An 819,714-nucleotide genomic window follows, 5' to 3' on the forward strand; every position below is an offset into this window, starting at 1 on the left:
TCGGTCGGCACGATAAACAATTCAGTACGCCTTGAATGTTTGATGGCCGGCTGAAATCGGCCCGATAATGGGCGCACCAGAGCCGTGCACCTGACAATTAGCGTTTTCTGACCGCATCCGTCGCTCTCCTTGCGGCAAGCAGGACAACGCACGTGCACGTTTCGCAAGGCAACCTATTGTTCGCAACAGGTTTCTGTTGAAGTGGTTGAGGGGTGAATGGATTTTGTACTCTTTACCACTCATTTGAAAGATTCATATAATCTTCGTTATAATAACTCACACTCTTAACATTTAATTTTACCTGAATAATTTTATGCTAGGTTTGAATGTATCAATTTTATTCTGGAGTCATATCCTGATCAAAACAACTATTATTTTTTAATACGAGAACTGAATGCCTGTAGGGGTGATAAAAAATAATCAGCTAATGATCAAATTAGAAACACGCAAAAATGGAAAAAATGAATGTGCTGATATCTTCAAACGTTTGCACGACATTGACCACATTTCTGTGTTTGATTGATTTTTATCGTGATCTCTCCTACGCTGAGTGGGCAAGTGAGGGGAATTCTCCTTTCAGCGAAATAAATCACGATTTTCTTCAAGAACACAAAGCTCACCTCATGAAAAAGCTCACAAAACCTTTTGGAGCAGATTTTCTCGGGACTTTGCACGTCACTGTGGGGTATTATAACTTCTATATAAACGCTCCGTTATTTTCAGAAAATATCATAAGAAGAGGAAAACAAAATTCTGACAAATTACACAGTTTTTAACCGAATTAAAGGGGGAGACTCAATTGATAATAACATGTCTTAAACAAAAATACCACTATATACAATCCTAAAACCTACAATTTATGCTGATCATTAAGAGCTTTGAAATGATTTTATAATTTTTCCACTTTTCGCCCTACTTTTCACGTTTGTAAACTTTTTTTACAGAAATGAGAACATGTAGATTGAAGTCCTTTCTTCCCCGATTTCCCTGTGTTTTGTATGTTTGCTCTGAGAAACTCTTATATGGCACACAATACAGAGGCAAATCTCGTTAGCAAAAATGTTTCCAAGCCTAAATCTCTACTCGGCTAAAAGTCTGTGCTGTGCCCATATCCGAGTTGATTTGAGCGGAAAGGGTCCAACGAATAGCCGCCAGCCGTAATAATTATTATTACCAAAGGGTCCAGCGGCCGGACAAGGGATGCTGGTAGGCAGAGCGGAGCACTGCTCTTAGTGGCCGGCGGCAATCAATTTTCGCAGCTCGCCACGGCCTTTTTTCAATCAAAAGAAGCGAACTGCCGCAGCCTGAGCAAACATGCTCACTTAACCCTCATAAATTTTTATGAATACCAGCAAATGAATATTCATGTTTGCGTTTCGAGTGTGCGTGTAGGCGGAGCGGAGGCGAGCGAGCGAGCACCTCCTCTGCGTGTGCTTGTCTCTGCTGAACAGGGAAAACCTGGATTGGAATAAAAAGCCCAGCAACAAGAATCAGCAGCAAATACTATAATGAAGACCCCATTAGTAGGGGATTTTGCTGAGAGTTCACGAGGAATTTTCCTGTTCTCTATTGCGTATTACGAATTTAAGTTTCTAGATTAATTCAACGGAAAAGAAAAACGAAGATGCCAAGGAAATTCTTTGCGTAGAGATATTATAGATCTAGATTTTTCAAAAAGGCCCTCAGCGTTGATAAAAGAATGCGTTCTAGATTGGTTTATGAACTCGTACAGACAGAATTATTTGTGAATGAGTTAAAATCAAAATTCTCACTCTCTTGTACTGAAGCTTTTGACAAGTTTGTAAATAATGTGAATATTAAAAAGCTAAATATTGTTCCTAAATTCTATGATTCACCTGCTATGTTAAATACCGATTGGAAAAAAAACAAATTGTAAAGATCGTTCCATGTTAACAAGATATTCTTGTCATGGTTATCATTTTCTTGTTTGCACAAATATTTGTTTCCACCTGGATGTTACCGGTAAATGTAAGTTCTGTAATGCCGATCTGTATAGTATGTACCACCTTCTTGATTGTCCGACAAAACCTATGGCTTTATCCCAAGCAGCCTCATACAAATGCTGGACATAGTTGTACGCCGTTGGCGTTAAATAAATAATTCTTTATTATAGATCTATGAGAAGAGCGAGAACTTCTTCTTCTGAAGCATTAAACAACCGCGGGAAGTAAAAAAATGGTTGCTTTATCATTATCATTGAGGTGTGCAAGATGATCAACTCAGAGATTAATTTGTTCCCAAAGTTTATCTAAATCGTGATAGCCAGGAGATTATTTTAACTAACACGCATTGAGGATGCGAAATCTATATCTCTTAAAATAGCCAAAATAGCTAAAAGCATGCAAATAATTTTCAATATCACTGCAATAGCAATACAAACCAATTTATCTTCATACGTCCTTTAGGAGACTATAATACCAAACCCTGTTTTCGGGAATGAAAATGGTACTCCAATCTTGCCGTTTCCTATAGAAACTTTCTGATGTTCATATTAACATAATTTATGCATCCAATCGATCGGAAACTACAATATACATCCTTTTTCAATCAGCGTGTTTGTAGCCCGGCGAGGACAGAGGCCTCCTCCGCTTTAAAGTTTTCGCTGTGCTGTGTGTCTCTATTTGTTTCCGACATAAACAAAACTTTCCACCCCTCGGGATCTCGGTGGCAGCGCAGAGAGAACGGAGCAAAAAATACATGACAGCCAAGCATGAAAGGTCTGACTGCAAACAAACATCGTCGATTTTGTGTGCTCTTTTCCCGAAACGTTCGAAATAAATTTTAGTGTCAGATATTACAAATATTACAAGGTTCTAACCATCTCAACCTTCCCTGACTATCTGAAGGGATTTTTTCGTTGAGTTTGCTTGACCTCATGCCAATTTTATCCTCCTAACCGTGACATTTCGTCTTAAAATTTCATTGATTTCTGCTTTCTGAAAGACGTGTTTTTGGTCTGAGAAGTGTAGTATGCTAAATAATACGTGCAAAGTTTTTCTTCTCTGATGTTTGAATTTACAAGTAGGGTTTTACAGCGGCAGTTTCCCCAAGTGCAACAGCAGCAGCAGGTAGGCGGGGGATGATGGCGCTGACGAGCAGCTCGTTCGCTGCTGCGCTACAGGTGTTAATCCTATAATCAAATTATTTATACATGCACACACAAAATGGTGATGATAACGCTAACTCGGTCTCCCACGTGCATTTTCCGCCGCTACCTGCGTCCGCTCGCACGCGCCAAATGGGAGGAAATTAGCTGGATGCGCGCCTCGCTCGCGATCGATTTGATAATGGATCTTATTTACTTGCCTCGCCGCGCGCTGTCGGCTCCAGGAAGCGACGACACGAACCAACTTAGTACGACCCGGCAGGAAATTCAATCAAGACAAACAAAAGCCCAGGCCTAACAGCACTAACTGATTTTTGCATTCCGCGACTAAAGTGCTTTGTGTCGTGGACAGCCAGTCAATTTTTCGCTCCGCAGGCAGAATGGAGTAAATAATATAAAAAAGAAAGAAAAACATGAAATGAAGTTCTCCCATACTATGACTTTAGATTAAAAAATTCATTATTTAAAGGAATAAAAAAGGCAATTTACTAAACATTACTACATTAAAAAATTTTAGGCAAATATATTAAGTGATAAAAGATTATTCTTGTACGTATGCATACAGGATGAGCACTGACTGAGTTTGCTTGATTTCATGCCAATTTTGTCGATTCCGTTATATGTATCTGAATTTTTTTTTAGGACGTTTCAATCTTGTTAAAAGATTTTGCAGTGAATGCAACACGTCAGTTGGTTTGACGTGAGAAGGATACGAAGAAAACTGCGGATCACGGAAGGTCGTGCAGAAATGATGAATTCTCAGAAAGAAAATACTATGTATAACGCCTACTCGACTGCAAAGAGTGCAAAGGATGCGTCCTAAGGGGCCCGCAAGGGTTTTTAATGATTAAAAAGCTCTTAACTAGAGTGATGAAGATGAACTCCATGTATTTTATTCGAACGTTGTCATTAACTTAAGCTTCAGTTAACTTCTGCGGAAGCTCCTTTGCAGTTCTCGGAAATAAGGATGGAGGGCAATAATTAAAGCTGTGGCAATATAAAGTAGGTCCCTGTAATATTATTTATTCATAAAAATTTTATTAGAAAACGGAAACCATTGCATAAGTTACATGAAAAATGAATACCTAAAAGCTTAAAGTGTAATCTTTTAAATTCCATGAATAGTTTCTGGCAGCAAAAACAGTGTTGACGAGTTTCTTTGTGAAAATAAATAAAGACGGAGAATAGAAAAAAGAGACGATGAATATTCATAGATGGGAACATTGTGCATCTTATGCATAATTCATTTGCGCGCAACAGCGGAAAGGGGGCGCAGCTAATCCGACGTTCAAATGGCACGCGGCTGGAAAAAAATCAACTTTTTGTCGGCTGCGGGGAACAAAGGCAAGTTTATCTGCTTAATCGGGCGTGCTTCTTTGTCAAATAAATTAGAGCGGAGGTGCGACCGGTACGGCCGGCCGAGCGTTGGGCCGAGAAGAAGCCGCATTAACAGATGAATTGGGATAACGCGAGCGGATGAAAAATGCGGCGTGTTGCCGCGCTCCCTCAGGATTAATTCGCCTACAATGGCCGCCGAGGGATTAGAGCTGCGTGCTCGGGCGAGGCGAAAATTGATAGAAAAAGAAAAAGAGCGCCCGCGATTGGAAACCCTCGCTTGCGCCGAAAATCACTTGCAAGCCAAGCGGAAAGAGCTGAAAAAGGGGAATCGGTTGTGTCAGCTCGCTGCTCCGACGGAGAAATGTTTTTCTGATGCTCTCAAGTATATTAAAGAAATCCTTTGTGATGTTCGTATTGACTTCTGCACATTTCAAATGGCAAGAACATTGTGACAAAGAAATTCACGTATTTTTCCAAGCAGAATTTCAATTATTACCACAGAGAGAATTTTTCATCCCTGTGAGACGTGCAGCTATGGTCGTGACTATAGGGTAATGGCTACAATTGAAGAGAAAAATTGTTCACTGGTCGGAAAAGACAATTTATATTTCTTCAATTTATGTTCGTCATTGTTACGTGAATTTGATCTAGATCAATCTGGATTGGTATCAACAAGGAAACATTTTTAAAATTTTAAGACAAACATTTATCACACGTTCTTGTTGCACTCGAAGTTAGCTGCTCAGGAGGATGATTCCCTGGTCGTTGAAAACGGTTTATTTGCGAAACACATATGATACAATAAACTGAAATTAAGAAACTTGAAAATTATGCGAAACCCTATCACTCACCCTCACCCTCACTACAACACAACTCTCCTTAAAATAAAAATTTAAATCTCAAAATTCTATCTATGTTCACGATTTCTCACATCAAGCTTGAATTATATTATGTTACACGCAGGCGATGGTTGACCAAAAATGGAAATCATCTTGCTATGTGAAAAGTCACGTACTTCCGCGACATGCTTGTCACGGGTTCAACTACCTGATGTATTATGTAAAAACAACAGTTTTAATTATGAATCGCAATCTACCTGTGCATGTACCCTTCGTGGGAAAAAATATACTTTTACAATTTTTCATTGTAGTTTGTCGCAGGCTTCTAAGACTGCAGTGTCAAAATAAATAGTGACCCTACTACCACTAGTTAAAATCTGGTTTACACAATGCATATTAAAAAATCCATCCATGATTTTAATCAATATGTAATTTAAAACATGAAAATACCAGCAGAAAAAGGGATTTCGCGTACTTCAGTAAAGGCAGCAAACTGCGGTCAAATCTAAAAGGATTTTTGTGCCATTTGTTGCAAAATTTCAGCTCAGCACTGGCGATCCTTACTAGCTAGCTGTGATCGCATGTGAGGCACTCTGGGTGCAGGCAGAGCCAAGTAAGAATGTCGGTGGACGTGGGCCTTTATGTTCGCACAATGCTGCCGTTCCACCGTCTGCTGTGGAGATTCTCGAAGACCACCCTCGGATCTGCTTTTCACCGGCTTTTTATGGACCACCTGCCGGGCGAAGGAAAGCCTGTGATGGATCGCCGCTCGTCGAAAGAGTGCATCGGCCGGATTAGTCGGATCCTCCCAGCCGGGAAATTAATTTAGCCGAGCGAGTTTTAGAAAATGAAAAAATTGATGGCGATTTTTACTCTTCGTCTTTAAAAATACATCCGAATTTTATCGTTTTGATTGCCTCGAATCCGTCGTTATTGGCTGTCAAAAACTTTGAGCTGACTTTTAGCTTTTCGCGCTTTTCGCAAGAGCTGGTGCTCAAAAAGTTTTGGAGGACTTATTATGTCAAAGAAAAGCGACACTCTTTTGTTTATTTCGTTAGCAGGTTATATGTATATAAACCCTCGGCCCAATTTGTTTTGGAATTAACGCGCCACTTTCGGAGCTTGCGTGAGCCTTTTGGATGCAGGCAAGAGTCGGGGCAAAGCTCGGCCTGCTTGCAGCTGCGACTGCTCAACAAGTGGCCCTTGATTGGATCGCGCGCGCGAGTAATCCACTTTGAAGAACAATCCTCGGCGCGCCGCTTAAACAAATGTTTTCTTTGCACTTTCCATAAGGATAACGGAGGCTGGCTTGACGCGCGGGCGTCGTGGTTGCAGCCCTTTAAACAACCGCGTCGCTTGTTTATTTATTTTATAAAGCAGCAGGCTGTGGGCCACGTTCGGCAAAGGCGAATTATAATTATGCGCGGCTCGGCTCTATCTGATCTGCGACATAAAAATAACGCAAACATACCTCCTCCGCACTTCAAAGCTTTTACTCTCCTGGGGAAATCACGTGAATATTTTTTATCATCTGATTACGCAGTATGCAACCCGCGCGTCTCTCCGGCCGCCCCGGTTGCAGCATTCCACAACTCTTTATCATCCGATTGTGCAGCGAACGGGAAGGGAAGCCGAGGCATTATTTTAATCAGAAGAAAGCTTCTTCAAAGGCAAAGACGGCCGCCTTTAAATCGTAATTTATTCCTCCTTCACATTTTTCCCGTCTCGTGCTCGCGCTGCAAACAAATAATACACCTTTTGTGCTAATCTCCTTTTGCCGTCGGCGAGAAAAATCGTTCTCTCCTGCGCGTTCTGTTTGCTCCACTCGACCTGGATGCGACGAGTGTCGCTTCTACAGAGTTTGCCTACCGGGAAAAGTCCCCCTCCTCACTCACCATAGCCGCTTGTATATATATACGCACGGCTGAGAATGCAATTCCCAACCGCCCACTCATCGCTGCAAACGCAATCGTCTCTGACGTTTTTAATTTCCATATTCCAACTGACGCACGATTCGAGTTAATATTCGCTGTCGGCATCTTTTGTGAAATTGTTACGCGCGCCCCTTGCTGCGAAGAGGATTAATGTCGGGGCGCCTTGGTTTGTCCTAGATCTGTCTCTTGGGAAAAATCACATCTTCCAGGACAGTGCGGAAATGAATGGAAAAAAATTAAATTTACAGGATAACCAATAAGAACAGAATATGATAACTCTATTCAAGTTGTAGAATTTCCCCAGTGCATCCCTGTATTCGAATTTGTCAAGTGGCCAATCAGAAGTATCTGCGTCTGCGATATTCCCCTCCTGCCAACTTGACTGAGAAGCAAAACTAATAATAATGCTTCAAAGTAGAGGTGGGACGAGAGCATGTTCGTTCAGTCGCTCACCAACCCACTACAGACTACAGCCCATTTCGCTCGCTAACACGACAGGTGGAAAATCCATAAATAATTTTCCGAGAAAAACAACTGGCTGCCGAATTAATAATGCACGATCACACGGTGCCATTTTACCATCATGAGTAGATTTTTACCAATTCCTCGTCAAAGGAATTATAATTATATATTGGGTTAAATGCAATGGAATAACGGAATATTTTTTATTACTGTTCATTGTTGTAAGCAGAAATATGAGTTCTACTCTTGGCTAACCAAAATTAAATTAGCCCCTCTGGAATCCAGTTAAAATTTCCCTGCAAAGCTGATAAGTATTTTCCGATATCGATCTCTTAGTTTTGCAGTCAGAGCGTTGAGCACAGTGTTTTTAAATCGTAACATGCGTAAACGAGAGTAGAAAGACTCTTCTTCCGAGAAACAATAAGCCCTGCTTAATCTTCCAATTACACCGGGCCCGAAAAATTCATCTTAAGTATGCCTGGAGTGCGATTCTAAAGCACTTATGAGTTTCGTCGAATATCTTTTGCAAGGCGGAATGGATCTCTTAACGTTTTACTCCTTGCGAGGCAGAAATTAATTCGGCAACAACTCACTCTTCCGCGTGCTGCGTAGGAACGAAGTTAATAGCGATGAATAATTTATTTTCGCTCTGGGCGACGGAGTTGCGCCGCGACGACCAAGAAGCTGCGTGCGTGCAAATGCAGCCAGGGTACAACAATCAAGGTAATGGTCTTGAAAGCGGCTCGGAATTTATTACGAAAGTAGTCGCTTTGAGTGCGTACGAATGAATTAATCAATACTACGCGCAGATATGGGTATGTTTGCCGTGTGGGTGGAAATGCGAGCCGCCCATCGCGTCCTCTGCAACCAGCTTAGAACCAATGCTCCTACTCTCAATGATGCTCATCTAGGCAAATTCAAATTCTACATTGCTGCGCTCGATTGACTTTGTCGAGGCACAGGTTAGCTTTTGGCTAAAGTTATGTAATGAATTTAGTGAGCAAACAGGGTTTGAGGAAACTCAGCTGCGTACACGTTTAGAATGGAGTTCCCTTGAGCTTCCATAATCTCCAAACTCGAGTATGGCCGAGGACCGAGAAATAAATTTTTGTAGATCCAGCAGTCGTGCGTTTTATTTATCTGAAGTAACCTGGAGTTTTGAAATGAGCGAATTCATGACATTAATCATCAATTAGATGAAAATTAATTTATTTTTTAAGAACAATTCATTTAAACCCCTGATCAGTACATTGTGTGGGCTTTAAACTCACGGGGTCCCAATAGCGCAGCAAAGCGGGTAACATAGGGCCCGAGTGGCCGCAGAGGAGCTTGTGTCCAGTGTTGCCATCTTTTCGCCTCCCCGTCTTTTTAATAAAGAGCCAGACATTTTTCTCTAAAGGTGTGAAGGCCAGCAGGTGGTGAGTCTCAGTGCGATGAGCCATTTTAGCATATCATCGAGTCACTTAATTAACCACCTTTTGCCATCTCTGACTTTGAGCAGCCAGTAAAAGATGCCCGAAACGCTCAAATATCTCCAATTGCATTATATCAGCTAGCTGCGTAGTGCCTTAACAATGCGAGACGACGGGCTGCGGTCTAAAATATGCTAATTTTGTTATTCAACATGTTTTTTTTCTGACGACATTGCAATTTCACAGACACTGATGACCCGTAAATATGAAGTCATTCGCAACGTCGAAAACAAATATTAATATCAGGTTTGTCGAGGAATGCCCTCCACTCCTTCCAACCCAGTGCATCCGTCTCGTCCAATTTTTCGGCTCGTTTCACAGGAAGCATTTTATTTGCACTCGCCCAGCAACCTCAGAGGCACAGCACAAGCCACGAAGGACCGAAATAAAATTTCCCAGCCAGCCCAACTGATCCCATTGTCGAAAGAGGCGAATTTCGACGCGGATTTTGCAGTTAATACCACTCACTGGGACGTGCGGCAAAATTGATTCAAGTAATAGGATTTGACGTAGCGTGTGTGGTGTGCGCGAAAGCGACTGATGAAAAGCGGCGTGCAAGATAATTACTACTTCACGACTTTTGATGGCGGGAGGCCGCCCACCGGATTAAAAAGAGCGAATTTCCGCGGCGCAGTTGCAAAGACGGAAAAGCAACAAGAAGAGTTGCGTGATTCTCGGTTTCAACTTAATTACGCCGACAAGCCGCTGCTCTTCTTGCGAGAGGGATGTTGGAAATTTCTGAGGCCCTCATCCTTTCCATTCCTTCCTATTTGTCTGTAAAGACATTCCTCCTCTCCTTGACAAAAACTCTGAAGCACTACTTCTCAACTCCTGTGAACTAGACTACAACAACAAACTTCGCTCCTACCGGCTGAAAAATCCTCAACTGAATCGAAAACTTTGCTCGTTGAGACTGATTAGATCGCATCTCTGACGTTAATTGCAAGCACAGCATCTCATTATTTGAAGAGGGTTGTTTTGATCATTAATGTGAACTTCTGAATTTCACCCGAATCGAATAAAAAATCCCGCAACAGCAAATTGAACTTTTGTTGTAAACAATTGATAAGCAGCCCGCGGCTAAGCAATTCCGTTTTACATCAAACATGTTCGGATTTTTGTTTTTATTTGGTAAACACACAAGCCAACTCGCTGTCTTGACGTCAACAAAGCAGCTCATGCGTCAACCAGAGTGACCCACGAATTTCAGGTTCAAATCTCAGCGTAATATCACGCACACGCCGTGCATTAACACGCTCACCGCCCGGCCGCTTATGGCGTCATCGGCGAATTTGCAGCAAGACCTCATGCATAATTAAGCGGGTGCTCTTCCGCACTTAACAGCAGGACGAGGGCAAAGGCGGTAATCCGTGTGTTCGGCCGGCCAGGGCTTGATGCACCCCGAGGCTCGGGGGGCTAATCCCTGCCGAACACGCGGGGCACGGGGCAGCGTTTGTCGGCTGCGCAAAAACAATCACTTAGCGAGAACGCAAACTGCAATTGTGTGTGGCGGGCCTTTGTGGTCAAAACTCTCCCTTTCCTGCTAATGCTGATTACAGAGACAGGGAGCGAACCGGCCGTAATCAAAGAAACCGACGCTCCGCAGCAGCAGCAGCACTAGCAGCACCAGCGGCTCTAGAGTGCCAGAGCGTAAAAACAATAAGCGAACGGCCAGGGGTGGCAGGTTGCCTAATTTAATTATGCATCAATTAATTACTCAGCTCCGTGAGGCGTAATCAGTGGTAATAAAAGTCCTGCGGAGATGAGCCAGCCAGATGCAGCCCCAGAGCCAAAATGAGCGAGCGCTCTGGGGGCGATTCATAATGCGACGCCGGCCGTCTCCTTAATTGCTCGTGTTTAACCACTTGCAAGTTAATATGATATTTATATTTTACTAAGTAAGGCCAACTGGAGGTTTAGGTATGGTATACGTTTTAAACACTTTAAATACAAATTCAACGAGAATCCTAATACTCGTTTCAGAATGACACATTTTGAACCCAAATATGAAGACGCAAGGCAAAAAATTAAAATCTGTCATCTAGAGAAACTTTTTTATTAACTTGGTTAGTTAGAATTTAATAGGAAATTTGGTTTCACACACTATCCAGGAAATGTTCATCACATTATATAGCGCAACAATAACCAAGCCGTAGGCTCGCATTGTTGAGTTCGTGCACTTGCAATGTGAGAATCTGAGCGATGTGCGGGGTTCAAGAGTGCGGGCTGATTTGAGCCTACATTTTAAATCTCTTGCATTGCAATGACTATTCCATTCGGATTTGGGACTATTGCGAAAGCTTTTCAACTCACTGCTTCGTCCTAGTAGCCGAAAAATTGCGCAACTTTCAACAACCAAACGCGAATTATCTTGTTGCAAGAAAAGAGCAAAACAATCATTTCAATAGTGAAAATTTGGGTGCTTTGTGAACGGTGCGAAATTTTACCTCGACCTCGCCCAGGACGACTTGTACTTGCTGGTTTTCATCTTACCAGCATGCATGAAATAATTTCACGGGACGAATGCCTAGCGTTTCAATTAAACCCCGGAGTGGAGGTAGTAACACGAGCTGGTGCTTTTCTGGACTGGGCTTGTTCCAACAAGGCCTGTGCACCCATGTTATTCGTTAACGATATTACATGTTATTTGTTAACGATATTACATGGGAGTTTTCGCGAGTTGTTCGCTATCAGTAGGTCGCCCATCTCAAAAGAGAAATGAACAAATAAAAATAATGCATTTAAACCTGATGTGTTTCAATCGAATTTAAAAGGAAATTTTAGATAAACCATTTATTTCTTGTAAAATAAAGAAAATAATCGATCAGATAAAAAATATTTAGCTATAAGGATCAACCAGATGTTAGGTTCTCAGACAAGTAGATATTTTTTTAGAATTTTAAAAAGACGCCAAACATATTAAAACTTGGGATGAAATGGAATTAATTATATTTTTTTGTTTTAAAAATACTGGCTTGGATTGATCGTGACAGTAATTAATTGTTTTAAAGAATCAGTGGAAATCGTTTGTTAATTTAAGCAATGAGAGAATCATAAAAGCTGAGAACGAATGATGAATATTTAAATTATTTTTTTGCATTCTGCTTGGTTGCAATTCCATTTAGAATTGACCAAAATAATCTTCAAACTAAAGACAAGTTTTTTTCTAGCTGCAATAAAAAATTCTGATAAAAGATGTAAAATATTACGAACAAAGTACTGAATTGATCATCATTCACAAATGGTCAAAAATTGGCGGGGAAAGGTAGCAATTTATCTGACTCTCAACATTTCCTCAAGTGAAGGTTGATACAGCCAATAAAATACCGCTCACGAACTTTTCCTCCATGTTTCTTTTTCAAGTTGAGCTGTTGCCAGGACGACAGACTTGGCTTCGACGTGGCCGAACGAACGCTGTGAAGTGCCCTCGAAGAGAGTGTCCAGTGCACGTTTAGTGTCTAAGCATGTACGCATTCCCAGTCGGTTAAACAGGGTCAGATATTTGAGTGGCCGCACATAACATAGTCGAGCCACCCCGCTCGCCCAGTAATATCTAATTATCCGGTGTGTTTGTTTAATTCCGCCTGCGTCTCTGCGGCGTGCGCACATACATGGCTGCGTGCGTGTGAGCCGAGTGTGTGCCCGGCCAGGCCAGAAGTGTAACTAGGTCCTATCTCGACCGCAGCCCTCCGGTCCACTGCTGCATGCCATTGGCCTCGATTGTTTGACATCAATTTGCGGCTTAATTAATGCACCCAAAAACGTCGCACGCTGGATGATTGAAGAGCTTGTCTGCGCACGATGTTAATAATTTTGGCTTGCAAATTGAAATTTCGATTGAGTGCGTGCGCATGGCTGCATAGAAACATTCGAATCGCAAGGAAAATTATTCGGTCGTGAATTTATAATTATGCGATCGCTCAATCATGACTTTCTGGGGGGGGGGGGGGGGATCCCTGAAATGTCTTTGATGTCATTCGCTTTTTGTTGTTTCAGTGTATGACAAAGTGCTTAATTGGCAATTTGTTTTTTAATCATTTTAATTAACATCAGGAAATGATACACCCAGGCTACAAACTATATTGTGTTTTGAACTGCTGCGTGCAACGATCTTCATAGTTTATCACATCAGTTTTGCTATTGTGATATTGAACAATGCGGCTAAACTTCAATTTCCAATAGCAAACACAAATGAGTGAACGTAAACAAAGTTTCCATTCATGTGATGCAACATGGTGCCCATTCAAACAGAAAGCTGGTTGCAATTTTGAACAAGTAATCTATGAAATAGCGCTAAAATTGTATTAAAAATATTTCTGCAGCGTTAAATAGTTGAATATCGTTGAATAAATTTAATCTCTTTTCCACTGGAAATGATCAAAGAATTATTGTTCAAATCTTTTCATCGTGCAAAAAGGATTTCATGTTTTGTAGCGACATTAGTTAATACAATTAACACAATTGAATAAAGCTCTTCCTTCATTTTTTACAAATTGCAGCAAACTTTGAACTCTGATGGCAGCATTCTCAAAACGAATTCGAGGAGCATCTAAGAATTATTATTGCGCGCTACAAAATCTATTTCTATTTTTCATGTAGGCAGACTATCAAGTACATTTTGCGACATAAATATATCAGTAAATGTTGTTAAAGGTCATAGATCATAGATTAAAAATACATCCAGAGCAAGCAGAGTTTGCAAATATCGCGTAGGAAGGGCAGCTGCAAATGAAAGTTGCTGCTATTCGTGATGTTTCGCTTCCGCGATAGTTTCCACTGCTGGTAATTTTAAATCAACTTTTCCTCTGCAATTGACCTTTCGCAACTTCATTTTGATGCCTGACAACAACAGCAAAACAGTGTGCTTTGTTGTCAGAAAAGTTTATTGCTGGTTAAAAAAGCGAGTTAATATGCTTTGAAGAAGTTATTTGTGTTTCTCCGCGCGCTATTTAAATAGCAAGCTGTTTTAAGCAAGAAAGGACTATTTATTTACAAGTTGATCAAATTTAATTCTATAGAGAAAAGAGGTCAAACGCAAACACAATTAACAGTTTAAGATTTGTATAGGATAATATATTTCATATTGTCTAAAATTAAAAATCTGAAAGAAAATAATTACTTTTTTCACAACCTGTGCAACGTTAAAAGCTAATTAAATTAAGATGTGCTATTCAAGAAAAGCTATGAGGTTCATTTAAGAAAATTAACCTTCATATCATTAATATTAATAATTTAAACAGAAAACCCTAGTTTACTTGTATGTATACTTACTCACATACTTAGATCTGCAAGTTACGTCATTAATCTCGATTTTTTCCTTCAGCTCTCCCAAACAATGTAATTTGATTTTTTCATGCCCTGCAAAAGAATGAGAGATAATTACATAGAAAGAAAACCAACAGTGAAAGTTCATGATCAGATTACTTGTGGCTGGAAAATTGGAAACCCCATTCCGATGGTGCATTTTGTATAGCAAATCAAAGTACTCTTGCAAAGTACAATTCCACACTTGATCTGTACGCCAGAGATCAAACTTGCGAGGGCAAAAATATCGTCAAATAAGGCATGCATTTGCACGGAGCGTAATATCACAAAGTCATTTTAAATATTATTTATGTTTTATTTACTCTAGTTTCAGTAAATTTTCAAAACAGGAATTACAACAACAAAAAATAAGAAAAATTTATTAGGGATCAAAATGACAGCAGCCAATAAAGTGGGAAAGCTGAGGACATTGATTTTTTCAGATAGTTGAGTATTAATGGCAAGCTGTATAGCGTTTTATGGGCATTCACATCAATTTCTACCTCCATAACTTAAAAGAGATTGCCAATAAACCAAGAATAAAGAGCTGCGTAGAATGTGGAACGATTTGTTTCGCATTCCTCGACACGGTAGGCGAATAAAATCATTATCATATTGCGCCACTTGGGGCTCTGTGATGCTCGCCGCGCCGTGTTCTTCCGCCCAATCGGGCTATTGATTAACGAGCGGTGCGCTGTTTCACGCAGCAAAGGAATTTGCAGCAGCCGAGCGTGTCGTAGTGGTCCTCCTAATGAACATGCCCATCTGGAAAACGCCATTCCCTCCCCCTATCCTCCGAAAACACTGGTAGCCGGTGAGAAAAAAATTCGGATTCCACGCGGGAGCAGCTGCAAATTTGTCTCCAACCAAAATTAAAATTCTTGGGTCTCTTTTTGCTCTTGTCTGCGATTTCTTTTGATGAAAATTCAGAGTTAGATGCTTTTCATTTTCCCCAGATTGGGGCTTGATTTTTTTTTCAAATTGTGCGGTTTAGAAGAATATTCTTCCATTCTTTCAGTCTCAGGATGAGTTAAAATCGAGCCCCTTGATGAAATTTGATTAATGCGGGCCTTTTAATTAGGTTTTATTTCTTGGAAAATAAACTATAGAATGTCTACTTTTTAATTTTGCAAATATGTCTCTTTCTAACTGCGAATTAGGATTTTCTTTAAATTACCTTCAAATATGTTCTATCATTCTCTCAGAACTCAATGACTGCCAAGGAAATTGGAAACTTAAATGCAAAGTGTTTTGCATTCATATTCTCTCGAGCGCCGCCCACTTTTGCTGCACACGCAAATTGCATTCAATATACAATGGAGGGCACAATAAATTGCCTGTTTGTGCTAGCGTGTGATACTTGTTATCCTTGCTGTAGACAAATAGCAAGCAGAACAAACAAACCCTGAATCAAAGCAATGCAATTGCCCGTCATGCACCAGACCCAATTTGATTTATTTCTGCAGCCGTGCATTCAGATCTCATCATATTGGTGCTCTGTAGAGTGGTGAACAGCCAACCTTCATGAACAGAAATCATTATTTAACGAGAGGTAGTCTGAGAAGAAATTTATTTTTTACTCAATGAAAATCCGTGCTTTTTATTTGAAAATTGAAACAGTAGATTTTTAAAATTTTCTGCGCTTTGCAGCGGATATCTCAAGCAATTTGTCCAACGTTTTATAGTAAAGTGTGAAATTTTTTGTGACTTTTATCAGATAAAAAAAGAGAATGGCGGCCTGACCGTGCCAAAACCCCTCCATCCAAAGCAAACCTAATTATCGACACGCCCGAGCCACAAAAAAGGAATCGGGTTATGTGGGCTCTCATTAGCCACTGTTTTCTGCTCTTATTTCGATAGCCGATGCCTCTCTCTCTCTCTCTTTCCTACCCCGCTCCGTTCAGTCTCTAACTTTCGTATTGCCAATGCGAAAATCACGTAACGCCACCGCACAACTAATTAATCTGTGTGACAAGCGCGCCTCACCTGCCGGCTGTTTTCACATTACTACGAAAGTGCCCTCTCGAAATTCTAGCTTTTTGCTTTTAATTAGCCTAATTGCTCTTGCCCGCTTTTGTCTTTTAATGAGACTGTTGAGTCGTAAAAATACCTTTGTACACCGTTCGTTAATATTTAGACGTAGGTTTGTTTCAATTTAGAGTTTATTTTTTTAGAGAGATATTAGAGAGATATTTAGAGATATTTTTACAATTCATAATTTCATAGCTTTCCTATATGCTTTAACAAAAATATTATAGCTCAAATCTGACATCGAATTATCGCATTCATGCGAGGGCAGGCACGCAGGTGAAAAAAAATCATTCAACACTGCATAATTGTGTGTGTATGAAAGAGAGGGGGCGGTGGAGGCGAGCCAAAATTAATTAATTACAGCAGTACGCTGACGTGGCTGCAAGCTCATTATCAAATTATGATGATCGCAAATGACACGCGGCATTCACCCTGTTTGTGGCTGCTTGTCTGCCAGCCCTGGAATTGTCAGCCAGCCTCCACATAACCACCAAAAATATGAACATACACGCAGGGTCGTCACGACCGGCCATCGCTTCAAAGGAGCATTATCAAAAAATATTTAATAATGCATGAGCAGGATTGGAAAATGGCGCGCGCGTGCACATTCAGCGGAAAATGTTCGTTGAATAAATTACACTGCCATTTATATGCTTTGCTTTTTACTCAACTGCATGTGCGATTAGCGTGTCGAAAGCTTTATCGGTTTTTGTATTGTTAATCAGAAGAGCTACAGGAATTCGCAACTAAATCTATGTATTTCCATTTATATTGTAATTATGTTTGCTCTGTCTTTAATTTGATTTAAACTCAAGAATTGGTTGTTTTTAAATAATAGTTGTGTATTTTAGTGCAAACAAAAGCTAAATCAAGACATATCACTCTTCACCAAGTTTTCCATTCAACAACATAATGTCTCACACTCATTATAAAGAAGCAGTGCGAATGCGAAAATGGCTTTTTTGAAAAGAAAAATTAGCTGCGAAAAAATCGAACTTAAAATGTGGCCATGTAAAACTGGATTTCAAGATGAAGAAGTTTATTGGGCGTTAATTATTATGCTTCTGCACATTATTTTTTGCGAATCAGGCAGGAATTATAAAACTTTATGAAACGAAAACAAAATTCGGCATGGGAAATTTTCAGAATAAAACTCCTAACTCGTTTTCGCGGTAAAACTACATTTTTTTAAACTTTACCAGCTAATTAATTAAGGACGCTGAATATCTGTTTTGGAATTCAAGGCTTCTTAACTCAAGACAAATTTTGCTCTGTAAATGGTCCGGGTGGAAGGCTGAAATTAAAATTAAATTGGCTGCCGGCAGCGGTCAAAGAAATTTCCGCAAAAAAAGCAGGCTTGAGAGAAACAGAGGCACCACAAAAGGAACACCGACGGAACTCGAGCTTCATTTTGAAATTCCACGCGGTTGTGCGAACAACAAAACGAAATAATTATACAAATATGCAGCGGCGGTTGGCTCGCGGCGCGCGTCGTGCTTGACAAACATTCTAATTATACGTACACACGGTGGCAGCAAAGGGAAAATAAGCTGCGGCTGCACACGCTGTGGCCACGCAATTAGCAATTAAAAAAAGCGAGCACTAATTCCGCCTCCTGTAAACCATGCCCAGTTGGCCACAAACAATGTGCGTAATCTCTAGATCCTACTCAAAAACAATTTCAAGCAAATTGTTAGGTAGAAATTTGTTAATTTTTTCTTCAGTACTACTTGTGATAATTTATTTTTTAGTAAACAAGAAGTGCAAAATCGCAGTTTAATAATCAATGCATGAATTCTTCTTTTGCGGAAGCTTGTGAGACAGCACAAATAAATGTCTGACTCATTTGCGGGCACACAGTCCTCACGTCGGAGATACAGGTCATTTTTTCACTTGAAAAAATGGAGACCGTGCACTATAAGCCTTTATATTCATATCATAAGGCTTGAACTCTATTGGTGTCAGCTATGAAGCTTATATCTTTGAACAAACCATTTTTCCAATTTTTATTTAGTGTTCGTTGACCTGGAGTCCGTGTTGCTAGATCTGTGGAGTGAGCCAGGAAGCCACTTTACTGTTCTCTATTGGAAAAACGCCGACGCGCTCCACTTGGAGCGACGACCCATGCTCGCTTCAAATAAAGCACTGACTGGAAACATGATGCCGCGGTGCAGTTTTTCGCATCGATCAACCGACGCTTGAATTAAAAATCCCTGCTAACTTGTGCGACTGCGACGCTCAATGGGGCGCAGAAGGGGATTGATTTATTTTTGGCTTCTCCATTATACGCTCAAGCAAATCCAACCGCGAGGCAATTGTGAGACTACATAACGGATGAATTCCTACGATTTCACCAGCGCCAATGCGGGTATAATAATAGAAGCTCGCACATCGTGCCTGTCGTTGATTGTGACAAGATGTTCTACTCACATTATACTATTGTAATTTCAACTCAAAGAGACCTTTAACCGAATTTCGACGTCTTGATCGTCTCAAGTGGCGTTCGTCTCCATAGTAACAAATTAATTTGTAGAACTGCATAAGTCTGCGAGAAATGATGTTGAGCACACGGTGCTTTATTGAATCGCGTGAAATGACGGAATTTAAAACAGATAAAGAAATGGTGTTTTTATTTTAATACGTATGTATACTTTACAGAATTGTGTTAAATCCAAACTTTAAATTTGTTAAAAATAAAGTAAAATGGTTTAGTCTTTAAAGCTAAATATTTGATAGATTACTTGGGGAATGGAAATTTGTTGCGGCCAATCTGAGAGAAAAACTAAAAATACTTTATAATTATAGATATTATCTACCCATGCATTAGAATTGCTGGAAACTTCCTGTTTACCAATAATAATACCAATTTTAGTGGACAGATTTTACAAATAAATTGATGATAGGGATATCAATCTGTTTAATTTTAATATATTCTATATCCCTTATAATTAATAAGAAAATGATAAATTTCATAATAGGATCAGATTATTTAGTTATTTTGACAGTAAAAGTACAGAACTGTGACACTTTTCATATTTAAATGCGGTACACAATTCAATGTATAATACATGTTCCTACATAATTGTCTCATTACTTTATGGATGTGTGCTGATTTGGGGCAGAGTTGCCCTTTCAGCCCATAATAAACTTAATTTTGAAACTATAATATGAAAGCTTGTTTAGATACAAAAAGCTGCTCTCACTCTCCAATTTGAAATCGTCATCAGACATCATTAGGTCAAGCGTCTCTCCATTGGTGCACTATTTTTCTGTTTTGCTAGGGAGTACGTCTCATCGAAGAATATATCATTGGACGTACCTTTGTTGAGAAATGCTATTTTTGTCTATCTCACGTACTGAATTATGATTCTTTTACCGTTCATCCAAACGATCAACGTTATAATTTCTTCGTAGGATGAAGCGACTGGTAGATGTATGTCCATAGAGCAGCAGTAAATATGTAGGGGTTCCCGCACACAATGGCGTTAACTAGGTCTTACCCCGGTTAAGTCTTCTTCGGGTCTAACAATTACAAATCAGTTAGCTTCTCGCTTGAGCGGCTCCTGGCCAGGGAGCGTGAGTGTCACATGACCGGTAGCGAGCGAAGGTGAGCGGTCAGTAAGGAGTACATATTACACACAGGGTAAAGGAGAAAAGCTTATCGCATACAGTACATAATAGCGGCATATATATAGGTTACAAACTTAGTTAACTCCAGTGTGTGCGGGAGCCGCTACTCATTCATGTTATAGCATGTCAGTTTAAAAAGTTATATAAAGCATACGAGAAAAGGCTACTCTCCTGGAAGAAAACTTACGAAAACACTGTCCAGGGGGATAGAGCCGGAGCGGGCCCAAATTTTAAGCGGAAAACCGAGTGTTCCAGCACTTGTGACTAAAGTAACACAGATTGAAACTTAACAAAACGGGAACAGAAAATTTACCAGGAGTCAATACACATTAATTAGGGTTTGCCTGAATTTTTTACTATTCCCTGTTCTTGGAAAGCTAATAGATTAGAATAATTTGCCTCTTAGCGGCCCGGGAATCTTCCTGGCAATCACGTGAGTGTTTGAGCCATGCGCTTTTGTCGTACTTTTGATGCTTAGAACTTAAGTATAAGTCCAAACACCTTCATCTGCGTATCCAAATTAACACTCAACTGAAAACATAACCTACGTAATATGTTCTCCAAAAGATTTCCATATTTTCATAGGACATAAATCCGTCTAAATTTTACAAAATGTAGCTCGCTCACGTCGGTTGATTTTACAGCTGTGATACTCAACCAAGCAGTCATCTGTTCACTCACAGCAGAATTCACAATTTCCGCAATTTGCAATTCGCAGGAAACTAACTAAATATAAGCCCACGGCTACTTAGCATGTAGTCCAGTTCCAGTGGCAGTGAGTGTTTTAGCCGCAGGCGTTTTCAGGAAAAGCTTTTTGCAGAGATGCGAACGCTCTTTCATTTTCGCGAAATTGTGCGAGTCTCTTCCAGTCGTTCCAAAAGGCGCCGAGCAACTTTTCCAGCTGGCCCTAACACAGCCATGATTAGCCACTGGAAGCTTGACGCTCAAAATATGAAGGGCTTTTAAGCTTTTATTAATTAATATCCCGCACGGTGAACGCACACGCTTACATTTCAAAGATGAGGCTCAGAATAAGCGGATTGTGGCGTTAGAAACAGATCGAATTATAACTTTGCTCTTATATCGCTAAAAATCCATCTTCGTTAATTAATATTTAAAGATATGTAATAAAATCTGTGCTAAAGTATCTCATTCTGTGAAAAATGCAGCACATTTATGTTTTTAATTGATCACAAAGTTTGCACAATAGGCTTACCTTGCAGCAAGAGCTATTTCAGACTTAAAATCAGACAATAAAGAAGGAGAAAATCTGGATTTTACCCTCTTCCCACTGTAAAAATTTAAGCATTTTTTCTTGGCAACAGTGAAAGAAGTTATTTTATTTCATTTAAGATTATATCTTTAAAACCTTTAAGAACATAAGCGTTAAAAAACAGGATTTCAATTTTATTTAATTGAGATGGTACCAATGCCCATAATCGCTACATGCTGTTATAAAAATTAATTAATTTAAAACAATTTTTTATGAACATGTGATAAAATCGTCAAATATTCTTCTAATAGTAAAAAATAAAAATGAACAACAAAAATTGTGGAGCTTTTAAAACGGTTGAAATTATTTTATTCTAAGAGCAACCACTTTCCACGTGCACAAAATATTCAATCTAACCTCATGCCAAAATGCATCCTGACCTTTATACAAAGTGCACCAGCTTTTCAAGACTTTCAAATCCTAAGACAGTATAATTATTTTGATTTCTATAAAAAAATGGTCTGTGTTTCTAATGCCTGCCTAAGGTAGCTTTTTTATAAGTTAATATACTTTGCTAAATTTATAAACAAGTCATATTTAACTGAATCATTTTGTTGTATCCAAAATGATATTTATTCTATCAATAGATCGTTTCAATACAGATTTAAAATCAATATTCCATTCCCTTCTTGATTTAATCCCCCTACCCCTGTGAAAAAGTTTGAAACCCCCTGTATGGCAGAAAGTGAAATTATTGCAGGAGAGCCGAGCAGAGAGGAAGCGCACACGAGTCCCATCAAATATTCAATTTGACCGAGGAAGCCATCGCCTCAGTTGGCAGGGGGCCTTTGTGCTTTGCAGCACGTGCGTGTGTGCGCGTATACACACACACACGGAGAGATGAAATTAGCGGAGGCTGCATGCAACTGGTTGCCAGCCCGTTGGGTCGGCCGGTCGAGTTTTGTGCTGCGCGCCGGGGTTCGGCCGGTTGCATACTCTGCAGTGCGGCGCTAGTCGATGGAGCGCCGTGGGATGGGAACGAGCGAGCGCCTGGGCAACGCCGCGCACTCACTCGATTACCCGCCGCCAAATATGGCCTCATAATTTATTTAGTTACACCGCTTGTCACAAAATGTTTCAATTTGTCCGCCGCTGCCAGCCGAACGAACGCACTTCTGTGGAAAAGAGGTGTGCGCGCAAAAAAACGCGTAATTTACACAGCAGAAGCGACGCTCGTTATCCTCCCACTTTTAACGCTTGCCGTAATGGACGGAATGAAAATTTGATTGCTGTGCTTCGGTTCCCACTCTCTTTTCCCCGAACTGAGAGCAAATTTATTATTTATGAAGAGGACAAAAATTGAAAAATTTACAATTCAGTTTTGTATAATTATTGCAAAGCATTCTCTTTGCTTCGAACCCCTCCCCTTCACAGTTTTTCCCCCAAACCCTTTTCCGACGCAGACTCAAAGGACCTGGATCATCGAGACGAACAAGAAGATGAAAATATGATGATTAATTAATAAATGATTGTAATTTAAAAGGATGGAATGAAATGAAAAAAAGGTATTTAAGGGTACAGGCTGACAAGACAAAAAGTCTTGGTCTGACCACATAGATAGAAAGTTACACACACTATATGATTTCTTTAAGTTTTAATATATTCATAAATGCAACAATGCGTTTCTAACTATTAGTTTGATGTACATTATTACAAAATACAGTATATTTCTTTTCTCTTTTGTACGCCTCTCATAATATCTAGTTCCGTGATACTTTGAACACTCAATCTTGCTGACATTTAAAGGTGCGTTTGAAGTATATGATAAACATTATATTTTCATTAGAATTTATTTAATGCTGAAAAAAATCCAAGAACTAGCGTATTTTGTGCAATGCACAACATATTATTATAATAATATATATGCGTTTCCTTTTTCATTGACTTCTGATTGTGAGTGCACTGTGCTCCAATCACTATTTCTTTTTCCAACACTGATCGTTAGAGCTTCTGCTGCACGCGATGGGATACGAGGCAAGTGACCAAAAAGTCAGGTCACCCTGTCAGAGCCAGTATGGCGGCGTGGCTCGTGTGGGCGCGCGCGATGATTAAAAAGGCAGCTCTCATAATAATATCTCGTGAGTCGGGTTGATCGTGGCGTGAGACAAGGCTTTCTGGCTGAAATTGAAAAATGGCCGCGAAATTGTGCGCCTAATTACATTGTACACGCGGTAGGTGCGCATTTATGGCTGCTACTTTGCATTAAAAGCAATGAGGCGTACGCTTTACGAGTGCTTTATTGTTCGTAGTGTGCTGCACCCCTGCTTCCTCTCACTTCACCCCGCATAGCTAAGCTCTTGAATTATAAATGAATTTTGTGAATACGAGAGTTTATAATTGGCATGCAAGAATTGGTTTTTAAAAATTAAAAATAATTAATATTCTTAATATGGCTGGATTTTTTTTGAAATTCATTCATGATAAAAAATTTACTGTTGACAAAAATCATGACCAGATTCAGTAACCAATGTAAATTTGATGTTTAAAAAAATTAAATTTATGTTTTGTAAACGTATGTAAGCAAAATTTACCCACTTAACTCAAGTAATAACGTCGCGCTGTGCTTATTTTCACATGCAACCAAGCTCAGATATTTTTGCTATTGAAGCTCTTCGTGCGCATATTATTATTTTAAAGTTTACGGGACTAGTATAATATCAAACTCCAAGTAGCACGTTTTGATACATGTGCACAGTTAGAGTGTCAACAGAGAGCCTCTATAGGGGTAAAACAACAGGTCCTAAAATTGTCTATCTCTAGCTCCTGCTCGCTCGTGAAAGCTTTTTTCTCGCAGATTGTTTCCCTGCTCTTTTTTTATTATTATTTGTGCCTGACTATTGTGTGTGCTGTGCATTCGGTGGCGAGATAAAACTCGCGTTTTGGGGTGCTAAAAAAGGAAAAAGCATCTTCTCGCTCTCACTCGTCCGCCTGCTTTATTCTCGCTCCCTCTATGCACTACATATGTGTTTGTGTGCTCCGTTTTATTGCCGCGTGTATATTATTTGCTTGCCAACACACACATTTAACGCCACCAACAATACATCAGCACGTAGTTGCCTCGGATAAATACACTGTGCACGCTGCAAATTCTGAATAAATAGCAGTGAGAGCGGGACAGGTAGCGCTATACACTCTCTGGGTTTTGACCCGGCCGGCCGGCCGGCCTGCCGACAGATAAACAAGCGTGCGCTGGAATTTATTACCGCGGCTCGATTTACTGTGTGCAAATACCGTGGACACAAAATTCCAATGATTCTCAATTTGCTTGCCTGCTTTTTGGTGAGCATTGAGTTTAAAATGTACGGTCAGTATTTTTTTAGATGTTAACATTTTGAATGGCTCTCATCTATGAACGAACTCCAATTGACTCTGCAATAATCAACTACATTTTGGTCGAACTGGAGAGTTGTAGGAATTTGTTCGATTTGATTTGGTTTTTTTTGGGATACTTTTAATGGGTGAATTTCCCTTTTTGAAAATTTTTGATGATATTTAGTAACACGAATTCAAATTTTAAAAATGTAACTTCGAGATATCCAGGTGATGCAACTAGCTTTCAACTAAGGTTTGATGAACACTTCTTGATGAGTACTTTCAATTGATCAAATAGTGTTGTCCCAAAGTTACTTTTGGTGTATCCATGATAAAAAATTGAAATTAAAAATATCTCCCGTCTGCAATCAGCAATGGCAATATTTTTTACTATAAGTATGGCCCAAACAGTCAGTGGGTTAACTATAATAGAATATCAGAGTTTTACTTGACTTTTTATAATTGTTTTTTTTTAATTTAACTAAAGCAAAAAATATCAGACATTCAAAACAAAACATCTCTCAGTTGCAATTTATTTTACTTATAACACTCTAAATTTCACCCTCGTTGTTTTCTGAAGGGGTTGTTTTGAAAAGAAATGTTTTTTAAATCGTAAAAGAATTGCATTTTTGGTGTTTAGTATCAATCAAATCTCGAAATGTCGATTTTGTTAATGATTTTACTTCACACTAACCTATTTTATATTTGGGAGATATTTCCCGGTAACACATTTTTACAGAATTAATTTATTTCTAGCTGTAAATGAAATAGTAAATTTATTTCGTTTCTTTCATAATGTGTATTAACTTTTATTAAAATTGAAGAATTAAAATTAACAGAAAAACTATATTTTGCCCCCTAATAATACCGCACCAAACTTCCTAGTGATTCGAATTTAAAAAATCAAATTCACATTTCTGCACAATGCTTAGAATCAAAAAAGTATTTTCATATTCAGACGAATTTCGCTACATCAAAATTAAAATCTCTCTCCAAATCATCTGTCAGTACAGCATTAAAGCTTTTTAATTTAGCCATAGCACCAATCGCTAGTTACGGCATACAGGCAATCTGGCCATATCTTACCTTAACAGACTTAAATAAGTTAGAATCTGCAAAATCTCGTTTTCTCAAAAAAGCCTTAGCACTGTCAAAATTTATGAAATCTAGACTAGCATATGAGCTTGCTGACACTGACTTTTTTGTTGATGATCTTCTTAAGAAATTCTCACTTTCAGAAACTGCTGCTTACAATAACTTTATTATTAATAGACTTTGCAAGCTCTCCCAGATCGATGGGGATTTCTATGGCACCCCTGCAATGGGCTATCCGGGCTGGAAAAATGCCTGTTTTCTAAATAGACATGTTTTCACCAGGCACGCCTGTCACGATTATCATTATGTTTACTGTACTAACAAGAAATATCATTGTAAGGCCGGTTTCGATTGCAAATGTGTATACTGTGATGAATATGTGAAGTTCTACCACTTTTTGGAATGCAAGAAGATCCCATTGACTCTCATGCGTGCTAGTGTACTGTAATATTTATGCATGTCTATGTCTGTTGTACACCATTGGTGTTTCTTTAAATATATATATATATATATATATTCAGACGAAAAGGAAGAAAGGAAAAACCCATTATCTGACATTTCAAATGCGTTGCGGTTGAATATCTTCGTATATATTTTGTCTACACTTTCACATTTCTTACTTTTGGAATTAGATTTCAGTCCATTTAAATCAGCAAACTTGCACACACATAAGTAAAAATGAATGAATTTCTGCAAGTTCGCGCATTCGTAGCAGCTCCACTTGATTAGACGAGCACAAGCGCGCGGACTGCACTGGGGTTGTTTTTTGCGCGCGCTGCGGCGGCGGATTTATCCTGCCCACGCAACACGCACAACTCAAATTCAATTTGCCAGCCCTTTGAAGCGGACTCACGGAATAAATAATTCGGTGCAAAAGCTTATTAAAGATGTGTCAGTTTGCCACTGCAAATTGGATTCAACAGGCTGGCCTAGCAATTTCGCAGTTACCCACCCGACATTAGTGTGTGTGTGTGTGTGTGCGGACATTTGTTCGAGCAAATGTAGGAACAAACAGACAAACGCGCACTGTGCGAGTACTACGCGCCACACATCATAACTGTCAGCGTCAAACGCAGTTGAATGATGTACCTACACGCGCCCGCCAACCGCTCCACATATTATACGGCAGCCCTAACCAAAACCACTGCCAGTCTGTTAGTCTCATCACCGCCATCATCGTTCTGCGAATATCACGCTCTGCTTTTGCCAAGTGAAGCAAAAAGCAGGCTCTCTGCGCCGTGCCTGCTTCCACTCTTTTTTCTCCCTGGCACACACTTTATATTACATTTCCATCTTTTTTTCGTAGTTAGCGGGCGTGCTTCGTTTTGATGAGCTTTACTCGCTCAGGGGTTGCCAAGTGTCGTTGGCAGTTGCTCCTCGGGGAATATAGAGAATCAAAGAACCAAATTCGGCCTTTTGAATTGACAGAAAAATACGATTTGGTAATTGTGTTTTCCAAAATTCACAAAGTTCAATTCAAAAGGTTAGCACAGTCCTCTCTGTTTTTTTTTATGAAGTATTTTTCACTGCGAGATTTGCCATGAGCCATGAAATAGCTGCTAGAAAGGAAAATATTTTGCTCCCTCAAATGAATAAAAAAATATCATTTTATGGCATTTAATATTGATTAAAAGAATAACAATATGTAATGAAAGGCTTTTTCCGATGACTTTTCTTCTCTACCTGCAATAGCTAGAAATAATCGTAATATTGTTTGACGGTTGGCAACCCCATTTGCTCTGCCAAATGATCTCTTGTCACTTCTTATGCTGAGCGACAGAATTTTGCAATTCAAGTTTTATCCTATTACAACTCGCTGAGAGACGTTGGAATAATTTCAAGAAATCATCATCATTACGGTGCTATTTGCTATTCAAGTTGAGGCAAGATGGTCGGAGAGTAGCACGTCAAAGCATCAACCTTTAATGATATATATTATCTCGAAGCAATCATTAGCAACTTAACGATAAAAAAGACGATACTATGGAAATAGAACCGATGGAGTGGTATAGTGACAAAAACCTACAAAAAATACAACTTGGGGTGTGTCTTTTTATTGTAAGAAGCTAGAAATAATGACTGAAAATAACACTTTCTGAGAAAAATACATCAATAGCAGCATATGTAAAATAACAATTTCTATGTATATCTGAGCCACATTCCGTCAAAGCAACAAATTTCTGTCCGGGGGTCGATGGATTTTGATGAATTTTTTTTTGCGGTAATTTGGCCCTAATTGTACTACAATACAATTGAGAAAACTCCGACTTTCCAATTTTTGCGGGTTTTGCGGGCGTTAAAGGGTCAAAATCTGGGAATTTTGAGTACTTCATAACTTTGCTCAGGGTGGTCCAAGAACAAAAATTAAAAAAACCCACAAACTCGTCTTAACAAGACAAACAACTTTTACATTGACCTCAAAGTGGTAGGTCAAAGGTCAAGGTCATAAAAATTGATTTTTTTATTTTGAACTCAAATTTGAAAATGAATATATCGAAATTTTTTATTTTTTTCATGACCATTTTGTAGAGCATAAAAAATTGAGTTAAAAACGTTAAAATTTGGAATGGCGTTTTGCCTCATTTTTTTAATAAAAAATGAAAACTTGGAAAACCCTTGTTTTTCGAGGTTGGTAAAAAACGATGATTGACCAAATCTCGACTTCTAGTCATCCGAATTTAAAAAACCGCATACCGTTAGACTCCTCTCGACGTCCCTAAGTGCATTAAAGGGGTATGAGACCCACCAACCCCCAACCCCCTTTTAACCCCCTAAATAACGTGAAATTTAGAATTTTTCGTCCGTTTCAACACCTTAACACGACGTTGACGAGTAATTGTCTTCTTCAAACCAATTCATTAACTTAGTTCACTCAAAGACGAGTCAAATGGAACTTATTTTTTGTAAATAGGACCACCACAACCTGAGATTCGGGTGCACAAAGATTTTTTTCCAAACGCGATGCAATAAAATTCTGGATGATCGACCAAATCTCGACTTCTAATCATCTGATTTTGAAAAACCGCATACCGTTAGACTCGTCTTGACATCCCCAAGTGTACTAAAGGGGTATGAGACCCACCAACCCCCAACCCCCATTTCGCCCCCTTAATAATGTGAAATTTAGCATTTATTCGGTCGTTTCAACACATTATCATGACGTTGACGAGTAATTGTCTTCTTCAAACCAATTCAGCTACTTAGTTCACTCAAAGATGAGTCAAATGGAACTTATTTTTTGTAAATAGGACCACCACAACCTGAGATTCGGGTGCACAAAGATTTTTTTTCCAAACGCGATGCAATAAAATTCTGGATGATCGACCAAATCTCGACTTCTAATCATCTGATTTTGAAAAACCGCATACCGTTAGACTCGTCTTGACATCCCCAAGTGTACTAAAGGGGTATGAGACCCACCAATCCCCAACCCCCATTTAACCCCCTTAATAACGGGAAATTTAGCATTCTTTCGTCCGTTTCAACACCTTAGCACGACGTTGACGAGTAATTGTCTTCTTTAAACCAATGTAGTTACTTAGTTCACTTCAATACGAGTCAAACGGTACTTAATTTTTGTAAATAGGACCACCTTTTTGTGTTTTGTTCGAGATTTGGTGCTCACCGAGCATTTTAATGCATCCGCGTCTTAATAAAAAACTTTGTGCCACACAAATATCAGGTTGTAGTGGTCCTATTTTCAAAAATTAAGTATCGTTTGAATCGTTTTGAAGTGAACTAAGTAAATGAATTGGTTTGAAGAAGATAATTACTCGTCAACGTCATGATAAGGTGTTGAAACGACCGAATAAATGCTAAATTTCACATTATTATGGGGGTTGGGGGTTGGTGGGTCTCATACCCCTTTAGTACACTTGGGGATGTCAAGACGAGTCTAACGGTATGCGGTTTTTCAAAATCAGATGATTAGAAGTCGAGATTTGGTCGATCATCCAGAATTTTATTGCATCGCGTTTGGAAAAAAATCTTTGTGCACCCGAATCTCAGGTTGTGGTGGTCCTATTTACAAAAAATAAGTTCCATTTGACTCGTCTTTGAGTGAACTAAGTTAATGAATTGGTTTGAAGAAGACAATTACTCGTCAACGTCGTGTTAAGGTGTTGAAACGGACGAAAAATTCTAAATTTCACGTTATTTAGGGGGTTAAAAGGGGGTTGGGGGTTGGTGGGTCTCATACCCCTTTAATGCACTTAGGGACGTCGAGAGGAGTCTAACGGTATGCGGTTTTTTAAATTCGGATGACTAGAAGTCGAGATTTGGTCAATCATCGTTTTTTACCAACCTCGAAAAACAAGGGTTTTCCAAGTTTTCATTTTTTATTAAAAAAATGAGGCAAAACGCCATTCCAAATTTTAACGTTTTTAACTCAATTTTTTATGCTCTACAAAATGGTCATGAAAAAAATAAAAAATTTCGATATATTCATTTTCAAATTTGAGTTCAAAATAAAAAAATCAATTTTTATGACCTTGACCTTTGACCTACCACTTTGAGGTCAATGTAAAAGTTGTTTGTCTTGTTAAGACGAGTTTGTGGGTTTTTTTAATTTTTGTTCTAGGACCACCCTGAGCAAAGTTATGAAGTACTCAAAATTCCCAGATTTTGACCCTTTAACGCCCGCAAAACCCGCAAAAATTGGAAAGTCGGAGTTTTCTCAATTGTATTGTAGTACAATTAGGGCCAAATTACCGCAAAAAAAAATTCATCAAAATCCATCGACCCCCGGACAGAAATTTGTTGCTTTGACGGAATGTGGCTCATCTCTGAAAAGGCATTGCAAAGAAAATGTCATAGTAACGAGCAACGGGCAATAGCACCTTTTATTTTGTTGAGAAACTGTGCCTGCAAACAGTTCTACGTGGCACGTTGCATAGTATCAAGTGTGATTTTACTACCGCATTTTTCAATAGTATGAAACCAGAAAATTAGTCTATTATTTTATTTATTTTTAGGTGTTGTGTTTTTGGCATGGTTTAATGTAAACTCCAAAAAATTGATCAGCAAGTATAAAAGAAAATCAATTAACCATCTTCTTTAATTTTTGCAACCCAAAAATCACTTAAAGCAAACTCAAAAATGTAGAAGCAATTTCAACATCATTTTACCAGTTTTTACAATAAATTTTTAGATAAGATCCACATGTGTTGGAAATTAATACAAGGTTAAATAAGTATAATCTATTTACTAACACGATGGTAGTAATAGTAAACCATGCAAATTGATGTTATATCTAACAATAAGGACATAAACATGTACATGACAACATGGCAAACATGGTTGCGGAATTCTTAAGGTTTATATATGGGGGACTCACATACTTTCCGCTCACTCACACTTCTCGCTCTGATGGGAAGATTCAATGTTAATCCCTATCCTAGCGAGAAGTGTGAGTTAGGCGAAAATGGTGAGTCTGCCATAAAAGCCATTTCTTTCGCGAATTTTGTGATGAATTGAAATGCCGGAAATTTTCATTAACGAAATGTTTTTTTGTAATTATTCCAATATAAACAACATAATATATAATATAGGGTCTAAGAACTGCTCGCTCTCATGACTAAGATAGAAAGAATGAATTTTGTTTTAATCTTCTGATATATTTTTTTCTAAATTGATGATAATATTCATAATATTTGCTTGCAAAACATTTTTTTTAATCTGTGAGAAAATTTTAATCATGAATATTATCAATATTCCTGAATTATGAAATAAGGCTTTATACAGAAGCCAAAATTAGTATAATTTGTACGTAGTGCAACAAATACGTTTTTTAACTTCGTGGTCAATGTCCGGTATCCAATATCCATCATGAAAAACACATCGTTCGGATTCTTCGGGAAAAATTTGATTTATGTGTGTGTTCGGGAGTCTTTTAAGGGTAATTGTCAATTTTACCGACTTTATTTCTCCATCCTGAATTTTACATATGTTGTTAGGGGTGTTTCATAGTGTGTAACCTGAAATTTTGAGCAAAAAATTCGGGGGCTTTTGTTGGGTATCTTCGGTCCAGATTGGAATTTCGATGTAGTTTTTTCACCTCCACACGTAACTTTTTCAGTAAAACAAATTTGCCATTGGTCAAAAATTTGTAGGTCAAAGGTCAAGGTCACAAATTCGCATGCCAAATGTTTGGTTAAAAATATCGCAAAATACGCCCTCTCGGATTTTTTTCATGAAAACGTAAAAAATGTAGCCCTGAATTTGTAGAATCGAATGGTGAAGAGAAATCGATGGAGACTCTAATAGATCGCGAGATATTTTGAATTTAAGGATTCGTGTCGGGCGTCCGGCACGACGACAATATCATCCGGCGATTTTACTTTCGTAATTTACGTCGGAATTTGATATGTAACCCACATGTTATGCATATGATTACCTAGAAAAATAAACGAGCTTTCTAGTGGTGTGCTTAAATTTTGTTTTAGTTTCAAACTTCTCAAGAAATAGCAGCGCGCAAAAATAAAATATAAATATTTCAAATTTTGATATTTTTGTAAATCTCAAATCTCGGGTTCTAACCATCAGAATTGCAAAAACTACCCACCGTTGGACTCGTCTCGACCTTCCCTAACCAGCTGAAAGGTTTAGGGGTGTTTACCCTCCACCCCTAAATTGCTAAACTTCAACCCCCTAGAAAAAAACAAAAAAATGTAGCGTCTTACAGTTAGGGGTGGAGGGTAAACACCCCTAAACCTTTCAGCTGGTTAGGGAAGGTCGAGACGAGTCCAACGGTGGGTAGTTTTTGCAATTCTGATGGTTAGAACCCGAGATTTGAGATTTACAAAAATATCAAAATTTGAAATATTTATATTTTATTTTTGCGCGCTGCTATTTCTTGAGAAGTTTGAAACCAAAACAAAATTTAAGCACACCACTAGAAAGCTCGTTTATTTTTCTAGGTAATCATATGCATAACATGTGGGTTACATATCAAATTCCGACGTAAATTACGAAAGTAAAATCGCCGGATGATATTGTCGTCGTGCCGGACGCCCGACACGAATCCTTAAATTCAAAATATCTCGCGATCTATTAGAGTCTCCATCGATTTCTCTTCACCATTCGATTCTACAAATTCAGGGCTACATTTTTTACGTTTTCATGAAAAAAATCCGAGGGGGCGTATTTTGCGATATTTTTAACCAAACATTTGGCATGCGAATTTGTGACCTTGACCTTTGACCTACAAATTTTTGACCAATGGCAAATTTGTTTTACTGAAAAAGTTACGTGTGGAGGTGAAAAAACTACATCGAAATTCCAATCTGGACCGAAGATACCTTGATATTTCGGATTTACTATCTGAAATTTTCAGTTTTCGAAAATCGCGATTTCCCAACAAAAGCCCCCGAATTTTTTGCTCAAAATTTCAGGTTACACACTATGAAACACCCCTAACAACATATGTAAAATTCAGGATGGAGAAATAAAGTCGGTAAAATTGACAATTACCCTTAAAAGACTCCCGAACACACACTTATATGTTTAATATTGGTTTGAAGACGAGATGAAAGTTTCGAGTATTGGCGGTTTTAGGTCCATGCGCATTCCTGTCACTAGTCTCCTTGGCAAGCATCGATTAACTGGGGACTGGCGGCGCTGTTGGCGCGGCGAGCACGAAGGGAAGCTGGTCAACTCAAACTCGCGAGTCCGCCCACCGAGCAAGAGCGACGGAGCGAGAGGACGACGAGCGTGAAATGTTTACATTAGAGTGGTGACCACCTCGTTGGTCGACGCGAGCCACGATCAAGCCAGCAGGACGAAGGTCTGACAGATGCGGCCGGCCCCCGCGAAACGGCCTCCGGAGGCGAGATAGCGGCCCCCGACCCCCGCCGATGAGCGGCCGCCGACGCACTTGACAAAATGCAGGCCAAGAAACGCTACCTGCTGGTGCTGCTGTCGTGCGCCTTTCTCGCCTACTGTTACTTCGGCGGATACCGCCTCAAGTCGGGGGCAGAGCCGCCCCCGCAGGCCCCCGACGCCCCCGCCCAGCCCTCGTTCCTCGCCGAGGACGTCGCCCTGAACGCCGACCGCGACCTCGCCTTCTCCCCCAGCGTTCGAAGGTGCGTTTTCCCTGCCTCCTCTTCCCCATCGGCATACACTCGCTCCCTCAGGGTTGCCATGACCTATGCTAACTCAGGGTTGACGTTTCTTAGGTTCCCATGCCGGCCAAGACTTGTATTGGGGGATTTCAGGGTGCGAAACCTTTGTTTTGATTGAAATGAAAAACACCTGGCCCGGCAGGTGAGGAGAGTCCTTGAACCTGAATCTCGAACTGCCTGAAGTGTATTCAGGGTGGCTTCAGGATCAGACAGACGGAAGTGGGTCGCATAGCTGCAATGTTGATTTGACGCCGCAAACGTGTTTATCTGCAGTTTGTTAATTTTTAATTGGCTCTATCGTCTGACACGCGTTTTGTTATGGCCAAAAGTTCAAAGGGGTTACTGTACTCAACTTAACCCAATAATTGCGTAATTTCTATTTTAATAATATAAATAATTGATCACGTTGGATTTGTTTATTCAGATCGTTTGATTTTTTCTATTTTTATTATTATTAATCATGATTAAATATAGAGCAAAACCATTTTTATTTGAATACCGGCACTGCCTAATGATTTATGAAATTATTTTCATTCAAAATGTTTCCAGCTGATTAAAACTGCTCAATGAAAAATTATCACATTAAAAAAATATCGCTACTCAATTAACTCAATACTCAACTCTATCCAATAAAATCAAATTCATATCAATATTGTTCTTTTAATATTTGTTCTACAAGCTTGGATCAATAAAAAATATAAGAGCTTTTTACCGCAAACGTTAAAGTTCATCAATATTCCTAAAGAGGGTTGATTGTTTAACAAACATAAAACTATACAGTTTCACTTTAACGATCTCTTGCTCGCTAAATTACGGAAATTATAAATAGCAGTCGAGACTGATCTTGGGCGGTAAGTACGGCGGCAGCGAAATTCTCAGATTTCCTTATTCAGCACAACTGGCTGGCCACTTGATATATGCCAGGTCGAGTGTGCTCCGCGATAGCAGTTCAAAATGCAACTTTACCGTGCTGCCTCTCCAGCTCTGCAGCTTATCGAAATCTTGAATTTCCAACACACGTGATAGCATTCGTTAATGAATTTCGGGAGTAAATCTCCAAGCGGTCAATTACGCAAGGCTTTTCTTATATAAATTTAATGGCATTGCCTCAGTGTAATTCCAACCAAAATGATTGATAAGAAAGAAACACGTCAGAGAATCGATGGAATGAAATGAACAAGGAAAACGATATTGCGTGGCTTTATATTTTGATTTGATAATTTTCTTATATCTTTTTATGTCCTTATGTCAGCCTAGCAAATCACTTGATGGAAGGCAACGTTTTGCTTAAGAATATGTCTAAGAATATGGTGGCCGCCACAGGGTGGTGCTCCATTCTTTGAAGGTGAAGGGAGCGCCCTGTGGCGGCCACCATAAGAGTAAATAAATTACAGAAAATTTACTCTTCAATATTGGGATAATTTCGCTCCGATTTTTTGTTGTGTATTAAATGCGTCCTCACTTTATTTGGATCAAACGACGAAATATAAATTTTTGGAATTAAGCGCCGCCAGTTTATTTAATACCTGGTTAATTTTCTCAATCACGCCTTATCAGTTTGTAATTTTGATTTTGTCTTATTGAAGTGCCCGTTCTGCATGTAAATCTTTATCAATTAAGTATTCTAAGAATGAAATTGATACCTGACCACTTCATTTAAAGAAATTAGAATATGATGTACCAACCGCTGTTTTTGTCTACCACGTGTAAATTAGATTAATTAACATGGCAGTTGATTCCACTCCTACCAACCATCCCTGTGAAAATCTTATATTAAATTTACATTTTTCCGCTTCTTTGATTGCTTTTATTGCCAATGTCTGTAATGTTTTTTTCTAACTGAACAATTTTCAAAATATGCTATAATATATTTAAAAGAATTCTTCATAGATTTCAACATTCGTTTTCATTTTCACTACCTTTCATAATTACTATTCCTAGGCACTCTTTTCACTTAAGGAGCCCCTTCCTTTAGTGGTATTCTTTGAACTTTGATAAAACCTAGCAACTCTCAGCATAATATATGGCCGTGAAAAAATAAATTCATCAGAGGGAACGTGCGCGTGTGTGGAGCCAGCCGAAAAGAGATCTAAAAAAGAGTAAATCCGCCTTTCCGCTCGTTTCGCTTTTTATCCAGTTTTTTGCGTCAAACTAATGTTATGTCAACTCCAGCAGCAGCCGAGTAGCCGGAAGCTTTTTCATCAATTTCCGCTGCTCATCCTTGCTTTTGCATGCACGCGCGGTTTTTTGCCAGAAAGAGTTATTTCCCAGCCAACCTGCTGCTGCCCGTTTGCTCGTTTCCACCGCCTCCACATTTCTCTTTCCACTCGTTCTCTTCCCGCCGATGGTGATGATGATGATGAGAAAAAGGAGAAAAGGTGCCAGGCTTAATGATCGATTTATTCAAATTTGCGAGACCAATGAATAATGGCCGGTTCGAGTTCCTTTTGCAAATGTGCTAGTTTCTTTTAAAATCCGCCTCACGTGATTTTATCCCTACAAACCAACCTTATTTTCTGATTGTTCGGTGCTTTCTTTGGGATTGGTTCAATATAAACTGAAAATTCCAATTGTCAAAGCAATATTGCTTTTTCCTCCGAAAAAGATATAAAATTTACATTGTAGCGTGCTTATGTTTAAAGTTTGAACTGAAAACTCCATTTTAGTTAGTGCTGCACCCAAATGACCATCATGAATTTCCGCTTCGTCGCCATTATTTATGTTGATTAAACTTGTCCAACGCCGAGAGCACGCGTTTTTCGCAGAACAAGGAAAATCTTGTTAATTGGTCTGTCTCTTTTTCTGCCGCGACGGAGACGAAGCCGCGCCACCAGTCTTATTTCTCTCGTCGAAAATTAGTCGGCTATTTTTATCTGGCTAGTTGGCCGCTTGCTTTTTCAATTCCGCTCTGATTGTGAACAGGCCGACTTTCGGTTCGGCTCGAGTGGAGAGTCAATAAACGCCATCAAAACAAAACACTTAATGTGGCGGCGTACGCGCATCATATATTGCTTGCTTATACAACGGGGCTGCTGCCGGCGTTACGCAAACGCATTTGTTTCTGCGTAATCTTCATTAGCTATTCGAAGGCACGGTCGTCGGCATTCCGAACGCCTTTTATCTCTTCACATTCTGCTTCCAACGTGCGCACTCCCAATTAGCGCGCCGCTCTCGCTTGGGCTCGGTGGTTCGCGAATAAAAAAGGGATGAGTGCGTGCTCCTGTGGGAGTTAAGCTAGCTGAACTTTGCAGCTAATCGACGCTCAATTAAAAGTGAGTGATGCGCTTCGATAGCTGAAATGCGGTTGAAATTTAAAAAAATTTAAAAGCTCCGGGGGTAAGAGCAAAGTGATCAGTGAAATATCTACCCACCGCAGCCTTTTATTTTTAGGCCGATCCAAGGCCTATCAAATTTCCCTTCGCGTCCATTCCAATGCAACTTTGTTGCTTCAAATGGGCTCTGGTTCCTTTCATCTCGACTTGTGCTATAATTAGCAGGAAAGTGTAAGAAAAATATTTCCATGGCAACATTTATTTTTTAATTGGTTTGAATTGACATTGTCGAAATCCTGTTGGCTTGGATCCTCAGATTTGAACAAAAGTAGTGTCTTATTAGACCTATATCAAGCTCTGAAATATTGGGCCAAAATTCGTAAAATTTCATATTTTACAACAGGGGCTCAAAGTTATTTTTTAAAGGTGATTTTTCTATCAAATAATCCCTTTTGCCTGGATTGTTCTCCTTCATACACAAATTCGGCGACAAACATTCTGCTGTAGTTGAATCACTGAAATTAAAATTACAGAGGCAAATAAAGCAAACTGCCTCTAGAGAGCCGCCACAAAAACGATTTCCAATGCAATAAAATGGATACCTCTGACAGCTACCCTAAAAGGAATTATATATGTCGCAACAGGATGTCTATTTATTCTTATCAAGTATTTTTTCTATTTATGTGCTGCTCACAATCAGTTAAGGGATCGCCTTGTATGGCAGGGTCAAAAGGAACTGATAGACAAACAAGTTTAGCAAGAGATATTTTTTCAGGAATGTAAGACCAGGCTTGTTTATCTTTAATAAAAATTGATAATTGTTTCATTATGTTAGTTTCGCAATGATATTTTATTTTTTCCGTCTTTTAGAGACATTTACTCGCACTATGAAACAGGTCACAAGCACAGATGAAAAGAACAAGTAAAGAAACAGAAAACGCTTTCTTGCTTAAAAAGATCTTAATCAAGAATCTCGACCGTAGAGCAGATTTCAATTTATTGTCCCAAGGAAAAACGTTCATAAGTAGATATCTATCAGCCAGAATCTGCCCCAGCATTGAAGGGTATTGAAAATCTATAGGGCACTGATAGGAAAATGTAGAAGTTTGGTATAAACTCGAGTTTTCCCCCTTTCAATAAAATAAAATATTCCTCTCTGCTGCTGCTACGTAACGCAATTTTTCCCTTGCTGGTAAAGGTGGAGTAGCGTGGAGTTGAATGTAGGCGTGCGGACGGAAACTTTTCGAGTAGTACATAAGTCCGTTGGGAAGGCTCGAAGCGATCTTTGCCCTGGGACTATTAGGCCAACAGTTGCATTAGCTCAAACTTGCGCTATCAAACATTCAATGCGAGCGAAAGAGAGTACTACCGTGTGTTCAACGCACCCTGCTCAAGTTTTCCCTGTTCCGAAGTGCTTCTTTTTGCGAAACCTGAACACCTTGTATCGATTATCCATGATACTCACGCTTTTCGTCTTTGCATGCAGGAATTCGACACCGTGCGGGGGGTTTCTAAGAAGCCGCACGCTCTTTTAAAAAAAGGAGCATCATATTATTCTACATTTAACCATTTATTCACATAATGCAAATAAAATGCGCTATTAAAAACTTTAGTTGTTGTTTTTTAATAAAATTTGAACTTCATCCGTTTTAACGTGGCTCACTAAAACTCGAATATTACCAACTGCATTAATATAAAAACTACATTTGGCATGATTTTACAAATGCTTCGATTTTAATTTAAAATTAACAATAATATAAAAATATAGTTATGGTGAATGACCCAAACATAAAATAATAAAAAATGCCAATTTTAAAAAATAAATAAATAAATAATAATAATTTTTTAATACATAAATAGACGAACATTTCGCACTCTTTTTAATGCATGCAAAATATTTCATTTTTCAGTCTAAAATTTGAAAAAAAAAATGAAAATATTTAAAGCACTTAAATTGTATTAACGTGTTTACCACCTGTTTCACAGTGAAAAGTTATTGATTTATTTTTATTTTATTTTATTTATTTTGCTCTTTTTATCCCTGTCCGAGGACCGGGAAGGGCGCGCACTGCACTAGCACGAATGCAGAAACCCGGGTCCCAATAACATCGCGAACGGATAACATGGGCGCACCAGGCCGCACAGGGACCCAGCCCACTGAAAGGCCACTTGCCTCCGCACCGAGGACTGCATAGAAACGCTAAACATTCGTCCCGTGAAGCCAAATCACGCATGCTGGAAAGGTGCAAACCAGCAAGAAGCGAGATGATGCATTTTGGCGCATTGTAATTCCTGAGAAACCCCGAGTTAAATTTCATGCCGTTTTTTTCTTGGCAGATCGTATTATTTATCAAATTGATTTTATAATGGCTACTCCCTAAGGTGACATCAAAGAAGAGAATTCCAATAAGAAATATTAATATCACACATTCTCGTATTGTTCAGCAGCTATTTCGGCCCCGCAGGCCTCATCAGCATAGTGCTCTACCTCCAAAGCAAAATTTATGCCACAGTATTATCTGCAGAGAATTCTGACTCTGCGATCGTTGAAAACGTCCTCCTGCACTCATCTCTTGAGTGAAAACGAAAAGAGAAACAAGTATTGAAAATCTTGACATTCCAGCAACTCTTATCACCCTGTAACAAAAATTCTCTACTGCAACAATAAAATTGCATTAAGCCAAAAATTATATCCCTTCTAATTAGGGCTATTTTCCATGAGTGAAAAACTGTTTTTAACTTGAAATAATTTTAGAAGGGAAAACATAAATATCGAATATCTGCTTGGCTTTATTTTGTTGATATAGCCATAAAAATTGACAGCAAAATTCTTTCTCCCATGATATTCGGTTGAATATTTCGAATGTGAGGGATGTCTCCACCTGCTTCATTAAAACAACTAAATAGCTTCTCGCAGTTGAAAATGAAGAAGTCATTGAGGGAATCTAAATAAATAAATAAATAAATGCATCCCTAAAACCACGTTTTTGACTACAAGTTTATTTGACGACTGTATCGATAAATTTCTGTGTTCTTCTTTCCAAGTTCAACCAAGATGTAAGATCATGATGATGTATCTTTGCTTCCAGGCAGAGCCATGGTCGCGTGCAGGAAAACCCGCTGCGCCAGTGCCGCATGGAGACGTGCTTTGACGTGTCTCGGTGCCGCGGCGGTGAGCTCAAGGTGTACGTGTACCCGACGGACGCGGCGCCCGAACCTAGTCCGACATATCGCAAAATACTTAACGTAATCCTCGAGTCGCGCTACTACACGCCCGACCCGCAGCAGGCGTGCCTCTTCGTGCTCGCCCTCGACACCCTGGACAGGGACAGCCTGTCCGGCGACTATGTGCGCAGCATGCAGTCACGCGTCCAGCACCTCGAGCACTGGAACGACGGTCGCAACCACCTCATCTTCAACCTCTACGCCGGCACGTGGCCAGAATACGACATGAACGACCTCGGATTCGACATCGGTAACTAAAATTATGCTAATTATTATTAGGAAGGAATGTATCTTGACAACTTTCGGACTAGTTATCACATTTTTTGTTTCTTCAAGGCAAGCCGTAATGTCTGCTAAGTGGTATATTTAACAGGTTTTGACTGGATGGTAAAGAATTTGAATACAAAATGTACCGAATCCTAATTAACGTTTGATATTTTCACATATCACATATATTTGAACAACAATTTAGCACTGTTTGACCGGATTTTATGCGTGGCATCCTATTGTAACAACCGAACTAACTTCAACTGAAGTTTGAGCCTTCATTATGGCTTTGCAATAAAAATAATTATGATCCTCGCATATCTAATTTTCTGGCAACCTGAAATGCGATGGGTTTGCCGATATATTATCTTTGCTATTTATTCTGGCTTCAACAGGCGCCTATGTAAGAAATTAAATTAATCACCATATATATTATTCAAATAAAATAGCTTGCATACTCTCTGATGCGTCAGTCTAAAAATAAGTTATAACTGTTAGTTCTTTGAATCAAGCATGATGAGCTAAAATCTGGAATGAGTGAAGAAGCATTTTTAAATATTTAAAAACTTGTTTTCGAGTACTTCATTTAACTCTTTATAGATCTCTAATGAACGCAGCCTTTTTTAATTCATTTTTTCTCTTCCCTCCAAGCTCTTCCTTGTACAATCTCATCGGGTCAGATCTGCACTCTGATCGTAAATATTGTGCGTAATCAGCGTCTTGAAAATGATTTTATCCTCTCGCGTCGACTCGTGGCACTTTGATCGATGGTGATATTTCAAAATACACACAGCGTTAGCTTGCACCAAATGAATAATACATACAATTTCTCTTATTGGCGTTCGAGCGGCCGTTTTTCCAAGGTCTCTGCATAATTTATCAAGCGCCGGCTGCAAAACTCGCAAAACTCACGAAATATTCAAAGCTTTCCGCTGAATACTGAATTAATGCCATAAAAACAAATATGGAAAACGTGAATGTGGTGCGAAAGCGGAAAAATAATGAAAATTCTGCTCGCGATCCCTGGAAAACAATAGATCGTCTAATTGGATGATTGTCCCGGGTTCTCGGCAAAAGCTTACCTAGAATAGCAATAAAACGATTAAAATTATCTCCAAACATCATAGCTATGTTCCAAGGGCGTCAAATTGCACACCAAAGAGGCTAGGCATGGTTAAAAAAGCAATATCAATAGAAGGGATTCAAAACGGCAAAGTGTGATCTAAACTGCGTGAATAGTAAAGCTTTGTCATAAGCGCAGCAGCTTCACCTTTGACACAACTAATCTGTCGGTCGCCGCACCTCTTTTTTCCCTTCGTAAGATAAGTTTCCACGTATGAGTCATTCCAGTGGAGCCACGTGCCCTGCCTCACGTCCACGGATTTCCATCCAATTACCGGTGCAATTCCGTCGCAGCGGGCGACAAATTCGGCCTGTAATCTATCCGCGCCGGGCGAATAGGACGTAAAATTTTTTACTGCCAAACTAAACATAAAAGGGTCATAAAGTGGGCGCGTTTCGCCAACCAGGCCCGCGAAACAAATAATGGAGCAGACGGTTGATAACGTCGTTACAGCCAAATAATTGATTTACATACCCGTCTCGCGAGAGCAATCAGCAACTTTGTTGATTATTTGCGCACACATGACGAGCAACGAACTTACGCGTGCAAGGCGTGCAGGGAAATTGCGTCTGCTGCAGGGCCTGATTGTTTGAGTTACACAAATCGCTTTCTCGCCACCCTTTATTTATTTAGTGATTGAAAAGTTTAAATGAGAGAAATGCACTCTTTTGAGGCTCGAATGAACGGTTAAATCGCAGTGTTAGATCGATGGTTAAATTTCGTTCCCTGTAGATATCTTAAATAGAAGAGAGACAAGCGGACTCAATAAAGGCGCCGAACGCCTTTTTGCTCTCATAAGAACCTCATGAAAAATGCCTCTGGTAAATCGCTTGCCATTATGCTAACGATGAGTGGAAAACTGATTATTTGGTCTCTACTTGCGTCTAAAGAGATGGTCTATTATAATCGCAGAGACACAAATTAAAAGTCGTTTTAAATCGCTTTAATTGTTAATGGATAGTCGCAAATCGAAGAAAGCAGTTAATGCTCTGCTCAGGAAATCCTACACGCTTATTGGCTGACGCAACGCGCATGTCAGCAGCACATTTACCTCAGCAATGCTGGTCACATGTATTGTAAATTACGCTGGAGATGCCGACATGCGCGTTGCGTCAGCCAATCAGGATTTTTCGGGCAGATTATTGACTATTTGCTGCTTTCTTCGATTTCCGTATTTTCGTTCGCTAATAAATCGATACCATCAACTTTTAATGTGTTTTTTCGATTTTAAGTCGATGTATCAACTCTTTAGTTGCAAGTAGACACCAAATAATCGGCTTTACACTCATTGGTAATAGAATGGCAATCGATTTACTCGAGGCATCTAACATAAATGGTCTCTTTAAGGTCTCTAGTTTCTTGGAGGTGCGTTTGAAATATGATAATTAATATCTTATCCTAATCAAGATGCTAAGACTATGAACATTCAGACAAAAATTTGCTCATTCGTGCAAAAGTTTTAAGCCTAGCCATAAATAGAGATGTAGAATTAATTAAATTGCAGCCATGAATATGAGACTGTTCAAAACTGTTTTTTCCGGTCAATATAATTTCCTCTCCAGGCTCGCTTCTTTAGTAAAAAGCGCTATCTTCCACTCCAGTTCTTTCATTATTACTTTCGCGGAAAGTTCATAATATATATTTTTGATTCCCTCCAGCAAATAAAAGCGCCGCCTGCAGATTGGCGGCAATTCTCCAGATGAGTCGTTTTGCAGACGGTCGATTAATTTTTTTCGCTCGCTCGCTCGCACGCTCCTGTCGCAAGTGTGGCAGGGGAGGCGAGAGTTCGGTTTGCTCGTCCTGTGTGCGTTATGATACAATCTGCGAGGGTTTGTTATTTAAGGAGTGATATCATCGGCGCTGCCAAAACAAACACCGTCTGTGGCGGCCGTTAGCCCACAAGTGTGTCGCCTCGTCAATTTCAATTGTTTCCCCGATATTTTTTTGGGGGGATTTTCTTGTCGGTCGGTTAATCGAGCCGGCGAGGAAATGGCAGCGAAAGAATAAACAGAGAGGACAATAAGGAGCTTTCAAATTGCCGTCGTTGGGCATCGATCGACCACAAGGCTAATGAGAATTTTTATTGACTCTCTGGCTGCTCGCTTCTTTTGCGCTCCTCCAGCGAGACGCTCAACACAAACAAACCGAATGTCGGCTTGTATGCAAGATTCAAGGAAACTTTGCAATACTCGCAGAGCCCAAACAAAATGCAAACAGAAAATAAATATTTTGTCCCGTTCCGAGGTGCTTATTAATAATTTAGATTCTCGGAATAGCTTTTAATTATTTCCATGCTATACAGTGCAATTAATTTTTTTTTCTCCCAAGTCCTTTCACATGGGTAATTAAAAGTCTGCTGCCTTATATTTTTTAATTAAAGCTTTTTCTCTGCTATTTATCTCTCGAAAAACTTGTGTCCCAGGCTTGCCTCATTCCCTTAAATTAAACACACCCGCTGACAAAATTTAGCGAACAGTTTCTTATTTTTGCGATGAATCATTTTCGTTTTTGAAAAAACGAGTCTGAAAGCGCGTCTGATTTTGCTTAGGTTACGCGATGTTGGCGAGAGCGAGTGCGCCGGTGTCGATCCTGCGCCCAGGCTTTGACATCTCGATTCCACTTTTCCACCGCAACCACCTGGAAAAGGGTGGCGAGCCGGGTCTGGTCAACGCGGTCAACTTCCCCGGCACCAAGAAGTACTTGCTGGCCTTTAAGGGCAAACGCTACGTGCACGGCATCGGCTCGGAGACACGCAACTCGCTGTACCACTTGCACAACAGCCGCGACGTCATCCTGGTGACCACTTGCAAGCACGGTCGCAGCTGGAGGGACCTGCAGGACGAGCGATGTGATGAGGACAACGCTGAGTACGATAGGCAAGTATTTTGCTATATTGTTAACGAGTGTCAAGGCAATAGGATACAATTCGACGAGCACTTTGGGGTCTATTACCAGCAGCTCAATGTCAGAAATGGGAAATGGCAAAAGGTGGTTGTTAATTAAAACGTCAAATGCACAAATAGCACAACAGGCTGGCATTTTTTGTTTATTTATTTTTAATGTCGTTTCTCTGTTTTAAAGTTTGCTAAATTTTCCAAAATGTGTTTTGTTTTTGGTTTAGGTACGACTATGAAGTGCTCTTGCAGAATTCCACGTTTTGCCTTGTGCCTCGAGGTCGTCGACTTGGCTCTTTTAGATTTTTAGAGGCCTTGCAAGCAGGCTGCATTCCGGTGCTGCTCGCCAATGGCTGGGTGCTGCCGTTCGATTCTGTCATCGACTGGTCCCTGGCCGCCGTTTGGGCCGACGAAAGACTGTTGCTGCAGGTAACCGCTTTCTCGTTCAACTCCTTGTATGTACAAAAAAGCTCATGACTCATGCAGTCTTACAACCATCACTCTTGAATATAATACATGGCCGCGAAAAGCACTCCACCTATGATATGTTTATTCAGGCGGAATCTAATTAATCATGACAGCTATATCCAGGCCCCGTAGATAACATATATTTTGCCACGCATTAATATATTTGCACCTGCTGGACTGCTGCCAGATTGAATCATATTTTCACGTGGCTTTAAATAAGATCATTTTAAGTGTCATAATTATAAAAAATTGATTGCTGGTTAATCTTGCATCTGTAACTTTTAAAATTTATATGTGCAGGTGCCAGATTCAATCCGTTCAATAGAGGTTGCCAAGCTGATCTCTCTGAGACAGTGGACGCAGATCCTGTGGGAGAGGTACTTCTCATCAATCGAAAAAATCGTGCATACGACCCTCGAGGTGAGCCCTTTTGTGTATTCTCAGCGTTCGTTCTCACGCCTGGCTCGTTTTGCAGATTGTGTTTGACCGAGTGTCCCAGGAGATCGCGGGCTCAAGGAGCGGGCTTATCTGGAACTCGGCGCCCGGTGCTCTTTTCTCACTGCCTCAGTTCTCGGACACGTGGTCGCAGTACCCCTTCTACACAGAAGCTTTAGGCTCTGAAGTCGGCCCCAACTTCACTGCGGTGATCTACTCGCATCCTGCCACTACTAACATTTCACCAAATGCTAACACGCCACTAATAAGACTGCTAAAAAGCCTTGGGAAGTCTCTTCATTTATCCAGGGTAAGTTATTTTACTTTTTTAACACAAATATTTAAAATATACTTTTGAAGTTGTTGTCAATAAAATCCATTCACAAAATTATGATTAAAATAGGCAAAATAGTACAGCGCTGAATAATTTTTTTGGAAATTTAAATCAATTTTAAGTTCATCAACAATCTTGTGTCATCCTCAAATGTATTCTATAGTCTCTAGAATCGTATTAAAAAAATAAATTGGATGCCCCATTTATCGTTGTTTTGCTGCTTTCAGGTGATAGTCCTGTGGTCAGTAGAGCGGCCACCCCCGCCAAGATCGCATTGGCCCATCCTTCCTGTTCCTCTGACAATTTTGCACAACACTGCGGGCATTTCGGCCCGTTTCCGGCCGCAGCCGCTCATTGAAACGGCCGCAGTACTTTCCTTGGATGACGATTCTCTCTTGTCGACCGATGAGATCGACTTCGCCTACAACGTTTGGAGATCGTTTCCAGACAGAATAGTTGGATACCCCGCCAGGTCACATTTTTGGGACGACGCTAAGGTGATTAAACATTAGCTTCGTGAATTTAAATTATCAAATCAAAATTGAGTTTTTTAGCAAAACAATTTCCTTTGTATATATTGATTAACAAGTTAAGAGATATTTTACCGAGTTTTTTTGTAAGCTTTGGTTAGTATATCAAATTGACTTAAATAATACATTTTTAATCGTGCTAGTTATGAAATTATAATTTTTGGAAAAAGATGTTAATTGGAGGAAAAATCCCCAATTTAATTTAAACCAAATTTCAGGCCACTTGGGGCTACACTTCGAAGTGGACGAACGATTATTCTTTAGTGTTGACCGGTGCTGCTTTTTATCATCACTACTATCACCACCTGTACACGTACGGCCTAGGGCCGCTTCTTCATAAAACAGTCGAGCAAAGTCAGAATTGCGAGGATATTCTGATGAACTTTTTAGTCAGCCATGTGACCAGGAGGCCGCCCATAAAGGTGACTCAGCGCAAGGTCTACAAGGAGAACCCTGCTAGTGGCTCCAGGTGAGTTTGCAAACTCGATGATCGTCTCTTGTTGTGACAATTAATGGTTGCTCGTCCGCAGATCGCCGTGGAACGATCCTGACCACTTCGTGCAGCGGCAGACCTGCCTGAATACATTTGCAGCCGTCTTCGGTTACATGCCACTGTTACGTTCCAATATGAGACTTGACCCTGTCCTTTTCAAAGACTCAGTTTCTAATATGCGCAAAAAGTACCGCCAGATCGAACTTGTTATGAGCTAGCACTGCGCTGCCATTTGTTGATAATGCCATATTACATTAATTTTTAGTGAGTAATCGCCACACATGAATTGTTGATTTCTTTCTTTGTGCCCTAAATCAAACTAGAAAGACTACTATTTTTTGTACAAGCCCTGAAAACTGTTTGAACAGAACAAAATGTATCGCACTTTCCATTTTTACTTGTCCTGTTGTTATCATGTGTTAGTGCACTGTGATTTTTATATTTTTAATTTTCTTCAACGTGTAATGGAGCTATCTTTCTTACTGCCCGTCGTCTTGAATTTAAGTGCAACAAACGAGTTTTTACTACACTGAACACAAGTGAGACACTTGTAATGATAGTGCCCCCACACTTGCATGTATTTACTCTTCTCTCATCGCCTCAAAATGCGCATTCACATACTTCCATACGAGAAACAAACCATATCTTATGCTTCATGTAATCACACACCACCTTGTAACTGTTTATCGACTTTTAAGTTGTTTCTTTTGGTACTGCCTAATAATGGTAATGATGACGATAACAATAAACTAATTTGTTTAAATAAAATTGTAAAATTGAATTAACTGGTGTTTTATTTTTAAGTATGATTTATTTTCTTTGAATTGAAACTTTAGGATGACCTTTTCTAATTAAATCAAATTTGTGCAATCTGTAAAAACTCTGTATGAATGCGCTACACAAAAACGGGGTAATTGATTTTCCAGAGGAGCTTCTGCGTTGCGTGCAGCGTCACTTACACACTGGCAGACAGATTGCGTCGATTAACAATGTTCATGAATAAGCTCTGACCACTCTGCAGTATTTTAGTGGAAAGACTGGAAAAAAAACTGGGTTGAGAATTCAAGGCAATTTGCTGCTGGGTACATCAATAACAAAAACCGTGCTTAGGGCGGCCTAGCAGTGAGTGGACAGCAAGGCTTAACGCGGAATGTACGTAATTCGCGTCCTGCTATGGAGGGTAGGAACGGAACAATTAGTGAACCTCAGCCAGACCGGATTTTTGTGGTGCATCAACATCAACAGCATGCCGCAGTGCGCAACAACGGCCGGATTTTTGATAATTACCCTAATTACTCCAGCCGTGAGGTAAATTTTAAACTTAAGGCATAAAACGTTAAGTTTTACCTGCTCTACAAAAGTCTAAAATATTTTAACAAACATTGTTATGCAAATAATGCCATCGTCGATCGATGCGTCTTTTGTAGAGTTAAAGAGTATAAAATATACCATGTCAAAATATTATCATTATGATTGAATGAAATCTTGCTTCAAAATTCAAATATGGATTATTTCCAGTGTTAAATCCCGTAAGGATTTTTAATCTTCTCGGAACCGAGCTTCATGATAACTCGCATGCTCCGTCGAATCTAACCATTTTCTTCTATAGATAGGAGGGATAATAAGATATAACTCTTAGCACGCTGGATTCTACACGGTGTCAATAATTTAGCCAAAAACTAAAACATCAAAATTCTTTGAGTTTTCAATCTAAACCACATTTTTGCGAGTTGTATAGAATTAAGTTTTATTGATACAACAAAACAATGTAAACCTTTTAATATCGAGAAGTTTTTTTAATGGGACAATTTTGCTTGTTTATCTGTTTAAATTAATTGATGATTTTCTTCAAAGATAAGATAATTATGATATAGATACAGCATTAAGCACTTGATGCAGCAGTTTGTTGTGGGGGTTTTTGTGGAAAAACTATTTTCTTGGTTTATCATAAAAATATTTTGATATTTATTATTTATAAATTGATCAAAATGAGACTGTGCCAAAACGTGCTAATTAATACAAAACCGGTGAGTAATTAAAAATGAATTAGCATGAAAGAACATCTGAAAACAAAAGCTTTGACAATGAATTGAAATTCAGCTTTGTGTGTGACAATGAATGAGTCACGAGTGGGCAGCCGTGAAAGTGCCTATATAGTTGTGCGTGTGTCTGGCTAGTGTGCTAGAACGGCAACACCGCCAGCTAGCCATCTGCTCTGTTGAAAACGGAAAGGTTAGGGTCCGCTACACAAAACAGCTTGTTGAGTCTCTTCCCCTTTGTTTTGGTCCGGCAGCCGCATCAGACGCCCGCAGACCTAGACGTGAACGACGTCCAGCTGGAGTTGCACGCCTGTGTCCACAATAGTAATGGTAAAAATTAGAGAAGCTGCTTAGTAATATTCCTAAAACAAAATGGACTAATTTTCTATTTTTGGCCATATAGACATGATGCTAGGGGATGGCAGCAAGTGGCGGAACAAGAGCTGGCACCTCCCTTCCTGCATTCCGATCACCGTAATCGTTTCCCTGATCATCCTGTTGGTGATTCTGCCCTTCCTGGATGAAAGGATCAGCGCCCAGGACGAAAGGGACAGCTTGGAATCCGCAGTTGTCAGTGCTAAATGCCACAAAACGTGCAGGTTGTACTACGATCTTGGGGAGTTATGTAATTTTATGACTGAATGGATTAATGAAATCGCAGTGCTTCGTTAGTGGAGAGCATCCCTGAGGGTTTGGCGTACAGACCAAGCGAGGTAATCCACTCAGCCACCTACGACACCTGGCAGCACTTGCTGCAGATTGCCGAGAACTCAATTGAAATCGCGTCTCTCTACTGGACCCTAAAGGGCTCTGAAGTTTACCCATACCCGTCAGCAAAAAAGGTAATTAACTATTTTTAATCATTTCAAGTATAAGCAAAAAGCGTTTTACTTTTTAGAATAATAATATGGTAATTAAATTTGATTATAGTGAAAATAAAATTAAAATTCGAATTTTACCCTCAAAGGAATTTATGGGATAAAGACAAGATTGGGAGCTTCATTTTTAAGATTTTAAACAACTGGAAAATAAGATCTCAGGGTAGAAAGATTTTTCCAAGATTGAACGTAAAGTATATTGAATTTATTTTGAAATTAAGAGTGCATGTAAGAGTAATTAATAACCAATACTGGATCGATTATGTCATCAGTCTCTCTCATTTCAATTTTAGAACTGTCTTCTGATATACATGCCATACAATCTTGAAAATATCTCATTCCTTCTAGAGATTTAATTTTTCCTTCTTAACATCTGAAAATTTTTATGATTAATTTCCAGGGAGAAGAAATTCTGCATGGATTGATGCAAGCTGGGGTTCAGAGGAAAATCAAAATTAGAATTGCTCAAAATGCACCCAGCCCAGAAAACCCAAACCTGGACACCGAGTTCCTCCAGAAACACGGAGCAGCTGAAGTAAGTTTAGTGTAAATTGTGCTCACCCCTTTCCACACTAAAGCTCAACTTCAGGTGCGAAGCTTGAACTTCCAAAAGCTAGTTGGCGGGGGAGTGCTGCATACGAAATTCTGGATCGTGGACCGCAAACATGCCTACGTGGGAAGCGCCAACATGGACTGGAGGTCACTCACTGAGGTGAAAGAAATCTGATAAAGCGCCAATTCAATGCTGATTGGGGCCAATTTGCAGGTCAAGGAAATGGGATTTGCTATGTACAATTGCAGTTGCCTCGCAGCTGACCTGGGAAAAATATTTGATGTGAGAAGCAGTTTGTCCTGTCATAATATTAGTCATAATTGAATGAAATGCTTAAGGTCTACTGGTACCTAGGGAAAGAGGGTGCCAAAGTTCCAGACAAGTGGCCAGGGCAGTTCAACACAAAATTCAACAAGGAGCACCCAATGAATCTCACTTTCAATGGCACCACATCCTCAGATGTGTTCCTATCGGTATGGAAAGACTCTTACATTTCTATTATTGGTACTAAAGAATAATTTTCAGAGCTCACCGCCCCAGTTCTGTCCAAAAGGCCGCACCTCAGACATCGATACTGTACTTGATGTGATTGGCTCTGCTGATAAGTTCATTCACATTGCTGTGATGGATTATTTTCCACTAACAATCTACACACCAAAAATCAAGTATGTTATGAACAGGAAAAATTGCTCATTTAACTTATCATAATTCAATTAGGCACTGGCCTGTTATTGATGACGCTCTTCGAAGCGCTGCTGTGGACCGAAAGGTAAATATCAAGCTCCTTGTGAGCCACTGGAACCACACTCGGCCATCAATGAAATACTTTGTTGAATCTCTGACTACACTGACGCAATCGTTTTCCTGGGTCAAAATTGAGGCGGTAACATAATATAAATTTTAAAAAAATGGTGTAATTTTTATGATATTATATTTGCAGAAATTTTTTGAGGTTCCAAGTTCAGCAGCTCAAAGCAAAATCCCATTTGCAAGAGTCAATCACAATAAGTACATGGTCACCGACAACACGGCCTACATAGGTACCGAAGCCAAAGCGATCTTTTTTTAAAAATCACAAACCTAATCCCTTGATTTTAAGGCACGTCTAATTGGTCTGGAGACTATTTCATCAACACTGGGGGAGCGGCTGTGGTCGTGAAAGACCAAAACGATATTCTAGACGACGAAAGAGTTAACGAAGACAGTTTGAGGTCGCAACTGGAGGAGGTTTTCAACAGAGATTGGAACTCCCCCTACGCCACTCCCATCAGTCAACAATCAAGCCAAAGACTCTTAAGCATTTAAATATATTGCTCACTTCACTCGACGGTTTCACTTAAGTTAAACTGGGAAATCTTAGAGGAAGATGTAAATACACATTTGGTAACAGTTTATGGTTTTTATTTGCTACCCTAAAACGCACATTTCAACTCTCTCAGGGTTAATAATAAAAATGAGTTTTTCCCTAGTAGCCTGAATTTGGTGTAAGGAAATGAGAGTTTACGGGATGATTTTGAGAGAAAAGACTGAAAAGTTCACCACTTAGCTTCGGCTTGATAATATTACTTGATCTACTTTTTCTTCTCTTGCTTCTCCTTCTGTGAGGCCAGGTACTTTTCCCTCGCCTTCTTGCCCTCAGTCAACAAGCTTCTCTCCACTTCGCTAAGCTTTGGCAGCACTTTGGTGATCACTCCAGTGCCCAAGGTTGTACTGCCGTCGCGAATTGTGAACCTCTGACCTTGTTCCAACACCATGGGCTTGAACAGCTGAATCTGAAGTCTGCAAAGAGAAGAATTTTAATTGTATGAGAATGCTGAATTGTCGAGTTGAATTTTAATGACAACAGTTGAAGCTAAAATTCATCCAATTTAAACTACCAAAGAGACTTTATGGCCTTATTTATATCAATAATAAATATATAGATTGAAAAGGGCGGTTATTTCTGGGGAAAAACACTTGGACGGTATTTTTGCCAAACTCTGGTTTTGATTGCTACACCAAACCTGACAGATCTAAAAAATTGCACAGGGAGCATGTGACTCTTTAATTTTCGTTCGTCTCTTAGCACTATTTTATAATTCATTCAATCTACTGACTGAAGAGATTAACTAATTCCAACAGGATTTTCTTCATCTTTTTCCAGATTTTCATATTGATAATTATTGTTCATTTTGATTCTGTTTAATGAATTTGCTTTACCATTAATGATTAAAAAATAAACTTTTGAAAAGAGCCTTCAGCATACCATTTCAGGCTGGTAAGACCAAAAAAATATGAATACTTTGGAGCACATGAGACCTATTAATATTTTATGCTACGAAATAGCTCAAATAGCCGAGATCCGCGGATAATTGAGCATCAGCCAATTATTTGTTTGAATTAGCTGGACCATTAATGCATACAAATATTTTCTTTAAAAAAAAGTTTGATCATTGCATCCTTTAAGCAGTGAAACAGTGTAGTCTAAAGGTTCTTATCCAATTTTTTGTAGTGCCAAAACTGTAAAATAAAAATGAGACAAACCTTGCATCTTCTCCCGGCATGATCATTTCCTTGTCGGGGATCTGCACTCTGATGGGCATATCCCAGGTTTTAGAGAACATTTGCATCTGGGCGAAAGACATGAAAGGCCTGGACCGACCACCTTCCTCCTTGGTCAAAACATAAACCTGCAATTCAAAGTGACGTTTTAATCCTGTTTTAATTGGCAACTTGATTATTTTTACCTGTCCTTCGACGTTGTCAACAAACTTGAGAGTTCCAGGTTTGCAGAGAATCATGCCTCTCTTGACATCCTCCCTCTTGACTCCCCTTACAAGAGCTCCAACCTGGTCACCAGCGTGGGCCTCCTCCAGAATTTGGTGAAACATTTCAACTCCAGTCACGGTGGACTTGATGACTTTATTGTGTCCGACAAACTCGGCATCCTGGCCCTTCTTCAGGGTTCCTCTTTCTAGGCGGCCAGTGACCACGGTTCCTCGCCCAGGAATAGAATAAACGCCTTCCACAGGCATCATGAAGGGCTTGTCCAGTTCTCGGATAGGAGTTGGGATTGAGGTGTCTACAGCTTCCAAAAGTTTCATCACAGCCTCAGAACCTGATTTAAGACGACGCTAGTTATTTCAAACAAGCAGGACAGAATGAGGGTACCAATTTCAGGGTTCTTTCCCTCCAGGGCACACAGAGCGGATCCCTTGACAATGGGCAAATTGTCTCCATCGTAGCCCATTTCAGTCAAAAGCTCACGAATCTCCATTTCGACCAGCTCAACCATCTCCTGATCGGCAGCATCAACTTTGTTGATGAAAACGACCATGTGGTTGATTCCAATCTGCTTGGCGAGGAGCAAATGCTCTCTGGTCTGGGGCATAGCGCCGTCAGTTGCGGCAACAACCAAGATCGCTCCATCCATTTGTGAAGTTCCAGTGATCATGTTCTGCAAAAATAATTAAAAATCGCCCTTTTTACTTGAAAAGAAGCCAAACCTTAATGTAATCGGCGTGTCCCGGACAATCAGTGTGACCATAATGCCTACTATCTGTAGAGTACTCAATGTGGGCGACGTTAATGGTGATTCCTCTAGCCTTTTCCTCAGGCGCATTGTCAATGTCAGCGTACGCCTTCGCCTTGGCCAACTCTTTGTCTGATAGAACTTTGGTGATGGCTGCTGTGAGGGTGGTTTTGCCGTGGTCAACGTGGCCAATGGTACCGACATTGCAGTGCGGTTTGTCCCTCTGGAAAACCTTCTTTTCTGTGGCAACCGCGTAAAACCTCTGGAATGTTACTGTTGGACTCGCCCTCTTACAAAGCGTATTGGCCCCCTGCAAAATAAATAGCTTTCATCCTGATCGCACGTTTAAGAAAAAATCGTAAATGGCCTACGGTGTGAGATAGAATAAAAGGCTCCCGTCCAATAAGCAGCTTCTTCAGGGAATGCCGAAAAACTGAAAACAAAACAAGATTTTTTTGAACCATTTTTACTTTTTATATCATACAAATTATGTATGTATGTATATCATATTGGTTGAAGCACTTCAAAAAATGAAAAAATCATTAATGAACAATTTTAATTTAGGAATTAAATCTAGCATCAGATAATAATCACAGCACCACGGGGATTAGTAAATAAAAAATATAAAAAATTCAAGCATTAAGGGTTCAAAATACGCCGGCAGCATGCTGCATGATGGAGGCTCGGGCTACCCAAGTTACATCATACAATTTAGTCTAATTTTTTTAGCAATCTAAGTTACCTGGCACTGAGCAGGCTCTGATGATGTTTAACGTTGCCATTTTTACTTAATTAACAACCCAATATTCTCAAAAATGAGCCAGATTGCGCTCTTTTCGAATTAATTCACCCCAAAAACCCGTGAGGCTCACGTTCACGGTCAACTCGAAGCGGTTCGGTTAGTCTATATGTATTTCAATAATTTGAGTTGTCTGAGATACCGGTGAAATTTCCAGTGTTTATCTGGCTTTTAGTCAGCTAAAAATGATTTAAGCACTGGTACTAACCGGTATTTTAATGTTGAAGCGATAGTAAACCGTCGCTTCCAAGGAGGCTTGTAACTTCCGTGGACTGAACGAGCACATGTTTATCTTGTTTTCTTTCAAACATTGTAACAAACACGTACAGATCATCTTTCCACCCAACTATTTTATTTTTCACCAAATTAATTAGGTGAATATTTTATTCTTTTGTTTCAACCACATTATTTAATTCCTTCGTCTACGATACAAAACTGGAATTGCGAAAATACTAACTCCGTAATATTCCGAATATGTATTCTAAAGTTATACGTATATGTATGTTGTGAAATCTCCGCTGGTATGATAAATTTGAATTTTATGTTGCATAACACCACAGTTTTTAAATATAATGTCATCTTTCGGTTTGTGAAGCACATACGGTGAACAACAATTATGTATTTTAGTTCCTAGCAAACTAGCTTTTATTAAAATCATGTAGATATTTAGATTTATCTGTATAAATTTATTTAGTTATTTACTGAAGTTTCTGCAATGTATTTTACAGGTGTTTTTATATTGAGAAGCAATGGGTCGTCTCGAGGGCTCGCACATCTTGCACGGTCACAAAGGTCGCGTGTGGAACGTGGCCTGGCACCCTGAGGGCCACCTGCTGGCGTCCTGTGGCGAGGATAAGACAATCCGCATTTGGGGCCGCGACGGCCAGAAATGGGTGTGCAAGACTTGCCTGTCGGACGGACACAGCAGAACCATTCGCTCTGTCTCGTGGTCGGTGTGCGGCAAGTTCTTGGCCAGCGCCAGCTTCGATGGCACCACCAGCGTGTGGACGTACACCAAGGGCGACTACGACTGCATAATGTCGCTCGAGGGACACGAGAACGAGGTCAAAAGCTCAGCCTGGTCGCACTCGGGACAGTACTTTGCCACCTGCGGCCGCGACAAGACTGTTTGGGTGTGGGAGGTTGCTGAGGACAATGAGTACGAATGTGCCGCGGTGCTCTTCAACCACGCCCAGGATGTTAAAAAAGTATAAAAGAGTTAAAAACAATTTCAATTCATTGGATCTTGGATTTACTTATATCCTTCGAGCCTAAAACTGCCCTAATATTCCAGAGTTTGAGTTCATGTCAGTCAAAATTAAATTAGTGATCAACCTGCCACCCTGTTTTAGTAGAAAAAAATTAAAACATAGTCCAAAATTAAAAAAAATCATGTATTTTTTAGCAAAATTATTCAGTAAGATAAAAAGATTTTCATAATGTAGTGCTAGAATCCCTCAATAACAAGTTTGGCATTAAATTTTTTTAAATTTGTATTAATTTTGCTTTGTTTGAATTATTGTTTGTATTTTTCCTAATTTTACTTGCGAAACCCTTCAACTTGAGTGGATTTTATTGTTTAAGTGTTCACTATTTATTTTTAAACAAATTTTGATACAATTTAAGACATATTATATATATATATATATATATATGAACACTCATTTTAGGTGGCGTGGCAGCCAGGTAGAGATATTTTGGCTTCGTGCAGCTATGATGACAGCATCAAAATGTTTCGGGAAGATGGAACAGAGTGGGTGCAGTGTGCCAACCTGACCTCGCACACCTCTACTGTCTGGAGCATCGCTTTCAATGGCTCTGGAGACCGTATGGCTTCTTCCAGTGACGACCTGACTGTGAAGGTAAGCTATGCACTTGACCTGCACCTGAAAATGAGCAAAATTTTTAATAAAAACCTTTCATACTTGGAGAAGTCCAGCTTTGATATTAAAAGCAGTAAAAGTAAATTTTTATGCTGATATTAGTTTAAAATTAATCAGTTAAAGCCAGTACAAATATAACTTTTTTAATACTTGATTAGCACTAATAAGGGAATTCAAGGTACGCTCTGCTCTAACATGCAGCTTTTTTGCCTCAAACATGGAGACTTACATTCATGAAATTAGATAAAATATCATCATGTTTTAACAAAAATTGCTATTTTTAATTGAATTTTTATAAATAAATTTACAGTCCTTAACTCAAGAAAAATGCTAGATATAAGTATTTTGATCGGTGTTCCATGTAAATATCTCAAGAGTGTTCAGACGTGTTCAAGGAAGAAAAGAATGGTAATAGAACAAAACCAGGCTTCTCTTTTAAAATTAAACAGTCAAGAAATCTAATTTTATCTTTATTGTGTAGTCTGCATAGTTAACAAAATTTTCAACGGTTACAGATTTGGCAGGAATACCCACCCGGCAATGCACAGGGCATTGAGACCCCTGACAATATTCCCGCCTGGAAATGCGTGTGCACGCTTTCAGGGTACCACCCGCGGACTGTCTACGACATCAGCTGGTGTCCTCTGTCTGGCCGGATAGCCACTGCCTGCGGCGATGACAAAATCAGAGTTTTCCAAGAGTCACCTGAGAGTGACCATGACGCGCCTACCTTCGAGCTGGATGGCGCGGTGGATGGACACACGCAAGATGTCAACGCCGTTGCGTGGAACCCGAAAGAGGTTGGCCTATTGGCTTCGGCCAGCGATGACGGAACAGTGAGATTGTGGTGCGCAAAGTAGTAAAAAATATGTTTTATTATATAAGCAATCAGATCAGGGATTTTTTTCATTATGTAGGGATGCAACTGATATTGCCAATTTTTATTGAGTTCCTTTCAAGGCTGACTATGCACATTTTTGGCGAATGAATAAAACTTAGTTGACTTAAAAATGTTTATTTTTGTTTTTGTTCTGATGTTTCGTAAATTTTATCCTCTCTAGATCTGTGTGTAATTTCAAATTGGGGGTTTGGGATGGAATAGAATTGTTACGTGACAATTAGTTGGTTGATGAATCGGAAGGAAAGTTTGCCTTCGTGCTCTTTTGAAATAATTATATTGCATACTTATTGAATTTGAGTAGTTTTCAACAAAGAAAATTTAAGATCACCAGGTGAAATTTTTTAATCCGGCCATTAAAGCGAGATATTGAACCTCAAATGTGTTAAATCCTTATTCCAATGTGGGGATTGTTTCAAAATCTAATTTTGAAGCCATTTTTCATCCAAATCCAAATGCTTCTATAAAAATTACTATTTCTCGCAATGTAAAAAGTAACTTGTGAATTAATTCTTTGAATCGAAGATATTCTTTGATCCAAATCCAAATTTAACCAAACTCTAGTTAAATTGGAATTTAATCATCAATTTAGATTTTTTTGTATTTTGCTATACCAAGTCCCCGTAAATCACTCAAATCATAGCAGATTGAAAAATTTTGAACACTCCACCTGATTTATATTACGATAGGTAATGGCTGAAATAATCAAAACAATGCTAGGAATTATTAATAAAATAAATTTATTTTCATAAATTAAGGATCTAACGATGACAAAGTTGTTTACAAATTTTCATGGTATTCACAGAGGCTTACAAAGATGATTCTTCATTTTTGTCACCTGCATCGGCAGTTTCTCTGGAAGAAAAACATCTGCAATTAATCGCTCGTTATACTCTAGTAATAATCTATGGAGCAAAAGTTAGAAAATTCGTTCAAGCAAAAGAAAATATTTCAACAGCGTTATCATATTAATTTATAGCTAACATTAAAAAAGAAACCATTAAAAATTCAATCAAATGAATATTGGGAAGAGTACTTACACAATTTGATGAGGGAACGCAGGCGTTTCTGTTTCTGTCGAAGCGGCAGCCGCTGGGGCAGGACCTTGGTCCTGAAGGGTTGCAGAAGGCACACTGCGCCTGCTGGTTGCCCGGCGTCCTGACGTTGCCATCGATACTCTTGCCCTGCGCCCTGGCCTGGGCGGCACTGACAACGACGACCAGCAGCAGCAGCAATGCGAAGAGAGCAGTTTCACGCCTCATCTCGATCTAATCGTGTGGCCGGACGTGAGCGAATATTTATCCTTTGCGATGGCTGCAGCCTGGAATACTAATTTGCGATCACTGACGCCAGCGGTGCAGGGATTTCCGCAGATTCCGCGTCTCGGTGACAAGGACGGACTGGACGCGACGTCGCACACGCACTTAGTATCAGTTCCTTTTGGCTGCTGATCCATGCCAATCGTCATTTATTATCTTGCACGAGATGTGCTCTGGAGAATAATTATGAACGTCACCAAAGAGACGGGATATATTCTTGGTTTGGAAATATTGGTTAAAAATAACCATCTCTGGAATTTGTTGTGACGAAATGTCTCGGGTCACAACTTGAACACACTCGCTCTTTGCAGTTTGCACACTAAACATATTTTCCGGGAATTTTCAAGTACTCTAAAACAGGACAACCGCACAATTTTTTCGACATCCCGTGACTTTGACAAACGTCTAAAAATCGTCCAATTGCTCCCCAATCTCAGGTGAAATTGCCCAAATATAATATTTCTACCCCCAAAAAGAGTTAAACAAAATGAACACAGAAATGAAAGATTTTTTCACTGAGGAATAATTTTTAAACATTAATATCGTGTGTCAATTAGGTTACAGACGATGAATGAATAATCTGTGCGTCAGAACCCATACTTATAAATCGAACTGTCTAGTGAACCGTCTAATTTGCTCCGTGTTAATTGCCAATAAATTTTTGTACAGCCCCTCTGTGTAACCCAAAGAAATAGTTTGCATTCCTTAAAAATAAGTAGTGGACAAATTAGGAAGCGTCAAACGATAGCGTTGTGCTCCAATTAATTTGCATGTGATTAGTTGGGCGCACGTTGGCGTGCAAGAGGCGTGATTATCTCATCAGCTCGTTCCGATCAGTGCGGTCCAAAAACAAGGCGCTCCTCGCTCGTCAGCACAATGCTAACAAACATATATAACATGCAGAGGAGGCGCAGATTGAGCGCTAATGAGGACACTCCGTGCCTGCCGTAAAAGGTGCTAAAGCTACACACAAAGAGGTGAATTTAAATTGGCCGCGGCAGCCGCCGATTCTGATATATGAAGGAAAATGATCATCGTCGTGCCCTTGGATCGCTTTTTTGGCACCTGCGACGCGCGGAGCAGGGAATCCGAATAATAAATATATATATTTATAACAACAAAATCGCTCCGGCAGTTGCGTCAATCGCTGAGAAATTATTGAGGCACGGAATGAAAAGGAAAGAACGAACGTGCAGTGGTTCCACTTGTTTTTTTATTTATATTGCTTGCAAATGCAGACGCAACACAGGAGTGGAGGGGCATGATGTATCGACAGATTTCATGTTAAGGTCTGCTGCATTCCTTTAGAGCAAACATTTTCCCGATTTATTTTAATTCTAATTCGATTAAAAGATATACTTGCTAAAATGAGTCTAGCTCCTAACAAGCCCTGATTTTAATGATAGGAAAGTTTTTCTTAACTTTAATTTTAAAACTCATTCTTTTTAACGTGGAAATGATTATCTGATTCGAGTCCTATATTGATAATTTTTGACATAGTTTCATTTCTAGTGTCTAATTCAGATATCTTACAAGGAAATCTAAGGATTAAACGTTTCAGTTTAGTTTAGGGGAATATTTTTTATTTGACGGAGTTTACGAGATATGCAGCTCCGAAAGGTTAAAATCCTTATGGAATTAGATTCAAATTTGTTTTGTTGCGGATCAGCAGGGTAACTTTGCTCCATACATCCCCACATCCAAAAAGAAACAAAACTAAATTAAAAAAATATCTTTTGGTAACAGAGAGAAAAATCAGTGTGTCGTCAGTTCAGTAGCATCCTAGAAGAAAAGCATTTGTTAACGTTTTCAAACTTTCTGAGCTGACGAACAGGTCATGTAGCTTCATTTTTATTTTTTAATTAACCTTATTATTACGGAAGAAAATTTTGGTCAAGGTGGAAAATTAGGATGTTTTTATACTATATCATACTGTAGAACAGAGTGTGGTGGGAAAACCAAAAAATAATGGTTGTTAATAAAATAAAAACTATGTTATGCAACCTGCGTGGCATCTGTGCCAAGAAGTTGCCGGTACATCGCTTATTTTCGTTTATTAACGTAAGATCATGTGTGTGCACTTTATTGCTCTTGTTCCTAAACAACGAGTAATAAAATTGCTGGTCAGGTTTATCATGTATTTTATAAAAATAACTTATGAAAATCAAGACCAATTAAATAATGATAGTTTCTTAGAAATATAAAATTAATTTATATGTACAATTAAGAAAATTTTGTTCAAGAGAAATGCTCATTTATATACCTGGAGCTTAAAGACCCACTGAGCTGTGATCTTTTCATGCAATTTTGAAATTAAAACAAACTGTTGGGACAGATTGTTTAGTAAAAACTACTTGTTGGAACAAATTATTGGTGATTTCCGACAATTGAATTCGAACAAGCGTTTTATAACTTCAAAAGGCCGACAATTTTTCACCTCAGTAGGTCTTTAAGGTATGACTAGCCCACCTAAAAAGAAATTTCTGATTTTGAGTAGGGTCAAAGCTTATTCAAAGTTTCCAAATCGCTTCGGTTAGCTGCGCCCACGAATCAAACTTGAGCGAGGAGAAAAGAAGTGAGCGTGAATAAATAAAAACAAATAAGTCGGGCGGCCCGCCCTTGGAGCGCGTGCACGTAGGATTTGAGAATATAATGCAGCTTTAAGTCTTAATTACGAGACGGAGTACTGGGAATTCGGCACGATTTATGGCCGATTTTCCTGCTGATCTCCGTCGCGTCGTCCGGCCAAACTGCTGCGGTCTGAATAGCAGTTATTAATTGCAATTATCCGCCCACAAGTTGGCTTTTTCTCTTCGACGAAAGGCCAGCCTTTCGTAATTAAATTATTAAAAGACGCGCGCGTTTGGAAAGCTGTTAGCGGGGAATCACATAATATCATGGATGCGCGCGGCTCTCTCGTGTCTCGTGATTCAATTCGGGGAATTCGCTCTGTGTGTGCGATGGCCCACGCGCACTCTTTTTGTTTTCGTTTGGCGGCGCGCACACGGAACAAATTGATTCCGCGGGATAACCTTTTATTGTTTACCAACACGTATCAACAAACAAACGAACGCATGACGGTCGAGAACAGGAAAGTTTACGTGCATCCCAAAGTAGTCCGCGCAAATTGAAAAATAATCGTCCGCTTTGGCTGAACCGCCTCTTTCGCCCCCCAGCAGTTGCTCAGCTTAGATTATTGTTCTCGGAATAGGTTTCTAAAGAGCATTCTAAATAGAATTAGATAGAGCGCTATTTAAAAACTAGATCGGTCATTGAAATTTTATGAGTGGCTGTAAATCTCGGAATTTTAATTCGACTCAATAAAATGTGACCAATCTAATAAATAGCATCTCAAATTAACACACTCCAGAGAAAATTTTATTTCTGACGCTTTCATCATCAGACGTTTATAGAACTGGTTGCCTCAGTTTTTGCATGTGAATTTTGCTGATCTTGAAATGACCGGGAATAAAAACTAATAATACCAGGGCTGTGAAATTTAAACGATTGGCTATTTTTCCCAACTTATGACCATCAAATGAGGACAAATTAAGAAGTTTTCAGCCATTTGATTACAATTACAATTCAAATCATCTAAAACTTGCTAAATCAGCCAATGAAAACCTGGATATTTGCTTTGTATTTGTTGTCTTTTGCCTTTTTGGTTCGGGCTTCTCTCAGTCCCTAAATATTTTTGATAAAAAATTCAATTTTTTACCAAATTTAATTCTTGAAACACTTTTATCTTATAGATTGCTAAAAACAATGTCCATTCGATGCCGGTTTTGAATTGATTACGTGTATATATTTTTAAATACCACATTTTTAATTTGAGCGATATTTCAAGAAAATTCAACTGGTTTTGAAATGACAATGAAAACAAAATACGAACGGGCTTGAAAATATTTTTCGGGAAAAAATCATTTTAAGCATAAATATGTTAGAAATAATGGTCTTCAAATAAAATATAAATATTAAAGTGTATTATTCATACAATTAAATAAAACATACTGTAAAAATTGGCTGAAAACCATATAATGCCGGTTATAATTAATCTAAAATAACTTGAAATAAAAGTTATTTAAAAAATGATCTAAATTAAAAACCCAATTCATAAGTATCTGTTTGATTCATGACTAAGCTTTAATGTTTAGAGCTACATTTATTTATTTTTCTCCTGTATGGTTGTTTTTTGAATGGGGAAGCTCGGTAATAATCCATAAAAAAATTGTTGGTCCATTTTGATATTTAAAAACTCCTCAAGGGAAATGCTTTATTACCAACGTCAAGCGATTACAAAAAAGATATAGGTCAAATGAAACGACTGAAATTGTAGTGCAGCACTACACTGAATGACAAAGCAAGGCTGCAGTAGTTTGCATTTATGGTCAAATGCCAGGTCGTCTATTCAAAAGAATAGTTATGCAGCCCCGTTCAACCCCCGGGTCAAGCAGGTTGCATAATTATGCAGAGAGCCTCCGCCCGGCGCGTGGGAACGTTCTTTTAGCGAGTAAAAAAATGCTGTCGGAATTTGAGGCTACACATGCACTTTGAAATGAAATAAATCAACTCTGATATTTGGGTTAACAGCCAATGAATATGAAAATAGTAATGACTCGCGCGCGATTTGCACAATAATATGAGATGGACATTATTTCTATGGCTCACTTCGGAGGAGAGGTTCTCACCAGCCGCCGAGCTTTTCGCTTCAATAGGAGACACGGAATTTTATTGCTGGCTTAATTTATGCAAGCATCGCTAATTGATTTTCGTTTCACGTAGAGCCAGTCGGCGGCGGTGATCGTTACAAAGCGATTAAAATGGAAAATGGACGTTAATTTTAAATGGCTAGCGCATAAAGAGTTTAAATTTATTTCTTGGGCTTGAGGTCGCGAGCACATAGAGCTGCAGGAATGAATTTTCAGCCTGAACTGGAGCCGCGAAATGATCTCTCGAATTTGGTATAATGCGACGAGAGCGACATTTTAAAACATTTAGATTATATGAGAATTTAATTTTTAATTTTTACCCGCAATCGAATTGCCCTAAAAACAAACTGGGCATAAGTTAAAGATTTTATTCTTCTGTTGTGCCTTGGCACCGATTGATTGCAACAAGCCTTTAAAAGTGTCATCTTTTTACGGTCTTTTGAGAAACACTCTGTGAATCAGAGATTCCATGCCGACAAAAAAGCGATTTGTGCGCGGATTAAAGAGCAGCCACGGCTAGATTGATCCATCAAAGTGCGATTGCGCTTTATCCTTGAACAGTCAAGTATCGTTTACTGTTACCTACAAAGCACTGACAAAGATTCTTGCTCGTGTCAGAGCCACATTGCTGGATTGAATTAAAAAAATGGTATAAATTTCCAGATTAGCCTTGTCTAAAAATGGCTCGCTTGCAATAAGCAGATTCAAGTGCTGCGTGAAAAGCTCGTTTAGTCTCATGTTTCTTAATGACTCTTATCAGTTTCGTTTTACAAGTCCTTATTATTTTCTGGTTATTTGCTTGAGAACTAATACGCTCATTTATGATCTTTGAAACCGAAGATAAACTTGGGTAACAGTACTTTTCATAAATGTCGTGACAGAAAATTAAGTTTTGTTTCATTATTCAAATTTTAATTGAAAAGGGGTTTAAAAATATTCTAAAGTGGTTTGTCTCACTCGATTTCTTTTAAAATTTCAAATCAAAAATTGAGAAGGATTATGGGTAGAGAAATATATCTCTAAGGGACACATTTCTTAATTTTCTTTTTGAACTTTATATGCATATTATGAAGAAATATCATCTTTCATAAATTCCATAAATTCATTGCAGCCTTCTTGCCTTTTAACATTATAAGATATGTTATTGCGTAAAATAAATTTTCTGTTATTATTTTATATTATTACGGTTATTACGTGTTTATTATTTACCCTACAATTTAATATATCTGCAGGGCATAATGCTCTGTATTTAGATTTCCACCCGTCCTAGGCTTCATCAGCAAATTTGACGAAACTTAATTCCTCTTTCAACAGAAGAAAAATAGGTCTACTGGTCATCGTGCTCAAAAATGGGTTTTTGCCATTCTTATTCATCTCATATCTTGACAATATTTCTAATCAAAGGGAGTTTTACCGCTATTAGCCCCAAATTAAGACTTTTGTTCCTTTTAGAATAAGAATCATTTCCTTAAACCATTTCGTACACTTAGACGATTCTCAATTACCAAAAACACGAAATGACGGTGAGAGATGTTGAGGAAGCTGTTTGCCGTGTTGACGAGTTTTCGAGCAATTGAGGAAGAGAGGCAGCACTCACTCACAATCAGTATGTATAGCCACAAGACAAAACGCTGTTTTCCAGCACACTGCCACTGCCCTATTGTGAAACGTGTGGGCCTAGAGTGTGACATCACCACACTCACACACACACACGGCCGAGAGTCAAGTTCTCCGCTCGGCCAGTTCATACTCTACGCGAGGGCTGGAGCATTTATCAGCGGAGTAACGACCACACAGCACAAGCAAAACAGTCTCTTTTCCTCTCGATCGTCGGCCAATTCTGTCCATTGCTGCTTTTATTTAGAGGCCGACTTACACATTACGCTCGTTTTATTTCCAGTCCGTATACACACACACGCTCAATTTCACGGCCGCTGCTCGTCGTGCCAAATGAACAATCTGGTGAAAAATGGAAAGGCGTTGCGAGAGGTGCAAATTCGCACATATGCGGTGACATTTTTCGTGTCACTCGAACAATTGTGAAACGCATTTATCCGCCGAGGTGAGAATAAAGAGGACTGCACGCGTAAAAAGCATCGTTCGTTTTTTATGGCCGTAGTGTAAAATTTCACTTTTTTATTATTTTCAACGCAAAGGACCAACGTTTTCAGCACCTCTCGGCGTGGTGCACGTTCGCCGCTGATGCAGTTAAGTGTCTTTTTTCCTAAAAAGCTCATGAATTTGCCTTTCTTGTTTGAAGTGTAGCGGCTCAGACATGCTTTGTATACTTAAGGCAAATATATTGAAGTCGCAGGTCGGGAAACGTTCTTGCACAATCATTGGCAAAATTTGTTGCAGACTAGGAAGCATATACTTACTTTATTTTCGTTTCATCACGTATAAAAAACTTTTTAAGGCTGGAACCTCGTGTCAGATGACGAAATAAAAATATTCATCAACACTTTGGGCATCTCTGATGAGCTTACTAAATTTATTACAGATTTATTTTCCTGCTGTGCCAATATTATTTATCGCCCTACGTTTTTCAGAAAGAAAACTTCCCCGAGGAAAGCCCTCTATTATAATATTCATTAATGAATCATTTTCCTTCTGAGCCAAATAAGGCCTACGCTGGCGATTCTCGTGGCCAGCAGCAACACCAGATGCTTTTCATTGAACAAAATTTATGGTTTGTATTCAACCAACTTTCCCGGCTGCTGAATATGTATACATTTCCAAAATTGATGTATCACCTAAACAAGATTTGCATTTCAAATCTACACCTTCCATCAACAGAGTGTATCTTATTTTCTACTCAGAAATTCACATCTGTTTGTCGTTTCCAACAAACAAAATGATTGCTTGCACTTAAACTTTACTTTTGAAAAAAGTGGAACTGGATTAAAGAATGGTAAAAATAATCTTATGATAATTTAATAAAATTAGAAACGTGCAAAGAAAAAAAATCGTCCGGGACAAAGACTACACCACTGGCAATTTCCAGCTATACTGAATTGATCTTTAAATTTAATTTTAATAGTGATTTTCAACAGCCACATGGCGATGACCACGGTTTGATTTATTGGTATTGCGCTTGCTTTGAAGTCTTTCCTCGTCAGATTATTTTATTTTTAAATGCTTGAATTTAACTACGTGGAACCCTTTTTGACAGCAATATTTGGAAATGAAATTTGGTCGATCTTTTCCTACTTGACCTTAGTCGTATCTGAAGATTTTGGGTATTTTGCAGAACTCTCTGAAACTCTATTGAAAGGAAAAGAGGCAGTGCTCACTCACAATCAGTATATAGCCACAAGACATTCAGCAGACTGCAACTTTTGTTATTATAGAAATAAATCACAAAAATTAGTGTCCAAAATGCTCTTCTGATTATTCCCAACAACTTTCTCACGGTGAGCTTTTTCATATGTCAGAGGTTAAGTCCCCGAGGGTTGTGTTTTCGGGCGAATTGTGCAAGATCAAAAGTTGGCGTTTTTGTAGTCGATTCGATTTCAGTCACCAGGACCTCAAATCTGGAGTCCATTTTTTAAATATAGATGAATTCATTTGAAATTTGATGTGCAACTCTTTTATTTTTCTTTAGGTGGTTTAAATCAAGCCAAAAGTGTACCACACATCTAATTGGATGAGTATAAAAAATATCAATGAATAAGCAGAGAAAATTTCCAAGTTTGTTCTATGTATGGTTTTAATACAAGTAGTGTGGTTACAAAATCATTAAAACATTTTAAAATTATAAAATGACCAACATTTTTGGTACAGATCCTCTTTTTTGGCGGTGTAAACTGCTGAAGCAGTTTTTCAAGTAAAAAAGCTTGCACCGTTAATTTGCATAAAATTTCAATAACTGGCGATTCTTCCCAATGAAATACTAAAATCTGGCGTCCTTAGCGCTAGCAAGCGCGCGCTGAAATTGCGCAAGAAAGGAAAGGTGATCGCAAACATATTGGCCGGCGATTTGAATGCAAGTAGTGCGCGATTAAAAAATCGTCAAAGCAGCACCAGCAGCAGCGTTTTAACTCTTTGATGCCCCCACCCTGCATCTCGGCGGCAACTCACTCACTTATACCTTTATAAGGCAAGTTACGGCGTTGCCTGCTTTCTGCAGGTGAGCCAAAGAGCGTGTGTGTGTGCTTTGTTCGGCAGGCGAGTCAGTCAGTCAGGCCAGGCAGCGACTGTGGGCCAGACCGACGCCGGCTCTCTTTCTCCGCAGCGGCCAAGGCTTTCCAGAACCCCTGCCTGCCTGCCTGCCTGCTGCTTTTCGCCCACTCGTGCCGGGAATTAAACCCACGACCCGCCGTGTGCCGCCGCCGATCGGGCCAGCTAGCGGAGCCAGCCAGTGAGTGAGTGAGTGTCGAGCTCAGGTGGGCAGATCCCCGACCTCCGAGCACCAGGTGACACCGCGCAGCCAACCCCTTGCCTCGCTGGCCGTTGCCCCTGCCAAGGGTAGCCGCCCTCCCGGGCAATCCGCCCTTACATGGTGAGTTCCGATTTTACTGCTTTGGCCCCAACTAACACGGGGTGTGTTAGAAAATGACACAGTCACCGCGACCTGAATTAACAGCTACTATGATGAAATTGCAGCAGACAATTTCCCGTTTTTTTTTAAATTTGTTTAAAAAAAATTATTTTCAACAATTTATGATTGTGGATTTTTCTAGCCATTTAAAATCTAAATAAAATTTGGAAAGATTCCTCCGAGTGTAATTAATTAACTATCACCGGGAAGCACAGGAAGGATTTAAAAAAAAAATCAAATTGACTGAACCTAAACACAATTCAGAGTTTTTCTTGGATTAATAATTATTTCTGGGCTCAATTCGGTTTTGTCCTCCTGGACCTAAAACGGTCTTAGTGAACTTTTTACCAGAAATATTGCCCCCACTCTCATGTCTTATTTTTTCGAGTTGATACAATTATTATTATTTGTGTCGTCAAATTTAAAAAAAAAAGGATTCAATATTAATGTGCATAACATTTCATTATAACGCCCAACATGTCACTCATTTCATTTTAATTTAATTTGAAAAATATTTTTCTGTTGAAATGTTAAATTTGGAGGGGAACTACTCAAATCAATGATTTACCCTTGAAATCATGTTTATGACAATGACCAATATGGAAGAAATAGAGAGCAAACACTAATGTTTCCTCATTTCGGACCTTGGGTTTAATTCACACCTAAAGTTTAATTAGACGTGATTGACTCTGCTTATAAATGAAAGGAACAAGTAAGTGTCGCAGCAGTTGAGAAACGATCCAGAGTGCAGGATGAAATTGATCTTGAAAATTCAACTGCTGGCTGGCACGAAAATGAAGCCGCTATCAGCATGTGTAATTATTATTGTCGCTCATTGTTTGCTAATTGCGCCATTCGGCACTCTCGCACTTTGAAGTGCCCCATTAATATTCAGTAAACGCCTGCTGTCGACACGGAAGACGACACAACCACGCGCGAGCGCGTGTTTTGTGTGCGTGAGACCAGAGATTACTGCGTTTTGATTCATTTGCTAATCAAACGTGTCGATTCACTCAGACGACTCCATCCACACTTTCCTGGTGACAAAAGCCTCATCCGCTTTTTATAAACCCAATCCACGCAGCGGCTTAAAACCAGATTATAGAGGAAAGTCGTGTCTTTCCCTTTATAATTAAAATCGAGGTGGATTAAAGTCACCAAGCGTCAGACGAATATGAGTCAGAACATGGAAAAATAGCGACAAAAGTCCTTAAAAAATTGGAGCTGGCTTTCTTCCTTTTTTTAAAGTAAAAGTAGTGATTTGCTAATAATTTAACATCACTTGTTCTCCATTAGATGAAAAGTAAATATCACCAGTCCACTCTAGGAGTAAAGATATAAGTACTTTATATAAAAGCTTGTTTGAAAAGCCGTGAGGGAGCTATGAAGCTCATAAAAGAATTGAAAATTTATCACTTAAAAAAAATTGAAGCTTGCACCTGCTATTTGGAGAGGCATTCTAAGGATCAAAAGCCCCTTAAAGAAATTAAAAAATCTAAAATACCATTAATTTAACCAATCAAGCGCAGCTATGAATTGAAAAAAATGTCTTGCAGAGAAATGATTCGAGTTGCGTAAATGTAATTAAAATGTGATAAGTATGACAATTGTCAATTTTACTGCTTAAATACTGATATTTTTAGGTGTCTTTAAATAGGATCAGCGGTAGAAAAAAATATAAAATAGAATAATTATTTAAAATACAACAGGCCTCTTTATGGTTATTGTCTTCTCACGTAATTACTATATTTCATCCATGTTAAAAATGAGCAGTGCCTTAAATACAAAAAAAAATCATCTCTACACCAATGAGCAATGAAAAATTATTTTCAATTTTTTCATTTTCGCTTGCCATTCGTTGAAGGAAATTATAAGATCCAACCAATCTTTAATTTAAAATTCAACCTTCTCCATACGAAGTTTCATGAATTTAATATTGATTTTTGTAATTGCATCAAAAGTTAATTTATGTCACGTAGCTGCTAAACAAAAGCAATTATCGCTTTGAAATGGGAAAACTCGCACCGCTCCGAAAAGAGGAAATTAGCTATACGCGAATGGGTTGATTTCTCCTGAGGCCAATTTTGAAATTTTAAACGCACTTCCACTCGACGAGAGCGATGGAAATTTCCAGCTACAGCACTACACGCTAGAGTTTGCAGAAAACACGGTCTGTCCCGTGTATTGTGTCTGCAGCTCGTTTCACTGCGTGTTTCGGTTTCAGTGCTGACTGACTGAGAGTTAAAATAAGGTGTGTAATATGCTCTCTCATCTCGATAATGACGCAAAGCAACGCTCTAGAATTCGAAAGGGAGACAAACACACGACGACGAGAGTGCCGTCAGCGCAGCAAACTGGCTGCAGTGTGTGTGTGTGTGTGTGTGTAAAAGAGAGCAGCTCTCGGGATTTGTTAAGATTATGTGTATATTATTTCCAGCCGCCCAAGCGGTGCATGCGAGTAATTCAATTCATTCGCGTTTTCAACTGCAAGCGAGTAAGACGCGGAAAAGTTTCTTGCGGCTGTGGACCATTGTCGTCGCCAGCATTGAGGATCACAGTCTGCGGTGTTTGCGTGTAATTACGCCTCGCGATTGTGTGTTGTGTCTCAATAATCCGGCTGAGAGCCAACAGCTTTCCTCTCATCCTGTCCGAGATAGTTTGATCCAACTGTTACAATAACAGTGATTATCGAGACTCCCAGAAGGTCCCTATCCAGCCGGGCTCATTCGGAAACTAGCCTCTAAAGAGCGTGTAAATAAATAAAAATAAGCATTGGTGCATGGCTGATTGCCAAGACCTGAACCGGTGGTAATTGGATGGGATTGCAGTGTAATAATAAACCTAGATCTGCGAATAAGGCTAAATTATAGAAGATTAGTGTGTCCAATACATTATAAAACTAACTATCATGTGTGCTGTTACAAGAAATGAAAATATAAATCATGCTAATTATTTCGGTAGCCATTGAAAATTTTTTAACATCTTAAAAAAAATTCCGAGGCTAGATTTTCAAGCATTATGATTTTTTAAATCTTTGATAAGAAATATTGTACACAGAACAAGTCGTTCAATGGCGCCTGGACTAATCAGAACAGCCGTGGTCGCCTTCTAAGGCAAGTTTAGGACGCCAGTTCTACTGCAAATTTTTAAGTGCGACTGTCCTTGTTTAAAAACGTAAGAAATAAAAATGGTTTGGTCGAGATCTTGTAGGTTTGCTTACTAAGAAGCCACTGGTAAAACCTCTTTTATCTATATTAGGACTATAAATTAAATTGAAATCAAGTCATAAATTGCCTGTTGATAATTTTTAAAGCATGTGCTGAAAGCAAAATTAAATTAGCCGAATAAATTCACACTTGATGTAAATGTGAAAGATGAAACTGTTTAAAATGCACACCCTATAAGTACGAAACTCATCACCGCCAATATGTGTGCATAAATCACAGCTGAGCAAAGTGGGATTTGCTAAATGGAATCATAAATAAAAGCGAAGCCACTCTTTTTCAAACCAAGTACAGAGTGTACATAGCTCTCGCCTTACTTTCAATTTGTTCGCAGGCAATAATTAAGTGTGAGTCGACGAAACAGGTCCTGCTTTGGCTGTGGATTGCGGTTGTAAACACTGCTGCAGCTTTTCGTAATCCATCAATTTTGATTGCGTCTCGAAAGACTACTGTCGTGTTGCGCTCATGACGAAACTTTTTGCTTTGCTCCTCTCGTTTGTAATTAAAAGGGGCTCCTGTTCAAAGCTTTGTAATCGCACGACTTGACACACCGCGCTCGTCAAATTTTCCTTCTTGTCCAGCAGCTCGTTAATCTGTCCCTCCACGTATTCACGGAGGCGCAATTGAAATCGCAGGAAGATTACCGAGCATGATTTAATAATTCAACATCTGCTGCCGAAAGTGCCGTTAATCGAGCTGAAAGGAATTTTGGCTGGTTTGTTTTTTGCTCTCGCGTTGCAAAATCGCGGGCAAGATAAATGCGATTGAACGTGAACAAGAGGCGATTTGTCGGGCAGCGAATTGAATTTCCACAATGGACAGCCGCCAGTGCAAAATGTGTTCGGGCGGTGAATTAAGCGAGCGAAAGAGAAATTGAAAATTCATTCTTCGACCCACGCAGCGCACGACTGTTTTTTCCTGCCAATTGCGCACGCAATTTATTGTTAGATCGCTGAAGCAGAGGTTAAAAAACCAAATAAAATACCGCGGGAAAAGGAGACGTTCCTATAGAAAAATTCGACGCAAAAAACCTCTTTATAATCTTAAAATTGGCTATTTATCGGCATTTTATGTTCATTTCAGGTTTTTTATGTTCATTGCATCTTCAAAGATTTTTCGTGTGACAATAAATTAACCAATTTTCGAACTTTCTTCTCGTAAATAGCTTTTTATAATGGAACCAGATCGTAAAATTCCGTAGGATTGCGTGGAAAATAATTTATTTGTCCGCGGCTGAGAAGGTGCCAAGCGTAGGATTGTGTCGATTTTTATCCTTTGGCGGAGATGGATTTGGGAAGCAGATAGAATATGGGCGTCGCGAGAGCTAAGAAATTGCTCTGGCTGGCACGGTGTGAATTCGCCTCGAAAATTTCCCACGCGTTCGTCTTCGCACGCAAATGACCCGAGGAGCACTGACTCCTAAGCACACTTTTAGACAGACTGAATTGAAAAAACCAAATTGTTTTATTGACGTTTACCTTAAAGCGGTGGAAAGCGAACACTACTTAGTAAATCTTTCCTCGTGCAACCACAGCCAGCGAGTCCCGACAAAAAGGTATTGTTCCCTTCGGAAGCTTCAAATCAGCATTCCGAGAAAATGCAGTTGCTTAACTGAATGCATGCATGATTAGATCGGCGAACGAGCATATTGTCCGTCCGTACCGCAGCAGAATTCATACTGCGAGAAATTTTCTGAGAACGAGAAAATAAATTTGCTGCACAAAACGCGAGCGGCAACACAACAATGGGGCCTTGAGCTTGATGCTGATCGGTTCAAGATGCATGAGCAAGAAGTTTTCAGCCCGAGAGATGCTTCACAGATACACAAACGACCGACGACGAGCTGCTCATTCTGCCAGAAAATATGACGGCCGCGCGAAGAGTCCCTCTCCAGCTCGATTTTACTTTTCATACGAAGCCTGCATTAACAAGTTATCGCTAGTTAGCCGAGGACGGCAAAATGAGTCAACGCGCCGGGTTAGAAATGAGTTACGGCCGCTTTTATTCCGCGTATGTCTCTCTGCGGCCCACACGAGAGCGAGTACGGGTTTTGGTCGCGCGGTATGCGGTGCAAAGGCGGAGAGGATTTTTAGTCATCGGTCTTTCCATTCCTCTCAGGTCGTGCCGCGGAAAGGTCGGCTCACTGCTAGAAACGATAATAGGATATTGAAAATAATTGTTTTTGTTATTTTTATACATGCAATGAGACGCATTTTAATGTTTTCCTTTATGAAAAATATGAGTAACTGGGGAACATTTTAAAATTTCAAAAGTGTGTTTTCTAGTTAATAAAGTTATTTTTCATTAATTAGAGTATTATGTTCTGCTATATAATTTTTTGTTGACGATGTATTAGGTTTTCAAATTTAGACGATCGACTGTTATTTTTTTCTAGGTTCCCACATGCAATTTAAAGACACATTTAATTATTCTTAAATTTGTCTAAAACTTCAGATCATTCTCTAAATCTGTTTATACATTAAAGTCAACTAAATTTGCAAAAATACGTTAGAAAGCCGCATCTTTCTATTAGTTTTTCAAAGGGTGATTTTGCAATTGTTTTGTAATTAATTTTTGAGCAAAAATACTATTTTTGACCCATTTTTACGCATATATTTCAATTATATTTGTTACATTTTTAAAAGAGCTCATTTCTATAGGAAAAAACTAACTGTTGGTAAGTTATCTGATGCCTAAAAAAACTCCGCCTATAACTCGACATTGTTTGTAAAAAGTCTTTTAATGATACCTTGTTTAAATTTTTATTTCAAATTTATTCACGTAAAACGAGTTTATCAAGGCAATAAAAATAAAAGGTTGCTTAGAAAAAGTCTAAAATCGACTAAGAAGTCGTTCAAATTTTGCTCTAAAAAGAGTAAAAATAGATAGTTCCTTACTTTTTGGAAACAATAATAAATGCAGTTTCACATCCATGACGATTTATTCATTTAAAACTAATTATTCTTATCGAAATTTTTTGGTTTTATAAAGCATTCCAGCTTACATCTCGAATCCCTTTTTAATTCAATTTATCGATAACATAGATTTATAAATATATTTTAGTTTTTTCCTTAGTTAATAGTTTTAGTATAGAACGAACGGTAGCATTTCAAGTGAAGGACATTTTGCTCCAGCGAAAAATGCTGTGTGAAATTGCGAATCCAATCGTTTAATTCTGGACACAGAGCACAAATTAAACTTAAATTGCGGCAACAAGAGTAGGAAAACTGCTGTTAATCAATTTAGTATCGGTGTGCCACTGTGGCGGCAGCGAATCGGGGGCAAAAAATCAAAAGTGTTGGGTGCGAGAAAATCGGTTCGCAGCGGTGAAAGGCTCTCGGCGGAATAAATGGTGAAAAATCACTTTCCTCGTCGCTGAACAGTAGTATAGAGCTCGGTACACAAAAGCAGTTATCTCATTAGCCATTGTATGCATTATGCATTTAAGCTGAGATGTGTGTGTGTGCGGTGCTGAATTTTATCTTTCCAAGAGAGAAAAGCCGCTGCGGCTGTTGCCTGTCAACCCGTTTCCTTTTCCTATGCTCGACGCGGCCAAATTTAGAGCAACTTGTTGCGCGACTTTTGTTTCACAACGACACAACAGCGCGGCGTACTGCTTCTCACAAAATCGCAGCATTTTCACGCAGATTTTGCTCTCGTGGAGTGAAACGCGGCGTTTTCGCGGACAGTTACAAACGCTTTTGGCTGACGATGATGACGAATATGTTCATATCGCCAAAAAATTGCGTGCAAAAAGGTGAGAGTCAGTACCTTCCGTTTTAATTTATGCGGGAATTCGTCGAGCCACAGATGTTCGCCACCAGCAGCAGGGCCGTTTAATTATAGTTTTGAACGCAGGAGCACTCATTGTAATGCGAGGAATGTCGCGAAAAAAGTAGCTTTCGCAAGAAGATCAGACATAATGTTGGAATATTGTGTTCCTACTATTCTTTTATTAAACAAAATGATTATTTGATTTAGCATAAAATACTTTGTCAAAAAATTTAAAGAAAGCCAAGAAAGCAAAAAAGAAATTTAAAAAAGGCTCTAATCTGTGTGGATTTGAAACTAGGATGTGCAATTACACGTTCCCGTACTGTACAAAGAGCAGTTTCAGCCCCTCGATTAATTGAAAAATTGTTAAACAAATGGAATTCTATATGGCTGGCTTAAAATATCTGCAGTTGAATTGAAAAATCAAAGTTGCATATTTGAACATTAATCACTGATATAAATATATTTCCTAGAATGGTTGCAGACGTTAAAATTTGTAGTTGAAAAATAAATTGGAGGAGGAAATTTTCCATTATTTGCTTGTACGATCAGGAAGCGAAATTTAAAAATTATGCAAGGAGATCAATAGCAAAAATCAATTAGAGCACTATAATTCGCTTGAGATCTATTTAAAAGATATAATTCTTCATAATATGTCCATGCAACATTCTAAAACCTCCCGCGCGAAAGGCTAAAATTATTATTTAAAAAAAAAAATTCAATTTAACATCTTAGAAATAAATACTCTGTAAAATTCCCGCTAAGCACATTATTTTAATTGCAGTTATCAATTGAGAAAAGGTTCTGAGGCTTTTATTTGGTGAAAATTGCCTAAACTGCACGTAACTGTCCGAGTATGTTAGCAAATTTTAGCGGTCGCTTGGACGTGTGGGTTAACGCTTTTGATCCCACTGGAATCCTATTATTTGGCATAATTAGGCTACAAAACGAAATGAAAGAGCGACCACTTAGCTCGCCCGCTCACATGTCTATAATTTCGTGACGTGACTCGCTTTGCTTTCTCTGCGGCAGGCAAGTCTTTCAATTACAATCGAATTGCACTTCACTCTCTTACGTATGCCTTGAAAAAGCGTCGGCGAGTTTACAGCGCAGACGGCCAAGCTCGTCTCGGATTGAGAAAATTAATTTGATAAATACATCTCGGCGCAATGAAATCGAGCAGCAATTACCAGCGAGCGAGCTGCTGGGTGTACCTACTGTAATTGCAGCCGCGCGGTGTCACGAAAAAATGGATGCACGCAGCCAATTAGCATGCATTCCGCTCGGCGGTAATTACTGCAGCACGCCGAGGCACGTCTCCGCCTGAAAAATGCAGCTCGATGCTCTTATATGGAGCTTCAGGAAATCCTCGCTTGTGCTCTAGGGTCATTTCTTGTTCGCTCTTAAATTTAGTGGAATGCTGCATGTTTGTGTTGTAAAAACTAGTAAAATGATACAAACACTCTGTATAATCATCATAAAATGGTGCATCGCAATCGCAGAAGATCATATAGTTAATGAGCAAATTCTTTTTCAAGAACAGAAAACTATGATCTGGTCAGTATATTAGAAAAATAATTTTTTAATGTTGAACCAAGACATTAAAAAGGGAATTTCTGTGGATTTTTAAATAGGACGTGCGTCCAAGAGTAATGAATTTTGAAGCAAAAAATTAATTCACTCGTTCTCATTCTGCATAGCAGCTGTTTCTTCTCCTCAGGCAACATGAACAGTACTTAACCTACACAACAAAATCCAAACTGCAAAGGGTTTTAAATAATTTTTACGTTTATTGCTGTGTAAACAAATAAAATGGAAAATTATTTATGGGTTTGACACCCTTTGACTGCTCCAGCTTTCTAGGAGATATTATAAAGAGTCAAATGGTGCTCAGTTTTTGCAAATCTGATTGTTAGAAACTAAGATTTTGTAAAAAGCGTGTTTTCTTTTGAAGCCCGGCAGAATAAAAAATTAGTGTGATAAAAACTAAATCTCGGTTTTCAAAAGAGTCGCATTTACGAAAAATGCATACCGCTCGACTTTTGTTCGTGTGTAATGAAGTAGTTTCAGGTGTGATAAATACTAATTTCGTTGCGCAGTGAAGGGGCAAACAAAAACAAAATTAAAATTTTACTTTTTTTAGAATGTAAAAAGGGCGTTGAAGGGTTGGCATTGGCACCCTTAGACTACGTCAGCTATCTAGGGTAGGTTAAGACTAGACTAGCGGTCTGCAGTTTCTGCAAATCTGACAATTAGAAGCTGAGATTTGGGCGTGTTTTGAAAACCCAAAAAAGCAGCAATTTTTTAGTTTTAATTTACAAAAATGCTATAGCAAACGTCGTTCCAGATTTTTACTTATCCTAAATAATTTTTTCACAATAAAAGACATATCAGTATCAAAATTAAAAAATCTCAATATATTTATTTTCAAACTTGAGTTTCATTTTAAAAGTTCGATTTTAATTTCCTTGACCTTTGACCTGCCACTTTGAGGTCAGCAGGAACGTTGTTTCACTTGACGAGACGATTTCAACGGTGTACCAATTTTCTGTGTTTTGACCAATTTTTATTGATTAGGAGAAAACTCGAAATTTGAGTGCCCGTAAAACCCGTGCACGCAGAAAAGTTTTTCTCAATGGCATTTTCGGTCAAATAGGGCCTAGTTTCAGTAAAAAAATTATTAAGATCCTCGTCAGACGCCTACCAGAGCTATACCTTCCTGAACACGGCTCAATATTTTTGCGGAGATGAATTTACCGGATTTACTGACCCGATTAAATTCAGCATTAAAAACGTCACTTCGTAAACACATATCTATCTATAAAAATTTAAAAAAAAAATCTGACCATTTTCATTCGTCCTGGAATAAAGAAGGTTTAAGAAAAAAAGTTGCCAACCCCAAGTTCTGCAGCTCTTCGATGACAATTCGCTAATTCAAGTAACCCACTTGCACTGAAGCGTTAACTACATTTCTCATCTTGAGCTCATTGGGAACGGCGTGTTTTGCGTGTCACTCACTCGACGGTGCAAAACGAGAAACAGAGAAGAAAACAGGCAAAAAACGAGGCCTCGCTCAAAACGCGCACACGTACCGATTAATTAATTTGATGCATCTCTCGTGCTCATCTCCCACGAATTTTGAACCTCGTCTCTGCTATAGCACGCTCGCCTTGCCAGCTAATTGCATTACCGTGTAATAATCGCGCCTACAGCTTCTGTGTTTTTACCACAGCATTGAATCTCTACTCTCCCTCGCGTCTCTCGCTCCCAAAGCAAAAACACACAGTTCAGGCTCAGCTGTTGAGAGAAATTGCGTGTCTGCGATAATTAAGACGCGAAAATTAGAGTTTAAGGTACTGTCTAACAACTGGAACGTGTGAATTTAAATTGGGTATGAAATATGGGTTTTCTTTCAGGCCCATCATTATATGGAACATAAATTAATCTGAGACCAGGGAAATATGGCTTTAATTGCTTCAAAAATAGATCGAACAACTTGAGGTTGAACGAGTAAAAAAGTGATGAAATAAATTCATGATAACTGGACGCTATTTAAATAATTTTCCTGATTAAAACATATCGCCTTAAAAATATATAATTGAAAAGAGCTTGCAAGGAGATGAGTAAGAACTATTTTATTGGCTTATAACAAATGTGCTTGCAATTTAACCCTTTGAAAGCTACCACGGTGCTCAGGAAACACCCTGATGTAGCCATAATCTTGTCCTTGAGAACCCGTAAGGTGATCTATGGGTCAAATTAGGATCGAATTGCTCATATTCTGAAAGCTCTCGACTTGGCCGTTCCAACGGTGTGCAAATCTGGCAGATTGAACCAATACAGAGCCCGTCAGGCGTCGATTAAGTCGCTATACATGGGAATTTAATAATGTCGATCCTCGAGGTTTACCCTGATGCCAGGGTTCAAGTTATTACTTGTTCTAATGGTCTTGTCTGACCTCAGGGGTGACCCAAAGCATGTTGTGTGGGTAAAAATCAACAAAAAATGTTCCTCACTAATTACTTCTATACTAACAAGTAACAAATGCTCGCTTTTCAATCTTTGACCCTCCGTGTCTCGAAAACTGCCGGTTTCTCCACAAAATTTTAGTTATTACACACATAGGGCAACATATTTTTCCCCATACTTTGAAAAATCCAAGGGATTCTTCCAGAGAACATTCAGATCTGAAATATAAGCTGAATTTGATTTTTTTTAAATTTGTTGCAAACATAAAATTTAATGTCCGTGTATATAGTTAGGCATTGTTTGGTGCAAGGTTTGTGCTTTAATACAACTCCAGATATTCATGATTTTGTAGACTCCAGTAGGCCCGTTTTTCCAGATTTCACTCTGCTTTCCCGGGAAAGGTAATTCATAAATTTTCACAAAAACTGGTGATTATAACACCTCAATGACTCCAATAACACTACAAATATATCTCCTGAAATCACCCACCAATAAAAATACGTTAACATATCAAAGGTTTCATGGCGCTGCAAATTTTTTTATTCCTTAAAAGCTGCTCAAATTTCTCCCGTCAAGTGTGTCGGTTAAGCAGCGCATGAGAAGAATATATTTAGGTAAAATAAAAGCCTGTCGCGGTTTTCACAGTCGTGACTTCCCTTTTCACTCTCTGTGCCTGTCGATTTGCAATTTGGCTCGATTTTGTTGCAGACCACGGTGGCATGAAGGCACGAGCTTGATCTGAGCGATGGAGGTGGTGCAGCGGACCGGCGGCGACAGTCCGTTCGGACGGCGAGACGTGGAGGAGTGGTCACGCCTTGACGAGCTCACCGGTATGCTGGAGCACGCTCGGGTGCAGACGGACCAATGGGCCGGAATAGATGCTCAAGGTGGCTCGCATAAATATGGAAAAGTGAGTATTTTCGTCCACGTACGCACAAAAAGCCAAGCCTTGGCCTCCCGCCGCCGGCCGGATTTGAATAACAAAAGAATAAGCCGCGTTTGCCCTGCTTTTCGCCGCATTGAAGGCTGCATGTTTGCAATTTAATTGGATTTAAGCGCGGTGCCGCACACATGGTGTAATCCAAACGTTTGCTACGCATGATAAAGTGTGAAAAATGCAAGCATGCAAATTTGCAGAACGCTCTTTTGTAACCTATTTGACTTGCAAATTTACCAAGGCTTATTGCACTGAACCTAATGTATCATATTAAAAATCTTATTTGCTAAATTGAAAGAAAAATGTTCAAATGAGCGTCTAAATGTCATTTTTAGCTTATTCCAGAGTACACCCAGTACACCATTGAACTTTTTGCAGCCTAATGAAAAATGCTTTAAATGCAATTTTTGATCAAAATTTCCTTATACGAAGAGTCCTTATTTCATTCAAGATTTTGCTGGTAGCTTCATAGCTTGTAACACGACTATCAAAAAACTTAAAATCAGCCCATTTTGACCAAACATTCATACAGTAGAATTAGATCGATGACAGAGGCGTGCGATATTTATTAATTTTCCTTCTCAATTCATTCACTTTTCAAAATTTAAAGATGTGAGCACGTAAAAAATGGGGTGGTTACCGAAATATGTTCTTACTTAGATATTTTGCTTCAGGATAAACCATAAACTTAAGGAAAATGGTGCGATCAATTCGACTAAAAAATATATTGAGCTAAATTCATCCTAATAAAAAAGATGACAGTGAAATATTGATAAAGTCACTGAAATTAAGCGTATTTGCTTGGACTTTCAACGTTGTTAAACCACCATGGCCAATGAAAGACATTTTTAAACGGTTCTAAAAATGTTTCTAAATTAAAGTTTAATATTGCATGTTTTTGTGCTTATTTATTAAATCCAGAACGTTTTTTTAAGGTTAGAAAAAATATTCCATTGTCTAAATTTGGCAGTCCTTAAAATTTAATATTGATTTTAAGAAAAGCGATTCTCGCTCAATTTCTATTTTTAAATTTCATGATGTAGCTTGAAATGAAATCACAGAGACTCCTTTTTTTGGCAGAGTTTCTATTCTCCTCATTTCGTGCAGTTTAAATTGAGTTCGTCAACGAAATAGCAAACAATTGAACACTCGGTTTACAGTCTTCTTCCTGGAGAAGTAGTTCACAAATAGCCTTTTCAACCGAATCCATTATGTGTGTGTTGTCCTTGCTTTTCGGCGGCGTAAATCTCTTTCTGGGCGTGAACGAGCCCGCGTTGAGCAGCGTGCAGGATGGAAAATAAAAGAGATTGTTTGTACACACGCTTTGCAGAAGGTGGTTGACGCAAGAAAGACCGGCGAGAAGGGCCAACACCTGCAAAGGCAGCAGCTCGAAGTGTTCCAATCCAAGGTGGCCGGCGGCGCCCTGCAAATGGTCAAAAGCCAGACCTCCTCTGCGTGGTCGGCCCACGGATCCAGGACCACCGGCACCTCCACTACCGTAAGTCTTTCTCTCAATCAGCCTTTGTAATTTCCTTCTTCTCTCCGTATGGTCCCCCGCAGAGTCGCATTCGACTCTTTTGGAAACAAAATAATTATATCAAAGGACCGGCTGCTCTCCGCTTTTGGAAACGGATCTTGTGAATATTTATGGTTATTGTTCTCGAGTCAGCTGATAAAGAAATCTTTCTCTCATTTCACGCGTTGCTCATTTTCTACACCGAGTACATAGTGTTTCAAGACAATTCCAAAGAAATATAAAAATACTCGATGTAATCTAAAACCGTAATATTTTTTTTTTAATTTTGGAGTTTGATGGCTTATGAGCTTTTTAATTTTTTAAACGAATATATAGAATTGAAATTCAAGTTCCGTATCTGTTAGCACAGTAATAAGTTATTATTATTGAAAGAATATATGAGATCATTATATTGCTAACCTTTTTCGATTTACCAAGTATCTGCGGTGGATTGGAATAAAAAATAGCCAGAGGAACAATGGGTCTGTAAGGAAGTGCAGCTGACAAAAGCAATTTATATAAAAACACGCGACGTACATTGACTGAGAGAGATTAAAAATAAACAAACAAACAACGAGTCGAGTGTGCAAGAAGAGAACAAAAAGAGTGGCGTTTTAGGAAGTGCAGTTGAGAAAATGATTAATGCAGCTTGACCTTGTGGTGCCAATGACACAGTAATGGAATGCTTTTAGCCTTATTCGGAACACATGTCAGCTCGATCCACAATAAATCATGAACGATTACGGTTCCCGACTCGAGACGCAGCGTGCAAAATAAGAAAACGTCGAAACTGAAGGATCGCCTGGCGAAAACAGGCGTGGAGAATTCCTCATTGCCGTGTTAAATGAAAACTCAATTCGGCCACGGGAGAGTGTTATTTGCTTCGCTTGTCGCGTACAAGTGTACAGGATAGACCAAAAAGCGCGTTTCAGTTGTCGTTTTTGCTGCGGAATTGAAGATTTCTGATGAAAATATTGTATAGCTTAAAAACTGATGCATAAAAAAGAGTGTTATTGACAAGGACACCTTTATTGAAAAATGAAAGAGAAAATTATTTTGTAAGTTCTCACGCTTGTCATCTGCTGTTCGGCCAGTTCTTCAACTGCAAAAAATCCATGCTGAAGAATTAACTTCATACAGAGGATGGGGCCATTTTTATATTTTAGTCTGTTCAATGTGTGTTAAGTCATCTAGTTTTTGCTATCTAAAGTTATATTTAACTTAATTATTTGAACACGATTTAATTTATTCTGACCCTTCCTTTTCTTCATCAGTGAGTGCAAAAACGCCATGTAGAATCATTTAATTCTCAAGCGAAAGTTGCAAAACTTTTCCCACGCAAACACAGCAAGCTGCCTCATTTACAATTATTGGAACTAGAGCTTGCGTAAGTAAATCGATTGTTTAATGTCCCTCTTTCTCTGGCGAAATCAACCGTAGCGCTATTGAGGATATTGGCAAATGCACATTTTTTATATTGATTGATTGCGATATTCCTAAAAATTCAAGCAGTCAGAGTGATTTAAACTTTCAAGTCTAAAACGTAGCTGAATGAGAGAGTCGCGTTTATCACACGAACCTTGGCATAAAATATACATGTGTAAGCATCATCTTACTCTCAATGCTGCGATGTTTTTTATTTGCATACATCGCGGACGCCACTGACCGGCGGAGCGCGCAAGGTGTGTTATTACCGCATTAATAAGGAAATTAACGCAGCTGCTTCCAAATTTGGCCTGGCGACTTTGTTGCAGCGCAGCTGTGGCGGCAAGGGCGCGCGGGTGGTTAGTTGCGGTCACAGCCAAGGCCCTTCGCCTCCTGCTCCCCTCCGTTTCCCATCCGACTTATTGTTGTCTTATTTTTTGGTCTTGAAGGTGAGCAGTCGAACGCGATGGTCTTCGAGGTCCCAGTCGACGGCGTCCGCGGCCCCTCTGGAGCAGCCAGCTATAACGGAGAACTTCGCCGGCCTTGAGGTGAAATTGAATTTTCAATCTGATATATATCTTTCTGCTTTTCGCTTCCCTAATTTCCATTTACGATGATTTCGTTTCAAAGGTGTCCGCGTGGCCTTGGCTTTTTCGTCTCAAAGGAGCGTTTTTTTTGAGAACCTCATTACGTGCAATTTAAGCGTTTCGCGTTCGGCGAATGCACGCGGCGTGAGGTCATCACAAAAGAAGCCAATTATGTAAACAATGATGCCCCTGCTTCTTCCTGCATATACTTGATTGAGTTTTTTTTCCTTTTTCTAATTCGATTTCTAAAGATCCTTTGTGCCTAGCGTACATAAGCAGGTGTACAACACAGAACACAGCTATTTTAATTGGGAGAGCAACCTGATTGAGAGGAGGTGTTGCCTCACTCTCTGCTGTCGATTTTTATGCATCACTTGCCGAGTTTACGTCTAGATCGTGACCGGAAAAATCGCGCCGGCAATAAAAACGCAAAGCTTTTGCTCTCTTAAGAATCGATTGTATTACTATGCAGCAATCACAAAATTGCAAGTAAAAGTTGTACAGCAAAGCAATATAATTTAAAATGACATAAAAATTGTTGCTTGCAGCCCAATGATTGCGCTATAAATTTATTTATTTACAAATTGGCAAGTTATTTTCATAAATGTGTTCCTAGAAATTTTATTAAAGTAAACCTTTCTCTTTAAATTCTGTGTGTTGTAGCTGAAAATCAACCCGATCGATGTGAGCACCTTGAAAATGAAAGCGAGTGTCGGCCGGAGTGGCGCCATCGGAAGCAGAAGACCACCTTCTGCAAGGTCAAGACGTCTTAGTGCTTCCAAAAGTGGCGGGCCAGACAGCAAACCAGTGGTGGAAGAACCAGACTCGTCGGCTGACGAGTCTCCCGAACCCAGATCGCTCAAGTTCGAAGAGCTGAAGCAGAGTTTGAAGCTGGGCGAGATCCTCGGCCGCAGACTGAGCAAGAGTTCCTCGACTGACGACCTTCCCGTCGGCGATCCAGGCCGAGACAGCGATGACTCGGGCAGTTGGCGCCGCGGGGCGAGGGTGCGCCGTTCGCTGCAGTTCTCCAGCAAGGAGGACGGCAGCTTCTGCACGCCAATGGTGGTCGCGACCAAGAGACACAGCTTTGTCACCGTCGAGTCGCTGAAGGACGTGCGCAGCCGGCTGAAGCACTTCGACCCGGACGACCTGGACTTCGGCGGGCCCACGAGCATTCTGCATAAGAAGGACGACGGTGTCAACAGCAGCAGTGGACTGGTGCGAGCCGTCGAGCACAGCAACAAAATAATGGCTTCCTCCACTACCACAAGCTTTGGTAGTGTCTCCGGAAAGACTGAAGACGATTGGCTCGCTTTGAAATCCGAGCTCATCGAGCCGCTGAGTCTGCAGGTCGACAAGAACAGGACGGTGGTCACCCTGAACGAGCAACTCCAGTCCAAAGAGTTGGTGTCGCCGACCAAGAAGCGCTTCAACGAGTCCTTCGCCTTCTTCCGCGGCGGGCTCTCCCCGGACAACCTATCGCCGACGAGAAAGACGTTCCCCGCCAGACAGAACATGATCACCATTCCCATCATATTCCAGCAAGAGTCGTCGGCCAAGGAGGCTGAGAGGAAGAAGTTCTCTCTTCGCAGTGTGGTCGACTCCGAGGGCTCTCCGCAGGACGCTGAGTCCTTGGGCTGGGTGTCCAAGCGACAGTTGGACGGTTTGGCACCGCTGAAGAGGAGGAGCTGGGCTGGAGACAGCACCCTTTTCGGCCAGTACCGCGACGACGACAAGACCACCTCGCTCGTCTCTGCAATCGAAACCGAGGAAATCAGTCACAGCTCGAGCAGCTCGCACATCAAGAAAAACAAACGAGTGGAATTCTGCAAAACTGAGGTGCATTTCGCGGCTGAGTCCGGCAAATTCAACATCGTGGAAACGGACGAAAAACCGCCCCCGTCCAACAATTTCCGGCGCAGGCGGCGCTCCCACCCGGTTGCCAACAGCCCTGCGGAGAATCCTCCGCCCCAAGTTGCTCAGAAGCCGCCTTTGCCGGAGCTGAGGTTTGGAGACACGGTTTACGAAAAAGAGATGCTGACAGCGATCAACGAGTCGAAGCAGAGCGAATTGGAAAAATCGATCGTTAAAGTCGCCGTCGTGGAGAGCAAAGCTGAACCAGCGCCTGAGCAAAGCAAACAAATCACCGCCACCGCAATTAATAGACCCAGTCCCAGCTTTGAAAACAGACCCCGGCCGTCCTCTTTCCACGACGTCACTTCCATTTCAAAGTCGACGGTAGCTCTCAAATTCCAACCCCCCACAGAAATTCCCAAAACAAGCCCAAACAGCACTCTGGACTCCAGCGGTGGTCCAATGGAGTTGCAAAAGTTGATTAAATCCCTCCGCCCCACTCAAGTGCAACGCCGCTCTGAAGATTTCACCCAGAGTTTACAAATTACTGATGAAGAGCCCCTGCAGTTTTCCGTGCCAGAAAGGATTCGCTACATGGAAGATCGCAAATATAAAGGTTTCTCGACGACGGTCAACGTCAGTGGAACCACGGTTGTGAGGAACACAGAATCCATCTGGCTAGCGGGAAACAAAGACCTCGACAGCGAAGTCGAGACTACAGGTAAGATATTCCACCATTTAAGTATGCACAAAATTAGGGATTTCCGGTTGCTGGGTCCATTTGCTGAAAGTAAAATCAAAATTTTCTTTCAGTGTCAAACGCCATAAAGCTTTCCGTGCACGCATTTTTTCCAGTTGATTGTGTTTTTGTTATCGCCTTCATTAAAAACAAAAATACAAAAAGCTTTCGAATCAGAAACACGCATCATTATATATTTTCTCTATTTTTGCTTCAATTTTCTGTCCACACCGTCTACGATTTGATACCTCGCATGCAAACCACTCTCATTTATACCAACACAAAATATTATACAGATTTCAAAAAATATGAAACTTATTGTCTTGCGTACTGCACACACCTGTTGAAAGGCCCTTTCTCTTACGGGCTAGTCTGCTCTCCACCTACAGTGCATGCGTCTCTGCACTTCAAACTCGAGATAAAATGTTTGAAGATCACCCACCAACGCCTACACACAGCTCTCTCACCACAATTTTTTGCCATTCCTCGCTCGCTCGCTCGCTCCACTAAAAGGGTGCCGCGCACAAAGACTAATTCATAACAAAATCCCGTATGCATGCAATGCCAGTGAGAACCCGTTGGACAAAATGTCTTATTGCTTCGTTGCAGAGAGCGCAGCCAAGGAAGAAAAACTCAAAATTCCGCCGAGCATAAAATTCGAGCCGTTTTTGCGGGGACACGGCTCGAACGGCGTGCTCATCTCACCCTCCTTGATCATGCAGATCGAGAAGAGGGACCAACCCTTGCTCAAACCACTAACCAGCACAAGCAGCAGCAGCAACAATGACGGCCCCAGCCTGATCAGTCACTTCACGTCGCTGAAGCAACTGAAGCAAATGAACGACGAGGCTAGCGACGACGGCTACGACTGCGACGCCGCCGACCGCGAGGTCTGCTCCCTGATGAGCCCTGACGAGCCGCCGATGCCACCACCGCGCCGGCTCAGCAGAAACGCGTCCACCTCGCCGAGCATCGTCTCCGGCAGCTGGAGCAAGATGCGCGTGGTGAGACTGAGTCAGAAGTTCCACAAGTTCCAGAACGGCAAGGAGCCCGACGAGATTGAGACTGCAGCAGCCAAGAATGGATTCGCCCGCTCTGCGATCAATTTGGACGCGTTGAACGAACCCCGATCTCTAGCTCGACGAGGTATTGATAGGGAATAACAATCTATGTGGAATTATTTTAATTTATGTTTCAAACTGAGAGTCTGGTTCGCTATTTCCAACGAAGCAAAAATAGAGGATAGTATTGTGTGCGAATTTTACTTTTACTGCCCCGTTGGACCTAACTAAAAAAGAGTAAAATGAACCTATCAATCTATTTATGAGTCATATTTTTGCAGTTTGATATTAAATATTTTAATGCCAATTTTGTGGCAAACTGGAAACGCGTGCATGACTTCGAGGAAATTTTAATTTCCAATTAAATCATAATACTTTCTGATAATTCTCAACCCAAAAAATAAAGCAGATGGTTTTAACCTTTAAAAAATAAACAGGCTTTGAAGAGTTGTATATATGTTTACCTTCAATAATTGATTATACGATCGCAAAAATTTTGTTACCAGTTTTCCTTGTTGCCATAAAAGACATAATGCTGATGCCTAATCTCGCACGTCTCATTCATTTTCAGACGTAAGGAAAGATGTGGAGGAAACGAGTTCGAACAGGTCGCCTCCGCAAATCAGCCCATCAAAAATAGTCGCTCCTAGCGTGCCCACGAACCCACGCAGCAATGCCACAGTCACTGCCACCAATACAGGGTCAAGCATCACGTCTATATCTTTGAGTTACGAGAGTCAGCCCAAGATTTTGTCGTTGATCAACTCGAACAAAAAGAGCAGTGAACAGACAAAGATAGTGGCGCCGATTCCAGTCAAGAGCACCAGACCGATCAAGTACCCAGCAGTGGCGTCGGAGAGCAACAAATTCGAGCCGAAACCCGCTTGTCCGCGCCTGGAGAAAAGCTCGGCCTTACAGGCCAGCACCAAGTTCTCGTCCTTGGCCAAAAAGGAGGGCTCTCCGGTGCGTCTGGGCGACATCATGACCGGCACCACCAGCAGGTCTTTGTCTCCGAGCAAAAGCAAGCCCTCCGCTCGCATCGCCTCGCCGGCCGGGGGCAAGAAGAAATTCTACTTTGGGGCCGAAGTGCTGGAAGTGGAGCCTCGTCCTGCGGACGACCGGCGGAGGCTGTATGACACGGACGACGAGTCATCGGCGGATACGGGCAGAAAGAGAGAGCCCAGTCCTGCCAAGGGCACCAGAGCGAGGAGCGCGTCCAGGGACCGATCCAGCACGTCGGCCTTGATCGAGGAGCTGACACGGGCGGCAGACGAGATCCTGCAGGCTGTGAACGGATATGATGACTCTGGCCTTCTGTCCAGTGAGGACGAATCACCGCGACCCGTGACCCTGCTGCCGGCACTAAAGGAGGGCGAGGTGAACAACGAGAAAAGCACTAAAGCCATTTCTGTCGTGAATAAGACCACCACGTGCAGCAGGTAAGATTTCAACTAGCTGATCTAAATATTTCAAAACTTTAAAATTTGATCTAAAATCAGGGGAAAGTCGGCTAGATTATATATTTAAAAACTCGGGAGTGAATTTCTTGAGCAGCCAGAATTTTTATTTTTGCTATCAAAATTTAAGTATTTTCTCCTCCGTTATACTTTTGATCTCTCCTATCCTTATCTTAATTTTCATTTGATTTTTTTTTAATTCTAATTATTTTCTTGGGTTTTTTCCATCTCTTGAGAAAAGAGATCAGCCCGTTGGCTCAATTGAGCATTTCTGGCTGCCCATGCAATGTCAGAAATGGCAAAAGGGGTGAATAATTTATGGACTCGTCGCAATGCACAAATATCTCAACAGGTCGGGAGGCGCACCGGCGCCAACTCGCCACTAGCTGGTTTTCGCACCATTCCAGCAGCTTTTAGGACAATTGTCTGGCGTTTTAATCAAAGACCTTGGTGCAGGGAGGCGAAAAGATGGCCACATTGGGCCTAAGCTCCTCTGCAGCCAATCGGGCCCATGCTATCCGCTCGGCGGTGTTATTGGGACCCGGTGAGCACATAGCCCACGGGATGTGCTGAGCAGAGGTTCAAAAAATTTTGATTTTTGGAAAACAACGGCATTTATTTGCCTCCATATAAACTAGTACTAATCGAGTTTCAATTATTTTTAGGCTGAGAAAAGCGAATGTTGGTCGCACATCTTCCAATTCTTCCGTCGAAAGTACAACCCACGATTCAAACTCCACTCCGCGTTCCATCCGAATGAGAAAAACTGCAGTTAACGGCACCTCCAGGACTGCGAAAACTAGTGAGACGAGCACCCCCACTTCACGCAGGCAGAGGATGCCAAGAAAGAGATCAGATTCAGTTAATTCAAAGAGCGATCAAGAAGAAGCTGAGAAATCCAAGGATAGGTAGAGATTAAATAGAATTGTTTAAAATCGTTGTGATTAATTTTTTAAAAAATAAAATAGGCTTCGGATTAGCAAAACTCGAAGATCGACGACCACGACAACAGCGACAGACACGACAAAAATTTCTAAATCAAGCAATGACGATAAAGCCAAGTCCGCCGACTTGAACAAGGTTCGTGCGCCTGTCGAGCGAATCATTCCACCTGCTAATAGAAAGAACGCTGCCAAGAGCAAGAAAGACGACATTTTTCACAGCAATCGTGTCATTAACAGTAATAAAATATTAGCGAGAAAACAAGTACAAATTAATAAAACATATTTGCACAGGCGCGACTGCAGAGAGGCGATTGCAACTACTGGAAAATAGTTGCTCTGGCAGTGGTCTGAGGTCTGAATCAAGTCCTGGCATGAAAAGGCGAGTAAAATTGCCACATCTAAAATCCCCGAATTTAAATTTTAAAATTCATTAACAAATTTTGAAGAACCAGAAACACAGAAAAAAGTAAATATTATTTCAATGTGAGATTTTAATTCCAGGTACCAGCATCGCACTGTGCGCAATGCTCCATTAAAAGTGTCCGCTAAGTGACTAAATCGTCTGTTGCTGCTGCAAGTCATGTCCAACCTGTGCCTGCTGAGCACTTCCCTGGTTGTATGACTCATTCAACTTTCTGCTGTGCAATCCATATTTCAAACTAATTAACCATTTTAACTTTTGTAGATCCAGTGCGTCCCCCAATAGTTATTTTTAATTTCAACTTTTCCCAGATTCATAACATTTTACAGAAACTTTGTACATCTGCTAAGTCTTTTTTTACACACACACACACACAAACCCAAGTAAATCAAGTGCTGTTAGACTAATTATATGAGAGAATCGATTGATGAGAAAATTGTCGTTCCTTTGCTGTGAAATTCGTTGTTATGGAAATTATAAAAACAGGGTTAATTATTGTTAGTTATAACAGCATAAATTTATAATTAAATATATGTAATATTTAATGGAATTGGTTTAACAGTTTTGCCATGTCTTGATTGTAACAACATCAGTGCATAACAGTTTTCCTACCTTTAAATTGAAAAAGATTTCTATTTAATACTTTATTGAGTCAATAAAAAAATGATGTCAAGAGATAAAACTTATTATGCTGTATTATTTTTTGGTGGAACCTTTCAATGACTAATTATGTTGTGCTATTTAATTTGCAAAAAATTGTTCGGTTCAACTTGCAATATTTAAAACGGGGCGTAGTGAATTCAGTACAAAAGCCAGAGCATTGTTGCTGCGGATTGCCGGGCACGAGATGCGCTCCAGCGCGCATGTGGTGGGCCAAGCCGGAAAATTCGCCAACCCAGTCGGCGGGTACATGCATATCGATCTATTGTTTTACGCACACGCGTTGCCGATTTTGCGAGGACCAAGGCCGAGTGACCTCCTGGCAACGCCTGCCATCCCGTCCTCGATGGGAACACCAAGGTGAACGCAGAAACTCTTTTGTCCCTTCTTTTGTGCGTATTTTCGGCAACCTCTCCTCTCGCACGCGCCACTCCCCACCGCGTCTCGCCTATCTGCTGAGCTGCCACCCCGATCGATTCCGCCCCCAGACTGAAACACCACCCCCGGCCACCCACACTCCCAAGGCTAATTACAAGGCATGCTTATTGTCTAAGCAAATCTAACGCATTTTTCGTACTATTCCGAAATTTCCAGTCGAATTTTGGGAGAATCTGGGAATAGTCAGTCGCGTTTGCATCGCCGCGAACGACAATAGGGGGTCCTTGTCCTAGTCCTTGCGTGAGAGCGCGCTACGAGCAACCTCCTACGCGGCGCTGCAACCCGCACCCGAAGCTATTGGCTGCAGCCTAACCAGCAGTTCGGCTCGATCGACAGTTCGCCTCCCCCAAACCTCCAATGATTAGAAATCGAACATCGAATCTATCAGCTTTCTGCCGCTTTGGGACACCTGCTACTAGTACCCTCTCGTCATCATATATTTGTATCCCTCGCACCTGGCCGGTTCGCGACCAGAATCAAACCTGCCGAACAGGAGGGCACTGGGAGAACGCTCGGCTGATCGGGATGCGCGCGCCTCAAACGATTTTCCATCGTTTTCCCGCAGTTTCCAATAGGTGTGTGCCACACTGACTGTCTCAAGCTGCGCCCGCACATTGCTGCAACGCGCAAATGCAGCTTGTCCACCAAAATTTGCAACAAAGTGGAGAAAAATGAAAGAAAATGAAATTAAAAATATTGGCTATTAATAGATACTTTTAGCGTAAGGCCCATTATATATTGAACCGTCGAGGAACCTGGTGCTAACTTCAATCTTACAATATTTCCTCTTCTATAATATGTAGAAGCTTTCCCGCATATGATCATTAAATTCGCTTTGTTATTGTTTAAAATGATTTAAATTTTGGAAAGTGAAATACTTTCAACCAGATATAAAACACACATGCCCACAAGATCAAATGAAAAAGTACCTCATAAATTTACCGATCATTGCAGCAGATTCAGATGGTACCGTATAACAGGAATATTGTTTACTTATTTTCAATTGCTTTCACTTTATTCAGTATTTTTTCATATTTATTTTATCCTTAAAATTGGAGCTTTGTAATTTCTTGTAAGATAATGCTCTCATAGCGATCTCATTTGTTAACAAAGCAAGCTGAAAATATTTCCTAGAAGAATAAGAATTTTTTAACTCCAAATTTTGACGTCATTGAGCGGATAAAAAGTAAAATATCGGTTTTTGCAATAGCATGTTTAAATGATTTATTGTACTCCTTAAAAAATATCTTCTATGTATCGACCTTAACCGTTATTATGATTGATAGTACACTATAGTACAAGTTCCATTTGGAAGGACAAATGAACAGTTCATCAATATTTGTAATACTTTGCCTTGCATATTGAAATTCTGAAAATATAAATAAAAATTTCATATCTGGTCACGTGCACAACATTGTCGGAATTTCATGACATCATTTATAAGCAAACTTATAAGTATTGGTGTCCATCATTTGTGTTGCAACTTCTGGCAGGAATTAACACAGCATTGCGCACAGCAATACTACAAGTATGTCCAAAAAAGTTATACAAAATCAGGCACTTTGATGTGTTTCCCTCTTGGTGATTATTTTGCTGAGGTGCTACGCAGCCAGCAGTTCTCTGCAATTCATATTTATTTTTTCATTAGGCTGGTTAATGCCAGCAGCAGGGCTCAGTAAATTAATGACTAGAAGAGAAATTTGTCCAACTTAACTAAAAACATGCAGTCAAAAAATTCATCAACACTCACCCTAATTCTCGTCCTGTAAGTGCGTTTGTGGCCAGACCAGTTCTCGACCTGCTACGACTCAACTGTGCCCTTCGTTCAGCTGCAATAATATTTGTAATTTAGATACAATTGTTAGTTGAATTTAACACCGATTTGACATAGAAAAAAATTATTCGCACCTCCGGCTGCCCTTGGGGCTCTTTTCCGTCGCTGCTTATATGCAGAGCCATCATGCAGTGCCTCCAGCAGAGAGTCCATAACACCTAATTCAGTGCCATCCATGTCCACAAGCGCCTGCTTGTGGGCCATCCGCTCTGCCCTTTCCCTATCCTGCTTGTCTCTGGCTTCCCTGGCTCTTTCCGCCTTCTCTTCCATCTCCCTAATTTTGACATTCTCTTTGTGTGCGGCCTGATGGTAACGATATATGTGATTAAGGAAAGATATTATTTTCAAATCAAGTGTTAATTACCACAAAAGTGTCCTTGAAGGTTTTTATATCAGTGAAAAACTCTTCAAATGTGTACTTGGTCATGTCAAACGCATAAAATTCAGACAGATCTTTGTAAAGGCTTGTCATTTTTTTGAACATGTTTTGTAGAAGATCACACTGCTGTCTCGCCTCCTTCGCAAATTCCTATTAAAAATTTGGAATTGTTTAACACAGGTATTGAGATATAGTGCAGTCTTACGCTCATGACTTCATAGAATTTGTCATCCGCATTCTGTGGCACTTTCGAGTTAGATAAGTCAGTCTCCAAATTTCTGATGGACATGTCCATGTTTCGCAAAGTTTTGCCAATCATGTCGACAGACACCCTGGCAGCTCTGTCAATGTGAACTAACTCGTCGGAAAAGGTCAAAAGGTGTTCAAACTTCTTTTCTACTGTTTCAGCTAGATAGTGCATTAGGGTGCTCTTGTTTTCAATATCCTTCGTACTTGAGAGCTGGAACAACAATGCAATCATTAGAAACTAAAAATTACTCAGATTTTAAGCATAAACAACATCAAATAATGAAATGTGACCAGCTATCGGATAAAATTAATTTAGTTGACTCAATTAAGTTTGCCATCAATATTGTTATAGCATGTTCACGTTAATACTTATTTTACTTGATACAAATCATTTGTGTGAAACAGATAACAGAAATTATTATTGCTTTTAAAATAAATCTTTTTACAGATTTCTAGATTTCCAATACTTAAATTTGAAACATACGAAGGAAAAGGTGGGAAAGTGACTTAAAAAAATCAAATGCTAGAAACGAAAAAATCAGGATTCCCAAGCCCTGCCTCAATAGTTTAAGTGTCAAACGTACTTTGGGAAGAAAACTGATTTCAAAGCCAAAAGCAGCTTCGTTTCTGGATCCACTGTTCATGTAGTTTCCCATGAGAAGGATGAGCTCTAGGATTTTGGCGAATTTCAAACTGGTTTTCATTTCTTCACAAGCAGCAGTTCCAGCGACAATATCCTGCGATTGTAAAATAGGTAAGAATGGGAATAATCATTATTATACAAATCACAATTCAACTTACAGGTTTGACGTCTTGAACCATCTCACCGTGGTGCAGTCTGAAACTCATGGATTTCAGCCTAGGAAGAAGCCTCTTGATTTCTGATATCTATTAACTTGGATTTAGAAACACAACATAGAATAGTGGGCTATTTCTTACAGTAACTGCAAACTGCTCAGCCTCTGTGAGTTCATTGTACTGTGACTTGAAATCTTGCAGCTTTTTCAGCTGGTCTGGCGGTGGCAGGTACGAAATGAGTTGCTGGAGGACAGAGTCAGGCATGGAGTCGATGTCGCAACGCAAAATGCAGCGCTTCACGTCCTCATATGACAAGTGCTTCAGGGAGCCTCCAAGCAGAATCGATAAGTTTTGGGCAGCTTTGCCATCCAGCACCTAATTTGAATGGAATTTGAACAGTCGTTAATTCAAAGCAGTGCTCGAAAAAGTATGCAGATGTAATAGCGAGTGGATGTCAGAAAGAGAAAAGCTTTGAAATATTTTTTGTGGTCAGACCAAGATAATGCCTTGTTGGTCTGGGCTCTTAGGACAGTGCAGAAAAGAATAATATCAATAAATCATGGCGGATTAAAAATATTATGGGGAATTTTAAAGAGCAAAAAAGTATGAAGCATGAAGAAAGGGACATCGCTACACAAAGAGACATGTTGTTGATTCAACACACATACTTTTAGGTCTTTGATTTTTTTGTTGGACTGCTTCACAACACTGTCATCACTCTTTTTTGAAGTTGGTTTTGTAGAAAATTTCATTGCCAGTCCTTCCAGAATATCAGGCGAAGCCAGTTGCTCTTCACGTACTTGAATCCAGAAAGAATTTTCTGACATTTTTTGCGGTACAATCTAAACAAAAGAGAGAGTTTAATTATTTGCTGTTCAATTCAACTGTCATCCTCACAGCTTTCCAGTTGGCTCTCTTCAATGGTCCACCAACGTTCCATTTACGCTTTGGTTTCAACCCATATGGCAAAACGTCAGGTGCTTTTGGTAGTCCCAACATGCCAGGAGGAGGTGGTGGACCCATACCTGAAATTAGGTTGACATCAAATTAAGAATTTCTTCAGTTTTAATTGAAGCTGAAGTTAATTAACATAAAAGTTTTTATAATACAAATGGTTAGAATTTTTGGTTACCTGGTGGTGGGGGTGGCATTGGGGGACCTCCCATTCCAGGCATAGGAGGAGGTCTAGGGCCCATGCCAGGCATTGGAGGTGGAGGAGGTCCCATTGCACCAGGTGGTGGCGGCGGAGGGGGCGCTCCAGGCATCGGAGGAGGTGGAGGGCCGCCAGGATTGGCGATCATGCCAGGCATAGGGGGTGGATTAGGTCCTAACAGTTTTCCTACCCCAGAACTAGGAATCGCAACTCCAGTGCTGGCAATTTCCCGCAACTTCTGCTCTGCTGCCTGAAGACGTGCCTCTGCCTCCTGTTTCAGAGCCAGAGCTTCCTCCAACTTGGCATTCAGAGCCTCTTTCGTTCTCTCTTCGTCCGCTTTGGATTTTTCTACAGACAGATAGATTCAATGATACGTTCTAAGGTTTTGGCGGATTTTTGCTAACCTACTAATCCTTCAATAAGTGGCTCAACATCAATTTGAAAACGTTTGGTGGCCGAAAAATCAGGGTCACAACCACTTTTGTGAAGAACAATTTGAGTGACACACTCTTCTATTAACTTGAAATAAGCTGGCCTAATGACTGGGTCGTCCCTGATAAAAAGGAGGTGCTGTAGGATTGACAAGAAGTACGGCTCTGCAGCAGTGTCTGACGTGAGGTTCTTCAGGACTTCATAGCATTCACTTGCATCTTCCATTTCAAACCTGAGGTGGTCAAACCTTTGCAGCAGTTCATCTGAATCTTCTTCCTACAGAATATTTGTAGTTATAATATCCACAATGATAGAAATATTAAATTATAAAAAAATAAATTTAATTTTAGAGTAAACTTTTTCTAATTTTTGACACGCTAGTTAAAATTTAATACTCTCATTTTTAAAACACATTAGAAAATATTTCTCAAAATGGTTTTTGCAAATAAATTTATTAAATATTATCTATTATGTATTTGTGATTTCCTTAAATAAATATAATAGCTTACCCTATGGTCCATGAATATCTTAAGTTGCAAATTTAACTCATCTCCAGCATCTTGCTGCAGAGGAGAAAGAAGTTCTCCGAGACCAGCTCTCATCACTTCATTGCGCAAATGCACTCGAAAGTCTAAATCCACAGGCGACGTAATCAAGGCGTTTATGAGGGTCAAGCAGCCCACCTGTAATTTATCATGTCTCAATTTTGCTCTAAATTTGGCACTAAATGTTACCCTCAGAGGTTCATTATTTTTCATGATGAGTCCTCGAACAATGGGCATGAACCTATCCTTGTCCTCTCCTTCGACGGCGGTCGTGATGGCTTCCAGAACCTTTTCGTGGCCCTCCGTCAGCAAGCAGACGGCTGTTAAATAAAAACATCAATTTTGGTCTCAGAATGGACAAGTTTTCACACAAACCAGCCATTATTTTGCACGCCTCAAGCATTGCGGTTTGACGCAGAGGATTTAGGGCATTTGCAACTTGCTTGAGAGCCTCTCTGTTGCCGAGAATTTCTTTCAGGCCGTAGGTGTTGTTCATGATAGCCTTCAGACAGCGAAGACATTCATATTGTACCCTCTCCAGTTTTCCTTCCCTGAAAATATATTTATTTTTAAGTATCTATTCATTAATAATTCTATCTCTTTGTACCTAGTATTGCACATTTTTAGTTGGTTAAGGAGCGGTTTCAGCCCATTGGTGCAGAAATCTTGAACGAAATTCAAAGTCTTGTTGGTGAGTGCGATTCTCAAACTCTGCACGCAGCTGTGTAGTTTGGACACACTCAGATCATTTTGCTGCAGGTACTCAATGTAGTCGTGGGCTGTGTGGAATTTTTCGTCGTTCTAAAAATGAATGTTTCACATTAGCTAAAAAAAGAGCCAATTTAAGAGCAGGCAAACTCACTTTTGAAGTGGTGCCTTTGTATTGCATTTTCAGCATCTGGCGCTTGTTCATCATGGGCTGGTTGCGCAGCGGCTGCTTTTTCTCCTCGGTGAGATTGAGGTTATCCTAAAATAATTTATATATATTAAAAATACATTCAATAAATTATTTGAATCTGAAAGTAAGGAAATTGCGGCTAAAAATCAAAATGATGAATTCTTTGAGAGTTAGTATTCATTTTATTGAAGTAAATCAACATAATTGTTGAATACTACGAAAAACAAAATAGTGGATTAAGCAGTGAAAGCTACAAGACAATCGGAAAAACAAAAAATAATGTGCTATTGCCAGTGCCACGCACCAGTAAAAATCTTTGCAATTTTTAATAGTATAACAAACGCTTGAAAAGCGAAAGGTAATCAGTTTAAAATATGCCCTATAAAAAGATAATTTGCTAAAAGTATTTTTGCCCGCTCTATTTGTCAATATCTCTTTTAAATTCAATAACAAGCTATAATGGAATAATTATTAGTCCTATCTTATTGAAGACTTAACTTTGAGATTAAACTTTGGAAATAAATAATGGCCTAATAACCTAGATGTTGATATTTTAAATTTTTATGTGTTAAAAAAGAAGAGAAATTAATACCAGCATCTTTTCAAAGTGTTCGTTGATACCGTTGTCATCCAAATGCTCAAACATGAACTCAGGCTCATCAACCTCGGCAAAGTCCGATTCAGATTGTGGCCTCGGGAGGCCAGTATGGTGGCCCTGGCTGGCTCCATATTGGTTGCCCCTGACGGTGCCCTTTTTAGAACCTTTGAACAGGGTGTCCAGCTGCAACAAAACACATAAACGCTCATAAAAGCAATGAAGGGTGGATGCCTGGACGGTGAAACAAACCATTGTCAAAATAATAAAACAGGAGAAAAAGGAGGGAATTGCGGGAGACAAATAAACATCTGAAATCACTTAGAACGCACACGATTCCGTAGGTCACCAGCTCTTTTTTTAGCCTCGATGACGTCATCTTCCATCTCCACACGTGTTAATTGTGACGGTGATGTAATCTGCTCGTTGGTGCGCGAGAATCTCTATGAAAATGAGCAAGCAGCGGCAACTAGATTACCAATTAATTTCATTGTATTAATTTTTCTCTGCCACGAGCGCGACCAACTAGAGCAGCAATAAAAATAGACGTTGTGTTCTCATTGTCGAGGGAATGACAGCGCCGCGAGTTTCTTATCGGTATTTAATCCTGTGGCGCAGGCAAACTTTATTTTTCTGACATCACGATTAATTTCGAAGTCGCAAAGAAGGAAATTGGGTGCTAAAGGAGTGTCAATATGTCAGATGGTTGGCTAATAATGACCCTTGAGACGACTGCTAAAGACGGCGTGACTCATTTGAAGAGGAAGCACAATACATTCGCCGTGGCCGACTGCGTGCGAAGTGAAATGCAAATTAATAAAAAATAAAATAATACCTTCTGTTACTAACCATAGCCCAAACAATAAGCACGCACTAAATTGAACCACCGTCTCAGCCTAATTATTAGGTGAAATTCAACAAATGAAAATTTCAGTTGGAATTTCGAGTGAAATGCGAGGCAAAACACTTTCTTTTTCTTCTGCGGAGTGTTTTTAAAACCTCAGACTCGTGTTAGCAAAATTTGTTCCTCAGGTGGAACGAAAGAAATCTTGATATCAAAAGTGGCACTGCGCCCGTATCGCACATAAGAGAAAAACATGTGTAATGTAGTGATATAAACAAATATAATTATTCTTCCCATTCAAATAATAAAAGAATATTTAAATAGCATAAAAAATAATATAACATAAAAAATACTTTGAATTAACCCCACTTAGGTTAATACAAGATCTATTATTATTATTATCATCATCATATTTCTTTCTTTTGTAAGGAAAATCATCGTACATTTTTGTTAAGAGTAAATTTTATTGCTGAAGTTTAATTTCTAGCTGAGCCAGTTTTATTTAAAGATCTCCCCTATTAAGAAATCCACTTGCGAGTGGAAATTTATGCAGCGTTCGTTTCCCACCTTGAGGGTCACAACTGGTCTTCCAGTTCCTTTCTTAAGCGTGTATCACTACGGAAATACTCCTATTGAATATTAATTCGAACGAAAATTCTCATTAGGAAATGTTATGCGTTGCCTTCCGTTAATATTTCATGCCCGATGACAAATTATCTCATTATGCTTACGGTTGGTTCGAAAATGTTTAATTATTATCCCTCAAATATTGACTTTTAGGGATATACTTTACAGCTCTTTTACATATTTGAGCAAATAAATTCAAACGAAGGTGTGCAAAAATAGATATTTTAAGTATGTATGTTAACTTACGAATCCAGACTTGGTCTTATCGGCTCTTGACATGATTCTCTCCTAATGTCGTCGTCTTTGGTTCAGCTTCATCACAATTTCGAGTCTTTTCTTAATGAATTGCACGTAATCGACAATAGGCGAAGGCTCGATTTGTGTTCAATTCATCGAGTGTGTAGCGGCAGTGACGATTTGATGAAACAGGTGGTTTCTCGTTTTGGACGCGAAGCTTTCAGTACATACTCAGACGACGCTTCTTCCAATTCTTGCACCCTCCGAGTTCCTCGACTTTTCACACGCACGTTGAAAACACCTCGATCTCCAAACAAATAAAACCAAACGAAAAATAAGACAAAATTCAGCTTGTATTTACGTTTGGTTAACACCCATTCTTGCTATTAGTGATAATATTAACTGACGGCCTGAAGGGAGAGTCTTGGCAGTTGCAAGGAGGTTCCGATGGATGGGCTTCTCCAGCAGTTCCTAGAATGACTACATGAGGGCACTGGCGCTATAAAATAAGCACGTTTTTCCATCTTCCATGAGCTTTCCCCAAACCTAATGCATTTCGCACACCACTGCTCTGAACCACATTGACTTAATCTCTAGCAGAGAAAATCGAAATGAAACTAGAGTTAGTTCGTGAAAAATATTATTTATTTCCCTAACACAATTTTGTAACTGTCCAAAGAACTTTAAAATCTTCAAGCGTGGGACAACGAATATTAGGAAAATAAATATCAAGCAACCGTTGAATTTTCAGTTACACTGGATAAATAAAACCTGGGAACTGCTGAATCCATTTACACTTTCATAGACTTGGATATTTTTTTTCATTGCAATGACGAAATTCGCGTCAATTCACATGCAATCAGCTTAGTTTTTTTGCCATATATCAAAAAAATCCGTGCAGCTGTAAAACTTCTACAAGTCTTCGTCATCCTCAGGCAGAGCAGTTTCCTGAGCTTCTTTGAGATCCTTTTCGATTTGCTGTTGCCATGTGGGGTCCATGACCACCTCAGGAGGCAGCAGTGCGGGCATGGCCACAAACTCAAGGTTGGGATCACCAATCAGCTTGCGGGCCAACCACAGGAAAGGCTTCTCGAAGTTGTAGTTACTCTTGGCGCTGATGTCATAGTACTGCAATGAAAAGATTGGGCTTTAAAACTATTCAATCGGTGTGAAAGTTTAGAAATGTAAATTTCATATCAGATTAGAGGGACAGTTTTTAGCATCAATTAATTCAGTGTGGGTAAACTGGTTTTTCATCATGCTCACACAAGGGGAAGTTTCGAATCAAACATAAGAATTTACCTGCAGGTTCTTCTTTCTGTGGAAGACGATGCTCTTGGCCTTGACTTTTCTGTCCTTGATGTCTACCTTGTTGCCGCAGAGCACAATGGGAATGTTTTCGCACACCCTGACCAAATCTCTGTGCCAGTTGGGGACATTTTTGTATGTAACACGAGATGTGACATCGAACATAATTATAGCACATTGCCCCTAAAAATTTAATATAAGTTATGTTATATATTTATTTCGAACCATGAAAGAGTTGAAAACATACCTGAATATAGTATCCATCTCGCAACCCTCCAAACTTCTCCTGGCCAGCAGTGTCCCAAACGTTGAATCGAATAGGACCACGGTTGGTGTGGAAAACCAGTGGGTGCACCTCAACGCCCAGGGTGGCGACGTACTTCTTTTCAAATTCGCCGGTCAAGTGGCGCTTGACGAAGGTGGTCTTGCCAGTGCCGCCGTCGCCGACAAGCACGCACTTGAAGGTTGGCATTTCTGCTTCGGTACTCATCTTTGGTTACTGCAATTGATAGAAAAAGAATTAGATTTCAAGGCCGGTTAGGGCATGAGACGTAAGCATGCATGAGTCATATTGGCGGCAAAATGCTTTTCAATGATAACGGAGTAGGAGGAACTGATGTTGAAAAAATTTCCTAATTTCATCACAAACAACGAGTCCACCAGTGATTTTGAATATGAAACGCGAGAATAGACACTGTTCAACTAATTTACGACCAATTACAAAAATAGCTGTGGCTGAAAAACAAGCCAGCGACCGAAGACGTTGAATAATATGGCGCGATTTAACGTCGAGGGCCTGTGTCACGGTTCGAAATACTTGTGGAACCACGAAATATCAACCATGAGGTCTGAAAAATATGCAATACTTGCTAAAATTGGAGAGAGTAGCACGGAAAGCAAGCTTACATGCTTTGCAGCGAGCAAACGTGCGGCAGAAACTCGTTGACTTAGCTTTGAACGAAAGAACAGGCGCTTGTAACAGCGTCTCATAGGAAACTCGAAGCTCCGAGCCGGTGCAGAGCCTCAAAATCGCAATAAAGTACGATTCGATCGCGGATTTACAACGATATTACAAAACTAAGTACCCTTAAAAAGCAATTCACAAAAGTAAAAGCCAAAGCAGGCAGCGATGACCTTAAATATGAGAGATTTTACTCACTTCGAAATTTCCTCGTTACGGTCTACAATGGCGTTCAGTAGAGCATGGGCGGGGCCTTCGAAGCTAATCGGCTGCTAAACGAACGGTATCAAGAAAAACCGAACTGAAAAACCAAAGTCTTGGTAAATTAGTTAAACATTTTAATTTTAAAAATTATTTGGGTATTTTAAATAAGATTTAAATTACTTTTTAAAAAATAATACCAATTTCAGCTTCACTTTTACGGCAGCAGGCGCGTGACGTCACAGTCTGAGTGCAGAGACCGAGCAGCGCCACTGCAGAACAGCGAGTCGTGGGGATATCGATTTTTAGGATTGTGGTGTCTTCTTTCCCTAGTTTTAGTGAATTTTGATGGTTAATTTTGTGAATGAAATTCTTATGTAACTCAAGACGATAAGGAAGCATCTATCTAAAACGGCCAAAAGATGACGAAGGATAGGTTAGCAGCGTTGAAAGCGGTAAGTGACAATTACATGTTGCAGGGGGGCGGATAATTTAGTGGTGGTGCCCTTTTTAGCCCTGTTTTATTTGACATTACGCGCTCTCGAGCCCCACCCGAAGTGTGGTAGCAGCTGACTGCCGCGGTCCCGGTCGGACCGGGTACGTTTCAACCGCTAATTCGGCCCCGACCGGCAAATTTGCCGTTTTTGGAAAAGTGGGCGGAACGCGGAACTGGGTCCAGGCACCGTACATTACTCTTTACGTGCACCGCCGACAAGGAAGGAAAATCAATTACGCCAGACTGCTGCTTCTCTTGCATTTTATTTAAAGTGCACTTTTTGTGAATTAATTAAATTTGAAAGTTTCTGTCATGTATTTCCTTGGCGGGTGAGAGTGCTTGCTGGAGAATGAGATTCCCACTTAAAAACCCCTTTCGTTCGCGAAATTTATGCAACCCTTGGGCATGTCTGGCCCCATGATAATAAGCTGACCAAGTGGGCACACGCGTCAAATCTCAAATTCACGCACACTTGGAAGCGTTGAATGTCTACTACGCTTCCAAGCGAAATCATACTTGGAAATTAGACTCATTGATCGAAGTCAAACGTGCTGAGCACCATGCAATGAGCAGTCCAATAAAAGTGGACTCTATCCTTTCAACAATATTCGTAAATAAAAAAATTGAATTTTTTAATTGGACGCAAACGAACCTATTACTCAACGAAGGATTCAATTATTAATTTAACAACTTAATCTTTCTGCCTTTAGTGGATAGTAAATAAATAATTTTAGCATTTCATAATGTTATTCTACATGTAATTTCCATGACATTTTTTATGACAACCAGGAAATACTAGTGACAAGGAAAGTTTGAGTATAAAGCATAATCTAAAACTATAATATTGATTTTGCATGCCGTAATCAAAAGTTGAAGTTCGTTTGTGTAAAAAAATGTTTTTTAATCTTATTAAAAAAAACTTGGTTGTCTACAGAACGTTTCATTGACACTTAATAAGGTCGTTTCTGTGATGGTCTATATTTTCAGGGTTAATAAAACATGTATCTAAAACTGTTCTTTAAGGCCACGCCTTTCTTCTGAAAATAAAAGTTTAGCCAGTAATATTTTCAGCAAGATTATAGAGATGAAAACTGCCATAATATGATATAAATTTTCTCGCGACTGTTGAAGAGCCCAGTAAGATACTCTCGTCCTTGGGTTTCGTGGCCGGAATAATTGATTCGATCAACTCGTCTGGCCATGAATCTTTTCTAAACTGATTACTCCAATTCTCAAGAGGCAGAACGTGATTTGAACGTGTTGCTTATTCAGTCAAATAGAATGCATGCCACTCCTGACTAACAATGAGCTTGCGTTAAAAATTTGTCCTAAACTTTATTTTCTGCTCAAACTCTTTCTCAAGATGTGAAAATGTGATTGCAGGCTCAAAGCGATGACGATGACGTCGGGCCTGACGATGTTGCAGTCAACGTCGATGGCTTTATGGATGAATTTTTTGCCGAGGTAAGACAATTCTTGAGTGTGCACACACCACTCCCCAGCCCCGTCAGCTGCGAGTCATTTGCCTCGTGCTGCGCGACACCCCATTATTGCAAAAAGTTATTGCTGATAAAAGCGATCTACTGATCTCAAGCAGCTCAAGTAGATTTACATTTTGCATTTTTTCCTGCTGAAGACTCCAAAATGAATCAAATATTGAAGAGCTGCTCTGTAGACATTAAAAGACTAATAATTTTTGTATCCATCACCAGGTTGAAGACATACGAGAAATGATAGACCGGATTGAGGCGAATGTCGAGGAGATAAAAAAGAAACACAGTGCGATCCTTTCAGCGCCTCAAACTGATGAAAGTAAGAGCTGGCCAGTGGATTTCCATTACTATTAACAAATTTAATACTGAAATTTTTCAGAGGTGAAGCAAGAACTGGATGATCTGATGGCCGATATAAAGAAATCAGCGAATAAAGTTCGCGCCAAATTGAAGGGTAAGTTTCGCTGAACTTGCGTGTCAGTTTTGTATGATGAAAACCAATCGAATTTGCAGTGATAGAAAACAACATTGAGCAGGAGGAGCATGTCAACAAGTCTTCAGCTGACCTTCGGATACGCAAAACCCAGCAAGCCACACTTTCCAGAAAATTCATTGAAGTCATGACTGAGTACAACCGAACTCAAACTGACTACAATCAGAAACTCAAAGACAGATTACAACGACAGCTAGAAATCAGTAAGGTCAATATCCTCTTACCAATAGTATTATTAAATTTTCTCTCTATTGTCAGCTGGCAAAAAGACAACTAATGAAGAGCTTGAGGAAATGTTGGAGTCTGGGAACTCTGCAGTATTTACTGAAGGGGTAAATTTAATTAATAGTTATGTACATTTTCAAATTTAAACCATGGAACTTGTTTTTCAGATCATAATGGAAACTCAGCAAGCCAAACAGACTCTGGCAGATATTCAGGCTCGACACGCTGATATTATCAAGCTGGAAAACTCCATCAGGGAGTTGCATGACATGTTCATGGACATGGCGATGTTGGTTGAAAGTCAGGTATGAGATCCATTTTAATAGTTCCATCTGTCTGGCGAAATCTTTAAAGAGCTCAAGAAGATATATTACCCAAATTCATGGTACTCAAACGTCAATTAGTTTGCATTTATTTAACTGCCCATTTGGTGTTGGTTGCATTGGTTTTGGGTGACTAAATAATTATTTCCATTCTATCAACGAGGTCAAAAGACAAGACAACATTTTTTTGTAATCAATTATCAAATCCGCATGATGTTCACAATACTAAACAGCAACAATTAGCATAAATATTCCATTTTCATTGACAATTTAGAATAAGTTTTGTATTACTAAATTCTCACTAAGTAAGGAGACAAATGTCTCCAAAAACAGAGAAAATGAGTGGTTAGAGCTAAAATAATCTGTATAATAATGTTTTATTAAAATTCATGCGCTTTTGGGTTTACTGAATTATTTCTATTCACCAGCATGAAAAATAAATTGGCATTACATAGAGGGTTCAGGGTCATGGATAAATTCACCATAGGGCGCCTTGTGAAAATCCCTCTGCCTTCATGCCTTAATTCACTTCTTGTTGTCAATCCCCAGGCTTATTTGCATGAGATTCCAGCATGATATCTTGATTTTGGTTTGCGCGGTAGCACTAACAGTCGGTGGTTGCCTTTCTGTCCTCTTAACAGGGTGAGATGATTGATCGCATTGAGTACCATGTTGAACATGCTGTTGACTATGTTCAAACTGCCACGCAAGACACCAAGAAAGCTCTAAAATACCAAAGTAAAGCCAGACGGGTAAGTTGGCCGCAGCAATTTTTACTCATGTACCTCGTCTTTCTGTTCCTCCCCCACCTGACTTATTTGACTTTACTTTCACCCAATTGGACCTTAATTTACTACGAAAAAATTTAACACTTGTTGTTGGTTATTGTGGTGGCACGTTGTGTCATCTAACTCATTGATGGCTGGTGCGCGTGGATGTGGGTGTGTGTTGTTTTTACATTTTTTATTTTCAATTTTGCTCTTTCTCTATATCTGGTGTTCTTTACGGACAAAACTATTCCTATGAAAAAAAAACAACTGTTACATTTTATGGATCTGTGGTTAATCTTTAACGGCGCTCTGGTGGTGTTACTATACTTCTTGCCTGCTTTGTACTACTTCCATCACTGTGTATTATTACTACTACTACTACTACTACTACTGCTGTGTTGCTGTAATGGCTTGCTTCCTAACCTGGTCCAATTGAAACGAAACAAAATCCACCCTTTGAATCCTCCCCGCGACCACCCGGACGAGCCTGCGAATCTAGGGCGGACTCATTGATAGTATCGAGCACCACGTTGATGAGGCCAGAGAGTACGTTGAAAAAGGCAAAGTGCAAGTGAAAGAAGCCGAAACATTGCAGACCTCGTCGAGAAAGGTAATCCAATAGCTCAAGCTAACACTCGCGTCCGCCGCTGAACAAAACTCCTCATTGAAATATAACACCATCTAAATTTGCGAGCGCGCCCTCTCTTCTTTTTCGCTCAAAATTCCACACATAATGCATTGAAAATTATTAATAGCTGCTGACGGCAGAGAAAAAGTGGCAAGCCATTCTCAGGATGTATTGATTGCGTGATTATAATCTCTGTATCTGAATGGATTGCATGAATACCAAAGCGCCGATATTGACGTTTCATTACTTTCGATACATATATATAAACATACATATATATGTTCATGTTTATTCTCACTCTTCAAGATACTGCTGTTTCTAAATTCAGACTCCTTAACTGTACATAAGTCCAACCTTTAGTGTTTTACACGCCTGTCCTTTTTATCGGCTCAATCTGCAAACTGCAGACGTAATTTCATGATCTCACGAAAAATATAAAAGGCTTCCTTGTTTCTGGCAAGTAATGTTTTACGCCAGAACCAAGCAGCACAAATTGGAATTAAACTCTGAACAAATATATTTCTCTCTCTGCATGGACGATGTACGGCAAACTTGCTCAATTTTCCCCTTAACCGAACACAACTCTTTCTCAACTCTTTTGTGTTCGTTTTTGATTGTTTACTATTAGAATATCATTTTGTTTTTCAGAAAAAGATACTCATCATAATCTGCCTAGTGGTACTGCTCATCATTTTGATTGTCTGGTTGAGTGCGTGAGTGCATTGAATTTCATTAGGGCAAATAACACGCACTCTGCACCCGAGCGATTCCTCATGGCAATGTTATTTAGTGCTGTGGAGAAAGAACTCTCTCACTCGGTACATCATTATGTTATCAAAGATTCTTGTAATTAACCGACAGTGCTGAGGCCCAGACTGCTTCCTTGTTTGCCAACGTACCGATTGACGTGTTAGTCACCTCCTGATCGTTTATTTCAGTGGCACAGTGCTTTAAATCAATGCGTTTTAAGAGCCAACAGAGCGGGAATGGACGTGTAATGGGTTTATGAGTAGCAATAACACATTCACATACACACTAAGGTTGAGGTTGCGCAATAGATTGTGTTTTCCAGATTGTGCTCTGTGAAAAGTGGGAGAGATTCGTTCTTATCTAGTCTAGCAAACAGAATCTCTTGAGATATTGTTGATTTTCCCTTACAGGTATGGTTGCCAAGTTGTTCCCCTTTTGTAATCAGTATTGAGTGCAGAGCAGGGAACTAGCGGCAAAAATGTAAATCTCCAATTTAAGTTTGATTGAGTTTATGTTAGAACTGGCAACCTTTAAAATTAGACGTCCTGAACAGTTCCACTAAGTTGTAAGCTAACCAAAGCATTTCGAGCTGAGGCTCAAAATATGTTGTGCGCTGGCCTCTATTAAAAATATGTGAAATACGCTGAAAATATTCCGCTGCCAAATGATCCATAAAGGTAACGCAACTGTGTATCTCGTATATTAAGAAACGGTTATTACTAACTAACTGTTTGTCTGTGTACCGTGAAAATTCAAATCTTGGTCTTCGATACAAATCCCTTGAGCTTAATCATTTATGATTTGCTTTTATATATTTATTTGGTCATTATTAAAAAGAATCGTTCACTTTTCTAAACATTTTATTTGGCATTTTATTCTTGAGTTGGCCTCTACTCGTTGCGTTTTTACGTGATGTCTTACGTTCATCGTATCATTTCGGAATGAGTGGATATGCACAAGTACATTCGGCCCCGCGTGAGTCGTATACCTCTCTATCTCTTGTAGAATAGCATTTTCCACGGAAGTTTACTTCTCTGACTTACTACTTGTAACCATTTCATGCGCATCTGTAGAAGAAAATTATGATTCTCATCTGCTTGACCGTCTTGGGTCTCGTACTTGCATCAACTGTTGCCAGCTACTTTGGTTTCTGAAGAGAAACTTCGTAAGTGTCAATCTAACTTAATCTGTAATACCATAGAAATGCCAATATATAACTGCTGAACGGACAGGATGTACAACTCTCTTAAAACGTATTGGGAAAGGGGTGCATGAACTCTTTAATTTAGCTGACTAACGACATCTGAAGTAGTATTTGCTAGTCACTTAATGATTGTCTAACTGTTCTTTCTCTTTCTGTTTTCAGTGTTGCTCGTGAATACTTCTTACCCGTGTTCTTAAATTTGTGGTTCACTTTTACCAAATATTCCTGTGCGTTGATTTACCTGTGGGTCAGAATTCTCGTGAGCGAAACATTTCTTTCCGATTCGGCCTGCACCAAGTTGTTTAGATCTGTCGCCATCGTGCCGACGAGTCTCGCGTAATCTGACTCTCTAAGTTTGACACAGACACACACACATACACACTGATCAAAGAATTCTCTCTTGAAAACAACACCACGTGCATTAAATTCGAATTACTCCGTTTGATCGTTCCCCTAGGCGAAGGGAAGCTGATCCGAATAAGAATATAGGCCCGCGTTTCCAGCAGCAGCATATCAAGAGAATAATTTCTAAAAAATTAGCCGCATGATTTGAAGAGACTTTACCGTAGTCGATCATATACACTGCATTCCGTGCTCCAAAGCAGGATATAAAGCGAAACTTGAGCGTCGTCAAGCGCGCGACGCGGCAACTACAAATAAAATGAATGAAAACTCATGTTACTATAGAAAACACAAACACTCTTTCACACTATTACGATCCGCGCGAGTTGACGCTAAATATCTCTAGTTATCAAGTAGAGTCGGGGAATAAAGAACCAAAAGTCGCTCCTTTATTCTCTCCTGACGATGAAAGCCCACACCTATAGATTGCTTCAATATGAGAATGTCAATTTTATGCTTTTGAAAAATGATCAAAAGAATTTAAGGAGACGGTACGGTCCTTTGTAAAGTATAAACACTAGTAATAAACAGATAAGTAACGCGCGCGACATTGTAATGAGAAAATGCTTGCGAAGTTGTTGACGATTATTAATTATATTTTGTTGGAAGTCAAGCGACGGATAGAGCAATGGATTATTACGTATGATAAATGCCAGTTGTTCCGGTATCGGGGAAGCTGCAGCGAGGAGGTCGAAATAATCGAAACGGTATAGCATAAAAGTTTGCCGATTGGAAATGAGACGAAATACAATATAATTATACAACAGATGCGAACAACAAGATTCAAACTATAGGGGACTCGAAAATGAAAATTTGCAGTAGCAATAACTATAGCGTTAAAATACATTACAAAACTACATGATTAAACATAATAATGCATAACGATTACAAATGGTATTGTATTCATACGAAGAGCGCGTTTGTTTATTATTCTTGTGATATAGATGTAGTGTCATTGTTTTTATGTCTCCTAAAATTAACGAAAACAGTAATGTGTATGTCTATATAATAAATGTGCAATTCAACACACAATAATGTTATATCATACATAAAAATTGCAAAGCTTCTCGGGATGAGCTGACGTGCGAAAATTTCATTGGCGATTCGGTTGTGTCCAGTAGAACGAATATATACTCATTTTTTGCATCAAAAAGCAGTTATTTCGCTGATTTGTGTGTGGCTAATATCTGCATAAGGTGTATGAAGTTTTCGAAAATAGCTCAAGCACTCTTGTAACATAATTATCGTGTCCGCGTAGAGGAGAAGTTACGACGAGAATAATTAAAAGAAAAGCAGTCCCCTTCGTACACCCCGTGAAAGTTTGAGTGTCCACAAGTCATTTTGAGAGCAAAGCTTTTCCAGCATCGTTCCGCGGTTGATAAGGAAATTTGGAAAGTCAGCAGCAATATTTGTACCCTATATTTAACGGTGAAAAATGGATTAAATAATTATATATTACAGTAAAAAAAAATATTAAAGATGATACAAGAAGAGGAAGAGTTAAAATTGAAATTATATTTTCAGTACCTTTTTGTAAACGGTGTTCTTTATTTAGATAAGGAGTTCTAGTCGGTTGCTAACACAAATATCGAGTGAAGATCGCGTGTGTAAAAAGAACTTAGCGGATCCACTTTTCTATGTGCAATTGAATGCAACTAAAAATAAGCCTAAGAAGCACGCGACGCGCTACGAAGACGACAGCCTCGCGACACGTGCGTCCCGTAGGCCTAAACTCTCTCACACACATACACACACACACACACGAAACAAATGAAATAATTAATTCATTAACCAGTTGCTTGATTAAATTCTAGCTAGCGCCGACTTCCGGTAAAGTGTGTCAAAGGAATGAGATTGGTGTAGGAAATTGACGGCGGAAATGCCCACTCTTTGTTTGCAAAACGCGTGCGCGCATTAGTTGATGTTGTCCTCTCTCGATATATCTCTCTCATTCACCCCGCTGCCCAAGACAGAGCGTTATTTTTGTATTGAGGCCGACACACTCACACACACACACACACTCACACAATATTCGCTCATTGTTAGCAGACGAAACTACAAAGGCACCCTAGCTCTCAATTTCATTTCCATTGTCAACACTTTTCCTTGCGAAAGGCCGCGTTTAACCTTAAAGCGAAAATAGCCCAGTATAGCAGAGAACCCGCGAATTAAACACTGAGTTGGTCATGTAGAAATTTAATATTTTCCTAAGCGTCAAAAACGAAAAGTGACACGTCAAATTAGTGTATCACGCAAAAGTGAGACAAAATGAGAGGAAACGGTAAATTGTTGTGTGTACTATATTAAAACATTTGAAGAAAACGGCGGATTCCACGCGCGTAGTCAAAATCTAAATCGGTTAATCGCATGTACATACAAGTGCTGAAGAAAATGTAGCAGGTATTTTAAATATAATTATATTATACGATTTAAATAGTATGAAGCTCTGTACATTTTACAAAGCGTTATGTTGTTGTTGCGCATATAGATTAAAACAAAACAAATAAGAAATGAAGAGAAATGGCAATATTCAAACGAGAGGAAATTTATAAAATTTAAATCAATTGATTGCTGAACGGAATTTTCCGGAAACCCATTATCCTTGGACGATATAAAGAAAAGAAGATATTGAAAGAAAAATGTATTATGTGCCTGTTCAAGAAGATACGAGAAATTAAAAGTACTGTCTAATTTCCTACTTCGCGAATCGATCACCCGACACACCCAGTGTTTGTGTTGCGTCTTATGGTTTAGCGCGTAGTCGATCTGTGTTTGTATTCTCGTCTGTCTCACCCCCCCATCGCAGAGCATTGGACAATTAGTTTTAGCGCGAGATGCTGTTTCAACCAGAAAATGACACTTGCCATTTTACTGCGTATATACACCAATTAATTAGGATTACGAGGTGCTAACTTCACATTTTGACGCGAGAACTAAATGAAATTGAAATGAATCACACGAGTAGCCACAACAATGGCCCAGTTCAAAAAACCCAGAACGGTCTTCAAGACTGTGGAAAAGACCTGCTTTTATTTATTTGTTCCACGGAATTAAAATGTCGAACCCGAAGGAGGCTAGATTGAAAATGAAATGCATTCACCCCCACCCCATTGATTGACTTCACCGCACGCATTCGATCAGATTTCTCTATGATTTCCCTGCGTGTTTTTTGAGCGGCCAGTATTTCTGACGACGAGCGAGTGATTATAGGAGAAAATGCGTTCCGTACGAGACATACATTGATTGTGATACTCTGTCTTTAGTTGATCGACCCACCCACACTTACACAAAGTTCACGTTTATGTGTCACTCTCAGCTGCACAAATGCGATCACGCGCCACGGTTTGTTAGTTGCGTCTGTAGTTCGCGTATGGCGAGAACAAACGCGCGGAAGAGGTAAATGGTGAATATGGGCCTGTTTGTTAAAATCTAGACTTATTATAATTATTGCTTTTCTCGATTTTTGCTGGCAAACTTCTATTTAAAGCGCGGAGAGTCAAATTCCGGATCAATTCTGCCTTGTCGGAGGAGTTAATGGGCGGCCCGATTGCCCGATTGTGGAAATTGCTTCAACGTTTTAACTCGACTATTCTCTGATTGGATGCGAATCCTTACAAGTGGATGCTCAAAACATTCCCGGCTTGAATGATTTTTCCAGTCGGCAGTCGGTCCGAACAAAAATGTCCGCCATTAGGCACCAGTTCAATGCAATTATAATACTATAGCGAGTCAAAAAGCGGCACTAAAAACGCGAAAAATCATGTAATGCTTTCGAATCACAAACGTCTGCTGCTCTTGAGAATCTTGAATAATAATTAAGCACACACACACACAAAGCTGCTTCGTCGTCGTGCGCGAATGCTTACTGAAACATTTTGTGGATACCGTTTTTGGAAGTGCGCGAGCGGAGTAAATAAGCATGAAACACACATTTTACATTTTCACCCCGCAGAAAAGTAATTCTCTCAGTCAGTAAAAAAGCGCGTTGTAAAAGAGATTCAAAAGAGCTGATCATGCCAAAATGTATCGTAGATTCGCCATTAGAGGATGTCGGAGCGTTTGACGGTGTTTGAGGCCCAGAGAGTCTCTCTTATACACTATAATTAACATAGTCGATTATGGATTGCGAATAGGACGCTGCTAATCACACACACTCACACACACACACCCTCTGTACTCTGTAATCTCGAATGTCCTCTCCGCCTTGTTGATGAAATCCTCGTCGTTGAGTTTTGCGTTTTGCATAACACACGCAATTCGTTCGCGCTCCTGCTCTATTAACAAGATATATTATATTTAAACTTGTTGAAAAATGTATTTTCTTGGTTCCTTTTCATATATATAATATAATTTATACTGTTGACTTGTTGTTCATTCTCACCGACTTCTCATCTGTGTACGCAATCTCCCCCCAGAATGCCAAGCAGCATTTAATGAATCATAAGGAAGCCTCACTCGTGTGTTGTGATCTCTCTTTAACCTCTGTGTGTCTCATTAAAATTACATTCGAAAATTATATATAGCATAGTTATATTTGATTAATAATAATATTAAAATAAAGTGGATTCATCTCTGTTAATAAATAATTAAACAATAAATTCATTCTGATAATAGTGATCTCTCGGTCTTTTTATTCTTTATATCAATCTCGAGTGCAAACAATTTCCCTCACAAACATTCTGCTCTTGCCGGAGTCGGAGCGGCGGCTAAATTGATTTTACTCCCGTGCCAAACTGCAAACAGCAGTGCATTATTGTTATTACGTTTAGTGCTGTGCGGCCTCGGGGGTATATCTATATATTTTGCGGCTTTTTGCACGGTCTGCGATCAAAACAGCAGCGGTGGCAGCTGGAGTCATTATAGTTTCGCGCATCCTGCTCTGTGGCTGCTCGCTCGCCAGCCGCGCTCGCAAGCACCCGCCGGCACTTAATTAATGCAAAAGCACACGAACGCCAGTGAATATTCCGCCGACTAATGACTGCATTGCCGACGGCCCGCTCTACAATGGCTTTGACATTTGGAATCAGGTTATATCAACACTCAGCGACCGCGCACGAGCAGCGCTTATCACGCTTTGGGCCCTAAATGGACCAATTTATCTCTTTCCCTGGACGCGGTTAATTGCATCGGGGCTAATTTGCTTTGCAGAATGTTTCATGCATTGCAAATATGCGGCAATATTCACTAGGCTGTTTGGTGTATCGCATTGACCACAATCAAGCTGGCAAGTGCTCATTTTTTACGTTTAAACTATTCATGATATGTAGAGAAAGCAGGATTATGCTCCTTTGAAAACTCTTGACATACAAATGGATGGAAATTTGAGCTTGTATAAAGATTCTGTTTAAAAAAAGGGTTGTATCTCAATGGAAGTGAGTGTCGAAATTCACGAAATTCGTCACACCTCAATTTCACTTTCTAATTTGTGCAAATCATCTAGCAGTCGATCCTTTTCCACGGCCGTTGTGACCAAATTCTTTGCAGATTTATGCTGTAAGGAGTTTGCAAGTTAAGCACTGCTGATCCGCTGCTACTGACAACTGCTGTCCAAGACGGGATTATTTTTTACGCTAAGGTTACGGTTTTTATCCCGTTTTTTAAATTTTCAGGGGTTTGTGATTCTTTCACCTTTTTTTTCTTTGAAGAGAGATCTTTGGCCAAATTCAGTTACTGACCAAATTTCGACAAAAATTATTTGACTTATAGGAATCTTAAACCAAAACTCTCTCCATGAGGCTACAACTTAATTAACAGGATCAGTCTAACAAAAATATATTAATCAAACACGACTCAACCAAACAGAGTTTGACTAAAATAACGAAACTGGAAAGGACGTGCTTATAAATAAAAAGGGAACGATTTATTTCAGTTAAATTTTTGTAAAGTTATTCGCATTGAAAACTAAAGCACGTCTTGAACGGTTTAACCTCAATATTACATTTAATCGGTTTATTATATAACCAACAAGAGAGCAATTTTAAAAGGTCTTAAAATCTTGATAAATAAACTTAGTGAATTAAAAATCACAAAAATGAACCAACAAAATGTCACGCGTCTCTTAAAGTGTTGAGAATGCCTCAGAGTCAATTAAGATGGTTTTTGGTTCTTAAGACGGTATCAGAGACGATTTAAAGTGTGGCTCAGATGTCTTAAAATTTCGTGATTCGTTCTCATTTGGTGCCTAAGTGAATCAGACAATTTAAAAGTCACAAATCTATCCACGATTAAAAAATATTGGAGCCAATTTGATGAATTAGATTTGTTTGGTGTTTATTTTTGTGGTTATCGAACATGACGTATGGTAATTTGTTGTTTTTAAAATGGACACATTTTTATAATTTCTATATGCGATTTATTTATTTTCACAAACTCAATGTGTTCTGGTGGCGGTAAAATTGCGCATCGCTCAACAAACATCTAAATTTTCGCTGTCGAATTTATATTTGCCCTCTTCTTGCATCAAGAAAATTCGCGTTTGGTTGTTGAGCATTGCGCAAATTTTCCGCTACCAAGACGAATTGGAATTATCCAAATTTACGCCGGTGATAAAATTCTCACCACGAACGGAAGCTGTCAAACAATCACGTTGCCCGAAACTGAAAGAAATGCGGTGGACAGTTAATGAAATTAACGCACTAAACCCACAATCAATATTATCGATTTCTGCACTCAAGGTAATCAGATTAACAAACTCGCACGTCCCAGCCTGGAGAGCATCAGCCCGACACCTTGGGTCGGCACTTGCCCCTGTAGTCCAGCTGGTGTCCGTCCGGACACTTGGTGGGCACGTTGATGATGTGGTCTTCCAACTCGGGCTTCGGCGACGGCGCTTGCTGTGTCTTAGGGGTGGTGTTCTTGAGCAGCAGCAGTCTGCACCCTTTGCCCTCGGGGTCGGGGTAGAAGCCCGGGGGGCAGGGCGCCTTTGACGTCGTTTCAGACATGAAGCCCATCCGCTTGGGGACGCAGCCCGCCAAGGCTGGAGGCGGCAGCAATAGAGCGCAGCAGAAAAGTGCCAGCGAGAGCCACATAATTCGCAGTGTTTGGCCTCGACAGCAAATATTTGAACTGAAAAGCACCAGAATTTTCTTAAAAGTGCAACGGAGCCTGCTGAGCAGCTGCTTAGAGGACTTTATTTTCTCTTGAAGACGGTGTGTTTACCAAACCACTTCCTTCCTGCTGGTTTCGTCAAATTATTTACCAAGTCTTAATATACACACTGATCCTCCTGCGTGCTAAGCAATGTTGCGGTAAAATAAAAAAAATGCAATTTTTTCACTAAATGAATTAAGTCATCAGTTTAAAAATTCAGTGGCAATTCAAAAAGCCAAAAATGACCCCCCATCAATCGATTTTTCTCGTCAATAAGAATCAATATACCAAAAATCATCGTGATTTAACAAAAATTAGATTTTAAATTTTAACCAATAAAAATTATCGAGTCCGCGTAACTTGAAATTAATTCAAATGTTGGCAGATGGTTCATGTTAACATCACAAAAGTTTACACGTTTGAATAAAGAAATGTGTTTTAAGGGGACTCGGGGTTCCCTTGTAAGGGCACTGTTGATTTTCATAAATTAAGAAAAAATAATAAAATTTGAAATTTAATCAATAGCCTGGTTCTAATTAGTGGGGTCTATTAGTTTGAGCAATCTCAACCCAAATCTTTAATAGAAGTTTACAAATTATTTTCAACTTCCAGCTGAATTTCCAAAAAGAAAAATCATTCCCAATTTTTTTATCGCGTCGATTTATTTGATTTACTTACAAAATAGATTACACTCGCAGAGCATTCAGGCCCGAAAAATCATTAGGCAGGCACTCCCAGATTACGTGCGACATTTTTACAGCCGCGAAGTTATGGCCAAACTTTAGTCCAATCGTAAATCGAGGGCACGCAACTTTTGACACCAAGCGAAAGACGCGGTGAACGCGATTTTCTTTCATTTACAACTCTACGTCTTGCGTGACCACGTGCGCTCTTGCTCACGTAACTTTTTTCCTGCACTTCCCTTTGTGGTCGCGTTCCTCGCCTGGCGGACACGTTTTGTTCGGCGCAATTATGATGCTGGTAATCGCAAGACCATGCTGAGGGTTTTTATCGGTTACTTGTGGCCTGAAACACGAGAGGCTTAACGATAATTTCACTGAAAATTTTTGCTACAGTTAATGGCAAAATTCCTTTTGCTGGTCTCTGTGAACAATTTAAGAAATATTTTAACTGTTGTTTACGGATAATTAGCATTCCATGCGAGAGCAATTTTTATTCTAGCGTGCCATCGTGGTCCGCGTGACGCACAATTGAATAAAAGTTCGGTAATTTTGGTTTTCAAAAATTACCGAATGTTCCTCTTTTCCGAGGATCCATAACGAATTAAAACAAAGAAGGAGACTTTACGTTTTTATCTGGACCCATGATTAAATTCGACTGTTTTGTTAATAGTTACCAGTAATTAAGCTTTACTGACTATAAATTACTTTAAATCTCCCAATTTCAGCATGAAAAATAACGAAAATAATTGGATTATGTTTAAAATAAAATCAATTTTCTACTAATCAAATTTTTGTTTCTTCCGAAAAATTTTAATCTGTTGATTTGCCATGCAATGGTTACCATTTAATCAAGATTCTATGATTCGTATTTGCCTATGCATAATTAATTAAATATATATGTTGACGGAATTTCTCCAGCCTACTCACAATGGCGTGGTTGTCGGTTGCGTGGTGGTCGGCGGCAGGGTTGTCGGCACAATCGCCGGCCTGTAGCGGGCCCTGGAGGCCGTCTTGCAGGCGGGGGCGGCGTGGATGATGCCGAGCAGGAGGAGGACCGCGAGCAGGCCCAGTGCCGCGTTCTGCCTGTGCATCTTGCGTGTGTGCATGGCGAGTGCTAATTAGCGCATTTTATAAATATGATGCCGACGAGAGGTTCCCTCCCCGACCCTGCGTCCGCCTCGAGTCAACACTCACTCGGTAAATAAGAGAGGCCGCGGCGCCGCTGCTCTTTCCTCTGGCCGCTAGCTCAAACACTCGCACGCATTTCACGCCTATCCGCGCGTCAATGGAGTGAGTGAGTAAGTGAGTGCCCTGCTGTTTGCGCAAGGTAACTGGCCGCCATTGTGTTTGCTCTCCTTAATATCACGTCATTAATGCCCGCTTCTTGGAAAGACTTTGCGAAAATTGCACAGAAAGGTAAATTTCTCTAAAAGCTCAACTTGCTCAAATATTATCTTTTGACGGGAAAGCAGGTTTCTCACAAAGCTGATAAAACATGTACTGTACCGAGTCCTTTGAGTATAATTGAGGTTAATTTATTCTGAACAATTAAATTGCGTTGAAAATGCTCTTTTACTTCCAAAATACACAAAAACATACCCTTCATTAACAACTTGTATTACTGATGCTATTACATGTACCAATTTTGCACTGTATGAATAAATTTTTAAATAGACAAATAAAAACTATTTAAAGAGCTTTAAACTAAAATGTTAATAATATATGAGTAATTCCACGTGAGATTCTGGGCCAATTGAATGGTTTTTGAGACGTTTGAATTTGTAATTGTAACCAAATTTTCATGAATGTACTAACAATAAGTGTCAGGTGATGGGAGTAGAGGTCGGAGGTCGAAAAAAGTGCCTTTTTGAGTATTTAATAAATCCCGAGAGGAATAAGTATTAACTGAACACGAACACCTGTAACCTGTAAATTATGTTCAAGTTTAGATATCAACTTGAAACTTTCACCTTCCACCCTAACTTTTGATTCTGAACGCTTCAGGTCAGAAGCCAAGGTCACCTTTTTCAACCTATTTTTTAAATTTCGATTTTTCATGGTGATATTTACCGAGTTGCAGGACCAAAATGTAGCCCGTGACATTCTGCAATAGTACACTAAATTTTACTCACACAAACTAAATATTTGCGCCGCAATTAAGGTTTCTGGATTACATTCCGGTTCGAGGTTGATCAACCGTGCACGGCCTTTGAACTCAAAATTTTTGTCCTGTTGGTGAATTCCAATTTTTCGTGTTCAAACTCAAGAAACCTAGATTGGCCAATTGAAAGCCAATTTCAACCTTCAGGGCCCGACCCTGACGCGACCCTGAGCGTTGAAATTTCTAAATAGTCTAAAATCTTGGAGCTATTAGTAATTTATTTTCAACACAAAGTGCTTGGTTATTAACGCCCTCAATTAAATAAAATGAATTTTCATTTCAGAACTGTGTTAATTTTTTAATTTGAAATAGTTCATGAATAAAAAATAATAGCTTATTTCAAGCTTTATTTGTGTGTATCATCATGGGTGATTCAGAGTTAGCTCATGGAAATTTTGGAAATCCCCACCGCCAGCAGTGTGATCATCTTTCCGCCTTTGCTTTACCCACTCCCTGATATTGCTTCTGCCAATTTACTGCGACGGCAATCGAATTGCACTCGCCACATCCGCCACTAACAATAAGCTATAAATCTCGGTGCAAGAGCGGCTGCTTCAACTCATTTGTACCGACCTTGACCAGGCTCCATCGGCCATAATCGAATGTGTCAAATCTCGCGTGCATGGCCAGTATAATCCGTTGCCGAGTTTCAAACAAGAGCGGCCTGGATGATAATATGCAGAATTGTGTGACAGCACAGTTCGTGCCGCCACGCTCATAATTTAATTCCGTCTTGGCGAGGAGACAAAGTCTAGAATAATAAATCGACCTCCGCGAGATGGAAACTCAAGTTTAAGCGTTATTAACTAGAGACTTGCAGATAAGTCCTGGCGTTCTTCAAGCTCCGCCGACTGGTGCCTTGATTAGTAAAAGTATGCAACTGGGTCGACAGGAGAGCTTCGCAGGTTGCCTACATTTTGATCGTGCAGGCGCCCAAGTATTTTCATTGTTTATTATTAATAAATAATACAGGAAGAGTTAAAAAAGAGTAAAATCTAGTTTTAATAAATTATCAGAACATCAATTGTACCATAAATAAATAAAATTTCGAGATGTTGAGTTTATGACTCCCAGTCGTCATCTTGGCTCAGCCTGGCAAGTCTGAAGCCCCTGGCCAAACTCTGAAGAGACATCTTTAACCTGAAAATTAATTAATGGCAGTATTAGACACATTTCTGTTATTTAAAAGTAATTTAAGAAGTACTATATAGAAAACAAATACAAAATATTTAAAGATATGTACAAACGTGTTGGAAATGAAATTAATGCCATATTCGTGATTAAAATAAATTAAAGGACTTTATACTAGAAATAATCCAATATGGTCAATCTAATTTCAAAAAAATAAATTAGAGACTGCTCGATCAAACCCATGGAAAATAATGTTTCCCATCTTTTTGGCCAAACCAAGGCTAAGTCCTTTATTAATTAATAAAAACTGCTCCTATTCCAAAATTTTAACGATTCTCTTATTAAGTTAAAATACTTACGGATACGCAAGTCTAGCCGTGGGCCTCCTGCGCTTGGGCTTGGAGGACTTCTGGCGGCACCTGCCAATTCGGTCGCGGACCTCACCTTCGGCGCAGGGGGTCTTGACGGGCGACCTCTTAGGCGCCTCCCTGTGGTACATGGAAGTGGCCCCCTTCGTTTCGGGGGTGAGTTGCGTGATGTTTTCGGGCTTACCGTTGCTATGAAACGCCAGGGGCAGCGTAGTAGTGTTGTTGGAGTCCTTCTGCTTTTCCTCTTGCTCGGAGGCCAGCTGCAGAACATCGCTCAGCTGCAAAAGCGGCTCGTCGTCCGTGCTTGATGTCACTTCCTCGCTATCCGTCGGCTTGGCGGTCGTCGATGTGGCTGCGATCGTGCTGTTTATCAGAGCTTCTAACTCGGAGTAGTCGTACTGCGACAAATAGATTGGTGTAAATAATTTTACTGTGTCTGATACAGTTGAAAGATCGTTGATTTTTTCTGTAAAATATAAAATACTGCCAGGGATTGCAATTAAAGCAGCTAAACTATTTAAAAAATGATTATCTTTGTATCCTTTAAACAGTGTGTTACAAAATTAATGTTTAAATTTTATTTAGTTATGATATTAATGCATAAGAGAAAGATGATTCCACTAGAGATTTGTGCAATTTTTTCCCGGTAAATTGGGGGGATCTGGGTTTTGGTGCTCACAAAAATGAGAATATCTCGGGTTCTAATGATGCTAGAACATCGAACTTTTAAGCCAAAAGATGCCCATCTAGACAACCTACAACGTTTAAACTTACACTACATTTTTTGGATTTTTCCAAATATAAGTAATATTGAAATTTTTTCTTAATTTTTTAAAAGCAAGTAATATTGCATTTTAAGTAGAATAAAATGCTGATATGTAAGTGAGTATAGCATGTCTAAAAATTTTCGACATGGCGTTCGTTTTAGTTTTTGAGGTATGGAGGGTCAACATTTTTTAAAAAATCGTGCATTTTTTAGTTCTGATAAATAGTGAGAAAATAAAAATTGCAAGATCAGTTGATTTTTTCTGTCGGAATATGCCTGAGGTCAGAACATACCGTCAAAACTGGCGAGAAATTGAACCCTGGCGTCAGGGTAACTCTCGAGCAATCGAAGTAATTCAATTGCCATGTGTAGCCAATTTACCGACGCCTGACGGGATCTGTATTGGTTCGATTTGCAAGATCTGAACTCCATTAGAACTGCCATAGATCAGGATCTTTCAGAATATGTGGGATTCGACCCTTTGAAAGTCATCAGGGCGCTAAGGAAACACCCTGATGTGACCACAATCTCATTCCTGAGCACCCTAAAAGCAGGTGAAGAGTCAAATTGACGTAATAAATATTCAGAAATATTATATTTGAAATGGGAAGATTTTAAAACAATGTTTCAAACTTCATATTTTCAAAAATAAAAAATTAAACCAATACTATTTGAACTTTTTGTGAACAGTTAAGTGTTAAAATAATTTTTTAATTGTGATGAACTCGAATGCCGGATATTTTTTTACAAATGTTCAAATCAATCAATTGGTTCCAATTTATCTCAGATTTTCAAGATGAATTCATTTCTCTTTAAATGTTACTCACTGGTGGGGAGCCATTGATTTTTTTTTATATTGTGAATTTCTTCAGAAAATTTAGTTTAAAATGAGAGCTTCCATTTTTTACTGAAAATTCTCCCTTTTTTGTAGTTTACTGAGCTCTTTCCTAATCACTCTCGACTATCTTAAAAATTGCCGACGATTCAGCGACTTAATCTCTTGTGCATTGTACCTTTTTAACTTTTTTGAACACCGTTAATGTATATTATTGAGTGAAATAAACTAATAATTAACTCTGTTGTTGAACTGCACCTGGATAGGAAATCAATTATATTAATTGAATCGTTCACTCACGTCACTAGAGTCTTCGTCGTAGCTGCTGGTGTCGGAGTTGAGGAGCGCGACGATTTGCACGTCCTTCAGCGAGACCTGCAGGTTGATTTTGCCGTCCTGGCTCTGGTTCCAGAGGACGACATCCCTGGCCGGCGCCACCATGTACTCATCGGAGGACTTCTTGCTGGGAGCCGCCCCCGTGGAGGCGGTCAGCACCAGCAGGAGCAGCAGAGCGAGCGGCGAGTGCATACTGGCGAACCCTGAGTGCGAGTGTGCCGTTCTGTCATCGACCGGCCAGGGACACACACGCGACCTGGCCGCCTCGCCAAGCGCCACCTACGGCCATCGCAGTACGCGTCAGGTGGTTGACTTGACCACCAACGAGATGAGCCGTAGCCAGCCTCCGGGCAGCAAACGAGAGGAGGGAGGCGCCCAGAAGGCGCCTTTTCTGCCGTCGAGCAAAATTTAAAAAAGAATAAATGATATTTATAGAGCTCACATTTATCCTCCCTGGGTACTTGTTAATTTTACAAGTTAACTGTCAGGTGCGTGAGCAGAATACGAGTTGCTTGATCTCAGGTCAGATCTTTATCCTCAGGGAAACGTGTGCAAAATTAATTGAAGCTTTTTTCCTCTTTACTGTAAGTGTGATTTTTCCCGATGGCTATTTAGACTCTAACTGTTTCTCAGTATGAAGTAATTCTTTACTCTTCTGTACATGATTTGAATGATTTGAGATTTCGATTGATTTTTCACCTTAACTGATCTTGTCTAGTTTTGTGGCTAAAATCTGTTGTTATCCCTGCTCACAAGGAATCTAATATTAGTCTAAATTTTTCACAGTAAACTAAAGACACTTTTGGCTAATTTAGGAAAAACAGGTTTTAGAGGAATTAAAATAATTACATCAACAACTCTTGATTTCCAAAAAAAAGGGATTTCCCTTTTAAAAAAATTGGAAACAGAAATTTGAGAAACTGCCAGTAAATTAATTTTTTCAGCAAATTAAATCATAAATATAATTTTTCTGTGCGAATTTACATGAAGTATATGGCGGTGAAATTTAGACTGTCAACAATTTTTTCTGGGCTTCATATCATAATCAAATGTGCACGAGTCATGCAATTCGAAGCTATTTAAACCACATTGAAAATCGTCTAAAACCATCTAAAACTGCCATTACCATCTTAAAAAAGCTTCCAATAACAGGCCAAAAATTGAAGGTTGAACTCTTGTAGTACGGCACAGCAAGCTGTCTCGCCACTTCAGGCCTCATCAGAGTATACCTTTAGTAAAACCAAATCCTTTAGATCTTTTAATAATTAACTAGAAGATTCTGAACCACTGCCGATCAAAATGAATAACTGCGCATCAATTACTGCGAATACAAACCAAGAGAGACACACCTTTTGTGAAACCCTGCCACTCACACGAGAAACTCCCTTCTTAAAAAAAATCACAAGCCCAAAAAGCTCTGTTTAATAACTGTTAATTTTAAGCCACCCATCATGTTCAAAAATCCACAAAGCACATACAATTTTACATTTTCCCCGTTAAGTTGTTCTCCGCGATTCTTTTAACATTACCTCATGTAAATTTTATACCGACGAATCTCAATTTTAACGTATTCTAAAAATAGTTTTTAATCTTATAATAACTGCTAATCATAAACGTTAACATAGCTTCTTCTCTCTGTGCAAAACAGTTTTTCCTCGTCTGCAAAGCTTACAAATTAGCAAGAACCTTTTAGCTCTCGCAACCTTTCCGCCCCGTTGTCATTTAATCGCGCAGAAAAAGCACCGACACTGTGCTAAATTAAGCTGCTAATGGACGGCGCTGCGGTACAAACTTTGTAATGAGCGAGCTTGTATAATGGCCATTGTTCCAGCGTGTTTTTCTCCAACTCTTTTTCTGGTCCAGCGAGAGAGAAGAGAGATGTTGCGAGACCGCAGCGTCGCGTGCCATTGACCTCTCTTTCATAGTTGCTCGCCATCGGCAGTGGCCAACGAGAGCGAGTTGAGAGAGGTGCCTGTTTTGCGTCCTTCTCTCGCTATATAGTTATTTTGCTCTGCTCTTCCATCTCTTTCAGCGCATGTAATTAAAACACACCATATTATTACAGTCGGAGACGATGTGTCTCAGGTTTGCAGCTTCCAAGCGAGGCAGTAGCAGAACTCTTATAACTGTTAAAATCCTTTGCCGCAAAAGATGCCGTAAATTTGTGTTGCAATACCACAAAAAAGCAACTAACGACAGGTGCTGAATGTTTGAGATCAATAAGGAAATAATTAAAAATTTTGAAGTCATGGGAAATAAATAGTATGAATGCCGAATGCGCAGGGCGTAAATAGCTCTACGGAAAAATATTAAACCTATGATAGAATAAAAACATATTACATAACTCTTAACAATTTTAGCATTTAATCACAATTTGAACTTTTAACACTGCAAAAGCGTTACTTATTTTTACCATAGCGATGATATATTTTCCCTTTAACAATATGATGTCCATCAGTTTTATTTTGCAACTGTTCTCATTTTTTCATTGAATTAAGATTTTTCACAAACCATGAAATATTTGATAGCCTTACAGTCATTTAGTCAATTTCTCTCTTAATTATTCCTTTCATAATAAATTCGTTTTTTAAAATCTGGAATTAATTCGCTCTAACGCATCATATAATTTTCCATACATTTCATAATTATCTTTTTTAACTTCTTTTCATGCAATGCATCCCACGAGGGACCAGAAATCAAGAAAACTGCGTTGCGTGCCTCTAAACGTTGCTCTTTTTCTTTAGCACACATTGCGCAAGTTTACTCGCGCCTCGCGGGCTTTTGGTGCTCTCTGCCTGTTTGCTTTCTCTCCCTTGCACTGCCTACTTCTCCGACACCCCCTCTTTTCGCCTGCCCAGATGATTAACCAAAACAGCCCAAAGCAGCAAAACAACAACAGAAAAGAAATGTGAACTCGTCGCTTGACGTGCTGCTTTCGAGATTAGTCGTTTAATTTTGTACTTGGTAGTCAACTTCGCAGTTGATTTCTGTTCTTAATTTACTCTATTACTATGAGAATTGAATATAATCTGTCTGAAAAAGACTTAGACCATGATTATTAGAGGTGACGAGAACGTTTTATTTATTTTACACAAACTGGATTCTAATCATTCTTTCAGGTTGCTTTCATTTGATTTATCCTCTTCAGTTTTTTATCTTGGCGGCATGCATATTTGCACCGTTCATTTGCCTTGGAAGTTACTCCAATCATGAACGCTCAGGTATGTATTGTATATTTTCATCTCTTACAAGTAAAATAATTTCCATATTATTTTATGCAGGTCCAGAGCGTTCTCTTGTGATAGTCATTTTAGACCAAGAAAGTGACAATAATTCAAACACTTTAGTGACTGAGTTCCGGGCAGACCTTGAAAAGAACAGTCAGGTTGAACATTTCCTTCCATAAAAATACACGCTACAATAAAAATGAATTCTAGGGAGATTGTCATGTAATACTGACGACCGTCTCAGGAAACTTTTCTGGAGAAATAGGTGCGTGGACTGTAATTCCTCTCATTGAAAAGTAAGAACCGGTATAATAACTAGAATATAGTAATAGCAAAAATATGTTGCAGATTATCTGTTAACCCTAATCTGTCTTCGTCTTGGTATTTCTTCGCCTTGCCCATGACTCGTATAAATTTCCCAAAACTATTGAACCTGCTGAATCGATACAATTCTGAGGAGCCAATCTGGCTGGGATATGGCCTGCACGACAGGGAACCGACAATTATCCACCACTTTTCCTTGCTTACCAAAGCCAAAGACAATTTCCTCTATCCACTATTCCCGTCTGGATTCGCCCTGAGCCAAGGACTGGTTTCCTCACTTGCAGAGAGGTAATTTCCTAGACCAGATTTTGTCAAGTGTTAATATTTTAATCTCAGGTGGAACCTGAACAACACTGCTGAGCTCCATCCATCGGAATTCGCCATAGATGCGTCCCACGAGCTTGCCCTTTTTATCTGGAACGAAGGTCAGGGTCCCACGCTGACCCATTCAAGCAGGTTCTGCTGGGTAAAGGGACCCAATTGCGTTTCATACCCTGTCGTCCAGTCAACCTGCAGACCTTTGGTCCAGACCAAAGAGATTTTCTTTGCCGTCAAAACTTGTCAGAAATTTCACAGGACCAGGGTGCCGATCGTGTTGCAGACGTGGGCCAAGAAGACTCACCACTTTGCACTCTTTTCTGATACGCCAGGTACAATTAAATTGTTAATGATTTCATAAATATAATATAACTGGGTTTTTCCTGTGCTTGTAGAGAATTTCTTTTGCATCAGATTTTTTATAATACATGTTAGTGTCTATTTTAAACATTAAAAGGAGAGTGCTAGTTTTAAGATTAATTAAAGATTAAATTTAAAGATTTCATGGTTCCTGGACTGGTTGATCTCAAAGTGCCAAACACGGAGCACGGCCACTGCAGCAAGACTGAAGCCATCATCAAGTACGTTGAGCAAATAATGATGGAACAACCAAATATTGGATGGCTGGTGATCGCAGATGACGACACCATTTTAAGGTAAACTGTGAGGTCCCTATAATGCTATTCCTTAAACTGCTTGTTTGACTCTAGCGTTGCACGACTGCAAGAATTCTTGAGCTGTCACAGTCAAATCGAAACACCTCTGGCCCTAGGCGAGCGATACGGATTCAGAGTGATGGAGCCGGAAAATGGCTACAACTACTTGACTGGTGGGGGTGGAATGGTCATCAACAGGGCTGCTGTGAAGCTTCTGGCCAAAGAATGCCGCTGCCCAGCAGACAATTTCCCTGATGACATGTACATCATGGGCATTTGCCTCTCCAAAGCATCCATCCCCCTTGTTCATTCCTCATTATTTCATCAAGTAAGTAGCTAAATTTTAATGTAATATATGCGCTTGAGTTAGTGTAACGTGTAAAAATAAATTCAATTCTTCAAAAACAAAATGAAAAGGACAACAACTGGATTAATTGAACTACACGATTCCTATTGAGTAGTTTTTGAAATGTATAAGAAGTGGTACAACACTTATAAGAAAACTCTTTGTTTTCGGCGTTTTAGTTTTTAGCAAAATATTTATCCAACGAGTTATAGATATCCTCAAGGGGAACTTTTGGCCCCAACAAATTTGCAGTGTCTATACAAACCAAATTGAAGCAAAACGATGCATTATTTTATATGTATACGTTTTGGAAAATTTGGACAATTTTCTTAAAATATTCAAAAATCACTTAAATTGTCGAATCAAAAAATTTCCAACACTGCTCATATTAGCTCACTTAATGAAAAGTTACGGGAATTCAATGGTTTCACCCAAAAACTAAAGCGTCAAAACCTTTTCCTTGTCAGCAGCATTTTTTCCAGAACTCTTGACACCCTCCCAGGAGTCGTCCCACAAATTGAATTCAATCTGATGATGAAAGCTGTTATAATTTAATACTTCCAGGCTCGCCCAGATGACTATGCTCAAGAATACTTAGCCATGCAGAAACCCATTTCATTCCACAAGCACTGGCAGGTCAATCCGTTTGAAGTGTACAAGAACTGGTTCGACCCTGACTTTCCTGCTGGAACGCCGAAACGTAACGTCCATAATGAGCTTTGATTAATTTTCCGCAAACCAGTTGTAACGCAATTATTGTTTAATTGGAAGAAATGACAATACCATTTGTGCCATTTTGAAATAAACACTACTTGTTCTTTTTAAACAAAATCTTGTATTTTATTTGGCTCTTTTCCTCCAAAAATACCAATGTAAAAGAACACTTGGCAATGAAACACAGAGTTTGATACAACATAAAACTGGAAAATCGTGATTACATCAATGTATATTATCAATAATAAAAATTTTAAAACAAAGTGATCACAACTTGCAAAGTGGCAAGAGACCTTGGTAAAAACACTCGCAGGTCACAAAATAGTTCATTCATCTTTGTGCTAAATCGCGACACGTGCGTACACATGCATTTTCTCCGTCCAATTATTCCTTTGCTCACATTCAACATGCCCGACAATGGGCTGCGTCAAAGAAATTATGTTATGACATCTATACACACGATTCTGTGGCAGGGTCAAACATACGAAACATAAACCAATCAACCCTATTATTAATGCGCTTCACAGTTTGAGAACTCTTTTGTAGATTCAGACAGTGGCAGTAGTAAAATTAAGGAATACAACAAAACACAAGCAAAGAAACCATTGCGTCGCTCCTCATTTCAGCGAGCTCATTTCATTTATGGACTAGCAAAAATAATAATAACAATGCAGTTTCCGTGTCTGCTGTGGCAAAAGCAGTTTAAAACTTGAATTTGCACACACTTTGATCACAATTCTCTGAGAAAAACTTAACTTTCGAGTATTAACCAAGAGTCTGACGTGGGAGGAGGACAAATGCGATAAAATTGTGCGTTGCTGGTGCGCATTACTCCAAAGCAAATAGCAATATTTTTATTTTAAATCAGGCAATGACTTTTAAGGATGGTTCGACTCTCGAGCAAGCCAAGGAACAATTTTTCAATATGGCAGCCTGGTTTTGAACGAGAATGATTTTGTCAAGCAGTAAGAGTGCGTGCTGGAGGGAAAAGCAACAACAATCTTTTTCCAGATAACTTAACACAACCATAGCTTGAGCGCTTTTAGCGGGGGAGGAAATTAAAACAGGCAAGTCCTCCAAAACTTATACAATTATCCAACAAGCGAGATTACTCAAGTATAAGTACAAATTCACGGACAGTAGTGGTAAACGTGTCTCGTGAAAACAGGCAAGAAATGAATGCAAATTAGTATTTTGTGCGCGCCAAACCCTGCTGCAAACAACAACAACATCAACAACGTGTGTTTCAACTGGATAGTCGGCCGCAGAGCGTGGACAGGTTCGCCGTACTCGTAACTGGGAACTTGTGTGTAATTTTAAGGCATTTACAGCATACTGAGTGCGTGTACCGGCTCGAAACCACCCCTGCCGCCCGCCTGCCCTTTTCACCCCCTCATAGTTTGCACAGGCAGAATAACAATGGTATGAAAGCACCAATGGCCACAAAGACTGGCAGCATCATCGACGAGTCGTCCACCGAATAAGGGTCGGGCGTTCTCGGGCCCGACGGGTTTCGGTTTTTCACTGGCTGCGAGTTGGCTGCGCGCTGGAAGTCCTCCACCTCCTCCTGCATATCGTCGTCTACCTCCGACATTGGAGGAAGACCCGGCAAATCTGCGGAGAAGCACACATTGTATCAAAAATTCCCATTTCAAAACTGCGTTTTTTACTACTTTTTTTAGTCTAACTTGGATGATTATGTATATTGCGAGACAGGCGCTGGAAAAAAAATAACTAACCTTCAACAGAGCCTTTCACAACCAGAATGGCATTGATTTTTGGATTGTCTCTGTAGCCCTGCAAAAAGAAATTTAAATTGAGAATTCTGAGCAAAGGCGGTCAGGTTTTGTGATACCTTAATGAACTCTACTCTGATTTTTCCTCCCCTGATATCCGACTCTTCGCTCTTGATTATGAGCTTGCCGCTGGAAACGCTAAATGGCACAATTTCATCATGGGCCACTCCTCGGCCCACTCTGCTAAATATGTCCAGGTCTGGAATGATGGTGTGATCACCATTTAGGACAACGTCAAAGACCTGAAAAAGTTCGATAGTGTAAGCTTTAAACCAAAGTAGTGAAATTTAGTGCAATTTATAACAAAGCAGGGTTCAATGTTGGCTAATTTCTGAATCAAATATCACATATTCTAAATCACATTTTATTACATAAAATGCGTCATGTCCTCCTTTTATACGATTTTATTAAAATAAATTCCAGAAAAGATTGGGTTGTTGTTTATGGAAAAAGAGCAAGTAAATTGAATCGCGTATCAAATTGTCAAAAGAGAGAGGAAATGACACGACGTGCAACGTTGATAACATTTCACCCAACACGCATGCACGCAGAATCCACGTATATACGTAGGATAACAAGTCAAAAGAGGAAAATACGCAAATAATTTACATAGAAATATTAATTCAACACAGAGACAAAGAGAAAAAGATAAACGCAATAGAAATGGAGTTTCGTGCTAAGAAAAATATAATAATAAAAATATGATCTTTAGTGCAGCAATTGTGCGGAATTTGATTTGAGACCCTTTAACAGCTAGTTTTGACAGAAACTAACAGGAAAACTGGGGCAAACGCAGTGATTTTGAACGTAAAATAAGATAAAAGTGATAAGTAGAGGCAGGGTGCTATATCAATAGGTGTGTCAAAATATTAAGGGTAGGTTATTAACCTTCGCATTGGCGTGTCTAAAATACACCTCACAGAACTTGAGCACCAGCACGTAATCGCCGTCTTCCCTAACAGGGATGTCGTAGCCGAAGGTGCTGTGGTGGTACCTCTCGGTCTGGTAGAGGATATGATCGTGCTGGTGCACCCGGCCGATCAGCAGTTGCTTGCCATAGTCTGAGGCAGTGCCGACTTTGCCGAACAACGGATCACGCTCGTATTTGATCCCGTTTATGTCTATGTGCGCCTCACCGCCGGCGTTGATCGCGTAGATGACTTCTTTCAGCGCCGATATCTGCTCGGCCAGTATCACAAGCAGCAATATTACGAGCTGATTTTGCAGACAACACCTCCATCGTGTCAACATTCCTGCCATTTTACCGGGGCGCAGCTGATTCCTCGCCGAAATTCAGTGTCGGTCGGTCTCGGTCGCTTCAACGCAAGCTTTAGTTTGAACAGTTTCGTAGCTGCAGCAGCTGCGCAGAAGGAGTGTTTTGCGATCTGCGCATCTGAAAAATACTTCGAGCTACATGAACAGAGGAACTGAAACTGACAAGGAACCAATGACGGGGTCTGGAGTAGTGGATGGTTGAAAAGGAGCGTCAGAAACTTGGGTAGTGCGGATCAGAGATAAAGTACTTAAAGTAGCCAAAACGTTGGAGTCAGATTTGTAAAGCAAATAGTTTGGGAAATGATATTGAATTTTTTTATTCCATACTTCAAAAGATGTTTTATAAATTAGAAATTTAAATCGCTAGAAAAAAATTGTTTTTGTACAATTGCAACTAACTCCCGATGAAACACCATTTGGTTTAGAAATTCAGCTGACACGTGTGGTCCGCCACTGACCGTAGTTTTTGATAATTTTTCGCTGAAAACACCGAGAAAATGAGTACGATTTTAGAGAAAATCGCGGCCATCGAGAGTGAGGTGATTACTTTTTCGATTAAAACTCAAATCTTCTTGAAAGATGAGCGGAATAAATATGAAATAGACACGGAAAGTCAGATGTCAGATCCCTAAAAATGTAACACCATTTTTTTCCAGATGGCCCGCACGCAGAAAAATAAAGCAACAGCTGGTCATTTAGGTTTATTAAAAGCGCGCCTTGCTAAATTAAGACGAGAGCTCATCACTCCAAAGGGCGGTGGCGGTGGTACTGGCGAGGGCTTCGACGTCGCGAAGACAGGAGACGCCAGAATTGGATTTGTCGGTACTGAAAATCTACCCATCAGCCTAAGTTCGCCCTTCAAAATCTTTAATATTTTCAGGTTTTCCATCTGTTGGCAAGTCCACCCTTTTGAGCAATCTAGCAGGAGTATATTCTGAAGTAGCAGCCTACGAATTTACTACGCTAACCACTGTGCCTGGCTGCATCAAATACAAAGGCGCCAAAATCCAGCTGCTCGATTTGCCTGGTATCATTGAGGGTGCTAAAGACGGCAAAGGTCGAGGCCGTCAAGTCATTGCCGTCGCGAGAACCTGCAGTCTGATTTTCATTGTGTTGGATGTCTTGAAACCATTGCAGCACAAAAAGCTGATTGAGCACGAATTGGAGGGCTTTGGCTTGAGATTGAACAAGAATCCTCCAAATATTGTTTTCAGAAAAAAGGACAAAGGAGGAATTAATTTGCAGTGCATGGTAACATGATTGTGCTGAAATGCTTAGACATGAAAGATTCTAATTTATATTGTCTCATTTAAGGTACAGCAAAGTGAACTTGACCTGGACACGGTGAAGACGATTTTGTCCGAGTACAGAATTCACAATGCTGACATAACTCTGCGATACGACGCCACTTCTGATGACCTGATTGACGTTATTGAGGGCAACAGAATTTATGTTCCTTGCATCTACCTTCTCAACAAAATTGGTAATTTTAGTCTGCTCTGACTGGGAAATGTTTGACATACAGCCTGCATTATTTTTAGATCAAATCAGCATTGAAGAGTTGGACATTATCTACAAAATTCCTCACTGTGTGCCAATCTCTGCTCACCACAAGTGGAACTTTGATGACCTTCTTGAAAGAATGTGGCAATATTTACAACTTGTCCGAATGTAAAATATTTACTTTAAATGCAGATTTTCAGAATTCTTAAAATGATATTAAATTTCAGCTACACGAAACCCAAAGGCCAGCTACCTGATTATGAAGCGCCTGTTGTACTGCACTCTGAAAGACTCTCCATTGAAGATTTTTGCAACAAACTACACAGGACCATTGCAAAGGAATTCAAATAGTACGCTAAAATAAATTTTTAAAATGCAAATTTTACAATGTTGTTTATTTCAGCGCTCTCGTTTGGGGATCTTCTGTGAAGCATCAACCTCAAAAGGTGGGCAAGGAGCATGTGTTAAATGACGAAGACGTTGTCCAAATTGTTAAGAAAGTGTAAAATAGTGGAAACCGAGTTTGTCTTAATTTCCTCCAAGGCAAATTACATAACATGACACTGCTAATTCGTTGTTACATATTGGCAACTTCTTGCTCCACAAATATTTGGCCTAATTTATAATTGCAGAGAAAATAAAACTATTAAATGAAAAATTGCACGATTGCTAATGTAACAAACATTTTTTTAACTGGCAACTGTATAAATTTGATTTGGAAATAAACCAATAATCAATTGTACATGATATACTTTTGCAAACAAACTAGTATCCTTTCTTACATCAATTTATTAAGCAAACCAGAATGCAAGAATAATGTAGCGTTTTTAACTATTTCTCGGTGTGCTTCAGGAACCACAGGGCGGAATTAATTATGTTGTCCACGTCATTAGGCACTTTCCCCAAAGGGTGATTATCATCATACATGTGGATGCTGAAATGATTAATTTGGTGCCTGATTTAAGATACATTGTGTTATACTCACTGCACTTCAGTTCCTTGAGACTTGAGCTGATAATAATAGATGCTTGATTGGCTTGGCGGCACCCTCAAATCACAACTTCCGACCATCAGAAGCGTAGGGCATTTGACTTTGTGCGCATGCCAAATAGGAGACATTTGCCTCAGTTTGACTAAAAGATCAGTCTGCTGAGGGGTGATTTTGTCAAATTCAATTCCGCACACAGCAGTGCACCTGTCGCTAAATTCTTTAGTCACTTTGGTCTGCTTTGCAAATACAGTTTACCAATCAGGAATGTCAGATGTGCCTAGCATGGTTGTGATGTCTATCACTGGGTTTCTGGCCACCACTGCCTTGTACTTGTCCTGTAAAAAGTTACGTTCAAGTCAAGACGCAACAGGACAAATTCAGATCTGTCAAACAAATCGAGAATCTTAAATCGTTTACTAACTGGGTATTGTCCACTGAGGTGAGTGACAAGGAAGCCGCCATGAGAGCCTCCAAAGAGAACTAGGCGACTTGGGTCTAATTGCGGAATCTCTTTCAAGGCTTGCTCCACTGCTTGGTCCATGTCTTTTACATCATGGTCGCCTACACCTCCAACAAGGGAGTAAACGCTGTTTTCTCCATAGCCGACTGATCCTCGATAATTGACCAGGAGACAGCCAAACCCTACATCTCATGAATAGTAAAAGCTTAAATTAATATATTCGTTCATACCAAGCTGAGCAAAAAATGCAGCAACATCCAAAAAGCCATTGCTGAACATTGCGTGCGGTCCTCCATGGGGCCAAACAATCAAGGGGACTTTGGTGTCGGTAGATTTTGGCCCAAAATAAATTGCATTGAACTTGCCTGTTTGATATCAAATATCTAATTATTCTTTAAAAAAGAAAACTGGATACTTTACTTCCTGGCTTTCCACCTGGAGCTTCCATGTCTAGGCACTTGTAAACAAAGCCCTGCAGTTCCACAGGAGCGGGGATTTTGCTGATCTGCTTGGTCCCCTTCATCCTTCCATCAGGGTTTAATTTGGCAAAGAACAAATTGCTGGGAGCAGTCATGCTGCTCTCCACATAAACAATGATGTCATCCTTGATGGCCAATACAGAGCGGCTAATCTCATTGGGCTGCGCAGGATCCAAATAGTCCACAGTACGTGATTCTATTCCAGCCATTCAAGTGTCAGGCCTTAGCAAGAAAAACAGCGGAATTTAATCACCTAAATCCACAACAAAAGGCGCCAATCGCTCCTTGTGGCAGTTGTTGAGAATTATTTTCTTTCCTCCATTGAGCCAACAGTTCTTCAAAATTCCTGAACAATAGAGCCCATAGAACGGCAGCTTAGAAGCCATCTGTACACTCTCTGGCACTAGGTCAACTACAGCATAGGCCTAGTTCATTCATATTTATTATTCTTCATTTCAACAGGCAAGATAAAGTGTTACCTCTGCTGGTTCCAATCCCAGAGCACAGGTCATAAGTTTCATGCCACTGTGGTGCGGCCCACCAACACTCCTCTCAAGCCACACCAACCTCTTGCCATCAGGACTACATTTAGGAGACCGAACTGCAGAGTTCCCTCCTGTTAAAGTTCCTGTAAATGTGGAAAATGCCATATATTAACCAACTTCAGTTAAAATTTAATGATAATACTGTATGTTCCGTCCAGTCCAAGTTCAAAAATGAATCCTGCGCGGTTGGTGCAGTAAACAAGGCCCAGTCTGCGAGGCTCGCTTTTCCATGCAACCCCAAACAGAGATGAGCCATCTTCACGCCAGCAAAGCTGGCCAGGCGAGAGACCTTCAGGGATTCCTTCCAGTACATAAGGGGTGGCTTCAGAGTGCACTTCGCAGACCACAACCACAGGCTGATGCACGCCAACCTTTTGCTCACCCCAGTCTGGACGGTATAAGCTCCCTTGGCCCTTGAGAATTAATTAAATTTATAGTAAAGATCACTAAATTAGAAAAAATAATCACCTGTTCCGTCTTCTTACCGTCTTTGTCACTGTTTTCAGATTTATTTTTATGCGGCAAGAAAGGATCAGACTTGGGCACTTTTTGCTCAGCAATGTAAGCAATCTTGTCTCCTGATGGAGACCAGACAAGAGAGGAGAAATCAGCTGTAATTGAACAAGTAATCTTAGGTTTTTATATATTTTGAGACAGAGGAACACAAAACCTTCATTGCATACACTGCCGTGTACATCAAGACTGGACAAATTGCAGTTGAGGATCAAAAGACTTTCATTCCAGATTTCCAGAAACTGCTGCTTCGTAGTTGAACTCGAAGAGGCAAGCACTCCTTCTTTAATAACGGCTTTCAGGGATCCGCACAAAGAAAGCGAACTCAGAAGTCTGAGGAGATAGAGAATTAAAATCAATTGATTAGGAAACACAAAGGAAAAATTCAGCTTTTAATACTCAGTTGTCTCAAATGTAGGTTGTGAAATGATGTTGAAGACAGGTGTAAGTCCGATGTAGAAGTTCTGCTGGGTAACAATTTTCTTGCTTGTTTCGTAGTTGTTTTGGGACCATTTAGTAAGAACACTGAATCCATTTTGATCCGTTTTGAAAATTTCAGCAGCAATTGGCGATGGGAAGCGCGTGATTGATTTGTAAATGTTGACAACTTTGTCGATTTTCATCTACAAGGAAAATAATATAAGTTTAAAAATGCACTATCATTACAATATTATATCATGTTTGTGTGATTGCGCGTATGTATTACGTTTGCCATGGTGTTTTAAGTTGTATTCAATGGGTCCAAATGCGGAAAAGAAAGAGAGTGAGTTGCAGTTTTTCGTTTTATCTTGTATGTTTGTATACTACTTAATGTAAGAATCAAACGTTCTGTACTGCTAGCTCGAGTGTTGTGAAGAATGTGAAGGATTCATTATTGCACTCGTCTGAGTCGTCTGTTTACCTTCAACAGGCACACCCCCTTCTACAGTCCTAATTTCTACAGTGTTAACTTTTAGCACTTTAAGTTCAGTGTTCAGGACAGGTTCAGAAAAAGTTGTTATTTATGGACTGATGGAGGCTCCCTAAATTAATTTATTGAGATAATCATATGTTGGCCTCGATGGATAAAATAATGCAGTTTTAAACAATTAATATTATAGTAAACAGAGATCTAATTATAAAAATATTCTTTTTTAACTCTCTTTGTTCACCAGAGCTTGCGGAAAATGGGTGTTTTTGCAAGTGATTCTAAAGAAAATATTCATCAAAAGTTGTAAATTTTGTCCTTCAATTTGGTGAAAAATAACTAAAATATAGTTCTTAAATTGAACGCTGTATTTGCAGCATACAAATAAATGCCATTCATGAATTTCTTGGCGAATATGCGAAGCCCATCATGATCCTAAGAAAGTCATTTAATTATAACATGTTTTGTAAGTTCAATATTTTTCATTTTTCCATATAATATCTATATTAGCTGCAACTATAAAGTCAAATGAAACCGTCGTCGGCTGACATGGTTCTTATTAGATTATAATTCCTGTGACAAGCAGATTTTGCATTGCACCATGTTTGTTCACCATGATCAAAAATGAAAATAAGAGTTTGAAATGCTCCATCATATATATTCTTATCTCTTATTAGGTATTTCTTAAATTTAAACAGTGGGAGAAAATTATGTATAAAATGTATTTTTTATTTCGTAGATTTTAAATTTTTTTTTGCGATGCATTATTTGATTTATAGAAATTTAATAATACATAAATACATATCGCATTTCATCTTTCAGGCTTGTGCCTCTTACCTTTTTACCTATGCATTTATCTGTCGAGATCAGTTTGATCTATTTTTACTCAATTATTTGTACTATACCATTTCCAATCTGTAGGTCAGATCAGATGTAGACACCAAACCTTGCAAAAGCAATGATAATTCATCCATTCATCACTAATACGTTTTTGGAAAAGTGTGTGTTGAACAGATGCATAGTGCGATCTACACTAGCCAAAACCGCTAAGGGCAGACAGCTTCATCTCTTACTGGAAATAACTTCAAAAAATAACAGATCAAAAAATCAGATATTATGAACATACTATGGAAAATTTTCTATTGGTGAGGTAAATTCCATAACCGCAGTCTCAACGGTTACGGGAAGGAAAGATTTTCTCAACTGAAACCTATTTTTTCCATCTCTTTGTGAAAATATATTTGTTTGGCTGATAGGGATCTGGGGATTTTATGAAAATAGCAAATGCGCTGCCATTTCATTTTTCTTTCTTTTACATAATCCTTTTTCTTTATTTTAAAAGTTGCTTGGCTTTTCATTGAAACATCTTTTCAAATTTTCTCTGTAAAACAATAATTATTATTTATTCTCCATTACATTCAACTTCTCTATGTCGATAGAATATCTAAAATTTTGATCTAGCCTTAAAAAATAATGACAAAACGCTAGTCTGCATCTTTTATGATGTCAGCAATTCTGACTTTTGACCGATTTTTCTTGTCACTTGTGTTGAAAGCATTTTTGAAAGAAGCTGCAAGCGAAGTGTCTCCCGAGGTCACTTCTTCAGCCTTGATCATGTCGGTCGTAGCTTGCATTTTGATACTCTCAAGAGCAAGCATGTACAGTTCACCGGCTTCTTTTCCCCGATTTTCTTTTTCTATGTCATGATATTTAGAAATGAATTGCTGACACTTTGTTGGTCGAAGGGTGTCCTGCAAGTTGACTGTTTCCGTGGACACCTTCTCCTTGTGGTACCTCCTGAAAAATTTGGGGCATAGGCTTAAATTGTTATTATTCTACATTGCTTCAGGGAACTTACGATCGAATTTCATCTTCTGCATAAAATATTTGACGAAGGGGCTCGTTGGATTCAGTAGATGCTAAGTTTTTAGGTGGGAAAGCTTCGTAGATGTCGTACCAGATTGGTTTGTCTTCTGGTCGTAAGGCTCCAGCTTTCAGAAGGCCTCGCACTCTGGAATGGAAATTTGATCAATATTGAGAAAGTATCTAGATGGCTTCCGCCTGGTTAAAAAAATTCCTCGCCAGTTCTTATGAGAACTGAGAATCCCAAATTTAACAGAATAGTACATGCAATCAAGTATGGGTGCCGAAAACTCAAAGTCGCGGTGAAATGAGTGATTTCACAATTCATAACATAGAAGATAATACATACATATGTACATCATATGCACATAACATATTACATATAGAGATTATGTTTGTGTTTATTATGAGGATACATATTTTGTACTTATGGCAGACTCGCCATTTTCGCCTGTTTTCGCCCAACTCACACTTCTCGCTAGGATAGGGATTAACATTGAATCTTCCCATCAGAGCGAGAAGTGTGAGTGAGCGGAAAGTGTGAGTCCCCCATAATGCTCTTTTACCTGGTGTAAATGGTTCCAACTCTTTCCAAACGACTGCTAGCCATAATAAATGTTACGCTTTACGTATTAACAATAATAACTGAACTGTTAATGCGATCACAAAATTATGAATCGTTTTCACTGTGCAGTCTGTGCAGCGTGCAGCATTAATTCTAAATTCGCTAAATTCTAAACAAAAACATGTGTTCAGCGCTGTCTTGCACATGCGTGCTCGTTTCCCTCACTTCGTTGCTACGCCCTTATTCTGTACGTGCCGCAGAGGATCAGATGTTTATTTAAAGTTGGAGGAAAGGAAGTATGATAATATAATCACGCCCAACGCAGGTAATTTTAATTATAAAAGAATGCTATAAATTTCTTGTCTCTTAAGCTGCGTGAGAGTGATGGAATAAATTTTAATTTCAGGCCATTCTCGGCGAATGAGGCGCTGCGCAGCGGAGGCACTCGGAGCAGAACATGGTCAAAATGATGATGTCCTAAGCACGTCTGTAAAGACGCAAGGAAATCGTCATGACACTTTATGCGCTGCTGCAGAAGAAGGCGGCACAGAGGTGGCTGAAGACAGCTCTCTTTTCCAAGTATGCTATGGCGGCAGCATGTGCGTTGTTGGTGGTAGTGTCCTTCGTGATAGCTGCCCTTGTCTTCAGCATCATCAGCACTTTGCAAAATGAGCCACACGGACTCTTCACCAAACTCACCTTGCAGACGTACGCGTACGCTCCTGAAGAACACCTTCCGCAGAGCAACGGCAGCAAATTCCTTGCTCACAGACACGAGTGCACGCACCACACCTGCCTGGACATTTACAGGTGTGGCCATGGCAACAGCCTCAAAGTCTACATTTACCCTCCGAGGCGGTTCCTCGACTCCGAAGGAATTCCCATATCAGCCCAACCTTCTCAGGAATATTACGACCTTCTAGACGCAATTTTTAAAAGCAAATACTACGAGCCAGACCCTTCGAAGGCTTGCATCTTAATTCCCTCCATCGACACCCTAAACCAGAACCGCTTTAGACCCTTGGAGACCTCAGTGGCCCTGTCGTCGTTGTCATATTGGAATCGGTACGGAGAAAACCACTTGATCTTCAACATGGTGCCAGGGGCGGCTCCAGACTACAACACAGTTGTCGAGTTGGCCCTCGGCAGGGCTATCGTCGCTGGTGCTGGATTCGACACGTGGACCTACCAGCCCGGCTTCGACATATCCATTCCTTTGTTCAGCCCGTTTGCCCTGCCCCTTCCTGTAGACACGTCCGACGATCGACCCTGGTTACTGATCTCTGCACAAGTCAACATCCACCAAGAGTATCTAAATCGGTTAGAAAACGTCGCCATGCTGGAGCCGTCAAAAATGTTGGTGCTCAGGTCTTGCGGGGAGCTTGCGGCCAATGCGTCCCAGAGGTGCATCAGCGAAGACGTGTATCACTACCCTGAAATCCTACGCAGGGCACATTTCTGCGCAGTTGTGAGAGGCGCGAGACTCTCTCAGCCTGCCTTACTGGAGGCGCTCTCTGCAGGCTGCATCCCGGTTGTTGTTGCAGACACGGCAATCATGCCATTTCAGGTAGCTTGTTCAATCTGGATTCACAGAATTTTGTTAACCAACATTTTACTTTGTATTTTTAGGAAGTGATTGACTGGAAACGAGTTGCCATATTTTTACCAGAGAGCGATTTGAGCTCCATATTTTCCAAGGTGGAAAGCATTTCTCCTCAGCGAAGGCGCGAATTGCATGATCAAGGACGATGGATCTACGAGCAATACCTGTCTAGTCTGGCTAAGATTGGACTCACCACACTTGCAATAATTGAGGACAGAATCTTCACACACAACACCAGGAACTACTACGACTGGAATATGGCCCCCTCGCATATGGCCTCATTCAACCCCCTCTTCCTGCCAATCACAGCACCAAAGTCACACGGCTTTACAGCAGTCATCCTCACCTACGACCGCATCGAGATGCTGTTCACCCTAATCAACAAGCTCTCAGTTGTTCCTAGTTTGACCAAAATCATTGTGCTCTGGAACAACCAGAACAAGTCCCCTCCTCCTCCTGCTCACTGGCCGCGCATATCAAAACCCTTCAGGGTCATACGCACCACCAGCAACAAGCTGTCAAACAGGTTTGTCAAATAAAATTTAAATTTAGTGAAAATAGTAAAATCAATTTCACCAACAAGCTGACTTTATAAAGACTTCATTATTTAGGATTAGACTTTTTTAGATTTTAGTTCAATTTATCAAATTCGTGTAGCCTTTCCTAATGTTATTTTTGATTTGACGATTTTAGCAATGTTAGGAAATTAAAAGAAAATATCCCAAAATTGATGTGTAAATACATTTTTGGCTCAATTTAGCTGTCATTTATGATGTGCTATAAATTCCGCATAAGGCTAAGATTGGGGTTAGTAAGTTTTTAATAGTTAATCATAGAGCAAAATCTTTAAAATATACTAAAAGCTGATGAAATTTTGACATAGATTTCATTTTTATTTAAAAAAAGAAAACGTAAATATAGAGTAAGTTAAACAAAGTTAATTGCCTTTAAAATTATAATGGCGATTGAATTATATAGATGATTATCCAGTTTATTTACAGCTCTAATTTTATAGTAATCACTGCGTAACATGAATAATGCGTCATCCATAAATTAATTGATAAACACACTACAACTTTAACATAAAATTCATCGCCCCGTGTTTCATCATATTTATCGTATAGTTTGCAATCTGGTCGAATGACCTTTAATACTGTTTTCAGATTTTACCCTCATCCGGAAATTGAAACTGAAGCCATTCTGACAATTGACGACGACATTGTCATGCTTACCACTGACGAAATTGAATTTGGCTACGAGGTGTGGCGAGAGTTCCCTGACAGGATAGTCGGTTTCCCTTCAAGGACGCACATATGGGACGAGAGTAAGAAGAAGTGGCGCTACGAGTCCGAGTGGACCAACAAGATCAGCCTGGTCCTGACAGGAGCCGCATTTCACCACAAGTACTGGAGCTTCGCGTACACTAACCTGATGCCTGGTAACATCAAGGAGTGGGTCGATGACCACATGAATTGTGAGGACATCGCCATGAACTTCTTGGTAGCAAACATGACAGGGAAAGCGCCCATAAAAGTCACACCACGCAAGAAATTCAAGTGCCCTGAGTGTACCAACACTGAAAACCTGTCCGCCGACCAGACTCACATGGCGGTGCGATCAGACTGCATAGATAGGTTCTCCGCCATTTACGGAACCATGCCGCTCAAGTCGGTTGAATTCAGGGCAGATCCAGTGCTTTTCAAAGATTCATTCCCAGAGAAGCTGAAACGATTCAACGACATAGGCAGTCTATGATGCGCTTTTCTTATACTACTTTTAAATCCTTTTTATACTTAATTTGCCATGTTTCCTAAAATTTAGTGCCAATAGCTCTCAACACAATACATTGATTGCCATTTTTACTTAACAACGGTAGCTATATTTTAAATTAACCCCTTGTTTGTCAAGAAAGGGGTTAGTTTTTTTAATACTTATGTACATGTTTTAAATTGTGATGTATCACGAAATTGAGGACTTTAAATAGTTCTAAGAGAATGACCGCCGCATTTGCTATATAATAATATATTTTGGAATGTGTTTAAAGCAACGTTACGATAAAAATTGTGTAGATGAAAGTTAGATGGCGCATATTTACCCCATCAATTTATTGTATACATGTTTAATATATTTGGGCTTAAATAATAAAATACAGACAAAAAGTCTAATGCGATCTTGGGTTGTTTTACTATCATCATAACAAAGTAACTTTTTTAGAGGCTAAATCATAAATTTCTTGGATGCGAGGACCAAAATTTTCTCCCTCCTGGAGGTACGGGGGTGTAAACTCTCTATATGCTAGGCATAACCGCAGCTCCTTAACATCATCTCTCAAAATTCTGTGTTCCCACTGGTACCTAGCTTCTTTAGTCATGACCAAAAGCGATCTCTCTGGCATAGGTATTCGCACAATCACATTACTGAGACTTTCGTCAAATTGTAGATAGGATGCGGGAGCCAGTGACAAATTATATCGAACTCTGTCTTTCTCCTGAAGATATGTCATTGTAAGGACACTATCACCTTTCACGTTGACAGTAACAATTCTTTCGCCCCAAATCCAGCAGTCGTCGATGTGCGGATCAATGGACGCGCCACGATCAGGGTTGTACTCAAGGGTGCACTGCTCTATGGTTTGGAAGCCTTCCATGATAGGCACCAACTTGAATTTTTCTTGTACAAACAAGGAGAACTCTGGGAAGCCGTTGAAACTTCCAACTGCAATTTTTTGCTTTTTAAAGTTGCACTTAGGCCCGAAATTCTGCAGAGAGGAGAGATGAGTTAACTAACAATTTGATCTCCGCACTTTAAAATAATTACCTGCTTTCTTCTGCCACTCTGAGATAGATCCCAATGCGTTTCATCGATTCCCTTGCTTAAAATTTCTGCCTCACTTGAACTCAAAAAGTCCATCTGCACGCAAAACGATATATATTTTACTAGAAACTAAGTTTTAGATACCATAGATTATATACCTACATCAATGTAAATTCCTGGGTAGTTTATTGATATTCCTGAGTGGTTTGGGTGTTCATCCATGACAAGTTTTTCATCCCATCCTGACCAAGCTTTCCCAGAGCATTTTGGGCAGTATACAAATGTGGAATTTTCCTGAGAAATAAATTTTACATTTTTTTAATGTGAAAGCTAATGGTTTTCAATGTGCTAAAACATTTTAAAAAGAGACAGCCGTCCATAATCTAAATTTAAAAACTAATTTAATAATTTGAAAATGAAAAATTCAAGTTGCTATGTAATATTTTTGGCAAATAATATTTATCATCGCAGTTATTAGTTTTACTTGAACAGCAGTGGCGAAATCATCCTCATTTTGCAGCTTTGTTGCTCCGTACTCCGATTCACAAATTAGGCAAGTGCGTATTCCTTTACACCCACAAGGTCTAGGTTTTGCCATTGACCGCGATCAAATTTTGAAGGAATATTGAAAATTCAATGAAAGCTTTCCCACAGCAAGACGCCAGGCCGGGCTACCTTGTGGCAGGAAAAATAATAACACTCAACACACAACACACATTGGAAAGGGGCGTAGCATTTTCTCTCCTTCACTCTCCACGCCCTCCACCTACCTAGTACCTATACTCGCTCGCTCGATGCCGCTGCATCATCTTATGTTACACGAGTACTGGGCTGATTTCGAGAAAATTTACTTGTAGACAGGCAAGTAATACTGAATAATTCTACGATCTTAGACGGTTTTAGTGGCATTTGCAATATGCACCCTCATAAAACACACTGGTTTTGGCTAAATTAAAGTATTTCAGCGTCGACAATTTTAAAGGGACCTAAAGGGACCAGAAAATGGGTGTGATCTCGGTCTAGCTTTTTCCATAAACAAACAAAACCAGTATTATGTATATGTAATTAAAGTACATAATCTGCATTTAAATTTATTTTTTGTAAACCACAATCTACGTCGACTGCTAAATGATAGACACATTGATTACAGATTAAATTTTAGTGCAAAGCGTTTTCAAACTTGAACAGTGCACAGCCGCATCTTCCATTTTTTACCCATAATAGGCGGCATTGTGGCTCTGTTCACTGGCAAATATGCCAAGCACGTCTACGCAATAACATCAATACTATTTTTGGCTTATTTCTTGGCTTCCAGAGTCCAACATGGCATTTTTGATGTACGGCGACCCCAAAGTCAAATACCTTTGTTCCTGCGGCTCTATGAAGCCCATTTCTCGCATATATTTCTGCAGACACTGCATGAAGATCAAATGCGGCTTCTGCGTGTCTCACGAGGTTGACCTGCACTACTGCAGCAACTGTCTAGAGAACCTGCCTTCGACTGAAGCGCGACTAAAGAAGAACAGATGCGGATACTGTTTCGACTGTCCCAGCTGCCAGATTAGTCTTAACACGCGGGCTGTCAGCCAGGCCGTGCCCAACCCCGACGATCCCAGCAAAATGCTATCCAAGAAGTCGTACTACCTAGTTTGCGCATTTTGCCGATGGACTTCACGAGAAGCATCCATTCCCGACCAAAATGTTGCCAACGGCGGATGGCCTGAGATAGATTGCCCGAACAGCAAAAGAGTTGCAGAGCTAGTGGACCATTATCAGGAGATAAGTCTGCAGGAGAAGGATGAGGAGGAACGCAAGAAGAAGTATCAGGTGCGTCCGTCGTACTTCCACTACGCCGAGAAGTATGGCCTGAGTGCAGCTCTGGCTAAGAAAAGGATGGGCGGCACTCCCCAGAGGGAGACCAGGACCCAGCAGTCGGCGCTGGTGCCTGCTGTTGCCTCTGAAGAGGTCGAGGAGCTCTCTGATAGCATCTTCTTTGAACAGCTGGAACTGAACAAGGTCACCACAATCAAGCAGAGATTGGCCTCTTCTGAAATTCAGCCAACCGTTGTTTCTCAGCTGTACCCACTGCACAAATCTTTGCTAGTAAGATAAAAAAAATTGGAGTTAAAATTTATTTCCCTTACAAAAATATTTTACAAATTTAATTGAATTTTGATATTACTGTTTAGATCAATTTTACACTCACATCATTGAATTTAGCACCCAAGGATTCGTTCATTAAAGAAAAAATAAGACATTCTTCATTGAAAATCGTCTTTTTTACTTTGGCTATCACTTAGCCCTATATCATGTAGCCCTTGGAACATGCTTGGGGACACCCCTGCGGTCAGATAAGACCATCAGAACCGGTAAAAATAAAACCCTGCGGCGTCAGGGTTTTATCATTCAATTCCCTTATTTAGCCACTTTACTCTTTACTGACGTGTGACGGGCTCTATATTGGTTTTATCTTGAAGATATGCAAACTGTTGGAACGGTCAAGTCAAGAGCTGTCAGAATATGTTCAACTCGTTTCATTTTTACTCTATCTGGGTATCGCGAAATTCCCTGATGTTGGTTAGCTCCTAGAGGCTGATTTCCCCTTGATTGAACGGTCTCACACTTTTCCGTTTAACTTAACTCAAACAACATACAAAAAAAAATGCTCAGCAAAAAGTTGTTAAATGATGAACCATAATATAAAACACTTTCAATTCAATCCTTTCAGAAAAAAATAATGTAAGAAATTACCTAATTTTTGAACCAAGCTCACTTTGTTGGCAGAATAATCATGTGCTTTTCGGCACGGACTCTCCAACACAGATAAATATTGACTTTCAACTAGGAATGTCCGATTTTTTTTTATCTTTTTACAATCATGTATCAAATGAATAAGAAGTAGAATTTATCAATCAAAGTCTGAAAATCTTTTGAATGTCTAGGATTAAACAAGAAATTTCTATTGTTCTATTCAGGTGAAGAGGTCTCTGCGCTGCCGAGACTGCGAGCACAATGTGAGCAAGCCAGAATTCAACCCTTCGTCCACGAAATTCAAGATCCAGCTGTCTGCCTTTTATCACGTGCCTGATGTCAAATTCCTCACTTGCGAGCCAGTGTTTATTGGAAAGCGCAGCGAACTGATCATCACAGTCTGCAACCCAACGCAGCACCAGAGCAGCTTCAAGATGCACCCTTTTGAGCTAAATCTTGGCGCAAAAGGTAGCGGAGATGCGGAAGAATCTGCCCCTGGTCTGAAGCTTTGCCTTCCTGAGAGTGCCAGGGATGCCCAGTTTAAGATCAACGGCACTATCAAACTACCCACAACGGAGTTCCAGTTGCTGCCCAGGGACGACACTGCCGAATTTGATGATTCAAACAAGGGACCGACCTTCAATGACGATCCCAAGGTCGTGGTGTGGAGGAGGGGCAATAAAATCGCCCTTAGAATGGCTGTGACCCCTGACGCTGATGCTGAAGGGGTATTGAGCATTGGCTTTGTGATAGAGTACAGCTATGTCAACACTATGACAACTCTGGAGAAGAAAGAGCCTCAGAAAGTGAAGCTCAAGACCCATATTTTGCTCCGGCCTGGACCGATTTTCAAGAGCTCCCAATAGCAGCTTTATCACCATTAATTTACTACCTTATTTATTTATTTATCTACATAATATATTGCACGTGAACTGGAAGCCAAGAAATGTTAAATCTGTCATCACTGTTTCGGGAACCTCCTTATCTTTAATATACGCATTATTTTAGTCATGGCTGATGTGACAGGATTGAGTGATGCTGATGCAAAGAAGAGTTGCCTCCAGCCTGATCCCTCTACCAAGGTGGGCTTAACCAAATCCTTTAACGCCACTTGTGACAATTTTATTTAATTTTAGGATTTCATATTCCAACAAACCATGTACAGGATCAAAGATCCCAAGAAGTCCCTGGAATTCTACACTGGCGTCTTGGGCATGAGTATGCTTGAGAAGCTGGATTTCCCTGAAATGAAATTTTCGCTCTACTTCATGGGCTATGAAAATCTCAGTGAAGCGCCCACAAACCGCCCAGATCATCTGCAATGGACCTTCACGCGCAAAGCCACTCTCGAGCTGACTCAGTATGTAGTGAAAATTAATTATATCGTTCTCTAAATTGACTGTTGTTTTTGTTAAGTAATTGGGGAACTGAAAACGATCCAGACCAGGTTTATCACAACGGCAACAGTGACCCTCGCGGCTTTGGTCACATTGGAATCACGGTGCCCAACGTTGAAGAAGCGTGCGAGCGATTTGAGACACTTGGCGTTGAGTTTGTCAAGAGGCCTAATGACGGTGAGTGCTAATTTTTACTTCAATATGGCAAAATTTCTGATTGTGCGGTATATTTAGGCAAAATGAAGGGGATTGCTTTCATCAAAGATCCTGACGGCTACTGGATTGAAATTCTCTCTGCTACCAACATGGCTTCCATGTAACACAATTAAATACGCTACACTAGCTAATTGGAAATATTGGTACGTTATTAAACGCTTTTTTTTTTGTTTACAGAAACAACTTTATTTTTTATCTTTAACAATAAAAATACGTTTAGTCAGACGTCCATGAACAGTGATTTTGGTCTAGGAGTGATTTGCGGTGTGTGCGTCCTGTATTTTTAAAAGTTCAATCAGATGCGTACAAACCAACACGGTCTAATGTTACCTGGATAATTTAGTACTGTGCAGCTCTCTCAAAGCTTCGTCTCGCTCATCCCTAAGCCGGCTAAGCTCAAACCTCAACTCCTTTAGCCTGTTGCTAAACTTTTCAGCCATCTGGCGCATTTCAATTTGGCTCCTGACAAAAATCATTTCTCTTAGTCTATATAAAATAACGCTTTCTTCAAAACGTACTTTTCACTTATTGTTTGGTGCGCATTGACAATCGCATTCAATTCCTGGATGGTGGACTTTGTGCTTTTCTCCATCTCTGATATCCTCCATGTGAATTGTTGATCCCTGAGATGCAGGTCCTTGGCCAAATTGGACTCTCTGACTTTTGAGTGCTCCAGCTCCAAGGCCAGTGAAGACACTTGCTTTTCCAAAATTTTGCATGTTTCCGAGATGCGTACTTCATTTGTTGTCCATCTAAATGGAGAGTTTTGCATGACTTGCTGTAATTGTAAGGGTCCTTTTACCTCTCTTGTTCCTCCCTGTAGTTTTGCTGCAGCATCAAGGCTTTCTTCTCAGCCGTGTTGCACCGCTTTTCCATATCCCTCAGCTGCATTTGAACAGCATGTAGTTTTGGCTCCAGCGAGGATTCCTTCAGTCTCACTGCCATCAATTCTTGCGCTTTTTGCTCAACCAGCTGCTCAGCCTGCTTTTGCGAATACATCGCCTTTTCCGCCTTGTGTTTGTACTCGGTGCCCTCCTACAAATTGAGACAGTTAGATAAATCCTTTCCAGACCTCAAGTCACGAACTTCTTGGCTCTTTTTGATGTCTGAAAGAATGCTCTGAACGTGAAGGTTGCACTGCTGCTTCACCTGCTCCACTTCCCGTTTCACCTGGAGCTTCGCCTCGTCAGTTAGCGTCTTCAATGCACTCTCGAGCCTCGCAATTTCTTCTGCAATGCAAAATTTAGTTTACTTTTTTTTAAAGAGACAACCAAGAACGGTTGGGCGTCTCTCTGAAGCCAATATGTACCAAATTTTTAATTACGTTTCCTTATGAAAACGTGAAGGGAAAAATTTGGCACGTTTTTTCCTTAATTTCAATCGCAGTATAGATAGAGGGTATCTTATTTTTAACCGTATTATTTAATGCAATGGTTGAAAAGGAAAATTACTGGAAGAAACCACTGGAATCTTTTTTCGACTGTCCACCCCTTTTCCAAACCCTTGAATTGTCGTTAAAAGAGTAATCATCGTTACCTTTTGACTTAGCAAGTTCGATTGTGGTCTGATCGCGGTTGATGCACGCCGAGTCGACGAGGTTTAGCGCGTCAGCAACCTTGGCCTGGCCCTCCTCGGCCTGCATGCGCATCTCCTTGAGCTGACCCTGCAGCCGGTCGAGGGCTGTCTGCAACTCCTCTCTCTCCCTCTTCAGAGAGCTCACCTTCTGCGCCACCCGTCGCTCTTCGTCTAGCCGGATATGCTTGTCTTGCTCCAGCTCTTGCACCTGGCTCAACGCCTGCACCAGTTGTTGGTTCAGCGCTTGCCGCATCTCGCGCTCCTTGGACAGCTCACCTTCGACCTCGGCCTTGTGCACCCGCTCTTTGACCAAAAGGGAGCGCGCCTCTGTTAGCTGCGACTCAGCCACACTGTTTGCTCGCGCCTTTTCAAGCCGATTCTAGACACAAACTTTGCGTATAATCTGTTGAGCTGATAAGAAAAATTTCTCACCTCAATGCTGTGGGAAGAGCTGTTAAATGAAATGTCCTTTTGCTCTTGTAGAATTTTGATAACTTTTTCCAAATTGGAGACTTCGCTGACGGCTAGCCGCCACAGATCGAGGACAACATCCTTTTCCTATATAAGAAAAGCGTTAAGTTATTAAACGTTTATGAAAAAGGAGGCTGCTGTACGTGAAGTGCCAGTTGGAGTTGCTGTTTCATGTTAGCTTCTTCAGAAACGTCCCGGCGCTTGATGTCGCTGTCCATTTCATTTTTGAGACGGCTCGAAAGCCGCTCATTTTCTTTGGTCAACGCCAAACACTCATTTTTCAGATATACATGTTCTCTCTAAAATCACAAACAAAAGTTAATATATATGCTGAAAGTTGTGGTAATCTCCACGAAGTAAAATAAGTTAGTTTGTTTTTTATTTTAATTGACCATAAACCTCTACTCTCGGTTAATACCTGATAATGCTCAAAGAGTGTTTGTAGCCCTTGATTTGTATCTTCATACTCAGACAAGAGTTGTGTTAGAGGCCTGAAAATTGAAGTTATCCATGCGGTTATCTATTTTGACCGATCATGCCCCAATTTAGTTAAGGTCCTGTCAATGTTAATTTTCTGATGTCGCATTAATATTATTGCCCCACAAGCAACCTTCTGTTAGGTGTAAAGTAAATTTTAGAATCAAACCTTTGTTGAGATTTATTCTTATTTCCTGAGTCTAAAAAATTGACATCAGAAAAGTTGAGTTTCCTTGAAACAGGAACATCTTCTCTTGTCTGTTCAAACGTCTCTTTAGGAAGACTTTTGTTATTCAAGGTATCTTCATCATTACTCAATGGCTCATCCTCTTGACTGATATTTTTCACTGAAAAATGCAAACAAATTTGCAATTAGGAAAATTAGTAAAAGAAAATCATGACCAGCGGGGGTTCATATAAACGTTCAACAGTTGAATAGTTACTTATTTATTTGCGTTTCACTGTAACAATGACGATATATTAATATTTTTTATATCAAGAAAGTTTTTTACTTGTAAATTATCTGTGTCAAACTATTCATATTCAATTGCATATAAAACTGGTCTGTGCTACTACTAAATATTTGCTTTAACAGAAGTGCAATATTAAATTAAATTTTCATCCTCGCAGTGACCATATCTACCGCACACGTATTTTATTTGATTCTGGTACAACTTGACTTACCTATTTGTTCGTAAATTTGGTCACAACTTTTGTATGCCATGATGAATGGCAAATTTTGGCGATTGTCACGTCAGGAAAACGAAAACCGACCGCAGAAGTAACGTCGAAGGTTGCGTACACATGAAGGGTTAAGAATGCTATTTGCGCGCTCGCCGCGCTCTTCCGTTAAAAACATCCAGGTGTTCACGGGCTGCGCCGATGCCAGTTGTTACAACAACCGCCTCGGGTGGAACGAAAACGGAGCTGATTGGATTGGTGGTATGGTGGTTGATACAGGGGCGGGAAAAATTATTCAGGCATGATTTTTCCAGCATTCTATAATTATACTCATTTTTTTCTTTAAGTCTTTGCTCTATTAATTTATTTGAATTTACACAATTTCAAACTAAAAAACTTCAATAATTGCATAGAATAATGATTTTCAGTTGAAATTTAATGCAGATAATAAGGTTTATCAGTGTTTAGTGACCCGATCATCTATTCTGTCTATTTTTCCGTATTTCTACAGAAATGTCCCATGCTCAACCTCTTACAACATTCATAATTTAATTATTTATGGGACAAGATGTTCGATTTTTACTCCATTTCTCCAGAATTCCAAATGATTCAATGGAAATGGGATTTTGTGAAGGGTTCATTAATTAAACAATACCAGGTTTTAAGACCATACACTATATTTTTTACATATTTTAAATTCCAGGTACAAATATTTTTTATTTTAATCGATTTGCTGATTTTTGAAATCTTACGCAAACAGATATGGCTTGCCAAAGTACTGAAACCAACACTTTAAGAATGAATTATGACGACTGCTGTCATTTACTTTCGTTTTGAGAAAATTACAAGCTGAAGAAGCCAAAATACTTCACAAGCAATATCATTATTGAATTATTTTAACTCCTTAAGGTTATGCCTTTGTTAAAAGTTAAACCACATTGAAGAATCACAATTGATTCAAAATGATCAATTTTGTAAATTTGCCAGAACATTTTCAGAACTATTTTTGTAAATGCGCCTTCTGCGGTTCGATGGTATAATTATATAACAAATGGTCGGTATAATTTACAAGACAAAATACATTTGCAAGGCAATATTTTCACAATTCACTTTTTTTTCATTTAAAACTTTTAAACATTTTGTCCAACAACAAGATAAAATTTTCTGACTGTCAACATGCAACGTATTTTTTGTAACTTCATAAAATTTAAGATTTTCAAGCTTGAGAATCCAGGTAAGAAAAATTAGTTTTTAAATATCTTAAAATCAAAATGCCTATGAAGAAATCTTATGCCTAATATTACAAAGGACTAACATTATTTTGATTAATAAGGACTTAAGAAAATAAGATTTGTACATACTCTTCTATTGCTAGGCCATAAAACAAAGAATATAACACCTTCAACTGAACCTGCTTGATGAACAAATAATTTCAATATGAAAAATGAGTAATTCTGATTCGATCAAAAATAAGTTTTTAACACCATCGTTTAGAGTGCTAACTTGAGCAGGTTTAAGTCACATTGATGACACATCCGTTTATATACATGGAAAGGTGTGTTGCACTTCCCAAGCTCGCCGAAGTACTTAACAGCAAGAAACAATGAGTCACATAATTCAATACAATTTTTTGCTAGGAGATTCCATGTCCACTCACGCTAAAGCAGCTAGGTCTTCAAAGCAGCTGCAACATCCTGGAACAGAAACCAAAATATTTAGCACCAAAGTCAGACACATCTATTGATAAATACACTTACTAACTGAATTAACGTATCTTGAATATTCTTGTTAAATTCATAGAAGAGTTCTTCTTTTTTTGCAGCGGCCACCTTCTTGGGCGTCGCGCCCTTTTCAAGAAGCAGGTTGAGTATTCTGAGGGCGTCATCGTCGTCGAGCTGGCTACTGGCCTTGGCCAAGATCATGAGCGGGTGATTGTCTTCCGAGTCAGGAACATTCACTTCGGTAGCGCTCATGTAACGCAAAATCAACTCGACCAGCTCGTAATTTGGTTTGCCTTGAAGAGCAATGTGTAGCGCAATTTGTTTTGGCGATGAAAACTGGAAAATTAAATAAATTTTCTCATTAAAATGCTTCACAATGACGAAGAAGTAGTGGTGGGAAGGAGTTCTAATTCAATGCGTTTAAATTTAATGAGCGCTTACCGACTTCTTGGTGAAGCTGGCACCTTCCTTGATCAGGTATTCAACGGTCTTCAGACATTGGAGCGCTCCCTTAGGATCATAGTTCTGGGCTTTGATGGCGACGTGCATGGGTGTGAGCACTGAAACGCGCATATCATTTATTAAGTCACGCGATACACACTTTAAATGTCATTAAGCCACGCCTGTAGTGGCAAACAGCAATTTTAATGATAATGTTCCACGAAACGCAGGGACGTTTCGTGTGTAAAAAGTTGCGTGCAAGAGAGATAAATAGCAAAGACACTCACTGAAAAAAGCATTGTGGTGGCAGGGCGAGTCGATCAGCTCTCGCAGCTTTTGCACTTGCAGCAGGCTCTTCAACACCTCCGCATGGGAATCTCCGTTGTGCGCGATGCAATGAAGCAGGTTTCCGCTGCCCTGCATGAAACAGTTGGCTGCACAACAATTCTGAGGACATTTTGCAAATTGATTAGATATTTCAAAACACATAATATTTAATATACTAACTTGGTTGAAGTTGTAATTGTTCGCTTCCAGCTTTTCGGCAACGTAGGCTGCCACCAATGGGTGTTCAGAGCAATTACTCGCGGCCAAGTGGATAACGGACTGCAATCAAGATAAAATGTCAACGTCAATGGAATTCCAAGAAATTATAAAAATCGATGTGTGATGTCAGCCCATTCATAAATCCTTCTTATCAAAGTGCCCACGCACATTCGATCAAATTTTCCTTGTTGTTTCATTAAGCGAATGTTTGGGGAAATATTTTAATGAACATATACCTGACAAAGATTATTTTGAGCCTCAAGCGCCGCAGGGCATTCCTTGTAGAAGCGCTCAACCAGATGGAAAATGCTGAACAGCCGGAAAACAGTTTCTTGATGAGTGGTGTACCTCATTTTCTTAGCGATTTCTTGCGTTGACTTGGGGTTGGCAAGGTAGATCATCAGCATTCTGCAAACATATATGTCAGGGACTAATTTTTTTTATAAAGCACTAAACCTACGTGTCGCCGTCTCCATCAGGAATGGCGCAGGTGAATTTGTCCAAGCTACCCTTCCAGTAAATTCTGTGCGTGTAGTTCTGGATGGCGGAATTTTCCACTTTGTTTCCGTTCAAGTGCAAAATGTATTGGTAAAACTCAGATTGGATGGGCATGCCTAAATCGAGCTTTGGCAAAATGTCTCTGGGAGCGGTCCGCCGATCGTTGATTTTCTGGATCGGCTCTGGCACATAATTTTCATCTGAGCGAGGTGGCGAGTGCGATGGCGAGGATGTGCCAGACTCGTAGCCCGAAGAGAATGGAGATACGACTCCTGGACTGTAGAGGTAAGTAGTGTTCTGAGGAGGAGAGCCAGAAATGGATAGTTGTCCCTCAGATCCACTAAATTCTTCAATCCCCTCATCAACTCCTAATGAATCTGTTAAACTCTTGAGAACCTGCAGAGCCATGGGGTTTTCAGTAGTCGCAGATAACAAGAAGTTTGTCATCTCTGTTAATGTAGCCTGGAATTTAAAACGAATTAATAGGATGAAATGGACATCGCATGAGATAACTTAAAACTATTATCTTTTTGACGTGCGCGTACCTCATCTGTGAAATCATTTGGAGGGAAAGATTGAGGGATGGCAACTGGCGTCACAACTTGGTGAACTTGGACTGTCCCTCCGACTGTTAAGTGCTGTATAAACAATACAACAAACAATTAAAATAAATCGAGATTTTTTTATCCAGATGTAATCAGCCGAAAACGTGAAAAGAAGGCATATATACTCAATTTAAACCCGTGATTCAAGGGGTTGAGAGTATGTTTGAGCAAACGAACTCAAGCATTTTTAGAGCGAATGAGGAAAACAGACTTTAAGCCAATGAGTGGTTAGTTGTTCATAAGATTAGTCCGACGCACCGTGGCTTGGTTTCCATAGCGATTGTTTGTGTTATCACTCGTGCAATTTTGTGTCTCTCCGTAATATCCATACAACAATCCCTCCACCGCAGTATCGAGGGGGAAATGTGTACCCTGTGAGAACTGCCCGAAAAAGTGCAAAATAAATAAAACGGATATTGCGTGAGCATCATGCGATCACAAAAAAAAAACACAACTGATCAACTTACTCTGTTTATGTAGGGTAAAATCGTGTTTCTGTTCTCGGCACGCAAATCGTGCTTTCCAATGGGCCCTCGGGGAACTCTATCTTCGTCCTCATTGTCCTCGATTTTTGGCTCTATGGACAGGTCATTGAGGGCGTCTGCAGCTTCGTCCACTTTATCTTCGGGCTCTTTTTTCACAATCTCCTCCTTCACTTTGATCGGCTCCTCAGCTTTTTCTTTCTTGCAACCGTCCAGGTCATTTGCCTCAAAATTGTTTTTCTCCTCTTTCTTGTTGTCGACTAGGGAGAAATCGTTTAGTTTTTTCTCCAGCTCCACGACGCCCGAGTCGTCAGCAGATTTCTTCGTCTTCATCTTTGTGGGAGATAAGTTCGATTCGAACCGCATCACTCTGCAACAGACAGGCACGAGATTAAGCCAAATCTAGCGAGACTTGATTTTTTCTGTCAATGAGTGTTTGTATCAGGCACTAGAGTCAAGCTTTGGAAGAGTGATCTCCTGCCTTTCTAGCAGCGACAGAGGTTTTTGTCTGGAGTTCTCAGCCAAATTAACAGGCTTCGTCTCTGATTAATATTATCATTGGCACTACCGGATGGGGAAAATATTTATTTATCTCGATTAAGTCTACTGGCGAGAGTCATATCAAAACGAGGGGCCTTTTACCGGAAGAGGAAAAAGTTTACAAATAAACTAATTTTTACACTAAAGAAAATAATAATATGAATATTATAAGAATATTAAATGATGCAACGAAAGTGTTTTATCATTTTATTAACTCCGCGCGCGGCCCCTTTTATAATAATTACACCCTAAGTTCATACTTTGTATAAGTTGATATGATAATAACAGATAAATTCGAAGTGCGAGCTGGGTTCAATACAGTAAGAGCCCTATCACAGTTTACAACAAGCAAATTATTTCTAGATGAATAAAATTGGTACAATATGCTGAGTATTTTAGTAAAAACTCAGGGATTTAAAAAGTTCCGTTGGCATAAGCACAGCAAGTGTTCTTTAAACAAATAAGTATGTTAAAAACTGCGTTCCAACAATTTTGATGAGAGGAAATGCAAAGTGAAGCACGAGACAGAAATAAAAGAGGAAAAGTGTCAGTGTTGATATTTAGCGAAAGGATGCTGTGGATTCAAATGAGGAAAAGAGAGAAGTAAATAGAAAAAAAAACTCAACTTGTGGAGTACACTTGACCACATGCGGCATTTTATCATGAATTATAGCACAGTTAAATAAAAGTATTTAGTATGAAAGTTCTTTTTTTTTGTATTTATTTGCTATTGAATAAATAATTAAGTTACGGTCACTTTATTTTAAAATATCCCATGAGAAACGTAGAAAGTAATTATTATAGGGTTTTGCATTATTACTGACAAGTCCAATCATGGGTGAAGGAAGCATTTTTGAATTTTTACAAAACTATTGTTTTAAGTTCAAAGAACAAATATTGAGCAAAGATTTCCTTTTTTATACTGATTGTAACAATGTTTTGCTATTTGGTGGAAATTGAAGTACGCAGCCCCTGTGGACAAGTATCTAGTGTAAAATAAAAAATTTGCTTTTGCGGTATGCTTGCTTAAATTGCAAACTAAATTAAATTGAATCATCTCATATTTATTTGTATCTTGGTACATTAAAAAACCTCTCCGCAAAGAGTAGGCATTTGAAAAAAATGAGTTTTCTGCAGGTACAAAAAGTATAGGAAAAATTTCAATTTACAGATTCTAGCGTGAGTGCTAACTCTCTAACTAATTTTTGCTCTTTTGGCAAAAGATTAAAGAAAATTAGAGTACAAGCAATGATCTTTATCTGCACTACTTGCTATCAAAAAATTTTAATCGCTAATGAAGTTCCAGCAGCAGACCCTAGGAGGTCGATCGTGAGCCTAGCAATCTTGTATCAGACGCAAGTTTTTCTTTGAATAAACGCAAAAAAGATGCGTGGGCGTTTGAGCGGGGCATTGAGCTTGCCAAACGACGGACCAGGCCGCGAGATTGGAAACAGGAAATTCCGAGCAGCAGCCGCCGCACAGCGTGCGTGAGTCACCCGCAATAATGCATGAGAGTGAGATGAAGGCGGCATGAAAGAAACTCACCAAGCGGAGGAGCCGCTGCTCACCATGGGCCAATTTTCGTCATGAGACAGGCAACCCGCACGGCTACACCGACCGACTACTTTGGCAGCGAAATCCACGAATCAGGCGAGCACCAAGCGCGAGTTGCTGTGGCAACCAAACAGTGAATAAAATATATAAAACACGCTATTTGGCAGGCGCCAAAGTTGCCAGGAATTGCGCGACGTCGGACGCGAGCCACGCATGCGCCTCCTGTGTGCGATAATTAAAGTGTTGGCCGCGGCGACAGGTCTTGCAAATTATGTTTGCACTTGCACACCGTAGAGAATAGACCGGTCGTGTCGCTAAATTTCAATTAGTGGCTCTCGCAAAGTAGACGCATGAGTTTGTTTAGTTTACAACTGGGCGTTGACTATATGAGCTATCGATTTTTCTATTGAACTAGGGAGTCCTGCGCACCTTTATTATCTACGCTCCCTTTCATATCATTTGATTAATTCCTTAATATTATTTAATACCCTCTAGTCAGATAAGGTTTATTTTTTATATGACACTATATGGGAAAACGACTGAGTATTGGATCTTAAATTAAAGTCAAATGCTTTAAAAATCTAAAAATAAATGCATGATCTTATGTAAATATAGATATTTAAGTGAGAGTATTCACAGCTGCTCACTGTAAGCACCAAAGCGGGATTGAACAATAATACCCACTATTGAAACCTGCTTGCGCCCATAACACGACAGACGCAATTATACAGGAAGCATTTAATTAGCGTAGAATATGGGTTTGAAACAAAAGTGCTTTTGACAGACTATATAAGAGACAATGTCTTCCCCTCAATAGAAAATTTCGCAATGGAGGCGAATGATTTCACGGATGTTTGAGATATTTATTTATATTTCTTCAACGAAAATTGTTTTATTCTCGAATGGCAGTCATCGAAAAAAAAAGGAAATTCCACGCTAGCTCAATTTTTTTTCTTTCTTGGAAAGATATTGATTTAATTCAAAATATCTTGCATTTCTATTCCGCAACGGATGAAGTAATAATTCAATAAACGCAACGAGGCTCAAAAGCAATGGGTACTTTTCCCGCAGTCCACCACAATCCTTTTAATACCGAGCCAAAGGCAAGTCAAGGTTTTGCGATTTTTGCGCTACGAGTTGATTGGCACTTGCCAGGGAATTCCCAGTCATTACAGCGAATGGCATTCTAGTCCACGATCGCCGCAGGAGCGAATAAAGAAATGCTGGCCCATGCCGACAAAAAACATGCCAAGCAGCAGCAATAAAAAAGTACTATTGATTTCACTCACTGTGGGCTAAATAATTCTTTCGCTATGGATTTGCTCGCTGGTCGCTGCTGGCGAATCTACAGGCGTTCCGCAGCATCGCATTTTCGTTTGTTCGCCTGCTTGAGCATTTTGGCAGCGCGATTAAAACCACATGAACTTCCAGGAAGCGGTTGAATTGGTTATTATTTTTTCAGACTCTCATTGTAGCTAACATGTTGTGTACACGTCCATGTGCAAGGGGCTTGAGCGTGCGGAGCTCATAAATATTCCGGCGGCTCCATAAATATGCCACATGATAATAATATCTTCTTAACGTCAGACTGTTCTAGGAACGTTGCTGTTTTCAAATTCGCGTTAACAATTTTCTTTATGTACTGGCCTATAGCTGATTGGAACCCATTGTATAAGAAAATTCTCTGCCACCAAACAGGCGCAGCAATCGATAACAGTTTGATTGGCTATGGTTAAAAATATACACCATTTCCGATCAATTTTTGCTTCCGGTTTTTTGTTTGATACAGAAATTTGGGCGAAGACTTTTTTAAATGGTCTACTATTGATAAGAATTTAAATCAGATCTTGCTGCCGAACACAAATTTTGTGCCGATATGGTTAAATTGTAGTTTTTTATGCCCTAAAAATGCACATTTTACTGTCACTCATGTTTGCACATCAAATCAAAGTAGTTGTTAGATTGGGTAAAACTGCAGTTAGTTAGATTTTTACAATGGATGCTGTATTCTTCACGAGCAATTAGTTTTTTGACAATCCCATCTTTTAAGCAGTGCTTTGAGGTATTTTTAATTTTACACACTCAATGAAAATAACAATTAATTACGCACGAGAAATTATAACTTCAATTTCAATATGACTGTCTCGCGAGCTGTTTATTTACTTAGACGATGAGATGAAATGCGCTGTGTGGCACATTTAGTTACAGGCAATATCAGATGTGTGTGGGCGAGGGCAAATTTTCGTACGGAATTGTAGAAGAGCCCCATCTAATCAAAACGACGGTGGAAACATGCGCGGAGGCCGCTCGCTCACGCTCGCTCCAGGCACGACGTTGCTGAGCCAAACTGAATACATTTAATTTAAACGAAAATGCTGAAAATCAATAGACGCGTTGGGCAAGCACAAAGCCTCTTGAGACACGCGTCAATCTTCATCATTGCTTTGCTTTTCCAAGTGTCAGTAAGGCTTGTTGAATAAGGCTATTTATTTATAATTCAAATGAAATTGTTGCGTGAATTCATCCATATCATGCTGGTTAAATTCCAGAAAATTAAAATTTTAGCTTTCGTTTTTTTAAGTTTGAAGGGTTAAATTTCTCATGCGTATTATTTAAATTTACTCCACTGTGAAGTAGAAAAACTCATGGTTTGTACATAGTTAGTTTCCTGAATACATTAACAAATGGAATAATTTGCAAATTAAAGAAAAACAAAAGTAAATCCAACTTATTCGCTAACTTAATATTCCCATGGTAGTCAAAAATGTTTGTGCTGGAAAAACGGAAACGATTCGGGCTTTAATGGTTGTTTATTGAACAGGTGAAGTTTGCCACATGGAGACTTTTCTTATTTACCTTTCTACTAAATTTTGTTCATGCAAATGAAAGCTCGAATTAGAGTGTTGAATTGTGCAAATTTGTTATGCTCAAATTTGGTTTTTGAACTAATTGGCCTCGTGTGCCAAGTTCAAAACATTTCTTCCTCTGAGAATGTATTTAGAGCGATTATTGCTTTAATAAGAATGGCAAACGGAGAAACAAGTTTTATTTTTACACTTTATGGGGTGAACCACGATTTGTATATATACATTTATGGTCCCCAAGGAGACTTTTTTGCAAGGTAAAAAACGGTGAGTTGAATTGGGCTTGATGGTTGTATGGGAGGCGACGCCGAGGCGCTGTAGGTGCGGCCTCCCCATTGCCGGTGTGCAACATGTTATTAGCGAAAACTTTCCTGCTCGCATTGTCCCTTTGAAGTAGCACCGATCTGGCGCTGATTTCGCATTGTATACGTTCGGGCATGTATGTCTTTGACAGATAATTCCTTTGTAATAAAAAACATACTCGCAAGTGTGTGCTTTCACGCGATCAACACAAGATCTCTGATCCCCGATTCGCATATCAAGTAGGACAGTTGTCAAAAATCCATGGATTGCACAATGCGATAATTTCTACATAGTAAAGACTACCTCCTGCCCTTTTTAGAGGATGGGTCGGATGGTAGATTTACAACAGTTAGCAGTGAAAAAGTTAAGCCTGCATGATCAAAGACGAGATTTTCTACATAATTGAATTACGTAACATTTCATGATATGCAAATCTTGTTGAAGCCAAATTCGAATTACGCTTCGTTAACAATGAAGAGCAACGCTGCATAATAATTACATGAACTCAAAATTTAGTTAAAATGATGCGCATATGGCAGATTGCCTTGCTGGAGAGTTGTAATATAATTTTCGCGGACGTGTATTTCAGCACAAAGATATCCGCCCACTCGAGGAGCGCTCAGAGGGTTTCAGCCATATGCCATATTCTTATTTTTTGTTTTATATCCCCGAGATGTTCGTCAAACTTTAATTACGAAGACGTCTTGCCTTCTACGCGAGCGCATGAATTTTGAATGGAAAAAGTGAAGAGTGGGAAATGAGATCTACTGAAATATTCACCGGAAAGTTTCTTGGAAGCAGCTTGTGCAGCCCACCAGGAGCTATCGTCATATCGTGTTTCACTTCTAAGGTTTTACAAAGAGATGCTTTTCAAATCTACAATAAAGTATCTGTTTCAAACTTTAAACTATTAATAGACAACGAGAAATTTTAAATTTGCTACAAATTAATATCTTTTCTCTTGGTGCGGAAAGAAAATACCTCAACCGCATTGAGTTAAGCTGACAATGAGTGCGATTAGAAAGGCAAGTTCTTCTGAAAATCTCGGAGTCTGACTGAGTGAACTTTAAAAGGAGGTTGAGTTTAGCATTTTGTTGGCTCAAAGCCAGTGGCCATCGAGGCGGATCACTAAGCGTATCCATGTGAAATCCCAGCACAGACAAACAAATGGACTCTGCTCATTAGTGATTCTCTGTCCATCTGAAACGATTATTTAAGAGATTGTCGCAAGCACGTGGCAAATATTTCCTTTAGGAGAAATTCTTGCGAAAACTTTTTTAGTCGCACAAACCTGGTTGAATATTCAAAGAGCGCAATATGATTCACCCTGCTCTCTAGCAAATGGCAAACCTTTTCGACTGACAATGAGCGACCCCTTGCATTGCATCGGTCTCATATTGCTTTTCCCCTTTGAGCGCTCAACCCTTTGACACATGTGTTATGTGTTATTTGTGCTCGCTTTGCTTAGTAATTGGCTTGAGAGGTAAATGGACTCTTAAAGCCCTAGAGAATTTGTACCTTTTATTTACACCGTATAATCTTGAGAAAAATTGTTATGAAAATGGTAATAAAACTTATCAGATGTACAGACTATGAGGGCAAGAAAATATATTGAGACTTTACTGACTGAGAGAACTTGGTAAACAAAAATGATAAGAAAAAATAATCTCAAGAAACCTATAAACTAGACTTTTACTCTTGAACATGATCAAACAAAGATGGTTGACTTTTCCAGAGGAAAAACCTCCGTTCTGGTCCAAATTAGTGCCAATTAGCAAAAATTGGAAAGTGAGGGTCGGGCACCTCTATTATAAACGTGAATTTTAACAGACAAGAAAATTTAGACGCTTTTTATGAAATTGCATATAATTAGAATTTGTGATGTGGGAGGTAAAAGGGGGATAGGCTGCGTGTAATTCAAACGTCCCAACAATTATGCTTGAGCGGTGACTTTTTATTGAGCCAAGTAGACGCAATTGAACTGTGGAATACACATTTAATAAATACCTCGAAAATAAATAGCATTGCGAAAATAGAGCAAAAAGCACAACAATTAACGAAACTAACTGTGAAGTTCAGATATTGATGGTAAAAACGTTAATTTTTTCAATGGACAATTTGAATTGCCGAAACAAGCCATCATCGATTATTCAAAGCAGCTTACAATTATAGAGCTTCAATATATAAAGCAACAAATTGTATTCTATTCCATAAACCTCCACAAATTGGTTCTTGGCATTCAATTGAAGATGATCGGAGATTTTTTAATTTAATTTCGTGTTTTCCTGGTAAACTGAGAAGCTATGTATAAATAATATCAGGTTCAATCAATATTATTTGAGGCGAGCGCAGAAAAGGATTGGTATAAGACTTCCAAGAAAGTAGAGCTGTGGAATGAAAGTTTACAACACGCAGCTAATTAAATCGCAATTTATTAGCAATTACTTAATACCGGTTTGCCGCTTGCCATGACAGCGTAGCATGGATATTTTGTTCTTCTCTACTTGTAATAAAAGAGAAGCTTTTGAATATCTCAACGAGAAGATTGTCACTCAAATGTGAAACGCAAGTACTTTGAAACGTCAAGCACTCGAATTGATACAAAAGTAGCCGGATGGAAAAAAAATTATTGTTATCAGAGACGCCGGTTGCCACTTGACGGCGAATGCGAATGACGTCAATGTAATGAGCCGTACATGACGCCAAGAAATTCAAACGCATTAAACAAATACCACCCACAGAAACTCGATTTTCGAGAGCTAATTAAACATGCCTCTCATTTTCAGTCCGAGGGCTAACAGCATTACAAGTGCAGCGCGCGTCTAGATGGCGTCAATAGGCAAAATGTGAAAGGCACCAGCACAGCCAATTTAGAAGGCTGGCAGATTTTTCCATACCTGTCCAAATGTGGGGCTGAAAAATACGGCTCTCGGACGGCAATCAGTCCAGCCGCATAGTCCGGGTGCGACTTTAAATGTGGAACGCTCGGTCTCGACTGGCGACCGATAAAAAGCGAAAATCGTGCAACGATGAGTCACCGTAGAAAAGAGCAACGCTGCTCAACCCTTTGCTCAGTAGAGGCGGCTGACGTACACAACTCGACTGCGACGTGAGCGAGTGCTGGTTTCGCGGCCGCCTCGCAGGCGCCCCACTCTCCGCGCATTGGACCTCTTACGTAGCGGTTTTCTTGGAACGGCCGTGCGCGGTGTGTTTATGCGCTCGGCAGGTAATGCAGATTCCCCTGCGCGCCCCACCATTCACGCGTTCAGTGTTGTAAAAATGAAAAACAACGGCGGTAAAATTACCAGCCGACAGCGAATCACCAATCGCGATTATTTCGGACCATTGCGTCCACGTTGTGCGCGAATTCATCACTCGCCCGCATCTTTTCCTGTTTTCCTGCGTCGTGCATCTCTCCTCCCCGCTGAATTGAGCCAGAGGATTTTGAGTGGCTGCCACGGCGGTTTTCCCTGAAGGTCGTGTTTGAGAAGATCATACGAGATTCGCCCTTTTTGCGCTTGCAGGAATTCGATCGCAAAAATGCCGAAAAGCAAGAGATCTGCGTCTCACTGACTGAGCACCATTTCCAACAGATTTCCTTCGTTTCAAACGGTGCATGTGGTTTTATTCATTTTGATTGATTTCCTGCACACAAAAACACGACTAAAATTGCAAAAAGTCAATTTTTGCGATTTGATTAGTTCACCAAATTTATCATTGATGACGCAACTTTATTTCATCGATTTCCGTGAGGAGAAATCACACGTGTACTCGTTGAACCGCAAACATTTAGATGTCTTACCCTCGACATTTTTTGACCCGACGCTAGTAGCAAGCTAAAAAAAGCAATATTAATATCATTATCAGTCTGATAGCGCTCAATGCGTTGAAGGGCCAGAACTCAATTTTGCACTGCCAATAATAAAAGCTAAAGATCAAAAGGAAAATATTTTTGTTCTTTTTCCTCATTCCTAGCACCACTTATTTTGGCGACCGGCGGCCGGCCGCGCGAGCCCAATATTTGCCGACTGTCGTGAGACCTCTGTCCACAAATACTATCGCCAAACTTTTTCAATCAATCCATGTTTCATAGGAGATATTTTTTTCTACATTTATGCGGTTAAAAACTAAAAGTTAAAAATTTATTGTTTCTGTCAAGGCAAACTGGTCTTTTGAAACTTAAAATCACCCGTTCTTATGTCATGACATAATGCTGATTCTATTTTTGTGGAAAGAATCAATACCAAGCTTGACAAGTCAAGTTTCTCTTTCCAGTTTGAAATCTCTGTTAGGAAATACCCTGAAACCAGCTGCAGATGCATCTTTACATACTAATTAATGAACTTGCTTTTAAAATTTTTCCTCGTCTCACATTATTACAACTTCTTATTTTGCAACCTGTGCTTCACACTCGCAGCAAAAGCTTTTACCCACAATACAAGTTACACTCGTGGAAGAGAGCCAATATTTTGATTTATTTGCTTGCTTTGTTTGCGCGGTAGTTGAAAGGGGAACGATCTCTCTGCAGTTGGAGCTCATTTTCTAAAAATAAATACGCTTGCATGGTGGCTGGGTTTTGATTATGCTGCCATTATTAAATTTAACACTTCATAATCAACGTTTACTAATTCCGTTTATTATTTTAGTGTGCTGTGTTCACTCTAATGTGGTTGATGCACTTTTCTAAAGCAGGCCAGTGACGTGAGCTTTTAAATTTGCGCAGTCTCGTTATGCTTTATTCGGCCAATAAATAGCGGAGCAGCGTCTTGAATCATCCTCGTTAAAGAATGATATCACTGCTCGGCGCTTTGTGATATATTACTTAAAATTGCTTCAGTGTTTGCAAGTGTGAAGCGATGGAAGAAATGATAGTGGTGCGGTACAGATTATTGGCAGACGGGACAAACGACAGTAAACGTGAAGTCAAAATTAGTTTAAAAGATGAAATTTAATGCCATGCTTTATGCTCTTTCTTTATTTCAAATAAGACAATAATCGCTGTTTTACTATTATTTGAGCCTCAACAACCAATGTTAAAAATCCGGATAACTGTCGCGAGCTTTTAATGTATTTGTTATTTTGTTTGGTATAAACTCATTTTACGCAATTAATCATAAAATGCACAGGTAATTAAATTGGTTAACTTACCGATACTCAATACTTGTGCAATGATATAAAATATCCAGTATGCAGATTGATAGGGACTAATGAGATGGGTGCCCAAAGTCAGAAGTGGCTAAAAAATTAATTAATTTAGTGACTAAAAAAGCTCAAATAGCTCAACAGGCTTGGAGGTGCACCAATGCCGACTCGCCACTTGGTGGCTTTTGCACCTTTTAGCGGCTTTAGAGAGAAATGTCTGGCGTTTCGACAAAGGACCTCGGTTTGGGGAGGCGAAAAGATGGCCACGATTGGGCCCAAGCTCCTTTGCGGCCACTCGGGGGCCCATTGTTATCCGCTTGGCGGTATTATTGGGACCTCTGGTTAGCTCATAAGCCCACGGAATGTGCCGAGCAGAGGTTCAAAAAATATTTATAATTGTAAATCATGTGCACAAAAGTGTTAATTTTTTTGTATTAAAATTCATACACACGTCAACTTTCATTAATTTTTAATAACTGTTGGTAATTGTCTCGATTAGACAGGAACACCATAATTTTTATAGGTATTGAAACATGAAACATAGAGCCGTCACCTTGTTAAGAGAGACATTACAAACCTAGAACTTATGAATCGGCAAATAATTTTAATTAGGTTGAATAATCAATTATAATTTAGGGCAATAATTATCCAGTTCACGACTTTCGTTCATTTATCAGAGAAATCCTTCATTTCTTTGGTTTTCCTCATTTTAATGAACTTCAATTTTCCTCATTTTTTTGGTGAGGTCAACCATAAACATCCGTCAGAATTTTTGTTATTTGAAATATAATGCTCCACATAAATCTTGCAGTTTATTGTGCGAAGAGTAGCTCGGAAGAACGAAGAACTGAGAATGGCTATAGTGTCACGCAATTCTCGTTAAATTAATCAACCCGCACTGTGCCACAATTGCGACGGCCTGTCATCTAATTTAGATGATGCAGCCTACCCGCTCAAATGAAATGAAATAGGACAACACGATTATATATACGAGTGGATTGTAGGCCACACGCCCTCACATTCACCATCGAACGCACAGAGGGAACGGATAATTATTGCGCAAGTATTGATGCCCAAGAGCGCCCCATAACGACGTATGCGAGCAAAAAGAGTGCAAAATCAAAAGCGAACAAAGCGCAATCTCGGGAGAGGACGGGGAGCGCGTGAAGGTCATCTGCCCCGCGAGCAGGAAAACTTGGTCTGAAAAATGGTTTCGAGGCCCCCGAGAGCATTACGCGTGTGGCCAAAAACAAAACCACATGGCCGCGGCGGCGAAAAAGGTTCCGCTCGAAATAATGAGGACCACGAGAGCGCATCTTTCCGCGGCGCCACTCGTCTTCAGCAAACGAGAACGATTATTCGCGCTTCTGTGATTCACACGGTGGGACTGCGGTGACAATTAAAAAATATAAGAGTGTGGAACGTTAAACTTCACCGGACCATGATTTATATTCGCGGAAACCCTGGTTGAAAAATAAATTAATACTGAGTTAAAATTAAAAGAATATTATAATTTCGATATAATGTTAAATTTTTCCATTCGAAATCAATTAATATTTTGTTTGCCTGTTCAGATCGGTACCAAGGGCGGTATGGCTTGACATTGTTGGCCACTCTGGCTACAGACTAATTATTGGGCTTGAATAAATTAAATTCACCGAACCTTTTGGCCCGCTTGGAGCTGCTATAAGTTTTAAGTACAGGTTCAATTTCGTTTATTGGTAATGGGCAACTTTGCCCCATACTTGCCCACATCCAAAAGCAAAATATTAAAAATTATAATAACATTATAAAAGAGATGTTTGTTCAATGGGAAATCATCAGATCTTCGATTGTCCGTTTAAATGACCTTTAGAAATATTTTTTAAACTCGCGGGCCAAAAATTCGACATTTTCAACTTCCATCTCTCCCGAAACTTTGTATCAATGTCTTTAATTTTTAACTTTATTTAAACTATCGAAGCTTCAAAAAATAATTTCTCTCTGAGCCGACAACGAGCACCTCCTGCGTCTCTCTTGGGCTCAACTTTAAACCATGCTGCTCAGACTTCGGGACAGCATCCCCCAAATTAATAGTATTCATGTTTGATATTCGGCAATTTCAATCTCTAATTAGATTGTGGTTAATTCCAGAGCTGTTTGGTTTCACATTTTTGTAAGGAAAATGCTAAGGATTTTTTTCTAATTTATAGTGGTTACGATTTAATTTGGCTGTGTATAGAAATTAAGCACCACGAGACGCTTCACTAATTATTGTTTGAAACAAACCGCACCTATCAACATAAAACAGCTCATTTTTGCACTGTTATTAAAATACTGTGATGATTGCTGCGCAACGAAAAGCTCAAGGGCCAGCAAAAACCTCTCTAGAGTAGGTTGAATGGCTTCTAATATAATGATAATAAGTGAGCCAACAGTACTCCCAGTTAGAGTTATTATTTGCAGAGTGCAGAGCAGACTCAAGACCTCTGGCAATGAGCAAAGTCCTCGCCTTGGAGCGTTTTTTTGCGTGTTTGTTTTGACTAATAAACGGCATTGATTTCTACGAAGTTGAGAAAGAAGCATTCGTAATAGGTTTGCAAATTTTTATGAATTCAGTAGTCTGTAGTATGAATAATTTATAGCAATATTTTATTCTTCGCTCAGAAATAAATACGTCGGGGTGCGGTGGGACAAAAGGTTAACCGAAACTGAATTATTCAGGGCTGTAGCAATTAAGAATCAATATTGAAATTTACTCGTGGATTGGCATTTGATGAGTTTAAAATGGTTCAAGATATTGAGAAAAATGTATAAAGGGTTTAAATAATGTGGGCGACAAAATTAATTGAAAATATATGGAATTGCATGAGGATGATGATTCGAGACAAACAACAAGGAAAGTTCTGATAGAATTCCGAATTTCTCTGCGAGTATTCAAAACGTTGCGATGGTAAAACGACTTTGTTTGGCGGTCTTTGTTTTTGTTAGCATGTTGCGTGAGAACCATCTAATCGCGCCACGCAGAATAGGATGCAGATGTCTAGCAAACTGACGAAACACCCACACATCATCTATCACACTGTATCACACATCACACTGGTTAAAAATTACGCGCAACCTCTGTAACACAAAATGTGTTCAGATCATTTGTCGTGAGCTCTGGCATTATATGTATCTGGTATACATAATTATGTATGATACATATGTTCGATTAAAATTTATTGTTATTTAATGTATAATATTTGTACTTAATATACTTCACATATATGTACTCGTATGTAATAATAATTACGACGTCAGTCTGTATATTATATAATTTCACATTATATAGTAAGTCAATAAATATAATAGCGAAAACATATGTATTAGAACTCACTCACAATCAGCCGATTCACCGATCAGCATCAGTGTCCGCGTCTCGCGTCTCCCCTGGTGTGCCGCGTACCCCTATATTCCTACTGCAGACAGGACGGACAGCACTGACGACTGACGTAGCGTTTGCGCTGACGGTGATCAGGATCTGTGCTGCCTGTGCACTGCGGGCAGCCGCGGGTGACGCCCACCTGTAGAAAAACATAAACACGTGGGGAGAGCGGAGAGCTTCAAGAAAGTGTGCTTTAATTTTTGAGTCTCTGACACCTGAAGATAGCGCACCTCACAAAAGCTGACGTAAGATGCATGTGGTGACTCCAGAGATGGACCAATTTCTAGCACTGCACAAGTACCAGCTGGAGTCCTCTTGCATCCCCAAAATATTTTGGGAATCGCTCGAACGCAAATTGCGACTGCAGACCTTCGACGCCGGACATGCTTTCTCTCTTATGAAATTCGACTATGAGGAGCGGGGCCGTGGTCCTCGAGAGCCTGTTTGGGCAGTGGTGGTCACTGCTGAGGACGGCGTGTCCGAGAGTGACCCTGAAAGCATTTATCTGGTCGACCATGCTTGGACCTTCAGAGTAAATGGTGCAAAGGTGTGTTTTAAGTTTAAACAAAATACATGTGTATATGTACTTCACAGTCAACCAATTTTAAAATCTACAAAAGTTTCAAAGAAAGAAAAAACACAAAATTCAAGGGGGGTACTGTCCGCACCCGAGTTAGGTGGCATTATAAGGGCTGGAGATCCCAGCATACACACCTTAACTTAAGCAAATTACATACGTTAAAATCTAGTAAAAAGGGGCCACAGGGTTCGCTTCATCCAAAGGTCAACAAGAAATAAAAATATTTATTTTCCAGGAGCAACTTCAGTCATGTCCCCAATTGCTGGAGCGTTTGGCCAACATGATGGATGTGTCTGCAGACGAGCCAGAAGCCCTAGTTGAACTTGTAGCTGAGGAGCTGTGGCGTTATGCCCAGTGCTACTCTTTGAATGCTTCAGAGGCTGAGGAACGGACCCCAATTTGGTACATCATGGACGAAGTGGGCTCTGGAGTGCAACATTCAGACCAACCAAACGTTCGCATCGTCCCTTTTGTCCACTTGCCTGACAGAATCACGTACTCGTTGATGTTTCCCTTGGAAGACTTGTCAAACGGAACCATCGTTGGAAGGGACTTTGCTGAGGGCCCTGAGACGGACCCTGACGTGAGAAAAGCCCTTTTACTACCTTGGCAGCCAGAGACATCATTCCTGGACGAACCCTTTCAACAGTCAGAGCCGCCACCCTCATTCTTCGAAGGTAAAAGCTTTATGATTTTAAGCAGGAACTGCTGATGAGTGGTATTTTTAGATGGTAGAGTCGCGGAAACACTTTCTGATCCTGACGTTGAGGTTGATTTGGACAAAATTGCTAGACCCATTCGGGTTTACTCTGAATACAGCGAGGTGAACAAGGCATTGAGCCATCCTGACTTCATTATTGTCAACACGCCTGAAGAAGCGGACTTGCTTTGGCTTACGCATCACTATAAGGACTTCAAAAGCCTCGGCCCAAACCGCTTTGTCAATCAGTTCCCTTACGAGAGCGTCATCACAGTCAAAGATCTGCTCTGTGTTGTATGCAGGCGAAAAGCTGATCCTGGTAAATATTCTAAACTTTGATATTCAAAAAGATTTATAATAATGAAATTCTTTCAAGGCAAAGAATGCAATTCTCAAACTTTGGAGATGCAGCCGGCCTGGCTGCCAACTACTTACAACCTGAAAACTGAACTGCCCTTGTTTGTCAGCTATTTTGAGCACCGTGAGGACCGCGGTCTAGACAACCACTGGATTTGCAAGCCGTGGAACTTGGCCAGAGGACTTGATACCCACATTTCCAAAAATATCAACTTCATCTTGAGACTTCCTCAAAGTGGACCAAAAATTGCTCAAAAGTATGTCGAGGACCCAGTTTTGTTCACCAGAGTTGGAATCGGCCCTGTCAAGTTTGATGTTCGATACGTCATTTTGCTCAAATCTGTCCAGCCCCTCACTGCCTACGTTTATAAAGAGTTTTTCGTCAGATTTGCTAATCTACCTTTCCAGTAAGTAGAAAAATCAAACACATTTCTGAATCAGCCGTTAATTCATCATTTTTTCATTCACAGTTTGGCTGACCTGGAGCAGTATGAGCGTCACTTCACTGTGATGAACTATGAGAATCCTGAGCAGCTGTGCCATATGAAATGCGCTCAATTCGTCATTGAGTTCGAGCAGCAGTACGAGAACATGAAATGGGTTGATGTTGAGGTACGCGAAAATTTGCTTGTTTGTTTTGCTCTAATTGCACTATGCGTTCAGGCTGACATTTTGGTTGCTTTGAGAGGTGCTTTGGAAGCTGCTGCCAGCAAACCACCCCCACAAGGAATTCCCCACAGCCCCCAGGTATGAAAATGAGTTTTTTTTTATTATTGAATCACTCCACATTGAAGAATAATTTAATTAGAGGGATGGATGGTGCCACAAAAAGGGGAAAATTTCCACAAAACTATTTGATACCACTGCTGTACTTAAAAAAATAAGATAATTGAGGTGCAGTGAAACAAATGGTTCTCATCTAGTTGAATACACAATTTAAAAACGTCAAAGTGAGCTGCTTTATGAGATCATAATTACAATATTTATTAGTAAGCTTATCCCTACAAATAATCTCCTTCTTGGATTTGAGCTAGTTAATTCCAAATTACCAATATTATTACTATACTACTTTTATCTCTCTTTGTAGAGCCGAGCAGTGTATGCAGCTGATCTTATGTTGAGCTGGAGTGACGAAAAGGAAAAAATCCAGCCCAAACTTTTGGAAATCAATTGGATGCCGGACTGCCAGCGGGCATGCCAGTACTATCCCAGCTTCTACAATGATATATTTAGCACTCTGTTTTTGGGAGAAACCCGCGGGAAAAATGTTATACCTATTTAAAACTTGATATTTTGAAATAAAAAGTTACACTTTCTTAGTAACCATTTTGAATAAATGGCATTTTATTCTTTAACGGTTTCACAACTTCGTTGATTAGTTGAAAAGGAACAATGATAAAAGGTCATTAAAAATGCAACCACATAAATTAACAAAATAGGTCTCACTTTTTAAGCTCAGAAGCCTATTTTTGATCATGTGACAATTCAACTTAAAAGGACGCCTAATATGGCAAATCTCCACATTTGGTAACTTATCTACCTGGTAAGTACTGAAAATTGTTTTGTCTTGATCAATATTTGAGCCATCCCAGTCACTGATAGGCTTAAGCGCAACAATCGGCTAGGAGTTTTTACAACTAACTGGGTTTAGACAGATACTTTGCAACAACCAATGAAATGAAACTAGAAAAAACGAACAATGCTCCTGGAACTGATGAAAGAAGTCTGTAGCGCTCATCTGGAATATGAAAAACACACAATGAGGTATTTAAGGAAATAAAAAGCAAGCAAAGTTTATTGTTGAGATAGTTTCATTCTCAATAATAAAGAAGAGCAATAATTAATCAATGCCCAAAATTAACAGGGAGGCAAAATATTACAGAAGTTTTGTATAATGAGAAAACAACAAATAAGCTAAGTAAATAAATGTATTTCTCTCCAGTAAATAGGGTTAGTAAAATCAACAAAATAATATATATGGCACCGTTGTAAACACTGCTTTGGTAAGTACAAAATATAATAATCTTGCGTTAAAAACCCAGAAAATGCGTTTCATGCGTTTTCATCTAGAAAAATAACAATACCAAAACTACATGGCATATTACACATTTCTGAATATGGCATATATAAAGACACTCTGTTTTTGTACTTCCGAGCTAAATGTTTGATCTGCTATTTGCTGCTATGCGAGAAAAATTGGCTGCATGCTGAACTTTATTCTTTAACTTTCTCCGTACCTGGCATAGATTTAGGCTGTTCCTCGTGCCAACCAAGGCTTCTCTTGATGGCCATTTTCCATTTGGCATAGCGAATATCACGTTCTGGAATGACACATTGAGAGTGATTGCAGATGTACTGGAAAAAATGGCTCTTACCATCCTCTGACACAGATGGATGAAAGTGGTCGCTACCAACAGTCTCTGGAGTTTCTCTCGCGAGGTCCCACACGCCAATGCCTTCAGCGCTGCCAGCAGCCATCGCGGCACCAAGAGCAGTTGTCTCTGCCATTGAAGGTCGCACTAAAATCAAATGCCAATTAAAATTTGGTTCGTAGCTATGAAGGTTGTTCCTCAACTCACCGACTTTGATGCCGACAAGATCAGCCTGCAGCTGCATCATTAAGTTGTTGGACGTCATGCCTCCATCTACTTGCAAAAGGGACAGCGGAATACCACTGTCTTTGTTCATGGCCTCAAGAATGTCACGGGTTTGGAAGCAAATCGACTCAAGAGCTGCGCGGACGATGTGAGCCTTTCTTGTGTAATGAGTGAGACCGCACAGAGCTCTGCAAACATAAGTAAAAAGACTATGATTTTAGGGAAATGAAACAAATCATTCTTGTAGTTTCAGAACCATAAAATACCAAAATTATAAATTTTCACAAGTACTTAATATTAATGTCAAATGTTCTTACTTTAAGGTAGAGTTGGCAAACACAGAATATTAATTCCAAAATTATTTTCTGAAGTACTATGAATAAAAAATTGTTTAACAAGTAAACTGATGACTGAAAAATGTTTCCTGCTCCTTTATAGAGCTTAAAGTAAAACATTCCATACCCTCTGGCGTCTTTCCTCCAATACGGGGCGAACAGTCCTGAGAAAGCAGGAACAAAGTAGACGTCAGCCGTGTCTTCGACTGACGACGCAAGCGTCTCAGTTTCAGCAACATCTTGAAGGATGCCCATGTTGTCACGCAGCCAAGTGGCGCTAGCACCTGCAACCGCCACTGAGCCTTCCAGAGCGTAAACTGCAGGTGATTTTGGACCAAACTTGTAGCCAACAGTTGTCAGCAATCCGTGCTGCGACTGGACAATCTGGAGTCATAGTTTAATTAAAAAATAGTTTTAATAAAAACGCAAAAGATAATTCGCATACGTTGGTTCCAGTGTTGTAGAGCAGGAAGCAGCCAGTGCCGTAGGTGTTCTTGGCTTGGCCTTGTTTGAAGCACAGCTGGCCAACTAACGCCGCTTGTTGATCACCAAGACACTGGGGAAAACGATTGCAATTTCGTCAAAAGGTACCTAATGTGAACACTCACTCCTGAAATGGGAAGACCCTTGAGCGGTCCATCTCGAAGATAGCCATAAATTTCAGAGGAGCTGCGAATCTCGGGAAGAATATCCATGGGAATGTTGAAAAACCTGATCCAAAAATTGTAGCAAGAGCATTTAAAGTTCAATAAGAAAACCTACTTGCAAATGCTGGCATCCCATTGAAGAGTGTGAATGTTCATGAGCATTGTCCTGGACGCGTTGGTGACATCGGTGATGTGCAATCCTCCATCTGTTCCTCCTGTCAGGTTCTACGACCGAGCATGATACATTTATTATCTTTCTAACATAATTCAAATATAACGCACCCAAATGAGCCAAGAGTCGACAGTGCCAAAAAGACAGCGTTTTTCTTCGACAGCTTTCTTGACCGACGCAACATTGTCTAGCAGCCAACGCAGTTTCAATGCGCTGAAATAAGTACTGATTGGCAGTCCGCACAGAGGTTTGAGGTAGTCAGCGCTGCTGCCTGGAGCTTTGGCAATCATCTGGTCCACGGTGACGGTGGTGCGAGCGTCATTCCATACTGAAAGCCGCACGGATATGAAGGATAATATATATTGTTTTATTTTTTATGACAAAATTGAACTTATAAAAAGGTCCTAGTAGATATAATCATTAAAAAACTCGTTTAACCTATACTCAGCACATCCCGTGGGTATCCACAATAAATTTCTAGCCTTTTTTATCGGTTTACCTTCTTTGATATGGGTGACCCTCTGATATCGAAAAGATCGCGAAAACTTCATGACACTAATAACATCGCGAACAAAAACCGAGGGCGCACGGGCCTCACCGGAGGAAGCTTAGTCCAAAAAAGGACACCCGCCAGGGTTATTTTTTCTTGTCATCAGGTTTTTACCGTCACTGGTTTTATCAAAATATTACCACTCAATCTTTCCAAATTACGTACGTATGAAATTGAATTATATGAATTTTTACAATATTTTGGTAAAAATAATCAGAAATCTTGATATAATGGCCAAATGTACAAAATAATTTTTATCGTTTCATCCTTACCAGAGCGTGTTTATGTCAATTTTTGCAAATTTTTAACACAAATATCAAATATCAAAACTTTCGCAATCCCCCCAAATTCTAACGAAGTCGTCATTGCAATGCAAGCGAATCAAACGTAGGTTAGGCGCATATCAATAGGCTCGCACTCGACCCCCAAAACGTCAATGGGATTCTCACAGTACAAGTGCACTCAAAGCATACTGTATGTGCTCTACAATGCAAGCCAACGGCTTGATTCAAATTGCATATTGTTTAAAATTTTGCTCGTGCAAATCTAGAGGAAAATGACAGGAAGATGTATGAAATTGTTACAAGTTAATTATTTTTATAGATATATTATGTGCAAGCGTTCAGCATGCAGATATTTATTCTCAAGGGTAAAGGATACCACATCATTTTTCTGCAGCTCGCTGCAATAGACGCATTTGATTCTTTAAGAAAGAGTGAACGCTTGCGTCAAGAGTTGCGAATAGGATAAAAAGAGTAATATTCTCCTGTTTCAAAAAAACTGCAGGAAAGAGAAGCAGTGTGGTATTTAATACACCTGAATGATATGCATGGTGATTAAGAGGTGGAAACTCAAGCAAGAAAGCATGCAATCAAATAAAAATAAACACTCACCGATGGTGTTATACAGCGGCTCTCCGGTTTTGGAGTCCCATACAACGGTGGTTTCGCGCTGGTTTGTCAATCCAGTTGCAACGATGTCAGCAGCACTAATTTCCAGCCCCTTCAGGTTCTCCACAGTCTTGGCGATGCATTCGTTGACAGTCGAGAGCAGCTCCTTCGGGTCCTGCTCCACCCAACCCTCGCGGGGCAGCTTTGATTTGAACGCGATTTGGTGGAAGGTTATGAGCTCACTTGTGCCCGCGGCAAATACCTAATATCAGTCCCAAATTAGAGCATGAAAAATAAAAATTCAAACTAAGAAAGATATTGTTTAATGGTTATTTAATACATTACAATTCGATTAAGGTCATTAACGACGAGAGCAGGATTTTCAAAGCAACCTGACCGTGATATTCTGTAGGGGATAACTTGAGTTCATTTGAATCCCCAGCATTGAGTAACAGGTCGCTTGTTTAGACAACAGGTTACTTGTTTAGAATGCAAAATAATGATAGGAGAATGAGCACAAAATCGTTGATGCGATAAATTTACTGGTGTAAATCGCACGGAATTTTGTAGGTCATTAGCATTTTTACAGCTTGAAAAGTTGTTTTAAGAAATACCGTTAACTTTACAGATATTTTGACTTTTGAAGAATAAAACAAAAGACAATGTTTTAAAATTCCAATCGATTTTTCAACAGCATTTTTATAAAAAAAAAAACATCCGGCAAGCATAAAAGGAAAATTTAACTAAACAATCAACAATATTGGATGCCTACCATGAACCGTGTGCTGCTGGTGCCCTGGTCGATGGCACCGACCAAGGGTCCGAAGCTTCCCTTAACTTCTCTTGCCATGTTCCTGCAGTGCAAAGAGCAGCGTAAGAATGAATCAGCGTGCGTCGAGTGATGACAATGTGCACCAGTGTGTGATTGGAGTTGCGTTAGCTGCACTTGGCGAGATTTAATTGAAGCCTGCGCGAGTCTATTTCTAAGACCTGAACTTTGTGGCGAGCAAGAGAACGGAGGCGCCGACGCATGCGGCTCCCTTTATAGTCGGCCCCCCGACTCGATTGTTAGACCCCAGAGCCACACCGCACGGTATTAATTAGTTTACTCAGCTTGTGATTACCAGTATGCTTCCATATTTGTTCTTTAAGTCGTTAGTCCAGCTGTTGTTATCAACGTGTAACAGCAATCAGGTGGCACGGCAAACAGAATAATTAGGTGCGAGAAGAAAAATCTATACTGCATCGGTTTTAATTTTTCTCCTGGGTATAATTAAACAATTTCCCGTACATATTTCTACCATTTTTACTCAACGAAAATCACCTCTTGCGGAAATATAGGAATTAAAATTTGGTATTTTGTGGAGCAAGGCGTTTAAATATCTATCTCTTTTAAATATCAATAAACAAGATATAAAATTTCGTAACTATCGTAACTATTAAATGTCACCTAAAGTAAGTGCTTAGGAAACTACTTAAAGATGTCATTAGACTCTTCAAAACATATTGTTTCACTCTGTTTATCACCGTTCCTCTACTACTTCTTAATCTATGATTTCCAAATTCAGGTTGAGCCATTTTTCTTCAGAATATTTCAAAGCACAATTACCTAAGATAAGGATGGTCAAACGTTTGGAAACAGAAAAAATTATTATAATATGCGGAATTGCTATTATAATAACAATTTTTCCTATCCAATCAAAAACATTCAGCTATAAGCCAGCATAAATTTATAGATAAGAAATGGGAAACAAAATTTGTTCATTCTTGCTGATATATCTTTTTTAAATTAAATAATATTTAAATGAGGGAAACACTAAAACAGACCTAGCGCAGAAAATACCAACTGTTCTCTTATCACTTGTGGCATTGCTCCGCAAAAATCAATAAACGTAGATTCAAATTCCTTTGAGGTAACTTATTAATCATGAGCTCTTATATTTATCCAAACTCTCAGATAAATATGTAGCTCAATATCTTTACTCCTTCAGGAAATTTGAAATACATCCCTGATAAATTTAAAAGTTTCTGGACTAGTTTAAATTTGTTTTTTTTCTGCCTAAAGCTCTATTGGCAACTAATATCATGAATTAGGTCACCAAAACTGATTGAGAAACAAGATTCCAGACAACAAAGATGAACCCGTCCGTTTTTTTTAAGTCGTTGGAAAAACAAAGAACATTGAGTAATTATTCTGTGTTAGAGTAACGTTATGTGTTTTTTCGCATATGTGCAGACACAAAAAAGTTTGAAATAACAACAACAGGAAATCAGAGTCTGAGTGAAACTAGGATACAACAACTTACAGAACAATGGACCCACTGTACTTTGACGATTCGATTTGCGAAACAACCGACTGACCGTTGATAACTGAATCGTCTTTTATTAGCCTAGTCTGCGGGTGTTAGTAGCATAGTTACGAGCGGAGGCAGATGATAAGAAGAGAATGACAACGGACTCGTTTTCATTTTACGATAGAATATTATTTAAATGTCAAAAGTACAACTGACGACGACAGTCCGAACCAAAAAATTGCGTAACATCTTCACCAGACTTGAATGTTGGCAAATATGCCAGATATGTGAGCACGCGTAATTTTATCTCCGATATCAGTATTTTAATTTCAGTTGTAAGTTATTCACTTGAAAATCGACACTGTAAAGATCAGATAACGCTCAACTCGTTCGCATGTTTAACGCCAAGATAACAAATATTTATTCAAATATTAACTGGACAAAATGGAATTGTTACAAACAGAATTTAAGAGTATAAAGTCTAAATAGCGATGAAAGTTAGGCACGAAAATCAATCAAATCAATCATTCTCAGTGTAGTATTTTAATTGGCAAAATTATGATAAAAGCATCATTTCTGAATGATTGATGTCGTTATCTGACAATGAGTGATAATTATTCAATTACTGAACAGCATGAAGGGAGAAAGGTCAAGCGCGCGCATTTATAAAAAGTATACGCATTTAGTGTAAAAGATACGCTTTTTACAACAAAACAGGAGAACAGGAGCAAAAATTTTCATTTTAAAACAAGTGTTCTGATATTTGTATATTCCATCTTTTTCAGTCCATTTATAATTGATTTAGTGTTCCAAAAACATTAAATACATAAATTGCATAAATTTTGGTGCACCAAAAAATTCTTACCAAAAAATTATTATAATAAAAGGCTATTAATTGTATTTTTGCAAGATTATAAAAGCCGAAATGAATTCAACTTTTCAAATCCATCAAAATAATGAGATAAATAGATATATCATATATGCAATAAAACTCACTCGGTCCAGTTAAAAATGATCTAAAAGGGTCACAAAAGAGATCAGTCCAAGAAGGTCATCTCGGTGTGGAGATCGATTTTGTTGATGTTGCACAATGCACAACAAGGATTCCTCGGCGTTCTAAATAATACTGACCAACATGAATGAAAATTTTGTCAGGAATCAAATGGAGCAGGTTAATTGCTCCAGCCTAATCATCTGCTGCGATTCCACAGCCGGCAGAAGTATGAAAAGTCTGATTTTATCATCCGCAATGCCGAACCATGACCACAACAAATGCCACGCCCCTTTTTCACTTGCTGTCAGCCAACCTATCAGAAACTCCACCAGGCTTAGTGTGAGAAATGTAAACAAAAACATGTGATGAACAAGAAAGTTCAAGCACTGTTAGATTTTTATGTTTGATCCAGTACAAAATAACGAAAATAACATTTAGAGCCTCACTCATTTTTTACTCGAACTAGGTCAAGAAACTTTAAATCATTACACCTATGACTAAAATTCGATACATATTATGATGTAATTTTCAGATTACAAGAATAACCATGACCGAGTCGGTAGATGATTTAAGGTGCCAAAGGAGAATTTGGCTAGGAGAGAAACGATCAGAGAGCAAGATGAAGAGGTTGATGTCAGCGCGTAGTGTGCCATACTCTGTCGCTGAATGCTTTAAGGACGATGTTAATATCGAGGATTTCGTCAAAATGCTAAAGGGAAAAGGTCCTACAGAAATTGAAGTGATGGTTAAACTCCAGCAAGCGTTTATGCGCGATCCACAGTACGCCGAGGCTTTCCTTGCTGTCAGTGGAGCTTACGCTGAACTTGTACGGAGTTTGTCAGGTAACAAACCTTCCAATCCTGTATTCTGCTAACCTGCACACGGTTGACATTTGATTTAATCAAGAAATAATGCCATTTGACATTTCTTCAAACCATATTTTTATTTAAGAATATACTCGTCCGCATCTAAGTTATGCTTTAAGTATGCTCACTTAAATTTGGTGCGAGTAGGATAACAATAACCCTGCACCTGCAGCCCCTAAATTCGCACCTAATTCGATAATAAAAAAATAAATAATAAATATATGAAATTTTGCAACATTAATTTGTAGGTTTTAATTATAATTGGAGGTATATCTACCGTGCCCTCCAGTCCCTGTTCGAACCTAATTTAAATGTGAGTTTCAGCCCCTATTTGCATCTAATTTAGGAGCGAATAGTGCCACCCTTAATTTTATTGTGAACAACAAACGAAAATTACTATTTATTTGTGAATAAAATAAAGTGAAATTATTATTCTGTATTTATTCTGGGTTAACAGTAATACACAAGACCCGATGGGCCTACAAAAGAGGCCAAGTCGGGAATTGGCGCCTGGACAAATCAGAATAGCCGGGGTCGTCTCCGAAGGCGGGTTCAGGGCGCCGGTCCTCACTGCAATCTTTAATTATTATTATTATTATCCTCCAGGCTCTCGTCCTATTCACGCGCTGCATGCTTCGTTCTGCCTCTGCAATCTCTCTGCTAATCCAAGCAAATTGAGCGCAATGCACACAAAAATTGTGGCCCCATTTCTAATGCTTCACCTCGATGGAATGAATGATGAATTTCTGGTGAGCATTATTATTGACAGAATTTTACTCGAATGAAAAATTTTAATCTGCTAAAGCCAGACTCTCATGCCTATTTTTTAATATTTTCTTAGAGGATTTTTCTACAGCTTAATATCATTTCGTATTTTTAGGACTCGTGTGCTTGGACTGTGGGAAATTTGTCTTTAGTTGATCAAGAGAGCTGGAAAATTTTGCATAGTCTAGGATCTCTTCAAAAGCTGGCCAATCTTGTTAACCATCCAAAAGAGGGTGTCGTTATGTCGACGGTTTATTCATTGACTCATATCGTTCTCAAAGCTCACAAGACGTTAAGGTAAATATTACGATTTTTTGCTTTTCATTTCTATGAAATAATCCTACCCATCAATAGTGAGAGTGAATCAAGATTGATCGCGTCTGTGATTAATGCACAAACTGTTTTCGTCTGCGATGCCTCAAGGCTTCTGTTCCAGCTGTCAACCACCAGTTACGTTGACACTGAACTCTCATCTGAAGATTTGGTGAGGGCAGTTGTAAAAAAGTGGCACGACCTAATCATGTACAGTGATCTCAGTGAAGTGACCAAAATCAGCGAAGTAACCTATTTAGTGCGGTATTTGGGAAATGTTTCGTGCACAAACTCGCAAAGTGCTTTTCATGTCATCAGAGCTTTGACTGAATCCAAAGTTGCGTTGGCTGCAGCTTTCAAAACTAAATTTCCTCATTTAATTCACGAGCTTTGTTGGCTGCTGAAAAATCTGCAGTGTCATTCAGATGAAGAAGTTAGGGTTTTGACCTCCAAAACTCTTGGGATTGGACAGGGTTTTCAGTGAATCTTTTTTTTTCTTTGAAGATGGCTACCTTAAAAATCTGCAATGCGCCCTTTTGTTATTATATTTGTATGAAATTTTTTGTAAAACTGTTTAGTGATTCCATACAAGTAGTCACATAACAAGATTATGGTCATTAAGGCTGCATACGCCACCTCATTGTAAATTAAGTGTGCCATTTGGGTTCAAATTCGCTTGGTGCTTTGTAGGGAATCTCCAGTAAAAGTAATTTTATATTATACCAGCAAATAAATAAACAGTCTTAAGAAAAACGTTGCACACTATTTGAAATGATTTTCCCACAAATTTAGTATCCATCTTATCCAAAGCTGTAAATCTCTCATTTTAAAATATTTTTAAGTATATATTAAGTAATCCAAATTTGGTACGACACTAATTGAAATTGTATTTTAAATATTCTTCAGATGTAATTTTTGGTTTCATCCAGGCTACGACACATGTTAACTGTAGAAACATATTAGCAGTCAGTAAAGAAATCATAAAATTTTCGCGAAACTGGCATTTGCTTCCAATGCACAAATTTTATATTCAAGCGACACATGCAGATTGACGGGAAACCTTAAGTTGTTAAAAGGAGTTGATGTTGGTGACTACACTCTTCATTTCCAATTCAGTCCTCTTCGACCAACGTAGCCGTCACCATGGCTGGTATGTGTTCCTCAATGGGCTCTATTTTAATTTTTCCCTGGGGTCATTCCTCTGTGAAATCTGACTTGCAAACTTTTTATCCTCAAATTTGTTTAATTTTGTGACGTTTACTGGGACCACCAGTCCAAAGGATTCAGTTTAGCATTTTTAGCTACAAATCGAAGATACATTTAAAAAACTAATTAAATCAAGTTAAAAAAATACAATTCAGTCTGGGCCCACTTCGGCTCTGTCCTCCTGGACAGGGTTTTCGTAAGTTGTTTGCCAGGAGTGTTGCCTTTTCTCACATGCTTATATACCTTGTTAATGACATGCTATATAACATGAAAGTATTTGAAAAAGTGTGAGAATAAACAACAATAATACAATTTTGATTTTTGATAAAACATTTAAAATGAAATTAATTTTATATAAATCAAAATTCATAAATTGAATTTCAAATTAAGTACAAAAATGCATCACTGAAACATTTTTAATTAACTGTCTTTACTGAATATTGTGACAAATTTATTTTTTATGAAAATTTCAAAAATTTATATTTTTTTTAGCACAACACTTTCTACTTATTATTTTCGTGGGCTACTGTAATTTAGATATTTTTGCTCCCAAAAGCGTCCGCAGCGCGTCCATCAGTATGGACCCTCAACGAGGTCGCCATGGATGCTGCTCTCACTCCGATAGAGAAGAAATTCTTGCTACTGGTCGAGCGAGGCGATGTCGCCTCCACCAGAAGGTATAGATGTTCTCAAACCCAAATTGATTTTATTGATTAACTCATACTGTTGTTTAGATACATCGACGAACACAAGGAGAATCCTGAATTTAACATTGACTGCATTGATCCCATGGGCCGGTCTGCTTTGTTTTCTGCAGTGGACAATGAAAACATGGAAATGATGGAATTACTTTTGGAAAAGGGGATAAAAATGAAGGTAGCCGTTAATCAACCATTATATACTTCAAATCAAGTAATCGATCATTTCAGGATGCCCTTCTTGAAGCGATACGAGAACAATACGTGGAAGGTGTTGAAGTTTTACTGGAGTGGGAGGAAAAGATCCATAAGGCTGGCGATCTTTATGTAAGCTAAAATTTCCCAGAGTAACATTTCCATAAGAAATGTTTTCCAGAGTTGGGAGTCTGTGGAAAGGTCCCAAGCCAAATTCACTCCAGACATCACTCCGCTCATGCTCGCTGCACACATGGATAATTTTGAGATCATAAAAACGTTGCTAGATCGAGGAGCAACTGTGCCATCTCCACATGACATCAAGTAAAATGATCTTAATTAATAAATGGCGTGTTTAATCGTGTTCATTTTAAACAGGTGCAGTTGCGATGACTGCCTGACTTCCAGCAAGACCGACTCTTTGCGCCATTCATTGGCCCGAATAAATGCTTACAAAGCCCTGTCAAGTCCTTCGCTGATAGTTTTGTCTTCACGAGATCCTCTAATGACTGCTTTTGAGCTGTCTTATGAGCTATCTAAGCTGCGACGACTTGAAAGTGAATTCAGTGAAGAGTATAAGGTAAAAGTTATGATGATGTATTTCTTAAACATTAATAGAAAGGGTAAAACTAATACTTCAGTTTCATCATACTTGCTACTTTCTAACTAATGTTTTTTCTTTTTTCAAAGTTTTCACAAACACTGACAAAAAACTTAGAGTTAATTCCAGGAATACCAGTTAATTGATATACCTGACCAATTTTAAAGAAAAAGTTTGAAATTTAAATTATGACTTATAAATTAAGTAGGCTTTTAATTAACGTGAATTATTCCTTTTGCGTATTCACATCTTTAATTAGTAGCACTTAAGTGGTAGCGAAGAAACACCTTAATTTTAGGACTAAAATGTGCGCTTCCCCTGTCAGCCAGTAGATCAGTATAGAAGGTTCTGTTGTATGTACAGAATCTGCGAAAGAGAGTGCACGAATTCACTGGAAATTTGTTGGACTACACAAGAGAACAAAAGGAGCTGGAGGTCATCCTTAATTTTAACCCTACAGAGGGCTGGGAACCAACCAACAAATATTCACTGGATCGATTGAAGCTTGCCATCAAATACAAGCAAAAAGGCGTATGTTCCATCATTGCCTAATTTGTGTTATATCCAATTTAACAATTCCCATAACAGTTTGTAAGTCACCCGCATGTCCAGCAATTATTGGGAGCTATCTGGTACGATGGATTGCCTGGATTTAAACAAATGGGACAAATTCAACAAATACTGCAAGTAGTCAAGATCTTCATCCTATTCCCATATTACTGCACGCTCTACATGTTGGCGCCAGACTCAAAAGCTGGCCAATTTTTAACGAAGCCGTTTGTACAGTTTGTTTGCCACAAAGCGTCGTATCTCTATTTTCTAGGTATGAATATTGATCAATCAATTTGCAATTTGGTCTAATCAAATGCTGGAAAAAGCCATGCTGTGCGCTGCGTCTCAACGTATTGAACACTTAACCGTACAATTACTGGGCCACTTCTACGACCCCTTCTTTACTGAAGTATATGAGGATTGGCGGCGTCGGGAACGTGGTGCATGGCCAGGGTTGTTTGAATCCGCGTGCGTCATGTTTATAATGTGTATGAATGCCAGATTTTTAACATGTTTATATTGTGTAACAAGAAATTTTCATTTAAAGCGAATATATTTGCTGAGCTTTGCCAACTGTGGACCGACGGTCTTTCCGAATTCTTGGAGGATATGTGGAACATTCTTGATTTAGCTAGTTATATGTTCTACTTCACCTGGATTGCACTGCGAGTTATTTCAATCTTCGTCCGATTTGTAAGATAATTTTCAACAAGAAATTTTGAGAGATTCTTATTTTCTGTTTCAGCGTGAACAGTGGGCAGGACTGGATCCCTACTATCCTAGGGAGCAGTGGGATCCATTTGATCCTTATTTAATAGCTGAAGGAATGTTTGCAGCTGGAATGATTTTCAGGTAGCCGTATTTTCATAGTAATTTGTTTTTGGATTATTTGTATGGGGAAATGTTTATGAGAAATTCACTTTTTACTCCTAAGGAAGTCAGTGGCTCTTATATACAGCTTCTTTTAATCGCTAACAAATTTACAGTGTGCTCAAGCTGGTCCACGTGTTCAGTATAAACCCTCATCTTGGACCCCTTCAGATCTCTCTTGGACGGATGGTTATTGATATTATCAAGTTCTTCTTCATCTACACGTTGGTGCTCTTTGCTTTTGGCTGTGGTTTGTTGATTACTTTCTTGAATTTTGATACATATTGTTACATTTTACAAATTTCAGGAATGAACCAGCTTCTGTGGTATTATGCCGAGTTGGAAATGCATGAGTGCTATAACATCCCAGAAGAGCCTGACACTCCTAACTTCAACGACCAGGATAAAGCATGTACCATCTGGCGAAGATTTTACAAGTAGGTCTTTCTCTATGGTATAATTTTCTAATTCCAAACTGTTAAATTTTTCAGTCTTTTTGAAACCTCCCAGTCCATGTTCTGGGCCAGCTTTGGATTGGTTGAATTGTTTGCATTTGACTTGGTTGGAATTAAGTCGTTCACAAGATTTTGGGCACTGCTCATGTTTGGCTCTTATTCAGTGATGAACATTATTGTTCTGCTGAACATGTTGATCGCCATGATGTCTAACTCATTCCAAATTATTTCTGTGAGACTTATATTTCTTATCAAAAAAGTTTGTTCAATGAGAATTTGAGCTTCTCTTTATAGGAACGTTCCGATATTGAATGGAAATTTGCCAGAAGTAAACTGTGGATTAGTCACTTTGATGACAGCGGCGTTCTGCCCGCCCCTTTCAATTGCTGCCCAAGCCCTGGAATGTTCAGGGATTTGTTTGGTGTTGGAAAGCAGCGTCGCACCAAGTCCATGAAGGTTAAATATTTCCCCCACAATTAAAAGCCGGGATTTTGCTGTCTGGCGAATGAACTGATACAAACTGTACATTAATTATACTTTGCAGTTGAAGACCAAAGAAAAGACTCAGGAACGTCATGACATTGTCGTAAAGCTATTAGTGAAACGCTACATCAGCACAGAGCAGCAGAGGCGAGAGGAGGAAATTGGTATTTCTCAGGATGATGTGGTGGAGGTACGGCAAGACATTTCCTCCCTCCGATATGAACTTGTCGATATTCTTCGCTCAAATGGAATGACCACTCCTGACGTTGAGCAAAGTGACAGTAAGGACTTTAAAAATTTTAATCAGACAAACCATTTCATTCACTTACAAGGTTGCTCTTAGGCTTGGACGTAATAGTTTTTGGCAAAATTAACCATTGAATTTGTGTAGCCTTTCTTGATTTGAACCACGTATGGTGGTGGAAATTTTTCGATTTAACGATTTAAATGATTTTTGAAAGAATTTAGAAAATAGCCCGAAATTACAGAATTGATAGTTTTTTTCTCAATTTAGCTTAAATTTGGTTTGTAGGCACTGTTCAGTGACACAAATTGATTGGTAGGACATTTTCAGTGTCCGTAAAAGGTTCCCGCAAGGGTCAGTTCTAAGCTTTGTAAGTTTTAACGGTTAAATGTAGGGCAAATTCATAAACACTTTTCAAAAGTTTATGAAATTTCCTGTTTTAAACATTTAGACAAAAAAAATATTTAAAATAAATATTAAAGTTTTTTTCTATAGTAGATAAAACAAAATAAATAGTAAAACATTCTGCTAAAATGCTGAATGAATTTCAGTTGGAAGCAAGAAGGCCAAGCAGATTGAGCGTAGGCTAATGAAGGACTTCCAAATTGGCTGTATCGAAGGGGTTCTCGACGATATTTCCAAGACAGCAAAGTCGGGCGATATATTCTCAAAATTAGCTAAAGCGATTGGAACCAAGGGCAGCAAAACAAATTTGGGCAGCCAAGTCAAGCAAGACGCCTTTGGCCGCAAAAGGCCTGGTCAATCAGGCAGCACTACTCAATTGAACGCGTCCACTTCAAGGTTGCCAGCGACAGGAGAAGAGACTGCCTCTTCATCAATTGACACAGAAGAATTGAAAAAGAAATTCCCTAAACTGGAGGCAGAGTCTTACCAAACTCAAGTTGCCTTTGGCAAATTCGCAAGAGGCAAAGCAAAGGTAAGCAGGGGCAGGTACATTCTTACAGATCTGCTCAACCCTAAACTCTTTTCAGCTCAGAGACAAGTTGACTGTGGTGAATGAGACAGGCGCTGCTTCAGCTGGAAAGACTGAGCCTCCCAAACCCACCGCAGCTCCACCTAAAGGAGCAGGAGCCGGCCCATCAAAGGTATTTTTCGTTTAAAATATTCGGTAACCTTTGTAAACCTTATTGAAAATCACAGGGACCAGAGCCAGCTAAGCAAACTAAACTGGCTGCTCCTGCAACTCCAGCAACCAAATCTGCTCCCCCTCCTCCACCAGCAGCCGCCAAAGCAGGGCCATCTACTACGAAGGTGGAGGTTGCAGCTACCAAAACAGAGCCAATGGCTGCAGCTAAAACAGAACCGCAGAATGAGCCAAAACCAGCTGAAAAACCTGCAGCTAAGCCAGAGTCCACCCCAAAGCCAGCAGACGAAAAGAAGCCAGCAGATGAAAAGAAGCCAGCCTTGCAACCACCCCCCGCAAAGCCCAAATCCAGCACCCCTGCGCCGAGTTCAGCAGTGAACAGGCCAAAACTGCACACACCCGTCCCAACAGGAGGAAAATCTGTTGTTTCAGGCAGACACCTTGATGGATGGCTGTAAAAATGTTTTGTTTCATAGCCTCAGATGTTATTCTGATTTTATTGCAAACCCTAACTACGATAAATGTTTTAACTGAACTTTTGCACCAACATTTTATTCTTTTAGCGAATTTAAAACAAAATTTATTTATGCTTGTAGCACCTCTAATCCTTTAGGTCAATTTGGAGGGCATTAAAATCTTGCTCGCACAAGGCTGGATGATCTATTCCTTTGATAGGACTTGAAGGAAATCAAATTGCAAAACAGATTGTATCAGTGGGAAAAAATCTCTTAAATAATGAGCAACAATTAGCCACGTGTGTTTTGTTGCACTTAAGAAAACTGAAATTAGACCTAAGCAAAAAAGGGGAAAATATTGTATCCACGCTCTTAATAGTTATATATATAATGCTTTAAATTTTCGTTTCAAAATTATTGTAAAACTCTTTGACGGTGTTTTCATGTATAAATTTGAGAAAAATAATCGGGAATAAATAAGTTCTTTTGCCTTCAATATTGATACTCTCGTTTTATTTGCATGATTATTTTTTTTAAAACTTTGCCGATTCAGTAGGAGTAGTCACATAATAAGATTATGAATTTGTGATCATTACGGCTGCATGCGGTACCTCAATGTAAAGTGAGATTGCCAAATAATGCTTTGTAGGGAATTGCCAACGCCAATACAAGTAAAATGATAATATCTTGGAAAAGCAGCTTGCAGCTAGTGTCTTGAGAAATAAATTGTACTATTTGAATCTATCTAAATAATTTGACCAAAAGCTGCTAATCCTTTATTTTAAAATGATAATTTGAAACTAATTAAACAAATTGGATGTACTTGAATTGAAAAATAGTTCAAAGATCAATCAGATCCAATTTTACTTGAAATTGTGAGAGAAGAATTTAAATAATACATACGCTCTTGTACTGTAAAACGACTTCGAAGGTCTTATTTAAGCGCTATACTTTCAAAGCCAATTCATTCCACAGTAGTAGCAGAGAATTCAGAATCAGCGATCGTTAAATACGTCACACTTTAATAATTTCAATTGCTGATCAAGAATCGGAAAGAAGAAACAAAGTGACAAAATCTTGTCAACCCCACCACTCCCTGTGATTTAATCCTCTGCCCTGACATAAAAAATCTCACTCAAAATGCCATATTTTTACAGTAATAATAAACTTATTTCAAGGAGCAAAATTCTGCTTTTTTTCTAACACAAAAATTCAATAAGAAAATATGAAATATTTATTTTATTTTTTCTGACAGCTGCAACTGCTGCCCTAATCAGAAATATTTTTTAGGCAAATATAAGTGCATATCTTTCTCGTGCACAAATCAGTTTTGAAATCAGAAAAAAGTAAAGAAATAATCATGCATTATAATTTAATAAATTAATTGTTCAGATCTATGCGGATTTGATCAGAATAAAAGAAAAACTGAGAGGTAAAAAATTAAATAATTACGTTTCCATCAGACTCAGACGCGAACAAACAGTCAGAATTATGAGTTTTAGTAGTCAGAAAAGAAAACATAAAATTTACGCGAAACTGGCACTTGCCTCCATTAAATGCTCAATTTTTGTATTTAATCAACACATTATGCAGTGTTAAAGGAAGCCTTAAGCAGAAAAAAGGACTTGATGTGGTAACCCGCTCACTTCATTTCCAATTCATTCCTATTCTACAAGCAGAGCCGCCACCATGGCCGGTAAGTATTCCTCAATCATAAGCTGCATTTCCCCCGATCTAATCTCCAATTCATTGTAAAAATACGCCATTATATCTTCATATCGATATATGATTTATGATTAGTTCCATGAGAAACAGAGCCACCGACTGCAGAACCTCAGCAAGCCGCAGAGGAGCCAAACCCAGAGTCTTCTAAGAAGCCAGCAGATGAAAAGCAGACGCAGCCAACACCCTCCAAGCCCAAATCCAGCACTCCTGCGCCGAGTTCAACAGTAAACAGGCCAAAATCGAATCTGCACACACCAGTCCCATCAGGAGGAAAATCTATTATTTCAGGCAGGCACCTTGATGGATGGCTATAAAAATCAAGTTTAGTTTCATAGCCTTAGAAAACAGTATTCAAAATTAAATGTTTTAACTGAACTTTTGCACCAACCTTTTATTTAACCAAACATATTTTTTGCTTGTAGCACCTCTAAAATCCTCTAGGTAAATTTAGAGGGCGTTGAAATCCTGCTCGCACAAGGCCTTTGAATAGACATATTTTTAGGGCTTCTCGAGAAATTTTTCATGCCAAAACAGTGTGAAGAAGTCAGTTAATTAGTCAGCATCAATAAATCACGTGTATGCAGGGTTTCATATTTCACTTTGAGAGGAAATTTGACGTAAGCAATAAATGGGGAAAAATTTAATAATTTAATCAAAATTATTTAATGTAACTATATGCATAAATCACGGAAAAATAATCTGAAATAAATGAATTATTTTATCTTCAGCGGTTTTGTTTTATTTTATTAGATGAATTTTTCACTGGTATGTGGTTGAGCGACAGGTGCTTTGAGCTTTTATTGCAGATTATTATACAAGTAGTGGGCTCACCAAAAATAAAGGCTGTCTTAGCATGACACTCAACGTGACCTGCCAATTACTAAAATATTTTTCTGTGAAGCTCCAATAGTAGTAACTGACTTTTGAAACATATACATCAAATAAAGACACAGATCCCGTTCGTGGAAAGCCACATGATTTCTTTTGAATTGATTGCATTTTTAATGGTTTTCTTAGCTGGATACAAAGCTCGAGCAGTAGTTTGTGGCAATTTTATGTAAATACTTTAATGTTTATAAATAAATTTCAAAGCAAATAATTACTATAGATTTAATGATAGAATTTTTTCAGTATAAACAAAAATTCATTATTGATCAATATTGTTAGGCTCTTCCAAGAAAGAAATGTTTTATTTTAATTAACAAAGTAACATTGTTTAATTTTAACTGGGATAAATTAGAGGATCAAAGTATCTAAAATGCTAATATGGTTTGCGAAAATAGGGCATCCAGTATCCTGAGTAATATGTATATTATATCATATCATTTTTTGTGTTTTTTATTTTTTTATTTAATCAGCGGACTTGAGCCTTAGGCAAAAGATCCCCTCAGCTAATTAGCTCCAGTGTTAAAGCTGACGCACTATTTCGTGTGAAATGCATTTGGGTTTTGCATCCATTAACAAAATCCAGCAATGATCCACATTTTCATTAAGTTAAATATTAGTTGAATATAATTAAAACCAGGCTTCATCCTCGTTGTCAAATTAAAGAGAAATTCGTCTTCTTTATTTCTCGACCAGTTTCGACGTCACCAAGTACGTCCTAATCATGAGTTACAATTACAAAAAAAAAAGAAGAAGACGAATTTCTCTTTAATTTGACAACGAGGATGAAGCCTGGTTTTAATTATATTCAACATGAAAACAACCTCGAGTGGTCGCACTTTTCAAATATTAAATATTAGTGTTATGTTTTTTTATTAAATTTTCTTTCATTAGATCCATTCCCTTGTGTTCAATTGATTTCTAATTTCTGTTTTCAAAAACTGGCAAACCCTCACACCCTTTCTATGAAATTAATATAAAATACATATATTATATTATATGTCAACAAGGAAAGTCCTTTTTTAAACTTTCTGGAAATTTCAATTTAGAATAATAAGTTTAAAAAATATTTTCTGAATAAAGCATCCATTTATCCGCCGGAAACCAGATTGTTCCATTTCTTCGAGAGCCAAAAGCGATTAACCCAATAAATACCACCAACAACAAACAAAATTCTAGCTCCCCAGCAAGGTTGCACATACGTAGGGTTTGTATCACTGGCAAGTATACGGCTTCGCGTCGTTATACGCGGCTAATTGGATTTGGGCCGGCAAGTGCGTGCCTTCGGCGAGAATCTCTCAGTCACAAAAGCGTCACTGTCACTCCGTGTTTGGGGCCTCGTTCGAGAACACCTGTGATCGTGCTAGTTTCACTCACTGGCAGTGTCCGGATTACCGTCAAAATATTTCTTGGATTACTATATAGCTTTCAACTAAACGGATTTCCAGCGCGTTTGATGAAAAGCCGCGAGTGACTGCACGATGGGCTCGAAAAGGGAATACGCCATGATGCAGGACGTGGTGTCCCTGCAGGCGCCGTCTGAGTACACACTTACAACCTTGGAAAAGAAGTTCCTTTTGTATGCAGAAAGGGGTGACTGCGCATCAGTAAAACGGTAACGATTTGTTTTAGTTTCCACGCAAATCTAGAACACGAGAAAATTTGTATAAACATAACATTAATTTATTGTTCCATTATTTATTTTTCCCTGAAAGTGCTTTAACAAAAAACACATTTCAGAATCATAAATGAAAACACTAATAAGCCAGATTTTGATCTAAACTGTGTGGATCCATTGAATCGGTCGGCACTGATTGCGGCGATAGAAAACGAGAATATCGAGCTCATTAGGATCCTCTTAGCGTACGGAATTAAAGTCAAGGTATATCACCAGAACACATCAAAGACTCCTGCACGTATTTAACCATTTTTCATCAAAAGGATTCTTTGCTGCACGCTATAAAAGAAGAGTATGTCGAGGGAGTGGAGGCACTGCTCGAGCATGAAGAAAAAACTCATAGAGCTGGCGAGCCTTATGTGAGTGCTTGAAAAAAATATAAGTAGTACAGCGTCGTTCGACGAGAATAAATAAACCCCGATTGATTTCAGAGCTGGGAAGCCGTTGATCGAGCCCAATCAACCTTCACCACGGACATCACCCCTCTCATATTGGCCGCCCACATGAACAATTACGAGATCATAAAAATTCTGCTGGATAGAGGTGCTTCTCTCCCCAGCCCACATGACGTCAGGTGAGTTAATTTTTTCATCGCGTTATTCACGCCGACTGGGTGGCGTAATTAGCAATGCTATACAAAAACTACCTCTCACAAGACTTCCTTCCATTTGCGCGACAGAGCTGTAGCGCCTGCAAAGAACTAAAATAGACAACCATGACAATCATCCATGGCGCGCCAGTTGCCTACGTGCGCTTTTGAAAGTTAAACCAATTAACTTCTACATGCTGCTGGTTTCCAAGCGTGAGAAAATAGAAACCTTCTAGGCACTTTTGAATTTTTCCAATCAAAAAATTGGTGTTAATTGAAAAGGTTTCTTTAGGCTTCAATTTTACTGTACTAATTATTAATGATTTAAAATATTTTCAATTTTTAACATCCTATTTTTATTTATCAAGTTTATTTCTTTTCAGGTGCGGCTGCGATGACTGTGTCCTGTCCAGCGATCAGGACTCGCTACGGCACTCGCAGGCGCGAATCAACGCGTACAAAGCTCTATCCAGTCCGTCGCTCATCGCGCTCTCATCGCGCGACCCTTTGCTCACGGCCTTTGAATTATCTCGCGAACTTTCCAGGCTTCGCGTCATGGAGAACGAGTTCAGAGAGGAGTATGATGTAAGTTGTCGGCGACTCACGTGGCCGCCAGTGGAAATCGATTGTGTAATCCGCCTTGTGACATTTATGCAAACGTGACTGCGTAACAGTTGGCGGCGACCCCTGCGAAAGTGATTGGAAGCGCACAGTGTGCACGCACACTTAGGGCCTCTTTAAAAGTGTGCTACGCACAACATCCATACACTTTCTATAAATTACAAGGGACTGTTGCGCATACAGAGGATTTTATAAACTATCCATTATAATAAGTTTCATTTAAGTTTAGGGCTGTGAAAATTAATAATATTTTTTGTTCCATCGTTTTATATTGCTTGTCACGGTCTTGGAGTAAAATAGTTGGTTTTAGACAATTTATAACTTGATTAAAACGTTTTTTATGTGTCGTTGGTAGTCTAACAAACACACATTCCGTGCATAGAAAATATCATATTTTAGCCAGTATTTTTTGCCTGTATTTATTCTCAAAGATTATTTTAGTCTAGAAAATCAATCAATTTATTGGCTTAAAATTCCCAACTTTAAAATTGAAAATCCAACTTGGGAACAACACAATGGAATATATGCAAATTATATTGATTGCTGATATAAGACTGTTTAGATAGTTACAAGTGGCTGAAAATTTCATGATTCAATTAGATGAATTTTAGATTAAAAAAAGGATATAATATGCTCTGCGCGGATTTTTCAGGAATTAGTGAAATTTTAAGAGGAAAAATTATGTCACACACGCTCTTGCACTGTAAAGTTTTGGCCTCATCAGCAGTACCACAGTATTAGCTGCAGAGATTTCTGAGTCCTTTCGTTAATTCGAATATCATAAAATTATCTGCGTGTAAATTTCTGTCTTTTTTCTCATAGCTAGAGATGTTCCCACTAAGATTTGCTAAAAATGTCGATCGTCGTCTGTATATCACAGCTCTAATCTTGATTCATACAAATGTCGGGGGTATTTTTTCTCCTAATAAGATCGATTTTTAGAATCTTCGGAAACAAGTGCAAACATTCGCCACGTCTTTGCTTGACCACGCGCGCACCTCTTACGAGCTGGACGTGATGCTGAACTACGACCCTGACGAAATCGACAATATATGGGAACCGGGAAAGCACGGCTCCCTTGAGCGACTGAAACTAGGCATCAAGTACAAGCAGAAAAACGTAATCAAGATAAGCCTATACTAAAGCCTCCTTATAACTAGGCTCACTTTTCCTACAGTTCACTGCTCATCCTAATGTGCAGCAGCTGCTGGCTTCGATGTGGTACGAAGGGTTGCCCGGCTTCAGGCGTAAGAACCCGGTGAATCGAATCATGGAGGTGGCCAAGCTAGCCGCAATGTTTCCGTTTAACAGCCTCATCTACATGCTTGCGCCAAACTCATCGCGAGGAAAAATCATGACCAAGCCTTTCATCAAGTTCATCACCCACTCGGCTTCTTACATGTTATTTCTGAGTAAACATTTTTGCAATTTCTGCATGATCTACAAGTGAAATTAATTTCAGTGCTCCTCGGTGCTGCCTCGCAACGAGTTGAGGTACTCGCGATGGAGTGGATTGCTTACGCCTTCGACAGTCAATGGATGCAAGACATTCTGACCGACTGGGCGCGACGGGAAAGAGGCTCCATACCTGGTTTCGTCGAGTTCGGCTGCATTATTTACGTGACGAGTGGGTTCGCCGAGCCATGAAAATTTTCTCACACTAACACGTGCCCTCTGGTAGGTTTGGTGGCTTGGGAAATACGTTCTCTCTGGGCAGATGGAATAATAGACTACATCAGCGACTTGTGGAACATCATCGATCTCACGTGCAACATGTTCTATGTGACTTGGATTGCGTTGCGAGGCGTTTCCCACTTCATTACATGGGTGCGTCTCTGAAAATAATGATGTGTGCGACTTTTACAATAAATTGCGTTCCAGCGTGAGTATTGGCAAGGACTGGACCCGTACTACCCAAGAGAGGATTGGGACCCGTTCGACCCGTACCTTTTGGCCGAGGGCATGTTTGCTGCTGGAATGATTTTCAGGTGCGACCCATTTTAATAATGAATGTCACCGAGCTCATAAATTCACTCCACCACTCAGTTTCCTGAAACTGGTACACATATTCAGCATCAACCCTCATTTAGGACCGTTGCAAATTTCACTCGGTCGAATGATCATCGACATCTTAAAGTTCTTCTTCATTTACACCTTGGTTCTATTCGCTTTTGGCTGCGGTAAATTTCCATTTTCACCAATATTTCATAACCCGTGCTAACCTAATTGTAATCAATGTATCTCGAAACAGGCATGAATCAGTTGCTTTGGTACTATTCTGACTTGGAGCAAGAAAAGTGCTACGGGACCAATGGAATTGCGGATTTCGAAAACCAAGATAAATCCTGTACGATTTGGAGGAGATTTTCAAAGTAAGTGCTCTCTTGAAGTCACCACACTTCTTATCTGATATTTATTTGCCAAATTCCAGTATGTTCGAAACATCGCAGTCATTGTTCTGGGCCAGCTTTGGTCTGGTCGACCTTGTTTCGTTTGAACTCGCTGGCATCAAGTCTTTCACGCGATTTTGGGCCTTGCTCATGTTCGGCTCGTACTCTGTTATCAACGTCATCGTGCTGCTCAACATGCTCATTGCCATGATGTCCAACTCTTACCAGATTATCTCGGTAAATAATTTGAAATATAATTAATAGTTCAAAATTCTACATTTTGAAATGCAGGAGCGCTCGGACATCGAGTGGAAATTTGCAAGGAGCAAGCTGTGGATCAGTTACTTTGAAGAGGACGATATTCTACCCCCTCCCTTTAATTTGTTTCCTTCTGTGAGTATGATGAGCTCTGCAATCAAGAAGAAAAAGAAGAGGAACACGTCTATTAGAGTAAGCTCCAGATGTGATTGCCGTAATGATGAGACTGAAAATGATTTTTACAGGCGTGTAAAGAAAAGGCTGAACGAAGACACGAAACGGTGATGAAGCTCTTGGTGAGGCGATACGTGACGGCGGAACAAAGAAAGCGAGACGAGTTTGGAATCACTGAGGACGACGTAATGGAAATCCGGCAGGACATATCCACGCTGCGATTTGAATTGGTCGATATTTTGAGAACAAATGGAATGAAGACGCCTGTTCTGGATCCAAACGAAAACAATCGTAAGCATCAAATGAATTAAATAAACTCTGCAATAAATTTAAACATTCTGATCACTTTCAGTTGCTGGCAAAAAGGGAAAGCAAATGGAGCGTCGCCTGCTGAAGGACTTCCAAATCGGCTACGTCGAAGGCGTGGTGAATGAGGCAATCCAGAATGAAAAGGGCCCGAAGGACGTGTTCTCGCGCATCGCTCGTGCAATCGGCGGCAAGCGGCCGACCAGCGCGTCAAAGAAGAAGGACTGGAACGCTCAGGTGCAGCGCAGAAACAGCAGGAAGGATCCCATCGGCAGCACTTCGGAGCTGGTGGTGCGCAGGTCGCGCCAGAGCATCCGCAAACACATCTTGGAGAACAAAGCCAACGTGGACAGCAATCGGCTGGTTGAGTACAATCCACGCCTGGTCGAAGTGTCACCTGCTGCGCGAATCGCCTACGCCAAGTTCAAGCTGCAGAAGATCAAGAAGGAGTACGAGGACCCAGGAACCGAAGCTGCGGATGACGAGGTTTTCACCAACAGCAATGGAAACGGGGGAATCAAGAACCCTCCAACTAATAAGATCACTAGCATCCTAAAGGTATAAATACAAAATTTCAAATCGCGGATATCGGATCTATTATCTATTTTCAAACATTTTTTTAATAAACATGAAAAAACAGAGTGATACACAGTTCAATTTATTTGTTGCATTAGGAAATGCTTCACATTTTAATTGTGTTTAGTTCAAACAGCTGAGAATGTTGCACTAAAAAGCTCTCTGCCTCACTCTATTCACAAACACGCTGGTGGTCACATTTTTACACTTATAAAAAGAGTTTCGTGCTCATATCAGAGAAGTGTTTCTTTCAGCTTCGAAATTTTCTAGGATAAATTCACAATAGAGAGAAGGCAAGAATTTATGAAATGCGCGAGTCTCCGGAAAAGACAAATCATCGGAAACAGTCTTTGTCAGTAAATTATAATATTCGTTTCCAGAGCTCTGTTTCCTCACTGTCATCGGTGACATCAGACCCCCGCACGAAAAAGCCTGAGACCGTGGTCCAAATGGAATCGGAAGTGCCAAAAGCAGCGGGAGCGCCAAAACCTCCAGAGCGATCAAACAGCCAAGTGATGATGCAACGCAAGGAGAGCGCGAAGAAGGCACCCGAGCCACCAACGGTGCACCAACCCTCGATCAAGGTCAGCCACGGCACTCCACCAGTGCATCCTAAACAAAAGCAGCCCGCCCCAATGCCATCCCAAGCGAGCACGGCTTCTGGATCATCTTCCGCAACAATTCCTGCGCCACGACCTGCAGCGAGCGGGGTGCCGGCGAGGAGGAGAGGTGTGTCGCCCATTCCAGAGGAGCGAGGAGTGTCACCGTCAGTCAGAACACCGCAGCCGGGTGGGAAGTCGACCGTCACAGGGAAGATTGTCGACGGATGGATTTAATTTCTTTGGCTTTGTCATTAAAAATAGAAGCAATTTTTTACTTATCTATGCTTAAAAAGAAAAAGAGGATATTTGTATTATTTTAATTAAATATAAGCACTTCAAAATGTACAATTGGTCTTCAACTCATTATGAGTTGCAGTGACTATCAAATGGGGAAAAGCAAAAAGCAGCTAGCATGTATTCGTTGTAGTTTGAATATTTCAACAAAGCAATATACACGATGGCTGTTAATTTAATAAATTAATGTGAGAAATGATGAGAAAAACTATTTTATTGACTGTCCTAGAGTCAATACTATCTCAATTAAATTGTCTAAATTTTTCAAGTAAAAATAAATATACAAAGATTGATATTGAAGGCAGAAACTGCACCGCTTAAAAACCGATAAATGGGTCCTCCAAACATGTCTAGGAAAATGAATGGGCGACAAAAAAGAAAATTTGATGAGAAATATTGCATCACTCACATCACTGATCAGTAGTTTACTTGACCTGAGAAACAACATCCAAATTGAAAACGATCGACCTGCAATGGACTGCACTCTTATTGCTAAGTTTAAGCAAATATAATTTAAGGTGACTTTCCTATTTAATTCAATTTTGAGCTTATGTTCAGAAAGGGTAGATAGTTCTGGCAGGGGTCTTGGATATCTTGATGTAATTTTTTTACTAAAACTATAGGCACTATTTGACCTCAAAAGGGTGTATCCCCCTTTAACCCCTTTTCAACCCCATGAAAAATGCATTTTTCGCAGGTTGGAAACTTACGATACCACTTAATTAAGCGCGTTTACAATTAAAAATGGCTCAAATTCAATCTGATCTATGATCACTATTTCTCTCCCCTAGCATGCAGGTGCTAAAGATCTACCAAAGATTGGATTCAATTGGAAAATTAACATTTTTAGTACAACTCTGCACGAATGTACTCATTCTTTCGCATTTTTTTCATTTTTCGTGGGGTCAAATAGTGCCTAATTTTAGCTTCAAATTTCTTCAAGATCCTCAGACCTTTGCCAGACCTATGAACCTTTACTGGGCATAAGCTCTTTTGCTTTTAGACTTATCAATTACAAAGTCCCACTCGTCTGGCATTTAAGCTGATATCATAGGAAAAGCAGGCGCACGCAAGGATTATCATTAATACGCTTCGTGGCAATCACGCGCGGTGAGCAGGTTGCATAACTCACGCGGAACAAGGCGCCAGCTTTGCGGGTCGCCGGAAAGCGAAACAACAATAAATGCGAAACAAATTTGGGCCTCTTTTGCGGCAAAAGCGGCGAGAAAGTAGCGCGTGCGTGGCCACCGTGGTCGCCGCCACCGCGAGGGGCCGACGGCGCCGGCGCCGTGGAGGCTGCAGGGCCACAGTCATCTCGCCGAGTGGCCGGGCCAGCATCTGCAGCGGCCGAGACATGAGGCGCCCCCGCACCGCGTCGCGCTGAGCAGCCACCGAATCCGTCTCCGGTGAGTGCCCCCGGCCCCCTCGAGCGCCCCCGCCCGGTGCGGAGCCCCGCGGGGGACCGGCCGCCCCTCCGAGGGCCACCGGGCCGTTCGCCCGGGGCCGCTCGCGCGCGCCTCGCTCGAGTATTGACGTTTCTGGGCCGCGAATGGCGCCAGGCAGTCCCTGCATGAAGGCGCCATTCGGCCAACTTGATGATTAACACTCGCTGCAGTATTACCTCAATTGACCCTTGACCCGCAGACTCTCGCGAGCTCGAGAGGCAGAACAATCACGCTGACTAAAGGGGCCACTTATTTTGCGGCCGTGCATTTTCCCCGGTTCACACTCAGCCTCTCGTCCCCAGCCCTGGGTGATAAAAGGTGCTTTTTGCCTTTGACGCCTCTCTGCTCGCGATTTCGAAAATTCTGCTTACCGAGGTCCAACGGTCTTGGCACCCTACCTGCGATTTTCCAGATGAATAATTTATCACATTTTGATCCCGTTAGCTCTGCCAAGTAAAATTTATAAGTCAGTCCCTCCGAAAATAATCCTCTTAGTTAATTCCCTAATCAATAAAGGACGATAAAAATCACAATCAAATCTTCTCTTGAAAGGAAATCGTCTGAGCACCCACGTTCTTGTGCCATGATTTATTTATCTTCTGCTTGCACACACTTTTTTCGTTTTGTACGTGAACAGTCTCGGAATGGTCTGAAAGCGTGTGTCGGTCTGTCTGTGTGTATGTGGTATACATATAGCGAGAGAGTACAAGTTGAAAAGGTGTCCGTTGTGTGTGGCTAAAGGTCATTAACGACTCGTTCCACTCCAGGTGTTGTGACAGCTCGAGTGACATGGCCCGCACCTGGAAAATTTATGTTTGGACCATCCTGGCATTTATTATTACTTGGCTGGCCTCTCAGTCAATGGCAGCTCTGGCTACTCACGATAACTCTATACCAGGTAGAAATAAAAAAGAACATACAGCTAGCCCGTAAAAAGGGGAGCATGCTCGTTCTCTTGGCTCGTTGTAACCGACTGGCGTTTTGTTCGCCGGACGCTTGGTTTCGTGTGTGCATGAGTTAAGTGGCCCACTTTGTGTTTGCTCTTTGCGAGTTTATTTTTCAGCTTCTCGAATGCTGCTGGTTGAAAACCTTTTGGGCAATGCGCCAGCAAATTATTATTTTGTAGGCTAAGGGTTTAGTTTCCATTCTGATGAAAATTACTTTTTAAATGATATCGCATGCTGTTTTTCATGCAGAATAATTTTTTGGATCAAAACATGAAATAGTGTCCCGAGCTAGATCTTTTTCTATTTGGTGTGGAGAAGGAGCGGCATTCCGAAACTAGGTTATTAAGAAGTTTGCAAACCCGCAGGGCTGAAAGGAGCGAAGAACGCGACCAACTCGTCGGCTCCGCGAGCCCGTCCGTTGGTAGCAAAGTTGCGAGTGAGCCCGATAGCCCGCGGTGGCGTCTTCCCGGTCGGCTCGGCGGTCAAGTCGGCGTCGAGGGCCACACAGGAGAACGAGTACTACTCCTACGAGTACTCAGACGAGCCGCTTGCCAACGACAACAACAACAGTGGAAAAAGGTGGGCACCGGTTGATACCCGTCTTTGTGATCCTATTGTTAGAGCTGACAATGTGATTAAATTAATGAGGGGACATTTAATGAGCACCGATGGCGAACTCATTAGATGCTGTCAAATTTGCAGCTAACAATTTCTGACGTGGAATCTTAATTAATCAAATTTATTAAAATATAAATATTTGTTGTAAATATTATATTTCGTATTAACTCCCTAAAATAATGGAGTTGGTTTAATACACCGAATTTTTAAAAGACTTTTCTAAAGTTGCTTCAATTACTTTTAATTGTCAGAGGCGCCGTTGCCATTAGCGAAAATAGAGGGTACGACGAGAGTCAGGCCGTGACAAAAATCGATCCTCATCTGCATTATTTGAACATTAAAACAAACCAGGCGCAGGTTATTAAAAAGCGGCGCTCTCTCCTCCACCGCGTTTGTAGGACGCCGGGCTTTTAAACTGATTATTTGTGCATCGATTCAAGGCGGCCATGCAATGAACATGCACAATAGCTTTCAAACTCATTCATTTATCGGAACCTGCAGTGAGGCGGCAATTTGGCTGCAAGGAGTGGTTCCCGACCCTGAAGCGGTCAAGGCTGCGGAGGAGATCGAGGGACAGGCCCTGAGCGACGAGCCAGAGGAGGAAGTGGAGCTGCCGGAAAACAGTCTCGCCGACGGCGATCTCCACGATCACGACGTCATGGACAGCGTCATGTGAGCTGGGTTTTTTAATTTTATAATTTCGAGGAACAGGTTCTGTTAAAAAGACAATAAAAATATATTGAAATGCAATGGTTTTTCAAAAAAAAAAAAAAAAAAATAATAATAATAAATAAAAAAAATAATAATAATCATTTAACGTATTCGCGATCTAATTTTTACTAAACTTCCTACTAAAATGAAACCATTTTATGCATTTTTAAGACTTATAAATTACGTAATTTATTTTTTAATTTTATAATTATTAACTCAAACTTATAAAATGGAGAAAGGGAAAACACGCACGGGGGGAATTTAAAAGTGATATTAAAATGGCTTCTCCCATTGGCAAACAGCCAGGAATGAAAGGCTATCAAATTGAAAAATTGCGAAAATACCTTCCATCCCTTATTGTTTGCGTAAAATAAATTTATTTATTTTTAACTCCGTTTGGGTAAATGACGTCTAATTTTGTCTTGCATATCAGAACAACAATTCCCTGCCAAAATTAATTGATATATTTTCCCAACCTTTGCTGTAGGTTCATCTACTTTGGCCCCAACGAGCAAGAGAGTGGTGGAACAACTAGCCAGGTAGTGCTCGCGGGAATGGTCGTGGCCCTGCTCGCTCAGGGATTGACAGCCTTCGGCGCCCTGAGAAAGGTGGCCAGATCAAGGTGCAGGTCCACCCCTTCGGCAGGAATTCCGTCGGGTTCTGTGCACGCGGCAATTGTGCTGCTTCACACAGAACTTGCACTCGCGACTGCTTCGCTGGTTTTCATCTTTGCAGTCCACGTGAGTTAAAAGCACATTTTTACTCCGTGAAAAAGCTGCGAACTCCCGTTAAAAGTTCCGGAAGTGAAGGAATTCTTCTCGTCTCGTTCAGGAAACGCTTCACATCCTTTTAAACGGCGCGTTGGAGCCATAAGGAGCAATTGCTTCCTCTTTAGCGTTTTGTGTAGTCTGATAGGCATCACCCCTTTACGCTCGTTTTTGTTCCTCTTTAATGGCGCAAGGGAGACGGAAAAAGGCATCACGTGCCAATCGAATCAATAATTTTAATTAATTTCAGGCCACAATGGACGGTGCGCGTTGCGAGGCGGTTTCATTGTTGCTGCACTACCTCCACCTGAGCGCCGCATGCTGGCTCACGGCCAACAGCGTCAGGGTCTACATCTGGCTTGCCAGGGAAACCTCACTCGCACACGAAAGATCCTCGTCGAGGCCACCCGGCCTTCAGGGATTGGCCGTCATCGCCTGGGCTCTACCACTGCTGCTCGTTTTGGTGAGCTCATTTTAGTGAATTTAAAGCTGAAATTGCAATTAAATTAAAAAATTTGATTTTATAAAAGCACAATAATCTTTAAAGGAACAGTTTTTCTAGAGTTATTGAACTAATTTCTTGCCCTCTTTTTAATACTTGCGTTGTTAAATTTTCAGTCAATACTTACAGGTTTGACTTTTTAATAACGGATGTTGACGTATAATTTTAATTTCTGGGTAGTTTAATTTTTTAAATAATAGGATTTATGATTGTCAAGAACCTTTTTGAAAAACATGTTAATAAACTGGAACATCACACGGGAAAAGGGATTTCATCTTCACGTGATCTAGACATTTCTAATTCATTGATATCACGAACATTTTCTTTTGCAGCTGAGCTACATGATCCATCCTCGAGGCTATGAATACCGAAGATACTGCTGGCTTTCCATCCAAAAGGGAATGCTCGTCTCCTATTTGGTGCCGGTCGCATTTTTGATAACGGTAAATAGACAACTCCAATTAAATCAACAACTCGTTCGAGCATAATCTGAATTTAAAACCCAAAACCGTAACGGCTGAGTTTGAATAATAAAATGCGCAAAGCAAAATTACCTTCAGTAACCAGAAGACTGCTTGGGAAAAAAAGCTAGCTCCCTGGGGAAATTTATCAGAATTTAAAATTAGCCATCCTTCTAGATACAATCTCAAAGAAAAAGAAGGACTCTCCAGTTAAATAAATCCGCAAGGATAACCCTGAGTAACACAAAATGCTATTCTTAAATCATGCTTGAAAAAGGAATAAACGTGTGTAAAATATTTTAAATTTATCTAATTTTAGGCTTGTTACTAACATGTAGAATTTTATTGGTGGAAATTTGAGCTATAAAAGATTAAAGAAGAGTTTCATTTTGCAAGGTTATTAGAGGCGACACGTAAAAAACTCATCACCTTATTTACCTTTTTTATTGTGCTTAACAGTGAGTGCAGTTAATAGTTTTGAACGGCCGAGTAGATTGTTTCATAGGTGACCTTGTTTTTGCTATTCAAGCACAGTTATCCAGGACAAGAACGGTTATCTTTAATTCTTTACTTTTGCTACTCATCCATAGTTTAACATATCAATAGAATGAAAATCATTATTTTCAATTCAGATTTTTTAATACAATGTAGAACCAGCCCATTGGCTTGCATTGTTAAGAAATTCTTCACAGTGTCAAGGCACTTGAGCATTTCGGCCGGGGAATTTTACTGGCTGCACAGTGTCAGAAATATGGCAACTTTTGTGACTCGAGGGACGAATGTTTGGATTTTCAATATAATACCTGTTGTGGGTAGCGGAAAGATGGCCACATTGGACCCAAGCTCCACTCCGCTCGATGGTGTTATTGGGACCCGTTGAGCTCATAGCCCACGAGGAAAGCCTGAGCAGAGGTTCTAAAAAACACAATATTTCGGCAGGCGACAACAGCTTTGGCAGTGATGGGGGTGCGGAAGGCGCCACACAAGTTGCACTGCACGGCCGCCGAGGACGCTGCCCGGCTGAGTCTCCGTCTCAGCGCCTGGACGATGCCCCTGTTCGCCGTGTCTTGGTTCTTTAGCGTGCTGGCCCTCGAGCAGTCGCAGTCCCTGGCGGCCTCGCTCCTATTCGCAATCACCGTTGCCATTTTCGTGAGCAGTCACAAAGTGGTGAAAAAGTAGCAAAAATAATAAAACGCGAATTTCGCAGAATTGGTTCTTGTTCGCGTGCTCGTCGACTCTTTTTCCCGACTGTCCCTCCACGCTGGTGCGCAACTTCCACCCGCTCGCGATGCCCGCGGGTCCGCACGGCCCTGGCAACCTGCTGACCGCACCGCCATCACCTTTGCAGAACGACGCCCAGCCGCTGCTACCTGCCACAACTGCGGGCATGAGCGGACGCGACTGGAACCACGGATGGACACCACGCACACACCCTGAGCTACCCTCACCGGCAGACAGGTTTGAAAATGATTTGTCAAAGATAACCGTGACTGATTTAATTTATTTGGATTTCGAAATTTTGGGGATTTAATTGCGAGAATCTGATTCAGAAAATCTTTATTTGCAAAATGACAAAACGCCACGGGTTGGAGGACCAAACTGGCATAAGGTCAAGCAACTCAACGAGATTCACACCAGATATTAATTTTCACTGGTAGATTATGTCATTTCAATTTTTGACAAAACATTTATTTTTGTGGGTTGCACGAGACAATTTTGGAAAACTGAGACCTCTGTGTCTCATCTTACCGTGGTGCAATTTCAAGTATGGAGTGTCCTGGATTCCTCTCACCGAGCCCGATCGAACCAACTGAACCAGCTGAAGGGTTTAGGGTGTGCTTACCCTCCACCCCAATATTGCTATATTTCAACCCCCTTGAAAAAAGTAAAAACTTTCATAACGCTAGAGTTTTTAATCTTTTGGCTTTAATTTAAACAAATTCTGTTATAAATCTACTAGTGAAGACTATTTTCTGGTTTTATTTTCGCGCAGAGTAGAGTCATATTTGCTTATTTCTTTTCTTTCACAAGAACTGATTGATGAAAGCGTAGCAGAAAATATGGATTCATTAATTTAAAAAAATCCTCATTTTAAAAACGATTATATTTAGACTGGGTTGCTGCTCTGCTGTGCGATTGCATCAAATAGTTACTTACTTTTTGTGTATATCGACTGATTATTTGTAAACGCTTTAATTTTTATCAGTTATATTAAATCTAAAAAAAAACAATTTAATATTGCTCATTGCTACTTAAATATATGTGTGGAGTGTTTGATGACTGGAATAAAACATCAAGTTTTGAAATAATGTCAAGTCATCATTCACAATAAAAAGTGCTCAAACTGATTTTAAGAGTATGCCTAACAGCTCCTATTAACTCTTATGCAACTCTCAAAGCTCTCAATCAAACAGAGGGGCAAAAGCATGATCATTTTTTTAAACAATTTTAACTGGGTTGAAACACATAATAGAATTACTTATTTTCTTCGCGATGCCTGATGTTTTATCGAATTAATATTGTTAAATGAAAATACAGGTCGGTTTGGGCTGAGGACGATGATGCTGGTGGCACAGCAGGAGCCGCAGCCTCCTCTGCCCTGGCGTGCCACCCTGAGGATGACCTGATTGAGCCTGAAGAAACGAGCGAGCTGCTGGAACTCCGCCTCGAGAACATAAGCACCATCAGCACTTAAAGACTTAATACGGCAAAATTGCAAGGAATGCAAATTAACTCTTTTACAAAAACTAAGAACACAGAGGTACTTGAAATTCAATTGGGAGACGGCTAATTTTTCGCACAGTTAGTAAATAGGTTCGGGCTTGAAGTTTGCTTCAGACACAATCTCTGAGAATACGTTGAAGCAAAGAAATTTTGAAGCGATGATTGAAGGAGTTAATTGCGGCCCATTTTAAATCGCTTCTGCATAGAAGTTGAGGGGAAACCTAAGAGCGTAAATTCGGTTGCAGAACAATTTATTCAACTCATTGTGTAGGCCTATATTAGGCAATGAACTATATGCATTTTTAATTATCTCTTTCACATTTACACTGAATCGTGCAATTATACAAGATAACATTTTCGTGAATCATTTCATTTAAGTGCTATATTTGGAGATCACCAAAAGTTTGAATTTACCATGTTACGCTCTCATAGAGTCGCACAAAGTTTGATTTCCCCCTTTTCGTTTGTTTCATTAATTATGATATTATCTCAAAGTTATATTGAAATATGTGCAATTAAAAATACGAAGCAAGTTGTTGTAATAAATGCTTACAAGCGGATAGAAAATGATTGAATTGATGGCCTACACTTGAAACAATCTCACAAACAGCAATTATTTCTCTCAGATCACGATTGGATGGTTTAAAAGCAAATTTTGTCCCTTTTGGAACAATGCTACACGCATTGATATGTTAGAAATATAAATTGAATTTAATGAAAATATATTGTGGAAAATTGTCGACCCTGCCGTTAGCTAGTACTATATCAAAATAGAAACGGTGATAGGCGTGCAGTTTGGGAAAATTACGGCAATCAGGAATGTTATCTTTGTAATCAATAGGTGCTGTTAAAAGTAAAAACGAAACAAAAAAAAATAATTGGTTGATCGATTGAGTCTTTCAAAAAACAAACGGAGGATCTCGAGGAAAGAGATTGCTCTTTTTACTTGTAATTAAACATTTAACGCGAGACGGTTATCTGCAGAGACCGAGATTAATTTACCTCACAATAGCGAACATAATTATTATATATTACGATAAAATGACAAACAATTAGAGTTGCCTTTCGGATTTTCCTATAACGTGTAATTTTGGTCTCTATAACGTACATATTGCCAGCGTTTTAGCATTTTGTGATCTCGACTAATATGCATAATATGTATTATAACATGGATGACACGTTAATATATTTAAAAATTTAAAGAATAGCTCATTTCGTAGGCGAATCTAATAGCAACCCTATCCATCTTCTTATGGTGCTCAAGTGTAATTAAATGGATTGAGATTCTTCCCGAGATTTCCCTCAAGTAAAATTGTGTCAACAAACAATTTTCTCCATTTTTGACACACAAAACACGCATGTGGATTATGATCGAGACGACGACGACCCACTCTATTTGTAAGATGTGTACATTATTATATATTTCAAAATGAAAATTAGACATTAAGCAAGAGGAAATCACATAACACAATCTCTATTACGCCAAGCTAATAATCATAAGCGAGGAGGCAATCTTGAAAGTGACATTTTTTGTGCTAACGGCCTCCTGATCTTGGCAAAAGTGTAAATTATTTGACTCCAAACAGTGATAGGGACGCAATCCTAATAAATCATTACATCATACTTTGAGGCAGACGTCGGCCGTTGACCGTCAAATGTTGTTTCCAAAATTGCCTGCTTAAGTTCTCACGATTGCTCACCTCGAATTAGTTGAAAATCACTCTCACTCGATCCCATACAGCTAACATTCGGAGAGTTGCAGCTGAAACACCTTTGGCAGCTAAGCAGCATTGTTGCGACGTCGATTTTTTTGTGAAAAGCATTGCAATCACTTGTAATAATAACACAAAAGTATCATTTTCATGTTCGTCTTCCATATTATCAACTACCATAGCAAAAGACTACTTGGCGAGGAAATTAAAATTTGAGTATTACAATGTATAGTACAGTTATTTCCGCTTTCAGGCTTTTTGAACTTTCCCACGGTTAATTTCTAGTTGGATAAGAAAATTTTGCATTTCTATTTGTAAGCCTAGATTGTTTAGCGTATTTTAGTGCATGGATTTCTATTATCAAACTGACACCGTGTCAAGCAAAAGGAATGCGAGCCAACGGACCTGGGATTTTTACCCCATTTCGAATTGCGTAAAATAATGCAAACAAACCAAACCAATTATTATACGAGGGAATTATTAATTTTTAATTGATTCTTATGCGTAGATTTTTCAAACTTTACGAGAAGATTGTAATTCAAAAAGTAAAAAAAACATGTACTTAACACAAAATAATGGCATACACAAGCAACACACCATCTTTGGATTCTGTAAATTTTGAAATCAATAAATGCTTCAAATTAAAAGAAATCAAATGACTGCTTTAATGTAAATCCCCATGGACAGCACAAAAAATAATTTCAATCTTTATTGAAACTTCATCATTCCACCGAATTCCCCTACTCTTTTAATGATAAGATAAATAACCCCACCCGGCAAACACTTATAAAGCTTTTATAGAGCTGAATTCACTGCCGGGACAGAGAGTAGCGTCAGCAATTGGCCTTGACGTAAGTCACTTCCCGATTGAAATTGAAAACAGTCATGGAGCGATGGGCAGGCAGAGTGGCCGTCGTGACAGGGGCAAGCTCAGGCATCGGAGCTGCGGTGGCCAAGGCCTTGGTGCTCAGCGGCATGCAGGTGGTCGGGTTTGCCCGAAGAGATGACAGAGTGAAGGTAAAGTTTCATTAATTGCAGTGACGTGAGCTGTTTTTATTATTTAAAGCACACATTACCGTTGGATGTTAAAATAGGTTTATTGCTGGTTAACTTCGATAAAGTTTTATTTTTTAGCTTATATTAGGGAAAATTTCATCTCACAATTTGACTAGCAAATAAACTTGTAGAATTCAATTTTTTAGTGTTTGGTGAAACTATCAAATTCTTGTAGCTTTTCCTGGTGTGGTATAAATTTTCGATTCGACGATTTTAGTGACTTTATGCGGACTTTAAGAAAATTGCCTAGTAAATTTCAACATTATTGACTTAAATATAGTTTTTTTTATAAAATTTCCGAAATAAATTAAAAATTCCCACCAGTGTTAGTACCGAGCTTTGAAAGTTGGAAGTTTTTAGTTGCTAATCGTAGGTAGAGGAAAAATATATCCTGAAAGTTGATAAAAAATAACTATTTTTTACCTAAAACTTTCTTCCGTCATTTTTATTTCCAAAAAATATATTGATTGAATATGTAAAAAAGGTAAATATGGTAAAAATTAAACATTTTTTTAGATTTTTTTGAAAGACCTATATGACCTGGTAGTCATTTTAGAAATGTTGAAAACATTATATCAAACTGATAATGAGTTTTATTAGCCTAAATTACCCGGCAAAAGTGATAAATCTAGAAAATTTTCCTGAGTGTAAAAAATTACTCTCCGATCGATTTGACTTGTCAAGTAGAGTCTACGATTGAATGAAAAGTGGCTTCAAAATTCGATTTTGAATAATTTCCAATGCTTAAATCCTATCCAGAATTTTAAACCTGTCGGAGCTGCATAAATTGCAAACTTCCTCGAATCAAAAATGGTGATATCTCTCAACTCTTTTGATACTACACACAATTTAAATAAAACGTTGAATCGTAAGAGTTTCCTTTTAAAGAATTAATGCTTGTCGGCCAGATGAAGGTTTTTGTATTTTAAGCTAGGAGTAGGCGCAAATCATTATTCTCCGTTAAAATCCATATCAAAACAAAAAATTCCAGGCGTTGGCAGAAGAGCTGGAAGCATTAAAAGCGTCAGGCAAACTGCACGCTTGCAAAGTGGATCTGAGCAACCACGACGAACTGCAGAAAGCTTTAATTTGGACGCGAGAAACAGTCGGCGGTGTGGACGTACTCGTGAACAACGCAGCAATATTGCTCTCTACGTCGCTCGCCGGTGGTAAGTGCACTGTGCATATACATCAAAGTGAAATTCAAATTGACACGCCACTCACGTCTTTCATCTTCGGCACATGCGAAAAGAGGGCGAGGATGATCCTTTTCCGAAGTGGCGTACCATGGTTGACCTGAATTTGATCGCCGTGCAGGTGCTCACGAAGGAGACTGTCAAAGACATGCGACGGAGAAACGTCGACGACGGACACATCGTCCACATTGGGAGGTGACAGCAAATTATCTTTCAGACAATGGGTTCAATTCTAGAGTATGTCAGTTTTGCTACGCGTTTTAGTTTATTTTGTGGAGAAAAATTAGCATGACATAGATCTATGTTTAAATTAAAAAGATCACTAGAATTTCCATACTAAGCATGTTTTTTATACCAAAAAGACTAATGTTTCTTGATAAATTTGGGCACACAAATTAATCAATTTATGAAATTTCTTTATATTTCACAGAAAAGATTTTTTTACCGTCAGCATTTCATTGTTCTAATTTGCATTTTTGTCTTTTGATGTTAAAATCGTCCAGACATATTTTGAAAAATTTAACCAGTGTTTTAACGGTTGGTTTACGGATTAAGTCTAAATATTATCCAAATATTTATTTGTAAAAATACTCTGTTAAAACACAAATTATTTGACTCCAATAATTTATGAGTGTATTTTTTGGAAACCGCTTCTAAATTGGAGATTCATAATTTACTAATTATTTTTCCCAAACAAACAAACTGTTGGAAATATCAATACAAAAACTCTTTCATTAAAAACGTTGAGTCTTCGTCAAATATTCTAGTTTTATTGACAGTATAAAATTTTCCGATAAAATAAACGGGGGAAAACCATACTGTTTATGGATTCTTTCGTTTTTTCGGATTGATCAGAAAGAGTCTGAAAACGGGCCATAATTTTTACCAAGTTTGATAGAGAGCTTTATATATATATATATATATATATATATATATATATATATATATATATATATATATATATATATATATCGCTGTGGCAGCGCCTTTTCCCAGTATCCCTAACAAAAGAGTTGATTTTCGATTTTTGCACACATTGTTGAGCGATTTTTGCAACACGCAAATTTTGCTACAATCCGAAAAGATACTGGGATTGGTCGCTGCCACAGCGATATATATATATATATATATATATATATATAATCTTGTCACATTTTAAAGACCCCAAAATTTACTTAATAGAATTCCGTCGATGCAGTATGCAACAGTTAAATGTATATGATTTTCCTACAGTACAATTTTTGCCCTCAATTTTAGATAATTGCTGGAAAAATACACACAAACATTCTTTTTTCCGCAATATTAAACAATTTCCCAGAAATTTGCCAGCCTGGTTAGGTTATTATGACTTATGATTTATTTTATATTAGTATCGTCGGGACAAGAATAGTTGACATGCCTGGAAGTTACGCTTATGCTGGGACCAAACACGCAATCAGTGTAATGACTGAGGGCTTGAGAAGGGAGCTCAGAGATTTGGGAAGTAAGATCAGAATTACGGTACGTCAGTCACAAAACGATTACAATTTTGTTTTAAAGAAATTTACGTAAGAATTTCAGAACGTGAGTCCAGGATTTGTTAAAACCGATTGGTGGATGGCAAACGGACTATCAAAGGAAGAAAGCGAGAAGATGTACGCGGAAAATCCGAGCTTGGAGCCAGAGGACGTGGCCAATGCGGTGCAATATGCACTTGGCTGCCCACCTCATGTGCAGGTTTAACAAATATTTAAAAATGCTATATTATGACCACCTTTAAAAGTGACATGCGAAGTTTAAAACGTCGCCGAACGCCTTTTTCTCCCATACAATTACTCCATTTTAAATGCCTGCGGTAAATCGCTCTTTATTCTGCTGCCTTTTAGCGTGCAGTTCAACTGATTGTTTGGTGCCTATTTGCAGCTTAAGAGTTGCTAAATCGATATAAAATTGCATGCAGAAAAACATTAAAAGTTGATTAAAACCGATATTATGTATAGTTGAGAATTAAAACACGCAGCAAAGGCTCTGCTCGACACTGATTATTGGCCGACGCAACGCGCAAGTAGCATCTCCAGCGCAATTTAAAGCACATGTGAGCTGCTTTGCTAAAGCTCTCGAGCCCCTTTTGCAAGAAGCTGCGTCAGCCAATCAACGTTGATAATTTTTCGAGCAGAGCCTTTATTGCTACTGTATCCAATTAATTTGCGTGTTTTCATTCGCAATACACTCGGTTTAAATCAACTTTTGATGTAATTCTACGATTATAAATCGATAGACCGCCGACTCTTAAGATGCAAGTAGACACCAAACAATCGGTCGGTAGTAGAAAAAGGTCGATTTACGAGAGCCAATTAACATCGGGGTTCCTATGGGAGCAAGAAGGCGTTTGGCGACTTTTGGACTTCGCTTAAATCTCTTTAAGTTACTACAAGCAATATATATATTTTTTTTAATTTGCAGATCCACCAACTCACAATCCAACCAGTAGGCGAACACTTCTGAAACTATACTGCTGTAGAAAAAGAAATTTAATAAAGCCGCAGAGTTTGCAAAATAAATTCACCAAATGAAATTTGTTCTTGTCACGCCAGCTAGCCGCACATGTACACATCCACAAGCGCACGTGATTTAATTTAGCAGCCGACAGAATTCGTCTCGCCGACGGTTCTGCTGCTCCTTCTCGGCGCGCGCGCGTTCATTACAATTTAACAATGTTATTCAAACAGCTTAGGTTGGCGGAGGAACACGAAAGAGGCGGAAATTGAATGTCAGCCCCGAGTTACACGAATTCGGCCCGCGAGTACACACGGGTTGGAGGGTGGGCCTTTTGACACAACAATGGATAAGCAGACGCTGAGGGGTGCGCGGGTGGGTGGTGGGCGGGCGAGGCAATGAATGAGTGATGGTGAGCAAAGAGGGCTCGCCGCCGGCGATAATATTCGGCGGCTTAATTAACTTGCTATACTCTTGAACAAAGCCACAAGAAGCGGGCCTCGAAGTTCGCAATTTATTAACCCGGTTTTCACTGCACGCTAACTGACAAATGAGAGACAGTGCGTGCTCTCCTTGATGCCTGGGGATTCGCAAATTATTCTTAAGGGAGACTTTCTGTGATGTGAGGAACGATTTATGTGCAGTTAGACAATTAATTTTCATTTTGTAAGAAAATAGATCTAAAATTCAATGATTTTGATCTAATTTTTCTAGTTTTTTTTTTTTATATATCTTTATTCCTGGAAAAACGTCAACTGTTTCAGAATGAGATTTTGTAAATTTTACATACAGTTAATTTAATATAAATTAAGTTAATTTAATATAAATTAAATGCTTGTAATTAGAAGGAAAGTGTTTGATCAATTGTTTAAATGGAAGCAATTTCTTTGTTACGAATAAAAAAGGGTGGATTTTTGGTTAAAATTTCAAAATGTGGATTATTAACCTTCAACGATTTTGGCTGGAATCTGTAGCACTTGGGGCGTAGTTATTCGATATCCCAAATAATCGCGACTCTTTTCAAAAATCACTCTGCAGATCTGAAGAGATGGGGGTTGGAACCTTTTGTGGGACTATGAGGATCGTCTTTCAGAGTATGCAACCTGCACGGCAGGACACCTTTGCTCCCCTCAGTACACGCGAGATTCCGCCATCTTCATTCTGAAAAATTGACATTGGTGCAACAATTGTTTTAAAAAAACAGAGGCGCGTAGCGAGGCACGCCGTTCCAAAAGCCCATGGTCATCGTCAGCCCTACACCCACAGGACGTTTCGGTCTTTTGGTGCTGCATGCCACCAAAATTTCAAGCAAATCTGCCAACCTCCACCCAGCGTTTGTACACTCGAGGAAATTCAGCTCATGGATTTGCCCATCCACAAACAAATAAAATAAGAAATAACACAGAATGACTGGTTTAGGAAACACAAATTTTTCAAAGATGGCTAAAACTTCGTGATCCACGTTCGTTGGATGCTCCGAAACCAAATACATTCGATCGTCTTAATTTAACAACTCTTTTAACATTACCAATCTTTAACTTTGCACAATTCAACAAACTAGCTAATTATGCTACCTATTTGCGTTTCCCAGTATATTGAAACTTTCGTTTCAGAACCCGCATGAGAGTCATTGCATAAAAACCCCTGAATAGTTTGTCATCGGTATTAACATTTTCAATTAAGGACTGATCAACCTGCTGAAAAAAAAGGAAAATACAAATCTCAAATAATGTTTCTCTTTAAATCCAGCGAAGCTGCAAGCTATGCGTTGATATTGTCGTGCGTCGCGAATTCCCTTGCCTCCGCTCGCGTCTATTTTTGCGTCTTCCCTCATCCGTTTGGAGTTCAGGCTGCGTGTCTGCGAGCACGCCAATGTAATCTGCGAACGGCGAAAAGGAGGCAGACAGCGACGCGAGATTGGATTCGTTTTCCTGAACGCAACATAACCTAATCAGATATAGAAATGTCTTCGGCCGAATTGGTTTTTTTCCTTTCGATAAAATAGCACCAGCCTGCCCGCATTGTTTGGAAAATGGAGCATAAAAAGCCGTTGGAAGGAAGAGACGAGTGAGCAGACAGCTTTTTTCCTTGTCGTCGTCTGATCAAGCGACGAGCAAGTCGCAGTCCCGCTGAGGGTTGTTACGCTTATTCGTTATCTGTAATTGCGTTCTTTGAATTCGCCCAAGCATTTTGTCTTCCCATGAAGATGATGTGCTCCTAATGCACCCTTAATAAATTTATGTCGATATTCCATCTTGCCGGGATGTCGATTCAACGCAGCCATGTGGATTGGTGTAAAAACACTATTGCGCTGAACGAACTCGCAATCAGTGCTCTGTCATGCTCTGCTCAAGCGGAAATATCGTATTGCGAAAACGACATATTTTTTTGAGTTTCTAAGAAACTGACTTCAAAGTAAGACCTGATTCGCAACAACCATTTTTTCAAAAGCTCTGCATGTTATTGAAATAAAGTTAAATTAAAATAAACTGCTTGGTACAATAGGTGAAAAGTCGGCCCTACAACTGTCTCTTTGATTTAAAAAAATAAAAAAGTTTTTATTCCCGTTGTATTGACTGTAGTCCTCCGTTTACTTGAGTCCCCTTCCCCTTTCATTTTCTTTTAGTTTACTTTTTATTTTTTGATAATAATAATTTCTTTAATATCCTCATGATACAAATCTAAATTTTGTTCGCAGGTCATATTTTTTTCATGATTAAAATGATGAAATAATACAAAATATGTTCAGCACAATATTACTCCTGGATAGTCGAACAGGGCAAAATTGACAATTTCACGCAGCACGGGTAGCAATTGAGGCAGCATGTCGCGATTTACGAGTCATTTGTTGGCGCTGGAATCTGATCGAGCAGGTCGGCAAAGCCGTTAATAGATCTCGCATCGCGGATGGCGTCCAAATAAACAAGCAAGGCAGTTTGATAAATTAATTTTCCGTTTCATTTATCGCGGGCAGGAATAGGACAGCCGCGCGACCGAGCGTGGCCTGCAGCAGCATCCACAGTGGAATAGAGAGAGAGAGAGAGCAGCAGCAGAGCACGTTGTTTACAGGCGCTCTCTCGCGATTAAAATGCATGCAGAGAGCGATACACAGCAGCAGCAGCATCCACAATATGGTTATTGGCGGCAGGCGTGCTGAAATAATCTTCCGCACTGCGCTCGCGGCGGCGATGATATTTTCAATATCGCGTGTGCACTGGCCGTGAATGAATTGTCACATCTCGAGAGTCTGCCAAACTGCGATAATATCCCGGCGCTCGAGCCATGTTTCTTCCCTCGCCGACTCCTTTTTTGCTGCAGGTCAAACAAAATCCCCGCTTACTCGAGACTTCGCAAAGTCGTCTTATTTGTGTTAGCACTTAATTTATTGCGCGAGATTTTGAGCAGACGACGCGCGAGCAGAGCAGAGGCCACAAAGGGAGCTCCATCTTTTCAGGGAAACTGTTTCGCTGGGTGTTGAGAGAGTTATTTCCTGCAACCTGGTTCCTTTTATCTAAATGAAAAATAGCAGGGGAAATATATTCTATTTTTGAACATTTATTTGGTCGTGCTTGAAAGCTTCAGGGTTTTTTCATAAAGTGGTGAGGGAACTGAAATATAACAGCACGACGAACTCTAAACTTGAGGGATTGAAAAGAAAACTAAATTTTCCTTCTGTTTTGATATTTGATTTATTTTTTTATTTTCTGGTCAAACCAATATGGATTCATGTTGATCTATGCTCTTTAGCAGTGCGGAAGGTAATGTTATTTTTAAAATCTTTGTATTGATTATTTTTATTTGAAAATAAATACCATTGCTTTACTTAAAAAAAGCAAAATATAACATACTGAATTGATAGAATGGGGTTCAGAAACCCGAAATCATAAGGCCGGAAGTGTTTTCTCAGAGGCCGAATGTATTTGGTACAATTTTGCACAAGAACGAATGCATATAAGACCGAAAATCAACGAATTAAATAGGAAACTGACGAATGAAATTGAAAGAATGCAAAAGTTAATTTCCTAATGAGCAGTTGCTTCTTTGATCACATTGCCATTGTCATTCATAACTTTTTTCAAGTTGTGTTTTCAGAAAAGTGCTGTTCGTTTAAAAGTGTTCAATAGAAATCTAGTTTCTACCTCTGGCAAACAATGCAAATGTTCCTATTGCTGATTAAAGTTTTAGAGCAACTTTTAAAGAGCGTCTTAAATTTTCTTTTGATCTCCTACAGCCATACAGACTTGAAACACTTCCTGGCCCTGAATTCAGCGTGTCTTTAAGTGCCAGGATGTAATGAGCAAAGCCGAGCTCACTTGCGATTTCATCCACGCACGCTGCCGCAAAAGTTTCAAGTACAGAAATAATAACCGCTGGCAGAGTGCCGCGCGCTGTGTTTACAAAATTCTGAGCCCTCCGTCGAAAAGTGCCCTTGGAAGCGGCGAAGGGAGAAATCTCGGCGTCCAAATTACGACTCAGGGATTAAACATCACTATTACGAGGGTAAATATGGAAATTTCTCCTTTATTGCAAAGTAAAAGCGCAATAATAAAGATTTCTGCGTGGAATTATTTCCACTCCTCCTCCGCCGAGACTTGCTTTTTACGCACTTATTCTCTTACACATAGTAGTTGTGAGAGTTTCACGTGCTTTCAAATAAGTGGGATTATTTTGGTAAGCGTTTCCCTGGAGCTTTTACGTCGAAATTACATTTAGAGCAATTTGCACGGTGTGAAGTTCGCTTCAAACGCATTTGTTCTCCTTATGAAAATAACAACCTGTACCCGTGTGCTTAGCTGAAATGAAAACTCTTCTCGACGCATCCATTGCTAACAAAAAGAGTTTTTAATTAAGAGAAGTGCTAAAATATACTGATAATCCCTTGATGCCTACGCTCACATTAAAGTTTGCCATAATAGGAAGAAAACTCTTTAGAGACAGTTTCTAGAATAAATCAAACTTTTTGTAATGTGGTTTGTAAAAAGTTGAGCCTCCCTGATGACGAGGAAATTTAACGAAATCGAGTTTATACATTTTTTATTGAATAACCTATCTGCGATTAAACGGATTAAACAAATTGCGATATTAGCACCAAAAATTAATGAAAAACGCCTACAGTTTTGTCTTCTTTTTTGCCGCGAAGGAATAATTTATCAGAAAATAAGTAGTTCCGTCAATAAAAAAACTATATATTTAATTTTATTTTTAAGGTCATATTCAACCAAATTATCCCAATTTTAATCATTAACAGGATGACCAGTTGTTGAGCTTTACCGAGCAAAAAATATGGACCATATGTCATTCTCAAGAGTTAAATATTCTCCTCAATTTAAAAAAGGTTGAATTTTAATTTAAATCACCTTTTATGAAGTCATTAAAAAATACGCAAACACCTTATAATGTGATTTTATTGGCGTTAAAAATATCTTCGAGAATGGGTTAAAACTGTATAACGAGAGACACAAGCATGTCTTAAAACTGCGTCTGAAATTCCCAAGTCGCAGGTGGGTGCTAGCGCACAAATAAATCGAAATTCTCTCCAAATTAGATGCCGAAAGCGTTATTCACAAAATTGTTTCCGCCGTTAGAGCAGCATGATGGCCATTTGGTCGGTTGGCCAGATGGAGCGTTGTCAACATTTTTGCGGTCACTCTGTCTGCATGCATGCGTGTGTTCTCTGGTGTGATGGTTTGCGGCTGTGAAGTTGGCCGCTTCCATTGCTCTGTGGCGGATTGACCTTTGCACTTCGACCTCTGGCTATTTTGGTGCGTCCCTTTGGTGGCCTCTCACCCGACCGATCTGTCAAACCCCGATTCCAGAGCAAAACTAATCCATTAAACAAACGCCTGAAAAAATAGCTCGCAGATCAAAGCCTATTTATGGTCCAGTTGACCTAATGTGTGGAACAGAGAGGTAGTTTGGAAATGTCAAGTGCAGCAGACCGATTCTTTTGTTAAAATAGGTTGGTTTGACATTCATTTGAAACGCACGGTAAAGCAAAATACGAATTGTTAATATAACTTAAAATTACCCAAAGTTAAAATTTTTTGCGTTTCCATGTTGACCTTGTGATCAAGTTAAAGCGAATCAAAAAAGATACTGTAGCAAAAGGCCTAAAATTAAATTCTCTTAATTAGGAAAAGAATTCAAAAACGAGTTGCGAGTGTTGCAATTCAGCCAGCACGTTGTTTAATCGTGAATGGGAGCGTTTTAGGTGCTGAATTTGGGCAAAATTTCACAAAGCATGGCAGGAACCCTTTCGAAGGTACTTGAAAGGAGAAAACCACAGGCTATGGCAGTAAAAGGCGCACTCAAAAGCTTTTCTGCTCTATTCTTTTGCGCCCTGTGCATGTTTATTTATTTTACAAAAAGAGAGAGCTCTCAGTCGGTGCGTGAAAATGGCACAAGAGGAGACACACACTGCACTCAAAGCGTGCGCGGAGACTTAATTAAAAATCCACACCTGCCTCGCAAAAAAAGCTGCGCCCGCACACGCAGGAGTTTGGTCTCGGCCGGGCCGCAGCACTCGCGCCCTGGCAGCGGACATAAATCAAGTAATTGAAGCGTAACAATGCTCCCAATTGGACTCCATCCATGACAATGCAGATGAGTGGTGGTGGCGACGACAAACAAAGCGAAAGGTCGGCACAATAAAAAGGAAGTCGTTTGATCTCGATTCATGGGCGCTGCGCGCGCGTTTGCATTGGTAATTCCAAGAGCGAAAGGGCCACCGCGCGCGATGGCGAACAGGCTCGTAAAAAACTTTTCCACCGAGCGCTTTTTCTCTCTTTCTCTCGGAATAAATAAGGCCTTTCAGCGGCTATAAAAATATAAATAATAACCCATTCTCTTTGCGCGAATCCTTTTTGTGAGGCGCCTCACCCACCGATCGCCCTCAGAGCGCGTGTTTGTTTTATTTACAAATTCTTCTGGGCTGCTCCCCGCGCAAAAAGTGCGAGCCTGTGATTTGTGTTTATGGACGAATAAAATTTTTCTTTTCTGGGAAAGTGCACGCCGTTCTTTTTATGAGTCACCGTTTTTATTGCGTTGCCAAATTTCCGCAGTGCTTGTTCCATCCTGGCGACACATTCCATTCCGGGCTTGCCTTACTTTAATTTACGACAAAGCGTTTCAGACAAACGCGTATAGTATTGTTTCTATTGGATCTTCAATAATAAAAAAGTCTTTTCTATTTTCATGCTCATAAAGCCCCCACGATTGCAAGCGCCGATTTGTAAAGCCTGCTCATAAAGTACAGGGGATTTAATTATTAAATTTGAGTTCATGTATTGTATACTTTTACATTATTTTGTTGTATATCCTATCTGATTAAAGAAAGTATTTTTATTTGTTCTAGTTGAACAAAGTGTAGAATTGAATTGCAAATTCCTATTATTAATTTCACTCGCCATCGACTCACGCTAAAAATGTTGCTGAAACCTTAATAACTTTTTTCAAATTTAGAAAATTAAGAAATATAAATAGCACGTCATGTAGCTTACTTTATTTTCTCTCGTTTTATTTCTTAATCTTAGTTTATGAAAGTCAAGTAATGAAAAACACACACCATGTAAGTTTGCCGAAGGAGTTTATCCAGTTCAAAAATGAAAGCTAAACATCATCCTTCTTGAAAACACAATAAATTATGTTTCCACTGTTTGCAGCCGGCGAAAAAGTTAAGTTGAAGAACCCTTCCCAACATGACGTGTGAAAGCAATTTCATTAAAACCCCTGTTTCTATTACTTGAGTTAGTCGTTATCGCACAAGACGGAGAGTGACTTTCGACACAAAGACTTCATTCCTAACACATGAAGCAGAAACGTCGAACTATTTGCAAAGCGCGGAAGAAGTTCTCGAGTGACAAAGGCTGCGAAGAAAATTACAAGACGTCAAGAACCACAACTTTTCTTGCGTCAGAAAAAGTTGTTTGATTACCATGAACTCTTCAAAGACGCCTTGTTTAATTCCGTTTACTGTGAATAATTGAAACTGTTTTAAACTTTCACAATGCATTACTTAACTCGTGATCAGGTTCAATACAAAATTTCACGTACACGTCTTCAGGAGCGATGAATCCTGCTTCAGTCTGGGCATCTATGCGACGGCGACGAAGACTCGGCTGCACACAGAGCACGTGTGTATTTGCCATCTTCATCATTTTCTTTCGTTTAACACAAACATATACGAGGCGGGTCTTTTCCTCATTTCATCTTGCTTTTATTGCGCCCCACCAGACGAGCAGACACATCACGAGCGTGAAGAGACCGCCGACCGAGTTTGCAGTCAGCACCTTTGGGAGCTAACTCCGGTAGACGAGCCACCGCGTGGAGACGCCTGCCCTCTTTAGCAAGTCAATCACCCCGACCAGAACCACCGACTCCCTTGCCACCCAATGAATGTCCAAGTTACGTTTGTTGAAGCGTGGAATTGACGTTAGTTTGTTTCTTGCCTCACGAGCTACATTCCTTAACAATGGGATTTCCACCAATTTCATATTCAAGACTTAAAATTCAACATTTGCGAAAGTCCTTGAGTGTTTGAAGTCACCAACAAATTGCACCACCGTATACTTACGATTTTAAGGCGATTTGAGACTCAATCATACTGCTGTTCATTCTGCTCTGAGAAAGATTTCTTTTGATTTGCTCAATCAAAAAATTGGCTCAGCCAATCACCGCATAAACGTGTAAAGACAAATTTTTAAAACTAAAATTCTTTGCTGATGTTTCTAAGGCTATTATTTGGACTGATATTTTTGCACATCAAAAGAAAGAGCCGAATGCACGCAGCAGTAGGATTGAGTCTTAAATAGCAGCGAAAGAGCATTAAAATCTGAAGTAACCGCTGGCGCCATCTATTGGTAGCTTCAAACACTCAAGGAATTTAGCAACGGGTGAATTGCAAATTTGTATTTTAAAGGTGCTATTTAATTTTAGATTTTTTTAGAATGAACATGATGACAAACTATAAAAATTGTACAATGAGGCCTGAGGGGCTGAAATAGCGTGCGGGATAATTTTTATTTTCAAAACTTCATACTTATTGTTACCCAATCATCCACGCCGAGAACCGAGAAGATCTATTCCTAAATAATATTTTTATCTTTGTTTTTTGAGCTTTTCGGACTGTTAGTACCGAATTTGTTGCTTCAAGATAGAGTCGGCGAGCAAGCGGAGCCCAAATCTCTAGGGACGAATTAAAGGCGAGCAAATGGAGCTGTCTCCTCTGAGGCAGAGAGAGCTGCCGCTGCTTTACTGTATTTGGTGTGCAGTTTGCCCAGGCTGCACGTAAACTGTCGTCTTTCCTTTGTTTTGTTCCGCAAAAACTGGCTGGGTGCGCTGGCAAACTTTCCGCTGGGTGACAGACGGACGTGTAGCTAGTTTTGAGCCTAAATTAAAATGTGCCCCTACGCACGATTGCTGGCCGTAAACAAACTGCCTGCAAACGCACTGCTTGCCGCTTGGTGAGAAACTGGAGACTCTGGTGATGCGCTCAGTCGCTCAAATTTTACGATCGGCGCGCAACTTTTTGGCCGCTGCCCAAATCGTAAAGCTTTTCGTAGCAGCATGAATTAGTTTGGCCGTATTTTTACTGCAGACGTGAAAAAGCCCTTCTTTGGTCAGAAAAAGTTTGGAGCATTGTTTGCGATTCAGTAAATAACGGAGAATGTTATCAAAGGATGCACTGCCGAGGAAAAACATCCTTTTTTGCCCACCATCTTTATCGCCGTTTAATACTTAATATTCTTGATCAGTTTAACCTTAAATTAAGCCCCTTCACAACTGATAAAATTTAGACCTTTTAAAACCGCAAATATAATTTCAACTCTGTAAAAAACCGTTATAAATACAAATTAGAGATGAAATTTATTAAAAAATCCAAAATCATATACTTTACACTTTCACACGTTTCTTAAAAATATAGTATTCATATGTTGCTGTTTGTTCAAAATAAAAGCTCCAATTTACTCGAAATCCACAGCAGCAAACATTCTACGCCTGTTCTTCTGGAACAGCCGTTTTTTTAGTTTATGCACTAAACTCCTCTAAATTGCTGATTCCTATTAGGGTAAGATAATTTCGGGGCTTTCACCAATCTTGCGAGCCCATCTAGCTCAAATTAGTTTCCTCAACGTTACGCAGGCATCACTAATTTCACTCAGTCTTTGCAATTTCTGGCCGGCAGATAAAATCAGCAGGAGGTTCAAATTAAGACTCTTTTGGCTCTTGCCAGTTTACTCTTCTGGTGTGGTATTTAACCCCGGCGTTAGCCTTTTCTCCTCGTGTTTACGCCAGGCACGGAGAAAAGGGAAAGGCTTTAAACTTTTTGATAAATCCGCTCACTGAAGGAAGCCGCGTTGAGCAAAAGAATGAATCTTGACCGGCGATCTTGCCAGAATTTTACGACACAAGCAGACATTACGCTGCTGGAAAAGCGTCTGCCAGTGCCAGCACTTTTCTCTGCGGTGCAAAGAAGAGAGAAAGAGAGAGTTCGCCGTTTCTTGCACAAAAAGACCAACAAAATTGCGGACGGTTGGGGCGGATATTGCCAAACAAACGCCACCAAATCAAAAGCCGCCTCGCTTTACTCGGACACGTTAATTGGTTGCAGACAAATTTATCTCGGTACGAGGTGGATAAATTCCATTCACACGTAGGCGTTCCGACGCTGATGGTGGCCTCGTTCCTCCTCATGTTTAAATTTATACCATTCGAGAGCAGCGCAGGCAATTTGCGATGATGCGTGCGTACGCCGGCGGCAAACAAAAAATTTCATCTCACGTTGCGAGTCATGTAATGACGGAATTTCCAATGCGAGCAATGTTGGCTGCCGTGATTGACACAATTTAGCGTCAATTTATTTCTGGGCAAATGACCTGTTTCTGGCTTGCTGTGAGCGGCAATAAAACCGACAGTATACGCGGCGGGCATGACGAAAATTGCGATTTCGGCTCTGCCATCGCGAAAATCCGATGCTGTGCTGTCAGCATGAATGTCGAATACAGTATTATTAATCGAAAACCCTGTTTTATTTGAACATTGAATGTTCTACATGGGATTTCGAGAGCTCTAATGTACAAAACTAACTCACGATTTTTAATATAAATTTTAAAAAGGTGCTTAAAACTATATAACCACAAAGCAAAAAACTGATAAATTAGAGCCAGACGTAAATCCGTCGAGCTTTTAATAAAAAAAAAGGAAAAGGAAGCGGTGCAAAAAAGATGGGCAGGTGGCGTCGGCGGCAAGACAGATGGAAAAGCGGAGCTGCTGCAGAGGCAACGGAGCGCGAAACAAACAGCCCAAGCGGTGGAGGTGCACTTGATGTCGGCCTGGCACTGCGACACATTAATTTCCGGCATCAAGTTTCAATTTTGTTCCAAATTTGCTTCGCCGCAGTCGGTAGGTGGTTGCTAATCCAATTTGGAGCTGCGCGCGCTTTATGATTTGTCAGTGTCGCAGGGTGACAGATAAAGTTGCGACTATAAGACACCTGCCTGCTCACCCGACAAAAGAGACACAGTCTCTTTCTCGAATAAATGTCTCCGGATCACGAGGGTATTTTTCTTTTAGACGACAATGCTTCGAAATTCTCGACTAGCTTTTCTGCTAAGGATTTTGGTATCGTATTTCAAGCAGCTTCCTGCGTAACAGTGAGTCCTCGGAGAGGTATCACTAAAAGGTAAAATTTTATTCAAACGATTCAAACATAAAAATTTGTCCTTCATTGAATGAATTTATGATTAAACGCATATATGCGTGGGACACTAATCCTATACAATCAATTCTTTCAAGTCTTTGCTGCTTCTCTTAAACTAATTCTTTTTACTAGACATTTCATAAAATATGATATTTTTCACACTGTTCCCCACAAAATCTACATTTACAAATCTCCTGGGCTTCATAATGGTACATCTGAGTTGAACAGAACAAATACTGATATCCATGGCATTTTCCTTCATTTTAAACATTTTTAACTGGGGGTGGATTTGTAAAGTAAAATAATCTAAATTAACTTCAACTCATTCAATAGTCTCGAAAGAGTTCATTTTTAGTGCTTGTATAGAAATACAATCACGCATCTTCATTCCAGCTTTTAACAACTGATTGAAGTGCACATATAACAGAATTAAATCTCATTTTCTTCGCTCTTTCAGATTGATAGCCGGTCGTCAATTGTTATATGCGGCTTGGAGGTGTGAGGACAGTGCACTTGAGACAGGAGCAGGCGTTTACAGCGCCGAGCAGCTGTCCAATATCGACTTATTTATGGGCCTTTCACCAATATATCGCTCCTTCCACTTTCATCCCCGTGGCCTCAGTGGAGCGTGTGTCAGCGAATTATTACATGCATATCTGCCGCAGCACGCTGCTACGAATAAATTCGGCACAATAGACACTTCCGAACATCTGTCGGGCGAATTTTTTATGCTTTCTTCAGACGGACAGCCGGCGTTTTGCACATCGTTTTATGGTAAAATGCTGTTCCAACGGCGCCTGGTGAGTGCGTGACCTGCTTTTTGCTGGCGTCAGATGCAAAATGGGAAATTCCGAATTAAACTGGGATTTAGGGCGGAATTTTATGTCGGCAGCTTGAAAGGGGAAAGGAAGCGGGAAAACTTATGAGATTCCGATGGTCAAAATGAGTTTGTATTCGTAAATTTGAGGTTCCTGCCCATGCTTTACAAAGAAAAACAGCTTTCATCCCTTTTCCAAGCACGTTTCATTTCTTTTCACAAAAGTCCAGAATAAGCTTGCGTTTTACTGAAAAATCTTGTACTCGCTGTGTAATGAAAACGAATGCCTTTCTTCAGCCTCGCTCGCGTTACCGCCGCCTTCTGTTTGCGACCCACCAAAAAGCCCATAAAAATAAAGCGAGCAGACATGCGTACGCCGGACACGCAGCGGCACTTAATTCAGCGATCGGCCACAATAATCATAAATAAAACAGACACTTTCGGCCATCAACGTGGCCCAAACAGCCTACTTCCCAGCTAAAGGGTAAATTCTACTTTCAGGGTGAAAAAGATTTACAAGCGAGAGGAGTGGAAGGCAGAAAGCTGGAAAAACTTCTAGGGCGATCACATTAAAACATGTTTGACAAGAATTGAATTTTCTCACTTATCAAATTGTTTAATTAGGAAAATTATCACTTACATGCCACTTTTAATGAAATTCAAGTTATATAAATTTTCCTTTCAATGCCAGCACCTTGACTATGGGTTTTATCAGTTAATTCCCGTGCTTCCTAGATACGTTCGGATTACAAAGTTCTTCTAGATTTTTGAATTTCTGATATTGGTATGCATCTTGCTTAAAATACCTTTCCTAGTAAGTGCTTAAATCGAATCTGTTTTTTTTTAGAATTTAATCCATATATGCTGTTTGATATCTTGGTGATAAATTTGATAATGATTTTGAACTGGGATTTAAAGTAGAAGGCATTCAATAAAATGTAACATTTGGAAGCGTCTCTTTTTCCTTTTTCCGCTTCTAGTTGAGTGCCAAAAACGGGCGAAATTGACGCAGACCGGGGCAAATATTTACGCGTGCTGTTTTGCATGTTATTTATCCGGCGGGGTGTAATTCGGCACCCTCGGCGTGGTAACGCGCGCCAAGATGGTCGCTGACGCAATTTGCATCTTCCATATACACCCCCTTTTCGGCACAAGTTAAACAGCAAGAAGTTGAACTCTGGAGAGATCAGAAGGATAGACTGCTTCATCAGAGAGATAGAGAGAGAGAGATCGAGAGAGGAGACGCCAAATTCTGCGCCTTGTCAGCGAATTCGCAAACAGCCGCAGCGCGAGCCGCGCGCACGCTTTGTGAAATAAATTTGACTTTGAAATGGCGAGCAAGCGAGCGAGTGGAGCAATTTGCCTGCTCGTCGGGTCAATCGTCGGTTGTCGCGCATGAAAAAAAGTTTGCTGATGCGCTGGTAATGTATTCTGAAGTTGACTTTAAAAGTTTGTACGCGCGCCGAATGGCAAAAGTGAACGAGAAATGCGTGCGCCGTTACGCGCCGAGCAAACAGACGTGCGTTGCAGAACGTATGAGAGAGCAGACGCGTTTGCCGCATTTCGCCTAAAATGGTGCAAATCTCGGGTCCTTGCAAACGAAGGAAAGCTAATGTTAGCAACTTGACGCACAAATTCTTGGGGAAACCGTGAAAAAATGCTGTTGGCGACAAGGTATAGGCTTGAGATTGAGAGCTGTCTTTGACCTTTTTTAATGAGCTAAATTAACTGAAAATTCTCTTAAGTCGAAATGTGACGGGTCGGAGTTCAAAATTAGCACTCAACGAAATTTACACCAGAAAACCGTCTTTATGCTAGAATTTTGCGTAATAAAAATTTATCAACAAAATATTCATTTTTAATAGTTCTACATGACAATTTTGGAAACTTTGAGATCTTACTATCGCTTATTATGTTATCTTCCCGAGGTGCAAATTCAAATTTATTGTGTGTGTTTGGATTGCTCTCCAATCGAACTAACACCAAATTTTATGTCCTAAGTCAAGGTAACTACTGATAATTTTGCTTTCTAATTTAGAAAGAATATGGAGGGCTGAAAGGGGTTTAGTTGGTGTTAGTTTGATTGGGTTCGTCAAGAAAATCAAAAGCACGCCCTATTTTTCAAATTACTCCTCTTAGAGATGAGACACTAAGGTCTCGAATTTTACTAAAAATTTCCCGTGAAATCCATAAAAATGAATTTTTTGTCGAAAACGTTTAAAGGAACTTATCTGTTGGTTAAGTTTGATTTCTATGATGTAAAATTCATTGAGTTTTCTTTACCTCATACCAATTCTGTCCTCCGTCCCCTGACATTTTTTCGTCTTTCGTCCTAAACCATTTAGTTTATTGTCATTAAAAGTTTTCTCATGTATAAAAATCCATCAATGGCTAATATGCCTATTTTTTCAACATTTAAATAAGCGTTAAAGAGAGGCTGCACGTGCACGTTGTCTCTTGGGTGTGCATCGGCATTGTTTCAGTTGTTGAAGCATTATTTTATGCAGACATCAGCGTGTTACAACAACAAAAAGTATCATGAGCAAGGGGGGCGACACACGGAGCGGAAAACTGTCCGACCGCATTAGGTGTCGGACTGCAATTATGCAAATGCGCGTGTAGCACGTGTGCATAGATCGCGCCAGTGCGGCGGAAAAAGCGCCAACGATGCGCTGGTGAAAGACCTTTGTGAAGGGCGTGTATCATTACTGTAGCCAGGAAATTTTTCAAATAACGAGGCAGCTAGACGTCAAAGGATGCGAAAATACAGTAATGCTACAGCCATGATGATTCCTGGAAAAGAGAGTTAAAAGCATGCGTGCAAGCATAAATATAAGAAATATACAGTATATAATTAGGATCGCGTCCTACTCAAAAGCTATTATTTAACATAGAGCACATGTTGTGCTATTATATAGAATAAATATTGCGTAAAGGAAGTTTCACAAGAAGCTTTCCTTGAGAATTATAACGTCTGTACATGCGTTAAGTCCAGATATGCTTACAAGGAAACTTTTGGCATATTCCGCTACATTTTGACATGAAGCGAATTGAATTGACTTGAAAACTGAGATCACCAGGTGGAATTCTCGAGTGTTATGCCGTTTGATACCGAGATAAGCAGCTCTGGAGGACCTGATAAATGAGATTCGATTTCTGATCTGAACTTTTCAGTGAAAAACCGTCCACGAATTACTTCTTTTATGATTTAAAATAAAATGTGTCATTTGAATATGATTTTGAAGCCAGTTTTCGTTGACGAGACGTATCGATCAATATTTAATTTTTTGCTCTCGGGCATGTCCCTATAATTAACATTTTGGCTGCGAAATCGTAAACAGCTTACTGTCTCCAAATTTAGGGAGGATGAAGAAAATTCCATTTTCATTAATGTGTCGCTATAAATATTGGATGCGTTGGCTGAAAAATAAGTATTCAAAAGTGGGAACGGAAAAGTTGTAAGCGGTCTTATGACTAATTTAGCTTTTTGTTTGCAACTAACTATAACAGTGTGACGTGCACAATAGGGTACACGGAGAGCAGCGCTTTTCCTTCTTTTATTTTGCGACGGCGGTGCGCGCAAAGCGTTCTTTGTCGGCGGCGGCATGCAGGAACTGTTGGCCGGGTTAAAAGGCTTTCTCATTTCCCTCGCAGCTTAATCCAAATTAGCCGAGATCGTTTGCATATGATATCCGTGCGCGCGCTTTTGTCTCAGGCAAACGAGCGAGCCACTTTTGAAATTTGCTCGACGACAGAGCAATTTCTTTTTGAGGGGAATTGGCCATCTTGATAAATTATCTTTTTCGGGCAGGCAAACCACGCGCACTTGATGCAAAATTCTCGCGAGAATTCAGCTGTGCTGATGCCGCCTGAAGAGAATTATTGTTATTGTGCGAGGGGATGCCAGTGCATATTGGAGCACCCGCCTTATCTGCACCCTCTCTCGTTCTGTTTCTATGGCCAACATGCCTGCCTCCGATTCTGTGCTCTTTTTCCAAGAAATCGCAAGCAAGCTGGAATATTCTCGTCTCAACAAACATGGCATTATACGACATTCTAAACTGCTTTGATCTTCTTGTTCACTTGTATTTGAATAAATATTAACCCATGGATCTACGGAACACCTATTACCAAAGAGGACACCAGATATATCAGCATGTCAAATTGAACGATTACTTTCACATTTAATTTTTTTAAAAGATCAAAATCTTGTGAATATCTACGACTTGTATATGCTCTCAATTTTGTTTTTTTACGAAAGTGCACCCTAACGCCATAGGAAAGACACCAAATGGCATCTGAGGATGTTACACATAAAATGGGATTGATTCGTAGGATGGCAAATAAAATTTATGGCCACACACACTCCCCCGTCAGCCTCGGGCTCATTTTCATTCCTTCAGCCGCAGTGTAATCATCATAATAGCGGCTTGATTCCTGCTGCGGTGGCTCATACACTACTCGCGCGCCCAAATAACGTCGTCAGCTTTTTGCCAATTACTGCGCCGAAAGCGGCTTGCGGTTCGTCGTCCAGAAAAAATTCGCCATGCTGGAGCGAGTGTTTAATTATCAGCGCGCAGCAAGATGAGTTTTGCTCGTTGCTAGTTCGGTGAAGAGGGTTGCAGAGCGCGTCAGGCGTCGCCATGGAGACGTTGACCGCAAGCACACGCGCTCTGCCCGGCGTTGCACGATTGCCGTGCAACGATCATCTTTCTAATCACCTGAGCGCGGACACTTGCCACCCGACACTCACCCAACAGCACCCCTTCACGCCCGGATAAAGCACGTTGATACTGTTGGTCATCCGCTTCCACGCAGGAGTGGAGGTTTACAAAATAAAACGGATAAATTAATACGAGGTATACAATACATTGAAGCAGAAAACAGATTATTTATCAAAAGTTTAAGAGCATCATTCCTGGCTCTATTTATAGCAGTTAAATTGCAGAGTTGTATCTAAATTTGCGTATTTATGCAATTCTGGCGATTATAACCGAGATTGGTGCCGGAAATATTGGTAAAAATCAACAAATACCCTCAATCCTACCGGCCGTTAAACACCTTAATCTTGTGTGAAAAAAAACAATTAGAAATCACGCTCACAGTTGAAAGCCCAGCACTTATTGCAGGTTGCAGAATTTATGTACATTATAATTTGGTCTATATAGGCTCTATTAAATGCAATTATGGAACTTAATTAAATGAAAATCAGAGCATCAAAGCACTAAATGCAGGGGAGATATGAGCAATGTGCTCTGCAAGCGAATAAATATGCTCTCAGCAGCACACAATAGTTGGATCGGCAGCCGCACCTCACTCGGCGTAATTCGAATTAGTCTCGAGCCGGTGTGCGCATAATTCCGTCATGAATAGTAATGCTAATTCGCGTGTGCGTCGTGTTTCGGTGCGGCGGTGGTGGCGGCGGCGACGGGCCCCCAGCCAGCCAGCCAGCCGACGACGGCCGCTCGAAACTAACTACTGCGGCCATATAGATCTGCGTGCCTATGAACTCATTTCAATTCTCTAGACGTAACACGTTATTCTAATCTTGCGTTTAAATGCTAGGGTTGCGAGAGCGAGAGGCTAGGTGTGCGCTAAGGAGAGAACGCAGCAGCCCGAGAGAGACATTAAGGGTGCCCGCCGCCACTTTGTGTGCATAATGCATGTACCGTCGTCTGCCTGGCCCACCCGACCAAGATAAAACCTACTTGCCAAAATCTCTAAGTGGAATCTAACGACGTTGATAACAAGATCAATAAAATTATACTTCGCTGTTCGTTAAGACAACTTGTCTTGCAACATCTTTTGAAAAACTGCTATTTTTATTATTAAAGTGGAAAGAAGGGTTGTGAGAACTTTCAAAAATTTAGGATCGCCACTTGATGGTTTTCGCACCTTTACAGTGGCTTTAGGGACAAATTTAATGTCTGCGGCGTTTCAATAGAAGACCTCGGCGTGGGGAGGCGAAAAGATGGCACCATTTGGTCCAAGCTTCTACTCCACACTCCCACTCAGGCCTCATGTTACCCGCTCGGTGGAATTATTGGGACACGGTGAGCTCATAGCGAACGGGAAGTGCTGAGCAGAGGTTTCAAAAATATCCTTTAAATTGAATTTCACTCATTGTAAAGTATTCGTATATTACGTATTCATTCTGTGGAAGTTGCAAAAACGTATATAAGAACATTTACATTACAAGTAGAATCACATGTAAAGAAGGTGCAGAGACTGAATAATATAAGATCTATAGATATGAATATTCGCATCTCTCTTGCAGGAGCTCACACTTTCAAGAGAGAGAAAGATATTTTTCCACCTGAATGAGGAGAAAGTTAATTTGTTTGCAAAATGGTTATTCATGAGCAGCAGCTGGCGGTGTTTTATGCCGAGATTGAAAATTTTTGGTACTCTCTGCTTTGATGGGAAATCGCGCACGAGTGTGTCGATATTGATGACTCTTTTTCTCTCTGTCGGTTTTGATTTCAACCGGCAGACCTGCTGAAGCATTTTTCCGAGCGAAATTCATTCGTCACTCACGTGGAAACGATCTCATTTGCATTTGATTGCGCACTGCCACCAAAGTGAAATGGAAATTCGCGTGCATAATTAAAAGAGTGTGCTAGCAGACGCACGTATCATTTTTTTATATCTTTCAGCCTCTGATTTCCACTGGCTGTGGGAACCACATGATTTTTTGCTAAAAAAAATCTCAGCAGCTGAAACCGATTCCACACTCCACAGCTCCTACCTTCGTTACTGACAGGAGAATTTATAGGAGCCGTTGAAACCTATTATTCCGATAAGTATTTTATATTAAAAATTTCAGTGTTGAAACTTGTTCATGTCTGCAATTAGAGATGGTCACCTGGGAACAATTAATGAATAATAAACTATATTATTTTCTAATCGAAATAAATACAAATTTTATTTATAACATAAACACGCCTCACTATTACAAGTTTTGCGGCTTAAAGGAGAATGCAAATTATCTCTCCGCTTAAAAATTTCTTCATTGCTCATTTTGGCTCTCACCCCCACACAACATGCTATGTAAAAAAAGCACTAAATTCAAGAAAAATTCAATTTCTAATGAGACTCAGGGTCTAGCAGGAGGCAATAATTGAATTGTCAAAGACTGTTGAAAAACAGACTGTGCAATGGTTATTTCCAATAATACCTGTACTTTTCAACCATTGTCTTTAATACGTTTAGAAATACGATGCCTCTCACTATTTTGCACTTGAAAGTGAAAAATGGCAAATTTCTCCCGTACATTTTAAAAAGAAAGAAATCCATAAATCCCATCAGCTGAACAAAACCGAACATTTCTTGCTGTTTTTTCCGGTAAAACCGACTGTAGAAAAAACCAGACGGACAAACCTGCAAACTCTCTGTGACCTCTATCCCATCAAGAACTGATGGCAGCACTAAAAACCAATTTGAACCTACTGAAATTTTAGATGAGCCTTTAAAGGTTTTTATTTGTTGACATTTAGCTTAAATGAGAATTTTAAAAGGGACCATTTATAGTGCTCTACAGGGAAAGAACACGAATACATTGTTCGAAAACGAACATTATGACATTTATTTTAGAACAGCACTGTTTGTTGCACATGCGGATAGGTGCATCGACTGTGTGCTGTTCGAATAATATTGGACTGACAGCATGCAGGTGTCCCATCTGCTTGGTGAATCGCAGCTCTAAAGCCGGATGCTACTGTTGTTGTGCACGAAACACTGGTCGTGCAAATGCAAATTGCAATGAAAGCAGATCTGCATAGCACGAAATCTTCTTTCCTTTTGTTTTTCACTCTTACATGTCTATACTGTGTGCCTGCAAACGCAAAGCACCACGAGGATTTGCGCGAACACACGTTCCTCTCGCGAGCATGCAACAACGAAGCGCGCTAAACTATGACTAAACAAATGCGACAGCTTATTTGCAGTGACTCTCCTGTGCACTTGTTTTCATTTCCACTCCTTTTTAAGCTCATCTTCTATCCCAAACAGTAAAATATGCAGAATTGCACGTTGTGAAAAGAGCTGCTGTGGATGAGCTTCCGCTATATCTGCTTGCAAACGTGCTTGTGAAGAGATGATGACTTAACGAGCCAAACTTTTTTTGTTCTGGGAGTTGCAGTGCAACAAATGGTTGGGAACAAAAACAATCGTATTTACAACAATCATAATCGTTCAGCACAATCCATATAAACTTAAGAAGTTCCGTAAAACTAAAAATAATAATTTCTTAACAATATTTTTGACGCACAAAACAGTCTTCCGTTCCAGCCAGTGACGCTGCAGTCACTCAATCCAAGGCTGAATAGAAATTCTTCTCCAGGTCCATGATCCTCTTCAACTGGCCCCACCTTGGATACGACCACTGGATTTTCTGACTCTTTTCTACAGCCTGAAACAGGAATAGAAAAATGCAAATTACTTTCAAGGGTAACCACAAGAAAATAAAGTCTGGAGAATTGAGAGAAACGATTTTTTTTCAGCAGCAAAAGCTTGCATAATTTTCAGCAGCTTTTCTGATTGCTTAACTGCCTCGACTCTAAATAATAATTTACACGAGCCTTACCAGCAGTTTTCTAGTGAGCAAGTGAGCATGTCGTAAACGAAGACAAAGCCCAGCAAGCAGAAAACACCGATGCTGAAAGGAAAGACAATTAATTTGCTCGTTATTTGCCTCAGTTTGGAGTTTAAATATGGTGATAACATTTTAACGATAGACAGTAAATGGGTTTTACTCCACTCCTTATTTCAAACGTTTCTTTTATACGTACTACGATGGCAAATTAAATAAATGATTATGTGATGATACGTGTAGTGTATTGTACACTCACACATGAACAAAAATATTTCATGGTTCAAGTTCATATTTTCTTCTTGTATTGCTCGTTTAAAATACACAACGCGGAGAGTTTTACTAATAGACAACGTTGGGTTCATAATCAAATCGAGTCTCGAGGAAAAGCAACCCCGCAGTGCCGGCAAACTGAACACTTATATTTGCTCAGCTAAACTTTTGGGGAGATTAATTTGAAGGAAACTGGTTCGTGCGTGTGTGCAAAGGAAAATTCCTTTCCGTCTAACGCACGAGAGAAGGGTCCACGGAAGCGGTGTGTTATCTCTCATATCACATGCGCGGCGCAAATAAATCCTACTTTCGCACTGAAAGATGTAAGACGCCCGGTGCACGTTCATAATTTCAGGGAAATGTGCGGAGGAAGAGGGAAATTTGCTGTCTGCGCCCGCCGCATGCACTTTTTGCTCTCGCCCAGCTTCCGGCCGGCGTCAGTTTTATTGGAGGAATAAAGTACACTGTGCCCGTTTGCTGCGCCGGCTGATGTAAAAGCATTTTCGCTTTAATTTATTTGCCTACCTTGGCGAGCGTTGTGTGCGGTCGCTCTTGTCTTCCTTTTACCTGCTCCACTCTTCCTTTCGTGTTTCATGCTCAGGTGGACGCGAGTCAAGGCACGAGAGAAAGAGCTTTCTGCTTTAAGGGCTGCACATTATTTTTGGTTAAAAACTGGGTTGCAAATAATTGAGTGTCTAGTTATTGCTGACATTTTGCCAGCTGTTTTTTCGTAATTAAAACAGTCATCATTTCAAATAATCAAATGCGATTTTGTTAAACAAGGGAGCGCAAAGCCCAAAAAATGTTGAAATTGCATTTTGGCAAAAAAATATCATTCCTTGCCAAAAGTGACGCACTAATTTTCTACTGTCGTGGAGCACCAAAAAAATCCTGTAATCAAATTCAGAAGAGTAACAACGCAAACAGCTATATTTTTTTGCTGGTCTGTTAGCTGCATAGAAATGGAAACAATATTTTTTAACGTTTAGACGTGTTTGCGAACCTTGTGTGAGTGCAAATTACTAATTTATCAACTCTTTATTTATTACTCTTTCCTTTCCTTAGGAAACACAGATTGCTCTGCTTTACTTTTTGCATTTCAGATATCTCTCCTTTAAAATTAGCAAATATTAACAATGTGGTAAAAATTGATTTCGATCGAATGCACGAACTTGCTATTTTCCCATATAAGAGTAATTTAAAAGACAATATTAGCTCTTTAGAAGTGGATAAATTTTATGAGAATATCAAACAACTTATTCAAGATTCCAGAACTAATATCAGCTACAAAAAGCGAATTAGTCAGCCTTGGTTTGACGCTGACTGTTATTCTGCGAGAGCAGATTTATTGTTTCTGAGAGATTTCACAGATAATTTTTCTAAATATCCGGGTAAAAATACTGAAAGAGATGAAGTCTTAGAAATTTTCAACGAATGTAAGAAGTATTACAGAGGTTTATGCAGAGTAAAGAAGTCTCTCTTCATTGATAAAAGTGATGAAAAAATAATTCAGGACTCCGAGAAGTTTTGTTTTAAATTACTGAATAAAAATTGTGATACTACGCAAGTCAATAATGTTCCTATGCATGAATGGGAGGCTCATTTTGGAGCGATTTACAACAATGCCAAATTAAGCGCATCAGATTCTCTAAATCTAAAAGACCTTTTAATAAATTACACTAAAAATCCTACTGTTAAATGGTTCCTAGAAGAGGAAGTAAATTTATCTATTAAGGAACTAAAAATTAAGAAAGCACCAGGGCTTGACTTGGTAACAAATAAATGTTTGAAAGAGTTAAACGTAGTTTTAAATAGTGAACTAACGAAATTTTATAATATATGCCTTCAGAATGGTATTTTTCCCGATTCCTGGAAACTCTCTAATTTGAAGCTTTTATTTAAAAACAAAGGTAGTCCGGAGGATGTAAACAATTATAGAGGGATCAATTTATCCTCCTCTATGTTTAATCTTTTGGACAAAATGCTTAACAAACGTTTGTATTCCTCTCTAATCAGCTATATTCCATTAAATCAATTCGGCTTTATTAAAGGGAAATCTACTGTACAAGCTGTAAATTTACTTATTCAACATATTCACTCAACAGTAATTGTAAATAAGAGACCCCTGTACGCTTTATTTTTAGATTTACAAAAAGCATTCGATTCTATTAGTAGAACATTTATCTTTAAGAAAGTCGTAGATACAAAAATCTTTTCTTTTGAAGAGCTAAACTTGCTTGCAGAAATTCTTGACGTAAATTTTCTATTAATTAATGATGGTATTTCCGTTTCTGAAGAAATTTTACAGTCAAACGGGGTTAAACAAGGAGGGTGCATGTCACCCTTCCTGTTCATTTTTGCTATCAGTGATATTAACGATATTATGAAAGATTTCCCTGGCGTTAAATGCATTTTGTATGCAGATGATATTGTACTTTTAAGTGAAAATTTAAATGATTTTTCCATTTTACTGCCCAGAATTACAGACTACCTAGCTATAAGATGTTTAAAATTAAACGAAAAGAAATGCCAAGTCATGAAATTTAGAGCCGGTGGTCATGGTCGTTATAGCAAAGTAGATTTGAACTGGGAAAAACAGAATAAAATTACCTTCTGCTCTTCAATTAATTATCTAGGAGTCACTTTCCAAACTGCAGGTGTATGTTTTAGTAAACATATTGATAAGAGAGTTAAAGCCTCAATATTTGCTACAGGCAAAATTAAAAATTTGTCAAAAAGTTCTATTGTTACAGCCAAAAAATTATTTGATTTAGCTATTTCTCCTGTTGCCTCATATGGTATTGAAGCTGTCTGGAAATACTTGACTTTAAAAGAATTAAATAATCTTGAATGTGCTAAGTCTAGATTTTTTAAGAAAGCCTTATGTGTCGATAAGAGAATGAAATCAAGATTTGTATATGATCTAGTTGAGACTGATTATTTTGTAAATGACTTAAAGACAAAATTCTCCCTGCCGGACACACCTGTTTATATTAAATTCTTGGATAATATGATGCATAAAAAACAAAATATTCACCCTAATTTTTACAGTACCCCAGCTATGACAAACAAGAACTGGTGGCTACCCTATTGTAAAGATCGAAGTGTTTTTACGAGATACTCTTTCCATGGTTATCATTTTCTGTTATGTAAAGACAAACGTTTCCATCTTGATGTTTCTGCTAATTGTGTTTGCCAATTCTGCGATGAAAGCGGTATAGACATGTATCATTTCCTCAATTGTAAAAATAATACAACTACCTTATTTCAAGCTGCTAAATATAAGAAATTGCAGTTAAATAATATCGTTATATAATGTACTCTGTGTTGTACACCGTTGGTGTCTAATATAATAAATAATAATAATTTATCAAAATTTAGTTCTCCTTGAAAATCTGTCCTCCGACCCGCGGGTTTTACTTCTCTACATATTAATTAAATAAGGTTTGTTGCTTTAAAGGACTGATTTTATGCTGTGGAATGTGTTGCCCCTTTAATGCATATGTCGTGAAATAACTGGTATTCTAACTGAACATAGCACTAAGCATATAACAACATTGAATTGCAAATTTACAATGTGCAGCGTTCCTGTATTCACCTAGAAAAGTAGTTAGACAATTGTTAAGAATAAAGTGTATGCCAGGAAAGCGAGGAAGAGTTATGTGAACTTATTTAATGCACCATCCATTTTACATGTTAGGAAAATTGCGGTGTACGCGACTACGCGTCCTGCACCTCGCAGAGGTAAGCGTAAGTTATATTCCGTGCGCGTGGCTTCTCAAGTAATTGCGGCTTTGGCGTCTTCGAGAAAATAAGAGCGGCACGGAAAGGGTTGCATCATTTTGGCTCGATAATAGCATCCGCAAATGAAATCACTTGAGCACGTCCCCGGGCGCGTCCCGCGTAATGCGTTTTTAATTTGGCGGAGCACACATCCTTTTAATCTTCTTCTGCCGGCATGCATAATTTAATATGGCGCCGCTGCGGCTGTGGATGATACGCTATCGAGAGACTTCTAATTGAATTTTCGCTACACGCCGTGCATTTAATCACTCCAGCAGCTAGCGCTGCTCGCTCTCACAATATCCTTATTATTTGCAGGCTTTATGCCTGAGAAGGCGCCCTCCCGCCCGCCCGGCTCTCATCACATTTCCCAGCTTCCGCGCCGAGTGTATTTTTCATCCACAAATAACCCTCTCGCTCGCCGCGCCGTCTTTTCCAGACGCCCCTGCCTTCCCCAGCTCCTATTGTCATTTTGCATCTCGCTCTCTCTTTTCGCTGTGGCGTGCGAACAATGCAACTTTTTTGCCCGCTCACTCTCCGTCTACGATTTTTTACTTCGCTTCTCGTGTCAAATTAAGTGCTTGCCGCGGACGAAATGAGTTTAGCGACGCTCTGCCTGGAAATTGCAGCACATTATCGCTTTCTTTTGTGCAGGGGAGAAATTGCGGCGGGCTGAATTAGTGCGTTTTGAACAAAAGAAATGGTAAATTCCTCATATTCGTCACTGTCACTTCCCTCAGTCGGGCCAGACGGGGTCTACAGCCCTGCAAAATACTGCATTATCACCGTGAGTCAGAAATATTGCATTTCTAGAAAACCTATCCTTAGAGTACAAAAAAAAATCTGTATTTTACAGCTGCAGAGATCTTTAACAGAAAAAAATCCAGTTTATATTTATAGTGCCACTGGTGCCACAGATCAATTGATTTTACTCATCCTCTCTAACCAAATTGGAGCAAAATATACGGCCTCTCAAAATCAAGTTCGAAAACCCCCCAAAAATTAGTTAATTTTTCTATTTTACGCATTGCAAAGTAGGCGTAACCCTTTAAACATCATTAATTCATAGAGTTGAACTTAAGGCTGGATTTTAAATTATTTAAATTAGAAAATATTGTCTTGCCAATAAATTAGTTAGTTAGTTGTTGGTTTGCAGACCACTCAATGAAACTTTTACTCTTTTTCACTTTTTCGCTCTTTATGAGGGAAAAGGTTGTCGTAAATATCAGGCTTGGGGCACGCATCAGCCGTGCCTTTCCTCGCAAACCTTTTTGTTTTTCCGGGCTAATTTGATATTGATCAGCAGCTGCGCCCCTCATCATATCTGTCAGCAGAGGCGTGAATAATGAATTCACGCTCGCAGCCATAAGTCACTCGTCTGCTAAACGCTGACTGCACATCATCAAAAAAGTGCCTGCAGATCCAACTGTTCATCAGGTCGTTTATTAAAAATCACGCGTCAACTGCTCCGCACGCCAGCTTGATTGTCTCCTGCAGCGCCGACGCCAGGTTTGCCCTCTCGCCAACACCCTCCCAATTTTTTATTTTTTGAAGCAGCAGTGATCAGCACAAGTCTTGAGATAAATCTGGAAAAGCCTATAGGCTTACGGCTTTTAGAAACCGAGGTGTTCCTTCTATATTTTTCAGATATCTTTAAAACTCTGCAGGGCCGAATCAGAATACGGGATAATAGTTCAAGAATATGAATGAGCAAAATTTAGTGATAATTTTTTTGGATAAAATCGAAAAAATTCACCTTATTCTCTCAGTTCATGAGATGAATAGTTATAATTTGTATGCAAATTTTCATTTTGAAATAGTGAATATGGATATAGGGGTATAGATATACCTAGAAGTCTCAGCCGTGAGATATAAGGGGCGGCTGGCCGGACCGGCTTAGCCGAATTTTTGTCTGGTGGCGGCTGGCGGCTGGCGTGGCCGACAATATTTTAAACGAGAAATTTGATAGTGCTTAACGCCCCGAAGGGCCAAAAGACATTTTTCTCCTGCAGATTTTAATTTTTGACGCTTTTTCACCGGCGGTTGGCGTGGCTTGCGTACGGCTGGCGCAGCTTATTTAGCCAGATTCACAGCGGCTGGCGGCTGCCCACGTGACCTAAAATTTGCCGACTGGTACGGCGCAACGCGGCTGACTGAGACCTATAGATATACCCTTATACATCCCCTTTGTACATCAGCCTGATTTTGTATAGTGATTATTTAGGTGTCCTTTTATTTGAAGGGTAAACGATTCCTTTGGGATATTCCTTTCAATAGTCCAGCACCTGAAATAAATATACTAATGATTTTAAATTTAAACCGAACATTGAGGACAAACACATAATGATGCAACATGCGACTGATTACGTGGTTAGGGCTGTACGTCTTGAATTTCCTAATGAGGCCTGTGAATGGCATGGTATGAAAAGCGGTAGGCACGATATCTTGTTTGCCGCCTGTCGTTTTTCGCCCGCTCTTCAGCCTGAGCAATTTTGCATTGATTTGGCTATTGTATGGGCACTGCTCCCAGCAATGTGGCAGAGCATTATGCTCTCCTGTATTTTTATCCAACCAAATGCATACACGAAAATCGATTCGCTGCCTCTAATTAAGTCATTATTTGCGGTAGGATCAATTTTCCATTTCCATTTAATGACCCTGCGGTTGCACAATGTTTCCCCATGGAAAGAAATAAAAGAGGATTCGGCACTGCTGATTATCCAAGCTCGTAAAATTTGAGGGTTGTAAATTTGGATATCTTACCTCCCGCATTGCATAACCACGCTCATTAAAATGATGCAACGCAGTGTAAATAGATTTCACGAGTTGATACTCATCTGGACGCCGGAGAGTTTTCTTAATTTTCGCGCTCAGTCCTTGAGCCTCGAATAGTCGGTGGCGAGAAAGACCAAAGCCAATTTTCTCGGCGAAATTGCTACAAGGAGCAAGAAGCCGCACATTCATTGCTTTCCCGCATGATTCCAATCAACCCCTCATCAGCCCGCCACCCCCTCCGCGCACCCCGCGACGACAATTTGTCCTTTTTATTAGCAGCGCGTTCTCGAGAGTGACCGCGCGCCGTTGAATGTGAAAATCCCCTTTCCTCTGCGGTCTGAGTCGGCATCGGGGGGTGCAATCTGTGTTTTCGGGTATTTGCTCGTGTTTTTCGTTTTCATTAGCTGCGGGGACAGTGCTGGTGCAGCAGCGTTAAATGGTCCATCTCACATCCAGCAGCAGCAGCGATCGCTCGTTCGGCGCTCACTTACTAAATCACCAATCCATTTATTCAGCAGGCAGTGCGTGTGTGTGTTTGCCGACCATTAAACAGCAAACACCATAGTAACACCGAGGGTAAATAATTAGAATTACGCGTGGTGGGTGCTGCTGCGGGGTGCAGCGAGTGTCGAATGCGAAGAGCGCGTTACATTCATTGTCAGTGCTTTCGTGCGCTGCCGTTCTGCGCCATAAATTCAACGAATAGCCGTTGCTCAGTGATTGGGAAAACGTGCTGGCCTTTTAAATTTCCTGTCTGTTGTGCGTAGAGAAAGCGAGAAAAATTGTGGCGAATAGAAAATACTGGGATATTATATTTTTTTCCAAAATTGAATGATTGCTGAGTAATTGCATGCTAATTAAACTGCTGGCAGGCTGCTTCAGAATTAAGCAATTCCCAAGTGCCCGTAAAACCCGAAAAAGTGGGAAAGACGGGGTTTCCTCAATTTCGTTTCAGTCAAATAGGGTCAAGTTTTAGTAATAAAATTTCCTCAAGATTCTCAAACCCCTACCCTGTATCTCTCCTGGACATAGAGTACCTTAAAATTTTTTGAAATTGTATCTCAGACTCGATCTTTACAAAATATTTTTCAGAACACGAAGAAAAACGTTAAAATCGTTTCATCCCCCAGCGTGGAAAATATATTTCAGCCAACATATCAATGACCAATTTATCACAGTTATACCATTTTTAATAAATGAAAACACGCATTTCATGGCAAGAGTAATAAACTGGATGACCGGATGCGCACATATTCATTCATCCATCGTTGCTTTAATTGCGAAATGTACAGCTCACACAAACGCACGACGAGGCGTCAAATTAGTGCAAATTAGCAACACCGCCAGCCGAGTACAGGCTGACATGAAGCTAATCATGCATTCCAAACCATCCTGCGTCCCTTTGTGCGGACGTCTCCCTCTGACTCCCTCTCGTCATCACCGACACAAAAGAATCAATTTTTGTCTGGCGCTGATTTTCACCTGCAGCCATACAAACTTGGTGCGGTGCTGTCGCGCGGACTGGCAGGCTTGTTATCACACCCAGCTTGCTGCCGCGGCTAGTTGTCAACCCTTTTCACGAAGGCTTACTCTCGCGTGCAGGTGAGTCTATTTCACAGTTGTCCTTCCGCATGGGATCGCTGGAGAGCAACGCGAACAGCTTAGAGAGGCACAGCTGGGTCAAGAACTGATCAAACTGGGGGTTCCTTAAAGTTAAACAACTCTAAAATCATTTACTCATTGTCAGGCATGCAAAATGACATCACATAAGTCAAATTGCAGTCATATATCAATGAAATTCTCCTAGGTATTAAATTTTTCTCATTTGTAATCGTATCGGGGAATAAAATCAGGCAGTTAGATTCAAACCACTCCATTCTGCTATATAAAATATGGAAAAAACCTGCTGCACACCGCGGCGCTCTTTAGTTTCAATTTTCCTTTTGCGGCAAATCGTCTCCAATCCTCTTATCAAAATTGGTCCATATCTCATTTCGCATTTGACTGCCTTTCTTCTCCATCTGGAAGCTGCGGAAAAATCGCATGATTGCGTAGTAACAGATATGGTGGAAGAGCAGATTATCTTCTGTTTGATTTTCATGTCCATCGAGACAGAATTTGGTTTACGCTGGAAAAATAATAGACCACCGCGTGCATGTCATTTTCGTTCAACCCAAAGAAAAAATGGCTGGATAGATAAAAGATTCTTCTTTTATTTTTCATTCCGCCTTGAACGAAATTTGCAGAGGAACAAAACGATTGAAAAGTGCGAGATATTAGTAAGTTAAAGATTGGATTGATACAGGGGAACAATTAAAAATTATTAGAATTAGTGGCCTTCAGCAATCAAATTGTTTGTTTAAAATTTGTTTTAAAATGTGCAAGAATCATAAGAGGACCTTGCTACAGTAAAAATTAAAAATTTACAATTTTCTCCAACCTTTCCAGTGATTGACCACATTTTCTTGGCAGATTTCGATTACTCTCTATGCTATCCAATGGAGAATAGCATACCTATTAACTTTGAAGCCATTTTTCTCAAAAATTTTCAGAGTTAGCTCGGTCCATTTTGGCTTTAAACAAATTCTTCATAATTATAATTGATGCATTGGCAACAATGATTTTCTGGAGTTTTACAGTATCAACCCTTTTCAAGAAATTTTCAAATCTAAATCTAGTAACGTCAATGTAGAGTTATTATTTGATTTTTGGTGAAGCCCGGCCAAAAAATGTTATAAAACACTGACGGAATAAAGCATAAAATTTGACGACCTCCTGAGCAACCTATTCACAGTTCAGCTGTTTCTACTTTTTCATGCGGAAAATAATGGACGACGCACCAGTGCGAGCTTCCTTTACCAGCTCCCCAATCTGACAGTTTTTTTGCGTGTGTCACTACGGATGTAAGAGAATTACACGCTCGGATTCACGGGGTGATGGATTGAAATTACATTTCCACTGCATTAAATGATGTCCAGCGGCGACGCAAAATCAGCACTGGCACACGTAATCCACGCGTTGCAAATTTCCGCGTGCGAATTGTCACGCTGGACGTGTTTGCAATCAAAATTTTTAAAATATGTCTATCCTACGTCATATGTACTGTCCGTGTGGATTGTTATTTATGAGTCAATACCGCGAATGGAAAAGTCAAAAGAGTTGATTGAAACACGCCTTGCTTTCGTGAAAACATTTTTATTACTGAAATTTTATAAACAATTAGTCACATGCACAATTTTTCGCATACACCAAAAAATCTGATATTCAATATACAATACAATTTGAGTGGACAGTTTCGCAACAATCACGCTCCTGTTATTTTCTGCTCGTATAGGTGTATTTATTTTAAAAGAGTGAAATCTTCACTTAATTCTCATCTGCTGCCAATATCACTTTCGAATTTTTCACTTGTCCACGCTTCTCGTTTGTGCAACACGCAAGGGGTACATTTTATTATAGGGTGAAATCTTATAACTTATCGTTTTATTACATAATTATCATTATATCACATAACAACGCTTTAAATCTCCAATGGTAGATATTTTTTAATTCAAGTTCAACACGGAAGCAGCCACATAATTTCACTCCCGAAAATTATGGTTCTCTCATTCAACACTTTCACTTTTGAACACAGTCCTCTGCAATCAATCGTCGCTTTATGCTAAGTGCTCTCCAATCGCACACTGTATTGTCCGTACTTAAAAGTACTAGTACGTCCACGTGTTCCGTCTCGCACCTGCGTTTGGCTTAGAATGCGATTAATTTCAACGTGCGTTTGGATGGACATGTCTTTCCTACTTGCAAAAATACATCATTTCCAGCAGGCGGAAGAAAAGAAACAAAATATTTGAACAACTCCGTAGAAGCCCTCGTGTTGAATTCTCCTATTTCTTGTTTTTAAAGAGAATCACAGTCTTACACCCTCGAAAGCATAAATACATACCCTACCTTTAATACACCCATTATACACATCTGTAAATGTAATCGGACTGAAGGAGGAAAGTGACACATTTTTTTACGAACAAATAAGTACGATGGACGAACTTTTGATGGGGATTACCTGATTCCTAATTTTACATACCTAATTTAAATTGGTTAATTGTAATTGTTTTTTACCTGAAGAAAAATGAAAAGCCTCTAATATAACATTTCCTTTCAAAATACACATTTCAGGAGGAGAAAACACTGGAGGGCACCAAACCGCTGGAAGGACTGCTCTCAATCAAACTCGCGCGGAAAAATCAAGCCCTGATGGTTCAATCAAATTTTATCACACAAACAGTTTCGTCGCCGCAAGACTACAACTGAGGAAAACGAGTGGTGTTGCGAGGTGGGTCGTCCCGCGGGAACTCGGCATCATAGACACCTTGGGCGGCGGCTCGTCGTGCACGTCCCTCGGGGGCACGACGGCGGCGGCCGCCTCCTCCTGCACGGGTCGTGCCGGGGGTGGCATTGCGACCACCAGCACCGGCTTGCTGGACCACGTGCGCTTCGGACTGTGCGACCCGCGCGACACGTTCAGCTGCACTGTGCCGTCGGCCATGCCGCGTGGACTGCGAACGATGAAAAGGTACTCGCCAGCGTGCTCGGCCAGCACCTCGGGGATGGTCAAAGCGGCTCGTTTGCAGTGCGTCGAGTCCCCTTCCTGCAACACAATTGGTAAAGGAAAAAATTAGCGTTTATAATTCAAAGATAAGATAAAATTTTAATTTTGACAGAGCCCCCTAAACAGTTAAGCTGGTCAGAGGAGGCCTAGACGAGTCTAACGGTGGCTAGGTTTTGCAGTTTGTATGGTTAACACAATATTTAGATTTAAAAATATTTGAAACACGTGAAACAAGCAGAAAAGTAAATAACTCCTTTTTTTAGTTTTTAAGAGGCATATTTTTCTCGAAAACACTCTGAAATTTTCACACAGAATCCCAAACAACTTCTAACCACAAAATCCAGAGCTCAATTCCAAATTTTTAAATTTGAAACCAAAATTAACAGTGGCGGCCTGTAACCTTGACCTACGATATAAAATTTGATACTATTCTCTGATCACCACGATTTCATACTTTTGATTTCCGAAATTCACGAAACGGCAGAATGTGGCAAACAGGTGGTGAAATTCAATTAGCGCTCTGGCGACAGGGCCAATAAACTGTACCAGTTTCAGCGTCACACACGAGCAAAATCCAAATCCAAATTCGCAGAGTCAGAAATTAACGGGCCGTCTGAATAATTGGCACGCAGTGATGCTCTGAACAACCATTAGTCAATAAAGCTACCAATTCCAAACGTATCCATTAGAGCTAGCAAGTCAACTGCTTTTAAATTTTAAATTGCAACTCCACTGTTTGTGGTTGTGAATCATCAAAGGAAAAGGGCACGTTAAATCGGACGAAAGGACGGGGACTGCTATAAAATTTGACGTGTTTAATTATTTATTTCACTGCTTTGACAGGGCACTACGCTCGAGATGGGTTTGATAAAAACGTGATCCGGTTCAGTTCCATAGAGATGCCTTCAGGTTGTCTGGTCGTAGAGAATATACACCCTTCCAAATTAGATGAGCTAGCGAGAAAGTTTATTGGACAGGAATTAAAAATTATTCGACGACGGCAGCAGAAAAAACGAGCAAGGCGTCGTCGTTTCACAGCAAGGGACTGCGTGTGTGTGTGTCAGAGCATCCAGAGAAAGAGTGAAAACGAGATTAGCAGAACGTGAGAGGCCATCCTTCCGTCTGCCTGACGCGAATTTACCCGACTGAAAGTTGAAACTCGATCAAAGCATGTGAAATGCATTCCTCGCAGTCCCGTCTGCCTTCTTCTGCGCAACGAGCTTCTTTTGGAGGAAAAGGCTCTTGTTTCTGCAAGATGCTTTCCATGTTCACCACGGCTCGCAAATCCCGGCCCGGGCGAGTAATTGGAAATTCGTCGCCACGACGCCGATTTTCCCTCGCCTTAATTCCGGGCTCTTTTTTCCGTGCTCTCTTAAAATTCGTTCCACTGAGAATAAAAGTCATCGGCGTTTCAAAAGCTGCGGTGAAAATTACTCCAGAAATGGGATTTGGACGGATTGGGTGCGCGCGATTGCTTTTGTGCGTTCCAGTAAGACCTGATGCGAATCCGAGATTTTCCCATTCAGCTGTTCAATTAGTACCCATGGAAGCTTTAACCGTCCCAACTAGTTGATATGAAATGAAAGGAGGATAATCTTTGCGGATGTTCCAAGGGAAATATGTATTTTTATAGGATTGATCGGATTAATCATCTAGTCACTGTGAAAAAAATCACGCTCAATTTGTTGACATCTGGAAACCTTGGCATGGGTCTTTAGATTTAAAAGATATTGGGTTGGGTGCTACCCTAGTGGACCCATATATAGCATACCTGAAAATTTCATTCCAGGTCAAAATTATTAGAATTGCCTATTTTACAGGGTTGGTAACTTCTAAAAATTGCTATTCGTTCCATAAAAATTAAACTTTTGTACTGATAGAGAAATATATAAAATGGTGCGTGTCAAAAAGTATTCTAAATTTCATGCCCTGAGGATATCTGACAATGAGGATATTTTTGTGTGTGTATTTTCTTAAACTTTTAAAACTTTAACCTTCTTTAAAACTTTTATCCTTATTATCAATGGGTAGGTTATTGGCTAACAATTTTTCCTCAATCTTTAATAAATATGATGCCTTTCCAACTGCAAGTTGATCATTCAAAAAAAGCCCATCGTCAAGCAGATATGAAAAATATTGCTGCCAGTTGCCTGAGAAATGATCAGGAGAAGCAGAAAATTGGCAGGAAGCACACTTGCTTTGTGTCTTATCGCATCAATCTCGAGATGCCAATTTAGGGTCAAGTAACAAGTTCGAGTTTTGTTGTGCGAGCAGAAGCACAGATGGGCGCAAAGGCAACTGGAGAAGGAGCTGCCAAGCAGCAGGACTGACAGACAATGCGATATCACTCGACCAGGACCGAATGAGGCCCGTTCTTGCAAGGCAAGGAATTGGCCTCACGTGTGCGGATCTCTCTCTTTCTCTCGCTCATGCGTCAGCAAAACGGCCGCCGAAGAGATGTTGGCCGGGAAATAAAATTACAGCGGGCCGCCTCTTTGCCTCTCGTCTCGTCTCTCTTACTTTCTATCTATCCACGGAGGCAAGCAACGAGTGCTGGTTTAAGAGACTCCCAGCGCTACCCCGAGATGATTAAATTGGATTTTCCATTTTCATTTTGTTGCTCTCGAGGCCGCTAAATGCGCAGCTTGGCAGTTTCCAGCACAAGCAAAATATTTGCTTAGTGCGTAATCTCTTTCCGGAAGGAAGCGGAGAGTATAGTAGCTAGGTTACTTAATTTCGTGAGTCAATAGGAAGGCGGATAATGCTCACTCACATCCACTCGTGTGTTTGCAGGCACAATTTCGGCAGACTGAAAAAGCAGAAAAAAGTTGCAATGTGGACCCTTCTCGACGCGGCATTTCTTGTAATCAGACGCTTTTTGCCGGCTTCTGAAGACATTAAGCGCTCATTTAGCAAATTGCTGCCGCGCATCATAGCATCATACTTTTTGCAGCTATCTCGATTTTCAGAAACAATGCGAGGAAGAGAAAGAAAAATGCAGACACTCGAAACGAGTCTGAAAAATAAATTACGCGAGGCCGGAGATAATCATCTGAATGCCGAGTCGGCTCGCGCGCGCTTGACGCAAAAAAGTGGCGAGAAAAAGAGGCCCGGCGCTTCTACGTTCTCGGTCCTCTAATTAAAGAAATAAAAAATGAGAGTGACAGATTTATAGGTCGATTAAGCCGGCCATTTATATCGAGAAAGGGCAGGGAAAAAGTGCACCTCGCTCTTTTCCTTTCACACTCTATACAGGACTGGTCTGGCGACGAGCTTTCGCATTTTTTTTGCAATTTTCCCTTTCGGTCTGCATGATTTATTTGGCGCGCTCGTCGACCGCTCATTTGCATTCCACGCTGGTAATTAATTTTAATTACGGCCCTGCCCGTTATTTTTTTTTATTTGAATTTCAAAGTGACGACAGCTTTATTATGACGGCACACCGTGCCGCCACCGACGAGCAGACCATGACGACTCTACTGCCGCTATGACCGCAGCGCAAATTTAACACCTAGGTCTAATCGGAGAGAGGGGAATTAAACTAGCTCACACGTATTTGACTAACAAAATAGGAAGGAAAATATTGAGATATGATAAGATTTAAAATAATTTTACTGCGGATCATCAGAGCAACTAACCCACACACAAAAGAACTTTCTGTTTGAATGCATTGGAGTTCTCGCTCATAACCAGATTCGGCGACAAATTGATCCATTGATGATAGCAGATGACTTGAAATACCTGTTTAGGCACTTAAATGCCAGCCCGTTGGCTCGCATTGTTAAGGCACTCTCAGGAGTGTCAAAGCAATGTGAGGTATTTGAGCAGTTCGGAGATCTAATACTGGCTACCCAATGTCAGAGATGGCAAAAAAAGTGGTTAGTTTAGTGACTCGAATTGCTCAAATTGCTCGACGGGCTGGGAGGCGCACCGGCGCCGACTCGCTACTTGCTGGTTTGCACCTTTCCAGCATGCGTGATTTGGCTTCACGGGACAAATGTCTAGCGTTTCAATGCAGTCCTCGGTGCAGAGGCAAGTGGCCCTTCAGTGGGCTGGGTCCCTGTGCGGCCTGGTGCGCCCATGTTATCCGTTCGCGGTGTTATTGGGACCCGGGTTTCAGCATTCGTGCTAGTGCAGTGCGCGCCCTTCCCGGTCCTCGGACGGACAAGGATAAAAAGAGCAAAAAAAAAAAAAAAAAAAGAGGGCCAGAAATCGCATTCGATGCACCCCTGACCTGCCGATTAAATCGACTCCATTCATGCAGAAGAAAAAAACCACGCATCTATTCAGGACAGTTATTATACAAAATTTAACTAGTACATGCAGTTTAAGCCCAGTAGTGACAAACATCTTTATACATTGGGGAAAGTCGCTGTCAACGTTGCACGCCAAAAATGTACCTAATGAGATTATTTTGCAAAAATTTCAGCCTATTAATCTGCGCCGCGCTCAAATTACAAAACACAACATCAGAGTATTCGTAATGAGGCAGAATCAAAGCTTTATAGCCAAATTTGATTCTATTTTTTTTTTTTGGGAGTCACATTCCAAATTAAAAAATCAGTATGCAAATTTTTTGGAGACAACGGAAGCAGGAAAGAGCGCACTTGCAATTTTCTGTTAACATATGGCATCAACGTTTGAAAAAAACCCAATTAGAACGTGTAAACAAAACTTTTTGAAAAAAAAAAACTATTTTCCTCTGAATTCACCTATAAGTCACTTTCTTCCGCTCCCTTGGCATTTGCTAAATATATATCATGAAATTTGGCGGAGGCACTGCAGGGAGGACGGCGGTATTCCCAGTAGACTTGGAGGCGAAGTGCAAGCAAGCGAGCGGGCGGCCGCGCTTAGCGACTGTAAATGCAAATATTTGATAAAAACAAAATAAATACACGCGCACGCGGCGCGAGCGAGCCAAGCAGCGGGAGGTTGAACAATTTTTCATTTTGCACCATACAGCTGGTTGAGTTTTGATCACCGAAATTTATTACTCACTCCCTGGTGGCGCCCAGCAGCCATACCGCTGTGTTTTCGTGTTGACATAATGAATTTGTCGATTGTTAAGTTTTAATGTCCATGTTAGCTTTCATTGTGCTACTGTGCGCCGACAAAAAGAGAGCTAAGGCACGAGTTGCGTGATTTTGGATTGTTGCTTGCGTTTTTCACAACTGGCATATTTTTGTGCACACTTTGACCAATTATGTGTGATGAATATTTATATTACCACCTTCATGGTGAGTACGCTGCCAAAAAATGTGAAAAAAGGCACCAGGGGATTTAGGAAAAATATTTCATCGCAATTCCGCGAAAATCAATCTCTCTGCACGCCTGTCCGGCGATAAAATTGAAACGAAATGCACTAAAATAAAATCCGAGTAAGCGGATTCCAGTGAAACGCAGGCGAGATAAACTTTTACGAGCCAATGGTGAGTTTGAATCAAATCCGAATTATTTGTCAATTCTAGACCGTCGTCAGGCAGCTCCCGCAGGGGGATTTTGTCCTCGGTCGCGCGGAGCACGCTGATGGAAATAGTAAAATGCAAACAGTAAATATTTATTTATTTGGAAGCGATTGGGATGCAAGTCGCGCGTCGCTTTGAACTCCGCCGCCGGCTGCATTATTGGATATTCTCTGTTGGTATCGGCGGATCAAGCATCCAGCCAGCAGTGCCCCCTTTTTCCGCGCGCGCACGCCGACGACTGCTTGCTTGCTGTCTTTAGGGAAATCTATCCGCACGCCGAGTCTGCCCTGATCATTATTATTCCGAAAAGCGCGCCGTCATGCATGCATATTTCATTCCAAAGCACAAATTCATTTGCATCGCGATGTGCCCAAATTATGTTGATATCCATAACGGAAAAAACAATTCCAAACCAACGTGAGATAAAGATCTATTTTACTCACAAACCGTCTCTCTATTTGAATATGCGAACTTATAAAGTTTATCTAGGAAAACGCGACCAAAGCAAGGCTAAAGCAAAAAGCAACAGGATTTTCAAGCTTAAAACAATATTATGCCAGCAGCTTGTTATTGTATCCACAAAAAATGTCACCGCAAAGCAAAATTACCTGGCCAAACTTCATATTTAAACATGATTTTTTTCTGTGTAGTCATTAACGCCGTTGTTTGCTTGTGGTTTTATTTTAGTTTATGAATTTCTATTTGGGCACTATTTTTGAAGTCGAAAAACAAGAAATAATTTAGTTTTGAATGTGTGAGTTTTTATTCAAGCCTCTTGTTACAGCCATGGATTTCCATTAAAAACCTACGTCAGAAGATAGACTTTTTAATAGTAAACTCTTAAGGTACCAAATAAGCACGAACTATGCAATTTGAAGACTAGACTGTTTGGACTCACAATTAAAATAGTTTAAAACCGTTTTTAGAAACCATATTAACTGTCTAATGGTTAGAATGCAAATCCGAGGCATACATTATTTCATCTTTAGTCATCATGTTTCACCACCAGAAAACAATTGTGCTTTCTGTTCCAGCGCAGCTTAGGCATATGGGGACTGCCGAGCAGAGTATGCAACCTGCACGGCGGGTTACCTTTGCTCCGAGAGAACTAATTGTAAGTGATGCACTCGACCTCTGCAGGGCAATTGCGTATGTTGCTTGCTGCAGCGACGAGGGCGGAGCAAAGGTAACACGCCGTGCAGGTTGCATACTCTGCACGGCAGTCCCCATAGTAATAAAGCAGATTTTAATATACCCTGTCGACTATGTTATGGTTGTCGACCACGATTTTCTAGTTTTATTAATTTTGTGGAAAATCTTTTACTCTTGTTTATTCTTGCGAAGTCAATAATATAAAGAACAAAAAATTAAAAGGAAATACTACAAGAAATAACAACGGGAAAGCAAAATATTGCAAACACGGTAAATTTCATTGGATAAACTTCCACCGCTTTAAGCCGGAATCATAAACGATTAAAATCACTGATCAATTTAAACTTGCCTTGTAAATCACAAAATTCCAATAAAACTATCTGAATTTGGCCTCAAAACTCTCTTGAAACTTAAAATATGCAAACCCCCCTGATTTAAAGTTATAATATTTCGGTAACACCATCTAACTTGAAATATAGTTGTTAACCTTTTAAGAAAAATTAGAAATCCTATCACTTAGCGAGTAATTATTGCATGATATCATGCGACTCACCGTAACATTTTGCGCTATGTAGCCGCCACCTTCCTGTCCAGGCCTCAGGACGACATTCTGCGTGAGCCAGAAAGCGTGCGTTGCTTCAGGGTTGGCGCAGAACTCGACCGACAGGGAGAGCTGACTGCCGCCGACCGCGGTCAGGTTCCTCCTAACGGGGTACACCACTGGCTGACCTGCAACCATGCACACGGGGGTGATTTTTTTGTCCAAATCGCATCGCACACACGCGCGGCTGTCAGTTTAATTAATTGCAAAAACATGGCTGAGCGGGCAGGTGCTGGTGGGTGCGCGTGATGGATTGTTATTGTTTTATCTGGGCCATCATTCAAGTAATGGCCGGCTATAAGTGACAGCCTTGCCCCGGCTTGCTCCCAACGAGTGTGTGTGTGTGTGTGTGTGCATGGGAGAGAAAAAGTTTGTCAAATAACTTTTAAAGACGCCATCAAGCGGCTAATTCTCCGACAGACTGGACGACGTTAATAAAAAGCGGGCAGGAAAGTTTTTCACTCGGCAAGTCCGGGGCCATTTTGGGAGTGTCCGTCATCGTTAGGATCAGGAAACATTAATTTTGACAAATAAGGGCAGATTTGACAGGGGAAAAGTTTGGCAAATGTAATTACGACTAATCTAATTTATTTAATTAAATTGGAGGCTCACCTGTGACGACAACCTCAATGTCCGGCGGCAGCATGGCCTTCCTCTCGAGCAGCAGCGGATCTGGCTTTGCAGGGGCGACGCATCTGTAAGCGCCGGCTTCCTGATAAAGGACGCTGTCAAGACGCAGCTGGGGCCCTGCCCCCACTGCCTCCAGCCGGTTGCCGCTGAGACGGCCCCAACAGTTGGGACCGGACGTGCTGACCCCGCTGGATGCGCACTCCAGGGTCACGCCCCCGCCGAGGGCCACCTCCACCTGACGTGGAGGCTGCTTGGTCAGGATCTCTTCATCTATAAAATAAAAAATAGGTTTTTATTATTTTACAATTATGAAGCGGTTTCAAAAGTTCGTGTGGTAATAACAGTTATTTCTCGAAAAACTTTATGTGGAGAGGTTAGTGAACATTTTCCCGATTTAAATTGGTTGTGTAGCACCTGTGTAGCATAGGATAAATATTTTTTAATGATGGTGTAGCTCATGACAAATTACTCCTCTTTTTTGTTTGACAATTTTGCTCTACACACGATACACTCTGTATCGGTACTCACTTTACAGTGGAAAACAAATAGAGTGGTTGCCGGTGGTGCAACAGAAAATTAATTTGCCAAATGGCCACTCTCACAACCGGAGCTTGTACAACTTCCGCTGCTTAAAATGGAGTGCCTTTTTCTCGCGTACGTTTGAGCTTTTAATTAAACCTTGATCGCTTTCCCAAAACAAATAACTGCTTTTCTATTAGCGCCGATGTTGATATCGGTGGCAGCGGCAATATGAAAAGCACGCACGCGGCGCTGCTTATCGCGAAACACAGAGTCGGCCTGCGAGAGCGAGTTGGCACGCAACCTGCAGTGCACACGCCGCTCGTTAGCTTTGATGATAATGTCCACGAGGCTGCTCTCGCCCTCCAATAAGCATCGCAGAGGAAAGAAAAAGAAAGGGACGACGCCAGCCAGGGTCTTCTCGGTATTGTCAGTTTGTGTAACATAATCACCAGTCCATTTGGCGGAATGCTCTCCGATTGCGACCCGCCGCGACGGCGAAGAGGAAATAAGAGGCAAAAAACAGGCGCACACTCACATAAGAGGAATAATAAGAGTTTTGTTTGTGTTGATACGTGTACGTATGTAAGTCTACTCACATCTGACGTTGAGATAGTAGCCGCTGGATGCAAAAGTTCCCAGCGAGTGCTGCGCCGAGCACTTGTACCAGCCGATGTGCTCCCTGCTGATGGACGTGAAATTGAGAAAGCCGTCTTTTGTCTGAGGAACTGGAGGATCCCCGTCGTCTGCGAAAATTTTATAAAATATTAGATTACTTAACAGTCCGTTTTTGTGTGTACACAATTTTTTCACAAAAGTGCAGAGCATTCCTTTTTAACACACAATTTATGATTTCTTGCAATTTTAACCAGTTTAATTTTAAAAAATTTCAATAATTGGTAACAATTTTTAATTCATGAAAAAGGTTTAAAGCTGAAAAGTCTAACTAATTTGCAACCAGGTGCGTAAATGTTCGGATTTAATATATTCAGTCTTCTTTTTAAACATGGTTTGCCATATTACTGCAATGAGCAAAAAAATTACTACTGGTCTATGATCGAACAAATTAAAAAACCAATGATGTGTATTTAAGTTTAGACGTAGGCTCTCCGATGTGTTTTCTTCAACAGAAAAATAAAAATCATTATTTGAAAGTTCAATTCAGAATAAAAAATGTTGTATATTTTTAATATACAGGAATCGGTGGCTTGGAACCGATTCAATCGCAATATTAACAATGATCCTGACAGTTAAGACGTTAACCAGATATTGAGGAGGAATCCTTGAAATTTGATCGAATGGCTGGAAGTCCATTCTTATTGACGTTAAAATTTGTCTGACAGAGTCACGACAGCTGACGGCTGCTAGCTGGAACCCAATTGCTGTCAAGGTTGACTTGAGACCACAAATAATAAATAATTGATCCTTTATTTTGGGTTATTGTAAATACATTTCTTATTTATTATCATTATGCAAAATGCATAAAAACATAAATAAATCAACGGTTAATAAGGAAATGCAAGCCCTGCTGAAAATCCGAATCGCACAAATTGTGCTGGATACAATCATTTTATGGAGGTGATTTTCACTGCAACTGAAAGGGGCCATCAATGCTTGAAACGGAACAAACACAGTTCCATGGAAATCATTGTGTAACCGACCCCGTCGGACAATAAAACCAGATAATTACCAGCCTGGCTCATTATTGCAGCACTAAATATTTCAATTGCAATTGCACTCCATTGAACGTATATAGGTCTGAAAGGATAATACTGCCTCAAGTGCTAACAGCTCTGATGAATTGGCAGCTCGCGATCGCAATGCTGCCGCCGCAGTGTGGCGAATAGAATAACAATAATAACCAAGCAGTGCCTCTTGACCTGCCTTTTGGCGTATTTTTCACGTTCTACATTTTCGCTCCCTATTATTCTCAGCTCGTCTGCAGCCGCAAATCACGACTCTAATGCCTCTTGGCACAGCGAGAAGCGCCGCTCCAAATGGCAGGGTGTGTGTGTGCCCGCTGTTATTATTGCTTTTTATTGTTATTACGGCTTATAAAACAACGGCGCGGTAAACAATTACGCCGAGGATGCATCTTTCAGGCGCGTCTTATTGTTAGCCGCCCGCGAATAACTGGAGCGGAAAATTTACACTGGATGGCTGGTTGGCGTCTTCGCCGGCTCTATAATTCTTCTTGCCCGCCCCTAGAGTGCAACCGGGGTGCAATAAGGTGCTCTGCCCCCTGCTCGCCGCGCCCCGCTCTGCAGCACCCGTTCGCCGACTCAGCTCGCGTTTTTAATTAGCGAACTCGCTCGTGTCTTCTGAGACTTCCTGTGACAATGCATGTAGCATGGAGGATTTGATTTATCAAAGCTCTGGCTAGATAACCGTTATTACGTGGCAATCAACGCTTTAGTTCCTGCTTCCTGTAATTTCAAAGCTAGCACAAAAGAATTATAAGAAATGATTGTCAAATCAATTGAGACCATTAACTATGGCAGAAATATGTATGTTGAGCATTGATATCTTATTCGTAACATTTATATCTATTTTTTAAAATTAATACTTTAAATCCCTTAGTTTGCTTAACGTGATAAAAAATTAAGATTTTTCAGTTGTCTGGACAAAAAATTCAAATGATTTTTAAATGTAACAAAAATATTTGCCGGGTGAATCTAGGTGTGTCCAGAAGAGATATATCCGGTCTGTATTTTTTTAGTTTTTGTCGTTCCTTCATTTTGATTTTGTGATCTGTTGTTGGGTTCATTTATCCGAATTAATTAGCTTGACAACGTCAATTCATTATAATAACCAAAGTCCTTATTTTTTACCAGAAATGATTGAGCACACAAGCGTAAATTTTAGCTTTTTAATTTAAATCTGCAGCTAAAATGAATGGAAATATATTGTTTGAAATGCACAGAATTCCTTTACGAGAAAATTGTTTCAAAATGCCTCTTAAAAGAATTATTTCCTCGCAAACTTTTTCAAGTGAGCGTCGGTTACGAGTGGGTTTAATTAAATTTCAAGGGACCGCGTCAGTTTCTCTCGTAGAAGGAATTGGTGCGCCGGCCTGCGCGTCTCATATTACAAGAAAAGGGTGGAAAGCAAGGGCTGTTTTTGCGCCAGGAATCACGGCCTGCAGTTGTTAGAGAGAAAGGGACAATATTTATACGGCTAGGCGCGCACGGCCGCTATTTGCATGCAAAACAATGGACGTGCCTACGTTATTTATCGCGTGCAGTTTCTGAAACCGTACAAGGAGACCCGGCGCTACCGCAAAATAATCTTGGCCAGGAATGCGCGAGCGAAGCCATAAATTAATTCTAATTGTAATGAGAGCACCCGCCGCCGACCGAGTAATGAATAAGCGCCCTTTCTGGGAGAGGGGCTCGAGGGTAACTGGTGCAACACGAAATGAGATACACTCTGCAGGCGTTGAGCAGCAAATCGGATTAAAACGGATAGACCCGCACCAGGTAGATTATAATTTCGCAGATTGAAACCTGGAATATCACTTGGATGTGTTGTGGGGATTACATCAAATTGCTGAGCTTTGCTATGGAAGATTTTATTAAACATGATGAGGCTTTTATTAAAAAATCATTGCGCCATCACCTCAATCCTGTGCTTGTGATCGTTGCGCAATCCATTTAAATATGGCCGCTCCCAGAATCTTGAAGTAGGTTAGGAGTCAGGATTACTACTTATTTAACAAACTCAATTTTTTCCTTGTTGCAAGAAAAGGGTAACACTCAATTCGACAGGGAAAATCTGGGTGTTTGTTGATCAATGCGCAATTTATCCGACCAGTGCATGTAGCAGATCCATTCGTGAATATCAATTGTAAATACATCTCACCATGGCCACGGTGAGCAGTGACTGTCTCCTAATCATCATTTTTGATAAAAGTTTCAGCCATACACTATAATTATTTGTCATTTTCATTATTTCAATTCACATTAAAACTTTCGTGTGGAGACCATGGGTGCGGCCATCACGCGCAGCTTGGTCGGGTGACGGCGCAGTGAGAAAATCATTAAAAATTCGAGGAAGCTCAATGATATAAAAACAAATTTTCCCATGAGATAAGTCTCATTCAAGCAATCTGTTCAGACGTCGCTAAAAGTTTCTAAAATTTGAGAAGGCATTCACAATACGAAAGATGAAATTCTGGATAGGAGACCAAATAAAGTTTTTAAATTATGTCGGCTGCGAGAGAAATTCAAGCGAATCGACTGGTAAAGTTCAGGGATCTCGTTCGCAACTTTACATCTGCTCATGCTCAAACTCGCAGGGTGGAAAAGTTGTTGCCATTTTTCGCGGATCAAGTTAGTCAAGTTGCTGGCGAATTGCTCGAGATTTTCGGCCCAAAAAGAGTTTAGCCAGCAGGCTGCGACGTGCAGGCAGAGGCGAGAGCTCCGTTCCATAAAAGGCAAAAGTGCTGGACCATCAACATGATTGCATTATGCCGGCCCGCTAAGCCGCTCATTCCTCGCGCCGTCTATATTCAGGAAAGCAAGCAAGCAAGCTAGCGTACGTGAGCGTGTGTTGCAGGAAATTCCGCGCGTTCATGGTGCCGCTCGTGTTTTATGTAATAACTAAACTTTGTGCAGACAACTTAATGGCTCGAGGGAAGGAGGAAGCGCAGGCGGCGTCTATGCCGTTGCAGCAGCAGACTAGCAATCGACTGCTATTGTAATTGATGTGCTGTAAAACTGTCAATATTTTCCTGCACGAGGAATTTATAGAGCAGACACCCATGCACAGGTTTGAATTATTAAAACAGTAAAAAATTAATTGACAAAAAACTGTCTGGGCTATATAAAAAGATTTCTAAAATTTTAAAGCCAAGAAAATTTTAATTTACTCTCGACAACAAAAGGTAAAAATTCCAAAAAATTTAATGGCATCATTGTTGATACAAAATTGTTTAAATATCATCAAAGGACTTTATTTTCATGTAAGAATAGTTAGGGATCCAAAGAAGCAATACGAAGGGCCTAGACTTTCTAACTCAATTAAACGTTTTTAAATTTTAATGCATCACTATGATGGAAAATTAATTAAATTACGACGTGTTTTCTTTCCTCTAGCTAGCAGCCTAAGAGGATCTTGCTGTAATAAGTAGAGAAATGTGTCTGATGACTGAGTATAGTAACTTCTTAACTCCAAGCGCTTATGGAAACAGCCTCCTCTAATTGTAACTTGGGCTATTTCATCCTGCAGACCACTTTTAACTGGTGCATGTGGCGACTGCGTAAAAAACTCAATTAGGCTAATGGAGGCAGAGGGGCAAATTTCGCAGCTGCCGCGCCTGCCGGCGAGAGCAATTATGCAACCGGTCAAGCTTAGAGGACAAGCGGGTTGCGTATTTTTTAAGTTGAAGATATCCTGCCAGAATTATTTTCTTCCTTTTATAAACTACTACTAATACGAAAAATTAAAAAATATCCAGAAAAATGAAAAATAATTAAATCATTTCATTTTGGTACTGCACATAATTAAATTACCTAAATAAAAACCAGTTTCCGATAAAGAATATTTATTATTAGCCTTTCAAGTGTAAATATAGCGAAAGCAAATTTAGCTTAGCGCACCATCCTCTCAAGATTTATGCCCGTTGTACGACCGCGTGCTCGAATTTCCGGCTGCTTTGCGTGTCTGCCGGCTCAACAACAAACGACAGGCTTTATTTGCAAAGTGAATTAGCCTGGCAGATCAAGGGCTAGCATGTATTTCAAGTGTGCGACGCGCGCGTCACGACGAGCCGACAGTTGCGCGCCCGTCACTCTAATCCGGCTTTACGCGTGTACCTTAATTTCGATTCGTTTGCTGCTTTGCTCGGCCGCCGTCTTGTGTCTCCTTTCGCGACCAGCGCCGGCTGTTTGATGAATAGAGGAAATTTGTTGTTGGCTCGTTGTTTGCCAGAACCGGCCATTGTTTGCCAAGCACGCCGTCCGCTTCTCTCATTAGGGCCAGTCTGTTTGTGCTAATCCCGGTTTCTAGCTCTCTATCTCTGCTTCCATTAATAATACTGCACCGAATAATTACGGATGTGTAGTGCGAGAGGATATTTAATTGCACGCCCCACGTATGCGGCGCTTACATTTTTTCAAAAAGCATCCGTCACTCCTGTTCTAATTGACAATTCTTCCGAGAACACGCTCGGAAAAAACTGCAAGAGCGTTGTTTGCTTTTACTCCTGCTGCTTCTAATTTTTCTAGCTATGCGTTCGCACAAAACTTTATTTTCTCTCGTGTTATTGTTCGCACAGCTATTTCTGCATGACGGATTATTCTCCAGCGAACTTCAAATTTCCTATGCATGAAGAACAGTGCAACTAGCGAAAGTTGGTTGTAAAAGGAAATTTATATAAAACAAGAAAAATAATAATAAGAAAATAAAGTAAATATAAACTAAAAAGGAATTTACAAATGCTCTTTGTGCGAAATTCCTGCAGCTAACCCTGCGGCGTAAAAGTAATAAATTCTAATATTGTAACGTTGTTTAAGGGCAATTGAACTTGAAAAAAACAAAACTTGATTCCAACTATTTCCTGGATTTCGTTTTAGATTGAATGAATAGATTTATTCAAAGTAATTTTTCTGCGAATCAGCAAAGCAACTATATATGCCCCATACATCCGAAATGACAGCAATAATATTTTGGTAACAGCGAGTAACAGAGGGAAAGAAATCAGTTCAGTATTCTGCAAAAAATGTCTGGCTAACTTTTTATTTGAATGCACTTGAGTTCTCTCGTTCATGCACATACTCGGTGGACAATTGTTCCACAGACGATAGCACATATGACTTGGAAGCACTGCTCAGGCACTGTTACACTTACAAAGGGAGCCAGAAGTCACATGTAATGCGCCCTTGACCTGCCGATTAAATCAACATCACGCATTGCTGTAGCAAAACCACGCAAATATTCAGGATAGCTATTAGGAACACTTTTATGCGTCTCGACTAGAAAATACCGTTACGCCAATTCAAAATGTGGCATTTTTATTCAATTCAAGTTGCTGTCTACGTTTCATACATGAGATTATTTCGCAGCCTATTGATCTGCGCAGCACTCAATATTCAAAAAACAGCAGAGTTGTTGAAATGGGGCAAATCAACGCTTTAACCAGTCATTAATTTTTTCCTACATCTATATTTAGCTTTAACACGCCATATTTATACTTTTTGAAAAATTCACTAGACTTTACCCTTCATTTTACAGTTAAAAGTAACTTATGAAGCCTAAGGGGCCAAAAAAACAGGCGACAGAAAATTGTCACTCTTTGACGCCCATGCTTAGAAATCCCACGCACTTGTCAAATCCTTGTAGCTTGAATTCATTTCCTTGTGACGTGTTTTATTTTTCAATCTATTTTTAACTCTTTCCAAAAGCAAATTCAGTCAAAATACAGTTAGTAGTGAAAATAATCAAATAAGCTCATAACTGCTTTCCAGCGATTCTCACTGAGACTTAGAAAACTTTCGTGGAAAAAAGGATTATTCGCCCACTTGGTTTTCTTTAAATCCCTAATCGCAAAATGGAAGGCAGCAAAGCCGCTTTGCTTGCTTGGCCAAAATTAAAAGTTTCGCCTGAAGAAGCGCGGGCGAAACAGCCGCGATGAGAGCACCAGATTCTGCCGCGCGCGCCAACTTCTAAACGCTTTAAGTGGAAACATATAACTCAATTCTTATGGCAGTGGCATTCAAGCTCGCCGGCAGCGGCACAAGGGCAAAACTTTGTGTCAGCAGCGGCACGTTATCACGTCTTAGTCGCGTCATATATTTCACGACGCGGAGAAGCTGCCGCGTCAGCGATGTCGCTCGTCTTCATCGCTTTCACCTTTCCATCCTCCACTTAATCAGCGCGTCGTGATGCAAATGCTACGAATAGGCTCGGCCTCGCCGCTACGCAAATGCCGCATGCTTTCAATGAACTGCCGGAGTCGGCAATAAAAAAGCGTCGCAAGAAAGTGGAGCAGCCACTCGTCGTCCTCGTGTGTAAATGCCGACGTTTAAAAGGCGCCACTGGGGAAATGGGGGCCGCTATTTAGCCAAACATGCTGTGTGCACGCTGTGCATGCGGACGGGTGCGTATTTCGCAGTTCGCACGCGAGCGAATATAAAACACGTATATAAATAAGAGGGAAAAAATAGTGAAACTGCTCTGGAGAGTGGCCAACTCGCGCTCGACATTCGCCAGCGGGCGGAAAATATTTTTCTCCAGCGCTAAATACTCCCGAGGTGTTTCGTTTCTACTGTTTGGCGGCGTGCCTCCTCGTCCCACAAGGCTCGTTTTTTAATGGGCTGCCCTTTTTTCTGGAAACGCTCCGAGCACTTGACGATCGTGAAAATGACACGTGTTTCATCTGGTTTCGGGAAAGTGATTTATTATCTCACTGCAAGTGAAAAAAAATCATAACATACAATCTATCTGTTCAATTTAAAAAATCTAAATACTTTATGAGGGTTGAGTTCAAGGCCAAAATTTACCCAGATAATACTAAAATATATATTATTTATAAAAGTGGCTGCTTAGTTTGGGTGATTTTCAAATGGCATGACAATATCCCAATAGGGAATTGGAAATAATTACGCAACTTCTAGGAGTTTTCACGTCGTGAGGCAACTTTATACCATTGGCTACATCTTGTCAAGATGAGGGATCGAAATTAGTTATGAACAATAATAATTTCTCTATTATGTTCCCTCCCAAAGACTCAAATGAGAGACAAAAAGAGAATATAAAAAGGATAGCACATCAACAGGCATGAGCTTCTTCCCAATAGAACGGGGCCCTGACAAAATAAGTAAAATAAAATTACTAAAAACAGGGGAGAAACAACTAACTGTTCCCTTTGCAAACTGCAAATTCCTGGCAGCAGAAATGAAGGAGACGGCTGAAAGCAAGAAACTTTCCCTTATTCCCATTTCCATCAGTAGGGATCGATTGAAGTTTGAGCCTGAGAAACCGATTCCAAAGTTTTATCGCCGCGCATTTGCATGCGAATAAGTCGGGTCGGGTGCACTGTCAAAACGCGAAAGAGATAAAAAGGAGGGATTTACGCTGCGCGGGCCTAATTTAGTTGATATCGCGGGCGCAGCCACGCAGCCAGCGCTCTCAAGAACAAGTTAAAATCGCATCAGCGGCCGCGGGAGTTTGAGGAGGAGAAGCTGCGCGCAGAGCTAGAGCAAGCGCCGAGTGTTTCCAGACCAGCAGAAGTGTCTGCTCAGATCAGAAAACACACACTTGCTGCGACGCTTAATTTATTCAGTGTTCGTGTGCCCTATCTAAACATTAGAGGCGCGATATGGTGGTTAAGTATGCGTGCCGAGCACGGGGCCGAGAAAAACAGCCCATTACGCGGCTGCCGCTGTGGTGAGGGCGGGATGCGGCCTAGATTTGAACTTTCGCAACGCCTAATTAGCGCGCAATTCATGGCCCGTAGGAAAGAGTGCGTGCGAACAATTTCGGGAGTAGCGACACTTTATGGCTCGTGTTTTGTGCGACTATGTGTCGTCGTCCGCGCATAAATTTCGTTCTTAATACGATGTCTGACTGGCCAGCTCCTCATTTGAAAGTATGATAGTGCGACAGACACCAGCCAGAGTTTGTTTTACGGCCCGGGCTCATGACTTGATTTAGAAAAGAGGGTGCTTCCACGAGCTGCTTGCTTGTTTGCTGCGTTCTCAGATGAGACAGCACGACAGAGCGCAATCAAGAAAGCAATCTCACACTGCTTTGAAATTTCTGCAGCTTAATAATATGAGGGAAATTGGGGGAAATATATAGCAGATTAAAAAAAGAATGAATTCTTATAGAAAGAAGTTGCCTAAAAAAATTATGTTTAAGAACCTAATCTTAAACTCATTTATTCTGCAAAATTAGAAGTTGAGAATTAAACTTTCAACTCAAATACAATATGGCCGATCCTGTATCTACCACTTAATCACAAATATTTCACAGTTCCTGTCAACTAGATGATAGTTTGCAAAACCAAAGTTTTCTTCCCTCTAAAGCGAGTGGTCAGCGAGTTATGCGCTGTCTAAAAGTGATCTATTTTCGCAAGGTGGAGGATTTTTGATGTTTTGATTGGCCATTTAGCCGGCAGTGGTATAAGTTATTGCTGAACAATCAGAACTCGCTGACCTCTCAAAATAGGGATTTCACCTTGGAAGAAAGAAAACTAATGTTTATTTTTAATTTATCATCGGGTTGAAAGAAAACATTACATTTTTTGATCAAATGGTGAGCTTCACTTGTGAACAATAAAAAATTTGTTGATTTAAGATGTTTACTGAAAGTACACTATAATGTTGTTTCAAGCTTTCGACTCTGACTAACGTTATCTTTTGTATTTACCGTATTTACGTTTTTACCATTGTGATTTCCGATTTTTATTTGTTTGTTAGCTTTGTGCACAGAATTTGTTCTTGTAACGTTTGTGTGTAAAATCATTAAACAAAAAATATAATATAAACAAATTAAATTACAACACAACAATATAATCTTTTAACTCTTTAATAATATATATCATCATTACCAACTAATTATTTTTACTAATGTTAATCAAAATTTAATAAATTGCTTATTTATTTTTTGTAACTTTTAATATGTTTTTCATTGTATAATTTTAATTTCAGCATACTTTACAAATAAAAATAATATATAAATACCATCTCATTTCCTTATCAGATACAAGATTGTCTAGATATAATTAAATAGGACATATTATTCGTTCACATAATTTTCATGATCCATTTTGTATAATGAAAATAAAATAATGCAAGCGATGATTGGTAACGTAATAATGCCGAAACTATTTGCTAAATCACGGCTTCCAAAGAGGAGTGACCGGAAAGCGCACGCGCGACCGCAATCAAATATCAAAATTTACGAGGTCGATTTGCACACTCCAACTAGTCACATACACAAACGCTCAGTCCGGCAATAATCAGCACTGCCGATGCAGCCGCACTCGACACTATAAATAAGCGGTCGAACGAGCAGCGCATTCGTAAAAGCAAGCGTTTTATTGCCAAACCGCATGCAGCGGCCGGCGTGATTCCAGCCGGGCCGGACGCAGGGGTTAGCCCAGCATAAATCCGATCGCTTTCGGATTAATTCGCCATGGCGGCGGACTCACCTTTCATCCAGCGGTGCGAGGCCTGCGGGTTGGAGTCGACGTCGCACTTGAGGGACACGGCCATGCCTTCGTAGAGCGGGAAGCCGAAGCCCGGCAGCCGGCTTATCACGAACGACGGGCTGTCTGCAACATGAATTTTTCACGCCACTTAGAAAACACACATGTACGTGAGAGCAAATGGGATTTAAGCACAGCTATTTCGAGAAATTTGCGAGAGTTTTTCGCGCCACTCCTCCTCGTGTTCTCTGGGGAGAATTGTGCATGCGTGGGATGAGCTTAGCGGCAGGTAGATTGCGAAAACAAGTGGCAAAAACAGCTGGCTGCTGCAAATTTCATTTTCCAGAAATAGCTTCAGGGATGGAACGGAAAAGTTGATGCGCGTGCATGATATTGAGTGCCTGACATAAAAATCTCGAAAATAAGATGAAATCGCAAGCAACACATCCTTCAGGAAATTTAGGCGTTCACCTGAAAATCTACGAATTGAGCTCAGTCAAATGCGAATTTTGAATGAAACTACGGTAAAGATGTGAATAGACCTTTAACAATAAGCGAGAAGCTTACTTCCTTTCAGTCCGTTCTGTTTGTCTTTTTTCGTTTTATTCACAACAATTTGAATAAAATGACACACTATTAACTGGAATGCAATATTGCCTATTCTTAAACATTAAAAAGAAGAGTCTGCGTTTGTGAAAAGCGTGCAGACATTGCAAAGAAATAAGGGCAGCGAGGATAAATTATTCAGCCGCCTGCTTGTGAAATATTTCAACGGACCCCTTACAATTCAAAGGCCAAAGTGTCGCGCCTGCCCAAGGGGGATAAATGCTGACCTTTTCTGCTGCATTAACTCAAATTTCAACAATTGGCGATCCCAGCGACTCTGCTCGCTACCGTTTACAATCCCTGCCTTCTCATTTCCGGTGTCACTGGCACACTGGGCACAAGAAGCAGAGAAGAAGGGCGAAAAGAACCGGAGGCTCAGGCAGCCGAGAGGAAATGGCAGTGGAGCAGCCAGTCACTGGAGAATAAAAGAAGAGCAAAAGCAGCAGCTTTTCTGGTCGCACCAAATGAAAAAAATGCTGGCTGGTTGCAGACACACGTTTTTTGCTGGGGTCTGGTGGAAAAAAAGACCATATTATTTTCGTGTGTATTTAGTGGGAGTGGGTCTGGTTAGTTATTATTGTTGTTCCTTGGAGCGTGTTTGTGCCAACCGGGCGAAAATTGATTCGGACGAGAGGAAGACGGCGCTAAAGTGGCAGTCACAAATTTGGTGCTCTCGTGTCTCTTTTCTGCGGCCGCGGCGTCGGCGGCGGGTAAACAAAGCAGATGTATAAATATTTCCCTGGCAGCAGCCTTTTGTCGCGGAAATACGTGTATATATGTGAATGCGAGAGCAGAGAGAGCTTTTTATTTCCCCCCTTTATTCCGTCCGCGCGCTCTCTTTCTCTCATAAAGCGAAACCGCATTTCGCTTGGGCGTAATTCCTTAATAAATTGGAGCTAGCCGCAGAAAGGAGCAGCACTCTAGAGTGAATATTTCATTAATTTGTGTGAGGGATCGGCGGCGGCCAGGCGCAAAGGGGGACTTTTAAATCTAATTTAATATTTAAGAGGATGATGATATTATTTTTTCATGGAATTAGGCTCACCGCATTCGGCCGCGCCGCCAAACTTTCTTCTTAATGGAAAACTTTTTCAAAATTTGTTTGCATAAGCTCGACGCGTGAATTCATTGTTAAGATTTTTGCCTGCCGCGCTCAAGCCTCTTCTCGAGAGCTCATCAGCGAAATGAGCTTCTTCAGGAAAAAGAGAGCCAACAACACGCCTTTGAGAAGAAAAGCTCTCGAGTCTAATCAAAAATCAAGCGAAAGACGAGACGCGAGCTGCCGCACACTGTGCTAGAGAGAGTGGGAAAAAATATGCTAGACGCCACCGTTCGCGAGTTGATTAGAGAGAAAAGAGGCGAGAAAAATTCAACAAGAGCCGCTCCTTGTTGTACGGGGGCGCGATCAGCTCTTTGACCTCATTAGTGCCGAAAAAAATCGGAATTGCACGGCTTTGTCAAAGGCTTATTTTAATCGGAATCAACTTCTCCGTTTACTTTTAGCCTTCTTTGTAATCGCACGAGGTTAAAGAAACCATTGGGTTAGAAAAGTTTAGGAAACGATTATTGTGTTTCAATTATCTGCAATAACAGAACTTAATTATATTTGATATACACAGTTGAAATATGCAACAAAAAGATTTTTTTAAAATCACCGCAAATGGAATGCATTGAAAATATTTCAGCGTTATTCTTTCCATTTAAATAATCAATATATCCACATGTGACTGCCATAAATGTAATGAATTCTGGGAAAATAGTTGGCAATAGTCGCAGAAGAACACAACCACGACCGAATGAAATTGACACTTGAAAAGCGTTAATTGCGGGAATTTAAAAAATTAGGAGAAGATACCTGAATGATATTCAAATAAATTTATAAAAGCAGCTTAGCAGGTGCCGTATCAAAATATAGAATAATTGAGAACATTGTAACGCATGTCTCTTAACAAATTTGTTTGGTTAAAGCTTGTAAAAATTACCAATTAATCTAGTTATGATATATGATTTCATATATCATAACAAAAAATCAAGAAATCTGTTATATTTTAAGAAATAATCGATTTTTGCTATTATCATAGCGGTCACAGAAACTATAATAGACGAATAATCATAGTTAGAAGCATTATCTTTCGATCATACAGAAAATCATTTCCAACCCTAATTAAATTTCTCTAGAAATTTCCACTCTGATGTCATTACATAGTGAGCAAAATTAAACACAAGTATAAAAAGTTTGACGTAAAAATAGAAAAGCTAAGTAAAATGACGACTTGTTGAAAGTTTTGCAGTGTTTGTTTGACTCCGTCCCCTCGCGACGACCAAGTAAATTATTCATCAAATATCACCGGACGGACATTCATGTTTTGTACACTACGCAAGACCATTTATTCATCAGGGAACACGCGCATACATGTCTAATCAAAGGAACGGCCATGCAGTAACCACAAAAAGTGCAAATGGACTGCGCGTAGATGCACCGGGAGGGCTTGCTTGATGAAAATTTAAAATCCCACAGCGATTCTCATTCATTTGCCTTGCTCCATGCACACGCATTTGCATTCTGCACCGCTGAGACAAACATCCGCGGCGTTTTTTTATTCGCATAAAAGGCAGGCCACCCCAGCAGCCGAGTCATAAATAATTCAATCATTACCTGCCGAGCGAGCGGGAACGCATACATCGAGCATGCTCTTTTACGCTGTGTATATGCTTGGCTGAATAGGCGGGCGCACACAATACCGTCTTTGCTTGGGAAAACTCCCGAGAGCGATTTGAATTGTTTTGAAGAATTGATGGAATGGGAACAAGCTGCAGATTTTCTAGGCGCGCTGCGAAATCAAATAAAGTGCACGCAACCAGAAGCAGAAAATTAATTAAACTACCCGTTGCCGTACACGAGAGCTACTTCTGTTGGTTTGTAAATACGCGATTTAAACATTCGCGTGGGGCAACTCACTGGTTTTGCTCATTCAGGGCGCGTGGCTTCGAGCAAGCTGACTAGAGCTAGATAAAGCGGCAGTGCATTTAGTCGGAAAATGCTAGCTAGCGTGCATTACAATATGAGCGTTGTGACGACTTTCTGCTTGCACATGTCAATTGTGTTCATTGTAGTTTCTGGTCTTTGCTTGCACCGCGCGTCTGCATGATTGGAGCGCACGACTTGACGTGAACTTTATGACAAACCATTTTGTGCTGATTCAAATTTATTGCTTATCGAGTCAATTTTAAAGCTTTAAACGTGACAGAAAATCTAAAAAATGTAGCACAACGGATATTGTAATGCAGAAAAATTTGCGTCGAACCGCAGTAGGAAATTCACGGGACCAAATTGCCACAACCGCTAGAGCAGCCAATCAGCACGAAATGCAATTTCCAAACTCACGCTCGGCTAATCAAGCGCGATTCAGCGGCAATTGGGAAGCGAGTGCGAGACATTTTGCGTCTCTAATTGCTTCCCGGGCTCATTTCCTGAACGGCGGTTCGCATCCCCTCTGCTTTCTGGGTCGGCAGAGGATATTGGCTCTACTTTTTTCATCTCATCAACCCGACCGACCGACCGGCAGTGAGAGAGAAAGAGAGGGCAACCTCAATTTCAGCTCAATGTGCGTGCTTGCGGAGGACTGAAGGCTTTTTACTTCATTTGCATCGTCAAATGAGTTTAGCGGTTCACCAACAAAAAGCTTGGTATAAAGTGATGCAATTGTGTCGAGAGAAAAATACACGCGGAAAGAAGTGTAGAGCGGATATTGTGCTTTTTGCAATAGAAACATCCATGCAAAGTGCATAGAGACTGAATGCAAAGTGGCTTTTGTGTTGCAACTTTGAATGATAAACAGCATTTAAGCTGTCTAAACAGAGCATCTTAAAAAGCCATAAATGCGTCTTACATGTAATGTTGAGTTTGGTGGAAGCGTTGAGAGGCGTCGGCAAGGCGACGTGGGACACGGAACAGCTCACGGTGCAGTTGTGGAGCTGTCGGCTGATTTTGTCCAGCTGAAGATTGTTGCCTGTGGAGTAGTTGGCCAGACTGTCCAGCTCGCCGTCCGGCGTCTGCAGCCACCATTCAAAGGATGATGGCGATGGACGTCCGCCTTCCACGACACAACGAATCCGCAGGGCTGTGTTTTCTTTAATGTTGAACCACGGTCCGACTTTCCCTTTCCCTTCGGCCGTCAGGTACGAACCTTTTGGAGCGTCTGGAATGAATAGAAAATGTTATTGTAGAAAATGTTATTGTGGAAAATGTTATTGTAGAAAATTTTATTTTTGAAAGGCGTGAGAGATGGAGAGCTGTGTAATAAAACACATGTACAGATTTTTCGGTATAGGAGAACCGGTGTTTCAAATCATGGCCACCCTCGAATCTTTGCCTCTTGGCCAGTGGGTAAAAAATTGCATTGGAAGGAGATTAAGTGGGCGCGAGATCGATCGTGAGGCGGAACGAGGCGAAAAGTCATCATCGGATTTCGATTTGGCCGACTGGCTGTGTGCGAGAGCGAAGAAGACAGAACAGGTTGGCTCAGTCGGCTGGCTGGCCGCAGACCTTTTGACCCTCGAGCCGCCCGCCCGCCCGCCCGCCCACCAACCCTTATCATAATATCATCCTGCAGGCCTAGCCTTTTCTTTTTGCATGCGTTGCCCAAAATATTTACGGCCGCGTTGCTACAATTTATTCCAAATTTCATTGTCTGCTGAGCCAAGAAATCCGAGCTGTGCAGCTTTTATTGCAGATCGAAATGGAACGCCTGCGCGTGAATTTGCTTTGTCGCAATTCTGAGAAGGTGGGAAGGAAAACGGATCTATTCTCTCGTTGTCTTTTCTGATGTGATTTCACTATTAGTCCCCAAAAGTAATTAAAGAAGTCTTTGAAATGATGTAATTATTTGCTTTTTTTCTCAGAATTAATATTTCTCAATGATATGCCAACTGCAAAAATAAGAAAACCGGATCTATCCGTTTTCAATCTTCATTCCCTTCCCACTCGAGGGCACCATCGCGTCAGGAGTGTCGATTGACAGCTGCTCCCCTGTTCTAAATCCGGCCGATAAGTCAGCCCCTCATAATTCTCCCAAAGCCATGCGACAGGCTAGCAAATAGCCATCATATTCCTTCGCTCAAGCGGCAAAAGATATTTATTCCGGCGCGTGTGTGTCAGCCATGCAGCCTCTCAGAGCGGAGTGACAGCTCTGTAAGAAATAAACCGTCCCCTGCCCACTTGCGAGTCAATCGTCGGCCTCGCTTAATTTCACACGGGCACATCTGCCAAGGAGAGCATCACCCAACTCACCCATGATGACGATCCAAACAGCCCTGGTCGCGAGCAGCTCCTTACTCTTGGGGTCTCGCTCCTCGCACTGCCACAACCCCTCCTCCTGCGGGCCGACCCTGAAGATCCGCAGCGTGTCCGTTGTCAGGTGGTAGATCGAGGTGCGCTGCACTGTCTTGCCGTTGTGCTTCCAGGTGAGCTGCGCGTCCGAGTCACACGCTAGCACCACCTCCTCGTGCACCCGCACGACCAACTCGGGCTTTGAGTCGCCTTCCTCCAGCGGCCTGTACGGCGCCCCGTGGTGATGCAGCGAGTGGGACGTCAAGCCTGCGTGCCCTGGAACATTTCAGATTTCCATTCATTAAAGATCTACATTATTTTGCGATTTCACTTAAAATTAAATTAAAATGTATTCTAGAAAAATTGAACAAATTCGTTTAAATTTTTTTAAGTTAATAAATACATCGCCATAATGATTAGTTGGAAATTCAGATATATTTTTCCTCTTTCATCACACCAGTCACAGAATAGATGGTTATTTAGAAAGTCTTCCTGGGGAGTTATCTCAAACAATTAGAGCTTGATTCTGGACACCAATAAAAATTACAATTCCAAAGAGCAATATTTTAAGTTAAAAAATATAGTTCCTATATTGCTGTTTATAATATAAATAAGCAATTATGTTATGTCATTAATTTAGCACTCTACAGCATCTCTCATCAAATTGCTGACCGAATTTTTCTAATTTATCGACAGCCGAAGCCTGACACGAGCAAACATTTACGTTTTTGCAAATTTATTGCATATCTTTTGCGCAGGGCGAGCCTCAAAAGCTGCCGGTTACTGCGGTGCTGGAAAAAAATTGGATTGCTGAAGCCGCTTTCATTCAACGGTCCCTTGGTGATCACAATTCCATCATCCATATTTCGCCTCTTTTCCCAAGTGTGCTTTAAACTCGAACCAAATAAATTCGCTCGGGCGAAAACGGATCGGCGTCAGAGTTTTTTTGCTCTGATTGATCACGCACGGCCTTGCTAGAATTACACCCTGATCTACCTTGCAAATTAAATGGCAGTTTCGGGCACTGCTTGCTGAAAATTAATTTGAAATGCAGCATGTCGGTTTCGCGGCTTCATTCAGGGGGCGAGTTTGCATAGCTCGTGCGGCAGTTCGGGGTCAAGTGGCTCGCAGATTGGCTCCACCACTCGCGATGCTCATCACGTTTTGTGCATAAAGAGAGGACTGCGCGCAGTATTATTAAAATGGGTGTGCGGTGACCCTCAGGTCCGGCCCTTGCTGCCTGCCCAGTTCATATTTCAACTGGCGAGAGCAGCCAAATCACGTCCCAAGCATATACAACTTATATAGCGAGGCTGGCAGAAGTAACAACTTTCGGTTTTTCATGCACGCGCTGTTGCAACGCGTCTGCAAATGGCTGTCATCTGTTTCTGAGAATGAGCAATGGGTGACATGTTGTGGATTGCAGATAGAAAGGAATATTTATTTAGCAAAAATCATAAGGTGAAAAATACAGAGCGTGCTGTGACAAATGAAAAAAAATGTAAAATGTATTTGAAAATGCAAATTAACCATCAAGTTTGAATCATTTTCGATTGTATTTACAGTGTATTAGTAAAATGTGATAATTTAGAACAAGAGTTTGGCAGCTTTTGTAAACCCGATGGTTTGATAAAAAAACGGGTTTTATTTTGGAGACCGCGGCATAATTAAAAATAGTGCATCAACTAAATCTCGGGTTCAACAAGTTTCACTTTCGAAAGCTGCATGCCGCTCGACTTTTCTTCACGTTCGATGTTGTACTGAAGTATAGTGTGGGGGTCCAAATATTTAAATAAAACCACTCCAACCTTTTCTATATCTGGCGTCGTATATTATGGCAATTGAACTGGAAACAGAGGAATTCACAATAAATATTTCACATTCCAAAGTCAGAGCAAGAAAAGGAATTCGAAACAATTTACAAGGATCATGATCAATATTTGAATACGCCAATTAATTTACTAATAATCAATAATCAATTCGTCAATTAAAATCAAAACAACAATTATTTAATACCGCAAGAAAATATCTCACCCCTATTCACAGGGTCAGTCACTTCACGACAAGCCAGTAATCACCCTTCGAGACAATAAGCGCAGTGCATGGGGTTTTACTGCAATTTATAATCAGTGTTACAATCAATCAAAAAGGTTTCTCTTTTTTTTTCAAAAATACAAGCACACAATAATGTTCACTAAAAAGTTACCTTAATGACGAGCACTATTCGCTAAACCACCACACACGCCCTGCACGCTCGATTTCCGAAGGTTAAATGCCACCACACGCACTGCTGCCGGCACAGGTACCGCATGCGCATTGCGCTCGTTTGGTACCTGTGCCGCAGGTTGCTTAGGCCGCCAGGCGACCCCTACAGGGGCTCCCCCTTTGAGGCAGGAGGCCATGGGGGCCCCGAAACGCTGCGGGGGGCGCACTTGGCGCCCGTATTTCGTTCTGATGGCGTTCTGCTGCACTGGCAAATTCATCTGACGGCGCCGTTGGCGCACAGGTGCCGGCGGCGGGTTGCCAAGAGGAGGTGCACGTAGTGGTATGTTGAGTACCGGAGAGGGTCGCAAAGTAATCCCTGCTGGTTTCGGGGGACGCTCGGGCGGCGTCGATGACTCGATGTACGCCGGCTTCAGGCGGTCAATGGAGACAACTTCTCGCTTGCCCTTCACTTCAATTTCGAAGCGTTTTTCTCCTCGCTTCAACACTGGGTGTGGGCCACTGTAGTGGGCGCTCAGAGGAGGTCGGTGGGCATCTACACGCAGCATAACATGCGATGATGACATCAAGTCCGGATGAACATAAAAGGACTTTCTCCCATGAGACACAACAGGTGCCGGCGAGAACTCCGCGAATTGGCTTTGCAGTCGCAGCAGCACCTCCATTGGCGTCAGTGGGTATTGCGGTGGCACGAAAAACTCACCAGGAAGACGCAGGGCTTCTCCATAAACTAATTGCGAGGAGGACGCGTTCAAATCCGGTTTCAATGCCGAACGCAGGCCAAGAAGTACAGGTGCCAGCGCCGCTGTCCAGCCGTGATCGTAGCAAGCCAGCGCGGCCTTGAGCGTACGATGCAGGCGTTCGACCATGCCGTTAGCTTGTGCATGATAGGCGGTCGTGTGGTTAACCTTAAAGCCAAGTCTTTTAGCAAATCGATGGAAAAGTTCTGACGTGAACTGTCTTCCACGGTCGCAGATTATTTCGTCCGGGACACCGAAACGGCTCATCCAGCCCTCCTTCAGAGCCCTGATGACAGCGTCTGCTGTAATTTCTTTCATTGGTACGACTTCAGGCCACCTTGTAAAACGATCAATCATTGTGAAACAGTACCGAAAACCCTCCGAGTCCGGCAACGGGCCCACGATGTCCACGTGGATGGTTGAAAATCTCTCCGTAGCGGTCGAAAAAGGCTGTAAGGGTGCAATAGTGTGCCTGTTCACCTTGTTCCTTTGACAGGGAATGCACTCACGTGCCCACTTGGCGCAATCCTTTTTCAGCCCTGGCCACACAAACCTATCGCTGACTAGACGGACGGAACTCTTAATACCTGGATGAGAAAGGCCATGCAGTTTGTCGAAGGCTTCTTTTCTAAACTTCTCAGGCAAAAAAGGTCTCGGCGATCTTGTTTTCATATCGCACAACAGCTCTAGGTCCGTATCTTGAACAGGTATTTCTTCCAACTTAAGGACACTGTCCGGCGAAGAGTAAAGTTTCAGCTCCTTATCCTGCTTCTGGGCACGCGCGATCTCCTCGTATGTATGAGGAGCAGCCACGGCTTCCACGCGAGAAAAGGTATCCGCCACAATGTTCGCGCTTCCTTTAATGTACCGGATATCTGTCGTAAACTCGGCGATGAAGAGTAATTGGCGCTCTTGGCGTGGCGAGTGGTCACTCCTGTTCTTCTCAAAAGCGTGCGTCAATGGCTCATGATCGGTGTATACGGTGAACTCTCGAGCTTCAAGCCAATATCGAAATTTCTTGATTGAGTCGAAAATGGCCAGCAACTCTCGATCTGTGGTCGAGTACCGTTTTTCAGTCGAAGTCAACTTTCTTGAGTGAAAACCCAACGGTTGCCACGCATCTGCTACCTGTTGCTGCAACACGGCGCCCAATGCGACATCAGAGGCGTCTGTAACAAGTGCAAGTGGCGCGCCCTCAATTGGGTGCGCGAGACAAACAGCGGCACTCAAGGCAGTTTTGCACTTTTCAAAAGCAGCAGAAGCATCATCTGTCCAGGTAAGTTTCGTCTTCTTGGGGAGCTTCTTTCCAGCCAACAAAGCATGCAATGGCGATAAGGTCTCCGCAATCCGTGGCAAAAAGCGATGGTAAAAATTAATCATGCCGAGAAAACGCGAAAGTTGGTTTCTTGCCAGGGGCTTGGGAAAGTTTGTTATGGCTGTAATGTTATCAGGCAGCGGACGCAGTCCTCGTGCGTTGATTTTATATCCTAAGAAACTCACTTCCTCTGCTCCAAACACGCATTTCTCCTGTTTAAGCACGAGCCCGTGCTCCTTTAGCTTTTCCAGGACCGCTAGTAAATGTTTTTTGTGTTGCTCTACGTCAGAAGAAGCTATCAAGAGGTCATCCACAAAGCAAAACACAAATGGAAACTCGTCGAATATCCCATCCATCATGCGTTGGAAAGTTGCGCTGGCATTCCTCAGGCCAAAAGGCATGAAAACGAATTCGAAGAGCCCAAACGGCGTGGTAATGGCGGTTTTCGGCACATCTTCTTCAGCTACGGGGACATGGAAAAATGCTCGAGACAAATCCAGGGTGGAGAATATTTTACTGCCATGCAAAGCAGCGGAGCAGTCATGTAGATGTTTCATGGGATAGCGGTCGGGAACAGTCCTCGTATTGAGCTGTCTAAAATCTCCGCAGGGTCGGAAAGTGCCATCTTTCTTCGGAACTAGATGAAGCGCGGAGGACCAAGCGCTCTTTGATCTTCGGATTAATCCCGCCATCTCCATTTCTTTAAATATTGCCGTCGCGGCCTTCAATTTGTCCGGCGCGAGGCGACGGAAACGAGTATGGATTGGGGGACCTGTCGTCGCGATATAGTGTTTGGTTTTGTGCTTAACAGGTCGTTTGGCGTCTGGTGGCCGGAAAATTTCAGGGAAGTCCTTGAGCAAGGAAATGTACTGGCCGTCTGCAGCATTCGCCACCTTGAGGCTGGGGCGGCAGTCCGCTCGGCAATGCCCCTGGACTTTCAGTCCTGTCAGTTTGTCCACCAGCGCTGCCTCATCTAAATCGACTGAAAGCCGGAAATTAGCAAGGAAATCCGCTCCTAAAATAGGTGTGCTGACTTCAGCTACAACAAACGTCCACAAAAATTCTCGACGCAAATTCAAGGACAGCTTTAGCGATTTAAAGCCAAAACATGGGATGAAGTCGTCATTTGCTGCGGTAAGTTTAAAATCAGTTTGAGTCCTCTCTTCCGCAATCATTTTTCTTGGTACAATGGATAGGTCCGCGCCAGTGTCTACCAAAAAGGTGAGTTTGGTAAGCGGGTCATCAATAAATAGGCGACTGTGTTGTGATTGGCAAACAGAGACGGTCGCTGCGCATGTCTGCCCTAAAAGTTTAAAGTCCCAGGTTTCTGTTGTTGAGTTTGATCTGCGCAGAATTGGCTGTAGAATCGACAGAATGGGCGGCACTGATACGCCTTATCTCCGAATCGTTTGTGATGATAGCAACGATCGTCGGCTTGCCTCGATGCTGATGGCGACCGGCTGAAAGAGCGGCCACGTTCTCCACGGTTTGCGCGGCGCCCTCGGTTGTTGCTCAACTCGCTGATAGCCAGCTGCATTTTATACATTTCTCCCTTTATGTCCGTAATGCTTTTCTCCACAGACACAAAACGACGATCCTCGCTCGAATTTCTCGATCCGCCCGCTCGCACAGCGGCGATTTCGCACTGTGGCGCGGCGGCGATGTCGCGCTGTGGCGCGGCAGCGCCTGTCTGTTGCTTGTATACATGGAGTTCGTCCGCTTTCTGTGCGGCGGCGTCAATATCTCTCTCTACCACCAGAACGTGCCGCCATTCAGCAGGCATAGCGGCCCTCCAGATGGCCAACAGGTCAGCCTGGAAGATAGCATTTCCGAGGGTTGCCTCATCCGCAAGAGAGCGCAACCGTGCTAGGAATTCGCTGGGCTTCATTGTACCTAGAGGAATAGACCTCATTCTGCTGCGCAGTGATTCGTAGTCACTTGGGCGCAAGTTTGTCAACAGAGCGTTTTTTAGGGCAGCATAAGGCTCCAATTGCGGAATCTTCCGAATCAAATTAGCAGCTGCCTCAGGTAGCGCGACGTAAGGTACAGCTCGGGCCAAGCATAGGAATTTCTCCTTTTCGTTAATAATTCCAGCTTGCGCAAACTGCTCTTCCAGTAGGCTGAAGAAGAGTTCTGCATGCTCAGCGGAATATACCGGAGGCTTGAAATTCATGGTAGGTGCAACGGCAGTCTCGTCCGGCATCTTGCAATGTCAGGAATTTCACGACGTCGGGTAGCACCAATGTGGGGGTCCAAATATTTAAATAAAACCACTCCAACCTTTTCTATATCTGGCGTCGTATATTATGGCAATTGAACTGGAAACAGAGGAATTCACAATAAATATTTCACATTCCAAAGTCAGAGCAAGAAAAGGAATTCGAAACAATTTACAAGGATCATGATCAATATTTGAATACGCCAATTAATTTACTAATAATCAATAATCAATTCGTCAATTAAAATCAAAACAACAATTATTTAATACCGCAAGAAAATATCTCACCCCTATTCACAGGGTCAGTCACTTCACGACAAGCCAGTAATCACCCTTCGAGACAATAAGCGCAGTGCATGGGGTTTTACTGCAATTTATAATCAGTGTTACAATCAATCAAAAAGGTTTCTCTTTTTTTTCAAAAATACAAGCACACAATAATGTTCACTAAAAAGTTACCTTAATGACGAGCACTATTCGCTAAACCACCACACACGCCCTGCACGCTCGATTTCCGAAGGTTAAATGCCACCACACGCACTGCTGCCGGCACAGGTACCGCATGCGCATTGCGCTCGTTTGGTACCTGTGCCGCAGGTTGCTTAGGCCGCCAGGCGACCCCTACAATAGTTTCAGGGTGATAAACTCTATTCCGTTGCGCAGTGAGGCGCAAACAACAAAACAGTGTAAAATTTTTCTTTTATAAGGTGCAAAATGGCGGTTGAAGGGTTGACACCCTTAAACTTCTTTGGATATTTAGGGGAGGTAAAGATTAATCTAGAGGTGTTTTGTTTTTGAAAATCTAGCTACTAGAAGCTGAGATTTGGGTGCACAAACATTTTTTAAAAACCCAAAAAGCACAAATTTTTTTATTAAAAATTTAGGCATGCATCATTCCAGATTTCAACTGATGAAGCTATTTTTTGCGCTCAACAATAATTATGACAGTGTAAAAAAATAATTTTAAAATTTGAATTCCATTTTGAAAATTCAAGGTTAGTAACCTTGATCTTTGAGGTCAGCAGGAAAGCTGTTACACTTGACGAGACGAGTTCAGCGGCGTACAAATTTTTGTTCTACGACCAATTTTAACTGATTTGAAAAAAACTCAAAACTATCAAAACGCGAATTACACTATGTAGTAAACACTAGTCATCAAGATCGTTAGACACCTGCCAGAACCACATAAATTAACTTTTCCTGGACGTTGTGTGTTCCAATTTCAAATCAAGCACCCAAAAGAAATATAGATGTGTTTCCTTCCTTCAGTAATTCCTCGTAAGAAATACTGAAATTTTTCGCGTTCTTCCCAAAGAGATAAAAATAGGTCGAAATTTCATTTCCTTGGAGAGCAACGAGAGACGCAACTGCCAAAAGAAGGATTGCTCTCGTTGTGTGGGACCAAGAAGTGTTTGTGGCCGGTCAAGTACTTGGCCAAATATTACGTCTCGTGTGCCTGGATCAAATCAGGCCTGTGCAGGTATTATAAGGGTGCGAGGAAATAAAAGATGGAAACTTATCCCCTGCGCCGCGTCGTACGAGAAGTCTTCTTTCGCTCGCGCGCCGGAACAACAAAAGAACAACAAGGGACAGCGGCCAAAGTTTTGAAGGGTTTTGTGCCGGCGTGGAAGACGCGCGCGCTGCACCCTCGACAGTCTAAGCTGCTCCGCCGGCACTTTGCCTGCTCCTTTTATTGAGGAAAAGTGCTCTGGAAAGGCATTTTTCAAACTTTCTGTGCGCAAGGAAATGGCGTTGCGCGAGTAGAGGAACGGGCTAATTTGGCGCACGTTATTTGGTAAATCGCCGGGTGGAGCTCGAATTGAATGCTTTTGTTGCCGACTTGTTAAGGGGGCTGTGTTTGAAACTGCGGCTCAGAAATTTGATGGTACTTTTGTGAATTTATTATCATGATGCCAAAAAGCATTACCTGGGGGTGTTTAAATTATGGAGCAGCCACACAGAAATTACGTGGAGGTGGTGTTTTTGTTGATGAACGCGAAACAAAAGCAAATAGATTACCCAATCTTTTGGTGCGAATGGAAATCCCTTTGATACTTTTGAAAAATGAAAAGTTGGATGCTTATTATGTTTTCTACGACAATCTCACAAAACAGCCCGGAGCAGCTTTAATTTCCGGGCATTTGCAATACAAAGCGTCTGCATATAATCAGGCGAATATCAAAGGACAGCAATTCTTTTCAGCTTTGTGGGTTTAATAGATCAAAAGCAGCAGAAAATTTCCTCTCTCGTCGGCCGGGCGCGCGCGTTGGCTCGGCAAAAACACATACACACACAGCAGGCTGAGGGAATCGACTCGGTCTTTCTGATTTGATTAGGAACTCTATTTTTCCCTCTGATGGAACTTCCTGCCAGCAACGTTTGCCGCCCTTTCTTCAATTCCTCGCAGGCTCTCGCTTGCAAAGCCATGAATAAATTTTCAATAAAACCACTGCCTCGTCTCGGGGGTTGCTTTTAACCTAAATAAAAGAAATCCGATTTAATTGTGAAAGGGCTGGCGCGATCGCACACAGAGATGCGCGCGTCTCGTTAACAGAAAGGCACAACACAGCAGCCGACCGCCCGAGAGCCATCAGCCAAACCCCGAGGGCGGCATTAACTCGTGTTTAGAGGCACCAAATAAAATCGCGGCCGTCGCTCTTTCTCTTCAGCATCATCTCCTCTCTGCGTTATTATCGTCATCATTTCACTGCTCGCATGCACACTTCTCTCTTTCTCTCGCTCGTGTGCAATCATAAAATGCGTTTTCTTGCCGCACGGCCTGTTTTTATTTCCTCTGGAGTGCTCTTTCCTGCTCTCTCTTTTTGCTTCCTCCGAGTGTGTGATCTCGCGACGTGTGCTTTTTGCGCCGCGTGCGCCTCATCCAAGCAATCGCGTGATTGCAGCTCAGCTTCTGCTACACACACTCACACACACATCGTGCGGAGTGAACATACATATGTACAGGTGCTGCTCATTGGGATGCACTCAAACGAAAGAAAAGTTATTGGTTTTGCCGGTGGAAGCATCTAGCAGAAAACAAACGTGTGCAAAACGACGTAACAAAGAATATTTTCGAATTTACAGATCACTCAAAGTTTTTATCTGACGATGTTTCAACACTAAGGAATGCACTAAACTAATGGCTTTTTTGCAGGAAAAATCTGTTTGCTAAAAATTCAGATTTACTATCGATTTCGGGAATGAACGGATATGAAAATAATTATTTAATTAATATCTTTGTGAAACCGTAGAGAATTTTATAATTAATCAATTTTAAAGGAAAAATTTCAAAATAGTCAGTTCAGTAAAAATAGTCAATGCTCAGTATTTTTAATGCTTAAAAATTCATGATTTGTTCTCATTTTAGTGATCATCATATAGCGTACCTAGAAAAATAAATGAAAGTCGCATGTGAAAGTTGCACATCCCTCCACTATCGCAGTTACTATCGCTCCGGTTCATTCCTTTTCATTCTCATATGCTTCAATGTTTAATTTAATTTTTTAATTGGTTCACCTCTTTCGAGAAGGGAAGCCCATTACAGAAAAAGACCAGCTCGTGTCACTACCTCCGCACCGAGATCTTTTTATTGAGACGCTAGGCATTTGTCCCTTGCAATTAATTCACGCATGTTGAAAGGTGCAAACCAGCAAGTAGCGAATCGGAAATCTTGCGCAATCCTCCAAAATCCGAATGGACTCGTCATTGCAGTGACGGAGAGTCAGACGTAGGCGCATCAGCACGCACTCGACCCCCAAACGCATCGCTCGCATTATCAAATAGAAACGTTCACGCAAAGCATATGCGCTCAACAATGCGTCTCAAGAATAATAGAGGAGGTTAAATAATAATTGAATTATTTAAGCAAATATTAACTCTGTAATTCCATTTTATGAACTTTAAGCCAACGCGTTTGAAAGGATGACGCAAGTATAAAAGAGAATCCGTTTGCATCATACATATAATTCCACTTCTTTGGCAGCCATTCCAACTTTGCCATTCCTCCAACTTCGCTCGTAAACACCTGACACTCAAAGGAGAGAAGAAGAACAAAGTACTTGTACAAAGCGAGAGCACATTTTCCTTCATTAAAATATCCTCTCTCGTTAATAATGTTGTCGTCGAACACGGCAACTTGGCGCTAAACAAACATCTTTTGAGCCGGGCGAGCAGCTGTTCCATCGAAATGGCGCAAACACGCCGTTCGCTCGCGATTATGCGAGCGGAGAAGTGCTACACGCGCATTCGCTGAAACAAAACGGGTGCGTCTCTGTGCAAATAAGCATTGTTTATTCGTCACCCATCGCCTCTTTATCTGCACAAAGCGACGCGCGCTTCATCGCTTTAAGACACAATCGAGTTAGGCCGACGCGACGACATTGTTCCCTCCGCGCGCGCATAAATAAGGGCCCATTACACCCTGGCGCCCGGAATAAATATACGCACATTCAAATGCAGAGTATATTTTCCGCTTGCGAATCAATTAAGTGCTTTTTGCTCGCTGTATTACGCCGGCGACTGATCTAATTCCAATTCCAGGGGCTGCCAGTGCGCGCTTTCTAAGCAGCCAGATTGAATTTACATCTGCGTAGAAATTTTCTATCTGCCACGTACATTTTACAAAGTGGCAAGTGAATTAAGCGTGGGGTGTTCTGCCTCAACTATGGTTGCAAATTGCTTCTTTAGCCTAATGGCTCGGAGGGAAATCTCATTTTAACTGTGCGCTCACAGTGAATTCAATTGCTGCTTCGTTTTGCAGCGCGGCAAGTCACTCGGCGCTCTGATGGCGAGAGGCAAGGCCGGGAAAGGGATATTAAAAGCAGCAGCAGCAGGAATCAAATTTTATGCGAGTTCGTCTCATCTTGTTAAATTGATTCAGACGAGACTAGCAGCAAAATAGAACACAAGCCGAGCAGCCTGCAATCGGATTAAAAGGGCTTTCGGTGAACTAGACTTTGTGTGGAGAGAGCAGACATATTTAATCGAATTAATTCTTCTCGAAACCATAACAATCGGAAGAAAGCTGGGCCAAGAGTGCACTTTGACTCGATAGCTAATGAAAACGCTTTGAACCGCCCGCCAGGGTATTTCGGTTAAGTAACACGTAGAGTGTGTAATGGTGCAAAGTTTCAAAAATACACTACGCTTGGAAGTGCATGAAGAACCGTTTTCTCTGAATGCCCCATTTGATCTGCGAGGAAGTAAGTTCAGTTTCCTTTGCACTTTATGCGTAGACAGTATGCAGAAACGTTTTGAAAGCGGGCGTTTCTGTCTTCCGGCGGCCAATAAAGCGCTTTACTCTTACTGCACACGCACCCCGCGGGCGGAAAAACACAAAAAGCGGCCCCATTTGCCTGCGTCGACTCTCCCCGAGGACTGGGACCCCAAAAGAAGCTGCAAAGATGAACAATGTGCGCTCTAGGCGGGCAATCAAGCATGTTGAGTGCAAAAAGTGGCTGCTCTCGGCGCCTGCTATGTAGGCTAAGTGTACGTTCGCTAGAACGAGAGCACAGCCGAACCGGGCGCGGGCGAGTATACAGCACACACACACACACAGTGTGTTGAGCAAAGGAGCAGTCGAGGGTGAAAATATCCCCATCCGCCTCTTTGCTGGCATAAATGTTCATCAATCTTGCGCGCCCGCTCTCCTCTTCTCTCTTTCGCGTCTATAACTTTTAGTCACTTTTATGGCTGTAATGTTATATTTTCTCATTTTTATTCCTCGCGCCTATATACTTCATCATCGCTTTATTTTTGTCGAGAGCTGAGAGCAAGCTCCAGCTGCGAGCTATTGCTCGTTTGTAGGAGAGCGAGCGAGTTTTTATCACAATTTGTTTCGTATTTCTTTTCATATTTACTGTGAAAATGATTAGCCTCGAGCGAGAAAAAATCCAATTGCATGCAAATTCATTCCGTTTTTCCTCACAAATATGATCAGTTAAAAATATTATTTCCTCTTTAAGCTTTAAATGGTAAAAAGCAAAAATAATCAAAATTTACAGAACGTTAAACCAATTAAAAAAGCGTTTGGAGATTATAGCTAAAGCTTATAAAACGATTATGCCCCTTTTATTTAATACCCTTCAATGCCCTGTTGGATATGCTATGGGACGTATTTGGTTTCTCATCTCGAAAATGCAATTATCTCAGCTTGTGACGCGGTGTCTTTTTGATTTTTATTCACCGCTCGGGTGCATTTGAGAAATATTCGAGTTAGCTGCTTTCTCTCCCCAATTTGATTTTCTTTGTTCCCCCAGCGGAATCCTTCGGCTTGCTTCAAGGAGAGTATCAATTGTCAGGCAGCGGAATCAAATTAAACCCTCCTGAGAGGGACGACGAGCAGAGAGACGTGAAAGAAAAAGCGGCCGGAGGGAACAGGGCAGCGAAATTGTCTAGCAACGACAAAGAATTAGCGGCAGAAAAGGGGGCTTCTTTGCTCCCGAAGAAACAAACGGGATCATCTTCTCAGCTGTCTCTAAACCAAGCATCGAGTTGTAGGTCGAGTGACACAAAGAAAAACAACATTCTTTGCAATTGAAACTAGGTCTGCGACATATCTATTGTTGGATATTGCCTTTGAGAACTCGAGTTCATTATGTTCAACTTCTACAATAACTGCTTTTTCTCTCTCTTTCAAAGAAGCTTTGTTAAAAGCCTTGACAACGTCGAAAGTAAGAATTATTGCAATTTATTGTGATATCGACAGCAAAAATTTTTAATTTAGCAATTCGCTGGAGGAGTTTGAGCTTGCTACGGACGCGCTTTCAGACGGCCCTGGCCAAGGAACAGGGACTCGCTTGGCTGGCTCTCTGCGGCACTATTTTGTCTCGAGTTTGACGAGTTAGTGTGTACACGGTGGCCCCTGGAGACCAACCTCAGGAACAGGGGAGAAGAATACGTGTTTTCCCCGTCGGCAGTCTGTTAGCAAGCCGGACACGAGAGTAGAAAGAGCGCACACACAAGTTGGCTGCTCGCTGGAAAAAAGCGGAATTGTCGATGGAAAATGGTCGTTCCGACGACGAGCCTGCTAAAAGCTGGAAGACAACTTCCTGCGACACGGAGCGGCCGATACTTTATGGGGCAGCTCGACTGGCAGCTCGGCAGCCACTCGGGCGGGATTGTCCGGCTGCATTGCCGCTTGAATCGATAATCTCATAAGACAAAGTGGACTAATGCAATTGAGCAGCTTGACTAGGAACAAAATCTGAGGCTCTAGCTCGCTGGATAAGTGGGCGAAAATTGTGCTACTTCACAAGAGACAAAGAGACGCTTCTCTTCCAGCCGTTGATTTTCTTCTGCGTGTATCACATTTCAGCAAGCACACTCGCTTGAAAGGGAGGGATTGCAAAGTTATTGGATTTCTTCGTTTTAAAAAATGTTCTGCAAATAGTTCAATGAATAATTCAATCACTGTGCACTTTATGTAATCTTAAACACACGCTAACTTTTCTCTCACAAAGCTATTAAAACTTAATAATTATAAATGGAGTTCGCTAATTCCTTATTTGATGTGAATCTAAAAAGCCTTTGATGATTTTCCTTCAGGACTCTAGCTTTAATAACCTTTAGATAAAACGAGTTTGAGATGCTTAACGCCTTACACAGCGTGGCTGAGAACTGCTTCATTTTCATGTTAAAAGCTTCGTGCTACTTCACTCAATTCTCTTCCGTGCAGTTGTTGATTGCATGAGCAATTCAAATTCATTTGTGCTCGATGGAAAAGCACAGCAGAGATACAATCTTTGGCCTTTGAGAGTTTTGAAATTAGCTGCAGCAAACAAAACGGGGCTCTGTGCAATTCCAAAGCAATATTGTGGAATTCGGCCATTTTCACCCGACGAGAACGCATAACGCTTGCTTGCGAGAGGCATCATTTGGTAAACTAAATTCGAAGAAAGGGTTACGACAGAGAAATCGGCCGTTTCCCCTTATTGACGCCATCAGTGGCGCGTAATTAGCAATAACGCGCGCACAGCAAGTGAGAGATGCATACAGCGTGTGCGCTTCGGAGGCAATTAGCGTTCCCTGCAATGTTAAAGAGTCCGCCTTTAACGGCTACAATAACAATGCCGGGGGCCCTTATTGCAACGCGTCAGCAGCTTTTTAATATCGCAGAGCGTGCGTATATTTTATTTAATATTCCGCACATTGGCCTTCTCTACAAAAAGGCAGCGCAGCAAAGGGAAAAGGAATGGATTTGGTACAAAAACGCACTTTCCTGATGCGACCTCGCTCTCTTTTCTGCTCCAGCCCGAAGCCCCAGGAGAATTTTAAATCCCTGTGTTAAGAGGATTTGCAGCTCCTTTTGCGCAGAGCGGAATAAAATTCCGACTTGCCGAGTAAATATCATGCCTCGCTTAAGCACCACTCGGCGGCGGAATCATTTCTATTATTAATATTTCTGTGGTCTTATATACTTGCACCAATGCCACCGGTGATTTCGGGCGGTACAAGCAATTTTTAAAGGTTTTTTTTCGCAAAGAATACTTTAATATTCCAGCAGACCAGTCCTTCGACAACGTTTAAATTAATATTCATTTGCAAGTTTGGACAGAGTGATTTTGAGGAAAGTCTATGAAACCATAATATGGCTACCTTGAAACGTTTTTATCCTAAAAAGGTATTTATTGTACGTGATTTAACTTGTAATAAACTTGTAAATCGTCCTGGTGGCGTAAAAATCGCGCATGTGTTCTTGGTGTACCCGTAAAAAGCGCGCACGTGTTCTTGGTGTAACCGTAAAAAGCGCGCATGTATTCTTGGTGTACCCGTAAAAGTTGCGCATAGCTCCAAATCTCAATTTTACAGGAGAGAGAAAAAACTGTTTCCCCACTACAATGCATGGAGCACATCGAAGCTGTTGCTGTATTTGAATGCTGTTATTAGATGCACAAATGGTGGCTTACAATTTTTATCAAAAATTCACGAAGCAAAGCCCAAGTTCCCACTTTTCAAATAGGCTTTCTTCCGAGACCTGCATGTTTTAATAAGAAATTTCATGATTTTTCTTCAAACCTAGTGCCTAATTATATACTTTCCAACATTAGCTTGTACTTTAATCATGAGCGATTAATTTTTAGTTTTCGGAGATTTTGCATTTCAAAAAAACATGACATTTTTTAGGTCAAATGTCGTTGTCATTAAAATAGATTTTTTAATCTAAACTCAAATTTGAGAATGAATATGTCGACATTTTTAATTTTTTTCATATCCATTTTGTAGAGCACAAAAATTTAAGTTAAAAACGTAAAAATTTAAAATGGCATTTTGTATCATTTTTTTTATTAAAAAATGAGAACTTCGAAAAAACTTGTTTTTCAAGGTTAGTAAAAAACGATGATCGACCAAATCTCGACTTCTAATCATCCGAATTTCAAAAACCACATACCGTTAGACTCGTCTTGACATCCCTAAGTGCAATAAAGTGGTATGATTCCCACCAACCCCCAACCCCCATTTAACCCCCTTAATAACGTGAAATTTAGCATTTTTTCGGCCTTTTCAACACCTTAGCACAACGTTGACGAGTAATTGTCTTCTTCAAACCAATTTAGTTACTTAGTTCACTTCAATACGAGTCAAACGATACTTAATTTTTGAAATTAGGACCACTACAACCTGATATTTGGGTGACACAAAGTTTTTTATTAAGACGCGGATGCATTAAAATGCTCGATGAGCACCAAATCTCGAACTAAACACAAAAAGGTGGTCCTATTTACAAAAATTAAGTACCGTTTGACTCGTATTGAAGTGAACTAAGTAACTAAATTGGTTTGAAGAAGACAATTACAAGTCAACGTCGTGCTAAGGTGTTGAAACGGACGAATAATGCTAAATTTCAGGTAATTAAGGGGTTAAAAGGGGGTTGGGGGTTGGTGGGTACTATACCCCTTTAGTGCACTTGGGGCCGTTAAAACAAGTCTAACGGTATTCGGTTTTTTCAAAATCGGATGATTGCAAGTCGAGATTTAATCGATCATCGATTTTTAGCAACCTCGGAAAACAAGATTTTTCGAAATTTTCATTTTTTATTAAAAAAATGAGGAAAAACGCCATTCCAAATTTTGACGTTTGTAGCTTAATTTTTTGTGCTCTACAAAATGGCTATGAAAAAAAAATTTCAATATATTATTCATTTTAAAATTTGAGTTTAAAATCCAAAAGTTAATTTTTATGACCTTGATCTTTGACCTACCACTTTGAGGTCAACATAAAAGCTGTTTGCCATGTTGAAACGAGTTAAACGTTTATTAAATTTTTGTTATAGTACACCCCTGAGCAAAAAGCTTTGAAGTATGCTCAAATAATTCCCAGATTGTGACCTTTGAACATCCGCGTCGAGTTTTTGGATTGATTATACCCCCAAATCTCAGGTTCGAACCAACAGAATTAAAAAATAACCACCGCTAAATTCCAACGGTGGTTAGTTTTTTCAATTCTAATGGTTAAAACCCGAGATTTGGAGTTGCAAAACTATCTCAGTATTGTCATCATGCGCGTGTATGTGGGCATTCTGCAAGAAGTAGTTTTCCTTTCTTTGTTTCTCATCATCCTTACAAGCTGCTCTAACAGAAGTATTGGTATTGCATTTTATTTTACTAGTTTTCATGTATTATACCTTTAACATACTTCATTCACATTACCAACGAAATTATAAACAAAATGAATATTATGAGAGGTGCATGAGGTATGCATGTTTACGCGGCTGCCGGCTACTATCCTTACTTATTGGCGTTGTCACTAGATGATGTTCCTGCTGTCAGAGGAGCATAATATTTGGATGGGGCATGTAATAGGCGCCAAAAATTTAAAATTTAAAAAAAAATGTGTTTGGTAACCCACTGTTACTTACGCACTTTTTCAGATGCGCAACTTTACACATGCGCGCTTTTTACGGGTACACCAAAAACACATGCGCGCTTTTTACGGGTACACCAAGAACACATGCGCGATTTTTACGGCACCAAGACGAAATAATTTAACTTCTAATAAATACAAGTTAAATCAAACCAATCATTATTTGTTAATACTTCATACTTTTGAGATTTGCACTTCATTCAGCCGTGCTAAAATTTTTCAAACGTATATTTGCTCCTGAAATAAATTTCATTTATTTTATGTTCGTGTAGAGTTTAGCAGAGACCTTTATTTTAAAGGGGGCGTTTGTTGCATTCAACCTCCAAAACGAAGTAAGGACGTTGTGTTTCTGTAACCCACCTGCTATAGAGCTGAAAAAGCAGACCGTGCAAATAATTGTCTTATAGTGAGAGCGGTCTGTGGAGTTAATAGCCGAGGCAGATAGATGATCCTCTTAATTGGCAGAAAATCCTCTTGCTGGATGTTAGGCCAGAGGCAGAAATGATGCGAGTGACGTGTATGAAAGAGGATGAAAGCTGCCGGATTATCTAAAAAACCGGTAGAAGCGCAGTCCACCCAATTAAAAGTAATTGGGAGTTGCCGAAAAACGGCGCAAATACGATCCCTCCTTCCAGCATTTCCCGTTATTATTTTTGGTATGGAAAATTTTCCAAATCAGATTGAGAGAGAGAGAGAGAAAGCGCAAGGGAAGGGAACAAGGGAAAGCTGCAGCAGTGTTTTCGCTCGGGCGCGCCTGCTAATGATCTCATCGTACCCTGATGCAAAAAGTGGTGCAAGGAAAAGGGCCGGGCCGTCCGATTTGATGCGAAAACAAAAACAGGCCGTTTAAAAACACACACACGCGACGGCCCTGTTGCTGCCTGTGTGTATCCGCCCGCCTCTATCCGACGCGTTGCAATTATGCAAATTCGCTCGGGCCGACGCGATACATACTGACTGCGGCTCACTTGTTCGCGATGCCCGCGGCCATGTTGCCTCCCTCTATCACTCAGTCAAAACTAATGTGTGCGCGCATATATACACACACAGAGCGCCGCATATGCCAATTTGCATAATAATCCACGATAAAACGAGAATAACTCGGGCCCTGAATATTTTTTTCGCCCGCACGGTCGGCCTCGTTAACTCAGCGCCGTTTTTTGCTTTGTTTTTCAGCCGAGCGACTGACTAATGCTTTTATAATTTAGATTTTGCTCCCTTGCGTCCCAAACATGCTGTAAAAAGGTGGGCTTTTTGTTTTCCCAACGTTATGCAGCTAGCTATTTGTGTCCGCTGGTGGATCAAAAACAATGATGTGAGTTATTGTTTAAAAGTACCCATTATTACAAAGCGCAGCATTCCACTGATTTTTTGTTTTGCGTTTTGCAGAGGGAAAAATACACGCCAAAGAAACACAATATGACGTAGAGTAAGGGTGTTAATTTTATTTTTGCTATCTCGTAAAAAATTGAAATAAGCTCAATTTTGCGTTAAATGATCAAGTAAGGATGAGTGGCTAACTTTTGGTAGAGTAATTTTCTCGTACTTGACAGCCGACATTACAGCCCCTCTTTGTCAGACCTGATCAGCAGTTTTCACCCTGTGAAATTCCCGCTGTACTGTTTGCTGCAGGAAATTTTGATTACTATATAAAGCCATTTGCAATAACATTTTGTTCTAATTAAATTTCTTCGTGTGAATTTATTTTTAAATCTGATGATTTGAAATTAATTGTCTTGGTGCTATTGCTGCATACCTTTTGGAACTAATAAGGGCGTTTCTAGGAATATTAAGATCATACAACATATATATCTCATGACATGTTTTAGCTACTTGATTTTATTGAATGGTCTAGTTGCATTTTCGTTGATATCTATAATTGTATGTTACTGTTTCGGCCATTTATCATTTCTGCAGGTCTATGCTCTACGAGAGGGCAAAGTCGAAGGGCGTGCTCCATAAATCGGGAGCACGAGCAACAATGCCGCTCGTTCGTGTCAAGAACGTGTGGACAAAAAGCTCACTCTCAGAATTCTAAAAATTCATTTCGAAAGCTGTCTCTCCTTACGTGTGCGGACGAGCAAAAAGTAATATATGGCTTCATGCCGGGTGCCGTGCTCAGCTCTCTCAACGCCGCAAGAAACTCCATTGTTAAGGGTCCGTCGTGTGCCAGCGAGAAATTGCATTGTTTCGCACGGCCGCGGCGCAGAGTGCTATACGCTATTTATCCGCGCTGTCACCCGATGTGTGTATAGTTTACTCAGCACGGAATAATTCCGTAGGGCGTGATAAAAAATGGCAATATGTATGCTGCCGCGTGTGTTACTAGTTCATTAATCTCTGGCTAGATTTATCCCGGCGGCATTGTTGGCGAGCGAACAATGCCACCCGCCTGCCCGCCCCAACGGCAGCTCTTCGCTCATAAATAACCCGAGTCTCGTCGAAATGTCACGCCGGCTCGCTTCCTTCCTTATTAGAAATTAAATCAGCTGATCGCACGTGCAGCACGGGGAGCCAGGGTGATTCGCAGCAGGAAGCCGGGAGGTCGGCGGCCAAAGGTGAATTCCAGCCGCTCGCCACCGCACAGTGAGTTATTGAATCGATTGAGTTTTAATTTCCTGCCTCTTCTCGGTCATCTGCGTTTGAATTTTTAATTTGGAAAATTGTCGCACCCGAAGAACGTGAAGGGGAACTTGTGAGGGCTGGATGTAAAATATATACATATTATATATACATTAAAAGCTGGAGCGATTGACGTTGAATTATTTCAGGCGTTTAGGGACTTAATCGCTTATTACCTTCAAAATTTGGTTGACGTAAGACTCAAGCTGTTCTATTTGTGAAGTATAACATTCCACTGCATTTGAAAAGCAAACAGCAGTCATCCCAGATTGGTGAAATTAGCGAAAAATTTAAGGATTGGATGGTTTATGTTTTAAGCTTCGTTGACAGCAGCTGAAAACATTTCTGTACGAACCGCATGATAACCTCTGGTTTTTTGTTTTAAAACGGCTTCCTATGATTAACTAAAACTTATTTATTTATTTGCTAGAATTGACTTGATTGAAAAATTCTGCAGGGAAAACATACTGCTCCAACCTCATGTTTCAAACGAGTTGCCAACCAATATAGAAAATATTTATTATTATTCTTTACAATTGTTAAATTTTATGCACCCAGCATCATGTTAAACAATAAGTAATTTTGCTCAGCTATAGTTCAAGTGTAAAGTGGGAGCCTTTTTTTAATTTTGCACCTTTAACATTTATCACAAATTTTTACTACCGGGATTAGTAAAGACACGACCAATTAAACTTCTCTGAAGCTAGATTCTATTCAATCCAGTGCACTTGGGCAATGAAGTCATCGAACTAACTAACGAAGAGCGCACACACAAGACTGATTTCGGCCATTATTGAATGTCGAGTCAAGAGGTCTGATCGAAGACGCGGAGTGGAATTAGTAATTAATTCACACAAGAAGACTAAGTCACATTATCGTCGCACACAAGTTGAAACGACGGAGAGAAAGGGTCCTTGATCGCGATGTGCAACATAAACTCCGGGAAAACCTCATCAAACCAAGACCTTTCTACAGGTCTCTAATTAATCTCGCTTCTTTGAAGCGCTTAATCAGAAAAAGACGAACGTACACGCTTCAAATTGGCCTTTAATTATGTGCCTGCGTTAATTAGTCGCTGCAGCGGCGTGCGTGTTTGGATTTCTAATCAAGTTGTGCGCGCAGCGAATGTACACATAGGTTTGCAGGAATAATTCAGCGAGTCGAGTCGGCGGAAGACGCGCACTGCGGTTCGACGGTGGCCTACCTCGACATTCATCACTCACTCTCGACTGCACCCGCGGAGTTGTGTGCGTCTGTCGCCGCGTTTGTCTGTGCGGTGAACACGGTGGTGAATTCGAACCAAGTGATGTGAGCATGTGTTCGTTTTTCGGCTGCGTACGCACGCGACTGTGAGCAAATGCTCGCTCGAGTTAAAGTGGAATCCAACTTCGTGACTGATTGAGAAAGACACTCTTGCTGAAAGCGATATGTCAGTGGTTTCATTTGATTCGTTGCTTCCTTTTGTCGAAATCGATAATCGATAGCACTTACATGAACAGGACAACTCAAGAAGGGGTACTTTATATCAATGATAGTCGCAATTATTTATTTACAAAGTAATCCAACAAAGTAAAAATATGATAAAACCCTGCCAATGCAGGCTGAAGAAGTTGAGACGTAATTACCAGTGTGTGCGTTTAGCAGCATCTGAGACACAAAGTTCTTTCTCCTTTTAGTTTTACAACATATACACATGTCATCAAAGAAATGGACACCATCTTTCAAGAGTGCTGACGTAAACAAGACGAGCTGCATGCATCCATAAATAGTAGACAAGAAAGGATATTTTGTTCATGTATTCTTTGTGCGAATAAAAACTCAAGTGAGTTGACAAACAAGCATGAAAAACGGCACTCAGTCTCGCTGACACCCGGGGAAAGAGAGCAGCAAGCTGAGGACGGAAGGAAAGTTTTGCATCACGAAAGCGCCTCGGGTGCAGAAAAAGCGAGCGACTCGAGCAAATAATTACAACATTTACGCGACACGAAATCTGAATAAAGTTTGCACGCACAGTCTGTTTTGAAGAAGCACAAAGTCGGTATGTGTTTTGCAGAACGAGAGCTGCCAATGACAAGAAAAATTCTCACAAATCACCAGGTGGCACGCGGCCAGCTCGCGACTTCGCTTCTTTGATGGCGTTTGCCGCCCACTCTAATTTTGGCACTGTTTTCAATGGTCATTACTCACTGCAGCAAGTGGGCAGACGGCGATCTGGATTTTGGCATGGCGGCATAATTGCTCTCGGGAATAACGGGAGCAGACAAAAATTTTGGGCCAAACATGCTCATTGAGCGCGATGTCAAAATCAGGCAGCGTAAATTTGCGTGCGTGATTATTTGTCACAAAAAATTTAATTTTCCTAATGTACCTATTAAATTTCGAGTGAACTATATATTAAACCTGTTCACTCTTTACTGTTTTCAATGAGAGCAACGCGTTCAATATCGGACATCAGAGTTGTTTGGATTTGTTTCTAGTTAAAAATGCATCACATGGGAATGACTGATGCGCACGAGTGAAATGTATTTGCATTGTTCAGCAACCAGAAACTCTGTGGGTGTGATTCAAAATAGCAGACAGGAAGGTCATTTAAATAGGCGTCAATAAAAATCGATCCGATCATTGTCGGAAGGAGGGCGTGATTTTTAATTAAAACCCGTCACTCGTGCACCTTCTCTTGATCCATTGAAAAGTTTTGACGTGGCCCGATTTTTTCTTCAAATATTCAGTCCCGGCCGGCGGCGTGCCTGTTTGTGTGGCTATTGACTCGATAATTAATTTAATGCCGGCGCCGGGAGGGAATGAATAAATTTGGCGTGGGGAACGTTTCGCACACACGCGATTCCACTTGGTCGTTTGATTGGCCACGCGCGGCAATTATGAGCGGCGAATGCAATCGATTTATTTCATCGCGCGCGGGCCGTATTTTTCCAAGGCGCGCCATTTCGCATTCAAATTAAATCCGGACGCGAGCATGTGATGGATTTCCCTCCGCGAGTTTCATTCTATTTACTGGTGCGTGCAGACATGCAAATTAGGCGACGCGCTGAATTTTCCGGCTGATGAGAGTTCGAAAAGCAGGGTGAATATTTATGAAAGCAGTGGATTTGGCAAAAAATACAATTTCGAAATTAATTCATTTCTTCAGCGAGAGAGACATAGTTGGTTTGATTCGCTTTCGTGAGGGTTGTTGCTTATGAATAAAGCAATGAATGCTGGAAACTGCATGACGTTGACATATCCTTCGGGGGGTTACAGTTCTCAAGGAAACTCTCTTAGGATTCTACGTTCTGACAAGATGTGATATCTTCAGGATTTGGGAATAAAGTCTTTTGTGATGTGACCAAACCAAATCCAGAGATTACAATTTTTCAATTAAATAATTTCTAGTGGTTCACGGTGCATTGCAAAAATGGGATTTCGTTAAATTTATTTAATTGCCCAGCAAGAAAATTGGATATCCACGATATCCGCCCCATGACATCGGGCTGTACAGATTTATATCCTCCGGATATCCATGGATATCCCAGATACCTTTTGGATATCCGAAATCCAATTTCTTGCTGGGTGAAGTTTGGTTTCTGAACAATATTTGATGAGAAGAATCTACTGGCAAGTCTGAAGCATTTGAAACGCTTTTGATACGAAAAAAATGACATAAAATTAGAAAGCTGTTGGAATTTTTATTTTTCAAGATGATATTATTCCTAAACATTGACAAAATCGAGTCGATTTCTTTTTTGTGGGATAAGAAGGATTTTAAATAAATTTAACTCGTCATATCGCCGTCTTGATTGGCACTTATGTTGGTACAGTTGGTTGAAATATGAAGTGAACGTAAGAGATCTCAGCTTCTATGCTGATCATAAATACAAAAGCTGAATACCGTCGAGTCTTGATCCCCTGACGAGCCAAAATTATTTCAGGGTGTTAACCCCCACACCTTTTCATCCCTCCTACATCCCTTCGTCTTAAAAGAATTAATTGAATATTTTTTCCAGCGCTAATTTCACCGTAGCTGGCCCTGTATGTTCGAAATCATTTTGAAAACGGGATTTCACACCCACCCTTATCAACCCCTAAATCACCTCTTCAAAAATTACCATGTGACAGTATGAATTATTCTATTCTAAGTTCTGAAAGTAGTTGGATCATGATTTTCATCTCTCTGCTTTTGTAGAGCAATTCAAAGTGTCTCCTTTAACGTAGCACCGTTTAGGCTATAATTATAGCGAGACCAGCGCGGGAGAAAAATTTAAACATCCCAGTGCAGCCGTCACAGTGGGAGAGTGTTTTTCCATTAAAATGAGCGCATTGTTTGCATGCATGTAGCTTTTCATAATGCCAGCGCGCCATTTATCTCGGCCGAATCTCGAGCAAACGAGCAGGCGAGGCGCGGCGCGGCGATGAAAAAGCTGTGGCCGATCCCCCAGCGCGCAAATGTTCCGCTTGAGGCCGTGAATCTAAAATCTAAATGTTCTGCACATTCTGGGCCAACCTTAATGGATGTCATTAGGAGCAGCAGACGCGGGTGCGTTTCGCTGCCGCTGCCGCCGACGACGACGAGGAGTCAGAGATACTCTGTCCGTCCAGCATCCGGCCGCGCCAGCCACTCGGCGGATTTTGCTGCTCCGCCTCTCCGCCCACTTATTCCTCTTTGATCTCGCCACTAAAAGCTTCATTACCGAATTCGCCGAGAGGAAAGCATTTTTATTGCCTCTCATTGCGTCTAATTAGCGTCGTGAGCAAAGAGGATGCTCATCTTTCAGCCCACGATGTTTTTCGTTATTTGATAATAACATTTTAAGGCAGCACAAAAGCCTTTGGGACTTCGTTTGGTGGATTATTATTTCGCTAATTGTCAGTTTGGCTTTACTCGCCGTTATCGGATAAACAAGCACTTTCGCCTCGACTTCAGACTATGATTAAGCGATTGAGCCATTAGCGAATCAAATGATGACTATATTAATTGAAATATTGTTTTTAAATATGTAGCCTATTTCTCATTTCTCGTATCATACATTATTTGACTAAATAGTGTAGGTTTCTGTTTATGGATTATTTTATCACAAAACATATAAGAAGCTGTGAAAAATGTACTTATAATAGTTTATGTATACATATTATTGCAGAAGGTTGCTTTCCAAATTTGTCTCATTATCGCGGAGACCTTGTATACTTCAGGCTAAAATACAAGTCAGGATTATATAATAAAATATTTAATATAAATGCTAATCACTTGTTTCCAAAGAATCTAATTTAAATTTTTTCTAAAATTAATTGTTATAATTGATGCATTGCTAGTAGTAAAACAAAATATTATACTTTTTATTTTGCAGTACGAAAAAATATGAAAGTTTACCATTGCTAACTCTACAAACTATTCAGTAGCGCTGTGCAAATTTTTGTTTTTGCTGGATGCAGCGCGATGTTGTTCGATTGCTGCGGAAATAGAGAGATAAACACCGACCACCAGCTCGCAACTCTTTTAAATAATCGATCAATTCCTTTTGCGAGAGAGCTTTCCGATCGTTGCGGGTTTTTGCTCTCGCTCCTCGTGCATGATATGCAAAACGGCCGCACTCTGCATCCTCATTAAAAATCGCAACACACGGCAACTTTTCCACTTTTGATGTCGAAACAGGCTATTTGTTTGCATCTCTGCAAATATCACCGCGTCGCCGTGGCACGATTTGCATCTCATAAATATTAACGTTCGACGGCCGAACAGCAATTTTAATGACGCGTGGATAACACACCAGAGTCGTTACTTCGGGCTGTGCCACGCACGCAGGAGGGAAAATCTTTCTTTCCTCTCGGCGGCGCGCGATTTACTCAGGGGAGGCTTGCCTTGCGCCGCCAGGAAATGAGACTTGAATGCAAACTACGAGCGAACGAGTACACAAATGAAAAAAAGAAGCGTGCATAGCACACACCGCAGCGTGCGGAATTCTTCTGCCAACGGCAGACGGAAACGTAAGAATTGGATCGGACGGACAAGTAGGCGTTACTAGACTTCTTTTCAACGCCCTTGCGCACATAATCAGCAAAGGGTTGAGTGAACTTGATTCGCGGCGGTTGTGCGTGACAAGGGCCCTCATCCTTCGCCGAGTCTCAATGGCCGCGCGCGGAGAAAGAAATCGGCAGGCAGCTCGTAACGCAATTTTCGTCTCCTCTCAAACGTGCCGGCGAATTTTCTTTAATGACCATCGCGTTGAGAGAACTCGAACCGTAATTATGGGCCCATTAGGGTGTTTCAAATTCAAAAGGCCGTGCGTTCGCTTCAAGGTGCGGAAGAAAGACTATTGGTTGACTCGATATGCACTTATTGATCTTCAATATAGCATAAAAAAAGGACATTTCACAAGTAAGTGTAAGATTGCGTATCAAAAACTATTTGGTATTGAGATTTATATCCGCTGAGATATAAATTGGTATGGGAATAACTCGTTCATATTCATTCAATTACATAGGCCAATACCGGCTTTGCCCTCCTGGGTAAAGTTTTAACAAGATGTTTGCTAGGTATTCTGCCTTTTCTCACATGTTTTATACAAATCTGATGACTTTTTAATAACATGAATGTATTTTTACCAAGTGTGAGAATAAACAAATAAACAATTGAATTTGTTTCATCTACTGAAAATAGGACTGATTTTTAGAAGGTTGGGAAACTGGAATTGTCAACGTTGGATTAGGTTTTCTTGAAAAAGAGAAAAAAATCACATCACCAATATTTTATTATATGTATTTCTACTACTTGCCTGAGCCACATTTAGGCTATTTTGGATTTTAAAATTAATGCTAAGCTCTAGGACATACCAAAATAATTTGTTGTTGTGCCCTTGTTTGAACAAATGTTACAAATCACCTTGTTAAAAAAATCGCAAACTTTGAGCCCCTGTAAAACAGGCAATTTTAGTAATCCCAGTATTTTAAGGCCTCCTAGGAAAAAATCTCCAACCAATATCGTCCAAATCTGAGAAATCGGCAACAGGGTGCCGACGATGTTTAATTAAAACCATAAACATTTTCTAAGTTTCTTCTTTCTAAGTTATACTTCTCACTGGTTTGAGTCCTAATTATCGCGAAATTACGTCGCAGGAATTCTGCAGAAACTGAAAAGGCATCGAATTCAAAGCAAACTTTGCCAACTTGTCGGTGCGCGTGTTTCCGGCTGGCAGCGTCTCACGCGGGCTGGCTTCTTAACTCCTGGCCGCAACTAAAGTATGCAGTGTGCGTGGCACTTCAATTAAGCAGGTTGCATAACTCCGATGTGCCGGGTGAGAATCTCGTCTTGCGCGCGAAAAGAGATGGCACGGGCCGAAATTTGCGGGCGCTGCGCGGCTGAGACATGGGGCTTAGCAGGCAGCTAAGCGAGGACTTGTGAAAATCCCTGGAGCGGTGTTTTTAAAAATGACACGCCGCCCGACGGCTCTGAAGAGAATTCTCGAGGAGAGAAACACAGCGATACGCACGCACACTTGACTCTTCCACGTCGAGGATGCAGCATCTCATTGTCACACGACGCCTCGTACGCTATTAACATAAACAGCAGCCTGCTCGCAATTTAGGATGAGCCTCAATTTTAACAAATGAGATTCGCATTTTGCTCAGAGGGATTTGCGCAATCTTCGCAGCTGCCAGCTTGACGGGACGCTTTTAAAAGCCCATCAAAAGCATTACTTTCACGCAAAAAATATGGCAGATCAGAGAGAAAATTAGTATTAATTTAATCATGGAAAATGCTATTTAGGCCAGTTTGAAATAATTGACAGGGTTAGGTTGCACCATAGCACTATGTATTAGTTTTAAATTATAGTTACCTAACGCGTAAAATACCACATATTACAAAACAGAATTTAAAATACTTGAATTGATGTTAATATTACAATTTTACCCGTTCGCGAGGGAGTTTATGGATTTTTGCCTTGATTAAGAATATATATATATATTTAATTTCGCATCTTGACCGCAAAATATAATGGAAGATTTCGAATTCCCTTTCGGGGATTTTTCCAATTTTAAAATCTTTTTCATAATTTAATCTTGTTTTTAAAATTTGACGACACAAGATTAAAATAAAACAGCATTTAACCTTAATCAAGAGTTCAACTTTTAAGCAAAATTTTTCATGACTAGAAATTTCGTTAAATTTAGTTTGTGGTTTTGTTCATTGCTGATTGATTGCATCTGACACGACTGTTCCTCTATTTCATTGCTTGACGAGGTGAATTTATTGACTGCACGTAGCTTTTGTGTATGTATACATTTACAAACGAGCTCTCGCAACAGCAGCACTAGTTGCTTTCCCGCCGTTTTATTATCCTAGCGAGCTGCTCGACGGCCGCTGATGGTCTCCTTTATTAAATTTGTACAGCGTTTGGCATGCATTCAAAGTGCATAAATCATGCACCAAGTGTTCACATTCGCACACGTGACATTCTCCGTGTGGCAGCTCAGCTTTTTGTTAGCGAATTGCTCTGACTGCTTTATTGCATCGGCCGCCTTTCTTCAGTTAGAGAGAGAATAAGAAAAGGGAAACAAACTGCTGCAATTTCGTGAATAATTTAGCGGGTTGTTGCTTCCGAACGAGGCTAATGACGCAATTTAAAGCCGCAGTGGTGGTGTCACGAGATGGTCTAATGCTCGAGCAATATCGTTGGAACTCGTGTTCAAAACCTCATCTGCGGTCTATTGATGTATACGGATAGAAAACCACTATCGATTTTTTACTTGCTTGTGGAAGAGACTACGTCTTGCTGTGATAGTGATGTCATGCTTACCTGCAACAAAATATTCAATGATTAGAAAAATCTCTTAACTAATGGAATAGTAAATCAAATTAATTAAATAATAATGGCATAATTTCATATAATTAACTTTATAATGGTCCCCCTTTCACCGCCATATCTGAGCGAAAATTTCTCGGAGAATTTCCTTGTTAACCTTCTGCATAATATGGTTTTTTTACGATAGCAAAATATAGGGAAAAAGAGACTTGAAGTTTAAGTTATAAATTAATTTTTAAGCCAGTTTTTTATAATTCTAATAGGAAATTTCCAGTTCAACTTAGAATGTTTTCTTCGTATATTTTAAAATCTTTCAAATTATACTTTTCACTATGTAAACTCCCTTGAGGATAATACTGAATATATGTATTTGTAGATCAATTGATTTCATTTGATAGTTAATTGAGATCCGACTTGATAGTTGCCTGAAGTCGAAAATAACGGACATAATCAAGTGCAGCCATCGCTGTTTCAGATTCAATATAACATTCAAATCAGTTCCTTTTAGTGAAATGATTCGTTTGTGTGACTTGGAACAATTCATGATGTGGTAGATTCAAATTACGTTGAGAGGGAACCGTGCTTGGTTAGGAGAGAAGACGCAGTGACACTTGAAAGGCGGGAGACGCCGATTTCAATGCGGCCACGTCCGTGAGGCGAGGGAGCGATATTAGAATATGCGGCGGCTGTCGTATGTGTGCCGTTCGGAGCTCATCACGTCGCCAACCAGCGGCACGAAGGAGAGGGCAGGAGCAGGAGTCAGTCAGGCGCCAGAATTACAATTCGAGACGTGCTTTTGATTCAGGAGCCGTGCCTAACAGATGTTGCAAATTGTAATAATCCCTTTGCCTGGTCCCCTTCTCATTAAAGCCAGCCCCTGCGCAACGGCGGAGCCGGCGGTCGGGGAAAAAATGCACAACGCTCTCCTTTGTGCGATTTGCCAGCCCAGCAAGGGTTGCTAATTGTTGTGATAAATTGCCTGCGGCCGGTCTGGCGGCGGAGATAATTTATAGCGCGAGCACTTATTGTCAAATTCAGCCGAGTGTCGAGTACTCGGTGACTGCGGTTTTGCCGCACTTGACGTGTATCTCGAAGCTGTCTTTTGTTTGCAGGTGCTCGCCTTGGGTTTCTCCTCGGCTCTCCACAACAACCTGGCGTAATTGCAGTTTACGGGCTTCTCTGGTGAATGTACTCGCTGTCTCGTCTGTTGCAAAACGAACAAAATCAATTACGGTTGACGCGATTCTCGATCAATTCAATTTTCTACTAAGACGACGAACGCATTTTATAACTTGTGTATCCGAATCACAACTAAACAAATAAACTCGAATTTCTTTCCCTGTGTTGCAAGAAAAGGAAAATACATAATCAATTTAACGATTTTGTTGTTTATTTAATGATGGGCCTTTTCTCGACCAGTGCAAGTGCACCCCTGGTGGCAGGTCCGTGAATATCAGGTGGGGATTTTTTGCCATGATCGCGGTGAGCGGTGACTGTCTCCTAATCATCATTTTTTGACAACAGTTTTACAGGTATGGCTATTTGCCATTTTTATTTTTGCAAGTCACACTCAAATTTTTGCGCGGAGGCTCTGGGGGTGGCCATCACGCGCGGCCCGGTTGGGTGACGGCGTAGTGATTTGAAATCTTTCATTAATTTTCATCATATTTCGTTTAGTCAACTGATGCTAACATTTAAAATTTGAACTGTAGAATATCAGCCTAGGCCAAAAATATTATTTCTATGTTTAACTCTGTAGGAAAGCATTTTTCGTTGAGTTAATATTGGATATTAATTTGTTTACTTTCTTCTAAAATTCATAATTTATTGCGGTAAACGTGTTGTTATTGTTTAGATAGAACATAGAAAGTACAGAACAGACTTAAAAAATAACACTGAAAATAAATAGAGTGTGAAAGAAAACCACGCAATTATGATTGCCAAGTGCCTTTTGCGGGTAATTCGCTGCAGCGCATTTTCTCATTTAGCTTGAATAATAAGTTATGCACGCGAGCATTAAACAAAGAAATCCTGAGCAGCTGCAACAAACAGCCATAAATTCCTCTACTCTTTTTGCGGCTGCTCGCGCTAGCAAACAAAGACGGTGGAAAATCCGCAACGCTCCACTATTCGCGTCCATTCCGAGAATTTCCGGGCTGTGCATCCTCATGCATGCATGTATGCATCCAGTGTAGTTTACAACCCGTCTGCTCAAGTGCACGCGCGTCGAGATGCATTCAGAGTGTGTATTGTATTGAGGCGAAACTAGCGGAGATGCGAATGCATCTGTGTCTGCTAAAGCGGACTTAATTATTTCAGAGCCAGCCAGCCCGCACACCGACTCTAATTTGACACCATACATATCGTTTGTGTCGCGTTCTGTGAATTCTGGAGCAAAGTGCTATCTCTGTTCTGTAGGATATTGCTCTGTATCTCTTGGTAAACAAGCAAAAGAAAATTAAAGAGTACAGCAGGACCGGTGTTAATTTTTTATGGAGTCGATTTTTGAGCACCCATCAATCTTGAATGAAACAAGGACCAAGCTTTAATTAAAATTCATTCTTAGCCAAAATTTTAAGGCAGATTTGGAAATAACTATCTAATGGTGCATATCGTATGACAGGAAATTTATTCAAAGACAGATAAAATAAGATTTCAATCAGGCAGACAGTGCTCAGTGCTCACCGTTTAAAATTTACCAGCCTCTGCAGCCAATTTTCTCAAAGATGCATTTTGCTCTTTAAGGATTAGTTTATGTTTAACTTCATTTCGAAGAATCATTCCTCTTTAAAAAGGAATATATAGCAAACGATCTCTAACATATTCACATTCACGAATAAGTTATCTCTTGGCCAGAGTGAATCTTAATTCTGAATTATTTGCGAATAGTTCTCGTCAATAACTTACAATAAATGTGAAAAGCAGCTACTTTAACCACGCAATAATCCATTTTAAAATTTAGATTTAAGCAGAATTTCTCTAAACATACTCTTTTTCAGCAACAAATCCTCATTTTATATAGTTCTGAGTCATCCATTAAATGATTTAATTGATACAACTTTTGAGCGGCTTTTCAAGCATCTGCATGACCGATGCCGCAACGATCCTGCATATAAAATTGCACATCAAATGGTGTGCAATGAACGCTCATCTGCTCGAAAACCACTCCGTTTTCACAGCGCAGCACGAGGAATTTACATGGCACGGCACAAGCAAGTTGCAAAGTTGCAGTTCTGTGCCTTTTCCGCAGAGTCCATTTGCACATGCACTACAGACTGCAGAGGCTTCAAAACACACGACACACCAGCCTGCCGCTGAGCTATTCCAGCAGACAATATTGCAGAATAATGAAGCGGCGGCGAGAGCAGTGTGTGTCAGTCATAAAGAGCACCGGAATGCAAATCGGGATTATTAAATTACACACACATATACACTGCAGCAAAACGCGCGCGGCGGAGGCACAAAAGCATTCAGACGTCTAAGAGGATTGGTCGTCGCCGCCGCCACTTCGCTGCAATTTCCCAGCAAGCAAATCCGGAGCGTCAGCGTCAAGTCGCTGAACTGTAATTCGATTCGCGTGCAGTGCACTCACGGCTCCTTCTTTGCGCGCACACGTCCTTCTATTATTATTACTTGACGTACGGGTGTAGGTGCAGGGCTCGCTCATATCTAGCGAATTTGCATGATATGCGGCAAAATGCAGCCGAAGAAGACGCGCGCCATGTGAAAGAATTTATTTCCAATTTGCCCCTCTCTCGCGGGAAACTAGTTTTCCATTAGCCTGGCTTTATTGCAAACTTGAGACTCTGCTGCGCTGGCTGCGCTTTTGCGATTTATTGCATTCTAAATAACTTCTTTAGGTGCATGATAAATTAAAAGTGGATACGAGCTATGAGTATGATAGCTGGAAATTGTTTCTGAGGATTTTTCTCATAAATTTCCAAGGTTTCCAAGTATTTTATTTGGTTGGGAATCAGATTTTTAGGGCCAAAAGGTCCCACACGTAATACTAATATTCTATCATCTGCTATTTTCAAGAACATGCAGAAAATTTTTGTTGTTTGGTCAGCCACGGAACAATATTGACTCATTTTACTAATACACTTAACGCTTTTTTGGTTTGTAATTTTTAATCCCAGCACTTATTCGATAAAAATAACTAGGAACCTATTTATTGTCCACTTTGTGTCTTTTAGAGAAATGAAAAATAAATCTTGGAAACACTAGGAAGTTAATAAAATTAAATGCTTTTACGTGCACTTGTATTCATCGAAATTAGAAATGATTTAATTTTTAAAAATAATATTAACCAAATTTTAATTATTGCCATTTTTAAAAACTAATTTAAATTGACACCTAAAGAATGAACAGTTACCAATTATCCAAAATTAGATCAATAATTTGGTCATCCTCCAATTTCAAGTTCAAGATCTATAGCTACAAGAACACAGACACGTCTTAACATTTGAACTTCAACTAGTTGTAAAACAGAAGGAAAATCGGAAAAAAAATCTGTGGCTACAATGTAAAAAGTTCACGACATTTAGTATAAGCTGATGCATGCATTCTGAAAACAATAATAAACCTCGCTTTCCCGTCTGTTTCTGTCTGATGCACTTTCGCTCTTATCCATTATCACTGGCAGCACCAACTCGAGCCAGCAAAATCAACCCCGGAGCACCCTGACCGACCAACTTTTTATCTGTAGGGCTGATGCGGGCACGGGGCAGTAAATATCAACTGACAGCAAATAAAAGCGCTTTCGATGCGAATGAGGCTCAATTATGGCAAATTCGGCGCATACACGCGTTATCTACTACGCGTCGGGGCCAGAGAGCAGGCGGGCGGGCTGGCGGACAATTAAAGTCGATTTCGGTTGTGTGCACGCACTAGCTCTCACCATCAGGCCACTGCTGCCGCTGGAGGCTATTAAGCCGCAATAATCACACACAACTCGACTCCAATTTAGCCACTGTAAATTCAAATCAGCATCGATGTAATAAAAAGCGAGCGGAATTCCATTTTTCGCCGGGTTTAATTATTCATGAGGCGATGCATTATTGATGAGCATCCCGCTATCAGCGCCCATTTGTTGAATCTGCCGTCGCCGATGCCAAACACACACATACTCTCTCCCCGGCTAAAAGGTTTTTGCACACACACATACACACTCTCGCTCACATGCAGCGGGCCCATTTATCGAATGTCAATATTGTGTTGCTGACTGTGTTTACACTTCAGTTTGCGCTGCTAACCATTATGAAAACGCCGTTTTATTTCGCCGTTGTGAGAAGCTGGCTTCGGCCGACGCCTAACTGCAGATGAGATCGCTCCTTGTTGTTTTTTCTCTCGCTTCGGGGCCAAGATCCGCTCCTTATTGGGATATTCGCCTTTAAGCCGACCGGTACGAGAGCTTGCGAGAAAAGGACCTCTAAAAGGGGCTTACAGATAAAAGCGAATTCCGCGCCAAGCTGCCGGGAATTCCCCAGGCGACTTCAAAGGTGACGACCCGTCGCGCAAACTTATCGAAAAGCCAGACTTTGCTAAGTAGATTAAAAAGCGGATGTAAATTCGCGAGAAATAGGATGTTGTAAAGAGGCAGCTTATTAAAAATATATCTTCAAAGGCGGCAAAATGATTCATAACTATAACGCAAACTTATGAAAGAAGAAAAATAAAACTAAAAAGTGATATCGAGACTGAATATTATCTGGCGTTAATGACCTACAATCGAAACAAAATTACGTATACGGCATCAGTTTTGGTCCATTTATCTTCTTTGGCCAAATGACACTCTTCAAACAATTTCCATTTAGGGGTAATGATATCGGACAAATTTCCAGAACCTTCGATTAGGTTCCAAGTCACCTTTTTCGGACGATGCCCATTATGAAAAAATCAGTTGACCCCGCAATTTCAATAGCATCACAATTGTGTCTCACGAACAACATGCTACCTAGAAAAATATGATAATTTTGTTCTAATTATCTTTGCACACTCTATTTTTATTGTTTTTAATTAAATCAATACTATAGCCGTTAAATTAATTGCATTGCAAATTGATTATTTTTAGGGTAAAGTTTTCCTTTGTTTAAACATCTCTTAAATAACAGAAAAATAAATCGCTTTGTTAATCTTAACTATCCAGCATTCTTAATGACTGTTCTGCAGTCCTTGTTTAAATGTGTTATATTTTTTCCAGCGGTTAGAAAAGCCATATTAAGAAGTGCAATTAAACAAAACTTATTAATTCAAGGGCAGCAAGAAGGAGAACGTGCGGATGAATCGGAGAGACGCTGACGACGAGGCAGGAACTGTCGCCGCGGGCACAATTAAAGCAGGCCAGGCGTAATTAACACGCGCCAACAACAAGAAAAACAAAGCAAGAAGGATTACGTGCGCTGTGCGCGACGTGGATGCTGGCGCCAAATGGCTGCTATTTTTGCACCGAAAGCCTCGCTGGAAAAGGGCAAAAATAACAATGGAATTCTCGGACCAACGGTGTCAAAGTGACTGAATGGCGCATATTAACAATGTTGTTTTTCTGACACAGGATGCCTTTTATTTATTTATTTAAAACTTCATACTAAAGGTTGCACGTGGGTGTTTCATTAGCCTAAATGTGTGGATAAAAATGCCAATATTGAAATTAAATGTGCAAAACAATTAAAAATGAGTAGCTGCCACCGATGACAAATGAGTGCTATAAAATGTAATGCAATACATTAATTATTGTCATTTTATTGTATTGAATATTGGTGGTTGGTGGTAGCCCTCCAGGTGCACAACAGGAAGATTAAACAGCCATATAAATGAAATTTAACTGAACGATCTTATGATTCCCAATAACGTTTAAAAATATTAATGCTTGACTGACAACCAAATATATATTTCTGAGGAAAGGAATAAAAAATATTTTGAATTAACATTGAATTGGAAAATGAATGTGTTGCTTCTCCACAAAAACCTCCTTTAACTTTCGTGTGCTTGAAAGAGATCTTGTCCTTGCTTAATTACGCATTTTTCACAGACTCGAGGCAGCTCTGTCCGTAATTGAGGGCAAATCCATTCGAGTATTCGGCTGGACAGCTTGTCGTGCGGTCGGCTAGACGAAACCGCACAGAGGAATGCTTGTAGTCCGCGGGGAGAGCGGGGCAGGAATGCCTCTATTAATTGCACTCGGTCTACCAGAAATATAATAACTTGACCCCTGCTCTATAATTCAACAAGCCGCCGCGCTTCCTTCGAAGGGATTGCACGCCCAACCAACCAGCCCACCCACCCTCCACGCTGCTAATTACGATTTCCCTTCAGAGGATTTCTCAGGAAACCACTCGAGAGGCGTTGCATAATTTATTGCGACAGATAAGTATTAAGTCGTCCAAAGGGGAGCGTTTTCTCCCTCGCTTAGCACCCGTCTTAAGTTTGCTGTGTGCTTTGAGTTTCCGATTCATCTCTGGTTCTCAGTTGCTTATTATTTACAGAGTCACCACTTCCAAAGAGACTTTATGAAGCTTGATTATTTTGGGATTAAAATGAAACACCTATATATAGAATTTTAATTTAAGACGCACTGTTCATTTTTTAACTATCATGGTTAGAGGTTGCTTGGTTTAAATGATACGCCAGCGATATATATTTTTTCGAAAAAAAAACGCAAAGTTTCACAATTTGAAATAGGAAATAGATATACATACATTAATAATGGAATTTAGAACTCGCGTGTTTCTGAAAGCGGGAGTTTGTTTTGTAAAATTAAAAAATATAGATGATTTTTCTCTTCAATCGTTCAAATGTATTTCATTTTTTTTAATTAAGTTTGATTTACACAAACTAAGGGCTTGCTCAAAACAAAAATTTCATACAGAACCCTTTCCAGAAGATATTTCTAAAGAAACCAGCGAGATAAATTATTTTCAACCTCAAAAACTCAGTGTGAAAGTCAAAGGGTGCGGCAAATTGAAACAAAGCATGCTTCCATGCAGCGATTTCCAAAACCTAATTTACCTCTCCGAGTTTGCAAGCGGTTCCTTTGAAGTAAACTTTGTCACTCGGTGAAGCCCTTTGAGCTGCAACAGCCAATTCCTCAGCAAAGTCTGATCGGAAATTAATGGGCGCGCAGGTGATAATGAGCTGAGTGACGGCGCACGTGATTTATCGGCAGTCATAAAATAATAACACGGCGCACAAACGCGGCTAGCCAGGAGCGAGATAGAGAGAGACACATGGCTTGCACGGCGGCACAGCATAAGGGGGCGGATTCGCAGGCGTCGCGGAGCTGCGAGTGACAGCTCCTCTCGCCTGCCTAACAACACGTATCTGCATGCACGTTCTGTGTTGAGCAGCATGGAAAATGACACGTCGCACGGGTGCGGCGCCACACGCCCGACATTTGCAAAATGGCACCGACAAATCCCTTTTCCAACTCGATCTTCCGAACACGTGGGCATCTTTCATCTCGTAACGTATTGTGCGCTGATATGCACGGATATTCGAGCCGCGTTATGAGAAAACGAGTCCTTTACCCAGTCGAAGCGTATTCCGTGTCACAGAGCCACACTCTGGATTCGTCTAGGCTTCCGAAAGTGTCTGCCCTGTCGAGTGGGATTCAGAGATATTAAACTTAGCGTACGGACAAGCAACACAGTTCATGTAAAATAATTGGAAAAGGAATTTCATTTGCAGTATTTATACATATATTAAAAAACTTATTAGCGTCGGGAAAATTAAAAATTCCATTCGTTTTCGCTTCTTTCTGTTGTAATAAAATATTTATTAAAACGAAAATCGAGTGGCGGCGTTTCTTTGAAGTGCAAGTCCCTCCAGCGAGTAATTTATGCCCGCTGGAGAGGCTTTGAAAAATGATACAAGCCACTGTTGTAAAGAGGGTTCTGGCCAGGCAGGCGCACTCTATTCATGCACACACCCTCCTTTCTTCTTATCAAAGGAGACACAGTGAATGCAAATCTCCGCGCCGCCGACGTTTCTTTCGTTCGACCAGCCCAGAGAGGAAAGGTGTCACCTCGTGGCAAATGACGCGCGAGACCATCCACCTTCAATGCACCCACTTCTTTCTTCTACATCTCCATACACATCCGGTGCGCGCTGCTATATTCATGAAATATTTATGGAAGCCGCACTAATGCGGCCCTTTACGACGCCGGTCGCCCGCAATTGCCGTAAAAACGCCGTAAACTTTATCAGATTACATGCCGTTGTACAGAATTTATCATCGGCGGGAAATAAAATTTCATTGCCCTGCTGCAGTGTTAACGAGGCTGATTTACACAATTCTTCTCTAATTCCAACCCTCAATGGAGTGGCAAGTGGCGTTTATTTCAATTAAAATGCTTCAGAGAGAAAGAGGAAGAGAGAGAGAGAGAGAGAGAGAGAGAGAGAGAGAGAGAGAGAGAGAGAGAGAGAGAGCTGAAAATCCAAAAGAGTCTTTTTAGATGGGTCGGACCTCATCAATCATGCACTCGGCTCGTGTATTATTAATCCAACGAGTAGATTAAATTCATTCATTTGCAAAGACCGACAGCAGCTTTAAAGAGGTTAAAAAGCAGATTATAAATTCATGAAAAGCTTTTCGGCTGTTTGATACTTTGTACAGCACTGACTGCATTTTGAAGACTAAGTGGTTGAGCCCTCTTGAAGAAGACACGACGCCTCTTAGGTTGATTAATAGCAGACAAGCACTCTCGCTTGCATGTTTACCCCGAGGCTCTCTCTCTCTCTCTCTCATTCTCTCTCTCTCTCATTCTCTCTCTCTCTCTCTCTCTCTCTCTCTCTCGCAGCAGAAGCAGCACCCACCGCCCATAAATGCATGCACGAAGGGTGACGCGCGCGCGGCTCACCGGGCTTGGGCTTGTTCGCTGATAAATATTTCAAATGCAGCTTTGATGTGTGCGTTGACAGCTGTTGATAAATTGGAACATCAAAGTGGATAAGATCTGCACGTTTTCTGGCTGAAAATGCCAGCCGCCGTTGGCCAGATCACGCGGCAGACTGATTGATCGGCTGGCTGCCTGGACAAACAGTATCGCATCAGGGCCCTGGCAGGAGAGGTGAAGTTAATTTTGTATGCACGAGAGGCGCCCCCTCAGGCCTCGGCCGTCTGAGGAAGTGAGTGACACACAAGATTTGCTATCTCGCATATCCATCTTTTTGTCTGGCAGAGTCAAAGTAAATATTATGCCTACGTCGCGCCGCCTGGCTTAGAATGTGAATGTGATGATTAGTTTTCCATGTTTGTTTTCAAACCGTAGGCACGCTTTCATTTCTAATTCTAGTCGCAGTGAACGCTCCTCTTGAATCTCCGTGAGAAATTATCTGTTGTTTAAACATAGCGATGAAAATTAGATAAAAGAGCAAAATTATTTTATTTTTTAACGTATTTGGTTTATATATTTTTCCAGCGGTGTTAGGACAAAAAGCTGGAAATATTAGCTAAAAGGCTACTCGCTAATCCCTGCATTTTTCAGAAAAAAGAGCGAAATTAATTTAGAGAATAATACAACATTTTTAACATTATTAAATTTAATCAAACACTAAAAATTTGCATATTCAACCGATTTCGAAAAACAAAAATCAGCCCAATAGAACTTGTTGAGAGGCATCGATTGGGACCCGTCGTAACCCCACCGGACCCAGGCCCAAGTCCTGAATAGAATTTGTTCGAAAAATTGGACAATATTTTTGCGATTCATTTCCAGATGTATTTATTTGCCAATATAAACTATTATTTGTTGAATTGGGTAGGTTTTATTAAATATTTTCCAATTTTAAAATAATAATAAACATCATATTGACGAGCGTTTTCGTTTAGAACATGCGACCTTGTAAACAAATCTTTGAAGGTAAAAATCAATGTTTGAAATCAGGGCTGTTAGAAGTGCAGCATGAGGCAGCGGATCTTGTTCCCAAGCCTAATTTGGCCAAATTTGCAAGTCCTCATTAAATTCTATCGCGACGCAAATTTGCGGCGCTTCCAGGTTACTTGTGCATCTGGTTGTTCTCATCAGCGTAATGAACTTTAAAGACCAAAATAATAAAGACGAATGTACACAGAATTTCAATTAGGGGCCGCAAATGAGAGTGGCGCGCTCGTTAATTCTCATCAACCTGCGCGGCGTACTTCAGCTCTGGCCTCCCCTTTGCTCTCCCTATACGTGCACTACATAGGTGCTAAACTTTGTCTGCTGAGCTGACGGGAGTGAGTGAGTGTGTGTGTGTGAGAGAGAGAGAGCCTCCATAGTTTAATTATTTATGTCACCCTGGCAGCCGGCTGGGCCGTGCATATCAGAAAATAATTAACACCAGCAAGATTAAGTGCCTGCAAAGCCCTGTCGTGCAGCTCCAACAAATGGCATTCCATCTCCTCCGTAGGGTTTAATTAATATTTTGAAAGCCTTCCGCCACCGTGCGATAAAGTGTGAGTGTGTGTGTGTGTGTGTGAAAGGAGAGGGCCTCCGTCGCAGCCACCGATTTCAATGGAATTGATTGAATTTCATCGAGCAAAGGGCTTTGCAATAATTAAACGGAAAAGTGACGTGCTGCTCTCGATTTGTAATTATGCGGATTCGAGTTGGCTAAAAGAATTCCAATTTCAGAGATGGAGGCGTGCGATTTGAGACTCCAAGTCGAGGGGAAATTGATTTAATTTTTTTACAGGGCGCGTTAAGTAAATTTAATATATTAATTTTTTCTTATATGCAGGATAATTGCCTCTAGTTCTCAAAATACCTATTTGTGATTTTATGCGCGTCATTATTCCGATTTCAGCGAGAAACTCAAGGAGTGCAGTAGCGTGGAAAGCTAACGAAGCCGAGCAAATAATTGCAGATAAGTTATAATTTCCCTGCAGAAGTAAAACATTTTCATTTTGCGGATAATTACTGCAACATTTTCTGTTAAAGCAAACTGCTAATTACTCTGCTCACGGCTCCTTTTCCGCGAGTCAGCATCAAGCCAAACAAGTGAAACGAGCCAGAAGAAAAAGTACAAAACGCCCTTGAGGCGGGGAGAGCAAAACAATGTACTCGCGCGCTTGAGAAAGAGCTGGCTGCCGGCGTGCTCGCAATCTTAATTAATGAAAAAAGCGCAGCACAGCTAGTAAAAATAACCCTTGAACAAAAGAAGAAAATCCAATCGGCCGACTGCGGAAGAAAATATGACACAGCGTGCCATTTAGATGTTCTTTGTGCTGACGATGATGGTCACCATACTTTATCCAAAAAGAAAGACGTGCAAAGGGTTCAAATTTATTTTCTTGAGAGTAAAGCAAAAATGTGGCTTGTCTTGAATTAATATTTACGATAAGTGCAGGTTTCCGCTGTGAAAGGAAGTGGAAATCTGATCAGTATTCACTGTCAAAGCTATAAGATTGGAGATAGCAACTCATAAAACAGCCAAACGAGTGTATACTTCGTGAAGGAGGCACCCGAGGATCAATGGTTCGAGAAACTGAGGCCAATGAGCATTTAGAGCCCAAAGGCAAGTAAGCATCGAGCACAGAGCCTTTTTACATTTCATTTGCGCCGCACAATCCTTTGTTTGTCTCCTAATCTAATATTGATTGCCCCTTTTATTCGCACTGGCAGACGGCGTGGCGGTGAATAATGTATTCCGCGCCCTGCAGGCCTCTATTCACGCAGCGATGGCCTTAATTTTTAACAATCTCGCGCGGTAATTACATGCAGAGCCTGGTCTCTCTGTTCTTTGCGTTGTTGTTTTGCAGCAGCGGCGGGCGAAGGGGTTGCGGAACGGCGTGGGGCTAATCACGGAATCGGCGGATCCCTGTGGGGGCGGGCAACACACAGCAACTCGCAGATTAAAACTCCGCCAAGCGGAAGTAATTCCGAGATGCAGCTCTGGCGTCGCGAATTCCGCTGTTTTTTGAAGCACCCCGACCTTTGGATATTGGCAAGAGGAAGCGAGGCTTGATTTATGTCGGCTCTATTTTCACTCTCGGTCGGAATTTTATTTATTGCATTTTTTCTTCTCCTCTGCGAAACGCACAAAAAGGACCTCCTTTGGAAAATGCAGTTCGTTTATTGCGCAGAGATATAGAAACGACGAAAATTTATTCACATGAAAACCATTTATCTGGGTGCACAGCACTAAAATAGATCTTCAAAGTTTGGCCCACGCATGAGCGTATAATTTTGCTCCCGAATGAAGTTGTCGGGCAGTAAATGTGTCCGCGCACCGAGCCCAAATTGCAGCCGCCTTCGCCTCGCGCATGCTGCTGCTACTCTATTTCCAGCTTTTGAATAAGCAGCGGAAAGCAGCTCATGTCCGTTGTTTGCTCACATTAGATAAAGTGACGGTGATGAGCTTTAGCTCGGTATTTGTTCAAGCATGACCCTTCGCTCTGCAGTGCTGCACGATCGTGGGAGTGTTTGCCAATCAGCAGTGATTTGTATCCATGTCAAGGATCAACCGTGAACTTTGCAAACAGACAATCAAAGATTCAGTTTACTTTCTTTCAAAATAAGGTGATTTTTAAATAAAAAGTTGAAAAATAGCGAGTAAGAAAATGCGGCGACAAACAAAATGTAATAAAACGGATCGGAGAGTTTTTGTGTGACACGCCTTCAATATTAAAAATCGTCGTTCAGTTTTATTAATCAATAATCTTGTGTGTGTATTTTATTCTTTGTTTTATCATCGTTTAAGTTGATCATTCCACTCAAAATGACTTGAAACCTATAGTCAAACATTGGTATATGTTTGGTGTATTTACATTAATTGAATTGAAACATGTAAATTTCCAGAGATAAATATTTTATTTTCTTGTTGTAATGCCTTCAAAAGATACCAACTTTTAGACAACAAATTTATTTTTATTAGTGCCGCTGCAGGGCCATTTTCAACTCAATTTGCTTGCACGAGACACGTTTATATGAAAACAACTGCTGTGGTAGCTGGAGAATAACAGCGATATAAAACCAATTCGCCGTCGAAATGAATATTTATCGCGGCGGCGCGTCCGTCCGTCTGCATGTACAATAGATAGATGTATAATTATTGTGTGGGCGAGAGATAATCTCTTTTCCGGACGAGATTTATTTATTTATTTTTTACGAGCGTGCCACGCGTAAGATTAATGACGAGGCGATTATCGCGGAATAAAAATGTAAATTTATTTCTGATAGTCGGCCGGCGCAACGAGGAGTTTTTCACGCTCCGGCACGTGACAACTGCAAGCGCGAGATTTATGGATTGGCTGCCGCGTTCTCGGCGCGCATGTTTTGCCAAAAGCGACCCAACCGACCATACCGCTGCTTTCGACTTAATATTTTATTTTTTATGTCCACTGCAACGCATTTCAACCGCACTCCTGCGCTCTCACTGCTTCTGCTCGTTATTTATACCGATTTTATTGAAATCAAGGCAAGCGAAAGAGAAATTTTCGCTCAGACATGGCGGCGGATGGAGCACCGTGAATTCTGTAGCCAGTTGTTTGTCTCGGAAGCATGGGGATTCTCCAGCCGTTTTGATACTGCTTGCAACTAAACAGGGATTGATGCACTAAAAAGCCAATCATTTGTTGAGATAATTTATTTACTTTTTTACCTCAGAGTTTCCTTTCACATTTGACAAGGGTGTATATGAGTAAATGAAAAGCTGGGTTGTTCATGATTAATCGAATACAGTCTGCTGTTTGATGTTATTAGCCTTTCGTGCTTGAAACTGTTTGTATTTGCTCACTAGCCGAACTCCCTCTCACACAACCCCTAGACCTGCCCCAATGCACGCACCTTTGTGCAACGCGAGGCGCTAAGTGCTAAGTTGAATGCTGTGGCACGGATTAACATAGGAGTAACGTAAATGCAAGGGTGCTCAAGTGCAGCTGCACGACACGCATAAAACACGATCATAATAAATTGACGCCGCGTTGCGTCACCACACCCGAGGCAAACGGAGTTGATTTCAAGTCACGGTCCATTAAGATCAGCGACATATAATAAGATCCATCATTTTTTATGACAGTAAAAGCAGAGGAGAAAAATTGATATGAAATGGGAAATGGGGGTTCAGGCAATAAATTGAATGTTTGATATTTGAAGCTAAATAGTTAAATATATCTCTAAAATTTGTAATGGAACTTTTTTAATGAAAAATGGGTCAAATTTATTGATTTACTATTTTTAAAAGTTGACGATTTTACACATTTTGCAAATATTTAGTTTTCTGAATGGTTTTAAATTGTTTGAATAACTTTTTAATCTGACCTGCAAACATGGTAACAGAGGGAAGTGAATTGATGAGCCATTTAAAAATCTCGACCCAAAATTGGACACTTTGCCGCGTGTGCCTAGCAGGCATTGGTGCGACAGATTGCCTCGTCAGTTACGCATTAATGGAACATTTGCTAGACACGATCGCAGTTAATGAACTTGCAACGGGACAAAATCGACTGACTCGCCTCGAGGCGAACGCTCTGATTAGCTTTGGCGAGCGGGCGGACATGCTCCCCTTTTACAGAATGGAAAAAAGGTTGCATCTGTCCGCCTTTCGACGGCTGTCGAGCAAAAGGAAAAGAAGCAAAGAGTTGATGCAGTGCGCTCATTACGGTGCGGCCATGTTCGTTCAGCACATACTTTTAATCTGCATTTACTACATGCGCGCTGATGCAACCTTTGCCGTCCGGCCTTTTAATGCTTTAATCAACAAAAAGCAGCGAGAAATGACTAGATGACAGTTTGTGCGCTCGGCAGAAATGTTTGCTCTGCAATAACAAGCTGGTCGCCGGCATGAACGGGCTTTGTATAGTCAAGAGTTAATGACGCAATGTGCTTTAGTTTCACTTGCGAGCATTTTTGCACTAATTGGAACCTATTCTATGCAAGAGAAACAATCGAGGAGAAATGTATGCGATGCAAATGTTTCAGCGTTTTGTGCGTCTCTGCGCATCAATCGGAATAATTTTCAAGGAGCACACGATGTTTGAGCCGAATCAATAAGGCCAAGTTATTGGTTTCCTTTAACAGCCTTTGGCCATTTCCAGTGTTGCTGATATTATTTGTGTTTGGCCCCTCTCGAAAGGATTTTGCTCCTTTGACGACTCAGGTTGATTGAAAAGACGTGTCGTTATCGGCAGCTGCGACTCGCATACCTCTGGCTTGCCATTGATATGAAATAAATCAAGCAATTCCTCTCCAGACTAAGTGAGTGCCTCACTAATCTAAGCAGAGGAAACACGAAAGCAGCTCTTTTACATTTTGCTTCCGCCAATATTGTCCAGACCTTTGCCCATTTACGACGCACCTTTGACGTTTGGAGAGGAAATATTGCGATTGCTTCCCGTTATTTCTGGTTTATGCATGCTTGCGATGGAGGAGATATAAAATCCATTTTGGATGAGCGTTGTAGCTTGCGTATACGGAATCAAATACAGCCGAATGAAAATCGAGAGAGATGGGAATCTAATCGGGGCGCACATCTTTTTGTATTCGCCACCATAACCAACGCATTTTTCTCTGCCCTCTCGCACACACACAACAGTCAGTCTGAAGAGGGTTCACAGCACGCACCAAATTTTTCATATCAAAGAGATGCAAAAGTGTGCTCTCTCTCTCTCTCTCTCTGCTGGCTGGTCTCTCTCTCTCTCTCTCTCTCTCTTCCCCTCGCAGACAGGATATTGGGGTTAGAAGGCTGGAATATGGGGCCGCCACTTTTTTACCCCGCACCGCATGCAGTGTTCAGCTGGAGCAGTCACTGTAGCGAGGAGAGTGAGTCTGCTTAAATCTCCTTTATTGGACCCCTTCCGCATTGACCCTACCAATAATGCTCGCCCGCCGCCGCCTCCACCTCGAGTATCATTCATCTTTCAGGCATCCTCGACAGCTTTTGTGCTCTACTTTGCAGCTCGTTTGCAAATCCAGTTTTCATTATTCTATGAGCTGGACGTCAGCCACAGACGCGTTAACAAATGATATGTAAATTTATGGCACACCGTTTCCTTCATTTTCTATGCCATGCATTTTTGCTCTATACTTTTTAAAAATGGCAGTGATCAGCTTATGACTCTTTGATAACTAAATCAATTGTTAAGAGAGTTTCTTAGACATTATTTGTTAAGAAGAATATTAATTTGTAGAGTAGAATAAACTTCTCATTAGCTTGCCTATATAGATTTATTTTAATTTGTAAAATTATTTTTGAAGCTAATTTTTCTCATTTATACCTTTAAAAAGGAACCAAAAAATCTCAATCCAGTTTTGCTGATTTGCAAAACTCGTCGTGAAATTTGTTTTGCAATAAGTTGATAATTTTGAGTTTCTAACTAAACTTAAGTTGAATGTCTCAAAAACAAAAACATGCATCAATCTGAATTTCTAACAATAATTTACACGCTCCCTGGGTTTATCTTTGAGGTAATTTTTAGATTTTTCAATTATTGCTCGGGATTTGGAATCTACAAAAAAATCTAAAATCTTTAGAAAATAACCGTCCGTATTGACCTTTACCAATGATCTTAAACTTAATGTTTATTTACTCACTCAGGATAGGAATGAATTTTTTGAGCTACTAATAGAAGAAATATAATTGCATTTCCGAAAATGTCCAAAACGTCCACATGATACTAGCAAAAATTACTATGATGTTTGTTTACTCTCACAACTAGATCTAAATACATTTTTAAGTATCACAGCAGTCAAGTCAAAATCAAAAGCATGTGAGAATAAAGAGCGACACTTCAGGCAAACAAAGATTCTCCAAAGCCAAACTGAAACCAGACTAGTAAAATTAAAAAAGAATATTGAGAATTAAGTTTATATTATTAATTGATATGAACCGCACAACTGTGCTACCCTTGTCTGTAGCTCAACAGTAATATGTGTCAGGGTTTCACCTCTTCTTTTGACATGAGTATACCGTCATTGGATGAAATGGAGGACAAGTTGCGTTGCTTGAATAGGAGCATTGCAAAATTGGAAAAAGGAGCTTATTATAGAAAATAGAGAGACACGATTGTCACGTACGAGCGAAATTCAAAGCTGTGATTGATACACAAAGAGGGTATAGTACCTTGCCACTGCAAATGAAAGCTTCTATCGCACACACATATGTCGTGTATAATCCGAGCCACGATCTGTACGTTGTAATATATGCACGGTGCAGCATTCATCGGGAAAAGGAAAAAGTTTGCTTGAATCATAAATCAAATCCCGCATATGGTGCCGGCGGCGACGCACCGTATATCAGAGGGCGGAATGAATAGGTGCGCTAATTGCCTGCGGATACATCATGCGATCTGTCAATTACGAATGCGGCTGCCGAGGCACCCTCATCACGATCATGATCCCCGTCTCCGTTCCTGCAGAAATGCAGCCACCGTGTTAATTAACGCGGATAAACACATACCCGGCCGGGGCGGATCTCCCGTCTCGTGAGCCCTTTAATTTCATACTTTGCGTTTAATACCGGGCCGCGGTGGACGAGCGAGCGAACGACAGGGTGAGTGGGCGGCGGCTCTCAAGGCTTGGCCAACGACACCAGGTGGAATCAAGTGCCGGCCAGAAGTAATCACGTTTACGGGGCTAATAAATTTATACGCGGTGTGGTGGCCAGCCCAGGCAGTCGGCCGACTCTCGAGATATATGTATCAGACGGCCGCTGTCCTGCGGTTTAATTAGAGGCCCCGCTGGCACTGCAGCCGCCGGGCAATTAAGCCGCACTCACTTTTATCAGTCAGCACTTACTTTTCTGATTCTCGGCCCTCCGGGGCCAAATTACGCGCGTCCGCCATTCATTATCGGCGAGCGGCTTTTCACCTGCTCGCCGCCGACCATTTTTCAACCCTTTCGGGAGCGTTTTTACTGCCAGCTCTCGCTTTTAATGGCTCTTCTCGAGCAGATTGTCTGTAATTACGTTAACGATCTTGCAACGCCGCAGGCACCGATGCAAAATTTTGAAAGTCGAGAGGCCGCAGATTCCAACCCTATATATCAGTGAAAATTTAATTTGCCTCAAATCTCATTGCAATATTACGGTTTCAAAGCACAATCGCCAGGTCTCGCTAATTTTGCACAATTTCACTGAATAGGGATGCGTTAATGGTAGTAAACCAGCCCTGCTGAAATTCGCAGCTATTATCATACAAATTGGTGCGTGAGAATCGCAAAATCCGACGCACACGCATACACACACACACACACACACACTCGGCACAAAAGCATCAAATCCAGCGGAATGCTCAGTGAACTGCGAATGAATCGTCGTCGGCGCTCTCTCTCGTTATTCACAAAATTTAATTCCATCATGATCGTGTCCAATCATGTGGTGAGAGGGGCCAAACAGCCAGCGGCCGGGGGTTGCTTTCTATTGTGGCCCAGCGTGTTTGCCACACAGTCCAAACGAAAATGCGCGTCCGAAAAGCGCTTTTCCGAAGGCATTATGCAGTTGAGTACTGCTGGTAATCCCACTCTTTTGTACATATCACAGCGCTTTAATTCAATTCATCCTCCGATCCGTCCTTTTTATTATTTCACAGGCGGCTGCGTCATTCGCTCCACCATGCCCGTCAGATCCATAATTTCGTGTTAAACTGGATAATTCGAACGGAGATGACGCATTTAATGTGTCCTGTACCCTCATGTTTTTATTATGTTAGGCGAGGATTTAATTCAATAATGACAGTGTGTGATGTAAAAAATGTTTCGTCCACCACCTCAAAAACAAACACTGTGGTTTTCCATAATCCGATTATTAAAAAACTAAAGGGAAATAAAGGCTCTCTCTTTGAACTACTTGCAATGCTGGAAAAATAAATGCAAAAAAGGGCTAGAAAAGTAGTTTTTTGCCACCTCCCTTAATCTCTCCCTCAAATCTTCAAAGGTTCAGGAATAAGTTTTTTTTCAATTCCCTATCTCTCTTTATCCAAAAGTTACGCGATAATACTAAAATTAGCTGACTATGGATTGTTTGTTGATAATTTTCATTCAAAATTTCATGAACGAGAGCACCCTTAAGGCATATCTAAAAGGTAAAATTGCTCATATTCTGAATGCTCTCAACTTGGTTGTTCCAACGGTGTACAGATCTTGCAAATGGAACCAAAAAAGAGTCCCCATCAGGTTTTGGTTAAATGGATAAAAATGGGAATTGAAAGATATCGATCTCTCGAGGGCTACCCTGACGCCAGGGATCGAACTCTCACCTGTTTCGATAGCCTTGTCTGCTGACCTCACGGGTATGAATTTAAGCATGTTCCGAGGGTAAAAGTCGACCAATCGGCAATTTTAATATTTTTCACTTCTCACCCGAGCTAAAATAACACTCTTTTTCAACGTTTTGGCCCTTAGTTTCTCGAAATTTATGGAAAACTACAAGTTTCACCATCCTGAAAATTTATAAGGATGTTATATACACTTGGAGCAACATTTCGTCTCATGCTTTTTGAGACTTAACTCTAAATTACTCTCATATATTTATAAAATTAAAAAAAACATTGTTTGAATATAAAAATTACTTAGTCTGTCTAATGAGCAACTTTTGGCACAAATTTTATGTTCTAGCATCATTAGAAATCGATATATTCTATTTTTTTTTGTGAATTCTGAGAAGCCCTTGGTTTTTAAGATTTCAATCCGACTTTCCAGAAAAGTGCTCAAAAATTGTCCAACAAACTTCAAAATTAGGGTGGTACATTAAAAAAATTGAAATTGCAGAGAGACCGTATCAAATATCTCGTGGAAACACCCTGTCAAGATTTAGGTTTCCCAATTTTGGTGCAGCTTTGATTTTTGCTCCCTATATCTAATCCCTGATACTGTGCATTCTATTCTGTATAAAATATCGCAGGATTTGCAAGAAAACAAATAAGCTCTTTTCGGCGTTGGCAATGTGCAGTTTTCTCCCTCTTGCCATCAAGCCTTCTCGCTCGCACTTATTCCCTTTGCCGCCGACTATTTCGTAGCTGATGGTTGCGCCGAAAGCCATTGAAACGCCGCCCGCCCTGATGCGCTCGCTCGCTCGCCGCGTTTATATCTTTTCGCTCACACTTGACTTGCCCGCCGATATATAACATTTCTCGGCGGCGAGATATAAGCCTTGTCCTTTCTTCTCTTTTTATATTTCCCTCCCGCCGAGTTGCGAAAGCAGATCGATAAGTAGGCAGAGCGGAGGGCAATAATACACGCGCCACGCCGGCGAAAGAATGAAATCGAAAATACGCTGCGCTCTCAGTAGAGTACATAACATAATATACGAGTGCGTATAGAGTAACACGGGCGCTCGTTCTCATTATTGGAGTAATGCGTGCGAACGCCATGGAAGCGAGAAATGTCAGTGGACACGGAAGAGAACGGCGCTTTTTATGTTGTCCGGGGGATGTTTGTTGGCCGGCTTTTACGCAAGTGGACAAGCACCCCTACGCTCTGAGTGAGAGCGAGGGGTGCAAAACTTAATGGGCCTCTCTCACCAGGACCCTCTAGAGCAAGGCTTCAAGCCTGTCTTGTTTTCCTTTTGTAGCAGTTCTCAATTAATAGTTGAGAAGACTTTTAACTGAGAAACGAAGATTATTCTATTTTAGGATAATTCTGTCTGGCTCTGAAAATTAATTAGCCATAAACACCGATACTCATTTTTATCATCGTATCTTTTGTTAACGACGCAACAGAATATTCCATTTATTTTTAAAATTCTCTTTGCTGTTCCAATAAAAGCGAGCGTTTTTTAAAAGCTCTTATAGCGATTTGTCTGCGTAAGAAGACGAGTGGTTGTTTATAATTATTTACTCTGTCTTTCCATAAATATAATAGCTCTCTATCGATTCAAATTCAACCTGAATCATTCCATTATTTGTAGAAAAGAATAGCAAAGATTAGTGCACCACATTTTGTTACTAACAACGTTAAGTATGATATGCATTCACTATTTTATTCATAAATAAAATTTTAGAGGATGTGTGGTATTTACATTTTCCCAAATCACATCATAAAACAGTTTTTATGACTATTTCTTTCGATACACGCGATATTCTATCGAGCCGGTGGATTAGAACATCAAGCAGCAATGATGCACTCGGGGTAGCGCGACGTTCCGGTCCACCAGCGCACCAGATGACGTCTCCCTGCCGATGATCACGCATCGCAGCATGCAAGTGATAAATCTTATTTCATTCGACGAGCATCATTGACGCACAAAGTGTATGTGAGATTTTACGGCCGTCCGCCCGGAACGACGGCAATAAAGGGCGCCGCATGCATGTTAATCGCGTGTGTGATTTATTTAAAAGACAATCAGTGCTACCCCGTCATAGCTTCACCCCCACCCCACCACCCTCGATGAGAAACAAAGGGCTCTTATTTATTTACAAACGGCGCCATTGGGAGGAGAGTACAAAATTGGATAAATGTCTGCTGCGTGTGCTCCATATCTCGTGTGTGAGTGCTCAAACGATATTTCCCGAGATTCGAGGACGAGATAGAGGGAGGGTCAACGGCCAGAGGGTTGCAAATGAATTCGTTTTGCGCGTGTAATTAAAGTCAAACAACTTGCAGTGCAAGAAGGATTTATGCGCGCGACGCACAAAAATGGAATTTCCATCCGTCGCGTCCCATTTGGGTGTACAGCTGTTACGTATTGTAATTTTGTGAGTGCACCGGGGCCAAAAAGGGGTCGAAAACCGTATTTGATTGTCTCTCATTTATTTAGTCGGCTGGCGAGAGAGCCGGCGGGACCGAATTTTATGGAGTTTGCCGCTGCCATGACTCACTTTGCAGCGGGCGTTTGCTTTCGCAGCATTCGGCTCCCCTTAATAACGATTTTCGCAAATGCCAGAGAGTGCACCCCTTGATGCTTCATCAAATGAAATTAAAAATTCACTTTAATTAAAGATGAATAATATAATTTGTTGCTTTTTAAAGTAATATGAGTTCCAACGGTTCAATGAACTAAAAAGTTGGAGGATTTTTCCATGTGCGTAATAAAAGTTCCGGTTACAATGGTTAATATATTTCTCGTTAGCGGAGGTTGAACTGCGATTTAATTTCCTTGGAGTCAAACAGAGACGGAAAATAACGAGGCCGCGTAGGCAATCATCAGCAGTAAGGAGTGTGTAATTCAACCCTTCAATTTGCAGGCTGCTGTACGGAGCAAAAAATCGCACAGCTGCTAGATGGAGAAGAAAGGAGGAAACGTATTGGATTCGCAATCATTCTACTTGCAAAGAGCAGCAGTTCTGGATCGTTGGTTGAAACCGACTGGTTGCATGCAGAGCAAACAACGAAAGTGGCCTTAGCATTATTGTGTATGGCGCACTCCCGTACTAGATTCGCTTGGTCGGCTGGTCAACGGAGCGTCATTTGCATATTCGCGCGAAAATGACACGCGCGCACAGTGCCGTACGACGGCCTCCAAAGGTCGTAAAACTAGGGCGGCAAAAAAGGAAAACAGGGCGGCGCGCGTTTTACGGCCGCGATTCAAAATATGAAATTTCAGCGATGATGAAATTCTTAATGTTGAGGCATAAAATGAAAAGCGCATAATGAAGCTGGAGGCAGAGCGCCCTTCTCCTTTCTCGGCGCGAGTAATATGCTGTGCGGGCCGCGCTTTTTCCGCGCCACCGACTCATCTCGCCAATCCTTTTATTTGCCACGCGAACCGCAAAATGAAACATGCACATTTATGCTCTCCCTCTTGTAAAAACGTCGGTACCCACCAGCTTTTTATTCTGCTCCGCGCCGACACTGCTTTAGCCGCTAATAAAAGCTGAGAGACGCGAATAATTTGCTTCTGCATCTAGTGTCGAGTTTACGAGCGAATTCAGGAGTTATGTAATCTCCCGAGCATCGTTGATGAGTGGATTGTCTTCTCCTGAAATTTTATTTGCGAAAATGCGCACTAAGTGAATTTGACACTGGCCACTGATGTTAATCAAGTTTTTAAGAGGAGCACCAAAAGAATGGATTGAATTACATTATTTTTAAAAACTTATAATACATTTGAGTGAACATAATGGATTGCTGACAATTGGTTTAAATTAGTTTGGACTTCAATAGAAAAATATTTCAAGAAAATAGGTATAGTTTCCTCCCTTGTTTATTTTGATGAAATATGCCACAAAGCCTGGGACGTCACAAAGCCGATATGGATATGACAAGTTAAATTAAAATTTTAATCAAAATATCCAGCTGCTTGAAATGCATTGTGAGAATTGTTTTCTTAATGAGGTGTCGCATTCGCTAAAGAGCCGTGTCTCATCCATAATTTATCACATCTCACTTTTTAATAATGGCTCTTCATGCTGTGTTCCAATTCAGTTCACCTCAATCTGCCACCGGCGACATTTTGCGAGCCATGCAGCCGGGTCTTTTTACCAAGTTTTTGCTCGCTCTGCTTCCAAGCAGGCGCCCTCGGTGCTTTTTATCATTCGTTTGCAATGCTTTGCTGATCGATTTTATTGGCCATTATTCTTTCTCTACTTACTCAGATGCAAAAGTAATAAAAATTCCTTTCAGCGAACATCTGACAAGGAGGCTAAAGCGAGTGGCAGCTTATATCAACTTCTCGGCTTTGCTGAGAGCAAAATGCAATTTCTATTCTTGCATGCTTTATCTTTCAGCCAAGTGTCGCAGTGTGTCGCCTCCGAGTTTTCCCAATCACGCCTGGCTGACGATCATTGAACGAGGCGCGCCGAAATTTTCGCCCTCGCGCATTAATGAACTCATTATGGGCTAATAAATATGCATTAAGCATCTTAATATCGCACTTTATTACGGTGCTAATCCCGCAGGCGGGCGGAGCAGTATGAATTCCCGCAGGCGCCTGATCAATACTGCATGCGGAGCGTCATTATTCAGAATGTCGCACCGGGATTATTACAACTATTATTAGGCCACCGTCGAAGCAATATTTAATGGCCACCAGAGTGCTGAGGCTTTGCCACACTCTGCTGCGGTGAATGCTGTGTGTTTAAAACAACAGCAGGCTATTATTTTTATTGCATTGCTGGATTTTCCTCGGAATCATCGAGTTTGTCGTTAAAAGTACAGATACAGAAGGAGCCGAAGGAGCAGACTCGACATTTCTAATTTGGCCTAAGTTTAACTCGGGTTTCAACTTTAGTGCCAAATTATTCACACCAGCTCGAGCGCTTTTTCAACAAAACTTCTGCACGCAGCGGGCGTCTTTCTCCCTTTTCCTCTAAAAAAATATCCCGGGCCCGACGGTATAAATCAAGAGCGCGGCTGCACGCAGCTCTAAATGGGCATATTTCGGGGGCTGGGGCTTTTGATTTATGTGTCTCCCCTGCATTTTTTAAAGTTTCGTCTCGCCGGCCGCACGCAGCCGCCGCTTGGAGGATGCATTCGCGCCTCTTAATCCCCGAGAAAGAGGAAAAGTGCGTGCGAGCCGAGCAATAAAATTTTAGCCTGCGCCCGTTTTGTGGTGAAATAATAAAAAAGACTTGCGGTAACATCAGCAGCAGGGGACAAAAGCTCCACTCGAAAAAAGTGCCGTAAAATTAAATGGCGCGGCCTTAAGTTGGGTTTTATTATTTTAATTGCGACACCGGCACACCTGCAGCGCAAGCTGTCTGCTTTTTAGTGCGTTTCTCACTATAATCCACTCAGAATTTTACGTCTTGGCGCCTAATTGAAGGGAAAATTCTTTTCTTGCTCAGCGTTTCAACAAGAATTTTCCTCCAAAAATTCTTTGCAGGCTGCCATTTGGTGCAAAAATTGAAATTTAACATTTAAACCAATTCAAAATAAATACAGAGGTGCGTGTAAATTATTTTTAACTTTTCCCAATTGTTTATATTTGCTGATTGTGAAATGAAGTTATTCCGCTTCAGGGGTGTCAATGCAAACATTTGAAAGGAACCACAATCAACTAAATTGGCAAGAGAGTCCTCCACAAACAATGTCCTCGGTGAAAAATGCATAAAATGGTCCCCTTCCTGCGCTGCTGCTTATTGACGCTTCAGCTCCTGGCGTGTCATCGCGGCGCACGCAGAAGCGTCTCGTCATCGCCTCGGGAGCAAACAGCAAAAACTTTCCCAATTACTTTCTCGCTCGCATTCGGTTAAAAGGGCAGCAAACAGTGAGCGAGTTCGAAAGTATAGAGAAGGGAGGCTTTGATGTGTCTGCGGTGGTTTCAAATTTGTTTGCTTGCACCGAGGCGCAAGTGAAACTACTACGGCAAAAAGGATACTGTACAGGAACGGGGATCTCTTGTGCCTCCCATCCCCAGCATTAGGGAATAAGAAATATTAATAACAACGCGGTGCGGTGCGGGGTTTTATGAAAAGAATGCACCGACGAAATGAGAGAGAGAGAAGGCATCAATACAAACGCACAGCTCCGTTATGAAGGGATGGGGAGCGTAATTTCAACTCATCTGCAGTTCGACGACCGTGAGATGAATTGTAGCTACATTTTGCCTTCGCCCGATTACTGGATAAATAGATGAAGCATTTAAATTCAAATTGTTTTTAAGTACTCTACTTCTGATTTTGTTTTTAGATTTTTGTTAAAAATTCGATTTTTACTGTTGGAAATCATTGTTCAAGTAGTGACTCCTCATGTTTGTTTTTGCTTATTTTAAGGACATAACATGAATTTTAAATTTGTGCTCAGACTTACAGTGTTTTTCTTATTTAAATAAGATGGTCCGAAGGTTGCAACAGTTTATCGGGGAAAACTGGTTCCTTGCTGAGCTCTTCAGTCGTGCTCGTCGAACGAAATACGTAATCACAATGTGCACACGATGCGTCGTTTTTTGCCGAGCAGCTTTTTAATTCCGGCTCACCGTGTTTTTCTTCGACTCCTGCTTCGCAGAGCCCTTTCTTTGTTAACCCCTGTTGCCGTTTAATTCTCATGGCGCGGCGGAGAGCAGCGTGTAATTACAATTCCAGCTCGGTATCAAGAGCAGCGCAGCTTCCCTTTTCATTCGCTCTCGGGCCCACGGAAAAAGAGATACACAAAGCGCGTGTGTTGCGCTGGGGCCCGCTCCTTTCTTACGTTATGTATTTTTTATACCATCTCCCCGTAGGCTGCCATCAAAACTGATTTTTATCATCCACCTATGCTGCTTCTCCCGCGCGCGCATAAGCCGACGCGAGGATGTGCTGAGAGCAGGCAGGCAGGGAGCTTCGATATGTACACACACACACGCGCGCGCGTCGCCGAGATGCACCCAGCAATAACAAATAAATCCGCCTCCCCAAAATAAATTGCCGGCCAGACAATGAAATGAGACTTTGTTCACTGCGTTATCTCCGTGGCCGCGTCGGACAACAGCTTTGTGTGCTGCGCTTTTTTCATTCTTTTCTCTTTGGACAGCCAGCAGAAGATAAAAAGCCAGCATGTTCGTCTAACAGAAAAGGCCCTGATGGAAATCTCTCGCGCTTCACACAAACGTCTCAATTAATCTACCCTTTTTGGTAGGGAAAGCAGGAATTTTTCAGCTTTTTCTGCCTGCAACGCCGCGGGCGAGTGAGTCGTGTGGGAACGCGGTGCACGTGACACACCGGGAAACTCCCGTCCCGCCGGTTCAGCCGGGCAGACAGACGCGCAGCAGATAAGCAACTGCCGTATTATGCAAGCTGCATTTTTCGCTGTGCGGGCTCATTATTACTTCTTTTCGTACAATTTTTCTCTTGAATTTAACTAAAAATTGTCATTTGTTCAAGTTGGAAGCTATTTATGACTGTACTTCAGTTCATAATAACATGGTTTTATTTAAAATTGTGCACATGAGACTCTTTACGCAACAAAAGCAGATTCGTGTCTTATAGACACTACTTGTTTAATGATGACACATCTCTATTCTTCCACAATTACATGCATGTAACTGTACATCATAATATGGTTAAGTATGCGGGGGGCTTGTAGAACAATATGTCATGGAAACTGGTTAGCTTACATTCAGAGAATATTAAGTATTCATTTAAAATTAACCGTGATATCGATACGCTGATAAATTTATAGCTTAGAATGCTGACCATTACTGTAGCATAATATATTCACTATAACTGTTTGATGATAGGAAAAAATAATTAAATAAAATTTTAATGTTATTTTTTATAATAAAATGTTAAAATAATCTTAAACATATATTTTTATATTAAACTAAATTTAATGTGAGATTATTTTCTCTTATTTATATGCTTAAAAGTTTTAAAATTATTTTTATAAAGTTCTGCTCAGCACCTCTCATGGCCTTGCTTATATTACCGGTCCCAATAACACCGCTGAGCGGATAGCAGAGGAGCTTGGGCCCAATGTGGCCATCTTATCGCCTCCCCACGTCATCAATTGAAACGCCAGATATTTCTGCCTAAAGTCGCTGGAAAGATGCGGAAACCAGAAAGTGGTGGACCCGTTGAGATATTTGTGCAATTTGGGTAATTTAACTAGCCACCTATGGCCATCTTTGATATTGGGCAGCCACTAATAATAGATACCCGGCCGATATGCTCAAATATCTCCCATTGCTTGAAACTGTGATAAGAAATTCCTTAACAATGCGAGTCAATGGGCTGGTATAATGAACTTAATTTTTAAATTAAAATGGGTTTGGGCAATTTATATTGTGATTGACGCGCACAACTTCAATAAAAGTTCGTGTTTTGGTTACATTCCCAAATATTTCCTTGAAAGTATAACATGGGTGCAGTTTATTTTTTATTGCCTCCTTTACTGCTACAAAAAGGCACCACATCAGAATATGAATGACAGCCCGTGGGTTTTTACAAATAACTCCTTCCCGCCCAATATACGCCGAAGGAGAGCACATCTTAAAAGAGAACACGGTGATAAATCTCCCGTAAATCACCAGAGCCGCGCGCGCGGCGAGACAGCGAAAAATGCTCTTGGATTTGTGTGCGCGCTTGCAAGCCGTCTCTTCCGCCAAAAACAGTGTTTGTGATTTCGAGGCATCTGCCTGCGCGAACCGGCACTCATTTCTGGACGCAAATTTGATTTATCTCCTTTTAATCCGCGCGTCGCGTAATAAATTACTCTCGCGCATTTAAGGCGTGCTGCTGACAGGCTGCTCGTCGTCGTCTCCCTCACTGTCAGCCTGTCGTCGGATTCTATCTCGCATTCCGCCCGGAAAAAGCCCAAATATGAGATGCAAAGCATCGAATAAACTGCTATGCGCGCCTCGTTTCTCTATATGAAATTTTTATGCAGCCGTCTATAAAAGTAAATCGATGCCTGCACATAAGCTGGCGGGACTGCTGCGCTGGAACCCTGTGTGTGCGCGACCCATAAATTTCTCATTCAAAGTATGGTAGGCTGCATGAAAAATTCAATGCTCCCAATGAGAAATCCTTTTTTGCTTTCTTTCCTCGAATCGTCGCCGCCGCCACTGATGCTGTCACCGATTTATTCCATAAATATTTCCGAAGCTGTTTCTCGCTCTCGATCGCGCTTTTAAGTCGCTCTCTGCTGCTGACAGATAAAGTTTGGTAGGAAATGAGAGCAGAGGCCTGCGCGAGTTGCAGCAAGCCGAATGGAATTGTTGATGCGAGAGCTTTTCGACTCGCTTGCAGGGAAAAGCAAAACGATGAATATTAATGCGTTATTAAACTTTAAACACATACACTTACACCTAAGAAACTTTCGCTTGAACAAGCTTTTTACAGTGTATATTTTGAGCCCCGAGTTATAAGCCGAGTAACAAAAGTTTCCTCTATTACTATTTGCCTGTGGAAATAAAAGAAGGAAAGCAGAAATAGTCAAACTTCTTATAATTGAAGTTGTTCAGAGAATTTGCCAACTAGCGTTTCAATTGAATCAGGCAAACTTTTGGCTTTATTGATATTATCAGCGCAGGGAGTGAAAATTAATCATTATAACGATGTTTGCAAGCTGAAGCTTTACAGACTCGTAGAGCTTAAAGTTTAAGTTTAGTAGTCTGGTGGAACCGTCAATTAATGTAAAACACCGATTCAGTGTTGTATAAACTATTTAAATGCTATTTCGATCACTTCTTTCGATTATGTGAGATATTTTTATATATAGAAGTGAAAATATTATTTGAATTTAGAATAACTTTCATATAATTAATCTAAATTCGCAGTTTATCATTAATTCTTCAACATTTAAATATATTATTATATAAATTAGCATGAAATGTATTGTGCTAACCAAAACATAAAAGGTAATTCTAATGCATATAAGCAAAAAATACATATTTATAACAATTTTATCTTCTGTTTCCTTACGTTAAATTAATATTAAGCAGTCTCATTTTACTCAAATCAAGAAAATTCTAACGTAATTCGATTGCTGGATGATTTTTTGTTGATATAGTCTTTCATTTTCAATTATTTTTTGCCATGTCTGAGCGATAATTTCTCTTCAGCTCGTTGCAGCATTATAAAAGTAAAAAAATATATGTTTGATCCCGCAGCATAGCATTTTCCAATTTTACTTGCACTACTTAATACATAAAAGAGACGGCACGTGCGAAATGATGCGGTGTGAATATCTCAGCCGGCCAGCTGTGGGTGTTTGCCAACGACGAGATGCCACAGGGAATAAAAGAAACGAAAAAAACTGGATCAGCATTTTTGCCCCGCATTTTCGTCTGGCAAAAGAACTGGATGGGTCAGTGAATCATTTTCTAGTGATTTTTCATGTAAAGCAGAGGAGCAAAAATAGCTGCATTTTTCTGGCAGGCTCCTCGTCGGGCGTGAGCGTCGTCGTCTCCCTCTCGCTCGGCCGGGGCGTATCAGGGGATGAAAGGAAAAAACCGCACTTGGCACCCTCATTCCTGTGTGCCAAAACCTTCGGCTTCCTTCCTGCTCCTTCACACTCCATATAATTTTTTCCTGCTTGGCAAAAAGCAGCGGAGAAACAAGAAGCGCCAACATTTATCTCGGCGATAAACACTCGCGAACAAACAAACAATGGGCCGCCGCGGTGACGTCACCGCGCCAACCGCCCTTACAAGCTCGTGCCGGCCGATATTCCCCCAATGCCCGTTTAATTTCACACTCCTTTTCATTATTGCTCCACTCTTTGTTATGTTAATAAGACACATGCGCGTTTCGACTGCAATCGGATGGCCCTCTTCCCCGCTAGATCCCTGCGCCAACGCCACCGTCGCTCGTTTCCATGCAAATGTGATGGCCGGCAATTAGGCAGGAATTTTGCTCCCTGTACTCGGTGATTGCGAAAAAGACGTTTTGCCGATGAGAGTTCAGCCCTCGGTAATAAAATGGGAATTATGAAAATGACTCGCTGGGTGTTGGGGGTAATAGCGGGGTATGGCTCGTTTGAAAATGCAAATCCTGCGAAAACGATAAATTTAAAAAAAGCAGATGCAAATCTGTGGACAATTTTCTGCCTTTTACTGACATAAAAATTATTTAGAATTTCTAATGTTTTTATTTCAAATTACACTGTCAAATTTAAAGCAATTGCTCTATTCTTGGCGGAGTTGACTGTATGGGTGGCTACAAGTGAGGACAAGTTAATTTTTAAAACATCGAATGTTATGCTACAGATCTATATATTGCCTTTGTTCCACAAATTCCTCTTAAGGAAATTTAACCATCTAGCTCATTTAAGACGTTGAATTAAATTTTAATTAATAATTAGTTAATTTTTTTAAGATTGACCAAATAAAATAAAATTAGTATTAAAGGTCCCCTAAATTGCATGATTCGCGATTTTTTTTTCGAACATAACTATTCGATTGCAATTTTATTGTTATAAAGCCCTTCTGTTAGCCCAGATTGTTGCTTCCTCAAAACAATTAATTCAAAGCAAACAATCGTGCCTTATACATGGCCTTTAACTTAGCTTTCCACCACGAAATAATAAATTAGATTTTAGCTTGATAACATAAATTCGTCACGATTCAATTTAATTATGCATTTGGAAAATATGCAAACGATTGAGCATGCTTTTTCCGGCGTCTCTGAGGTCTAATAAGTAGTTACACAGTGACACACACACACATGACTCTATACCATGTTTTCTACAAATAATGGCCGTGTACTGGTGTGTAATTCATTAGACACAGCAGTGTGTGCGCGCGCCTTATTATTCCGGCCAGTTCGAATATGCAAATGCTCTCCGGTCTGGTCTGGATGCACAATGGATCGGGTAATTGCGCTCAAGGGGCTGCATTCGAATTCAAACAATACTGTTTCAATGGCCGCTCGCATCCGATGCGAAATTTCAACAGCTCTGATATATATTTTTCCAACAGCAGGCCGGCGCTCTGCAATAAATCACGGTCCAAGGAAGCAACACTAACGTACATATTTATCTCTTTTGGCCGTGCGTTTCATCATTTTTTACACCCGCCAACAGTTTCGCGAGGAAATTTAATTTAACTGCTCGCTAGACGCGCGGAATCAAAAATTATTAATTTCCCCGCCGGAGCCGAGTGAAAAGGGCAATAAATCACGCCGGCTGTCGCATGCGCGGCTCCGCCGTTAATTTCTTATCTGCACTAATGATGTGTGCACACTGCATCTCACTCTCGTTCTCTGGCGGCCGAGTGACGATCGTCCACTTATCAGCGACACAAGTCGTCGTCTTTGCTCGCTCTTTCTATGGGGATTATAATGGCGAGCGATGATAAACGAGCGGCTCTAGAGCACGCCTGGCTTTGCTCCGTCTCTCGCTCGCTCCCGAAACTCGTATATATTAATATGTACAAGAAAAAGGACTCGGCCAGAGAAGAGTAATCACGTAATTAGACGGCTAGCTATATAGCTGCTCCCTCCGCCTGGCGCGACCCTCCTTCCTCCCAGCCGTTTTATTGCTTCAATTTGATAGAGGCGTTTCATTTGCCTTTGTGCATCGCGCATTTAATAAATAATCGAGCACCGGACAACTCTGTAAACGAGTGGCGGGACAAACAGTTTCGGTCGTTATGAATGAAAACACACGACCAACTGCGCAGTATTAGAGTGACTGGCTTCTTCAAATATTAAATTAAAAAGAGAGGTTTGCTCTGATGAAGGGGGAGCTGAAAGGTAAATATTTCTTGGACCGGCTATTGAGCACTTGGTGAATGGGGTTTTTGTGTGGAAAGGAATTCTAAATCCAATTTTGATTACCTGATTTTGTAATCCATTTGGAAACTGAACAATAAGGGAAAATTGAAGTACACGTGGAAAGATGACAATCTTACGAAGAAAATTGATAGTCAAACCAGCATTTTTAACATAATATTTTCCATTAGATAAATTCGATCCTGAAGCTGTAGAGGGTGGATTTTAATCAAACAATTTAACGAAATACTGTGTTTACTCGATTATTATTGGTGCGCTTGGTGACTGGTGAAGAAATGCTTAACCTTCTTAAAGTTACGTTATTTATTGTTGAATGATTTGGTTAATTCACACAAAATAATGTAATGAAATCACATTCGACTTTTCATAAGAGTATAGTGGAAATTTCTGTTCCCTTTTTTATTTTATGACGCACAGCTTTAAATTAAAAACCAAAGTTTATTATACGCAGCCTATTTAATTTTAACTGTACAATAAATTTGGATTGTGACTATTTTAATTACACAAGTTCCGTGCGCAATTGTTAATGGTCGTATGACCAGTATAAACTTTTACAATCTTTTTCGTAAACAATTCGTTTAATTCTTATTCTCGCTGCAAGATAAGGTTATGGCCCTTAAACGAAACGGCCGGTCATAAATTTTAATTAAGCCCCATTTGAGGAAATAACAACCTCGTTTATGATTTCCAAACTCAATTTCGGCCGGCGTCGGGTGTCCCAATCAACGCAGGAGCGTTACTTCGTTTCAAAGCCTCCGTTGAGGGAAAGAGCGAGCGCGTAATTAAAAGCGCCTGGCGCACGCTTCCTTTGACTCTGTGCGCGGAGGTGCACTCTACTTATATCAGAATGGAATTGCATCCGGAGGGCCACTTGTACTGCTTCCCGCCTTTTCTTTGTTCCCCGTTTACTGCGAGATGGAAAGAGCGATGCGCGCTGTGTTTGACGGTGAGATGCTTTTTAAAATTTAATTAGCAGCGCGGTGATGAAGAATTCAACGCGCCTGACCGACTTACGCAGTCTGGGGGCGAAATAAAGTTGATGGAATTACGAACGCTCGCTTGCTTCGATAGCATTATACAGGTGTAGAGCAGATATTAATTTTATATCACGCACATTCCGCACGCCTTTTAATTCCCTGTTACACGATGTACATTTCTGATGCTGTGGGATGCAAATTAAAATTTTCTGTAACGCCAGAAAAATATCACTTGTTTACAAACTCTAAGAATTATAAAATAAACTTTTCAATAAAAACTAGTTTGGAAATTCAAATTTTAATTCCTTTTAAATAAAATAGTTCTAAAATGTCGTGTTGTCATAACTAACCATTCAGTGCTTTTTTAAAGTTGATCATATTAACTCAATTATTTTTAAACTTTTTAGTGATGTTCGTGTTTTTTATTATTGATTCATCATCAAATTAAAAAAATGATTCAATAAATTAAAGTGTTTGTTACACGAGATATTTCAGAGAAAAAAATTCTACAGGAGATATTCCTGCATTTGGACCATGAAATGCTGCTCATCAGTTATCGTCTCTTTGTTACACATTTAAGGTCGGTTTTCAGGTGTCTCATTTATTTTTATTTGTTCTCATAGTCAGCGTAGAGAAGAGAATGAAAATATTGGATTAAGCCGTTTCGGACTGACTGCTCCACTCCTTCTCGCTGAAGACGATATTTATTATACGGCCAACGCGCGCGTATTCGGCTTGTGCACACAGCCGCCGACCGCCCTCACGCAGCAATGTAAGTGTTGGAGATTTGTGCTGCGGCACCGTCTACTTTACATAAAGCGCTTGGCTGTACATGGTCGAGCGCCAGTAGGAGCTTTAGACGTGCTGTAAGTATGTGAGTATGTGTGTGTGCGTGCGATACACAATGCACGCGGGGTGTTGTTATTATTATTTGGGAAGGCGAGGTGCGCGCGTTTACACGCTAAGGGCTTCATATTTCAACGTGGGCTGCGTATACGTATACGCGCACCCCCGTGCTCGGTGTGTGTATGTTGAACAACACCGGCTGAGCTGGAGTTACCGTAGCAAAACTGATTTTGCCCGCATGCCTGGAAACGAGCGAGCGAGGAGCTGCGGTTAGCGTCAAGTCGGTGCTCTTTGAACGTCTCAATCATGGTGATTTAATGCCTTTATTTCATTGATTGCTATGACAACGTTTGAATTTCACTGTACAATAATGTATTTATGTCTATTTGCGAGGATAAACAAACATAATAATAACGTCGGAAATACATTCATGATGTGAATCTGGATGATCATCATTCAAATATTGTGAAGTTTGAGAGCTTTTGGAGTACACAATTACCTAAGATTATATCTTTGAAAGGTCGCTTTTATTCCTGTTAACTTAAAAGGTGTGTAAAGAAATAAATAATTAATATAGGGGAAATGAGCTAAACAATTCGCATGTAAACCTTCAGGTCGGCAGGGTTATGTTCATCGTTCGTAAATATACGAGTTTTAAATTGAATTTAATGAACTTAATATACCTATACAAACCAGTTGAAAATAAATATCGATGCAAATCGGTTGTGATTACTCTTCTTTTCATCCTGGCTATCCTAATCAACTAAAATTACTCAACGAGAGTTCCATAATTTTACAATACGCACAAAAACGTACCACTGTTATATTGGCCATTGCCCGACCGGGAAACACTAGAATTTTTTTTAGTTTTCCTTATTGCGATTTAGATTCGAGGTGAAATAAAATGATCAAATCAACTGAACAAAAATTGAGACAAAAATATGAATAACGGAAAAAATATACCAATGAGGCTTGACAAATCGATATTATCAGGACGTCTCACTGTCAGACACCCAACTCTGTTGCAATACTGTTTCATGGCGTCAGTGGCTAGTCAGAGCTCTCTATTTTTTTAAATCAAGTTAATTCCAAATGAAATAAAGCTTTTCAAGTTGACGTAGGTATAATTAAAACTACATTTAATGAAATGTAGTTGTTTTCGGGGTGGCCGCACGGGTAGGAAAGGGGATCTACTCGGTTTGATTGCAAGAACTAACTCATATATTTCCTATCCGCACTCTCACATGAAATACCTAAGTGATATGAGAGTGTTGTAAGATTCGACTAAGAATAAAAAAATAAATAATTCCGATTTTTTAATTTCAACTTAAGAAATGGAACTGTGGCAATACCCTTGGTGAAACGATGAGAGTTACAATCTGGATATTTCATTTTCCCTGAGCTGTCGGGGCCGGCGCGAGAAAAATCAGAGGCGCGTGCACCTTGCCGGCTGTCGCTGCGAAGTCGAGTGGGACGACAAAGTGCGCACCGGGGCGCTAAACTGTCACGCGAAAACACTTACTTTGAACGAACGCCGCCAGAAGAATGATTAAGCAGGCTATCCAGCGAGACACCATGGTGCCGGTCTTCATATCGCGACGGCTTCTCGTCGGTCTGCACGCGAGCGGGCGGGCGGGCGGACACTCCAAGTTGCGAACGGCGCCGAGTCACTCACACCTGCGGCCGATCATTTCGCGCCCGGCACGCAACCTCGCAACCTCGGAGAACGCAGTGGCTGACAGAGCAGACAGCGATCGGTGGAGAAGCACGCGCAGCCACTGGCAGACGCGACACGGCAAACCCTCTCTGCACCCCGGCGGTTCGAGAGAGACTGACTGACTGGCCGCGCCGAGAGTGCCGCTCCGGGTGCCCTCTCTGCTTCTTGACGCTCCCCGCGCTGCTCTCCGCCGAGTAGTGCGCACAAACACACTCGCCGCCGCCGGCAGACGCTTTCCCATCCTCTCTCTATGCATCCACGCTTTTTATCCCCGATTCGATGGGTCCGCTCTCTCTTGCTTTTTCGTCTATGAATATACGCAGTCGACTTTGAAACTCATGCGATAAGCGCCCCAAAGTCCTTGTTGTTTATACTTTTACCGAAAAACGCTGTGTGTGCCTTACTTTCCTCATCCTATTATAACGAGTTGCAGTTTTTGTTATTAAGCCTGCAGACGTGGTGCAAAAACACTTTTACTCTAAAATCCTGCCTAATATTACTGAGGATAATCTATCAAGAGATAATTTACATAAAGCTCATGAACAAGAAGATTTTCAGTGCTTGAGAGGTTGGAAAATTTATTCCCCACAATAAAGGGAAACTCTCAGTATAATTATGCTTGACGTTTTAATTTGGCATTTGTTGAATTAAATCTCTTTTTGTAGATGTAAACTAGGATCACTAATAACAATTTTCAACCGTTGAGCGTTGGTGATAAAATTAAGAAAGATACTAGGGGAATCCAATGTGGGATTAATTTTTAAATCAGATTTTAAAGCCATTTAATGTTAAGTAAAGACTCGATTTTTTGTTGCCTAGATTTTCTTAGTAGCCAGAAAAATCGTTAACACACAACTTTAAAAAGTTCAATCGAAATTTCTTCGCTGATTACCAGACTGCATCTACAATGTTGCCTTTGGGAAAATTATAAATAAATAATAAATTTTTAACAAACCAACACACGCACATGAAAAAATTGAAAAATATCACAAGCTCATAGATTATTTAGTGGGGTTTTATTTACGATTTATGGTCATTCGTTTAAAAAAAAGTTCATTCCCCCAGGATAAAACTAGTGAATGATTTTCCAAACTGAAAGGTTTCAGTATGTAAAAAAATTACCTATTGATCGTTTGATTTGTCTAGTCAAATTGTTTTGAAATTTTTAGTCACATTTTTCATTGCTCTTTAAAAATTGAAACTGACTTATATTACATGAATTCAATGAGATTTACATTTGTAAAAACGTAGAACCCTAGGAGTTCCATCGGTGAGGTACTTAAAAAGGTGCACACGTTTCCAATCTAAGCGAGGGCAATACCTTTGTATGTATTAGCTGTGAACTATAGGAAAGCTTAACAAGATTGGCGCATGTCGCATTTCAGTCAGTTAAGGGTCTCTCTAATCAAACGCCTGTGAAACTCGAATTCAATTTGCGAAGCCAAATCACACTAACACATTCTTCGAAAGGTGCAAACTGCGTAGCACGTGTTGGAATGGCCTCATGATTCCCAGTGATGCCTTTCAATTGCTGTGTCAATTCCATCCTGAACACTACAACGTAAGTGGGATGAAACCGCACACAGCATTTCAAAATGCAATTCTAGCTGCTGACACCCTCTTATCCACATCAAGCTCGAGTATGACGCCATCACCAGAAACTATTTTATTCTATACTTGACAAAATTTTGAAAAAAACCCACGAAACCCTAATTCAAGGAAGTATACAAAAAGTATACAGTTATTCACCGACTGTAAAAAAATAATTAGGAACTAGAAGTAAAATAAATACGATAAATATGGTAGCAATATATAGCGAATATGTGGTTTAATAAATACCCAATTAAAAATATCTACGAAAAACTTATCAAATTCACTGGAACAAACATAGAGTACAGTAAAGTATACACACAGGATCCACAGGATTCGATCGTTAGAAATAACACAATGCTATTTCGTCTCTGTCTATGTTATATTGAACGTTAAAGGCGAAAATTTTGTCCATCCTTATAATTACCAGGAATTTCACTGACCACACTCAATTTTCAGCTCTCCAATTTCAAGTCGCAGGTAATTCACCCATTTTTAGATGCTGCTTTAAAAAAGACACAATTATTGCATTTTCTCATTTAAATTGAAAGTGAAAACCAGGTAGGCAGAGAAAAACAATTGTAATTAATTGCACCGTAAAAGTTATTCGCTTTAGTGAGATATTAACTAAATGTCTGACGTTCAGCGGAGCAGTGCAAGAACAAACAAAATCAAAACGTGATGTCTTGTAAGCTGTGAGAGGAAGCACGCGACTGGCCAAACAAAGCGGAAAAAATCCGCTCTTCGTGATTTGTGGCTACGCGCATAAATCAGTAGGAAGCTGGTGAAATGGTCCAAATCCGGGCTATGCTCCTCGGGCCTAATCCCCTCCCGCGAGAGGGTTGGTCCGTTTGCAAACATTCCGTTTTCGCAGGCACGTGTGCGTGTGTGTTTGCCAGCGGCCGTTTGATCTCGCGAGTGCGGCAACTGCATGGAGAGTCGCGATTGTTGTTGGCCGGCCGGCCGGCCGGCCTTTATCAACGGCGGGGTCGATATTTGCAACCGTCCGCCCCCGTGCGGTAATATACGCGATCGAAAGCAACGCAAGTTGAATCAACGGGGTGAAAAATATGACGGTAGACTTTAGTGTCTGCATGCGCTGTGCTAGCTGCCAGCGCTGAGCAAATATGTACTCTAAACTTCATTAGCGCCGCTCTTGTTATTTATGAGACACGCGTGAGCGCTCGCAATCTGCTGCCGCTGATCATTTTTCCTACGGGATGCACGCGTTGTGCGTTTTTTTCTTTTTCAATCCTCCCTATTTGCTTGAGCGCGCCTGCCTCAATGTCAGTGATGAACGGTTCAGTCGAGTTCAATTTTACGCAACTTTTGTAACCAGAAATTATCAGGGTTCACTTGAGTACTAGGAATGTAAGAGGTGCTTTATAAGCCCACGTCCTTTCAACGTTTTGAAGTGCATTTAAAAGGTTTATTGGGAAACACTAGACTTATAATAAATAATAAATAAATAAAATAACTGTGTCGTGTAATTTTTTCGGGCCAAAGAAAGCTCATAATTAAGGATAGATGATTGGCTGATAATTTAAAACATATAGGGAAAAAATGAGTCAGACTTTAGCAGTTGCTTCTTCCTACCATCTTCCATTCTAGATGTTAAATGAATAGAAATAAATTGTTTATAAAAATAAAATCCAGAAATTCAAGTCGTGCTAAATCTCCTGGGTATTTTATTTCAACACGGAAAGAACCGATCGCTTTAACCAAAATTTTGAGCGCACACGCTGAATATGTTTAAATTGAAGCAGACGGCCTAGAATGAAACGCACGTAACAGGAAAGTTTGCAGGCGCTGCTCTCTTAGCTAGTGTATGCTCTCTCTGATCAAAACACCCTAAACCCGAGTTTGCCGCAAATTGGCGCATTTACCGAAAACACACGCGCGCGCCGATATGCATAATTCATACGGGTGGGCCGAAAACGGACGGCGTTCCTCCCTCATTATAATAAATTCGGAGATCCAAAACACCATTCAGCGTGCGCGCGTGTGTGTGTTTTGGCAAAGAAAGGGTCCAAAGCAAGCTCAAAGAAACGCTTGGGCCGCTTTGTTTACTTTCGCCTAGCGCGCGGTTTTCACTTCTCTCTCTCTCTCTCTCTCTCTCTCTCTCTCTCTCTCTCTCGCTCTTCTATTACGCACACACGCGCTTATAAACTCTAGAAATCTGTGAACAAAACAAAACAACCAGTGTGGTCCCTCTCGCCAGCCACTTAATCATCTCGGCAGCCCTGGTTTGTTGGTGAGCGCGCGCTTTATGCCGTTTTATCGCCTTCATTGCCGCCGCGCTCGCGAAGCCCGCACGCTTTTTGGCACAAGACGCGCTGTTGCTCGCATTAATCTGGCTAAGAGTGAGACCGAGTCACTTTTTCACGCCTCACTAGATCAATTAACTTAATCATTTGCCAGCAGCTTAAGCAGCACCGCGCGGCGGTAAGCTCATTATAGACAGAGAGAAAGACGGCGGGGCCAGCAGCAATAGCGACAGCTGCGAGTTTGTTTCATCTTGTCCAGCCGAGCGCTGCTCGCATTTTTAAGCCAGATTAGACACATCTTTAGCTCGCAGCAACAAACTCATAAATTTTGAGGCCAGATTAGTAGATTCAGAGTGGGAAGCAAGTTAAGATTTACTTTGCCGAGTGTAGAAAGACTCCTGGCGTCCTGGCACATGTGGCATATTGAATAAAATTCAATCGTATAGTTAAAAATTGTTCTGCAGATGATTTACGTATTGCTGTACATAAGTATCCGTTGGTTTGAGCTGATTTTTTGTACAGTAAAAATCTTCAAATCAAAAAGAAAATACAATATTCTTTATTTAAACTTAACTCCCATAAATCTCCGCATCCAAAATACATACCAAAAATATCATCCATCGAATTAAAAAATATGCATAATTTGTTTTTCGCTCATGTTTGCTTCGTAATGTAATACGGAATTGTCATTTGGGCTGGTGATAAGGACGTCGTTGCACAGAAGCGCTTGAGCTTGAACAGAGTAGTGATGGGAATTTTCCTATCGATAGTTTGAACTATCGATATTTTTCGGTGAAAATATCGATATTTCGATAGGTATTTTTCTCAATCACCTATCGATTTTAGATATTTTTGGTCAAAACCTATCGGAAAAAATATCTCATGATTTTTGAGCCGCCACACCCATTTTAACAGCTGCAACCAGCGCGCCCATTTTATCAGCTGGAACCGCCGCGCCTATTTTAACAGGTGGAACTGGCCCGCCCATTTTATCAGCTGGAACTGGCCCGCCCATTTTAACAGCTGGAACTGGCCCGCCCATTTTAACAGCTGGAACTGGCCCGCCCATATTACCAGCTGCTACCGGCGCGCCCATTTCAACAGCTGGAACCGGCGCGCCCATTTTAACAGCTGTCGTTCGCTCACTCGTCACTCCCACATTGCACATACTTAAAACAAACACAACAGTAACAAAATAAATAATAACAAAACAAGCAATAATAAACTCAATCACAACACAGCTAGAGACAGCCGAGACAGGTGGTTGACACTAATGCGGTAAACAAGTCACACCAAAACTCTGGAAAGGCGGCTAATTGCATGCACTTCCCTAGTAACCATCAAGGTTGATCAAGAGTCATTTGATTTGCTTAAAATCCTGATCAATTATACATACTATAAATTAATATTGTTATATGAGTTTCCTGTTGAACAATTTATCTCTATAATTACAAATTGAAAGTAATTGATCAATTAAAAGTCATCATTAATAAGACAAAAGAAATGGCATGACGTCATAGTTGTTTTGTTTATTTTCTAAATAAGGGTAGAGGGAGCAATCGTGAGTGCTCGAGTGCTGCCACCTTTAATAAATAAATGAAATAAACAGTTTTCCACAATTTTAGGCGCGAACTTTAAATTTACTGCAACCGGCACGCCCATTTTACCAGCTGCAGCCGGCACGCCCATTTTACCAGCTGCAACCGGCACACCCATTTAAACAGCTGCAACTGGCGCGCCCATTTTACCAGCTGCAACCGGCACGCCTATTTTACCAGCTGAAACCGGTGCGCCCAAATTTAACCGGTTTTTTTACTTCCGGGATTAAAAACACGCATTTTTAAAGGTTTTTTAAAAACTATCGATTAATTGACTATCGATAGTTTTTCGGTTAACCTATCGATATTTTTTCGGTAGTGAAAAAAAACTACCTATCGGTTCTCGATAGGTACTTTCTCAAAGATTCCCATCACTAGAACAGAGCTCTGGCGGGTGAAAAGTTTAAGCTGGGCCCGATGTCACTTTTCTCGGCAAGGCCTTTTTTCGATAAATTCGATCTATTCTGCTACTTTTTTCGTATTATACGTTTAAGGCGTGTAATATTTTTCCACCGGGAGCCAGAGACGGCGAAATGGGCGAGGCACTTTTGTCTCCCTTCCACGCTTGCCGGCTGTGACGTCAGCACCGGAGACTTCTCGGCCAATGAGCCGTAGGTGTTAAATCCTTTATTATTGGTCGGCTGGGTGTCGGAACTTTCCAAAATTTTTTGGCCTCGAACTTTCCAAGTAATAGCGCCCGCGCGCAGAAAAATTGGAATTTTTTCAAATATCGTTGTTGTTTAACCTCTAAATCTCGGCTTCTAACCATCAGAAAATCAAAAACTACCCACCGTTGGACTCGTCTTGACCTACCCTGATGCGCTAAAATGTTGAGGGGTGCCTACCCTCCACCCTTCAGTCGCTAAACATCAACCCCCTCTGAAAAAAGTAAAAATAAGGGTCATGTCTTAGGGGTGGAGAGTAACAACCCATTTAGGTCATCAGGGTAAGTCAAGACGAGTCAAACGGTGGGTAGTTTTTGATTTTCTGATGGTTAGAAGCCGAGATTTAGAGGTTAAAACAAAAACGATATTTGAAAAAATTCCAATTTTTCTGCGCGCGGGCGCTATTACTTGGAAAGTTCGAGGCCAAAAAATTTTTTAAGCACACCACTGGAAAGCTCGTTAATTTTTCTAAGTAAACATATGCATAACATGTGGGGTTACAGATCGAATTCGGACGTAAATCACGAACGTAAAAATTCACTAGCGCGCGCGAAACGTTGTTTTGCTCGCTGTGTGCAGCTCCCGAGCGAGAACGGAATGTCGTACAGATTTCGTTTTTGTTTCATTATGTCGAGGAAGAGTGTAGCTTGGTAATGATGCTAAATTCAAGCAAGTTCCGACACCCAGCCGACCAATAATAAAGGATTTAACACCTACGGCTCATTGGCCGAGAAGTCTCCGGTGCTGACGTCACAGCCGGCAAGCGTGGAAGGGAGACAAAAGTGCCTCGCCCATTTCGCCGTCTCTGGCTCCCGGTGTATTTTTCTAAAAAATACCTGCGGTATTTAAAAAAATTAGTGACATACATGCGCCACTCGGTCAAAGCAGGAGAATTGAATGTGCCGGTTCAGATCAGCTTGCCTTAGGCAAAACCCGTTAATTGCATCTACATCCTTTAATAATTCGTTGCCTGTTCGCTCCACCTAGAGTCCGATACTCAGAGTTTGTGAGTGGAGTGCCTTGCACAAATCTGTTTAATTGAAGAAATTCTATGATGCTGTAGCCTTCTTGTCATAATTGAGCTCTTTTTAAGCGCGGAATTTTCATTTCTGTGTGTGTATATTTACTAAATAGATAACTTGCAAGGGAGATTTCAAATTCTTTTTGACGAGATCTATACAAGCAGTGAACGCCTCATGCCGGGACACGTCATGTTTTTAAATGAAAAAGACTTATAACATAGTGAAAGACTGTTCGCCATTTAAGTTGCACTCAAACATTGAAACCCTTTTCCTTAAAAATTTTACTTTTCTGCCAACGTAAATTTTGTCCAAACTCATCCTTAGTTTTTTTGGGTCTCGCGATAAAATACCTGCACTTCCCCATTTAAAAATAAAAATTGCAAAGTCCAGAATATGAGTTTATTTATATTATTTCATTATTTTTACAGAAGAGCTATACATACTGTCCAACATAAAAAGAACATTATGCATTTTTGGCTAAACAAGTTAATGGTTCATTGAGTCTGTTTTTTGTATAACTTATCCACAGGTTATCTCTACTATGTTCAATAATGAAATCAAGACCAAGTAACAATTAAAATTTAGATTTTGCCAAATTTCTCAAAAAATGAAACGGTTTGTCACTGACTTTTTAACTTGATTTTGATTTCTCTCGTCGAGATATTTCCAACGTAGTGCGAATTATAAGCCGAATTGTCCTCATGGTAAAATAAATCCTGATTTTCTAAAAAGGAAAAGTGCCTGCCAATTGATTCGCTTGCAAACATTTTAGCCAGTTTCCTCGTAAATTTAAAACGGCAAACGGGGAAAACATTTGCTCTTTCCCAGTTTAAAGAGAGCATTTCAAGTAAAAGGTAAAAGGGATTTTGATAAATTTTTCTCTAAATCTATATTATTGAGTTTATAAAATTCAGATCATGGCAAATTCAAAAATAAATTTTCGATTATTGGAATCCAATCTATCCCTGTTAATTTTTGGTAAACTTTTAGTGAATTTTTACTTTTCTCAACATATTCTCAACATTGTCTCATTCTTACTCAAAGATTTTGAATAACATTGATGATAAAACATAAAAATGTCTTACCAATTTTAAAAAAAGTTAAAATGTTAAAGCATAAAAAATTAATAATAAAAATGTTTGTGCTTTAGCTACGAGAACAAGTCTCATATTCCAATATAATATTATTCTTCAGTATGCGGAGAATCAGCTAGATAATCTACTTTCCCTTTATTCTGCTCTGAATAAAGAATAAAAAAGCGTGGAGTAAAACTTGGAAATTATTTCTAAATGAAATGCGTATCGCATTGGAGCATGGAAAAATTGAAATAAAACCTGCTCTCCATTATTTAAATTCTCTTTATCATAATGTGCTTTATTCTCATCCCACGCTAGTACGAATTCTAAATTCAAGCTGGTTGGAATTTTCATTAGGGAGAGCAATTTTAATTCAGCATATTGCAGGCTCAGAGGACAAGTGCGTCGGCTCTCCTGTAATTTAGAGTGGAGCAACGTGCCTATTCAGAATGGGTATATAGAGCACGTTCGCACTCAAGCGACGTTTATGAATCAGCTTGGTTTAAAGCCGCGTAAAATCGGCCTCGCAAGATTAACTCATTTTACTTGAATGCGGCTCTCTGCGTGCACAACGAAGGTCGAGAGCTTCTGTTATACATACATATATAATGTCATGTGTACGTTTCGCTCTTTGCTGAGTGAGGATTCAGTGGTGCTCTTGCTCCCACCGTCCGAGCTGGCCGCCGGCGTGTTTGCTCACCTGCCCTTGTCCAGCACTGAGGCTAAAACCAACCGAAATACGGTGGTGCACGCTTTAGCTTTGGCTCGTCTCGTGTTGACGGAAGCGAGCAAACGGACGACTCGGATAAATAAAAATACGAGGCACGGAGAGAAGGCGCCCTTTAATGAATGAGCACGAATTCTTTGTCTCAGTCGTCGACCGAATTCTTCTTGTGGAAAGCAAGAAAATAAAAAGAAAACAGCGCGCGGCGGTCGCGTGTTTGAGCTAAAATTAAAGCGTGATGTGACACTGCAGCTATTTTTATTGCACACCGGGGGATCTCCCGTCTTCTGTTTTATTGCTCACTTATTTCTTGTGCGGCGACGCTGGCGACGGAGAAGCATGTCACTCACAGAAGGCTTTTGCTTATTTTTTGCCGTCCGAAGCGATGTGCTCTATCGACTTCATCTGCCACCGCGCGCGTGTGTCTGTCTGGTCGGCGAGTTTATCAGCAAAATTGGAGCCTGCCTGCACCGAATCTGTGACTTGCATCAACCATGCAGCACCCCACAAACACACGCGCAGAAACAGCCTGACTTGCACTTCGTCCGGATTTGGCTCGTCGTGTCTCTTTCGCTAATGCACCCCGATGACAGGACGCTCTGTTGAAAGCCGACGCACAAATGAGCATCAAACAAGATTACAATCGAACGTGGGTCGAAAGGTCCATCAGTGTCCCTTGATTGCTATTGTGTAGCAAAGCAGCAAATTATAGTAGCCCTTTTTAGGCGCTTACCAATTGTAATTGTAAACTGTTGGACTTTCATTATTTGTTTATTTATTAAGTTAACAAGTTCCACTACAAACCGCGGTGCACTTGTAAAAAACAAATAGAGTACCTGTAAATTTTTCCATAGATGCACACTCATTAAGCAAGATGAGACTGCCAACTTAACTAACACAATTTGTGCTTGCAGAAAGTAGAGGATGCTTCTGAAAGCTGATGCACTTAAGGATATCATGAATCCTTTAGTTGAAATTAAATACTGCTATCTCAGCGTGAAGCTGAGCAGTTCATTTTTCTGTGCTACACACAGCTACATTAAATTTCAAACTTTTGTTTTTTTAGAGATATTTCTCGGACTCTAAGTTTGAAAAACAAGAGGTACCCTGAAATTTAATTAGTTTTGCTCAGATTTGAGAAGATTTGACGTTGGAATGGTTTCAGAGGTAGCGTTTTGGAGGTTGGAACTCATCCTTCGCGGAGTTGGTGTTTTGTCTTAACTAAATCATCACGAATTCAAATCTGGACTTACTTTGACTATTAAATTAGTCAACTCAACAGAACTCTAATAGACTTCTGTATTTTTTAAAATCAAGAGGTTAAAAAGCAGCTTTTGAAGGTCTCAAAATCAGCCAAAAATATAATTATAGATGAGAAGCAATAGACAATAATTTTCATAATTTGACTATTTTACTCATTATACTGACGTTAAGAATGCCTCATGGGTGATATTTTAGCAGTGTTAAATGGTTTTTAGCAAAATTTAAAAATGGTTTCAGTCCGATAGTTTTACTTAAAACTTTGAAAATCTTTTGCATAATTTCAAGCTCATTTTGTGTTAATTAGACGCACATGAAACTGGTGGACGTCCAATTCATGTAAAATGTAAATTACGTAAGTGGAAAAACTTTGTAAATTTTGAAAAAAAAAAACTATTGATTGACTGATAGATATAGCAGATATATACTTGAATTTTATTTTGTGTATGATAAAAAAGAAATTGTATGGAATGATGCTTTTGATATCTTACCAACCCTTATATGTACTAGCCTTCTACGCACCCTAAAACGTCTCGTAAACACACTTAAAATAGCGTATACATGTTCTGGACAAATTGTGAGGATGTGAGTTGAACTGCAAAACATTTTGCCAAATCGAGGGTCCGGAAAAGAGGGAAGTTGTCGGTGAAAGGGCGAATCCAAAGAAAAGGCCGACGTACAACCGTTCAGTAATGGACAAGGAAAACTAGCTAACGCACAGAAAAGTCGAAAACTTGGCTGGTTTTGAAGTCGTCGGCTGAAAAGTTTGCATCGTTTTCTCCTCGCTCTTTTCAGGCGACAGCAACTTTTTATTGAAAAAGCAAAATAGTCCATTCGAGTTAACTTGTTTCGCACTTTCGGCAATACAGAGCAGATCCGGGGCGTGGAGAAAAGCTTCCGACGGAATGGAGAAAGACGCGCGAGCCGGAGAGAAAGGAAAAAAAGCGGAAAGTTGGGGACGCGTCGCACCGATATTAAGAGAGCGGCGAACGAAGTCGAGGCGGGCGAAACAAGCGTAATAGCAGCACATGCTGCCCGTTTATTGCGCCACGCGCGCGCACCTCGCACTCGGCCCCATTAACAGGAATTTTCAGCCCCGAGGAGGACAGGCAGGACGGCCGTCTTGCCTAGCCTATCACCCGCGCGCCTATATGAGCCACTCAAAATGCAAATTGGCCAGCGTGCAGTTTAATATTTTGACCGCTAAGTTAAACGGAGCGCTGGGATCAATAAAAGCAGCGAGCGCGCGCTGGGGCATGTGCAGACGCACCCCCGAAAGCCACCCCGCGCGCCCGCCGAGAGCCAGTTTATCGCACACCTCCACCAGCAGCGGGTCTTTTCGCGGCAATGCCCAGCCTCAGCTCGTCGATTCCGACTGCAAATCTCTGCTGACTCGTCCGCGCTGCACTTTTCGCCGCTCGGAAATGCAAGCTCACTAGAAATTGGACTCTTTCGTTGACGTTTCGCTTTATCTCCGGGGAAATTTAACGATGTGTTCGCCACCGTCGCTCATCTTCTCCGCACTGCTCCTCGTCAGTTTCATCCAAAGTAAGTCTGACAACCTTTGATGCTCAGCTCCTTTCTTCGCAGATTAGCCCCAAATGAAGAGAATAGAAATGTTTGTCTGAATATTCGTGGCATATTTTTTACCGTTCTAGGGTTTGCGAGCTTGTAAGAATAAAATATAAGTACAAAACGAGAGAGAAAAAGAATATTTGCTTGAAGTTGGTTTGTTTTATTTTTGTTTATCAAGTTTTCCTCTGAACCTTCTTACAGAAAACAGAGAGAAGCCATAAAAGTGAGTGTTTCTCAAACATTTATTTTTAGCTTCTGTGGAAAACATTTCGACTCATAAATTACCATAAATTATTTTCCTGATTCATTGTGTACATTTAAATGCATGCCATGACTTTTTAATTTGTAAAATTCTGGAGGATAAGGGCTCAAATTTTAATCCTGAAATTAACAAAAATTAGAGTATTTGATGTTAAAAATATTGTAAAATTTGATTCATCAAGGAAATATTTATTGATTATCTCTGCTAGTCTTAAGTCTCGACAGTTAATGTAAAACATCAAAGTGTCTGTTAACTTCAAACAGCCTTCAACGTGTTAAGAAGAATTTGTATTTAAATTTAAAACAAAACAATCCCGTCAGGTAAACAGATAACACACTTTAATCCAGCAAAATAAAACCATATACTGCTTTAGCTTTTGTGCTAGTGCTCCAATTTCCCATTTATTTTCGCGAGAGAATTCACGAGAAATTGTGCTTTTCCTCGTCCGCGCACGCACGCACAAACACACTTCCCGCGGGCGGTGGTAGCAGCGCCAGGCAAGGCGTATAATATCCGACGTCTCTCTCTTCCTCTTTTTCTCTTTGTTTTGGGGAAACTTGAAACTGGAGCACCCTCGAATTAAAATGCACGCGGCGGAACAAACTGTGAGGGTCCTTGGGCCGGGCGAGCCGGTGCCGGTACTCCATCAACGAACAACAACCGACGGGTGCGCGGAGACGCGCAACAATTTTTTAACTTTGCGACACTCGCACTTTGCGTCAAGTTTCTTGCGAGTACCTGCTGGCGTACATGCAAAAAGAATGGAAAAGGTGAAAATGCCCTGCGCACTGAGCTTGCCGGGGGATAAAATGAGCTCGACCAGAGCGCTTGATTTATCTGCAGCCGGGGTTCAGCAGGCAACGACTCAATTTCTTCTTCGTGCTTTGCGCGAAAGAGAGAACGGTCGGCAAGCACTGGCTTTTCTCTCTATTTCTCCAATCATCGCGGAAAGATAAAAAGCGGCAGTGTTTGCGGAGGAAACCGCACGACCGATACAAATTTCCAGCCACCCCAACCGCCGGATGGGGTTTCGCGTTCGTTTGCGATCAAAACAAACACACACACACCCATTCTCACTCGGCCCACTCTCTATTTGCACCAGCATTGTGTATTTATTTGCGCGGGTGTTTGCCTCGGCTCCGCACTTGCCACGACTGAGCTGGGGGTGCATTGATTGTGAGTCGTTCCCGATTAATTTTCTGGTCAAATCCATCAGGTGCGTGGTGCGGTTGAGCAAATTTTGAAGGGGAGCCACGCGATTCTCTCAGTGGGTGGTTTTGGATTGAATTTACACAAGGCTTCAGCAATTAGACGAAATGTGGGCGTGGAGCATACAAACCGCGTCGATACACGCATCATAGTTTTGTGTATAATCAATAATCAAAATGGAAAGGCTGGAAGGGGGAGAATTTAATCCATCTCGAGGATTATTTTAAGTTTATAGATCTAACATGTAGCAATTGCAAATAATTAATATTTAATTATGGTTAAAGAAGGGACCTTTGTGCAGATTCTTTATATTTTGCCCATTTTAACCTAGATTGTTATCACTTTGAACTATTTGCTTTTTTACAACGGGTATGTTTGTGAATTTCTGGATAGCAGCTGTAGGGCCTCATTCGGCAGTGAGATAACTGCAAAACAAAATGGACACTTCAACAGCAACTTTCAAAAGATTTTGCAATGAATAAAACAGAACGAGTACTCAATTAAATACAGTATATATGTACATACCCTCGTTACGGAACAACCATCTTTGGGAAAATTTGAACGCTCTAAATTCTATACATTTAGAGAAGCAATTTTACATAGAAAAAATTCTTCCCGCTTCCTACATCACAAGAATGCTCACAAGGAACACGTATTTTTTTCCTAAAAATTCCTGCCTTGTGCATGAAAAAGTATTTCAATCTTTTTCCCTTTTGTTACCCTTCATCGATCAATAAATTTTTACTAAATTAGATTTCCACCCGAATCAGGCCTCACTCATTTCGAAAATTAAACTCTCAGGCAGCTTTTTCGCCTTGCGCTGCCGATTCTTTAATTAAATGAGCTCATGCGAAGGAAACATAGTAGTCTCTTTCGTAATGATTCGAGCCGCGCGCGAATTACTCGGCACATGAAAGGAGAGAGGAGCAGGAAGCCTCTCGTCGGAGCACCAGCTCGTATTTATACACAAATGCACATTAGCAATTTTTGCGCGCCGAGATCAAAAGAAATTATGAGCGAGACTCTCTATTTCGGTGCAGAAGACGCTCCGGCGCGGCGGCAGATATTCAAAAGAAACGCCCGCCTGATTTTCTGCCTAGTTGGGCCTTTGTCGGAGGCAAGAAAAAGGCGCGCCATGCAAATCTCGCGCAGGCGAAACTAACTAACGAGTCGCGCTCGCGTTTCCAGCGATGACGGGACGACGATAATGATAATAATAAGAGCAGAATGCGGCGTCTTTCCACGCGAGCGCTTTTTAATCTCGCCGCCTGGTGTATCGCTGCACACGATAACGAAATTCCGCCCTAACTGCTTCTAGCTGCACGGCTGACGAGTTCATTAGGACGCAATTAAGTAATTAATTGTACTATTACTATATGCCAAGAAAAAAGCAAGGTGCAGCGTTTCTCCGATTCTCTTGTGCAATTTTTTAACTCAGCAGCTTCTCGCTTTGCTTTTCATTGCGCTAGAAAAAGGTTGCGCTTGATTGTCTTCCCGTTTTTTTATCAGTGTAACTCCGGAATGGCTTTCATTTGCGCTGCCGTACTTTGTGAAAACTAATGCTGGCTTAATTGAGCACAAATGGAAAATTAAATATGCAGTTCCTACGGGGCAAAGTGTTCAGCCGGAATAGGCAAGTTCCTCTCTGCCTTTTGTGTTAGAGCTATCTGAAGAATGGCTATAATAGAAAGAGAGCTATGCTGCAAGTTTTAATCAAATACTACCAGGTTCACTTTTTGCAATTAAAAGAGGTGTTAGGAATCTTTCTTCAATCACGATTATTTCATTGGACATTGAGAGAACAGACCTCACACTCTTCGATAGCAACTTGATTTTTTTCTCAGCTAATTTAGTTTGCACTTAATATTATGAGGAAGTATGACAGTTTATAAAAAAATGTCTAGTTTTTCAACGCACTCTCATTGAGCGAAAATGTCTTTCTTTTATCAGAGATTATGAAACCGTGTGCATATTTTAATAATAATTGTAATATCTGTCATCTTCAAACATTTACATTGATTTTGGTATGAATTATGTAAAGATGTCTCAGCCGACCAAATTCAGTTCGTTTCAGAACTTTTCGAGAGCTTTCAAGTTTACTTTCCTCGTATTAGTGTTGGCTTTTAGGGGAATAATAAATCCTAATACCTGCTCGGTTCCTCGCAGCTCGTCTTATTGTTTTAGAGGGGTATTAGGGTGGAGCAAGAAAACATCAAACACCCAAATCCTCAGCTTAAAAAAATTTTCTTTCGTGTTCCTCAAGTCGGGATAGGAGAGAGAAGCATCAATCTGTATTTTTAAAGCCATTCGAACGAGCGCTGCATTGAAGACACTTCAGATGGGAACGCGTACGTGCTTAACTTGCCTTCGATACAGAACGAGACGCTTTTATTTTGATCTAACGCCTCCATTTGGCCTTTTTACGTGTGTTACTGCCTGTCAACCCGTAAATAGAAAAGTGCATTCTGAGGATAAGCAACGGCGGCTTGGGTGGCGACATGAGAGATGCAGCAGGTGTAGACACGGCTCCTTCGGCGCGCGCTGCCGAGAGGAAATAAGAGGCGAAGGGTCGGGGGTGAGCGACTATACGCATTTATTTACAACCGACGCACCAGCAGGTGACGTGTGGGTGCCCCGCCTTTATGGCGCAGATGCCGCTCTCTGTAAAGTGTTGCGGGAAAAATTGGCCGAAAACTTTTTTCGCTTTCATCCCTGGCTGCACTTGGACCGCAACGCCAAGACTGTTGGTGTTGGAGGCTGCAGCTTATCTATTTGTCATCTCGACCAAATCGCTATCGTTTTTCTTTCTCCCACTTGTGAATGTCACATTCAGCTCCTTTAAAATAATAACTGTTAAGTGGAGTAAAAATCTCTGGATTAAAAATTTCCTGGAGAAAAGCGATAAAAGTGATGCTTATGTTTATTTGTTTCATCTATATTTGAATCAGAAATGAATGACAAAATCATGAACTAGAGCAAAACACACAAGGCAATAAACTTGTCAAGAAAAGTCATGTATAAATTATGAGAATATTAATATTTATTGCTGCTCTGTGAGGATCCAAGAGAAGGCACTTGGCCACACAAAAATAGGCAGCAAAGGGGAGTTGTCACCACCAGCTTTGGTGCTCAACAACTATGCTTTGCGGTGCGGAAAGAGGGAAAAATTTATTAGGAGCGGGTGAGAAAAGCACCTCGTGAGCGAGTTGATTGAATTATCTGCGAGTGTGCCTGCTGCTTTTTTGGGCCTGACGCCTCCGCCCGCTCCCAGAGCAAAAAAAATCAGCAGCGCGCGACGACGATCCATCTTCATAGGTGGCCTGCTCGCTCTCTTCTCTCTTTTCTCCGCTCATCAACGTTTGCCCTGTATTAGCCCCATCAGCCGTGGATCAATACACGCGGCTGGACACTCGCTCGCTCTCTATTTCCTTTTCCGTTCACCCGCGAGGCACCGAGAAACACGCTTTGCTTTCCTCATCTATTTACTTATTTGCTCTCGTAGGGTGGAATAAATCGAGTGACGCGCTGCGGTATGCTCAAAGGAAATTCGACTGCTCGCGATTTCGGACCGCTCCTTCTGCTCCGCACCCCCCTCGGGCGCCTTTCTGGCACTGATTGATCGAGCAAATAATATATTTCATCGCGGTGGAACGGGAATTTTGCATGTTGGCAGAAACGTTTTCCCTCCACATTCGATAAAACCGAAAGTTTTTGACTTTTCCTTATTTCTTTTCTGCTTCGTTTCATTCAAGTTCCACCTGAACTGTGCCCAATTTTCCTCATTTCGCTCAGCTACCAAAGTTAATTGCAGCCCGACGAGTGGTTAATTCCACGATCTCTTTTCATGCAGTAATCGTACGCTCCTCTGCAGTGTGTAATTACACCTTGGCAGCATTCCTACGGCCGTGGAAACTGCTCTGAAATTCAAGTTCAGACAGCGAGCGTTATATAGATTTTTGCCGCGGTCGGAAAATGGGCTTTTATCAGGAGCTAAACTCAGTCGTTCGTCATGAGTGGAGTTGCTTGGAGCGCGGACGTGCATGCGGAGGGTGAGTTTTTCCAGAGGGTGCAATTACAGTAATGACCACTGCGAAATTTCACGCGAGCAGCACCAGCAGCGCGTCTCTTGCGTGCCTGATGTCAGTAAAATGATACCTTATGTTCCGATGTATAAAGAGACAATGAGAACTTTTTTTCTGCAGTTTAAAGCTGTTTTTCTTTAAAATAAAAAAAAATAATAATAAAAAATGCTACGTCACTTCATTTTTATTTCAATTTTACCCCACGAGAAATTCAATAATGTGCAATTACGATAATGCAGATCAATCTAAAAAATTGCTAAAAAAAAACAATAAATTGCAAACCCTGACCTAATTGCAAAGCGAAGCAATAAAATCAAAGCAATAAAGAACAAAAGCTGCAGCAGGCAGGTACTGTGTATAATGGAGATCAATTCTCTTTCTGTAATAAACACGCGGTGGAGCTGATCTAGATCGAGTTGAAGCACTCGGGGGTGCATTGGACCGAACTTTTTCCTCTCGCGCTCTTTTAATTCTGCCGATTGGATTATTTTTGTTTTCACGAGCTGCAAAGTTTGATTCATTCCACTCCCTACTGGTTGGCTGACTCTACTGATATTGAATCGTGGAAATTGGAACGGCGCCAAAAGACAATCTCGCCTGCCGAGATCATCCAACTGCTCCACCCTGTGCGAAAAAGAGAGAGCGAGCTTTCAATCAGCTCGCTGCTGACAATGAGTTTTTATTATACACGGCCAGGACGAAAAAAATCTAATTTGGCAGCCGGATGGTGTGTGTAGAATCTACGTCTTTCGTCTCACTTTGGCGAGAAATGCAAATGCGCGGCGGTGTGAAATCTAATCTTGGCCGCCGAATCTCGTCTCTGTTTTGCATGAGCCGGGCGGGCAGCTCATTTGAATCTTGAGAGCTCTTGCCACACTGCTGACATGCAAGATCCTCCATGACAAGGGTAAGCATGAACCCCATAGGTAAATTTGCACCGTTTATGGCAGAAATAACTATTATAATATATTATCTCCACAGTGTCGTACACAAAAATTATCGCTACAATGATGTTGACAAAGTAAACAGCAGATTATTAAACAAAATATTTAAAAAAATTACTGTCACAATCTTTGAAATATTTTCCGAAATATATGGGTGAAGATTCAATTGAAATACATGGTGGAAACATGATCTCAATATATATCATTTACTTCTAATAAAATATATTTTAACTTTATCAAACACATCAAACTTCAAAAAATAATAAAATTACTAGATTACTTAACCCGAATATCAAAAGTAATTTAGTTAGTGAATGAGTACGTCAAGAAGACTAATGGGGGAATATATTCTGGAAAAATAAATTGTTGCAAATTAAACACTGGGCAAAAGCCAGTTATTACGTTTGCATATTAACCGTCTTTAATTTAATTTGTAATTCAAACTAAAATTTGAAAAATATTAATTTTACCATTAGTATTTTTGTTTCTCTCTGCACTATTAATAACAGCACAGACTGAAAATACTGGTATTTGGTATAAAAAACAATAATGAACATAGATATGGAGAAATTGTTTACAAGAAACAAATATTCCTTTGAAGACTTTAACGCCATAGCTTGGGACTGAAGTTTAATCGCAAAATAGCTGTTGGACTTTGATCGTTGATATATACATTGGTTTGTCAAATATAATAACAAGAACTGAAGTGAAAAGTTCTAATTCAACATCAGTCTACTCAGTGCCCCATACTGACGCTATACCCAGCCTGCTTGTTTCTGAGACGACATCACCAAGCTGAAGAAACATCCTGCGATCATCCACAATCACATCAGATTCAAATTATATTTTATTTTGTTCCTCTCCACAAATGGAATCGCGTGGCAGAAAGGAACGCTTCTTAAATACAGAAGGAATAATGGCAACAGATTGGCGTACCCCACATCAAAACCATCAGACTATACGCTCCAAAAATTTGGCCCCAAAAAAGGAAATTGCTCCAGCCAGGAAAATAAACGAGACAAGGATCCAACAGTCCACTGATGATGTATCTGTTCACCCCGCCACTTCTAAGTCAAACTTGGTGAAGACAAACAAGCGGTTTATTTTTGCTGATGCGTTCAACCAAAGCATGAAAAACTACACATGTGGACTCACCCACCTGGCATTAGAGGGCCAGCCGCTGATCAAGTACGGGCCAATGAAAATGAAATTTCATTCAAAACGCTCACTAAGTATGAATATATAGCATTATTCTTTACTGCCCTTAATTCTCATTGTGAATATCTAAACTCAGCAGCTCATTTTGATACCCCAGCCCTGCCAAAGTTTAACGACTCCAAAACAGGCCGGCCGCTTTTAAACTCGAATAATCATTTGTTTTCAAAGCACCTAAAAGGTATGCTCTATGATTTCCTGAGCCTTTTGTTATTGTTAAAAATTAATCTGGTATGTCATCCCAAAGCAGGAGCCAAAATTGGACACCGAGGTGCCATCGACTGCAAGGTAGCAGAATGCGGGAATGCAAAGCTCGATGAGTCGTCAGACGTGCCGCAAATGAAGGCTGACAATGAGTACTGTGACCACGACGCATCATGGGCTATAATTCAAAAGCTTTATCAAGACATCGAAATAAAAATGTTCATTTATTAAATTCAATTGCACGTAATGTGCCCGTAATTAAAGACACACTTCTTGTTAGTAGAAATAAAAAAGTTTAAATCTTATGTTGTAATAACAATTAAAAGATGTAATTTTTATTTACAACAAATCCAGCTAAAACATAAATTAAATCAAATATAATTAATTTTAAATTTTGTTTATTATTAAATAAAAAATAGGCTTAGTTTTTAGCATGATTTTAAATTCATATTATAATTTAGAGCATTTAAATTTAAACTTTTTAAGATTTTCTTTAAGCTGTAAACAATCGTGGTTAGTTGTTCCAAATTATGATAGAAGCGGACTTCATCCTCGTTACTAAAGTACTTTCTTTTTTATTCTTCCGACAAGTTTCGGCGTCACAAGAAACATCTTGCACCGAGTTAATCGCGAAAACTCGCCCAATATGATCAAACATCTCAAACGAAAATTGTGGTCTCAAAAGCTTCAATGAAACTAGCCCATTGCAGTATGGAACCATAATTTATTTAACCGCAACAATAGTTCCTTTGATTTAAATACCAGAAATTAATCCAATTATATTAATTCGAACATGCTGGAAAATTTAAAACAGCAATTATCAAGTTTAAATTATTTCGATTTCATTCTCATTTTAAATAGACTCGTCTTAGAAATTTCACATGGACCATCCAGACCGAATTTGACACCCGGTTTCCCTAATAATCGCACAGTTGCTAACATTGTAGGTGCACGCAATGCGTTGTACTCAGCAATGGTTGTTTTGTTATTCTTTATTCATTGAGATTTATCCTAGACTGAAAATAGAGCAAAACTCTAAAAAAAATACTGCAAATAATGAATTCTATCACAGGGATTGAACAATTTTAAGGTAAAAGCAGTCAGTGGCCACAAGACATGTGTCCTATAATATCGCTAAAAAACCGCGGGCGGACGGCTGTACTTTAGCAATCGTCGTGGTATACGAGGCCACACTCCCAATAAAGCGGCAGCGTGCTGTAACCCTGTGTACACGTACGCTGCTAACTCGTCTGCTGCGTTTGGTGTGTGCGGATTTAATCAGGCCGGATTTTACGACGGTGAAACTGTTTTATTGTCGCGTTTTCAATTTTAGGGCTGGCGAGAGCTGAATTAATGCGTGCGCGCCCGTGTGTCGTTGCCGAAGAGAGAGAGAGAGAGAGAGAGAGAGAGAGAGAGAGAGAGAGAGAGAGAGAGAGAGAGAGAGAGAGAGAGAGAGAGAGAGAGAGAGAGCAAAATCCAGAAATGATAAATTTTCCAGAGCGCACGCGTTTAATGAGATTCAGCTTTGCGCTCGGCAAACGTTGCAATACGTGCTGCAAACACACGCGCGCACACAGCAATAAGCAGCTTTGCCGATTAAACTTGTTCAGTGAAAAACTTTGTTGCTCATTGCGAGTTGGAAAATCTTTTGTAAGAGTTGTTTTTGGCGCTTGTTAACTTTTATTTTACCATCACGAATGTGAGAAATAATCAATAAGGATTTAACGCTGAACACGGTTTTTTTTCCATGGGAATGAATTTAAAATTGACAATAAATAATCTAGTGAAGATTTTTTCATAATTTAAGAAGCTGAATTACGCTCAAGCTTAAAATGATGGATGGGACTTTGGGTTTCTCAAATTTTGTTAGATGTTGTGTGGCAGGAATTTTAGATCTATTATTGATCTCAAGCAATGCGTGCAGTTAATCGTTTTCAACAGTTGGTGATTCAGAGTCTTATGTGCCAAAGATTTTTTTAAGTGAAGCATTGCTAATGAGACCTGAGGGGATAAAACCACTGCTTTATATGACTCAGGAACGTGAAATAGTTTTTCTCTTGACTTGCCGCCCGCATCCACAGAGAAATGCCTTTTTTGTTTAGGATAACACGAAGCAAACAAACAAACACATGCACGCCAATTAACGCGTTACTTAATTGTCTTGTAGTAAATAAAAAATTTCCTATCTTAGAATTAGATAAATTATTTGTACAATTCAAATAATATTTGATTTATTATCACAAGACTGAAAAATTACAATTAAATTTTATCGATATGCTATTTGAGATCCTTTTGCGAAATTTTATTATGATCACATTGATTTATGACCTCTCCTCGCTGCTCAGATCTCTAAATAATTCATTTAATAATTACTTGAGCCCCGTCGCAGCTGTTAGATTCATAAGTCAGTTCGACTCGGGCTCCTCCCTCTCTCTGCATTTTTTTTAATTCTGGTAAAAGCTGCAGCCGACACTTTGCATAATTCATCATTGCAATTTGTTCAGACATTGCATTCTCTGTGCAAAAAGTGCAGCACCAGAGAGAGAACGAGCCGCCGCTCGTAAATAACTCAACGCCGAGAAATATTGCGCGAGGAATTCATCTTTGAACTCAACAGTTGCGCTGGCGCGGCCAGCCTTTTTCACGGAGCTGAACTGCAACTTTTTGCTTGGTGTGTCTGGTGGACCAGAATTAATGGCACCTCTTGTTCAGGCAGGGGACCTTTTCGTTAAGCTCTGTAATTTATCGCGAAAGAAGATGCGAAAATTTGAGAATCCGACCTGATCTTACTCGGTGCGCTTTATCCCGCGTGGGATTAGGCATGCCGCAGCGAGGAAAACTTTTGATCCAGCCGCAAATTTACTACTCTGCTGATTTGATTCGATTTTCAATTAACCCTGCATTCCCTCCATAAATCCTGCCGCTCGGGTCTATTTTCGCCAGGACCGGCTGCGTGTGTGTCGCTTAATGCTGCGTGGACGACCCATGCAAATTGTTTCGCCTCATCAAAAACAGTCGTGTGCGTCTTCAGAAGAAGCGCCCCGAGCGGCTAATTTAGACGTCAAAGCATAACTCACTCGTTCACGGCGGCCCGCTGCTCTCATTTCGCCGAAATAATATGCGCTTTGATTGCTAGACCCACCAAATTCACAAAGGCCTGCGTGTGTGCTTCTGGGGCGACAAAGCAGCCGACCCCATAGCAATCGTTTTGTCGCCAACTTGGCTCCTTGCTGCAGATATTTCCTCACTCCTCTCTTCGGCGGCAGCATAGTGTGAATTTCGCTAATTAATGCCTTCTGAGAGAACCGAGGGGCAGTCAAAGCTCTTCGATTTCAAAGAGATCTGACGAGCTAGACGAATCGGTAATTGCTTCATTAAATGTGAAGAGAGCGTTCGTTCGTCGGTTTGACACTAAAGAAATCAGTCGTTTCGCAGTCCAGTAGAATTAAAGCGCCAAATTAATTCCTCAGATAAAAGTTTCTTTTGCTTCATTAATTTTTGTCGGTGGTTTACAGAAAAAATACGAATTATTTTTACACTGACAATTTTGATATTTAAAAAGATCAAACACAAAAATTTTACTCAATAAGAATTTTTTTAAACTAAAACTATTGCAACTCCATGAGTATATCTTCTTCTTAAAAAGGTTATACTTTTTCTCAGCGGTGGCCAGATGCGCGTTGAAATTGGTTCCCGCCAAGATGAGGTCGAAATGTGGAAAGCCGAGAACTCTCTTTTACTTTCTGTACGAGTATCGCGGGTGTTTTTCCGATTCCTATCAGCGTATTTAATTCACTTAATGCAAAAATAGCTGACGTCATTCCTGCACGTGGCGCAATTCTAGCAGCCACTGCCTTTCCTGTATAATTAATAATAAAGCATGAAGCTTTGCGAAGAGCCCACATTTATCCCTTCCAAAATCACAATTCAATTAAAGAGCAAAATTAAAAGACAAGATACATTGCTAGAAGTCATGGTTTTTCCTTCCAAAAAAAAATACTCTCTAACATTAAAATCCAAAATCAATAGCCAAGTGTGCTGACTTTACAAATGAACTTTGTTTTGAAATTTACATAGCTGGCTAACATTGAGTTCATAAAAATAAGTGCCTTAATTGTGTTTGCTTCCATTCGTTTGTTAGACGAATTCCCTCAAACCAATCACGTATAACTACAGAGAAATATGATGCAAGCAAATTTGCGTTGCGAGCAGCTGTTGCACTGTAATTAGTTTCCACTACGCGGCCTTTGCTAACCTGACGGTGGATGAGTCTGCAGCAGAATTTACGCAATCAACTTATCATCGTCAACATCTCGTCAATTTGCTCCTCGCGACGAGAGAGCATGCAGAGCACCCGTCAGAGGCATGCACACACGACCTGCACTTCCTCTCCATCTCACTCACCCAATATAATAAGCAAATGCTGCACTGAATGCACTCGGAGCATGTTTCGCCGAGCTGGCCGGGCGATATATAATTAAAGCAGCAGTCTACACTCGATCTGCCGTGTGCCTATGCAAATTATACTTCCTGCGCTCTCGAGCCATTGTGCGCGGCAAATTTGCACCCGCAGGAGCTATTGCAGCAGAGAGCGCGGTGCATTCCGGCAGCAAAACTTGATCCTGCCTGGCTATGCCCACCGAGGACAAACAGCCAGCGTGTGTTGCTCGCTGGCTTACAAACTGCATCTGCAGACTTTCCAACTCTAATTAGCCGGCCGAGCAAATGGAGTTCTAATTGGCACGCCTCAGCATATTTCGCCTGCTTGTGCTTCTCTGCCCCCACGTCTGCCTGAGCACTATTCAATTTGCCAACTTCTCGATTGATGGATGACTTTCCGAATTAGTGAGTGTGGGTCTTCCCCTGCCAAGGCGCATAGCTCTCTCGTACTTGTCACGAAAATCGTGAGTGATTGGATTCTTTGAAAAAATATTGTACTGAATAAGTTTTGTTTGATTTAGCTTTGAAGTAAAAGGCATTTTTAATTAAAAATATAATTTAGTTTTAAGATACATTTAATGAGTTGAAATTCTATGAAGCTACAATTATAGCAGCAGACACAGTCTATGCACACTACATTTTCTGGATTATAAGGGAATCGATTAAGCCTCCTTAAATAGTGACCTTTTAAGCCACTATTGCAATAAAAATAAAATTTGGTATAGATTGTTGCGTAAAAGTGATTTGTTATTGGAATCAAATTATTAGTGATTACCGACATTTGAATGCCAGCAAACGCGTTCAAACTTGAAATTGCCGACAAAAAAACACCATTACACTTATATTGCTAAGCAGCTCCACCAAGAATCTGAAATTGACACAATCAAAAATTACTCGCGAATTAACGAAGCTTTTATACTGAAATCTTTATTTAAAAAAAAATCCCATGGTCAAAATAAGAGATTTTTCATCTCAAATGAGGCTAAGAATATATGTCGTTGCTAATCCTTCTGAAAATAGTCACAAAATCCACCCCAAACCAAAGAAAACAACGTTAAGAATGAATTAGCCCGTCAGCAGCCTGCGCATTCCTTTCGTGGCAAATAACTCGTTTGTTTGTTGTCTCAACCGAATATTTGAGCGTCTTTATTTTCTCGTTAGTCGTTTGGTGAGCAGTAAGTAATTAGCCGACAGGCAAAAAGTGGGCATCCGTTTAACAAACATACGCTGAGATACGTCGGTGTGAAATATAGACACCCACTCAATGATTAATCCCGGTAGGTGGATTTAAAAGCATTCCACTCGCTGCCTACACACAGGGTTTCTCCACCAAATCACTGGCATGACAAATTTGAGGCTTGTTGCAAAAGCACAGCGCGTTTTTTTTTTAAATTGTAATTTGCGTCGGCGGCGGCTGTGGTGGAGGCGGCACACACAATTATATTCCGAAATAATTCATAATGAAATTTCAGAGCTTTTATCGCAAGCGACGAGAGCAATTAGTTTTGATGAAAGCTACTGTGTACGCGAGAGCGCACTATTAAGTGGCCGTTTTTTGAAATGCAAGCAAAACAACACTCGTTTGGCTGATAATACCAGCTGGATAATTAGGCCTCGGCGCACACGAGTGTTATGTGTTTACCCTTTAATGCGGGCTGTCGTTACGCCGGCGGGCCCGAAAAGAGGTCGTTATTCAATTTCGAGATGCGCTGCGGGAAATTAAGCCGTTGCAATTAAAGCCGCCAACGCCAAGAGATTGCATTAATTGATACGCTTCAAGACCTGCGCCCGGCGTCGTAAAGCCCTCTTCTTTTTACTGCAACAAGCGGGGCCGTTCCCCGAATTTTTTAATTAAAACCCTGGGATTATTCCTCTAGGCTTTCGCCAAGAATGTATCCAGCAGTAATAAAAGCTTTTACGCCGACTTACTGACTCGGAAATTCATTTGGCGGAGTCGTAGTGTTGCAATTTATTTCCATAGCATGCATGAAAAAAACAGGGTGGAAAAATTAGAACCGTGTTCTAGTTGTTTTTCGCATTATTTTTATCGCCAAGTTTCTCATTAATAGGGCAGCAACCTTCATCCGGGAAAATCATTATAGCTTCACGAGGTCGGCTTAGCAAGTAACTGTGATATTTTTACCTCTCTGGGGTCGTAGCCTAGCTATAGTGAGTGCACTTGCATGTTTTGCGCAACAGTGCACAAATTAGAAGATCCGTTCGTAGAGTTTCACACGGGCGTAAAATATGGCATTGCATTTGCACTCATCAAGCTTTACTTTAAAAAATATTTGAATCATAATTTTATTTTATATACTAACCATCGTAAATGAGTACCTGAGGTGTAGTTTAAAGTTGGGAAAATGCAGTTAAATTGTTGGCAAGATAAAATGTACAAAACTAACTATAGTAATTTTTTCTGTGGTCAATTCGATATTTAGATTTGGTACCACCTGCACCCAAGAAGGGAGTTTCTCATTTCAATCGACTCTGAAAATTCGCCCTATCTCCGAACCGAAGGGCTACCAGCTGGATTTTATATTGAAATGAATTTGGTAGTGATGTTGGAGAGAAAAACTGGACCATTAATATTGTGCACGATTCTTTGTTTTAATGTTCTAGCACTTCTTTAAAATCGATTTCTATTAGTGACCTTAAAGAAAGACAAAAGGACTCAAAATGTTGCTAAACGCCTTTTTCCTACCCCATGATAAATACCTCTGATAGTAACACCTAAAAATGCCAAATTTTACAATCTGGTGACATTAATGCTCTCCGAAAATAATTTAAAAAGCACTCATGTCAAAATTGTGGAATACAGATTTTATGCGTTTTATTAAAAAATCGATATTTTTGCAGATCCTTGTGGATTGAATAGTTTCGCGGATACAACTCTGCCATGTGGATGGGGAGAGAAATACAAAGCTATGATTTAATTCTTGCTAAAAAGATAAATTTAAATTTTTCGATGCAACAGATGAAGAATTCTAAATAATTTATTTGTAATGGACTGATTCGTTGAAGATAACCACTGCACGTAATTGAACAACAAAATACGCAAAATACGCACAGCCACAGGATTACCGGTCTACAACTCCACTTGGAGTTGAACGGACTTGTACTTTCAAAATAAATTTTATTCTTTTTTCAAAAAATACTTTATTCATTATAATCCACTAAATGCTATTCATTATTTAACTAACAGCATTGCCACGCAGTGAAAAGAACTTTTTGTTCTTCCACAGATGTCAACCAATTCTTCCGGAATCAATCCGATTCGCCAGGAATGCGATGCGGAAAGGAATTAGTTATTTCGGTAGCAGATGTTTGTCAATTAAAACTTTGTTATGGGCGCGCACACGCCGGCCCGTCGGGCAGGCTAATTGAAATTCCAGCTCATTACTAAACACAAAAGTTTGATTTATCGCATGAGCAGCTCTTCATAAATTACGGCGAGCGTGCCGAGCGGTGAGTGTAATTCAGAGCCTCTCTTTTGGTTAGCACTCTCTGGAAAAGTTATTACACACGCGCGAGCGCGGCTTCTGCATTATGCGCTGGTGGTGGGTGAGAAAGAGAGAGAGAGAGAGAGCGATGCGCAAATCGTGCCAGCCAAAACTCCCAGCGTTCGCTTGCCGCCACCGCCGACTCTTCTTTGAGGACGCAAAGAAATTGATTTCCGATTTAGTGCCTTAAGCTCGAGAAAAAAGCATTATATTCTTTTGGCGTCAACCACAGATAAATTACTACTCAAGGGAAAAAAGATAACGGCTGAAAACTGGGAAACATAAAAAATGTTTTCCTTTTTGGGAAAATCGTACCATTCAAGACCATCCCAAAGCTTTCATTTACAAGAAAATTCTGTTTCTTTTCAAATGAAATAATGTTTGTTGGCCACAATCCACCCTAGCTCGCCAAGTGGAAAGGGGTCAGAAATCAATTTCAGCGCAAGCTTCGAACTCCAGCCAAGCAGGAGATATTTTAAAACATTGTTTCCATTTAATGCCGACAGCGAGACACGCACCCCCGGCCCCCGCTATCCAAAAAGAGGGCCCCTATCCAATTCATTTTCGTAAATGCCACCACGTTCCCTTTGCAATTTAATTTTCAGTGTTTATGCGTGTACATGCGAGAGGTCAGCAAGTGGGCTGCTTGATTAAATATTTAAATATGTATTTGCACCGTCGGCTGTGAAATAAATCTGTCAGTGTGTGCAACCGACAATAATTACATCGCATTCCGCCACCGCCACCGCCGCTTAAATCACGCGCTTATCGCTCTCGCGTGAATCACCCCCGCGCGCGACTATTTATTAAATAATTCTGCTCCGGTCCGTGTTTCGATTGCTCCTGCTCTTGCTCTTTGGCGTCGCCATGGCGACAGCGTGCCTCCGGCCAGCGGCTTCCCGAATTATGAAGTGCGCTGTTACTCTAGATTAGCCTCTCATTAAGAGAGTTGTGCAGTGTGCCGAGGTCTCGACGAAAGCAGACCGCAAGCTGGCTTGCTTAGCCGCCGAGCAGCAGCCCGCCGTGTGCCTCTGGGCCGTCGACTGCGGATCATTTGCGGCGGATTGCTGTTTGCACGGCAAATTCGTTCACTCGCCACTCTCTAATTACTCCGTGTGATTGCGCTGACCATGAAATCTACCGATGCCGCTCATTTTTACACAGAACTAATGGATTGGGGTAGTAAAAAGGGGATATTTTTGTGCGAAACTGGAAAATGTGGCGTATTGGCTGATCCGGCTGATACAATCCAATTAACTTTAATCGCGTGGTGAGGTTTTCACGCAACCACTCTGAAAATTACCTCTGGATTATGAATTAATTGAAGCGAGTAGGACTGTTCTAAAAAATATACAGAAATTTGTTGTTTTCACACTGTCGAAAGTTTCAGCAAAGAAATTTTTCTGGCCCTTCAAAGGTATTGAAAAATACAAAATATAAAGAAAGGAGCTGAGAATCTAATTTCTATTAATTTATAGCGAGATGAGTTTAATCTAACAAAAGAATTGAATACAATTAAATACACAATAAATTAATACCCTTCAGTTTAGCCTCATAAAACGAAAATAATTTGTGAACTTTTAAACGACTGGACTGCGTTGATTAATTCAGGATCGATAGCTATTAGTGAAATTTTGAAAGGAAATGGAAAAAATTAATAAACACGCTCTCGTACTGCAGAGCGGATGTTTCGGTCTTTCAGGCCTCACATTTACATCCCAAACAAAATTTGGCTGCAGAGAATTCTGAATCAGTAGCCATTGAAAATGTTCCGACTCTACTCATTGCTAACTAAAATAAAAGAAAGGAAACAAGTTCCTAAAATTTGTCAACCCCATCACGCGTCCTCAATGTGATTTAACCTTCCCTAACATAAATTCATAAGCTCAAAATACCATCCGTCGAAATGAAAAACAAATTTGAAAGAGTGTAATACAGATGTTCTAACACGAGAATTCTAAAAGGAAAAATTCTCTCGCACATTGGAAGGCTGCATCTGCCATTCGATTATTTTTAATTTAATGACTTTTATAATTACCTGTTAATGATAACAATTTAGTTGAAATTAATGAAAACTTCCTTTTTGGAGTAAAAACCCAACAAACTGTCGGTTTTTAAGATTTCAGTTTTAATAATAACATTTTTATTCAAATTTGGACATTCTATCTATTTTATCAAAGCTTATCAAACATCTAAAATGTTCTCTTGTTCTTATTTTTTGTTCATAATATCGTTTAACATTCACAGGAGATCCGAGACTCCGATTTTGAGGGTAATGAATTAATGGCTGCGTAAATTTCCCAAACGAATGCAGCAAGAAAGAACAAATTTATGGGAGTGCTGTCTTGTTGGCGGACTCATAAAGTCCGGCGTCCGCTCTGATTAAAAAGGGCCGGCTGATTGCGTGTGCTTGCACGCAAACTTGTTCCGTGTCAGATTCGAGTTGCACGCCGCTTGTTAAAATATTCAAATAATCAAGAAAGGCGGGTGAGAGCCGAGAGGAGAGACTTCTAATGGCTCCAACTTACAACGAATACAGCTCTCGCGCCTCGCTGAATATTAATTATGCAACGGGCCGCACGCGCCTGCTGCACCGGTTGCCTACATGACGAGACTTGGCCCGGTGAACGGGTGAACTCGTTCGTCCCTTCAAATCCGCAGCCGCGCGCACCACTGAATTAAATTCCTTCTCGCTGTCACATTGATCGACCCAACTTTGAAGACGAACGCAATAGAATTGTTCGAAGTAATGCGATAAGATACATGACATCATGAATAGAACACAATAGTTGCCATTTATTTCATAGGTTTTTCCGAATGAAAGTAGCTAAATGAGTTCACAATAATTAAAGTGTTGGACTCGTGTGAAAATTAAAAAAAAAACTAATAACATATAGATTTATTTCATCTTCTACTACAGCAATAAAAAAAGAAAAAGACAATATATTTCAAATCAAATATAAAAAACGGAACTATATAGCTTACAATTTTGTTCGCTAGCAAAGTATTTATTATATATTTTTATGTTATAAATTGTTTGCTTGTGTTTAAACTAGTTTCTGCTATGTCACTTTTTCAGCAGCAAGAAGTCTTGAAGCAGCCAGCAGTCGTTCCGAAATCCTCGAAAGTTCCCTCCAATAAAATCGAGCTTCCGGTCGACCCTTCTTTATTGTTATTTCCTTTCTTTGCGCGCCACGCTCAAAGCCAGGACAACCGGGAGAAGAAAGTGGGCGCACTTAATTAAATTGAATTGGAGAGTGTCATGCGTGACACAAAAGTTGGCCGAAATAAATTTTACTACGGGCTGGCCGAGCATTCAGATGGATCAATAGGCGCGCGCGTTTGCAGCTAGCGCGGCCATTGGAAATTTGTTTTACGGGTCGGTGACGCTGTCGCCGCCACCACGCCGTGATTTTTTAATTACTTCTGGGCATTCATCCGGCGCGAGCGAGCCGGAGAGCTATAGTGTCGCTTTTTATCTGCCGTCAAAAGTCCTTTTTTGCATCGAACATGCTTTCAAATCCGGTTGGTCGAGCTTTTTGTGTTTTTATCCTAACAAAAACTATCAGGTTTGACGCTCCAAACAAATTTATTTTCGCTTGCTTCGTTATTATTTATTTTTATTATATTTCGCGCTCTCGTTTTAAGTTTCCCATTTGTTTCTGCCTGAAATAATTTTACAAGGCAACAAATAAATAAAAGATGAAATCAGCTCATCAGTGGAAAAATGTCGACTGTCCGTTTGTTTCGAATAAACAATCTGCATTCTATAAATCTAGGCACACATATTTCCTCAAAATAAATAAAATTATTGGACTGTATTCCCATATTTGCTACGAAACCATCGAAACGACCAATTTGAAAAAGGCGGAAAAATGTGTCCATCAGTAGTCACATTTAATACGATTTCCATTCTTGTTCCACGCCCCATCAATCACAGAGTGCCACAGGCTGACAAATCAGCTTATTTTTACCAGTGATGAATAATTCATGGGCGTTAATAAATTGTAAATCCTTGCCAGCGATTTTCTATGCATTAATCAATCAGAAACGCAATGTGTATCGATTCGTCCGTCAAAGCGGTATTATTTTCATGCCAGTCGCCGATGTAAATAACTAATTACTCAGTACGCCGCACCGGCCACGCTAGGCTCCATTTGCTTATCACAGAGAGCAACATCAATGCATCTGCTGACGAGTTGATGAACCTCGGTCTGGCAGCGAGCTGTTATAGCTGCTGTTGCCGATTTATGATTATTAATTACAGTGTGTTGTATGACACACCGGTGCAAACGGCCGGCAAACTATTCCTAATTGAACATACAGCGGCCGGAATGGAAACATAATATTATATTTAATCCGCTGGATAACTTGTGGCATTACAAATTCTGCGCTCGGTTAAAACAAAACCTGCCCGAATAAATTATCCAGCGAGCCGCACACGCTGCTGATTGCGACTATTTTTGCACCGTTTTCCATTATCACCATCCTCCTGCAAAGTGGCAATTAATTTGACCCTCCATCTACCTGCGCAACCAAACGAGCCCTCTGTGTGATAATGACGTCATTTCTCTACGCTAACTTTTGCCGCTATGGAATCTCTGCATTGATTTGCAAGGTTTAAAATTTAATTTTGTTTGCTTTTCCTTGCGACTTTGATGTTTGTGTGGCATTAAAATTGAAAATGAGTTTAGTTACAACAGACTTATGACATATTTCAGAAGCAAAATCATGAATTACATCGGTATTAAAAATTATGTTTACAGAATTTTAATACCAGTTAAGAAAATAATAAAATGCAACAGGCAAATTACATTTTCATAGAAAAACATCCCCCTTCATTGCTATTGAGTGATCCTGTTTTATTTTTACAAATTGAAAAAAGGGAGCCATGACAGTGAGGAAAAAAAGGTAAATTTCTAGTTCTAGCTGACTACCACAGGGGTGAAAATAAATAAAATAATTCAGGATCTATTTTAGAAAGCTAGTCATAAACAAATTATTTCGATTTTAAATTGTGCTAGTAAGAGAAAAATTTACAAAATAGAAGCTCGATCAGCCAATTTGTCAAAACTATGTAAGAATTCCGATAAATTTAGCGAATTTTAAATTATGATTATTTTTTGAAGAGATATTGTGTAATGTCATCGCCAAGGAGTTGGAAATAAGTATTTTGTTTGATATACATGCGCAAATTTATATTAATTTTGCAAAATTATCATTCACTACGCCTTAAAAACTTTTGCTGCAGAATAACATTTAACCCACTCAAGTTTCTCCAACTGCCTCTAAGGAGGCGAGGTAAATAAATATTATTGCCATTTGAAAAGTAAAGTTGGTTGAATAATTATACAGCTGGCAAGTTCATTAATTTACAAATGAGGCATCTGCGTGGAAACTTACTGGAATCTAAACACATGCTCAACTTGAAAGAATCAAACTCTCGGAAAGTTTTTACGGTCGAGTTTGCGCAGCCACTGCACCAGCAATTACCTTCGCGTAATAGGCACCAAACAAACTTTCGCGTATATCGCCCGGCCGTTGTGCTCATTAATCCAAGCGAACAGTTTTAACCGGCGTGTGTATTATACACTTCCGCCATAAATCGGCCGGCCATTAAAGTTTTATTGCTCGACTAACCAATTTCGCAGGAAAAAGTTTTTCAATATGCGGGCTGGCGGGGCGCTATTTGCTCTGGCAGACGCGCCCGCCGCGCGAACGACTGGCCAGGCAATGGGTTTTATTGATGGAGCCGCGCGCAAGAGCACAAACCCTCATCCATACTCATGCGGTAAATAACTCGGGCGCTTCGAGACGCCGGCAAACCGAAATAATCAAGCACGCTGCCGGATAAACACTAGTTGCGGATGAAATTTCAGATAAGTTGCTGCTCGCCTCGCAGCTCGAACGCCTGTTTCTTGATGCGAGAGCGAGAACGTGTGGCCGCGCGCATCGTTCCATCCGTTTGTTTGTTTTTTCTCCAGACGCTGTCGAGTTGATTGCTTTTCTTTGCATGTTTTATTTGTCTATCAGTGTTGGCACAGCCGCTTTTGCCAACGGAAATTTCGCCGCCTCTCTCAAGGAAAATTCGCCGCTCTCCCGCTCCTCGATGTTGTTTAATTACTTTCCAGAGCTAATCAATGCGTGAACAACGGCGGTGGCGAATTTGTTCTGGAAATTTTCATCATGCTGGTTACGATTGCTTGAGAAATTAAAACACTCTCAAAGATTTAATAATGATTAAATTGCAATGTCCGGAAAAGGCAGTTACAAAAATGGCTCTATATACTCTGCGTAGATTGACAAAAGATAAGTGGTTAACAAGCGTACAGTTTTGAAGATAAATATTTTTTGCTTGAGTGGAAAGCAGAAGTTTGGGCTTCCTAGACTTAATCTTCAACATGAGATACATGCTGCTGAGTTAGTTGCACTTTACTGATTTGAGCATAATCAAAGAAAGCAGAAATTGAAGAAATCTTGCAAAAACTTGCTTCTTGCCATCCCTGGGGCAAAGCTCTATGTTACAAATTAATTCATAAATACGAAATTCTACATGTTACAGCTTTATATATATATATATATATATATATATATATATATATATATATATATATGTATATTAAATTTTATTCATAAGATATTTTTATTTTAGCAGCATAATTAATATTAGGAATTCACCAGTTAGGAAATCCCTTTTAGTGTTCAAAGCTGCCAACAGATTCAATCCTGCCACTTTGCATTCTGCACTTGATGAAAACCAAAATCAGTTAAGTCAATTGCCGTAGAATTTTTTTTATTAAAAAATATTTTCCGACGTTTCCACGGCGATTGGCTGGACTGATTTTTGTTTTCCGCACGTCTAAAGAAATTGTAGCGGTATTCTAGAAGCACAATGCACAGCAGCAGGATTGAGTCTGAGATCGTAGTGGAGGTGCCTTAAAATAGAGAGTATACGGTGGCGCTATCTGTTGGTGGCTTTTAACACTTTTTATTTCCCCTGATAACTTCACTTTTGATTAGGTGAAGAAAAAACACGTCTTGCAACACTCGAGCCTGCGGTGCGAACTTCGGTGACCGCAGAAACAGAAATTCCTCTTCGTGTTTGCCGAGCGAAAACCTCGAAAGGCGCCCAGCGGAGAAATCGACACGGAATTTGATCAGCGTTCTCGTCGGCCGCTTCTGGGGGATGAAGGGTCGCTGATCGAATTAGGGTGTGCGCAGGCAGGCAGGCAGTCTGAGCCGTGAGCATACAAATGCGCGCGGTGAACGCGATCCGACCGACGGACCGGTCTGCCTGTCTGCCAGCCCAACAAGCTGGGTCTTCGGGGATCCTGCAACTGAAACAATCGCACGCTCGGTCAGCAGGACGGGTGAAAACCGATGCCCAGGTCCGTTTCCCACCCGCGAACCGCCCGAAATCGAGCCGTACCACCCTTTCCACTTGTCAATCAGCATGACGGCTCTTTTTTCTCTTTCAAAATGATTAAAATATATTTTACAGACCAAAATACGACTGTAAACCAACCATGAATATTAAAATCTAATTGCAGAGTAAAAAATCCTGTGAAAATTAGCCCCACTGAAATTTCTCCACTTTAAACTCGTGGGAAATCGTTCTTTTTTTATGGAGGATATATCTTAACAAACCATCCCCACGTTTTCACAAGTGCGTTTCACCCCTTTTGCAGCCTAAAGTAAATCATCGCTCGCACTATTTCCTCGCCTAGAATGCTGCCACCGTTTTGTGTGCATTTTTTCCTGCGGTTAGCAGTTTATTTCGAGGGCTAATGTTCCTCTTTCTCCCTCCAGCGCGCGTGAGAGAGGATTAGTTTGGATAAAGCAGCGTGGTGCGTGCTGCGGAAAACAATTTTTGCAGGGATATAATTTGCGAGAAACGCCTCCAGCGCTGAGAGAAAGAAAAAATGGGCCAGCCGGCAAAAAGACTTTGAGCAGAAAGTGCGAGCGCGTCACGCTTTTAAACGAATTCTTGCAAGATTAAAGAGATTCGCCGGCAAAGCAGCCGCCGCCACTGCCGCTGTTTCTTTATGTATTTCGTAGCGCCAGATGAAAAGAGGAGATTTGAGAAAGGAGGCCCTTTAATTGAATTTGTCACGCCGAGAAATTTTTCTTGCGGATTATTATTTATGCCTTTGACTTGTACACTTGGCCTCTCTGCAGCTCTGCCGTCACTTATTTCCCTTTCTTATATGAGAAGTGATTCCTTTTTGCTTCACGTTTCCGCTTGTACTACTCGTACTTGATGACACCGTGAGTTTAATATGACCCAATTCCACTCACAATCAGCTTGAGCAGTTGCACTGCAGCTTCCTGAACGGAAATTAATTTAGTATTCATTTAGATGGAGATTTCAAATATACTTTTCTGACAGTATCAAATTGAAGCTCTCTCCAACCCTTTTATAGGTTATGAGAAAAAATATGCAAAGGGGGGTTCAAGAAGTTGGACTCCTAACATATAGTTTATATAATCTAGTTTTATGTAAGAGGATCTCAAAGCCGGATATACCAACATTAAAAATGAGTTTAAGTTCGATTATTTTCATTACGTTTTAAATAAGCACCGTATTTCCATTTTGGACTGTACCACTTGATTCCCGAGGGTTGAATTAGGTATGAAAGCCAAATTACTCGGTCGACAATTCAACTCGACGTGCCGAAAATCGTTGAAAACGTAACTATTTCTTTGGTGGATTTGGTCTGATAACTTATCAAAAAGTGCCAGAAGAACGCTGGTGTTCAATCAAATTAGAGTTCTCTGGTTTGTTTTTTACTTACAATTAGCCTGGTTGCTGGCTGCCAGTGCTGGCTGTCGCTGTGGTGCTGCCGTTGGTCTGGTTCTTTGCCTGCTGTGCGAGCTGCTAGATAAGAGTTGCATCAAAAAGCCAATCAAAAGAACCGCTCCTTTCTCTGAATGGTTGCCGGTATGACACTTTTTGCTTGGTTGTTACGTGGGATATTTACGCTTCCGCTGAATTTTGGTGTGTCGTGTCGAACGAATTATTGTTAATTGACTGATTCGGCTACCTAATCTTATTCGACCCTCTGGAAACAATTGGCATTGTCCAAAAATGATATTGAAGAACTACCTTAAATTAAAAAGTTGAAAATTATCATAGATTGAAAATACCTCCCGCGTCATCGTACTGAACAGCAACTCTTTTTGACACCTCAGTCCTCATCACTCATCAGCAGTACCTAACCTTCGAAATAATGTCAACCTTGCAGCAATTTCAGAGAATTTTACTTCGCCACAGCCGTGGAAAAGGATTGGCTTAGCGGACTACTAAAAATAAATAGAGAACAAGTTTTGAATTCTAATATGCCACCACTCGCCCTCCTTGTGATACAACCCTTTCTTAAAAAATACGATCCAAAGCCAAGAATAAAAATCTTGATATATTTATAACGAAATTATCAAAGGAAAAAGTATTGCCTTATAGGAATAAAATCATGTTTTTCTGCTTGAGATGTAGATTTTGGCCAGTTCCACTGCCATCCAAACCAAACAAATGGCCTCTACCAGTATATCCAATATCGCAATTACCCCGATCCACAGACAGATCAAAGAGGCGCGCCCGAATTGGCCCTTATCTCCTGGCGTAATCTTTCTCTTTCCTCGCGTTTCCGCACAGCCATAAATCTGGCGGCGACGGCGGCTGAGTTGCAATAAATCTCGGCAGCAACTACGCCTATCCTGCATGTGCTGCCGTTTTCTGCAGCACGCACAATACATAAATGCGCGCCACTCATACATATACATACGTGACGAGCTGGAGAGAAAAGAGCCCGGCAAACGAGCCGCAAAATCTGGTGTGGAGTGAGCGACGAGTGAGGCGCTGGCGATTCCCTTTATTTGGGCGCTCGACGGCCGCCCCCAAACAAGTCATATTAAGGGAGGCGGCCGAAATTGGATCGGGCCGTCGCAGCCGCCCCCAGGGAGCACCCTTTCGCTTCAGCGACGAATTCCTACTCGGCCCCTCTTGGCGCGGCTGCATAGTTTGTCCACGCTGCGTGTTTGTTTTCGTGGGAAGGCGTGCGAAGTGCTGGAAAAAAACAAGATTTTGCTGTTCGGAAATAATATGCGAGCAAGCTTTCTACTTGTTTTTATTTCTTTTAACTCGGAAAAATAAGAGCTGCAAGGAAATCGCGCTAAAAGCTTTCCAAGGACGACGTCCTCTAGTCAATATTGATTTAGTTTATCAACAGAAATTTTATTGACCTATATTTCCATGAGGAGATCTTCTCTTGACACGCCAAGAGCAGAACGTTGAATATCAAAGGCGCGCCCGTCTTTAGTTATTGCATCATATGGAAACCTTCTCATAAGCCAAAACACTGAATTTTTAAATTGAATCAGGATGCACTGAATTTATGCGACCCAAGTGAAAAAGAGGGCTGTCAAGAGCACCGCATTGTGCAACATCCAAATAACGGGTCTGCTAACTGCTAGCGGTAAAGATTTGTACGGATTATATTCCGAAATGCGAGCAGTAATTTTTCAAGACGTAGCAGTAGTTGTAAAAACGAACGGCCGCAATAAACATGGAAAGACAAGAGCGCGCGCGTATTAAAGATTTCCATTAGATGCAAAGTAGCGATAGCAGGGGAAAAATTACGACGATATCCCTCCCACGACAATATTCCGCTCTCTCCATAATTTGCTTTCCAAAGTTCAATATCTTAAGAAGAAGAAGAGAAAAAGAGGAAGAAAAGGTCTGGAAATATTGGGGGCTATGCAGCATTCATGTGTGCGCGTGGCGAGCGAATAAAATTTTATCATTGCCCAGAGATAAATAAATTGCGGCGGATAGATAAAAGGAAGAAAGAGAAGAGATGCGGCAATTACTTTTTCAGATGTACGTGGCGAGATAATTTGAGGACGTTCTCTGGCTCGAATTATATTATATTGTCTCTTTTTGCTCCGCCGGCAGGCATAAAACCGGTACGGCCTCGCATAAAAGACGTTGTTTTAGCATTACAATCGCACGCGCGCGCGCACACGTTTTATTGTTTGCCACACATGAATTGATAGCAAAAGAACCCAGCGCAGCAGCAAGGAAAATATTACGTAATTTCTTCTACTTCAGTACCCACAAGCTTTCCATCCTGATGCGTAGAATGGAGGAGGGAAATGAGCTTCTTGAAAGCAGGTTTATGTTTCTCACGGAAAATTCATCTCGTATTTATCTGTCTGGTTTACTTGACTCAAAAGTGACGCTTTATGATGGATTTTTAAACTTCCAGAAGTGCATACTTAAATTAATGAGTGTTTTTAGGACTTACATATTATTATAGACATATTTATTGAGACGGTTAAATCTAAATTTAATGGAACATATTTGCAGCACATTCAAGTCAAAATGAACATTTCGATATCAGATAACTAAATATACTGTAGCGCTTCATAATTTTACTAAGTATTTTCGAGGATGTAAAGATTTATTCAACTCGCAACTAGTTGAAAACTCAATAATAATGCATTCAACGTGCTTAATATTTTTATATCTCTGCTTCTGCCACTGTTTTCCTTACATCGCGCAATATATGGAATTATTTTTCTTTACAGAAATTTCACTCCTCTCATTTCCAGTGAATCGAGTAGAAATTGTCTGAGTAAAACTCTTTAGTATAAGCTCCAAGTCTACACAAAAAACAAACTTTCTACAAGGAATTTTGACTCGCAAAAGCCACGGAAAATGATGAAATTCTCATCTTCCAATTCAAGGCATCCATGTGCTCATTCATGTATCGTTTCATGGTGAATAATAGTCCCTCAAATTGTGAGATAAATATACAAATTCCAGCTCACGGCACTATTTGAACAGAAAGCAGACAGTTTCTTGTTTTCCTGCTCCCTGCTTTCATTTAATTTCTACAAAAACGCTGCAACCAGAACAAATACAGCGCTGGATGGTTGAAAGTGTACAAACGCGCGCGCACCATTCAACTCCCTCGGCTTTTTCATGCAAACATACTTTTCAGCAGCGACTCGCATTCTCTCGAACTCACTTGAAAAGACTTCTTTTTTCATCAAGCTGTGGTTTGATGTATTTTCTCCTCTCGCAAACGCATCGATTCAGTCTATGAATGCACACATACGCATGAACTCATCTGCCTCTTTTTATATTCCTTTCTCCTCTTGCTCGCTAGCTTGTTTTTTTTCGTGTGACACACATTATGCGTCCCCCTTTTCAGCCGCTTTTTTCCTCTCGCCACCTCCATCATTTGTCATGTCTCATATTTACATCATTCACTTGGAGAAAAGTATTGCCAATTTGCTTTGTGAAGGAAAGAGACGAGGAGGACTGAGAAAAGTCACTCTTAATGAACGCAAAACGAATTCGGAGAAGAGAGAGATATGCAACGCGCTAAGCACGTTTGTAGTACCGATTGCATAACTTCAAAAATGAACGCAACATAGATGCCAAGCATGGTAGCTGCGGAAGTTTCACGCACCAGGTGCCTTTTTACAAAAATAAATAATAAAAATAATAAAAAAAATGGAGACAGGTACTCTATAACAAATATTTTGTCAAAGCTAAATTTGGAAAATTAGTTTTCATTTTTATTAAATGAAATATTTAATTGAAACTGAATCAAAATTTTGATCTTCCCCATCCTTTTTAGTTGGATTTTCTTGAAAATAAAACGTTTAATTTTATGATTATTACCTTCATTATTATCTGGAAATATATTTTTGCCAATCCTGAAATGAGCAGAAGAATTTTTCAAATTAGTAAAAGGTGCGTGAATTAATTGAAAAATAAATACGGTTGCAACAGTTCTTCTACTGGATTGAAATCGAGTTTTTCAATGGTATACGTAACAAAAAAGTAAGGCAACATGCATTAAAAATTAAACAATTGTGCAGTTTTTATGGGCTCTTTAGATGGTTTTGAAAGTTTTGTGTGAAATTAGACGGTATTAATTCAGTATTAAATTAATTAAATTTACTCTTTCGTGGTCATTTTAATGGTCTTATGACGATTGGAAGCTCATTCAAAATGAAAGAAGATCATCTAAATTTCAAAGCCCTAGAGAAAACCAATGAAAATCAGTTTTTATCTCTTTTGTGGATTAAAGCCGGTTGATATTGCGGCCTGGCCACGGCCTCGCAAAAGCAGCACAGTGGCGCCGCAGGCAAGGAAATCCAATTTTAATTCGGCACAAGAATTTGGAATTACGACCCGATGGCCAAAGCGAGCTCAAGAATTCGGGTTTAATCCCCCTTGACCGCACATTTGCTGATGCAAACTTTGCGCGCGAAATTCCATTTTAGAACCGGCTATTCTGTTCTAATAAGTGCGAAAGCCCCGAGCGGGTGAAATATTTGGGCAGAAATTAACACGCGGCTCTCTCCAGCAGCTCGCAATCTGCTCTCAAGTCACGAATAGATTTGTTGCCGGTCTTTTTGCTTTCCGCACTGGGAAAAGTTTGCGCGCTGCCGAAGAAGTAGAAAAGCTGCGCGCACACACTAGACGGACCCACGTCACTTGCAGTTTGTGCCAACTCCTTGCTTCTTTTGACGTGTCAAGCAGATTGGAAATTATTTTCGAAAAACCTGGCGTGCCAGCTGCCGCAGTTAAGTTGGCTGCTAAACAAGGACGGCAGGCGGTCGAATAATAATTGAAACTTATACACTGCGTCGCGACTTTCAGCGTACAGCAAAGAGGCTCTCTCTTTCTCACAGCACACTGCTCGGAATTGCTGATAGTTGGAAGTGACTTTTGAAAAGGGATTCTACTCGGGCTTAAACTGGAAACGAATGGGAGGTGACACGGCTCAAAGCCGCTTTTTCTGCAGCAGCTGTTTCCATCTAAACTTTTAATAATGCCTCTTTGAGAACTTTTCTCTTTGAATAAAATGAACGGCGTCAGATCGATCCCGACTCGTTAAACTTTGACATGTATCTCTGGCCAACTTTGAATAAGGCAAATAAAACGCAGCCTTTTGATGAAATCTCGACGCGATATATTTTAAATTGATTCATTAGACTCAACTCTCGTGCACAAGCACCGTATTGTTAGACGAGCTAGGACCAGATTTACGGCACAAGTTTATTTCATGCTTGAATCCGTTCCAGCACGGTGGCAAAGCGTTTCATTCTCTTTTTTTCGTAATGGCACACCCGGGGAAAAATTTATATTGTTATTCCTCTTAGGGGCCCTCGGTGGCAGCGCGCGAACTGAAATTGCCAGAGCCAGTTGCAAAGTGCTGTGTCACCCTTATTTTTAAACCTGCTCTCCGAGCTTTATCGCAGCGGTGATGGAGCAGAGGGAAAGAGAAGGTCTATCAGAAAATATGAAACGTGATGTCATTTCGCGACAAGATGAATTCAGCCTTCCTTCTTCCTCCTCGGCCTTTATTCTTCCTCGTTCGAATGCCATTTATATGTATTTGGTCGCGGGTGGGTGGAAAAGCCGACTTCTGACTGAGCCGAGGTATTTTCAACTCGGCTCTCTTTGGCAGCCGAATTATGAATACGGCTGGCAAACGCCGCTGCACAGCCTTTTTCATGCTAATTCGGACCGACCGGGCGAAAAAGTGGAGTATGCTAATACCGTCAGGTGCGTGTTATTAAAGGAGAGAGTGGCGCTGCGACGAATTTTTATCCCAAGATCGCACAGTCAACACGGGGGGGACGCAATCATAACCTGGCGGGGCCTTTAATAATGGAAGAGCCGGGCAAATATTTGTCTTGCAGCCTCAGTCTGAGTAAATTTTTAAACGCTGGAGAGCCGTTTATTGAGCAAACTTTTCCGCTCTCATTCATTCTTAATTAAAATTGGCCGACTGAGAGAACGAAGGGAAGACACTTTCAAGCAGACCGATTTCTTTCGCAATTAAAATTCAGCTCGCGTCGTTTCGCTCGTTAAAAGTGCGTGTAATTCGAGTGAGAGGGAGAGTGAGTCGGTTGAAAAAGGAGAGGAGTAGAGCGGAGCGGAGCTGCTTTCGCGGGTCCAGTCGGCCTGACAGCTTAGGCCGACGTAATGAGATTTTAGGGCCTCTAATATGTGTACGAGCGTGTAGCGCACGGATTTCGGGCTCTTTTCAAACGCTTCCATAAATTCTCATTTGCCTTTAAACCACTTCAGCCCGGCACCCGCCTCCTCTCCGCGCCCTCTTTCTCTTCTCACTCTCTTTCGGGCAGGAACAACGCCTCATAAATCAAAACCTAATTCACTTTATTGCCGAATAAATTTCGGTTTGCATAACTTCATTCCGGCGGACGCTGCGAGCATCAAAATGCACGCCCCTAATGTGAGTTACAACCACAACTTTTTTTGATGAGACGTCTAATAACTTTGAGTGCCCCTCACCAAGTTGCATACAAATAACAATCACAATTTCTCAACTCAAATAAGGATCTGGTTCCAAAAGCCAGTTTTGTTTTGAAACAAAAAGAACATTTTAAAATAGGCCGAGAAAAAGGATTTGGTGTCAAGGGGAAATTTTAGGATGGTGTAACAAGGATACTATTTATTTAGACCCCATATCTAGGATCAGTCAATTTTTAAGTGGTTATAGGCTTGTGTAATTGCACACAATTACCTTAAAAAGATAAAAAATTGAAATAATTATTTTTTGATCTATTAAGTAATTTTCGAATGATTGATCGAGAACCTTAATCATTAAAAATTAAGAGATTGCTTCTTCTCTGACATTAAAAAACTAATTTTAACAGTTTAGTTAGGTCTATTAATTATCTTCTTCGTAGAAAGAAAACCTGAAGAAAATGAAAATTTTTGTGGTAAAACTAAATTTCTTGTTAATTTTATTGCAGGTCATTCCGGGCTGACGTCTCACTCGCTCCGCCACCACGGTTCAGCGACTCACGCGACGCCCGGGGATGGCAACAGCCGTCCAGAGCTGGTGGTGCGTCTGCACGAAGAGGTGGTGCTGGCGTGTGACTCGAACCGGGTGCTCGCCTGGAAGCACAACGGCAAAAGTGTCCAGCACAGCGCTGCCTACCGCGTCACGGCCAACACGCTGCGCATAATGAAGGTCACCAATCAAGACGAGGGGCCCTGGCAGTGCGAGGAGCTTGATGCCAAGTCGCGGGTGCTCGTTGCAACTAGGGCCGTCTGGATCGTCGTCATGGGTAAGCAAAAAAAAAGGATGATTGATTCATTAATTTAATTTGAAAATTGAAAAGTAAAATTTATGGATAGCATAAGGGAAAAATTGCGAAATAATATTGAAAATCCTTGTAATTTTTTAACCTCTGCTCAGCACATCCCGTGGACTAACGAGGTCTTTTATTGAAACACCAGACATTCGTCCCTAAAAAGGTATACGAAAACCAGCCGCCGTTATTTGAGCTGTTTTATCATTTTAAGTCATTGCATTAACCTTTTGCCGTATCTGAAAGCTAGTCATTGATAGATCCCCGAAATGCTCAAATATAATAGCCTTTATAATGTGAGCCATTTTTTGATAGATTTTTCAGCTGTTTCTTATTTGAAAAAGCCTTACATGCCAATTTTATTGATTATATTCGAAAACAGAAATAGTAAGTGAAGTGTTTTTCTGCGAATTAAAGTTTCAATGATTCGCCCAACCACTTGATTAAGTTTGCATTTGCTTTGATTCAGCTTTTCCTAACGTTTGAGGAACACGCATTATTCAAAAGGAACGCTTTGTTGATGGAGAACTTCAATGGTATCTCTCCTTCACCGCACTGATAAAAGAGCTCTCAAGTTCACCACATAACATTGTGCCAAACAGAAGTCGAAAAATATTTCTCCGCCAAAGCAACCCGTCACCGACAGCTCTTTTTCAAAACGATAATTTGCTCGGAAAGTGTGATTTCGCAGCTCGACAGCCAGCCCGTGTGCAGCTCGACTTTTTACTTTTACGACCTCCACTTGCGCGAGCAGAATTATTACAGCGTTGATGTATCGCGTCGGCAGCGCGCGGGCGCTTTTCATTCCTCCGCACTACTTTTTAACAGCCGAGAGCTGGCGAAAAATGCGAACGAGAGAAGGCTGGCGGGCCATTCTTCACGGCGAGACGTCTCTTTTTAAATTCGCGCTGCGAGACGCGCCGGCGAATTATGCGCATACAACGCTCTCAGCGCGGCAAAACAAAACAAGACACATCATGCACAGCACGCCGCCTCACATACATTACGAAAGAGCAATTGAAGCGGGGCGCAGCACAAAGGGCACACTCGCTGTGAGTCCGCGAGGAACAAGAGCGGCGGGCGGCAGCTCCGCCCGCGAGAAATGTGTCGCACTGCGGCAGGAATTTTGCAAATTAACCACCACCCGTGCATATTGCATTAGATCAGCCGGGAATATCTTTGGCAAAATTAAAATGAAAAAATATATATCAACGAACGATGGTGGATGGTTGGAATTCACGTGTGCCACCGCTCATTAAACTTTGATGGTCGTCGGTTGTAAATTATTTTGCAGTGTCGGCGGATATTTTATAGGGGACGTGAGCGTGTGTGACGGTTTCATCAGCGCTGACAAAGGACACGCAAGGGGTAGTAATTGTGAATTTTAATCAAAATCTGCCGGGACCTCACCAATATTGTTTGTGCTTTGACCAAGGTTGAATTGGAGTTGTCTGTTCTGTTGCATTCGCAGAGCCGCGCCCGGGGGAAAAGTTGTTTTATACAAATTAGAATCGAGGTTCGTAGGAAAAGAACTTTCAGCAAGCAACGCCGAGAGCGGAACGCCTCCTGGGAGATGGAGATGAATACATTACTAACAATATTTCAAAACTATTTGTAGTAAATCCCGAATAGATGTGAGATTTCAATCCTCATCTGTAACTGCTCGCTTGGGAACGTGCTGGAAAATAAGCAATCGGGCTGGATTCAATGAGAGGAAAAATCCTCCAATCTTTTTCACTATTTGCGAGGAGTCTGCTGTTAGTTAGGAGGCACAGCAGCTCCCAGAGGCGTCATCTTCTTTGCTAAATATCTCAGCTGCACTCGTAGCGAGTCCCAACAGGCTTAAACTGCAATATGAAGGAGCCAGCTTGCGCGCCTCGCAGCATCTTGCACACCGCAATTGCGATAAATATTTCATGCACTCACAAGATGCACGCTGACCCTGGTTGACCGGGTTGAAACTGTTTGTACAAGATATCACTTTGCAGAGTCTGATTGACTTCAGAGCAATTATAACTCAATCTCCAGATGGAGGTGTATTTATTTTTAAATTAGTCAATGAAAATGCGTCTCTTTGCCTGCCCTAAGCCCTAAGTCAACCTGGATTCAAATATCACTTCTTGCCGCAAAGGGAGCCCAGACCACAAAGTAGGCTATTTATTTGCTTTCATACTGAGGTCTTCAAAGAAAATGCTGAATCGTGCCTTCAAGCCAAATTGCTGATTCGGATTCTTTTGCGTCGTTCTAATTACAAATTACCGTATATACTTGAGAACGTCTGCGATCTGGGAATGATAAAAATCGCAATTTAGCCTGTTCTATTAACCCGTAGTTATTTTCTTTATAAAAAAATATATTTGCTGTCGTAATAGTGCGATTGGCTAAAACATCTAGTTTTCCGCTAACGATAAATGCTTTTTCAAACACTAAAAGACAAAAATGAATATATTGCCGTTGATTTTGCTTTGATTGCTTGAGACCACCGATTCAATTGTTCTTTCCGCAGTTTAAGAAATGGTTCAAGTTAATTGATTCATCACATAATTTGCATTCATAGTCCTCACCCACGCAGGAGTGATGTGTCATTTTTTTACACATTAAATTTACATATTTCTGACAACAAAAAAGGCTCCTTTCTAATTTTGGTTGAACATAGCAGGGGTGGCAAAAAACTACAGCAGTGAATATCTTCTCGAAAGGTACTCGCAAACAAAAATGTCTGTGACTGCCAAATTATACTTTAACTAATCAAACGAATTTTTATCACGCCTAAAATGTAGCTGTAGGGCTCCATCTGAAATTGGAGCTAAATCACCCTAAACCAGCAAATGAACAGTGGCTCTATCCTTTGAATGCTTCACGCTTAAATAGCTAAACAAGTTAAATATTTTAAGAAAAATAAATAATTACAAACGCAGGTTTAATTTAAGATAAATCTTCTTTGCGGATATTGAAATATCGCACTTTGTAAATCCATTTTTTCATGGTATCGATATCTTTTTATGTTATGTGGCTCTTATTTTTTGCAGAACTGTATTTCATTTGAATCCCTTGTTGTTTCAGAGATACCAAAGGGCGCCTTCCTCAGCTTTGACGGCAAAAGAGCTTCAGGGTGGCTGAACATGAAAGAGGGCGCCCCGCTGAAGGGCCGTTGCCTGATGGACGGTGGGAAACCGGCGCCTACTGCTTACGACTGGTGGCTAGAGAGCCCAGACGGCGAGCAGGAGAGTCTGGCCAACTTCTCCACAGGCGCAGATTTGGCCATCGACAAGATTTTGCGTGACATGCACAACGGGACAATCATCTGCAGCGTCAGCCACGTCGCCCTGGACAACCCCATGAACACTTCCGCCAAAGTCAATATTACATGTGAGTATATTTTTTTGTTTAAAAAAAATGATGGTTTGCAATGGCATAAAAACAGCCCTGGGTAAATGTAATATCGGCCAATTACTCAAGGCAAATATTTACTCGCAGCGGGGCAAGCTCATTGAAAAAAAACACGCTGGTTTTGTGAGATGATTAGACTGCGTCTGGTGGCTTTGAGCAAGATGCCGCATTCGGTGTGCTGCTCCAGCGGTTGGTTGTTAAGAATATTGACATCACGGTTCAAGTAGTGAAATATACGCCCGAAAAAGTAGGCAAGCAGGTGGGCCTTGCCAGAGATGTAAACATTATACGCGCGCAGGCTGCAAGCAGACGCCGCGCTCTCGCTCTCCAGGGAGCTGCCATGCTCTTTCTCTCGCTGCGTCGCATCATGCGCCTCTCTGCCCGTCCTAAAAACTTATATTCGCAATTTTCGAAAGAAGGCACCCGTGTTTGCTCTCGCTCTCTCGTATTTCACGAGAGCTGCTTTCTCGATCTGCGTCAGTATTAAGTTTATAGTGTTCTCACAGACGTAGCAAAAAGAGACGAAGCAAGTTCCTCCTCCCGCCGCGCCACTTTCAAAAATTTTCGCCTGTTTTTTCTACTGGTGCGCGGAAATTTTCACTGCGGCGGAAACGCGGCCCTCTCGATCTCGACGGAGAGAGCAGACTGAAACTTTTGGCGGCGACTCGCAGAGGAATTTTTATAAAGGTTGGAGTTAAGAAAGTGCTCATGAATATTAATGCACGTAAAATACCCTGGGAGAGCAGGGGTTTTCTTTAAAAGCATTTGCCTCGAAAATCTGGACAAAGTCGATTATAATCACTGAGAATTTGAATGCTTAAATCTTTTTAGTATGCAGGGGCGTGCGGCCATCAGGGTTGATGAGGGAATTCAATTATTCTGGCTCGGTCAAATTAATTTAAATATTCATACGAGTAAAAATCTGACAAATATTACACTGAAAGTGAATTTTGGGAGAAAAGAAGATGTTAATCTTTTCAAATCTCACAGGAGTGCGCCACAAACAAAGCTGAATTTTTGTGAGTAGGATTGGAAATTAAGGAACATTTTTTTCAACAACAAAAAGTACAAAACCAATTTAAGATATGTATGGCTTTTGGTCCTTTCCAAGGGGTTTTCCTATAATTATCACATTTACAGAGCTTGCATTTTATATGATTTTTATTGAACCTTTTTAAAGTAAAATTCAAGTGCGTTAAAAAATATTAGCCAAATGTATTTTTCAGAATACTGATATTTATTTCTCTGTTAATTCAAAATTATGTATTTCATTGTTACTGCGCTGTTTCTTTTTGGATGTGGGGATGTATGTCGTAAAGTTGCCCTTCTGATCTGTAATAAATAATTACGTATCTTAATGCAAGTCTCGAATGCTACCGTCGTTCTAATTTGCTCCCTCGAGCTGGCCTCCCACAGAGCTGGATGCACAACCACAATTGTAGCGCAGCAGAATTCGAAAAATCACAGCCAATGTTCGCCAACCCTGCTTTTCACACGCAATTCCGAATGCATGACTTGTTCTCGTTCGCAATTAAAATCAGCAGAGCGGAAATCCAATTGATATCGCAAAAGTTCACCTCTGGAATAATGTTATTCAATATCGACGGTGGTGCTCGCCTGTACCTATACGTACGTGTGTGTTTGTAAAGAAGACGGTCTCTCTCTCCATCGCCGGGGGAATTTCAATTACGCGACAGGGGCACCGTAAGATCGCGATTCAAAGGGTTGGCAACATGCAGCTAGCTAGCTAGTGCGAGAGAGCGGCGGCGGCAAATAAATAAAAGCTGCGGCACAGCAAGCGCTGCCACCATATCTTTATTACACACACGCCGCACCCATACGCGTCGCGCACACATCCCCGTGCATCGCTGGCAAGCCGAGTATCGATTTTGGCGGCGCCGGCTTAACAAGCCCATAATAAGCAAACACTAATTAATGGAAGGCAAACAAGAGCAGATCAAAGCCCAGCAAAAATAAACTTATCGGAAGCGGCAGCGAGAGTTTTGCCAGCCTCCAGCTCGGCGCTGTGTGTATCATTTGTTTGAGGCGAATTCACTGCTTGTTTGCGCGCGCGAGTATCCCTAAGAGCGTCTCTCGTTTTTGCAGTCTGCAGCGCAACGGGGCTAATTTTGTCTTTGTAATTAAACATCCGTCAAGAAAACGAGTAGCTCTGATTTTCCTGCTTGCTGCTCTCGAATGTAAATCTCATTAATGCCGAGCTGGAATTAACGCAGCTGCAGGCTGTTTTAAAGGCAAACGCCGCGCGCGCTCCTAATCTTCACTGCAACTTGCTCCTCGCTATAATTTTGCAGATTAAACGAAAATGAAATATTTGAAACAGAAGCTTGAGGCGAGATAGATATTTTTCCGTGTTTGTGGCCATAATTTCCAGACACAACTGAGAAATCAGCTCTGAAGTAAGCAAAATGGCATTTTCCGTGTTTGTGGCCATAATTTCCAGACACAACTGAGAAATCAGCTCTGAAGTAAGCAAAATGGCATACTCTTAATGTATTAATTTATATGTTGCAGCAGAATGAAAAATTTTAGAGATAAAAATCTTTTACACGTCCAGCTGGTTGGCCCCTTGGGCCTCATCAACTGCAAAACAACACTCAACATTGCAGATGGTTTTGAAGCATATACCAGTTGAACTCGGTTTGCTTGGTTCAAGTAGTTTCATTAATTTTTCAGAATAGTGTCGATTTAAAAAATTCCTTTTAATAAATAGCCGAAGATTTTATTTTATTATTAATTCCGCTAGTAACATGATGATAAATCTCCTTTTAAAACAATTCAGCTGGTTAGGGAAGTTTGATACGAGTCTAGTCTAACTAACGGTGTTTCTTTTTTTGTACTAATGATGGTTATAACCCGAGATTTGGAGTGGACAAAATGGAAATAATACGAATAAGTCGTGTTTTTCCAAGTTTCGAAGTGATTTCTCGAAAACAAAAAATATCTATCACTCTGAAATTTTCACACATGCTCATGTCATGGGATGACTTTTAAGCACATTTTCAAGATTCCAAAGTCCCGGAATCATTTCCAAAAATTTGAATAGAAACCAAAATTAACTGTTGCTTTCCTTTATTTTAAATAATCGATTTAAAATTGCCAGATAAATTTATTTCATTTACCCGAGGGCTAATTTTAACAAATTTAAACTAAATTTACACAGCAAAAGGACAGAACAATTTGTTATATTTTGTCTCTTGAACGCAGAACACGTTTGAACTTCCTATCGCGTTTGCGTATTCCCATGGCTGCTGATTCCTGTTGTTGTAATTACACACTTCCAGCACTGTAATTGGAATAAAAAATAAGCGCGGCGCGTGACACTCCCCTTTGCCGTATATACGTAAGGGCAGCGGCAGCGGGCAAAAATCCTGGGGACTGACAACGCTCGACGTTCGCCTAATTTGCATGCGGTGGATCACACAGAGCTAGAGGATGCCCTCAAAACAAAAAGCAGCGCAACGCGGAAAAAGGAAAATGCAGCGCTGCTGGCGGACACCGTGTGTTTCGCTCTCCAGGGGAAAAACACTCTGAATCATCGTGCAGATGAGCGAGAAGCGAGAACGCTTGCCGCTAATCAAAAAAACAGTGCGATGGAGAGAGGAGTGAATTCCTAGCAGATAGAGCTGAGAGTGCTAAAATAACAGTCTTTTCTTCGATGTGAAACAACCTTGCACCAACAGCGTTTCACAAATTTAGTGCCATACTCGACGCGAATCGCACAACACACACGTTGCGGGCGCAGACCGATCGAGCGAATGGCTATGAAACTTCTATTGACTCTCCACACACAGTCTGTGGCAAAAAATTCATCATTCCCACGGCGAAGGCTATTTTGATTCTTGGTGAAATCAATTTCATTTTTCTCGCAGCAGTTCGCTGCGTGTAAACAAACTCGCAGTCATATTTATGTCTAGTGCAATAAAGAGACCGTTTGGTCTGGTACTTTTCAATAAACAAAATAGGAGCTACTCAAAATATGTTTGATTTTTTTAAATTTCTCTTTTGAATCGAATGATTTTGCAAAATTTAACTTTACTATTCAATTAATTGAGACCATTATATTTTTATTTTCGATGTCTTATATTTATTGGGTTTTCAAATTGACAAAACGATGAATTTGTTATAAATTTTCTAAATACTTGTTCTCCATGGAATTAAATCAGAGATACCCTTGCCAAATTTAGATGGTTATGCTATATTCATGAGAACCAGATATTTCAGATCTCACACATTGGGCCCGAATTTTATGACACGCCCGCAATGCTCTGCCAAAATGGGAACAGTGCGATAATAGTTATATTACGCGATACGCTTGTCAATTCAATAATGTCTGGCGTGAAAACAAAAATTACCACTTTGAATCGACCGTGCAAGCTTCTGTACCTCTATCAATAGATCATATCTGCTTCCTTGATTTATAATCTAATACGCAGCTAATACTATAACGAACTGCAACTGTGAATGAAGTATTTCCACAAAACAGTGCAAGTAGGATAAGTCAACTTTGACTTGGTTTGAGAGACGCCAAAACAGGAAAAATTCGCGTCTTGTCGATAACAAAGTGCAAAAGCCAAGCAGACGAGCGGCGGAGAAAAGCGAGCGTGCCGCTGACAAATAAGGCGCAGCGAGTGATAATAAAAGATGAAGCCGCTTTTTGCGATGTCTGTCACTCTCGCCGCCGAATTCTCCCCCAATTCCACTGCCAGAACTGCTCCCAGAATTGTCTGCGAGCTGATGGAAACTTTGTTATTGCAACCGGCAAGAGGGAAAAATTGTTGATTTACTGGCAATTAAGACTTTTCTCCGCAGAATTCCCGCACACTCGGTAGAAAGTTGCCATATTGCTCGGCAACTTCCTCTAGCACGCAGTGCCAATCAATCAAGAAATTTTCGCCTACGCAATCAAGCGAACGACGCTTTTCTCCTCGTTTTCATTAACGGCAAGAGTAGAAAGTTTCATCTTGCGGATGGAGCGACTTTTATAGAAATTGAGACCAAAATTATAAAAGAGCATTTTGGATACGAAGGCAGCGTGTTATTTATTCAAAGGCAAATTAATGACGCCGTCTCCTCCTTCCCAGGAAAGTGTCAAAGCCCAAAAATTTGCAAGCAAACAAAATCGTATTTGGGCCTCAATCATTGTCTCATTAAACTCCAAAACTTGACGAGTATTACATTTCTGCATGTGCAAATCTTTAATTAAAAATGTTCCATTCCGGAAACATCGAGTATAAGGGAAGTGTTCTTGTGGCTTTTCTGGGAGTTTTGAACACCCCGAGTTCGGCAGAAGGCGAGAGATGCGAGGTGACGAACATTCGCTCGTAGGCAAAGTGAATAAGAGGTTTTGCTTGATGTTTGAGTTATGTAATATTCATGAGGCCCTCGCTGCTGAGAGCCAAACTTGCTCGCTGTGACGACCGTATTACACACACAGCATATAATATGTACTGTGCCAAGTATATATCGAGTTGCTCACGCAGCCTTTTCCACCTTCGCTCGCGAGAGCATTCACATGCTGCATGTGCGTGTGTGAAAGAGAGAGAGAGAGAGAGAGAGAGAGAGAGAGAGAGAGAGAGAGAGAGAGAGAGAGAGAGAGAGAGAGAAATACGCACGAAAAATGTGCTGTCGTCGAATTTTTCCAGACGAGAAGAAAATCGAGGGCGTGCTCTGCAAAATTCCTTCCAATTAATGTATTCACCTGGAATAATTTTATATTCAGGCGTGATTAAATTCTCCACACTGCATATGCATGCCCGGAATTTTTAATGCCACGCATGCATTATTCCACTTCCTTTCCAACGCAGCTGCAGACTGGAGGTGGAATTTATTTTTTATGCTTTTCAATATGCTAACTATACATTGGGGTTCTAAGGGAGAAGCCAAGCCTGGAACTTTTATGTGGTTCCTGCTAGGGAATATTTTTTGGTCCGCAGTGTTTTACTATGGCCCAAATTTTTGCTTCCTGTTATAGCGTTTGCTGCAGAAGAGGGTTTTTTCTAGAAATTTTTGGACTATTAGTTCTCCAACACTCTCTTGCGAAAGCCAAAAATGTTCCAAGATTTTATTTTTTACTTTAGGACTATGATTAAGAAGTTTAGAACAAACTATTTAAAAATCTACACGTAACGTCCTCACAAGAAGTTCAAATTTTTGTACGATGATTACTTACTAACTTTACTTTACCGGCTTTCCTAATTTTATATCTCAAAACCGTCTGTCTGTTAAGAATGCCAACTTTAACATCATACATAATGTCATTGCTAATTGGATTGTTGTAGTTTTTATGGAATGGCAACGATACTAAAAGTGTGAAGTGAAACATTTCCCCTCTTCAATTGCTTCCTGTATAATTGCTTATTAAATTGCTGTAGAATTCAGCCATTCACTTATTAGACAGTGCATGAATATGTTTGATTAGTCTATCAACCTTGGAATTGTTGAATCCGTTTATACAAGATTTAACCTTTCTATGGGTTTTCGTTTATTTAAAATAATTTTTATTATTTTTGTGTATGGGCAGGTTTGGGGCAAAGTTTTTCTACCTGCCTACTATCATAATAAATTGATTTAAAATGACAATTCAATCATTTAAAATGCTGAAACGTCCCATATTGAAAACAAGAGGGTGCTTGAAAGTCTGTTCGCTACATAGCTATTCTAACAAACGCTTCCATTAGTGAATAAAAATTTAATATTATTCAGATTGATTCAGAGAGTGATTGCAAGTTCTGAATATTGTCTCGCACGTTCTCTCGCATCGGTAGGCACGAAATAATGAATTAAACATATGGCAGGTGCGCGTCTACCTGGCTCCCCATTCAGCATCCGCGCACTTCTCCCCCGCTCGACTTTCGCAAGCTGCTTGTTTTCCGCCTGCTGACGATGTTGATTTATTCCGACGACGCTGACTCTAAATAATGAAACACAGTCACCTCTCCAGAGTGGCGCGAGCATACACACACCTCTTGCTTGCTTTGCTGCTGCTGTTTGTTTGCTCCAGCATCGTGTGTCTGTATGTGTGTGTGTGCGAAGAGGAGGCGAACGAGCGCATCTGCCTGCGAGTGAGTGAGAGTGTTGGATGAAACAATCGCGACTTGCCAAGTGGGCGCATTACAACGGCCCAAGCGTGCTGAATAATTAACACGCGGATGCAGTGCTCACAACTTTTGTCCCCTTTCTCATTAGACACCCGAGAAATTCAAGGACTGAAAGCTATTGATTTTCTAGAGGCGGATGAATTTGCGTCATGAAAAATTCAATATTGTAAAATGATTCATCTTGTGAGATTCTGAAAAGAGAACAAAACCTTTTGTTTTGTGAATTTTCATGCTTTCACAATTGTTAGTTCAATGTTCTGATTTTATTGAGGATTTAATTTGGTGTTCATAATTCCTTATTAAACTAAAATCAATGCTTTGATTTTAATGTAAATAAATGAGCCAAACCAAAATCTTTGAAGGCTAATAAGTTCTGGCCTGAGGTTTGGTATTTTTTTGTCCAAACTTAGACTTATTTGATTGGCAAATCCATTGGGAAACCCCAAAGTTCCAATTGTTTGGGGTTGTATAGGTGACTGTAGATCACAACCCAGGAATTTCGAGCTATCCTCAACTTTGTTTAGGTTAGCGTGATAAAGACGTTAAGCTTTCGAGGAAAATAACCGGCATTTAAGTCAAACATGAGATTTTTAATATAACCAAAGTGCGAATTTAAAAGACCCTAACTGTGAATTGCTTCCACAATTTTGTAATGGAAACTATTAGGATAGATTGTTAAGTACAAACTTCTATTGCGAGAAACTAATAATTTGATGTCAATTCGACTCAATGAAGAGTTTTAATTGGGTTGTTTGAATTTGAATTCAATATTATAATTCTGAAAGCTGTTGATTTTTGGCAAATTATGCACCCGTATCTGCCAAGTTGATTGCATATAAGCCCTTAAGAGCTTCTTTCCGGAAAATAAATTTGCTTTTCTGCATTCCTGAAACTCTTGGTTGGAGTTAACTATATTAGAAAAGCTCTCCCCGCAGGCCCTCTGAATTCTCAGACCGGCATCATGCCACACAACCCAGATTCCGGGCTTGTGCTTCACGTGCTTCAAAAGATTGCAGTCCAGCTCCGCACACTTTTCGATTAGGCCCTTTCTCTTTTTACAAAGTGCGTGAGAGTGAAAGAAGAGGAGAAGGGCGCAAACAATGGCCGTCAGACGCACCTGTCCGCCAGTTCGGGAGGTCTCTTTGGTTCGGTTTCCATAGCGTTGCTAATGACAAACGCCCGGCCGGGCAGACGAAAGGCTCTCTCTCTCTCTCTCTCTCTCTCTCATTCGTTGGTGCTCATCCAGCTAGTCAGGCTCTTTGTCTTTGTGCGATAATACACTTGAATTTGCAGATAGAGGATAATATTTCCCTTGTGCGTGTCTGTGTGTTTGCAGATAGCCCCTCGTTCGCCATAAGCCGGATTCCAGGCTTCGGTTTTCCACTGCGAGAGGGCTTGGCAGTGTCGCTCAAGTGCGATGTCGATTCCAACCCGCCTTCGCGGCCGATCTGGATGAAAGGTAAGCCAACTTCCCAGCAGCAGCACCCTTCATCCTGCCGACGTGCCATTAATATCTCGCGCGCGTGGCCAACAAAGCCGCGCGTCGTTTTTCATACGCAGCCCACTCGAGAGACTTCGTATCGATCTGTGCCGCTAAACGGATCCTTGAAATTGTGACTAATTGCCTTTTGTTTTTCCTTGCCGTGCGTCACTCACGCTCATTTCGCCGATGGCCTTTTTTCTCATTTCAAACTCCCAATTACAATTTAAGTTTACAATAAAATACGTTTGTATATTCAGGGAAACAATTCTAACTTCGACACAATATTAAATTGACCTTTGATAAAACAAATATTTTCTACGCTCAGTAAAAAGCAACACGTGCTAACGAAACACTGGCTATAAAAAATGAGGGTTTAAAAGGCCTAAACAAATTTTGATCGACATGACTGAAAATCATAAAAAATAACGACTAAATCCCCGAAATGAGGAAAGCAGTGATGTAAAAATATAAATTATTATTTTTCTCTCTTTACTCTGCAAATAGCCCTGGTCTAAAATTTTTTTTGCATAACAGATAAAAAACAGATTTTACTCTCAATTCGAATTTATTTGAAAATTCTAAGCCCTAGTGGAAATTTCGTACAAGCTAATTTTAGAATGTAAATTTTGCATTAAATATTCAAATTGTTATCTGCATTTTGTTCCTCTGTGCTGTTATCTTTTAAAAACGACCATCCCATACCCTGAAAATTCGATTTTTAGCAGAATTTCCCAACGTCTAAGAATTAGGCAGCTGGCAGAGCGTTCGTCTAACTCATCTCCAGCAGAATAAGCAATTAAATTTAAATATTAATGCAGCGTAAAATGTGGTTAAGCAGCATAAATTTGAGCGGGGAGGGTTGTGCGTGTGAGGCTAACACGGCGCGAGTAGCGAAGAGGAAAGGTCTTCTAGAATTTCAAATGCGGTGTAAGATAAAGGGAAATAAAGTGCCGTGCACTGCGCTGGTGTGTAGCGTGTTCTTTCTCCGCGGCAACATGATGTTGGCTGCGTTATAAATCACGGGATGATCATCATTTAGCGGGTGAATTGGGTCGTATATTCGGCCGGGAAAAGATAAGGAAAAGTTTGGAGCTAGCTCGCTGGCTTGCCTCTTGCCCAGATCACTAAATTAGGCTTAAGACTCGCGCTTGTGTTTTGGTCGGCGTCGCTTCTTGTCTTTATGGCGTTTAGTCGACTCGATCCCCGCCAGACGTACTCTATTAACCGCCGGCCCAGTGAGCAGTGTGCGTGCTTTTTGTTCCAAACTCGCTCGCCTTCTGCCGAAAATTGCAATTGATTCCTACAACTACTAATGCTCTCGGTTGCCTGGTTGAACGGAGAGGATGTTAAATGCAGTCACGAGTCCAGTTGCAAACATGTTTTTACTTTAGTTCCAGCAGAACTAAAAACATTGACCGACGTAAAATATTTTAAAATGTTTGGCAATAACATCTAAACATCAAAGAACAGTTAGAATTTTTTGGTACATTCTAAGGAAAAGCTCTGAAAAAAGTGAGCAGCCAATTTCAAATCTCGGGTTCAACCCATCAGAATTGCAAAAACAAACCACTGTTTGACCTGTCTTGATTTTCCCTGAACAGCTTAAGGGTTTAGGGGATGCTTAACCCCACCCGTCACAAATCCCTCGCTCTAATTTTAATAGCAAAAAATTAACAAAATTAAAACAGTGTATATATATGAAATGCTGCATTTCTGATGGTTGATAGTTCAAACCCAAGAAGTTTGCAAACAAAAAAAATCGAAAAAATCGCGTTGCTTCGAGTTTTTAAGTGGAATTTTAAATCAAACTATACCCTTTTTATTTTCATGTAGCAATCGGCAATTAACAATCAGGAAGCGGAAGTAGCGTGTCCTTTTTTACCATTGATAATATATACGATGTACCAGTGCTTGTTTGCAAAGGGCGTTTGAACAATTCCTAGCTGATTTCAAGACCTTTCACTGAAATTTTTTAATTAATATTTCAGTAAGGGTTAAACAGCCATGTAACATCATGATATGGCGGGATCAATCAATGAAATAATGTCGTATGTGAAATCAAGCTCCAGATTCGGTCTACGACCATTATCTATATTGAAATTCGAGTGTATATATCCTTAGCTTTTGCATTTCATATTCAGGTTTCTGGGAGTACATCACTTGTCCAAACATCCATTTCAGCTGGTGTTTGTTTTGGAAAGTGAACATGTCAACTCTCTTTTTCCCCCCTAAATGTGTTGACAAACAAAGCTGGACTGCGAGTGAGCTGTTTCTAAACTTCCCTCTCGCAAATTGTCTCGCCGCACGACACACATTTCCACTCTCGCGGGTCAACGCAAGCACTTGATGATGACATTCGTAAAAATAAATCTCACTGGGCGTGTCGGATATATTTGACAGGCGATAAATTTCTGCAGAGAAATGATTGAATCGATAATTGCACGCGGCGGGCACCCGGTTTCGGGTCGCAAAATGTTTTTGCTATCGATCACACGCCACCGCCAGCACCGACCGCGCGCGGCACCTGAGTGAAGGGAAAAATTCTGGCCGCGCGTTCCTGAAACCCGAGCTGTCATTGTTTCACTCGCACTCGTGCGCTCTTGTGTAGCCACATGCGAAAATCCAGAGCGTTCGCCGCGCCGACTAAAAATACGTCAGCGCAATGGCAAGTCCAGCAGCGAACGCGTATTTTCCCCCCTTTTGCTTTTTATCAGGTCGGTTGGAGACAATGGCTTTCGCGCCTGCAGAAAGCGGGCCCGACAACTTCCAATTAAATTTAATTAGCCCGAGCGTGAGCAACAAAGTCGGCATTCTTTTGTCTCAGTGCGTGAGACTATTTATGCGAATTAAACTGCTTTGCAATAACAATCCTCAGCGCGTGTCTGCCCAGCTTTATTTGGGCGAATGGATGAACGTGGCGCCGGATTGACGCAGACCGCCACCCTTTTCAGTTGTGAGGCTATTCCTGTAATTGAATTACATTGCGTAGAATGTGTTTTACATACAATGAAAAGCTTCGTTTGCAAGAGAGAAATCATTTCAAAAGCAGAGCTTCTCCGATTCAACCTTTTCCCATCCACATAGGCGGAGCTCAATTGTTGCTTAATGAAAATTGCAAATGGTTTAAGCTGGGAATTTCCCGGATAATATTAAACTATTTTAAGACTCTGTTATTATTTGGCCTTCAACGATTTTTAATGAACTGTTTTGGCACCAGTTTTATAAATATTTATTTCTAAAAATGAATTCCTAAAACTTCAGGACTTCAAGAAAAGCTTCATTGTATGAGATTATCAATGGCACCAGAGGTACAGATCAAATCATTGTGGGAAATTTCTATTTGTACCCAGAAATTAAAAACTGGCCCACCGATCGATTTGTCTCATTGAACAGTGTCTGCAAACCAAAAAAATTAAACGTCGAATCCTAAGAGTTTCCTTGTCAGTATTGAGAGAGTTGATCGTCTATATTCCACGACCATACTTGGGTGCCTGAATAGGAATTAAACTCTTTTCATTCCAAAATAAACGTTTCAAGAAATAAACGTTCTAATTTAAGCAAAAACCATTCAAATTTTCAAAACACTCCATTAATTATTTAAAGAGTTCATTTTTAAGGTTGCTCGGCTTCTCATCCGCTACAAAATATATTAATAATGAGCTAACATTCAACGTTTAGTTACATTTCAGCTTGCAAAACTACCATTACACCTACATTAAAATTTCCGTTTGTGCGTAGAAACCTGACAAAAGTCCAGACTGGAGCAAAAAAAAATGCGAAATGTTGCTACAAACTGAAGCCGTGTATTGTATTATAATATAACGACGGGGTGCCAGCGGGCTTTAGAATGAAGAACACGCGCAGCAAAAGAGAGGAGTATACATATAACGAGTGATATCATATGAATTCGCTTGCTACTTTTCCTGCTAATTCCGCCTACCGAGAATCGCGTCCGTGGCCACCGTTCCGTAATCTCCCCTACAATCTGAGCTCATGTGAGCGACTACTTTTCAAAACGCGGCTGGACTGCTGACCAGCAATTGCAGAATTCATCGCTTGGGCTCATTAGCCTTTGTGCGGCAAATGGCCTCTCTCTCTCTCTCTCTCTCTCTCCTCTCTCTCTCTCTCTCTCTCTCTCTCTCTCTCTCTCTCTCTCTCTCTCTCTCTCTCTCTGCTCGCACACGCAGCATTGCCAAAGACAAGCGAGTAGGATTAATAAGGCCCAGCCAGGCTCGCTTCGAATTAGACAAGATCTGGACCGACATCAAAGCCTGCGCAAAAATCGGCCTCGAGATGGAAAGCCACTCGAATGTAAATAAGCCTATTGTAAGCCGTCGGCGTAATTTATGCACGGTGCGTGCGCCACCGAGCCGACTTATCAGGCACACGCAATTAACATGAGCGCGCAGCCTCTCTTGTAATTTATGCCTGATCTTGAGTAAGCAAATGCGTGCGTGTGTGCTTTAATTGGCCGAATTCGACTCCGGCGGGCCGCTAATTAAGCATGCAGACCCTGCAACGTGCAGGGCATTAGTCGCACTTAGCCGCAAATTGTTCAACTTTCGCGCAAGAAAGCCGGCCGATCCTCCACTTCTGCCCGGCCAGAAGAATATTAGGTGGTTTAAAACTTTGTCGTGCTCGCAGATACCAATCTATCTTTATTAAAGCCGGGGCGCAATTGCAAGCCTGTAGCTTCTTTTGGGAGCAACGCCGAGACGCCGCTTGGCGAGACTAATAAAATCATTTCGTACGTCCGCCGGGAAAATTGCGTGCGGCGGCTATTTTTATTCTTTTTCCGGCGGGCGCATTTTGCTTTGATGTTCGCCGTTTCAGGCAAAGTTTTTGTCGTAAGACCGTCGTGGCCAAACATGCGAAAGGTCCACTCGGCCCTCTGTAAGATCAATAGTCGCTGGCAAAAGTGCGGTTTTAGCTGCGTGAGCGGCAAAGAAATTGCATCTCGAAAAGGTTCCGCTGCGGTTTATGTTGCTGAAAATAGCACACAGACTGCGCATCTTGATTCCGTAAAAGAACTAAATAAATTTTGCTATATACAGAAACGTTTTAGAACGACCTGATAAAATGGTGTTCCGTGAAAAATTTTTATGAAACAAATTGTATGCTATGTTTTTCATTAGGATTTCCGATCAATGGAATAATTTGCCCAAACCCCTTCAAAACCGTCCGTATCGATTTGTTCCGTCTGAACTAAAAAATAAACTGTGACAATATATTAGAGTGTTTTTTTTAGAATGTTTTACTAGTAGAGGTTGTGTACGAAACGACAATTTTTTATTTTACAATGCTTCAGCGACTTAATTGCTTTTACATTTGGCCTTTTTAAACTTTTTTCTTTCCATTAATGTATATGTATCAGTGAAAATAAATTAGTTTATTTGGTTTTAAAACTAATTTAACAAAACTTTTATCGGGTTTGCATAAAAATCGAATTTTTTAAATTAATTTAATATCCAATTTAACATTGAAAGCTGTATAATTTTATTTATTTAGAAACATGCTGCGTAATGCAGTTGAACTTAATATTTGAATTATTTCATCTTGGTATAGTGAGTTGTTTTTGATTCAGGTGAGAAATAAGGAGAAATTTATTATTTGTCACAAGATTTTCGTGCAAAAAATGTAGCTATTTAAAAAAATTAACTAATGAAAACTGACGACCGCGTTTCGTAGACAAGGCGGTCAATTAAAAAGCTCCTCTTCAGTTCCAATAGAGTTTGTATAAAATGTATTTGTGATTCCCTTTCCAAATTTGAAACACTGCTTCTGACGTGTGAGTAAAAGAGGATGAAAGTACTGATCCAAAGTTTGGCGCCAGAAACAAAGAAAAACTTTTTATTTCAGATTTTCGGTTGGTCCATAAAACCCGCTGCTCATAAATTCGCAATTCATTTCAGCCGACGTAACTCGTTCCCAAAAGGTGCACCAGCGCCGAGAAGGGAGAAAAGGAAAAGAAGGGTCACTCGGCAACAAGAATGGCTGCGTGGCAGTAAAAATTTAAATATATATATTCGATATTCTGCAGCAGTAAAATATCAAATTTCACGTCGTGCGAAGCAGGAAAAACTGACGTGGACGCTCAGCAAACTCGCCTGCTGTTTGTTGTTATTGGCTTCGCGTCCATAAACAATAAAGCCAGGCATTGGCGTAATAAAAGTGCGTCTTCCTTTTCGATTTTTCGCACACCAGCTAGCCAGCCAGCAACCTCAAGCCAGAGGAAGTAAAGTCGCGTGGAATCCGATAGAAATACTGTTCGAAAAGTGCACGACGATCGAGTGGCGAGCAATATTCGGTGAGGGCGACCGATCAAAGTTCTTTAATATCGAATCGCAAGGAGAAGCCTCAGGGCCAAATATTTGGCCTCGTATTAAAATTGCCTCCGACGGGAATTAAGCCGAGGCAAGGGAAAACTCTCACTGGCGAAAGAGCAGTCTGCTGGAGGTTGGAAGTTCGCCAACGGCGAGACAAAAATACACGCGCAATAAATTATGTGCTCTTTTCTAGGTGCGCACGACTTTCGCCTCGTTTTATTATTTGCCTCTGCAAAAGGCCAAAAAGGCTTTTATGGTGGGCGAAATAATAAATTTGCGCCAGTTGAATTATCAGTTTCGGTCGTAAATTGCAGTCTACTTTATTTTAATCGCCAGCAGAGGAAAGAGATCGGTCCCACTGCTTTTTCTGCCATATACTTAGCTTTATTAGCTGCTAATATTTCCATTCCCGATGGGGGCGAGTCGGACGCATCGTGGTAAACTTGGCTATTAAAACTTTGGCGTCGTGACCTCCTCAGGGTCCCTCGCCAAAATTTGCCGCCCAGCAGCTTATTAGTATAAGTGAGAGCGCATTAATGAAGCGCCCATGTGAAGATTTTAGCTAATAAGCATCGTGGGTACTGTGCCCGAAATTTATGCTCCTGCACCGACAAAACAAGCAACGCGCGGTGGAGAGAAACACCTCGAGGCCATGCAGACTTCCTTGCTCACGGATTATGCATCCTGTGGTGGTTGGAGGTTGTAGAGAATGCGACTGAAACGCGCCCCGCGGCCAGATTTACATTACGTACATCCAAAATCCAAAACTGAGCTTCACTAAGGAACGCTAATAGCTAACAGAGAGCAGCATCAATTAATGCTCAAGAATAAAGAAATTGAATGATATTGTTTTCAGTCCTCATATACATATGTATATTTCTTAATATAATAGATGTACGAAAATGCAGCATGGCTAACATGGTAAAAAAGCAATAAAAGCTGAGTGTTGTTTCAGTACAGTTTTGGATCAATTTTAATTTAACATGAAGCTATTTTCCCTTCTATATGTGACCCTGGTTAAATTCGTGAAAGGTAACAGGAAATAAATGAACATGCAAATTTAAGTAGTTTCCTGGTAGCTGCACAAGTGCACGCAAATTAATGGCTTACTCCGTGAGATATTCAGAGACGAAAATGTTTAATTTGATTGTGCCAACTTCAGCTAAAAACACTTGTTTCCTTTTTACAGAAAATTTACAATTATATTTTAAATTTTTATCCCTCCACGAACGAGTTTAGTAAATTGTTTTGGGATGGATTATTTCAAATGTATGACAAACAGGTGGTCTCACTAATCAATACCAAATGAAATTCCAAACTCAAATTAGTTTGGAAGCAACACATTCCACCTTGAGAAGACATTACGCTGTTGTGATTAATGTTAAGCAGAATGAACACTAATTAAATTATCTTTGAGCTGGCTACCTTGATGAATCTAGCCACAACAAACTAAACTTTAGATTAAGTGCATGCAGTTCGCCGAAAAGCGGGGGAAACACTCGCTTGCCTTAACCCGATTTTCCAGGCCACAAGAGAGTGAACTCTTGGCCTTTCAGCGAAACGCGAGCGCGCTCGGCGCCGAAATGCACAGCATTAGCATAATTCAGGAATTAGACGGCACTCAGCTTATTAAACATAAAGAAAGGCCAAAGCTGTAAAACTGGGTTTGCCCCATAGGGTTTAATGATTTCCAGCTGCCACGCCGCACACACCACCCGCGTATTTCACTTTCCAACGACGCAGAAATGACGTCGACGCCGTTATTGTGTGCGCTTGCAGTAAATCGCCTGCTCAACTTTTTACATTCCTCGCGCATGTTGTTTGCTGTTGCACTGTTTCACTTTATTTCCCTGCAAGAAGGGGCTTGGATACATACGTACTCAATTTTATCGCTGGCGCCTTTGTTTTTCCTTTCTCCTCTGCTACCACAGCAGAAAGAAGATGCTCGCTCGGCCGTTTCACTCTGGCAATAAAAACAGCAGCCATCACTCAAGACTATAATGAATGTTAAATAGATTTCACAGTCTGATGGCTTTTCCCCTGTTCACGTCAGGTTTAATGAAAGATGCAAATTTGAATCAGAAACTGTTGAACCTGCTGCTATCTCGTACTCAACTTCTGGATTGCTGCCAAGTGGAAACTCTAGATATTTCATTAGGTGAAATGCGCTGGGCAATTAACAGCTCGCACACAAAAAGGTTTGCAACACAAGAGATAAATCAAGAGAGAATAATGAAAGAGTATCTTTCTATAAAATCAGACAGAATCGAGCGTGTGTATCTCAACCATAATTAATATTATTATCTAAAAAATCAGCATTGTTTTAAAACAATATTCAATGCCCGATTACTCCGTTATTAAAACCGTTTATTGGGTTAGCGTGTCGTATAAACAAATCCGTTTAATTGCAAACGTGCTGTTATGGTTGTGATCGGTCTTTTATGTTCTAGCCCAGTTGCAATAACTTCTATTGTTATTTGCGCTTTGGGCTGTTAGTGTGCACTGTGACTCGACAAGCGGCTTCACTCCGATGCACTTTAGCCAACAGTGTCAGTTTAATCAATCACACATTGCGAATTGGGTCGGAAAATGGCTAGTGCTGCAGCTTTGCAGTGTTTGTTTTCGATGCAGGGCGAATCACAACATGACTTAAATGTGCAAAATAGAATTACCAAAATGGTTGATGCTGTGCATCTAATCACCAAACGAATTTCATAGCATGTGACAATTAGCCAAGAAAAAAATACACGAAATTTAATATTTTATGCTTCCATGGTGGCGTGGGAGCCAAAAACAACATCGGAGTCTGAAGCAAGTTTTGCTTTTCATCAAAGAAGAGCACTTTTGACGTGCTCCGCGTGAGCGCAAAAATTCCAAACTCATGACATGATGATGTATATCATCGCGAGCTGACAGGTGATTTCGCGACTGGATTTTGAGTAATGGCTTCAGCTTTCACAATGCAAATTGGCTTTCCCCGATAATGCTTGGCGGCTCACTGAGCTGATGTATGTTTTGTAACAATGAAGCGAAATGCAGGCCAATTATTTTAGCCTATCTTAAGCCTTACATCTGAGGGGAATGCTCCAAGTAAATCCCTCAAATTCTTTCGAATGCCTTTTATTAATGCCTCAAATTCGGACCCGTTAATCCGGGTCAGTCAATTACAATTGGGCTCACAGATTATATTCTCAATTACACAGACGAGCGAATTAAATATTATTGAGCGAAATTATTCACAACGTCTGTGGCGTGAGTATATATGACGTCTCACGCTAAAGGGAAGAATAGGAGTGTCACTAACACTAATGAAAGGTTCACAGCTCAGGGAAAAGGTGGATGAGAGAGCCACCTATTGGCAGGCACTACACCTCCAAAACTCAATTAACACTGCAGACGAAATTAAGAAATGTAGTAGGATACATTTATGTACCCATTAATTAAATATGTATACACAATCATGAATAAAATATTCTTATGATAAATTTTTGATAAAAATAAGTCGTGGTAAATTCTTGCGATAACCAGAAAGCGCATAAGAAAAATATCTTCCTGGCGTGTCTGGCTGGTATTTTCTCTTTTTTCAAGTTTCCATCCAATCAAGCTGTAGAGCTCTTGTCTGCTGATTTTTATCATACTCAACGAGTTTGAGCACAAGACGCGCACTCGGAGCTTTTGGGTGCCTCCCGGCCCTCATCAATCAATACACGTGAGAGGTAGTCGTCCCATTGACGATAGATAACAAGCGGTTCGCCGTTTTCTGCGATAAATCCGCGGCATTGTCCGTCCAAGGCGCACATCAAAACGATCCCCTGATTCCCTTTCATGACTGAGCAGTTCTGACCGGCGGCTACACACATCTTTTTCCCGCAGTAAATCCCCTTCCCTGCTTGCTGTTTCACTCGCTATAAGGGTGATTTTTATCAAGAAATGTGCTTGCTGCTTGTTAAAAATAAAATTAAAGCAGATAAGTATTGTTCAAAGTAAAAATCATTATTTTGTAAAATTGCTAGTTTATAGTTATAAACGCATAATCAATGTTTATTTAAAAATATATATTTGTAGTGGTTGCGGAGGTTTAATTTCCACCTCCTACCCCCCAAATATTAAATAATTATAATATATCAACAAACTCCAACGGTGTACAATTTACATTTTCATTGGGAATCATCACTGGTTTCCATGGTCGGTTCTGGAATTCGTCACTGCCACGGAAAAATAGTCAATCTCTCAAACACGAGGGTTATTATTTATTTTTAAAGAGCAAATTATGCTTGAACACAAGTTTTCCGCCAAACTGAACAAACTAGCCGGTTTTGGCAGATTTAGGATATTTCGAAAGTTCCATTTCCATCTACGCTTCACAAAAGACCTCAGTGACAAAAAAATGACGTTTCTAGCAAAATTGAAATTCACACCCAGAGCATAAATCGGCGAGCACTCATGGAAATGCGACAAGAACGACGGTTCACTCTGCTGGCGTTATAATCACAAAATTCCTCCTGCCGCAAATTCCAGTCATTTCCATTCATCTTTCTCCTCGCCCGGCGTAATTCCTTGCTGGCATTGTTCTTTTCGCAAATCCCGCGCAATAAAAGTTCTCTTTCTCACTGAGGGTGCTCAGTCAGATGAACAAATACAAAGTTTGCCTCTCTAAGGCGAAGTGGCAGAAAATATTAAGTAGCTCGGTGGCTGGCATGCAAAACCGCGAGCAGAACAGTCCCGTGCTCATTAATTGCCACCGAGCAGAGCGGGTCTTTGTGTTTCGCAAAGCGCTGTCAACAGGTGAGGCCAAGTCGCCTTAAATTAGTGCCAACTCGGCAGAAAACAATTTTGGCTGCGGAAAAGAACACTCGCGACGAACAATAGAGAAAGACAGAGGGCTGCAGTTATATATATTAAGGAAGAATGACGACGACTCGCTCAGAAGGCTGGATTTAAGAAAAGGCTCGCGAGGCAGGAAGCCGCCTCCGCCTTTTCATATTACGTTTGCAGAGTATCGATTAAGGATTTGAGAGAAATCTGTCGAGTTCAATTTATATGCAAATTTTTGTGCAGCAATATCATATTATTGTCAAATGAATAAGTTTTCCACGAAAAGAATTTCTCTTCTTCTGAAAATTGTGGCAAAGGGGTTTGTATGGAAGTGGTATAGGGCTGAAATAAGAACAACCCCCACTGGAACTTGAACTTACAGTTAATTTCGACTCTAATGAAATACTTTTATGTTTCCAAAGTAGGAAAAACAATGAAAATTCACATTTTATTGGGTGAAAATATTGAAGGGGTTGAAATATAGTTTTTGCAATTTGATTAACAAACCCTCATACATATTCACTAAAAAAGTTAATTTAAACACTTTAAAAATGCCTGTCTGGTGTAATTAAATTTAAATGGATGTTAATCTAGGGCATTTTTTGGGGCAAGAACAGCATGTTTCTCTTGCTCTAAAAATATGCATGACCGTTGTTAGTCGCAGTGGGAAAAGAGTCGGCACCATTTTTCGCCGTGAATTTATTCTCCACAGCCAATTTAATGCAGCAGCTTAAACACGCTTTTCAGCGGCGCCAACAATAATTTGTCACAGAGTAAATGGAAAACGTGGCTGTGCTGCTGCTTTTCCGCCCTCTCGTCAGTTGTGACACAAGCGCGTTACTTGGCTGTACACACGAGGGCAAAAAGTTGGCGCGCACAGGCAAGTTTGTACAACGCGTCCATTATTAATAGCAGAACATGGTGTTGAGGTGTGAAATTGGGCCTGCGAGTGCTCAACGCGCGCTTTTTGTGGTTTACAAGCCGCTCTCTTTTCCTGCACGGCTCGCCGAATAAAAACACCGGCGCGCACGCCGCTTATTTTATATATTTAAAACTCGCACCCGCTACTTGTTGATAAAGCGGCTCGCTCGTCCAACTGACGCTAGCAAGACGTGAAAAGGGATTACTTTAATCTCCCAGCGCACGGGGATTGTGAAAAATCGAGCTGGCGCACTCTAAAGTCCACCAACCAGATAATATCGGCTGCGCGCCTTCCACTCGCCCAGTGAACTAAAGGCATTTTCAATTCGGCTGTTGCGTTTTGAATCATTCATTGAATTCGCTGCGCTGAGCGTACTCCTGAGATTTGAAAACGCCACCGAGCACTAAAGCAGACTGATTATGGTTTCAAATGAATCCGTTGAATGGTTTACACATGCGGAATCCGTATAGTTCATTCAATCTGACTCTTTTGAAAGAGAAATAAATTACATTCCTCGCGTTTAGAACGGGAAGAGCATAAAGTTTTACCTTTCATCTTCCTCTTTGCGTTTATTCCTCTCTTGTTTGTGTACCTTTGCGGTCTAATTAATGATTGAAATTTGCAGGATTTAATAAAAATACCTCCGAATTTCGATATGAAAATTACGGTGTAGCAATTTACGGACGAATATAGTTACACTTGCCTCAAAATTAGTTGACAGCATCAGTTTGATCGTAAAGTAAACAAATTTAATCAGCTATTATTCCTCAGCATATCCATATTTTTTGCACTATATGATTCGAGGATTTTTTCTAAAAGGTAATTTAATTCTTTCTATGCTAAAAAGGTTTAACAACCAATATATTTTTCCTGGATTTGTTAATGATTTTCTCAAAAAAGATAAAAAGGGGTACACAATTTTTTTAATACATTAATTACCACGTGCACGGATTTTAAAAATGCTTTGTTCTAGGATAAACTAGAATTTTTGAAAAATTCGAATATATTTTTGTGACCTACGAAGTTAATATCCACGGACAAGTTGTTGGGCGTAAAACGAATAAAAGTTTTGATACAATTTTGTTGCTTTGCTCAATCAGAACTAAAATTCAAATTTCTTGGACAAATTGCCTTTGCAAAAATTGCAAACTTTGAACCCCTGTAAAGAAGGCGGCAATTTAAGGAATTTTGATTTAACATTAGCCTACTAGGGCAACACTTTCACTCAAAACTCATCAAGATCTGAATACGCCTGCCAAGCCACTTGCGTGTTTATTTATTTTATGCCTCTGAGAGAAATCAGAAGACGGCTTTAGCTGTCGTGTTGTACCGCAGAATTAATAATTATAACTGACGAGAGTAGGCACTCAATATACTGAATTGTAATTACTTGATTGTGAATGTTTCAGACGACGGAGACCCTCCCGTGGAGCAAAGCCCAGACGGATACCTAAACTTTTCCTCGATCAGCAGGGAGCACATCGGCTGGTACAAATGTTCTGCTGAATACGATTCGAGCACTTACGCCTCAAGTGGCTTGTTCATCAACGTGAGATGTGAGTATTCCTCTTGCACGTGTCCAACTCATGGCCAAACCAGCCGAGCGAACCAATTAGAGAGCGGCAATTGCGTGCTAGGGGTTTGTCGGGTGATTTTCCGGCTCGTTTGGCGCACGATCCGCAACGAGGGTCGCACAAAGAATTTAGTTCAGGCGAATCGGAATAAAAATATCACGTGAGCCGTTTATTCCGCAAAATTCTATTTCATCCTCTTGTTGCCAGACTCATAATTCGATCAGGCGGCGCCTAATTTGGTTGAATGGCGCGAAATTGGATCTGCCTTTCAAATAAGCATAACGCAAGTTGTCAATATCGTTCAGCGTCGGCTTCGATTTCAATTAAGCGCGTGGCGCCCAAAGATGCGTGAATTGTGCTTGTTGCCGCGCATGGCGTGTGTGCGTTGCTCGTAAATTTCAAACGGCGGAGCAGTTAATTAATCCTGGTGTGCTCTGCTCCGAGTGACGCTCCGTTCCACATGCATAAAACGCGGTTGCTTGTACACTTTTGCCGCAGCGCCCGGCGTAGGCGGCACGTGGATTCACTCAATTTGGAATCGCAAGCAAATTGGCACCATTAGTCGGGCGTGTTCTACCTGTTAGCTCTTGAGCGACACTAATTGACACTGATCAGACCAGGGTGCTGGGCGCTGACATTGATTGCTATATCTTCATTACACCTACCACCCACTATACTGCTCGCCGTGTAGTACTATCATGACGCAAATTACACGCCGTCTGCTCGACAGGGAGCCGTTGCGTGTTCGTGTCTATGCCACTAAACTGGTTATTATTATTTGAGCCGGTTCCGCGCATTTCGCCACTTGTGCCTTGGCTCCTTCCCTCGAGGCTCGGCATCAATACTCGCCCCCTGCCCCGCCCGCTCTTGACAATTTGACATGCAGCCGGGCAGATTATTTGCGCTTCACATTTACATACTTCTGCCCTCCGAACGTGTAGTTAGTTACAAGGGAGGATGAGTGTGGCTTTGAATTCTAATTTTGTGTGAATGTATAGTAATGAACAATTTGAAAATTAGAATTCATCTTGCTTTTGACCGTCGTTTGGATTCTGCTTTGTAAGTAACGTTAGCTAGCACAAAAAAAGCAGAATGAGAGAGATTTACTAAACACGTGCACACAGTTTGTGCAACTCTAGACAAATTTAAATAAAATGTAAGGTTCTTATAGACGTGGCACTCGCAGTTTGAGATTAAGAAACTAAAAATTGCTGTTCTTTGTTTCAGTTTTTACAAAAGTCCTCACTTACGCTCCTAGCGATGTGTCACTTTTTTTTTACAAATTTTCAAAAGTAAAACTTTGCCAGTTTTTAAAGCCTTAGCAAATGAGATTCCATTTCAATTCTTCATGACCTTTTGAAGGGGGTGTTACTGAACTAATGGTTATTAGTTTAAGAGATTTAAAGCTTAGAATTTATAAAAATACAATATCGGTTCGCCTCTTTCGAGTTGGACGAACCCCTGAAAACAACTAACGAAAGCTTCTTGTCCCAATCCAATAATATCCAATGGGTTTATGAGCCTCATTGGAGGGTGAACATTCCAGAAAAGGAACTTCTAGTGTTATTGCCCCCGTACCGGGGTATCTAATTAAAACGCTAGACATTTCTCCCTTGAAATTCATTTATACGCATGCCAAAAGGTGCAAACCAGCAAGAAGCGAGTCAGAAAGCCTTCGCAACCCTCGCTAATCGGATTGGAATCGTCATTGCAATGCAAAATTATTGATTGTAGGCGCAAATTAGCCCGCATTCAACCCCCAAATATCGCTTGGATTTTCAAATCGCAATTATACGGAAAGCAATGCTATTCAGAAATACAAAAACAGAAAGCAGTCTATTAGCCAGCAGAAATAAATCACTGTGTGCCAATTCATGCATATCAGAATACACCCTATTCTTTATTTTTAAGAAAAAACGCTATTTTTAAAAATATGTAAAACTGAATTCAATTTTTAGTCGTAAATTTGTTCAGATCATTTTAATTTACAATTTTATAAAAATGAGTAAATTCGAAACTTACAGTAAAATTTGTGTTGAATTTAATTCTGAGTAAATTAATTCAACATAAAAAACGATTACTCAACTTGCAGTCGAGAGTTTCTCATCATTGATTATTTATGAAACCGCATTCAAGCGCACATTTCACACTCTTTGCACTTTAAATAAAAGAAAAAGCGGCAGTCTACTGTATTCGCATTCAAGTCCTGTCTGCAAGGATCAATAGCTGCGAGTGCAAGAATGTATGCAAAACCCTCGAGCAGACGTACTTGCATGCGCGCAACCAGAATCGCCGGCGTTTCGTAATTTACGGCGCAACGTAATACCCATCGTGCCCGTGCGCTCTCAGCCGAATAAGAGCAGCCGAGGCAAAGCGCGTTTTCTTTGCATGTGCATGATTTCACTTCATATATCATTTGTAGCACAACTCTCTGCTGCTTCGGGGGGCAATAATAATAATTATTATTACACCGCCGTACGTGCACACGTACGCGACTTTGCCGGCGGCCCGGCTAATTTACGGCCTGTTTTGCATGTGTTTCTCTGCATGTAATTAAAATGCCGGGTAATTTTGCTCGTCGACTTTACGAGAAAATAACTCATACCTGCCAGTGTACAGCACTGTGTTTGCCTTGGGAATTTTCACCCGAGCTTCCCCGCCGGTATTTGATCTCTTTGCGAAATTACGCTCCTCGGTATTCTTACTCGTTTGCTTTTGCAGTTTCCATGTTTGTTTGGCGTTGTGTAGGCGGGTGGGTGGGCGGATCAGACGGTAGGAGGGAAAATTACAGGGATTGCAATCAGGGCTTGTGCAATCCGCGTTGCGCCGACTAAACTAAATAACAACAACAACAATAGCGCGATATTGCACCGTGCAAACAGCAACAATCGAGTTATGCAACCGGCTTGTGGCCGCTGCTGCGCGGGTTGCATCGCAATCACCGGGTTTTGTGAAAATTGCAGGCACAGAGAAAGAGGAAAATCGCATTTGCAGTTTTTCCAGCTCTTTTACCGGCGTGTTTATTTTCCATCTCGCCACTAAGCCGGCGGCTGCATTTCTCGAAAATCCTCGTGTTTGTTGCTGGCTCAGTCTCTTTGGCGTGGTAATAAAAGACGCGGCTCCATGAATAATAATTACATCGCATTTTTACCCTGAGCTGTCGGGCGTACAAACACACACAGAGAGGAAATGCTAAGCATTCCTCGAGGAAAGTTGAGCGTGGCGCAAACTTTTCCATCACCACCGTCGCTGCTCGCTCGCTATTCACACAAATTCGCAATTCCAATTCCATTTTATTTTCGATTAAAACTTTTCGCCATAATTCAAGCCCAATTACAGGGCGCAGCAGAAATGTGAATTGCTAATTTTCGCTCTTTCTGCCGCAGACGAGGAGGTTTTCACCAAACAACCCCCGCGCCAGGTGGAGGTGGCCCTCGGCGGCGGCGTGACCCTGGACTGCGGGGACAGTGGGGTCAGCACCACGGGGCCTAACTGCTGGGGCCGACTCAGCGGCAACCGGCTGGAGGCTGTGGGGGCAGGGCCTCAGCTGCGTCTGGACAGCGTCCTCTACCAGGAGGCCGGTGCCTACAGATGCGTCGCCCCTGAAAAGCCAGATCCGCTCGTGGCCGAACGCAAAGCCATGCTCACCCCGCCGCAGGACATCGAACTGGTCGTCACAGGTAAGAGTTTAATAGATCGAATGTTCGCTGTGAATATTCAGTCCAAATAACATTTAACAGAACATGTAAATGGCATTTGAATCTTAAATAAATTTATACTTTAGAAAATTCAAATCATATTAAATTTAAAGAGGAATGATACTGGAAAAGCCTGTAAAATGCTTGTTGCGAATGCATAAACTCATCCGTTAGGATTCAGTTAAAGCCTAAATTGACCTAAGGAGCGCTGTAATTTTTTGAGAAAATTGGTTGGAAAGTTACCGTGCTTTTCAAATGGTAATGGCTGTCTCCTTACTTGAAATCCGATTTAATTTCAAAACCAAGAGATTCCCCAATAAGTGGCATACACAATTGGACAGATCTCGACGAGAGGAATCGGAATATGCTAAGAAAATATATTCAAGCACTGTAAATTTTGGAGAAAATTGGCAAAATTCGAATTTTTATTGTAGAAAGGTCATTTTTTATTATTGCAAATTGTTGAACAAATTGTTTATTGGTCAATTGTTTGAGGCATCCAACAATTTAAATAATTTTCAATTGTTGCCCAGTATCATTCCACTTTAAACGTTAGTTGCAAATGTTAAAAATTTTAAGGACAACAGATTAAAACCTAGAGTGTTGCTTAATTGTTGGATGATTTCTATTCATCATCACTCATCACGTGTATCAAAGCAAGCTTCAATTAACAAAAAAGCTAGTTTTATTTCTGTCATATTACCGGTTAGCTCGATTTACCAATCATACCTTGATGATCTTCATTTTACAAATTTTGAAGTCAAATTTATTTAAAAATAAATAAATAATAATAAGTAGATAATTCAAGCTGCTAAACATGTTTGTAAACCTATTGCTTTTAAAAAATGTTTGTTTAATAGTTTTCTTTTGTTAATATTTTTTATTCAATAGTTTCCATTGTTGTTTTTTAATAATCGATGTCAATATTCCAATTTAACCCGTTCACGTGGGAGGTTATGGAATTTTGCCTGGACCAATTAAGAATGATAAATACTAAAAAAATGGATAAATTCCCGTGATGAAAGTGAAAATTTCGTATTTGCTTGTACCGTAAGGCCGAGAAATTTAAGAATTTCGCAAGGAGAAAAATCACAGAATCAATTCAACATCCTAAATTCACCATAACTTGGATGAGAAGACAAAGCAAGCACATCCTATGTGAAGAAGGTTGTGTTTGCTGTTTAAGGTTCAAACTGACATAGAAATCCGCAGCCGACCAGGACCGGAAATCCGCACACCTTTGTGATAGAGGGGTGGTAAAAAAAAAGACAAAGACAATTGAGACCGTAATTATTTTTGTTCTGCTTTGAATCAAATCCAACAAAATGTTTTTCCGCTCGATATTCAGTGCCGTCCTCAAGGTTGGAGCGCAATAAAAATTCCAATAATACTGGCAATGAGCAAAAAATATGTCTAATGCGATCAGCGAAACTGACAACAAACTCACACACGGCACAAAAAATTCCCGTGTCTGCGGACCCCTCGTGCCGCATTCCATCTCTCCTGTGCAGGGAGAGAGGTTTGCAGCGTCGAGTACACGTAATCCGAAAAACCAATGGAAATACCGGTCGGGAGCAAGGGGCCGGTGCGGGCAGGATTGATCATTTCGGGCGATATTCGGCCGCTATGAGGGGCAATCAATCACCTGGGCTGACGTTCAGTCTGACTGCTGGGGGCCGATGGCGCGATACGAGCCGCGCGAGACAAGAAGCTGGAGCAGAGGAAAATGCAATTACATGATTTAGGGTTAATCGCGATAGGCAATAAAGCGGCCGGGCCAATTGATGCGTGGAAAAAGCGCGAGCGACACGAGCGGCTTATTGAATTTCCAGAGAGTGGCCGCGCATCGATGACCCACATGTGTGTGTGTGTAATTATTCTAATGCCAACGCTGATAGCCGGGCGCCGCTTTCGTGCGATGCCTAGATGATAATGGCGATTCCAGCCTTTTTATCGCTGCTTCAACCATAACAATAGTAATGATATTTACCCTCAACCAGCCAGCGCGCTCACTATCTGCACCGTGGGGGAACGAGCCATTGTACACCCTTGATTGCACACTTTTGTCATTTTTACTTTTATCAGCCAACGGCATTATTGTAATTGCGCTCACTCGCTCGCTCGCGAGAGTGTCTGTTTGTGCACATTACCATGTGGGAGGGAATTGTTTTGCGTTGCCGATGAACAATAAACAAACGGAGGCGCATTGTGCGTGTGTGTGGCTGCTTTTTAAATTAAAATTATCAAATTGTCATTACATAAACACATGTCGAGAGATAAAATTGTTTTTGTTACCATTAGATGTGATGATGTTGCAATTCAATTTTGTTGTGTGTCCGATATATATCTACATGTTTCATTTTGGACTTCAAACAAAGGGTTCTCGTTCAATTTAATTAATCATTTGCGTTGCAAACTAGGCAAATAATTGTAAACTAAAGTTAAGGAAACTAATGTACATTATGCGACATAACAATTTGATACTCAGCAAAAATTGGCTTAATATTTTCCGTAAGTAGTTTTCCCGCATCTCACAAATCCACAAATTCGGTCTTAATGTAATCCTCCTTGATTAATTTAGAGGTTTTAAGAGGGTCAAAATAACTTCCACCCCAGGGAGTGAGTTTTTTGTCAGAGTTGATTTAGGCCATTCTTGGTGTCGATTCTCTTGTTTATGATCTCAAGAAACACAAATTTGAAGTCAATTTTGCACACATTACGTTTTTCCGAATAGGTATAATTCACATTTTTGGACCATTTAAATCGCGTGTTCTGATCGTGTCCAGCACGCACAGCTGTGCTGTGCTTTATTTAATATTTTTTAACACTATGCTGCCTTGCTCATAATCTGGATCCTGTCCATACAAAAGTTTGTTATAGAGGCTGTGTAACTTTTGTAACACTCAATCACAAAGAAAACATGTTCAGAATATTGATTAAATTTCCAACTAATTCATGTTTATCAAAAATGAGTTCAATTCTTAAAAAAAATATTTATGATATGATGTTGTTTACTGATGTTTTTAATTCGTGCTTGAAAACTTTACTTTTTAATTGTTTGCTCTTTTCATTGGATTTTTTTTAAAATGGAACAAATTTTATTCCAGGTCAGCCAGTGGTATACCCGATTAGAAGAAACCTGACCGCAGTCGGCGGTAGCCAGTTGTCACTGTCGGTCGAGTTCTGCGCCAACCCCGAGGCCACTCACGCCTTCTGGCTCACGCCGACCGTTGCGCTGCGTCCCGGCCAGGAGGGCGGAGGCTACATCGCACAAAACGTCACGGTACGAATTTTTGACACCTTAAATTCTGTCCAACGTCCGCATGCAAATTAATAATCTAAAGACACAACATGCTGCTGTGCCCGCCATTGTTCTCTCCCGCCAGTCAAATTAGCTGCACGCAACAATGGTTATCTAGGACGAGAGAGAGAGAGAGAGAGAGAGAGAGAGAGAGAGAGAGAGAGAGAGAGAGAGAGAGAGAGAGAGAGAGATGTGTGGGGATTGAGGGGGAGATAACTAACTCAATATAATCTGCGGACCAGGTTGTGTTTGTCAAGCAACATGTAATTAATGAAATCTCCACCCGGAACAGCAAGCGAGCGTATCAGAGCGTCCCAACAATGTTACGTTACCCACACTAAGAACGGGTCCATTGTGTTGTAGATCAGGGTCGCTGGTAGGGGAAATTTTGCGCTTGACCTAAAATTCAGCCAACCGTAAAATAAAAAAATATTTGCAGAGCATTCAGATTTTTCAGCAATGCTTTCAGTCTCTTCCATTCATTAGCAAGTTATGCAACCTGCTTTGCAGCAGTGTTGACCCGGTTGCATAATTAATGATCTCCTTAATGAATTTTTGGTGCAGACAGAGTGCTTAAAATGAAAGTCTCGAGTGTGTTACGTGTCAAGAGTGTTATCATTATTTTAGAAATGATTTATACAAATATATTGAAAAAATTTAATTACAGGAAGTTTTAATTGCGCAATTCCCCCAAATAGTGACTTCATTAGTTGATTGCGTTTACGCCACGCATCACTGAAATCAATCTGTTGTTATGAGTTCTTCCTCTCTCGCCGCCGCTTCATTAGCAAAAATCCCGACCATAAATGTGCAGTCTCTCATTGTGTTCCACGGTGCGTGATCTTCTGATCAGAATTTAAAAATACAAATCCAATTACCTGCCGCTCGCTCATCCGCCCATCTCGAGCGTCGCAATTTTTTAATGAGCCACTCTGTGCCGCTCGGGCAAATCCCGCTCCCTAGAGCATCGCTGCAGCTTTGACGTAATTGCGCTCATAAATCAGGCAGCCCCTTGATGTTAATTAGCGGCCTAATTAATGAACTCTATCACTCGGCTCGAAATGCAAATCCAACTGGATGTTGGGGCCGACATGCGAGTTGGTGTACAAATTTAATGAGCGCACGTTCTAGATGCACCGCCGGCGTTGTAATCAAATAATAACCGCGCGCGTGCGGAGCGCCTCACTCGAAACTCTAATTGCTCCATCGGATCCGCGTCGGCACAACAATGAATGGGCTGATTGTTTTAATCACGCTTTGTGTGTGTGTATGTGTTTTGTGCGCCGCAGAAACTGGCTGTCCTGCTGCTGCACGATTGTGCTGAAGTGGGAAGATAAATCTGTGACATTCGCACGCAACGCTCTCGCACAGCTTGATTTGCAAACAAGGGGCTGAAAACGAAAACACACAATTCTCGCTGCCGGCGTCACTCGGCGCTTTTTGCTACTGAACATTGGGCACGCGGTCTCTGCGCAATTTGATTAAATCTGAATTTTCGGCTGCTCGACGGCTTTGTGGTTTTGCGGCTTGTTAAAACGATTATTCCAGAATGTCCGCACTCCATGTGGCGCGTGTGTGATTCAAAATCAAATTCAGGTTGGGTTTGTTTGGCAAGTAGTTTGATCTGGTGAGCTAATTGTAAGGTAAAAGCACCGCCATTATATGTGCCGACCGCAAATCAATGTTTTGCTTTTGAGGCAAGCGAAGACTTTTTTAATTAGGTTCTAATAATTGATTTGTGAGGTCTTAAGATGTGTGATGGTAAAGGTGAAATTGCTCATGAAATCATGCATTCACCTTGATAATTATAGTTGGGAGTTTTAAAGCTGATTGCCTTGAGGTGGTTAGAAGGTATTCAGTATATATTCCCATACTTTGGTGATGTAATTTGTCCGTAAAGGGTGATCCGGAATTTTTCTGAACAAATCGGAAATCGAATGACTGGCCTTTGTCCGAAAAAATGATTCAATCCTATTGTAAATTGACCGAGACCATGGAATTGTCTAAAAACTTAAAGAAAACTGAAAGGTATTGCTAATTATATGAGACTTTGATTCGGGTCCAAGTTTTCGTTGTATTGAACATTTATAGGCCTACTGCTGTCATTCGGTTATAAATGGCTTAGAACATTTTGAGAATCCTTGGTTAACACACACTAATAAAATTGGTAAATATCTATGAAAATGGAAAATAACAGCCTAGCTTCAGGAAATTTGGCCTTCAGAGCCTTCCTCCAACTAAAAGATTCACAGCCCTAATTATAAGACACATAGTCAAAGCTTTTTGTGAAATGAAAAATCGTAAAACTGGTTGAAAAGCCATTCCTTCAACTATTTACTATCGTAAAATGCCACCCGCCTGATGAGTAAATTTGTTGTTTTTCTCAGGAAGGAGACTCGGCGCACTGCCGACGGGCCGCTCTGACCATCCCCGGCGTTTACCTGGAGCACGCTGGCGAGTACCTGTTCGTGGTACGCAGTCCGCGGGGCATGGCCGACGGCATGGTGCTGTTGAACGTGACGCGCGGCGCCAGCTACTACAGCACCAAGCGCGCGTGGAGCAACAGCCACTCGAAGACGGTGGTGGTCGTGCCGAAGCCGCCGCCCAGCATCGAGGATAACGTGCAGGACGAGCCGCGGCCAGAGGTCACGACCGAGGCCGAACTCGTGGAGGCGGCCGCGGGTGCTGGCTCCGCGGGTGCGGCGACCGGGCAGCTACTGATGCTGCTGCTGCTCGCGAGTGTCGTGTCCATGTAGAGCCAAATCAAAATCTTTTTGTATAGCTCCGAGTTTGTTACTGGCCTAATTGTTAAGATTGATGACTCTCTTAATGTGATATTACTTGTAAAGCGGTCCCGGGGAGCGAGTCCTTGAGTCCCACAGGAAGCAGGAGTGCGTGTGTACAATGGCGGGTTTTTGAAACGATCGTTATTTTTGTGGCTGTTGCGCACCGCTCTTGAAAACAGTCTGATTGGACGCAAGATAGAAAGGCCGACCCTTACGTTTTAATTGGTAAATTGTAGAGCTGGAAAAACGGAACGTTTAAAAAAGCAGGAACTTTTTTATGTGTTAAAGCAGTGTAACAAAAACATTAACAGCATTTCTCATCGTAAAGTTAAATAAAACGCAATGTTAGCTGATGAAAACTTAAACGATGCTTTGGAATATAATCGCAGAGCATTCCGTCGGTGGAATCATGTTTTATCGGAGCTACTTTTGTCCATGTGTGAGTGTGTAATAAGCGTGTGGGCGTTTCAGCGCTATGGCGAGTTTGAAATGAGTAAAAGTGAATAATAACTCTGTGCGGTACCACAGAGCAAAGAACTCTTATTTCACGTGGTCGCACTTACTTTATATACGCGAGGTTCTATATCTGCCAAGCTGGTGTTTAACTTTCATAAATCCTTTTCTCTCTGTCTCCTCCCTGGCCACCGCCACCGCAGCCGCGAAGCCAAATAAAAGATTTGCATACGCGCGAGAGCAGTGGCCCTTTTATATTTTCATGTGCGTCCAACAAGTGTTATTTGGATATACTTTAAAGTTGGCATTTTATATTTCATGTAAAATGTGTGAAACGTTAAAGTTGAGCTGAGACGCTCTTAATTATCGTGATTCCGAGGAAAGATGAAATTAAAATTTTATCCAAACAATCTTTATTCTGCTGTGTCAACCTACAGTGTGTATTCAGTATTATGGCAATTTACAGAGATGTTTCCTGTGTTGGCATGCATATAATAATTGTTTAATTTACTGTGCACCCCTCTAAAGATATCAAATAAAATAATCATTGTGTATACTCTGTTAAAAGCATTATTCTCATTTTTATAAGGTTACCGCCCAACTCTTATTTTTTTTGTGTTTGAGGATTCCAATAAATCTGCAAAATAAACTCCATCGATATTGTTCGTAAATTGGATAAAATCCACGGACTGTGGACCAACCTTTGAAGTTAGAGTACATATTTATCGAATAGTAAAGAAATACATTCATTAATATGAGGCAATGATTTTGAAGCCTCCTTACGATTTTAGAGCTATGCAACGTGCATTACAAAAGTGCTGCGCAAGATGCCTATACATACTTTGACCGGCTGTTCTCAACACGCATGACGGGAAATTTGAGGGGCGTAACCCACCACGGGCCGGACTAAACCAAAACAATCTCAAGCCTCAAGCGTCTTGAATGGAATATTATTAGATAAATTTATTAAGGTCCTAAAGATTATAAATAATGTCTGATGAAGAGGATGATTACATGTCTGAAGCGATTCTTAATGCATGGTGAGCATAACTTCAGTAGCGATTAATTTTTAAATTGGCAATGATTTTATGGATTGTGTGTAATGTCTATAGTGCGAAAAACGATGTACGGCCAGGTCTAACTTTCAAGCATTCAGCCCAAAGGAATCAAGAGCTGGAGAAGAGAAAATCGGAAAAGGATTTTGAGAACCGTCTGCGCAATCCAAAAAGAGGTCGACTTGAGGCAGAACGACGGGAAGAGGGCCTTGAAAAACCCATCGGCGAGGAGAATAAAGGATTTGCACTCCTGCAGAAAATGGGATACAAGCCAGGTATGCTCTCTAGTTTAAGACATGTAGCAACGCGTGTGTGTAATGTATTTGCATTTTAACTTTAAATTTAATTTTAATGTAATTCATTACATTTTATAAAACATTTTTCTCTCTTACTTACACTCCTCGTTTTTCCCATAAGAATGACATTATACTGAGACGTGTCGTGGTGGTTTAAGATTATAGCGATTGTAGATTTATTAACTATAAGAAATTATTAATTTATAATATTTGTTTTACAGGAACTTCAATTGGGAAAAGTAGTTCAAGTGGCAGAACTGAACCAGTGCCAGTTGTCCTGAAGACAGATCGACAAGGTCTTGGCCGGGAGGCTGCGCTAAGGGAAGTTGAGAAACGAAAAATCAAAATCAAGGCTAATAGATTAGATAAACTGTCTGACTACCGAAGCCAGTTGAGCTCAAAGTTTTCCTCCAAAGCGGCGCTTAAGGACCTCCGACTCAGTCAAATCACATGCGAGAATCTGGACTTGAAAAATGTATTCAAATATTTGAATTTCCAAACCGAGATCTTTACTAAAATTTGTTTATAGAGCATCGAAAGTCCCCCATATCCTTGGTTTTGGAGAGAGAAGATAAAGGAAAATGCAGAAGATGTAGAAACCGAGGAGAAAGATTTGGAAGAAGAGGAAAAGGAGGAGGAGGAGGAAGAAGAACAATTAGAGGTACTTTTAAATTAATATTTTTAGCCTTTGTTTTCATTCTTTGATATCAATTTTAGCCAGAAGAGCAGCTGGAAATGTTGACGCTATATTTAAGAAGAACATATTTTTACTGCATATGGTGTGGCACGCAATTTGAAGATGAAAATGATCTCAATCAAGAATGCCCTGGAAGTACAAGAAATGATCATTGAATTTGGTTTTCAAATAAACTCGTTTTCCAAGAAGTGAAAGGTTTTTTCTAAATTTCTATGCTCAAGTGGCTCAAGTATATTTTATGTCTCTTATAAAAAAATTAAATATATTATCAAAAGCCATTAATTGGCGTTCAAAAAATATTTTTACTAATCCCCACGTTTGAAAATAATATTATTTAACTGTAGAGATTAATTTGGACATGTTTCAAACCAATCAAAATTTATGCTGAACTCTTCTGTTTGTTATGTCAACTTGTGAAATTTGCGTTCAGGTGCAAACCATTTACATAAAAATTATATTGAACATGCTTGGAGATTAAAGTCAATAAGAGAGATCGATTTTTATGGTTCGCGCCGTGCGTCGAAGTAAAAACGCAGCTAGTTGCTGGTTGCCACGCCCCTATTTTTTACAACTTTGAGGCCGCAGCTGATGGATTGTCAACTCTGGATTTCAAGTGAAGTAAGGAGAGTGAAGCACTGACTTGAGCAAGGCGCGTCAATAATTGTGTTTACTTTTCCCCTCTCTCTAAATCAAAGAATTTACAGCTGATTACTGTATTATTTAAAAGACGTTTATTGGTTGGTATAGCCATTGTAGATATTATTAAGACCATTACAAATAATTTGATAGAAAGCTATCAAATAAAACGGTTGTTCCGAGCAAAGCAAACCATCATCTAGCGACAAATAGTAACGAATGGTATTGTTCATACATAATGTTGAACGTTGAACAGCTGAATTTTGTATTTAAAATTTGCTAATAATGTTATACATTTGCTGATTTGGATGATGGCGCATTGAAAATTGTCTTACTTTTGCAGATCTGTTAGAGCCATGACAGAAAGTAAGATGTTGCAATTTTCTCCGTTCGAGTCTTCGGTCGATTGTACCTTTTGGCACAAATTGAACCAAATAAAACTCGATGAAGACATGCTAGAAGAAAAAGAGCGCACTATTTGGGGCACTTTTGCCCACAACGAGTCTTCTAGCAAATTTTTGATCGACTATTCTGCATTCAATGAGTATGTATGATAATATTTTTACTTAACACAATATTTGTGTGCTGACATTATAAATTTCATTATTCCAGAATTCCTCAGTTCAGTCAAAGTAAACAACCAATGAGAGGTGTACTCGTCAACTTTAATACAATTGAGTCCTTTAAGGATTGCGACAAAATGGAAATTATCAAGAAGCACGGCAAAGATTTGGAGACAAGTTGGAATGATGAGATCGATCCAAACATTGCGCTGGGGAAATTCATCTTGATTTGCTTTGCTGTATGGAGAAATCACACTCGCCCAATTGTTAGCTCATATTAGTGTAATCTATTTTAGGACTTAAAGAAGTACCACTTTTACTATTGGCTTGCCTTCATCGCACCGAAGGGTCCGCCTGCGCTCATTACCAAGGAACCTGTTCCCATTTCAAACATTCTCTCTGGCGAGCAGGTATAAATTTAAATAATGTAAAACAAAAAGTAACTCATAAAACATTTTTAGATCGCTCTCTTAAACTACTTGACGCAGAAAAGTGGACAACACTTCACAGTTAAATTAAATGACGATGACTCTCTGGAAATTCTGCCTTTTGATATGTATGGGCAGCTCTGTTCAACTGGATCTCGTGTATTCTTAGGATTTTTAGATCCGGGTTATCTACCAGATACGCCTGGATGGCCTCTTAGAACCCTTTTGAAAGTAGCGTCCATCAGATGGTAAACGTAAACAGTTAAAGTATGCCAAATTTTTAGTATTTTTGTCTTCCTGGCAGGCCTGACCTGGTTGGGAAGAAGATCAAAATTGAAGTTATTTGTTTGAGACTGTCAAGCTCTGAACAAGAAAAGATTGCTGCCAGCAACAGCGTCTACCTTGAAGTTCAGTTGAGCAAGGAGACAGAAATTGAAACGCAGTGGGTTGGATGGGAGAGGAACGAACGATCCAAATTTGGCCCCAGGGTAGCTAATCTGAGCAAAACCATGGATCCAGGGAGGTGCATAAATATTTAAATTTCAAATGAATCACTCTTTAATTCAACTCACTCTCAGGTTGGCCGAGTGTGCAGTGGACTTGAATCTGAAGCTGATGAAATGGAGGCTTTTGCCCCAGATTGACTTAGAGGTGATCAAAAATTGCAGTTGCTTGCTTCTTGGGGCTGGAACCCTGGGCTGTGCGGTAGCAAGAGTTTTGATGGTAATGTATTTATTTGAATATTTTTTTCGGCAATTAATATTGGTTGCATTTGAAGGGTTGGGGCGTCAGAAAAATCTCTTTCGTCGATTGCGGCAATGTGAGCTATTCCAATCCTGTGCGTCAGTCGCTGTTTCTGCACAAGCACTGCTTAGGTGCTGGAGCTCTAAAGGCGAAAGCAGCTGCTGAGTCTCTGCTAGAGATATTTCCTGGAGTTGTAAGTGAATCGAGTTGTAAGCAGTGAATATAATTTTGTTATGATCTTGTGTTATTTCTTAGGACGCTCAAGGAATTCAACTTGACATACCAATGCCTGGCCATTCTATTACTGAAAGTCAGCATGAAGAAGTCAAAAAGACGGTTCAACGACTAGAAGAGTTGATCTCTAGCCACGAAGCCATCTTTCTGCTGACTGACAGCAGGGAGAGTAGATGGTTGCCCACCATGCTTGGGAAAAACCACAACAAGGCAAGCTCTCTCTCATTCTCCCAAAATGTATTCCAATAACCAATTTTCTGTAGCTGGTCATCAATGCTGCTTTGGGCTTTGATTCATTCCTTGTAATGAGACATGGCGTCCTGCAAGCAAGTGCTGACCCTGCCAAGGACTCCTCTCCTTCTACCCCGTCAAAACAGAAAACCATTGACGGCCACGACCTTGGTTGCTACTTCTGCAATGACGTTGTTGCCCCTCGGAATGCAAGTTTTAATAAATTTCGCTAGGCAACAGCAATGCCGACCTTAGCTTGGTATCTTTCAGAGCATGCTGCAAAGATCACTTGACCAACAGTGCACTGTCGTCCGACCAGGCGTGTCTCAAATAGCGGCAGCTCTTGCCGCTGAACTTCTTGTGTCAGTTTTGCAGCACCCTCTTAGGTAAGAGTGATAATTAATTTTCAGTGAATTTTCAAATGTTTAATCTGATGGTCTTTTAATCACTAAATGGGAACTGAAAACAGGAAAAATAAGATTAAAATAGAGTGAATAGCGTGTAACTTGGCACTCCAGAGAACAATTCATCAATACCATTTTGATTTTAACATATAGGGTCAGGGCTTGGCAATTTTGCAATGCGCTAAAATGCACCACTGGGTTTTTGCGTAAAAACCAGCTGGAATAACATCGGTTTTGGGGGTTTTCCTGAATTTAACCCCGAAAAAGTCATGTTACGCGCCAAATCGTTTTGGAAAATTACTATGGGTTAAAATTTTTTGTCTTTAGGTGAAACCAGTGGCATTTAAACTGATTTTGCAAAATCCATATTTTTAGTCATCCATCTTGAGAATTTTTGATCTTCCATAAATATGCATGTGTTTTGGAAAATGCGCAAAATTTCAGAAAAATCATTTGGTTTTTCCGTACAAATGTGGGTTTCTACGAACCCTGTGTAGGGTTAAATGAGAGGTTTAGTTGCTTTAATTTTATACTCAAATATGGTGTACTTGCGGAGATAGTCAATGTTGGATATTTCACTTTTTGATACTTCCCTTCGAAATTTTATATTAGTAAATCGGTGATAACTTCAGTTCTAAGATAGCTACAGAAAAAATGTTATCTGCAATTTTGGTCAAAATTTGATTTTAACATGACTGTCTATCCATATATTTATTTCGATACCGTATTTGAGTATGGTTAATTGTTTGAGAACCATAAAAAAGTGTCCCACGCAAACCTTTTTTGTTAAATCGATCATGTTTACAATATCATTTAAATTACTAATGATTGATAATTTCTAGGGGTGACGCTCCTGCCAGTTTTGACCAAGAACAGTCAGCTGCTGACTCCGGAAGCCCTCTTGGTTTGCTTCCCCATTCAGTGAGGGGTTACCTTGCACAGTTCCAGATAATACTGCCTGCCACCCGATCATTCCCCCAGTGTGCTGCGTGTTCTTCCTTGGTAAGGCCCTGACAAGCAACAGTAGTTGCAATCGAAACTAAATTTTGTGTAATACCTATTATTAGATCTTGAACGAGTACAAGGACAAGGGCTTCGATTTTCTCCTACAAGTGTTCAACTCACCTGGCTTCTTGGAGGACCTCACAGGCCTGTCTGAACTTCAGAAAAATTCTGAAGAAGCTGAAATCTGGGCACTGACCGACTCAGAAGGGGAAATGGAATAATTATCCCTCACTCCCTGCCAATATATTCAAACTTATCGGGTTCTTACGTTAGTTCTGATTTGTTATTGCTCAAATTTGTTCAGATATTATATTTTGTTGGTATTTTTTTAAACATTTGACTTTTTTAAAAAGAATGCATTGCTTTAATTAATTTTCTATAAGACAATATACATGTGCATGTTGGCCAAGTCTTCACCAGCGTCAGACTCCATCGCGGACATATTGTATGGCTCTTGCTTCTTCACCCAAGATTTGAGCTCGCTTTTCATCTGTAATGTTCAAGAATAAATAACTGCTGGTTGCACAAACAAACAGAGCGTTACATTTAAATTTCCAAATGAGGTTTCTAGGGCTGGCACACAAATCAAGATAGTTCCTTTGGAAATATATTCCTTGAGGAACCTCCAGACTTTTTTCTGCTCGCTCGGCTCCAGGAAGAACTCAAAAGGGTTATTCAGGATAATTAGCTGTGCGCTCTTCACCACTTGGGCTTGATTTAGGACATCATCATTAATTATCTCGACGCGATCCTAAAAAGTTGAAACTTCTACTTGGGAAAAAGTGAAACTTTTCAAGACATACCTGCAAATTGTACTTTTCACATATTTCCTTTTGCAGGTTGCATAGATCAGCGTTGATCTCTACTCCAATAAGTTTTTGCACATCGGTGTAGAAGTAAGCCTAGATCCAAATGGTTGAAGGATTATATTTTACATAATTTAAGCGTCATACTCACAGCATAAAGAGCGGCGCCGAGTCGGGAGCCTACATCTAATATGCTAAAAATATATATCTAATCCATTTTAAGATCAAATTTTAGAATTTCCCATACCATGAGCAGAGGATATCATTATTGGAAGTGTCGAATGTTGATTTCTTGGTGAAGTTTGGTGGAAGCATTACATTGAACACTAAATTTAATTTTTCTCTTGACAAAGAATGCGAGATGAAAGCTGAAAATGAAATTCTATAATATAATGTATCTTTTGATTAAAGAAAAATTACTCAATGGTGCAGTATTTCGGCTCTCACAGTCTAAACAGTAGTGCCCCTTGAGTTCGCCGCTTTCAACAAGGGCGTCAACTTCTTTATCATCATACAAAAAGTCATCGACGTGAACAGTTGTCTCTGGAAGACAGTCCTTGTTCTAAAGATACATAATAGATTAGTTGAACTTTTTTAATGCTGTGAAATCATCACCTCTCCTACAGTTGGAACGACGAGATTTTCTGAAGGGAATACCGAGTATTGAGGCACTCGTTTCCTGATGTCCATGGCTATATCATTCATTTTCATGTCAATGTCCGGTTTGTTAATACTTTCAAGTTCGTTCAAGAAGCCTTCAATTGAAAAGAAAAATTAAATAAATGCATGATTTGATTTAAAAATTTATTTTACCGGGTTTGCACTTATCATTGTCATACTCCATTGAGATCCATAGCAGAAAATCATTTCGTTCGCGGTCAGAACGAAACGAACCCATTATCTCAACAAATTTAGCTCGCGCATCATCGAGGCTGCTACCAATTTTGCCACTAGCCATTTTTTGCTGTGCTTTAAACTAAAAGACCAACGAAGGCATCGACAACAACAGCAACACTAAATAAAAAGGAGAAACCAGTCGAAGTCAGTGCTACCGGCTATCCACGTGGGAAGTGGGAAATGAATGTTTTTATTTTGTTTCTCAAACGCACCGCTCACTCAGTCAGCTGCAGCCCCTGCTCACTCATATGGCGCGAAAATGCGCCAGCTAAGAAGTTCTGCAGCCACACACAGGTGGCAGGTCGATAGCTTTTTAAGCCAATCAGAGGCCGTCTCGGAGTTTGTTGCCGGTTACGCCCACGGGCAGAGGGAGGCGCAGAGGGGCGTATGTGCGGAGTTTTTCGTGGGCGTAACAGGCAACAAACTCCGAGACGGCCTCTGATTGGCTTAAAAAGCTATCGACCTGCCACCTGTGTGTGGCTGCAGAACTTCTTAGCTGGCGCATTTTCGCGCCATATGAGTGAGCAGGGGCTGGTCAGCTGGTAGGTATAGGTACTGGCTTGTATCACCAGACCGCCAGACCGCCAGAGTGCTGCCTGCTGCATGCGCGTGTTGTCTTGTGGACTACGAGATGACGCTCCTGTACCGTGCTCGAGATTTTAGCCAGTTTTAGTAGTTTTAGCCGCGGTTTTTTTCTCACTTTTTAAGGAGATAAGGATTTTTCTGATTTTGGTCTATTCTTAACGTCTGATCGCATTTTTGCTAACGCGCCGCCGCTATTTGGAATTATTATTGTATTCATGGTAATCATATAATATTACGCGATTGATCATCAGAGAGCTTAAGATTATTTCAAAGAGGGGATAAAAGAGAGGTATCTTGTCTCGAGAAATATTTAATATTATTTTGTATGATAGGGTAAAAAAGAAAGGGTGCATGGTGAAAACTAAAAGTTTTGGCGAAAATTGTAATTTTACCACCATAACACAAATTGTTGTCACGTGATTGTATTTTTCACTATACTCAGAACAATTAAAAAAATGCATTTGCTGGCAATTCTTTCGCGTGAAGGGTTTCAGCTAACAAATAAAAGTTGATTTTGATGTCACACGATGCTACTTCTTCACCGTCAGCCGAGAGCTGGCCTTTTCCTTCTCCTCATACTTTTTACTGAAATGTGTAACCAAGGCACGTAGCCACAGCCACATCGTCGTGTTGGTTCAGGGGGCGCCGGCCAGTTCGTCGGTAAACACAAAAGTCATCAAGAGTGAGGGATGAATGACTTCGGAAAGGGCGTGGCGATGGCAAAATAAATAATTTAGGCCCAGCAATTAAGGCCGTGAGCGCTTTGATTAATTGCGCCAAAAGACGCCCAGCGGCGTCGCCTTTCTTCTCCAAGTGCGGTTCCAGCGCCGGCTAGTCTGTCTACCCTCTAGGCGTGACACATCAACGGTTTCTTTACTACAGAGACCCTGCTGAAATGCGATCAATAAAAAAATCACTGTTGCTTAAGAGCTTAAAATGCAGATTCTTCGTTTCCATTATAAATATTTAAAAAGTATACTGCCTCAAGCAACCTGAAAAATATGATGAATTCAGACATTAGACATTATGTTCATTTTGAATTAATTCAAATTTGAATAATGACATTATTATCTTAGTTTCATAATTCAACACAATATGATTTATTCTAATTATTTAAAATATATAATAAAATACATTGAACTATGCATATAGATAGCACATATAATTATGCCATATATTCCTGGAGCAATATCTGCGTATAAATTATAACCAAAGTAGAAGATAAAATAGCTATAAATATACCATACTACTCACAAACTACCAAGCTAGAAGTAGAAATAGAGTTTTCAGGAAAACAACGGAAATAAAACAATTCCTCGCAAAAGAAAGGCGGAGCTTTAATAAGCAGGCAGAATATAAAAAGGACTTAAAACACCTGCTCACAATTTCCATGGCACGAAGAGAAATATGTATCTAGGTTGAATTTGTTCGTAACTCTCATCTGGCAAAGAGAGTTGGTGTTGAACTTTGAATTGTGAAATTATTTTTAAATTATCCAGCCCCTCGAATTTTCCGCACCGGCGGAAAACTCCACCAACGCACTCCTTTTTTATTCATGAATCGCAGTTTTGTGCCGCATCTCGGTTTAAACTGCATCGAAATTACGGCAAATGAAATGAAAAGGCTCGTTTTCCCGCTCCCTACCCGCGCTCCATTTAACAAAAGAATTCTCTGGCGGCTTCATTTCCAGGGATGCATCCAAGAAATCACTTTCCTCCTTTGCACATTTCCCAAGCGAGCGCGTATGCATTTTAATGCAGAAATAAGCATCGCGCAGAATAGAATGTGTAATCCGCCATCGTTTCCGACGTCTCAAGAATTTTACATTTTGCACTGCTTGTTACGCTGCTTGTTTGCTTTTACAAATAGTAATGGAATCATTTTTAAAATGTTTAAGTGGAAAAGTAAAAAGAAAAACAAAACTCTCAGCACCCCACTGAGTCGATAAAGACAAAAAGCGTATGCGCACAACTTTATGGAAAGTTTTAGATGATGCCGTAGCACAAAAAGTTATGACGAGAGAATTCTCGCGGTTGCTGTTCCTTAAATTCATTTGGCGAAAGACAACTTAACAACTCACAAGAGCAGGCGGCACCAGCGCTGCAACTAATTAAATTTTGCCTTTTGTGGCGTGTGCAAGTGCGCGGCACTCTCGGAGATAAAGCATAAGACATGTCAAAATGAATTTATTGCGAATATAGTACGCGCCCCTGAGCACCCAGACATAATCCTTCCATCTTTTTTGCCGTTTCAAGAGTCTCGCAATGGAATAATGGGAAGCTGACAAACAAAGGATTGGGAACAGGGCTGATGGTTCAACTCCATTTGTTCACGCACACATAAGAAAAAACCCAATTAGCTCTAAAGGTTCGTATATTTTTAGCTATCTGATAGTTCATTTTATGGTTGTAGATTTTCCTTCAATTTTATAATATACATAAAAATGGTGCGCGTTTCTATTCTTTCGTGTTTAATAAAATATTCATAAACCTAACCTGCTCCAAAATTTAAATGAAATATTGAAAAATATCACAGAATTTTTGCAACTTTTTTTCTGAATAAATAATTTTGTTATCGTTTGTTGTGAACGAAACTTGCGTCGAATATACTCAGTTTTACAAATCCACTTTTCCTTTACTTCCTTCCTTCTCGAGCCTCTCTTTCGGCAACCATTTTCACTCACGAGAGCCAAATCTAATCTCCAAGGAGAGATATAATACACCTTTCTCTTTGCAAGAAGCTCTTAAATTATTTATATTTAATTTTTATCCAATTTAACGCACAGGTTAGTTTTTCATTCAGCCGCTCCCTTTCTTGAGCACACACGCGTAGTGCACACGGAGCAAATACGTCTTGCTGCCTATGAATTACACTAAAACGAGAAAAGCGCCGTGTGCGGTGCGTGTGGGGGAGCCTTCCGCGGAAATGTTCAAGGAAAAGAGCACTGAAAGAACGGAGCAGGAACAAAAGCAGAAAAGTCGTCTCAAGGGACGTGAAAAACGGAATGTTTCAATTGGTGAAAGATCTAATCGATAAATTTTTCTGAAAATCAAAGAGATTAATTTACAGACATTAAATTCCTTTTTTTGTAATATTCATTTAAGAATAAACGGGAGCTCCACCGTGTCCAAAAAATATTACACCAACAGAATCCATTTACAACCATGAAAAAATATATTGTATTTCATTTCAAAACTTATTCAATAATTGTAATCCAAATATGTGATAAAGAATAAAAACATTTTACTTACAAAATTTAAAAGTATGTCTTAATTTTTCACACCTTAGCTAAACGTGCAAATTTCTTTTACTAACATCGTAAAATACGCGGTTTAGAATAATCTTTCCCTGATTGAAGTCATATCAGTGGCAAGTGGGTTGCTTTCCTGGCCAAGTGCTATACTGTCTCGTGTGTATAATATGTATTCTTAATTAGCCCTCTATTGTTTTGACCGTTCCATTTTCATCCTGTGTGCTTTTATGGTGTGGTTTGCCTTGCGTCGAGCCATATGAAAATCGCTTTTTGCCACTGCGCCAGCGAGGAAGCGGTGCAATTAGAGTTTCGAAAATATAGCAATTAATCATTCTTCCGCGAGACGGGCACGATTAATGTACGCTGTTTTTGCCACATTGCCAGGGCAATTATAGCAGAAAACATCTCTTTTATAACGTAGTCAGTCGGCCCAATTTGGAACCTCTACTTGAAAAAATTTTACCCCTTAACAAAATATTTAGAGGCGAGTTTTAAAACGAATGCAGAAATTGAAAATAATTATCATAGAATAAAATGATATTTCAATGATTTGAGCGAAAAAATCTAGGTGATTTTCCATTGCAATTATTTCTTTTAAAAATATTGCCAGAGATTAGATGATAAGTAAATTGGTTTCATTCCTCACTCACCAGACCATCCTTTTGGTGCCGCGTGAGAATTACTCCAAGAGGCACCGTCCAAGGGGTGAAAGTCTTTGAGGTCCTCTTCCTTTTCCCAGCCGTCGAGTCGCACAGAAGACGGCAGGGGACAAATGGGAAATCCCTAATTGCGTCTCAGAGCAAACAGACCTCTTTCTATCACGCGTCTAATTCTTTGCTGCGCTGCTGAGATGTTGGATTTTAATTAATTAAGGGTGACACAGGACGAGACGGGGCTGAGATTGTAGGCGTCGCTTCGAGGAAAACCATTATCACAAAGGCCGGAATCGAATTAGCGCGCTGCAGTTGCACACAGGCCTTTCTGCGGGCGTTTCCGGGAAAGCTGACTTTGGCAGATGATCCAGAGTGGGTATGGCCCAGAGAAGCCGGAAAATTCAGACCACACGATAATATTGGAAAGCCAAACTACAAGGGCTGCGTGTTCTCAAATGAAATAATTGTGTTCTGGTTAATCTATCGGTTTAAACCATCGAACTTGTGATTTTAGCATTCTGGTGAATTGGTTTTTTATGATGAAAATTGTATATTAATATTTTTGATAAAAAAACTTAATATACAAAAATATCTCGATTTAAGATCAGTATGCATGATAATCACTCAAATTGTTAGCTAAATAATGTGTTTCAGTTGAAGCTAGTTGCAGCTCCCCTGATTTTTTTACAATGTTCTATTTTTACTGGAAAATTATGACAATCCCATAAATGCGTCTTCATTGACACGTGCAATCGAATTTAAAAATCAATTGAAAGCTAAAAAATGATATAACAATTAGGGGTTTGGTTTTACCATTTATCTCACTGGCAAATCATATCCGAATTTAATTACAATAAAATGTTTAAAAAGCTAGCCATCAAGATATATCATTGATATTTTTGTTCTCTCGACTCATCCACCCATGTATGCTGACCCATAGCTGCGCCGTTTGGCCCTAAACTGGATCCGATTAGCGCAAATGCGCACTTTATTACCACAATCAGGCGGCGAGAGGAAAACATTTACATTCGGAGGGTGGCTGCAAATGAATTTTTCCGGCCAGCCCATTTCCATAATTCAGGGGGCTGTCAATTTGTCGGTGGGCGCACTTGATAATGGCACGGCGTAAATTTATTATTGGGTGCCGCTTGCGCCGATCGAGTGGCGGCGGTAATTGGAAAAGTGCTCCTTCTGGCTAGCGTCGGCGGGGGCGTTTCACCCCCGGAGCGCGGGCGGCAAATTAAGCGATCTTCGCCAGCCGCGCGGGGGAGTTGCACTTAATTTACAACGTGCACACCGCCGCTGTTATGAATGCATCACTGCCAAACAGGTCTGCTTCCGTAACGACACACAGGTGATAACGACCGATAATAAACAAAAACGGGCATCAATTTGGCGGCGACGCCTGCTGGTTGCCACAGAGCAGCGTGTTTGCCTCGAATAATGCAGCGACTGCGAGCTCCATTATTTGCATTCTGCTACAGACCGTTCGGCAAAAGCGCAAAAAAGGTGTACGATGAATTATTGAACAGTTGGCACAGGCGGTTTGTGTGGTTTGCCGGTCGTTTCTTTTGTGAATATTCACCTTGTTCTGGCCGAACGCAGACCACCTGCAAATCCGAATATCTTCATCCCAACCGCTATGAATAAAAGACAATACACACATTCATTTGAAATAGAGATTTAATTAAACTTCAGTTTGACTCTATATTGCGAATGATCATGCTATTGATCCTCGGGCATCTGGCTTCACATTGTCTAATAAGAGCTTGGGGAAAAAAGGAAGCTGCTTTATTTGCCACCTCCAAAACTGGATTCTTTCCCAAAATCATCAATTTCCGAGTTCTCAAACTCTGGCTATGGCCTATATAAATTGGTAAAAAGTCTTTTTATTGACAGGCACATGTTCATTTTCTTAACAAACTGGAACTATGCATACTTTACTGTGATATTTACTTTTTGTTTATTTTATTATTCAATATTTGTAAGAATGGGTTAAAATTGGATTGATTCAAAGTGTAAAATTCACTCCACATTACGAATGAACTTCTAGTTTAATTTTTTTAAGGATTGATTGCCTAAAAAGGATATTTGTAAGCTAATAGGTCCATCTATTTTATTAAATAAATACCCCTCACAACTCTAACATCTTTTATAATTAGGATTAAAAACATTTAATTTGTAGTTATCTTACTTTAGCAGAACGCGAAGAAATTTTCGCTCGACCGTCCTGCATTAGGCCAATAAAGCAGAAGGGCAAAGAAGCTCGGGGAAGGCCCATTGTCGGCGCCTGGAGAGCAGTATATAGTGTATATCCCCAATCCCTTCAACTGAAGAAGCGAGTTAAGCTCGAAGATAATACACACAGCACTCACTCACTCGGTGCTGGCTGCAAAAAGCTGCCAGCAACTACTAAATTTCAAGGGTGCACACTCAGTGCTGGCGCAAGAAGTTCAAAGGCGCTCTGTTTGCTTTATCGCTGCGGCTGCCGGGAACATCTCGAACGACGACGAGACTTGCAAAAGCGCGTCTTTCGCCACTTCCCTTGCGACGGCTAGATAAAACACACGCGCATTAACAGCGAGACAAATGCAAGCTTTCGCCACGCGCCTGAATCAACAACAGCCGACGCGCACATACCTACTGCCAGCCTGGGGGCTTTTAATTTTGATTATTGTTATTTTGAAAGTGCGCGTGCCATGCCGTTGGCGAAATTATTACCAAGAAATGCTCCCCCTTTCCCACGAATTCGCACGTCGCTTGGCGAGACCAGCGGATCAAAAGGCGCCTTTTATTTTATTTTTTTTTGTCTCAGAGCAAAATGCTCCCATGACTACCGACTGGAAGGTAAAGGGGAGGGTTCACCACGCCAAATGAAACGCATTTCTTTGAACTATACCAATTTTTTTGTTTCAAATCGTTGCTACAAAATCACATACCCTGTACAATTTTTAATAATAAATTGGTAGGATTTAAAAGCAATGGGATGTTTGTTATGTATGTATGTTTCACGAAGGAAACTGATTGTGAGCTCCATTCCCCAACATGTATCCATGTATAAGCACAGAGTAATATATTATGTCAGAATCATGACGCATAAAAATTGTGTAACCGAGCTTGTTTCTAATCCAGGATTTTGTGCTTTTTCAAAATTATTTGTTAAAATATAATCTAATCATTAAAAATGAAATTAAGGCAGTGCACTTTGAACTGATTTAAACAATTTCCAAAGGAAGCCCCCCCCCCCCCCCCATTATTCGAGCAAATGTCCCAATTCCACTCGATAAATTTTATTTCCATGCAAGGACAGGGTCGTATGTATTTGTCACAGAGTGCCTGCCGTCTTCCCGTTTTCACCCCCTCCGCGACGCGCACACTTTCTTTCTTTCTTCCCTTTTAGCATTTTCCCTTTCGACGCCGGCAGCAAGGAGACACACGCGACTTTGAGGGAAAATTTATTTATTCCAGCGGATGTCATGCAGTCGCAGTGAGCAGCCACGGCTTAATATTGTGCACATCTTTCCAGTTCCCCGAGTCATGGCGCTTTAATTTGCTCGCTCCGTCCTGCCACGGCGAGAGCGGGAGCGCCTGCGAAACGAGGTGTATGCAGCCCGCGTGACAGCATCGAACAACTGGTTGCGTCGCACGCGTCGACAAGAAGGGAGATGTGCTTGTTGGAAGAAAGAGAAAGAAAGCGGAAGGGCGGGCGTAATTTGGAGGAAGCGGCCGACTTTTGTGACTAGCGCGCGCTGAAAGGAAATTGTTGTGAATTCCTTTGTGCGCGAGATTTGGTGGTGAAATGCTTGTCGACGGCGCCAAACCACAAAAGTTTCATCGCCCGCCAGAATCCGGTTTTGGGCGCTGCAGGAAATCAAGCCTCATGTGGAACTAATTTAAAGTTAGTGACAATGGAAAATCATCTTGTGGTGGTAGAGAGATTCGCAAGCAAACGCAACCAGTCTTGTCACTGTATCTTTTCAAGTGCGTTCTTGTTAGACTTCATCCTGGTGACAGTCTTGTCTCCATTATTTATGGACTTTTAACCACACAGACTGACTTAGTTTTCTAAAAAATCACGAAAAATATGAAAACTGAATGTTTAAATTTGTATATCTTTTGTCCAATTTAGAGTAAAAAATAAGATATTTAGAATCCAATCAAACTCAGTAATGCTGGTTTTTGGCGAGTCTGCAAAATATGTGAAACAATTTGTAACTTGATACCTTCTATAAAAAAGGTAATTAATGTAGATTGATTTATACTGTTGGGACTTTGGTTTTTCTGCTAAAGAGGTGATCAAATGTAATTTAAACCCAAATCTATTTAGTTCTGGAATGAAATGTTTTTGAGATCTATTGCTGATTTTTTTAACCTGATGATTTATTGGTAAATAAATAAAAACACCATGGAATTACTTCTGTTACAGGGTGGTTGCTTTGAAAGAGAGCTTTAAGGTCCAATTTAGATGGGGATCATCGTTTAATTTTGATAATTTTTGACTCAAAATTATTAGCCTTCTAAATTCTGGTCCGCAAATGTCTCCCAACACTGATTATATTATAAATTATATATTGCTAAACAGGATCACACAGTTAATAAAAGCTGTAGCTTTCAAACTAAAATAATCTTTTAAAACTAAACATAACTGATACAGTGAACTCGATTTAGCTCATGCAATTAAATCATGGAATGCCCTCTGACACGTCGTTTGTCCTCAATTAATCAGTTCCCGAGGGTGTAGATAACTTTCTGATACAAAATTCTCAAGCAGAGCAAACCATATGTTTCTTTGGCACGTATGCAACTTATAACCCTTTCTCGGTATTGCGCGTGCATCCCCGTATCAACGCGCTTTGCTCTGTAACTGCCAACTGATAGTAGAGCTGTGATGGATGCATGTGCAATGCCGAAAAAAGTTCATAAGTTGCAAGCCGCCAACAAAACTTGCGTTTTTGGTTATTACTAGCTCCTCTTCTCGCACATTGCGATAAACTTTCGATCTGGAAAATTGGCTACCACACATATTTTAACCCTCGAAATGAATCGATTGGAATATACGAAAACGACGTTTCCGAGGGTCAGGGTCCTTCAAACGCTTCACGAGGTAAGGTAACATTTATAATTTTTGGCTCTACAAAACACAGCATCAAATGATTTTCATTTGGAGTAATTCCTGCCCATTATGTGTCTAAAATCTAAAAGTGAATAAGAAGCACACAAAGAGATTGGGTTATCTCAAATTACCGAATTGAAATAAAAAAAATCTTTGGAAACGTGCACAGCAAGATTCCAAGCAATATCTTTTGTGGAAAAACTTACCTTGAGGCCGGGACCAATAATGTCAGCCTCGTCCTTCTGAGTGCAAATATTGGTTCACCCATGGCTGCGTTAAAGGAATGTAGGTAATTGTATGCGAACTTTTAACAGCGAGCAGGAGATCTTAAGTTGCGCCTGCGGCCGCGGCTGCTATTTGAAGTGGAATAATGCTAAACTGCGGCAACGCGCGCGTATTGTACTCTCATTCTTGCAGCTTTGTGTGCGAATCTCCCCGCAGCAAGAGCGGCCCAGCTCTTGTTTTCACGGCTCCATTGAAGCGAGTTTTGCGAAACTCCACTGGGACTAGCCCCCTTCATTCAGCTCCAAATTTTAATGTCAGCGAAACATACTTTACACGGCGGAGGCCACCGCAAGGGAAAAATACTCCTGGTGCGGTGGAATTCGACACAATGGAATCTCGGGGATTTGCAGCCGAGCCTGGAACAAGCTGCCGTGATTGAGCTCAAGCTGGAAGTCGAGTGACTTTTACTCATTAGGCGTGCTTTTGACAAGGAGTATGTAAGGCAAAGAACTTCTACCTGTGTTTCCGAGAGTAAAGAATGATACACACGGGTTTGTTTTTCAAGCCTAGCTGATGATGTGAAAAGAGCTCATTACCAAAGGTTTCTGGTGCGAACAGAGCTCGTTTAGATTTTGTTGTTAATAAAATTTAAAGGCAGTTCAACATTAAAAAAGGAAAATTTTAATTATTTATTTTAATTCTTAGCATGGCAGTACACTGAATTATATTACAGTATAGTTTTGGACTAAGGAAAATAAACATTAAGTATCATAGAGAGTGGAGTGTTTTCAATATTTCTTTAATTTTGTGTATCATCGTTGTTATTTATTTATTTTAATTTTGTAGATTGATATTTTGCTGTCATGAATCAGGGAGTCAAAACTTATCGAGAGAAGAAACTTTAAAGCGATTTTTAAATCTATAAGATTGAAGTCCGTTTCATTTTCATCATAGTATACTGGGATATTTTGGCGTAAGGTTTTTTCTTCTAATTTGTGCAAATTCCAATATCGGAAAGACTTCACTGCCTTTCTTACGAGTTAAAATCTGGGCAAATTTTTCAGTGCAGGAGGCACAAATTCTTATACATATATTTTAATACTTCCAAAATGTAAAAAGTTCACGAACTCATTCATTGGTTAGGATGTTTTTTAATTATTATAACTAGACAAATTGGAGAAAAAATAATCCATTACTAAATCAGTATTATTCTTTTAGTAATATGGACAACCTGTTTGTTTTTTATTAAAGCCATCAAACCAACCATCTTTGTTGCTAAAAGGTGTTAGTGGTTTGTACCCTTCAAATTTAAATCAAAGCAATTTGCTTCGTAAAAGGCTCATTACTAGCTAGGCAGTTAGTGAGCTTGTTCCGACAAGTAGTTCACTGAGTGAGCGGCTGATTTTATGTAAATTGTCTGGCGCCGTGACTCTCGTAAAGGAGAGCTGTAATTTCAAATGGGCATAGATCTCGCCAGTAAATAAAGCAATACTTAGCATTTGCATTCATTTCACAAGTCTGTAACTTCTCAAACCACTTTCGCTCCTCATGAAATCCATATTTATGGCAGTGACCAGGTTGGGGAACTAACTTTAATCCGTTCAGACCAATTGACCGATGGTCAATTACCAGTCGGTAATTTCAGAAAATTGCTTCTCTTGCAACGATGGCGATCAAATCTGCGCTCTGCTCTCGGGACTGTAATTAATTGAGTGTGAGCCGGCGAGAGGCAGAGGCGTGCGGGCAATTTAGCAATATTTAGCATACACATACGCACACTCGACTTGCCTGCAGAGGCGTCGCTCATGAATATTATTATTAAGCGTAATTGCGCCGACAATCTGACACTGTCTGCGAGACACGGCGCCGATATTATTCATTCATCTGGCGTGACCGCCCGCGTCAGCCAGCACCATGAGCCCAGGGGGATGGGAACAAATTATTGTGTTGACATGTGAAAAATAACTAAAAGGCTGGAGGCGCGCTATCCATCCAGTTGACAAAATTGCCAGCGTGCGTGTGTCTCTCTCTGATATTTGTGCTTTTCAATTACCAGTATTATACTGTAAAATAGATACTGCTGCCGTTTGATTCTGAAATATTTCACATACAAATCGCTGCTTGTTTATCATGTCAATCGATGAACACTAAAAGCACAAACAGTCTATTTATAGCCCATGTTATTTGTTCTTCCGTATAGCGAAGCAAAAAGAGGAATAAATCTCTTTCGATGATGACTACGTGTACAACAATCCGAGTTTTCAGCATATCATCTCGTTAAGCTAGACCCAAGGGGCACACGTGAAAGTCAAACGGGTAGAAAGACTGCGCTCAACTAATTCAGTTATCTCGACGAGTGCTTTTAATGTCTTCTCTACAAATGAATATATTATTCCGTACTGCTGAACAACGAAAATGGTATAATAGAATCGCCCTTTTGCAAGACTGTTTCCCGTCGTGCGTTCGTTTTACTACCAAAAAGCTTACAAAAACCAGTGTTTCAAAAATTCCAAAACTATTCCAGGGGAAAATAATTGACGGCTCTTGATCGTTCAATTCTTGCGATTGGTCTGTGACAATGAATTGTTTTTTGAAATAATGGCAAGTTGGCAAAAATGCAATTGTGTAGAATATTTAATTTATATTTCCACAGCCTTCAATGAGGTGTATGGAATTTTCTCCATCTAGATTTTTTCTATAGAAGAATTTCCTTCCCTCTCTGAAATAAGGAGTGTCAAATAAAGGATTTAATGTTGGACTTGTTAATTTAAACGCGTGGATCCTTCGCAAGGAGAAAGACAATTGGTGATTTTTTGACAAAATTCCATCACTTCTTTTATCGGTTCACCTCTTTCGAAATGGGTGACTTCCTCTGATAGCAAACAACCCGCGAAAACTCTTTCTCTCTTGGAAAAGGATTTGCACCATGGGTTTTGAAACGCTAGACATTAATCCCGTTAAATTAATTCACTCATGCTGAAAAAGTGCAACGTAGCAAGTTGTGAGTCGGACTGCCGCAGCATTCCTCTCTCAAATCCGAGTTAGCTCGACATTGCAATGCATGAGACAATAAACTGATGCGCAAATCAGTCCGACTCGACCCACAAACATCGCTCGGATTCTCAAATTGCAAGTGCACGTAAAGCACGCGCTCAGCAATGCCAGCCAACGGCTTGGTAATGAGGCCATAGGGGCCGAAACGGCTGCTGGATATAGTTCTTCTCTTCAATTCTCCTGGTTTTCCAAATCAATAAAGAGTATTTTTTCTTAATTTTCATTTTAAATGTATATATCCATTAAAATTTCTGACAGGTTTTTGCCGGGTGTTTGTACAAGAAACTTAACTCAAAAGCAAAAAATAAGTACCAGCATGGCGCAGTATTGATCGCCAAAAGCACTCGAAATCGCGGATGCTTTTAAGTTGCTGAGCACGTTGCTTTTAGAATTTTACCGTACTTGAACTGCCAGCTCGTCGTGGGGTTTAACTCAATTAAAATAAGACACATTAATTGCTTCCATCCCAGAATGTTGATTTTCAATATTTAACCAAGCCATACTCTGAAGAAAAGTACTCGCTTGGTGAAATTCGCAGGACGCGCGCAGTTCAGAAGGGGAGAGAATAAAATTTGTTTGAGTAAGCATGACTTTCTCCCTGCTCCTTTCCTGCGCCTTAAGGCCCCAGAGTTGTTTTTTCTCCGAAAGTTCCCCCTTAAAATGCGTTGCTGGACACAGGCAATTGCTCGTCTCTGCGCGTCTGATAATATTTTTATTGCTTTATCGTAAATTAAGTTGCGCGCGGCACACCGCCAAGATAAAATATTGCCAGTACGGGCTTTCCACTCGCAAATGTGTTGCTTTCTGATGCTATACTTCCGTCCGCCGCCGGTCGATGGAAAATAGATATCGGCGGCAGACGCACGCTGAAACAACTCTCATTGTTTATCAGATTACCGCGGCAAATATATCGAGTTTTCGGCCGAGAAACTCCCCTAGGTGCTTGTCGGTATACGCGCGTACACCATTATTGAGCAATAACTCGGGTCGTGACCCTCAAACCCGCGAGCCTTTCTCCCTTTTCCAGCAGCGGCAAACGAACGGCCGATTCCACTGGGACGTCCAGTGCCACCAACTGCGAAACTTTTTGCGGTCTGACACAAGGCGGAGGCGACATTGACGGAAGACTCTTTTTTGAATTGTTACTTCAATGGACAGACCTGCCCACGGACTCGCAGTGAAAAATGGCCTTTGTAATGAAAAGATAAAAAGCACCAGGCTGAATTTCCAGCGCCACAAAAGGACCTTTTAGGTCCGCGGGTGAAGCATGTGTTGCTGAATTTGATATCAAGTCCACTGCACTCTCTTCATAGTCAGCACATTTTGCAAACGGTTGAATATTTATTTTCACACGGGAAACCCTTTTTGCGATTCTAGACTCTGTTATTTTAATAAGCTGAGTAACTTTCAGCCGCTAAATTATTTTTCTATCGTATTTCTAATATGTTAAATAGTGGGATCTTGCCGTTTAAATGGTCTTATATAAATTTTTTAATGTAACCCTCTGAAATCAGTAATGAAAATTCAATTGTTTAATCCCCTTAACTCTGCTATTTTTTCAAATTAAAAAAATCTGGCCTTTATCAAATCATATTTACGGTCAGAAAATTAATTCATTCTGGAAGGATTAAAATAACTGAAAATATTTTAATACCCACGCTATTTGCTTACCATTTGTGAATGAAGTGAACCATCTTAACAAAAAAATAACATTTTTCAAACATCAATTGCGCGTGAATCAGGCTGTAAACTGTTTATGATTATTTAAAACCGATTTTTAATCTATATTTCTCAATAAAAATTAATATTATGTTCAAAATTATGAAAAATCAATTACAAGAATTTCTATTGGGCATGCAACAAATTATTTTTTGTTTATTTTATGAAAAATTATCCCCGCTAGCTTGATTTTTCCAAAATGGTCCACGTTTCACAGAAAAAACAACCGAGCCTCAGCAAAAAATATTTTATAAATGGCTCTCATTCCAGTCGATAACTTTTAATAAATATTGAGAACCCAGTGATTTCCCAACAGCCTTATACTCGTGCGTGTCCGCGTAAATTATTCAGAAAATTTCTCCTTGTATTCCCGAGCGAGTTGCGTTCGGATGTTTGTTCTATTGAATTCACACAAAAATAAATGAATGCGCAACAATTGGGCACGCGCACAAAAAATCGCCAAAGGTTCCGCGAGGAGCTCTGATTTCCCAATTGAAAATATGATGCCAATTCAATGAAGATGGATCGATCAGAGAGCTGCTCATAATGGGCCGTTCGAAAATAAGAGAAGTGAATAAATATTTTTGTAGAATGTAGCATTATTTATTAACAAACACCAACGGTATACAATTTACAAAAGACATAAATCTAGCGGTGCATCTAAAATGTTGCTGCTTTCTTTAAAGAGAGTTCATTAGGTAATTTGCATTCGAAAAAATGATGCATGTACTGATATGGCTACTTTTGCAAAATTTGCATAGACAGGTTTTTGGGAATGATGTTGCAGATGATTTTATGAATTAATGGTTGAATATTCATTAGAGGCCGTAACTTAGCAAAAAGCCAGCAGGGATCACATAGTTCTAGGAATTAGTCATGAAGATAAATTTGAATTAAAGCCAATTTCTGTCATGTTTTTCAGATAGCAAATTCCCGGAAGAAAGATCGACGCCGAGTTTCATTCCGACCTGACGAAAAACATTGTGCAAAAAACAGCACGTCTGTTTTTCACATCGCTCATCTGCCGCGAGTTTCTTTTTCAGGGCGTCGGCGGCGATGACATGAATGGCTCGATCATATGATCCTTCAATTTTTTACACGTGCTCGCGGGGCCGGCTGACGACACTTGGGTGCACGCAGCAACATTCGCAGAGCGAGCGCGTCGCACGTGCCAGAAATGTGCGAACCCATTAATCATGCCGGGCGCACAAAGCGCGTACTTGCGCGGCGCCTTTCGCAGCACTTTTCACTCAATGAGCCGGGCACACATTCATTTCGCAACATTGACGCGTGAAATATTTAATAACCACGCACGCAGGGCCGGGTTTTGATTCACTATTATAGAGCTACTCCCGGATCAATCATGCTGGCCCGACGCTAATTTGTAACGGTGTAATGCAGATATGACAGGCCGCAGACGACGGCAGCCCGCGCGCTTTGCGTAAATCATACACGCGCACCCGGACCGCGATACACACACAAACGCTCGGAACAAGGAAATTAATTTCAATTTGGATGATGGATTACAACTTCACATGAACCGATCTTTCCCTGCCTCGACCGCACTCAACCAAAACGATGGATTGTAGCTTTTAAACTAGTGACAATCTTGTGAATAATTGTGCTTTTAAATTCATCATTTTATTCTGTGTGCGAATCTATAGCCTCTGAATAGAACATCTATGAACATATCCAATATAATGTTTTGCAGAATATTTGAAAATTTAAATAATTTCCTTTCTTGCTAACAACAAAATTAGATTCAAAATTGTGTTTTAGCGGATCAGCAGACATTGTTAACAATTTCACAATGTCTGCTTCACTTAAATTTACAGTATCTTTGCACAGTCCAATAGTTTATTTAGTATTTCGAATCCTAATTCCCCTAGACGAACCGTAGGCCGCTTCAAAATGCAAGAGGCAAATCACAGTTCAAACAAATTCAGCCATTCGCCACAATTGTTTGTATAAATTCAAAAGTGGAAGCCATGGCAGGCCTGTGAATACATATATGTAGGTTTGTGAAAAAGGCTGATTTTAAGTTATGGTCAATCATTTCAGGGGTGACAAAAAATTCAGGATCAATTTGGAACCTTTTAAAAAGTTGGTTTTTAAAGGATTCATCTTAATCTTCTATGTACAGTAGGAAAGAGAGAGAGAAAAACTTTGAGCCAAGATCATCCACAAAGAAACTCGAGCTTCTTTTTTAGCAACTTATTATTATAGTAATCGCATAGTAACGAAGAATTTCTTCTATTAAAGATATTTGTGCAAAATTGAAATTTTTTCGGGCAGCATATTGAAAACAATGAAGGTACAATTAAAATATACAATACTTTTGATGAATATTTTATCATGTTCCCTGAGTTTAGTCTATATGGTAACGCAGTGCAGCTAATGTTTCATATATATTTATCTATTATTTTTATTTGGCTGCAAAGTGGGGGCCCATTCTGGAAAACGCGACGGAATTTACAAAAGAGCAGCAGCTGCTGTGCAGTTTTGCGCTAAATACTCGTTTTGTTGACGTGACGAGGACAATTATCACAATAACGAAACGCTGGAGCCGAATAACAAGTACGGTATTTATTTATGTTTGATCCCCAACAAAATGCACGGGGGTTAGAACGCAACAAAGGTCCATTCAGTCATTCGTTTTGACGACTCTATGGCAGGGGGCCCTTCAATTGTCAATCAAAGTCACTTTTGGCACATGCAATATTTCCAAAAGGGGGAGCGAGCACAAACGGTGGCAAACAAACAAAATTTGCCAGCAAAAATCAAGCTAGCTGCGAGGACCATTTTATTTTTAAAACTTAGTCTGCATGTTTATTCAGCGAAAATGAAGCATAGGGGTGAAACGTTGGATACGTAAAGCCAACCCCGAAAATTATAAAACGCATTGCTATGTGAAAAAAACAATTTACAGGCATATTTTCGGGTTCGCTTTGTTTTGACAGGTGTGATGGATTTTTCGCTGACAAACTTCCGCTTTCCCCTTTGTCAGCGTGAAATCTGAAATTCGTCCTCGTGTTTGTTTCAAGTGCCGAGAGCGAGCGTCTCTCGCACTCTCGAAAAGCGAATCTTCCAGTGGCTGTTCGTAGAGCTTGACGACGACGCCGAGTGCGTTAAATTAAAGCCCACTCGAGAGACGAGGAGAAGAGGGGCTGGCAATTTCGCATGAAATACGAGTTATTTAATTACGCGTTTCACTCACTGCCTCAAATTTATAACAACAGTTGTCTCAGCAAACTGAGCCAGTCAATGCCGCGCACTCGTAAATTGTAGCTGACTGTTGAGGGCGGCAGCTTCAGGATTTTATTGTGCTTGGCGGGTGGTGGAATTGAGTTAGGCCATGTGGAATGTTAGCTGTTCATCAAGTTATCAATGTTATTATTGTAGAGAGGAATCACCGCATTACCACACCAAAGTGCTTTCAATTCTGAATAACGATAAACTTAATAATTAATAAAATAATATATGGCAACGTTTTTGAACCTCTAGAAAAAATCAGAAATTTAGTTGTTTTGAAAGCTACAGAAATTATTTTCATGGAAAATATTGAAAAATGATAGTTTGTATTTCATAGAAATTTTTGTTCATTGCTTTTTGCAACAATAATTGTAAATTAAAGAGTTGACCAGGATGAAAACGTTAATTATCCCATGCTAAAAAAAACAATATTCTAGCCTCTTAATTGTCAAACCAAACTACCAGAAGACTAAAAATCAATGGAATAAGTGCTGTGGAGGAGCACATATTATTTTCCATGGCCCTAATCTGCACGTGAACCAGTTTTGCGGATGACACCCACAGACAATAAGAGTGGATCTGCTCACGTGCAGGTTCGAAAATAAGTTGAGTGTGTGCGTGTGTGCTCATATATTGACTGAAAGGGGTGCTTTTACCATCTCTCTCTTTCCCTGTTTGGAGAGTGAGTGTGTGTTTTGTTCCCAGAGAAGCAGCTGTTTGTTGAATTTCAACTCAGAGCTGGCTTTCCTCTGTAATACCCGGGCAATCACTACCAAACGAAGTCGAAAATACACATCTGTCAAGTTGGGTTGCGGCGGCGGCAAACGAGTCTCGGCGTGGGCGCAAGAATTTCTCATTGTCAACGCGATTCGAAATTGTTTTCCATTTGGCGCCCGCCCGGCGTCTCCCTCGCTTGCCTCTGTCTCGGTATATTGCCTGTTACACTTTCCATCGTGTCGCACGCGCGGTCTCTTTCTTCTCCACAAAAGCTTCAATGGGAACGATCTGCACAGTTAAATAAGACTCGGAAATTTATTTCTCTTCTCGACACACTCGCGGGAGCTTCAATTCACGAGGAACTCTTATTTTAAGTGACCTTTCTAAATTTACAACGGGCCCCATTTTGATCTCGGTGCCAGAAATATAATCAAGCTTGATTGCCAATATGATGCGCGGATATCCCAATAAGCTCTTTGTCATAAAAGGTCCATAAGTGTTGATAAAAAGCAGCCTCGTGCAAAGATTTATCTCTTATATGAGAGGAAAAGAACGCTGAAATAAACTCCTGCAGGAGTTTTTGCTCAGCCGAAACTCTCTCCAAGATTGGCCGTTTGCCAGTTGAACAGTTGTGTGCTCTGATAAGACAAAGTTAAAACCATATAGTCGCGTGCTAAATAAATCGCCTCAAACTTTTCATCCTATTTTCACCCTTTCTCCCCTGCAAAATCACTTCAGCGCTCAGCTTTTCTTTAATAACGTGAACAGAAAACAGCAGTTTGCGTCTGCAATATTTTTATATTAGCTGGCGTTTGTTTGCGGCAGCAACAATTAAGCAAGTAGCCAGACACTTCTTCACCAGAGGAGCCGCAACCGTTACAGAACAATGGCTGCGAGGGGGTTGCATAATTGCCAGGAGTAAACGCTCGTTATCCTCGCAACTTTTTATCAAGCGGCGTTCGCTCGCGCGGTGGGCAAACTTTTAATTTGTTCCTAATTGCTTCCAACTCGAGTCTCGTAAAATATCTATTTTGTTTCGCCGTCGGAGAGTCTGGCGGCGCTCGCTCGCTCTCGACTCGTGGGATGGGTCGTCGGATTGCCTTTCTTTGTTCTGCGAGCTGCGGTTACACCGGACCGCAGCTTTACAAATGGAGGCGTTTAAAGGGCCAATTAATCTCTTTAAGTCGGCGTGCCCGATGCAAATAAGCCCCCGTGATAAATTCTCTCAGGCCGTGTAGTTGCCGTTGCCGGTCGGCGCGGGCTAAAAAACAAACTTTAATTATTCATCTCACAGTCTCACACCCCGTCGGCTTCTCTTTGGGCTACGCCGCCGGCAGATTAGCACACAATGAAACGGGCAATAACGAAATAAAAGCACGGCCTTTTCTCCATTAGTGTTTCACGAGCTGCTGGCACAACTTTTGTTGCCTGTGCCTTTCTCTTTAATTTAATTTTCGCACTCATAGGATATGCTAGTCTCATTTTGTTTGTTATTCGTACTGCTTGGGTGCTTCTTTTTTAGTTTTCTAGATGTTAATTTTCTCTAATGACTTTTTTATCATGCATATGATAGTAATTTCTAAAAAATATGATTTTTCTTGGTTTTATGTTTAATAAAAATGATAAAATCAAGTTGTTCGGTTATTGAGGAACCAGAATGTTTAAAACTGTCTTGATAATCATTCTCCGGCCCATTTTCTGTCGAGGGAGATTTTTCAGTCACGTTTTTAGCGTCAGCTCTCATCTTAGAGCCGCACTAAAAATCTCGCCGCAGGCAAGGAATTAATTTCAAAGCTGGAGAGAAGCTTTTAACTAATTGCAGTCTTCCTTCGCACCTGTTAGTCACAGCACGCTGACATGAAGATCGCTGCGGTGCCCCCATTTGTTTTCACCTCGAGGCTGTCTTTTTCAATTTTCCGCTCACAAGACTTCCATCTCGGCCCATGCTGGTGATGGCGCAGAGGCGGACGCGGGGGAGAAGTAATTATAACCACACGGATTTTCAAAAAAGCGTCTTGAAATTTCTCCAAAGTGCTACACTTTCAGCTGAAAATCGGGTCCAAAAAGATGCAATTTATTAAATTGTCCTGAGTGTGTGTCTCCCCCTTTCTCCTGCTGCGTCCAAGACGGAAGGCGGAAGCCCACCAGAGCTCTGCTCATGCTTTCCATTACTCGAGATTAAAATTCACTCAGACGTTATGATTCAGATGGGAAACAATTTCACATTTCGCAATCGACGCGCCTGCTGCCTATGTTGGGGACGAGATTCGAAATGAACCATGAGAAAAGGCAATAAAGCGTGCAAGGAGCAGCGCCGAGTGCATTCGGGGAGAAGACGACTGGAGAGAGAGTGAGTGAGTGAGAGCGGCTATAATCATTCTAATTGAGTGCTTGCCCATTGCCAACCAGCCGAGAGTTTGATTTATACACGCCCTCCACCCTGCATTATTTCGAACGCTTGTAATAACGCGTGTTCATACGCGATCAATTTTTGTTTGCACCCCACAGCAGGGCACGATTTGTTCAACCCCACAGAAATGCTACAATTGTAAACAACACAAATATTGAATAATTTATTGCTGCAAATGCAAATTGATTATATTAAAAGGAAGAATTGTACTGAACGTAATTTCTTATAAAATCAGGAAAGGAGGGGAAAATGGAAGGAAAAAATTCCCCACGAAAAAATGTGGTTCAAAGTAAATTTAGGTTTGTGCTACACTTTTGGAAATTGATTATATTTTCAGACAATTAATCGTTTAGACGTGGGTTAAATGTAAAGATCACAACTCTCCAATATTTGCTGAGTGAGGAAATCATGTACCCCCTATTATTCATAATTATACATAACCATTTCCAAACTTTCCGTTCCATATTGCTCAGAAACACAACCCAAAGATAAACGATTGCATTTCCTAATGAACATTTTGAAGTTTTAATCTAAGTCGTATTTTTGCGCCACTATGCTCAAAAACGCACTTTGTTTGATTGCAGTTCAAAGGAGCCACCAAGATGAGAAAATCATTTTATGGCCAAATTATGTAAATGTAATGCTCGTGGCGGAGATAGAGGTGTGTTGTTGTACACAGGCAGTGACATTCCGAATGCATTGCACACAGACGAAACACAGCCGTTTGCGATAAATCTCAATTTATCAACACAGAAAGGGAAAATAAATCTACAAATTAGTTTAATGTACCACCCACCCCCTGCTACAGCGAGGCCTCCCTCATAAAGGGCGCTGTGCACAGATTTATCACCGAGCACCGAGCAACCGCGCCGCTGCCCCTGCTATTGCTTGCTATTGCTGCTGTACGAAATATACACAACCTGCGAGCGAGCGAGCAAAGTGGCATCGCTCCGATTCCGCAATGTGCATTTGTTTGTAACGGAGAGAGAGAAAGAGCATCGCTCGTACACGCTCAATTCTGGACCAGACTGAGAGTGAGGAAAGCGAGTGACTGAGTAATGGAGCAGAAATCCAAAGACGTACGCACCACTTTTCTCAGGCTTGCCCCAGGGCTTTCCTAGTCCCACGCGCCGACTTTCCTCTTCCTATTCTTTCCTCTCCGCCACGATAGACACGACGTTTTTTTATGGTGAAAATTTCTTGTTCCGCGTCTCGAGACGTTAGAACTGTACAGATGAGGTGGAATAAAATTGAAAAATAGGGTGTTCGGGCCTTTAACTCTGGGCCCTAACCACTCATGTGTGCGGCCTCTGGTCGCCTTTTTCTCGGGAGGGGTGCACTAGTTAACCATGCATGCTCCATATTTAGAAGATAACTGCTTTTTTCACAATGTGTGTTGCTAACTTTAAGCAACAGCAATATTTCAACTTAAAGTTATAACAAATATATTCATCACAGAGTTTTTGAAGTCTACAAAACTGTTTTCCCTTCTCTCGAATATTGCAAATGTTTGGAAAAAGCGGGAAAAGGTAAAACGAAGCGAAATCAAAGGCCTAATAGAGGGTATAGTAAGCAAGACTTTAGATATAATAATATGATCAATCAGCTTCCTCGCGTGACCTGAAATATCTCAACGACAAAGGAGAATTGAAAAATATAAGCTAATAAAATGGTTTTTAACAATATTAACCTCATACGGGATTTTTACCTATCACACTGTCTGAATAAAAAAATCATATAACAATAAGTTAAAAATATTGCATCTCTTGGAATCTCCTGCTTTCACTCAAATTTTCATTCGGATCTATAATTTTAAGAATGCTTAAAATGTAATCTATGAAAATGCCTATAATGCCGATAGTTCTCTTCTGAATTGGCTGTAATTTTTCATTCAGTATAATCTCACACTTTCACTCCTGTTCCTTTTAAAACATTTTAAACAGAGAAAATAGGCTCTATGATTTTTTTCTTAGCCCCTTGCGACTACAGGCGTTTTTGCCAGACTGACAACAGTGCCCAGATAGATATTGATGTTCGCCCTTTCTCGGCAGCACACACAAATATGATCCTCGCCAAGTCGAGTGGAATAAAAATTAAAACTGGAAAAGTCCCCTCGGCCATGGAAGCGGCAAAGGGGGTGCACGCACATGAGTCCCGATTGCTGCGCGTTGCACGCGCGCGTCTCTCATTTCCTGCATGCGGCGCCCAATAAAAAAGTTTCTTCCTTTTTGCACAGAGAGCGAGAGCGATGCCTCTTTATTCGATTGATATATTATCTGCTGGCCTTTTTGTGTGCCGCAGAGCAGCGAGACGATATTTTCCATTTCTCCGCCGAGCAAGGGCACCGATTGAATTTGCGGGCCACGACACAAAACTAGTTCGGTTCCGATCTATCTATGTAAACACGCGCGTAAGGCAGAGCCGAATAGTGCCTTTTACATCTTGCACGCAGCAAACTCCTGTCCTACGTGCTGTATTTCGCAAAGTGGAGCAAAAGAGTTGCCAGAGAAGGGGCTGTTCATCATTTGGTTTGGCTTTCAGCGCGAGGGCGAAAGCTGATTTCACATAAACATCGGATTTGGCAAGCTGTGCGAGATTTGGTGATGCTGATGCTATTGCGGTGTTAAATGTAGTTAAGCTTATAGTCAAGATATGTCACGTATGGATGATTCATTTTTGTATTGGAAAATATACCTCACAGTTCCGTTAAAATTAATATTGCAACACTTGTAAGCGAACTTGCATTTTTGTTACTGTCCCTAATTTCTACACTATATAGCCGTTTAAAATATAGAGCGTTTTTCTGTGGACATTAAATGCCGGTTGAGCTCAAATCTTGGGGGAAAAGTAATTTCGACAAAACAATTAACAGAATGGGCTGACTCTCATCAAGTTTTTCTTATCTAATTGACCTTTTAAAAGAAAAATAAACGAAGCTAAAGCAATTATTTGCTGTCATTTTCAAAGAAACAGAAGATGCTCATTATTTGTTCAGTAAGGAGTTTCGTTAAAATAAATCACACGAAACTTCTCTTCTTTTGTGTCACGAGACTGGTAGAAAATAATTATGATCCTCGTTACTTATTTTTGGAACAATAGGGTTCATGATCACTGGGTTGAGAGTTTTAGACGGTTTTTTCGAGTTTAAAAGCGAATCCTTTAACCAGCATTAAACGTCAAAACAAACCTCTTGATGCAAACGAAAATTTAGTATCTTCGGCCATCAAAGTATTGAATATGAGTTCGCTCTGCATAAGTTGAGTCTTTATTGACGATAGTGTTCATATAATCTGTTTTTTGAAAATGTCCCTGAAATATACTACACCAAACCTTTTCATCTATTGTTCAAATCTTTCCGATTAAATAGTGAACGTTATAAAGAAAATATTTGGGATTAAGATAAAGTTGATTGTAATTTCACAAGTTTGTTTTGGTAAATTTTGCATTTATAAACTAAAAAAATATTAAAATGATGAATAAACTGAACTTTCTCTTTCTAAAATAAGCAGGTCGTCAAAAAAACTTGTGAAAGTCTCAAAATCCCTAAGGAAAAGATTCATACGTTCATTATCATAATAAAAAAACACTAAATAATTTAAAATTGCCTTTGTATATTTTCTTTTTCTGTTAATGGATCAGTGGTGGATGACACAGTCATGTCATTTGGTAAAATGCCTAAGATCCTGTCCACGATGACAAAGCTGGAGGCACCTCCAACTAATACATTACAAAAGCACGTCACAAAAATATCACTGTTATGAAATCTTTCTGTCACGGACGCCTTGCAGAGGGAGGGAAGCTGTGCCGCAAAGCAGTCTTTCAGTGCGGGTGGCATAAAATATATTTCATATTAATTTCACGACTCATCTTCATGGAAATATTATTTTCGCACCTTAAATTTAATTATTCCATATTTTAGTGTTTGCTGGGGGCTTAAAAGGATTCGCAACAGTATTTAGCCATTTTGGGTGGTTTTAATTTTGTCTTCTAAATCTTAAAAATTGCGTGCTTCGTGTTTATTTGGTGCCTTAAAGTAATTCAGACGCGTAGAAAAAAATAGTCGATATCTTAGTAATATCCAGCCCTTAAGGAAATTCGTTCCAATATATTTTATATTATGGAAATGTCATTTTTTTACAACAAACTCATTTGTTAAACAGAGTATGCCCTTTAGGTTATTGATTGATAAAAATAATGATTATAATTTATCCTAAATTGGACACTCCAGATCCATGTTTAGTCATTACTATTCCTGTTTTAGTCTATAATTCCCAAAAAAGTTCTCTTTTACAGGAGACTTTTATTCCGGTCATAATTAGGGTCCACAAGCCAAAAAGGACATCGAATTGAGGTCGATCCGACCTTGCATGCATGCGACACGACAATTCAATTAAACATGGTCTAGAAATGACGTCACTAGGTGCTCAATTATCTTATTTACAGAGCGAGAGAGAGCATAGTGCGCAGCGATCCCGCCAGCGAGCAGCGACGCTAGCGCAGCCGCGGCCTCTGCGCCTCCACTCCAGTGCAGCGAGTGCGGAGCGAGTCGAGTGTAGTGCCGCTCTCCCCGCAGACGACATCGACGCCACCGAGCCTCTCGCAGCCCCGAGGACCTGTTCGAGTGGCGTGCGTTCTACGGACAAGACAACCCCGCCTTCGCGTCCAGTGCTGTCCGACAGTGGCATTCAGCATGAGGCAGCTACGGATCCTCGCTGCCACTTTCCTCCTCATTTCCGCACAAGGTTTGAATGATTTTCCTCGTATAAATTTTCTCATCAGGCGTGCCGGTCAATTAACGTGCGAGGTTAATGATTCGGTCTGACGCGGAGGTTTATCATGTGTTTGACAAAGATAAGGTGTCCCGGAGTGCGGTTGTCATGTCGGCTTTCGCGCCAGTCCCATCATCGATTCGCCGATTCCCGAGGTGCTTTGCCGCTTCGCACAATTAAACCTCAGCACGATGGTGTGAATTCGAGCCTGAAATTGAGCCGATTGGCCGATTTGTCGACGCAAACACACCGTCCAAAGTGACACTTTGAGAAATTGCAGTGCACCGTCCACGCCTTCTTTCCAGCGAAAACCGTGCCATTTTCCGCGTGATTCACCTCGATTCGCGTTGCGAAACTTTCCCCTTTAGGCACCAGAAGGTTCATATTTATTTGTCAAGCGTATTGCACCACCTAGGGACACTGACGTGAAGGAATTCGTCAGTGTTTTCTGCGAAAATGCATTGTTTTTGCCGTTTTTACCCGCAATAACAAAAAAGAGAGAGGAAGAAGCATCTCCCCCACCTGCCGTTCGCTTCCCACCTGACGCTGGCTCGCTCGCTACCTGAACCCTGGCGAAGGCCATCTAGTATGATAAAAGTAAACGACGCGCTTAAACATGCAACGCGCTTTTAGCTTTAAGGTTCCTGTCAGGACTTAGTTGATTTGTTATTTAAGGCGTTCATTTTAATCATGAAATAATTAAAATCATATTCACACAAAAAATTGATAGAAAAAATATAGTTTGATTGAACTTTTCAAATTAGCTTCAAATGAAGTATAGGATTGTCAACTTGTGAATTTTTGTAATTGGGAGTCATGTCACCGGTTTGGCGAGTACATTTTATCGTTTTCTACGGCTATAGCGATTCAAAATACTCTTCAACTTACACGGCTGCGTGAATTTTGTTTTAGCAGCGGCGATATAAATTTTCACTTATAGCCATCTTAATCAACCAGCGCAGACAAGAACCATTAATAATTGTTCTCAAATATACTTTGTAAATATCGTAAATATGATTCAAACTAAAACATTTGCAAGTTTCCTTACTCATTTCCTTAATATCTTTATCAATTTTTTTCTCCTTTTAAATCTCTTTGGTGTTTCTTTTAATGCCACCATTAGAGCTGTCTGAGCGGACATAATAAATGTGAAAAATTTGCCAGTTCCAAATTTAAACTCGAAAAATTTGTAGCCAACAACAATGATTATTTCAGCATCGGAATGTCCCTTTTCATTTCTGTCTGGAAGCTGCTGTCCGTATTTACGAAGTGTAGTATAAAATATTGCGGCCCGGCGAGGCTTGTTTCATTTGGAGCCGTTCCAAGTATGGCCGTCGTTTGCTTGCCCTTTTTCCAGTGGAGCAGCCAGCGAGAGCTTTTGCAAAGCCCGCAGTTGCCAGGCTCATTTGCAATTCGCCAATAATTGCTGGAATTACCGCGTCTGAAGCGGCAGTAAATTCTTTCTCAGATTCTCTCTCCTCTAGAGATGCGAAACTCGCTTCTCGGCGCACGAGGCAAAACTCGCCCAGTAAAATTAAGCCTTCGATCTCTTTGCTTTTACTTTTAAAAAACTTACATTTTCTTTGTATCGCGCGAAATGGTTATAAGAAAATTTATTTTTTAATTTTTTATCTTGTTTGATTTTTATGTTATCGCGAAATTGGAAAAAGACTGGAGTCATGGGAACACAAGACAAATTTAAACAAAATTTTCCACCGTCTGCAAGTGTTGCTGTTGCTACTCTCCCATGAGAAAAATGCAAATGGCCTCGAGCTTGTTGGCGCGCACCACCAAAACTGACTTATTTTCGCGCTTGGTAGGTGCAAGCGTGAAAATTTCCAGTGCTTGAAAACAGCCGTAAATCACGCTCGAGCAGCGTCACGTGGAAAATAAAACACAGGAAATCTGCGGCGCCCGAGTCGGCCGGCAGGGAGGCGTGAGAGAATTGCACACACAGCCAGTGCGAGCCACTCTCGTTTTGCAGCAGCATGCAAAGGTTCAATAGCCGCCGAATCTCGGTGCTTTATTGTTATTGCTACGCACTCGCTGTGTTTGCTCTTCCTGTGAACAAGGAAGTCGGCAGTGAATGCAGCCAGTTTGCATGCCAGAGAGATGAACGTGGACCAATAATTTGACTAATGGAAAAGGGCTGTGTGTGCTTTGCCTTGCTCTACGCTGAAATTGCTCATTGGCTTGTGATTGGCCCCGAGAGAATTCTGCTGACGCTGCTCACTCGTTGCAGATTTCAGGGATTTCTGCCCTTTGATAAATGTATGCATATCCTATCATGCAAATTAGTTTATATAGCTATTATTTTAATCAATTTTATCCAGAGAGAAGCAGAGAGGAAATCTCTACTGCTACATTGAAATTTACATTTTTATTTCACAAATGGCTGTAATATAGTGTCATGTCAAAACTGTTTTAATTCAAATTATGATGAAGTAATAGGAAATCCCGATCTGTCATGTTCAAACGACACTTTGACTAGGCGCCTAATGAAACTATATTATAACGGAGAAGCGGCGCCTTGCTTTAATATCAATCGCAGGCTTTGTGATTATGAAACGGTGACGAGTTGACGAGAGAGCTTGGCGTCGCAAAGTAATTATGATAATGAGTTTGTTTTGCCTGCTGCAGTCGTCTCTCATTATAGTTGAACGAGACACTGCCAAGTTCTCGTCGGAAAAAAGGATCTGGTGGTGGAGCCGCTTTTTGTTTACGTCTCGTCGACGACCTCTCGTTTTAAACGGGAGCGCAAGGCAGAGAATCATTAGAGCGGTGCCCATTTGGAGATTGCTGTCCAAATTAAATTTGCAGCAGCAGTAACAAACATCAAACACGCACCAAGTAACAGTGAGCATCTTTCCAATCATCGCGGGCATCTGCGGGCGAGAGAAGGAAGGCTTCTTTCCATCGCATCAATTCGGTCTCACTCGCTTTTATTAAAAAAAAAGAGGGAAACCTGGCTAGGTGAGATCAAACGCGGGTTGATTTTATTGAGGGATCCGCTGGCACCGGCGTGGACAGATGTTGTGCGGGACAGCATTCCGGCGGCAGGGGGAGAAAAATTGCCAGTGCCCTTTCTTTCTTCCTCCAGCGAGCAGGACATGAATCATGCATTTCGCCCAAGCCATTTTTCACCGGCCAGAGAGCGAGCGGCTCCAGACTAAATAATCCTCCATCAAAGTGACGTGCCAAATGATAAATCCGGCCAAAGCATACGAGGGTTTCAATGTAGCGTCACCGCATTAAATTTTATTTTTTTTTCCAGGAGAGAAAAAGCTCTCTTCTGCCAAAATTTCTGCCTTGCGAGTAAAACTAACATTTTTGTTGAGTCTGCGGACGGGCTGATACCCTGGGGCTTATTTTGTCATTTTTGCTGCCGTCGAGGAGATTTAGAATTAAAAATAAATAATTTTTGATAAATGTTCGGTGTTTACAAATAAATACACTCTTGTCGCAATGTTTAATGTTTATTGTTGTCTCTATCTCTTTTCTTATCATCATTTCCTCTATGTATCTTGCAACAAGTAATTGTTTCTATGTCAAGAACATAAACTTGTTGAATGCGTGTTAAATTGACTATTATAGCGCTGATTAAATTAGAGGAATGCTAGAAAATACAATAATTAAATTTCCATTTAAAACAAAAATTCATTTTCCTTTCAGAAGCACCCGGCGCTCTAACATTTTATTCCGACACATAAAAGCTTGAGTGAGCCAAATCCGGGGCGAAATTAACCCTTAAAATGTGCACAAAGCAGCAAATTTTCTGCCAAGGAACATATTTTTTATGTCTCAATATATTGCGATAAGGAGGGAGCGTTTGGCCCTTTATTTTCTGCAAATGCGCTCGGGCTGCGGGACGTAATCTATACGAGGCTCGCAGCGTGGCCGATGGAAAACTTCCAAAACGCGGGTCGTAAACTGCGAAAAAAGCAGCGGACGAAATCATCGCCGGGAAGCATGTTACCGCGAGCGAGCGAAATGCAATTTCCCAACGGCGACACAGGCGCGAGCGCATGAATGAATGAATGGATGGATGAAAAGGGTTGACGTTTCCTAGTTTGTTAGTATGATTTATCGGGAATAATAAACATTCGAGTCCGCCGAGTTATAAAAATATTACACGCATAAAAAATTAATATAATAAAAGCGACCCTCTATATCGGCCATCTGGGCAATAAAACGCAATTTTCCAACCGCCTTGTTCGGCGTAAAAGCACCCTTTTTATTTGAACAGCGCGCAGGTATATTGATAATCAGAGAGGAGTCGCGACAATGCGCGCCGCGTTTATTGTGATAATTGGTCGCGCCGCCTTTGTCATGCAAATTAATTAGCCCTCGCCGAAGTGCGCGCGTATCTGGCTGCGAACAGACTCTCGAGCCGCGTGCGATTCGATAAGGCAGTGAAATTAAAAGAAAACACGGCCACATGAAAGGGTTGCGGCCTTTTCTACAGTCTGCGCTGGTTTCGCCTTTCAAAGCGCGTTAGGCGGCACACAAGGGCGACGGATTGTTGCAGCTTAGCTCGCTCTGATTTGGAGCTTGCTACAATACGAAAGACGAGATGCTGCATAGACTGCATCAAAAGGCGTCTGTTTTCACATTCAGATGCGAGAGTAGCTATTTTGCGCAATCCCAGCGTCGTGGGCGTGGGATTTGAAAAGCTTGCCTGAATGGGCAATAATCATACTTCATCGAGGAAGTTGGAATGAGTTTCCTCGTCAGGAGTAATTTTACGTCTAGCGCTCTCAACTTTTGCTTCATTCTGAATTTTGATTCACAAAGGAAAATATTCAAATTAAATTTTAAAAGTTAGAAACCTTTCAAAAGGAGAGTTTAACACGGGAGAAATTTTCCAATATGGTCTGGTAACTATAATTTTATATATTTTTGCTATTATAAAAGTTGCTGTCCATATAATTAGGCATCATTTGTGCTTTCTAGCTTGATTGCGACTCGAGATATTCATGATTTTGTGAAGGCCGTTTTTCCTGATTTCACCCTCAATTTTTTTCATGAAACTAAGTCATTACATAATTATACATAAAAAATAAATATGAAGGAACGACAAACATTTAAACACTGCAGACCAAATCAAATCTCTTCTAAACTCACCCATATTATATTAATGTTAAAAATGATAATATATTTACCAAAAAGGATAAGAGTTGTATTTTCACCACGCAACAATCAAGCTTTAAAAAGGGATTTTTGCTACCAATCGCGAATGAGATGAAAAATTGATTCAGTTTGTGACGGTCCAGATTTTAATTTACTAGGGAGCTGGGATCCATTTGTCAGCGTCTCTCCCCCTTCCCTTGGTCATTTTCTTTTCTGCTACGCTCATGCTATTCGCTCTGCACAAGCTCGAGATTAAAATCGTCGCTATACTGCGTCACTCTATGAGCGCGTTACATTATTGTTATTATTGTCGCTGGCTGTGTTATGTGCGGTGGCAACGAAAAGGGCTCCAATAATACTCGACAGACGCATCAGCGGAGCTCCATTCACTCTCGATAGAAACCGTAGGCGGACATGAACGAGTTGGCGAGAGGCGCAAAAAGGCTGTCGCTGGGCTGACGGGGCGCAGATGTATTTCGGAAGGAGCGATGCAAAAGGGTTGGACCCTTCGCTGCAGACCCGGCGCTCATCTGCTGCACCAATAGAGCAGAGAATTACGAGTGAACGAGCGGAGCAGCCACCTACTGCCTACCTGTCATTTCGTTTCGGCCGGTCGACCGGAAAATAAAGTCGGCCCTCGATTTCGCTGCCGCCGAATCGCTAAATTGTTAAGTATCGCTTCTCGAAATAGATGGATCAACCGATATTCGATCCCAGCCGGAAAAAGAATGTTAAAACCTTCCCATTGGAGCTCGCTTTTCGATGGAACAAACACGACGAACAGGATTTTCTACCTTCATCAGCAGAAAGATTAAATTAATCGAGACGCAGGCATGTTATTCCGATGCTATGCAATGCAAATCAGACTGATCCTCGTTATAAATGAGTTGAGATGAATAAGTTCAATACTCTTAATATAAAAATGTGTGATTTTGAAACAAAATTTAATTTTCTCTCATGATTTTTATAGTTTTAATTTTGGAACATTTTAACATATTGGTTCTTATAAAATTCATAGCACAAAGGGCAAAGGCAATTTAATAAATTGCAATCTATGATTGCAACACAACAGTAGAGGAAAATCATATATCTGTGGATGATTCGACAAAATTCGCTTAATGAGCATACACGCAATTCCATTTCATGGCCGAGGGTCGCAAATTAAGCAAACAATGGTCCCCATTCCCATTCCTTTGACCCCCGCGAGTGCGTTACAAATCTGCCGCGCTCGATTCGCACGCGTCCCCCTAGACCGATCGATCGCCATCGCCACCTTTTTATTGTTATTGCAGTTCTAATTTTTCCCCGCTTGCTGCATGCACCAACAAACAAACTCGAATTTCGAGTTGCGATTGCAGTCCGCCCGTCGATTTATAGTTATTGGCCGGCGATATCATTTGTATCGTGTGCGCGGACAAAAGAGGAGCTTAGTCATTGAAAAATTGGAAACTCATTATTCAGAACGGTGGCTTGGGGCGGTCTCGTTTTACTGCTGCCACTGCTCATCCCCTGGCCGAGATTGCACCCCGCGATATGGGCAGACAACTGCGTGGGGAAGTGAAAAATTATGCGAAGCTCTGAAAGAGTGCAGTGCAAATTTGTTTTGGTTGTAGTCTAAAGCTGAATGGGGATTTGATTGAAGGATACTTTTGCTGCTGGAAACGCCTACGTCATCCAGAGGCTTGAAAGTTTCCCCCAATTGTAACAGAAAGATATGACTTTGAAGGGGGGTGAGTGCGCCTGGTTTTTGTTGATAAATAATTTAAAAGCTTTTAGTCCTATTGAAACTCAAAACAAAGAATACGTTTTTGGAGCACATCTGTTGCTATTAGAGCTGAATTCCCCAAATTTGTCTTTTTCGCCAGTCAAGTTGCCAATCAAATATTTTTGGTGACAAAAAAATTAGTCTAATTTCTGATGCGAGTGAATGATCATTGATTTTCTCTCGCACAGCAAATTTTCTCAAGGCATAACGCTTTCCAGTCATTTCTCAGACACCCGCTCATCCCTGACGTTTCTTCGTCTGATTTCCTGGTGCACTGCCCTCGGACAGTGCCACAAATTTATGAAACGCAGATCTAGCACACGCGAGCCCTTGCTGGTGGCTGCCGCGTCACGTTGCATTGTTGCGTGCTGTGATGTTTATTGTTGGTGACGCGGTTTCCAGCGTTGTGGGCCGCATTACCAAGGGCGACAGGGCACAGCGCGAAAATCGACTTAGTCACTACACACGCGCTGTTGTTGTTGCTCACTTTGCGGCCGTGTCCGTATTGTCGCACGTGATTTGTCCGCGCTGAATGATGAATATACACACGCACAATGCGACACTGAGCACAAGGGGACAACGCCTCACACGCACCCGGCCGTGGATTAGACGGCAGTTGATTCGTTTTCCATCTCGGTGCGTTGCATTTCCTTTTGTCCGTTTAATTGTTGCTATACCGCCAGGATAAATTTAATAGGATTTGCCACCGGAGTAAAGTTGTAGCTTCACAAAGGGTGCGATAAATTTAAGATTCATGATAAGGTCAATGTGGGTCAGAAATTTATTTCAAGTTGTACTTGTCATTGACCAATTCCAGCCAGCAGTGCGCAAACTAAATTATAGGCTTAGTTTGTGGTTTGACTACCTCAAGCCTTGTAACCACTGGGTAAAAAAATCAAGTGCGATGATTAGGAGAGGCGGTGCGATCACTGGAATTCGAGGGTTGCATGCTGAGCAATCTGGGTCGGTTTACCGCAGACTAATCAACATTGATCCAAATGAGATGAAAACTCTCCGGCTAAACATTTCAGCTGGGAGAGTATAACATAATTTAAATTAAATCTATTTTATTTTACGAGTATATATCTATATTAAATTCGAAAGGATTGACCCTTGGCCTCATCAGCAGGTATTTATGTAAAATTTACATATAGCATATACTAAAGCTGAAGGATGTGTAAAACATCCGTGATTTCAAACATGGAGTAGTATCAGCATATTCATTTAATTAAAATTGGTATTGCTACATGTTTTTGCTCTCAATTTATATTTAATTTAAACTAACTTTGAATCATTCAACTTTTTGCGGCTATGTTATTCAATATTTCCAACCATAGTGTCACTGACGAATTTAATAAAACGGAAAATACACACCATGAATAAGCAGGGCACTCGCTATGCTAACAGCACTTGCGGAGGAAAACAATTAACATTCCTTGCCGCACAGTCAATGGAAATATTATTTAAATTGCGCCAGAGGGCTGCTCCTCTCGTTCACCCGGCGCTGGAATAATTTGGCCCGGAGAGCGGCGCAAATAATAAAATTGGCGCATATGCTGGCTGGCTGCTCTTCACACTGCCGGCTCAATCCATTGAGCATTTTGATTAAAATCCCGAGGAAGAAGAATGCCTGCCGGTGCCTTGTGTCTACCATAAACCGCCCTGCGCTGTCATTCCTTTCCTTCTGTTCGTTCACTCATCCTCCGAGCTAGCTAGTGGAATGTTTTTCGTGCAGGACGGGCGCGTATCACGCTCCAGCAGCAGCCACACGGTTTTAAATATTTAAATGCACCTTGGCGAGCCGACCGCGAATGAATAAAAAAAGGAGTGAATGCAGCCCCCGCGGCGCCCCCGCCCTAGATGCACGCCGCAGATATTGTGGCAAGCGGCTCGTGAAACGAGTTGTTTGATGTGCTGAATTATGTATTCCGGGCTTGCCCGGCGTTATTATCCTAGAAAGCTTGCTTCCTCCTTCAAGCTAGCTCTCGCCGCAAATCCAATTTGGGGAAAATACTGCGCGATGCAGACACGGAAATGCGCGCCCAAAGAGAGGGCAGTGCGCGCACGAGGACAATGCAAACACGCCGCTTTCGCTTTCGAAAAACTTCAAAGACAATGTTTGCTTGGCGTATCAAAGGGTTGGCGGCTGCTCTCGGATTTTTCGCTGCGCGCGTCCAAAGTTACCGGATCGCATGATGTGTACGTACGTGACCATTCTGACGGTCGCTCGTTACTTATTCTCTCATTCTGCACTACGCGGCTCAAAGGGATTCACGCGTGTTTGAATTTTGTGTTATCTTTGCAACGCTAACCAACGTCGATTGCCTGTTCATCGCAGACAAGGATGGATTACACGTTGACAATTTCACGCAGTATTTTCATGAAAACGATTTTTTGTCCTAGGTTTAAATGGAAATAATTTTAACTGGGAGACGCATGATTGTTTACAAGAATATTTTCTTGTTTTTGTTTGTGAAAAAGATTCGTGATAAAATCAAATATCAATCTTTTTTAAGCCGCACAGTAAGAATCATAGAAATTATATTGGACAAACAACACTCTGGATATTCTTAACATGATGTACGTGCGGTCTACAAATTTATATTTTTAAAACAATACTCACATGTTACCCTTCCACTTTGAATGCATACACGCCGCTCGTGCACTGCCCCCTTCCGTGGTAATGTCATGTCTGTGTCACAGAGGCCCTTTTTTTAGGAATCAGATGTGATATGCCACGCTGGCTGAATTATTTATTTTTGTTTAAAGCACGCTCCAATAGTCTCGCGAGTTCCACCCACCAAACACCGGAGAGCGCTCTTTTTATCCTCTCTGGCTGCTCTTTATTTGCTCCGATCGGGCGGGTTTGTAACAAATTCCGCCGATTCGTACTGGAGCAGCGCAGTCGAGCGCATTTTTATTAAAAAAGGCACACGGTGGCAGCTGCTAGATGCCATATAACTTAAAAGAGGCACCGAACATATAGGGAAATACATATGCACTCGCCGGCGCGGATTTTCGGATCCTGGCCCCGTATATGAGTGTGCTGCTTCTGCTGCATGCATTCATTCGCCTCACCTTTGAACCTCTCGCCCCTAGTAGACGATTTGGAGGAGCTGCGGTGGAAACCGCCGCAACCGCAAAGCACTGCTTCTTGCAGTGAGTGCGAGAAGCGAATTTCGAGAGTGTAATTTCGTGCACGCATGTTCACCGCTTTACTGCTGATCGTGTCACAGCTATAATTCTGCATTTCTTGGCCTTGAAAGTTGCAACACAATTCAAGCGACAGTTGAATATTTGATTATCGTTCCCAGCTGTAAAGTTTGTAAGTGCTGTGAAATGTGTATATACAAAAGCACAATCTTGAGAAGCATCTGCTTCATTTAACAGTCAAGTTGTTTGATGTTTTACAGGGTTCGAAATCCAACATTCATTTGTGCTATTTGAACCTGAATGTGGGAACGGCACTTGATGGATAAATGGGTAGAGACAATCTGCCAGAAACTCAAAAGTTTTATTGCATGATTTTGTAAATCCCTTTTACGCAATAATCTAATTTTTAACACAACTTGTCAGTAATGGTAATGGTGTAACTGATATCTCATGATCGATTTTCTTTCGTGATTTCAACCCTCTTAAAAGCTCACATCCTGCGTGAGCAGAAGCAGATGTTCACCGCAAAAAAAAATGAGAAAATGATATCGTACCTCGTACCTTCACCAGTTTTTGTCTGGTGAAAAAAAGGATTTCCCAAAATTTGCCAATTCGATTTGCTGGGCCAGCTGTAGAAATTCATGCATAAAATATACTCGCGTTAGAAACGAAGTGCGGCGTGTGTTTGCCCGAGGAATTAATCAAACGGACGTACCTCGGTCGAGTCCACTCGCTTTTCCAGCTGCTGCATGGAGAGTTGCATAAACACGCCGGCCGGTGTAGTATGCTAATCACGTTAGAAAGAATTATCGTCGAATAATCCTCGGCTGGCGGCGCGCGCGGAAAAGCGGGTGGAAAAAGGCGGAGGCAAATATTTACACTAACGCCATTATAATGGATTACCTCACTTTTTTCGCTCGCCGGGGAGACAAATTTATGCCCTTGCGTCCACACCGCACACAAAACAAATTCCCTCTCTTTGCTCTCAATCAAACGTGTACAACGGGGGAGGTGCGTCACGTTTTCCATAAAAATGCCTGGTCGCGGTGATTGATTAATTTTCGGTCCAGCTCACGATGCATTTCATCATTTTTGCTCTCCGCGATAAATATTCCATTAAGAGCGATCACGCCGGCTGCGAGGGCACAAAAAGTTGATTGAAAAATTCGTTCCGCACCGAAAGCGCAGCGCATTAATTTCCAACCCTTTAGATTTATGTCCCTTGGATGTGACATTTCGTATCGGATTTGCAATTATATCCGCCACTTCTGTCCTTTTCTTAACTGCGCTCAGACACGGAACCAGAAGCTTATAGATTGTACTATGTGCGAGTAAAACTCATCTAGATAAGTGAAGAACATATGCATATTTTTTGTGGCATGTCCAGAAATATCATTTTATTGATACGGTTTGTAACTAGATTAAAGTCCACGTATTAACTTGGTAGCTGCACACTGAAAGATTTAGCTTGGAAAAAAACACGGCTGCCTATACACACTATCAGAGAAACACATATACACATCGCCTAATTTCTCGCCTATTTGCATAATTGCTTTTAAAGGGCTACCTTTACGGCCCCACTCTCGCGAGACACCACGTGGAAATTGCTGGTTTCCTATTTTGGGGGCCAATCGTGTGACGTCAGTTCCGACCACTTCCGGCCGAGAGGGTTGGTTTCATTACCCAATATTGCATTACCACGCATCATGTATGCTCATTCGATTACGTCCATCCTTAGCGCAGATATGTGTGCCGTTTACGGCCACTTGGTCTAATTAAATGAATGGGCGGTTCACGGCAGTCTGCGCCGCTCGATTTATCCGATAGCAAACTCACTTCGTGGAGTGTGACTCACTCGCTAAGTGATCTGACCCCGGCGCCACCGCGACAACGAGCATCTTTCACCAGCCTTCCTTATTCGTGCCAACTGACCACAACGGCCGTTTCTTAATGAAACTCCCATATGAAAACCCTATAGCTCTTCTTCCATTCAGCCAGATGGAATCTGACGTCGAAATTTGGGTCGTAATCTGACGGATATTTAAATTTGCGTTATGGCATCGAGTTTCTGGAGCACAAGATAAATGTGCATGTGCAGTTGAGAATGATAGCACGAGCGTGTTGAGAAACCGTTTGTGCTAAGGAGTCTAGCAAGAGGCTGAGGTGAATTTATTTAAACGTTTATCGGTACATTTTAAACGAACTGGTTTGTCAGAGGATAAAATCGAAGGTGTTCCAATTGATCGAATTTCATTGTTCCTAAAAGGGTCATTTCGTTAATCCCGTTTTATTCTTTAGTGGAATTTTTCCCTAACCGGAACTCACACCCTTTGGAATTTTTTAATCCATTCTATTCTTTCTCTGCCGCCACTCTCGCGTCGAGCTTAACAAAGTCGTTAATGGACCCAAACATTGTGTCACAGCACCGTTCCCGGAATATTTTTGTTCCCGCACGGCTCTCAGCGGCGTCACCACAAAAAAGGGCCTTCCTAGCTCTCGTACAATATTAATAAAAGTTGCGGTCGTCAACGGAACTTCCTGCGGAGGATAATGCAGATCGGGTTTCTTTCCTGATCGATAAACTTGGCGTGTGAGTCTGCGGGGTTTGTCTTTTATACATACATTATTTTTGGTGCGACCGACCAGCGGAGCAGGCACTCGAGCGCAGTTTCACAACAGCTCCACTCGGCATATGCATGAGGGTGGATGGCCCGCCCGCCCGCCCGCATGCGGAAAATCTCGCTTTCGCTGGAGCTGCTTATTGAGTTGTAACTTAAGACGCCGAGCGACGATGACACTCATAGGCGGGCGCATCTCTTGTTCTCACAATGGAGATGCGACACAAGTGTTCCCAAGACAAACACTGAGCCCAGAGCGGCCTCCTCGCCTCGCGCTAATTAAAAACTCACCTTTGGGAATTTTAGTTAATCACCGAATTTATTAATGAGCGTATTGAAACGTGATCCCGGACACAGTCTTTTTTTCGATGGTTAAAAAAATTGTCATTATTTTCTCGAATTTCTAACTGTATTGTGTTTCTCTGTTGACAGGTGAGCTTGACGTGTGTTTCGAATCGATTTTCCGCCGTGGCGACAAAGTAAGTGCATTGTTGCTAAGTAGCAATCTTTTGCAACGAAATCCGGCGGCGGAACAAAAACACGGAGCACGTGCGCCGGCAAAGCCGATGGTTCTCTCGAAAGAATAAGATGAGAGAGAGAGAGAGAGAGAGAGAGAGAGAGAGAGAGAGAGAGAGAGATCAGGAGCTTTTACTCGGCGAGCCAGACCAATTCTTGGCGGCAAAGTCTCGGGATCTTGTTGTCAAGTGCCACAAATCCAAGGATCAACGCCCTTTGTGCGATATTAAAAAGAGGGTGGCGCATCATCATCGGCGAAATTTCCTTGTCCACCTGCCAAAATGTGTTGCCGGCGCCCGGCGCGTGTTTTCCCGACAGCAGCAGCAGGGGCATTAGCCCTCCGCCGCCGCATGATACCTTTCATTCGACATGATCGATCATGAGCCCGGCCTGGCTGAGAAGGTATTGATGGACGGCGGCAGCTTGTCATTAAAAGAAAAGCAGCGAATCCTTATACGCGGAGCTTTTCTTTCACACGCGGCAAATATAATTTTCTCAACAGAAGCAGCTCTTTCTTACGTGCGCGGGAGGCCCTTCTTGCTCAATAATATCGGTCAAGCAGTTGTTGTTGTATTGGGTAAAAGTTTGCTGAAGCCCCCGTTCGTCCATTAGGGCTGGTATTATTTTAGGGTGCGCGACGGGTATTAGTATTAAAGAAAGGAAAACTTGGCCGAGCAGCAAGGGATTATTTTTAAGAAGCGCGAGCGTGTGTATCGCAAAGTTGGGCTCGGTAAATAACTTTTTCGCGCGGAGGAATTTGCAAAGTGTAATTTGGCTACTTAGCGGCACTTTAAGCCCCGCAAGTTTTGCTGGAGGGTGGAAAAATTTGACAAAATCTTCACTTTAAAGCACGTTTAGGGAAGCAGAAAATGTCGAGCTTTTTCGTTGAAACAAGCTGAAAAAATCTGCGGTAATTGGATATTACAATATCAATTTTTTTCATATATGAAAAAACGTCGCTTCTAAGGATCACATCTTATTTGTATGATATGGATATTAATTAAAATCCATGTTCTATATGTAAATTGGAGAGTAACCGAAATTCGCCAAAGAAAAATGGTAAGATACGTATATTTTATCTTTTGTCTGTGGGAATTTATTAGACAGATTTTTTTCTGCAGAACCACAATTTGTTTAATTTATTTTAAACTAAATTTTCGAGAACATTGAATAAATCTGAGAATTACCCTTGTCCTGCTCATTTGATTTTAGCACTTTGTCTCGTGTCCCAGAGCTCAATTTTTCCAACAACTAACGCAAATAATGACCTCTTACTGAAGGCAACGCAGTGCAATTTATTTTCACTTATTGCCCGGTATCATTTCACTCTGGAAAAAGTTATAGATTTTATTGGACACTATACGACTTACATTTTTGTTTTTTTGTAAGAGGCGGCTTGAGACAGTGATAAAGGTTTTTTATACAGTCAAGTAACTGATGCATGCTAGTAAGCGAAGAATCACAATAAATTCTTTTACAATTGTCAGAAACTTTTAGGTGAAAAAAGTTAGAGGAACTGATAATGAATAGGTATGGCCATGAAAGGAAATCTTGTTATCATAGCCCTATCTTTATAGTTTGTGTTTGTCCAATCTAATTTTGACAGCAGGTTTTTTTTAAATCTGGGGTCTATGGATTGCCGTTTAATACTATATAGTGATCTTGAATTCACAAACTTTTTGTGAGCAACTAATTTATGATTTTATTCTTTTATCGACACAAAGGGCTTTGTAAAATAACCTAGACTCAACACATTCCTATTTGTTGAGATCATTAAGAGGAAAGTGTGGTCAAATTGATTATGAAGCTTTACAGGAGAAATCACCAGATAAAATAAAAATCTTCAAAAATAAGACAAGATCTTTGAATTCCCACTATTTACATCTCCCAAGATTGTTTCTAGTGTTTTTATCAAAATGCCGCATGAATAGGTTATTTTGTTATTTTTTTACTGCTGCAGTAGCAAGAAGTCAAAACAACTTGCGACAATATTCACCACCCTAAAACATCGTGCAAGCAAGCGTAAAATGTCGGGGCGAGTTAATCAAGGAGGCGCGCGTGAGATGTAAGGCGGCATTTACATTTCTCGTCAAGCAGAAGTCCCCCTTTTCCCTGAAGGAAGTGGTTGTGTGCCTGAAATCCCTGGTACACATGTGTATCTGTGCGGGGTGCATGTAAAGCAAGCGGAAACATTGACCGCGGCACGCGGTGTCACAAGGCGCCGCCGTAAAATTTAAAATTCTCCAACTGGTGCCCGTTTAAATAAAGTGGATCAGCGCGCGTGTCATTTGCCAAATTGGCTTCGGCGCGCCGTGCGTTTGGTATGCAAAGTGCAGTGCGCGCATAAAAAGGGCCAAAAGGCAAGCCAGCGAGAGAAAAAGTGTCGTGCGCCGTGGCACCTCCGAAGCGAAGCCCGGCCCGCCTTTTGCAACATTTATGCGTTGCATATAAAGGGAATTACAATTTACAACGAGACATAGCTTGTTCTTGAGAAGGGTCCGCGCGGTGCAGAGAAAGAAATACGCGGGAGGCAACCCCCGAACAACAACAATCGCAACAATAAAGCAAGCATTTCTTTTCCTGCGAGGGGAGCCGTGTGTCTGCGTCGTAGACTTTTCTCGGGCTGCCAGAGAAATTGTAGCGCGAATAAAAGTGGCAAATGAGCTGCCATTACAGCGGCTGCCTACATCAAGCGTATCAGATGGAGGTGCGGAGCGAATGGAATGAAGTTATAATTGACACGACGTCAGCACCAACTCCTGTAATTCATCATCTCACGTGCATTTTAGTCTCCAAAGACTTTTTTGAGAAAAGTTTTCATTGCGTAAAGTTCTTAAAATTGACTCCTCATTTTGTAGGGGATGGTGATGCACACTTCATTGCAATACACAATTCCATTTATGAGACAAATCCGAAGGGTTGGAAAATATATGAACGCAAAAATTATTTAAATTTTTCATTTGAGTGCGACTAAGAGTAATGCATATAAGAGGAGAGCCCTCAATGTTGAATTTTTTTATTCAAATTATATCAGTTTACAAGAATTAGTAAAAATTGTAACTAAATTTGAGACATTTCCAATCGATGCATTAGTACAAAAAAGTGGTTAAGTTTTCCAACCCTTACTACACAAGTGAACTCGCATCCCCTCGACAATTTTCCATTTCCCCCCGATGCAGCGGAAAGATAAATTTCGGAGACAAATTTGCTCGAAAAAGAACATGCCGAAATTTCAGAGAGTAAAAAATCAATTTAGTTATGACTTTAAGCGGCGCGTGCAAATCTTTGGGGAGGCGTAGATGATGAAACGTGCCGAGATTCAGCGTGCCAGCTTCATCTCGCTTCTTTGCGGGGGAGGCCTTTTAAACTTATTAAATCGCGTGGCAGCGCTGTCTGCCAGATATAAATCTCAATGCTTTGGTAGTTATCAAATTATTCCACACTTTGGAAAAAGAGTGCTGAAGAAGTGCTGATTGCAATTAAATCTTAATTTGGCAAAGTGGATGATGCGGAAAGCGGCAGTGGGATTAACTTGCTGGAAATTCAGAAGGAAAGTTTCTTTTTTCGCCCGCTATGCTGCTCCGACTAGAATAATGATCGCCGAGGAGAAGTTGGCGCGTCAATTGGCTCTTGTGGAGCGCTTTTAATAAGCGACAAGCGCCCGTCTACACCCACCACCGCCCGACAAAAGGGAAATGCGCTTCCAAGCAGTCAATTTAAAAAGAGCTTGGCACTCAAATTGGAGCCTAATTGAGGCATTTTCGCCAAAATGAAAATATTTTGGCCGCCAACGAGTTTCTCGATTTTCATTCCGCAAACTCGCAATGCCAGCGACTCGATGATGAAAAAGACGAGTGGTATTATATATACTTTTTCCGCAAAAGCAGGAACGAGGAGAGCAAGAGGCGCACTTTAAGCGGTCCTCCTGCTGAACGAGCACTCGAACAAGAACTCGAGCGAAGAAAATCGATTTCCAAAATTCCGCCACTTTTTCGCCTCTCATTCTCGACTCGAGTGAAATATTTGTTTGAGCCGGCCAGCTCTGCTGCTTGCCCTAGGCTATATGTATACGTATTTTAATGTTTTATTCATCTGATCTCGGCAACTCTCTCCGGCGGTCAGCACCCGAGTGTGGTCAGCATTATTCTGACTGAGGAGCGAGAGAGAGAAGAGGTCAACTCGACCCTCGTGATGAAATTTACCCCTGCGGAGGAAATATATGTAATGTGTCTGATAATGCAATATCTCACGGCCGCAGCAGAGAGAATCGCTGCCTGCGCTCAATGGAGAGACACGCACCCCATTGGCCACGCTCTCTGTTTGCTCGAGATTTTCTGTGGCAACGGCCACCTTTCGTTCCGGCTTGGGGGATGCTCCTCAGAGGTAGCTTTGAATTGAATCTGATAAAATCAGATGCATGCAGATACAATCATTTGAGCCAGTTTCATCCTTCGCAAATTGAAAGCAATCTTTGAGTTATGTCTAATTAATGATTCCGCAATTTTACCCGCAAGGAAATTTATGGAATAAATACTAGGCCATAAATGAAACTTATGAGATTCTAAACAGGAAAAATATCTAAAGTACAAAATCTAATGGACTCAGCAGGGATATTGTATCAATTTAGTTATCTACATAACACTTATGAAATTATTTCAATACTATGACATTAAAAAATTGAAAAAAAATCTTCAAATAATGTCTAAAATGTTTTTTTGTGATGTCCTGGTTAAGTCCTCTCCAATGAATGTGGACGATGCTTGACCACCTCTCCACCTGGACCGTACTTTAAGATTAAGATAATTTTTGAAACACCCTTGCTCACTTCAGATTTTCAGATGCAAAAAGTATTTAAAAAAGTCTTCTTGAACAGTCAAATCCAAAATATGCTCTAGGGAGCCAAATAAGATTAAAACCACTGACGTGTCACATTGATCATCTCTGCTCTCGGAACGACATTTTTCACTTCCCCTTAGGGTGATGTATTTATTCTTCGGCAACCCCAGAGCATGGAGAGGGCCGATAGATATTCGTTTGGAAATATTTGAATAAATCTAGAACGGAAAAGCGTTACCCCGAGCTGCGGCGGAGACCTGAGTGAGACGACCCTTTGTGTAAATTTACTTTTCCAGCCCGCATTGGCAGAAGGAGTGGAGCGAGCTAGTTCACCCCTGAGCGCAAGATTGACTCTGAGGGAGGTGTCATATTTTTTATCTCGCTCGAGCCCCCGCTGCATTAAAAATCGGTCTCGTTGCACGAGGTCGCAGTGTGTTTAATGTGTTTATCGTGCGTTCTTCGTTCAAAAGGGACGCCGAATTTTGATAAATATTGGTATTTCTGAGTATGCAACGTCTCCAGAGATGAAAAGATCCGCGCCGCGGAACATGTGTTACCACTGACGACTCTTCAACCTGATGAGATAGCTTGTTAGTCTCGACTGTTCTTCCATTTTATTGCATGAAGCGGAGATTCAGGACTACTTTTTCGCTGATGCTCGGAAAACAATAAAAAAACGTCATGGTGAATTATTGCTCTGCGTCTGAAGTTTGTAGAAGAGTGCCTGCTGATGAATTGGCCATTCGCCCGACTAAAAAGTGCTTCGTCGCAAAAACAGACGCGTTTGGCGCTGCCTCACGATTTATTCGCAAATTCAAAAACAATCACGCTTGAATCATCTCGAGAATTCACTCTTCTGAATATATTTTTTTCGCTCCCCTCCCGAATTCAGCCATAAAACTTTCAGTGGCGTGTTCGATTTGTATCAATAATGTAATTGAACATGCCAATATTGTGTATACCGAAATGCGGACCTTTGTTTCGTACAAAGCAAAACCGACAGCACAGAGCAGGCCATACTAATTAATTTTGGTAAATGCGTTATACTGCCAAACGGCGCGCGCACTAATCAATCTCGCCGATGAGAGTGAGAGCACAAAGAGCATAGCAAAAAGCCAGTCGAGGTTAGGGGATGTGAAAAATGGTGGTCATACGAAAAAATCATTCAACTATATAGCTTTACAATTTGGGAAATATATACATATATGGAAGTAACTTATTTTTTTTTATTCAACCTCTGCTCAGCACATTCCGTCGGGTATGATCTCACCGGGTCCCAATAACACTTTCAAGAAAAGATATTAAAAAATATTCGAAACCTCTATGATAATAATTGTTACCCATTTTTCAGAAAAAGTGCATAGTCTATATTAAATGGTCTAACTTTTGTTTGCAAGAACCGCAAGATCAAACTCATTATTGTACTGAAAAAAGCTAAAAAAGCTACCAAATTATCGAGCCCTTCTAAAACATTCCACTTTTCTAGTTTTGTAATTTAATTAAATTCACACGTTTATTCACTTTTAATAATCGTTCATTCAGCCACGTGTAGATAGCTAAATAAAAATTTAAAATGGAAATTTCATCTGCCCGCTATCTGGCACGTCCCCAGCAGCAAACAGAGCGGATTTTGATGAAAATAAATTTTCCAGCTTGTGTGCACATTTTCCTGCTGCCACAACGAAAGCGAACGAACAAACTCGATTCCGCATATCAATGCAAATGTTATTATGCCATCAGGAGGCGGAAATTCCGCTGCAACCCGCTCCACCCGACAAATATGCGTTTTATCGAGTTATTTCGCGCGCGAGCACCTTTTTAATCAACATGTTAATGAACTGCTTTTGCAAACCGGAGTGGTTAAATATTCATGGTGTGTCACCACACATGCTCTCTCTCTCTCTCTCTCTCTCTCTCTCTCTCTCTCTCTCTCTCTCTCTCTCTCGCGGTGTGGTGCGCGGAGGCTACATTCCCACGCAGGGCTCGGGTTGGGATAATATAGAGCGAAAACAGCTCCATTACAGGGCGGCGGCGACAAAACAACGCGTTCGCTTGTCGTCGACGCTTCGCTTGCAATATTTCAAACAAAATCTGTATCTCTCTGGGCGCACGAAGCACGTACACTAATGCATGTTAATGAGGCCCGCCGCCACCGCGACTGCCTCCTTATCTGCTCGCCGGCGAAATTGGGTTTGCTCGCACATCGAAAGCAATTTCGGCGCTGAATGCGTGGAGAAGGTGTTCTCGTGCCAATCGGGTGCCAAACTCGATTTCGGCGAGGCAGATTGTCTCTCATTGTCTGAGCGAAAAGTGAAATTTCTCTCCGGCATGGCTCTTCTCAATTCCGCAGCGTTCTCGTGCGGTGGTATCAGAACAATTTGGAAGCGCCCCGGGGTGCAAATTCGAGGAACCGTTCAAAAACCTAAAATTCAGTTCAGACATGCAGAGCGATTTTTTTGTGTGGCACCATATTTAATATTTCTCAGGAAAATGGTCATGGATTATTGCATGTGAATAAGGAAATCTAGAATTACAGCAATGCATTAGAGCAATTTAATTTTTTTTAATATTTTACGTACAAAAATGTGAAATTGAGTTTAGTTGTTCCTTTAATACATGCATCCATATATCTTACACTGATTTCAAAAGTCCTAAAATTTTCACAGAAAGCATTCGTTGGCAACAGGAACAGTGAGAGAGGTAGAGAGAGAGATTTGCGAGATAAAGAGACAACTTTGTTGATTCAATTTGTTGACGGCAATTTTTCATCCTTTCATCCGCAGTCGCGAAACTCGACGGCCGTTTATTTACGTAAAAGCAGGCGAATAATTCTGTATAAATAACGCGCGCGGCGGGAGAAAAATGTGAGTTTTGCGCTACCCGCTTTTTATTGCTACAAAAAACGAATCTCTCCTTTACGCTGCTGGACCAAATTTGTTTCTCTCGTTGCTGGAATGTGCGTCTGTGTGAGTGAGTCGTTATTTCACGTGCGCAGCGCGAGTGTGCTGTCAAATTGCAAAATCCCGAGCAGTAGAAATAACAAGGCAGACCTTTATCTATCGCGCGCGGCATTGTGCGTGAGAACCGAGAGTTGAATGCAAAAGACGAAGCGCTCACACGCATACATACAAATACGAAAGATGAATCTGGACGGGCTGAATGCGTGTGTCATTTATGCGTCTGCCAGATAAAATTGAATTTAAATGTAATCTTGCTAGAACATTCCTTCTAACTGGAGGAGGCAAAGAAGGAGGAAAATATCAAGTCTCGATAAAGCTGTGAGAAATGAGAAGCAGTAAAGAAAATTCAGTCGTGATTTATCGTTGACTGAGCTCATTTTGTCAGAAAGATGTATTTTCTAAAAGAAAGATATTTTTCTACTTTTTTTAGATTGTGCTCATCTTGTGTATCCACAGTTCAAAAGTTATCACTCCTTCTTTAATTCTTTCAATCGCATTACAAAATACACGTACAGACAATTCAATCCAATTAAATTTTATCCCATTAATCCGAAACATTTACGGGTGTGATTTTGTAATGCGTCGAAAAATAAAATTTAAAAACCAAATAACGATTTTACGATATTTTTTCCGCCCACAACAAAGGATGGATCTGTAAGGCAGCGCTCAGGAAATTTTTATCTAAAAAAGCTACCCGGGTCACCGTTTTAATTTCCGAGAAAATCAGCACTTTAATTTTGGTCTAATTTAGCGGCGCTTTATACTGATTATTGTGATGTATATTTCATATTACTCAAGGGAGTAAATTTCCTCGTAATTCGTACGCTTAATCACGGCACTTTGCCATTAAAATCCTCTTTATTAGGCGGCACTAGCAGCCTTCAGGAAGGTACATGCAATGTGTATTTCCCTTCTAGAATTTTACGTCATGTTAGGAGCAATTTTTCAGCACTTGAAATCAATAGTTTTCAACCAAATTATATATCAGAAAACTAATTATCAGCTCTTTTGAGACATTTCAGTTGTTTGAATCAACAGTTGGTGAAGTCGTTTGATCTAAAGAGATGTATGTGTCTTGGAAAATTTCGTTCCCTTCCAGCAGATGACTGGGAGGCAATAGAAAATTCCGTGGAGGAAAATGTGCTGGTTCCCCACAATGGGTGGGTGGCTCGGCATATTAAAAATTCCAGGAGAACCACCACATCCTTGAGTCGTACCGCAGACGGAACGCGAAACGTGCATCGCGAAATTTCAGGAACAGATGCCGCGCGCGTCATAGAAGTAGCGAGTGTCATTTTGCATTTCAGCGTTTCAGCGCGCGAGTGATGTCATATCCGCGAGACGCAACTCGAAGCAGGCTAATTCTCATGCTAATTTTCACTCATCAGCGAAGGCATCAATTCTCGTTGGCGAGAGAGGGCAAATAATGGAATGCTTAATACGCTCTTCGTGCCTCGTGCAGCCCGGCCGACGCGTAATTGCGCGCGAGCTTTTTCATTAAGAAGCAAGAAAAAGCAGGCGAGCGTGCTGGCGTGCCGGCCGCGCGGCTTAAGTCTCGTAAACACACAGCCGGCAAGTGCGATCCCGAGCAATTCGCTCCTCTCTGTTCAAACAAAGCCAAACGAACGGATTCCTCCTGGCCCCTTCCAAAGTGGTGAAATGGAGTGTCTTTTGCCCTCCAGGCGATAAGTTAATGGCACCCGCACCTTGCGGTCCACTTGAATTGCCTGTAGAGTCACTTAGCATCATAGATTCAAATACTTCAACCAAATGACAATTTTCCATAACACCGTTTTATCATCAAATAAAAATGTTCTTGGAAAAACTTGCATTAAAAGTAGACAAAGTGAGTTCGAGTTTTGACGAGATTACAAATGCACGGAGGGAAAAGTATTGACGTTCTTCCCAAGTCATTGACATTCATATTTTAGTCTTTATCTCATTGCTCAACAATAGGTTTTTTTTTCATCTAAAAACCTGGAGGGTACCTTTTGTTATTTAATGAATTTAATTACCATTTCAATCTACAGAAATGTTGCTCAATGAGGAAAATTTAGAAGCCCTTAACGCAAATAATTTCATTTTTATTTCTTTTCAGTAAAGGTTTTGGCTCTTTTGTTGTTTTTAATTTCGGCAAGCGCAGTCGTTTTTAGGAATCAGAGAGTAAATTTTAATAATTCATGGGGCACTTTGGATACGCTTGGGAATCAAATTGAGTCAAAAATTGAGATGATAAATATTTTGGAATGATATTTTTCATGATGCGTAGTGTGTCTATAAACGTTTAACGTTTTCCAAAGTTAGTTATAAGTGACAAAAACTATTGAAAAGATGTTAAGAAAGGAAATTGTATTAGCTTGTATAATACTTTAATTGTTTTATCATCCAACAAGCTGTTAAAAGAGCCCTGAACAAACTATAGTTTATAAAAAACATTTTTTTGCATAATATTAAAAATTAATCATCGTTGAATTCCTCCTCTCATCAATGATATTCTGTGATCCAAATTTCACCCGATTTGAGTAAAAATGAATTTTATAATGAATTTTGAAAATTTCAACATGTGCACGACAAGCTTCACGAATCCAATGCGTTTGGTGCCTATCCAAAAAGTACCAAAGTTGACTTTCCTTGTCAGTCCACTAAATCTGTTTGCGTGGATACCAGCAAGTCATTTTTTATTCTTCTGTGCAATAATTCTAGTAATAAAACGCAGAGTTGGATACTCTCGTCTAGAAAGTTTCTGCGTCCTATGATGGTGATAATGGATTATTTGTTTTTCTCGCCAAGAATCACTGCAACATTTGCAACCAATAACTTTTTTCCAGAAAGGAATGACATGAAATATTTTATGACTGATCTCATTAAAATTGTGTAAACAATTCAGTCATTGGATGATTTCATTTTTGTATAAATTGCGACTTTCGCGTCCACGTTTGTTTCCCCCGCGTGTGACAGGGGGTTGAGGCTGACAACAATGAGGGAGCAAACAATGAGCTCATATTCATGCTAAAAAAATCACCAATGAATCCAAAAAGAGCAATTGGCAAATGAATGACAGGCAGCTCAATTTCAAAAATCAGTTCTGCTGTCATTTTGGTCATTTGGTGCGCGCGGCCTCCGAACGGCAGTTAGCAGTAAACTAGTCCCTTGCGGTATTAATAATGCACGCCCGCGGCGCCGATATGAAGAGTGCATGCGTACTTCATTTTGCCATTACGCGGCTATTCAGGACGAAAATTGGCTCGCCTTTGAAATTGAAATTCGGTGCAAAGGTGCAGCGGCATCGAAATTTTTATCTCCCCTGCTAACTCTGCGTGCGTTTTATCTCGTCGGGCGTAAAAGTTACGGACGGGGGCACAAAAAGCGATGCTCCCCGCGCGCGCACGAGATGATCTGGCTGCCTTGTAGTGCCGGCAAAACACAAAGCAGCGTGTTTTTGCCGTTTAGCAGGCTGCATTGTGCCGACGCATCCGAGCCTGAGCGGCGCTTTCGTAATGAGCATTCGCGCGGCTGATAGGCCAGAAAAACAGCTGTCGTCGCGTCTCTTTAGCCCTCCTTAGCCGCCCCGCGTAATAATCCATACCTTGCTTACACCCCTCGTGTGCAGTCTGTTTACCCCGTGTTCGCAGCGGGGTGTGTCATTATCGCCGAGGCACAATGAGCCGCGCGGCCGTGTGTGCCGCCGCCGAAATACTCGTAATGTGTGCGATAAGGTGCGGCCACGGGGAGTGTGCAAATATGCGCTGCAGCGCTCAATGAGTATTGTATGTGCTGTTTTTGGTCATACTTGCTGAATATTGGATGAGCGGACACTCTGGGAAAATCGAGTTGACACAGTAGCCATGTTTACATTCCGTAATGACATTGCAGGTCGAGAACTCCACGTAAAACGAACAAATCAGAATTTTCAATCAAGCTTTACCAAGCTTAAAATAATATTAGTCAGAATTTAAACACTTATATAATATAAGGATCGTTGGTTATCTTGAATTAAGCCTGAAATTGAAATGTTGTCCAATGAACCCGTCTCTAATTGGTCTATCCTTCCGGGAAAATTTAGAATAGATAAGGCTGACAGCTGATATTTTGCTGACGTCGTTCAATAAAAATAGCTCAATCCACTTTCCCACACTTTTTATACCATTGAATGTAAGAAATTACAAGAAAATTTCCAAGAAAAACAGTCGTTTTTGCGGTCAAACTAGTAAATTTTTGCTAATTTTCTCCTGATTTCGTCTTTATCAATGATATGAAAGCAATCAACCAGAACATGAATTTAAGGACACCATTTCTGGAATTGACCATATTTTTTAATTACGTATTGTCAGTTTAAATAAAAATCAACAGTAGAGGCTAGCAAAAAAATGACTTGATCGTTTCAGAGTTTATTTCTTACACAATCGGGGTGTTGAGAGTACATAAAATTTTTCATAATTTGTGGTGCAATTAAGTGTTGAGATTTATTTCGATTCATACATTAAAATATGCCTGAATAAATTAAATGTAGCTTCCTCGGCGTGTAGAGAGCTGTTTATTTTTCCATGTTTATCAAGAAATCTCCTGCTCCTTCTGTGTAGAAAAGCGGAAAAATAAACAGCCAGTTATAAACCGAGGAAGATGCATTATTTAATTTATTTTTACAGTAATGATAACCTCGTGTGTTTCTGCCTTCATTGGCATCAATCAACAGTAAAATAACCGAAAAATGCGCTCCATGTCAGTTATTGCTAGGTCAAGGACAATTAATTAAAATTTCAATTTTATTATTGATTTGATTATTCACAAAAAGTTAGTTTTAGCAAGAATTATTACATGCCAAGCTTGAAAGATACGTTACTGATTGATTATTCAGTGAAATTTCTTTGTTGATAGTTTTCTCTTTTTTCATCGGCACCAAAATAAACTTTCTAGAACAAATAAATCTTTCCTCATCATTATTTATACGAAAAAAGCCTCAATATTTATTCTCGATGACTGCCATACCGCCAAATCCGATTTCTCACTCGAATGAGCATTTTAATCTAACTCGCCTGATTAGGGAACGTAATTTCGCTCGGGCATCATCCATCAACATTTATTTTTCATACATCTACAATTCACAGGCTCGGTTGTTTCTCTCGTCGCGTTTGTTTATTCTCTCTGCTTCTCGAGTTTGGACACTTCCACCCAGCCCGTATAACTCCTGACAAACTAGGAACATATTTCAACATCACATACATCTTCCGCCGGCAGAGAGAGAATGGCGAAACTTTCGCCTTCTCATTTCAACTTTTCCAAAGTTGGTGGTGCGGCGCTTTTTGCACTGCCCCGCCCTTTTTCCACTCGCCCCGCGATCCGATCAGGGCGAGAGAAATAAAAGTGCACATCAGGCTTATTATTTATGTATTGTTGCTTCGCCGCCGTTTACTCGTATTTACAGAGAGAGAGAGAGGCAGCCACTCCGGCGCGCACTCATGCAGAAATTTAATGCCGTGCACTTTGCTGTGGGCTGCCAGTACAACGAGCCGGCTTTTGCTCCGAAAACGCGGGTGCGCACGCCGAACCCGGCACGATTTATATTTTCGTTCTCTTTGTGTTCGCTTTTGGGCCGGCGAAATATTGTATATTGTGTGCGCGCTATTTTTTTGCCCCCGTCGACGCTGAATGCAAACGTTTATACATATATCGGCGTGGCTGGATTTTTCGACGGATTAGGCCATTAGCGGAATTAAATGCATCTGGCGTGTATGATTCATTTCGCGATAACCGATGATGTGATTTGGGGTGGTTTCCCGCGTCCGACGGAAAATATCATTTTCATTGTCCGCAGGAGACGCGATGTCTGCAGATGGCGTGACTAATAACAATAGAAACGAGACTCGTGCAACATGTGCCAACTCAAAATTTGTCTCCCTGGAACTTCGCAGATCGATTGCGACTGTTTTTATTAATGTTTTTTGTTTGTTAAAATACGTGCCAACATTTCCAAAGCAATGTGGGATCATATAAATTCTCATGTTTAAAAAATATTTCTCGCTTCAGCAGCTAAAACTAATGACGCATGAATTTTTCTGTTCACAGGTGAGCCTTCGAAAACCGTTGCTTATTCCTCAAAATGAAGTGTCGTGGAGGTGGAGGTGAGAAAATTATCGGTAGGAAACCACACGAGTGGTCGTAAAGTGCAGCTGGCGGCCACAAAACACACGAGAAACGAGCAATGGCGCATCCTTTCCAAATACTTGCTCGGCGAAACACTCATTTTTCCCCGCTCCTTATCGCTTTCACATCTCTCTCTCGAACGCCAGCGGTGATCGTGGGACCGAAAAGTAAACAAATATGTATCAGAGTAGTGTTTTTCCACTCGTCGTGGCGCGCGAGATAGATATTTTTCGGCTCGAGACACATCTGCTAAAGCAAATAAAAGTGGCAATTAAACGCGCCTCGCCGGCACAGCCGCACACACAATTTACGGCCAAACTATTTTTTCCCTCTGCCCGACGCTTTCCCGGAGCCAGTGGTATGTATATATCTATTTCGTCGGCAGCTGAGGCTTTTTTATATCAAACACTAGCAGCAAGAACGGGCGAACGGCGCCTCCGTCTTTTATTTCTTATGTATGGCCTTTGCAGCGCCATACGCCACAGCTGTCACAATTCAATCACACGCGCCAGCCGAGTTGCAAGTAGTAACTGCGCCACCGGCAGCATGCGAAACCCACCACCCACCCGATTCGCTCGCTCCGATGGTTGCATCCCGCCTTTGTTAGCTTTGGCGAAATGCAGAGTGCAACTCGCTAACACCACGCTTCGGGCCTGAAACACGTTCGGTCCGGCAAGCTGTGTCATTTTCATTGATATTTGAATGTAACTTTGACAGCTAAAGTAGAGAGACAATCCTCGCCATTTAAAAAGCATGCTAACCTTTCTGCCACTTTTCTCCAGAATTTACAGTAGGCAGTTTTAGTTTCAACTAATTGTGAATCCTTAGGGATTGGTTTTATGCATAGACAACAAGGATTTTCAAGGGTTTGGCAGCCTCTTTAAGATAGATTTTTACAGGGTAACTATTCAACATTTAGCTTCCTGAAGTTTCAAACATTTTTCTTTTTTCAGTAAGCTTGAAAATATCAGCGAATTTTCCTGAGCAACTCCTCCGATCAAATTTTTAGTTTCGCCCCCACTCCAAGCCAATATATCAATGGCCGCTCGGTGCCGATCTCTGTATGCAGGCGCAATGTTTGCCCATCTAATTGAGATCGGCTACTGGGGATGGTGTGAGTCAGAGACACTCTCTCCTGCGCGCTGTGTTTGCAGAAGAAGCGCGCACGTGAACTCATCCGCATAACTGACTGCTTTTCGGCCGTTGTTTGTCGTCGGATTTTCGGCCTGCGCTGCTGACCTTTCGGCGCGGCATCTCGCTCGTGCGTGCCAGGGCCAGGGGTTGTTTACGAGACGGAGGGGGATGAGACGACAGTATGAGCGCAGACAAATGCTTCATCAAGAAATAATCTCTCGCCAAGCCCCGCGCTCGCGTCATTTCCAACTTTGTCTGCTCCCCACAAAGACAAGAAGTTAATTGCCGCAATATTTTTGTCTCCCGATCAAAAGAGATCTCTCTTTTATTTATGGCACGGCCTGGATCACAAACCAGCGTTATTTTCGGCCGCACTCGCGAAAAAACTTGCCGAGTCGTGGCTAGTGGCGCGGAAAACAGTTTTTGTGTGGCCGCCGCGCACACAGCAATTTTAGCGGCCCAAACTTTTTTACGCTCTTATAACGCCGAACGGAAATGCGGTTTCGTGGTTTTCGATGAATTCATTATATTTTTCTTCGTCCCGTGGGGCCAGACGCCTATTCATTTGCACTTCACAAGCATCTCTCCGCGGCCGAACAAAAAGCACGTGTTTGCCCAATTCCTGACTATGTTTTGAAAACTGCCTTTGATCTCGGTGTTTGTCTACTTGCCACCCTCGCCAACCGCGGCTTGGAATAATCGATAATGCAATTAACAATTGCGACGACTATGAGCTGTCGCGGCTGTGCGCGCATTCCCCAGCACAAAAAGCCGCGTAGCATGTGACTAGCGAGGGGAATCATCGCCCTCGTCGCCGTAAAATTAATGTATTTACACTGCTCATCATAAAGACCATAAAATTTTCATGATCCTGCGAGCCCGCCAATCGCGTGTGTTGTGCAGTCTCGTTTTTTACGCTCCCTAATTAATTCAACGACAGGGATTTGCAATTAAATGACCTCATTACGAGCGTCTTGGATGGACGGCGTATACGGGAAAATTGCGCGTCGGGAGCTGTCTTCGCCGCCGTCGCATGGCGTATAAATCGGAATCAGATGTGTGTCGAGTAAATTGAAAGCGAGAGGCAGTGCTTATGCAACGAGCACGACGCATCTGTCGTGCTTGTTGCCTAGCTCGATCCCAGTAATCGATTGACACCCGATTCCCAACGACGCAGATCAACTTTTCCTTTCGACGACGGTGGCTTAGGCGAAGGATTTGCCTTGGGATTTTGCTTATATGTACCATTCAAACCTGAGTTGCCCAAGAGGACGAGTGGGTTTAGAGTTGATGGTTTTCGGATGCCATTCACTAATAATTCAATTTGACAGTTTCAATGGGGGTTTCCAGAGTGCATTTATATACAGCAGGAAAGGAAAACGACAGCAAAAAACATTATAGAAACTATCTCAAAGACATGAATGTAAATCTAGCATTTATATTGAATCGTGAATGCGGTAAAAGATTAAGAATAAACGGAGATTTTTCGGTTGAGCAACGACGCTTAAAAACAAAATGTATATGTAGATATGTATTTAGCCTTATATAGCAGAAGATAGAATAAAATAGATAACTCATGTCTGTTGAGAACTAATTGAAAAAAACAGTTCCATTGTAATTCCTGTCAAAAACTTTAAGCTACCGTACTAGTCTGTAACAATAACAGGTTTTGGAGTGGACAGAAGAATAAAACACCAATTTGCTGAGAGACAGACAGTTCAAACCAAATAAACCAGTATACTTTTCCAATTACCTGAACAAAGCGCCCCTTGACTCGTTGGGGTGGAAAATCCAGTCGGCAACAAAGCTCATTATTTGGGTTAAACGAAATGCATCGAAGAGGCAAACCAGCCAGCGTCGCTCTACTCCGGCTATTATATAATTTCCGCTTCCTTATACGAATTAAATAATGGCAATTCTGGTGGAAGCAGCTTCTGCCCCGGCCAACCGTAATTTATATTGGATCCGAAGACGCGCAATTCTCGTCGTCGTTCAAGGGGTTCGTTCGCCCGCCCGCCCGCTCGGACGGCATTGTTCGCGGAGAGCAGGAGAGACAATGGGCATCTCTTTTTCTGCTCTTCTTGATGACGAATAAGAAGTCGTGCCGCAGAGAGAGCGAGCTAGGGATCAATGAGAATTGCTTACTGCACAAGAGAATATAAAAGCGAATCCCCTCGACTTCTCCCTTGCAAGACGGCTTCCTTCCTTCATCCACGGCACCGCGCGACGGCCTCCTACAACACCCCTTTGCCCGCATGTAAAGGGGTGTGTGATTGTCACCCGGCAAGAAATATATACACACGGCGCGCAGCGAGGGCCGCAATAGAAACGAAAGGCAGTAAAAACTGCAGAACCACCCACAAAATAGCCGCACGCACTTTGTTCCGTTCGGTCCCCAGTGCATTTTTTATAATCTTTCTCTCTCTCGCTTTCGCAATCAGCCAGACTTGTGTGCCACGCAGCAAAAGACTTCTTTCCTCCTCTTTTGAATGACCGTGCCTGCTGAGAGTCAGAAGCTGTTTCCTAGTGGTGCATTCAAGCCGGGCTCGAGGAGATTACTTGCTCTGTTTACCCAGGCAAAATAGAAAAAGTGCAGTGCGCACAGCAACAGGGGAAAGAGGCACCGTGCGATTTGTCTCTTGGAATTAAACCCGGATGTTTTGCTGACGAGAAAGCGTTTCGCACAAATTCCTATTTTAAAGTGGGAGGTTCAAAGAAGCGAGTGCGTGGATTATGGGAGCAGGATAATATTGGACAAGCTGAAGGAAGAACTTCAAACGAATGCGTGACTTTACAGTAAATTGTTTTGAGATTAAAACTAGCATCTAAGTGCTCTTCAGCTGGGATTATCTACGTTGAAACAGAGCATGCGTATAAACAAGATTATTTTCTATTTGCGCAGATTAAATTGTTTCGAGATAAACCCTTTGTCTGGATATATTTAATTTAAAATTGAAGTATATCATTCGTCAGGCAAAGATGTCTTAAGTTTAAAGCTCAAATTAAAATAAAATTGAGTTTTCTGCAAAGTGCTTCAACACATTTTTTTATATTTTATATTAACCTAGGACAAGAAATTTTCCTCTACATTTACTGTGCAATAAAATATCCCAGCATTTTATTATTTGCGAACAATTCAACGTCGGAGGAATCCACTTCACTGCAGTATTTTTGCCGAAATATTTAAGCTTTTGAAATGGGGTGCGAGGGGAGTAGTGCGCCCGAGCGAGTATTATTTGCTCTTTTTCCAGAGCGTATGTTTTACTTAATCCGGTCTCGGCATGTAAACGCGCTCCTTCTCGCACTCTAGTCAGCCTAATCCCGAAATCAATTTTGGCGCACTCGACGCGTTTGTTTGCAGATAATTTAAAACGGCGGCGGCAGCGGCGGAGTGAAAAAAGAGATACGCGCGAGACAAGCGCTGACTGAAAAGGGTGGCGTGGCGCGGAAAATTAAATCTGCTAAGGCGGCGCACGGCAGCCGAGCGAAAACACACATACAGTGCTTTAATCGCAGCCCAGCATCTCTGCTGCTGCACATCACATGGAGAAAGGCTTTTTTAATAAAAAGCAGCGCCCGGGTGAGATGAAAGGCGCTCTATTTCTGAATATTAATTGATGGCCGCCCGTCTTTGTGCTTGCCCGGTTGCTTGGCAGAAATGACTGGATCAGCAGCTGCCGGCTCAAATTGAAAAGAAACCCCATCGATTTTGGTCCGGCCTGAAAGAAAATGTGCATCTTGCGCTTTTTCCTCTACGTGTACCACCGTCTCTCGAGGGAAACACCGCCTGTCCCTACTATAAATTATGTCCAGCCCGCTTCTGCATGTTTGCGTCGCGGTGACACGAAGCTCCTGGGAATGGACAATCTTGGCCAATTCCTCCACGGTCTATTGACACGCGTGAGACAGCTCCATCTAACATTTATCGTCCTGCTCGATTAACCCAGGCTCGCAAGAGAAAGTATTGCCGCTTTGTTTAAATTGAATTTCACCACTCCCCTTTGCAGCTCAATATTTAAAACGATCCGCTGGCGGTGACGATTGGAAATGGGGTGAGCGGAAGACGGCCACGCCCTGAGGACCGTGCATTGTTTGCTACTAAATCTAATCAAGTTTAATTTGTTCCTCTCATTATATTAGAGTTATAATAAATTGAGGCAGATGCTTCACGTCTGTGAAATTGAAAAGTTTTTACGCAAGGCTGGAACTAAAAAAACCTCATGTCAACAAAAAATTATATTGCTTTTTCCTTTTGAAATAAACACATGCTGAATAATTCACTACAGGAGATTTAGAACCCCATGTGAACAAAATTTTCTCTCGGCGTGAGTTGTTTTTTCCAACGATTTTGACTTTTTTATCGCAAAAGCACTGCCAAAGTTCAGCACAGGCTCGATTTTTGGAGGAATAATTTATAGAGCAAACACACGCGCGGTGAGGAAAGGAGAGCCAATATTTGAAGAGCGAACGCAATTTATTCCAATTCCATTTGATATGGGAGGTAATTAATGTCGGGAAGGGTGAAAATAATATTATCACATTTTCATCAGCGAGGAATTTTTATTAAGAGGCACGCGCTCGACGCCGGTCTGCCGTTTTTATGGGTCTGCTTGGCGCAGTAATCACCCAATAAAACGTCTTGAGGCTGGAACGGCCGGCGTCGAGAGTCAAGGGTTAAACCCAGAGATCAAACAGCAGCAGTGAAAACGCAAAACCGACGCGCAACTCGCGAGAGCCAGTTAATTACCAGGGTTGCTGCAGGCCGGGGGGTATATTTCGGCTTTGTTCTCGTGATGGATATATGCTGATGCAATTCCGAGAGGGTTCTCCACACTCGACAAGTGCAGTAATCGCAATTAACGGGTATTACCGCCCGTTTGCCAAGAAAGAGCCGTTCCGTGGCTTGCGGCGCTTGAAATTTTTATGCAGCTCGCCGCCACGAAATAACAAAACCCCTTTGTACAAATAATGGTGGTCCGCATGCAGAATAACAAGTAGCAGGCAGTTCGGGGAATAGGGAAGCATTCGCCCCCCTCGAGCCGCGCTAAAATATTTATGCCAACGCTTGCACTTAGACTTTCATAACTCGATTTGTAATTTATGCCATTTTGCTGCTGATTAAATGCAAAGCCGACGAGTAATTTGATGCCACTGTAATGAATTGGCGACCTTTTCCACTTGTTAGTTTTAATCCTCGGCACAGAACACTTCGGCCACACACTGCTCTGTTTCGTTCGCAGCCCAGCGGATCACAAAAGAAGGGCTGTTTGCATATTTAAGGGAGTGAAAGAAAGAGTTTGTGTGCCTTGGTAGCCCATTATTTGCCGTCAGAAGTAGACGTTTTGGCAAACAAAAGGGAATGAAGAGAGCAGGTGAAATTAGATTTGTGCAGCAGCACTGCTCGCTCCGCAGAATGGTATTTTTGCACGGCCAAATTGGGCTTTTGGCTCGTAAAGTCAAATATTCATGCTCGAATTTCCCGCAGTCGCTTATGCAAAATTGATTCGACGCTTTGAGCGTGTGCACCGGCCCAACTTTGCATTTCACAAGCCGACTTTGTGGCGGCTGGCTAGCCTTTGTGAACCCAGGACCGAATTTGCTTTGGATTTGTAAATAAAGAAAATAATAGACTAAAAAAACAATGAAAAATGGTTTATTCGGCTTACAAATTATTTTTCTTTGTTAGAAAAGCTTTGCTGTTTTTTTTTTTGTGCAACTGTAATTTCTATCTCAAGGCAGTTGGGACACGTTTCTGATTGGATCTGTCAGTCAATATCTGAGGCAAATATAAACAACTCAATTAATGTTTTCTAGAAATTTCCTTGGCATAGATTTTAAGATAATTTAAGCACCATGTAGCTGAGAAAATTAAAATTTGGACTTTGATCTTAGTGACAGCAAAATCCAGAAATATACGTAGTTTTTCCTTCTGCTTCTTTAATAACAATGTCCAAAAGATGCAAACAGAGCTGCAATTTAAGTCTCGGCCATAAATCACACTCTTTTGAATATGATGGGGTTGTTCTGCCACGCTACAGTTCCGAGACTATAACAATGAATTTGTGTGAGTTTTTAGAGACTGCTCAAATGTAAGTTTCTTTCAAGGCAATGCCCTCCTCCCTTACGACCCCCTGCGTGAAATAATATATATTTTAAGCCTTTATGGTCCAGCGGATGCATTTTATCACCGTTTTATGCAAAGCGGCAGAATGAAGCACGAGCAGAAAAGTGGCAAAACTCGTGCTTCGCGTGCCTCCGCACTCTGCGAATACATATTTAGAATTTCGCAGACGCAATTCGCACAAGCTATTTCTCAGCGCGCGTGCCTTTCAGGGGGCGATCGTTCCTACAAGGCGTCGCCGGTAAATAATGCAGCTCCATTATCTGGAAATAAAAACAAGTGGCAATAAAAATTCTCGCCACGCTGGAAATCGCTATTTTATACCGGGCGTGCGTAAATTTTTGCGCAGAGCTGCATCTCCTGAGTGCTGCGTGCATCTGAAGCAAAACAAATTCTCCTTTCCCGCCTGGGTTCTTTATTTTTTCACCCCTATCCCGGCCCTCGAGCTGAGGCAGCAGCGACGGATTAAATAAAAAGCAGCCTGAAATATTTACGTCCGGCAACCCTCATGCCCGCCGCCGGCGACAAATTTCGTGTTTGCGCGTACGCAAAGAAAGAGACGCTAAAAACGCGATGCTAAAGAAGAAGAAGAAGAGGAGGAAGGTTCTTTTCTTCATTTTATTATATCCTCCCTCTTTTACATCATCCCGTTGGGTTTCAGATGAATTTTCGGAATTTCAGCCTTAAAAGCCAATCCGGTTTGATGTGAAATGGTGGTGTTTTCGGGCCCTGGTATATAAATTTTTAATGAGGTACAAACCTCCGGGAAATTTTCTTATTTGAAAGGAATTTCTCATCAAATTGAATTGGGGCGTTATATTTAAATATGATTAATAATGGCACAGTAAAACAATGCTCTAAGTTATATGGAATTCTATCCAATTCTCCCGCAATTACACGAGAAGACTCAGACTCTACCTTCGCTAATAGAATTCCAGAATCATCTGTGAGCACATCAAGAGATGAACCCAATTAGTCGCACTGAGTGAATTTTGATTTTCATCAGAGCAATTAAACTTGAGGAGCAGTTAAGCACGCGCTCAATTCGGATCTGCGTATAGCGGTTTCGCGCTGCGAATCAAGTTGGAGCAAATATACAGTCAGTTAGATGTGCTCGGAAAGTTCATAGAGCAGAGCAGAGAGAATTGCGTCTGCTCTTCATTACTCAAGTGGCGATGCAGAAAGTTGAGAAATATGCACGCCCGCCCAAGCCTCATTGACGGCAGTCGTCGGCCGCAGAGAGGCCCTCGAAATGACACGCTCGAGAGACGTGAAATTCGGCCCCGAAATGAGCTCCGTACTTTTTTCTGCTGTTAAAAGCGTCACGCGCGCGTATTATTGCGCTGAAAACGGCACTCCTTGCAGCCCTTGCCCTTCTCTCGCCGGCCCCGGCATATTTGCCCTGAAATATTTATAAATGCGGGAGTGTTATTGCCGACACACACACAGGCCAAAAGTTAAAAAATAATATCCGAGGGGTTATTTATGTGGTGGCGGCATTCAGTATTCACCGCCTCAGTGCGGCGGCGAGAAATGCGTACTCGCTGCTGCGTTGTGTGTACACGCTCCTCCAGAGAGCGCAGACACGGCAAGCAACCGCAGGGCAGTGAATAAAAAATTGCTCCCTCTGGACGAAAACAAACGCAATTTCGCATTAGGCCTTCCACTTCATGTGCAAATTGTTTTGTTTGTCTCGTTAAATACACAAACAGGTTTTTAATAATTAATTGCCCATGCATGTAAATACAGAGGAAAGTGTAATTTTTACAAGAAACAATATTGACTTTTAAATTTTTTACTAGTTTTTTTAGATATGTAGCGGTACAACAACGCAGTCCTGCTTTTTGTTGGAAGTCAACAATTGTCGGCGGTTTGAATTATTGTAATTTTGCATTATTGTTTTACAGCAGAAAGATGATTTTAAAATAAGAATTTAGTTTTCGTCCGTCAGCCACTCGGTGCTGACGTGATTCGTTTAATAGAGCAGAACCCGATTCAAAGGGGTGAGTCCAACCGTCAGTTAGCAAAAGAATTTATGACTTATTATTGTAAAACAATTTCAGTTCTGGTTTTTGATTAAGTGTCCGACGGATTTCCAACTATAACTAATACACCAACCAAATTCTTCATCTGAATTCATCGGTCTTCATCATTTCAACCCCTTTTCAATCTCCCAAAGATATTTGAATTTTAGGTTCTGGATTGTATTTAAATTCAAAAAATATTTCATCTACATTTCAATTAGATTGGATGTACCAGCCCGTTGGCTCGCATTGTTAAGGCACTCTCAGGAGTGTCAAAGCAATGAGAGGTATTTGAGCAGTTGGGAGATCTAATACTGGCTACCCAATGTCAGAAATGGCAAAAAGTGGTTAGTTTAGTGACTCGAATTGCTCAAATTGCTCAACGGGCTGGGAGGCGCACCGGCGCCGACTCGCTACTTGCTGGTTTGCACCTTTCCAGCATGCGTGATTTGGCTTCACGGGACGAATGTCTAGCGTTTCAAAGCAGTCCTCGGTGCGGAGGCAAGTGGCCCTTGAGTGGGCGGGGTCCCTGTGCGGCCTGGTGCGCCCATGTTATCCGTTCGCGGTGTTATTGGGACCCGGGTTTCAGCATTCGTGCTAGTGCAGTGCGCGCCCTTCTCGGTCCTCCGGTCCTCGGACAGGGATAAAAAGAGCAAAAAAAAAATGTCTGTCTTTGGTAGTAAATAACTTGTGCTTGAATAATGAAAAATATTTAAAATTGTTGATATTGTTGATATTCATAATTGATACTGAAGTATATTAAATTGGACCCAAAAGCAATTTATAGAGCATAAAAATTCATTATTTATGATTCTGCTCCCATATTTTTATTTACATTTCATGCAATGATAATGATACAGGGTTTAATTTATCCTACTATTTATTCACTTTTTACACTGCCCGTTGAGTGCACCCCGCCAACGGCAGCGCATGTATTTGCATTTTTATAGACTGCACGCCGAAGGGTGGTGGCGGAAAAAGCCGGCTGCCTGTCACCCGAAAACCAATGTGTCAATAATAACACACCCACGGCGAGAGAAAAGATGCCAAGACACAAAAATGCTTTATCAGAGATCGAGTTGTCTGAATTCAGCGCGCGCGCCGGATGAATCAGAAGTGCGGTGACGAAAAACGCGGATTCAATGAGATTTGGAAGACTGGCTGCTTTTGCAGCTCGGGGGAAATGAGAGAGAGCAGCTCATTCCGCGCTTACATATAAAAAATGTTATGTTTCTCTGCAGTCGGAATCCAATCAGCGACAAAGTCCATTTCCCCAAAGGAGATTTGCACTGCGGGAATATCATTTCGCGTGAATTTATCTCAATTTGAATGCTTGCTTGTCTCGGAGTGCAAATGCAGTGTTTATGCCAGTTTGTTTATCGTCAGCAGACTGCAGTCATGCAGAGGCTTATTAGAGAGATTGGAATTATTCATCGGGACGGATGCACACCGACCGACAGAGCGGCGAGTAAAAAAGTTGCGAATAATGAACTGCAATATTCATGCCTCTACCGCGCGGCTCCATTAAAATTTCAAATCGTGCTTGCCGCGCCGTTGCGTGACTCGAACGCAGTAATTGCATTTTTGAGTAATGTAAATTATTTTGCTCTAACCACAAGCTAGCAGATTGGATCACGGAAATGTTGCGCTTTTTGACCCAATTTTTTCACTCCACTTCCGCACCACCACTGCACCTGAACTTCTCTATCAACACGGCTCTTCAGTCATTGCTTCTACACCATCAAATTAATTCATAATTTTGTAATGAAGGCAGGAAATCATCGGGATTATGCTTGGAACGTTTAAGAAATGAGATTTTCTTATGAAAGTTAAATAATCTTTGTGGGATATCATTTTCAAAATTTTAAGGGGACAGGGATAAAAAGAGCAAAAAATTAAGATATATACAAAAAGGAAAGTTGAATTTTTTTTAATTTGCTGCTTAAACAGTTTAGCATTTTTTTCTTCTGAATACATTTGAATCACTTACAACTAGCTCTTCTTGGATATTTTTGAAAGATCAAATTAATTTCATTTTTAATCAAACGATTGCAAAGACACCTGAATTTATTGCCGTGGGCAAACACACTAGAAGTTCACCGAGACGCCCTTATCATTTCATATAAATTAATTTTTCTGCAAAGTAGCTCACAATCATATTGCAGCAGATGTTGAAACAAGAAAACAAAGTTGGAAATGCCGCAAGAGCGAGCACGGCAATTTAGAGCAACTGTGTGTCATTCGCAATTGCAGTGCTTCTCGTTGATATAGACGCGCAAAAACTCGCTTGCGCAAACAATCAGATTTGATTTTCCACCGAGCGCAACTCTGCTCCTTCAAAGCGTATATTTAATCGGGAAGAGAATGAGTTTTATTTGGCTGTCAGCTGAGAGCAGCGCAATTTTTCTGAGCGACTGCTCTCTGCTCTGCGATCGGCAATCGAGTTAGACGTTGAATGTGTTCGACTGCACACACACTCCACTACTTGTGATCTTGCAATGCAAACGCCGCGCGCCGCCGTCCGTTTTATTGACATTCTGACGGGCGAAGAGTCAATCTGCTCGGAAGTCTGGCTCGAGAGGTTTTGCAATATTCAATGGGCCACTCGGCCGCGGTAATTGGGCCAATCGCAATCGCACTCGCTCTCTAAAGTCTTCTTCCATTTGTGCACATATGCAACCGGCGCAACACACAAACACACACACACACACACACACACACGGTGCGATCGATTCACTGCAGACTTGCAGAGATGCGGAATTTTCACAAGCGGAAATAGTGATTGCGACCAAATCAACAGTCAAACCTCGGTGTCTTTCGATTCAATGGATTTATTTGTCCGGCAGTGTTTGTTTGATGTTAATTTATCAATTTGAAATTCTAATCAGATTCACCAGTTATATACACAATAAAAACGCTAAAATCAAGTTAATTTCCTCTCTTAAAAGTCACGGATTGCAAAATTTGTAACTATCTTCTTATTTTTTATCGGTTGACAAAATCAATCAACGGATTATTCACAAGCTACTCGTGTAATCAGATTTTTAATTACAAGAGCACAAACAAGCTTCAGAGGCACCTGCTCGTTTGAATAACAACAAAAAATGCTGAAGCATGCATCATTAATTTATCGGATCAGGACAAAAGCCCTGCACATCGAGGCCGTGGGAGGCGCCAAAGTTTGTGCCTTGCAGAAGCCGTGGTGCAAAAAAAAACAGACTGTCCTGTGGAGCCTGGCAAGAAAAACAAACTTGTTTTCCCCCTTTGCCTTTCCGTGGCACCTCTTATAGGAGAGACGACGCTCACTGAACAAACACATTTTGTCGCGTCTGCCAATGTGTTTATGCACGTATTTATTCGGCGTAATCGTCGCGTGCTGCGCGAATCGTCGGCGGCGCAAAAAGAGGCTAAAAGACGCCTTGGTTGCGGCTGGCACACTCTGAATTTGCTTATGTATGTTTGTAGCAACAGGCAGGCAAAACCCAACACACTCGCGCGCGCCTAATCTCATTTCGCCGTGCAGCGAGAAAAAACGGGTTGGCAATCCGAAGCGCTTTTCCATTTGCTCTATTGAGTCGAGGAAAAAGTGTGCGATGAATAATCGCGTTTCCCAGCTGTACGGAATTCTAGCACTTGCTGTACATAAAAATTTACTTCAAATGCATTACACAGCATGTCTAAAAACAAAGAGGCAATGTTTGCAAAGCATGATGAAAAGAAAGAAAGCAACTCTTTTTATGCAGTTCTTAATCAGTTTATTAACAAGCTCGCTACATCTTTCGTAATGAGGAATTCCAAGCAAAGCATTTTCCCATTCCTAATTATCCGATATGAAGTCTATGAACATTTGCTAAGTAAATTAAATTTATTGCGCACCCTAATTAGTCGAGAAGTTAGTTTGATATCTCGACTGGCGAGGTATGTCCATTAAATCAAATTAGCTTTCAAATTATTTCCCCTCTCACAAAAGCCAAGAACCGTTAAAACCATTTCCCTTTTCATACTAAAACCAGCAAATAATATCCCCAGGCACTTGTAAATAACGCTTACAAGAAACTTCCCTCAGCCAGACAGCACTCTGAAAAAGACTCTCGAGCAAAACTTGTAATTCAATTGGCTCACCCTACCAATATTCGGCAAATACATTTCCCTTTTTATTACGAGTTTGCGGAGGTCCCGCATTAAAAAGCCGGGCAAATTGATCCCTTTGAGCGGCCGAAATAGCCTTTCACGGAGCATATCATTCGAAATAAATCTGCATTAAAACTTTTCCAACTTGGGAGAGCGTCGCAGCTTTGGCCACGAAAATCCCCGCCCGGCTCTCGGCGGGCGCAGACGAAAACAAACTAACAGAGAGGCGAAATTGCACGGACCAAATTAGCAGCGTCGAAAGACAATGACTCTCTGTTTGTCGGGCTTACATGCCTACTTTGGAGGAAGCGGAACATACGGCCCGACGGACGGACGGACGCCAGGCGGACTCTCCTTATGCAGACGACACATTGTTTGGATCCTATTAAGAGCGAGAGAGAGAGAGAGAGAGAGAGTCCCTTGATGTTTTTGAATGCACGCTTTAATAAGTTGCGAGGCTGTGTGCTTGGCGGGCGTGCAATCGGGCTCACTTCACGCCGCAGAAGCACGGTGGTGACGACGAGCAGAGCAGGAAGGCAGCCCGCAGAATCAAAGGCATGACCCTCGGCAACAAACCAGCCGTCTTCGTTTTGCGGCAATTTTAATTCCTCATTCGCTCCATGTACCTATGCAGCTAGTGTGTGTGTTGTATGCAGACTGAACAAATTTGCACGCTCTCGTCGGTCGGTGAGGCTGCTGGGTCACTGCTGCTTTTAATTTATCCATGAGTCTGCGCATCTCCTCTTCCAGACGCTGTTCTTTCCACGGCAAAGGATTTATTTCAGCCCTTTGATCCGCGCCCGCTAGCGACTTAAATTACTAATGAATTAGGATGTTTCACTCTCGTCCGTACCGAAATAGAAGGAATCTCAGGGTTTCCTGTGCTGAGCTTTGGACAAAAGTTTCTCGATTGGGGAGGTCTTATTTTGGAGTCTGTTTTGGAATATTCATTTGTGGTTAAGTGGAATGTTTTTTTGGAGATCATCCAACTGGATTAAAGTTAATCCTGAATTTAAATTCAATGTGGGCTTTTCACATTTTGTGGTTAAAGGCTGTGTGCGTCTCTAAACATATAGTTAAATTAAGTTTTAATTTCTGATGGTAGTTTTTGTTCAAGTACAGATTTGCCAGAGACAGAATCAGGAAATTCAGGCGTATACAACAAACGCGAAGGAAGGAAATTAGCATTCCCATGTAGACTTCCTCCTACGAATTAATTAAATGGAGTGAAGCGTCATTTTCCGGGTTTCTATTTATTTGCAAAGGTTCATTAAAAGCTAAAATATACTTGAAAGCAGTGCATTTACGTATCCTTCAACCAATTTTCACACTAATTGTGTCGAATTTCCTCTAAATTCTCGAGTCTACGGATCATTTGAAGAAACAGCAGAAATTTACAACTCAACCTTAACGTAGGAGAGAACAATATTATGTCTCACATTTCCCCTCCGACTCATTTTTTTCAAAGTGAATCCGTTTTTGGCTTCATGAGACAGCCAGTTGAAAAATAGGCGCCATTAGTTCATTCTCATGCACGATATGTATTCCCTGGGCGCCATGTTGCGGCCTTGGTGACTAATAGCTAGGATTTTTCTCGGCTATCAACACTCTCTCAAGCCATTACTCCGCACCGTTTGCTTTCTCACCTAAATCAATTAGCAGCGCGGCATTTGCCTAATGATAATTTGTTCTCGGCGCGAGCACTGCCCCCTCGGGAGCCAACACGAACGAGAACTTGTTCTTCCGGCAGAACGAGCGCAGCTTTTGCGCCGTGTCAGCAGCGTTATTTAATTGGTGCACGCGGCAACAATGGTTTAATGACGCTGAAATCGGCCGGCCGGCCGACCCCGACGCAGCCAGATTCGCATCTGCACTCGGCGCAAAGATGCTGGCCAAAGATAACACTTTGCTCTCTATTAATATTAAAGGAAGAGCCGGCTCGCAAGGTCTGCATCAGATACTCGACGTTTGCTTACGCATCTGCAAACTCTGCTTTGATCCCCTCTCGACCACGGGAGTGTCCCTTCAGGGCAGTGAGACAGAGCCCCTTCGCCTTAATTACGCAAAACCGACGGACACTTCGGTGGCGGTGTGTGCAATTAGTTTTTGCGAGAGAGCAAAAGTGGTTAAGCGTTGCTGAGTGCATGCAGAGCAGACCAGATTGTCCCACTCAATTTGCATTTAAGAATTGCTGCTTGTGAGTGAATAAAGTAAACTTGGGATTTTTTACCCTTCAAATTTTATTGAAAAGAATATCTTGGGACCAAAATTACGACATAAATGTCAAAATGGTGACATAAAATGTGAATTACTAAGTACCCTTTTCTTTTTTTGTCATCCTAACAGTAAAAATCCCGTAAATTTTAATGGAAGAAAGCTAATTTTACGAGGAAAATGAAGCAACAAACTTCATGTGTCTATTATTAGCAGGATATCTCGCTTCCAAGAATGTAAATATAGTAACTTTAAATCGATTTTTTTTTTATTTAACCACATCAGACAAAACCCTTTGAGAAGACTTAGATTATTTCCTTTCCAAATAATTTTACGCAGGCTCTAATTAAAATATAAAATGATTGTTTATGTTTGCTCAATAATGAGGACGGAAAAGCAGAAAGTAGTTGTCATTTCTCACTGCCCTTAGGAGTGTTCTCTTCCTTTGCTATGAAAAAACATGCCGCACAAAGTCGAGAACCTTGGGCTTCGCAATGAAAATGCAAACGAGAAGAAAGCAGGCGAGAAACGCAACGACCCCTCTTTCATTCGGGTAATGTGCGCGCATATTTGTTCGGTACTTGCAGCGGCAGATGCTCCTAGCCTCCTCTGTTCTTGTCTTGCGAGGCTGATTCCATTTTCAAGACACGTCCTCGCTACACCCGCGCCCCGCCACTTGCGCTTTATTTACACGTGGAATAATTAAGAGAAATGACACACGGTGTGCCTGTGCTGGAGCAAAAGACTGGAGGGTGCGCGCATTGAAAAGCTCTTCGTCGTCGGTCTTGAGAAAGACGACGGCACAGAGAGAAGGTAGAGCAACAGGAATCTGATATCGTCTCTTGAGGACGGCCAGCCGAAGACAGAGTCGGTCCCAGTTTGAAAAATCATTAGCTCAGCTGGCGATTCCCTGCAGAGGCCGGGATTAGTTACGCTTGAACCATTGCAGCACCTGGATCCGCCCTTTTAATTCAAGGAGCTTGTACAAATCGTATAGAATTGGAAATCCGATCTATTGTGATTCGATTCAAGTAGAGCTGTACAGAAAAATTGTGCATATATTTATCTATATTTAAAATTATTTTCTGAAAATTTGTAAAAATCCAAAATTCACCCAGAGTGCCGTCTTAATTTGCGAGGGAATCGGCTCCAAATTTGCATGTTAATCAAGCGATGCATGAGCACACTTAGTTCCATTTAGAAAAGCAAGACTTATTTTGTCAATAGGAAACCTCGTTGTTCGCACACCATTGCGGACAAATCGCGACCAGAGGAAACGAAATGAACCATTGACAAACTATAATTATTCGATATATTTGGCAAAATCTGATTTTTTAAGGATGAATGGAAGCTCAACCACATTGTTTTTGTTAATTCAGATGCCACGCGCCCCTTCTTTAATACCTCTTCCTTTTTAACTGATACATACTTTGTCCTGATTTCATTACTGTACGATTTTGTTGCTGAATTACTCAAACAATATATCTGTAGTGGATGGTTGATAAATTAATGTTAGGCGTTTTGTTTGTTAGAAATTCGTAAAGCAACAGAGAGATAATTTTGTTTTTAATCAGATTTCATTATCCTCGTGAATACTAAGCTGAGATACATTTGCAATTTTAACCCTGTCTTGATTTTTTCTTCAATATTTACTTTCTAATGTAAAAAAAAATGCGAAAATCGTTGTTGAAAACACGATTTTTTCGCACCTCCCAGCAGAGTTCGTTTCTGGTCACGGCACAAATTGGCGCGGACCGTTCCTTTAAACCGATTTTATAAATGGAGCGGAGGACGTTGCGGCGCGCGGAGCAGAGCGGCAGGAACATGATTCACACGGTGATCCGTTAATCGCCTCTTTTATGGTCGCATTACGCCGCACAAATGGCCCAACTTTTATCCCACCGCTTGGATGCAACACACAAAAAATCTGGTCGTTACACCGCGTTACTCTAAATAAACAAACCATCATACTCTCTCTCGATCTGATCGCGGCATTCCAGTTTCAGCTAGACGAGGACACACACGCATTTGAAAAGGCATATAGACGCGGGGAGGAGAATAGACCCTCTCAGCTTTATGCAGCGCGCATCCCAAACAGCTATTTTTAAGCCGCGCGTCGCGAGTAAAAAAGTAAAATGGAAAGGTGCTGCTCCATATTGTTGCGTCGGCCAAAACATTCCTCCCCTTCATAACGCGCATGTTGACACCGCATCGGTGTTCGCTTCTTTTGAATGTTCTGTCATGGTGGGGTGTCAACGCTCTCGTGGCGTGCATATTAATGAATTCGAAACAAATCTCTATTTCTCTCTCACTCACTCCTGAGGATTTGTTTACCCGACGACACGCCTGCCTCTGCCGACTGGCTGGCCGCGAAGGTGGTTTCGCGTGCTTGAGCTAAGAATAATTGTCGCCTGCTGCGGTTCATAAGCCACATTCACCGCAGACCGCAAAGAAGAAAGATTCGGTTAATCTAATTAAATGCTAATCATTGCAAAGGAAATCAATTGGCTCATGAAAACTAACTATTATACCAGTTCCTTTGTGACAAGATTTGAGGTTAATATGGTGGAAGCTGGTACATCAAAATTTGAAAGATTATTTTCTCAGATGATCTGTCTAAGAAATTTTTCCAGGGTAGTAGTCATTCAAATTTGTAAACTTGAAACGGGTAAGCTCTGCTGTACATGGTATTTAAATATTTCACACCTTTTCCAAATGGCCGCTGATTCAACTACACATTTTTCAAATGATTTAAAATCATTTTAAAGGAAACTCCCCTCACACGTGTTTTCCTTTTTCTCACGTTTGCATTATATGTATTTTTTTCAACCATTTGGCCAACTTTCGAACATATTTTCCTTCATTCCCCCACCTTTTCTTTTTTTATTTACTCTCAATCTTTCTTTCAAACAAGTCGATATGAACCACACATTTTTTCCATCTCTCCTACTTGCCAACACTTGAAAGTAGGAAAATTGTAGGAAGGCGAGGAATAACAATTTAAAACATTCTTACGTGAACGAAATAACACGATCCTTACGAAAAATGTAAAATTTCTCCAGAAAGGTTTTTGCTTGGTGAATTTTTTAAAGGTGAGAATTAAAATGAGCCACTAACGTCCAAAAGTCATTTAAAGGGCAAATGACTTTTTAAGTTCCACTATATCCACTCTCCGGTCATCTAAAATTCAAATTGTCGGGCGCGGAGTAAATTTAAAGCGGGATTAAAAACCTTCCCTTTGCTCGCCGCCGACCTTTTCTATTACCGCCTTTACGAGAGTGAACCTTGAATAATTAAGGCCCGGTGTGCGCGTTTTGCGTCCTTTCATGCTCAACGCGCTTTGTGCGTGTGTTTGCGTGTGTTATATTTAATTTAGATTTATGTGATTATTATACCTCGGCGGTGGAGCGGCAGTCGGAATTGCGAAAACAACATGTTTGTTTGATGAGAAGACGACTTCTTTCAAACTGCCTACCTGGTGTGTGTACACTAACCTGGAACATTAAATAGTCGTAAATTTCCGGCACCAACACGACGATGCCGCGTGTGTTCTGGTCTCCTGTGTGTTGAGCCTCATGAAAGAGTAAAAATAAGAGGACATTAAAAAATAGAAACTACTGCCGGTTAGTTTATTATTTAGCTAGATGGGCAGACACAGGCGGGCTGCAAGTGCAGCCCAGGGATACCCCAGCCAGGCACGGACTGGCCGGGACAATATTTTTAAATTTTATGTTTCCTGATACAATATGGGGAAATTATTTACAATTTCAAGAATCGTTAAAAATCTGTTTCTTCTATCAAATTGTTTTACTTGATCTTAAAGCATAATAAAATGAAAAATATGACTAAATTAAATCTTGACAATTTTGAATTGTCTGTAATAACTATTGAAAGATTTATTGGCCAATACGTTATTGACTCTGTAATTGAATTTCTCCTCTTTTGTTCACAGGTGAGTTACAATCCATCCGTGGAATAACGCAATCCAAACGAGCATCGTCAGTAAGTCTTTTGTTTCCCATTCGTACTGCAAACTAGCCAGTCTATTGTGCTGGAATTGTCGGCATCAAGAGGGAGTTTCTCCTTCTGTCCGTGGCTCGACGTTTACGCCTCACGCGGCTCGTAAAGAGGTTACATCATGCATTTTTATGGCTTGCTTGATGCACATACGTTGCGCAGGGGAGGATTTCAGTGGCGATGATACCGGCTCCTAATGACAACTGCAGCGGCAGGACCCTTATTTGTACTTGGAAGCTAGAAATCATCTCGAGTCCGGCGCAGCAGGCGCGGAAATTTCCCGTCCTCAGCACCATTATGGGCGTGTGTGCGTGCAATATTCACGCGGCTGATGGCGAGATAAAAAGTAATGGGCGCCTTAAAATTTCAACACCCCATCGTTCAGCTGCCTGCGTGCGTCTAGCGCTTTCCGATCTTTACGATACTTTGATCCGGCGCCGACCGCGCGCATCTTAAAAAGAAATAAAACCGCACGTTGCAGTAATGTCTGCGCGTTGCGGCCGGGCGAGGCAATCAGGCGGCAAATTTGGCTGCCCGCTTTTTTACTCTCCTTGAGTGTGTCCCGTGCATGACAAGTGCGGAGTACTCGATCTCCACTGAGTGACTTTTTTATGGAAAACAGTAAAATTCTAACTTCAAGTCGACATGTCCGCCAGGATGTGTTAATCCTGGGATTTAACACCAGCTTCGACGGAAATGCAAAAACTTTTATCTTGCTGAAAATAAATTGAAGATTGCAGTGCCGCAATCATCTAAAATTCAACCTGCGGATAATCACAATACCTACTTGAAGTTTAGGTAGTTTATTTTTCAAAACAATGAAATATTTTTGGCACAAAATGAGTGCCAAAAAAGAACAAATATAATTGAAAAGCTTTAAAGCTATGCTGACGGTTAATCTAAGGAGATAATTAAGTTTGGAGGTTGCTAGAATAGCTGCTTTCATCAATTGATTTTTAAATATATTATAACTTAGCCCAGCGGGGTACAGATTTGTGCGATGCGCAGATATGACGTCCGGTGGAGTATGGCGGGATAAAACGGTCACGTGAAAATACGCGAAAAGAACCAAGTTTTCGTCAAAAGTGTAACATAATTTGCATTACTTGTACTAATTATGTCTTTTGGATCGTAAATACAAACTCTTGACACTAGTACGGGAATCCGAAGAGAGCATTTTGTTTCCCACATTCAGACACCATCTTGGATCTGCGTAGTGGGAACCAATTTTATCGCACATCTGGTCCCTGCAGACTTAACCTGAGATATATATTTTTATGCTGTGCCTCCTGCATTGTCAATAAAAGAACACGGAGTAAACTTGGTCTAAAAAAATTTAAAAATAAATAAATAGATAAAAGCTCTCTAAAGATGAGAAAGAAATGAAACTGGGACGTTGTAAATCGGATCACTTGCAAAAGGAATTCCATTTTTTAAACGCATCGTACAAGCTTTTTCTATTGATATTATTCATAGTTCGCTGAATCATGCACAATTCCACTCCCAGCTGGCATGGCAAGGGTTGCCGTTGCTTGTTTAGCTGTAATTGCTATAGAGAGGAATCGTTAAGGCGATTTGCCTTTGTACCTCTTCCCAACGGCAACGGGAGATCCGCTTTGCTTTAGAACCAACTCGATTTAGATTTTTTCATTTCCGCTGAAAGAAATTGTTTAATAATTTTCAGGTTTATTTTGCATAGCGCGATTACAAACTCAATTCGGAGCACTTGAGAATTCACTACATTAACCTGGAGTCCGCTCTTTTGTAATTTAAAATTACGGAACTGCCGAAATTACCAAACATCAGCACTTTGAATCTCATCAAGACGAGTTTACAGAGTTCACCCGTTTTTCGTGCCCTTGGGAGGAAAAGGGCACGAGACGAGACGCAACTTCTGCGGCGGCCAATTTAAAATTCAGATGCGACCGCGGCAGTGCCAAACTCATTTCCTCAGCTTCTTCCCCCGACGACTGCAGGCCGGAGTGAGTGTGCGTCTTTTCTAGCACTTTGCTGCAGCTCTCTTTATTCATGAAGTCGTCTCACTCATCCATCATAATTTCCCTGCTGATGAGAAACAAGAAGCAACGAAAACGAGGCGGCCCAAAATTAACGTCCAAGCAAAGCTTTCATTATACGAGAATGGACCCAATCTCGCGTTTCTTTTTTTTGCACTAACGAGTGTCATTATCCGCAACTTCCGCTCCAAAGACTTTTCTTTGTACAGCATAAAATGCACCCTTTCGTTTGTTAAGCCAAATTTGCGGAGCTCATTAAACGCCTGCGTTAGGCAATTTTCCCTTGTCGCTTTTATTAGCATTTACAAAACTGTAAAGTTGCATAATTTTTAAATAGAGTTGAAAATATACAAAATCGGATGTTTCAAATTTTGTAAATTTGTTTTGAATGAAAGGGAGAACAAACATGATGAAACATGTTTAGAGTCTAGACTGTGTTTGTTGCTACGTTTTGTATCTGTACGCTCAATTTAACCATGGGAATTGTCAACATTGCCAAAAGCGAGCGTCTCGCACGCGATTTGATTACTGCAGAGCTCATAATATACATTTGCGCGGCACGTGAACCCGCAGCAACACATCATCAGGCCCGCCGGAATCTCGTTCCGCTGTAAAGCAGCCGACACACAATTCGCACTTTACGGCTGCAATCAAGGCGGCTGCCTTGTTTATTTTGGAATAAACTCGTTTTAATGACTGGGATATACGCAGCGTGCGCGCCGGATGATCAACAATCGAGGGGTGCATGAACACGGTCTTAAACGAAAATGTTGTGAAAACCCTGGCGGAACGACTACTTGTAAATTCTGGGAAGCAGTAAACAGCCAGCAGATTGAATTTTTGTTGCCGCAGCAGTTTTTCAATTAACTGAACCAAATTTCTTTCCTCGAAATTTAAAAGTAGAAATACCTCTTAAAAAGGAAAAACAAAATTCTTATGAAGGAGAGAAGTCAATTAAATATTCTAAGGTAGGTCACTTATTTGAATTTTATGCGACGTACGTGTGGTTTGGTTTTGGAGAGGTTTGGGCACATGCCTGTCAGAGAAGCAAAAATTATACCGCCGCTGCACGGCGGAACGTGCAAACTAAGTGAACACGGAATTGTCTTTTAATGAATCCGGCGCAGAGCGTACATTTCTGCCTGGTGAACAGCGCGTTATTTCCTTCCCTGAATGCAGCAGCAGCAGGTAGATGCGAACGGGGGCTAAATTAATTTTTAATACTGCTGCCTGCAAGAATATAAAAAGTACTCGAGGGATTTGGAGCCACGGCGTGCGCCGAGAAAGAGGAAAATTAATTCGCGTTCTCCTTGGAGTATGGTATATTGTGCGCGTTGCGGTCGAGGAGTTTCGTCGTCCAGAGAGAAAAAAGGGAGCTGAGTGGCTTCTCTGCGCGCTGCATGATCGATTGCTTGTGTAATGATGAAGATAATCAGATTACACCGGCGCAATAATAATAATGCGGACGAGAAATAGACGCGGGCGTCTAGAGATAAGCCCTACAAATGCAGAATTGATGCGTCTGGAGAATAAGGAGTCGGACGGACTCGAGCGCGAGCAGGGGTGCGGTTTGGGGCTCGATGACCGCTTTTGTGTTATTGGCTTAGCTCTCCCGTGCACCACCGCGTGCGTACACACCGCGCAACGTGTGCTGGGGTCAATTACTAGCGAAATGTATCACTGCAGATGCTACTTTCGGACCTTATTTACTGCTGGGGAGCGGGAGAAATGCCGACGTTCCGTGAATTAAAGAGATATTGCTCTTCTCTCGAGTAAGCCGTTGCACAAAGAGCACTGAGGGCGAAATGTAATCAAAACTGCTCAAAGGACGTTGCAATGCGCACGAGTAGAGTCGTTTACCCTTCAATTTGACAGGCAAATTGATTTTCTGAAAGGATTAGTTGTGTACGACAACGACGGTTTGTGTACCTTCCACTAAAAGGGAATTGCACTTGCAGATTAAAGTGGAACAACAACAAAGGACAGCTTGTCTAGAAATAGGGTTGAGAATAATATTTTAAAATACTGAGGCAAACATTTCAAAAGCTGATTAAATTTATCTTCATGAGTAAATGCAAATAATGCTCTCTGTCCTTTTTTTTCTGGAAAAATATCATTATATAGAGATGATATGAACATACTTAATTTAAAGCTGAAACAGTTCAAATAAAAATCTTATGACGTTGCTGAAAAAGTAAAAAATAAAGGTCATATAAAAATCTTGTAGCAAAAATAAAATGAAAATATTTTAGTCAAAAATAAGTTCAATTATTATACTGTTTATAAACATATAAATATATGTTTATAAATATATAAACTCAATAACTGTACACAACGTCATAGAAATCTACAAAATCTCCCCTGGCATCGGCGAATGCGGAATATGACATTAATAGCTCTCTAATTTTTTACGAAGAGTTGAGTATGCCCATTTAAATGCCTACCGAGACATCGCAGGACGTAAACTTTGCGTCTGATTGCAAGTTGCGGCGGAAAAGAGACGTGTTTCGGAGACTTGCTAATTTCCCCGAGGCCGAATTTTCCTTCCATTAGCCATCTCGCTCACTTTTTAATTAAAGGTGAGCTCGAAGGCCCACGCAGCGCCGCCTGCTGCGCGTTCCGCACTAAAGGCTAATTTGTTGACGTTTTTCGGAGACTGCAAAAAGTCCTATTCAGAGCAAAAAGTAGCGCTGTGCTTCTGCTTTTACAACGGCGCGCGGCAGACAGGGCGGAGTAAATAATGTCACCTTAAAGAGGGTCGCACCGAGGGTAATTATCTGGGATTTATGTAAGTTGAGATTAGAGGCAGGGTTTTGTTGCTGCTTTACTACTGCTGGAAAACAGCAGCGCTCGGCTAATAGAATAGTCGGTCGGCCGTACTTTTGCACGCGCGTGAAACAAAGGCGCTCTTTGTGCTGATGATTACGTACGGCCGAAAACAGGGGCGTCTCTCTCTCTCCTGCTGCTTGTTTATGCCGAGTACAAGAAATTATTATTCAACTGCAGTGCACGCGGCAGGTAGAGCCGAGTCAAATTTGTTCGAGGGGTCCGCGTGCGTTTTGGGGAAAGAAGGGAAGCGTCTCGTTAGGCCGAGCAGATTTTTCCTGAGTTATTTTCTTTTGTGAAATTCGTCTGTCTAAGCGAGGGCGCGATTTGTGGCTAGGCGGAATAATTTAAAATTACACGCAGCCGCCGCTTAATAGGCAGCAATTTCTGCTTTATGAATTGTTAAATTGCTCCCGCGGAAAAGGGGATAAACGGCTGCTGCTCACCTGGGAGCTAATTGGACGCAGATCCTGTCGGCGTCCGCGTTTCCCTAATTAGTTTTGATCGGCGGCGTGGGCGTGGCGCTCTTTTTGTTGCGGGATGATAGGTAATTAGTTGCCTGCAATATTATTACAAACACACTAGAAAATTTTATCAAAACCACCAGCTGTCCAAAATGAAAGGATTAATTGAGATCTGAGAGAGCGGCAATTACGGTTTAATTATGTCAAACGGGAAAGTCGCGGATTTTCATCTCATGGTAGGGAAATGTTCATGCATTACATGTGAGACTTTGCTTCTTTTCAAACAAAATTGAAACAAGTTGAGCTGGAGAAAGAAATTTGAGCCATAAAACACGGGCCGGATAAGCCTTTTAATGGATGAAAAGAGTCGTGTCGCGACGAGGAATTTCCATTCCGCCGCCGCTGCTTTTTATTAAGCACATGCAGGCGCCTAATGTCGTCGTCTCGCAGAAATGAGAAAATAGACACGCAGAATAAATTTGCCCGGTGGAAACTGCACACAAAAGGGGAGCGAGAGACAAAACAAGGCGCGGCTCATTTATTACGCGGCAGGCGCAACATCCCTGAAACACTGCAGATATTCACCCTTCGCGAGTGCACACTCGAATGAGCACGTCGCGTACCGCACTCAATCGTTAAAATTTTCGTTTTCGGTATGCGTCTCTCGATTCCGATCCAGATATGCATCTATCCGAAATTATGCGCCAGCGATAAAAGCGTGACTACTTTTCACTTCCCTCCGCACTTAATTCCGATTCAGCACGATTAAAACATCATTTCGGTTCGCGGCGCGTGTTTGTTTTCGCCGCTCCCTCTTCCTTCAGGGAGCGATAAATTCGGACGTTTCTGAATAACTCGCTCAACCGCATGATGCCACCCACCCACCCCATTGTACAAAATCAGCTTCGAGTTGAATGTACCGCGATGCAAATCTTGAGATTAATTACGAGGAGAGTGACCTAAAATGCCAACCAGCTCGGAGGTGCATCAAATCGAGCGAGAGTGGAACACAACATGCCACTTCTGTTCAACAACCAGGCTTCAGAGCATACAATTCTGGCATTAATAGCTTGGTATTAAAGAAGCTCTCATCATGTTTTTAATATTATTAATTTGAAATTGTGGAGCGTATGCTAGAAAAACTATATCAAAAGAACATCTCGTGAGTGGAATATATTGAAAGATCTCTAAATTACTAAAAATATGGTAAAACAAAAACTGAAATATAGCTTCATGACCAATGGCTGTAAATCTTTACTTTCACACTGTAAAGCAAATTTTCCATTTCGTGTAAATTAATTGGAGTGTAATATACGATTAGCCAAAATAGAATCAGCAAGCAATTCTTTGCACTTTTTACTGTTATTTTTCATTTAAAAATATTTTACGTGGTGACCGATATTTTTTGAAGCACAATAAAAAAACTAGTAAAATTCTTGAATTTTCAATGATGTTTTGAAAAGAAGCATATTGAAGAGAATATAAAGTGAACGTACGCAATTTTTTTTATCTCGCTCTCGTTCAAACCATGTCAGTTTACTGTGCTAATATACAGAAAATTCTTTGACACCAAAGCACCCAAAACGTACCGGATTTCACTGGTTGTTATTCGATGATTTCTATGTAAAACGATGTGCAAACGTCGTCGAGACAGTTTCCTATTCAAGGTTTTATTATTATTCCAAGAGTCCAAGCATCAGGTGACGCAAATTTCTGCTTCTGGTGTGAAATTCGAAAAGTTTCATATCAGCTTACACGATTGCGCAAAGTTGTGCCTTGTTCAAAACCTGTTCAGCTTGCTGTTTAAATTGAGTGTACGGACGGCGTACGATGTGTTTTGCGTACCGCTTTGTTTAAAAGTTAATTTTCCTCTTGAGTGCGGCGCCAACAAATGTTTTCATTGAGCCAGCCAGACTCCCAGAAGGCGCGCAGAAAATAATGCTTCTCTTGCCACAGTCGTCGGGTTGCTGAATTATGAATCGCACCCGCTCCCGCGGAACAGCACCACCTCCATTTATGCTCCGCGAAAGCCGCATTATGAGCGCGCATAACGCAATTACTTAATTTCATTTCATGCCGTAAACATAGCTCGCGTAATTGGTTCTGCCGGTTGCATAGCCGTGTTCCCCTGATGCAGTCGCGAGTGCATATGCACAGACTTGCACCTTGTGCAGCCAGGGGTGGATGAGCCCCTCGCTCGCTCGTCAGCCCGCCCGTGAATTAATGCTATTTTGTTGTTGATTTCATTAGGCTGCAGTTTGAATGTGAAAATTCGCCCGGTCCAAGAGGAAAAAGTTTCGTCCCTCGCAGTAGTTGTCGCCGAGCAGGAGGGTGGCTTTGTTAATTTTCATGTTAATTAAGCCGATTATTTCTTCTTTTCACCCCCTCCGCTGATTCCGTTTGTTTACATTGTCATGGAAAGTTGGAGGAACTCATTTTGACTCCATTTTTAGTTCAATCTTTTATAAAACATGAAATTATTACTAAAAGAGCTTAGCATTGATCGGCAAAAACTTTTCCAATAATACCTTTGCGCTCCCGTTTTAAATTTGTTCAATTAATATGCATCAAATTTTAATTAATCACTACATTGGCAAGGCGTGAAAAAATATGAAAATGTATACTATTATTGAGTTTAAAATCACGAGTTAAGTGTTTTTCAGAGTAATCAGGAACGCCAGGGTTCGGTTTCATACCTGTTATGATAACCTGAACTCATAAAACACGTTTTTATCCTTTTTATCTCGAAAACTAATAGGAACATCATCTAGAAATTTTCTAGACGTGTTATTCATATGTAGGGTAACATATTATCTCATTTAGAACAAAAATACTCTTTTGAAGACATTAAAAAATAAAAATTTAGTCAATTATTACTCTAATTTGAAATATTCCAAAATATATAGAAGTTATTGGCCGTCTCACTGTCCATCTTTTAGCACAAAATTTAATGTTGCAACATAATTAGAACTCGAGATAATTCTCATTTTTTGTGAACGCTGAGAGGCCGTTTCTCCAAAGTTCCCCTAGATTTTCCGGAAAACTTTGTAATAAATTGTTCAGCTAACTTGGGTATTTCTACACCTCTGCACAGCCCTTACAACATGCCAGAAATTAGGATGGTGCTTAAAAAAATTAGTAATAACAGACAATACCAACTCTCTTGTGGAAACACCCGAATATCTACTATTTATCGTCATGTTTAACAATTTGACAAAACTCTGTATAGCTGAATTTTGTGTGAGAGCGAAGTGGAAGCCTCAAACAAACCCCACGGCAGTTCTACAAATTTAATCTAGAAGTGCAGCCTCTCACACAACTTGTTGATCACAGGCACACATCCCATCTTTCCCGAGTCAAAAGCCAATCATCCCGCCATTATATTAGCTCAGGCGTGCTAATAATTCTTTCTCTCACCAACGAAGTGGTGGGTGCGAGATAAACAACGCCGAGGAGATCATTTCTCTCGCTCTCTCCGCGAGCATTGGGCGTGCGGAGAGCCGCGCAGAGAAGTCGTCGGCAAATATTTACCCGACTGATTATAAATTATATCCAGGCAGCGCGGGTGCTTGCGAGCAGAGAGCGAGCGAGTTGCCCTTTTCCTCAGGAATTGTGTTACATGTGTGCCGGCGGCTGGCACCTTCTTGATAATGCGCCGTCTTCGCAGTTGTTGCTGCCTGCTGCGAGATGAGAGCTTGCTGGGCGGGAAAATTGCATGATGCACGGTATAAATCTTGCGATGCGAGTCGCGTCACTCGGGCACGAGATAATTTGCGAAGTTGTCAGAAAACTAGTTCATCATCTCTGAAAGTGGTGATGCATCACTTGTCAGCCACGCGCACGTGTCACTTATCGCAGCGAGTTGCGGCAATGTCAGAGCAATTTTGCAATTATGCCACACGTCAGCATTAAGCAAATTGTGAAAATTGTGCAAAGATTACACAATTTCACCCCCCAAAAACGACATGGCAAACAAAATGGAAAACATAAATCTAATTCTTACACTCAAGATCTGTACTTAGATTCTTTCTGACATTTTAAAATAATGTTTTTGAGCTATAAGAAAAACATATGATATAAGTAGAAAACATTTTTAATCAGGTGTCAACAAGGGGATTTAAACCTTAAAAAAAGCATAGAACGTTTGGCTCGGCTAGAGAGTCCAACAATGAAACGCCAACATTATCACGTTTGGAAATGCAGCCCCAAATTGTGAATAGTCTCCTGCGGCTGATTTTTTAAAAAAGGCGATTCAATTGTGCAATCGTTTATTTGCATTGTGCTCGAGGGCAACAACATCCGAGAGGGAAGCCCCGCCGAATCTCAGCACGGCTCGTTATCTGCGTCTCTTTCGACCGCGTTTCCGCTCAGCTGCACCTAGACCCCGAGTTTTGTTGCCCGCACTCGGCTGAAAAGGAAGACTGCGTAATGCACACAACGGCGTTGCATTATTCGGAGCGTGCGTAAGGTGTAAACGATATTTATTTCCTGCCCCGGTGAATGGGCGCCGATAAAAGCAGCGAGAGATATTCAAAGTGCATCCTCGCTGAAAGAGATTGACGCGTCGGCGGCGTTTCCACCCGCATCTTGCTCCCCCTGGGAGGCCGGGCAACCCGCTCTCGGCAGCATATTGAGATGATGGCTGCGATTTCGAGTGAATGAATAATTTGTTGCAATCCGATTATCGCGCCCGAGCGTCTCAAAGTAGCTGTGAGTAATGCGAGTGATTTTTTCCTCGCCCCTAAAGAACGCATTCGCATTGTGCGAGTCGATTAGGGCCCCTGGCAAAAGTTGTAAAAATTTGACGTGGAAATTTTGAAAACAAAGCAAAGGGAATTTTCATTGACATTTTGATCAGCATTTGTGTGTGACAAGATCAAGTTCATCAAAAATTAAATATAAGAATAAATAGAAAAAATAAACCGCTATCGAGGTTCAATGCCTGATAAGATTAAAGAGGAATGCACTGTTTCATTAATTTTCACTTTTTTAACTTAACTAATGGAATTTTTATACAACTAAGGATGCAATTGTTTTTTCAATCGCAGATGCTTTGAAGCTGAGAGCACACATCACATTTGGTAACTCACAAAGTAATTAAATTTATTCTTAGGATCGACTGAAACAAAGAAAGACCAGGCATATTTTCTTCACTATTTCACATAATTTTGGCACAGAAATTCTCACTTTTCTGGATAACTGAGAGCTGAGAGCTTCGGAACAATGATATGACTGTAGATAATATTCATTACTTTTAGCTCTAATCTGATGCTATTATTCATTGGTACACGGTTTCAATCTGAAAAAATCACAACGGAATGAACGAAACTATTTAATTACGTGTTATCATCGATCACCTCTCATCAGGGCTTCCTCCGCAACAAGGTCACAGTCGGCGTTTCAAACAATTAACCGAGTAACGGGCAAAGTTTGTTTGCGGCCATTTTCGCGGGCTATTGCCCACGTACGTCATTATTCTTGCTCGTCAGCATGAAAAGAAGATCCGCAGACCGTTTAGAAATCACTTTGTTACCTCCGGCGATCCAATTGCTTAAAAATCGTGCTCCATAGCTCGTGGAGTAATTGGAAAAGTTTGGCTCGGCGGCAGCTCTCTTTTCCGAACGAGCTGCACACGGGGCGCGAGCTCTTTTCATCCAATTTCCGCGAGCCCGAAACAATGAGCTGCTCAAATTCGTTTAGCTGCAGCAGAAGCTGATTAAAAGTTCAAACGGCTGTGTCACACGAGCAGAGGAGACGGCGAAAGACTGTCTTCGAGAGAAAAAAAAACAGAAGAGAAGACAATTAGTCTAGTGTAAGAGAGTGCTGAGATAGAGAGCAGGCGAAAATGAAGGTGTCTCCCAACGTGATTAATGGCAACGTAAAATCAAACAGCCTCCGATCGAACCTTTTTCCGCTCTTCGTTTTTCTCTCTCTCTAATAATAATTTGCAGTAAAAAAGGCCATCGTCCCTCTGTATGTGGGTGCAACCCCAGTCATATGTGGCGCCCCCACGCCAAAATGTAATAATATAGACCCAATATTCGGGTCCACAGACGAGATTGAATCTCCGCAGTATTATTATTATGTGCAAGGCAAGAAAGAGACGCTTTCCCTGTCGGCGATATGACAATAAAATGCATTTTATTCGCCGAGAACGGCATCAGGAAACATGTAAGTCGGGAGTTATTTTTATCTCGGACGCAGACCCACGACGTCTTCTGTGTCTGTCTCGCGTTGTATATGAAATAAAAACGAGCCCTCCGCGACAGATAGCATCAGCAATTCCGCGACTCTTTTCGCTGAAACTCCACCCGCCCGCGATGTTATCCGCTCGCGAAATTGTTTCCTCACGACGGAGGGAGGCAATTTCAACTGCTCGATCAACCAGACAAGCCGAATTTATATGCAAAAACAATGAGTTTCGTCATCCTTTTTGTGCTTACTCTTGCTTAATACGATAATAGGATTGTAGTATCGCCTAAGCACGTAGTTTTAAATTTGATGATTGGTCGCATCTCAGCAAATTAAAAAAATAAAACACGATCTACGGCTATAAAATGTTGAGGATCATTAATCAACCGATAACCAAGCGAATTTTACTGTACCTACCATGCTGAAAAACTAAAATAGGATCTGTCAGTCACTATTTCGTCAGAAAGCAGTTCATTTAATGCAATTTAGAGCGCGTCTACAATCAAGCCATCAATTGTTCCGACGGAGGCATTAGGATTCCAATCCATTACACATTGAATCGATTCCAACTCGAATTAATCTCAATCAAGCCGCGACAACTGGCCGCATCCCAATTCCCAAAGCCAACAAACAAAAGCCTAGCTTGCGAGGCAGAAGCGTGGAATTTTAAGAGACGAGTCACGAAATTTCTCTTTTCCGTCTCGCCGCGGCGGATGAGACTCTATTTTAATTTCGAGACGGATCAAAGACACCTCCAGCATGCTCGATTACGCGCGGCCGGCGCCGAAGACGCTCGCCTTTAAGCTCTCTTTGAGGAACAAACCGATATCTTTATTAAATCTGCGTGTCATTTTTCTCTCTCTCGCCTCAGACAGATGGTTTATTTTCGCTCCTAGCTCTGCTCTCCGCGTCAGCCCGCGTGAACATGAACGAGATTTGATCTGTATCAGAGTTGAAGGGTCGCCGGCAGCCACTGGCGCCGACGCTGCTGATTAATTAAAATTTTGACAAATGAACTCTTCCTTTGAGCCACGCTCGTTTTAATTGATTAAATTGGATATAATTTTTCTTTCCGACTTTGAGGAAATGGGTGTATTTGGAGGCCATCATGATGAAGATGGACGTCGAGAGTGGGACGAGATTTTTAGTTCCTTTTTTTAAGATATAGAGGAAAGAGGATATATTGAGACAACAAAATATAGATATAGTTGTAAGAAGTTATCAATTGACAATATAGGATCGCGATATAAATAAATTATATTATAATTATAAATATAATTATGTTCATTAATTAAAATGAAATGAACTATGGAAATCCATTACAGACGTGATTTCATTTTTACTGTTTAACTTCCTTAAAAATGTTTTGCAAAATGTCCATTTCAAAAAGCTCTTTGCTGCAAAAACATCTGCCGCATAAATTTAATTCAATTTGCGATATTCTAGACAGTCAATTACTCTCAAATATGTGATTCACTGAATTTCAAACCAGACATACCCTCTCTTGCTTTGAAATCATCCTCTGATATGATGTTACTAATAAAAATAAAGAAATGAGAATCTCCGCTTGAGACGCTCCACATGCGCGCTGTTGGAGCGTTTGGATGCCGTCATCGTCGTCACTGGAGTAATTTGATACTTGTGCTCTGCCGTCTCTACTTATTTTCTCATCATCATCCACTAAATTAGTGCGTATACAGGAGGGCGGCAGCCCAGCACAGTGCACCATATAATTGAGTCTAAAATTAAACTGTAACAAAATGTTACCCTACGGAGTTCATTAAAATAAAAAGGATCCCTTTGAGCCGCTCGCTCGCTCTATGGGTACAAACAAGTCGAATCATTTGGCCGCATTCACAAGATAAATTATCGCGGAGGCGTGATGACCGTGTATTGTTGGATCCGCTGGCGTCGCGTGTGAAACATTCGTTTTCAATTTGTATGCACACACAGCCCTCGTTCGCACGCTGTACTCCAAAGGGTTGTCGCAATCGACCGGACTGATGAAACGTCCACACGAGCAAATTGCTGCGCGGTGATTGAGGCGTAAGCCAGATTATCTAATTTGAATTTCGATGTTGCTGTCCAAATGTACCTCTGGACTCACCGATTCGGCTATATTTCAAGTGTTTAGCATTGTATTGAGTTGTACAGCTGTCCTGCGAGTTTAGTCTGAAATTAAATGCCGATGAGGGATTAGTCCAGCGACGTGCATGTCATGGAAAATATTGGGGTTTCCATTCACCGACATTTTTCAGCCAGCACCGTTTTACTTTCTCCGATGAAACAACAAATCGATTCTTGTTCCAAATTATTATATGAACTCATTTTTGCACAACCTGAAAAGCCGGACTCACTCATTTGCGGTGGCACTGCCTCAATTGACCCCTGGATATTTTGGCACCGTTTCAAGTGCCTCGGATTTGCATCGAGTTGTTCAGCTGTCCCTCGAGTTCAGCCTGAATTACTGTGTCAACGAAGGATTAGTTCAATGACGTCACCCTTGTTTGAGTAAATATTGGGCTTTCCACACAACTTTCCAAAGCTAAATTTGATATTTTCTCATGAATTGCCTTTGAACACAAAATGTTTTATTCGTCAACTTTTGTGCATATACGTACGCCTGGAGTCATTGATTGGGATGAATTCACTTGAAAACTAATTAATTTTCAATTCAGTTATTAAAAAACCAATATACACAGCACACAGAATCTATACCACTCTAGAAAAAGTTTGATAAATCCAGGACACGCATAAACGCCCCCGCTTTGGCAGCATCCATGAAAATTGATCGAGCTTCTGAGCAGGGAGAAGACCAGCATGAATTAATTATTCTGAAAGGGTTCTCGTCCTCCCACACGCTCAAAAAGACACCATTTTTTACTCCTCTAGCTCCGGCCTAGCTCGCAGTTTCTCCGAAAATTTGCTCGCGGCTCATTATTTCGGTCGGCGCGTCGCTCAAATTAGCTTCGCGACAGCCCGGCCGTTTTTTGCGGCAGGCAAAGAGTGCAGCTAACGCAGGAAGAGACAGAGACGTCCGTTGTAGCCGAGCAGACACATGTGTGATTAATCTCCTGCGGCAGAACAAGTAAAATTCCAAAACCATTGACGCCAACGCAATCTGATTCCCGCTCTGCTGGAAAAGTGCCGAAATCATCGTCAGCTCCGCTGATTAAAAATTTACGACCGTGTTAAAAAACGAGGCTTGCTTATTTTTTGCTCCAGTCCTATTCAGAGCATGGTGTGTCTTTGTTTTGTCTTGCGGCAAAAATGCAACACAAGCAGAAGAAACGTTTTTGCATGTTGTAAGAAAGCACCTATTCGTGCCTCAGCTGGGCGTGTATTTTTTTCTTGCGGCTATTAGTCGCGATGGAAAACTTAAGTGGGAAACAATGAAGCCGAACGTGACTTATCCTCTCTCCAGCCCCGTAATAAAAGCAACGTTATTTTAAAACACAAGCTATCGATCGTGCAGTATTTGGAGCAACGTGCAAATTTGTTGGCTGAGGGACAAAAGAGGACAATGGAGATGTTTGAATGAGTGCTTTTTGCCTCAGCCTTAAAGCAGATGTTGGCGTTTTTCTGGCCGCCAGTAAAAACCTCTCCTTTGTGTGTGTGAGTTTTAATTAATGTAAAAAGTCGACAAAAGATTGTTTCTTTTATAGGAAATATAAAAAAGCCAAACAAATATGACACAAAGGATTGTTTACAAATTTTTCTCCAAAAATAACGTTGGCAAAAAAATTTCCTGGAAAGGTAGAGATGTAAAATACAATTTTGATCGTTTTAGGGGAAAATCTAGAATTCTCAGTGAAAATCAATCTTTAAAAAAAATTATAGCTTAAATAAGATAAATAATTAAAGACTTTTGATATTTATCTTGCTGCTTTCTAATTAGACGGGAAGAGAAATTTTAATTTACAATTTACGACTCTAATCAAAACAAATCAAACCTGTTCTGAATTGACACAACTTGTAATACAGAAAATTTCGGTCGGCCCAAAACCACTTTCGTGTTTGCTCAGATCTGTTTGATCGATTCCCGCACCAATGGCCCAGTTGAGCTGGGTGGACACGCCGTAAATCAAAGTTCAGGGAATGGGAGACCGTAAATTATGACACATTTCGGGGATAGGGGAGGAATGGACCGCGATGCTGACCGCTCTACTTTGCTACTTTTCTAGTGTGTTTTGTGAGTTGCGTCGTCGGCATCGTGGCAATTTCAATTTCAGCCGGTGTGCTCCTTTATTGGGCTATCGCGCATGAGTGCGCTTCATATTTTCATTCCGCGACTGTCTTCTGTCTATCATCCACGGTCATTGTGCGGAAGAGAAATAGCGGGGGCGAAAGAAAGAGCGAAAAAAAGCGGCGTGGTGATTTTTTATTCTTCCTGTATCAGTGCGAGCATACGTGAGGTTAATTTTGATCAGCGTTTGCGGTCTGATTGAAAGGGAAACTCGTTCATGTTGTGAACACAAATCAGAAGGAAAATAAAGCAGCCAGCTCGGCAAAGTCTTTCCAAAAGAGAAATTCGATTTCCCGCCAGCATGCGCCGCTCCTTTCGACAGCCGATTCCGTTTTCCTTAAACAAACAGACACTGTTTTTGCGAGCACTCGTGTGGTAGTTTCGAACATTTTGTGAATCGCGAGAGATATTGTTATTGGTGAATAAGCACAGCTGGCTTTGATTTGTTGAAGAACAAAACGAAATTTGCCTCGACTTTCCTGTTTTCCCGAGGCAATTTTTATTTCGGAGAAAAGAGTTTCGCTTACAGATAAATAATGTTAAAAAATTAATATTCCTAGCAAATGGAAATGTCACTTTCAATTATAGGAAATGTTCTGTTTTTTTAACTTTTTCCACGTTCCTTTTGCTTTGTATTTAAATGTCGATTCCAAAGATTTAAAGGTCCAAATTTTCAAAATAAATTTGCTATATCGCAGAAGCTTAACCAATTTTAAGTTAGGACGTTCAATATGTCTCTCTGGAATATTTAAATGATAATCTCCTGCATTTCTACTCATCTTGTTTAGTCCTTGCATTTAATAATTCATTTGCCCAATAAGCCGACGCTCGTTTCGTACATTTGCTAACAAGATCTCCCTTTTGTTCGCAGGTAAAGCACTCTCGAGCCAGCAAGTGAATTGGCGGCCGAAAGCCACTCTTGCCGCGGCAGCCCCGAAACGAGAGGGAAGTAAACAGTAATTACACTAATTCCGTACAATAACGAGGGCAGAAAACATCTGGCGTGCAATTAAACTTGACGATGCCCAAATTCGGTCGCCGCGCAGCCAAATAAGATTATTCAATTTTATTCACTTAATTGGCTTTGCTGCGGCAACGATCGATTTTGGATGCCAGCGTGTCTCGCCTACCGACCGTTCAACCACACACATACACACTAAACTCTAAATGAGAGACCGTACAGTGTATTTTACACACGTATATGCTAACTCACAGCATTTAAAATGTTCAAGCCCAACAATCGATAACATTATTATATTGAATACATAAATTGCTTTGTTTCTTTATTAAAATCTGGATATATTTTATGCATTTTATGTGTAAAAATCCACTTACAAAAGGTTCGTCATGCAAATAGTTTTTAAAATACATAGCAACAACCAGTCAAGCCTATTTTATTATTTATGTTTAAAACGTTTAATTGTGGAAAAAACACAACTAAAATCTACTAAATCTGTTAGATTGGAGACTTATCAAATAAAACTTTTTGTTTTAAAAAGTATTTTGGGTAAGCTCCCCAGATAAAAACGTTATTCATGCAAAACGTGCAGGAGAGACGCGCCGAATTTCGCGTGTGTCAGGAGTATGTGCTGCCGTGCGCCCCACGTGCGAATGTGCCCGCCATATTTTGCGGTCTCTGCTGCACATGCGGCACTCGGGATTTTATTTTCCACATTAAATAGCATGCCTAACAGCGCTTACTTTGCCGTCGTGCACACGCGCACCAGCTGACCTGCAAGCCAAACAGGTATATTTGCATGAGCCAACGTCGAATTCCGGCTCATTTTTCAGGATTTGCTTGTCGATTCGCAGCGTTAAACGAGCGGCAATTTATTTGATGCGGAATCATTTTTATCGGAAACTGCCGCTGTTCATGAAATGCATGCCTCGTTTGCGGCCAAACTGATGACGGTAATATTTTAACGACAATTTTCTCAAGCAGGAAAAACCAATCCACGTTTGCTTCCTCAGGCTGTATAGTTATGGAGCCTCTTTTTCAATGACAAAATGGATTTTCCTATAGGTTCAACAATGACGAGTGACTTGTAACAAAATGAAAGCCATAAAAATTGAAACCTTCCGCTTGATTCTCTTCCATGAAATTCTCAGTTGGGTGGGCGCGGATTTCGCGAAATTTCGCTATTCGTATCAGAATCTTTCTTGTGCTGTTGCTCAACATTGTTTGACGGCCCGACATCGTTATATCCACGTCAAAGTAGCTGTCGTTATTTCGGTTGTTCGCGCGAATGTGAAAATGCCGCGCTCGGCTCCAGATTTGTTGGCACTGGAGACTCCTGTGCGCACCGATTCACGCGAACTGAGGCGTGCAACATTTAACGAGCGCCCCGGGGCGAATGCAAATGCAAAATACATACAAGCACTCGTCTCATTCGTCGCGTCGAGAGTGCAAAAGTGAGGAAAGTCGCACGCGACATCGAGGCAATTGCCGGCGAGCGAGCACTTAGCGCTTCGCAACTGAGAATGACATTATGAGAGCACAACAGCTGCAAAAAGAAAAGCACACTCCGTCTTCGACTGCCGTGCCTTCCATTTTTCCCGCAGTGTAAAACTTTTCGCCAAGCTAACGAGCCCAGACGCATTTCCTCCAGTGCGTCCAGCCCGTTTTCATTTTCGGAGAGACAGTTTCGCCGCTCAAGTGGAAGCTGCCTCTCCGCGCTGCTGGCCTCTCATATTGTATTTATGGCGCCACTAATGCCAGCTCATCTGCCATGCAAAGCCCTGTTGTGTCTGCTGCGATTTCCCCAGGGCTCCATACACCTGTACACGGCGAGCGCCCGCAGGCCGTTAATGCAGCGCCGATTGCTCGAGGACCAACACTGTGTCGTATACTGCACTGCACCTACACTGCGAAAAAAATCGTTAACTGCAATTGCAGAAACAGCGCCCATTTCCCTGAATAATTGCCGCAGTCCATTAGACCTTGAATCGTTTTTCTAACAGCCAATAATTAAAACTCATCAGTCTGCTTATTTCACGCTAGGGACACCGTGTGATTCAAGCTTGTACATCATAAAAACAGTAAAAACATATAACAAAAAGGAAATTTAAGTTATCTGTAATAAAAATTCGATTTTTTTATTATATAAATGATCTAACGCGAGTTTTAACTCAATTTTATTTTAGTTTAGGAGGAAGAATTGGCAAGCACATGCATCAAAATAAATAAGTTTAAAAGGGATGAGAAAGGAGTGAGAAATCGCATCGGAATGGTCTTTAAATCCAAAATCTTGATGATAAATCCACACTGATTGTGAGCTATTTTTCCTCGACTTTTAAAAGACGTTTATTAATTTTAACATTAGAAAGAGCATTTTAACAATTTTTCACTCCTATAAATCTACGAGGCTCGGATTCTGACTTGATGTGAAAAGTGCTTGCACTCCGATCCAGACAGAACTTTTTGCTCGACATTTGTAGCATATGTTACGTAAGAGCATTTTCCATTTGACTGGCGCCTTATTAGAGCTGATTAAAGTGATCGAGTAATTATTATTTGTCAAGCTCCGTTTGACAGAGAGTTGAAAAGCCTGGTGTGATTGCCAGCAGACACGAGTTGTGCCCCCTGTTGTCGAGTCAAAAGCCTAAAGGTAATCCATTTGGCTGGCAATTTTCACTGGCTTTGCAAATTAGATGCCTTGTTCCTACCTAGGTGCGCACATAAATTCGACTGACTGGCTCGATGATCGAATCTCGCCTTTGTTTCGTCCGTGATTCGATTTGCGCAGCGCTGAAAAGGGAAACTCTCGGTGCTGCCGCCGGTACAGATAAATTCCGCCGTTTTGCACTCTAGAAATTACTGCTGAAGTCGTTCCACACTTCGATCGATTCGTTCCGAGCAATTGGTACTAATCACATCAACACATGCGTGAAATCTGTCAGCAGAAAGGCTTCCTTCAACTATTATCATTTTTCGCGGTTAATGGAGACTTGTGCCACTTTTCAAATTCAATTCGGCTGGATTTGACGGCCTAAGCTGCGCGCATGAAATGGATATTTCCGAATTACCGGCGGTTTTTCCGGCTTTCCCTCTGACGGGGGGCAGTTTTTCATCAGGCGTAGCTGGCTATTTATTTAGCGCGCCCTCATCTGAGCCTGGCGAGAGAACAAAAAGGCCTTTGTCGCCGCTCGCTGTTAATCCTGTTAGCTTAATTAGTAATAGAACACTCGGGCTGTGTGCGCCATTTTTCCCTTCACCCCGCTCACCCACCCGGTCGTATACACACACTTGCACTTTTTTTAATAAAAGCGAGACGACGGGCGTCAGACGCATGATAATGCGGTTTGGTCCATTTGGCGCGTTTGTATCCACCACACACACAATTGGAGCCCTGCGGTGTCTGCCACGCCACTCGACGCCCCCGTGCCAAGGGCAGTGAACCAACGACTCGCTCTCCACGGTGATAACGGCCATAAACTGCCGGCGAATATATTTATTGCTTCGATAAAAGGAGATTTAGCGTTGCGCAGTTGTTTAAACGCGGGCGCTAAAGTAAATTAACGATGGCAGTTTATTTTCAAAACACACATTCGCAAATAATGCTGCAATGTCGCGGTCCGCAAGGCTACAAAAGCCCTTCTGACGGACAGTAAAACAAAACTGGAGTTTTTGATAAGCACCGCAGAGAGACGTTCCCAGATGACATACGCAGACTTTATCTTTTGATTAAAATCTTCGATTTATGTTTTCGGGGAAAATAAACATAAACAGAATCCATCATCCCTGGGGCTCGAACAGTAAATCATCTGAAAAACTGGTTTCAATTTCCTTTGAAGAATATCTTGATTCTGGTAAACATTAAAAGAGGCAATAAAAACATGATATTACAGATCGTAATCTGTGACAAAACGTGACCTTCATTTCAACCCCTGCGTCCGGAAATTCGCCCTTGGCCAGCGCTTTCTTTCTTTGCTCAAAATGCGTCGTCGACGCGTGGCTGGAGGCTAGGAAAAAAATGTGTGCCGCTTTTTGCCACTGCCCGAGGCCATTACGCGTCCGACCCTGTTAGCGACGAGTGATAATCAGATCAGCCCGGCCGGCGCCACCCGCGGGCTGGGCCAAATGGACGCGCGCGTGGATTAGCCCAAGACGCAACCACCCCTTTGCCCGGCCGTTGACTTGTTTGTTTATCGTGCGTGCGCTGTCCACCCCCGTCGAATAAATCGCGCAGCCAGACAAACACCGGCGCGGCCCCGAAATGTTTGCACGGTAAACAGGTTGGTAATTGCGCCCGATTAGCATTTATGGGTGCTGCGTTTCATTACTCTAGGCCCACATGCATGACCCGCCACCAACGCTCAAATGATATAAATAATAATAAAGCATTAACGGCGGATTAGTGGTGTCGACGGCCAGACGTTCCGCGCAATTGATTCGAGCGGCGGGGATTGCCCTGTGAAATTTGTGGTTTATCGCTGCTGTTCATATTTGGATTCCTTCGAAGCTTTCAAAGTTAATTCTGGCTATCTGCCGTTTCCATTTTGACAGAAATAATTTAAAAATTAACCACACAGGGACATAAATTTAATTATTCCGTATAGATTTTTCGTATCACAAAAGAAGCAGAATTTCACTTCTAACCACGGATACATTTATGGCTTACATGAATTGAATAATTCACTCGCAGAATAAAAATAATTTACCCGTTTGGCTCGATTCATAAAATCACTGGTTGAAGTAAAAACGATCGGTCAGAGAGATCAACAAGTACCTTTTATTTTTCAAAATTGTTTACTCCGATCTGTCAAAAAGCGCACGTCGCTGGAGGCGTAATCGTAAACAGCACTGCTGACGGCTGGCTGCAGGCCAACGTGCTCCACTTACTCTCCATTTGCATTCTACGGCTGAAAGCGAGCCAAAAGTGGCGGGCCTGGGGTGGGGTGGGAGCACTGAGTACGTGATGTTAGCGAAAACATTATTGATGGCAGGCGACTGCAGGTGCCACGAAATTTTATGCGCGACTATTAGTTCCCGCGGGTGGCCTCCACGTACGCCTGCACTTGGTTGGAAAATTTAATTGCAACTTCGTGACCATCTGCTTCGGGAATAAATCGACTTTGTGCGAAAATAGCGCGCTTGCTGCCAGCAATAACGTGCTCACGCCCTTGCAGAACTCTCGCAGATTTTTCCTTGAAACGCAGTGAATGCTATATGAGAGACTCGTATCAAGGAGATGAAATGTTATTGCTATTAAGACCTACATTTCTTCTATACGTTTTCTGCGTCATAAAGTCTGGGCTAAATTATAAAAATCCCTTGAAGAAGCTCTTGAGACATGATTATTTTTTAATTGGATTTATTTTAATCATTCATCGATCTTTTAATTGGTCTACTTTTTAATTTTTTAATGTAAAACCTGTGCTGTTCAAGGTTGGCTTGTTAAATTATAATCAAATATACAGCAACAAACCGTTGGACTGCAAGAAGAATCGATATTTTTCTTTTAAATTTTCTTCGTCATTGGAAAAACAAAGTAACCTGATCTGCAAAGACAAGAATGTTTTTCCCAGATGAAGTTTCAGTTTTTTCGCAGACGCGGCTCGTCATGTCACAATACGTCGGCACTCGGTTCCTTCCTATCGCAATCTCATCAAAATTTCTCATCCTGCGTCATTTCCCGAAAGTTTTTATTGCCAAAACTCCCCCCGTTTTTGCAACACACATGCAATTCCGCGCGGCGGCGATTTATTTTTATTTGTCTGGAGCGTTGCCAAGTGGAAAAGGAGTGTCTGGCGTCCCGCGGGAAAATCAAAAGGGGCCGCGCGATTATTCACTTGTCCAGCATCAATTAGACGGAGCCAAACTTCGGGATATCTCTTCGGCCGACGTTTTAATTACCGCCCAGGGACTGCCCCCGCCGTGCACTTGATCTCTCCCTCCCTCCCTCCTCCCGACTTTTGTTTCGCCCATCAGCGGGAAATCGATGCTTTTTGTGTGTGGGAAATGCGCTGGAGAAAGCGTCGCAGCGGCCGCCAAGGTGCGAAGTTAGGAAAAGTTCTCCAAGTGTGACGGAGAGCGTTGACACGTGGACGCAGAGATGCAGTAAATCGGGCACGACGGATGCTTTTCCATAATTGAAGTCATGAAAGTGAGCCGGCTGAGATTATGGTCGTAAAGTTAACTCTGTGTTCCATCTAATAGCTTGAGAAGGAAATCCCTGTCGCACAAATTTGATGCTTTTGTTTTCTAAAAATAAATCTGACCTAAAATCGCAGATTTAAAACCGCATAAAGCTCCAAAAGCGTGTCAGATGAACGATAAATTTGCCGCAGCGTCGGGTATACACTAAATAATATGGCGAGTAACCGCTTGAAATGATAAAAATGGAGCTTCAAAAGGGCAACAACAAAAAAGCAGAGGCAAAGTGCGAATGGAGTGGAAGCACCATTACTTTTAATACCTTTTATCCTCTTTTGCACGAAGCGAGCGAGGTACAAGCTCAGAGAGCATGGAGGCGAAAACTCTTCCTCCCACGTGACGGCAAAAACAACACAGACTCCGTGCAAAGCGGCAGCAATTTCGATTGGGAAAAAGCCGTGCGTCGACGACGAGGAGCGGCAAGCAATCGGAAAAGCGTCCGAACATGTGGGCAGCACGCAAAATTCCGCCGATTTGCAGCAGCCGGGCCAGCAGACGGGGGCAAGCGCGGCGTGCATGTAATCTCTGGTCGGATGCCAAAAGCTCATTTGCAAACGGTGGACGGCCGCAAAAGCCGCGCCCGAATGCATGTCAATGGACTTTGCGCAAACACAAAGGGCCGAATGCTGCGGTCGGCCGCACTCGCGCAGATAAGAGTTGAACTTGTCTTGTCCGCGTTTGATGCGCACCCCGCGAAATGTGTAGCTAATTGAAGACCCGTCCGACCAGATTAGCTTTCAAATGCGTGACTCACCACAAACGCATAAAAGAGAAAGTAATTTTTGTTTTCATTAATAAATATTATTTTAATTTCTACTAGTGAAGATCGGTGTGATATGATTGCTGTAAAACAAAATAAAACGTGGTGAGTAAACTTTATTTTTCCTGAAAATCGCATAGTATTGCAATTAAATCAGAGCTACCGACAAGCACCGGCCGAAAAATCGTTGGAATTCACTTTTCATGTTAGATTTTCTACAAATATAATTTTTTATCGGGAGATGCTTCATGAAATTGGTTGCGCTTATAGATAAATCAATATTTGAGACAGCATTGAGACCAGAGTGGTTCTGGCGAATTGAAACGCATGTCATAATAAAGATCGTTTTCAATCCCTAGAAAAGCAGATTAAGAGTGCGTCTGAAAATTAGCAAAAGGGCTTTGAAACCGGTAAAGTTGTCAGCCAGCATTAGCCTTAGCTGAGTTGAGTCTGTGTGTCGTCTGGAGGCGGCAAGGAGGCACCCTCGGCCGGCATGCCGAGCCGTGCGGGTGGCTCCATCAATCACATCTGCCTCCACATCCATCAATCTCGCAACACGACTGCTGACTGCGTCTCTTGTAACTCATTTTTTCTCCGCTTTCCGCGCCCATGATAATGCCCTGCGCTGGCTCTTTTCCGTAATGGAAACGCGCTCTTTGCCCTGCTCTCCTCACATTCCGCTCTCAACAACAATGAATGCTACTTGCACACTCACCGCGTAATGCCGGCAAAAAAGATGCGAAAACGCGCCGCTGCTGCTTCTTAATGTCCGCCATGAATATTTCCTGTGTAATTTATGATCAGCGCATACATGTGTGCGTTTTCCTTCCTCCTGGGTTTCCCTCGTTTCATAGAAAAAATTTCCCATGCATGATTTCTGTTGGAATAGGCACGGGGGCTGAATCTCAGGCTGCGCACATTTTCAATGCTAAAAGGATATTGATTGATGAATTTAATAAAATGTTATCTGCATGAATTACTTATTAAATGAAAGAAAACTATCTAAGGCATCTACTTTTGACAAACAAAGTGGTCTCTTTGAATTCGTTTATTGTGCTGTACTTTTATATTATGTGAATCAAGTTAGATGAATGAAATTAAATTTTGCTTATTCATTATTGAGATTTGAAAACACTGCAATACATTTAAAAATGTATTCAATATATGCTATTTTTAAGACTGAATTTGAAGAGAATTAAATCAACATAGGGTAATTTTTACATGAGGGAAATCTAAAATGTTTCCTCAAGGGATTTTTCTGGGCTCGGTAAATTGTATAGCTCTTAAATGTCGAGCAGAAACTGAAAATATGTTCTTTAAGTCAAAGTTCTTGAATTTTTGGACTAGAAACACTTTCTACAGTTTTCGCCAAAAAGGCTCATCCAAAATCTAAAATTGTAGTACTTTTCCCAGAAATAAAAAATGCGGACATATCGATATTCGTAAAATCGTGGGTAATTTTAATTATTTCATGAAAACTGACTAAAAGGTTTTATATTAAATCACATTCCCGTGTTAAATCCAATCGGATCCATATAGCCATCTGAAGCCACTAATAGGCGGAAAAAATCCATTCCAAAATATGGGAGCGAAAATTTTAATCGCAACCGAAATGGAACCGTTTTGCTTCCACTTGTGGATCCAAGCGCTACTCTTCTGGAAGCGGATATGGTTCTGTCGGAAGCGTTTGGTTGTTCGAATAGAAGCGTTCGGTTCCTTAATTGGAACCGTAACGGTTCTATTAATGAATTCAGGCATATAAAATTTTCTGAATTTTTCCCTCAAATGGAAACAACACTTTAAAGTCAAAAAATTGGCTCCTGATTTTTATTCATTGTTAACATCGTTGAAACGTGCACGAATTCAATTATTTCAAAACTAACTCAAATGTAGCATCCTTGCAAATCCAAGCCTGCAAAACAAATTAAATGAATTTGTAAAAAAATGAATGAGGACGGTAACAGAGCAAAACAGGACTCCCTCATTCTATTTTTATTCAGCACGCTGCGTCGGCTGAAAATCGACTGAGCCTAATTGCGTGCCGTCCACTCAAAAACGACACTGTGGGGTTGTTTCTCTGTGGCCACTCAAGCAAGTGGCACAACAATGAGCGAAGGGCAACAATTTTCGCCGTCGGGGCGTAATCAGAACGCAAAACATGACCGCCAAATAAATATGAAAGGCCCGGCGGCGCCGGCAACATCCTTTGTGCGTCCGAGTTGGGGTGCCGGCGACGATTTCTCGCCGAAGAGGGCATTACAGCGCCGAAACGATGGTCTCGCATTACACATTTCGAGACGGCAGTGCACGTGCCCAGAATGCTCGGCCGCCGGAAAATTTGAATGTGTCCTGCTGCAGCGGGACTGCAAATGAGCTGCAAGAATTTGACAACCATAATTCGCCGCTGCCGACAGGAAATGCCAAAGTGCGATTATTATTCAGAGGAAGAGCAATATTAGTCTTTGTACTTTTGCCGATCGTTTACAAAATTAAGTTCTTCATAGCTTATGGCATGAAGTTTCAAATCAAACAGTTTATGAGGTTATGTGAAAGTTTCCAAAGACTTTTAATTTTTTCCTGCGCGTAATTATAATTCATGTTATAAGATTGGCAAGACCCCGAACCCTACCGGCATAAAAAGGGGCTCATTTTGCCAGCCTCTTTTCGCAGCAGCTTAAGGTTAACGCAATTTCGCACTTTAATATTGCGTTGGCTGTAAATTTTTGGCAGCCAAGACTCCGACGCAGTGGCTGGGGGGAATCGCAAGTGTCCTCTTCGCACCACATCCTGATCCAGCGCCCGGCTAATCTGGCTAAAAGGGTTTTTGCGCTGCGTGTGTATTGAGCTGCACTGCCTCGCCAAGATGAACACGCCCGGCTTAATTATAATGCATATTTGATAGCAGACGTGGTGGCGGTTAATGTGAGAAGGCTTAGCCGCGCATGTCATTAAAAATGAATATTATGAGCCGGCTGGGCACCAGAGTACGCGCTTCGCAAACTTTTGCCTCGTTTGGTGACCCTGGTGCCGTTGAGCCCACATGACGATTGTTCATTGGAATTTTGCCCAATCAAAACTTTGCTCTTTCGTCTGAAAGATGGGAATTCTGAATTTTTAATTATTGAACACTAATAACAAAAAAGTTTTGAATTCGGTAATGACATCGTATATTTGTTTGTGTAAATAATAAGTATTTCCCCATTACTGATAACTATTACTGTCGGAAAAGTTTTTAATTAATCACATTTTCCGTTCAGGAACCATAAAATTGCAAATTCTAATTTGATAATTTTTTGCACTATTGATTTTTTATGAAAAAATGGTTTACTGCATTATGGAAGGAAAAACTTTTATTTTAAAATTGTTATAATTTAATTACATAAAAGCAATTATTTTCCCTAACAATCTCCCTTTGTCGTTTGAACGCATTGTAGCGTGTTATGCGTAAAATTCAAATTTAACCCAACCAAATTACGTCGACAACAGAACCGTAATCCGCTGAAACATTCATGTGATTTCACGCAGAAATTTGTTTGCGGACTCGTTTCAAACGGCCTCGTTGCAAAATAACAAAACTCGCCACTGGAAAAACAGCACACCCCATAATTTTTCCGCAATCGCCATGGCGTGAGCGTGCCGCAAAAACGGGTCGAAAAATTCCAAACTGGACATTTGCACGCAGACCAAATTTGTCATCCACGTCTTGTGCGTTTGTGTTGCAGGCGCCGTCAGCCAAAACGTAGGACTCGCCATCCAGCCGACAGACCCTGTGCAAGTGAAGCCGGTGAACCAAGCAGTGCTGCTGACGTGCAAGCCCACCGCACAGAAGGAGCTTTTCACCGATCTCAAGTGGACCGACCCTCGTGGCGAAATCGTCAGGCAGGACAAGTGAGTGCAAATAAACACCCCATTGGTAAAACGCATGCGTTTGATATAATGATGATTACCATCTCTACCGTAATGACTGATTGAAATAGCCTGGTTTTATTCACCCGGCCACCAATCTCTTGCGATCGATTCTGCATTAATCGATCATTTGAGTGACACTTCTTTGAATGCCAGGCTTTGGAAAATCTTTTGACTCTTGGTAACAAAAGAGTTTTTGAAATCGGCTGCCTAAATGAGGAAATCAATAGATCTTCCAAAGCCTTTCACACTTCTTGGTACTAAAACATTCTGCCTCATCATGCTGCTGCGTGTGTAAATATTAATCCAATCGATTTAGCTCTTTCCTTCTCTTCACGCTCCGACGCGAGCCGCTTTTGCTCTTTTTCTATCTTTCCTATTCTTCCTACACTTTGTGTCTTGTCATACATAATATACAAGCAAACTATCGTCATGATTTTGTGCCCAGTTGTGGAAATAAATTCTGTTGTTGTACCTTTTGCCACCACTTAAAGTGAAGGAACCATCTCCAGGTAATCAAGCAGGACCATTTATTTTTTCTTTTTACATTTCGTTAGTGGAGTCTTGCAAACCTCGATAGATCTGTTACTTTCGAACCCAATCTAAATGTTGCACACCAGTTTAGCACTTTCGTTTGTCCCTTTTCACACGAACGACAGTCGAATAAATAGCGGAGGAATGAAAGAAAGGCGCGCCCCTTTTATTTTCGCCGGCTAATAATATAATTCCATCGATTTCTTTGCGCAACAATGACTGCCGGTGTGCTTCAGCAAAAAGCGCGTACAATAGAAAATTATTTCAGACACCCTCTTGACGTCACGACATTCGATGAAAGCCCATGTCGCTGACGCTCTCAACGCAATTTCTGCCCGTTCGAATGAAAAGTATAAACACGTACAGCACAATGTGTCCGCGCTAAAATGAGAGAGCGAACCTTTTTTTACGTGTTTGTATGTATGTGGCACCACTTTGCGTTCATTCATTTCGGTGTTTTATTCAGGCATGATTAAAATCGATGCGTGTTCCTGCTGGATAACTCAATGTGAAAACACTCTTTTATCGCATCACGGCCGGCAGAGTTAAAACTATTATTTTTTGTTTACTGGCTTTGAGTTTTCTTTATCCAGTTATTTTCCAATCAAATTGAATTTTGGCAGCTGTGTTTTGCATTCCGTTAGCTCGCCACACACTGAGTGCAGAGTGTGTGTTAAATGTCAAACCAGATGGAACTAATTCACTAGGTTTTATTAGCTCCATGTGTCGAACTCCGCCCTCTACTCATTTATGTGGCTTCGCTGCGAGAAAATTAGCAACTCGGCTGCAATCCGGATGATTACCAAACAAAGGCTAAATTAGCGCAGCGCACATGTGTTTGAAGCCACTGTAGCAAGTCGTTATACACACGTATTATTCTAGTGCCTGGAAAATAGAGTTAGGTTCCCTTATTTACCGTCCGCAGCAAGAATAATTATTACTCCCCAGAATCCCATAAGCGGTGACTGTGCAATCATGACGAGAGGAATATTATAATGTGTATCGTGCATGCGAATTGGCTTGATGCTTTCCTTCTCTGCTTGTTGTTGCAACGGCGGCAACAACAGCCGTCGCATAAATAGTTATAGTTTGCTGCTGGTCTATGGAGTTTGCGAATGCGAATACTCGCCCTCGTGATGCTTGATTAATCGTGGCTTGTCTGCATGCGACCAATTTCTCAAAGTTGCTTCAAAGGGACTGGACCAATCAAATTCTGCGCTGATTAATTCGCTCCCAGAGTCTCAAAGGAAATGTTGCCGAGCTTGAATTAAGCATAAGAGGCTTACATTAATACACACAGAGCCAACTGCTGGTCTGTCTGTCTGTCTCATGTTTCCACTTGCTTGAAATCAGTTTCGCTGATTCGAGCTCAAAGAAGTATCAAATATACTCGCTGTAGCTTGAGGAGTTTGGGGAATTGTGAATCTGAGCACTAACAATCGCACTTTCGTTTGTTTCAAACTGAATTTTAATCCTCCTTTTGTTTCTAGGCTTAAGTTCAGGTGACGTTTGTTGTTGAAAAACGGCGTTACCTCATTATTTTTGTTGACTTCTTACTAACCAAAAGTTAGAGGAGCAGTCGACGTTTTCGCCAACATACGCTTGGGGAAGCACTTTGGTTCTCTCATTTTCTTCAATTCGTTTTCCTTTTATTTCCTTTCTATCCTTTCACAAGCAAAAAATCATCTCGCTAAACATTTTTTGACAACATTTTTTATCATTTTAATCATCAAAATTTCTAAAGCAAAACGCTCTTTTATAATTTTTATATTACCTGCGCAAATTTTATACCCTTCACTGACTCTTTATATTTTCCTGGAGCAGAGCGGAAAATGCTAAATTAGGTGTCACACGTGATACAAAATGAAAACACGAATTTTTACAAAAGATTCATCATCATCATGCTGCTGGCAAAATTCTGTCTGGTTTTTGTTCCTGGCATTCTTGTTTTTCACTCTGTCATTCATTTTTAACCCTTTTCATTTCGCTAGAGAGTTTTTGCTCAGAGGAAAAATCAGCAACATTTCAGAACAGAGACACAAACACGCACAGCCCCTTCTCAATCAGATAAATCTGTCAGTCCCACAATCCCCTTTCCTTTACTTTTCCCTGCCTGACGAGAGAGAGAGGACAACAAGGTGCTTCCTCATGGTCGAGGGGCAACCTTGTTGACCTGAGCCTTGTCACGAGCAGTTCATGGCCATCCACTAGGCAACAAGGGCAGGCTGTCTACACTGAGACGCTGGGCACTGACGGCACGCTCGCGCTAATCATCAGAAACTTGAAGGAGTCGGAGGCCGGGGTCTATTCGTGCTCGGCAACCTACGCCAACTCGGAGAAGTTCGTTAAGAACGTCACCATTGAAACTTACGGTTGGTTTAATTTGTCAGGCAATTTAATTTTTTGATAAATATATTTTAAACAGTTGCGATTACCTGGGAGGATGCGCCGAGTGAGCAGTACCCGATTTTGCATTCTGACTACAAGGTTAAGTGCAAAGTTCACGCAAATCCAGCGCCGATTGTTGACTGGTTCAAGAATAATGATGCCATCAGTACTAGTAAGTCTGTTTTTTTTTTTTAAGATATTTGATGTTTTATTTATATTTTTTTCTGGAGCCGAATAATAAAATTTGATTTCAAATTTTGCAGCTGACAGATATGTGATCGAAGCGAACGGCCTGCTCATTAGACGAGTCACAGAGGCTGACGATGGAGTGTACACGTGCAGAGCGATTGTGATGAACACAGGAGAGTACCAGGAGAGGCACATCAAGGTGGAAGTGCACACGCCGCCCTCATTTGAAGAAATGCCGGCGGAGGCTGAAGTCGTTGAGGGCGACTCGGGAAGCCTCACCTGCAGGGCCAAGGGCAAGCCCAGCCCCACCTACACCTGGATCAAGGGAGACACACGCGAAGAACTTTCCAACAGTCTCAGGTGCGTGGAAAACTGTACAGATTAGAACGCTTTTTTCATTAAAAATTAATGCAGATTTTCAACCAACCCTCTAACCGGGATACTGAGCATCAGCCCTGCTGAGAAAAACGACAGAGGAAAGTACATCTGCAAAGCAAAGAACGCGGCTGGAGAAGTCCAGCGCCCGGTGGAGCTCGGCGTGGTGGTCCGCCCGCACATTGACGAGCTCATTAACATCTCGCTGCCCGCCGGCTCCAACGAGGCGCACCTCAAATGCGTCGTTTCTGGATGGCCTCTGCCCCACGTGACTTTCCAACGAGTTGGATCTAACGAAAGGTTTGCAGAAAATCTTTCTTTGTTAAATTTTAAATCCGAATTTCCCGCTGTAGGTTCACAAATGGAGTGCAAGAAAACGACGACCGCATTGTTCTGGAGCAGGAGAGGCTGCCTCCGACGGTGCCGGGCGGTGAAGAGAGGACCCAAGGCCACCTAACCATCACGGACGTCGTCAAGTCTGACGATGGACTGTACGCCTGCATTGCCACTAACAAGGGTGGAGAGGCGCTCAAAAACGGACACATCACAGTCGAGTTCGCGCCCACGTTTGCTTTGACGCCGCTGAAGGAGGCCTGGAGCTGGGACAACCATCCAGTAAATATTTCCTGCATTGCTGAGTCGATCCCCAACGCCACCATCACGTGGCGGCTGAATGAAAGGGAAATCGACAGAGATGGAAACATCAAGCAGATTGGAAATGGACCAGGAAGCATTCTTCAGGTATGTTAAAAATTTTAGAAATTTGTTTTTCATTAAAACCCCATTACAGATTATTCCAATCGATCGCCGCTACTATGGAGTGTACAAGTGCGTGGGAAAGAACATCCACGGAGAAGCGCAACATGACATTTTGCTTCGTGAAGCGCATCCTCCTTCAGAGATTCTGCAAGCCAAGCGAGAGGTCATCACTGGTAAGACCATTATGACAGAAACTAAGAAAAATATAATAATACGTTTCCTATTTACAGCCACTACGATCACTTTCACTTTCATTGGACCCAGCAACGACGGTGGCTTACCAGTCAGATCATATGCTGTCCAGTACCGAGAGGGTGGACGCAATTGGGACGAGGCCCTCAACAAAACCTGGCCAGTTGGTGAGTGAACATTCCAAGGTGTTTCCCACAGAAATTTTACCCAGCCAATTGCAGACTCACCGTACATCCTGGAAGGTCTGGAGCCACAAAAGTCGTACAGCTTCCGCTTCTCAGCCAGAAATGATGTAGGCTTTGGAAACTGGGCCGCCGAGGACTACGTGACCATGCCCAAGAGGTCGAGCCCTGAAGAGCCGAAAATCATTGCAACCCAAGTGCTGGATGGCGTCATTATGTCGCCGTATCTTGACAGATTTGAGCTCAGGTGGAGAATTCCTCCAGACAATGGAGAGCCCATTGATCTCTATGAAGTCAAGTACTGTGAGGTGGGTCTTTGTGCAGTTCATACAAAATAATAATTTCCTACTCTTATTGAGCTGTTGGAACCAAAAGCTTTGCGTTGTTTTTCCAGGCGAGAAACTCGAGCGATGGCTGGATCTCTGAGGGAAACTGCAGAGACCTGGAGCTCCCCTCGAGCGGCCCACCGAGCTTCCACGTGACCAAAGTGAAACCCAATACTCACTACAAAGTAGAGCTAAGGGCCCGAAACATTATTGGCTACTCTGTGCCAGGCCAGGCCATCTTCAAGACTGCCAGAGGTAAGTCGCAAATCCGCTATTCTCTTGCGCTTGCGTTTGAACGTTTATTTTTCGAAAGTGCTTTGAAATTGTCAGCAGGATTTTGACGAGATTTATTCTTTAGCGAAAAATTTGCTAATTTCGTGTGGTTTTTATTTTGGTTGATGCATTTTATGGTTTGTGTTTGGTTTTGTTGCAGACCCCACAAAGACAGGTATTTACTACGACTTCGAAACCTCAGCTGCCAGCCACCACACCAATTCATTGTTGTTGGCTGCCACTGCTGCGTTTTTCAGTAGCCGCCTGTTCAGCTCCTTCTGCAGCTGTTAGGCTTTCCCTCCCGAACCCACGCCAACCCAATTGTCACCATTATTATGAAAAATTTACACAGATATAAATTTACTAAAAAAAAAGAAAGAAATGTCCTCTCCTTGATGTGTTCGATAAAAAAGAATGCACATTCCGGTGCGCTTTATGAGGATTTTTTTCACGCAATCGAAATGATTGTGTTCAAATTTTGACAAAAGATCGTGTTATTTCTCTCAGTGTTAAGACACACATGACACATACTGGAATTTGCTAAAAAGAAAGCGCTCCAGTGAAAACTGATATATTTCGATTCGTGTCTTTGACTCTCTGCCCTTTTTGTAAACAGTGCTGCTGCATTTTGAATGGATTTAATAGCATCAGCTCTAGTCTGTTGTAATTCGTTGGAATCTCTCCCTAACACGTTTTGATGGCGCCCCTTTTCAACTTTCCCTGAATATTTGCCTCACCGTTTGTACCCTCGACCTTTTCGATAGGTGAAACAGTTTTCTCGCCTCTGCAAAATAGCGCAATTTTTGTCATTTCGCAAAATAGACCCGTGTGTCGACATGATGAATTTGCACCTGGTTATTTTTAGAGTCCCTCTTATTTATGCAACCAGTTGGTACAAGTTTAACTCGGTTAAGTTGTCACAGTTGTATTTTTTGTGAAATATTTTTCTAGGCAAGTCTTTTAAGTGAGATTTTGTTAGTGTAAACTGCAGATAAAAATGTTTCGCGAATCTCAAGTTGTTTCCGCAGCTACTTTATTATTTGTTCCCGCATTATAATTAATCATATAAAATGACACTTCTCATACAATAAAAACGGATCTAACGCTGCTCACATACACTTTAAAAGAAAACCCCGTCTCGCGGGATTTGAGCTTTCTCCTGTCTGGATTTTCCAAGCATGCCAGAGTTGTGGGTGACTGCTGTGTGCTGTCTTGCATTTTATTTTCCTGAGGGTCATATGGTTGTTCTTTTTGTGGAGCTATATCAGTCGTTTCGAGTACCAACCTTTGTTTGAACTCTCCTTTTTGCAGTGCTTCTATATACATACTATATATTCGAATATTTGCCGTAAATTCTTTCGATTTTTACAGTCTGTGAGATGGATGGCTGCAGGGTCTCCTAACTTTACTATATTATTGATTTTCTTGTGGTATGGTGTGAATTTTGCCCTGATGGTATGCTTGCGTTTTAGTTTTTCAAGTAATGTAGGCTGAATATAATTGACAAGGGAGCAAACCTTTACTTTTTCGCCCTTCGGTTTAACCATCAATCAACTCTTAATTCTGTGCATTGTTTTCCGTCACAAATTTTTTTCAATATCCTTTGATTCGGACAAGTGTGATGTCGGATGAGACATTCCTCCTAGTTGTACATACACGTTGAAAGTATTTTGGTGCGCTTGAAATTTTTAACACACATCAAATCTGAGTTCAGATCAAATGGGTGTACTCAAGACTTTGATGAGCATTTTGCGTGATAGAGAAGGTGGATATGGTCTATTTTGAAATTCACTCTCCTCAAGACTTGACGCAATTAATCGCTTTCCTCGTTCACACTCTGTAAAATTTGCCCACACTCGATCCGCTATAGACTCATTTAACACTTGCACCCCATTTAATCGTGAACAGAGCGCGAGGCTGCATTGAAAATTGGCCACGAACCTGGAAACTTGAAATTTAATTGTACTCTCCACGATAGCGACAATAATTAATATTGCTTAGCTCGCCAAATTTACTCTCAGCAAACTCAGAAACCATTGCGTGAAACTATGGATTACAACAAAATGCGATCTACTTTGTATGCAGAAGAAAGAAAACGAATTTGTAACGAGAAACACTTAATTATACACTCACACACTGCGTAAGATAAAAATCTTGTTTGTGCGTGCTGTTTCTACAACGGCTGCGAGGAACTATGTACATATTTAATATTTAAGGGACAATTAAAGTTAATGCTGATTTTACGAAAAACCGACGAGCGTTGTACTTTTTGTGTGGCCCCTTTTCTCACCCTGTTTGGACCAGCAGCTAGATTTTCAGCAAGCATCGGACCAGTTAGCAATTAATTAAGTTGGGTTAGTAAGTAAATTATGCTCCCTGTGTCTATCAATATCATCACTATAATCCTACACACACACACTCTCTCTCTCTCTTGTGTACACTTATTAGAATAGCAAACATATGTGTGTGTGTCCATCTTGCATCAACACTTTAGGTTACTTTCTCAAGTAGTTATATCTTTTATTTTGGTAGTTTTTCTTACGCTACTCAGCTTTTGATGTTAATGGTGGCGTAGCATTTTTTGTATTCCTTTTGATTCAGCCATCGCTTTTTGTGTTGCACTTTTAATCTAACTCCATTTAAATTAAGCATCTAAATTTAACCTAGAGCAGCAATCGGCAAGGATTTTGGACGCAAAAAAAAAGAATTGTAATAACGGGGACAAAAAAAGCAAAAATTGTAAATAAACACGAGTTATCAGAGGTAGTGAGACGGGATTAGCTGAATGCTTTTCTTTGTAGAGAAATGTCTGACACGATTGTACGAGCTGCCCATTATAACCGTGATTTGGCATATGCAGGTCCAGAGCCGATTACGGAAGCGCGAGAACCGGTCCTCAGCAGCAGCGCCTTGGTCGGGATCGTCGTGGCCGGCCTCTTTGTGCTCTTTGTCATTGTGGACATCTCTTGCTTCATCTTTAACAAAACAGGTGCGCAAAGAACTCATTCCAAATTAAATTAATTTCGAAATATTAGAGACCAGAGCCCGTTGGCTCGCATTGTCAATAAGGCATTCTTTTTGGACTATCAAGGCAATGGGAAATATTTAAGCATTTCTGGTATCTTTTAGTGGCTGCCCAATGTCAAAAATTATTAAAATGTGATTAATTTAGAGCGCCTATCGTAAAAAATGCTCAAATAGCTCAAATTCGCCACTCTGATACTTTCCGCATCTTTCCAAATGTCTGGCGTTTCTATAAAAGACCTCGGTAAGGCGAAAAGGTGGCCACATTGGGCCCAAGCTCCTCTGCGGCTACTCGAGTTCCATGTCATTCGCTCGGTGTTGATATTGGAACCCAGTGAGCTCATAGCCCACGGGATGTGCTGAGCAGAGGTAAAAATAAATGCGTTGAAGCTATAGGCAACCTGTGCAACACAAATGAAAATATTTTGCCTAACTTCAAATTCAATGCGAAAAATTGCACTCTTATTAAATCAATCAGATATTTATCCCACTCGAAGCTTAAATAGAGTTAAAAGTTTCATCAGGCAATGTGAATTTGTTATATAATACAATATAATAACATATTTTTTTATTTCCTTCAGGTCTGACGTACATGGTTACAAGCGGATGTGGCTCAAAGGATAGGATGGATTCCGAAATTAACAGGAGGTAATTAATCTTATTCTATTTAATTGACTCTGTCTTTAATTATTTTTCTTTCTGCTTTCAGCGCAGAAAAGGAGCCTCTGAAGGGGCCAGTGGTGCTGATCAACGACGACAGCCTGACCAAGGAGACCGAGGTGGAGTACGACGCCAAAGGCGACGGCACCCGTGTCACGATTGTTCCTCCACGCCACTCAGCTGTTTAACAGTTACTGAACCTGTTGAGGGACATGCATCCGGAATGAGAAGACACCATTCGACTTTTGTATTTTGTTTAGTTGAAAAGTGAGACTGCCGCACACACCATCAAAACGCTCACTCTCTAGTCTGGCTAGCACATGCTCTCATTCGCATTTTTCATAATACGATGTAGAAATCTTTTGTTCTAAATCACATTTTTAAACAGTCGAATTGCCAATCTAAATGAACAAACGTCAGCATATATTATATATTTCTGAACTCTGTATTTTTATAAGTTTGAAACAGACAAACTTAATTATGAGTGTTATATTGTCCGGTTTGGCGCTGGACTCAAGACTTGGAGTTTACAGAGCAAGATCTCACTCAGGCTCTTTCTCAGCTTTGCATCACCGAACTTATTTTTCCACTGCTGCCTTGTTCCAATTTATAAACGCAGAAATTACCATATAGGCGTAGATGGCTTTTGGATCTTTCCTCTAGTGAACGGATTCCCTAATGATTCAGACAAATGCGTGAAAATATTGTACCAAGAATAGTGTAGGCGCTCATTATTTAATTTGTACTATGTCAAGATGAAGGCGTAAAATATTATGAAATAGGATAGCTGTATACAAGTAGAAACAGCAACTACTGTAATGATAGCTGAAGTGTCAAAACTGTCAGATATGTGTTTCCTATCATTTATTCAATCAAATAACTTCATTAATTCATTGTAATTTTGCTGTCATCCTAATTTGATTTAACATCATTCGTCGTGCACCACTTTATTAAACCGTTTTAGACTGATTTCTGATTGTACTTATATTGGTACTCATATAAAATGATGTAGATTGTAATGGAACGTCTAATATTACATTGAATGAACAAAAGCCGAATTAATTTTGACCTGAATGCACTGCAACTTTGCATGAAATGCGTCTCCGATGGATGTCTGCTTCTGATGAATGTATATATAAACTAGGTAAATCGTGTAAGTCATAAGACAAAGCCCTCATACTCTCAATTATAAATTTTGCATCCATTTATAATTCTGTACACTTTTGTGAAATGCGAAAAAGCTTCTTGTGTCATTTTAACCGTAAGAAAAAGAAAACAGACACTATATTACATACAAGCATCACAATGCCCAATAGTCGAGGAACATTCATTATACTAGCACTTAAATCACAACTAAAAACTTGAAGCTTTCAGTAAGAAGATGCAAAAATGCAATTTTTATTGATGAGAATGCATATTATTAATCTCTGAAGAATAAATTCTGTTCCAAATGAACCAGATATATTTTTGCGTTTTATTATTTCATCGGATAATTAAACCTATATAAATATTTCAACTCAAAATTTGCATTTAAATTTAAATTTCCACACCAAATACATTTTTAAATAAAGCAAAACACATTAGGTTAATTTAGTGGTTTGTAGTGTTAGCGGAAAACCCTCTGAAACTTATTCTAGAGCATTTTTTGAAGAAATTTCAAACATTAATGTTCTCTCATACAAGCATATATTATGGTAATAATAGGGGATAAAATAAATTGTAAGCGGGATATTCCTGCAAATATATATAATAGTGTATATAACAATCATTAACAGAAGTAATAGAGTTATATGAAAAAAAGAAAAACACTACTCGAAAACGTCTGGAGGTCTGATACTGGTCTAGTAAAAACGCCTGCAAATTGAATACGCTGCATCCTGCACATCATCTATGCACCGCGGGATGCCTACTCTATTTAGTTCACGCAGTGAACAAAGAGGCGCTACTGAGCAAAAGCAAAACCCACAACCCACGTTGTTTTGTGCCGACAGCTGAAGCTTCATACAGCAGGTCGTCTGATTTTTTAAGTCTTGGTCGTCTTTGGTTTGTTTTTAACGAAGCTGTCCTATGGAAGGAATTGAAACGTCTGACGGAGATTCTGTGCTGCAGTCCCTGGGACTGTGCAAGCTCTGTTTCCTTCGATATACTGGTGTGAGAAAGACGCAGGAATACTGTACAATTGTAAGCATCAAAACTAACTGCTCCTCAAACAAAATTTGAGTTATTTTAATCCGTTTTTTTAGAATGAATCCGAAGCCGATGAGCCGCCCACGAAATACAGAAAAGAAGACACCTGTGTTGCCTGTCTTGGCCTTTTGCAGCACTTGACAAAAGATTCTGAGATCAAACACGTATGTAATTTAATTATTTTTTTTAATTTTATTTCCCTTCAAATTTTGTGATGACTTCATCTTGATCGCATTAAAATTTTAGCTTGTGTTTTCATAACGTGAAACGCTGGAATTGCAGATAGTTGAAGACCTCTCCAAAGCCAATTACGATTCGCCGGTGATCACCTGTGCTGTGTCCCTGCCCATCGCGTTGCAGATCAGAGCCCATTCCATTGAACTATTTCTCAGCGAGAAACTAGCATCCTTTGAACGCGTCAAGGTTATTTCTTTGCCGTGCTCGCAATAATTTATATTAATAAAGGTGATGTTGAGGCAGGTGGTGCCGATAAAGGAAGCATGGAAATGGGCCTGCTCACAAAGGATCGCCTCCGCCGTCAACAAAGAGTCTTGCAGCGGAGCCACCTGCGACTTTCTGGTCAACATCAACGTCGAGTACTCCCAAGACCTAAAGGAATGCTCCGCTCTGTCAGTTGTTTTTTTAGTCATTTCGAGTGGCGATTCAATGTCCGAATTTTTAGGGAGCAGGTGCACTCGCTCAAGTTTGAAGAGAGGAGAAAGCAAAAAAGAAAATTCCACGGGCAGTTGTTCACAAGGCAAGGCGTTGAGGGGATGCTGAATAGCACCACCAAGGAGGAGTTTGTCGCCAAATTCGACTACCCACCAACTGCACCGGCCGAGCCTGCCTTCTACAACGGAGTGCAGTGCTCGCACAATGCCATCTTCATTGCCGGTATTTCTAACGAATTTTGCAATTCTATATATATTTAAAAATTTTAAAGATATTTCCGCACCGATTAAGTTGCTCAAAGCTCTGAAAATGTTTTCAGAGTTTTGGATTTGAATGAGTTAAATTTAACTAAGTCTATTTTTTTTTCGTAAAATGCATAATTTCCGCTTGAAAAATTTTCCCAACATTTCCACTCATGAGAATAGTATTCAGTTCCTAAACCTTTATTAACTTTGAGGTGGTTTGTGTGAATTCTAATCAAAATTTTAGGCCGATACAACAAATTCAGCCGATATCTGAGCCAAACACCGTGGCTTGTTGAGGGAGAAAGGCGCATGGAAGGATCAGTGCAAGAGCTCGTTAGCAAAGTTCTGGAGGAGCACTGCACATCTAAAAGTACAAAACGTCCATTAGGCTACTGGCCACAATTTTAAACATTTCTTCCTTTCAAGACAGCAAATTTGTCGCCTCGGGCCGAGAAGATGTTGACGTGCGAACGCTTGGACGAGGAAGGCCGTTTGCAGTGGAGCTGCCAGATCCTCACAAAACATTTTTTGACCCTAGTGAGCTGGTGATGATGCAGAAGCTAATAAATGAGGGAGCAAGAGGATTGATCCATGTGCGAGACTTGCAGCGAATCCACAAGTATGTCAAATTTATTTTATGTGTAATATTTCTCAATAGAAAACTAATTCTTAATTTTGGTGATTTTAGAGATGAGCTTGTTCATTTGAAGATGGGAGAGGAGAGCAAAAGCAAGTCATATGAGGCTTATTGTGTTTGCTTGGAAGGAGAATTGCTTGATGAAAAGCTGGACGCCCTGTCTAACATAAAGAACTTAGTTTTGGAGCAGAAAACACCAATCCGAGTTTTACACAGGCGGCCCCTGGCTACGAGAAACAGGACTGTGCTCCAAATGAGCGCTACTAGAGTATAAATATACAATCCTTGAGATTTGGTGTCTTGATTTTCAAATTCAGGTTGATGACAAGTTCTTCAAACTGTGCCTCGAGACGCAAGCTGGCACATACGTCAAAGAATTTGTGCATGGAGACTTTGGCAGGACCAATCCCAACATGTGCACTCTTTTGGGAGTGTCTGTTGATATCTTGGCCCTTGATGTTAAGGTATTTCATTTGTAAATTTTGTCTGTAATTAGAACTGATGGTTGTTTGCTTATAGCAAGTGTTCCTAGACTGGCCCAAGTACATCATCCCAACTGACTCGGATTCTGTGCCAGTTTGCTAGTTTAGTTTTAATATCAGTTTTATTTTGTATGCTAATAAATATAACTTTTTATAAAATCAATGAGTAAAAATTGCTATTTAAGATTCATTGAATTGTGTTGCAAGGCAGTATTGAAACTTACTTTCCAGGCTTTACTTTAAAAATCTACAGTTAGTTCATACATTTTGATTTGAGACTTAATGGATAATATATACAAAGCTCCGAAGGTTACAAATCCTCATGGGAAATGTTTCAAAAATTGTATAGTGAAGCCGGTTTGTGTTCAATCGTGATGTTGGTTTAGGTAGACTATTAGAGAGATCGAATTGATCAATGGGTATTTTTTCCGGAATATTTCAAGTATTTTTCTATTTGATTTTAGCCATTAAAAACTTACAAAGTTCGAAACTAACCCTTTGTGAATTTTTTTCTGGAGCTTCAAAAATGACCCACTGCCACTGATCGATTTGTTTCATTGAACAGTGTCTACAATTTAAAATTTAGCAAAAAACTATAATTTTAAACCAGTTTTGAAATTTTCCACATACATAATATTATGTATGTGGCTTTCATCAGAATGCACGATTACTACAATACATAGTGATTTCGCCAAAATCTAAAACGTTGAATCTTAAGAGATTTATTGTTTAAATTATATCATACATAATAAGCTTTTTTAAATTCGCGTGTTTTGCGGCTTAACGATAATAATTTTCATTATTTTTGCTCTATGAAAAGCCGCACAGAAGTCGCAGACCCGCGGGTTGCATGGATGTTAAAAATGCAGGCTGAATTCAAGAACCACCCCTTTCTTGAATATAGTGAATGCAGCGCCTCTAACGTTGACCGGTGGAACTCTAACTAAAAACAAAACGTTAACCTGTCTGTGGCAACGAATCGTGCGAAGTTGTAACAAACATTGTTTGCCTTAACATAATTATGTAACTAAAGTTTGAAGAAAGTGACGGTCCAGATAGAACACTTAACTAGATATTTAATTCGGTTACTCCATGATATTTGTATTAGATATTATGTTCATTGTTTTATTTTAATTCGCTATCATTTCTGGCAACTCAATCCGCGATGTCTGGAAACGACCGACTCAGTGTGAGTTCTGCGGTTGAATTTTCATTTGTATTGTATTTTCTAAATGGAACCATGCACTAATTTTGTTTTGTTCAGATGCGAATCAAAAGTGAAGAGAACAGCTCGAGTTTCCAAGACGATCATGGTTACGCGACCATGCATTTCAACATCAAGACGGAGCCTATGGACTCAGAATATGAGAGCGACTCAAACACTCAGGACCCTCTAGACACTACTGGATTCGTTCCTCAGACCGAAAAAAATCACCACAGTGAAGATACAAATAATAGTAAAAACTTTCCGTCCAACGAAACTAACAACGTAATATATTGAATTTTTTTCTTGCATGAGTTGATAAATATTTATTTGAAATGCCCCCTCAGATTGCAAACGTTCGGCGTGAACTTCACTGCTGCTCCTTCAACATTTATGAGCCTCTGTTGAAACTGTCCTACATCACTGGCAACGATACTGAGACTGCATCAAAAAAATCTGCCAATACCCAGCAGCAGCCTTTTGATTGTCCAGTCTGCTCGCAGAGCATGGCTGACGCACAGGCCCTGCACAGACACGTGATTGGTGCGCATCCTGCTGCCTACGGAATCAATTTCAACGCTATTTGCCCTGGCTGTGACTGCCAGTTTGACTGTCTGCCGCTGCTGGATAAACACCTGTCGAACCAGCCAAGCTGCACACCTGAGAGATTGGACAAAGGTGGCATACTAAGCTGCCGCTATTGCCACACATTTTCTTGTCGAGACGCCATCTTATGGCATGAGTCCACCCAACACTCAAAAGAATTTCTGAAAACGAGCAGGTTCAAGTGCTGCATGTGTCCCAGGCATTTCCCGCAGTTCCAACAGTGCAAAGAGCACATTTTGAAAAGAGAGTGCCTCAATATTTGCGTCGCTTGCAAGAAAGTATGCTTGGATTGCATTTTGAATGTCCGTTTTGTTTTAATTAATATTGTTTAGGTTTTCCCAATGCTATACCTCCTTGCTGAACACATCAACAAGAAGCACTTGCTGGTTTCAAGCATTTTTCTCACAACCGTCAACTCGATGATGTGCTCTAACTGCGGGACTCAGTTCCAGAAGCCAGGCGAGCAAGTGGGGCACATTTGCCCAAAATACTGTCGACTGTGTGACGCAACTTTCCCAGCCTATTCCCTTTACGCAAACCACATTTGGCAGGTAATTATGGAAACTTAAAAAGTTGTTTTAAATTAGTTTAAGGCTGGGCAGCCAGTCGCCACATCAAAATAACGTGGCTAAGACTTCTAGTTTAGCTAAATTAGCAATGAATAAATTGTTTTTCCCGTTTTCGATGTGGGTCTAATTTTTTTCTTCTAGGTTAAGTGGGATTTCATTTCCTTATAAACCAATGATGCAATAATTAAAAAGTTAAATTTTAACCAAAATTTAAAATTTAACTAAAACCCTCTTTAAAATTCCTGATTGGAATACAGTGAATTATTCAATTCCAGATCCATCACAACTGGGTTGGATTCTGCGAAACTTGCAAGAGCGTCTTTGACAACAAAGAAGTCTATGCACGCCACGTGAGTCACCGAGTTTGTAAGCAGTGCAAAAACTGCCGCTTTCCATTTAACGACCTGAAGGACAAGTCCAAGCACAAGTGCTCGACGGAGGTGTTGCCGCCCATCACCTACACGGTCCATGCTTTGGCGCCGCGAGTGGCCAAAGACAGCGCGCTCACTGAGAGTGGCGAAATCTACTGCAATCTGTGCGGCTTGCACTTTCTGTCTGACCAGCTCTACCATGAGCATTTGGGCGAGCCAGACCGATGCTTGGGCTGCAGACTGTGCACCTACGTGGCCAGTAACAAGAAAGAGCTTGTACAACATGTGCTGCGCGAGCACGAGCACACGGACCTGGGTTTGTCTGTCACGGAGCACAAGCCACTGACGGCACCGACCGAGACTCAAGTGCCAGATGAAGTGACTGATTATGGGGCTGTTACTGATTTTGAAGGCTACTGCGCTGTTTGCAAACAGATTGTTGACAGCAAGGACGACTTTGAAGAAAATCACATGGTAAGTTCTGCAACTCTAAAGCCCTGATAGTGCGGAAAATTGTTGTATCATAAATATGGGCAAAAGGCAAAGTTAAGCCAACAAATAATGCTCTTAGGACTTGATGTTATAGTTTTTGGCGAAATGGTTGGTATTGTCTAGTATTTATCAGAGATATTTTGTGAGTCGACACAGTTTGCGAGTTTTGGAGCTCTGAAGGTTTACATGATTAAGACGGGAATTGTTTAAAAATCGGATTCTGAAGTCAATTTTACATTTATTAGTAATAATATTTAATAGGTAGACTTAACTTGACAAGGCAATTCGATTGGTGGGTCAATTTGGACTTTCTGAAAAATTCCTTAGATTTTAGACTCTTGGAAGGAACTTGGCTAATGCTTCATTAACGGTTCCAGAAAGATGTTTAAAAATTTTCTGAGCTGACTACCTGGTTGTGAGCTTTATTTTTGACAGATAGTCCCCAAAATTCACAAACATTAATCAATTTCCCCCGCTACGAAGTCAGATTAGGAAAGGCTACAAGAATTCAATAGTTTCGTCAAAAAAGTCTCTTTGTAAGAATTTAAAACGATAAAGTTAAAACCATTTTATTGTACTTCATATCTTTCAAAGCATAATTTTAAACGCCTGAATCACATAAAAAAATGTTACTTAGATTTTAGAAATCATGTTAAATGAGAGGAGAAAGATAGCATAATTTGTCGAAATTTGTTTCAGGCCACGTTCAAGTGCATCGAGTGCAGCGTGGTACTTCGATGCAAACTCAATTACATGAAGCACATTGCACGCGCACACAGTTCTACCTGCACGATATGTAAAAAATACACAGACTTCATAAATCTGCACAATTTAAAACGGCACGCGCAAGCCGCTGCTATTCCCTTGGATCAGCCTGTTGCATTATTTTCCTGTTCAAAGTGCAACGTTCACGCTTTTGAATTACAAGTTTTGTTGAAAAAAGCAGAAGATCCTGAAAGTTGCCAGCACATCAGAAGTTTGTGGCAGTTTGATCTATGAAGATAAAAATTCATTATGTACTTTTGAGTTGATTGATAGACCGGAAATTTGTGATTCACAAGTAACCGAACGAAAAATTAAAGGAGAAAAATAAATTGTTAAGACAATTGCATGGAAGATAGAAATAAAATATTCTTTACTGCTACATATATATTTGCGTTTTCTTATTTTCTAACTTGATGAATTTTTTGAATATTTTTAAACTACTTACTGTTTTCACTTAACACAGTGAAAGACTAAAATGTCTTGAGTCAAGTAAACTCCTGAAATTTTGGACAATGAAACCGACTAGCACACAATAAAAACATGCACTGTTGTTAAGAAGCTTGCGATTTTTTAAATATGGTAATATAATTGGATTTCTAATTTTATCCGTACAGCAATCTATGAGATGATACAGCCTAGACTCATTTTGAAAAATATGTTCTGCATAATATATCTCCTTGAGATTAAGTTATTTTAGTTTTTCCATGTCCTGGCAATGTAACAAAATTATGCATATTTTTTTAGTGGCAGACAGTCAAACTGGCATTGTCATTGCGAGTGAAGGGCCGCGGCTTTTATAGGTTTCCCGATTTTCCGTTTGTTTAAATAATATAATTTCGTTTAACTCCAAATTATAGATGTATGGAAAAGCTACAGTTCTCGCCGACTTTACCGTTTACACGCATCAAATCTGTTGTCCCTATACTAATAAGATTTGAAAGGCAGAAACTGTACCTTGGCGAGAACTGTAAATTATCCATAAGTAAGTTTGAGCTTTATTTGAGCGATAGGCAAATATCACGCACTTTAATTCTTCAACTCATCCATAGTTTCAAAATTCCTCTTACAAGAGTGCTATGCAAAGCTATTTAATAAGTACGTTTTAGCATATTATACTGGCACTGCAATGGCATTCAATCCTATCTAAAAATGATTACAATTTAGAATTTACTGGCCTGGGTTGGCTGGTTTAGGATGAAAGAGCTCACGCTTGCAGAGACTTGCATCTACTCGACGATGTCAACAAGCTATCGGCACCATACGCATTCAGCTGGCATTCGTCCACATGGAAGAAGAGGATGCTATGGTGCTGGACACTGAAACTCGATTTCAAGTGTGCTACGATGAAGGAACAAAAGTTGAAGGACTCTTGGCAAGCGATTTAGATGAAGCCGAATGCTTGTCTAGTAGCGAGACAGAGGTAAGAAAAAGTATACAAATATTGTAGAAATTGAAGTTTTTTGTGATTAATTTTTTTCTAAGCAAGCATTTTAACCTGGGAAATTCGGACAAAAAGCAGTGCTGTCCATTCACCAACCGCTACAAATATATATATACCATGCAATGCAATTTAAACGCGCATAATATTTAATTTCAATTTGGTAATTAAAGGTACAGTTTCTTACAAAGTTATTTACACAGACATCTCTCCAGTTCTTATGAGAATCTCATATATAAAAGTAGGGGTAGAGAAAACTGTATTTTTTCCATGTGTGCATCATAAAATGCATCCTCGCTGTAGTACGTATGAATTTTCGAAAACTTATTACATGAATTAATTAAATAAAATGTAAGAAAACGTGTTCAATTTTCCTAAATACGTTTCAGAAAGAAATAAATAATGCTTAGTTAACTTCCAGTGTCCCACAATACATTTTAAAAAGGTGCGGTGATATTTTTTCAGGATTGCAAAATGACGGAAACCATTTCAACCAACCTGAAAAATGCATTTATTCCACTTCATGGGGATGAAATGGGGTTGTCCCCTTTTGGCTGCTTCAGCTATCCAGGGGCTCAGTTTCTGTTTATCTGATGGTTTATAGAAGCTAACGTTTTCTTTCGAAGACCGGCGCATAATAAAAAATCTGACAGCTAAATCTGTGTTTCCTAGCTCCTATTCATGTCCTATGATGTACTGAAGTAGTTCCAGCGGCTGATAGACATGCACGATAAACATTAAATTAATAATTCTCTTGCGCAATGAGGTGCAAACAACAACAAAAAAGGCGAAATATTATGTTTCTTGGGGTGCGATAAAGGCGGTTAATACCCTTAGAATACTTTGGCTAACTGGGGGATATTTTTCAAAATATGACAATAAATGAAGCTGAGATTTTGTCATGCAAATTTTTTTGAAAACCCAATAAAGTACCATTGCAATTTCATAGTTTTTGTTTGAAATTCATATTGACGACTAACTCAATTTTTCAAATGAAGACTGCCGATGAAGACAGCAGCTGTCATGCCAGGAGCACCCTGATGTTTGTGCAGGAGCCAAATTTGTCTGCTAACTGCTGTTTGGACCAAGATAGCTCGTCCGAAAGTGATTGCTCTGCCTTACCTGAGACAAGGTCCATCCCCGACAAGCTGCGAAAGAAGAAAAGCAAACCCGTTCGCATCCGGCAGCCACTTAAAACCGAATTTGAGTGCAAAGTGTGTGGGGCGACCGGCGAAATCAAGTACTTTAACTCAAACCGGATCCTGCTGCGTCACCTGACAGCGGCGCACGGGATCGACCTGGAACTGCAAGGGTCGCAAGCGTGCGTGTATTGCGTGCGCAGCTACAAAACCAAGGCGTCGTACCTGAAGCACATCATCAAGGCGCACCCTCACCTCCAGGTGGAAATGAAGGCCGAGCTGATGGATCGCATTCAGCAAAACGTGGAGCGATTGATGGCCGACAAAGCCAGAAGAATCCGCCTTGAACTTGGCCTGTCTGTCCGGGCAGAGCAGCACAGACCCCTTCCTTCATTTGACACGCTCTTGCCACTCACACCGACTTACAAAAGGATGTTAGCTGCCCAAGCAGAAGAACCGTCTAAGCACACTCACACACACCTCTTGGACACAGTTAGGCAGGACTGTGTATCCACCACGTGGCAGTCCAACTCGCTCTGTCCTTCCTGAATGAAGATCGGCATTGTCAATTCTTCAACCTAAATTAGGGATAAGATTATTTAGCAATAAATATGTTAACCTTATACTATTCGTTTCTCAATTATAGACTACTTCTTGAGACCAAAAGATGATTTTTTTAAGTCATTTAAGTTAGGGCTGGGAAATTTAGACGATAAATATACTCTATTTATTTCTGAGCTACCAATCAAACGTGCATGAATCATGCAATTTTAAGTCATTTGAACCATGTATAAAATAGTCTTAAACTACCAAAACCACCTGAAATGGCTAAAACCTTATTCCCTTAATTTGGTAAATTGTAAATAATGAATCCGCAGCCACTTAAGTTAATCGTCTGTTTAACTAAAAACACTCCTCTTGCGAGTGCACTTTTTGAGCCTGGAAAGCCACTCATATTAAAGTTTACAGTATTTTTTTCAATTTATTAGCTTGCGGTTTGACCGATGGGCATTTCTTGCCACTGTTAAAACCAAAGCTTCCCCTCAATCGCCCTCCAAGCATAATTCCTTTTTTCAACATTTTCGTTTTAAAAGTAAACGAGTTGCAAAATAGCTAGAATGAATTGAATACTGAGCACAAGTGCCTTCTCCCGACGATCTGGAATTTTTGGGCAATAACATGCGTTTTTGGCCCATGGGTTAAAAACATCACCCTGAAAGGTAGAATATTTGCAATGACATCTATAATCCTCGTTACGCAACGTGTTCACAACCTTTGAAAGGCGCTGATGTGCGGGGAGGAATTGGGAGCTTGATAAAAATTCAGTTGCTGCCTAACACTGTGAACGACAACATCTTTTCACAGCAGCCATCAGTCATGATGACTTCCGAAATCCTGAATTGCCAGCTCGGAGAATACATGGTAATTTATTGCGTTTGCAATCATTATCTGCATATATTTATATCAATTTTAATATGAAAATTTTGGATAAAATACTGGACTCCCCCAGCTTTAAAGGGTTAAATTGGATCTAAATTTTGAGAATTTAACTTTTCCAGATGGCCCACAGCGATTCTATGCAAAGAGACGGCTGTTTTACGCTTTTTGGAGAGAGAAGTGAAGTACAACCGGCCTCTGATCGTTTTCCGCAAGTCGCTCCTGACGACAGAATGGTCGACCGCTCACCCTGGTTCGACAGTTTAAACTCGGCCAAAGACGATCATAGGACCGGCATGAATCTGGCAGTAAGTTAATTATTTATTTTAAAAGCTCACTTTAATTTTAAGAGAAAAGAGTATCAAATTGATAAAAAAAAAATGCACCGTTGAGTTAGGAAGCGTCTGGTAGTCAGGAATGGAATTCTCTCTCAATCTTGTCAAACAGCCTTGGCACTTTGCTCACAAATTCCACCAATTCGAGTAATTTGGCCAGCGCTGAATGCGGGAGAAATGTTTGTAGCAATTGGTTGCTGTGTTCATGGAAAAATTTATTTGGTATGCTCTGCAATTCTCCAATTGCTTGGTTGCCAGCGTGAATTCTTCCAATAGCTTAAAATTGGAAGAGAATATTGGAGATAAAATTGATAGCAGAGCACCATAATGTCTAAGCTAGTGCTTTGGAGATATAATGAAATTGTGATTAAAGAGAGATAAATAATTGCTATGTAAAATTATTCGAATTATTGCAATTTTAAATCTGACTATTCAAACTCTCAAAGTATATGTGCGCGACTGCCAAATGATTTTATTCTTGACATGTCAATATTTCGTGATTGTTCATGAGCCATGAGTTTATTTTTTTAATCTATTTTCATGATATGTAAGCCTTTATTGCATTTTGAGTTTGCCTTCATTGAAAACTGAAACGAAAATATTGACTCTGAACAAATAAATTCCATTCACTCAAATCTCTCATCATAGTATAAATATTTCGTAATAGTTTGATGTTCCTATAGGCTGTAATCAAACAAACAAATTATTGACTTTGTTGCATTCGTGCGTGCAATATAATTTTACCAACAAATTTCCAGCTATCATAATGTTTATATTTAATTAACAAAAAAATAAAGGACATTTTAATTCATATTTTCTTAGATGCCTGGCGCCAGTGAATTGAAGGTGGAAATCAACGAGGAGATGATCTTGAATTTCCTCAGGGACAACACCCCGCCAAACTCTGAGTTTGCGTGGGACGGCACAGAAATCACCAGGTCATCTCAGGTTTCTCCCAGATCTCCTCGTCCAGTCTCAGAGCTATGGAACCTGCAAAGTCACTTGAAAATGGTGAGCTTGCATAAATCTTAAATTTTGGGGTCAGTAGTTATTTATACTTTTTAATTTTTACTAATTCAATACATAAAAACTGATAAACAAAAAATTAAAATCAAAAATAATTTTTGTAATTATTTTTATGTGTACATTTTTATTCAAATTATTGTAAAAATGTGGGAAACAATCTATACTATATTATTGTAGATTTTCAACTGAAACTGACGTGACATTTGTTTGTAGTCTACTTGGGTGACAGATTCCATCCTGCAGACTGCTTGCTTTACACCATCGTCGCTGACACCACCAATGACGCCGACGACACCTCTTTATCTTGCATCGCCCAACGATGGCCAGTTGGAAGAACCCCGCAAGCCAGTGCCATCCATGCTTGATTACGCAGCAAAAATGCGCCAAAAGCTGGGAAACTCCAGTCCAAAGGTGTCTCCATCGCCGACCACTGCGTCCCTTGTGTCAGGCCTGGACAATCTTCGCCTGATACACGCTTCTCCGACTTCTGAGCCGGCCGTTTGTGAAGAACTCCGCAAGTGGATTAATTGCGACATTTGCTTCAAGAGTTTCTCCTCAAAGGATCTCATGCTGAGCCACCAGAGCTCCGAGCACCAGAGCTTTCACCAGCTGCACCGCTGCAAGAGTTGCCCGTTCGTTTGCAAGAGAAGGTCAGCCATGAAGCTGCATCTGGCCAGAGTGCATTCGACTGAGATGCTGCAGTGCCCACAGTGCCCTGAAAAGTTTTCCCTGCAATGGAGCCTTGACGATCACATGCGAAAATGCCACGTATTCTACATGTAAGTTACATATTTTTTCTTTTTTGCACCTGATGCTTACAAGGAAATTCATACAAGGACACCATACAATATGAAATTTCCCATATTTTTAATTTGGATCATTTTTAATTTTTTTTCACTAAAAATAGGTCAATTAAACGTATAAATTATAAAGTAAGAAATATTTCATTTTGCAATGATTTCCTATGCATAATTCCATGAAGATTTTAAACCTTCTGAGCTCCATAACTCGCAGCTAACTCGGTCGAATGTATTATAAATAGTATTTTCATGGAAATAGGTTTGAGACTTATTTCTTTCCAATGATTTTTTTCTCGAGGAAATCACAAATTGGGCTCTTTAAACAGAACCTACTTCAAAATGTGTTATTTAATTACGGTTTATTTCCAGGTGCAACGGTTGCAAACGTCCAATTGGCGATATTGGCGACGCCAATTCATTTGTGCTCCACAACCTGAGCCGCAAATGCCTCAAGTGCGATGCTGAGTTCACTTGCGTGTGGCTCTTTGTGCAGCACTCCCTGCAGCACTCGCTGTCGGGCTGGTGTCCGCTGTGTCCGGCTTTCCTGGAGGATCCTCTCTCGTTGGAAGAGCACGTCGAGGCCCATGCTGGTCCTTTCAAGCAGGTCCACTCATTCTAGTGAACGCATGCACAAAATATGCGTTCCACGTGTCAGTCGGCAGGTGTTCCACCAGCCGGCCGACTCGCTGCGTTTGGCTCTGGACAACTCATTTTAATTGTGTGTCCTGTAAAAATGGTCGCATCAGTACAATGCACTTGAAATCCTCTTTAATTTTTCGTTTCAGATGGAAATTTAATTGAGTCCTGAAATTAATCTTGTTAAATGATTTTTGAAAATTTCAGTGGCTTCTGGGATGTTTCAAGCTGCATAATTTGAACCAGTAAGATATTTGAAGCAAAGCGTTTTCCCTCCATTAACATCTTATAACAGCTTCCTTGTTCTTCACGGATTCTCAAATGTCAATCCTGAGATATAAATGTTGTAAAAAAGTTAAATCAAAACTATCGCATTCCCTAAACAAAGATTGAGGCCCAAAGAAATCAGGAATGCTGTTGTTTAGTTAGTTAAAGGAGTAGATTTATGTTAGTTTATCCTTTGCTTTAAAATTTCAATAACTGACTGCCACTTAGTTTTAAATGTTTGAAAATGAGGACAATTCACTTATAATAATGCCATTATTATGCCAAAGGTCGTGCATGTGAGATTTTGGCTTGAAACTGGTCGCCAGAATTTGTTATGCACCTCTCAAAAGAAATGCACAGAAAAGATTTTGCCTGAAAGACCTTTTTCAATCATGTTCTATATTTTTTAGACTTTCAACTTATGATTTTTAAGAATTTTACTTTTTGAATTTTATCAAAATATATAGTCTTGACCTTTAAAATCTACAAAATTCAAAATAAACTCCTCAAAATTGTATAAAAATTAGTAATTTGTAAAAATTGTAATATAAAAGGAGCACAGTTTTCTGAGCAGCCAAGCAGCTTCAGTGCTTCTCTCAAAGCATTTGTTTAAAGTCCTCGTGTGATTTGTTTTATACAGTAGCATTAGTTTCGCAAAGTATTTCTAGCTTAGGACACAAATGTAGTGAGACTTGCTGATTTTTCTCTTCACGGGGAACAATTTGCAGTGTAGCACGAAGCGAACTTGGCTTGAGGCGTTCGCTGAACACTGCTACCTCATAAGTCAGCTCCCGAAAAAATGGGAACTAGCAGTAGAATGAATAGACCGCAGCTACCGCCTTTCGAGTAGAATTACAAACTTAGTGTGCCATAAAAAGAATCTATTGATGTTACAAAATTAAAAATTAAAAACTTCAAATAGATCAATTTATCAGTTTGTTTTTTATTTGATAGCCTGCAACATAAAATAATATAGCTGGAAAAAAGCATTCTTCTTAACTGGAACCCGTTTGAAATAAACTAAATTGTCGCAAAATCTAGTCGAGTCACGCACGAAAATTAAAACAAAGAATGATCCCATTATTAATTAAACATTTAAAGGGGTTCTTTTGTTTTCATCTGTAATATTTTAAAGGTGGGATTTCTTGAAGGTAAAGGTTTGAAAGGATGATAAAAATATAGTATCAATATCGTCACCCCGAGGCTTAAAATTATTCATATGGTAAAGTTACAGTTTCTTCCGGGTTACACATCTCGCCAGTTCTTATGAGAATACCATGTAAAAGTAGGGGTGGCAAAAACTGTAGCTTTTCCATATATTTAGACACAAAATTCGCGAGAGTCGAATATTAAAAAAATCTCTTTAATGCACCCAAATTGCACTACCACACAATCCTCTTTGCACGCTCAGTTCCCGCTTTATTTCAAAATATAGGTTCATGATCATTGGTCGAACGTCGAACAACCAGGCAAACAGGTCAATCACTTTCATCAGCTGCAGCTGGCTGGCATAAACACACACAGCTATGGCTCCTAAGCCACGACGTCTGATCTTGTCAAATTTAGTTTTCGAGGTATTTCGTTGTTTAGTCTATTATACTAACTCGTGATCGCAAATAAAATCTCCTTCGTTATAAGTTTTGAAGCAAATACACACAATCCTAGCTGAATTGACCTTTAACCTTTTGTTTCCATTGCACAGAAATTCTCCAACACAGCGCAAGGATTCGGCTTGGCATATGGCCTGATAAACGACGAGCAGTGCTATGTTTTGGGCTTTTTACTGGCTGATGAGTCGTCGACAGTAGCTCAGCTCTTGAGCTCTGACTCGGGGAGCTTGTCGTTGACGTCCGAGCTGCTCAAATGCTGGGCGGCGTACGAGAAAACACTGCCAGCCGGCGTTCACATCGTCGGAAACATTTCCGTCCCAGGCGCAGACGACTCATTGGTGAGCGTCGTAGAGGCGGCGATACCGGACATTATCGAGGAGGTGTGCACGAAATACTAAATACAATTACAAATGACTGAAATTATTCAAATTCCAGGGTGTGTACCACTGTCCGGAGGGAGGCTCGCCCCTGACTCTCGTTTTCAAAGATGGGGTCATCAAGGCGAGCATGGTGGATGATTTCATGCAGAAGGAGGAGATCGAGTACGAAATAGTGCCGCTCTCTGATGTGCTGGACAACTTCATGCTCGTGCACTTGAAGGGCCAAATTCCCATCAGCTCTGAATTAAGTGACAAAGCCATTAACGAAGAAATGACAGAGCAGATATCTCGCGCTTCGATGGGTGTGCACAGTTTTCGATTCAAACCAGACGTGTTTCTGAACAGCCCTGACGAGGTTAACGGAGGTGATGAAGGTCAAAAGGCTGCAAGCTTGGTTGTCCAGGACGGGGAGGGCAAGAAAAAGAAAGCAAGGCCCGGATCTGAAATGGTGATTTATTTCAGGCCAAGGCATAGTTATGTTCAAACTTTAAATTAAATTTTCGATGTTGCAGGAGGTTGTCAGTGCTGAACTCTTAACAAAGCCAATCAAATTCATAGAGGCCAACGAGATTCATAATTTCGCCAAGTGCGCTCCTTTCGTCCAGCACAAAAAAGGTAGGAAAGGATGAAATGGGAATTTTCGACACATTACGACTCTTTATTAAAGGTAACTTTGAGATGGTGAAGATCGGCTTCAATGTGGACGGCCTGTGCTACGTCCATAAAGAAAAGCCAGTCATCAAAATGTATCCGGCTCTTCAAAGCTGTCTCACCCGCCAACTTTTCTTGGCGAAAAGTTGCTTGCTCAAGGAACTGAACCAGAAATGTGATATCAGTCTTCCCATCTCCATGCATTTCCTCTCTCCCCAAAACGGGCATTATCTCACCACGGCATTTCCCGAACAATCAGATGATTCTGCTCTAGGTAAATGCCTTAATATAATTAATTTATCAGCTTCTTTTGAATGCGTCCTCAAGCTGTTTGTTTAGATTCCAATAATCAATAATAAATTTAAATGTCAAATGAAGCTAAAATTTTGCTGTTAATGAAGACTAATCTTTTTGGTATTTTAGAGGAAGATCGAAAGACCCTTCATGATGCATTTGTCTTGAGCAAAGACAGGCCTGTGTTCCGGAAAGGCTGCAGGGTCACTATCAAAGATGACCAACCGAAAAACGCTCAGCTCATCAATCCCCATGTTGGTCTTTCCCCAGGAAGTGAGTTTCCCCATTTTTCTGTCCTAAATATTAATATTATCTAGCATATTTGTTCATCAACAAATTTTGAACAAAAAGGGCTGTTAATTTTAGACGATCAGCAAGTTTTTCTGATCTTCCAATTGTCATGGGACGATCAAATGAGTATTTTCTATTACAAGTTAAATCACACTTATAATCGTCTTAAACTGTAACAAAAGGTTAAGCTATATAATATGGAGTATGCGTGTGCAAAGCTCTGTTTAAAAAAACCCCTTTGTTTATAAAAAAATATGTATAAAATCATAAACTTAAAACATAGATAGTAGATACTACTTGCCAGTTTACACAAAAAACACAATTCATCTCTATCTTAGTTTTTCATCACACGCACGTTTTATTGCAGTCAAAGACGCGGAAGTAGCTGTGGTTTATGGCCGATACGCCTACCACCACTACATGCAGGACAGCTTTGACGACAACGGCTGGGGCTGCGCGTACCGCTCACTGCAGACGCTGGTGTCGTGGTTCCGTCTGCAGGGCTACACAGACAAGCCGGTGCCCAACCACAAGGCCATCCAGCAGTGCTTGGTGGACATCGGTGACAAGCCTCACTCGTTTGTCGGCTCCAAGCAGTGGATCGGCTCCACCGAGGTCAGCTTCTGCATGGAGTCACTTCTCGGCGTCACGTGCCGTATCATGGCCGTCAACTCAGCTGATGAGCTCTGCAGCCGAGCTGATGACCTTCTAAGACACTTTCGCAACCAAGGAACACCCATTATGATAGGTCAGTTAAAGGTTATGCATTTTAATTATATTTGAAAAGTGCGACCACTCGAGGTTGTTTTCATGTTGAATATAATTAAAACCAGGCTTCATCCTCGTTGTCAAATTAAAGAGAAATTCGTCTTCTTTATTTCTCGACCAGTTTCGACGTCACCAAGTACGTCCTAATCATGAGTTACAATTACAATCAAATAACAAACAATACAATAATGTCACATCTAAAATCATATAAATTCCATACAATTTTTAAAAAAACACCCACCTATTCATGAGGCACTTGAGGCAAGCTCCAAAGACCAAATGTAACAAATTCTAAGCCACCCCTTTGTTAAATAACACGCACATCTCACAGGTGGTAGGGAACCTTTTTGTTCCGTGAGCTAAATTTTCCCCTTTCAGCGCGTAAAATATTTTTCCACACATCACAAAGCAGGTGGCTTGGGTTACTAATAACGTTTTCTGAGCATTCCATTGCAACCGCCTCCAAAACTACCCTCTTCCACAAATTTGTTTCTTGCTTCAAAAAAGGACTTACGTTTGATTGGAAGAATGTGGAAATTTTGAAGCAAGAAACAAATTTGTGGAAGAGGGTAGTTTTGGAGGCGGTTGCAATGGAATGCTCAGAAAACGTTATTAGTAACCCAAGCCACCTGCTTTGTGATGTGTGGAAAAATATTTTACGCGCTGAAAGGGGAAAATTTAGCTCACGGAACAAAAAGGTTCCCTACCACCTGTGAGATGTGCGTGTTATTTAACAAAGGGGTGGCTTAGAATTTGTTACATTTGGTCTTTGGAGCTTGCCTCAAGTGCCTCATGAATAGGTGGGTGTTTTTTTTAAAAATTGTATGGAATTTATATGATTTTAGATGTGACATTATTGTATTGTTTGTTATTTGATTGTAATTGTAACTCATGATTAGGACGTACTTGGTGACGTCGAAACTGGTCGAGAAATAAAGAAGACGAATTTCTCTTTAATTTGACAACGAGGATGAAGCCTGGTTTTAATTATATTCAACATTTTAATTATGTTAACAATATAGCTGCTTTTGTAATTTGATATTGAAAAAATTTTCCATTTTGTTAATCTTAAGTTTGCCAATTTGGTCCTATATTAATAGTCAAATTTTCAAATAAACCTATACTTTCTTAATTTTATTATTTGATTTTTAATTAATGATATCATAATTGTCACATATTTTTGAGCTCTAATCTCTAATATCAATTCTCTTGCAGGTGGCGGGGTTTTGGCGCACACCATCATTGGAATCGCCTTCAACCCAGACACTGGAGATCTGCGTTTCTTAATTCTAGATCCGCACTACACGCAGGGTGAAGACCTCACGGTGATTCAGACCAAAGGCTGGTGCAGCTGGAAAGGTCCTGAATTCTGGACAAAGACTGCTTTCTATAATTTGTGTATGCCTCAGAGACCCACCTGCCTTTAGCAAATCCAACAAGTCTGCTGGTAAAGTGTTGCGTTTTTGTTGTTTTATACATTATATAATTTCTCTAATTAAAATTAATGGGTATTTTGCTCCAAAAAATGTTTTTCTTTTTAAGCTTCCAGTCTTTTTTCTGGGAACACGAGATGAGATTTCAAGTGGGGCGGGTCTTTGTAGTCTTTCCAGTTGGTCCACTCGTATCGCCAAAACTTGGGGTTACTCAAGGGATCTCCCACCTGATTTCGAGGCTGCACTGCTGTCTCGTTGCAAGTCGCCAAAAGAGACTTCAGGTGGTTCACTATGTGTGGATATTTTCTGGCCAAGTTAATTGCCTCACACGGATCTTGTGACAAATCAAATAGACAATCTTCTCCTTCTAAAGGCTTGCAGATAAATCGGTCATCATCCTGCAAATGACTGCTGAATAAAACTCGCTTTAAAGAGTTTTGAAAAGCTCACAGGAGGGCATGTAACCGTTGCTAGATTTCTCAAATTTTTAATCACGAACTTATTTGGTAAAGGCCTGGTTGTGCGTTTCAGAGCACTTGCTGCTTCACTCGTTTGAATACCACGCAAATCGTACTCCCCCTTGCGGCCCTCTGATCCAATCGAAACGTCATAGCGTCCTTTCCAAGTAGTTCCTGATCGGGAATGCCTTCATTTATCAAATATAGTTATTATTAATTTGTAAATACCCGAGAGTAACTTGTATCTCCCTTTTCTGACGGCGGAAATGTTTCTGAGGTCGTCAATTTGGACCAAAATTTGGTCGTAGGTGTCGCGCGAGGAGTTATTCAGCGCCGGCCAAATGTTTTTCCCGTCAATTCCGTCCACGATTTTTCCACCCGCGGCCGCAAGCAGAGTCGGTAGCCAGTCTTGGATACTGCAGATCTTGTTGAAAACCTTGTTGGCTTCTTTCAGGAGCGGACTCCAAATTAGACCCGCCACCTTCACGCCTCCCTCCCAAGTCTATAATTTAATTTATTTTATTTTCGTAATAGTTATTATTTACGAGGCTGTGATAATTTTTCAGATAAAATCAAATATGTAGCGAACTGCTTATTTTTCCGTAATTCCACACTGGGGAACCTATATTTAATTTCAACTAAAAAAATGGAAAAAATCTCACTGTGTCTTTTCCTCCTCTAAGGGGCCAATTGCTGGCAACATTTCGGTTGTAGTTTGCGCCCGCACCCCCGTTATCAGAGCTGAAGATGACGATCGAGTTGTCAAGCATGCCCTTTCTAGAAAGCGCGCTAATGATTTGCCCGACAGACCTGTCCAGCAGCCAGACCATTGCTGAAATTTTCGTTAGTGTTTAGTCTCCTCTCTATTGCTATTTGTGCATTTCACCTGCGTAAATTTGCCTGCGGGCGTCGGGAATATTTTCCACCTTGAACTTAGCCACGATGTCATCGGGTGCCTGCAAAGGAATGGCAGGGTTTCCAGCGTGCGGTGCCGAATGCGAAACCACAAGCAACATGGGCTCAGATTCGTCGTGTGCGTCGATCAGCCTGACAGCCTCGTCCGAAAATAAGGTGGTAGTGTAGTTTCCAACCAGGTCCCTCCTCGTCATCATGCCGCTTTTCAGGTCGTGGCCCCAAAAGGCAGGCTGGAATGATTATTCAAAAAAGGATGTTTTCATGAGAGATTTGATTTCGTCTGCAATTTTTAACTTTTTGTTGAGCAGCATTTTTATTTTTTATTGTGTTATGTGGGTGCTATAAAAGTGTCCAAATAAGAAAGGAAAATATCACATAAATATTCATATTTTCGAAAACCAGCCCGTTGGCTCGCTTTGTTAATTCACTCTCAGGAGTGTCAAAGCAATGGGAGGTATTTGAGCAGTTCGGAGATCTAATACTGGCTACGCAATGTCAGAGATGGCAAAAAGTGGTTAGTTTAGTGACTCGAAATGCTCAAATTTCTCAACGGGCTGGGAGGCACCGGCGCCGACTCGCTACTTGCTGGTTTGCACCTTTCCAGCATGCATGATTTGGCTTCACGGGACGAATGTCTAGCGTTTCAATGCAGTCCTCGGTGCGGACTGCGGAGGCAAGTGGCCCTTCAGTGGGCTGGGTCCTTGTGCGGCCTGGTGCACTCCGTTCGCGGTGTTATTGGGACCTGGGGGTTTCATTCGTGCTAGTGCAGTGCGCGCCCTTCCCGGTCTGAGGACAGGGATAAAAAGAGCAAAAAGAGCATGGGATGAAAGGATGAAAAAAAGGATGAATAGTGAGAAATCAAAATTGCACGATCAGTTGATTTTTACCCTCGGAGCATGTTCGGGGTTACCCATGAGGTCAAATAAGATCATCAGAATCGGTAAAAAATTAATCTAGGCGTCATGGTAGCCCTCGAGCTATTAATTTTGTAGTGACGCTGACGGGCTCTGCATTTATCCGATCTTTAAAATCTGCACACCGTTGGAACGTCCAAGTCAAGAGATTTCAGAATGTTTGCATCTCGACCCTTCGGAAGTTAAATTTGATGTCTGTGTCGGTGACTTACCGCCTCCTCAGAGTTGTGGTCGTAGTAGTCAGTGTGGCCGCACCAGTAGCCGAAATGCGAGTCAAAACCCCGGAATGTCGGTGTGTACTCCTTCTTGAAATGGCCCAGGTGCCACTTGCCCACCAAATGCGTCGCGTATCCCAGGTCTTTGAAGTACTCAGGGAGCAAACGCTCTTCCAGCCCCAAGCCCCACGGCTCAAAGCCGTAAATGACTTCGTGCTGCATTCCTATAATACGCGGAAAAGACTTTTTAAGATTCTCAATTTCCAGCTTTAACTTTACCAGTGTGAATGGGATGCTTCCCTGTAAACAGAGCCGACCTAGAAGGCGTGCAGAGTGGTGTTGCATAGTAATCGTTCAGGATAATTCCCGAGTAGGCAAGAGCGTCGATGTTGGGCGTTGGAATTTGGTTGCTGCCGTGGAATCCGACGTCGTTCCATCCCTGATAAGAAGATTTAATTTAAAAACTGTATTAACCAACTACAATTGACAGATGAAAAGGCTTATTAAACAAATAATATTGCTCTTAGACACGCAGCCAAAGTAAAAATATCAAGTCCTGTATTAGATTTTATGGTTCCTCAAGGAATGTTGAGGATATTCAAAACGTCATCACTTCAATTGCTATTCAAATGCCTTTGATTGGAAAATTTATTCCTTCATAGAGCTCTCAGAGTGTCCTGTTTTTATAAAGCTTATTTTTTATTTATCTCATTATATTGATAGGCTCTTTGAAGAAAACCAAGCTTCAGTCAAAATATATTTTAAAATAATATAAAAATTTACCAAATCATCAGCCAGAATAAAAATAATGTTGGGTTTCGTCGATGGCTGCTCTTCAGAAGAGGTGGCCCGCGGTACGAAGAAGGACAGAACTACCAGGATGACGAGCATCGCAACTGTCGAAGCGACGAGCACGACCACGAGTCTGCTTCTGAGCCTGCTTATATTTTTCATTTCCGTCGCTTCTGCTGACATCATAGCGTTTGGTTGTTGTTTAATGCCATACCGGATCACAGCTGGGATTTGAGTAACTCTCAAATCGCACACTCATATCTTTTCATATTTAATAAAATAGGATGAAGTACTGATAAGGTTGCGATATTGATAAACATTCGCTTGCGCAAAGGCAGCAGTGATTTTTATGCACTCGAGTAGGACAGATGAGAAATCGCTAGGTAAGCGTTATTCTGACCTTTTTCTTTCTATTTTGTGAAGACTTTTCACTGTTTACTTCGCCTATGGGTTGAGCGATGAGTGAAATATGTATTCTATTTCCTACGGATTTCCAACAGTTTTGAGTGCTGAAATGGTTGATACGATTTATTCGTTTTCGCATAAAAGCTATTATATTATTATTAAACACAAAAGATATGCAGATACTAAATGGAAACTAAATTTATTTTGCCAAACTCTAATTCATTTTTAGTCCTTGAATATGAATGTGCAAAAAGCTTATGAACTAAAACAAATGTGGTTCACCGACTAAAAAATCGATTTAATAGTCAACCACGGAAGATCTCATGGTCCTGAGCAGTCGCCTGATAAGTTTATGGAGAAATAAAGTTGGTTTTTCTGTTTGCTATTTACTAGAGGAATTGAAAACATAAAACTTGACTATACCTAAAATTAATATATTGTCAATTTTCGGTTTCAAAATACATTTTTTTTGTTAATTGCTGATTATCCTTTCCATTCATGTGGAAAATTTGTTAAATTAAATAGCCTGTTTCAATCAAAGACCAGGGTGTGTTACCAGTGATATTTGGGCTTATGATGGTTATAAGAGCGGATAACTTTTGTTCATCGAAAAGAAAAATATGTATAATTTGAATTGAAGATTAAAATTATAATCCAAATTTATTTTTTTGATTTCAATCGGGATGACCTATCAAAATAAAAATTTTCCTTTCTACTTTTCCAAAGCCAATAAGCCCTATATGTATTCCATTTAATATATACACCACACGTTTGAACTCTGAAGAAACCAATTAGGGTCTTCTCTTTGAGTGACAACGTGACACTGACGTGATAGCCGGAACTCTGATATAATGTCAAAAGATGTATAAAATAAAAGATATAAATATATATGAAATAACAATTAAAAATAAGTTTGACATGCTGATTTTTTCCATTTTAACTCCTCGAAGTTTCCTCTTGTAAAAGAAGCGGGGAAATTTCGCCCCGTGTTTAATGAACAAATAAATGGTAGCGAAAACAACCACTTTGGCCAAATCCGAACTTGTGCGCATTCTACAATGCAACACAATTTTCCACCTCTCTTATCGTCTTAGCTGGCACCGGCGGGGCTTCTCGCCTCCACCTCGCAGGTAATCATATTTTAGTCTGTCGAGCGCGTCGACTGCTTGCCCCAGTTCCCATTTTAAAATGACGCCAATGCCGAAAAACGATTCCTGAAAACATCAGGCGATGGCGGCCGAATTCGTGGCCACCGTCTTCCTGGCCCTGCTCGCCCTGTTGCACAGTGAGTATCGCTCCTAGCGGACAGAAAGGGGTGAAACACACACACGCAAAACGTTTTCAGCCGTGTGCGGCCTGAAGCTGCTCATGTTGCGAGTGCCATCGCAGAAGCTGAGGGCCCACGACGTCACTCTCAAGTGCATGTACGACCTGGAGAACAGCACCCTCTACTCCATCCAGTGGTACAAGGATGGCTCTATGTTCTACAGATTCGTGCCGGCCGACGAGCCCCCAGGACAAATGTTCCCATTGCCGGGGGTCTCAGTGGATGTAAGCATTCAAAATTGAAAAATCATTTGGATTGTTCAGCACAATTTCAAAAGCAGCTAACTGAAAAATTGCTTACAATTTAAACAAATTCTTTTTAAAACTAGGTGAAGATTTGAAGTTCAAGTCAATTTTTTTACTAATCCAATTTTTTACTTCACGTTTAAAAAGGAACCAAATTATTTCACCTGCAAAAAATAAAAAAATTTAGACAAATTATCAAAATTTGTTTTTCTAAACGGATAAATTATACGATAATGAATAAAAATTACTGTAAAAAATTTATATAACATGAAAAGAAAATAAAAATTTTTGGTACTCATTTATGTTGCCTTATACTAAAATAGCTGGCTTTTCCATTTCAAGGTGACACAAAGGGTCAATCGATTTGAATGAAACTTAATTAGCTTTCAAATGCGGCTTTGAGTTTGCTCATTTTGCTCCTCTTGAAGCTAAGATAATCGAATTTGAAGTGGTGTTTTTCGAAAACCTGCAACTTTATGCTCCTGTAAGCTAGGCAATTTTTCATTTCAGAAAAATGAAATACTTACAGTTGATCAACTTCCTAGAGCCAAATCAACGTACCAAAAGTTTCATTACAATCGATTGACCCTTTCCAACTTTGTTTGACTCAATAGGAATGGAAAAGCCAGCTTTAAATTTTGATAGCAGACAGCGCTCTACAGACGTATATTTTTAAACGATCTTGAGTTTACTTGTTTCAATTTTAAATTCATTTTATTGCTTCACTGAATTATTTCCTTCAGCTGCAGCACAGCAGCGACAGTCAAGTGACTCTGCGGCTACTCGATTTGGAGAGTAGCGGCACATACAGGTGCGAAGTGTCGTCGGAAGCACCCAAATTCCTCACAGAGGTTGCTGAAGCTTACATGAACATAATGGGTAAATTACTTCTTAGTCTTGTAAAATTTCTCTCTAATGTTTTACGTCCGCAGCACTGCCAAAAGACGCGCCCACAATCACAGGTATGAGGCTTAAGTACAATGAGGGCGACCCGATAAACCTGAACTGCACTTCGTCCCCCTCAAAACCAGTCGCAGTTCTAACTTGGTTTATAAACGGAAATCAGGTGGATAATTCCGACATATCTCAACGTAGGGTTAGCACCTTATCTGATGCTCATTTTTACACGTGACACTTTTACAGTCAGATTTTTTTGCCAAGTCAGAGGTATGCAACTCGCCCGACTCACACGTTACGCCAGTTGCATCCGCATTTTTTTTTAAATTTCGGTCTTACTTCCAATTGTGGACATTTTTTGAAATTCACACTAGCAGACACACAAGCGAGGCTTCGAATCCGCGGTTCGAATCGTAATGTCCGCCTTTTAGATAATCCCAACGGGCAAGGACAGCAAGGATGGGCCCTTCTTGACGCAGTACCGGCCGGTCGTGGACGATGAGGGCCTCGAGCATGTCACGCTGGGCCTCAGGATGGCCGCCAAGAAGAAGTTCTTCAACACCCTGCTGCACAGCATGAAGGTCAAGTGCACCGCCAGCATGGGTCAGCTGATGTGGCACGTCAAGCACGAGGCCCGCATCCAGTCAACCAACGCTGCCTCCTCGCAAAGTGAGAATGTTCGCGATTTTGCCCCTCTCGTCGTGACCAACGTCTTAAGTTCCAGGTCCGGAGAAATGCCACGTTTGGCTTGTTTCCGTCGTCACCTTCCTCATCGCTCACAAGTTACTGGATTCTTAGCTGATAGTTTGTATCGTTATGAAATTGTATAATAAAGTATCACGTCAGTTGTTGGGTATGGATTTTTACTTTATTGTTTTCTGTACAACAAATATAATTACGCAGACGGAGACGGAATCAAAAGCAAAAAATACACGCGACTATCACAATTAATGACACATTAAAAGATTCCTTAGCATCTTTTCTACTAATAAAACACTCATCGTATATGTAGATATTGCTAATTACTAGTCTCTAATGAGTTTTTAAATTGTTTTATAATCTGCCTCTTCACAATGCGAGTTCCGCCAGCATCGGTGCCTTTTCAATTACCCTGGATAATTTTTCAAGCGATGCTACCAAAGTGTGAAAGGAACGGCAAAAATTTTGCAAATGAATATCACATTTTCACTTATAGTTTCTTAAATTTACGTAATCGAGATCATAGCGAGTATCTTTGTCATTCAGTCGTAGATCGAAACAGAAAATGCAATAAATTGTCTAATAATTAAATATTGAAATGCATCAATTTGTGCACGAAAAAGGTAATTTTTAGATGTGAAGCTGGTTGCGTTGCCTCATCTGGTTCAGCGGGGGCAGATTAGGCGCGTCGATTCTCGTCGGGGGTGAGACCATGGGTCGGGCGGTGCCGAATCGGCTCAGAGTGCTTTGCCTGGAGAAGGAGACCTCAGCTAGGGGGAACGACTCGGATGGCATGTCTTCGTATGCGTAGTCTTCGAACGCGGTGTTGTCAAAGCTTGACAGTTTGCCCATCTAAAATACATCAATTTGAAATTTTTAAAAAGTGAATCAAGAACAAAGTTTTTGAAGACTGTAGATTAAATAAAAAATATGTTATATCTGTACATTATTAAATTAACTTGTTTACAAATAATGCAGTCATTAATAGTAAAATTATTTGATATTATTGTTTTAAGTATTTCTTTTAATTTCCAATATTCTGTGTTAAACAAATTTCCATTTAAAGCACTACTAATCACACTCAGGAATGCTATATTACTTAATGTTTAGCTCTGTCTTCATGCACCGGGTGATCTTCGAATTAGGGTAGTTTTCCATTTGGTAATATGATCAAAGGGCGTTAAATACGATGAAATCAAGTCCAGAAATGAGTTTCTCGTGGTGAAAATAATATTAAATGACGCCATACACGCTCAGTTCTGACCAAGCTAATTTAACTCAAAAACTAACGCGGCGAGAAGGAGGTGAGTCTCAGCAACTAGTTCATATTTCGTCTAAATCTGAGGACCCGTGCCAACAGGTTGCCCATAATGTTTATTTCAATCCTTATATATGTTTAAAAAAATAACTTACTTAGTTAATTTCACGTTATAAATTGATCAATTTGAACAGAACTGTCAAATAATCCTAAGTAAAAGTCAGAAGAATATTACTTAATATCACTTTATATCACTTTATATGTAAGTCTTACGACAAATTTGAAAGAACAAATTTTTCCCGGTTAAATTTAAAATTGTAAACATTACAATGAACATTTAAAAAACATTTTCGCTGTAAGTAAAAACAGAAAAATCAATTAATGCACCTTAATATCAGGAATTTCTGCGTAGATCTGCGACTCAGGGGTGCCCGGTTCGCTCTTGTTGGTGGTGGTCGGCGGGGGGAATCGCGGGTCAAGGGCGCCGTAGTAGCCGAAGCCAGGTGCCGTGGGCCGACAGAAGTCGACACCGTGGTGCAACCGGTGGTCTGGCGGCACCGCGAAGTGCGCCGTAGTGCCTTTCGTGGTTAGGGCGGCCCAAAGGGCGTGCGGGTCGTTCGGCTGTCCACAGCAGTGGCCGCTCAGCTTCACCGGACGCAGCTTACCCGCCGCCGCCGCTCGCGACGCCTCCATCTGGTTCTTGCGGCTCCGCTGACTGAAATTAAATTCATAGTTTTTCAAAACTGAAATCAATGCAAAAAATACAATGAACTTTTTGAAACGAATATAAAAAGATATTGCTGCATTCTAGAATGTTTGATCATTAAAAAAATATAAAAAATTAAAGAATTTATTTATGTGTTAAATTGCAGGTTCAATATATTTGGATAAAAGGCAATATCAGCCATATATTGTATAAGTTGGACAAAATTTTCAAGTCTTGATATAACCATCTTGACTTTAATTTATACTATGTAGATTGTGATAACCTGAAATTTTGAGTACTAATTAAGCTTTCTCAGCAATTAGTTTTTGAAAACAAAATAAAAACAAATCTTAGGAACTTTTGAAAATATCAAGTTTAATCAAACTTCGTTTGAACTAACTTTTAATGCCATACAACTTTAGCGAGGTAAATATTTTTCTAAGTAAAGATAACAAATGTTCAATTTTAAGTTTTAAATCATATTTCAAAAAAGCAGCGCATTTTTTCTACTTTTCGAGCTAATGAAGATAATGTTATACAAATTAAAAATCAATCTGGCCTGACATTATTGCGAAAAAGTGATATTTTTATATTTCAGGTTAAAGGTAAAAACGTGGCTTTTTGGGTCGAAATTCAAAATAATGTGTGCTTCCTGACTAGCCATAAAGGTTTCAGGGTATTAACACCAACTCATTTCATCCCTCATCCACCCCTCGCCTTACACAAATTACTTAAATTTTCATGAGCTTATTGCCAGTAGCTGCCCCGGATGTTTGAAAATATTCTTAAAAATGGTTTTCAAAACCTCCGCCTCATCAACTCCAAACTCACCCCTTGAATAAAGCGGAATAAAGCAATACAAGTCCCCATCAATTAATTAAATTAAACAAACAATGTTTTTAAATCCCTTTAATAATTTTTTCAATATGATTCCAGCCTAAATATTGCTACCTTTTCTAAATCATTCGATAATTATTTAAATTTAAAGTAAGTCGTTTAAATGAAATTATAACTTTTTTCTTGTTCCCCGAATAGTCCAACTGATCATTTTGACATCAAGATTTTCCGAGAGAAGATATATAAGAGGTGCAGAGAACCCAAAAAAACGATTGACAAAATAGAATAAATCATCCCCCCCCCCTCGAAAAAAATACTTCATAAATTACTTCGAGACATCATGCACCAGCAATATTTTCAAAAAGCACTAACTGTTTGCACTTGAGGAGTGCGAAAGCGAGTAATGCGCCGAGCAGGAGGACGGCCACGCTGGAGCCAACGAGCACGAGGAACCAGGTGTCATCGAGGCTGACGGCGCCCTTGCGAGAAAGCTCGACGTACTCGACGCCAGGTGTGTTGGACCAGTCGCAGTGCGGGTTGCACGGCGGCACGAAGTGCTCATCGTCCTCCTCCAGGTACAGGCTGTTGCCGCTCAAGTTGCCCTGCTCCAGCAGCAGCGGCGCCATCTGCAGGAAGCTGGGCAGCGGCGGCGGCGGGATCTGCAGGATTGTGTCCGGCGGCGGTGCGTCCACCACGCACCCCGCACACCCCGTCCAGTTGAACGGCAGCTCGGCCGTTGCCTCCAAAACGGACATCATGCCTGCAAAATCCATATTAACAATCGAGAAAATAATATAATTGAAATCTGGAATTAAAAATATATATTTATTTTAGGAAATAAATATGAACAGTGTGCACGCAGCAAATAAATTTTGCCCAAGGGGATTATTTATTTTTGATAATCTTGGAAAATACGAGTCATTTTTGGAAATTAATTAAGAATTTCGGTCTCAAAACATTTAGATCTACATCAAATTGAAATCGTAAGTTAGTGCAAAAGAACTAAAATAAATAAAGATATGTTTTTCGACGCATTAACTGCACTTAATGCAGCATCATCCCTTAAATTAATACTATCACTGCCTCGTCCTTTAGTGCTGTTTAACGTAAACAAAGACCACCCTCCGTCGGCTAAAAATAACCCAATAATTGCGTTCAGCAAAACGAGCAAAATGTATACGCACCGAATATTTGTGTTGTTGCGATTGTTTTGGCACACACGGAGCTTTCCTTGCTAGCAGTCGAGATGGACAGCAGACATGGGTATTGATTTTCGCGAAGCCTGCTCGCTAGCGAAATGAGCACGCACGCGCGCCCCGTGCGCACCCTCTGTGTCCGCATGGTGAAGCCACCCTCTTCCCCTCGCCCCTAGCCGCACGCATGTCCCGCAAAAAAGCGCCGGCGCTCCTTCGCTCGATCACCACGCTCTGTCCGAATCGGGGGTGCGTCACGCCATGACTTTTCGACACCCCAGTGTCGCTCGCACTTAAACACCCCCCGCAGCCCCCAAGTGATTATTAACTCGACGAGATAATTTGAATGCAGTTCTAGAAAGACAGGGTTTAACCCGCTATTTTTTAATATACTCTTTAAAGGTTTTTTTAATAAAACAACAAATATATGCAAATAACAGTGTGAACTTAATATTTATTAAACACCGCGATATCAGTTCTTAAAAAAGGTTAAATTTACAATAAACGTAGTATGGCGAAAAGTGTTTTAAATGCATCTTGAAATATTAAACGATTTCGCAGTACCGCAAATTCAGTTTACCCTGGTTGCAAGAAGTGCCTATAAAATGAATAAAATATATTATATGATTTATTATAAATCAGGTGAAACACACTGTTGACTGTTTTGTTTCGTGGACATTCCTAGAGATAACAAAAAAATATTTAAGATTTCAACCTTGCTAATTTAAATTACATATAGAAATTGCTTTCGTAGACACTGCACAAGCATGAGGGGGCGAATGAGACATTTGTTGGCGGGTGTCTTTATCGTAACCAGCGGCAAATCTGTGAAAATTAATCATTAGCGTCGGTGGCATGAGGTTCATCATATTCAGTTGAGAACCAACCTTCCACATTGAGCCTGCAGTCGTTAATTATCGACTCCATTCTCCTCGCAGCAACTGATTTCACTTCTTTGGTAAGCTTGGTCATCAGCTTGTCGTAATTTACTGTTTTGCTTCTAAATATCTGAATTTTTGTATCAGAAATAGTTATTATATTTGAAAATTATCATGGAACTAACTAGTTTTTCCTGTCTAAAGATGCATTCCACGAAGCACTTTTAATTATTTGATTCTAGAAACGTTTGAATTTAAAAACTAATTTTTTACCATTGCTGGGCCGAGAGTGCTTCCTGATAATATGTGATAGCTTTAGTCAGTATGGGATAAATTGTTTTTAGTATTAACTGATGAAGGACGATTTAAGGTTAATGGCATTTGTGTCTCTCGATTGGTACCAATTGAGATTGTAGTTCACCAAAAAGCTGTCGTAACCTCTGATTCCCCTCTTGTTGCACTTGGCGATTGAAGCGTTACCGAAGAAAATCTCTCTGTCCTTCTTGCAGCAATCAAACAAGTTCTTCACATTCACCATAAGGTACGTATCAATTTTAATCTGGTTAGGATAATTTAAAAAAATACGTTAAATTTTTGCCGAGAACATTGAAGCTTGTCTGCTGCAAATTCGGGATCTGCGAAAAATCTCAATAAACAAATGAGAATAAAGTTATTTCAAGGTGAAAACCCGCATAGTTCAGCACATCCCTGGTCGTATTCATCCATTCTGCAATAGGACCTGTGTTTCGGTCTTTGGCGACGTTGATGCTGTTTTTTATACTTGCCGATTCCTGCAAAAACACTTTACCATAGAGCCAACTGCAGAAAAACGTTGTGAAAATACCAATTGTAGCCACAGGGCTGAGAATGTGAGCGAGAAAAGAACAAAAATCGAATTTTGTAGTTCCCCCATGTTGATGCACACATTTGCGCCGTTTTCAGAGTTGTTGTGGACTGAAAATAAGGGAGATCGTTGAGAGTGCGGTCGCTTGGCACTTCCGTTTTCCTCGGCCTCGTTCGTTTTTCACTGTAGCGGGCCATGAATTTTGCTCAAATTGAAGGACGCGTTTCTCAGCACCACCGAGGTCGCTGTAGCTCTGAAGGCTTTGATAATCAGGTTACATTCTATGGTGAAGTAAATATTTATGAGACATAATATAAATGATTCACTCTTTAAAAAACCCAACCAAAAATTTCCTAGAAATTTTACTTCTAAAAATGCGATTAATTTATCATTTGTGAATTTTGTCTTAAGGAGGGTGGGCGGCAACACTCACAGTTTCATAACTTATTTTTTTAATCGGCGTTACCGGCAATTGAGCCAATTTTAAACTGTCGGTGTATGCAGAATGGACTTTATGCAAGTTCTGCTGCTGTCCACGTGCCAGATTTAATTTCTTTATGCCGTCCATCATAATAAAAACCGCGTGGAGTAAAACCACTACTTTGTAAAATTTATATTAATTTTACTATATTTTTTTGTTTATGAAAGATAATGGTTGTGCGAGTAAAATGACTGTGTATTTTAGCAATTGTTAAATAATTGTTTATTCCATTCAGGATTATTTGCAATACAAAAGGTAGCAGGAGTACAAATTCTCAAGAAATGCATTTTGTTCCAAAAAAGACTTTGTTTGCATGCAATTTTGTTCCCAACCGTGTTTGAATTGATCCCATTGTTTGACGAGATCAAACAGCATCATTTATGCCGGCTCCAAGCTCTAAAACGTGTCGATATTGTTCTGATACTCATTAAGGCCTAACAATTAGAGATCACTTACTAACTAAATAATACATGTATGTAAAACGTATTCACGTAAGATATACAGTAAAAGTAACAATTGTAAACTACAACTCAATGGGACGCACCATCACGATCGTTTTTATTTACAAATCAGGCAGACGATGCGCTAAGCCTACTAATTTATAATCACATGTACTTTTCAATTTGCCTCACGGTCATGCTGCGTATCACAAAACATAAATTTGTTGTAGCACAAATCAACTCATTCTTGTGACTCCTGCCATACACACGCACTCGCAAAGATGGCAGCTGACGCCTCCCAATTGATTTGTGTATTTTTACTCGATAATAATTGCGTTCGACCGACCGGTCACTCTAGGACAAACGTGCGCTTTTGCATTGATGGCCACTTTCAAACCGCGTTCAAAACGAGAGTGGATTCAACCAGGATTATTTGTTAAGAGAAGAGGCACTGAACGGGAATTTCGATCAAGTCCGTCTCAACGCGTGAAATGAATGGTGTTTGTCTCGGGTCAAATTGACTGTGCATCACAATCAGCACACTCTTTGACTATGTAAAAAATTGACAATGAAATCCTGGTGCTAGGGGAAACTCTCCCAGAAAAGTGGCCAGACTAGACAGGAATGCAAATCGGGTTCAAGTTCGTTAGAACGAGTGAAAACATCATGGAATGAGCAAAAGAAGGCGCCGAGTTCGAAGTAAAAATACTGAAATGGACACTACACAAATTAACAAAGTCCACAGCTTCCCGGAATGAAACAGTCTCTCTGGCGTTTGCAGATTGCACTCGTCGCCAGCCCGGCTTTTGGAATAAATATTTGTGGAACGAAGGGGGCTGGATCAGAAGAGGAGGTCGCTGCTGGCCGACTCGGAGCTCCACGCGACCGTGTCCTCGTCGTCGGCAGGCTTGAGCAGGAACGAGTCCTCCTGCGGCTGGCTCGGTGGCTGCAGCACCGGCGTCATGGCGGCCGCTCTCGTCACGCCGAGCTCGAACGTGTCTTCCGACATCTTGCTGGGGGTGTAACTAGCGAGACTACCCGTACCTAAATCAAGTACGTCAGCCGATTAGCAACTACTGCCAGGACAAGGACAGGAAAGCGACATTTAAGTGATAAAGCGCTATCTGACCCGAGTTGATTTTATTTTTCATATTTTGGAGGGCGAGAAAAGAAGACAGCTTAAAATCGAGTTAAACTGTCGTTTTCACAATGGAAATATACTCATTTGTACCAATTTTTATTTTAGGAAATATTTAAAGAATTCACTCTCAAGAATCATGATCGGATTCTACGTTTTGAAAAGTAAATCAATAAATTCATCCATTGGATTGGCGTTTAAAAAATTATACATCAATCGATTGAAACTAAAAAAATCTTCATGATTGATCAAAAAAATTCCAATAATAAAAACATTTATAGAGCCCATAATTTTAAAGAAAATTATATAAAAGATTTTTCGGATTTTTCTTTGTAAACTTCATAATACGCTAAAAACAAAAAATTGAAAGGTTCACAATCATGGTGGTCTAATGCAAGTTCACATTAATGAAATTTAAAACGAATGATGAATTCAAATATTTTAATAATGACTGTAACGTGTAGCACCCTAACATCATGTTCCTAGACAAGAAGTCAATAGCAGCTGAATTTTCGATGACTTTTTAATTGTTAATTTTCCAAAAAGCACCTGCAATATACACATAAAAAGCTTAAAAAATTAAAATAAATAAAAAAATTCAAAATAAAAATAACCAGGGTTTATTTAAAATCGGTTCAAACAATCGTATCTAGCATATGAGAGGAGTAGTTCCTTTTTATCACATAATATTTGGCTTTGATGCGTCGCTCTGGAACCGTCAGAGAGAGAAAACAACGTCAACTCTGACCGACTGAACTTTCTGTCTGGGCGTACCTGAGGGAAGGGACTGCAGACCCCTAGGTTGGCTGGCCACCCCTCCGTCATCGGTGGGGTGCGAGGAGAGGGGTGAGGCACCATCGTCTAACAGAAGAGACGCCTCCGAGGGGTACTCGAACATCGAGGTAGCACCGTCGTCGAATTTGATTCTCATCTGCAAACAGAAAGAGCAACCCGTGAGTCAAAACCAACTTTCTAATTGCGTGGGAACAGGACTCTTGACACAATGAATGAACAACGCGAGCAGCTAATTTGATTTCGGCATTAATTGCACTTTTTGTTTCTTCCGACGACACTTTGCCTTGACAGATTTTGGCGTGGAAATTGCTTTTCTCCGCCGCTCTATTCTGTCAACACTCGCACGCGTTCTAAAAATTAGAAATCAAATTTGTAGGTGCAGCCGTGTTGTTTTGCTGTCGGCAACGATTAAAAAGAAAATTTTGCTCTTCTATCTACAAATGATCGATTTCTTTTGATGATCAATTTTGTCCCGGTGGGCTCCATAGTTAGGCGACAATGACCGTGGGCATAAAACGCGATTGCTGATGCCTTTCCATCGATCAATCCCTAATCCAGGAGATAACGGAGGCAATAAACGGACTCGAATTAACGCAAAAGGGCGCGGGGGGCTTGTTTTACAGCGCTGCGGCGACTAAAGCGAAATTAACTGGAACTGGCTGTCGACATTCAATTATCAGGCATGTGCGATAAGACTTGCAAGGAACTAAAGCGAGCGACACGAGCGCAAGAAATTAGCAAAAGGCTCTCTGGCAAGAGTGACGAATTGTGACGCGATGAGGATGAACGACTCCAATTCGGCTTTCACTGCCGTCTTCTACCGAAAAATTGACCCACAAATTTAATAGAATTGAGTTGCCTGATGATAACAAAAAAAATAAATAAATAAAGGCATGCGTAAAACTACTTTATTGAGCTCTGGCTAATTTAATTTTTTGTTTAATTGTAAAAGTACGGAAAAAGAAAATTCAAAACGTGAAACACGAGTTATCAAAAGCAAGAACATTTTTTGATTGAAATATTTTATAAATATTTTTATTTATATTATTATAATATGTCTCCGTTAAGCGCCCACTTCAGCACCAAGCTTTGACAGCCTGAAGTTATCAAAGTGTGTCTCCGGAAGCATTTCTGACGGATATCCTTGTTTTTCATTGCGTTCTAAGTCGGCGGTCAGCCACACAGGCGCTCCATAACAAGAGTGCGTCTATTTAACGCTCCGTTTGCTATTAATTAAATGGCCAGCCCATATGAACAATCGTAGAGCAATCAGACCAGCGATAAATTAATTGCAATCGTTGCTCCACTATCGGCAATTGAAGCAGCAAAAAAGTTGGCGCACCGAAATTATTTTGTGAGTCAGCAAGCAGACTAAATTGAGCGGACGAGATTTGTTTGTCTTCAACCCCATGGACAATCACTTCCTTTCTCTTTCCCCAGCCGATGAGTCACAATTGGGTGCTCTCAAGCGCTAATAACGGCGGATAGAGAGCGCAACAGAAAACGTTAGTTTGCAGTTATTCTTTATATTTTTTCTTCTTTAAAACTAAACTGAAAGTCCAACAAGGCACCGATCTACTTAAAATATTTTAACCACATCTAATAATAATGAAACAGTTTGAGGGGGACTGCTGCTTAATGTATTGAGGTTGTTTTTAATGATACTAAAGCGGAACGTATTTTTTGATGCAACAATTGCTCAAACTTGAGCTTTTTGTGTATAATTGCTTGATTAGGCGTCTCCAACGCGATATTGGCTGCTTCGGTGGCATTGATGTGGCCCGAACGACAAGAAAAAATATACAATTTCACGCTTTTAGAGCAGGAAGTGAAGTTGCCTTGCGCCGCGCAGAAGGAAACTCTGGATCTAAACACCGAGAAGGACATTCCTCTGCTCGACTGATTTGTTTCCCTATAAAACAACGAACCAAGGACTGACATGCCTGTTAAATTCGCAAATAATCAAGATATAATTAACTTGTTCACAACCCGTGATGCTGATAGAATTAAAATTAAAGAGCAGCGACTGATATTTATTTATTTAGAGCTGTGGTGTGTTCCGAATCAAAGGAAATTCGAATCAAAAATAGGAAAAACCGCAGGCGCTGAACAATCAGCAGCACGCGCTGATCAGGCGAATTCCAGTTCTGCTTTCAAAACCACATTCGTCGGTTGAATATGCTGACCGAGCTCAAATTTAAAGTGCAACTGCAGCAAAGGAGCTGAGCACGTTGTGAGCGGTGGGAAAATATTCGCCGTTTCCTGCAGCGCGCCGAGAAAACTTAATTGTGCACTATCCAATTACCTGTTGGCGTATTGGTTAGAATGCACTTGATCCCGATGGTGTGACTGACTTGCTTCGTACAATTTTTTTTTCGCAAACCGAGCCTCTGTACCCTGGGGGCATTGTAAAATAATTACTCTCAGAGCCATTTATCGCTTTACAACCACTGGAAAGGAATCCTTCGCGTGATGCTGCTCATTACATAAGCTTTCGATTTGTTTCGAGGGCATTTGTTTTCGTCGACGAAATGAAAAGTGACGTGCAGAGGACCGCCGTGTTAATTATTGTTAATGAGGGGACGCAATGTAGCGTAATAAAACTTCAATATTATATCACGGGCGTTGGCTTAAATTTTCTAAATAATTACTATTTTCACAATTAACAAATAATGAGAATTTGATACTTTTTTAATGTAAAACATTTTGAGGGACACTATTTGGGCAATCAACTGATTCAAATTAAAATACTAATAGCCGATTTGTCTTCCCACGGCAAATAACCCCTGTTAAATTTGATTTGCTTGAGCAATTTTCTTCATTCCGTCTGTGAGACAAAACCCAGCAGCATCAGGAGTAATTGAATAAACACACAATTGGAAACGGTTCCATTTGTTGGGTCTGCACGGTCGCTTTCAATTGAATCGCGCTTTCCAAGAATGTGAGCAGATGCATCTCGCGAGAGTAACTGCGCTTCTGCTGGCTCTTTCGGTCCGTGTCAACCGCCTGCCTGCCTTTTCACTGCGGCCAGGGTACAAACAAAGTGAGTCTAATTTGTCGCCAGGAGCGTAGCTGCATGAACGACTCGGGTCACGCCGTTTGCTGCGAGAAGATAGCTCTTAAGAGGTGGAGAAATTGGGCTAGAAAGTAAAAATACGCGTGCTTGACATCCTCGTCGCACACACAAAAGAGGACCGCTGAGCGAAATCATCCGTGGTTTAACATGATATTTGCAAACAAAATGCACGCTAGGCTGCATCCGAGCAAACTTTTCCCTCTTGACAGCACTTTTTATTTGAGGATCTACTTCCGCGATTCGACAAAGAGGACAAGAACAAAGTGTTCATCTACGCTCCGTCGCGCTGGATTCGATCTTTGTTCGTCTTCGGCGCGATTTCAGGTTAATTATTTGCGTTTTTGAGAGGGAAACCGCGCGGCTTTCGTGCACGCCAGAATAGAAATGAAGCAAGTGCGCGCACATTACTCGAGTGAAATTAGTAGCAGCAGAGGCGCATTCTTTATTTCACTTTCATGAATAGTGCGCGGAGAAACGCTGAAAACTTAATTTCAGAACGGGCTCTCCATTTTTCTCAAATGCAGACCACTTTTTTGTGCCCTTTTCATTTTTTCCGCTTCAGTAGCGTTGTCGATTTTCGCTCCAAGAATTTTTTATGCTTCAGATAACCGTTTTTTACGAATAGACTGGTGTCTTATTGGAAAACCGCAAGGATGAAGCGAAACGCACGCCTAACCAAAAGTCGACCTAAGCCCACGCACGTTCCAAATTACAGGCCGCAACGCCAAAATGGGCAATCAGCCAAACGTTCTAGTCCAAATATTCCACTTTATTTACTTCAAAACAATCGTTTCACCATTCTTTTTCAGAATCAGAAGCGAGCACGGGACCGCTCATCTAAATATCCCTCAGGAAACAGGAAGAATCGATTCCTTTATTCAGAACGTGGTCCTCTCAATGCTTAGAGACATCTGAATGAAATGTTTACTTGTTTTAGAGAAGGTATTTTCTAACATTCTTTTATCAGGATTCCCTCTGTCTCGATTAAAACATGTGACCACTATCTTGCATTCCAGCGATTGCAAAAAATGTCTTCACATTAGTCTCGGAACCTGCGAAGCGTGCATATTATTTAAATTCCAGGTTTATCGGCGGTCTGTGCGTCGCCGAATCTTAAGATTGAGATCGAGAGCAGATGTATTTGGGCGCGTGTCTAATCGAATAGCTCGCCGTCGCAACTGGAGTGGTGCGAATGGGGAAGAGCGCGGAGAAATAAGAGATTAGCATAGTCTCCTGATCGGGGACAACTTTTCTAGGTCGAGATGCTGGTCAGCCGGTGCACGCAAATGAACCTTTCAGTTTGATCAAACGTCAGTCAGGTGCGCAAAATGCGGAATATCCGCAGTGAAAGCAAAACACAAACTCGGCGGCACCCGACGGAGGAAGAAATTATTTAAATTTATGAGGATAATACGAGAGAGTGAAGGCTCGTATAACTCCTCTCCAGAGCCATTATCCAGGCCAACCAAACATCTATAGCTGTATGCACAAAACTAGGAACGCTTGTTTACAGTTGCAGTAAAACGTATTTATTGCAGTCTAGAAAATGGCGTGAAACACCAACGTAGGAAGCAAATAATAATCACTCAATTAAGCAATAAGGATGAGCTTGGAAATTTTAAAATTGACTCTATTACGGTAAATATAAAAACGAAGGAATTAGTTTGGAAATAGTCATAAGAGAATGCAAAACAAATTCTCCGATGAAAGGAAAGGCTCCGTGACCCGAAGATAATATTTCTCACATTTCTTGATGTTATAGCTTTCGAGCAATTTGACAAATGTAAATTTCGCACGAAAAAGAGATAACAATATATTTCGGCCTGTAACTCAATACTTCTTGCCAGAGTCACGACCCTAAAACTCGCTCGTAAACTATTGCCGCGTTCGAAAATTTCTCTTCGCCCCGCTGGCCAAGTGTCGCCAGTGAGTCCATGGCAGGTGCTGCTCGTGGTTTGGACGGCCAGCAGCCCTTAAAGTGCATCGGCTTAATTTTATTACGGCATGGCCGCAGGTGTGTGTAACTAACAAGGCATGTGTGCGTTTATAATGACGAAACCTGTGATTGGTAAGAGGCCACAGAACTTCGTCCCAAAACAACTTTTCCAGCACTAAATTTAGCTCATGGAAATTGCATGCGTGACGTGCCATGTTTGTGCGATGTCTACTGCAAATATATAAATGAAATTACAAATTATATCTGAGCATGATTCTTGCAAGGGCGACAGCGTCCACAGAAACCCTAATAATGCGTATGTGGCTACAACATTACAAATAAAAACACGTCTAATAATCAACGAACAAATATTTTAAGTTTTTGATATTATTTGTAGTTTGGATTTAAAAATTAATTGGGAAAAAATGTTAATTTGAGTATTGCCTCTCTTCAAGCCAAATTTTGGTTTCGATCTTTAGTCCTAGAAATAAATGTATTGTAAAGGTTTCAGGAGATTCTAAAAAAACATTTAATACGCTTAGCATTTCAAATCAAAGTGTTGAAGTGAAAACAACTATTCAGAGAATATTAATTTACCAACCAGCCCAATTTCTACGCAGCTCTATATAATGACGAAAAACACGTTAAAACAAACGCCGAGCCGTTTTCGCCGTTTCACTATCAACAGATTAACATCAATCTCCTTCAAACCACTTTCTTCAAAAAATTTCGAGTCAAAAAGTTGCTCTATAGGAGCGACCCGCATGCCCTGAAAAACTAGTTCACACTGAATTCTTTGCCAAAAATCTGATGGTCTAACTGTTTAAAGACGATGACATTTCCAAAGGCGTGTAATGAATGAAACAGCGCATGAAAAACGAATAAAATTCGTCAATAGAAAAGTAACAAACAGTTACAAAAGATGCTGCCGCCGAGTGAATTCATCGCGTGTCGCCGTCGTCGGTCCTCCAAATGGTGTGTTTGTGCATTATTATTTTTATTATTATGGTGCGTGCGTGCGTCCCGAGGCTGTTTCGAGTTTATGCGCGCGAGTAACGGGTAGCCTTAGCACAAAATTCCCTCCTGCTCGCAACGCTTCGTAAGTGTTCTCCTCTAGTAACTCGCTCAGCTGCGTATGAGTTTTTCCCCGACGATGCTGATGCGAGATGCTACAAATTAATTTGTTTTTGCAGTTGCGGACGCGCAATAGAAATTTAAAGATCCAGCCTGCTCTTCTGTCGGATTAGGCCTCCAAGAGAGAGAAACTCGTGAATCTTTCATCAGCGCTTACTTTCGAGTTCGTTTGGCACACAATCTGCAAATGTTTATGTATGGCAAGAAGAGCAGTTCAGTGTCGTGCTAATTAATCGGTACTGCAGAGTAATTAGTGGTAATAAATCTTAATCATCTTGAGAATCTTCAGAAATCCATTCCCAAGCGGTGAAATTGCATTGAAGGTCCAACATTAAAAATTGAGGGGAACTCTGTACAGGAACTTTTTTTTAAATGTAAATTAAATTAAGCAAACGATGTTCCCATCTTTGATAGAGCTGAAAAAATCGAAATAAATGCGAAGAAAGTGATGTAATAAGGTGAAGAAACTTGACTGCATTTTTCATTCGACTAATTAAGGAATTCCAGAAGTTGCATCGCAAAACTGCTAATCGTTTTCATCACGTAAAAAAACTCAAAATTCAATGCCGTGGCGAATTGAGCCAAAGAGACAAAAATGGTGATAAATGTGCATCGATTTAACGCAAGCGTTAGCATTGGAACTCGTCGATAATTTCGTTTTGTATCTATAAAAACGGACCTGGCTGCTTTCGACAGTGATTCCTTCAGTGGTGATTTCAATGCATGTGATTAATTGGTGATGCCGGTTGTTCCGAAAGTGGTACATCAGCTTGATTTCAAGCTCAACGGATGAGGTTTTTAATTTGTGAAACGAGTGGTCTGACATAGTTCTCCCAATTTAAAAAAATTAAAAAATGTTTAAAAAGTAGCATAATGTACGAAACATTGCTGGTATTAAAATCCTCAACCTAAGCCGTAAGCACGAATGTCTAAATTTGCCTTCAATACCGCTAAATCGTCAATTTAATTTGTCTCTGCCGGCTAAAATAAAACCGAAATTTATCTTGCATAATTCAAGCGAGCGCTTCGTGTTTTTCGATTTTTCTGTTTGTTTCAAATTCATGATATAATCAGTGCTGACCGGCGGTCGTATTATTATATTTTATCTGACCATGCGAGCGAAATACCACCGAAGGCGGACTTTCTTCCATTCCACGGTCGCTTTTGGACAAGCTGCTGCCGTTGCCACGGAGAAATGGGAAAATTGTCAGTGCGGTGCGTGTGGGTCTGTGTGTGGTTTTATGACATGAGAAGATTTAGTGCGAGTTTCCTTTTTCGAAAGGCGACCAGGAGTAAACTTCTTTTAATTAAAAAGACTCGCATTTTCAGCATTAATTTTCGGTAGAAAGGCGGAGTGTGAGAAAATGGACAAAAAAATAATAAAAATCCGGACCCCACTTCATTAAATTTAATCGAAATGAGAGTGGATACAATTCCAAGTTGATAACACTGGGGCTTGTAATGGAAGGCAAACTGCCACTTTTACAAGTTTATTCATTCTTTACTACCAGCAATTTTTTCCAGCACCAATTAATCTCACATTCAAACATTAGAGTCACGCCCTACAACACAATCGCGCTTTTGCCTCCTTCTTCTCGAGAAACAAAGGCAAGGATCTGGTAGCATAAAACGTTAGCTTATCAAATTTATATCTTTTCCGCATCAAATTATTATCATTGGAGATCATATATATATATCATTTGCCGCAAGCAACTCAACGATGGGTATGTGGAGTCGGTCCAACCACTTACTTTGAAGCAGAAATAAATATCCTGAGCACCATCAAATAAAAACAAATCACCTGCTCTGAAGGCGTGGTCAGTCGTAATGCACACATATTTGCATCTAGCTTGTGGGTAGCACTTCAACATGGCACAACCCGGCAGGTGTTATCAATTGTTTAGCCAACGTTTAAAGCCAGTGTTTAGGTGCCAGCATGTGATTGAAATCTGCGGGGGCCAAGCGTGGCTTGTGTAATGTAAAAAAGAGGAACGGCAGATGCAAGTTGGTCTGAGGGATATCGTTGAGGTGTTTACAGCATGAATATTTTCCACCACTTTCACTAGCGTGGGATTAAAAACTGAGTTATTAAATAAAATACTTGGAAAATGTAAATGAAATCTTTAAGGCGGACAGTAACATAATTGATTAAAAATAACATTCAAATCAGAATGACGAAATGTTTTGTTTGCCAAGGATTCCTTAACAAATACTCTGCCTGGAAGCAAACCACGACTTATGGACAGGTTTAATTATCATATTCAGTCCCGTCAAAGGTGGTCAGCGAGCGAGCGAGCTCACGCAGCAGTGGGCTATGGATGCAAAGCAGTTTGGCAATCGTGTCTGCTTTTGTGGGTGGTTTTGCAACCTACGTGGGAGCATCTGCTCCAAGCAGCCAGACAGCACACTGAACGGATGATCTCACGGACGTTTATTTACGCTCCATAATTTTCCAGGACTGCAAATCAGTGCGTTTAGCTATTGTGCAGGAAATTGAATGGATGAATCAATTATTTACTTTGAAAGGGATACTTTCCTCTAAGAGAATGAACCAAGAGAAAAATCATATTCGTGGTGCTTGATTCAGACCGCGATAATTTTTTCGATTTCTACAGCACAGCAAACGTTCTAATTTATATTATTGGTCCAGGAGGAAATTTTTATCGGCAGCAACTTTCAGTAAAAAAGGACTGTCATTAACTCTTTAAAACTATACTTATTGAAAGGCAAGTTTAAGGAGAGTGAGTATTTGCTTGAAAACCGATCAACCACATCTTAATGCTTTAGATGATAATGACTGAGCACTTTGCAATCGCGAAGGAGCAAAGAGGAAATATTTGCGCCGAAGGCGAAATTCTGCTCCTGCCGGCAAGCAATGTGGCGCAGCAGACATCAATACGTCGACGAAGGCGTCATTATCCGCTCCACGTTGCCAAGAGAACAATCTGAGCGCGGTGTGTATAATTACTGAGCCGAAAAGCCTCCCCCTCTTGTGAGAGCACGCAAAATTTATTCAAAACGCTGCTCGATCTCATTAATTTTTTGCCCCTGATAAGCCTGAGGAGGAGCTAACTGTTCTTGCAAAGGTTATGACGGGCATTGTTGTATGGGAAAACTGGTGTGCGCGCATAACAGATCTTTCGAGTGGCAGCTGCGTTACACATATCGCTCGCCGCTGAGCAAACACATGCGAGCAACGAGAGGACGACTTCATATACGTGTGCGAAAGAAGATGACGGAATCGACGGCCTAATAACCGCACAGCATCATCGCCGCCGCCGCCACATGATGCTCATGACCATACTCCACATACGGCTAAGTTTTGCTACACAAAATGCCAGAGTGTGAACCGCATTTTATCATTTCACTAGATGCATTGGGACGTTGGCCTTTGAATCTGAACGCCAATAAATGAATTAATATTTTAAAAGCCTTAATAAACAAATTAAAAAAATGAAATAACAGCTTAAAAAATTTATAATATGGGAAAAGTGGCGAAATTTTTTATAATATCCGAAATCTAAGATATTTTTTTTACCGAAATTTCCAGAGCAAGAAATGTTTGCTACGTATATTTTGGCAAAAACTGCAATTTCTGCAGTAAAATCACTATACTAAAGCGATTTAACCTTAGAAACCTCATCAAAGCATTAATATTATAACATTTTTACATGCTGTAAAAACATTTTTCTCCAATTGAATAGAAAAATGTTTGTAAAAGTCAAGTTTAAAATAACGGCGCAGAGTAATATTTAAACTTGCGGTTTTTGCAACAGTCATTTGCAGACATAATTTGATCCTAAGGTAAAATAAAAAAATAATTCATTCCTTATTTTCCTCAGTTGAAGAAGGAAGGTCCAAAATACCAGTTTAAAGCGCACAAAACATCAACAAAATCATGGTCGTAACCTGTCATAGTAAAATGTTGCCGTTGTACATTTCCGCTGACCGATAAGACAAGCAAACAAACAAAAGTGTAATTGCAGCCACGCGAGCTGCACGCGTTACATCATGTTGCAAAGTGGCTTGGGTTCCCAAAAACGCTATCTGCCGATAGAACGAAAACAGACGTGCGAAAATAAATTCGGAACAATAATAAATTCGAAACTGGAGCCGGCTGTGGGAGAGTCGCAATCTAATCGTGATGCACATGTGTGCGTCGATGAAACGCTGGAGCGGACATGCGTCTTTGTCGGGCGGGGTTGACTCATCGCATCTGCTGTTACGCGCGACCCCAGTTTGTGCAATCATCGCCGCGCGCGAGGGACGATAACGGCGTCTTTACGCAATTCGCAATTCAGCTGGGGTCGACGCCGTTTCTACGGTTTCCTCCGTAGCTAGCGAGGGGTTCACTTTTCCATGAGCAAAAGTGCAGATTTGTACGGCTTTGCGCACCGCCTTTTCACTCTTTCCAGCTCACGTACGTGCTGTTGAATTTTAAGGATTAAGGCGTGTTTGGTCAAACGCCGAAGGATTTCACAAAAGAGGGCTTATTCAGAGGGGCAGGACCTACCTTGCTGGCTTTGGGTTGCTTTTGAAGGCTTGAGCGTCCATTGATGAGCACGTTGCCTCCGATGATTTCGAAGTTGATCGCGAAGGTCAGCACAGCACCACCGTCCATTTCATCACCGACAGGCTGAAACAAAAACATTGAAATGATTCAACGAAATCAAAAATGAACCCTGTAATTTCAACTAAGAAAAAAACTGAAACACGATGCTTAGTTGATTTTTGTTTAAATCTGAAAGCTGGCACACATACAAAAAAGATTTGTTTATTTAGCTTTTTTGTTCGTTCCTCCTTTCAACGGTTTTTATCCAAGCCTTTTACTTATTACAAGGAATTTGCAAAGTCATTTGCATGGTGCTTGAAGTTTGTTTTCTCTTTTGTACCATCGTTTCTTTTGACTGGGCATATTTAAATAGGCGGCGATGAAGCCATTAAAAGGGAATGATATTATTTCAATGCTATTTTAATTGCTAGATTTACATGATTTTTCGCCTGCTCTCCATCAATGACGTAAGCTTGAGTTAATTTGGCATTTCATTAGCTTTGTGCAAGGTCACCCAGAACGGATTTTGATTAAAAAATCTCCTTTTAGATTCCGTGAAATCGATCAAAGCTGGGATCAGATTAAAAATCCCCGCCGACCTTGGCGTCAAATGCTCAATTGCAGTAGCTGTGCGTAAAATCAACAAAGAGCGAGAGGAAATGTCTGAGGAGCAGCAGGTACCAAGCCAATCTCAATGCCGCCGACTTGGCACTCATTTGCACTCTGCGGGCGAGGCACAATAATCATAGTAATTTTTTGCTTGTGAATTCCTTCTGAAGCGAAATCGCGCATGAGACCGAATTAAGCTGGCTGCGGTCTTTGCGACGCGCAGAGGTAATAAAAACGGCGTCAGACAGGTGCCCGGCAGTCAGTACAAATCCACCCTGAAAACCTTGAAGTCGCCTCACGCAATCAACGCTTGCCGGCGATTACTTTCGTGCATCACACACCGATAGAAATATAAACGAGAGGGATTACTATTTTTTGCCGCGAAAAGAACTGGAACGGTAAGACAATGAGCAGAGAGCTGCAGTGAGAGGCATGCGTGATAATGTTAAATCGAAAATGATCAGAACGGCACGGCGAGCGAAATCAGGTTGATTCTGCACGCGCCTGACGCGCCTTGTTCGGCATGAAAAATCTGTTTTCAATTACCCTTAGCTCCACTTACACGAAATTTATGTTTCAAGTATTAAATCTAACGTTTAAATTTTTTTAGATTGAAAGTTTTATGATATAATGCAACCCTAGAAAATGAGTATTTACTGTTCATTAAAAACTATATTATTTTATTGAATTTTTCCAGCGTTTGGAGAGTTTCAAGAATGAGTAGCAGTTTAAAGATTGAGGTAGTAAAATTAATTGGAACTGGAACATGAGCAAACCACACGAAGAAATGCATCTGGTGTAGCGACGAGGGAACATGCGCGTGTCTGGTGTCTTACAACGTTCATCATCATTAAGAGCCCATGAACGCAGACACTTTTATCCGTCTCATGATGCACACACGTCAAGCCATTTCTCCATTAATCGTTGCGTATATGCAGCACGCATTCAGGGCCCCATACCGCCGGGTTACTTACAAATAAAACATAAATTAACAATGGCTGCAATCATTGGTGGTCGCGGCATACTGCCGAAACCGGTGCTAGCTCATTTTTCATGCTGCTGCGCGAGATAAAAATCGCATTTTTGGAGCGACAAAGGTGGAAGGGTGGATGCGTTGGCCGACTCAGCTCTGGCAGAAGCGGTGCGGTGAGGGGGCAATGGCAGAGGCACAGGAGGCGCAGTCACGCGAACGGAGGATGCGGCCACTTGTGCATGAAGTTCACGCCGCGCAAATATCGCACAAGTGCTCGCTGCATGCATGCCGCTTTCCAACTCTTTCAATTTGGTTGCTGCAGTTGCAAAATTTTGATTGCCCTCGTGATGAAAGGCACATCCACGAACGGAATAAATTGCGTTGATGCGACTAAAAGCGAATGTGGCAACAAAAACGGCTGATTTAATTCTCCGTATGGAAATAAGAACGATTGCGAGAGAATTCCTGCTTTTAGGGAATCGCCGCCTGAGCAGTTGCAGCGAACGTGCACAAAACAAAACCTCAAAGACTCGTTTGTTCTGAGAAGTGCGAATTGTTGCAGATGCATCGGCACGTTTACCCCTGACGCGGGGCTTCTCCGTTTGTTAACAACAAACACGCTTTTATCTAAACGCCTGTGTTCACGACCAAATAAAAACAAAAATTCGAGTTGTATACATCTCGTGACTGCATGTCTGTCTGCTTTTCGTTTTCTTGTCGGTTTAAAAAGCTCCTCGGGGGGGGTACGCCGGTGTTTCAAACTATATGGTAGCGAAAAAGCAGACACACAGAGGATCCGTCGAGGCAATTAATGCTTGACTAATTTTCCCACCACTCAGAGCAAAAAGTGAGCATCAGGCCCGGGTTTTATTGTCCGACCCTCAATATACGCCGAGCAGCGTCATGCCTCTCTGCGCATTGGCCAAAAAGCCAAAACTATTATGCACGTGTGTTCCGTTTGGAGGCGAAAACAGCGTGAAGCACATGCCAGTAAAATGACGGACTCGGCAAAAACACTAGTGCAGAGTCGGAAAAATAGGAGCTCAAGGCATAAACGACTGACCGCAGCAAAAGACATAAAATTTTACTGCGACTCTCTCGTCTGCACATTATACAAAAGCTTTGAAAGTCAATGCTAGAATATCTTTGGCGCATTTTTAAAATTAAAAATAATAATTGCAAGTCTCAAGGTGAGATCTTTACCATCCTCATGATTGCGAAGGATTATTTCACCACAGATTTAGATAAACTCGTAACAAAAATTGTAATTTTTAATTTTAAAATTAGTAAATTGCTCAACAAGGGGATTTGCTAATGGCATTAGAGCTTGGAATTTTCTCCCTCCTTGTGCCGTCTGAGAACTAATCCTGCATCAATCATCCCATAAACACATTATCACGTGCATCGCAATGCCATCACTCAAACTTGACCCAATTAGAAACAAAAGCCGACTTAATCAAATTATCAAGATTCGATTTTCCGAAAAAACACAGATAGGGAGCTTCTTTAAGATCGTGGCAAAAAGAATAGAACCTCTAGTACAACAATATTGCAGTCGAAAGACGTCATGACTAAATTAGCCATGTGCGCGAGTGCTGCTCCGCACACGAGAGCTGGGAGCCACGTTTGCGGTGGCGGCAGCGCGTCCCCGTGCGGGTATGACTCATTCATGCATGTTCCATTGAATAATTGGGTTGTGTTGGGGCATTGTTTTTCTGACATTGCGTCGCTGCGAGAGTGCAACAAGCGCGCGCACGGATGTTGCACTGTTTAATTTAAATTGTTCTCGCACGCATCCCGCGAGCCCATTGCGAAATGGAGCCGAAAATAGTTTAGAAATCCGAAGCTATTTAAGAGTGTGATTGAGAAACGAGCCGCATCCAATTCCATCGAGGAAAGTGAATGACGCCTGCTGACTGATAAGACGCGATTATCAGTGTTTATCAATAAAGGCAGGCGACGCGTGTTCATGTTTCGCTCGAATTTATTGAATAGCTTGTAATTTGAATGGAGCCTCAGATAATAGATAAAAATGGCACCTGTCTGTCCTTGTACGCGTTTTGAAATAGAAATCGTGCACGGAGGCTTCGTGGCTAAAAATTTGGAGCTAGGAAATTCATTCCAGTGCATTATCTATTAGGCGTGCTGCTGCAACTTCAAAATATATTTTTAAATTTAATGTTCATGTTTCAAATATCAACCATCTCGAATATTCAGTTCTTAGTTATATAATCTGGCTTTGAGTGTTTCACAAACAACATCTAAAAAGTCCAAGTAAGTCAATCTGCCTGGCGTGCCGTAAAAAGCTGTAGCAGAAAACTATTAATATAGGAATTAAATTTAACAGATCGCAATCCTGGATGTAAATTGTGTGTAAAAAGTAATAAAAAGACCTGTACAAGTTGTTTAAACCACTCTCAATTGCCCGGGAAAGAGTGTTAGAAAACTTAACGCAGCTTCGAGTTTCTCCATTTAACTCGATCATCGCGCGGTTCTCACGACAATTAAGTCCGCTTTTTAATTAATTTACATGCAACGGACGCTCCCATGATGATAAAATTAGCGCATCGAATCGAGCATAAATTTGAATGAGAATTCCCGTGCGCAACTGAGAAACAAACACTAACATAACAATAAGTGAGCACGGCGGGATCAAAGCAGATTTGCATCCTCACTGGGTCACGGTGCGAGTTCCCAGAGCAGTGCAAAATTTGGGCTAGTCGCGCCAAGCATGGGAGACTCCTGGTGCGGAGTCTTCTCACATTAAGCACCGTGCGCGTGTATGTGTGTGTGTATGAATGGGCCATTAGGGCGCTGGGAACAGTTAGAAAAATCGAGCCAATAATCCGCAGGTGCACTCTACTCTCGTAAATCTGAAGAGCGGCATTTCGGACCCGACCCGCGGGGCAAATAAAAAGAGTGGCCCTTATCTGCCCGCAATAAAGGCCCGGCTAACTAACAACTTCTTGTTCTTGAGGTTATCTCCTCTTAATGAGTCTGCTCCACATTTTGCAGTTTGAAAGAGAGGATGAAAGTGGATGCATCACTTGGCTGGACAATGGATCGGAGACAGGCGAATGAAAGAAATTGCATTGGCTAAAATTGCTTTTGCAAAAAGTAAGCCATGGCTCAAGGCATCGACCGATCGGAACAAAAATTCCCAACAACGAGTGATTTACGCATTTACCAGGAAATATTTGTTCATGATTGAGGAATGCATTTATTTCCTGCAACATCGCAAAGTTTCACTTTATGTAATTTCTGCGCTCAGATCGAATCGGTGTCACACTCGAATGAGAATATTCGTATTTGTTTATATCGGTAAAGAGGTAATTAGTTGGTTGGAAACGCGTTTTGCCCATTTTTGTCTCGACAATTTCTCGGCAATAAAAGTGCCGCCGCACACACGCTTGTACGGCGAATATGGTTTATGCCGTTTATGTGCTAGCACGCAGATACAGTTATTGACGTTCATTAGCATGCTGCGGGCACTCTCTAGTTGATACGTGAGCAGTGGAATTAATAAAAATACTGGTAGGCTGCATTGCTGAACACAAACATCCACCGACCTCGCATATTTTCGTAATCGAATGTTTCCGAATTGGATGACTACGTGCAATAATTAATTTGAATTTAACAAGTGTTGAACTTCCGTGTTTACAACGACAAGCTGGTTGATAAATTTTGTTAATCTGACTGCAAATAAAGCGTGAAGAGTTTCACTTAAACGAAGAATTTTCTACGGTTAATGATGTTTTTCAAAAATGATTTGTAATACGAGATATATTTAAAAAAAATTAAATCGTTTGTTCTTACAACAAGTAATTAAAAAATAAAATTAAAGGCTACTCACAGGAGGTCTTTGTCCGAGTCCATCGTTTTCGATGTAGTCTGGGACGCTTTTCCTTGTGGTGAAGTCGAAGCACTGGGTGCTGGGCTGTTCGTTGAATGGGCGCTTTTTGTTGCCCCACAAGTCAGCTGACGGCTCCTTGGTGACGACAGCCGGGGGCGGCGAGGGGGCAGCGTCCACCTTGGTTGGCCGCAAGTTCACGGCCTTGATGAGCGGCTGCTCAGACTTGACAGCATTGATCAGGTTCTTTTCGCTGACCCGGCTGTCCACTTTTGTGATGGGACGAATAACGCCCACCTGTTTGTCCTGCACCTTCTGGTGCAGCGAGATGACCTGAGGCGAGGTGGCCTTATCGCCACTGGGCAGGTGCGACAGATTCGGTGAACCTTTGGGGCTGATCACCATCGAAAAGCCGTTCTTGCGGATGTTTTCCAGCGCCTTTTTCGAGATAATCTTGCTTGTCTCATCGTCCACTTCGTCGTTAACGTTTTTCTCCTGTTTTGGAGACAGCACCCTCGGTGGGGGCGGAGACACTTCCTTAGCCACGCGCACGGTGGCTAGCGGGGTCTCGTTTGTCTCTTTCACAGGTGACTCTTTGGGGGATACGACCTTCACAGGAGTCTCTTTTGGCGCAGAGACCTTCAAGGGCGACTCTTTCGGAGAGGGGACCTTCACGGGCGGTGTTTTCGCCTCTGGCGACTTGACAGGAGACTCCTTGGTCACAACAGGAGGAGAGGGGGGTTTCAGCTCGACAGGGGCAACTTTGGGTTTTGGCGAAACCATGGGGTCAGCAGCAGGAGCGACCTTGGGGTCAGCAGCAGGAGCGACCTTAGGGTCAGCGGCAGGAGCGACCTTGGGCTCCTCGCTGATGATGACTGGCGGCTGCTTTTTCTCAACGGGAGATAACAACTTGCCGAGGTCCGGAGCAGCAGGCTGGGTTGGCGCTTCAGGTCGTCGCAGCCCATCCAGATTGGCCGGCTTGGGCTGCAGGGCAGGCTTCTTAAAGGTGGCCACCCTGGAGGCGACAATGCCTTGCTGCTTGTTGGGCTGCGGCAGCGAGTGAGTGCGTCTTTCGAACTTCTGCCTCGTCTGCTTAACGACGTCCGGGGGTGGCAGGTCATCCTCCTCCGTTGAGGTCTTCTTGCCTGGGGATGTATCAGGCGGCTGGCTGTGCTCGATGATGACGATGTCGTCGTTGACCAGGGGCGCCTGCTTCTCGAACAGCAACGTCTCCATGGAGCGGTGCCGCTTGATGTTTTCAGCCACACTGAGCGTTTTCGCCTTGACTGGCGGCTGTTGCTTTTTTTCTGCGGTCGGCGGCGGACGCCGCACCGCAGGCGGATCGTCTAGGATGTTGTCCAGGCTGGATGCTCGCCGCAGGTTGCTCAGAGGCGGCCTCTGCTTGTTGGCAGACGCCGTCTCACGCAGGGTGATGTTGATGTAGCGGTCGCGAAGCTTGTGCACGATCCCGGGGCCATACTTAATTTCCTCGGGGTCGCCCAGGTTGACCGTGTGCACGACAGGCTTGCTGCCCAGCGGAGGGGCGCTCAATTTACGCACGGAACTTTTCATTTTGGGCCTTTCCTCGCCCATGATTTTGTTGCTCGAGGCCAAGACGGGTCGCTTGTTGTTGGTCAGGGTGACGACCGCCTTGTTGCTGGCGCTCTTGGGGTTGACGTTGAGCAGGATCTTGCTTGCTGCTGGGAAGCGGTCCGTGTCATTATTCAGTCGCATCGCGCCCTCGCACCAGGCACGACACTCCGGCGAGACGCGTTCGGCTGCACTGACGGAGAGGCAGCAGTCAACGGCACCATCCTCGTCGGCTAGATCAGTCCCCACTCCGGCGGCGGCGGACGCGCCGTTAACCTGAGGAGAATCTTCCTGCGGGTGAAAGTCCTCCACCTCCTCCTGCAGCCTCTCCTTCGCCGGCTGCTCCTCAGCTGGTACCGGCGGCAGTTGGATGCAATTTTCGACCGCCTCTTGCTCACTCGAATTCTGCTCGGCGTCCGCTGCCTCTGACTGTACTGACTCTGCCTCTTCCGTCAAATTCGCATCCGTTGCTGTAGCTGCTGTGGTGATATCGTCATTCCTTATCGCGTCGGCAGTGGGGGTATTGTGATTACAAATCGAGCCGAGTGGAGCACATGTCAACTTCAGGTTGCCGAAGAGAATGCGATTCGTGTTTCGCTTACGCACTATCAGGTCCTTCTTCCACTCGGGGATGGTTGGGTCGGTCAGAATGTCGTGCAAGTTAGCCGTCGGCCGGTTTAGGTGTATGTCGAAATCCATGTCGTCCTGCCGCCGCCTGAAGGAGCATGCAATGCAAAGCCCTGTTCGGTCTCTCGATAAATGCCGCCGAACCTGACTGAAAGATACAGTCCGACTCGCTGTTTACCACTGATTCATCCCTTCCAAGTGGTAAAAATGTTGTTAAACCAGCTGGGTTGGTTGTTACACTACTGTTCAATTGAATTATTGTCTCTTTTTTTCGCACTCGCCCGCTAGCTCAGCGCCGAGGCCGAGCCTGCGCCTGCAGTGTTTTGATGTAGGTTCCTCCATCTGTGAGCCTACAGACAAAGCAAAAAGCAAAATTCTTTTGCCTTAGCGGGCCTGGTGGCAAAGGGCAAAAAAAAGTATTTCACTAGCTTGTCAGTAAAAAAAGATTGAGCGAGATTTTTACAGGATAATATTATATAGCTTATGATGATAACTATCAATGCGGTCGAGAAGGTCGGTTATAATCGCAATGGCACAATATAATATTTTATCGCAGAGAACGTGCTTGGTTGATGTAAACTTTTGAAAACTGCCGCAAAAGATAAGACGGCCTCGACCAATCAGCAGCGAGAACGACACCCAAGTTGTTGTCGTCACCAATCTAACCTTTCATTTGTTAGCTCCACATCACAGGCGAGGAGGAAGACAGTCTTTAGCTGTCAGAAATGGCCCTAAATTTAGGAAAAGCAGAAGATGTGGTTGACGAGGTGAGTTGGAAATTTAGTTACACGCTAGGGAATTGTCCTGCTGCACCATATTCCCAAAAATATTGCCATTCTTAATTTATTTTCGAGTTAGACCCCTTGCCGAAAATCGGCTCTCTGCAGCTGTTATCCGTGGCCAATGACACACATTCTTAAAAAAAACTCGTTTGGACACTATGAATGGCATGGCATCCTTGCCCTGATTTTCTTAAATAGGCAACTTAGCATAGTAATTGTAAAGTACCGAAAAAGATTTAGAAGTTTCGCCCCAAAAGCCTCTAAACCGCACTCAAAGAATCACTTTCACATTTTAACCTGTGGATTTTAGGTCCTGCGCAAGGGGAAGAGAATTCTGCCTCACATCACCAGAGTGTGTCTGATTTCGACCTTTTTAGAAGATGGTATCCGCATGTGGGTACAGTGGTCAGAACAGAGGGAATACATGGATATCTCTTGGGGATGTGGCTGGTTTCTGGCCACAATGTTCGTCTTAATAAACTTTGTCGGACAACTCGGTGGCTGCACCATGGTCCTTTTGAGAAAACACGTCCCTATTGCCTGTGGCATCCTTTTCTTCATTGTCTGCTTGCAGGTATAATCACTTAAACAATTTGTTACATAACCTGCGCAGGTATCTATATTTACGATTTGTATCATACATCAAAATATTTTTTCAGACTGTTGCCTACAGCATTCTGTGGGACCTCCAGTTCTTGTTCAGAAACTTAGCCCTGGTTGGTGCCCTTCTTCTGGTTTTGGCCGAGAGCAGAGAAGATGAAGGAAGAGGACTGTTTGCAGGATTGCCCAGTGTTGGTCAGTATTAAAAAACTTTGTCCAAAATATTTTAATATTAAACTGTTCAGGAAGTCACTGTTTAATATTTGTTGCATAAATTTGATTAAAATGTTTATTATACACATGATTAGCACAATGATCTATAATATTTAATAAATAGGAAGCATAACACTGACTTACTATTGTTTAATTTACAGGAGAAAATAAGCCGAAGAACTACTTGCAGTTGGCTGGTCGCATTTTGGTTGTTTTCATGTTCGCCACACTGCTTAGACTGGAAATTTCGTTCATGCAGGTGAGATAATTAGAGGTTTTGCCAGCTTCAGGTTTTAAAATTATAATTTTACTTTCGCAGATTCTGCAGAACATAGTAGGTTCAGTGCTGATGGTGCTTGTGACCATAGGCTACAAGACCAAGCTGAGTGCGTCCATCCTTGTTGTGTGGCTTCTTGTCCTTAACTTCTGGATGAACGCCTGGTGGACGATTCCAGCTTACAAGCCAATGCGTGATTTCCTTAAATACGATTTCTTCCAGGTAGGCTTGCGTTTGTTGTGATCTGCACAATTACTTCTAATATTTTTTATCCACAGACCCTTTCCGTAATTGGTGGTCTATTAATGGTGGTGACTCAGGGTCCAGGTGGTGTGTCGATGGATGAGCACAAGAAAAAGTGGTAACTTGAGCGCCCAACACGTGCAAGTGCTTGATAATTTCGTAAAATCAAGCCAACCTGCCATTTTAAATTGGCAGCTCAGGACTGCTTTTAGAATTTAACTTGCGAGCATTGGCATGACCCTAATTTGGAGTTATCAGACTACCAAACTCGAGATCAGTTGTTACCCTTGAGAAGCGTAATCTTTTAACCCCAGATTAAACTTTGTTGGTGCTTTGTAATCTATATAAATGAAAGAATATTGAATGTTTTTATCGTCAAGAACCAGAAATAACTACAGACAACTAGAAGATGCCACACATTCCGCATTTTATACTCTTGCTAATCGCTATCTTGGAACCTTGCCGCTCGAAATCATTGGGTTGTCTAGTCTGGCATGATATTACATTGAGGTCAGTGTAAGTTCCAGTGAGAGACGTCTGATTTCTGGTTTTAAATTTTCAAATGGAGTGTTTCTGTTCTTGTTATGTATTTAAACATATGGCTTACTTCAGCAAAATCACAAACATTCCTGCTCAACAGAAGTTGTTTAATTCAAGTACATGCTTCCTGTCCAGCGCTATATATTTTAGTGATTCTTTATTAAATAACTGGAAAATGTTAATTGTCTTCTGATTTGTGTTCATGCCACAATTTTTCGTATGGAAATTTCTGAAATGCATGGTGAAGGATTGCTATGTGAACAAATAAAGGCAAAATCTTTTTTAACATTTTCTGCATTTATTTCTCCTTGCGCAACATTTGCATTTAAAAATGTTTAAAAATAATTGAATTGCAAAAAAGGCTTAAGTTCAATCTCCAGGCAGGTTGTCCAAGTCAGAGCAGTAGTCGGCAAGCCACGGCAGAAGCGGTGTGAAAGACTCATTGTCGCTGCCTGGCCTATCCCTGCAAATGTCTTTCATGAGAAGAGAGTACATTTGCAGAAATTCCTGCGGCCACTCCAACCGAAAAATCCCGACCGCCTGTTGTTCGACGCCTTCAGGAGTTAGCAGATTGGCAGCGAGCAGGCCACGCAACAGTGTTTTAAAGGCAGCACACGATTTTTCCCGAGGATGGCTATCACAGAGCAGCTGCATGTAGCGCGGGCAAAACACCCTGTCCAGTTGATCAGGCCTGCCAAGTGGCCCAGACCACACCTCGCAGAAATTGTTTGTTAAGTCTTCAGTCATTGTCTCCGGTTGCGTTGCAACTGCAAATTTAAAATTTCCTGAAGTTTTGCAAAGACAAAAAGGTTCGCGTTCAGAGACTTGAATTTCAGAAGGATTGAATATCTAAAATTTCACAAGACTAGCACATTTGGTATCCCAAATAATACTGAGGCGCAAAAACATCATGCACTAGACCAAATATTTCTTGCATAGGTCTTAACTGCATGAGACCGAAATATGCTTATAGTGGCACTTCAATGAACTGTTTCTATTGAAGAGGGAATGTAAAATTTTTGGATTTTCTTTCTTTTCTTATTCATGCACAACTCTTGTGGCATTTCTGGCAGGAATTTACGGCACATCGCAATGCCCTTCTGAATGATAAGTTAATTTGAGAAGAAACTAAAAATGGTGAAATTCGTTTTTGAAGTCATTCTTGTAATCTGTTTCTGATTTTGTGCATTTGATAAGAAAAGGGAACAAAATGTACAAAAATTCGCTCAGAAAGCAGAAAGGATATGGAAGAAGGATAGATTTAGCTTGCAATGACTGAGCATAATGATGCTCAGAGATAAATTTTGTACTACAATTTAAACTTAAATGAAATTGAAAAAATAGATTTTGACGAGATTTTGGTCTTATGAATGAATATTATTACCCAGCCTTGCGCTAATTGGGGAATGCATTTTAATTTCTGGGTTGTGAATTCAATGTAAAATATGTAATATTGTCTGCTGAATTTCAGAACTGCGGAAATTTCCTGTAAAAAGCATACCTATCCAAATCGCCAAATCAACAGTCAGAGGTTTGAACATGCAATAAGCGTCTGGCAACAAGTCTGCTCGGTGGCATATGGCCCTTTCCACGGCAGTAAACACAGAATGGATTTTTGAGACGGCCACTGGCTGCAAATTAACCATTTGCAAAATAAGCTCCTGCAAGAGAAACGTCTGATTTTATATGGTTTCCAAGTTTTACTTCCAAGTTTTACCTTAATACTGATCAAAGTGTAAGCAGGCGACAGGGCAGACTCTAAATGAACAGGCTCTGTTCGGTCCGCAGGCAGACGCATGGATGCGTTCAGATTGGTAGCGCTATCAGCTGATTTGGCAATCTGCTTGGCAGTCTTTTCAACGCCATCCTTCACCCTCTTTTGCATCGTCTCTGTAAAAAAGTTAATTTTTATTTCACGCTCCTGCTGCCAAAGCAAAAAATTACTTAATCCGTGATTGGTCTGGATTGAGGCCTTCAGTTTGGCACAAATGTTCTTGCGGATGATTTGGGCAAAAGCGTTGGTCTGAATTTCTGACACAGTGCGAGGCAAGAGCTGCTTGAGAAGGGAGCCACATCTGTTTAAAATGAACACGTTGGCTTCTTTCAAGCATTTCTCCAATAGGAACGCACTTTGTTCCTCTGATGTGGATGATGACCAGCCCACTAGTTTTTGCTGCCAATAGGAAAATATTTAACCACTAAATTGTAAAAATTTTGATCCACTTTAATAAATTGTATGGAAGTATCCAACACTATTATTTAAAGACACCAGGTATTTTTATTATGTAGTTACCTTGAGAGAAGCAATTTTTTCACCAAATTCCAGATTTGGATCAAGGCAATTAGCCTCTGAGCGAACTTTAGCTTGAACTTGAGCATCCAGTTCAAGCATTGTAGGATTAATAATGTCTGTTTCCAAGAAGTCAGAGTTCAAGGAGGTTAAACGCTCGGTGACAAAAGTCAGTGTCTGCCTTACGCTGCTCGGTTGAGTTTGAATGAAACTTTCCTCTAGTTGAAGCTGCATTAAAAGAGACAAATTAAACAGAACAGAACGATGAAAAGCACAGTGCAAACCTCAAGCTGCAAAGCAGGGTTGACAGATTCAGCAGCAATTGGAGTAATGTGCTTAGATCCAATGCTTAGGCTGCCCTTCACATTTTCAGCGGTTCCAGCAAGAAGTGACCGCAGCTCAGACACAAAGGGACATACCAAACTGACGCTCTTGGAATCCAGCATATCGAGGTAGTCTGGATTCTTTGGAGCCTTCAAAATGTTTTGAAAGCTGAAATAAACACGACGAAATCAGTGACAAATATAAAACAAATGCAGCGCGGCATTACTTGTTAACACTTCTGTATGCCTCAAACAAGCTAGGACATGCGTCTCCAAGGATAGTCAGACACCATCCAATGTTGAGACGGACAAGGAGCATTGAAGCGCCTGGAAGAGCTCTGCATGACAGGCTCCTTTGCAAGGAAGCCAGTAGAGAGATTGTGGACTGGACATAAGGCATTCGAAGGGTGACGATGTCCATTTGTACTAAATACGAACACAGCCAAGGAACAGTCACAGTAAGTCGGCAATTCTTCGCAGCCATAGCCAGTGTGTCGTGAGTGTTGATGACGGGATTCACCTGATACACAGGGTTCAAACAAAATATTTAATGACTTGAAATTTTCACACCATGGAGGAATTTCTGGTGATAAAATAATCGCATTTTTATTCGCTGGTTGAAAGTCGAGATTTTATTTTAGTGTTTAGAAATATATACTTGCTGTAGCAAAAATTTAACAACTGAAAATATTATAAGACAACATTTTAAAGAAATTTGTTATGAACAGTTTGAGCTAAAACATGCATGTAGAGGAAAATAAAATATCAACTTTCAACTAACGTGGACACGTCCTATTATTTCACCATATTTTTTTATTACATTACCTTCTCTCTGATTGTCAATTGTTCCAAGAGTATGTACTCAGACAACTTCTTAAACATAGATCTATATGGCAGGAATTGAAGGAATCCTAAAAACTTGGCAACCAACTGTGCTGACAAAACACATGCCAGGAATTTGGCTTTAGTCTCATCCTCCGCAGAAAACACTGAAAATTTAGATGTCAAAAAACTGTATATCAAAAGTCAACGTCATAATACCATTTGATTGCAACTCAACGTATTTGAATTTCGAGTTATTGAGCGCGTGCAGTCGGCAGACAAAGGCGTCTTGCAAATGCGAGTTGAAGCTGCAGTTTGATGCTATCACAATAAAGTCACGGAAAAATTCCTCCCATCCAGAAAACTCAGGCGGAGGACAGGGGCCTGATAAGGCTTTTGCCGGCGTGACCAGTCTCTCCTGCAGCTTCTTCAGCCTCACTGGGTCAACCTGCAGCTGCAAGGGAGTGGCGGCGGCGCCTTTCAGGCCGTCGCCAATGCAGGAGGAGATAAGCTGAGACACAAAGAGGCGGGAGAAGTAAGCAAAGTTTTCAGGCTCTTTAGGCGTCCACTCAAATATCGCCAAAACCTCTTTGACGAGCACCTTCGTAAAGTGCCGCTCGCTGTCCCAGGCCTCGAGGAGAGCATAAAACGTGTCCCTTTGTTTGCGGTACACCTGTTGCGATAACATTATGAATACTTTATATAGACACTTGCTTACAAGAAATATTCACCTGAAACGAGTCAGGTGAAGAGAAATTCTTCCTGCTCTCATTTTCCACTTGCGTTCCAATCACAGCATTCAGATTAAACGAGGGTCTAGTCTGAATTGCTGGCAGAATTTTCCTCAGCTTGAAAACCATCTCTGGACACACTTCCTCCAGAACAACGCTTTCACAAAACAACTTCATTGTGGCAGGCTCAAGGTATTCAATAAAGTTCTTGAGGGAGCCCAATGTTTTGGCAGCAAAAAAGCTGCAGTTGCGCGAGTTTCCAAACATCTCTGACGCTTTTTCCTCTTCTGGTTTGATTTGAACGCACAGTAGCTCAGTCAAAAAGTACACCTCATTCATAAAATTCAACTCAAGGTCATGGTTTAAAATTGAGGAGTAAATTCTAGAGAGGGTGGTCAGTTCATCCAGGCACACTTTCGGCATGTCTTTCTTTTGGACTTTCAAGCATTCCATTTTCAGCAGTGCTCTCTCTAAAGCAACGTCAGAAGTGCTCACTTCTGGAGCACTGGTGAACGGATTGGGCGCTTGATTCTCTTGCTGCAAATAAATTACTCAAGCAAACCAGATTTGACTTAGAATAAAGGAATACCTGTTGGCATTTGCTGGGAGTGGAAATCATTACTGGTTTGATCCTCTTTTTACCACTGCCAATTTCAGGAAACTCGATGTTCGAGTCAAGCTTGATGTTTGCTCTGGCGTTTTTTCGTTCTCGCTGAGACGTTTTTGTTACGATGTAACTTGCTAGGTTGAACGACTGCGGTACAGGGCGATTCTGTTGCACTTTTCGTCTCCCTTGAGTGTCGTTTGCGTCATAGCTGGAGTGATCATTTTTGTTATCAGAAGTCAGTGGCAACTTTCGGCTGCAGGAACGCCGAGGTTTTCCCTGATAGCTGTCTGGATCGAGGGAAAATGATGGCGGTTTGTGAGTTCCTTTGACTGGAGTGCTGGATGGGGTAGTGGATGACTTGGTCTCCAGAAAGCTGAACGAAGACAAGACAATGAATGAAAAAGTTACAATGTTTATAATTATGCTCGCTTACTTTGCTTGGCCTCGCAAATACGACAGAAAATATATGACAAATTCAATTTGGTTGACCTCCAAGAGAAACTTATTCTGAAAGCATTATTTTCGTTAAATTTTTAATCATTTGAAACAGTGAAAATTATTGGACACTTACGGTTGTGTTTCTCGAGCGCAGCCAGTTTTCAACGTCATCAGGTAAAATTTCATTTGATAATGTTTTTTCCAAAATGTTGGCGTACATCTTTCAGGCGTGAAAATAATAGCCCTACAGGAACGAATGAATAAACGGAATAAATGACAATGGAATGAGCAAGCAGATGCGATCGGTCAGCGTAACAACTAGCAGCGAGACATATTTTGATCGTCTGTCCATCTGCTTCTTGCTTTCCCGTCGTTTTTGTTTTGCTTTTTTGCCGTTTTTGCTGCACTAACACTTTGTAACACGTAACATGTGTGTGGTGTGCTGTAAAAGTGTAAACTAAACTGATGTGAATATAAATTTGATTAGAATCCAATAGAGAGCGCTCGGGCGCTGCTCTCTTCCAACCGGCTCGCCACCCTCAGATGATTTTTTTCTTTTTTTATTGGCGCCCAGTGTTCCTCTTTCTCGTTACTGACAACGCCATCAATGGATGTTACGGAAAGGAGTATGAGCGCAATGCATAAATTTGAATGCATATTTGACATGAGCATGAAAATTAAATCTAATGTGATGTTTTATTGCTTTAAAAACAATATCAAAGCTATTAAATGTCTATGATTATATAACATAAGTCTAGACAGCACATTAATTTAGTTAAAAGTCTTAACTCCTTTCTAGCATTACGTGGCTATGGCTATGTACAGTGCAGGTTTTTGTTCCCTCGCTTGTGCTTGGCTTGTGAGCGCTTGCGCTTTTGAAATGTGAGTGAGGATAGGAGTTGAATGAGCAATGATCAAGCCGTGATTGGTGCTTGCTGGATGTTTTTGTTGTGATCTCCGAATCCTTGCAGCTCTCACAGTGCAGGCCAGGTGCAGGCTTAGTGTGACTCAGTGCTCCGGCATTATTTTATATCTTCATTAAGGAGTTTTGATTTATATCTTCTTTGACTACAGTTTGATTTTGGTTTTACGAACCACTCAATGAAATAATTTGACCGGCCAGTTCGTCGAACAACTCTCCTCCACAGCAGAGCTGCAGAACACGTTTGCCGATTTTTGCATTCTGATTCTGCATGCTGGATTGAAAATGTCAAGCGAAATTGAGATAATAAATTTGTCAGATGATAATGATGATGAATGCGATTCGGTACCGGCTCCTTCTGCTGTGCATATTAAAAAGGTGAGTTTAAATTTAGAGGATTTTCTGGATTTTCGTGGAATTATGATACATACACACATTAATAATTATGGGGAACTCGCGGTTTCACTCACTACTCGCTCTGATGGGAAGAATCAATGTTAATGCTCTATCCTAGCGAGAAGTGTGAGTCTTCCATACACAAAACATGCTATTTTGTTAATACATAAATTCTAATTTGGTATTATTTTTGCACGGCATTCATCATGTGGCTTCTATTTGCAGGAAAACCCTACGATACAACCTACCAACTCTACCAGTTGCATTCCTTCGAGTTCTAAAGCTGTAGATCCGATTCCGTCGTCTTCAACTCAGTGCAATAACGCTGAAAATGGGGAAAGAATCGAGAAAACAAAAAATGAACAAGCTCTTGAAATGGTAAAAGAAATTCGTTACATTTTATCCAAGCTTTTCGCATTGCATATTAATAAAAATATTAATTTCAGTTCCTCAAAGGCATTTCAACAGTTGCAGAAGAAAAAGAGGGCGCAGAGGCACTCCTGATCTCATCCAACTTAGAAAAAAGATTCTACAGATGCTCCAAGAAATTTCAGAACTCCAATGAATGCTACGCGCTGATTTCAAAATTCCACAATGATGTGCAAAGCTGTCCCTCCAAGAAATGGGAGTATTGCGCTGTATGATATACAACTACTGTACTCCATTAAATAAATCTAACCGATGGTTTTTGTAGAAGTTCAAAGAGTGCTTGAAGAGGCGTGCCCAGTCTAAACCTGAATCATGCAATGAGAAGGCAGAAAAGACAGATAATGATGAGCCTAATGAAGAAATAGATCCTGAAAAAGATCGACTTTTGAAACGTCAGAAATATCGGAAACATCTGAAGATTTTGAACAAAACGTTGGAAGTAAGAAATCTACGTGACATTACCATACCATAATGATTACTTCAAAATTTATTTTTTAAGAAATGCATGAAGAAAATCAAAGATTTAGATCAGGCTGAAGTAGATCTGGATGATGAGAAAGGATCCGAATTCCTCAAAAAAAGAAGGTATTTGTATAAGATCTGAGATCAACACTGCAATGGTTCTACTAAGTTTGTGCTATCTTAGGTATGAAGAGCGTGTCATCAAAATCTATGAGAGAATTGAAGTGTGTTATCAGAAGCTTGGAGATTCCGTGGAAAGTCTCAAAATCCCACATCCAAGGATCTGCATCATCGGTGAGTTTGTTTTTCATTCTTGTTACATTAGAAATGCGTTCATGACCATTTATTTAGTTTCAAAATTAAGTGTATTATGGGCTGACAGGGCTACTCTGCCCCAATTCAGCACACATCCATAAAGTAATGAGACAATTATGTAAGAAACAACATTTGGAAGGAAGTAATGTTCAATGGTAGCTTTAGATAATTGCTTCTTTGATTTTCTTCTTAAACGCACTTGAATTCTCGTTCATACACAAGTATTTATCCTGACATGTTATTTTACGCTTCAGGTGCCAAGGGGCTGCAGCACAACACCATAAACTGTGCCATTGACAAATTTGTGAATAAAAAGAAATTTAGGGAGGAAATTCAATTTCCAAACTATCGAGAAATCCGTGCCATCGTTACCAAGGTGAATGTTGCAGAAAAACTCAATTTGACCAAAGAAGAAGTTGATTCCTATGGTAGGTTCTATATTGGCAAAATCTCTGCTGTTATGAGTTACTCTTTGATTCCGCAGCAAGAGAAGCGTTTTTAATAGTTGGGCAGCGAATTAAAAAGTACCGAGTCATCGAGGTCAAAAAGTCCTTAAATGACCTCATTTCTGAGGCTCCTAACGATCCCGCTGACCAGGATCCCGAGCTCTTGAAAAAACTGATGGAAAACAGACAACTGGCTGAACAGAGAGTCACTGAGGTAAAAAATAGTTGCTATAAATTAAATCCTTTGACGCGAGTTGGACAGGTGCTGGAAAAATACGTTGAGAAAAGTGAGACGATTCACGAAGAGGAGGAAGAGTTGGACAGCAATGCTGATGATAATGAAAATGAAGTTGATGATATTGCCGAGGATGGTGATGAGGATGACTATGAGATCCAGTCGGAGAATGGGGATATTGATGAAAACAGCAGCTGCTGCGGAACAGGTTTGGTCCAAGATGTTTCCAAAAACAATGAAGACCCTTTATTTCTGGCAGAGACAGAGACTGAAACAGCTATTCTAAACGGCAACATTGAAGATAATAAGAGGGAACTAAATTACCTGGAGATGCTCTCAGACTGTGACGAAGCTAGCAGTGGTTCTGACTCCGAGAGGCAGGTTTTGATGACTAATGACGAAATCGTCGATTCAGAGTTGCAAGTGTGCTTGGAGGAGGACGATTGTCCTATGAAAAAGGCGCGTTTGGAATTGCATGAAGAGCTACGTGTTGAGGAAGATGTTGACAATTCCTTCAATCCGGTCATTGCGAGTGTTAATTCCCAGGTGTCTGGATTCTCAGACAGTCCAACAGAAATTCCAGAACGGGATGCTGGGCCTCCTTCTGTTGTTAATGGGTCTGGAGATTCGAATTCGAAGTCTGAACCAATCGAAAATTCTACTCGAGGTCAAACTGTGTCGCCAGTACCTACTTCAGTAAACAAAAGACAGCAGACAGCCAGAAAAACATTCCCACGGCCACCCACGCCAGACCCGAAAGTTGGCGTCGAGTTTGTGATTCTGGACTGAAGGATCGAGTGATTCTTAAGATTTGAGTATCACAAGAGTATTATGTTGATTAAAGTTCCAGTATTTTTATTAAACTAGATTTAATTTCATTCAACCCTCAGTCGAATTTTGGGGATGAAACCTAACTTAACATTAGTGAATTTCTGTTACTCTCATTTTTACAACTCTGTATTTGTTGTGCTAATGAAACTAAGCAGTTGTTTTTGAATCCATTTAATCATTGGTAATGATTTAAAAACATAATTTTAAAACTAAATGCGAACACGCTTTTGCTGCCTCTGTCGGTAAATATCATTAACTGGAGGAGCACCAGTAAAGTCCTCTTCATCACTATCTTCACCCAAGCCTTTCTTCTTTCTTTTTGCCCCTTGAATACTGTTCTGGGCATCGTCATCAACAATCCAGTGCACTGATTTAGCCAGGTCGAACAATTTCGTATCAGAACCATTCTCGCTGTTTTGAGGCAGCGGCACTGAAATAGTAAATTGCGTTAGCAAAGTAAAGAAACAAAATGGGCAATGATACACATCCTACCAGAATCAGGGAGTTGGATCTTGCTGAAGACGTCCATCATCAGGTCAATTGAGACGAACGGGCCGCGGAAGCTGGAAGGAGGGGGCAGCAAGGTGCAGAGATGTGCTGCTGACGGAGGTAGCGGGAACACGCCGCCAGGCACGGTGTGCTCGCCAGGATGAGCGTTAGACTTTGGCTTGTAGGGAATCATTTGGCCAAAATCAGGACGGACTACTGTCGCGACAGGCTCCTCGTCCAAATTCAGGTTGCCCACTGCGCTGAGACCCTTGTGCGTTCCCTGCAAAGTGGAAGAGTAGCCAATGGCGCGCAACTCTGCGATGGAGCATGGATAGAGGTCGAGGAAGCGGTAGCGGTCCACCAATTGGGCTGTTTCTTTGTCCTCAAATTCCTTGAGCTAGAAGGAAAAAATGCCTTTAAAACCTGGGTTTGTTCAGCAACTGTTTGAGATAACCTTCTCCAGCACTGCACTTCTCCTCTTCTCAACCTTGACAATGCTGGTCAGGTCTCCGACGTTGGATTCAAACTCCAAGAATTTGTTCCATATCTCACTAAGGTCGCAAAATATTTTAAAAAAATAATGGAATAAAAGTTTTAGAAAACATACACTGATTTCTCTGGTTCCAATGAGCTCGAAGTAAGTACTCTTTCAAAGAGCACTCTTGTGTTGTTGTCTTCGTTTAAATGCGACAAGTAGTCAATGTAGTTGAGAATGTATTCTGGGTCATCACCAAACTTTTTGAGTCCCAGCTCAAAAATCCTGAAAGCTATGTTTTTGTCCTTGCTGCAGTAGTACTCCATCAAGGCTGCAGCAACAAAGACCTGGAAGCCAGATCGGGCATCTTCTCGGGCTTTCTTGAAAATGTTCCTAGCTGACTTTATGCCCTCTGCTCTCCGAGCAAACTTCATGAACTGGATGTAAGCCTGTTGGCCAAAATTTAGCTCAAACTTACTCCACGTCCCAAGGATTCCATACCAATGTCGGATTTATGTCTGTAATTTCCAGCAGCCTGGTGTAAATGTTGTGGACTTTCTCGTACTTGACGCGGCCCTCCTCGAAGTCAGCATAGGCGAAGTAGAGCAGCATGTTTTTGTTGAGTATGGTTGTGATTGCCCGTTCATATATATTGGCGGCCTCGTCTCCAAACAGCTTGGCAGCATTGATGTCCTGCAAAGCTCAGAGTTAGCACTTGGATTGAAACTAAAAGAGACCTTCTTACTCCTTTCTCGTGGAGCAGTTTTGAGGAGAGTTCAAGGTAAAGGGCAGCTTCGTACCAAATGTCAGGGTGGTGGCCCATACAAAGCAAACACTGCTCGTAAGCATACATGACTCGCTTGGTGATTGTAGTTTGGTCTTCTGTCCTCAACGGATTGCTCTTTTCCCAGGCAATGTACTTCTTCCACATGTCAACCTGACAGTATCCGCAGATTAAAAACTGTTCGAGTAATTTTTATTTTTTTCTGCTACCTGCTTGACCTCCTCGGCAGCCCCAGTGGGAGGTACACTTGGTGCGTTTCGGTTGACGCCTCTGGTGGCCGCCTCAAACTCTTTAGCAACTCGGCGAGCGTTCATGTAGTCCCTGCTACGCTCCATTCCCATTTTTTCGGCAATGATGGGATTAATGTTCTGCTCAAAGGCGATGTAGTCCTTCCAGAATTGTTCTATGTTGGTCATTGGGTTGACGACACCTCTCTGATAGACCTGAAATTTAACTCGTTTTTACTTTATTTGTATTTAAAAAGTTAATGTTGAACCTTTCTAACTGCACTAATTCGCTGATTTTCAGCGTAGGAACCAACAGCTTCGACTCCTTTCAAAAACGTGACATAGTCGTTCCAGATACTGTATGACTGTATGTCCATGCCGACCTTCTCCAGCGTGAAGTCGTAGGCCTGTGCCATCTTCTCCCTGAAATTAATCATTTTCTATTTGTACCGGCCCCGCTTGAGCGCATTATCCTCTTACTTGTACGTCGGTAGCATGGCCTTAGTCTCCTTCACGTATGTGAGGTACAACTTCCAGAGATCAATGTTAAGCACTTTGATTAAACAGCGTTGAAAAAGCTGAAAGAGTTTAACATTAGACTTGTTCTCAAAAAAGATGGCGAAAGAACAGGCATAGGGATTTGCTTGGTATTTACCTGTTAGCATGCTGCCTTCAGTGACCCAACCATCTCATAGCAATGAAAAAACCCACCCTTGAATTTTAATGTGAGGTTGAAAGACTTTTTAAAGTAAAGGCGATATTTGAGGATGGAAGCAATAAATGTTTATTTAGTTAAAAAGTACAGATGCTTTTTAACTAACAGTTAAATTTCAATGCTTAAAAATTACAAAGCATTTAGGGGAATTGTTTTTATTCAAAATATATATTTGCCTTCAAAATTATTAGCAGGATAAATTGTATTTAGAATTATGGAAAGATCTTGAGAATATTTTATATCCTCCACACTGCAGCATCCATACGCACACTCATCCGTTCACACATTTTCGCATTATTTTGAAAGGTGGATAACTCGAAAGACTAAAGCAAGTGAAGTTAGCTCAACTGATTGTATCATGCAGAATTTAGAGACTTGCTTCCGCCTCCCAAGTTTTTCAACACAGAGTTTAAATAAATAGACCCCAAAGAATAAATAGTTTTATTCAGCGTTGCCATATAAATTATCCTCACAGCCCCAATATCAGGTACAATCGATAAAAATAGACCAGATCCGATTTATTGTACACGTGATAACTTAAATTACAAACTAATACCACAGTTCAGTAGCCTAAACTGCCTTGTCTTACCTTTTCAACTCGCTCTAAATTCCTAGCCTTTAACTGTAACACATCATAAAAATTTATTTAGAGGTGTTTTAACTGTAAAATATAAAGTTTTATTATTCGCTTTGAGCAATAATGAAATACCTCTTGCTCAATGTAAATTTTCCAGTATCTTCCCGTCGTGGGGAAGATGTTTATCAGCTGCTCGAAGAAAGGTCGTACATCTCCGATCCACCTGTTCTGCGCCTCTCTGATGAGAAGGCTCCATGCTTCCATGTCATAGCAGTTGACCTCTAACACGGTCCGATGGGCCCTTTTCAGCTTGTCACTCTCCCATTCCTGCAACGACAGTTAAGCTTCTTTAACTTAGGTTTAAAAAAAATGGGATTGAATGTAAAACAGAGCTAAGTAGATAAATGATAATTGTGTCTAATTTTAAGTCCAAATTTGTCCAACCCTCTTCAGAATTTTCATTTATACATTGCTTGGGGAAAAATTGTACACAAACCAACAAAATCGAATCATCTGACATTTTCTCTAATAATTTTCGGTTTCCTGAGATAAATTTTTAAAAATTCACAAAAAGTGCCGATTCTTACCACTTCAACTTTCTCCTCCGGCACTGTTGGTGCTGGTGCTGTGGCTGCAGCCATGCTTGCGGCACGATTTTCCCAGACGCTTATAACTTGCAATTCACTTTAAGCCGAGCTGGAAGTACAATAAGTTGTTAGGATATATATTCATACTTAGAATAAAGGTTAAAGAAGATCTCGAAACAACTTACACTCGGTTTACAGTGACAATTTTAAGAGAGAACTCGAATTCGCACCATCAGCTCAAGTTCGACTCGACTATGGCGTGATGCGTGATCCTGACTCCTGACAAACAAAACAAAGCAGCACGCAACGTTGCCAGAGCTGGCAGAGCGACAGAGCGTCATGAGGAGTAGGGGTGCGGTTAAGAAGAGTGGAGCGGTCGTTTTGAACGTGTTTGGCGGGATATCAATGAAATGGAATTAGGATCAATTGAGATTGATTACTATAGGACACGTGTAGAACTATATTCAATTTTTGTTTTGCTATTTCCACGGGTTCTAGGCTCTGATTTACTCTCGGTGGGAAATAATAATATATAATCTTTTAATGTATATTATCGTAATTATTTTTTGTTCGTTTCGAATTCGCAATATTAAGATCTTATTTTTTGGTACATGCAAAAATAATGATAATTATAAATCTTCTTTCTGACTAACAGGGTCTGCATGCGCGTAATATAAATTTTTTTTACATAATATTATGTGGCTTTCCGTATGTATGGCAAGTCGTAAACAGAGCCTTCCAAGATTATTTTTGGCCTGACACTGCTGTGTCGAAAGTAGATAGTGTTAATTCGGAGCAGAACAGAAACTAAGACGTGACGGGTGTCGACGGAGCGGCTGCAAATATTATAAGGATAAGGGCAAGCGGCAGGCCTCCGCCGCAGCAGGCAGGCGCAAGGCGTGACGTCACTCGGGTGTTGATCTGACGTTCGTCAGCTGACGAGGGTCGCGCGGGGATGGAATGCACAGGGTGTATTGTATTGATTTTCTGGTGCCAAACACCAGTGCGAAGCCGTACTAAGACTGAAGTGCGGCATTTTCCAACGCGCCTCGCGCCCTTTTAATCGCTCAATCGCTGAGCACGTACAAATAGCCCACCTTGGGCGCCAGTTTCCCCGATAACCATGGAGTAGCGAGCTAACTGCGCACCTTCGCCTCAGCCTGTGAGCTAGCCGAACCCCAGATTCGCGGTATGTTTGACGGTCGTAGTGTCGTGTTTAATTTTTTAAGAAAACTCGATTTCGTTTTCAGATGGCATTCTCTCTGCTCGAGTTGATCGTGGTCGCCCTGATGCTGGCCCTGCCCTTTGCCTACGAGTCTAGTCCCAAGTTTCGCTATTACCTCAAGTTTGCCATCTACTACGGACTCGTTATGACAACAGCTGTATTTGTAATACCTATCATGATGTTCCGTCCAGGAGAAGTAAAAAATTTGTTGTGAGTTGGATCAAAAATTTATATAATTATACGTATGATATATACATATATGTATGTACATAATTATGTATGTGGTGGTGACTCAATTATAGCACCCATCCCCATAACAAAATTTCGTTCATGCTAAGACAAACAAATTTTTTTAAGAGACCACTAATTGAGTCACAAAAAGTGCGTGGATGCTTACTACTGAGTCATGACCATATTTTAATCTATTAATTTTGTTCCGCAACAGTGAATTATCAGGAGACGCTCACCTTCAGTGACTATAGATCAACCTCATTTTTATAATTTAAACTGTGAATATATGTGTGATTTAATTTATTTGGCGTCATAAGTCACAAGTGTCCATTTATCCTTTTTTGAATATAATTCAAAATCTATTTAGATTACATCGGCTCTCTTTGTTTTGCTATCTACTCAAATTCCTCTTGCACAAAATACAGGAAAAATAAATAAATAATAATATTTTCACATAGGTTGTTTCTATGATTAAAAATTAATATGTATTTATGTTTTTCTTATTTTTTCAAAATTTATTTTTGTTAGTAAATATTACCCTGGTCTTTAAACAAAAAAAATCACTTAGAATCTAAACACCAATTTTCCTATTAAGTAAATTAGTTTAGCATTTATTTTACCCTCCTGTGTCACCCAAACAAAAATGGATCTCTGCTTGTCATTTTTCAGCATTTATATTTAGTTTTTAATTTTAATGAAATATCCAATAATCCAATTTGCTTGATTGAGGCCCAAATAAACATAAATGCTTAAAAACGGCTCCATTTTAGGTTGGCATCGTTCCTCTGTCGGCACATTTCAAAGTTGGTTGGACTTCGCTGGGAAATCCGCGGCAAGGAACATTTGGAGAAGGACATGGCGTGCATCATTGTAGCTAATCACCAAAGCTCACTGGACATTCTTGGTAGTTTATAGAGTTAGCAGCTCTTTTCAACTTCATTTGAATTCAATCAGGAATGTTTGATCTATGGCCTGTGATGGATAAGTGCACCGTGGTGGCTAAGAAGGAGCTGCTGTACGCCTGGCCCTTCGGACTGGCTGCCTGGCTGTGCGGCCTTATTTTCATCGACCGACACAACTCAAACACAGCCAAGGAGTCAATGAACCAAGCCACGAAACATATTCAAGACAACAAGGTCACTACTATCTTATCTAAAAATGCTAACGGCTCTTGCTTTTTTTCCAAAACTTGCAAATATTTTAACCTGTTTATATGTCCATCTTATGAAGCCTGAAATGCAGTAGAACAAGTACGAAGTTTTCGATCATTTTGCAATGTTGCCTGACAGTCACTGCGCTCAAAACAGCAAGGCAATTTGCGAATTTTTCGTGCTAACAGCTGATTATTAGACGGCTAGCTGCACCAGTTGACAAATGGAATCGACCTGAGTGAAGTACTAATTTTGAAAAACTCACAGCAAATCTAGCAGAGTATGAGCCCAAATTGCCGTAGTGTCCTCAATTCTATAAATTGTTGAGGTTATCTTTGGCCGTTTATACTCATCGAAAAAAAATAATGTTATTGCATTGTATTATATTCAATCGTTTTGCAGATTAAGCTGTGGATTTTCCCTGAAGGAACAAGGAATAATGTTGGCGCAATGCTGCCGTTCAAAAAAGGAGCTTTTCACGTTGCAGTTTCTGGCCAGATACCGATTCTTCCCGTTGTTTTTTCTTCCTACTATTTTTTGGATCACGCTAAGAAAACATTTGACGAAGGTAAGTTTGTCCCCTACACATATTTTCTACCTTCAGTATTTGACGAAATGTCACGGGTGGGAGAACAAAATTGGCAAAATTGAGGTCATGTGAACTCAATGAAATTTGGACCAGAAATCAGATTTAACTAGTAGACAAGTCCAAAAGTTTTCCGACAGTATATTCATATTTTTATGGGTCTTGCGGGACAATTTTGGAAAACTGAGACCTCAATATCTCATCTCCCCTTGGTACAATTTGGAAATTAATTTGTGCTTTGGATTTCTCTCGCCAAGCTCAATTGAACTAACACCAAAATTTTGTTTGTTATTTAAATTTTTGAAATGAGCTCACAGAATATTTTTTAATTTTTTAAATGTGCTTAAGAATTGTGTACGACATGTGTAAAAATTTCAGAGCTAAAAGTGCTTTTATTTTCGAAAAGTTCCCCTTTCCGAAAAACGCGATATTTCTCGACTTTTTCATGTTTTGCAAATCATGTCACCTACAAATCTTGGGCTTGAACCATCAAAATTGCAAAACTGCACACATTTAGACTCGTCTTGACCTACCCTGATCAGCTGAAGAGTTTAAGAACTTTTTTTATAGAGCCTCTGCACAGCACTTCCCGTGGGCTATAAGCTCACAAAATTCCAAAATCCCGTACTCAATTCCAAAATTGTATGAAAAATCCAATTTATCAGAAGTGACCTTCACCTAAAACTTCAAATTTTGTGTTAATTAAATCCGACTCGGTGAGAGGAATTCAAAGCACACTTTGTTTTTGAAATTTCACCACGGGTAGATGAGATACTGATGAGGTCTCAATGTTCTCCAAAATAAAAAGTGAATATTTTGCCATGTATCAACCTCCTCTGCAACAAGACGTTAAGAATAGGCTTTAAAATTGCTTTCAGGTCGTGTAATCATGACCTGCTTGCCTCCGATCGAAACGACTGGTCTTGGCAAGGATGACATCGAGAAGCTGGTCGAGCAGACCCGCAATGACATGATTGCTGAGTTCCATCGCACTTCCGCCGAGGTTCTCATGGAGGTGAACCGCTCAAAGTCAGACGGAAACTTGAAGAGTGAGAAGATTGTGAGCGAGGAAGGTACTAAAATCGAAGAGTCGTGAAATATTTTATATTTTGAACCAAAGAGTCAAACAAATGCTCCTAGACTTATTGTTAGTGATATTTTCGGTCGCTCTGAGAGAAATCTTCAAACGAGAATCAAATTCTCATTTTTCATAGTGGGAGACCAGAAATTATATGAAACCAAAAAGGATAATGTTGTGCTTCGTAGGTATGATATATAATTTAGTTGAAGGCTTCTAACTGTAATTTAAGCTTAATTGACCAAAATCTTATAACTCCGCATGATTGTATCTATCGCCAATACTGGTTTCATTTCTAACAGCATTTGTTAATTTTAGCTGGTCTAAAAGTACATTCCTATTTACTCATTTTTGTCAGCTAACTATGTGCCAAATTAATTTCATTCCCGCAACTCTCAGTCAATTTTATGTGTTGGGAATATTCATTTTTAATGCTATTTAACACCAGTTTGAGCAATAAATCAATCGCCAGTATTGATTTCAACAAACGCGAAATAGCCACTTTCTTATTGCATCTCAAGCTACAGTGGATTAATAGGAGCACTGACTAATATTAAGTTTTAATCTCACACATTCACTCGACTTAATTTCCATCACTTTACAATCCAGAGTAGCATACATTGCTACCTTAGCCGCCAATTTCATGCAATTCAAATTTTCAATATGTCAAGTCTACTTTGGCGCTTAAAAAATTGGTTGAATATCATGTTTCACGGTCTCGCAAGTCAAACAAACAGTTCAGGGAGGGTTGCAAAATTGAACCGATCACGATCAACGCTGCTTCGAATTTCACTCTGTGATAAATGGTACGATAGAAAGATGTTAACTCGGTGTAGAAAGAAGTCGTTCAACATATTTTGATATAATTTACGAATATGCAACCCCAAAAATAGTGTATTTACTCCTGATAGCTATGCTTTTTTGCTATTCTGTCAGAATTGCGTTTGAACCTTAGCCAGTTGAACAGATTGAAATCAAAGTAAATCGTCAGCTGAACTGCACTGACTGTAACTATTGCGGATCATTCATGGCAGCTGAGATATTTTAATATCGACGCTGTGAAAAAGACTCATCAACTCATCATAATGAGCCTCAAGATAAACTCTTTACCTTTTAAGTCTTGTCAAATTCTGTATTATAATATTAAATTAACAAATTTTGTATATTTTGCACTGTATAGCCTTATACATGGCTCTTGTGCTGCCGTTTGCAGGTGGATAGTTGTGAATTACTCTTGTAACGAGGCTATTTTATTTTTCAGTCATATTAGATAACTGGGGACTGGGAGGGAAATGTTTAGTGAAAGCTGATGATCTCTTCTTACAAAAATGTAACTCACATTAAAATGTATAACATGGAATCTCGACTTGATTCATGTCATCTATATGGTATTTAAATAATAAAAATAATGTGCAATAAATTATTTAAACCATTTTCAATCAATATGAAAGTTTTAAAAATGGGGAAAATTATTAAGGAACTCAATAATTTTGGATAATCACAAATTTATTTCTTCTTTACACAATATTGTATTTTAATTCGAGTTAACACCAAGCACAGTGTCATTCATATTTATACTGAGTTATTTACAAAAAGACTTCTAGATCTTCTTTCAAGATCTCTTATTTTTTCCTAAGATTGTGCGGCATTATTGCGAAAATGAAGTGTTCTCGGATCTGATTTAGTGCATACTTTATCTTATTGATACACTGATGATAATAATTATACTATATAGTAAGTTGAAGAGATTAAAAAATCCAGCCATTTCCAAGTACAGTGTATTTACATGCCTACTAACGTAATCAACCGGACAGCGCGGCAATTTAAGGTAAATGCGGACATAGTTAACAAAAAATATCAATTTCACGAGCTGTATACGCTCAGATCACGTCACGTTGATTTCCTCGTCGTCCGACTCGTCCCAACACTCTTGCTGCGTCGGCGACATGTCAGCCTCGTGCTGGCCGCCGGCCGCCTGGGGCGAGCCCGCGGGTGACATATCCGATGGGCCCAGGTCACGCATCCTGGCTCTGTCCGCCTCGGCGTCGCTCAGGTCGGGATGCGGGTTGTTTTTGTTGGGCAGGGTTTGTTCCCGCGAACCTCCAGCGGCCAGAAGCTCCCGTTCCTTCGAGTTGCGCCACTTCATCCGCCGGTTTTGGAACCAAATTTTTACCTGGAAAAATGAGATTTTTAGTGATTTTGGCGAGTTGATAAATTTGTCAGAATAATTTTTATTCGACGGTTTCCCATTGAAGGAAGACTTTTTCTGGACTTGCCGCAGTTTTTGGATGCGTGTCCAATTGCAAGCGTTAAAATTCTCAACTGTTACATTTGATCAATCGCCGTGAGCTTTCACTCCCATTGAAAATTTACCCCAGATCAGACGCCACACGGCGACCTGGCATGAATTGTTATTCGCGTGATTAATGGAAAATTTGGACTGGCACGTCGCTGAGTTTGATCAATTATTGGAAAGAGAAGCAGCAGTCAACTGCGGATGCCGCTAGAACGTGTAAAATTGATTTACTACCAAAACCGGATACATACAAAACGAATCGTAAGGAGCGAATTCATTCCATTACGTACTGGAACACGGGAAAATTTGACGGGGATTTTTTTCTTTAAATTTCATAATTGCTAAACACCTTGCATAATGGGACTCCTCATTTTTTTCTCCGTTGTTCATTGCATCTGGATGACATGGCATTTTATTAGCAATGATAATTTTAGGGGATAGTTTTCAGATGCAGACTAGTATAGTTTAATAAATAATTTCTAGTCCGGGTGAGTATTAGCCCTTTTTCTAGCAATTTTTAAAATTTGACATAATTTAACATTGAAAGTACAAAAAGAGTTGTGTTCGATTCTTGGCACAGCGCTTGCAGGGGGTGACAAAGAGAGACCACCATCGTCACTCACTCACCCCCGACGGCGGCCGCATCTGGCGGTGACACGGCCCGGCGTCGCGCATATACAAACGTGCGTGATGTGCGCGAGCAAGCAAAATAAGTCACTTTTCGACCCCAAATCAGCAGCTTTTTACTCTGCGGCGGCACAAAAGCGCGTGCGAGTTTCACGGGCGGGCTGCAAATTTCGACTTTGCTTGTTTGACAGGCATCGGTGATTACACAATATTGATGTCTCAATCCTGCGTCATCAATAATCCATTTATTGCGCTGACGAATGGGTATTTTTTGGCCCCCATTTTTCGTGTAATTACCATAATGTCAGCATTTACGAATGTGTTATTGCCATGTCAACGTTCCCAGATGTTTTATTTTGTGCGCGAATATAACGCGTCGCATGCGATTGTCACGTCTGTGAAAAAAAGAATAATCGTGATACGTTTGACAATGGTTGGTCACTGTTTATTTGTGTTTTGATGTGCTCTGCTGCGTTTTTCCATTAATATTCGTTGTTGCAAATTAATCGCGGGGCATTTTTACGGTTGACCAACAAATGTTAACCACCGTATGATATACTGGGGTACTTCATTCATCGCTCACCATATTAAATCCGCGCGTTTAAAATTTTTTTAAATAACATACGTAAATCAGCGGATTAAATACTCAGAGCATTAACTAAAAAAAAGACTAACTTGCTCAGAACACATTACTGTATAGGGAACTGTTCGTTGGAAATTTCTGACTTTTCTCTTTTGAAATGGAATGAGGATTGTGCGCAGTATTATGAATTTATTCTAACAATCTGAATATAATATTTGAAAGAGAGCATTGTGCCGTAACTGCGAGTTATTAATTTTCTTTTCCTGCGATAATAAAAGTGGAAAATGCTGGAGCAAATGCCGCACAGAAGCCTTGAAGAGGGAGGGAGCGAGAGAGAGAGAGAGAGAGGCGTTTAGCCATGGCTGGCATGCAAAAGCTTTGCAGCTGACGTTGAATCAATTTTATGATAACGAGTCTCGAAGCTCGGCGTTCGCTCGCAAATCGCTCCGTCGCCTGCAGGTTCGCGAGAGTATGCAACCGGCTCGGCATATGTGTACAATAGCCGAAAAATGCCTAATTTTAGGAATTCCCCGAGCAGCCAACTGACATTTCCATTTGGCGTATGATGGAAAATACTTTGCTACTTTTTCTTCATCCCCTTCTGAGTCAGTGGACAAACAGTTTTTGTAAATCGCTGTTGCATAGCAGAGATTGCCAGTAACCTCCGAAAAAGGGTGGAATTAAAATTATTGTTTCGATTGAAGAGCGATTTTTCGATTTTTGCAACAGTCGGATTTGTGTGTCATTGTGAGAAGTTACTGGCAATCACCGCTTCCACAGCGAAAAATATTATATTTAAAAGCAAATTTTGATAACTTATTGCATCGTTGTGAGAATACTTGGCAAGATATTGAACGATGATAATGGCGACGGAACCGCTTGCGAACCGAGTCAAGAGCGGGGCTCATGTTTGATGCATAAAGCAGTGGCACTGCTGGCGTTTTCTCGGATGGCGCCTTGTAGAAGCATCTCGGCAGATAATCTGATTGTATATTCATACTTCAATGACTCTCGCCGACGCTTAATTAAATTTTATTTTTCCTCTCGCGCGCTGCTCCCATCTTCCCACTCGTGCGCTCTTAATTAACATTTTAGCGCCGGAAAAAGTGAATGAAGCAGAATTGCTGGCTCGAAGAGATGAGAGTTTTTCTACCCCTAATATGGTAACTGCACGGATTTCACGCGCAGCTCGATAATTTCAGTTCGGCTCGAGGAAGAGGAAATTCAGCTGTCATCAACAGTTGTCCGATTTTCAGCGGGAGGGGCAGTTCGAGTTAGTAAATCTCTCGGAACAACACAAGGGAAGGCGAGCATTAATTTTACCCTGCTTGTTTGCGCCGTTTTTTAATTGGCCGCCGGCCATTCACGAGACGGAGACGGCCGTAAAAGCAGATTTTATTTAATTCTCTACACACGCAATTTAATTAATCGCCGCCGCCTGCTGCTCCAGTGCGATCGCTGCCGAAAGAGTTACTTGGCGCTTTATTGCCATTGTTTTATTGCCCTAATTAAGTATTCCATATTGCCGCTGTATTAACAAATTATACAACCGAGCGGAACAAATTATTGCTCAAAGTTATTGCATTAATTATATTGTAGGCTGCCGAGTTGGATACACGACGCGCGCGCCTTTTGTGCGCGGCGCCGCGTGTGCGGATAACTCTCGTCACTTATGCATATTGGGCGCCCGCCGCGATTTTCCACACTTCAAAGCTGCCACAGCCGCGCACCGAGTGAGTGAGAGAGAGAGAGAGAAGCTGCGAATTAATTTAAGTCGTGCTAAATTGATGCCAATGAAATGCACAACAACTCAGTGATGAAAATAGAAACAATTAGAGGTACTGCAAAATGTCCTGACGGAATAAAAAATACGGAGAGACAACATGATTTTCTCTGGAGATGTAGGTTATTTTGAGTCAACAACCTTTTACCTGTAGTTGAAACATTTCTGACCCTTGATGATGATTCATCATCGTAGGAGGGGTTTACAAAATATCAAATAACTTGTGACAAATCAATTTAAAAACCCGACATGATGAACGAAGTATGAGTGCTAAAAAAGACTAAAGAAAATTTAAGCAATTTTCTTTATATTTCATATTGAAAATTAAAAGTGTTTATATTATAGGGCAGTGAATTTTTGATGCTTAATTTTTTGGAAATAGTCGGCAGTTTTATTGTTTCAAAACTATAGCTTTAATATATTTGCGGATTTTTGTATTGCGCTTTGACTGCTGCTAAAGTATGATTAAGAAAGTTATCTAGGTCTAGATGGCAAATTGAATGGGCTTGATCGCGTAATTTGGGCTAATTTTGTGTCTATAAGTGAATCAGATGCTTCGAAGTATAATTTCAGCTGTGATTTATTCCCAACTAACCCCCTTTCCCCCCAAAAAATAAACAAACCGAGATGGAATTGTTATTGAACGCTAAGTAAAACGAGGGATCTGTCTATTATTAGCTTTTGAGTTGCAGGTAAGCGCATGTGCCGAATCTTTCAAGACGAATAATTGTAAATAATGGAAACTATTGCGTCACAAATTGAACTTGAATGCAATGCACGTTTGCCAGTACTACTAATTCCGTTTTCAATCTCATCAAATGAGCATGATACGCACGTGCTCAATATCAGGTTTCCGCAATCAGAAGGGAAATCCCGGCTGACAAGAGCGAACACACATCATGTACTTGAGCGGCGATATTTGCCAACAAGCCTTGTCGGCGGCGGGGCAAGAAATGAGGAGCGCCGGGTCAATTTATTTTGCTATCAGTTTAATTGCAGGTTTGTTTTGGCCTCTCTCTTTCTCTCGACGCGGCCGGGCAACTGGATATTCCTGCGAACGTGCACGCGTGCGGCTCCGGGGGTGGAGCGGAAAAAGCCAAAGGGCGATTCGCCCCCGTCTGCATGTTAGCTGCCAAACACACATGCACCACTTCATTCATCAAACACCCCATGTAACATATTCTTAAATTCTTATTTCGCCCCCCAGCAGCCCTCGAGAGCAGAGAAAGTACGCACTTTGTGTCGGGCACAGCCGAGATTGGATTTCGTTTCACTCGATGGCCGTGCTAATGCGCCGCGCTGCATATTGCAAACACTGCGCTATTATATACAAACGCATGCATGCAACTGATGGCCGAGTGTGTGTCACTGTGTGTCGCGCGCGTGAGGAGGGGTCGCCCCGGCCCCCAGGCGCACTCGGCGGCCCGCGTAATTGTTTCAGCAGAGCGCCGTTTAAATTGATTGCGCTGCAATTGATTACGCTTTCTGCCTGGTTTAACGCTAACCGCGTCTCGGCTGCATCACCAAACAAAACATCCGGGGGAATCGAGTATTCATTGCTCGTTGATGCCGAGAGAGTGCATTTTTACATCGCTCTCTGTAAAAGACACTTCTGGTGCTCGGCGAAGTGAATACTCAACAATTTATTTTAGCTCTCTTCTTGACAGAATAAACAATCACAGTAATGATATACTCAATAAAAGTTCAAAAACGCACATATATTAGCTTTTTTACTAGAAAATGGAGAGCAGATATTTTTGATTAAATTTTTAATAGCTATAATAATAATTGTGGATATAGAATAACTCAAAATCATTTTGTATTAAGAAACCTATCATTGGGTGTGGCTAAGAAGTATTTTTTTAACTTTTGTTTGAGCTCAATCCTAAATTTTTAGTTTTTAGGGTGCTATATTATATTATAGGTGTCGGAATAACCAAGTATGCCGGAAAATGTGTATGCACTTTTTACGGAAAATCGGGGAGAAACCCCGGAGAGAACTACTTTCAGCCGAAGCGCCTTTTTCACACGGAGAACGGCCTCCTACCAATGTTGAAGGACTGCGATGGATCCGAAATTTCCCTCCCTGTGTGGTGCTCTTAGCAGTGGTGCTATTTTAACTTATTTTTTATGTAATTGACAAATTTATTCACTTAGTGCTAAAACCGATTCATTTTTTCAATCGCATGATTTTTCAGTTTCTATTTGTCACTTATTGCCTCATTGCTATTGTTTAAGTAACTTTTCAACAATTTATAAACTGTATTTACAAAAAAAAATATTATGAATTGAGATGTTAGTCGTGTTAATCTATCTAACCTAAAAGTTATAGTCTGCTGACTTTGATTATAATATTGTCTATTAATTCAATTAACAATGAGAAATTTAATACTGTTTGATTTATAACGAGAAAATTATAGCAGTAATTAATTAACATGAACATTTATGTACGGCACTTAATTACAATCATACATTAATAAATATAATTTAATTATCTAAAATAACTTATTATCTTACTAAAATTTCACCAGAAATATTTTTGCAAGCAAAATAAAGTTTTAAAATTTTGTTGTAACTATTTTAGCTAATTTTAATTGTAATAACGATTCCTCAGCTTATTTAAAATTATTTAAACTTCAAACTAGAAATTTTCAGATGTGTTTTATTTTGAAAATCATAAGTAAAAGGTGCTATAATGAATCAAACGAACAAACCCCAAAAAGATCAGCGTTTGCTCAATTTAATGCCAGCAGGCTGATTTTTCCCCAACCTCTATCCGCCGCCGCGTGCGCGCTGAAAAGCAGTTGGCGTCGGCTGCTGGCGAAAAGACTTGATGATAGCAATATCATGAAATCTCTGTTGGCGCAATAAAAAATATCCAGAGAGCGCGGAGAGAGAAAAATGGTTATGGAGTGGAACGACGGCGGTGGCGGCGGCGGCGGAGAGAGAGAAGCGGAGAGCGATTTTGCACACAGCAGGGAGGGTGCGAGATGATGATGATAAAAATTGGTAGAGCGCAGGCAGCTTTCTTGTATTTGATTGGTTGAGAAGAGGAATTTTATCGACCACATAATATAGAAGCAAAGAGAGAGTAAAAAGTCGAGAAAGAGGCGTTTTATTCGCGTTATAAAAGTACCATGGTGGGGCTTTTGCGAATCAAATGCCGCCGACAATAATTCTGCGCGCGATATCGTGCTCTCTCTCTCTCTCTCTCTCTCTCTCTCTCTCTCTCTCTCTCTCTCTCTCTCTCTCTCTCTCTCTCTCTCTCTCTCTCTCTCTCTCTCGCGGAACTGGTCCGAGTCGCCGGCGCTGTTCTCGGCGCGCACAGCCATTGCTACGACCCTTTCTGCCATTCCATCTGCTCTCTCGGCTTTTATTGCAAAAGGCGGCGGCGGCTGCTGCCAGCCAAGCCTCGGCCCTCGCAAATTGACTCCGACCGAATTAGCTCTCATAACGCCTTCCATTACAACGCCACCAGAAATTGCCGCTTTCGTGCCCTTTGCATTGTCGTTCCGTTAATTATTTATTCAGCAAAGAGTTTTTATCAAAGGGCTAACCTAGCATAAACCATTTGACGTGTATTTTAAAGATCCGCTATGTACGTTAATTGTGACCTCACAAAATAAAATATCTATTTATAAATTAACAACAAAAACTTTGGGTTAAAATAATGTGAGTGGAAGGGAAGGCAAACAGCAAAAAATAACAATTTGGGTGGAAAATAACGACATCATGCAAGAAAATTGGGCTACAAAAGGCTTTTAATATTCTAAGGATAAACGGAAATAATGATTTGTGTCATTAGATGAAATCAGACGGATTGAGCAAATAAATAACTCCTAAGTAAATAATTAAATATTTACATAATATCTATATTTATAAATTTCACTTCAAGTACAGCACATTTATATTAACTTGTATGCTTTTATCTTGAGATTGTTTTTCTGTTATTGGTTTAAATTAATTATTGAATGGGACAGTATTTGATAATTAATTAAAAACAAGTGCTTTTAAGAAAAACATGTTATGTGATTTCAACAACTTTTGGCTGGTAAATAATTTGAGTTTCACTTAGTTATTTTCAAACAAGGCATTGTGGTGTGCATTCACGAAAAGTATCTCGGAGGTTAAATAAGGAGTTTTAAATATGGCAGGGATTTCTGAGCCCCTGAATTGCTGGCTCTGTGAAAAACCGGTAGAGGAGGATGTGCCACAACTGTCTCGGAAGAAACTAGAGGTATTATCCCAATATTGTTTCGTCCACATGAACAAGAGAGTTCATCTCTTAAGCGACAGGGACGACGTTCTTTGCGGTGCTTGCATTGATTACGCTAGCAATAAGTATGGAATTTAATCTATGACCCTTGACCTTTATAAAAATGATTGTCTCCTTTTTCAGGTTTTTCCTTGCACAATGCAAACGTGCTTATCAAGGCGAGGAAGAAAAGGACACGTCACTTATCAGTACGTTTAAAACCTTGCTTGAAAAATTCGAATATATTTTGACTAACTTTATATATATGTTAATATAAGGGACCGCGGATTGGTTTCTCACATCGATGGTGCTTATTGAACCCGGCGAGAAAAGGTATAAATATAAAACATATAATATAGCGCTCAAATTTCCTCTTTTGCCGTGCCAATGCGGATTCCTGCGGGTCGAATTAGGTTAGTCAGCCGGATTACTCGGTCGACGATTCGACATGACGTGCCGAAAATCGGCGGTAACGTAAAAAAACGTTTTTCGGCCTGAAACATAGCAAAAGGTTTGACAAGAACGCCAGCTAACAATCAGAGGAAGGATCGAGCGATGGAACTCTGATTGACTTTTTGACGATCCAGACAATAGCGCCACAGCGACAGCTAGAGCAAACGAAAAATTAGGTCAGCCAACAACCTCAGCCAGTAGCCTTCAGCCTTTTGTTACTTGACTTGCTTCCGCTGAATTTCACTGTGGCACTCTGTTTGCTAGTGCATGGTTCACACCAAAAACCTCTATAATATTACATTTCCGGTTTCCGCTGTGTTTCGACCCTTTGTGTCCATTTTTCAACAATTCGTAATTCGCCAACCTAACCTAATTTTTGACCCTCAGAAGTCGATTGGCTCTTTCAAAATTAAAATTCCAGAGCTATACACTTTTAATTGAATTATTTTTATCTTCAATGTTATCTTTTCAATTGTTAAAAACCGTTCTTTTTTATATAAGGCTTTGCCTACCAGAACTTGAAGGACTTGAGGAAATAGCCAATGAGGTGGCATTGGCAAAGGAAATCAAAACAAACTGTATGTGCCCATCAGATTGCCTTGATGAACTTCCGTCAGTGTTAGCGGAGGACTGCATAGAAACCCACATGCCATGCTATTATATTTGTGGGGAAACTATTATAGGAGTCGAAGAAATGATACAGCACGAATGTTTTAAGTTTTGTAATGATAATAATAATAAAGAAAAACGTTTGAGAGGTGCATGATCAGGTGAGGCTCTTCCTCAAAAATAAAATCTGAATAACTTTTCAATGAACTTTACTGATCAACAGCGTTGACCAGATACGCACGTTGAAAATTGGTTCCCTCTGGTCAGATCCAAGACGGCGCCGAAATGTGGTAAACTTCGAGCTCTCTTTTAATTTTCCGTCTGATCCGATCGGAATTGATGCAATGCTAATTATATGACAAATTTGTTGGAACCTCGCTTCTTTACAACATTTTCATTTGTCCTTTTCAAAGTTCCAAATACCCCAACCTATTATGCCATGCCTGCATGTGTGTCGCATGAATCTTGCCCCCGGTGCTGATTAATATGAAAAAATCGATCGAAATCTATAGCTCAAATGTTTTGCATAAATTAAAATTCCGAAAAAACAAACAAAGATTTAGATTTTTGGATTATAAACAATACATGTTTATTTTGTTAAGCCCAACAATATAAACTAAGCGACCATTTAAATACGTCAAGTCTTATTTTGACTGATTCAATCAGCTAAGCAGATCATTTCAAAAGAGACAATTTCAATTTATTTTCTGCAGAAAAATTACAAATGGCCCCATGAATATGTATAGATAATAAATTCATTTTGTAGTAAAGGCACGCGTGTTCCGCTCCAACCAGCTGGTTCGTAGGATCTACGCGCGCATTTCCTGACTCATAAAATATTCAATTAAGTGTGGGCCGGCGTATATATTGGAAACACAAACTGCACGGGTAAAAATTCAAACTTTGCCGCGGCTCTTTCATTAATAAAACATCGTATTTCTGAATGCATAAAACTCGGGTAAAACTTGAATAGCCGGCTGCGCTCACATGACGTGTACAAAAATAACACGGCTCCATGAATTAATTAAAAAAGTTGGGCGAAATATTTGAATGAAAAAGCAGTTGGAAGGCGCATGGATCGATCGAGTAGGGCGAATTAAATTTCGAGGGCCGCCCCGCCACCGCTTTTATGAGCCAGTTCATGTAAGAGTAATGCGTTTTTTATGATGTGCGCCGCTCATTGGCCGCGGAGCATATTTTATGTATGAATCGAGCCAACCAACTCGGGCCCCGCGCCCGATATAATAAAAAGTTTTCATATGCGGCCATAAAGTGCAGGGTTTTCTTGAATTAAACATGGCTCTCTATTGGGAAAAAGCGGCGAGTCTGCGGTTGATGGCTCAAGAGTTATGGCGCGCACTCCGCCACCGCCGACTATTCCCAACTAAGAAGGGCTCGCCGGATTATTATTACCATTATATTATATCTGCACCACATTATCATCATCATATGGTTAAATCATCTTGTGCGCGCCTTTTGTGCACTACCGCCGAGAATGAAATGCCATTCCGACACCGCGAATCGATCGTCGTCGCCTCTTCATTCCGCAATGCTCGACTTTTGCTCGCTTACTTCTAGACTGAGTTGGGAAATCAAACAGGAGGAAGACAATTTTTTAAAATCTGGGAAGCTAATAACACAAAAAATTGTCGATTTTTTGCAACGAAAATTTCGTTTTTAAGTTTTTAAGTTTTTTTTATATAAAGGAGGAATAGTCTTCAGAATAAAAATGGATCTCATAAAATAGGAAGATGTGCCGCATATTTATGGAGAGCGAAGTGGATCGGTTTTACGATTTCGTCTCTTGTTCCACTTTTTGATTGTGCTCGGAAATAAGTAATGTCGATCAACGACTACTAGTGATTCATAAGCCTCGTCTGTGCATAATTAATTCTACGGAGGATTTTGTTTTGCAGGTATAGAGAGCTGCTAAGAATAAAGAAGACCTTTGTTGGCGAGATAAAATTATTTTTATGCTTGAATTTTCCACTTAAAGCCGCACCCAAGGGTAATAATTCAGACATATAGATTTGGAGCCATTGCGCTGATTTTTCATTGTTATTTTCATATTTAAAAAGTATTTTTAATATCACAAATTAGAGAAAAGAAAATTATATAAAAAAAATCACTGTAAGAATTGCCACATTTTCCGAAAAATACGCTTTATGGATTTAAATTCACTATTTTTCATGCGCGCCATACAACATACGGCAAATGTTGTTTTCATGATATGTGTATTAAGGGAAAACAGCTCTATTTACTAAAGACCCCATAAATAAAAATACTTGACAGTGACACAAAAGTTCTAAATATTCTGTTATTTCATAGTTTCGATAACTTCATTAAATTCTTTTTTTTTTAATTTGTTTATCCTCAACAGAGTCACATTTATTATTTAATTTATTTATTTTATCGGACCCACGACTGATACCGAACAACTCGCGAAAACTCCGCGTCCCAATAATATCATGGCGAATAACATGGGGCTCACGTGCCTTAGTGTACAAACCCTGTAAACAGAGTAAACCCTGTTCAGAAAAGGGCACAACTTGTCACATAAAAAAAGTTCCAATGAAATGCATGACATTCTTTGCCTTTTGTTAGGAGTTCTATCCATTAATATCGTTGTAAAAAACATTCTCCCCTTACCTGTGAATCTTTGAGACCGAGCTTCTCAGCCAGTTTCTTCCTGTCCGGTTTGCTGATGTACTTCTGCAGCTGGAAGCGCCGCTCGAGCCCTTTCCTCTGCAAGTCTGAAAACACAGCACGTCTCATCATCCCTCTCCGCGGCTTGCCCCTCGCGCTGCCAGCCCAGGGAAACGAGCCTGCCAACGGGAAAACCGAGGGGCCGTTCGGCTGGACCGTCTGGGCTGAGTTTGGGGTCTGCTGCTGGCCCCCATTTTGGGTTGTCACTGCAACACATAAAAAGAAAATCGGCTCTTTTGATCGGCTCTGCCGCAATTGATAATCCGTTTCATCGGTTTTGATGATGGATCACGCGCGTCAGGCGCATGCTGCCCTAAAATAGGGACCTCAAAAAGGCAAATCCCGGCGGAGTGATTCAGGTGTTGACAAAAGAGCAATTATTATTCTCCCCTCGCGAGCGAGCAGCGTTTTTCCAAGCGAACGGAGAAGCTGAAAAAGCAGCTTATTGATCTGTGTTTTTTTACAATGCATAATTGGCCCGCGAGAACTGTGTAGTTGCACCGCCGGGAAGGAAAGAAAGATAGCGGTCGCGGCGCGGAGAGTGGCAGTTATGAAGGCCGCGCAAATAACATGTCAAATCGGCTCCAGACAACAAACCACATAACACACACGGCAGCCGACACAATGCGCGGATTATCTTCCCCAAATGTTTTGATAGTCTCGCCAGGGGTTGGCTCTGAAAGCGGCGCAGCATCGTGGGAGGCCGTGCACGAGTAACAAACGGCAACACCACCTTTGCTCTCGGCACATTCATTTTCGGCTCAATGCAGCGCCGGGTTAATTGAGTGGAATGCGTGAAGAATTTTTGGCAAACTGCACTCCCACAGCCCTGGATTAGATGCGTGGATGCATTCTCGCTGTGGGTGGCTGATTCAGAATGAGGGGATTCTTACGGAATTTCCTTTATCAGAGAAGACCTGATTTACTGTTAAAAGCGTGGAAAACGTATATGAGATGGGTATTAATTTTATGGCTGTAGCTTATCCAGTCTGAAGTAAAGATTTAACGGATTGATAGTATTTATAGGATACATGGGATACATCAATTTTCGACTCAAAGCGGGATTCTGCCTTTGACCTGAAAGGTCTCAAAAACAAAAACAAAAAATCATTGTCGCGATAAATTTCAGAGCATAGATGGGTTTTTTCCAGCATTTTTGCACTCACTCAACAATAATTAAATTTGCTAATTTTTCGAAATTTGATTTGAAACAAGTTATTATTAAAATTTGGTGACCTTGCCCTTTAACCTAGAAAAAAGTTATTTAAAAGTTCAACTTTGATTCTATATGCACTCATAATGTCTTCATTAGATGCCGAGATATAGTGGATTTCGTATTTTTCAAAAAAAGTCTTAAATCTGGGAAAAGTATTCAAAATTTTGGCTCGTAAATTTTACTAAATATTCTTTAGACCACTAACATTATGTGAAAATCATTACGGAGATATTATGGGGATAATTTAGCCCAATTTATATAATATAAAACATTGCTGATACCGCCTTCAGTTATTTTTCGCACCCTGATCTCCACGAGGATTTCAAATCCATCCATATGAACGATATCACAAAATTAATTTGCTATGTATGTTTCAAAATAAATAATTACCAGTCAAGTAAGGATGTCTGCACGAGGCAAGGAAGGACTGGAGGTGCGAGTCGAAGACGTGGTGCGTCGGCTGCGGCCTCGAGGCGATGGGTTTGGCGATGCCCAAGCCGCCAAACGACGCAGGGCCCGTGCCACTGTGCAGGAATGGGTTGATAGGTGCGCCCGAGGGGTGGTGCGTCCGCCACAGGGCGGCGTTCAGGGCCTGGTGCACGTGGTGCTGCACCTGGGAACTGCTCAGGTGCTGCTCCGTGTACAGCCGTTTACGCCTCGCCGGACTTGACCTTTGAAGACACGCTGCAAAAGGCAAACAAAACACTTGGGGTTTTACACGGGCTGATAAACATTATAAATAGAAAATTAATGCCTGATTGATTTTTATATGATCATAATGAGCTATAATATAAAATTTTCCAAGAATGTAGTAAGTTGCTTTAATCGGAATATATAAACTGCGCATTTTCTTCAGTGGCTGAAAAACTCCCCTTTTCAATTGAGAAAATAAAAAGATAAATATTTAAACTCTGAATTCAAAGTACAAGAGTATCTCAGTCATTAAGCTCCCTATGCTGGTCTGTATTAATTAGACACGCCTTTCGAATTATTTGTATGCTGAACAAATAAACGCACCTCGGGCACTTTCGGTCGATGCTCACTTTTTGAAATCGCACCTGCGAAAATAAACGGCAGCCTCTTTCACTTTTTTCTTCCCTTGCATGAAACGAAATCATCCCCTATATACGCTGGGAGGCTTGCGCGTTTTGATGAGGAGCTCCGTCAGAGCAGACAAATTTATAGGAGTGCGTAGCACAAAAGCGGTCGAGTTTGTAAACGCGCGGTGTGTGTTATTGTTGCAGATCAACACACAGTTAAAATACCGCTCTTTTGTGCGCAGGCAGTTAGTTAATTCTCACAATGAAAAGAGAATGGGCAGCGCTCAAGAATCAGCCGCGGGATTATCCGCATGCTCTCTTTTCACAGAGTAAATAAATATTTCATCGACGGGCGAAAAGGGCGGCTGCGATTTCAAAAGGGCAGCCAGGCGGACTTGCCGACGCTAGCTGAACTGACAGATCGGATCGGAGGGAGAAGTGCCCGCTCGCTCGCTCTAATTGGTCATATATGCAAAGGAACAAAAAACATTTGACATCTGCTCCCGTCGTTTCTAGTGTGTGCAAACTGATTTTTGATTGCCGCCATTAGAGCACAAGATTTATATCGAGAGTCAATTTCGCAACGAGCTTAAAAATCATGATCATCCAATTTCACTAAAAATTCGTTAAACGACTGGCCATATTTTTACACGGCTGGAAATGGTGAATTCTAACTTGCTTTTATTTTTACATTTTCTTCTAGAGCTCAACAGTAAATGGTATAAAATTAAATCAGTTACATAAAATAAATAAAGGTGAACCTCACGCAGTTTCAAAGCGGCATGGGTCTTCAGATCATACTGAAATTATGTGGAGAGATCGGCCCAGTGGACCAGTCAAAATTCCAAGAATTGTCTAAAACTTACTAGGGCTCAAAGTTTGCAATTTTTCGAAAAATTTAAAATCTTATAGGTTCATCTAGTTGAGATAAATTAAAAATGTTGGTGTCTTAAATTGAGTTCATGACATACTAAACAACTTGTGATCAATGACCACCTTGTAGACCAGAGGTCAAGGTCACAAAAAATATTTGAAAAGTACAAAAATTCACGACACATCAAAAATCACCTTTTCTATTTTTTGAATCTTTAAAATGTGCCTTATTTAATGGATACTATCAAATAATGGTGATTTTTTCGTCTTTTCCACGGATATTTTGACTATAAGTTGAAAAACGTGGGGTTCGCCATCCCGAATTCAAAACAGGACCTATTTGCGTGCTCTTTGCCGTTCCATCCCATAAGCAAAATTTCAGAGTTATTCAGCATATTATTTGGAGTCCTCCCAAGCACGAAAATTATTCCATGTTTTAAATATAGAAATGACCCGGTGCTAAATAAATAGTTTGCTAAACGCTAAACTCAAATCCTATTATCATAACTCTTTTTGATTGGCATGTTCTTCAAATGCGTGCGTGATGTTTATCTTAATTGAGTGTAATTGCGGGTAATGATGTTTAACACGTTTGGTGGTGGCGCACTCGATGTGTGGGAGTGTTTTGTTTATGCATCCCCAGAGTCACGCATGTCACATTTGTTGCCTATTTACCGAAGCAGCAGGCGCAAACAAGCGTGTGTCACAAATTACATGCGCGCACATACGCCGTGAGCGATAAATAACCTGTTAACCATTTTACGCCCGCATATTTAAACATGCGTCAGATAAAAATGGTGAGCTGGAAAAACAATTTATAGTAAAAGAGTAAAATATTGTAAAGCAGAGAGGATTATACAAATTTATTTTGCGGATAAACAGTTATAAAAAAAAATATTAAAACTGAAAAATTTTCCTTTGCATTTTTCAAATCAGTTTTAATAATGTATTTATTCATCACTTTATAACGTTGAAGGAAAGATAAAAAATCAAATTAAAAGAGCTTCAGGGATTCTTTAAGCGTTTTTACTTCGTGAAATTCTGAATTAAGCATCTCTTTTTAATCAAATTAAACCATTAGAGCCTCTTCGGTCCTGCAACGATTTTTATTAGAGAGCTGCTCTTGCGGTGGCGGATTTCATTTTATCCACGCGGTGGTCCTAGTGCGACGCAAGTTAATGAACTTTTGGGCGGCCCCCACGCTAAGCTTAGCTACTCGTCTTTCTTTATTAGCTGCACCCGCGCAGCTGTTGCCCGCTAGCAGCAAGGAAGAAGCAAACATTATATTACAAAGTCCCTCTCTCTCCGCCACCGCTTCTTCTTTTAATACTCGCTGAATTTATTATTTTATATTCTTCATTGCTACTTGCGCAAATTACTCGACGCCAGCGAATTTACGTGCGCAGCAACTGCTGTTCCTCGAGAGATGCCAATTTGCATTTTCTGCTGTCGTTTATTGGTAAAATTTAAGCTAGTTAAGCGGCTCAAGATTTTCATCCCCAACTCTAATACCGCTGTTTATAATTAAAGAGGAAAATGTTGAGCTAAAATTTTTTTTGGTTGAAAAGATGTCTTCAAATACAAAAGCATAATTCCATTTTCTTTTGTGTAGTAAATCGACCTCATTTAAATTTAAAATAAAATTATTTAAATGAATAGATTATGTTGTATGATTGATTATTTTTCTAATTTAGACCGCCTAGTTGCACCGTTGAACGCACATATTTTTAAAGCGGACTCTTATTTTATAAAATAGGATATATACAATTTTATTGCTCAAGTATTGTCAAAAATCTAATTCCAGGTAGTTTTGCGATTTTTTGTGTATAAGAAATCATCACTTTTTCAATTATCTTGTGAGAACTTATACGCACGCTATTTATATACATGATTTTTAAGCGAACCCGCATTCAGGAATTCAATTATAATTAACGTAACGTATTCTCTAAAAATTTCATTGGTTCCCAAGTTGAGGATGCTATTTTAATGTTGAGAAAATCGCTGCAAGATTTGCTTAGTAATCTAGTGATCAGCACTTTCGCTCTATACTGAAAATCTTACATATTATAGCGTATTTATACGGTTTTCTCCCTACTTTCCTTCCCCTAAAACTCGCTTCAAAAGTATACCAGGGCAAAACTTCACGACGACCCTGATTAATACGAGAGAGAAGATGATGAACAAATTAATAACATGAAAAAACAATGAATGATTCTATTTAATAAAGATTAGATGAAAATCATACCTAAAAAAGATATTTTAAGCAGAGCCTTTTATTCTGCGCTGATAATAAAAGGCATAGACAGACAAAACCCAAAAATGAAAATTGAAAGCTGTTAAGAAAAACTTTTATATTTTAATTGCTGCTCATCAACCCTGATTTAATGTACGTTGCAGAGAAAAAATTGTTGCTAGATTCCGCACAAAAAATGATTCCATGGCTTCATGGAGCCATCAGAGCAAAATATATATAACTCATTCCAAGAGAGCATGCAAGGATGCTTTTTGATTGATTAAACGCAAGTAAATCACTCAATTGATTACTTGCTGCCGAATGCACAATGTTGTTAATACCAGAAATATGCAAGCTCACTGAATATTGCACTAAATTTTGGTCTTTTAATAAATGTGGTCGGTGAATAGTAAAATTTTTTCAATTAAAATGTGTGAGCCGTGCGTAGAGTTAACTCTATAATTAAAACCAAAATATGTAAGTTAATAAATGGGGTTGGTATGTTTTAGTTTCATTATGTTGGCTTTTACCGATGCGATGCGAATTTCCTTGAGATAATAATTAGCAAATGCCAATATTCACGAAGGAAAGTGAAGCTATAACATTCCGATTTTTCGCGATCGCTGTGGAATCGGATATACCTGCTGATATCAATTAAGGACGATTTTAAAACTGCTGATTAAGAAGTGACACAACTAATGCCAAAAAACCTCCCTTTGCAAACTCGCTCATCAAATCCTAAAAGACGGTTCATAAAATATTTACAGTTTTGTCATGCACGAAAAAAGAAGAGAAAATTACGTTAATAAACAGAGGGACATTCATGCATACAACCATATTCATATTAAATCTGTTTTTTGTGTTAAATTTTATAGAATATTAAGTTTTTAACCATTCAAAATATTCTCTGGTTTGCTTGTCTGCAAGTTTACTAATAGAGATAAATACACATTATTAAGATCAATGCATTAAAAAAATAGCCATATAATTCTCAGACGTCAGAAAGGATCGAGGGTTTCTTAAGGGTGCGGAACTCACCTGCGCAAGGGCCAGGCTTATCACTACCGAGGATTGCACTAACACTGAACTTGAGGACCGGCTTGGAGTCGTCGTGGTGGTTGTCATGGGCTACGGCGTCGGCGACATCGACGCCGCAGGTGCACTCAGGAGTGTCATTTTCGTCTGTGGGGGTATGCGGCGGGGCCGGCGGCGAGGCCGAGTCGTCTGAGCACTCGTCCCGCAGTATGGTGAGCGACAGGGCGCGCTCCTTCAGAGCGGCCTGCTCCCTCAGCAGGTTGTCGACCAGAAAGGGCGAGCTGAGCATGCTGCAAGGGCCATGTTCGACCAGCAAGTGCGGCTGCATCCTCGCGCCGACCACGTGCCACTGACTCGCATCTCGCAGCCAGCCACCCTCGGCGACGGGGCGGCTGCACGCTCGGAGGCGGAGCGGTTGCCGCCCCGCCCCCGGCCCCCATTGGCCGCCCCGCCGAAGAAGTTATCATCCACCTTATGTGCTAATATATTCAAACCTCTTTCCTCTCGCCAGCCGGCCAGCACGCCTGAAACAAGAGGGGCGGCAAAAAAGAGTTTTATGTGCGCTGGCTGCGAAGAGAGAGGAGAATATGGTTTTATTCCATCGCGAAAGGGGTTGCTCTCGGTCCGTTTTATTGTCGCTCCAGCGGCTTGATTGTTTTATCACTCTGGCGGCACTTTTTGATGCGGCGCCGAATGCAGGCGGAAACGACATTTGTGCGCGGATTGAGCTCGCAAAAAGGGTTGCAGATAGATGGGTTTGTAAAAATTGATCCATCGAAATAAAGGAGAGGTTGCACATAGCAGGGAGCGATATCGAGCTTTATACGCAAATCAAAAGGTTCAAAGTATTTGACGTACTTTGTTTTCCATTCTTTCAGACACACCACCCATTTTTACCAATAATAATTATTATTTATTTTATTATATTAGACACCAACGGTGTACAACACAGAGTACATTATATAACGATATTATTTAACTGCAATTTCTTATATTTAGCAGCTTGAAATAAGGTAGTTGTATTATTTTTACAATTGAGGAAATGATACATGTCTATACCGCTTTCATCGCAGAATTGGCAAACACAATTAGCAGAAACATCTAGATGGAAACGTTTGTCTTTACATAACAGAAAATGATAACCATGGAAAGAGTATCTCGTAAAAACACTTCGATCTTTACAATAGGGTAGCCACCAGTTCTTGTTTGTCATAGCTGGGGTACTGTAAAAATTAGGGTGAATATTTTGTTTTTTATGCATCATATTATCCAAGAATTTAATATAAACAGGTGTGTCCGGCAGGGAGAATTTTGTCTTTAAGTCATTTACAAAATAATCAGTCTCAACTAGATCATATACAAATCTTGATTTCATTCTCTTATCGACACATAAGGCTTTCTTAAAAAATCTAGACTTAGCACATTCAAGATTATTTAAGTCTTTTAAAGTCAAGTATTTCCAGACAGCTTCAATACCATATGAGGCAACAGGAGAAATAGCTAAATCAAATAATTTTTTGGCTGTAACAATAGAACTTTTTGACAAATTTTTAATTTTGCCTGTAGCAAATTGATACGTTTCTAAAGATGAACACTTGGGTGTTCGCGCGCTGGCGCCACTTTCGTTTTTGTTTGGGGACTCCTCTAAATAAAATGAGTAATGACAAACCAAGAAAAGCCAGCGTTTATGTTCGTTGGTGTTCCCTGAGTATATGAATCCAGAAGGGTCGTGGACCCTTGCTAATGGCTGGCGAGGAAGCAGTAACCTCTTGAGAAGAAGGAAGAAGGGCAAGAAGTTAACAAGTGGCGACGAGGATATTGTAGCGGACCGCGAGAATTTGGTAGTGGTGCACCGCGTGCGCGTCAGAGCCGGCCGCCATTACGTAATCTAGACGCGTTGAAGGTCACAAAAGCATGGAAAATCAAGGCCATCCGATGTCAGACGGGGATCAAGAGCAGCCGAGTCGTCGAGAAGGACCAAGAAGAGGGAAAAGGCCGGATCCGTTCAATCCAAACGGACCGTTATCGTTCGAAGAATATCTACAAAGGTGGGCATTTCATTTTCGAGTCCAGAAAATTTCGGACGCTGAGGAAAAACGAGACTACTTTGTGGACAGCCAGGATGATAAGACGTTCAGCATTATCAGTAAAATCTGCACGCCTAAATCGCCGGAAGAAACGTCATTTGAAGTGATTACGGCGAGGCTATCGCAATACTTCATGCGGAACGAGCCGCAGAAGATTGTGTATCAGGACCAGTTTAACCAGCGTGTGCAAGGACCTCAAGAGCCAGCGGCAGAGTATATTGCAGAGCTGTCAAGCTTGGCTACGAAGAGCGGGCTCAAGGCGCGAGAGGAGTTGCTGGTGCCCAAGATTATTAGTGGATTGAAGAACATGAAACTGAAAGAAGAGTTCCTGGCTGAGGAATCAGAAAAGTTGACTTGGGATTTTGTTACAGCAAAGATTTATGCTCATGAACGTGCTGCGTTGAGTGCGCAGTCGTTGTCCAGCCCGCCTGCAGTGCACCAATTGGGTGAGTCGGCGAGGAAGTTTGGGAAAAAGGGCCAGTTCCAGAAGTATCAGCGTGGACAGGGAGTTGGTCTAGAGGACCAGAAGAAGCCTGGTTGCGCTGGTTGTGGCCGCAGACATGACCGCTCAGAATGCTCGTTTAAGGACGCGGAGTGTTTTATTTGCAAGAAAAAGGGTCACATTGCTAGGGTTTGTAAGGCTAAAGAGAAAAAGGGTAGTGCGCACCATGTGCAGGAAGAGGAGGAGGTGGATGATGGACAGGAGGACGCCGTCACCAACTATTTGTTGCAGATTGAGGCAATGCCGAAGGCAAAGCAGAAGAAAATAGAAGTGAAAATTCCTCTGGCAGGTCGCGAATTAGCGATGGAAGTGGACACGGGGGCAACCTATTCTCTGATTGGTTGGCCTACGTTCGTGGACTATTTCAAGGATAGCAACTGTCTCCAGCCGAGTGACGTGAAGATGAAGGCGTGGGGACAAAGTGGAGACATCCGAGCAGCAGGAAAAGTCGTGGTGCAGCTCCAGCCAGTGGGAAAGCCGCCAGTGATGCTTGACCTGCTAGTTATGGAAAACGAAGGGCCTGCTTTGATTGGTAGGAATTGGTTCAAGCCACTGGGGATCTCGGTGTATGTCCCGGAGCTGAGATATGCTAAGACAAGCCTCAGAGTCTCCGAGGCTGTGGGTGTGCCTCGGGTTTTCCACATGACGCAGCTGCCACCAGAATTGAGTGAGTTTGCTGATGTCTTTGAGCCAGTGCTGGGAAGGTACAAGGGGGCACCTGTGCATATTCCGTTGAAGCCTGAAGCGAAGCCTAGACAGCTGCCAGCCCGAAACGTACCGTTTGGCCTCAGAGAAAAAGCAGGAAAAGCACTAGATGAGCTCGAAAGAAAGAAAGTGATCGAAAAAATTATGTTCAGTGAGTGGGCTACGCCTGTAGTGTATGTAGAAAAGGGTGATTCTGTGCGGTTGTGCGCCGACTTTTCGGCAACCGTGAACCCTGCGTGTGCTTCGGCTGATTTCCCACTGCCTTCCATGGACCAGCTGATCTCTGGGGTGAAGCCTGGAAGTCATTTTGCCAAGATCGACCTAGCGGATGCCTACTTGCAGTTTGAAGTGGATGAAGAGTCATCTAAGCTGCTGACCATTAGTACTCATAAAGGTAGATACCGGTTCTTGAGATTGCCCCCAGGACTGTCCATCTGCCCTGCATTGTTCCAAGAAAAAAACCAATCATTGGTCGGGCATATTCCTGGGGTAAAAGTCTACTTTGATGATGTGCTCATCGTGGCCGACTCAAAGGAGGAGTTGATCACGAGAACACGAGCAGTGCTACACATCTACCAAGAAAATGGGTTAAAAGTGAAACTCTCAAAGTGCATTTTCGATGTTACAGCGTTGGAGTTCCTCGGCTACAGCTTTACTCCAGAAGGGGTGCGACCGACGCCAGAGAAGCTGAAGGCAGTGGAAGATATGAGAATTCCTGAAAATGCAGATGAGCTGCGTGCCTGGCTTGGGTATGTGAATTATTATGATAGATTCATTCCAAGTAAGGCCGCAATCTTGACCCCGGTCTACAGGCTGCTGAAGAAAGGCGTCCCTTTTATATGGTCGGAAAAGTGCCAGGAGGCTTGGGACCGTATCAAGAGCATGCTGCTAAAGCGCTTCGCGTTAGCCTACTTTGATCCCGCTAAGCCACTCCGCTTGGCGTGCGATGGAAGCAAAAGGGGAGTCGGAGCTGTGCTGAGTCAGCTAGATGAAACGGGAAATGAGGTACCAGTCATGTGCGTGTCCCGAACACTTAAGAAAAGTGAACTGAACTATTCACAGATCGAAGTGGAGGCTCTGTCGATCGTGTGGGCCGTCAAGAAACTCAAGAAATATTTGTGGGGCTTGCCGTTCGAATTGATTACAGACCATAAACCGCTGCTTGGAATCTTCGCTAAAGGCAAGCCTATGGCTGAAGATTTGCCCTCGAAGTTGAAGAGGTACTGCGTGTTTCTGAGAGATTTCAACTTTTCGCTTATTCACAAGCCGGGGAAATGGCATGCTAATGCAGATGTCTTGTCCAGGTTGTCACTGCCTTGCACTGAGGAGGAGGATGAAGAAGAAGAAAGCCGCATCGCGTTCCTCCAAATCATAGAGAATAAGGACCAGCTGTCGCTCCAGACGTTCCAAGATGAAACCACAGTGGACGAGCAACTTCAGTTAGTCTACAGTTGCATTTTGCAAGGTAAACACCCAGCATGTTTGCCCCAGGGGTTTGAAGAATTCAAGAAAAGATGGTCTCAGCTGAAAGTGTCTAATGGGGTGTTGGCGTTTGCAGATAGGGCAGTTGTCCCAAGCCGTTTACGAACAAGGGTGCTGGAGTTGCTGCATAGCAATCACTTTGGGCAGACGAGAATGAAAGCGCTGGCCAGGCAATTTTTTTGGTGGCCACACATGGATGAAGAGATTACCAGAGTGAGCGTCTGCTGCCAGCCATGTGCCTTGTTCAATAGAGCGCCATCAAGAGCGCCTATCATCCCATGGTCTGTGCCTCATCGTCCATGGGGACGGGTACACCTGGATTTCTTCGAAGTCTCCAGAGGAAAAACGTTCATCGTGGCAGCCGACGGATTGTCGGGGTGGATTGACGCCGAATCTACTAAGAACATGGACACAGAAACAGCTATCAAGTTCTGCAGGAAGCTGTTTAGAATGCAAGGCTTGTGTGATATTTTGGTGTGTGACAATGGACCGGCATTCAGGGCCCAGGAGTTCAAGAAATTCTGTGAATGGCAAGGAATTGAACTGATTTTTTCTCCTCCGTACAGCCCCCAGACCAATGGATTGGCTGAAAGGGCTGTGCAAACAGTGAAAACGTTCCTGAAAAAGGTTCCGGAGAGGGAATGGCCTGCAAAGTTGGACAGTTTTCTCTTGGGTCACAATTCAACTCCGCTGGCGGCCTCCGGAGTCGCCCCGGCTGAGTTTAACTTGGGCCGACGACCACAGACCGTGCTCGACAGGCTGCGCCCGGAGATGGCTTTTGTTCAACGCCAAAGCAACAGAGACAAACAAGCAGTGGCGGCAGTTGAAAATGTGCCAAAGATACCAGTTCCTGCGCAAGCCGCCGTTTGTAGGAGTTACAGGGATCCTAAAATTAGATGGGAGCCAGCTCAGGTCGTACGAGCCCTGGGACCTAGGCGAGTGCTATTGCAGACGAGCCATGGGCCAGTCGAGAGGCATGCAGATCAGGTTAAATTACAGCCAGCAGGCCAGGTACAAGGGAGTAGAGCCATGCAAGTTGACGATAATCTGCCTCAGATTTACCCTGAGCCCCTTCAAACACCACTGGAAGTGCCTGAACTAAGGTTGGAGGAGGAACACCCACCATCGGAGCCTGGTACAGCCTCTCCGGTAAAGCCGACAACGCCGGTACGGGAGATGAAAACGCGTCCGAAGAGAGAAGTAAGACTGCCAGCAAGGTTCAAGGACTATGTGATGGACTAGAAGAGGCTGATAATATAATGTGGCACACAAGAAGAGTGAGTTTCGTTCGGATGCTAAGTCAAGGTCGGTGTGTAATTTTGTCGGGCCAAGTGGGTTCTTTGTGTTTTCTAATAGTTTAATTTTGTCATTATTTTGCCAAATTAGATATTCTGTTCAAACTAAGGTTGGAGGAGTTGATACGTTTCTAAAGATGAACACTTGGGTGTTCGCGCGCTGGCGCCACTTTCGTTTTTGTTTGGGGACTCCTCTAAATAAAATGAGTAATGACAAACCAAGAAAAGCCAGCGTTTATGTTCGTTGGTGTTCCCTGAGTATATGAATCCAGAAGGGTCGTGGACCCTTGCTAATGGCTGGCGAGGAAGCAGTAACCTCTTGAGAAGAAGGAAGAAGGGCAAGAAGTTAACACAAATATTGAGGCTTTAACTCTCTTATCAATATGTTTACTAAAACATACACCTGCAGTTTGGAAAGTGACTCCTAGATAATTAATTGAAGAGCAGAAGGTAATTTTATTCTGTTTTTCCCAGTTCAAATCTACTTTGCTATAACGACCATGACCACCGGCTCTAAATTTCATGACTTGGCATTTCTTTTCGTTTAATTTTAAACATCTTATAGCTAGGTAGTCTGTAATTCTGGGCAGTAAAATGGAAAAATCATTTAAATTTTCACTTAAAAGTACAATATCATCTGCATACAAAATGCATTTAACGCCAGGGAAATCTTTCATAATATCGTTAATATCACTGATAGCAAAAATGAACAGGAAGGGTGACATGCACCCTCCTTGTTTAACCCCGTTTGACTGTAAAATTTCTTCAGAAACGGAAATACCATCATTAATTAATAGAAAATTTACGTCAAGAATTTCTGCAAGCAAGTTTAGCTCTTCAAAAGAAAAGATTTTTGTATCTACGACTTTCTTAAAGATAAATGTTCTACTAATAGAATCGAATGCTTTTTGTAAATCTAAAAATAAAGCGTACAGGGGTCTCTTATTTAAAATTACTGTTGAGTGAATATGTTGAATAAGTAAATTTACAGCTTGTACAGTAGATTTCCCTTTAATAAAGCCGAATTGATTTAATGGAATATAGCTGATTAGAGAGGAATACAAACGTTTGTTAAGCATTTTGTCCAAAAGATTAAACATAGAGGAGGATAAATTGATCCCTCTATAATTGTTTACATCCTCCGGACTACCTTTGTTTTTAAATAAAAGCTTCAAATTAGAGAGTTTCCAGGAATCGGGAAAAATACCATTCTGAAGGCATATATTATAAAATTTCGTTAGTTCACTATTTAAAACCAATAATAATAAACGATCAAAATAAATGAATCAGACAAATAGGTAAGTTTTTCATCGCTTATAAACATTTTAAATAACAAATATGTCCTTCCGGTCCTTCCCTTGACCATTTCTGTCATTGCTTTGCAGCTGATATTAAGAATCACGATCAGAATAATAGTATAATAGTACCACACGAGGTCTAAAACCGACCAAGACTTTTCTCAGAAAGTTTATTTTCATATAGATATATCTAATTCATTAAAACCAAACCATATAATTTATTTTGAAGATTAATTCATTTATAGTTTATCATTTTATGCATTTTTATATAATCAACTTCTTCGGTGTCATTTCAGGTCGTCGTCGAAAATGGGTTAAAGGAGAAACTACTGGAAGATGGTGTGGGGAAAAGCAGAAGAGACAAAGGAGAAAGCACGCTTGCTGCATTAAAAATTATTTTACATGGCGCTAAGGATACTTACTAAACCAAATAGAATTATGAGAAGGACTATTTTTACATTTTAATTCATGCATACAGATGAGCTGTGTAGAAGCAGTTATTCATAAATAAACTTCTAGACAAAATATGTAGTTTTTAGTTCCCCTTTGATTTACAACAGCTTTAAATAATCTCATCACCACAAAAAAGGCGTGATGGATGAGCTTTGAAAAATTCAGAGCCACCTCATGCGCGTTTACGCCATTTTACACGCTTTGATTTAGACAAATGCGAGCGACAAAACATTATGCTAATCAGTCATAAGTCACGCTCGGCAATAAAACCATCTTTAGCATTTGCATCAGATCAGCTCTTCGCGGTTGGAAATAATTTAATTTAAAAGCACGCTGGCTTCAAATGTGTGTGCATCTAATTTATTCAAAGTTTTCTCTTTGGCGCATCAGCCGTGCATTTTATATGCTAAAGCGGTTTTCATCCCGATTCGACTCGGTGTCACACACACACACACACATTAAAACTCATTTTGGACGTGGCAAGAAGCGAGTTAACTTTTTATATCACACGCTTGCTCCCATAAGAATTGAGGCAGAGCGGAATTGTCATTGTGTGTCCAAAATGTGAAATAAAAAGGTCACATATACACATCATGTGCAGCAAGGATGATATCTATAGCGTGTTGTTCATTTGTTAAAGGATGTATATTATTTAAGATGTAAAAAAAGTTTTAGTCATAGAAAAAAACATTTTTATCCTATATAGATTCCGTTTTAAATCTGGCCAATATAATAAGAGGAAATCCACAAGTATACCTCAATTTACACTTTTATCGTCTAATTGAAAAAGTAAAATAAATACAAAAATTGATATATATGAAATAATATTGAAATAGTTTTCAAGCCAGTTTAGATGTTTCTTTGGCAAAAGTATTTAACGCAATGATTGCTTTGATTGTACCATACTTGGCTGGCAAAAGTAGTGACATTTTGGAGAAAAGCAATAAGACTCGTGTGCAAGTGCCAATATTAGCCGGCGGCAGATACTTGCGCTATTATTATTGCACTGCTGCGAGTGCTGCTGGCGATGGCAATAATGTCGCGGAAAAGTGTTTATTCACTCTCGCGCGCGCCTTATAACTGCTGACTCGAGCCTGCATGTGTGCAATAACAATATAATAACAAGCGAAATGCGTGGCCTGCATCAAACAACTATAATAATTTGGCTGCAGCCCTCGGGGTTTGTTATTGAGAGGCGAGAGTGTAGCGCGCAGCAAGGAGCTAGCTGCCTGTGTAACATCTGTATCTGACACCTTGGCTCTCCGTGGCCAATCTAACAATGCAATCTCGCTCGGCCCTCTGCGCGCTACAACTCACGGCAGAGAAGCACACAGTAAAGACCCGCAGCTCAAGAACCACCCCTTCTTGCACTGAGAATTATACATTGTATTTGCTTAACAATCAGTTCTCCTCGGAATGTTTACCACTCTATTTATTTTAGAAGAGCTAAATGCAATGAGAGCAACGTGGAGGATGTGTTTAAAAAACTCGTGGTACAAATTGTGATGAATAATAAAAGGGATATATTATGCGATATTATTAAAAAAGAGCCTTTTCAAAGGCAGAAAATTAGTTTTACATACTTTCTTACAGTTAGTTGACATATTGCTGTTAAATTCAATAACACTTAAAAATACAGAGTTATGAATTTTCGGAAAATTTTGGGACAATTTTAAGTTTAAATAAGCCATGAATTTTCTTAAAATGGTCTGATTTTTTCCAAACACCAAATTTTTCTGGAATTAGCTCGTCAAGACGGGTCTAACGATGAGTAATATTTTCATTTTTGGAACCTTTTTGTGTTTTTTGGTTTTTCCTGGTAGACTCTTGGATTAACTTTTGTCCAATCAATTTGCAAAACTTTTTCAAAAGTCGTTTAGCATGAGAATTCCACAAGAAACTTTCTTCAACTTCATTTTCACTTCAACTTCCCAGTGAAGTGACCACTTCGGAACCATGAAATTGTTGCTCTAACCCAACCTCTTCGGGGTGATGAATTATTTTTAAACGTTCATTATATGGCTTCTATAATTATATATTTTTGATGTATTTTAAAGGTACTCTCTGTACATAAATTGTAACCTCACAAAATAAAATAGCTATCTAATCTAAAACCTGACCATGAGGGATTCCCATATTGCATACTGGCTTTCAAGCACTATATAGATTTCATTTTTCACAGAATTGTGCAGCACAATGAAATTCTGTAATAAAATTGAGTCCATTATAGAGAGCTGTTGGCGACTGCAAAATTATAAATTCCAATAACCAGTTCCAACATGCAAAACTGAATTTATCACTGCACGAAAGCAGCTTTTCCGACGTGTAGCGGTGTGTGTGTTTTTGATAAATGAATCGGTGCATATCATCTGCGCGCTCGAGTCAGGGCGGCGAAAGAAATTTGTTGCGAAGCAAGCGAGGCCGTATCTAGTTTGTTTCAGGCCAAATGTAGCGGAACTAATGGCCAGGGGTGTGATTTTCAACCCCTAGCTGCGAAGGAGCGCAAGCTTGACGAACGCGCGCACAAATCATTTCGCGAGCAACCCTTTCGGCCGGGTAATAACTCACTCTTTCAAACTTTTGATAAATAAAATACAAAGCGCGGGGCCCGCGATTCACACTTATTTCGAGTATCAATAAATGCTTTATTGCCAAACCTTAAACTGCAGCTCGGCCGACAACAAATCATTTATTAGCGCGCCATATAAATCCATTACCGTGCTGCCTGCCTCCGTGCTGCTTTTTTACTCGTCGCTGTTGATAAATAATAAATGATTTAGTATGTCAACATGCTCGCAAGCAATTTGTCAAAATTTTGCTCGGCCAACAGGCAGCTCTACAACTTATTCTCCAGCATCTGCTGATTTACGACCCACCGAAAATCGTCATTCCCACATCGCGCTCGCTTTATACGCACAGCATACTATTTTTTGGCTCGTTTTAAATAAGATTTTATTTGCTGCCGATCGTGATGTATGGTCTCGCCGATTCCGTACGTCATCATCACATTATTCCGAATAAAAAGCAGCATTTATTATATTAGAGGTGCGCGCTCAGCAGCCGAGCATTTTTCGTTTTAATGGAATTTGCAGCGTCACCCCTTGGATTTATTGCGACAAAACTGCTGCCAAACAAGCAGACGCTGTTTAATCATTGTTCACCGCGGCCATACACCTTTGCGGCTGCTGCAAAAAGCTGAAATTGAAGCCTTTGTTAAATAAATTTTAATCAAATTTAGCCTTTTTTAAATTAATTTAAAGTGTTATCCCATTTTTATTCGAGTGTCAATTTCAACGTCTAAACTAGAGCACTAATGTATGTATAATAAATTTACAAAAACACAAAATTATTAAAATTATTAATAATTTAATTTATTTGTCTTTTGGCATTACCAATTTTTCTTCTTTCTATTCAATTTTACTTTTCGGCACAAACAATGATATTTTAAGACTCGTAATTAAAACTTTCTTTATACTTTACAATATAAAACCGCCTTTAAAACTACTCTCTAAACAGTATCACTATAATATTATTTCAAAACCCCAAAAAGCACAAATTTTGTACTTTTTTTAAAATAAATATGAAGGCAAAAACGCCATTCCCGTTTTGATTCACATATACAGGCCTCATTTTTAAGCTCAAGATGGCAATATCAAGATTTAAAAATAAAAAATTATCGTTTTTAAAATTGAGTTCCATTTCGAAAATCCGTAAAATTCTATTTTAGTGACTTTATACATATATCCTTCGATTTACCTCTTTGAGATCAACAGGAATGTTATTCAACGTGACGAGACGAGTTCAACGGTGTCTGATTTTTTGTTCTACAACCTCTCTGAACTAATTTGTAAAAACTCTTAAAATTCTGAAACTCAGAATTCAAGTAAGTGTCCTTAAAATCCACATCTGTGGGAAAGTCAGGTTTTTCTCAATGGTGCGTTCGGTCAAATAGGGCCTATTAAATTCAGTAAAGTTGCATCAAGATCCTCAGACCCCCGCTAAAACTGTGTTACCTTTCCTGGACATCTGCTCATTTCTAGGATTAAACAGTCTTGAACGCCCGTTGGCTCGCATTGTTAAGGCACTCTCAGGAGTGTCAAAGCAATGAGAGGTATTTGAGCAGTTCGGAGATCTAATACTAGCTACCCAATGTCAGAAATGGCAAAAAAAGTGGTTAGTTTAGTGACTCGAATTGCTCAAATTGCTCAAATTGCTCAACGGGCTGGGAGGCGCACCGGCGCCGACTCGCTACTTGCTGGTTTGCACCTTTCCAGCATGCGTGATTTGGCTTCACGGGACAAATGTCTAGCGTTTCAATACAGTCCTCGGTGCGGAGGCAAGTGGCCCTTGAGTGGGCTGGGTCCCTGTGCGGCCTGGTGCGCCCATGTTATCCGTTCGCGGTGTTATTGGGACCCAAGTATCATCATTCGTGCTAGTGCAGTGCGCGCCCTTCCCGGTCCTCCGGTCCTCGGACAGGGATAAAAAGAGCAAAAAAAAAAAACGCATAGTCGATGCCGAAACAAGGGAAATGCTTTTTTTACTTAGTATTTCAAATAAAAATCTTTTCATGCTTTCGTAACACTTACATGATTTGAAAAAATAATATGTATTCATCTATTATTTTCGGTTTTTTGTATATTATTTTGTTACCATAATGAAACACATGAAGCAAAATATTATCAAATCTAAGGTAAATCAGATAAGCTTTTCAATTTCCAAAAATAATATGGACCAAATTAGTTTGAAAGTCATGGAAATTTTCAATGCGAAAATTCATCAGGACAATAATTAGGTTCACGCTAAAATGACATCCAATTAAATTGAGGGAAAATTGTTTTCAGCAGCTTTTAATTAATTATTGCCACGAGCGAATGTATGTGCGCGCGGCTATTATCTGATTACACCCTCTTTTGCCCTCTCTCTAATAACATAATACGCGCTCTCTCTCTCTCTCTCGCATTAAAAAAGCAGAGAGTGCGCGCCGAGGAAAGAGATCATTTAGCACAAAAGTTAATTGAATTTCCCCTCGCCGCCAAATATAAAACACTGTCAAGAACAGCTCTGCCGAGCGCGCTGTGGAGAAGAGAGAGAATGAGCGAAAAGCAGTCGAGGTCTCGTCTGTTTTATATTTTCTATATAGTATTATTATTACATGCTGCGTGCAGAAGGTTATATATGTATTTATATACACAAGCGGCGGCGTGTTTTCAAAAAGTTTCTATATTAAAAATTAACGAAGCTTTCATAATCATATTTCACCCTGTGCGCAAAAACTCATTTTCCAGGAGCAGCTTCAGAGAGAGCGAGCGATTTGAATCATTTATTATAATGATCTTATTAAAAACTTTGCTCTGCGGTTGATAGCAAGAAATAATTAAAAAAGTTGAAAAGCAGCGGGAAATCGCTTTTTTGCGCAAAGTTTTACGCCACCAACACCCGAGCAGCAACCTCAGCTGCTATTGAACAGCAAAAATAAATGAGAAAGAGAGCGAAAAGTTGACGCGCGCGCTGATTTTTCATTTACTTAAATAGCACTCGAGGCTGAACGCGTTCAGCACAAGCGCGTGCGGGTAAAATAGAGAGAATCGAGGCGTGTTTATAGATTATCTCCGTGACACGGCGGGGTTCGATTATTATTGCTTCCTGCCAATGACATTTAATCACAAACTCTTCTCGCCGCCAACACAATAAAACGCCTTCAAGAGTATTTTTATTCTCCGCCACCCTTCTGCTTGCGGTATTGATTTAATTTTTGATTAAACTTGCACCACCTCCGCATTCACTACAATTTCCCCGACTTTTCTTCAATGTTTTGTGCTATTATCAATCAGACTTGTTTCCAATAAAAGGGCAGAATTAAAAAAACTGATATATAAAATATGTGATTAATTTCAACTATTATGAAAAGTTTTTATTATTTATGGATTTTTCATTTTTTACTCGTAGCTTTACTCAAAATTAATTCCACTGCACTTTGCCATTAAAATCCTCTTGAATGGGTGGCAGGTAGCAGCTTCCAAGTAATAGAAACACGAAGTTTTTATTTATATACCCTTCTAGAATTTTTTCTTGATGTTAGGAGCAATTTTTCACTCTTTGAAAATAGCTCAACAAGAAAGGATATTTTTTTAGCTTTTAGTTGAATTGTTTAAGAGAAAATTTATATCACAGGGAGCTCCCGTTAATTCTTTTTTTCTTTCGTTTGCACTCAGAGATGAGTGCAGGTGGTCGTTTTCAACGATTGCGCTAGTTCAAAATTCTCTGCAGCTAAAACTGTGGTATAGGGAATTTTGTTTGTAGGTAAAGAACTGCTAACGAGGACTGCAGGGCCGAAACAGCTGCTGGACAGTACGAGAGCGTGAGATAATTTTTTTTTAATTTTTCGAGTAAATATCCTTCCGTTCCTAGTTAATTGCCTATGGGAGTAGCCATAGTACAATCAATTAAATAATTAAAATATTAACCGTAAAATAGGAAGCAGAGGTAACGCGTTTTAAGCACCGCAAGCCGCACTCTATTTATCTTGTTGCGGATGGAAATGTGCGTGCGTGAACAAACATATTTGAAAGGAATTAGAAGCACACGTTGTTCGGCGCGGCTGTTTGCGTTTTCGCTGCTGCCCTGCAACATGAGCGCAAATATTAACAAATGAGAAGCAAAAGCAGAGCACGGTGCAGCTTCCCTCTGTTTGCTCCAACCACTCTTAAAAGGGCTGCTTACTTTATTGTTAGATAAACACAGACAACAACACACGCACACGCTAAATCAGTTTGGCGGATCAATTCATAGACCACCAATGGAGATGAAATAACCGTGTAGATTAAAATTAACTCAATTCTATTCGTTTTCCTCTCCAAAACAAGTCCGTTATGAGTTAAATTGTACAATAATGTTATAACCGGTTATCACTTTAAGGAGAAATTAAGCAAAAGATGTAGTAGTGTTAGCAATAAACTCGCTGACACTCATCATTAAATTCAAATGAATTTAAGTTGTCTTTTTATCTTAACTTGCCAATACAGTCCTTTCTCAATATCTATACGGTCGATGAGAATTTGATCATTTGAAGAATAACGTGGTCCAACAAAATTTAAGTTCAATTAGCTGATTTAAATTACAACGCGTTGAATAACTTTACCGAAGAGATTTTGATTCTTAAGCTGATGATGTTCATCCAAAATTTAATAATCTCTAGACGAGACAACTTATGCAAAAATAAATAAGTAAAGAAATAAAATAAATTTATGCGAGTTGATATAGTTTTATCAATTTAACTCAACAAAGCAATGACCAAAAAGGAAGAGGCCATAAAAACCCAAATTCAGATTTCACTAATTTTTCTAAAATTAACAGGTTGATCGCACATATTTTTTACTTAATTGATAGGTCAACGAAATATGATGCTAGTGTGACGTTTTTTTTTAAATTATGCGTAAAGGAAATACAGTTATCACCGTGTTTGAAAGCTAAAAGCGCGAAACATTGGCACTACTTTTTGGCAACAAGGTAATTTAGAGGTTACGCAGTACCATTAATCTTTTAATCTTAAGGCAAAACTATGATATGAAATTAAAAAAGGGTGTAAAAATTATCAATAAATTTGACAAGTGATCAGTTTGATTCGAATTTGATCCTGAATGTTTGAGAGAGAATTCCTTATTTAGCCAAGGGTTAACCTTTATTTAAAGGATGGTTTGACAATACAAACAATTTGACACGTTTCAAAGCTGTTATGGCTCGTGTTTCCCTATAAAATATCCGTTTTTAGTGCACAATAAGTTGCAGCATCCACTTTAGGATGAGGCCTTCGCCTTGTTTGCATAGAGAGCGTCGGGCGATATTTGACCTTTGTGCAGACAAAAGTGAAGCAGAAGCAGCAGATGGAATCGCGCAGAGACAAACATTTCTGCTCCTGCGCTTTTGTGACGCTGGTGTGTGTTCTGTGCGTGTCATATACGTTTATAATATTTAAATTGAGCCCTTTGCATGCAAATGCCGCGAAAATGAATGCGCAAGTGGCACAATCTGCCAACGCCTAGCCGGGTAATAAATTCATACCGGGGCTTCTTTGGTAGCGGGAATTGAGATTTGCATTTTAATTGGATGTGCGACTTGCTTTTATTAATTTATTTCGCGCACTCCAATTCCAAAGCCAAGATTTCACTTACGGTCGTTGGAGGAAAGGGGACATCCGCGGCAACTGCGGTGCATTTCAATTTTAATAACTTCAATATGGATCTTGTGCATGGCAAAAAATTTGCTTCTTTGCAAATTTTATCTTCCTTAAGAGCTTTTCAGAATGCGGAATAAAATATTCTTCTTTTCAATCGCATAAAAATATTTTGGATCTTATTTCGAATTCAAAATTATAGTTTATTTGTGAGAACATACATAATTCTTATTGATAAAATTTGAATAAAAATTTTCACATCAACTAAATAAATGAACATTTTACCCTTGATGTAGGAAGGGATATATATTATATACTACTTGAAGTTTTCGTCCGGGCACGATAGGGGTGCGATGATGGAGGTTTAGGTCAAAAGCTGATGAAATCCGCCACCACCATCACCACCACTACCGCTCAGCCATCATCATTTATTTATTCCTGCATCATACTCTCTCGGCAGTAGCGAGCCATTTTTTGTGTGTGTGCGCGCACATTTCTATAAAGCGTAATTTTCACACGACGTTAAACAGAAAGCTTATCAAAAGCTGAAACGTCAGTTACACTGGGCTGACGGGGAGAGAGAGGAGAGAAAAACTAATATTTACCACCGAGCAAGCTGTATTTCAACAAATTTAGCGCAAGTTTGCTTTTTATTGTTCGTCTGCTCGTTTTCTCTCCGTGCTCGGCCGTCAGACAAAAATCTATTTCATAATAAAATCCATTTCTCTTTCGCACACAGCGGCGATTTTTGCGCTTGGGTTTAATTTGACGTAAAAGGCAGTTGAGCGGAAATCATTCCCGGCCTGGAAACATTATTTTGATTTCTCTTTATTCTCTCTCTTTTGCATTTCATGCGAAAAGCATCCAAAAGATTCGGCAAAAAACGTTGAGCAGCGGGGCTACGTTTTTGAATTTTGATTCCACGCAAACTCGGCGTCGCTTTGAATTTATTGCAGAATGCACATCAAAAGATTAGCATAGAATTAATTTATGCCCATTTCTTTATAACAAACCATATAATCATCATTTCCGAAATTAAAATCCATTCAGGGCTTATTTAAAAATGAAAACAGTCTCAAGAGGCAATTTACAGGACGTCACGGGCTGAAATTAATGTTTTCTGATTCATGGTTTTTTGCTCGTGGTGGGTTGGCCGGCGGCGCTCATTTGCAGACGTGCCGCTTCAGGGTGCTAGGCCCTGCTGCAGCGGCGCAATAGCAGCAATAAATGAGAAGAGCACGGCTCGTACATTTATGCGTGTTCGGGGCGGCTGCGCGACTCCTGCTGCTCTCTATCCCTCTTATGAAATTAATTAGCACCATTTACCACCCCATTAAGCATCGCGAACGGGCATGCTATTCAAATGCGCCGCCCGGCGCGATACCATTTAACCCTTTGGTCTCGTAACAGACACGGGCACACGTTTAATTATTATTTTATTGTAATGTGCGCGCACAGATTCAATTTATGCGCTTTTTGCTCGGTTGTGTGAGAAGAGCGCGCACAAAAGACAGTGCGTCGTGTACTAAAAATTAATTTATCTCATTTATGCCTTTGTCAGCTGCACTCTGAGAGGAGTGAAATTTTCCAAGGGAGTGAATGAATCACAAAAAAAATAAACAGATAAAAGGTATATTTTGAAACTTGATTCACTTGTTATTTTCTTCGATTGCCAAGATTAGTATTTTAATTCTTAAAATTTAAATTCTTTGACCAAACAACAATCAATACAAAATAAATCGTTTTAAGCAAAAATAAATTGAAAAAAATGCATTGTTGTCTTCTTTAAAAAAAAACTATAACGACATTTACAGCTCCTCTTCGTCATGGAGGCCATTGAAGTTACTGAGGAGGATGTGCGAGAGGCGAAAAATGCACTGGATCCTCGAGTGTAAAGAGATAATTACAATTATATTTTATGAATTATTTCGAGAATCACGCAGCGTTTCCGTGCTGACGAAACTGGTGAGCAGACTCCTCCATGAAAGACCTCCCGACGCTTTTGACATTCTTGAGCAGTTGGTAATTTCTGCTAAGAACGATGAGGGAGAAAATCAGTCCGATTTGCCCCCAGAGATTCCGCTGGAAAATGCCAAGCTCATGCAGAGCTTTTATAACCCAGTATGCTTAATTTACTACACCTTACAAACAAATCTCCAATGCGTCACCCATATAGGAGCATGGGGAGTTGAAAGAATTGAACGCAGCCTGGTTGGACAGACCTCCGCAGGTGATGCCCTGGACGAGCTGCAGGGAACAGTTGTGTTTGCTGAAGAGGTTCGCTGGGATTGGCATTCCCGATGAAACGATCTTGCTCCTCAGTCTGTCCATGCAACGACTGCAGCAGCAGCACCAGCAGATTTACCGCCTGAGGTTCTGGGGCTGCATTTGGTTCAAATGGTACGTGCTGGAGGCTGAGCTGACGCCTCAGGGCTTCGTAAGTCGGGCTGAGGAAGTCGATGCGGCTGCCAAACAGGCTCAGGCTTTGACCAAGGCCGCTTGGGAGGAAATGAAAAAGGAGGCTGAGGAGACAGGAAAGCCCCTGCCTGAACCACCATTTTTGTCGGACATACCGATCGAGCCTTCAGGAACGGGAGTAAACTCAATGGTGTGTCTGATTTGAAATCACGAGCAACTCTTATTAAGAAAATTCAGGTTTATTTAGTGAGTTCAGAACTGGGACTCCCTGAGAGCTGGACTTGGTTGCCAGACATCACCCCAGAAGACATCTTGAAGGCTCGGCAGATCGTGCGGTTTCCTGAGGACATAGAGGGTGATTGCAGCGCCAGTGGCCTAGGCAAGGCAGTCATTTTGCGAGCCCAAATCGCGAGGATCAATGCGTCGACCAGGGTGGCGCCGCAGGGTATGTTCAAAATGAAAAAGAAACTGGCTCCTGGCGAAGAAGAAGACGACGAAGACGAGGAGGATGAGGACGAAGAGGAAGATGAGGAAAACGAAGAACCGAAAGAGGCGCGGCTGAATGCACGCTTTAAGTTGCCGGCACTGAAGCAGCTCGTGGACCTGAACAAATGGGTGCACATCACCTCGTTCATCCTCCAAAGTCAAGGCAGAGTCAAATGGTGGAATCCCAATCCTGACGCCGATGAGGATGAAGAAGACGAGGCAATTTTTAGATCTATGTTGAACTTTTGCAAAGTTAATGTGTCTTATTGTGACAGGAGGAAGAAGAGGAGGGAGAGAAGAAGGCAGGTCCAGAGAAGTGTCCGAAGCCATTGTCTCCGATCGCCCAGGATGAAGCCAGTCCTCATTTGGCACAAGGTTTCCCAACCTGCTGGGCCCTGAGGAAAGTCTCAGTGCTTGGGCCTCCAGCTGTCGTGGCTCGCTCGCTAATCTGGCCAGGGTCCATCACTCTCTTCTACTCGGGGTAAATTTGATTATTATTTGGTGAATATCTAATACTTAATTTCGAAAATCAGGCAAATAGAGCACATTTACATTGGCTGGGGCGTGAAAAGCAGCAGCAACCACTATTGCCCACCGCTTGTACCGGAGGTCGCGGTTGAACCAGCAGAACTTTTGTTGAGCAAGGACCCGACCGTGGAGGAGGAAAAAGCTGCTCAGGCTCAGGACGATGAGGATGAGGACGAGGAAAAAGAGGGCGAGGAGGATGAGGATGACTAACTTGGTTTTAATTGTTGAGAAGAATTGAGTAAAAATCGATTCAGTTTATTTCTGAAAAACAATTCTTTTAAATAATATTATCTAACTTGTTTATTATCTATAGAAGCTAAAACTTAGCCAAGTTACCATATTAATTTATGAGGGTATGCTTTCCAAAGTTTTAAACTATAGTTTATAGGATTGCCAAGTAAATTTCCAAATTTAAAGGAAAATTTCCTCCACAATCCACTCATATTGCTTGATAGAGCGGGCCAAAAGGAATCAAACGAAACATTGGGCTCTATTTTGACTAAAGCACGCAAGGTAGAATTATTTGTCCAGTGAACATTTTCCAACATGAAGCCCAAAATTTACAATTTATGCGCACGTTTTTCGTGTAAACATTAAACCGAAAAATGAAATTTAGTGTGAAAACAAATTTTCCAACTCGAAAATTAACCGTTCGAATCCAACGAGGCTCGCAAGTAGCGCTGCACTTTGATGATTTGCGGGGTGCCATCCGCTGGAGTTAGCGTGCGAATGACGTGTGTGTGTTGCTACACTTGCGGAACCCCACGGTGTCAGAGGTGATAACTGCGGTGGCGAAATCCCCTGCGGTGTCTTGGGCGGTGAACACGACGGTGATGATGACACCTCGACCCGCACTTTCCCTCTGATCCACCGCTCTCTGTCAGCACTTAATTTATGCATCGTTATCTCCCTAACCGATGATTACATTTACGATGCAGTATTAACAGAGAAATCGGAGGCACTTATTATTATTTCATCGCGCAGAGCCGCGGGAATCGGATCTCTGCGACCGCGCGTGTTTATTTTTCCGCGCACCCTCGCCGAATTTTTTTCCATCGCTAACCGCACATTAGTGATTATTCTCCGCTTCCCTCATTGTGCCGCTCCGAATTTTCGGCCGGTTTATGGGCGAAAAATATATTCCTCCCTCGAAAAAGCGTGAGTTATGAGCAATGGGTGCATTTGCAAGAGCCTTTTTTACTTATTGATTGTAAATGATGATGCACTTTTTATGTGTGCGAGCCGATAATAGATACACGCACACATACAATGCACAAATAAGCAACCCTCGCGCCAAATGAAACATGAGCGGCGTACAAAGCGATCTGTTAGCGCCCAGCGCGTTTGGGGTGTGAACGAGAGACGGTTTTTATGGTCCGCTACTTCCATTATTATATTGCCTTTTGAACTCCTGTAGCTGAGCCAATTAATTTATTGCCCCGCGCTCCTTATTTATTTCACATACACCAGCTCGTTATATCAATATTTAAATGGTAATTTATGCCGTCTCGCCAGTTGTTCTCTTTTTTGTACCGCTTTCCTGCAATTGCTGTTTCCCACTGCATTCATATATTGTCGCCTGCGTTTTGCGTTAAAAAATGGACTTTTAGCCAAAAAGAGTAACTCATGCACAACAAAGCGTATTTTCTCCATTCTTCTCCCCTTCTGAGTGAGTTTTATTATCGGATAATAACTTACAAAATTAACTTTTAGGTGTTCGCATAATGGTCGAACGTGACATTTATTACTTTTATCTAATTAATTTTTTGATATTTGTATGTATTCACATTTTTTTGATATATTTTATTTAATAATTCGTTTAAATTTCGATACAGTTAAATAGTTTTATAGTTTAATCACAGGACCGAATACATGTGAAATACACACATTTGTAGAAAAAAAATACAAACGTCCCCACTGACGCTATCTTAGGAACCATCGAGAAATTAATTTAGAATTGATAAAATGGAAGTTTTATTTTTTATTTAATTAATTAGTGAAGTAGGAGCTTCGTGTTTACTGTCTCTCAATATCATTTTAGAAATTAAATAACACTCGAGGTTATTAGGATCATTGAGCAGCACTACTATAGAGCTTGGTTCAGTAATGAACGCAGGCTCATTACGATCCAGTAAGGCTTATGTTCCCTTTCAGAACTGCACGCAAAGTGTCTGAGTTAGTCTGCGTTGTTGAGCACATTCTCGCTTTATTATTTCGCGCAGTGGAAAGGAGCAGCGCAAGGCGAAAACTCCGCCGCCGCCGCCGCTCCACGACATATCGCGAGCAATAATAGTAGATATTTGCGCGAGAAACGACGACTCGGCTGCTTTTGGAACATCTGGCCGGGACACATTGTTAGCAGGCGACAGTATTAACGCCTCTTCTCCCCATTGTTAAGACGCACACAGAAATAAGAAGTATATAACAATAATAATAAAAACTTCCTACTTGTCATCATCAAAATATAATAAATTGTGTAGTGTGCGCGCTGCCGAGCAAAATTGTTTTTCTTTTGTGCAAACTTTTATGACAAAAAGCGGCGGGCGTTGCGTTTTCTCCAGCGCAGCGCGTCTATTTTATTGTTATCCCGGCACTCCTGACAAGTACAGCTTTTTACTAGCGCTGATGCGCAACGCTTGAGATTTCGCCCCAAATTTGTCTCTCTCAGTAACATTTTATTTCATTTTATAGATGTGTGATGCTTTGTTATGGGCCAGGAAAATATATAGCGGTAATTTGCGGCACTCTTTCAAGGAAAAGGAAAATATTTTAGGACGGTGGCCATTTTAAAACCGAATTTTCTAGATTTCATTCAATTCACAATTTTTTAAACTCAGAACATTTACGAGGGGTTTTTGTTTTTTAAGTTCCATATATTTTAGCAGTCACACATAATAAAATCTGTCAATTATCAATCTTCCATTTACAGTTTAAAGTAACACTGGAGTTTCACTATTAACAGTGAAGGTTGGATTAGGCGACGCAGCCGAATCATTCGGCCGAAAATCAACGAAAACGTAAGGGTCGATACATATTGGTGTTTTTTTTAGTGTGCGTGTGTTGTGTAAACCTAGCAAAAAGTACCACAAGCGAGCCAAGCTGACACCTGCCTAGCGCTTTTTTTTTGCGCTGGCTGACGTTGTGACGCTTCTGTATCGATCTTAGATCAGCGCCTTCTCTAATTGGTAGCTGATTTTCTAATTTTTAGGTTTCCGACGGTTTTTGGCACATTTTCGAACAAGTGATTTGTTCGTTTAACCAAATTCAACCCTCAGCGATCGATGGGCATTTGTGAAAAATGAAATTCTATAGTGCTAATTTAGGTCAAAAAATTTATTTTTACCAAACAACTTCTACTATGCATTTATCATCAAAATCAATAACGTACCACCTCTCCGGCGAGGTAATTGCATAAATTGTTAGTGTGTTAATTTACCATAGAGCTTTGTGGAGTGATACTGCTGGGTGTAAAAAAAATCATTTGTATTTAAAAGTTAACCTTTATCTGACACTTTGTAAAAACTTTATTAACTCATTGGGCAGAGCAGAAAAATCTGAGGTCAGGTAGTAACGAGAGCATTGATGAACAGGGAGCTGTATTGTTGCAAAGCTCCTGGTCTAGATCAATTCAATCTAAAATGAATTCGTTTAGTGCATAAGCTATTCGTATTAACACTAACCATCTTTTGACACTGTAAAAATGAGTCAAATTAATTTTTTGTCGGTTAGAAGGGGATCGACAGCAGAACTAAAATGAAATTGAATGCGATTTAAATGTGACGGCAATAAAATTTAGCTTGTGAAAATCCATTTAGGGCACACGGCGTGACAGCATGCATAGCACGGAAATGGGCAAGCGCGCAAGCAGTCTAATTATTCAAATCACCTCTTTATGATAACACGCAAAGTATAAATTCGGCATTACGCGAGTCACAATAGTTACATCTGTCGGGCCGTGTTGTGCAACATTCATTAAATAGATAGCTCGGCTGGATGGTCCCTCGCGGGTTGGAGAGAAAAAAAGAGAGTGGAGCTGCAAGGCGACTTTAAATAATAAAAAGTGCAGCCGACCCACCGCTAAGCAGGGCAATAACTCAAAAGCTGCTATCAAGCGCAGACTTGGACTATTATATTATTATGCGCGCGGCGGCTCTTTTTCATCCCCACGACACATCATGTGCACATATTCTCCGCGCGCGCAATATTTGTGAGCTGCTGCCGAGAGTATAATAGCGGCGCGAATACATTTATTTAAGCCTCGGCCTTTCATGCACGCTTTGCTTGCGGATGAAATAAGACTGCTGCCACTGCTGCTGCTGCACTGGTGAATGGAAAAAATTAGAAATGGGCGTGACGTGAACTTTTCACATTAGAATAATAAAAGGGATTAAAAGGGCCCGCGGCATATTATGGAAATATGCCAAAGTGTACACAAACATGCCGACGCCGCCGCAAACACAATGAATTTTTCAACAACCAGTCGCACCGCGTGTTGTTCGAAATTTATTTTTAATTTTTTCTGGCTGCATCCTGCAGATTGCCGGCCAAATTCCAAGCATGTATTGCTCAGATTGGAGGGAGGGCACCTTGCAATGCTAATAATTAATCATAAAAAATGGATCTCAATTTGTTAAATTTTACCGATTTTTGATAATTGGCATAGCAATATTATCCTGATAAGAATGTTGTCAAATAATCAATCCGAAATTTCTAAAATTTGTAAAATAAAAAATATAATTAACTTTCAAGTAAAATAGTAATTTTTCGAGTTTTCTTTAATTCAGAATTTCATAATCGACTTCCAATTCGAACGAAATTTGGCGCGGAATGGCCATGAAACTGAGATTTGTATAGAGACAAGCAAATTTAAGAAATCAAACACGTGCCAATTTAAAGATAGCGACCAAATAAGTGAAATTCTTCAAATCCAATTTTATTTGCCGGAGAAAAACTGATAAAAATTTAATTGATTTATGCAAGCCATTTAATTTTAATTGAACAGAGGTTTTCATCAGAGATCTGCATATTTTAATTTAGGAGACTCAAAGATTTTACGAAAAATAAATTAAACAGCTGAGTAAGTTATTTCATATTCTATGTCTTATCATTTATTGGATATTAGGACTGAATTATCTTTTATATAGATATAGTTGCGTTGAAAATAGGGCAAATTGTAGACTCAATTTAGGCTGAATGAGCCATGCTGTTACCATTGTGGGGCTATCGCACTTTGCACACCACCGCGTCACATGCAATTTTTATTGCAAATTTTAACTACCGAGTATATGGTCATAAAACGGGGATGAGGACACGTGCTGCCCCATTTAATCGCTGGAAGATGCTCTCGGCAAGGCGGGCGATGAGAAAACTTTGGCCACACACGCGTGGCATAATCGGCGCCAATAAAGTGGCAACAAAGCGCAAGTGTGCGTGTGTGATTCCGACATGAGCCGATATCGCCGCCGCCTTTCGGAATCGAGAGAAACGACTCATGAATGTAACACGGTTTTAACGCTCAAGACACGGCCGGACGGCTTCATAATTGACTTATATACAGATCGAGGCTGGCTGGCTGGCTGGCTGGCAAGGCGAGGGTGGGAGCGGACGGGGTGGCGCCGCCTGGGCCGCGATATTAAACGCGGGCTGCGGCAGCTGGCCGTGTCATAAGGAGCAGCGCTCCCCGCAGTATGATGAGTGATTCTCGCAGCAGCAGCGGCGGCGGCAGCCGAACACCCTCTTACCGGCCATGCTGCACAGCACACGTGCACGAGCGGCTCTCTCTCTCTCTCTCTCTCTCTCACTATGTATGTTGTGTGTGTGTATGTGTGTGTGTTGATAAATCCAGTCGCAGAAACCGCATTTGTATCGCAGCAGCTTAGACGGACGTTGCATTCTGAATGAGGCAGCGGCCGCACTAATTAATAGGCCCACCTCCATCCATCACCTGGCCGCTGGCCTCTGCCCCCAAGAGCCCAGGCTAATACTGCACTTAATTAGCAATTTTTTTAGTACAGAAGCAGGTGGATTTGCACTCATCCTTCATTTAAATCACCGAGGCAGAGGCGTCCAGCTCAGAATCGGACACGCCCACCTGATTTCTCAAGTCTTTTCTGTGAAGAGGTTGATATTATACATACACTAAAATAATCACAGGCTTCTGAATAGTTACGTGGAATATATCTTGGAGAAAGCGCAGATTCATCGCTACCGTAAAAGAGCAGGTCTCAATAATTGCTTTTTGGGTATTTTACAAGATATTTGATATATGGTCTGCAATTTTCTAATTTAATATTATTTGTTTGAGCACCATCTTGATTTTTGATAAGCTGTTTTGGTGGTATAGAGGAGTCGAAAAAACCTACGCTAATTCTGTTTTTCCAGAAATCGGGGCGATATCTGGAGAAACTTCCAAGCGTTCACAAAAATAAGAATATCTCGAGAAATAATGATGCTAGAATATTGAACTACATATGTGCCTATAGATGCCCATTTAATAACAGCCTACGTACAACTTTAATTTAAATACCAAATTTTTTATTTTCAAATTTTGACTTTTTTAATTTATTCTTCATGGGATTTTGAATCATAATATAATAGGGTACGTAGAGAGAAATTGGTTTCAAATTTTCTGCATCAGCGGAATGAACATTGTTTTCTGACCAAGCGCGGCTGGCTGCCTAAGAGGGAAGAAAGGGGTTCAATTTTCCAGCTCATTTGCGTGCTGCGAGGTCGGCGGGCCGAAGTCGGTGCGCGACATGACCAATAAAACGTTATTTATCGCATAAAAGAGGCAATTTCTATTTATTCGGTGCTGGCGCGGGAGCAGCAGCAGCGGCGGGCGGGCGGGCGAGGGAGTTGCCACGCCACTTTTTTCGTTGCGTGCATAAAAATGGATTGTCAAAAGCAGAAATCGTAAATGCAGAGAGTTAACTGCATGAAATGTGCGCCGGCCGCTTGCTTGACTTGCTCTCGGCGCGCGTCTCATAGCTCGCAACCGTTTCCGTCGCCGCGCTGCGCCTGCACAGGTCGTCGGTTAGGCAACCGGCCGCGCTCGACGGCCCGACCGGCGGCCTAGCCCCCCATCGAGTGTGTTTGCGCGCGCGAGGGGCGACGCTGCGCTTGCGAGCCGACCATTTTCAGCTCGGCTGACTTTATATGGGACCCAATTCTCATTTCGTCCTGTTCTTGACATCACAATCTCGCCACAGTCAGCCAATGAATGCAAAAGCCTCGCAAGCCGCCGCACTGCCAGCCACTTAAAAAATAACCCCCGGGTGAAAACGAGCAAAAATCAATTGGGCCAGGCAAAAACCGAGGACGCACTCATCCCTCTTTATCTCTTGCGGGAGAAACGATTCCTCTTTTGAGCATTGGAATTCGAAAGGGTAGGAAAACAAAAAATCACGTTTTTTAAGAATTGTCTGTGGCTCCATGGTTTCTATTTTTTAAACAATATTTTTAATGATTATTTATGTTGTTAAGGGTGCGAAGAAGTTATTTTACTAAATTTAGGTTTTTTGAGCAAATTGAGTATTTTAATTGGACGGTTTTTTACATTGTTTGTAATAAAGGCAACACGATTTCACTGCTATTTATAAAAATTTTCCTGGAAAAAATCTGCAAGTTAGTTTATATACTTTAATTGACCCCATATTCATAATAAAATGTTTTGCACACAGCATAAAAAGACCAAACTTTTATCAAAATTTACTAATTTTCAGCCGTATCTCACAAACCGACATTGCAAAAAGACATAATTTTCCTTCCTATTTCAGCATGTTTTCAAAACAGCCTAAAGAAAATATTGACATTCTGCCTCTCGTCATTTTAGGCATTTTGATCATATTAATAAAGACTGGATTTTTCAGATTGAGTAAGTTGAATTATGTGGAATAATTCAACAGAACAGCTGCAACATTTACATGTTTAGTTATATCACAGAGTAAATAACAAGACTAATTAATAAAAAAATAACACAAAATTTATAAAAATTGTACTTGCAGGATTTTATGAAAACTAACTCCAAGTAGAGTCATTTCGTCGGTTGGAATAATGGACTTCATATGGTCCTAGTTAGTTACCCTTATAGTCTGCTATAGATACAAAAAAACTGAATTTATCAACGTTAGGAACATTTCAAGGGTGAAAGTTTCAAGATAATATCTCAACTCGATCTATTGAGTAAAACACCAACTCGCATCTTTCATTTTCGGGGGGTTTGAGATAGACAAAAAAGGGAACGCTCCCTTTCTCGGACTTCAAGCTCAGAATTTCCTCATCTCTAAGCAAGTACTTTAAATGAAATTTGAAACAGCAAAATAGTGCTATTCAATCGACCATCACATTTGCCTGGAACTTCTCAATAGTAATAAACCGTTCTTTAATGCTGGTGCATGTGGAAACCTATTCAAAAGAGAGCATGGTTAATTGGATCCAATTTTAAGTGTGTACAATTTGAATAATGTTCGCATTGTTTTTATTTTTATTTTAAAAATAAACAGTGAAAAATATGAACACGGCGTTTTATTTCAGAATTCCTGCCTTCTTTAACCGCAATGAAATTACCCACAATAACCCTTTGTTTTTACACCAAATAAGCAATATCAGTCGTACGCCAATCACTCAATGATGCACACATCTTCTCTGCTAATGACTGATCCCATCCAGCGTAATGTACGAGAGGCAATTAAGGAAATCAGAGACACGCACACGGAGCAATATCGGCCCCGAGACATGTATCAGCCGCACACAGGGCAGCAATAATTAATTTGCGGCAGGCTAATCATTTGTGGCTCGCGGCGGCGGCGGCTGCTGCTGCTGCTGCTGCCGTGCTGATGATGACGCTCTCTAGATCAAAGCAAGACGGATTGCGCTCCTTGGCGCGCGCGGTGACGGCCGAGAGCGAGCTAGGAGCGTCACTTGCTACTTGCAGCTGTTGCCACACCATATAATAACGAGTATTGATGCGATGCTTTCCTCCTCTTTTATTGCCGCCGAGCACAAATTAGCGTGATTCACTGCGCGCACTTTGATGTTCATAATCCGATAACAATGCGCACAGAGCAGAGCAGAGCAGAGAAGAAGAAGCAGAAGACGCCGCGATGCGCACTCGCGCGTGCTGCAGCCATAAAATTATATTGCGTGCGTGTGTGTGTGTGTGTGGGCGAATCTCATCCCGGTGTCACTCGCACAGGTCGCCGCGGGCGCATATCTAAACAACCGATTTGCCCTGCCTGCCTCCCCATTCGAACAAAACGCGTGGAGAGCGGAAATGGAGAAATTTATAGCGTGTCGCTGAATTGCGCGCTGAAAAGTTTATTGAATGTGCTGTTCTTCAAAAATAAAAAAGCTTACTTGTTTGAGGATATTTTTATTTCATAGGTAGAATAAAATTATTTTTACTCGTGTAGTGCTCCATTATTTTAATATTTAGCCTCTGCAGTGCATAAAAACATTTTTTGATGTGTTCAGAATTTTTTCAACCCTGAACTTTTTCTCTTCCTCTTGAAAAATGGAGAATGTTCACAGTGCAATGCATTGATAAGTATGTATGGTCCAATTCTGGTTGTAGCAAGTTAATAACATCAGTGTAACAAGTTTAGAGTAGGTTGTATTGATTGTTGGTGGAATACAGCAACGATAATTTATCTTTGCTATGTGATCAAGGACCAATAAAACCCAACTTTTGTCGAATTCATGTAAAAATGAGGAGCTTTGGAGTTTTGGTGTCACATTCACATTCAAAATCTATTCAACGGTGTTTGGCTTTTGAGGCTTTTGCTATGGAAAGTTTCATATTAAAGCTTAATAAAATTTATCTGATTAAGTTACAATTTTCAGAAGGCATTGTTTCACGTTTTAATGAAATTTCCTAGATCTTCTGTTTATTTTTTTACTATGCTCAGCAATGATTATAAATTCAATCGTTTGTAAAAGCTGATGATGATAAGTAAAAAAATCATCTTCAGTTTAGCGCTGAGTTTTTGTGCATGCAAAGTACACGTACTGCTGATGAGGCCTGAGGGGCAGAAATAGAGTAATGTGCATTGCGAGGATGAGCAAGATTATTTTTCTCTTGAATCAGTCACAAAAACTGTATTCCTTAAATCAATACCATGTAGAATAGAGTCATTTGTAGTTTTTGTTTCTTTCGATCTGGGTAAATAGTATTATGAATTAATTTTTGTTATACGACCATATAAAAATCATATAAGAATCATAATCTTGATTCAGGCTAAATCATGTATAAGGTATTTAGAAAGAATCTCTGCTCTTATAACGCAAATTTCTTCTTCGCGTTTCTTACTCATTTGCATAAAAATTAATGGCAAAGTATAGCATCTCGTAAATTCAGTGTATATCTGCTATTGTAAAGTGAAAATAGAAGTCCCCTATTTTCTTATCCAAAGAAAAAAATTCTCCTGCATTTATGCACTTAAGAAAGAGAAGCATGCTCTTTCATTGTTGGTTTTTGAAGATACGAATTACTTTAACCTGCTGGTACAAACGAAATACACTAGTGGTAAGAGGTTGTCGTTTTTCATCTCAAAGCACCAAGCGATTTTACCGCAGAGAAGATTCTTTTTTGATACACCTCTGACAGTCTTTTCAATTACCAAACTGGCAGCAAGAACGATTTTTGATGGACGTTTCGATTCAGCGCATCCGCTGGGAGCTCGGCTTCCGCATGCCCCTCTTTCGATTCCGCTCTCTCAGGTTAATCCAATCGAGCCAGCCGATTGTTCGCCATTTATGCGCAAGATAGTTGATCTTCTGACATCCGAGTGCTGCGGGCACAGTTAAGATTGCAAAAACAAGACCCTCCGCAGCTTGCCTGCTCGTGTATGATGAAAATTTCTTCTACTTATTATTATTTGATCCGCGCTGTCGGCTGCAGGGCCCTTCTGCCAGCGAATTACATCCCGCCGCGGATGATGTTTTTAATATTACTCTCGGAAAATAAAAAGAGGACTCACCGCGCGCGTCGGAGATGAACAAACTCTCTCTGCTTCTTGCTGTCAGCAAACGTAGCCACTAGACACGAGCGCTGCTGCCCTGAATATGATGGATATCTCATTTCAGCACAGAATTGTAAATTGAGTTTTTAGCCTGTTAGCTAGGTATTAAATACGCACGCTGTTCCACGATATCTGCTTTTGCCTGCATGTTGAAACATACGTCAAATCGGCTTTGCGTTTCCAACCTGTTAATGAATACAGCAGGGATACAATACACATATATTATTCTGTGAACAACAATATTGATTCACATAATATCTATGATTTACGCTTAAATACTCATAAGCACGGGAATATCAATTTATGCCAAGGTTTTCTAAAAATTTGAGTTCTTTCTTCATTGAAGAATTAGAAAACATCATTTTTATCTAGATGATCAGGAGAAAAGGCGATTATTCTGTTATTTGAAGCCATTTTGCATAGTTTCGCAACTTTATCTTAGGAAAATCCGCTGAATTTTTAACACAACTGATAATCCGGATAATTTCAATAATCTTAACATCTTCCAAACAGCGTTCCACGTTAAAGTTGAGAATTATCAATTTAGTACTTTTTCAGTGCGTTTTATTATCATTGAAGCACCTAATGAGCACGAATCAATCAATTTTAAGACGTTTACGCGAAACTTGAAATAATCTAAAACCATCTTTAGCAGTTAAAGTCAGGAGAGCGAATTCTTTGCCTATACCAAAGAAATTAGATATGTCATCAAATATTAGTGGTTAATTTATTGGAAAAAATAAACGAAAAATCGAATATTATAAAATAAAAAACGTAGCATCACAAAAATGATAATAATGGAGAGAGCTTTTGCGGAGGAAGTATTATTCAGACGCAAACAGAACATGGTATTGAAAATAAACTCTTTGGAACACAAGGAAAAGAAATTAAATTAATGTTCGCCTACTTAGATGCTTAATCAGAACATTTGAAGTTGAAATTTTGGAATCGGTAGACGCAGTATCTTATCGGTCAAGCTATAAGAAAAGGAAAAGGAAGCGCGGTCGCTTCTTTTTGTCTCACTCTAATGGAGTGTATATTTAAATTTGGAATACCTTAACAAGTTAACTTCGTCCGTTTTACTTTCTTGATTTTCGGGAATTCAAAGTCATGATTTGAAATAATTTGAGGCACTCGATATTTCTATGAAAAAAATTGACTATTCTACCTTTTTTAAAAGGGCACTTTTAAGATGTACCTACTTTGAACATTCCATTTTGGGGCAAAACCATGTGGTACCCCTTGAGTTCAGACAGCGCTGGAAATTAAGAAATACATCAAACTCCTGTCTCATAATTCATCCTTAACTAATGGCTTCGATTTGAGCATGTGAAATGAAAAATATGTTAATTTGTATATTTTTAAGAGTGCCGAAAGCAAACGTGAATAGGTTTTGTTAACAATAGAGTGAGACATTGCCACCAGACTGTTGTGTCCTTTTGGTCAATTGCTCGAAATCAAATCCAGCTGCATATAAGAATGCGAAGGGATTGACAGATGGCAGACGAGACAGTTAGAATTCAACATATAATAATTATTTTTTGGACTGGCTAATTGTTCAAATATTTGGGGAAGTTTCAACGAACCAAAATATCTGAGTCAAGAAATAAAATATTTGCCTAGACAATCATCTGAATTTCACATAAAATCCCTTTATGAAAACTTAAAAACGTGAAAAGTGTTCCATTTTAATTAAATTTGGACAGAAAAATGGGTCTGAATGATTGTTTTACTTGGCTCCATGAACCATCGTCTGTACTGGGAAAACAGTCTGAAATTCCCAGCTTTTTTGATAATTGAATATAATTAAAACCAGGCTTCATCCTCGTTGTCAAATTAAAGAGAAATTCGTCTTCTTTATTTCTCGACCAGTTTCGACGTCACCAAGTACGTCCTAATCATGAGTTACAATTACAATCAAATAACAAACAATACAATAATGTCACATCTAAAATCATATAAATTCCATACAATTTTTAAAAAAACACCCACCTATTCATGAGGCACTTAAGGCAAGCTCCAAAGACCAAATGTAACAAATTCTAAGCCACCCCTTTGTTAAATAACACGCACATCTCACAGGTGGTAGGGAACCTTTTTGTTCCGTGAGCTAAATTTTCCCCTTTCAGCGCGTAAAATATTTTTCCACACATCACAAAGCAGGTGGCTTGGGTTACTAATAACGTTTTCTGAGCATTCCATTGCAACCGCCTCCAAAAACTGGTCGAGAAATAAAGAAGACGAATTTCTCTTTAATTTGACAACGAGGATGAAGCCTGGTTTTAATTATATTCAACATGAAAACAACCTCGAGTGGTCGCACTTTTCAAATATTTTTGATAATTCTCGTGGACTCTTAAAATACATTTTCAGGCGTACAGTCCGATCGATTTTCGATGGAAAAAACCCTTGCCTAAAAAGTGCGTGAAAATTTGCCTGCGCCTTTGATGGAAGGGGGCCCGTCGAAGACAACAGCTTGCGTGGTGGTTGGTTGCATCTGCAATTCAACAACGAGCCGTTCAAAATCATCTCTTCTTTTTTATTTTAATTCCGCAGGGCGAATATCATTCCAGCTTGTTCAGACGGGGACGCGGGAGAGCAGAAAGATGTTTTTCCCTCTTTATCAGCGGAGCGATTTAATTTGAATTTGAAATCGCTGATTGCGTGTGGAGAAGAGAGCGAAAAAGACAAATCTCGACACGAACATTCATCCTTTTGTGAAGGTAGAGCCGCGACCTACGGTCAGGGTGGCAGTGGCAATCGCTCAGGGCTGGTCAGGGACTTTAATAAAGGGGCGCATGAGTGATGACAAGGCGGCTGCGAACCAGGCCGGGGCCATGCAGGGGTGAAGAAAGTGGCGGCACATGCAAGTGACAGCTTCTCTATTGCATGGCGCGCGGTCTTAACCCCCGAGCCGCCCGCCCGTCCGCCCGCACCCCTGCACCCCCACCCGCCAGACCCCGCGCGTCGCGTGCCCGGCACATTATCGTCATTACACCCGACCATCCACTTAACATTCAATTAATTTTTATATATCATCTCTCGTCGTCGCCAGCCCGCGGCGAGTATAATGAAAAAGCTGCTGCTGATCAAAATCGCGTTTTCCACTTGGCCGCAGTTTTGTGAACGATGTGTGCATGCGTTGTGAAAATTAAGATCTTTTATTCGCTCTGCCCTCGTATCTCATTTCGGGGTTTTAAAGCATCGTTTACTTTTGATCTTTTGACAAAGCAGAGGCTGTAACGCGAATTATTGGCTTGCGAAATTCGAATTAAAGATAAATGCACATGATTTTTGCTGGAAGCAGAAATTTAAATTCAGTATAGGTTTTATTGAACAATACATTTTTACAAATCAAAGTAACAATTGATTTAGAATGAAAAATCAATAACTATGTAGTAAAATTGTATTTTTAAACTTTCGGATCTTTCTTTTGTTTTTACTAAGAGACATTACTATACATATCAGGTCATTAGAAATTGTTAGAGGTCTCAACTGCGTAATTTTAGGCGTCAGCTGGCTGAACTGGCTGCAGCCGAATATTGGGTCCACGGTTTCTGAGCATTTTTGCCGGAGGCTGACGGCTGGCGTGGCTGACACATTTTAAAAAGTGAAGTTTGATAGAATGCTTAATTGCCCGAATGGCCAATTGCCTATTGTTGCTCACTTTAATCGTAATACATAACAAATGTTTTTTTGCACCAGGTGATCATTTGAAATATAGAGAATGGGGTTGATCATTGGTATTTTGATCAATTAAGGAAGGAGAAACAATGAAATCAAGACCATAATTGTGTTTTTTGTTGCCAAAAATAGAATGAAACAACACCAAGAACGCTAATTTCTGATCAAGTTGATTTAACTAAAAAAAAATCCGCCTCCGGAGGCGGTGGGTCTCACAATCAGGTCTCAGCCCCCGACCATGGCCCAGGAAAGTCTAAAATAATTTAATATTAATAAAAATTTGGGCTAAATCTGCTCAAGAACTGTACAGATGAAGAGCCATTTTTTAAAAATATCTATATTCCAAAGTACAATTTTTTTTAACTTCCATGACTTTGATTTTTTTTAAATATAAATATAGATAAAAATAACTCGGTCACAAATTGTTATGTATATAGGCCACATTTTTGCTATTTTGCATGTTCGATATTTTATGTTCTAGGGTATGCCAGGTTTTCGAAAAATTTGAATAGATTTTTGCGACCTTGACCTTTGACCAACGAAGTTGGTCACCAAAGGCGACGACTTGTGTAACGTCAAATTTGGAACATATTTTTCACCGATTCATTTGGTCTACATCAATCCACGCAAAAGTTATCCTGCAAAAATAATCTGTAAAAAACAAACTCTATGCCCCTGTAAAATGAGGTAATTTTATGAATTTTAGACAATATTTTAGGGTGCTAACAAAGGACTTCTATAGGGGAACAAATCTCGTACAAATCATAGGCAGGACCAATGGCAACAGGATGTCGAAATTGTTTATTTCATTTCAAACCTACTCAAATTACTTATTTTGAAATATCATAAACTGTTTTCCTGCTTTTTACCGATTTGAAAAGAGATTATTTAATTTGAAAACAACGGTATGAAGACGCACTTATATTACGGTTTTTATCAGCTTGCGAGAGTTACTTTGGTTTTTATATAGCATTCCAAGAGGAGATATAATATAATTTTAAACAGTGATTTGATTCCAACAACTGTGATCGGATTTGTGCAGCCTCCTGCATTATAAGGGTATGGCTAAAAACTGCTGTTATAATGCAATTTAACGTATAAAACGTTTGTACTCTTTAAAAAGCGACTCTGCATTCGAGAATTGCAACTGAATATTTGTTTGGGACGCGTGCTTAAACAAACACTCCACTTCTCGACACTAAATACGACCACTCAAGCTCATCAAAATAATCTGACAGAGTGGGAAAAGTGGCCATGCAATATATACGGTGAATTCCAGCTGCAGCTGCTCGTTGGAAACACCCGCTCACACAAATTGTTACATGATGAAAAAATATTCACATCAATCTTTTGAGACGTCACTGCTACACGTAATTAAAAAATGTTTCAGCTGAATTAGCAATAAAAAATAGCAATATCGGAAATCATAGCTTACTAATTATCTTGAATATAATTGATGAAATTTAATATTCCATTTCAACTCTGCTTTCACCATGCTTGAAAACATGTGTTTTTGTCTTCATTGTGGCAAATTTGGTTGTTAATTTATTCACTTTTGGACTGGAGGCAAACCTGGCCAGCCGAGTGGCAATAATGGGGGATTTTTCAGCCCATAAAACATATACGTGCTGCGCAAATGAAAATAACGGGGAGAAGGAAAAGAGCGAAACCGGCTTTATAATATGTATTATATGTTTAGCCGCGCTGATTAATGTGTGGAACTGCCTTTGTCAGACTTGAATACGTAAATTATTTTTCCACTACATTTACTGCCCATTCAAAACAAAGTATCCTGTAATCAAAACATTAAAACCATGCTCTCCAACCTATTGCTTTGTGTGCCTTTTCAACTTTGCTCTTTCACAAAAAAAGTGACTTGCTAATGAGATCTCGCGGCCCACTCACATAATCATCACTCAACTAAGGATCGAAGAATCGGAACAATCTCTTCTATCTTAAGGCTCAACCTATTGCACTAACAATGCAATACACGCAATTATTTTTAATCCTTCTAATAAATAAATTTACTATGATTGCAAAACTATTGAATCTGTTTGTATAGCTCTAACATTTAAAAGCTAATTCAAGAATTAATTAATAATCAAAAAAGCAAAAGATTGAAAATTTCGAAAATTTAAAAATGAATGCCCTACTGAAAAAAGATGAAGATTCCTAAAGTAATTTTCACAAATATTAATTTTTCATTTTTCTCTCCTGAAAATATAATTGGATTATAAATTTTATTTTTCCTTCGTGAAAATCGAATTGTGTGTTAGTCGTGCGCGCGTATTCTTTGATTAACAAGTTTAACGGTGGCATTTAGTGGCATCTGTGAGTAGCGAGAAAAACTGCGTTGAATCACCTAATCACCACCATACAGTCCCGTCAAAAAGGGGGTGTGTCTGAAGAGCATCTTTCCCTGCTGTTCGAGTGTGACAGATCTTCGATCTGGAGGTTAATTAATCGCTCTGGAGAACCCTAGAAGGTCTCAAGCACTCTAAAATGTCAACCAGCGAACTCGTGTGGGGCCTGAAGAACGGCGACCTCGACTCCGTCAAAGAAATCGCCGAGAAAAACGTGCGTTTTGGTGGAAGAGCGGCGACATCCGGCCTTTCACTCTCGGTTCTTCCCTTTTGATTTTATTTAATTAAATGTCAATATCTGTTTGCAGAACGTTGATATTAATACAGCTATCGATGGAAGGCTGCCCATCCACTATGCCTCGGACTATGGCCAACTGGAAGTTATTAAGTACCTGGTTTCCAGGGGCGCCGACGTTAATGTAAGATTTTTCGCACTCACTTTGTGCACCTGAAAAAAAATGTGGGCTGAGTCCTGGCTCGCCAATCTTGGTTTATCTTAGTTTGCACAGTGATTCATTTTTTACTCGACTTCACTTTCGCTTATGTATTTTTTTGTGCTAAAAGAAAGAGTCGATGGAAAATATTTCGTCATTTTTATTTACGTTTCTCATTTTATATTTATTTTAAATTAATTTACTGATGGAAATTCTACTAAATAAGGTGCGATTGCAGGCAAAGGATAAACACGGAATCACTGCTCTCCTCGCAGCTATCTGGGAAGGTCACACTGACTGTGTAAAGCTGCTCCTTGAAAGTGTAAGACAAGTGTTGCCAACGCTGCATATGGTTATGAAATAAAATCTATTGACAGGGCGCGTCACCTCAGGGAGAAACCCCAGATGGAAGCTCCTACATCGAAGCTGCAGAGAAGGAAGAGATAAAAGCACTTCTCAAGTGAACGCCGTTTTACTATTAAGTCACAGTATACTATTACTTGTAATTTCGTTTCTCTATGATTTCTGTTGAATTTTAATTTTAAGTTAAATATATATATATTTAATGTCAAAACCGATATTAATCCCAAATCTAAACTGGACTGAGAGATGGTGTTTATAATTGCGATTTAAGAGATCTTATTTTTCAGTAAATAATGTATTATTTAATATTGCCTTTTTCGTCTATTCCATTTTTTGTATTTACTAATCTTTGCTTGCTCCTAACCTAACCCCCGCAGGAAGTCCTGATTAATTTATTGATGTGTGATGATTTTGTACCATCTTAACCAATTTGACTAAATTAAGCGTGAATAAAGGTAAAGTGCCTTGGTCATTGTTTAGGTACAGATTTAAGGGGAAAATTGAATCTGGAATATCAGGGCAGTTGCATCAAAATTAGATTTTATTTTTCGCTTGTTTGGATGTCTGAATACCGAGTGTTCCCTTGTTTATTGAATCGCTTATTTTGTAATGTTTGGAGCTAGAAAATAAACTAAATATCAATACGTGGAAAACTCGCGCAGATTTTTACTCGAGAGTACTGAGATTGTTGCAATCAAATTACAGTAGTCGTCCTCGACAATTGGCTGATTCGCAGTAGCAATCAAGACGACGGTCAGGAAGGCTGCCGATCTCGTAGTTGTAGTTCCAGCACAGTTCCGTCCCGGCAGGCACGTACTTAGAAGTGAAGAAAGACACCCAGGGGAAGCGCAGATCATGTGTGTCAACAAAAACGTTTTGCACCAGCACATTGGGGTCGCAGGAGTGCTGAAAATAATGAATAAATGAATTATTAGACACTTAAAGAGTGTAGAACAGACATCGGATGGAATTTTTAGCCTTGTGAATTTTTTGTAAAATTTGTCACAAGGAGTTCACAGAATTTTGTGACTGGTAACACAATAATATTTCCTGCAGCTGACACTGCTGTTTATATCACACATAGAGCATTGCTAATGAGGCCTGAAAGACCAAGTCAGCTGCCTTCCACTATAACACATGCGATAATATTTTTAATTACGTTCATCATTTTTTAGTAAAATTAGTATTTTAATTTTTCTTGGCTATGAAGTAACTAGTCCAAGCTAACTTACATTGAAGTATCTGCCCAGGTTGCCAACACTTTTAGCATCCATGACGTAAATGTCCTCAGATCTGTCGAAGAGGTATCTAACGTTCTTCTTCTCCTTTTCTTTCAGCTTTGGAGCAGCAACTTCTGCAAAGGACGAATATTTATGTAACAATTTTCCAAACCAAGAACAAAATCAAACCTCCTCTGTGCATGCCAGTCTTCTCAGGCCCATCCTTGCCGACCGATTGGTCATCGGTGACCCTACTCTTTCGCTTTCTCAATGACATCCTATTGATGTTAGTTATTAGGTTTATTTTACGCAACTAAAAAACAGCATTACTTTTCATCTCCTTCCTTCAATTCAATCTTGCTCAAGGATGTTATGAAATCCTTGTCTTCTGCTGCTTGACCTGGCAAATCAACATCGTTTGAATCATCAGATTCCTCCTCATTGCCCTTTGAGCCATCATAATCAGCGTCATCAATGTCGCTGATGTCGCTTTCGTATCCCTCTTTGGCACCAGTCAGTACCTCAATGTAGTCCAGCTCGGCCAGATATTCATCGCCACATAGCTTTCCCTCCTAAAAAAATAAAAATAATTCAAAAGTTTCCATATTGCCACTGATTATACCTCGTTGCCCTCCTGCTCAGTCATGATTTGGCCAGCATAGATGCAGAGGAAGGTTCCGCACGGTATGTCGTTCAAAGCTCTCAGTCCCCATCCGCGCTTTTCCGTTTTGAAAAGCTGGCAAGACAAAGAGATTAACATAATAACCCTATTGGCATAGGTAGGATTTGACTCACCTGCAGCTGGCATTTCATCTTGTGCTGCACCACCTTGTTCAGGCAGTTCCTTGAGCACGCGCAGTTCTTGTTACACTCGAAAAGGGCAGCCGCTTGCTGACCATTGAGTATCAGACGGCGGAAGTTGTAGCCAACTTTATTTGGGTCAGGCTTGTTCGTAATAACGGCAGCCTCCTAAAAATGTTATTTCATTGTATTAGAAGATAATATTAAAATATTAAATTAATTAGTTAAAAATACAAATAAATAAATAAATAAAGGTTAACAGGTAATATGCAAAACTAAATTCCAATTCCAAATCCCAAGTGTATTTAATAAAATATTCACCTGAACGGAGAGTTGATGACAAGCGCACTTAGACTTGTCGAGACAGTCGTCAGTGCAGTCGCAGCACACAAGGAAGCCAGGATCAGGGTCGATGTACGTTTTTGCAGACGGTGTTCGCACAGTCGAGTAATTCACATATGTTGGGTACTCGTTATAGTTTATCGTGTTCACGCAAGGAATCTTCACGTTTTCACTTCCGTAAGATATATCCTGTACAAATAAAAACTCACGTCATTTCAAAATTTTAACGTTTACATTAAATTTTTTCATCTTGTAATCAAGTGTGCAAAATCATGTGATAAAGGTTTGATACAAACCTTTATGAAGAAGAGTGGGTTTTCAACATTGAAACTATTCTCTATCTTGAGCGCAGTTTCAAATGAAAACAAATCTGCGCAAAGATTCGATTTGGTCACACGCAAATAGCGCATCACTTCTTGCATGTTCCTCAGGCGCCTTCCGCAAGGTCCTCTGTAGAAGACTTGCATTTTGGTGTTACGGAATGTGGTGATTTCTCTGTTGACATAAATATAATCGTTTATCTGAACGGAACAACAAATTGATTGAAGGCACCAACCTGCCCCAGCCCTGCTTGAGTGGAATCAACATGGGATTGCAGGACATCCTGTCACCTTCTTTGTACGAGTTCTCATCTTCTTGTACGCACTTGAAGGTGCAAGAATGAGGAGCAAAAACCTTTGTCCATTTGCCAGGGCCCATATTTTCAGCCTGAAATCACATTGAGTGGTCAGTGTCAGTCAGGGAAAGCAATCATAAAGGATTACGATCATTTTCCCGTCGGTTTCCCTACGATCAGGTAGCACTGCTGTCGAAGCAGGAGCGTTTGACGAGACGATTGTGCGATTCACGGTGCTCTTCTTTGCGACGGACCTAGACACCTTTTGTCCTGTAATAAAACGAATTGCAAGCATAGTACAAGGAGCGCAATAAAATTTTAAATCAAATGAGGAAGACAAAAAAGGAAAATCTACTTACTAACACCATGAGCATCAACGAAGGTGATGGAAACTGTTAAGTGGCAGAAGAGAATGAGTACCCAATGCACCAGGAAAATATGTGAAGGCAGATATGGTTGAAACAGACTTAAAAGCATGGAAGATAATGAAAAATGAAAGGAGCAAAGCGGTTAGAAATAAAGAATGAGGACATTGGAAAATTATTAGCAAACAGATTCTACAATAAAGCAAAATTTGTCTTTTTTGCAGTGTTCCAAAAACGCCATTTTTTCTGGAAAAGACCATGAAACTGGTTAAATCCATTTCTATCTGGTTATTAAGGGTGCTTGCCAAGTGTAAGATTATCCATGAAAATTAAGGGGCTACAAAGATTTTAGCGCATCAAAATTTTCAAAATAAATTTTTCCATCAACGGTATTTGAAATTTAACTGGCTATAACTTTTTGAAAAATCATATTTTGTTTTATTCAACAATATGATTGATTTGAAAATTTTTATTATGAAGTTCATCATATTTTTGCCGGCAAAAGATAAAACCAGAAAAAAACGACAAAGATTTGCTTGAAAAATCCGGTTATAACAAGCACTAGTTTGAACCGGATGGTCAAATTTTGGAACTTTGATTTTCTGCCTACTTCGAAGTGACCCAATTCCATGGCATAAAACATCAACTTACGTTCATCCTCATCATCCAGCATCCTTGGATATTCGATTTCGGGATGGTTCTGTAGGCATAAAAAAATTAGAACAGCAAGAAATTTCTCTTTAATCTCAAACCTTTCTGGTGGGGTTTGCAGCAAAGCCTCGGTGCAAGCGAACAGCAGTTTTGCTGTTTTTCTGCTGCTGCTTTTTCTGCATTTCATAATACAGAGGCGCCAGACGCTGCGATCCTCTGTAAATCCACTCGGTTCTGTTGTCAGCCTCAAAGTGGACAAGCACCAGTGAGCAGTCCACCTCTTTCACTCGGGTCAGCCACCAGCGAGCTACAAAAAATTATTTAAAACTAAGTCTTGAAAATAAACGAAATAGAGCCGCACTGTTCCACTCAGTCTTCACTTTCTGGTTGACACCCAGTCGCACCATCGGGCGCTCAGGGTAGCTCTCCAAGTAGGTTTTGATAAAGTCCCGTATGTCAGGGTGGCAGTCGTCCCAAATGTTACCAGAACGTTTGCACACCAGTCGAACGTTATCATGGCTGACATACTGGGTGCACCCATCGTCAAAGAAAATCAGGTATCTGATCAAGACAAAATGAAAACACAAATATTGATTTTCTTCACACTGAATTGTACCAACCTGTAGTTGTTTGTGACTTTGATGCACTCAGCGACTATTCCCGCATAGAACAAATATCGGTTAGCACCAGTCTCCTCCGGATTGTGGAAGATGGCGATGACTCTAGCCCCTACCTCAAACTGATGCTTGGCGGCCTCATAATACGCGATCTGCCTGCCAGACATAGACTTAGCAGGCGCCGTGCTCTTCGTGAATTTCACCTTGTAGGATTGCTGTAGATCACAGTTAATTAGCAATGGTAGTTAAGCATTTTTTTATTTTAAGCTAACCTCGCTGTTTTTAAGGCCAATGTCTACAACTTTGGCTTTAATCCATTCTTGGTACAGTCCCGACTTCATTGCGTACACAAAGTCTCCGATTTTGATGGGGTGGTTCTGCACAGGACCCTTTGGTGGCACGTATTGTGTTAGGCTTGAATTAATAGGGTTTGTCGTGATCTCAGCTATCACATCAGGCTGAGGCATCTGAAAATTTTCAAAACTGATCACTTGATCGTCATTGAAGTAGAATTGGCACCAAATTTTATGTTTGGATGTTATCTGATTGAGACATTTAGCGATGAAATTTCCGATGTTCCATATATATCCCAAAAGAAAATGTGCATATCTCTATACTTACTTGAGCTTTAGCTAACGCTTGCTGCTGCATTATGCGAGCTTGTTGCATTTGGGGTTGTAGCTGGGTGACCTTTTTCATTGCGACTGCCTTCTTCCGCTTCTTGTCTTCTGGAGCAGGGTACACCGGAACCTGCGGTCGAACAAGATCTCTTTGTTGCTCTGTGTCTAGCTCTCCAATGCACTGAAATATTTATTTGAATTTAATCAAATTTTTAGACATAACAAAACAGATAAACCTCACCATTGTATCTGGATACCAGGGTTTGTAAATGGCGTTGTAACTTTCACCAAGAGATTTATGGCAGGCGTTTATCATGGCATCAATTTCTTTAAAATCGTCTGAAGTTTGATAACATATTTTAATAAAACTCAATTTAAAAGTCATGAGCCATTTTCACCTTCAATTTCTTCCTTGAATTTAGATATGGATTCTATGCATTTGTCTTCCTGCAAGCTGATCTTGTATTTCTCCTTGAAATCTGCCACAACTTCATCCATCATTTTGCAGTCTACCGCCACCTTCCGATTGTCCTCCTCCAACTCTGCAAAGATTTGTGTTGCTGTCAGAGATGCAAAAGCTAGAAAGACTGCTCACCGTAGGCGTCGTCCTCCTCGTCTGAATCGTCGATGATCACCATGTCCTTGTTTGGCAGATACTGCACCGCTTCAATGATTGGTTGCCCTTTCTGCAGCATATCTAGACCTTTCTGAAACGTAAACCTTTTAACTTAGAAATAATTACACAAATGCAATGCTTGAATTACCTGTCTAAAGAGATCTACCAATTTAGTACAATTTTTGCAAACATAGCAGATCTTGTTGGATTCCTTGATATCGAAAAAAGACTTAGTGAGCAGATCAGCCTCCGATAGTTCCATGGGCTCATTGTATGACCTGCTGCAGTCCACATTGCAACAAATTCTCCGCTTTGCTTTGATAGTCTGAAAATTTTTAAAAATTAAAACCTGTTAGCAATTTTTAAATAAAAAAAAAAAAACCTTTCTGACTTCTGCAGGTGGAGGGTCCGTTTCTGCACTCTGCGCAGCTTCGGGCTCTTTAATAGCTTTATTTCCTGGCTGCTTTTCGTCTTCGCCAAACATCACGATGTCATCTTTTCCAACAGTGGGCAGTTTCATAACTTGTTTAGGCTTTTCTTTTGATGCACTTTCGGCGTCAGAACTGTCTCTCAGGACGGTCACCTCCTCGATGAGCTCGATTTCACTGTCTTCGTCGACGGCCATCGAGGACTTGGCAGGTGGCGGCGCCGGCGTCACTTTCATTACTGAAGGTGCGCATACAGGCACAACTTTTACAGTTGTTGTCTTCGGTCGGTTGTTCTCAGATCTTAAATCAGTGTGAGGTTTTCTGAACGTTTCAGTCGAAATGCTCCGCGCTGTTGGCGCGGCTGATGTTACATCTTCGTCGTCAGATAGGACAATTTCCATGATCTCAGAGTCATTTTTCTTGGACCGATCCGTCATATTTATGTATGTATCTAAAAACCGGCAGGAATTTTAGGTAATGTGAAAGGAATGAACTTTAAGTTCACTCACCAGCAAAATAGAGGTGAAACCGTTAGATCAAAAGGAAAATGGGTAACTGCATGCCACAGCGTACCGTGCAGCGTGCAGCTGATGGCTGATGCACAACAAAAAACAAACCAGAACTACCAGAAGCTCAAAATCAAGCGAGGCAGTGAGGCAGTGAACGGCAGTGAACTCCCAGCGTTGTACACACTACACAGTGCGTGGGGGGCGTGGCATTATCCGTTTTTGCCTGCTTTTAGCATAAAGCAACACTTCTTGATTGTGAGAGCGGGTAAATCAGGAGGATTGCGGCACTTCGGGAAATTCATTATTATGAAATTCCAAAGGAATTAAATTATGCAGTTTCTTCGGTGTGCAGAATGATTTTCATTAGTTATATATACACTTCTACAGAAAGGTCTTAATTCTAACTATGTAGTTTCGACTGCTGCATAGCAAAACTATACATTTAGGGGGTTCCAGGAGAGATTTAATCGGATTTAATCGATTTAATGTCGTTTGCAATTTTCGCAATTTTAATTTTTTTTCGGTTTCTCCGATTTTTTGGCGTGTTGCTGGAGTCATATATTATAGTGATGTCATGAATCAAGTTTCGGGACAAATCGAAGTACCTTTCCCGGGAAAATCGGGAAATCGGAGTGAAATCTGTAGAAACGGCCGGGCTGCTGGAGTTCACAAAATCGTGAATATCTCGATATCTTGAGTTCTAATGAAGTTCTAGAACCTTGGTGTCATTAGATGTCTAATTAGATGGTGTCCAACAACTTTTATGTTCATTCATTTTTTTAATTTTCCAAATATGAGTATTTTTTTTTAGAAATATAACCAAAGCAATATATAACGCGGATTGGTTTAAATGTAATAAATTTGGGGAGTGCGTTTAATGTGGTCCCCCATATTATTTATAAACTATTGGAAATTGGAATCTCCCTAAATTTGATTCTCTGCCGCTTATCCTGAGAATTTCACACGAAAAAGTAATCCATAAAAATTGTTTGAAATTAAATTAAATTCCCTTGAGTGTTTTATTTTGCCGACTTTTCAATCATAACCTCTCTCTCTGTACTCTTAATGTTATTTTAAAATTTACTCTGTTCATGCTAACCAGAGTAAAGATCTTTTCGATCATATCGCTCCCTATCTCCCTACTCATTTTATAGTGGCTGCAAAGAGCCAGGACAAGACTGGACAAGACTAGGATACGTCATAGCATTATATATGTAAAATTATGATAATTATTGTTATTGACCAAACGTTCCCTCCCCGCCTCCTGTGTTCAAATGTGCACAGCTCACTTGCGGTCTTGCGCAGAATCGCACTCAATTGTTTTCAGTTCAGAAGGTGCTGATTGTTTGTGTTTGCATCTTGTTGTTTCTCGGACGGAGCCCTTCGGTGCCGCCGAAATATGATCGTTTTATTGGCGCCGAATCATATGAACTTTTATTGATGAGCAGCTGCCCATAAAGTCGGCCAGTTCGATGAATTCGGAGGCATTTTGATGTAGCCGGCCACTCGGAATCGGCGCAGCGAGCAGTCCCCCTCAAGATGGTGAGTTTTGCTCCCAGGAGCCGCTCTTTTATCTAGTGGTCAAGATCTGAATGTGTCGGCGGTCGACACCTTCGGCTTGACGACTGTGATTTCGGCCGGTAGCCGCGTTTCCGTGCTTTGGGCGGCCGAAAAGAATGTGTACCCCTTGGTCGGGCCGTAACGGCGTCTTGGACGGATTTGTTTTTTCGTTCGTGAACATGGCTGACAATGGAATCGCAGACAAAAGCTTGACACAGTGGGGTGCGAATCTTTTGTGCCCGTCTTTCCCTTCTTTTCATTCATTAGCCCGAGACAGTCTGGCTTCCCTCAAATTCGCACTTCCGGCTGAGTTGTCGCACCGTCTGCCGCGCTCAGCAGGACGTGATTTCGCTCTTTCTCTTTTAATTGCTCCATTTTATTTATTATTACGGGCGCACTCATGCAAAACAATTTCCAGGAGAACAGATCGGCGTTCCCAGACAGCACTACTAAAGAAAAAATGACCTTTTTGGAGGGCGAAGATGTTTTCGTCTCCCAAAAGGATGGCCGCCTCTACTTTGGCACCATCGTCCAGGTATTATATAATTTTTTGCTTTTAATTGCCTGCTATTTTTTACCATTTATTCGCAGCAGATGGCCCAAGGTTGGAATTAAGTATTTAAAATATTTTATTCAGTGATTGTTGAGTTTTGCCAGCTGGCCATGAAAGAAAAATGCTAAATATTTTTACAGCTTTCTACACCGGTTTTATGCAAGAACCTGCATATATATTTTTGAACGTGATTTTTAACTCTAATTCAGCTAAAGAAACAATCCGAATTTTTTCTCCCAGGTTGAGTACGAGAACAAAAGGTGTCTGATTAATTTTGGCGATGATACGAAGCAGTGGTCTTTTTTCCACACCATTCGCCGACTCTCCAGCAGTGTTGTCAGCGACGGACCGTGCTGTGTAGTCTGCAAAACGTCCAGCCAGAAAAACTGCCAATCGAACGAAGTCGTCACTTGTGTCAAGTGTGATAGAGGTTATCATCAGAAGTGTCATGTGGTAAATTTGGCTTTTCCTCTTTTTGTCTCGTCAAACAACTTCTTTGTAAAACAAGAAGTAATTATTTTGTTTTTGTTAGTTGGCACTGAATTTTGTAAGCAGCTCCGAAAGATTTAATTGAAATTTTGAATTTGTTCGAGTGCGTTAATAGATTTTTGTTTTCAAATTGTTTGACTTCAATTTTTACAAAGCGATTATTTTTAGCCAAAAATTGAAAACCCCTCGAAAAAACTGACGTGTCAAAGATGTACAGAAGAGGAGGAAAAGCGTCGACAGAAGGAGCTGCGCGAACAGAAGAAAATGCAGCAGCACAAAATTTTTATGATGGAGAAGAAGGCAAGGAAATCTATAACAAAACCAGAAAAAGAAGTTCCCAAACAGGCCACTGCAAACTTCAGAAAACTTTCCTATGACGTGAGTCTGCTTTTTAGAATTTATATCTCAACGCTCATTCCTGGCTTGTAGGCTTCCAACCTGACGTGGGACTCAGCGCACAGAACAAACCACGAGCAGAAGTACTGCTACTGCGGTGAGACTGGACAGTGGTTTTTTAAGATGCTGCAGTGCGTGCGGTGCAAGCAGTGGTTTCACGAAAAATGCATCAAATCTCTGACTCATCCACTATTTTATGGTGATAGGTAAGTGAATGTGGCGCCCAGCTAGAATCAGTTCCTAAATCGATTTCCAATAGGTTTTATGCGTTTGTTTGTGAAAACTGTAACGAGGGCTGCGAGTTTGTCAGACGAATGGAACTCGGCTGGACAGACTTGGTGCATCTCTCCATGTATAATATTACTTTGGTCAGTATAAAGAAGTACCACGACATAGACTCAGTCATCACTAGTTTCGTGCTTGACAACTGGGAAAACCTGAATCTCCCTGATAAGGTGGGTTCATTCTAAGAAATCAAAAATCAAAGTTCTGAACTCTTTATTTCTATGAACAGATTCACTGTGTGAGTGTGAAGGAGAGAAAGGACAAAATATTCAGAATCCTTCAGTCTGAGAAGCAGAGGTTCAAGTGGGGCAAGGAGGTGAAAAAGAAGACGACCCTGTACGCGTTGAGACAAAAAGTGCCGCCGGCCGTGCCTCCATTCAACGTTCCGATCACTGGGAAAATTGATGACGCAGTCCTCAGACAAGTCAGCGAATCTAATAGGAGGGTCAAGTTCATTTTTCCTAAAGGCAACGCTGCTAAGTACAACAGGTATATTTGCTTTGAGATATGTTTCTTTAGCGTTTGAAACTAAATCATTTTGGTCTAGCCAAATTGGAGGCCTCACCTTCCCTGCTGCGATGGCCTACCAAAACAAGAATTGCGAAGAGTCTGTCACATCAAAGTCAGACGCAACCGATGGAAAATTGGTAAGTATTGGCTTTTTAGTTCTAATTGACGATTTTCGCGATAGGATTAAGGGTAATTGTCAATTTTTACCGACTTTATTTGCCCATCCTGAATTTTACATATGTTGTTAGAGGTGTTTCATAGTGTGTAACCTGAAATTTTGAGCAAAAAATTCGGGGGCTTTTGTTGGGAAATCGCGATTTTCGAAAATTTAAAATTGCAGATAGTAAATCCGAAATATCAAGTTATCTTCCGTCCAGATTGGAATTTTGATGTGCTTTTTTCACCTCCAGGCGTAACTTTTTAAGTAGAACATGTTTGCCATTGGTCAAAAATTTGTAGGTCAAAGGTCAAGGTCACAAATCGGCATGCAAAATGTTCAATTAAAAATATCACAAAATACGCCCCCTCGGATTTTTTCATGAAAAGGTAAAAAATGTAGCCCTGAATTCGTAGAATCGAATGGTCAAGAGAAATCGATGGGCACTCTCATAGATCGCGAGATATTTTGAATTTAAGGATTTGTGTCGAGCGTCCGGCACGACGACAACATCATCCGGCGATTTTGTTTTCGTCATTTACGTCGGAATTTGATCTGTAACCCCACATGTTATGCATATGATTACCTAGAATAATAAACGAGCTTTCAAGTGGTGTGCTTAAAATTTGTTTTGGTCTCAAACTTTTCAAGTATTAGCGGCGCGCGTAAAGAAAATAGAAAAATTTCAAATATTGACATTTTTGCAAATCTCAAAACTCGGGTTCTAACCATCAGAATTGCAAAAACTACCCACCGTTGGACTCGTCTCGACCTAACCTAATCAGCTGAAAGGTTTTGGGGGTGTTTTTACCCCCCACCCCTAAGTTTATATACTTCAACCCCCTCGAAAAAGGTAAAAAAATATAGCGTCTTAGGGGTGGGGGGTAAAAGCACCCCTAAACCTTTCAGCTGGTCAGGGCAGGTCGAGACGAGTCTAACGGTGGGTAGTTTTTGCAATTCTGATGGTTAGAACCCGAGTTTTGAGATTTGCAAAAATGTCAATATTTGAAATTTTTCTATTTTCTTTACGCGCGCCGCTATTACTTGAAAAGTTTGAGACCAAAACAAATTTTAAGCACACCACTTGAAAGCTCGTTTATTATTCTAGGTAATCATATGCATAACATGTGGGGTTACAGATCAAATTCCGACATAAATGACGAAAACAAAATCGCCGGATGATGTTGTCGTCGTGCCGGACGCGTGACACGAATCCTTAAATTCAAAATATCTCGCGATCTATGAGAGTGCCCATCGATTTCTCTTGACCATTCGATTCTACGAATTCAGGGCTACATTTTTTACCTTTTCATGAAAAAAATCCGAGGGGGCGTATTTTGTGATATTTTTAATTGAACATTTTGCATGCCGATTTGTGACCTTGACCTTTGACCTACAAATTTTTGACCAATGGCAAACATGTTCTACTTAAAAAGTTACGCCTAGAGGTGAAAAAAGCACATCAAAATTCCAATCTGGACGGAAGATAACTTGATATTTCGGATTTACTATCTGCAATTTTAAATTTTCGAAAATCGCGATTTCCCAACAAAAGCCCCCGAATTTTTTGCTCAAAATTTCAGGTTACACACTATGAAACACCTCTAACAACATATGTAAAATTCAGGATGGGCAAATAAAGTCGGTAAAAATTGACAATTACCCTTAATCCTATCGCGAAAATCGTCAATTTTCAACTCACTGTTGTAGAGACGCTGTTAATCTTGACATGTATTTTATTTGTCATCCAAAAATTTAGCTCTAATTGTCTTGAATAAATTGTCTCCATTGGATGCATGTTTTTAAAAAGGGCAAGCACTATTAAGCATCCGAAAATCGAGAGTTATTTCACTAAAATGATAGTTAAACTTACTAGCCAACCAACTTATTTGAAAATGTTATGGTTTTTAAATTAAATTAAATCAAATGGAATTTTTATGGTTTAGTGAGCGGAATTTCACTCATTAAAATAGCCTAAAGAATAGGATGGATATTTGGGATTGTGAATTCTAGTTAGAGGAAGTTTAGCCGCAGGTTTAGTAATGGAGATAACAAAATTTTGCTTTATTCGCTTTTCAATAAAATTAATCTTTGACAACTTAAACCACCCAGGTTTTAAATCTGAGTAGATGAATTCAATTTTCTTGATTTCGTAATTCCAAAACTATTTATTAAATTATTTCAAAAATATTTAAATAGGAAAAAATTTAACTTCTAAGTTTGCACTTTTTATTAATTTCCTCGGGTGTTAATATCCTAACATCGACAGATTTAATCAAACTCATACTGTGAGAAAATTCAAAAGAAAAAAAATTACTCCTAATTTTTGTTGTTGAATAGTCGGTCAGTTCTGAGGCCAGTCTGGACGACTCTGAGAGTTCAGAGGTGGAGGAAGAGTCCGAGGGTGGCAGTGTCAAGTGCCGGCCTGCCAAAGGTACCCAGTTTGACACGAGTTTGCATCAAAGAAGGTCTTCCTTGAGGGCCACCCCTGACAAAAAAGAACAGCCCGGCCGGAAGCGCGCGAAATCGGAAGGTGGATCCAAGGAGGATGAGAAGGAAATTAAAAACAAGACTGCCAGAAAACTGATTAAAAACGCCATAAATAAGGTGAGAATTCTGGATGAAATTTCCATAGTTAACTGACATGTGATATTCCTCAGAGCCAGAAACTGATGAAAACGTCGCCAACAAGGCCAGATGCAAGAGCAGAAACCCCCTCAAAAGCTACGCAAAGCAAGGCTGCCATGTTGACACCAACATCCATCAAAAGTGACACCAAGGCGACACTTGAGGCGAGCAAGACCCTGCTGAAGCACCTTGCTCAGCAGCAGCAACAGCAGACTGCCAAGAAAACGGCCGCCCCGCCATTACCAGTGGCAGGCAAAGCGACAAAAAGGCAGCTCAGCGAGAAGGACATCCGCATAGGAAAGAATGGGGAAATCAAGCGGAGACGCTTCAGACGCCGCAACACTCTGCCCAGCACCAATATCCCAGCCAGCAGCCTTTTTGACTTGTACAAAACTGACTCTTCGCTCCAGAGCAACAGCCGCACTTCATACCATCGCTCTGTCAAAGTGAGTATACATAGTTTTCTGTGGTTTAATAAGTTACCTAAAATAGATATCGTGTAATGAGAACTATTTCAAGGCACATTTTTTATATTAAGGGCAGCAGTTGCAGCCGGCATTCACAGAATTTTCCTTCTAGTTATTTGATGAGAGAATTAGCATTTTTACGCTATCTGAAATAGCTTTGGATAAAGAATAATGGAATCTTTTGAATTTTTGTTAGGGAGAGTTGAATGAATGGGAAGGAGAGTCGCTAGGTTGAAAGGATTTTGTTTCTCATTTCGTGTGTGCTCAACAATGAATTCAGTCAGATGTCAACAGCAACCCTTGATTCAGGATTCAGAAATCTGTAAGAATTGTCTGGCTCTACAGAACATGAAGGTGTGATTTAATTAACTTTTATAATTTCGCTCAGTCACCCAACCGAAATCAATTTCGCGCAGAGTAGAGCTATTTTGTTCTGGGGCAGGTACATTATTAAACCTATAGAGAATTGGCATGACAAAAAGTGTTTTACAGCAGGGTGTTTCCAGAAGAGATTTGATAATGGTCTGTAATATCGTGCTATTTTATAATAATCATGTTGTTTTAGATTATGTTCAATACAAATCAACCCTTAATTTACACCATTTGGTACTCAGGGACAAGATTTTTGGTAAATCAGGTTGTTTCCTTAACACTATGACAGCTTTCTAAAGGTTTCATAGTGTTTCTAAATTGCACATTCTGAAAACTCTCAACTTAGCAGTTCCAACTGCAAATCATGCAGATGAAACCAATACAGAGCCCACGTCAGGCGTCGTTTCAATTGGCTACATATTGAAATTTAATAATATCGATCCTCTAGGTCTACCCTGACGCCAGGGTTCAATTTCCTACTTCTTCTGGTGGTCTTGTCTGACCTCAGGAGGTGGAGACATTGCAGGTGCAATTCCATCAAATTTTGCTGTGTCTACAAAATATTTCTATAATGTACCTTACATTTTGTACTGGTTTAGAGGAATTTCCAAGCACGAAATAAATTTTTGTGTTGTGTCTCAATGGATTCCAAATTGCAGGTGGCCAGCGTGAACCCAAGACTGAGCGGCCCTCTGGTGGCGCGCTCAGGCCGCGACCTGATGCAATTTGCGCTGAACGCTGCGCGGCTGAACTTGAAGCCGCAGCCAGAGGAGGATGAAGAGGAGGAGGTTGCGGCGGCGACAACAGCATCTGCCCAGGCGGAGGTACCGCCTCCCAAGGACCTGAGCGCCGAGGAGCTGCGCTCAGCCATTGGACATTACTTCAGTCCGGCCAGCCGCATCATCAACGGCGAGAACTTCAGCATCAACGGCAAGCGGACCCGACTGGACGGCACGGTCGAGTACCTCATTCAATGGGACCGACCGGTGAACTTGTAAGCAGCCAATTGTGATAAAACAAACAGAAACACGGCCCATTTGCACGGTAGAAGCGCGCCGGCAGTCGACAGACAGACCAATCCAATCGGCGGGATCCTTGTTTTCCGTTGTTACGACGTGTTTATGTACATACACACATTTTGTTGCGCAGTTTCAGCTGTGATGTATCTATTAGTTCTATCGATATACGTTTTCTACTCAAACGATGCCACACTCTGCTGCAGACTGCTGACAGTAATGTTTGCCAATCGCCCACACGGATTTTGATCAGCCCCTTATTGCTCCGTATACATATCACGGAATCATTTAAAGAAACATTCTACAACTAAAGTCGCAATGTTTTAAACGCGCTCCACTTGCTAGTGTTTAAGTTTTTTTTACTTTCGTATATTATTTAACGCAATGTCTGCTAATGAGGAATTTAATATTTTCTCAAATTATTTCACTTTGTTCTTTAATTTTTGTATATCCCATTTTGAATTAATACAAGGGCTTGGTGCCCTTGGTGCTAAATTAATCTTTGACTGATTGAAAAAAGCCAAAAACAGGAATTTCGTTATCTAATAGAATGAATTTGAAAGTTAAATTTTTATTTGTCGGAGGATTAAGTTCAGTTCCCTTGGTGTGTAGCGAGCCGTTATTTTTTTTTAATATTTCTAGAAAGGTTGTGCACTAATAGTTTTGGCTACTGGTTGCAGCCCTAATTCATTAGCTAGAATGGAAACATGAGTTTCAATTAAAGATTATCATCAATTTTCCGCTATTATTATGTAAAAAAATCAACACCTTTAACATTACATAATGTTATACAAAGTCTTAACTAAACAAATGGTAGAGATTTGATGTACACCAAGGAAGTTGCATTTAATTTACTATGACAATCATGACAACCTAACATGCTTCTGCCTTCATTGGCATCTATCAATAATTTGTATTTGTCTTCAGCGGGAAGTTAGATTAATCGAAAATTGCTTACAACAAAAACCAGTTCGTCAGTCTAGAATATCTAGTACTTCCCTAAACTACAAAACTATGATATGGTTATTTAATTTCCTTGTTAGCAGCCAACTTAAGAAATCCGCTGTAAAAATCTAGTGGAAAGATTTGCATACATTACTTTGGAGGTTGATTCTTTTGGGGATCAGGCTAGCAAAGCAACGAATTCAGTTTATTTGCTCTTTTATTAAAATTGTGCTTTTGAGCCTGATGTTCAGCCTCGGCTACCCAAGTTTTAGTGTTAACCATGCATTATGTCAACTGATTTGAAACAGTGCATAGGCAACTATAATGTTCCACATGTAGGTTCCTTTTATGTTTCCTCGCCTATTCCATGTTAGCCTAACTAAAATGATCAGCATTTTTCTACACAAACTGTTTCAAGAAAGCTCAACATACCGAAACGCTTTCGTCTGATTTTGATCTTTAAACGCCACAGGCAGATTTTTTGGTTGGTTGTTCAACCAAATCAGTTATTTTTTTTCTTTCGGTCAAATGTTTCAGATTTGATTTCGATCACGCAACATTTTAGATGGGATTGGATCGTAATTTGTGTTCTGAGTGTCTCATAATCCTGATATTGGCAAAACTCATATACTTTTCCCCTGTCCCTCATGTAAAAATGTTTCCTGTCGTGTGTAGGTCGTTCTCATCCCCTGTACCATGTTAATTATGAATGCGCACTGTTTGTTTCCAACTTGGTTAAAATGTTCAAGTCTGAAAATGTTTGTCCGAAGATTTGCACTGAGAAGGGCATTCCATACGTAGTTGAGAGATACTTACGCAATTTACACACAAGGCCACACCGTCTGCCAGGCGTCGGCAGCCTATTATTACTTAGGTTCAGTTTCCGAACGACGTTCTGCGAAGCAAGAGAATATGAAATGGAATCACTGCCAATATTTTTATATGTAACTAGTCAAATTTTTGCAGTTGGAATTTTGTACAGTCTCAAAATGTTCACGACTCTCTGGAATCCTGAATTTAATCTGGACAAATGCTTCTTTTTAGTGGATTCAATAAAATGCAAATTCATTCAGAAGATTTTTCGTTTTTCTTCTCTCTTGCATTTTGTTCCTTTCATTGTAAATATAGAGGTGTTACAGTTATAATTTTAACATCAATTCTATAGAAAGAGGAAAAGTCGAAGAGAATTTAACAACCTGAAGACGGTGGTTGGGTTAGAGTAAAAATTCCCTACGGGTGGGTGTGCAAATACGGTCAAAGATTGTATGGTGAAATTTTGAGATCGTTGTCGTGAGTCACTTTGCAGAATGAAGTTGAAGAAAGGTTTTTATGGGATTTTCATGTTAATTTACTGGAGGAAAAAAGATCAAACCAAAGTGTTTGCTAAAGCAAAATTTTTGCACTGTTTCCGAATCTCAGGCTGTTTTTTGATTAAACGACTGAACATTAATTACATTAAGGATGCATTAGTATCGGGGTGGGCCGGTGGATGATGGTAAAAATCAAAGTTGACAAAAAGGAAGTGCTGCGCGCGTCTCTCTAGTTGGAAATGTTCTGTAAAGAAATCTAAAAAATTGGAACTTTCCAAACAAAAGCCGCAGGCCGAAGGTAAACCCAAAGATCTCAAATCTCTTCAGAAAAAATTTAAAATTCGGTATGCGATTGCAAAATGATGTGCTGATTGTGAGAGCAGGACAAGTTAACGTTTTTAAATATTTGATGAATTTGTCCATTTCATGTGTGGTCCGATTTAGCCGTTAAAACTCAGCGGCTTCATCTCCTGAAAAAATCAAGTTTCCCACCAGCCGTTATTGTGCTGCGCGCGATTTTCCAAGAGCGTACCAGGAAAAAATTGTTTCCAAAAATTAAAAATTACTCTTTCGAGAAACGTGTTTTGTTTTCATTAAATTGACAATTTTTCAAAAAGTTATGGTGTTTTGAAAATTAGGAAAAATAGTTTTACAATTACTATACTCGTCGCATTACATTATTTCTTGCCATATATTGATTTATGGTTTGTAAAATATTTTTGTCATATTTCTCTAGGAATTTAGTTCTTATGATAAATACCAAAAATTAAGCAAGTTAATATTATTTCTGCTTATTTCTTCTCTGCGAATGTTTGTACACATAGCCCGACAGACCTATAAAAATAAGGCAGAGTCGGGCAATGCAGAGCACACTGCAGAATGCTTTTTTTAGAAACTAGTTGGAAAAGCAATTTTCTAATTGTAAGATAATTTGGCATAATATAAAAAATTAATAAGAGGGTAGATGATGGATTGAAAGTCAGGGAATTATATCTGGTTGTGCCAAATTTATTGGTGAGAACTGATTGATAATTCACAAAGAAATAGGTTTGGCCAAATCTGATATCAGGGCATGATCAACAAATTGCGATTGCGAATTTTCACTACAGCGACAAATATAGTGGGCGATTGTTTGGTACACATGTCACATTTTGGTGGTTGTGTGTGGATTCATTAGTTGATTTGGCCTATATCTTTTGCGAAAGAAATCAATATACTTACACACGCTTCTGCTTTGTATTCTCCATCGAAGTGCAATCAGCGCAATTTGAAACATTATATAGGAATAATAATTTCACTTACAATATCACCGACTCAAAAAAGGTCATTTGATGAGGATCAAGTGCTCAGGCATGTTCACCATTTTTACTGCTGCTCTTATTCTCAGAAGCTGCGGCAAAAGTTTCAACCCAAGAAGAAGGGACAAGACAAAATATCTTACGATGCAACATCGATTTCGAAAGGATAGGATTGATTTAAATTTATAATCATGCGTGTGGTTTCGTTATTCGTCTTGACTGCGATTATTCGCCTCTCTCGATAATTTGATAATTGATTTGGTTCGCAAACGCACACTTAAAAATGTCTCCCACTTGCAAACAGGTCATTTAGGCAAAAAATTGTTTCAGCGCTATATCACAGAGCAAAAAACATACACCGACTTCATTTTGACCTCTGAAAATGTGGTATTCTTATACATCATTTTAATGCACAACTCGCGATTATTAGTGTTTCTTATTAACTCTGCTGCTTAACACTCCTCCACTTATTATGTCTTGCTTCCTTTCACTCGATCGGCACGCTTTCCACATTGAACTACACCAGTGCGATCATACGTACAATTGCATTTATGGCTTACAATGCATATATGTATAAACGTCGTCTTTTTCATTGTAACAATGGCCGCTTTTCTCTTGCTGGAGCAGAGATGGGGAGTGCGCGTGTACGAGAGACACTATACACTCTGTCTAACAGATATGATCCTGAAGTTTGATGAGTATTTTTGTGGAGAAAATCGCAAATCAGCGAGTGGATACTATGGGCACTTTATTTATTTTCAACTCCCGCCTCCGCATTAATACATTTTCTTTCTGGCGGCCAAAAAATTCTAGCAATAATTCAAATTTACACAAATTGTATTTAATTAAAATTCCTGTGGCAAAATAAATTTTAATTTTTGTAAGAAAACGAATTAATGCAGCCGAGAGCGTTCAGATCCGAAACCAAAGAAACCACCGATTGCATCAAATCAACAGGGGTTCCTTTTATGATTCGTATGATTGTGAATTAAGTTAAAAAGGCAATGCTTATCTTTTGATATAATGTACAACACACACGTAATAGTTGGACTGTGATCTGCGTTTTCTCCTAGCACTTTGCTTGTGAGATGTTATATACTTTCTTATTGCAGTGATGAGATTTTAGATTTTGTACAGCACATAGGATAGAGATTCTCCTTTTCACTCCATTTGCGTGTTAACCGAGTTGCAGGTTCGAGAGTGATTCGCATCTGATCTGACGGCAATTAATTAATAATTATCATACATACCACGACGAGTACATATCGCTTATTGAGTCATCGAGTATTCAATTAATCTTAATGGACGATTTGAGATCACTCTCAATCAGAAAACGTAGTGTGTGAGTGGGTGTTGTCTAGATCGCCTTTTCACAATTGAGAGCTACGCTTTTTTATACAAAAGACTATCCAAGCAAAAAATTTATATATATATTTTATATCGACCAGCTACTTGAGTTTGTCATATTTTTAAAAGCTCGAGCTGTTTCGCATCAGTTTGTTCGCGTCCAGATGCGGGTCCCTCTCAAACTCGCGCAACGATCATTATAATAATTATTATATTCCAAAGATGATTTTTATATAATAATCTCCTCCTCTTTTGGACATACACTTATTAGGTTTATGCGTTTATTAATTTTTTCAAACTACCGTTCTAAATCGTCAGCAGCGTTACTTGCTTGTTCTAATAGAGCTTCGTGATTTTGGCATTCCGGCTAATTGGTTTAGAGACACACTAGGATTGTTTAACAGTTTGGAAAGAGATCATGAAAACAAGCAACGCAATTAACTAGGGCTGAGCATTTTGTGTGGCTTGGTCAGCACAAAACCTTTAGGTTTACACGGGCTAATATGCTTTGAAGCTGATGAAACTGATCGAGCTATACGAAAATAAGCTTTCAGACAGGAAAACGGAAAGTTTCACCCCCTTGACGTTTGACGAATATTCAACCATTAATAAGCTCATTATCAGCAGTGGGGTTTATGTAACGTAACATAAAAGCCGCCTTCCTAATTAATTGCCACACTCTTTTGCGTGGTTTAGAAAATGAAAATATGAAGTTCTCTTTGAAGTTTCATTAACCTATATTCTGGAGGGAAAAATTTATTGATTTTTTACTGTATTCACCCTCTTATCATCATCTGACCTTGAGAAATAAGTGAAATAGTGAAATTTATCGTTGTAGATGCCACTGCAAAAGAGTAAGAATATAGGAAGGCGTCCCTTTCACACTTGTGAATGTGCATTTCCTTGCTCATTTCCAAACATACAAAAGTATCGATTTATTTTGTGAGTGATGGATTATCCCTAACTGTTTTGTTTAACTGTTTTTATCGGTTACAATAATTGCTCTTGATAACAACACGGCGGGATTTGATTATTACGCTTGTGATTCGACTCACGCGGCAACAGAATAATATTTGCATAGCCTTTGGGTACAAGGTGCGGTCGGCAAAATGACTATTTTATCAGTGAGTGTGTGTCTGTCTGACTGACTTAGTAGCAATCACTCCTTCAACAAGCACAAAACGAACAAACTACCTCCTCGCAAACTTAATGCACCAACTCAACGTCAACAATATGTACGCTTTCCAGCTTTTCCAGGCGATTTGGCACATTTTTGACCGGCTCCGATCAGACGGCCTTGCTGAGCTGCTGGGCAGGGGCTCAAGATTGAAAGAATCGACAAATTGAAATCAATTTCCTATCCAGTTTCTAATGCAAAATAATTGAATTTAATTACGAGCGGCTCAGCGTCAGGCCGGTAAAATCGTCGGGCCAAAGAATTCGCCACGCGGTCTGGAAGGGCCTACGGGGGTAAATTTCTTCTATACTTCATATCGCATAATAATCAGTATGCACAAGAGAGAGTGTTCATTGTTTGCGTGTCTCTGTCTTGGGTAAAGTGGATGTGAGAGTTTGACCATCAACTCGTCATGGCAGGAATGATGAGTGTCCGCGGCTGCTGCTGCTTTTCGGCGTCAGTTTACACGGCGGCGGCGATTCACACGCGACGGTGAACTCGAGCTGCGTCGTAAACTAGCACCAAAAAGACGGTGCGTAGCCTCATGGGCCCCCGGGGCCGCCCTGCAGGCCCGACGACGACGACGGCACCACCAGGGTCGTGGTGCTGCTGCTCGACGTCGACGAGCCCACCTCCAGTGACGTCGTCATGAGGCTCGACGAGCACGGGTCGTGCGACCGGCCCGGAGACTTGATGTTGTCGAATACCGAGCTCTCGCTCTCCAGGTCAGACTCGATCTGTCAACGTGGAAGAAATTCGTCAGCATTCAGTCATCCAGTTAAAACTTTTACTTTTTTAGCGAACTATTATTGCTCATTTTATTTTTGTGCAATCTTTTGATGGTCAATTTATATGATTCTAAATTTAAAATAAAAAAGAAAATCCACTGCTTATGGAGTTTTTCCGAATTCGACCCCCCAAAAAGGTCTTGTTCTGAGCCAAACAATACAAAAAGTATGAAAAATTCTATGATATTTTAATAAACAACATTTTTCGTGAAATCAAAGGCTCTCTATAAATTCTTTTGTTTTGGTTATAATCTGCAATAAAATGCATGTGTTTCGGGAAAATGTGTAAAATTGCCGTACAACTGTATATTGTGTTGAAGCAGGTTTTTGCACACCCCAAAACCAGAAAAGTATATTTACCAAAAAGATTTTGAATTGTTAAATAAATCCAAAACTCTTAATTCAGGAAGTATATATAACTATAATAAACCTTAATAAACCAGATTGCAACAAAAACGTGTAAGCAAAGCTCGCCGTGGTAACAGGAAGTTGATTTGTTTGAATGAGTTTAACGTCATCGACATAATTATTGGGATGCTGGAGGAATCGGGGTTGGTTTTGGACACTTTTCATTAAGAACAGCTGCTGAAACCACAACGCATCACTAGCATAATAAACAAATTATGCAAAGCGTGCAGTTTTGAAGCGGAACAGCCAGAAATATTAATATAAATAGAAAGAAAAGATCTGAACATAGGTGACGTACAAAATGCAACTTAAAAAATGAATTAAACACTTAACAAAAACAATCATGCAACAAGTAATGATGAGGATGCGCATGCTTTCCAGCAATTTAAGATGGTGTTAGATGAATGATTTTATGTCTTTGGCATCTGCGGTGGCTAACGAACGGTCGCCAAACAGATATGAATATAAACGGACTCATAAAATCAACTACCGTGTCACCTTTCTGCAGAGAAGATCCTCCGTAGTACATATACTCTATCAAAAAATTTGGAAAAGTAACAAATTTTCATAATATTTAATAATAATTTAATAAAATTTAACAATATTGGGAAAATTGCTAAAGCCGTCTTTCAAAAGGATGACGGTAAAATTTTGCGAAGAAAATCGAAATAAAAAAATGATTAGAATTTGTTTTTGAGTATAAGGAATAAAACGTTTCATGAAAATGCGGGTGAAAATGCGAGGGTGGTTAAGCGAACATACATAACGTTATCAAATCAGCAGCAGCGTCAGCCCGGTGCGGGGGATTATGAGGAGAGATTGTGTGCTAGGGAAGCCAGCGGCGGGGCGAGGCGGGGGTCGGAGGGTGCACCTGTCTCGTGCCAGGGTACGGCGACAGCCGCTCGGAAGTGTCCGAGCCGCAGCTCGAGCTCTCGCTCAGCTCAGGGGCCACCTTGCGCTGCGCACGCGGCGACGCCGGCGGCCGCCTGCTGCACACCTGCGCCTGGATGTGCTCGCACACCCGGCGGAACCGGCGAATGTTCCCTGCGAATGAACACGTTTCGAAATTAATTACCCGCACAATAACCATCTGCTTAAAAACTTTTACAAATTTATTTTCTTACTATCACTGTTTTAATCTAGTAATAGCATTTTTAGATTTTCTTTGAAAGTAGTGTGGCGAGTGGTTGAATTAATAGCGTATCGGACAACGTTTAAGCCCATTTTAAAAATTCTAAATAATTGTCATCTTTATTAAAATATTTTTGTAATATTTTACAAAACAAATTGTGAAATTTAAAGAGGTTATAATACCTGAAATGAGGGTAAAGGTGATGGCGTAGAGAGAATCGACTGGCTCCTCAGGTCTGTTGACCATGGAGATATCGACCTGGAATCGCACCTGTCGCTGGAACATGGCCGGACCTGTGGAGCCCCTCTTGTACTCCACCTTGAAGGACATCGGGCTAGACACACTGTGGCTCAGCTCAGTAATCTGGAAAAATTCAATCTTTCAAAATCGTCCATATCCGCGGAGCACACTAGGTCTCAGATCTAACGTACTGAAAGAAAGGCATGAATGAGGTCAGCCTTGACAGAGGCTAAAGGCTTGCCCTTCACCAAAATGGTGAACGTTTCGTCCCTCTCGGTGGCCATCAGCGACCCGAACCACGACTTCTTGGTCAGCTCAGGCGATGACTCAGGCGTCAGGTGCACTTCCTCGGAACTCGCTGCAAGAGTTGTAAATTTTTTAATAATTTTTTTTAAGTGAGACACACTCCATCAAGACAATTGAAAACGGGTGTATTTTATTAAAAAAAATGTACATCTGCAACAAAATATTTTGTCTGGTTTGCAGCAAATTTATCTAACTCAAATTTAAAAATAAAACTAATTAAGTTGTGAATATGATTGTGTTAGAAAAAGTTTATTTCTTTGTTTCGAAGAAAGTAGAGCAAGATTCGGATGGAAAATTAAGTAAAACTCGACCGCACCTTGCATTTTGCGCCTGTGGAAGCGTGGCGAGCCGAGAAACGAGTTCTTGATGGTGGTGAGTCTGGTTCTCCAGTGGTGGCCGGCGTGTGGCGAGCCAGGGGGCGTAGGCATGATTGTGGACGACTGCTCGGACGACTCGTTGGTCGTGTGGGTGGACGACGAGGAAGAGGTGGCTGCGCTCAGCAGGTTGCCCAGCCCGATGGCAGACAAGTTGCCGCCACCACTCCCTGCAATCGAGCCAAAACATTCAACAACAACATACCAGTGATTGATTGGCAAATTTATGCGAAATTGCGTGGAAATTGCCGAGTGACACGCGTTTCTAGCTAAACTACTGCTTTCGTTTGAAAAATACGTTCTTTCGGGGGTTTAAATATTATTTTGCAGCAGGCACTGCTCAATTATTCTTATCAATCATCTTCTGATGAAAACAGAATGGAAAATTCAGAGGAAATTAAAACACTAAATAAAATTCATGAAATCTAGGCTGGCATACAAGCAATCTGACTCGAGCTTCCACTTTTAAATTTGTAAAAACATTCAACTGAGACGAATGACTGGATATTTATTCCATTAATATGCATATTGCATTTCACAATTTCTTGAACTCTGTTAAAAATACTGTAACTTCATGTGAAAACGTCAATATTTAATTGTGAACACGTGTTTTTCATTAGTTTTTTATGAATGTCTATTGTGCACTTTGGTTTAAAATAAATTATAACTTCATTCAAAATATTGAATACAAATACGACAAAAAATTACTCTCCACATTAATCTTAATTAAACCTCTTAAAAATTAGATTTTTTCTATTTTTGTAGATCTCGTGTCCCTTAAAAATAGTAATGAAATGTTTTGAAACTCTATACAAAAGTTTTCGTTCCCTCACAATTCTCCCCTTTATTTGTAAAATCGGGCAAACACCGAGCCAACCCAAAATCCAGCCTCTTTTTGCGTGTGCCGCATGAAATTCCCGAGAGTGCCGTGAGAGCCGACGCGGAATGAGTAATGAGCTTGCGTATCGAATGCCGTTGCGATGATAACTGCGCGGCAATTAGTGGTCGATTGACGGAAGCATACCTGTCCTGTTGTGGTGAGCGGCCCTGGTGGGAAGGGGCGAGACGGCGGGCGAGCTGTTGTGGCTGTGCAGTGGCGTGTGGTGGTTCACCGAGCCGGTGCCGCTCACGGACCGCCGGTGCCTCGGAGTGCCGCCTTCCAGCAGGTTCACGGGTCTGCAAAGAGCGCGGTGTAATTAGAAATGATCAATTGCTCTGACAATGAGAGGAGACTCACTTAAAGTGCTGCCGTCTGGGCGTCAGGGGCGAGCCTTCACTAATTTGACCGAACTTGAAGGGCGACGCGCCGTTGATCTTGCACGCGTCCACCCGCTTTCTCGGCGGGTCTGCGGTCTCGGTCCGGCTCCGGATTATCGCCTCCGTGTCGTCCTCGAATGCAGGCCTTCTTCTCTTCCGCTCAAGCAGTAAAAAGTAAATCACTTTTTCGGTGTTGTGGCTGCGAAGATGAAAAAGTGTTAATAACATTTTATTTGGAAAATAATGGACGTTACTGCAGACAATTTTATTGAGTTAAATCAACAATAAAATGCTCTACATATAGTTTTAAAATTGATTTAAATCTACGAGCGTAGCTTGAAATTATTAATTATTGCAGAAAATTATAATGTTCATTAATCTAAATTAAATTTTCATTGACTTACTTTGGACTGAGAAGCTCAAGAATAAGCCTTTCGCGGTCCTTAAAACAGCCTAGACTAGTAATTGCCTGCAACACGTCTGGGTCCATGGAGTCGACGCAAGGGATCACGTGTGTCTGCACCACCTGCATCATCGGCAGCTCCAGCTCCAACTCTCCTTTCCCTCCGGCGGTCACCCAAGGGTGTCGGTTTATCTCAGTCAACTGTAACATTAAAATAGGATTGGGAATTGCATATTTTTTTTTTTTTTTTTTGTTGAAAACAAAGTCTCATTGATCAGGTTTGGGCTCTCATTTAGTGGACGGTTGTTTACCCATTTTTCTACTTTGAAGTACATTATGATCTGATTCAAATTGATTGTTTGGCAAAGTTTTACAAAAAAAGCCTAAGGCATTTTTAAACCAATAGCCCCATTAACATAGCTATTGGAGCATTAAAATACATAATATCTCCTTTAAATACAATTCTTATTTCTGAAGCAAAAATTTCATCATCAAATTTACTGAACAAACAAATTTGATCCAATTAAATGACCGGCTTATTGTTAGTAGAAATTAAAGACGTGATTTTTTTGTGAATTTGACATCAAAAAATTAGCAAACAGATGGCTAGAACAAATACAGTAAAATCGAACGTTCCTTCCCAAGTCCAAGAGTTTTAAAAAGTCATAAAAAGTAGACATTCATGTAAAATAATAATGTATAGCGTTATTTTGAATGCTTTAGGGTGTTTAGAAAGACTTCATATGAGATTTAGATAGCTTTTTGTGTCATGATGGCTTATATTGTATGAATCCAAATTCTTTAAATTGCATGGCTCTGGCAAATTTGACAGTTAAAAGCTATTCCAATTCACATAAAAAATATTCAAACAGTCGATCATCTTAAAATACCAACAACTGTATATTGCACAAAAAATTGCAACCAAATCGAATTATTTATATCAACTGTTGAATTTTGGAGACAACGAGGAAAAAAATGAATTTGAGCAATTATTTCGCTTCTGCTTTTTTAGGTTAAGAAGAATCAGCCCTTGACACGGCCAATACCGTTCTGGAGCAGCGGGGATAAGTCCGCGCTTTTTGAAGTCGACAACCGTGAAGACACTCGAGCCCAACCGGTTGCATAGGCTCGCAATCTAGCAGGCGCTCTCTCGACAGTCTCGACTCACCGTCATCCGCTTCTCGGAGTTGACTTCGATCATTCCACGGAGCAAGTTTTGGCAATCGGGCGGAACAAAGTGTGGAATATGGAAGACCCCTCTTTTCACTTTCTCCAACAGTTGGCGCAGGTTGTCGTCGTCGAAGGGAAGCGCGCCGACCAGCAGGGCGTACAAAATTACCCCGCACGACCACACGTCCGCCCGCCGACCGTCGTACTTTTCACCCTGCCGAAGGAAATAAAAAAACAATTTTTTACCACACAATTTGATTAAGTGCGCCTTCGCGTTTTATTTATTAATTCACCCCTCGAAAGGCATTCTTGCATTAATTCGGAGGCATGCACCCTCAAACGAGCGATAAATTTGATAAAATAGCGCTTTCCGTGCTGAGACAAATAAAAGTAAATGCACAAGACACTCACCCTTATGACTTCGGGGCATGCGTAGTGAGGCGAGCCGCAGCTGGTTTCCAGCATGCTGCCGTCCGGCTGCAGCGAAGCCATGCCGAAGTCGGCGATCTTGATGTTGTTTTTCTCGTCGAGCAACAGATTTTCCGGCTTTAGGTCCCGATGGCTGAAAAATCATTACCGAACCAATTAGCTACCGATCGAAATGTCGCTGCTTGGATCAAGAGCTTTTCATGCCTTTGTTCCAACTTTTGCTCTTGAAAATGGAAGAAAGAGGCAACCAGGTTTTTATGTCCGCCAATTACTTTTACAAGTTTCCTCCCATTCTCTCGTCTGGAGTTTTGGGGCATGGAGAGATGCTCTCTTAAAACTTTGAATTGTTTCCCTGTTCCCAGACATAGTGAAATAAAAATGTCTCAACTCCCCTAACAACGATGAGATAAAATTTTATTACATTCATACTCAGACGAAATTACTGATAGTGGTTACCTCTTTGTTAGATTAAAATATTCAAGTTTTGTTGACTTTTATTGTCCATCTAAGGAAGTTGGCAGAAAAAAGCTAAAGAAACCCCGAGAGGAATAAACATATGTGTTTGTGGCAAAAAGTGCGCTCACTCAAATCTTGGTTCAGCGTAATTTTAGTTAGGTCCGCTCCAGTCTGCATCGCGTGTTGCGTTGCCCTAAAGAGCCATTTCGCGCTCAGCGATCTCGCTAGGCGAGAGGAGAAAAAAGTAACGAGTTTGCCAACTTCTCTGCACGCTTTAAAGAAATGCGGCTGCGCTCCCCCGCGAGACATTTGTTCTCGGCCCGCGCGATTTGGCGCAAAAGTTTGTGCCCGCCGAGCGGAGGGAGAGTCTAATTAATCGGGGGCTGGAGCCCACGACTACGCACCATATTGAGTGGCTGTGACAAAAATCCAAGGCCGAGATGATTTGCCTGAAGAATCTGCGTGCCTCCTTCGGCGTGAGTCGTCCTTTCTTCACCAGATAATCAAAGAGTTCGCCTCCGGAGACGTGCTCCAGCACCAAGTACCTGAGACACGGCAGCATTCAATGAATAATCAAGAGCAGCCGAATGAAAAGCGGGCAGGCAGGCAGGCGAGTCAGCGGAAAATGGCGATTGTCTTTTTCCGCCGCCGTCGCCGCTTCTTCTGCCCCTGCTTCTCGGCAAGCACCATACCATGTATGCATGCCGAATATTAATGACGTGTACTCACAGATATTTTTTGTTTTCATACACGTCTGTTAGGCCGAGGACGTGCGGGTGATCTATCAGCTTCATAATGGCGATCTCGCGTTCAACCTATCAACAGCAAGAAGCGTCTGTGATTAATTGTCTCTATATAGCGACCCGTATTTTAGTTCGTAGCGGTTTTCCCTAAAGTTTTCACGTGCAGTATTTTTCCACCCGCTGAAATTCTAAACTAAACTGTAGGTTGGAGAGAAATTGTGTTGCAAAGCCTCAGAATCTGATAATCCAATTAATGAGCAGAAAGTATGGCAGAGTCAAACATTTATTTTCTTTTTAAACAAAGTTAGTTTTATCTTTATAAAATCCAAAAATAGCTTAATCATCCAATTTACCCTCGTAAAAGGGTCGTCTATAAAAATCCGCGGCCCTGCAACAGCTATAAGCATGCTAACGAGCCAAAAAATTATTCAGGCCGGCAGCTTTTGCAGCGTGCGGCATAAATAATCGTATTTGTAAATGAATTATTAATGAATGTGCCGGGCCAGGCAGCCGCAAGCCGGCGTTGTTAAAGGGATTATTGCTGACGACAGCGATAATTAAAAAAGCAGCAGCAGACAAAGGAACGCACCTTCATTAATACTGATTCACTGAGCTTCTCTCGGTTGATGATCTTGATGGCGACCTTCTTGCCGTGTACACAGTGCACACCCAGCTTCACCAGCCCTGCAAACATACGCACACAATGAAAATTAATTATTGACGTCACACACGATGCTCTGGGTCGGGGCCAATGTGCTTTTTGTTACTCGCGAGATGGACATTTTATACAGTCGCCTGCACAGAATTTGTTGGCACTGACTCTCCCGCCCCACCCCGACCGCCGGTGATTAATAGGGTGGCGATACTCAGGCGGCGCTCTCATCAAGAGTCGTCTGCGTTTGAGGAATGGGCTATATCGTAATAAACTCGTCTAAAAGCGTCTCAGAATTGTTTTTATGTTTGAAGAATATTTTATTCCACACGGAAAGAAACAAAAATTAAAGGCGTAGGGATAAAATTGAATTTTATTTACTGTAGAATAGACAAACCAGCCCGTTGGCTCGCATTGTTAAGGCACTCTCAGGAGTGTCAAAGCAATGAGAGGTATTTGAGCAGTTCGGAGATCTAATACTGGCTACCCAATGTCAGAAATGGCAAAAAGTGGTTAGTTTAGTGACTCGAATTGCTCAAATTGCTCAACGGGCTGGGAGGCGCACCGGCGCCGACTCGCTACTTGCTGGTTTGCACCTTTCCAGCATGCGTGATTTGGCTTCACGGGACGAATGTCTAGCGTTTCAATGCAGTCCTCGGTGCGGAGGCAAGTGGCCCTTGAGTGGGCTGGGTCCCTGTGCGGTCTGGTGCGCCCATGTTATCCGTTCGCGGTGTTATTGGGACCCGGGTTTCAGCATTCGTGCTAGTGCAGTGCGCGCCCTTCCCGGTCCTCCGGTCCTCGGACAGGGATAAAAAGAGCAAAAAAAAAAAAGAAATTAAAATCAACTTATCTAGTGTGTAGCGAGCTGTTTATTTCACCATCTTTCTACAGATATTTCCTGCTCAGATAGTTTCAACTGCTGGTTGCAGCCCTACATAATTAATGAGCTTACTGTACCACCTCAGGTACAGCTGATGATCAATCTAGTTGAGCAGGAAATTATATGTAGATGACAAAAATTCATAAGTCCTAGGCACCTTAAAAGCTGCATTTGATTTCAAACTGTTAAATAATTTTCCGTGTAAATTATAAGCAGTTTCCTTGCCGAATTTTAACCATTTTCAACCCTAATCTATCGTGCCTCGTGGGGCGAGTTTACGGGACACAAAAAGCGAGTTAGAGTTATCTAATAACTATTGGTAATCGAACCTCAGAATGTCGATTTGTAATATGTTATTTACACTAAGAGAAACCAACTTCGTAATTTTTGCAAACTTCAATGCAATTTTTTCTTTCGTACATTTTCAATTGCGAGAACCTCTAGAGCATCTGCCTGCATCGGCTTATACCAAAAGTTAAAAAGATTATATCACCCTCGTGTGATTTTGCCTTCATTGGAATCTACCAACAAATTCAATTAAAATTTTCTATCAATTCAGAAGTATGTAATAACGTGTAGTTTGAAGAATGCAAGGAAGTCTACTTGTTTATTTTTTGTTTGCTTCTGAGCAATTTAAATCCTTTCTGTGTACCATGACAATAAAGAGAGGAGCGTATTCTCTGATAAGTCTTTGTTGTTCGCGCACAATTGCTTAAAAATGTTGCATGAGAAAGTCGCGTGTATCCGAAAATAAAAGCGGTAGAAAACTTGGTATCTGATTATCCCTTTATAATTAAAAAAGGAATTCCACCCCAGGGGTGCAGAGGCAACTTTTGTTACAAAAACCGCACTCAACTTTCGCCGGCTCTGCGTTCCGTTTGGATTGTTTGAGAGTGAAAAACGAGGGATTTCATTTCCATTAGAAAAGCAAGGGGGGATGTTTTGAGAGCTCTTTTCGCACAAAACACACATCTCACAGTAGAGCGGCCAACTCAAACAAAAAGCTAGCCGGCCAGTGCGGAAAGGAAGTAGTAGTGCAACACGAAATCGGCCGGCCTGGCAGAATGTGGCGTTCGGCTGGCCTCGTTACGTGTGCTGTGCGCCTTCTCTTTGGCAGTCTCTCAAAAATCGCCGACTGCACAGCAGCGCAAAGTGGGTGGGCGGAGGGGTGAGAAATGAATTTCGTATCAGCCCGAACCGAAATGATGCTACGATAGAGTTCGAAAAAAGTAGGACAGATATCACCGAATCCGCTTGCAGGGTAGTAAATCGCGGCGCAGGCGAAATAAAATATCATATATGTAAATGAGCGTTCAAAGCTTCAAGCAGGACAAGAGAAATGTACTTTCCCTTTGGACCTAGGCCAAGTGGAATTCATCTAAGCTTCTTTCCATCTTAGGACAAAAATAACAACGTGTTTCTAGGCGGAAATTTGTAAGCCCAGTAAAATAAATTATTTTGCGGCAAAATCGATTTTATTAACCTTTATCATTGCCCATTGAACAAAAAAATTGCTGCTGAAATATTTCAGGTTTTACACACGTTATAAAAGTCTATTTGAGCGAGAAGAGGCTCTGTGTGAGAGCACGCATCGTTTTATCATCTAAAAATTCAAATGGGTCGTGCCTCCATTATTTTCTTGAGCGCAGAGAAGCAGAAGGAAGAGGCGGAGGAGCTGGCATACTGCAGCCACTGCAGCAAGAAAAATTGAATGACCACGCCGGCGGAGCGCAATCTGTACAGGGGTGCCTTTCGTGAGACAGGGGTGAGGGCGAGTTCGCAGCCCCGACGCACTTTCTTCGATCCGCAGCCCGAGAGAAGCACTCGTCGTTTTTTCTAATTAATTCCGAGCCGTCAATATAGGCGTCGCAATTCATTTTTCCGCGCCGAAAACACGTTTTCCGCGGCAGTAATGCACGAGTCGTTGGCAGAAATATGAATTATGTGGGCCTCCCTCGCGGGGATGAAATATTACCACTGCTCAAGAGGGTGGACTGAATTATACACACATGAATTTGCATGCGTCCGTGAAGGAATTCGGCTGTCTCGTCGCAACCGGCACGACCCGCCAGTCGCTAATACTTTTTTCGAAATATATAGAATGAATAAGGTCCTCCTCCTCTCGCTCTCTGCCGCTTAAAGCAGATATGGTTTTACCCTTGCGCTCGAAATTGACTCCCGCAGACCTTCTCGCAGCTCGGCCTGCAAATTTAATCTCGTTATAAGCACGGAATATACGTCAAAATCTGCTTGATTGATGCGACATTCTGCATTTCTCATGAGTTGGCGCGCCTGCTCGATTGCTGAGCCACGAATTACTCGGGGCGGCGTTCCTCCACCGCAGATGTTGTCGATAGGGAAGTTTGTACAAAATTTTAATCCAGGAATTCAAGTACTTAATAAGTAGACTGATACAGCGACAAACTTGGCAAACAAAAAAATCTTAATTTTGGTTTTTTAATTAAAGAATTTTCCACTCCGTTGGCTGGCATTGTGAAGGCATTCCTAGCAGGTGTCGAGGTAATGGGAGATATTTGAGCATTCCCAATGTCTGAGATGACAAAAGGTGGTTTATTACGTGACTCGAAATGCTTCCAAATAGTTCAGCGAGTTGGGCGGTACCATTTTCGCTCCTTTCCAGCGGCTGTAGGGACCAATATCTGGCGTTTCAATAAAAGACCTTGGTGCAGGGAGGCGAATAAAGATGGCCACATTGGACCCGAGCTCCTCTGTGGCCACTTGGGTCCCATGTTATCAGCTCAAACGTATAATTGGGACCCGGTGAGAGATAGCCCACATAGGATTTTGTGAGCAGAAAATTGAAAAAGTCTCATCATTTACAAAATTAAATCAAATTCAAACTGTAATTTTATCTTTGAAAAAAGCATCCTTTTTTTGGTTTGTTTAGCTCGCAGTTTTAATTTGCAACACAGATATATGTAATCAAGGAGCAACAGGGGGAGCAAATCTGTAATAGAAAATATATCAGGAGAAAAAAGCCACTGAAGAGAAGAGAAATCACGTGCTTTCTTGGAAAGGATATAAAACGCGTATCCACGCCCATGTAGAATCAAATCTCACAGGTAGGAAAACGCAGTGTGTATTTTTGCGCGATATCATTTATAGCTATCTTTGCCTCGGAGAGAGCAGAAAATGTGCTGCCGAGTTTTTGGCCAGAGAAAGAGAGGAAAAAAGCGGCTCGTACGAGAGCAATCGATTTTGTATTAAGATGTCGGTTGGCTGGGCGATGCATTACACAAGTGTACATGTTGAAAAGCGGGCTGTTCTGGCTTTTAGGGCTTTTCTGCGGACGCATTGACACGGAGCAGACTCGACTGACCTCTCCAGCTGCCGAGCAATTACTCCGCCTCCGAACTTGGAACGTGCAACGTCCCTTTCTCAAATGCTTATTGTCGCGATGGATATCACAACATTGCACGCATCGCACCTTTTTCGAACCGCTGATGCTGTCTGCTTCCACAAAAGAAATCGAAAGGGAGAGAGAGAGAGAAAAAAACACAGCATTTCAGAGGTGTCAGCTCTTCCCTATACAACAAACCAATGGAAGCCTGAGATGGGCTCTTCCAGGCCCATATTTACCACAAAAAGTTTGCACTATAAAGTTGAGAGCACGCACCAAGCATTACAGCCTTCATCTATCATCTAACAGCGCAAATTGTTCAACAACCAATAAGAAATTTGTCGTTAATAGAGTCGATGTGGGTTGTCCAATCAGTGTGCACTAAATGATCATTGTTTATGTACAACAATAGTTTTTTCAATGATAGCTCACTTTCAATTTGTGCAACAACATTTCTACAAACAAGCAGGAGTTCTAATGATATATGCCTTTTATTCTGAATAGTTTCTGTGACGGTTATTTATAACTTACTACACAACCCAAATCACAGCCATTGCTTCGCAGCCGAACGCATTGCTTGATTCGCGTGGTTTAATGATGAAAAATGAATTCATACACGAGGAAAAATTACAACAAATCAATTAAAGTCTTGTATCAGTGTTTAAACAGGATTTTATGTCTCTTTCCTCTTCAAATTTTTTACCCTTCCTATGATAAATTTAAATTTATTGGTAAAACATTTGAATAGTGAAAAGCTAATTAATTACGAAATAGTTCTCATTATCTGCACTGAACTGACTAAGAATGGGAGGCTTAAAGAAATTTTAAGAAGTAATTATCAAATCCAACGTTTCCGTATTTTACAGATGCAAAGATAGTTCAGTCTCATGAAATTTCTGCATGTGAATCCTTCTAATTTACTGTATTTGAATTATATATGTGTTGTAGACTGAATCTTTTATTTATATAAAAACAAAAATAAGTGCATAACACGGAGGGAGAGGCTGTTGATTATTTTTAATCTGACGTTCCGTAATTGAGTCATTTTTAATACGTTGAGAGGATTAACAAGATTACGCGCTGTTCGTGCAGGTAACGCAGACTGCTGATCTCGGCTTAATTAAAATCGACGCTCGCATCCAATGTGTATATTATGGGACATGAACGACAGCTCGAAATTTGCAAACCAAACATTGTCGAACACGCGGCTCTAGTAGAAAATTATGTCCGCAGCTAGCCTAATAAATTCGATCATAACGTCTTCGTAAATTAGAAATCAATGTTAATCAGACTAAGGGCACATTAATCTGAAGCCTTTACAAAGAGAGAATGAACAAACTCACTCGCGTGGCGTGTTTAACTTTACTTTGAATGAGAAGGACACGTCTAGAGGCTTGAATTCCACTCTTATTTCGTGCAGCTTTGCAGCACATGAACACCGGAATAAAGGCAAAAAACTCACAAAGGGCCAAAAAAGCGGGTATATATACACATTGATAAAATTCCAACGAAGGTTTTCCATTGTAGGCGGAAACGCAATTAAAACTTGCGCACCACTTGTCTGGCTTTTGAGACTAGAATTACCACAGCCTTCTCCATTTCAGCAGGCGAAACAAACTTTCGACAAATTTGACGCCAAAGTATTTTGAGACGGCGGGCTAGTACAAAACATGAATAACGTCTTTTGATCTTAAATTTAAAGTTACATGACGGGATAAAAAAGTTTACAATTTTTATTTTATTATTACGCTAAGCAGCAAAATTCTGTTTGATCACTCCTTTTTTACTTCAATTTCTAAATGAAAAAATATTCTCATTAGTGAATCCTACACAAGTAGCGTGATTCATTACGAGAATTCATCAATATTTAAAATCCGCTCGTTTGCGCACAAACAAATGTTTATTTTACATTTCAGTTGTCAGCGTGGGGAGACTTTGTCGCCAAACAATGCCAGCTGCACACGAAAACAACAAAGAAATTGCTTATTAAAAATGCAGCAGGGAGCCGAGGAGAAAACGCAAGTAATGCGTCTTGCGTCGTTATCGTCGGTGTTCAAAAATCGGATCCTCGGCTCTTTAGGTTGTGTGCATATGTGTCGTTATTTTAATTGAGAGATGCATTATTCACGAACGAGTGCTCGCGCTGCGCTGCGAGAGCTCGTTTGCAGTGCAATACACTCGAATACGTTAATCGAGTGTTTGCTTAGCGCACAAGTGCGAATTACAACTGCCGCGGGGCGCGAGACAAAGGCCGTGCTATTCTATTTTGCGGGCCGAATCACATGCAGGCGTGCGTTCGAATGCGAGAGCCAGCCGGAGAAGAGCAGCAATGTAATTAGACAACCCTTTTTCAGTTGTTGCCTGCGAGCATACTCGAGTGTGCGGCGGCGGAGGCAGGCAAGATATCCCCACAAAAGCACAGGGACAGGGGTGACTGCGTAATTGAAAACAAATTTGAACACGCAATACGCTCGTGTGTGTCTCGGCATTCAATGCCAGGGTGGGGCTGACCATTTTCAATCGGCCTTTTCAAAAGCAGCGACGAATTTCTATTCATTTGGTAGTATCCACATTTTTAATAATTGTTTTGTGTTCAGAACCGGGGGCCTTTTTGTTGCTGCTTCTCTTGTCATGAATGTCAGTGTACAGACCAATGATTTTCTCTCAACACAACTCTGAAAATTTTAACTAAAATGTGTTCAGTTTTTATCGGGAAAAATGTTCGCAATGACTTACAAATCCAAAAATAATTGGTTGGCGTTACAACATTTATATTTATTCCATCCTGACAAGTATGTCCTTTAATCCTATGTGACTCGGCAAAGCTGTCTCTCACAAAAAGTCGTTCAGCGGTGGTGTCCATTAAAATATACTTTGATCTGAAAGCCATATAAGGCAAATATTACACTCTGTTTTGAACGAGCATAGAATAAAATTGCCGGGGGATAAAATTTTTAGAAGCTTTTTGCATGAAAATAATGGAGCAATATCGCTGTTCGGCAATGCAGTCGAGAGTAATAAATTATTGCTCCATTGTTCAGTTGGGAAAAGCGGCTGAATTACGCAAATTATGGTGGCAATGCTAATTTGATTCTGATCTACCACTGCATTATCCAGCACTGAGTGACACAGGCTCACAGTTTGAATTGCAAATCCAGAATTCCGTTGACAATAACGCGCGAAAATGCTCTCTCGTTGAGTTGGATCTTCCACATTTGCACAGCGGCCAAAGAGGCTTCCAAGCAAAAATGGTCGCGCTTTGCGTCGATTCGAGCGATATTTATGAATTGCGCAGAGCGCCCCGTCGTAATCACACAGCCCGTGATTTTTTTGCACGTACGCTCTGCGGTGCTTCCGATTCTCATTGAGAGTCATGTGCGAACTGAATACAGATGCGTGCGGAGAAACAATTCTCTGGACCCGCGGCCAAAACCAAATTTATTCTTCCTGTTATTAATCATTTTGATGGATTGTCAGGCGGCTTTTTAAAATAGCAACATGTCAAGTCACAGCAAAAAAGACATTGGACCACCAGCCAAACTGTCTCCTTTAACATTCCATTAATTTCTAATGAAGACGAAATCAGGTGGTTTTGGGAAAGTTTCAGCGATGAATCAATGTAGAAACGAAACAGGTGCTGCTGAGCAGATTGCGCGGAAACTTGGACTAATAGCGCTGGTCGGAAGAGCCAAAATTATACACATTTTGAGAACGAGGCACGCGTCCATTAATCTTTTGCCTCTCCACCCAACTCTTCCGCTTCCATCTGAGGCCTAAATCGTAATTTGCTCCTCGCTGCTGTTTACGAGCAAAAAATGCGTTCGCAAAAAGTTGTCTGCCGGGTGGCTTGGGAGCAATAAAAATTTCCATGGCCCGTCAGAATAAAAAAATATATCAAATCTCGCTCGGGCAAATTGAGTTCCTTTGCAGTCGAAGGCAAGAAGAGATTCAAATTTACATAAATAAATACCGATAAAAGTGTAGGGAAATATTTCTAGCACCTTTTCCAATTAAAATAATTTAGGCAGCAAATCAGCAAGGCTTTTAAATATTTTTGAGCTACTCTTGAAATCTTCATAATCACCCACACCTGTTCTTTCCTAAACCAACTTTAAAGACTTCTAAGCACCTAAAAATCCACGAAATACTTAACGTTATTTTTTAAGACAAAATTCTGCCGGACATCATTCTTTTTTTCCAGAAGAATGATTTCAAACGTTTTTAATTGGGAAGTGTTGGACTGATTACAAATTTAAACAATTTATATGAATTTTAGGATTGTTACTTGAACAGATTCATGCTATTTATATAAATTTTCTTATGCACATTAATTCAATAGGAATATCTATATTTCAAATCAGTTACCAAGGGATCCGTTTGAACTATCTCATAAAAAGGTATCTCTTTATTTTTCTAAAGGAAACGATTTAGATCATTTTCTATTAGGAAAATTCTTGGAGTTTTTAATTTCCATCAAATGCATCAGTACATACACTTCCGATTCAGAAAGCACAATGATGCGAATTTCCCTGCTTTGTTGTTTCTGCTCCCTCCGCCGGTGAGCTGCTTTTTATACATTCCGTTCAGGCAACGAATGCATAGAGTAGGAATACGCAATTTTCCACTCGGTTGCAGAGATTTTTCTCCTGCCTTCTCTAATTGGAGAACTTATCCTCGGCGCCGCGTATAATGCTATAGTTCAGCATCTGGCAGCCGCAAAGAACGAAAGAAAGAAAGAAAGAAAAAATAATGCTGTCGTCGACATTCTCGTATGTGCAATAATTACACGGACTTTTCCTCGCCGCCGCTGCGGACGGAAAATTGTGGAAAAGACAAGAGGGCGCGCGCACGCGGTTAATAATCTAATCCCTGAGGCCATTCGACGAGCCAGAGCGGCGGCAGTGGCGGCGGAGGCAGGGGAAGGGTTATTCACAATTAAATATCGCACCCTCGGCGCGCACTTTCAAAGGTACTGACTGACTCAATCCCGCAGCCAGGAGCACGCGGTGTGTGTGCAAATGTTGCCGAGCTATTGATTAAAACAACGTCACAGCCGCCGACGACGACCAGCGGCTTGTGTGTGTTGCAAAGAGAGTTTCCTTTCCACGTGATAGTGTGCAGTGCACTGTACGCCGGGCTGGGTACGGTGGCTATTGGTTGTGCCGAATTAACAAGTGGAAAAACGATCGGCTGCTCGATAGTTGATTTGTTTCACTGTTTTCCCGGCCGCCTCGATAAATGCATGAAATGCGCTCGCGTGAGAATTCTGATCGAGCGGCGAATCCCAGATTTCCCTTATCGTGTGCATAGCGTGTGATGAAATCGGTTTCGTTAATCATTCATCACACTGCGGATACTACCCAGGATGGCCAGGATAACGTATAGTTACAGTTTAAAAGGATAGTATTCTTAATAAGTTGTTTAATGATATGATGAATTATTAATTTTAAATTTTCTGAATGTAAAATCGACTGATGAGAGGCCAAAACATCCAGTGTTAGAATGATTTTTAAAGAAGAAGTAAGCCTTGCGGTTAATGAGCTTACCAAAAAAACCTCTTAACAAATAAAACTTTAAAGTTTTCTCAGTGATTACCTTATATAAAAAGTTCACAAATTTTTTCATTGTGTCTTTTACTCCCGTGCATAATATTCCCTCGCGCTGGAAATTTTCAATTTTAAAACTTTTTATTTTAAATAAAGGCAGTCCGAATAGACACGAAAAACTATCGTGTGGTATTAATGATATTTCAGCTTCATTGTATTGAATGTTAAATAAGAGGCTGCACTCGTGCCTGATAAAATAAATCGGGGAATATTAGCAAAACATGAAAAAGCCGAAGAATTCTTGTTTTTGCGAGTTTTTGAAGCGTTTATTCATCGAAAACAAAAAAGGAACACCACTTTGAAATTTTTACACGTGTCAGGGGAACTCTAAAGCACATTTACTAAATTCCAAAATCTTGAGCTCATTTCAAAAATTTAAATTTAAGGTTACTGAACATTTCAGTAGTTACCTTCGACCTTGACAAAGGACTCCAAATTTGGTTTTAGTTTGATCGAGCAAGACGAGAGGAATCCAAAGCATACATTTTTTTTAAACTGTATCACGGGGAGACCGAGATATTGAGGTCTCTAAGTTTTCCAAAATTGCCCGTTTAAATGAATATTTTGTCGAAAACACTTCTACTAGAAAAACAGATTTCTGGAGTAAATTTCGTTGAGTTTGCTTGACCTCCTCCCAATTTTGTCTTCCGACCCGTGACATTTTTTCGGGATAGGCTAGAAAAAATGTCTCTATCATTATTTACAACCGCACTTATCCCATTTATGAATACATGTAGTTTTTAATCTTCTTATTTTGAGTTCCTACCTCATAAAATACCTACTTATAGAGTTTAATCAGTAATTTTCAGGAAACTATGTCGTTATTCTTAATTGCTGGCGTACATCCTCTTGCACATAATTTGCCAAGTCTGCTCGTTGCCTGCCGCCCACGCGTGCAAAGTGATTTATACTATGGTGAGCAGCGCTTTCAGGACGTGCACTTGCACATAATTAAACCCTGCTAATTAGCGCACAATGAAGGCGCAGAGCTAAATCTAATTTCACATTTTATATTTGAGGCGCCGCAACTGCTCTCTGCTGAAACCAGTGAATTATGGTCCACGCGCGCGATGAGTGCATGGGGAGAACAAGGGTGCTTGACGTGCCGCGCGCGCTGCTTTCCATATCTTCTGCGAAAGCAACAAAAGACTTCGGGTAGGAAACGGTGCCACCTCCATGAAAAGAAAAACATAGCGCATGCTAAAAGGGTACTCTACTTTTTGAACGTGTCCTTCCTGGTCTTTACACTCTTTATGGTGAAACACATGCTTGGAATTCATATAGTAGCATCAAATTTCAGTCAGCTTTTAATTATCTAAAATATAGCCTAATTATCTAAATTATATTTTTGTAATTATGTAAAACATTAAATTGATTAAATTTGAATTCATCTGTTATTCATTTTTATTCATTAAGAGGAAAATAGAGACCTTTAAGAGACAACAGTGCTAAAAAAGTCTGCGAACGAATTTTTCCTTCCTCGGTAAATCGTTTGCTATTCTGCTACCGATGAGCGGGAAACCGATTGTTTGGTGTGTACTTGCAGCCGAAGAGTCGGTACATCGATTTATCATCGCATTAACACAATTAAATTTGATTTAAACCAACTTAATTGCAAATGAAAAAACGAAAATCAGAAATGCAGCTTTGGCTCTGTTCGGGAAATCCTCGACGCTGATTGACTGACTTGTCTCTCTTTAAGGTCTCTAATTATAAAAATAATCACGAGGCCAAAATAATTTAAGAATGCCTTTAACATCTCCAATGAGGAAGTGTTCTTTCTCTTGACAACGGGTAACAAAAAGAACAATCTGACTCACTGAAAAGTTTCAGCCGCTTTTTGGAGAAGTTTTGAGAGAAAAAACGATCGCGAATGCCTGGTAGTGCAAGAGGAAGGTCATAAAAATTTATGGCCGCGAATTCGACGCGTACATATATGAACTGCTCGAGAGCAAATATTAAAAAAATGACTCGCTTGACTTTTCCCAGGTCAATACGCAGCAGGTAGCTCGAGGTAAAGAAGAGCGTATTTGCCAGGAAACACACTAGAGAGAGAAAGAAGCAAGCATGTGAGTGTAAGCCACCGATGTCTGCAAAACTAACTGTTGAATAATTCAATTTTCACTGTCGTGTATGTCTACTTTTTCCAAGCAGACCTTTCAGCCGACAGCCACGCTGATTAATTTTTCCGCCTGCCTGCCACTTTTGAAAAGCAGATTTTCAGTTTTGCAAATGGCAAAGGTACGTGAAAAACAGTCAGAGGAGTTTTAGTGTTGTATTTCACTGGTCGCGGTGACTTTATAAGTTAGCAGGAAAAATGAAAGCGTTCTCTCCAACAATGAAGCCTCTCATGTGAGGATGGGTCGATCGCCGCGCTCGGTGCATTGTATGTAAAATGTATTGACGGGGGAGTGAAAAGTAGAGCGATCATCTGCCGACCCGACGTAGAAGCAATGAATGTGAAAATTGATTTAAAAGCAATCACAACAGCCTCCACGCTGCCACGGTTCAATGCGAATAAAAAGGTCAATTTATTCTTCCAAAGCACTTTCAACATGCGTTTTAGAAATTTCAGACTTTGATAACTCGATCCTTTCGTGTTCATGAGAAACATTTTCCTGGTTGTTTTTGGCAAGCTAATTAAGGCAGAATCGCATTAAGGATGCAATTATTTTATTTTCTGGCTTGTAAGTCGTGGAACTTTTCATTCTGTTTAATTTATATTGTTCCAATTAAGTTCTCAACAATTTTAAACACGCGAGATTAAAACTTGTTTTATGCTAAGGAAAAGGCACAGGAAAAGTACTCACTTAGTTCCTGCGATAATCATGCTAAAAATTTGGTAAAAGTGCGGAGATTGTCACATAAATTAAAATAAACATGTAACTTATTAATTCAACATTTTAATCCCTTTCCTAAATTCATAAAGGAGGTGATACCGCAAAACCCTAGAAAATCCTTGTTGCCAGCCTGAGAGGCCGCAGAGGATCCTGGGCCCAATGTGGCAATCGTTTCGCATCCCGCACCGAGGTCTTTGACTGAAATGCGAGACATTTGTCCTTTAAGCCGCTGGAAACCAGCAAGTGGCGAGTTGGCGCCGGTGCGCCTCCCAGCTCGTTGAGTTAATTGAGCATTTAGAGCACCAAATTAACCACCTTTTGCCAGCTCAAATGCCTCCCATTGCCTTGAAACTCCTGAGAATGCCTTATCAAAGCGAGCCAACAATGCAATGAAAGTATGGTCAAGCGCTGTAAATTTTGGAGACAATCGGCAATATAAAAATATATTTACAGTAGTAACATCCACTTTTGATCAGTGCATTTTGTAGAAAACTAACAATTTGATCATCTGCTTATTATAGCCAACAATTTGTAATAATTTTCAATCGATTCTCTGTTCAAACCACTTTAACGAGGGACATGCCTCTATTGATACTAAGAATCCGCTAAGTGCATGTAATTTATTCTGACCCCTTTTTACAGCAAACCTTATACAGTGTCATAAGAATGAAAACAGTTAAATTCATGCGTGTGTCAGCAACATCACACGCACACATAACGTAAATTGATCCCCAGCTGCGTGCCAGGGGAATCACAGAGGACGCCCAACCTTTTGCGGCTTCATTTGATTCACGGCCCTTGAATTTCCAAACGTCGTGCGTGTGCACGTATGGCAGGCACGCTGGACAAAAAATGAAACAAATTCGTGTGTGTCTGTACACACATTAATATGAGCTGGGCACACTCCGCGCTCTCATTGCAGCGCCAAAACACAAAATAAAAACCGCTCTCTCTCTCTCGCTCGCTGTAATGACTTTTTATTCAAGCCGGCAATGTGCGGTGGGGCTGTGATCATTTGCCACTGCTATTACACCGGATGTGACTTTTCCGTGCATTTCGTTTCTGCCAGTACACATATTTCACTCTTTACAAGAAAGAGATTTTAAGCTTTGCACGTCATCCCTTCAAAGTTTGAAAGTACGTACTTCATCTTTTTGAAGGAAGGTCCAGCAAATAGTTTTTAGTGTCCTTAGAAAACAAGAAAGGTAGAACGAAAAAACAAATTTATGGGTTTATAGTAGTAAACAAGAAAGCATGTTGAAATTTAAAATTATCGAATGGCTTACAATTAAATGGAATTACTAAGGATGGATACATGGATAACTAATTCATTCGATAATTTAAATTACCTACGTGTGTATTTATTCTCTTTTTTATTGTGTTTTGTGATCTTTCACGAAAAAACCTAATAATTTCCAAACCATTTTGAACAAATAATAGAAAATTAAATATTCCAAATTAAAAACGTGAAAAAATGGATGCAGCAATTATTACAGCTTTTAGCTCGTTTTCCCACAGATTGTATGGCAAAAGCTGCTAGCAGAAATGCTGCTTTTTGAGGTTGTGTTTCCATTCGATGGCCGTTCAATGGCCAACCGGGTTAATTGGTCCCATTGTGAGCCTGACCTTTTCACAGAACCTCCGCCTCTGAGGAAGGAATTTCACAGCCGAGAAGCCGGCAAATGAAATGCCAGAGAATATCGCATCTGACGACGTGGGCGAGTGGAAATAACGAACAGGCAGCGATTAAATTTCTATTCTAGTCCCCGTGTGGTAAGCAGTCGGAGTGAAAATCAATAATATCAAATGAAGGATATCAACAATAAAAAGTCGTGGAGGAGTGCTGGTGTTGGATGACAAAAATAATATTATTCAGACTCGGCGCGGCCGGCGTGCTGCTGTGCATGCAGTGCTCAAAACTTTTCCAATAAACGGCTTGTGCATGGGGAAAGAAATTGTTTCATATTCATACCGTTGAGTATGAAAGAGCTGCTGATAATTATTTTGTGGGGAGAGGCTGAAGGAAGGAAAGACTGCGATAGAAATAGGAAAAAGCCGTGCACCGCATACTCGCTCGCTCGCGCTCCAAAGAGCCACTCGAAAAACAATGCGGCAAAACAAGAGGGTACAAAAATGCACTGCAAAAAGACTTCTGCTCAGCTCTGCATAAAATTTGCCAAATCGCTCTACACATACATACCCTCCACTCTATGAATGTGGATAGGGGGAGGCTTACTTCTCTTGCATTACAGCGTACAAGAGAAACATGTACTTAGGGTATTATCTTAACTCACTCAGTCAGTTTGCTTATTCAGTTGAGTTAAGTGGGCTGCGAATTTGTTTTTTATGCAATGGGAGATGTATAATGGGAAATGTAAATTTGCAGGGGGCTAATTTTTTTCGTCTAAAAATCAAATAAAAACATTAAAATAGCAACCAATAATTTTCATGATTTTGCATGAAATCAATGACGAGACTAATCTTATTCATCTATCACATTTTGAGGCTGCAACAGCCTGCGCTATTGAGTTTCCTCCAATGGAACGCATGGATGCGGAACTTTTGGCGAGTCGGCAAGTTAGGCGACCAGTTGCAGCGCGGTGCGTTGCAGCACAGCATGCTGGCTGCGGCAGGCGCGACACACAAAAAGCGCCTCTCTGCTGCTCTTGCTCGCTCGCTATTGTAATGTCCCGAAAACGTGTGCAGCGCGCGCTATCGATTTTCTCTGCACGTTACTCGCGCCGCGAGTGAACCCGTAGTTCAGCCGGAGCCAACATAAACACTTGAGGTGCCACTGAATCAGGCCGAACTCGCGGGATTTTCCGTTTCGAGCCCTTGTCACGCTTGCGAGGCTTTGTTTTGCAGCAAGATACACGTGTGTTTCCGCGTCTTATAAATCGTTACAAAATCGCTTCGCCTAGATAGACGGAAAGTAATATTTTTAGTTTGACATTTTGAAACCGGACTGTATTCAAATTATTTAAAAAACGTAATGGACAATGTAAAAGAGGATGATTCAGGTCAGGAAATTTTTACTTGCATGAAAATTTGTTTTAGAGCAAATATTGACCGAGGGTGCTATGTGAATTTCCGGGAAATCGCCTCCAAAGAGTGTATGCTTTTCAAGTGGTGAGCACAGTTTACCAACAGGAAATCATGACTGTTCTCGTTTAAAGGATATTTTCCATACCAGGAATCATATAAGGATGGATCGCAATGAAAAGATTTAAAATCGAGATGAAAAGATTACCAAGCCGATCAAATATTCAATAAATTCGGCATGGTTTGGATTTTGACCTATTGTTTTGTAGAAAAACGCCGGCAAAAATCACTTTTTTATTTTTATTTATTAAAAATAATTAGTTAGCGTATCTTTTTTCCGGGAAGACGAAAAGTCAAAGCAGTGGCCAACATGGACCCCATGTGTCCGCCCGCGTTGTCCCCTGGGGAGCAATCGCGAGGGCGAGCGGGCAGACACAAAGGTCCGGTGTCAAATGCACGGATATTGTGTGGTGTGCACTCGTACCTGTCTGACCCTTGCCCAGGGTCTTCTCGAGCCGGTAGGGTCCGACATACTGCTGGTTCTCGGAGGAGACGGGCTCCTTGCCGAGCTTCCTCTCGCTCGGCGTCGACGTCATTCTCGCGGGGCAGCCTCAAAGGCTCATGTCGAGCGGAATCTCACTCACTCTCGCACGGCTGGTGTTCGCCATCTTGGCGCCGAATTTCCCGATTTCCCGACGCACTCTCCGCGGCTGACTCTCGGCTACGGCCCGACGACGGCCTCCATTTCGCTCGGCCCGCACTGACACACCCGCGAATACCTGCACTGTGCGCCGGAACACCTCCCTCAGTGAGTCATATTTTAGGCAGGGTGCGAACACTCGCTCGTCGCCCGTCGTCTCTCTTGTTCGCAAGCGCTGGGGGAAATGGACAGGCGGTGCGGCCGTGTGCGCCAAGGGTGGAAAAGCCGCCGCATGCCGACGCACCCCGCCAGGTGTCTCCACCAAACAACGCTTGCAGACTTGAGGCCTGGTAGCGGAAAATTGACACTTCCCACGCCGCCTGATGCCTTTGTGATTTCACCACGAATAGGCGTTTTAAATTTTAAATTGTATAATTTTGACACAAATTGCAAATAACAATTGGTATTGATAGAAAAAATGAAATCGTTATGCACATAATTATCTATTCTATGACCTGGATCATCGAGACAAACTAAATGATGAATCAATTTTATTAATAAAGATGGAATTAACCAAAACAAATTTTCCCTTGCACTTCCAATAAGGACAGAGGCCGACAAGACAAAGTCTTGGTTTACCAACAAAATACAATGTTTTATGTAGCCATGCTGGTAGCGAGCCATGTGCGCCTGATAACATCGTAAACGATAAAATGACACAACACTCCAGCACACGCTGTAAGGGAAGAGTTTGATCCAAGGACTATCGTCTACCTCATCTCAGTTATTTGTTAATTCAAGAACAAAATATTTCATAAGTAAAGAACACAAAGAATAATGCATTAATCCAATACTTATTACGGTTCCCACTTATGTAAGTTTCACAAACGTGAACTAAATGGAGCAAAATGAAAATTAATATTCTCATTGTATAAAACATTGGCAAATTGAAAATTTTAAAGAACCGTTTATACTTAAATGAAATCAATTTTTTAAGAAATGATGTTATTTTAAATTAGTACTTTATTAAACGCAATTATGCGTGCAACACTAAGCCTGCAACCGTTCGTTGAAAAATAAATTTTATTTCATTTCTAAAAATAAAAAATATTTATGTTTATTTAAATTAAGTAAAGATTATACAGTTAAATATTTAGCAATATAAGATGCAATACTTAAATTGTATTGCTGAACACAAAAATTATTCCACTTCTCTAAAAAGTGCCAAAACGACGATCGTGAAAACAGATTTTTGTTAGAGATCAGCATTGGTTTTCTTTCACAACCAATTTCCATAGCTACCGATGTAATTTGAAAGTGCGTCGTTAAGAGAATAAGAGAGAATATAAACGCCCTCATCTAATGGAACAAAAGCATTAAGGTTGTCCGGCCGTCGTTCGCTAATTAGAAGCGGGGAGAACGCGGCGTCGGCAGGCGCGATATTATTTAACAAGTGGAGGCCGCGCGCAAGAAACCGCCCCAGGGGGAGAGCAGAGAGCCACGCGCCGCCCGCATGTCAGTCATATGCGCGCAACTGCACTGCGGAGGGTGCTATCGATTTTCCGCCGAGCCGCAGTACAAATAGCAGAATTGCTTTCTTCTTAACTGTCTCCCTCGGGTGGGGCCCGAAATTCGAGAAAATCGGCCCCGGCACACAATGTTAGCGGGTCGGCCTTCGATTCGGCGGAAAAATTGCCATCAACTCGCGGCGAACCGCCAGTCTCGTGTTCCTCTCGTCGTGGCGACACCCACGCGGCTGCGGGGGTGAGGTCTAGGGTTGCCACCCACCCGCGTTTGGGCTAAAAACGACAACCCTAGCCAGGAGGTTTTCCAATTTAAAAATTCGATTCAAAATTATAATCATTGCGGGTCGGAGGGGTAACTTTACCTCATGCATATCCCCACATAAAAAATGAAGTGACAAAATATTAATTTTTGACACAGAAATGCAGAAAAAATCAGTCCGTAAATTATGTATGTTAGGAAAAATATCATTTTAGCTTTTGTTTGAATTTAGGCGATAAATTGTTCCTCATAATTATGATGAATAAAACAAGACATTTGGGAGCACTGCTCGGGCATTGATATAATTTTCAAATGGGGCAAAGAATTGATTTCGATGAACACTTTGACTGCCTTACAAATTTAGCATCGTGTGGCAAGACATTTCAAATATTTAGAAAAATATTATTGAAACTTTTTTGGATTTTATTGAAATCATGCATTTTGTGCTAATCATTTACATTAATGGCACTTCTTAAATAGGGGCAAAGGTATTTGTCCATCCATTTTTATGTATCCTCCTCCTAAAATTTCTTGTGTCTAAGGCGGCGGGACGCGAGTCGTGTCAGTTGGTTGCCTGAGAGACGCTCGCGGCACACGTGTGTGTTCTGCGTTGGCAGTCGTAAAACACCGGTTATCGCGCGCAATCAGCCTCCCTCGCACACCTATATTGTGCGCCACTCCAGGGAGGGGTGCTTTTCAGTGCACCCTCGCTGCCTGCGTCAACTGACAACTCGCGCCGATACCCTTGCTGGTAGAGAGTGCGGTGTAAAATCACACGCCCTCGTGAATAGTAAGCGTGTGATGGATGCTTATTTGCACTCGCGCGCGCACACACACACACACACTTGGCCAGCAGACAGCGGACGGAATTGCTATCAGATTGGCAATAAATTGAGAGGCTCGTCGGCTCTGTGTGATGGCCATGAACACCGCAATTCACAAACATAGTCACTCGTTCAGCCTGATTACCAAAACTTCTTTCATGTTTTTCTTATGTGATCATTCGGAGATCTGTTTGGAAAATTGCTTTATTTTTCCATTTTTAGCCGATATGGGATTTTAAATGTGTTTTTGGTCGGTTTACCCCTTTCGAGATGGCAACCTCTATTAGCGAACCGAGTTGTTCGCTATCAGGGGGTCACCCATTCAAGAAAAAAAAAATCGCGAAAACTCTGCGAACGAAACACATGATGGGCGCACGGGCCTCCTTGGAGGAAACGCAGTCCAGAAAAGGACCAGCCCGGCGTCTTTTATTGAAACGCTAAGGCATTCGTCCCGTGAAATTAATTCACGCATGCTGGTAAGATGCAAACCAGCAAGTAGCGAGTCGGAAATCAGTCGCAATACATCTAAATCCGAATGGTCTCGGCATTGCAATGCAAGAGAATTAAATGGTGAGCTCAGATCAGCCCGCACTTGACCCCTAAACATTATCACTTAGATTCTCACACTCTAAGTGCACGCAAAGCAATCAATGCAAGCCAAACAGCATGAAATAGTTGAATATTTCATAGTCCATAATATGTATTTTAAGGCTTTACCAATTAGCCATTTTAATTTAATTTTCTCCGGTTTTTCACTAAAACACCATACAACTTCTTAATTGATGACCCTGTTCCCTTTTAGCTTTTACTGCACAGTATCATCAATAATATTTTAATTTACTTATGTCGAATTTTATTTATTTGCTGGTCGGTCTGGCGTTTCAATTAAGGACCCCAGTGCGGGGGCAGAAACACGGTGAGCTGTTTCTTTTCTGGACTGGGCTTCCACCAATGAGGCCCATGAGCCCTTTTTAGGTGATATTGGGATTTCAGTGAATTAGTCGTTAGCTATTACATAGTGGTTCGCCCATCCCGAAAAATGTAATTTTTATTGAACTTTCTCTTTGAAGAAGACAGAGGACAACTTTATAGCCAGCTACGGCTCATCTTCTAGATTTAAATAAATTCATTCTTATTAAATAAGACCTAAAGGGCCTCAACAGTTTTAGATAAAATTATGAAAAAAAAGATTTATCATGTTTAAATATATTATTTGCGTTCGCTTAAAATTGTCTACAGCTTGAAATAATCAATCTCATTCTGCTCGTGACATTTGAAGTGTACTGCGGTATAACAAGTTTTGTTTCCTCGCCAGCGCACATCAAGGCCTTGCTTTGTAAACCTTTTTTGCTGACCTTTGCGAAATAGCTACCATGTGAAAGAGATTTAACTGTGAAGAATTATTCGAATTATTGTTGAGTGAGCGTAAAACAATATATTTATTAACGTTGTGAACTTCAATACGAATAAGATTTGCGAATTAGGACGAGTTTTAAGTGTACGACCAATTTACTTCCAGTCCCTAAATATTGCATATTGCAATAGAGAAGAGAGATCGCGGTGATGTGTATGTCAGCCGACTTAAACGTTAGTTTGAGCAGGGTTGTCAACTGCAACCTGCAACGTTATTTTTCTCCTTAAAAAACTATTTTCGCGAGTTGGTCGCTATCAGGGGGTAACCCAGCCCATTTTAAAAGAGGTATAAACTGATTAAATAAACGAGTCGAAGCATTTTAAGAATTTATTAAACTTATTAAATTGCTTCTATTTCACACAGGAAGCGAATTACAAAAAAATGGCTCATTTTTTATAACTACCACATCGCTACAAAGTACAAATATATAAATAACCATTTGGCTTTATACCTGCTTTATACGCACCTCGTCATCTTTTGATTTTATGGATTTTATTACATTTAAAGGGAATCGTTTTGGAAAGAGGCAACGACTGTTTTTGGCGCCCTTACTAATGCTTTACCGCTGTCCAATAAGGAAGCAGCACTTCTTGTCTTATTGTAGCTGCTAAGTTTGGGGAGGGAACAGAGAGAGCGGTAAAGTACAGTCCACGGCGTTCACGCTTCACGGTTCACGCTCACTACTACTCGGTGTTCGACTAAACGATAATATGTAGTTAATAGTCATTGATCTCAAGACTCGAACTTGAAACGGCTTCTTTAAGTGGGGAATAAATTTTTTCCATTGAATCTGACTGTTGGATATTAAATTTAATCTTAAAACTTTGAAATGATAAAATGTTTTTTCTGGAAAGTTTAAATTTTAAATGTGTTATGTTGGCTATGCTACTTTCTGTTAAGTTGGTAGCTTGCATTAAATAACGCCATGTTTTGCAGTTGTTTTCGTAGGTCTGTGTTATGAAATTTTATTGAAATTTTCAGAAGTTTGACGGCAATTTTTTCGACTTGCAATCCACAGAACCTCAATCATGGTAAGATTAAGAGTTGCTCATTTTCCATGCAATTTTTTACCAGGTTTCGACTTCATTGTAGCAATGAAAACATGTTAAAAATCTTTTTGTTAGCACAAATTCGACGCTGCCTAGATTCTATTGTTTAGAAAACACGCCATCGGTGAAAAGCAAGCCATCACGAGCGCAGTGTTTCATTTTGCATCGTATTTTTTGTTTTCGTAATATTTTTAGAATTCCTCTTCATTCTCACTTGGTTCGGATAAATAATAATGCCCGAATTATGTATTTATCTTAAATGAGCATCTCTTTGTAAAATTCGTGAATTTTAAAATTGAAGATTGAAAACAAGAAAATACGCATTGAGATAAACATTTGTTATTTGTGATCTTTTGTTATCTAAACGTGTTTTCTTAAAAGTTTTCACAAATTGTAGGACCCGTCCATACGAATGCTGATTACGACGACGAACTGATTTCTTGATCCGCCGGCCAGTAATATGTTGATACGGTACAAACGCGAGCAAGATTTCCAGGTACAGACCAACTTGGGAGGAAAACGAACTATGTGTGACCGACAGTCATTGTCATTCAGATCCGACAGAATGTGGTCGAGCAACCCCCAGAGCCAATCTGCGTCCCAGCAGCGGAATCTTGGCATGACTTCTGCAATCAGCTTGGCCTTCCCCAAGGCCATCGACTTGCAGAGGACCAAGGAGTTGGAAGAGGCCCTTAAACCTTATGATGTGTTCGAAACGGAAGCAGAACTAAACCATCGGTGAGAATTTGCTTGATTAGTAGCATTATTAACGTCTTGCTGAACACCAAAAAGATACCGTTTTCTATACTAACAAGCTGATTTAACAGTTAAATTTAAAATATGTATTAATATTCTAATTTTTGGCGTGAATAGGTTATCACGTGCATTGCTTTTGGGTTTTCAAACAAGCGTGCGTATAATTCGTACACCTATTCGCACCCAAAATTCGTTTTAACTAGAGGTCTGAGCCAAGAGATTTTAGGTGGCTGGGGGAACCAGCTTAGCCAAATTTTTTGCCCTGCGGCAGCTGGTCGTTTTCACTGGCGGCTGGCGCGGCTAACAATATTTTAAACGCGAAGTTAACGGCCCGAAGAGCCGAAAGACATTTTTTATCCTGCACTTTTTAAGTTTTGACCCTTTTTTACCGTGGCTTAGCCAGATTCACGGCAGCTGGCGGCTGCCCATGTGACCCTAAATTTTCCGGCTGGCGCGGTGCAGCCCAGCTGGCTGAGACCTCTAGTTATATCCATGGACCATGGATCTAATTGTTATTAACTGGTAGATCTGTTTTGCAAACTTTTTTATGTAAGAAGAAGTAGACGTGATGACATCTTGGATCTGAAATATAAAAATGTGAATAGGTGTCTCGCTCTGTTGATGAAGCGCGTGTTTATTGCACTTCATAATTAGGATCTAAAACGATATCCTCCTTAGAAAATACTTACAAAAATAGGTGTCTAGTGATACAACATACAGAACTAACAATTATCTACCCTGAACGATACAACTAATTTGTTTATTGGTTTATTTATTTACGATCAGAATGCAAATATTGAGCAAGCTCAATAATCTGGTCACGGAATGGATCAAGGACGTGTCAATCAAGAAGAACATGCCTCCAAATGTAGCTGAACAAGTAAGATATAAGTCTGATTACTATTTCCTTGTGATGCTTAATATTTATTTAAAAAGGTTGGAGGAAAAATCTACACGTTTGGTTCTTACCGCCTAGGAGTGCATCAGAAAGGTGCCGACATTGACGCACTCTGCGTCGCGCCCCGCCATGTTGATCGAGCGGATTATTTTTCATCATTTTTTGAGCTTCTCAAGGCGCAGCCAGAAACTTCCGATCTCAGAGTAAGATAAAATTTTGTACCTTGCAAGCTTAACTTTCTTTTCTATGGCACAGGCCGTTGAGGATGCCTTTGTACCTGTGATCAAAATGGAATTTGATGGTGTGGAAATCGACATGCTCTTTGCTCGCTTGGCCCTCCGAGAAATACCTCCTGACATGGTTTGTATTGTTTTTGCGACTGCAGCACGGATTTTTTTCTATAACCGAGTGTATTGCAGGACTTGCATGATGACCTGCTTTTAAAGAACTTGGACCCCAAATGCGTGAGAAGTCTCAACGGCTGCAGAGTCACAGACGAGATACTCAGATTAGTACCAAACAAAGACTCTTTCAGGCTTACTCTGCGTGCTATCAAACTGTGGGCTAAGAGTGAGAAAATTTTAAACATGGCCCTCACTAGAGTATAACTTGATGCATTTCAGAGCACGGAATCTACAGCAACGCGCTGGGCTTCTTGGGTGGTGTGTCGTGGGCCATGTTGGTGGCACGCACATGCCAGCTTTATCCAAATGCAGCATCAGCAACTCTCGTCCACAAATTCTTCTTGGTTTTCTCGCAGTGGAAGTGGCCCCAACCGGTTCTTCTGAAGCAGCCTGACTCTGCCAATCTCGGGTTTCCTGTATGGGATCCTAGAGTCAACGTTTCAGACCGATTCCACCAGATGCCCATCATAACTCCCGCCTACCCTCAGCAGAACTCCACATTCAACGTTTCTGTCTCCACGAGAACCATAATGCAAGAGGAGTTCAAAAAGGGACTGCAAATAACTGACGATATCATGCAGGGAAAAACAACATGGGACGCACTTTTTGAACCTCCTAAATTCTTCCTCAAATACAAGTGCGTTGCTTCAAAAAATGTGTAAATTGTGGCACTCCTATTTTTTTTTTAATGATTTCAGGCATTTCATCGTTTTGCTTGCCTCTGCAAGCACTGCAGAAGACTTACTAGAATACACTGGGTTGATTGAGTCCAAAATCAGACATTTGATAGGCAATCTTGAGCGGAACAAGTTCATCACCATAGCTCACATCAATCCCAAAAGCTACATACCCATTGAAGACTCTGTTGCGTGAGTTTGCATTATTTAAAATCTGGAAAAATCAACTGATGGTAATATTTTTATGTCTTTTAGTGAGAAATTCTGCAATTCTTGGTTCATCGGGCTTGAGTTTGCAAAAACAGAAAACTTAAACATTGATTTGACTGTTGATATTAAAGCGTTCACCGACCTAGTTGATAGACAAGCCGTGAAAATGGGAAAAAACGGATCAAAAGTAGACGCGAAATACGTAAAGAGGTAAGTGATCGCAACTTTTTTGTCATATGAAATTTTAGGATTGTCCTGTTGCAGGAAACAACTGAACCAATACCTGCCCATATCGGTGACTGGCGCTCTTAAACGAGAACGAAAGGTATGCGAAGATTCGGTAATCGAAAGATAGCGAAGAATCGTTGATTAGGCCAGTAATCTTCAAAACTCAACTCATTTGCCAAAATGATGACTGACAATGCATGCTTTACTAACATGTTCATTTAAGCGTAAATATAAATTTTTCCCATTATCCACCTGTGCGTACTGATTTGAACCTGTTGCTTTGGCCTCAACGATTTGGTCGACCGAACGAATCCCTTTTTTGAACAAATCCCTTTTTTGAAACATTGCTCTTCTGTTCAGTCGAGTACGGGTGCAGTGAACTCTCACCTGAATGGCAGCATCGACAATGCAAATGCTGCTTCGAGTCCGAGCCCAGCAAAACGAAGAAAATCCGAGGGCAGCATCGATGGTCCGAATAAGAAAATGCAAACCGGAAACGGAAATGTGAGTTGCATGACCAGTGGGGGCGATGTGTTGCATGAAAATAGCACCACTAATGCAGTCACATGTAAACAGTAAACAGCTTATCAATCTACATAGTCCGCTAAATTAATTGGGTTTGGAGTGCAGGTATTAGTAGTCCATTCTTCCCTGAAGCTGACGATCTGAGGAAAACTGAATTGCTAGTTCCTCGTCAGAAGAAAACTGATTCCCAACTTCAAACTTTCTCTCTTTCTTATGGTAGCATTAGTGCTCATTTTGATACTTCTGCACTTAATTCTCTTTTGGAATGCACGAATCTTGGATCTAAATCGCCGGCTTAGTGGGTTAGCGCAGTCGCTTCGAACTCTTCAACTCAAAATCTGCGCAAAACCCGCCAACAAAATCCCCAGCCAAAACCCTTATCGCGTGATTACAAACCCCTTAGGGAGACGGCGAGTTGACGATCATGCGCGGCGGGGACGATTCCAACTCAATCCTGGATGACTCGTCCAACCCGTCTCAAGATACTAGCTGCCGACAGCAGCTGGACTCGAGCATCGAAGCCGCCGTCTTGGCGAGTGTCACTGGCAATGCTGAGCAGGTGTGATGCCGTCCAGGGCGATTGCATGCAAGGGCCGCTTGGATGTCTTAAATGTGCGATAGTTAACCGAGTGTTTGTTCACAGCAGGCCGGTGAGCAGCCAACAGCCAAGGAGACGAGCGTCGCTTGTTCGTAGTTTGGTAAGTGCGGTTTTTCAGCAGCAGTGCCGCGCCCCAACACCACCCAAGCAGTTTTGTGTACATACTTACTGTGTAGCTTCGGTGTTTGACGAATTTTTAAAACTCCATTCTGGACCTTTGAGCGCAGTGGAAGTTTTTTTTAGAATATTAGCCATTCTGACGACTATCTGTTTAGTGCTGCTGGTAAATATTTATTTTTAAACAAAAGCAGTTTCTCTTGGTATCAGCTGAACCTGATCGGTATGGTTTACTGGTGTGGGCCTCTGTCATATTTTTTTAAGAGGCCCGGCCGCACCGCACTTCGCTATATTTCAAGTTGCAATACTTCCAATAGTTTTCACGTAAGTTTGTTTTCATCGATGGCCGGTGTACTTTTTGAGTTCTTTGAGTTGCAACTCGCTAAAAATCTAGGGAAATTGTTTTAGCCTGAAAGTTCAGCCAGGCACTGTATAAATATTGTTCAAGCACTTATAGATTTAAATTCGTGATTCATTTGAGCCATTATAGAATATCTGGATAAATTCAATAGACAAATCCGGTATTTAAATGGCAAGTAATTATAAGGTGTTCATTTTTTACTGATATTCATAAACATGCGAGTAGTTGATGAACGCACTATTATTGTAATAATTGTACCATATTTCTTGATTTATTGCGCTCTCACTACTACATTACTACACAGATCATTCCTCCCTTGACTTGATAGGCGATTTTTATTCTGTCCACTTGACGCAATTACAATGCATATTGGCGCATGTCTGCAATACCAATTTCTCGCGAAGAATGCTCTTTCGATCCGACACGCATTTTGGACAATACATCAGAATTGATGAAACATGCGGCAGGATTTTATTGTTCTATTGCTTGTTCTATTGATTTATCATGATAATTGTTCTTAGTTTCTTGAACCGGTCACAAAATGCTGTAAATAATCGATTGGTAACTTAGATGCTGAGTTATGACGAGAAGTAACAAAGCGTTGAGAAAAGTAGATGCTGCGGCCCTTCTATGTAACCACCCATTTTTTAAAAACACATTTTATCATAAAAACGTTGATAGAGAAATGTAATAAAAAGCGAACTAAAAAAAATTGTGCATGTTTCATATATGGAACCGTGACGACTAATCAATGGAATGTGTGAAAATTAACACACAGAGTTATTCATAAAGAAGGATGTATCATTGGTCAGCTAACTGTAGTGTCCTCATTGTAAACATTTTACTTCAATAAAGGTACCAATTCCACAAACACCACAATTAACATGTTGTTTATTTAATGAACCTTTTTCGGGGCCTACAGGGCTCTAGTTTCCCTACGCATTGATAAAAAAATACTTTGATTATATCGCATACTTTTTCACTGCATGCAGTGTAATTTTTTTTAAAGGGTAAAAAATGAAGTATCTTTTTTTAAATCTGGTCAGTATCCCACTACCCCTTTTCAGGTGGAACATAAATAGATTTTTGTTTAAACCGTATTTCAATAATCTTAAATCTGATAAGAAATGCATAAATAACTATTTATCGATTGAGATGACAAAATCTAATTCAGCAGAAGATATTGACATGAATAAAAAAGTTGAATTAAAACTCATTTATTATCATTTGTATCTGAAGGCGAAATAGGAAAAGGGAAACTACATCATGCATATAATTTAAGTCATATATTGCTCAAAGATAGTTTGAATATTAATTTTATTTTATCCGTTTCTAATTATAATGGGTCATGTTGTTGGATTAAATTTAATAATATCCATAACATATAATTTATATACAGTATATAAAACAGTATAATATATGTAATTATATTATTCTATATAAGGAAGAAGTCAACGAGCTGAGCTGCGCCCATTGTCAGCTGCGCGCCACGAATACATACACCCTAAAAAGCGACAGCGGGTACGCCCCCCATTTAAATTTTCATGTCAACAAAAGGGTGTGGAAGTCGATAGTCAAAGAATCATCTTCTCATTCATTATTCCCGAAGTATTAGTGCTGACTTTGATTGATAGTATGTGTCATTGATCACAAATGTTTTAAAAATCAATTCTTCTTATCATGCATCTGTTTCTAGGGAACAATATTATGTACTTCTCAAAACTATCGTCGCATTAAAAAAAGTTGTGGACCGAACGCAATAGCAGATACATACATACGCTAACATTGACGTAACGGCCAGGAGGAACATGACCCGCTCTACCCGATTAAATTTTATGCCTTTCTAAAGTGAAGTGCAAGTAAGTATACCTTGTCAATTCTAAATAATATAATTCATAACATTGCTTGTGTCGGTCGTCAGAAAGTGTTGAATGGCGGCTGCACTAAGTGTAAAATTTTATTGCGTTAATTTTTGAAACAGTTCCACGGATACAATCAATTTCTGTCTCTTAGGACCACGCACTTCTCATATGTAAATGTGTTCTTTATAATTTTGCTATTTATAAGGTTAAGCCTGCCCCTCGGGAGAGGAGGAAGTCCTCAACTTCCCTAAAGATGGCAGCTACTCCACAAAACGACTACATCAAGTCGCCGTTTGAGCATGTCTTCAACTACCTGATACCGCAGGGTCACGAAAAGGCCCTTCGACATGCACTCTACAATGCCTTGGCACTCTTTCTCCTCATGGTCTGCACCTGTGTCGGCTATGCTGTCTGCTTCATCATGGAGCCTTTTATGAAACCCTTGCTCTGGGCGCTCCTGTGCGGATCTGCCCTCCATCCTTTCAAGGTTGAAGACACGCTCCACCGCTGTAAATGCCTTTCTATGTGTTTAAATTGCAGCAATCGCTCGTGATTTACTTGAAGTCCTGGTTCTCCAGCCTTAAGGGGAACTCTACTCCGTTCATCGTAGGTCTGGCTGTTACTCCGTTCCGTGTGGTGAACTCCTTCTCCAATCTAATTGGAAACCTCATCTACAAGCACCTGACGGCATTGCTGGCCGTGGTGGGCACGGTTTTTATAGCAACCCTGGCGTACCACTACATGCCGCGTTTCGTAATCATCATTGCCAAGGTCTGCGGCTCCTTCACCCTGGCCATCATCAACTGGTCCGTGTCCCACCTTAGCTTTTGGCTGGTTCGTAACAGAAAGTTTTAAATTTTGACTGAGTTGATAATTTCGATTTACAGATCACTTGCGTTGCTGCTGGGTATGTGGTCCTGCTGTGCCAGAGCAAAAGCGAATCTTCCCAGCGGAAATTGTCTGTGATGTCTTGCATTTTATGGCTGGCCACTGTGTGCTGGGCGTTCACCGCTCTGTTCAACTCCAGCATCGAGAGCAAAGCTTGGAACGTAGCGATTTTCTCCTTTGCCTCACTACTGCTCGCTGTGGGCTTAGGCATGGAGGTCTGGGAAACGCACATTCAACGAAAGCTGAAGGGTGAGATTAGCAGTGCTTTAAATGAGTCAGTTTTTACTGTAAATCAAATCACTAGGTAGTGAAGCCTCTTTGCTGGAAACGATAAAACTAGTCTTCCTACAGGAAGCAATCCCAGAGCTGTTGCAGAATGATATTAAAGAGGTTAGTTCTGCTGCTAAATGGAAAATAAATCTAAATATCAATTTTAGGATGATGATGATGCTGATTCTGAAGACGCGCAGCTGGAAGAAACGCCTCAAAGACCAGAGGTTGCAGCTGTAGATGTGAAATCGCCAATTGGAGCTGCGACAGACTCTATTTGTTCTCCAGACACAACCGACCACCGTGGTCTTGGAGGCAAAAGACTTGCGTTCAGGAACATTAGGCCAATGTCTTTGATGTCCAGCAGATCGGGGCACATCACATATTTTACCAGCACGCCATTCAGGCCTCGAGTAATATTGCGATGTGCTATGTTTATGGCCAGTCTCTCACTACCTTTAAATTGCAGCATAGGATTCCAGAAAGTTTCTTGGTTGCTTCTATAGCACCTCCAGAAGGCTTGAATAGCAACCACTGCTTGATGGCTGTCGGTTGGGCTTGCCTCGCCATGTTTTTGTACAAAAACACATGGCTGCTTGGAGTTGTGCCACTGCCTCTGGTATTCTACTGCATCAGCAAAGGCTGTATGTGCAGAGTTTTAAACGCTTAAACTTCCATTCACTGTGAAAATTTCAGTGTCATATTTTGGCGTGAAGCAGTTCATCTATGCCAAATCTTCAGATATATGGTTATTAGTGGTTGACTGGTGCAAAGAGCGAGAAACTTCACTCTTTCCACCGCCTATCAGAGGAGTCATAAAGGTGAGTTTGGATCTTGATTTGCTTGAACCTGTAATTAACTCTATTGGTACAGATAATTGGACGGGCTCACAACTGGGGTGCATCTTTTGTAGAAAATTCCATTGACATGGCTGCAAGTGTCGTTGTCATATTTGGACTCATCATTCTCTCCCTCATGCTCACTATCTTCATCTTAATCCAGGTGAGGCATAAATTATATCAAATTAAAAGACAATTTAAAACAAATTTAAAATATTCACAGATTTACGGTGAAGGAGTGCACATTGTTCAGACCGCAGCTCAATTTGCAAACACCACCATTGTCAACAATCCTGAGCTGCTGCAAATGCTGCCAGAAGGCATTGGCGATGGGATTAAGCAAATGCTGGACAATGCATATCAGTATGGACGAGAGGGGATATCAAACATGGTCTCTACAATTTTTTTAACCGGCGAAACACACCAAATAAATAATCAATTGCTTTGTGCTCAGGTCAGATACATGATTGGTAATCAAATGGACACGACAAAAGCGTCTCAGCTTGAACACCAGGTGTTGGAGCTGTGGGATCGCCTTTACCAGGTGTGGGTTATCAGCGCAGCTTCAAACGATAACAATGTGCACGGACCAGTCGTCACGAGCGATGCAGTTTTCTCCAGCTGGGACTCTCTTGTCAGCAGACTGACCACCACTCCAGGTAAATCTCCTTTTGTTTTTTTAATTAAATGTAGAATGGGATGAGCAATTAAGTAAAAGGGTTTCTTGTAATGAGAATATTTTTGGCTAAAATATTTTCTGTCATAAAAATGAAGAATAGAGGCAGGATTTAAATGAATATTTACTTAACAAACTTATCCAAAAAAGACTGGATTCATATTTTTCCATTGCACAAATCACCAGAAATATTTCAAAATATTTCTCATTATTCCAGAACTTCTTGATTTTGGAGCCATGACAGGTTGGTTGAAGGCCAACATGGGCACCCTGACCTCGGTGATGGCGTCAGTGTGGACGCTTTTACAGGACAATCTAAGCCTCTTCTTTGGTTCTCTCACCACGCTGCTTTCAATTGTCCTTGGAGGCGGGACTGCAGTACTTAACTTTCTTCTAAGCCTCGTGAGTTGTTTTTGGTTTAGAAATATTTGTTTGTGACAAATATTTATTACAGGTTGTCTTCTTCACTGCCCTGTTTTATTTGCTCAACTCGAGCGGCTCTTTGTACAAGCCGGTGGAGCTCATCACCAACTTTAGCCCAACAAACGGCAAGCGCTTTGGTGAAGCCTTGGAGGCGTCCATAAACGGAGTTTTTAGAGCCTCTTTCAAAATGGCTGTGTTCTATGGGTCTTGGACGTGGCTCATCCACAATTTGTTCCACGTCAAAATTGTGTACCTTCCTTCAGGTAAATATTAAAAACGCCCTCTAGAGAGACATGTGAAAGCAATTATGTTCCAGTTTTGGCCGCAATGCTTGGTGCTGTGCCCTTCCTAGGCACATATTGGGCTAGTTTGCCTGCCACCTTGGAACTTTGGCTTGCGCAAGACAGGGGGTTTGAAGCTTTACTCCTCTTAGTGTGCCATTTGTTGCCAGCATCAGTTGTCGACACCACAATCTACTCTGAAATCAAAGGGTACAGAAAAGCATTCAAATATAATATAAAGGAATTTGATCTTTATTTTTTTTTTTACAGAGGAGGACATCCCTACTTGACGGGCCTTGCCGTTGCTGGAGGAATACTTTGCTTGGGAGTGGAGGGTGCAATAATTGGGCCTCTTCTACTCTGCAGCCTTTTCGTTGCTGTGAACCTGTCAGGCACTTTAATCAAAGAGAAATCAGAGCCAACCGTCGACGAACGAACTATCCAGGCTCTCTCCCACAGATCAATCCGCAGATAACAAACAATGATTTTCTAACACCTCAATTCTATGACTCTCATCAAGAGAGCATTAATGTCGATTGATAAATTGATTGTATATTGAGACTCGCGTTCTTTGCTAGTGCTCTGAAGCTTGAATATAATCAAATTATTTGATGGCATTTAAAGTAATCATGGCAAACATAATTATGAGAGCGTTTTTTAACTAAACTTTGGTTACCACCATTAATTTTTGTATTAATGTATCTTTATAATATTTATAAATAATTGAGTATTTTGTTACCGCACTGGAATGATCTGACCTTGGCATTTACTAATGCGTCTACACTTGACTGCACATATATAGGCTGATATTCTGTAGCTTCATGTATACTAAAGGCTTCTTAAATTATTTTTGCTAAAACTTTTAAAATTTCCTGTGAAAGAAATAATTTGCTTGAGTGGTACAAATAATGCTGTATTAGTGATTGCATTGTAACTTTAAAGCTCACTGTGGCAGCTGGTATTTCATTTTTGCTATCCAGCTTGTTTGTTTTCTTAAACTAATGAACTAATGTCAAACTGATATTGAAGCAATTCTATAAAACACTCAAAGTTTTGAGACCAGCACTTTGATTTATAACAATTATTACAAATAAAAGTCATCATATTATGCTACTTAAAAATATTTTTTATTCAAGACGATAATGTTAATCTGTAGAATAAAACAGGAAATTGATGTTCATAGACAAAAAAGTCCTTGCCTGGCGGCTGTTCCTCATTCACAGACACTTGATCCCCCAGTGTGGCAAATAGGCCATTTAGAGTGTCTTCATTTCTTAGAGTGCAAGCTAAAATCACCTCAACGCCTTTCGTTCTAGCCAACAAGTTCAGGAGCGTGTTGCTGAGGTCTTTGAATGCACTTGGGTCATAAACGACATCTTTTTTAAGGAAGGAATTATTTTTTAAATTGACTTTTAGTTAAATCCACATTACCTGCAGCTATGATCAATTCAGGAGGCTCTTCTATTATCACATCAGACGAATTTTCCCAAGGTAGGTTGAGCACAGAAACAGCAGTTTCCTCTACACAGGTTTTCAGCAATAAGTCCTGGTTCTCTCCTGTTCCTACTTCAATTTTTTCTTCTGAGCAATTAATGTTGACCGTTTCGACCAGCTGTTGCAGCACTTTTTTGTGACCATCGGTCATTATGACCTGTTTCGCTGAGCAACCTGCCGCTATAGCCATTCCAGTGAATCCGCATCCAGAGCCTAATTCCAACACTGTTTTTCCTACAAGCCTTTCACGGTTCTCCAAACACCATTCAGCTAAAGCAAAACCAGCCTGGAAGGGCAAAAATGAAATTTTAAATAATTAAAAACTATTTTTTCGCAGAAAACCCATACCTGCCAAAGACTTAAGCCAGTTGTTCCACCGCTGAGAAAATTTCCATCCCCTTTTATTATAATGCACTTGTTGCTGCTTGGCAACGGGAAATGATGGTACTGGGCTGGTTAAAGAGTGCGGCGGTTAAATTTTATAATTGGAAAAAGTTAAATCAATTCCGAATTACATGTTCTATTTGTTTGCTTTTCCATTTTTCTGAAGTTTGAAAAACAAAATTTAAAATAAGAATGGGACGCTTCATAATAGTTAATAGGGATTAAATTACATAAATATATATATTGTAAGTAGTGATCATGTACATGATACTATACACTTACCTTCCTGAAATTCCTTTTCTCTTTGTAACAAATCGCAGTATAAGTAAAAGAATTTTTCAGAGATATCGCAACTACACGCTTCTAGCTGAAATTCACCAAGTACAATTTACAGAGTTATACTATGTAATTTGATAAAGGATATGTAATGATAAAATTACCTTGTCCATGAGAAATTTTAAAAACCATTTTTGCAGTGACATCTTGACAGGATATTTATGGACCGTCTCAAGCTCAAAAGTCATTTCAATAAATTCCGTCTGTGTTTCTTCGCTTTCCTTTAACACGTCCACTAAATCTTCCTAAAATTTCAGAATTGTTGGAAAATCCTCCAGATTAAACCTCCTCTTATAATTAAACGGTTTAAGATGATATATTACAAATACCAGCTTGGGAAATTTGTTCATGGATAGCGACGCCAAGAAATGTATCTGCGCTTCCTTTAAAACTTGCAATTTTTCAGTCATAATAATTTGGCAGAGTAAAAAACTTAAAAAAAAACCAGCTGCGCTGAGTGAGTGAGCGATTGGCGATCAAAACAGAATCACGCGTCCTTCGCGGGCACTCGGGCAGCTGACTAGCCCGGCGCTCTCCACTGCGGGGCTTACGTTTTTTCTTTACTTTAGGTCTGCTTGAAGCTCAACGCCTAGAGCTTTTGCGCAATCTGTTCATACGGCAACCTTCGTCACACCCAACCTCAGCCTGTCCGCCTGGCCCAGTATTTTTCCAAAGACTCGTGGAATTCTCGATGGAGAGGTCGTCAAGGTGAGTGCTTAAGTAGGTGGTATTGGCCCTGGCCGCTTGGGAGGTGTCCGACCCTTGCGCCCTGGCGATTGCTCCGTCGGTCGTGCGGTGCGGGGGCTAAAAATAGGTGCGGATTCAATTTCTGACGTCCCCTGTGGACATGCACCCGTTGATCATTTTTAGATAAAAAACAATTTTCGGACCCATCACTCAAAATGAACACTATTTTTTTACATACATATTTTGATAATGGGAAAAGTGCGAGAGGTTTGTGAATATTTCTGGATAAAGTTTTTATAGCATATCGCCTAAACTGTACAACAAAACACCCTAAATATTTAAGGACTGGACAATTATTATAATATGCTCAGTCTTTAATGGATCTCATTTTTATTTTTTTGTGTTGACACGTGTTTACAATTGTTTTGATTGAATTCCAGATGACACATTGGACCAATAGTCGCTGCAGCGATTCTTCAAAGCTTTGAGAGGGCACTTGAGCTCACTCTTATTTTCTATTGTTCTGGCATTAATTGAGTGCAAGTCGGCAAAATGAGGGTGGTTGGCTTGGTGAGCGGCGGAAAGGACAGCTGCTACAATATGATGCAGTGTGTCGCCGCAGGACACTCGCTGGTAGCACTCGCCAACTTGCAGCCTAATGTTGATGGTGAGTTGACGAATCTCCAGTTCGGTGCTGACTCTTATCTTTCCTCCCAGGCGAGATGGACAGCTATATGTACCAGTCAGTGGGACACGAGGGTGTGGAAGCGCTAGCCGAAGCAATGGACCTGCCGCTCTTTCGTCAGATTACTAAAGGGCATACTAAACAAACGGGCAAAGAGTACAACCCTGAGGAAGGTGATGAGGTCGAGGACCTTTTTCTCCTGCTCCAAACTATCAAGCAGGAGGTCGGCGTGGAAGCTGTCTCGGTCGGTGCCATCCTCTCCGACTACCAGCGTGTCCGGGTCGAGAATGTGTAATTAAATTTTAGTATTCCAAATTACATGCTTGTCTTCACAGACTTAATTTCATTCCTCAGTTGTGCCAGACTTGGACTTATATGTTTGGCATTCCTGTGGCAGCGAGACCAGGCAGAACTTCTTGCCGAAATGGTAGCTAGTGGCGTTCAAGCCATCCTGGTCAAGGTTGCAGCTCTCGGACTCGACCCTGCGCAACATCTGGGAAGGGACATTTCAGAAGTGGCGCCACATCTCCTTAGAATGGTGACTATTTAGTTTCCTAATGTTCTAAATTAAAATCTGTTTTACCCATCTAATTTATGATGACTTTCTAGAAAGAAAAATGGGGCCTAAATGTGTGCGGTGAAGGAGGAGAGTACGAAACTTTTACGTTAGACTGTCCATTATTTAACAAAGCCATTGTAGTGTAAGTGTCGTCAACATCAGCTCAATGCCGTTGTGACAAATAATTTCTTTCCTACAGAGATGACTACCAGACTGTGATTCATGATGACAATGCCGTTGCACCAGTTGGCTACCTTAGTTTTAAAAAGATGCGACTTATTGAAAAATCGGTATATATAGGTTAACTATCTCAGTTAAACTATGATTTTAATTTATGAAATGTTACAGCCTGACATAACACTGATGCCCTTGACTGAACGAATTATGGCTTCAGGTGTGAGAAGCCCTAAAGTTTTTCTCAATGGCACGGAATCAAGTGAATCTTCAATCAAAGATAATGAAGATGATAATAACGAAGAAATGAAACCAGAGGTCGAGGCAGCCGTTACAGTCGACGCCCCTTCACCTGTTGTGTATGAGGAGAAGCTTTGCAACCATCCACGGATACAATGCAACTCTACTGGCTGGTGTTGGGTCACAGGGGTTCATGGCGAGGGAGGTTCCTGCGCTGATGCCATGAGCAGTGCTCTTGATAAGTTGCAAGGTAAGTGGGGTGTCATAGTTGTTTGTTCCAGACGGGGACTTTAATTTAATACAAATTCTGCCACATAATATTTTGTAGCTTAAACTGCGAATTTGCTTTAGAGGCTTGAGACGTGACAAAATTCAACATTTTTTTTTATTTTTCTTCAGTTATTTTAGTCTCATATATGTAGTGTCTCACTTATACAAAATTTAATGTCGACAAGCATGTCATGTAAACATGTCTCTTTAAGTAACGAAGGTTTTATTGTAATTTTGGTTTACCTTACAAGGAAACTCTTATTATTGTTGTTAGCAGAAAGCTCTGAGATCTCTGGGTTAATTTCAGAAGCATCAAATCTGCTTTCCCATGATCTTATTTTAAGTACCATACTTAGTCGAAAATCTATTATTCAGCGCAATAGTGGCATTAATTTAACAACACACATATTTTTTAATAATATGCAAATCACAAATTTCCCCTTTATTACTTTCCTTGCAACAATTTTTTTCTATTAAATCTCAATTTCCCTTTTTTGATTGACATAATTACCAGAACTTCTCGAATCACGCTGCATGAGTATATCTGACGTGGTTGGCGTGTCGCTCTGGATTCGGGACCTAACGCAGTTCGCGGCTGTGAATGAGAGATTTAGTGCCCGAATGTTTTCGAGTGGTGGCCAACCACCTGTTCGCGCGTGTCTTGAGGTCGGTTTGCCTGAAAACTGGCCCGTGCTGCTGGAGGCGACGGCACACAGGACGCCGCAGCAGGAGAGCTCCGAAGAGGCAGCTGAGCTGCCCAAACAGTCCCTGCACGTGCAGTCTCTGTCACATTGGGCACCGGCCAGCATCGGCCCCTACAGCCAGGCCGTGCGAGTTGACGCAGTGGTGCAAGTGGCCGGCCAGATCGCCCTGAACCCTAGCTCTGGGCAGTTGCTCGAGAACGCCGGCGTGCAGGCACAGTGCCTGCTGGCCATGCGACATGTCAGTCGCATCCTAGCCGCCATGAACTCCCGGTTCGAACTCCAAGATGTAGTGCAGGTATGTGAATGAATAATTCAAGAAGTGTCCTTTGTCCTTTATCTTTCATTTATTTTTCTATTTTCTTTTATTTTTTAATCTGTTTTTTTCAAGATAGAAGTAACAAAAAACTCCTAATAACCTAGCAAACGAACGAAATGAGCACACAAGCCTCATTGGAGGAAGTTCAGTCCAAAAAAGGGGCAGAATTCAAGAGCTAAAATCGAGTTAAAATAAGGAAACTCAAATTTTATAATAGATACTAATTAATATATTCAAATGTTTGAGTCTGGAAGGCGAGAGTAAAAGTGTTTTTGTCAAACCATTCTGTATCTTGTTAGTCTGTGCCCTTGATGGCAGCGCAGAAGACACTACCCATGAATATCTGAAATCTATCTTTTCATCACCTTTATTTGATTAAATCATCAAATATTACTAATCATAATTATAATTTACCTGACATCAGCTTAATCCAGGTTTTCGTCGGTATTAGGCTGTCAAGAAGTTGACGGAATAATAAAGGGAGGTTTGGGAGACCAGAGGTTTTTAAACTTATATTAAAAAATCTTTTGGAATCTATTTCATCAGTGTAACTTTTTCGTATTGATATAAAACTGGTAAAATGCTCACATGTTACGTTTTTGTCTTGCTGGAGTAGTTGAATTAATGAAGTTAATGCATGTCATGCACAATCATAATTCGAGTTATTTTTAAGAGAATAATCATTCTGTTCTCAGGGAGTTTGTTACTTGACTTGCAAAAATGCAGTCCAGACTGTCCGCCGGCTGTGGGAGAGACACACCACAAACGCCATAGTTGACTTTGTCATAGTTCCTGCCCTGCCAAGAGGCGCTCTTCTGGAATGGAGCGTCTGGGCCCACGCTCACAACCGGCGGTTTGAGTGTAAGGCATAGAAATTTATTAGTTTTCCTTAAATAGAAATTCTCTTGTAGACGAAGAGACTGGCTGCTTGCTTACCGACGAGTCTGACGAGAGCGCGAACCGGCCGCAGGCGTCGATCCGCAGTCGATGGAGCTACGACGGCACCGTGGCAGCCGTCGTGTGCTATGTTGAAGGCGAGCAGACACTCGACTCGCTCACGCATGCCGTCGAGTACGCCATGGGCAAGCTGCTCCGCGAGGCGCCGGCCGCCAGTGCGCTCACCGTGCGGGCTTTCTACCGGACTGGGGCGCTTGACGCCGAGGTGCTGCAAGAGGCTATCTCGCGAGTGCAAAGTGTCCTGCTTGAGAAGCGAATCGAGATGGGCGCCACCCTGGTGCCTGTCGTTGGCCTGCAGGACGAACACACCGTCCTCTCCTTGTGCGGTCTGCGCTTCCAGTAAGTGGTAACCAGCAGGCACAAAGCTACCTCCCAATTTTCAAGCCCCTCTCAGGGAGTGACGGGCGCCAACTTTCATTTTGATACAAACAACGACGCTGATTTTTTTTATGTAAAAACTTTTGTTCTTTGTTGTGTACACTTGCCTTTTCATGGAGACAGAGTTTAGGTGCATGCCTTGAACGACTGACAAGGCAGCTCGTTTTGCAAACGCCATTTCGTACCTAACTGGTCTCTGAAATTACTTTGCAACTTAACTAAAAATTTAACACTTCTACTTGCCTTTGTTGTGATATAAATGACTTCTGATCAAATAATTGTTGCTTACGTGTTTTGTGACACAGGCAGAATTTTAGAACAAATTTTAGATACACCCAGCTACACCTTGTTAGTAATATTTATTGAACGAGATGTTTACCACTCGCAAGTAACGATTTTGTAACTGTTCTGTTGTTATTCTCTTATTCTTTCTTGACAAAACACGCTTATTTTTATTGATCCGTTACATTGACTGCTCTTCACAGAAACTCAGATGTGCAAAGTTAAACGGAACTAAACGCGTTGGAGGCGTTGCTCTTTTCCAATGGAAATAAATAATAAAGCATAATCAGAAATGAGAAGACCTTTTTAATTTATATTTAATTGAAAAACAAGTTTATTATTGATCATGTACACCCAATATAATGGAATTAAAGCAGTAGTTAAACATCAAAATAAATATAGCTAGTGGACCTTGCCCACAACCTTTAAAAAGCCTTTGTTGGAAGGGGTTGCTCGCACTTGGCTTCCCTCTTGACAGTTGTCGCAGACAAAATTCAGCTTAGCTAGCTCTGGGCCTGGCGCCAGTTTGCAGCACTCTGCGAAAACGAGAAAATTAGGGCGTTTATAACGCAGAATGATGTTAATGATGTCAAGACAGCTGTTGTTAATGCGGGGAAACGGTGAGAACCAAAACAAGGGTTGAGGCGGAAGCAAGACATACCTGCATGCATCCACTTGTCACAGATGGAACAGTTGACCATGGTTGTGCTGTCCGTTTTTGAGTAACAACGCGAACAATGCTGGCAATAGCTTCCCTTTTTCCACAGCCTGTTCAAGCCACACAACAGACAACAACACTCAGTTAGTCGGGTGTCAAACAGGCATGCAACTTCACCAATAATGAGAGGACGTCATGCGGATGGAACAAAACATTTTAAGCAAACACCGCCACTCACCTGGAGCAAGGCACACACAGCGTCTGGGCGTAGACTTTGCTGTTCTTATCTCCCTTCTTGAACTGAAACAACCACAAAAGCAGGCTTAGCATGGGTAAAATCAATCAAAATGTCAATGCGTACCTCATGCTGCCACTGGGGCGCTTTTTCCGGCGAATTTGGTGGCATAGGCTGCGGAGGAGCTTCGGTGCCAGAGGGATCGATGCTACCGCAAGAACCGCAAATTGCACATACCTTGCAGTGCCACCGCCCTTCAGGCACTTTCCTCAGGCCGACACAGTAAATGTGGTAGCTGGAACAACATTGAAAAAGTTTCATGACTAAATGCAGCAGAGGTTTTAAGTCTAGAGTAAAGGTGAGTCACATACCCTCTGTCACAGAGATCACAGAAGAGCATCTTGTCTTCGTCGGCAGGGTCTTTGCACTGGATGCACGTTTTGCAATCGGTGCACTGCCACATGTAACGTCGGATGTGGATGAGCATGTCTGTGCTGAGACCCAAACAGAGTAGATGACCTTTTGAAAATTAAAAAGATGATCATAATCAGAAACTATAGGGGCATGAACCAATTTACCATGCGTATTGCATTGCGAACATGTTATCATGTTGTCTGGCTGTCCAGGGAAAGAGCACGTTCTGCATTTAGTCCCAGCTGGAGGCGCGTTTGCAATATTCTCCTGATCCGCCTCTGGGGCTGTAGACAAACTGTCAGCAGAGTCCGCGGATCCTTCGCTTGAAGTGTCACTTCTGTACCAAAAAACGCAAGTGAAAACAGAGAATCGCAATGAAAGACATTCTTACGAGCTGTCATCCGAGGACGAAGAGCCTTCAGAGTCCGACTGGCTGCCTTCAGACATCTTCTCCTCTAATTGCTCATTTGGCCTCAGAGGACCATACATTACCGTATTAACCGGAAGATATTTGAGCTCGTTGGCCGAGTAGCTGCATTTTAAATTAATATAAGTCATTAAAACACTGAAATATACATACTCTTTGTAATAGTCCGTGTATTGTCCAGGGATCAACGCAACAGGATAGGTGCCAGGCGCTGGCTTGGCATTGTTCATCACTGTTTTCCTCTTTTGCTCAGGGAAGTGGAAGGTCATTGTTTGCAGATCACAACAACACCTTCTTTCTTCGCGTCTTTCCTTATTAAAGCTTGCGTTCCATTTTGCTGCCGACTGCATCGCTCTTGTTTTCGCATCCATGGGTTTGAAAACTGACATTGCTGCTCAGCATAATTAGCAACAAAAATAACACAAACATGGCATTTACTTACACTTGGCCTTGTTTTGCATTTCTTTGGCGTGCCGCTCTCTTACTGCTCGCTTGTACTCTTCGTATTTTTCATGATAATCAGCTGACATTATGTCCAACACTTCTGCGCTTAGCACAGCAGTTAAGCCTACACGTAATGACGTTAAAAAACAGAGGTCAAATAAATATGGAAATGGGATGTACCTAAATCACACATGGACTCTGAAACTATTCCCTTCTCCTGTAGAAACTCCCTTTCTTGGGGCTCCACAGGTCGCCGTTTCAGCTCTGGATATTTTCGCTTAAATGATTTGACGCCCAAAAAGAGTGCAATCTGCTCTTGCAGCATGTAAGTGTCCGCCAACCTGTCATTGGGTGGCCACTGATACTCAGCCACATCATCAGCTGTCACCTCCAAAGGCTGCAATATGGGTAGCACAAACTGCAAGATCGATTTTCATGATAAGAGTAAGAACAGTAAACCGTGACAACATACTCTTTTTCTTGGAGCGGAGTCTGTCAGTTTTCCTTGCTGACTGTCTTCAGCAGTGGCACTCATGCGAGTTTCCTCATCCTGTGGACCGTTAGGCGTTTCCCTGACTGGTTTCGGTTTTGGTGTTCGCTGCTTGGGAGTCTTTGGCGTCTTTTTTGGCTCCGCTTTTGTGCTTTCCCTTTTACGGTACTGCCGCTTTTCCTTCTTTTTCTCTGGCGGCGGAGAAGAACTGGATTGTTCTTGGGTTTCTTCACTGCCTGCCTCTTCTCCCTTTAGCTCCCTCTCCTGTGCAAGGGCTTCTTCTCGTGCCTTTGCCTCAGCAGCGAGCTAAAAATTATATTTTTAACTTCCATTCAATTTCCTACATATACACTATGTTTGTTAGTTAAAATTGGTCAAATTACGATTTACATTCCAGCTGATATTAATACAGACTAAAAGTCTAATTTAGACTTTGTAAACAATTCACTTTTTACTCTTTGCGCTTCTTGACCAGTCAGATATCATGGAAACTGAGGATGAAGTCTTTTGTCTCTTAAAGATTGTATAATTTTAATGTTTAATTTTGAAACATTAGTATTATTTTTGGTAATGAAAATAATAATATTGAGTTTGTTGGTCTTTGTAAATTTAAGTGTAGCTTGAATGGAGAAAAATAAATAATAGTAAATAATTCAAAACAAATTTACCTGCAACAAGAGAGCCTTAGGTTTCCTTCCCCGCTTTTTCTTGATTGGAGTTTCCCCGTCAGGTGGAGTAGGAGGAGGAAGCTCGACCTTTTTGGCTGCCTCTTTGGCTTTTTCCTCTTCTTCGTGCTTTTCTTTTGCTCTCCTTGGCCTTTTCGGTCGCAGCAATTCCGGATTCAGATCCACTGGCTTTCTCTTGCCTCTCTTTCTACCAGGTTTCTTTTTCTCCGGCACGTCTGGTGCTGGCATATCTTCATCCACCAACACCATTTGTCCCTCCTCGTCTTCTGTACCCTCCTTGCTCTCAAATGCACCTTGGAAATCTTCGCACGAGTTTGAGTCAATGACAACCGGCTCTGGTTGCCTACTGGTTGACGGTTGACTAATCTGCACATCAACCTGGAATGGTGGCCTCATCTCTGGCTCAGCAGGTTCCGTTTCTGGAGCGTTTCCCTGCCCAGATGGAACCGCTGTGATGATAACTCCTGCTTTCCTGAGCTGCTCCATAAGAGAGGCGTTCGGTGGTGCAATGTGGTTCGCGTCTCTGCTTGGACCTGGAGAAGGGGGCGGCGGAGATCTGCGCGGTGGTCTGTCAGGTGAGGCTTTCCGCTTCTTGCCCTTGTCGTCACCTGGGAATTTATCTCCAGGAGCAGTCGCCATCGAAGGACCGGCTAACTGCATGGCCAGAAAGCTGTGGGGAGTCTCAGCTGGCTTCTGAGAAGATGAGGGAGACATCTGCGGAGACAGCAAAAAGCTGGAACCCGCCTCGGGTTGGTGTCCGCTCATGGCGTTATCTGTTGGCTCTGGCAGGGACGGCGGCGAAATGCTTTGAGTTGGTGGACTAAAGTTGCTTCGCGCAAAGGTGTGAGTGGCCCTGGCTGGGGTTGACAACAGACCCCGCAGACCTGAAGTAGTGCTGCTCGCGCCGCTGCTATCTCTCACATCATTCTCGCGCTGGCGGTGAGGCATGCTATTGCTCGTACTGACCTGCAAAAGGTGAATAAAAAATGCACACAGTGAGAAGTAGCAGAGTAAATTGGGAAATGACGTTGCGAAAAAGATTTCCGCAAATTTCATGAGTAATTGGTAACAAATTGCATGTTCACGTCATACTTCAAATTTGTATTGAATTAACACGTGGAAAAAACAACTTGAAAGCGAATTATCGGAATCAAAGGAGCTAATTTTGGGGTGACAAAGATAAAATTATTTACCAGCGGATCCCTTGACAGTCTTGAAGCAAGGAGGCCACTAAGAGTGTTGCTCGTAGATATTGGAATGTCGACACTGGAAGATACTCCTGCTCCTGACGCTGCTGGCCAGGAGGTGGAGACGTTTCCTCTCTGCTGGGAAGTACTCACTTGGCCAGTTTGGTCTTCCTCTGTTGTACTCACTTCTTCAGCTCCACTGATAGCACTCTGGTCCACAGTTGTGCTATCTGGACCACATCTGAGAAAAGATTAAAAGTCAATGGAGGTAGAAATCATTATTAAAGCTGACGCCCCAATTTAACCTGTTCGCGCGGAAACTTGTGGAGCCTGAACCGAATAAAATGATGTTAACAAAAATTAGAAAAATTACTTCGTTTTACCAGTGCAACAGTTAATTCTGTTGTTTATCTTTTTGAATTTTTTTAAGAATTTTCGATTCCTGACCGTACAAGCATAATTAACAAATTCCATCTCATCTAGGGAAATTTCCTCAATATTTTTAAATCATCATCATAAAAATTAGTTGTATTCAAAACTCACAATATCAGCTATCACGCTTTGCGCTTTGAGGAAAAAAGGGAAAAAGAGGTTGCCACAACACATACCCAAATTGAATTTTTGACACTTCATATTTTTGTTTGACATTTGCAGACATTTTTGAATTCTTTTTAGAATATAAAAATATTAATTACCTGTTGGCAACTGCTGGTTCGGTGTGCGAAGAGATGAGCTGCCGCATCAAGGCAGAGTGGCCCAGTCCTGCAGAGGACACACGGAGTTGTTGGGCCAACACTGATTCACCTGGCAGGGGCCTCTGAGAGCCTGACGTCACTCTTCGGGCTGCTTCTTCCGCGACCGACCTGCTTTCATTGGCAACACTCGGTGCTACAGGAATGTCGAGAGCTCGAGATCCTCCAATCTGACCTTCAGGTCGCAATCTTCCCATCGAGGGCGAATCAGGTCGCACGACCTGCACCTGAGGCTGTGCCAAAGGGTCAGCCTCCGAACTGGCAGGCCTCTCGGCGGTCAGCAAAGAAGCGATGATGTTGTTGCTGGAGGAGGACATGATCTCCGCCTGTGGCTCAGGTTGCAGATCATCTGAACCTGACACTGCCACAGGCTCTTCGTCAACCGACGCTTCTGCTTCGTGCCCACTGGAGATGAGCATTTCCTCTTCTTCCTCCTCCTCAGCCTCCAACTCAGGTTGGTTTAGCCTGCTTGATTCCACGCCATCGTTGTTATTTTCGCTGGAAGTCAACTGCTCCTCCAAACCTTCAGAAATCTCTTCAACGTTGGAAGACGAGCCAGCTTCCACCTCTGGATTGAACTCGTGTGACCCGGACACAGAACTGCCCTCCAGTCGCATTTCAGAGCTGGAAGCCCCCTCGTCCCTAACTGCGTCACCGGAGCCACTAACATTTTGTCCATTGTTGGGAGAGACGTCAGCACTCTGCTGTTGAGTGGTCGAAATTTCTCTGGTTTCTACCGATTCAGAGGCGGACGCTGGCTGAATGTCCTCCTCGTCGTCCTCAGACGTGCTGTCGTATGACATAAGCATTTGCCACGCTTTTGAGGTGCCTTCTGACACAGCCGCCTGACCCTCCTGCTGGGCTCTAGAGGAACTTGCCGGAGGCTGCTCAGCTGTCCACACATTGGAGCCGGTCACATTGCCACTGACGTGAGCGTCCAAGTACTCCTCAGAGCTATTTGACTTGGAATCTTCCTCTCTTTGCTCGTTTGTTGTGGAGGTAAGGTCTGGCGTTTGGTTGTCTACAGTCGCGACAGCGTCAGAAGTGTCCGGCGACAAGGAGCGAGCGACTGGTGCGTCGCTTGTTGAGGCACCCTCCTCAGCTGGTTGATTTTGCCGCCCTACGTTACATGTAGAGGACACTTCACTGCTGTTGAAGTCCTTTGAGTCGTCGTTGGAGGAGTCCGACATCATGAGGTGCCTCTGAAAATAATTTGTTCAACGTCAATAAAACCGCCAAAATTAGAAAACTTGATCTGTGGAAATTCAGTAAAGCTTCTTTAATCGATTCAATTATACATTCACGTATTTAGTCTCGTTTCCGAGATGCCAAACAGAAAGGATGGAAAAAACGGCAATTCGAAAGCAATGTTTTTATTGTCATACGGAATGAGGCTGGCAAGTCAATGACTCGGACGGACGTCATTTCTCTGGCCTAATTAAAATATTTAAGTTCCACATGCACGACATTAGAGCATTCGAAATTATAAGACAAAATTTTCTTACCAGTAGTTCATAATAACATAAAAAAACACGAAACACTGACACAAATTTGGCGCAAAATTAATTCGCAAAAGGAATATTTTTACACCAACAACGAGCAACGCCAAAGCTTGGGGTCACTGGTGTTAGAGCCGGCTATCACCAGATGTCAGCATTGAACAGCGCGAAAAAGTGGGCGAAACAGGAAGCTGCTTTTGAGTTTGAGGGTATCCGAATGCGCCATATTTGCTGTTGTTTTCGTGAAATTTTTACGGATGTTTAAAAAAAGCACCACTAACAACATGGCACCTGTATGCATGCATTTTTCGCAATAATCCTGATTTGAGTTTTCTGATTGGTCATTGCGAGAGCTTTTGGCCAGTTGCCTCCCGAATCAAAAATATTCACTTTCACCCTTGGTTGCTTGGTTGGTGCCGGAACGATTGCCCATTTCATCCCAGCTGTAAGTTGACCTTTTACGTTCAGAACTGAACTGTTTTTCATCTGACAAACACTACTTGTTATATTAATTTATTGGTATTTGGTGAGGCCTTGCCCCTGTGTTACTCGCATTCCACAAGTGATGCTTTTTTTGTAACTGAAGTGACACAAATTGACACTAAACATAATTTTTTGTTAACATCTTTAAAAGTACCGGTCTACGTGTCTGTTAATTGGATAAATTTGCACTTGACGTCTTCGTCTTTTGAAAGGCTCAGAGGCAGGTCTCGTGACACTATGACAGCATTTTGACCTCTGGACAGATTGCGAATCATCACCCACTTTTTCTCTCGTCACAACGAGCCCCTTTTTTGAGGCTTTAAAAAAGCAGCACTCTTGGCCGACACACACACAATAAACCCAGCGCGTGCGTTTCTATTTTTAGTTTGAACCGGCTGACCTATTAGTATTTAACGTTTAATAGGCCTTGCGACTGCTTAATAACTTGTTGATCGCGATAGCCAAAGAGCAAAATTGTAATCAGTCTTGATGGTTCGCAGGAAGTGAGTCTCCAGTAAAAAATAATGCCGCCCGCAACTTCCGCAGCACCGGCTGCAGCCCCTGAGCCGGCAACCGATGCCCAGCCGGGCATCAACGCAATCCTGCTTGGACCCCCAGGCTCAGGAAAGGGAACGCAGGTACATAAATTTCATCCTTAATTAAGTGGAAGGGTTATTATTTTTTCAACCAATTTCGCAGGCGCCTCTTCTTAAAAAGAAATACTGCGTGTGCCACTTATCAACAGGCGACATGCTCAGAGCTGAAATTGGTACAGGCTCGCCGCTTGGAAAAACGTTGAAGAAAACCTTGGATGCTGGTAATTATTATTACTTGTCGCTCTTAAAATATATGCTGTAAAATTTACCCATCAGGGGCACTCGTCAGTGATGATTTGGTTGTGGACCTGATCGAAACAAACTTGGACAAACCTGAGTGCAAAAATGGTTTTCTTTTGGATGGTTTCCCTCGCACCATTCCCCAAGCACAGAAGGTACCTTTTTGCATGATTTAGCAAATATTTGTCTGAATATGAATACAAAGTGCAAGGCAATGAAATTGTTTAATCTGCGATCTTATCACTGGGTCACTGCAGCTCTAAATATGGAATCGTGTACCCAGACACTAGACACTTGAATTCAAGATTCAATGACACATTGTTTCCTCTGAAATAATTATATTTTTACTAGACTTGATGCGTTAGCTTATTAATATTTAGCAATTTCAATCTGTTTTCAGCTTGACAAATTGCTGGACAAGCGCAAGACCGGCCTTGACGCAGTTGTTGAGTTTGGCATAGATGACAGCTTGTTGGTTCGCAGGATCACTGGCAGACTAATCCATGTTGCGAGCGGACGGTCATATCACGAAGAGTTCCACCCACCACAGAAGCCAATGACTGATGATGTGACTATTGTTCATTATCAAATGACACCGCGTCTTAAACTCAAATAAATTTGGCAGATCACGGGGGAGCCTTTGATTCGCCGCTCAGATGACAACGCAAAAACTCTGGTGACGCGCCTTGAAGCATATCACAAGCAGACCAGCCCCCTCGTTGAGTACTACAAACTTAAAGGTAACATGAAATAAATAAACTCCCCAGGAATACAAGAATAATATTATTAAAATTGCATATTCATAAAATGATTTGATAAACAAGAATTTTTACCAAGCCGTTGGCTCGAATTGTTCAGCGCGTGCACTTTCACTGTGCGAATTAGAGCAATGAAATTCGTCAATATCTTTTTAATTAGCAGTAAAAAAGCGTGATGTAGAGAATAAAGCAACGTTCAAGAGTTGGTTGGTTTTTAACTACCTGAAACTCTCTAAAATTACTGATTTGGCCAAAAACGGAAGATGCTTGATGTTTTGACCCCTGCAGTAAGCACTCTACTTTTGAAACAAATTTAATTCCTTAGGATAAGTAGCAGAAACATTCATCGCTGATCTTTCCAATCTCTCCACTTGCATCTCACTGAGACAAATTTTCCTCGTACAATAATTTAATGGGCTAAAATTCCTTGGCTTTAATCTTGATCTAAAGTTAGAGAACTTAGAGGGGGGGGGCAGCTTTAGTACAAAAGCGTGTGACTACCATTTACTATACTCATAGCCAGCCAGTCCATATTTCCCATGTGGGAGTAGTCATCGTTAAGGAAAGTCGAGATTAGAATAAGACTTAAGGTGAGAAATCTTTTTACCCTGCTGAGAATTGCATAGGGGGTAACTGGATTATCAGATCCTTATCTCTACTATCCTTTGCCATTATAAAATCTATTCTTCAACAAAAATACCCCACAATTTTCTGTTTCTTTTCCAGTTTAATTATTTTAATTGTTTGTTAAATTTGTTGCAGGCATTCATCACTACGTTGATGCTGCGAAAGCGTCTTCTGAAGTTTTCAGTAAAATCGATGGCATTTTCCAGTCAGCTCGCAGCAAGGACAAGGTCCTGTTTGTCTAAGCATAAACTATCTACGTGTAGTTATCGCCGTGAAATAAGAAATGAATCATGCTAGACAAATGATTTAATTTGGTCAATTTGGAACAAATGGATTAAAGCAAACGGGGTGTTTGGGAAATGTTGTGTTATTTTTCTGTCAGATGAACTGGCAATAAAAAAATTCAAGCTCTAAACGTAAGAACGTCATTTTATTTGAAATAAAAAAGAATCATTTGTCCCTGATTGTCTTGTTGCCTTTTTTTTAAATTGAATCATACCGCTCGCCTGATTTTGAAAGACTTGTCTAACGCGTGGAACGCGGAAAAAGAAATAAATCTCGGCAAAGAGCATTGTTCATGCAAGAGATGGGGCGTTGAATTAAAAATAGATGCGTATCTCAGCGGGTACCAAGAAAACGCCTAGGCTGGAACTAGATTTTCGCTCTTTGCACCTTGATTCTTTCTCTTGGCAGCGGCGTGAGGTGAACACGGCGAGCTCTTTGACCCGACGGCGCGCGCGACGCGACAGAGAAAATGCGCAAACCAACTTTATTATTACATACACTCGCATCCCACATAGTGTTGGGAGCACGTACCGCCCACGGTCTCCGCCGCCGTCTCTTGCACTATCACCGCGTTAACCCTGCAACCTCAGAATTTCCTGTTCGTGTATTGCGCAACTTTGGAGCATTTCGCCTCACCGCTTGGCTCCTGGCAGGAGCACCGGGAAAATAAAGATCACTCACCTTGTTTGCATCATTCGGTTTTCCCTTATGAAACCCACGTGCGCATAGAAGGAATTTTTTCTTTACGATCGCGAATACAGCGCATCCTGCATATTTACCTTGTTGCTCATTTGCCAAGGTTGTGTGCTGAAATTGTTGCCCATCATTTCTCCCCGAGTTTTAGTCATTCTCTTTCACCGTTTCAAGCAACGCTAGAGTGATTAAACGAGACTGATCAGCAAATTTCGCTACCTAGTTCGCGACCTTCGTCTTTGTGCGAGTCTTCTGCCTTAATTATATTGATGAATATTTTTTTTTCGTAAGTTAAAGCACATTGAGCTTTATCCGCACTATTTTAAATTATTTTGATAAGAACCAATGACGAAAAACTAAATAGTATAGTGCTGTAAAATTAAAAAGATCGTCTTTTTTCTGAGCTTCCAATTGTTGCGGCGGACCATCAAATGAGAAAACATTAAAAGCCATGTAATCGTCTAAAACACAAAAACAGTCAAAATTGGCAAAAACCCAAGGAAAAGTAAATTATTTTCTGCTTATGAATTTTCTCTTGGTTTCATTTTTTAGCGGGAATTTTTTAGTTGAATATTTCCATGTTAACCAGATATTCATTTCATGAGTATCATTTTCTTATTTGCACAAACTCTTGTTTTCACCTGGATGTTACCGACAAATGTAAATGTAGTTATTGTAATGCTGATCTGTATAGTATGTACCACATTCTTGATTGTCCTTTAAAACCTTTGACTTTAACCAAAGCTGCCTCATATAAATGCTGGAAATAGTTGTACGCCGTTGGCGTTTAATAAATATTCTATCTATCTAATATTTCTTTCAGGCCAAACAGATTTTTGCGTACGAAGCCAGGTTTTGCGTTTAAATTTTAAGGCTTGCGTTGATAAAAAAACAGAACTAACCGTCCTCGTTTTTGTTCTAAATTTTTTACGATTGTTAACCACTTCCATTTTACAGCTAAGATAATATTTGTAACATTTCGAAACCATTGAAACATAATATCATGGTGAATTGAAATTACGGATATTTTTCTTGAAGCTAAATAAGTTCTTTTTGTTAAGCTCAACCTGGCTTCTACCCAAAGTCCTCTTTCATAAATAGAACAATTTTTGAACGAAATTATAAAAAAAATGCAACCTGTACAAGTTTTCCTGTTTTTTTAGTTAGTGAATTTGGATTTTTGATTATTTAAAAGGGAAAATATACCTTCAGCAGAATTTGAATTCAAGCTGCGGCGTTTTATTTTTTAATGCTTGTCATAAGAGATGTTTGATTTATTGACGAATTTTACTCTGAAAATTACATTCCAACTACAACACACAAGGTTCTTGTATTTAATTGAAACTGACAAAAAGGCTAAATTAAACAAAATTACCATTTTCGTTTAGTTAAATAAAAAATTCGAAAACTACAGTTACAGTTGTATAATTAAATCGATTGCTAGCGGTGATTTCAACGCTGGAGTTTCCTGTGCACGGCGAGAAATTCATCTGAAAATGGTAATATCCCATACTTCATTAATAAAATTACAATTGTAAATCGTTTTTAAAGCCAGCTTAATTAAAGACCAGCTATGCCCTCTGTTAATGCATCACGGTGTGTCCAGACCTGTAAAAAAATACCAGCAATTTCATCGCTTCCATACAACGTGAGCACCAAATTACGTTGCATTCTCGTAAGCACCAATTAGTCGAGAAAAACCCGCAGAGACTGTGTGTGTATCATCATCGACGCAGTAATATCTTTTTTATATTGTCCGTGGGTCAGGACACAGAAACCGAATTGGGCAGCCGCGAGGCCACCGTGCATCATTAATTCCGGCGGCGGCCGGCGAGCGAGGAAGGAAAATTCCTGCATGGGCTGGGGCAGAGGACCAGGCGCACAGGCATATTACTGTACCGGTCGGCTATTATTATGGCAATTTGGCCTGACGCCGGCCGGGACACACGGTGGGAGCAGCAGCGGGCGAACGAGTTGGAAGATTTTGTGTAGATGGCGGCGCGCGAGCCTTTTGCTGGTGGGCGAGAGTGGAGGAAAGGCCTGACTCACTCCTTCCAGCCAACAACCTGAGCTCAGGCGGACTGGGGAGGGTACAGTTGCCTTACTTAGTGACGCAACGGACGGCAAGGCCAGAGAAAAGTAATAATAAGCAGGCCGCCGTCTGAGCAGTCTCTCCGCCGCAGCTCCGCTCGCTCGCGCATTGTCCAAAGTGCATTGTCTCGGGCTCGACGTGGCTCCTGCCGCCGATTTTCCTTGATTTGAACTTTTCCAAGAGTGGCCGCCGCAAAAAGTGATCAGTTTCCCAGAGTGTGATATGCTTCACTTCTGAACGAAAGGCAGCTGCTGCTCCGGTGCACCTGATTCCGAAAGTTCGCAAAAAGGTGAGTGCAGAAATTTCACTCCTTTTTTTCATTTTGTTTTCTCCGATTTAATTTTCGGCTTTTCGATTTGTCGTTTAATTCGGCGCCGCGAGTTTGGCGCGTCGCAAGCGTGAAGGGAAAGTGAGGACCAACCAGTCAGCCAGCTCGCTCGCATTAAGCTGCTGCCGAGTATATTTAAATATCACACACGTGAGAGAGATAGCAAAAGTCCCTTTCACTTGCAACCTTAAAAGCAGCCGTTTCGTAGTCCGTGAGCCAATTTCTGAGCTCCGCATGGAATTGTATCTCCTGCCGAAGCGAATATTGTTGTTTTTAATTCGGCGCCGCGTGCTCGATTTGTGTGCAGACTATTAAGAAAATCGGTGCATTCGCGTTCCGAGCAGAAAGGTCGGCTGAATGCTATTGTACTGAAATAATTGGTGCACTTGCTGCGGCTTCCATTGTGAAAGTACCCTAAGTCGCGATAAAAATGAAAGATATTGCGTATTAAATATCACAGGTGCACAGACCGGATGGAGCATGAAAACGAAAAGCTCCCCCTTTCGTTTGCAACGAGACAAAATGTCAGCTAATTTTTAATGCGCTTTAAAGGTTAAATTTGTTAAATGGCGGACAGCATTTCTCTTTTCGTGTAAAAACTGTTCCATTCAACTAAGTCTAGCGGGAGTGTAAACATTTCCAGTTTTTTGTTGGTTCCTCTCGTTAACTCTTCTGGGAAGCCGGATAACCGAGCGCTCGGTTGCGCCGTCCACAGAATAGCTGGAGAAACCTGACAATAAAAACGCGAGTACTTCTATGAATAACACACACAACACACACACTCGTTCCCTCGATTATGGAGCATCTCAAATGTAACAGAGTCAAGGCGAGCCAGAAAACGTAGAGAGGCGCTAAAAATAGAGTGCACTTATTAAATCCAGAAAAGCAAGATTGATTCGATTAATTGCAGCATCGAGGGGCATTTAATAAAAGCGAGCGCACGCATCAATGACAAATTAATCGGCGTCTCGCGTTGCACTCGCGATTAACTGGCATAATTACGTTGCACAAAGTGACGGATGACTCCTCGAACACCCGAGACGAGGAGGATGCGAATGTAAAACTCAACCCTGACGAGAATCAAGGCGATTGAATGGTATTTATTACGCGTGCAACAGGAGAAGGCGAGCGTATGCAAATTAGAATCCGTCTCACAATCGGCGGGCAAAACCTGAGCCCTGAGAGTACCTTATGGATGGATGCATGGCACCCGATACACTCGCACTTGCAGTGAGTGGCGAAACTGCGCAAACACGGGCGTCGTACACGACATTATAATTATTTTATTAATGCTGGCTGCTTGTACGGTGATAATTTCAACTGTATACCGCTCGATTCGCGCTTCACTTGACGCGCGCAATATGAGCAACTTGAGGATATACAATTTCTCCCGCTGGGCGAGCAAGTGGAATGTTCCGTTCGCGAAATGATATCGAATTGAGCAAGCGGATTTCATGGGAAGCGAACTGATTTTGCATTTCAATAGAAATTGGAGTCGTGAGAAAGACAGAAGCAATGATATATATTTTATTTTTGGCTTTATGTTGGTAAATATTACGAAAACATGCTTTGTTTTTTTTCAATTTCCAAATAAATTAATAAGTCTCGCCACAGAAAAATATCATATCCAAAAGTGTACAGCAAGAAAACTTACTTTGAGAGAAGCAGCGAAAATGTGTAAAAATTGATTAACCTTTAGATGTAGAGTTTTGCACGCATATTTTGCGTTTAATAAACCATTAATAATAATAAATTAATTAATAAAAAAAACGTTTTGTGCTTGAAATGCTAATTTATGATTTGCCTTCCCGTCAGAAAATTAGATACCAATATATACAATTGTCTTGTTCTATGAATTTTACAACTTTCGTTGAATGGACTCCAATCTGAGCTCATTGGAACCCTCTTGGGACTTTGTTGAATCTACTAAGCAAATATATCACTTCGCCAGAGATGCTTGAACAAAAGCATAGAGACAAACAAACCAACTATCTACCATTCATACATAATTCTTCCATTATATATCTTTCTCTCCTCGAAGCAGACAAAAGCAAAATGCAGCAAGTGCACGACGCGACTGAAACAAAACACTCGAATAAACAAGTCATGTTTACAAATAATCGTTAATTATCATGCAACCTGCGCTGGGAACGTTAGCGGCCGCGCGGCGAGATGTGTGCCTGACAATGAGACGCCGACGCGGTTTATATAATCAAATATAATGCATTTGTATGGGCCGATGCACACTCGCGAGAGCGTTTTCTCACACGCGGTGAGCAAATCGCACAATTGCTAATCAGACGTTTGGACACACAGCACCAGCACGAACTGCTTGCTCGCTCGCTCGCCCGGCGGTGGTTCTTACATTCGATATTATTGTCAGCATTGCTATTGTGCCCACATTGTGCCAACATCAAACTCGTAATTCTAATCCGACACTCAGTAAAAATGTAGCGGCTTCCTCGATATTTTCACTCACGCGCGATGAAATAAAAACTGACCTCTCTCTCACTCTCCGTGAAAAATCAAAAAGCGTGCTAAAACAATTAACCGCGCGCCGACATGAAAGTTGTGAATTACCAATTAGGATCGGCTGCATAGTTCTGAAAGAGCAGACTGTTTTCAGTTTCACGAGCTGCGCACTCGTCGATGAAAGGGTGAAATACTGATAAAAATAAGACCTTGGACCACCTTCTGCGAGTGCATAGAGAGAGAGAGAAATTGGTAAATTCCATTCGCCGCGGCGTGCAGCCCAATTTAATTTGCCCGAGAAACTTTGCTAACGAGCGCTGCGCGGCTTTTTTCAGTTCGCATATACACACACCACCGTTGAACTTTTCACACTTCCTAATTCATTAGCACTTCAAGAACACAACAATTAAACGGCCATAAAGGGGCATCCGCGCTCCGAGCGGTGCGAACGATTTTTGGACAGCTCGAGAATAGTCGTCGGCCGCGAACCGAAACTGCCGGGTTTCGGAAGCAGGGACGCGGTTTTACGCAGCCCATAAACGGCGAGCCAGTTTCTCATGCTCAATCGAACGAGTGTTTTGTTACGAATTGTTAGGCTGGCCGCTGAAGCAGGTGAAAGAACATTAGAATGCGCCGTCGCGTCAATATCAAAACTCTCTCTGCGAGCGCGAACCATATAAAGTGCAACCAGCCAGCTACTTTCTACGCTAGCTAATTGCATGAACTAGTTTGTGACTGACTGAGAGTGTTCGTTGTTTATTTGGCGTGCGTAAGAGTGTGTGTGTATTTTGTAGTGTGAAATATTTTTGGTGAGCTGACCCATTTTTGCTCGCGAGTGAGCTAATTAAACGTACTTGCACGAAGTGCCCGGGGAGCTTTTTTCAGCACGTGTTTCCAACGCGGTGCAGATGGAGCAATTACGCACAGTAACTCGCTGATTTCTCAATGTCGGATAAGTCATCACATCTTTGAGCTGCCTCGAGAGCGGTGGATTATTCTCGGTTTTCTTTCAAAAGTCTCGCCTTTAAGTGGAGTACGTGTAAAAGCGCGTAAAGGAGGTGAAAATGACGTGTTGTTTCCGATGATATCCATCCGTTAAATTTCTTTATCAAATGAGTGGCATGCAGCGGTGCTTTGCATGAACCGAAACTTCTGTTTCCTTGTAAACAACACCCAGAGCGCTGATAAGAAAGCGCTTGAGCTACTTGTGTGCTGATTCTAAAGACGACGACAACAACGTGACTTTTGCTATTTTCTTTAATTACCCGGCGCGAGAACGTGCGCTTATGTGTCATTTTTCCTCGCTTTCACTGCAAGACCTTTTAAAAAGGAATCACTTTCCATGCATCACCTGCTGCAGGAAACATAAAATAAATCAAACTGCTGAACTTGCTCCTTGAAACTCTTTCCGATCAGTCACTTTCCTGTTCACGAGAAAAATGCAAGGAAATAAATAAGCAAGCAGCCTCAGGTGTCATTTGCCAACGCAAACACCTTTGAGGTTTCCAACTCGTATCGCACACGGGCAAGGAAATTCCATTCGCAGCTACAATGACAAAAACGAATCGCATTGAAAAAGCCGCAAACACCTCCTCACGTTGCGACCGAGCCACTTGAAAATATCGGTTTCAACGTGGCGGAACGACGCGTAATTGCAATTCCTGATAAAACGTCTGCGAGTGTGTCAACCCGCGAGCCGTTTTTTTAGCATACCGTCTGCTGCGTGAGTGTTTTTCACTTTTTAGCTGCCCAGAATGCGTGACATTGAAGTCGACGGCGCATAAATATTTGACGCTCGCATGTTCACCTTCAATGAAGAGCGAACCTTTCACTTAAAGTGCGTTAATTTCGTTTGCAGGAAGCGCTCCACCGGCACTATGGTCTCCAGGAGGAGGATTCTGTCGCGCTCCAGGGATGACCTGAACTTGGACACCGTCGAAGTGCCCGAGGAGGATGTCTGGTACCAGAGGGACAAGCTGTTTAAGGTGAGTGCTGTTTCAGAGGCCGAGTGTAATGATTACAGTAATTACATCTTGCCGCTTGAAAATTACACCCTGCCAAACCGAGTGTCTGCTCTCGTTAATTCCTAAATCACGGTAGAAATCGACTTGCAAACTTGCAGAAATTAGCTTCGATTGGGAAACCAGTTTTGGGAGTGCGAAATTTTTGGGCTTTTCGATACTGCCGCACGAGCTCGATTAAATGAGGAGCCTTGAAAGCGTTTAAGTGCGTTCGATTCCGAATTGCCAGACGCGCCAATAAATCACGCATCAGGACAGCGGGCGATGGTATTTGAAAGAGCGTTTTCGAGGTGAGGTGTGCGTAATAGCATACAAGTCTCGCGTTACACGGCGCGCATTTGCATACAATCTGAATGCGAGCGGCGGGAAGGTCTATTTGGCAAGAAATTCATCGGAGGGAGAGCGAGAAACGGCTATAATTGCACAGACCTTCGCACGAAAGTGGCATAATAAAGACGCGCGAGAGAGCCGTTTTTCTAAATCATTATACGTGCACCATTTAAATCAGTTGAGTTCGTCCTTACATTGTTTTTACATGACGAGCCAGTTCGTTTTCCCCCTTCGCCTAGCAGGGAATAATAATTTTACAGCCGTGCCCGCCGCTGGGCCACCTTTTCGGCAATAAAGGTGTAACGCAGAAGGCTGCTGTGTGTTGCTCATTGCTCTCGATACTCGAGTACGCGTGCAACAACTCAATCTGCCAAGGCGTTTTGCGGATTCGTGCTGATCTTTTTGCGATTGGGCAGACGCTTTTTATCCATTTTGTTTACTGGCACACTAGAACGGACCGGGTTTATTATTCACGAGCGTAATTTCAGGTGCAATTACCGACAATAACAAATCTGCATACATAATGATCCAACGGCAATAAACAGTGAAGATCGAATTTTGACAAATGAGGATTTACTGCTATGTCATGACGCAAATAGGGAACAATAAAGCAATTAATGGATCAAACCAAGGCTGTTATGTTTTCATTTAATTTGCATCAGCAAGGTTTTCAAAGCACAAAATTAAAAAGAGATGAAAAGCATAGTTTAATAAAGTCTACTGACCTTTTAACGTTTGGCTTCTTTATTTTATTGATTATAAAATCAAAATTGATCAATAAGAGACATTAAATATTATAATATAAATAAATATTAAAAATTACAATAAAAAAATGTTAAAAATCTCGTGAAACCTTTTGTATTTGCCTTTTTATGCGATGTATAAGTGCATTAATGTGTATTCATTTGATTGTTTTTAAGCCTTGTAGTTTTGCAAAAGCACCCTGGTAGGCCGCGGTGATCTAACAGGACCGTCAGTTGCTACCTTGCTCGTCAGATCAAACAAAAGCGACCAGCAGATGTGACAAATTGATTTTCCGCGACATGATAGCGTGTGGGTTCGCCTTAGACGGGCGCAATAACAAAACGGCTTGATAATGGATGAGCAGGAAAGCGTGGACGAAACAAATCGGGCCCCGAGGCCGTCGGCGGGCCGCTGCTGGCTGCTTCGGCGCAGACATGCGGAAAAACGAGAGAGAGATTAATCGACATTGCAACCACGGGGCAACTATTTCACACGGATTATATTGCACACCGCGCGCCGCGGCGATGAGAAAAAAAAACGAAGAGAGCACTAGTCGTCATAAAACTGGCGATGAGCATGTGTGCAAGAAGCCGCGGGAGAAAATTGAGTGTTGCAATTCGGCTGTCATCGGGCGTGCATTCCACCGAGGTAGCATTTACATCTCTCGTGCCGACACAGTTATTGTGCGTCTGCCGTCGCCGTAAAGGTCATCAGGCTGGTCATCGCGGGGCCGCGTAAAAGCAAGCCGTGAGCCAGCGAGCGAGTGAGCAATCACCGCGCGCGCGCGCGCTCGTCTTCCTTATAATTGGGCCAACTCCGAAAACCGGGAAAATTGTGTCGCCCATTATTATTGTGACTTTCGGAACCTGCTTCGACATTCATTTTTTCGCTAATAAATCAAAGGCGATTACGTTCTTTCTCCTCCCTGACCACTTTCTAAAGCTTCAACCTTCTTCGTCATCCAACCTTGCCAATCATTCCGAGAACTTTTACGAATTGCCAGCGTTTTTGCAACGAAATTTACTCGGTGCTCTTTCAAAGCCGCACTCAGCGATTTACGCGGATACGCCCAAATGGCGCAAAGATGATGACTTTGACAGCGGCGAGAGGCTGTATAATACTTTGTACCACGCGACCGGTTATTGAAGCGCACAAACCAGCACTTGTTGAAATTAATTATAAAAAACGAGATGAATCGAGGACCACTAATCGACTTGCGAAAAGCTTGTTGACACTTTGAAGAGGAAAGTAATCCGCCTTCTAAACCAGTTAAGCAGCCTTAAAACAATTTTCTGTAGAATGAGAAAGTGTTTTTCTTATCGACACTTATGATTGCTATATAGTACTTTTCAATTTTACAAGAACCACTTAAATATGTATAACTCTCAATACAAAAGAGTTAATGGAGTTTTAACGAGCAAAAATCTCCTTTCTGTCAAATTATTTGCTCTGGCTTTTAGAGGCGAAAAAGCAGTTTCTCGGCTTGAAGAAGCAAACTCAATTTTGGCTCAGTTTTAATAGTTTGTTTGCACAGAAAGTTTGCGGAGCGAGAAAAGGAGCGCGAGCACACACTGATTGGCACACGCTGTAAACTCCCAAGTTAAATTTCTTCTGCTCACGCGCTTGGCAAACATTTCGAACACCTAACGCAAACACCGACCAAATCCTCAAATATTAGCATTTTTACAGTTTGATTCCTTATTGCTGCCGAGATGCATATTTATGCAAAAGGAGATAGCAATATTAGGTGTGTTGACAACAAGACACAGAGTTTCCCTCGCCGAATTTCCATTAGATCTAATTCGATGGGAAAAACGTGTCTGTCGTGCGCCCACGAGTGCGTGCCGGAATAAATAATCTACGAAAAAGCGTCTCGTTGCTTTTCTTTTTTGTTTTGCCTTTGCAGCCTCGCACGGCGCGTGTGCTCCGATCAAAAATTGCCGAGAAAGCATGCCATAAAATTAGAAACCAAGAGTGAGCGGCTGGGCTAGGCTCTCTGCTGCTCCAGTGGCACAATATGCACGGAGGTGTTGGCAAGAAAGCGTGTATTTTCGACGCCGACCGATTGACTGACGCTGTTCTATGCTCCGTTTTTGCCCGACCTGCCCCCCGCACTCGCACGCCTTCGCAATTGCCGCTTTTATATCGCAGCGTCTGCATCGAAATGCAGCGGAAAAAATTGAATTGCAGCCTCTTAGCCGGCTGATTTTGCATGCGATTGCTGCGGCTGCCGCGCGATCTCTTCCTGCCAGCGTGAGATTGCCGGCGAATCAGCGCGGGGAAGTGAAACGAATCAATCAGTACGACTGCTGAATCGAGACTTTCGTGAAATCCACGTTTCCGTTCACGAAAGTGTGCATTTTAATTTGGTATTGTTGCACCTCTGACGCGCCATAAAATGTCGAAAGCGAATTCTAATGAATATTTAAACTGCTCGTCGTGACACAAACTAGAGGAAGAAGCGTTATATAGAAATTCGGAAAATACACCGTTAATTGAGTTGCTCCCCCGGGCCAGAGCATCTCTCAAATTAGCTGTTTCCATCAAACACCGCGTCCATTTGTGTTGAATGGCTTTTGACTGTAAAAAACTGTGACCTGCTATAAAGCAAGAAATTAATGGTCAGAGATTGCTAAAGAACTGACGCCGAGCAGTTGTTTTTCGCTTCAAAACAAACGCTATACGACAATCTAACATTGATGCAAACATTGATTAAAGCAAAGTATGTCGTCCCATTTACATTTCACAACTCTTTTCACTTCATTGCCAGTCGTACATATACAAGAAGCAACTTTTTGGCATTGAGAGTCGAATTTTCTCCTCTCTCTGCTCTCGGCCTGCCCTGAGTGAGTCGAGTTGCTGGTGAAGAATGTATTTTTTAAAAGCAGAATGTGCGGGTATCAGGTTTAAGAGCAGCTCCTACAACCCGATCGCGCGTCCCTCGCCTCTGTGACTCGTTCAGTAGCTCGCCGCTTATTAAATGTGATCTGTCGCAGACGTTTTCGAAGCAAGGTGAACTTGTTTCGCGATAATGCACGCGGCTACGAGCTGATTCGCCCCTGGAAGGGAAGAGTTAGATGCCAGCCAGCGCTGCAGCAGCAGCAATCGGGTGGTGCTCGAGTAATATTTCACTCGCGGCCGGCCGTTCAATAACGTTCGCTTTTTATTGCGGCGACGACCCGGTCGACAACAACAAGTTTATATGGCGAGTGTTGCCATACGTTAATTAGAATAGAATATGTCTGCGCGACCCCACCTTTGGCTCGGTGCGAGGAGTAAATCTTGCAGCGCTATTTCAATTAGTATAGGTAGCAGGCATTGCGTGCAATTACCTTTTGACCTTTAATCACGAACTACAAAGGCGGCAGCTGTGCTGGAATTCATTGCTTAATTTGCATGTCGGATTAACTGCATATCAGTGAGTTGCGCTAATCAGGATGGAGTCATACCGGAGCTGTTCGGTTCGAAAACAAAGGCCAGTAATCATAAGCTGAAGCTGCGCCGTGGAATGAAAGGATCCGGGGCATTACATGCAATATTGCCATTAACACGAGCAAGAGAGGCAGTTTGATTTGTTGTGCTGTGAAGTTTAGAGAATATTTTCTCAATAAAATTATCAAATACACTACCTCATTTAGAGAAAAAGGATCCAATTTGATAGGGTCTAATTATTATTGAGTTGGATTCAGACAGTTTGTAATGCAGCCTATTCGTTAAAAAATGGATACTTTTTTTCCAAAAATATGACCTCAAAGTGATTTATTTAAACGTTATTTCTGGCCCTTTATATCGAATTTTTGCAAGCCGAGTTCTTTTCCAAATAATAATAAAGAAAGTGGAATGTATTGAACAATTCCATCTCTGTTTGTCATTATATTTTCAGTGTTTTTTTTCCAAAGGTATCGAAATGGTTGAATAAAGTCTTTAAATTTCAAAGCAAAGAACTTTTTAAGAGGAAATAGATTTTTTTCTGAAGAATCAAACAAGGACACATATTTGAGCCCGCGAGCTCCAAATATAGTCAACCTTCAGGGATGTGCGGTTTTCCGCGAGTTTTTATCTGATTTAGATTTTATGTGACTCAAAATTGCTTAAATTTGCATGATTCGTGCTCAATTGATGGTCATGTTTCCAAAGCATAAAAAACTCCCAGCATTATTATTAAGAAAAAAAATATCAGCTTTGTCTAAATTTGGAACAGGTTGTGAGTGACCGTGAATCCTCAACGAGTGATTGTCCTGCAAAAATTGGTTGGATCTGCTTCTGACAGCTGTGACAGACAGCTTTTGAGAAATCAAGATCGCAGCTCACGGACACCTTTCAGGACGAAACAAACACTGGCTGCCTTAATTAATGGTGGTAAAAAGGCAACGCCAGAGAATAAAGATAATCCCGAGTCATCAAGAGGTTAAATTTACTGGTTCGCAGCTCAATTTTCCGCAGCTTATCGGAGGTAATCAGGCGCGCGCGCCCAATTATCTCACACACGCGCATTGTTTCGTCAACAAAGGCGGAAAAGGAAAGGCTTCCGATCTGTCTGTGTAAAGCTGCAATCGCACAGCTCATTTGAAAAGGAGAGTGCTGAGCTTTTTCAGCCGCGCTCGACCATGCAGGAAACAGAATTGCGAAAAAATGTAACAAATAAATCGGTGGCGTGAAAGCAACTTGGGCAGTGGCCGTGCAGCCAAGCCAGCCAGCTTATAATTTCTTGCTGCTCTGAGCTGGAGTGCCGAGCCATACAACAACAACACGCTCGCTCTGCGCGCGCGGCCGAGGACTTACTTTCCCTTCCACGCTAACCTACTTTATTGCTACTATGCAGCAGCACAGTGGAGCATATTTCATACGAAAGTGCCTTTAGCGCCCGTGTGTCAAGAATGAACGGCCGTGTTACCATTATTTTAGCATCAGGTGTGCAGCTATTTTTTTATGGAGAATGCACGCCGAGAGCGCGCGCGCGCCAGCCTCACTGCTTAGATTTCGCAAATGTTTTCTGCATTCCGCCGACGCCTTTGAAATTCGCTATCTTTTGTGCTCTGTATTATGTGTTGGAGGTTGTGGGTTTTTAAAGGCATTTCGCCCGCCGCACCGCTCCAAATTGATTTTCAGCGCTGCTGGTGCAAAATTTCCTGACCGCTAAGCTGGCTTGCCTAACTATCAATGCCAAAGTATGATACTGCAACATATCATTATTGTTTATTTTACCTGACGAGGAGCTGCACCTCTTGTTTCTGTCGATTCCATAGGCTAGCTGGGACACTAATTGTCGTGCCCCACAGTCGAAAAAGTCAGCGCCTTTTCACGTTTGGCTTTAATGGGCTTAAAAAGGTCAAGCAGCCGCCTGCGTTTCTCTTTGTCACAGTTTTGCACGAAAATAACAACCCACGGCCACTTTTACCATAACATACTCTTTTGGATATCAAACAAAATATTGACAAACATTCTACCAAAACACCGCACCTGATCTTTATATGCTTTAGGATTCAGATTCAGATTCAGATAGTATTTTATTTTTGTTTAAGTCGATATTTACATTTGCGACTTTTACTTTTGATTACTAAAGATATAGAAAAGGCATTTTATTCAGCGTATCAGCTTCTGAAATTCATGCACGAAAATTCAATTTGACACTAATTCAGAAAAATCCTGAAAAGGCGGAGATAAATATAATGCTTAGTGTAATAGTATATTTATTCATCAGAGCTAGCTTATAAAATTACGTTCGTTTTAGAAAATTTTAGTTGTAAAAAATACATAAGATCATTTAAAAAAAAAACATGGGTAAAATTTAGCTAAAAGGTTCACAATGATATCAATATATTCCAAACTTCTTAAACTTTGACTTAATTGAATTCTAATCTCAGCTCAAAATTTCCAAGAAACGACCTCTTTTTAAGTGGAAAGAGAGAGTTACAGAGCAGAAAAATGCCAACGCCAATAAACCACACTATTTTGGCGGTAATTACTTCCCACACACCTACCGAGCGCACAAGACAATAAAACTTTTAAAATATAACACATTTATGTTCACCACCAAAGGAAAAACATGGCACGTTGTTTAAAAATTACAAGCAACTGGATCATAAAGTGGCGAATTCCATCGCGGCCGCAGAATTACCAGCAACCAATTTTGACAAGGCCGAAGCCTTCAGCGAAAATCTTTCACAAAGAGAACAAACAAATGTCTTTGCCTCCAACCAAGACCCGGCGAAAATCGCAACAGGAGAACAACAATAATAAAAAAATCGTGAGAGGAGCGTTAAACTCGCCACCGATATATTATTTTTTTCTCATTTGGCCGATGATTTGTGTGACCAAAGGGAGCTGCCTCGATTTCACGGCGAACATCAAACTGGAAAACGAGCGTGTAAACATCACGCAAAAAGTGTTCGCTGCCATAAGCTACGCGGCAGCGGCGGCGGCCAAACTCGGCTCTTTATTATTATTACAGTCCCGAGAGACACGCCCGCGATTTTTTAAACGAAATATGTAGACGTGTCCATTGTCAGTGCTGGAAATGGATTATTCCTGCTCAGCATAAGCAGGCAGCTGGATAAATTGCACACACACACACAGACACAAACACACACGTCCGTCTCTGGGGAGCAATCATGCAGCGCCCGCGTGCGTCTACATCCTAATCCTTGAGATTTTCTTAGGTGTGGTCACTTTTACGGACCGAGTGAACAGACTACCTTTTTAGCATTGCCGCGACCTTGATCTTTTTTCTTTTTTCTCTCGTCGGTGAGCAGCTTGTTGCTCGCTTTGCTGTTTTAATTCGGCGGCGTGGCCGGACGCCGCCGCCACAGCCCTGTGCGGCCTTTTTGTTTCCAGCTTTCAATGCAAGGGCAGGGCCGGGCGCCCAAGATTGCTCACGGAACAGCATCTCGTCGTGGGGTTCCTGGTTCCTTTTAAGTGATAATGATGATGGGCCTCTAGATACACTGGATGCTAGTGCGTGGTCTTGCTAAATAAGTTGCACAACGGAGCTTGCTTTGATTGACGAATTTTCTTTTCCGCGTGCCGGCGAAAACATCTCTATTTAAAAATTGTACAACACAATTAAGCTTCTGACTGATTGCGATAATTAGTTAATCTAGGAGTTTAAAAATATTTAAAGTTTTTACAGCTAAGGAAAAAATCCACTTATCAAGAAGTGTTCTGAAAATATAGATTGGATTTTGTTATCAATAAACAAGTAAGATTTTTCTTTAAAATATACACTTGAAAGAAAATATTGCATTTCAAAACATTTCATAGCATTTAAAAAATTCCAGCGTGTGTATTTTTCTAAATTTTTGCCGGTTTTAGTTACTAAGCTGATAAAAAGTTTGACGCCTCTTGTAGCCATTAAAAACAATCCATGCTTGCAACTGCAGTTTGAAAAGCATTTGCATTTAAAAACATCGTAACAATTCTATTTCTAAACAAACGTGTCCATCTTATATAACCTCAAACGCATTTACAATGAAAGTCTTATTTGAAACTTGTTGAGCTGAACTAATAAAGTGTTTGCAAACATTGAACGATCTGAATCTCTGACAGGAAAACAATTTGTCATTCTCCTTGATGATGCCTGCTTTTTCTGGCCCTTTGAACAAGGACGCGGCTAATTGAAACACCGCTTTATAAGGCGTCAAACGCAATTGCTCCACAGCTGGGCAGAATAAAGAGAGCATCCATCGGTGTAGCTATTGATGTGCAAGTGTGCTTCCCTTCCTTGCAGCCTTGCTTGCGGTTTTCGCAGCCCAGCCGCCGAATAATAAATAATTAATGGTGATGCTGCATTTTTACACAACAGCCGGGCGGCCGGTTGTTGAAACAGACACAAAAACCTCATTACTTCTCGCGTCGGCATTCATGCAAAAGACTCGTGTTTCTTTTTCACCTTTTCGGACACTATTTTGATTGAATGTGCTTGATTGTGTTTTGATTCGTCGACTCTTGAGCCGAGGTTAATGTACGCTGGAATTTGACGGACGGGCCGCTTTTCAATCAGCAGCTTACTTTCATTTTAACAACAAGACGCTCTTTTTACCTCAAGGTTCCCGCCAGTTTAAAAATTAATTCCCTCGCGCCGAGCTTCGATCGAATTTTTGAAAGTGAATCGAGCTCTTGCAATTTTTGTTCAATAGCAAGACCTTTTTGCTCCTCTGACGGTTTTGCAGCCTGTCGTTTTCTTATAACTGCTCCATTTTCTACTTGGTTGCGTCAGCCAGTCTTCATACCCTAATATTCGCAGTTACAAGAGGTTGCTCGTGTCAGCAGCTTTTTGCGTTCCACCACGACTTTCCCGTTGTCTGCCGTCTAATTTCATTTCGCACAGAAAAATCCACTACTAGAGGAGCAAAAATTCACACCAAGTGTAGTGATTCGCGACTAAATGGCCACTTTCAAGACGAAACGAGTGCACGGTTTTTTATTCATTTCTTTTGCAGCTCTCTCAATTTAATCTTCCACCCTGCTGTTTGTATCTCGGGCAAATAATGCTAAAAGACAAGTCTAAAATTCAAGGTGATCCGGTTGAGGCAAAAACGGACTACTGCTGTAAAATTGATGCTCGCACGTCCTCACGCACGCAATCGAAATGGGGTCCTCGGCTGAAATAAAATAAAAAAAATGGTTGGCCGAATCGAATGTGAAATACAAAGGTGGACGCACGAGAGAGTCAGCTACCTCTCTTCTTTAGCTTCGTTCGTCGTGCCACATATTATTGCAGCACGGTGAAAAAATGTACGAGTGAAGAAGCAGCCAGCGCGCACCTCTCGCTTGCCTTGCACGAGCAGAATTCATAAAGAGCTCGCGCCGCCGCCGCCGACTTTCCTAAAGCACACATGCACCGAGAAGGTGCTGCGCGGCTGGCTCGGCAGCAAAGAAAAGAGTTATTCAGGTTAGCAAAAGGCATCAGCTGCGCTGCCTAATTTTTCGTGCGTGTAAAAAGCGCGTGTGTGACATTGAAACGTAGTTAGGGGCCGCTAAGAGAGCGAGCAAGAGAGAAACGAAAAGGAAGTCGCATTGGCCAACAACAGCCTCTAAATTACACATGAGCTTCTTATCGCACCGTATCGTATTCAAATTCAAATCCTGGGGCCACTGCTGTTTCTGCCTCACTTTTCACTCAATAATTGTTGCTCTTGACAAGCGAGACGGAAGGGCAACGCCAGGAATTTTGGGTGGTGCTCTCAAGAAACAATTTATGCGGGTCTATACTCGCTGGACCTGCCGGTGCGTTGATCAGGCTTTGATGAATAGCGAATTTTAGGACACATTTTGGTGTTATGAGGCGGATTTGGTGGTCAGCGGAGAAAGCCTCGCGGCCAGGTTGCGACCCAATTTCACCGCTAACGATTCGCTCGGCAAAGATTAAATATTAATTTCGATTTCTGAGTGGGCCTGAAGATAATAGCCTATGAAAGGAATTTTTAGAGATTCAATGCCAACGAAGCCGCAAAAAGAAATCAATTTTTGTGACTTTATTAGGCCTCAATTGAGAGCACTCTTTCCTCTCCACTGAGCTTTACTGACGTCTCCAGGAAGAAGTATATTCTAAATTGGAAACTAATTTCATATTTTATTACAGTCCAATATCTATAGAAAAGGCGGAGAATAGCCTAAATTATCGAGCGTCTGCATCGCAAACAACAAAGCTTTTCTGCAATTTATTATCAAACAGACACGAAAACGCCGGCAGTAAAAAAATAGCATCAGGTTATCAAGTCATCTTCCGAAGGTCGCTGAGGAGCCAACGCCTAATTTTCAACCGATCCGGCAGCAGACAAAGGCGCAAGAGCGGCGTCTCCGGCTGCGTGAAAATTAAAGCACGTGGTGCTCATTTTCTCTCACACTTTTGATTTCATCCAATTTCGATGGGTATCTCTTTTATTTTCAATTCTACCGCGGCGCCACCACACACGCTAGGAATTCCAGAATTCTCTCGGCATTTTGTATTCTGATTCTCAGTGAAAAGCCACAAGGCTGCCATGTAAAATAGAAATAAAAGCTGCCTTGAGAGCAGCCGGCTTTAGTCACATGCAACTCATTTGAATTTTAATGCAGTTCATCTGACTCTTTCTGGTTCATTTGTTTCCTTGAAAGCGCGCCAAAATGTTACGCAAGCGTGAAGTTTTGAGTGGATATGTACGAGGATTAACAGCAAGTCTTGCATAACGAACAGCCGATTGCTGGACGAATCGAACAAATTCGAGCGCTGCGTGCATGAAAATCAAGCGCGACAGGTTGCAAAATTAAATCAGACCTTTCAGGGCGGGGGCCTCTAAATTTCCTCACTTTTGGCAAGATTCGATACGCAGCCGCGGCAACGGCGTGATTTGAATTTTTGATTGGCGCGAGAGCGTCTGTCTTCCCTGTCGACAAAAATCGTATGCCGCGCTTCTAAAATAGGTGCACGTCCACAGGAAGTCTCGGATATAATATAGTGTTTTAAAGTTTTCTTAATTAAATGGTGATGTAATCATCCCCCCAGAACTTCCTGCTTCAGACTTAATGAAAAAACACTCTTATTTCTCCATCAAATCGGAGAGAGCCAAAATGCAATCGCATCTATACAAACGCATTGTTGTGGATAGGCGAAAAATTGCTCTCGAACGAACTGGTCTGCGAGAAATTTCAAGGATGAAAGTGCGCGTTAATGCACATTAGAAAAGCGTGCCGCGCAGTGTCGATTAATCAAAGTGTAGCCCGGGGGCTTTTGATCGAAATTAAACGAGCTGCCATGAAAATTGTGCCTCTCTCTCTGTCTCGTTCGTCGGCATAAAGGAGCAAAAGTGAAAACACATTCGGGCAGGACAAGTATAACGGTCGTCGCGGCTAAGAATTAGACCCGCAGATGAACTGCTTCTAATTCGGTGTACCTGTTTTGATTCGCGTCACTTTCTCTGTTTGCAGGACCACATTCAAGAGGTCTTGGACAAGTGGCACCAGATCGACGACGAAATCTGGGCAAAGGTGATCGTGCTGGAGAGAAATCGGCGAGTGGCAAAAGCGTACGCCCGCGCGCCTGTCCTCACCATCAACGGCTCTGACGATGGGTTCGACGGTTTCAGGTTTGTATTTGTTTGACAGCACCAAAATTATGCAAAAGAAAAAAAACGTGAAAGAAAGTTTCAATCGACATCAATAGGAACACATAATTTTATGAATATAATTCAAAATCGCAATCCGGAAACACGGGTTTTAGGTTCACACAGTCTGGCTTAATTTAATCAATTTATTACATTACGTTTTGCAGAATAATCAACCTTCCGACGTTTTTGCTGGCTCTTTTCCAAGAACCTATTTTATTGTGTAATTTTTTTCATCTTCTGTGACAGTGAGAGCGTAGCAGTTGAGATTTCTATTATCACCTTCATAACGATCGTAGTGTTTTTGGGCGAATCCTTCTAAAGGAAAAAAGGCGGTAGTTTTGTTGAGGTGGCGACCGCAAACCGAGCATAATTATCAGCCAGCCGCGCATCTCGGCCGTAGCCGAATAGAATTAACCTTTTTACGGCCGCGATTTCCCTTTTAAAGTGCGAGCGGCTCGCGAGCTGCCTCGCGGTCGCAGATTACGCTACTTTATGCTGTTTTGTGTGAGAAAAAGAAAGAATTTCGGTGAAATTCACAGTCGACTCTATGGAAATACACGCGTGCACGTTTTTGGATGCAAAAATGCTAATAGGCTGTAAACAGGCTCTTTGTCATTCATCTCTCTCTTTTATTTTACACGTCGTCGGAGAGTGCTAAAAGCCCCATTATAGCGCGAGTTTCTCTCTTTTTAATAATACGATTCCTCGTCCCTGCAGAATTGGACTCTGCGGCTTCGATAATCCGCTCAGGGATGCGAAGACCGAGGAGGTCAAGAGACACATCGGACACGTGAGTGAACTTCTTTTTTAACACGCTTAAGTGCCTATTTGCACGCACTTTCCTAATTCGGGGCACGAATGTACTAATTTAACGGCGGATTGTTTTCTTAAATTGCAGGGCATCAAAGTGAAAATGGACGACCAGGGCAACGTTCTCATCAAGCGGCTGTCAAAAAGCCAAGTCTTTGTAAAAGTCGCTCCGAACGAGGACAACTCAGTTGCTCAAGAAATCACCCGCCTGCCAAATGGGTCGTTAGAGCCGGAAAAGCCCGTCAAGGTGCGTCAACACTTTCCATTACTCTACAATTATTCCAAATAAATTCGAGCACGTGAACCAGAATGCAGACTTTAATGCGCCATAATTCAGTGTTATTACTTTATCATGGCTGATATTACGTTGGTAATCTGCTACTTTCATCACAGTGAAGTTGCTTTTATGGAACATTTATTTTAGTAATTTTTTATCTGCTCAATTTTAGAACATTCCTATACGGATTATTGAGACTAACTATTTTCGCTTTCTTTTTACAAGTTGTTTAAAACAACGCCGCAAATCCTGTTTATTTGCAGTTGTTCGACATGAAAAAGTTCCAAGCAAACGTGAGCCGCGAACTGCGACAGGCGTACCCTGACCGCCGTCGCCTCGAGTGCCAATGCCTTTCCAGCATAGCCTTCGTCAAGTCCGAAGCCGAACTGCTGGACAGCCCCGTGTGGGTGATGATCATCAACGTTGTCGCCCTGGACATGCTCAAGGCAAAGTTGCCTCCAGGTAAGACCTTCCAGACGCGCAACCACACACCCTGTTGAAGGCACGCAGACGCCGGCGTCTCCGTGTTTGTTGATCACGCGATCTTCGTCTGCGGCGGTGGTTGCAAAATGAACTTGAAACGAGCTGTTTGCTTGAATCCTCAGTTTCTTTGGTTTCACATCTCGCGGAATACTTATTACTGCTGGTTGAATGACTTTTCTATGAGACATTATTACGAGCAGTACGAATTGGAAAATTTTACTGTTCACGTTCACTCACCGATGTATTTCTAAAATTCTTAAAATTTAGACGTAAACTGATAAGAATATTATTTTTAAATTAGGCTCTAGCCAGGTTGCTGAGAAATATTTTTCTCGGCTCGAATGTCTGCTAAAATTTCAGGTTTATTCTACTTCAAATTTCTGTTACATATTTCGATAAATCACAGCGAGAAGAACAGAAATCAACCATGAAAATATGGCCAAACCATGAAATTATTAGAAAACTTTAAACTCTAGATTTCGATTTTTGCTGCCATTTTCTCCCTTGAAATTGCGGAATAAAAAATAAATCAGTTAAATAACATTAATATTCTGTAAACATCCTTCTTAAAAAGATAAAATCGTCATCAATCTTTTTAACAACAGCTTGGTAGGGAATTATTCCATTGGTAAAAAAGAAAAAAAACAGTGAGAGAACTCTTGTAGTTCAGCTTTTAAAGCTGACGTCCATTTAAATTTACATTCGTCACTCTGACAATCGAGTCGTTTGAGGAGAGGGTGTTAATTGGATTGCGGATTCAACTGACAATTACGCTCGCAAGCATTTCTAAGCAAGACGCCGTTCGGCTGTTTTTCAGTGGCGGTCAAGTCGCGGCTGGACATCCGCAACCGTCCGCGCATCCCCATCCCGGACGAGGATCCGTACAGCGTGGCCGGCAGCGGCTCGAGCGGCTCCAGCTCTGGAGCCGGCGGCAAGACGGCGGGCGTCAACCACCTGCACCAGCAGCTGCTGCAGCACAAGCAGCACAAGCAGGACAAGCCGCCGAAGCTGCCTCCGCGCGACGTGGCCGGCTACCCGCACGACATTCCCAAGGTTGGCATTTTATTTGCATTTATTCTCCTTTCGCCCCCGACCGAGCCCTTTCTCTGGCGCAAAACGTGTCATTACCGAATCGCACGATTCCGCGTTTGGCCAATTTCATGACGTTTCACTCGTTCCGCAGCCGGATTACGACGACTTGGACGACGAGGAGGAGAACTGCATACAAATCTTCCCTGCCTCCAGAGGCTCCAAGGAGAAGAGTAAGGATAAGAAATACGGTGAGTCACTGCGACTTTTAGACGTTCGAATAAAATATTACGTCAGCCTTATGTAAATCGAAAAGTCTTTTCTTGGATCAATGCATCAACGCACAAACATTTTTTTACAGAAAACCGACTGCACTACTACTTACCAACGCACTAGCATTTAAATGACACACCACTTTTAAATTTAAGTCAACTTCAAGAGATATTTATCTGAATTAAGCACTGCCATTAAATTATTTTACGTGCATTTATATTATTTATTCTTATCGGAGACGGAGGCTAAGTTCCTTATTAAATGCGCACATATGCTGACATCTTGACTTGGGAGAAAATGTAAGGGAAGAGGAGAGACGTCGCTGCTCGCATGAGCAAAAGACTGATCTCATCATCTTGAGACAGCGAATGACAGAGTGTTTGCATTTGCAATTAACAGATGACCCCTACTACTGCGGTCTCCGCGCACGCATCCCCAACTTTGTGAAGAGGAAAGGTGGCAGCAAACAGGAGGTGGCCGAGCGAGTGGCCCACAGCGTCCCCATGGGTGGCCCCCCGATGATGGCCCCCGCTCACCACTACGTGCACAGCGCTTACGGCGTCGCCCCGGTGCAACCCTGGCGCTCCTCCAATGGATACCACGATCCTGGTAGGACATTTTTTAAGATTTTATTGGCTTTCGCTTCATATAAAATGAAAAATGCTTCGCATGTTCTATTCCAATCTAATTTGGTATTTCAGAAAAAAATATCTAAATAATTAAACTTTGATAAACAGAATTTGTAATTTTAGACACTTTGAACAAAAGACGACTGCTTGAAGATGGTTTTGTTGTTAATTCATATGATTTTTCTGAACGAATTTATTATGAGAAAAATCTTAAAATCCAAATCGGAGCGTGATTTTTATCAGTTTTTCCTCAAATTATGGTTTAGGTAAAATTTAAACTTTTTGATAAAAAATATGTTTTTACACGAAAGTATACTCTATTTTGGGATATGAATTCAACACCATTTCCTTAGCCCTTAATGAGCTGAACACTTCCTACAATGCTCAATGGGTTTAGTCAATAAATGATTCTTCAAATAGCCAAGTTTAATTACCGAATTTTATTTCCATACAAAAGAGATATTTTGATCAAAATATTCAGAAAGGACAAAATAAAGAAAAATAAAAACAATTAAAATGAATATAATTATAAGGCAATTAAAATGGTAATAATTAAACTAGCTCGACCGTCTTTATGAGAACCGATAATTTTCTTCATCAAATTATAAAAGTCTAAATTTTTTTAATAATCATGAATGAGATTGTTAACTCACAATTAGTGTAGTGAAGAATTCAATTGCGTCTTTCAAGCTCATTTTTCAGATGAGCAGTGGATCTTTTTAAATTTCTAACCCTGTTGATAAAGCTTTTAACTAACTCTTCCTTGAGCATTAACTTTGACTCACAATCAGCTCGAAATCATAACTACTGCGGTGATGCAGTGACAAAATATCGCACTAACTTGCTCTGCTATCCCTCTAACAACCTCAAACTACATCTGCTTAAGGTGTTAGAGAAGCAACTCCCAGCAATAATTAATTTACACCACCACCTTGCTAACCAACAGCACAAACGCATATATAACCACTCTGCTATACTTGCAAACAGACAGACTTGATCTGTTTAGTTTACCATTGGCGTTAGCACCTCTCGGTGTCGACCACCCCGTCCCCCATGTACAAAGCGAACACCCCGAATAATGGCTCTTTGAACCACTGGTTGTGCTTTCAGAGTCGGAGTCCCCGTACGACCACATCTATGGCCGGCTGCCGGGGCGAGTGCCCATCCCAACCCGGTCGTTCATTCCGCCGCCGCCGCGCACCATGTACATTGGCGAATGGGACTGAAGCAGCCGCAGCACAAGCGATGAGACAGACAAACCCAACCGCGTGCATACTTAATTATTTGTAATCCCCAAACGACCTACCTAGTGCGAGAGGCACAGTCAATGTATTTTTTTATCGTCCAAATTCCCCCCGAAATCCCAGATGATGTGGGCCTCGACGAGCGAGCTCTCGAATTCTGAAGAAGCCGCGCCTTTCCGCTCTTTTCCTACCACTATTGCTGTAAATAAATTTATTTTTGCTTCCGCGAAAGGCACGTTTTTCACAATTCGGGGGCCGCCATTCCTCGTCCGTGAATGTGGGCCTGCGTGTAATACTTATTTGATTGTTGAGTAATTTTATTGTAATCCTCTGCGTAACTGATAATCACTCGCACCTTTTGTAAGCGGCGTAGTTTTTTGCAAGAAAACTGCGACCCTCATCTAGGAATTTTAAATGTGAAGAAGAAGTGCTTATGTACAAAATTAAACGAGACCTGGTGGTGGAGCATCGCAAAAACAATTCAGTCTTTTATTTGATTTTGTTGCAACCCTATATCCTGAGCTTAAATCAGCAAAATAAAGGGAAAAAGAAAATAGAACAAACTGGGCTTAGAAAGTATTTTTCTGAGAAAAAAGGAAAAAAGAATTAATTCCAAATCAATGCAGTTTTTAATTCATCTACAGTAAATAACGTTATTTTCACTGGATTTATTAAATAAGCTATTTTTTCTTCTCGATAAAAGTTTAGCCATAATATTGATTAAGAGTTTTGCACGTGGCTCAATCATATAATACGATTGCGTCCGTCAAGAATCACTGTCACAAAACCAACGAAAACGATATTGCTTGGAGAGAAATGACGGCGCCTAACGAGGAGCGATTTTGTGAATGGGAGAGGGAAGCTCTCTCATCCATCAGCTGGAAAGTGATTCGGTGGTAAAGTTTGCTTTGCAATTATTGTCCGTCGTGCAGAAGCGCCGAACGGTCGATTCAGTAACACCCACGCACGCACGCCGAAGCAAAAACACATCGCAAAGATAGGCCTTTCGCAGCACTGACGTCAATTTCCATGCTCGAAAAGCGCGCTGCCGGAGAAAGAAAGAAAGGAAAAAATGGGGAAGCTCTGAATCCACAGAAAAGCCATTCATACTTTCCACCATCAGTGGCAGCTAGCAGCCTTCCCTTTTAACGCGCAGACAAATGGAAGGCGCACGGATCCGACGGCCTTCGCCTCCGCCCGTTTGTATTAATGTAATTGCTTAAGTTCACACTCGCTCGATGTGTGCTAGCCGCCGCCGCCGCCTCTGCTGCTTTTATTTCTGCCCACGGCTGAATGGCAGCAGATAAGAGGGAGGATCTGCAGTCTGCGCGGCGCGGACGCCGAGCGTGTTGCATACCCCCTTCGAAATCTGCTGCAAATCGATCAATTTTCACGATGCAGATATTGAACGTAAGTAACGTTCATGTACATTCATTTCGTGGATGTACATATTTTTGCGGGCTGTTGGCACAAAACAATTTGCTGCAGAGGATGGAGAGTGCCTGCCTCCCGTCGTACGCCGCAGATAAAGCTTTTCATAAATCAAATTCACTGTCAGACGTGCATTTTACTTGGTTTTCCCGAGAGCAGACAATGCACCAGTTATTTGTCCACATTGTATCCGTCTCAATCAATTTTTTCTCTCGTCATTTTAATGCATCTATTGTTCGACGCAAAATAAAATGTCAAACTTCAACCGAACAGTCGGGAGGAATATAAAGGCAGATTGAAAGAGCATTGGATAATGATGCTCAGCACACAACACTTGCACTTGTTTCTTTGCGTGCATTTGCAGCAATTAAGCAACGTCTTTACTGAGAGCAACATCAAAACTATAATTAAATATAGATGCAGAGATTGAATAAAATTGCAACACCCAGAAAAAGTTGTGAATTTCTGAGGAGATTGACAAAATAATCCTATTTGGATTATTCGGATTTTATTGAGTCTTAATGGCTCAAGCAATCAACTCAAACTACTGCTTACTGAAGCTAACAATGCTCATAGCTTTCAATTGCTGCCCATATCAGTCATCTTTAATTTACTTAAAATGCAAACTACAGTTTCCAGCTGACAGTAGTGAATCTTGAACTAGAAAACTTATTTATATTTAATTTTTAACTAGATAAGAATAAGAAATGTTGAGACAGGTAGAGTTTAATGTTCACTGAGATAGCTGACTTTTTAAACTATAGGCTAGATGTTTTTGTCATAGTCGGAAAAATCTAAACGTAGAATTTTCAAAATCAACTCTCGTCGATTGACATACTAAATAAAAGTTGTGACAGGCGTGCCTAGCGAATGTATCTATTAATTTATATTCAATTTAGGTTTGGCTGAACCTAAAAAATATGAAGATAAACTCATGTGAATATATTTTAAAGAATTATACCTGTATGGATTTTATTGCCTGCATCATTTCCAGGATGTTTAAAGCAGCTAATAAGCAGGAATATTATGTGTCCGCCAATTTTTACATCAGCATTTTTTGTAGATTCATTTATTCATAAATAAATAAAACACTGATAAGATTCAATCCTTGATTTTCATTTGTTTTTCACCCTTTAAATAAGCCTCGCTCCCCCCTTGGTGAGAGGATTTGCATAAAAGCCATAAATACAAATATATAAGCGGAATAATTAGCGAGACTGATGCGTCCTGGCACAATGTTGTGGGCTGCGAGCCAACTCCGAGCAAAATGTAAAAAAGCAGAATTTTTCTAAAACGGAACTTGCATGAAAATGAGTTCCCTCTCGGCATTGATGCACACTTGAGCGATAAATGAAATGTAAAAGTGCCGATCCGCGCGCGACTCACGCAGCGGTCGGCAGATGTGCCAGGAGGTCTGCGGCGCGGCGTGGTCCAAAAAACGACCCCTGTCCGACGGATCGAGAGAACGAGAAGCAGCCTCCTCGAAGAGGCCGCACGCACACTGCGCGCACGGCTAAAATAAACAAGGCTCTCTGGCAAGGACGGCGGGCCGCTCGCCACATGACCCGAGCCTTGTGCGTTTGGTGCATTTCGTGAAAATTGCATGCATGTGGAGTGAGTGCGAGTGAGACAGCAGAGGCAGCAGCAAAATGTCCGGCGACATCCAGCCCAAGAAGCGCAAGAACAAGGCCAAGAAGTCCCCCAGCGGAGGTGGTGCCGGACCCAGCCCGACCCGAGGTGAGCCACCAACACTCTCCCCGCGCCGCCATGTTGCCGAAACCGACTTTTTAGCGGCCAAATTCACAGGACGAAAATTTGGTGCTGCGGAAAAGCGAATCTGGTCTCTTATAATCGGGCATTCCGCCAGAACCTTGGATCTTACTGTCGGAGGACAGTCCAAGTTTTCCAATTTTATCACTCTCAGGAAAAAAGTTAAACGAGTACCAAAAAACATTCATTTTTTTTTGTTACAAAAGATCAAATTCAACGTCATGTTTGCTTCATGCTGTATATTGAACGCTAAATAAGGAACGCTCAAATGAGTTAAATTGTGCATTGTGCGCAACGCTTAAATTAGACGCCAACTTCTGCTCTCAATCATTGTCCGATTCAATGTCACAAACAGTCGCCCAACAGCTATTGTCTTAATTTGCATATTCCTCATTAACGGCAATGAAGTGAATAAGAAACAAACGCACCATTCAGTAATTTTTCATAAGGAGAAGAGAAAGAGACATTTTCTTGACTGTTATTTTTACTGAAAAGTTTCCTTTCCCTGTATGAAACAAAGAGACAAGCAACCAAATATTGTTAATTCTTCCTCCACGTAAAGGTACGTGTGCATATGTATATTTGCTGTCTATCCGCGTTTTTCGACGATTCAGCAGCGCACGTGATGTGAATCGAGAGCTGCGAATTGTCCGCGCCAGTCTATTTTTGTCATCGGCTGGTTCGCAAGTTCAATCGAAAAGCTACGTACGCGCCGGCATTGCACGTACCGTCGGTGAAAAAAGTAGAGAGTAGAGGGAAAATAATCATACAACACGGCCGCGGCACTACGGCGTGGGTGACGAGTTAATGACCCGAATGGCGTTGGTAAATTTCCCCCGCTACGCCGGCGCCACGACTGCTCAACCCTTTCGATAGATATTCGCGATTTTTCCCGCTCCGGGATGGAATCGAAAATTATTTTCCTTTGTTCTCCGCGTGTGGGGGCGAATGCTCGGTCAGGTAAACATTTTTAGCCGCCGAAATTAAAACGCACACGCGCTCGCTCTCACTCTTCTCGGCGGGTATACTTGCTTGCTTGCTTCTTTTATAAATGCGTGCACATGGAGCGACTTCTTGGTCGGCTATTTTGAGCAGCAGCTAGCTTCATCAGCCAGGAGCGAGAGAGAAAAAAGATGCTCTCACGTAGTTTGGTGTTGCTGCGGTCGGTCGCCTGCTTCTTCGTTTCCCACTGCGGCGTGCAGTGACAAAAAATTATTTCAACTCTGAGCTTATGATCTGATGCACTTCACATGGGGCAGTGCAACACGAGGGGCACGAGAAAATACATATCAATATAATATATTTGAATCGTTTCTTCAGTGTCACCCAAATTTTGACCAATCTCCAGTATCTTTTTAATGCGATGAAATCAGTTAAATAGTAACTTAAAACTTCCCCTCTTTAGTCGTTTTTTCAACATTATTTTTTATTTTGTAGCAATTTTCAAATATTTTTGCCATTATTTTACAAGGATTTGACATCAATTTCAAAAGAAGGTGAATCTGTTAAAATAAAAAAGCGCCATGTAATTCTATGCAATATGCATTTATGTTTTAATAAAAAATCTCAATGCGCAAATGAATAATTTTCATGTTTCACTGCCCACCCGAAATGATATAATTTTTTCGAACGTGCCACACGGTGTTAGATTAATTTCAATGTCGTCTTTAGTGAAACGATGACGGCCCATGTGGTGCTCATTCTACGCTTCCTTTTCGGGACAGCTGCATAAGAGGCGGCGACGGCGGCGGTGCACTCGTTTGACGCCGCGACTGATGAATCGGAGAAACCAGCAATTTAAACAATATTTTCACAGCTCCGGCCCACCAAGCGTTATTTTCCCAGGCGCCGTGGAGTCATTTATAATCCACGAAATAAACTGCCTTGAAGGGATTCTACACTTAGATATTTTTTGTCCCTGAACGAAGAGAGCAATAAATTAGTTCAGATGAGAGGCTCGCCACGATTTCCCTTTCGTCAAGTATAAAACGTGAAAATCCGCTCGGGCTGGGGATTAAAGCGGTGACGTTCGGTTTAATTGGTTGCACACGCGGCTGATCGTTTCAAAATTAAGACGCACGTTAGGCCAAACGTGGAGCAAAAGAGTATGCCAAGAGCGTAGAATAAAGCCGTGTGCCCACACGAACTATTGTTTCCGCCGTTTTCTCTTTGGCTACTCGTGCCATTGCGCCGAGTGGAAATGGTTTGCATGAAAAGATCGGACGCGTCCTCAAGGAGCTCAGTGCGCGGGACACTTGAGCCAGCCTAACGCAAACGTCCGTCGAGAGCAGTACGGCACATTTTCACTACTTCAAAAATGGAGCACGGTAAATGGGAGAACAATTTGACAATTCCTTAAAATCAGAAATATCCAAATTATAGCTATTTGCAACTTCAATTTGAAGTAATATTAAACCTTTATTACTTCAATTTGCAGAGGAGGAGGAAGATGTTGCCACCGACCCGACCAACATCCATATCCATGAAGATTCCCATATCGGCGGCCACTGGTGCGCCAAAATTATGTTCTTCACCCTCTTATCATCGTTGGTTGTGCTCATTGGTTTAGTCGCCATCAACTACCAAGGAAACTTTCAAAGTGATTGTGGAGTTTTTTAAGTGTGTGTTTTGAATTTATAAATATTATTGTTTAACAGCTGACGTAGTTCAAGCGAAATCCCGATACGCTGAATATTTTGAAGGGTACTTAGATGTGAACATCGACCACCATGGGGATGAACACGACGACCGTAATTTAAATTTTGATTCAAGTTTGAAATATATTTAAAATTATATTTCAGATGATGATCTTGTAGCAAGTTTGGAAGAAGATGATCATGACGATGATCATGAGGACGGTCACGAAGACGATGATCACGATGAAGAGGAGGACGACGGTCATGACGAGGGTGAGGACGATGATGATGACGACGGTCATGATGATGGGGACGACGATGAAGATGCCGACGTTCATGATGATGGCGATGACGATGATGATGAGGATGATAACCAGGACGACGATGAAGATGACCAAAAAGATGAAGACGATGATGAGGACGAAGTAAATTGGAGTTTTCAGTTTAACATGAAATATACTTAATTAATTAATTTAAGGATGACGATGACGGCGAAGATGATGCCGATGGTGACGAAGAGAACGATGACGACGACGACGGTGATGATGATGATGATGAAGACGAAGAAGATGAAGAAGATAAGGTTTGTTTTAGTGATAATTGTAAAAAATAATCAACACCAGATGCGCCTTTGTACAATGTATTTTTTTACGAAAGAATTGTGATAAAAATAAACTTAGAAATGCGGCCACTTACTCAGAGCGAAGAAAGATAAACATTAAAACTGCGTTTGTCTCAGAAACTAACTCGGTTTTATTTAAAGCAGCAGTTAGGGAAATGAAATAAAATTCACTCACTTGGCACAGGCCCATGCGACAGCAGTTCATGCAGAAAAGTTGCATTCAACCCTTTTTAGTCGCTATATTTGTCAGAGACAAACAAATTTCGCCATGCATGCACTTTGGCTCGGAAGAGCAACGAGCTGCTTTAACTTTTTTGAGCTAGTCTTGCGAGGAAATCCCACCAGCAGAGCGGCGGAATAGATTAAATAAAAGTTAGCAGCAGCGCGCTCGTTGGAGGCGGAAAAGTTTGTGCGCTTGCTTTTCATTTACGCTTGCCGGACGTGTTTTTGACAAAAGATTTAGCCCTAAAATATATGCAACTGCTCAGGATGAGGGCGCAGTCGCCGACGAGGACGACGATGACGATGGGGAGGATGATGCTGATGATGGCGATGATGCGAACGACGTAGAGGACGATGACGACGATGACGGAGATAATGATGGCAAGTTATGAGCTATTTGCTTTTCGTTTGAGCAAACACACCGCAGTAGTCCCTCCGTGATGGAATTTTTGAGTTAGTAAATTTCTTAAATGCCAATATAGACGATGAGAATGACGGAGATGACGATGATAACGATGACGAAGAGGACGACGCTCCAACCCCTGTAGCAAACGGAGCCGACGACAACGACGATGATCAGGATGACGATGATGATGAAGAGGATGAGCAAGATGATGACGACGATGAAAAGGAAGACGACAAACCCAAGGTGAATCACGGGCTAACTCGTGAAAATTATAAGAAAATTAACCGTCTCTTGTTATGGTAATTTGACAGGCGGCTGAGAGCACCAAACCTAAGGAGACAAAGTCGAAAAAGGTAAGACAAATTATATCCGCATTGTTGTGTCTACGGTAACGTGCTTTGTGCTCTCGTGTGTTATAGGAGGTGAAAGATAATGACGACGATGGAGATGATGACGATGATGATAACGACGATGAAGACGAAGAGGATGACATCGCAGATGACGATAATGAGGTGAGATTCGTTTTTTATTTACATTGTATCAATGCTAAACCGTACTTCACGACCGATTTATGTATGTTTGCGGTTATCTTAATTGACCATTTAAACGAAATTTGTTTCAGGACGACGACGCCTAAAGCAGCAAAACAAAAACACACCCACCCTAAGAAAACATAAATTTAATTATCCACCAACTGCTCAATTTGCGTATTAAGACTAATGAGAGTTTGACACCCGACGATTCGAACGAATTAAATTTGCAATTAATGCCAGCACTGATCCCGAAATCAACAACCGTGCCTTAGTTGCAAATCTAATTGTTTTGAATTCAGAGATTGCTGTCAATTGAGGAAAGTAGTTTAACGTCATTCCAGCAAATAAGATTATCATCAGCCCCTGTTAAACCCAGAAATCAGTACAACCAGTAATTTATTGAAATCCAAGTATCGTCGACATATCTCTCTTGTTTATGTGTTTTCACTCCATCGATGAGAGCGTACTAATAATCTTGGCTGTGAGATTTACAAGTGCCATTAAATAAATCATGAAACAATTGAGCATAATACTGTTTAAAATGAATGATCGAAGGATAAGAGTTGCATGCATGGCTTTTTTTGAGTTGTTTGCGAAATTAGTTTATTTGTTGCCTAATTTCGCTAACCTTCCGTTTTTCGTTTCCCATTCGTATTTAACAAAACAGACCCTCATTTTACATGAACACTCACACAGCAAGTTCCTGACCATCTCTCCTCTTTAACGCCGCGAGGGCGGACAGAATCATTTTTCACTTGCCATCAGGTAAAACAATTTTTACTTATAATATTTCGAAGACCATTAATTTACTAAGCCACCCACATAGTTCATCCATACAAGTGCAACGAGGAAGAAAAGTCGCTTTTACACGAGGAACAAAGAAAGGATTGTTTGCAGAAAAAAATATATGTCTCCAGCTGTGAAATAAACGTTTTGTAGAAAAAGATTTGCACTCATTTAGTATTATATATTATTCAAACTTTTTAAAAAAACTTCTACATTGAAAAAATGACGTAAATTTCTTAGGATTAATTTATGAAAATTTGAACTGGTCAACAAAAAAAGCCATCAAGAAACTTGATTCCATAGGGACACCTTGTACTTGTTATGCTCACATCAAAGAGCTGTCTAGAGTCGTTCATTCGTTTAATTGGATAATTTCGAGCTCATTAAAATGCTCTGTAGACAGAAATGTATTAATAATTTACACAGGATCGTCTACACTACTAAAAACTGATTTTAACTAGTTCTTGCACACAATTTTGTAGAGAATTTTCCTGGGAAAATTACCTGAGAGTAATGAAACAAATTGCTTATGTAAGTTAGATGTGCGAGGAACAATTGGTTTGAAGAGGGAAAGGTGCCTCTCGAACGCTTGTCGCACGAGTGCACTCGGCGTCTTCTGCCAATCACACTTTAATTGAATACCAGGCCAGTTGATTGAGTTTTGCAAGTGCAAAGTGCAGTCTGGCGGTCGTGTTGGAAAAAGCAAAGCAGCACAAACACAGCACGGAGAAGTCTAATTAAGCATGCTTGTGTCGTTGTGAGACGCGGTGCTTGCTTTGTCTTATTAGACTGAGCCCCTGAATGCTGGCAGACAGCATGTCGCAGTGCCTGCTCACAATAGAGACCACTTGTAAATTCAATTTCGCCCCGCGCGCGGCCGGTGCGGACGGGCACACGGCCGAAGAGCACCGGTCTCGACAATGCGCACGGTGTGTGTGCGCAATGCATACCTGTGTCAGGTCTCTCTTTCCCGTCGGCGGCAGCGGCGGATGAGGAAATATTGGCGCATTGAAATAATAATGCACACAACGAAGGCTCTCTTCCTCGTTTCGCCGCCACCACCGCCGCCGCCGCCACCGAGGCAATAGATCGCAAATCAGCGCACCAAGCAAACTCGACACAAGAGGCGCCCAAGGGTTAGCAACCCTTCGTCCGCGCTTAAAGTGGCCGCAGACTCGGCTAGCTCTCGCGCGAAATTGCCTCTTTTTATTTTGCTCGCTGCTCGAGATTTCGTTATACGCACCACACACATCTCCGGGGAAATCCGACGGCTTTTCCGCTTCTTCGGATTCTTTATTTTGCACTTTGCTCTCCGTCCGGGATGCCTCCAAGAGAATCGTCGACAATTTACACTCTCGCGCGTATTTATCTTTACAGAGATTAATAATTTGAGCCGGAGGAAACACGGCCTGTGGAGTGCAGAGGTTTCTCGTGCGCGCGTTTGCCCCTCGCTCTCTCCGCCTCTGCGACACACACACCGAATGGAATATGAAGCCAATCAAGTAGAAAAAGAACACATCATTCTGTCTGTTTGCATTAATTTCGTTTTCTTGTTTGTTCATCCACCCGACAAACGTTTGGTTCTCTTTGTGCTTGCGCTCTATTCGAATGCAGGGATATTAATTTAATTCATCGCCGAGACACGTTCCATGCTAGAGTATGCTGAAACGGTAAATAATATGAGAGCAGTAATTTTTAACACACTTATTGACGTCCGCGTTATGTTACAACACGCAAAGGGACAATAAAAAATTATTACCATCCATTACAAAGTCTGATGCGATGAAGTTGCATAAGTCTACAGATACTGGTGACAGCATTTATTACGGATTCGGTAAAATCTTATCTGATATCAAGTTGATGACATGCCACTAAGTCATTAATGGCTGATTTCATAGCCCTCATATGGACTTCTTAAACTGTTAATAATTTTCAGAGGCTACATTCATTAAACGCACACTACAAAATTTATTTACCATACTTATTCAGCTAATTCGTTTTAAGAACACATACAACAAGGTTTTTTTTACAAAAATTTAAGATAAATCCTTGTTGGACTGATTTATAAGACGGTAACATAAGGGAAGAGAAAATATTTTAAATGCAGAAATTTAAGTTTTTCGACAGAGCCGACTTGTCAACGCGCTCAGTTCACAGAAGATTTATTGAAAAACAATGCCACGAAATTACATCTTAAAATCAGACGAATCAGAACAAGTAGTAAAATGTGTTTATTAACATGAAAATTACTATTGAATATATGATAAAATTTCAATTTTTAAGCTAGGGAATTTTGGAATTTGAGGTGTAAATGAAAAGCAAAAAATGAAAAATTATATCTTGAAACTTTCCCTTCTAAGTGACTGCTAACGTTTTCTTTATTAAAGAAGAATTGTAAAATCCATCGAAAGACATATTTTTATTTTTGCCAACTAGTTTCAGCGCCTTTGCTGCTTTCTCCGATTTTTGTCTCTTCATTCAAACCGATTTAAATCAACTTTTAATGATTTCCAGCGATAACAAAACGACGAACCGACTCTTTAGCTGCAAGTAGACACCAAACAATCTGTTTTCCGCTCATTGGTAGAAGAATGGCAAGCAATTTACTAGAGGCATTTAACATAAAAGGTTCTTAGTACTTAATGGGAGCAAAAAGGCGATCGGTGACTTTTTCGAGTCCGATAGTCTCTCATTAAGATCTCATATTTAGATTTACAATGAGAATAAATATTTAAATCTTTGAGCTGATCGCACTTCCAGGGTTCGTGGATGGGGGATAAAAGGAGTGCTATCTTCTTCAGTCCTCTCATCGTTTAGTGGAAAAGCGAAAGCGACCCAGAAAGCATGTTTAAAAAAGGATCGAAGCAACTGCAAAGCAACAACATCTCTATTGACGTGATGTGTCAACCGACGGCGGGAGCTAAAAATCTCGCCAAACGCCTCAGATTAGGGAAGGAGAGAAATTCGGAGGCGAAAGCGGACAATTTGGTGTTAATTGTAGGCAAGACCTGGCGCATGCACGCGTGTTAGTCGTGCTTTGGCTCTCACCACCCCGAACGAATCGCTTCAGGGGTGGCGTCATGCGCAGAGGGTGCGCAGGTGAGGCGGCCGGCTCGGCGGCGGCGGCGGCACATTGCAGATCAGCGGCACGCCGGCATTTCCAGCCTGCGGCACACTCCGGCTTCCTTTCGCCGTCTGCTCTCGGCGCTGGACTCCGATTGCCGCCCCTCGGACGCAGCCGCCCCCGACACGCGGGCACGCAACAAACTCGCCTCCAGATGTGCTCCCGCCGCACAGCTCGTGCGCTTCTGTTCGCCGCGACGGCCCTCGCTTGCGTTGCGGCATCCCTCGTGCGCGCCGCTCCACTCAGTAGGCCGACCTTTTAACCTATTTCTACTTTCCATTTCGTTGCTACACTCTAATTTACTTTCTTATCAACATGTTATCGTTCTATTTGCCCAATTAAAACTGTTTGGTGGTAGAAGATTGAAGCTGTAAAATGAAAAAAGTGGCAAATAAATCTGGATTAAAGGGGATCTTAGGAGAACATATTATGCTTTCAAAAATATCTTGAGTCTCTAAATTTATTGAAAATATTATCTCTATATATATTTTTAACAAATCCCCTAAAAAGAAATTCAAACAGCATGCTCACCTGAAAAAAAGATAATTTAATTTTCATTTTCATTAGAGGAAAGAGCATCACCATCTCCCATAATAGTCTCCTGTCAAGATAGAGCTGACAAAATTACAAAATTTTTCCTGATGAAATTCATCCCAATTGAAGTACAACTTTCATGGATATTAGTGCGGTATGTCCCGCAGGAACAGCTTCCATTAAATGAGATTGGATTCAAACAAATTCTTGAGCGTCATCTCGATCTTAGCAAATAATGTTAAAAGTGTCAACTTTTCTTTCATAAATTTAGTGTATTACTCAGAACTATTTTCCTTTTTCATTTACTAAAGTTGAAAAGCTCCAGCAGATTCCATTCTATGTTTAATTTCCATGAAAAAAGTCTAAATTATTACGAAAAAGCATTGCTTTAATCTTAAACCTTACAGGCTGCTCACTAAAAGTTAAATCCGAACAGCTCTCCGAACGAGTATATATTTTTTATGTTCTGAGCAATTTATTGTCATTGCGTGGTCTGCGATAATAATAGGCGCAATGAGATGCCAAATTTGCCCGCTGCCATCTAAAGCTTTCAATAAGTATAGGTGGTTTGAGCCAGAGCTCACTTAATGCGATTAATTTGCATTTGCATCGGCTGAAAAGTTGCAGTGCTGGGCTTATTGTACCCGAAAGCCAATTACTGCAACGCACAGCACGCACACCGACCTCTATTCCGCTCGGCTTGCAAAGTTCAAGTGCAGAAGGATAAATAGCGCACGTACGTACGTATACTACTGCTAGTACTATACCCGTACTCGACGCACCCGCTGGCGATTTCCATCAACGGCAGAGAGTGCGGACTTTGGGTCGCATTAGTGCTGGTGCAGGCAGCACATTATCCAAGCGTATATGTACCATCTCATCGTGCCGTACGTGCGGCAACGTTAATACGGGAACAAGTGCTTGGTCCGAAAAGAATGTGATCGGAAATTCAATTTGCTAACTGTCCTCCCGATGTTTGAAACGATGAGCTGTAAATTTCGTTTTAAAAAAAAATAATGATGGAATATTTTTGCAGTCTTTAACATTATTTAAGCTGGATTTGGATACTTGAACTTGATTAAATTGGAATTCGATCGTTCCTCAAACAAACTTTCTGGCGGTTGAGTTAAAAATTTTAGGGCGTATCCAGTTGGGACAAACGCTAGCGATCCGCCAACCCAACACGGAAAGCCGTATTGTACGGAGCACTGATCGAACGTTCCAATAAACAGGGATATCAAACGCCGGCCTGGGGTCAAGCTGGCTTTTAAAAAAGCAGGCTCAACTGGCCGGTGGTGAACCTTGTTGTGGGCTGACAGCTCCGCTCGGCTGCAGCTAGCTGCATTATGCACATTTGCCGGCTGCTGCGGGTGACGCGGCTCAAAATTATTATTTATGCATGACCGCTGCCGCCGGTCGGTCGACCAGACGAAAGAGCGAGCGGAATGCTCTTTTTCCTCGCTTCATCTCTCTGGCTGTCGCTCTCTGTGACGCGAGAGTGCGATTGCTAGATGGGCGCATTATTATTATTAGCACAATTGTGGCCGGAATTTGCGGCCGGCCGGCCACTTCATGAATTGGACGCTGCCATAGTAATGAAACGGCGAGGATGAAAGTACTGCGAGTACGCGGCATTTGCAATTTTAATTATTCGCTGCTTTGTGCTTCGCTCTGTTTCGAGTGGTTTGCTGCGGTAATTGGGTCAACTCGGTCAAACTGAGAGCCCAATGTAATTCTGCGGCATGTTGGAGCAGAATGGGATTCACGACACACAATTTATGGCTCACATGCTACATTGTCGTTGGTTACAGCAGTTTTTATAGAGGCACAAATTAGTTAGTTACTACTTATTGACTGCTTTTTTCAAAATAAAGTCCATGATTCAATTTGTAGTGAACTCAATTTGCTTGTTCTTTAAAAAGTCCTCTTCTATCATTAAATTTGGGGCTTTATTAAGACGCACTGTTCTATATTCCCTTTTATCACGAAATAAATTTATAGAGCTTAGTTTAAAAATAACTTAATTGGATTTGTTTTAAAAACAAAATGTGTTATTTCAAGTCTTGCCAAGCTCAACATTGCAATTTGTTATCAAAGCAAGCGCACCCAGTGTAAACTCACAAAGGGCAAAAAGTGCGAAAATAAAGCGTAGGCACATTTAGTGCATCACTGCACTTTTGATCTTTTATCAAGAACGATGATGCTGCAGAATCAACTAACTTCTTGAAACAGACGGTTGCAGCGAGTATCGATTTGCGTACTTTGATAAATTTACCTATGTGTCGCGCGGAACAAAGAGTTATCTCCGCATGCAGCCAGATTGCAGCAGACCAAATTGAACGCGAGCCAGAGGGCCGGACCCATGCTGCAGGGGTGTTGCAGAAGTATGCAACCCGCGCGAAATATCGGCGCAGCACATTGCATAACTCCGATTTTCGGCGCACTCAGGGGCACTTTGCTGATCGCGAGCGGCCCGACGCTTTTATTGTTATTGCACTTGTCGGCCGAAGCATTTTATTAGCCGAGTCTCTCTGTCTCTCGGCCGCTCTTTTCCCATTGCGTAATCTCGCAAAATTCAATTGACCCAGTGACTGACTGAGTTGTAAAGAGCGTGCACTGCGGCGAGGTGCAATAAAGCGATGCTGAAAAGATACTCGCTCTATGGAACAAGGGCACAATTCGAAATTTTATCTTTCGCGTCTTCGTACGAATAGGTCGAACGCTTTGCTCTTAGCGTGACATAAAAAGAGCTGCCAAACTTTTCAACAAGAATATCGCGCAGCGAGCGAGAGATTCTTCTTCAGCAGTAAAATAACCGTTTTATTGGGCTTCAACTGCATTAATATACGCTTTATATCGGTCACAATTCATGCGATGGTACAAAAGTTTTTTGATTGACGAAAACCGAGTCGGAGGAATATGCAAAGCGTACATATAAAAATTTAGGAGAATATGCGGAAGGCTGGATTGCAATAAAATGATGTCGAGTTTTTGCGGCTTGCGACACTGGAGGATCGATAAGTCAACTGATACCAAACAATCTAGGACAGCCGTTTTAAATTTGTATTGTTCACATGAAATTGAACTGCCGTTGATATTTCCTAAAACATTACAGATTACTGAAGATTCGGCTTGACGAGCATTCATTTTTACGAGCTGTCTCACCGAAATCGATCAATAAGAGATTTGCAAGGAAACGACTGTTTAGAAACGGCTTATTTCTGAGGTTGATAGCAGCTTGATTAGCATTGAACGATTCCGATGAGATAGAGATATCAGGCCACTGCATAAGCACTTTTTCGTGAGAAAAAAATAAAATACTTTGAAAAGCGAGGTGGTTCGTATCGGTAAGGCGATATACACACACGAAGTGGGTGCGAGATAATTGAATTCAAGGTGAATGTGCACTCAAGCAGCCTGCGAAGCTCCGCCGTTGCACAGTGCGCGCGCGGCAGGCAATAAACGGCAATAGAGCACAATGTACATGTACTGTACATGCATGCAATGAGCGTAACCCCTGCGACTTGTACGGCCTCTGTTATTTCAAATAGTAAGGCATCTGTGGTGTCTGGCTACCGTAATTAATCGACACACGGCTTAAAACCACCGATAGCATGCCAGAGGGCGCGTCCGTCTCACTAGCCCAATTAAGCCGACGATTAGCCACTCATCTTTTGCCCCGCGGCCATTCATTGACTCCATCAAGCCCACGCGCTTCACAACCACCCCCAATCGGTACCTTCTTTTGCCGCGCCCGCCGCCATCTATCAAATCGGCCCTACGTCTTGATGCTTGCTTACTTAACTGAGTGAGCATCGATACCCTCAAACGGCCCCCTCTGATGGAATTCAGGGGCTATCAACTGGATGGCGGAGTCGAAGGCAACTAGATCTTTTCCTTAAAAAACATCGATACGCTCTGCTGTGAATGGAACGCTCTTACGTCAGACCATTATTTGTTTCCCGCCAGCCGCTCATTCATTTCTGCAATGCGAAATCATATTTTTGCTGCTGCGACGTCTCCAGTCCGCCAAATCGACTCCGAGTTTTTGCGGTTGGGAATCGCAAAAATGAAAAAATGAGGCCATGTGCCATTCCTCTCAAAACACCCTGTCATAGCATTTAAGAGCAGTGCAGCAATTTGTGTACTTTGGCTGATAACTTGTATATTGAACTTCTGGCATATTTAAATTTAGTTCAATGCGTATGCCTGTCTTTTGCCTGACTGCAAGAACAATCGTGCGACATACGGAACTAGTTCAGGTCTTTTGTCGAAAGCCCCCCCAAGACATCTCTGACAATAAGCCCAAAAATCTTTGAGCCTCCAGAGTACACGGCATTTCCCCGGTAGCTTGGCTCCATCACAAAAGCAAAGCTGTGAGATCAAAATAATTAATGGTGCTCAAACAGTTAATTCCTTTTTATCAGCTTAGTGCGTTCCTGCCGCTGCTTTGTGGGCCGCAGCAGCGATTTCCGTTTCCACGTGAGCTTTCATTCAAGAATTTCCTCGCCAGGGGCCAAACTCGTGAATGTAAACAGTTACGAGCGTGTGACGCGGCATTTTTCTTCTGAACGGCTGCCTCTTTTTTCCACTCAGCGGGCGGATCGTTCTCGCTCGCGACTTACGTCATAGACCCGCTTCACCCTTTCTTTCATACAACGCAAATACGCGTTCGTACATTACTCGGTACATACTGCGCGCCTCGCACAAAAACATAGCGCAAACGCGCCTCGCAAACCCTATATTTTTCCGGCAGCCCCTGCAACAGCATTTTAACTTGGCCTTTTTCCATTAGGCGGGCCGTTCCCCAGCATGAATCACTTGTAACGGTCTGCTGCCCGCTCTCGATAAACCCCCGCCGTTTGATTGAATAATTGCAGCTCAAACTTCCGTCGATCCTTTCGTGTGTCATCGTATTTTCCGGCACCCCGTCAAAGAGACCCCTTCGTCAAAAGAGCCGTGAAATTGAGCTTGAGTGTCAATTAACACGGTAGGCACGATAATCGTCTCTTCCCCCTTCGCGATCTATGTGAAGGGTGTACCTTTAAATTAAAAAAAAATCTGATGCTGAAATCACTTGTTTAATTGTTGTTATTATTATTACTATTATTCCTGCTTGTAAAATTTTCCATGCGACAATGAAACTTGAAATCAGACCTTCTTAATCGGCTCATTTAATGGAGTACAGCCAGCTAGCTAACTTTAAACTAAAAATCACAAAACTACGTTCTTCGTCATTTTTCCAAACCTTCGTTTTACTAAATAGACCAAAAAACTATTTATCACTGATCAAATTAAATTTTTTATGTTTTTAGTTACGGAAAATTATGTACTCGGTTCAATTATAAGCAATAAAAATGCAAATTAACAAAGTAATAAATTAAGCCAGATGTGCTCGGATGTAGCTCGCGTTTCATTACAAGTTGGGCTTGCTTGTGACTACCGCACGCAATCCCTGGAGTAATTCGAATTAACCCCGACCAGCAGCAACAGCTCGTCATGCAGTTGGGGGGTTGTTTAGGGGCCAAGGTCAATGCAAAGCATTCAAGGTCTAAAATTTTGTTTACAGCCCAGGTAACTGGCCACATAATGTGGAAAAGGGGATAAATTTTAATGAGTGTTTTTACATTATTCTTTTAAGACAGAATAACGTCTGCAGAATGCACTATAAAGCTGAAACAACGATTCAAATTGTTATTCTCCCTGGACTTTTTTATCTTCTCTGAGGAAAATCACATGGGGTTAGTTGCATCCTTTTAATGGACAGAGACCGGTCGACGGCACACGCACGCATCGTGAACTGTGGCGAGCGGAGCAATTATTTCGTAGTTATGGCTCGACTCAAACTTAATTGTGGTGCAAATGGCACGGGGAGAGCGAAGAGCGAGATGAAGTGTCGGCTATTTCACGTAGTAATTGAGCAAACGATATTCGTTGAGCCGGAAATTGCATGATGCACGCGGTGCGCGGCGAATTATACCTTGCTACGGCTTCGCGGGCTCAATTGTTTTTGTATTGCGCGTCTGTCGTGGCGTATGAGACCGGGATTGATCCGGGCAATACCCAATTGCGTGGTTAAACACAGTCCTTAAGCCTTTCAAGAGCAACAGTCACTGTGCGTGCGGGGAGTCGAAATAAATCAGCGTAAAGAAGTGCTCATTGCTCTTGGTACAAAAATAGAGCAAAATTACGGAACCAAATAATCAGCATGACATTTTACCTATACACTTTTGCATTTAATTGCATTTATGCATCTGCACAAATTTAAGTGTCCAGACGAGCGATATTTCAATCATATGTCATAGTTTTCAAGGCTTGTTGCGATAACTCTGCTATTATTTTAAATCCCCATCGTTTGGATTAAAATTATTGACAGAAAATTTTAAATGAATTTGCAAATTGAAACTTTGAAATTAATTAAACTATTAGTAAAATTAATTTTTCAATGGTTGCTCTCGTAGATGAACGACACAAAATGGAAGGATAAAAATTGTTCACCTACTATGCTAGTGGCCACTTAAATATGATTTATATATTAAATTCACACCATACGTTTTCCTTTTTCATGTTTAAAAATTAATTGAATTTTTCATGTACCTTTATGGCAAAGAAGGTAATTATTTGAGCAATAAATGCAAGTTGTAGTAAAAACGCAGAATAAATCACATGCTACGATATAACATGATGTGTTGGTGAAATACATATAAAATCGAAATAGGCATTATTGTTGTACATATACTAACTTTCCCGTTTTGTTTTGAAAGCAACTGAATGATTTGCGTTTGAACTAATGAGTTGTTTGTTCCTCTCCATCCATGTTGATGCAGCGGATGAAATAGCGAGCACCAAGACCTTGCAGTTGCCGGCAAACAGGAAGAACTATTGTGAGTTCCAGGGAGAACGGTACGCACTGAACAAAACCTGGTTCCCCAAGATAAAAGACAAGAGTGATAACGGCAAATTCTGCGACGTTTGCATTTGCCTACCGGTGAGTAACTAAAAAAAGATAACTTTCTAAATCGTATACAGTAAAATAATGCAGTAGTCGTGATTTTTTCTATTTGCCGTGGCCTGGCGAGAGGCAAACGGGAGTATGGGACACCGCCAGCCCATATAGGGAGGGTGGCGGGCGGGGGTCAAAGGTGCCCAATTTCACGGGACGCATTCCAAACTTTGGCAAATAGAACCGGAGTTTTAAAATTCATAAGAAGATGAAAACGAAAGAGCACATGCAGAAGTGCGTAAAAATTCAGGGTTGGTACGTGTGAATTTTGCACCCTGACGACCTTTCTTCAGGTCCAGCTCAAGTCCAGGGCATTTTACAATAAAAAAGATGTATTTATATGCGTGCATAAAATACTATATGATATTGGATTAGTTATAAACAATAAATAAATATGTTAAAATCAGAAAGATATGATAATTTTCATAATTTTTAAATAAGTTTCAATTTTCCAGCTAACTTGAAATCAAAACAACACAATTGAAATAAACGAATATTATTCAGTTTTGTTGTTTTGTATCATGAAGCAGTTAATACTTTGTCAAAAGAATTTATTAGCATCACAGTTAATATATAGCGTGCGTTGAACTGATATTGCGTGTTGTAAGGAGAGGTGCGTGTGCCTTTAGAACCAGAGCAGCGTAATATACATATTTGTTTGCCCCTTAGAAATGCAATGAAATTGCTATTAAAGATCAAAACGAGTTCAATCAATCACTTTATAATACCACTTGAACGATGCAGTTATGTTTGTTTTTACTTTCTGCAGAATACATCTCGGGCAGGAAAAAGGCCTTGGTGTGTTATGCAGTTGATTATGCTGTTTTTCTCGCGCTGCCGCCACCCAAGGTGGGGGCAATACGCTTTGGCTGAACTCTCCGCCCCGCACGCCTACTGCTAAGAGCAATAATGATCGCAGGGAGCACCAGAGTGAATTATGGTTCGTGTACGAATTGCTTGGAAATGAGTCGGCTTAAGTGGAGTTGCGGTCGTCAAGTTGTTGTTATTATTCATTAAATGTGTGCATGTACGCTCCCATTTGGTGCTCCTTGTGCATAAAAGAAAGAAGGCAAATGCATATATATACTGACGTGAAATGCTAAATTCAAATGTTCATTCGCCCAAGGTCGCTCCTCGTTTGAGTTGCCGCCGGTAAATTACAATTAGCGTCAGCATGGGCGTTTGCCCCCCACGCTCAACCATATTTGTCCTACTCGATGAGATGAATAATGAATAATTTGCTTCTGAAGGCGAGATGCAATGAAAGGGATAATAAAAATTAAACACCACAAAAGTTGCGCGAGACTAGAGAATGCCAGAGGGAGTTGTTAAAAAAGCGCACAGCCGTATTATGAATTATTTTTCCGCCTTACAATGAGAATGAGACGAGTGAATTTTAAAATATTGGTTTAAGGAGAGAGTAACATGCTGCACTGTAGATTAATTTCGTTTGAATTAGTCCCCATTAACTTTTACCCAATTGCAAAGAAATTAATACTAAAATTTTTCATTTTCAGGAGACAAGTACCCATAAATGCCACACTCATAAGTGCTCCGAAGAGTGCGCAAATCCTCGTCGCGAGACTTGCTGTCAATGTGGTAATTATATTCGTACAATATTCATTTAAGCTTTCAACCTTTTCTTTACAGTCGATGAGCGACAATCAATTTTGTCAAGTCGCGAAGGTGTTAAGTAATATTTAAAATTAGCAGCGGTTAATTTATATTTTTTCCAAAACTAAATTTAAAAACGTTCAGCAATTTTATTATTTACGAGTTACTACCGAACGCAATATTAAACAAAATCTCATGTTTTAGGTCTTAAATTATAATTTTTTCATATGAATTCTGAATTTTCAAATAGAGAAAAATCAGCCTACCTGCGGGCACTAAAAATTCAATATTATATTTATAACAAATCGCCAAAGAATTTTTTGGTAGAAACAACAATTTCTTTTTTTAAATTTGACTACCAAAAAAGTTTTGAATAAATATAGTAGTATCTAGTTAGTTGAAAGCAAAAAATATATGACCTTGTATTGTAAGTGAAGTTTAGTTTGTTTTATTAAAAATATTGTTAATGAGTTATCATCAAATGTGACACGTACTTTTGTTACATTTAGAAGACTTTGGCAAGGCAAAACATCATGGTAACACGCACCAGGGATCGCCAGCAGCCTATGTGTGTAAATCTGCCCAAAAGCAGTATCGTCACGGTGAGAAGTGGGAAACATGGCAGGCAGACGGTAGTTGCACTGGACACGTTTGTAATGTATGCACATTGATATTTTCATTCAATATTCAACTAAGCGAATAATTGAAATAATAATTTACTTGATTAGGCTTTAGAAAAAAACCACATTTCACAATATATATTATTATTTAGTATTTCCGGTACGTTTTCAGTCTGGAATTATTGAATATATTAAGTGCGAGGAGAATAAGCGAGGCTGCAAAAACCCTGAGGACTGTCCACCTTCAGGTAGGTGCAATTTATGGCAATTACACCGTCGCTTAAAAGCATTCCCTTGGACAACATCACGCGTTTAAAAAAGGAAGCAATAAATTTCAAACAAATGGTCCATGTAGCACGGGAGATTATCTGACAAGACTGACATGTCTATTTAAGTTGTACTGTCTTTTTCTTAATGTTACATAAAACTCAAAGCTAATGCATGTTGTTTTACGTGAGGAATGTTTTAGACTACTTAAATCCCAGACAAAAATTTTAAGAGGATAAAAATCCATTTTTAGAGCCCGGCATGGAAGAAGCTAAAAGCGGAGAGGGAAAAGTGAGTCCACCACGTCCACCAGTATTTTTTGAGAAGAAGGAAAAACGCAGCGCGGGATGCGAGGACCAGAACGTGCAGAATGTGTAAGTAGCTTTAGCCTAACACTAAATCAAATGAGATATATAGTAATTCACGCTTTAACAGATGCGGATTCTAACTAATACTAAAGTTTTTCTCTTTCTTCATTGAAACGCAGGACTCACTTGGAGGGAGAAAAGTGGAACCCAATCATGGGGCCATTTGGTCCCATGTACTGCGTAATTTGCCAGTGCAAGAAAGGCCGGATTGAGTGCTCCCACGTGTGCTCGTACCAGCCGGAGATGCCATGCAAGAATCCCACACGACCAAAAGGGCAATGCTGCTTGACTTGTCCAACCCCAAGCCAACCACCACCGCCACCACCATCGCCGCAGGAACAAATGAGTAAGGGAAAATTGCGAGTTAATGCTATAAATTAGGATTTATTTCTAGCCAACGGAGGAAATTCATTGTCAATTCTATTTTACCTTACAACCTACGTCCTAAATTTATTTTACATTTCATTAAGGTTGTTTTTTGCATTTTAAAAAAGAAAGTTTAACATTGATAACAATGTTTCAAAATATGCACAAGCAGTGAAAAAGTAACCTAACAATAGGATATAGTTGGAAATTAAGTTTTGACTTGTTTTTTGCTTTAAGGGTTTAAATTATAAGATGTGCCCTCAGCACTGCACAGGGTGCTCAGACTAAGAAGGCTTTGATATGATCTGGCAAATAAAAATCTTATCCAAATCACTCAAATCAGTTTGATAAGACATTAAAAACATAAGAAAACTGCAGTTATAATAAAATAAAATTGTCTACTTTCTTAAAATGAATAACTTGGATTTGGAACAGTTCCTGTTACAATTGCAGTTCATGACGGCAAATCAGGCAACTCAAAGCGCGACGTGAAAAAACAAAGGCAACCAAAAGGAAGCCAGAAGCTATCAATGGGGACCAACATCGTGGTTCGTCAGTTGCGGACAGGCAAGGCTGGCTACGGAGTGGACAAGTTCATGTACGCATTCCAAAAAGGCTCAGAGGTGGAGGTGCACAAGTGGGAACTGATGAGGAACGGCACTAATTCTAAATTTAGAAATGAGCTCGTCAACTTTGGAGATTTCCAGATCGAGTACCACAGCAACATGCTTCTTGGCTGTATTTCCAAAAGTAACTTTATTGGTTCAGTTGTAGGCAAATATATTTTTTATCTCGTTTTGCATTTCAGAAATGCTTAAACATATAAAAAATCGAGAGGGTAAAATCCAAGAGGATTGCACAGGGTGGATCAGGAAATCAGAGGATCAAATCAAGCAGTGCGGCACTAGAATCAAGCTACTACTCAACCATCTGGAAGATCACGCAGTCCCGTGTCCAGCGAGGAAGAATTAGGTTTAGAGCTCTAAAGTCCATTTTAACGATGACACAAAATGATAATAATTCAACTCTGGATCGATTGCGTCACTGCCAAAATAGCAGCTCAATCCGTATGCCTCGTCAGTTGAGCAGTTTTAATATACAATCCGTATTACTTATTGTGCAATATTTAGATCCGTTTTCAACTTAATGGAGACATTCCATGTGCATTTAATAATATGAGTTACCTTTACTGACATCGATTTAATAAGCATTTTTCTTTCGTTTGTGGAAACTTGTAAAAAGTATTTAAGACAACGCAAGTTTAAAACATCGCCAGTAACTTAGATTTGTACATTTTAATATTTTCATAAAAATAGGTAGATTGAGATGCTTGCAGTTGAACTAACCTTAAGTTGAGCACTTGAAAGAACACCACAGTCACACACTCACATCATCCAGATGATTGTGCACATCTATCTTTCCGAAATAGAACTCCTGAGTCGGTTAAATGTATGTACATGTGAAAACTGCTGCACTACTCTAAGTCTTTGTCGCTGTCGTCGTCTGCATGGAGCTGGAAAATTGAGCAAATAAACAGAGAACTGAAACCAACACTTTTAATTAATATTTCCATTACCACTTCTGACACGCTGATCCAATCCCAAACCTTCTGTGCGACGTCGTTTTTGCTTGGCAGTTTGTCGTAATTCCAAGCGGTGAACGACTCAAAAGTGCTTGTCACAAACGCTTTTTCAGAGGCTGACTGGCTTTTGGTGACAAACAGTCCTTGGAATTTTTCAGGAAGCTTTACGTGCTTTCCATTCAAAGCCCTCCCATGGATTGACGTCTGTTGCACTGAAAAAGGTGAATTTTATTGAAAATTAAGTCAGAATATTATGTGTATCATATATACATAAAGATATAAATGTTTTAATTGAAAAATTGCAAAAAAATATAGTTTCCATAAGACAAAACAATTAAATTTTATCCTAAATAATTATTGTAAAATTTCAACACAATTTTGCTCCTTGAAATTATACAAATTTTTGTTGTATCATACAGTATTGCAAATAAATAGAACTCACTTTCATTCTCCTCGTTCTTTTCGATGTTGACGTATTTTGAAAAATTAGAGGCTCCGTCGTAGTGAATTTTACAGGGCAAGAGGTGAACTTGCTTGCTCTCAGGAGCGGCTTCGTCGTAGACTAGCTCCATTTTCTATACTCAAGTGAAGAAAACTCGCGAAAGGAGATCAGAAGAAGACACTTTGATGTCAATTTAATTTTGATGAACTGCTGCTTGCTGCTGCAAGTTATGTTCCCGTTGTTTTTGTTATCGGGGTTTTTGCTTGAACATCTGCGTGCCGTCCCTGGTCCCCGCGAAAAGTTTCAATCTCTGTGCGCAAGCTCTGTACGACACACCCCCTTCTAGACGTAAACAAAACAATACGATTTAACCACTAAACTTCATCTGAAAAACATCTTTATGAAACGCCGTAAATATGCTAGATAGAGATCAATATTAATTTAACTTTTACAATAATAATAATATCATACATCATTTGAAAATTTATCTTTGCATTGCTTTCAACCTTAAGAACTAATTTGCAACTTTTTATCGTCGAGCCATCGGATGGTTTTTATGCCGACTAGCTATTTAGCTACAATTTTTTTGCATTAGAGAACGGTTTGTATAAACATTTCTTTTCCATATAATCTAATGTTGTTAAAAATGTTTTGTACCTTCAAGATTATTCCTGACAATGTCAGCCATCAACGAAACGAGCGTCTGCCTGACGGCTGCATCAGAAGAAATGCTGCTAAACAAAATCACTGCTCGGAGCTACAGCGGCTTTCTTCTTAACAAAGTCCAAGTGAAGGCTGTGGCCAAAAAGGTGCTGGTGGATGCGTACGAGGGGCACGCAAACAAGCGCGAGGTGCAGCAACAGTTGAAGGTCACCGATGAATGGTTTATCTACTTTACCGACAAATATCCTTCGGTCAAAGAGAATCTGGTTAGTGGCAAGCATGGCAAGTCGAGTCAGGAGAAAAGCATTTGCACTCAAGAAGAAGCCATACGGTGGCACGGAAACCTTCAGAAGCACATTCAGACGTCGTTTGAGGAAGAATTGGACGCTGACAGAGTGTTCCTTGCAACTGTGGACAGCTTTTTGTTCAGGGACCGAATTGGGAAATATGTTCTGCAAGGCATGAGAGGTGTCGATGACTTCAATCACATCAAGAGAGGCAGACCGCACGAGAATCTTTCGAGCATCACGACTTTTAGTGCTGCAGGAAGGCTGGTCCCAGTGATGCTAACCTTTAAATCCAACAGAGTGTCTCCTCTCTTCAAAGACAGTCTTCCAAAGGAATGGTAAAACAATAAATCTAATTTAAAACGTTTTCCAAGATAAATATTAGTACAAGTTGCATGAAGAAAAATGCTAAAAAAAAATTCTTGATCTGCTTACAGGAGTATTGAAACAAACGCAAGTGGCTGGGTAGACACAAACTCATTGATATTCTTCATGAACAAATTTATATACTGGCTCGGCAAAAACAAAGTTAAACTCCCAGTGGTGTTTATACTGATCTCAGAAAACCTCTACATGCACATAGACGTGACCGAGTTTTGTGAGAAGAACGGAATCATCCTGTGCTGCCTCCCGAAGAACATCTACGACACTCTCGTTCCAGAAGACAATGATGTCAATGTTGTGTCCAAAATCAGAGAAAACTTGAAATCGCTTGACGCGGTGACAAGACTGAATTTCTCAGGCCATTATTCAGGCATCCTTGAGGGCATTCCCAAGTCGACGTTCAAGGAAACATTTTCGCGATGCGGCTTGTTTCCCTTGGGGGCAGACACGCTGGATTTTTCAAGATGCGACGCTGACTTGCAAAGAGAATTAACGCCAGCTGAACAGTCTTTGGATGATTTGGAGAAGGTCCTGCCTCAGAAGACCCTCTTGCAGTTCCAAAATAACTACCCTTACGGAATCTGGCTGAACCACAGTCTGAATTCTTCACTCTTCAACGCTTGGCTCAAGCTGAAGCAGAAAGCCAGAGGGGTCAGCAAAAAGGATATTGATGACGTGGTAATATTTTAATTCTTAATTCATTTAACATCTTTATTATTTCAATTACGTTTTATTAATTTAGATTTTTATTTTTTCAATTTATTGTCGTTAGCTCCCCCACTCTTCATAATTTAAAATTTGCTTATTCACATGCTCTTCCCTTGAAAACTGTTTTATGGGAAGGATAATTGTTAATGCTTAAAATTAGTCAAAGATATTATATAATTAGAGTAGGAATATTGAACTTCTCAACGAATATTTTTAGAGAATATGGCTGCAAACATGCAATGGCGAGAATTATTTCCCTGCGATTATTTTATTTCTCAAAAAGGAATTTCTGCGTCATAATGCATGTACTTTTGGATGGATTTCATTGAGAAGAATGCTGCAGGGCTGTGAAATTTAGACAAATGACCTTGGTTGGAATGAAGTGCTAGAGAACGTAAAAAACAATCGACTCTTGCAAAAAATATTTAAAAATCACAGAGCGCACAGAATTCATATAAATTTATAAATTTGTGATGAAACAATGGTCAATGCACTGATATTTTTGTAGGAAATTGGCAAAAATCTAATTTTTATCTTAGCTTGTCCTTTTTATAGTTGTGATTTCTCGAGTCTAATAAAAAAATAAACCACATCTCTTTCAGGCCAACATGCAACATTTTCAATATTCTTGCCAATCAACTTTACAGATTTGGAAAAAATTTTAGTTAACAATATTGCAGTGCATTTGATTAAATCGGATTTTGCCTAATGAATGCACTTCTTATTTTTTACGTGAAAAATTATTTTCAAACTTGCCCTCAAATGTAATAAAAGTCGCAGATAATGATATCACACTCTATAGTTTTATCAGAAGTTTAATCGTTTATCAACAATTAGCAGACAAGATTGCTGTGGAATCGGAATAATTCTTGTTGATAAATAAATTGGTCTACTCTGCGAGGACTGTTTAAAGTAGTGAAATTGGATGGAAATTGTTTTTCTTTACTTTTTAAATTAATTTTGCTGATTTCCAACTCTACTAAATTGTTTGCTCTTGCAAAGCCGATACATAAAATACACGTCGATTAAAAGAAAATGGTGGAACAATGGGCTAGTAGATCTGCCTCTCGCCGCACTGACTATTAGCTGAAATTAATAGCCAAAAATTGTTATTTCCTGTATCTACCATGACAAACAATTTTTAAAATTTTATTTACATAAAAATAGCAGTTCGTTTAGTAATACAAAAAGTGACTAGCCAGCGGTGAAAATCCATAAAATCCAACCCCTTATAAGAGTATTACTGTTGTTTACTCTTCCTCTTCAAGAAATAAATTTAATGAACATCACAAAATAGTTAAAAAATGAAAGATGCATCCTTTCAAAAAAATTATTAAATTTAAAGTTCTTAAAATAATTCTATTTTTCATTGTGTGTTGCAGTATGACGAAGAGTTCACAGACGAAATAGCAGAGTACATGGAGGTGGACGCTGGTCCGCATCCTCCAACTCCAGAACCTGACACGTCTGCCGCGATCGCAGACGAGCAGCCTGACTTGCTTTCCTCACAGCATGAACATACGATCCACATCTCTGAGTCAGATGTCGCCGTCGCTTCGATCCAGCACCTGAACAGTGACAACATGCACGACACAATCGCCATCGCGCTAGCCAACATGGGAGACTTGGACTTTGTCAAGACGGAAAAGAGGATGGCCGACGAGAACGACTCACCGGTGCCGTTGAAAATCACCAGGTGCTCTACGCCTATGTGCGAGACCAACGCGGAGGGCTTGGGCGTCATCACCAGCTTGATGCAGAACAACACCACCCAGGTGAAATGCCACTCCCCGTCCATGCCGATGAACCCCAACATGCCGAGGACAGCGTGCAAAATCATAAGTGCCGAACTAGCGGAAGCCAGTGTGGACAGGCGAGTCGCGGCAGGAGTCAGCATGAAGGCTAAGCTGCCAGCGTCTGTGCTGGAAAAGTTGAAAAGCAACGCAACCCCAAACAGTTCCAGGAAGAAGAGATAGGCTTTTCGCTATCAAATGCTAAGCCAAAGATTTGTAATTATTTGTCCATTTTGTATTCATTTGTTTTTGTGTCTGAAAGTTCCAGATCTGGACAGGGTAAATAATTGTCTTTTTTCAATGAAAGAAAAATAAAGGACGCAGATAATTTTAAAGATTTATTTTGTATGAATCAGTTTTACACTTATGGTTAAAGCATGAATTTTTGATGAAATAAATTTAATGTGCAAGAATTATTTGATAAAAATAGCGCTGATTAAAATTTAGAAACAGTACACAGGCAACCTTCTACAATTGCTCTAAACAAAAATTAATACTTACATTTTGTATTTGTATCAACACTTTTGTTACTAACTCTTTTTGAACACATGTAATGCATAATAGTTGGACAGAGTTTGTTATACTTGAAAAAACACAGTAGCACTCTAAGAATTACAATATCAAGATGTAATGAGCATTACAGTTGATTAAAATGTTTACAAAGATCAAAAGATTGAACAAACTAACGCGCACGCAGTCCATACAAGGCATTTTAAGAGTTTTGGCCGAAACACTTATTAGATTTGGTTCATGCCATCATAAAAGTTCCAGTTTTATGTTTACATTAGAATACGCACAAGGTGGAGAGAATGAAGATTCTGGTTTGTTTTGCTGGAGAAACTTCTTAAGTTTATGCAGCATTATCATCCTTGGTGAGACTCTTCATCTGCAAAAATAATTAAGCTCATTTTAACACCCAATAAAATATAACTAAAGCAAAAATGAGACGATATAATTTGTGAGCCGCCTGCAATGATTGTGTCAGCTATCTAGCCACAACTCAAAGAATCTAGTCTACGTACTACATCGTTTTTAAAATTTAATAAATTGCCAAGATAAAATTATTCTGAATCCTACACTGCAGCGGAACATGCACTTTGGTAACTTCAGGCTCGACGACGGCAGCCATAAATTTAGTTTCGTCGTCCTTTGTCACACAAAATTCGAATTACTCATTTCAGCCCCGGACAAGTACAAATTCGGATTGTTGCAACATACCTCTTTCTCCTCAACTCTGACTGGGCTGTAGTCGGTGTCTCCTTGGCTGCGGCTGGTCGGGGCAGGAGCCGCCAGGCAGTGCTTGTAGATGAGAGCGGCGGCGATGCCTCCCAGGATGGGGCCCAACCAGTACACCTGAGTCATTTCACTAATTAATATTCCAGTCCAAAAATGATTTAAGCCGCTCTTTGTGCCACCCTTTGTTCAAGGATTATTACTCACTTTGTTATTTCAAGATGAACAAAGGCCATTTTCAGAGCATTATATTAAACAGTTACATAGTGCTCTCTTATACAATGATGGCATAAAATCTATTCGTTAAAATTTATCACATACCCATTGGTTATCCCAGATGCCAGAGACCACAGCAGAGCCGAAGGTACGGGCAGGGTTGATGCTGGAGCCAGTGTAGTTGATCTGGAATATTATTAGAATTTTTTTTAAATATAATAAAGACAAAAAGGGGAACATTTTTCACAAAGTCAGAGGGATGAAATTTAATAAATAAATAAATGCTCACGGCAGAGAAGTGGCACGCGGCGACCGCAAGACCGATGGCGAGGGGAGCTGATCCCTTGACGTCGTCGCGGTGGGGATCGCACACTGCAAAGATGACGAAGAGCAGCAGGAAGCCGAGGAAGAATTCCATGCCGAAGCCCTGCAGGGGGTCCAACATGTGGTGCACGGTGGTCATGCCAAGGTTGCCTCCCAGGTTGACGGGGGTCAGCGCCTGCCAAATTGATAAATTAGCACGTGACAAAAATAAATGCGCGCGAGAAGAGAAGGTGCGAGTGCCGCACAGGTTGCATAACTCACCCTGAGGATGGCGGATCCGACGACGGAGCCAAGACACTGGACGACGATGTAGAGCACACCCTTGATGATGGTGATGTTGCTGGTCACCATCATGGCGATGGTCACGGCAGGGTTGATGTGGCCTCCGCTCACATGGCACACCACCTGAAATTAACATTTTCATTTAATTAATTAATCTGATTGGATCAAAAGGTTTATAGTTTTCATTGCTGCGTCGTTTGACAGTTTGCCTTTATAGCCATAAAGCTAATTAACACATATCAATGTTAGCTTTTATTGTTCATCTTCATTAATTGCAGTCAGATGGGAAGGCATAATACGTAAAGGTCGGCATGCGTGAGTCACAGATCAATACACGCGACTAATTTATCATGTGGTGGACCGTGTAGTGTGCTTTTCATGACATTTTTATCTCCATACACGAGAGCTCTCATTCATTACAGCACTAATCCATAACCATAAAATACGATTCAATTAAATCGTCTGCAAAATCATCTAGAAAGTACGATCCGGACAGAAGACTATAATAACAAGAGTACATATAAGTACTCGCTCAGTTCGCTCGTAACATCAGCAATCGCGAGCCGGGTTTGACGTCAATGGAAAATTGTCTCTTTTCTGGAAGAGATAAGAAGAAGAAACCAAAAATTTGTTTGATTTTAAAAAGCACAAGCGACGTGTAGTAATATTTCTCGCAAAAAGGTGCGTTTTATTGAGGAGGTGATTTACAAACACACTTGTGTTTGCTTTTGAACTTCACACTCTTGAATGCGGGTTTGGTCTCTGCAAGAAACCAAAAGGGGGGAAATTTATCACATTTCCGTGCCGCGTGGTCGGTGAACGCGAGTACATTTTAATTGTTGTCGGCGCGTCAGCGGTGGGGCCTCAGATAAATATGAGAGCACTTGCCGCAAATAGGTGAATGTAGGTGTTATCTCGCGGCCACCAGCACAACACCGCGTAGCTTGAAATGTGTGGGAAAATGGAAATTATCTACTTTTATTTACTCGTGCGGCGTTGGCTTGAAAAATAGCGTTCTCCGATAACTCCCTTGCCCGTTCCGGTTTTGGCTTGTCTTGACCACAATTAAATACTTTGGGGTTAACCAGTCAGCAAAACAATGTATTAATTAGGTGCTTGCGAGGGATTTACTGGATTTAAGAAAATAAACGATCGGTTTCTCGGAACTCTATTTCCCCAGCATTTGTTCAGCTGATTTTATTGCTCTGTTTGCTATATTTTATTTTACGGCTTTCCTGTCGCACCAAATCACATATTTGCCCATCGCTCCTTACGTTTGCAACAAAACAAGTGATTCATTCGCTACAAATCCAAGGATGTGTGTCAAAATAAGAGATAAGAGATTGCTAGCGAAGACGAAAGACTGCTTAATCCGTGAAACGAGAAGGATATATAGGGCCAGATTCTGTCTGGCTATATCGTTGTAAAAATCAGTTTCCAACTCTCGCGCAACGCAAAATTGCGGATTTTAGTTTTGCCGCGTTCTCGGAATTCTGTGGTTTGTTATGATTTCGGGAATTTTGAAATGAGGCCAGGTTTGAAACATGGCGACGGGAAGCGCGGTTGCTCGTTCGTGACACAAAAGTCTCAAAATCATGCGCGTGGTTTAGCTCTTTCTAGAACAGAAATTTTTTATATTTTGCCCACATTTCACCTTCAAAATGAAGGCTAATTTAATTTTTACTGATAAAGATGAGACTCTCCAAATAAGCTTTGAGCGAAAACCTTCGAGTCTCTTATGTTTTATGCTCCAATAAAGTTTGATAAAACAATAATAGAGCTTCCAATTTCTAGCAGTGATTGCAAATCCCTAGAGAAACGTTGAGTCTACGTCATCAATCACTCTTCGACTGGTTATAAACTACGATGTTCTCAGATTCCAGAGAGATTTTACAGAGTGCATGAGCTATTCTTACCTGAACGACTGAGGCGAGCACGAGACCGAAGGTGAGAGAGATCAGCAGGTTACTTGAGGAGCCGGTCTCGTTGAGCACGACCACGGAGGCGCAGCCGAGCAAGTTGAGGAACATGTTGCCGATGAACTCGGCCAGCAGGGGCCTCCAGATAGCGCGGCGACCCTTGGCCACCACCTCAGACCATCCCAGGCGTTCCTTTATCCACGACATTCTGTGAAAGAACAAAACAACACGATGGTCAGTCCAAAATCGCACGTTTGGCAGGTCAATATAATGTGAAAGTTGAAGCGTTGTGTAAGTTATATGATGCGTGTATATAGTGTCAAGTCAATAAATTAAAATGTGTTCTGCATATTCCATTGTCTTTTCAATGAGAGTTACTTTGACTAAATTGGCAAGCAAATTGAGCTATTCCTTTTGCATGAATTTCGAAAAGCTTTTTATCTTCAAATTATCTTTCAAACAATTTTCAATAAATGAATTTTGAAGTATTGTAAATATTTTGGAAATTAAATTATTAAATATCTTTCAAATGAGCTTACAAGGAGTCACTACTTTAATTATTTTTATTTTAAGTTTAAACCAAACATGAGTCTTTTTGGTCCTTGCCAATCTTGGCATTACCAAAATGTATTTAGGCTAAAAATTTCTATAAAAATCTCAAAAAAACATACGTTATTTGGTCAGTGTTTGCGTCATGTCTTAATATTGTCGGCATGTTTTGTTTGGAATAGAGGAGAGATAAAAGAAAGTGTGAGTGGACACTTAAAAGTCATAATTGCAGAGATATGACTCTCGTGTTTCAAGCGCTGCACGTCGCGACAGGCTGCGCCCCCATCCCTCTTACAAATGCACACAATATTGTCTCAAGAGGCCACTTTAGCTGCACAAAAAGTGTAATCCTCAATTTGTAATTACAAGAGTCGAGCGGTTGCAAGCAAAGCGTAAAGCTGCACCGCGGTATGGGGGCTCATTCGTTGTCAGGCAGTCGAGGAAAGAGGAAATCTCGTGCAGCTCGTAGGCGGCCCAATTTAACACCCTCATAGCAATTGAGAAAGCCGGCCCCGTCGATCATAAATTTAGTAATTTTATTTGACAGCGACGATTGTTTGGTAGGAGTCATTTAATCAGCCTTATTTGCAAGGGTGTTCTCAAGAGCAATTTTCTTTTAAAATTGGACTAAAATTGCGATATTGTGGACAAGATTTAAATTTTTATCACGCTACTTTGCGCGAGTCGAAGTGCACCATTTGCTTGAAGTGTTTAATATCAATGAAGTGCGTTCAATTAGATTTTTATCTCCCGATCAAGTTCTTCACACACCAGCAACCTCTTGATATTTTCAACGAAACCTGAAACCGTGATTTGAAACGAAATCCCACAGCAGCTCACACCGACAATGGGATACGTCCAGATAAAACGGAAATGCGATGGTCCATCTCAGACTTTGATTCGTTTATGGACCACATGGCCATGGGCCCCCTTTTATGGCACTACCGCACGTGCATCGAATTACCCGCTTTTGCCGGTGCACTTCCTAATTTACCGAAATTGGATGCAATTAATGGTTCATCCTAATATTCATACTCGATAGGTTGATTGAACCCATGGCTAACGCGTTTAAATAAGGAGCCAAAAAATTTTAAATGTCCATCCGTTATCAAAGCATAATCAACGATCATCACCCACGTTAAGACAAAACCCTTTTGTGTTTTTGCGTCCCTCCGAGCAGCGAGAGTTAATTATAGAAATCCAATTATGAAGTGTTGGTGATGAAGATGAAAACACAAATTCGTTCTCCCAAGTTCAATGACTTTTGTGTTGCCGATCCGCTTTGTGCGAGAGCTAGAACTCATTATTCATAAAAGTTGGGCGGTCCCTCTGCGCCGGTAGCCGCGGGCTGAGTTTTTTTATTCGCGCTGAGATTTTACAATCTGCCAGCGCAGGCCACTTTTCAAACAAGTTGCCATTTCAAAGAATCAACCGACGCGTAGAATGTGTTAAGTGAATTTAAATATATCAGTTTATTGCTCGTCACTGCGTATTTGGCTTATTTATTGTCTTTTAAACTGGCCTGGGCATCGCACAATCGCACACGTGTACACATCTGTTGCGCCCCTCGAAGAGATAAACCGATAGCATCGCTACAATTACGCGCCGCCGCACAATTGATTCCATCGCACTCGTTACTAATTATTTTCCAGCTTTGTTATTTGTTTCCTCTGACGCTATCGGATCGTGAATAAATATTTCAGCGCTCGCCGCAATTCGATGAAACGCCAGCGCGTGGCAATTTGATTCCGCGCTGACACGAATACTGATGTTTTGAGTCATAAAAATGTCAATTTTCTAGCAAGTACAACATAGTTGTAGGCACACGTGTTTGTTCGTGAATACACGAAAGCAAATTTTACTTTGAGGTTCGTGGTCCGTCGCTTTGTTTTGAAGCCAGTCAACAGCTTGTAACGGTCACCGACGATTCGCTTCTCATTTTAAAAAGCAAAACGAACCGCCCTCACACTCGTTTTAAATCAAAAGGGACAATGCACTTATTTTTAGGCCTCGGCCGACGCGCGTCTCGTGAAAAATGGATACGTTCCAAGAACACGAAAAGCGCGGAAAAAAGTGGTCGGACCAAACGAGACACCACTCTGAGTCTGGTGCATCGGCGTAAACTTGTTTTGTTTTCGAGTTGTGGACGCGGCAGCGAGCATCGGAACGCAACGCTCGCTCGCTCGTCCGTCGAAAATTACACACCTGGGACACTCGGGGCGTCCGCGGAAATTTCGGAGGGCCACACCTCGCGTGCGTCCCGCTCGGGTGCGCGGTCATCACGCCCCCGAGGGCCGCGCACTTCCTCCCGTGTTGCGTTTCGCGCCGTGCGGCCTGCTCTCGTGACGCCTGATTTAAGAGCGGCCAATCTCGCTAATTGAAGTCGACTTTTTGTGCTTTCTAATGAGTAGATGCACTCACACGGTCGGCCGCTAATGGGGCTCTGGTGTGCACTTGCGGGATTGGGTTACTCTCAGCCCTCACACGCTGCCAAACTCGGATTGGCTGCCTTTTTATTTCGTTTAGCCGATCGGCGTGAAATTTTCTTGCTCGTCAATTATGCTGATGATTGATGGGATGCATAAATTGACTCGTCAGCTCAACTTAATGTTAAATATTTAATTTTAATGATTTCTTGAATTTACGTAGACTCCCAGCCGCAGGAATGTGTCAATCGCCCGTTGCCGGCCGATTGATCAACCTTCGAGAATGAGTCTGCGTGCCTGACAAATCCGCTCTATTTCGTCCGGTCGGGTGAAAAATACCACGGCCAACCAATTTGCAACACAATTAGCTCGGATTTATCACCTAAAACGTTTGTTTCGATGGTTCAATTAATTACCGGTCCCGACTTGTACTCGTGCCAAGCAGAATTGTTCGCACGACGACGTGCAACACGACACAATAAACATTTTCTCTCACACCTGTGCGTTGCGTTTGAAGTTGGAGCAATTGTGTGGCAAGAGAGCCTTTCATCGAGGAGTTGATGAAATTAAAATCTCCAAAAGATATTTAAAATCTGTGTCAGGCAGTGTTGATATTTAAAATAATCTGCACTGCATGATCAGGGAAATGAAAATGTTGCCAAGCATGTTGAAATTTCGTTTCTCGTTACAAAGTTAGTTTGCTCATTGTCAGTAATTTCTCAGACTCGTTAAAAATCGTGAAAGCACTTTTCGCAGGAAAATAAACACAGCGCTTCTATAATCCTGTTGTTGCTCTGAGGTCTTTGGCCGATCGAGAGGGTGCGACGAGACCGTAAAGTAGCACCCAGACACTGAGATGCTGTGTTGTTTTGCTAGCGCCGCGTTGAGTAACAACGATAAATAGCACTTTTGTTTCACTGATGTTCTGGCATTTTGACAATTTTCTCTTTTATCGTCTTAATGATCCTCGAATCACGCGCTCGAGTACGCTCTCAACAGAATTCAGAATTTTCTTTTTTCTCGAAAGTGTGGGACTTTTGAAATCGGAGCAATAGTTTGGATCAAGGAGATTCGTGAGCGCGTACACAGCATATAATTTCAGGTTTGGTAAATTGCGCTGGAAATATCACTGTCACGGTTCAATGTCAAGGAAACGACGCTTCCCGACTGGAATTTATGAAGTGCAACAGACGAAAAACAAGAGGTAAGACCGCAACGACCTTACAAGCCAATATATATGAACAAATGATAATTAGTGCTGAAGCCGGTTTCTGTTTTTGATATAGCGCCGACTTAAACAGGACGATACTTCTGAGAAGCCGTACGCGTCATGAGATTAAATTCAATTAGGCTCCGTCTTAAAGGACAGATATAATCATTTTACAACCATGTGAAATTGTTTCAAACGAAGTGTCATTATAAATTTAGACAAATTACTGTCCAAAGCAATCAAAGACGTCCAGCTTAAGAAAACAATAATTAACTGCGAAACAAAGTTTTGAGTTGATTGCTGTTTTAGAAAAAGCAAATGAACTGTTAACGCGCTAATCAAATCAGCCTTCGACACTGAATCATTCGATAATCTTGGAAATTCCTCTTGCCAGGGCGTGAAAATTACATAATAATATACACAAACAAAGTGAGCCTTTCCTTGTCTGATTCTATCATATTTTAAACATCATGAATCACTTTACAAGATCTCTCGCGACGGGGAAGAAAGGTGCAAAAGAGGTATTAAAAAGGCCTGCGAGCGAAACATGCTAACTCGTTTCCAAACACGGTTCGCGGAACTGAGAAATCGGCTGGAAATATCCTGACAATAAAAGCGTCTCTTCCGAAAATATTTTGCAAAATGCGCGAGGCCTGCGGGTCCGCTGCCATTTACGCGGAAATCCCCGCTGCGCGATGCTGAGTGCGAGTTTTGCTCGTTTTTGTTGCATTTCTTTCGTCACCGGCGGAGCGGCAGGTGGTAATTTGAGGAGGAAAATCACTCTGGTAAAGCATGCAGACACACAATAATACCACGGCAATAAAATTACATAGTGGTCTTGGTGCCTCTTGTGTATCGAACGTAAAGAGAGAGAGACTCCATGCCTGTCACTGATGCACTCAGGTAAACACGCGACAGGATGAAACAATAATAACACGATGCTGGCACACACCCTTCTAAAGTTAAGCAATAATAGCAATAACTTAGAGGGAAATGACGCAAAATGTGTCACAAAGTAAATCAAAAAGTGACGCGTGATGTCAAACAACAGCAGGTGGATTAAAGCGCGACATAGAACGAGGAGATTAATTGAATTAATCAATAATTAACCTACATTTTGAATTTCACAGGGGAATTCTAAGAGATTTGTTTGTAAACTACAAAGAAGCACTCCTAAGGTGAATCAAAATATTCTTAAAATAGCAGAGCTTTCCGGATGTGAGAATTTAAAAAAAAGCACAGCTCAAGAGCATTTTTTAGTTTGATGAGCCATTTAAATTGTTTTAAAGAAAACAAGCAAATATTTGCTTAAGAGATGATTCCCGAAAGTATGCGTTGGAATGCCTGTTCATAAAACGCCGAAAAGCGAGCGCAGAGCGCGATGTGCGAGATTAGAAAATAAACTGCTGCGTGTTTTATGCGTGCACCAAAACTATGCTCTGTCATTAAGATGTGAGATCACAAAGCAGCCAACAGGCACGCCAAAGAATATGTACAAATATAGCAAGAGGAAATTAGGGTGCAGTTAAAAATAAAAAAATAAAATCGCCTGGCATTTGAACAGGTGGACCACCGTTTTGAGGAATTCAAGAGTCGCTTTAAAAAACATAACGTGTCGTTTTGATTCGCATTTCACCCACGCTGAAGAGGAGATGTATAGATAATGGCGTGAGAGCAAAAAAAAGTTCTAGAAAGATTGAACGGCAAGCGGTGATCAAATTATCGCGTGAGCGAATCATAGACGCACAAACAAACAAATAAGGATCCGCACCGCTCGTAAAGAGGAAAAGAGCAGCGACGCGTCGTTTGGTTCACTTGCTCGATCTTGCGGTGGAACTCGACTTTTCCACGCACTGCTCAAGCTGATCCGATTTTCATTGCGTGACGAATCGTCAATTGGAGCGGCATCCGCGGCGCCGCTCAATTTCTTTTCGGCCGAGAAAAAGATCAGGTGGAACAACCGAATCGTGCGTGCATGTGACTGGTAAAAACAGGTATTTTCCGAAACGCAAAAAACACGAAAATAATACAGCGCCGTGAATCACTCTAATGAAAATAAACTTTAAAAATTTAAGTTAAAACTTTTAATTTTAAGAGCCAATTGAAGCGGATGCGGCTAATTAGACATGTCTATAGCCGCGCCCTTTAATTACTTTTTTGAGCTGAAGATTAACCGGCCAAGTTGTCAGGCGGCGTTGTAACATAATGCCTGGTTGCCGATTAACTGACGGCAATTCAAGTCACTTCAAGACCGCAGTGGATAATTAATATTGACCAGAAGAGAGAAAAGCGTTGCTACTTTTTAATTTTAAAATCAAATTCAAAAATGATTTCAAGTAGTATTACTATCGGAGAGCCTTTTAATCAAACAGATGAGAAAAAACGATTTATGTTAATTTTTAAGAATTCTGCAAGGGATCTTATCAGTTTGTAATTAGTTTGATTATCGTGAGAAAAAGGAAGCATAAAAAGTTTTATATATTTTATCAGTCATGAGAAAATTGATAAAGTAGCATCTGTTTTATAAAATCATGAAAGGCTTAAAATTAGTTAAATATTGCTTCTCATTTAGAAAATAAATTAAGCAATTTTGAGGAACAGATTAAGGAAAAAGAGGTTACTCACTTTTGATTTGTGTTGTTGAGTGGGATTCGAGTGCTGAATAGGCCAAACCACTGGCTGGGCAGTTGAAACCACCAACGGCACTGAGCGAGGGTTCCGCGCGTGCGACCGACAGAAAGCAATTTGTCCCTTTGCAGTCCGAGCACTCGGCGTTATATAGCTCCCCCTCCTAGTCGCGCATCGCGGCCGATAGCTAGGCTCTCTGTAGCACCCAACTTGCAAGCGTTGAGCATCCTTTGCTCCGTGTGCACCAACATCGTTGGCTCAGTTTTCCCAGTTCCTGTTGAACGCACGTCAACTTCCTGGAATTTCGTCATCCTCACAAAAAGACTGTGATTTTAGGTTTGCGGCGAAAATTTTCCCAAAGAATCACCAGAACACGCGCTGCACTGAAAATATTTCCTAATGTGGAAAACGCTTTCAAAAACCACGGACCTAAATGCTTCCAAGTCATGTGCTACCGCCTGTGAAACTAAATATCCCCGGATATGTGTGGCTATTTTCGAAATTTTATGTTCAACGGTATGCCACATTTTTAAAACAATTTAACCAGACTTTTGTGACTAGACTTACGAAGTTGGTCTCCCGGTTTGTTTGGTGTCAAATGTAGAACATTTTTCTCGCCAATTTTGGGATCTACCTCAATTCCCTGAAAATTCGTCCCTGAAAAAAGTCTTTTCAATGACCACAAACTTAGAGCCCCTGCGTAAAATAAACAATTGTATGAACATTATAGGGTGCGACATAGGAATATTAGGGCAACCTCCCTAGCTATTCTATTTCGTCCAAATCCGAGGACCCATGCCAGCAGTGTGTCCACAGTGTTTATTTTAAGCCTGATCGATTTTCCCTGTTCTGATATTTTGTTGCTATTTTTTGGATATTGTGATGTCTGGGGTAAATTAACCCTGCTGGCCCACAATAAACGTAATTTTGAATCTAAATCATTTTATTAATGAGAACTTTGTGTTGGATGACAAAATTGAAACTCAAGGAAAACAAATTATTTTCCACAGCAAAATAAATCAAATTCAGCACAGTTCTTGAATTTGTTTTTTTTTTCATCGTCGCTTTCTGTTTGCAATTCAAAGGCGATTCAATTAATGCGAAAGTCGCGAATAGTGGCCATACAAGTTTGTTTCATGACAAATGCACATGTGGCTGATTTTGCGCACATGCAATTGTTGGCACTGAAGGTTTTATTCAATTTATGACGTCTCTTGCATAAAATAAGCTGATATTTGCCATGACCTTCCTATGTGTTGCTGAGTGAGCTCTACTTGACAAAGAATGCGAAGCATTTTCTGCAGGTGGAATCGTATTTTTCTAATAATGACATAATTGATGTCGATTGGCTGTGGTTATCTTATTCCATATTTCCTGTCTGTCTCTCACGTCCCATCAGTTTCTTCACGTTTTCTTCTTTTGCGAATGAAAATAAAAATCCCGTGTGCCTTATTATTACTGAAACAGCTAAAAGCCTCCAGCTAGAGAAGTCTTGCAAGAGCAAACGACCGAGAAGAGCTCATAAAACCCGGAGCAATTAACCACACCTCCCGGTTTTCGACCCAGACCGGCGTGAGCAGCGAACAATCATAAAATGAAATTTCAACTGCATCCTCCCACACACCATGCCGTCGGTGCGACCACCAAAAAGCGATTTTGTGCAAGCTGGTGTTTTTTGAAGCGGCGGCAGAACTAATTTTCTCAGAAGCAGTGCATTTTTCATACGCGCGCACTTTATGCTCGCGGAGCAGCCAAGCATCAATTTTTGGTGCGTGATTTCAAAAGAGGATTCAAAGTTGATTTCCACCGCCGCTTCCTACGATAGCATCATTTTAATAATAACCATGCTTTACCGGATATTCTGCATTACCCTAGCCCTGCAGCTCCGGCCAGTGCACAAAGCAGAACTTGTTGTTTTTTTGTACCTGTACAAGCTTTGAGCCGGTAGAAGTGCTATGGACAAAAAGTACTTTGTGAGAACACGATGTACAACAGCACGCTGTGTGGCCGAGTGAAAACCATTTTAGCGTATCAGTCCCAAAATATGTGAATTATATTATTAATATTTTTAAAGATAAATCCAAGAATTGTTCTTGTGTTGAAATTGAAGCTAAAATTCCAATTTTACCTGTGATAGAATTTAAGAATTTAAGGAATGCGACCGTTGTCCTGACTTGTTGTGTAATGTGTAGAACGTTTAAACAGAGGAAATGAAAATTCCATTCGGAATTAACAAATTTGATTTTAGTGTGCAGCCAGTTAAAAAGAATGAAAAAAACCATTAAGAAACTAAACATACGCATAGTAGTGCTATAAATAATCAATCTTGATTTAAGTTTCCTTGCAATTATTTAAGCCAGCTACAAAATAACCCTTTCTATACTTCTTAATCCTTTGTTTAACAGAAACCTTTCCATAACCTTTCATAAATTTTTATTTGAATCTCGCATTTCATCTATTTGTCGATGCTTCACAAAAATCGATTTTATTCGCTGAAAATTCTCAAGGGAAGAACTCGTTACTGTAATAAATATGCCCGAAACCACGTGGAAGATGATCGCGTGCGACTATATGCGCAATTTCACGTGAAATTAAATTTGCGAAGGCATCATATGCACACAATAAGAGCCGCCGCCGCCGCGTGCTACTCTCGGAGGGCGTGACACGATCCACCCATGACCTCCGTGCAGAATTAAAAGCTCTCCCGCGTTTACTTGCACATGGGTGTTTGCCATTCGCACTGCACACTCGCACTCTCGTAGCAGCTTTCTGCGTGAGAACAGATTAACTTTATTAGTGCTAAGAGCAAGCAGCGCGCGTCTCCCTTTTGTGTCTTTATTATTAATATAACACACGCATGGGTCGCAGAGAGTGCAAGTCACGTCTGCTGCATTGAGAACTTCCTAATCTTCTTACTGACCCCTCTAACCCCAAGGTCAAAACGGAGATCTTTTACCATCTCATGGCACTATAAATTACAACCAATATTCGGGATGTAAACAATGGTATAAAGTGAACAGTTTAATTTAGACGTGTATATATAAACGAAACGAAACGTGACATTTTACTTTTTTCAAGGGGTTGATTTCAAGGGGTCTACTGATTCAATAGACTGGTGTACATTTAATTGAATTTGCTTGACCTAATACCAATTTTGTCCTCCTACCCGTGTTATTTTCTCAATGAGCATCTCCAGAAACATAATACTGAACTTGTTGGCCTTCTGAAATGAGATTTAGGGAATTAAATATTATTTTGAGATAGAAAAATTGTTAATTTTGATAACCAAATTAAGAATTTACGATGATTTTTTATAGTGCTTGTAGCAATAGCATTGTAAAATTTCCTGCAAAAGAAAAATAGTTTGTGCTTTCGGTGCCTTTTTACATATTTTATTACTAAGCAAAGGCTATGGGGTGTCACAAATAAATTCACCACAAATTGGAAAGAATGTTCATGATAATTAAAATTATTAAAAAGTTCTAGTTCTTTGCATGAGTCACGATGTTTTTCTTCAAATTTCCTCATCGTTTGGCTGTGCGTCAGTCAAACTTTCGTGCCAGAGGACATGAGAATTAGCCTTTTTGCAAAACCAGAAGTGCGTAATAAGCTTAACACTCAGGGAAACGTTTAGGGGCAACTGAGGTTTCACTATCTCGAAATTGTGGCTCATGCATTTGAGCTTCCTGTCAACAAAAATCTCGGAAGTTTTCGTCCAACGTCCGCTGCTGCATATTTACCCTGGCTTTTCTTCGCTATCTCAAATTCATTACACACACAGTCTTCTTTGGCGCAACCGCCGTCAAAATAAAACACGCACACAGCGAGATGTTTTCTTGGAAGTCGCACAGAATGGGGAGTTACGCTTCGCGAGCCTGCACTAAACTTTAGATTTGTAGCGTGTACATGAATGAAATGATAAACTTCTAAAGCATCTGACACTGAATTGGCAATTAATATTTCCTTTGACGGTGACGCAATGTCGCTTCTTTACACCTGCGGCTTTCCTTCTTTTTGTACCCAACGCGCAGCAAACCAAGGCCGAATACCGCCAGTTTAAATGCAAATTATATTCAATTCTTTCGTAACCCCGGTAATTTAAAGAGACCGTTCACTTATTTCTCAACTAAAATACGCGTTTTCTATTTTTGACAGTGACAAGTTTTATACAATTATACAACATCTAACAATAAGGCATGAAATTAATAATAAAGTAAACGCGGTTTTGCATGGGTATTCAGATCTTGATGAAATTTGGTGCTTAATTATAGATTTTGAGCTGCTTTGACACACACAAGATTAAAAATAATTTACTATGACTTTTCGAGGATATGGTTTGGGGTTAGGACTCACCCCCTTCTCCAGAGGGGGTTGGCATTTTGAGTTAAATTAACTTTTGGTCATATCGGGGCGATTTTGGTGTCGTTATAAATGTTTACTGTCACTGAAAACTAAGAGTTAAGACTCATTTTCATCCTAGCTCACTCCACTGGTTCGTAAATCCTAAAGTTCGCAACTTTTGTTATGTCCCAAGTGATCGTTTGTAATAGAGGGTTGGTAAAAAGTAAGTTAATAATCCTCATTAATTATAACGCTAAAATCCGGATTCAAGTCTGACAAGCACGTCAACTTCACTCTCAGGGGCACGCACCGTGGTCACAAATTGAGCAAACCAACAATGGGTCATTATATTCGCTTTCCTCTGACACACACCGAGCAGAAGCGACGCCGCCGCCGCATTCTGCTTGGTGCACTTTTGGCCGCAAAGGAGCGTTGACCTGCACTTGATGGCCCTTGATTGAATTAATTGCACCTACGAATCTCCCAAGCACGAGAGAGGAGGAAATTCGGAGAACATGATTTCTGAATTGCTGAAGAATATAACACGAGTCAGGATTAATTGCAATGTGTATTAAAAGTCTCGAAAATTTAGCTGGAAATTAATTTGATTGTGTTTTTTAAGGAAAAAATCTGCCAGTAAACGGCGAAATTTCATTATTTGATGGACTCCTGCTAGATTTAATCCTGTTTTCCAATCACTAAACTAAACGGCTTTTTATTAATTGCCCTCCTCTGTGGTTACTTGGTTTCCATGCCCAGTTTCCGACTGGTTAATGGTTAATCATGTGCTCGGTGCACCTGCACCCTCCATACTTTTAACATGATGTTGTTGAGACCCGGTGAGTTCATAGCCCACAGGATGTGCTGAGCAAGGGATTTAAATATACTAAAAAATTTGATAATTTTTCAAATTAAATTATTCATGAGAAGAGCCCTTGGATGTTTTTCAAAGAATCGATTTGCAAAGGTTCGTTTTTGCACATCAAACCAATACTGTGCTGGCAATGTCACTGAATGGTGAAATAGTTGCTATCGAGAAATCAAGTAAATTGTTGGGAGTGCTCATTAATGAAAACCTTAACGGGAGGAACAGTAGTGTTATAGTGTCGCGGCCAAACTGCGTAGTGTAACTTACTTATCTATGATAAATTATTCTTGGTGACCAAGGACACAAAAAACACACCTTTGACAGCTAAAGAACTTAATTTTTGAAGCTGGAGATAATTTTATTGAAAATTACTTACAGAAGGGAAATTTAGTTAGCTCCGAATTGTCCAAAAACCTCCTTATAGGTCTCGCCAGCTCCAGAAAAAACATATCTGCAGAGGAATTTATTCATATAGAAGAATACTGAGAGTGCTCACCTGCACAAGAGTCAGTACTAGAATATCTCCCTTATTTTTACTCGTTTCCTTTTTATATTATAAGAGGATATATATATATATCCTCTTTCCCTCTCTCCTCCCTCTCCTCGCTCTCTTTTGGGGTCTCCCGCCTCATTTCGACATACCCTCATCGTTTTGTATAGCCACATCTTCTAAATCCTAGCCACCCCTCTCTTAAAGTTTCACATACCCCTTTTTTAAAGCGCACCCTGTCATGTGATCAAAGCTCCCTCCACAGTGCTCTTGCTTAAAAATTCTCTTCAACGGAGTCATCAGTCAAGTGGTGAAATATATTATATATATATTGAAATATATTATTGCATCGGACTTTAATCCCGAGTGATAATTTGTAGCTACTTAAAAAAGGCATATATAAAAGTCTTGATTTTGTACGGTTGTTTTTCACAGTTTCGTTTTCGTCGACCTTGGAACGCGCGCAGCGTCCGTGGAATGAGACGCTGATTGCGAGTGGACGATCCTTTTGGAATCCGACGCCGTGTGTGAAAATGAAAAGAAGCGACTTGGCCCGCGGGCGCTTGGTCATCAAGGTGTGTACGCTGCGCTGTCGTGATTTTTTGTGCCTCGCTCTCGATTCTCGGCCGCTGATAATTAGACGTTGTGCCAATCATTAGTCCCTAGACGATGCCTCAGCAGTTACGTCACCCACCGAGCAATAAAATGCACTCACATACACACACAATGCACGCATGTAACTAATTTTTGTCACGACGCCGACCTGCGGGCGTAAATGGTGCGTACGTGCGACTATTATGCAATAATAATGCGAACAATAACACACAAAGAGCCGCAGGTGTGTAATTCACAACTCTATTTGAGCAGGAAAGCGTGAATGATATTCAAATCGAAAACGTAAATCAATGAGATGGATATGAATTGATTTGATAATAATTTCAAACATTTGAATTTCTGAATGGGCAGCAAAGGTGAATTTAAATAAGGAAAATATAACTCGTGCTGCTCAGCAACTCTTTTGACCCCCCAGGCCTCCTCTGCAGCTTTTATGACTGGCAGACCGAAATCATCACTGCATCAATCTGCCTCAGAGGCCATTACAGTTTCTGGATTTTTTGGTCAGACCAAGACTTAGTCTTTTACAGCCCTTTATCAACTAATTTTTTATTTAATATTTTTATACAAAATGAGATCAATGAATCTTACCGCTCTTCCTCCCTGTCTTTACATCTGAGAAATTTAAAAAAAGTTATAACAGCGATTCATTTTATTCTGAAGAATGTTATATGGCTTACATAGTTCAACATTGCAAATATTGTTTCTGTTTTTTAAAATGTGCCAAACTCTTTTTAAGGAGATGAAACACACGGAAAGCTCATAGAGGAAAAGGACCTTTGTATTATGAGGCAATGGTTCGCGCCGAAAAGCGGCTCCGTTACGATGACTTGTATAACACGCTCTTCAATTAAAGAATCAAGTGCAGCAGTAGCGTGACAGACTTCAAAGTGGCTGGCCGGGTGCAGCAAAGTTTCGGCTGCACGCTAAGACTCACTTGGTCAGCATGTTTTTTATTATAAGGATAATTAAAGCATGGCATGATCCGCTGTTTCAGATTACAGCCTATAGTGAGAATCGTTTCTCAAAGGATGAAGTTACACATGTATTAATTAAGTTTAACCGGTAGGAACTTTGACATAATCTCACAATTTTAATCAAGTGTTTTTCCTGGTAGCCAGTTTAATTTGAAATAATTCCAGAAGATAATTATTTGACGAAGAACTAACACATTTTTTTTAAAAAAAATATATATACAAAGGTCAATTGTAGGATTTAAGTGCCTCTGATTATGATGATTTTATTAACAAAAACCTGAAAAAGAGCCATTTATTAATATACCTCGTAATTATATCTGAATATTATTTCATTCTAACCAGGAAAAATAGTAAATAATCGAATCTCTTTATCCATCAAAATTTCTTAATATAGATGGCAAATATTTTGATTGAAAATATAACCATTAAGTGTGATTGATTTTATTTGAGCCCCAAAAAGGATTTTTAAAGATAACAAAAGGAATCACCCTACGCATTAAAATGGAAATGAGCTCTTTATTAAAAGCAAGTTTACATTTTTTCCTCCTCGCTATCAGCAAAGTTCATCTCGCTCACTCAGAAGTGTATCTAAAATTCAATTCTTACTCTCGTAAAACAAGCGGAATCACGATAAAAGGAGACGAGGCTCATTTTTCACGGCCTGAGTGGAGAGGCTCTGTGTGCGAGCTTTTTTCAAACGGCGCGCCAGCATTTTCGACTGCCTGTTTATTTCGGCGGGCAATTTGCTCATGGGACTTTTATGGAGCGTGTTATTTCGTCCCAAAGCATCACAAGAGTAGAAATAATGCTGGTGGCGAAGCCCAAGATGCTGAACTGCTTGCGGTCATTATGTATCCGCGAAAATGCCTTTTCTGCTCAAGTGTACACCTGTGCGCAAGAGTTTTCTGCTTGCGTGAAGGAAATCACTACCTAGAGCTGTCATGCAGAAAATCCGATGAAAATTAGTAAAAACTCCAAGAAATCAAACATTTATATATTATAAAATTTAAAACCACCAATCGTTTATTTCACAGTAGACCAGGCAAATCTATTTTTGTAATTTGGAATTTACACGTAATTTTTTACTACACATTTTCAACTCTTCATGAGAAACTCCAGAAAAGAAGTTTATGGAGCGCATTAGTAAGCAATGGAGGCTCTTTAACGAATTCCCTGTGAGAACAAATCGTAAATTTTCGACAGAAATTGCTGCAGGTAGGGATTAAGCTGAATATAAAAGATTTAACGAGACGCAATTCAAAGCGTGAGAATATTTGAATGCGTAATTGGCTTTTGCGCGAGCAACGTGTAATTTGAGTAGTAACAAGGCGATCATTATTACTCAATTATATTTTTACAATGTAAGCATAAATAAAGCAGACTGTGCGTGCACACAGCACACACGTTCGTATGCTGGTGCTCAACAAGATTTCAAGCGACGTGCAGTCATTCAAGTCTCTCTTGGTCCATTGTACAGGCAAACTTCTCCATCAAGCTTTCTTTTTTGACAATTTCCATTTGATTGCTATATCCATTTGTAAGTTAAAATCTTTTAAGAGTACCACCTCATAAATTATAACAATTTAGCATTTCAACTACATTTGTTATAAATTCTTATTTTTCACTTATTCAGTTCATCACTTTCGATCACATAAAACGAATAAATAATGTAACTAAAGTAGAGAATGAGCATCGTGTATTGTGTCCTCTTGAGTCTTGTGGCAATTTTTTAATGTTTTATTGAAGCAGGAGAATTCGATCCGGCCAAGTGTGGTTGATATTTAATAATAAGAACAGCAGAGAGGCTTCTTGACATTCACCGGTCCTTTCTTGTACATGCATGTGAACGCTGCTGTACAGAGGCGACTACTGCGTCTCATTTTCCTTCTGTTCGCCTAACAACTGAGACGATGCTGATTTATTTCCATCGATCTTGTCCTACACATCTCGGCTGAGCTTGAGAACCGCAATGCAGACGTAATAAAGTTTATTTTTTGCATATTTCCAGATATTTTTTCATTTGGGAAATGTAAAGAAAGCAGGTTAATTTATTAACACCCTTGATTTATTTTTGCAGACTTTGATGATTCGTCCAACCACTTTAATATTATTTTAAAGTCAAAAACTTAAGTGTGAAAGTTTAATTTTTACGATTTTTACTAAAAGCCCTGCACTTACAATCATAGTGCCACAAAAAATGTGGAATTCATTAATTAATCAAGAGTTTTAAACAAAAACTGAGTAAAATGCGGTGCGAGGGGAATTTATGTGTGCCGGCCGGTTGGTCGTTGATGATGATGATATACCTGGTCTCGTCGGCGCGCTGGTGCCATTCGTTCATGAAGGTAAAGAGTGAGATTCGAATCAGCCATCTGAAGAGTACGAACAATTACGCAATCGTGCCTGAGCTGCGGTAACAGGTCGGCCTTGTTTTCATCCAACACTTCATCCCAAGAAAAGTAGCTGAACAGTGACACACGCCGTGCAGCTCGATTTTAATCCCATCGATTGGTAGTTTAAGCGTGTGATGAATATTATATTATACATGGAATGAAGTCACTTTCATTAAAATGCAACTTTGCCAGCTGCAAAGTGGAGGCTTAAAATTCAATTAAGAATATATTATCGTGCATAAAAAGTAGCAAACTCTGCATCTGGACTAAAGACTAACAACTAACTTTGCTGTTAATATGGCATTTTAATTATTAAGTTTAATTTTAAAGATTATTAATTTCAACTAAAAAACCGGATGCAAATTATTCCAAAACTTGAAGTTAAAAAACACTATAAAAGTGTTTAAGGTGGATTTTAATAAAATTTTAACAGGAGAAACTTTTCTTTCAATTTAATGTTGAAAGAATACACCTTATAAAAAAATTGCCGAACAGTTCTCATTGTTCTTAGCGTATAACAATTTAAACGTGACTTTTCAAATTTTTTACTCACGGAAGTTTTATATGATAATGATGAAACACTGATTGGTCGGAACAAAAATAGTATGCAAATACGCTTCTGAATAATTCCTATTGTGAAAATTTCCTACGCCGTGAAAATGTATAAACTGTTAGTATATCAAAGCTAGTGTTGTATATAAATCGTTTAAAATGTGCCACTTTCCATCTTTGAAGCTTATGTATTGGTAGTACACAGATCAATTAAAAACTAAATGCTGTGCAAGCTTCGTCCTTGACAATACAAATTTGGTAAAAAATGCCAACACATTATCATGAATGTATATGAGGAAACAAGACAGAATAATAAATTAACAATTTGACACCAAGAGCTGCTCCAGGAAAGACGAAAGGTTGTTAATTTTTCTCGATTTTCTGTTCTGCGTGGTGAGGAAAACGCCGCTCCAGGGCGCATGCATTACAAACAAGGCGCGTCGCTGGCTCACTTAAAGAGGACGGGCCTAATTTGGCGCAATTTAATTCCAGCTGCTAGTTTTCTGAGGATGTTCTTGTGGCGTGACACTGAGAGGTCAAAGACAAGGACATATGCCAGCGATCAGCGACTCAAAAATGCCACAACACTCTTAATTATGAACACACAAAAAACTCGCGCGCCCAGGTTAATACAAACATGAAAAATAAAAGTTTTGCGGAGTTCTCCAAATGAGAGCGTTGCTTTGATCACGTCGTCCCTTTTTTTTGGTGCTGACGTGAGAATAAAAGTGGTTTTGAAGCTCTACTGGCTTTTAATTTGTAGCATTGGATGGTGTTTAATTGACGGTTACATATTTTTACTTAAATTAATAAGCAGAAAGACCATAAACGCTTTATTTGACCATGAAAGTGATATTTATAAATTAATATTAGTTGCATATTAACAAATTTCTTAGTGTGCAGGCCATGAATTTCCTTGTGGTGTAAAAGTGTGTAGGTAGAAAATAAGCGGAAAAGAGGCTTTCCTCACAACTTCCCGAACACGCCATCCATAATAACGTCGTATCAGATCCAGTTTCAGGCAGATCTTAAACTCCGCCTAAGTGTTGAAGCACAAAAATCGAGCAGTGAGAGTGATTCACTTGTGCATCCTCTGATGTAATAGCACTCCCAAGTGAACGCGTTTCCCTATTGTGCGGTGTTTAATATTTCCTGTTTTTTGACGCATCACGATCATTCTGGGATCAGCTCACAGAGAACCACACCTGTTGACGCTCAGCGCTGGAATGAAAAGGCACCTGAATGGCAGCGAACGCAACGAGCCAAATATGATAATCTCCCTGAAAGCAATAATTTATCCTTTGTGGCGCGCGGCCGACGTGAATTTTACCTTTAACATATATGTAACGCGGCACACAAAGAGCCGAGCAAACCGAAAGTTGCTATCGCATCTGTTTAAATTTAAAGCGAATTCCTTTCTCAATCCGCTAGCTGTGGGATTGGTCAGGTGGTTCTGAAGCGATTTTTTAACTCAATTATCCAGCTTCACAATGGAAATGGAAATTTCTACTGGAACACACAGTGTATTAAAAAATTCTAGGGTTGGGTTTCTGCTCTCATTTATTTCCAAAAACAATGGCGAAAATTTATATAGCTGTTTATTCTCACAATTTGATTATAAATGAAAAAATAGAATCTCTGTTGAAAGGTTGGTACCGCGTAGACCTATTCAGCTAACTAGAGGAACCCAAGACTAGTCGAGCGGTGGCGAAATTTGGAATTCTGACCATTAGAAACTAAAATATGGGCGTGATGGCAATATTTTCAAAAACCTGAAATATACCATAATTTTGTATACTGTTTCTTTTTAATAAAAAATTCAGGCAAAATGCCATTCCAGATTTTTACGTTTCAAAGATGACTGAGTCAAAATTGAAAATATTCATTTTCAAATTTGAGTTCCATTTCAGGAATTCAACTTTAGTGACCTTTCCTGGACATAGGCTCAGATGGTTTAACGTTATACCATCCGTGAATTTCCAAATGACTATATTAGTTTCGTAGTTTGTAGCTTGACCCACGCTCTGATACTCGTGGAAAATTGTCCATTGCGAGCAACGGAGCGAATCTTCAAAACCCCCTAATATTACTTGCTGCTATATATAGTGATAGTTTCAGAGTCCCAAAAAAGGAGCACGCGCTTACATACAGCGCTTGTAGCGAAACTTTTCCCAGGTTGTGAGAAGCGCGGCGGTGACCAAAAAGCAAAACTGGTTTCTTGTTTGAGAATTACAATAATATTATAATGAGAATAAACATGAATAATAAAGCTGACACAAAACCTTACTTGCGTGAAAAATAGTTTTTGTGTGATGACGAGCCAATACACATTTCCTTCTAAAGTATTTTTTCTAGGACTATATTTATATAATTTTTCTTTTAAAATCAAGAGGAGTTTACTTTTTAATTTCGAAGATGATAGTCGAATCGAAAGTGATCATTGAGACATGCACTTTCGGTGTGCGTAGTGCTCAATGAACGGACTCGTACTGCGCAACCACATTAAATATGATCCATTATTTCTACACACGATTACGATTACAACTGTACGTGCCAAGTGAATGGATAAGTTTCCAACAATTACGTTTAATGCAACATACCATGGTATATTTCGAGCACTTTTATTCAACGTCTCAATTGAATTATTTTTAACCAAACTATTGGCTACCATTGTTGAGCGCAAGCTTTGCGTGCACTTGCAATGTGAGACTCCGAGTGATGTTTGGGGGGTCGAGTGCGCGATAATTTGCACTGGTCTACGTTTGACTCTCTGCATTGCAATTACTTGGTCCATTCGGATTTAGGTGGATTGCGAAAACTTTCCGACTCGCTAATACTTGCTAGTTTGCACCTTTGCAGCGTGCGTGAATTAATTTCACTGGGCGAATGTCTTGCGGTTCAATAAAAGACCTCGGTGCGGGGGTAGTGACATGAGCTGGTCCTTTTCTGGAGTGAGCTTCCTCCAATGAGGCCCGCGCGCCTATGTTATTCGTTCGCGATGTGGTTGGGACGTGGGGTTTTCGTGAGTTTACTTTGCGAGGTTGCCCATTTCAAAAAATGTGAACCGTTAAAAAAGTAAGCAATCAAAAATTGATTTTTGTGGTATGCATACATAAAATTTGATCTGGCTTTCTTACTAAAGCTTGTAAAAAAAGCTGAATGCCTCTCGTCATAACGGCCGCTATATTTAAATTTTGATGAAACGTGGTTTGAATTAAAAAAAGAATCATTTTTTGTATCTTTAAAAAATTTTCAAACTATTTTTAATCGAGGCTGTTTTTTGTTAATTTGATGCTGCAAACTCTACTCGTCAAGTTAATAGAATATCACATGATACTTGAACTGTTCTACATTCAGAAATTTCCAAAACTAGATTGTTCTCTTTTAAATTTACATCGCTCAATCATTCTGCATTATATGTGTATGGCTAAAAAAGCTCAAAATATATTTTTTACTTTGGTATGTAGGCAACCGGCATTTGGTCCCCGCCAACCCGGTTGCATACGTGTAAATATTGACTGGTCATGATTTTTCTCGAAATTATAAAACAATGTTCCTTAATTAGATTCAATTTTCCCTTTCTTTAACACTTAGGCGCACCCTAATTATTATTATTCGTTATTAAGTTACTTGAAATCTTCATTGACAATGCAAAGGACGGCAATAA

At 40.8% G+C, this 819,714-nt stretch overlaps 66 protein-coding genes and 2 long non-coding RNA genes across 107 annotated transcripts; 40 read left to right on the forward strand and 28 right to left on the reverse strand.

Annotated features, from left to right (window-relative positions):
• Positions 1–33,457: 33,457 nt before the first annotated feature.
• ttv (exostosin glycosyltransferase 1 ttv) lies at positions 33,458–47,759 on the forward strand. Its single transcript, XM_065488286.1, has 9 exons — positions 33,458–33,898; positions 40,299–40,684; positions 44,373–44,700; positions 44,946–45,147; positions 45,487–45,606; positions 45,662–45,931; positions 46,183–46,452; positions 46,704–46,954; positions 47,016–47,759. The coding sequence occupies exons 1-9, from the start codon at positions 33,699–33,701 to the stop codon at positions 47,194–47,196; spliced, it is 2,208 nt and encodes a 735-aa protein (XP_065344358.1). The 5' UTR covers positions 33,458–33,698; the 3' UTR covers positions 47,197–47,759.
• Positions 47,760–49,141: 1,382 nt separating this feature from the next.
• Pld3 (Phospholipase D family member 3) lies at positions 49,142–51,837 on the forward strand. Its single transcript, XM_065488783.1, has 11 exons — positions 49,142–49,347; positions 49,421–49,616; positions 49,679–49,859; positions 50,296–50,430; positions 50,485–50,607; positions 50,662–50,730; positions 50,787–50,921; positions 50,974–51,113; positions 51,166–51,331; positions 51,389–51,488; positions 51,548–51,837. Exons 2-11 carry the CDS (start codon positions 49,423–49,425, stop codon positions 51,751–51,753), a joined length of 1,449 nt encoding a protein of 482 aa, XP_065344855.1. The 5' UTR covers positions 49,142–49,347; positions 49,421–49,422; the 3' UTR covers positions 51,754–51,837.
• Positions 51,828–54,855, reverse strand: mEFTu1 (mitochondrial translation elongation factor Tu 1). The gene is made up of 7 exons (XM_065488782.1): positions 54,702–54,855; positions 54,331–54,392; positions 53,934–54,269; positions 53,599–53,884; positions 53,175–53,545; positions 52,972–53,117; positions 51,828–52,227 (listed from the first exon to the last, which is right to left on the reverse strand). The coding sequence occupies exons 1-7, from the start codon at positions 54,739–54,741 to the stop codon at positions 52,020–52,022; spliced, it is 1,449 nt and encodes a 482-aa protein (XP_065344854.1). The 5' UTR covers positions 54,742–54,855; the 3' UTR covers positions 51,828–52,019.
• A 171-nt stretch (positions 54,856–55,026) lies between these two features.
• On the forward strand, positions 55,027–57,653 carry LOC135944287 (probable cytosolic iron-sulfur protein assembly protein Ciao1). Its single transcript, XM_065491128.1, has 4 exons — positions 55,027–55,132; positions 55,487–55,966; positions 56,429–56,620; positions 57,157–57,653. Exons 2-4 carry the CDS (start codon positions 55,508–55,510, stop codon positions 57,499–57,501), a joined length of 996 nt encoding a protein of 331 aa, XP_065347200.1. The 5' UTR covers positions 55,027–55,132; positions 55,487–55,507; the 3' UTR covers positions 57,502–57,653.
• Positions 57,654–58,258: 605 nt separating this feature from the next.
• LOC135942791 (uncharacterized) lies at positions 58,259–59,678 on the reverse strand. The gene is made up of 2 exons (XR_010575127.1): positions 58,580–59,678; positions 58,259–58,394 (listed from the first exon to the last, which is right to left on the reverse strand). It is a non-coding gene; the product is annotated as an uncharacterized LOC135942791 (long non-coding RNA).
• An 8,038-nt stretch (positions 59,679–67,716) lies between these two features.
• On the forward strand, positions 67,717–93,251 carry LOC135944268 (proteoglycan 4). 2 transcript variants are annotated; one of them, XM_065491097.1, is made up of 11 exons: positions 67,717–68,068; positions 79,783–79,984; positions 81,342–81,509; positions 83,402–83,500; positions 84,203–86,114; positions 86,742–87,278; positions 87,765–88,632; positions 89,316–89,558; positions 89,619–89,830; positions 89,886–89,973; positions 90,096–93,251. In XM_065491097.1, exons 2-11 carry the CDS (start codon positions 79,820–79,822, stop codon positions 90,145–90,147), a joined length of 4,344 nt encoding a protein of 1,447 aa, XP_065347169.1. In that variant the 5' UTR covers positions 67,717–68,068; positions 79,783–79,819; the 3' UTR covers positions 90,148–93,251. The 2 variants fall into 2 exon arrangements, with proteins under 2 accessions (XP_065347169.1, XP_065347170.1); XM_065491098.1 differs by lacking the exon at positions 86,742–87,278 and having other exon boundaries at positions 67,719–68,068.
• Positions 92,312–100,122, reverse strand: dia (diaphanous related formin 1). 2 transcript variants are annotated; one of them, XM_065491101.1, is made up of 19 exons: positions 99,714–100,122; positions 97,994–98,182; positions 97,366–97,470; positions 97,111–97,304; positions 96,879–97,054; positions 96,693–96,823; positions 96,468–96,641; positions 95,931–96,234; positions 95,506–95,874; positions 95,271–95,398; positions 95,042–95,215; positions 94,515–94,748; positions 94,377–94,463; positions 94,160–94,312; positions 93,532–93,786; positions 93,312–93,476; positions 93,022–93,250; positions 92,864–92,942; positions 92,312–92,733 (listed from the first exon to the last, which is right to left on the reverse strand). In XM_065491101.1, the coding sequence occupies exons 1-19, from the start codon at positions 99,744–99,746 to the stop codon at positions 92,715–92,717; spliced, it is 3,198 nt and encodes a 1,065-aa protein (XP_065347173.1). In that variant the 5' UTR covers positions 99,747–100,122; the 3' UTR covers positions 92,312–92,714. The 2 variants fall into 2 exon arrangements, with proteins under 2 accessions (XP_065347173.1, XP_065347174.1); XM_065491102.1 differs by lacking the exon at positions 99,714–100,122 and adding an exon at positions 98,249–98,346.
• A 209-nt stretch (positions 100,123–100,331) lies between these two features.
• On the reverse strand, positions 100,332–102,291 carry Ran (RAN, member RAS oncogene family). Of its 2 annotated transcripts, none has more exons than XM_065491137.1 (4): positions 102,172–102,291; positions 101,260–101,511; positions 101,007–101,195; positions 100,332–100,832 (listed from the first exon to the last, which is right to left on the reverse strand). In XM_065491137.1, the coding sequence occupies exons 2-4, from the start codon at positions 101,500–101,502 to the stop codon at positions 100,617–100,619; spliced, it is 648 nt and encodes a 215-aa protein (XP_065347209.1). In that variant the 5' UTR covers positions 101,503–101,511; positions 102,172–102,291; the 3' UTR covers positions 100,332–100,616. The 2 variants fall into 2 exon arrangements, with proteins under 2 accessions (XP_065347209.1, XP_065347210.1); XM_065491138.1 differs by lacking the exon at positions 102,172–102,291 and adding an exon at positions 101,919–102,081.
• Positions 102,292–102,411: 120 nt separating this feature from the next.
• Positions 102,412–113,575, forward strand: Syx1A (Syntaxin 1A). Of its 4 annotated transcripts, XM_065491130.1 has the most exons (10): positions 102,413–102,629; positions 104,054–104,134; positions 104,383–104,482; positions 104,543–104,617; positions 104,677–104,859; positions 104,915–104,988; positions 105,049–105,186; positions 105,846–105,956; positions 108,426–108,517; positions 108,719–113,575. In XM_065491130.1, exons 1-9 carry the CDS (start codon positions 102,597–102,599, stop codon positions 108,504–108,506), a joined length of 876 nt encoding a protein of 291 aa, XP_065347202.1. In that variant the 5' UTR covers positions 102,413–102,596; the 3' UTR covers positions 108,507–108,517; positions 108,719–113,575. The 4 variants fall into 4 exon arrangements, with proteins under 4 accessions (XP_065347201.1, XP_065347202.1, XP_065347204.1 ...); XM_065491132.1 differs by lacking the exons at positions 108,426–108,517; positions 108,719–113,575 and adding an exon at positions 107,251–108,213; XM_065491131.1 differs by lacking the exons at positions 105,846–105,956; positions 108,426–108,517; positions 108,719–113,575 and adding exons at positions 106,474–106,584; positions 107,251–108,213.
• Positions 113,576–115,098: 1,523 nt separating this feature from the next.
• On the reverse strand, positions 115,099–118,014 carry LOC135944294 (uncharacterized). Of its 2 annotated transcripts, none has more exons than XM_065491141.1 (2): positions 117,658–118,014; positions 115,099–117,073 (listed from the first exon to the last, which is right to left on the reverse strand). In XM_065491141.1, the coding sequence occupies exon 2, from the start codon at positions 115,984–115,986 to the stop codon at positions 115,675–115,677; it is 312 nt and encodes a 103-aa protein (XP_065347213.1). In that variant the 5' UTR covers positions 115,987–117,073; positions 117,658–118,014; the 3' UTR covers positions 115,099–115,674. The 2 variants fall into 2 exon arrangements, with proteins under 2 accessions (XP_065347213.1, XP_065347214.1); XM_065491142.1 differs by having other exon boundaries at positions 116,048–117,073; positions 117,658–117,974.
• A 1,855-nt stretch (positions 118,015–119,869) lies between these two features.
• LOC135944291 (uncharacterized) lies at positions 119,870–122,627 on the reverse strand. The gene is made up of 3 exons (XM_065491136.1): positions 122,292–122,627; positions 120,382–120,788; positions 119,870–120,031 (listed from the first exon to the last, which is right to left on the reverse strand). Exons 1-3 carry the CDS (start codon positions 122,517–122,519, stop codon positions 119,953–119,955), a joined length of 714 nt encoding a protein of 237 aa, XP_065347208.1. The 5' UTR covers positions 122,520–122,627; the 3' UTR covers positions 119,870–119,952.
• A 2,481-nt stretch (positions 122,628–125,108) lies between these two features.
• LOC135944280 (beta-1,3-glucosyltransferase) lies at positions 125,109–128,029 on the forward strand. The gene is made up of 9 exons (XM_065491120.1): positions 125,109–125,391; positions 125,447–125,548; positions 125,609–125,712; positions 125,765–125,850; positions 125,903–126,166; positions 126,215–126,528; positions 126,696–126,852; positions 126,907–127,180; positions 127,763–128,029. The coding sequence occupies exons 1-9, from the start codon at positions 125,379–125,381 to the stop codon at positions 127,919–127,921; spliced, it is 1,473 nt and encodes a 490-aa protein (XP_065347192.1). The 5' UTR covers positions 125,109–125,378; the 3' UTR covers positions 127,922–128,029.
• Positions 128,011–131,053, reverse strand: LOC135944290 (malectin-A). Its single transcript, XM_065491134.1, has 4 exons — positions 130,597–131,053; positions 129,768–129,950; positions 129,652–129,709; positions 128,011–129,526 (listed from the first exon to the last, which is right to left on the reverse strand). Exons 1-4 carry the CDS (start codon positions 130,966–130,968, stop codon positions 129,306–129,308), a joined length of 834 nt encoding a protein of 277 aa, XP_065347206.1. The 5' UTR covers positions 130,969–131,053; the 3' UTR covers positions 128,011–129,305.
• A 309-nt stretch (positions 131,054–131,362) lies between these two features.
• On the forward strand, positions 131,363–133,228 carry 128up (GTP-binding protein 128up). Its single transcript, XM_065491124.1, has 7 exons — positions 131,363–131,522; positions 131,640–131,805; positions 131,864–132,234; positions 132,298–132,466; positions 132,525–132,654; positions 132,714–132,836; positions 132,890–133,228. Exons 1-7 carry the CDS (start codon positions 131,481–131,483, stop codon positions 132,990–132,992), a joined length of 1,104 nt encoding a protein of 367 aa, XP_065347196.1. The 5' UTR covers positions 131,363–131,480; the 3' UTR covers positions 132,993–133,228.
• Positions 133,229–133,259: 31 nt separating this feature from the next.
• LOC135944272 (acylamino-acid-releasing enzyme-like) lies at positions 133,260–136,322 on the reverse strand. 2 transcript variants are annotated; one of them, XM_065491104.1, is made up of 13 exons: positions 136,181–136,322; positions 135,874–136,097; positions 135,632–135,807; positions 135,430–135,572; positions 135,104–135,374; positions 134,896–135,044; positions 134,670–134,841; positions 134,358–134,612; positions 134,168–134,302; positions 133,899–134,119; positions 133,733–133,812; positions 133,472–133,681; positions 133,260–133,420 (listed from the first exon to the last, which is right to left on the reverse strand). In XM_065491104.1, exons 1-13 carry the CDS (start codon positions 136,187–136,189, stop codon positions 133,318–133,320), a joined length of 2,148 nt encoding a protein of 715 aa, XP_065347176.1. In that variant the 5' UTR covers positions 136,190–136,322; the 3' UTR covers positions 133,260–133,317. The 2 variants fall into 2 exon arrangements, with proteins under 2 accessions (XP_065347176.1, XP_065347175.1); XM_065491103.1 differs by having other exon boundaries at positions 133,472–133,687.
• Positions 136,323–137,756: 1,434 nt separating this feature from the next.
• On the reverse strand, positions 137,757–378,270 carry mRpS23 (mitochondrial ribosomal protein S23). Of its 2 annotated transcripts, none has more exons than XM_065491140.1 (4): positions 378,261–378,270; positions 138,811–138,938; positions 138,240–138,392; positions 137,757–138,175 (listed from the first exon to the last, which is right to left on the reverse strand). In XM_065491140.1, exons 2-4 carry the CDS (start codon positions 138,852–138,854, stop codon positions 137,866–137,868), a joined length of 507 nt encoding a protein of 168 aa, XP_065347212.1. In that variant the 5' UTR covers positions 138,855–138,938; positions 378,261–378,270; the 3' UTR covers positions 137,757–137,865. The 2 variants fall into 2 exon arrangements, with proteins under 2 accessions (XP_065347212.1, XP_065347211.1); XM_065491139.1 differs by having other exon boundaries at positions 137,757–138,178.
• On the forward strand, positions 138,981–142,582 carry sotv (exostosin glycosyltransferase sotv). The gene is made up of 4 exons (XM_065491106.1): positions 138,981–139,134; positions 139,216–140,376; positions 140,439–140,938; positions 141,576–142,582. Exons 2-4 carry the CDS (start codon positions 139,321–139,323, stop codon positions 142,165–142,167), a joined length of 2,148 nt encoding a protein of 715 aa, XP_065347178.1. The 5' UTR covers positions 138,981–139,134; positions 139,216–139,320; the 3' UTR covers positions 142,168–142,582.
• LOC135944289 (alpha-ketoglutarate-dependent dioxygenase alkB homolog 4) lies at positions 142,603–143,917 on the reverse strand. Its single transcript, XM_065491133.1, has 4 exons — positions 143,711–143,917; positions 143,389–143,520; positions 143,230–143,322; positions 142,603–143,170 (listed from the first exon to the last, which is right to left on the reverse strand). Exons 1-4 carry the CDS (start codon positions 143,822–143,824, stop codon positions 142,604–142,606), a joined length of 906 nt encoding a protein of 301 aa, XP_065347205.1. The 5' UTR covers positions 143,825–143,917; the 3' UTR covers position 142,603.
• Glo1 (Glyoxalase 1) lies at positions 143,986–147,831 on the forward strand. 2 transcript variants are annotated; one of them, XM_065491122.1, is made up of 5 exons: positions 143,986–144,087; positions 146,986–147,059; positions 147,114–147,337; positions 147,394–147,551; positions 147,609–147,831. In XM_065491122.1, the coding sequence occupies exons 2-5, from the start codon at positions 146,988–146,990 to the stop codon at positions 147,692–147,694; spliced, it is 540 nt and encodes a 179-aa protein (XP_065347194.1). In that variant the 5' UTR covers positions 143,986–144,087; positions 146,986–146,987; the 3' UTR covers positions 147,695–147,831. The 2 variants fall into 2 exon arrangements, with proteins under 2 accessions (XP_065347194.1, XP_065347193.1); XM_065491121.1 differs by lacking the exons at positions 146,986–147,059; positions 147,114–147,337; positions 147,394–147,551; positions 147,609–147,831 and adding exons at positions 144,542–145,329; positions 146,202–146,981 and having other exon boundaries at positions 144,001–144,087.
• On the reverse strand, positions 147,750–151,031 carry LOC135944278 (sodium channel and clathrin linker 1-like). The gene is made up of 11 exons (XM_065491115.1): positions 150,798–151,031; positions 150,283–150,460; positions 150,055–150,127; positions 149,780–149,935; positions 149,598–149,723; positions 149,127–149,544; positions 148,677–148,819; positions 148,393–148,625; positions 148,109–148,342; positions 147,921–148,052; positions 147,750–147,865 (listed from the first exon to the last, which is right to left on the reverse strand). Exons 1-11 carry the CDS (start codon positions 150,835–150,837, stop codon positions 147,811–147,813), a joined length of 1,788 nt encoding a protein of 595 aa, XP_065347187.1. The 5' UTR covers positions 150,838–151,031; the 3' UTR covers positions 147,750–147,810.
• LOC135944275 (uncharacterized) lies at positions 151,454–163,476 on the reverse strand. 3 transcript variants are annotated; one of them, XM_065491109.1, is made up of 11 exons: positions 163,246–163,476; positions 155,073–155,457; positions 154,864–154,986; positions 154,546–154,638; positions 153,963–154,462; positions 153,739–153,910; positions 153,464–153,562; positions 153,244–153,403; positions 152,957–153,075; positions 152,552–152,851; positions 151,454–152,488 (listed from the first exon to the last, which is right to left on the reverse strand). In XM_065491109.1, the coding sequence occupies exons 2-11, from the start codon at positions 155,451–155,453 to the stop codon at positions 152,462–152,464; spliced, it is 1,974 nt and encodes a 657-aa protein (XP_065347181.1). In that variant the 5' UTR covers positions 155,454–155,457; positions 163,246–163,476; the 3' UTR covers positions 151,454–152,461. The 3 variants fall into 3 exon arrangements, with proteins under 3 accessions (XP_065347181.1, XP_065347182.1, XP_065347183.1); XM_065491110.1 differs by lacking the exon at positions 163,246–163,476 and adding an exon at positions 157,173–157,293; XM_065491111.1 differs by lacking the exon at positions 154,864–154,986.
• TTLL12 (Tubulin tyrosine ligase-like 12) lies at positions 169,040–171,870 on the forward strand. Its single transcript, XM_065491112.1, has 7 exons — positions 169,040–169,443; positions 169,712–170,153; positions 170,205–170,495; positions 170,553–170,940; positions 171,004–171,145; positions 171,197–171,280; positions 171,621–171,870. The coding sequence occupies exons 1-7, from the start codon at positions 169,147–169,149 to the stop codon at positions 171,813–171,815; spliced, it is 1,839 nt and encodes a 612-aa protein (XP_065347184.1). The 5' UTR covers positions 169,040–169,146; the 3' UTR covers positions 171,816–171,870.
• On the reverse strand, positions 171,846–179,156 carry LOC135944279 (glycerol kinase-like). 4 transcript variants are annotated; one of them, XM_065491116.1, is made up of 11 exons: positions 179,015–179,156; positions 176,497–176,578; positions 175,728–175,986; positions 174,395–174,612; positions 174,228–174,337; positions 174,074–174,176; positions 173,911–174,021; positions 173,593–173,849; positions 172,909–173,318; positions 172,771–172,854; positions 171,846–172,271 (listed from the first exon to the last, which is right to left on the reverse strand). In XM_065491116.1, exons 2-11 carry the CDS (start codon positions 176,572–176,574, stop codon positions 172,171–172,173), a joined length of 1,731 nt encoding a protein of 576 aa, XP_065347188.1. In that variant the 5' UTR covers positions 176,575–176,578; positions 179,015–179,156; the 3' UTR covers positions 171,846–172,170. The 4 variants fall into 4 exon arrangements, with proteins under 4 accessions (XP_065347188.1, XP_065347190.1, XP_065347189.1 ...); XM_065491118.1 differs by lacking the exon at positions 179,015–179,156 and adding an exon at positions 178,031–178,140; XM_065491117.1 differs by lacking the exon at positions 179,015–179,156 and adding an exon at positions 176,640–176,953.
• On the forward strand, positions 179,336–181,945 carry LOC135944285 (uncharacterized). The gene is made up of 5 exons (XM_065491125.1): positions 179,336–179,478; positions 179,545–179,854; positions 180,485–180,627; positions 180,759–180,940; positions 180,998–181,945. The coding sequence occupies exons 2-5, from the start codon at positions 179,560–179,562 to the stop codon at positions 181,437–181,439; spliced, it is 1,062 nt and encodes a 353-aa protein (XP_065347197.1). The 5' UTR covers positions 179,336–179,478; positions 179,545–179,559; the 3' UTR covers positions 181,440–181,945.
• Positions 181,988–188,321, forward strand: LOC135944270 (transient receptor potential protein-like). The gene is made up of 19 exons (XM_065491100.1): positions 181,988–182,105; positions 182,718–182,838; positions 182,896–183,037; positions 183,091–183,186; positions 183,236–183,378; positions 183,433–183,634; positions 184,019–184,186; positions 184,244–184,478; positions 184,534–184,695; positions 184,755–184,900; positions 184,953–185,059; positions 185,194–185,327; positions 185,385–185,514; positions 185,569–185,764; positions 185,827–185,988; positions 186,077–186,296; positions 186,811–187,196; positions 187,252–187,365; positions 187,421–188,321. Exons 1-19 carry the CDS (start codon positions 182,099–182,101, stop codon positions 187,820–187,822), a joined length of 3,273 nt encoding a protein of 1,090 aa, XP_065347172.1. The 5' UTR covers positions 181,988–182,098; the 3' UTR covers positions 187,823–188,321.
• On the forward strand, positions 191,724–198,125 carry LOC135944269 (transient receptor potential protein-like). Its single transcript, XM_065491099.1, has 17 exons — positions 191,724–192,044; positions 192,170–192,311; positions 192,371–192,466; positions 192,539–192,681; positions 193,080–193,281; positions 194,260–194,436; positions 194,495–194,729; positions 194,780–194,944; positions 194,999–195,144; positions 195,199–195,305; positions 195,364–195,497; positions 195,569–195,689; positions 195,749–195,944; positions 195,999–196,157; positions 196,211–196,430; positions 196,492–197,003; positions 197,402–198,125. The coding sequence occupies exons 1-17, from the start codon at positions 191,911–191,913 to the stop codon at positions 197,855–197,857; spliced, it is 3,345 nt and encodes a 1,114-aa protein (XP_065347171.1). The 5' UTR covers positions 191,724–191,910; the 3' UTR covers positions 197,858–198,125.
• On the forward strand, positions 199,182–208,451 carry LOC135942841 (cadherin EGF LAG seven-pass G-type receptor 2-like). The gene is made up of 10 exons (XM_065489168.1): positions 199,182–199,323; positions 200,130–200,260; positions 200,675–200,888; positions 201,429–201,599; positions 202,126–202,378; positions 202,656–202,868; positions 203,240–203,350; positions 204,308–204,517; positions 204,576–204,826; positions 205,907–208,451. The coding sequence occupies exons 2-10, from the start codon at positions 200,152–200,154 to the stop codon at positions 206,061–206,063; spliced, it is 1,689 nt and encodes a 562-aa protein (XP_065345240.1). The 5' UTR covers positions 199,182–199,323; positions 200,130–200,151; the 3' UTR covers positions 206,064–208,451.
• LOC135943942 (farnesol dehydrogenase-like) lies at positions 208,625–212,596 on the forward strand. Its single transcript, XM_065490610.1, has 6 exons — positions 208,625–208,821; positions 209,852–210,029; positions 210,113–210,251; positions 211,427–211,556; positions 211,617–211,772; positions 212,499–212,596. Exons 1-6 carry the CDS (start codon positions 208,690–208,692, stop codon positions 212,538–212,540), a joined length of 777 nt encoding a protein of 258 aa, XP_065346682.1. The 5' UTR covers positions 208,625–208,689; the 3' UTR covers positions 212,541–212,596.
• LOC135943159 (hemicentin-1-like) lies at positions 243,647–336,009 on the reverse strand. Its single transcript, XM_065489586.1, has 8 exons — positions 335,644–336,009; positions 270,489–270,803; positions 269,089–269,397; positions 264,596–264,718; positions 254,040–254,186; positions 252,904–253,191; positions 252,244–252,419; positions 243,647–245,112 (listed from the first exon to the last, which is right to left on the reverse strand). The coding sequence occupies exons 1-8, from the start codon at positions 335,711–335,713 to the stop codon at positions 244,738–244,740; spliced, it is 1,803 nt and encodes a 600-aa protein (XP_065345658.1). The 5' UTR covers positions 335,714–336,009; the 3' UTR covers positions 243,647–244,737.
• On the forward strand, positions 347,335–416,058 carry LOC135944277 (MAM domain-containing glycosylphosphatidylinositol anchor protein 1-like). The gene is made up of 8 exons (XM_065491113.1): positions 347,335–347,588; positions 379,279–379,596; positions 382,684–382,989; positions 391,465–391,587; positions 405,084–405,230; positions 408,635–408,928; positions 412,054–412,229; positions 414,635–416,058. The coding sequence occupies exons 1-8, from the start codon at positions 347,531–347,533 to the stop codon at positions 415,001–415,003; spliced, it is 1,791 nt and encodes a 596-aa protein (XP_065347185.1). The 5' UTR covers positions 347,335–347,530; the 3' UTR covers positions 415,004–416,058.
• A 330-nt stretch (positions 416,059–416,388) lies between these two features.
• On the forward strand, positions 416,389–417,722 carry LOC135942272 (G patch domain-containing protein 11). The gene is made up of 5 exons (XM_065488291.1): positions 416,389–416,526; positions 416,599–416,816; positions 417,059–417,312; positions 417,367–417,498; positions 417,555–417,722. Exons 1-5 carry the CDS (start codon positions 416,477–416,479, stop codon positions 417,687–417,689), a joined length of 789 nt encoding a protein of 262 aa, XP_065344363.1. The 5' UTR covers positions 416,389–416,476; the 3' UTR covers positions 417,690–417,722.
• A 470-nt stretch (positions 417,723–418,192) lies between these two features.
• Positions 418,193–422,312, forward strand: Atg7 (Autophagy-related 7). Of its 2 annotated transcripts, none has more exons than XM_065491108.1 (13): positions 418,193–418,271; positions 418,514–418,714; positions 418,783–418,972; positions 419,030–419,143; positions 419,195–419,409; positions 419,466–419,684; positions 419,740–419,884; positions 419,940–420,098; positions 420,161–420,349; positions 420,403–420,579; positions 420,641–420,756; positions 421,617–421,776; positions 421,842–422,312. In XM_065491108.1, exons 2-13 carry the CDS (start codon positions 418,527–418,529, stop codon positions 421,998–422,000), a joined length of 2,031 nt encoding a protein of 676 aa, XP_065347180.1. In that variant the 5' UTR covers positions 418,193–418,271; positions 418,514–418,526; the 3' UTR covers positions 422,001–422,312. The 2 variants fall into 2 exon arrangements, with proteins under 2 accessions (XP_065347180.1, XP_065347179.1); XM_065491107.1 differs by lacking the exon at positions 418,193–418,271 and adding an exon at positions 418,374–418,392.
• Positions 422,121–423,628, reverse strand: LOC135944286 (uncharacterized). Its single transcript, XM_065491127.1, has 8 exons — positions 423,399–423,628; positions 423,201–423,340; positions 423,006–423,147; positions 422,833–422,953; positions 422,737–422,779; positions 422,583–422,681; positions 422,324–422,530; positions 422,121–422,269 (listed from the first exon to the last, which is right to left on the reverse strand). The coding sequence occupies exons 1-8, from the start codon at positions 423,541–423,543 to the stop codon at positions 422,156–422,158; spliced, it is 1,011 nt and encodes a 336-aa protein (XP_065347199.1). The 5' UTR covers positions 423,544–423,628; the 3' UTR covers positions 422,121–422,155.
• Positions 423,629–448,969: 25,341 nt separating this feature from the next.
• Fas2 (fasciclin 2) lies at positions 448,970–533,921 on the forward strand. Of its 5 annotated transcripts, none has more exons than XM_065490975.1 (16): positions 448,970–449,205; positions 523,374–523,539; positions 524,052–524,069; positions 526,285–526,463; positions 526,517–526,651; positions 526,743–527,028; positions 527,083–527,343; positions 527,397–527,784; positions 527,834–527,975; positions 528,033–528,161; positions 528,216–528,484; positions 528,571–528,757; positions 528,936–528,950; positions 531,636–531,764; positions 532,381–532,447; positions 532,509–533,921. In XM_065490975.1, exons 1-16 carry the CDS (start codon positions 449,154–449,156, stop codon positions 532,645–532,647), a joined length of 2,562 nt encoding a protein of 853 aa, XP_065347047.1. In that variant the 5' UTR covers positions 448,970–449,153; the 3' UTR covers positions 532,648–533,921. The 5 variants fall into 5 exon arrangements, with proteins under 5 accessions (XP_065347047.1, XP_065347050.1, XP_065347048.1 ...); XM_065490978.1 differs by having other exon boundaries at positions 526,303–526,463; XM_065490976.1 differs by lacking the exon at positions 528,936–528,950.
• LOC135944187 (uncharacterized) lies at positions 492,767–517,622 on the forward strand. Its single transcript, XR_010575285.1, has 3 exons — positions 492,767–492,788; positions 495,928–495,977; positions 512,607–517,622. It is a non-coding gene; the product is annotated as an uncharacterized LOC135944187 (long non-coding RNA).
• A 524-nt stretch (positions 533,922–534,445) lies between the features above and the next one.
• Pus10 (Pseudouridine synthase 10) lies at positions 534,446–536,845 on the forward strand. The gene is made up of 10 exons (XM_065490305.1): positions 534,446–534,640; positions 534,703–534,810; positions 534,929–535,069; positions 535,127–535,275; positions 535,329–535,540; positions 535,808–535,933; positions 535,990–536,182; positions 536,252–536,468; positions 536,518–536,664; positions 536,720–536,845. The coding sequence occupies exons 1-10, from the start codon at positions 534,527–534,529 to the stop codon at positions 536,783–536,785; spliced, it is 1,473 nt and encodes a 490-aa protein (XP_065346377.1). The 5' UTR covers positions 534,446–534,526; the 3' UTR covers positions 536,786–536,845.
• Positions 536,846–537,646: 801 nt separating this feature from the next.
• On the forward strand, positions 537,647–541,074 carry LOC135943529 (zinc finger protein 672-like). Its single transcript, XM_065490098.1, has 6 exons — positions 537,647–537,871; positions 537,947–538,171; positions 538,234–538,770; positions 538,825–539,043; positions 539,337–539,906; positions 540,624–541,074. The coding sequence occupies exons 1-6, from the start codon at positions 537,848–537,850 to the stop codon at positions 540,921–540,923; spliced, it is 1,875 nt and encodes a 624-aa protein (XP_065346170.1). The 5' UTR covers positions 537,647–537,847; the 3' UTR covers positions 540,924–541,074.
• Positions 541,075–541,841: 767 nt separating this feature from the next.
• Positions 541,842–543,888, forward strand: LOC135942881 (uncharacterized). Its single transcript, XM_065489222.1, has 2 exons — positions 541,842–542,109; positions 543,126–543,888. Exons 1-2 carry the CDS (start codon positions 541,975–541,977, stop codon positions 543,813–543,815), a joined length of 825 nt encoding a protein of 274 aa, XP_065345294.1. The 5' UTR covers positions 541,842–541,974; the 3' UTR covers positions 543,816–543,888.
• A 664-nt stretch (positions 543,889–544,552) lies between these two features.
• LOC135943587 (zinc finger protein 827-like) lies at positions 544,553–547,753 on the forward strand. Its single transcript, XM_065490216.1, has 5 exons — positions 544,553–544,688; positions 544,826–545,011; positions 545,861–546,049; positions 546,278–546,843; positions 547,234–547,753. The coding sequence occupies exons 1-5, from the start codon at positions 544,644–544,646 to the stop codon at positions 547,481–547,483; spliced, it is 1,236 nt and encodes a 411-aa protein (XP_065346288.1). The 5' UTR covers positions 544,553–544,643; the 3' UTR covers positions 547,484–547,753.
• Positions 547,754–549,198: 1,445 nt separating this feature from the next.
• Positions 549,199–553,287, forward strand: LOC135943293 (ufm1-specific protease 2-like). The gene is made up of 8 exons (XM_065489757.1): positions 549,199–549,341; positions 549,470–549,757; positions 549,813–550,205; positions 550,270–550,372; positions 550,425–550,682; positions 550,832–550,975; positions 551,361–551,741; positions 552,977–553,287. The coding sequence occupies exons 1-8, from the start codon at positions 549,294–549,296 to the stop codon at positions 553,186–553,188; spliced, it is 1,827 nt and encodes a 608-aa protein (XP_065345829.1). The 5' UTR covers positions 549,199–549,293; the 3' UTR covers positions 553,189–553,287.
• On the reverse strand, positions 552,953–556,693 carry LOC135943294 (arylsulfatase B-like). Its single transcript, XM_065489758.1, has 8 exons — positions 556,480–556,693; positions 555,976–556,135; positions 555,694–555,920; positions 554,539–554,797; positions 554,315–554,484; positions 553,881–554,154; positions 553,645–553,826; positions 552,953–553,592 (listed from the first exon to the last, which is right to left on the reverse strand). The coding sequence occupies exons 1-8, from the start codon at positions 556,672–556,674 to the stop codon at positions 553,299–553,301; spliced, it is 1,761 nt and encodes a 586-aa protein (XP_065345830.1). The 5' UTR covers positions 556,675–556,693; the 3' UTR covers positions 552,953–553,298.
• Positions 556,694–557,871: 1,178 nt separating this feature from the next.
• Positions 557,872–560,228, forward strand: LOC135943296 (uncharacterized). 3 transcript variants are annotated; one of them, XM_065489761.1, is made up of 6 exons: positions 557,872–558,178; positions 558,239–558,444; positions 559,209–559,344; positions 559,398–559,561; positions 559,794–560,031; positions 560,087–560,228. In XM_065489761.1, exons 1-6 carry the CDS (start codon positions 558,124–558,126, stop codon positions 560,158–560,160), a joined length of 873 nt encoding a protein of 290 aa, XP_065345833.1. In that variant the 5' UTR covers positions 557,872–558,123; the 3' UTR covers positions 560,161–560,228. The 3 variants fall into 3 exon arrangements, with proteins under 3 accessions (XP_065345833.1, XP_065345832.1, XP_065345834.1); XM_065489760.1 differs by having other exon boundaries at positions 557,873–558,178; positions 560,081–560,228; XM_065489762.1 differs by having other exon boundaries at positions 557,874–558,178; positions 559,398–559,531; positions 560,081–560,228.
• Positions 560,209–564,218, reverse strand: LOC135943295 (uncharacterized). The gene is made up of 4 exons (XM_065489759.1): positions 564,047–564,218; positions 563,235–563,622; positions 561,707–562,034; positions 560,209–560,913 (listed from the first exon to the last, which is right to left on the reverse strand). The coding sequence occupies exons 1-4, from the start codon at positions 564,201–564,203 to the stop codon at positions 560,692–560,694; spliced, it is 1,095 nt and encodes a 364-aa protein (XP_065345831.1). The 5' UTR covers positions 564,204–564,218; the 3' UTR covers positions 560,209–560,691.
• Positions 564,219–564,483: 265 nt separating this feature from the next.
• Positions 564,484–565,881, reverse strand: LOC135943300 (uncharacterized). The gene is made up of 10 exons (XM_065489766.1): positions 565,778–565,881; positions 565,622–565,724; positions 565,519–565,568; positions 565,285–565,456; positions 565,207–565,229; positions 565,119–565,154; positions 564,943–565,063; positions 564,789–564,880; positions 564,709–564,736; positions 564,484–564,653 (listed from the first exon to the last, which is right to left on the reverse strand). Exons 1-10 carry the CDS (start codon positions 565,844–565,846, stop codon positions 564,601–564,603), a joined length of 747 nt encoding a protein of 248 aa, XP_065345838.1. The 5' UTR covers positions 565,847–565,881; the 3' UTR covers positions 564,484–564,600.
• A 575-nt stretch (positions 565,882–566,456) lies between these two features.
• On the reverse strand, positions 566,457–587,050 carry LOC135943292 (titin-like). 2 transcript variants are annotated; one of them, XM_065489754.1, is made up of 4 exons: positions 584,765–587,050; positions 579,291–579,413; positions 568,611–568,767; positions 566,457–567,742 (listed from the first exon to the last, which is right to left on the reverse strand). In XM_065489754.1, exons 1-4 carry the CDS (start codon positions 587,048–587,050, stop codon positions 567,540–567,542), a joined length of 2,769 nt encoding a protein of 922 aa, XP_065345826.1. In that variant the 3' UTR covers positions 566,457–567,539. The 2 variants fall into 2 exon arrangements, with proteins under 2 accessions (XP_065345826.1, XP_065345827.1); XM_065489755.1 differs by lacking the exon at positions 566,457–567,742 and adding an exon at positions 568,434–568,545.
• Positions 587,040–589,921, forward strand: Surf4 (Surfeit locus protein 4). Of its 2 annotated transcripts, XM_065489764.1 has the most exons (7): positions 587,040–587,179; positions 587,659–587,745; positions 588,071–588,334; positions 588,420–588,555; positions 588,735–588,832; positions 588,893–589,072; positions 589,129–589,921. In XM_065489764.1, exons 2-7 carry the CDS (start codon positions 587,704–587,706, stop codon positions 589,213–589,215), a joined length of 807 nt encoding a protein of 268 aa, XP_065345836.1. In that variant the 5' UTR covers positions 587,040–587,179; positions 587,659–587,703; the 3' UTR covers positions 589,216–589,921. The 2 variants fall into 2 exon arrangements, with proteins under 2 accessions (XP_065345836.1, XP_065345835.1); XM_065489763.1 differs by lacking the exon at positions 587,040–587,179 and having other exon boundaries at positions 587,572–587,745.
• dlt (codanin-1 like protein dlt) lies at positions 589,912–595,303 on the reverse strand. 2 transcript variants are annotated; one of them, XM_065489753.1, is made up of 14 exons: positions 594,978–595,303; positions 594,840–594,913; positions 594,389–594,779; positions 593,800–594,336; positions 593,288–593,741; positions 593,072–593,235; positions 592,474–592,766; positions 592,208–592,415; positions 591,927–592,151; positions 591,578–591,806; positions 591,351–591,523; positions 591,135–591,294; positions 590,157–590,400; positions 589,912–590,096 (listed from the first exon to the last, which is right to left on the reverse strand). In XM_065489753.1, exons 1-14 carry the CDS (start codon positions 595,062–595,064, stop codon positions 590,003–590,005), a joined length of 3,333 nt encoding a protein of 1,110 aa, XP_065345825.1. In that variant the 5' UTR covers positions 595,065–595,303; the 3' UTR covers positions 589,912–590,002. The 2 variants fall into 2 exon arrangements, with proteins under 2 accessions (XP_065345825.1, XP_065345824.1); XM_065489752.1 differs by having other exon boundaries at positions 589,912–590,400.
• A 473-nt stretch (positions 595,304–595,776) lies between these two features.
• On the forward strand, positions 595,777–598,912 carry LOC135941672 (death domain-associated protein 6-like). Of its 2 annotated transcripts, none has more exons than XM_065487300.1 (10): positions 595,777–596,144; positions 596,388–596,540; positions 596,609–596,800; positions 596,860–597,030; positions 597,091–597,176; positions 597,238–597,347; positions 597,623–597,796; positions 597,853–598,028; positions 598,077–598,257; positions 598,309–598,912. In XM_065487300.1, exons 1-10 carry the CDS (start codon positions 596,052–596,054, stop codon positions 598,836–598,838), a joined length of 1,866 nt encoding a protein of 621 aa, XP_065343372.1. In that variant the 5' UTR covers positions 595,777–596,051; the 3' UTR covers positions 598,839–598,912. The 2 variants fall into 2 exon arrangements, with proteins under 2 accessions (XP_065343372.1, XP_065343371.1); XM_065487299.1 differs by having other exon boundaries at positions 595,780–596,144; positions 596,857–597,030.
• A 123-nt stretch (positions 598,913–599,035) lies between these two features.
• Positions 599,036–602,977, reverse strand: su(f) (cleavage stimulation factor subunit su(f)). Its single transcript, XM_065487297.1, has 13 exons — positions 602,920–602,977; positions 602,735–602,843; positions 602,280–602,474; positions 602,160–602,192; positions 601,336–601,433; positions 601,125–601,278; positions 600,838–601,071; positions 600,590–600,781; positions 600,346–600,537; positions 599,977–600,293; positions 599,824–599,920; positions 599,373–599,766; positions 599,036–599,310 (listed from the first exon to the last, which is right to left on the reverse strand). Exons 2-13 carry the CDS (start codon positions 602,786–602,788, stop codon positions 599,090–599,092), a joined length of 2,181 nt encoding a protein of 726 aa, XP_065343369.1. The 5' UTR covers positions 602,789–602,843; positions 602,920–602,977; the 3' UTR covers positions 599,036–599,089.
• Positions 602,978–603,634: 657 nt separating this feature from the next.
• Positions 603,635–608,428, forward strand: Agpat1 (1-Acylglycerol-3-phosphate O-acyltransferase 1). Its single transcript, XM_065489036.1, has 6 exons — positions 603,635–603,923; positions 603,985–604,169; positions 604,961–605,094; positions 605,145–605,326; positions 605,744–605,909; positions 606,806–608,428. The coding sequence occupies exons 2-6, from the start codon at positions 603,985–603,987 to the stop codon at positions 607,021–607,023; spliced, it is 885 nt and encodes a 294-aa protein (XP_065345108.1). The 5' UTR covers positions 603,635–603,923; the 3' UTR covers positions 607,024–608,428.
• Positions 608,429–608,485: 57 nt separating this feature from the next.
• On the reverse strand, positions 608,486–627,052 carry LOC135942754 (homeobox protein H2.0-like). Its single transcript, XM_065489035.1, has 4 exons — positions 626,718–627,052; positions 621,924–622,217; positions 620,261–620,523; positions 608,486–609,178 (listed from the first exon to the last, which is right to left on the reverse strand). The coding sequence occupies exons 1-4, from the start codon at positions 627,040–627,042 to the stop codon at positions 608,891–608,893; spliced, it is 1,170 nt and encodes a 389-aa protein (XP_065345107.1). The 5' UTR covers positions 627,043–627,052; the 3' UTR covers positions 608,486–608,890.
• A 17,467-nt stretch (positions 627,053–644,519) lies between these two features.
• Rsph4a (Radial spoke head protein 4a) lies at positions 644,520–646,348 on the forward strand. The gene is made up of 7 exons (XM_065488481.1): positions 644,520–644,597; positions 644,650–644,827; positions 644,883–644,965; positions 645,029–645,314; positions 645,362–645,829; positions 645,886–646,091; positions 646,144–646,348. The coding sequence occupies exons 1-7, from the start codon at positions 644,533–644,535 to the stop codon at positions 646,346–646,348; spliced, it is 1,491 nt and encodes a 496-aa protein (XP_065344553.1). The 5' UTR covers positions 644,520–644,532.
• A 16,876-nt stretch (positions 646,349–663,224) lies between these two features.
• LOC135941674 (myotrophin-like) lies at positions 663,225–664,653 on the forward strand. Its single transcript, XM_065487301.1, has 4 exons — positions 663,225–663,417; positions 663,512–663,622; positions 663,876–663,959; positions 664,015–664,653. Exons 1-4 carry the CDS (start codon positions 663,343–663,345, stop codon positions 664,099–664,101), a joined length of 357 nt encoding a protein of 118 aa, XP_065343373.1. The 5' UTR covers positions 663,225–663,342; the 3' UTR covers positions 664,102–664,653.
• egg (eggless) lies at positions 664,643–670,941 on the reverse strand. Of its 2 annotated transcripts, XM_065487295.1 has the most exons (23): positions 670,786–670,941; positions 670,231–670,727; positions 669,997–670,173; positions 669,828–669,939; positions 669,631–669,774; positions 669,474–669,571; positions 669,234–669,413; positions 668,885–669,079; positions 668,616–668,827; positions 668,357–668,556; positions 668,097–668,302; positions 667,996–668,044; positions 667,339–667,371; positions 667,128–667,249; positions 666,920–667,071; positions 666,660–666,858; positions 666,343–666,552; positions 666,016–666,189; positions 665,843–665,956; positions 665,551–665,792; positions 665,410–665,498; positions 665,233–665,354; positions 664,643–664,906 (listed from the first exon to the last, which is right to left on the reverse strand). In XM_065487295.1, exons 2-23 carry the CDS (start codon positions 670,711–670,713, stop codon positions 664,700–664,702), a joined length of 3,720 nt encoding a protein of 1,239 aa, XP_065343367.1. In that variant the 5' UTR covers positions 670,714–670,727; positions 670,786–670,941; the 3' UTR covers positions 664,643–664,699. The 2 variants fall into 2 exon arrangements, with proteins under 2 accessions (XP_065343367.1, XP_065343368.1); XM_065487296.1 differs by lacking the exon at positions 667,339–667,371.
• Positions 670,942–672,092: 1,151 nt separating this feature from the next.
• On the forward strand, positions 672,093–681,238 carry Pcl (polycomb protein Pcl). Its single transcript, XM_065488694.1, has 11 exons — positions 672,093–672,327; positions 672,764–672,880; positions 673,139–673,351; positions 673,556–673,765; positions 673,817–673,989; positions 674,043–674,238; positions 674,298–674,557; positions 674,616–674,715; positions 677,076–677,342; positions 677,396–677,809; positions 678,862–681,238. Exons 1-11 carry the CDS (start codon positions 672,325–672,327, stop codon positions 679,198–679,200), a joined length of 2,292 nt encoding a protein of 763 aa, XP_065344766.1. The 5' UTR covers positions 672,093–672,324; the 3' UTR covers positions 679,201–681,238.
• A 1,222-nt stretch (positions 681,239–682,460) lies between these two features.
• On the reverse strand, positions 682,461–710,360 carry sff (sugar-free frosting). 3 transcript variants are annotated; one of them, XM_065488920.1, is made up of 14 exons: positions 709,867–710,360; positions 693,591–693,685; positions 692,988–693,073; positions 692,663–692,803; positions 691,785–691,935; positions 691,372–691,587; positions 690,205–690,404; positions 689,781–689,999; positions 689,568–689,719; positions 688,486–688,713; positions 688,055–688,221; positions 687,806–688,001; positions 687,363–687,535; positions 682,461–686,032 (listed from the first exon to the last, which is right to left on the reverse strand). In XM_065488920.1, exons 1-14 carry the CDS (start codon positions 709,976–709,978, stop codon positions 685,838–685,840), a joined length of 2,331 nt encoding a protein of 776 aa, XP_065344992.1. In that variant the 5' UTR covers positions 709,979–710,360; the 3' UTR covers positions 682,461–685,837. The 3 variants fall into 3 exon arrangements, 2 of the variants coding, with proteins under 2 accessions (XP_065344992.1, XP_065344993.1); XM_065488921.1 differs by having other exon boundaries at positions 687,806–687,986; positions 709,867–710,347; XR_010575116.1 differs by having other exon boundaries at positions 685,900–686,032; positions 687,254–687,535; positions 709,867–710,356.
• Positions 710,361–714,919: 4,559 nt separating this feature from the next.
• Positions 714,920–720,747, forward strand: hrg (hiiragi). The gene is made up of 14 exons (XM_065488428.1): positions 714,920–715,076; positions 715,492–715,590; positions 715,650–715,832; positions 716,637–716,730; positions 716,787–716,951; positions 717,004–717,108; positions 717,168–717,318; positions 717,372–717,789; positions 717,851–718,021; positions 718,085–718,249; positions 718,304–718,364; positions 718,628–718,771; positions 719,196–719,351; positions 719,436–720,747. Exons 3-14 carry the CDS (start codon positions 715,660–715,662, stop codon positions 719,484–719,486), a joined length of 1,854 nt encoding a protein of 617 aa, XP_065344500.1. The 5' UTR covers positions 714,920–715,076; positions 715,492–715,590; positions 715,650–715,659; the 3' UTR covers positions 719,487–720,747.
• A 646-nt stretch (positions 720,748–721,393) lies between these two features.
• Positions 721,394–726,220, forward strand: LOC135944667 (transmembrane protein 245). Its single transcript, XM_065491766.1, has 16 exons — positions 721,394–721,501; positions 721,565–721,727; positions 721,936–722,217; positions 722,271–722,564; positions 722,618–722,867; positions 722,923–723,008; positions 723,056–723,301; positions 723,358–723,532; positions 723,585–723,709; positions 723,762–723,890; positions 723,951–724,118; positions 724,182–724,386; positions 724,621–724,805; positions 724,858–725,089; positions 725,143–725,317; positions 725,378–726,220. The coding sequence occupies exons 3-16, from the start codon at positions 721,984–721,986 to the stop codon at positions 725,580–725,582; spliced, it is 2,709 nt and encodes a 902-aa protein (XP_065347838.1). The 5' UTR covers positions 721,394–721,501; positions 721,565–721,727; positions 721,936–721,983; the 3' UTR covers positions 725,583–726,220.
• Positions 726,213–727,809, reverse strand: LOC135944674 (protein-lysine N-methyltransferase EEF2KMT). Of its 2 annotated transcripts, none has more exons than XM_065491778.1 (6): positions 727,651–727,809; positions 727,426–727,566; positions 727,268–727,352; positions 726,950–727,053; positions 726,539–726,887; positions 726,213–726,483 (listed from the first exon to the last, which is right to left on the reverse strand). In XM_065491778.1, the coding sequence occupies exons 1-6, from the start codon at positions 727,729–727,731 to the stop codon at positions 726,239–726,241; spliced, it is 1,005 nt and encodes a 334-aa protein (XP_065347850.1). In that variant the 5' UTR covers positions 727,732–727,809; the 3' UTR covers positions 726,213–726,238. The 2 variants fall into 2 exon arrangements, with proteins under 2 accessions (XP_065347850.1, XP_065347851.1); XM_065491779.1 differs by having other exon boundaries at positions 727,426–727,593; positions 727,651–727,766.
• Positions 727,810–727,893: 84 nt separating this feature from the next.
• On the forward strand, positions 727,894–732,874 carry LOC135944668 (uncharacterized). The gene is made up of 10 exons (XM_065491767.1): positions 727,894–728,029; positions 728,449–728,675; positions 728,726–728,984; positions 729,048–729,231; positions 729,303–729,394; positions 729,452–729,542; positions 729,601–729,916; positions 730,451–730,935; positions 731,652–731,817; positions 731,868–732,874. The coding sequence occupies exons 2-10, from the start codon at positions 728,561–728,563 to the stop codon at positions 732,254–732,256; spliced, it is 2,097 nt and encodes a 698-aa protein (XP_065347839.1). The 5' UTR covers positions 727,894–728,029; positions 728,449–728,560; the 3' UTR covers positions 732,257–732,874.
• e(y)3 (enhancer of yellow 3) lies at positions 732,860–739,523 on the reverse strand. 2 transcript variants are annotated; one of them, XM_065491763.1, is made up of 15 exons: positions 739,372–739,523; positions 737,810–739,068; positions 737,121–737,355; positions 735,910–736,893; positions 735,224–735,547; positions 734,932–735,169; positions 734,750–734,875; positions 734,461–734,698; positions 734,272–734,412; positions 734,045–734,217; positions 733,838–733,985; positions 733,593–733,761; positions 733,470–733,531; positions 733,235–733,341; positions 732,860–733,109 (listed from the first exon to the last, which is right to left on the reverse strand). In XM_065491763.1, exons 2-15 carry the CDS (start codon positions 739,057–739,059, stop codon positions 732,976–732,978), a joined length of 4,329 nt encoding a protein of 1,442 aa, XP_065347835.1. In that variant the 5' UTR covers positions 739,060–739,068; positions 739,372–739,523; the 3' UTR covers positions 732,860–732,975. The 2 variants fall into 2 exon arrangements, with proteins under 2 accessions (XP_065347835.1, XP_065347837.1); XM_065491765.1 differs by lacking the exon at positions 733,235–733,341.
• A 133-nt stretch (positions 739,524–739,656) lies between these two features.
• Ak2 (Adenylate kinase 2) lies at positions 739,657–742,533 on the forward strand. Of its 3 annotated transcripts, none has more exons than XM_065491782.1 (7): positions 739,657–739,810; positions 740,349–740,486; positions 740,548–740,665; positions 740,721–740,839; positions 741,085–741,252; positions 741,310–741,424; positions 742,205–742,533. In XM_065491782.1, exons 2-7 carry the CDS (start codon positions 740,373–740,375, stop codon positions 742,309–742,311), a joined length of 741 nt encoding a protein of 246 aa, XP_065347854.1. In that variant the 5' UTR covers positions 739,657–739,810; positions 740,349–740,372; the 3' UTR covers positions 742,312–742,533. The 3 variants fall into 3 exon arrangements, with proteins under 3 accessions (XP_065347854.1, XP_065347855.1, XP_065347856.1); XM_065491783.1 differs by having other exon boundaries at positions 739,774–739,813; positions 740,347–740,486; XM_065491784.1 differs by lacking the exon at positions 739,657–739,810 and adding an exon at positions 740,000–740,215.
• Positions 742,534–745,138: 2,605 nt separating this feature from the next.
• Positions 745,139–767,343, forward strand: exp (expansion). Its single transcript, XM_065491773.1, has 10 exons — positions 745,139–745,428; positions 749,798–749,924; positions 761,940–762,097; positions 762,836–762,908; positions 763,017–763,175; positions 763,469–763,667; positions 764,506–764,741; positions 764,872–764,968; positions 765,390–765,599; positions 766,730–767,343. Exons 2-10 carry the CDS (start codon positions 749,817–749,819, stop codon positions 766,843–766,845), a joined length of 1,356 nt encoding a protein of 451 aa, XP_065347845.1. The 5' UTR covers positions 745,139–745,428; positions 749,798–749,816; the 3' UTR covers positions 766,846–767,343.
• Positions 767,344–769,760: 2,417 nt separating this feature from the next.
• On the forward strand, positions 769,761–775,429 carry LOC135944673 (putative surface protein SACOL0050). Of its 3 annotated transcripts, XM_065491775.1 has the most exons (12): positions 769,761–770,031; positions 772,502–772,663; positions 772,722–772,814; positions 772,866–773,016; positions 773,047–773,125; positions 773,179–773,283; positions 773,811–773,925; positions 774,027–774,193; positions 774,262–774,303; positions 774,370–774,462; positions 774,573–775,248; positions 775,310–775,429. In XM_065491775.1, the coding sequence occupies exons 1-11, from the start codon at positions 769,944–769,946 to the stop codon at positions 774,585–774,587; spliced, it is 1,110 nt and encodes a 369-aa protein (XP_065347847.1). In that variant the 5' UTR covers positions 769,761–769,943; the 3' UTR covers positions 774,588–775,248; positions 775,310–775,429. The 3 variants fall into 3 exon arrangements, with proteins under 3 accessions (XP_065347847.1, XP_065347846.1, XP_065347848.1); XM_065491774.1 differs by having other exon boundaries at positions 769,762–770,031; positions 772,866–773,125; XM_065491776.1 differs by lacking the exon at positions 769,761–770,031 and adding an exon at positions 772,248–772,391 and having other exon boundaries at positions 772,866–773,125.
• Positions 775,430–778,313: 2,884 nt separating this feature from the next.
• LOC135944670 (chordin-like protein 1) lies at positions 778,314–790,712 on the forward strand. Of its 4 annotated transcripts, none has more exons than XM_065491770.1 (9): positions 778,314–778,638; positions 785,755–785,915; positions 787,448–787,529; positions 788,057–788,202; positions 788,337–788,412; positions 788,685–788,805; positions 788,892–789,145; positions 789,601–789,915; positions 789,974–790,712. In XM_065491770.1, exons 1-9 carry the CDS (start codon positions 778,350–778,352, stop codon positions 790,135–790,137), a joined length of 1,608 nt encoding a protein of 535 aa, XP_065347842.1. In that variant the 5' UTR covers positions 778,314–778,349; the 3' UTR covers positions 790,138–790,712. The 4 variants fall into 4 exon arrangements, with proteins under 4 accessions (XP_065347842.1, XP_065347841.1, XP_065347843.1 ...); XM_065491769.1 differs by having other exon boundaries at positions 778,319–778,638; positions 788,054–788,202; XM_065491771.1 differs by having other exon boundaries at positions 778,325–778,638; positions 788,054–788,202; positions 789,619–789,915.
• LOC135944677 (uncharacterized) lies at positions 790,426–791,445 on the reverse strand. Its single transcript, XM_065491785.1, has 3 exons — positions 791,190–791,445; positions 790,742–790,959; positions 790,426–790,678 (listed from the first exon to the last, which is right to left on the reverse strand). Exons 1-3 carry the CDS (start codon positions 791,317–791,319, stop codon positions 790,640–790,642), a joined length of 387 nt encoding a protein of 128 aa, XP_065347857.1. The 5' UTR covers positions 791,320–791,445; the 3' UTR covers positions 790,426–790,639.
• A 96-nt stretch (positions 791,446–791,541) lies between these two features.
• On the forward strand, positions 791,542–795,361 carry LOC135944669 (uncharacterized). The gene is made up of 4 exons (XM_065491768.1): positions 791,542–791,790; positions 791,854–792,477; positions 792,577–793,201; positions 794,614–795,361. The coding sequence occupies exons 2-4, from the start codon at positions 791,867–791,869 to the stop codon at positions 795,205–795,207; spliced, it is 1,830 nt and encodes a 609-aa protein (XP_065347840.1). The 5' UTR covers positions 791,542–791,790; positions 791,854–791,866; the 3' UTR covers positions 795,208–795,361.
• On the reverse strand, positions 795,342–805,956 carry LOC135944675 (aquaporin AQPAe.a-like). 2 transcript variants are annotated; one of them, XM_065491780.1, is made up of 7 exons: positions 805,809–805,953; positions 798,996–799,206; positions 797,059–797,202; positions 796,763–796,972; positions 796,579–796,659; positions 796,243–796,377; positions 795,342–795,910 (listed from the first exon to the last, which is right to left on the reverse strand). In XM_065491780.1, exons 2-7 carry the CDS (start codon positions 799,203–799,205, stop codon positions 795,875–795,877), a joined length of 816 nt encoding a protein of 271 aa, XP_065347852.1. In that variant the 5' UTR covers position 799,206; positions 805,809–805,953; the 3' UTR covers positions 795,342–795,874. The 2 variants fall into 2 exon arrangements, with proteins under 2 accessions (XP_065347852.1, XP_065347853.1); XM_065491781.1 differs by lacking the exon at positions 795,342–795,910 and adding an exon at positions 796,049–796,171 and having other exon boundaries at positions 805,809–805,956.
• Positions 805,957–819,714: the final 13,758 nt, after the last annotated feature.

The sequence above is a fragment of the Cloeon dipterum genome, chromosome 4, assembly GCF_949628265.1.
Source record: "Cloeon dipterum chromosome 4, ieCloDipt1.1, whole genome shotgun sequence".
Classification (NCBI taxonomy): Eukaryota; Metazoa; Arthropoda; class Insecta; order Ephemeroptera; family Baetidae; genus Cloeon; species Cloeon dipterum.

Bases quoted from the DNA above. Each gene is read 5' to 3' on its own strand.
- ttv (XM_065488286.1), top strand. From the start codon at position 33,699: ATGCAGGCCAAGAAACGCTACCTGCTGGTGCTGCTGTCGTGCGCCTTT. The intron at 44,701-44,945 runs GCAAGTATTTTG...TTTTTGGTTTAG, and splicing joins GACAACGCTGAGTACGATAG to GTACGACTATGAAGTGCTCT. The intron at 46,453-46,703 runs GTGATTAAACAT...ACCAAATTTCAG, and splicing joins ATTTTTGGGACGACGCTAAG to GCCACTTGGGGCTACACTTC.
- Pld3 (XM_065488783.1), top strand. From the start codon at position 49,423: ATGATGCTAGGGGATGGCAGCAAGTGGCGGAACAAGAGCTGGCACCTC. The intron at 50,608-50,661 runs GTGAAAGAAATC...GCCAATTTGCAG, and splicing joins ACTGGAGGTCACTCACTGAG to GTCAAGGAAATGGGATTTGC. The intron at 50,731-50,786 runs GTGAGAAGCAGT...GAAATGCTTAAG, and splicing joins ACCTGGGAAAAATATTTGAT to GTCTACTGGTACCTAGGGAA.
- mEFTu1 (XM_065488782.1), bottom strand. From the start codon at position 54,741: ATGGCAACGTTAAACATCATCAGAGCCTGCTCAGTGCCAG. The intron at 53,118-53,174 runs GTAAAAATAATC...TTTGAATTGCAG, and splicing joins TTGACAACGTCGAAGGACAG to GTTTATGTTTTGACCAAGGA. The intron at 52,228-52,971 runs GTTTGTCTCATT...TTCTCTTTGCAG, and splicing joins ATGCCGGGAGAAGATGCAAG to ACTTCAGATTCAGCTGTTCA.
- LOC135944287 (XM_065491128.1), top strand. From the start codon at position 55,508: ATGGGTCGTCTCGAGGGCTCGCACATCTTGCACGGTCACAAAGGTCGC. The intron at 55,967-56,428 runs GTATAAAAGAGT...CACTCATTTTAG, and splicing joins ACGCCCAGGATGTTAAAAAA to GTGGCGTGGCAGCCAGGTAG. The intron at 56,621-57,156 runs GTAAGCTATGCA...CAACGGTTACAG, and splicing joins GTGACGACCTGACTGTGAAG to ATTTGGCAGGAATACCCACC.
- LOC135944268 (XM_065491097.1), top strand. From the start codon at position 79,820: ATGGAGGTGGTGCAGCGGACCGGCGGCGACAGTCCGTTCGGACGGCGA. The intron at 79,985-81,341 runs GTGAGTATTTTC...CACGCTTTGCAG, and splicing joins GCTCGCATAAATATGGAAAA to AAGGTGGTTGACGCAAGAAA. The intron at 89,974-90,095 runs GCGAGTAAAATT...TTTTAATTCCAG, and splicing joins TCAAGTCCTGGCATGAAAAG to GTACCAGCATCGCACTGTGC.
- dia (XM_065491101.1), bottom strand. From the start codon at position 99,746: ATGTCAAGAGCCGATAAGACCAAGTCTGGATTC. The intron at 96,642-96,692 runs GTAACATTTAGT...GATAAATTACAG, and splicing joins AAAATAATGAACCTCTGAGG to GTGGGCTGCTTGACCCTCAT. The intron at 95,875-95,930 runs GTTAGCAAAAAT...ATCTGTCTGTAG, and splicing joins ACTTATTGAAGGATTAGTAG to AAAAATCCAAAGCGGACGAA.
- Ran (XM_065491137.1), bottom strand. From the start codon at position 101,502: ATGAGTACCGAAGCAGAAATGCCAACCTTCAAGTGCGTGCTTGTCGGC. The intron at 101,196-101,259 runs GTATGTTTTCAA...TTAAATTTTTAG, and splicing joins GAGATGGATACTATATTCAG to GGGCAATGTGCTATAATTAT. The intron at 100,833-101,006 runs GTAAATTCTTAT...TTTTCATTGCAG, and splicing joins ACAGAAAGAAGAACCTGCAG to TACTATGACATCAGCGCCAA.
- Syx1A (XM_065491129.1), top strand. From the start codon at position 102,597: ATGACGAAGGATAGGTTAGCAGCGTTGAAAGCG. The intron at 104,135-104,382 runs GTAAGACAATTC...ATCCATCACCAG, and splicing joins TGGATGAATTTTTTGCCGAG to GTTGAAGACATACGAGAAAT. The intron at 105,187-105,845 runs GTATGAGATCCA...TCCTCTTAACAG, and splicing joins CGATGTTGGTTGAAAGTCAG to GGTGAGATGATTGATCGCAT.
- LOC135944294 (XM_065491141.1), bottom strand. From the start codon at position 115,986: ATGTGGCTCTCGCTGGCACTTTTCTGCTGCGCTCTATTGCTGCCGCCT.
- LOC135944291 (XM_065491136.1), bottom strand. From the start codon at position 122,519: ATGCACTCGCCGCTCGCTCTGCTGCTCCTGCTGGTGCTGACCGCCTCC. The intron at 120,789-122,291 runs GTGAGTGAACGA...TATTTGTCGCAG, and splicing joins ACGACGAAGACTCTAGTGAC to TACGACTACTCCGAGTTAGA. The intron at 120,032-120,381 runs GTAAGTATTTTA...ATTAATTTTCAG, and splicing joins ACGGCTAGACTTGCGTATCC to GTTAAAGATGTCTCTTCAGA.
- LOC135944280 (XM_065491120.1), top strand. The intron at 125,713-125,764 runs GTTGAACATTTC...AATGAATTCTAG, and splicing joins ACCTTGAAAAGAACAGTCAG to GGAGATTGTCATGTAATACT. The intron at 126,853-126,906 runs GTAAACTGTGAG...GTTTGACTCTAG, and splicing joins GATGACGACACCATTTTAAG to CGTTGCACGACTGCAAGAAT.
- LOC135944290 (XM_065491134.1), bottom strand. From the start codon at position 130,968: ATGGCAGGAATGTTGACACGATGGAGGTGTTGTCTGCAAAATCAGCTC. The intron at 129,710-129,767 runs GTATCACAAAAC...TTCTTTTTGCAG, and splicing joins TCAGAGTAGAGTTCATTAAG to GGCTACAGAGACAATCCAAA. The intron at 129,527-129,651 runs GTTAGTTATTTT...GCTTCTCCGCAG, and splicing joins TGTGAAAGGCTCTGTTGAAG to ATTTGCCGGGTCTTCCTCCA.
- 128up (XM_065491124.1), top strand. From the start codon at position 131,481: ATGAGTACGATTTTAGAGAAAATCGCGGCCATCGAGAGTGAG. The intron at 131,523-131,639 runs GTGATTACTTTT...ATTTTTTTCCAG, and splicing joins TCGCGGCCATCGAGAGTGAG to ATGGCCCGCACGCAGAAAAA. The intron at 132,467-132,524 runs GTAATTTTAGTC...CATTATTTTTAG, and splicing joins CTACCTTCTCAACAAAATTG to ATCAAATCAGCATTGAAGAG.
- LOC135944272 (XM_065491103.1), bottom strand. The intron at 135,045-135,103 runs GTATTATCATTA...CCACATTTACAG, and splicing joins TGGACTGGACGGAACATACA to GAACTTTAACAGGAGGGAAC. The intron at 133,421-133,471 runs GTGAGTATAACA...TAATCATTTCAG, and splicing joins TCTCAAGGAACTGAAGTGCA to CATCCACATGTATGATGATA.
- mRpS23 (XM_065491139.1), bottom strand. From the start codon at position 138,854: ATGGCTAGCAGTCGTTTGGAAAGAGTTGGAACCATTTACACCAG. The intron at 138,393-138,810 runs GTAAAAGAGCAT...TTTCCATTCCAG, and splicing joins GTTGGAACCATTTACACCAG to AGTGCGAGGCCTTCTGAAAG. The intron at 138,179-138,239 runs GTAAGTTCCCTG...CAAATTTTTCAG, and splicing joins GCAGAAGATGAAATTCGATC to GAGGTACCACAAGGAGAAGG.
- sotv (XM_065491106.1), top strand. From the start codon at position 139,321: ATGACACTTTATGCGCTGCTGCAGAAGAAGGCGGCACAGAGGTGGCTG. The intron at 140,377-140,438 runs GTAGCTTGTTCA...TTGTATTTTTAG, and splicing joins CGGCAATCATGCCATTTCAG to GAAGTGATTGACTGGAAACG. The intron at 140,939-141,575 runs GTTTGTCAAATA...TACTGTTTTCAG, and splicing joins AGCAACAAGCTGTCAAACAG to ATTTTACCCTCATCCGGAAA.
- LOC135944289 (XM_065491133.1), bottom strand. From the start codon at position 143,824: ATGGCAAAACCTAGACCTTGTGGGTGTAAAGGAATACGCACTTGCCTA. The intron at 143,521-143,710 runs GTAAAACTAATA...TTTATTTCTCAG, and splicing joins ATTTCGCCACTGCTGTTCAA to GAAAATTCCACATTTGTATA. The intron at 143,323-143,388 runs GTAGGTATATAA...TTTTGCGTGCAG, and splicing joins ACCCAGGAATTTACATTGAT to ATGGACTTTTTGAGTTCAAG.
- Glo1 (XM_065491121.1), top strand. From the start codon at position 144,550: ATGGCATTTTTGATGTACGGCGACCCCAAAGTCAAATACCTTTGTTCC. The intron at 145,330-146,201 runs GTAAGATAAAAA...TGTTCTATTCAG, and splicing joins CACTGCACAAATCTTTGCTA to GTGAAGAGGTCTCTGCGCTG.
- LOC135944278 (XM_065491115.1), bottom strand. From the start codon at position 150,837: ATGGCATACAAAAGTTGTGACCAAATTTACGAACAAATAG. The intron at 150,128-150,282 runs GTTTGATTCTAA...TTCAATTTTCAG, and splicing joins AAGAATAAATCTCAACAAAG to GCCTCTAACACAACTCTTGT. The intron at 148,626-148,676 runs GTTCGTGACTTG...CTCAATTTGTAG, and splicing joins ACATCAAAAAGAGCCAAGAA to GAGGGCACCGAGTACAAACA.
- LOC135944275 (XM_065491109.1), bottom strand. From the start codon at position 155,453: ATGCGGTTCGAATCGAACTTATCTCCCACAAAGATGAAGACGAAGAAA. The intron at 154,463-154,545 runs GTACGCGCACGT...TTTAAATTCCAG, and splicing joins CAAATGATTTCACAGATGAG to GCTACATTAACAGAGATGAC. The intron at 153,563-153,738 runs GTATATGTTCAT...TCTTGATTGCAG, and splicing joins CTCAAAATAATCTTTGTCAG to TCCGTTATCCACTTGGCCGC.
- TTLL12 (XM_065491112.1), top strand. From the start codon at position 169,147: ATGCATGTGGTGACTCCAGAGATGGACCAATTTCTAGCACTGCACAAG. The intron at 170,496-170,552 runs GTAAATATTCTA...AATTCTTTCAAG, and splicing joins CAGGCGAAAAGCTGATCCTG to GCAAAGAATGCAATTCTCAA. The intron at 171,281-171,620 runs GTATGAAAATGA...CTCTCTTTGTAG, and splicing joins GAATTCCCCACAGCCCCCAG to AGCCGAGCAGTGTATGCAGC.
- LOC135944279 (XM_065491116.1), bottom strand. From the start codon at position 176,574: ATGGCAAGAGAAGTTAAGGGAAGCTTCGGACCCTTGGTCGGTGCCATC. The intron at 174,613-175,727 runs GTGAGTGTTTAT...TGCGGCTTTCAG, and splicing joins GCCGCTGTATAACACCATCG to TATGGAATGACGCTCGCACC. The intron at 172,272-172,770 runs GTACGGAGAAAG...TTCATATTCCAG, and splicing joins ACAGCCTAAATCTATGCCAG to ATGAGCGCTACAGACTTCTT.
- LOC135944285 (XM_065491125.1), top strand. From the start codon at position 179,560: ATGACCGAGTCGGTAGATGATTTAAGGTGCCAAAGGAGAATTTGGCTA. The intron at 179,855-180,484 runs GTAACAAACCTT...ATTATCCTCCAG, and splicing joins ACTTGTACGGAGTTTGTCAG to GCTCTCGTCCTATTCACGCG. The intron at 180,941-180,997 runs GTAAATATTACG...ACCCATCAATAG, and splicing joins AAAGCTCACAAGACGTTAAG to TGAGAGTGAATCAAGATTGA.
- LOC135944270 (XM_065491100.1), top strand. The intron at 183,635-184,018 runs GTAAAAGTTATG...TTGTATGTACAG, and splicing joins AATTCAGTGAAGAGTATAAG to AATCTGCGAAAGAGAGTGCA. The intron at 187,197-187,251 runs GTAAGCAGGGGC...AACTCTTTTCAG, and splicing joins TCGCAAGAGGCAAAGCAAAG to CTCAGAGACAAGTTGACTGT.
- LOC135944269 (XM_065491099.1), top strand. From the start codon at position 191,911: ATGGGCTCGAAAAGGGAATACGCCATGATGCAGGACGTGGTGTCCCTG. The intron at 195,145-195,198 runs GTGCGTCTCTGA...ATTGCGTTCCAG, and splicing joins TTTCCCACTTCATTACATGG to CGTGAGTATTGGCAAGGACT. The intron at 196,431-196,491 runs GTAAGCATCAAA...GATCACTTTCAG, and splicing joins GGATCCAAACGAAAACAATC to TTGCTGGCAAAAAGGGAAAG.
- LOC135942841 (XM_065489168.1), top strand. From the start codon at position 200,152: ATGGCCCGCACCTGGAAAATTTATGTTTGGACCATCCTGGCATTTATT. The intron at 200,261-200,674 runs GTAGAAATAAAA...GCAAACCCGCAG, and splicing joins TCACGATAACTCTATACCAG to GGCTGAAAGGAGCGAAGAAC. The intron at 203,351-204,307 runs GTAAATAGACAA...ATATTTCGGCAG, and splicing joins CGGTCGCATTTTTGATAACG to GCGACAACAGCTTTGGCAGT.
- LOC135943942 (XM_065490610.1), top strand. From the start codon at position 208,690: ATGGAGCGATGGGCAGGCAGAGTGGCCGTCGTGACAGGGGCAAGCTCA. The intron at 210,252-211,426 runs GTGACAGCAAAT...ATTTTATATTAG, and splicing joins CACATCGTCCACATTGGGAG to TATCGTCGGGACAAGAATAG. The intron at 211,773-212,498 runs GTTTAACAAATA...TTTAATTTGCAG, and splicing joins GCTGCCCACCTCATGTGCAG to ATCCACCAACTCACAATCCA.
- LOC135943159 (XM_065489586.1), bottom strand. From the start codon at position 335,713: ATGAAGACCGGCACCATGGTGTCTCGCTGGATAGCCTGCTTAATCATT. The intron at 254,187-264,595 runs GTGAGTCCGCCG...AAATTTTCGCAG, and splicing joins CTCGCACCGCTGGATGAAAG to ACGACGGGGATCCTCCAGTT. The intron at 253,192-254,039 runs GTGAGTAGACTT...TTTATTTTATAG, and splicing joins CTACTATCTCAACGTCAGAT to ATGAAGAGATCCTGACCAAG.
- LOC135944277 (XM_065491113.1), top strand. From the start codon at position 347,531: ATGTGTTCGCCACCGTCGCTCATCTTCTCCGCACTGCTCCTCGTCAGT. The intron at 379,597-382,683 runs GTAAGCAAAAAA...TTGTTGTTTCAG, and splicing joins CGTCTGGATCGTCGTCATGG to AGATACCAAAGGGCGCCTTC. The intron at 405,231-408,634 runs GTGAGTATTCCT...TTTCTGCCGCAG, and splicing joins CTTGTTCATCAACGTGAGAT to ACGAGGAGGTTTTCACCAAA.
- LOC135942272 (XM_065488291.1), top strand. From the start codon at position 416,477: ATGTCTGATGAAGAGGATGATTACATGTCTGAAGCGATTCTTAATGCA. The intron at 417,313-417,366 runs GTATTCAAATAT...ATTTGTTTATAG, and splicing joins AGAATCTGGACTTGAAAAAT to AGCATCGAAAGTCCCCCATA. The intron at 417,499-417,554 runs GTACTTTTAAAT...TATCAATTTTAG, and splicing joins AGGAAGAAGAACAATTAGAG to CCAGAAGAGCAGCTGGAAAT.
- Atg7 (XM_065491108.1), top strand. From the start codon at position 418,527: ATGACAGAAAGTAAGATGTTGCAATTTTCTCCGTTCGAGTCTTCGGTC. The intron at 419,885-419,939 runs GTAATGTATTTA...TTGCATTTGAAG, and splicing joins CGGTAGCAAGAGTTTTGATG to GGTTGGGGCGTCAGAAAAAT. The intron at 420,757-421,616 runs GTAAGAGTGATA...GATAATTTCTAG, and splicing joins GTTTTGCAGCACCCTCTTAG to GGGTGACGCTCCTGCCAGTT.
- LOC135944286 (XM_065491127.1), bottom strand. From the start codon at position 423,543: ATGGCTAGTGGCAAAATTGGTAGCAGCCTCGATGATGCGCGAGCTAAA. The intron at 423,341-423,398 runs GTAAAATAAATT...TTTCAATTGAAG, and splicing joins CAATGATAAGTGCAAACCCG to GCTTCTTGAACGAACTTGAA. The intron at 422,531-422,582 runs GTATGTCTTGAA...TCAACTTTTTAG, and splicing joins GTGAAAAGTACAATTTGCAG to GATCGCGTCGAGATAATTAA.
- Fas2 (XM_065490975.1), top strand. From the start codon at position 449,154: ATGAGGCAGCTACGGATCCTCGCTGCCACTTTCCTCCTCATTTCCGCA. The intron at 527,029-527,082 runs GTGCGTGGAAAA...AAATTAATGCAG, and splicing joins GAACTTTCCAACAGTCTCAG to ATTTTCAACCAACCCTCTAA. The intron at 527,976-528,032 runs GTAAGACCATTA...TCCTATTTACAG, and splicing joins CAAGCGAGAGGTCATCACTG to CCACTACGATCACTTTCACT.
- Pus10 (XM_065490305.1), top strand. From the start codon at position 534,527: ATGGAAGGAATTGAAACGTCTGACGGAGATTCTGTGCTGCAGTCCCTG. The intron at 535,541-535,807 runs GTATTTCTAACG...TCAAAATTTTAG, and splicing joins CAATGCCATCTTCATTGCCG to GCCGATACAACAAATTCAGC. The intron at 536,183-536,251 runs GTATGTCAAATT...TGGTGATTTTAG, and splicing joins GACTTGCAGCGAATCCACAA to AGATGAGCTTGTTCATTTGA.
- LOC135943529 (XM_065490098.1), top strand. From the start codon at position 537,848: ATGTCTGGAAACGACCGACTCAGT. The intron at 538,771-538,824 runs GTATGCTTGGAT...AATATTGTTTAG, and splicing joins TTTGCGTCGCTTGCAAGAAA to GTTTTCCCAATGCTATACCT. The intron at 539,907-540,623 runs GTAAGTTCTGCA...AATTTGTTTCAG, and splicing joins ACTTTGAAGAAAATCACATG to GCCACGTTCAAGTGCATCGA.
- LOC135942881 (XM_065489222.1), top strand. From the start codon at position 541,975: ATGGAAGAAGAGGATGCTATGGTGCTGGACACTGAAACTCGATTTCAA. The intron at 542,110-543,125 runs GTAAGAAAAAGT...TTTCAAATGAAG, and splicing joins TGTCTAGTAGCGAGACAGAG to ACTGCCGATGAAGACAGCAG.
- LOC135943587 (XM_065490216.1), top strand. From the start codon at position 544,644: ATGATGACTTCCGAAATCCTGAATTGCCAGCTCGGAGAATACATG. The intron at 546,050-546,277 runs GTGAGCTTGCAT...ATTTGTTTGTAG, and splicing joins TGCAAAGTCACTTGAAAATG to TCTACTTGGGTGACAGATTC. The intron at 546,844-547,233 runs GTAAGTTACATA...GTTTATTTCCAG, and splicing joins AAATGCCACGTATTCTACAT to GTGCAACGGTTGCAAACGTC.
- LOC135943293 (XM_065489757.1), top strand. From the start codon at position 549,294: ATGGCTCCTAAGCCACGACGTCTGATCTTGTCAAATTTAGTTTTCGAG. The intron at 550,683-550,831 runs GTAAATGCCTTA...TTGGTATTTTAG, and splicing joins ATCAGATGATTCTGCTCTAG to AGGAAGATCGAAAGACCCTT. The intron at 551,742-552,976 runs GTCAGTTAAAGG...ATTCTCTTGCAG, and splicing joins AGGAACACCCATTATGATAG to GTGGCGGGGTTTTGGCGCAC.
- LOC135943294 (XM_065489758.1), bottom strand. From the start codon at position 556,674: ATGATGTCAGCAGAAGCGACGGAAATGAAAAATATAAGCAGGCTCAGA. The intron at 556,136-556,479 runs GTAAATTTTTAT...TCTTCTTATCAG, and splicing joins TTATTCTGGCTGATGATTTG to GGATGGAACGACGTCGGATT. The intron at 553,827-553,880 runs GTATTTACAAAT...ATTCCCGATCAG, and splicing joins GAGATACAAGTTACTCTCGG to GAACTACTTGGAAAGGACGC.
- LOC135943296 (XM_065489760.1), top strand. From the start codon at position 558,124: ATGGCGGCCGAATTCGTGGCCACCGTCTTCCTGGCCCTGCTCGCCCTG. The intron at 558,445-559,208 runs GTAAGCATTCAA...TATTTCCTTCAG, and splicing joins TGCCGGGGGTCTCAGTGGAT to CTGCAGCACAGCAGCGACAG. The intron at 559,562-559,793 runs GTTAGCACCTTA...TCCGCCTTTTAG, and splicing joins CCGACATATCTCAACGTAGG to ATAATCCCAACGGGCAAGGA.
- LOC135943295 (XM_065489759.1), bottom strand. From the start codon at position 564,203: ATGCGGACACAGAGGGTGCGCACGGGGCGCGCGTGCGTGCTCATTTCG. The intron at 562,035-563,234 runs GTTAGTGCTTTT...ATTTAATTTCAG, and splicing joins GCACTCCTCAAGTGCAAACA to TCAGCGGAGCCGCAAGAACC. The intron at 560,914-561,706 runs GTGCATTAATTG...GATGTATTTTAG, and splicing joins CAGAAATTCCTGATATTAAG to ATGGGCAAACTGTCAAGCTT.
- LOC135943300 (XM_065489766.1), bottom strand. From the start codon at position 565,846: ATGGGGGAACTACAAAATTCGATTTTTGTTCTTTTCTCGCTCACATTC. The intron at 564,881-564,942 runs GTTGGTTCTCAA...TAATTTTCACAG, and splicing joins CTGCAGGCTCAATGTGGAAG to ATTTGCCGCTGGTTACGATA. The intron at 564,737-564,788 runs GTAATTTAAATT...TGTTATCTCTAG, and splicing joins TACGAAAGCAATTTCTATAT to GAATGTCCACGAAACAAAAC.
- LOC135943292 (XM_065489754.1), bottom strand. From the start codon at position 587,050: ATGGATTTCGACATACACCTAAACCGGCCGACGGCTAACTTGCACGAC. The intron at 579,414-584,764 runs GTGAGTAGCCTT...TTTTTGTTTCAG, and splicing joins GACTCGGACAAAGACCTCCT to CCTGTCGGTGATGAAATGGA. The intron at 568,768-579,290 runs GTAGGTCCTGCC...TTCTGTTTGCAG, and splicing joins AGCAACCCAAAGCCAGCAAG to ATGAGAATCAAATTCGACGA.
- Surf4 (XM_065489764.1), top strand. From the start codon at position 587,704: ATGGCCCTAAATTTAGGAAAAGCAGAAGATGTGGTTGACGAG. The intron at 587,746-588,070 runs GTGAGTTGGAAA...TGTGGATTTTAG, and splicing joins CAGAAGATGTGGTTGACGAG to GTCCTGCGCAAGGGGAAGAG. The intron at 588,556-588,734 runs GTCAGTATTAAA...TTTAATTTACAG, and splicing joins TGCAGGATTGCCCAGTGTTG to GAGAAAATAAGCCGAAGAAC.
- dlt (XM_065489752.1), bottom strand. From the start codon at position 595,064: ATGTACGCCAACATTTTGGAAAAAACATTATCAAATGAAATTTTACCT. The intron at 594,914-594,977 runs GTAAGTGTCCAA...TAATGCTTTCAG, and splicing joins TGCGCTCGAGAAACACAACC to AATAAGTTTCTCTTGGAGGT. The intron at 590,401-591,134 runs GTATGCTTTTTA...TTAAATTTGCAG, and splicing joins TGATTTGGCGATTTGGATAG to TTGCAACGCAACCGGAGACA.
- LOC135941672 (XM_065487299.1), top strand. From the start codon at position 596,052: ATGTCAAGCGAAATTGAGATAATAAATTTGTCAGATGATAATGATGAT. The intron at 596,541-596,608 runs GTAAAAGAAATT...TATTAATTTCAG, and splicing joins ATGAACAAGCTCTTGAAATG to TTCCTCAAAGGCATTTCAAC. The intron at 597,348-597,622 runs GTGAGTTTGTTT...TTTACGCTTCAG, and splicing joins TCCAAGGATCTGCATCATCG to GTGCCAAGGGGCTGCAGCAC.
- Agpat1 (XM_065489036.1), top strand. From the start codon at position 603,985: ATGGCATTCTCTCTGCTCGAGTTGATCGTGGTCGCCCTGATGCTGGCC. The intron at 604,170-604,960 runs GTGAGTTGGATC...GCTCCATTTTAG, and splicing joins GGAGAAGTAAAAAATTTGTT to GTTGGCATCGTTCCTCTGTC. The intron at 605,095-605,144 runs GTAGTTTATAGA...GAATTCAATCAG, and splicing joins AAGCTCACTGGACATTCTTG to GAATGTTTGATCTATGGCCT.
- LOC135942754 (XM_065489035.1), bottom strand. From the start codon at position 627,042: ATGCAGCCGCACTTGCTGGTCGAACATGGCCCTTGCAGCATGCTCAGC. The intron at 622,218-626,717 runs GTGAGTTCCGCA...TGCCTTTTGCAG, and splicing joins TAAGCCTGGCCCTTGCGCAG to CGTGTCTTCAAAGGTCAAGT. The intron at 620,524-621,923 runs GTAATTATTTAT...TATGTGTTGCAG, and splicing joins CAGACATCCTTACTTGACTG to TGACAACCCAAAATGGGGGC.
- Rsph4a (XM_065488481.1), top strand. From the start codon at position 644,533: ATGGAGGCCATTGAAGTTACTGAGGAGGATGTGCGAGAGGCGAAAAAT. The intron at 644,966-645,028 runs GTTGTGTTTGCT...CTTGCTCCTCAG, and splicing joins TGGACGAGCTGCAGGGAACA to TCTGTCCATGCAACGACTGC. The intron at 645,830-645,885 runs GCAATTTTTAGA...TTATTGTGACAG, and splicing joins ATGAGGATGAAGAAGACGAG to GAGGAAGAAGAGGAGGGAGA.
- LOC135941674 (XM_065487301.1), top strand. From the start codon at position 663,343: ATGTCAACCAGCGAACTCGTGTGGGGCCTGAAGAACGGCGACCTCGAC. The intron at 663,623-663,875 runs GTAAGATTTTTC...GTGCGATTGCAG, and splicing joins CCAGGGGCGCCGACGTTAAT to GCAAAGGATAAACACGGAAT. The intron at 663,960-664,014 runs GTAAGACAAGTG...ATCTATTGACAG, and splicing joins TAAAGCTGCTCCTTGAAAGT to GGCGCGTCACCTCAGGGAGA.
- egg (XM_065487295.1), bottom strand. From the start codon at position 670,713: ATGACGGATCGGTCCAAGAAAAATGACTCTGAGATCATGGAAATTGTC. The intron at 668,045-668,096 runs GTTTGAGATTAA...TTATGCCTACAG, and splicing joins CTGCAAACCCCACCAGAAAG to AACCATCCCGAAATCGAATA. The intron at 666,553-666,659 runs GTTTGTATCAAA...TTATTTGTACAG, and splicing joins ACCCACTCTTCTTCATAAAG to GATATATCTTACGGAAGTGA.
- Pcl (XM_065488694.1), top strand. The intron at 672,881-673,138 runs GTATTATATAAT...TTTTTCTCCCAG, and splicing joins ACTTTGGCACCATCGTCCAG to GTTGAGTACGAGAACAAAAG. The intron at 677,343-677,395 runs GTGAGAATTCTG...GATATTCCTCAG, and splicing joins TTAAAAACGCCATAAATAAG to AGCCAGAAACTGATGAAAAC.
- sff (XM_065488920.1), bottom strand. From the start codon at position 709,978: ATGACGTCGACGCCGAGCGAGAGGAAGCTCGGCAAGGAGCCCGTCTCC. The intron at 693,074-693,590 runs GTGCGTTCCTTT...TGCTGTTGATAG, and splicing joins GTGAATCAGTATTAATGAAG to GTTGAACGCGAGATCGCCAT. The intron at 690,000-690,204 runs GTAAGTCAATGA...TCATCTTCGCAG, and splicing joins CTTGAGCTTCTCAGTCCAAA to CCACAACACCGAAAAAGTGA.
- hrg (XM_065488428.1), top strand. From the start codon at position 715,660: ATGTGGTCGAGCAACCCCCAGAGCCAATCTGCGTCCCAGCAGCGGAAT. The intron at 716,731-716,786 runs GTAAGATATAAG...TTATTTAAAAAG, and splicing joins CTCCAAATGTAGCTGAACAA to GTTGGAGGAAAAATCTACAC. The intron at 718,772-719,195 runs GTGAGTTGCATG...CAAACCCCTTAG, and splicing joins TGCAAACCGGAAACGGAAAT to GGAGACGGCGAGTTGACGAT.
- LOC135944667 (XM_065491766.1), top strand. From the start codon at position 721,984: ATGGCAGCTACTCCACAAAACGACTACATCAAGTCGCCGTTTGAGCAT. The intron at 722,218-722,270 runs GTTGAAGACACG...TTTAAATTGCAG, and splicing joins CTGCCCTCCATCCTTTCAAG to CAATCGCTCGTGATTTACTT. The intron at 723,009-723,055 runs GTTAGTTCTGCT...TATCAATTTTAG, and splicing joins TGCAGAATGATATTAAAGAG to GATGATGATGATGCTGATTC.
- LOC135944674 (XM_065491778.1), bottom strand. From the start codon at position 727,731: ATGACTGAAAAATTGCAAGTTTTAAAGGAAGCGCAGATACATTTCTTG. The intron at 727,567-727,650 runs GTATTTGTAATA...CTGAAATTTTAG, and splicing joins TGAACAAATTTCCCAAGCTG to GAAGATTTAGTGGACGTGTT. The intron at 727,353-727,425 runs GTAATTTTATCA...GGTGAATTTCAG, and splicing joins TAAAATTTCTCATGGACAAG to CTAGAAGCGTGTAGTTGCGA.
- LOC135944668 (XM_065491767.1), top strand. From the start codon at position 728,561: ATGAGGGTGGTTGGCTTGGTGAGCGGCGGAAAGGACAGCTGCTACAAT. The intron at 729,395-729,451 runs GTAAGTGTCGTC...TCTTTCCTACAG, and splicing joins TTTAACAAAGCCATTGTAGT to AGATGACTACCAGACTGTGA. The intron at 731,818-731,867 runs GTAAGGCATAGA...ATTCTCTTGTAG, and splicing joins TCACAACCGGCGGTTTGAGT to ACGAAGAGACTGGCTGCTTG.
- Ak2 (XM_065491782.1), top strand. From the start codon at position 740,373: ATGCCGCCCGCAACTTCCGCAGCACCGGCTGCAGCCCCTGAGCCGGCA. The intron at 740,666-740,720 runs GTAATTATTATT...TTTACCCATCAG, and splicing joins GAAGAAAACCTTGGATGCTG to GGGCACTCGTCAGTGATGAT. The intron at 741,425-742,204 runs GTAACATGAAAT...AATTTGTTGCAG, and splicing joins TGAGTACTACAAACTTAAAG to GCATTCATCACTACGTTGAT.
- exp (XM_065491773.1), top strand. From the start codon at position 749,817: ATGGTCTCCAGGAGGAGGATTCTGTCGCGCTCCAGGGATGACCTGAAC. The intron at 762,909-763,016 runs GTGAGTGAACTT...CTTAAATTGCAG, and splicing joins TCAAGAGACACATCGGACAC to GGCATCAAAGTGAAAATGGA. The intron at 764,969-765,389 runs GTGAGTCACTGC...TGCAATTAACAG, and splicing joins GAGTAAGGATAAGAAATACG to ATGACCCCTACTACTGCGGT.
- LOC135944673 (XM_065491774.1), top strand. From the start codon at position 769,944: ATGTCCGGCGACATCCAGCCCAAGAAGCGCAAGAACAAGGCCAAGAAG. The intron at 773,284-773,810 runs GTTTGTTTTAGT...GCAACTGCTCAG, and splicing joins AAGAAGATGAAGAAGATAAG to GATGAGGGCGCAGTCGCCGA. The intron at 774,194-774,261 runs GTGAATCACGGG...GTAATTTGACAG, and splicing joins AGGAAGACGACAAACCCAAG to GCGGCTGAGAGCACCAAACC.
- LOC135944670 (XM_065491769.1), top strand. From the start codon at position 778,350: ATGCGCAGAGGGTGCGCAGGTGAGGCGGCCGGCTCGGCGGCGGCGGCG. The intron at 788,806-788,891 runs GTAAGTAGCTTT...CTAATACTAAAG, and splicing joins GACCAGAACGTGCAGAATGT to TTTTTCTCTTTCTTCATTGA. The intron at 789,916-789,973 runs GTAACTTTATTG...TTTGCATTTCAG, and splicing joins TCTTGGCTGTATTTCCAAAA to AAATGCTTAAACATATAAAA.
- LOC135944677 (XM_065491785.1), bottom strand. From the start codon at position 791,319: ATGGAGCTAGTCTACGACGAAGCCGCTCCTGAGAGCAAGCAAGTTCAC. The intron at 790,960-791,189 runs GTGAGTTCTATT...CACCTTTTTCAG, and splicing joins AAAGAACGAGGAGAATGAAA to TGCAACAGACGTCAATCCAT. The intron at 790,679-790,741 runs GTAATGGAAATA...TCAATTTTCCAG, and splicing joins GGATCAGCGTGTCAGAAGTG to CTCCATGCAGACGACGACAG.
- LOC135944669 (XM_065491768.1), top strand. From the start codon at position 791,867: ATGTCAGCCATCAACGAAACGAGCGTCTGCCTGACGGCTGCATCAGAA. The intron at 792,478-792,576 runs GTAAAACAATAA...ATCTGCTTACAG, and splicing joins GACAGTCTTCCAAAGGAATG to GAGTATTGAAACAAACGCAA. The intron at 793,202-794,613 runs GTAATATTTTAA...TGTGTGTTGCAG, and splicing joins AAAAGGATATTGATGACGTG to TATGACGAAGAGTTCACAGA.
- LOC135944675 (XM_065491781.1), bottom strand. From the start codon at position 799,205: ATGTCGTGGATAAAGGAACGCCTGGGATGGTCTGAGGTGGTGGCCAAG. The intron at 796,973-797,058 runs GTGAGTTATGCA...TCAATTTGGCAG, and splicing joins TCGGATCCGCCATCCTCAGG to GCGCTGACCCCCGTCAACCT. The intron at 796,378-796,578 runs GTATGTGATAAA...GAAATGACTCAG, and splicing joins GCATCTGGGATAACCAATGG to GTGTACTGGTTGGGCCCCAT.